At 45.7% G+C, this 1,153,433-nt stretch overlaps 2 protein-coding genes and 1 non-coding gene across 12 annotated transcripts; all 3 read left to right on the forward strand.

The window, feature by feature from the left end:
* The first annotated feature begins 290,106 nt into the window (after positions 1-290,106).
* LOC138565539 (U1 spliceosomal RNA) lies at positions 290,107-290,268 on the forward strand. Its single transcript, XR_011301383.1, has one exon. It is a non-coding gene; the product is annotated as a U1 spliceosomal RNA (small nuclear RNA).
* An 85,784-nt stretch (positions 290,269-376,052) lies between these two features.
* Positions 376,053-903,357, forward strand: ARHGAP29 (Rho GTPase activating protein 29). Of its 10 annotated transcripts, none has more exons than XM_069641212.1 (23): positions 376,053-376,236; positions 409,973-410,311; positions 573,089-573,232; positions 640,361-640,457; positions 640,918-640,990; positions 695,451-695,514; positions 697,653-697,790; positions 698,035-698,099; positions 698,436-698,546; positions 698,675-698,755; positions 724,306-724,494; positions 732,661-732,798; positions 747,610-747,800; positions 762,639-762,808; positions 781,922-782,050; positions 792,960-793,058; positions 793,326-793,489; positions 801,229-801,417; positions 801,548-801,685; positions 838,757-838,989; positions 879,147-879,456; positions 879,554-879,665; positions 901,293-903,357. In XM_069641212.1, the coding sequence occupies exons 2-23, from the start codon at positions 410,056-410,058 to the stop codon at positions 902,180-902,182; spliced, it is 3,981 nt and encodes a 1,326-aa protein (XP_069497313.1). In that variant the 5' UTR covers positions 376,053-376,236; positions 409,973-410,055; the 3' UTR covers positions 902,183-903,357. The 10 variants fall into 10 exon arrangements, with proteins under 10 accessions (XP_069497313.1, XP_069497317.1, XP_069497318.1 ...); XM_069641216.1 differs by having other exon boundaries at positions 879,557-879,665; XM_069641217.1 differs by having other exon boundaries at positions 698,454-698,546.
* A 174,796-nt stretch (positions 903,358-1,078,153) lies between these two features.
* On the forward strand, positions 1,078,154-1,080,153 carry LOC138557982 (dentin sialophosphoprotein-like). Its single transcript, XM_069642641.1, has 3 exons — positions 1,078,154-1,079,821; positions 1,079,949-1,080,040; positions 1,080,123-1,080,153. Exons 1-3 carry the CDS (start codon positions 1,078,154-1,078,156, stop codon positions 1,080,151-1,080,153), a joined length of 1,791 nt encoding a protein of 596 aa, XP_069498742.1.
* Positions 1,080,154-1,153,433: the final 73,280 nt, after the last annotated feature.

The following is a 1,153,433-nucleotide window of genomic DNA, read 5'->3' on the forward strand; positions in this document are numbered from 1 at the left end:
TTATTCTTTGAGAGATCGTTCAACAGCTGGGTCCAGTGGATTGTCTCTCCCTCCCCTTCCATCTCAGTTTTGGCACCCTGCAGTATTGTTAACTCGGCCATCCCCCACCTACGGACATCAGCCCGCCACATGGCGATCGCCGGGCATTGTGGGCGCTTCCATGCTATAGCAATCCAACTATTGGCCAGCATTAGCAGGAAGGGGATCATCTTGTTCCAGGTTTTGTGTTTTTTCCCCCCGGGAGAATTCCCCAGATACATATCCCCGGGCTCCGCTCCAGTGCTGACCCCAGCAGTTCATTCACTCCCCTGACCACCTTATCCCAGTATTCCGCCACAATCCCGCACTCCCATATCATGTGCCAGAATCCCACAGTGCCTCTCCCACATCTAGGGCATTCATCCAACAATGTTGAATTGGATCAGCTGGAATCGGGTATTACGTGAGACTTTCCGGATCAATTCCAGTACCTGTGCCCATTCCTTCTCCGAGATCTGTTGTCCCAGGTCCTCCTCCCATTTTGACTTCACTTTCAACTCCCCCTCAGATGTCCCTCCCCGTAGGGCCACGTAGATCTGTGAAATTCGAGCCCTGCCCCCCGATTGGTCTAGCAGTACCCGTAGCAGCGGACTTACCTCCGGTTCCTCCGGGATTCCCTCCCATAGTCCCGCTAGTCTCTGGACCACCGCCCCATATACCAGAAACAAGCCCAGAGGGTGCCCATATTTCACACACCATTCCTTGCAGGTCAGCAGTTTCCCCCCTTCAAATAGGTCTCCCACCGTCGTACATCCTCTGTCACGAAGTCTCTGTATTCCTGCCCTTCCAACCACTTGGCAGAGCCTCTGGTCACTACCCCACAGGAGTTCGGGGTCATATAACCCTCCTAGTCCTTTTGCACCAACAAGCTTCCGCCAGGTCCCTCTCACCGCCTCAAACACCACAGATCTTCCTTTGTCTGCCACTGGGTACCACAGAAGTTCCACCCCTCTCCGATGCGGTGGCAAATCGCCCACCAACCCTTTCAGTATCTCCTTTGCCGATTGATCCCACAGCAGCACTGATTGTCACAGGTTTCCCCCTTTCTCACCTGTTTTCGCTGCTTGATGGATTCCGTTGTAGAAGTTTTCTTCCTTATGGTTCGGGTCTTGTACAAGCCCGCTCGGCCGTCTTTGGCTTCCAGTGTTCGTTCAACTTCTAGTCCGGGATCGATAGTAAACTCCAGGAAATCCAGGAAAAAATAAGGGGAAGAAGCACTCGGAGGCGGGTGCACGGATTCCGGGAGAAGGTTGGGTAAGAAGGAGAAGGGACAGAATGGAGCAAAGGTCCGGGAACCAGCAAAGCAACAAAGTTCAGTGAAAGCGAACTACGGAGCATACGTCTAGCCACAGCTAACAGTAGCATTGAGATGCGCGGAAGCGCTGGGGTGTGGCTATTTTATCGAGCGTGCTGCAATGAACGTGAAGACTGGTAGGCAGCGGTCAGTGTTTGCGGCCATGTTGGTAGTACAACAGAGTGCAAGCCCTGACGTGACAGGGACTAGGAGGCCCAGAAGGGGCGTGTCCGATGGGTCATGACACTGATTGCAGTTGCGCTGCCACAAAATATTTTTTGTAGCCTGGTAGACCCAGCCCACCCTCCGGTATGGGCCTACGTAATGTGACTAGTGATACCCTACTCCTCCCCGTGTTCCAGAGTAATTCCCCTATCTTGCTATGCAGCATCTTAAAGAAGACCTTCTTGATCACGTAGGGTATGTTAGAGAAGAAGCAGAGGAACCAGGGCAGGATCACCATTTTACATAGTGCAACCCTTCCCATTAGAGAGAGGGGGAGATATTTCCAGAATTGAATCGAATCCCCCACTTTTGACAGCGCCCTCCCTGTGTTATAGACAAAGGCATCCTCCATAGCATGGACGATCTGTATGCCCAGATACCTAAAGGATTCCCTCTCCCATTTTATCTCCACCTGTGGCAGTTCATTCAGTGGAGTATCTCGCAACCTTCCCAGCGGGAATAACACCGACTTGTCCTTGTTGATACGGAAGCCGGGCATAAAGCGAAAGTTGTTCAATATCTCCAGCAGTTCTGGGAGATATACCCTTGGGTTCGCTACATACAGCAGTAGATCGTCCGTATATTATGATATTGTATGTCTTACATCCCCGGCCACAATCCCTGCTTACCCCATTTCCTGCCGGAGGAACGCTGCCAGCGGCTGCAGGGCCAATGGGAACACGATCAGGATTGCCGCACACCCCTGCCTTGTTCCCCTGCCCAGTTCCCACGACTCGGACACCCAGTTGTTGGTTTTCACCATTGCACTCGGTTTGCTGTACAACAGGCCCAACCATCTGCAGAAGTTTTCCCCAAACCCACATTTCCGTAGCACTCGAAACAACCATTTCCATTCTATTGAATCAAACACTTTCATAGTGTCAAAGGAAGTAATTGCCAGGTCCTGATCCTGTGATTTCACCTGATCCATAACATGACGAAGGCAGGTAATATTGCCGGAGGTGTTCCTACCTTCCACAAACCCACATTGATCAGGGTGAATGAGTTACAGCGCTACCTTTGCCAATCTGGAGGCCAGGATTTTCCCTAGAATTTTCCCATCAACATTTAGCAGGCATATAGGCCTGTATGCCCTGCAATCCAGTGGGTCCTTCCCTTCTTTCAAAAGTACTGTGATCACTGCTTCCCTCAAAGATTCCGGAAGGCGTCCATTCTGGAACGCTTCCTCATATACCTTCTGGAGCTGAGGGGCCAGGAGATCAACAAACGTGGAGTAAAACTCCACGGGAAACCCGTTGCTCCCGGGCACTGTGCCCCTTTTCATACTTCTGATTGCCCAGCAAATATCTCCCTCCTTAATTGGGCTTCTAGTTCCTCCCTTAGGTTCTCCCCCAGCTTCAGTGAGTGTATTTGTTCCATAAGGTCCTCCACATCCACCTCCACGTACCCATTTTCACTTGTGTATAGTTCCCTATAGAATGCCACAAATGTTTCATTAATCTTCTCCTGTGTACCCAGTAATTCCCCTGACTCTGACCTGATTTGGGTGATCGCTCGACCCTTATTCACTCTGTTGATCAGCCAGGCCAGTAGATTTCCCGCCTTGTCTCCCTCCCCATGAAGTTGGACGTCCCGTTTACTATTATCAAAGTGTGCGAGGTCCGCTAGGGTCTTCTGGTGTACTTCGAGTTCCTGCGCTAAGCTATCCCCTACCTGGGCCCCCTTTGCTGCTTCCCTGTCTAGGTCCGCCACTTGGGTTTCTGTTCGGAGCAGCATGTCCAGTAGCCGTTTTCGCATTCCCACTGTCATGGAGAGGCACAGTCCCCGCATGGTCACCTTAAAGGCCTCGAAGAGTGATCCCCTTGATGTAACTGAGCCCTCATTCAACTCAAAGTAGGACATGATACCCTCACTGAGTTCCGTGACGAACGCCCCATCCCCCAGTGCTTCTTTCTGCTTTCTCCAGAGCTGCCGGGGGGATCTCGCCCTAGTCCCAACTAATCTAGCCACCAGGAGTCCAGCCCAGATATTCTGGGTCCTCAAAGTGTTGAAAGTGTTCTCTCCCCGTTAGGAGGTAGTCCAGTCGGGAGTATGTACCATGCGCTCCAGAGTAATAAGAAAACCCCTTTTCCTTGCCATGTCTCTCCCTCCATACTTCCACCAAATCGAGATCATCCATCACTTTCAGGAGTGATTTTGTCATAAGTTGCTTGGTTGGTCCCCTCCCTCCCATACCATCCAAGTGTTCATTCAGGTGGCAATTAAAATCCCCCCCACACAACCATCCATCCCCTATGTGGTCCCATCATGCGCTGGACCGATGGAAAGTAATCTCTATCATCGATATTTGGGGCATAAGAATTGACCAGGCAAATCGTGTACCCCTCCCATTTGCCTACGATCACCACCATCCTGCCTACTTTATCCCGTTGTACTGTTTCTACCTTTAGCGGTACTGCTCTCGCCACCCAGATGAGTACTCCCCTAGTCTGGGTTGAATAGTCCATCCCAAATATCTGTCCTCCCCATATTTTCCCAGAGTTTCCCCAATCCTTCCTTACCCACATGTGTCTCCTGTAACAGGGCGACTTGTAGGCCTTGTCGTTTCAGGTAGTCCCCCACCCTCTGCCTTTTTTAGTACGTTCCCAGTCCCCTGACATTCCACGTCCCGATTTTTAGGCCTCCCAGTTTACTCATCACTGCTGCGGGTTCCAATTTCTCAGGGTTATTCCACTAGTTCCCCCCGAATCCCCCTTTTCCTTCCCCCTTCCTCTTTTGTCCCCTATGGTTCCTCCCAACCGTACTGTCGATGTTGTACCATACCTTCTCAGTTCCGCCATGGATCCCATAGCCCTCCCTCGCCTCATACCCCCTTTCTCCTTCCCAGCCTTGTCCCCATTAGCACCCAAAGCCTCCCCTCCTAGTCCCTGGATCTTGTCTCCGTACACACCAACTTGGTGTCTTCAACCCCCACTCCCCTCCAACTTGCCCCCCCAACTTGTCCCCCCCTCTCCACCCTCCCGCCCCAACTGTTCTACATGGACCTCGTCTCCTTGACCCTCAACCCCTACTAGCTGGTCGATATGTCTAGAGGTCATGGACCCCCACTTCCAGTGTGTGGACCCTGTGATTAACACCTTCCACCTCCCCATCCTCCCTTGTGGGTATTAGTCAACGGTGTCTAGTGTCTGGGGGGAAGCCTCACTTTGCCCCCGCCTCCACCCGCACTAGGCGTCCGGACCTCACTTAATTTCTTATGTTCTCCCTCAGGTGGTTTTTTCGTCGTTGTCACCATACCAGCTCCTTCGCTTTCCTTCCTTTTTCAATCCCTTTCCTTGGGACGGGCGCCCCCGATTGCCCCTTGTGTTGTGAATTTTCAGCCTGCGGCCCTGATTCCAGCCGCTCCCATGCATCTTTCGGGGAAGTGAAGAACCACGATTTCCCTCCAGAGATCACTTTCAGTTTTGCCGGGAAGAACATCATGTATTTCAGGTTTAGCTCCCAGAGCCATCGTCTCACAGCGTTGCAGGATCTCCGCTGTCGCTGCACTTCCAGTGTGAAGAACGGAAATATGCGCAGTTTTGTGTTTCCAATTTTGTACTAGCCCACTTTCCGAGCCTCTTGCAGAATTACTTCTTGGTCACGGAAGTTCATTATCTTAGCCACCAGCGCCCTCGGTGGAGCGCCCGGTGGGGGGAGGGCCTGCCCGGGTCCCTATATGCTCTTTCAACTGTAAAGAACTTCGATAAGCCCTTGATTCCCAGCACCTTCAGGGCCAGGTTTTCCATGAATAGTTCAGCACACCGGCCCTCCTCCTTCTCCGTCACCCCAACCAGTCTGATGTTGCAGCACCTCGAACGCCCCTCCGCATCCTCTGCCCTCATCTCCAGGGTTCTTGTCGCCCCTATCAGGCCTGCCACCTGGTTCTTGAGGGTTTGGATATCGTCCTCGACTGTGTTGACCCTCTGTTCCACCTCTGTGACACGCTCACACACTGTACAGAGGTCCGCTCTGAGCTGGGTCACATCTGCTCCAACTTCCTTGATACTTCCCTCTAGGGAGGCTGAGGATGACTGTATAGGTTTCATCAGGGCCTCCAGAGTCACTCCCTGTCCAGTTTCACCTTCCACACCTCCTTCACCAGACCGGTCCCCTCCTACCAGTTTCTGCTGTTTGTCCCGCACTTCTGCGTATTTCTCCATTTTCTGCTGGCCTTTCACCATCTCGGCACCGGGTTCCCTGTCGCCTCGGTTCCTGAGCACCTGTGTTGCACCTCTCTAGCTGGTCTCAGGGCGTTTCTGGGAGGTACAGGGCCTGGGCATCCAGTTAGCCTCCCGGACCTGCTGGTGTTCTCACCAATCTTTCTTACTGCAGGATCCTTCCTCTGTGCGGTGTATGTCCAGGCAACCCAGTGACTTCTCACGGGGGCCAAGTGTATCCACTACTGCCTACCGCCTGCCCCCTTGTCTATCCAGTGCTTTGGCACCAGTGATCCACGCCCTCGGTCTAATGACCTGCGCCTGTCCTCCCCTGGAGGGGGGGGGGGTTTGTTGGTCTGATATCAAAGCCGCCCCCTTGCTGCCCCCGGGATGGGCGCAGTGGCTAGTTTGTAACTGTTCCGGCGTTAGTCCTGCCATCGGGTGACGCCTCTGTTCTATGTGCGTCTCAGGTGCCACCTCAGCGGTGTTGGGTGCAGTCGCGCCCACGGTCTCCGCTATTCACCGGGGTCGGCTCTTCCTCCAGTATCCCCGCCTTGAGTAAATGTCTCAGCCCCCCCGGGCTTGGAGTTGGCGTGGTTAAGGGGAGGATCTCACCAGGACGCTTCCGCCGGAGTGTCTCTGGTCCCTCACCCGGGGTGGACCGCCTGTCCCGCCTCTCACCTGCTATGTAGGTTGCGGCTCCTGGGCCATCCTTCCCACGTCTCCAGGTGCCCACTTTCTGTGCTCGTCCCCTGCAGTGATTCGGGGTGCCCCGGTTGTGCCGTAGAGGTCGGCTGCTCTCCCTTCACGTCTGCGGCGCTTTCCTCACTGTCCAGTGCGCCCTGGTTCTTCACTCGTATGTTATTTGCAGGCTCCAGCGGCCATTTTCGCCTCCCTGTCCATGGCTTCTGGCGGCAGTTTCTCCTCGGTGTAAGCGGGCCTTGCCGAGGGCCCCGGGCGCCCGCAACCCGTCAAATGCTGCCCGTTGTGTCTCTGCACACTTCACCCTATTTTAGGTTCAGTTAAGGGTATTTTCAACAGATTTATCTCAGGATTCTGGCCGGCGGAGCGGGAGCTCTGCAAGGCTACGTGCTCATCCGACGCCGGTTAGTCATGCCTACTTGCATCAAAGTTGATTAGAAATAGTCTGTCAAGTGTACGTAAGGGTGATAGTGCTACATAGCTCATGCCTTCTTTAGAGACTGTGCTACCAATATCTATCAATGCTTTATCTAGGGTAAGACCTTGTGATTTGTGAATGGTGAATGCGTATGCTAGAGTTAGAGAAAATTGTTCTCTGCGTACATACATGTCTTTGAAAAGAAGGAAGTGGGCTGTTGAGCGTCCTATCCTTTTAACTTCTGATAGTTTGTCAAAGAGAATATTGACAAACTGAATGTTGTTGTCATGTGGGTATGTTTGGAAGCCAACAACTGTACCATGTGCTCCAGTAACTAGTCCTTGGTTCACGTCAAGGTTACATTTAAGCATTACTCTACAGTTTAAAGATAATTTTAATATTTTCTCCTAACCAGCTGTGTTAGAGATAGAGTTTTCTAAGGACATTAGACTTGTTGTGGCTTGTTGACACATGGGTAGTGTCATACCATGTACGTCCAGTTTGTCTGTGGAGCAAATTTCAAGTATTGGTTGCATTTCTTTTTTTTAACATTGTTTCATTACATTTTGAACAGCTTGCAAGAGGTGGCATAAAGGACATACAGTTCTCGTTTTTGTGTGCTAATTTTTCCATGGCCTCAGTAGCACATGAGTTATGGCCGTAGAGTGCATGGATGTGCCTGGTTTTTAATATAGATTGTGCTTCTTGAGATAGTACACCAACCCTAATACTCTTTTAAATGTTGGCGTATGTGAGGTCTGCAGACTGATGCATGTTTTCAGTTAATTCTCTGTATTGGAAATGTTGCCAAAGGTTGACATTTCCTATGCTGCCAAAAGTTTTACGGCATAGTTTGTGCTCTTAGGTTTTGAAAATAGGTTCACCTTTAACTGGTGTTAATTGAAGAAGATCTCTGAAAACTATAATGTATTTTCCTCCAAAGAGTTCTTCATAGTCTATTTTCAGTACCTCTTGTAATCTGAGATGAATGAAGGCTAACATTAGATTGGAAACCATGCTTACCTCATCTATTAGCAGCATTTTCATTTGTTTGAAAACTCTGTGTAGTTCCATTGCAGCTTCTGGAGAAAGTTTGTAATAGTCTAATTTGTTTTGGTGTTCTACTGGAAAAAGTAGTAATCGGTGTAAAGTGACACTGCCTATGTTGTAGGCAGCTAAACCTGTGGGGGCACTTACAATGGCTTACAGTTTGTTGTTTGTCAATTTCTGATGATTTTGATTACGAATGTTTTGCCTGAACCAGCTTGACAACTCACGTATAGCAGTATAGGTTTGTAGTCTTGGCAGGTACAATTTTTTACTTTCATGTTGCAAACCATGTTCAATTTGTTTTGTTACTTCTGGGAAAATGCTACGCTGCTCATTGTTTAGTTGTTATTTAGTAGAGCAAAGTCTTCTGTAGATTGCTCATACTGACACTTGGTGTTTTCTACTTCTATCATGGCTAATTCTGCCTCATTTACTATTAGTGGATGTCCAAGTGGTTCTTGGCTTCTTCGTGTTGCTGTTCATTGTGCAACATTGTTTTGTACTGTGTAAAGTTTGCGTCTGTTATAGTACTTTCATTTGCTTTGAAAGCATCTTCATAGGAGTCATAGGTATCTAGTAAATCATCTTCTTTTCTCCATGGTTTAAAAAGTTGTAGCAGGGACATGTAATACAGTTCTTTATGTTGAGAAGTTTTTGATGACAATTTGATATGATTAATTAAGTTTCGTTTGGTAAGTTTCACTAAGCTGCCTTCACAATTTTCCACTCTGTATCTACCTTTCTTTTCATCTGCTTTAATATTATTTTTGTATGTGAAGTTTTGGGCTACGTGGTATAGACATATGGTTTCCAATGTGGTACTCCTGTTTGGGTAGTATGTGTCTAGTAAATTGTTTTTCAAAATGTCTTGGCTGTTGGGATCATTTTCGGCTATTGTTTCTATGTCTTCATATGATTTGAGAACTCTTTTTCTACATTTAGCAGGACCAAGACTTAGCCATACTATATTTACAGATTTTCCACATAAGCACTACCGGTTAAACTGTCTGCAGCTTCATAGCAGCCACATTCTCTATGGGAGAGCATTTTTATTCCTAAGCTGTACAATTTCTGTGATTGTGTTTTGTCAGATGATATGTCATCCCAGAGGTCGTGAAGCTCTGTTTTTTTCTGCTTTGGTTAAGTAGGCTGTGACATATCATGTAATTACAGTGGAATTGTCTGCAATGTACTGCACATCTATATTTGCATTCCATAGGAGGGCAATGATTGCATTGTAATCATTGATGTATTTTGATCCTTCTGTTCTTTTTATGCGATATGTGTTCATAGGTGATTTACCCCTGACACTATGTCTAACTGAAGACATGAAGTTGTTCACTTGACCTGTTGTTGAAACTGGTCTAGGGAAACCAAAGTGGCATTTGGTGTAGTATTTCCGTTTTTTTTAAAATATTTGCAACGACAATACTTCCCACATTTGTGTCTTTGAAATTGTAAAATTTGTGCATGAAGGTCATTATGTGTTGTTTGTGAAGGGATTTCACAAGTGACATATTTTTGGATGAACTGCAAAACCATGGCATCACTGTCCTGACCAAATTTAGGAATAGCTTTAATCAACAAAAGCATGTGGATGTGTGGTGCTCCTCTGGCTTGGTATTCTTTTCTCCAAAAGAAGTCTTGCACTTCTCCGAGGTGAGGAACTGTTTTATTACAAATGAAGTATAGCATAGCAATGAAGCAATGATGGAAATATCTTGATACATCTACAGGATCTTGGGAGCAGAGTTAATCCTGGTGTTTTTATATCTATATTGGTTTTGTTTTTGTTTGCTATGCATAGGAAATCATGTAAATCTTCCCATGCATATACTGCACAACTTAATGCCACAAACCAAGTGGGTGGGCAAGGTTTCTTATCATACAGCTTACATCTCTGTGATGTCGGAACCAGTATTCTTTTGTACCACACATTTTTGCTAAAAGATTTGTAATGCTTGACTGTAAAACCTCATCTTTTTCTTGCACTTTTGTAGTAATTGCATTGCTGACATATTTTGAAAATGGGTACCTGATTTCAATGTGTGTGCAACTCTGTAGCATAGAGTTGCTAGTTCACTTTCAAATAGAAGGTGGAATATGTATTCCACGTTTTGTCTGAATCTGGGGTCTTCAGAATACATTCGTAAGTGTGTGGCATTCTGATGCTGTTATTTGTGTGGGTCTATCATCCTACCTTCCTCCTTTTCCGGTAGGAAAGAGTAGAGGAAAGGCATGTGTTTCTATACTTTTTTCCTATATGCTGATTGGAGATCCTTTGGCTTGTCACATTTGGTACATTTCCAGTGCATCATCCATGGTGTTTTTAGAGTGTAATGGGTGAACTGTATAATGGTCTAAATATTGGATTCTGTAGCAGGATCTAGAAGTTGAAATTGACCAGCTTCTGATGAGTCTTCAATTATTTCAGTGGTTTCCCTAAGGTTTTCTTCAATATTTATTTCTTTGTAGTATTCATTGTTGTCTTTTTTTTTATTTTATTTATTTTTATTTACTTATGCATAATCAAAAGTACATGATTTTTACAAGGCTAAACATTGATTAAAGAGATCGGGCATGTATGGCTCAGTTACCAGAGTTCGAGTGTAGTGACAGGTAAACAACGGTTTGCCTGTGTATGAGACAGAGAATTTCCATTGGGAACCTCACCCCTCGCAGAAGCAGTTAAAGCAAGAGAATGGGCTGGGAATGCGCTATGCTCCAAGGGCGTTGATTTTAATAAACGCTGCTTCCAGCAATTTGGATGTTGCAACAGTCCAGCGGGTTTTTTCCCCAGAAATGAGACGGTACCACCAGGTGTCCTCTTCTATTAGTTGACGATCGACCCAACAGGGTGACAGGAAAGAAATTTGTTCTTTCGTTAAGGAAGGACAGTTCAAAAGGAGTTGGCGAACTGATTCGATAGAGTCTGGAGCCTAGCATAGTCTACAGCTTTTAATAGCAGTTTGGTGTCCTATTCCCAAGATTTCTCTTGTGTGGAGTATGTTCAAGCTTGCTCTTAAAAAAATAGATCTTAATTTCCTATCCGGAAATTTTGAACAATAGGCTAAAGGAGTGTTTAGCCTATTGACTGTAGGAGGGAGGTGGCTCAGCAGCTTTCAGGCATGTGCTTGATCATTGGTTGTTATCCAATCCTGATTTTTCAATTTTTTGCTGACTCTTACTGGATTGGAGATGAGGTCATCCATGGTACACGCTAGCTCCTGCAGTTTGTTTTTTTGGTGTTCAGCCCAGTTGGCAAGAGCATTACAGTCAGATGAAGTCGTCTCTTGAGCAATGACTTTGCAGATGGGGAGCCCATCTTTTATGTGAATCTTTCTGAATAGTGCTAATGTAGAAGCGTTCACCGTGGCCCTCAATGATAATAGACCCAGCTCTCTTCTCACGGCCACAATGGGAACAGAGTTCGGGAGGCCGAGAACAGATTTCCAGATGAAACCCTCCAGTTTCTGCCAGAAAGAGGTTGGTATGGTAAGTGAAGCATCCATACCGTAAATCAGAGCCGGAACCATTTTGCCCTTGTAGAAATTGATAGCTGTATCAAAGAAAATGTACCGTACTTGTGATCCACCATTCTTAGTTGTGAAGTTAGATTTTTTGCTTTCGCCCATAGATGTTCTTGCATTTTGGCATCCTGAATACTTCCATCAAGAATTACTCCAAGGTATTTGAATTGCGAAACCACTTAAATTTTTGTTTGGTGGACAGTCCAGGGCCTAATATTTTTCATTGATGGCTGATTTATGGAGAAAATCATGATTTTAGTTTTCAGTTTATTTATGGCCAAGTTGTTGGTGTCCATATAATGGGCTAAGTTGTTCAGCTGGCGTTGGAGGCCAATGGGCATTTGATCAAGCAGGATCATATCGTCTGCATATAAGATTCCAGAAAGCTTGGAGCCACCAAAGTTCGGAGGAAAGGAGCGCACAGTGGATTCCGACTCTTTGAAATCACCCAGAAAGGCAGCAAAAAGCGCTGGGGCCAGCGGACAACCTTGCTTGACTCCTCTTTTGGCTGAAATTTCCTTTGACAGAGACCCTTGTTTATTGAGACGGACACTTAACGTGGTGTTGGAATGCAGTGCCATTATTGGATTCAGGATGGCCTCTGTGCATTTCCAATTTTTTAACTTGTTCCACAAAAGCGTTCGGTCCACTTTATCAAAAGCCTGCGAGAGGTCGATGAAGGCCGCGTATACTGTCGGGGCCCCTTGTTTGATTTTCACCTTCAAGATGTTGATTATCAAGATGTTTACCGACGTGCTTCCGTTCTTCTTGAAGCCAACCTGAAAGGGGTCTCTGCAGGGGGCCGAAAGCGCCCAGCGGCGGAAGCGGTCCAGCAGAAGAGAAGCAAATAGTTTTCCCAGGATATCCAACAAAGCTATGGGCCGATAGTTACCTGGTTCATCTCGACTTCCTTTTTTGAAGATGGGTATTATTATAGCTTTGGTCCAGGATAAAGGGATTTTCCTACTATCAGCACAGTGTTTGAAGAGAAGACTTACAAAGGGAACCCATTCCTTGATGTAAGTTTTTAGGTCCAAGTTGGAGAGGCCGTCAGGGCCCGGGGCTCTAGAGGATTTCAATTTCTGAATGGCCGTAGATATATCTGTTTTGTCTGATAAATCAGCCCAAGATGACTGCGTCAACTCTACCCGCAGATTTATGGTGGAGTGTGGTGTCGTAAAAAGTGCTGTAAAAAATGGAACCCATGCTGCTTCTGACACTGCGTTGAGCATATTGTTATGTGTGTTGCTCTGCGAATGGTTTATCAGATTCCAAAAGTCGGCAGTTTTTTTTGAGGCAATGGCTCTTAACATTGATTCTGCGTCGTTTTGATATATAACTGCTCTCCTTGATCTTATCCATGATTTGTAGATTTTGTTGTGGTTTTCCCACATGTCCCACGCTGCCCGTGTATTTGCAATCGTTGCTCTGCGTTTTTGTTTTCTTAACTCCTTCTTTTTCTCTGCTATGAGTTTGTCATAATTATGAGTAAAGGATGAAACTGTTGTTCTCCTAGGCCCCATCTTCTTTCTATGTTCAATCAGAAGCGGAAGGTAGTTGGGCCGCTGTGTCTTTCCGGAGGTGTTAGGAGTTTTAGCTATCTCAGCGTAATGCTGGGTTAGAGAGCGCACATTGGCCGCAGTAAGGCGAAGCCGGGTTTGTTGGGAATTCGTCTCGATGGAAGGAGAATACTGGTTACACAGCTTGACATCGGCTGACCATTCCAAAGTGAGCATGTTATGATCGCTTGCCTCCGTTTTCACCACCTGGTAGTTGAGAATTTCTGTGGTTAGTGCCTGTGAGACAAAGATGTAATCTAGAGTTGCCGTCGACTGGCCTCTTTCCCAGGTTGGAATGTGAGTATCTTTGCCCAGGATCCATGCTGCGTTGTTCATCCCTCTTGCAGCCATGAGGTTCATCCAGGCTTTACCTCTATGTTCCGATTGCGTAGTGGACACGTCCACAAGATCTTGTTGGTTACTGTGGCTGCAATTCGCATTAAGATCTCCGCAAATTATTGCAAACGGGGTGTTCCATTCCAGTATAATTTCATCTATGGTTTCAGCCATGATTTGACAGAAGTCTGCTGCTGTTGTTCTTTGCGGGTTCCAGTACGTGGTTATCAAAGCTAGTTGGTGCTTATGACAGGTTTTAGTACCAGGGCGTAAACTGTCAGCCTCGTAGTTCCACTCTATCAGGACTGCCAGAACCCCATAGGACCTCTTCATGGTCTTGATAATTCTTAGGTTCTGTCCTGAACGAACTGCGATTAGAAGTCCGGCAGATGGGCGGCCTAACAGGCCCTTAATAGCTGGTGAAGTCTCAATTTCAAATCCGTCCATCGACGGTTTTCCTTGGAGCCAGGTCTCTTGGAAACAGAAGATATCAAACAATGCTAGATCTACGGTGCTGGGTTCCGCTAAGTGGGTGTGTCCTCTCGTATTCCATGAAGCCAGGGTCAAAGTCTTTGGGACACACAACTCGCTGGCTTCGGAGGATGGTTGCTATCTAGATCGTTTAGCACTCAGCGCGCCTTTGATCCAGTTCCAAGGACCACCTACTGAAGATGTTTTTTCCCAACCTTCGCTCTTCCTGGTAGGTGAGCCTTGCCGATATTTTCTTTGGATGTCCTTTCTTGGGGCCGGTGAGTAGACTCTGGTAACATGTCTCGGCACATATGGTCGATGTTTGTCCATACATTGTTCACACGGGGTGTCCCTGTTCTTCTCAATGCAGCCTCTTCTATTAGAGAAGTCAGATACAGCCACCCCATACGTTCGGGCGAGATGGTGTGTTCGTCGGGATGGTTCGGGAGATCGAACTTGTTTATCTGTCCATCGAGTTACTTCCGGTGAGTGGCGTGCGTCTTGGTTTAGGCCCCTAGGTGCTTTATTCTTGTCCACTGAGTCGCAGAAGTGTGCTTTTAAGGCTTCTCTCCGTGCAGAGAGATAATGAGATGGGCTTCGGGGTTTATAGCTGCTGGCAGCGACCCTATCTTCTGTCCAATCACTGGTGTTTTCCGGGGATATTATTTCTGATAAAATACCCCAAGGATTTTAATTCGTCTCCTACTTCCCTGGAGAGGTCCTGTAATGGAGCGGCGTATATAAACAGGTAAGCCTTGGCGTTGTTATCACTGTGATAGGGCTGAATCCATTTAAAGTCATCAGATTTCAGTTTCTTTAGACTGACTGTCGAAGATATGATTTTCAAAACTGTTCTTCGGTTTAGAATCATAAAATTGTCTTTACTGGAGATTTGTTCAATTTTGAACAACTGGGTCTGGTTCTTCCTGTTCACTTCTGCCTCATGAGATTGTACACGGCTGTGTGAGTTGTTATGATGGGATTCCGAATATCCATTTTGGCGATTTTTCTTTGCAGAGGTGTCCCTTGAGGCTGGCGGGTAAAACGTTGTTTCCTCTGAGGCTGCTCTATGAGATGTTGAGGTCTTCCTAGAATGAGCTTTCTGTGGTGGGGTAGTTATAGCAATGGGCCGCTTCTGAATTTCTATAGACTTTGAGTCTGCAGCTGTTGGAGATTCATCGGGATAAAAGGAGATGTTTGCTATAAGACTTGAGTCCAAAAAGTCATCTGCTGATTTTGGCGACTGCGTTAAGTCCGTAGTAGAGACTGCCAGGTTGCCCCTTACGGACACTGCACCCCCTTCTGGGTGGACCTGGGAGGCTGAATCACTTATCTCCAGTTTTTGAAGTAGGGACTGGGCGGTCGACCGTTCCGTCTCTTCTTTTCTGCTTAATTTTAGTGTTTTTTTTTCCCTCAGGAGGGAGAAACCTCTGAACGGAGCCAGATCCCCCTGTCAGTGCTTCGCTCACCGTAGATCTATTTGGCATTGTTGAAGCTGAGTGTTTATTTCGGAACAAAGGTGCTAGTTCCTCCCTGTCTGTAAATGCATAGGTCTGTGTGGATTTGTGGACCACCGCGTCCACAAGTCTTCCTTTGGAGCATGTGCGTGATGAGGAACAGGGCACGTCTTCCTCCGGCAAGTCTCTTTTTTTTGTTGAGTATCATATTTTAGATCAATTGCCGCAATGAAGCCCTCCAAGAAGGTAAGCTTGGATTGAATGATAGCTAGAGATGCAGTATTGTCTTTTGATGTATCCGCCAGGGATTCATAGAGTTTGCAGAACGGAGCCATTGCTATTGTGATGGCAGACATGATCGTTGTCATGTCCTTCCTCCTAGTAGGTGATTCTTTATTCCTCAGAAATTCGGCCTCATTGGGTCTTCCATTCCTGGCAGGTGTAGACTTCAGTTCTATCGATGTTGCATTAGTAACTGAATGTCTCCGTCTCAAGTCAGGTTCATGAGACGGAGAGACCGGTTTAGGTGTATTCGAGTGGGCTGGAATCAATACTTGTGCACACATCTCTCTTTGGGATGGATATACTTTAGGCTGTAGGAGATCCAAGATCTCTGAAACTCCATGCCGAAGAGGCCTGGCCTCGGGGACTAGAGACTGCGGCACTATGCACGGCGGAATAGTGAGGTTAGCTGCCCCTGCATCTAGTTGCGGAGATATTGATTGCACTGGGGTAGTGATCATTGAAGATTGATGGGGCGGTATGGACGAGGATTGAACCGCTATAGTGGTTTGCAGAGAGTCCAGAGCCTGAGGGGCATCAGGCTCGTCTGACACTGAGCTGGGAGCTGCCACCTCTGCTGTTTTCCTGCACTTAGAGGCCGGTGGGGTTTGCTCCAATGTTTCCAGTATCTCAGCATCCGATGGTTCGGAATAAATGATGCCTTTCTTTTCCCCTGTGTCTTAAAGAAGTTCAAGAGGGCATTCGACAACATGGAGGTTGAAAGGAGACTTTTCCCCGATGGTCTTTTTTTATGGGCTAGCGGAGGCCCCGTTTGTTTCGTCTGTTTAATATTCTTTCCTTTCGGATCCGCCTGATTTTGTTGTGGTTTGTTAGACGGAAAACTCTTACCAATGAGGCCTTGGGACGGGACATTTCTCTGAGTCGCCTTCCCTTTTTTTTAATATAAAGGTCTTTTTATGTTAGACTGTAGGGACGGGTTTGGACTCCCTCGGGATACAGGGGAGAGGTCAGAGATAGACTCGGATTCTGATTCTGAAATAGCTTCAGGGGGGCCTCTCATCCTTTGAGGGGTAGGGCGGGCAGCCATGTTCTGCTCGACGACCCTAGATGGAAGAGGGCCCATAGGTGAATCCACAGTACTAGGATGTAAAAATTCCTCAGAAGACAGGGCCATTGTTGCTGGGACTATGGGAGACCATGAAGATAGGGTTTTCCTTGCCTCATTAGGTTCTGTGGTCAAGACCTCCAAAGGAGCGTGCATCCTGGCTGTGGTAGTTTGTAGGGGTAGAGCATCTGATCGAACAGTCGGTATTCGTGCCTCTCAAGGGGGGTTACATCCTCTGGCTGGAGCTGCGTCTGAGGAGATGGCTCAGAAGGCTTAGGCACATCCAGAATTGCCTTGGTAGAGACAGGCTGGGATACCATTTGAGCAGGTCAGCCCGCCAGAGCCGCTTCCCTCAGGTCCTCCCCCTGGGGTCCTCCGACCCTCACGGGGGGCAGACTCTCGCGGTGTCCGGGCAAGCAGCGCTGGCTGGCGGGAGCATGTGCACTCCTAGGCCGTAGTTAGCGGCGGAGGAGATTGGAAGCTCTCCAGGGCCTGTCACTGTGGCCTGTGACACAGGCCCATTGAAGACACAGTTAGTTGCCGCAGAGTTCAAAGTGGGGAAGGTCCTTCCGGGAAGCAAAGAGTTTGGCGCTTTTATTCCACTAAGGCCATCTTGCCCCAAAAAAGGGCTAGTAGACTTATAGTTCCTCGCTTGGGCTGAGTTGGGCAAAGGAGCAGTCAAAGCAACCACTGGCAGGTGTGTATTGGAGCTCGTGGGTGAATAGGTCTGCGTTAGAAGCCGGGTTTTTTTGACATCACTTCGCAGGAGGCGCTTCTCCGGGTCTTCTTCCATCCCAGAGGGGCTCCGAAAAGGCCCAAAAGGTGCGATAGGGGAAGGGGGGGGAGAGAGTTGGGGAGAAGACAAGAAGTAGGGAACAGGGACAGAAGGGAGGAGCTAAGAACGGGGGAAGGCAGGAAAGCAGGAAGGCAGGAAGGGAAAAGTACGGGGAGGGTGAGTGCTGGGCAGATAGAAATGGGGATGAGAGAGGAAGGAAGGAAGGAAGGGGAAGGGAGAAGGGAGGATGTAGTGCACGGGCCGCCTCGGACAGCAAGTCACTGTTCCTTTTCAGCAATGAGGGCAGAGCACATGAAGATAGGACGCGAAGCAGTTCAAAGGGTCATGATAAAGTCAGACGGGAGGGGTGAATAAGACAGCCTACCTCCCGTCGGTGCTGCACAAGCCTCTGCTCCACTCTTCATGTCCTGATGCGGACTGGTGCAGACTGGAACTCTGGCCGGAACTCCGCGCGCGCTCCGCGCGGAAACAGAGTTTTTGAAGGAAGTGGAGGCTGTTTTCCTTAAAGGTGCAGGTCGCTGGAAAAATAGCGTGGAGACAGGAGAAGCAGCAAAAACACGTCCTTTCCAAGCAGTATCTGGTGCAGACTGGAACTCTGCTCGGAACTCCGCTTGTTGTCTTTTAGATATTGCAGGGCTTGTCTAACTTTATGTAAGTCCATGAGCTTTGCCAAACTTTTTTGTCTTTTGTAGGTACGCCATGTACTAAGATAATTAAAGATTGATATATTGGACGTTGCACTCCCAGAGTGTGTACATTTTCTTTGAAATCTAATGGCAAATAAACTACTTTGCCACAAATGCCTTTCACTAATTCAGAGGGAGGTAGTTTTGCTGTTTTTGGTTGAAGGCGTATTATTGCTTGAAATGGGTGCAGTGTTTGAATGATGATGCTCTCATATAAATTAAGTTGTTGCAGGGGTTTTGGTAGTGGGAATAATTCCAAGTTATTTGTGATAGCATGTGAAGGTGTTTGGTTGTTGTCAAGTTTTGCAGTGCAGTAATTGCAAAGTATTAAAGGGTCAGTAATTTCATATTTGTTTTCTGCTATAAGATAGAGAGATAATTGGAACCACTTGGAATCTTCATTGTCTTCTATTTTGTACGTTATGTCTACAGTTTTTGTGTTATTTTTATAAAAAGTCCTGCAACACACACACACATAGCTTGGTACTTCAGCAGATGTACTTTTAAACTTTAATATCTCTTTTTTGTATGTGTGTACTACAAGGTTTCCATTTGTAAAATTGCTGCTTGTCTGTTGTAAAGCTATTGCATTTTGTAAGTGGCTTTCACTTCCAAAATATTTTCTCTGGATATGATCTATTTCTACAAGTAGTTCTTTGGCTTTACCAATCTAGAAGATTGTTTTTTAAATTGGCTAGTGCTAAAGCAGGACATTTGGCATATTACAGTTTATGAACCGGATTTCTTATAGTTGAATGGTGTGTGATAGCATTTTGATATGGTGGAAGGTGCTTTTGCAAATAGGTCCAGAAATGCAGGCTAATGAATGTCCTTGTAGTGTTCTGTATTTGCGCACTGGACAGGAGTCCATACTTTGTAGTAGTTTGAATTTGTCTTTGCCTTTCACATACTGATGACTGAGGAACTGGCTTAAAGATCTGAAAGATTTTTTGGCTATGTTACACATTGATGTGCACGGCCATTTGTAGACTGGACGCATTGGTTCAGTGGAATGGAGAGTTGATACTACGTTTTCTGGGGATATTTTTGTGAGCAGCGTTTCTTGTTCCATAATAGTATTGTTAAGTTTTTCATACCCTCATCCACTGCTATTTATGGCAATTGGGTTATTTGTTTTTGTTTGTATGCTTCTTCATTGAAATATGGTTCTGTGCTCGTGGCGTGACTCCATTCACCTCTGCAGATGTTTGCGAAGCTATCTTTGTTGATATTCCGTACACTGAGAAGTCTTTTTTTTTAGTTTTGTTAGTGGTTTCATTCTGTTTAAAACTAAAATAAATAATTTCCTTTTGAGAAGGATTGCACTGTCTATGAGAGCTTCTAGGATTAATTTTCTACAGTAGGTTTTAAGGGTTGTGAGTGATTTCTCTCCTGTTTTTATAAGGTTCTGAAGGACTCTGTGGCAGAACATTTTTTGTAAAATATTTTTTTTGGTATGCTTACTTGCATCAAGATTTATAGGTGCAGTGTTAGCACTAGTGGTAGCTGCAGTCTTGTTAATCACTTTCTGTTTCGTTTTACATTTTGAAAGAGAAGGCAAAGTTTCTGTACTGGAAGCTGGTTTTGTTTCACTTAGTGACTGTATTAGCTGTTTTGTTTTAAGTTTGTGTACAAATTCTGCTAGAGGTGGATGCTTATTTTGGAGACTTTTATTTTGATTCTGTCTACTTCTGCATTGCTTTCTACTGAGTTGCTTTTTAGTAGCTTTTTGGTAGGCATTCTTTGGAGTCTGTTGGAGAAAAAAGAAAGTGTGGGTTGGGATGTTGTGCAGTGTATGTGTGCTTTGTGCATGAGTGTCTGAGTATGATGGTAAGGATGTATTTAGAGGTGTGTGATTGTGTAATGGGCTGCTACTTCAGGTTGGGAAGGCTTTTCTCGTACTTGTGTGCTACTATACTGGTGTTCAGATGACAATACAAAGTATGCAGCTGCTGAGGGGCAAGCAGCAATACTGAATCTAATGCTGTAGGGTTAATACAATTGTTTGTTCTACAATACTATAATTCTACAGTGTTTGAGTAACAGTTAGAACATTCTGACAGTATTGCACTTACTTTTTGGATGGAATGAGTAGGTTTCTTGTGAGTTATGGTTCGTACTTCAGACGCTGCTGCTTTTCAGGAGAGTGGTCTTCACTGCAATTGTGAAAGAAAGAAGTTAGTAAATATGTGTGTTAATAGCACTGTTGTTAATGTAGATATGAATTTCTTTGTTTTTGCAGTAGTAGTGCTTTCTGATAACTGTGCATAGTATGTAGATGCACTTTCCTTTGCCTATGTGCATTCTGTATATTTTACTTAGAATCTGTCAGTTGAACCTGCTTTAGAAATGATTACAATAGAAAGCACACAGAGCACACTTGGCTTTTTAAGGCTGTATTATTGTATGTTAGGAGAAAGAAGAAATAACTGTATGCTTTTCTTGCTATTTATACAGGGTAAATCGCAGGAACTGTGGGGGAAAGCATGTGATGTATGCATTTGTGAAGGTGTGTTCAACAGCTTATAACTCTCCAGTATAGTTGTAGTGGAGAAAGTTCAAATAAGAAAACCTGGAGCAGTGGCAAAGGGACAAAGCAAGTTTACCAGACTGCAGGTGATTAGCAAACTAATGGGTGATCCTGTGGTGCTTGGAGATGGGAGAGTCTGAAATAAAGTAAGGGTTGCAATGAAGGGTCTGGTACTTGCGTTGCACACTGAAGGGAAGGGGGAGATGTTGTATGTCTAGGTTTACTACACTGTTTGTACATAGTTGTACATGATGTGATAGACATGATTGCACTTGTGTATAGTTGAATGCTGTTGTAAATTCTAGAATGGAATGGGCAACTAGCTGGAATGATAGAGTTGTCTAGATTTGAAAAACAGTTGTAGAGGCAGCGGTGTTGTTTCAGCTGTGAGCCTTTCAAATGATATTGGCTATCTGTGTGCATGAATAAAGATGCATGTACTCTTCCTGGCTGCGTGTCATTTTATAACACACTACAAAGCCTTCTCATGTGTCATGAAATTACACTTTGTAATACAGCTGTGTGTGGTGTGTCTGATTACTATTATAATCATTTCTAAAGGAAGTTCAAATGATAGATTGTATGTAAAATATCCAGAATGTATAGAAAGGAAGGTATATGCACATCCTATGCACTATAATGCATTACATGCTATTATAGTGGAAATGTGGATAAATAGGCGACAGTGGTTACACAAATGCCAGAATGAATGAAGAGAATAACAGTTTTCACATTACAGTTAGTAAAATTTGGAGAGCAGACAGCTTTGCAAGTGACACTTGATCATAGCAGGTGGCAGAAATAACAGTATGCTTTTTTTACAGGTTATACAGGGTGAGTGGCAGTTACTGTGTTTATATGCATTTATACAAGAGCTGTACATGTACTGTGCAGAAAATATTCATACCTGTAGTCTGTGTTCATGCTTGTGGATGTGCATGCATCTGCAAAAAGAAATCTTGGAGAGATTTACAGTAGTTGTTGCTGTAAGTGCTTTGCAATCACAGCCTAATTGTACTCAGAGTGATCAACAGTAAATGTAAAGTGCTGAACTGTGATGATGGAGTGATGATGGAGTGATGATGGAGTTAGATGTAGAGTCTTGGATGTGATTGGTGGATGGTTGTTTGACTGCTTAACAGTAGTCAATGAGGGAATGGTGCAGAGAGTGAACTGGAAAGGGTAGAAGGGCTGCCCCAGTTTTACACACCCAGCGGACACTGCAGATGTTCGTAGACAGGGTGTGCCACACCCGGGGCTTCTCTGCATATGTGGCATGGAAATATGACTAGTGGAATTAGCCAATAAGGTGCTGAGGGTGTCATTCATAGGGAGAGAGGGTAATAATTATTTTCATTGCTCTATGCTGTGAAGATGGCTGTGGTTGCTGAGATGGACAGAGTTAGAGTGTGGATAGTGGGAGATCATTATATTACTAATCTTAAGTGGTATCACTGGCATAACAGGGGCCCCCGCAGCCCCTGCGGCGCGGGGGTCCCGCTAGCACAGGCCTGGGAGGGGGCCCGACTTGGAGAAAAAAAAGAAAAAATATTTAGTTCCTAAAAAATTTTTTTACTTCTTTTTGAAATCACTTTACCTTCATAAAGACATTATTTCTGTAACAGAAATAATGTCTCTATGAAGACAGAGTGACTACAAAAAGAAACTTTCTTTATGAAGTCCGAGGGCTCCCCCTACCCCATGACATGGATGACCCCAGGCTGGAGGCCTCCATGTCACGGAGTGGGGGAGCCCCATGACTTCAAAAGAAATAGTTTATTTTTGAAGTCATTCTGCCTTCGTAAAGAAATTATTTCCGTTATGGTTTGGTCCTTAACAGAAATAATTTCTTTATGAAGTCAGAATGATTTCAAAAAGAAACAATCAGCCTCGTTACAAGTTTGGCGGTAGCCTTGCCGGTAAAACCGGCAGGCTACCGCCAAACTTGCTTTTTTTTCCGGGCACCCGTGAATGGGCAATTACCGGGTCATTACGGCCCTGCCGGACCGGGTAATTGCCTATTCGCGGGCACCGGAAAAAATGCTCCCCATTCCCATTTGATCCCCATAGGGTTCAATGGGAATGGGTAGCTCGGATGCACTGGCACCGCCGGTGCATCTGACATGCTCTGCTCGCGGGTGCCGGTATGCCCGCCAGGTCAGACCTGGCAGGCGGGAAGGCACCCGGAAGCAGAACTCGTAGTTTGCTGGTCTGGTAACAACGGTACCGGCAAGCTTACCGGTACCATTGTTACCAGACCAGCAAACTTTCTGAGGCCCAATTTCTTTTTTAAGTAATAGGGCTCCCCTCAACCTAATGAAGTGTGTGTGTGTATTGTGAAAGGGTGTACACTTAAATGTGGAGGTGGCTGCCTGTGTGAGTGTATCTTGAAAGGGTGCACACAAATGTATGGGTGACTGGGTGTGCGTGTGTGCATGTACGGTGAAAGGGTGCACACTAAATGTATAAATGGCTGCTTAGGTGTGCCTGTATGGTGAAAGAGTGCACACTTAAATGTAAGGATGGCTGGGCGTGCATGCGTGTATATGGTGAATGGAGTTTGTGCTTGTGTTCAGGGGCACAACAAAACCTACATTTCGGGGGCTGATCCTTCAAATTTACGGGTGTTAAGAGGTGTTAAATTCACGGGTGGTGGGGGAGGCAAACTTATTTGTTTGGGGGCATCTAACTTCTTTACGCATTTTAATGAGACTATTCTAGTGCAGCTTCAATGTTGCAAGCAGTTTACTCTCTCCTTTAAGTGTGAAAGCACCCACTTATGAACTGTTGTGAGAACGAACAGTCTCCTGTTCTCTTTCTACCCTTCCAATCACTTCCCTGGCATGAAAGAACTAAACCCACATTACAATTTCAATTGCCTAAAAAATGTGGCATTTGGATGCAGGTACTAACAGTGAAATGCTTAACGTTAGTAACTACTGGGCCCTTGTTAACAGCGAAACCCAGGTGCCATTTAACATCTCTGTCCTGTTCTGTCCAGTAACTGCTCTGAAGGTCAGCCAGGTTGAGTCAACATAGCCCAAAGTTTCTGGGGGTGAGTGCTGTAGCCCAGTCAACTGAATATTGTTTGGCCCCTACTTGTGTTTAATGCCTTAATTACTTATTGGTAATCGTCATTACTCTTAGCCCTATTCTACCTTGTCCCTGTACTTATGTATGAGGCAGTACTTGTGTAGGAGGGAATATGCCTCATACACAAGCACCGGAATGAGGTAGAGGTACATGCAGGTAATGTCCAACTTAGCTACCTCTATATTCATTACTCCTAATCCCACTCTTCCTCATCCCAGTACTTCCCTATGAGGCAAGCAGCCTTAAACGTAAGCTCTGGGACAAGGAAGAGGGAAGTGACGGTAATTCTGGGCCAAGGAGCTGATTTTGGAGGTTGGGGTAGGGCATGGGAGGGAGAGGGGATGTGTGGGTGGTGGGATTGTACGATAAATCATAATGGTTGTCCATGTCCAGGCTAAGCAGGCATGATATGTGGTATTATTGGCTAGAGAGGCATTTTGGTGCACCCAGTCTAGTTATTCCTCAGTTTGGTATGCCTTTTTTTTAACTGCGCATTTCTGATAAAGCAGTCCTCCTAAGTGTAATTACCTGGCTAGATTGGCATTTGGGTGCTGCCAGTCTAGCCATTTCTGACTGCAGCATTGTATATTTTTTGAGAATCTGTGATAAAATTATATGATATAAGTCTATTATAACCCGTCTATACACATGTGTTTCTTGGCGCGACAAGCAATGGAGTGAAGATAGAGGGTGGACAAGACAAATGATCTTACTAGGCCTTGTGTCATTCAAATCGTGCAAGTGCGAGAATGAGAAATGCAACGGGAATTGGAGGGTGGAAGTGCAAGGAAGAAGGGAGGGGAAAACAGGGCTGTAATGCTCTGAGTAAGTGCAGCCAGGACATTGAGGCTCTCGGTAGTGCAAGGAGAACAAGGGACTGTAGGGTTACAGTTACAGTCCCTAAGTGCGTGGTAGGCCGGAGGCAGTGCAAGGGTGACTGATCAAGAAAGAGCCTGGAATCAGTGAGACTATGAGGGTAGCCAAGCAACTGGTCAGTACAGCAGACAGGTAGGTCAGATAGATCAGCAGGGGAGGGAGAGAGCGAAAGCAGAGGAGAAGAGGAAAGTTTTGAGCTGCTTCCAGAACATCAGGTGGTCCGCTAAAGTATGAGAGGGACAGGGAGGCTATTCCAGAGGGAGCAATCTGCAGAGGGGAGAGATCTACCCCCACTCTCTGCCTGAAGAAGCTTCTAATCCTTAGAGAGTTGGAGGTAGCCGGGGAAGGGCTCGAGAAAAAAGGTATTTTGGAAGAGAGCGTTGGATGTAGTGTGGGCCAGACCCCAGAAAGCCTTGTGGACAATGCAATGGGTCTTGAACTTCATTCTTGCAACAACCGGGAGCCAGTGGAGAGATTTTAGAGCTGTAGAGATATGATCCCTGGGCTTGTGGCCAAGGATAAGTCTCACTGTCCTGTTCTGGAATAGTTGCAGAGGGCGGAGTGTAGAGGAAGACAGCTTGAGATAGAGGCTGTTGCAGTAGTACAGCCTAGAGAGAAACAGGGCTTTGGAGACAGTGAGCTTCTGGGGGAAAGTGAGAAAGGGAAGTGTCCTTTTGAGGAGGAGCAGCTAGTAGGTAGTGGGACTTCTTGGCAGTGTCCGAGATGCTAGGAGAGAAAGAGAGAGTGGAGTCGAAGATGACACAAAAGGTTTTTTGCCTCGCAGGAAGGAGAAAGAAGAGGGCCCAAGGTGGGCGGCCAGAGTGAGAGAGGGAAAGCAGGGGCAGGGGTCCCAATGAGATGGATCTCCATCTTAATGGCACTAAGGTAGATATCGTTGGAGGTGCACCAATCCTTAATCACTGATAGACAGTCAGGAATGAGCAAGAGATGAGAGGAGCCTGAAGGAAATCTGAGTGTCATCCCCATGACCGAGTTCGAGGAGAAAGTAGAGATCAGGTGGGCCAAAGGGGCCAATTAGAGATTGAAAAGCCAGGGTGAGAGGATAGAGCCCTGGGGAATGCCACAGGTAGAGAGAGAGGTGGCAGAGAGAAAGGGACCAAGTTGGACCTGGGAGGGGCAGTCCAAGAGTAAGGAGGTCAGCCACTCTAGGGCCTGATCCGTGATGCCCAGGTTCTCACATAGTTGATTGATCAGGATGGCATGGTTGACTGTGTCGAAAGTAGAGGAAAGATCAAGGAGGATTAGGACAGAAGGAATGCTGGAATCAAGGTTAGAGAGCAGATCTTCACAGCTGTTTAGGAGAGAAGTTTCGGTGCCTCTGGTAGCTCTGAAGCTAGACTGATGGCCATGGAGACAACCAACACATTCAATGTGGAGAGTAAGCTGGGAGTTGGGCAGCTTTTTTCCAAGAATTTGCCCAGGAATGGGGTGATGGAGATTGGGCAATATTTTGCCGAACAGGTAGGATCGGCAGACGGCTTCTTGAGGAGTGGGTGCACAAGGAAGTGCTTAAGGGGAGAGGGGAAGGTTCCAGTGGTGAAAGAGTGATTACAGAAATCGACCAAGGTGCAGCGAGGGTGTCAATATGGTCCTTGATGGTTCTGAAGGAGCATGGGAGCACCTGTTTGGACGGCACTTTCATGGATCGGACTTGTCTAGAAACCTTGTCAGGTGCTGTCAGAGAGAAATAGTGGACAGGATGTCCTGAGTTTTAGCGGAGAAGTGAGAGGCCAGAGCCATACAAAGGGCCTGGGAGGGAACAAGAGAGGTGGAGACCGCAACAGGATTGACCAGTTCCGTGCAGATTTTAAAGGGTTTAGCTGTGTTGTTAGAGGCAGCAGGGACCCGGGCTTCAATGTGTGCTCTCTTCTTGATGAGTGTTATTGCTTCGACTGGCTTTTTTGCGCAACAGTCTAGGTATGTCTAAATGTGGCCTGCCCTGCTTTACTGTAATGTTATAACATCTACACTGGTCTACATTGTGCAGCCAGTGGGACATGTTTTCAATGTGCTATGGCATTTTTAATAGCAACGCATTAATGTTCCTGTGCACTGTTGGTGACTTGCATGTATTGGATTGGTGTTACCCTACAAAACAATGGCAACACTCTGGCTTTTTAGCCAATTTTTCTCAGAAAGTGTGCTGTATATTGCATTACAACACATATTTATATCTTTCTCCTAGTACAGTGTGCAGTATACCCCTTCAGCAGCACGTTTATGCGTATTGTGCAAGCGTGATAATCTAGACCGGCCCAGAGTGTGGCAGGACCTGTGATTTGTTGCCGAGTTGGGGGGCCCCCTCAGCATGCCTCACAGGGCGGCCCCCACATTTTGTGTTACGCCACTGAGTGGTTTGCAAACATGTGTGGCATTTCAGACAATGTTGGAATGCAGGGAGTGGAGGATACCTGGTGTGATGTGCCAGGGAAAAATGTGCAAGGTGTTTATACACTTTGTAGAAATATGGTTTATTTTAACACTCCTGATATTCTGGTGGTAAATTGTGTAACAATGTATTTGGGCTATCTGAGTGCAACAGGTTTGCTTCATGCACTGACGCAGTTGCTAAAGGAACTGATGCACCTGTTGCCATCTGCTAAGATCATTTTTTCATATATACCACCTAGGACTGCATGGATGCCTTGTCATGTATTTAATCCTCAACAGGACATAACAAGATGTCTTGTTAATAAAGGAATATCTTGTTTTATGTATTCTGTGGGCATGTTATCATTCCAAAATGAGAACCTTTTGGAAGATGGTGCCATTTTTTCTTGTAATGGAATGACTTTCACAGATTTTGGTCATGCAAAATTTCTTGGTAATATGCAGACCTCAATCAGGAAGTTGTTTTGAAGGCATGTAACAGATAAAATCTGAAAAAAGCCTAAAAAAAAGGCTGATAATGGCTCTTTTCAGAGCCAACCTCAAAGGGGAAGTGGGGCACACTATTTACATTTTCATTCTCCACTCTCAGATTTTACGATTTGTCAGCGCACACTGCAGTTGTCAGCGGACAGTGCGTATTACATACTGGGATTTTGAGGCTGAAAGGCATGCAAATGAGACTTAGCAGTGCAAGGGATTGGTCATTAAGGTTTACTGGTTGTGATGGGCAAGGAGAGACTTTGTAAGAAAGTCTTTTTCCTGAGAGGAGAGTAGATAGCTATCAGCTTTCAGAAGGCAGATTGTCTGGATTTTGGGAGACTCGTGGATAAATTGGTTGGCGGTGCATGCAGATTGCTGTGGAGTGGCTGCACATCTTGGATTCCCTCATGTGGAAGTGCACTGGCATGGAGTGCGTCATCCAGACATTATTATTATTCATTGTGGAGGGAACAGTTTAGGACATGTCTCTGGAATCTCTTTGCAATTTGCAATGAAAGAAGGACTTGGGAAAGTCATGGACAGGTTTCCAAACTCCCGAGTAATTTTTTCTCGTATTGCGCAGAGACAAATGTGACTGTGTTCTTCTTCATTTTATCCACAAATGGAGAAAGCGAGGCGCAATGTCAACAAGGCTGTTTGTGCCTTTTTGAGAGATGTTGGCGTGTTCTGTTTTCACAATGAAAATATTATGTTTCGTAGTACACACATTTTTCGCAGAGATGGAGTACATCTTATGAATGCTGGCAATCAGATTTTTCTGCGAAATATACAAAATGCATTGCAACCCTTTTTGGAATTATAGCAATCTTTTTTCCAGTAGGTGTTGACCATTTGAAGTTTTCGAAACAGAAAAAAAACACCACCAAAAGGCTCTTTTCAGAGCTACCACTTCCTCCCAGAGAGGAGTGCAATGGTTTTGATAGGGCAGCACCCCAAAAGTTTTAAGTGTCTGCGGACTGTCTGCGGACTTCTAAAAATGCACAGGGTCCTGCAGCATTTCCTTGGCAATTCTATTTTTGAACTGTGAAAGGCAGCTCTGAAAAGAGCCTTTTTTTGTTTTTTTTGTTTTGTATTTTTTTAGGTTTTTCAGACATAACACATAAGGAAAGCATGGGAAGGGAGGGTAAGAAATGGGCATCAACCACAGGGATAAGAAAGGGCAGGTGGAGAGAGGAAGATGTAGGGTGGGCCTTAATCAGGTAGGTGGCCGTCCTTCTCATGCTCCCGGACCATAGCCTCAAAAGCACTTCGGAGGGTCTCCCCGCTGCAGAGTACTGCGTTGCAGTACATATACAACACTGTGACCCTTGAAAGGTAAGGGTCTACAGTATCACGTATGGCCTGCGATGCAGCTAGAGGGATGCACTGCCCCACAGGAGTGACTCTTGTGGTGGCAGGAGTGGAAACGGAGGATGCTGCAGGGGAACTCAACCTACTACGTTTATCGCAAGGTTCAACCTTACGAATAGCCCCACCGTAGAACGACCTTAGGTGTTGCTTCATTGAGGTAGTACTGTAGCTGTACAAACCCGGTTTGCCACGACTCAGCACCAACTGGCACTGAGTGCAGCGCACCTTGTTTGCACGAGATTTCGGTACTCCATCAAGCGTGGTAGATAACCTCCACACCCAAGATTCACGGTGAGTGCTAGTAGTAGGGACTTCCACTACCTCATCCTCATCATCCTCTTCATCATCCTCTGCATCCTCATGCCTGTTCCCCTCTACAGGTCCTTGGGGAGGTGTTGGTGGTGGAGGGGGTGGGGGTGGTGGTGACGCAGAAGCAACTGAAGCAGGAATAGCCATGGATGCCATCTCCAAAGTTCTCAGGAACCAGCAAGAAGTCAGCAATTCAGGAACACAGAAGAGCAATCCAGTGTTGTGGAGTAGTGTCTCTCCTGGAAGTCCAAAAGCAGGATGAGGAGCAGCTCTGGGGTGTGACCTTTTATAGGGGTGCTGGGGGGCACTTCACGGACAGCGCAGCTGTCCATGCACACTTTGAACACCAAAAAAGTGCTCAAAAAGTTCCGAAAAGTATGTAGAATGCTAGGGACATTGCCTGGGACATGTGCAAGGGTGAACTTTCACAGGAAAATACCTTGCATTGCTCAAAAAAACACATTTTTGATGTCCAGGGGCCTGGACTGTGTTCGCAAACAAGGACCACGCTTAGAGTGGGTGCGGTCACATGATGATGTCACGGACACGTTCGCGAATGGGACGGGTGTCCGTAGGACACCGAATGCGCAGGGTCGGGTATACGCATGCGTGCAGGTGTTCTACGGACAGTGTTTGTGTCCCCAGACCTAATTAAAAGTGCAACATATGTGCAGCAGACAGTTACGGATAGGCGCAATGTTCGTAGGACCCAAGGGTGTGAAACGCATGCGTGTGGGTTTTCTAGGGACAGTGATCAGGTCCCTGAACAAACTAAATGTGCGTCACAACTTTGCAGACAAGCGGACGGGCTATGTGTTCTACGGACATATTCATTCTGGTTGCGGACAATGCGAACAGGGGGTATGATCTTAGGACACCTTATTTTGAATAGTTGCAGACATGCGGACTGATTTAGTGTCCTGCGACACCCCCATTTTGATTGCGGTCAGTGCGAACAGGTATAGTGTCTTCAGGAGACCCCCATTTTGGTTAATTGCGGACATGCAGACATTTTATGTGTCCTAAGGACACCTCCATTTTGATTGCGGACATTGCAAACAGGTATAATGTCCTTAGAACACCCCCATTTTGGTTAATTACGGACATCCCGAACACCCACACTGTCAGCGGACAACCTAATTGCCTTTTAAAAAAAATAAGACACAGAGGAATATAGTAATAGCACACATAATATTTTATTATTGTATAAAAATATAAAAATTATGAAAGAGAGGGGGAAGCAGAAACTGATACAAATACAGGGGAATTAGGGATTTGCATATGTTGGATGGTAGGGGAGGAAGGGATTGAAGTCTCATCATAACGTTTTTCTTGCTGGGAAGTTTTTGGGGATGGTTGGCTGGGACATGGAGAAGGGGTACAAGTACATGTGGGACAGTGATATTTAATTTGTTCCTTCATATGGTCCTCCACATCGTTTTTTAAAAGAATGAAATTTGTCATTAATAGATCCATTTTTTGCTCTACACGCTGCAGATGATTTTCCAAGGTGTCGGTTTCTGTATTATTTTTATTGTCTGTGTGGTCTGTTAAAAAAATATTTATAAGTACACATAAAGTGATGGTTATTAATTGGTTTATTTAGAGAAGTGTAGCGTCTACCATTAGTATCACTGTTTTCACTCATTTCGTCCCGAGGAAAATTTTCTTCTAGCCATTCCAATGTACTAGACATTTCCGTGAAAAAAAAAAAAAATTACTTTTAGTGTATCCTAATACAGAACGTTTATAAATATATGAAATTAATGTAGTGTACTTACCAGTTTCTTTTTAAGATACAGATAGCATGAAACAAAGTTTTTTCACTGAATTTCATAGGTTTTTAGTAGTGCAACTTAACCATAACGTCACTCTAACAAAGTTTTTTTTTACTGAATATGTATATGTACATATATATATATATATATATATATATATATATATATATATATATGAATAACGTAATAAGTAACTACATAAATAACTTTAAATGTAACTAAACATATGTACATGTATTTATAACTATTTTCAAATTGTACTTGTGTGTGACTGCTGCAGTCAGTCACACCCTTCAAAGAACCTTTCCTCAATATGTTTTGTGGAATGGCCGTATGGCCTGCCCTGCATTGTTTTTTCCAAGGGGCTGGCCCGCTCCAATGATACAGTCTTAGTACAGGTGGTGCCCCGTGTCCCACATGGGGCACTTCCTCATCACACCTCTCTCAAGGGGCTGTGGAGGTGTTTTTAATCCTGCTGCGCCCCGTAAACCACATGGGGCTCCGCTGTCACCACTGCGGAGGTAGAGCTCCTTTAATCTTCTAAACGTGGACCCATGCTCTAGGGGGCTGCCGCAATCACTGACCCATGGGCCCACACCTTCTCTCTTTTCTGCTGGCCCAGCGGAAGCATGTTCCTTTTCCCCCCTGTCGCATTTTGTAGCGGGTGCGGATAGTAGCTGTGATGTGCAGGGGGGACGAGGCCATCGCTCCTCTCTGGTGCTCCCAGTGCAATTGTTGGAGGTGTCAGAGCGAGGATGTTCACCTCCCCATCTGCCTGACACCGGACTGGCAGACTAGCAGTATAACAGCTAGCTCCTAGGCCCCAACTGACATACAAGTCCTGGAACCATCAATCCGCAGTACCCGGTCATGTGGCCCTGGAAGAGGCCTCTGGGGACATGACCATGTTGCCTGGTCCTTGGCCACCCTGCACATGCGGCTCAGGGCTGGAGGCCCTTGTCTTCTCCCAGGCTGTCCAGGCAGGCCGACATGCTGGCAGACCTTGTGGGTGCACAGGTTGCATGGGGCTCGTCGCTGGACAACTGTTGGCATATGCAGACTGGCAGTTTTGGCCCTTTCATCCCTGTCTTGCCAGGGAAAGCCTCATAAACCTCATCCTGTCTCCAGACCTTTATTCCTAACTTTCTTTTCTTTTTTTGTCCGCATCCCCTGCCCTGCCCAGTCTACTCCTAGGCAAGCGAGACCTTTTCATTGTTCTTTTTTTTTTCTTTTCTCTATATCACCATTCCATCCATCCCCATGGTGAACTGAACAGTTTCGTGCACAGTAACCATGGGTAAGTATAGCCATAAAAGAGTAAATCACAAACAATACATACAATACTACCCCACCCTGGTGTCTGTGTCTTTTATTTATCATTTTCCTTCTAGCTTGGCCCTAATTGACCCAGGGACTACACACATGTGTCTGAGCAAAGTGCATTTGCATCTGCGTGTGCCCACAGAGTTGAGGGATCTGCCCCTAGGCCTTGCACTAATATAAGTAGCACACTTTCTGAGTTATTTGCCTTTATAACAGATGAAAAAGTAGAACCATAGATTGACTGAAGCTTTTCCTTCCATCACTCTTTGCTGTTGCTAAGTCACCCTATATGGGACAGGTATGCCCAGATGCAGTTCCCGATCTTACTGTGTATATATGATCTTAAGCTACAACACACTGATAATGCCCAATAAGGCCAAAACGTGCCTCTGGTTGCTGGCAGGACCAAGCGTGATTTGCATATATTTTTTTTCTCATCTGTATTTGGCACAGGAGTCTGAAAAACGATTAAATGTGAGCCTGCCCATAGCAACTGCCAGTGGTTATGATTAATACAAACTTTTGTTTTGATAACACTTCTGTGTGATTTCTTACAACACCCACTGTGTAATTATGTCTATATGGGCAAACCTAAGCCATAGGACTGTGGTTCGTTCAACTGGATCACAAATGAGGCAGCGTGTTTGACTCTGTTAGTGATGGACATTGTTCACCATGTAACATAAGCCATTTTCCAAGCGCCAAGTGTTGCTTTGTCGCTTGCGAATTACTGATGTTAATCCTTACCTTGCACAGCGCAGCAATGATTCACTAAGGATGACATGGTGGATTGAGGTAAAATGATTTTGGTTTTCATGGCCCACTTCCAAAATGAACACTTGTGCTCACTGAAGGAGCGAGGTTTGCACATGACTGATGCCGTTGGGATAATCAGATGCCTGCAAACGCAGTCAGGACTGGCGAAAGCCTCTCAAGGAATAAAAAGATTAAACATTGGCTGCACTTGAATAGAGCCGTCAAGAAAACCTGGCCAAGTTCTAGACACTGCATTACTGGCGGGCTGAGGAAAACAACGGAAGACTGTTCAGCTAAGATGGCGTCTTGACGTATCAATGAATGTGACTTTTTCAAAAATGATTTTAATAAAAAAAAGGGAAATCTAAAACAGGGGCAGTGTTTCTTTATCTGCATTTAAAACGTCTGGTGCTTTTCTGGCTGATTTGCACACGTGTACGTTTTTAAGCACTATTGTTAATCTTTCAGCAAAGATTCAACCAATACCCACAAAAGATGTGAAATGAAGAAGCTAAAGGGTCACGCATAGCTGGTGCCAGTTGAGGATGGTGAAGGCTGGGACATTGTTGGCAAAGTGCCAAGCGAATGGGAAAAAATGTCAAACGGAATCCAGCTTCTCACGTCTCTGTATCTGAAAGAAAGGATAACGCACCGGATAAGAAAACAGCCATAGACCTCTGTGTCTTCGGCAGATGGTCTAGTATGAGCCTGTGCATCACGGTGTGGAAGGCGTGGTCGGACTGGACATAAAATAGTCCCGGGCAACAATACAAAGTTGGCCCACAATTGCAGGTTGCTGCAGAAATCGACTGTTTTGGCTAGTAACATTTGTTACCACAACCCCGCACAAACCCGTCTCCCGCAGGCAGGCGGTGACCCATGCAGGCAGCCCTTTACCATGTGGCTCTTTGAATGAAAGGGCTGCATGCTGGGGTCTAGCTCTTCTCATTAATAAACAAAATGAGAAATGGGGTACACTGCTATCATACATTTGGTGTGCCCATCCTCTGCTTTTGTTTCTTAATCACAGACTCCGACCTGTCATGTTGACACTTTGGTTCCGGGGCACCAGGGAGGCGGGAGGCAGGGAGGGAAGTGACGCGGAAGGGCGGGGTAACTTAGTCCGTCCAAGGCAGTGAATAAAGAAGACGTTTGAACATCAAGCTCTGACTCTGTCTTTTATTGGTGTGCAGCAAGTCGCGCGCTTGCGGACTATCCCTAACCAGGAGCTAGTCACCACACTGGCGACAAGGAGGATGCACTGTCAGCGCGAGGACCCTGGGTGCGGCAGTGAGTGGCGCGGCAGCAAGGTGAGGATGACAGAAGCCTGCCCAGCCCACCCGGCAAAAAGAAGAACCGGGACAGCAGGGCAAGGCCAGTAGAGACCTGCCCGGGCCGCAACAACAGTAGCAGTGCCCCGCCCACAACAGAACGTAATCATTAAAGCGGTCGAGGAGGACCGGGCCGCGGCGGTGCAACGAATGATGAAACAGTGAGTGAGGAACATGAGAGGAAGTCACGTGATGGTGCTTGTGCCCATAGACGGCCATCTGATAACACGCTCACTCCCCTGAGGCCCTACACAGTCCCAGGAAGCCACCACGGTGCTCATGCCTAATAGGCGGCCGAGTGAACGGAACAAGGGAGGCCATAATACCCAGTGAGAGGCTGCCAATTGGCAGGAGACAATGTCTGACCAAGAGGGCCCCAGGATGCGGGCCAGCACATGCAGGCACAAGGCCTAAAGGTTCCACAAGCACAGACTCCATATGGAGTACCAGATTTTCTGGCAGTACAGATGCCAGTGGCTTTCGAGCTAATGCATACAAGTAACATGGGGCCAAGGTGGGTCAGATGGATAAGGGACTTTGATTTATACATGGGGGTCACGGGGCCCATTGATGAAGAAAGACAGAAATGTCTACTCAAACTGGCCGGGTGGCCAGCAACATGAGACATCATAGATGAGATGCCCGCCACGGCCACTGACTCCATGCAAGATCTGAAAGGGGCCTTATCAGCATATTTCACCCCGCATACCAACGTGCACTATGAGCGCCACCTATTCCACAGCACAAAACAGGCGAAGGGTGAGACCATTGTCGGGGGGAAATTCTGCCGGGGTCTGCTGGCCGTCCACGGACCCCCGGGCAGGGAGGCCCCAACTCCTCCCGCGTATCCCAAAAATGAGTATGAGGCACACGCAAGAAGCAAGGTGGTTCTGCTGTTTATTAAAAAACGGCAGGGATGGGTCAAGGATCGTACGCGTCCGTCCTGACTCTCTCCCCGTGGGGCTCGCAGGCCCTTTTTTACCTCGGTATGACGCGCTACTCGCGTCACCTGGGAAAGTTTAGCAAAAAACCTATCGCCACTCTGGATTGGTTCCTCGAGTGGTAGGGTTAGTATAGCATACGTATGGAGAACGTTATTAGTAGTTGAGGGTCAGTCAGGTGGTATACTTGGGTTGTCTCTTCAATTAGATACATGAAAATTGTTACATGAAGACCCCTGAGGATTGGCTAATGTTAATGGCATCAGTGATAAGTGCTCCATGTTCTGATTGGTCCACTCGCGAGCCCCCCAGTCTGGGACCATCGTTGTTCCCAGCTCGCGGTGCACCTGTCATTTGCAACAATGTATAACTATGGGTATGTGCAGACAATGCGAGGATTTGTTCATATGCTGGAGGGCAGACTACTCCCGCCGCCGCAGATGTCCATTGGGTCGCTTCACTGTTGCTGCCTGTGTCTCAAAACGTGGGATCCAGGTGCCTCCTTCCTCCTGGGTCTGTCACCTTGTCAGGTTCGGCTTGGGCACGTGAGGAGAGACCGTGGTTGAGGCAGAATTCTGCACATTTAATATTGCATTTTCCACTGTGTGTCTGGCTTAGTTTGCAGGTGTGACCTTGGCTTCGGCTTGTGGCATGCGAGTTTGCAACATTGTGCCCTTGACTGTCTGTTCTCGCCGGGCTCACTCTGCAGGGTCAGCAATTGTACTCTTGCTCGTTCAATGTTCATGGAGGCTCTTGCTTGCGGCCTACTTGGGCCTGGTGCATAGGTGGGGATGTTTGATGCATGGCGCTTTAAGTTATGGTGTCATGTTGCTTTATCCCTAGTATCATGTCTTTGTTATATTTCTCATTGCAATGTATGGGTTAGGAGAAGCGTCAGCAAGTATTTTAGATGAGTTCGTTGTGCGTCTTGCGTTTCTGCATTTTAAAACCTATGTGAAAAATAATAACGATGCGCGTCAGTGGGCGTGTCCGTCACCTATGTCATAGCACTGAATATGTTCTTCGTGAGGATTGGTGTGGGAGTGATCAGTGTGCATGATTGCACGAGTATGCTGACCGTTGGCTAGGTCGTCATGGCATCTCTAACGATGTGTTTATTTACTGTTGAACGGTTCAGTCGAGTTCATCCATGCCGCAGGTGTCAGCATGGGCAGGGCAGGCTGGTGGGCAGGCGGGTGGGCACATCCGTATGTTCCTGTACCAGGGTATTTGGTCGTCTGGTAGATAGGCAAACTCCTCTCATGGCGGGTGTCTGGGCTGCGATCCTCTAGGCCAGGGGCGTGAGGGGATTGGTGGGAGCCTTTTGTTCCATTCTCCCACTTCAGTCCCCCCTCTGGTCGACTTGTCGACCACAAACATATCTTTTCCCTTATCTCCTCTTACTCTCCATATTTTCGTTACTCCTCCCAGGTGTCCATAGTAGTTGACATGGTCTTCAAATGACCAATACATATATACACAGGTTCCTCCAGGTGTGCAGTATACCCACTTCCCTATGTAGCTCCTTGGGTTTCTTGGGTTTTCGAGCTTCACAGATGATGGGTCCAGGTGGTTGGTGATGATCTGTTTGCACAGTTTTTCTCTTTCTTTTATTATTGTGTCCGTGTGCTGACCATCATCTGCCGGCATCAAGGGGTGCATACCAACCATTTCGATCATTTCGTCTGTAGTGCGTGCCTTCCGGGCCTTCCAAAATCTTAGTATGATCAGTGCAGCTCCAGCCAGTATTATGCATCCAACTATAATTTTCAGTCCGTCCGACCATAACATTGAAAACCAGCTGTCATCCTTCTTCACTCCTTTACTTTCTTCCATCATTTTGGAGTGCATCTGGGCCAGTTGTGATACTGCTCCTGTCAGTGCACCATTGTCAGCATCGTTAGCAGGAATGAATGTGCAGCATGATTGTCCTATCTTTTAGCAACCTCCGCCTTCCATTGCTGTAAGGAGATCTAATACATATCTGTTCTGTAGCGCTACCATCCTCACTGCTCGCAGCTCCTCTTTTATTGCGTTGAATCCATTTACTGTAGAATTAATTGTCATCATTAGCTCCCATCGAGTTATCTGGAGCCATTTTGCGTTTGCGTAAGCTTGTAGTCCCGGATGTATTATTGACGAGAAGAACATTGCTGCTCTGCTGAATAGTCTGTGTTCTGGTGGGATTGAAGTGAGTGCTGTTTCCGACCTTCCCCATAGGTAGTTTCCTGTCAGAGGTTCTCCTTGTCTCTTCTTTCTATTCAGGACACCGTTGTTGTTGTTGTTTTCGTTCTCTGACCCCTTCTGAGGTTTTACAGATCTCTTCTCCCTCTTGTTTCCTTCATCCATTTTAGGGAAGTTCGCCACGTTCACATGTTTCTGGGGCACCACTAGTGATGGTACATTAACGTGTACCATTGTGCATATACCATTCCACAGCGGGGGCAGTGTGTGGTATGCCTTTTTTCCGCAGGCCCAGTAATGGTCCATTAATACTGCTGTTCCTGCTCCCCCCTCAGGTAACTCTCTCACGCTTGCACAGTTGGTGTTGTATCCCACGTCCACTTCTCCTTTATGTTGGTAGCATACCTTAGGTGCAGACAGCGGTAGTATGCTTATTGGGTCTTCATCCTTCTCCATCCATGTCAGCATGGGTACGTACTTGCCCCAAATCGTCCAACATCTGTTATTGTGTTCATCAATAGTTGTAATATTTTCTCTTGTTACCATGTTGCTGCCAATCACTCCTATGTCCCATTTGTTGTCCATGTACACCTTCCCTGTTATTGTTACCAGTGGTCTTTCCCAACATCCTTGTTTACCAGGAACTTCAGTGGCGTACCAGTCACATGGTAGGTATTGTAGTGTTACTTTCTTTGTTTCTCCCTTTTCAGGACCACTTGTCATGTATCTGAATGCTTCAGCATGCAAACTGCTCTTGTGGTAAATCAAATAAGTCTTGAGGAAGTTGTTTTCGTATGGATATGTGTCTCGTGTTTTCCACACCAGTTTCACCACCGTCCCTTGAAATCTCCCTTTCGTTTGGAACAGTGCCAGGTATATTATACATCGTGCTGTCTTTTCATCTATTTCTGTGGCAACAAATGTTCGAGAAGCGCTCATGGCGTATGGGATCAATGAGCAGACGTAGCAGCTGTCTTCTGTTGTCTGCTTACCTATTTGGGTCATGTGTTGGTACCACATGTTGTTCGAGACGTGTGCTGAATCTGTTATGTAATTATCAATGCCTTTATTATCTGAGTATGTGCTGCGTTTAACTCTATTTCCCTTATGTGGAGGTTTGCTAATACCACCTGACGTAACACCTGTTGCAGCCGTGGGTGGGGGTACATTAGGTTTGGGTACAGCCAAAATATTGATCGCATAACTTTTCTGCCATACAGAGGCAGCCAAAAACCCAGTGATCATCAAAATCCCTATCATTTTTATTACAGAGGCTAGTCTCACTGGCATTTTGCTCTTACCTTGATGCAGTCCGGCAGCTTATTCTTGCGACGCTAAAGTTGCCCGCCTGAAAATTCTCAATAGGCTTGTTATTAGTGTTAGTTGTTGTTTTCAAGCTCTCCCTATCAAGTAGTCGTTCAGTGCCCAGGCGAAGAGCTGTTCCCACGCCAATCTAAGCAATCTGTCTCTTAGGGCAGGCAAGTCTTGGTGAAGATGGGGCATTGATTGTTCTATGGCCAAGATAAATGCTGTGTAGTAGACACGTACTCTCCTTCTCTTTAGGTACTTTGGCCTTTTTATGTGATAGACAAATTGGTGTGATAGGGCTTCAGGGTAGTTATCGTCTGAGGGTAGCATCTACTCCTGGGCAATGAACTTTGTTAGTTATCTGTTTTCTTAGCAATACAATAATACGCGGTACCTGCATGTGCGAGAAAGAAAGAAGAGAACATTCAAGTGTTTACATGTGTATATGTGCAAGATAATGTCCTTCAATTGGGTGGTTACTGTAGTGGGTAGGGGGTCGATGGGCAGAGGGTTTGGGCTCAACTGGCGGAAGTCTCTTTACTCTTTGATCGTGTGACCATGGGGTGGGCGGTATAGCAGTTACCAGTTTCTATTTCAGTAGTTGTCTCTGGGCAATCTGGGGGGTGGCAGGGTATGGAGACACTTAGGTCGTCAGCTGTGGTAGAAGTCTCTTCCTCCGTGGGTGACGCTGTCGCTGTTCTTCCAATGGCCCTGTCGGTGACGCTAGGGCGGGTCTGGAGTTTGCAGATCTTTACTTCGTGTAGGTGATTCCAAGCACGCTTATCCTGCAACTTTACTGCTCTCGTAGATACCTCCTCTACAAGGTGAGGACCAGTGAAGCGTGGGCCGTTCCACTTTCTATTGAAATTGCGGAGTAGCACGTGGTCACCTTTAGCAATTTTGCACAGTTTTTCCTTTTCTGGTCCTTGGACCTCGTCTTCTTGCTGGTAACCCTTAGACCCGCCCCGCGTGCGCTCGAGCTGTTGAGACACAAACACTACACTAGTAACCAAAGAAGACACATATTGGTACATTTCATCACCAAGAACAGTTGCAGTGTTTTCATAGTCTGTGAATGCCCTTGATGTTGGCGTTAGAGGAAGGCGCATTTGTCGTCCGGTCACCACCTCATGAGGAGTGAGGTGGTGGTCAGAGCCTGGTCTATTCCTCAGCTCAAATAGAGCTAGCGGAAGGCAATACAACCAACTCTTCTTTGTCGTTTGCTGTATCTTTGCAATTGCCTCCTTCAGTAGGCCATTCAGGCATTCGCATATACCGTTGGCCTGCGGGTGATATGCACATGCAAATTTATGCTTGATGTTCAGTAAGGATGTGATGTGCTGGAACATTTCATTAGCGAAATGCGGGCCGTTATCCGACCGCAGTACCTCGCACACTCCCCACCTGGGGAAAACCTCCCTCACTAGAAATTTTGCTGCTCTAAATGCATCTGGATGTGAGCAGGGTCCTGCCTCAATCCACCTGGAGAATGGGCATACTACTACAATCATATACCTATTTCCTTGACATACGTTGATCATATGAACATAGTCAATATGGATGTGCAGGAAGGGGTCCCTCTGGCCGGGGTATAGTGCCTTTTATCACTTTCAGCGTGTGACCGGCCGTAAACTGTTGACATGTGAGACAATTGCTGATAAAATTTGTCACATGGGAACCAATCTTCCCTAATTCGTGCTGCAATAACTTCCTTGCCTGTGTGGGCTGGGTGGTGGAGTAGGCTCAGGGCGGTGTTAAATAGTGCCAATGGCATTACCATCTTTCCAGTGTTACCCTGGTGCCATAGTGTGTCAGTTGGTGACATTGTACACCCCCTTTTTACCCATATCTCTTTTTCTGCCATTGGTGCAGCCACTTGTAACTCCATTATCTGTGTGGCTGGGAGATGGGTGTACCCTTCTCTTATCAACATCTCTTTAGCTATCCCCCTCCCTCTCCCTCTCTCTGACTCTGGGGGGGTTCCATATCTCACCAAAATATGCGGCATACTTCGCATGTGCGTCTGCTGCTGCATTTCCTTTTGAGATATGATCTTCTCCATTAGTGTGTGCAGTACATTTTACTAAAGCTAATTCTTGGGGGTCATTTATTAGTTCAATTAATTCAGCTAATAAGAGAGCATGTTGCACTGGGGTGCCGTCAGCTCTCCTAAACCCTCTTCTCCTCCAATTGGACAATCCTGAGTGGACAGTAGACGTGACGTATGCGCTGTCAGAATATATAGTTACTCTTTTATCAAAGCTTTCCGTCAACGCCAAGATCAGTGCAACCAATTCTGCTGCTTGAGCAGAGTAATGTTGTGGTAATTGTACGCATTTCACCGCCACATACACCGATTCCTCTGTCATTTTTACCACTGCTGCCCCAGTTCTCCTTATCCCATCACTTTGGTCTATTGTTGATGACCCATCAATGAACAAGAGCTCTCCTCCATTTAGCGCGTCCTCTTCAACTTTTCTAGTACATGAGTACATTTCCGTAGTCTGCGTGCAATCATGTGCATAGTCGCCTTCCTCAATCACTTCCGCTATAAACCTTGCAGGATTAACTGTGCTGCATCTAACTATTGATAATTCTGGTCTAGATAAGATGATCTCATAACCTGACGCCCTCTGTGTGGTTAGTGTGGACTTAGGCTTGTTCAATATTGCAAATAGTGCATGTTCCACAAATAGTGTGGTTGGGCACCCCATTGTAATTGATGATGCTTTCTCTACCGCGAAAGCAGCTGCGGCGAGACCTTGTTCGCAAGGGAAATGTCCTAACATTACAGGATCCAAGTGACCACTGTAAAATGCTACTGGTTTGTAACCCATGCTTGTTTTTGGAGCCAACACTGCTTTCATCACTGCTGAGTCGCAATGTGAAAATATAAAGAATTGTCGTTCATAATCTGGGGTGGCCAGTACCAGAGCAGTTGATATTGCATCTTTCAGTTCATTAAAGGCCTCTTTCATTTCCATTGTCCACCCCAATTTTTTCTCCCCTTTGTTAGCTTCTCTTAATGCCTCAAGTAGGGGTCCTATGTATGAGCTGTAATCAAATACCCATGCTCTCCAGTAGTTGCACAGTCCCAGGAACTGCTGCAGTTCCCTCACCGTTTGTGGCAACGGCGTTTTTGATATGGCCTGTGCTCTTTGTGGTGCAATCTTTCTTCCGTGTTGTGATATGAGCTGGCCAATGTATAGTACCTGTTCCTGACAATACTGTAACTTCTCTTTGTCTACCTTGTGACCCTTTTCAGCCAATATTGTCAGCATCTTCAATGAGTCCTCTCTGCATTGTTTTTCGCTTGTGCTGCAAACTATTATATCGTCAACATACTGCAACACTGTGCTTTCCACTGCAATGTTTCCCAAGTCCATCTGTATTACTCTGTTGAAAATTGAGGGTGACTCGCAGTACCTGTCACGACTCGCTGCCTTCGCTCCCGTTCCCACCATTTGGGGGCATGATTTGGGGTTTATTCCCTACTGGACTTTTACTCCGAACTTTATGCTACAGTGCTGTGATGATTTGGGAGCGCTAAATCCCTATTTTTCCAGCTACTTCCCTTCCGGATCCATTCCTGGTTTTTGGCAGCCAGCATGCTTCTTTAACCAAATGACTATGCTTCCCAGAATGCCTGGCCCACTGCTCCACCTCCACCCTTGCAACACAAGGTTGGGTGGAGGATAGGTAACAGCTGTGGCGGCAGGTGCAGCAATCAGCACACCCGAGGCGTGTGCTCGTTAAGCAGCTTTAAAAGCCTCAGTCTTACTTCAGTCCAGCGCTGGTCATCGTTTGCAGTGTTCCTGTTTTTGACTAGTCCCTGGTTCCTGGTTCCTTGCCTTTGTACCTACTTCCTTGTTCCTGTTTTCTTGTTTCCTCCGCCCTGAATTTCGGATTCATGCGCTAATTGATTTCTGCTCCTTTGATTTCCCTTTTTGTCTTCCTCTGTTTGCAGGCAGCAATTCTCAGTGCTTTCCCCTTTTAGATGCAGCCCAGTTTGTCTGTGTTCTATATTTCTTTGACTCTGTCCTTTGCTGCTGTTACCCATTTGCCTTAGCCTTCCTCTTAGTTTAGTTTCCTGTCTTTTCCTTGGAGGGGTAGGGAGAAGTTTGCATAGGTTCTTTCGTTTTTCCCTGCTCCTGATCCTTACTTTCTAGAGGATCCATTCCATGTTTTCCACTGCACTTCTGCATTTATTTTCCCTTTGATTATTAGGTGTGGTGTGCGGTAGTAGCTAGCCCCTGTGTGAATGCTTATGTTTTCCTCACTATTTTGTAAACACTATTCCCACTTAGGTATTTAGTTTTCCTTCCATTGCTGTTCTAGCCTTTCGGGGTCCCAGTTTCTTCAACAGGATTCGTGGGCTAGCTGACATTCAAGAGGTTTATCTCGTCCTCGTGAGTACAGTTCTTAAGTTCCCTTATGTAATACCATCAAGAGTGTTAGTACACAGATCCTGTCATTGCTTGCCCTCCACGTGGGTTTAGCGCTGTCAGTACCTGTAACAGCAATTGGGGGTAAGGCGCTTGCCGACTTTCCTCGCGGTCAGGTGCTTACCCCACATCCCTTTTCATATATTGGTTTTGATGTCACACTCTATTTGCACTCCTGGGTTCTAGCATACCTGAGTCGTAGTTCCTGGGTGCACATTTCCCTTGCCATATTCGCTGCCTTTGTACTCGCCTGACTAATCCTGACAGTATGACCAGCCCAAAATTCCCATTGAATATGGCAAGTTTAAGAAAGAAAGGCAGCAAGGCCTCTAACAAGTTTGTACAGAAAGCTCCCCCTACATTTACCTGTGACAATCAAATCACTAGTCCTGACTCCAATGAACTCCTTGTCACGAATGGGCATTTACGTGCAAAGTATTTTTCCCATAGGATGGCACATCCTACATGGCCTGATCCTAGTTCTATCTTTGGTTTTGATCCCGATTCTATGTCAGCACAAGCCTTAGCCGCAGAAAACAACACACTGTTAGACTTATTATACGAGAGTACCTCTGTTGTTGAACCCCATGATTCCAGTTGTGCTTCACCTCAGATAGAACAGTTTCATGATACCAACATAAAGAATGGAGGGGTTTCTTGCATAACTTCTGTTTTCTACCCTCAGTCTAACGCATACTCCGTTGCACAGGTACATACTGTAGTCCCTAATGCCAAGAGGTCTAATGTCAATAGTTTGTTTAAGGGAAACACAGACCAAGTTGGAAAGATAAACTATAAATCACAGAACCTGCAAGCAGTAGAGGACAATGTACAATCGATGCACATCCAGATTGCTAGTGCAGGATCCAGCCCTGATGCCACTATGCTTCCCCCTGTGCCTACTGATAGTGATGTACAGTTAATGCAGGGCATGCTAAGAGCTAAACTTGAGGAGTTAAGACAAGAACTCATTTCTGCACAAGAGGAAAATAAAACCTTACACTCTTTACTGAATACACCTCAGACTTTATCTGTTGATGTGGAGGAAGTGAACACTGTTCAGCCCCTGAGTGCAGAGACTTTGGTAAACCATGATATTTGTCGATATGTTAGATCTATTGGGAGTGAAGGTCTTTCGTCTAGCACAGCGCTTAATCTAGGCACAGGTTCTAACAATTGTTCTGCTGTTTATCAGGGATTGCAGTTAGCTGAAGAGTTACAAGCCACTCCTTTACCAAAAATACCCTGTGTAGCAGTTTGTCATAATTCTGAGCTAGCACACATACAAGCTTCTGATTTCCAAACACAATCCACAATGGTGGCATACACAGATTCAGTCACTACCGTAGGCTTAGGCCCTGCTCTTGATACAGCTGCTGAGACTGAAGTAGATGTTAAAGCTGATGTGGAAAACAATGTTACCTCTGGGTTCACTCTTCCTTCTGCCACTTCTGATCAATACGAACCGTCAGAGACAGTACAGAATTCATGTTCTGATGGACTCATTCCACAGTATACTGAACCAAAGAACCGTCAGGCGGTTCCTGAACTGTTGATTGATAAACTGCCTCTTTCAGAAGCTAAAACAGAGGAATGGACAATAGACGAAATCCTGATTAACAGAGACTTTACTATGGTGATTCCACTGATTGATTTTGACTTCTACAAAGAAAAAGACTCTGTGTCACCCACTAAAGAAAGGGACTGCAAGGGTACAGCTCAGTCTTTGGTTACTGGTGCCAAGGAGTCTACTGCCCTAAAGGTGCCCTTCATTCCTGAGCCACCGATGGGTCTGTCAACTTCTGAGACTTCTGTCTGTCCTCCTACAACCATTGACTCTTCTATGATTCAATCCACAGCCCTGCAGTCATCTTTGGCACACCTGTCTTCAACCAATGAACCGCTGCCATGTCTGCCATTTACTCAAGAGCCAGTCCCAAAGACCTGGACATGTTTGTATCCAGCAACCGAGATTGCTCCAGCTTACATGCCTTCAGCCTCAAGGTTTCCCCTGACCTGCCTGTCTTCAGCTACAGTGACTCATCCTGCAGATCATCCTTCAGCTTTAGAGCCTCCGGTAGTCCATCAAAAGAGCATGTCTTCAGTCCCGGAGTATACTGAGTATTTGCCTTCAGTTCATGAGACGCCTGTATCCTGCATAGCCTCGCTGCCAGCATCAGAGGTATACCTGTCTACACCATCAGATTCTGCTGTATTTTCTTCTGCTCCAGCGATTCCTCCTGAATCCCAACCATTTACAGTCGATGAACGTCTAGCCTGCCTTTCTTTTGCTTCAGGAGGAGCACCAGAATGCCTGCCTTTTCCACAAGACGATTCTCCCAACTGCTTCACTTTAGCATCAGAGCCTCCTAAAGATGCAGCATCAGAGTTTGAGACTTTTGCCAGCTCCCGCTTCAGAGTCATCAAGCTGGACCAAGTGGTGAGTCAGAACCACTCACTTGGGTGTGCTCAAGGGGTGGTGCAGACCGACGTATTACCTACAGGACTTGTGCAACAGAATTCCGCCAAGAAGCACCAGTCGGGTGCTAGTAGCCAAAGGAAGGGAATGACTGCTGCAGTTCAAGATGTGTCTGTTATTGCTCCTTCTGCGAGTCTGCCTGAAATACCAAGTACTGCGTCTATCACTCCTATCAGGATGCCAAACATCCCTGCTGTGGTATCCCACGTGAAACAAAGTGGCTACACGACTGTCACCAGGAGTACTAGCCTTGTACAACCCATTGGACTTTCAGGTCTCCAAGGCGTAGAACAGGTGCAGTCAAACCTTAGTCACTTTCAACCACAAGCCTTTTCCCAGATGGATGACAGAAGGAAATCTGAACCTCTACCTCAGCCACCACCTTCTCTAATGGCTGAGCATAAACCTTTCCTGAAACCAGCATTATCCTCACCTCCTGCATGTCCACTCTCGGCAGAAAGGCTTACAGAGTTTCTACCATTGCCTAAGGCATGTTGCACCAGCCTGCCTCCCTCCTCAAAGACTTATAAGGGTCCACTCCCAGTGACTGAGCTTCCTGGACCTTCCAACTCTGCTTCTGGTCCTGCAAGTCCTTCATGCCTTTCTTCGAACCATGAGTCTCTTCCTCACCAGAAGCCATCGTTTCCATCAGTACCACCTCCAAAGACAAAGCACTCCTATCATGGAAGTCCATCTGCCTTTGCCCACAGGCCACCATTTCCATCAGTGCCACCTCCAAAGAAAAAGCACTCCCATCATGGAAAGAAGATGTCTCGTGCGGGTGGCGGGCACCCGAAGCCGGCCGTAGGAGGGGGTATACTGTCACGACTCGCTGCCTTCGCTCCCGTTCCCACCATTTGGGGGCATGATTTGGGGTTTATTCCCTACTGGACTTTTACTCCGAACTTTATGCTACAGTGCTGTGATGATTTGGGAGCGCTAAATCCCTATTTTTCCAGCTACTTCCCTTCCGGATCCATTCCTGGTTTTTGGCAGCCAGCATGCTTCTTTAACCAAATGACTATGCTTCCCAGAATGCCTGGCCCACTGCTCCACCTCCACCCTTGCAACACAAGGTTGGGTGGAGGATAGGTAACAGCTGTGGCGGCAGGTGCAGCAATCAGCACACCCGAGGCGTGTGCTCGTTAAGCAGCTTTAAAAGCCTCAGTCTTACTTCAGTCCAGCGCTGGTCATCGTTTGCAGTGTTCCTGTTTTTGACTAGTCCCTGGTTCCTGGTTCCTTGCCTTTGTACCTACTTCCTTGTTCCTGTTTTCTTGTTTCCTCCGCCCTGAATTTCGGATTCATGCGCTAATTGATTTCTGCTCCTTTGATTTCCCTTTTTGTCTTCCTCTGTTTGCAGGCAGCAATTCTCAGTGCTTTCCCCTTTTAGATGCAGCCCAGTTTGTCTGTGTTCTATATTTCTTTGACTCTGTCCTTTGCTGCTGTTACCCATTTGCCTTAGCCTTCCTCTTAGTTTAGTTTCCTGTCTTTTCCTTGGAGGGGTAGGGAGAAGTTTGCATAGGTTCTTTCGTTTTTCCCTGCTCCTGATCCTTACTTTCTAGAGGATCCATTCCATGTTTTCCACTGCACTTCTGCATTTATTTTCCCTTTGATTATTAGGTGTGGTGTGCGGTAGTAGCTAGCCCCTGTGTGAATGCTTATGTTTTCCTCACTATTTTGTAAACACTATTCCCACTTAGGTATTTAGTTTTCCTTCCATTGCTGTTCTAGCCTTTCGGGGTCCCAGTTTCTTCAACAGGATTCGTGGGCTAGCTGACATTCAAGAGGTTTATCTCGTCCTCGTGAGTACAGTTCTTAAGTTCCCTTATGTAATACCATCAAGAGTGTTAGTACACAGATCCTGTCATTGCTTGCCCTCCACGTGGGTTTAGCGCTGTCAGTACCTGTAACAGCAATTGGGGGTAAGGCGCTTGCCGACTTTCCTCGTGGTCAGGTGCTTACCCCACATCCCTTTTCATATATTGGTTTTGATGTCACACTCTATTTGCACTCCTGGGTTCTAGCATACCTGAGTCGTAGTTCCTGGGTGCACATTTCCCTTGCCATATTCGCTGCCTTTGTACTCGCCTGACTAATCCTGACAGTACCCTTTTGGCAATCTGGTGTGTTTCCATTTTGTGTTTCTGTACGTGAAGCTTGTTAGATCTTGTGAGTCTGGGTGCAGGGGTATTGAGAAAAAAGCATTTTTGAGGTCAATCACTGTAAATCGTGATGCCTCTGCTGGAATGCCACACAATATTGTGGCCGGGTTTGCTGCTATGGGGTATTCTGCTTCCACTATGTTGTTCAATGGACTGAGGTCCTGGATGAAACGCCAAGACCCTCCTTTAGCTTTGAGCACTGGATATACAGCTGTGTTACATGGTGATTCTGATGGTACCAATATGCCATTATTTATAAGGGCCGTTATTGTTTCATATATGCCTTCGTCTGCCTCTTTTGATATTGCTTCACTCTAGGGAGTATTGCACCTTTTTTCAACTTAATTCTTACTCCCCCTATACTCTTTATGCACCCCACGTCATAGGGACTAGTAGTCCATAATGATGTTGGGACTTTTGCCATATCCTCCTCAAAAAAGGGAACTGGGGTGGATGTGGGTGTTTCGAGTGCCATTGCAATTTTCTGTGCCACTTGTTTGTATGTCACTCTTAGCCATATTTCTACGCTCATCATAAATACCATTTCACCTTCTTCCTTTTCTTCTGAAAAGAGCTCTTCGTCTGACACCTGGGTGAGCCTGCATCCCTCAGCTAGGGCTATCACTGCCCTCCATGCTCTTCCTTCTCTGTCTTGGGCATGTACTGCGATATAATCAGCAGTTGCTATAATGCTCTCCATGCTCACTGAAATCACCTTTCCTTCTGGTTCATTGGCTGGTGTTTCTGGTCTAAACAAATAGGCTGTTGGCCTCCTCCAGATCTTTCCTTCTATTCCTGGCATCCATGCGAATGCCATGTCTGTTCCGTAATGGAATAGTTCGCCATCTTCTGGCTCAGCCCTAATCACTGTCTGTCCACAATATGCTTGCATAATTTGTCGTGCAGTGAGCATGTTTATTCCTGGAGTGGAGCAAATTATGCCGTCCTCCGTAAAGGAGATCGTCATATTCAACCTGCTCATTATGTCTCTCCCCAGTATGTTTACTGGTGAGGCCCTAGAATATAAAAGCGGGACGGACATATCATAATCCCCTATTGATAAGGGAATGTTATCAGTAAAGGGAACCAACCCCCTAGCCCCAGAGAATCCTTGGGTGTTCATGGCTTCACCTGACATCTTAAATTTACCTTCCCTTATGCAAGACCGGGTCGCCCCGGTGTCAACAAGGAATGACAATTTTTTGTCACCTATCGTTACCTCTATGCGTGGTTCCTCCACACTAATAGGTGTTACCGACAGGATGGGACACACCAAGGCCGTCTGTGGGCTGTCCTATTGTGGGTATAATGATTGACCACTTCCTGTGTAAGGGTTGTGTCCCAGGACCGTCACCCTTCCCAGTTGTGTTTGCTGTAGCTGTGTATTGGTAGCGGTTACGTTATGGTCTTGAATTTGGGCAGGTTGCTGTACTTGCTGCACTTGACGTTGTTGTGTTATTGCTACCTGTTGTTGTGGTAGTGAATATGCCTGTGGCTGTTGTTGTGTTACTAGTTGTTGCTGCACATTTCCCGGTTGCAGTGCCTGCTGTTGTTGGGTATCCTGCTGTTCCCTTGTAGGGCCTTGCTGTCCCTGTCCTCCCCATGATGGTGTGCCTGGTCTCATTCTACATGTGCGTGACATGTGCCCTAGTAATCCACAAATCCAACATACCGGTGGTTCCCTGTTCTGCCATGGAAATCTCCCTGAATTGTCCTGGTATATTGGTTGCCCGGAGGGGTAGAAATTTCTTAATCCTCCCCCTTGCTGTTGTGTGTTATAACCGTATACCCTCCCCCTCATCATTCCCCCCTTCCCCTGTTGTAATTATAATATCCGGCTCCTGGCGTTGAGTATCCTCCTCCCATGTTAGTCGTGTATGGTTGGGGTGGTGGCAGCTGTTGTGCTATAATCTGTGATGATTGTATTTGGGAGGGATTTTGTGCAGCCACTACTTGTGTGGGGTTTTGAGTCATTGTTGCAGGTGTAGTTATTAGTGCACCTTCCAACGTGTATTTAGTAAGTTTTTTCTGTACCAATTTAGCCTCTTCCGCTTTTCTATCCTCTTCCTTTTGTTTCATCTTTTCTTGCCATGACCTACAATGATGTACTATCGTCATTGTATTTCTGGCCATGCTTTTGCTTCCATCCCCACTACCTTCTTCAGTTGTTTCTGAACTGCTTCTGGGAGCCCTTGTATTAGTATATGATAGAATATTGCTGGTGTTTTGTCCCATTGTTCTCTAGTTTCCATACGCCACTTCTCTTGAATTTCCTGGATATAATCAACAGGATCTTCGTTCTCACGCATCTTGCGTGAGGTAATTGCTTCTATGTCTGATGAGTCTGGGTACTGTACCCTCAGCGCTTACCATAATGCATGTCTACAGTTTGTGAATGGTGCCCCATCGTGTGATGTGTTTGTTATTGTGACCCCGGGGAAGCCTGCTCTCTTCCATATGTCATCTGCTGCATCCCCCAATATTGATATTAGAAGGCCCTTTACATCCCCCATTGCCAGTTTCTGTCCTGCGGTGTGTTTTTCCATTTCATATATCCATTTTCCCGCACCTCCACTTAATGATGGGAGCCTGCACTTTATATTTTCCTTGTCTGCATGCTTCCAAGGGACGTATTGTTGTCTAACCCCTCCCCTCTCCAGAAGTGGCATTAAGTTGTGTCCTGTTTGACCCCCTGGGTTCCACAAAATCGAGTCTGTGCACCCCTCCACTTCTTGCGTGTCTTCTATATTGTCAATTGCGTCCGTATTTCCCCTGCTCGTAACTGTTTCTCCTCCATCTCTTCCCCTTCTTTCATCATTTCCTTTATTTAATGTGGGCGTGTGTATTCGTTCTCCCTGCCTGCGTCCAGGGAGGTCTCTAAGCCTGCCTGCATAGGGTGTCAGTTCGTGGGGGAAGGGTGCGAGTTTAGGTGGGCATGCTGCACGTAATGAGTGTGGGGTGGTGGAGCATGTTGGACGGGATGATGAGGGTGTAGCTGCACATGTCTGCCTTCCCGCCATTCCTTGCTCTTCCCCCTCACTTCCCTCCAGTTCTTCCTTTCTCCTGCAGGCCCATGGTGATTCTCTATTTGTCCGGGTGATGTATAATTTATCTAGGCTTTCCCTTTCACTATTTCTTCCTTCCTTCTCCATTCCTTCTTCTTCCTCACTACAAAAGTCATTCAGGAATGGCAACCCCCAATCTGTCTTTTTCCCCCTAATCGTTACTGTTTTTAAGTCTATTAGATCTGTTCCTCCCGTTTCTTTTTTACCAATTGCTCCCCTTTGTGCTGATGTTGTTGCTACTTCTGTGTCTCTGTGCACATACCTCCTTACTTCACTCTCCCCTCTCCTATCTTCTCTTTCCCCTTCATTTTTCTCCGCTATTTCTCTACCAATTTTCTCCCTTTTCTTTTTCAATTCCTCCATTACTTCACTACTCATCTTTTCCAATATCCTTTCATCTTCTTTCTTCCTTTCCCAACTCGCTCTTTCCCGCTCTAATATACCCTCTATCATCCTCCCTTCTTCGTATTTCCTTGTCGTTTCTGATAGTAATCTCCTCTTCCATATTTCCATTTCTTTTTCTTTCTCTTCTTCCTCTCTTTCCCTTTCACGCAGTGCTGCTCTGGATACCCTTTCTGCTACTGCCTTTACCCGTTTCGGCTTCTCTATTTTGCTCCTCAGTTTGTTCCCTCATTTTTTCCAACTCATTCTTACTTTCTTTCCTTTCCTGTGCTCTCTCTCTTTCCTCCCTCTCGAGCTGCTTGATCAGTGTATTCTGCTCATCCCTTAATTCTGCTAATCGTTCCTCCAAAATCTCTTCCTTTTGTCGTAACAGCTCTTCCTCCTTTCTTTTCCCCTCTCCCCCTTTCATTTCACTCTTCCTGGTATTATCCTCGTCCATTTTCCTTACTACCCCCTTCTCTTCTCCTGTTAATGAACCTCGTAATTTTAATAGTACCTGCGCAGCTACCCACTCATCATGTCCTATTTCCGCGATCTGCTCTTCGCCAGTCCTCCCCTCCCCTGCGGGTGTCTTCCTATGAGCTGATCCCGTCGTACTAGTCCGCTCCCTTCCCGTGTGGCCACCTGTAGCTGTATATGGTGGCGGGCTGTATGCCGGGTTCGAGTACCCCTCAGCTGCCCTTAATTGTTCTCTTACTATTTCTCCTAGTTCTCTTAAAGGATACAACCCCCCTCCCTCCGTTTTCACTACCTTCGCTAGGGGCATATCGTCGCTCTGTCCCTTTTTTATTTCCTTTTCGTTTAAGTTGTTGCTCTTTTCTCCTCCCTCTTGTTCGTTCCCTGTGTTCTGTGTGCCTTCACTCTCTTTTTCCCCATTCTCTCCTTCCTCCTTAATCTTCGCTTCCGTTGTTTCCCCCATAGTGAACATTCCGTTCGGTCCTGGTCGGGACCCTTGGAACATCCTCCATAAGTTAAACACCTCCACGTGGTGTGTCAACTTCTTCCCCTTGTATGTGTTATGCAGATGGGTTAATAGTGAATGTTGGGTATATGGATCGAAACTGCCATTAGGCGGCCATGGTGTCGTCATTTTGTTGTCCGTCCCCTGTGTCCATTCTATGCTGTATTTGATCAGTTTCTCCCTATGGGGTGACAGTGTTTTACATATATGCTGCAGCGGGGTAGTGAGGGTGTTTCCCCACCCTCCCGATCCTGTCCCGTGTGACATAGTAGCACTTCAATTGTTATCCTCCATCTATATAGTAGTGGTTAACTTGCTAATAGTGTATGCTATACAATTTCAGATCTTTACCTGGCCCCGTAATTTTGGGGACTTGCGATTGTCCGCTAAAACAAAATAGTAAAATATAGCATTTACATTTATATATTCTTTTCTTTCTTTTCTTCCTTTACCTAGCACCTTTACGGCCCCCTACGGCCGAGGCGCACGTAGCCCCCTGCGGCTGCGTGCCCTGTATGACGTTCTTATTCAGCCGTCCCACTTTGTTTCACCCCTCCTCCTCTTTCTTCACTTGTCGTGGCCGGCGTTCTCCGTGCGCTGCCACGCCCCCCCTTTTCACCTTGCCCCGATCTACTCGTTACAGTTTATCTCCTTCTTCATTCCCTTACCATTATTCTCTTCCCCACCACTCTCCGAAAATTGCCTCGCGTTCGAGATATCCTATGAAAGCCCTACTGGTGACGTCACCGATCTCTTCCAAAACTACTGGTAAGTTCTTTTCATGTTTTTTTTTTAAAAGGCCAAAATATGCTTGCAATCCACCCCCATTAACCCCACAGCTGTCCTCTTGTCATGCCTGGAACAAGGTAATCAACAATATAATCGGACTGCGCACGCTGCGTCGCCTCGCGTGTGATACGCCCCTCGACAGGAGGGCTTAACCAGCCAATTATCTTCCGTATTAGGCAACCAGCTAGCTACCACCTACAGGGAAACGTCATCTATCTATCGAGTTTCCTGCTCGATCAATAGGGATCCTCATCTACTCATTGATCAATAATCACAAATCGTAGGAAACCGCACACACACACACCCTTACACGTTGTCGTGACCTAGGCCAATCAGTTTCTACGAGCGGCCGCACGTGATATTTTCGTGCTCTGCCCCCTCCTCTTCCGTAACGTAGCAGACTGCTCTCGCACTTGTCCAGCTACCATTCACTTCATCGTCAATACTAATTTATCAAACCTTCGCCGCGCACCTGTGTAACACCTCCCGCCTCCCGTATTCTATTCCTCCTCCCTCCCTTACAATTTCACATTGCTTGTTGGGCGTGGCATACTCACCAAGTTCTCTTGATGCGGGGCCGCTCGACTGCGTGCACCCCTCCAAGCGGCTCGCCACCTCCCTTCGTCTGGACCACGTCTGGACACTCGCCAACCGCGGGCGGGATACTTCTCAACCGGCTCCCGAAGGCCAATATCCGGATTGCGCTGTCCGGTCTTCTCGCAGTTCCGCGATGGGCCTGTAGTCCTCAAAAGGGGGCAGCGGCAGAGGGGGCCGCGCCGCCGGGCCTCCTCGCAACGGGAGCACTCGGAAAAAATAAAATAAAAGCAGATCTTAAACAGATCTCAGCAGTGCCTCCAACTTGTCGGGGGGAAATTCTGCCGGGGTCTGCTGGCCGTCCGCGGACCCCCGGGCAGGGAGGCCCCAACTCCTCCCGCGTATCCCAAAAATGAGTATGAGGCACACGCAAGAAGCAAGGTGGTTCTGCTGTTTATTAAAAAACGGCAGGGATGGGTCAAGGATCGTACGCGTCCGTCCTGACTCTCTCCCCGTGGGGCTCGCAGGCCCTTTTTTACCTCGGTATGACGCGCTACTCGCGTCACCTGGGAAAGTTTAGCAAAAAACCTATCGCCACTCTGGATTGGTTCCTCGAGTGGTAGGGTTAGTATAGCATACGTATGGAGAACGTTATTAGTGGTTGAGGGTCAGTCAGGTGGTATACTTGGGTTGTCCCTTCAATTAGATACATGAAAATTGTTACATGAAGACCCCTGAGGATTGGCTAATGTTAATGGCGTCAGTGATAAGTGCTCCATGTTCTGATTGGTCCACTCGCGAGCCCCCCAGTCTGGGACCATCGTTGTTCCCAGCTCGCGGTGCACCTGTCCTTTGCAACAATGTATAACTATGGGTATGTGCAGACAATGCGAGGATTTGTTCATATGCTGGAGGGCAGACTACTACCGCCGCCGCAGATGTCCATTGGGTCGCTTCATTGTTGCTGCCTGTGTCTCAAAACGTGGGATCCAGGCACCTACTTCCTCCTGGGTCTGGCACCCTGTCAGGTTCGGCTTGGTCACGTGAGGAGAGACCGTGGTTGAGGCAGAATTCTGCACATTTAATATTGCATTTTCCACTGTGTGTCTGGCTTAGTTTGCAGGTGTGACCTTGGCTTCGGCTTGTGGCATGCGAGTTTGCAACATTGTGCCCTTGACTGTCTGTTCTCGCCGGGCTCACTCTGCAGGGTCAGCAATTGTACTCTTGCTCGTTCAATGTTCATGGAGGCTCTTGCTTGCGGCCTACTTGGGCCTGGTGCATAGGTGGGGATGTTTGATGCATGGCGCTTTAAGTTATGGTGTCATGTTGCTTTATCCCTAGTATCATGTCTTCGTTATATTTCTCATTGGAATGTATGGGTTAGGAGAAGCGTCAGCAAGCATTTTAGATGAGTTCGTTGTGCGTCTTGAGTTTCTGCATTTTAAAACCTATGTGAAAAATAATAACGATGCGCGTCAGTGGGCGTGTCCGTCACCTATGTCATAGCACTGAATATGTTCTTCGTGAGGATTGGTGTGGGAGTGATCAGTGTGCATGATTGCACAGGTGTGCTGACCGTTGGCTAGGTCGTCATGGAATCTCTAACGATGTGTTTATTTACTGTTGAACGGTTCAGTCGAGCTCATCCATGCCGCAGGTGTCGGCATGGGCAGGGCAGGCTGGTGGGCAGGCCGGTGGGCACATCCGTATGTTCCTGTACCAGGGTATTTGGTCGTCTGGTAGATAGGCAAACTCCTCTCGTGGCGGGTGTCTGGGCCGCGATCCTCTAGGCCAGGGGCGTGAGGGGATTGGTGGGAGCCTTTTGTTCCATTCTCCCACTTCACCATGGACACCTATGTCATGCGACTGAGGATTAAAATGAAGCATTGTGGCTTTGCAAACTATTCCAACAGAGAGGCTTTGCGCTCCCAAATTATTGCAGGCTGCGAGTGCCAAATGTTCAGACGAAAATTACTACAAAAGGCCTGCACCTTGGACAAAATACTGATGCTTTCAAGGGTGGAAAGGGCAGTGGACTTGCAAGTGGAAAGCTTTAAAACCCCATCACCCATAGAATCAGTACAAAGAGTAGAGCAGAAGAGGAGACAGGAAGAGCCCTTCTGCTTTAGATGTGGATACGAATATCCACATGAGGGAATGTGTCCCGCGATTGGCCAGAGATGCTCCACGTGTGGTAAAGAAGGACACTTCAAATCAGTGTGTCGACTGAACAGAGAGAAAGGGCGAGACATAGGTAGGGAGTCGACTCCCAGATACAAACCCAGACCCCTTCTCCCAGCGCCACAAGCATCGGGGGAGATATCACATTCCCTGCAGAGACCCAAGGACCCTGAGCACAGAGGAGCCAGAGTCCGGTGAAGAGAATGAAGAGAAAGAAGGAGATATGTCACTCGTGTGAGACCCGAGCACAGATCCAGACGTCACGTGCGCTACCTAGTAGAACAGTCCCCTTAGGTATCTGCAGTCAGCTCCTCAGGAAGCGAACAGAGGAAGAAGGGCTATGTCTATGGGCTGGGCAAATCAGCGTCAACAGAACACAGCGCAGTATTGATAGTAAAACTAAATGAAAGAGCCACCACATTTCTTATAGACACTGGGGCTACCGGGAACGTGATCAGTGAACAAATATACAAGGAACTACCATAAACCCCAAAACTAAACCCAGCTACAGTCAACATATACCCATATGGAGCTACAGCACCCCTCAAATGTCTGGGACAATTCGAGGGAACATGCTGCTACAAGGGAAAAGCGAAAAGAGTGCTGCTGCAAATGCTGGCGACAGGGAGCGAGAGTGGATGCATAATTAGTTTTAAGACAACCATTGACATGGGCCTAATGCACGTGCTCTATAAGCTCATGGTGTATAAGTACATTTATCTAGTGCACATGATAAAGGAACTGTACACCAATCTGTTTAAAGGAATAGGGAAACTACGAAACAGGCAGGTCAAGCTGCACATTGATGAAGAAGTTTGCCCAATAGCGCAACACTATAGGGGCATGCCAGTGAATATCCAAAGGAAGGTCAAAGATGAGCTACATAAACTCATAGACCAGGACATCATAGAACCAGTCACAGGCCCCACCACATGGATTTCGTTCATCGTCCTGGTGCCGAAGAAAGGTTCTGATGCCATCAGGCTATGTGTAGATATGAGGAGGCCTAATCAAGCCATTGGGAGGGAAAGGCACATGGCACCCCATATCACTGATATGATACACTTGCTAAATGAGCCAAGGTATTCTCCAAACTGGACTTGCAAAAGGGTTGCCACCAACTGGTATGGAGTCCCGAAAGTCGGAACATCACAACTTTTGTCACACACCTGGGACTGTACAGGTACAAAAGATTGAGCTGTGGGGTATCTTCCGCCGTAGAGATATTTCAGGCAGAGATCCATAATGTGATCAAGCACATTCCAAACTGCATAAACTACAACAGTGACATTTTGGTGTTCGGGATTGATGTGGGAAAGCATGATGAGACATTGGTCAGGGTGTGCATGGCATTAGAGGCCGCCAACATTACCCGTAACCAGGAAAAATGCGAGTTCAGCAAGGGCATGTTAAAATTCCTCGACCGCATATTTTCCAAAAAACAGCATGACACCTGACCCTGACAAAGTCACTGCGCTCAACGAGACCACCACTGACCAACGTCTCAGAACTAAGGCCTCGCCAGTTACTGCACGCAGCAAATCAAAGACTTTGCCACTTTCAAATAGCCCCTCAGGGCACTGACCAAGCAGAATGTGGCATTCAAATGGTCAGTGGACTGGCAACGTGCTTTCACGATGATTCACGAAAGAGTGGCTCGAACCCAAAACGTGTCCTACTATAACTCAGGCCGCAAAACTGAGCTAACTGTGGATGCAAGCCCGGTGGAGCTGGGTGACTTTCTAGCTCAAATCGACCCAGCTGATCCGATGCAAACCCACATAGTTGCAAACATGAGCAGAAGCCTCTCAGCCACAAAACAGGTGGAGAAAGAAAGTGTTGCAGTGGTGTGGGCGTGTGAACATTTTCACCTCTTTCTTTATGGCAAGCAATTCAAGGTAGTGACCAAACACCTGGCTCTCTTATTTTTCTATGGCAACCCTCAGGCCAAAATGCCACCCCGCATCACAAGGTGGGGGCTCAGGCTACAGGACTACTCTTTCGAGATAGTGCACAGGCCAGGGAAGGAAGAGAATCCTACTGAATTTTTGTCCGGACATCCAATGAGCGGCTGCGCCCCTGGACCACCGTTGGAAGACCGGTATCTCTGGTACCTGATCCAACAAGCGATACCCAAAGGCATCGAACCAGCACACCTAGCCCACGAGATGGAAGCGGACCAGGCATGCCAAATAGTGTGTGAAGTGCTCAGGTCAGGCCAATGGATGAGAGCCAAAGAAAGAGGTTGCCTTGCGTCAGAGTATGTACGACAGGAGGTGGACAGACTGTTGCAAGTGAAGGAGGACTTAGCTCTCTCAGAGGATAATCTGATATTGAAGGGTCGCAAGATGGTGATTCCAGCCTCACTAAAACGGAAGGTGGTAGAGTTGGCCCATGAAGGACATCGAAGAGTAGTCTCCACGAAACGCATGTTGCGCCAAAAGGTGTGGTTTTTGCAACTAGACACCATTGTGGAGAAGCTCCTGAAGCAGTGCCCCACGTGCTGCCTCATCACGCACAACCGTCATCCAGAACCGTTGCGAATGTCTGAATTACCAGAAGGCATATGGGAGGCCGTAGCCGGTGATTTCTTTGGACCTATTGAAGGGGGAGATATGTGTTAGCCATCATGGATGAATACTCCAGATACCTGTATTCCCAAATTGTATCATCAACAGTGGCTCACCACGTCATCCCTGTACTGGACCGCATATTCATGGCATACGGCATGCCTAGGAAAGGAAAGACAGACAACGTGTCTCCGTTCAATGGACAGGACTTTGTGAGATTTAGCGAATCCTACCAAGTAGATCAAGAAGAATCAGATGCTTCTGGTCTAGAGGACAGAGGCTTCAGACCAGATGCCAGAGGCTCAGTGGAACGCTCCAGCTCCAGACCACAGAGAGGCAGGAACAAGCCTTGCCGCCTCATTGAAGAGATGGGCTAGTGGACCAGGTTCATGTTTGTATACCATCCCTGTTGGATAACTGCTTAAATGGGGGGGGGGGATGTCATGTTGACACTTTGGTTCCGGGGTACCAGGGAGGTGGGAGGCAGGGAGGGAAGTGACGCAGGATGGCAGGGAAAGTTAGTCCGTCCAAAGCAGGGAATAAAGAAGACGTTTGAAGATCAAGCTCCGGATCCATATTTTATTATTGGTGTGCAGTGAGTCACGCGCTTGCAGACTATCCCTAACCAGGGGATAGTCACCACAATACCCACCTCAGGAAGTCTGCCAGCAGGGCTCAGAGCATGTGATTTCAGAACAAAAAGGAGAGGCTGGACAGACCAAAGGTATAATGCTAGTGCACCCTGGCTCTCCTGCTTCACTCCCAGTTCCTGGGAGCCAACCAATTGCCAGACCCACACCCCCTGTAGGTGAGGGGGGAGGCTCTTTTCCCCTAACAAGAGCCCCCCCATGATTGCGCCTTTCACTTTAATCACTGGTTGTGCTGTTTGTCTCCAAGCTTTGTTATTAGCATCTCATTGTATTGTTGAATATAAATAAAAGACTTAAACAAAAAAGTGAATGTGCTCATCAAACTGGCCCAACAAAACTGGAACACGTTTACCAAAAAGAACTGGCCAATACAAAAATGTTGGACCAGCCCTTACGCGTTGCTCTATTGCCCAATACACCAAATCAAGCCTGTTAGCAGGTCACCAACGAGTGCAGTAAGATTGCAAGGCTGGAGAACCCACATACACAATAGATGGGATGCCATCTAAGATTTAGACAGGAGCTATCTTGAAGTGACCTGGTGTAGCAAGTGGATAGAAGATGCTGGTTCAAATGTACCACTTCATGTAAGTTTATGTTATAGTTGCAGGTAAAACGTGGGAAAATCCACTGGACCATACACACTCTAGCCAGCACAATCTCCAACTGCCATAAGTGGAACACACAACCAGCTCCTATTCAACACTCCACACTAACATTCCACTCATACATCACAAGCTCTCAGGCCTCATCATGCTCAGAGGCCCACGGAGAAGACTATTAAACCATTTCCTTCGCACACTGGTGGAAGACCAGAATGGGCACACGGTGAATAGGGCTAGACTGGGGCAAAGAGTTGGCTCAGGCCCCAATGACAAAGTGTCCCACAATCGCAAATGGCAATTCATTCCTTTTGTGAGAGACTGCTTGAGTAGTACCAAAGGGGTAATTTATGGTAAAATGTGTTGCAAATTGAGTATTTTAAAGAGTATTTGTTCAATAACAATGGTCAAAGCTGCTAGCTACACAGTGAAGTAACTCATCAAACTGGCCCACTTTGGCCCAAAAACGGGCCCTTTTTGACCAAAATAACTGGCCCACATGTGCATGTTGTGCCTGCAATTCAGTATTGCCCTAAGGCCCTGGTGGCATATTCGAGCCTGGCAGGTAATTGGATCACAACTAAATGAGCAGAGGGGAAGCACAACACCACAGCATAACAGCTGGATAACAACATCACCACTACTCCAACCCATCAAAGAAGACCAGCAAAACACCATACACCTCTCTATGTCATATCCAGGACTCAATCCAGATTGTCTAAACAGTGTCTTGCATGAGGTGGGCCTCGGTGTAAAGCAGAAGCTGAAAGACAGTAATGTTCTTGTGACAACAACATGACTACTGCTCTGTAAGGCTTCAAGGATGAGTAATTAACAAAACTCCTGCTAAATCCCACATTGCTACTAAGCCAGCAGTGATCCATATCATAAGGGTTGAACAGGCGCAGCCTGACAGGTATACCTCCTTCCCCCTTTAAGGTGGCATAGGTCGAGACCAGGCTTGCACTTCTGGAGGGGTGCGAGCAGACACAGAAGCTAACCAAGCAACCATTTTACTGTGGTACCAAAAGAAAAGACTGTCCAATCATGGTTCTATAAAAATAGAATACTTTAATGAAATTAACAACACAAAGACACCAAACGAAAACATTCTACCCCTGTAAAATAAAGCTAAGAGAATGCAGATTTAGAAATAAAAGGGGTGTTCTGGGTTTGAAGACAGGGATGCCAAGGCAATTATTTCAGCATCAATTTCAGTTCACTGAAAATGTATTAAACAAGGGAAGAGTGTAGTCTTAAAGGTCGCTAGAAGACTTTAAGGTCGGACCAGGTGGACAGAACCACTTGAGATGCCTTTAATGCTTGTTCTTGGGCACAACACTGCTGAAACAGGCTGCTAGGCTCTTTCAATGGGTTGAGTTGGCATCGGGAAGTTCAGGGTTGGTGATTTCCACTGGATCGCGGGCATTGAGACAGTCAAGTTGGCTCAATAGGGTCCAACAATGTGATGCATCCCTGTAGCAGTGATCAACTCTAATCATGTGAAGAAATCAGGCAGCAATGGGTCGAGTCAAGGTCTTGAATCAGCCGAGGTTGCTCCAAAAGGTAATATGATATGAGATGATATTTTATTTTTATCGCGCTCGTACACAGTGTTTCAGAGCGCGACCAGGCAAAGGGAGAGGTACAGGGGAGAAAATAAAAACTATGATCTTACTAGGCCCAGTGACATTGAGAATGCGCAAGTGCATGGGGAAGGTAAAAGGGGGAAAGTGCATGGGAGGGGGGAGAAATTGGGAAGTGCAGAGCATAGGAGAGGACAAGATGAATAATAAGTAAATAAATAAATAAATAGATAGATAAATAAGGGGTTCCAAAGCAGTAGTAGTGCAGCCTGTGAGTGGCCGAGTGCAAGGTTAGTCAGATAGGGAGTTTCTGATAAGTGCAGAAAAAGAGTGGGGGGCCTGTATGGATGCAGATACAGGCCCAATTGCAAGGGGTGGCCAGGAGACAGTGCAGAAGGTTGACAGGATGAGCATGTAACCTGGGCCCGAAGGGCAGAGGGTGGCCAGGTGCAGCAGTGCCGAGAGAGAAAGCAGATCAGCAGGGGAGAAGAGGGACAGAGGCAGAGGCAAAGAGGAAGGTCTTGAGGAGTTGGAATTCAGGCTTATGATGGGTCAAGTCAGAAGATGGATGACTTAACAGCAGATTGAGAAAAAAAAGCAGCAAGTGTAAAAGGCAGCGCTGGGTGCCTGTAGGGGCTTAAAAAGCACCTCAAATGGTCAAGCCAGCTGAAAAATTGATTGAGGCTGGAAAACAGTGCCCAGAGCTATTTCCTGACTTCTGTGTGCTGCCGGTCACTTCCCAGCCAGGAGGTTTTGTAAAGAGCACTTACAGGGTTCTGTCACCTGCAGTGAACACATTTCTAGGTACCAGTGGCCAGAGCTGCATTAGGCCTTGTCCAGCCAACAGATTACCTGAAATGTTCTCATGGGACTGTTAGATGGAAGCACTTGCCCCTTCCTTGGAAATCTTGGTCTTCACCTCTATTTCAGAGGACTTTGGAGCAGACTGTACTCCAGTTTCCAGATTAATCCTTCTTCAAGTTTCCAAAGATGAAACTGTTAAACCATTGGCTAGACTGGCCAACATTAGTGGTGCATATACTTCCTTCTGTGGCGTTTTTTCTCACTGTGGCATGGCAATCTTTACTGGGCATTAAGGGTATATTGCTGTTTGCAGATGAGTCTTATTATGTGGCTAAAATTCCTTAAATTGGTGGCTCCAGCCTGCTCATATTTTCTAGTGTATCAAGACATGTTTGTACTGGGCATCAAGGGTAAAATCATACATGGCCTCTATGTTTGTATAGCAAGTCTGTATATACTTTATGTGGGATTTAACGTTTACTGTCTGGGAGTCCTTAAATGGTAATAATACTGGCAAATATAGGTGCAGCCTGCATGAAAATATTTTATATACAGGCGTATGTTGTGGGTGGGCAAGGGCATATTGTGCATTAATTGTGACTTTTCTTTTCATGTGCTACCATACAAGACTGATTGCAAACTGTGTGACTTTGTACCCACTTTTCACAGAAAGTGGTGTACAACAGCATTGTAGAACAATGCCGTTCGAGCAGCACTTAATATCCCATAGTGCAAAGGAGAAAGGTCCACTGGCTCCCTATCAAAGAGACCATTATCTTGAGGTCACTATCCATCACACACAGATGTCTTTCAAACACTGATCCCCCATACCAGACTCAGAAAATTGTCAGGGAATAGTGCAATAGACCGCAAAGAGCAGCCTACAACAACACACTTTTGCAACCTAAATACAGACGTGCTAAAGCTGGCAGCGCTAGCTTCCTAACCTTTGAGGCAAAACAGTTGAACTCGCTCCCCCCTTTTCTGAGAGCAGAGAAATCTTATTGGTTCTTCAGGGGATCACTAAAAACGTGGCTAGTTGCATAACTACCTATGGTGGAAAGCATTAATATGGTCCTGAACACGTGTACTGCTTTTTGTATGTGTAACTTGATCTGCAACAGCGTCTTGATGCCCCGGCTTAGTGCGCTTTATAAATGAAAGAATAAATAAATTATACATGCCATTTTAGTCCATTCTTTTAAAAAAAATATGGGGAGAATCCACTGAACACCCTTTGTTTGGTTCATGCTCCTTTACTGTGCTCAGTCGCTCCTACATATTCACCCCAAACATTTACGCCTCTCCAGTTAAAAAATTCACCAGCCACCACTGACAATAAGAACAGTAAATGTAAAGCAGGTAAGTAGAACTGTGAATCATAACACTTTTAAATGCTTATTGGGGCTTTTACAAAAACATCCAAACCCAGAAATGCAGCCTTTGATCAAACTTTCTTGAACTTAGCCAACACAGATGTTGTGTGTAATATGTAAGGCCTGTTCCTCTCACTTTAATGAACAGGGGGGACTGGTAGCCATTCTTCACACAGAAATAGAGCTGGGGGGCACCAATGTGGTGTCCTCCAACGAGGAAGCCATTTAATCAGTCTCCAGTGCTGAATAGAGACTTGTGTTTAGGTATGCGTGAGCTTTCTAGAACAGAGTAAGCAGTGCGCTGCACCGTTCAAGATGATGGGCAAGTAGATGAATGTTTCGACCAAGAATAAAGTAAGCCCCGGCCATTAACATGTAGCTACGGTAGGACGGGTGTTTGTGGCAGGAAGCTCAGCTACTTTTAAATCTGTCCCTTACGCATTTTTTGAAGTACAGCACTTTGTTACACCGGCAGCAGCACTTGGCAGTAAAAACTACTGGGAGTCCTTCTTCACTGTTTAGTATTGCAGCACTCCAGTAAGGAAGAGGAGTATCCCCTGCAGCAAAGAAAAACCTGTTTCCGGGTCAAAGCACTAGGAAGGACGGATAAGGACAGTCGTGGCAGTTAAGGCAGGGGTTGCAGAGGACATCTCCGGAATTTGCGTTCATTGGAATAAAATAAATACAGAAAACCTGGTCAGGTGAGTGTCATTTATTGTTCTTATATCAACTGAAAACGAAGTCAACTAAACAGTTACAAGGACTCAGGCAAGGTAAACAGAACAATAAGGGAAAGAGCAAACCCAGACATGGGTGGGAAACAATCTGACAAAATGATGGTCCAAAAAAATTATAAGAAAAACAAGACTTACATCATAGAGGATAACGTTGATGTGCAGACTAGGATATCAGAATTCTTACCAACAAAGCCAGCAGAAATTGAAATAGAGGCCCTAATTGAGATGGACATTTAACCATATCACTGCTGAGCAACAACATGGAAATCAATGGACAAAATTCAACAACCATTGATAATAATTATTCCCTTGTAAATATATGCCGGAGCTTGGGAAGAAATTCCAGTGGTGGCACTACATCTCTAAAAGAGCCAGAAGATCCCTGCGAAGCTGATAATTTAATAGCAACTAATTTATCTGCTTTCCCCAAACTTTTTGCATTAAGAAAAACTACATTAAGCTCAATCACCACAGATGAGGACACGACAAAGAGTACTCATATGAGTAGTACTAATAACACCTTTAATGAAACAGGCGCCACCTTAAATGCTATGGCAGCAACTCTAGAAGCTATGTTTGCTTTGGTGTGTACTGTGGCGAAAGAACAACGCAACCTTAAACATGTATTGGCTCGTGTTGTGGATATAATTCTGATTAGTAGTGACACACTGGAGGTGTAGGATGTAAGATCTTATTGCTGGGACTGTCAATCTGTGTTATCGTCCACTATTAATTCACCATCAGAATATATATATATATATATATATATATATATATATATATATATATATATATACATATATATATACGGAGATGATACATTGCCAGTGCAAACGAGAAAAGAAATTACTATGAAAGTCCAAACATTGGTAAAACCTCCACGGGATAGTCTGACTGTGACAAATTCAAAGATAAAAGAGGGAGTCTGGATGATCCAAGAGGGCAAATCCAAAGAGAATAAAGAACAAAGGCAACATAAACCTGCCCAAGATAAGGAGAAAATGGATGGTTCTTTTAAAGCAAAGGGAATGGTAGTAAATCAAATGACTATGAAAAATAAGCAAAGACTGAGGGAAAAAAGCCTATGTCGGATGTTTTGGAATTTAAAATGGCTAGCCCTCAAATTACTATATCTGGTACTTTTGGATAAATGAGTTTATTACAATGGAGAAAAAACACATATAACTGAAATAAGTGACTCCAATGATTCTCGACATAAGGAGGATAATAGACGACTGTGGGATATTTTGACCCATTCCAATGTGCCCCACTGCATCACTTTACAAATGGTGAAAGAAACAGCCCAAAATGGATGCGTTGACTCCTGTGCGTGCCAAAATCTTGAAACTGCATTTGGGTCACGCACACCCTGCCACACACAGTCAGGGGGGGTGAAAACAGAGTTCTCACTGCAAGAGCATGCCAGTGGGCGCTGCCACATTCATCATGGAGCAAAGCAGCAGAATTGTGCTGAAAACCGAAAATGCCTTTAAAATGTTAGTTTTGCAACCTTAAAAAGTGCTGTTTTTGGCGCTAGATCCATTCATTTCCATTGAATCATTGATATTAAAAGGGTACTGCAATGCCCAGGATCATCCAGTGTGGCTCAGAGGAACCGGGCCTCATTGACTGACAGCTCTATAAATTGTATCTAATGAAAAAGCAAACCAGGAAATCTTGCTTTCATTTCCAAAAATGTGCTAACTTTGCGACAAGTAACAGAATCAGCTGTGCAGAGAGAAACTCCAAACAAAGGCAGGATACATGTATCCAGACTTCTAACAATCCCAGCACTCAAGGGAAGACCTAATGCTGAATAATATGTGTGTGGCTGCATAGGAAAATCTGATTTAAAGAAACTCAGTTTGAAGTGCTTTTTATGAGTGAAGTGCAAAATCACCTGTTGTGAAAGCATGTTTTTGTTTAAAGTCTTAATTCGTTAAGAATGTCAAAAGATTGCTAATGTAAAAATCCACCTATAATCTGTGTTCATTTTATATGTTTAAATGAAAGATTTAGGTGAAACTTAAAGTTAAACCCAGTCTTGAGTTAATTAACTATTTAAAAAAAAACAATTCTGCTCTGGCAGCCATAGCCTTGTAAAGGTTGACACTTCACTGGAAAGGCTAATTGCTGTTGGGAGGCCTCGCATACTCATGACAAAGGACCTCATTAGACTTTCATCTGGGCCCCAGGCAAAGACAATAGCAGGCTTGGACACTCATCCTTCCAGGGGAGGGGCAGGATGCTCCACTCTCCGGGCAGAAGCTTCTCATTGAACTTCAAAGGACTTGCCATTTGCTCACACTTGCGTAGTAAGGAAAAAAACTGACATGTGATTTTTGGTTTTAAATGTTTATTTTGCTACTGAACTTCATGACATTTAACTTGGCGAATAAGTAAATGAGTGAAAAGTACATACATATAAATCTGAATGTATGCTAGCCATTTGAAAACTTGGTAGGATTTCTTACTGCATGAGGGACAAAAGTTATGCAAAAAGACCAATTGTGCAGAAACTATTAATATTGCAAATCTAATATTGTGTACCCATGTGCTAGGGGTGATTACACATATATGTACCGAATTAGGAAATGTTAGGCCAAACCTTTATGATTAAAATTGCCAAAATTCAACAGAAAGGCAGAACCAGGTCCCACCAACTTGGCAGTTCGATGTAAATGTGACCCACGAAATATGTTATTTATGTATCCGATTTTCTTAGAAGGCATAATTCTATAAATATGTATTTGTGTGAAAGTTAGATATTGGTCCAAATAACTATGGGAGGTTTTCCAGTCATCTCGTAAAACATGACAGTCTTTTCTGTCATCCAACCAGCCAAGAGCAAGGCGGGAACGGTGCCTTTGACCAATCATAGCCTTGTGGGTATGGGTTGTAAGTCAGCCCCAACCATAAACTGAGTGATGTGATTTGGCAGGATAAATAAGGGAACCTCACAACACACAGACAGACACACTGATTCCTGACTCCATCCTGATTTCCGCGTGGCTCCCTGTTCCTAAATTCTCCATCTTGTTCCTGATCCAGATTTCTTTGCCAAGCCAAGGCCCCAGCATTGCTGCTAGGCCCAAATTCTGAAACCATCCCAAAACTTAAGGGAAGCAATTTGATCCAGTGTGGCTTGCTACCATTAATGCTTGCCTGTTGAAACTCGCCATCCCACTGATCTACAGTGTCCAGCAACCAGAAGTGCCAATCCAATACAATCCAGTCCAGTCAAGTCTGAGGTGCCAGTCCAGTTGACCAGAACCACCCAGCTGACCTAATTCCGCCAGAAGTGCCCTGTTTATATTGCGGAAAAGCCAGACATTTCCTACAGGATGCCCTACAAAACCCCCCAAGAAGGTGGTAGGTGCTACGGATAGTCAAGACAAGGAACAGGAGTTGTAAAACTCAGACGCCCGGTAAGTGTAGAGGTCCACTTGTCGAGTGGAGTCAAGAGAGTTGTAACGACCTCACACCTGGTTATTCCAGTAATAATCACCCACCCCCAACAACCATCGAAAGTGCATGCTCTAGACGCCTACATTGATAGTGCTGCGGTGGCTAATTATATCGATCAGGGATTGGCTGCACGGCTATCCGTGCCTTCCACTTCAGCAAAAACCACACTCAGAAAATGTGACAGCCGTGGATGGCTCTTAGCTGTCTTCGGGCCTGTAACTCAACATACCGACAAGGTACTGCTGACATGCCAAAATGGTCACCGGGAAAGCATTTCATTTGACCTTATTGGGGCCCCCAGTTCCAAAGGATTCTAGGAATGTCATGGCTGGAAACCCATAACCCAAGGATTGACTGGCGCACCAGTAGGCTAACCTTCCCTCGTGAATGCACCAAGAATTTCTGGGAGTGTCGGGCTCATTGCCCTCTGAATATCAAGACTTTGCGGATTTGTTCCAAAAGGAACAATCCAATACCCTACCACCACACAGAACATACAATTGCCAAATCGATCTGATCCCGGGAGCACAGGTCCCCTGCAGCAGAATCTATGCTCTGATGGAGCAGGAAAATCAGCACCTACGAACATATCTCAATCAGTATCTAGCTAATGGATTCATCCGTCCATCCAAGTCCCCGGCCTCCTTAGCTCTCTTCTTCGTACTGAAGAAAGAAGGGACCTCAGGACCTGCATAGATTATAGGGCATAAAACCAGATTACAGTCAAAAATAGGTATCCTCTGCCACTCATTCCGGAACTACTCGACCAGGTGAAGAATGCCCAAATCTATATGAAGCTGGATCTGCGGGGGGCTTACCACCTGGTCAGAGTGAAAAAAGGCGACGAATGGAAGACAGCATTCCGAACCAAATATGGGCTCTTCGTGTATCAGGTTATGCCCTTTGGGCTATGCAATGCACCAGCCGCATTCCAGTTCTTTATGAACGACGTACTCCACAAACTGCTAGACATCTGTGTCCTTGTTTATATCGATGATGTCCTCATTTATTCGGCATCCAAGAAAGAACATGTGGGGCATGTGAGAGCGGTATTGGAAAAGCTCCGTAAGAACCAATTATTCTCCAAATTGGAAAAATGTCTTTTCCACGTTGCAGAAGTCGAGTTCTTGGGCTTCATACTTACTCCTCAGGGAGTACACATGGATACTCGTAAAGTGGAAGCAATCCTTCATTGGCCATCTCCAACATCAATCAAAGGAGTGCAGGGTGTACTTGGGTTTGCCAATTTCTATCGGCGGTTTATTCCAGGATTCTCGCAAATCGTCCATCCTATCACCTCTTTGCTAAAAAAAAATAAAAAGGTCTCTTGGACCTCTGATGCTGAAAAAGCATTTCAAGAATTGAAAGCAGCCTTCACTTCAGTCCCTATGCTCCGACACCCTCGACCCGAACTACCTTATGTGGTTTGGACCGACGCCTCCAATGTGGCCATGGGAGCGGTGTTATCACAGAGAGAACCTGACACCGGACAGTTGCATCATATAGCATTCTGGTCCCGCAAGTTCACAGCACCTGAGAAGAATTATGCTATAACTGACAAAGAACTATTGGCGATCAAAGGAGCCTTTAAAAACTGGAGGCATTACCTCCTGGGGGCTAGGCATACTGTCACCGTTATCACGGACCATCACAACTTGCAGTATTTGAAGACAACCAAGGGCCAATCATCTCGTCAGCTCCGTTGGGCTCTCTTCTTAGTGGAGTATGATTTCGTAATCAAGTACCAGCCCGGGAGTACGGAACAGAAAAGCTGATGCCCTGTCGCAAATGGGTGATAACCAGGACGCATTCATCCCATCAGAACCAGCACCCATTATTCCGGAAGAACGAATTCAGAGCCAGATTGCAGTAACCGCCTGTTGGGAAGAATTAAAGACCGACCTCCAATCACAAATGGATCCAACCGCCCAACGAGAATGGTTGAGTAAGGGAGATCAGTATTCTGTTATGAACAACTTACCCTATTTTCAGGGAAGGCTATACATCAAGGACAGAGAGATCCAAAACAAGATTATCGCTAACTACCATGACTCACATAGTGGAAGGATACCCCGGGATTACCAAGACACAGGCCAAGATCATGAAAAACTATTGGTGGCCCACCTGGAGAAAGGATGTGGCCCAATTCATTGCAACTTGCGGGGTGTGCGCAGAACAAAAATCTCAAAGAACCAATCCTGCAGGATAATTACATCCCCTAAGTGTAGCACCGTTGCCTTGGCATACTTTGTCCATGGACTTCATTACAGACTTACCTCCTTGCGATGGCTTCAACACCATCTTACTAGTGGTGGACTTATTCTCTAAAATGGCACACTTTATTCCACTAAAAGGACTCCCTACGGCTGGAATCCTGGCCACCATGTTCCTGGAGCAAATAGTCAAGTTGCATGGCTTCCCCTCTGCATTGATCTCTGATCGTGGAACGCAATTTGTCTCAGCCTTCTGGAGGAATTGCTGCAAAATAGCGCAGATTGATCTGTGCCTTTCTACCAGTCACCATCCCCAGACCGATGGTCAAACTGAGAGGACTAACCAGACACTGCAGCAGTATCTGAGGTGTATGCTGCAACAGACAGAGGGATCCTGGAAAGATGTTTTGTGACTAACAGAATTTGCTTACAATAACTCTATCCACACTAGCACGGGACAAACCCCATTGTTCATCATGAACGGTCGGCACCCTCGGACATCTTCCTTTGACCCACTTGATGAACTGGAAATGCCAGCAATTACCTCTCTACATAAAACTATTACTTAAACCCTCAAGGAAGCAACCAAGAACTTAACTAAAGCCAAAGAACAACAAAAGAAGTTTGCTGCCCGACATAGAAGGGAAGCTCCACGTTACCAAGTCGGAGATAAAGTGTGGTTAGCGGCCAGAAACATCCCGCTAAAAGGACCTTGGGTCTTCCGCCCCAGATGTCTTGGGCCCTATCCCATCAAGGCCATCATCAACCCCGCCGCTGTAAAGCTAGAACTACCAGACAATTTGCGGATCCATCCCGTATTTCATGTTTCTCTTTCAAAACCAGTGAAGCCTGAGACAAGAATTACACAACAACCGGAACCCGAAATCATTGAAGGAGAACCTGAATGTGAGGTTAAGGACATTTGGGACTCTAAGGTAGTGCGATCAAAGCTGTACTACTTGATTGACTGAAAGGGTTATGGGCCCCAAGATCACACCTGGGAACCTGTGGAGTTTATCCATGCGCCTCGACTAATCAGGCAATTTCATCGCAATAACCCCACCAAGCCTGGGCCAGGGAGGAGGTCACCCGTGAGAGGGGCCTTGCGGGGGAGTGCTGTCATGGCCACTGGTCATGGGGCCAGTCCTTCCTCATCTCCAGGGTCCCAGTGGACCCAGTCCTGGTGCTTCTGGTGCCTGGCTCATGTTAAAGTGTGCTCTGCACACTCAAGGCCTAGGGAGTGTCCAACTGGGCCAGGCGTGGCCCAAGGAACAGAACTGGAAGGCACGTGCTACAGGCCCAAAGAAGGACAAGGTGGAGTTTGTAGGCGGAGCTATGGGAGGGGCCTGAACCAGCCTATATAAGGCCAGCCCATCCACGTGCCCTCGCTTCGCGTTATTCTGCTTCCAAGCAGCGTAACGCTCTCCACTGTACCTACCTGTGCCTTGCTGGATTACAGCCTCATCTTTGAGATTCCCTGGGAACGCTTCTTACCAGCAGTCTTCCGCCTCAACTCTGTGAGCATCTTCTCTCCAGCTACTCCGTCGCTGCAAACGCGTCTTACCTGCTGCCAGTCGCTCCATCTGTTACCAGCCTCTACATCGCTGAGCGCACATCTTACCTGCTACCAGCGTCCACATCGCTGAGCGCGCCTCTTACCTGTTGCCAGCCGCTACATCGCTGAGCACGCATCTTACCTGTCGCAGCCGCTACATCACTGAGCTCACACCTTACCTGTTGCCAGCCTCTACATCGCTAGCGCTCCAGCTGCTGCATCGCTGAGCGTGCCTCTTACCTGCAACTCAGTGCTTGCCCACCATATTCTGGCACGAAAGGGCTGGGGGAAGTCTCGGGGTCCCCACTCCGTTCCCATTGCCTCTCCTGAGCCGCAGGTGCAACCACTCTCGGAGGGGGAAGGTGATTCTGAGGAACCAGATCAAGGGAGGACTCCAACCGTGCCCCAACGCCCCCGCGGAAACCAGGTGAGCCTTACAGACACCTTACATCTGAAAGATAGTCAGAATTGCATCCAATATGTGAAATGGACATTCTCCCCTGAGTACTCCAGCTTCTTTGCGGGTCTGGATGATCAGAACCACTCAAGATGGTCCACCTACAGGGCAGCCATCTTAGACCACTTCTTTGTCCATAGAAACCCCCAAGAGGCCCGCAAGGCGGCCTACAATGTGCAGTGTGGGGAAGATCAGGCCCCACAAGAATTTGTGCAGGAACTCAAGCATGCCTTTGCGCAGACCACCAGGAGGGTGCGAACAGATAGTAGGGAGTTCATTATGACCTTTTTCCATGCGCTCCCCAAACACATCATGACTCAGCAGGTGAGGGACATTCACGAGAAGAGATCACTGGACTGGGTCATAGAACAGGCGGCCCTTATTTATGAGGTGCAGAAACCTGTAGATAGTAAGAACACCAATAAAAACCCCAAACCAGCCAACACCACTGCTGCTGCTAAGGTGGCGCAGGTGAAGTTTGCCCCCCTTTTAGATCGGGAGATGGGGGGCCTAAAATATACCTGCACAGAACCTATCCAACCAAAGAACCAGAAGGCCCTCGGGCCAATCCCAGACAGGTAGTCAGGGAGGTAATCCCACAAATGGGACCCCTAACTCCCCTGATTACATTAGCCCCCAATACAAGGGCAACAAACCCATCCTGGGGTATGTGTGGACTCCCCAAGCCCAAGGAGGGGATCCAACAAGGTAGGTACCACCCCAGGAAACTCCCCTCCTTACTTCCCCCAGGAGGGCAGTAATCCCCCAAATGCCGTGTTGAGTTTCTTTCCCCAGTACCCTCAAAACCTCAACCCACAGAACAACCCTCCTTTCATTCCCCACTTTCCTGAGCCCAGACAGCCCAATTTGGGAGAGGGGAGGTCAAGGCTGGAGGGTTACCCAAACTATTCAAACCCAGGGTATTATGGGAGAAGGGATAGTTATGTGATCCACCTAGGATGGACCAGAGATCCCTGTATCAGCCAGAGCGGGTGTCCCAACTGGAGAGCTTAGTCCAGAACTTGTCCGAGGATCTGGGTCGCATGTTTAGGGCTCAGCAGAACCCTCAGATGAACATGGTGGCTCAGAACTCAACAAACCAAGGGTCTGGTACTCCAGAATAATGACGGGGAGAGAACCCTGACAACTCACCGGTTCCAAAGGAGGAGGCATGGGGCAAGGTGGGTGTAAAGCCTCAGAGGAAGCTTCCTTCCCCACTTTTGGAAAGCCCCTGGAAACCCAGGAACCAGAGCCAAAATCTCTTGCCCCCGAAGGTCTGCACCTCAAGGAACAGAGGGCGGGTAGGAGAAATAAAGGACCTAAAAAGACCCATTTTGTGGAGGAGGTCAGTGTCCTCCAATTTGAAGGAGAGGGGTCCTCAGAGGACTCTGGGCTAAAGATCTTCTCCTTCAGGGATGGGGGAACTCCTACCAAAGAAAAATGGGTCCCGAGAGATCCTAATGAAGACTGGGGGAATGTGGGGACTGAGTTAGGATCGCCCACCATTGAACCCCAGAATGATGATCCAGAAAACCACCTTGCCCAAAAATATTCGGGGGACTGCCTCCAAAAAGGGGAGGGGGGACCCAGAATCGGAACCAGGGGAGCCCAAAACTCCCCCAAAATCCAACTGCCATCATTTTTTTGCAGATCCCCAAGTTCCCACACAGAATCCTGCCCAAACCTATTCTGGTGACCGCCTCCAAAAAGGGTGGGGGCTGCTCAGAATCGGAACCAGGGGAGCCAAAAACTTCCTCAATATCCAACTGCCATAATTATTTTGAAGATCCACAAGCTCCCACACAGAATCATGCCCAAACCTATTCTGGTGACTGCCTCCAAAAAGGGGGGGGCGGCCCAGAATCAGAGAAAGAAGATTCCCCAGCTCCCCAAAACCATTCTGGTGACTATCCCCAAAAAGGGGGGGGCAGCCCAGAATCAGAAAAGGAGGAGCCCGAGACTCCTCGAATACCTGGCTGTGAAATTTCCTGTTCAGATTCCCAAACTACCCAACTCCATTCTGGGAACTGCCTCCTAGAAGGGGGGTGCAGCCCAGACCATCACCAGAGGAACCCCAAACCTCACCAACCACTTCTGTTGATTGCCTCCATAAAGGGGGAGGCAGCCCAGAATCAGAAAAAGGGGAGCCCGAAACTCCCCAAATAGCAGTATGTCAAAATACTTTGACAGATTCCCCAACACCAACACCGACTCCTGACCCAACTATCCCGGTGTAGGGGTCAGAAATAAGTAAATTGACCACTCAGCTTACCAAGAACGCCCATTACCTTTGCCCATTGGAGGAGAAAGAAGGTAGAGTCTATGCCTCCATCCAAGTGCAAGGGCAATGTGCAATTCAGCACTGGTGGACACTGGATCCCAAGCAACTCTGCTGTCAAAGAGAGCCTTTGATCAGCTGAAATCAGGAAGGGGGAGAGATACCAGATCCCTCTCACCCCTCTTCCTGGACAACTCCAGAACTTCAACGGGAAGGAAATTCCTGTCGAGGGGTCTGCAGAGATGGAAATTAAAATTGGGTGACACAAGATGAAACACCCAGTCACAGTAGTGGCGCCAGATGGAACCCCATATCTATTAGGGAATGACATCCTCCCTAGGTTGTACCCCCTAATAGACTGCGTGAATAAGGTACTCTAGACCCAGGCTCACAGGCCAATCAAATTAAAAAAGAGTGTCAAACATGTTAGTCTAAATGGCACATGCCAGATGGTTGAACAAAAACCAGACAAAATTAAGGTTTATCTTCAAAATAATTAAATACTCGACGTTACCATAATTGCTGTGGGACAACAAACTGGTGATGGGAACTCCTCTCCATTTCTGCAAATCAACCTTCTCTCCAGTCTTAAGTGGCATTCCACACTCAAAGGAAATACTCTGAAATTCCATACTAATTCACAATCAGAAAATCCCAATTCCATAGCCAAAATTGATAACAAACCAGCACAAAGCTTAGCTGGTATTCTGAAGAGGGGCGCACAGCTCTTCCTCCCTATTCAGTTAAATGACAGGAAGGAGTCTGTCCTCGCCCGAGTGGACTTGAATAGCGAAAAAAGCTTAATTAGTGAAGTATTATTCAAGAAACTCCCAAAAGACCAGACCCTACCCACTGTAGTATCAGTGTATCAATGGGTATGGGGCCTGGAAATCCCCTGGTCCAAACATCTTCTGCTTAGCAGTTGCATGATCAAAATTCCTAGAGGTGAGAAAAGCATAATACATAATTATTGGGTTGTGCGAGGTGTTCCTTCCGCCATTTACATGGGCAGACACATCCTCACCAACTCGAGATTAATCTGGACCCCAGTTATTGCCATGCCTGGTCCCAATTGGAGAGTAAATCTCAGGGTCCTGGCAATCCTAGAGAAAGCATTCTGGTCAGCCCTAGTGCTACGGTAGGAAATGGAAGTTCAGAAATGGAGGAGAGGTCACCATCCCAGGCCTCGCCTACAGAATCCGCATCCCCAAGGGCGACTTGACAGAAGAGGAAAAGTGGGTCCACATCAACCACCTAAAGAATTGCCACCCAGGCATACTTTGCGGCAAATAGAGGAGTCCAAAGAAAACACATTAGGAGAGAATTCTGAAACTTAGGAATATTTCAAATTGTCACTGAATACATGCGTGGAATATTGTAAAATGTCACTGAATGCATATGTATATCCCATGGCTGTCATCCCTACTGGAGGGCAGTAGTGGGAACATTTTCATAACTGGGTTGTGTTCTGTTTTATAGATTGGCACTGAGTCTACCTAACAACCAAGGAGGAACTCCTCAGGGACCCGAGAGGAAAAACCAAAGAAATCCGAAGTGTTGCTCCACACCAGAAAAGAAAGCATGAGAGAAGATGGGGGTAGCATTCCTATTCCAACCAGAACTGGTGAGGAGAGCGTGTTGCATCATTCGCGGATGGAAGAAGAACTTACACCTGAAGAAACCTGTGTTCTTCATGAGAAGAAAGAAAAAATCCCACGTGCCTGACTTCCCCACGACTGGAAGTCAAGCCAAAGTCGGGGTTGGGGGTTCTGTGGGATATTTTGACCCATTCCAATGTGCCCCACTGCATCACTTTACAAATGGTGAAAGAAACAGCCCAAAATGGATGCACTGACTCCTGTGCGCGCCAGAATCTTGAAACTGCATTTGGGTCACAACCAAGAAAAGGCTGAACACCCTGCCACACATAGTCAGCGGGGGTGAAAACAGAGTTCTCACTGCAGGAGAATGCCAGTGGGCTCTGCCACATTCAACATGGAGCAAAGCAGCAGAATTGTGCTTAAAACCGAAAATGCCTTTTAAAATGTTCATTTTGCAACCTTAAAAAGTGCTGTTTTTGGTGCTAGATCCATTCATTTCCATTGAATCATTGAGATTAAAAGGGTACTGCAATGCCCAGGATCATCCAGTGTGGCTCAGAGGACCCGGGCCTCATTGACTGACAGCTCTATAAATTGTATCTAATGAAAAAATAAACCAGGAACTCTTGTTTTCATTTCCGGGGGAAAAATGCGGCTAACTTTGCAACAAGTAACAGAATCAGCTGTGCAGAGAGAAACTTCAAACAAAGGCTGGATACATGAATCCAGACTACTAACAATCCCAGCACTCAAGGGAAGACCTAATGCTGAATAAAATGTGTATGGCTGCATAGGAAAATCGGATTTAAAGAAACTCAGTTTGATGTGCTCTTTATGAATGAAGTGCAAAATCGCCTGTTGTGAAAGCATGTTTTTGTTTAAAGTCTTAATTCTTTAAGAATGTCAAAGATTTGCTAATGTAAAAATCCACCTATAAACTGTGTTCATTTTATGTGTTTAAATGAAAGATGAAACTTAAAGTTGAACCCAGTCTTGAGTTAATTAACTATTTTTTTTAAAAAAAAACAATTCTGCTCTGAAAGCCTTAGCCTGGGAAAGGTTGACACTTCATTGCTAGCATGAAAGGCTAATTTCTGTTGGGAGGCCTTGCATAATCATGACAAAGGACCTCATTACACTTTTGTCTGGACCCCAGGCAAAGATAATAGCAGGCTTGGACACTCATCCTTCCAGGGGAGGGGCATGATGCTCCACTTTCCGGAAGAGGCTTCTCAATGAACATCAACGGACTTGCCATTTGCTCACACTTGGGAAGTAAGAAAAAAAAACAGACATGTGATTTTTGGGTTTAAATGTTTATTTTGCCACTGAACTTCATGACATTTAACTTGCCGGCAAGAATAAGTAAACGAGTGAAAAGTACATACATATAAATCTGAATGTATGCTAGCCATTTGAATACTTGGTAGTATTTCTGACTGCGTAAGGAACAAAAGTTATGCAAAAAGACCAATTGTGCAGAAACTATTAACATTGCAAATCTAATATTGTGTACCCAAGTGCTAGGGGTGATTGCACATATATGTACCGAATTAGGAAATGTTAGGCCAAACCTTTATGATTAAAATTGGCAAAATTCAACAGAAAGGCAGAACCAGATCCCACCAACTTGGGAGTTGGATGTAAATGTGACCCACAAAATATGTAATTTATGTATCCAATTTTCTTAGAAGGGCTTATTATATAAATATGTATTTGTGGGGAAATTAGATTTTGGTCCAAATAACTGTGGGAGGTTTCCAGTCATCTCATAAAACATGACAGTCTTTTCTGTCATCCAACCAGCCAAGAGCAAGGCGGGAACGGTGCCTTTGACCAATCATAGCCTTGTGGGTGTGGGTTGTAAGTCTGCCCCTACCATAAACTAAGTGATGTCATTGGGCAGGATAAATAAGGGACCCTCACAACACACAGACAGACACACTGATTCCTGACTCCATCCTGATTTCCGCGTGGTGCCCTGTTCCTACATTCTCCATCTTGTTCCTGATCCAGATTTCTTTGCAAAGCCAAGGCCCCAGCATTGCTGAACCCTTTTCAGCTACACCCAAATTCTGAAACTATCCCAAAACTTAAGGGAAGCGATTTGATCCAGTGTGGCTTGCTACCATTAATGCTTGCCTGCTGAAACTCACCATCCCACTGATCTACAGTGTCCAGCAACCAGAAGGGCCAATCCAATCCAATAAAATCCAGTCCAGTCCAGTCTGAGGTTCCAGTCCAATTGACCAGAACCGCCCAGCTGACCTAATTCCGCCAGAAGTGCCCTGCTGTCCTTAGACCCGATCCGTGATGACCAGAACCCTTGACGGTCCAAAACCTTAAATTAAAGTGGACTGTAAGTATCAATAGGAATCATAGTACACCATAGCATATATTGCCTTGTCCTATACCAATCTATAACCTATCCTATCTTTAACTTAAGAACCTATAATATTGTCAGAACCATTCTTGCAACTCTGTCTGTAATTCCTAGTGTTAGTGCCGATTGTTCTCTTCCTTTTTGTTTTACTACACCAGAAGCCATTAGTGATTTGGATTAAATAAAGTAATTCCCATAAAGAAAAAGGGGTATCGGCCACGTGAAGGGTTACAAGCGGCCATGCATAACTGTGGAGATTCACGGGTGGCATTCTCTTTTTCTTAGCCATTAATCTAGTTGTAGTAAAATCAACCTCTCATTTTAAAACCGATTTTCTGCTTTTCTCTGTTTTATTTTTCTAAAAACGCCTCTCATTCAAACTTGCATAACTTTCTCAAATTAATAGCTAGAGACTTCATTTCGACTCTGACTTAAATCTAAGACCTTTAGCTACATACCCACAGTGTATTTGACCCATTTTGTTCTTAAAAGACATTTACTGAAAATTAGGCAGGAATTTGCATTTCTGCAAAAGTTTACATGTGTGATTTCCAATTCAAAGTATTTTCAAACTTCAATTCTGATTCAAAGTGTGTACTGTTGCTCATATTATAGCTTATGTTTGTTAGGATCTTTTCAGTGCTGCTCCCATAGAGATTTATATCAATTTAAGGACTTTTTGCACATTTTTTATTGTTTTGCTCAGCCATTTTTCGAATGTCATTTTAAAAGTGTAAAATTTCCAAAACGTGTTTCTCTCTTGTTTGGGGAGGGACGATTGTATTCAAACCCTGTACACTGTTCCATATTCCTGAATACCTGCTGCTTACTTACATCTGTGTAGAATTGCTTATTTGTGAATTGAGACATTTGCAGAGGGAAATCTTAACTTAAGCACTATCTTTCAAACAAGCCAAAACTATTCTTTTCTTTGTGTCTTACATTCTCTGTTGCTAAAAAGTTAATTCAATTGCCTTGCTTACTTTCTTATTTGTATTGTCACCACATTGGTGATTGCTACCCCATATATTAAAACATGTGTTTGATTTGAATTTTAAATGAATAAATAAATATTACCTTTACCACCCAACCTGATTCCTGGTCCATTGTGACCTGGGAGTATTTTGAGAAGGGGTGTGATATTAGTGGTATATCACTCAGAATATTGAACCCATAGACAAAGTAAATAAGTGTTTCATTTGTGCATTGCATGCTAGGTTAAGACCCAGGTGTATTGCCTGATTGAAATCCTTAACACGACCATCGGGGCCTAGTTTAAGACCACCATCCCAAAAAGATTGTTTTAATACGACACAGAATCAACATACGAGGCACTTGAATCAATTGGTGGGCACATGGGCTAAGCTGGTGGAATTGAAACCTACAGCAGAAATCCCATTCTTGAATAGGTATTTTTTGTTACATTTCTTGAAAGAAATCCCTGCATTAACATGTATTACATCAATGGATATTAAGAGAGTAGAACTGTCAAAAATGGACTCTGATGAAAACTGAGTAGTAATTGAGTTTGCGTTTCCTTTGGTGGTGGACCTTTTATGTAAACATTTTAATATGTTGTATGAAAAATGTTTTCATGTGATAATACGTCAAAAGCATTATGAAGAAAGAAGACCTGTTGAAAGGTTACCCGCTCCTTTCTCTGTAATAAAGAAGGGTGAGAAGCACTTACTAAAAGTGATATATTTGCATTACAAGAAACCTTCTCCACCAAACATATTGTAATAGACGATTATAACATCATACAGCAACCTGCCTTAGAGGCCATTCGAGGTAGACCTATTGCAGGTCTCTGCATTGGGACAAAGACACATCCTAAAGCAAGTAGATTCACTGTGAATCAATCTTGTCCCTTTGTACCTAGTGTAGAAAGAGAAAGTGTCCCTATCGTAGGGAAAAAGGTCTTACTTATTAATTTATATGATCCTCCAGGAGGAATGAACACAAGGAAAATAAAAAATAACGTAAAACCCCTTATCACTCATCGGTTGGGAAGACATAAAGATATCAAAATATCCTAATTTTGAGTGATTTTAATGATCATGAAATCGCCAAACGGGCAAATAATCAAATAGAAAAGGAGGCGAACTCCCACATGACCCCGTATAATTATGAATATAATGGTGTGGAGGATGAAATGATGGGAAGGATGAGTGATTGTGTGGATTTTCTTTCTCACTGGGATTTGAATGTAATGAATATGGGAAATGAGAGCGATAGGAATGATTTTTATACCTAGACTAATGGGAGAACTTGTTTCCGTTTAGATTATATATTTGCAAGTGCTTCAGTTAGAAAACATTCTAGCCATGTTATTGTGTCACAAACAGGACCAAGTGATCATGCAATGCTCACATGGAGTATGTACTGTGCTCAAGGAAAATATGTCCCTGGAAATAAGCTTGAAATTGAAGTAAATCCATAGGGAAATAGACTGATATGGAGTGTTTCAAATGTGAACAGATTTAATAAATATATAATGGAGAATAATGATTGGAATTTAGATACATTAGTGAATACAATTATTGCTGGATGCCGTTTAGGCTGTAATAAATCGAACTGGAAAGAACAAAGATTGGGCATTTTGTATATATAAATTGGCAATAGAAAAAACAACATTGAAGAAAAGTTTGTAACATATATAGAGACACAGCACTTACTGCTACAGAAAAGCATGGTAATATTGTTCGCCAACAGACTTACTATAGTAAATGGTTGAGAAACCACAAAGGCAGTCTGGCTGATGCAAATTGTAAATTTCTGTTCACACTGTTGATATCCAATGACAGTTGTACATTGTTATATGCTTACAGATGGGGAACAGGTGCAAGTGGATGTAGGTCACCTGGCCTAAGCACCACCCACCTTCTTAGCCCTGCCTCTTCCTTCCTGGTCTTAACTATTAGATCAAGGTCGTCTCTCGCCCGGGTGTCCTAAGTGAAGGGCAGACGAAGAAAAGGACAATTCATGTTTGGACCAGGAGGACCCAGGGCTCGACCCCCTGCTCAAACAGCAGGTAGGCATGCACCAACATGTGTTACTCTCTCTGTCCCCACAGGCCATCCCCACCCCCTGTGGTCCCCCTTTGATGTTCCCTTGTGCCCCCACCATTCTCGCACACAGGTGTTGCCTGTTTTGCTTGATTCTTCTACCCTGCTTCCCCCTCACCCCCGTCAAGCCTACTTCTGCAGGAGTCTGTCCTGAAAAAGTCTGGGTTCACCATCACCATCTTGTGGCAATGCTGGATTTCACTTTTATGGACTTCATTCATTCACGGTGCGTCACCCTTTCTCAACTCTCATGCTGGACTTCCTTTGCATCTTGTACTCATGGTGGCCCTGAATCATGCTGTTCCCATCTTCATCTTGTATCCTGGCATGCAACATTATGTGTTACTACTGAGTTCTGCAATTGTATTCACTCTCCCCTCTTGCTTCTCCACTCTTTTGACTGCTAACTCTCTGTTCTCTCCTCCTTTCCCGTCTTCCTTTTCCTATCTCCTCCCCTTACTTTCTTCTATGCACTTACTCTATCAGAATTGTCCCTGGAACTAGTATCATAGCAACCCTGACTTGTTTTTGAGTCCCCAACCTCTCTCCAGCACTATCAGAAATGTCATCAGGCCTAGTATGATAGTCACTTGTTTTGTTCCTCCCCTACCTTTCTGCACCCCTCTCCCTCACCTTTTGTTTTTCTCCAGCTCTACTAGAAATGTCATCAGGCCTAGTATGGCAGTCGCCTGTCTGTTTCCATTTCCTTCCCACTTTCCCACTCCCTTCCTTATCTATATCTTAGCTCTTGCACTATCTGAAATGTTGTCAGGCTGATTAAGATAGTTAATTTCACATCCTTACTGTTCATGGCCAGTAAGAATGTCATTGTATTTTCCCTTATTCCCTCCCTTGCCTTGAAGCGCTTTGTAACACATTGTGTATAGGCGCTATATAAATAAACTATCATATCATATCATATCATATCATATCATATCATATCATACAGAACATATTTAGCTAATGAAACCCCATTAATCCTCAACCCGATAACAGAAGAGATATGGACCAAACATATTACAGAAAAATATTTTACTCCCGAAGTCGTCGAAATTACTAGTAATTACTACCATAGAAAACAAATAATTATGAAGGGCTTTGAGGAAATAGACATACTGTTGACACTTAAAAAATTAAAGGGATCAAGGGCCCCAGGACCGGATTGTTTAGCTAACATAACTTTTAAAAGTAATCCTGAGTATTGGACAAAGGAATTGACTGCTTTATTTTTAAAGATTTTTGAAACAGGAACAATACCTAATAGTTGGAGCAAATCCCTAATTATCCCTATATCAAAAAAGGGAGATAGATTAAATCCGGAATCTTATAGATTGTTAGCTATGTTACATTCCAGTAATACAATTTCTGCAGGTCTTATTTTGAAAAAACGAAATTATTGGATTGAGGAAAAGGCTCTTTTGCCTAAATTTCAAACAGGGTTCAGAAGGGGATACAGCAGCGCCCATAATATCTGGGCCCTTAATTACATAACATCAGATATTAACGGGCACAAAGGAAGGAAACTGTATCTATGTTATTTAGATTATTCATGTGCCTGCAATAGGGTATCCCAACATCGACTCTAGAGTAAGCTTGAAAATTGGAACATTGACAGTACATTACTCTATTTCTTAAAATTGCTTTAGACCAATAATTCCATCTCTGTTCGATTAGATGCAGATGGTCGTCTTACTGAACCTATAAATACTAACATAGGATTTAAGCAAGGTGTGTTTTTTCACCTGTATTCTATAATATATACATGGCCGATATGGATGCATGTTTAAAAACAGTATGCAGTTCCCCCCTAGAGTGGGAGAAGATGCAAAACAATGGCTAGCCTATGCAGATGACACTATCCGGCGGGATCTTACACCCATAGGCATTCAAAGATCTAAAGATGCATTGGTGAAATTTGCAGTAAGTTATACTCTGAAAATAAATACAGGAAAAACAAAGGTCATTGTAATCAGTGGGGGTAGATGCAGAAACACGTTTTTACACTGGAACAGGGATAAAGAAATCATGAAATTGTAAATTCTTACATTAATCTTGGCATCCCTGTTATTTCTACCCCTAACAATTCCTATGTGGGTAATTACATCCAAACTAAGATTATGAGAAAGTGTACTGTAATAAGTAATTTCATTAGAAGAAATGGAGGTTCCAATACTGAAGGTCTGCTGGAAATTTATAAAACTGGAATTATCCCTTGTATTTTATATGGTTTAGAGGGCCTTTCATCTAAATTGGTAACCTGGTTGAATAGCATAGAGGGTAAACTCCTTCGTCCTATTCTGCGTGCCCCTCAGGCAGTTCCTGTGGAGGCACTCAGGGTTGAGCTGGGAGTTCCCTCTCTGTTTGCTATTTGGAAAATACGAAGAACACAATTCTATATCACTTTTAAAAATGCAAATGTTAAAAGTAATATGCTCTTAAATATCTTTACAAATAAGAACAGTAATTACAAAATGAATTAATTATATTCAGATTTGAAACAGTTAGTGAAAGACCATTTAGGAAAAATAGATTTGGAATTCCAGGATGCAACCCCTGTCCCAGCTTTTAGAAAAGAATTGAAAACGAAAACATTGATTTGGGGCAGATCCAGAAATCTGGATAGTCTTGCAGGTAAGAAAAGATTTGAAGAGTTCAGCAAACAGGGCTTCCAACTGGGTAAACCTTGAACCTATTTGACAAAAATGTGTATTAAAGAAGTGAGGAGGTTTGTTATTTATCTACGTTTAAATATTATGGCCACATTAGATTACATAGGTGCATGGCAGAACATAAAAAAGAAGATTGCCTTTGCAGACTTTGTGGAAAATGAATGAAACACGCTGACATCTTTTAGCAAACTGTGAAAAATGTGTTGATAAATATAAGAAGGCTTATAGAAGATTTGTTCATCTGGAAACAGGGTATGAATCAGATCAATTTTGGAGCACTTTAATAGGAGGAGAATTTTTGGTAATAACTACGCCAGCTTTTTATGTATGGAAGGAGACATTGAAATTAATAGAAAAAAACTCTTAATAACCATGGAAATTGAGATTAATATAAATGATTTTTTTTAAATGATGATGGTTTTTATAAAAATATTAATAGAAGTGAAATATTAATTACAACTGTGATTATGAAATGTATATGTAAGGAATTTTAGGAGATATTGGTATTGATAATGATGAAATGCAATATGTTATGATGTTTTTATTATTTTTATTGGGCCTCATTACACGGATGGCGGTAAGGGATTACCGGCACCGGTAAGGGCACCGGTGCCGGTAATCCCTTACCGCCCTACTATGAGGTCCCTTTGCTGGTCCCTACCTTAACGGCTGGTTTTACCAGCCGTTAAGGACGGGACCCGCAAAGGGACCTTGGGGGCAATTACGGTACCGCAATTTGCGGTACCGTAATTGCCGCCTTCCCCATTCCCATTGAGCCCTATGTGGGCTCAAATGGGAATGGGGAAGGGCCAATGGTGAATGGGGAATTACGGCCCCGCCAACCTTGGAATGGGGAGGTAATTCCTCCATTCACCATGGCGGGATCTGTAAATTACCGGCGGCAACCATGGCGCTAATAGCGCCATGGTTGCCGCCTTCCGTGTAATGAGGCCCATTGAGTTGAATTAATAAACTGTAAATAGTGCACACCGTTTATGTTTTTTATTATTAACCAAAACTGCACATAAATTAAAAAAAAAATGAATATGTAGTAAACTCTTTTGTATTCATTCAATTAGCCTCCACCTGGCCAATGAACTGGGGTCATATTAGGGAGAACTCTGATTGGTGTTCCTAGAAATATGACAAATGCACCAATCCAGTTGCTGGGACTCTGTACACAGCCTATCATCCCGATGAACGCTAACTGATCCACAGTAGTCAGTTGCACAACATTAGTCAACCTACCAGTAAATAGCTATTTTGACTCATAAGTCTCAAATAACATCAAAACCGACTGTGACTTCTCTAGAGCATGTGACTGATCCTGTGACTTATCTAGAGCAAGTGTGGCATTGCATTACAGAATTGTTGGAACTTAGGTTTAAGTATTTATTTTTTGAGCCATGTGCTTCTTCGGAAGGAGCAGTGGTTGGCACCAGGGAAGTGTTCCAGCCCAAAGATCCTTGAAGCCCCTTACCCTAGTGGCTCAAAGAGATACCTATGAACATTCAGGGAAACTAGGTTAATGCCCATTTTTGTTGATGCTATCACATCTTAAGGTCTGAAATGGTCTTGAATTTGTCATAAAATTGGGGGCCAAAGGAGTGCAATATTTCTATCCTTAGCCCAAGTACCTTAGATGCTGGAATTGTGCCAGGGTGTGTAGAAAAGCCACAACACGTCCACAAATATGTTATTAAAAGTGAGTGCCAACCCAAGGAAACGGGCAGATTTAGCCATAGACAATAAACCTTTGCTATCCATTGCTTCACCAACGAATACTCCAATACTTTATGGCAGCCTTATAAAACCCAGTGAAGAACATCCGCTGCATTGAACAGAGGATTTCGCCTCATGCTTCGGCCTTCTGAAGAAACTGCTTCCAACCAGATAATTTTCTTCACTTACAAATATCTTCCCCACAAGCACCCATTGAACCAATCCTAAGATCTGACAACTTAGCTGGACAACTGCTGAAGTGGAATGGTCCTTTACCTTTGTTTTGCCAAAAGTAACCACAGCACTGCATACATGTTTCTTGAAGATGTTTTCTAACACCACAGACTTAAGTATGATCTTAGCTTAATCCATATCTCTAACTTTCTTTTGGATGGTTAACACTATTTTTAACTCAGTTGGGTTCTTTTGTCTCCTTATGCTCCCTTAGTAGTTTAGTGCTCTTATTAATATGTTCATATTGTTTGGATGTTTCCTTCATTTAGATATTTCATTTCTTTTAATTCCTTTGGCATTTTGACTAGAACAGGCTGTTTTTGACATGAGGAGAATTGGAGATAGAACTCCTTTGGTTGAGTCTCCCTGCTAACTCCATAAATGAATATGGTTAACACTCTTGCAAACATGCAACATGCTAGTACACAACACATCAGCCAAGTATTAATGGAGATCAGACCGTCTCGAGTTGGTCTCCATGCAACCTATTTCAATGGATTCAGAATGCCTCTCTCATGAGCATTGAATGGGCCAGTACAGGATGAGTCAGATAAAGAGTATGGGCGATCCTATCTTCATATGAGTCTCCTCCTTACACTTCTCACACAATATATCCTTGCACATGGCAGCAAGGTGCCTTCAAACAACACAGCTCAGTTCTCTAGCCTTATCACACTCACACACACACGCTACTAACAAGGTTCATGCAAGGTTTCTTGGCCACCACTGAACTACATTCACAGGAACACTCAGGATTCGGGTACTTCTGGCCTGCAAGCATCATCACCACAGTATTCACATATGCCTTTCTCTCTTTCCCACTAAAACAATCCCCACTCCTCTAATCTTGCAGGGCCACACATAGAGTTTTACGCCTTGGGCTCAGCATGCAACTGTGACAAAGTCACATGCTCTCTCCGGACATTTGCACCTCAGTAGGTTCTAAAGATAGCCAACTAATACATAAAGTACAATCCAGGGGTGGTACATCTGGTATTTCCCCAGGGCCCATGCATGTTCCCTGGGTCCTCCTCTTTCCTTAAGGTAACCTGAGGATCACTTAGAGGTTAAACTAAACATCAGGAGCAGCAGCCTTCGATTCGATCAATGAGTGTTCATCCAAGTAAACCTATGAGAGGGTGAGCCTGTCAAAAAACCAGTGAGGAACCTCCACTCCCCCCATGAAGAACAACACACTCAGACAGCTACTTTAACTAAACACTGCACTCTTAACCAGCCACTACACAGATTGCGCAGTACGTCAACTATTGGCTTTGAAGGAATTTTCACATAATGGATAAAAAAGCACTGTTTGCACTCATCTCCAAAGTGGTCGAGCAACCTTTTGAACCCTCAGTCACCACCGCAGAAATCCTCATTACCAAGTTTACCAAACAAGGGATAGAGAATCAAAAACACTGGTGTTAAAAGGAGTTAGACAGGGGTTCGCACTTGAACCCCTATTTTTTTTAATTATTTTTTTATTGTGCAATAGCCAACATTTGACTTTTAACACATTTACAACAATACAAACAATGAACCCCTATCACTCTGCCTTTGTGTGAATCCTCTGGCGATAGAGAAAATGGAGATAACAGTAGATGTCCCTACCCTAGGTGGTGAGTGGCTGGGTATATTGCCGTTTGCTGTTGATACTGATCTCATCTCAAGGACCACCACCAACTGTATAGCATGATTTGGCCAAAGAATTTCAGGCAGTCTGTCGCAATAAAGGCCACGTATGGCATGTTCCCTCGACAAATCCATTACATCAGCATTCAAATTGTTTCTTGATGGAGTAGAGATTGAGAAAGTTGTATATTATGATTACGTGGGAATCACATGTGCTGGAAATTATACCTGGACCAATCAGATAAATAAGTGCAAGATGATTTTCGTGAAACGCTGTGGAGTTACAAAACTTTTCAGCAAGACATTTTGGGGTAGAGCTGTAATCCCCACCATGAATGTATACAAGATTCAGGTGATACCTGCTGCAATGTATGGTGCCGAAAATTGAAGCTATAGAGATATTATTGGCATAACAGAATATGAACATGTGTGCCCAAAAAGCCTTCTTTCTCTACTAAAAACACACATAGTGCCCTAATTGTTATTGGTATTGATTATAAAAGTATGTCTGCATTTACTTTGGATTAAGATCTAGAGTTATCCCACCATCAAGCACATCGAGCATGCCTAGAGACTTTATCCAGAGAGAGGTGGGAGGGTTTCCCCTTGCCCTGGTTCCACCATAAATGCAACATATCCCAATCTGTAGGTTTATATGACATACACACCAACCAGTTGAGCATCAATAAGGGCACATATATAATTGTAAAGAGGGTTATTGAACAATGGATGCTATACCTAGTTTACATGAGCTCTTAGGGGACTGTGGCGGGTCAGAAAAGGTCACAGACTCCGATAAGACATTTCACTACTTGTTTTTCAGAAAGTCTCTGAAGACCTTTTGATCATTTCATGAAACTCATTCAATACCTTAACATGTTTTGCTCCTTTTCACTTTGATAAATGTTCTTTATTATTGTATTCCCTTCCTCTTGGTTCTCTCCACAGAGAGAGGTTCTTTGTTGACTTTGATTTATACAACAAAGAGTATTCCAACAAGGATGCTCTTCTACTTCTTTAAGAGAGAGTCAGTATTCTGATCTCCTCATCTTTACTGGGATGAGCATGTTTGGTCCCATAACAAATCCCATCATTAACTCTTCTGTGTTTTAATATTACAGCCTCTTCGACTTTACTGGGATAATTATTTATTCTCATTCATTTCTCTAGCCTTTATTATGAAAGCCTCTTGGATTTCACTGGGACGGGTGTGATTGGTCCTACAATGATTCTTGTTCTCTTTGGCTTTCTTATTACAGTCTCTTGGGATTCACTGGAACAAGTATGATTGGTCCCACAACAATTCTCATTCTCTCCTCTGGGATTGTTCCCATGTTCCCTGTTTCCTGTTGTATGTAGAGATAACATCACCAGGAATTTTATTCGCTCAGGGTTGGCTCTCACGTCTTCCCATTCTCCCGGATGGTTGTGCAGTATCTTCAATGCCGTTATGTTCTGTGTTGTCCATTATAGAGTGATGTCTGCGTTGTTTAGAGGTAACCCTGATACACCACAAGCTTGTTGTTGTCACGCCACCCATTTCTGTCCCTCAGCGCTTCAGGACGCTGCACGTCCGTCTGTCTTTCCTTCTGCCACCCAATGTCAAGACGCAGTGCATCTAACTTTGTTCCTTGTTCCTCTATGGTTACAGGACTCTGAGTGTCCAGCTTCTCTTCTGTATCGGCTTCCCAGCCTGTTTGTAACTCGCAGGTTTTCTCTCTCTTCCAATCTCCTCCCCTCTCACGTATGACGTAGCTGTGGGACTTCCCCAGGGCACGTTTCTCTTTCCCTGTGTCAGGAGGCCTCTCTTCTTTCTTCCATATTCTCTTCTTCATCTCAGTTAAATGGGCTTTTTCATTTAAAGAAATATTTATAGTTTCCTGATGACAGTAAAACACATACCGTTTTTTCTTCATACCATTCTTCATAAGGTGTATTCGAAGAGGTATTCTTGGCATGTACTTTAGGGAGTTCCTCACAGGAACAGGAGCCCTTGTCCCCTAATGGGGAGTCTCTCTCAGTGAGGTCCCACTTGCCTCAGCCCCTAGGGAGGCTGTTGCAGAGCAGTCTCAGCTCCCAAGGCTCACAGTGGGGCGCTCACACTTGGGGAGATGGGACCAATTCTTGTAATTTATTACAGGATACAGAAATCTACTTTGTGTTGAACGGCTTAAAGGAGTGCAAAAGCGTACATCATCATTTGCCCAGGAAGGCGACCATTGGCTAGAGGATGACATTATCTAGGCCAACTATTCTTGCTGCCAGGTGGAAAAGGGCACTCAATCCTAAAACTGTGTACAATGTCCAGAAATAGCAGGGAACTGATCCCTGGGCAAATTAAGGACATGACTCAGTGCTACACCCTAGGACTTTGAGGAAAACCAAGAAATGGTTGTGTGCAAACACAGTGATTGTGTGCTCAACCCAAAGGAAATGGGGCAGTACATTCTGAGAATTTGACAAAAAACAAGAAGTGGTTGGGCACTAAACCCTGAGACTGTACAACAAACAACCATATAGGGAAAGGGGTAGAAGGTAGTACATAATACCTGGGGCTTTAACATAGCACTTCCCATACACTTAATATAGCACAATCCCATACTGACATATTTGCACATAGAAACACTTCATTTTCCCCAGATTACTTCCTGAAGGAAGGGACTATTCGGTCGGGAGAACTGACCTTTCCATGTTATGTTTCTGGCTACAAGTTAGGTTTTCCCATTCCTGTCACCTTTTAGTATTAGTAAACTTTATTGATTCAGAGTCAGCGCCCTAGACCCTGTGAGATGTATTATTTCCCTTCCTGTTAAGTGCAGTAAAAGTTGTTGAAGCATCCATTGTGTTTTATTTGTTTCCCTTCCTGACACCACCAAACAAGGTCACAGGTACTTTAGTGAACCTTTATATTCATGTATATTTCTTTTCATTATGCTCGCTGCAGAATTCAATTGCTTCCAGGCGCACATCTCTGTGTCTAACTAGGTGTGAGTGGTGTGGAAGATCAGATACATCAAATTAAGCTTTTACCTTTTCTCCCACTTCTCTCTTACTAGTGGAACCCCATATTGCCCTCTAACTGGTATTTGACAACAGAGAGTGGATTGTGGTATGCCAAATGCAAGGTAACCCAGCTTTAATTGCTATGTAAAACTGGTCAAAAAACAAGATTAACAGCCAAACTCTCACTCAAGATTTTTCTCCACCTCTCAACAGGAAAAGGCAGTTTGTATAGTTATTCTGATGTCACAGTTATAAAAACCTATCGCTCTGGGTCATTGGTTCCCTCTACTAAGCTATATATATAATTCTATACGTCCAACAATAATGATTGGATAACTTCTTATCTATGATCCCACCCATAAAACATCCCATAAAATGTGCTACATCATCATGATTAAATATTATTGGTAGGCTCTAGATTACTTCTGCGGTGTAAAGGACATGTGCTTATTGTTTAACTTGCGGTCACACTCTCCATAAATTGGCGAGATCATGACATGTTTTATGTAGATGGGAGGAGAAGACAAGTGTATCGCCTTTGTTCTTAATGAAATAAAACAGCCCATGGTATCTCCGCCATGATGTCGCTGAGTCCAAAGGACCTTCTCTTGCAACAGTAAGTGCGCTATCCCGTTCTTGACACATTTATGAATACTGTTATTATGAATCCTGCTGTTTTCACCACATGCACGGTATTCACTTGTCTGTTTTTAGCCACACCCGTGTTTCTCTGTCACGCCTAGCAGCCGGTCGCTGAGACGTTAATCCGCCTACCACTTAGGGCATTTCCTGGGATGTTCCGTTCGTCCCATTAACTTCAAATAGTTTGCTGTGTTATCACAACTTGATTTACCTTGACAGTTGAATGCACACAATTGCATCTTGTTCCTCTATGTAACCTTCCAGTACAATGTCTTGGGCCTTCAAATTCCTTGGAGGCAGCTATGTCCAACTGCCACAGCATTTTCCTGAATTAAATGTATTTGTTCAAATACCGTGCTTAGCTGGGGCCTTTCTTAAAGCTGCAGTGTTTAATTCTCTGCTGTGTTGGTGCAGTTTTAAAATGGCAACTGCTTGTCTTGTTATTTTCCTCTGCAGGACACATTTATTTTGCTATCTACCGAGTCTTGGTGCATGCCTTTCAGATGATATCCCCCTCCCTATGGGTAGCAGCAACCTTATCTGTCTACAGTTGTTCTGCCCTACTTGTGTAGTGAGTTCCAATCTTGTGTACATGACTTCCTGTCACCTCATCTATTATATTTTGATGCACCCTAATTGTGCAAGCTGATGCTTTATCTGTTGACCCTACTTGTGTAGTGAAAAATAATAATCCTTTGTTCCAGATGCATTTCCAGGAGAATTTAAAGTGCAGTTTCAAATGTGTCCTTTCTTATCTTATAATTGTGTTTCTTCTGAGGAAGGCAGGGGTGCAGAGCCTGAACATGCTCTCTAGTCAATAGTTGCCCCACTACATTCCCCCCTTCTAAGTCCTCAACCACTCCTTCATTTTGTCTCATCATATTATAGCCACCCTTTGTCAGCCACGCTCTGGTGACCCCCCTCAAGTTACCTACTTTTGATACGTGTTCTGCTAGACTGCATTTCATAAGCCAGCACTCACCATTGTCATCACATTTCCTCCAGTGCTCATTGTAATTATGGGTATGTTTTGGGAATGTAAACAATGCTCCAGGTTGTCTAGCCGGTTGACCCAATGGGTACATGGACAGTAAACTTCATTATCAGTTTGAGTGTACTGATGTACGATGTCAGCCACATTAACCATTACTGTCAATTGGAATGCCTTCTCGCCAGTCTTTTTACATTTTATTTTGTTGCTATTCTCAAGATGCAAAAAGCCATTAGGACAAGTACCAAAATTGCCAACAGAAATTTAAATGCATCTGTCAGCCAGGTAGGCATCCAGGACAATAGATAACTGAACCAGCTATCGTCCTCAATGTCATTCACTTACTCCTCCATTTTATTGTGCTGCTCCTTCAAGGAGTATATGGACTTTCTCAAGGTCCCATTCTCCTCATGTGCGGGTGCATATCTACAGCAACTTGTCCCTATCTTTGCACACACTCCTCCCTCCATGGCTGTAAGGTAGTCCAGAACATACCTCTCTGCAGGGTCATCAATCTGATCGCTCTTAACTCCTCTTTGATGGCATTGAAGCCTTTTATTGTGGCTATAATGTTTTGTAACCTAGTTATCAGGATCCAGTGTGCATTTACTGCTACAACTTATGACTCTCTGGGATTTCATTGAATGCAGCATTGGCTTCTTTTAAAAAAGTTAGTTCTTTTTGTGCATTTTAGGCCTAGGGATTTTTTCTTCCTGTTGTCTGCCATTTAAGGAAAAGTCCAAATGTCAACCTCACTTTGCGGTATTACTAATGCTGGTGCATTTAGTAGTACTATTGTACATATGCCACCCGAGTTGGGGGGAAGCTGCAAATAAGCTCTTGTACCGCAGGACCAGTAATGGTCCATTAGTACAGCTGTGCCAACTTTCATATCTGGTAAATCCATAATGCGTTTGCACCCTTCATTGTTACCAAGCTTTACTGACCCATTATTTCTAAAGCATAATGTTGGTGCTTGTAGTTTGGTTATGGGTAGGCATACTGCGAGATGTACCAAACAGTGTGCTTTGTACTCAGGTACTTCTTGTGATATGAATACTCGAAAGGCTGTCATGGTATAAGGGATAAGTGAGCAAACAAAGCACCTTTCCCTTGATCTCTCTCTCCCCACCATCTCCATTGACCTATATCATGAGTTCCGTACAATATTTAGGGAATTATTAAAATACCTTCTCATGTAATATTCATCATCTGCAATACTTCTCCTAGCCCTTATTGTCTCCACAACCGGGCCAAATATCATTTTCTGCTCCAACTGGAAATCTACTTGATTTTAACTTCTTCACTAACATTATGCCATAGGCACACATTTATCTTATCATAAGTCCAATGCAGTGTGAGATAAAATAAGAAATAAAAACACCAAAAGAGAAAGGAAAACAGAAAGACCGCAATAGCCATAATGTCACTTGTTTTTAGATGTGTCCTCGGCATATTGATTGGGGTATTATGAAGATATCAGGGACATAAGGATATGAAAACATTCATACAGTTTACTTAGTACTAGGCAATAGTAGGTTATTATTTTTCAATGGTGAGTGAGGCGAGCTGTATATACCTTTTTCAAAACATTTTGCAACCACTTCTAATGACAATAATAAAAGATTTTGATTGATGATTTCCTTTTTTTTCAAACCAGTTCCACTATTATGTAGTTCATAGAAAAATATAAAAATACAAAAATGGTGCTGATAAAAACATAAAAAATAGTCCCAATAGAAATGTAAAGATAGGAAAGTAGAACAAATTGTCTGTTATAGATGTATGCTTTTGTGAAAAATAGTATAACAAATAGTCCCAATAAAAATGTAAAGATAGAAAAGTAGAAAACATAGTCTGTTATAAATGTATGCTCTTGTGAAAAATAGTATAAACAATTGTCCCAATAAAAATGTAAGGATAGACAAGTAGAAAAAATTGCCTGTTATAGATGTAGGCTCTTGTGGAAAATAGTATAAAAAAAGATTCCCAATAAAAATGTAAGGATAGAAAAGTAGAAAAAATGTTATGGATGTATGCTCTTGGAAAAAATAGTCCTTAATACTGTGTGGGTGATATATTCAAAAGGTCCTCAGCATCAACTCCTTTCTTACTGTTCCAGTGATAGTTCAGCATCAGTGTTACTCAAGTGGTGCAACGTGATTTATATCTCCTTTATTCTCAAGTTACTTATACCTTTTATCTTCTTTCGCAGCATTCACTTGCGCTCTTGTCCTGGGTTTGTTTCCATTCTCTTCTCCCTTGGGATCCTGGTAGTTGGGCAGGGAGGCGGCACTCTTGTATCATCTTATGTTGGCTATGTTGCCCCACAGAAAAAAGTTGACAACTGCAGTATTATTCAATTCGATTTCGTCTTTTTCTGTGCCTTTAGTGATACCTGCATGCCTTTCCTTTCCTGTCAAGAAAGGAAAGACAGAGGTATTTAGTCATGTGCATCAAATAGTCACGTAATTCATTTACACACACAGTTGGAGTGCTTTGGGCATCTGTCTGCGTGCACATAATACAGCTAGTCCTTATGCAGCGTGTCACGCAACCTTGCAAAACTTGCTAACCCATGATGCCCGAGAGTTTTGTGAATTTTATAAATGTAAAATAAATAAATAAATCTCCACGACCCTCCCTGAGATGTTTTCACTATATATATATATACAGCAGTTTCGTAAGGAGGTTCTGTTGGCACTATCACTCCCTGCATCATGAGCGCATTTATTGTTTCATAAGTACCCTCACCTGCTTCTTTGGACATTGGATACTGTTTTACTCGAGGTAAAATTGTACCTTTCTTTAATTTTACTTTTCCTGCTCCAATCCCTTTTAACAACAGCCCCACATCATATGGACTGGTCGTCCATATTGTGCCGGGTACCCCTGCCAAATCTTCTTCCATAAATGATGTTACTTTTTTAGCTAACATTATTTGTTGTGGCACCTCTGTATACTCTATTCTCATTTGACATGGTATATTTATCTCAAACAATACCTCATCATCAGAGTCACTACAGTCAAACAACTCATCATCTGTCAACTGGGTTAGTCTGTGTGATGCGTCAAGTGCTATTACTGTGCTCCAACTCACCCCTTCCTCATCAGTGCTGCATAAAATCACTCTATCCTCCCTCACTACAGCCATCTGTAGCTCACGTGTAACCGGTTCCCCTTCAGTTATATCTGTAGGTATCTGTGTTCTGAATAAAAAGTCAATGGGTAGTCTCAATAACAGTGGGGAAGCCATGCTAATATCACTTGTACTCCATAGACAAATACTTCAGGATGCACTGGTACACCCCTCTGTACCTTCTGCCCATGAAATGCAGGTATGTATTCTTTTGCTGTCTGGAAATATATGCCTGGTGTAGAGCATATTATGCCATCCTCTGTGGATGATATTGACGTATTGAGTTTGGCCCTTAGATGTGTTCCCAATATGTTAACAGGTGTCTTCCTGGAATACAGGAATGGAATAGCTGTCGCCTGATCTCCTACGGTCACAGGATTTTGTTGTCCCAGTGTCAACTAAGAAGGAAAGGTTCTGGTTGCCTATATATACCTCCACCCTCTGTTCCTGTTCAGGGTATGTGGTTAGAGATAGGATAGGGCACATCAAGCTATTCTGTGGGCTGTCCTATTGGGGATACATATTTAGTCCTGTCCCTGTAAAAGTGTTCCTCAAACTGCTGTCATTCTTCCTATCCGGGGTGTCTATGGCAAAATGTTTGTATCCCACTGTGCCACTGCTTGTTGTGATTGCACTACATGCAGTGGTTGCTGCATCAATGTCTGCTGTGGTTGTTGTGGTGCTATCTGTGGCTGTATCTGTGGCTCTTGGGGTTGCTGCACCTGCTGTGCTTGTGTCTGACCTGATGAATATTGTGTGTAGTTATAATACCCATAGTCTTGCTATGGTGCACCATATGGTGTTGGATATGCCATCTTCCCTCTCGGCCCATACTGCATTGCACCTTGCTGCATTGCTCCTCTACTTCTACACACTTGTGAAATGTGTCTTAATTTCCCACATGCCCATCATACTGCTCCAGTGCACCCCGGTCCTCTGAAGCGAAACTGTCCCCCACCAAACCCAAATCCTCTCTCTCTGTGAACACATCCTCTTCCTTCTCTGGGGTAATAACTACTTGCCCCTCTTCCTACAAAATAACCCCCCATGCCCTGCTGTGGCATGACAACTCCCTGTCCTTTATTCCCGTCTCCTGTATTTATCAATACCGCTCCTTCTACCGCCATTTTGGATAATTTCTTGTGCTCCAATTTTGCCTCTTCTTTTTGCCTTTCCTCTATTTTCTTTTGATCCTTCTCCTGCATTAACCTACAGTGATGGACAATAGTCAATTGTATCTCTGGCCATGGTCTCATTTCAATCCCCACAATCTTTTTTAACTGTCTCTGTACTTCTTCAGGTAGGTCTTGACATAGAATATGATTAAAAAAAACGGGTATATAGTTATCCCAATAGTCTTTAGTTTCCAAATGATAAAGTTCTTTACTTTCTTAAATATAGGCAGCGGAGTCCTCAGTAGGCCCCATCTTCCTTGTCATTATGGCGCTCTTCTCAGATTCATCTGTAAATTTCACCCTTGGTGCCTTCCATACATTAACTCTACAATTATTAAATGGTGACCCGTCATATGTAGTGGTGTTATGTTCTGTTACTGCAAAATAGCCCGCTTGCTTCCACACATCCTCTGCATGGTCACCCAATATGGATGCAAATAGGCTTTTCATGTCACCCATAGCTAATGCTATCCCAGCTGTCTCTCGCTCTAGTTTGTCGATCCACCAGCCCACCCCTGCTGTCAGTGATGGCAGCTCATCCATCAAGTTATTTTTTTCTGTCTAATTCCCTGCAGTATAGTAGGGCTGGCCTAATCCCATGTGAAGCAATGAGAATTGTGTTACCTCGTTCCTGTGCAAAGCAGATGCGGCGCAAGTTCTCCTTTTCAATGTCTCAGCTACACAGTGTTGCTGGCATTCTGGCAAGTGTCTTAAGAAATATGGTGATTTACGGTCTTCATTTATGGGGAGTACTGATGTGAGGGGTGGATATAGGCTTAAGTTTGGCCCGAGAAAATCTGCTTTCTCTCCTACGCCTGGTCCTGTGGTAATCATTTGTGGGGCTTGCACTGCCTCTTTCCCCCCTCTTCATCACCAATGTCTACCCAATATGTCTCTCTGTCACTTTCTCCACTGTCGTATCCTCAAGTAGGAGATCAAAACTCACTCCCTTAACAGGCTCCCTTACATATGTCATACTCATTATCTCTGGCAACACATCTCTGCCCCTGGTCTCTGGGGTTATTGTTCCAGAGATGTGGGCATCTCTGGCATTGTATTTCCGCTCATCTTTTGGCTCATCTCCTTCCTCATTTCTTCTATTTCTTCCTTTTCTCTTGCCATTCTTCTGTTCTTCTCATTTACCCTCTTTACATACTCATCCCTTTCTCCTACCTCCCTTTTCCTTCTTTGTCTTTCCTGTTCCTCTGTCTGCATCTTTTCTGCTGCTTCTCTCTGTTCCCTCTTTTTCTCCCTTTGTGCATTTTGCTCTCTCTCTTCCGGTGTTTCCCTACTTACTTCCTCCTGGCTGCTTCCTTCATTTCTTCAGAATCCACCACCTTCACATAATTATTTTCTGTGCCTTTCCCATCGAGTTTCAACAAGAATGTTCCTCCTACCCATTTCTCTTGTTCCATCATAGTCTCTCCACTATCCCCATTGCCTATGGGCATGCTTCTTGCCCTGTGACCATCTATCTGCATGCCTCTCACCCTCCGGAGCTCTTCCTTAGCTGCTCTTGAGTGCTTTTCTAAGCTATGTAGCCCTCTATACTCTTCCTCATCCCTTGACTGTGTCTCTGAGCTGCGCCATGCTTCATTATCCATTTGCACTAATTGCACCTTTCCTTTTACCAATTTTGTTCTTCCCCTACTATCATCAATTTCCTTATCAGGGGATTCATACCTGGGATTACTATACCCTACAGCTGCTGCTTGTACCGGGTATATTCCTGGGATGGGCGGGCTGGGGTGCTCTCCTCATACAGAGGCAGTACTGTGAATTGTGTGTGGACGCCTGTCTCAGCTGGTGATGGCGGGGCTGTTGGTTGTGTGTAAGCGCTTTCCTCCAAAGGACGCAGCACTGTGGGCTGCTCGCGCTCCCCCTGACACATATTAAGCATCCATTTTGGCTTAGGCCCCTCTGTCTCTTCCTCAAAGGTTTTCCAGGGCTCTAATATACCTATCCTGTTATTAAGCTTCCTGCCCTTGTGTATGGCATGTAAGTATGTGTACATATGTTGCAGTACATCTTTACAATGAGTACCCTCTTGTGGTCATGACATGTACATTTCTCCAGCAGTTCCTTTCACCCACTCAGCATGATACTTAATGATTGTGGTACTATATCTAGGGAACGCTTTGCAAAGGTGAATTATTGGGGTATCTGACATGATGACAACTTTTAAGCAGCGTGCAGCTTGGCACTTACACAAAATAAACAATACAAATAGTGGTTAGCTTCCCAATAATCAGAACAGAAAATGGTCTTCATAATTCTCTCACGCTTTTGCCTTACTCATACCTCCTCCCCACTTCAAATATACACCACCTATTAAATCCGTTGTCATTGTCTAGGGCCATGCCCCAATATCCAATCCTACCTCTGGGTCCCAACAGCAAAATCTGCTGTTCATAGTTACCCCATCAACCTCTACCAAACAATACTAGCTGCTACGCTCACAACACACAAAGAAAAACACCTGTACAGGACCAGCCTAACAACACAACACAATGCCGGAAATCAACAATTTAATCAATAAACCACAATACAACACAATAAAATACAGCTGTTTTACGGTTTCTTTCTTTTGCCCCAGGGTATCCTTATCTTGCTATCTCTTTAACTCTACCCTCAGAAGAAGGTTGGGCCCTGAGGGGCCCTACTGCGCAGTCTTCCAAGACCTTGTCTAGGGGTATCGTTAATCAACTTCAGTTTCTTAAGTATCATACAATAAATTTCCCACCCCCCAACCGTTATCATGCACATAGCATACTCACTTTCTGTGGACCTTTGAGGGTTATGGGCCCCAGGGTCCCTTCAACTTTCCAGCTTCTCCTGTTTCTTCCAGCGGGCTGTGGAAGACCAGACAGGATTCCATTCGAAAGTCGGCTCCTGCTGTCCTTCCTGTTAAGTTGTGCACAACAACAAACACATCTGCTCTCTTGACCAATCTGCTGTCCAAAAGGGAGGGTGGCAGGGGGGGGGGCACCCCCAAAGTCCACAGCCCCAACCGAACTCTGCTACCAGATGAAACAGAGGTCAAAAACCCATATTGCCCTCTAACTGGTATTTGACAATAAAGAGACAACACAGAGCGGATTGTGGTATGCCAAATGCAAGGTAACCCAGCTTTAATTGCTATATAAAACTGGCGGAAAAACAAGATTAACAGCCAGGCGCTCACTAAAGATTTTTCTTTTCCTCTCAACAGGAAACAGCAGTTTATATAGTTATTCTGATGTCACAGTTATGAAAACCTATCGCTCCTGGTCATTGGTTCTCTCTACTAAGCTACATATATAATTATATATGTCCAACAATAATGATTGGATAACTTCTTATCTAATATCCCACCCATAAAACATCCCATAAAATGTGCTATATCATCATGCTTGAATATCATTGGTAGGCTCTAAATTACTTCTGTGGTGAAAAAGACATGTGCTTATCTGTCAAGATGCAGTCACACTCTCCATGAACTGGCGACACAATGACATGTTTTATGTTGATGGAAGGAGAAGACAAGTGTATCGTCTTTGTTCTTAATTAAATAAAACAGCCCATGTTATCTCTGCCATGATGTCGCTGAGCCTCAAGGACCTGTTCTTGCAAAGGTAACTCCGCCATCCTGTTCTTGACACATTTTGTCATGGCACCTGGCACTAATAGGCAAGCCATTTGGGCTACGTTGTGAACATCCATCATGGCCTTAAATGCCTTGCTATCTCATCCAAGACTCTCCTGGAGTCAGTCCTGGCGCCTTTGGTACCAGGCTCATATGTAAAGTGAGGAAAACTTGAGAACTGGGTTTAGCAATGGACTTTTTGCACAGCATGGATGCCCCCGCATAGCTCAGTTCAATGAACCGAGCTATGCAGTCTAGTGTTTTAGGTGTGGTCAGGCCTAGGGATACCTGGGATACCTGGGGTCTATATAAGCCATGGCCAGGCTGAGAAACACGCTTTGCGTTACTCTGCGCTCTGCAGCGTGACGCTCACCACGTTCTGCTCGGATCTTCGCCTGCATTCCGGAGCTGCGTACCTGAAAGAACCAGAACACCATCAGTATACCACTTACCTGTGAGTGAATCCTGCTCCCCATCCACCGCTCTTGGGTCCAGAGAACGCAGCATCTCAGCGATGTACCCTCGATCTTTGAAAAAGCCGCAACCTGAGAAGAAGAGAACGAAACAGCATTACTTATCAATCGCACACTTAACTGGGTTCAAATTGATCTTGGTCCTCTTCCACTCCAGGCCATAATAACGACCTGCAAGAGAGAAGAAACACAGATTAGCACACAAAAGGGTCAAGAAGGCGCTAAGTGCTACGCATTACTCACCGCTCACCATCTTCTCAGCAGCATCCATTCTGGGACATTGCAGCGGCCTGCAAGAAAGAGAAAAAGACAGGTCAGCACAAGAAAAGGCACATAGCGCCGTGCATCGCGCTTTCACCTACCATCTCGTGTTTAGCCCCAAGCAGCACAACATCACTAGAGCTCTTCCGGCACCTAGGGAAGAAGGAGAGACATTAACAGGGGTAATTGCAAAGAAAAGGACAAACTTCAAAAACCAGCAGACTTACCTGGACGAACTGGAGTCACAGCAGGTCTGGACTCTGAGGGCCCGCCCCAGTGAAGCAACTAGGTTGCGACGCGCCCATACCAGCAATGCACCCCTGCACTGAGAGGCAGGACGGAGAGCACACCATACAATAAAGCAAGGTGAGGAGAGAACTAACAGGGAAGTTGGGTCCACAAGGGAGGTGGGCTCCAAGCAATAAGAGGCAATAAGATTAAACCCGAAATTCCTGTGTTTCAGGCCCGATCCTCGGCCAAACAAGAATCCAAGGGAGGGGTTCGAGATCAGAAGTGGTCCAGCCAGACTGAGTGGTGTCCCTGTGGATATCAGGTGAGCGTTATGCATTTATGAATACTGTTATTATAAATCCTTTCACCATGTGCAGAGTAATCACTTGTCTTTTTTTAGTCACACCCATTTTTCTCTGTCACACCTAGCCATTGCTGAGACATTAATCTGTTTGCCATTTAGGACATTTCCTGGGGTGTTCAGTCCGTTCAATAAACTTCAAATACTCTGCCATGTTATCACAACTTGATTTACCTTGACATTTGAATGCACACATTGGTATCTTGTTCTGCTATGTAACCCTCCCATAAGTAATCTTGGGTCTTCACATTCCTTGGAGGTTGCTATGTCCAGCTGCCACAGCATTTTCCTGAATTAAATGTATTTGTTCAAATAGTGTGCTTAGCTGGGGCCTATCCTAAAGCTGCAGTGTTTAATTCTCTGCTGTGTTGGTGCAGTTTTAAAATGGCAACTGCTTGTCACGTTATTTTCCTCTGCAGGACACATTTATTTTGCATTCATTTAGCTATCTACCGAGTCATGGTGCATGCCTGTCACATGATATCCCCCTTTCTATGGGTAGCAGCAACCTTATCTGCCTACAGTTGTTCTGCCCTACTTGTGTAGTGAGCCCCTATCTTGTTTGCACTCCTTCCTGTCACCTAATCTATACTATTTTGAAACACACTAATTGTGCAAGCTAATGCTTATCTATTCCTGTGCAGTGAAAAATAACTATGCTCTGTGCCAGCTGCATTTCCAGGAGAATGTAAAGTGCAGTTTCAAATGTGTCCTTTCTTATTTTATAATCTAATTTCTTCTGATGAAGGCAGGGGGCAGAGCCTGAACATGCACTCTAGTCAATAATTGCTCTACTACACTAGTGACATCTACACAATCACAGTGGCCATTAATGGTTGGTGCTCAGCTGCTGGTGCCTACCTAATGGGTTATGCCATGACTCAAAAAACATTTCCATTTTAATGCCTTTTAGCAGCATCTCTTTGGATCAATCTCTGCCCATGCCGACCAATTTAAGGAACATTGTAATTTCTTCACTCTGGTGTTGCCTATTTCACTGAGACTTGGTTTGAAATGTCACCATGCCTCTTGTTTGAAAATATGTTCTGATAAGTTACAAGTGTTTTGTAAACTGCACTTCTTCCATTTAAGCCACGTCATAGTAGTGGAAGCTTGTAAATCTCTCTGAAGCTTTAGTAGGTCCACTGGCAAGGTCAGTATCATTCAGAAAGATTATCAGATAATCCCTAATTGCCTCAGCTGAAGCAGCCTCTGAAAACCTACTGCAGCCCCTCAAATTGGAGAACTCCATCTGTATTAACAAGTCACATTTTAAAAAAGAAGTATTCATATTGCTGTCTTGTTAAATCTGCTTTTCTGTATGGTTCAACTATTGGGAAACTGCATATTACGGAGGCTGAACACAAACGAGTAATTAGAAATAGGGAAACGAAATATCCAGCGGTGGTACATTTTTTAGACTAACATGGTAATGGCGCAGCTCTGTTATCATCCATGGGTGTATGCAAGGTGAAGAGACATCTGTGTGGAAAGTCATTCTCAGTCGGCGAGAAAGTGAGATGAAGTGCCAGATCCTGCATGGTCTGAACACAGATAGTGGATTGCATCCGTTTCTTCTTGGCACATGAGTTTGGTCAAGCAGGATAAACTGCTAGATTAGCTAGGGGCCATCATTCCACCAATTACCACTTAGGACCCTGAACACATTTGGGATAATCCACATTGGATGACTAAAATAGCAAATGGTTGTATGTATGTCCTTTTCTCCCGCGGCACCACTGGGTCCTCTTTTCCCCCGCCTTCCTTTCTTAATTTGTGCTCTCTTTCTCCCCTTTCCCTTGGCTAGTCTTATAGGACTTGCTGATATTTTACCATTATTTGTCAGTGAAGTAGCTTCCATTAAACCACCAAAAAACCCTTTCAATAACCAGTGGGTATTTTACTCAACTGTTGGGACTTTTTTCCATCGATGGTATGCCATGTGGGTTTTTGCTGATGGGGCTATTTGGGATCAGTTTGTGGAATCAGGTGGCATTTTTCCATTTGAATTTGAGAATGGATCAAAGGAATTGAATGACGCTGTAATACTGCACCACACACCCACCCTTTGGCTGTAACACCAGTATTTTACTTGAATTATGTTTCTCATGCCTGGCATTCAGTTATGGGAAACAAGGTTGTTATTAATGTTAAATGGCAGAGGTACCATGAATTGAGGTAACTTTGTGATTGCAAATACATTTTTTCGTGATCAATAATTTGACATTTTTAATAGGTGCGTTATGGGTAACGTGTAATGCTTTCCCAGATGAAGGCAGAAGACTCGGGCAAAACCATGTCGAGAATGGGCCACGTGGGCTCATTCTTTTTAGAAGATTAAATAAACTTGAAACGTTTTAACTGTCACTTATGTCACACTGATCCTTCTGGACGCAGTAGGGAAGAGAAATAAAATGATGGAGGGACTCTGCAATGAGTCGACCTAAGAAACTGTTGGCCAACTCTCTTTGGGGCGCCATTGCTTAGGTGCGCAAGGGCTGTTGCTTGTATCCCCCCTTTCACTGTTGTTGAATAGAATGCACCCACAACAAATCCAAAACACTCTCAGTGCAACGAGCACTACATTATTAGTGTCTTAAATATACCTGCTTCAAAGATGGTACCCCAAGGATTATCCAAATTCCACCAAACAGTTCCTCATGCACCAAACCCCTGGAAAGGTGTCCAGAAAGTTAAACTGCTCTTAAATGTCTTCATCAGAGAAACACCACTGATCACGCAACATGTTTGCAGGGCTCCTCCTAAACATGTTTTTCTGACCGAGCATTAACCGTTTTAATACTTTTCATGCAGTCCAATTTCAATGAAGACCTTACTTAATATGGTGAATAATAAAACCTGAAAATGGTGTAGCGTGCCGATGAAGCCATGCCCAACTTTGTTGCAGACTGCTTTCCACAATTTTTCTTTGAAGAAATAATTATTTTTAAACAGAATTGATAAAGGTATGATATGTGACATAGGATAAAATATGACTTAAAATTCTAAACACAGAACCTTCCAATTCGAAGAGTGTACGCTTGTAAAGAGGCCTTTTTCAATGTATTTGTGAGATACCTTAATGATGGGGAAAATCTCACGTTTGAATCCTTGCAGGGCTGTCTGAACATTTTATTGTTCCTAGATCAGTTTCTTCTTCCCAGGTCAATAGGTACTTTTGGATACAAACAATAATTGTCTCTCAATCACGTTGAGAAAATGCACTTTGTGGAGTCCGCTACAAAAGTTGCATTTTTACTGAAAGAGCCCTCAGGTTGTTCTAGATGGCTATCAGTCAGTGTACATCCCGTGATTTCGATTTCTAGCTAAACATGCATTAGGTGTTAGAGAGAGCTAATGCACTGTAAACACAACAAATACAAAAAACAGAAAAATAAGTCTGGAGTGCCAAAAGCCAGTCCTTGATCAGAGTCAGATGCAGCAATGATTATAGTTAGATCGGAGGCACTGCTGCCCCGGCTTTCCACATCAGTTGGACTCAAGCTATCTCAACATTGCCTAAACCAACAATGATTACAAAACGTAATACATGCTCTAACAAACCTTGCTTAATAAATACATATCATAAGATATACGTCTTTTTCCTAATAGGAATGTCATACCAATACCAAACACAAATATGTTGTACATACCATTTTTAAAATCACATATAATGAACATCAATATATCCCTCTCTTGTTTCATCTTCTGTTCATCTTCTGCCCAGAACCTTTACACAGTACCAGATATGGACGGTATGCAGTAACTTTAACTAATTAACTTTAACTAATTAAAACAATTTGCCGAAAAAAATACGGAATTTGTTACCAGACGAAGCCCGAGCAGGGTGAAACGCGTCGTTCTCTTTTTTGTTTTAAACTGCTGCTGCCTTCGTTTGTCCATGTACTTTTCAACCAATAAAGGACACTTTTGGCTGCACTGAGAAAACACTGATTGCGTGTGGATTTGTGAAGAAGATTGATGTTTTTCCTCATGAGCACAGCCTGAGTGCCGTTGCGCCCAGGATTGGATTCCAGTCCCTTTCTTTTCTTAAATATATATGTGTATATATATATATATATATAATATGGGGGTAAGGTAAGGGGTTAAAGTGGGTGGGGAGGGTTCGGGGTGGGATTATAAACAAAGGGAAATGGGTGGCTTGTGGGAGGACACCCCTAAAAAAATGTTTTGTTAAAAAAATTTTCGTTAAAAAACTTTTCATTCTTTTTAATTCATTAGAATCACATGTAACCGATATGGACATTCACCCGAATCCTTGAGTAACTCCTGAGAAAACACGTTAGTGCATATAGCACACGTTTTTCATGACATGACATGTTTATGGGTCCATGTAGGTTCTATTATACCTTAGCATTATGTTTCCCACATTTGCTCTGATCAAACATGCTTCGTTCCCTGTGTACCTTGGAGGCACTTCTTCAAGTGGCTGGCATCTTAAGATGGCAAATGTTAAAAAGAAAGGGACGATAAAGGGAGAAATACACACTATTAAGAAAATCTTATCACATTTACAGAGACAGGTGACAATGTTATCACACAAGGGCATGGTGAAATGTCACTCACCTTGAGGCTTTTTCAACCCAACTCACATAGTAAATATTAATTCCTTTCCATCATTCTAATGTATGGAGCATGGGATTCAATGAGGGAGCTATGGACCTCAGTGACTGGACTCACTCCTGTGGAAAATCCAAGGCAAGGACTATTTTAAGAAATCAATTGATTCAAATAAATCAATTGATATCATATGGCGGAAAACCCACAAAATAATTGAAAAATCGGAGGGGAAAATCCACCTATATCTGCATAATTACGTGAAAGATTGAATCAAAGGAAGGGCAAAAAGGGCGCTGACCTCAATGGGAGCGAAGTGAGTTCCAATTCGTGGATACCATATAAAGTGTAACTGAATGGTTCAGTACAAAATACCTATGGGAAAACTATTTATATTAAAAATATAAGATGTAAAAATAGAAGGTGATTAACTTATAGTGACACAAATATAATAAGAATATACCAGGTCGGTATTAATTCTGGCTTACCCCGCTCAAATGGTGAACCTCATTCTGTGAAGCAGCAGGTATATATAATCGTGTTGCTGCGGGACTCTAACAATGTCTTCTGAACTTGTGGAGGCTGCGGATGATGTCACCACATGCATGGATGTTTTCTTCCAGGCTAGTAGTTCCACCAATTTCCCCTTGGTATTTACACCTTTATTTTCACTATGCCTACAACAATCAATCCCCATCACTGCTTGATGTGTGCCAATGCTATTCAACTTTTGGGGCGTGCCATGTAAACGTGTCAAAGAACATACAACTCACAAGCCTCAGAGGAATTAATCTCATAACTTTTTCCCAAGGTTTCTTGTATGCAAATATCTACAATTTGACATAAATACATATTGTGCATCACAACAAATGAAACCACTTTCTAATATGTTAGTTTGCGCAAACAGGTTTGGTCTTCAATTTCCAAGTCCATCACTTGCATGTCAACTCTCCTTCCTCCTATCCCTTATGCTAGTGCTGAGCTTAATGTACTGGCACATAGTGACCTCACCAATCTCACTCAATATGGGGATGGGGCAGTACTCACTTATCTAAAGTTTTTAATTCAACAGACAGGTTAAGACCTCTCTCGAAACTCTTGCTCATGCAAATCGTGAATTGCTCACCTCTACACATATTGCATTCTGTAATAGTTGTATCTGGCCCTTCAGTTCTTGTCCACACTTCCCCTCTCTTGGTCCCCGACTGTATGGAGCTTATCAGCAGATTGGTGCAGCAGAGATGCTGTAGTTATCCCATTATCCCATTGCAAACACAACTCCAGAATTCGCAAGTCTACATTTTGGTGTTTCTCTTTGGTTTGCCAACATAAAGAGGACGGCACTGACACACATTTTCATACAAGAGCATCATTCTGTTGCAGTTGGAAAATTGATTGTGTTCTCTTCTCCTCTTCCTTTTTCTGTAACAGTGATTTTTCGTCAGCCTCCTCTGCTCTGGTAGAGCTCTTTCTTTGCCGCCTCCTCAATCTGACTGTTCAATCTTTTCAACCTCCTCCTTTCTTTCTATGTGTCTCCTCTCCCCATCGTTCAATGTTTTCAGCGTCTTTCCTCCAAACTCTTCTGCTCTATGTATTTTGTCTACCCTTCCTCTTCCTTTCTCCGTGCCACCCTTTCCAGATCTTTCTTACCATATCCCTACAATCTCCATTCTCCTTTTCTCCCTCCATCTACTGCTCAGCCAGCTCCACTACTCCACGCCTCCTGCTTGCCCTCCTCCTCTCTAAACCCAATTGCCACTCAGGACCACTGATTCCCACACCTGTTGTAAGCCACTGGGACTCTTTATACCTGCTGTGGATCTGCCTGCGGGGCAAGCCTCTGCCACTCTTCTTGCTTATTGCCCAAGGGTGAGTGTGGCATCATTAAATTATCGATCCCTCACGAGAGTTGTTGATTGTCTTCCCTGTCATTACCACAGCATTACTGCTGTGGGCTTATCGGATGGCTCTTGGGGACACGAAGGCACTCTGCCTCTACAAATAGCTGGTTTCCAGTCTGCTGACAGCAATGATGTGATTGGTCTGGGCAGTCAACGCCTGGAAAACACTTCTTTCAAAGAAAGGCTAAATGTTCTGCTTTTTAAAACGGCTGGAAACTGTTTTTGACCCAATCTCTCTGGGACCCATCAACACTCCTTGCATACCCAAGTCTTTGATGTTGGTTGTGTGACAGACCAGTAGAGTGACAGCCTGTCACTGTGTTTCCAGAACTGAGACATGAAATCATTGCTTTATGAATTGTGTTACCCTTTTTGTGTAAAGACTAAAGACTGTGTCTGGATGGTAATACCCCTTAACAACCCATGTGTCAGGATGATCATGTCTCCCAATGTCAGAATGATAGTGCTGGCAAGTGCCAGGTTTAAAGTGAGGGAAAGGGCCCCTCTCTCTCTTTTTAATAATGGGTCGACCAAATATGGTCCTCCCCTCTTGCTTCAAAGTGGTCCATTCAAGAAATAATTGAACACCCAAAGTTCCGAAAACAAACCAGATAGTCAAGGCCAAGGGACGGATGCAAAGCAAAGTGTTCAAAAAGTTAAACAAAAGATAACGTGGCAAATGAAAAGGTTCTCTCCTCGAGGAGGCTGTCATCACTCCTCCCAGTGTTCAACCAGTGGGGGCCATCCCTCCCTTTGTTCAAGGAGTTTATCTTCACAAGCTGCACAAACACATGTCCCCCAGGAAGCCAAGTGTTTTTGTGATCCTGCTGTTCACAATCTTTTAGGGAGTCTTTAAAGCACTCTTGATGTTCTGCCATACTAGGCCCCAGGTTGGCACTACTGAGGGGGATCTATTGCACACTGGTGGGGTTTGGAAAAGAACCATGGCACTAGTCTCACTTTTCGCCCCTGCTATGATATGATAGGTTATTTATAACACGCTTAATACCCAGAGGTTTCTAAGCGCAGACCCTAGTATCGAACCTGTGCTGCTCTGTGTAGTCTTGCTTTAGTGCTATGGACATTACCCCTGAGTTATCCTCCCGAGACCGCTCCTCTTGGGGATCTTTCTATGCTCCTTTTCTAGCATTAGTCCCCTGAGCTGTCCTTCGTGGTCCTCTGCATAGATGTAATGAAACATCCAAAGGAAGAAAAAAGCTAATGTCTCTTGACATTCTTAAAAATAGATCCCTCTCAATTCAATATTTCAGTTTTCTCTTTAATACATTGAAAATGTTGCTTGTACTCTTAAACATATTTGTCACATAATTTTCATGGATATGTTACATATTGGTCTAGGAATTGGTTGAAGTGCTGTGAAAAAATAGAACACCTGATGTCGACACAAATTGGCTGAAACTCTATTTTCTGGATTTTACTTTACCGTTGTTGGGAAAAAGTGCAATATATAGACTCATACATCCATAATTCATACATACAGCCATTAAGAAGATGTATCAGGGATTCCAAGATGGCGGCTGGCGGAGCTGGACGTGTGTGAACTAATCCTTCCGCTCGGGGCTGCACCATAAGCTCCTAACAGAAGCAAGCATGCTATTTTGATGGCGCATTCAGTGTGGAGAGACCCCAACTAAGAAACCAGGCAAACCAGGCATTCCATTGTCCCACACTGCGAGCAGCTTCACCCGTGGCAGAGGGCTAAGGAGTAGAGTGCCCTAGGATCAATAGCAATGTGCCGTACGTCCCGGCTGAGGGTGGAGCTATGATCCGCAAGGGCACAGACGCAGAGAAAGAACCGGTGTACCCCTCTGAGTGGAGCAGCCCTTGAGACCCACATCGGGTAAAGCCTCCCATGCCGGACCAGACCGGAGAGGAGAGATGAGCCCACTCCGGATCTGAGGTCCTCTTGGCCCAGGATGGTGACGGGAGGGCAGGTGAACTGGTAACGTCAGAGCCCCTGTAGGTGCCTTTCCCTGTCTTACTACGTGTAAGAGAAAATAAAATAACCAACACAACCCCTGTCGGGGAAGGAGGCACTGAGAACCAGCTGCAAGAGTTCAAAGGATGGTTTATTTCTCCAGCTAGGAAATAACCCACAAAAAACCCCTAAAAACCATTTACATCATCACTCATATATATATCAATTAAAGTAACTCTAACAAAAAATACTAAATGGACCCGATTGGCCAGGCGGTGTGGTGCTGTAGGTGTGGGTGGCATCTCTTCCTTCTGATTGGCTGAGTGGCTGACGAGATGATGGACGTCAAATATCTTGTGCTTCACGCAGGTCAGGGTCCGGTCACTGTGGTCACTACCTAAGCTAATATGTTGCATTCGTAAAACACTAAATAACAAATTATCTAAACATTTTATACTACTTTTCATATTTCTACACAAATCACACATAGTATTTATTGTCAGTACAATTGGGTCATTCGTGGCTTTAATTGGAGGCCTTGACCTTTATTGTGCATGTAAAAAGAGTCAAGCTGTGTTTCACATATCTCCTAAGCTTTAGACCTATTAGTATAAGTAAAAACATATATTGTGCCAAGGTGCTTAAGGTTAGTAGTGGGTGTGTTGGGTGGGTTTCGCAGCGCAGGCGAGGGTCTGGCACTTGAAAGAAATACCTTACAGGGAGCGCAGGGTCAGGATGGCAATAAATTACTCTAAATGGGGGTGGGTGGCTTGCACGTTTATGGGGACGAACGAGTAAAAAGTGCTTAGCTCATCCTGGTTCACATGCTGGTTCTCATGCTGGCAGTGATCTCAGAGGAAGAAAACTGTATCATCTTGGTTGTTGCAACTTTCTCCAGCTTCAGCGTGAGAATGGGAGCGCTGAGCTTTCCTTCGCAGGGTGAGTGCAAGGGTGGGGGCCAGCCAGCTGCCTGCGCCTCGTGTGTGTCTCTGTCCTTGGCTGTTGCGGTGGAAGGGGAGCTGAGCCTTGCTGTACTATCGCAGTGAGGCCTGTTTACCCAAGATGGAGTCGAAAGGGGGCACAAAAGATGGATGCCCCGTGTCCTGCTCAGTAGTCCCATCTATGTAGCGGTTAACCGTGGTTAACTTTACATAAGGGCAAGGGGCAACCGCACTACCGGAGGCACGTGGTCCAAGTCCCGTACTGAGGAGTGTACGGCGCGAGGGTGCCTGGCGGCCCCTCACTCCCATACATTCCCCCCTTTCGTTACATCTAAAGTAACAAACTACTTATCTCGTTCTTTCTGTTCTCCCTTCGGTAGCGCTCAGCTTCAGCCACAGTCTCATCCCAAGCAGGTGTACCCTTTATTGGCATCCATGCTTTGTACACACTTCTTAAGCTGTTACCCCTTCTTGCGTATTCTTCTGGGGTGACCATTAAGTATATCCCACCATCCCCATCCAAATCTATCCAAACCTCGTTATACCACAGCAAGTCCTTTGGTTCTTTAATGGTAGTGTGATGTAGATTATCGACCACGTCCCCATACTGCCTATAGATCGCAGTCATTCTATACTGCGGTGTGGTGTATTCTCCAGTTTGTACTTGGGCATCTATCATGGTAGCCACCGTTGTCTGTCGGCCCACTCTTACCATCATCATCGCTGAATTAGGCATATTATTTTCACAGCATCTTAGTCCCAGTTGGCACACACAGAATATTAGGAGAAGAAAGACAATTATGGGAATGAGTATCTTCGCTGCTATGTTCACCCATGATGGTATCCAGCTGAACAGATTGTCGAACCATGTGCTGTTGTCTGCTCCACCTTCCGTTCTCATTCTTTCTTCTAAATTATGCACTGCTGTTATCACGTGTGACAGTGTCCCGTTATCAGCATCTGAAGTTGGTACAAACGTGCAGCACGCCCCCCAATTTTTTTGCAAACAGCGCCGTCCATCGCCGTGATAAGATCTAAGACATATCTGTTTTGCATCGTCATCAGGCGCAGTGCACGGAGCTCTATTTTTATGATGTTGAATCCTTCTTCAGTGTCGTTAGCCAGCTGGATGAGCTCCCAGCGTGTTATCTGCAGCCATTTCGCGTTTGTGCTGGCTTGAACGCCTGGTGCTAGAAAGGATGCAAAAAATGTCTCTGCAGTTCAGAAAAGCTTGTACTGCTGCGGGATTTCAGCAAGGAGTTCTGACGATTTGGACGAAATATAATTGGATCTTTTGCTGCGTGACAACTTGGTTCTCAATGCTTCTTCTGACAATAGTTCGTATGCTGGGGGCTCCGTGATTGTCTCATCGGGCGCTGTCGATGGTTCAGCCTATTGCCCTGCTGCCGACATGTCAGCCGATTGGCCTGCTGTTGAACTGTCAGCCGAAGGCCTTGCTGTAAACTGAACGTGGCTCTCTGGTATCACCATTAGTGCTGAGTGAAGTGTGGCTAGGGCACAAGTGCCCCTCCAGGATGCTGGGAGATGCAGGTAAGCTCGTTTGCCACAGATTCAGTATATGTCCATTAATGCGGCAGTGCCTTTTTTCATATCTGGTATTATTAAAGTCTTATTGCACTGCTGTGTGTTTCCCATATTCACCTTCCCTTCTCTATGGAAGCAAAGTTTGTGCGGTATTTCCTTTTGAATCTTTATGGGTCTCTCCAGTGGTGTGACTCATGTCAGCTTGGTGATATGCTGTGACCAGATGGGGATGCACGTTTCTTTTGCCCACTCGTATGTTTCGTCTGGCAGCCCTCGAAGCCCCTCAGCTTTGCATTCAATCGTTTCATCATGCCACTTGTTGTCTGCATACCTTGTCCCTTTTATGATGAAAAATGGCTCTTGGAGGCAGATTACTCCTTGTCGTCTGCTGGTGCATGTTTGTTCGTTTTCCAATTTTTCCATGGTGACTGTGTGTGCCTGAAATGTCTTTTTTATTCTACACAGAATCAGATGAATCAAACATTGGGCCTCAGACAAGGGTACTTTCTGTGGAATTAACATTTTTGGGGTTCCAGTTGCATGAGGAATAAGTGAGCACACGTAGCAACTTTCATTACTTGCTTGCTTTGCTGCGGTGCTCATGTCTGAATACCATTTATCTGATTGGTCAGGGTGTCGGGGGTCCTCTATTTCATCTAACCCCAGGTTGTGATAAATATAATATCTGTTTTTTCCCGCCCCCCTTTTTCTCCTCCCTCTTTTGTTTTTTAATTGGGTACCAACTCGTTGATATTGCAGCGGGAATATTCTGGACCATGCATCATCAATGTTGTTCATGGTGACATGTGTGTATTAAGTAGTGGTTTCTGGTGCCGTGTGTGTGTGCATGCTTGTATTTCTGGAGTTAGTCAACCAATAGTAATCGTCATTTACATCCCATCCAGGCTCTATTTCCTTGGCCATAGTACTACTCAACAATGGGATAGCAGTTTTGTTTTCATGCGATGGTTCATAGGGTGGCGTTGTATTTATACTATTCGATTCAATGTTATAAGTGTCCTTCCAAATGGTTGTTACTCCAGTCCATATTAGTTTAGACCCTGGTTTTATCATTTTAGCCGCGCTCCCCCCTTTGTTCATTTCATTTGCCACAAATAAAACGACGTTATACCAAATAAAATAAAACATCATTATTGCAAATAGTATGGCAGCATATTTCGTAACGCATTCCACATTGCTCAATCTACTGGCCCTAGTGACATCCCTATTTCTATCTAACATTTTAGCCTGCTCAGCCGTTTCATCGCATTGGCTTATGTTGAACCTATGTGGGCGAGACAAATTCGTTAAGTCATCTTGAAAAGAAACATATTTGCAATTGTTCATTCTTTTTCATCTTTTGCTTAGTTAGGCATTTAACAATTTCTTTCCATTTATCATAAACACAATGAGGAAAAATAAGAAAAATAACACAATTCATATAAGAGTAATAGAGAAAAAAGGGAAAGAGAGAGAGAGAGAGACAGATAGAATATGTAAAAAAAAACATTTTGCTTTTCTACTATACTTTTCCTCTCTTAGTTGCAGTTTTCATCATGTCAGACTGTGTTAGCAATGCCATCCACACAGTCTGTTTCATTTTGTGGCAGTGCGACACTGCGCGCCCTTCTCACGTCTGAGAGATGCACCCAGTATTTCAGTCCCTTCACCTTAACTGTAGTTGGTGTGCTGTACACCACTGTGTATGGACCATGAAATCTTGGTGAATTCCACCTTCTTACAAAACTTCTAACATAGATGTGTTCACCTGGCATTAATGGCCCCTCCGGGCTATCTGCTGCTGGCATGGAGGTGTCTGTTGCTACATTTTCAGTAAATGGCGGAGCAATTTGTTTTGCTATGCTGCGTACTGCGCGCGTTAGCTGTGCTATGTATTCCTTAAACTCTTCCCCCAACACTGTGGCAGCCCTGTGTGCATCAGACGCCCTCCTAACAGGAGAGAGCGGCGTGTGTATTCTTCTCCCCGTCACGATTTCGTGGGGGCTCAAATGGTGATCCTTGCATGGTTGATTTCTGAGTTGGAACAGTGCTACGGGCAGACAATATATCCAATTGTTTTTCAACGTGCTGCATAATTGCAATAATTTGCTTTTGAGCAGCCCGTTCATCCTCTCCACAACTCCATTGGCCATTGGATGATAAATCGAACATAATTTATGTTTCACCCCCAGAAGGGAGGTTCCGTCTTTGAAAAGATCATTCACAAAGTGCGTGCCGTTGTCTGAACGGATCACGTCACAGATTCCCCACCGCGAGAATACTTCTCACACAAGGAACTTGGCAGCACATTTTGCATCAGGATGGGGGCAGGGGCCCGCTTCCACCCACCGTGAAAAAGGTACCACCACAATCAAGTATCTCGCTCCATTACATCTTTCTCCCATATATCGGCGTAGTCGACATGTACTTCTCTGAATGGACCTGTAGGGCGTGGCAAAGTGCCACGCAGAGTTTGTAATGTCATTCCTGAATTGTAAGTTTGGCATGTAGTACATTCAATCACAAATTTAGACAAGTATTCATGCAGATTGGGAACAAACCAATCCTCCTGAATGTCTGAGGCGATGTGTTGTTTTGCAACGTGAGCTGGGAAGTGCAGTTGTTAGAACGCTACTTCTAATAATTCTACAGGCATCACTACCTTGCCTGTCGTTTCCTGTCTCCAAATGAGATCTGTGGCTGATTGTTTACACCGTCGTTTGCCCCACAACTCCTGCTCTTCCGGTGGGGCCCTTCTCTGGAGTTCTATCAATTGTGCTATGGGCGTGTTACTGTATGCTTCTGCTGGTTGTTCTGCTGTGGCTGTTTTTACAACGTACTCTGATGTTGGTGTCTTATTGAAGTACGAGGCTTCCTTCGCTGCTGTGTTGGCTGCTGCGTTCCCCAATGAGACAGCGTCTGTTTTATTGGTATGGGCTTGGCATTTAACCATTGCCACTACCGATGGCTCTGCTAAAGCTTCTATTAGTTCATTTAGCAATGTGGCATGTTGTACGGGGGACCCGTCTGCTCTTCTGAACCCTCTCCGTCGCCAACGTGATAGCCCTGAGTGAACTGTGGTGGTGGCGTAAACTGAGTCTGAATATATTGTTACTGCACAATCTTTGGCTGTGTGTAACGCGCTGATTAGTGCAGTCAGTTCAGCTGCTTGTGCAGAGTAGTGTGAGGGGAGGCACTTTTGAACAATCACTTCATATGTGTCTTCTTCCATGCGCACTACTCCCATCCCCACATGTTTCTCTCCTGTCTCTGAGTTAATGGATGCTGACCCGTCTATGAAATAGATTTCTCCTTCTGTAAGGGCATTTTCTCTTGCTTTGGGAATGTCATCGCCCTCTCCCTCATACATGCTACAATCGTGTTCCTGTAAATCTTCAGTTGTGCATGGCTCTGTAATGAATGTGGCTGGGTTCACTGTCTTGCATCTGACCACATGTACATTTGGACTGGGTATTATTATTTCATAAGCAGATGCTCTCTGTGTTGTGAGAGTAGATTTTGATATTTCCAGGATAGCAAATAATGAGTGTTCCGCATATAGCGTCACTGAACATCCCATTACGATCGTGGCACTTTTCTCAATGGCGAAAGCTGCTGCAGCGAGGGCCTGTTCACAAGCGAAATGTCCCTGCATTACTGGGTCTAATATTCCACTGTATTATGCTAATGGTTTGTGGCCTAGCGATGTCTTTTGTGTCAATACTCCTGTCATCAATGTTCCATTGCTGTGTGAAAACAGGAAAAATTCCCTTTCATAATCTGGATTTGCAAGGACTGGGGCGTCTGCAATAAGGTCTTTTAATTGGGAGAATTGGGCAATTGTCTCATGTGCCCATTTTATTAGGGCCCTGTTCTTCTGTGCTTCCTTCAGTGCTTGTAGCATTGGCCGTGTGTATGCTGCATAATCGAGGATCCATGCTCGGCAATAGTTACATATGCCAAGAAATTTCTGTATGTCCTTCACTGTTTTTGGTATGATAATGTGTCGAATGGCCGCTGCTCTGTCTGGTAGTATTCTTTTTCCATCTTAGATATTTGCTGGCCGAGATATACAACGTCTGCAAGGCAGTATTGTAACTTTCCTTTGTCCATCTTGTATCCCTTGGCAGCCAATACGTTAAGCAGTGTTATCGAGCCTTCTCTACACTCTTCTGTTTTGCTGCAGACGCGTAAATCATCTACGTACTGTATAATGGTGCTCCCTACATCTATGTTGCCGATGTCTTCTCGTAGTACTCTGTTAAAAATGCTTGGGCTCTCGCAATACCCCTGTGGGAGTCTGCGGTGTTCATATCTGCTGTTTCCTAATGTAAAGGCTGTAAGGTACTGCGATTCTGGTGCAAGTGGCACAGAGAAAAGGGCATTTTTCAAATCAATGACAGTGAAGCAAGTTGCCTCTTTGGGTGTACTGCACAATATTGATGCCGGGTTAGGCACTAATGGGAACTCTTTTTGGATGACGTCATTGAGTGGGCGGAGATCCTGGACCATTCTCCACGCCCCTCCTTTCGCTTTTTTAATTGGAAAAATCACTGTGTTGCATGGGGAAGTTGATGGCACTAAGATACCTTGGCTTAGGAGTGCATTCACTGTTTCTCTAATACCTTCCTCTGCTTCTTTGGATATTGGGTATTGTTTCACTCTGGGTGGGAGGGCACCTGGTTTCATTTTTATCTTTATGGGAGTCACCTCATGCAAAAATCCCACATCGTGTGGCCCTGTAGTCCAAATTTCAGGTGCTACCCTGGCCATGTCTTCCTCAAATATTGTCAGTGGGGCCTTTATGTTAGCCATGAGTGGGTTGTGTATTTCTCTGTATTGGATCATAATGTCACATGGTATGCTTATTTCCATTATTATTTCTCCATCCCCCTCGTAATCGGTAAACAATTCTTCTTCAGTTATATCGTTTAGCATTATGTTAGGCTCTATGCATAGTACACTTCTCCACTCGCGTCCCTGCGCATCCTGGCCTATGACCACAATGCGTCTGTTGGAAACCTGAACTGCCTCAATGTCTATAGATTTAATTGTGCCTGGCACTACATCTGTTGGTGTGATTGGGCGGAATATGAAGTCTGACGGTATTCTCCACTCTTTTTGTGTTATTTCAGGCACTACTCGGGCTAATACCTGTACTCCATAGACGAACATGTCCATGTCAATGGGGATCCCTCTTACTGCAGCTTCCTTTGTAATCATGCTTATTATCAGGAGTGCTCGTACAGGACATACCCCTGGCGTCGAGCACACTATCCCTCTCTCAGTAAAGGCTATGGTCATGTTTAACTTACTGAGCACGTCTCGTCCCATCAAATTGATTGGCGCGTCTTCGTAATACAATAAGTGTGCGCGCACTGTTTTTCCCCCTACTGTTACATCAAGATTTTTTGTGTAAGGAACTTTTAAAATAGCCCCAGAGAACCCCTGTGTTTCCAAATTTCTTCCCGAGAGCTGAAACCGCCCTTCTGTGAGACATGATCTTTCTGCTCCAGAGTCTACCATAAAGATAAACTGCTTGTTTCCTATCTCTGCCGCCACTAGTGGTTCCTCATTTGCACTTTGTGTGGTGGATAGGACTGGACACGCAAGTACTCCCTGTGGGCTGTCCTAGTCTTGGGGCCTCATTACAACTCAGGCGGTAAGGGGTTTACGGCGCTGTAAACAGCGCCGACCCTTACCGCCTGAGTACGAGGTCCCTTAGCGCCATGGCGGATTTAACACCTGCTTTTAGCAGGTGTTAAAATCCATGGCGCTAAGGGACCATGGAGTTAATTACGCCACCATAATTTACGGTGGCGTAATTAACGCCTTCCCCACTCCCATTATGCCCTATGGGGCAAAAATGGGAATGGGGAAGGGTAAATGGGGATTGGGGACTTACCGCCCCGCCAAACTCGGAATGGGGCGGTAAGTCCGCCAACCACCATGGCATAAACGTAGTTTACGCCATGGTGGTAAAGTCACGGCCCAGGCGGTAACTTACCGCCTGGGTCGTAATGAGGCACTTGGTATCTTTGCTGACCTGGCACTGAAAAAACATTGTCACCTACGACCGTTACGCCACAGAATGGTGCAAGGACACCATTTGCAGCCTCTGCAAAAAGGTTATTGTTTATGTTCCCTACTGGGTTTTGTCTTGCCATGGGCTGTAGTGCGTTTTGCTGTTGTGGCTGCTGCTGTTGCTGCTGTTGTGGGGCTGGCTGTCTTGGTTGCATTTGGGGGTCATAGCAGTACTGATCTTGTTGTCCCCCTGTCCCCAATGGAGCTCCACAAGGGCTACCTGGGTGTGGGCAGCCCCACCCCTGTTCATTGTTCATGGGCTGCTGCTGCCCCAGAAAATACCCTGATGGTCGCATTCTACAATCTCGTGAATAATGTCCCCACCTTCCACAATTCCAACATGACCCCTGTTGTCCTCCTCTTGGTCCTTGCCCACCATACCCTCTGTTTCCCATTCCTCCGTATCCTCCCCTCTGCCCACGGTACCCACCTCTTCCTTGGGCCGGCCTATTCTGGCACTGTGATCCTTGGCATGGCTGTTCCTCTCTGTTCCACTGTCCTTGGTCCTCTCCAACCCACTGTGCTGCTATCCCAACGGGCCTTCCTCTCGCGTTTTCCTCTCCTTCGTTTTCTCTGTCTGCGGTTACACTGGCAGTAATGGCGGCGACCTTCACTAATTTTGTCTGCACTAGTTTTGCTTCGTCGACCAGCCTCTTTTGTGTGACCTCCTTTTCCTTCTCTTTGATCCTCCTCCAATGGTGTACAATTATGCTCTGAATTTCAGGCCACCCTTTGGCTTCGATCCCAGCTATTTTGTCCAAGGCCTTCTGCACCTCTTCCGGCAACCCCTTTTTAATGATAAAATAAAATAAGGCTGTTGATTGATTCCATACCGTACCAGTTTCACTTCTCCATAAATCTTGCACTCGCAAAATGAATTGCGCAGGATCCTCGCTCTCCTCCATCGTGCACTGCATCACTGCATGTAAGTCTGGATCGTCTGGAAATGCACGCCGCAATGCATCCCACACTTGTGCTCGAACATTGTTGAATGGTGATCCATCGTGGCGATCACAGCTCATTGTTACTCCCGGGAACCCTGCCCTTTCCCAGATTGTGTCTGCTTGGTCCGAGATTGCTGATACTAATAAGCTTTTCACATCGCCTGCCGTGTTCTTCTCAAATACATGTATCCACTTACCTGCTCCTCCCGTCAGCGGGGGGAGGAGTTTTAACAGGTTGTTTTTGTCCATTTGGGCCCACAGGATATAGTTTGGCCTACCTGCTCCTTTATGTATCAGTGGCATTTGTAGTTTCTGTTTCTTTCCTGTTTTGCTCGTTCTCCCTTTTTCCGTTTTACTTACCAGTATGTTCCCTGTCCTCCCTGTTCGTTCTCTTAATCTACCCTGCCATAATGGTGGTGATAGTGTGTCTGGGTAACGGCAGTTTGGCAGTGGGGAACCCTCTGCGGCAGCTGCCTCTTCGTATTCATCTAAATCATCCCATACTTCTTCTATTTCTGACTCTGGCTCGTTATTATCCTCCCAGTTTTCCTTGGGTTCACTTCCTTGCCTTTCATCCTGATCTCCACCTTGTTGACTCTCTGGTGTATCTGGGCGTATAATTCTCACTGGCTTGTTATTGAATTGGAACAGAAACTGTCCTGACTCCCACTCTTGTGCTTGTCTTTGCTGTGATGACGTCCCTTTTGATGCTATTGATTGTCCTGATACTGAGACTGCTGGGGTTGCATTGCTTGCTGCCCCTATCGGAGGTGTGAGATCTGCCAGTGACAGCGGGGGTACCTCCCCTCCCCCTGGCAGCATTTGCCCTTTGTCGCATAGAGCTCTTAACCGTGTTATTTCCATTTGTGCGTGTGCTAGCTGGTGATTTAAATCGCCTGTTAAACGTGCTAGGTTCACAGGAGGCGCACTTGTGGGGCTGTACAGGCCTCCTTTGTCATATGGTGGGGGTTCATGGGCTGTTGCCCCGCACAGAGAAGTGGGGGTGGGTGGTATATACATGGGCTCACTAAACCCTACTGCTGGCCTGGTCATTAAGGGATAGATTTTTGTTACTTCGTTCTCGGTTGTAGTTGTTGAGCACTCCCCTTTTGGTCTCCCGCTTACTTCTTCAGGTATTTTCTGCTTTTCTATCATTCGGCTTGTACCTACCTCTGCCGTGGGGGTAACTTCCTGGAACATTCGCCATAAATCTAACACTTCTCTCCGATTCTGTAATTGTTTCCCTTTGTATCGTGCTAGCAAATGTGTTGATACTAGGTCCAACACTCTTTTGTCGAATGACCCTCCTTCTGGCCAAATTGGTATAACCCCATCTCCTTTTATCTCAGTGATCCACTGATTGTGATACTTCTGTATCCTGTCGCTATATAGTGGAAGGTGCTGGCAAATATGTGCTAGTGGCGTTACTCCACCCATGGCAATGCTTCTTTTCCTTTCTTGTGTGTTCTGGTACCCTTGAGTCCCTTCCCACCTCTCACTTGGTATGTCAGTTACAATATGTGAAAATACATTCTTTATCAATGCTCGCAATTATGGTATATCACATTAGCTGTATTTTCTGAGAGGTGTTACCTGGTCACCTCTCACAATTTATTTCTTTGCCTAATATTCATTAATCAACAAGTTACTTGTACTGAAATACTTTGGCGTGTTCAACAGGACATATACACAAAGCAGACCAACAAACATATAATCATGCAACATACACATGCACTGCCTGCGCGCGTTTGTTCTTTCCCTATTCCCGTTACTGTCCCCGGTTTCTCTTCTTCCCTATTCTACCTACTATTTCGCATTCACTCCCCACCTCTTTCACCTTTATTATGTCTCAAGGTTTCTTACCTCCACGGAAAAAGAATATTCTAAAACTACTCCGAGTCTACTCAATATACGAGACCCCTACTATTTTCTCTTTATCTCTATTCTGCACTTGGTTGGGACAAATGCTACGCGGCGCCGCCTTCTACCCCTTACGGGCTAGGATACCACTTCTCTTCTTCTCACTTCTTACAACACCTAATGGCCATATAAAGGATAGATCAGAAAAGCCTCGCCGTCACTCACACAGACCCTATTCTTAACTGCCTTCCCTTTGTTGCTAATTCCCTTCTTCCCGTATTTCCCCTTACCTTCCTTTGGGGTCTTTGCAACCGGGACTCCACGTGTTCAGTCAGCTGCTCCGAGGGTCACCGCTCACGGCCGGACCTCGCTCAGGTCCGTCCGCCAACCAAGCCGTGGCCTGCCTTGGCGAGCAGCCTTTTCGATCGGGTATTCGTCAACCGGGAACCCTTGACCCTTTCTTCTTGATGTGCACAGTCTGGTCAACCGCAGAGGCGATGGTCTTGCTGGGGGTGTCCTGGATCTCGCTGCCGGGCGGTGCAGGCCTCGAGGCACCTCTCTAAATCACGTTGTGGGGGTCACCAAAAATATAGGTGCCTTTTCCCGTCTTACTACGTGTAAGAGAAAATAAAATAACCAACACAAGCCCTGTCGGGGAAGGAGGCACTGAGAACCAGCTGCAAGAGTTCAAAGGATGGTTTATTTCTCCAGCTAGGAAATAACCCACAAAAAAAACCTTAAAACCATTGACATATATATATCAATTAAAGTAACTCTAACAAAAAATACTAAATGGACCCGATTGGCCAGGCGGTGTGGTGCTGTAGGTGTGGGTGGCATCTCTTCCTTCTGATTGGCTGAGTGGCTGACGAGATGATGGACGTCAAATATCTTGTGCTTCACGCAGGTCAGGGTCCGGTCACTGTGGTCACTACCTAAGCTAATATGTTGCATTCGTAAAACACTAAATAACAAATTATCTAAACATTTTATACTACTTTTCATATTTCTACACAAATCACACATAGTATTTATTGTCAGTACAATTGGGTCATTCGTGGCTTTAATTGGAGGCCTTGACCTTTATTGTGCATGTAAAAAGAGCCAAGCTGTGTTTCACATATCTCCTAAGCTTTAGACCTATTAGTATAAGTAAAAACATATATTGGGCAAGGTGCTTAAGGTTAGTAGTGGGTGTGTTGGGTGGGTTTTGCAGCGCAGGCGAGGGTCTGGCACTTGAAAGAAATACCTTACAGGGAGCGCAGGGTCAGGATGGCAATAAATGACTCTAAATGGTGGTGGGTGGATGTTTTGCACGTTTATGGGGACGAACGAGCAAAAAGTGCTTAGCTCATCCTGGTTCACATGCTGGTTCTCATGCTGGCAGTGATCTCAGAGGAAGAAAACTGTATCATATTGGTTGTTGCAACTTTCTCCAGCTTCAGCGTGAGAATGGGAGCGCTGAGCTTTCCTTCGCAGGGGGAATGCAAGGGTGGGGGCAGCCAGCTGCCTGCGCGCCTTGTGTGTGTCTCTGTCCTTGGCTGTTGCGGTGGAAGGGGAGCTGAGCCTTGCTGTACTATCGTAGTGAGGCCTGTTTACCCAAGATGGAGTCAAAAGGGGGCACAAAAGATGGATGCCCCGTGTCCTGCTCAGTAGTCCAATCTATGTAGCGGTCAACCGCGGTTAACTTTACATAAGGGCAAGGGGCAACCCCACTACCGGAGGCACGTGGTCTAAGTCCCGTACTGAGGAGTGTACGGCGCGAGGGGGCCTGGGGACCCCTCACTCCCATACACCCCGTAGTGGAGGAAAGCGCAGAGGCTGGTGCCTCTTTCATATAAGGCAACTAAGGAAAGGACTGTTATAGGGAGAGCCTGTGGGGGTGATAGCTGTGACCTTCCTGATCGCGATGTGCAATGGACAGAAGAGGGCGAACTTGCTAGACGCAGAGCCCGCTGGGAGCCTTATAACACCCAACGGGGCAGCATTGGCTTTGCTTGCATCCCCCCTCTAGGGTTGCAAAGCTCAGGGCACACGACACAGGTAAATCTGTACTGGGGTGATCCAGCTGGGCGTCGACCTGCAATCAAAATCGCTGCCACCTATGAAACTGTAATAACTTGGGATCAGGTAAGGGCTGCTAGCTGAGAGAGAGGCACATAAGGGGGTGCATATCCACTTGATTTCCAAAGCCCTCCCGAGCCCCGGGGATGGTGACCACCCAAGAGCACGGCACATAGGCAAACATCAGACACTCCACATGTCCAAAAACAAGGGGAAAGCAATGCTGTCGGGACAGAGGAACCCACAGAAACGTCAGGACAATAGCTTGAAGAAGCTGTGGGAGCCCCAGACACCTCCACAGACCACTAGAGGTGCGGAGGATCAAGGTGCACAGTGGCTGAGCACCCTCGGTTCCAGCAACATGGCAATGTCCAAAGAAGATTTCCAACTTTGCTTCAAGGAGTTCCAAGACCAATTTATGACAACATTTCAATCACAATTTACTCAGCTAAAGACAGAACTGAAACAGTCACTGCAGGAAGTGAAGGGCGATGTGGCAAAACTCGAGGAGAGGGTGGACATGTGAGAAAGAGCACTGCAGGAAATTGCGGACGACTCCAAAAAGAGCGACGAGGCACTGGAGCATCTCTCCCGCCTTTCACATAACTTGGAACTCCAATGCGAAGATTTAGAGAACCTCCCCGAAGATTCAACGTACGGGTTAAGAACCTGCCGGAACCCGTTGACGATAAATCCCTGAAGGTGATGGTGCAGCAGCTATTCGCAGACCTTCTCCCCGGGGATAGCAAAAAGACAGTCCTCATCGATTGGATACACAGAGTGGGACCACGGCGAGGGGAGCTGGGCTCACGACCAAGGGACGTATTGGCGGCAATCTCTTCCTATGCTCAGAAGGAGGCTATACTGAGAACAGCACGGAACTCAGACCCGATAAGCATCAACGGCTCAGAAGTTCAGCAGTTTCAAGATCTAGCTCAGTCTACGCTGCAAAAGAGGAGAACAAGAGGCCGTCTTGTAGGATTCCTGGCACAAAAACAAATCAGATACAAATGGACATTCCCCTTTGGTCTGCTCTTTACATGGAAGGAGCGTCAACACTGGAGTACGACCTGCGATGAGGGATTACACATTCTACATCTGCAGGAAGGGAAAGATGGCTGGCAAAAAAGCAATAGGAAGCTGGAGAGACTTGACAGGAGGTGCTGGAAACTGTGGGAATGGAAAACTGTGATGAGGAAGGATATCAGTAATCGAAAAGTGGGGGGCCCTGGCACTCTCTTTGGCCCACTTCAGGACATGGTGGAGTGTCGGTGAAGAGAAGGCTATGGGGAAAGTTGAATTTTGGCAGTGCCTCTAATGTTGCATGATAATAATGCAGCCACGCAATATTAAGTAAGACTGCGGCTGGAGGGCGGGAGGCATAAGGTAGTGGCAGGTCGATTGGAATCCTAGAGTGGGGATTAGTATTCCCCACAACACTTGTGTATGAGCACGATACAAGCGCGATACAAATAAAATATCATATCATATCATAACATTCTCTGGGTGTCTTAGGGGGCCAATTGTGACAGGCACTCTTCCCGGGCGATCCTAGGAACTTTGCCCCCCCTCAGGGCATGGGGAAGAAGGTTGAGGGGAGGGTGGGAGCTGGGAGACTATAGTCGGGGGTATATAAAGTTACTATGCTGACCATTCAAATCTTGTCCCTTTATGTAAAGGGCATGAACTCCCCAATCAAGACGAAGAAATTAGAGATGTATACGAGAGGAGCGAAGCCAGATATTTTGATGTATCAGGAAACTCATATTAGACGAAGGGACAAAGGGTTGCTAAGGGTGAGGGGCTTCTACCATCTGTACCAAGCCAATTCAGCATACAAGACCGCAGGCGTGCTCGTAGCCATCAATGATAGATCGATGGCGCAGGTCCTAGACAGTAATTCTGATCCGTCAGGTTGAGGACCCGCATATACACTCTGGCGACCTTATAGGCATCCAATATGGGTCAGGACAGCTTCCTTAGGTGAACATTGGCCCAACTTGAGGGTTTCACCAAGGAGGACATCATCCTGATGGGAGACTTCAACATGGCATGGGTCCCACAGGCGGAGACAAGCACACACATCTCTAATCACATACTGGCCCCATCCAAAGCACTGAAGCAAAAATCCCTCCACAATGCCTGAGTGAGCGATCAGGGGACAAGTTAAAGGTTTCACATACTACCCTCATGTACAATTGTTAGGCAAGATTGTGTGGAGTACCCTGGGGGAGACTGCACCAGCCCTGTCCTCTTGGCAATAGTTAACCCAACCTTTTGTATAAGCATGTACTACACAATTTGGCAGAGTGACTGAGCAGTTAGGCTTATCTCAAGAGGGCTCAATGTGAGCTGTAGGGTTATTACACAGAGATTCACGGTGACAAGTATCCAAATAAACACTTAAGGTTGCTTGATTAAACAATTATTTGTTAATTTAACAGTCAGTTGTATAAGCCTTCCTTAGAAGGAAGCACAATATGTAACACAATAATATACTTCAAAAATAAAAACTCTCAGTTTTAATAAAACAGTAGATGCCCATTTGGGATGGCACACAGCCACTTCCTACACCTGGGGTGACTTAAATAACTAGGACACTGTGGACATTGATATATTACTGGCACATTTAGAGCAATACTGAGGTTAGTGTCAAAAGATGTGAGAATAAAACACTGGTTAAAAAATATTCTTAAGCAGGTGAGTACTTTTTGAACCCTCCAATGCAAAGTAAATTAACCCTTTCCTGGGGAATAGTTAACGCACAATGCCAGAGGTAAGAAGAGTCTTTCAGGGAGCCAGGACAGCCTATGTTAGTTGAGCAAAGGTCTAGGTGAGATGAAGCCCTTCTTACAGGTAGGTAAAAAAGTCTTGCACAATGTTTTAGAAGTCTTTGTAAAAAGGAAATCACTGCAGGGCCACATGCTGGGAGGCTTGTGAGCAGCAAAGCTGCAAGAAACTCTGCAAAGGCAACCAAGACAAGTCTCAACTGAGAGCTAGCAAGGCTACACAACAAGGGGTAAGTCCCCTAATTTTACAGTACCTTGGGTTTGAAGAAATTGGTTTTAGCTGTTCCTGTGTAGGTCTGCAGATCCTGTTGTTCCTGGGCCTCAGTCGTGGGGACAAGAGGGAGAACGTCTAGGGATTCCTGCACTATGAATGGAAGGTCGGCAACAGCAATGGGAAACCATCCGATCAGCGGAACTTCGCTGTTTCAGCTCCTCGCAGCTCTCACAAACAGCACTACCGCGGTTTTTGAATACCTTTATGGACTTTCCTCACATCTGGGGTACAGCACTCTGTTTAGGTGGCTCAGGCTTGGTCAGTCCTGCTTCATGGGAGTCTGGAGGATCTCCCTGGAGCTCGGGTCTGACTTAAAAACGATGCACTCGATCTGGTGTTCCTCTCCCTGGCAATCAGTTCCTGCAGCAGCAATGGAAGTACAGCCAGCTACGAGAGGATGTCCAGACGAGTTCGCTTTGGGGTTGATTGGTCCCACCAACCCAAGCGGAGAAGTCGTCCTTTGCAGGGCTTCTCCAGTCAAGGCGAATTGGGAGCTTCAGCAATGCAGCAGGGCTTCAACGGGCAAACCAACGGTCCAGGAGTTGCAGCAAGTGTCTCTTCCAAGTTCTTCTTCGGATTCCTTCATCCAGTGGTCGACTCTGCCTTCCAAGCCAAAAGCCTTGCCTTTTATTCAGGATTCTCACATTCACCCGTAGCCTAGCTGTCACTCGCACAGCAGGGTGGCTGTCTTTCAAGGACAGCAAGCCGGCCAATCACCTTTGGGTGTATTCCTGTAACCAAGGGGATTAAGCACAGGGAGTTTCGGGCACCTCCCTCACTTCCTGCCGTGCCAGACACGCTGGAGCCAGAGGCGGCCTTCACCAGTGAATCTCGACAAAGACAAAATTAACAAAGGGACCAAACCTGGTTTGGCACGCAGAGTAAATATCAAGAAGGAACTTTCCAACAAGAAATGGTGAGGGAAGAAGACCGAGACCATTTTGACAAAATGTGCACCCATGGGTGCTTTACTGCAGCTGCAATTGCAGCCCACGGTATAAGCACACAATGGTAGAAAAAAGTAAACCACTGCCATCAGCCATTAATTGTAGAAAGGGTAACATAGTAAAATGTTACATGGGAAACTAGACAAAGGGAATGCTAAGTAACCCCTCCAGCACCCTATTATAAGATAGTGTTGCCTGGGTCTAGAAAGTTACAAAATGTAAGCAAAGTCAATTTCACTTCACTGCTCTTGGAAACAGTGGTTATCCATGAGAAGGTTATTTAATCCTTCGGTAAATCTGGAAGACTTCCCTGTGCCACTGCACTGACGGTGCTGTGTGACACAATGTAAAAAAATTATGCCTATGGAGTTTTGTCAGGCTCCAAAAACAAGCACAGAAAACACATAGGGCCTCATTACAAGTCAGGCGGAATGGGTTAACGGGCTCCGCTAATGGTGGCCGGCCCGTTAACACCATTCCACCTGATTACGAGGTCCCCTCGCGGTACCTGGTAAGGACGCCCAGTAAAACCAGGTAAACCAGGCGTCCTTACCGGGTCCCGCGAGGGGAAGATGGAGCCAACAACGGGCCAGTCGTAATCGGCCCATTGTTAGCTCCCTCACCCATTCCTATGGGGGCTCAAATGGGAATGGGGAAGGTCCGGGCCCAGGTTCCCTGAGGGAGGAATTACCGGGCCCTCCGAACTCGGAATGGCTCGGTAATTCCCCATTCAGGGAACCCAGTAAAGGAGCCAGGTTTGACGGCAGCCATGGAGCTAATAGCTCCATCGCTACCGCCAAACTCGTAATGAGGCCCATAGAATTAAAAGTGCAAAGTCCCAAAGTTCAGCAAAAGAGCTGGGGATCTCTAAGGTGGGAGAAATTAAACACTAAAATGAAAATTCTCCCTAACAACACTCTTCCCTATCAAAGGTTGAATATATTTGGGTCTCAACCCGTCTAGTGGGAAGAGTGAAATGGATAGTTGTGTGAACCATCTCACTCTTGACCATGCCCCCTTGTCTTTGCAAGTGGAGATTGGGACAAATTCTGGGGGTGCTTGGAAATGGCAATTCACTTCAGTCATACTGCAGGATCCAGTCCTTGCAGACTCCCTAAAAGCTCAAATTGATCTATATCTTGTAGATAACGAAACTCAAGATATGGCTCCGGGAACAGTATGGGATGCTTTCAAGGCAGTTCTACGAGGTCAGGTAATAGCCCTGAAGGCAGGAAGGGACAAAGGTGTAGTATCTAGCTTACATAGGGTATATCAAGGCAAGCCATAGAATGGTAGCTGTCTAGAACCCCATGTCATTCCAAGGTTCCAGGAGTGACGGTTGGTGGGCAGACAGGATGGGAGATTAAACACTGAAGGATGTATATACTATTTTGCCTACCTCCCTTCTTATTTAAACCCTGTGACTAAATAAAGCTTATTTGTATTTATACCTACTGTATCCTGGAGTGTTTCCTGTTTCCTGGCTATGCGTGATAACCCCAATACTACAAAAGGTGATGGTGGGAGGAGGAACTAGACAACAAACTGAAGGATATCTAGGTGGAGTTGGCAAATGGTCTGACTAGGGGGCTGTAGAAAGCAATGAAACATGCCCAGTGCAGTTGGAAGCGCTCCACACAAAACAAGCCGAAAAGGCATTATTGTTTACAAGACAATATTACTATGTGAAAGCTAACAAAGCTGATATGTTGATGGCCAGACAGCTGAGAGATAGAATCAGGTCTCGGACAATCTTGAAATTAAAAAACACTGAAGGGGGTCACAAGACCACCAATGAGCGAATCCTGGGGATATTTCAGAACTTTTACACAAAACTATATACCTCAGATAACCCAGTGGGAGACAAGCAACTCACTTAGCTAGATAGGGTTCATCTCCATTGTTCAATGCAGGAGGAAATGAACTCCTGGAAGGGCAAAACCGGGAGGAAGAGGTGATCAAGGCGATTCAATCACTTCCTAGGAACAAGGCCCAGGGCCCGACGACTACCTGGCGGATTTTTACAAACATTATCAGAACACTATGTTGCCACGCCTTGCCAGGCTCTTTAACACCTTCAGGACAATGGGTATGGTCACAGACTTGATGAACGAGTCTAAGTTGGTAGCATTTCCAAAGACAAGCAAACACCTGCTATATCCCGGGTCATACAGACCCATAGCGCTGATAAATGCAGATGCTAAAATCTACACCAAAATGTTGGCTAATAGACTCACGGGTCTATTGACGAAGCTAATTGGACCGGACCAGTCGGGATTTATTCCATAGAGACAGACACATTTACAATATACACAGGGTCTGTCAATTGCTGGAAAAGATGGCCATTACATGAACGCCGACGCTATTGGTATCGTTGGATGCAGAAAAGGCATTGGACAGACTGGAGTGGTCTTTTCTGTTCTGTACCATGGAGCGCATGGGGCTGGGGGCAGGGTTCCTCCAAATGGTGTGAGCCAGTTATCACTCTCCCACGATCCGACTGGCAATAAACGGGGCACTGTCTAATAGCATTTCACTGCAGCGAGGTACTAAACAGGGCTACACACTTTTCCCCTTATTATAAACTATCTACCTGGAACCCCTGTTATCATGGCTACGGGACTTGGATCAAATTAGGGGTTTCGAAATGGCAGGGGAGGAGCATAAAACGATGGCGTTTGCTGACAACATGTTGATCGCATTAGCTGACCCTGAAAGCTCACTACCCTCTCGGATGGTGGAGCTGGGCGAATTTAGGGTGGTTTTCGGGTTAAAGATAAATAGATCAAAATCATTCATTCACCTTCCCCCAGAGGTCATAGAGCTGGTGCATGCCCCGACCCAGCTGTCTCTCCAGAAAACGTTATCACATATATTGGCATAGTACTAAGTCACCATGCCAGCTTTATGGAGCGAAGTACCCGCAATTGCTTACCAAGGTGAAAGCAAACTTATTGAGATAGAACCCCATCTCGATTCCTTAGCTGGTGCTGCTACCCAGATATTATACTACTTTCAGGCACTTCCACTCTGCGTGCCTAAGAACTTCTTTAGCTCTCTCAAGAAACTCATCACTACGTACATTTGGCAAAATAAACCCTCCAGAATAGCGATGGCCACATTGACAGCCCCAAAACATTGGGGTGGTATGGGCCTTCCCCACATCCGTAGATACCATGAAGCGGCACAGCTGCGGGTCATTAAGGAATGGTTTGCGGGAGAGGGACACCAGGTATGGGTGTGACAAGACAGATTGGTCACGAGCACACCTCTCTCTGGCCTTCTATGGCTGGATCAGAACCATAGACCCCTTAGTGTGTAGATTAGCAAGATTATAGGGCTAGTGGCTGACTCTCTAGTTAAAGAAGGGACCTTGTCCATGTCGCTGACCCCATTTCTTCTGATCTTCCAGAACCCAGAGTTTCCGCCGGGAATGGAACCCAGTGCTTTTAGGGCCTGGAGGGAGGCGGGTTGCCTTAAGATTCGGGACATGTTCCATGGTCAGATACTGAGAATTCTTTTTACAGATTGCAAGAACGATATAGGGGTGGAAGAGGAAGACAGATTCAACTAAAGTCAATTGCAACATTGATTATCCACCCCAATCATGACAGCCGTGGCTACACGAACATTGACACCATTCAAAGTATATATAACGACCCATATGGGCTCGAGGAAGTTAATATAAAATCTGTACAAGCTATTAAATGATGGTACAATGGTGGTGCAGTGGAACTATATTCAAAAATGGGATAACACATTCGGCGACATTACACGTAGGGAACATTGGGATCCAACCCTTAACTTCCTCGCTCTATCCAAATGAGGGATATGTTGTACAAAATGATGCTTCAGTGGCACCATGCTCCGGATCGACTCGTATTCAACAGTTTCTGCTCTTTGTTGGAGGGGGTGCTCGACCAAGGGGGGATTGGAAACACATCTGGTTGGATTGCCCCTCCATCATGGATTTTGGACACAATGGGGAAGTCTCAAGACTTTCTACCATTGCAGCAGTATATAACCTGCTCCTATGGCAAATGGGGAGTGGGGGCGGTGGCCCTTTGGGTTAACTGTGGTTGTTGAATGAAAGTTATGAAAATTAATTTAAACAAAAATGAAAACAAAAAAAAGAAAAAGAAAATGTACCATACAAACCAGATTTCTAACACCAATTCATACATCATTACTATTGAAATCTGTCTCATAAGAAGCTGTATATTCAACATGAGAAGTACATCTTCTTGTAAAACCATATTGCCCGATCATCTTCAAAACTATACAATGAAGTAAGTGTGGCTCTGTGAGAGCCTGATTCATGGATCTGCCTAACCCGACATGTTTCTGTCCCTAAATGCTTAATTTACCAGACATTCTTCAGGGATTGAGTTTAATGTTGTTGCTGCTTTAGTAACTTAACCATTGTAACATATCCCAGGTTGTTCTCTTCTCTATTGGAGTTCCTTGAATTTCTTTCATTAACTTCTCCCCTATATCTATGGAATAGCAATAAGACATGGAATTCATTTAGATCATTTTACAAATGAATTGAAAGGAATTATGTGGAGTTGTAAATAACGCCAATAAAGATAATAAAATAATTACATGAGGGGCACTAACAACGTTCAGTGTTAATAAGTGCGCTGGCCTCCTTTATTACTTGTTTAAATCTCATGAAGACAAAGGGCCTCATTCCGAGTACGGCGCTAACCAATGGCGCTATTAACGCCTTGGTTGACGCCGTACCCGGACCGGCAGCGCCTTGGTGGTTGGCGGAATTACCGCCCCATTCCAAGGTTGGCGGGGCGGTAATTCCCCAATCCCCATTTACCCTTCCCCATTCCCATTCTTGCCCCATAGGGCATAATGGGAGTGGGGAAGGCGTCAATTACGCCACCGTAAATTACGGTGGCGTAATTAACATCAAGGTCCCTTAGCGCCATGGTATTTAACGCCTGCTAAAAGCAGGTGTTAAAAGCACCATGGCGCTAAGGGAACTCGGAGTATGGCGGTAAGGGATTACCGCCACCGCTCTCGTTAGCGGTGGCCGCTATCCCTTAACGCCATACTCGGAATGAGGCCCAAAGTGTACTGTGGGAGAGCTAACAGGAGAGAAAATACAGCATAGAAAATGGTTTGTTCGGCTCGAATAACTGCGGTGCAGGCAGAGGTTTTTACTTGTATAGCAAAAATAATAATGTCAGGCTAGATTGGAATGTAGGATGTATGACCTCGCTAAGGGTTTTACATGGAATGGTTGGTTGGCGGGAAGGGAGGTGGAGCAGGAGGCTTGGTGTCGTTTACCCATCTTACCCTGTCCATGAGTCTTTTACCGGTCAATAAACCTTCATTGAACTTAAACGCATGCTGTTGTCTTTCTTTGACACAGGTGTGTATCAGGAGCTTTAATCTGGGAACTGCGTACCATTCCAGATGTTTATATGGCAAAGCCGGGTGGGTACAAAACTGGTTATAACGCGTATTAGGTTCGTTATGTCATTACTACAAATGCCCTACACGCTGCTTCGTGGTAACAAACCGTTGGGATATCTTTGCTCATTGCCCCAAGGTACAAACCACCCTCTCTCAGAACATATAATTAACGCAACGTGGAAAAGCTCTGATTCTCTAGAAATGTGTAAAGGCCTGCATTATGACATGGCGCCTTTAATAAAAGCGCCGAGCACATTATGACATCATAGAGGCTTCCGATCGATGCAAGAATGCAGCAGCTACTTGGTAGCCGTCTCTGTTGCTAGCTGATCGCCAGCCAGACAGGTACTGCTCTCGTTGCTTCCATCTTGTTCTCACATAATTGCCCTTTGCATTTGTATTGCATGTTCTAGCTGCCTTTCTACTCCGGGCTGTATATTAGCCCCTTGCCTATACAAGTAGCTCACTTGTGTGATGTTGCTGGTCTTGTCCCTGCAGTTGCAGTGGTATCTTTGTCTGAACATGGGCTTTGTTATTCCTGCTCACTAAGAGAAGGTCCCTTCCTGATAGAGGTGTGTGCATTTATTCCTAAAATAAAAGCTAGGCCATAGGCTTTTCCTGCAAATAATCAGATCGGTCCTTAGGTTTATGGGTTTGTTTGTGGGTGGAGGCAGGGGGAACAGGAGAGTGTTTCACCTGCGCTGATTAGTCTACCAGATTGTTATGTTGTGTGTGCATGTAAATGCTGGTTCCAACTGCCAACCTCCTCCCGTCGTCAGCCCCCAATGATTAGCATGCTCTATTATACATTATTTTCCTCTGTCATGGTACATATTCAGTGCATAGACTATTACAGAAGTCTAATGCTTTGGTGTTCTATTTAGTTTGTATGTTTAGTGTGTTGCCGGTGGTTATGGGGGTATCTCTTTTTCCTTTTTGCATTCTGTAAGGTTATGACCCTGCAAACACCCTTTAATTGCCCAGCTCCGAAGGGAGTGGATCGGCTTCCCATTCCCATTTAGTGACAGTAGTTCCCTGCTGGGAAGAGGGCAGTAGCGGGTCTCGGGGAGCCAGCCAGCTCATCATCCCCATCTATGGTACGGTGGCTGGGAGTACTGGTGTCAGACATCAAGCAGACATGTGCGGCGCCTTTCTCGCCCTATGGCGCAGATAGCGCTAACCCACCTGTTCAGATTTAAAGGAGACAGGGGGAGGGCCTCTGCTGCAAGGTCCAGTCATTGGATCAACGTGCATGTCTGCTGCTGCTGCTGCTGCATAGGAGCCCGCCACTTCCTGGTGGTGTCCCCTGACTTGGCTATTAGAATAATGCATTGCCTGCACCCTTGGGTAAGATTCCCCCTGCAGACATGGCAAGTCCCTGAATACTGCTGCTGGCGGTGGTATGCCGAAATGCGCCTTTCACATACATAACGCTCTCCAAACAGTACTTGCAAGAAACAGCACAGGCCTATTACTTTTTCCTGGCCCACGTGGACATTCAACATATCTGCATTTAAGTTGAGTACAGCTTTGGTTTCATACTTCTGCATTGCAACTGTTTTTTTCCCTTCTCACCTAAACAAGTGCTCTTTTTTACTTTCGGAATCGTTGCTTTCAGCTAGTCTTTACTTAGCTTGCCCCTGTTTTCAGATCTTTGTTAAATACTCATATCCCTCGTCAAGATGCTGGGCATCTCCTACTACCTCAGCACTTGGTTATAGCCTCATTGGCTGGGAGGCCGACACCCCTCTCGTCGGGTACTGGTAAACCATAAATATCCTTTTCCCTAAGTCATTCTGGCAAATGTACCTCTTGAACACTTTTCGACTGGGTCCCGGTTAATCGTATATGAATTCCAGCGCGGCCCATGCTGAGCCCTGAAGTCTACACTATTATTCCCACATCCCTTGCACAGGATGTGCTATGGCCTTCCACCGTTCCCCTCCCTCTGTTATGGTTATTGGTCTCCCCGATTTTGTCTATGTTAGGGAGATTTTTATACAGACCTCTGGTGAGGGCTGTACGACCATTTAATCCCCATGGCACAATAACAAGCCCACCAAAGGGATGCCAAAACATCTCTAAAAGTGATAACTACAGCAGAGCAGCCATGCTTATCTTGAAAAGGGGAGCACACACACTTACTTAACCAGTGCTGAAATACTAAAAAAAAAATACACTTAATTCAAGTAACATATACACCGCTATTAGGTCTAAAACACACATAACACATTGGGCCGCATTACGAGGTGGGCGGTAAGGGGTTAACGGCGCCGGTAAAGGCGCCGGAGCTGGTAACCTCTCACTGCCCTATTACGAGTTCTACTCGCAGGACCCGCTAAGGACGCCTGGTAAAACCCAGCATGTAGCCCAGCATGCTAACAACGGGCCCGTCATTAACGGCCCCGTTGTTAGCATGCTCCCCATTCCCATTAAGGCCTATGGGGGCACAAATGGGAATGGGGATGGGCCGGGTCTGGGTTCCCTGAATGGGGAAATACCGGGCTCTCCAAGGTCGGAATGGCCCGGTATTTCCCCATTCATGGAACCCGGACCCGAGTTTGGAGGCAACAATGCCCTTATTAAGGGCATGGCTACCTCCAAACTCGTAATGAGGCCCATTGAGTACTTACCCTTTCTGTTGAGTGAGGATCAAAACTAATTAGACTCAGTTAGACAGGAAGTGGGTGGTCAGGCATTGAGATTCTTCAGGAACCAGTCCAAGATGTCGGTCGCCATGCAGGCAAAAGCTGTAATATAGCTCAAGCCAGCTTTTTGGAGATGAGGCGTGATGTACCCTGTTCCGGAGTTCCCTGCTGCAACACCCATACAATACAATTCAGAGAAAGTTGCACTTATTTAATTGCGTTTGTTAAGTGAAGCCAGAGTGAGGAATTCCAAAACACACGCAAAGGATGTAGTGGTATTTTTTTGAGTTCTTACAATTGTTAAACGTACACCTGGGGCTGGACCACCACCCGTGCAAATGCACATGCACTTTGTGCATGTGCAATTACTTCATTTGCGCAATTGTATCAGCATAAATGCAAATGACCGCACTGCATTTGTATTAGTGCTAATCCATTAGGGCACAGGCACATTACAAATGTCATCTGTGCTTGTGCAACTAGATGGAATCTAGCCCCAGATGGCTAAACATTGTTGAGAGCACAATATTACAAAGGATCACATTGCAAATTTGCCAAATTTTGAATTTCATTTACCAAACTCTTCAGTTGCTCCTGCTTTTGTGCGGAGGTTAAATGCCTCTGCACGAAGGCAGTACCGCATGCGATATTACTGCAGGCATGGCCTTTGCCCCTGGAGGTCTATGGGAATCCAAAATGGGGAATAACTGAAGGGTCTGCAGGACTTGCAGTCATGCAAACCTTTCCTGTTATCGCATGTTTACAGCATGCGATAATGGTATTTGAGTTTGACCATGAGAAATACCGCCAAACTCTCAATGGGGTCCAAGAGTATGTATTGTGTCCGGTATTCATTGTTCATGATATTAAAGTACCATTCAGAGGTTTGTTTAAGAATTGTGCTTATTGTCATTTGTCACCCTGTGTGTGTAAGATTACTTAGAATAGCCCTATTTTTCAGATCCATGAATTATAGGATGATTATTCTCATTAAATACAGTTATGTGGTCATTCATTAGGCAATTGTTCATTTAACATAATTTCAAAAGCATTGCTCTGAGCATCAACGTCTTTAGTTATTCACCATTCATGACTTCATTGGGGAGTGGAGGAATTAACACAGGCGGTAGGTAGTTCCTCCATTTGCTGGATGAAATATCTTCATGCAAGTGCTGGAGACTTTCCTCCTGGTGGTATTCACACTCTTAACTAGGCGGACTTAAAAAACAATTGGTAATTCCGTTACCACCTCTGTTTCCAGTTACCGCCCAACCCATCGGGAGGGCCTTGGCTTTTAAGTGCATGTTTCATAAATCATCAAAGGACCAACATGCCCATGTGCTAGTAGTGGCAGGCACAGTACAGTTCAAGTATAATACACTGAACCACTTTTGCTTTTCACAGGCACATGGAGTGGGGCTGACGCACTCTGTGACAACACACGGTTTTGTTTAATGTATAACCACCTGTGCAGACGAGGCCCTCTTTATGCGAGGTTGCTTGTGCATGGTGTTTGCCTGCAGGAACCAGCATTCTTGTAGACAGTCCTGATCCCATATAGTTCCCCCATAGCCAGCAGTGCCCTGCAGAGCGTTTGCCTTTTCCTGGAACCTGGTAGGAAGAACCCAAAAGATCTAACTTAGCTCATTTTCCTTTTCTGCCATGCCAGTCAGCTGTGGAGTACCCCACGGGACTCCTCCCTCTCTCTCTTCCGCTGTAATCTGTATCTTGCTTTTCTCATTTGGGGCCCGATTTTAAGAGCTTTAACATCAGCGTTCAATCATGTGCGCAATGAAACGCGCATTTTCATTGAGGTGGCGGGAGCTGAGGGGGGAGAGCTCTAACCTGCTACCTTGCCTGATGGCTATAAGAGACTGGATTCTCCATCTCCACTTGAATGATCTAAAAGAAAAGGGGTCCTCTTTGGTACCAAAACCAGGGAAATGTTGCAGAATATTTCTACTCCTCTGTTGGTAAGGCTTTCTCTTCCCCAAAGCTGTAAAGTAAAATATCTAGGTTTCTGCTTTGATGGAGACTTCATCCTACTTCACAGGTTAGCTCTGTGGTCAGCAGCTGTTTTTTATAGCTTAGGAATCTCTGAAGGATTGTCCCCCCTGATCCCGCCTAAACACAGAGCATTGGATGCAATTCAGCTGTCTGTGGATTCAAGGTTCGCCTATTGTATCCCTCTGCACGGTTGCCTCCCTCTGCCCTGTGTCTTCTTATCAAGCTCCATCATGGTCAAAATGCAGCGGCCCATCTGATTAGCAAATTTCATGAATGTGATCACATCTCTGTGGCTAGAGCAGACCCTTCATTGTTTTCCTGTCCATAGAAGACTCCAAATAATAATTGCTTGCTTGGCTGCAAATGCCTTCAAAAGCTACCTCCTGAGTATCTCTCCTGTAAGGTAGAGCCACATGTCCTCACACACCCTCTTCACAGTTCCACTAAACTGTTCATTTCTCCGCCTCCTTTTAGCTTGGTCTCTATGGGAGGCAGACAGTTTGCACTTCAAGCCGCCAACATTTGAACCTCCATTCCCTTTTCCAGCCATTTTGGGAAGTTACTCCTTGAGTTTAGATGTCTTAAACCCTGCTTATTTCTCTGGGCGGTGAGATACACAGTGCTCAGGGAACACTTAAGATAATAGTGTGCTACTCAAATGCCTCTAATCCAGAGCTCACTAACAACATACATTTTTCTCACATACAACACACAGTAAGGACATCTACCATCATGAAACAAAATTTTCATGGCCACACACGACCCGGTAACCATAACTCCAACATCTATAATTAGCTTTCTCATTTTCTCTTTTCTTCTTTTTTTTCCCTTGGTGCTACTCATCAAATGACGTGATTTGTTTTTGTTTTTGTTTTGATAAATATGTGTTCAACTATTTCGTCATCAACAAACCTGCAAACCATTCTTAGAGATATGCTTTCAACTTACTCTATAATACTGATGTACACTCTGTTACCTATATTGGTCACATAAATGTCACAAAACTACCCAACATGACAATATTAACACTGATCTCCTCACAATCACTCACCTTGGTTCTCACTACTCGGGTGTTTGCTTGTAACCAACAATGTACACTATTGCACAACCTGTATACCTACCATAGCCTTGAAAAAGACCCATGTCGGGTAGAAACACATGCCAACTTAAGTGTGTAATCAAATCACCATAATACCAAGTGATAAGACCCCTCAATATTTTCTCGAGAGCTTACAAATACTATACAGACAATATCCTCACTGACCCAGCGACTGTGTGATTTTGGTTCTTACGGAAGTCCACGCTAACCTTTCGGAGACGGAAGGGCATCGTCTCTTAAGAACTGCTCACCAGCAGCAGGGTTTACGACTTACCCGTGATCAGCGCAGTGATCTGTATAGTCTACCCACTTCATAGCTACTCAAATGTACTCAATCCATCAATCTCCCCAGAGTGTAGTGCTTCTAATACTCTTCGATCTTCACTCCATCTTTCCCAATTGCCCTAGTGTTACCATGCCAGCAGTCAGGATTGCTTTGCCAGAACTTGAGAAATGGGAATCTCTCCATTCCTATATAGGATGTATTTTGGGTATAAGTGGAAAGAGAGAGTGTGGGTGTAGCAGACAGTCTGTCCATACTGGGAGCAGCCTTTAAAGGGTTAGACCTATGTTAAATTATCTTTATTTTGTATAGCGCCTCCTGCCATGGTTTATGGCATTGAATCGCTTTTGCCTGTCAGAGAGGTAAAAGAGGCGTATGATAGAATATTTTATAGTGGTTGGCAGGAGCAAAGTCGGGTAGATAGGTGGGATGTGGGCGAGAGATAGATTACATACTCAGGAAGGTATGAGAAGGAAAAGGTAGAGGAGCTATGTGTATAATTAGGCCGACTTTATCATGGCACTCCACTGTATTCTTTGGGGTGCTGTGCCGAAAGGAGAGATTGCTAGAGAACAGATGTTCACTGCAATAGGGGGTATGTCTGGAATTTACTCACTGCATGGTGAGCTCTGGTATGTTGAAGCCATTGCCAAGAAAACACAGGTGGCAAAGCCCTTCTGTTTACTTTCTGAGGCCCCAACAACATTTGGGAGGGGTTGAATATCGGAAATTTGAATTTGTGAAGTTTGTAAAAGCTCCCTGAAAAGTGAACAAACTCACATATTTTGGTTTCTTCATTTATAACATGATTACCAAAATCCTAGCCTTGTGCGTTTGTGGAAAGATTTTAAGGACACAAAGGCTGCCTACGGCTTAACCGTTGTTAGACTTTCGGGCCTTTTACAGTGTCATGGTGAGCCAAGACATGTAGAAACCATACTCAAGAAAACACAGCATGCAAAGCCCCTCTAGATACTCCCCTCCTTGACACGAACGGCCATGGTGTACACATGGAAAAGCTGGAAGGTAATATGGGCCAATTTAAGTGAGGGTGGGATTTTGACCAAAGCTTCCTTGGGAGCAGAAACTCCAGTCTGGCCTTCCTGGAGGTTCCTGAGTCCTAGGACTCTAAAGTTATGGTTATATTGGTGTGTGAGGCAGGAATCCTCTTAGACTGAGGCTGGGCACTTGTGGGAGTTCATTTACATAATCCAGTATTTGTCTAGCCTTCTCACCCTGGGCTGCAGTTACTGTGTCATGTTAATAGAAGGCATCATGTTAATGTTGGGTCCAAACCGGGGTGTATGGTCTAGTTAACAGATTAGATTCCCAGGCTCTATCCTTCTAGTATTTCTTTTTTGTGTGTGTTTAGGGTGTTGCTACATCCTGTTTTATGGCTGCTTCAAAGGCACTTTTAACACAAAACATTACAATCAAATCTCAACATAGTATAACATGATCTAACCAGTTAGTATAAAAGGAAACCAACATCATATTCTCCCCCTACTCCCGAAAAGAGTGAATTAGTACATACAGTAGGACTCAGGTAGATTTTAGTTAACGTTCATTTAGCTTTTGGAAAAGAAACACATTGATTACAGCAAAACAAGACATTACACAACATGTTTCTACAGCTTAAAACATGACATGGCGTAGCATAACACAACACAGTGTAGCATACCAAACCTAACTGAGTGTATCACTTCAAAACAGGGCAGGGCATAAACAATATAGCTTGTGCAAGCACATAGCAAACATGCCATCTCAAGGCATCCCGAAGAAATAATGATGCAGCCCAGCAGAAACAGCACCGCAAAAGTAGAGTGTCACACACAGAAACACACACACACCTCTGCTTCATATTCACCTTTTCTGGGTCTGAAGTCTTCTGCTGCTCTTGCTGTGGACCGATTTAAATATATAAATGGCTGCTCATTTGTAGGCCAATGCCCTGGGTCTTCAAAGGAAAGGGGCTCTACCCATCACAACCTTCCATTCACTCTACCTTGGGGCAAATTGCTGTTTCCGTTCATCAAGAGGTGCCAATCATCCATTAATTAATCAGTGTTATCTCTCGTGGCGTTCATAAATGGAGTTTCTTTTTATTTTACTTAATTATTTATTTATTTATTTTGCTTGGCCAAACCCTATGCTTGTGATTCTGTGCAAAGTGCTCAAAGACTCAAAGCATGTCATTGGCGCTGCATTGGTCAGACTTTTCAGTCTTCCACAGTATCATGGTGAGCCTGAGCATGTTGAAGCCCTACCAAGAAAACACAGGCATCAAAGCCCTTCTACTTCATTGCCTAGGGCCGATAGGAGCGGTTGTATGTCATAAATCTGAATGTGGCAATTTTGCAAAATCTCCCTGAAAAGCGAGCAAAACAACTTTGGTTTATTTGGGGGGATTTCCTCAGTAATGTCATGGTTACCAAATGGATTTTTTGACCAAAAAGGGTATGTTCTTTCTCCCTGTGATGCTCCCCTGCTGGATGGCCTGGGCATAGTGGAATAGACTTAACTCTGCCCTCAGAAGGGACATCACACATAGGGTGGCAGCACCTAGCCACTGTGGCCACTCAACCCCCTGCCCCTTTACACAAGAATCATGCAGGGGACTTTGTGACAAGACACACCATACTGGGAACTACATCCCACAAGCAGCCCATGCTTTCAGAGTTTCTAATCATACTCCTGTAAGGTAGGACCAAAACCCGTTTAATGACTTCCTTTTGACAGTGACCTAATCCCCAGGTTATCCAGTTTCTCCATTCCTAATTGATTGATATAACCTCTAACATTTTGAAACATATAAATCAGCTTTCCATTGGCTATCCCACCTAGAGTGTTCCATGGTGGGGTTTTTCCCTCTTAATTGACTAATCACTTTGTGAGGTGTAGACAGTGTGGCAACAAAAATGAATACTTCATCACTTTCTTATAGGGCCCAAATGTTGCCACCATCTGATCGTTCTCAACCTTGTCTCAACCTTGTCACTGTACAAAAAGACAGTTAACATTGCCATTCCTCTTCGGAAATATGTTTCACCTTTTAGTACATTTCCTTCCTTTCGCATGATGGGACTGAATGAATTCATGAGGGTTATTTATTGGCCCTTTCTCAAATACCATGTGCAAATCTGGAATGTATATCTGCATGTGGACATCGTAGAATGTCACGACTACCAGCTGCTCCATGCTGGCTTGCTAATGTGAATTTCTATATGTTCCCTACTATTTTGTATGGCTGTTGTCTACTATACTTCTATGAACGACATTTCAACTACAGGAAGTGTCATGTGCCTCCTTCCTATACGTATAAGTCTATCCTATTCATAATGCACTAGTGCATACTAATACCTCATACATTACTTGGTTACATGTGATTACAACAAATCAAAAAATAGTGAATGAAATAATACCAAAAACATAATAATGTTTATTTTTTAAATTGGGGGGGCCTGCCCCCAAACCCCCCTATTACCCCATGCTTTTAACCCCACCTGAACCACCCCCCTTCAATTTATAACACCTTACCCCCATGCCCCATATATTTATTGTTTGTTATTTTTTCGGTATTATTTCATTCGTTTTTTTCTCGATATAATCACTGTAAACCACATTACTCTAAAAGCTTTGCACTCTCAATATGTTAAATGTTTCAGGTTTATAATCTGTATTTCTTCATCGACTGCTCTCACTCTTCCTTTTGTCAGCTTCACATAAGGCCAGTATGTTGTGCATAATAGCAAGGTGGCTGGCCTTTTGTGTGATCATGTTTCATGCTAGAGGGATTTCCTTAACTTGTACTTTCTCTCGCGTTTGGGGCATTGGACTTGCATCCCAACAATCCCCTATTTCGTTTCTTTTGTCCCTCAGTTCTTGTTCCCTCGCCCAATCATACATATCTTTGGGGGACCCATATCTTGCTGACATTTCTAAAATGTCCCAACCTGCCTTTCCATAATCCAATGGGCTGCATCCTAGGAAGCCAAAATCTCTGTCTGCTCTGGGATCTACGTAGCACTAGAGGTAATCTTCTGGATCAAAATTGGTGGTGACCAAAGTGTTCCTGGTGGGACAATTGGGTGGCCTATTTGTACCATTCGTGGCTTTATCTCTACCTCGTCTGTCTGAGTGTTTTCATGTTTGCGAATATAAGCAGCATCCCCTGTTCTTACTGTAAGTACTCTCGCTTTATTTCCTTGAGACACACAACAAATCAGTATTACTTGGTGGCAGGTTTACAAGCAGACTCTCGTCTTACCTCAGTCTTTCTTCGAGTGCAGGATTTGAAAAGATAGGGCCTGTCTATGGATGAGGCCAGTCTGACAACCCGATCTCTAGTACAGGATCTTCAGTAGGGCTACCACTGAGCACAGTCTCTGAAAAATAAACACAGAGAGCAGGGTTGTTCAAAGGTGTGCCTTTAAAGTCGGTCCTTTCTTGGATATGAACTGTCTGGGGTTGCCAACTGCATGCAGTCTTAGCCCACATACACAGCATGAGTCATTACACTGGGTCCTGCCTATCTCTTCCATTGTGTGATACCAAATATTTGTCTCTTCCAAATGATGTTAATCTATGATATTGGCATTTACATTTTCTTCTATTTGAATTTCTCTTCTATGTCTGGTCACAAAGTTATTTCTAATTGCTGTTACATTCACTATATTAGTTCAATTGTTTCCTCTTCTTTTAACTCTTAAATTAATTATTTTGTATCATAGAATAAAATAAAAGAAGAGAAAAGAACAAACAACATATCCCTATGTACAATTTCTTCATTCTTTTGCTATTTTCTGTTTGTGCCTCAGATATTTGTGCTGACCACCCAGTTTGTGTATGCCCAAACGGTCGCACTGACTCCATACAGGTTTTCGTAGTCTCTGTTCTACTCAACTTTGATTAATGGTGCTTTATCCTGTGTCTGCTTCTTGCTGATGGTTCAATGTTATGGTGGTGTCTCTTTGAACGCCTGTCAGGTGAACCCGGCATGGCTCTCTTTCACCTTCACTGCTGTGGGGTGGCATATACCACCTCATGAGGACCTGTGAACTTTGGCTGTTTCCACATTCTGGTGTGTGCTCTCGCACAGACTCTTTCCCCCAGGAGCAGCTGTACAGGTTGTGATGTTGGTTGTGATGTCTCTGTACAGCTGCTTGAGTTTGATGTGGTCTGTTGGTGAACTTTGGAGGATACCCGGTGAGATATAAGCTTGGCACAGGTTGACAGGTTCCTAAGGTATACATTACATTCTTCCCCTAGGATCTCTGCACTCCTGTGAGCATCTGTTGCTGTTCGCATTGGGGCAACTGGCGTATGCATCTCATATCCTGTCACCACCTCATGCAGTGAAAAGTGGTGGTCCTTACTTGACTGGTTGATCCAACTGAACAGTTGGTTGTCTCGGGAGGATAGCTCAGCGGCATCGTGCTTACCTTGGAAGCAAGACGACACAGAGCAACACAGGTTCGATCCCGGGGACGGGCTTAGAAACATCTGGGTATTAAGTGTGTTATATATAACCAATCATATCATCATAACAGTACTAAGGGCAGGCAAAATAGCCACCTCTTTCTTAAAGTGTTTCGCATTTTAGCTAGCTTGTTTTTCATTAAACAGTTTAATCCTTCCATTATCCCTTTGGCTTGCTGGTGGTACGCTGAACAGAGTTTATGTCTGATTCCCAAACGCTCGTTTGCAAAATGAGGGCTGTTGTCAGACTTCAGGACATTGCATATTCACCGCCTTGGAAATACCTCTTTGATTAAAAAGTTGGCTGCTGATTTTGCATCAGTATGATCACATGGGCCAGCTTCAATCCATCGGGAAAATGGGCTTAAGGTACCAATCATGCAATGGAAGTTATGCACCTGTTAGCCGTGTCAATGAAATCGACATGTAATCCTTGAACGGCCCTGAGTGGCAGGCAATGTCACTTTCAGGGTTTTCAATGGAATAGTACTATTGATTGATTGATTGATATTTCATTTATATCGCTCTTGTACACAAGTGTTTCAGAGCACTTCAAGGCAAGGGAGGGGAACAGGGGGGACAAAACAACGATCTTACTAGGCCCAGTGACATTGAGAACGTGCAAGTGCATGGGAAAGGAAAATGGGGAAAAGTGCATGGAAGGGGGAGAAGTGGAAAGTGCAGAGCAGAAGAGAAACAGAATAAATAATAAATGAATAAAATAAATAAATAAATAGTAAAGGCAATAAATTGTGGTAGTACAGCCAGCAAGTGGCAAGTGCTGGGTTAAGGCAGCAGACAGGGTATGTCTGATAAGTGCAGAGAGTAAAGAAAGGGGGGTGGGGAACTGTTTGGGTACAGATACAAACCCCAGTGCAAGCGGTGGCCCGGAGGCAATACTATAATGTTGCCCACAGAAGTACAACATTTCCATGTATGTGTCTTTATCACAATTCAAAATTTTGACTTACTGTGACTACTGCGACCAACCCTCTATGCCTGCCCTCTGACGTTTTCCGTTGTCTGCTTCACAGTTTCCCTTGTTTGTTTCATATTCAGTCCCTCCCCCAAATTGGTTCCTTCCCTGATTGATTTTAGTCACATTACGGCATCGCAATCCACAGTTTCCCTTACTAGTTTCATTTTAGTTTCCCTTTATTGTTTCATATTCTGTCCCTCCCCCAAATTGGATCCTTCCCTGATTGATTTTATGTACTAAGCAGGCGGTTTCCCTTTTCAATTTGGTTTAATATACAATGCGGATATTCATTCACAGATTTTGGCTGTAATGAAAGAAGCATCCCTGGATTTGAATACTTGGGAAAATGTGCAGTAATGCTTTCATTGCTGCCAATTCATAGTCCATACCACATCGAATTGCATGCAAAATCTGTTTGGGTAGTTCATCTTTAATTCTTCTGAAAATTTCAATATATGACTTTTCCAAACTGTTGCTCATGAGAAAATATACTAACGGTCAGAAGCAATTACCAAGTCTTGCATGTATGCTATCAAGTTGGGTAAACAGTATTGGACAACTCTTGAAAGTTCCACCCATTAGCCAGTGGTCGCTTTCTGCCAATCTTTCTAAGTTTTTTTTCATTGAAAATATGTAAAAATATTTTTCTTCACTATCGCCATCTGTTAGTAAAAATTGCTCTCCCTTGCTTGTGACTGTGTATTGTGACGTTAATTCCACCTCCGCTACCCATTTGGGCAGTTTTGGCAGATTTTCCTTTTGGAATTTTTCATACAAAAGTCTCCTTTTCACTGCTCTGCAATTGGACATTTCTCTCGCAAGATGTTGCGGCAGTTCACTTAGCATCTGTCTCACAATCTGACCACTTGTCATTTGCTCATGCTCTGCTTTACTTTTCATTTTGTGTATTTCCCCTCTTAGTTCTATCCGACTGATACTGTGTTTGTGGTTATGATTTCTGATATACTTTATAGTCTCAGATTCATTATCAGTGCATGCCCGTCCACTGCAATTATTTATTGCATACTGTGTACATTTCCATAGTGTTACTTCACTTTTAATGTTTTCCTTAGGATAAATATAACCTTTCAGACTCCGCTGCTTATTTTCTTTGTTTGAATAAATGGATGTTGCTTTATCCATTGCTCTACATTCACCTAGTGTAATAGAAATTACAATTAAAATCTAATAATAAATGTTATCTACTAATTTACTTCCAATTACATTTTCCTTCTGTAATTTTTAAAATAACTTACCCTTTCCATCGTTAGACATTCATTATATTCACAAAAATGTGCTCTCTAGTCCTTGATAATTCTTGGTCACCTTTCTCCTAATCACCTCAACTGGTGACCGTTATCAGATAGTCCTTGCTTTTCTTAAAAATTACTCTTTTTTATTATTAGTATGGTTAACAAATTCACAAAAGCCTTCTTTTCAAGCTTTCTGTATGGATATAAATAGCTTTTCCAATTTCCATCTGTGTGGACATGTCAGAAAAAAAGATATACTTTCATTACGTCTTTAGCAGAGACCGAGTACAACTCCTATGGTCTTCCGCATCTGTCATGAACGGTACCTTTTCAAATTTGCTTCTCAAATGTCAAAATTGTTAAGCTTGCAGTTAAATTAAAACATCCCACAGACTGCGAGGGATATTTTCTTTATCTGCCCTCATCGTTTATAAAATCTTTGTTGTCACTGCGTCATCGTGAATGTCATCAGCAATTTCAAAGGCAACATTTTCAGCATCGCAGTGGCATCATAGATTCTTTTCAATGTGTGGCCAGGATTGTACATGTGGCAAGTTGTGCAGTTGGCCACAAAGTTGTCGATGTACTCAGATAGGTTTGGAATTAACAAATCTTCACTGATTTCATCCGCTATGTACTGCTTGGGGCATGTGTGGGGTAGCAAAGCTGTTCCATGGTGATGGTCAACAATTCCAAAGGCATAACTTCTTTACCTGTAATGTTGTCTCTCGATACCATGTCAGTGGGTGATAATGTGCATCCTTGAATCACCCATAATGCGTTCTTTTGGGGGATGCTCTTTCCTGCAACTATGAATGTGCACCATGGACATCGAGTTGTACGATTCTGGTTATTCCTCTTGTTAAACTGCTATGACAGATGTTTTGCTTTCCTTTGGGAAGGGAATAAAAGCTACCTGTTTGGGAAATTTGGTCTGTTACTTTGGTGTGCGCCACTCACTTCACAGTTGCTACATGGAGAGGACATTTCAAAGCATCTATTAATCTAAATAATAATCATTCTGGACTGGGGAACCATCTGATTTGCTGTACACTCTCCTGTGCCATCTTCACAGACCTGTGTGTACAGTTGATGTTGCATATGCTGAATCTGTGAAAATGGCGACATCATCGTCCAATCACGCCTGAAGGGCTTCTGTGAGTGCTATGAGTTCTGCTGCTTGTGCTAAATAGTGAAAGGGTAATCTTTTTTTGCATTACTAGTATTCGTCTTCCTGTCCCTCCACATATGTGAGCACCGCTGCCCCTATGTGCCTCTGACCATTCTCCCAAACTATTGTTGATGACCCATCAATGTACAACACTTCTCCTGTTTCTAGTGCATCCTCACTCACTCTGCTGCGTTCTTCAGGAGTTCCTTAATACACTGCACAATCTTGTACCTCATCTTGTGTATCAACTGGCTTTGCTGGGTTCACAATGTGACATCTAACTATGTTAATGGGTGGGTTGGACAATATTACATCATAGCCTGAGTCTCTCTGTGTGGTGATGGTTGAAATATTCCTTTCCAAGACTACCTGCTCAACATGCAATGTTACTGGACATCGCATTGTGATCGTTGCAGAGTTCTGAATTTCAAATGCAGCGACTGTCAGAGCTTGCTTGCATGGAAAACGACCTTGAATTATTGGGTCTAAGAGCCCACCGTAGTATTCTAAAGGCTTATGTCTCAAGGAGGATTGTTGTTTGAGAACTGCTGTCATTACCTGTCCATTTGTATGTGAGAACAAATAGAATGGATTGTTGTAATCTGGTGTAGCTAACACTGGAGCATTACTGATTGCTATTTTGAGGTCTTCAAAACATTCTGGGCCTCATTACGACCCTCGCGGTATGGAGTGAACGGCGCCATAAAAGCTGCCGGCGCCGTTCACTCCGTACCGCCGCATTACGAGTTCCCCTCGCAGGACACGGTTATCACACCTGGGAAAACCAGGCGTGCTTACTGGGTACCGCGAGGGGAAGAGGGAGCAAACAACGGGCCATCTCGTAATGGCCCTTTGTTTGCTCCCTCTCCCATTCCCATTCAGCCCTATGGGGGCTGAAATGGGAAGGGGGAAGGACCGTGTCCGGGTCCTCGGAGGGAGGAATTACCGGGCCTTCTGAACTCGGAATGGCCTGGGAAGTCCTCATTCCGAGGACCCGGACCCCGACACGATTTCGGCGGCAGCCATGCCGCCAATAGCGGCATGGTAACCGCCAAACTCGTAATGAGGGCCTCTGTCCTCTCACCTGTCCATTCCAGGCATACCTTTTTCCTTTGGGCAGATTTTAGTGCTTGCCGTAGGGGTCAGCAAATGTTGAGTAACCAAAGATCCATGTCCTGCAATAGTTACACAACCCTAGGAACTGCTGCATTTCCTTGACTGTTGTGGGCTGAGGTGTATTGCACACTGATGTTGCTCTGTCTGGGGTGACTCTCCTCCCTGCTGAATATAGTATCTGCCCTAAATACATTAGCTCCTTTTGGCAGTTTTGCAACTTCTCTTGGTCTACTTTGTATGCCTTGTCTACAAGGTGTTTTAGGAGCTGTAATGTATCTTTCCTGCACCGTTCTTCTGTTGTGCTGCGTACTAGCAAATCAATCTGGAGCACCCTATTGAATACACTGGGGGACACTGAGAACCCTTGAGGTAAACAGGTGTGTTGGTACCGCTGTCTGTGGTAAATAAACGTGGTGAGATACTGGGAATCTGGATGCAATGGCACTGAAAAGAATGCATTTTCTAGATCTATCACAGTGAAATAAGCTGCATCTGCAGAGATATTACATAGTATTGAGGCTGGATTGGGCACTTATGGATATTCTGCCTCTATTATATTGTTCAAAGGGCACCTCCACAATGAACCTTTTGCTTTCTTCACAGGGTAAATTGCTGTGTTGCATGGTGAGGTGGATATTACTATAATGCCTTGATCAATCAGTGCTGAAATGGTGTCAAGGCGGCTCACTGAGCCTGTCTTTGTGAAAATAACTTTGTCGTGTGCAGGTGTGCTCCATTCCACCGATGCCCCTGCCTGGGCAACAGCTACCCCCATTATATTGAATGAGGTGAATTGCCTGGATAAGATGGCATCTTTGGAAGCAGTCACTTCCACTTGCATCCTTCCTAATCAGGATGCACCTCTGACCATGCTGCGACCCGATTGTGTGAAACCCGAAACACATGGAAAGCCCTGCTTGAGACGGGAGGCGAACCTGGCTCCTTGTGAAGGCCTCTGTACAAGGCTCCCTTAGCCTGTCTTTGCCTGTCTGTGCAGGGATGTGTCTGCTTCATTGCATTCCCCTCTGAGACGGACTCTGTTGCCTCCTCCTCCATCTAGCATTCTTGCTTTCATCACTCAGACCCGGTCCTGATGATCTTCCCTTCCAGCTTACTGAACATCTAAAAAGGTAAGAAGAAGCCCCACTCTACTTATATTTAGATTAGGCATGCGTTCATAAACAGCATGTCTGCACCTTTGACATTCTCCGTTATCTACTTCTACCGACCCGCTCTCAAGATGCTAATGCAAATACCTACTTTGCCTATGCACGCCGCCTCCTTCCACCTTATGATCACTCTATCCAAGTCTAAATACGACACCACACAGGTCATCCCGCTCCTGCAAGTGCCCCACGACACTTCATACAAGCACTGTTTTCCTAGCAATCAACACCGATATGTGCCTCCTTTGCCTCATCCCTTCACCATGCAGACTTGGTACTCTACCACTACCTTACTTGTAACGTATTCTGTCAGCACATTACTAAACCTGAAACATGTCCAGAATCGTCCCGATTCTGTCTTTTAGCCCATCACTAATCTTTCAATATGTCCCTAATGCACTGAATTGACTTTCTAGCCTAATGCTAAACCTACAACACAGATGAAAAAATACCGATTTGGACTCTCTTGTATTTTGCTAATTCTTTAAAATGTATGCAAAACAGATGGAAAACTGTCAATTTTGACTTTCTTTCTTTTTGATAATCCTGTATCATGCCTGAAATGTACCTTACTTTGTCTCTCAGTCCTGCCATTTATATCTGCTTACCTGAAGTAGCCGCCCGTACCCTGAGGCGAGGCTTTGCCAGAATGTACACTTATTTTGTTATTAATGTTTGCTTACTTACCTGAAGTAGCCCCGTACCATGAGGCAGAGCTCCACTGGAATGAGCACTCATAATTGTTTTGCCATTAATGTTTTCTTACATACATGAAGCTTCCCCCGTACCATGAGGCCAAGCTTTGCTAGAATGTGCACTCATACTTATTTCATCATTCATGTTTGCTTACTTACCTGAAGTAGCCCCTGTACCATGAGGCAGAGCTCCACAGGAATGTGCACTCATACTTATTTTGACATTCATGTTTGCTTACATACCTGAAGTAGCCCCCGTACCATGAGGCGAGGCTTTGCCATAATGTGCACTCATGCTTATTTTGTCATTCATGTTTGCTTACTTACCTGAAGACGGCCCCATACCATGAGGCAAGGCTTTTCAGGAGTGTGTTTTCAAGATATTCCCTCATTCTTGAACCCTTTGCTTCGTCTTGCACCTTTACCTATGCAACTGCACTTACTGTAACTAGCACCTAGATGCACCAGGGCTTTGTGCACCGCTATAAATGTAATAAATGTAAATATATATATATATATATATATATATTTACTAGGCACTTTATTGTCATCTGGCAGCTATAGCATATTTGCACGTATTACAGCGCTACAAGCCTTCAGTATACTCTCATGATAAGAGTTAAGTTATGTATATGCAGGGCAAGCCCAACAGTTTACAGTGTGCTGTTATACCACATGGCAATAGATGAGCGACAGCATAATCAGACAGCTGGTTTCATGCCATGACGGTCCTCTTCCCGTCTTTACACTCCCAAGTCATGGTGTATTGCATGCCTCCCTCTTTTTCTACTTAAAACAGGATACGGATACACTATTATTGGAGTGTTATCACTATGTATTTTTTACTAATAACTCCTACGCCACTAGAGCAGTATAGAAAAGGTATTTAATCTGTCACAGAACAGGGAGACTAATGCAACACCAGGCGGAATGGATTTGGTAACTGTCTGACCCGTTGTGCCGAAAGATATTGGCAGAGTACTATCTAGCAATGGATGATCATAGAGACAATGGGCCTCATTATGAGTCACCCGGTCTGGAAATAACGGTGGCAGTAAACCCGCCGCCACTGTTGTTTCCGGACCGGGTGATCTCGAGTTCTGCAGGCGGGAGATGTCATGCTGTGAGTGGACCCTAAGTGAATTATTGTAAGAACATATTTGAAGTATAAGTCTATAAATATAGTACTTTTTGATTTCTTTGTTCCCAACTATTACTGGTCAGGATATATCACTAAAGGAAAAAAGAGCGAGTCAGACATGTGATCTCATCAGTGATGTCATCAATGACATTTGTGATGTCATCTTTGATGTCCTGGGTGTTAGTCTTAGCAATGCAAGGTGGTGGCGCGAGTTATGGTTGCTTAGCTTACCATAACTGCCGAATTTCAGGGGTTTTTCGGTTTTACTTGGACCCATTACGTCCCTTTAACATAGTTCTTTTTACTGAATTTCATAGGTTTTTAGTAGCGCAACTTAACCATAACGTCCCTTTAATAAAGTTTTTTTACTGAATTTCATAGGTTTTTAGTAGCGCAACTTAACCATAACCACCCTTTATCAAAGTTTGTTTTACTGAATACACATATACATAGTGTGAATTTGATAGACGTTTACTAGGATTCCCTTACATTATACACATGTAACATAGAACATGCTGACCCCCCTGCTAGTGATTTTGATGTCCGCGGACTGTGAGTATGTCCGCGGACGGATGTGGACAACAGCAACACTACCCAAAAACTTAAGAGGTATCTTATATTGTTCTATCATGCTATATAAACACTGAACAAGTTCAAAAAGCAGCATATAAACACATTATATGTAATAATAAATAAGAAGTGGAACCTATCTATGTAACACATTAACCATCCATTTAAATACCACGGGCCTCATTATGACCCTGGTGGTAAGTATCGGTCATTACCGGCATGGCGCAATTACCGTGTCCATGCTGGCAAGAGCCCGCTGAAAGTGGCCCATTACGAGTTTGTGGGCACGAGCATTGCGCCCTGCCGGTAATTTAATCACTGCCATGCCGCTAAAGGGCTAAAAATCCCACTTACCAGCATCGTATGCACTGCAAATAGCACCTCCGGCATCCTAGCTATCGACATTAGCGGTCACCGTAAATAAGCAGATCCGGAAGTAGCGTCATCGCACAGGAATGGGAAAAAGCACAGCAGCCATCTTTAAAAACACAATCCATTGCCATCCTCTGTAACCAGGAGACATCTGACCCCCAGAACTTCCACACACCTCCACCACCACCCCTCTGATATCAGGATGCCAAAAGTTGTTAAGAAAAGCGGAGATCGGCTGTGCCAGGAGCGCTTCTCTAGAGAGGAGCTGACCATGTTGACAGAAACCCTCCAGGAACATGCAGACGTCGAGTTTGCAACAGAGATGACCCGACCGGCACTTCTGCGGAAAAAGCCTACCCCTGGGCATCAGGACCAAGCCCATCGGCTCCGGGAGCAGGCATCCAGACACTTATTAAAACACCAACAGCCCCGGCTGGGGGCTGTTTGGGTTCAGTCCTGGTGCCATAGGCGCCAGGCTCATAGACTTTACTTACCTGATGCAGACCATGCTGCTAGTGAATCCAAGCCAAAGTGAGGCCTGGATGGGACTATTTTATTACAGGGACTATTTTTTACTTGGGCGTGGTTCTAGGGAACTTCTTACCTGGAACTACTTTGGAGGCTATTTAAACCACGCCCGAACAACAGCACACGCTTTGCGTTATTCTGCATCCAGCAGCGTAACGCTCACCGTGCCTGCAGTCTGCATCCAGTCTTCTGCCATGCCCGCCTCGAATCTGGAGCTCCTAAAACAAAGAGGAAAGAAAAGGACAAGGTTAGAAAACTAACTATTTTCAAATTCCTCACCTGATTCCGGATCCATCTCGCCTCCGGACCTAGAAAGAACATCATTTCTGTACGCGTTGCATCTCCAGCTGCAGCACCGCGCCGTACTCACCAGTCCTCACAGCATCTTTCGATTCGGCGCTGCCTCCATCATTTCTTCGCCGAACTCCAGCACCTGGGGGAAAAAAGAAAACATCAATGAGAGCCGAGAAAACCAATAAATATAACTCTTATCACCATAGACTTACCTGATTTACCACTGGAGGCATTATTCTATAACTCTCCACATCTTCATGTGTCGCACCTGCAAAGAGAGAGAAAACAACACTTTAAACACGTGCAACATTTACCGGACAGTGTCGGGTAATACAGACACTTACCTGATCTCCACCAGAGCATCCTCTCACGATCTCAGCTGCAAGACAAGGAAGGAAGGGGGGACAAGAGTGAAACATCGGACATATTGAACTCTACGAACTTGATATTTACCGGACCTTGCCAGGAACCTCAGAGTCAATACTCACCGGAACTCTCCCACGCCTTCAAACCAGTAAAGTAACTGGCATCAACGCGCCCCTGCAATCCATGCAGGATGGAGAGCTCATCTTTCAAGAATATAAGGTGAGATTGCTGAGAGGGCACTTCGGAGGTGATTAGTTGGGAGGACTGTGGGGGGGTGCCATCACTTGAATCCACGGGTGGCTAAATCCATCTCTCCACTTGCAGGAGAATACTTCTACGGGTCACGCAGACAAGATTAGGAGGGCCAGTCCAGTCAGTCATCTCTGCACTACGCATCACGTTGGTGGAGACCGCAGCCGTCCGGATCCGACCGACGCCCCTGTGGGAGCCAGGTGAGCATAACAATTTGGGCTATGGTCGCCCAGAGGGTCAGTGCTGTCGGCACAACACCCCGCACCCTAAAACAATGCCGCAAGCGGTGGGACAACCTATGTCTCCACGTGAGGGGCATACTGGCGGCAAACAGGTATCTTGGGATGGCGACAGGTGGAGGTGCTGAGTCGCCCCTAAAACTCCAGCCATGGGAGGAGATATGTGCCTCCACCATAGTCCATAGAGGGAGTAGTTGGGGACATGGAGAGAGGAGCCCCGTCATCAGCCGATGCAGGTAGGTGTCTCAAGTCTAACTATGCCAATACCACCACGATGACATCCAGATGAATGGGAAGTGCAATGATGCATACCAGGGTCCACCAGACACATTAGCACAAGACTGCCTACAGGCAGTGCAGAGCATCACCTTGTCCACATGCATAATGCACCCCATTTCTGTAGCTACCCACATGCCTCTATGCATCACCCACCCAAGAGTGAGACAACCTGTATGTCACTCCCTCCAATGTGACTCATCCACCAATCCATATCAATGCAGCCACCACAATGTATGCTCAATGCTCGTAGACCCATCACCAACCCTCTCCCTCCTTTGGTCCCCCACAGGCTCACAATCAGCGCCGATGATGACACCGGTGCCACCCCAGCTAAGAAGGCCAGGGCTGAAGAGGGACAACACCGGCCCTCCACTTCAAGGGGCATAAGGAAACCCCTAAGACAGGAAATGGCCAAGAGCACACCACAGGCCACAGCACCAATGTGCTCCACGTCCACAACTTTGGCACCAACAACAGCCAGCATCAACCAAGTTTTGGCCACCGAAGGAACTGCATCGGCTGCAAGCAGCACCATTGGAGAAACAGCTGCCACAGCAGCAATCTCGGATGACGAGGAAGGGGATGTGCTGCATGTTGACACTCCCCTCACTGCCCTCTGCATTCCCCCCACCTGTCCCCATGCAGCCTGCCCGACAACAGCATACACAGGCTATCTCCGGCAAACTCGTGGCCGGCTACTCCCAGCCCAACCACACCTGTGCAGGAGGAAAACAGTATTTTGGACACCCCTCAACCATCAGCCACAGCCCCAAAAACCCAAGAGGGGATGCAGGACATGATAAGACGCCAACAACAACTCACTGTCCTGTTGACACAGCATATCACAGAATGTGGTAGTGCTAGGGAGGATATGCATGATTGTGCTGCTTCCCTGAGGTCAGCTATTGAGTCCAGTTCAAAGGACATATGCGCTGAACTGGCCGCAGTGTGGCACGTACTGTTCCACTTGGTGCAAGCAATGCGGGACATGCGTCCATCCGAGCAACCGAGTTCTTCCTCGGCTGCCAGTTCCACCGGGACCAGCCCCGTGCGCAGGTCAGGCAGGAACCTGCGGCGATCAGACAGGGGTGCACCTGGTGCTGGGAGAGGGGGATGCCAGCAGGCACAGCCTTGTGTACTGGTGCCACGTGGTCCACTGGTACACAGTACTGCACACCATGTGTTGGGGAGTAGAGGGGGTAGGGGGGAGTGGGTATGTTGGGGAGTACAGGGGGGAGGGGGGTGTGGGTGTGTGGGGTGGTGGGCCTGTTCACTTAGTTTTGCCTATTCAATACCCTTTTTGGTTAATCAGAAATCACATGTGTGGACATTGCTTATTGCATAAGTGTGCTTAATTGGTTTACAGTCTACAGTGTCCATGTCCCGGACACACCCTGTGCCCCGAGTGCCATCTCCCTGTAACCCCCCATCCATGTCTGCTAGAAACATTGGTTGATCAGAGTCTGATGCATGGCACATCCCTCCTGTGCATCGTTATGTCCCTGAGGTGCTGCCCCATCCCCAACCTCCTCATCCTCATTGTCAGGTGATTGCAGTTCAGCGTCAGTGGGCAGGGGCACATTCCGTCAGATGCACTTATTGTGTTGCATGACACATGCCATGACGTTCTTGCCCACCTCCTGATGCCCGTACAGGAGTGCCCCACCAGACCTGCTGAGGCAGTGAAAACCTGCCTTCAAAAGGCCAAATGTCTGCTCAATCACCACACAGGTACGTGTATGCGCACGATTGTAGTCCTCTTCGTGCATGTTCTGCGGGTTACGGACTGTGGTAAGGAGCCACCTCTTCAAGAGATAGCCTGCATCATCTGCATGTGGCCAACGATGTATGAGTAAGTTACTACATCATAATTGACCTCATTGAGTGACGACATAGCATGCATGTATTTCTTATGTTCAAGCCCATTTCCATGCATGGATGGAGACACACGATGTGACTGGTATGCGTGTATTCCTCTTATGGACTGATTTGCATGCCATCTACTAGTGGGCGCAGGGGGGTCAAGTTCTTTGTGAGTGCCCATGCACTGTGTTAGTCCACAGTGGTTGTTTCTGTGATGTCGAAGATGTCCGGTGATTTGTATGCTTTCATCCTGGCATCGTTGATGTCAGCCTCATGATGATCTCACTACGCACAACAAAAGGTGTCATACAATTCAGTTGGGCCTCTGTGTCAGTGTAGTGGTGTATTGATGTTTTTGACCCTCATGTGACTCCTTTGTACGAAGTAATAGGGGACTGTCCTTTCAGTTGATGGTTTTTGGTGCTGTGTATTGGCCATAGCCATTGCTTGTACCTGCATTTTTGATGAGGGGGATGCAATCTGAATTGGTACAGTGCACATGCAGATGGCTGTGGAATGGTTGTGACACAGCTTCATTTACATGGTAGGGCTGCTTGCATCTTGCATTTTGTGGTCATGTCTCATGTCCCCAATGATGATGATGGTGTCCCGGTCCAAACAGTACACGGTGTGGATCTGCTCAGCAGTTAGGTTGAATGGACTGGCTCTGATGCGTGGGATTGGGGGCTGCCTGCGTGGTGCCACTGGCTGTGCTGGTAGGGCATGCTGGCCCTGCCTTGCCCTCCTTCTCCTCCTGCGTCTCCTCTGTGCTGCCTGTTGTTGTTTTTCTTGTTGTTCTTGTTGTTGTTGCACTACCACTGCAATCAGGTCCTCCAGCCCCAGCATTGCTAGTAGTATTGGGGTCATTGTGTAGTGTGACTGGGTGTGGGATGGGGTGGGGTGTGCTCCTTTTGTACTTGCCCAGTCTGTATGGCCTCCACCTGTGCTGATTGTATGCACATGTGGCAGTTGGGAACACTGCACATGGCCATTTACGGTTGGTCCGTGATGGCGGTATTAGCACCATGGCGGTAAGGTAGTTTACGCCCTTCACAATGGCGTTAATTGCATGTCCACCCGACTCGTGATGTTCCCCACTTTGCACCATGCCAGTATTTACGGCATGGGAGGCCGCGTGCCCGCGCCTTTGGCGCTTTTAGCAGCACCGTTAATTACGGTGGCGTTATTAGCACATTGTTCAGTTATAATCGGTCGGAGCGGTAAACGATGCCGGTAATACTTTACCGGCATCGTTTGCCACTTAACGCCAGGGTCATAATGAGGCCCCATATGTACTAAAATGGAATATACCAAAACAAAAAAGATATGCTTCCAACGTAATTACCTCACAGAAACTGCACAGCTAGGAGCAACAGCAGACCTACACAACAGTAAGAACACAATTTACCAGAAACTAGTAAGTAAACTTCATTTTTCTTATATATTTCTAAACTTTCTGTATTAGATACACTAAAAGTAATATTTTCTTTTTAACACAGAAATGTCCCTTACTTTGGAATGGCTTGAGGAAAATTTCCCACGTGAGGAAATGTCTGAAGACAGTGATATTAATGGTAGACACTTCTCTATATAAGCAAATTAATAATCATTACTTTATTTGCACTTAACATTTATATTTTTTTTAACAGACCATACAAACATTGAAAATAATATACCAAAAAAGACATTAGAAAATACTCTGCAGCACATGGAACAAAAAATGGACATGCTTGTGGAAAATTTCAGTCTTTGTAACATTTTGTGGAGGACCACATAAAAGAAAAAATTAAATATCATTGTCCCACATGCACCTGTTCCCCCTCACCATGTCCCAGTCAACTATCCCCAAACCCTCAACACCAAGAAAAACGTTTTGATGAGACTTCCATCCCTTCCTCCCCTCCCATCCATCCTCTCCAAGCCCCTAATTCCCTGTATTTGTGTCAGTTTCTGCTTCCACGTCTCTTTCATAAATTTTATATCTGTATATAATAAAAAAAATATTATGTGTGTTTTAATTTAAAAGCAGTTAAGGTGTCCGTGGACAGCATGTGTGTCCAGGATGTCTGTAATTAACCAAAATAGGGGTGTCCTAAGGACACTATACCTGTCCGTACTGTCCGCAAGCAAGATGGTACTGTTCTTAGAACGCGCGCGGTGTCCGGGATGCCCGTAATTAGCAAAATGGGGGTGTCCTAAGGACACTATACCTGTCCATACTATCCGCAAGCAAGATGGAACTGTTCTTAGAACACGCACAGTGTCCGGGATGTCCTTAATTAACCAAAATGGAGGTGTCCTAAGGACATTATACCTGTCCGTACTGTCCACAAGCAAAATGGAACTGTTCTTAGAACACATTTGGTGTCTGGAATGTCCGTAATAAACCAAAATGGAGGTGTCCTAAGGACACTATACCTGTCCGTACTATCCGCAAGCAATATTAAACTGTTCTTAGAACACGCGCGGTGTCCGGGATGTCCATAATTAACCAAAATGGGAGTGTCCTAAGGACACTATACCTGTCCGTACTATCCGCAAGCAAGATGGAACTGTTCTTAGAACACATTTGGTGTCCGGAATGTCCGCAATTAACCAAAATGGAGGTGTCCTAAGGACACTACACCTGTCCGTACAGTCGGCAAGCAACATGGAACTGTTCTTAGAACACACCCGGTGTCCGGAATGTTCGCAATTAACCCAAATGGGGTGTTCTAAGGACACCATACCTGTCCGTACTGTCTGTAGAACATCTATGCACATGCGCACCACAACCACCCTCCACCACCACCACCTCCCCAAGGGCCTGCAGAGGGGAACAGGCGTGAGGATGTAGAGGAGGAGGATGAAGAGGATGAAGAGGATGAGGTAGTGGAAGTCCCTACTACCAGCACTCACCGTGAGTCTTGGGTGTGGCGGTTGTTTACCATTTATGGTGACGTACCAAAAGCACGTGTGAACAAGGTCACCTGCAACCAGTGCAAAATGGTGCTGAGTCGTGGGAGGCCTGGTTCGTACAGCTTTCGTACGACATCCATGAAGCAACATATAAGGTCGTTCCACGGTGGGGCCGTTAGCAAGGTTGTATCTTGTGATCAACATTGTAGGTTGAGGTCCTCTACCCCATCCTCCGTTTCTGCTCCTGTCACCACAAGAGACACTCCTGTGGGACAGCGCATCCCTCGAGCTGCCTCACAGGCCATCCATGATGCTGTTGACCCTTACATTTCGAGGGTCACAGTTTTGTGTATGCACTGTGACGCAGTACTCTGCAGGAGGGAGAGTCTTCGGAGTGCTTTCGAAAATACGGTCAAGGAGCATGAGAAGGTCTGCCCACTACCTAAATAAGGCCCACCCTACATCTTCCTCTCTCCACCTACCCTTTCTTATCCCCGTGGGTGGTTTCCCTTCCTTACCCTCCTTTCCCCCCCTCTCCTAGTGTGTCGTGTGTAAAAAAACAAAAAATATATAAAACAACAAAAGTCCCCAAAAAAAGGCTCTTTTCAGAGCCACCTTTCACAGTCTAAAAATAGAAGTGGCAGATCAATGGAGCAGGGCCCTGTGATTTTTTTAGAAGTCCGTGAACAGTTCGCGGACATCTAAAATCTTGGGGTGCTGCCCTATCATAACCATTGCACTTTTCTCTGGGAGGAAGTGGTGGCTCTGAAAAGAGCCGTTTGATGGTGTTTGTTTGTGTTTGAAAAACTTCAAATGGTTAACACCTACTGCAAAATGGATGGCTGTAATTCCAAAAAAGGTTGCAATGCATTTTGTACATTTCTCAGAAAAATCTGATTGCCAGCATAAGTAAGATGAACTCCATCTCTGCAAAAAATGTATGTGCTACGAAACATAATATTTTCATTGTGAAAAGAGGACATGCCAACATCTCTTAGAAAAGCACAAACAGCCTTATTGACATTGCACCTCGATTTCTCCATTTGTGGACTAAATGAAGAAGAACGCAGCCACATTTGTCTCTGCGTAATACGAGAAAAAATTACTTGGGAATTTGGAAACATGTCCATGACCTTCCCAAGTCCTTCTTTCATTGCAAATTGCAAAGAAATTCCAGACACATGTCCTAAACTGTTCCCTCCACAATGAATTATAATTATGTCTGGATGATGTCATGATTCCTGCCCCTCATGTCCCCAGCCCTCCAAGATGTCAGGCTGGAGCCAGGCCACAATCACCTACATTGCCGTCAAGGGCCTCTCCATCCCTCCAAAGACCCACTTGGAGTCAGACTTGGCGCTTGTGGCACCAGACTCACTCACTCCCATAGGATAACAGTGGGGATTGGACTTGTAGTGCATTGATGGGGACAAGATGGATGCCCCCACATATTTCGGTTCCCAGAACTGCATGTGCGGTCTAGTCTTTTGGGTGTGGTTCAGCCCAGAGACACCTGGGATAGCCAGAGACTATTTAAGCCACACCCAGGCTGAGAAACATGCTTGCGTTTTCTGCACCTGCAGCGTGACACTCACTGTGTTCGGATCGGTCTCCAGTAGGACTGAGCTCAGCTCCTGCAAGAACAAGAACACCGTTAGGAACAGCCTTACCTTGCGGTGCTTCTGCCCATCATTCAACGCTCCTTCTGTTCTGCGGGCATCTTCGACGGTGTCATTCCCATCCCGGCTTGCCGCTTCCTAAGGAAAAGGGAAAAGAACAGAAAAAAGGCATTAGTAAGCATTCTGCAAATCTTCGCTTATTTTTAAATACTGTACGAGCTTCAAACGCTTACCTGAATCCCAGCCGCTCTGGGGGAACTCTGTCTCCCGAACTTCTCATCCATCTGCAAGAGGGAAAAGACACTCCAGGTTAGCGTGGAAACATCTAGAGGTGCCGCATACCGCACTTACCAACCACATTTTTTCTTCATAACCGGCATCCACGTTGAAAATGTCGCGGCACCTAAAAGACACAGGAAGAGAACTCAGTTCAATGCAAATACGAAAGTTGTGCATCGAGCATCACGCTCTCACTCACCTTCAGCGCTACTTATCTCAGCAGCACACCGCCTTCCCCGGATGCCGCCATCATCTAAGGAAGGAAAGGAAGGAAGTTAGAGAACTGTTCAAAAGACTCATTATACTTACCTGTCGGACTCTTGCCAGTGAAGTAACTCCGCAGCAACGAACCCGCATCAATCAACGCGCCCCGGCACTGAAAGCCAGGACGGAGAGCACACTATCCAAGAAAACAGGTGAGCTGTGGATCAAAGGGAAGGGTTGGACCCTGGGGAAGAAGGGGTTCAAGCACACAGAGACAATAGGGAGTTAAACTCTACCAATCCTGTGTTTCAGGCCCAGTCTCCAGTCGAATAGCCTCCAGGAAAGGGTTTGAGGTCGTAAGAGGTCAGAACAGGCTGAGTGACGTCCCCGTGGATACCAGGTGAGCGTTACAGATGATGCTGTGTCTCCAAAGTAGCAGAGAGAGGTACCAAGTCCAGCCACTTCATTCCACGCACTCCATGCCAGTGCACTTCCACATGAGGGAATCCAAGATCTGCAGCTACTCCACAGCGTTCTGCATGCACCTCCAACCAATGTATCCATGAGTCTCCCAAAATCCAGATAATCTGTTTTCTGAAACACACAGCCATAGCTATCTGTTCTTCTCTCAGGAAAAAGACTTTCTGACAAACTCTCTCCTTACACAACACACCCAGTAAACTTTACTGACCAATCCCTTGCTCTACTCATTCTCATTTGCATGCCTCTCCACCCCAAAATCCCTGTATGTAATACGCGATGTCCGCGGACTACCGCCATGTCCGCGGACATATCGAAAATCTGAGCGTGGTGAATTTAAATTTAAATAGTGTTCCGCATTTCCCCTTTGAGGTTGGCTCTGAAAAGAGCCATTTTTTGAAAAATGTTTTGCAGATGCTTGGCAGACACCTGTTGTTTTGTATTTTTTTGGGGGGGGGGGTTTCTTACTTTACTCCTAAAATCTTCATACAACCTTCTCCAAAGAAACCCTTACATTCCAAAACAGCATGGCATTTCCCATAAATGATAAAGAAATGCCATCTTCTTTAAAATAAACAGCATTACTGGAATCAATATTCTCATTATTGCAGAAGAACATACCACCTCTAAGCATGAAAGCACACATGCCTCAATTGATTGCACACCTAGCAATGTTTTGCTGAGGACAAAAAACAGAACTATTGTCCCATATTGGCCTAGGTACTAATCCAGAATAAATTACTTTGGCATTTGGAAGGATGTTCATTACTGCTTGAATCAAGTGTTCCAAATCTGCCAATAAAGTAGGGGCACTGACATAGCCCAAATGGAAAGCACCATAGTGCAAAACTACCACATGGGGACTGTTCATCCTGCCCATATCTTCACAAACTTGTACAATTCCCTGTACCATTGCAATCAGGCACAGTGCTCTACACCACCTCCACTCCTTTAACATCAAAATTGTTTGCCACATGCCTGCATTGAGCATACTGCTGTAAACCATGCACAAACATATATCCAAGCACCAACACCCTGACTTTCTCCACCTCTACCATCTTCACTACACACAGTCTCTTTCAACACAAATCCACAGCCTCAACATCTGATTGGCTGATCCCTACAGTCCCCTTTCCATGCTGGATTTGCTCGAAAACCCCGGATGTGGCACGCCCTGTCCGCGGACAGCCGTGCTGTCCATGGACCGCGTAACTCTTAGACAGCCCTTCTACCCTTTCCACATCACTCTCTGTGCCTTTCCCTCATTGGATACAGCTAAGCAGTCACACAACCATCCACCAATCACATCCAAGACCTCTACATCTAACTCCAACATCAGAGTTCAGCACTTCAAATGTACTGTTGATCACTCTGAGTACAAGTCTCATATCCTTGGAAAGCACCTACTACAAAAACTACTGTACAAGTCTCCAAGATTTCTACTTGCAGCTTCATGCATATCCACATGCATGAATACAAACCACAGGTATGCATATTTTATGCAGAGTACATATAAAACTCTTATAAATGTATATAAACAGAGTAACTGCCACTTAACCTGTATAACCTATAAAATGAACTTACTGTCATTTTCCCCTTCTGCTACAATCAACTGTCACTTCCAAACCTGCCTGCTATCTACATTTCTTTTTACACACACAGCTATCTAAAAAATTATAATATTAGAAGATGAGAGAAATTACAGTATAATTGTATAAAAACACTTAGTAGTATATTATAAAATTACACACAGCCAGGATAAGGTCATGCATCTTCATACACTCACACAGATAGACACTATCATTGAAAAGCTCCCAGCTGCAATAACACCACTGCCTGTAAATCACACCCTTCTGCTTTATTACCCACACCTTCACAAATGCATTCATTCCATGCTTTTCTATACAGTTTCTGCCATTTACCTTATATAAATTGCAAAATAAATATATCATTATTTCTTCTTTCTCCTAACATTCAATAACACAGCCTTAAAAAAACAAATGAGTTTCATACACTTAGTATTCTACTCATTTGCAAAGCATGTTGAACTAACATATTGTAAGTAAAATATAAAGGCTGCACATAGTCAAAGGGAACTGCATGCGCACACTATGTTCAGATATAAAACAAGAATACTGATACAAAAACATAAAAATCAATGTCTAAATTAACATCAGTGCTATAAACACACAAACTTACTAACTTCTTTCTTTTAGAATTGCAGTGAAGACCACTCTCCTGAAAAGCAGCAGTACCTGAAGTACAAACAACAACTCAGAAGAAACCTGCTCATTCCACACAAAAAGAGTAAGTACAATACTACCATAACATTCTTACTGTTACTCAAACACACTGTGGGGTTGATTCATGGAATTTGTGCACCAAAAAACGGAGATTTGTGCACCATACTGCCCACAAATCCCCATTTGTTAAACAGGGATTAGCAGGCAGAATGGTGCACAAATCCCCATTTTTCGGCGCACAAATGACATAACTCAGCCCCTAGAATGTTAGTATTGTTTTAATTCTATACCATTAGATTTAGTATTAGTGCTTCTCCTCACCACTAGCTTGCTCTCTACTGTCATCTGAACCCCAGTATAGTAACACACAAATACAAGAATAGCCTTCCCAACTAGTTGTAGCTGCCCAATGCACAATCACACACCACACATACATCCTTACCATCATACTCAGACACTCATGCACACAGCAAACATACATTTCAGAACAGCCCAACCCATTCCTTCTTTTTTTTCAACAGACCCGAAAGAATGCCTACCAAAAAGCAAATCTGTAGAAAGCAATGCAGAAGTAGAGCAAATGAAAATAAAAGTGTCCAAAATAAGCATCCATCTCTAGCAGAATTTGTACAAAAAGTTCAAACAAAAGATCTAATAGAGTCATTAAGCGAAACAAAACAAGCTTCCAATACAAAAACTTTCCCTCCTCTTTCAAAATGTAAAACGAAACAGAAAGTAATTAACAAGAATTCAGCTACCACTACTGTTAACACTGCTCCTATAAATCTTGATGTAGTGGCAAGTAACCATGCAAAAAAAGTATTTGACAAAATATGTTCCACCACAGAATCCTTCAGAATCTTATAAAAACAGAAGAGAAATCATGCACAACCCTTAAAACCTACCATAGAAAATTAATCTTAGAAGCTTTGGTAGACAGTGCAATCCTTCTCAAAAGGAAGTTATTTATTTTAGTGTTAAACATAATGAAACCACTAACAATACTAACTACTAAATTATAAAAAAGACTTCTCAATAAACGGAATGTCAACAAAACTAACTTCTTAAATATCTGTGGAGGTGAATGGAGTCACACCACAAGCACAGAACCATATTTCAATGAAGAAGCATACAAACAAAAGCAAACAAACACAATTGCCATATATAGCAATGGATGAGGGTATGAAAAACGTAATAATACCATAATGGAACAAGAAATACTGCTTACAAAAATATCCCCAGAAAACTCAGTATCACCTCTCCATTCGACTGAATCAGAACGTCCAGTATACAAATGGCCATGCATGTCAATGGGTAACATTGCCAAAAAATATTTCAAATCTTTACGCCAGTTCCTCAATCAATATGTGAATGGCAAAGAAAACATAAAAATGAAACTACTACAAAATATGGATACCTGTCCAGTGCGCAAATACACAGGACTACAAGGACATTCATTAGCCTGCATTTCAGGACCTATTTGCAAAAGCACCTTCCATCATATCAAAATGATATCAACACATCATTCAACTATACGAAATCTAGTCTATAAATTGTACTATGCTAAAAGTCCTGCTTTAGCACTAGCCAATTTAAATAACAATCTTCTACATGGTACAGCAAAAGACCTACTCGAAGAAATAGAGCATATCCAGAGAAAATATTTTGGAAGTGAAAGCCACTTACAAAATGTAATAGCTTTACAACAGATTAGCAACAATTGTACAGATGGCAACCTTCTACTACACACATACAAAAAAGAAATACTAAAATGCAAAAGTACATCTGCTGAAGTACCAAACCATGTGTGTGTGTGTTGCCGCAGAACTTTTTATAAAAGTAAAACAAAAACTGTACACGTAAGATACAAAATAGAAGACAATGAAGATTCCAAATGGCTTGAATTAGCTCTCTACCTTATAGCAGAAAACAAATATAAAATAACTCACCCCTTAATACTTTGCACTTACTGGACTACAAAACTTGACAACACCCAAACTCCTTCACGTGCTATCACAAATAACCTGGAATTATTCCCACTACCAAAACCCCTGCAACAACTCAATTTATATGACAGCATCATAATTTAAACAGTGCACCCATTTCAAGCAATAATACGCCTTCAAACAAAAACAGCAAAATTACCTCCCTCTGAATTAGAGAATGGCATTTGTGGCAAAGTAGTTTATTTACCATTAGATCTTAAAGAAAATGTGCACACTCTGGGAGTGCAACGTCCAATAGAGCAATATTCAATTGTCTTAGTAAATGGTGTACCTACAAAAGAAAAAAAAAATTGGCAACAACTCGTAGACTTACATAAAGTTAGACAAGCCTTGCAATATCTAAAAGACAATAATGAATACTACAAAGAAATTAATATTGAAGAAAACTTGAGGGAAACCACTGAAATAATTCAAGAGTCACCAGAAACTGGTCAATTTGAACTTCTAGATCCTGCTACAGTATCCAATATTTTAGACCATTATACAATTCAACCATTACACTCTAATGACACCATAGATGATGCACTAGAAACGTACCAAATGTGACAAACCAAAGGATCACCAATCAGCATATGGGAAAAAAGTATAGAAGCACGTGCTTTTCCTCTACTCTTTCCTACTGGGAAAGGAGGAAGGTACGACGATAGACCCATTCAGATAACAGCATCAGAATACCGCTCGTTACGAATGTATTCTGAAGATCCCAGATTTAGACAAAATGTGGAATACATATTCCGCCTACTCTTTGAAAGTGAACTAGCAACTCTATGCTATGGAGTTGCACACGCATTGAAATCAGGTACCCACTTTCAAAATATGTCAGCTGTGCAATTACTACAAAAAGTGCAAGAAAAAGATGAGGTTTTACAATCAAGCATTACAAATCTGTTAGCAAACATGCGTGGTACTAAAGAGTGCTGGTTCCAACGTCACAGAGATGTATGTTGTATGATAGGAAACCTTGGGCCGCCCACTTGGTTTATTACATTAAGTTGTGCAGAATATATGTGGGAAGATTTACATGATTTCCTACGCATATCAAACAAAAACAAAACAAACATAGATATACTAACACCTGGAGAAATTTGCTCTCTAGATCCTGTTAACGTTTGAAGATATTTCCATCATCGCTTCATTGCTATGGTGCACTTTATTTGTAATAAAACTGTTCCTCCCCTCGGAGAAGTGCAACACTTCTTTTGGAGAAAAGAATACCAAGCCAGAGGAGCACCACAAATCCACATGCTTTTATGGATTAAAGATGCTCCTAAATTTGGTCAAGACAGTGATGCCACTGTTTTACAGTTTATCGAAAAATATGTCACTTGTGAAATTCCATCAGAAGCAACACATAGTGATCTTCATGCACAAATTGTACAATTTCAAAGATACAAATGTGGGAAATATTGTCGTCGCAAATGCAAAACCAAAGGGAAATACTACACCAAATGCCGCTTTGGTTTCCCTAGACCAGTTACAGAAACAGGTGAAGTGAACAACTTCATGTCTTCAGTTAGACATAGTGTTAAAGGTAAATCACCTAAGAACACATATTACATAAAAAGAACAGAAGAAGCAAAATATATCAATGATTACAATGCAATCATTGCCCTGTTATGGAATTCAAACATAGATGTGCAGTACACTGCAGACAATTCCACTGCAGTTGCACGATATATTACAGCCTACTTAACCAAAGCAGAATGTCCTATCATCGGACAAAACACTGTCTCAGAAATTGTACAGCGTAGGCATAAAAATGCTCTCTCATAGAGAATGTGGCTGCTATGAAGCTGCAGATCATTTAACCGGTACTGCTTTGTATGGAAAATCTGAAAATATAGTATGACTAAGTCTTGGTCCTGCTAAATCTAGAAAAAGAGTTCTCAAATCATACCACGACATAGAAACAATAGCCAAAAATGATCCCAATAGCCAAGACATTTTGAAAAAACAATTTACTAGACACATACTACCCAAACAGGAGTTCCACTTTGGAAACCATGTGTCTATACTACATAACCCAAAACTTCAGATACAAAAATAATATAAAACCCAATAAAAATAAAGGAAGATACAGAGTGACAAATTGTGAAGGCTGCTTAGTCAAACTTAGCAAATCAAGCTTAATTAATCATATGAAATTGTCATTTAAAACTCCTCAACATAAAGAACTATATTACTTGTCCCTGCTACAACTTTTTAAACCATGGAGAAAAGAAGAAGAGATTCTCGATATCTATGACTCCTATGAAGACCCTTTCAAAGCAAATGAAAGCACTATAACCAATGTAAACTTTACACAGTACAAAACAATGTTGCACAATGAACAGCAACACGAAGAAGAACTCCAGGCCCAACTAGATAAGGACACTCCCAACAGTAGTCAACCTTCTGTAACAGGAAGCCAAGAACCACTGGGACAGCCACTAACAGCAAATGAGGCAGAATTAGCTATGACAGAAGTCGAAAACACCATGTGTCACTATGAAGAAGATACAGAAGACTTAACTGAACTACAATCAAAACTGAACAAAGAGCAGCGTACCATTTTTCAAGAAGTAACAAAAGAAATTGCACATGGTGTACAACATGAAAATAAAGAATGTACCTGCCAAAATGACAAACCTATACTACTATACGTCAGTGGTGAAGCTGGTTCAGGCAAAACATTCTTAATCAAAATCATTAGCAAGTTCCTTCAACAATTGACAAACAACAAACTGTCAGCTGTTGTATCTGCCCCCACAGGTTTAGCTGCCTACAACATAGGCGTTGTCACTTTACACCGATTACTACTCCTTCCAGTAGAACACCAAAACAAACTTTCTACAGAAGCTGCAATGGAACTACGCAGAGTGTTAAAACAAATGAAAATGCTACTACTAGATGAAGTGAGCATGGTCTCCAACCTAATGTTCGCTTTGATTCAACTCAGATTCCAAGAAGTACTCAAAACAAAATACGAAGAGCTCTTTGGAGGAAAACAAATTATTGTTTTCAGAGATCTTCTTTAATTGACACCAGTGAAAGGTGAACCTATTTTTAAAACCTTAGGACACAAACTCTGCCGTAAAACTGTTGGCCGCATAGGAAATGTTAACCTTTGGCAACATTTCCAATACAGAGATTTAACAGAAAACATGCACCAGTCTGCAGACCTCACCTACACCAACATTTTAAAAAGTATTAGAGTTGGTGTACTATCTCAAGAAGCACAACCAATATTAAAAACCCAGCACATCCATGCACTATATGGCCATAACTCATGTGCTACTGATGTCATGGAACAAATAGCACACAAACATGTCAATTGTATGTCCTTGATGCCAACTCTTGCAAGCTGTTCCAAATTCAATGAAACAATGAAACAATGTTGAAAAAAGAAATGCAACCAATAATCGAAATTTGCTCCACAGACAAACTGGACGTACATGGAATTACACTACCCATGTGTCAACAAGCCACAACAAGACTAAATACCTTAGAAAACTCTATCTCCAACACAGCTGGTTTGGAGAAAATATTAAAATTATCTTTAAACTGTAGAGTTATGCTAAAACATAACCTTGAAGTGGAGGAAGGACTAGTTAATGGAGCACTTGGTACAGTTGTTGGCTTTCAAACATACCCACCTGACAACAACATTAATTTTGTCAATATTCTCTTTGACAAACTATCAGAAGTAAAAAGGATAGGACGCTCAACAGCTCGATTCCTTCTTTTCAAAAACATGTATGTACGCAGAGAACAATTTCCTCTAACTCTAGCATACGCAGTCACCATTCACAAATCACAAGGTCTTACCCTAGATAAAGCATTGATAGATATTGGGAACACAGTCTTTAAAGAAGCCATGAGCTACGTAGCACTATCACGCTTACATACATTTGACAGTCTATTTCTAATCAACTTTGATGCAAGTAAAGTAAACACTGATATTCCTTGCATTTTAGAATACAATAGACTACGTTCACTATACACCCCATCTGAAAACCTATCCTGTTCCACAAAAAGCAAAACGTTGTAAAAGAAATGCAACAGGATCTCACTGCAAATCCTCCAATGAGAATAAAAGAAGCTAATACTTCATCAATTACTACAACCAAAGAAGAATGTACTACTCAAAGTAACTCAGGTACTTCTTCAAAGAAGCAACACACACTCCGAAGAAATGACTTGGACACAGAACTATCTGGTCCATTCAAATTTTCAAATATAACTGGTGTAAATTGCTATGCAAATGTAGCAATACATATTCTATTTCAATTGCCACCAATTGTTGACAACATTAACTTACACAATACAGACCAATTGTGTTTGCAAATGTTAGTCCTTTATAGAAATGCAAGCAACAATCCTGACAACACTTATAGGGCCTCATTACACAGATGGCGGTGAACCATGGCGCTATTAGCGCCATGGTTCATGCCGGTAAAATACCGGCACCGCCTTGGTGGAAAGGGGAATTACCGCCCTATTCCAAGGTTGGCGGGGCGGTAATTCCCCCTTCCACCATTGCCCTTCCCCATTCCTATTTTTGCCCCCTAGGGCTCTATGGGAATGGGGACGGCGCTAATTACGGTACCGCAAATTGCGGTACCGTAATTAGCTCACTGGTCCCTTTGCGGGTTGGTTTTTACCGCCTGCAAAAAGCAGGCGTTAAATTCCCCATCCCGTAAAGGGACCTCGTAGTAAGGCGGTAAGGATTTACCGGCACCGGTAAAATACCGGTACCGGTAAACCCTTACCGCCATCCGTGTAATGAGGCCCATAGTGTTCATGGAATAAGACAAGAATTGGACTACTGTGCTGGAATAGTGAAATTCACTATAAACTCACAAGAAGATCCACAAGAATTTCTAATGTACTTACTACAAGTACTGGAAAACAAAAACATACCTATAAATGAAATCTTCCAGATTTCATTTATGTGGAAACATACATGGACTCTGTGCAACAATATGGCACAGGAACAAATCCCTAATGAACGTTTTGCACCCAAGACTCTAGGCCCTGGCCACAACCACCGCAGCATATCACACCCATAGATCACACCCATAGAAGCAAACATTTTAACTGGCTATATGGGGTACCACATTGTATTTTTTTATGTCCAGGGGCAGCCGCGGTGACCACGGACATGACAAACACATGAGGGGTGCCTGCCACCTAAACAAATACAGCATTTGACCCTTCTCTTACTCCCCCACCCTCCCCAAGCACTCTTACACACCAACACACTTGCCAAACTTGTATTTGTTTCCCGTTCGTCACCGCGCTGTCCGCGTATGTTCACGGATCCTGGATGACGGGCGCATCAAAACAATACAGTGCACCTCACGCTTCATTCCAGCCAATCAGCGAACACGTTGCATGTCTGCGGACATGACGCAAGCCGATTAGCCAATCGGTGTCCTGTCTGTTTTGGGTCTTTTTAAAAAAAACTACTGGACAGATTTTCACCAAATTTACAAAAGCACGCTTTCAGGACCAAGCCACCGCTCTAGATGCAAATTTGGTGATAATCCGTCCAGTGGTTTGGGCCGTAGACGTGAGCAAAGTTTTTTCCCCATTCAGTCTATGGGAAAAAAAGAAATTTTGGGACCCCCCCTATAACTTTTCCCCCCTGGACCAAACCTCACCAAACTTTGCAAATAAATTCAGAGTGGCCCATATACATTTTTTGCAAAGTTTGGTGAGGATTCATCCATTGAGAGGGAAGTTATAAACCACCCAAAAGTGTTCTTCCTATGGGATTATGGGATTAGCAACTTAACCATAACTACACAGCCACTACCGAATATATATATATATATATATATATATATATATATATATATATATATATATATATATATATATATGGAAAAATAAGGAAAGGTGTGCACTCCAATTCTCTGCATGACCTTCCAGGCCACTGGTGTACTCCTCCGACCGGTTTCTGTGCCAATACATGGCATCAGGGAGACTGGGTGGACTTGCAGCTCACCGCAGGTGCAGGTGATAAAAATCTGCTGCAAGGGCTACTGGTAGATGTAGTCATCTGGTCAGCAGAGAAAACGCTCACGCCCAATCCCACAGTGGAGAAAGGGGGGGAGTGTAGCCTCAAGTGAGGCACTCCAAAGCCGGGCATATATAACCCTGGTGCGGCACCTTGGCGGGTCTCGAGGATTCCACCCCTCAAGGTCCTGCGAAAAATGGAAAAATAAGGAAAGGTGCGCACTCCAATTCTCTGCATGACCCACTGGTGTACTCCTCCGACCGGTTTCTGTGCCAATACACGTCATCAGGGAGGCTGGGTGGACTTGCAGCTCACCGCAGGTGCAGGTGATAAAAATCTGCTGCAAGGGCTACTGGTAGATGTAGTCATCTGGTCAGCAGAGAAAACGCTCACGCCCAATCCCACAGTGGAGAAAGGGGGGGAGTGTAGCCTCAAGTGAGGCACTCCAAAGCCAGGCATATATAACCCTGGTTCGGCACCTTGGCAGGTTCCGAGGATTCCACCCCTCAAGGTCCTGTGAAAAATGGAAAAATAAGGAAAGGTGCGCGCTCCAATTCTCTGCATGACCTTCCAGGCCACTGGTGTACTCCTCCGACCAGTTTCTGTGCCAATACACGTCATCAGGGAGGCTGGGTGGACTTGCAGCTCACCGCAGGTGATAAAAATCTGCTGCAAGGGCTACTGGTAGATGTAGTCATCTGGTCAGCAGAGAAAACGCTCACGCCCAATCCCACAGTGGAGAAAGGGGGGGAGTGTAGCCTCAAGTGAGGCACTCCAAAGCCGGGCATATATAACCCTGGTGCGGCACCTTTGTAGGTCTCGAGGATTCCACCCCTCAAGGTCCTGCGAAAAATGGAAAAATAAGGAAAGGTGCGCACTCCAATTCTCGGCATGACCTTCCAGGCCACTGCTGTACTCCTCCGACCAGTTTCTGTGCCAATACACGTCATCAGGGAGGCTGGGTGGACTTGCAGCTCACCGCAGGTGCAGGTGATAAAAACCTGCTGCAAGGGCTACTGGTAGATGTAGTCATCTGGTCAGCAGAGAAAACGCTCACGCCCAATCCCACAGTGGAGAAAGGGGGGGAGTGTAGCCTCAAGTGAGGCACTCCAAAGCCGGGCATATATAACCCTGGTGCGGCACCTTGGCAGGTCTCGAGGATTCCACCCCTCAAGGTCCTGCGAAAAATGGAAAAATAAGGAAAGGTGCGCACTCCAATTCTCTGCATGACCTTCCAGGCCACTGGTGTACTCCTCCGACCAGTTTCTGTGCCAATACACGTCATCAGGGAGGCTGGGTGGACTTGCAGCTCACCGCAGGTGCAGGTGATAAAAATCTGCTGCAAGGGCTACTGGTAGATGTAGTCATCTGGTCAGCAGAGAAAACGCTCACGCCCAATCCCACAGTGGAGAAAGGGGGGGAGTGTAGCCTCAAGTGAGGCACTCCAAAGCCGGGCATATATAACCCTGGTGCGGCACCTTTGTAGGTCTCGAGGATTCCACCCCTCAAGGTCCTGCGAAAAATGGAAAAATAAGGAAAGGTGCGCACTCCAATTCTCTGCATGACCTTCCAGGCTACTGGTGTACTCCTCCGACCGGTTTCTGTGCCAATACACGTCATCAGGGAGGCTGGGTGGACTTGCAGCTCACCGCAGGTGATAAAAATCTGCTGCAAGGGCTACTGGTAGATGTAGTCATCTGGTCAGCAGAGAAAACGTTCGCGCCCAATCCCACAGTGGAGAAAGGGGGGGAGTGTAGCCTCAAGTGAGGCACTCCAAAGCCGGGCATATATAACCCTGGTGCGGCACCTTGGCAGGTCTCGAGGATTCCACCCCTCAAGGTCCTGCGAAAAATGGAAAAATAAGGAAAGGTGCGCACTCCAATTCTCTGCATGACCTTCCAGGCCACTGGTGTACTCCTCCGACCGGTTTCTGTGCCAATACACGTCATCAGGGAGGCTGGGTGGACTTGCAGCTCACCGCAGGTGCAGGTGATAAAAATCTGCTGCAAGGGCTACTGGTAGATGTAGTCATCTGGTCAGCAGAGAAAACGCTCACGCCCAATCCCACAGTGGAGAAAGGGGGGGAGTGTAGCCTCAAGTGAGGCACTCCAAAGCCGGGCATATATAACCCTGGTGCGGCATCTTGGCAGGTCTCGAGGATTCCACCCCTCAAGGTCCTGCGAAAAATTGAAAAATAAGGAAAGGTGCACACTCCAATTCTCTGCATGACCTTCCAGGCCACTGGTGTACTCCTCCGACCGGTTTCTGTGCCAATACACGTCATCAGGGAAGCTGGGTGGACTTGCAGCTCACCGCAGGTGCAGGTGATAAAAATCTGCTGCAAGGGCTACTGGTAGATGTAGTCATCTGGTCAGCAGATAAAACGCTCACGCCCAATCCCACAGTGGAGAAAGGGGGGAGTGTAGCCTCAAGTGAGGCACTCCAAAGCCGGGCATATATAACCCTGGTGCGGCACCTTGGCAGGTCTCGAGGATTCCACCCCTCAAGGTCCTGCGAAAAATGGAAAAATAAGGAAAGGTGCGCACTCCAATTCTCTGCATGACCTTCCAGGCCACTGGTGTACTCCTCCGACCGGTTTCTGTGCCAATACACGTCATCAGGGAGGCTGGGTGGACTTGCAGCTCACCGCAGGTGCAGGTGATAAAAATCTGCTGCAAGGGCTACTGGTAGATGTAGTCATCTGGTCAGCAGAGAAAACGCTCACGCCCAATCCCACAGTGGAGAAAGGGGGGGAGTGTAGCCTCAAGTGAGGCACTCCAAAGCCGGGCATATATAACCCTGGTGCGGCACCTTGGCAGGTCTCGAGGATTCCACCCCTCAAGGTCCTGCGAAAAATTGAAAAATAAGGAAAGGTGCACACTCCAGTTCTCTGCATGACCTTCCAGGCCACTGGTGTACTCCTCCGACCGGTTTCTGTGCCAATACACGTCATCAGGGAGGCTGGGTGGACTTGCAGCTCACCGCAGGTGCAGGTGATAAAAATCTGCTGCAAGGGCTACTGGTAGATGTAGTCATCTGGTCAGCAGAGAAAACGCTCACGCCCAATCCCACAGTGGAGAAAGGGGGGAGTGTAGCCTCAAGTGAGGCACTCCAAAGCCGGGCATATATAACCCTGGTGCGGCACCTTGGCAGGTCTCGAGGATTCCACCCCTCAAGGTCCTGCGAAAAATGGAAAAATAAGGAAAGGTGCGCACTCCAATTCTCTGCATGACCTTCCAGGCCACTGGTGTACTCCTCCGACCGGTTTCTGTGCCAATACACGTCATCAGGGAGGCTGGGTGGACTTGCAGCTCACCGCAGGTGCAGGTGATAAAAATCTGCTGCAAGGGCTACTGGTAGATGTAGTCATCTGGTCAGCAGAGAAAACGCTCACGCCCAATCCCACAGTGGAGAAAAGGGGGGAGTGTAGCCTCAAGTGAGGCACTCCAAAGCCGGGCATATATAACCCTGGTGCGGCACCTTGGCAGGTCTCGAGGATTCCACCCCTCAAGGTCCTGTGAAAAATGGAAAAATAAGGAAAGGTGCGCACTCCAATTCTCTGCATGACCTTCCAGGCCACTGGTGTACTCCTCCGACCGGTTTCTGTGCCAATACATGTCATCAGGGAGGCTGGGTGGACTTGCAGCTCACCGCAGGTGCAGGTGATAAAAATCTGCTGCAAGGGCTACTGGTAGATGTAGTCATCTGGTCAGCAGAGAAAACGCTCACGCCCAATCCCACAGTGGAGAAAGGGGGGGAGTGTAGCCTCAAGTGAGGCACTCCAAAGCCAGGCATATATAACCCTGGTGCGGCACCTTGGCAGGTCTCGAGGATTCCACCCCTCAAGGTCCTGTGAAAAATGGAAAAATAAGGAAAGGTGCGCACTCCAATTCTCTGCATGACCTTCCAGGCCACTGGTGTACTCCTCCGACTGGTTTCTGTGCCAATACACGTCATCAGGGAGGCTGGGTGGACTTGCAGCTCACCGCAGGTGCAGGTGATAAAAATCTGCTGCAAGGGCTACTGGTAGATGTAGTCATCTGGTCAGCAGAGAAAACGCTCACGCCCAATCCCACAGTGGAGAAAGGGGGGGAGTGTAGCCTCAAGTGAGGCACTCCAAAGCCGGGCATATATAACCCTGGTGCGGCACCTTGGTAGGTCTCGAGGATTCCACCCCTCAAGGTCCTGCAAAAAAATTGAAAAATAATGAAAGCTGCGCACTCCAATTCTCTGCATGACCTTCCAGGCCACTGGTGTACTCCTCCGACCGGTTTCTGTGCCAATACACGTCATCAGGGAGGCTGGGTAGACTTGCAGCTCACCGCAGGTGAAGGTGATAAAAATCTGCTGCAAGGGCTACTGGTAGATGTAGTCATCTGGTCAGCAGACAAAACGCTCACGCCCAATCCCACAGTGGAGAAAGGGGGGAGTGTAGCCTCAAGTGAGGCACTCCAAAGTCGGGCATATATAACCCTGGTGCGGCACCTTGCAGGTCTCGAGGATTCCACCCCTCAAGGTCCTGCGAAAAATGGAAAAATAAGGAAAGGTGCACACTCCAATTCTCTGCATGACCTTCCAGGCCACTGGTGTACTCCTCCGACCGGTTTCTGTGCCAATACACATCATCAAGGAGGCTGGGTGGACTTGCAGCTCACCGCAGGTGCAGGTGATAAAAGTCTGCTGCAAGGGCTACTGGTAGATGTAGTCATCTGGTCAGCAGAGAAAACGCTCACGCCCAATCCAACAGTGGAGAAAGGGGGGGAGTGTAGCCTCAAGTGAGGCACTCCAAAGCCGGGCATATATAACCCTGGTGCGGCACCTTGGCAGGTCTCGAGGATTCCACCCCTCAAGGTCCTGCGAAAAATGGAAAAATAAGGAAAGCTGCGCACTCCAATTCTCTGCATGACCTTCCAGGCCACTGGTGTACTCCTGCGACCGGTTTCTGTGCCAATACACGTCATCAGGGAGGCTGGCTGGACTTGCAGCTCACCGCAGGTGCAGGTGATAAAAATCTGCTGCAAGAGCTACTGGTAGATGTAGTCATCTGGTCAGCAGAGAAAACGCTCACGCCCAATCCCACAGTGGAGAAAGGGGGGGAGTGTAGCCTCAAGTGAGGCACTCCAAAGCCGGGCATATATAACTCTGGTGCGGCACCTTGGCAGGTCTCGAGGATTCCACCCCTCAAGATCCTGCGAAAAATTGAAAAATAAGGAAAGGTGCACACTCCAATTCTCTGCATGACCTTCCAGGCCACTGGTGTACTCCTCCGACCGGTTTCTGTGCCAATACACATCATCAGGGAGGCTGGGTGGACTTGCAGCTCACCGCAGGTGCAGGTGATAAAAATCTGCTGCAAGGGCTACTGGTAGATGTAGTCATCTGGTCAGCAGAGAAAACGCTCACGCCCAATCCCACAGTGGAGAAAGGGGGGGAGTGTAGCCTCAAGTGAGGCACTCCAAAGCCGGGCATATATAACTCTGGTGCGGCACCTTGGCAGGTCTCGAGGATTCCACCCCTCAAGGTCCTGCGAAAAATGGAAAAATAAGGAAAGGTGCGCACTCCAATTCTCTGCATGACCTTCCAGGCCACTGGTGTACTCCTCCGACCGGTTTCTGTGCCAATACACGTCATCAGGGAGGCTGGGTGGACTTGCAGCTCACCGCAGGTGCAGGTGATAAAAATCTGCTGCAAAGGCTACTGGTAGATGTAGTCATCTGGTCAGCAGAGAAAACGCTCACGCCCAATCCCACAGTGGAGGAAGGGGGGGAGTGTAGCCTCAAGTGAGGCACTCCAAAGCCGGGCATATATAACCCTGGTGCGGCACCTTGGCAGGTCTCGAGGATTCCACCCCTCAAGGTCCTGCGAAAAATGGAAAAATAAGGAAAGGTGCACACTCCAATTCTCTGCATGACCTTCCAGGCCACTAGTGTACTCCTCCGACCGGTTTCTGTGCCAATACACGTCATCAGGGAGGCTGGGTGGACTTGCAGCTCACCGCAGGTGCAGGTGATAAAAATCTGCTGCAAGGGCTACTGGTAGATGTAGTCATCTGGTCAGCAGAGAAAACGCTCACGCCCAATCCCACAGTGGAGAAAGAGGGGGAGTGTAGCCTCAAGTGAGGCACTCCAAAGCCCGTCATATATAACCCTGGTGCGGCACCTTGGCAGGTCTCGAGGATTCCACCCCTCAAGGTCCTGCGAAAAATGGAAAAATAAGGAAAGGTGCACACTCCAATTCTCTGCATGACCTTCCAGGCCACTGGTGTACTCCTCCGACCGGTTTCTGTGCCAATACACGTCATCAAGGAGGCTGGGTGGACTTGCAGCTCACCGCAGGTGCAGGTGATAAAAATCTGCTGCAAGGGCTACTGGTAGATGTAGTCATCTGGTCAGCAGAGAAAACGCTCACGCCCAATCCAACAGTGGAGAAAGGGGGGGAGTGTAGCCTCAAGTGAGGCACTCCAAAGCCGGGCATATATAACCCTGGTGCGGCACCTTGGCAGGTCTCGAGGATTCCACCCCATAAGGTCCTGCGAAAAATGGAAAAATAAGGAAAGGTGCGCACTCCAATTCTCTGCATGACCTTCCAGGCCACTGGTGTACTCCTCCGACCGGTTTCTGTGCCAATACACGTCATCGGGGAGGCTGGGTGGACTTGCAGCTCACCGCAGGTGCAGGTGATAAAAATCTGCTGCAAGGGCTACTGGTAGATGTAGTCGTCTCGTGCAAATTTGGTGATAATCCGTCCAGTGGTTTGGGCTGTAGACGTGAGCAAAGTTTTTTCCCCATTCAGTCTATGGGAAAAAAATACATTTTGGGACCCCCCTGTAACTTTTCCCCCCTGGACCAAACCTCACCAAACTTTGCAAATAAATTCAGAGTGGCCCATATACACTTTTTGCAAAGTTTGGTGAGGATTCATCCATTGAGAGGGAAGTTATAAACCACCCAAAAGTGTTCTTCCTATGGGATTATGGGATTAGCAACTTAACCATAACTACACAGCCACTATATATATATATATAGTATATATATATATATATATATATATATATATATATATATATATATATATATATATATATATATAATATATATATATTACATGGCCACAGTAGTGGCCATGTAGTTATGGTTAAGTTGCTGTTTCCATAGGAAGAGCACTTTTTGGGCGGCTTATAACTTCGCTCTCCCTGGACGGATCTTCACCAAACTTTGCAAGGAAAGTAGTTAGGTCACTCTGAATTTCTTTGCAAAGTTTGGTGAGGATTCGTCCAGGGGGGGAAATGTTATAGGGGGGGTCCCAAAACTTTTTTTTCCCCATAGACTGAATGAGAAAAAACTTTGCGCACGGCTACAGCCCGAACCGCTGGATGGATTTACACCAAATGTGCGGCAGGAGTGGCGGCCTGGTCCCAAAAGCGTGCTTTTGTAAATTTGGTGTAAATCTGTCCAGTAGTTTTTTTAAAAATGACCAAAATGTAAGGCAAAAAAATTTGTGATATCTGCGTTCGCTTCGCGGACGGACTTGCCTGTTCGCTCCGCGGACAGCACCCCGATTGGCCCATGGGCTTGCGTCATGTCCGCGGACATGCGACGTTTTCGCTGATTGGACGGCGAGGGGCGTGGAGCGCGTCAGATTTTCTGTGGCGCCCGCCACCTTGTATTCACAGTCGACCGCGTACAGCGCAGTGAAACGTGGATAAAAAATTGTATTTAGTGCTGTGTGTTGGTGTGTAAGAGTGTTTGGGGAGGGTGGGGGAGTATGAGATAGGTTCAATGTTTTTTTTTTTTATGTGCTAGACCTTTTTGTTGCGTTCGATTTGTCCGCGGAGAACACGGCTGTTCTGACATTTTGTAAATAAACTAAATGGTGGGGTGTTTAGAGGACGGAGTATGTGTCATTTTTGTTCGCAAGGAAGGTAAAAATTAGCTATGAACACTCGCAGTGTACTTAATTGTTCGTAAATACACAAACTGGGGGTGTCCTCAGGACGCTGTCCGTATTGTAATCTGTCTAGTTGAATGTATTCTAAGAACACTCGCAGTGTCCCGAAATGGTTGCAATTACACAAAATGGGGGTGTTCTGAGAACGTTGTTTGTATTGTTCGTTGCCAGGGTGAAAGTGTTTTAAGAGCACTCCTTTTGTTCGCTAATAGTACAATTTCCTAAGGGCGTCAACCAACTTTTTGTCCACTAAAAAAACGATAAATCCGGCTGGTGTGCGCCGATATTATGTGATAATCCTATGACTGGCGCTATTGACCTGACTGACTTGCTTTTGCGACACTAAATCATATCTCCCGCCCCTAAGCCTGATATTATCAAAGCATTCATATTCCCCGCCTATCTCCGTGACGTTACAGGGTGCGTAATCAAACGCGCCCAGTCGTCTCCAGTACTACGCGACTTTACACAGAACCCGGAAGACAACACACATTATGTCACAACACAGCGCGCCACAATTCGGACTATGAAACTGTGATTTAAAAGCAAAGAGCAAGATTGTAAATGTTGTAAAGTACATTTATTTGACATCAAATGTTTAGAGAATATTCAGCAATTTGCATTTGTCTTTGTTGTCGATCCGCAAAAGTTCATGTTGAGACACGCGATGTTCCTTTGCGGTACAGAGAGTGTTAGATCAGCTTACAACTCAGTGCGCCACAATTCGGAATATGAAACTGTGGTTTAAAAGTAAACAGCAGGATTGTACATTTGGTAAAGTACATTTATTTCACATGAAATGTTTAGTGAATATTCAGCGATTTGCTATTGTCTCTGCTGTCGATCAGGAAAACTTTATTTGGAGCCACGCGTTGTTCCTTTGCGGTAGATAGGCTGTTGGTTTATGATAAAAGCAGTAAATAGTCGCTCTGATAATCGGAAGGTTGCTCCAACAACGAGCCATTAGAACACTCTATTGGTTGGTATGTTGTTTGTAGCCGCTAGTACTGCGTAAGGGCATATTGGTCCTTGGCGATTGTCCCATAAAATGGTGAGGGTCATGAAGTTGGACTTGCACCTGGCAGTTGAAGACCCCATCCGCTGGAGTCTGTAAATCGTGACATAGACAAAATGGGGCCACGTACCTGTTTTAAAAAACATAAATTAGTCTCACCAGCCGATCTTCATTAAAAATCATCATTTTATTTATTAGGGCGTGAAACTATTTGCTATCGAAGATACTGCAACAGAGTATGTTAATAATAAAATAATAATATTTTCCCATTCATATAGCGCTAAGAACCGTGAGGTATGTAAGCGGTGCTTATTATTAACCACGGTGTGTGGTGCTCATTTATCGACCACGGAAGGATGAAAGGCTGAGTTTCGCCTTGCCGGGATTCAAACTTGCGTTAGCAAGCTGTGCACGGATGTCAAAGCGAGCGCTGTACTCGCTGTGCCACTTGACAGGCTACAGTGAAGTGGCACAGCGAGTAGAGCGCTTGACCGCCTATAGACCGGTTAAATTATTTCTATTAACCCACCCTGTGTCGTCTGCCTTTTTCAGAGCCCTCTAAACGACAGGGGATCAATTCGGCGGTGATAGTGCGCGGTAGAAAACATTATGCCACTTTCAACGAACAAGTTCAACTTCAGCGGTCTTTAATGCTATGCTATTGTAATTATATTTGGTATAAAGTAATCTAAAGGGTTACTTACAGTACAATTGCAATTTCCATTGTCTACGAGTGGTGCAGTCCCAAAATACGACTCTGCGTGTGCCAACGATCTTTCGCATAGTGATATAATATATAAAAGTGGTTTCGTTTCAGAAATTTCATCTTTATCTTCTCTTACGTTTTAGCAACACTCCTTCAAGAGAAGTCTTTCATCACAATCTCTGTCTGTCAAGGTCAAAACACAAAAAAACATTATAGTCTGCTTTGTGAGCCTCTCCGGGGCCCGAGAAAAAAATGGAAGCGGCTGACCTTCACTGTGAACGAGCATAAATTCTTACTTTGCAACATTCTGTGTAAAGCCATCTGTAGAAGTTGGTTTTTGCACGCCATGTTTGTATATTGTTTGCGTGATATTAAAAAAAGTTTGTTTAAAGGACGTTATGGTTCTAAGTACAGCCGAAAGACCCCTGAAAATAGCAAGTTATGGTAAGCTATGAAAAATAACTCGCGCCACCACCATGCACTGCTAAGACTAACACCCAGGACATCAAAGATGACATCGCAAATGTCATTGATGAAATCACTGATGACATCACATGTGTATGTACTTTTTGATGGAATTTGTGTACTAGGGATTTTTATTATAATGTTCCGAAAAAAGTGTCAAGGATATTGCAATAAATATCATACCGTTATTAGTGCTTTGAACGATGCATTGATATAAATAGCATTGTATTATGGGATTCTATGTAGTATACTGAGCTACTAATGGAGAAAGATAGCATTGTGTGCAGAGTACAAGATAAAAGTATAATATTTGTAATGTTCATATGTTGAATAATGAAATGATAATTGTCCTGAAATGTTCGAAAATTCACAAAATGGGGGTGTTCTGAGGACGTTATTCGTATTGTGTGATTGCTTAGCTGTATGCAATGAGGGAATGGCACAGAGAGTAAAGTGGACGCCGTCCGCGGACACCGCGGCTGTTCGTGGACAGGTCGTGGTACATCCGGGTTTTTCCAGGAAATCCAACATGGAAAGAAGACTGTACAGATCAGCCAATCAGATGTCGAGGTTGTGGATTTGTGTTGAAAGAGACTGTGTGTGGTGAAGATGGCAGAAGTGGAGAAAGTCAGGGTGTTGGTGCTCGGAGATATGTTTGTGAATGGTTTACAGCAGTACGCTGAATGCAGGCATGTTGCAAAGAACTTTGATGTGAAAGGAGCGGAGGTGGTGTGGAGCACTGTGCCTGATTGCAATGTACAGGGAATTGTACAAGTTTGTGCGGATATGGCCACGATGAACAGTCCGCATGTGGTAGTTTTGCACTATGGTGCTTTCCATTTGGGCAACGTCAGTGCCCCTACTTTGTTGGCTGATTTGGAACGCTTGGTTCAAGCCGTAATGAAGATCCTTCCAAATGCGAAAGTAATTTTTTCTGAATTACTACCTAGGGCAATATGGGACAATAGTTCAGTTTTTTGTCCTCAGCAAAACATTGCTAGGTGTGTCATCAACCGAGGCATGTGTGCCTTCATGCTTAGAGCTGGTATGTTCTTCTGTAACAATGAGAATATTGATGCCAGTAATGCTGTTAATTTTAAAGAAGATGGCATTTCTTTATCTTTTACCGGAAATGCCTTTCTATTTTGGAATGTAAGGGTTGCTTTGGAGAAGGTTATGTGAAGATTTTAGGAGTAAAGTAAGAAAAAAAAACAAGAAAAAAAATATAAAATAACAGGTGTCTGTCAAGCATCTGTAAAAAAAAAACGGCTCTTTTCAGAGCCAACTTCAAAGGGGAAATGGGGCACACTATTTAAATTTACATTCACCACGCTCAGATTTTCGATGTGTCCGCGGACATGGCGGTAGTCCGCGGACATGAAAATCACTACGAGGGGGTTAGTATGTTCTAGGTTACATGTCAGGGATATTATGGTTAAGTTGTGCTACTAAAAACCTATGAAATTCAGTGAAAAAACTTTGTTAAAGGGACGTTATGGTTAAGTTGCGCTACTAAAAACCTATGAAATTCAGTGAAAAAACTTTGTTAAAGGGACGTTATGGTTCAAAGTAAAACCGAAAAAACCCTGAAATTCGGCAGTTATGGTAAGATAAGCAACCATAACTCGCGCCACCGTGCACTGCTAACACTAACACCCAGGACATCAAAGATGACATCACAAATGTCATTGATGACATCACTGATGACATCACATGGCTGGCTCTCCCTTTTTTTCCTTTACTGACATATCTAAGCCACATAGTTTTCTTCAGTAACAGTCAGGAAGTAAAAAATGAAAAGGTACTATATTTGTAGAGTTAGGGTCAAGTCATATCATATGAAACATAAATATAGCGGAAGACACAGGCTTGAAAGAGAGCAATCCTTTCTGTGCATGAAGATAATCATTAGAGTTATGAGCACTTTCTCATAGTTTTATTTTCATTACTATACCTTCCCTGTATATGCTCATATTTGTATACTTTGTACTCACATTCCTTTACTTAGGGTTCACTGACATCATTTGATACACATACATACAGTAGGTAGCAGCTTTGAAACAGAGCAATCATTTCTCTGCATAAAGATAATCAGTTAGGTTATGAACTATTTCTGCTACTACTTCTGCTTTTTTGCTTACTTCTCTGTCCCTGTATATACTCATATTTGTATATGTTGTTGTCTCTTTGTGTTTTGTCTGTAATAATGTAATTATGTATTAAGTGGGTTTTATTAGCTACTTATTACATGCTTCACAGTACGCAAAACTCTAATAAGAAAGCAGTTATCATTTCATTATTCTACATGGCAAGATTATGAATATTGCACCTTCATCATGTATACTGCACCCACTGCCTAAGTTTCTGCATGAGTTGCTTAGTATACTGGATAGAACTTCATAATAGAATGCTATTTATATCAATGCATTGCTTAATGGACTAATTAGCTCATGATATGCATTCAAATGATCCTTGACACTTCTTGGTCAACATTATAAGAATCCCTCCTACAGAGTTTTCATGAAAAGTAAATGCACATGTGATGTCATCAGTGATGTCATCAATGACATTTGTGATGTCATCTTTGATGTCCTGGGTGTTAGTGTTAGCAGTGCACGGTGGCGCGAGTTATGGTTGCTTATCTTACCATAACTGCCGAATTTCAGGGGTTTTTCGGTTTTACTTTGAACCATAACGTCCCTTTAACAAAGTTTTTTCACTGAATTTCGTAGGTTTTTAGTAGCGCAACTTAACCATAACGTCCCTTTAACAAAGTTTTTTCACTGATATATATATATATATATATATATATATATATATATATATATATATATATATATTCCTTCATCTGCTTTTCTGGGTAACGGGTATTGTTTCACACTCTGGGGAGTATCACACTTGGTTTGATTTTGATTCTCACTGATCCTATGCTGTTCTAGTAACCCTACGTCATGATAGTTGTCGGTCCATAGACAGATGGGCATTTTTTCCATGTCTTCATACAACCATGATGGTGGTGCTGTGGCAGTGAATATGGCGTTTGGTATTTCTCTGTGCTGTGAATACTGATGGAATATCATGTTTTTCAACCCAGGGAGCCATCCTATCAGGATTGTCACTGCATACTTGAACATTTGTTTGTGCAAGGGTAGTGCTCAAACCACGCTGGTGCTACATAGCGCTTGGACTACCGCCGCTACTTTGGCATAATGCATGACTGGTGTGGAGCACAGTATCCCTTTATCTGTGAATGAGATGGTCATATTCAATTTGCTCGAGAGGTCTCTTCCCAATAAGTGTAAGGGTAATAGCCCAGGAGAATCCCTGTGTGTCCATTATCCTGTTGGTTGACAGAAACCTCCCGTCCTTTATACGGGACATGGTGGCCCGAGTATCCACCATGCAGGTGAACATCCTGTTGCTTATCTTCTCTCCCACCTTAGGTTCCTTTTCAGGGTTCGGTGTGACTGAAAGGACTGTACACATCACGGCTTGCTGTGGGCTGTCCTATTGTCCTATTGTGGGAGCAGAAAAGGATTGATTCCCAGGACACTTGCCCCATGGTAATATGTCAGCGTCCTATGTGGAAATACATTCTGTTCCCATGGCAGGGTGGCAGCTTGGGCAGGCACTTGCTGCGTGATGTTCTGCATAATGTTTGGAGTGGGATATTGTATAGGCTGTACCTCTGTGGGGCTGATACCTGCATTGGACATAGATTCTGTAGTTGTGCGGATCATGGGGCATAGATGGGTCTTGGTGCTACTGCGGCACCTGGGGCATATAGAACCCCAAGGATATATGCTGTCATCTTGTAGGGTGGGAAATAGGAGGCATATTGGTAAGGGGTGCACCTGGGTAATACTGCATGGGGGGGGGCCTGCTTTGACAATCTCGTGCTATGTGTCCCATTTTCCCAAATGACTAACATGACCATCTGAATTATGGACTTAGTCCTCTGAACCCCTCTCCCCATCCTCTCTGAGAATTACATCTTGCCCCCTGGACCTTTTCATGTTCCTTCTGCCATCCCCTGATCCTCCTGCCCATCCTTGCTGTGATTCTTGTTAATTTTTCCTATCTGTGGTGTTGGTAACTACTGCACCTTCCATGCTTACTTCCCCTAACATGTTCTGTACTAGCTTTGCTCCTGCGTGCTGCGCTTGTCCTTTTTTCTCCTGTTCTTTCTTGTGTTTGTGCTTACAAGAATGTACTATATGCGCTTGTATCTCACCCCCTCCTTTAGCTTCAACGCCCACTATTCTAACCAAGTCTGCCTGTATTTCTGCTGTAGGACCTCTGTGTAACATATGATACAATATTGGTATACTTTTAGCCCAAGCTTTCCCTGTCTCATCACACCACATTTGTTAAATTGAATAAGCGTGCAATACTGGATCTTCATATTCCTCATTGTGCAGGCCATGATTGATCCTATGTCAGGTTTATCCAGGTATGCTCTTCTCAAAGCACCCCAGACACGGGCCTTTGCAATTATTAAAGGGAGCTCCAATGTGTATGCCACTCTCTAATGGAACCCCAGGGTACCCTGCTTTCTGACAAATTGTGATTCTTTGCTCTCCTAGTATAGCTGCAAGCAAGTTCTTCATGTCTTCTACTGCTAATGTGACACCTGCTGTCAATACATTTCCTGCTCCTGCTGTGAGTGTAGGCAAGGTCTTCATTAGATTATTTGTATCCATGGCACATAATGTGACCTCCCCATCCCCTTCTGTATCAAGAGGAATTGTGTCCTGCTCTTTCCTTTTTTAGATGCTTTTGCCCTGTTCTTCCTCCTTACTACCGCCAGTCGTCTTGGGTGAGGTCTAAGCCTTTGCCCCATGGCATTCTCTCCCCCTGCTCTTCCTCCGTCTCCCAATATTCCTCATCCTCCTGCTGTTCATCTTTGCCCTCTGACGCTTCTGAATCATATTCAAAGCTTAGCTGGTTCTGCTCTCTATGGAATATACCTTCTTCATTCCCTCTACCCACTCAATTCCCTTCTTCTGTCTCTATTTTAACATCCTTAATCACAGCGCTATCCATTTTTAACAGAATCCTCCCTGCTGTCCATTGTGACGAGTCAGTAATGCGAGGCGGTTTGATGATTTGTCAAAATATGCCATTCCATTCTCAATTAAAATATGTTCAAAAATGCCTCACTGTCTCTACTCTGCTGAGGATTTCTTTACCTACCAAAAGCCAAGGGAACATACTCTAACACAGGATAACTGGCCCTCACACTAAGCAAAAAACACATAAAGAAAATATACGGCAAATCAACATGACATGAACAACATTCACAGGTCCTGAATGACCTTCTAACGTCCTGGGTAATTTTCATTCCCCAGGATTCAAAGTCAATTCTGCCAATGTTCAACCAAAGTAAGAAAATGACTCAAATCAGTTCTTGATACTTAAAGTTAAATTATGGATTGTTAACCAAAGTTCCAATGATAGCAAGTCTCTTCTCCTTGGTGAAATATCCACTTTGAACTTCCACCAAAAAGCACCAATGGTAATCCCAACCACAATGATGTGTCAGTTCCTCAAGAAGACTTGCCACAGTTGAAAAAGGAATGCAATATTCACAACAGTTCGTGATACACAGTTCATGGTTATCAGTTAGTATTTCCTTAGTTACAGTTTTAGAAAACACAATGGTATTTCTGTCAGGATGACTTCTCAGTGCTGCTGCTTCCACTTCCACAACTTCACTTCTATTTGATTCACCATGAGAACAGTCACCTTTGTCTCACAGTGCTCCGCCTTGTTTAGACTACTACATAAAGCACCACAGCTTGTATATTTTGAACTACTACCACAGCTTCAGTATTGTGTACTTCTAGACAGGCTTCAACAAGATATACTTTAAAGCACTTCAACCGCTTCAGGTAGGCAAGGCGCTCTTCCTCTGAACGACTCTCCTGCCTGTCTGCCACAATAACAACCTGGGTTTGCCTTTAAGACGCACTTCTCTCTGGCTTCCACAGTCTCTAGCAGTACCTCAAGCGACCAGTTTCCCTTCCCCAACTTAACCTGCACCTTTCTGCCAGCTATCAGCCCAAGTCATTAACCAGAAGCCTTGGTGCCACTCTCTTAGCTTCAGGTAATGCTTGTACATGTGTATCTTGGGCCAATTGAACTGGTAGTAATTTCACAGTACAGTTTTCCTTTGTAACTTTGAGAAAGGCTTGTTTCAATGTTAATATGGGGAGACTCTTGGCTTTGGGCAATGCTTGTTCTCCTCTTTAATATGTACACTTTACTTCTGGTATATGAAAGGTATGACACATTAGAGTAAAGAATAGAATTCAGTCTTTCTTTAAAGATCACAATTAGGCACACGCGACCACTTTTTTAATGTAGTTGTCAATGTATCTGACCTAATTATATGCATGTGCTGTGAAAATAAATTCATCATTACTTTTACATCCAGAGATTTCTTGGTATTACATGTTGAATAAAATTCTACAGTATTGTTGAACATTTCAAAAAGCCAATAACACTGTGATAGTGGTTACATGTATTTACATGAAGGTTCTTTCGAATTCTCCTGGTCTGGAGACGGTTTGTATCACTTTTTGGATCCCAGTGCAACGGGAGCCTCTCTCGGCTACAGGACCATAGAATATATGTTCTCTGACTAATTGTTGAATAATCAGCAAAGTGCCCACTCATATCTGTTTACAATATTCAAGGTCTCAACATACAAAACCTTGGAGCAAAAATATTCAAATATTCAATCTCATGCACACAGGTATTGCCCAGCCCCTGGAGTGACTTTTGCTTCCAGGTAACGGTTCAGTATGCAACATGTCTGTCTAGCCTCCACAGTCTGTCTGATCATCCAATCCTTGTAAGACTCTTTTATCATCATTTTAGTTGAGAGAGTAATCAAATGTGCTTCGTTCCATATGAATGGAGGCTCTAGAGCCACCTTTCATACATATACCAATGTGTATCTTTTTCTCCAGAGATGGTCACAAAGTCAGCCAGGTCCACTCTGTAGTAGACCAAGAAAGAAGAATGGCAAATCTTAACCCAATAAAGCAAGAGCTTTATTTTACCTCGCAGGTAACACCCCTGACACCCAGCTGCAATCTCAACAGGTACATTGGGGGGCTCACTGGTAGGGATGCAGAAGCCTAGAGCACCTGCTTTTCTGCTCATTCCATGGAAGGCAAATGTCCATGACGCCCTACCTCAGGATCATGCAGGGTTGCTAATTGCACCAGCGCTTGGTAGCTCTCCAGGGCTAGGGCAGTCACACAGCCACAGAAATGCTTTGAGAAGCTGCATAATGAACCACCCCAACCGTCGCCCGGAGACAATATCAGAGCTCTTGGAAAACCTGGGTATGGCACCAGACTGTGCTACAGCAGCTAACTCCCATACAATCAAAGTAATCAACTCTCATGCATCTTTCTCCTGACAGGTAAATATCCATTTTGGCTTCTTGCTCCCGGGGCAGGTGATATAGACTGAAATAAAGCCAATAGGGGTTTTAGATATTAAAATCGTGCCATCCACAAACACTAATATTCCCAACTTCTCTTCACGGAGACTAGGGGCACCAGCTTTCAATGTAATCACTTTCAATACGATGGAGTTGATATAAAGTGAGAATAGCAGGGGTGCCATAACTCACCCCTGTGTGACCCGAAGTTGGACGGTAAAACCTCTAGCAGTCTCAGTCACCCCCAGTCTCAATTCTAACAGTTACTGCTTCAGAGACTGGAAATAGCTACCAGAAGTCAGACTGGTACACCGAGCTCAAAATGACTACAGCTTGCCCTCTCATCAATATACATTTATATGTCAACCGAAATAGGCCAACATTTTCTCTAGCTTGTCCACTCCGTGCAGAATACCTGCCTGAAGATCTGTTCAATCGTCTACATTATTTAACAAGATCCTGCTGTATATATTCACAGAACTATCAAGCAAGGAGATAGGCCAATAGTGTGAAGGCTCCATGTGAGTCCCTTGCTAAAATACAGCAATAATCTCAGCACCTCGGCAACGTTTGGGGATAACAGAACTATTTTGCATGCCACTTAGTCATTTAATAAGGAAACAGATCCATGCTACTGAAAATATCTGCCAGTATTTCATCTGGGCCAGGAGCTTTGCAGCTTTGCCCCGTTTCTGGGCCTCAACTGCTCTTAAGACTTCAGAAATAGAGACAGTCATTTGGAATGTGAACAAACAACCACTCTACAATATAATGACTTAAAATGTGAATAGCAGCTTTCTTCATTCATATTTAGACCTTGTGCTACATGCTCATTTTTGTCACACCTGGCAACAAAATTCTAAAAATTAAGTACTCTTTTTCGTAAAACAGTCTTTATATTTGCCCATTTCCTATCTTGTTTCTCTTTCTTTCCTAATTAATAGATGTGAATATTGTCTTCATATCTTCTCTTTATCGCCTGTAGCTATTGTGATGAAATGACTACTGCTGAATCATAAAGGGGAAATGGGCTCGAAAGGTACACCTCCTTTGCTTCTATAAGGTAGCATGGGCCAAGGGCAAGCTATACTCTTCCGGATGGATATCAGCTAACACTGAAGCATGCAAAACAAAAATAGTACGGAGGTTGCAAAATAAAAGAAATGCCCAATCAAGGTTCTATACAAATACACAAGTTTAATAAAACAAAAAATGCACACAAATTACTAAAACACTAATACCCTACACCTGTAAAGGAAGCTGCACAGTTTGCATACTTGTGGATACAAAGGGTACTCGGTGACTGAAGACAGGTGTAGTCAGACAATAGTCTTTGCAGAAGTGTTCAAAGTATATTCCTTTTAGAAAGTTAAAGAGTGGGGTCTTAAATATCACGAAGTCCCTATAACCTGGCAGGGGGATAGAACCACTGTTGGAGAGTGGGTAAAGTTGGTCCAACACACTGTGCAGTTCAACAAGTGGAAACAGCACTTGGTACAACAACGCTTGGGACATTCAGGCAATGTCTAGGTTGGTATAGCTCACAAATGGTTCTAGGCTGGAACCAGAGCCCAGAGGTGTTCCTTTGTCCATGGGTTGCTGTGAGACCAAGCCAGGGGTCGCAAAGGATCTGGTAAGTCTTTCTCCTGAGCTCAACAGCCTTGAAGGTTACCAGAGAGCACTTACAGGTCTGCTCATATCCAGCAGTTAGAGTCATGAGTACCAGTGGTCTCGGCTACAAGTAGGCTGGTTCAAACAGCAGGTCACTCCAAATGTTACGCTAGAGTGGCTGGGGGAATGGTATGGCTCCTTTCATAGGAAGCTTTATCTTCACCTTAGTGGCTAAGGACTTTAGGCAGACTGTACCTCAATAAAGTGCATTGTAGTGCAGTGGACAGTGCAGTGGACAGGATCCCTGTTAGCCTTCTGCAAGGGGTCCAATCCTGGTAGCTTTTTCAGAGTGTTCTGCCTGGAGATGTGATTCCCAGAGTGCTTTGTCTGCAGGAAGTGGGGAAAAGGTGCAAGACATTTGGGAGCCCTCTGAGAACAAAGGATGGTGAGACCCTTCTGTGGACTGATGCTTCTCCCTGGCTCCTCTAACTCTGCCCACTTCCCTGTCTCCCCTACATCAAAGAGTCACTGTTAATAACCACCCTGGTGTGATATACTTTGGCCTAGAAGAGCCTTGTCTTTGAAACACGTGACCTCTTCCTGCCCCATGTGGATAGTTCTCATCTTTCTGAAAGGTGATAAACCTTTTCCAGGGAAAACAAAAGCCTTTTGCTGGGACACAGCCCATGTGGTCTGTTTTGGGTGAAACTCAGTTCCAGACAGTGAATACACATGAGTCCCCAAAAGGAAGGTCTCTATAACCTGAGCTAACAAGCTAACAATAGAATGACACCAAAATGTTCTAGTCAGTATAATTTTAGATTCCCAGAAGCCATCATGTCATTATAAAACATGGCTTATATTTAGAATGTCATCTGCCAGCAGGTTCTGGGAGCACACAATTATAATATTCAATATAGGATCAGGACTACCATCCTGGCTGATCCTAAATGTTGAAGATTTGGACTCCATCAGTCTGTTGGCATGAATGCAAGGCATTGGCTGCAGGTGTCAGTAAACAGGCCCAGCAGGGTTGCACGCTTGCACTAGGGTTTAAAGCCGGGCACATTATAAAAAAGAATAGGGTCAGATTAGCAGACCTCACTTTCAGAGACAGATCCTCCCGCATCATGTTATGAATTAAACTAAAACAAGCTCATGGCTATGCTGCCATCACAGATGGCATTCTGTCACAGTTACATCTTTGAGGGCCTGTAAAAGAATTCCAGAACCATTATTAGAGACTCTTCTAGTCCCACTGTTACACAGGAAGTGGCATACATTTTATGTTAATACCTCAGGGGCAAAGGAGAGTGATATATAATGGATCATGATCACTCTCTAAGCTGGCAATCACGTGGAACTCCCCTATTGATTGTGTGGGTTTATTGGGCAGCCGTCTATATAAAGAATAACATTTGGTCACATGCTTTCTATTTGCTTTCTATTCGTTTGTTTTCGCAACGATATACCATTGACACTATACCGTGAACTCCTTTTCCAAAGGATCGTTTAACAGTAATATGATGGGCCACACTTTGTGTACTATATGCCCCAACCATTTCTTCAGCCCATTCCTATGTTCAAGACCTCACAATTCACCCAAAGCTTCATTCAAAATATCAGGATAATTCTCCCAAACACATGGCACTGCTGGTTCCTCTCCATTCCTGTCCAAGGTTATGCAACGTTATTGTTTCTGGTTGCACCCTACTATTGCGTACCTTTCTCTGCTATATATACTTTCACATTCACCTTCCTGTCATTGTTAGTGAATTTCACCACAGAAATCTCGTGAACAACCAGTATGACTTCACCATATGCATCCTGGCTGATGTCTGCTTCAGCTAACTATAGAAATGTTCTTCTCTTTCCCAGCCAGACCTCTTTGGGCTCAATTAAGTAGAACAAACTGGATGTCCGCCAATTCCTTGTCCATCCACTTACATGACACACCAAAGCACCTTATTCACCTCTTCATTGATCTGTAAAAAAACATATGATTCATGCCATGAATCTCCACCTGCTGAATGCATTTTACTATCTCACAGTTATATTCTCTAAGTACCCCGGCAAAGTGCTGCCTCTTCTTTCTCCATACATTCTATTATCTCTGCTATATTCTCTAAATACCCTAGCAGTGGTGTCTCTTCTTGCTCCACACATTCACTGTCTCGGCTACAATCTTTATATACCCTAGTAAAATGTTGCCTCCGCTTGCTCCATAATTTCATAATCCCTCAGCTATATTCTCTAAGTAAGCTGTAAAAGTGCTGCCTCTTCCTGCTCCAAACATTTCACTATCTCTTCTATACTCTAAATCCCCTAGCAGTGCTCCTGCTCCGTACATGTTACTATCTCTGCTATACTCTCTAAATACTGCAGCAGTGTTGCCTCTTCCTGCTCCAAACCTTTCACTATCTCTTCTATACTCTAAATCCCCTAGCAGTGTCACTTGCTCCTGCTCTGTACATGTAACTTTCTCTGCTATACTCTGGAAATACTGCAGCAGTGTTGCCTCCTCCTCCATACATTTCACTATCTCTTCTATACTCTAAATCCCCTAGCAGTGTCACTTGCTCCTGCTCTGTACATGTAACTTTCTCTGCTATACTCTGGAAATACTGCAGCAGTGTTGCCTCCTCCTCCATACATTTCACTATCTCTTCTATACTCTAAATCCCCTAGCAGTGTCACTTGCTCCTGCTCTGTACATGTAACTTTCTCTGCTATACTCTGGAAATACTGCAGCAGTGTTGCCTCCTGCTCCATACATTTCACTATCTCTTCTATACTCTAAATCCCCTAGCAGTGCTCCTGCTCCGTACATGTTACTATCTCTGCTATACTCTCTAAATACTGCAGCAGTGTTGCCTCTTCCTGCTCCAAACATTTCACTATCTCTTCTATACTCTAAATCCCCTAGCAGTGCTCCTGCTCCGTACATGTTACTATCTCTGCTATACTCTCTAAATACTGCAGCAGTGTTGCCGCTTCCTGCTCCAAACATTTCACTATCTCTTCTATACTCTAAATCCCCTAGCAGTGCTCCTGCTCCGTACATGTTACTATCTCGGCTATACTCTCTAAATACTGCAGCAGGGTTGCCTCTTCCTGCTCCAAACATTTCACTATCTCTTCTATACTCTAAATCCCCTAGCAGTGCTCCTGCTCCGTACATGTTATTATCTCTGCTACACTCTCTAAATACTGCAGCAGTGTTGATTCTTCCTGCTCCAAACATTTCACTATCTCTTCTATACTCTAAATCCCCTAGCAGTGTTACTTGCTCCTGCTCTGTACATGTAACTTTCTCTGCTATACTCTGGAAATACTGCAGCAGTGTTGCCTCCTCCTCCATACATTTCACTATCTCTTCTATACTCTAAATCCCCTAGCAGTGTCACTTGCTCCTGCTCTGTACATGTAACTTTCTCTGCTATACTCTGGAAATACTGCAGCAGTGTTGCCTCCTGCTCCATACATTTCACTATCTCTTCTATACTCTAAATCCCCTAGCAGTGTCACTTGCTCCTGCTCTGTACATGTAACTTTCTCTGCTATACTCTGGAAATACTGCAGCAGTGTTGCCTCCTGCTCCATACATTTCACTATCTCTTCTATACTCTAAATCCCCTAGCAGTGCTCCTGCTCCGTACATGTTACTATCTCTGCTATACTCTCTAAATACTGCAGCAGTGTTGCCTCTTCCTGCTCCAAACATTTCACTATCTCTTCTATACTCTAAATCCCCTAGCAGTGCTCCTGCTCCGTACATGTTACTATCTCTGCTATACTCTCTAAATACTGCAGCAGTGTTGCCGCTTCCTGCTCCAAACATTTCACTATCTCTTCTATACTCTAAATCCCCTAGCAGTGCTCCTGCTCCGTACATGTTACTATCTCGGCTATACTCTCTAAATACTGCAGCAGGGTTGCCTCTTCCTGCTCCAAACATTTCACTATCTCTTCTATACTCTAAATCCCCTAGCAGTGCTCCTGCTCCGTACATGTTATTATCTCTGCTACACTCTCTAAATACTGCAGCAGTGTTGATTCTTCCTGCTCCAAACATTTCACTATCTCTTCTATACTCTAAATCCCCTAGCAGTGTTACTTGCTCCTGCTCTGTACATGTAACTTTCTCTGCTATACTCTGGAAATACTGCAGCAGTGTTGCCTCCTCCTCCATACATTTCACTATCTCTTCTATACTCTAAATCCCCTAGCAGTGTCACTTGCTCCTGCTCTGTACATGTAACTTTCTCTGCTATACTCTGGAAATACTGCAGCAGTGTTGCCTCCTCCTCCATACATTTCACTATCTCTCAGATATATTATTTACCCTCATAAAATTTCACCTCCTCTTGCTCCATACATTTAATAATCTTTCAGCTATATTCTCTACTAGCAAAAAGTAGCTGTACTCCGCACAGGTTTTTTCAAATGTATTTATTGAATATTTACAAGGCGCACTATACAGCAAAAGGGTGTTTCCAGGTGCCACAAGACAAACAAAGGCAAGGGGGACAGGGGAGATAACAACAATAACGGCCCTACTAGACCTTGTGACATTTGGATCGTGCAAATTCAGTAACAAGAAGTGCAGGGGGGGAGTGGAGTGGTGGAGGGGGAAGGGGAAGGTAAGTGAACAGTTAGGGGAGGGGTCATAAAATACAGGGGGGAGGTAAAGAAGGAAGAAAGGGCCCAGGGGCTAGGCAAGGTCTGTGGGGATCCCAAGGGACAAGTCCAAGGGAATACTGGTGCAGACCGCAATCAAAGTGCAAGGACAGGAGGTGGTCCAGACTCAGGAGGAAAGCCCAACCCACCAGGTTAGTCAGGGAAGGGGACCCAGAAGGGCAGTGCTGGTGTTTGGGAGTGCTGGCATAGACTGGTCAAGAAGGGCCTGGTGCACTGTATGACTCAAAAGGGACCAGGCCGCCAGTCGCAGTGGTAGGTAGGGGCATTAACAAGGGAGGGGTAGAGGGAAGGAGGTAGAGAAGAGAAGGGTTCGTGAGAAGCTTCTGGAAATTAAGGAGGTCCAGCTCAAGTCTGAGAAGGGCAGGGAGGCCCATTCAAGACGGAGGCACCTGCCGAAGAAAGAGGTCTACCCCCCGCTCTCTGCTTGGAAAAACGTCTGGTTTGCAGAGAGTTGGAGCTAGAGGAACAAAGGGGTCTAGCAGGGAGGCATTTAGCAAGAGATAGTTGGATGTAGTGGGGTCCGAGGCTCCAAAAAGCCTTGTGGATGATGCAGAGGGTCTTGAATTTGATCCTTGCAGCCAATGCAGGGATTTAAGGGCTGGAGAGATGTGGTCCCTAAGTTTGAGGCCAAGGATAAGTCTTGCAGTCTTATTCTGGATTAGTTGAATGGGGAAAAGAGTGGTAAGAGGCGGATTGAGGAAGAGGATGTTGCAGTAGTCCAGTCTAGAGAGAACCAGAGCTCTGGAGACATTGGGTTTCTGAGAGAAGGCAAGGAAGGGGAGATTGCATCTGAGGAGGTGAAGCTGGAAGTGGGCCTTCTTGGCAAGGTCCATGATGTGAGGAGAGAAGGAGGAAGAGGAGCCAAATATGACATCAAGGTTTTTGCCTGAGGGGAGGCGGCACAAGGAGGGTAGTCAGAGAGTGGGAGGGAAGCAGGCAGCAGGGGTCGCAATGAGAAGGATATCAGTCTTACTGGCATTAAGGCAGAGATCATTAGCCGTGCAGCATGCCTGAATGACAAACCGACAGTCAGGAATGAGAGAGGAGGTAGAGGAGCTAGTGGAGGGAAACTTGAAGGAGAGCTATGTCTCATCAGCATAACACTGGAAATGAGGAGAGAAGGAAATCAAGTGGGCCAGAGGAGCAAGGTAGATGTTGAAAATCCACAGGAATAGGATAGAGCCCTGAGGGATGCCGCTGGTAGAGAGTGAGATGCGGAGAGTAAAGGCCCAGTTGCACCTGGGAAGGTCAACTAGATAGGAAGGAGGTCAACCAGTCCAGTGCCAGGTCTGTGATACCAACAGTATCATAGAGCCGCTTTATAAGGGTGGCATAACTGCCTGTGTCAAAGGCAGAGGAAAAATCAAGGAGGATGAGAACAGAAGGAGAGTTGTAGTCAAGGTTTGAGAGCAGGTCCTTACCGGTGTTCAGAAGAGCAGTTTCAGTGCCACTGCATGCTCTGAAGCTATACTGGTGGTCATGGAGAAAGCCAACAGATTCAGTGTGGTGGGTCAGTTGGGAGTTGACCAACTTTTCCAAGAGTTTGCCCAGGAAGCGGGTAGTTGAGATAGGATGGTAGCTAGCCGGGCAGGAGGGGATGGCAGATTCCCTTTTTAGGACAGGTTGCACAAGGGAGTGCTTGAGGGATAGTGGGAAGGAGCCAGTGGCAAAGAACTGGTTACATAAATCAGCCTAGGCAGGAGGAAATGCTGTCTTTGATAGTTCTGGAAGAGCAGGGGAGCACCTAGCGAGAGAGGAAATGCTGTCTTTGATAGTTCTGGAAGAGCAGGGGAGCACCTAGCGAGAGAGGAAATGCTGTCTTTGATAGTTCTGGAAGAGCAGGGGAGCACCTAGCGAGAGAGGAAATGCTGTCTTTGATAGTTCTGGAAGAGCAGGGGAGCACCTAGCGAGAGAGGAAATGCTGTCTTTGATAGTTCTGGAAGAGCAGGGGAGCACCTAGCGAGAGAGGAAATGCTGTCTTTGATAGTTCTGGAAGAGCAGGGGAGCACCTAGCGAGAGAGGAAATGCTGTCTTTGATAGTTCTGGAAGAGCAGGGGAGCACCTGTTTGGAGGAGACGTTCATCAAGCGGACCGCTTAAGAGACCTCATCCGGTGCTATAGGCGAGAAGGAGGAGACTATGGGGGAGGGAGAGAAGGGGTCAAGGGAGGCCTGAAAGCAGATGGGGGAGTAGGGAAGGGGATAGAGAAGATTGAGGACAGGATATCCTGGGTTTTGGTTGTGAAATGGGAGGCCAGTGCAGCAAAGAGGGCCTGGGATGGAAGGGAAGAAGTGGAAACTGCAGTAGGATTGTCAAGTTCCTTACACATTTTGAACAGTTCAGCCGTATTGCTGGTGGACCCAGAGATGTGAGCTTGGGTATGGGCCCTCTTCCTGTAGTGGATGGAGAGACAGTGCTGCCTGTGGAGCAGGTGGCCGGCCAGTTTGTCCGTGGGTGTGTTTGAAGCCTGTCACTTGCATTCAGCAACTCTGCACTTGCGTTTCAGGAAGGCTAGGTCGGAATCATACCAGGTGTTGCGCTTGGAGGCAGGCTTCTTATGGATTCTCATGACAGGGGCAAGGGTGTTGGATAGGGAGAGGTGACGGTTAGCAAGGGCTGTGTCGGTGGGAGAGTCAATGGTAGGGGTTGGAGAGGGGATGAAAGTGGTGGTAAAAGCAGCAAATGACACTTGCTTCAGTGGTCGAATGATGGCGAGGGAGACTGGCAGTACACGCAGATGCTTAGCCAGGTGAGAGGAGAGGAGAGCATGGTCAGATCAGGAGAGATGTATAGTGTGAGGGTTAGAGATAGGGATGTCTGATGAGATGAGCGCATCAAAGACGTGTCCGGCTGAGTGGATCAGACCAGAGGGAAGAATAGTGAGCGAAAGAGAGTCACAGAGGTTGCGGAAGAGTACAGTGGCCGCATCAGAAGAGTCAAGATGAATGTTAAAGTCTCCGAGGAGAAGCGTGGAGGTAGAGGTCAAGAGAGAAGAGGTGAGGTTGGCCCATTCAGAAAGGAAGAGGGAGACCGAGCCAGGAGGCCTGCAGATGGTGGCGAGAGTAAGCGAGAGGGTAGGAGAAACACCAAGACTACAGACGAGGCAATTGTAGGAAGAATAGCATTGAGTGGGTATGATGGTAGCAGGGACCCATTCAGGAAAGATCAGTTCCACTCTATCCTCAGACCTGTTGGGCCTGGGCTTGGAGAGGATCTTGTAGCCTTCAGGAAGAAAAGGGTCAAGAGCAGTTATAGAGTTGGCATTGAATCACGTCTCAGTGAGGGTGAGAACATCAAGGTCAAAGTCTTCAAGGAGGAGACAGATGTCAGAAGAGTCTTTAATGGCAGAACCTACATTCAGAGTAGCTAAGTGAAGCTGGTTGCCCCCTTTGAAGGTTTTCTGATGTGGGGTACAGGAATGTGGTACATACATTTCATAATCTCTCAGTTATATTATCTATTTATCCTAGCACTGTTGCTGCTTCCTGCCCCATTCATTTCACTGTCTCTGAGCTATATTCTTAACATACCCTAGCAAAGTGTCGCCTCCCCATGCGCAATATATTTCATAATCTCTCAGCTATATTTTCAAAGTACCCAAAGTGCTGCCTCTTCCTTGCCCGTACATTTCACTTCCTCTCAACTATAGTCTTTAAATACCATAGCAGCAAAGTGTTGCCTCCCCTTGCTCCATACATTTCATAATATCATCTTTATTCGCTACGTACCTTGTGTGACGAAACTGAGGGAATATGTCCCTTTGCCCCAAAGGGGAGCCCCCGTGAGGTTAAGCTGGTCCACAACACCTTCACTCGGGGTTGAGCCAACTGGGACCTCACTGGGAAAGGCTCCCCCTTATGGGACAAGGACTCCAGTTCCCGTGAGGAACTCTCTACAGTTGTACACATTTTGGCCTACACGACAGTCTCTACAACATCAGAATCCTGTAAAGATAATGACTGGGATGCAGAAAATTCAAAGAGATACCATTATCATATAACAAATTAACATATCCCTTTAAATCAAAGTATGCAACTCACGTAGACGAGGATATTAAATAACTGACCCTTTATGGAGAGTAGAGGGACCGGAACGCATACGCAGCCTAGAGAGGGTCCCGCACTGCATAAGATTTGGAGAAAGCAGAGCACGCACCAGTGGGAAGAACCGTGAGTTTAAAACTTGCTCGAGATGAGAAGCTGGACTGCAAAGGTCACGGTACTACCCAGGAACCTAGAGAGCAGCAGGGCAGGAGCCCTATACGAGAGACTTAGAGACCAAAATCACAGCATAGCCTCGACACGAGAAAACCACTGGGCAGAAGACAGATACGAGAGACTGAGATGCCAGAATCATGGCGCAGAACCGATACGAGAGAATATCAGGGTAGTCGCATGATATGAGAGGGTGAGACAGCAAAATCCTGGTGCAGCCCCAAAACAAGAAAGCCACAAGGCAGGTACCCAAGATGAGAAACTGAGACCAGAAATGACACACAACCCCAGTAGTGCCAGAGGTGGCAAAGTGAACACAGTCGGGGGCTCGAGAGGTTGTTGCCAAAGAAAAAGGCTGTCGAAGACGATCCCCTTGCATAAGAGATGGTAACGGGGAGAACGGGGAGACCAAAGAGTTATCATTATATCGTGCAGATCACTCATCCGAGTAGAAATTGTGAGAGAGACTTATGCTTGAATCAGCTGAACCGATATTGTTGGAAAAGAGAGAAAGAGAAAAAAACAAATCTGAAATCACTGAACTTAAGTTGTCAGGAAAACAGAAACAGAGATACTGAGAATGTTAAAGTATTAGAACACGGAATAACAATTTGCTGGGATGATGTCCAAAGGAATGGACATCATGAATTAGAAAATATGGACAGCCAGCTAAATAAGCAAAAAAGAAAGAGGCCACCGGAGTAATAGTAACCTCCTGGGATACGCCAGAAGTAGCTACAAAGAATATATCTTGGATAAGAAGCCCAAAAGGGGATCCCAAAGACAAGGGAAAAATACAGATCGTAATAGAAGAGTTACAGATACTAACAAAAGAAGTCACAAGAGACTATCTGAGAATCTTATATCAGTAAACAAGTTTACAGATTGGTATTACAATACCCTCAAGGAAAAGGGGATCGTTTTTGAATGCCATATTATTTACTTTTGGACGTGCACGACTGATGAGCACCATATTTAGAAATATAGGCAGGGACCAGCCATAGAAATGGGGAAAGGTAAGCATTATCCTTTACTTTAATATAGTTTTGTGAATCATGTCCTCACAGAGTCTGTGTCCTTCTTCTGACTTGCCACACATGGCAAAGTGCTGCCTCCTTCTGCTCCAAATATTTCACTATCTCTGCTATACTCTCTAAATACTCTAGCAGTGTTACTTTCTCCTGCTTCATACATTTTTCTGTCTCTGCTATATTCTCTAAATACCATAACAGGGTTGCTACCTCCTACTCCACACATTTTACATCTCAAAGCTATATTCCCTATAGAGCCGAGGAAAGTGTTGCCTCTTGTGCCATACATTTCACTATCTCTCAGCTATTTTCTTTATTTACCCTTATAAAATGCCCCCTGCTCTTGCTCCATACATTTCATAATCTCTCAGAAATATTCTCTAATTATCCTAGCAAAGAATGGTCTCCTCCTGCCCCATACATGTCACTATCTCTCAACTATATTCTCTATATTATCTCTAAAAGTGTTGCCTCCTCTTGCTCTATACATTTCACTATCTCAGCTATATTCTGTATATACCCTCGTAAAATGTTTCATCCTCCTGCTCCATAGACTTCATAATCTCTCAGCTGTATTCTCTATTTATCCTAGCAAAGTGTTGCTTCCTCCTCCCCATACATTTCACTATCTCCCAGCTATATTCTTTACATACCCTAGCAAAGTGTTGCCTCCCCTTGCTCCATACATTTCATAATCTCTCAGCTATATTCTCTAAGTACGCTGGCAAAGTGCTCCATCCTCCTGCTTCAAATATTTCACTAACTCTGCTATACTCCCTAAATGCCCTAGTATTGTCATTCCTCCTGCTCCATACATTTTACTATCTCTGCTATACTCTCTACAAACTGTAGCAGTGTTGCCTCCTCCTGTTCCATACATTTGACTATCTCTCCACTATATTCTCTATATACCGTAGTAAATTCTTGCCTTTTCCTCCATACATTTAAAGATTTCTCAGCTATATACTTTATTTACCCTAATAAAATGTCTCCTCCTCTTGCTCTATTGATTTAATAGTCTTTCAGCAATATTTTCTATTCATCCTAGCAAAGAGTTGCCTCCTCCTGCTCCATACATTACTAAGGAAAGTCTGAATCAGAAAGTTCAACTTAAAAGTCTGTCTGTGTCCAAAACCTATACTTGCCCTCATAACTAAAGCTGAACAAGGTGTAGGGATTTCAATAATGAAAGAAATAGTGTTCACAATAATGCGCCAAGTTCTTTCTGCCTCCTGGCTTAATCTTCAGCACCCATTCCCAAAGTGCAAGACATTTCTATCAAAGTCACAGGATTTCAAGCAGTTCCACAAAAACCTCAATGTTCAAGATAATTCCACAACACCTTGGAGTTCCCTTCTCCAAGTTCAAACAGACACCTTGCACTTGTTTCCAATCTCTCAAAGTTCAAGATTCGTTGCAGATCAACTTCATACTGCTTTGGTTTTCTTACCAGTTCATCAGGTTACTTTCCCTTGGTCTGCTTCAGCTACCCCCTTGGCTTCTCACAGTTGGGGTTCACTGGTCTAGGTGCAGTTTTTGGACCGTACGGTCCTCCCGCTACAGGTCGCGCAACCAGGAGCCCGAGGCTTTCCTGCCCACAAAGGTTCTTTTTATGTTTGTATTGTTGGGGAGGAGCTAGTGCCTTCCTACATCCCCCAAATGCTTTAAAATTAGGCAAGTCTTCTCTTAACTATTTATAAGCACTCCAGGGGGAAGAGGGGCACTAAAAAGAAGGCAGTTATTTAAATATAATGGGCCTCATCACGAGTTGGGCGGTAACGCTGGCGCTATTAGCGCCGGTGCTAATAGCCCTACTGCCAAATCCCCCGGCGCTATTAGCGCCGGGTCACGGGTTTGACGGAACGGTTAGTGCCCATTCCCCATTGGGCCCATTTGGGAATTCCTCATTCCCCATTGGGCCCAATGGGGAAAATTCGGGCTATTACCGTCGTGGATTTTCTGCCTGCGATAATCACACCAAAAATTGGCAAATTTGCCGCAAAATCCCCCCCAGCTCAGAGCTGGGGGGAAATCCGCCAAAGCCATGATCTAGTGGACCCTTAAATGCGGTGGTTATAGCGCTACCGCCGCATTTAAGGGTTCCCGCCAAACTCGTGATGAGGCCCAATGTGTAAATAACTATTAGCTGAATACATTTGTAAAAAGGTTAATTGTATTTAGTTTTTTCTCACCACACGACAGAAGTAGGCTCTGTGCCATAAGGAATGCAGCCTGTGCTGAAAATAGACTACAGGCATTGCCATGGTGTTCTGCTAGCTCTGGCAGAGCACACAAAGTGGCTGAGCAGCTGTTTCCTGTCCATCAAAAGCCCATGCAGGCTAAGACTCAATGCACGACATACCGAATTATGAAACCAGTTTAAAAGAGATTGTAAGACTAGATAAAAGTATGAGTATAATGAGTGACATGTGGAGAGTATGGCGGGAAGGTGTGTTTATATATATATGTTCATAATGTAGCAAAATGATGATAAACAGGAGCTACAATGTATTCTTGCATAGGCTAGCAGTATGCTAAGTAGTTTGCCTGAAACGGAAACCCAGCCATGAAGGAAGGAAGACTGAAGCACCCCTTGTAAGGGACGTAGGACAGATTTGGATGAGCCATGCCAGTATCCATTGACCAAGTTAAACAGTATATAAGGCTCCTACTTGGCACCAGTCTGTAGGAGCAGGGTGCAGTTGAGGGACAGAATATACCATTCATGAGCAGAGTTCTTTGCCCCATCCTCATTTCTGTACAGATTACATTTCCTTGCAAGATAAAGACTCTTGGCCTTAATTCCCTATAGGCGTGAACTTTAATCTGGTGTGAGCGTGATTAGGGGTACCCATATAATTAAATAGGTGCCCCTGTACATTGGGTTACCTTTCAGTATCTGTATCAGGAGTCACATTTAACAAACTTCTTATCTTCTCACAGTTGGGCTCCCTGGTCTAGGCGCTGTTGTCAGACTGCACGGTCCACTCACTGTAGTCGCGTAACAGGGAACCCTAGGTTCTCCTGGTTAGCCTCTTGGCCTTGCCACAACGTGTCACAACTCTTTTTACCAGTCTTTGGCCTTGTCACACTGTTTTCTTGCTTATATTTCACATTATGGCGACCTTATTTCTTTACCACTTTGTTCTTGTGCTCACTTTCAATTTCCTATCTCTGCTTTCTTTCGTGATGCATGCAATTTCAAATGCGGCTTTCATGTGGGCAGTCTCTGTTCTAGTTCATGACATTTTTCATAGGTGCATAGCTTTGTTCAAAAGCGTTAACTTAGATTGGTATTCAATCTGCACAATGTTTCACCCAGCTGCTTGCAGGTTAAATGATTTTTAATATTTCCTCCAGTTCGGTTTCTAATGTGCATTCATTTAATTCATTCAGCTGCCATTTTCGGTTTCCCTTACAGCCCCGGGAGTGCCCCAGCTTGAGTGGCTTCCCTCTGCATTCACCGGTTCTCTGTGACTTCATCGTGCAGCTGTGCACCCTGCTTCCACTTTCGCCTGCATGTGTTGTTTTTGTTCGAGATCCCCGCTCGCACTTCGGTTTCGCTCTGCAGATGATCGGCAGCTGTACTTCCTTTTTGTGGATGCTGTTGGTCTCTTCCTTCGTTCGCTCGCCCCGCTCGCCCCATTCGGATTCACTCTGCACATGGCCGACAGCTCGGCTGTTCTTTTACGGACGCTGTCGGTCCCTCACCCTCCTCTCCCTATGCTTGCTGCTCTCGCGGTGCACCTTGGACCATTGAGGCCTCCCCAACTGTTGTTCTCTCGCATCCTGTCGACTCCGGGGCTCCACAGTCCATTGGGGTCTCCTTCTAGCGGCGTCCCATCTCTCTTGCAGGTCCCACCTCGGCAGCCTCTTTGCAAATTGGCTTTCCTGCTTGTTTGGCCCCCCCATACTGCTGGTCTCCTCCCTTCTTATACACCTGCAACCACTTGACAGGCTGCAGGTGTGAATATTCCAACTTGTAATTGTCTGGCTGCGATTAGAGGAAATCTTGGGACCTGCCTGACTCTTACCCCACTCTGCAGGCTTTTTGCTCATCTGAGCACTAGAGTAGTGAAATGCGTTACTTATTTATTTTATTTTATTTATTTGTTAACGTTTTTAGTATAAAACTTTACACATTTACATTAAACAAAACAATCAATTTAATATTTACATTCATTCATTCAATAATACCTTAATTCATCTGAAGGTCATGGTTAATATACGCAATGTTATTAATTTACAATACTTTCAAAATAAGTAAAACCACATTTAAAATTTCAATTGAACTTCTAACCAAACCCTATATAAAACAAATTGGAGGGATTTACTTAAGGTATTGCGGAACCAGCACCAAAATGAACTTGATTTAATCGTTTCCAGTGGATACACACATTCTCCCAGGTTCTGCACATATGCATCTGCTAATAAAGGGCATTCAGTTAAGCATGCTTGAGGGTCTCCAAAACGGATTGATTTAAACACATTTGGCAATACCTTTCCGAGTTATGGACCTTTGTCATAGGGCCAACCACAGAGAGGACCGGGAGATGGTTTAAAAGTAATAGGAGAATAAAAAGTTAAACATTCTTCGAGGGACAAATGATTAAATACGATTGAAGCTTCTTGTAGGTATATAATGTTTTGGGTACAAAACCATAGCCCTTTAATGTGGCTAGATAGGAAACGTTCTCGGCCCCATCCCACAGATCTATTCCTTTTTCAGAGCACAGTACCCCTTGTTCCATCTCCCAGTCCAGCCCAACAATTACAATACCTTGGTAACGCTCAACTCATACTTTGGGTTCCCCGCATTACCATGGATATGGAGCCCAATATTATGGAGTAAATATGTTTCTGGGCAGGTTTTAGACAGATCATATAAGGGCCACTTTTTCAAAACCACAGATTTTAGGGAGAGCAAGCTAAGTTCAAGCCTGATGATGGCCATCAGAATATATGCAGGCAGTCCTAATATTTTCCTCCAGAACTGCCCCTCAAGTCACTGTAATCATTCTAAATCAATAATTGTAAGGCTCTCCGAGCCATATGTAAGTGCTGGGACAGAGCACTGGAGTTAAAGTTGTCTTGCCCTTGTGAGGGACAATCCCCCAGTTCGTCTTATATAGCAATAGATCAGGCTTCACAACTGGCTTGCTCTCCTCACTCGTGCATTTATACAACCTCTGTAGCGTTGCAGATGTTCCAGTTCCACACCAAGGTATTTGTATTCCGTAGCATACTTAATCAGATTTCCCTTGACAACCAAGGAAGGGCGGGCTACTTTCTTTGTCGAGAATAGCACCAATTCGGTTTATTACCATTTATATTCACTGAAAATGTATAGTCTAAAAGTACCAAGTTGTCAGCATAAGCCAATACACAACAATGGGCCGTATGGATTTTAGGTGGTACACTCTCAATTTTAGCTAAATGGTCCGGTGAATCAGCCAAATATAAATTAAATAACATGGGAGCCAGGGCACACCCCTGTTTCACGCCTCTGCTCCCGTCATGGCTCCCTCAGCATCCAGCCTCACCCTGACTGAGTTATGATATGATATGATATGACATTTATAACGCGCCTATACACAAGTGTTTCAAGGCACGAAAAAATTAAAAAGTTGTTAATATGGAGTAGCCTTACAAAATAATAAATCAGTCATGGGCAGTCAAGCAGTTTCAATTTCTCCCACAATACTTACCTATCCACCAAGTCAAAAGTGGACATAAAATCCAAGAAAAGAGCATGAAGCACAGTAGAGAAGTTATTTGGTGTCCTTTCCGTAAGGTGATCCATCAACCTGAGATTATGTGCTGTCAAATATCCCTGCCGAAAACAACTCTGGAACCTATCTGAAATACCAGTTCTGTGCACCCATCTTTTTAGCTCATGTAGCAGAAACATTGGAAACAATTTCCCAGTGCAATCAAGCATTGATAGCAGGCGGTAGTTAGATGGAATCATAGGGGAGTCGTTCTTAAGCACTGGTACAAAGATGGAAGTGGTCCAGGATACAGGTATCCTGCCATCACCAAGAATTTTATTAAGCAGTATCTTCAAGATTGGCACCCAAAAATCAGGATTTTGCTTTAGGACAGCGTTAGCCAAACCATTCGACTCAGGGGCCCTCGATGTGTTTAGTCTAGTTATTTTTAGTTTTATATTATCCTCATCAATCTCAAGATTAGTGCCACCAACATAGGTATGAATTGTGCCTATCCTATTAGACCCTACATTCAGGGTTCTCTCATTTAAATATTGAATCCATGTTTCTTTTTTTATAGGGTTCAGGACTTTATGGGCCCGATGGCCCTTTGCGTGGCCCAGCAATTGCCATGTGTTCCTAGAATTACCAGAGGCTCTACCACCTCGACCATATTTTGCCATGGGTGCACAATAAGGTTGAGCACCGTCAGTGGAGCCAATTCCTATACGCATTTTTAGCAAGTTTAATTTCTGTCCATCTGTCAGATATGTTGATTTGTTGGGCCTTGAGCCTGCGCAGTTCCTGCCTAAGTATTAATATTCTTTCACAAATTTCTTTATCAAACTTCACCTGCTTTCCCTCAGCATAGACATTTGTAGGCTGTTTATGTGTTACTAGTGTTCACTACTCCTAGTTGCCACTTCCTCGTGCCAGTACTAAAGTGGTTTGAATGAGGGGAAATGTGGGTAGAGATATTGCAATAGCCTATAAAGGCAGGTGAAGGGTTCGATTGGTCTTCATAGGGAAAAGGGGGTACCATGTCTCACCTATGGTTACCCCACTCCCAATCCCCAGGGACCCTCCACTAAGGTGATCCTCCCTTGCTTCTCCACCCCCGGGGTCAGGATCCAAAAGCGATGGCCTTTACCTGGCCACCTGAGAAGAGGATCCAGGGGGAGTAAGAGTGAGGATACCCTCAGGTTTCTGACACCTATCAAAGCGTTGCTTCCTCCTGCTCCACACATTTCACTATCTCTCGACTACATTCTTTACATACCCTAGCAAAGTGTCACCTCCCGGTTTGCCATACATTTCATAATCTCTCAGCTACACTCTCTAAATTCCTCAATGGGGGTTTCATGGCACGTTTAGCACCGGCGCAATTAGCGCCAGCGGTAATAGCACTGAAAATGGGCAGAAAGCTGGATTTTTACCTCCAGCAAAGAGCTTGAGGTATATTTCCAAACTTTCCGCCCACCTCAAAATAGGGACAGCCCTTAAATGCGGCGGTAGTAGAGTTACCACCGCATTTAAGGGCTACCACGCAACTTGCGTTGAGGCCCAAAGTGTTGCTTCCTCGGGCCCCATAAATTTCACTATCTCCCACCTTCCCTTGCTCCATACACTTAATAATATCTGCTATATTCTCTAAATACCCTGGCAGAGTCACTTCCTCCTGCTCCATACATTTTACTATTGCTGCTATATTCTCTATTTACCCTAGTGCTGCTATATTCTCTATTTACCCTAGAAAAGTGTTCCCTCTTGCTCCATACATTTCACTATCTCTCAGCTATATTCTCCATTTATCACAGCAAAGTGTTGCCTCTCAGGTATATTCTCCACTTATCCTAGCATAGGGTTGTCTCCTATTGCTCCATGAATTTCATTATCTCTCAGCTATATTGTCTATTTATCCTAGCAAACAAGTGCCTCCTCCTGCTCCATACATTACTCTATCTCTCATCTCTATTTTCTATATACCCTAATACAGTTTAGCTTCATCTTCCTCAACAAATATCTATCAGCTATATGCTGTATTTACCCTATTAAAATGCTGCCTCCTCTTGCTCCATACATTTCATAATCTCTCTGCTATTTTCTCTATCCTAGAAAAGCTTTGCTTCCTCCTGCCCCATACAGTTCACCATCTCTCAGCTATATTCTCTAGGTTCTGAGGCACAGTGTCACATCCTCTTTCTCCACACATTTCACTATCTCTTTTTGGTATTTTGCAGATTTTTCTCAACCTATCTTGTTCAAGAAAAGGCTGAGCTTCTCTACATTGAGTTTCGAGTCACTGTATCACTCATCTGAAAGTCATCATGCGATCCTGTGCTGCCCACTTCATCTCCATCATCTCCCTGCATTACAGGTAAATGGACCATGATGATACATGTCGCTCTAGGTGTCTCATTTGCTTTTGAACCCTGAGAGTGTTGGGGAGCATAGTCTAGGTGCAGCAGATTGGTAAAAGTGGCAGTAAACTTTCACTATCACTTTGATGATCCAAAGGATTTTCATTCATATTTGGTAGGTGAATTTGTTAAGTTGAACAGCCAGCTTTTACAATCCGCATGCAAAATCCATCATGTTTACCACAAGCATGAGATGTTCATGCTGGCAGTAACCCAATGGGTTCGTATTGCATTAGCTTGACATTTGCACCTGCCAAAAGCAGATGGCTTCTTTTGGAATCCAGTCTTCAATTGTCAGAGGGAGTTATGCTTTTGCAAACACCTAGCGGCAAACCAAATTGTACTGAGGATTTCACCCTTGTTTTACACTGCTCTATCACTACATGTTTTATAGTTGCTGAATTGCACAGAGGGAATCTATTGTTCGGAAATTATATCTTCCTTGTAATTTACTCCTTAGCTCAAAATGATGCCATGGGTTTGGAGTCTATGGTTGACTACTTTGAAAGTAGGTGATTTTCTGAGGCAACATGAGATCCTGTGCAACTCTCGCCCTGCTATTCAGCTAAATTAACCATAGTTATACAAATTGCCTCAAGTTCCATGCTTGCTTGCTTTTGAACCACCGAGTTTAGAGTTAACTTGAGTTGACAGGTTATATGTAGTCAATGTTCTTCCCCAGCATGTGATCCTAAGCAAGCCTCTGCATCTCCCTGAGGTGAAACAAATGAACCATAATATGTCAGGATTGTTGTACGTGCCATGTTTGAACAGGTCAAATATACTACTTATTCACTGACGAACTTCACAAAACAAGGGAATCTCCAAAATTTCAAAGACATTCAAAGACAATTGATGGCATTATTAAACCATTCTCAGTACCCTATGATCTGTAATGGTTACAATTGATGGCATTATTAAACCATTCTCAGTACCCTATGATCTGTAATGGTTTATTGAGAGGCCTTCCTTCCCCATGCCAGGTATCACACAACCAACACTTTAATGTCAGTACTTTATTTAGCCCTATTTCTGATTCATCTAATACCCCTTGGATCTCTCCCCCTGTGCTACCAATGAGCTAAGAACCAGCTCAGTGTACAGGAAATATATTAGTATTTATTTGAATAATTGAAAATGGAGATCATGCTAAAATCCCACACGCCGCCTTCTTTGTGGCTCACTATGTAACTTTTTTTTACACAAATAAATCAAACAAGTTGTTTGGGAAAAACACAAATCACAATACTTTAATTTATACAGATTTCACTTCAGAAATAATCAACACTGGTCAATGAACAAAATCAATATACATAAGTAGTGCTGTGCAATTTTGATTTTCCCGCATGCTTAAAAGGCTAGCAGTTTGGTTTAAAGGTTGGTACAAATGCATTTGACAGTCATGACTTCACCCACACTTTTGCTTTAAAATAAACACAGGGTTATTTAGCAGTTTCTTTTCAGACCCCCCCTCACTTTGGTCTGTGTTGGGGAAGTCAGACTGAAAAATTGGAATGATTTGGGAATTTTGGATTTCAGACCCCCCGCCCCTTCCTCTTCAAGGCTGGTGTTGGAGAAGCTGGACAGAAAGATTGACCAATTGAATTACAGTCTATAGTTTTCAGCGCACACTGGGAATGAGCTTTGTTAATTGCAAATTTTAACAAGAATTATCCTATGGTGTTACGTCAAATGGGGAATTAATTAAATTAATATGTATAGTTAAATAAGCTAAGGATCTATGCAGTTTTGCCTCCCCCACTGACTATAAGAGGAAAGGATTTAAGGCAAGCAGACTCCCCCACCTTTTAGTTTCATATTGTGATATTCTATTTAAATTTGAAATCTCTGCTTAAAGTTCAGGAAAGCCAGCTGCATTTCATGGCTTTCTTGGAGGACAGGGCAAGGGTCTGGTCACTCCACTCTCAAGGATGATACCCAGCTCTTCACCATAGGGCACAGTCATCTTTTTTAGGTCTCCCCAGCAATAGACAGCTCCACCTAGATGCAATCTCCTTTAGTGTTTCCCTGCAGCTACCAGATGGCAATTTTCAGCAGCTCTTCCTCCTCTCATTGTGCATCCACTTTATATACCTGTGATGACACCATCAAGATTTCAGTATTGGGCAGTGCCCTGCAAGAGTTCTCATAATCCGGATTGGACAGTTACCTTGTCTCTCCTCTCAAATCCAGCCTCTCTCTAAGGATTGGTCTAGGAGTCAGGAACAGACATATGGCAACTTCCATTTGAAGTCCCCTTTTCTTTTCATGTCAACTTTTGGAAAAACTCTAGTTATGTGTCAAAAATGACATAATTTACTAGTAACTGCTATAATATATATATATATATATATTCCATTTCAGCTAATTATGGGAAATGTAATAAAAGAACAGTCAGATCTGCACCATGTTGCACGGCCGTGTGTCAATTTTCTGCTGTTTTTACCAAACGCATAATAGTTATACACATGTAATTTACTCCTCACCTTCCTAATTATACCCTACATCAGCATGCCAATTCTCAAATACGGGACATGTTCATGAGGAGCCAGCAACACCCTTCAGCTGGCCATTACAATTCCCTAAGTTGCAGGTGGACACATTTTATTTCCACAAAATCTCCTGGAAATTATCTAATAAATTACACAGAAATGAACGCAGTATGATATATGATTGCTGAGAAAAATACATAACTTCTAACAGTCCCTTTAAATTAATAGGAAATCCTCCTTTTATGCAAATCAGGGCTTTCCTGTCTTCCGGGCCATTTGCCGCTCTTGGCCAGCCTGTGACCAGAGATTTTTTTTTATTAGTCTCTTTGTTGTTTGAAGTATAAGCTGCAAGTTGTAAATACTTGGGATGCGCCGGCCAACACAGAGATTCCCCACTGCAGACATGTGGCATCCTGTCCTCTTATCTGAAGGGGAACACCATTTCAATCTGGAAAGCTTCTATGTTCCTGTAATCTTTTCAGAGTTCAGCCTAGATTGCAGCCCCTGTTTTCATGCCCCCCCTACATTCCAGTCATGCACTGGCTGGGCCATCTGCCTTGCAGAGAAATGAGCTTTCAGAGACATCAAGTCTGGGTAAATTTTGTTTTCAACACCCTTAGCGGCCACACTTTATTGCAGTTGTAAGCAGCTGGGATGCAAACCAGGCTTTCAATGGGGGAGTCCTTTGTGAAGTTTGCCCACCAACAAGCATAAATGTCTGCCTAGGGCATACAGGAAAGTTTCATGTGACCCATGGAAACAAAGTGGCTTTTTCTTTTCAATTGTAGCCAGTATTTTGCATATGAAGCATAATATACATTACATCTTGTCAACACATACTATATCTTTTCCCTGACATCTTTATGTTAGCACAGGAACATTTCTCATGTCTTGCTTTAAACTGAAAACTCACATGCAAAGCCGTTTTGGTGTCAGTGTTTGAAAATCCTGTTTTTCAAGTGAAAGGGACCTTTGAATTTCTTATGACACTGTGAATTATAATTCTGCTTTTCCTTTTGTAACGACAGGTAGGTCCTTTTCACATGGCACTTCCTTGTGTTACTTGCAGAGACCCCACATTCTGCCTTAATATGCCTGTTTTCAGTGTGAAGGCTTTGTTATTTTTTTATCAAGGCTGGCATGTCATTTTTCCAGTGGGCCTTCAGTTCTGTTGTCTTGGGGTCGTTGATTACACTCCACAGATCTAACTGAATCTCTGGGAATAGTTCTAACTTCAAGGGGATATCAAGCCATCTAAAGAGATTCAGGACATACAAACTGTCAAATCACTATCGGTAGAATCCGAGTAGCTTAGAAAAAACCCTTCAAAGGCTAAAATGGCACTAACCTGATCTGACAGCAAGTCCCTGGTATGCAGCAAATGTAGAAATAAGAATCCCCCTGATAGATCTTGGCCACCCTCTCTGGGGGTAAAATACACCAGAGCGGGTGTGAGCAAGTCCTCCCAGGGAAACCCTCAGGGGAAGAAAACCCTGGACGATGGTGTTCACAGGTGCTCTGGGCGTGTCTTGAGGTAAGCCAAGGTCATCTTGATGATGTCATCTGGGAGTATACAATACAGGTAAGATAACAGGTAAGAATATTTAGCACGGAACTTCAGGAGATGTGCAGAAAAGGCAGAGATCTACACTTACTGGAAGAATGTTGAACTCTCAGCCGAGAGATTCGAAGTTATCGGAAATCACGATTTCTGGTCCCTAAAGCCAGAAACGTTATATCAGTTTCCCTTGAAGAGAAAAGATATGCTTTCTGTAAGAGTACTTTTATGAAAGGATAGAGGACCAGGGAAAAGAAAGAATGCTAACTTACTCTGAAGGGGATGGTTGAGGGAGCGGCCAGTCAGAGAGGGTGCCGGAAGCACGAGAGTTGCCGAGGGAAAAACAAGGATCTGTTAAGCGAAGCGTCCCATTCAGGAGTAGCGACGCGGCAGGTATCCATATTTCCTTTCCTATATGGGATCATGTGACCGCTCGCCTGCGTCGTAGAAGAGCGTGCAAAGTCTATACCGTTGTGAGCCGCTACGGGAAAGCCGTCCACGGCCATCTTGGACAGGCGGACGCAAAGGGCTCCGCACAATCGGCGGTGCTGCCAAAGCAACCAATGCCGCAGAGATGTGACAGTATGCCCCCTCCTTAGGGGGGGTGAACCCGGCTTACCGGGGTGGAAACGAAAGAACTGCCGTATGAGTCTAGGGGCATGTACTCCTGTGGCAGGTTCCCAGGTTCTTTCAGCAGGAGAGTAGCCTTTCCAATCCACCAGGAACTGCAGTCGGCCTCTATAATACCGGGAATCACAAATACCAGCCACCTCATATTCTGGACCGGTGTTTGTCATAACCGAGGGGGTTGTGCCTTGGTAAGACGTTGGAAACGGTCCTTTACTGGTACCTTGATCTGAGAAACATGGAATACTGGATGTATGCGGCACCACGATTGGGGTAAGGCCAGGCGAACAGCGACAGTCCATATTAGTTCCGTTATTTTAAAAGGGCCAAAGAATTTAGGAAATAGTTTAGATGGAACTAGATGTCTCGGAAGAAATCTTGAGGACAACCAAACCAAATCCCCCACCTTTACTTCTGGCATTTCACGGCGATGACGATCAGCAAACCGTTTGGTCCGATCTTGTGCTGTTTGGAGAGACAGTCAGGCCATTTGTTGTCCCCTCCGTATGTTTGCTATCAAATCTTCGATCCCTGGGCAACTGGTGGAGGGTGATGATACTGTAGGCACAAAAGAAGGGTGAAAACCATAGGAACAGTGGAAGGGACTGGTCTTTAATGAAGAGTGGGTGGAATTGTTGTAAGTGAATTCTGCTAAGGGAAGTAGATCGACCCAGTTGTCCTGTGCTGCAGAAATACAACACCGTAAATAACATTCTAAGGTTTGATTGAGGCGTTCGGTTTGTCCATTGGTCTGGGGGTGGTATCCGGAACTCAGAGCTCTATTGATTCCCAATGTATGACAAACTTCTTTCCAGAAGCGAGAAGTGTATCGAGGCCCTCTATCAGATATTATGATGTCTGGTAATCCATGTCGGGAAAATATCTCTTTGATAAATAGCTTGGCCATGTGGAATGCTCAAGGGATCCTTATCAATGGGATAAAATGTGCCATCTTGGTAAAATAGTCGATAGTGACCATAACGCTAGTGTTCTTGAAGGAAGGAGGAAGATCCACAATAAAGTCTGTGGAAATCACTTGCCAAGGTTTATCCGGGATGGGCATGCGAGCCAATAAACCAAATAGTGGGGATCCCAAAGACTTATATTGTATACATACAGTGCATGCTGCTATATAATCTCGTACGTCGGAGTTCAAGGTGGGCCACCAGAAATGTCGCTTAATCAAATCAATCAAGAGTGTTTTGATAACCCCGATGTCCCGCAGCCCGGGAATCGTGACACATCTGCAGAACCTCCACTTGCAAGGAGGCAGTAGGGATAAGAACTTGTTTCCCATGGAAGTAATAACCTCGATCCTTCGTGAGATGGTGCGATGATACAAGATCTTCACATACTTGCAAATGCTGAGTAGTGTCTTGGTGGAGTCTTTGTAGGAATGCGGTTAGCACTGCAACAAATTTGGCATTTGGGAACAGTATTTCTGAACGAAAATGGTGAGAAGGTAAGTCCTTTCGGGAAAGGGCGTCTGCTCGAAGATTTTGACTTCCTGGGAGAAATGTGAATTCGATTCGGAATGGTAAGAAAAAATGGGCCCATCTAGCTTGTCTACTATTGGTGGTCTGAACTTGCTGGAGCACTCTAAGATTATGATGATCTGTGTGAACCTTAATAGGGAATGGCGACCCCAGAAGAAGATGTCTCCATTCGTCAAAAGCTCTTTTTATAGCTAAGAGCTCCTTCTCAAGCACTGAGTAGTTTATTTCCGAGGGGCTGAAGGTCTTGGATAAATATGCCACTGGTCTTTCTTCGCCCTCGTCTGAGCATTGTAGAAGGGCAGCCCCTAAAGCATGGTGGGAAGCATCTGTCTCCACGATAAATTGCCGAGACTGGTCTGGCGTCAGTAATACGGACACTGACCTTTCCATGCAAATACCACTCCCTTCCTTAATAGTTTAGTAATAGGGAGGATGATTCTGGAGAAATTAGGAATGAATTTCCGATAGAAATTCGCGAAACCAAGAAAACGTTGAACGTCCTTGATATTTGTTGGAGAAGGCCATTCCAGTACTGCAGAAACTTTCTTGGGATCCACGGAGATTCCTTGTGCCGAAAGAACAAATCCCAGAAAGGTAACACTATCTTGATGCAAGGCACACTTCTCCGCCTTGCAATACAAGAGGTTTGACTGCAAACGATCCAAAACTATGTTTACATGATGAATATGATCTTCCATACTTGAAAAAAAGACTAGAATATCATCCAGATAGATGACAACAAAATGAAGGAGAATATCTGCAAACAGATGGTCCATAAAGCGCTGGAAAACAGCAGGGGCATTAACAAGGCCGAAAGGCATGACTTGATATTTGTAGTGGCCAAACGGGGTCCGAAAGGCAGTCTTCCACTCGTCCCCTGGAGCAATCCGTATTAGATGGTACGCTCCTCGAAGATCTAGCTTAGTGTAGACTGAAACCCCCTGAACGGCTTCTAGGATGTCTGGTATCAATGGCATTGGGTATCTATCGGGCACAGTGATCTTGTTAAGGCCACGGTAGTCTATGCAAGGTCGCAGTTCTTTCTGATTCTTTCTTTGGGATAAAGAATAGCGAGGCTCCTGCCGGAGATTTAGATTCCGTAATAAGGCCGTTCTGAAGGTTGGCATGCAGGTATTCCTTAAGGACCTTCTTTTCACGTTGAGATAGAGCATACATACGTCCAAAAGGTAGCGGGGAGTCAGGCAGTAAGTCTATATGGCAGTCGTCTCTTCGATGAGGAGGTAACGTAGGGTATTTTGGTGTTGCAAACACAGACTGAAAAGATTGATGACATTTAGGTATAAGTCCAAGTTGACTGACGAGAGGCGCCGAAAGAGGACTAGTCATCTCCGACGGTATGTGAATTCCAACAGTGTCTTGGGAAAGGCAATGCTTTATGCAATGCTCTGACCCTAAGAATAGGGTTCCTGCTGTCCAATTTATGTAAGGGATGTGGACCCGCAGCCAAGGAAGACCCAAAATAATTGGGAAATGAGCAGTTTTGATCAGATCGAAGCCAAGGGTCTCTCTGTGGGAAGCAATTATTCAGGTAACTGGTCTGGTATGTTCCCGTATGGGTCCCGAGCTTAAAGGATTACCATCTACCCCCTGAATAGAAGTGGTAGAAGATTTAACCTCTCTAGCAATCCCTCTTTCTGCAGCCCACTGGTTGTCCATAAAATTCCCAGCTGCCCCACAGTCCACCAAGGCAGGTATGCCTCTTAATGTTTGGTCTGGTAATAAAATGGTCAAGGAGAGGACTACCATAGACTGGTCATCAGAAGACGGTTCCAAGGATAATCCGAATCTTTGTGGGGAATCTGCTGTCGGTAATCCTGCCATTTTCCCCTTTATGGCAGGACTTTGGAGTTTCCCTGCACCGAACTCGGTGCACGACGAGGTGGGACTATGGGGCAATCACGTAGAATGTGTGAGGAGGACCCACAATACATGCACAGACCAAGGGTCTTTCGTCTCTCTCTCTCCACCCCAGAAAGAGGGCCTCGGACCGAGCCAATCTGCATGGGTTCGTCCCCAGAAGGTGACTTGCTAGGAAGGGGGTGATATTCCGGCAGTGCCCGGACGCTCTTTCCCTTCCTTTTCTCATGAGAGCGTTCATGCAGCCGATAGTCGATCTGCATTGTAAGCGTAATCATATCGGCCAGGTTTGCTGGACGAGGAACTTTTGCCACTTCATCCTTAAATTCCTCAGACAACCCTCGACGAAAGAGTGTAAGAAGGCCATCATCAGGCCATCCTGTCTCAGCGGATAATTGTTTAAATTGGGTGACATAGATCATAAGGTCTTTAGATCCCTGTTTTAAGTCTAAGAGTCTTTCCTGAGTTGTTATTGTGACTTCTTGGCGACTAAACATTGATCTTAGGCTATTGGTGAATGCGGGGTAGGAGTCGAGAATGACATTACCTGAAGTGACCAGCGGGGTGGCCCAGGCTAATGCAGGACCGGTCAAATGTGAGATTAGGAAACACACCTTGTCTTTATCCGTTGGAAAAAAACGGGGCTTGAAGGTAAACTGGACGGTACAACTATCTAGAAACTCCTTCAATTTATGGGGATCCCCATCAAATTTACCCATTTGTAAAGAAGCTGGAGGGGTCTCAGAAAATGCTCTAGCGACTTGTTGCCTAAGTTGGGCATTATCTTGTTTAAGAGACTGAACTTCGAGAGACATGGATTGCATCGCAGCCATGAGTTGCTGCATTTGTTGCTCCATGGGAATTGCTGGAAGATCAGGCGGGTTGCTGCGTCAAGTGGGCGTCACTAACTGTCAAATTGCTATCGGTAGAATCTGAGGAGCTTAGAAATAACCCTTCAAAGGCTAAAATGGCACTAACCTGATCTGACAGCAAGTCCCTGATATGCAGCAAATGTAGAAATAAGAATCCCCCTGATCGATCTTGCTCCACCCTCTCCGGGGGTAAAATACACCAGAGCGGGTGTGAGCAAGTCCTCCCAGGGAAACCCTCAGGGGAAGAAAACCCTGGACGATGGTGTTCACAGGTGCTCCGGGCGTGTCTTGAGGTAAGCCAAGGTCATCTCGATGATGTCATCTGGGAGTATACAATACAGGTAAGATAACAGGTAAGACTATTTAGCACGGAACTTCAGGAGATGTGCAGAAAAGGCAGAGATCTACACTTACTGGAAGAATGTTGAACTCTCAGCCGAGAGATTCGAAGTTATCGGAAATCACGATTTCTGGTCCCTAAAGCCGGAAACGTTATATCAGTTTCCCTTGAAGAGAAAAGATATGCTTTCTGTAAGAGAACTATTATGAAAGGATAGAGGACCTGGGAAAAGAAAGAATGCTAACTTACTCTGAAGGGGATGGTTGAGGGAGCGGCCAGTCAGAGAGGATGCCGGAAGCACGAGAGTTGCCGAGGGAAAAACAAGGTTCTGTTAAGCGAAGCGTCCCATTCAGGAGTAGCGACACGGCAGGTATCCTTATTTCCTTTCCTATATGGGATCATGTGATCGCTCGCCTGCGTCGTAGAAGAGTGTGCAAAGTCTATACCGTTGTGAGCCGCTACGGGAAAGCCGTCCACGGCCATCTTGGACTGGTGGACGCAAAGGGCTCTGCACAATCGGCGGCGCTGCCAAAGCGACCAATGCCGCAGAGATGTGACACAATCCACTTTAAAGGGCCAATACCAAAGTTCAATAGCTCAGTGAGTTAACGGGTCTGCTGCAGACATCTGTGTGCAACGCACAGATCACAGGTGCAAATGTAGACACAATGGACTCTGTCATTCATCTTCTGAAGCCAATGAAATGAGTTGTAAAATATTCCTTGCACCAAGAAACAATTGCATTTATATATATGATTTGAAAAACCAACATACATGTAAAGTCTATAAACTCTGGAAAACATAATGTTACTGTAACAACATAATAAATAGTATCAATACATTTATATAAATATTATATTAAAATAAAATATCATGGTAACCTTAACTCGCCCATAAATGTGAAAACATAAAATATTATTAAAGCAGAAATACAATTATAGGCATAATGAAACATGTAAAAGTATTATGAAGTAAATTAAATGTGCACTGTGAATATAATATCTCAAAAGAAAGCATAAGATCTTTTTGAAATACACAAAAATGATATAATTAAAAACATACATTATAACGCATGCATATAATTCCTGTACAACAGTTCTATTAAAATAAATACACTGAACATATGTCAAGTAAACAAATTCACTTGAAACTGCATTTTAAATAATAAAATATACATAAACATTTCATGAATTGTATAATTTACATTAAAAAAGTAAACAGACTACATTTTCAATGTTTAAATATGTAATATACAAAATAATAAACATAGCATGATAAACAGATTGTACACATACAATTAAGCCATACAACTAAAAACCAATTACAATATAATAAAAATTATTTAGTGACATTTACTTCTACAAATACTATTAATATGTACAAAACATATAGAATTCACAGTTATTACATTTAAATTGTCATAATTGACATGAACACAAATACAAACATCTAATTTATCCTAATATTTATTAAATAATGCACATTTTAAATACTAACAAAAGCAGCACAAATTTAATACACATCAAAAACATACATCTATAAAAAAGGATTTCACATTTCTATAAAACACAGAAATATGTATAAAAACAAATTACACCACCCAACCTAAATATTACAAAGCAAAAACAGGGTGAATTAAGGTTACCTTGATATTTTATTTTAATAAATGTATTGATAATATTTATTATATTGTTACCTTAAAGTTATTTCTAATGTTTGTAGACTACGTTTTTGTTGGTTTTACCTCAACTCCTTTTTTCTTACAATAATATATAGTTGTCATGAGCAACATGCATTTTACCCTTAAGTTTAATACTTGTTTTAAAGGTGATTTGATTTTATTGTTAAAATTCAAGTTTATGTCACAATAATAACATGTCGTACAATTGAGTGGTGATGGCACATTCAGGGATGCCTAGCTTTGGAATGCTCAACGAATGAGGAAAGACTGATGGGAACCAATATGTGAATGTAAAGGATCACCTTTAAAGTGAACTATGTACAATTTTAAAGGTTGATGGGACTGATTAATAAAACAGTATAATTATAAAAAGCACACTTATTGCACTATACTACTTTAACTGCCGGCGATTGATGTACACACACTTGTGCACAGATGAGTATCTATCATGCATATTCATTCAATGAACCTTAGATTTGATACCTTCTTACTTTGAAATTGGACGGATATGCACTTTAGGAGTAGGTGGAAAACACTAAACGGCAGAAATCATGGCACCAGACACTTTACCAATTATAAATGCACTTTAACTTGCTGCTAGCCAATAACATGTAACAGTGAATAAAATGCTGGTCCAGGTGGATATAAACTCCATGGATGACAAGACAGTCATTTAAAAAGGTCCATATTTCTCAGCAACTAGCATTTATGCTGCTACTGCACACATATATATTATTAAAAAGCTGAGACATGTATTATGCGTTTTGATTACATGTATGCTGCTAATGCTCAAATGCACTGTCAGCCATTACGCTACTAACGCACAAGGGCTCCCTATTAAGTAGGTACAACCCATTTGATAGGAAGAATGCTGCTTATGCATGAATGCACTTTGTTGAGACTGTCTAGAATTATGTAACTATGTGGCCAATGCACAACTGCACTTTATCAAGTGAAGTAACATTTATGAGATAAAAATTGGAAAACTATGTGAATCAGCCTGTAAATATGTACATTTGGAATAATCAATGAAATCGAATTACACGTAAGTGTTACTTTTCAACAGACCCCACACACTATGGGCTAAATGATGTTGCACAAGTATTTGTTAGCTTGTAAAACAGTGGACAAACATACAGCTAGAAATAGTTCGACACAAAGCAGCAACTTACATATGTATAGTGAATTCAATGTACAGCATAAGGCACAGAACAATTATGATATGACATGTACGTAAGAGGACGTTTGATCATAATGACACAATAAGGTCAGCCCAAACACATGTTCTCTGGTGTTTCGACTCATAAAGAAAGCACTATTTGAGGAGAAAATGTATCACTTGAACATGGCACCCAAGCTGTCTTATTTCAAACATGCTTGTAACTGTGTGGTAGGAGCAATAGAGAAAGGACTCAAACCAGGCATCCAAACAGAATAAATCGAGTGTTCACAAATCGCCTGAGATGAGGACTTGCCTCCTCGATTTTGGACAAATATATATATATATATATATATATATATATATATATATATATATATATATATATATATATATATATATATAAAGAAAAAAGAGGAGCGGGTGAACCTCACTCCTGCGGGCCAATGGCGGATGCCAAACTCCAGAAAAAATTGACAAAGCAAACACCATGTAGTAAATACAGATGTAGATTTGTAATGCTTAAAAAGAAAAAAAGGGTTGCGCAAAAACATGAAATGCACAAAAGGCAGCAACACAAAAACACAGACAGAGGCAGAACGCCGGGTGCACGACCTGCAAACAACGCGTTTCGCGCTACACTGAGCGCTTGATCGCTTGATCACTTATATATAATTAGATGACGAATCCGAGTATGCTTAGGAGTATGCTTAGGAGTTGTGCATTTAGACTGTGCGCGGATCGGGTGCTGTGATAGAAGACAATCGTATCTTCCCAATTCAGCTAGAAATACAAGGTGATTGACTACAGAAGACCAAATTGTACTCAATAAGAAACATTAAGAAACACCCCTCCCTTCTTTCGATCTCCAAAGATACCATAACTGGGGACTCTCTCCTGATGAACCATGGCAACACTTGTGGGGAAACACGTGTTGAGAGATGGATATTGAAGTCTTGCTCAATAAGGATGTACCAAGATGCTACTAGTGTTTAAAAATAATACAAACTTGAATAACAAAAATGGTATGACAAAAAATACAATACGGACAAAAGAAATTACCAATTGTATGACGAATCAATACAATATGGAAGTAAACAATTGGAAAATACACAATAACCCAGAGCTGAATCAAATATAAGCAAATGTGTATGTGATCATTTAAGACAAATCAAGTGCAAAAGTTAGCGCACAGTCTAAATGCACAACTCCTAAACAAACACAAGTATCAAATATTGTAACGGTCGCAATACAAGTGCTAGACGTGCTGATAACAGTGGAACTATAACACATGGACTCGCCCGATGGAGTTAATAAGCCGATCGTGACCGAAAATTAGGTATACAGATGAATCTGAGTATGTCATCCCTTCTCCCCTAGGGGGAGACCTTTCCCATGGGCCAGGGTGGTGCGTCCACAGTACAATAGTCCCCCTGGGGGTGGTGCACCGAGGGAGGATCACATGGGGGAGGTCCCCCCTTTTGGGATTAGGGATGACTATTTTCAGAGATCGCAGCCGTTAAATCTGACTTTATGACATGTACTGAGAAGAAGGAGAGGGTTAGAAATCAATGGCCACTATGGAGAAACAGAAGGAGCATTCTAACTTCTGAAGGACTGAGATGAAGAAGATGATCAGGATTCCAAGGTTCAAGGAACATGATTGGCCCAAGCAACTCCCTTCCCCAACGTTGGAGTTTAAATAGCAAAACAGCTGACATGCCAGAGAGAGACAATCTGAGGAGGAAACCGGCAGGCCGAGCAGCGGCCAGTAGGACAAGAGCTAAGTGGAAGGAAGCCGAGAACAGAGAGAGAAGAGATTGTGAGCAAGGTCCCAGTAGTCAGCACTACTCACGTATTTAACGTCAGGAACCTCTAGGACTCCTGAGCTCCGGCGAAGTGCCCAGCAGAGAGGACGCACAGCCGGGAAGAAACAGACATCCGGGAAGCCGCTGTTGGCTGCAATGAACTCCCAAGCATGATCGGAGCATCCAGAGAAGCTGTCGGGATATGCTGGTAACTGCCAGTTCAAAACAAACAGGTATGCAGGTTACCTGAGTGGTACTTGAGGTCTGGGGGAATGAAGGGGTGAAGGTGGAGGCCATAGAAAAGGAGCCTGGGACCCTGGGAACTGAGTGCAAGTATGGCACCCGCACTCATTTGTAGTCCACAGACAAAAGCCAATCCGAATTCTGCTAATCTGGGACATGCACGCAAAGTAAGAAAGCATATGTAGGAACAGTACCTGGCAGGAGAATAAACCAAGTAACTGTGAACACTACGAGTCTGGGACTCGCACCTAAAGAGTGACAGTCCAAGAGAGGACGAAGGCTTAGCAGGAGAGTACACCAAGCCAAGTTGAATGTTGCAAGTCTGGGACTTGCACCCAAAAAAGATATTTCTTGAAATGATAACTGCTTGGCAGGACAGTATACCAAGCCATTATATTACGAGTATGCGAAAAAATGAATTGGCAAAGGGGGGACTGGCGAGGTTCAGCGCAAGGACCTAAGAAGCTTGGGAGTAGTGAAGAAAGCTGCAGGTGAATGCAGGGGGTGGGGTTTGCCAACTTTACTGCCAGGTAGGTAGAATTAGATACAATTTTTGCAAACACGCTGCGCATAGACACTAAATAAAACTAGTTGATAAAGTGATTTTTAATTGACACTGAGGTAGCCTGACATGTGTTTCGGGCACTTGCCCTTCCTCTGAGGCTACAAGTTTGTTTAAGTAAACACAAAAAAATGTATTGCAAATAAATTAAACAAATTGTGTGGACCCAAGGTTACAGGGCTAACAAGGGATGAGCCATGGAACAATACAGTAGTCATACATGGCACAATATTTCAAATTTTGCAATCCATAGTGTCAAAGGGCAAATAATATATTGACAATATAAAAATAACAAGTCAACAATACAAAAACATATACAGTGTGATTACAATGGAAAAAGGAAAAATTCATACCATTTGCATGTTTGAATTCATCAGATCAAAAATGGAAAAGGGGAGAAGAGGGTGAATAAGAATTCATTAGCCTGAAGGTTCTTGGTGGGCCATACAAGATATAAGGACTATTAAAAAATAAAATACGTTTACCTGTAGTCAGATGTAGTTCAAATATGAACTGGGAGAAAGTGAGATAAAGATCCAATTTAGGACACTTCATAGAGGCGGCATCACTAATTTAAATTTTGGCATCTTATCTTTCCTACAAAATGCTATACACTTACCCTAATTGAAGGTAAGCAATTTAAGATGGATTTCTCGTGGGCTCCACTGTAAGTTCAATTTTATAAAGAGTATATTACACATGTGCACTAATTACATAATAAAAGCAGTTAAACATATGGGAGGGCAAATGCCAAATGAGTACCTGTCATTTGCAGTTGCAACAAGGAAGTAAGGAAGCGTTTCCTCGTGTCTGCTTGCAAAGATAATGGAGAAAAGACGAGTTTGTAGCGCGTGCCCAGCGATAAAAAAATGTTTTAAAAAGGGGGAGAAAAAGACAGACAGGCAGCGCAATTAGAATCAGCCGCTTGTGTGGTTTGGTAATTACTAATTACTAAGCGCGTAGACCCTCAGACCCCTCAGTGGGACCTAGCCATAAAGAAGTGAATCTCTCTGATGATTCTGATGTTTCCACTGGTAATCGAGCCCGTATTATTCAACCCCAACCAACCCCTTTTTTAGAGCAGATTCTCCATTACAAGAAAGGCAATCGTCAAGCCGTACTGGCGGCCATGAAAAAAGTCAGATTTCAAACACCACTAGTCACAAGTACTACAACCCCAGACCCAAGCCTCGGGGCACTAGGGGCGGCCAATCCCATAGGCGCAAACGCCCCTCCTCCACCGCAACGCAGAGTGACTCAGTCCCTGTACCAGCAAAATCTCAGGAATCAGACAAGATAGATCTGATTACTAATTTGAGTGACTACCCTCTCTCTCTCAAGACGAAAGAATACTCCTGAATAAGGGACTCTTGTTCGCTCCTACTAACACTAATGATTATGTGCAGATTCAGATTGATCTTTTCAAATTTATCCGTAAAATAAAACTTAAAAAATATTTTGCAACGCAAGTGAATTTCTTTTCTCCATTATCTTTGCAAACAGACACGCGGAAACGCTTCCTTACTTCCTTGTTGCAACTGCAAATGACAGGTACTCATTTGGCATTTGCCCTCCCAAATGTTTAACTGCTTTTATTATGTAATTAGTGCACATGTATAATATACTCTTTATAAAATTGAACTTACAGTGGAGCCCACGAGAAATCCATCTTAAATTGCTTACCTTCAATTAGGGTAAGTGTATAGCATTTTGTAGGAATGATAAGATGCCAAAATTTAAATTAGTGATGCCGCCTCTATGAAGTGTCCTAAATTGGATCTTTATCTCACTTTCTCCCAGTTCATATTTGAACTACATCTGACTACAGGTAAACGTATTTTATTTTTTAATAGTCCTTATATCTTGTATGGCCCACCAAGAACCTTAAGGCTAATGAATTCTTATTCACCCTCTTCTCCCCTTTTCCATTTTTGATCTGATGAATTCAATCATGCAAATGGTATGAATTTTTCCTTTTTCCATTGTAATCACACTGTATATGTTTTTGTATTACGAGTCTGGGACCCTCACCCAAAAATAAGAGAACAAAACCCAGTTTAGCAAATCCTTTACTTTGCAAAGGGAATATGCCAAGTTGATAGGATTAATAGGAGAAGCATAAGGAGGATAGTCTTGTGAACTGCCTATTGACATTTATGGACAGTTTATTGACATTTTTTGAAGCAAGTCCAGGCCTGAAGGGCCTTATAAAGAGAGAAACACTCAAGAAGGAACCTAGGGTAAAGGGCCAAGACTCTAACATGGGAACACTTTTTGCACAAGAGATTGGGAACTTTTCTGTTACCTGGAACCACATGGAACCTTTCTTACTTTAGGAAGAGATCATCCCTGCACAGTTAGTTTATATTATTAGTGTTAGGGAAAGAAGAAGGCTTTTTGACACACAACAGGAACAGACTTTATCATTTGGCCATTCTGACAGTTTTGTTAGTTCTTTTAGAGGCAGGGAAACCCCTCTTAGTTTTAGGGACAGAGAAGCATGTTTACAGCCCTTTTTCATATAATAAAAGTTTATGACCACAAAGATGCCTCGACTGTGTTTGAGTTTTACTTCTGACCCCTCACATATGGCGTCAGGAGTGGAATCTGACCTAGTTGATACAAACTGGGGGACAGTGACTTTTACCAAACTTAGTGAGCATGCTAGTCCTCCCTCAGTCACTACTAAGGAGTCAATAGGATTTGATCTCTCCAGTAGTAGGGAAGCGGTCCTAGAACCCGGTGAAAGGCAACTAATACTTACAGACTTAGTGTTGATTCCTCCCTCTGGAACTTACATCAGGTTGGCTGCAAAGTCTGGTCTGTCTTAGAAATATGGCCTAGATGTAATGGGATGCGTAATAGAGCCAGACTTTAGAGGGGATGTTATAATGCTCTTACAAAACAATGGGAACCAACCCTATCACATTAAGCCTGGGGACAAAATAGCTCAAGGTATTTTGGAGAAAGCCATATTGCCCAAAATGGTTGACAAGATTGAACAAGAAGATACAAAGAGAGGAACTAAGGGTTCCGGGGAGGCAGATAAAGAACCAGAAAGTAAACCTGTGTGGAGAAAGATTTCCCCTAGCAAAGATGACACAGAAATTATCTCTGACCTGGCCTTTGCACAGCATAAAAACCCAATGTTAGCAGAGGCCTTCCTCAAAGTCATTCCCGAAGAAGAGTTAAGACATAGAGGGTCTGTTTTCTTTTTCTCAAACATGGATTTCTGTACAAGGGGGGATGTTGGACCGGATGGGACTTCCCTCTCCCAAATTGTGGTATGACGCGAGTGGGACTTCCCGCGCACCCCTGAAATACACGTAGCACGCTGGGAGACATGAGTGGGGGCCTGGTGGAGGGTGCCCCTGCACTGCTGGGGGGTGGGAAGGGTGGTAGACATGGGTGGGGGCCTGGTGGAGGCTTCCCCTGGTGGCTGGGGGGTGGGGGTGCAGGGGGACATGGGTGGGCGCCTGGTGGAGGCTTCCCCTGGTGGCTGGGGGGTGGGGGTGATAGGGGACATGAGTGGGGGCCTGGTGGAGGGTGCCCCTGCACTGCTGGGGGGTGGGGTGATAGGGGACATGAGTGGGGGCCTGGTGGAGGGTGCCCCTGGTGGCTGGGGGGTGGGGGTGATAGGGGACATGAGTGGGGGCCTGGTGGAGGCTGCCCCTGGTGGCTGGGGGGTGGGGGTGGTGGGAGACATGAGTGGGGGCCTGGTGGAGGGTGCCCCTGCACTGCTGGGGGGTGGGGGTGGGGTGGTAGACATGAGTGGGGGCCTGGTGGAGGCTGCCCCTGGTGGCTGGGGGATGGGGGTGCAGGGAGACATGAGTGGGGGCCTGGTGGAGGCTGCCCCTGGTGGCTGGGGGGTGGGGGTGCAGGGGGACATGAGCAGGTGTGCAGGGTAGTCCCCTGTTTTGTGGGCTGCCTGCAGGGGCCGTGGAGGGTGTACAGGGAACACCTGTGAGGACCCACCCAGCCTTATCGCGTGTGTAACTTCCCACGCACCCCTGTAATACACGTACCCAGCCAAATCACGTGTGATAATTCCCGCGCACCCCTGTAATACACGTACCCAGCCAAATCGCGTGTCATAATTCCCGCGCACCCCTGTAATACATGTACCTGGCCAAATCGCGTGTGATAATTCCAGCGCACCCCTGTAATACACGTACCCAGCCAAATCGCGTGTAAAACTTCCCGTGTACCCCTGTAATACACCTACCCAGCCAAATCGCGTGTGATAATTCCCGCGTACCCCTGTAATACACGTGCCCTGGCTAATCGCGTGTAAAACTTCACGCGTACCCCTCTAATACACGTACCCTGGCCAATCGCGTGTTAAACTTCCCGCATACCCCTGTAATACACGTACCCTGGCTAATCGCGTGTAAAACTTCCCGCGTACCCCTGATATGAACGTTACCCGCTTTGCGTTCCTTGTTTGGCAGCCCTGTAAACTGGTCCAGGGTTAGCGCAGCCCTTTGCGATGATTTAGCGATTGTGATGGCTTTTCCTTGCGCGAGGGCATTCTTGGGGGCATTACTGGCGCTGCTGCAGGGTCGCTGCGATACTCTGCGCCACGGCTGGTTTGGGAGCCTAAAATCCATGAATACGCTGTGCGCGGAAATCGGTTTTAGCGCACGTGCCTGGCGCAGACAATCGCACGCGGACACTCTGCGCCAGCCGCTTGCGACACTTTTCTGCGAAATTCTATGAATTACCCTGTTATTCTTTTGACGCTGACATCCCTGCACATTGTATACAAATAGATATGAGGGCCAGCATAGGTTTTGGGCACAGACAGAATTATATGTTGGACTTCCTGACAAAGACTGTCCTTAGTTTTATTTAGGTAGGGAAATCCCACATTAGCATAGGACAGATTAAGCCTTCAACCAACCCTTCTTTGTTGGATAAAGGTTAATATCCAAAACCAGACCAAAAGTAATTTATTAAATGCTTTAGAGGTTAATCAACAAGTAATTGCAATTTTGTGTGAACATCATGTCTCCTAGACCCATTCCTTTTCTTGCAAGAAAACATAGCAAGAAGCTATGTTACGTCATGTAATGGACCAAACACAGTGAAAATCTCACACACACACCCACCCCCCCTATTCCTAATGCAGGGATTGTTAAACCTTACGTAACTTTTCAGAAGGAATTTGGGTGCAAGCTTCTTGGATGCCGGGGCTTCTACCAGCTACAGCAAACCCATTTGTTTTTATTACTGCACTCACTGATTCTTTCTCAAAGCATCCTCTGCCCTGTGCTATGTGCTGTGTGTGTGTGTGGTGATAAACAGATGCTGTGCAAAGCCTTCCAAGGTGCTCAGATGGGGACGTGTGGGCCTTGCTACACTGATATGTGCTTTCATTGATACTGTTTTATCTTAATAGACAATGACTGCAGTAATGAAGCTGGGATGTAGAGAACATTAGGAGATTAACCATTAAACTAATCCATTTTATCACCATACCACCTGCTAGCCCTTAGTTTCATTCTCACTGCTGCTTTGAAATAAATATGGAGTGAAGGTGACGGTGGTGAGGGGTTGAATGTCGCACCTAATGGGCTGTGGGGTCATTTTGCGCTTTTATTTTTCTACATCAAAAGGAATTAGGGTTCATTTTCGAGTTCCCTGTCATTTTGCAGCAGGCACCTGCTATTTTTTAACTTAAGAGTAGACAGGTCCCTGCTGTCAAATCAGTGGAGTAACTTTGCTGAAAATGTTGGGGTGGGGGGGAGCACAACTAAAAGAAAGGGGCAGGTTGGAGGAAGGGCAGACGGTGGCTCTGAGGGATCTGTTATAACTTTCATAAGACTGGTGGTTTATCTTTAAAATTCAATTCTAAAGCCACTCCAGTCTTCTGAAATATATAACACTACAGATGGTCTTTAGAATTCACTGCATTGACAACAGTAAAAAAAACCTGCACCACCTCTACCTAAAGAGGGCCTGCAAGCAGGCTGAAGGGAGTTGGTGTTTGATTATTGCCACTGGGTCACTGACTCAAACAAGCATACAGACATAATACAAATTGATGCCTGCAAGATTTTAAAACAGCACGTTAGGTTGCTTATTCTGATTCCATTAATTACTTGCAACATTCTGACTCATTAAAATTAAGGTATGTTTTCCTGCGTTGAAACGACCCCAAGCAGAAGCGTACCGAGTGGGAGGTTAGGCGGGACATTTGTCAGTGGGACGCCACTCCCGTTTAGCACCTGAAAGAGGGTGCCCAACAAAAAGGATTCCCACTGGTAGAACAATGTGTGTCAAGCAATTTCTGCTCAGCATGCTTATTGTCCTGGCAACATGACACCTTACCCTTTCCGAACGGTAGAGGTGTCCTGCTGCCAGGACAGTTTCCCAAGGAGCTCTGGGAATCAGAGGGTCCTCACGTTGCTCTGTGTCAACAGAGCATTACACTGCGAGCCATTAGGTTCTGATGGGAGGGCGAGGGCGACTATTAGCAGGGACTTTTGTCCCTTTAGAAATGTGTATGAGAGGAAGTGATCAGAAGTGAAAAGGGTGCCTAATGCTGCATGCTTTATGAAATACTTTTTCAGGATTTGTTAGGCTCACGTTAATATGCATGATACTTTTGTGACTTTGCATGCAGGATGGGGAGAATAAAACTAAAGCTATACTCTCATTCCTCAACGTATTTTTATGACAATGTATATAGTGTACAGTTAGTTTACTATCCGTTAGTTTACTATGAAAGGCTAGCTTATTATGTAATGTGGTTTGCTTCCAAGGCATTGCCAGAAATAATTATTTAAGCACATGAAATGTAAAGCAAAACCTTACTAAATATCTATATCAACTAAACCTGGAAAGATGTGCACAATTGCTTACATTTTCCACATCCCATTTTCACCATTTAACCAAAATGTGTGATCCTGGGCAATTCATTTAATCACATTGGGCCTCATTAAGAGTCCAGCGGTAATCGAGCTGGAAAAACTGGCAGGTTATCTCCGGACCCTTATTACCATTCCACCTCGTGATTCCCGGGAATCACCGGGGCATTACAACCCTGGTAACCCAGGAATTCTGGAGGCGGAATTGTGTATTGTCCCCATCTCCATGGAGCCCTGTGGGGCTCCATGGGGATGGGGACCATGGAAACACCGGTTCCGTCTATGACAGAGCTGGTGTTTCCATGTCCGCCTGCAGGCGGGTGGTGTTAAACCCACCAGGTCAGACCTGGCGGGAGTGACACCTCCCGCCTGCAGGACTCTGAATCAGCCGGTCCGGAAAGAACAGTGGTGGCGGTTTTACCACCACCGTTCTTTCCGGACCGGCAGGGTCGTAATGAGGCCCATTGGGCCTCATTAGGACCCTGGCGGAGAGGGTTTTACGCCGGCGTAGTGCATGGCGTACCTTTCCGCCTGACTACGAGTTCCCGTAGCGCCATGGTCATTTTTACGCCTGCTTTTTGCAGGCGGTAAAATCCATGGCGCTAAGGGACCTTGTCGTTAATTACGCCACCATAATTTACGGTGGCGTAATTAACGCCTTCCCCACTCCCATTATACCCTATGGGGCAAGAATGGGAATGGGGAAGGGTAAAATGGGGATTGGGGATTTACCGCCCCGCCAAGGTCGGCATGGGGCGGTAAGTCCGCCAACCACCATGGCGGAGTTGGCAGCTTAGCGCCATGGACCATGGTGCAAATTGCACCATGGTTCTCCGCCAGGGTCGTAATGAGGCCCATTGTGTCTTATCTGAAGCTCTGTACGTGATTTTGATTCACTTCAAAGCTATCTTAATATATCATGCTATTATAATAAAAAAGCCTAATGACTATATAGTTGCTCCATATATAACAATAGTGCAATGTAGGTAGTGTGCACCACAAAGTTATTTGCCATTTGGCTTACTTATGGCAACATATTCTAAAGTCACTTCCATGATGCCTCCAGGTATCAAAGACTGATGATGCTCCTTGCAATATCCTTTTCTGTGAAGTCACTTCTGTTTGTGCAATCCATATGTAGATTAGGAGGTTTCCATGTATTTTGCCCCAGAGGGCCTGGACAGGGCCCTCAATAGATGAATTCCTGCATCTGCAATGGTCCTGCAGTTTTATTTGTTTTATGTGTAAAAATGCCATCTGTCACTAATGTTACCAAAGTGTAGATTGGAGCAGGATTCGGCAGTTTGGGGGTGTGAATGAAACTATTACACCCACTGCACTTCATGGCTCACCTCACCCTTCACTCTTGCAATGCTGCATTCTCCCCGACCCCAAATGAGATTGTCCAAATGTGCCCCCTCACTATGGTCAGTCCGCAGCCCTCCAACAAACATACATGCAGCTGAGCTCAGCTCTGCATTATGTAATGAGACAGCGCAAGCCTTGCTGGGCACCTCAGCCAGGCTCGAGCTGTCCTATTACATGAACAATGAATGTGGTGGCCACAATGCAGCCCCCGGACACCCCACCAAAAGATGGGGGGACAAAAAGGCATGCAACAGAAGTTGGGGGGGAACGTGTCCCCCGTCGACCCTTATAATTACGCCCATGTGTCAAATGTTCCTCATTTGCACGGCGGAGTGCAACAGGGAAGTGTAAAAAGGGGGCGTACATGTTTGTCAGACGCCCTTTTCCACTCGACCGTGCACATGAGTAAAATGTGGCAGCAAATGAAGTAAACGCCACCTGCAGCGTGTGCATGTCAGGTGCATGTTCAATGGATTCTTATGGAGTCTGCCTGCTTTTTGCTGGTGGAAATAGCCAGCAGACTCCATGGGAAACTACAGCATTTGCGCCGTCATGAAAATCAATGCTGGTGCACAGGGGAGTTGCTAGGTCTGGAAAAGACCCGGGGCTAAGCTGATGTCGGAACTGTTGGGACTGGGGGCTAGCTAGTCTTTTGCCTGTAGCTCCTGAGATTCTATCCGGGGCTACAACCAAAAGATCAGGGGCTATAGCCCCTTTAGCCCCCCCTAGGAACGCCCCTGCTGGTGCAAATGCTGTAGTATTTTTATGGCAGAGAGGAAAGAGGCGGTGGAATTTAAAGTTATGATCTGCCCCTCCTCTCCCGCACTACAAATAAATGAAAATGACGTATACCGGAAACGAAATGAGCAAAACACCGGCTTTTGCACATTTTGTTTCCGGCACACCCAGCTCATAAACAGCACCACTGTGTACTGTCCTAGATATTTGTGCAGGTTTGCTTGGTGTTGCTATGTTTGCTCTGTTTTAAGTCCTCCCCGAGTGCTTCCTAAGTATAAAGGAAATAGAGCACAGACAATCAGGGTCATTTTCTAGGTCCCCCGGAGTATGAAAAGTAAGGCGTAAAACCAAGGTGTAAGAGGTTTACAGCTTACTTTTACACTCTGAAAGATTTTCAAGCCCTTTTGAGGTGGAGTAGGGGCATGAAAAGGAATAGAGATATCTGCTGTGCAATCCGGCTCAGCTCAAATCAAGCAGATTCAATCGGAGCCCATTGTAAAGGCAGCCTCTCATGCGTAAATGGCAGCCAGCATTTACGCTTTTTGTAAAATGGAGTGCAAAAAATAGGACTCCAGGCAATTTCGCCTGTTATTAAACTTTAGTTTTGTAATCCGTTTTGTAAACGATGATTAATGCATGGACGGGAACCAAAAACACCTAAATATTTACGTTTGTGGTCCCCGCCATGCAATTACCACATTATAAAATGGCTGCTAATACTTCCAGACAAATCCGATAGGTGTTACTATGAACTTGTAAATATCTTTGGTTTAAACGGTTCGCCCTTTTGTATTGTAAACGGTACTCTGTAACTGAAAACACTGGGCCTCATTACGAGGAGGGCGGTAAGGGGTTAACTATTACGAGGTCCCCTTGCGGGACCGCTCTGGACATCTAGTTTTACCAGACGTCCTTTGCGGATCCCGCGAGGGGACAAGCATGCTAATAACGGGCCTGTCATTAACGGGCCCTTTGTTAGCATGCTCCCCATTCCCATTGATCCCTATGGGGGCTCAAATGCGAATGTTGATGGTCCGGGTTCCCTGAATGGGAAAATAATGGCCCCTTCAAAGTCGGAATGGCCCGGTATTTCCCCATTCAGGGACCACGGACCCGGACCCGAGTTTGGAGGCAGCCATGCCCTTATTAAGGGCATGGCTGCCTCCAAACGCGTAATGAGGCCCACTGTGTTGACAGATGCTGAATTGTAGTATTTAATGAATGAGTGCATTTGAGTTCACTGTCAGAACTAGCAAGGTCAGCGCCGAGAAGGACTCTGCACGAGCCGTAGCACAGAGAAATACTTGCACGGCACGGCTATTCATGGATTCCCAGAGGCATCACTAGCTGTCGCGCAAGTAACAGCAAGCTGGGCGCGGAACGCCCCCAGCATGCCTCCACGCACACCAAAAAGCAAGTGAAATGTCTAACATGGTGCAAGCCACCACGCCATCCCTGGCCCAGCATATAGCGCCCCCAGCTAAATCGCACATAAACACCCCGCTATCCCCCGGCATATCCCATAGAAAGCGCATGCCCCCCCATGCAAGGGCAGCCCCTACACCAGCCAAATTGCATGCCAACACCTCGCAATCCCCGGTAGCACCCCAGCATAATCATTCAAAAAAACACAGTAAACCCGGGCCGCACCCCATAGAAATCGTATGCCCTCCTATGCAGGGCCAGCCCCTATACCAGCCAATTTGCACGCTAACACCTCGCAATCCCCGGTCGCACCCCATAGAAACCCCACAGAAAACGAGTGCCCTCCCACGCAGGGCCAGCCCCTAAACCAGCCAAATCACACGCCAACACCTCGCAATCCTGGGTTGCACCCCAGCGTATTCGCACATAAACACCCCGCAATCCCCGGTAGAGGTCAGCGTAATTGCGCAAAAAAAACCCCACAAACCCTGGCCGCACACCATAGAAAACGCGTGCCCTCCCATGCAGGGCCAGCCCCTACACCAGCCAAATCACATGCCAACACCTTGCAATCCTCGGTTGCACCCCAGCGTAATCGTGTGAAAACACAGCGCAATCCCCGGTCGCAACCCAGTGTAATTGCCTGAAAACACCCTGCAATCCCCAGTCGCACCCCAGGGTAATCGCACGTGACCACCTCGCAATCCCCTGCATGCAGCCCCCTCCAGACAGGACACCCCCACCCCAGACCCCATTACCCGTGACACCACCCTGCAGGCAGCCCCCTCCAGATGGGACACCCCAGCCCCCATTACCCATGACACCATCCTGCAGGCAGCCCCCTCCAGTCGGGACACCCCCACCCCAGCCCCCATTACCCATAACACCACCCTGCAGGCTGCCCCCTCCTCAAGGGACACCTCAGCCCCTATTACCCATGACACCACCCTGCAGGCAGGCCCCTCCACAAGGGACACCCCCATCCCAGCCCCCATTACCCGTGACACCACCCTGCAGGCAGCCCCTTCCACAAGGGACACCCCCATCCCAGCCCCATTACCCGTGACATCACCCTGCAGGCAGAACCCTCCAGATGGGACACCCCCACCCCAGCCCCCATTACCTGTGACACCACCATGCAGGCAACCCCCACCAGACGGGACACCCCGACCCCAGCCCTCATTACCCATGACACCACCCTGCAGGCAGGGTACAAGGGTCACCCCACCCCCCATTACCTGTGACACCACCCTGCAGAGGGCACAAGGGTCATCCCAGCCCCCATTACCCGTGACACCACCATGCAGGCAGCCCCCTCCAGAAAGGACACCCCCCACCCCAGCCGACATTACCCATGACATCACCCTGCAGGCAGCCCCCTCCACAAGGGACACCCCAGCCCTCATTACCGGTGACACCACCTTGCAGGCAGCCCCCTCTAGATGGGACACCCCCATTACCCGTGACATCATCCGCAGGCAGCCCCCACCAGATGGGACACCCCCACCCAGCCCCCATTGCCTATGACACCACCCTACAGGCAGCCCCCTCCAGACGGTACACCCCGACCCCAGCCCCCATTACCTATGACACTACCCTGTAGGCAGCCCCCCTCTACAAGGGACACCCCAGCCCTCATTACCCGTGACACCACCCTGCAGGCAGCCCCCTCCAGACGGTACACCCCTGCCCCAGCCCTCATTACCCATGACACCACCCTGCAGGCAGCCCCCTCCAGACGGGACATCCCCACCCCGGCCCCCAATACTTGTGACACCAGCCTGCAGGCAGCCCCCTCCAGATGGGACACCCCAGCCCCCATTACCCGTGACACCACCCTGCAGGAAGCCCCCTCCACAAGGGACATCACCTGCATGCTGTACCCTGGCATTGTGGCACATCCTCACTGCAACGATTGTCTGTTGAGTACCTGGACCGCTGTGTTGCAACATCAGCCAGAATATCCTCAGGAACATGTATCCTGCAAACCAAAATGAAATGACTCACCTGTGGAACATCCTTTAGTGTGGCATCTGCTCACACACAATTGCTGGCCCTCTCCCAACCTAGACATGTGACAAGTGATTGTGAAAGTGACGTCCTGCTGCCCATGCGACAATGTAATGTCATCAATTCCCAGGGATCAAATGTTTAACAATGACACAAGCAAACATTCCCTCAATGTGTGCCACAGGAACAAACAATGGATAGGTGGCTCACAGGCGTGCCATCAGCCAGCATGGGATTTATCCCGATGACATAGTCCACAGGTCTGACTAAGTGGGATTTAGAAGATGAAAACTAACAAGCTACGGATCCATTCTGCAGCACGCTGAGTAATGACACATGCATCAGCAACCCAATGGCCCTTCCCTTCAATGAAAAGCAACATAAACTACCAGAATTTGTTTCTTTGCCGCACTTCCCTATGATGATGCTGCTCTGATGAGGCCACCCCTGACCCTACTGCCCAGACGCTTTGCCCCGGTTGTCGGGTCCAGTTGTTGTGTGTTCTTTTTCGCCCTGAGGAAGGCAACTATACCTATCTAGAATTGTTTGCCAGATAGGTGGCTCTTTTGCCGAAACATGTAGAAGATGTCTTATTAGTTTTGTTTTGTTTTTTGGTTTTTTCGTTTAACTGAGTTATGACATGACACTCACACGTAGGCAGACCTGTCAATTAAAATAATAGGAAAACTTTATCAATTGAAAAATTGAAAAATTCATCAATTCAAGAATCAGAGTATTGATTGAATTCAAGTCAATACCTGGAGTTGACATTTATTTATTTGCTGTTCATTTTTCTGTCTACCACTTTATTGTGATGAACAAAGTGATTGCTTAAACATACTGCTTTTTGATTTTCTGTTTTATTGTCTTACTTTAGATTTGTTTAACTATTCACAAAACTGTGTTTCCTCTGTTTTTATGCTCTTTGAAACACAAGCAATAAACATCACCTTCTTTCTTACCAAGAGATTATCTTGACTGTTTTCAGAGTTTGCTACAGCCATAAATTTGTTTTTTAGTGATATCAGCTTGATACACTTAATAACCAAATTACTACTAAAGTTTTCTTAAAGTAATAATTTTTACAGCAGTGTGGACTCTAGTGTTCTTTTGTCCGGCTCACAGCCTGAGCAGCTGCTATTTCCAGAAGAGATTCCCTAACAAACTCATCACCGGACTGGACATGTGTGAAGGACATGGCAATCAGAGAGTGCACGACTCACAGAGACAGTTGCATTGGTCAGTCAATGTGGAATATAAAGAAACACCTGAGATAATGAATACTGTAAAAACACATGCTGGTGAAGGGTGAAAGCAGTGCATGTGTGTCACACAGCATTAAGTACATAATGTGCCATCCTGAACATGTAACATTCCCACAGTCAACCCACCCATCTCCCTACCAAGCACAGTGAGAGCTAACACAGAATGATGCAGCACATGCCAAAGGAAATACCATTTGACAGTGCACACCCAAACTTCCACTTCACACCCCAGCACCGGTCAGCCACCGGTATACTGCCCTCGGAGAAAAAAACAACAACAATAAACATGCATATAAGCAACCATACACATGACTACCAATGGTCAGAATCAGGGTGAGTAACTGAACTACCAAACAGGCACACATCAAAAATAACTGCTACAAACAATGACTGTGAGTAAATAAAATAATATATTATACAGTTGTATTACTGGCATACAGATGGCAAACAAAAATACAAAAGGTATCCATGAACATTTAAAAAAATAAAGTAAACATCCACATGTGTAAAAATATATGTACAATCCAAAATTAAAATAAAGGTCCATAAAGTCTGGTGAAAAGCAAAAGTGGAACACACCATAAAAAAACTATGTACAAAATAACCATGGAGGATTGTCCAATTAGTCCACTCCAAAACAAAACAAAATCAAAAGGAAACTCACACCTACAAAACTATGTACACAGGCAGCGGGCTAGACCTCCTTGTCACCAATCTCACGCAATGTCTGGTCCAAGGCATCATCGGCACTGCGTCCAATTCCCCCAGGCGGGCCTCCATTCTTCCCTGGAGGGCTTGCAGGGCTTCCAGCATGGTCCTCTCCATCCCCTATGCCTCCCTGCAAGTTTCCTCAAGGATGGCAGTCTGCCTCCTTCCGTGACGCAGTGCAATCTCCGCCCTGGCCATTGTGACTCTCGCCTCCCGAGCCAGCTGCCTCTCTGCCCTGATTTGCTGCCCGTAGTGCACAAACACGGAATACATGCTGTTTCTGAGTTTCACATTTGCATCCTGCCTGACGCCGGATACCTGCCCCCTCGTGATGGTATGCCCTGAATACAATAACCTCCTCTTCAGAGCCTGCTGCTGCCATAGCATCCGGTTCCTGCTTTGTGTGGACACCTTCCGGGCTGATATCCATACAGTAGGGCTGGACAACTTCCAACCCTGGGTGAGCTCGCTCTCACTCCCCTCGACGGGTTTCAATTCACTCTCATCAGTAATTTATATTTCTTTCATTAAGTAATCCACCGTTCTTGGTATGATATTACAAATATTTCAATTGTTTATTTATTCCTGGCCAATCAGTGTTTCAAAGTTATTGCCAATGCATTTCGGTCCTCCGTCCATCTTCAGGGCTATCAACACTATTATTTACCAATCAGTGACATTCCCATCATCATGACCCATTCCCAATGATTCACCCAAAAGTGAATTTAATAAAGTAAATACATGCACATACCAGGTTAAAGTTGTGTTCCATCATGGCGTTCAAATCAATATGACAAATCAAAAAATACAAAAACATCCATTATAGATCATTGTTAAGCCTCATTTCACAATATGATTTCATAACATACCAAACGCTTTCTACCTGTTTGGCTTTTTGTCCCCAGAGTGTACGTTCACCTCTGTTGTCAGTATCCTTATCTAGCGCGTGTTCTCTGAAACAGATATTTATATGTATGTATAGTTATTTCCTCGTCTGTGGTCTCCACCCTCCTGTATTTCACCTTAGCCTCCTCCTCCATTGTGCTTACCTCTACTCTCCTGCTCTCCGTACGCGCCAGCTATCCGAAAAGAGCTGCCGCCACTCGTAATAACGTTTATAGACGCTACTCATTCTCACGCATGCGCGCAACTGCGCGCAATGTCGTATTACGTTTCACTAATCTCCTCCGAGCATTCGCGGATGTGTCTTCTCCACAATACGGAAGTGTATTGCATATATCTGCTTATGTGACTGTCTGTCTATTTTAATAGACTTGACTCTGAGACTCAAGGTCTATTTGGTTACGCAACAACTGGTACTCACTATGAAATCACATCTATTTAATGTGCGTACATTCGCATTAACAACTTGGATCATGGGGACCCCCGCTTATGCTGTGGTCCCGTTGGTAGTGGCTCTATATTGTGTAGTGTGTAAATGTAAATGGTATGCTTATCAAAATGTTAATTATATATCAAACAACTGCCATTACAACTTTAATCACTTTAACCGGAGAATCCTTTACCGGTGGGTCAATTTTCAATACATACTCCCAAAGGGGGTGTTAGTAAGTGAGAGAGTCCACTGTTAGGCAGTGATTAGCTGCCTTACGTCCCACAGGGAAATAAACCCCAGCGGGACATACCGTGAACTCCAACATTAAACACATTCATTGTCCACTGCTAGGCAGTGTTAAGCTGCCTTACGTCCCACAGGGCGATAATTCCCTGCGGGGCATGCCGTGAACTTCAACATTCGACACTCCATGTCTATAGGTCATAATATTCCCTTCATTAACAGATCTTTCTCATGCGACACACATATCTTTCATCATAGAAAACACATAAAGTTCAGCTCCTCATTGATGCCCCCTGGTCTCAGGGAGTCAAGCCGGTCGATCCAGAATGATTCTCGTTGATTCAATCTTCTTCCCAAATCCTCATGTGCATTGTTTTGTCTAATGACCTCCAAGATTTGAATCCTCATCTGGCTGATGTTGTGCTTCATTGTGTTCCAGTGTCTGGCTACTGCCGAGTTCGGATTGTTGTTCCGAATGCACGATCTGTGCTCGTTCCATCGCAACGTGCCAGGTCTTTTAGATTGTCCAACATAGTAAATGCCACACGGACATTTAATACTGTATACTATGTTCGAAGTGTCACATGTTGCATATCCCTTCAGTTTTATTTTTTTGCCTGTGCGAGGGTGATCAACTGTATCCCCTTTAGTTATAAAGTTACAGTTACTGCAATGCAAGCAGGGATAAGTTCCTTTTCTCAATGTGCCTAATGCTCTCTTTTCAGGTCTTGTTTTGACCAATCTATCTCTCAAGTTTGCACTCCTCTTGTACGCAAAAGTAGGTAATTCCCTAAACAAGTGTTCAACTCGCATGTCATTGGTCAGTGTACTCCAGTTCTTCTTGATTACACTCTTTATCTTGTTGCTTTGTACTGAGTAACATGACACATATACAATATTTGGTTCCTTCTTCTCTCTCCTTGTGCCACTTGCTGTGGGTTCCATTACTCGCTCTTTGGCTGATTCTATCTCTGCAGGTTTGTACCCTCTTGCTTCAAACCTCCTCCCCATGTTCTCAATTTCTACCGCGCACGTTCTTGGGTCATTGACGATCCTTTTTACTCTCATCATTTGACTGTAGGGCAAATTTCTGATTAAACTCGGTTGGTGGAAACTTAGTCGATGAAGTAGATTATTACAATCTGTTTCTTTTCTGTAGATGTTGGTCAGAAATTTGTTGTTGTGAATACGTATTTCTACATCTAGGAAGTGGATACGTGTTTTTGAAGTTTCTTTTGTAATTTGTATGTGTTGATCTATGTTGTTGAGATAGGTAAAAAAGTCATTGAGAGATTCCTCTGGGCCATTCCATATTCCAAAAATATCATCTATAAATCTGACCCACATCGTTATGTAGTTTCTCCAAACTGCATGATCAAGTACATGTTCCTTTTCGAATTTGTGCATAAAAGTATTTGCATATGTGGGAGCCATTGAGGCCCCAATCGCTGTCCCAGATGTTTGGATAAAGAATTTGTTTCTATATTGAAAATATGAATTTTCAGATATAAACTGTAATAATACCAAAATAAATTCCTTGATAGCTTTCAAGTCACCTTCTTGGAGGAGTAACCATTCTATTGCTTCTAGACCCAGGTTGTGAATAGAAGTGTAAAGGCTCCTTACATCGATCGTAAACATGATTGAGGTTTCTGTGAATACATTTTTCTCCAGTGTTTCCAAAAAACTATTAGTGTCTTTAATGTAGGTATCTGTATTTTGTATCAAGGGTTGCAAAAACTGATCAATATATTGGCCCAATGGCTGTAGCACACTGTCTACTCCCGAGACTATCGGTCTACCTGGTGGTTTTATAAAACTTTTATGTATTTTGGGCAGCGTGTAGAAGTTTGGTATTCTTGGGTGTTTATTTGTGAGAAAAGATCGTGTTTTGGTACTTTTCCATCGTAGTTCCTCTGCTTTCCCCAGGAGTTCTTCCAAATTCTTCATTATCTCAATTGTTGGGTCACTATCTAGCTCAGAATATACATCCGTGTTTCTGAGGTGATTCATACATTCGTCATGGTAATCTTGGCTGTTCATTATTACAAGTGCTCCCCCTTTGTCCGCTGGGCGTATGGTTATCTTGTCATCTCCATATAAATCTTTCAATAACTTAAACTCATTCGGTTTCAAATTTCCATATCCCTTACGTTTAAATGACACTTTCCTAAGATCCTTGAGTACTTGTCGATGAAAAATGTCAATAGATGGAACATTAATGGGTGGCATAAAATTATTTTTCTTTCTGAACTCTTGTAGTTCCTCTGGGTCCTGTTCTTTAAGTTGTGACGTATCGAGTTCATCAAAAAACACTTTTAGTTTTAATTTTCTCACCAATTTGAATAAGTCAATCTTAGTCTCGAATGAAGTTGTACTGTGTGTGGGTACATAACTGAACCCCTTCTGAAGTAACATTTCTTCGCTTTTGGTTAGTATTCTGGATGATATGTTCACAACTAACTTTCCTTCTGTCTCGCTCCCCGGGTCTCTACTCTTTGACTTTCTTTTTCTTTTACCTCATCTCGTTCTCTTCTTTCTGTCTCTCGTCCTAAAAAAGTCGGTGCTGCCCTAGAATCTCTTACAGATGTGGTAGGTTCTGCTTGTTGTTCTGTCGTCCTCTTCCCTTCAGCTGTACCTTGTTTTACTCTGGAGTCTTCAGAATCCGTGCTGGAGGTATTATCTGTACTCCCCTGGTGTTGTTTCTTCTGGAATGGAATTTGATATTTGTCCATCCAGGTATAAACCTCTCCGTTCAAATAGTCATAGGTGTCCTGTCGAAATTTCCTCACTTTTTTGGATTCAATATCACTTTTGTATGATTCAAGTTTATGGTTGATGTCGACCAGTGTTGCTCCTAATTCTTCTTTGCCAATCGCTGTACAAAATTCTTTTTCTATTTCTCCAATTTCTTCGTTTAAGGTCTTAATGTTTTTGGTGAGCTCTTGAATAGTTAGAAGAATCAAGTCTAGCGAGCACTTATTCAGAATCCGGGCTAATGACATTACCTGGGGGTGTCTGGCACGTGCCCTGCACTTGGGGGCCTGCTCTGCCTCCATTGCCATTGCTCCTGTTGTTGACTAGATCGGCATTGTGAACACCTCACGCAGGGATGTTTGCTCCACCACACGGGCCACCATGGGTGGGACTGGTACTGGTACACAGAGGGCCCTGGTGTAATCTGGGCCGGATAGTACCCCAGAGTACAACTGGAGCACAGAGGAGCAAGACGAGGAGGGGGTTGCATTAGTGAACAGCATATTCAATACCAGGAATACTACTAGCCAGTTCAGGAGACGCCAGACGTCATTGTGATGACGTCATTGTGATGATGTGCAAGCACCTGACAGGAAGCCTGCACTTCATCACGTATGTCGCTGGTACGCCTCACAATACCGACCAGCAGGGGTACCACTCTGTCCCAAATGGCAACAGCCGCCGGCATTCAGGTGTCAGTCTGGGTGGAAGCATTCGACACCTGCGGCTGGGTCTGGGTTGAGGCATGCCGGCAGGTGCATACAGCTGTAGCTGCTGTTCCAGATGCAGGAATTTGCACAGACACTTCCATGGTGACCTGCACAGCCTCAGGCCCCTGGGGCAGGACTACAGTAGTCACACCCACCTCATCACCCCCACCTGACCCCATTGCCTGGGTCACTACGGCCCCCTCCTCATGCTCCTCCGCCGCCATCCTGGATGACTCCCGAGAGTCTTCCGCACTGGATGGCCCCTGTGTTGCCTCACCTGTCGCCCCTGCTGCCTGAGGAGTCCACGTCAACCTTTGCCCTCTTGGACTTCCCCTCAGCAGCTTTGGCCGATGGTCCTGATGCGGCACCCGTCTCCTCGCTCCCCGATGATGTTGTGTCCAGGGAGTGTAGCTGGGCCTTGCGCCTCTGCCTGGTGGAGGCATCCCTGCTGCCTTGCTCCACAGCACTGTCTCCGTCTTCTTCTTCCAACGCAACTGCAGATAAGGAGACATAGAACACAAATCAGGGTACTGCACGAATGTGTGCATGGCATCAACAACTTTCACATAAACTACACCGCTAAAGGGTACAACCATCATCCCCCTCCACAACACACATACACATGCAGTTCACATACATGCACATACATGTCTGTCCATCACAACAGACAATCACATCCATGGACATGGCACTGTCACAACCTATCAATTGTGCATGCTACACACACATTCATCATGTACACATACACATGTCATGCATACATCACCTGACAGTCCTCAAGCACTGCAATGAGCAATAACATCAGAGTACCCTCAACGGCAATCCCCCAACATGACTGTCAGCATTGAAATGCACACGTTTCATCCATCCATGAGTGATGGCCAGTCACACAATCACATCTTTCACACATACACATGAACAGCATACATCCACATGAGGTTGCCAACACCACCTCATCCGTCACACTTGTCGCACAGGCCCGTATCATACACAGGTAACAAACCATATGCACATGTGAAATGCTGCAGTCCAACACACAATCCAAATGTAATACCATTGAAATTACACATGGTTCACAGCACAAATGTAGAGCACTGTCTGTGACATGCATGGAGACATCCGTACAAGAGGCATACTTGCTGTAAGCCCAAGGTGCACACTCCCAACATACATGAACATGCATATGCACTGAGGAGCCCAGCAACACAAGGACACTCACCTGACGACTCCAGACGTTGCCTCAACACGCTGACCTGTGTGTGCAGCACCGGGTAGAACTTTTCCAGGACCTGCATGTTGGTGGTGTTTATCCGGCACCTTCGCCCCTCTCCGGTGGCACCGGCTTGGAGGAAGTGCAGGGCCTACATGTGGGTCCTGGATTTTAGGTCCTCCCAGCACTTCTGCACGTGTCGGAAGTCATGGGATGCCACCCCCATGGGTTGATGCCATCCACGATCCGGTCCCAGATCAGCTTCCGTCCTTCCTTGCCGACTTGCGTTGGGGCATTGAAGAGGGCATCATAATGCCCCAGGGCATGCTCCACCAGGATGTCAACTTCCTTGGCACTGAAGATGACAGCCCTCTAACTCGCTGCCGTGGGGTTGCCACTTACCTCAGATGATGTTGCTTGAGACATGGCAACCCCGAGGCAGGTGTTGGTGGGCAAGGTGGTCCTGGGGCTGGGCTGTGGAGCGGTGGTGATGTTCTGGCACGTTGGGAGTCTTCGGAATCAGCTGAGGTGGTCACAGGGCCAAGGACAGGAGAACTGGCAATGGCTGGACAGCAGACACTCAAATTGCAGGGCAGGTGGGCAGCAGGCACACACAGTGGGCAGGCAGCAGCAGATGGCTCGTTGGATGCAGCACAGGGCAGTAGGAGACAGGTAAAAAGGCTCGTAGGCAATATCATGGGTCTTCCATGTCTATTGCGTGGACAGCCGGAAACAGAGTGATGGTTACTCTGCGCATTCAAAATTAGCGCAGACACGTGAAATCAGAGGAAAGGACCCTCATTGTGTAAGTTACGTAACACATGCTTGGCCATTCTCCTTCCATCCGGTAAGCTTCAGGCAATGCTGAACACAGCCTGAGTGCCATAGCCAACAAAGAAGGCCGATGTTCAAGTTGCCCCAATGACGCATATAAGAAGAAGGTGAATTGTACAAAGAAAGGGAACTCCTACGGAGGCTGGAGAGTTGCTACGCAGATGCATGCCACATTGTATTAATGTCCTGGAGGGGCAGAGCCACTTGGGCTGCTGGGCCAGGGGAAGAAGGGAGCACAAAGTGAATGCTAACGGAATGCCTGCTGGCTGGAATTGGAATCGACCAAGAAGCCTGTGTAGGAACAGGAACAAGGACAGAGATGCACCCATCCAGTCTGGTGGTGCAACCACTAAGGAGCAGTGGTGGCCTGGAGGGCTGGCAACGGACGGCGAGACAAGACCATATGAAAGAGCTTGGATCCCTGAGCTCTGAACACGTCGGACCCTAGCTATGGAGACAAGTAGCCATGGGGAAAGCTGATGAGGTTAGAGGAGCATGAGAAACCCGACAGAGAGCCTACCGTAACAAGGTATGAATATTGTGACTACAAGCTGGGAAAGCTATCAAAGATGTGGGAGCTGGAGAAACCCGAATGTGCATATACCCTATGAAAGAGGGACTGAGAGTAACAAGGACATTGAGAATAATAGCTGGGGAAGCTGTCCAGGTTATGAGAGCCTAATGAACACAAATGTACAAATACCCAATAAAAGGGGGATTGAGAGTAACAAGACCGTTGTGAGAAATTGATGGAAAGGCTATCTAGGTTACAGGAGCCTGAGAAGTCAGATAATGGAAAATTCCTATGAAAGGGGATCTGCTGAAAAGTACTAATATTGTGAATAATAACTGGGATGCTATCAAGGTTACTAGAGCCTGAGAAACCTGATTTTACAAATGCTACGAAAAGTGGCAAGAAAAAAACAATGATACTTTGAATCAAGTTAAAGAAAGCCAAAGAAACTTTAAAACTTTGAATCGCCAGGGCATACCAGAGCTCTATACTAATAACTTGTGTCAAAGAAAGGACAGAGACATTTGAAAGTTCCAAGTACCCCTGGAGGATTGGAATTGTTTGTGCCAAGACACGTTTTATTTTTGTAAAAACAAAGAGATTGCAACCTTTAATTTTGTAGCACGGGGGAGATGAATATCCTGCCTATAAAAGAGGAACTTTTGAAGATTGCAACCAACCAAGCATGAACTAGGTTGTATAGAAGCCATGTCGAGGCTATTGTACCAAAGCCACGCTGTTCCCCTTTTAGTTAGATGTTTTGTCAAGAATGGTCGGGCCAGTTAGTGGTTAGGGTTTGAACTCAAGAACTTAATTTTGGACTTTAACATACATCCTTAGTTTTTAATTTACTAGGTATGGAACTGCCCTCATAGAAATAGGTCAAGTTAGGCATTTTGATCCATTCATTTTTAATTAAATCCTTGAACATGACTCCCACTCATCAGAGTCCTTCTTCTGGTCGCCATATATGGTGTCAGGAGTGGGGAGGGGAACATGGTGTGCCACAATGCTGGTAGGGAGAGACGGACATGAGCTTCCAAGTCAGATCCTGGCTTTTGATCCTTTTAAGTTGCTCATGCAACCTGATTTTTACATGTGAGGTGTCAGAAGATATGTACAATCCTGTATTAGTTGCCTCTCTCATTCCCTGGTAATCAGACAGAGTTGTTTCCTGAAGAGAGCTGCCAAGATGGTGACGTATGGAGTCGTGGAGATGTCCTGAGGTAGATTGTGGCCTGGGCTAAGTGGTTTGCAGCTTGACTCTGCTGTTAGCATTTTTAATGTCTGTGGCCCTTTCTTTCAGTATTTGGACTTGGACCGGGATGTGTATGCCTGGTCACCCCAATGTCTGCACTTCATTGAGGACTGGAGACACCACATGGAGGTGCACCTCGGGTACCTGATGGGTCGCGCTATCAGTGTCTGTGAACACCATGTGCCTGGAAGAGATTACGGTGACCAGAGAAGGAGCTGAATTTCTGCTGTAATGGCTGATGATCACAGAAAGGAGTGCCTGGAACGTGTATTGACAGGGATGAGGAATGGATTGCCTGGGATTCAATGGACATGCATAATGATCCATTTCCTAATGACCAGACGGTGGCTTGCAGTAGATTACAAAAGTATATGATCATATTGGTGCTTAGTGGAGGTGTAGTTCAGGGGAGTTGTGTTCCAGTCTCAAGGATCAGGTGAAAATGTGGCAGTGGGAATACCTGTTGGCCCTGGAAAACCTGATTCTGTATGGTAGTTGGATGCTGCTTTGTTTGACTGCCCGGGTACATAGCGCTGACATACTGGGAGTACTGTGGCCTGGTTTAGGGCTCAGAACTGCCACAGTGTATAGTGAGCTGGATGCTACCTTTCTGGGTCAGGACATTGGAATATTACGACTGATAGGATAGTGTGCTAGCTGAGATGGTTTGCCTTGTATAACATATCTGCAGTATCTGATTTTGGTCAGGGATATATGACATTCCAGAATCCAAAATGAAGGCGAGTCAGAAGAGGTCCATCATGCCCAAGGGGGCCTCGAAGGATACTCCTGTATGGGAGGATGGCAGGCTGAATGCGGAAGAAGACCCACACTTGTTAGATCAGGAAGGCAAACTGATGGCTACGATTGCAGCACTACACACCTCAGTTGAAAATAAAATCACGAGATAAAGATCAATATAAATCTCTTACGACAGGGTGTGTGGTCGCTGTCTACTCCTGTGTCAGACAATGAGGAAAAGCCTTTGACTACATTGTTTACCACTGAAACCCTGGAATCAACAGTGAAGGAACTGCAGAACAGGAATAGGTTACTGGAAGAGTGTGCTGAAGATGCAGAGGGTAGATCTTGCTACAGTAATTTTCTCATTACGGGCCTAGAAGAAGGTGAGGAAGGATTTGATCCCATACTGTACATTGAGATTTTACTACTACAGGAAATTGGACCTGGCAAGTTGTCCCAGGGCTTCACTATTGTAAGGGCGTACCTCTCACTGACTCCCCGTCCACCGCCTGGAGCCCTCCCTCGCCCCATCATAGCATGAGTTCTCAAGTTTGAAGATCGCAAGACGATACTTATGTTTTCCAGAGATGGGGCGCTATTATATGTGGATAATCCCAGCAGACAATCTATCCGGACTATACCCCTCTGGTGCAGAAGAAGAGAAATATGTTTTTCCCAACCAATGAGAGGCTTCATGGATTAGGCCTTGAGTATATGTTCAGACACTCTGCAAAACATAAGGTGCAATGCAAAGACAAGACCTTGTTTTTTGACCACCCCGGCGAGACCAATCAGTGGATGAATGAATGTGGCCTTGCATCTGGCCCCAAGAGGAGTGAGAGGGGGCCCTTGAAAGAATGAAAGGAGTCCTGGGTATGTCTACTGTTCAGGACAGCAATGTCTTTGACTACAGGACTTTAAGTCAGGACATAGATGTGGTAATAATTAATCAAAAGTCAAGAAACTCTGGGGCTTTGGTGTGGACTCCCCTGTTCAGACTTCCATATGGTACGTGCAACCCATTACCCTGTGGTGATGGTACCAATGTGGGACTCCACTGTTGTGGGTTCCCACGTATCCCCAGTCCTCCGTAGTGAGTTTTCTCATGGAGATCAGGATGGCTCGAACAGTATTGCACTGTTGAGCCACCTGTTTGTTGAGGTTGTTGTGGTTTGTTGTTTCCTTTTTTCCTTTCTTTTGAAACAGGGCTTTGATGGGATGTATAACAATGAATGAGGGCAAGTAGAAAGTCTGAGGGAGTTGGACGAGGATGGGGAGTCCAGCCTGAAGAGTGGGGGAGGAAGGGAAGCTGGAGCGGGTGTGCAATGTACGAAATGTAGGATTGTCGTGGGTCAAAAGATGTGTGCGTGAGCTGGAACTTTCGGCTACCTAGAATATGACCACTCTTAAGATTTTAACGTGGAATGTGCGGGATATGTCTTCTTATATGAGGTGACTCAGAATTGTCTTGTACTTGCGCAGAGGACAGGTTTCAGTTGCTCTACTTCAGCAAACACACTTGTGCATTGATTACAGCTCCAAATAGTCGGAATATGCCTGGGGAGTCGTGGTGTGGGTGGCTGGGACTGTACCCTTCAAGTTAATTCAATCTGAGACAGATGACCAAGGTAGATTGGTGATTGTGCACGGCTAGGTAGAACACAGGGAAATCTGCATTGTGAACACATATGTCCCGAATCACAATGCATCAACCTGTGTTCGCTCCCTATATGATAAGTTGACAAATCTTTTGGACTGCTTTTGTATTTGCGGGGGGGGGCGATTTTAATTGTACTTTGAATCCAGAATTAGATTGCTCAGATCACAAATTCACCCAACCTTCGCCGGCCGCCAGAGCCCTACATAACCTGTTACAGGATCTCTCTTTGGTTGATATCTGGCGTGGTATTAATGGGAATTGTAGGTGTTACTCATGCTACTCTGCACCACATGGTGTTCATACTAGAATTGACTATCAATTCACTTGGGAGGAATTAGCGACTGAGTTCTCAGAGGCTACCTCTACTGGCAGGACTATCTCTGTTCACTCCCCCTCGATTGTGACCTGGGGGTTATAGAGCACACCTGCCTCGATCCCAAAATGGCATATGCCTGTGCATGCCCTGTTCAATGATGTCTTCCAGAGTCATCTGGGAGAGGTGGTTACAGAGTACCCAAATATTAATGTTGGGAGTGTGGAAAAATTAAGTACATTTTGGGAAGACCTTAAAGTTGTGACACACAGCGAGGCGATTGCCAAAGCTGGTTGAGTCAGGAAATCCTTACTATTAGAACTGGGCAGACTGGAAAATCATATACAGGAGATAGAAGGGGTGGGGGGCCAGAAGGCCCTAGTGATGACATCTTACAACCGTTATTTATATTGTGTACTGAGATGTGGGAACGCCTTAGGAAGGTTGACTATAATACATATGTATCTAGAATGCATGGGGAGGGTAACTAATCTGGCCGATTATTGGTGTGGTTGTGCAAGAATGAAACACCCAGGCATGTGATCCCTGAAATCAAGGATGAGTGTGGGGAGATGTGTAGGTTCCAGGTTGAAATAAATGCTATCTTTCATAGATATAACCAGTATTTATATGATACACCTGAATTGGTTAGTATGGATGAGGTTAATTACACACTGCGAAGTAGCACTTGGAGCGTTCCAAGTGCCACATGGAATTACCAATAACAATCTCATACCGAAATAAGAAGACAGACTCAAAGAATATGGCAAAATTCTACTTTATTATCAGCTCAATAAAGTAGGGAAACCTGGCAAACAACGAATCATAGTTAGAAACACTCACAATAATAATTTGATTATACAAAGACCTTATACCTCAATGTGCATCAGCTGTGACGTCATGCTACGTGGCAAACTTTAAAACCTATTGACTGGAGGTATTGGTTAAGGGAACATATATACCAATATTTCCAGTAAGTGTTAGTGTGTTACGCACAGCCATGACCACCCGCACCACATACCTGCTGGTTCTTGGCATACATATCTCAGTGGTGCGGGAAGGCACATCACTGGTTGGGGTCCTTGAGATCTCTACAGATGCAGGATATTTTGCGATGGTGCCACAGACACACGGGATGCTTCCAGGGTCAGGGCCATTCTGTGCTTACGTCACGGCATGGTCTTCAAAGCTAGGGTCATGTCACCTCGTTCCCTGCTTCGGCGTTGCGGTTTCCCATGAAACCACTGATGCCGGAAGATCACTGCACATACTATTTAAGGCTGGTATTCTTTCTCTTCAGTGTGTCTTAACGCTCCCATGGTTCAGGCTCGCTACTCTTCCTTTCAATGGTCTTTCTGGATTAACTCCTTGCATTGTTGCTTGCTGACTTGCTCTCTTCTCTGCTACCTGCCTGTTGGCTCTCGCTTCAGCCTCTCCTGCTAGTTACCTCTGTACTGCTATCCTGCCTCTGATTTCTCTGCTTTGCCCCTGTTTCCCGCTTCCTCCAGTCTTTTCCTGTTTATGTGACCTCTGCCAGAGGGTGGCTCCTTTGACAGACTAATGGACATCCAACAAGCACTTCCCGGCCCAGTGGGACCCTCGTGGTTCCATTGCCTTGCACCCACCATGTTCATTCTGGGAAATAAGCATAACCTAGGTCGTGGAGGAACTGGTACCCGACCCTGCCCTGGTTAACATCAGCTTGGGACGGAAGGTGCTGTGTCTCCTGCCTGCAGAGACCCTGGTTCATCCTGAATGACTCGCGACCTGGTGCCTCCAAAAAGAAAGAGAAAGGATCATTGCAGCCAGGACACAGTAAGCAATGCCCTAATGATCAGGCCCTTGACATAGTGTCATTATTGGATGCCCCTTATCAAGTAGGCAAACATTGAACTACCTGTATAGATTAATAGCAGTATAACATCAGTGGATTGGCTTCTGCAACATTGTATAATACACTTCTACATAGACCCTCATGATTGGTTGACATATTCTCCCAACCTTGAACTTTTTTTGCTCGTTAGCAGCACGTAAGCAAAATGAAACCCAGGTGCAGAGAACAACTAGTCAATCACCTCTCATCGGTCAGGCCCTAAGCCAAGGCTTCTTCTTTTTAGTTGACCTTGTGGACTGTTCTCTTCTCCGGGACTTTGAAGGGAGTGTGGGTGCACCACTATCTTCATCTGGAATGTAAGGAATAGTCCTTGTTTTCAAGTGTGAATCACATGTGAGGAGACCACAATGTTTCCATTTCAACCTTTTATTCAGTGCTATTTAATTCAATTATGCTGGGTGCTATTACTCCTCTTGGCTTCTGGAGACTTGGTTGCTCTAACTCACATATGCTTTGTGCATCTTTAACTGTCCAATACTTGGCACCTGCAGATGTTTTCTTCTTCGCTTAATCTAAGAGAAGAGAAATATGTATTACGTACATGGCTTATCCTCTTGACTCCCTTTGTGCCCTGCACTTTTTCCTTGATGTGGCTGTTTTTCAGCGCCTCTTAGCTCTGCTGCCCTGGGCTGTCTCTGAGGTTGCTTGATTGTTTTCAACACGAGTCCGGCGCCCATCATTTAATCATGGCTGCTTGAATCACGTTTATTTTCTTCTGCAGCTAGTTTGTATATGTCTCATCTACCTTGGCTTTCTGTGTATGTACGTTCACTTCATCTCTTCTCACTGATCTCTTTGGTACACATCATTTCTTCATATTAATCTATATGTTTCTCGTATTACTTCAGTTACATCTTCAATCCAGCTCCTATGACAACATTCTCCAGTTAGTTGACAGAATACCCAACGTCCGACATAATTTTTATGATCCTTTGGGTAATAAAACTTCATCCCTGGGTGTGCCAGCAAACTCTGCTTTATGTTATCACGGGTGGAATCTTCAGTTTGTGGTGTATGTTCACGGTTCACATCAATCATTATCTTCATCCCAATAGCTTTCTTGGTTGTCTTCTTGCATTGTCCTATAATGATCCTTACAAGACAAAATCATAGCAATACCAACACTATTATTGCTCTGAGTAGCTTAAAGCCATTGGCAAACCAGGTTGGAATCCATGAAAACCTTGACAAAAACCAATCATCTTAATCTGTCTCATCAACTTCTTCCTCCATCTTCGTATGTGAGGTTGACAACATAGTTATTGCCTCTTTCAGGGTACCATTTTCTCCATCATGGGCAGGTATGTATGTGCAATAGGGAGGCCCGATCTTGGCACACACGCCATCTCCCAATGCTGTAATCCAGTCCAGCACATACCTGTTCTGGAGGGTCATGACCCTGATGGCCCTTAATTCTTCTTGGATCACATTAAATCTTTTGATTGTCATATTTATTGCTTGTAACTGCTCCCACCTGGTTATCTGCAACCCCTTTGCGTTCACTGAGGTCTGTACTCCTGACATGAATATGGCTGTAAATATCACTGCCGTCAACACAATCTCCCATCGATTTGGCTGAGAAATAGTTCTCTCTCTTCAGCCGAAGGAGGTTGAGCGACCTCTTCTTTCTCTGGTGTACATCCATATTTCGAAACTCTGTAATATGGAGATCACTTTGGGGATCACCAATGCAGGAACATGTATGACCACGAGAGAACATGTTCCTCCCCAAGTCCTAGGGAGCTGCATGTAACCTATGGATGCACAGATACAATAGTGGTCCATCAGCATGGCAGTTCCTCCACTCATTCCTGGAACATCAATTATCTGCTTACAGTCCTTGTTTTCTCCCAGTTTAGTCGATCCTGTATTTCTGAAGCACAGTGTGACATTCTTCATCGGTGATATAGATACAGGTCCTGCTTCATTCCGGACCCATGTCAGTAGTTTTGCATACTTGACCCATGTTTTCAAGCATTCGTCATTCACTATTTGCAATATCTGCACTGGTGCTGTCATCAACAAATGTGCACTGCAGGCCACCATTCCATCTTCCCATCCTGTGCTGGTTGCTACTCGTACATATACTAACATTGGAGGCCTTGCCCAACATCCTGGCAATCCTGGTGTTTCGCATGTATCTGCACATCCTAGTCTCTGTTGCTCAACAATCTTTATCTGTTCTTCAGTCATACCACTGAGGGAATCCATGAGCATCCTACTCATCCAACCTGGTCCCTTTTCCATTTGCTGCATTTTTATATATCCATCTTCATATGAAAATGTCTTTCTTGACCTCCATTTTAGGGTTGCCCATCTTCCTTTGAATTGTCCTCTTGTTGTATATGCTGCTAAATGACTGAGACATCTTGCATCAAGGACAGGTATTTGTCTTGCAATTAATTTTCTGGCTGTGCTCATAGCATGAGAGATGAGAGAACACACGTAGCAGTTTAATCTGACCTTCCCCTCCCCACCTCCTTCATGTGTTGATACCACATGTTATTCTTTAAATGAGGTGAATTATCAAGATATGTATTTATATCTTCATGATCTTCTCCAGCATATCCTTTAAAGTCAACCCCTCTACCTGTATTTTTAATCATTATATGTCTAAATGCCATAATAACAAGGAGGAAAAGAAAAATCATTGTGCAAAAAGAGGTTCCATTAAGTATTCCAAAGAAACATATCGTTTTTCTCTGTTAGTAGTGATTCTTTTAATTCAATATGTAATTCTATTACTTTTGTGAATCGTACTTTTATATCAAAAACGGCAAAATGATTGCAATAATGATCCTGAAAATAATTGGACTGTTTTTAGGATTGCCGAGAAATGTAACAATTTTCTCGTGTTACTAAGGCTGGATAAGACTGCAATATGTAAGTAAAAACAGCATACAAGAATGTGTGTAACTTTGTTATTATTGGCAGCATAAAAGGTATGATGTATTATTTTTCTTTGAATCTGGTACGTCAATGCATTGTCTCTTTCTCCTATCTAAACTCATTCTGGAACTGTTTCAAAAGTTATTTGTCCTTCTCCTTTTCCTTGAAAAGTTCTTTAGAATTTCAAAGTGTCCTTATCTCGATTAATCTTTGCAGCTGATTTTGTCGTGCCATCATCCATGGAGCCTCTTCTCTTGCTTCACTGTCAATGGATGTCGGAGGGTTCAAGGTTTCTCCTTTGTATGGCTTTATGTTGCGCAGGTGCAGCCATGCTCATCTTCCTTGGAGCTTGACAGCTATGGGAGTGACCTCCTCTACTAGGCATGTTCCTTCAAAAGTTTATTCCACGTGTGGACAAAACTTGGTACTAGCAACTGGTCCCCTGGATACAAACTAGACTGCTTCAATAGATCATTGGAATCAACTGTTTGGCTGCCTTCTTAAATCCTCTTTGACCCCTCCGTCCGGTTTTTGATCTGTTGAGAAATGAAAGCGACAATAGCGGTCATATTTGTCAAATAATCATGCATCTCATCAGCTAATGTCTTTGCTACACTGTGGGCATCAGTTTCTACCCTAGTAGGAAGAGCAAGGGGTATTCTCACGTGGTGATCTGAGCCAAGTTGGTTTCTTAGTGTAAATATTGCAAGGGGTAAGCAATCTAACCACCCCTTCTTTAAAGTGATTTTCATCTTAACTATCCTCTCTTTAAGGAGTCCATGTAAATGCTCATAGATACCATTCAGCTGTGGGTGATGTGGGACGAAAATGCCTACGAAAACTCTTTTATTAGGCTTTATGCCTAATAAAAGAGTAACCTCAAATAGTTCATTTACAAAATGCGGTCCATTATCAGACCACAGGACTTGACACATACCCTATTTTGGAAATACCTCAAGTGCGAGAAACTTTGCAGCACATGTGGCATCGGGGTGCAGACGTGGACCTTCCTCAATCCATCTGGAAAAGGGACATACTTCCACTGACATCTACCTATAATCATTACATATCTGCCACATATCCACATAATCTACATGCAGATGCTTATAAGGGCCATTGGGTCTAGGGATTGCTCTTCTCACTGTCCGCAAAGTGTGCCCTGCTGTACATTTCTGGCACACAATGCAATTCACAATAAACTGTGCCACATGTTCTAATAAAGTTGGTAAAAAACAATCTTGTGCAATCATGGCAGCAAGGCTTTCTCGAGTCATGTGCGTGGGGTTGTGAAGCTGCTCCAGCACCACCTTCAATAATGCTAGAGTCATAACTGGCTTTCCAGTGCTATCCCATCTCCATATAGCCTCAATGGGGGATAAAGAACAACCTGTTTCCTCCATTAATCTTGCTCTTCTTGTGGGGCTCGACCTTGTAACTGAATTAGCTGTACAATAAACAACATATTAAAATCCTCCTTCACCATCATGAACCGTCCTGACATTTGTTTAACACATTTTTTTTCAAAATCAGAAATATTTGAAAAATATGCTGCCCTTTTGGCTTCTACGTCTGCGGCTTCATTACCACAAGAAATCTCTTTCCTCTTAGTGTGGGCTGCATATTTCACCACAGTGATAGCCAATGGGAGTCTCAATGTCTCAATAAGCTAATCCAGTAGTGATGCATGTTGCACTGTCATCCTCATATCTTTGTAGTGCAGCAATGTGTGCCATTAATTCTGCATCCTGTGCTGAACAATGTGAAGCCAGTGTTGCACTTGTCACTACTTCAAATTCACTAGCACGGTTCAGCTTCACTACTGCTGATCCCGTATGTCTTTCAAGAACCATCAATGGTCATTATGCTGGTATGGTCATTAACTGAACTGAGTCTCATCTGCACTTTTCTTCTGTCTCACTGCACACTAATATGTCATCTGCAGTCGGTATTATGGCACTCTCAAGTTGTACATTACCCATGTCCATCTGAAGGACCCTGTTAAAGATTGAGGGGGACTCACAGTACCCATAAGGTAGTCTTGTGTGTTTCCAGTGCTGGTTTCTATACAAAAATGTGGTAAAATCCTCATCAAGAGGTATTGAGAAAAAGGTGTTCTTCAATCTTTTACTATAAAATATTTGGCTGTGGCTGGAATATTGCATAATATCGTAGCTGGATTTGGAACTAAAAGAAATTTTGTCTCGACTATATTATTTAAGGGACGCAGATCCTGAATAAATCTCCATGACCCTCCTGTTGATTTCTTCACTGGGTACAAGGAGATTCTGAATGCACCAATATTCCCTGCTGTACAAGAGCGGAAATGGTTTCAAATATTCCTTCATCCGCTTCTCTGGACATGGGGTATTGCTTGCGATTTTCAGTTACACGGAGACTAATTCTGTTGAGGCTATACTTAAATGACTATAGTTAATAAAAAACACTCGACAAGATTGTTGATTTCGAATGGCAACAATTTTGAATGTGAATTTCAATGGGGGAATTCATTGATTTATTTCAAAATGATACTAAGGACTTATACAGACAACTGAAAGATGTATCAAAGGAATACGCTAACGTACACAAGCTAATATAGATTCTTCTATGCAAATGTGAATGAATTATACTGCAATATGTGATTTCAACAGGATTTTCATTGGGATTTTCAATGTGTTTATCTGCTACTTATAAAGAAAGCCTTGGTTTGGGATTCTGGAAAACCAGCTGGATCTCAGGACACTCTGGACTGCTAGGCACAGGGTCTGGTCTCTGCACTCTCCTGGATGGGATTCTGGACATCCAGCTGGATATCAGGACACTCTGGACAGCTAGGCAAGGGGTCTGGTCTCTGCACTCTCCCTGGTATGGTTCAGCTACCTCCTCTCCCCCCTCCTTCTCCTGTCTCCCTGGATTCTTATCTCTGGGTCTGTCTAGTACAGTCCCCCCTTATATAGCCCAAATGACATCATTCACTTTACAATCTAGTGGGAGTACTCTAGAATTACTCCTACCCTGAGATAGGACAGCCTACCATTCCTCTCTCCACCCCTGGCATCATTGGTTCAAGGGGAGGGAGCACCATCTGTCTGTTTGGCATTTATTACGGTTCTTTGTTCTCAAGTTAACTTTTTTATCAAAACTGAGTTATGCCTTATGACTTCATATTTATACTAGACACTGCCATGTGAACCGGATATGCAGTTGTGGCCGGTCATGGGGAACTAGATAAATTGATTGCCAACTCCATGCAAGGTCCTTTGGCGCCTTTTTGTCATTTTCATAAAATATATAACAGTTATAACTCTGCAAATGATTAAGCATGTTCATAATCTCATTTTCCAACTTTCCATCAAATGTCATGCTTGCCACATTTTAAATCAGCCAGAAACTCGTCTTTACTGGCCATTTTAGTCTACAAAGACTTAGTAACATGCATGTAGTCTCTAAACAACTGCCTGGAAATCACATGGAAAAATAGCAGAAAATGAAATTACTTCTTATTCTGAGTGCTGCAAAAAATGCCTAAAATTAATCAGTCCTTTAATGTCAATTTGGAGGATCTGTCACATATGGGAGGGCGGTGCTTTATCCCCCACTGCCAGGTGACCAAAGATCTTTATTACACCCTTTGAAGATTGTCAGTTTGTCCTTGGTAGTGGCTGCAGGAGGAACTCACACTTCCTGGTCAAGCTCTAGTCGCACTTGCATTCTTTGTAATCCCTGAGCCCCCTGCCTTAAAATCTGGCAGAGCAGGGAATTATGACGCCCTCAGTCACATCACATGTCATTGCGGAATAGTTCACTTATAGGTGCGACTTCCAGTGGGAGGCAAGGCTTTCAATTAAGAAGTTTCCTGTCCGAGCTCAAAAAAACAGGTTTTTCTATATTCTGAGCCTCTTCCAATGTGATTGAAGTCTTGTGGGGGAAAACATAATGTACATGGCGTTAGTCAACACCCCACCCACAACATATTTCACTGACATTTCTGTGCGAGCAAAAATATCCTTTCACAATGGCTTTTAAAAGTCATTTTTCTTTATTTCACACATGTGCAAGCTGTTTTTCATCTAACTTTTGAAATGCTGTTCTGTAGGTCCTGAGATTCTTTAATTTGTCCTTTCTGAGTGTGTTTGCATTTGCTGTTGGTCCATTGACACAGAGGTGGAGCCCCCCTGCACAAGGTTCTTTGATTTGACTCTGAATAAAAGAAAAAGCCAAGCCGTTTTTTCATTTGCAGTGTTTTAGAGCGCTGCTGTTCACATGAAAGGGAAAACAAAAGCCGTGTCGGTTGGCAATGTTGAAATCCTTGCCCCTCATGTGAATTAAAAGTAAGACAAGGCCGATTTGGATGTAGTGCATAACTTTTTGGTCATTCAGAGGAAACACCAGCAGGGCAGGGCCGTTTTTGAATGCAGTGCATAACCTCTTGTTATTCAGATGAAAGAAAAGCAAACGCAGAGCCGTTCTTGGTGAAATGTTCAAATGCTTGCCACACATGTTCCAGGGAAAGCAAAGCACAGCCGTTTCTGGTGGCAATGTTTAATGCAGCTTTTCAGGTGACAGGGATTTCTGTTTAGGGCCTGTAAATGCAACCCACATTGTCTAAATCTTCATGGAAAAATTACAATTTCTTTTTTACCAATGCCATTCTCTGTGGTATCTCTCTATTCTCTACTTTAATCCAATAAATTAGATTTATGAAAAATACTAACTAATCATCTGATTAATCATCCCTGAAAAGTTCTTTGTCTGTCAAGTCTGTCAATCTATAGCCTTCATCAAGGGCTATCACTGCTCTCCATCCTCTCCCCTCATCATCTGTCCCATGACCAACCACCCGTCCTCTCTGACCACTGCTGCTTCTAGTTCTAGGGGGATAACCTTTACTTATTCTTCATCCATAGGTATTTCTAGAGTGAACAAACACTCTTCAGGTATTCTCAATATTTTACCTACCAGTCTAGATAACCACGTTAACAAAATAGTCACTCCATAAAAATATACTTCTGGGTCTAAAGGAACTCCTCATAATGCTTTTTGACCTGAAAATGCTAATATAAACTCTCTTACATTCATATAATGTATCCCTGGAGTAGAACACACTATTCCTGTGTCAGTAAAAGATATCCTCATGTTAGGTTTTGTCATCAAGTCACACCCTAATATATTAACTGTGTCAGCCGAGAAAACAATAATGGCATAGATATGTCATGTTCTCCTATAGAGATTGGTAATTCATCCGTAAAAGGAACTAAGCTCATAGCCCCAGAGAATCCCTGCGCATTCATGGCAATGCCAGACATAGGGTACTTTCCCTCTCAAACACTGGAATGAGTCACTCCAGTGTCTACTAGAAACAAAAGTATCTTGCCTCCTATCGTTACCATGACCCTTGGTTCCTCTTGGGGGTTTGGTGTCACTGATAGTACTGAACACATCAGGTCACTCTGTGGGCTTTCCTATTGCGGATATAAATTTGTCCTTGTACCTGTGAAAGGATTTCCTCCTACCATGGTCACACTCCCTATTCTAGGTGTGGGCACTTGTGGAACTCCAGCATTCGTATTCCATTTTGGTACCATTTCTTGTTGTGTCTGGGCTTGCTGAGTTTGGATTTGTTGTGTTTGCATAGGTACTTGCTGTGGTTCCCCTTGTGGCATTTGTGATTGTGATGGAACTTGCTGTGTTTTCTGTATTTGCGGCACATGTGTCTGATTCTGCATGTAATCTTGAGCATAATACTCTTGTGGTTTTGTATTGTACTGTGGAACATAGCCCATCCCCCCTCTTGGTGTTTGCCGGTTTTCTGCATGCCCCTCCACTTCTACATGTTTGGACTATGTGTCCCATCCTTCCACAATTCCATCATTGCTGCTACTGTCCTCCATTAAGTCCTCCTCACACCTTAGGGGTTTGGAATCTGCCTCAACCTCACCTAGGTCCAGTCCCTCTACCTCGTGGCCGGAAACGGTATCCCCCTAGGTCTATACGATACACTACATTGCTTGACTGTGCTGCCCGTACCTCTTGTGTCATCATACCATCACCACTTGTCAAGACCGCTCCCTCTATGGCTAGTTTTTACCATTTATTCTGAACTAACTTCACTTCCTCCTGCTTTCTACCCTCAGCTTTCTTCCTATTCTTCTCTTGTAACAATCTACAATGATGTACAGTAGTCAATTGTATCTCTGGCCATGGCTTCGCCTCCATCCCGACCTGCTTCCTCATCTGCCACTGCTCTAGATCGGGCAGCAGCAGATGAACACCCACAGTTCTCTCATCTCAAGACGCCAACGTTCTTGAATGTCTTGAATAAAGGCAACCGGATCTTCAGCCTTGCCCATTTTCCTTGTCATAATCGCACCCATGTCTGATGTGTCGGGATATTGTACTCTGAGGGCCCCGCCATACGTCTACTCTGATAATATTTAATGGCGCTCCATCATGTGTCATGTTTTGTGCTGTTATACTCGCATACCCTCATTGTCTCCAAATGTCATCAGCCCTCTCCCCTAGAATGGCTGCCAGCAGGCCTTTTATGTGGCCTATTGCTAACGTCACTCCCGATGTCAGTCTTTCTAACTGATAAATCCACTTTTTGGCAACTGAAGTTAAACTAGGTAATTTACATTTCAAATGATCTTTATCCTATTGTGGCCACAGTATTTATTGTGGTTGCCTTCCCCCTTTCTCTAATAATGGGAATTGTGTAAATCCTGGTCGGTAATCACAAACACCTACACTTCTTGTCTTCCATGTGGGGCTAGTCTCGCCCTTTCGTCTCCATCCTGGTAGTGACCTTAATCTGCTTACATAAGGCGGGGATATGTCCCCTGTGCTGCATGGTCGTACTTGTGGCTGCTCAGTATATGGTGTAGGTTCTGGTGTTTTTTCTTTGGGGTCTTCTAAGTCTGACCATTTTACCCCTCTTTCTACACTTGAATCTTTCGAAAAATTAGGTACCTAATGAAAGAAATGGTTGTGCAATGTGCAGGGAGTTTTCAAGGGCGCAAGTGCACTTCCAAAAAGGGCACCAAAGCAATGAGTGTACAGCGGGTACAAAAGGAACATGCATTATTAGGAAAAAGAGCGCTATTTGTGGGGAAAAATGCTTGTGCTGTGAAAAGATAGAATCCCATTTGTATAGTAGGACAATGCACAAGTTGTAAAAGACACAAATTCACATCTGCAGAATATACTGCGCTGTGTCCATTTCAGCACCAAATTAAAAATAACATCCATAAATGGGTGGCGGCATGTTGGGAAACAAAATTATGCAGGAGATCGGAAACAGAATCATTGCCTGCCCTACTAACTCCCTCAGCACAAACGTCACTATATATCGTGTTACATGGTGTGCATTTCTACCTACATAATCAACAACAATAACGTTGTCTAGATCGAGCATCACCAAAGTCTCACACAAAAAAAACAAAAGCAATCACTTCAGTGTAGGTGCTCCATACATATACAAACCCACATGATACACTGCACACAACTCCTATCGGACACACTTTTTCATTGACTGTCAAGTAATGTATGTGCCATTCACCCACAGAGCATACACTGTCCCTCGTACAACACACAGCCATAAACTCACCCTCTACAGTAAGGTTAACAAATATATGGTATAGCACATTCTGGATGTGCAATACACATGCAGAAAGCTTATTGCACAATCCTGTGTCCTCCACAATCTCAAACAGAACATGTACATTTGCAAAATCGGCGTATGTTACACTTACAACCCTGCAACTGTGGCAATGTCTGTGATTTTTTGCAGGTGTGCAAGCGCGAGAGTAGGGGAATAAATGTCAATCAAGGTAGGGGATGTCCTTTGTACTGGTGGCTTTTAAAGAAAGCCGTCTTGTTTTTTTTTTAAACACCTTCCACAGTAACAACTCTTTTTGCAGCCTTTCATAATGGTTTTTATTTGTTGCTCTGTGCCTCACATTCTTACAATAGCGTCTTCAGTGCAGCCTGTAGATTCGAAAACCAAATGTCATTGCCACTGTGTGACAATGAAATGCCACTTCCATTGAGAATGTGGACATATCGATTACCAATGTTCTCATTCGTATAGGAGTACATCGCAGCAGCATGCAAAAAGTTGCACATACTTCTGTTGAGAAGACACCTTCCCACCGACAACATTCATTCGAATAGTTATATACTGGACTTGGTGGCATACAGGAGAAAAACACCTTCGTAGTGGGAAAAATGCACATCACTTCTTTCATCATCTTTTTCAGTTGACGGTACACACTTGCACAAGCTATTAAACCCAAAAGCAATGCTTCAGAATGCACTATCACTACATCCACTGTACCTAAAGTGGCCACTCGTCGACATTCTTCAACCAAATGGTGGAAACTACGGCCAGGGAGACCGCGCCACAAAGTCTCCACTTCGTCCAAATTGAAATTGCCATTAAGGCCTATTTCCATTGCAAATTGGAGCAGAGTGAGCACAAAGCGATCAACCAATGTAAAAGTTTGTGTTTCGCCATCCCTGACCACCTCACTACACACAGGAATGAAAGAAAATATGGCCACCTTTTCCTGTGATGCACACTATAACCACCTCATTGGAGAATTCCAACAATCGCATTTCCATTGGTCAGCATGTTCAAAAGCACAGAATATAGCACGTGCACCTCGCAAAGTACTGTTAGAGCTGCACCCAAACAATACATAGATAGTCCCTCTTCCCTTTCCACTATCCTCTTCCCATCATGCCCTTATCTACGTCCCTTTCGTCGGCGCTCCTTCTCACACTTGTATGTAGGCGCTATACAAACAGCAGGAAGTACCATAGGACATCATATGATATGATGCACACACTGCAAGCATAACAACTTCATTGCTGCCACGTAGGTTATACACTTCACAATATGGTCTTCCCATTGTAATGCATGTACTACAAATGTTGGAAAAGTTATCCCACAAAAGCAGCATGGAATGTATAGTAGCTACGTTACGCAAGTGCGTGCAGTCCATGCAGACAAACATGATGCATGCCCCTTACCTTGCACACGTTCACCATAGCTCCTACATTTCTCTGTATAACCAAACCTTCCGTCACACTGGTTGTGTACACACAAAAACCAGTAAGCACATTGCCCAATTGCTTTGCCTCCTCAGTGCCAATACTAAAGCTGCCATCCTAAAAACAACCAGATGTGCCATATCGAATCCTCACAGTACCGTGCATTTTGTGGCATTACCGTGCTAGACACTAGAGGTGGGGAGGGGTTAGGGTGGTGGATGAAATAAAGGGGTGGGGATTGTGTGTGTATGATGGTGTGTAAAAACACTTCTGTTTCTTTTGCCTTTTTGTCGTGTTTTCATTAGGTACGTGCATTCATTCATTATTTTTCTTCTTTTTCGGTCTTTTGCTCAGTTTCTGTTTGCTTCTCCCCCTGACATTTTTTCCCACTGAAGACGAAACTTTATGTAAAATGTCTACAGGATTCTCTGCAAAGCTTCGTGCACAGTGGCAAACACAAAAGCATTGCCAATGGAAGTAAAAATAAATGCCATTTCCCTGGAATAACTGGAACTCTTGCTGTTTATTAATGCTGTCGTAGTCTGTGCAGAACATCCCAACACTGGACATAAAGTCGCACATGCTTCTATTTATCCAACGTCGCTCAACCTCTAGCTGTGGACAACTGACACCGGCATGCTCACATTTTTGTCTTGGTGTGGTCGCTGAGAAAATCACCTTTGCTGTAGGGAAGATCTGCATCACAGCTGTCATCAACCTCTTTAAATAAACAAGCAAAAATAAACACGACATTTGCACCAAATGTTGTCCTCCAAAATGCACGACCACCACATGCACAGTACCAACAGAGGCCACATATTTGCAAAGAAGATCCATGGTACCGAAACCCCACACATAAACTGTGGCCCAAAAAGACTGCACTCCTTCCAACTGAAAATCAGTATCGAAGCCTCTTTCCAAGGCATAACTGTGCAGATCGTGCACAAAGCTATCACCAACTATAAGCACTTGCTGTCTCTCCATGTCCGCCAACCTCAGTACATCTACCTTTCGGTAAATAAGTCACTGCCTCTTCGGTTAAACCACACTCTCCAATCCTCATTGGATAATCCCCACAATTCCATTTGCTAAGGCTCCATGCTCATAAAGCCATGATGTGGCACGTGCGCTTTTCCAGCTACAGCTAAAACCATACCCCAGTAAAGCACACACAATAATTCTTCCCTTTGCACTCGATTTCTCCAACAGTCCCTTATTCTCCAACAGTCCCTTATTGGCGCCTATTCACAACTATCCAATTTTCAAAAACGCCTACACCAACCACATACTGAAAATCTGCATAGCACACTGCCATTTCTGTACACAACTTCTTATGTCCCCTTTAACACTCTGAGACCACGTTCCCTTTGCTTCCAAAGCCCCTCCACCATAAACTTTTCCTACACGGTGCCCTATTTCACCATCCACAACAATCTGCCAGCGCACCCAGCACACCCTTCGTCATGCACACAACACTGCACCCTGGCGCACACCCACAACAACACTATGAATGCATGCATACGACCATGCAGGCAGCTAACATAGTGCACAAATGTAACATACATAGCGGCACTTCAACCCAACTTCCTCACTCCGTAAAGCATCCATTGACAAAAACAGGTTGCAATTACCACGATCCACAAACATACCATAGCCTCGCTCACCTCTACCCCCTACCATTCACAAAGTAGTGTTTCACTAGCAACCTAACCACAGCATTGTAACAACATTGGCCCTACCTCAACAATTCTGCACACATCATAGTTAAGAACCCAAATAAGATGCACTTCAACCATACCCTGTGCCATACTGCCAGGATGCACACACTGCACCAAGTGGGCACACTGCGTGGCGTTTCATTGCACCATCTCCAATCACACATCCAAAACCTTACCATATTCTACCATCCACCTCACCTGCGGAACCAAACATACACTCCTGCCAGCTAATTTCTACTGTTCTATGTCATCTGCAATGTACTCTACAACCATTCTTTACAGGTCATCACCGTCTACCAGATGCACAGTCAACATTGCATTAGTGGCGTGGATTGAAGCCCAACGCTCTTCAATCCATGGCCTAAAGCCTGCCACCTTTGGACATACACCCAATAGGCTGGCCCTTCAACACAGGCACCGCAGCTCCATAGTGACAGTATGCAAACCCAGCACCCACTGCCCACACTGCATCACGTTTCACAGCACCATCTCCAAATACTCATCAAAAAGTTGACCATGTTGTAACAGTGTCCTCACCAGCAAAACCACACAAGCAGTCATGGCAGCTCACTTTTCCTGCTGTATTGCGTCTGAAATGTGCCCCACACCCATTCCTTACAGTTCACAAGCCTCTGCCTGCTGCAGCCTCTAAAATGCCTTACTACCATGTGTGTCCTAAAGTCCTAGCCTCTTCAGCGCATTGCCTATGCCCTTCAGCCATGCACCCAACAGTCTACACCTTCAAGACTGTCACTGCTACGTAATACCATCCTCCATTTCATCCACTTCGCCTATCCACATACACAGCAGTATCACCAGCACTACTACCCAACCTGTGCACCGCCATGGACCTATACAGCTACAATTTGCACCACTTACCATAATGTAGAAAGAAAACACTCTTTCCTACACCCCTGTGCACTTTCATTCACATACTATGGGCGTCCCCCACTTCCATTCCCAAACTATAGTGCCACTGCCACCGTTGCCACATTCAGGTCGCAAGACTAGCCTACTGCAATAGATTTGCACACACCACACTATGCAAGCACCACCCTGCACCAGATATACACCCACACTTGCTTTACTGCACTAGATATGGTAAAGGCCTACGCTCTTCACTGCATGCCCTATGGTCTACACATCAAATACTTTTCCATTTTGTAACATGGTCCTCAGCACCAAAACCAAACATGCAGCCATGGCAGCTCACTTGCTCTGCTTTATTGCGTTTCAAATGTGCTGCACACCCTTTTTTTACAGGTCACCACCCTCTACATACTTCACATTGCAAAATGCATTAGTACAGTATCTGTCGTAAAGTTCTAGCCTCTTGAGTGCATGGCCTTCTGCCTATGGCCTTCGGCCATGCACCCAACAGTCTACCCCTTCAACAGTCTCACTTCCACGTAATGGCACCATCCATTCACCAGCTTGTAACTAATGCGTTTGAAATGTGCTGCACACCCCTTTTTTACAGTTCACCACCATCTACGTACTGCACATTTCAAAAAGCATTAGTACCATCTCTATCCAAAGTTCTAGGCTCTTGAGTACATGGCCTACGGCCTACGGCCTTCGCCCATGCCCCCAACAGTCTACGCCTTCAACAGTCTCACTTGTACATAATGTCACCAGCCATTCACCAACTTGTAACTACTGCAAATTCCGAAATGCATCAGTGCTGTGTGTGTCCTGCAGTCCTAGCCTCTTCAATGCATAGCCTACGGCCTACGGCCTTGGGCCATGCACCCAACAGTGCACACCTTCAGCACTATCACTGCTACATAATTGCACCATCCATTCGACCATGTGACCAACTTCACCTATACACATACACAGTACTACCACCAACACTACTTCCCAACCTGCGTACCACCATGTACCTATACAGCAGCAAACAACACCACTTACCATAATGTAGAAAGAAAACACTCTCTCCTGCACTGCTGTGCACTTTCATTCACATACTGTAGCCGTCCCCACTTCCATTCCTAAACTATAGTGCCACTGCCAAAGTACCCACAATCGGTTCACAACACTAGCCTACTGCAATCAATTTGCACACACCGCACTGTGCAAGCACCATGCACCCAACAGTTTATGCCTTCAACAGTGTCACTTCTATGTAATGGCACCATCCATTCACCAGCTTGTAACTAGTGCACATTCCGAAATGCATTATTACCCTGTGTGTCCTAAAGTCCTAGCCTCTTGAGTGCATGGCCTACGGCCTTCGGCCATGCACCCAACAGCCTAGGCCTTCAACAGGCTCACTTCTACATAATGGCACCATCCATGCACCAACCTGTAGCTGCTGCACATACAAAATGCATTAGTGCCGTGTGTGTCCTACAGTCCTACCCTCTTGTGTGCATGGCCTACGTCCATGCACCCAACAGTGTGCACCTTCAACACTATCACTGCTATACATAAGTGAACCATCCATTTGACCAGGTGACCAACTTCACCTATCCACATACACAGCACTACCACCAGAACTACTACCCAACCTGCTCACCGCCATGTACCTATACAGCAGCAAATAGCACCTCTTACTCTAATGTACAAAGAAAACATTCTCTCCGACACCCCTGTGCACTTTCATTCACATACTATAGCCATCCCCACTTCCATTCCTAAACTATAGTACAACTGCCAAAGTGCCCACATCTGGTTCGCAACAGTAGCCTACTGCAATCATTTTGCACACACCGCACTATGCAAGCACCACCCTGCACCGGATGTATACCCACACTGTGTCAGTGCAGTGGGTACCGTAAAAGGCTACGCTCTTCATTCCATGCCCCATTGTCTACATCCTTACTCCATGCAGCCAATATTGTGATCCTTCCACTTACCCAACACAAGTTCCTTAACCGATGCATACCACCATGTGGCCAACTACCGCATTCCATCCTCATAGCACACCCACCTGTACTACCTCCCAACCTATGTCATTGACGAAATGTGCCCCTTCTAAAACATACATACCTGCCACAACTCTCCACCAAAGTAGGTGCACGCAAACAAGTGGCAGCACAATGTATGGGGCCGTTGCAGCACCTGCCTCCAATCACCACACAAAGTACTCGCCTGTGTAGGTACTCGCCAGTTCAGAGAGTACGCATGACCACTGCATGCACTCCTCCGTCTTCTTCGACGTACACATATATTTCACATTACCCACTTTTCACTCCCCCACCCATTCCGTACTGTTTATTTTCCGCACCCTTCCGCCGTCTCACTGTCCTCCGATGAACCATGGCGGCATTTCCCAAAAACGTTGACACAGAGCACGCTTCCCTCCAGCCAACCACCGGCCGTGTCTAATGTTTGCCGACATCACAGCGTAGCGCAGGCCAATGACACTGCGGTCCGCGCAGCGAACAGGGATATGGGTCCGTGGAGCGGACCCATATATCATTAATTTTTTGGGACGTACATTTCAATACTTCCCAAAAACGTAGTGGTCGGATTTCCACCAAACACACAAAAGCATGCTTTCTGACCCAAGCCCCCGCTCCTGCCGCAAATTTGGCAAAAATCTATCCAGCCGTTCGGCCTGTAGCCGTGAGCAAACCTTTTCCCCATTCACTCTATGGGGAATAAAAAAATGTGAGACCCCCCCATATAACTTTGACCCCCCACCAAACCTTGCCAAACTCGGAGAAAAAATTCAAAGCTGCCCATATACTTTTTTTGCAAAGTTTGGTGAGGATTCGTCCAGGGGGAGCAAAGTTATAAGCAGCTGAAAAAGTGCTCTTCCTATGAGTTTAGCAACTTAACCATAACTACACAGCCGCTACCCAGTGCTCAGCTCGAGTCCCTCAGTATCGACCCTTTCCCAACTGACCACTTCGCCTTCTGTCCACGGGGTGCCTGCGGCCACCCGGACAGAAATTTCATCAAAAGGGGCCTCTGCCAACTGTCTCACTATCACATGTGTGTTGTTACTCCGCTCTCCGCAGGAAACTCCACAGTCTTCTGGCTAATAGTGGAAGCGGTCACTAGTCCGAGATTCTGGATCTGGGCCCGGGCTACTGGATCAGAACCATCCACACTGCTACCAAAATGTGCAGTAGCACCTGGAGTGTTCCAAGTGCCAAATGGAATTACCGAGAACAATCCCAGACCCAAATAACCGAACAGGCTCAAAGAATATGGCAAAATACTACTTTATTGTCAGCTCAATAAAGTAGGGAAACCTGGCAAACAACAAATCGTAGTCCACACACCCACAATAATAATTTGATTATACAAAGACTTTATACCTCAATGTGCATCAGCTACGACATCATCCTATGTGCCAAACTTTAAAACCTATTGATGGGAGGGATTGGATAATGGAACATATATACCTATAGTTCCTATAAGTTTTAGTGTCATTATTGGATGCCCCATATCTGGTAGGAACACCTTGAACTACCTCTAAATACATGTAATACAGGTTAATAGCAGGGTAACAGCAGCAGATTGGTTTCTGTTACATAGACCCTCATTATTGGTTGGTATACTCTCTCAACCTAGAACTTATAGCTCGTTAGCAGCACGTAAGCCAAACGAAACCCAAGTGCAGAGAACAACATCTGACTATTACCCACTCGCCTAATTAGTCCACCATCTCTCATCGGTCAGGTCCTAAGCCAAGGCTTCTTCTTTATAGTTGACCTTGCAGACTATTCTATTCTCCAAGACTATTAAGAGAGTGCAGGTACACCACTCTGGAACTTTATGAATAGGCCTTGTTTTCAAGGTTGAATCATGTGTGAGGAGATCACGGGTTTGTCCATTTCAAACTTTTATTTAGAGCTATTTAATTCAATTATGCTGGGTGCTATTACTCCCCTTGACCTCTTGAAACTTGGTTGCTCTACCTCACATATGCTTTCTGCATCTTTAATTGTCCAATACTTGGCACTTGTAGATGTTTTCTTCTTCACTTAATCTAAGAGAAATATATCTTACGTACATGGCTTATCCTCTTGACTCCCTTTGTGCCTTGCAATTATTCCTTGATGTGGTATCCTTGATCCCAGGCCAATAGCTAATCTTTGTTCTTCAACCCTAGTCTGTCTCTGAGGTAGCTTGATTGGTTGCAACACGAGTCCGGCGTCCATCTTTCAATCATGGCTGCTTTAATTGCCTTATATTTTCTTCTTCAGCAAGCTTCTGTGTGTCTCATCTACCTTGCGTTTCTGCGTATGTACATTCATTTAGTCTCTTCTCACTTATCCCTTTGGAGCACATGATTTTTACGTATTTATTTACATGTTTCTCTTATTACTTCAGTAACATCTTTAGTCCTTAGGTATCCGCATATCATTTCAGTGCGTCTTTGTGTCTTCTCTTCATGAAGTCACTCTGCCCTTGTCCGATTTCAATTATAGCTTTTTCGATGTCCAATGGTATATGCAGACATCCTTCCCCCACGTCAGTGCAAGGGTACATTCAATATGGTTGTCTGAATGCATAGCGTATCTCGTATCTTCAATGAAGTATTGGCACAATACCTAGTGTCATGCATAGTGCTCTCTTACTGCTGTTCCAGTATGACAAAGGTGAGGGAGCGGGCACTAGAGATGACATGTACACCGGCTCCTCTACAACACTATTGCATATATGCTTGCCCCAAATACCTGAGAAGCAGAAGGTGATGCTAGATGCTCCTATTACCAAGGATGAGCTGCAGGATGTTGGACACCTCGGGGTGACGGGCTTCCGGACGAATCTTGATGAATCATATAGTGATATGTTGGTACCCATGTTAGTTAGGGTGTTTAAAGAGGCTTATGATACTGGTTGGTACCCTGATAGCATGCACATATCCATGATAGTTCCGGTACTTAAGCCCAGGAAACCACACCATATATGCAAGTCTTATAGACCAGTATCAATGTTGAATCAGGATATTAATCAGGATTCATCACAACCAGACAGGACCCAGACGCATGATGCTTAATATGCTGTTGTCTCCCTGGATGCCGTTAAGGCTTTTGATTCTGTTTTTTAGGAATGGATGTATGGGGTATTGGATGGGTTTGGTATTGGGGCTGGGTTTTCCAGATGGGTGAAACTGATTTATTCGGAGCCTTTTGGCAGAGTGCATACAGGCAGATATATATCCCCACCATGTACAACAAGCAGGGGCACCAGTCTGGGATGTCCACTGTTGTTTATCCTCGCATTGGAACCATTGGCTGCATTAATGTGATTGGAATTTGTGCAAGCTGTGATTCTAGTGGATGGGACTAGACACTTTCAAGGATGGAGTCTACAGGGATTTCAAAGCAGTGGTTGATGAATACGGGTTGCATAAGCAACAATTTCTGAGATATATTAGAATTACCAGATTTGCTGGGGAGAGGTGGCCCGGGTGACAGGATGAACCCAAGTGTGATGGTGTACTTTCCACATTGTATGAGCTAGAAGACGGCTGGAAACCTGTGTCACCCATGTATCAATGCTTAATAGCTTGAGCAAGCACTAGAGTCATAAGAATTAAAGATGCATGGGAGTTGGACTTGAGTTGTGAATTAGATGACAGACAATGGGACACAGCATTGGTATTTGTTAAACGGGTCTCTAGGAATGCACTTTTTCACCTGATACAGCTGATCGTCCTGTATAGAACCTACATGACCTATATGACCCCGCACAGATTTGCGAAATTTGAGAAATGTTATGGGCGGATATCCTCTCATTGTCCTTGGTGTGACACTGACAAAGCAGACTTTATACATATGTTTTGTCAGTGCCTGAGGGTATGCACCTTCTGGCTTACAGTCAAGCAGGCATTAAAAACAGCCGGTGTCTCTAGGTATGGATGGACCCCCACAGAATGTTTACTTGGTTTATATCCCCAGCCGGACAAGGCTAGGCATGTTTTTAAACTCATGGACCTGTCATTTATATTGGCTAAAAGGATGATTGCCATGTCATGGAAGCAACAAACAGGACCAATGTATAAGCTATGGTGGGATGACATGCTTAAATGGTCCACTGCTGAGATGGTGGAATGGTCGAATGGCCTTGCAGTAAGGCACGAGAGAATCTTTGATGAATCTGGACACATTGAAGGCCCTCCTGCAGGCAATGTTCTGCCGTTCAGACAATAGACTCCTTGAGGTGAGGCATCGATTAGGCATTTACTTTTGATATTTCATAGGACAATGTGATGGTTTTACTGGATGAACACCTGTTGAACTTGGGACCCCTACTCCCCCTGCTTACCCTATTGCTAATGGTTAAAGCTGACTTTCTTGCCCACTGTGATTGTAATGTTGAAGTTATTTTATTGTTTGGTGATTGTCTGTGCTGCTTTTGAAATGTCAATAAAGAGATTTTAAACAGATTTTAAAATAAATACTGGTGTCAGGAGTGGGATTTACACAACCCAACACAGAGTTGGCCCACATAATAGTCTCCACCGAACCAACATCCCCATTAATATCTGAGACAGACCCGGTTTGCGCTCCAGTAGATGTAGGACCCCAACATCCTGATTGGCCAGAGTCCTATGGTCACCCTAACATCCACGGAAATAGGTTGGACCTCACTTTCCTCCCCTTCATTTCCAAGGACATTCCCACTGTCATGAAAAAATGTAGAGGGGAATAATGATCAACTCTTTAGTCCTCGTGACTACTGGAGCCCCGGAAGAGGTAATGCTATCATTTCTTTAGACCTTCAGCCGCCCTCACTGGTTCAGTAATATATGGGTTTACCCATTTTGCCTTCTGTAGGAGAGTTGAAAAGTATGCTCCGAATTACTCTTTCGACTCCATTAAGATCCATGGGAAAGACTTGGTGGGGTATTTATTATATAAGGTCCACCTGGAAAACCTACCAAACTGGGAGAGCGGAGAGAGAGGTGTAGAGAACCATGGGAAACAGCGTCTTAGGGAAAAACCCATGGAAATATTTTCTGCTCACACTGTCAGGCCGATTCATGGAATTGATGTGGGCTGAAATTTTCAGCGCAAGCGTGCGAAAGCGTGCACAGCGATTCATGGAAGTCCGCGCGCGTGTAAATTCCAGGATGTGCGCCAAAATTCTGCGTGGCACACGCTGGCGCACATGTCTCCAAACAGCGTGCGCTACGCGCACAGCGAAATCGCACATAGTGCGGCGCACACAACAAAAGTAGGAGGAACAGAGGGCGTGACACGCGGAATGGGGAACAACGCGTGAAAATGTGGGCGTCACAGGGGAAGTACAGGAGGCAAATGCGCAGAACGGGCACATGCACGTTCAAAACATGTATTCATGGATTCGAACGGGGCTAACGCGTGCGCCAAAAAAGACGCGCTAATTCGGAAACACGTACACCAGCAGGAAGCAGGCGTACGTGGACCCGCGCAGCATGAAAGTGCGCGCAAACAACAAACAAGCTCAGACGCCAGGATGAATATACCGTTCCTAGCAGCAGTGGTCGTGGGATACCACAGGAGGAGGAGGAGGAGGATAGTCAGACCCAGAATTTTCACACCCAGAACCAGCCTTTTTGGGATGCCTGATGACCAGGTGTATGGGAGGTACAGGTTTCCACCTCAAATAATACTCGACCTGGTGAGTGAGTGGGAGGATGACCTCACATCACCCACCCTGTGCTCCCAAGCACTCAGCCCCCTGGAGAAGGTCCTCAATGTACTGCACTTCTTGGCCACTGGATCATTTCAGCGGACAAGTGCTACAGTGGGGGGGGGTGTCACAGGCCACGCAGTCACGCTGTCTACACCAGGTCTTGGCCATCATGACTGCACGCCCATCAGTCCACAGGCACATATACCTGCCCAGAACACCTGCAGAAAGGCAGGCTGCCGTCCAGGATTTCTACGGGGTGGCACAATTCCCCAAAGTCCTAGGTGCCATTGATTGCACCCATGTGGCTCTACGTCCCCCCAGGGCATCAGATCACATCTATAGAAACCGCAAGCACTGGCATTCCATCAACGTCCAGGAAGTATGTGATGCCAAGGGAATCATCACCTCAGTATATGCCAACTATCCAGGGTCCACCCATGACAGTTTTATTTACAGAATGTCAACCCTAAACCGGGACCTAGAAGCTGGGCGGCATGGCGATACATGGCTGCTCAGTTAGTATAAATGCCACAGCACATGCATGCATGTCAGAAACTGAGTAATGTCACAACCCCACTAATGATACCCATCGCCACCTGCCCAGGGGACAGTGCCTACCCTCCCTTGACCGTTCTGGCGGGCAGCTGTTATACGCTCCCCCAGTAGTGTGCAGGATCATAGTGGCAGCATGTGTCCTGCACAACGTTGCAACACGCCGGGGCCTACCCGTGGACATGGTGGTGCCCCCACATCCCCAACCACATGCACGCCCGCTGCGCATGGGAGGGGAAAGGGCATGGGATGAGGCAGCCCGTACGCAGCTGGTGGCTAATTACTTCACCTAAAATCACACCCCTCTGGAGTGCACATAGCCCTGGCACATACCATCTGACAATCATTGATGATGATGATGACATAAGGGACAGTCAACTGTCACAACCATACCAGCCTGAGATTGGTCACCTGGAAGTGTTACATAGTGTGCATCCCTACCTACACAAACACCACCAATGCTGTGTCATCAAAAGACACACTTCTGTGCTGCTAAATTCATTACCCCCTTGCAAAATACAACATGACAACAGTGCCATGTCACCCAACCCCTCCCCAGCACCGCCACCCAACACACCATGGCATGTCATGCTATGTGAGAGCAAACAAAGCAATCCCCAAAACATGACACAAGTGTCACAAAGTACAGTGTCCCTAATGGAAACTGGCCACCCACAATATGCTCCCAGTAATGTAGAACTAACAACACACATGACCAAATACTTACCAACAATACAATGCAGCTACACAACCTCAAACATAGCATAAACATGACAGTACTAAGTTAAAGTAATGGTAGTCTTACAACCTGATTATGCCAGCACTTCGACCACTTCCAACTGTACAGTGTTGCTGCCACGCAAATGTGTAAGTGCACTGCTTACAACATGAACTCCATCTCCAAAGTAGACGGCCTTGTGAAGACATGAGGAATGAACCTGCAAATTAGGAGGAAGACATGGATGCACAAGCACATATCAATACACCATACAGTGTACAATACAACAACAATATCCACTAGGAATGTATACACAGTACACAGTATTGACTACAGACTGCCCACACAGCTCATGGGAGTCCAACGTCACTGTGTAAGTTACTGTCACTTGGGCACACCCTTTGCAGGCCCATGGAAATGGGAAGCAGGAGGGGTGTGTGTCTCACAAACCCAAGCATTTAACCCACTCTCAGGACAAGCCTGCATGTGCCCAGCCGGAATACAGTGGATACCCACGGGAGCCACACAAGGCAACACACTGTAAAAAAAAATCAAAAATCAAAAATGGCCATGTGGGGGGGGGGGCACCCAGAAGGTCCGAGGACAGGGTGCGCACCAACAGCCACCTGTGTGGATGTTGGGGGAAAAAAAACAACTCCTTGGGCTCATGGCCTGCACGGCTATGCCAATGTGGGAGAACTGCTGCTGTCGCTCTCATCACCCTCTGCTGCTGCCACAGGAGGTGGTGGTGCTATGGGAGGCAGCCCACGCAAAGCCCTGGTATGGTCCTCCATGACAGCAAGCATGCGGGTGTGGAAGGTCTCGTTCTGGAGGATTATAGTCCGGAGATCCCCATGCACCACCTGACGTGATGCCTGGATCTCCTCCCGAGTTGCCTCCATCTCAGCTGAGAGCGAACGTGTGAGCCGCTCCAGCTGCTTTTCTGTCCTCAAGTTAGTGGAAGCCTCAAGGTCAACAACAAGAGTCTCCCTGAGGTGATGGAGTTCTACCCTCAGGGCTTCCCTGTGGCCCTGGGACTCTATTGATATCGATTGGCGTAGAGTCTCCAGTGCCACCCGTCTGTCCCTGTTGGACACCAACATTTCCTCCCTGTGTGATTGGCAAATGGAGTCTGTTGCCTGCTGTAGTTGATCCATCTGCCTTTCAGGGGGGACAGTGGAAGTGGTCACCCTCTCCATTGCTTAAGCCATCATCTCAACTGATGCTGCCTGTTGGGTTGCCATACCGTACATGGATTGTTCCCATGCGGTATTGCCTGGTGGCGTACGACCACCGCGTCGGCGGGCACCACACCTGTTTGAGGCAAGGCGATCTGCGCCTTGCTGTGCCGGCACTGCCTGAGGCTGCAGGACTGCATTCCCCCTCAGATCTGCTGGCCCAGGAACAGGATCAGATGTTGTGGAGTGTGACCCTGCATCCGTAACCGCCAAAGGCGGACTTACCAACACTGACATCCCCATAGAGGGTTCTACCCCTGGTGCAGGTGGGTTGGACAGAACAGAATCCCTGTCAGAAACACTTACCTGCGACGGCACATAGGTCTCATCATTCGAATCAACACCTGAATAGAGGTCTGGGGAGGTGCACCCAGAGACACCCCTGGACAGAATGGTCTGCAGCAAGATTGGGTTCTCATCCACCACCACACCACGTCCCCCACTGGTGCCCGGTCGTGCCTGAGATCCCTCCTGGGTCTGCACCATCTCCTCAACCTCAACAGCATCAAGTGCGTCATCCCCCGCAAAAACATGAAAGACAAAAAATGGAAACAGGCATTAGCACCATAGCACACAAATAGGCCTGATAAGCTACAGAACCAGTACATGATTTACACATGTCCCACATGACTATAATCCTCCTATGCATGCACTGTCACTGAGTTGGAAGGGGAGGCAAAAAGCAGACACTGATGACATCAAGGTGGAAGAGCAACACATTTGCTGCATGCTGGGTAGCACTGCCATCACACATTGGCCTGTGAGTGGCATGTCCAATACACATACATGACACATGCCATCACACAGATGGCATGTACCATAGCCATGGTACATTCCACAAGTACATCCATATGTCAGTGAACGAGTACTGTCAGCCATCCATGTGAGATGGACATGATGAGATGAAAAATGCTACATAGTGTGACAAAATAGCCATGCGCCACACACTGCAACACATCCAGTGTACAAAAATACAGTGATTGCAGGCCGATGTACACATCAATGGTTGTGCACTTCAACATGACAGGAAACAACTATCATGTTCCACATCCAAACAGGCCCCCAAAATGTATGTGATCAGGCCAATACTCAATCAGCCTGAATGGTCAAATCATTCACCTAACAAGGTAACACATGTGGGCAATTTGGGGTTCATCAATGACAGAAGCATGTCACAAATGTGACAATAGGGCTGAGGAATGCATAGCAAAAGTGGGAGAATTGAAACAATCAGCCTGAACGAACACTGAAAAATACAAACAATGTTGTTGCAAGATGCCACTTCAAGGGCAACTGCCGTAATGTTGCGCTAAATTACTACTGTGGGCAGAAGGGATACTGTCACACCCAAATCCAAGGCCGCTGAATGTTTTGGATGAAGCACATGGATGACCCATACCACTCAGGGACACACACCCTCACCTGGCACTCAATCAGAACCCGTCACCCAAACAACATACACATGCATTACACACACATGCATGGGCACTCACCGGACAATGCATCATAATCAGGTAGTTCTCCCACACCTTGGATCTGCTCCTCTGTGACGAAGGCCCCAGCAACAGACTCATGTTCAGTGAGTTTGTTGTCCTCTTGTGGAGACCCACCGCCAGTCACCAGAGTAGCGGCATGACTTGAGGCCAGCTTGTTCTTTTCTCTGCGTTTCAGGTCATTCCACCGCTTGTAGCGATCATCAGCTGTGCGCCTCACAAATCCAAGGGCACTTGTGCGGTCGGCGATGATCTGCCAGTGTGCCTTACATTGACCAGTTGTGATCTTGGACCCTGCAGTCACCAGCATTACGTGGCTATGTGCCGACACATAGGACACAAGTGCATCAAGTTCTGCCTCATTAAAGCAAGGCTTCCTTGAGGTACCGGAGTGTGAAGCCGTGGCTGGGGTCTCAGCCTGTCGTGCCAGAGCACCCTTCTTCCTCTTCTTTAAAGGTGGAGCAGAGCCATAGTGGCTTACGCTGCTCTGGTCAGTAGGGGCAGAATCACCGGTGGACTGGGTAGTAGGAGTGTAGGAATGCACAATGACCATAGGTCTTGATGCAGGCATTGGTTGCAGGGTAATGTTGGCAGGGGGAACATCAGTTTGATGGACCTGGACTGACACTGGTCCTGGCTGGGAGAGTGAGAGCTGGGGCGGATGGAGCTGCAGCTGCCCCTGCAGCCTCCCCACCCTGCATACTTGGGGCAGCAGATGACATAGCTGCCCCAGATCCACGTGGCTTGGTGACAACAACTTGCACCGCCACACGTGGCCTAGACTTTATGACCTTCAAGTCAGCAAGGGAGTCATCCTGTGCCAGGTCAGGTGCCACAATGGGCTGGTCCAACAGGGGCTGAACTGGGATGGTGTCAGCCACGTTTCCCTCAACCATGGGGGGGACATGGGTGTCCCTGATTGGTCCTCCACACATGGGGGTATAGGGGCACCCTGCAAATCCCGGCAACGTCCCCTACCGCGCCCACCACACCCACCTTTTGAAGGTCGGCCACCTTTGCCTCCCTTACCGCTTGGTCGCCTCCCAACCATGGCACTGATGTTGTTGTGCGTATGGGAGTTGCAGTAAAATATTGTCCTGGGCAATTGGGGGTCAAAGGTGTAGGATACTAGATGGAATTCGTACCCTAGTGCTCTAACAAGGCTGTCTGTGACCCCTGGGGGAAGATGACGGGTCACGCAATGCACAGGCAGCCCAAAATCAAAACTTAACGTGCACGCAACCCCTCGTAGACCACGTGCATGAAAAAATGAACCCGCACTACGCTGTGGCACCCAGAAACACAAAAATAAGCGTACGCGTAATACACGCAGCCTACAATGACCTCTGAAGGGGAACGCGACACACGGGGCAAGCACAGTTGCTAAGTACGTGCAGAACTCACCGTCTGCCTGTAAAATGAACGTGAAAAACACGCACGTGTGCGCTTTGGCAACACCCCCGCCAAAAGAAGAATTGTACGCTGTCTGAGGAGACAGGACAAAAGGAGAAGTGAACTCTGTTTGAGGAAACGGGCCCAACAAAAATTCAGAAAAGAGCTGTCAGAGGTAACAGGGAGTACGAACTAGAAACGCTGTGAAGTAATCGCGTGTGAGCTGACAAGAAGTACAGATTTCTCCCACTCGCTCTCCACGAAAAGCACGTACAAGGAAATGGCGTCCTACACGTAGCTTTTAAACCGGCCCACACGTACACGTCAGATACGCGTGTATGTGGGCGCTTTCCTCCAATTACACGCGATGACACTCGGACGTGCAGTTTTTCCACGTGTGCTCTGTCATCACGTGCTATGAGGGAAACGCCCGTGCGCGTAATGTAACTTACGCGCTTACGCGCTAAGGCGATGACACTCATACGTGCAGTTTTTCCACGTGTGCTCTGTCATCACATGCTATGAGGGAAACACCCACGCGAGTAATGTAACTTACGCGCTTATGCGCTAAGGGCCTTTGGTCCAATGAAATTGCGTGCATGTGCTGACGCGCTTACGCGCTAAGGCCCTTTCCTTGAATTACACGCTGACGTGAAATTTTTTCACGTGCCAAATCACTCTGTATCAAGCTGGCCACACGAAAACACACGGAAGACCACGTTCCTGCCCAGAAGGCCGAATTACTGCCCCCCAGAGCCCCGAGCACGCTCCCACCTGCCATCTGCTGCTGCCTGACTGCCTGCTGCCCACGTGCCCTGCCATTTGCTGACTGCAGGTCAGCCAGGGGTGTAGTTGCTGTGACCACCCCTGCTGGAACCGAAGACTCCCGACTGGGATTCCATCGCTCCACAGCCCAGCCCCAGGACCCAGTTGCCCACCCACTCCTGCCTCTGGGGTTGCCATGTCCAGCACAACACCATCTGGCAGCACTGGCAACGCCCAGCCAGAGAGGCAGAGGGCCACCAGCTTCACTGCCACCGAAGTTGGTGTCCTGGTGGAGCATGTCCTGGGGCATTATGATGCCCTCTTCGGAACATCACGCGCCAACAAGGAAGGACGGGAGAGGATCTGGGACGACGTAGTGGTTGCCATCAACACGGAGGGGGTGGCAACCCGCGACATCAAGCACGTCAAGAAGCGCTGGGAGGACTTCAAGTCCAGGACCCTCCACAAGGCCCGGCGCCTTGCGGAGGGGGGCCGGGCACGCATGGGTAACATCCAGATGATGGTCATGGAACGCTAGGCCCAGCGCTCCACGCCCAGATACTTCGGAGGCAGACCCGTCTGGAGTTTAGCAGTAAGTGGCCAAGCATTGCTGTGTGAGACAGGGCATGTTGCAGTGTGCTGGTAGTCTGATGCTTGCCTGTATGTGTGACATAGGCCATGTATGGTTGTGTGTGTGCAGGGACATCATGGTCATGCATGTGAGACCAGTTATGTGTGAACCACATGGTTGGTGCATGTGTTTTAAAGCAACATGGGGAGCTCTATGCGGAATGCACACATGAAAGCATGGCTGTCTCTGTTCCTGGACATGTAGGGGGCTGTGAGGAATGGGTGCGCGAAATTCTATGAATTACCCCCTGTGTTGGAGAGTGAGCTATACCATCTCCCTGGGTCCTCCAATTTTCAAGTGCCCAATGAATTCTCCTTCCGAATAGAGAAAGAAACATTGAGAGTATTGAATCCACATCCTCTCTGTCTTCCCACTGGAATACTTTTTCTTTCAAAAACAAAGAGGAGGAAAATCAATTTAACCCTGAAAATATAAATGCACTGCTCAGAGGGGTTTGAGACATCCAAGCTGCTGGGGGAAGTAGAACCACAGGGGATTCCCTGAGATAGTGAACCCTCTACAGACACTCCCGATGGAGAAATCAGGGGTGATCATGTAGTGCCACCTCTATCTCCCACTGAGGGACATGCATGTAATTTTTGCCGGAAATTCTGACCTCTCACAAGATGCTGTCCGCTAAATTTTGTGTCTCCTCCCACTTCATCATCCAGACAAAGTCCAAAAAAGATCAGGGACACCCAGGTAGAAACCACCAGGCTATACTTTGCAACTGCCCTACACGCCCAGTCATCGACTCTACCTCCCACCTTGATGGCAAGAGAACATCCATCTTATTCTTTTCCGAAGGGTAGAAAAACATGAAGAAAAGGTAAAAAGAACTATTTCTACACGGGAAATGAACCATCTATAGGGTACCCACCACCATCCAACAGCAGAAGGTTTGGGCAAACTCGATGCAGGGAACAAAGGGTGTGCTATGCATCCAAAATTCATACCCTCAGGGTAGAGAGGACCACCAAGGAGGAAGTTTGACGCATCCATAGACACACTGAAAATTACCTGTGGTTAAAATCCCTATAACCATCTTGGGGATAAGTATAATGAACCTAGTAATAATTCTAACTATCCTGGTGCTGCATTACTGGGATGAGTAGGAAGAGCCCAGTAATGATTCTCACTTTCTTGGTCACTTGCTGTCATACTGGGATGAGTAGGATGGCCCCAGTAATGATTCACAGTCTCTTGACTTTTCACTCTGACACTTGGACTATTAGGATCTGCCGGCAATTCCTTATATTTGTTCCTAGCACTCTCGTGAGTTTTGTCACACCATTCATGAAAGCTGTCTCTGCTACTGAGAAAAATATGGTTTCACCAGTAATGATCCATACTTTCTCATATCAATATTACTGGGACCAGTAGGCTTGTTCCAGTAATGGCAGAAACTTGGTTGGCTCTAGGTTTGGAAGCGACCTTTGCTGAGCTCTGTTGTTCCTTTTGCGTACTGATAAGATTCATGTGTCGCAAGATCACAGGAGCTGTAGGGGTTTAGCCAGCACCCCAATTGTTGAGTAGGAAGGGAGAGTGTTCTCCTGGCTATCTTGCTTTAGTAGTTCCAAGGATAGTTCTAACACACTGGCTGTGGCAATACAGTTTTTGCTTTTATTTGTGTAAGTGATGGGTTGTTCTACATTCAGTTGGTATGCATCTAGTACATCTGGGGTAATTAGGCCCCCTGATTGTCAGCCGACACGTATTTCGACCTGTGGGTCTTTATCAAGGCTATTGTTTGCAATCTGTTGCCCCCTGCGGGTTCCTGGTGCGTCGTGATGGGTTGCTGTCCTCTAGGGCCCTGATCGCTGGTCCGTATGGCTGGTCCGTGATGGCTCCTAGTCATGTATCGCAACAATCAGTGTGTTAGAACTATCCTTGGACCTACTAAAGCAAGATAGCCAGTAGAACACTCTCCCTTGTTCCAGTAATGATCTGTGCTTGACTTTCTTGCAACAATATTACTGGGATGAGTATGATTCTGGAACTCGTTATATTTGTGCTCCCTCCCGGGTCTCTCGCTGTCTCCGTTACCTTCTCTTCTAGAGGTTGGCATCACCGGGCCTGCTTCCAAGCAGGGATTACCCGTTTTTCTGTCAGGACAGCTTCTGCCTTCTCTCTGAATCTCTCGCAGCTACTCGGTATGCGCTCGCCAGTGCCAAATTTGTAGCAGTCTTGGCGTAGTTACCAGACTGCATCATCCACCTCTCCTGGGTCATGCCACCACTCACAACTGGCTCTCTTCTTTGGGGTTTCATTCCTCTGTTCTCTCCTGCTTCCAGCTCTCTTGTTGCTTCCCTCGCACACCAGCTGGTTGCCTCCTCAGAATGCAGGACTTCCTGGTTTAGATCAGCTTCCATGACAACGCTGGTTTGAATCTCCCTTTCTTCTCTACACCTTGATAATTTTCATACTTCTCTTTTTATGACACATGTCAGGACCCTCCCCCGCAGAGGATTATAATCCCTTTTCTCTTTCAGTTGAGTGCTCTCCATCACTTGCTCATTCTTCTTCATCACAGTATTGTCATTTTCTGACAGATGAATGATCTGTATTACTCGCTTATGCTCCTTCTTCAAAGTATTATTACATTACATTTCTTCAAGTTGAATTTGGGGACTTATGGCACAGTAACAAACAGTAGCTTGATCTTCTTGGCCCTTCTGGAGCCTTGGTGTTATTGATGGTCAGAGAGTGATCAAGTTAGGGAGTTCTTCTGTGGAACAGGAGTATTTGTCTCCGAGGGGGCAGTCTCTCCCGGTGAGGTCCCGCTTGCCTCTACCCCTATGGAGTGCATTGTTTAGCAGGCTCACCTCCCTAGCCTCACAAGGAAATGCTCTTCCCTAGGGAGAAGTGACTGAATCCCACAATTCGTCGTCCCCACCCCACAACTCCACGTAGCAACATACATCATATTTTCCCTGGCCCTTATGTGAGTAAAATACTGCCATGCCACAGAAAGAAAACACCCAGTCTGGCTGGCCTATTGTGCTATAAACCCCAACCCCTTCAATGTAAGAACATTCATAAAGTTGTCTTAGCTCAAAAATTCTGGTAAAACATCTAAGAAAACATTTATGCTCCTATGCCTCTTGCATGGGTCACAGCCTTGCACACACACATTCATACCCATTCACTCCCCAGTCACTCACCCAGTGGCATCCGGTGAATTCTTTAATTGGAGGGGCATAAACATTTCCTACGTATATGGCAGAGCAAGTGAGTGTGGTGAGACATTTTTGAATAATGGGTTGCAAAGGTGGTTTACACTGCAAACTCTGTGTGGAAAAAGTGGGTAAAAAGACAGTTTGCAATTGGTTTTGTTGAGTTAATCCAATCCAAAAATCGAATAGATGCAATTCAGCTACAGTGCACCGGAGCATTTCCCAATGCATTTTCATGATGTCTTTGTCAACAATAAATGCCAGTATAACAAAATGCCACGCTGGCTGTGCACATACATATCCTTGATCGCTGCACCAATATATGCCAGAATTCCAAAATAAGAAAATACTCATGTTTGTTTTGTGCATAGTTCCTGTAATGATACTATAAGAAAACATATCCACACAGACTCTGCAAATATATGGCAGTATCCCTATGTAAGGACATACTCCTATTGGCTTTGCTTTGCCATTAAGATTTCATGGCACAATAAAAAAAACATGTCAAAACTGGCCGTACAATGTAGACCAATCTGGACACATAATAACACTTATAATTTTTCTTTACCCTTAAGGCCCAGTAAAAAATGCCACATCACAGTAATAAATAGCTAGACTGGCTACACCAAAATGCCAGCCTAGCCACTGTAGTAAGTTAGACTCAGGAGGCAGACAAAAGATAACTTCGCAAAATGCGACTTTGACTTAAATCAAAAAGAAATTGTATTTTTTCCCTATCCCTAATGTGTAAGTTGGCGCTAGCTAACAAAAGAAAAGAAGAATAACGGGCGCTCATCAGTAAGCCTTACAAACCTAACACAGTCCTTTGTCACAAAAAGCATAATCTAACCTAAGTGCTGACCCTACCACTAATACAAAAAAGCCTGACATAAAAGGGACCACAACAGATCTTCTAAAGTGTAATTTCCTCAATGGCTGAAATGGTGGTTGGCTTCTACACCCTACTTAATTGACAATCGCTAGGTTTCCAGGCCTTGTACCTGGCATGGATAGTTCAAAGTCCTGACAAATATATCTTTTGAGTCTTTCTTGTTTTGATGTATAGCAGTCTTTGACTTCACCACCAGAATGGTGAGTTTCCGGTTCTGGAGTATGGTTTCTTTCACTTGACCTCAGCTTCGTGTGTCTCTTGCCCGTCTTGGGGTCATTTGGCTTTCACCCTGCCAAGGGCTCACTTTTTTCTCACCTCACCATGGAATATGGTGTCTCTCGCCCCTTTGTGAGGTTGTTTGGCTTTCACCCGGGCAAGGGCTTTTTGATCTTTCACTGTGCTGTGGTACATTGCTGGGTCTTTTCGCCCTCCTCCCTGCTTCCAGGAACAGCTGCATACATTCAGTGTCATGGTGGTATTCCTTGGAAGAGATGGTCTCTTCGGCTGTCATGGGACCGCGGGTCGGCCTCTTCATGTGATCCCCACATCGGCCTTCTCGTCACCCGCAGGCTTTCAGGTTCGTCGACACCATGGATTGCGGCCATCGTTTAGCTGCCTCTGGCTTGGGCATTGTCTCTCCTTTTGTTTGGTCGAGCCCGACTGTCTCCCGACTTGCTGGATGTTAGCAACATTCTTTAGGCACCTTTACTCCTCCACAACAGACAACTTCCGCTTCAGTCTGCTGCTTAGTTCCACCCTCGAAGTGGATGTCACTGCTTGCAGCTCGCCCTGCAGGTCTTCCTCTTCCTGTTCATTTTCCCTTTTTTTTTTTGTAAAATGTATTTTATTGTTTAATGCATGGACCTAGCTCAAGTCAGTGGAGCACTGTACAGAGTGTGGGTAGCCAGCATTTGGGCTGGCATCTTATAACAGTAGCGCAGTACTGTGATGTCTGTATGTCAGAATGGTCATCCATTGGAATTAGTCCTTGGTCAAGTATTGTTGAAAGAGCCATGTTTTGAGATATTTACAAAAATGGAGAATTGTGAGGTTGTGAGGGGTCGGTAATGCGAGGTGTGAGAAACCTGAGGGTGTTCTCGCAAATAATCCCAGAGCATTCTTTGTTCAGGTGGCCAGGAAGGGCTATCGCTCTTGGATCCCAACCCTTTGGGTGGACAAGCAAGGTAATATCACCTGTGGAAGAGGTTGCTTGGGGACTCAGTGGAGACCGCCTGAAGGCAAGACATGGCACTCCCCCATACCTTGACCCAATCCATCCTACCCTCCCTGTACTTTCATGGGATATTGTCATCCAGACCCCGTCTTACCCCATGACTTTTCCTCAAAAGGAAGGAAGGTAGAGAAACACAGATCTAAAGGTAAACAAATCTTTTTCCAAAACATGACACTAACCTTTTCTCTCTTCCCTCAAAACCTAGAGGGTATTCTCTAACCCAACCTTCTCCTTCCGGGTCATCTTTCTCTAATAATACTCTAAGACTAGGGTAACTAGAACAAACACCCATTCATTATGGGGTATTTTCAATCTCATCCCGTTCCGCCCTCCCCATTTTAAACACTTACTGGGATGAGGAAGGGGCGAGCGGGAGCAATGGAGATTACCCATAGGAACAACATGGAGATGCAAAAAGAGGCCTACTGCATGCCACCATTAGGCTGCCCCATTAATAGAGTCAAGCAAGGTCAGGCACTTGACTACAACTGCACACACCTGACTCTACTTGACTCGCCCCTACAGATTATCAGAAAGAAAGAGCAGGGAAAGAAAATGTACACTGCACCTTTAAGAACTCACTTATTCAGGGCTGAAGGACAGGCATATCCTGTTAATTGGAGTATTGGAGGTCAGGCAACCCCATCCCTGACCACACACCTGCAGCCCACCAAGCCGACACCTGGACCGAGTTCTAGAGGGTGAGTGCATGACAAGAGAAGGATTGTTTGCGGGTCCTCTCTTTGCGGACTAGTTGTGATTCAAGCTCGTTGGCTGATATGTGGAGCTTAGCCACGAGGTACGCTGGTGTGCTACTTGTGACTGCTTTTTAGATGAGACATGCAGTCTTCAACAGTATCCAGGATTGGAGTGGAAGCCAATGTGGTTCGTGTAGGATCAGGGTAATTAGGTCAAATTTCTGTGCTCCCGTAATAAGATGTGCTGCAGCATGATGGACTGCTTTTAGGGGAGTCAAGAGAGCAGCTGGGAGCCCTGTCAGGATATTTTGCTCCTGCATCGTCTTTATAAGTCAAGGTGAAACAAGATTGAATGCTCCCTTGATTGTGTGTTTCTCTTAATGAGTGTCTGATAAAAGGGTCAGAAACCACAACAGCCATTTCCAAAAAGCCACAAGTACAATTATACTTCTCAATCCCCATGTAGCCAATAAATGGGAGAGGATTAATAAAATCCCTTTCTCCGGATCCCTTATTCACCAAGGGGTGACACCCCCAGTGGGATCCCGCTTGCCCAGTTCCCTAGGGGGCATTAAGCTTAGCAGGCTCACCTCCATACTCAGGAAGTTGGAGGGTTCCCTTTGGGGAAAAGGGACTCATTTCCTGGATTCATCACACCACGCAGTAACACTTATCATGCCTATTTTATCATAGATTCCCAGAAAAAAATAACATGCCACAGCAAGAAAAACTAGATTGGCTGTACGAATATGTCAGTCTAGCCACTTAATAAGACTTATTGTGCTTACTTTATCATAGATGCCTATAATAAAATGTCATATCACAGTAAGTAATACATAGGCAAAAGAACCAAAATACCAGTCTAGCCATGTAATAACAATTACCATGCTTGCTTTATTATAGATGTCCCATCCCATAAAGAAATGTCATACAGTATGAAATGGCTAGACTGAGTGCACCAAAATGCCAGACTACACCTGTAATAACACTTATCATGCTTGCTTTATCATAGATGTGCAGTAAAACATTTTGTGTCACAGTAAGAAATGTGGCTAGACTGGCATCTTGGTGCAATCTGTCTAGTCCAAGGTTGTCCAACATACGGCCCGCGGGCCACAATGCGGCCCGCCAAGCCATTTTATGTGGCCCGTGAGGCCATATGTTGGACAATGCTTGAGTAAAAAAAAAAAAAAAAAAAAAAAAAAAAAAAACATTTTTTTTTTTAAATGTGCCTGTGCGCAAAACTACTCACTCTACTAGACTGCTATCAGCATCATCAGTCATAACATTTTTTGAGGGGAGACTTGGAAACATTGGCACAAAAGGAGCCGCCCTGTGCTGGATCACCATCCTTTCAACAGTAAACCCGATTCAATCACCATGGCCCCCTTACAAATCCCAGCCATGCTGTGATTGACCTGTGGACACATAAATAATCGTATCAATAAACTTTCTCTGCATTTTTTATGGCGAATGCCAATTTCGCCACATTCATTTGGGTCAATTTTATCGCTTATTTTACCACAAAAACCGGTGGCAGAACCCCTGCACCCTCACTTTCTATATACCTTACCCAAAATTACCATCTATATTTTTTGGGTAAAAAAGCGTAAAAAAATGCGGCAAAAAAATGTTTTCTCGAAATTGCCATTCAGCAAAAGTGGGCAATAGCAAATAATCTACATACTCAAGAACAACCTTTCAAAAATTGCTCTCCAGAAATGTATAGAAAGGAAACAAAATCCAAATCCAAATCAATGGGAACCAAAGTTTTCGTTTGTTAGTGGATTGAGTTTGTTCACAAAATGGATCGGAGTACACTTCGAATAGTTGCTGCAGCTCTGGAGAAAATACGAGTGGAAGCTGAGAAACTTAACCTTTGCAGTGCCTTTTTTCCTCGTCTCGAGACAAAGAAGAACAGCAGGAGCTCAGTTACTTTTACCTCTAAGCACAGTGCAGATTGATGAAAATGTCCATACATTATACCAAGTACATTGGACATTATAGATATGGCCAGTGGGGTATCAAAGCATGGAGAATACCACATGTACAGCATAATAAGTTACCCTAGTAGTGCCCCAATAACACACTGCAACCTGCAAATGGGCCTCAGTGGACCACCTGCCAAGGTTTCTGGAAGTTGCTTATGATCTTGATCTGTGATATATGATATGATCTGATATGATAGGTTATTTATAACGTGCTTAATACCCATGCAGCAGTGATCCCAATCATAAAAGTGAAACAGGCAAGCCCAACAGGTATAACTTATTTTCACTCTTTTGGTAGCGCAGTCTGAGGGCAGCCTATACCCTTCAGGAGAGGTGTGAGCTGATACAGTTGCAACACAAAAAACAATAGTACTATGTTCCCAAAATACCTTAGCTCTTGTCTTTCGGATCTCAGCAGAGCCAGGCTTTTCAGCATCAGACCAGAAGCATGGGTGCCTTTGCGGTGGGCTGGGGTCAAGTCGGAGAGCAGCAGCGATGGACCCCAATGATGCAGTTCTGTTTGGCAGTGGTGCTGATTTGCGGGTAGAAAACGCTAGGAACAGTAGGCCGTGCCAAGTGGATGGCACTGGAAGACTCAGTGACCTCTGGGCCCTGACAAGGGAATACTTGCCTTTGGCGCTGTGCAGGCTCGGCTGACACAACACTACATATGGTTACGGCAAAGATGTCGAAGCTTCAACATTGTCATTGAGCAGAACTCTGAGATTCAGGGGTGGTGGAGCGTCGAGGTCCAGGATGATTATGATGGTGTCAATGGGGCCAGCGCTGAGCAGCTACGCTCTGGAGGTCCATGGGCCCGTGTGGGGCCGACAGGCCAGTGGGCAGACTGCAACAGGCCTGCTCGAGCCATCCTGCTATTTATACAAATCTCGGGCCGAGCAGCGCCTAATGGGAGAAAGGAACTGCGCTACAATCTGCTCTTCTGCTGGGCTCTGCCTGCTGGAGCTTCCCCCTACATGCAGGACAGGCAGCTACGCTCAGAGCTTCCGGGGATTGTGGGGTTGGGGCTGGGTCAGGGCCTGCCTTCTCACCCTTGCTTAGCGGGGCTTCCCAGAACTGACCCAACCCCTGCCCTCTTGCATGCAACTCATACTTAGCTGGCAGGGGAGAATGTGGTCTCAAGGGCAGATCTCCCAGGGTGAGGCTTACCCATTGCACATCGGATTTGCTGACCCCTGCTATGTTCCCAAATGGGGGATACATGACTGCCTTATTTCTGGTAGTGGGGGACTGCGTTCGCGCTCTCCCCCGATTTATTGGTGAAAGAAAAGGTAAAGTGTGCACTAGGCCTGCTAGGTTGCATACTTTTAGATTGTGCTCACATTGCGTTTCTTCAATTAGGTTCACCTTTGGTTGATCGCTTTCCCACATTTTATCTGTTGAATTGAATTATGCTTCTTTCATCACCACAGAAGTAATGTGTATTACAGAGATAAGATGCCATATGTATTGGGCACACTGCACATGCTCAGGCAGCATCAATCATGCTTTGTACAGGACAATACTGGGCTAAATTGGGAACAGCCAGTATAGACATGTTGCTACAGAGGCATATTTTGGGTACAACCAGCATGCCAATGTGTTACATCAGTGACAGTGCTGTCTTACACTGTGGACACATTGATCATTAAAATGTGTTGTGTTGTAAAATGTTCTTTTCTGCTGTTGGTGACATGGAATTGTCATGTTCCCCTTTAGAACTGATTGTAAACTTATGGCTTTTTGGTCACCTTTTCTGCTGTAAAATGCACCATTTCAACCCCATATTTGAAAACCCTCCCTAGAACCTTGTAGCTCACTCGCTACGCTCGGTCGCCCCCACTATTTCAGAAAAATATTAACACATAGACACTGAAAGAGATCACAAGCAACTAACCTTTGATCACTGCCCATGACACCAAAAGCTATCCTTGGGACTGCATGGCCATCACTGCCTGTGATGCTATTGTGTCAAAGGTCACACAATATCGCTTTTTAATATACTGCTTTGGGTGAGGTTGTTGACTTTTGGCTCGCCGGCCCACTGGAGACAAAAAGTTAATGCTTCGGCCCCACATTCAAAAAGGTTGGACAAGCCTGGTCTAGCCAGATAATAACCATATCATGCTTGCTTTATGATAGATGCCCAGTAAAAATGCCGTAGTAGCACATCTATCAACCTCCACCTGCCAAAATCATCTCCTTGGCGACTGGCCCAACAGCACACACACTCACACAACATTCACTTGCTCATTTAAACACACCATTCACTCACTCAGTCACACGTCCACCCATACACCATACACTTGCTCATTCACACATGCACCCTGCCATCCATACATTGTACAGTCAGTCACTCATTTACACACATTACATAATACATAACACACCCTCGCACACACACACTCACTTACAAAAATGTTTCGTTTTTTTTGCTTGCTGTTTTCCGAATCTGTCGCCTCAACTGACTCCTCTCCCGTAATCCACACCAACAGGAAGCGAGGAGCTTCCTGGCTCCTGAAATGCTCAGTGGAGTTTGTGAAGGAGTTACAAGAACTTATGCAGATGGTGACAAGAGACTATTTAAAGTGAGCCTATTAATAAGAAGTCTGAAGAAAAGGAGAAACCTAGCAAGAAACACAGTCAGGAGAAGGGAGACTTTCCGCTGAACTTATTTTGGTATAATAGTGGTAGGGTCCGTTTTTTTGGACAGTGGACATTTTTGTTTGACGATTTCCTAATGATGGACAAGAACCTTAGTTATGTATATAGGCATAGAACACCCACATAGCAATAGGGAAAGCTAGACCTTTTTCTTATTATTTAACAAATAAAGAGTGAAAAGTCAACTTTGAAGAATCCAATGGAGTAATCATAGATTCCCCAGTGGTGACCTCCTCCAATGTGGCCAGGGAAAGGCAGCCGCTACCAGATCCTGACTCTGGGGGTGTCTACATGAGGGAGGATCAAATGGGAGGAGACAACTAACGGGGGATAGCAGGGCTCCATTGGATGACACGTGGTATCCACTATTTACCCATGCAGAAAATCTCCTTATGCCCAATACACTGATGGCCTATTGTCATGTCTCTATTCCACCCTTGAGAGAAGGTGGAGAAACCTTTTTCCAGCACTCTTTTTGGCAAGCTCCTTTCCATGGCACAAGGGATAAAAGCTCCAACAGAACCTTTTTTTGATCTAATTTTCCTTTAAGAAACACTGATTTGTCTGAAATCATTAAAAGAAACTTCCCAAACACTGTACGTCAAATAACATCTATGGATTTCAAATTCCCATAGCCACTGAGGAGGATGAGAGAATCAATTCAAACTACTGAGAGCCTCAAGTTCATTGAATGTACTGGTTGTTTGGGAACAGCACAGGTATGGGCGACCTTTACAAATGTCAAATGGATTGTGAAGAAGCACAGGGGAAGACGCCAGATTTCCCAGAGAGTCAAAAGAACACTGGAGACATGAGCCGGTGTTGCGAGGCAGAGCGGCTAGACCGCAGAGAAGGGAAGCCATGCTGGGTGAGCAGAAAGGGCCATGGAGACGCCAGGAGTCGAAAGGGCTGTCCCTACTTGAGTCTGACCAGAAGCAGGTGCAGAAGCGAAGCCTTGTGGAAAGCCGGAGAGACGTCAGAGGAGCCAGGAGTGTGCAGCCAGCGGCGGAGGATCGCCTTGTAAGCCCAAAAAGGACCAAAGCCGCTGTGAAGAAATGGTGAGTAGGCCCAGAGCAGATGGGGACCCTGGGACATTTCGGCTACCGTGCCAATAAGAAACAGAATATTGTAAAGCTACAGAGGCAGAGAGAAACAGAACTGTGTTGACAAGTGAAAAGGCCAGAGTGCCAAACAAGACCCCAATAACATATGAGCATATGGACTGCAGACGTATGGGGGAAGCCTAAAACAGATATGCCAAGCCAAAGATGGTATATGTATTTGTGAACATAAAGAGAAATATTGAAGGACGGGAGAGAAGTCCTGGCAAGAGAAGCATACCAGGCATTTTAAAGTATACAAGTGAAGTCCTGGCAAGAAGCATACCAGGCACATGAAAAATACACAAGAGAAGTCCTTGCAGGAGAGTGCACCAGGCACCTGGAAGTCTAAGTGAAATCCTGGCAGGAGAGTACCCCAGGCATTTAGATGTATAAGAGAAGTCCATGCAGAAGAGTTCACCAGGCATTTGGAAGAGTCAGTATTTTTGGACCAAGAAGAAACTTGTCTTAAAAAGAGACTATTGGCGATCCAAAATGGCTGCTGTGGAGACAACTCTGTGCTAGGAGCACTCCTGGGGTCCCCAGCAAGAAAGGTGGAATAAACAGAGCAGATCCCCTCCCCGGGTGCTTCTACCTGCTGGGCTTTGGTGCTGCGACGTTGGGTGCCGTGCGGAGCTGGGGAGTGGTGCCTCTGCCCATGTTGAAGGTGACGCCGCTGATGAGGAGAAGGCAGCCAGATACTGTGGGGTGACGCGGCCTGTGGTGTGCTTCGGAGGAGCAACGCCCGCACTGCTCCAGGCATGGGGCATGGCTGCGGAAGCAAGAGGAGGAGCCGGAGGGGACTCGGAGGTCCGGGCGGGGATCTGGCTTCCCCTCCCTGGGATCGGGCCCCGAAGCGGCGTTGAGCGAAGTCACGGAGAAGAGAGAAGCTGCACTCCGGATCTCTGCAGTAAGAAGGGGAGGTGCCTTCCTACGTTGGAGGGGGGGCCCTTTGGAGGGACCACCTCTAACCTCATCGGAGGGACCGCCTCAAGCCTTGGGTGAGGAGCTGCAGGGAGAGGGAAGCGGACGGCCCGAGGAGCGGCAAATTACAGCGCGGGGAGCCTGGAAATCAGGGCAGGCACAATCAAGGTGGCAGGTGAGTGTGGCGGGAAGGGGGGGGGGCAAGGCCTGATTTAAAAAATAAAAAAAAATGTGCAAGGCAACTGTGGCAAGTGCCTGCCCTTTGGATCCCCCTCACCCCTCCCCCCGCCCAAGGGCTGTGAACAGATCCCTGACTAATTTGACCATCTGGGGGCCTGACCCCACCTGGGGGTCAGCGGGCACCAGCGAAGGAGCTCTTGGTGCCGGCTCTAAGGGGCTCCAGGCCACTACGGGGGCGATCTTGTAAAGACAATACTACTAGGGATACATTAAAGCAAGCCCTGTGTCCAGCTCCGTTAGGGCCCGGCAGCAGCTAACATGTCCAAAAATAGAGGAAAGGCTCCAGGGACCCCGGCAAAAGGGGATAAGAAATCCCCAGAGGGGATGCTTCAGAAACTGTGTTGAAAGGAAGAGGGAGCACTGATCGAAGGAGGGAAAGAGGGAGACAGGATCGAGGAGGAGACTGGCCTGAGAGATGACGAAGAGGATACAAGGGTCACAAAGAAGCTGCTAGAGGAGTGTTTCCAGACCTTTGGTGACAGAATAGCCAATGCAATGCAATCACAACTTGATAAAATGAAGGAGGACCTCACAGGGGCGATACGGGAGGTTAAGGGTGATCTGACCAGTCTGGGTACAAGAGTGAGTGGACACTAATGAAAGGGCCCTCCAAGATCTAGCGGAGGATGCTAACAAAGTGCAAGAATGGGTGGAGAGCCTGGCCAAAGCCACCCACAACCTGGAGCTTCAGACCGAGGATCTTGAGAATAGATCGAGCAGGGCCAATATTAGGGTGAAATCTTTGCCAGAGTCAGTCATGGATGCAGACCTCCAACAAACGATGAAGCTATTGTTTGCCCCCCTGGCGGATGTCACAAATCCGGAAGAAGTCCAGGCGGACATGGCCCATAGAGTGGGGCCCAGAAGGGATGAACCTGGTGCTCAGCCGCGAGATGTACTTGTGGCGCTACATGAGTATACGCAAAAAGGAGAAGATATTAAGGGCCGCGAGGGGGGCGGATGCCCTGAGCTTTAATGGATCCTCCATTCAGCTGTACCAAGATCTTTCGGCAATCACTCTTAACAAGAGAAGGCAGATGCGCCCGATAACACAGGAGTTACAGAAGAGGAGTATTCGGAACAAATGGACTTTTCCGTTTGGTTTGGCGTTTGACCTGGACAATAGGCAGAGAAGGGTCACATCAGTGGAGGAGGGTGCCACCATCCTCGGGATAGGGGTGGATCATTCCTCGAGTGAGTTGCCCGACAGGGGGGAGAGCCAGCCCCAGACAAAGGGAGTGGGAGTGGCCGATGCAGGCACCAAGAAGGAAAGAGAGGAGAAGAAGGAGCCCAGCGGGCCCGAAAAGTGTGTCCCCTAGCCATGGTGCTCCAGCCCGAGAGGGGGCGATCCGGGGCTCGGCACCCAGTTGAAATTTTGGCCACGATGGTTTTGGGGTACCTGGGTAGGGGTGTCTAGAAGAGGCTGCAGTGGCTGGGACTTGTGATGGGGAGGTTTGGTATGGATCACCAAAGGGTCAGGGTTGACCTGCCATTGGGGTCACCGGGGTTGGGGAATGGCACTGCCCCCAAGGAGGTGGTTCGGGAGGGGCTAGAGGCCGGCAGTGCATACCTGGTGAGCGGGTGGGGGGGTTTACAGGTCTGGTGTGAGGGAAGCAGGGTACAGTCATGGTTCTGTCAGGAAGGACACGTCGGCCTCCACCATAAATGGGTAGAGCGCTGAAAATATTATCCCTTAATATTAGGGGATTGAATTTGCTGATAAATAGGAAAAAAGTAGAGCTGATGCTGGCAAAAGAAAACCCTGACATTGTAAGCTTTGAAGAAACTCACATACAAGCGAAAGGTAGGCAGAGGCTGAGATTAAAAGGGTTTAGCCTCATTCAGCAATCCAACGGCCAGGGGGAAAAGGGTGGGGTCCTCAAAGCCCTGAAAAATGGTCTTGGCCTGTCTTTCACAGGTTTTTCCCAGGACGCCGCGGGCAGATTCCTGGTTCTGAATCTTCAAAAAGGAGGTGTTATCAGTGGCAACCCTCCATGCTCCAAACACAGGACAGGACCACTTCATTCAAGCAATGTTGTGTAAATTAGAAAGGCCCGTTAAGGATAAGGGTAACATAATACAATTTAGCTTCGGCGAGAGATAGGAGTGCGAGAATTTTCCAAGCCCAGGCTAAACCATCTAAAGAGCTGCAGAGCAAAATAGAGAACCTGTCGTTGATAGATGCATGGTGAGAAAATGTGGGGAAGACAGCAGGTATACCTTTTATTCCCATGTGCATAGGTCGGCGTCCAGGATTGATTATGTCTGGTAGTCACGTTCCCTGATAGGTAGGCTTAGGGAGATTGATGTAGGCGCGATCACAATTTCAGACCATGCTCCGACTGTGATAGCGCTCTTATCCCCTTTGCAGGCGGCGGGGCTGTGGAAATGGAAATACCCGTCCCACATATTTAAAGATGAGGTGTTGCAAGGGGAGCTGCGAAAGGAAATTGGCCAGGACTTTCAGAGGAACAATACGGAGGGCATGGACCCAGGTATAATTTGGGATGCTTTTAAAGCCACCATTAGGGGGACGATTATTGGGATCAAGGCTCGGAGGGACAAGGAGGTTAGGAAACTAGAAGAGGATTTGGAGGCTAATTTGAATGCAGTTATGCAGGAGCTAGCCATTAGACCCTCCACAGAGACTAGGAAGAAATACAGGGTGATCAAGGGCCAATTAAAAACGATAATCTCGGCCAAGGCGGAGAGGGCACTGATGCATCTTAAACAGAAGTTCTATGTGAAGGCAGATAGGCTACTGGCAAGAAAGCTGAGGAGCGAGGAAAAGGATAGAACGATATTGAGAATTAAGACGGCAGCGGGAAGAGAGGTTACAGGGCTCCAAGAGATCAAAAAGGAGTTTGCGAGATATTATGGGGAGGTCTATCAGTCAGACAGACAAGTGGAAGGAGATCTGGGGAAGTAGTTGGAAGGGTGCAACCTGACTGGGATAAAGGAAGCAGACAGGGAGGAGCTTGAGAAAGAGTTAACTATAGAGGAGGTTTACAAGGCTATCGCGGCTCTCCCTCCTGGTAAAGTCCCTGGGCCTGACGGGTTCACCGCGGATTTCTATAAAACATTTAGGGACTTATTGGCCCAGCATATGGTAGCCCTATATAATGAATTCGGGGGACGAAGGGGGATAACCAAATCTATGGAGGAGGCGAAAGTGGTACTAATCCCTAAGCAGGGGAAAGATCCTACATCATGCAGGAGTTACAGACCGATTGCGCTGATCAATCTGGACGCGAAGATCTTTACTAAGATTCTGGCGGCCAGGCTAGACCCCCTCCTCCCATCCTTGGTGGAACCTGATCAGTCCGGTTTTGTGCGGGGAAGACAAACACATGATAATACCAGGAGGATTGCCCGTATTATAGAGAAAGTAAACAAATCCAGGAATGAGGCTATTGTGGTGGCCCTCGAAGCTGAGAAAGCATTTGATAGGGTCGAATGGGGCTTTCTCTTCACCACCATGCGCAAGATGGGATTTGGGGAAAAATTTATGAGCAAGATAGAGGTGAATTATCATAACCCCACGTTATGCCTGATGATCAATGGGGAGGCATCTGATCCGGTGGCAGTGTCTAGAGGCACGAAGCAAGGCTGCCCGCTGTCGCTGTTACTTTTCGCATTATATCTAGAGCCGCTTCTCTGTAAAATCAGGTTTCACCAGGCGATTAAGGGGGTGATGTTTGGGGGAAGAACACATAAGGTGGCTGCCTTTGCAGACAGCATGTTGTTGACTCTGACGAACCCCCTGGAGTCTCTGGAAGCGGTCGAGGGAGTTTTCGCAGAGTTTGGCCGGGTTGCAGGGCTATTGATCAACAAAAGTCAGAGGTGCTGTGTCTACAGATGTCCCCTGGGGCAGAAAGGGAGTTAAGGAAGTGCTCAGATTTTGCCTGGGCTCCGAGTAGGATCAGGTATCTGGGGACCGTCATTACGGGGACCATAGAGCAATTATATGAGGCAAATTACCCCCTGTTACTGGGGAAAATCAAGGGGTTACTTCTGGGATGGGGAACTCTGGCCATGTCATGGATAGGCAGGATTAATGCCCTGAAGATGGTTATTCTTCCAAAATTATTGTATCTGTTTATGGCGCTTCCTGTCAGGGTTCCGACTCCCTTCTTTAGGAAGCTAAGCAAGCTCACCCAGGCCTACATCTGGGAGAATAAAAAACCTAGAGTACCCCGGAAGCTGATGCAATTGCCCAGACATAGAGGAGGCATGGGGAAACCGGACATGGTAAATTACTACCGGGCAGCTCAGATGCGGATATTACGAGATTGGGTGAAGGACGACCGGGGGAAGGTGTGGAGGGGAATGGATAGGGCAGTGGTAGGTGCTGGGCTGGAGGGGGTTTTGTGGCTGCCCCGGGAGGACAGGCCCAGGAGAATGTACTGCAGTGCAATAGAGGCGCTGGTGGGTAGGTCATGGGATGAAGCGGTGCACAGATCAGGGATTACCACCTTTCCTTCACCTCTCACACCCATCTTTGCTAATCCTCAGTACACCCCTGGGTTGGGAGCTGACTCCGGTTTTGACACTTGGCAAGAGGGGGGCTGTAGGTACCTAAGGGACCTCTATGATGGGGGGGAGATAAGAGATTTCCCCACTTACAAGAGCATCTTTGGGGTGGGGGAAGAAGAGCGCTTTCGATATATGCAACTAAGACATTGGGCCCTACATCCATCTATAAAGGGGGCGGCCACCAGGGAACTCACCCAGTTCGAGAAATATGTTACGATCAACATAGGGGACAGACACCTAGTGGGGGACCTGTATAAGCTGCTCAAGGAGGGGGAAGGGGCGGGTGTGTGGAGTTTCATGTCCAACTGGGAAAAAGAAACCGGGCACTCAATTGCGCTAGAGCAATGGCAATCCCTGTGGGCTAATATCCCCAAGTTGACGAACTCCTACAAATTCAAGAAATGTGGGTGAAGATGATGTATCAGTGGCACCTCACCCCTTGTAGGATAGCCAAAATGTATCAGTCGAAGACCGCCTTGTGTTGGAGGGGATGTGGTGGGGAGGGCTCCTGGGGACATGTCTGGTGGCAATGCCCAAAGGTCGCCCCGTTCTGGGACAAGGTTCGTGAAGCACTTCATGACATGTTGGGCGGAGGCATTGCAGGAAGCACAGATACAGGGCTGTTTATTTTGGGGTTGGATGGTACTCTAAACAGGCTGCATACGAGGACTGAAAAGAAGGTATATCTGTCTCTGGTGATGGCAGGGGCATTGGTAGTAGCACAAAGGCGGAAGGCGAAGTAAACGCCTGCAGAGCATGACTGGGTAGGAAAGGTATGGACCCTGGCGGCACTGGAAAAAGTGACGTACTCGCCACAGGGAGAACACCAGAAGTTTCTTTTAGATTGGGACTTGGTACTTCAATTCCTTAAAAGAGATTCCAGGGCGGCCTGGTGCCCGCTTAGCATGAGGCTTCTCGGCTTGGTGTAATAGGGGCCAGGGACGGGCTCAGGGAGGGGGGGTGATAGTTGGAAGGAAAGAAAGGGGATCCGGGAGGCCCCCGATGGCAGAGCTTGGTGGGCTCAGCTGCGTGGAGGAAGGCGCGGCGGGGGATGAGCGAGGAAATGGCTCAATCAAAGGACAGAACTTCAGAGGGTTGCACCATGACCTGGGGGGGTTGGGGCTAGGGGTTGTTTGGGAGGGAGTGGAGGGATTTGGGGGGGAGGCAAGGGTTTGGTTTGTCAAGTTGTTTAAAAATGCCAATAAAAATTTCTATGAGAGAAATGAAAAGACTATTAAGGACAAATAACTGTTTACCTAGCAGGAGCACTGTCGGATAAGAAAAGACACAAAGAACTGTTAGACGAAAAGACATTGTTCAAACATTGAAGAATCCAGGGAAAGGGAGTCACACTCTGGAGTCAAGGTTTTTCCACCTTGAAGAACATTTAAATTGTATCTATTCTATTTTATTTATGGACACTTTAATCAGGTTCGAGACATTTCCCTTATCACATTGTTGTTTTGTTTATAGTGTGAGGGTCAGGATAGAACGTTTCGGACAGTGCTACTTTATTTATTTATTTATTTATATTTATATAGCGCGCAAGCAGCCCATGGGCATTGAGGCGCTGTTACTTGCAAGAGCTTAGTTACAGGAATAGTGGCATTCAGTGGTACATTTTGAATTCCACAAGGCATAGAGCTGATATTTTGGTTGGTACAGTTAATCATTACAATACAGCTTATGCATTAGGAACATATGATATGTATTCAACTGGTGCGAGGCATCTTATGTAAATAAAATGGTTTTCATGGTTTTGCGGAAGGCGCTGAGGGAGGCCTCACCTCGGATTGTGGGAGGTAGGGCGTGGGAGGTAGGGCTTTCCAGTGAGTGGCACTGGCACTGTAAGAACTTAATTCCTTATCTACAAGTTTCCCTTTTATCATAGAGTTCAGTTCTCTTAAAGAGACATATTTACAAATTCCTCTGCTACAGGTATACAATAAGTACTTTCCTTTGGGAATGAGGAGAGCATTTTCTCACCGATTCCATATTGTTTATTAATTATGGCTAGGACAAAGTATGGGCAGAGACCATACCACCCAGGTTCCCATCGTCCATTTACTGGAGGTGACAGTCACTCCCCTTGGCCACCCCACTATATGTCTACAGAATTAGGGATGCAACTTCTTAACATGCCTTTGTGTTGCGGTACATGATGGTGCAGATGAATGTTTGTTCCAAACACAGTTTTTGATGGGTCTATGTGAGATGTTATGCATTAGTGGTAAAAGGGTATGTAGTTGTGTGTCTATTGCCTTATATTTGGGAACCATGAATATATCAAATCAAAAGTTATCACATGTTGTGTTTGGGTGGGGAATGAGTGAGTGCTGGAGATGGCTATAAGGTTTTCCTGTTTTTTAGATAATGTGTGACAGTTGTTCCAGTGTATTTGAGGATACACTTTGAAAGTGACTTCTATGTGTTAATATGGCACACTTGCGAATGCGAGTTGGTTACATGATGTGTTTCCGTTGTGTGGAAGTGAGCTACTGTGAAAGCTGGCCCTCAGGACTATGAGAGAAAGGCCTACTGAGAGACCTGTAACCCAAGCCCTAGGATTGAGGCCTATTGTTAATGGTGCAAACTCAGCCCTATTACAGAGGCCTACTTTGAGTCTTGTAACCCATGGCATAGAAGAGAGTGCTGTTGTGAATGCTGTAATTACCCATGAAAGAGGAAAGAGGGCTGTCCTAAATCCTCAAGCCCATGTGCAGGAGGGATCTGTTATGAATCATTAAGTTAAGGTCCAGGAGGGACCTGTCCTGAATCCTGTTAGATGGATACCAAGCTCGAAGCTCCTGTTAACTTGTGCTGGGAATTCTTCAGTGGTGGGTAGGAGGTTGTGCTGGAGCTGTGCCACTATGCCCTTCTGAATCCTCGGATGATTTGTTCAAAAATGTAGGTGGAAAAAGGTCAAGTTGCTTTGTGTGTTGTAGGACAAAAGAGGCCTTATAACTTTGTAACTGCTGGAAACTGTTAATTGGTTGCAGGTGTGAGGTTTGAGAGTAACTTCAGGTGAAAATCTGTTTCTATCTGGCATTTCTCCCTCCCAGTTATGTGATAGTCATGGGCGGTGGAGATCTCATAACAGTTATTTTAAGGATATCTTTGGATGGGGATAGATGTATCAGTGGAGCGGAGAAAAAATCTATCTGGGGACCGTTCTTCAGTACCTCTATTTCTAGAGTTTTTTAAATGGAACACGGACATGTCCATAATGTCTTGGGTTCCACCATAGTGGGAGCCATGTCACCATAGTGGGAGCCATGTCTACTCTGTGGATTGGAAGAGGTATCAGGTCCTTGGATCTCACAGTTGTGGGAAATTCGAGGCAATGATACAAGTCACACAGAAATCAGACTTAACACATCTTTATTTACTATTACAGCAATTAGGATATGGGTTGTACAAATGTCTAATGTAACTAGAGACAATTCTAAAATTAAAGAGGGGCTCCTATATGAAACTTTATCAGGATGGGATGATGAAGCAAGTGGTTCTCAGGTTCAGAAATGCCTCAATATATCAACTCAAAATAATGCCAAATCTCTGTAAGTCGTTGTCATTTCTGGGACACACTACGCTACAAATGAATTGTTCAAGCGATCTGGTTCACAGAAAAATATCAATCCTAATCGTAATGAGTCAGTAGCCTTGTGGCTAATGTGAGGGTCAGAACTAAGAAGCAAACACAAAGGGCCTGATTCACAGAAGAATTTTATAATGGCACAGTACCATTGGAAAACGCTCTGTGAATCAGGCCCAAAGTTGTAATGTTTTCAACATTAAACATTTAATTAAAATAAAATGGTTTGGATAAAGGCCTTACTGTCCACATCCTAAATAGAGTTTCCCTGTCTAGGAAACTAAAACTAAAGATCAGTCTAATGTATTGTCGTCAAAATTAGGCAAACTGTCCAAAATGTATCTGACCCGCACACTAAAAATGAACAACAAAACATGTAAGGTGAATGTCTCCATTTTAGACTCAATAAAAAGTGTGCAAAAACAAAGTGTATAAATCCAACAACACAAACCTGGGATCCAGAGGTTGGTTCCCTTTCCCTGAACTGCCTCAGCTAGAATATTTGACATTTTCTGTTTAAACAATGATTTGTGAGAGCAGTAGAACTGTCTCTTTCACACAACACCTCTCAAGGCTGGCAAAAGTGTCTCTTTTAAACAAGAACTGTTTTAAGGATGGAACAAGTGTCTCTTTTGATCCCTTGTTGAACTCTCCTGCCAGGTATCCATCTCATGGTTTCATAGATCCCCTGTTGAACTCTCCTGCCAGGTATCCATCTTGGGGTTTCATAGATCCCCTGGTATATTCTCCTGCCAATTATCTTTCCCCCAAAGGCTCACTGCTTGTTATATTTCCTTTATCGGGACTTCTCGCAATGCTCTCTCTGTCCTTCAGTATAGCACAGTGATATTCCTGCACTGTCTATACTTCATTGGTTTAAGATACTGCTTGCTCCAAACTTCCCCATATGGACATCTCATCTATGGAGAGTTGTTCAGGTTTTGTCTCTTATCTTCTGCTTTACCAATATTCATGTGCTTGTGGCAATGCTTGCTCCAACTTTCTCCATATTGACATCTCATATGTGGAGACTTGTACAAACCTTGTCTTTCAACTCCTTCAACATTCATCTGCTTGGGATAACATTTGCTCCAAGCTTCCCCTTATTGTCATCTCAGGCATGAGGATTCGTGCAAAGTCTGTTTTTTTTATTTCACTTGGCCGATATTCAAAATTAACTTTTAATTGTTCATAGGCTTGTCAGTACTGTCATGCGCTTACCTCTGTTGCGGTCCCGGTGTCGGGCTCCTCTCAGGCTCCCGCTTTTGCGCCAACCCCGGTTTCTGCCTTGCCTCCTCACTAGCATGTCTGCGGGGGTCACTAGTGTGCCACGGTTCTCCCTCGCCACCATCCCAGCTCCATTGCACTTCTGGCAGCTTGTCTGGGGCCGCTTTTGCACAGTGCTCGTTGCAGCGTTGTTTGCGGTTGCCATGGCGACTCTAGGACACATGAGATCGTGATACTCTCCCAATCACGTGACCAGCACCAGGTCACGTGACAAACACAACCAGGAAGACGCCTACAAGATCCCTAACCTCCCTTCACTCAGTGCTTCTCAGCTATTCATGTCAGTGGCGTTTCGGGTTTTGTTTCCTGGTTTCCTGTTTTTGTTGATTTTGACCTTGGCTTTTGTCTACTGGATTGCTATTGTATTGCCCCTGGATTTTTGGCTAATCTTGTGATTTTTCCCCTGGTTTTTTGACTCTGGCTTTTTCCAATTGTATTGCTTCTGGATTTCCCTTACTCTTGCGACCTGGATTTGCTTCTGGATACTAAAATTACTTTGGACTTGGGCTTTGTTTCTTTTGGATTTTTCCCTGGAACTTGTTACTGGAACATTCACTGGAAGAATCTCCATTATTGCGCACTCATCCCTGGGGGATGATTTCCCACGTCTGGATTTTTCCCTACCTCCATTCTCCCTCCTTCTGATGCCTTGTTAGGTAGATTACAAGACCTGTTTCCATACATTCTGGTAGTGAAATTTATTATGTCCTAATGTTGTTCCTTGCCTACTACCTGCCTGGGGATCTGGGCTATAATAACTGGTCAGGGAGTTGTTTTCGATTCTCTGACTGGTGCTTGTGGACAGAGGTATTTAGTCCACTTGGGAGACCACGTTTTGACAGGTACACCATCACTAGGCAGACTCACCAGCACTTCCTAGCGTTTCCGAGCCTCGGACCATTCCCATGCCAAGGTCTTCACATGGTTACAGCGGCTCCCACCTCGCAGACCTCTTTCCAGTCTCCCGCCAGCTCCGTTCTCACGTGCGAGTGAAGCTGCTGCTTTCTGACACAATCACTTCTCCGACAGCTTTGCTTCTGGTGCGGGTACCAATGCGGCTCTCCTCTGGTGCCTGCTGTGCTTGTCTGGGTTACCTACCACTCCGGAATGTAACGCTTACCAACGGCAGCCTCAATGCTTCTGCCTGCTTCTGCATTGCCCGTTCACATGCGCCTGCCTTCGCCTGCGGTTTTGCTTCCCGCCTCACCCGCTCTGCTTCTCTCTTCTCCGACTCTCTCTGGTAATTGAAGGTGTTGTAAGCCATTTTTAAATGTCCCGTACAACTGACCTCCATGGTAACATCTAGTCTGCCTTTTTAGCTTAGAGTATCTTTCAATCCATACTAACTCCTTCATCCTCTTCTTAGTCTCAGTACTTAAGGCAGTATGGAGTTGGAGTCCACAGGATTTTTAGGCCTTCCATAAAGATACTGTTTCGGATTCTTGTTTAAAACAAAGATATCTGTGACAGGAGATGTAAAATGTGTATTGTATGTATTCGAGGTATGAATGGCATTCTGATAAGAGTTTTTTGCAGAAAGGGGTCCTTGAGTTTTACAATGGTAGCGATTTGTAAAGTGGCAGCAATCCACCAAGAATTAAGGAACTATGCGGTCCTCCTCTCTGAACAGGGAAGAATCCTGCCTCACTCTTCAAGGGGTGATCACCTTTCCCTGATAGCCATCTTCCACCATGAGATCCTCCCTCATAATACCACTCCCAGGGTTAGGTAGTGGCTGCCGTCCCCATGCCACATGGGAGGAGATCTCCAGCTGGGGATTAGTGATGACTCTGCAGGATTCATCACACTACCCTAAGCTAATGACATAACGTTCCAAGGAATGGCCAAAGTAAACATTTCACAAAACTACTCTGCAAAGTCTATATTGACTCTATTATAACAAAATAGATGGGTCCCTTAGTTTTCTATAGGTTTACAACTGACCCACCTGGCCTTCGATTTCTGAATGCATGACAGGTCCCTCCTGGTCCCTGGGTTTCAGGATTCATTACAGGTCCCTCCTAGACCTCAGCTTCAGGATTCACGATGAGACCATCTTGGAGCTTGGCATCAGTATTCACGACAGGTCCCTTCTAGAACTTGGCTTTATGATTAATGACAGGCCTCCCCCATAGGCCTTTACAGCATTCTTAAAGGTCCTCCCTCCAAGGCCTTGGGTTACGGGACTTGTAGTAGGCCTCTCTCACAGGCCTCACATTGCAGCGATCACAACAGGCCGTGGGTTGCATGATTCACAGGATTGTATGGGGCTGTGATGCCCTTCTGTACAGCCTTCCTCCTCCACCAGGGGTTACAGCTCTTCACTTCTTCTACCAGCCTCTCCAGGCCTGCACAGCCTTCCTGCAGACAGCAGCTCCTAGAGTCTTCCTCTCTCCATCAACCTTCCCTGGTGTCAAGGGAGCATCAACAGGTATTTCTGCTTCCTCCGGGTCCAAGACACTGAATTAATGTTCCCACCCCTTTCAATACTCAGGAATGTGCAGAATGTTTTCTAGGGCTGCTTCTGATTAGTTCTTTCCCCTGTGCTTTTGTATTCCCTCCTGGGATTGACCATTCCCCTTATGAGTCTAAAGAAGGTTCAGAATAATTGGAATCGAAACATTTTGGGACTCTGGTCTGTCCTGAAACGAATTCAAGGAGAACTTCTTTCACGTTTATTGTTATATTTATGGATATTTGTCTTCACTTTTCGTTGTTGTACAAACTGTTCACAATTTCTTGTATTGTCTTGAATGTATGTGTTTTATATTTACCACTGAGAAGCTTTGTCATATTTTTATAGTGCTTAGAAAATAATGGTTGGCTGGTTATTCATATGGAGGTTATCACATTAGATGTAACCATCATGACTATATATAATGAACACAATTACTCGCAAGAAGAATCATTCTACTTTTTTTATTTCTTTTGTCATCTGCTAGGAAGACCTGTATTGTGGGAGGTTTTTTGTTATCTTATTTCATTTGTAATCCCGGAAGTAACAGTGTTCCAGGTGCGCTGATCCTTCATGTTGGTGACAATGGCTTAGCTTATGAGGTGCCAACCTGGGGTGTTTTTTCTGTCGTTTCCATCATGCCACATTGTTTTTGTAAATCATGGGTTAGAGACAGAGTGGTATATCGCAAGATCAACAAAGCTCCCTGGAATGTGTACAGATGCATGAATGCCTTCACATGTGATCACTGAATGCCGTACATCTACTACTTAAACATCCACAGCAGCGAAGACCCTCATGATTTCCGTGGAGATGGGGTTTATTTAACTGACAGTGACAGCTTAATTTTTTTTTACACTACATTTTTTGTGTTGCAGCAAACCCTTTTTTCGCTCTGAGCCTATCACGTGTTCAACTGTACATGGTTTATTCCATGTTTGCTACCCTGTGCTTTTAAGGCACATTGTTTGTGATTGTGTCTTTATGCCATTTTTGGTTTTGGTGCATTGTGGTGGTATAACCATGAAAATAATGGCAAAACATTGCTACTGTAAAAAAAAAAACTGTAGGGGGGAGTTCAGGAGCAGCGTATGGCGTTGGCATGGCAACTTGCCAACGCTTGGCGATGAAATGGCCGAAGCACCATTCGGGCCTTGACCCTCTCACGTATCTGCTAGCCTGCTGTTGTTGCCGGGGAGCTGTGCGCGCTCTGAAGTACGAGGAAAATAACTGCACTTAACTATAGGGTGATACATTTGGATATTTATATGCACCAATGCTTTTTGTTAGTTGAACTTCTGTCAGACTTTCCACTGCGGAGTGACCTGTTTTTGAGCCTAGTTGAAGCTGCCACCATTTGCAGCCTGGCACTGCTGCCGGCATCCCTAGCGCGCACATAACATTCATGACCTGGGGGAGCATGCAGGGACGTTTTTATGGGAGGGCAAAAGGGGCACTTGCCAGGGCCCCCACCTTGGAGGGGGCCCCACAAGGCTGCCTGATCTAAAGAGGTAAGATTCCTTTGTTCACCAGACTTAAATAGCACACACAAGGATATTTTATGGCATGGTGCTGAGGCTCTAAAGCTATTGCCTGTCTGTTTTGGAAAGTACATTTTACCTCAATCAATTCATCATGTAAATGCTTTCTGTGTTCACTGTGGTATATATAGTTTGTGCATTCCTTGAGGCACAACTCCTGTAGCATTCTTTTCTTCCTGTGGGAATTATGTTGATCATGTGCAATAGCCAAATTTGAAATGCATACTGGTAAATTGAGTGCCACAATGGTTCAGAAGTTAGCACAGTGTGTTAAGCACGCATTGCAGTGATATGTGTTCCTATGCAAGATTAAAATAGGACCTTCCTGTAAGGCTGGCTAAGCCTTTCCTATGTCTGAAGTTTATAAACCTGCCTGCATATGTACTTGGTCTTGCAGCACAGCAGGTGCTATTATCAGCAATATACCTGCACCAGATAGGGGTTGCTATAAAAACGAACATGTCATCCTTATGGTGAAGGTCTAGAAATTGGCGTGCTCAGATGGGGTGTTGAAAAACCTAGGCAATCGCCTCCAACGATGAGCCTAAACTGTTAGTTCAAGAGATGAATAAGTATCAGAATTTGGAACCAAAGCATTCATGCTTGTATCCTGGCTTTGCCAGCAGACAATACAGTGGCCCAGATCAAATCATCTTATATCTCGTACATTATTGTACTGTCTTTTGTGAAGTTTGCCTCCTCGCATGCTGGTGGCATCGTTTAGCTCATTACTTGATCTTTCTTCTTATGTAGGCCATTTCAGTGGAAGGGGTGGTAGACAGAAGGGAGCAGACCAGATGGTGAAGGGCTCGGGCAAGCATATTTTAAAGTCTGCTCGTTTGACACCAAAAAAGTTTTTTCTGCACATTTATAAATGACAATTTGACAAGCCAGTGTTTTGGAAGTATGTAAAGCTTTAAAATATAAAAAACCAACCCAGATTAAATCTGTTAAATCTCACTGTTTGATATGCTGGTACTTATATACGTCTCTTGATGCTAGAATCATTCTGTGTTACAAACTTCTATAATATTTTTTTTTATAAAAATGGTCATGTTAGGTAATGTGCTGTGTGTACGTTCCAAGTCAGTTTTATAAAATGAGATTATTTTTGTTCATGTTAAGAACTGGTAACGAAAGTGTTCAAATGCAGAAATTGCAGAGTTGGCACACATCCCAGCTTCGCCCCTTAACCAATGTGTGATCCTGGGCATCTCATTTAATCTTGTATTGCCTAACCTCTCAAAATTGTCAGTCCCTAAACCTTTCAAAATTGTCACCCATTCAGAGTGATTTCCTTCTCAGAGTATGATCTTCACAAAAGCCTCACTCATGGTTTCACTGGCTATAGTGTTGCTTCCACTATAATAGTGAGCATTGATATATTGCACACCACAGGCACTTGTTCCTTTGATCCCTAATGGCAACGCTATTTGAAAACGATGTCCCACCTCTAATCTCAGTCTGTCTGGATAGAGGCACCTTCCTGGTAGCTTCTATTCTGCATCCACTATCCATGCTATGGTACGTGTAGCGTTCTCCTTCCTACCAATTGGTCTGCTCTATCCATGCTTGAGCACGTTTGCATTCTGTGAGGCAGCAAATGTGAGATCTCTGTCTATTCTGGGTTACATGTACCTTTTACATACAGTCCTGCATTAATACTACAGGCTGCATACCTTCCTGTATTCTATTGATATAAAGTCTCCTGTATCTATGCTAGAACAGATGTAACCTCTTCCTAGACTGATAAACAAGTAGCATTTGAAGGCCAACATTATCAGTCTGATTAGAGCAAGAATGAAGAGGGTAAGGGGACTTAAAACGAGTAAATATTCTTATTTTTAATTCTGTGAGGCAGCATATCAACCTATGGGTTGTGATTGCGGGGGAGGGGCCTTTCAGATATTCTTGATCACTTAATTCCTTTGGTTTGGTGGAGGGGGGCCCCAAAGAAGTCCATGCCCAGGGCCCCAAAAGTGATTAAGATGGCCCTGGGAGCATGGACTCTGTAAGGTAGCCCACTGCATATTTGATCCAGCCTGGGGGTGAGAGTGAGTGTGGCTGTCCGCTGTTGGCCAGGCTCCTGTTGTTTTTTTTGTTATTCCTGTCTTCTCAGGGTTCCGTGTTCTTCTTCTGCCCCCCTCCTTGGGGAAAGCCCGGGAGTAGGGCTTTGTTCTTCCTGGCCGGGGTGTTGACCACCTGCTGCAGAGCAGGGGGTCGTCTGTGCACAGTGGCATCAGCTCTAGAGGGTCCCTGCTGAGCAAGGGCCCTCTCAGCATTGCCAGCATAGCGCCACCCTTCCCGAATGCAGAGCAGCTCCGGGGACAGGATGCTGTTGGCCTGGGGCGATCGAGCCCCAGGCAGTGGAGAGGAAGCGCATTTATTTATTTTATTTTGGGTCCAGAAAATCACAGAGGTCGGAGAGCGGACCTTTGCCCTGTCTTTCCTGCAGGTGTTGGGGTGTCTGAGACGATCGAAGCAGACAATCTGTGATATTTAGGGCAAAAACCTACATTTTTAAGTCTCTTTGGAAATCTTAATGCAAAAAAAGTGCAAACACACCTCACACCTATTGAGGTTTGCTTCTACTGACTAGTCCTCCACTGAGAATATTTGGTTGTTCTCCACTTGTAAAGGAGCATTTACTGACTTGGGCAAAATCCATGGCCGGCCCTTTGAAAGACTGGTGGGAATTCTTGCTTGTCTTATAAATAAAGAAAACGATATAACATGCAGGAGTGCATGTTCTTCAAAGTCATACATTGCACGTAGAGGAACTGCTACATTTGCACTTCGTTACAGGTCCCCTCCTTGTAATTTTCATCATTTGCACTACGAAGTGCAAAAGGGAGGTGTAAAAATCAGGCAAAATCGCCTTTAGGTCTTTGTTTTGGCCCTTCATAGGGTAAATATGGTAAATGCTGCCTGCCATTTACACAACCCAGGCAGCATTTGCAATGGATTCATATGGAATCTTCCTGTTTTTTTGCTGGTGTAAAAAGCTGGTGGATTTCATGGGAATCGACAGCATTTATGCCAGCATGAAAATGTCATGCCAGCATAAATGCTAGTGTATTTTTATGGCAGAGAGGAAGGGGGTGGAGAAAACAGTACTTCCTTTCTATTCCTTTCTATATCCCCTGTCCGCTCTACACATTTATTAAAATATTGAGTAGAGTATAACTCATGCTAAAAGTGTGCACTCACGCGTTTTATGCATGGAGTGTAGACTACTCCAAACCGAAATTGAGCTCCACAGTGTTTACTGAAGATATTAGTCTTACCCTTGCACCTGCCACCTGCTGGCCGCACTTCTTGTTATTGTTTTGATCAGATTTACAGCACTGCCCCCTCCCCTTTCACCTGGCACTTTTACCCTCCCCTGCACTTGTGCGATCTCAATGTCACTTGGCCTAGTAAGATCGTTGTCTCTGTCTTCCCTCTGTTCCCCTCCCTTGCCTCATCGCGCCTTGAAACACTTGTGTATAGGCGCATTACAAATGCCATATCATATCATATAAAAGTACGTTTGCTTAAGTCAGATGAACAAAATGATGTGCACGCCCTGCCCCAGCAAGCACCCCCTTACTGACTTGGTGAAGCTTTCCAGCTTTCCACCAAAGAAAGACTAGAACAATCACATTTAATTGATATTGCAAGTTAAACCAGCACAGGGCCTTCATGAAAATAAGGTTGAACCAGTTTCCAACATTACAAGTAAAGGTGCCTCACTTTTGCCCATAATCAAAACTCCCTTTACAAAAGAATGACACCTTGTCCTGATCCGGCACTGTACACAATCCATTTCATCCTCGAAATGTAGAGGGAAAGAGATAATCAGGCAGATTAAAAAAAAATTAAATACTGCGTACAGTAATGGTAATAACTGTACGCGGCCATTTTTTCTTTTTTTAAAAATTGAAAGAACAATCGGTGTCTAAAAGGTGAGTTGCCTGAGCATAAGACCAACCGTTTGGTGTTTAGGCGATCCGTTAGGGAAACGTTTTTCCCAGGGGAGGTGCAGGAGATTCGGAAAAAACATGGCCACGCAGTGCACGAGGTAGTGGAAAGTAAACAAGTCACACCATGTGTGAAATACCGCCCAAGTCGAGAGAAAGAAGATTGAATATGTAATTTCAACAGACCACCCGAGAAATGTGACAATGGTTAATGTACCTGGGTGTCAATGCCTACACAGATTATGTGCATGAGAATTGGGAACACTGAGCCACTTATTTTTAAACAGTGTACTAATATGTTCTGAAAGACTGTTGATGTTATCTTAATGGTTTAACCAATGTGAGACTAAATCAAATTATGCAGTGTGCCTTTCAAGGAATACAACATGTCCTAAGGCGAGTGGGGGGGGGAAGCACTCAGAAAAGCATGAGTGTGAGCCAAACAGTTTTACACTGGGGTTCAGAAGGAAATTGTGTAGATCAACACAGGCAGTGTGGGCCTAGTCTCTCCCTAACCTCCAAAGTAGTTGCTTACACAAGGGTCCTTTTTGCAACTTCGAGTTTAAAGAAGGGTTGGATAGTTCCCTCCCCCTCAAGCTCTAGGGTAGGGTTGGGAAGTATGCCTGAAGGAAGGAAAGGACTTTAAACTCAAAATGGGACCAATCTAGGGAAACAGTGGTGGGAAGGAGGATTAAACAAGCTCACTGATGAAAGGCCTAATATAAAGGATGTTGTGTATAGAGTGCATTCCCCATTTTAGTTGTCAAGATCCTGGGCGTGCGCCCACGGCAGTATTCTGAAAGTCACTCACAATCGCAGGGATTTTAAAGTGTTGCAACATATTTGTTTTAATTGTTTCTCTGCTTGGCTGTAGTTCTTAGTACTTGTCTTGGCTTGGTCATTGTCTTGGTCTTTGGCTTCGTGTTGGTCCTGGATTATAGACCAAGGTGATGGACTCATAACTGCTTCTGGGGCAAGCCCTGTATTGCACCCCTCTTGCTTTAACTGCTTTGATCTTATATCTTTGTATTGGACTGTAGGATGAGGTCACAACGTCAAAACTGCTACCTGGGCAAGCACTGTATTCGACCCCTGTTGGCCTAGCAGTTTCATTACTGCCAGCATGGGTATGTATTCTACCCCACCTCCCTTAGTACTTCCTGGTAGTATTTTCTCCCCCCCCCCCCTTACATGGACACTCAATGGTTAGCAAACAGGGATGTCATTTCACCAAAATGCCTGGGGTAGCAGAAGTCACATCACTTGAACCTTGACCTCGGATGACATCACGGGAAGTGATATTATTTGACCCTGCCCCAAGTGACATCACAAGAAATGATGGCACACGTCCTTCAGATGCGTTTAACACCCGTGTTTTCCAGGTGCTCTCATTTCATCCAGATTAATGACCGAGGCACAGAGAGAGGCGTGATTTGTCCACGATCACACATTTGGGCAATGTCATGTTCCAGATTCATTGTGGGGCCTATGCATAAAACATGCATAACGCAGTATTTGTAACAGTGTAACCGAAATCTACAATAGGGATGCATAGCGTGGAGTCTGCCCCAAGTGTCTAGACAGTGCAGTGTTCGCCTCTCTATAAAAGGACACGCAGTGCTGTGCAATGTGTAACCTGCTAGCAGATCTAAGGAGTTATATAATGTGTGACATGTCTGTAAGAGACACAATGAAATGAAAGCTACAGTGGGCACCACGTGCTCAGTAAATGCATTCCTTAGTGATGTATAACACTCATTCTGCATGTATTAAACTCACCACGATTCCTTTCTACTACACAACAAAGAATTCAGAAAACAGACATTAAACCACGAGCAAGAGACTGATCAAACTTCAGAAAATTGAGTCCTAGGGCCCTCGCAAACCAAGAGGGGCTTCGCAGCTTACATCTTTTCCTTCTGCAACTTCCACAGAGCTCTCACTCTTACACACTAAATCTATACATGTTCATTGACTGACGTTTCACACTTATACATAGAGATAATTGTTGCAACACATCCATGGAAATATGTTTCCGACAAAAGATCTTTGGATCTGAAATGCACCAGGTGATTGGGCGATATGGTCTGTCCTCTTGAGAATTACACACACTTGTGTTTAATAAAGTTTTGTTTTACATACAATGCTACGTTGAAATACTCTTGATGAGAAAATAGCAATTCATTAATAATTGCAGCAATATTGTGTCACTAGAACACTCCCAGCAACACAATAAGTTGAGTAATACTTGACCTGTATGCAAGCGATATTTATATCATTTAGTTATTAATTATTTCTAGTTGATTTTTAAAGCTCCTTTTGTGATATGCAGTTATGTCTTGGGGTCACAAATGTGAAGGAGGAAGAACAGATACTCCACAGTCTTGAAATATTCAGGTAAAGTAAGTGCAGGGCACAAGGCAGTGGGTCATTGCAAGGCAGGATACATGAAGGGACCTTTGAGAAACCTGAAGGTGTCTCACCCGCTAGTCCCCAGAGATCTGTCATACAGGTGGCCAGGACACAGCCATTGCTATTGGATCCAGATCCTCGGGTGGACCAGTGGGGGAGGATCACCTGGAGTGGGGGTCTGCAGGGAGTGTAAGTGGGACACCAAGGGGCAAGACGCGGTTACCCCTTCCTTCTAACTCATTTTCCCCACCCTACCCCGTAGGATTCTTAGAAGCTCTAACCCCCCTTTTCTGATACAAACACTTTCCTACACTGTAAAAGACAATGGACTAACACCAGAGCCGTTTACCTGACATGTCCCAACACAAGGGTCAGGCAGAGTCAGGCAATTGACCATAACTAGGCACACCTGATGGCCCTTTCCCTTCCTTACAGGGATAAAAGGCAGAGTGCGAGAGCGCACTTTGAGCCACGCCGAACGCACGAGGAAACAGCTACACTAGATCTGCAGTTGAAGTGGAGGAGAAAGGTGGCGAGACTTGGAGGGATGACAAAGGGGAACTGCCCTTTTCCTTTTCAACTCAGACCTGAGAAGCCTCTGAAAGGGAAATCATAATACCAGGAATTCCACCTGGCGTGTGGTGTGACAGGTGTCAACGGCACACAGGGCTCTCCCGCGCTGATAGCCAAAGCGGGAGGAAGTGCTTGGCGCAGCGGTGTTGTCCTTGACTCCTGAGACAAGAAACTCCAACAGTTCAGCACAGCCTCGGAGTCGGAGAAGACATATAGTAAAACCGAACTGTGCTGGGCACAAGGTTGCAGGCGGTAACCTTGTTGAACAAAGAACTTGTGTAACTGAACCTTAAAAGAAACCCTAGTAGAAGGTTCAGAAGCAGAGTGGGCAGGCATTACAGGACGCTCATTCGAAGCACTCTGACTGAAGCCTTTATGGTTTATGTTGTTTGTTGAAACTATGAGAACCAAGAGGACTTAGAAGTGGCCAGAGTGGAGTGTCAAAGTGGTCCTACGAGGGTCGAGCAAAACCCCTTGTACACTCAAAAGTATTTGACATATTGGAGAAAACTGATTGAACTGTGAAACTGGCAAATGTGAACGCGAGAGAGGGATGCCTGCCATTTGAGGGTTAACAGGGATTTACCCATGAACATTGTGACAACAAGTGTGAACTCGGCGGAGGGATGTCCACAATGGATAGTTGTTCAAAAGGACATTGAAACTTGTTGAATGATGTGTTTTGAGTGAAAGGCCATAGTGAACCCGATTAAGGGAAGCTAACATTGCAAGAAGGATCAGAGCCCGGTTGATGGGGATCCAAAGGGGCGAAGAGCAATCGTCCAAGGTGAAAGACTACCCAAAGAACATTTGTTTATTGTTCATGATACAGCAGGCCTTCCAAGGCAAGAGACTTTTCAGGAAAAAGACTTGGCCCCAGAAGGTCCTGGCATTGTTGAAAGTAACTGTAACCTTGTGTTGGTGAGGCCCAGGAGTGTGCTGTGCTCAAAGGTCCTGCATTGTCCCATGCTAAAAACATGGGTGAGGGAGACCCAAGCCCTACCAACCGGACTTATAATTTGGTGAATACCTCTTTCTTTTGTTGTGAACATTATCCCACAATACTTTGTGTAATTTAAAGATTAAGAACATGAAATCCTGACCATACTCTTTAAATATTGGTTGGTTTTAGAGTGTTACAACCACCAGACGACCCATGCAGCGGGAGTGTTGTATTGGAAGTTGCTGGAGTTTAGATTAAAGCATAACAATTTTTATATAGGGGAGTGCTCAGTCACATTATTAAACACCTAAGCCAGTACAGTGTAATTTAGTTGTAAGGATTGGTAATAGTTTTTTTTTTATATAGTTTAATAAACACCCTTGAACTGTGATCACTTGTGTCTGTCATTACTGTTGCCACCATGAGTTCCTTACAGACCCAAGACCTCAACATGCGGACGAAGGAGTGCATAGGCAGGATCTCAAAAGCATGATGAGCTTCCGTTTAAAAAGAAAAATATTGGGATAGCAAGGGAGACCACAGGGGTAGGAAAGGAGACCATGGGGATCACGTCTGCGACCCCTAGCAGCCCCCAAATGACATCCATGGGAGGTAAGATTTTATTCTTATCGCCATAGCCCAAATCTAGGGGGAGAATCATAAGTATCCAACACTAAGCTATTGCTGCTGGGATTCTTATGTATATTATTCCCATTTTGGTTGTTTTTCTTACTGACAAGATGGATAGATTTGGATAGATTTGGAAAGGGAAGTCTCACTCTAACAACAAGACATTATAGATTCTGGTATGCAAATCTTTCCCTTTGAAGAGGAGAAATACTGCGTCTCTCCTAACAGAGTCGTTCTTTTCCCTTGGGGCCCTTCTCCTCCCAAGTAATCCACCCGGCAAAGACCACCCCCATTGTTAGGATCAGGGAGTGGCTGCAGTACCCTGGCCACCTGGGAAGAGACTTTAGGCAGGGTTTCTGTGAGGACTCTGTGGGATTCATCACATTGTCCCCACAGGAGGAGTCTCTCCCGGTGAGGTCCAGCTTGTCTTCACCTCTAGGGAGGGTATTGCAGAGAGGGCTCATCTCCTCTCACAGGGGGGTCTGTCTTTGTGAAAAGGCATGAATTCCTGCAATTTGTCACAGTAGCCTGGAGCGGGAACATCCTCACGAATGGTGAAAGTAAAGTCCAGGATGGGGGATCAACCCTTTGAAGTCTTGGTCCAGCCCCAAGGTTCCAACGCCAACACAGGTGAATCACTTAATTACATTCATAGCCTCTCATGATTCACATCCATATGTGCAGACCCTCAAGCGAAAACCGACTACAGGGAAGGGATAACAAAACTACATAAGCTGAGAGTCCTAGTCAAATAGTGTGGGTGCTTGGAAAAGGTTCTGGTGGATGGAGTTTGGAATGAGTTAGAGAGCAATAAAGGAGTTTGGTGGACGAGTAGACAGATGTGGAGGTTGGAGACAAGAGGGGGAGATAGGTCAGGAAGTGGTTGGTTGGCGTGAAGAAATCAGGAGGAGTTTGGTTGGAAACATCATAAGGAGCAGGATTTGGATCATCAGGAAGAGGTAGGTTGGAGACAGTCAGAGAATGGTGGTTTGAATCATCAGTAGTAGGTTGTTTGAAGACATGAGGAGGAAGTACAGGAAGCCAATAAATCCATAGCTAGTAAGATCCAGAAGGTATAAGATGACACGCTTGGCCCAAGGCAGGAAGTGGGGGTGAGACCCTGATCTGGAGGAGTCTAGCCCACGCATGTGGTGTAGTGTTGCGGGAGGTCACAAATAGAGCGTTGAAGGGGGATGTCAGGACCCTAAGAAAGGGAGGTGATAGCGCACTCATAAACCTGCCTGGGGAAGTTAAACCTAGACGGCTCTGTCTTAAAGGTGAAGAGAAGCTAGATTCTTAACTACAGCTAGTGGCAGTTGCGGGGATGCAGTCTACAAACACTACAAGGTAAACCGGAGGTTGTTGCATCCCACTAACAAACAGAGATAAGCAATAAGAAGCACAGAGACTGGTAGTGACAGGAAGCACCCCAAGCCTTGTGAACATTAGAAGGAAACCCTTACACTGTTTGAACTGTTGAGAAGAGACAATCCTTATACCTTGTTTTGCGTTTTGACCCAGTAGATAACCTTTGTGCCAAAAACAAAATCCTGTTTTACCTAGGAATTGAGTTTGTACTCTTCCTGGACCCTACTTGACTATCTGACAAGCCTACAGCCAAAACCGGCAACACCACACCCAACTAAACTAATCACATCATCCACTCAAACTAATACCATTACAGTACACCTTAAAGAAACCCATGCAAAACTCCCCATAGCATGCATGTACTGATAATATTAAACAAACAATTATTCCAGCCCTTATTGGTGAGACATACACCCAAACAATGCCACAATTCTAAATAAAACAGAATATGTACAGGAATGTTTAGTTAAAGTGTACCAAAACTGTTGCTCTGGCTCAAGGAAGAGCAATGGCAAGCAATGCAGCAACATAAATGAACACTATGCAAAAGGAAATATGATCGAATATGGAGCACAAGACAAATGCTTCCCGTGCAATTATTCAATAAATGTTAATTAGGAAATAAAACATTTTAGTGTTTCTACAGTTCTTACAGCACAGCCACAGTTTTCTGTGGCAAGATGGATTGGCAGCATTTCTTAGGCCCGCTACTACTGAAAAGAGCTCCTCCAATTTTCATCAAATAGAAATCCTATCATGTCACAGAAGGCATAAGAATTACTCTAAGTCCCAGAGATCGTTCAAGGGTGTTTATTGACATCTTTGTGAGCCCTAGGGCCATCCCTCTCCCTCTCATCTCAAAGTGTTCCTCCATCCTAACCAAGGCATTCCTCAGCCTGCATTAGTAGATATCAAACCTTTACCCCTACTGTCTAAAGTCTGTCTTGTCCTGGTGGTGAGGACCTGTAAACGGAACAGCCTTTTCTACCGAAGGCACTTCCTAGCTGTCCGTACTCTATTCAGTGCTTTGTGGTCTACAGAGATATTAGGTTGTGCCATGCTTGATTCAGGCTTAGCCTGATACGATCACTCTCACTTTCTTCTTCTCCTATTATTCTGTCTCTCTCCTCCCTCCAATCTCCTGTCCCTTCAATGTTCTTACTCCTCCTAAGTCTTTGCCCTACCCTTTGATGTCTTCCTCCCTGCCAACCACTACTCCTCCCTCCAAACCAATACTCCCCCCTCTAAACCACTACTCCTCCCTCCAAACCACTACTCAAGCCCCATCCTCTCACTCAGTGCCTTAGGCTTCACAAGCAATCCTAACACTAACCCTCCTAACACACTTGTCAGACAACCACAAACACTCACACCACAGTACCACTTCCACTATTTAGCCAATGCCTCACCTACCCCTAAACATCATCTACACCATCCAAAGCTCCTTCCTTCCTCCTACTGGTCTCTTGGTTGTCCTACCTCTTCACCTCTGACTTCACCTGAATAGCCCACACTTCCTGCTTCCTGTTCCTCCCTTATATGTGCCCTTCTCGCTGGGGTTTAGCCTCCTCCCCCTGGCCAATCTGGCACTGTCTTCCCCACCTGGTGCGTATATGTGCATCGTAAAGGTATAAGTAGCAGGCTAAACCCCACCCACATTCTCCACCCAGGGATGCCACGGAGTGGCCATGGTCGTCCAACACAGTATGTCATGATCCAAAGAATGTGCCCCTTTTGGACTTCCTGGTCCTTGTCACAACGGGGCTTGCACTCTTTGATACTCCCAACATGGCGGTCTAATGTGGTACGCCTTGCACCAGCTTCCACGTCGGACGTAGCACATTCTACAAATAGGCCACGCCCCTGCGGTCCCGCGCGTCTCAATGCTATCGCTGGTAGTGACTAGACGTGTGCTCCATAGTTCGCTGAACTATTCTCCTGTCCTTGGTTCCCGGACCCTCTAATTTCCCAATTCATTCCTCCCTCATCTCTTACCTTGTTTCCTAGATTTCGTGTACCCCCTTTGTGTACACTTCCTCGCTTCCTGGACGTCCCTAGCATCCGAGTATCCTGGAATGCTGAACGCACGCTGGAGTCAGAGGAGACTTGCGCAGGCTTGTACAAAACCTGATCCGTGCGCAAGAAGACTTCCTCCAAGAAATCCTGCAAAGAGCGATCTCAGGTGAGAAGGGGGGAATTCCGTGACAGTTTGAGACACCAAACGACCGAAGTTGAAACCAACATGGAACAGGCCGTTCAGGATCTCATGCGTGGTATGCAAGAATTAATGACCGAGGTGCAGAATTTAAAGGCGGAAAACGCTGCATTGAAACAACTAGTTTTGTCCCGCGATTCTGCCAGAAAGGAAAGCGTGCTACTGGGTGGCATTGTAGACAAATACGATGGGTCTGCAAAAACCCTTCGTGGATTCCTTGACTCTTGTTTAGTCCACTTTACCTTTAAGCCCTACTATTTTTCAACTCCCAGGGCGAAGGTGGGCTTTATGATCTCGCTCCTCTCCGGGAATGCACTGACTTGGGCTACTCCTTTAGTCAATTCTGGAGATGCCCTCCTGGATGATTACAATGGATTCATACAGGCCCTTAAGACCATGTTTGATTGCCCAGAACAGGTCTATAGTGCCCAGGAACGTCTACGTGACTTTCGGCAAGGATCCCAGGACATGCTTACGTATCAAACAATTGGCCAAGGAAGCGGATTGCTCTTCAGAAGCAAGCTTTATTCTTTTCCGAAGGGGGCTAAATGAAGAGATAAAAGACGAATTAGCCAGAGTGGCTCGTCCAAGTTAATTCCAGGCCCTTATGGATCTTGCCCTGCAGATAGACTTTCGTATCCAGGAAAGGAAGGCAGAGTGGAAAAAGACCAAGATGCCCTTCCAGAAGGTTTCCCTTGAGACCTCATTGAAACCCGACCCTACTCCCGTCTCTGGTTGCGATCTAGAACCCATGCAAATAGGGGCCTTCCGTGGACCCATATCCCCGCAAGAAAGGATAAGAAGGATCCACACAGGCTTATGCATGTATTGTGCCTCGGATAAACACCTAGTTAGAGAATGTCCTCTAGCCCCTCCACGGCGTTCGGGAAACGCCAGCTCCCGATCCTAGATGGAGCAAAGCTTCGGGAGAGAGATGTTTGCGCCACATCTATTCCATCCTTGAACTCTCCTGGACAGAACAATCTAGTGATTCTACAAGCCTTCCTATCGTCATCCAAGAATGAGACCTACCCCATTTTGGCCTTGGTGGATTCTGGGGCTTTGGGAATATTCATTGATCAAGATTGGGTCTTTAAATGCTACATTCCATATGAAACACGAAGTATCATGCAACCTTTGGAGGCGATCGACGGAAGACTTCTCTCTTCAGGACCTATATCCTTGCAGACCAAAGAAATCCAACTCTCGATAAACCATCACCAAGAGTTGATCAAATTTGACATCATCAAGTCAGCCCATTAACCCATGGTACTGGGTATGCCCTGGTTGCAGAAACACAATCCTTATATCAATTGGGCAATAGGATCCTTGTTTCTTGGTTCTGAGTTTTGCATGTCTCACTGTCTATTCCCGGATTCCTCCTTGACAACTTCCGAAAGCACGGCAACAGACCAGCAAGGCCCACTCATGGTTTCAAACGTCATACAGGTTCCTAGGGCCTATCAGGAATACGCTGATTTGTTTTCAACTGCTATAGTCCAGGCCCTACCCCCTCACAGACCCGAAGACTGCGCTATAGATACAGAACCTACAGCAGTGATTCCCTTTGGGAAGATGTTCATTCTATCCGAACCAGAAAAAAAGGCCCTTAGAGAATATAGAGAATACCTGGATACCAACCTTGAAAATGGCACCATAAGACCATCTAAATCTCCAACTGGAGCTTTGTTGTTTTTTGTTCCCAAGAAAGACACTAAAGAGCTTAGACTTTGTCTTGGTTATCGTGGATTGAATCAGTGCACCCTCAAGGACCGCTATCCCTTGCCCTTAATCTCTGATATCCTAGAAGCAGTGAGAGGAGCTGTAATCTTCGCGAAGTTGGATCTCAGGGGTGCCTACCATCTGATCCGTATCAGGGAAAGAGACGAGTGGAAAACAGTCTTTAGAACACCCTTTGGTCAGTTTGAATACTTGGTCATGCCCTTCGGGCTTGCAAATGCCCCCGCAGTCTTCCAACACTTCATGGATAGGGTGTTTTCTAACATGTTGTTCCTCTTCGTCATCGTTTACCTGGATGATATCTTGATTTACTCCAAGGATCCTCAAAGGCATGGAAAGCATGTAAAGGCAGTGTTCCAATGGCTACGTGAACACAAACTCCTAGCTAAACCCGAGAAATGCCTTTTTCATGTCACTTCTGTTCATTATCTAGGATTTGCCCTTAGTCTAGAAGGAATAGGAATGGACCATTCAAAGGTAAAAGCTATATTATCTTGGCCTGTTCCCACTTCTGTGAAACAGATTCAATCCTTCCTGGGGCTTGCCAATTTCTACCGGAAATTCATACCATCCTTTTCTGAGGTAGTTCAACCGATCATCACATTATTGAAAAAAGACACCCCCTTCCTCTGGACCCCAGCCCAGGACAAGGCATTCCAACGATTATAAACACAGTTTGCTCAAGCCCCTATCCTTGCCCAACCCAATAGTAATCGACCATTCCTAGTGGAGACGGATGCCTCTAACTACGCCATAGGAGCAGTGTTAAAGCAAGAATTCGAGGATAAATTAGAGCACCCCACTGCGTACCTCTCACGAACCCTGACTTCCAGCGAGACTCATTACTCCGTCTTGGAAAAGGAACTGTCGGCCATCCGTCAAGCCTTCACCAAATGGCGGCATCTACTTCTGGGAGCTAAACATCCTGTCCAGGTCCGTACGGACCATCGAAATCTTCAGGTTCTGCAATCTATGGAATGTAGGAATAGCCGTCAAGCCCGTTGGGCCTTCTTCTTTGCCCAGTACCAGTTTCACATCCATCATGTCCCCGGATCACAGAACATAATTGCTTGACGTCCTGATTACAAAACTCTTGAAGATCGGGCCTACCCACAGATATTTCCCCACACAATTTTTGTAGCTCAAGCAGTCAGTCTCCTGGAAGACATTCGAATGCAAACCCAGTCCTCTGAAATCTGGAAAGAATTCACAGGAAAGAATCGATGGAGTCTAAAAACTAGAGATGGATATTTGTTCAAGTACAATGCCCTGGTCATTCCCACACAGAGACTGCAACTACGGATTATTAACCTCTGTCATGACACTCTTCACTCCGGGCACCGTGGTGTCACTAACACCCTTCGTCTCGTACAAAGACAATTTTGGTGGCCCAAGATGAAAACAGACATTCACGGTACATTCAAGCCTGCGCAGTCTGCAATCAAAACAAACATGATAACAAGAAACCAGCAGGTCTCCTACTTCAACCTACACTACCTTCTAGGCCCTGGGAGTTCATCGCTATGGACTTTATCATGGAATTACCACCATCTAGGGGCTATATGACAATCATGGTCACCATTGATCTATTCACCCACATGGCCCATTTACACCATTGTACAAATTGCCATCTTCCTCAAAACCCGCTGGCATTTTCATGGAACATGTATTTCTCCTTCATGGACTCCCTTCCAAGATCATATCAGATCGAGGACCTCAATACATCTCTCAACTCTGGGAACATCTATGTCGTATTCTAGGAATCCAACGTGCTCTCTCATCGGGTTATCACCCACAGACTAACGGAGCTATGGAACGTGTAAACCAGACCCTGAAACAATACCTTAATTGTTTCGCCACCAAGGTACAGAACGACTGGTCACTCCTTATACCCGTGGCTGAATTCGCTTACAACAACTCTGATCATTCGGCAGTCAAGACCAGCCCTTTTGATTGCAGCCAAGGATTCAACCCGTCAGTTCTACCCTCCATTCTCCTACATCCCACACCTGTACCAACAGTTGACTCCTGGAAGGAAGCCAAAGAACATTTAGTAAAGGCCCAGACTCACGTTAAACATTATGCGGATATCAAAAGAAGACCAGGGCCTTGTATGCCGTCGGTGATCAGGTCTGGCTGTCCTCGAAACTACTGCCTCGACATTTACGACCAAACAAACTAGCCCCCGTTACTATGGCCCTTTTTCCATAAAGGAAATCATAAACCCAGTCTCATTCCAGCTCAAGTTACCAGACTCCTGGAAGAAGATTCATCCAGTTTTTCACAAAACCTTACATTCGATCCTCCCGGAAAATCCTGCAGACCCAACCCCGTGGTTGTGGACAATCAGCTGGAATACGAAGTATCCAGAATATGCGACTCCAGGTATAAACGGGGTCAACTTCAATATTTGGTTGAGTGGAAAGGTTATCCTCCGAGTGAAAGAACCTGGGAACCACTTTCCAATCTGAATACCCCCCGATTGCTCAGAAGGTATCATCTCGTACACTCGGGCAAACCTGGTGGAACAAGTTTTCGGAGGAGGCATGCTGTCATGATCCATAGAACAAGCCCCTTTTGGACTTCCTGGTCCTTGTCACAACGGGGCTTGTACTCTTTGATACTCCCAACATGGCCGTCTAACGTGGTACGCCTTGCACCAGCTTCCACGTCGGACGTAGCACATTCTACAAATAGACCACTCCCCCGCGGCCCCGCACGTCTCAATGCTATCGCTGGTAGTGACTAGACGTGTGCTCCGTAGTTCTCTGAACTATTCTCCTGTCCTTGGTTCCCGGACCCTCTAATTTCCCAATTCATTCCTCCCTCATCTCTTACCTTGTTTCCCAGATTTCGTGTACCTCCTCCGTGTACACTTCCTCGCTTCCTGGACGTCCTGAGCATCCGAGTATCCTGGGACGCTGAACGCACGCTGGAGTCAGAGGAGACTCGCGTGGCTTGTACAAAACCCGATCCGTGCGCAAGAAGACTTCCTCCAAGAAATCCTGCAAAAAGTGATCTCAGGTAAGAAGTGGGGAATTCCGTGACACAGTAAGCATTCATATTTGTATTACAGGACTTGATGTTAGGCATCTCCGAGTTATTCCTGGGCAAGGTGGAAAGTTCTCCCACTTTAGTCGCTTATGTTCTAGCGGGTTTTGGTCTCATTGAGCTGGCATATCATTGCCTTTTGGCAGACCCACAATGATTGTCTGTTAGCTGCATGTAAGGGCAGCTCTATCCAGGTCCTCTCTCCTTTTCAGTGGTACACTGCTGAAGCCGGGCATACACGTCTGCAGGTTTTCTGCCACTCTATGGGTGTCTCGTTCTCCAGCAGTCGGATGATTTTCAACTTTCCTGCTCACAATGTGGTGCACTTGTTCTGGTTTCTCTCCTGGGTTTCTATGGTTGCCTCCTGGATGAGATATGTTGTCTCTAGAAAGAAACAGAGAGCCACTGATGAGTATCTGGTCGAGGTGAGGCAAAAATTAAGTTCAGCGTGGTAAAAAGGATAAACTTTATCAGCTGCAGGATTAGCCCACTAAAATGGAGGGGACTTTTGTTGATAGCCACACAGTTCTGGCAACTAGGCTGGAAATGCCCTAAATAATTGTTTCAAGCAAATAATATATAGGTGATAAGGATGGGTTACAGGTAAGTATACAGGGCCTAACACTAGACTGAGGTACTGTAAATAGGCCTCAGAGCTTGCTTTTCACTAGAAACAAATTCACATTTTATTAACTTGCTTAGTAGCCTCAGAGGCTGGCTACACATTGCAAACTACACGTTCCCAGGATCATAGGGTAAGAAAGGAACAGCCTTTGATACTTTCGAAGTCAGGAAGTGAAGCTCATGGGTGCGGGGGGAAAGGCAGTGAATGTACAATCATTTTATAATTTGTCATATTAGTACATGAAACTGGTCTACTAACTGTTTCAAAATGTCCCATGGCGGTTTCAAATTGCCCCGTTGCACATCTTCACCTGGGAAGAAGTTCAAAGAGTTCCTTAGATGCAGCAGCATTAAAATGGTAACTTGTCAATGGTACAAGGCTCTTGCAGTGTCATGAATGGTTTTATTCCCATGAGAAACAGGTGGAGATGGCCTGCGGAAGATGAATAAAGATACGCTAGTCATCTCAAATGTCTCAATGTTTTGGCACTATGATATGGCAATTGTGAGTTGGACTGTGACATCAAAGAGGTGTCTGAGGGTGGTGTGGCAAGGTTTGCAGGACCCAATCATTTCAGGATAATGTATGTCCCACTATAGGGGAATGACGTAGCTCTCCTAATTAGCTTCACATGGAGGACTTTCCTAATGTTGCAATGTGTTTTGATGCTAATTAGTCTGTATGATTATAAAAGCTTCTGTTTTAGGGGTGTATCTTTGACAGCGCCTTTCATACAGTTCTGTGCTGCTTTCTGCATGAATCTTGCTTTCCTAGCTGTGACTGGACCCTGAATAAATTGTGTTACTTCTTGCTCGCTGTTTACTCCTTTTTGGATCACTTTCGTAATTTTTTTATTGGCGAGTCTCGAGGCAACTCGTTGTACATTATTGGTGGCCCGTAGAGGGAGAAATCAGCTGTCCCAACCAGACGTAGGAATTCCAGCTGTACTCCCAGAGGAGTGCGGGACAGCATTAACAGACCAGTCCTAAGAGCTCTACGCCGAGGAGGCCGTGCAAAATTCTCAGAGAGTGCCCCGTTATTATTAACCGTCCATTGCAATCCCCAGTCGTTTCTTGATTAAGCAAAAAGACTGGTCGATTTGCTATCCTTAAATTCAGTGTACACATATACACGTTCTGATAGTTTTCAGAACGATTGTTCCAATGTACTAACGTGATGACAGAGTTTGCCGTCACCATGCACAATAACCCTTCCTGGTTACCGGTTGCCAGGGAAGCCTTTTATACCTGAGCGTCCGTGAGTGCTCTCCTTGCTTGGAGACGGCACCTCTACGTATAGATGCGAGTCTAACTTTCTTTAGAGAGCTTTTGGTTTCCAGCAGATTGACTGATAAGAAAGGACCATAAATATAATCACATTGCTTAGCTAAATCATTGTACGGCATCTATAACCATTATATTCTCTAACTTGATACTAGGATCCCAGCATTACCGCAACTCGTGTAAAAGCTGCGACATGAGAACATAGAGTGCCATTGGCCCTACACGATTGATTCACAAAGGGGTAATCCAGCATATCCTGACTATCGGGTAGGATTTATTTCCTATGGAATCATAGAAAGTATGTTTTTGTAAGGTTGGGACTGCACTCTGAACATCTAGGAATACTTTTTCCTGAGCATATACATTAGCATTTCTACACAGGATGCCACACATATGAGGATTTATGCAAGTTCACTGCTCATATGGATCTGTCCTGAAAGGACTATCAACAGTCTTTGGAGCTTGACTGCAGCCAGTCAGGTATGTTGACCCGTCCCACCGTTTATTTTTATGGCACTCAATACCTATATGACATATTGATTAAAAAAGATCCCTTAATTTTTCAGATCCGTTGAATAGGCTAAGTTCAATTCTCTCTTTAAGAGACATCCAACAAAATCTACCAACTAGTGAAACTCGCCAGGAGCTCCATTTTGGCACTCACAGCCGGTAGGAATAAGTTCAGTTACGAAAGCGCACATTACTAAATTGTATTGTGAGAATTTAGCTCACTGACATTATTTCTGTTGTTTATTTGTAGTGCATAGAAGCACTAATTAAGAAAGTAACAATTGGATCAACATAATATCCAGCTCCTGAAGAAGGGATAATAAATCCTGAAACGCGTTGAGCTCTTGATTTTACAAACTCTTTAGTTTTGACCGTGCTTTTGTGTTTGCAAACCTTTTGATTCTCTTATTTAATGCTGTTTTCTTTGAATTGTGATGAATCCATTTACTATCAGTTACTGTAATATACAATGTGAAACGAATATTGTCCATCTGTATAGATATGGTATAAAGTCTGTGTTTGAATATAAATCAGAAAATCAATTGCTTTGAACATTTTTTTATTGTACTGAATTTATATATTCTTTTGAGTTTTGTTTGTCCTAGGACAATAACCTTGAGTGTGCATGGGAAGCGAGTGTTCCACAGCCCGTGGACACCCTTTTTCTTATTGTTCTATTTAACTATGACCTAGTGTCAGGGTCGGCATACACTCCTGTGCACCTCACTACTCATGCTATGTTTTGTTACCAACTGTTAACAGTAAGGTGTGCAACTATACAAATACTTTCTTTGCAACTGGACTTAAAAACCTGTCAATTAATTAAAGAGAAAATCATCCTCAATCTCACCCAATGTAAAAAATAGCAGGGGTTCCAGGCTATGGGTACAATCCTTTGATGACATCATTCCTCAGCTTCCTCCCAAATAGGCTAGATATAGCGTGCCAGACGGAGGTACAGACCATGGATACTGTCAGGTTGAATGGGGTTTGAGAGAATATGTGTTTCCTATGTTTTTGGTTTGGGCCTTAACTTTCAGATATAATGTGTGGAGAGTTTCCCAAGCCAAGATGGAGATTCCAAGTAGCTCTCTGATTGGTCTGGAGTCAAAGAAAGGTATTGACTGAACATTCTAAACTGCCTTTCATTGTCAGCAGCTCAGCAGGAAAGGTCTTATGTTTTTAGCTCACTGACAAATTTCCTTTTGCTGAGCAAATTAATGTGCTTTTGGGTACATTTGGAACAGGAGAGAATCTGGAGGGAAAGTCAGGAATCATCAGAGAAAAAGAAGAAGCAAGCTAAGTGAACTTTAAGTATTTAAAGAATTTGTAGCTGAACAGTTAAAGTTAAGTCTACTGGAGTATATCAGAAAATAACTGTGTGAATGAAACTCATTTTGGTTAGGCTTGTTAAATTTATTAAGTGTTGTCAGTAACTGAGTGATAAAACTGTGTCTCAGAAGTTCTCTCATGCTATTTTATTGTTGACAAGAAACACAAGCGTGAGGTGGAGAGCGATGTGAAACCCGTTTCATCTCTTATGTTAAATACCCCAGATGTCGCGTTTCGTGTCATGAAATGTTTATTGCAAATGAGGATTTTGAAATAAGTCCGCATTTTGGCGCGTCGTTCTGAAATTCGTAGAACTTATTGCACTGTCTGCGCAAGTGACAGTGTCCATAGGGACTCCGTATCGTGAGGAACATTGCTGTGCAGGTTATGGACACTATTCTCCGTGAGCATGCGTGGTGCGATCTGCTTCTTAATCGTTGTCATTAACTCTAGAGACAGACGTTTTGTTTTGCGCATGCACATGTGCCTAACGGGAATTTTGTAGTTTGGAAAGCTAGTTATTACGCACATGCGTGGAAGAGCAAACCGCTTCCACAACACTCGATATTCTTTTCAGAGATGCTATGCTGTGCCCGTGCGCATTATGGTAATATCAGCTCTCGTTTGACAATTAAAGAACACTATAATACAGCGCGTGCGTGCCACAGTGAATATTCAACCTGATTAAAGTTTCCTGCATGCTCTAAGCTTCTCTAAAGGATAAAGCAGCAATTTAAAAACATTTACATAGTGGTGTAAATAAAAATACTAACTGCATAATCCAAGCAGTTTTTTCTGAGGCAGTTCAACATTTAGTTATTTTTTAACACAAAGACACTAAATATTGTTTGAATTGCAAAAACTTAATTAAAAGGCTCTAAAGAAAATTAGTCTTTAAGGAACTCTAGAGGCAACTGGCAAGATTGAACTGCATTTTGGAAGTCCTCCACTCCAGTCAGATGAGTCCTAATTGCAATTGTTCTTCAAAGTTAAATATGTGAACACACATTCCTCTAAGCCTTTAGCAGAGGAAAACCAGGTATGGTGTGTTTGCTATTTTAATGTGATGAATGAGGAGAAGAGTGCCGGAAAAGATAAGGTAGTGACCATAATATATATATATTGTTCTGCTTTCTTCTCTTAGGTGGAGAGACATTCAAGGTTCAATCAGACCTGGTGTTTATTATTTTGTCCCAATTCCCCTTTTCCCTTAAGGGTGTTTTCAGCTGAACTGTATTCTATCAGCTGAGAGGTGAACATTCGTGGGGGACTACAAGGGTTCAGCAGCTTCTGTGGACAATTCACTGGACTTCAAGCCTGACAGTATGAAAGGCCAGAACATATAAGTCCGCCCAAGCTGTCTTGAACCCCGAGACTTCAATGGAGGCACTAGGCTCCTTGATTAGGGAGTTACAGGATGAATTAAGGGTGGCTCACAAAGAATATAAGGATTTAGGAAAACGGGTTGGTGAGTTGAGTGAAAAGGTCACACAGACTCAGAGAATGGAGTAAATGGGATGCCCCCCAGAATTGGTCAGAGAAGGGGAGGAGAGAATGTCTGGGAGTGGTGTAGGGGCAGAAGGAGGTTTTAGGGCTTTGGCCATGCCAGTACCTTTAGCAGCCCCTGAGCGTTTTTATGGAGATCCCAGTAAATTTCAAGTATTTGTAACTCAATGTGAGTTGCATTTTCTTAGTAGACCAGAATTATTCCCTTCTGATGCGTCCAGGGTAACTTTCATGATGTTTTATCTTTCTAGTGAAGCTACTAACTTGTTGGGGTTATTGGTTAGACAGAGGAGTGCTGCCTTGAGAGATTTTCTTCTTTTTATGAATGAGTTTACGAAAATGTTTGATAAAAGGAAAGTTTTGTTGGAAGTGGATGGTGAACTGTTAGATTTATGTCAAGGAAACAGGGATTTGATTACCTACATTACACAGTTTAGGTCTCTAGTTTTAGAGAGTAAATGGCCGGAAGATAAGCGCTCTTTGCTTTTTTATCGGGGCCTCAAAGAAGAATTGAGGGATGCGTTGTCAAGTGTAGTTCAGCGTCCTTCATCTTGTGACAAATTGATAGATTTGGTGGTTCAATTGGATTTTTGTTTAAGTGAGCAGAGAGTTGAGCTGCACCGTAGTAATCAGGAGGAACTTCAGAGGAGATCGGCCAAGGTTGGAAGTTGGAAATAAAGAGATCAGGCTGAAGGGAAATGAGCAACAGTCGAAAGTAAGGGGTCCTTTAACGAAGGAAGAGAGGGCTAGAAGGCGAGAGAATAATATGTTTTTATACTATGGTAGGAGTGGCCATTTCTTAGGAAACTGTCTGTTTACTCCAAAAAGGTCTACGTCAGCTGTGGGAAGGAGGCAACAGATTGCAAACACCATGCAGTCTGCTGTTGCACACATTACAGTAAACGTATCCTTATTTCTTAAATCTGAAAAGAAAGGGTTTGGTCCGGTGGTGGTTGACTCAGGAGCCACTGGGAATTTTATGGATTGGGGGGTGGCCAAGGCATTGGGAATTCCGTTGGTGATTAAGGAAGAGGTAGAACAGGTTTGGGAGGTGGATGAAACCTTGCTTTCATCAGGTCCTATTACACATGAGACATGTATCTTAGTTATGGAATTAGCTGGGGGCCATAGAGAGGACATTATTTTTGATTTAATTGACACACCGCTTTTGAAGATAATACTGGGAATGCCGTAGCTTACTCTATATAATCCTAAAATAGATTGGAGTGGACGAATAGTTGAGTTACAATCCAGTTTATGTTTGGAAAATTGTTTTAAAGATTGTAGTCAAGAGAAAGATTTAATATAGGGTATGGTGTCCACCTTTTTGATTGAGGCTGGAATGACTGGTCATAATATTAGAGCAACTTTAGGGCGTCTTCCACGATGTTATCAAGATTTTGAGGATGTTTTTGATGAAAGGGTGGCAGGTGAGTTACCTCCACACAGAAGCTTTGACTGTAAAATAGATCTTGTTCCAGGGGCAGTGTTACCTAGCAGTAGAGTGTATGTGCTCATGGAGAAAGAGAATGATTATTTTAAAGAATATCTAGCAGAAAATCTGGCCAAAGGGTTTATCCGACATTCTCAATCTCCAGATGCTTCTCCCTTATTTTTTGTGCCAAACCTGGATGGCTCTCTAAGAACCTGCATTGATTACAGAGCTGTGAATAGGGTTACAGTCAAGAATCGGTATCCTCTCCCTCTAATCTCGGAGACCTTGAATCAGGTCCAGGGAGCCACAATCTTTTCCAAGTTAGATTTACGAGGTGCCTACCATTTGGTACAGGTCCAGGAAGGGGATGAGTGGAAGACGGCGTTTAAAACCAGATTTTGTCTTTATGAGTACCAGGTAATGCCTTTTGGTTTGTGCAATGCACCAGCGGCCTTACAATTTATTATGGATGAAGTTTTGCGAGAATTTATGGACATATTTGTGGTAGTGTATATAGACGATATTTTGATTTATTCTCAGAATTTGGAATCTCATAAAGCTCATATAAGAAAGGTGTTACAAAGACTTCAAGAGAACCATCTGTTCGCCAAGTTAGAGAAGTCTCAGTTTCCCATGGATTCAGTGGAATTTTTGGGTTACATTGTCTCACCCAAGGTTTGGAGATGAATCCAAACAAAGTGCAAGCAGTTCGGGATTGGCCCACTCTGACAAAGGTAAAAGAAATTCAGAGTTTTTTAGGGTTTGCTAATTTCTACAGAAGATTTATCAAAAAATGTTCCCGTGTGGTTACCCCTATAACTGAACTTTACAAAAAAGGAGCTAAATTGGTTTGGTATGCAGAGGCAGAGAAAGCGTTTCAAGAATTAAAGAAGAGATTTATTTCTGGACCAATTTTAATTCATCCAGATCCATCTCAGCCCTTTTTTGTAGAAGCTGATGCGTCAAATTTGGCCATGGGAGCGGTTCTCTCTCAGAGACATCGAGATACGGGACAACTTCATCCAGTGGCTTATTACTCTAAGAAATATTTTTTGGCTGAACAAAACTATACAATATCAGACCGTGAACTCTTGGCAGTAAAATTTGCTTTTGAGGAGTGGCAACATTTTTTAAAAGGAGCAAGACATACTGTGACAGTGTTAACATATCATTGAAATCTACTATTCTTAAAATCAGCTAAAACTCTCACGCCAATGCAGCTTAGGTGGTCACTTTTTTTTTCCCGACTATGATTTTGTGGTGACATTAAAACCAGGAAAACTTAATGGGAAGGCAGATGCTTTGTCGCGTCAATTTCCTGGGAGTGAGACAAAACCTGTTAAAGAATTGAAACTAGTTATTGAAGCAGGTTGTTTTGTTTCAGCAGGAGTACAGAAATATGAAAGTTTGGAAGAAGAGGTCCGTAGATCCATGTCATTGATCCAGATGGAGGAGTAGGTCCGTTTGGATCCAGTTCGAGCTATAAAGAGAGGATTACCTTATTTTGAAAATAGAATCTATTTGCCCAATAGTGAATTGAGAGCAAAGGTGATAAGAGATTGTCATGATTTGATGTTGTCTGGCCATCCAGGTTTCCAAAAGACACTTGAACTAGTGAGAAGAAATTTTTGGTGGGAGCAGATGCGACATGATATTCTGAATTTTGTTGAGACCTGTGCTGTTTGTGCTCAGATGAAGAATCAAGGGGGAAGAGCGTCTGGATTGTTAGAGCTATTGCCTGTTCCACCTCGTCCCTGGCACACAATTTCCTTGGACTTTATTACAGATCTTCCTTGTGATAAGGGTTGTACATCTATTTTAGTGGTTGTAGATCTCTTGTCTAAAGAGGCTCACTTTGTTCCAATTGAGGGAGAGGTTACCGCAGACAGACTGGCCCAAATTTTTCTGCAGGGAATAGTTAGATTGCATGGTCTACCAATTCAAATTAATTAACTCTGATAGAGGTCCCCAATTTGTTTCAAAGTTTTGGAGGGCTTTTGTAGGAATTTAGGAGTTGAGGTGAGTTTAACATCAGGTTATCATGCCAAAACTAATGGCCAGGTAGAAAGGGTTAACCAAGAACTAGAGAAATATCTGAGGTGCCATTTACAAGGTGAAGAGTGGGTAGATTTGATTTGGCTAGTGGAGTCCGCTTATAATAATTGTGCTAAGGACTCAACTTCTATGTCTCCATTTTATCTTGGCAGAGGTTTTCATTCACTTTTTTAGAGTTTTGAGTTTACAGAAGAATCAGAGAATCCAGGGGTTGAGGTTCGATTACAGGTTATGAGATAAAATTTGGAAAAAGCTAAGAAAGTGCTTTCAGAAAGTAAGTTGAAGTATGAGAAGTTTGCGGATCAAAAAAGAAAATTAGGTCCGGAATACAAAATTGGTAACCTGGTTTAGCTTTCAACTAAGCATTTGAGAATTAAAGGAAGAAGTAAATTTAGTCCTAGCTTTGTGGGACCATTTGAAGTGGAAAGAATAATCAATCCAGTGGCTGTACGGCTGAACTGTGTGGCTGAAACTACCTAGTAGTCTGAAATTACATCCAACTTTCCACGTTAGTCTTTTGAAACCTGTTAATCAAGGTACTAGATTGTTGTCATCTCCTTCTTCGGTGTTGTTAGAGGATTCTTCTGAAGAGTTTGTGGTAAGGAGAATTGTGGATTCTATGAGGTTAAGAGGGAAACTGCAATATCTGATAGATTGGGAAGGATATGGTCCTGAGGAGCGTACATGTGAATATGAGTTTGCCACAAAATTTTGTCACATTTAGTGGCAAAGTTTCATAGAAAGTATCCTTCTAAAGCTAGCCCTGGGACAGGGCGTTAAAGGTTGGGTACTGTCAGGTTGAATGGGGTTTGAGAGAATATGTGTTTCCTATGTTTTTGGTTTTGGCCTTAACTTTCAGATATAGTGTGTGGAGAGTTTCCCAAGCCAAGATGGAGATTCCAATTAGCTCTCTGATTGGTCTGGAGTCAAAGAAAGGTATTGACTGAGCATTCTAAACTGCCTTTCATTGTCAGCAGCTCAGCAGGAAAGGTCTTATGGTTTTAGCTCAGTGACAAATTTCCTTTTGCTGAGTAAATTAATGTGATTTTGGATACATTTGGAACAGGAGAGAATCCGGAGGGCAAGTCAGGAATCATCAGATAAAAAGAAGAAGCAAGCTAAGTGAACTGTAAGTATTTAAAGAATTTGTATCTGAACAGTTAAAGTTAAGTCTACTGGAGTATATCTTCAAATAACTGTGTGAATGAAGCTCATTTTGGTTAGGCTTGTTGAATGAATTTATTAAGCGTTGTCAGTAACTGAGTGATAAAACTGTGTCTCAGAAGTTCTCTCATGTTATTTTATTGTTGACAAGAAATACAAGCATGAGGTGGAGAGCGATGTGAAAGCTGTTTCATCTCTTATGTTAAATACCTCAGATGTCGCGTTTCGTGTCGTGAAATGTTTATTTCAAATGAGGATTTTGAAATAAGTCCTCATTGTCTTTGGCGCGTCGTTCTGAAATTCGTAGAACCTATTGCACTGTCTGCACAGGTGACAGTGTCTTTATGGACTCCGTATTGTGAGGAACATTGCTGTGCAGGATACGGACACTATTCTCCGTGCGCATGCGTTGTGCAATCTGCTTCTTAATCGTTGTCGTTAACTCTAGAGACGGACGTTTTGTTTTGCGCATGCGCATGTGCCTAACGGGAATTTTGTAGTTTGGAAAGCTAGTTACTACGCACATGCGTGGAAGAGCAAACCGCTTCCAAAACACTCAATATTCTTTTCAGAGACGCTATGCTGTGCCCGTGCGCATTATGGTAATCTCAGCTCTTGTTTGACAATTAAAGAACACTACAATACTGCGCGTGCCACAGTGAATCTTCAACCGGCTTACAGTTTCCTGCATGCTCTAAGCTTCTCTAAAGGATAAAGCAGTAATTTAAAAACATTTACATAGTGGTGTAAATAAAAATACTAACTGCATAAATGCAAACAGTTCAACATTTATTTATTTTTTAACACAAAGACACTAAATATTGTTTGAATTGCAAAAACTTAATTAAAAGGCTCTAAAGAAAGTTAACCTTTAAGGAACTCTAGAGACAACTGGTAAGATTGAACTGCATTTTGGAAGTCCTCCACTCCAAGCAGCTGAGTCCTAATTGCAATTTTTCTTCAAAGTTAAATATGTGAACTCACATTCCTCTAAGCCTTTAGCAGAGGAAAACCAGATATGGTGTGTTTGCTATTTTAATTTGATGAATGAGGAGAACAGTGCAGGAAAAGATAAGGTAGTGACCATAATATATATTGTTCTGCTTTCTTCTCTTAGGTAGAGAGACATTCAAGGTTGAATCAGACCTGGTGTTTATTATTTTGTCCCAATTCCCCTTTTAACTTAAGGGTGTTTTCAGCTCAACTGTAGTCTATGAGCTGAGAGGTGAACATTTGTGGGGGACTACGGGGGTTCAGCAGCTTCTGTGGACAATTCACTGGACTTCAAGCCTGACAGTATGAAAGGCCAGAACATATAAGTCCGCCCAAGCTGTCATGAACCCCGAGACTTCAATGGAGGCTCTAGACTCCTTGATTAGGGAGTTACAGGAGCAATTAAGGGTGGCTCAACAGCTTCCGCGGACAATTCACTGGACTTCAAGCCTGACAGTTATAGCCTGCCAAACAGATTCATTTATTGTATGGCCGTTCACTAATATTCTGGTTATACCACATCAAGTTGCTTTGATGCAATGTGACAGGGGGGCTAAGGCTGGTTCTGAAATGAATAAACATTGACTCGCAGTATCTGACCCAGTAGTTAATGCTACTGGGTCCCCTCTGAGAGCTGTATTTTCCATGTGTTTTTTATCCCCGCAAATTCCTTCTCACTTTAAGGACTCTGGAGATATAATGGCTGACTTTCCTTTTGATAAAGACATTTGCATTAAGACATCTAGAATGCCTAAGATTACTGATGTTGATTTCCGCAAGTTAATTAGTGATCATCGAAATTTGGTCATCACTAATGTGGATTGACCAGAGAGATATGAAACCAGAGAAGCCCTGAGAAACAAAGTTCTGTTCTGGTTGGAGACTGGGCCCAGGTTGTGTTTGAGCACAAGATTTTAGAATCCTGCGCAGGGTTCAAGTTAAGGACTGGGATCATGGTTTAAACAAAGACTGTGTAATTATTGGTGGTGGCGCCAGAACAATTTCCCTTGTTTTTTTAAACTCTTCTATTTGTATTTCTTTATTATTTATATTGCGCACCTGACCCTGGGGTAACTAGGCACTGGACAGACTTAACATGTTACAGATATGCATACATAGGTTAGGTCGACCAAGGTTACAGGTAGGTCTGGTACAATAAATAAAAGCAGGTAAGAGCATGACAAAAATAACATATGATCATAGATAAGGATAAGGAGGGCCTGGATGGAGAGGACGGTTAGGCACGTTTTAGGTAGTAATGCCTGGAGAGCCTCTATATTGGATATATATATATATATATATATATCAGATGTTGGATTTTTGATCTGAACAACCACATAGAAGGTTCCATTCTGGTAGAGGGGGGTAGAGAGTTCCAGTTTTTGGCAGCTTGAACTGGGAAGTGGTTTTTAGGTTGAATCTGGGGATTGTGAGGAGTTGTGAGTGGGCGGATCTGGTAGGGCGGGCTGGTTGAAATTTGGAGAAATTGTCGGCCAGATAACTGGCAGAGGAGTTAGATAGGCATGTGTGGGTGATTGTCAGGGCGCGGAGTGCTATTCTGTTGCACACAGATAACCAGTTCGATTTCTGTCTAAGGCTCGAGATATGGCTTGATCTGGGAATGCTAAGTGCAGATCTTAGAGAATCGTTCTGTAGGACCTGAAGTCTGTTGAGATTGAGTTCTGAGGATCCTAAGAATAGCGTATTGCAATAGTCTATTTTGGAGAGCGCTAAGGCTCTTGCTAGCGTCATGCAGCTGGTGGGGGAGAGGTAAACTTTGCACGCATTAATCAGTTTATTGGTGTAGGCTGTGGCTGATGCAATAGAGCTGACTTGTTTTTTTAAGGATAATGTTGAGTCCAAATAGACTCCAAGTGTTTTTATTTCCTTAGCAACTTTAATTAGGTTACTGTCTATGTTAAAGGATGTGTGTTGATGGTCGAGTTTCGATAAGCGGGCCTGCGTGCCGACAATCAAAAGCTCAGTTTTTTCATCATTGAGGCACAGGCTGTGGTCCGCCATCCATGCCTGAATTTCGAGATAGATGTCATTTATTAGCCTAGAGTCATCTTCATAGCACCCTGAGAGCATGATGAGAACCTGGGTGTCATCTGTGTAAATCGTGTAGATGACACCTAGGTTGTTGAGTCTGTCGAAGAAGAGCTTCGTGAAAATGTTGTATAGTGTTGGTGAAACGCAAGAGCCTTGGGGCACCCCACAGTGGATGGAGATCGGGTCTGCTGAGACTGAGAAGACTCTAGAAGTACGGTTGGTTAAAACGGATTTAATCAAGTTGGAAGCATTTGTGGAGAACGCTGCTGTTGGGGTCAGGTGTTCTCTTGAGGATCTGGTGATCCACAAGATCAAAAGCAGCAGAGAGGTCCAGCAAGAGTAAGATAGCTAGTTTACCTTTGTCTTTGGCCTCGTCCATTTGTATTTTCAGATCCAGAAGGGCAGTCTCAGTCTCATGTCTAGGCCGAAAACCAGACTGACAAAGGCCAAGTAGGTTGTAGTCTTCTAGGTGTTTCTGGATTTGCAGGTATGCAACTCTGTCCAAAATTTTTAGAAGGAAAGGGACAGTTGTAATAGGTCTGAAGTTGGTTGGTATGTTAGGGTATAGAGAGTTTTATTTAGAAGGGGCATGACCCAAGCCTCCTTGAGGTTGTTGGGGTCCTGGCTGCTATTGAAGGAGCTGTTTATTAATGTGGTGATGAACGGGGAGAGTTCTTTGGCTGCTTCCTTAATGAAAGGTGCAGGGCAGATGTCTCCTTGGCAGCGTGAGGGTTTTAAACCTCTAATGATGCCTTCGACTTCAGCAAACGGTAGAAATTATGGGGCTTGTTGCTTAGGCGAGTGCTTAGGAAGAGTGTTAGTCAAGAGACTGTTTTTTTTGCTTCAATTTTCATTTGTAGGGAGGCTATTTTGTCGGCTAGGGCTTTTTGTATTTTAGCGCACCAGGCTGCATATTTTTGCAGACCTCTGAAGGTGGGGCTGGGGACTCCAATTCTCATAAAATGCTGAATAACTCCTTAGACTTTGATTGAGCATTGAGAATCCTGTTATTGTACGTTTCTATTTTGGTGGCGAGGATGGCGGCTTTGTATGTGGCTGTTGCTGTGTTGTACATTGCTTTATTGTCCGAGGTAGGCGAATTACGCCAGTTGGATTCTGCCAATCTTTTTTTATTTCTCAAGGATTTTAGTTCTTAGGTGAACCAGTTGTTGAGGTGAGCAATTGGTTTGGCCTTTCTTAGTTTGAGTGGTGCAATCTTGTCCAAGGCAGTCTCAAAGGTGTTATTATAGAGGTCAACTATGTTAGTGGCATCTAGATTTTTATAGATGGATGTGTCTAAGATGTTATTGATCAGTGGGTGTATGTTGGGTAAGGTTATCTTCCGGGTATTCCTAGATAGAGTTGGAGGGGCAATGATAGGGGGTAGTGGTGTGATTCCCTGGATATCGAACGCTACATAGTGGTGGTCCGTCCAGGCAATGGGCGTATTCTGGAGTATTTTAATGGAGCAGTTTAGATCAGATATCCAATCAAGGGTCCGACCCTTAACATGTGTCAGCTCAGTGATGCGATGTTTGAATCCAGTTGGGAGATAGTATTTTCAAGGGAGAGGGCATTAGGATCGTTATTGTCCTGGAACCCAAGGTTCATATCTCCAAGTAGTATGATTTGAGAGCCTGGTTTTACATTAGCTGTTAGGAGGCCTGTAATGTCTTCCTCGACGGAGGAGATGGGGCCTCGGGGGGGGCGGTAAATAAGATGCAGAAGAATGGTTTTAGTGGTAGTTAGAGGGACTTTAACTGAGTTCAGCCGAAGGTAGACTTGCTAGAGTGGTGTCTCTAAGGCCTAAGTTAGTTTTAGCAATGAAGGCTAGTCCTCCTCCTCTGCCTGTGTTTCTGTCTGATTTAGTAATAGTGTAGCCCTCAGGCAGGGCTAGGGAGAGTGCAGGGCCTGCCACCTGGTGGAGCCAGGTCTCTGTAACGGCTAGGAAATAGAGGCTATTTTCAGCGATGACGTCTGCAATATTCAGAGCATGGGCGACTAGTGAGCGTGCATTGATCAATGCCCCTTTGAGAGCTGGCAATATTGTAGAGGTAGGGTTTTGTTGTTTTGATAAGGCCATGTGACATGGTATCTTGAGATGGTTGGTGTGTGGTGATGAGTTGGGCTTCACTGTGGGGTCATTTAGGAGTGAGGTATGTACGTGTTTGGTAGGCATGGAGAGAGTTTGGGAGGGTGGTATGGTAGGCCTTGTGTGGGAGGGGAATCGTGAGCCTAGTCTCTTGTTTCTGATGTTTCAAGGCCGTTGGATACACTGTTGGATCCACCGTTGGATCCACTCTGCTGGACTGAGCTGCTTGGTATGGATGTCACTGAGCTAGGTGTTGATTACTGGAGTGTATTTTCTAGCAGTCTGGAGTGGGGGGAGAAAGTTGGTGGGTGAGATGGTTTGGACTAGGGGGAGAATAGTAGCCATAGTGAGGCTGACTGTGTGAAAGGTGGCCATAGAGTGAAGTGAATGGGGGCTGGCTGCCTAAGGCTAGGTACTCTGATAAATAATGCTAGTCAATGTGCTCAGTAGTGAAGTGGAGGTAGGCTAGTACAGTGGTGTAGGCCTAGGGCAAAACACAGCAGTATAGTTTAACCTGGGAGGTAGGCTAGTACAGTGGTATAGGCCTATGGCAAAAACACAACAGTATAGTTGAGCCTAGGAGGTAGGCTAGTACAGTTGTATAGGCCTATGGCAAAAACACAGCAGTACAGTTGAACCTGGGAGGTAGGCTAGTACAGTGGTATAGGCCTATGGCAAAAACACAACTGTATAGTTGAACCTGGCAGGTAGGCTAGTACAATGGTATAGGCCTATGGCACAAACACAACAGTATAGTTGAACCTGGCAGGTAGGCTAGTACTGTGGAGTAGGCACGTGCGTGTCACAGCCGTGCAGCAAGCATAGCAGGTGGGCATCATATACATAGTGGAAGTGCTAGTATTGCAGTATTGGCTGCTGGATCATACAAGGCCTAGCGCTGAACAGGCAAAGAGGTGCAGCGTGGGATGTGAACAAATGTGAACAGATGTGAACAAATGTGAACTTTAAATCTTCTATGACTAATTTTAGAATTGTTCTGGATTAATTGTTGTTGTGGTTTTAGTCTTTTTTTCTTTCTGTTATGTTATTTAGTAGTCATTCTGGATTCTGTTGTTATTGTGTCCTCAAGACTGTTCTTCTTTGTGGTCCAAATGGTTTGTGTTTTGTTTCTAGCACATTTCTGCCTCTGGGCCTATATGGCGGTGCTATATGAATAAATAAATGAATAACAAATATCTGTTAGCAGCATAGAAATGTGCAACGCTTAAAAATAGACAGGACATTTTAAGTCTCTGGAAACTTTTACGAAGAAATTAAAGTAGAGAAAAAGAAGGGGAAGAAGAGAAAGCTAGTGCTCCACCCCCTGCCTATGGATAATTTCCATTGCTAAAGCCGGCTGCAGGATATATAAATATATAAATAAGGCAGAGCCAGAACCTCATTCGAAGGATAAGACAGCTAAAGGCAATACAAAATATTTAGCAGACATTAAGGAAAGCATACAACAGCAACTGGACTCAATGTTTAGAGAAGCAGAAAAGGTAATGGAGAGGGAGATAGAGACGGAAAGGGAAGGAACAGGCAAAGGGCGAGGACCAGCAGGGATGGATAGCAGGAAGTATCCAATTTAAAATTGATGACTGGGGACAGGACATGGAAGAGGACGAGCCAGACACGACAGAAGGTAATAATACTGCATCAGGCTGGGAGGACAGCAGTGACTATGACAATCGGGATGTCAAACTTGACGCTTGCTATTTAACAAGTGTAGGTAGAGGAAGGAGGAGAAAAGGGGAAGAAGAGGAAAGAGAGGAACAAACAGGGAACTGGGGAACTAGGCTTCGAAGCAGGCAAGGATGGCAGTAGCAAAAAGACTGCAACAAGGGGTTAAGCCGAGAGCACAAACTCAGTTGACCCTTCTACAGAAGGCAAAGGGGGAAGTGCATTACATACCCTGGCAGACGATGGACAGGGATAATCTGGTCTACAGTTTACCTTCACTAATGGAAGGGGCCAGAAAGTGGAAATATGCATTTGAGAAGGAGACAGCAGGGATCCCACTGGCCATAGGGGACATCAAGAGTTTATTGGCAGTCTTGGTCGGGGAACAAAATGACAAGAGTTGGCAGCAAGTGGGTTATACAGGGGAAAAATTAAGCACCAACGTACATAACGGGGCACCTTTTAACAATTACCGAGCACAAGTGTGGAAAGCTCTGATAGAGTTGTATCCAGATACGTCGAATATGGGATCAATAATAGCGTGTGAAATGAAGCCGGATGAGGACCGTGGAGAATACATAAGATCAATTATTGGTGTAACGGGGCCCCCTGCTGTGCGAGGGGCCCCATTTGGAGAAAAAAAATAAAAATATTATTTTTTTCTTTTTGTAGTCACTTTGCTTTCAAACTGACTACAAAAAAAAATTATTTTTGAAGTCCAAGGGCTCCCCCCACCCCATGGCATGGAAGACCCTATGCTGGAGGCCTCCATGTCATGGGGTGGGGGAGCCCTATGACTTCAAAAATGAATCGTTTATTTTTTAAGTCACTCCTGCTTCACTGGTTCATAAACCCACGCAAACACTCCCATCCCATATCATTATGCTTACTCTATACTCTACACCATCACACAGCTAGATTGCAGCTATACCCCTGATCAATTTGGCCTATCTTTTCACATACAAACATTACCCCATGAACATCTCATCACTGTAATAAAACTCAGCTATCCCATGACATTCTAGCCTAGCTGCTCACATAAGCGTCCTACAGGCCTAACGCAGCCAGAACCCAGCCTCAGTGTCCACCCACCAGACTGCACACACACTTTCAACTGATATATTCACCACCACACCTAATGCTAGGATGCAGCTACCATCTGGCAATTACAACAGCTGCACACATAACTGGTGCACCCACGTACCCTACAACACCTTCTCTCTCTACTGACCTGGACTGCGGTCCCCGAGGGAGTTCAACCTACCAGAGCTTTGAGATCATACCAATATTATATAGAGCGCTATATAAATGCCAAATAACATAACATAACTCTGCCTTCACAAAGAAATTATTTCTGTTATGGTTCAGTCCTTAACGGAAATAATGTCTTTATGAAGTCAGTGACTTCAAAAAGAAACAATTTCGTTTTCAATTAATAGGGCTCCCCTCAACCCCATGACGTTTGCGTGTGTGAGTGTATAGTGAAAGAGTGCACGCTTAAATCTATGGGTGGCTGCCTGGGTGTGCCTGTATGGTGAAAGGGTGCACACTTAAATGTATAGGTGATTGCCTGTTTGATGTATGGGTGGGTGCCTGAGTGTGTGTGCCTGTATGATGAAAGGGTGCACACTTAAATGTACAGGTGGGTGCCTGGGTATGCCTGTATGGTGAAAGGGTGCACACTTTAAATGTACAGGTGGCTGCCTGGGTGTGCCTGTATGGTGAAAGATTGTACACTTAAATGTATGGATGGCTGGGTGTGCATGTGTGTATATGGTGAATGGTGTGTGTACTTGCTTTCAGGGGTGCAACAAAACCATTTCAGGGGGGCTAACCCTTCAAATGTTGGGATAGGCGCTTACTTCACGGGCGGTGGGGGAGAGGCAAACTTATTTGTGTGGAGGCATCTCATTTTTTACACTTTTTATTCTAGTGCAGCTTCAATGTTACAAGCAGTTAACTTTCTTCTTTAAGGTTGAACGCACCCACTTATGGACTGTTGTGAGAATGAGTGGTCTCCTGTTCACTCTCTACCCTTCCAATCACTACCCTGGCATGCAAGTACTTAACCCACATCACGATTTTAATTGCCTAAAAAAATTGGCATTTGAATGCAGGTACTAACAGTGAAATGCTTTATGTTAGTAATTTCTGGGCTCTTGTTAACAGCGAAACCCAGGTGCCTTTTAACATCTGTGTCCTGTTCTGTCTGGCAACTGCTCTGAAGGTCAGCCCGGTCAAGTCAACTTAGCCCAAAATTTCAGTGCGGGAGAGGAGTGCTGAATCCCAGTCAACTCAATGGTGTTGCACCACTACTTTTAATGCCTTGATTACTTTTAGTAATCTTCATTACTCCTAGCCCTATTCTTCCTCGTCCCAGTACTTGTGTATGAGGCCCACTGTGTCATACACATGTACTGGGATGAGGTAGAGGTACATGGAGGTAATGCCTGACTTAGATACCTGTATTTTCATTACTCCTAGTCCCACTCTTCCTCATCCCAGTACTTACCTATGAGGCAAGGAGCCTCTTACTTAAGCTCTGGGACAAGGAAGAGGGTCGTGGAGGTAGTTCTGGGCAAAGAAGCTGATTTTGGAGGTTGGGGTAGGGGTGGGAGGGAGAGGGGATTTGTGGGGGGGGGTGGGATTGTGCAACAAATCATAATGGTTGTCCATGTCCAGCAGCCATGATATGTGGTATTAGTGGCTAGACAGGCATTTTGGTGCAGCCAGTCTAGTCATTCCTCAGTTTGGTATGACATTTTTTTTTACTGGGCATTTCTGATAAAGCAGTCCTGCTAAGTGTAACTACCTGGCTGGACTGGCATTTGGGTGCTGCCAGTCTAGCCATTTCTTACTGCGGCATTGTATATTTTTCTGGGCATCTGTGATAAAATGATATGATATAAGTCATTTATAACGCGCCTGTACACAAGTGTTTCTAGGCGAGACAAGGGAGGGAATATAGAGGGAGGACAAGACAAACAATCTTACTAGGCCTTGTGTCATTCAGATCGTGCAAGTGCGAGACTGAGACGTGCAAGGGGAAAGAGAGGGGGGAAGTGCAAGGGAGAGGGGAGGGAAAAACAGGGCAGCAATGCTCTGAGTAAGTGCAGCCAGGGAAGCCCGGCTCTAGGTAGTGCAAGGACAACAAGAGACTGTAGGGTGTTACAGCCCCTAAGTGCGTGGTGGGCCCAGAGGCAGTGACTGATCAAGAAAGAGTCTGGACTCAGTGAGACTCTGAGGGTAGCCAAGAAACCAGTCGGTACAGCAGACAGGTAGGTCAGGTAGGCCAGCAGGGGAGGGAGAGAGAGAAAGCAGAGAAGACGAGGAAAGGTTTGAGCTGCTTCCGGAACTACAGGTGGTCCGGCTCAAGTTTGAGAGGGGCAGGGAGGCCATTCCAGAGGGAGGCACCTGCAGAGGAGAGAGATCTACCCCCTACTCTCTGCCTGGAGAAGTATCTAACCCTTAGAGAGTTGGAGGTAGCTGAGCAAAGGGCTCGAGAAGGAATGTATTTTGGAAGAGAACATAGGATGCAGTGCGGGCCCTGGGCCCAGAAAGCCTTGTGGACAATGCAAAGGGTCTTGAACTTGATCCTTGCAGCATCTGGGAGTCAGTGGAGAGATTTCAGGGCTGGAGAGATACGATCCCTGGGCTTAAGGCCAAGGATAAGTCTTGCAGTCCTGTTCTGGATCAGTTGCAGAGGGCGGAGAGTAGAGGAAGGCAGATTGAGATAACCTGCAGCAGACGAATAAAGATCTGTTGGTCATTTAAAATGTTTCAATGTTTTGGCACTATGGTGAGAGAATTGAGGGTTGGACTGTGATGTCACAAGGGTGGTCGAGGGTAGTGTGGCAAGATTGGCAGGACCCAATCATTTCAGGATAATGTATGTCCCACTATAAGGACTGATGCAGCTCTACCAATTAGCTTCACATGGAGGACTATCTTAATGTTGCAATGTGGTTTGATGCTAATTAGTTTGTATGATCATAAAAACCTCTGTTTTAGGGGTGTTCCTTTGACAACAGCTTTCATACAGTTCTGTTCCGCATTCTGTATGAATCTTGATTTCCCAGCTGTGGCTGGACCCAGAATAAATTGCGTTACTTCTTACTTGGTGTATACTTCTTTTTGGATTACTTTTGAAATGTTGTATTGGTGAGTCCCGGGCCAACCCGCTGTACAGAGGCAAGACTTGTGATGACAGTGGACTGCATGGAAACATGCGGGCACAAGGGGGAAAGGGGGGGAAGAACAGCGATTAGAGATCTCTGATTGGTCGCTGCGCTCAGAGTTAAAACGGTCTCTGGATCTCTCCTTACTCCTCCAACCTCCTTCTGAGATGGGTGTTTACCCTGTTTTGACAAGGGCATTGCATTGACTTTGTCACAATAGACAATTTTCCATTTGCAAAAAACAAGAGCAGGTTAACACAAATACAATGTACCTAAAACTGAAAAAAAACAATGAATATATACAGAAAATAAAATATATACAAGTATACCTACAGGGCAATCTACTGAGTAATGAAAATGAAATTCGGTAAATCATCCTATCGCAGGGAGCCGGCAGGCAAAGCCGGCCCCGATTCAAGGACCTCAGATAAGGATGAAATATCTTGTCTGGGCCTGTCCAGGCATGGAGGGAACTCCCTCCTTAGACACCTCATCACCAACGGATCTCAATACTATCGGTACGTGATTCATTGCCGGTTGCAATTCACCTGCCGGCAGGTAAGACAGCCTACTGCCAAATTTCTATTGATATCAATCTTACGAGCACCATCACAACCCCCTCCCAGATGCTACTTTCACCTCCCTACCCCCAGCCCACTCCCTTGAGCTGCTGTGTGTGAACATCTGTGATAGCTCTATTATCAGGGCCCTCTGTGGATGGCCTGTGTCGCATGCCGTCAATTGGACCACTGTGATCTGACCTCTGACTATGGTGTTTGCAAAACTGACTTTGCATTCGCCAAAAATCACTATCCTCGCATAAACCCTACCTCTACTACCCCGCGCATCTGATGAAGCCTCCAGCCTACTGTGCGCCGCCGTGCCAGCATGCGTTATCCCTGGCCCCAGGGACGTTTTTGTGGGAGGGCAAAAGGAGCACTTGCCCAGGCCCCCCACCTTGGAGGGGGCCCCACAAGGCTGCCTGATCTAAAGTAGTAACATTCCTTTGTTCACCAGACTTAAATAGCACACACAAGGATATTGTATTGCATGGTGCTGAGGCTCTAAACCTACTGCCTTTATGTTTTGGAAAGTACGTTTTACCTCAATCAGTTCATCATGTAATGCTTTCTGTGTTCGCTGTTGCATATATATAGTTTGTGTGTTCCTTGCGGCACAACTCCTGTAGCACTCTTTCCTTTCTGTGGGAATTATGTTGATCATGTGCAATAGCCACATTTGAAATGCATACTGGTAAATTGAGTGCCACAATAGTTCAGAAGTTAGCTCAGTGTGTTAAGCACTCATTGCAGTGATATATGTTACTATGCAAGATTAGAATAGCACCTTCCTGTAAGGCTGGCTAAGCCTTTCCTTTGTCTGAAGTTTATAAAGCTGCCTGCATATGTACTTGGTCTTGCAGCACAACAGGTGCTATAATCAGCAATATACCTGCACCAGATAGGGGTTGCTATAAAAACGAACATGTCATCCTTATGGTGAAGGTCTAGAAATTGGTGTGCTCAGATGGGGTGTTTTAAAACCTAGGCAATCGCCTCCAACGATGAGCATAAACTGTTAGTCCAAGAGATGAATAAGTAGCAGAATTTGGAACCAAAGCATTCATGCTTTTATCCTGGCTTTGCCAGCAGACAATGCAGTGATCCTATCAATCATCTTATATCTCGTACATTAGTGTACTGTCTTCTGTGTCCCTGCATGCTGGTGGCATCGTTTAGCCCATTACTTGATCTTTCTTCTTATGTAGGCTATTTGAGTGGAAGGGGTGGTAGACAGAAGGGATTTCCTTCTCAGGGTCTGATCTTCAAAACAGCCTCACTCATGGTTTCACTGGCTATAGTGTTGCTTCCACTATAATAGTGAGCATTGATATATTGCACACCACAGGAACTTGTTGCTTTGGTCTCTAATGGCAACACTATTTGAAAACTATGTCCCAGTTATAATCTCAGTCTGTCTGGATACAGACACCTTCCTGGTAGCTTCTAATCTACATCCACTATCCATGCTATGGTACATGTAGCTTTCTCCTTCCTACCAATTGGTCTGCTCTATCCATGCTTGAGCACGTTTGCATTCTGTGAGGCAGCAAATGTGAGATCTCTGTCTATTCTGGGTTACATGTACCTTTTACATACAGTCCTGCATTAATACTACAGGCTGCATACCTTCCTGTATTCTATTGATATAAAGTCTCCTGTATCTATGCTAGAACAGATGTAACCTCTTCCTAGACTGATAAACAAGTAGCATTTGAAGGCCAACATTATCAGTCTGATTAGAGCAAGAATGAAGAGGGTAAGGGGACTTAAAGGGAGTAAACATCCTTATTTTTAATGCATTGAGGCAGCATATCAACTTATGGGTTGTGATTGTGGCAGGGACGGGGGGAATTCCAGATATTCTTGATCACTTAATTCCTTTGGTTTGGCGGAGTCCGTTCCCAGGGCCCCAAAAGTGCTTAAGATGGCCCTGCCTGGCCCTCCTCTACTGATCTTCTTCCGAAACGTATATCTCGACTACCAGAGCTTTATACTCTGCCTGACGTTCCTGACCCTTGTCAGCTTCCATCCTGCAAGCAGACCAGCCATTCAACTCGATTCGAGTAAGATGGTTCACTTGCGCACTCGCATACTTTGCTGTTCCTATAAACTTCTGCTTACTCTTCTCACTTGCAGTGCAGTTCTCGACTCCAAACGCCTGTTGAAACGTGTCTGTTTTCCCACAGACGTTGACCCACACCCCTCACTGAAACATAATGTAACCTGTTGTTTTTGATCTCAGCCTCGTGCTGAATGTAACACAATCCACTGATTTTGACCCTTAGCCTGAGCTGAAAATGTAATGTGACCTATTGTTTTGACCCTTAGCCTTGTGCCGAATTTGTAACGCCTTCTACTGATCCAAATCTTCAGCCCTGTGCTGGAAATGGAACGTAACCTACTGTGTTTCTATGCCATTCCATGCTTAATTGCGTACCTGAACTAGCCCCCTTACCATGAGGCGGTGCTTTGCCAGAATGTGCACTCATACTTATCTTGCCACTTATATTTGATTATATATCGGAAGTAACCCCCCCTTACCATGAGGCGAGGATCTGCCAGAATCTGCATTCATACTTATCCTGATATGATATGATATGATGTGGCATTTATAACGCGCCTATACACAAATGTTTCAAAGCGTGACGAGGCAAGGGAGGGGGAACAGAGCGAAGACAGACAACGATCTTACTAGGCCAAGTGGCATTCAGATCACGCAAGTGCAAAGGAAGGGGGAGGGGGTAAAGTGCAGTGCATAGGATAATAGAACAACAAGATAAATAAACGGCCAGCAGGTGGCAAGTGCAGGGTGAGTGCAGAAAATAAGTGCTAGTGGGGGGACTGTCGGGATACAGAAAACAGTCCACAGGTGCAAGGGTTGCCAGGGTGGCAGTGCAGGCATGCAACTGGCAGGGCTAGGGCCCAAGATAAGATGGGTGGCCAGGTAACCAGTGCAGTTTCAGTAACAGCCAGGACTTTAGCAGGGTAGAGGGGGAGAGAAAGCAGAAGCAAAGAGGAGGGTTTTCAGGTGCTTCTGGAACCGCAGGTGGTTCTCCTCAAGTTTCAGGGAGGCAGGGAGGCTTTCCAGAGGGAGGCCCCAGCCGAAGAGAGAGATCTGCCACCAACTCGTTGCTTGGAGAAGCGACTGACCCTGAGGGAGTTGGAGGCGGATGAGCGAAGAGCTCGGGAGGGAAGGTATCTAGGAAGAGAGAGTTGAAGGTATTGAGGCCCCAGGCCCCAGAAGGCCTTGTGGGCGATGCAGAGGGTTTTGAACTTAATCCTCGCAGCCACCGGGAGCCAGTGCAGAGATTTCAGTCCTGGAGAGATACGATCCCTGGGCTTGAGGCCAAGGACAAGTCTTGCAGTCCTGTTCTGGATGAGTTGCAGAGGGCGTAGAGTGGAAGCAGGCAGATCTAGAAAGAGGCTGTTGCAATAGTCCAGCTTAGAGATAACCAGTGCTCTGGAGACAGTGACCTTCTGGGGGAAGGAGAGGAAAGGAAGAATACCTCTGAGGAGGTGCATCTGGTAGTGTGACTTCTTAGAGACGGCAGAGATATGAGGCGAGAAAGAGAGTGTGGAGTCGAAGATGACCCCAAGGTTTTTAGCCTTGCAGGTGGGAGCGGGTAGGTGGCCAAGAGAGGCCGGCCAGAGAGCTACAGGGAAGGAGGGAGTGGGTGTGCCGATGAGGAGAATCTCAGTCTTACTGGCATTAAGGCAGAGGTCATTGGCGGCGCACCACTCCTGGATAGAAGACAGACAGTCAGAGATGAGGGATGGAGAAGAGGTGGCCGAAGGTAGCCTGAAAATGAGCTGAGTGTCATCCGCTTAGCACTGAAAGTTGGGGCAGAGAGCGGCAATGCGGTGGGCAAGGAGTGCCAGGTATTGGTTGAACAGCCAGGGAGACAGGTTAGACCCCTGGGGGACACCACAGGTAGAGAAGAAGATAGCAGAGAGGAAGGATCCAAGTTGGACCTGGGAGGGTTGGTCGGAGAGGAAGGAAGTCAGCCACTCCAGGGCCTGACCGGTGATCCCTAGATTAACACGGAGACAATTAAGCAGGATGGCATGGTTGACTGTGTCAAAGGCAGAAGAAAGATCAAGCAAGATGAGGACACAGGGGGTGTTAGAGTCAAGGTTGGAGAGCAGGTCTTCACGGATGTTCAGGAGAGCAGTTTCCGTGCTTCTGTCAGCTCTGAAGCCAGACTGATGGTCATGAAGACAACCAACAGATTCAGTGTGGAGATTTAGCTGGGAGATGGCCAATTTCTCCAGGAGCTTGCCCAGGAAGGGAGTGATGGAGATTGGGCGTAGTTAGCCGGGCAAGAGGGATCGGCAGAGGGTTTCTTAAGAAGAGGGTGCACAAGGGAGTGCTTCAGGGGGGAAGGGAAGACTCCAGTGGTGAAGGAGTGGTTGCAGAATTCGGCCAGGGCAGGGGCAAGGGTGTCAATGTGGTCCTTGATGGTTTTTGAAGAACGTATGCTTATATATCTGAGGTGGCCTCTGTACCATGAGGCAAGGCTTTACCAGAATGTGCACTTCTACTTATGTTGTCACTCATGTTTGTTTACACACCTGAAATTGCCCCCCCAGCCCTGGCCCCGCACCATGAGGCGAGACTTCAATGGTGCGTGTTTTCAGATAGATATACCCTTATGTTTGGGACCCTCTGTGTTGGCTTGCACCTTGTGGTCTATGCCATTACATTTACTGGAACTCCTAAATACTGCTTCTTAACAAATGTTTACAACTGAACTAAAGTATGCAAACCTTATGTACTCATTGCTATTTGCTGATTATGACTGTTTATTCTCACAATTACTGTACAAGCGCCGTGATACCTCTTGGTCTGGGCGCTATACAAATGAAAACATTAAATTAAATAAATACAAAATCTTGCATCATTTAATCACTACTAAACAACGAAACCTATTCAAAAATAATTCACGGAACATCAATCAATATGTGAAAAACTAGGAAGATATACTTGCCTGTGAAAACACAAGCAGAAAAAAAAGCTTTATGAGGAAAGGCGCCTGAATTAATGTCAGACACATTATGAGCTAACTAAATAGTATCATATCTTAGTAAACCTAGGAAAAATAACAACTTTGCATGTAAAACATATGTCAAATTAGACATAACACTCAATTTATTGAGTTCAAAACTGTTGCATCATGTTCCACTGCTCGAAAAGAATGAGTTGCACTTTCAAAACTGATGCTGGCATAAATTCATACATTTCCCCCCAAAACACATACACAATGAAAACATAACTAAGTCTTCAAAATCACATTACAAAATGTACCTGGTAAAAAGAGAAGACAATAAAAATGTTAAGACGGTTCCTACCTACAAAAACTAAATAATGTTATTTAAAAAACGGACACAAAGAATCAGAACAAAGCAGAGCAAAACAAATTGTGTACAAAAACACTTTTTTTAAATCACACACTGAAAAACATGTTACCATTCCAGCCTAAAAACAGAACAAATTGATGCCTGGTGTGGAAGCTACAGTGCAAAAACAATGCTACAGTGAGCCTACAGCATGCACATAATCGATTGCTCAAATTGAACACATTCTCTGATTCAAAAGGCACAACATATCACTCCAAATAGGTACATCTAACTACTACTCATGCAATTCAACTGATATACATTTAGAGCTTCTAAAATAACATTTTACACATACAACACTACTCACCTGCCCAAAACCCATGCTTTCATTACACATCCTTTTCAAATAAATTCCAAACCCGCTTACAAAAAAACAGCATTATGTGCTGAAAAATCAAATTAAACATGTTACCAATGAAATAACATTACTACTTTCACAAACACAAGTTTCAAAGAAATCATTAATAAATAAACACGTAACTTTAAAGTCAGTTGTTAGAACACATCTACCATCGGCTCTCGAATCCACACACAAAATACCACGCATGCCTTCATAAAAGTATTTAAAGGAAGTGTGAAGAAATGTCATCTTCATGGGGGTCCAAGCATTACCTTTATTTTAATTTGTATGATTATTATTATTATGATTATTATTACTATTATTATTATTATTATTATTATTATTATTATTATTATTATTATTATTATTATTATTATTATTATTATTATTATTCCCGACATCAAAGAACTCAGGTTTTGATACCTTTGTAGACTTTGAAAAATGTGCAAGAAAATTAATACTAAAATTACAATTCCAGGAACAACCAAATGAAGCAACTACAATTAATGAATTTAACGAACATCGTGGAAAAAGCACATATGTGTCTTCTATGTGTAACGGAGGCATGGTATCAACAGTAAGACAGACACAAGTGACTACAGTTCAAGGGTGTTTATTGAACTTCAACAAGGGTGTGATAAATGCGTATCTAATCCTAAATCTACTGATCGGAGCAAGCTACGACCATCAAATCATAATAATGCAGTCCTAGTGGAGTCGCGTCAAAATAAAAGGGCCTATACTATAAAAAAATGATTGCCAATCCTTACCTCTAAATACAAATAGTGTGGGGTAGTGTTTATGAAAAAGAAAGAAGTGTGCACAAAAATGATATGTCAAGAGGTTCAGGCCGTTGGCCTCCCTTCCCCACGTTCTCAGCACGGGACAAGGAGGTTCACTCGAGCATAGCACAATCTGTGGCTTCTTTGGCACTAGTATGCATTTCACGTACCAGCATCATGGCCTACTGTGCCCAAATAGCTCTACTTATCAAAGTCTCTTGATTCAGAGAGCCTGATGCACCAAAACAAATCAAAAAGGTTCCTTTTCCCTTTCAAGTACCGAATTCAGGTGATTCACTCTTCACCCTGGATCCCCCTCAGCCAGGCTCAAATCCTTTTTATACAACAATCGTTACTTTGGAACCCCCTCTTCTGGGCTCAGATCCGCTTTCTACAGTTAAGAGAATATTCTTTCTCGGGTGACTTAAGGTTCACCCCAGATCCCCCTCAGCTGTGCTCAGATCCTTCCTCTTACACAATTAGTCTCCCTCAGCCAGGCTCTGACCAATTTCAGTTCATATTAACTATCGAAGACTTTCAAATGTGCACCGGGTTTAGCTTGACCCGCTGCAGGACCAATTCATTTTTCACATTTGCCACCTCTCAGTTGGATACCTAACAGAGACTTTCGAATGAGCACCCACGTGGCACCGAACCAATCTGTATACAGTATCTATCTTGGCTTCAAAGGTTTAGTCATTCCTATGCTGTTCAATTATATTTGCATAACTCGTCACATACACTTCACATATTACTCTTTTCAGATTGCTCCATACAATGTTGCTGCTTGCAACCTTGGTCCTAACACAGAACGGTCTGCTATCAGTCTCTCCGACTCATCGGCTGTGCTGACTTTACTGGCAATACTTTGTTGTAGGAGCCAAGGACAGTACCACGGCAGCAAACGCTCCTCCCCACCTTAGTTATCGACGCAGGAGAGACCCAGGTACATCTGACACACAATGCAGGTTCTTTCAGCTTTAAATCCAGGTCTTATGTTTCTTCTGCTCGAAGGCTCGTGAAAGTAACAGTTCTTCTCTGAAAAGGGCAAGGGCACTTCCATCCTTGCAACCCTCTCTGGTCTTGCCATCCTTCTCCTTGTATTAAACTGCCATCTTGAAACTACTGCTTCCTCGTGTGCTTTGCCTTGCTCATTGTGTGGTTTTGTGTTCCGCCTTTTATCCGTGTGGGGAAGTGTGATGGAAGTCAGGTGTGTGTAACGATCAGTAATTGCCTGACTCTGCCTAACTGTTGTGTTAGGACATGTCAGGTATATGGCTCAGGTCTTAGTCTGTTTTCTCTCACAGTGAGCTGTCAGTGAAAAAGTGTTTGTGTCGGGAAAGGGAGGGGTTTGTGTTCCTAAGTATCCTACCTGGTAAGATGGGGAAAAGGTGTTACAGGGAAGGAGATACTGCGTCTTGCCGTCCGGTGTCCCACCTCCACTCCCCGAAGACCCCTCATCCAGGTGATCATCCCCCACTGGTCCACCACCAGGAACTGGATCCAAAAGCGATGGCCGTGTCCTGGCAACCTGAATGACGGATCAACAGGGACGAGTGGATGAGACACCTTCGGGTTTCTCAGATATGCAATCAAATGCTTTGAAACTGTTCGGGAAAACTGTAGACAATCGATTAAAACACATAAAATACAACAAAGACCATAAAAATCCAAATATGACTAAATAAGAGCTATTTTTTATTTTTTTATTGGTTTGGCTGAGAAACTCAACCTTTCAATATAAAACTAATTTACAGCTAAAAACAAAACAAAGACAATCACAATTATATTCATTCATTTAAATGAATTCACAAAAATCAATCACGTATTTCTAATTTTGACAATTAACTACTACAATGAAACCAATACATTGTATAAAAAGTGACCACAAAAAGTAAAAAAGAATTAGATATAACCACATTTGAACATATTTAAAATTATACAATTCTTCAAAATTGATAGGCTACAACATATTCTAGTTATTCAGTAATGTTTCTAGCATTAATAGTATCATTATCTAATTTCAACTCATTCAAAAAGTTCATTGTGGCATAGCCAGCTGTTCTTGAGTACACGTGATATATATATTTCCATAAGTCTTTCGACTCCATGTGTGTCATGTATTCAAACAAGTTTTTAAAATATTTGCTTCTCATGCTTTCCAGTTCGGTACATTCAGTAATTATGTGTTCAAGGGATTCTATTTGGGTATTACAGAATCGACAGATGCTAGTTCCTTTATTGTCCTTAACACATTTCGCTGTTACTTCTCTGGTTTTCCACAGATTTAATCTTAAGCGCAGATGTCCTGCTTGATGCATGACATTAGGCGATTTCAGTAGATGCGCCTCAGGAGCCCCATAAGCCTTCAAGGCATAAGGATCTTGCTTGAAACATTTATAGTTGTAACATGTTTCTCTAGTCCCAATCCAGTCCATTTCCCACATTTTACGCTTGGCCGTATCTGGGTTTTGTAAGAGCAAATGATCAGTTATGTCTGCTTCTTGCATAAACTCCTGTGCTTGAAGTTTTCATCGCTTAATAAATGCATCCTTAGATGTTTTCACATAATTTGCCAGCTGTATGACCAACCCATTCTGATGTTTGTCCAAAACACATTTCCTATAAAGCATGCAAACCTTCAATTTGTATGAGGCATATATGGATATTAGCCCCAATTCATGGCTTAACAAGGCTATCGGTGTAGATGTAGGAAGATTTAATATTGTTCTCCAATATACCTCTTCTTTTTTATTCCAAAAACTACTAGGCTTTATTGGTTTTGTTTCTGCACCATACAGTAGTATCAGTAAGGCTTTTTGTTTGTAGTAAATCATTAGCGGGGCAATAAATAAGAACTAAATAAATAAGAACTAAACACTTTATCAACACTAAGTGAGAACAGATAGCTTATGATAAAACCAGCCGATAAACGCAGAGAGATTGGGATTATGAACACTGCGACATGCACTGAAGAATGTGATAGACGACTGTGAGACAAATTGATTTCTAAATAATCATTCAACATTTTCGATACACCTAAAGCCAAAGCATTATAAACCAATGCTGAAGAAAATGGCTGGATTCGTAACTCCACATATAGATATCTTTTCAAACAACTTCCAACTATCCCCGTGTTTTATTGTCTACCTAAAATACATAAGGAACCGAGGATCCCTCCTGGACATCCAATTGTTGTCCAGTATGATTATTTATTTGAAGAAACATGTATTTATATAGACAACATCTTACAACCAATTGTCATTGATATATTCCTCATGCTACACCTTCCATTACACTACTACAGGGTTATCAGTTAAACAATCAAGTCTGTTTACAAATATTCCACATGATGAGGTTGCACAGTTTTCAGGGCTTTACAAAGAAACAATGTTTCAGACATTTATCATGCATTTGTTTGTGAAATACACCAATTTGTGCTGCACAATAGCTATTTCATGTTTGGTGTTTGATTCTTCCAGAAAATTAAATGGACCACTCTGGGAGCACGATTTCCACCATGATATGCCAACCTTTTTATACAAAAGCTTGAGGAAGATAAGATACTATCTACTGAATGTTGACAAAATGTTGGAATGATGTGGTTAAGATAGATAAACAATCTCTTCATCTTGTGGCAAGGTTCAGAATCTGATCGTAAAACCTTTTTTGAATATGCAAACACTATCCATGACATGATAAAATTCACATCAACCCTGTCCAGTTCTAGAGTTAACTTACTAGATACAAATGTGGTAATAGCTATGGACTACAAAATCGAATTTGACGTGCACCACAAAGCAACAGACAGAAACTCACTACTCCATTAGACTTCTCCATTGGAGAAATCTTATATGGAATTTACCATACTTACAATCTTTGAGTCTTAGAAGAATCATCTCTGAAAACGATGATTTTGAGAAAGAGGCAAAGCTAGTACAATCAAAATTGCTGAGCAGAGGATATCCCATACATGTCCTAGAACAAGACTAAATTAAGGCCTTTTCACAATCAAAAGATTATTTGTTTCAATGTCAACCACAAGAAAAACAAGAAACATCACAGTTAGTGTTTTCCATTACTTTCGCACTGACTACTTAACAAGTCATTAAACTGATTAAGTCTTTAATGGTGTGGAAGTAGACTGTAACGCGGGTGGCATGTTTTTGGCAAAGACTTTTATTCTTGAAGAAATAAAGAGAAACCACCATATTTCCATAACTCTAAGAGGGGTTTCTCTGCCTCAACTCTGCCTCAACTCAACTCTAAGGAAAATGTCAGAATGTCCGGAAATAAAGAGTCCATCTTCCAGTATCAAAATCTGACTTACAATTGAAAACAAAATAAAATGCCTTACTGACCTCTTGGTCCAGAAGACTGACTCAGTTCTGCTGGACAAGCCAGGCACAATTCCATAGAAAAAGAGGGAATGCCTCCCTTCCCCTGGTCTTGTCCAGGCTTCACTTGGCAGGTCACCAAAGCAGGGGCAATGTCTCCCTTCCCCTGACCTTTCTCAGGCTTGTTTTCATATTTCCTCAAAGTAGGGAGAATGTCTCCCTTTGCCTGGCCTTTCTCAGCTTTGTTGGGCCTCTCCTATGGCTCAATTCTGCAAATACAGATCCTTTGAATGTGCTCTCTCTTGCTTTTTATCTAAGCCTCTCAACTGGCTTGACAGGCAGTCCTGGTGTACTCCCCTGCCAGGTACTGCCTTTGATCCCCGACCCCTTTTTACTGGTTTCTTGCACTCGGGTCCCAGACCCGTTTATACTGGCCTCTCGTTCACGGGTCCCAGACCCCTTCACATTAGCTTTTTGTTCTCGGTCCCAGACCCCTTTATATTGGCTTTTCGTTCTTGGGTCCAAGACCCCTTCACAGTGGCTTTTCGTTCTCGGGTCCCAGACCTCTTCACATTGGCTTTTCGTTCTCGGAACCCAGGCCCCTTTATATTGGCTTTTTGGTCTTGGGTCCCAGACCCCTCCACATTGGTTTCTCTTTCCCCCTCAGGGTTCCCGGGCATCCCCCGTACATTTTCATATGGGCTCCTGTTCACTCACTTTGACCTCGGGCCTCTCTGCGTCTTCCGACGGTTCTTCGGCGTTGGTTCCTATTTGCCCGCTGCCCTACACAGTTCCCCAGCATTTCCTGGGAGCCTGGCTGCGCGTACCTGCTGGACCATTTCCTGCGGCGTTCTTTTACACCGTGAGCCTCAGCCTATTCTGGCTTCGGTTCCTCTGTCTCCTCTGGAGCAGGTTGCGATGCCGTAACTTTTCCATCCATGTCCCGGGCAGCAGCTGACAGGATCACCTTTGCCGTCTGGGTTATTTGAGCTTTGCTACGTGATACTTCCAGGGATGGACTGACAACATGGTTTGTCCCTCTTCCACTTTTAAGTCTCTTCTCTTAAAATAACTAGACTGTTCGTTAAAGTTGTTAAGCGTTCTTCAGGGTTCCAAGCCTCTTCCTCGTCGCAGTATGTCGAGATGACAGTTCAATGGATTCAACCCTACTCTTCGTTGTCCCAGTACTATGGCTACTATTGGTCTGGCATAAGTACATAGGGAAGTTGGTAGGAGCAGAGGGAGATAAGGAAGGAGGTTTAAAAGAGGTAGGCAAATGTTTCCCCTTGGGGTGAACAAAGAATGGCAAATCAGCAGTTTTTTGTGAACAGACTATGCAATCAAGTGGAACTCATAATTCGTTTAGACAATGTCTGTCTCAAATAGAAGAGTATTTGATGTTTCTATCTGGTGATTTTCTGATTTATTAATTGCAATATTGGACTCTTCCAGGAAATTTATTTTTATTCTTTTACTCCGCCAGCTCGACCATTCACACAATCAATCAATCACAATTACTGTTGAATAGTGAAACTGAGCACTATTGGCCTCATTACGAGTTAGGCAGAAAATCAGCTGTAAATCCTCCACAAAAAGCCCTAAGGAATTACTGTTAGCGCCACTTGGTCAGGCAGAATTTCCGCCTGATTACAAGTGAATGGTGGAGGTGTAATTCCCCATTTATTTTGGGTCCATTGGACCCAATGGGGATTTTTTTGCTGAATTACAGTGGCAGAATTACTGCTGCAGTAATTCTGACAATTCTGCCGATTTTTCGGCATTGAGTCGGAAGATATACCTCCAGGGTTTTACTGGAGGAACCCCTCCACTGAAAACCCAAACTCATAATTTGGCGTAGTGGTTAAATTGGCGGTAATTACTGCCAATTTTACCACTTACTGCCTAACTTATAATGAGGCTGATTTTCTTATACATATTGGCTTATACTCTTTGAATATATTAGGCAGTTACTACTGTGCGGTATAACAGAATGTTCTTGTTCTTTTTCATTGATTTTTCATTTATATCCTTTCCTCCTCATATATGCCTCTAATTTAGCAAAATTGACTTTGAGATTTTGTAGAGTCGTAATATTAAGGCATGGCTGCTACTTTAGTCTGAGATGAGAATACAGTCTTTTTTTTGTTTCATTACTCATGTCACTCTTTAAATTTACGGCATTGATGTGACAGACACAACACACTCAGCGAGCAACGTTTTGCCAGCATGTCGCAGTGAATAGGATTACGCCAATTTCTTATTGTTGACATTGCTAACACATTAGATGTACTTTTACATCCCGTGGGGCTATGTGGAATCATCACTTTCAACGATATATCTGTGGTGTTTGGTCAATAATTGAGCTCGTGAGACAACGCTTTGGGTAAGAAATGTACATTGTGACTTGCACATGACTGCATGTTGTTGCGCTTTACGCTTTTGTGTCTTTTCTTTTCGCTTTGTTACTTTTTTTGTTACCTTTTTGATGGTTCATGTAATGTTTGTATACTACGGGTTAGCCCTATGGATTAAGCTAGTAAAATAGGGATATCAATCTTGGATATGCTGTCACAAAATATATGTGGTGGATATAGTGGTTATCTGTCAGACGGTAAATATGCAATGTAGGAAGCAGGCATACCCCAATGAGTCTTTTCATAAGACATCGTAGGTGTCTTTGAATCTGAGATTGTGAAAATGTAGATGCATTTTTTGGATGATTAATTTTTGAAGATCATGTTTCCGAAATACAAACATTTGATTAATGAAACACATATAAACTTTACAGTTGTGCAATTTTCAATGATGTGTTTTGGATATTTTTGTAGCCACCTGAGGATGATCCAGAAGTGATCAAAACATGTACATGTCGTGGCTGTTATAACATCACCACTTCCTCCTTTACTGAATTTAAATAAAATAAATTGACAATGTTTTGAAATAGCCTATTGAGTATTCATTGGTATAAAGAAGATGTATGTGGAAATATAGGTGGTAACAAACCAAATCTATGAAAGACGTCTCATCGGACAGCGAGTTACTATTGCTGATCTACATGAATAATTTAAATAATTTTGATCCCTGACCAGGATGAATGATTAGAGACATTTGTAAAGTTAAGACATTTCGAGTGCAAGTGATTTTAGTTCATGCATTTTTGAAGACTTCTGCCATCATGTTTCTCTCTGCCTTTTTCTCCTTTCTGTCTCCTCCACTTCCTCTAGAGAAAAGCACTTTGGGTGTGATGTCAGAAGGGCAAAGCCCATTTCTTTCTAGTGCAGGGATTGGACCCCTAGCAGAATAGCTTTAGTCCAATCACCTATGAGCTTTTGCCTTTAAAAGAAGGGGTCCGCCCAATCTACTTCAGATCATCTTCTGGACTCCAACCCTGAAAGAAGATTTCATTGGACCTCTGTTGGGAGAGTTGACTTTGCATAGTCCTCCACCAGTGAGATGAAGACTGAGCCTCCAAGGCAGAGGAAATCTATTTTCCCTATCCATCCCCAGGACATTGGGGGTTAACCTGCTGCTGGAAGAGGACCTGCCTCTCTGCCAGCCACACAACTGCAGGGCCTCAACTTGGTGAAGGACAATGAAGGTGTGCACAAGCCTCCCTTGCTCAGAGCCAGAGAACAATGACTGAACTTGTCCCTGTGACCCTTGAGTGTGACTGTCATGAGGAACGACTCCTGGAAGCTTTGGTCTAGGTGGAGGATCCACCATTGATGAGCTGCCACGTCTTTTCTGCAGCATTTTAGTCTTTCTGGCTTGCTATCCATAAGTACCTTCTAGCCCTGCCCACCGGTGCATTGCAACTCTACTTGTAATTTCGCTCCACTCTTGAACGCTTGTTCATTGTCCTGTGCCTTTTTGCCTTTTGAAACCGTTAGATTCTGTGCTCTCTTCAGTTCCGACCAGCTGTTTATTTACACTCTTTGCCGGCTGCGAGTCGCGCCTCATATTCCACCACTCACCGGTACTCTCTTCCTTTTTTCCTGCCTTTGTTTTCAGTACTCCTACTTGTTCTTGGTTACGGGTACGTTTCGCTGCGTTCTGTGCTCCCTAATCTCTCACACAAACCCGTCTCTTCCTCTCTCTCTCTCTCTCTCTCTCTCTCTCCCTCTCTCTTTTCCGTTCTGGCCCCCTTGTTGTCCCGTCATTCAGCGGGTCCTCTCCCTTTTCCCTCGGCTCTGCTGTTTACATTGGGCCACACTCCGTTTTCTGATAGCCTTCCGGGCTTCCTCTCTTACTCAAGTCAAGCCTACCTTCTCTTTGGTTTTTCCTTCTCCCCTCCTACTCGCTCGTTCTCCTCTCTGCAAGTATTGCCATTTCCTGTTAGCAACCTACTAGTTATGTTGGCAATTTCTCCTTCATCTGCAATCTTCAGGCCCACCCATTCTTTGCTGCTACAGAAGTCAAATCCTCCTGGTTACTCCGCTGCTTCATTGACACTTCTCCATTGTATTCTCTTACCAATTATCCCGGACCTTCTCTTCATCTCTTGGATCTGCCAGTCTCTCCAGAATACCTACCTGGGTTTTTTTGGGGCTTTTTCCCCTCCTTCGGCTGCGCTGGGAGGATGCCATTCTTGTTGGTACTGTTTATTCGGTCCAACCAATGTGGCATGTTCCCAGAACAGACCCTACCTCTTCAAAAAGAAGGGTGCCCCTGAAGAAATCTCTGCCGAAAACTCAAGATCCGAAGCATCTTCCAGCAACAGCAATGTCGAATTCCAGGTGAGAGCCACCCAAGGTGACAGATTGCAACACCCAGAGATGGCTACTGCTGAACAGGTGCAAGAATTGGTTCTGACTTACAAGTCATTTAAGTCATTGCGACTTACCCCCTTTGACACTGACAGTTGGAAAATTCAACGGATCCCCGAAAAGGGTGAAAGAGTTTGTCGATGCCTGTTTGATGTACTTTACAATTAGACCTACCACCTATGCCTCTGACCGCAGTAAAGTGGGCTTTCTTATTTCTAATATGGTTGGCAATGCCCTTGCCTGGGTTACACCCTTAGTTACCTCTGCAAATCCCATACTCTAGGATTACAATGCCTTTGTCAACCTTTTCAGACAGACCTTCGAGAGGCAAGAAATTGGCTTCTCGGCAGGAGAAGCCTTACTGGACATCAAGCAAGGCTCCATGGACTTATTGTCCTACATCTCAGCCTTCAAACGGCTAGCCAGTGAAGTGGGCTGGCCGGAGTCAGTGCAGTTCACAGTTTTTCAGAAGGCACTCCACGAGGAGCTTAAAGATGAGTTGGCACGAGTTCCTCGTCCCTCCACTCCACGCTGGACGACTTGTTTTCCTTGGCTCTCCAAATTGATTATAGAATGTCTGAGAGAGGATCGGAATGGAAAAAGAGCCCAATGCCTTCACCATTACACCCTGGTCCACAGACATCGACGCTCGCTCCACAAGCTTGCTCAGCAGATGAACCGATGCAGATAGGGCAGTCAGAGGCCCATTGACTCCGACAGAAAGAAACAGACGTTGTGAAAAGGACTTGTGTATGTACTGTGCTTCTGACACCCACTTGTTGCGGGACTGTTCAGAGGTTCCCCCGCGAAGACGGGGAAATGACAGACCCGGGTTCTAGGAGGAGCCGCTAGCCGGGGTTCTTCAGAAGGTTCCCAATCTGCAAAAAGCACAGGGGATGACTCCTGTTTGATGGTGCTAAGTATCACTCTTCAGTGGAATAAACAGCCAGAGAGGAAGGTCCTTGCCTTAGTCAACAGTGGCACGGCAGGGATCTTTGTGGATATCAACTGGGCCACGCGGGAGGAAGTCAGAGTGGATGGCCGCCCCTTGTGCTCTGGTGCCATAATACAGACCACTATCCCTGTTCGAGTCTCCATTCAAAACCATCAAGAGACAATCAGCTTGGATTTTATTCAGGCTGCACATTTCCCAGTCATACTGGGAATACCGTGGCTACTGAAGCACAATCCTTGCATTGATTGGTCCCTCAACACTCTCCGTATTTGCTCCGACTACTGTAAGAGTCACTGCACCCTTGCTTCTTTGGCAGACTGTGCCACAGTGTCATATTCACAGGTCCTTCCTTGGTTTAACTGTCTGGCCTCTGTCTTCCAAACCTATGCAGACGTATTTGAAGATTATATCCCAAGGAATTACCACCTCACCGTCCGGAAGATTGTGCTATAGAGATCCTACCCAATGCACTGGTTCCCTTCGGACGGATGTTTTCCCTGACGATTCCAGAAAGAAGAGCCCTACAGGAATACCTGGACCATCACCTTAAAACGGTTACTCGTCCTTCCAGATCCCCAGCAGGAGCATCTTTATTCTTCATTGCAAAGAAAGACTCGCAGGAACTCAGGTTGTGTATTGATTTCCGAGGTCTGAACAAGGTAACTGTGAGGGATCGCTACCCTATGCCCTTAATTAAGGACATACTTGAGGCCGTTGAAGGGGCAGTCATCTTCAATAAACTCGACTTGAGGGGCGCTTACCACTTAGTGAGGATAAAGGAATAGGATGAATGGAAGACGGCTTTCTGCAAACCATTTTGCCTGTTTGAATATTGCGTCATGCCATTTGGTCTGGTGAACGCACCTGCCGTGTTCCAACGGTTTATGTTCTGTTTATTCGCAGATCTATTTGTGAATGTTATTTTACACCTGGATGACATTTTGGTATACTCCAATCATCTCAGTCTTCACCAACAACACCTCACCGAAGTGATGGACCGATTGAGATGTCATAACCTCTTCGCCAAACCCGAAAACTGCCTCATCGCTCTTTCCTCTTTACCCTTTCTAGGCTCCATACTCTCCACCCAAGGAATAGGCATGGACCCTATGAAGACATCATTGATACTGGTGTGGCCTGCTCCTACATCTGTCAAGGACATCCAAGCCTTCCTAGGACTTGCAAACTTTACAGGAAGTTCATTGTTAACGTCTCAGATCGGGTCCTCCCCATAACAGCATTGCTTATAAAAGACACCACGTTCAGTTGGGATTCCCGGGCAGAAGAAGCCTTCCAGAGCTTAAAGACGGCCTTTTTTTAGCTTCCATTCTCAAACAGGCAGACCAAAGGCTGCCTTTTATTGTGGAAACTGATGCATACGCCGGAGCCATCGGAGCGGTATTGAAACATGAACATGAAGGTAGAACACCCAGTGGCTTACCTCTCTTGAACTCTAACTTCCAGTGAGAACCACTACTCGGTTATTGAGAAAGAGCTGTTAGCAATAAAACAAGCTTGTTTAGAATGGCAACACCTCTTTCAAGGCTCCATGCATCCCTTCGAGATTCGCAATGATCACAGCAAGCTGTCACGACCACCAGACCAACCCCGTCACAACCGGAGCATTCATTGGCATGCTGCTCCCATTCCTCTACTATGGAGCCATCACATAGGAGGGCCGCAAGTAGTGCAGGGCCAAGAGAGACCAGCAAGAAGCAAAGGAAGGGAGTATGGACACTGTCTTGGCGCGTTTGGCACTAAGCTCATGGTTGGACTGTTAAATGAGCTACTTCCTGTTCTCCTAACATGGCTGACTCCCTAGTTCCTGGGTTTCAATCCATGCACTCTAGTGTTTAGAGGTGTTTGGGTGTGGCTGCCTATATAAGCCACACGCTGCATATGGAGCCTTGCTTCTCGTCATTCCACAGCAGCAGTGTGTTGCTCACCGTGACCTGTGGGAAGAAACATCAAGAGTACGTGGTTTACCGGCATCAAGTCTTCAGCATCCTCGAACAATCATCAAGCATTCAGCATCCACGATCTGTTACTGAGTGCACAGCATCCTGAATACCCATCCGACAGCGAAACATCGTGAGTAAGGAATCCAGGGCTGTATCGTGCATCAAGAGCAGCGCGAACATACAAACCTGGAAAACTGCAGCCCGCATCAGCACGAATAGAAGCCTGCGGAAGGAAGAAGAGAAAGAGACTTTAAACATTAAAATAATCATACACCGCCATACCGCGCAGAGAAAGCAGCGCTAGCAAACGTACCTCAGCTGTTTGAACGCTCATCCATGCCAACGAAAACCTGCAGAAGGAAAGGTAGAGACATTTATTAAACAGTGTAATTCCATACACGCACAGCATAATTGGCACCATAAAGGCAATACTTACACCTGCATCGCCGCAACAGTGCGATCCACGGCATTCCATTCCAACAAGGCCGAGCCTGCGAAAAGACAAGAAAGCAGAGAGTGAACTAAGATAGAGGAACAACGCTGCACCAAGGTGGCACAAAGGTCGTGACACAAGCATGACCTGAACTGCAACATTCAACATGCCAGCACTGCAGCTGGACTGGGTCTGGCACTCACTTCCGAGTCAGTGAAGTAACTGGACTTGCACAACGGACGAGCACAGACATTGCGCCCCTATCGAAGAGCAGAACTGAGAGCCCACCTACTAATACAATCAGGTGAGCAGCGGTTAACGGGGAGAAGGAGAAGGAGAGGGTGAAGTTATGGGGAGAAGAGGCTGAGAGGGGTCCTGCTACGTTCTAATTCCTATTCCCTTGCTGTAGGGTTTGTGCCACGAAAGCGAGTCGGGGAGGAGTGAGGACAGGACAGGCACACATCCCAGCACCCAGTATCGAGGCTCCGGACACCCCTGCAGAGACATGGTGAGCATAACAGGACTCAAAGCCTTATCGGAACCTCTGCCTGGGTGTCATGCAGACCTCTGATGTAGACCAACTAGCCCAAGTGTTGGGGGACTTACGAGCCGAGGTACATGCGGCACGACAAGAGGCCAATGCTCTGAGGAGGGAAATGGTAGTAAACCGGGATCGCACAGACTAATTGGCATGGCAGTTGCTTCAGACGCAGGCAGGTCAAGCTCAGCTACCTGGAAGTAGCCCCCCGATACAGGCACCATCGACCTCACCATTGCAAGTTGTTCTTCTGGGAGCTGTTCCACTGGCCCCTCCCGAGCGGTTTACAGGAGATTCAAGTAAATACGCCATATTCATGAACCAATGTCGCCTACACTTTCTTTGTAGGCCAGGAGTGTTCCCCACAGATCAGGCAACGGTTGCCTTTGTATTGTCTTACCTGGGTGGCAGTGCAGCGGATTGGTCGATTCCTTTGGTAAACACGGAGGATCCATTGTTACGGGACTTCATGGGCTTTCAGCGAGAAAAACTATTCGCCCGTCATACTCCGGGCCAAGCATTGGACAACCAGCGGCTGTCACTTCGGCAAGGCAGCCAAGACCTATTAACCTACATTGCTACCTTCAACCCATTGGTCGCAGAGACCAATTGGCCGGAGGAGAAAAGGATCACCTTATTTTACCGGGGCCTGCGACACCGAGGATGTTTTAGCCCAAGTGGTGAATCCCCCAGACAGCTGTGCTGAATATATCGATCTAACCGTACAATTCGATCACAGGCTGAAGGACAGGAAAACCGACAGGGCTCGGTCGGAAGGGAGGGCTGTCTATATACGACCCCCAAGAAAATCGGGCCAAGCAGCCGGAAAACCATCCGGAACCAATGCAGATAGGTGGGGTACGGAGCCCCCTTACCAAGGCTGAAAGTGAAAAAAGGAGACAACAACAGCTATGTTTATATTGCGGAAAGGCTGGACATTTTCTAAGTGAATGTCCGGTGAAACCACCTCGAAAGATGGTAGGCGCTATTGACAAGCCAAGTGAAGAACAAATCTCGGAAAACTTCAGTGCCCGGCAAGTGTAGGGGTCCATTTGCAGAGCAAGGAGAAGAACGTACAGACCTCTCATCTGGTTATTCCAGTAATCTTGATCTGCCAACAACAGCCCTCTCGAATGCATGCTCTGGATGCGTACGTGGACAGTGGTGCCGTCGCCAATGACTTAGACCAGGATCTGGCAAAAAGGATTGGGCTTCCCATTCATTTGAGGGCAACAGCAGAAAATGTCACGGCAGTCGACGGAACTCAGTTATCGTCCGGGCCTGTGACCCACTGTACTGAAGCAGTGACTGTTCTGTGCCAGGACGGCCACCGGGAGGATATCGTCTTCGGCCTTATTAGCGCACCGCAATTCCAGGTAATCCTGGGGATGCCCTGGTTGGAGGCCCACAATCCTTGCATTGACTGGTGTGTAAAGAGCCTTACCTTCTCCGATGAGGGTGCACTTACCTGCTATGTGAAAGGATCGTATCCAGGTACACCGATGGAGTCTATACCAAAGAAGGGAACAGTGTTGGGTATGAGGGGTACGTTGCCTTCTGAATACAGTGACTTTCAGGATGTTTATAGGAAGGAGCAGGCAAAAACGCTTCCACCCCATCGCCTCTATGACTGCCAGATCGACCTTGTACCAGGTGCACAGATACCCTACAGCCGGATTTACACACTAACTGAAAAAGAGAACCATCATTTAAGAGCATATCTGTACCAGCATCTTGCAAACGGTTTCATTCGACCGTCCAGGTCCCCGGCAGCCTCAGCCCTCTTCTTCGTGCCCAAGAAGGAGGGGGACCTGAGGACCTGCATCGATTATCAGACATTAAATCAAGTCACAGTAAAGAATCGATACCCGTTACCACTCATCCCGGAACTCCTGGACCAGGTGAAGGATGCACGGATCTATACCAAACTGGATCTTAGAGGGGCGTATCAATTAGTACGCATTAAAGAAGGGGACGAGTGGAAAACCGCCTTTCGTACTAAGTATGGTCTCTACGAGTGCCAGGTTATGCCCTTTGGGCTCTACAACGCCCCAGCCGCATTTCAATACTTTATGAATGGTGTGCTGCGGGAATTGCTTGATACCTGTGCATTGGTTTATATTGATGACATCTTGATATACTCCGCAATTTAGCAAGACCATGTCACCCATGTACGAGCTGTCCTTCAAAAACTCTGACAACATTGTCTCTTTGCCACGTTGGAAAAATGTTTGTTCCATGTTTCAGAGGTCGAGTTTCTAGGATTCATCCTCACCCCTCAAGGAATTAGAACGGATAACCGGAAGGTGGATGCTATCCTGCATTGGCTCCCGCCATCATCTGTGAAAGGAGTCCAGAGCTTTCTTGGTTTCGCAAACTTTTATCGCTGTTTCATCCCTGGCTTTTCACAGATAGTTCACCCAATTACGTCCTTGCTCCGAAAAAATAAACCTTTTCATTGGTCTACTGAGGCGGAGGAAGCCTTTCAAGTCCTAAAGCAGAAGTTCACGTCAGCCCCGATTCTACAAAACCCGAAACCCGATCTTCCATATGTAGTCGAAATCGACGCTTCCAGCATAGCCATGGGAGCAGTCCTCTCGCAAAAGAACCTAGAAACCGGCCAATTACATCCTGTGGCATTTTGGTCTCGTAAATTCACAGCACCTGAGTTAAACTACGCAATCACAGATACAGAACTCCTTGTAATCAAGTCGGCATTCAAGGTATGGGGACATTACCTCTTGGGGGCCCGACACAAGGTTACTGTGATCACAGACCATCGCAACTTACAATATTTGAAGTCAGCCAGGGCCCAGTCATCACGGCACTTCGATGGGCCCTATTCTTTGCTGAATACGATTATATCATCACATACCGTCCCGGAGTGCGTAATGGTAAGTCTGACGCCCTATCTCGCCTTGGTGAAAGTGAAAACAAGTATACAACACCGGATCCCATAACCATCATTCCAGAAGAGAAGATTTTGGGTTTACTCCCCACAACCTCTACCCTTGAAAACCTGAAGACCGAAGTTCGTCGACACATGAATAAGAAGGAACTACGAAATTGGACCGCCAAAGACTCACAACACACTGTTGAAGATGGTTTGCCATATTATCATGGACGTTTGTATCTTCCAATAAAGGACCTGCAGGAACAAATCATCTCGAGCTACCACAACACACTGGTGGAAGGACACCCAGGGATATCCAAAACGTTGGCAAAGATCGAAAGGAACTACTGGTGGCCGACTTGGCCAAAAGATGTGACCCAATTCATAGCTTCCTGCAGATACTGTGCCCAAAATAAATCCCAGAAGAAAAGACCTGCAGGCCTACTACGCCCCTTAACAGTACCGCCTTCCCCATGGCACACATTATCACTTGACTTTATTACAGATCTGCCAACCTGTAATGGGTACAACACCATCTTAGTTGTGGTAGACCTATTCACCAAAAAGGCCCAATTTATACCACTGAAGGGGCTACCTACAGCAACTACGTTGGCAAAGGTCTTCCTAGAACGGATTGTTCGAATACATGGATTCCCTTTGATACTGATCTCCGACCGAGGCAGTCAATTTATTTCAAAATTCTGGAAACAGAGTTGTGAGCTTGCACAGATCGACTTTCGACTGTCTACGAGTCACCATCCCCAAACAGACGGCCAGACCGAACACCCCAACCAAACACTCGAGCAATATCTGAGGTGCATGTAACATCAGTCGGAAGGCACTTGGAAGGACATGTTATGGATAACAGAATATACCTACAATAATTCCAAACATACCAGCACTGAACAAAGTCTGTTCTACGTTCTCTATGGACGGCACCCACGAACATATCTCTTTGATCAACCTGAGGTATTGGAAATGCCTGCAGTAAAGACCTTGCACACCACCATTACTCAGGTATTTAGAGATGCAATGGAACATCTCACAAAAGCAAAAGAGAGACACAAAAAATCTGCAGATCAACATCGAGATATGGCGCCAACGAACCAAGTTGGGGATGCAGTTTGGTGAGCCTCAAAACATATTCCTCGGAAAGGAACCCAGAAATTCCACCCTAGATACCTGGGTCCTTACACCATTGAAGCAATAATCAATCCGGTTGCCATGAAGCTGACCTTGCCTCCAAACATAAAAATCCATCCGGTATTCCACATTTCCCTACTGAAACCCATCCAGCCTGGCGCTCGAATCATAGGCGCACCACCTCCCGTTTTGATAGACGGGAAACCGGAATACAAAGTCAAGGACATTCTGGACTCCAAGATAATCAGGTCCAGGTTATATTACCTGATTGACTGGAAAGGATAGGGCCCCAGGATAGGACATGGGAACCTGGTGACCACATCCATGCGCTCGTTTGATAAAAAAATTCCACTGCAATAATCTGGACAAGCCAGGACCAAGAGGGAACCCGTCCTTGAGAGGGGCCTTAGGGGGGAGTGCTGTCACGACCACCAGACCAACCCCGTCACAACCAGAGCATTCTTTGGCATGCTGCTCCCATTCCTCTACTATGGAGCCATCACATAGGAGGGCCGCGAGAAGTGCAGGGCCAAGAGAGACCAGCAAGAAGCAAAGGAAGGGAGTATGGACACTGTTTTGGCGCCTTTGGCACCAAGCTCATGGTTGGACTGTTAAATGAGCTACTTCCTGTTCGTTGTCATAACATGGCTGACTCCCTAGTTCCTGGGTTTCAATCCATGCACTCTAGTGTTTAGAGGTGTTTGGGTGTAGCTACCTATATAAGCCACACCCTGCATCTGGAGCCTTGCTTCGTGTCATTCTGCAGCAGCAGCGTGATGCTCACAGTGACCTTTGGGAAGAAACATCAAGAGTACATGGCTTACCGGCATCAAGTCTTCAGCATCCTCGAACAATCATCAGGCATTCAGCATTCACAATCTGTTACCGAGTCCACAGCATCCTGAACACCCATCCGATGGCGAATCATTGTGAGTAGGGAATCGAGGACTGAATCGTGCATCAAGAGCAGCACGAACATAGAAACCTGGAAAACTACAGCCCGCATCAGCACGAATAGAAGCCTGCGGAAGGAAGAAGAGAAAGAGACTTTAACATTAAAGTAAGCATACACCGCAAGACCGCGCAGAAAAAGCAGTGCTAGCAAACTTACCTCAGCTGTTTGAATGCCTATCCATGCAAACGAAAACCTGCAGAAGGAAAGGTAGAGATATTTATTAAACAGTGCAATTCAATACGCGCACAGCATAATTCGCACCATAAGGGAAATACTTACATCTGCATCGCCGAAGACAGTGCGATCCACGGCATTCATTCCAACAAGGCCGAGCCTGCGAAAAGACAAGAAAGCAGAGAGTGAACTAAGATAGAGGAAAAATGCTGCAGAAACGCGGCACAAAGGTCGTGACACAAGCACGACCTGAACTGCAACATTCAACACGCCAGCACAGCAGCTGGACTGGGTCTGGCACTCACTTTCGAGTCAGTGAAGTAACTGGACTTGGACAACGGACAAGCACAGCCATTGCGCCCCTGTCGAAGAGCAGGACGGAGAGCCCACCTACTAATACAATCAGGTGAGCAGCAGTTAACAGAGAGAAGGAGAAGGAGGAGGTGAAGTTACCAGGAGAAGAGGCTGAGAGGGGTCCCGCTACGTTCTAATTCCTATTCCCTTGCTGTAGAGTTCGTGCCACAAAAGCGAGTTGGGGAGGAGTGAGGACAGGACAAGCACACATCCCAGCACCCAGTATCGAGGCTCTGAACACCCCTGCAGAGACAAGGTGAGCATAACACAACCTTAAACTACTACAACAAATGGAATGCAAAAATATGCGTCAAGCCAGATGGGCATATTTTTTTGCACAATATGATTTCGCCTACCTACCAGGAAGTAAGAATATCATTGCAGACAGCTTATCCAGAAGTCTGTCAGTATACCACAATCCCCCTTTTCAAGGAAACCATTTACTCTAAGATGTAACATTCAAAAGAACCCTCACTAGATTCCTCCAAATCGTCAGGTCGGCCTCACTTCCAGCTCTTGAGCCTTTGTCCACTTCATTGCGTGAACGCTTATCAGAAAAGGGCTGTCTGTGGTTCTTCCAGAATCGACTATTCATACCAGAGACTGAACAACAGCTGCTGATCATGTTGTGGCATCATGAGTCAAAGATAGCAGGCCACGAGGGTGTGGCAGCTACCACCAACCTTATTAACCGGACCTTTTGGTGGCCCTCCATTCCAGCCAACATAAAACAATACAGGTGTCTAGTCAAAGGATCGAATCTAAAGGGTCGACAGGTCAAAGGATCGACACCAAAGGGTCGACAGGTCAAAGGATAGAATTTTTTTTTAAATTATATATATTTTTTTTAGGTTTTCGTTTAGGGAAAAAAGTGTTTTTTAGCAAAAAAAAGGGGGTTAGGGGGACCCCCCCCAAAAAAAACAAAAAATGTGGGGAAAAAAAAGAAAATATGATCCTTTGACCTGTCAACCCTTTGGTGTCGATCCTTTGACCTGTCGACCCTTTCACTGTCGATCCTTTGACTGGCAACCAACAATACATACTCTCTTGTCCAGTATGTGCCAGGAGTAAGAGTCCCACCTCAATCCCGATCGGATTAGTAGAACAACCTTCCCTTCCAACGGAACCCTGGGCACATGCTTCGAATGATTTTGTAGCTGATCTTCCCCCATCCCAGAGTTACACAGCCATCATGGTGACTATCGACAGTTTTAGTAAGATGGCTCACTTTTCACTTTTGAAAGGCATTCCTTCTGCTCCAGAAATAGCACAAGTATTTCTCAAGGACATTGTATGACTGCATGGTATTCCCGAGACAATTCTGTCAGACAGAGGCTCCCAATTTACCTCAATGCTTTGGAAGACTTTATGCGAGCTTGTGGGCATAAGGAGGGCTTTAACATCAGACTACCATCCTCAGTCCAACGGGCAGACAGAACGTCTAAATGACACCATGGAGCAGTACCTCCAATGTTTTACTAATGCAGGGCAAGACAACTGGTACCATCTGTTGCCGATGGCTGAGTTTGCATACAATAATGCTACGCACTCAGCAATAACAATGTCTCCCTTCTTTTGCATGTATGGCCGACATCCCAGATCTTTTACAGCCATACCTTATCCATCTTCTAACCTACCTACCATAGACTCACTGTTGGAATCCCTGCTAGGGACGCAAAAAATAGCAATCACCAATCTGGAGGAAAACCACGTGAGATACAAGTGTCAAGCCGATCTACACCGCAGCCAAGTACCAGCATGGAAAGGAGGTGATTTAGTCTGGCTTGCCACCAAGTACCTACCAAGTTGGACACGACCCTCAAAACTCGCACCCAGGTACCTGGGGCCTTTCCCGATTCTGTCACGCATTAATCATTAATCCTGTGGCTTTTAAGCTAAAACTACCCAAGCCCTTACAGCGCATACTTCCGGTGGTTCACTCATCTTTGCTGAAGACCTATGTGCCTGACAAACACCAGCGGAAAACAACCCATCGAACTACTGTCAAGGATCCTTCCCCAGACATATATGAGGTAGAAAAGATCATTGACTCCTGGCATTTCAGAGGTAGACTACAGTACCTAGTCCGGTGGAAGGTTTACTCACCGGCCGAAGACTCCTGGGAGTCAGTTTCTAATATCTCAATGGCCCTCTGCATCCAGAGTTTTCACACCCTCCATCCGGGCAAATTCGGGCGGCGCCCCTGCGAGGGAGGCATACTGTCATGAGGAATGACTCCTGCAAGCTTTGGTCTAGGTGGAGGATCCGCCATTGATGAGCCGCCATGTCTTTTCTGCAGCATTCTAGTCTTTCTGGCTCGCTACCCATAAATACCTTCTAGCCCCGCCCACCGGTGCGTTGCAACTCTAGTTGTAATTTCGCTCCACTCCTGAACGCTTGTTCATTGTCCTGTGACTTTTTGCTTTTGCCTTTTGAAACCCTTGGATTCTCCGCTCTCTTCAGTTCCAACCATCTGTTTATTTCCTCTCTTTGCTGGCTGCGAGTCCCGCCTCGCATTCCACCACTCACCGATACTCTCTTCCTTTTTTCCAGCCTTGGTTTTTGGTGCTCCTCCTTTTTCTTGGTTGCTGGTAAGCTTTGCCATGTTCCTTGCTCCCCCATATCTATCTCTCTCTCTCTCCCGCTCTTCTCTCTCTCTCTCCCGCTCTCATTTCCGTTCTCGCTACCTGGTCCTCTTGTTCTCCCGTCATTCAGCAGGTCCTCTCCCTTTTCCCTCGAGCTCCGCTGTTTACATTGGGCCACGCTCAATTTTCTGATAGCCTTCCGGGCTTACTCTCTTACTCGTGTCAAGCCTACCTTTTCTTTGGTCTTTCCTTCTCCACTCCTACTCGCTCCTTCTCCTCTCTGCGAGTATTGCCATTTCCTGTTAGCAACCTGCTAGTTCTGTTGCCAATTTCTCCTTTATCTGTAATCTTAAGGTCTACCCATTCTTTGCTGCTACAGAAATCGAATCCTCCTGGTTACTCTGCTGCTTCATTGGACTTCTCCATTGTATGCTCTTAACAACTAAACCAGACCTCCCTTTATCTCCTGGATACGCCAGTCTCACCAGAATACCTACCTGGGGTTTTTTGTGCCTTTGGGCTTTTTCCCCTCCTTGGGCTGGGCAGGGAGGATGCCATTCTTGTTGGTACTGTTTCTTCGGTCCAACCAAGGTGGTGAGTTCCAAGAACAGATCCTACCTCTTCAAAAAGAAGGGTGGCCCTGAAGAAGTCTCTGCCGAAAACTCAAGTTCCGAAGCATCTTCCAGCGACAGCGATGTCCAGGTGAGAGCCACCCAAGGTGACAGGGACTCACAGCAACCAGAGAGCAAAGACAGCACAGAGCCCTCTACTTCCTCACATGGAACCAGTCAAACTGTCATTGAGCCGTGTTCACACACTTTCAAACCAGCAGAACCTTCCTGAGCTGCCTTTGGCACTCACCAAGCTTTTCAAACTCGAACTGCTCATTTGATTGAACCTGTTCGCTGCCGCATTGCGCTAGCTGAGTGCATTGTTGCCTCAGTGTTACTACACCACTGCACATCCCATCACTGCTCATCCCAAAAAGTAGAATTTTTAAGCCCGATTTCACCACATATATATGTGAGGGATGGGTTATTTATTAAATGTAGAAGGTATGGAGAGCTGCGGGCGGTATCCCTCTGCATACATATACGGTGAAATCAGCTAAAACAAAAGAAAGTTGACATTTTGGGATGTGCAGTAATAAATGTGCAGTGATCACATAGATCCGTTGCCTCGCTCACCATATGTGTAGCCGGATCTCAGTATCCGGGCAGAGTCAGCGCTGGGGGGGAAAAAAAGCACCCCTGAGCAAACTGTAACTTCCTCTGGTGACCCCGTGCAAGGGGTCACAAGACGAAGTTACAGTCCTCAGCCACGACCCGGTCCTCAGCCTCGACCCGGATTATTTATTTATTTATGCAATGTTTATCGGCTACCATCCGACAAACATTGCATAAATAAATAAATATACACGTATCCGACAAACATTGCATGAATAAATAAATACCCCTGCTAGGAAGTGGTTTAAAATGGAATTGATGTATAGTTTGAAAAAGAAGCAGCATGAAAGAAATAGCGCCGTTTTAAACTATTAGTTTGGACATTTCCTTTGATCAGAGGTCAACTGCCAGCTCTGCCCCCCTAAACCCTGCCTCCTCGGGCACCGCCCCCTCAAACTCCACTTCCCCCATTTTTTTTCCATTTCCAGCACTGCAGCCACTGATGCACTTGAACAGCCTCTGATTAGGTAAGGGTCGTATTTTGCAGACATTTTACTGTTAGAGCGAGTGTTGTGACAAATGGAATGAACACCAAGCCCAGTGATCAATACATGCAAAGGTTTTGCGCTTGAAACACTATTACAGACATATTTGTCAAATATAAAAATCATTTGTCATTCTTATGTTCCCAAAGAGATCTTCAATTGTATATAAAGCAGCCAGGAAACGACATTGCTGCTATTTGCATCTCTACCCGTTTCTCACGAGTAATGTATTTACAAAATGATGGTTTACTCACTGATTTAATTGTTTATGTACAGCGAGACAGAGAGTTCTATTTGCAATATACACCCTGAATGCAAGCAAGGCCACCTGATGTTATGCCGAATGACCTAAAATACATGTATAGCGAGACAGAGAGTTCTATTTGCAATATACACCCTGAATGCAAGCAAGGCCACCTGATGTTATGCCGAATGACCTAAAATACATATTAGCATGCTCTACCGTTTTGTTTCTGTATAATTCGGCCACTTCTTTTGTACGATTATGCTCTATGTGATTTTTCTAATAACATCTCACTGATTTGACAAGTTCGGCTGGTATTAGACGCTATGGCTAGGATTTCGTAATACTTTTTAAAAGTTCTAGCTGATCAGAGTATGTGCGGTTCATCCTCGGGGCATATTAAACGTGAGCTTAGCCAGGCTCTGGGCAAGGTTGGTCAGTCTATCTAGCCCCATGACGCACTAGTCAAAGCGTTTGGGGCACGCGGAAGCATTTTGTTTAGTAGCAGGCGGAGCAGCGGCCCTGCCTGTCAACCGTCGTGAAGGGCCAAAGTCGGCCCTCCCGCTATTCGCCAAACCACTCCTATTCCACAAACCACTCCACCTCTCTCAGAGCTCCAATGGGGAAGCCCAGTGAGCACTCGAGCTCCCCAGAGCTGGCGGGAGGTGCGCGTGTGTGTGTGTGTGTTTTCAGTGCAGAGGGAGGGCGCGGGGGGAGCACGTGGGTCGCAGGGGGAGCGCGCGCCACCCCTCGGGCCTAGCGAGGAGGCGCGCGCGCGCGCGGGGGGCGGGGTGCACAGGCTGGCAGAGAGTGCGGCTCCAGCACAGGCAGCGGTTGTATTCCGGTTACAGAGTTGGTGAGGAGGATCCAGGGTAAACGGCGCGGAGGCAACGGGGCATGGTACGCGGCGGACTGGCTGTTCAGGTAGCGGAGAAGCGCGGACAGGCCGGCGGTGAGGCTCGCGGGTAAACAGTGATTTGTCCCGAGAGTGAGCCTGCGTGCAGTGCTCGGGCATAGCTTCCCATGTTATTCATTTTAAGGGGGTTTAGGGACGTTCGTGGAGGGGTGCAGTGGAATTTGATTTCCCCGTGGCAGGTTGCATTTAGGTGCTTGGTGTAGTGCCGTGGCTGCTGATATCTTGTAATGGGTGGTGTGTGTCGTTTTGCGGTGCGTGTGCATTACGTTCTTGTTGTGGGCACTTGGGGGAGGTGGTGTGCATGGGGTATGTCGGTGTACGTGGTGCAGTGACTGCTGGTTTATTCCATAGTGGGTACGCAGTGATGGCTGCAATTTAAATGTTGTTTATAGGGGGGTCATCTTGGGGCGACATAAGATGGTGTTGCTTTCTTCAGAAGGTAAAGTGAGTCTGTAGGTTTCGGGTGATTTAATTGACAATGTCTGATGCAATATTTTTTTGGGGGAAAACTATTGTAAACCTTATTTACGAGTTTACAAGATTGGAAACTAAATGTACAATAACTTATTTCTACATTTGCATTTCACAATAGTCGTGTACTGCTGATTTGTGTGGGCTATACATCTGCGTGTGTTTTTGTATTTGAGCAACATTATCATGATCTAAGTGCATTTATTTTGAGGAAGTTATAGTACTGTGGGCCCGGGGTAAAGCTGGAGACGGCGCAGCGCCTCCTGGATCAAAATGGGCATGTCTCGGCAGAGTCTTTTATCTGCTGTCAGCGGCTGTTTCGCATCGTGATCGGGGGCGCCCGGTGGTCGTTGGTAGTAAACCGGCTTGCGGGGGCAGACTGCGGCCGAGGTCGTATTGCCTGGGCATCTCTGTCTGTCTGCAATGGTGCCTCCCCCGCGCGCTCTCTGGCTGCTTCTGCTCTCCGCGCCGGCTTGAACATTGCCCCCTTTCCATGTGTGGCCCCTGGCTGCTCGCTCGGGTGCCCGCACCAGACTGTTTTCCACAACCCCTCCACCGCGTGTGATAAACCTCACGTGGGAGGGTTGGCAGCAAGAAGAGGGATGCACGGGTTCATGCAATTGACTTCCATTGGCATGCTGACATACATTTTGTGGGGATTAAAGTTACACAAGGTTGAAGAATTCACACTTTGACAAAACATCGCGAGTCCTTCACCAAACTATTCAGACTGAGATTGTATGCATTTTATTATCCGGCACAAGACACGTGTTCGACCGCTCCCCTCACCCCTCCCATGCTGTCTGGTGCGCCCCTCTTAACTGATAGCCCCCTCTTTACCCTCCCCGCAGCTCTCCCTGTTCTTGTGCGGCTGGCCCTGCCATGGATTGTATGTAAATGATCCCGGCGACTTGCGATCTGGCGTCTGGTCGCACCCAGGCTATTGAAAGGGGCTCAGGAATGCCAGATATTCAGATCGAGGGGCGCCGCCCCCACATCCCCTGCTGCCTGCATACACACTTTCGCGGAGCTCCCATGATGCGTCTCTGCCTGGGTTCGGGCAGGTTGTAGTGGGGCATTGGCCGGAAGGTTGCGCTTTGCCAGGCTGTTGTGTTTAGTCCTAGCTGCGGATTGCTAGCAATGGCAATAATAGATTCATGCAGTATTGTGCGTTTGTTTTGTTTAGTAGACGATGAGCTGTTTTACGCGTGTGGTTTTAAGCCCACCGAATTGTCATTGATGGTGTCTTAGTCATGAGTGAATTCTTAAAAGCTCTCTGGCGCTGGACAGCAGAAAGACTCTTGAGTAGCGTTTAGCTCTTTCTCCAAAAGCCCCCGATTGGGGGGCGGGGCTCCCTACTGTCCCCCTGGCACTCCCAGCCCACGAGGCCACTAGAGCGAGAGCTTCAGGCTTTAGAAAAACTGCCATTTCGCCATAATGGTGGTGGTGACACCTGCAAGGCATCCCTTTAACCAAGAGGTTCCCGTGGGCTGGTGCCACCATTATGCAAGAAAGGGTGAGGCTGCTGAAAGCTTTTTTTCTCTAAAGCCTGAAGCTTTAGAAATTGAAATTTGCCATTGTACACAATAATACATACCAGTTTGCAGGAGCTTCAGGCTTTAGGAAAAAAAGCCTCCGCTTGCAGCAGCCCCTCCATTTCATCCGTAAGCCTTGGATCTGCCCACACTAGGCATTCATTAGGGTGATCGCTCCACCTCTTAGTCAAAGGAATGCCAGGTGATGGCAATGCCTGGTGATGGCAGCGCTACCATTAAGGCGGTAAACACGTGGCGCTGTCCCCACTAGGCATCCCTTTTTGTTATGTAAGGGATGCAGGGATCTTCACCGTGATGAGCCCTGCAAAAGAATGGCTGGCAGGAGTCAGCACCACCATTAAAGAATATTATTGTAATTCAGGAGCTACAGATGATTATTTTGTCTGTCTAATCTCCAATCAATGCATTTCATATTTTTAAAAATTTCAGCTGAATAGCATATTTTATGGATGTGTCATGTAGTGATCATAGACATCGAGCATGGTTTGGCTGTGGTGCTGGCAAGGCAATGTGCCTCCACTGTAGGATATTTATCGATGAGGCCTCGAGGCAGTGAGAGTTAACATTTCACAGGACTCTCAATGTTAACAAAATCAGCACAGGACCAGCATCAGGGAAAACCACCTCCCCAACTTTTGTGTGTGACGCATTGTAATTGGATGTGAAGAAAACATAGGTGGTTACTCGAAAGAGTAATCTCTAATAAATACTGAGCCATTTAAATGCTCTCCTTAACAAAGAGTTGTGTATGCTGCACCTGCTGTGCCCTGACTGCTGGGTTGGTGCAGAGGTGGGTTGGGGAGTTTATCGGAGGGGGTTGGGAGGTGGCAGCGTCGGCTCGCCAGGGACACGAAGGAACTGGAGTCTCATGCCTGGAAGCAGCTCGGCCCCTCTACAAACCCACTGTATTGGACATGCCAGTTGTCGATTTACTAAAAATGTAAATATTATTGAAAAAGCGAAACATCTGTTAGAGTGCCCTGCATTGTCGTTGTAAAGAACGGGAATTGGAGTAGCTGGATTTAATTCACTCAAGTTGGGAACGTTGGGGAAGTGACGGCACACTAATTCCTATTAGGGTGGTTTGTGTGTTTTAAGAAGAACAGACCTGTAGATTATTAACCTGGGTATACTACAGTGATGTTGTCGGTTTTAACTGTGCTCAAGTGTGTCATGTTTTTATGTGGTCATATTGATGTTTTTTTTATACATAAGTACTTTTTTATATGAGCACTTGTTTTCTAATGACCTTATGCATGCTTTGTTCATCTGATCATGAATTGTAAAGTTTTTTTTTTAAACTATATACAATAAAACAACAAACAAGCATTAACAATGCCAAACGTTTGGGGTTTTGTGGGCATCTAAAGCAGTGCCTGCGAAATGCCTAATACTTTATACACATGGTCAATCAATGGGTGGGCAAATAACCAGGCACCCACAAGCTTTGTGTCATCTCAAACCTCTGATACTCGCACAATCCGAAGAGATGCACCAAAATGGAAGCGTCCGTAACTTCAAGTAATCAGTTCTCGCCTCTGCTTGGCTGCAGGATAAGCCAGCAACCAAAGCTGCTGCACCTGCAAGAAAAACATAGGTTTCAGCTCTGCAATACTAAAAAGAAAAAAAAATCCCAAAACTTGATTATCCTAATTCTGGTCGATCACAGATGGGTGAAATTCTGATTCCACATCAATGGGATTCAAACGTGTAACCTATAGATTTTGTTCTGTGCTCATTCAGCATTCGCTCAACCCAGCCATCTATCCTAAATAGCAAAGCTAACATTTTTCCCTCGCCTCTAACCTGCCTCTGCCCTTCACTTCTTCTGCCTCCACTCAAGCACTTCACCCATCATGGTCACATCCTAAGCGGAGCTGGCCGTACTGCCTACCTGCACTTAAAAATGTCCAATGTTTGTTGTCCTTAATCTGTGTATGTCCACCTATCGGGGTGCAGCCATGGAGCAGCAGTGAAGGTGCACAGATAGTGTGGGGCATTCCTGTCCTGGTGTTAAGTGGGTTGGATATGAGCCTAAAATGCTGGCAAGCCTCCAGATTGGCCAGCAATGCCTGCGGACTGGAACCAAAGCAACCCTGAGACCCTGATTGTTCTCCTGCCAAGGAGAAAACAAGATGCATGTAGCGCCTTCTAAGAGTGTCCTTTCCAGATAAGCGCTACACAGGAGACCACTGCTACACAAGCAAGCCAATAAGATTGGGGGGCATTGGAAGACGTGCAAATCTCACCACAGTTTGTTAGTTCAGGTAACTGGTATGAAACCTAGCTTCATCACAGAATGGTCAAGTACCCACTTTTTGGTTGACCCGAAAATACTTTCTGGGAGCTGAGCCCGCATATTTACTGCCATTCTGTTCTACTGTCCTGCTTGTGGAGGGTATTGGAGGAGAGTTCAACAAGAGTTCAACCTCATGTCTTCATTGGGTTCCCAGAGTCACCTGCGGCGTAGGGGGTGGAGGTGCAAACACACCTAGCCTTCCGGGTGGCGAGGGGAAGATGAACATTTAAACTGTATTATCACAGAATGCGGATCAGTGTTTGTTGAACTCGAAACAGTTGAAGAAAGTTCTTCCCTTTGTTTGGATAAATTCCATGCACAGATGGTGGCAGCATGTGTAAATGGAAGTATCGATTATTGTAATGCTATATATTTGACACAACCATCCTTTCTCATTTAGTGCTTGCAAGTGCTACAAAACGCAGCGGTGTGCTTGGTTACACATATCCCAGCTGTAGCAGGAGTAAAGAGGGCCCAAAAATCTCTTCATTGGCTGCCAGTCGAAGCCAGGGTCAAATTTAAAGCCTTGTGCATTATGCACTGGGAGCTGAATGGCAAAGGATGTGTGGCCATTCAGGAGAAACTGCAAAGATATACTCCAGCCCGTCCCCCGAGATCTTCAAACGCAGCTTTTCTGCATGTACCTAAATATAGGAAAGAGCAGTTGGGTGGCCTAAACTTTGGAACTTCTTGCCCCTCCATCTAAGGAACACCGTGGACTTTCTACTCTTCAAACAAAGCCGTAAAACATTTCTTTTCCGGTAAACTTAGTTCCCTGTTTGTGATTCCCTTCACTTCTCGGTTGCCATGATGCCTTTGGTGAAAGAGCACTGTACAAGTAGTGGATTGATTGATTATTTTCCAGTCAAGGAGGTGGCTAATCAATGATGCACGAAATCAAGCATAACTTGCAAACATGTTCTGGGGGCTGCCCTGCCCTACCTGCACTACTCACCAGCCACACTTGCATCTCTGTTATGTGGTCTTTGCATTTCAGAACAGGTGGAAAGCCACCATCGCCGACAGATTCACTTGCTTAGAAGAGGAGCCACCCAACAAGGTCAAAATTGCCCTAAACCAACAGAAATGCTTGTTTCCCATTTCTCATGCAGGTGGAATATTTAAATGAAAGTTCCCAAGCGGCAAGAAGGCACTTCTACAAGAAGTTAATTTAATGTATTCTGGAAGCATTGATGTTGATTTTCCCATTGGACGTACATTTTTCTAATCGGGCCTTTACTGGTTACCAACAGATAGAATTGCCACAGTTTTCTTTGTGTCTTTATGACTTGACTGAAAAGCTGCCTAAACGAGTTCTTTAGGCTGACATCAATTTGCATTCATATACTTGTATTCTTCTTTTCCAAATAGGGAAAACAAAGTTACTTTCATACTATTTTTGGTTCACTTAAGTATTTATACATGTGTCATTTCAGTTTACAAGAGGATTTGTGTACAAAATCCTATAAAAACACAGAGGACAGTACTCAAAACCTGTGAACACTCTTTTTGAGTGTTTTTTGCCTGCACTTCAGATTTCTAGCTCCCTGCTGCCGGCATGCACCATGTTCCTGGCAGCGGGGAGCTAGAAATCTGAAGTGCGAACAAAATTCTGTGAACACTTATAGGACTTTGCTTACGTGAGCACTGTCCTCTGTGTGTTTTCAGGATTTTGCTTGCACTTCGGATTTCTAGCTCCCGCTGTCGGCAACGCTGCACATGCCTGAAGCCGGGTTCTAGAAATCCTGAATGCAAGCAAAATCGTGCAAACGTACAGAGGACAGTGCTCATGTCGAAGAGGATCTCGTGGCTAAAGACTCTGAGATCCTCTCCGGCATGAGCACTGTGTGGTTTCTTGTCTTATTGCACATTTCTTATTTGAATACTTGGTTTAAAAGCAGCGGGAAAGGAAAACGATGTAAAGGGATTGCATCAAAGGACAAAATTAGAAGTGGGGTGAGCCAGACAATTTGTGTGAAACCGAGCACAATCAGTCGGATTGCGGAAATATGCAGAGTAAGCATCTGCATGACCCTTCTCAGCGTACAGAGACAATCATTTAGCCTATAAGGGTTGGAGCACTACATGACATGTATCACAACCTTGCCGATTTTATATTGTAAGATACATATTAAAACTGATTTGAAAGGGACGAGCAACAGCCCTAGCTATATTTTTAAAAAAAAAATATATATATATATGGAAATGAAACGCAGTAAGGACAAATAATTACTGCTGTCGAAATTACTTTAGCTTTTTAAAAAAGATTATACTCCCATGATTTATTTTGGGAGATGCATGGTATCTTTCCTATTAAAACATGGCTGCTAGTTTCCGCTTCTTTCCAGAGGGCTTCCTTGGATACAGTCATCCAAGATGGCTGCCTCCATGGAAGAGCTCAGAGTTCCGAGATGGGTGGGATTAGCCATAGGGATTAGCATGGCTAGGTGTAGGGAATGGGAGGGATTCTATAACGTAATAACTGTGTATCCCTCCTCTAATGTCATCTCCATTGGAAAAGCATTGGAGACCCTTATTCAAAGTCCATATTTGAAGATCTCATGTTAAAGCTCTTATTTTAATGACAATAGTTTCGCCTTAAAGGTAGCGCTTTCAGCGCCACCTAATGGGCTAACCTAAAAAACACTGTTTCTGGTGTACTTTGGTACCTGGGTGACCCGTCTGCTGGCCCTGAATGTGGGAGTCTTGCTGCTTTGCATAAAAGTGCTTTTTGGGAACATAAGAATGACAGAATTGACAAATATGACTGTGATGGTAATTCAAGCATGGCCCTTCTGAGCATGTATTGCAGGATTGCAGGCTGGGTTTGGTGCACCTTTCAGCTGTCACACCACACTCTAATAATGACATGTCTGCGAACCACAACCCATATACAATTTTTGGACGCTTCCACATTCATGCACAGGCTGTTCGTCAGCATAGGACAATTGTTCAGTTTTCTGAAGGCACGCAGCTCGTAAATCAGTTGCACACAAACACGAAGTGTGAATACAAGCTGCCCTCACTGCCCAGGAGAAATTGCAGTCAAGTCCTTATTATTGAGGGAGCTTGACAGCGTACCGGGTTGGGAGCAGTTTTTGGAGACTGCCGGGGCTCTGCCCTTGCTAGCCCCAGTCCACTTAAAGCCCTGAACACAATATAACCAGGAAATCCAGACCATATATCTCAGCCTTCCCCGGAGTATGGGAGGGGCACTACCAAGCAGTTCAAGAAATGGAATGGAATACATTGAAAACAGCAGAAAGCCCTTACCACTGCCGAGAATATATATATATATATATAAGCAGAAGCAAGAAACGACAAGGAGACCCAAGGTTGTAGAGTAAATATTGACGTTATGTTTTGCATTCATAGACAAGTCGTACTTTCGGCAAATTACTTTTCTTGTTGGTGGTTTGAGGATGTTTTGTAGCCAGTAGTCTGGCCTTGAAAACGTTGCCGGACAGGGATGTGATTTGGGTGTCCCCAGGAGTCGCAGTTGCTACCCCTGAGGTCTCCCTTGCTACCACTGTGGTCTTCCGTGCTACCCCTAAAACATTTTGTTTTATTTTTAAACATTTTCAAAAATGTGAGCTCCTGGGCTCTAGCCAGCAACATGTGGCTTTTTGTTTCTGGAGTGCCTGGCTTTCTTGTTTTCTTGTTTAGGCCTCTTAAAACGGGGGGCGGGGGGTTCCACACGTGTAACAATTTGATTATTGACCCTAAATAACAAAGAATGGGGATAACTATTTGTCTTTCTGGAATTCTATACAATAATTACTTGACTAATTAAAAGTTTATTTCGGCCACAGGGGGTGAGCCACTGATTTAGTCTGTTCTTAAACACCTCAACTCAGTCTTTCATCCTTCTGAAGTCAATCAATGAGTACCAACACAGGTTGGGTGATATTGTATGTATATTTGTTCTATATGAAGCTCTTAAGTGTAACTGCTGTATAATAACACATCATTATCATTTGGCTTTGGACGTCTGATTGCGTTCACAGTAATTTGGTAATATGGGTCTGTCCACACTGATATTAATGATAAAGATATGGTGATCCATTCTTGTATGAAATGTATATCGCATTCTAGTGATATCGTAACCATCCAGTTTTGTCAAGGGGTGAAGGGTCGTGTTCCATCGCTTCCTGTGATGTCACTTCAGGGTGGTGTCAAATGACATCACTTTCTGTGATGTCATCAGAGGTCAAGGGTCGTGCGATATCAAGTTGTGTGATGTCACTTCAGCTACCCCAGGCATTTTGGTGAAATGACGTCCCTGTTGCCAGGGTAACTACGGCACAATTTTAAGCTAATACCAGACTTGGCTTTTGCTGCATTGCTCGCAGCATATCACTTTGCTGTCTGGTCTTGCACGTCCTGACACTGTGTTGCTTCATGAGTTGGCTTCTCCTTTTTGCACTCTTAGGAAGTGGAGGCGGCCTCGTGTGCCGTGTTGTGGTGGCCAAACCTGTGCACTCTAAACCACTTCCTCGTTTATTGCACCAACGGAGAAGACGCGAGAAGGTGCAACTTGGAGACTTCGAAATGCCAATCCGACCTCCCACCTCTAGAAGACAAATGGGAAATGCAGTTTTCTTCGGCTGAAAACTGAGATGGTGGAGAAAGTGGCACACGTCTTGGCAGTGTGTCTCAACTCAAATAGGCACAGAAACATAACCAGCAGACCCAAGACTGGGGTTTAGTGCAATGCAGGGGAGCTAACACTAGTCGGCTGCCACCCTTCTGTTTTTAAACAATGTCCACACGCATCCCTTATTTGGCAATTCTCGTTGTATTCTTAGTCATGTCAATAAAGCATTATTGTATTGTAAGACCCACTCTCCAAGGTGTAGAGCCTGCATTGCCCTCCCTGGTCACCCCCGGGTATTTGCGCTGTCCATGTCCTCAAGACATGCAAACAGCACTCGAGTGAAATGCAGACCCCTCAATCCCCAGTGAGCCCCATTCACGCCAGGCACTGGGAGATGCCGGGATCCTCTGATTTCCTCTGTTTTTTCGGGCTTGTTGATGGCACCAGGATAATGCACTCGAGTGTCCCGCTGTTGGGCATCACCCGGTGCCTTAATTTCTGAGAGTGTTTGCCAGGGCTCAACCCTGGCACACTTTTCTGAGCACCTGCACTCATTGTCTGAGATTCAGTTTGATTAGGATGTGGTGTTTTGGCAATTTTTATTATTTGACTTGCCTGCTAGCCATAACCAATTATGTTCATTGGTATTTCTAAATCTCCCATCCGGCCATAGGCAGTGAGTGCATCTGTCATCTCAATGAGCTGGTGGGAGTTGAAGCCACAGCCTAAAATGTGTTCGGTGTGAGGAGGAGCCATGGCTGGTGGGTGAAGCACTGGCATCGCCCATTGCACAGGGAGTTCAGTCGACTGCAAGTAGAGTCAGGAAGCCGCACTGCTGAGCAGCACTGTCCTCTTCTGTTGCTTGCACTGCTCCTGGTCACTTTTGGCGCTTGTTGCTGCTGTACGCTTGCTTACATGTTTTGACCGGCAGTAAAACCAAGCATTTTTAGTTCTTGTGATGCACGCAGATGCTGGTCGCCTTGTTCTTCGTTGAACAGCGCCGATATCCTAGATTTGTGTGTGTAGATAACTATATTATTTGATGGTTTGTGACCTGCTTCGTCTGTGTATTGACTCTTCGGCGTGCAAAGGCCAATCTTTTGCTTTCTTTCCGCTTATCTAAGACATTCCTTCAAAATATGCAATGCAGCACTTTTTACTATTAATGTTCCCCCCACTAGCCGCCCGGGTTCCTGCATGTACACATACTGCTTGACAGCAGCGCGAGTTTGTATTTTTGTTTTGTATTTCGTTTCTGAGAAATTGCAACATGGTTGAATGGATATTTTGTTGTGTGTATGTATGAGTCCAGTGCTCCAGATAAGATTTGGAAGTGGCAGTATTTTACTCCCTATTTTTAAAAGTTGGGAGTGAAATTCATTTTTTTGGGGAGTATTTTGTAAGCAAGTAAATATACGTTTTAACTGAAACGGAAATCTTTTTGTAATAATTATTGCTTTCCACCTAGTTATTCGTGCACATTAAAAGATACAGGTTTACTTTCAATTCACCAGTAATAACAGTAGTTTCTTGCTGTGGTACTCGTTGCACTACTGGTCCAAACATATACCCACTGTGCCTTGTCGGTAAAAGCAGGGTCACATGTCTTTTTCCTATTTTTTGTTTTTAGAGTGTTTTTATTCCCTATTTTTGGGAGTATTTGCCTATTTTTAGTGAGTAAAAGTAGCTGATACACCCGTTATCTGTAGGGTTGTATGAGGCCCTATTATGGGGCAATGAACCTGTTACGTGGCGTATCCTTTCTGTTATGCTATGGCCATACGCACTTGTATTGAGCACATATGTTTTGGTCTGGCCTTGTAGCACTGTTGGCTTTTTCGGTGGTTGTAGGCCGGTGCGTGGTAGGAATATCCCCTACCAGTCAGCTTGGGTGTTGGGGGCACAGAAGGTGCTCCGAACATGGTGGTGCATTTTTTTTCTCCTGCCTCTATCTCATAAAGGTGCTGTGAAGTCCAGCTGGATGAATTCTGCAAAGTCTATGCCATCTTTCTTAGGAGGTGGTAGTGGGTGTCTTGTACGATGACCCAGATGCGCTCTGATTTTGGCACTCTATGGCTATCCATATAAAATCATCAGGAGGTTTCCCCATCTAGCAGCGACTTGATATGTTCAAATCTCAGAATCTGATCAAGTCCCAAGTCCATCCAGCCGACCGACAACGTTTGCTTATTGTTGATTTGTAACCGGATCAGCACAATGCTCTGCATCAAAGCTCCATGACGAGAAAGTGGTTTGGGGCGGCAGTGTATAGGCGGGAGGCTTTGGGGGTACAATTGCCAATTTTAGCATCAACCCGCTCTGCTCTTTGGTTAGTTCAATTTTGCAGAAACACATCTCGACATTCAGAAGCCTCGTTTGCACTCTACGTACGATTCCTTTTTAGAGCTGGGGAGCCTGGGGAATTTATGGGTAGGGCCTATCCTGGGGTCTGGCCTGGCTCTTGGGGCCAAGCATGAGCCGAGCATGGGAAATGGCACGTGACAACAGGCGAGGGGCCTGGGAAAGGCCACGCCAAACAGAGGGGTTCAGGGGGCCTGGTTGGGGTGCAAGAAAAGAGGATGGGGCAAGACAACGAGCTAAAGGGGTTGAGGGGGGCAAGAACAAGGGCTAAATCGACAAGAATAAAGGGCTAAAATGGACTGGGGCAAGAAAAGGGGCTGTGGAAAGAAAAGGAGCTGAAATGGACTGGGGCAAGAAAATGCTAAACAGGCCTGGGGGCAGCAAAGGGACTAAAGGAGTGAGGATCAACAAAAGGAGCTAAATTGGACTGGGTGACAAGGAAAGGGGCAAACTGGGTCTGGGGCAGCTAAAGGGGTTCGGGGCAACAAAAGGGTACAAAGGATACTGGGAGGCAGGGTAGTTGCTAGGTCTGGAAAAGATCTGGGGCTACGCTAATTTTGGGACCGTCGGGACTGGGGGCTAGCTAGCCTTTTTTGGTTGTAACCCCTGAGCTTCTATCTGGGGCTACAACCTAAAGACCTTGGGCTATAGCCCCCTCGGCCCCTAGCAACGCTTCTGCTGGGAGGAGAAACAAAGGAGCTCACTTACCTTTTTGGAATTCGCTGCTGCCACACAGCACCACTAGGAAGTTGGACCGGAAGACATTTTCTTTCTTCTAAGGCGTAGGTAAGCACCTGCTGGGGCTTGTTGCCTGCCCCTGCTTTTGGCAGGCACTGGCCTGCACGGCAGGGGGAAGTGGTCAGGGTCAGGCCAGGACCATAGGTGGGGCTCTAGCTGGCCTGAGCCCCGCCAGGCTTGGCCAGCTCTATCCCTTTCTTCCTGAAGTAACTATTTTGCAGTTTTGTTTTCAAACCGTTTTTGCGCTCTCGATTTAGAAGCTCCTCTGGCCCGTCATATCCTGTACAGGTCAGTAACTCCCGGACTTTGGTTTGTCTGCTTTTCCCCCCAAGTTCAACGCACACTAAATGATGCCCCTTGTAGAACTATGGGTGATTGTCCTATTTTCTGAAGGTAGGGGCCCTTTTCTGGCAAACTAGTGTGGTGATGTCCCCTTTAAGGTTGTGAGTCATGACTCTCATGTGCTCCTAACAAAAAGGAGCCTCGTGCAGTCACATGCAGCATACGGCGGCAGACTCCATGTATGCAGTGTCTGTGTCCGGCTCATTGTTTGGGTGCCCGGTGTAATAATTCCATGGGACCACGGAATAACTGGAGCGGGCCCTTGTGACCACGGCCCGCCAATGTATGCCTGGGTGATCATGGCAAGGCCACCGCGCTGCCGTGCGACCACGCCGCAACCTAGCCAGTCTGGGTGCCAGTCTTCTGCTGTGTGCCCACAGCACTAATCTGACTGGCCCGTGAGACCACCGGGCCAGCAACAACAATATGGTAGGTAGGTTGCAGATTGGAAGTGATTGGCTTAGTAGTTGGGGAGGGGGGTCTCTGTGCTTGATAACGTCTGCGTTGGGTGTTAACCCTGCATATATGCTTTTTGGAATTGTTCTGCTCTGTTTCCAGTGTCACGTGTTTATGTCGTGCTGGTTGTAATATACACGTTCAGATGACGCTTGCCTAACCAGTTGGGCACGCCAGAGACATTTAAGGACTTTGCTTTCCTCGAGGCCAGGAGTGAGAATTCCAAGTAGCTTTGTCATTGTTTTTACCCTTTCAAAGATCGGTGTTGTCATTTCCTGTAGCAGAGATTATACATTTTTTAAAAAGGTAAATAACAAAAAAAAGGACAAAAAAAAGCGTGACGCTAAATGTTAAAGGATAGTTCCGGGACTTTTTTTTTATTGTCCCTACGGGTCGGCCATGTGCTTGTAAGCATAAATCGGTAGATCGTAGGAAACTTTCCTATGGACCTTACCCGACTTTTCGCCCATTATCGCACTCGAAATCAGCCTCCATTTTGTGATAATCCTATCATTTCGCCCCATCGACCTGGCTCACCTGCCTTTGCGGCACTAAATCAAATCCCCCGCCCCTGAAACAGACTTTATCAAAACATTCATATTCCCCGCCTCTATCCGTGACGTGACTGAGCTGCGTAGGCAAACGCGCCCAGGCGTCTTCTACGCGACTCCACACAGACCCCGGAAATCAACACAGATCAGCTCACAATACAGCGCACCACAATTCGGAATATGAAACTGTACTTTGAAATCAAACCGCAAGATTGTAAATGTGGTAAAGTACATTTATTTGACATCAAATGTTTAGAGAATATTCAGCGATTTGCATTTTTATTTGCTCATGTTCCAAAAAGTTCGTATTGAGGAACGCGATGGTCCTTTGCTGTACACAGGGTCTTAGAGCATCTCACAATACAGCGCCACAATTCGGAATGTGAAACCGTGGTTTAAAAGCAAACGGCAAGATTGTACATTTGGCAAAGTACATTTATTGGACATCAAATGTTTAGAGAATATTCAGCGATTTGCATTTTTCTTTGCTCTCGATCCAAATTAGTTCGTCTTGAGGGAAGCGATGTTCGTGTGCAGTACACAGGGTGTTGGTTTACGATAAAAATAAGCTCTTCGGTCGCACTGATAATCGCATGGCTGTTCCAACAACGAGGCACTAGGCCACCACAACGGTAGGTATGTTGCATCTAACCGTTAGTACCGCGTAAGGGCATACTTGTACTTGGCGATCGTCCCATAAAATGGTCAGGGTGGTAACGTTGTTCACGCGGAGAAGCAACTGGCGGCTGTAGAAGCCGTCCGCCGGTGTCTGGTACTCGTGACACAGACAGTAGTGAATGATGTACCTAAAAACATAAAAAATGAAATTAGTCTCACCATCAGATCCTTATTAAAATCATAGCGAGGACAGCGCTACTGGGTGTACACAAGTGTTTAAAGGCGTGGCGAGGCAGGGAGGGGGGGGAGTGGAGTACAAGGTAAGTAGCATAAAATAATAAATAAATAGGGCCAGCTGGTGGCAAGTGCAAGGTAAGTGCAGAACAAGTGCTGGGAAGGGGGGGGCTGTAGGATACTGAGACAGTCCCCCAGTGCAGGGGTTGACAGGGAGGCAGTGCAGGTGGAGAGTGGAAGGGCCCAGGACCGAGGTCGCAGACAGTGGACCAGTTGTAGCAGGGGAGAGGGAGAGAGAAAGCAGAAGCAAAGAGGAAGGTTTTGAGGTGCTTCAGTAAAAGCAGATGTTTCTCCTCAAGATAGTGCGCGGTAGAAAACAATATGCCACATAGAACGAACAAGTACAACTGAACCCGTCTTTAAAGCCACTGTATAGTAATGAAATTGCGGTATAAACTCATCAAAAGTTACTTACATTATATTTGCATTTTCCATTGTGTCTCTGTGTAGGGCAGACCCGAAACACCACTCCTTCTTTGCCGACGTTACTTCTTCTAATGAACGTGGCTCATTGTTTCGTTTCTGAAATTTTATTCATTATCTTTTCTTAGTCTTTCAGGATGGTCCCGGCCTGTCAAGGTCAAATCACAATAGAACCTTATACTGGGTCGTGGGCCGTTCCGCCACCCGAGCAAAACATCAAAGCAGCTGACCTTCACTTTGAGCGAGCACACATTTCTAGTTAGCTGCAGTTAGTGTAAGGGCATCTTGTCTGCGTGCCTTTTTTTTTATTGTCCCTATGGGTCGGCCATGTGTTTGTAATACGGAAACATTCTATAATTTTTGTAAAAATGATTTATATTACTGTTTGGTTTAATTGCAATGGGCCTGCAACATGAGGAGACTCGAGAGAACAGACAATCAAATTACAATCATTTAAACCGTGATGTGTATTTCTCAATGAGCTCTGCTTTAGGTGGACATGGAACAGAGGCAATGTTGGGTGGCAATGCAGTTGTCCCCTGCATAGGTCCGTTCACCACTCCATGTATGTGCCTATCGAGGACATCTACGATAAGTCTCTCAATAAACTCATATTGCATATCCTCAAACACTGGTTTGATCACCCATTGTTTACTTCTTTTAGTGAAGGCCTTATTGTAGCGAAGCGTCCCTAAAGTTCCGGTCGTCCTACTTTGTTGACGGCCAACATTATGGTTATGTGCCAAGACCGCTAGAAGAGTCCGATTTATCATGCCTTCCATGCCAAAATGCAATCTTTTGGGCCTGTACTTTAGGCACATATTGTGGAACACCTCCAAATCTCCTGTGTGGCAGAATTCCGTGAGTCCCCTCAAATCTCTTGTTATAGTTTTATCAAATACAATCTTTTCAATGGCCTTGTGAGTGGGTGATGAAGGAATCAACCACTTCTTCTTCCGTGCCTCCTCTGTGGACAAATGGCCATGTTCACATTTGTGGAAATGCTCATTTGTCGACCATCGATGTACGTTGCTACAGTGCAACATTACTGACCGCCATTTTTCCAGTAGAATTTCCAACGACCCTTCACATGTTTTTGAGCTCCACCAAAGATGGTTGCTGATTGACTTGGACCACTGTGAAATACCTTGCATATCTTTTTTTTTTCCTGCAGCCGACAATTTTTTATTGATTGTTTTTGCAAGATGCCATACGTCAAATTGGTGATTTATATTTTTGTACTCTTCTCTCATTGTCTTGGCAATTGAAACGTGTCTGTCCGTGGCTATCAGGTAGATCACCATTCCCCGCGATTGTAGTTCTTGCAATGATGCTACAAAGCCAACTTTCTCCATGGCCACTGAGGATGTACTTTGTGACACCTGCACGACCACCGAACTCACAATTTTCTTACTTTCCATGTCCTGAAAGTGGTAGGTGCAGTACTTGGCTGAAAATCCTGGGCTGTCGCACTGTCCATCACCGGCTAGCCTGAAGCGTTTGCCCGCGAATGTACTTTCCATTGACATTTTTTCCATTCTCCAAGCTTCGCTGATGGCTGGAAATAGATAATCGGTTTGGTATTTGTAGAACTGACTTTTTCGCAATGAAATGGATTCCCACAAACTGAAAGAAATACTGTAACTTTTTAAAACTTGAACCACTAAAAAGTGCGGCCGCTGCACAAAGTAGATTGCCTGCTGGCAGTTGCCCCAGCATGGGTTGTGCAGACCATGCGAACGGATGATATTGTGTACAGGTGGCATGTATTTTAAGGTTAGTGCCTCGAATTGCACGATTCACATTAATCAATGGCTCCCCACATACTTCCCCACCAACCCAATGCCCACATTTCATCATCATAATAATATCCATCAAACAGCTATCGAATACAATGAATTTGGCCTCTTTCCTTATACTGTCACTCTGCATCCCAGCTGGTTCGGCCTGTAACGTTGAGGACATGTCATTCGCATGAAAGGTACAATCTCTGATATCGTCTTCCGCTATGCTGAGTGATATTGATGGTGTTTCATTGTCGTCCACTTCATTCTCTTCCATTGCAACATCTGTTCCTTGTCCGGAGATGGGAGAAAAAAACAATGTCTTCAACTTTCGCGTGCTCTTATTTTTTGCGGGTGTGGATTCTGTGAATTGATCTCCGACTGCATCCAAACTACCAGGAGGACATTCACTATCAATGGCTGGTGGTGGTATAGCTCCGTTGTCAATCACTTCATATTCTTCCCATTGGCACGATGCATCTCCAGTCTCAAGTCCCTGCCAAAAGGTTTGACAAGCAACATCTCTCGTTCGCTTCACTGTCTGTGTAGATCTAGTTCTTACACCCACTCGAAACTAGAGGACAGATTAGAAAAGGGATGTTCAGTTTAAACACAACTTACAGTATTGAACTATTGACAGTGAAAGACAACATAATATAGTGAACAGGACACTAACCTTCTTTTGCTTTCTTTTCTTTGAAACTTTCTTGCCTCGAACTTCAACATCTGGACGCTGTTGCTCCGACTCGTGTGTGCATGTCTCCACTTCCTCTCGCGCTGCAACGACTATATTTTCATGATAAGCACATCCATCACTCACTGAGGCTCCATCGACTCCCTGAAACATAGAACTTTCATTATGTATAATAATATTGAAAACACAAAATGTACTTGGGGACCAATACCCATACGTACATCTCAATAGCAAAACACGAATGAACGCATTGTGTAGAACATTCAAACGACAATAGTTCACGCATTGTTGATCTAGTTAGATTGAACTGTCAAGATCCATACCTCGGGCTCCGCATAGACTTCCATTGATGATATTATTGAAGATGACGCTTCAGCAACTCCCTGAAACACAGTAATTGCATTAGTATGGTTTTCTATTTTGTTTAAAAGAACATAAACTTTCTGCAGGCGTCAACGGCTCATCTAAATAGACCTGCACAAATGATCAGTTGTCTAAAATAAATAATGGATATCTAAATATGATTCGATTTGCTCCATCGTTGGAAGTGTCACCACCCAGAGATCTGCATCAACTACTAGGGGTGATGTTCTTGTTGAAGAAGCTCCGTCAGCTCCCTGAAACATAGTACTTGCGTTAATAAAGAAGGAAGTATAGCGGATGTAATCACGTCATTTGATCTCGCATGATTGATCTGTCAGTATCCATACCTCGAAATGCATAAGAACATCAAGGGACGATGTAACTGCGGTGCACACTTCTGCAAGCTGTTGCGCCGACCCGTAACTGCATGCTCCCCCTTCTTCTTGGACTAATGCTCCATCGACTCCCTGAAACATAGGACTTTCATTAGTAATGAACACAATATTGAAAAAAGAAGACACATAGGAGGGCGACGACAGAAGGACATATCAATGGCTAAAAACGAAAGAAACATTGTGTGTAACAATCACGCTACAAGAATGCAAGATCTGATGATCTCCATCGATGGAACTGTTCGGAAACGTACCTCGAGCATCTGAGTGACATCAACGGTTGTCGTCAATACGTTGGACTCCTCAGCATCTCCCTGAAAGACAGTACTTGCATTATTTTGGATAACAATAATTATAACTGAAAACAAAGACTAGAGGACGAGTACAAGGGTGTACCATTAGGTAAAATAATCACACGATAAATTAAAACTATTGATTTACATGCCTAAAACAAGTCAGTGGCAGAATAGCTAAGTAAGATTACCCGATAGGCGCTTGAAGTGGCCGATGACTGCAATAACGACACGGATGGAGAATCTTCCGCCTTCATATTGAGTGGATACATAAATGGGGAAATTATTGTTAGCTAATGCTACACACTACCGCAAGGCCGAGAGATAAATACGTAAACTTGACTCACCAGTGGAGGGATGTGGACGAATAGAGTGGGAATAGCGGTTGAGAGCAATTTTCGCCTCGCTCGCGGTGTTTTCTTCTTTATTAGCAATGATGTGGAGTACATGTCTGGGCTAAAGTGCCTGCTGCAGATGCGGTATCGATCACCCCTCTTGTCCGCAAAGACTTCTAGGACTCTACTTTCTAGCTCAGAGGCTGGATATCCGCAATATCGGACCCATTCTCTTATCTGATCTATTGTCTTAGGGAAAACATGCATTATAGTACCTTCAGATTTGTTATGGGTCTTCGAAGGGCAACCGCCAATGGAACAGGCAGGCATTATGGAAAGTTCTGAAAAGTAAAGATCAACAATTCTCTATGAATACCAATGTGTTAAAACATTAAATGACACATAAAAGGTTCAATGCAAGGTCCGTTTTGGTTCTTGGAACTATACACGTTATTCACATGCGGATAAGTATTTCAATAACTTTCAAAAAATAGAAAAAGTAATTTGACTAAACTCAGAACATGTGACTAGTTCCTTGCATGTACTGTCGTGAACGAAAAGAAAACATGGATGCAATTTGATGACTACTAGCAAATAGATATAAATTAAAAAATTGGACGAAAATGATTATGGTACATGGACTTACCTTGACGAACAAACAGTTAGATGCAGGGATCAGAGTAGTTTCTTGTCGTAGAACAGGGAGCAGTTCACAGGTTGCAAACTGACGAGTTTGCTCAAAGTGGTCACGGAAGTTCACAGAGACGAAGAGCAGATAACCAGCACCTTCACGGGTTGACTAGCAAAGCGCAAAGAAGTTCTCATTAGAAATATGAAGTGGGTTATAAAGAATTCGAAACAGGGGTGTGTTTGTGAATGAATGAGGTGTATATGTCGTGGCATTATGCGGATTGCAGGGGGGCGTCCAGCGTGAGGGGGGATGCTTGGCAGGAGACACGGGGTCTGGAGGTAGACATGGGAACAACAACCCATGCTCTATAGACCACTTTGAAGTGTACATGGTCTTTGGCACCTCTTGGCCTTTATCGCTCCCTGACAGCTCCACTTGCCAGCAGCGCAAGTACCCTGGTGCGAACTGCCTTTGATAGGGCGGGGGGTGGATCGGGGCGGTGGTCGTGCAGACAAGACACAGGAAGACTCGTGAATGGAGACACACTTATGTGGATTGCAGGGGGGCGTCCAGCGTGAGGGGGGATGCTTGGCAGGAGACACGGGGTCTGGAGGTAGACATGGGAACAACAACCCATGCTCTATAGACCACTTTGAAGTGTACATGGTCTTTGGCACCTCTTGGCCTTTATCGCTCCCTGACAGCTCCACTTGCCAGCAGCGCAAGTACCCTGGTGCGAACTGCCTTTGATAGGGCGGGGGGGTGGATCGGGGCGGTGGTCGTGCAGACAAGACACAGGAAGACTCGTGAATGGAGACACACTTATGTGGATTGCAGGGGGGCGTCCAGCGTGAGGGGGGATGCTTGGCAGGAGACACGGGGTCTGGAGGTAGACATGGGAACAACAACCCATGCTCTATAGACCACTTTGAAGTGTACATGGTCTTTGGCACCTCTTGGCCTTTATCGCTCCCTGACAGCTCCACTTGCCAGCAGCGCAAGTACCCTGGTGCGAACTGCCTTTGATAGGGCGGGGGGTGGATCGGGGCGGTGGTCGTGCAGACAAGACCCGTTTGCCGCAGGGCCTCACCAAGGAGAGGCCATCTAACTGAATGTAAGAGGATGGCTGCAGGATCTACTACATGGAAGGCAGGGGGGTGAGTTTATAAATACCTCACCCTCCCAGGAGAATATACACTAGATTCATTTAAAAAATCAAAACAACCATTGTTAAAATATATGTTGGGCTTTATTTTAGATTTTAATTAAACATAAATAATAAACATTACACATTGTAAAGTTGAGGTTGCAGCACATCGAGGGAATATCCGCGGTATTGTCCACTGTCACTGGGGAAATGTTGTCTAATGGCAAGTACCGCACAGGCAGGTATTACTCTCCGAACGCGGTGTCCGAGCCTCCCGTGAAGCCACCAAGTGAAGCAACGATAGGCCACCAGCCTGTACCACCTGTGAAAAAAAAAGATGCAAACTGTATTAAACTGACCAAACTTTCTTATCAATGTCGATTCAGGTAACACATGTCATTTTTCTTAGAAAAAAATTATATCTAGAAAATGCACTATATGGAACCAATTTACATGCGTTCGAATGATATGTAAATGTAATTTTATATGTGGGAGACGACCATGAAATAGTGGTGGCATCACTGACATCACAAACAGAGTATACTTACTCGTTACTCGGATTACGCGGACGAACAGTGCCACGAAGTTCGTGCATAAGCACCATCATCATCCTCAACACTGTCCGTGAGAGGCAGGCTTCCCTGAACTCTGGCAGCTCGGTGATGCATTGCGGACTTTGCTCGCCTTCCTGCAGACTTTGCTCGCTTTCCGAAATGTAGGCCAAGCACCCGGAATTTTCACGGCAGCAGCAGTTCTCCTCCTCAGTTGGCATTAGCTCGCACCGATTGCACGTGCACCAGGTGGAGACGCCGTCCATGCGACATGGTCCAGGCTCTTCATCCGTTGACTGGTCCTCCCAACTGCCGTCCGAATCCCCATCGTTTTCGCGTGCTTGCCTTTCCAGTAGTTCCTCCTCGGTGTACTCGGGCTCGTACATATACGGCATTATTGTGGCCATTGTGCGGTAAAGATAGTAAAATAATTTACAGAGATGGTACAGGTGTTCACACGGGCTACAAGCGGCGAAGGTAGCTGACCAGAGCACTGAAACGAGTCACAGAATACTCAAAGTAACACAGAGAGAGGAATGGAATCGAAAATCTGCTGCTGTATGTTGTGAAACGGTCTGTTTATACTTATTGGGGAAAGAGGCGTCCTGCCATTTCCATGGCAACACGTCAATAGCTGAGGCGCAGCGATTGTTGACACGAGACGTGCTTGAAATGGGCAGTACGCGTCTGCTGATGTCAGGCTCAGGGGCGGGGGATTTGATTTAGTGCCGCAAAGGCAGGTGAGCCAGGTCGATGGGGCGAAATGATAGGATTATCACAAAATGGAGGCTGATTTCGAGTGCGATAATGGGCGAAAAGTCGGGTAAGGTCCATAGGAAAGTTTCCTACGATCTACCGATTTATGCTTACAAGCACATGGCCGACCCGTAGGGACAATAAAAAAAAAGTCCCGGAACTATCCTTTAATTGCAGCTCCGTTCCCACGTCGATTGAAAGAGTCACAAAAAGTATTTCAATGGAGAATGACTGGACTTTGGAATCGATTAGATATTACAATATGTATTGGCAAGCTTACTTTGCCTAACCTCCCGCTGGCGGACTGCATAGAATAACCAGCTGCTATCCAGCTGCGAAACGGTGTGCGTGCTTGTTTTATGTGTACGCTAATTCTTAGTGTTTGTAGGTATGGTGCATAGAGAGGTTTGATCAGGAGTGGACTGGGATCCAAAAGAAGCCCTGCAAATACTGTCCAAAGTGCACCCATTTTACAGCAAGCCCAACCCTTTTCGAATGGCAAAATTTGGAAATAAAATAGGTTACCACACAAAAGAGGCCCAGGGTGCAGAGGCCTACCGGGAAATCTCCAGAGTTGCCTATAGGCCAGTCCACCCCTGGATTTGATGCTTTGTCGGTATGGTGTGCAAATCAAAATACTAAAAAAAAAAAGAGTATATTTTTCTGGATTAAGTTAAGCAATGCCAACAAAGCCATTTTGATTGCTAAGGAAATGCAATGCTTTGTTTATAGCATTTATTGAGAAATGCCTGCTACCTTTTTTTCTGGGTGCAAAACAGGAACTCTGCTTTAGCTGGGATGGTGTGGTTAAGGTACATACCAGGGCTACCTCAATTCCGTTGCTGTACAAGCCATCGCACCAATTCATTTTTAAAACGTCTATATTCTGCGCTCTCCATTAAAATCATTTACTTCAGCAGTGGTATTTCATAATGCAGCACAAACATCGAGCCCGCAGTTCGTTAACTTCGGCGAAGTGGTCCGCTCACAGAGCCCGGACATTGTTGATACCAAACCATGCCGAGAAATAATACATATCCACACTTCAGAAATCTCAGCAAATGCACTTGGCTTTATGGCCGGTGGCTTTCTTGGCATACCCCTCCCCAGGCTAAGAGTAAACCACCATGAACACTGTATCAAATAGCACGAAGTCTTCTGTAGCCCAGGGTAAGTTCTCATGCTCCACACCCATACGACTGCAAGCTCTCTGCAGCAAAGGGAACCAAGCTTCCCAGCGGATACCCAACACTCTGACCTCTCACATATCGGAGCCTCAATTTAGCTAAGAATTCGCTTTGCCGACAAGTGGTTTAATCACCTTCCTCCGATTCTACGTTTTTCCCTCTTCAGTTTACCGAAACATTAAATAATGTTCTTTCCCCTCCATCCCAGTACTAATCATAAAGTTTGAAGTACTTGGAGAGTTTGAAAACCAGTCTAGATCACGCCACACACCTGTCACTCTATCACACTCATGTATAATGTTTTTATTAATCATCTAAATTGCATAAATGTAATGTCCTACTACTGTAACTAAGCAAGTAACTAAGCTGTAAACTTTCAAGTAACAGCGCTGCAATGCCTAGGGGCTGCCCTGTGCGCTATACAAATGTAAAAAATAAAATAAAGTAAACGTTTTGGCTTTTGTGCAGGCATATTACAGCACCTGGCAAATACCCATCTCGGTCCTATACAGGAACCAAAACTGTTGGTTTTGCCAAATTTTGTTTTAGCAAGAAATGATTTCAAGTAACAGATGAAAGAACAACTATATTGTTTATAAAGGTACGGCCCACCCCTTTAGTGTGCCTAGAAATCTTCACCTCAGTAGAGTCTACCTTCACTTCGCCAGACCTTTTGTCATACTTTTACTTCTTAACGCCTTTACTTTGTCTGCATCTTCACATTGTGATGGTAGGAATGCATGTGGTTTAAGGTTGGCTAAAGGTTGGGGTAAAGCAGTGGTTCGGGGGGGTTTACTGTGTGGGGTACAGGGTGGACTCTCTTTTGTAATGATGAATTGAATTCTAGGAGAAGGGAAAGCCAGGAGAAGTATGTGGTGAATTAAATGAGACTAAATGAATGTAGGGCGATTAATGTAGGCGAAGTAAAGACGGCACAAACGAGGACCGCATTGATGAATATATTCAACCACAAGTTCTTGAATTCCATTAATATCTCTGATATTCCATGCACATTCTCAATAAATTGCAATAACTAACATGGAAAGATTTGTATATACTAATCGCGATGTAGCGGCACTGTATATATCAATAAAATGCAACCTAGTAATAAAAGCAAGGGATTATTTCATCAAGAGCAAATTGGAAACCTACATGGCCCAATATCATATCTATGATCAAGGACTTGCTTTCCTTCACTCTAGCAAATTACATATTTCTCTTCAATGGTGACTATTACAAACAAATTGTGGGAGCATCTATGGGAGGGGGTATGGGCTGGGTGGGGTTTGCCTTGCACCACACTTAGCAAACTCATTAATGAACTTTTTTGAAATGATACATGTTTTGACCCCTGAACGATTTAAGAATATCATACAATGGAATCGATACATTGACTGTGTCTGCTTGATATGGGATGGAACAGAACAAGAATTAGATGAATTCAGTAAGTATCTCAATAACAATGATACAATTTATGGAAGTCTTTTTGGGACTTAATAGAGACTGCACAGTACATGATGACAAATACATGGTATTAATTTAAGGATTGGTACATCAAAAGAGGCAGGGTTTCTAGAAAACCGTTAACAAGGCGGTTTCATAGCCTTGAGTAAGCCTTTGGCCGGCAAAACACACGTTGGCTAATGTAACTAAATTTAATAGAAGAAAATAAATGCACAAAAAATGGACATGAATTGAACCTTTTGTGGTCCATTAATGGATACAAAGTAACAAGATTTTGTCTTTGAGTTTCTACTACGTTTTGAAGTACATTATGCATCCCAGAGGAGAGCATGTGATTTGGGATTACAATCCAGTTTAATATAACACATAAGCTTGAAGTAGTGAATGAGGCTATGATTGATAAACTGAATGCAGCCATTTTAAATCTAGCTATTTTTATATCCATATTTTCCGGATGTTTGCAATATTGGAAGTATGACGCACAGCATGACACTAATATGCGCTGACTGATTCGCCTCCAAAATTGATAGAATTTGACAGTGTTCTGTAGTTCCATCCTCTGGAACATGTGACGTGTGTGACAAGGCACAGGGCTCATTTAAGGCCCCCCCCCCGTCCATCCATGCACATTAGGTCTATTTGGATAGTTCCAACTACATGACCACCAGGTCCATGACAGGGCCATAATTAGATGCTGGTAAATGACATTCATTGATAGTATCGAATTGGGGGGCCTCTATGCTCCGAGCCTCTGAAATGCGGATATATCCTGAGCTCTCTTTTAACCTCGGGGTTAACCACATCACCAAACATTTCTTCATTGCCTATGTTTTCTCTGTGGGCTGCCACCACAGTTTCTGCTGCTGCATCCACACCTTGCCTAGTTCTTGGATTTGGAAAAGTTTAAACATGACCTTGATGAAGTGAATACACATGGCTTCTGCTGCTATGCAAACTGCCATTGAACAGAGTATTCATGAAGAAGTAGCCTATACTACTAGTAGGGGTGATGTATAGCGTCTCGCTAATAGTACCTAGGTTTTTGTATTTGACCACTAATACAAATTCTTAGGTCCTGCAAGTGCTGCAGATAAGATTTGAAAGTGGGATTGTTTTACTCGCTATTTATTAAAGTTGATAAGTGCAAGTACCAATGAAAGTATTTTATAAGCGAGTAAACAGTTTTAAACTGAAAAACAGAAATGGTTTTGTAACATTTATTTCTTTGCATCTAGTTATTCATGCACATTAAAAGATACATGTTTACTTCTTCAAATCAGACGGTTCAAATTGTAGTTTCTTCCTGTGGTAATAGGGGCAATACTGGACCAAACATATCCATGGAGCTGTGAGGGTGAACGCAGGGACACAAGATTCTACATGTCTTTTTCCTATTTTTTGTTGGGAGTATTTTCCCATTTTTAGGGAGTGAAAGTGGCCAATACCCCCTTATTTGTAGGGCTGGGTACTGCCCATCTTCTTTTGGGCAGCTTAAGCTCGAGAAAACTCTTTATTTCACCCGCCATCCTTGAAACTTCTGTATTGGGGTGTTTACCCAGTGATGCAGAAATTAGATGCATGTACAGTGTGGGCAAGTGAAAGTCGCTTGCTAAGCTCAACAAATCTAAGCATTCATTAGTACTTTACTTTGATGTTGTTTCTTGGCCGGAGAGAACATGGTGCGAAATTGAAGAGAGCTCGGAGGTATTTAGCTCCTGCTTGTAGCCTAGAAGAGCCTAGTTAGCTTGACACCAATAGCAGCCAGGAGCTAGTTTTATCTCCCCAAGCCAAATTATGCGAAACATACGTATGTGGCTTTAACTGTGTGCAGCATTATGGCACATCTGTATGACATTTGAAGCATAAGACATCATAAAGAAAATAAACACAACGTTAAGTTAATGAGTGCTATGTACTAGCTTCTGGTTCCCCAGTGGTAGCTCCTGCTCACTGGTTAATGCTGGATACACAGGAGCTGCTTTTAGCTCCTGCTTGTCTAATCTTAATTTTGAATGTCATACTCAGGAAGATAAAGGAATTGGCTAACCTTGGGAATAGTATATTTACATCACTTATTTGTTGAAGTCTTCGTCATCCTTCGATTAAGAGGTGATGGGAGACATTTTTTGCAAACGTGAACGTTTGAGATTTGAGTTTCTGTGCTCAGTCCCGATATGTCTCCTTGAATTATTGTCACTGGATGCTATGTTTCATACATTTGCAACAAAGCTTTTCATACTCCTTAAACTAAAGGACGCTGATCCCATGGAAGCCGGAGTGTGCCAGACGTACAGACTTCATTTATGTTGATGTTGCATAATTATACCCAACGATGGATTATTAGTGATGTCAGACGGGGACACAATCTTAGTGATTACAGGAATCGTCATTCTGTGTTGTACATGTTTTGATTTTGCCTATTGTAGAGGAGCCAGTGATGAGGTTTATGGGCCTGTCTAGGCAACCTGGCATATTTTTGGATGCATGCTGCACCACTCCATGTTTGGCTGAAAGGCCTTGGGTAGTGTTATGACAATAACGGGAGGGCAGTTTTAGCTTGGTGACTTACTGAGTGTTTGTCGCATTGCCCTTCTAGATCCTTTTGGAAAATATTTGTGACCGATGTACTTTAAGCCTTGAAATTTGTTGAAATTAGGCCATTGCTTCCTTTGAGCAGGCAGGGTTTCAACCAATTCATTCCACAATCAATAGTTGCTAGAACATGAAATGTTTGGTGGGGAAATGTTTAAATAACACAGAGTAAGTTTATATTTTCTGCGTATATATTGCCTGAAATAAACTTTAGTTACGGCACAGTTAAGGTGTTCAGATTTAGCACAACAAAAGCATTGAAATTCAGCAAATGTGGGAAGTGCTGATCCACTTAACTCGACTTCCCCCAGTTGATGTTGGGGCTGCAGATGTATGCGAGTGGGTGGTTTTTCCTTCGGCTATCAAAAATAAGCGTGGAGTGTGATATGTACCCGTGTTCTTTGGCTGGCTTCTTGGTTTGGTAGATATGGCATGGGCTCTCATGTAGATTAGATTGTTCCTACCGTCATTCAGTAACTTCATGGAAGTTCTGTTGCTGCCCCGGCCTACGTGAAGTAGATGACTGGCTTAAGAGGGCACGCTTTGTCCAGGTGTTGGGGTGAAGGGGCCTCCGGAAAGGCCATGTGGTCCTCTATGCGTCAAATGTTCAGCAGTATTGAATTCCAAAAAGTGGGAGCTTGGACGGAGAAGGAGAGTTCTCCTATTCTAGCCGATTTGAAGGTGGGGGTCACAAGGAGGAGTGCAGTGCCTGAATGCAGGTTTCTGGTGGGCTGATAGAGGGTAACCTTCTGTTGCAGGTATTCTGGGCCTGTCCTGTGGAGGGCGCAGTGAGTGATTCACATGTGTTTAAAAGTGTCCGGTCTTCCGACCGGGAGCCAGTGGAGGATACAAATGGTGGGGATGATGTGCTCTCTGGGGCTGAGAGCAAGGAGGAGCTTAGCTGCAGAGTTCTGGACCCTTTGGAGCTTTCTGAGGTGATACCCTAATGATGATAGACATACAAGGGATGCCCCTGCAGAGCGCTTCCCATCTGCCAACAGACATTTTAGAAGTTAGATTTAGACCATTTGTTCAGTAGCTCAGTATTCCAATTTGAAGAGCTACTCAAGAGCTTGTAGATCACTGCGGCTACATGACCGTGCCCAGACATTTTGATGAGTGCCCCAAGCAGGTCATCCTTGGTAAGATTTTCTAATGGAATAGCAGACCTAAGGGACCTATATTCCCCATACATACAATCACTGAGGTTGTGTGTTCTGCAAGTCTTGGAAGGAAAGACATAATCCATTCAAGAACAAGTCCTTAATCCACCGGATCCCTCCCAAGTACCATAGGCTAGAAAAACACCTTATTATTCACCCTGATGGAGGTGTTCAGCCATATGGAGGCCCCACTTGCATGCAGAACATGCCTGTTCAGTAGTTTAGACATCTCCTGTCAGTTTGTACGTAGGAATTCAGTTAGAGCAGAGACCTTTTTCTTGTCATTCTATGTAGTCAGCAATGCGGGGTGGGGGGGGCTCTAATGGCCCCGCCAAGCATGCATCTGCCTCTGTCCACTCATCAAAAGGTTGACACATAAAGGCATAATCTGTAGGGTCATAAAAGCCAGATGATACTTTGCAACGTTTGGTAAGGCCAGACCTCCTCCAAAATGTGGGCGCTTCATCTTCCACATCTTTAACCTAATAGGTTTATGGTCCCATTGAAAAGCCTGGATCAAACTATCCATCTTTTTCCATCAGACTTTTGGTAGAAGGATCATGCTCGTTACGCATGTTATCCATGGTGCCGCCTAAAGCGTTCACTTTGCCTCCTAGAAAGAGGGGGGTCTAGGGTGTCCCATTTCAACAAGTTGGTTGATAAGCGATCTACAGCAATTTCCATGCTTGTTCCCATCATTACCTTCAAGTCCTTCATTAGCCGCACTCCCAGGTATAACATGTTCTATGGGCACCACCTGAATCTGTAGTTGGTCAACTGAGATTTGCCTCGCAAACGAGAACAAGGCATGGCCTCCGATTTGAGTCAGTTTATCTTATAGTTTGAAAAAAAGCCCAAATTTATCAATATAGTCCATTAATGAGGGTAATGAAGTTTGAAGGCCCTGCAAGACTAGCAAGAGGTCATCACTGTATAACCACAATTTCTTTGTAATGCCATGGATTTGTGCACCCCTAGTTTTCTTCAGCTCTGATGGTGGCTGCCAGTGAGAACAAACGGCAATGGCGAAAGTGGGCACCCTTCCCGGTTACCTTGATGTAAACAAAAATGTGTAGAGCAGATGCCATCGGTCATCACATACTCTGTGGGATCTTGGTACAAGAGCCTCACCTAACTCCCAAACTCTGGCCAAAGTTCATCTTTTTCCGAGACGAGAATAAAAAGTCCCAGTGAACACTGTCGGAAGCCTTCTCCACATCCAGAGAGAGGGCTGCAACGCCAGTACCCAATTTACTTCCCTCAGACAGAGTCAATAACAGTTTCTGCATGTTGGTCTACAAGTGTCTACCCGTGACAAAGCCAGTTTGATTTGAGTTCTCCAAGTTAGGCAGGACCGATTCCAGTCTTCAGACCAGCGTCGTTGAAAGGGTATTGCAGTCTTGAGTTTGAGGCTTATGAGCCCGTAACTGCCCAGATTCGCGGGTGGATTCTCCTTTTTCAGAAGGATAGATCTAGAAACGTGTGTAGTTGGAAGTGTGCCCTTACTCTTAAATTTAAACGTATTCCCCAGCAGACAAAACACACTAGTGGGCACTGCCCTGTAAACCTCCTCAGAAAGATTGTCTGGACCAGGACACCTCCCTACATTCACGCTATATGCTGTTTCCTTAATCTCATCCAGAGACAAATCATCATCTAGCAAGCCATCTCCTCAGATGATAAACATGCTGAAGCCTGCTCTTCCAATGTTAACATGTGGCTCGGTAAAGATTCTCATAAGTTCCTAAACTCAATGTTTATCGCATCAGGGTCATATGCTTTTCTGCCAGAGCTCTTCTCAACAGCAGAGATTGCTCTGCTTCCAGAGAGAACTGTAAGTGCCAGCAAACTGTTACATTTTTCACCCCCCTCAGAGTAGATGTACTCAGCTTTAACAAACATCTTTTCTGCGTTCTCACTCGGGTGCTTGCGCAACTCGTACTTCAGTTTAATGAGTTCCCTTTTCTAAACAGCACATGGGTGTTTCATCAGATCTTTCTAAAACTCTTTCACTGAGGCCCCCACTGATTCTAGTTCACGTTCTCTCCATCTCTTGTTTCTGACCTGTGAGTATCAACATTCCCTGCATTACACACTACATCAACCTCAACCTCGCCATTCATATTCCATTCCAAAAACTCCCCAGCCTCGCATACCAACAGGTCTGGTGACTTTTCGTCCTCCAAAATAGATGTGTTCATTTTCCATATGGTCCAAAGACATTTTCATACTTATTGAGGCAGGACCCGAAATCGGAATACTCTCAATCTCTATCTTTTCTGGGAGACCATGCCAGAAGTCAGAATATTGTCAATCCTAGACTGAATGTCATGTGCTTCAAAATAGGTGTGTTCCCTCCTAGTGGGGTGCTCTATTTTCCAGACATCCAAAAAGTTGAAATCCCTCAAACAGTTTGAAAGCATCCCTATCTCTGTACCTGCCTTTGCTGACTCTCCCGCCGCTCCGGTCTAAGAGGTGATCTGGACCACACTATCATCTTCCCTCTACCAAAACGTTCTGAACCCCAATCTTCTGCATGTGCCGATCAGCTTACCCAAAAAACACACCACTGTTCAGTCAGTGCGTAGATGCTACACATCAAAACAGTAGTGTCCTGAATTTTCAAAAGAATTGAAGCAAGCCGTCCCTCAATCTTATGAGAGGAGACTTGCCACTGGCAAATTCCTCTTGATTAAAATCACCACTCCCTTAGAATCGATAAGCAGGGCGAATATATCCCCTTGCCCCACCCAACCCTATGCGTCGCCTGTAGTAGAGTAACATCTGCTTTTCCAATGTTACAGATGGTTCAAAATTTGTGTTCTTTTTAATGGGCTTATTCATCCCATTTACATTCCAAGAGTCTATAATCGGCCCATTCGTATTTATATCATCTATGACGTTGCCACACTGAAATGATCCGCCGGCCTCAGGGTGCGTGTTTGAAAAATAGTTGAGTGTCGTGGCCAACAAACATATGGTCAAATCACAAACAACAATAAATTAGACTATGTAATGGAGCTTCCACCGAATGTAGCAACCGAAAACCTATTGTAGATACAACCACTGAAAGAGTGGTCCCCAAATCCAGATGAACATCCTAACTTAACGTAAGGTACAAAGACCAGGAAATCCGTTAACGGACTAAAACCGGGCCATATTATAACGGCCTACAATATAGAATAAACCACCCCAAAGTGATGTTCACTGCGTGAGGAGTAGCTTCACTTTACACCATCCACATTATTGCCCTCCATTGCTAAGGACATCCTACTAAACTCCAGCACCCCAATGAGTAAATAACCCTGATCTCTTCGCATGTAGTATAAATGTGCCAACATGCCATGGATGAATTCCAGATCAGTTTAAAACATGACCTTTAATAGCAACAGGAATTCAGCTGCAGAGCTATTATTTATCTAATGTGGTGGGGATGTGAATGCACCGAAAACACAGCAGGTAGCTAGCATACATGCCCGTTTCAATAGGTGGATGTAGCGCTCTAATGTCAATTTCCACCTAGTCATTTTTGTGTGGCTGCGACATGTCGGTCCCAACTCAAAGCTAGACCAGGTTGCTAGTCTACCTGCCTCCTATAATCAGCCTGCCATTGTTGGCGAATAGATATCATTATATCTAAAGGCTTGTGACATTAAAATGATATGTTGGTGCATTATGCGAAGGCGGGCCCAAAGTGTAAAGACAGACCTCACAAAGTTTCAAAAAGACAACGCCCCATTACACGTTTAACACTTTTGCAAAGCTACTAAGGTGTAAATATGCTGTGCATCTGTGCGGTATAACAAAAAAAAAGCCATTGATCTCTTGCCTTCACAAAGGCTCGCTCCTGCCCTGGTGAGTGCATTGTCGTGCATTCCCAGTGTGACAATATTTTAAGCCGCTCTATGAAGGAGAGGTCGGTATTTTAAGTGCAAGAAGCCCAGTGGCCTAATGGATAAGGCATCAGCCTCCAGAAAATATAAATATACAATATTATAATGGGAACACTGTGCCAAGTCTAACAAATGAAACTGAAAGTAAAAGCACTAAGATCTTTTGGGACCAAACGGAGGGCATGCTATGGAAAGAAACCTTGCATGTGCTCAAAGGGATTCCCATAGCTTGTATCGGGTACGAACTGGGTCTGAAATCTTTAGAGTGCACTACCAAGTGGAAATTGCTCCTTTTGGATTTACCAATGTGTTACTTCCTCCTGTGGGTTCCCTCTTTGTGAAAGTACAGAAGCCGATGATGAAACAGTCCTGTTGTGTTTTAAATAATTGGGTCGAGGCAATCAATATACTGAATTGCATTGATAGTTCTGCTTGTGAACTGGGAGAGTAGCCACATGTTCCTTTTTAAAAAACCTCTTGAGTTAGATTGGATTGCATCCAGAGATCGTTGCCTCGGTTGTAAGTTATTTAGATTCACCCATGTCCCAGAGAAATACTTATTGGAGGTGTTACCCCAATAAACGATGGAGATCTGACTTTCTACGCTTAAGACTTATCCTTTTTCCTACTGTCTCTTGTCTGGGCTCCTTCAAAAAACGCTCTATGCACTTTTTGAGATTCTTAGAATTATTCCACCACAGAAATTCTGTCGACATCTGTAATTATCCTATGAGCGGAAACCAGATTTCTATAGGTAGAGCAACTTTTAAATTTTGAACGTGATGTTTTAGAAAGCAATGTGTTTTTAAAAAAAATGTAAGTTGAGTAGAATGTATTTTACTTCCACGATTGTCTTGGGAAAGAATGGTGCATTTTGAATACGTTTTGTGTTTTAATGTTCAAACCATATGGTTAATTGTATGAAATGTGTACTTGATCCGAATATGAAATGTTTACTGAAAAACCGAACGCACGCTAACAGAAAAAAATAAATAAAATAATAATAAATAAAAAAAAAAAGAAATTGGCTAATAGGGAGCTAAAAGCAGCATCTGGGTATTCGGCAGTGACCAAGAGCTACCACTGGCGAATGAGGAGCTTGTACAGAGATTCCTGCAAATCTAACTTCCACATCACATGCAAACATATTTTGTCTATTTACAGCCCATAAGCTTTAAATGTCGCATAGATGTGCCCTAACGTTAATTCTCATCGGTGTGTTTGCTCGGCATCAGTTGGCCTGGGGAGCTATACACCGCTCCTTGCGTCAAGCTAAGCAGGCTCTTCTAGGAGACACGCTGGAGATCAATTGCTCCCAGCTCCCCTCAATTTCGAACACTGGATGTCCTTTATCACAGGAATCAAAATGGCAATGACTGAGGGACACATATGAATGGGCTAAATAAACTGTGGTCAATAGCGTGATGCCTTGCTGCTTCTATAACTGTGCCTTTCGGCTGGGATTTGAACCTGTGGTCGTGAGTCCCGATAGGCATTAGTCCACTGAGCCACAGACCCAGTAGTATGTTGCAACTTGAAACATTTGCTTTGTTTCAAACCATCTGGGAATGTTGATGGCCTGCCTCTTTTTGCTGAAGACCATTGCTGAGCTGTTTCTCTATTGGATATCCATGAAGAGAACTACATGTAAAAGTGTGTGGAGTTGGAACTGAGTGTATATATATATATATATATATACTGTGTTCGTTTTTTGTCGAGAATTGAAGGGTATTATTGGGTGCCCTCTGTACCAACTGCTGCTGTTAATTTACCATCATGGTGTATGTCTCTGTCATAATATTGGCTGACTGGGTTCTCGTTTTTTTTTTTTTAGGATTCGGTCTTGTGCTCCGCCAATGGACCTAGGTGACACTGAATGGTAAACCAAGGGACCTTGGAGGCACGGTATCAGCTGGGATGTTGCGACAGAACGGTGGAGGTAACAAGCGTGGTTTGGGATTAGCCCGGTTTTCTACCTCAAACTTTTTCACCATTTCAAATTCTGGCAGCTGGGGAATGGGTCGCAGCACAAAGAGCAACTCCTTGAGCAGCATCGGCTCGGACTGCTACGACAGCCCCGTGGTGGATCCAGAGTACATCATGCTGCTGGTGAATGACGTCAGGAAGTTTTCAGATGTGCTCCTCTACCTGAAGGAGGTGTTTCTTTCGGAAGGTGAGTCCATTTTACGTTATTTTATTATATGGCCCGTGGTGTTGCAATACTTGCCGTTTCCGTCACTGCACCTGAATGTTTGCTCAGTTGAATTTTCAAGTTGTTTATTTGCTCATGTCCTAACCTTGCGTTTCATGAAGGTGTTTGGTGTCTGTCTATAAAACCTTTCTGGAAAATGACTTAAAACATATTGAGATCTCCTTATATAGATCATGATGTGCAAATAAATGATTCGCTATGCAAAGTGAGTCGCAGGTTTATTTTTATAATCTATTTCAAAACATCACCCACCTATTCCTTCATTGGTTGCTCTTCGTAATTGTGCTAAAACTGGACCTACTTTTCTTCTCTGTGAGCAATTGCTGTGTAAAGGTCGAACTATCCACATCCAAACGCGTCATTGTGTTATGGGATTGCTGGCTTTGTCTATTGGCAGACGGAGGTTGGAGAAATGTGCTCCGCAACTCGTGGTAGCCTTTTTTTATGGAAATGATTTGTAATGGGGCAACAGTGGCTTCTTGGGGCTAGTTTGCAGTACTGAGTTCGTCATGGGGATTTGAACCGAGCCTGTTGTGCGGTGCAGGAGCACAGCCATTGATGCATAAGGAAAGGAGCTGCTGCTGCTCGGTGCTTAAGCCTTGGGACAGATCCCCTCCTCAGAGAATGCATTTGAAGCAGAATTCTCTTTGGTGAGGTGCACTGGTAGATTCTACTTGTACTGGTGTAGGCCACTGCAGAAGAAATGTGTGTTTTCACCGCTCCTATGTGGTGCTGTCCCATACTGCCATTCCACTGATGAACATCTTGTTCTGGCAGCAGTCACCTGGCCAGGTCTTCCCTCTGCTCCTGGATAGTAAATATTGACTTTACTCTTTTGGTTTTCACCAAGTGCAGTGCAACAAATGCCTTTCAGGTGGCTTCCTTTTGTGCTGTGTGTTGCACTTCCGTCTTCCTGGGTTTGTGGAGGATGCATTTGTATTGCTGTTCTGTCACTTAATACTTCAGCTGTACGTCTGCAGTAAATCTGAGTGGGATTGGGTTGGCCTCTTCACTCCCCCCCCCCCCCTCTACCCAACCAATGGAAAAGTCTAAGACTAAAACTGCATGTGGTGAGTTATCATAGTGCGAGCCCACGTTGTTTGCAGTGCAACATGGGATGTTTATTTAACTGTTATTTCACCCAGTCTCTCCATCTCATTGATGTCAAGGAACACTATGCGTCTGTGCTTGTCCTTAAGGGCAGGAAACGGCAACTGCGTTCCGCTGTGAGTGCAGAAGAATAGCAACTGTTGTGGTATAGAACTAGGTCAAAAACAGCAAAGTAAAACGAATCCTCTTCAACAAAACATCCAAAGGCCCAAGGTTTAGCTCACTGTGTTGCTATTGGGCTGTGGCCCACCTGCTTTCGGCCACCTTAGCCACAAGAGTACGATGCACAACCGGTTTTTCTTTCCTCTTCCAAATTAATGCTGGTCGTCTTATTGCCTTTATAAAAGCACATCTTTAAAAGACTTATGTTGTTGTTCTGCAGTTCAGGAAACACTATAAATGCGTAATTATTTTAAAGAACTTAGATCGGAATGTATGTTTGCAAAATCCTAGGTTGCTCGAGATTTACTGTTATTGCAGAATCCCTTCTTTGTGCCATTTCCTAAATGGTGCAGTTTCTGAGCAAGCTGTTCTTTTTGTATGCTTAATTTGCGGCATCAGACTGCCGCATGAAGTGTCCCTCTTACTGTGGTGCAGATGGAATAGTTTGGGGTATTGATGTCCCTTGCTGCAGCGGTCTGGGGGGTCCTGCGGATCACATGTTTGAGTCTTGAGTAGGGCATCTTAACCATGCATGTTGGTGCTATTGTGCTTGCTGATCTCCCAATGTGTTTTGTTGAACGTTCCACCTTGTCAGTGTATTCATTGACTGGTAATGGTCTCAAGGGGGGGTGCACGTTTTGTAAGGTGGCAAAAGAACGTCTAGCAGCGGTTCGCGTGAATGAAGCTGCAGGAACTATCGGCAAACTCGTTCACTTGCACACAACCTTTCCCTATCGTGAGGTATCCGCTTGAACTTTGTGAAGCAGCCTCACTGGATACTTGTTATTGGTTTCTTGTAATGTATTTGCGGAAAACGTTTAGAAAAATCGCTCCCATGTGTTCTGCGAACGGAAATGTCTACTGTTGCTTTTCCATGAGCTGGGGAATGTGCTGCCCGTGCTTGGGACTGTGTTGCTGCAAAGCCTGCTAAAATGTCAAATTTCTATCACAAGGTATAGTAGAAATTGTAACTACATGCCTTCCTTCCAAGTTGGTGCATTCTTTTCGGTTGCCTCTGCGTTCATACACACTTGCCGTGTAATGTATGTGTCGATCATGAGAAATGAAGATGGTGCGGGTTCGATTTGTGCGCAAGTACATTCTAAAAGTGGCGCATTATCCTTGTGATGAGATTGACTAGTGGCGTGTCGTTCCTTCTGCCTTTCGATTTTTGCAGATTTTGTTTAGTTGAAAATGTAACCTTCCATCAATAGAAACACTTGAGGTGTTGGCACCCCAGACCACCTCTGTTACCCAAAGAGTTTGATTTGGATCTGGAGGCCTGATTCCGTTTGTACTTAAGTGTTTTTAGCAGGGCTATGCCATTCCCGTCCTAAATGTCGTGTTTATTTTTTTTGTAAAACCATTTTTTTGTTTATTTTGTTTGCACCTGGTAATTTTTGCAAAATGAAAGATGCATTTTGACCTTGGAGTTCCTCTTTAGATCTACTATGTCCTTCCTGTGGCTCTGCAGACACCACTGGTTCCAACCCATCTGTGAGCCGGCAGGGGACAGGTTGCCATGTGTCCACTGTCTCCTTTATTTTTTAAAGAACGTTTTTGTGCGTGTTTTTTTAGTTTTTAGTAGGTAGAAGTGTTTGGTATGCCCCTAATGCGCAAGGCTGCCTGTTAAATTGCAGTGTCTTTACTCCTGTTTCTCTGTGGGCCCCAGTTAAAGGTTGTATCACCTGCTAGTCGCACCGTCCTCCAGTCCGTTTTGTTCCTTCTATCACTTCCGGTGAACTATGGCGACACTTTTATACTGCACAACCAATGTTCTCATCTGAAACAAAGGTCCCTCGCAAAATGTACTTTGCATTCTCTCCCCCGATTCCCTGGGCATAGGGACCTGTCTCTACAATGTACTCCAGGGGGAAAAAAATCAAGTTGGAAGCTACTAGCCAGCCATGAAGAGTAACTTGCCACCTCAATGCTATATATACACACACAGCTAGCCCCACAGATAAGGGGTGTATCAGCCACTTTTACACCCCAAAAAAAAAAACTGGGAGTAAAAATACTCACAACAACAGATGGCTTTCACCCACAAAGCACCATGGTTAGGTTTGTTCTAGTAAGTAGTGCCACGGAAAGTAAATATTATTATTAAGGCCTGTTGGAAAGAAGTAAATCTGCATCTTACATGAATAACTAGGTGCAAAGAAATAATTATTACGAAAACATTTCCGTTTTCTAGTTAAGATATTTTTACTCCTATTGGGAATTGGACTCATTTTTACTCCTTAAATCCTTTTACCATTTTTACTCCTTAAATCCTTTTACTATTTTTACTCCTTAAATCCTTTTACTATTTTTACTCCTTAAAAAATCCTTTTACTCCCAACTTTAAAAAAGAGGGAGTACAATTCTCCCACTGCCAAATCATATCTGGAACACTGCACACACCAGACGCCATATCTTGCTCACCAACAGTGAAATGTCAGTAGCTAGTGGCAAGTGGACATTTTGCACCCTGATGTACCATTTGGGCTAATTTTTTCCCATTGCCATCTTTTTGTCAATATCTGTTTCCCCTTCTTATAGCAGGGGCTCATGGGCAATCGCCCATTTCCCTTGTAACGCTCTTGGACTTTCTGTTCTAAAAATCACCAGTTAAATTGGCCAGAAACATAGCACTCTTTACCATCAGGCAAAACGTGCATGTTGAACAATGATAGGTACTGTGGATTTCCTTTCATTCCCAACTCAAATTCCTCTTCCTCTGTCTTGTCTTTAAATCACTTCACAATCTTGCTCTCCCATATCTCTCATCTCTCCTCTCATTCTACACTCCCTCCCGCTCTCTCCGATCTGTAGACCTCTTCCTTCACTATGTTCCCCCGTCCCCATGCGCCTCCTCTCGTTTGCACACTTTGCCCCCTCCACTGGAACTCCCGTCCTCTCTCTATCCGATCCATCCCCACCTATTCCTCCTTTCGTGTCTCTTTGGAATCTCTTCTTCTCCACTCCCCCTGATAATCTTATCCCCCCCTTCCACCTTCTCTCCCCCTTTTTATCCTCCTCCTCTTAGCTTTCTCTCCCTGCTCAGTTCCTCTTAAATCCCCTCGCCTCCTCTCTCGCCCTCGGCTTGTTCCACTTCCTGTTTCCCACTTCCTTCCCCTTCTCCACCCCCTCTTCCCTCATTTATCTTCACTGGCAAATTGTTCTACTTGCTGTATTACTGGTTTGATTCATATTTTGTAATTGCTTCTACTGTTTTTATTGTATCCTTGTTTTTATAATGCAAAGTGCTTTGGCGTAAAGCGCTATATAAACACAATAAACATAAAATGACATTCCTGGTATCTATTTAGCTCCTGCTTGATGCCTATACAAACGTCTCTACAGCCAAAGGTTGTATACCCCATTCTAGGTTTTTAGTCCCCAGAGGGTAGCTCCTCCAATTCTGGGTGAGGCCTGGTATGCAGGAGTTCCTTCCTGCGGCTCCTGAAATCTTTTATTGTCATCAGTGTGTGTTTGTTTTTACATTTTGTGGCCCATTATTATGTGCTAGGTAATTCGGCTATGAATACTGTGGCATTGGAAAACATGGGACGGGATGTTTAGTTGCTCATGACAGACAGCACAAGGAATCTTGGGGCAAAAGAAACTCGTAGTGGTCTCACTGTTCTTTAAGTAGCACAGTGCATCATGGAGTTTGGAGGAGCTTTGGCGCTCCTGGTTATAGCATAAGGGCGCCTGCTTGGCTTGACACCAACAGCTCGCAGGAGCTACTTTTGGCTCCAAGGTCATCTAGTGCCATACACGTATACCTATGTGACCTTAACTCTGTGCTTGGGAATTAGTATAATGGAACAGTGGGGCACGTGCAGATTATACTAATAACATAATGGGTAATATGCAATCAACGTGAAGTAAAGTTTTGCATTGCATGTGGAAGTTAGATTTGCAGCATGCCTAGCTACTAGCTCCTTGTTCTCCCGGGGCAACGCTGCTACTTTTTTGATGCCAGTTACCCAGGAGCTGCTCATCAAATCTTTATTTCTAACCCTGGCATCCTAGACAGCAGGGCTAGACAAGTAGAGTTCGGTTGATGATCCGGCTTTGAAATACGAGTAAAAATAGGTGCACTCTGTGCACGCGCAGAACTGGCATTCATGTCTGGATAGTAGCTTTAATTGTGTAATTTTTCAGCCTGTGTACATTTACATGTGGCGAGTAGCAAAAGGAGTTTAAGTGAAGAATTTGTTTCGAAAAAGCTCTTTAGATTACGCCTGATCTTGATTGCTTGATCTTCATAAAGGGAGAAGAGCACATTCCACTAAGGATAAGCGATATATCCAGTTTTTCAGATATATGGATAGCCTATATCTATATTGAAAATGAGAATATCGAGATATATACATATATATTACATATAGTAAAAACATGTATTTACATTTTGATATTTACACAGCTGTGTGTATTCTTAAACAGGAAGAGGAACCCTGTATTTGCACTTTATTTTGACCAATGTCTTATAAATAAAGGTGTTTTGCTTACAAGTGAGCATTTAGCCCACATAATATCAAGAGATATACATTGTATATCGAGATATAGCCCGACACTATCAAGATGTGGCTTTTGGTCCATATCACCCAGCCCTACTCTGCGCTTTAGGCCCCAACATTTGTTTAGATAGTGGGCCATGAGCACCATTCTGGTTTTATTGTGTACTAGAGGAAGTGGAATGAAATTAATTCTGGAGAGTCGGAGTGGCTTTTGTTTTGCTGGTGCTGCAGCGGATTGGTGCTTTAATGAAAGTGCAGGGTCAAACATCACTTTGGACGCTGCTGCAGTGATCAGTTCGTGTTGTATCGTCTCGGGCCAAATAAAGGGTATATGATAATGATTTGAACCTTCATTTTTTAATCGTTCTGGCACTGCACGTCTGGTTTCCAACCGTGAAAGTGTGCTGGGCTTTCTGATGTGTAATTGACCAGGGCTGCCCTGCGCCCAGCCTTCCTCTGGTAGATGATGCATTTGAATGTTATCAGAGACCCGTGCTATTTTTTACATTAAGTTTTGCACAGTGATTGACAGCCAGTGGATGCATGAGAGTATTAAAGGTAACAGGTGTTACTGCCGAGCCATGAGGTACACTCTACATGTCAACATTTATTTATTTATTTATTTATTTATTTATTTATTTATTTAAAGATCATTCCTGGCCTATAGGAAAGCCGAGCGTCGTACTTCTAAAAGGTGAGGTTTCATGTTAGGCATTACAAAGAACACTGTCTGACAAGAAACCAATGTCGAAAAAAAAATCAATTGGGAGCAGAATTAGGATCGCCCTAATTAGTAGCATAATTCTTGATCTTGGAGAAGAGTCAACTACGTGTCCCATGTTAGGGATACAGATCTCATTAAATAATTAGTGGTTCTAATTTGGCCTTGAGGAAGTCATGGCACATGGAGCTTGAGCTGAACATGCCGAAACTAGCCGGTTCAGTTGGCCTTCATGACAAGGAACAGTTGTCCAAATAAACGGAGGACCGCCTTATGCTGTTTCAGCTTGTTCGTTATTATTGATTAATTGGATTGTCAAAGGCATACACAAATTTACTTTTTGAGATTTATTTTGTTCTTGTTGATGATTGTTATTCATTGTATTATGGATTTTTTCTGATCAATGAATTATTCAGCAATTTATAGCTCTTTAGATGGCTTTAAAACATGCTTTTTTAAATTTAATTTGAGTTCAGGTATTTTGTCACTGAATTATTTTCAGTGTTTAGCTTTAACAAAAAATGTGTATGCATTTTTGTTTGAGTGAATTATTTTTGTAAACAAATGGTGTGGGGCTGTGTCTCACGGCTGTGGTATGTGTCTCACTTTAAAATTTCTGTAGTATTCTACTTATGTTAAATCTAATTTAGATATTTTCTCAGTAGGATTTTTTTAAAAGTATGATACCTCTACTGACAATAAAAATGGATAGCTAGGGCATCTTTTTTTTAAATGGAATAAAATAATATCCTGTCGACAATTGCATGATTGATCGCATATGACACTAGCCTCTTAATTTGCCCCTATCACTTCTGGTGAACATGCAGAGTTCTGCCTGATCAAGCATAGTTTAAAAGGGGTCTAGTCATGCTCATGTGAGCATTCGCTCTGAAAGCAGGGTATGGCTGTGGTCTTCCCAGAGTGCAGCAGTTTGACGTTCTCGGGTAAGCTCAAACTCGTTTCACTTCGTTTATAAGCTTGTCCGCCACAAGTAAGTTGTTGTTTTTGGAGTCGCTACTGATAGTTTTGCAGGAGGATTGTACTACTGTTGAATTGATAGCTGTTATGACCCCTGTTTGGGTGTGAGGTTTGTTTTGGTGATGTACTCCTTGGAAAAGTTAAATGAGACTGGGTGGGGACACAGGCTTTCAGGAATTTTTACTTAGTGGTGTCCTTGTTTGAGTGATTTTACAATGCGAGAAGGTTATGTGTGAGGTGGGCGTGGCATAGCATTGCAAGAATGGGGCGCTGTGGGTTCCACATGGTGGGTTCCACATGATTAAGCTTAGTCTTCATTTCCTTGACTAAAGGGAACTGATGGGGATGAAAGTTCCTCGGGAGGGAGCAATTAGGTATTCATGGAGGCTGCCCTGAATATCATTAAATATTTTGGAACCACTATTTGAGTATAGCGAGTTTCAACTCGGTCAGATAGCACAGCGAGTATAGCACTTGCTTTGACATCCGTGCAGAGCATGCCGACGCAGATTCGAATCCCAGCAGGGCCAAACTCAGCCTTTCATCCATCTGAGGTCGATAAATGAGCACCATACACCGTGGGTAAGCAGCACTCAGATGCCTGAGGGTTTGTAGCGCTATATAAATGCAAAAAAACAAACTATTTCAGGATGTCTCGCTGTTGTTCTTGTGTTTTTCTTGTATACATTGTTCAGGCTATTGTATTTTTGCCATCTCCGGTTATAAATTTGTAATTCTGAAACATTCTTTCGTCAGTGGCTTCCATATTAAATAGTGTTTGTGCTGTACTGTGTTTTGTGGTGAGTTCCAGGTTGTAATGCCAAATCGCTCAGTCCTGGAGTTAAAATAAATGTGGGCGCCCCTCTACTGAGAATGAACAAATGCTGTCCTCTGGGATGGTTCCCACTGGGGGTTTAGCTCACTGCACCTTTTCACAGAGGAGAAATGTGTAGATTAATCTGGTCCTGCCTCCTGAGTAGGATACAACCCGTAGAACATGCTAGTTAGCCATGTTCGTTGTCAGTAGAGGCGCTCGCTTACATGTGTACAATGTGGTTCAGTACTGGAGTCAAAGGCCTGATTGTTGGAAGTCTCCTGGGTTGCTAGACTGGGATGGATTATGCTAGATGGTTCAAAAGGTCCAAGATGCCGGAGTTTTGTGCATCAATTGTTGGCAAGGTTGTTGCTAAGCCTGGTGTGGTCTGAAAAAGGAAGAACGTTGTTGTAGGCAGCTAGTTTTATTGCTACTTTGTGAGAGAAAAACATTTGTGTGCATTAGCTCTGTGTCATGAGTTATTTGAGTTCCTAAATGTGAGTCCTTGTCTTGGAATGGATTGAAAAACCTCTGGATTAAAGCTTTGGCGAATGATGCAAGACTTGTGGCATTGGTGATCATTTAGTTTAAGGCATAGTGGCTCAGCCACTGTAACTGTAGATCACTGCTGTGATGAGAGCATGATTTTACAGGCTGCATCCTGTTAGTAACCGTTGGTGGTTTGATACTGTTTATGCCTTAAGTCTTTCACTGTGCAGCCGTTACACATTGCACTTATCAGGAGACAACAATTCTGCTCATTGGTAGCTGGGGCACAGTCCAGCAATGGACGGGCACAGTTGCTGCATTCAGGAAAGTGGATCAGACGCCCGCGCTACTTAATTGATTGGAGAATATCTGGAGTGTGGGGGGTGCAAGTTTGGTCCTGGAATTGTGTTTACACCATTGGTGTTCGGTTTTGCTTGACTGGGCTTATCAGAAACCTAGCCTACTTCAAGAAGTTGGCAAAGCTCGCACAGGCTGAGAAAGGTGAAGTTGGAGCTTTCTGCTGGTTTTGAGGCTGTCGATCAAGCATGTCTCGTGTGGGTTGTACTAGTGAAAGCACTGAGACATGGGCATCGACTAGAGTGGTTTAAATAATTTCTGGCCGACTGCATCCAGACTTACTTTGCCACCCTTTCTCTTCAGAGTCTCTACCTCCATGGCTTTAAACTACACCGCTCATGTCCATTTTATTCAACATCTACGGCCTCTTGACTCGCTCCTTCCTTCTGTTGGCGTCCCTCATGCTGCGGACAATCTACGAGCATGTTTCTCTGACATCAATAAATGGATGAGCAGTTAGTGGCTTTAGCTAAACCTCTGTCTTATCAAAACATTACACTCTAATGGATGGATTGCTCACTTAATAAACATTCAGTATCACTACAAAACATCGAAGACAATTACCATGCGGTAGAAAACCTCAAAGGTAAAACAACGAATTCTGATGAAAAAATAGGTGGTTGGGGTATATATTAAGGTGGGGGGATGTGGTAGAGGGGTTGCGAGTGTCTCCCCCCGACCCTCGCATTTAAAATAGGAAAAAAACGTGGTTTTACATTCAAGGTTTCCAGCCTTGCAATAAATACTTTGTTTTAACGTAGATCCAAATGTTTATTTAGTTGCATAGTAAAGTTATTAATGACAGCACCAGGAGCGCCAAAACCGTGGAAGCAAATTACCTAGGAAAGCAAATTATCATATTGGGAAAACGTGCTGTTCTTTTAATGCCCCGCTACAAGAAGTCAAAACACTGGACTTTCGGCAATGCTCCCCTTCCCAAAGCCAGTGTTTTTGTGTCGTGGTGCATGTATAAAAACCATGGTTTTCCACTTTTTTTGTCATGACAGATTAAAATAAAACTTTATGCACTAAAGAAAATGCATTCCTCAAAACAATATTTAAAATAATAAAATCTCATGCTATCCTTAATGCAATAAATACATAATTGTTATGTTTAGCAATTATGTAATTTTACTATATCAATATTGAATGAGGAGTGTTTCAGTCGCTGGGAGTACTTTCATTCTAAATAGTTTTGCCAATTTCAAATTTTACCTTCAGTTGCTGCACAAAAGAGTAAGTAAAATCTCCATTCCAGTCAAATATCTTCCCCCCCAAAAAATATCTTTAAGGAAACTGTCAGAGACAAATCGCAGAAAGTATTCCCAGCACAGATCCCTCAAACCTTGGCAGACACTCGGTGTCTCTTAAGGGCTCATTATTATAATTATGGAAACAAAGTCTCCATTTTCTATTTATATCACTTACTCACAATGTGGGGCCAATAAAATTTTAACTGTTTGCCTATAGCTTGGTCCTACATTTCATGAATAAGCCCATTCTGGATCCATAAGCACACAGGGCTGAACCTGGAGAAATGTTTGTGTATGTTTACTACAGCAACAGGTTTCCGCTACTGATAGTTACATTTTGAATACAATCCCGGGTGTTGCCTTTCTTTTTCTGAAGGATACTAGATTACTTTCTCAGGGATCGAAATTGGAATTTGTTGGCTAGGAGCAAAAAGCAACTCCTCGGTATCCGGCATAACGAGTTAGGCAGGAGATCGTTCTGGGGAACCATGAGCTAGTACAGGGTGCGCAGCAAATCTAACTTTGTGCAAGATGCAAACTCTTACTTTCTGTCCCTTTCGTGTTAACAGTATGCTCTAAATGTCCCTTCAATCTGTTCGTTATCATCCTTTATATACATTCCCAAACATGCATAGTTAAAATCACATAGCTAGGTGTGTATGGCCCACTTGCGTCAGGAGTCCAAAGTAGCACTTTGTAGCTGTTTGTTTCAACCTAACCAGGCTCCCTTTGACTCGAACTATGGGCTAAATAGCTGCCAGCTCCTGGCAATTTTGACCCCTGCTTTCTGCAAACCAAAATAAGTTTACATTTGTTGCACCGGGTTGCTTCTCCTAGCAGAGTTTGCCTATGACATTCTAAGATGAAGCTATGCACTCTTGCAAAAGTTTCTAGGTTTGTGAGGCCCAATTCAAACCTTGATGGATTCACTGCTTGGTGCTTTTCGTTCAAGGCTACACTCTTATCAGCGGTGAGAGAAACTCTTCTCTTTTTTTTTTTTTTTGTTTTTGTTTTGTTATCGTGACATTCCATTATGTGTTACTTTCCAACTGGTTTTCCGTAAAATAAAACTTTGGCAGGAGGACACGAAACCGTAGGAAGTTACAAAAGTGCCTGCGCGGCATTGTTTTGAGTGCTAGTTTTAAAGGTGTAGCTACACACATTCCCTGGTAAAATTATTTCTGTGATAAGAAACCGAGTAAATCATTAACAACCTTTGTCTGACGTGTGAAGCTGCTGCGTGGGGCTACAGACGAAGGCTATGTCTGGCACGTGCGACTTAAAACTTGCATAAATCAGGCAGTCTCTTCTTATACGTGCTCAACGAGGAATGACTACAATGTTTAAACTTTATCAGCGCACGTCAACGGGATTTGTACAAGTCATTCTCTGCCTTACTTGTTAGCCGATTTCTGTAGCACAGGTTACTCCATAACACCAGTTTGAGAACTGATAATCCGAAAAATGCAGATAACATTGGAATTTGTTGCACGATCTCATGTACAGTATTGTCGACCACAAGGAGAAAAAAAAATGCAAACAAATATTGATCCAAGTCATGCAACATCGATATGGTGTATTCAGGAATTGACATTTTTTTTTATTAATTGACACTCGGGAATTTAGTAGTATTTAACCTTGGAAATTAGTCTAGGGGTGTGTTTTTTTTTTTTCTTTTTTTTTTTTTTCTTGAGTGTAACGATTTTGTTATTCTGTTTTCACTCCCCCAGTATAAGAAGCAATGAAAGCGGCCGCTCGGCGGTATGCATGTCTTACATGTTTCCCCAAGTACACATCAAATTATATGCTTTCTGTCTAATCCTTTATGTAAATAAATGCAAATCAGATGTTGAGCATATGACCACTTTAATACCCGTAGGAGTAATTATTTGGGTAAATAATCAACCAGACAATCTCAAATAATTTCTACTACGTTTATGGCTGAAAAATTATATTAGTCACCCTAGAGGCAACCTTTTTATCATATCTCAATTTTCAGCCTTCCCATTGTGTAAATTACATCATGTCATTATAGCATGCTATGTCACATCTCCACGTCGCATTTCGTGTACACGCATCTGACCATTGGATATTCCCCTTTTCCACACTGAAAAATCCCATATCTGCCTGCCCATCGCAAGGCGCAAGTTTCTAGTGACGACAACCTATTCCCTCTCAAACTGAAAAGAGACCATGCATGTTCCTATATGCCTGACCGAGCACTGGGTTTCAGGGTAAAGAGTGGTATAGAAAGCATGAAAGTGTGACTGCACAGCCTGAACAAAACTACATATGCTCCTAAGTGCAATTATTAGGACCCCACTTGGTGGTGGATCCCCCTGATGGGCCGGTTATTTTAAGAAAGGCCCTTAGTTTCTTGCCTCACTGTTGCCGCAAGTAGGATTGCAGCGAAATACGGAAACTAGGGACATGGGGCCAGAATGTCAATTTTAACTTCAGCTTAACGGAACATGCAACACGATCCTTTGCATTTATTCCACGTTAGCATTGGGAGAGGACTGAGAAGAGGAGTTTGAAAAGCATGGGGACACAACCGTTCCAAAAGCAAGCTGTCTGTGATGGGACATCAACAATATTCTCCAGAGGACACTTAATAAATATATGATAACCCACCCGGCCCCTAAATGAGCAACGCTATCAATCTATCATGAGGTGGGGAAATCCAGTGCACATGCAGGCCAGGAGCCGCACGAGGACTGGCAAAATTAGGTTTAGTAAATGAACATGTAATGCACCTACTCCTCTGTATACCCTGTCTTATTAGGCAATATTAAAGACCAATCCAAATCATGACCTAATGGCTACAGTAGCAGAAAGGCAAATGTGATATGCCAGTTGAACTTCGTAATGATCAACATGTGGTCCACCACGAAAAAGCACGTTGGTGTTCTAGGCGTAGACTTGTCACAGAATACAGGTGCATGGCTCTCATTGGTTCTAAAATAATCGCGCACAAAAGAACACCTAAAGGTGGATGGAAGCTGGCAGTCTTTAATGAAGAGCTACACATTATGCCACTACAGTCTCCCAAATGTATGGGGTTGGAGATGGTGGTAATCCAATGTACTAACTCTTCCAACAAGTCGGAAATCTTTTTTATTTATTTTTTTATTTTGAGAACCAGACACTGCCTGTTTGAAATAATTGGCTGCTCTGAGCTACACATTCACTATTTCATGAATTTCATATTGGGGCAGAATAACACCTTCTCCCCGCAACTCAAGCCCTGCTGCACACTATAAAGGAATACGGTTCCTGTAGGATGCAAAAGGTCCAACTAATGAGTAAAGACACACATTGGGCTTATTTGGCATTTAATTAGCATTGCTTGGTGGAACGACCATAAATGAAACAGGCATCATATACAATCCTGGTCATCTGATCATTTTGTGGTCTCTTCAGTTTCCCTGTTATCAGCTGCCCAATTCAGGTGTTCTGTATAGAGGTGCATTTCCAGTTCAGGGACTGGGAGATCTCCTTTCATAAGTGACATGACATTTTTACACATGTCTCTGGGAGTCCAATCAACCCAAATAAACTGGAACGTTCTATGCTGATTTTAAGGGCAGTATTTTATGATTTTCAAAAATGAGAACAGTTAAACCTAGACAATGGGGAAGGCATAACTTGAAACCTAATTCTTTCCCGGCCATACCCACCCACGAATCTCATCAGCAAAGCCTTCATAGCCTATGTTGAATAATCCTTATCGTTCTGCCTGCGATGTGGATCAGCAAGGATTAAAAAATGTGTATAAAAGTCTGGGAACGTGACTTCATCTTACATGCATGGATTTTCACAATCTGAGATCTGTTTTGCCCTATATTTCCTGCTCACAGGTAATTGATTATGGTGGTATTGTATATGGATTTGAACGGTTTGAAGTATGTTCGCGAATGTTTTTTCTTGGCATGTTCTCGTTCAAAGGCTGATTGGGGGAGGAGGTGTTGCGCCTAGATATGCAATAGACATGAAGCCCATCTGCTGTGCCCTGGCGAATCTGAACAGAACCGTCTGTGGCAGATCCCACGCCAGAAGAAAGTATGGCCCCAGAATAACAAACCAAGCTGCAAAGCACTGGCGACTAGAGAAATGCAGAAACACTGTGAAAACGAGGGAAATCGGTGGAGGAACAATGCCGGGGAGAGAAGCTGGGCAAGCAGGCAATATGGCTGCCTAGGCACTGCTTGTAGGAGGAGGAGCGATGGAGGCAACCAGGTAAAATGCTTGGGAGAGGGCTGGCAGGTGAGGGGTGCCACTGTGGGAACCCCCGCCCTCTTTCCAACCTGCCCGAGTGAAGTTGAAAGAAGAAGCAACATGGCGGCCTGGCCATAAGACATACACCGGGTTGGGGAGACCACATCAACCAGCAGCACAGAGAATAGTAGCACAGCTGCTGGGACTGAAAACAAGAAGCAAACGGGCGCTGTCGAAGCCCACGCTGCAGGCAGCGGTTGTGCATACGCAAAGAATTAGAGGCCCCTCCAACCTACTCCCTCTGTTTGCATGATAGAGGCCACGGTAGTGTGGGGGAAAGCAAGGCAAAGTTGTTTTAGGGCATGCACAGGGCCTGAGGAGGGTGCCACAAAACCCAGCTGAGGAGGGAAATAAGCAGCGGAGCACGGAACAGTAGCACAGCGCCAGGAGCTGTGGTAGCAACAGGTCAGGCAAAATGAATGCACCACAGAGAAGGGATGCAGTTCAAGCTCAGTTGCAAGCAAGGACTTGGGACATAAGAAATCCCTGCACCAGTCGATGACATTCTACTACAAATGGCAAGCTGCAGGGAAACGGTGGAGGTCGCAGGTGGATGCAGCTGGTACTGGAGGGAGGAGCAGAGTGAATAATTGAAGGCTACAGTGGGGGCATATCTCCACCCTCCCAAATAAGACCTTGGGACAAGCCCCTGCAGCCAGCCCTCTCATACCCCTGTGGAGATTGACCCCCGGGGTCCCATGGCCCAACCAGTAATAATCGACCCCAATAGTGTTCAGTGGGATCACAGCATATGGGCGCTAGGGGAACATGACCAGAGACAAGAAGCATAAGAAGGTGCACACCCAACCCAAAATAGATGCCTGTACCACCAGTGGACCCAGACAAGTACAATACATGGAAGCCAGCAAGACCACGTCACGTAATGAAGGAGGGGTGGAGGCAAGCCAGTCTAAGATGGATATCCTGAAAGCGATACATGAGGTGAGATCAACACTGGAAAAGTAAGGTGAGTGCAGTGGGATTGGATGTGGGACTACTGAGACAAGACCCTTCACAAGGTCTTGGAGAAACAGAACAGAGAATATCAGACATTGAGGTTATGACTCGCATGCAATCCAATGTGCAGGCGTTGATGGACGAAAGGATGGATGAGCCAGGGGAAATAACATACAGATTAGTGGTCTCCCGGAGAAGACAGAAGGATCATCCATGGAACTGTTTTTGTGGGGGATGGGTGACTGACTGGGTGGGCTGTCCAGTTTCTTCTCCATACAAAGGGCCCACAGATTACTGAAACGGAGCACCTCCTCTGGGAGTCCCTCCAAGGAAGGTAATCTAGAAACTGCAAAACTACTGTGACAGCGATTTCATACTTCAGGCGGCGAGGAAGAAGGGCACCCTATTAGTACAGTGGGAGAGTGGCTATATACCTTGCCTTTAATGAGGCAGTCCAAAAGGTTTGGCAGTTGTTCGATGCAGTGAGGAAGAAATGTAGGCATTGGAGATTAAATATAACACGATCTACCCAGCAGCACATAAGGTATTTTGTTCCTAGGGGAGTCTGGTTCATTACGAATCCAGCAAAAGCATGGTTCTGGGCTAATGCAATACACTCAACAACAAAAAAAGAGCGGAAAACCGGCAGGACCATGTAAGGAGGCCTCTGTACCAACAGTGACAGAGGAGAGCTAGCACCAGGAGGATGAAGAGCTGACTCCCTGCGAGGGAGGAGTAGAGACACTACACCAGAAGAGACACAACTGCTAAATAAGTACAACTGAAAAGATGGGACGGACACGTATCAAGATGAGAAAGCAGACCGAGCTATGCTGAGTTGAAGCCGACTCTCGCTGGCAGAGGACCCCTCTGTGCCCGGCTCCCGCTTTTGTAGAGATGGTCGGGCTTTGGTTTATGAGGGACGACTGATACTTCACGTTGGGGGCACGGTGCGAGGAGGAAAGTGTGGTGGGGGAGTTTCTAAGGATGGTTGGTTGTCGTTGCAGTTTCGGTTTCAAAGGCAGGATTCACACCATAAAAGGGGGGGGGGGTTATCCTTGAGGCCAGAGTTTCGCAGAAAAGGCTCCACAGGTGACAGAGTGGCACTGGGGTATATTTCAAAAGGGACACATGACTGGGAGTGTTTGTAGGCGGAAGCTGACCTGTTTCACATGGAACGTCAGCGGGTTAAATGATAGAGACGGGACTGGTCTAAAAATACCTACACTAGTATAAAGCTGATAGTGCTATTACAAGAAACGCACCTTATGGGCATGTCATATGGCTTCCTGGGCAGGGGACAATACTGTGTGGTGGAACATGCAGGGTTCAATGGGAGTAGCCATCATGGTTAAATGTTCCATCTCCCTGGAGGAAAGCGAAGTGAGAAGTGACCCGCAAGGTAGATATATACTACCACAGAAACTGCAGGAGGGAAAAGTATTGCAGCGTTAAACGTAAACACTCCACTCCCCTCCCCCATAGCTGCCCTGCCACCTGCAATCAGAGTTTCTAACTGAATTTCAACATTGCTGTTGAAATATGGGGCAGAACTAATGATACTAGGCAGGGACTTTAATGATGTAACGTGCAGGGCACTGGACTGCTCGCAGATGCGGTACACCACAACCTACAGGCAAGACCGGACTAGCCACATTTGCAATAGCTACAGAGGTGAGGGATGTATGGAGGGAACTACACCAAGAGGCACAGGCTTTTTCATTTTTCTTTGAGGTACACACATTGCTCTCCCGCATAGATTTTATTTTCTCCCTTGCATGGGATTAGGGCGGATCTCACTGGTGGAATAGTTGCTTAGTGGTATATTGGAGCACCGTCCACTGTTGAAAATCATGGGAAAGGATTGGACGGGACAGGGGGAATGGAGGTTGAATGCATACTACCTGGGCAATGAATCAGTAATGACAGGGTTGAAGGTGGCGACGGAAGAGTATTTGGCACTTAATGAGGTAACAGTAGAAGACAAAAGTACCCTCTGGGAGGCGTAAAAGGCAGTCCTGAGTGGCAGAGCCATATCTGGGATTGATCAACACCAGGAAAAAAGACAGGCTAGATTGGTGGGTTTGGAGAAGGAAATGAGGGAAAAAGAAGGCATTAGGGGGAAAAGACAACCAGGGCAAAGGGAGAATTATTACAAGCCAGGTTTCAAAATCTGGCACTTGAAGAGGCCAAACAAGCATACTAGAAGTCCAAGGCCAGAGTATACAAAGTCAAGGACGAGGCTTGGAGAATGCTGGCTTGGCAAGAAAAGAGGGAAGAGAACTCAAGACTGAGAAGAGAGATTGAGTTGAGCAGGGAAGGTGGATGTGTCCAAGGCAAATGGATAGCAGAGTAGTTTGCAAGGTACCATCGAGGGGACTATACGATAAAGACTGGAGGGAGATCCGTGAATACTTGGAGTTGTGAACTTGCCAAAGTTAGACCGAGATAGAGAAGATAGTGCTAAAAAAGAGATCTTACAGAGGAAATGGAAGAAGCTATCAACCATTTACAGGCCATAAGACTCCAGGACCTAACAGGCTCCCAATGAAATACTGGAAGAACATAAGTAAAATGGTTGTGATGCCAATGCAGGACATGTTCAAAGAAAGTAGGGATAACAGCGAATTGCCAGATGATTTGAGGCTGGCTACAATTGTGATTCACAAAAAAGGGAAACTGAAGGAACAATGTTGCTTGCATCAGCTGATAGAATTGTTGAATGGAGAAACCCCAAGTCCTGCCAGACAGATGGCTTCGAGTAATAGGCTGGCTGATGCACACAGACCAATGTGGTTTTGTCCCATGGAGGGCCACTAGAATGAACATTGGATGGCTTCACAATGCATCGGCAAAACTGGAGCTGTTACAGGGCCTGCACGCTATAATGGCACAAGACTCAGAAAAGGCCTTTGACTCCATAAGATAAGATGGGAATTTCTATGGCGAGTGATGGAAAAGGCCAAGTTTGGGAATAACTATATAGCATGAGGCAAATTACTGTATGCAAACCCACGATCCAGGGTTGGGGTGAATTGCTTCACTTCAAATAGCTTTCAGCTCCAGAGGGGAACTAGGCAGGGATGCCCGCTATCCCTGCTACTGTGTCTTCTAGTGATCGAACCACTGCCCGAAATAAGTCAGACCAACACCAGAGGGACTTTGCATGGGCAGGCAGGTGGAAGGATTGCATCTCAATGTATACGGATGATCTTTTGCTGTATCTTGATGAACCGAGGCGCATGGGCCACAGAGCTATAGAAATGGTACAGAAGCTCGGGAAATATAGCGGTCTTAAGATAATTGTAACAAGTCCGTATGGGTGCCGGTGAAGGGAGGGACAGAGACTCTTCTGGAGGGGTGCCCACTGCAGACCTCCACAGAACAGTTTTCCTATCTGGGGATCTGGATCTATATAGAGGAGAAGAGGTTCCTACAGAGCAACTTGGATCCAATCCTGGGTAGGCTTCAGGAGTATGCTAGGTACTGGGCTTCCCTGTCCTTAACGCTCATTGGGTGTGCCAACTCATTTAAAATGGCCTAACTCACCAAATTGCTGAATGTACTACAGAACATTCCGATACGGGTCCGTAAAACAGTTTTTGCAAAAATGGACTTGCTGCTGAACTGGCAGTTCACAGATTGCACTAATAACCTTGACCAATTCAGTCTAGGAAGGAGGACCGGGGGTACCAGATGTTCTCAAATATTACTGGGCATCACAGCTCGTGGTAGCAAATGAATTGGGTTTCGGTCGGACAACTACAGGCCGCACAGCATTGGAAACTGCTCTGATGGGGGACAGATTACCACTCAAAGTATTATAGGAATGTCCAGGGGGCAGGAACTGCAGAGAGTGGGGTGCAGGATAGCCAAAATTAGACAAGGTTACCAAAGCCATGGGTTCTAAAGGGGTAATTAATAAGCTATCGCCGCTATTGGAAACCCCTCTTATCCCAGAAGTATATAAAATATGCAGGCAGCAGAGGTGGACGAACAGCAGAATTGCAAAAGTGGGCAACCTACTCAATGGGGATAGATAAGTAGCACTCCCAAGTAATATTGTTGTTTTGTCCTCCGTCTGTTTACCTCCTCCTTGTCTTATCCCACCTAGAAAAACTTGTGTACAGGCTTGTTAGAAATGCCATATCATATCTATACACATACATACACCTCTAAGATGCCATACAAGCCCAGTTAGGAAGGGACGTGGGGGTTCCAGACAAAACACCCCTAGAAGTTAATCTTTCACTTAGAATGGAAAGCAATCACAATAATGTACCAAGCAATTATTAATTTCACATCACAGAAGCTGGTTAGTCAGAACACAATGGGAACAAGATATAGTAGTGCTGGAAGTGGAGGCGCAAATGGTGGTTATGCAGGCAAATATGTCCACAAGATTACGATTGCTACAATATTACACAGGGTGTATTACTCTAAGATGAGCATACAGAGGATGGGTAGGAAGAGGACTGCTTGAAATGCAGAAGGGTGCTGGGAAATCTTTCATCTATCATGGGGGTGCGAAAGAGTTAAGTAATACTGGAAAAGGAGGGTACTGTCCTGACTGGTGTTTGTGGGTGCGATTTCTCGCCGTCACCATAACCAGTACAATGAGGGACCCTGCAATAACTCAGACAGAAAAGAGCCAAGTAAACATTACTTTATTAATGCACAAGCATTCGCGAATGGGCTGCAAGTTCAAACGTCTCGCTAAGCAAGTCGTCGAAGTGCCGCGCCTTCCTCTACACATCATCCTCTTTTATACTTTTCTGTTTACATTGCCTTGCACATAGAACACGTCCACCCCAGGGCGGATCTCCAGTTGGAGTTTATCTGAAGTATCCAGTTGGAGTTTAACGAACAACCATTGCACATTTGCTATCGTGGTTTATCGTGGTTTCCTGTTATCCCGGTCTTCACATTCTTTCGTGCCCCTTTGTGCCCATATCTCTGTGCTCAAGGCCATGCTTACTCATTCCTTCCCCCCACCCGTATTCTGCAGATAGTTTTAGCAGGCTCAGCATGCTTCGACATACAGTGACCAAACACAATTCTTCTGTTAAAAACAAGTTCTTGCCAGGTTAGCAGGTCTTAAACGCCGCCGTATAAAGAGAAGGCCTCTTCTTTTAACAAAAGGTACATTCTTTTAACGCATATGGTGATTAGTACAAGCTCCAAGTGTGAGCACAACATTACATATGTATGCGTACCTTCATGTTAAATGAGATACCAAGGTCCCCAAAGGTAACATTGCTGCACATCTTTGGGGATGACGTGAGCTCAGGGGGAGACAGACACCTTATTGACACAGGTCTCATAGTTGCTAAAAGACACCTGGTTACTAAAATGGGGAGTAGCGGAACTGCCGACAGAGGCAAAATGGAAGGAAGGAATGGACAACTGGAGAGCGCTGAAAGTGTCACAATTACTTAGGCGGTCACTCAACTCGGGAGTTCTTTAACTCCCAACCACAGTGGCACGCACCCAAAGCTCTTATACAGATTCAACTTTAGTGAGGCCTCCCACTTATTTCGCACCACCCAAACAAATACCCTATGTACCACCAATGAATTGGGAACCAGGCCGGTGTATAGTAAGAATGTATATGGTTTGACAAAATGGAATAGCAACCAAAACCTCAGCCACAACGCTGTGGCACTACACAATATCACAAATTCAAAGTTCTTGCACCAATTGGTTCACCTCTATTTCTAATGAACTTAGATACCACAACACACAGGTAAAATGTAGAGATGGACAGTTATCACGTTACCTCAGATTTCTTGCAGTTTATCAATAGGAAAGATACAAAATGCACTGATTGCTTAGTTTTAGCACAATACTCCTTTCTCCCAGCAACCCCCACACTCTAGGCATCAATTAGATATGATCCCTCTGATCTGAAGGCAAGGTACAGGGGGTGGGAATGCCATAGCAATTTGTTTTATTTGAAAGGCAAAGTCAGGAAAGGAACTCAATGGGACAATTGTTTTGGGCTTTTTATTTGCATAAAATAGGGCTTTGGGAAAATCACTTTGGGATGCAGATGCAAGTAGATAAATTGGACATTTACATTCATTTGAAAGGCAGCGTTTTAGGGTTCCTTATTTTGGGATTATGCCCCCCACCCGCCCCTTCTGTACAGAAGACCGAGGTTTCAGAAAGGCAGTCTCACCCAAGGACTCTATTGTCTATACCAGCTCTAACATACTGGGCATGAAGTTTGTTAGTTTTGAACTCCAACAACACTCATCCTATGATTTTTTCTAAATGGGATTTCATTGCAAAATACAATTTAAATGGATCAGTTGATTTTGATATAGTGGAATTCATTTTAATTGGATTTAATAAAATGCACCAAGGGTCTCCCAAGTACCACCCCCTACCTGATATGCAAGATGGAGATTAAGGCTGGAAGATTCCTCCACCACCCCACGCTTTTGTTGGCATTCAGATTCATCTACTTACATGGGAGGCCTTGATTATGGGGCATCCAGGGAAACAGTAGGGTTCCTATGAGGACAGCACAGATCTGGTCAAAGGCTACGGTCAAGGGTAGTCCCCAGCACCCAGACTTCCTCTGGCTCCTCGAATGGCTGGCCCAGCTAGCTTCTAGATTTTCCAGTCTGTGTCCCATTCAATGTTTAAGGCCCAGCAATAGAGTGGGAAAGTCCAGGGAAAAAAAGTCAAAAGAAAGGTACCAAGCATCGAAAAAGTCAAAGAAAGATCAACAAGTCACCCCTGTCAGATAGAAAACTGCTCTTATAGGGCTGGTGACACTCCACTATTATCATATTTCTCATGTTGCGGATTGGCCAGCTCTCTCCCTCTCCCCAATACGCCCACTGACTGCTAATAGGACAAGGAGTTAGGGAGTGTGAATGAAGGAGGCTGAGGGAGGAGAAAGATTAATCGTCCCAAAATGACAACTGGGTTTAACTTCTCTGGTGCCCTTAAAATCTAACATGACAGCTACCCCAATCTATCAGATAATTGCCGGCACATATATATTTTTGAGTTCTATATTTTATGGCGAGTAGGAAAATACTCATTTTATTTCACCACACCCTTACTGGGCAGAGCTACCGTTTTTCGCAATTTGCTACAGTGCCAAAATGGTCACAAATCTGCACCTTCCTCATTCAAACCTTACTTCCATAACCTATCGTCCCACCAACGTTCTATTCCCCCGGAATTATGGGAAGCCTGGAATCCTACTTTTCTCATAACTCAAGTTGTGTCCATCACACACAATTTGTTTTATGTGGTCCCAGCTGACTTTTTTTGTCCCCTCTAAAATGTGTGGGGTGAGCTCAATGGGATACACGGTTCTCTTTTTTTATTAAAGAAAGGGTGGCCCGATGTTCAACATATTACACTGCATTATATGAGAGGTAGTTTCATATCTGGCCCCCACTTTTTCCCCCTCTAAGTTTACATTTCTCTTTGGGCATGTGACTAGGCCATCTGCTCGGGCCAATGTTTATTCTACCCTCTTTCTGCTTTGCTTCCAAGGTTTTTGTTTGAAGCTAATGCACTAATGCTGACTGTGTTAGCTGTAAATCCCAGAATTTTGATCTACTTCTCTGTATATCTTAGCATTTAAACTGAAAACCAGACCTTCTCCTGGAGGTCCTCGGCCAAAGGTCTTGAGGTCAGATTTTCAAACGCACAGACCTTTCAGTTCAGTGGGGAAAACACCAGCTGCATCCATACTTCAGAAAATAAAGCTTTAAATCGACAAGCTGTGCTTGTATGTAACATTTTAGCGTTATATCTAGGCCTGCTGCTCATAAATATCTTTCTTTTCTACTATATTCGAACAGAGGTTAATACATTATTAATCTAATGCACACAGATAGGCCACAGTTAACATAGGAAACCAGTGTTCACTTTCACAAAAAACAAACGGGCCTTTCTCTTTGCAGGCTGTCATTTTATATGATGGAATTTAAGTCTCTTCACGGAGTGAGATAAGGGAGAGTGGGTTGGAAGGGAAGGTTTGCACTTCTGTTACGTAGGTGGAGATGTTTTAACTAATGTAGAGATTGTAATTTGTATTGTTGTCTTTGTGAAAAATACAATAAATACAAGTTGTAAAATGGGCGATTGGAGGGCATGCAGCATCTCATTTGGACAAATTCCGTTTTTTTTTAGATGCGAAGCTGTTGTTCAATCCTAACACTGCACAAATGTCTTGGTGTGTATAGGTGATTGAAGTTCAACTTGTTGTAGAGTTATGCATCATACAAATTATAGCTGCAGCAAATTGGGCCTGGTTGATATGTTGGCCATATACCAATACCCATGATCCCATAATTTTGCCTTATGCTTTGGGGTAAAAGGTTCCACCTCCGGGGCAAAGATCAAGCGATCCATTTCTCATGATGTCTTGGATGGAAACTTTTGTCTAGACCATAGTTCTATAAAATTATGGCCGAAACTGAACTTCAGAAAGACACCCATTTATGAATAACCAGCCTACCCCACCCACCAAGACCTTCTGTACATTGTACTGAGAAAGTATGGTGTACAAAATCTCTTATTAACAAATCTCCAAATACTTTCCTGTGTATGCCTACTTCCAAGGAAGCATAACTGATCTCCAAGTAGTTTTGAGGTTAGTCTATTGGCCATCAGTTTAGAGTAAATTTGTGCATCCCAACGAAGGAGCACAACAGGCTTGGTTATAAGGCTCAGATTTGACTCCACATTATTTTTCTCTGAAGTTTCAAAAAATTCCTAAAAACGCTCTTGAAAAGGGAGAGCGGTTTAGAAATCGGTATGATGGTGATTTAAAAAAGGTTTAATGCATTTTCTTTTTTTTTTAAACCTTTTTTAAAAGGACATAAAACCATTCGGCCCAGGTATTTTGTTAGCCAGAAGTTGCTTGTTGACCTGCACCATTTCTCTACCAATTACGAGAGGTTTCAGACCAGCGACATCCTGTTCTGAAAGAGCTGTTACTTTTGGCGCTGGGGTCAGTTGATTGCACTGAGAATAGTGTTGTAAAATTTCCAGGAAATTTGAAGCCTTGTAAAGATGTTTCCCCCTTTATTTATTCAGAAACATGCAGAATTGTTGGAGGGAAGGGGGAGAGAGACACATGTAGGGCCTGATTCATAGAAGTGTTTTATAATGGTGCAATCCCATAGGAAAATGTTCCATGAGTCAGGCCCATAGTATTTTTATTCAGCAAACTTTACAAATTTTAATTCACCTTGTTTTGTTAAGAACGTAATTTGGTCTACTCATGAATATGCCAAACGTATGCTTATTAAACGGACTGCGAACAAAGTCTACTTATATCATGGGAAAAATGGACTCCCGGCGATTAAGACTTGGTGTACTGTGTGTATGTGGAGAACTGAGGGTGTGTGCACCTTTTTATGTCTTGCTAGTAGCTTACAACTTGAGAATTTCTCAGCAAACATAAGTGAAAGCTGTCAATCTTAACTTCGTTTTGTGATTGTAAAATCTGCACTAAAAATCAGAGACGCACTTTGGCATTAGTACCTACTCGTTTCCATCTGTATTAGTAAGGAGTGTTGGCCCTGGGAAGGGCCAAATTGACCAAGCTTTTGTTTATATTTTGTTTTCTTTTTTTAAAGGACTTTTTACTTCCCGCCACCCTCCATCCGGTATAACGGTCCTTGTGGTAAAAAGTGATGGTTAAGTCCCTATAGGCCAGAGGTTCCCAGATGACAGGGAGGTGGTTAATTAAATTAGAAGTTTCATATAGTCGGCAGCTAGATGTTAGCAGGGAAACCTTGGGGATATGACATCAAGGATTTTCTGATGCTGGGGCAAAGTTGAAAGGGATGCACACCATTTTATTTTATTGTTGCATTTTATTGAACTGATGTCAGGGTTCTCCTCTGATGAATTTAATGCAGATCTCGCTGAAAGTACTGCAGGGGCAAGCTCTTTAGGATCTCTGTACAAGGGCGGCACCAACAAGATGATACAGACCACCAGTGTTTAAAGTAGCCTACAAAGCGGTCTCTCTTCCCTCGCCCTTAGATTCTCAATGACTGTAGTCTTCAGTATCTTGTCAGCCTGATGTGATATCAGCGAAAGACTTATCCCGCCCATGCTTCGTCTCTATGTTCTGTCCCTGCTGTTGCCTTAAGCTAGCTTCATCTCATTGCACGTCGGTTCCTGCCTGCCTTCTCCAGTGTTTCTTGGTCCAATGTTGTTACTTGCCAGACCATACACCTTTGGTGAAACTGGGGTCTTTGAGAGGCCTGAGCATTGGAGAGGTGGGAAGGACTCTAAGCAAACCAAAGTACTGATTGATCCTTCTCTCTCTTCATCCCCACTGGTGTTCCACTGCACAGCTGCTGTCTGAGCTCTTCCTACTTCACGTTTTATGCAAGATGGCTGTTCCTCTCCTGTCCATCCAAAACGGTTGTGGCCTGCTTATCTTTCGGAGACACCTTATCTCCCGAGGTAGTGTTTGGAAGCTGAGCTGGTTCCTGCCAGGTCACATTAGTTCTTGTTCGGTATTTGTGACAAGTGTACTAGCTGGTGTTTCTACACTCAGACACGCGCTTCCTCTCCTACACTTGAGTCCAGAAATGTGAAGATCAGCTGGCATTTCCTTTTTTTCTTGACGCAATGGCTATTGGTACGGTCGCTGAGAATTCTTCTTTTCAAAGTAGTTATGTCATTGTAGGCGGTGATGTTTATATTCCTTAGGTTGTTCAATAAGTGGAAACCTATTGAACAAAAGGAATGTCTGACAGTGACATTTGCTCAGGATATTACTTGCATTTGGAAAACTGATTATCCAGTTGCCAATCCTATCCACTAGGTTAAGTATGTGGACATTCAGCTTGTAGAATTTGCCAATCATTGTAATTGGTCTGTAGTGGCACCTCACCGGTTCACTCGTACTTTGTTTGATCTTTAAACCTAGTTCAGTCTCTCACAGGGACAGTCCCCTCTCGATCTTTCTACTTTGGTGTCTCGCTGTATCACAGAGCACACCATCAACCAGGACCAAACGGCCTGCTTGCCTATTTTGCAGCTTCAAATCGGACCATTGCTCCATACAAAGAAAAATAGTAATTGTCTCTCATTGGTCTGGCCCTTTAAGCCACCTGCACTGCTCAAGTGTTGTTCAGGCTCGAGGTATAAACCGCTCCTTCTATGAAAGCGACCTTTGCTGTAGTTGACTGATGCAAAGATGGCCTTTATGATACTAAATGCTTTTCCCCGTGGACAGGAATTGCAAGTTGCAAAGGATGTTTGTATTAGTGGTCTTGTTTAATGAAAACAGATTTTTACTTGCCTGAAAATACACCAGCAGGGAATGAGAACTGTTTTTACTCCCTAAAACGAATTGTGCTTCCAGCAATGAGTAAAATACTCACTGCAAATTCTTACCTGGAGCCAAGGTTCGCCGACTTCAGTCCTAAGCCACCACGTTGTGCCATCTGATATACCCATAGATGCAGGCTGGCCAGCAACCACAAGAACTCCATGTGCCCCATTTTGGAAGGTGCCTAACCTTTTCTAATCGCAAGCGTCATTGATGTGGTACTTAGCATGTCGCCTTCTCTGTGATCTGCCTCACGGCTCAGCCCTCTTGACATGCCCCAGAGTCAACCTCGCTACCACGGCCAAGGAGCATGTGGTATTTCTTAACTTGTAAGCAATTGGGGTGAGCATATAGATATGTCAACTTTTACCCTTCCTAATGTCTTGTCGAAAATTCTGCCTAGGCTGGGAAAGCTCAGACGCAGCGACACTGGTTACTTAGGTAGCCATACCTTTTCCTCATGCTTTCCTCATGCATGATCTATGTAGATCATGGTCTGATTTAGATGCTTCTTTACTTTAACAGGGATGGTTATGCTGCATTGCTAGTGCTGGCATAATTACTAGGCTCGTAAATCCCTGTTGCAATGGTTACATTTCTAAACTTCCCAATTTTTAAATAACCATTTGTATTCACTTTTGTAACGCAACATAAAAAAAATAAAACTTTCGCAGGTTTCAAAAAGGCCTCAAAAAGGCTATTTCCCACACTGCTGCTTTAAAAAAAGATGAATCCGTATATGACCTGTGGACATGCATGATGGCATTCATAGTCCATCATAGGATTCACCAATACTATCATGGTTTATACACTTTCAGGTTTCCTGTACATCTTTAATATCATTCATTGCTAATTATTTTACATGTTTGTGCTGTGTACTTAATGTCTGTTGCATTAGCTTCAGGCATCGGAATGCCTCTCTTGAGCTACTCCAATCTTCCCCGGTCTGCCTACATCAATAGGTGTCTGTTTACCACCCCGGTGTGATTTCCTTTGGCCTGGTAAAACTTGTCCTATGAAAGACTGTACTTCTCCCTTTCTCAGGGAAGATGAGGCTTTTGCTGGGGTAGAGCCCAAATGAGCTGTTTGGGTGGCACTCATTCTCAAACTGTGAATACAAAGGCAGCCTTGACGGGGAGGTCACTTTAAACCAAGCTGAAACTGATTAAGGGTCAGTATTGATATTTATTTCTATCGCGCTCGTACACGAGTGTTTCAGAGCACGACAAGGCAAGGGAGGGGAACAGGGGAGAACAAAACAGCGATCTTACTAGGCCCAGTGACATTGAGAACGAGCAAGTACATGGGAGAGAGGGAGGGGAGTGTGCATTGAAGGGGGGAGAAGTGGAGAGTGTGAAGCAGAGGAGAAACATAAATAACAATAAATAAATAATAAAGGCAACAAACGGTGGTAGTGCAGCCAGCAATTTGCAAGTGCTAGGTTTAAGGCAGCAGACAGGGTAGGTCTGATAAGTGCAGGAAGAAAAATGAGGGGGCTGTATGGGTACAGATACAGACCCCAGTGCAAGGGGTCGCCCGGAGGCAGTGCGGGAGACTGGCAGGGTGAGCAGGTACCTGGGCCCGGAGGACAGAGGGTGGCCAGGTGCATGATGTCAAGAGAGAACAGATCAGCAGGGGAGAGGGGGAGCGAATGCAGAAGAAAAGAGGACGGTCTTGAGGTGCTTCCGGAACCGGAGATGGTTCTCCTCAAGTTTTAGATTGGCAGGGAGGCTGTTCCAGAGGGAGGCCCCAGCCGAAGACAGAGATCTACCCCCAGCTCGTTTCTTTGAAAAACGACTGACCCTGGGGGAGTTGGAGGTAGAGGAGCGAAGCGAAGAGCTCGAGAGGTGAGGTATTTGCAGAGGCATAGCTGAAGGTATTTTGGACCCAGTCCCCAGAAAGCCTTGTGGACAATGCAGAGGGTTTTGAAGTTAATCCTTGCATCCACTGGGAGCCAATGGAGAGATTTCTGAGCTGGAGAGATACGATCCCAGGGCATGACGCCAAGGACAAGTCTTGCAGTCCTGTTCTGGATTAGTTGCAGAGGGTGGAGAGTAAAGGCAGGTAGATTTAGAAAGAGGCTGTTACAATGGTCCAAGCTAGTGAGAACCAGAGCTTGGGATACCATGAGCTTCTGGGGGAAGGAGAGGAAAGGCAGAGTACCTCTGAGGAGGTACAGTAGGACATTTGATTTTTTTAGAGACCTCAGAGATGTGGGCAGAGAAGGAAAGGGTGGAGTCAAAGATGACCCTGAGGTTCTTAGCCTCGCAGGTGGGGGTAGGAAGAGGGTCAAGGGAGGCCGGCCAGAGAGTGAGGGGAAAGGATGGTGAAGGAGTGCCGATGAGGAGGATCTCCATCTTGCTGGCATTCAGACAAAGATCATTGGCGGCACACCAATCTTGAATGGCGGTTAGGCAATCAGAAATGAGCGAGGGAGAGGAGGTGGCCGAGGGCAGCCTGAAAATGAGTTGTTGTCAGCGTAGCACTGGAAATTTGAGCAGAAAGTGACAATGCAGTGGGCGAGAGTTGCCAGGTATTGGTTGAAAATCCAGGGTGAGAGGTTAGACCCCTGGGGAACACCACAGGTAGAGAGGAAGATAGATGAAAGGAAGGACCCAAGTTGGACCTGGGAGGGTCAATCTGAGAGGACGGAGGTCAGCCAGGCCTGAGCCTGATCAGTGATACCTAGGTTTTCACAGAGACTGTTGAGCAGGATGGTATGGTTGACCGTGTCGAAGACAGAAGAGAGATCGAGGAGGATGAGGACAGAGGTAATGTTAGAGTCAAGGTTGGAGAGCAGATCTTCACTGATGTTCAGGAGAGCAGTTACCGTGCTTCTGGTAGCTCTGAAGCCAGACTGGTGGTCATGGAGACAGCTAACAGAATTGGAGTGAAGGTTAAGCTGAGAGACGGCCAACTTTTGCAGGAGTTTGCCCAGAAAGGGAGTAATAGAAATTGGGCGATAGTTAGCTGGACAAGAAGGATCAGCTGTGGGTTTCCTGAGAAGAAGATGCACAAAGTAGTGCTTCAGAGTGGAAGGGAAGGATCCTGAGGCAAAGGAGTGGTTGCAAAAATCAGCAAGGGCCAGAGCGAGGGTGTCAGTGTGGTCATTGATGGTTTTAGAGGAACAGGGATTAACCTGTTTTGACGAGGCTTTCATAGATCGGACTTGTCTAGCGACCTCGTCAGGGGAGAAAAGAGGAAAGGACGAGAAGGATAGTGGTGGGGGGTGGCTAAAGGAGGGTTAACCAGCACATATGGAGAGGGGAGAGGAGGGCTGTGGGTGGAGAGGGTGGACAGGATGTCCTGGGTTTTTGACATTAAGTGAGAGGCAAGGGCATTGCAAAGAGCCTGGGAGGCAACAGGAGGGGTAGAGACTGCAGCAGGGTTGGCCAGCTCCTTGCAGATTTTAAAGAGTTTGGCCGAGTTGTTAGATGCCGCAGAGACAAGAGCTTGACTGGTGGACTCTCTTCTTGGTGAGTACAGAGAGTCGGTATTGCCTTTGTAGCAGGCGACAGGCCAGTCTGTCAGAGGATGAACAGGAAGTCCTCCATTTCCTCTCAGCCGCCCTACACTTATGTTTAAGTGTAGCTAGGTCAGAGTCGTACCAGGAATTGCACTTGGCTTTGGACTTCAAACGGGTCCTCATGACAGGGCCAAGAGCATCAAGCGTATCAGAAATTGAAGAGTAGAGCAGAGACAGGGCTGTGTCAGGATGTGAGACGGCCAAATGTGGAGCAGGGGGGGGGAGAAAGTGACGGCAAAAGCCTCAACTGACACGCTTCATGGGCTGGATTTCTGAGAAGGTAAGTGGCAGTGTTGGGGTAGGCTTGGCTTGGGGTGGTGGGGGGGGAGAGGGAGAGATGAGAGGAGGGAGTGATCGCTCCAGGAGAGAGGAGTGGTCCGAGGGTTGGAGAGGGGAGGTCAGAGGAGATCAAGACATCAAGTGTGTGCCCTGCAGAGTGAGTCGGGCCAGAGGGGGAGGATGGACAAGGAGAGGGAGTTGCAGAGGTCACAGAAGAGTACAGAGGAGGAGCAAGGAGTCTAAATGTATATTGAGGTCACCGAGGAGGAGTTGTTCAGTGGTAGAGGCCAGGTGGGAGGAGAGGTCTGCCCACTCGGAGAAATTAGGTGATTTGACCAGGAGGGCGGTAGATGGTAACCACAGTAAGAGAATGGTAGGTGAGAGAGAAAGTCTACAGACAAGGCTTTCAAAAGAGGAGTAGGTCTGAGTGGGAATGATAGAGGCAGGAATCCACTCAGGAAAGATCAGGGCTACCCCCCACCGGACCGGAAGGATCTTGGTGCTGAGAGGATCTTGTAGTCATCAGGGAGGAGAGTGAACCACGTCTTAGTAAGACCAAGGACATCAAGGTCTAGATCTTCAAGGAGCTGGCAGATGTCAGGGGAGTGTTTGACAGCAGAGCAAGAGTTGAGAGTGGCAATATGAAGGTTTCCAGCCTTAAAGACCTTCCGGGGAGGGGTACAGATCAGAGGTACGCCCTACGGAGGAGAAAAAGAGCACTAGGAGGGGCAGAGAAGGGAGAGGAAGAGGAGGAAGAGAGAGAGGGCAAGGTAGCCAAAGGGGGAGAGGAAGGGACAGCAGGAGATGAGAGGAAATTGATGAGGCGAGGGAAGCACCTATCAAAGAGGAGGAGATTGGCCTGAGGGCCTTGGACCATGACCGTGCCATTTAGGTAGACATTAATGATGACTTTAGAGGAGTCGAAGGAAGCCATGAGAACTTCAAAGTATAGTCGTGGATTCTCAGCAACGACTATCTCATAACCAGAAATGGCTTACATTTTGAAAATGTTTTGTCCAGGATTGCCCATGGTTAAAGGCAGATCCTTCCTGCTGGAGCTTTGGGCTTCATAGACTGCACCTGTCCCTTGACAGCCATGTTGCCCAACTACAAGGCAGCAGCTGAAGGGTGTCAGATGGGCCCATCAAAGATAAATGCTTGTGCTATGCTTTTCAGCATGAACCATTTCAAAGGGGGTGTTCTATAGGCAGACCTCACTTTTAGAGACTGACCTGCCTGCAGTATTTTATTACTAAACATTCCACAGTCAAAGATGGGATTTCTGCCAGACACATGGGGCGGGGGTGTATGTTCAGAGGATGGGCACGATGTCATAGGGAGGGGATAGTCAAGGAGGGGATGTGCTATTGAGAAGAGGGCCAATGTTGAGGTATGGGTGGGGCGGTAAGGGAGACGGACAGGACACAGAGGGGGACAGACAGGCAGGGGGTACAGATATGAGAAGAATTACAAGGCAAAAGAATGTGAGTGAGAAAAACAGGAAATTTAATGAGCAAGCACGTGGGAGAGGTGGGGCACAAAAAGAGATGCAGAGTAATAATGTGTTCTATATTCAGTGCGAGTACGTCATAAAGTCGAGGTTTTATTCTTTGTACTCTGGGATTTGTAGTTTTGCTGGAAAGGACACACCGGGTTGGATGACCTAGGAATGCAAAGCATAGTGCAGCTTCAGTGTTCTGAAGTAGAGTAAGAGACAAATGCAGAACAGGAGGGAAAAATAGAGCAAGCTTAACGAAGGAGAGAAAGAGCCATCATGGGGAGGAGAGAGAACATAAGGGAGAGAAAGTGAGCATGAGGAGAGAATGAGATGCAAAATATGAAGGAGTGAAGTCGCAGAATACAACCGGGATGGTGAGCACATAGAGCAGGGTGTGAAAGAGTGACTTAGTATAGAGAATGTACAGCTTAAGGGGGTAGAGGAAACCGAGGCAGAACAAGGTAGTGAGTGCAAATATTTTGGAAATAATGAAAGGAGAACAGGGAAGGTGACTGATGAGTGCGAACAGAAGGCACTGCAAATTCTGAATGCAAAATGAACGATCTATGTAGTGAGTGATCCTTTTCTGTGATGTGTAAATTTGTGACGTAACCAGTCTCCTATCCTCTTGCAAAGAAACCAGGAACGATCTGGGACAATACGTTCCCTGGCAAGGCGTGGCCTCTCAAAGTCGCCCACAGCCACCACCTTTGACCTGGGGTGAAGGATCACTGGACGGTGCTGCCTCACTCTCTGCTTGCCAGCCACCCCCGAGGTAGGTGGGGGGTGGAATCTACCATCAGAACTGTTTGTTAATGGGTATGTGACTTAAAGGAAATGAAGACCACTGTCTTAAAATTCCTTATAGACTCATCGATGTCTTAAAGCCTCCAATATGGAGTCCCAAATGGCTTGCATTTTCCAAATTAAAGTTCCCAGACCACAATTATATTTTTGAAGTCATTTCCTGTACTTAAATTGAGTTCAGAGTCTGTGTTTCTGTCTGTTCTGAGAAAATAATTTAATATCCCCAATCTCAACCAAATATACCCTAACTAAATCGTAAGCAAAAGAGTTAAATTGAAGGCCACTTTTCCAAAATGTCATACAACAATGATTTCTAAATAATTTTATTATGTAGTGCATACAACTCCAAATGTAAGGCCAATTTGCTGGGGTGATCTTTGGCTTCAGTTTCGAGCTACTGGAAACCCAAGCCGAGCTATGTATGCACTCCTCTTGCGGGTGTAGGAGATAGCATTTCTTGCCTGGCTGGCGGTGGCACCGGAACAATCGCCAAGGAGGTTGTTGCTCTGCCTTTTGTGCGGGCTGATGCAAAGAGGAATATTCACAGACCTGGAAGAGCGAGGGGGAGCAGACCCTCTGCGTGCACTTGCCATGCAAGGGCCCAGCGAGATCTGGGAAGTGGTGCCCTGTCTACATGCCCAGTGTGGAATGTAGCTACGGTCAAAATAAGTCGGTATAACGGCCCTATAATCTCACTCCTCAGTTTTCTTTACATTATAAAAATCTCTTGAGCATGGGTAGCTTTTTCATTTAAAACATTTACGTCACCCACACTAAGCCTTTGAAGTGGCGGTTGCCCCAGCAACTTGAACCATGTGATCCGAGAATAACAAAGGCCAGCACATCGCAGGGGCCGAGGGTAATATTCATGCATCTACTTGCTTAATGATGCTCCTGGAGGGAGTCATGTTGCACCATTTGCTTTTGAAATACGTTATTTCCCCTCGTTTCACCATCTAGGGCGGTGCAGCAGGGGCAGGGGGAGGGGTCTCTTTCCAGTAAAGTTCCACTGAGTGAGTTTCTATGAAAGACGATCAGAAGCTCCGAAGCACATTGGAGAAGTTGTCAAAGCTGCTCCGGGAGGTGTTGTGCGAAGACACTTGGGAATGTCAGTGCAAACTGGCTTCATCAGTTGACCGTGGGGATGACGTGGTTGCCGTGCTGTCATCCTGTGTGAATTTCAGATCACGATTAACACGTGGCTTCTACTGGATCCTCTTTCAGCATATAGGTTTATCAATATTAAATTATATTTTGATAGAATCGTGAAGATTAGCCATGCCTCGCACTTAGACTGTGAAATTAACCATGCGTTTCACTATACAGAGTTGTGTAGAATAGCCGCATAGGAGAGTAGCCAATGTACCAGCCACCACGCTCCTGCTTCCTCCAACACACCACCAAACACTATACACGCCACTGGGCCAGCCAACCTATACACTAACACACACAAAACAAAAGCTTACAACAACTAACCTGGATGCTGGACCTTAACCATACAGATAAAACAAGCCAGTGCGCACAACCTGAAATACCATCCAGTGAAAGCAAGCGTCCCCAAACAGCACGATCCTCCCCGCAATGAGAGACAATGAAAGACTCTCCCAAAATGGGAATAAGGCCAAGACAGAGTGCGGGTGAGCGTAAATGGGAGTTTATCAATCAGAATAGGGCATGCAAAGAACTCTGCAAACTCCGAGAGCGCTCTGTCTGACAATAGCAAAGACAGGCGTATATATTTACAAAAAACGTCATCAAAACCTACATACTATAGGGGGCACAAGTTCATTGGGATTGGGTGGCGACGACTAACTATAGGTGCTGCTGCGGCGTGGTTGGTCTTGGCTGGAGGACGTCACTGGTCACCCTCGTGGGTTGGGCTGGGCCTGGCAGGTCGGCTTGAGTTCATCCGGGCGGTGTTGGTGTGCCAAGGCGGCCTGTGGCAGAGATGAATGCCTTTCCTGACTTACTTGCCCTCGGCCATGCACACCGCAGTCATTCAGTCATTTACAGTGTTATTCTCTTTAGTAAATCTTCCAATAGGTTATTTTATAGGTTAATGCAACACAGGAGGAATGCACCTTGTGAGGGGTCTGGAGGTAATACATCGAGGCCTGGTTCCCCGTGTCCTGCTGACCGGGGCCATAGGTCGAGGGGCTAAGCTTCGGGGCCTGGGACGGGTGGTACAGGTCTTTCTGTCTTGTTAGAAGTTGTTATGGATGTTCCGCTGTGTGTTGTCAAAGTGTTGGGTGTCCTGATTGCACAGGGCCATAAGTCTAAGACGGTCCGGTGGGTTGTGGGGTTTACGAGGGGGCGCGTGAGTTTAGACAAAGGTTTACTGCTGCGCTGTAAATAATGCAGGTGGCTGGTCGCGGCCTTGGGTGCTGCAGTGGGGCTACAAATCTTTGAAGCGGCTCCAGTCTGGTCGGGGGAGGTGGGATAGCGCAGAGCGGGCCTCTGTTCTCATGTCTTGGCAGCCTTCGCAGGGTGGGAGGGGGAAATGGCCTTGTACGCATTCACAAAGGTATCTCCCTCGTGTGTTGCTGAATGTAGGTAAAGACATCACAAACATTTGAACACTTTCTATAATACTTATTCAACATCGCTTCAAAACATGCATTTAAACTTTGCTGGCTGTGTCTCGATTATACCCAGTCCGAGCACCATATTTGTACATTATATTCTAGCAGCTACAGTATTTTAGTTACATGCATATACATTCGCAGTAAATGAGGTAGTAGTTGGGTCGGTGGAGTACATAGAAAACGACCCGCCACTGTACGTGACGGTGGTGGCACATAAGGGGCTTAGACATACACACATGATAAGTGCATTCTCGCGCATCCTTTACATGAGTTCATAGTATAGTTGCATTCGCTTTCTTGTGTACTCTAGCAGCATTAGCTTAGTTATGGCGCAAAACCATGGGAGGTAGGCTGCCCAGTGATACACGCAACAAACAGATCCCTGGAGCGTTCTTTTATTATTAGCATCCACCTGTAATGGTGTGAGCTCGCCATTGCTTATATCATGGGAGCATGCTCTCTCATTTTAATACATTCTACAGGCGTTTGTAATATAAGAGATTTTGTGGAAGAAGCATACTTTGCAAGTGGTCTTGACATTACTATATACATATATATTAAGACTGTCTGCCATCAGATGACCATTTTACCGTTCTTCTCATTGTTCAGGCCTGCTGGCCGGGTCATGCTGATAGTGATAGTACACTGCGGGATGTGAACTGTTACAATGTTAGCGTATTGCGCTAGCTCATGTCCGTCTTGTTCGTGGGAACGTGCTCGCAGCGGATCTGCCAGGGTGCTGCGGCAACAGGGATGAGACTCTCCAAGGGTGGGGGCCGCGCTACAGTGCGCTGAGCTCACACCATCTTTACCAGACAAAAAATGGTTTCTGGGCCTAGCTAAATTTGTATGGGCAATCAATACGTGTGGGCAATGTCTCCAGCGGGTGAGCCCTCCACCACCTGGGCCCGGGTGGCACGAGGGAACGCCCAATGAGCCATAGCCCTCACCTGGGGAGAAAACGCAGGCGAGAGGGGTCTCCTGGACCAGTCCTCCCCTACACCAGTCTACACATAAAGCACACAGGCGCACTCCTACACATCAGACAGTCACATTAGAAACAACCCAGGCATTGGACCTTACATGTACGAATAAAATAAGCCAGTGCACGCAACCAACTATCTGCAAGCTAACACAAACGCCAGTTTCTCCTGGTGCTGGACCTATCTTATCACTCTTACCTCATTAACCAACCCTGTCCTCTTTCTTGCAGAACCACGTGCAAGTCTTGAGACTGCATTTGGGTGGTAGCAGTGAGCTCTATAAATCAACGTAACGTAGCAATATTAGGCTACAAAACTCCAGTGGAACAAATTGAAAATTGTAGCAGCAAAAAATCAAACTAACACTTGGCAATTCATTTAGTTAGAAACTGGAATGTTCACCGTGACGCTATACATGGAACAAAATATGAACTTGCCACTAGCTATTGGCTAGTTATAATTGACTCTTGGCCAGTAAGACATTATGTGTAGAGTTGAGATGGCAAGTGACTTTTTATGGCTGGCTAGTAGCTTGCAAGTTAACATTTTTACCATGGGTCCTGTATTCCAGACTAGTAGTAATTCTGCTGGGGCAAATGGTGTTGTAAGTAGGAATCGTGTACAGTGGGTATGTTTGCTGGGGAGGTGTGTGTGTTAGTTAATGGGTTGCGATCCATGGCAGAAGCAGCATTTGGTGCTAATTGATGGGCAGGCTTCTGAGAGGGCACTGGCATTATAAACTATTTATGGTCAGTGGTGGCAGGTGAATATCTTAGTGGAGGGGCATTCACATCTTCTAATTGCCGAGCATTGGAGCATAGCGAGGGCACCCCGAGTTAATGTAGCGCATCCGGGGAGACTTTTCACTGTCAGATAGTGCCTTTTTATATTTGTTTCTCTAGGGTAACCCATAACAAGATCCAGTAAATGCCATTTCACCAACAGTACACAGGACAATTTTACAACATTTCCATCATGCCTTGTCCACAGTATGGCAGGATTGATTTGTAAGTCACTTTTATGTTCACCATCTGTGCCAATGTGATAACGTTTATTTACAATGGCAATGCTGGTATAGTGGGCACAACTTCATGAAGTACTTTACTTTCATGTAGTTGAGCCCACAATAGATACCAACATTGCTACTGCATAGCATGTTTATGATGTGCCCACATTATTTGCCACTATTGTCACAGTAGATAGCTTTGATGTCCAACACACACTGTAGGATGACTGTCACCAAAGTAAGCTAGTTGACTCGCCTCATACTGAAGCACATTATAAAGGAATTATCAGCCGGCCCTCTGACATCCAGTGCAAAATTCAGTTATTTAAAAGTTTAGCAAAAATATTCCCAAGCACCCAGACACACAGTCTGACAGATGGAGCATCCCTTGTGTATATGGCGCGAATGAAAAGCTTTCACTCGCAACACGTTGAAGGACATGCAAAGAAGGTCCCTTTTTCTTAGTAATGCTGTGGAGGCTTTCACTGGTGATGTCATTTAAGACAGCCCCTTCTACTTTGATAAGCAGGCCTGGTTGGTAGTGGGGCATGGGGGAGGGGTACTTCTGTTAGGAGGACTTCGATCCTATAATTTATGGCATGGTTTTTGTTCCCCACTTGGATTGTAGTGCTTCACTGCCGCAACGTCTTATAATAAGTGAGGGTGCTGAAGTGCTGACAGTCATGGTTTGTGAGCGTGGTGTGGGGGTGGGGTGGCTGGGGCGCTAGGTATTGATCCTTTGTCTGCTAATGTTAGGCTCTTGGAGCCACGCCAACCTGGATCAGCTGTGCTCTACCCAGGAACTCGGGCTCTTCAACCTCTAGGTGGGTAGCTAGATTGAAAGGAGTACTGGCAAGATTTTCTTTTCCTCATTTCTATTCTTGTATGCGACACGTCTGCAGTTGTTTCTACCATGTTCCTGATACAAGGGTTTGATGGTGGAACTTGCGTTTCGAGGGGATTGTGTCCTTCGACTTATTCCACATCTATGACAGTAATCACCACAGCTGTGCTGCTTACTGTCATAGATGTGGAATACGTCAGAGGAACATCCCATCGAAAGAACGTTACCAGATAAGAAAGTAACTTGTTCATCTTCCAGAAACAAGTCAACTTGTACTTCACTAGCAAGGAAATATGCTTCATAACTTCAGTCAAGGGAAAATGCTTGAATTGACTTCACAAAACGTTAAAACAATGGAAAATCCATCCTTCGAGCTTGTTGCACTTGGCAGTCGATTGGGTGCATAAAATGGTGACACTGCTCCGCTCAGTGCTTTCTGCTGTTTTTTAAAGTGCTGCTATTAATTTTGTGTTCTGTGGTTAGACCTACTCTGGCATTTTGCCTTTCTTATACTGGTCCTTTTGTAGAACTGCTCAAATGCAGAGGACGTTAAAGTCCACATCCTCCAAGGGGTTGAGGGGCATGTGGACAGCGTGGCATGGACTGCTACTTTAGTGGGACCACACTGCGATAGGACTCTCCTGTCACAGATTAACCGTTAAAATATCTTGCCCATGTAAATTTGGCATGGATTTTTTTTTCTTTAGCTGAATTTAATGCGACTTGTGTAATCTGTCCGTACTGTAATTGGAGGGGAGTGGGACATAAATTCAAGTTGCAAGCTACTAGCCAGTCATGCAAAGTAACGCGCTACCTCAATTCTATTGCACACATCACATTTTTTTTACTTGCCAAGAACCAAATATCACTGGCCAGTGCACATTTTGGCCCACTGCTGTAATATTTGTTGACATGGTTCCAGAAAACATCAGTTTTGATAAAGGGATTTCAAGTTGTTAATCTTACATTTGCAGAAGAATCTTTCTATAAATTGTCAGTGTTTGATGTTGGCCGATGACTACATGTCATTGAGACCGATGTGTGGGGCTTTGTTTTTAGGTTTTATATTTTTGCTGTATACAGTTTAGTGTAGACGGCTAAATACGGGCGATAACACGTGCATGAGAGGGCCATTTACACACTGCAAAGCTCGGCATCGGCAAACTGCATGGCCCCTTTATTCTCAGCCTGGTAGCTAGACGGAAGGCAACAGTGTGAGTGTTGAGCAGTAGCAGGTTTTTGTTCTTGTTCCTTTTCTGTATACTCTGAAGTTTGGTCCACTCGCACTGGACCGGAGGCTCTTTGATCCAGCAAATAAAATCGTTAGCAATTTTAATGCACAGCTGCACACGTGTGACCATGTCCCTCCAGGTGCCACCTCATTCCTTGCCCGCAGTCCTTTCCTTGCTACTGCTGGTCACTTGGTGCGTTAAATGTGTGGGTTTTTTTTGGGGGATTTTTTTGGGCTTGGTTCTTAACTTTTTGTTTGTTTGATTTTCCCTTCAATTCTTTGGCTCGATGCTTGTGCATATGCCATATGACATGGATCCTGCTCCTTTGCTTGCTGGGGCCAGCATATTCTGGTGGCGGTGTACTGTCGCTCCCTCTGCTTTGCATGTTTGGCCCGTAGGATGGCTGCTGGTGTTGCAACATGCTTTGCCAGGACACTACCCCCGGCTGCTGCAGAGGAGGAGGGCACCAGTTTCCCCTGGTGGGGGAGCGCAGCATGGATTCCATCCTTCTCAGCAGCAGTCAGTCAACTAAATAGTGGAAATTTCACCCATAGGTCATTCACTTTTTCTGGAATATACAGGGGAGAGGGGGAGCGGGTTCAATCATTAGACATGTTTGCTACTTGAAACAACTTAGTGTCTCTTGTTAGTTCCAGACTAGGTAGGGGCACATGGTCTCTGATATTTGTTGGAAATATTATGGGAGGGACCCTTCCTGTTCCCAATTCTCTCCTCTCCCACTGATTCAATGGCCATAGTACATTTTTGGGTCACAGACTTGTTATACAATCCTAATTGCCCTGAGGAAACACCACATTTCTGCTTCTCAGACTAAGTGATTCTGTCTTCAGCTCCTCCTCCAACCCACCTACCTTGGAGGCCAGTCCTACTTCTCTGAGGGAGGGCATGCTCCCTCCTGTATGTACCTTAGCGGCCTGGTTCCTGAGTGGCTTAACTGAAATCATGGCCGCCAGGAAAGCATTGATAATCATGGGTGTCAGGAAAGTGTTGATGAGGAACGCAAGTTTGCCTACAACACAAAATTGATCTGTTTTCCGGAATTCTGTAAAATATTGTTTCCTCTGTCCCTCGCATAATGATTTCAGGGAGCTTACTGGAATTCAGAAGATATCTGCTTGCTTCTGCATTTTACCAAGTGGTTAGACCTTTCAGGAGCTTTCTGATCCATCTGATAAAGGCACCTTACCCACCATTTGGGTATTAACACCGTTTTAGTCGACAAACTCTTTGCGGTTATGGCAACAAATTACATCAGTCTAGTTCCCAGAGTGGTTCCATGTGTTTTTGCCTCAAAGGGCTTCACCCCCGAAGATTTAATTTTTTTAAGTTTTTATTACCAAGAGCAACAGAACATTGGGGGACCCCCCGTCCCCAACCCCAGTTACTGCCTGACCCTTGTATTGGGACATGTCGGGTAAACCACTCTGGTGTTAGTCCGTTGTTTGTTAGTGTTTGTGTCGGAAAATGGGATGCAGAGGGGTACAGTTTCTGAATATCCTACGTTGTAGAATGGGGGAAAAGGTGTTATAAGAAAGGGGATACCGCATCTCACCTGTCAGTGTCCCATTCCCACTCCCCGAGGACCCCCCATCCAGGTGATCCTCCTGCACTGGTCCAGCCCCAGGAACTGGATCCAATAGTGATGGCCGTGTCCTGGCCACCTGGATAACAGACCCCTGGGGACTAGCGGGTGAGACACCTTCAGGTTTCTCACATTACTCACCGCTTGTAGATGTTTGGCTATTTGCCCACCCATTGACTGCCCAGCGCTGAAGTTTCTGCCCCTCCCAAATATCTCCTTATGGGAACTCTTTAAACTCACTTGAATCAAACCTCCCCATCAAACTTTGCACTCGAGTGCCTGCCAATGTTTTTCCAAAGCAGTCTTTTAGAATTCATGACTTAATTCTAGTAATAAAAATGCCTTCACCAGGTATGGCTAGTTCAGCCACTCTATCAGCACTATGCCTGTCATTCACTGTCATGTTAAAAACAAGCATTAGCAAAGCAAACAGTTTTGACTTGTATATGTATTGGCCATTTGCCAGGCACTGCTATTAGATGCCCATGCACACGCATCATTTTGCACCCGATACCATGAATGGCCAGTTAATACCACCACGGCAGTGCCTGGCAAGTGCTTTTCCCATGCCTACACAAAAGCCCAAACTGTTGGCATTGTCAATACTTGTTTAATTTATATATTGTAGATTCATTTCTTGTTGATGAATATTCTGCACTGAAAAGTTTGTGGAGTTCATATTCTACAATTAAATCACTGGGTACCACCTCCTGATTAATTACTTTCCAGGCAGCCGTCACTTCAGCTCACTGGGTGAATGAAGTTCACACCTGGTGGGCCTTCAAATGCTATCCAGCCTTGCGCAAATATACGGTGGCTCTGCGTACATGCCCCTCTTTCATCCCTCAGGTGCTCTTGAACACAGAGCTTTCTTTTCAAATTTTATTCCCGGCAAGCTATTCCACTTCTCTTTCCCCTCCTAAGGTGCTTAAGTACCGTTCTGCGTGAGCCAATGCAGCCTCTGTAGCGGCACATTGCCTGGGATGTCGTTTCCACGGCTGCTGCTTGGCTTTTTCAAAGCCTTACTGTATGGATGCCCACTCTTGGCCTAATGCCCGTTTTGGTTGAACTGTGTGGTAAGATCTTTTTGGCTAGACTAGGGCATGCGATCTTTTAGGTTCTTAATGTATGGTAATCTCCCAGGAGTATGGAGACAAGTAGACTGGATTTAGGAGTATGTAAACCAGTGCTTTAAGTGAGCCGGTCTTACCTGGCCCTCAGTACCTGCATTTCGTATTTTTGTGGTTGTGAGTACCTGCACGCATCAAAGCCTGAAAAGCAGTACCGGTATTGAAATAGGTAGCATGGTAAAAATGAAAGCATTTCTTTTCACTTCATCACAATGAAGGACTAAGCTCCTGCAGCCTTATTATGGGTGTGGGGGGAGAGCAGCTCCCTCTCCCTCCTCTTGTCTCCACTACCTGAGGTGCCCCTAATGTCTCCATCAGGACCCACCCTGCAGAACAAAAGAATAGACAGACGTGCAACTCTTGACACTGTTTCACTAAGGGGGCTTCACCTGTTACCCCTGGGGTCTCCTGAGAGTTTTCATATTGAGCACGGATTGCTATAGAAACCCTGGGCAATTCCTTTTTGAACATGTTAATTATTTAGCGGTGCCTTTTCTAATAAGTAAATGGTTAAGTAATTGGAGTTGTGATTGAACATTTTGGACTGAAACACGCACACAGCTCTAGTTGCATAACAAATTGCGTATTATACAATGAAAGCGAGCAATAATAAAACTCCCCCTTTTTAAAGCTGAAGCATTGTTTACACCTCCAATATGTGCAAGTTTGACACGCAAAAAGTCTATATGGATATTAACATTGTCTTAACACAATGCCTAACAACAAACTGGAGGTTTGTGTGAAAGAATCCCAAATTCGCTGCTTAAACAGTGTGAATCTTGGCAAATAAGGTAATCTCACTGTGCACTGCCTGAAGAAATTGTGTTCTTAAAACCTGCCATCTATATGCATAATACCAGTGTCAAAGCATGTCAAAATCAGTCTGTGATTGGTGGGCATCTTTGAGAGATAGCTGCATTAGGCTGACAACCAGTCAATGATTTCACAATCAACCATTATACAGACATTTTGGTGGGATGCATTGATGTTTCAGCAGAGCATGCTCCAAAGGCCAGACTCCAAAGCGAGTTAAAGAGGGCGTGAGAACACAACTGAAATGTGAGTCTGGGGAGTGGGACATATAGAAATGGACACAGAGCGAGACCCACATAGAAAGTGAAACCAAGGGAAAATGTTGGAGAAAGACCTGCAGTGTGACATTAATTGCAATGGGTTAATGGGCCTCAGCCAGGCTCCAGAGTGAGAGTGATTAAAGACCACCCTCCCCTGCCCCAAGCTGAGCCCCAGTCCACTTAAATCCTGGACTGGGGAGTACCTGCATTTTTTTTTTCTCCATTTAAAGCACTGATGTTCCGAGGGTTGTCTTTCGGCCGATTCCGAGGTTCGTTTCTCGGCAGCACGTGCCTTCTTCGTCGGGGGTTCCGACTTACTTTTTGAGGCCGTGGAACCCACCTCCGATGCCGGGTACGCTCCCGCTCCGTCGTTGAGCCAATCAACCAGGCGTCTTTTTCGATCTTTGAGGGTTTTCTGGGAGAAACCCCGACAGATTTCACAAGTGTCCGCCGTGTGGTGAGGATGAAGGCAGTAAATGCAGTCCATATGACCATCCCCCTCGTACACCACCTTAAGGCCACACGTAGCACACGGACGAAACAACGCCTTTCCAGACATTCTCTTGAAAAGAACAAACAGTCGCAGAAGAACAGCCTAACCAAATAGATACGCGAGGTAATCCCACCACTTTGGAAGACGGTTGAAATCTGAGGGAGCCGCGGGGGCGGAGCTATATATACCCCTACGTCCTAGTGGCGCCGGCGTGCGCGGCCCAAAACGACGTGGATAGGACACAAAAGTGTCTGAATTTTTTCCTATGGAAAATGTCTATATAACTTACCGAGGATTCCTAGCCTGGCGACGGGGAATATTCTAAGCATGTGAATCCATGAAAGATACCAATGCTGGAGAAATGGAGTTACAGGTAAGAAACTATTCCCTTATTATTGAACTTACTTCCTCGATCGTAGTCCACATTCCTCCATACACACTTCCACCTTTCACAGCTAAAACGGTATGCCTCTTTTAGGTACTGCCTGGATTGATAAAACAAGAGGTGACCAGCAAAGCCAGTGGGCGGCACCTAGGGGGGGGGGGTTATGGCTGCTGTTTCATATGAATGCCCACTAACCTGGGAAATGTTTCTGCTGGATTAAAACCCCTCTGGTCCCATCCTGGAAGGAACTCCCAGGGGTATGGCGGGAAGGGGACTATAGACTAAAAATTGTCACTAGTGTAAGTAAAATGTACTGGATACAGTGCAAGGAGACTGTGCAGTGCAACTGAAGGAATTATCTTCCCTTCAGCTGCCAGTGCAAAGGCATGGCTGGAGGAGTGCAGTGCTGGCGTGTGCACCCCTTGCACCAACACATTTCCCCTCACACAGTTAGCTGTGTACATATGATGGATCCTGTCAGTGGGGCTAGCTTCCCATTAAGGAAGTGATTGTGAGGTTGTTTTTGTTTTTGGTATTTTTTTAACCCCATTTTTACAGATAAAGCTTAATACTTGGTAGTGCCTGTGGGGTGCTGGCATGCTGGTAAATGGAGCGAGATTTGACTCTAGGCGAGTAAGACATGGCGTGCTGTGTGTGTATAGACTTGAGGTGATGAGTTAACTTTTATGGCTGGCTAGCAGTTTGCAACTTGAATTTGTGCCCCCTGGTTCTCCCATCTATTATCTATTTTGGGTTAAAATCTGGTTTGGGGCTTCACTTGACTCTTGTTCGTTTTGTCAAATCTCAAAAGTTAATCAAGTTGCACGTCCTACACACTTCATGACATCATCTGCCCATTTTTTGTTGGTGCCACTGGCAGTCTCTTTGGTGGCAGTGTGCCCGCTGCTATTTGTATTTAATTCTGTGTAAGCGCTGTTATGGATGGGTTGAGCCTTGTAACTCTTTCCCAGTCCCTGGAGTGTTGGAGAGAGGGGTTTGGGGGAGTTGGGTGGGGTGCGGGGGGGGGACAAGGTCACGTGCCTACAGGGAATGGTTGTGGGTATTCTACAGATGGTGTCTGATGCCACTCAAGGTCCTCCCACAAGTAATGTGCCTGGCCCAGGCTGAGGCCAATGATCGTGCCATATAAATACAGTGATGGGGACGGCCATTTCGTCTTTTTTTTTTTTTTGCAAACTGATAATGAACAGGAAGTACGTTCAGTGTAAAATGACCACCTGTCAGCCTCGAGGGCTCTGCTTCACCATAAGGATCCACTCACTTAAATAAGGACACCGGTGCCGTTCTGACCTATTTCCACACAGTACCCGTGTAAGGAAATACTGCGAAGAGCTGTATACGCCACACAATAATCGACACATTGTGTGGTCTGTTTGATAAACGTCCGTGATTCCATTAACTCGCGTGAGCCTGCGAGGCTAATTGTATGCTACGATTGTTGACGTGGCTGCCGTCGATGAAACCACAATTACGTCGTGTCTGATATGTTGTCTGTCCTCTGCTTCAATACATTTGTGTTGTAAAAAAATAAACTGCTGTTTACCGCACTCCACTGTCCAGCCAGCCCGCATTAGTGTACAAAACCCTAATTTGCTTTGCATCACGGTTTAGAAGTTGACCCATCGATGTATTTTCATCAGTTGTATTTGTAGATTTTTCGTCCCCAGCATGGGGGGCGTTGATTTACTTGCCGCGTTTCCCAAATCTGGAAGAATTCCCCCTCCCCCGCCGCCCCACTGCCTCGTGGCCGCGAGGTAGTTACCCCTCGCAGCAGTGTGCGCATGCTTCTTAAACGGTCATCTGTCAGCACATCTGGGGTAAGACCTGCTAGAATCTTTGCCCCCCCTAAAGACATTCTTATTCTGCAATCCTGGGTGGGGAAGCTCACCATTATTTGACCGACTAAATGAAGCAAATCTAAGTTGGACCTGGCAGGGTGGAGGAGTTCTATTAATAATCGCGTTAGTCGAGTCCTTTCGTGGACAAGTATTTGTTAACGCGCCCGTGTCTGCGCACTTCCGTTTCTTCCACCGTGACATGTTGCAAAGAACTTAGCTTCATTTTGGAGTTTTATTTTCATCATTGCCAGTGCCTAATTTCTATAAATAGTGTCGGGGCTCAAATATCTTCTAAAACGCCCATGACACATCAGCATGGGCAGCTTCCCGCCCACTGTTGTCACCACCCACAGCTGCTTCCCATGCGGCCAACATATATGGGATTGAAGCTGCCACTCATTATGGTAGATGTGTGATTTCCAAATACCAATCAACATACACATAAAATAACATCCTCGTTCTGTCTTGACATGACACAAATGTTTAGGTGTGTCTTGATTCTATGGGTTTTTATTATGTGACTGGCAGTTAAAATAGTTGCCAAAACACCACATCATAATAAAACTGAGTCTGAGACAATAAGTGCCCGGGCTCAAAAAGAAGTGCCAGGGCCAGTGGTCGAAGTGTATGAAAAGAAGTAGTGGAACTATGTTCCCTGCTTGCATACCATGCTCCCCACAAACCCCATCGCCATGCGCTCTGCCACGCACAAAACAAGCCCCCAAACAAATGAGCCTGTAGTTTAAGGTGCAGTGCTGTGCGCTGAAGTGCACGTTTCAACTGCTTCCTACACTTTTATTTTAAAAAGAGAACATTCCAGAACGGTTCGTTTTTAAAATAAAAGTATAGGAACTGTAAAACACAATTTGAAAAAGTAGAGGAGCACCGCTCCCAAACGCTCCTGCCCACTTCGACCACTGGCCAGGGCAGAACCCTGGTAAAAGCTATTTTATATAGAGGTGGTATGTGTGTGTGTCTAATAGACCTGAGATGCTTTGCTCTGGAACGTGCACTGAAAATCTGCATTTACTGCTTTCTTGAGGAAGTACCCATCACCCTGCAATGCTACACCAAACCCTTTGCAACAACAACTCAGTACCTAATTATTCACCCACCAAACCCACTAACCAATATAAGCTCAAACTCTGCATACTTATCTCACTCAAACTCACACAACCATCTCTCGCACAACAAGCCGCACGCACTTCACAACACTGCAACAACACATAATCCGGAACAACAGCACACGCGGACTGACTCCGATCCGATACCCGCACCAAAGCTCAGCACCCGGTGTATACCGAGTTGAAGCTGCCAACAGAACACCACTCCTCTCACTATCCTACTCTCTTCTTCACCTTACTAACCCATCCCACCTTTATCGTTTACAGATCCGCCTGAGCGCCTGGGGACCAATTCCGTTGGTGACAGTGCGTGGTACAAATACCTTTTAACATTCATAACCACTTGCACAAAAAGACAGCATTTCAATACAGTGCACACAGGACCCTTTTGCCCCTTCTTGGAATAGGAATTTGAGTTCACTCCAAAAACCTGTGTAAACCTAGTCCTTGCAGAAATGTTTTCAGGATGAGATGCACTAGCTGTGTCCTTGTCTGGGCTAAATCTGTCATTGCAAATGTGGAAAAAGCATACTCCAGTGCTGGGTCCCATGCTAGCAGAAACACGTCTGTTGCTTTCTCTTCAGGTCCTGGACACTAACTGTAAAACGTTGAAAGCTGTGTATTGAGCCTGGAGACTGATTGATCATTACCTCAATGTGCTCTCGCTCATGAAAGATCTGCCTGTCCAGGGGCCGAATCGCTGTAGTCTTGGGGGAACCTGGAGTTGCAGCCTTCCACTTCCGTCTCTAGACCTGGAAGTTACTTGCCTGCCCCAGATATCCCCTGCTCCAAACATTAATGGTCTAAATCCTCTGTTAGTTTTGATAATATTGTCCGTCTGCAGGAGGCGGCAGCACTGTACCCCATTTGCCCACCGTTTAAATGCGAATGATCCAAAAGAACCCATGCCCACCCATCTTCAAATCCATCACATAGCAATCAAGACTTGGCTACTTTTTGCAATCACTTTTCAACTCGTCCATCGATCAAAGAACCGCTCTACAGGCCTCCAAACCTGCTTACGTTAAGCCTGCACTAAAAGAATCCCCACAATTAATCCTGGTGATCCAGTGAGCTACTCCAGTGTTTCAGTGCCCAGCAAAATTCTTAGAGAAATGTATCTTCCAACAGATCAAGACCTGTTGTAGAAACAACCTCATCATGCACAAGATGTGAAATGGATCCAGGACAAGGAAGGGATCAGAGTCGGCATGCTCTAAATCTAGAGCATTTTAAAGAAGAATGGAGACCACGCAACTGTGCATAGCTTCCTTGTTATCTCGTCAGTCTTTGACACCCTTGGCCACAAAATTCTCCTATAAAGACTGGTAGGTATAAGAATGCAGGGAGTCTGTGTACGCTGAATGATGCCCGTTTACCAAAAGTTGCAGACATGCATCTGTGTCTTCTTTCAAATCCTGTCAGCAGTATTTATTTAAATTTATATAGCGCCTAAACAGCCCTTGGGCATTGAGGCACTGTTACATGTGATGAGCTTAGTTACATGAGTCCTTTGAGAGGCATTTGGATACATACATTATACATTATATTTTACAGGTCGGTGTTGAGCGTTGTATGCGGTGGTGGTTAGGTGAAGAGTAAGATCTGGAGAGTTTTGCGGAAGGCCATGTGAGTTTTCGCCTCTTAGAGATGGTGGAAGGGCATTCCATTGCAGGGCTGCTAAGTATGGAAGGCTGGGTCCTCCTGCTCTGACTTGCTTGATTTTAGGAACTGTGAGCAGGTTTGAGTAGGAAGTTCTGCTAGGTCCAGTGGAATTTGGATATGTGTATTCTTTGGGACAGGTAGGCGGGGGTCATTTGGGGAACATATTAGTGGGTTGGCGGGAGGGTTTTGAAGAGGACGCTTTCTTTAACGGGTAGCCAGTGCGCATGATTCCTGGTGGCCGTTATATGTTCTCTTTTGGGAACGCCTATGACTGCACGGAAAGCGATGTTTTGGATAACCTGCAGGTTTTCATATTTTATTTTGCTGATGTGCCCAGGAAAAGGGCATTACAGTATTCAAGTCTTGCTCCTGTAATGGCTATGGCAAGGCAATTGTCCTTAAATAGGAATGGTCTAGCTTCGTTTAGGATTTTAGCGTGGTATGCAGCGACAGAAGCAATGGCATTGACTTGCCTCGTCATGCAGATGTTTAAGTCTAAGTATACTTCAAGAGTTTTTACGGGTTCAGAGACTGGGATAATTATCTTGTCAGTAGTGAAGTGGCTGTATTGTGTGTTGAGATTCTTGAGGGTTTCAGTAGACCCAGTTAGGAGAAGCTCAGTTTTGTCACTGTTGAGACAGTGTCCATTCACACACATCCAGGCTTGGATAGTGGTGTATATAGCGTTGAGGGCTCTGGCGTCCGATTCGTAGTCACATGTTAGTGGAAGGAATATTTGAGTATCGTCCACGTAGTTGGTGTATGTGAGACCGAATGAGTCCAGGATGTGGAATAGGGGTCTAGTGAAAATATTGTAGAGCGTCGGCGAGAGGCAAGACCCTTGTGGTATGCCGCATAGGATGATAGTAGGTGAGGCAAAGGCTACGTCGGAGAAGACTTGCATGGTCCTGCCTGGAAGAAAGGAAGTGATCCATGCTGTTGGATTGGGTGAGAAGTTGGCTGTGGATGTCAGGTGTTGGCAGAGGACATTATGATTGACAAGATCAAATGCCCCAGAGAGGTCTAGGAGCAGAGAGGGTTTACCCGAATCTCTTGCATTGTCTATTTGATTTTTCAGAGTAGGGCTGTTTCAGTGCAATGCCCTGGGCGGAACCCCGATTGACGTAGCCCGAGGAGTTTGTGTCCTCAATACATTTTTGCACTTGTACATAGGACACTTTGTTTAGTTTTTTTATCAGGAATGGGACAGTGGTTATGGGCCTGTAGTTGTAGGGTGATATTTTTTTATTTTTGTTTTTTAGAACTGGCAAACCCAGGCTTCTCTGAGGCAGGCAGGTACCTTTCCGGTGGAGAAGGATGTGTTCATGAAGGCGGTAAGAAAGGGTGCGAGTGTGCTGATGCAATCCTTGATAATGGCTGCAGGGCAGATGCCCCCCATGTAATTAAAGGGTTTGATGCATTTCATGTTGAAGATGACCTTCTCTTGGATTTCATGGAATGAAAATGTGGTGGTTGGTTCTTTGTTTAGTGGCGGGTTAGGGAGGGGAGAGTTGATCAAGGAATGTTGAGTCATTTTGATTTTGGTTTGGAGGGCATCTAGTTTGTTAAGCATGGCTGTTTGGATTTAATTGCACCAGGTCTTGTCTTTAATGGCGTTCTAGGCGGGGGGCGTCTCCAGGTCCCTGAGGATAGAGAAGATCTCTTTGGTATCTGAATTAGCTTCCGCGATTCTGGATTTGAATAATGCCGCTTTTGCTCGGATGATGGCCTTTTTGTGTTCTTTAGAGCGGTTATTGAATTCTAGCTTGGCCAAGTCAGAATGATTTGCTTGCCATCGGTAGAGGGCTGCCTTTTTTAAAAGTTTTTTTTTTGTTTTTTGGAGCAGAGTTCTAGAAGGTTGGTTGTGAAGCAGGCATTGCCATGACTGGTGGATTTGGCTTTCTGGGCTGCCAGAGGGGCAATAGCGTCCACTGCAAGTTTGATCGCGGTATTGTAGGATAGTGCAAGGGCCTCAGGGTCGTTGGAAAATGGAGGTCTGAGGGCAGGCACTTGTAGATGGGTTAATATCCTTTCTGCAGTGAGTTGACGAGAGCTTATAAAGATTGCTGGCGGGAGTGGTGGCTTAGGAAGGCTTGTGTTCCTTAGGTAAGTGATGTCAAACTGAATGACATGGTGGTCAGACCAGGGGGTCGGTGAGTTTGCAGTAGTGGCCAGTGGGAAGTTGTGCTGGGCAATGCAATCCAAGCTACGACCTTGAGTACGGTCGGTAATGACGTTACTGAACCCTAGTGTCTCAAGTGCAGAGTTTAGAGCCTTTGCTGTGGGATCTTTGGCCAAGGTTAAAGTCTCCTAGTGAGATGCCTTTGGTTGATTTTTTTTTTAGGTTGATATAAGGTGGGTAAGGGCTGTCTGGAAGACGACAAAGGGGCGTGGTGGGCGGTAGACGAGGTGCGGAGCAATGGTGCAGTTGTGGGAGAGGGTAAGTTTAGTAAGAAGGTAGTCATTGTTCTCCATGGCTTTGTCAGTCTTACTAATGGATAGTGTGTCCTTAGCTATGAGGGCTTCACCTCCTCTTTTAGCGGGCGGTCTTGTCTGATGATAGTGTATCCTGATTGCAGAGCAAGGGATGGGGCTGGGCCGGAAGCTTTGTGCAGCCATGTTTCTGTAATCCTAAGCAAGTCTAGGTCGTGGGTAGTGAGGAGGTCGTGAATGTCCAGGGCATGCACGCTGATGGAGCGGGCGTTAATAAGGGCGCAATTTAGGGGGGCATTCTGGGCTAGGTTATGCTGGCAAGGTCAGGTGGTTGTGGGCTGTGGCTTGGAGGGCACGGTCGCTGTCGTATTACCACTTTAGGTATGGTAGGAGTGCATGTGGTTGGGATGAGGTTGTGTGTAGAATTTCTGAGATGGTAAGTGGTTGCACAGTGTGGGGCATCAGCATCCAGAACATGACATACATTTTCATTTGGTATGGGGATGGTGGGAGTTGGGGTATCAACAGCATACAGAACATGACCTACATTTGGCATGGAAGTGGAGGTGGTCGGAGCATCAGTAGTATCCACGGCATTACATGTACTTCCATTTGGCAAGGAAACGTCAATAACAACGAGCGCATGACTGGACATGGCATTGGTTTCGGAGGTTGTACCGTGTGTAACATTAATCCCAACGGGATATGGGTTTACAGTAACAATGAGGGGCATCGGCTTTGTGCGGGGTAGCGTATATTGAGTTTCTTTGAGAGTTCAGCATAGGGGAGGCTCCGTTGGTAGGGATGCCTCCATATAGCAGCGTCTGTGTGGGCATCTACCTTGAAGTGGCCTGTTGAAGTGCGAGGGGGTCTCTATGTTGAGTACAGTATCTCTGGACATGCTGGTAGTGGGGAGCACTTGTAGAGTTGGCAGCATTTCTTTAGCCATAGTATGTGGTATACAGCCGATTGGAGTGGACGTCCTGCAGCCCAAGTGCATGTTACGGTAATGCACATCGGCGTTGCGGATGGGGTGAGGGCGAGTGAAGGTGCGTGCACTGAGGCGCGTGTTCCTAACTGGTGGCGTTGGGCATGCTTGGGGTGAGCGGGAAGTCGTGTAGCTAGATGCTTTGATCTGTAAGCACTCAATGGTGAGGCAGATGCATCTTACCTGCAGCAGAGTTTATGGACGGCACCGACGAGCAACGGAGAGCTGCAGAGAGCGAAAAAGGCCTTTGCCTTATGCCTTCACCGCATGGCTTTGCTTGCCGGCAGTCTCCCTTCCCCTTTAAAGCAGGAGTGGAGGAGCACGCAGTGTGGGGCACCCAATCCGGGCTCGGGCCTGCGGTGGTGAAGGTTCAAAATGCCCTATTGTTGATGGTGGTTGCTGGGGCGACCGTAGCAGCCATCTTAGTGTCGTCTAATGCACTGTGGAGTGCGGCGGATACGAGGGAACACTCCGGTGTCCCTCGTTTCTTCTCGTCGGCTGTGTATTTAGTGGTGTACCACAGATGGCCAGCTTGTAGCCTCTACTCTACAGCATCTGCATGTATGAACAATCTCCTAGAAATTAGCAACTCTATAGACGCACACACAACACTGACACACACCACCCACACAGACTGTCCCTCACACTCATTTATCCCCCCTACAGACACCTCACGCCCCACCCCACAGTCATAGCCGCCCACCCACACAGATGCCTGCACCCAGGCACTGACGCCCGCCCACACAGATGCCTCTGCCTAGGCACTGCCACTCTCTCACGCCCTGCCCTTCCTGAACTGAAAACCAACTGGCACTCTGCAAAAGCCTCTCACCAATACTCGTGGGTCACTGCCAACTTACGTACTCGGAATGACAGAAACCAAAATCATGAGATCCAGCACCAATACTGCACATCCTATAAACATTCCATGCCCAGGAGAAATTGGAGACTATTGTCCATCAACTGCAACTGAAAAAGCTTCAATGTCTCATGCATAGTTTCACTCTCCCTGATACCACAAGTAAAAGCGAAAGTCTGAAGCTGCTTTTTCCTTTTAAAGTCCTTTCGGCACATTGTTATATTTATCATTCCCACATGGAGCCAAGACTCGACTATGCCATCAGCCTTTGCTTAGATCTCCTGTGCTACCTCCTGACCAGTCTACAACAAGTACAATATTCCGCAGCCAGGTTCATTTTTTAGACTGAAAAGTTGAGTACACATCACTCCGGCATTCTGGACCTTTCACTGGTTCCTAGTCATTCAAATGAAGGATCCACTTCAACCCCTTAGCATCTCCCAACAAGCCTTCCATAGCAGGGGCAGAGAAGCCAGGGCAATTTGATGCCCTAACACAGCTTTTGTAACCGGTCCATTCTTCAAAAGTAAACTCTAAGAAAGAGCTTCCTTCTCCGTCATAGCTATCACACTATGGTGCTTCTTAACCACGTGACTCGACAGTGCTGGTTTAGCCTTTGGCCTTCGAGAAATCCTTAAAAACGTGGTTCACCAGGCCACAAGAAATAAAACTGCGGATGCTCGTGCTATGCATGCTTTTATAGCATAGAGAACCCTCGGTATTAAAGTGCTGTTGGAGAGGGCTTTAAAGACAGACGCAGAGTGCAACTATAGGGCATGGTTTTAGGCGTCCAGCTGTTGACGGGAGCATTACAGGGTTTGCAATTGCTTGGAATGAGAGCTATTTAGCTCCTGCTTCTATTCTTGGAGAGCCTGGTTAGCTTAAAACCAACCGTTACTGGGAGCTACTTTTTTCTGCCCAGGCCAACTGGTGCCTTACAAACATGCATATGACATGCATTTTGAGTGTTTTTAGACGCATATGAAGAATTGGGAAACATGTTCGTGTAATGGATCAATCATAATGGGCAAAATGGTGGTGTCCATCTCATGTGGTACTTAGATTTGCAGTGCGCTGTGTACTTGCTCCTGGTTCCCAAGTGGTAGCTCCTGCCTACTGGGGGATGGCTTATATCCATGAGCTGCTTTTAGCTCCTGCTCATCAAATCCTAATTCCGAACCCTGGCATTGAGTTGCTATTTAAACGTGAAATATCTCTTTTCGCTCTTGAGATATTCTGGGAGTTCTTCAAAGGTTGTGGCACCTTCAATGGATACATGTTCACCAGGCGCTGTTTGACATGTTGAATGTAGGAGGTGCCAGGGGTCCGATTTGTAATGATCGGTAATGTCTAGTCTGCTTGTATGGTTTATCCTAGCAGCGAGATGCTTGGGTGCAACTCATAAATGCATTTGCATCCCAATGTTGCGACCTTGTTTTTTTCTTACTTTCGCTGGCAACCAATGTAGATGGCAGCAAAAAGGGGGTGACGTTGGGTTCATTGGAGACTTTTAGCAATGTTTGATATTTGCAGTCTCTAAATACAGTTCGTAGGAGTACCCATAAAAAAGCATTACTATTGGGTTTGGCTCCTGTGATTGCCCTGGCAGTAGTGCTTAAGCGCATAATCACGAAAGATTTCACTTTAGGAAGAATCGGCGGAGGGGGGGGGGGGCTTCTAGCATTGAGGGAAGCAGATTTATGCCTTCAGTGCCATTTACAGGTAAATAAACATTTGCCAGCTCAGTTTTGTTATTTATACGCAACCAGTTACTTTGCATCTTGTCCTTTATGACAGAAAATATGCACTAGGTTTTGATGATCAGGAACTGTTTCTTCGTAGTTTGGAGGGAGTCTAGGTAACCGTGACATCCCATGTTCATTAGGAGCAGCAAGTCATGCAATGGCTTAATGCAGATGTAAAAAATTAAAGGGGACCGAGTGATGACTCCTGCAGGACACAGGGCAGCACCGATGTAGGCTCTGCTTTAAACCATCCAGACCTACACATTTCTTTTTTTTTGTATTTATTTACAGTTATGTACAGAAGCAATAACATAGCAACAATCAGGCAATTACAGAAGAGAAAGAATAACAAAAAACTAAAAGAAATCATTAAACACATTCCAGATCTTCTGATACAAAGCCAATTTACATTTCAACAGATTTGCTAAACATGCTTTGAACCACTTTGAGATTCATCAGACACCCCAGCCTCTGGAACGGATCTGGTTCAACTTGCCCTTTCATAACACAGCTGAGTCTCAAGGCCTGGCCAACACCTTGCATTCTAATTCGACCAAGCGATAAAATAGTGAGAACGAACATCTGGATCTTTAACTTCCGGTATAGGACATGCCACCACTGCTGACACACCGGACTCAAGCTTGTCATGGTGGGTGAAGGACAACTAGAGCAAACCTGTAAACTCACCTTCTGCTATCAGCGCAAGACTAAACCAAGCATGTGCAACCTTCCAGCCTGGTGAATCCGTCCAGGATCCTTCCATAAACCACCTCACCATCCTTTTTCTACATAATAATTTACACATCTCTAAACACTTTATAGCAGAATTCTTGCTAGTACCCCCTTCACTCGCTTACACAAACCCCAGCGGCTGAGCTGGTATCTGAACTCTGCACCACCCCAACATGTTCGTCGCACAAATCGCCTCCAGAACGCCAAATACCCGGACCCCGCTGCACTTTGTGCATACCTAGCCACTAGCAAATGGGGCAGGATGTGAATGCGTGCAGCGATCTTGGAAACGCATACCACAAGTCCCTTAATTAGGAATCGCCTAGAAATATACCAGGACACACAGAACAGGTTCGTCTTACCTGCACTCAATACTCAGCCTTCTCACCTTGCCTTCTCCCTCCTCTCACTATCGCCTCCTCCATTTTAAGAAGCTGGCAGGAGAGTTGGAATAGCACTTTACATTACAGAATCTTGAACGTGGACTTGAAGCACAAAGGGCCTGGGGGCAAGTTGGACAAAACATGACCTCTGCATCAAATGTGCCACTGTCTCGCAATGTGACCCTACTTTGTAGGGGTAATACTGCACACTTATCAGTTTTTTACTCTGACTGCCTATTGCTAGTTACTTTTGAAAGCATATTTTTCATTTGTTTCTGCTGTTCTCTGATTCGGAAGGAGATTTTCCTAGACCGAAGTAGGTAGCCAGCTGATACTTCTATTTTTGTATGGAAGAGTTGATGGTTAAACGGCACTATACAGTGTATGAAGAGCCATTTCCATTTCTGGGTAGCTTGACAGAGCTAAGATACGTGTGCAGGTAGTGGTAGGCCACGGCGTTCAGTTGATGGGGTCTGGAGACCTGGAAAGGGCTAATGTTATGTTATTTTGCATTTATATAGCGCCTTATGTATCATTGGTATGATCTCAAAGCGCTGGTAGGTTGAGCGCCTTCGGGAACCGTAGTTCAAGTCAGTAGAGAGAGAGCCAGACAAAAGGTGCATGGGTGCACCGGATATGTGTGCAGCTACTGGGGTACTTGCATGATAGCTGCTCCTTAACAGTAGGTGTGGTGGTTGGGAGGTCAGGAATATGTGTTCATTCTGGTGGGTTGATACCCAGACTGATTTTTGTCTGCGTTAGGCCCGATGAGACGCTTAGGCTGACGGGGTGTTCTCAGCTAGTTGTGTTTATTTAGGATGATGAGGAGTATGTGGCGGGTGTTAGTTTGAGAACAGCTATACCGAATGTGTCATAGTACCGCTGTTCTAGTTGACTGGTGGTGTATAGGAGAGAGTAAGCGTGAGTTGAGATTGAGTGCTCCTCTGTACCATCAATTTTATCTGTTTTATTCACTCTGTCCGTTCATTCAGCTTCGTCTGTTCATACATTTTATCTGGTTGGTAATTTAGTTTACTAGTCTTTCATTCATTGCATCATTCAATCCTTCATCTACATAAATTACTCCATCCAATCTGTTGATCCATTTCATCCTTCCCATCTGTTTAGTGTGTTCCATCTGTTCCATGAGTTTTATTTACTTCATCCGTTCCATGCACTCTGTCCGTTCCATGCACTCTGTCCGTTCCATGCACTCTGTCCATTCCGGCCACTCCAATCTGTTCCATCCACTTGAGTCATTCCATATAATCTATTCGTTCCACCCACTCTATCCGTTTCATCCACTCTGTCCATTCCATGCGTTCCATCCATTCGATGCGTTCCATCCACTCCATGCGTTCCATCCACTCCAACTGTTACATCCACTCCATCCGATCAATAGTCCAGTCTTGACATAACATTTGATTGGACCGCAGAGAGTCTGTTGGGAAAGGAGAGGTATGGAAAAATGTGCCTAAGAATTTTGAGGTGGTAGTGGCAGGACTTGGAGATGTTGCTGACTTGGAGCGAGAGGGTTGGGTCAGAGTCGAGAGTGCATCCAAGGTTTTTTAGTGAATTTGAGGTTGTCAGGGAATTGCCCATGGCAGATGGCCAGGATAGGGGGTGTGGAAGAAGTTCGGTGTTGCCACACATCATGATTTCAGTTTTGGAGGGGTTTAACCGGAGGTGGTTTGTGGTCATCCAATGGTCTGTCAAGGAGGCAGGCAGCGAGGTCGGGTTGGCAGTTGGGTTTTGAATTAAGGAGTTTTAGGATTATTTGGGTGTCATCGGCATAGTTGTAGCACAAGATATTGTGCGAGCGGATTATTCGTGGGAGTGTGGACATATAGAGTTTGAACAGGAGGGCTTATAGGCATGCTCCTTGTGGAACTCCAGTATTGACTGGTCGGGCAGGGGACGCATAGGAGGAGAGTAGGCTTATTTGGGTCCTATTGTTGAGGAAGGATGCTATCCATTTGAGAGCGTTACCACGGATTCCTAGGGAGTGGAGACGGTCGAGGAGGATTGAGTGGTTGATTGCGGCGGATAGATCAAGAAGGATTAATGCGGTGCATCCCGCTGAATCTGCAGTGTTTTTGAGGTCATCCCAGATTGAGGTTAGGGTGGTTTTGGTTCCATGTCAGGGTCTGAAACCTGGTTGAGCGGGGTCTAGGAGATTGTCGAAGCCAACAAATGCATTTAGTTGGGAGTAGACTGTTCGGTCAATGAGTTTAGCAAGGAACCTGGTGTTTGAGATGGGGCGGTAGTTTTAGGGTCGAGAGGTTCGAGGGAAAGTTTTTTTTTTTTTTCTTTAGAAGAGGCTTGAGATGAGCAGTTTTGAACGCATCGGGAAAAATTCCAGAGGAGAGGGAATCGGTTATGATGGTTCTTGCGTGTTCTTCTGCTCAGGTAGATGCAAATATTTCTTTGAGGGTTTTGGCTGGGCAGGGGTCTAGCGGGGAGCCGGATGGTTTTCGGGGTGGAGAGAAGGTAGAGAAATTGGTCAGTTGATATTGGGGTAAAAGAGTCGAAGGTTGGGTGGGTAGCGGTTGCAGGCGGTGGGATGGCAGGTAAGGTGGGAGGATTGTGTGGTGGGAGCATGAGGGCTAGTTTGTTGGTTAGAGAATTTGTTCTTTCGAGAGCAGTGGTGTAAAAGTGGAGAGGGAGTGAGTCGCAGAGTGATTGTGAGGGTAGTTGATTGGGTGGTGGTACATGATGGTTTGGTGAATTCAGAGATGATTTTGTGGAGTTCTTTACTGAGATTTTTACAATTCAGGATACCGGAGTTGCAGTGGGCTTTTTTTGCTTTCTGGATTTCGGCTTTGTTGTGGCAATGGTACTGGGCCAATGTGGATCTGCTCAGGGTGGTTTTGTCTTTCCGCCATTTGCGTTCGAGGGATTTATATAGTTGTTTTGCGGTCTTCAGTTCTGGTGTAAACCATCTAGGAAAAGGGCCATGGCGAGCTGATGGTTTGCAAGTGGGGGTGAGCGAGATTAATGAGGTATTGAGCCATGAGTCAAAGGCGTCGGAGGTTAGGTGTTCATTGGGTGTGCAGGTAGGGGGCGGAGACTGACGGCGCGCGTCAGCTAGGTCAGGAAGGATTTTTAGTTTCTTCCAGCATTTGCGTAAATTTGGAGGTTCTGGTTTGGGTGTGGGGAGCGGGGTGGGTGAGCGAATGGAGAAAGAGAATGAAGTGATCGGACCAGATGATAGGGGCAGGGGGGTGTTTAGATGTATCTGGTCATGGGAGCTGAAGATGGCATCAACGGTGTGTCCTTTATAGTGAGTTGGCCCGTTTAAGTGGGTATGGAGGTTAATCACGTCTAGGGAGTCAACTAGAGAGTGGGTCATAGGGTTGGTGGGGATGTCAAGCCAGATATTGAAATCTCCTAGAAGGGTGAGGGTGGGATGGTTTAGTTGGAGGGTGGCTATCGAGTCACAGAGGTTGTTTGAGAAATGTCTGTCGTAGCCACGAGGTCTGTAGATTAGGAAGCTGTGGGAGAACGAAGGGGGGAGGGATAGTTTTACGAGAAGCAATTCGCAGGAAGGGATGGTTGGCTGGTTGTCGATGATTGCGGCGGAGAAGAGTGACTTGAAGGCGATTGCTAGTCCCCCTCCTCTAGAGGGTCGGTTCAGTGGGATGAGAGAGTAGTCAGGGGGGGAAGGCTTCATTGGCGATAGGGGCAAAGACGTCAGAGAGCCAGGTTTCTGTGATAACGACTAGGTCCGGTTTGTCGGATGCGAGGAGGTCAAAGATGCTGTGTCTTTTTTTTTTTTGTTGCTACAGATCGGGCATTAAAAAGAATGCATCTTACTTCGGTACAGGAGGTGATGAGGGAGTAGCAGAGGTGGAGGATGGGAGGGGAGGGGCAGTGAGTCAGAGGGGTGGTGGTGAGGGGTGAGGGGAGAGAGTGGACACTGGGGTGAGCGAGAGGGCTGGTCGGTGGTCAATGGGAAGAGTGGCCGGTCGAGGTGGTGGGTGCAGAGGGGTTGGACAGCTGTCTGGTTGGTTGGAATTTGGTCTGGGCATTTGAAGGTGGGGTGTGGGGTTGGGAGTTTCAGTTGTGGTTGGTGAGAATTCAAGGGAGAGGGGTTTTAGGCAGGGTGAGGAAGGGGGGAGGGTGGTGGTGATCGGGAATGGGAGATTGATGTGGTGGGTCGAGACAGGAGTGACAAGGAGTAATGAGAGGTTGAGGGAGACCAGGTACGTTTTCTTTTCAGGGATTTTGTTGCAGTTGGAGTGTGAGAGAGGGTGGGGGGGTGAAAGGGATGCAGCTACTGTTCTTGTCAGTGCGAGACGTGCAGTTTTTAGAATGGGGAAGGAGTGGGGTTGGGGGAGGATGTTTAGGGGAGTTGATGAGAGGAAAGTGGAGGGGGTGGTGGCGGGGCAGGGTGTGCCTGGGAGGCTCGGCGGGTTGTTCATTGAAGGGGCTGGCGGTGTGGGCGGGATGATGGTTGGAGGAGATGATGGTTGGAGGGGATGATGGGAGGGGATGGACGGCTCGCCATCGGGCTCCTCTGGCTTGGTGTTTGGATAGGGGTTGGGTTGGGGGTGTGATGGTCAGCGAGTGGGTTGAGAAAATGGGGGTGGGTCGACTTTCGGTGGACAATGGTGGGCTGGGTGGTCTCATGTTGTTGCTAAGTTTGGACTAAAATGTAGTTGGGTGATTTTGTTCACACTTTCCACGTTCGGCTATACCAGAGGTTGATAATATTCACACTTGTTATACCACAGTTAGGGACACATTCTAAGTTCAACTATATCACAGGGTGATTATTCACACCTTCTAAGTTCAACTATGCAGCAGGGTGAGGTTGATTATCCGCTCAGTTATACCAATGATGATGTCATTAACAATTTCTACCCTTCGCCGACCGCTCCGGGTAACCCGCTGAACTCCGTTCGTGATAGGGATTGGGGCTTCTAGGTTTACCTATGCCACATTTAGGGACAATGTCTGATTGTAGGCTAGGATATTATTCTTAGTTTCTAGGTCAATTATATTGTAGGACGATGTACCTTCTAATTTGAACTATGCCACCAGGTGAGATTATTCATAGTTTCTGAAATCAGCTGTGCCATGAGTGGGATTATTCACAGTTTTTAAATTCAACAAATCACCGGATTATATATTCTAAATGCAACTAAACCACAGTTATGCTATTAGGCACACTTAACAATTACATATAGTTAGGCAGTGTCACGGTGTATTACATGGCACACATCAGCCAGGGAGCTCCTTCCCCTACAAAGAATGTGGCGCACAATAAAACTTTTTATTTTTAGTACACTACGGATTCTTTTTGATTCTTTTTTAGTATACTACAGGCCTCCAACCTGTCTCGCACTCAACCTCCACCAACACCCCTGTCGGGGGGGAAATTCTGCCGGGGTCGGCCGGGCCGTCCGCAGACCTCCGGGCAGGGAGGCCCCAACTCCTCCCGTATATCCCAGATGAGATAGAGTATGAGACGCACACAAGGAGCAAGGCGACTCTGCTGTTTATTTATACAAAACGGCAGGGATGGGTCAAGGAGCGTACGCGTCCGTCCTGACACACACATAATCGTGGGGCTCACAGGCCCTTTTTACTGCATTATGACGCGCTACTTGCGTCACTTCAGAAAGTTAACAAAAAACCTATCGCCACTCTTAATTGGTTGCTCGAGTGGTAGGGTTAGTATAGTACACATATAGAGAATGATATTAGTGGACAAGGTGTAGTCAGGTGGTATATCTGGGTTGTCCCTATAATTGGATACATAAGAATTGTTACATGAAGGCTCCTGAGGATTGGCTAATGTTACTGACGTCTGAGATAAGAGCCCCATGTTCTGATTGGTGCATCCGTGAGCTCCCCAGCCTGGGACCACCGTTGTTCCCAGCTCTCGGTGTACCTGTGTTTGCAACAATGTTTCAATATGGGTACGTGCAGACAATGTGAGGATTTATTCATAGGTGGAAGGCTGACCGCTCCCACTGTAGCAGGTGTCCATTGAGCCTTTCAAGTGTCTCGGCCTGTGTCTCGTAGTGAGGGACCCAGACGCCTTTTCTCTCCTGGGTTTTGGCATCTCGTCAGATTCGGCTTGGTCACGTGAGGCGGGACCGTGTTTGAGGCAGAATTCTGCACAATTAATATTGCTTTTCCACTGTGTGTCTGGTTTAATTTGTAGATATGACTGTAACGTTGGTACGCGGAGTACGAGGTTGCAACATCGTGCCTTTGATGATTTGTTCTTGGATGTGGGCTTGCAACATTGCGACCTTGGCTGGTTGCTCCATCGGGTTCTTTCTGCAGGATCAGCAACCTGACTCTTGCTTTGTTAATGTCCACGGGAGCTCTTGTTTGAGGCCTACTCGGGCCTGGTGCTTAAGTAGTCTGTTTGGTGCATAGGTGCTTTAGATTATAGTAGCATACATTTCCATGACCAGTATCGTGTTTCCATTATACCTCTCATGGTGGTAACGGGTTTCAAGGGAAGCGTGAGCAAGCGTTATAGATGAGTTCATGATGCATCTTGCGTTTCTGCATTCTGAAAGCCTATGTAAAAATAATAAAGATGCACGTCCGTGAATATGCCTGTCGCCTACGTCAGAGCACTGAGTATGTTCTTCGTGTAGATTGGTGTGGAAATGTTAAGTGTGTATACTTGTACAGATGTGCTTCCCGTTGTCTAGGTCGTCATGGCATCTCTAACGACGTGTGGTTTTTAGTCTAGCTGATCCGAGCCGCAGGTGTCGGCATGGCCAGTGCGGGCTGCTGGGCAGGCAGGTGGACACATCCGTATGTTCCTGTACCAGGGTACCTGGTCGTCTGGTAAATGGACAAACTCTTCCCGCGGCGGGTGTCTGGGCCGTGACCCTCTAGGCCAAGCGCGAGAGGTGAAGGACGGGAGCCTGGTCTTCCATTCTCCCACTTCACCCCATGTCACGATAGACCAGGAACCAGGCCGGTGTGTTGTCAATGAATACTTTAATCAAGTATTATTTTAATATCCAATCAGAACAAATGGATGACAGTAGCCACTAATGTCATGGCAACACAAATGCACGGACTTCTAGAATGTACCCAGGTTAAGAGATACTGTGATGCCGCTCCTATTTTGTTTTATGAAAAGCAGTACAAAACAATTTCACTCAAATGATTGCAGGAAGGTTAAGCACTCCCCCCTGCAACACTACACCCCCCTCACCCCAAGCAAACAACAATTGGATTGAATCCCTTTGAATGGAAGGCAGAGGCAGAGGTAAGAATCCAATGAACAAATTGGTTTTGGGGTGGTGCCCACTGACACAAGATGGGGAACCAGTAGGGGGACATTTCGTATTGGAGTACAATGGAACAATGGTTTTTCAATGATTTTAATGCTACTGCTATGGGACAGCACCCAAGGAACTTTGGGCTGCTTGCACTAGAAGACAAATGGGGCTTCAAAACAGACTAGCTAGCGCACATAGGAAAATCAATTTTAATATAGGCAAAACATGAACAAAATCAAAAGAATTAAAAATAAAAGGCAATGCAGTTCAAAATCCGTGATCAGTGTACAGCAGGGGAAGAGCTATAAAGTAGGAAAAACATATTTAAACAGGTGAAGTGACATTTTTAGAAAAACGAAAATGGAAATTGCCCTTATTTTTGCCTGGAAATGACCGGCCAGCTCTAAGCCATGAAAAACGAAGGAAATGCAATTCAAAATCCGCGCTCAGAATTGAAGGGGAATACTCCTAGTCTAGGTAAAACACTTTTTCAAAGGTGAAGCAACATTTTTAGAAAAATGAAAATGCAAATCACACTAATTTTACTGGGGCTGAAAATGACAGGCACGCTTTCAACAATGAGAAAGGCACATAGGAACCACGGTCTTCAGTGGAAATGACAGGGGAAACTAACAGGTAGGCTTTGGGCAAAGAGATTACTCGCAATGGAAACAACCGTTTGGGTATAATAGGACAGATGCAAATAGGAATGACACTGGCAAATGAAAATTCGCTTAGCAGGGCATAATTTGGACACAGACACATTTGGTTTTCAGCTCACAAGGGGATTAATTATTTTGGGCAATACTTTAATGACTATAACAATTAACAATAACACTGGGGAAAAAGATTGTTGGTTTCGAACGCCAACAATCCTGATTCTGTGAAATTCAATTGGGGAGTTAATTGATTTACTTACAAAATGACTAAGGATTTACACAGTCAAATGAGGGGCTTTTCAATGGGGATATGCTAACATACACAGGCAAACGAGATTCTTCTATGGGGAGATGGTTAAACTACACTAGCAATTTGGGGTTTTCAATGGGGAAATATTGGATGCACTGCTGCAAAAAAATGAAGGGCTTTTACAATTTAGAGCTGGGGTGATTGCTACTTACATAGCAAGCCTTTGTTTAAGTTTCAGGAAAGCCAGCTGCATCTCAGGACACTCTGGAAAGATAGGACAGGGGGCCTGGTCACTCCACTCTCAAATATGGTACGTTTCAGCAGCCTTCTCTCCGTCCTCCTTTTCTGTCTCCCCGGTTTTTGTGTGTGTTAGGTCATAGTACAGTCCTCCTTATATAGCAGGAATGACATCACTAAATTTACAATCTAGGGGAAGTACCCTGCAATAATCCCTGCCACCAGGATTGCACAGTTACCCCCTTTCTCTCTCGCCCCCCATCAGGATAGGTTTAGGGATTTTGGAGCAACCCCTATCTTTTCCCAATCATCACCATTCGTTGTTCTCTTTTCAACATTTTGGCAAAAACTAGTTATGTATCAAAACTTCATAACTGTACTAGCAACTGCCATATGAAACATATATTCTGTTTTAGCTGATCATGGGGAATTAGGTAAGCCGACCACCAAATCTGTACATGGCCAATGTGTCCCATTTTTGTCGTTTTCATAATGTTTTACAGTTATGAATATGTAAGTACTCCTACGTCCCGTCCCCTTTCCTCCATACTTATGGGACATTCCTCCGTCCTGTGGGACGGGACCGGAGCACTTCGTAAAAAGCATCACATTTTTCAGAAATGTGCCCTTCCTCTCTTTTACGTGGGTTACTGCATGCAGCCGTAACCACGCCCTCCGAAGCTCCGCTTAGCGCATCGCCCATCAGTCCTTTTCGCCGCTCGATCGGGACTGGAAGCACTTGCATCTTTGGAAGATTCTTTCCTTCCTGTGTCGTCCTCTCCTGCTCCGGTTTAGCGTTCGTGTTGCAGTCCGTCTATGCCGTTTCAGTTAGATTTTCCTATTTGCTCTTCCTGTGGGTGACGCTTCACTAGGGCAGATCCCCATCCTCTTTGTTTAGCGTGTTTGGGTCCGGACCACCGGTGGGACACGTGCTTTTACTGTGATTCTCTTTCGGTCTGGGCGCTTTAACGTCGTTTAGAGCATTGGGAGGAGGTGTTTCAGCGCACTCCCCCTACGCACTTTCAAACTTTCATCGACGAGAAGAAGAAATGCCCGGTGAGTTCTTTACTTTTTAGGGCACCCCAGCCGGGGAACTCCTTCCCGGGGTCTTCCCGTTCCCGGAGGAGCATCAAAAGCTCTGTTACCAGGGCTTGCCCTGAGGTGCCTTTTAGGCCTAAAAAGTGTACCAGAGTTTTCTCAGAGGGCCTCCGTAAGGGGCCTATTGACACTGGATCACAATCCGAGGCCCCTCCTGTGGGGGCTGTTTGTGGGCCCATTTCTACTGAGGCGCAAGGTACCAGCGCTTGCTTCGAGGTCTCCTTGACTGTAGCTTCCCGTAAAGACACCCTAAGGCCTCAGTTGAGGTTTTCTGTACTGAACTTAAGTTAGAGGCCCTTTGTGAAGGGGCTTTTACCAGGCTCGGGTCCAAGGTCCCTCATTTGGAGGCTAAGGTGACCGACAGTTCTGAGAGGCCTGTTAAGGTCTTGTCGGTGAGGTGTACTCCTCATCGTTCCTGCTCAAGCGGTGACGCCAGTTCTGTTGAGGGGGCACAGAGTGAGGTCTCTGACCGGAATTACTCTGTTACTGGCGTTGCTGAGGTTCTTCCGTTGAAGGCTATTCTAGCTGATAGCATGTCTCAAAAACATTCTAGGCCACGCAGTACCGGCTCGGCCGAGGTTCCTTGTGTCAAGGCTAAGAGGAGGACCCCTGGCCCATCCGTGGAAACCCCTGTCTCACTTCCACACGTGTTGCAGTTCTCAGGTGCTGACAAGATGGCGGCTGCTCCCGCCAAGACTACGTCGGCCATTTTGGATACCTCCCTTACATCTACGCCATCGGTGCTGGGTGTGGGGAGTGGCATTTCAGGTGAACATAGTTTTCCTTGTGCGCATACCTTTGGTCCAGTATTTGATGGGAACGTTCGGATGCCCTTACCGCACAACGTCTCGCTCGCTGCGGCATCTGCGCCCTTGATCTATGTTGATAACAGCAGAGAAGGGCCCTCTTGGCAACCCTCTCCCTTACATCCATGGGGTTACTCCGCTCATGAGAGGCTTCCTCCAGTCGTGCCTAAATCGTCAGCGGAGGACGCTTTTTTCGGCAAATTTCAAAAGCAACTCTGACCCCATAAAGAAGTTTTTTCGAGGGTTGTTTATGGAGATATGCCTTTCTGCACTGTCGGTCCCAGTTGTGGTACTGGTGATTCCGCCAGCGCCGCCTCTACTGGCTGGGCCTCCACCGGCCCTCCCTCCCTTGCCTCCATTGTCTCCAGTGGACAAATCTTCAGCAGTGCCAGATGTTGCGCAGCTTGATCCGGATGTGTCGGACGACGTACAGGGAGGATCAGGCAGCGAGGACCAGCCCCGCTCTGTTAGAGCCTTTCACGAATAGGTGCTGGACATGTCTTTTGGATGTTCCACTACGCGAGGCACCCGTTCCGCAGGAAGGAGTGCTTTCGGGGGCGTTCACTTGTCTCCTTTGGAGCGCACCGGCTTGTTCTTGCAGAAGGACGTTTAAGCCGAGGTCCGTAAAGACTTGGAGAAACCACACTCTGGACTGTTTGTTAACAAAAAGATTGACGCTCGTTATAGGCTCCATTCTTCGGAAGAAGTGGCCTTAGTGTCGTGTCCGCCCCTTCCCCATGGTAGTGGCTGCTGCTACATTACAATCCAGGCCAGCTTCTTCGTCTTCTACAGGGGCAACGCAGGTTCTGGCCAAAGAGGACAAGCTTCTTGACTCTTTGGGGGGGGGAGATTTTTGCTAATTCAGCCCTGCAGTTACGTCAAGCTAACGCGGAACTGGTATTGGCCGGGGCGAATATGAAAATGTGGAAAGGTCTTTCAGAGTTTGAGGAATTCATTACCGCTAACAAACTAGAGGATTTTAAAGCAGGATTGTCAGATGCCAGAGTCCTGGCGCAGGATATGCTGGAGGCCACGGCGCATCATGTCGACACCTCGGCCCGGGGCCTTATGCTTGGCGTGAACACGTCATCAGGCTTGGCTGCACGCTACCAAGTTCTCTAAAGAGGTGCAGGATAAAGTTCTGGACCTGCCTTTTGATGGCAAGGAGTTTTTTCATTCAACGACAGATGTTGAACTGACTAAGACTAAGGACAGCACCCAGACCGCCAAGTCCTTGTCTGTCTTGGTGAAACCGCCTTTCAGGGCACAGAGAACGTCTTTGCAGCCTCGGTCTTCCTCTGGTTTTAGGGGATTTCTGGATCGGAAGTCCCGTAGGGTTGATACTCATCAGGAAATTCCTGCCGATGGCAGCAACGGGGCCGGTTTTTCTCCCGTTCCTCGGCCTCCTCTTCAGGTTCAGGTGGCGCCGCCACTGATAATCCATCTAAATGAAGTTTCACTGTGCTCACACGAGACCCCAGTGGGAGGGCGCGTTGTGTCTCACTGGGAGGCGTGGCAGGCCATCACCGAGGACTGGTGGGTCTTGTTAGTCGCTCGGGCGGGCTTCCGCTTGCCCCTTCCCCCTACCCCACCCTTCAATTCCCCCTTCCAGCAGTCGGGGTCGCCCTCCCTCAGAGTAGAGATACAGAAGTTGCTGGATCTCAGAGCGGTGGAACCTGTTCCCCTAGGGGACCGAGGGGAGGGCTTCTACCCCAGCTGTTTACGGTGCCCAAACCCAACCAGGCTGCCCTGTGCACCATCTTAGACCTTTCCCAGTTCAATCTCTCTCTACCCCAAGAGAAATTCAAGATGATCATGGCATGTCAGATAAAGTCCTCTTTACAGAAGGGCAATTGGCGCAGCGTGGTGGACCTTCAGGATGCTTATATGCATATTCTGATTTTAGTCCATGGGGGAGGAGTATTTCCAGTTTTGAATGCTCCCGTTTGGCCTCAGCTCGGCACTGCGTGTCTTTACGACGATGATGTCGGTTATCACAGCTCATCTTCGGCTTCAGGGTATCCATGTGTACCCGTATTTGGACGATTGGCTGCTGCGCAGTCCTTGTCCTCAATCAGCTTTGAGCAACCTTCAGTCTCTCTCCTCCAGCTCCTGTTCCATCACGGTCTGTCGGTGAACTGGCGGGAAATCCTCCATGACGGTCTCTCAGGACCTGATTTTCCTGGGTTTTGGGTGGAACACGATCGACTGCAGAGTCTATCTGACATGGGACAGATTGGCAGATCTGTTGTCCACGTGTCCGGTGTTTGCGCAGTCAGAGAGCATGTCGGCCTGGTGGTTCAAGAGGCTCCTGGGCTTCATGGCCTCGTGTGTGCTGGCTCTTCCTCTTGCTCGCCTCAAGATGAGGGGAACACCGATGGCTCTTCGGAGTTCTTGGCGCCAAGCAGTGGACCAAGACTCCAAAATGATTCTGGTTCCATCTTTCATGAGAGCGGACCTTGTGTGGTGGTCGTCTCTCAGCAATCTGTCGGTGGCCGCGGCCTTCCAGGATCCCGGCCCGCGAGTGACAATCACGACGGACTCTTCCCTTCTGGGGTGGGTGCGACGTTGGACCTTCTTCAGGTTTCCGATCTCTGGTCACTGCAGGACAAACTCCTTATCACTTGGAGCTCCTGGCGATCTTCCTGGCGCTCAAAGCGTTCCAGCCTGTCATTGTCAACAAAGTAGTCCGGATCCGCACGGACAATGTGGTGTCCATGTTGTCTATCAACAAGCAAGGGGGTACCAAGTCCCCATCTCTTGTGGATCTTGCCATTCAGATATGGGAATGGGCGATTCAGCATGGCATCTGGCTGGTGGCAGTGCACATCCCGGGTCAGCTGAATGTTACTGCGGATGCCCTCAGCCGGCTTACAATGGTCAGCTACGAGTGGTAACTGAACTCGGTGGTCCTCTTGCAAATTCTCTGGTGTTGGGGCACTTCAGAAGTGGACCTCTTTGCAACGGCGTCAAACAGGAAACTTCCCCTGTATGCCTCCAGGAACGGGCTGGGAGCCTCCTCTCTGGGGGATGCCCTCGAAATTCCCTGGCACAACATGAGGGCCTATGCTTTACCGCCTCTGCCTCGGATATATTTGACTCTGTGCAAGCACTCTGTGCAAGCTGAGGAGCACAGTGAACTGTTCTCTTCTGCTCATAGCACCGTGGTGGCCGGCCAGGTTTTGGTTTTCAGAGCTTCAGCATCTGTGGGTGTGTGCACCGATCAGGCTTCCGTTGGTTCCCGACATGCTTCACCAATGAGATCGGCAGCTGTGGCACCCCTCCCCCCAATCGTTCAGCTTGGCGGCATGTTGCCTGAGTTCAGATCTTTAGAATACCTCAACTTGTCTGCTGATAACATGTATTATTCAGGCGGTCAGGAAGCCCTCGACGAGATCTCAATACAGGAGCAAATGGCTTTGGTTCTGCCATTGGTGCTTAGCCAGACAGCTGGATCCCAGGGGGGCTATGATCGATACGGTGCTGTCCTTTGTCTCTCATCTAGCAGAGTCGGGCATCTATGTCTTGTCATGCAGGACTTATCTTTCGGCTGTTGCCGCATACTATCCACGGATCAGTGCTTTTTCACTGTCAAACCAAGTGGTTAAAAGGCACTTTGCGGGTCTCGTGCGTCTTTACCCTCCTGTTCGCAAGCCGCATCCGACATGGGATCTGAACATGGTCCTTATGGCCTTGTGCCTTAAGCCCTTTGAGCCAATGCCTACTGTAGACCTTAAGCACCTTTCGTGGAAAGTGTCCTTCTTGGTCGCTGTGACTTCGGCAAGACGTGCGAGTGAGCTCAAGGCCTTGTCGGTGGAGCATCCCTTTCTAGTTTTTCATAAGGATAAGGTTGTCCTGCGGACGAATCGTTCTTTCCTTCCAAAAGTGGTCTCTAATTTTCATCTGAATCAGTCAATCTCCCTGCCTGTCTTCTTTCCAAACCCAGCCTCAGAGGCTGAGAGGCTTCTGCATTGCCTGGACGTTAGAAGAGCTCTTAAGTTCTATCTGGACAGAACATCTGAATTTAGGAGTTCTTCTCAACTCTTGGTGACCTTCGGTAATCCGCAGGGTAAACAGGCCTCCAAAGCGACAAACTCCAGATGGATCGCTGCCTATATTATGAAGTCTTGCGCTGTTCAAGATCTTCAACCTCCAAAAGGGGTTCATGCACATCTGGTAGGGGGCAAAGCACCTGCTGTTGTTTTTCAAAAGTATGTCCTCTGGGAGGCCATCGCGAAAATGGCTGCCTTGGCCTCTCCATCTGCCTTTTGTAAACACTACTGTTTGGATCTGAGCTCCAGGTCTGATGCTCAGTTTGGCCAGGCTGCACTTAAAAACCATTTTCAGTAAGGAGTTTTCCATCCACCTGTAATTCCTGTGAGGAGTGCTTGGGAATCTCCCATAAGTATGGAGGAAAGGGGATGGGACGTAGGAGTATAATAAGGTTACTCACTGTAGTGACCACCTTACTCCTAGTACATAGTCCCCTTTCCTCGATACACCCGCCCGCCGTCCCCTCTAATAAGGTTCCTCTGTTATTGCTTAAAAGCCATAGAAAAGGACTGATGGGCGATGCACTGGGCGGAGCGAAGGAGGGCGGGGTTACAGCCACGTGTGGTACCTTCATAAAAAGAGAGGAAGGACACATTTTTGGAAAATGTGATGCATTTTACAAAGTGCTCCGGTCCCGTCCCACAGGACGGAGGAATGTCCCATGAGTATGGAGGAAAGGGGACTATGGACTAGGAGTAAGGTGGTCACTACAGTGAGTAACCTTATTATTATCAAGCATATTCCTAATTTCATTTTCCATCTTTTCACCAACTCACACTTCACACATTGAGATCAGCCAGAAACCTAATCTAACTGGCCATTACAGTTCCCAGAGTCACAGGTAGATGCATTTTATCCCCTTAAAACCGCCTGGAAATTACATGAAAAATGGCATGAAAATTAAATCCAATCTCGGCCCGATTTGCTGTGCAAAATGCCTAAAATTAAAAGTCTTCTAAATTAATTGCGAGTGTCTGTTCAGCAAATGGGATGGCCGCTAAATACCCCACAGCCATCTGTCTTCCTGGGCTCGCCTGTGATCAGAGTTTTTTTTATGAGTCTCTTTGAAGTCAATGTGGGCTCTTTTCAGGTGGGTGCAACAAGGACTTGCACCTTTTTGCCATGCTTCAGCCAGGGATGACTTTTCCTTGAAGTCCCTGCTTTACCTCACAAGCCATACTTGCCCTTCTCACATTAACAACACTCATAGTCTACAGAATTAGTCTCGCGCCCACCACTGAATACACTACCCCTCAATACTCAGCCCACTACCCCGCCATGACACAGACTCAAACCCAACTACTGTTGAGTCGTAATAACCAAACTGAAGTACCTCATCAAGGTTGGACCTTTGAATCCAAACCATGCAACACCACATCTAGAAACTCTAGACTCCAAGCCAGACTGGCCAAACTTTACGAACCACGCACCAGAACATTAACCTCAACTAACCGTAGCAAACCTACACATACTAGGGGCACAGAAAAACCACACAGTCTAAACTTGAAGACAGAGAATGCATGTATGCACACCCCTATCACGACCCAAGAAAAGATATGTACACCGCCATCCACTCTCCCCCACCTCAAAGGTGCACTAATTAACGCTAGGTCCATGATTGCTCACGCCACAGAGATTGCTGACCTTATCCAGACCGAAAACCTTGACTTCCTGGCCATTACGGAATCCTGGTTACATGCCGCGGCAGGACCAGCTATTATGTTAGCAATCCCAAACGACTACACCATCCTAAGAGCAGACAGAAGCGAAGCCCGCGGTGGAGGCATAGCCCTTATTGTTAAAACCAACCTATCCACCAGGCTAGCTTCCTCTAATGACTCTAAATCTTGCGAAAGCTTAACAGCCAAATTTGCTGTTAACAATACCCAAACCATCACCATCCACCTCATTTATAGACCTCCAGGCCCTATTGGTACCTTCGAGGAGGACATCTCCACCATTCTTTCGCATGACCTAAAACAATCTTCACAAGTCCTCCTACTAGGGGATCTAAACTTGGGCTTCAATGATCAAAACGACCACTAGCAAGCAGAGTGGCTAACTTACTCTCTGAACTAGGCTTTTCACAAAAAGTACTCCACCCTACCCACAACAAGGGTAGAATACTTGACTGGGTGGCAGACCACAATTGCAATGCCTCCGTCCTATCGATCTCCCCACTCATCTGGACAGACCACCACCTTATAACATTTCTTCTAGAAACAGACCGACCTACTCCTACCTTAGCCCAGCTAGCACCAGCCATCCCGACCAGGAATAAGAAAAATCACCCCAGATAACCTACTCCCGCTTATCCTCCCTACTCTCAACTCATTACCAGATAACCTGGACCCTGAAACTCTAGTGAATGAGTATAACAAAATTATGTCATCTGCTCTGGACGTAATTGCTCCACTGAAAGTGAGACGAAGCAAACCTAAAGCCCACCTCAACTCGTGGTACACCCAGTACCTAAAAACGCTTCGCACCAAAAAAAGACAATGCGAGGTCGCATGGAAATTGCAACCATCAGAAGAAAATAAGAGCACCCTGAGAGACATCTCCACCCTTTACAAAAAGGAAATACTGTCGGCAAAACGGGAAACCTACAACAATAGACTAGCCCAAGCCAACTCTAGCATGAAGGAACTCTTCATTATCCTAAAGGAAATAGAATCTCCCATCCCAGTGCCGGACAACTGTGTCAAAGATAAAACCTGGTGCTCCAACATTCAGCAAGCCCTAGCTAACAAAGTGACAACTCTCCAATCTAAAATTGCCATGAAAAAATCATCGCTCAGTCTGGATACTAAACCCAAAATAACTACCACCCCTCCCATAAATAACATCGACATTCCTCGTTTCAAGTTCCCTAAAGTATCTATTATTGAGACTGAACAAATCATACTGTCACTCAAACCATCTAATTGTCAGGAGGATCAATGTCCAGCACAACTGATAAAGGACGCAGCTAGAGACCTGGCCCCCTTTATCTCAAAACTCATTAACGCCTCATTCGCAACAGGGTCCATACCCAGTAACCTAAAAGAATCTTGGGTACTCCCATTGCTTAAAAAACAGACGCTAGACCCAGCCATACCTACGAACTACCGCCCAATCACCACTGTGCCATTCCTCTTAAAAATTATAGATAAAGTGGCATACTCTCAAATACAGAAACACCTTGAAACCAACAATTTACTAGGAGTACGGCAGTCTGGCTTCCGCCCCCCAGCACGGGACCGAAACTGCCCCCTTAGACCTCAAGGCGCAAAATGATGAGCTTAGGGATCAAGGCAAACCAGCCTTACTCCTCCTCCTGGACTTATCAGCTGCATTCGACCTTGTTGACCATAAGGTCCTTTGCAGACACTTGGATATGGCTGCGCACTTCTCAGAAGAAGCCATAAATTGGATCCAATCCTTCCTCAACAATAGGACTATGAGAGTCTTCTCCACCACTGCGGCCGCAGACTCCATCCCCATCACATGTGGTGTGCCCCAGGGATCTTGTGTTTCTCCCACACTTTACAACTTCCTCACTAAGCCCCTTTTCGATGATCTGGACCATCTTGGTATCACCTACACTAATTACGCAGATGATACTCAGATTCTCCTACCTCTTACCGGTGATTACGACAAGGATTTGGCCTTGGTGAACAAAGTGTATCTCATCATCCAGGCATGGATGGCCACTCACGGACTATGCCTGAATGATGACAAAACTGAAATCATCATCCTCGGCACACCCCCTACCCTCAAAAAACTGGGCCCTAACTACTCTTCCTTTAATATTGACAACAACCAAATTACAACTGCCCACGAGGTTAAAACTCTGGGCTTCTACCTGGACTCCACCCTCTCTTTCAATAAACAAGTCAACACAATGGCCTCTGCAACTGCCTACACCTGTAAATTGATAAAAGCAGGCAAACCCTTCCTATCAAACAACAGCTGCATCACACTTGCGAGAGTGCTCGTGTTATCAAAGTTGGACTACTGCAATTCACTCTACATTGGGGCTAATTAGGAAGTTGTCAAAAGAATTCAAACTCTGCAGAACAATGCGCTTAGAGCAGCGCTAGGTATTCCCAGGAGAGCCCACATCACAAACTTACACGAGCCAATAACTGGCTCTCCACTCAGGAGAAAATCCAACTAAAAGTTGCCTCGTTGGTCCACAAATGTCTTAATAACGCCGCACCACTTTACCTCTCCGCAAGATTCACGCGAACAAATCCCACAAGAATCACCAGATCCGCTAACTCCAACAATATATCCATACCCAGAGTTAAACTGACTAGAGTCGGTGGATGTAGCTTTCAGGTAAAAGCAGCTCAACTCTGGAACTCCCTACCATCCACCTTGAAGACCGACCAACCCTACCTCACTTTCCGACATAACCTCATAACGTGGATCAAAAATGCAGACATACAATGGTTCACCCATTGCCTGGACTTATTTATCCATGGTAGTTTCTGATCAGGACTGTAAATACATGCATCCTCTTTTGCCAATTATATATTTTTGTACATGTCTGTTGTATATTACTATATATTTCCTTGTTTTGCTTCTCTATTTTTGCCATTTGCTCCTGTAACTAAGCTTCAAGTTGTCTTATAAAATGCGCCCGGTTACCCCCGGATCTGGTGCGCAATACAAGTAATAAAAACAAACGAACAAACCTGCCTTTAGGGCTAGCCAGTCTGGGGAACCATGGCTTTCGACATCTTCAAGAGCAGATTCTATTGTACAGCGTCATTCGATGGGAGGTGTGACATCCAGGGCTGGAAGTGGGGCTTTTTATTGTGAAGTTTTGACCTCCGCCAGAACAGGTTTTTCCTGAAGTCTCTTCACAATGTACTGGAGTTTGTGGGTGAAACATAATATACATTTTCTTTGGTCAACCCACACATCATGTTTTCCTTTCCTGAGATTTTTCTGTGAGCAGTGATATATTTTTCCATTGTGGCTTTTTAAAGCCATTTTATTTGCGAACCTGTGCAGGCCATTTTTGCTTTTAATGTTTAAAAATCATGTTTTCCATGTCGTAAGATTCTTTGATTCCTCCTTCTTGGGCGAATAACACTGCTGCTTGTCAATTGTTAATGATATGTAGGCCCCTTTCCACGTGGCTCTCAAACTTTACATGAAACAAAAGAACAAGCCAGGCCATTTTTGTTGCAATGTTTAAATGCCTGCCATTGGTGTGACAGGGAAAGCAAAAGCCAGGCCGTTTTTGGTTGCAGTGTATAAATGCCTGCTATTCATATGAAAGGTACTTCTGTTTGGCCTTTAAATGCACCCCAAGCAATGGCCCATCAGGTACACTATTGGACACATTTCTATTTGACATCATCTTTGGGCGGAGCCTAGTGTATGGGAGGTGGGGCTGCAAATTCTCTGACTAGCTGGTAGAGCGTTAGCTTGGTCCTCAATACCTCTACTGAGTGGCTTAATTCTATGATTTGAGAGCATTCTAATGGTGAAGTGCTAGTGAAGTAATATTGGAAAATGGATGCAGCACCCAAATAGAGTTTATTTGAGGGTTAAAGAGTGGGGAATCCGAGCAGGAGAGAATGGATTCAGCTATGTCTTTGGGGTGGGTGCTAGGCAATAAGAAGATTTGATAACAAAGAGAATAAATGGGGAGAAGGAGCGATTCTGTGTGAAAAGCCTCACGGCATGTTGACATCAGGACGGAATGATGACTTCTGACATTGCATGACAAGTTTTGTGGAATATTAACTGCTTCCGTGAAAGTTCTGATGGGCTATGAAGAAAGCTCTTGTCCCTCCTTTATATTTGATGTTTCTGGTCAAACACTAAAACTATGCACTCCTCGCGCCCCCTTATGTTTCTATTCCCTTATATGTTGTGAGTTAAATCTGCCCGTTTTTGTTTGCCTGACTTATCCCGCTCTCTTGACCCAGTTTCCTTTTCACCCCAAAGACCACGGTTTGGCTGCCACCCTGGGCAATGCTGGAAATAGAAACAATGTTCTCCGGTAATGCCCTACTCCTTGAGAGGAGGGGTTTAGGGGGCATGGCTAAGGGCCGGGACTAAGGCCATGTCACAAAACACCTCTTCTCCTCATGAAACCCATGACTGTTGATTGGCATAAACGCAAAGCACATTTTGGGAACAAAAGAAGATCCACCATTTTGTATTTGAAATAGTTTTGTGCTAGTGATTCAGCAAGAAACCCTTTAATAAAAGAAGTTGGGGTCTGCGCTTTTCATTGGCCACAAACACTCACCCCAAGAAAATATGTATGCAAATTGCAAGACATATATACCAATTAGGACAGCTTCTGAGCCTGCGAGACTAACTTTGCTGGAGCTCTCCCTAGTTCCAGCCTATTTCCTATGCAGACCCTGGGTCGGTGTCACAATTCACCTCTGCACAGACGATGCTCAGCACTTTACGACCCCAGTGATGGTGAAGAGCACAGCTTAAAAGATTACTAACATAACATTTGTTCTGTTGTGGTTTGATACCAGTTTTATCAGGGGTTGAGCATGCGTCCATAATTAAGTCACGAATTGCACAACTCGTTCGTCTTTTTAAAAAGTTATAGAATCAATTGCATGTATTTCTTAGTGCTGGCCCCGTTTTTTTTATGTTATGTTTTCCCATGTTGACAGCTGTTATTCACAATCACTAAGCATGGTTGTGGAATGGAACTTGCCAACATGAGGAATGCTCCAGCCAACTCTACAGGTAAGGGGTGTATCGGCCTCTTTTACTCCCAAAAAATAGGGAGTACAAATACTCCCACCATAAAATAGGAAACAGACACATGACCCTTGTGCTCCTGCTTTCACCCACACAGCTCCGTGGATATGTTTGGACCAGTAGTGCACGTAATAGCACAGGAAGAAACTACTATTATTACTGCCTGATTGGGAGAAGTTTCCATGTATCATTTAATGTGTATTAATAACTTGGTGCAAAGGAATAATGATTACAAACTTTTCCGTGTTCCAGTTGAAAAAAATTGTTTGCTTTAGAAAATACTCCGACTGGGAATTGGACTTTCAATTTTGCTCCCCAAAAAAATCATTGTAGTTCCAACTTCAAAAAGTAGGGAGTAGAATACTCTTAATTCAAAATCTTATTTGGAGTACTGTCTCTAGCAAAGCAGGCAGCTATGCAGCAAATGAGTAAAAAACAAAAAACCGGATGGGTGGTACAAATTAAGACCGAATTGAAGTGCAAAAGAAGATATTTGACTTGTGGGAGATAAAGGTTGTTGCGGTACATTTTCATAACCCCCATGGAAGTATGGGAGGTAATTTGCTGTTCCTGCCAGGCTGTATTAGTAATTTTTAAACTTGAGCCGTTAAACTGATGAAGGAAAAGGGCACAGCTTGTAAGGACCATGTAATCCGACTTAACGCATAAGCGTTGGCCGGGGATGAAGGTGGCTGATGAGCGATGATGCGCCTGACCAGGTGCGGCTTTTGGAGGTACAAAGGGCAAAGCATTGATTGCATGGCGAAGCCCGGTTGTCCAGCAAAAGGTTGAGGTACTCCACTTGAAATCCCTAATCGTGCCTAAAATGGTCTCAAAAATAATGGGTTAAGTAGTTGGTTTTTGGCCTTTGCTGGGTGGGCGTTAATGTGAGGGAGCCGCCTGTCTCAACCATAAGGCACACTTACATGCTCGTCGTATGGTTTTCTTTTCTTCAGTTTTCCCCAAGTCATTTGACCGCAAGTTATTTTTGAAGTGGTGGATTTTTCAAACGATATGTGAACACTTTCTGCTCTCTTTAAGGTACGTGCATTGAATGTTGTCGATGTGTTTTGTTTTGGTGAAGCTATGCAGTTTTCCGTTAACACTGGCGCACACTACGCTTTTCACGTTTCCACCTGCTTTTGTCTATGTTTCGCCTATTCATAGCCCCCATCGGGAGTACCGTTTTTGTTGTAATTGAGCCCATTGGATTGAAATCTGCGTTGCAAGCCTTGCCATTTTGAATTGTAATGCTCCCCACAAGCTTAGGGGGCTTGCTTGCCTGTTTAAGTGGCACCACCAAGAATGGCGAGTGTTTTTTCAGGTCCAGGTGCTCTAGTGTTGCCTCGAACAGAATCCGAGACGTCATTGGTTTCGCTGAAGGAATCCAATTGTTCCACGCTGCTCCTGTCATTTGTTTTTAAGTGCTTGCATAGTGACGAATTGCCGTAGTTGGAGGCGTCAATGTTAGTCACGGAACAGCATTTTTACACTTGTCAAACATTTTTGCTCCTGAACGGTCATCCTAAAAACCTATTTACCAATCGTAACTCTTTGTAATATGTCCGCCCACTGAGCTCCGCGTGCACCTCGGCGGACATTTTCTATGAGTAGGCATACTTTTTTAAAATTGAAATATGCGCCGTTAGTTTATTTTGCGTGCCGATCCGTGATTTTTTAGATGTTTCTATGTTTCAAGTCCGCAACCCTCCTGAGAACGCACATTGAGCGAGTAGTGGTTTTAGCGTGTGCATCCCCCCTCTCCCTTGCCCTCCCCCAGTCACATACCCTGCATTCCTGCAGAACAAAAGCTCCCTTGTTGCTATAGTGTGGAAGATCAACGGGCCCTAGGGGTGTGTGTGGCTGTCTCCAAGTGCATGTGATGGTGTATACATGTGAGAGCGCAAGATTGATTTCTGAGAGACGGCTGCGTACAGTGGATTCCTTCTAGAGAGGCAGCGCTTTTGTATCCTAGATTTTTTACTAATAACTGTTGGATGTTTTTTTTCTAAACGTATTACAAAATATACATGCGCATGTTTGTGTATGCACGCGCTCTTCCTGTGATTTATCGACAAATAATATGATGGGTTTCAAATCAGTGCTGGAAATGACACAATGTACTGGGAGAATCTCCACCGCCCTTCACAGCGGGCGGGTCCACGGATTGCCAGAGTGTTGTGGGTGGGATTCAGGGGGGCGGAGCTAAGTGGCGAATAATTCCGGTGCTCGGAATGTCGGATGCCGACTGCTTTGCATACAAAGTATATTTTGGGAACACAAGAATGACTGCCAATTTATCAAAGAAGCCTATTCATACTAATTCAAACATGCATTCCTTCTGATCATGAAATGCAAACTGAATATTGTGCTCATTTCATTTATCACAAAACTCACCACAACAGTGAAATGTGTGCAAAGTACAATACACATATACAGCTTTGGACCGTTGCTTGGGTCCGCCCACGCCGCCGATAATTGAGAAGAAGAAGAAGACCGTTTTACTATTCAGGTTTAGGCTACTCTGGTGAGCAGCTTCCAATTCAATTCCATGTGGCTCTACGCCTTGAGCCTTGATTTTACAAGCACAGCGTTCTGGAGACTGGACAATCGGCGTTCTGGGGGCCAGGAAGCTTCCTCATGTTGGGGTGGTTTTGGGCCTCGTGTCTGCATGGAACACTGCTCCAGCAACACCATTCTTGCCGGGTCACAGCTCTGTCTTGTTACCACCCAATTCCTTCCCTGTTTGAAATAATAATAAATGTCTACCTGAATGTGACAGTATAGTAGGTAACTTAAAATATGTTTCCTACATAGATTAGCATGTAAGATACATGCACGCACAGATATGGCTTGATATGATCAGACTTTACAATACGTAAAGTTGGCTTGTAAATGGATGTCTGTCGTTTTGAGGATGTCAAAGAATGTATGTACATCTGAAGAATAATCTGACCAATGATATTTGAAATGTACAACAAGAAAGTGACAATTATAAATTGGGAGTATCCTTGAGAATCAATCTGCACACGTTGCTAGGAAGAAACATGGACCCCAATGTAGTTATGCTATATAGCTTTGCATTTCTCCAGAATGGGGTCTTGCATAGATTCACATGCTCATGAATTTTCCCTGTCGTCAGGCTGGGAATCCTTGGTAAAAAGAAAGCAGTTTAGCTTTAAACGGAAACTGTTGGTCTGCTCTATTGCCTATCAGTGTCCTTTGGGTCATACTGCCCCAGCCAACGACACTCGTCCTAAGCTCTGCCCCTGGTGACCATCTTCAGATTTGTATCAGCCGTTTCTTGAGTTGGGAGTCATTGTGCTTCACTCCTTAAAATTAGAAGTTTTTTTTCCGGTTTTATGCTGTTTAAAAAATAAATCTTCATCTCTTCTTCGTTAACTGTCACGTGACTACTGACAGCAGGACCTGTTTTCAGCAAAGATGCTCAATCCACCGTCGGATCTCCGACACATGGCACCTACAGGACCAGACGACACAGCACCACAGGTTCGATTCCCGGGGCTGCGCTTAGAAATCTCTGGGTATTAAGCGCATCATAAATAACCTATCATATCATACACCTCGACCATGGCTGATGCCACAAAGTGTCTCCTCAGGATATGTAAAAGCTGCAGCTTGAAGAACATCTTCGTCGAGGACCGGCACCTCAAGTGCCTTTGTCGAAACACTTGTGTATAGGCGCGTTACAAATGCCATATCATATATCATATCACCATGGCGAAAACATGAACGGATGCTCCATCTGTCACTCCTTTACGTCGAAGAAGGATCACCACGAAGGCAAGACCTCTGACATGGCCCCCGGGCGCAGTCATGCCTCTTCCAGCACCGGCAGGCCCCATGAGAGTACTCGCTCCTAGTAAAAAGAGGTTGAGGTCCTTTTTGGGGTTGCTTCCTCTGTGAAGATCCAAAAGGCAGCGAAATCCCACACTCCATCGGCATCATAGTCAACTGTTTCTGTGGCTACAGGACCAGATTCTGTAAAGGGTTGTTCAGCGTCGCCGGCCCGGTCGACGGTTGGCCTACTGCCTTGTGGGTTACGTCCTCCGTGAGGAAATTGTCGAAGAACAGATCTTCTAAGGACCAGCCACTGACTCAGTCGCCGACGGGGTCCCTATTGACAATAACTTCGTCCACCAGGACCGTTGCCCGTTGAAGTCAAAAACAAGTCTTCAGCGACAAGTTTGTGAACGACCGTCCTCTTTACCTCAACTGCCACCAGGCCCAGTGTCTCTGCCTCCCAGACCCCTGTCAATGATCCAGTCGACGGCGGCTCCTATTCTGGATCCACAGGTTCCTGGGCAGCCTCTTTTCCAATGGGCTTGACCTGGTGAGGGACATACCTGTGGCTCTGAATTTCCTGCCCAGGCCCACCAAAGCTGTGCCTCCTTTTACCCTGGCTCTTATGGGGTCCTCTAGAAGCCCCCAAACCATCGACACCAGTTCTGAGGACCAGCCAGAAGACATTTATTCGGATGAGGAAGGGAACCATGAGTAACTTTCTGCCTATGCCTCACCGAGGGGGGTCTCCGACCTGTAGGCCTACCCAGCTGTTTAGCTCTCCAAGGGGCTCAAGCCCGGATCCTACTCCTCCTGCACCAGTTATGCCAGCTCCTGTTAGGGACTGCTCCTGTGCCTAGTCCAGCCAAATTCCTTCAAAGCCTCCTCGGCATCAGCCGACACTGCCTCATAGGGAACCTGCTACCCCTCAGCCTGTGATAAGGCCCATGCCCCTTGTGGTGGAAGAGCCAGTTCACGCTCGCATTGGAACAGGCACCGACACTGCCAGCACTCCCACTGATGAGTTTACCGACTACATCCCCTGGATGCTGATGAGCCCGCCAGGGCCTGTTCCCCAGACGAAATTGGCTCCTTTCACTCCATAAGATCGAGAACTGCCAAGCTCTTCAACCTGGTGCTAGAAGAGAAGGAGGGATTCCTTTCTCAGCAGTGGGAATCCGATAAGAAGACCATCATATGTGCCCCTTTGTTGGACAACCTATTGGAGTATGGCTTGGCAGTCATGAAGGCTCCAAATACCACACCAGCCAAGTGTGACCGGCTGGAGAAGAAATACAAGGTTCCAGATTCAGCTCCCAGGTGTTTCAGGTCTCGGCCTTCTCCGAACTCAGTGGTGTCAGCCGCCTCCAGAAAGAGTTCATCCAACCCCTCTTCATCCATGGTGCCTCCAGACCAGGATGGCAAAAGGCTCTATGGTGCTGGCAAGCGCATCATTGCCACAGCAGCCTCCACCATCAAGGCCGCCAACGCCCTTGCCATACTGTAAAGGTACGACCGGGAGCTGTGGTACAAGCTAGGGCCCATCCTTGATTTCCGCCCCGATTACAAAAAGACTATTATAGGAAGTCGAAATAGCTTCCGACCATGCCCTCACTGTCGTGTTCGACCAAGTGGACTCTGGCTTCCACCAAATATGGAATGGTGTGGCCCTTCGATGCCAAGGTTGGCTAATGGCCACTCATTTCCAGGCCGATGTTTAGACCAAAGTCATCGACATGGTGTTTGATGGGGACAACCTGTTTGGGAAGGTGGTAGATGACACCGTCCAGGCTATCAAGACAGACACAGCAACTGTATGCTTTTTGGGGACCCTGCAACAAAGATCGTCTTTTAATTCCCAAAGGGGAGAGCCTCCAGATCCAGGGTATGCAACAACCCCATCGTCAACCCTCCCACTCCACCACCCAGGAGACTTAGAGGGGGCGCTCCCTTGCCTACAGCTACGGCACTCAGCAATGTTATCACCTCCCTCCCCATCCAGGATGCAGACTCACAGGACCTGTGCCACCACTTTCACACCCCAATGGGAGTCCGACTATCAAACTTTGTCGATCAGTGGCGAAATGGGTGCTGAACATTCTTCAGCAGGGGCACGCATTCCTCATGTTGCGTGACGAGTAATACACATGGTTCAGATGCTGCCGGAGGTTCAGGCTATGCTACGCAAAGGGGCAATAGAACCAGTCCCTCAGCACCTCCGCGGATCTGGATTGTACTCCAGATATTTTCTGGTGGGGAAAAAGTAATGGCTGTGACAACCAATCCTAGACTTGTGATGCCTTGACATGTTCCTAAAATCCCAAAAGTTCAGGATGGTTACGTTTCAGCACATGCTTGACCAGTTGGAGGAAGGGGGATTTTCTGGCAACTCTCAACCCGGAGGACACGTACTTCCACATCCCTATTCATCACAAATACAGGAAGTTCCTGCATTTTGCCATCCGCGGGCGGCATTACCAATTCAATGCCCTTCCCTTTAGCCTAAAATCGTCTGAGGATATTCACCAAATACTTGCCCGGGTAGCAGCGCATCTATACCGCATGGTAATCCATGTCTGCCCTTACTTGGAGGATTGACTCATCTGGTCCTGCTATGATGCACTAGCAACCCAGCACACAGCTGAAACCATTCAACATCTGACTTCGCTAGGATTCTCGATCAACTATCCGATGTCCTGCGTAGTGCCATCTCACAATGCGCTGTTTCTGGGCGCCCGGCTCAACACGGTGTGTCTGGCATCTCCCTCAGAAGTGGGGTTGAAGACAATCCTGAGTAAGGTCCCACGGCTGTTGATGCAATAGTCTGGTCCATCAAATACCTGCTGGGGATGTTGTCTTCCTGCATCCATCTGGTTCCCTTTTGCAGGCTCCAAAAGCAACCCTCCCAAGAATTTCTGAATGCCAGGTGGCAGCAGGTCACTGGCACATCGACAGACACGATCTACCTCCATCAGGAATTCCATCAAGCTCTCCAATGGTGGTCCGCTCCGCCACATCCCAAGCAAGGAACTTCCTTCCAGATCTACTGTAACAGGCTACAGTCACCACCAACACCTTTCTCAAGCGTTGGGGAACCCACACAGGAAATTCTCATGCCAGAGGACTCTGGCTCCCGCAGGAAAAGGAGTTGCACATAAACATGCAGGAACTATGGGCGATCTTCTGGGCCCTCGGGTTGTTCCAGCCTCAGCTGCAGCGAAATGTGGTGCAGATCTTCACGGACAAAACACCACCATGTTTTACACCCAGAAACGGGGCAGGACATGCTCCTCCGCTCTCTCCTGTAAGCCCAGTCTCTTTGGCACCGGGCCATTCTTTAACGCATGTTTCTCGCCCCGTTTCACCTGGCAGACGTCAAGAACACCTTTGCGGACTCTCAGGGAGTTAAGGTCCTGCCACGAATGGGGGCTTCAGCAAGCGCAAGTGTCACGCCTCTTCAGAGAGTGGGGTCTTCCTCAGATCTTCCTCTTTGTGACAGCTGCCAACTCCAAGTGTCCAAAGTTTGCCAGCAGAAAACCTCAGCCGAGAAGTCTTATCGTTACCCTCGTCGGGGGCTCTTCCTTTAAGTCTTAGAGCCAATTCTGCTTCAGCTACGTGCGATCAACACACTCGGTTGTCACTGTAGGATGATCGTTATCGTGCTGGTGTGGTTGAGGCAGATCTGGTACCTGGGCCTTCTCCATCTGTCAGTGGTTCCAGCAATCTATCTGCCTCTACTTCCCGACCTCCCCTCCAGAGAAGGAGGATCAATCCTGCACCATGACCCAGTGTCGCTGAGCCTCACGGCCTGGCTCCTGCAGACTTGAAATGCAAGAAGATCCTGGCCAAGGTCAGGTCAGGGCTCCATCTGTTGACTTGCTACTGCCACAAGTGGAAGCGCTTCATAGTGTGGTACTGGGCGCAGAAAATGGTGCTGTGCGTGAGTGCTCCACAGCTGCCCCATCCCTGCTCTCACTTCCAAGTCTGGTCTTGCCCATGCATCTATCAATATCCGCCTGGCTGCAATATACCGGTACACAAGGGCCCTGGGCAAACTCTCCCTGTGCTCGCACAGGCTTGTTTAGGAGTTCCTCAGGGGTCTCTTCAGGAGTTTCCTGCCAGGGAAGGCTCCCACCCCGGCTTCAGAACTGAATGTGCTCCTGTGTAAGCTCCTGGGGCCTCGGTTTGAACCAATGCATTGTGTCCCTTTTAAGTTTGTCTTGGAAGACCGCCTTCCTGGTGTCTATCCCCTCGGCCAGGCGGTTTACGGAGATATAAGCCCTCCCCTGTAAGCAGCCGTGTTTGTGTTTCCACGCCACTAAGATGGCTCTGCAAACTCATCTTACCTCATGGTTCTGTCGGACTTTCATCTCAATGAGCCTTTGGTTCTATCAGTTTTCTTTACAAATCTGTCTATGCCTGCTGAAAGGGCGTTGCATTCACTGGATGTTGTTCATGCCCTGAAGTTCTATGCAGCACGCATTAAAGCAGTTCGGAAGACATCTCAGCTTTTTGTCAATTTTGGTCTTGTGGGACACAAACGCCCTGTCTGCTTCCATCTCCAGGCAGCTTTCCGGCGGTATCATGCATTGCCATTGTCTGCCCAACAGACTGCTTGCAGGCTGGCCGAGAGCCCACTCCGCCAGAGCCATTGCAGCGATGACAGCATTTTTCTCTGGAGTTCTCCCGATCGACATCTGCAGGGCTGTGAAAATATTGCTAGAATTTTATATATCAACTTTAAGTTTAACCTATTCATGAGCATGTGAATCCATGCAAGACCCCCGGCTAGAGGAGGAACACGTTATTGATCTGTAACTCTTCTTCTCCGAACTTCTCTGGCTCTTCTTGGTTTATATTGCCACTTTACATGCGTTACCAAATCTGAAGATGGCCACCAGGGCTGAAGCTTAGGAGGAAGAGTGTCATTGGCTGGGGGGTGAGGTGGAGGAGAAAAAGTGACACAAAGGACACTCTATAGAGGAGACGAGAAGTTTCAGTTTGAAGCTTAACTGCTTTCCTTTTACTGAGGATTCCCAGCCTGTCAGTGGGAAATAGTCATGAACATGTGACTCCATGCAAGACCCATGCTGGAGAACAAGAGTTACAGGTTAGTAACCTGTTGCTTCTCCTGACTTCTCTGCATTTGGAAGTGGAGGGAACTCTTCTACCCGTACATCACAAGATGGCTTCTCGAAAACGTTAACATGGTTGTCTCGAAAGTCACCAGTAAAAAATTACAAAAGTAGTCAAAAAGGAGTGTATGCCAGGCAAGAAGTAACGCAGTTTCATTCAGGGCCCCAGACGCAGCTGGGGCAGCAATATTCAAACACAAGGCATACATTAGTTTTAAAAACATTGATTAGCAGAATTTGCTAATTAAAATGTTCTTGATTAGCAAACAAACCCATCTTATTAGCAATGGTGTACTAATATTTTTTGTGTCACTAGAAGTTATTTGTACCAAATCCATAAAATAAGCAACAATATGGCAGTCTTGGGTACCACTGAAGTAAGACATTATTGAGAGGAGTCAGGCCTTGAACTTCTTTGAAATTCAACTAGACCTGCAGGTTGAGTAACTTAGTTTAGCCACTCGACCTAAGAGACATGCAATCGACGCATGGCAACAGATGACAACAAATTTAAATGTGCGTTCTGTAAAATGGTGCACTTGTTTGCCACACTGCTGCCACCAAGAGGTAAGCCATACAAAGTGAAACTTTTATTTGACATTTCTGCAAACAAAGTAAATGTTAAATAAATTGTTCAAACATCCCCTGCAAATGGTACCCGCCCATCATAAAAGTGACTTGACTATGCATGTGGGTGAAAAGACTTTGCGAGCCCCGATTGAGTGTCTGTAAAATGTAAAAGGTTTGCTGCATGAATGGACACAAATAGATAAGATAAAAAAGGCTCTTAAAACAGTTTGGCCAGCTCTCTCCTGAAGGAGCAAGTATATAATATCATAATTATAGAGCAAAGTGAGCTCAGGAGGCTAACTACATTTTATGGTAGTGCAAGTAGATCGAACGATGTAGAGCCTGGATGGAACTATTGATCACTACTTTGCACAAAAATCAATGCTTTCTGTAATCATTATGTAAGAGGAAACAAAGTAAGATACTAAGCAGAGTGGGTGGCGTAGCAGGCAGAGAACTGGGCAAACTAGGAGGAATATTGTAGTTTGCGGCCATCTCGCTTTCAGGGTAGCGGGTCTAAAGCAACAAAGTGATGAGATAAAATGTCAAGGATTATGGCAATCGGCTCATTGGTTGACCACCAGTTACACAGCTGTTTGCAAGCAGTAAGTTACAGGACTAGGTTTGCCATCAAAGGCATGTGTGATCATGCACATTTTCAAAAGTGTTTACTCGTCAATATGATGCATCTTCGCCAACAAAATGAAATATAGTTTGACAATGAGATTTAGATACTGACCTAACTTTACTGTAAAGCAGGGAGATGATCCAGCGTTTTACAGTTTCAATACTGTAATTATGCATTATGTAAAAAAACTGCTTAACTGTCTTTAAAAATGTAAATAAAATAAAAATAGGTAACACTTCTCCAGCATGGGGTCTGGCATGGATTCACATGCTCATGAATATTCCCCGTCGTCAGGCCGGGAATCCTCGGTAAAGAAATAATCAGTTTCGTTTCTGATCTGCCTTTCTCAGTAGTAACCAATCACTGGTCTCTGGGTCATACTACCCCCAGCCAATGACTGCCCTCTACCTAAGCCCCGCCTCTGGCAGCCATCCTCTGATTTTTACCGAACGCTCAAGTGTTGGGAATCCTCGTGTTTAGCTCTCAAGCTTTTGCTGCGTTTTCGCGCTTTTTCAAAGAGAATTTCTCATTTTTCGGTCAAATAGAGCCTCAAGCTCCACCGTCTCTACATCCGATTAACGGGGATCTGTCAGATTTTTTTCTACGCCCCTCAAGGGTGAAGATTTCGTCGAGTTACGCTTCTTGGAGGATTCCAGAAGTTTCTGCGGCCTACTCGAACATGGCCCAGGAGAAAGGAAGCTCGACGCCCGGACAGCTGTTCAGGGTCTGCCCTTGATACCAGCTACAGAATGTGTTCAAGGAGGACGAGCATTCGAAATGTCTCTACTGCCTTCATGAGGACAAAACGCACGTGGAGAAGGACTGTGCGTTCTGCAGGAACATGTCGGAACGGACCATCAGGGACCAACACCTTCGTCTGTCCAACTGGCTGGAAGGAAGGAGTCCGTCGGGTGAGAAGAAGAAGTCCAAGCGGTCTTCTAAGTCCTGTGAGGGCGCCCCGGCGACGGGGGCCCAACAGAAGGCAAAGCACCGCGAGTCTGCGGGCTCTGGGAGCGCCGAACAGTCGGGCTCTTCGGCTGCCAGGCAGGGCGCGCCTTCCCCGGCACCGGCGCCAACGCTCTGGTTCGGGGAAGAGGAAATCCGTGAACCCGGGTAAGCTTCTGGAGAGGCCCCGTCTATCTCGAAAGATTCGGCCGAGGGGGAGTGAGGCGGTGACCCCCCCCCCCCAAGGTGAAGGCCTCAAGCACGCCTAAGGCGGTGAAGACCTTGATTCACCCAGCCAAGGCCTCTATCGAGGGAGTCGCGGCGGCCCTGGCGCAGCCTGTGGAGGCTACACCAGTGGAGGCGACCTCGGGGCCCAGAGTCTCCCTGCCTCTGTGGAGGGAAGCCTCTTTCAGAGCCATCGAAAAGACCCCCGTGAATAGCCCAGCGGAAAAAGAGGGGGGGCGGTGGCCATTGTGGACACGGACACAACATCCGAGGCGGAGCTGGTAGAAGGCTTAGGGGGCCTCGATGAGGGCGTTGAAGAGGCCCGTCCCCACGGGAGGGATCCCGACGAGGGTGACGACGAGAGTGACTGCGGCACCGGCGAGGGTCCTAGTCACCCGCCGTGCCCATCGCTTCCGGAGCCCCAGGATAACTCGGCGGCCATTTTGTTGGCAATACAATCCTTATGTTCGGAGATAAGGATGAGATTGCCATTACCACCGACGAAGGATTCGGAACCAGGCTCGACGGAGGAACCAGAGCCGGGCCCGGTGGGAAGCCCCCCGAGCAAGAGAAGACGGATCCATGCAGCCCCGCCTTGTCAGCCTGCTCGGTCTTTACCCACGTCCCCCGTCCATGGGGATGACACGGGAACGGACACGGCCACGACAGGTACCGACGACGACGGCGGCTGTGACGATGGGACGGAGCTCCCGTTGCCAGCCCGGGCCTCCCCGTCTGACTGGATCGGATCTTTCCATGCAATGATCACCAGGGCATCCGAGCTTTTTCAGCTCTACCCCGAAGAGAAGAAGGAAGGTTTCCTTTACCAACGGCATGAGGCCAAGAGAAAGGCAGTCCTCGCTGTGCCTCTGCTGGATGACATCTGGAACAAGGGTCTCACCCTTCTCAAGAACCAGTCTACGACGCCTGCCAAGAGGGATTGGTACGAGAAGAAGTACCGGGTCCCTGACGCGGCCCCGTTGTGCCTTAGGGCACAACCGACCCCTGACTCGGTCGTCTCAGCGGCGGCCAGAAGAAAGCGGGGAGTCATCGGCCTCAAAGTCAACCTCCCCGCCTGACGGTGAAGGGAAGAAGCTGGACGCAATGGGACGACAGTTTATCTCGTCGGCGGCAACAACGATTAAGACGGCCAACGCCCTCGCGATCGTGGCCCGCTATGACAGGGAGTTATGGTACAAGATCGCCCCCCTGTTGGACTTCCTACCGGATGACAAGAGGGCCAAGGCCCTGGAGATCTTGCAAGAAGGCGAAGTGGCGTCGGATCACGCCATTACGGTGGCAACGAACATTGCTGACACCGGTTTACGCCAGCTAGGCAACGGCGGCTGCCTTAGAAGACGAGGTTGGCTCAAGGCGACGGATTTCTGCCAGGATGTACAAGCCAAGGTGTTGGACATGCCGTTCGACGGGAACAACCTGTTTGGGGAAAACAGTGGATGAGTCCCTCCAAGCCATCAAAGCGGACACGGAGACAGCTAGGGTCCTAGGCGTTCTCCAGCAACGAAGGCCGTCCTTTCGGAGCACCGTAGGCAAGCAAGGTGCCTCCAAGGGATTTGGCGGCGCCTCCTCTACGTACTGCCAAGCGGCCTGCTCCTCGTCACAGGAAGCCTATAGAGGACGAGGCAAGTCGGGTGGGCCCCGCCGTCGTCACCAGGGAGGCCAAGGCGGCAAGGCGTCCTCCAAGCTAGATTGAACTGACAGCAGTGTCGGGCCCCCACCGAAGCACCCCGGTGGGAGGCCAGCTGGCGAAGTTCGTCAGCGTGTGGGAGTCCATCTCCACCGACCGTTGGGTGCTGGACGCCCTGGCCTAGGGGCACGCCCTCGAATTTCTAAGAAAGTGCCCCCGCATGCCACCCGTGGTCAGGAAGGAAAATCACGTCCCTCAACTGCTATTGGAAGTAAGGGCGTTGCTCAAAAAAGGTGCCATCGAGCTCGTCCCGAAGAGGCTCCAGGGCTTCGGAGTATACTCAAGGTACTTCCTAGTGAAAAAGAAGACAGGAGGATGGCGTCCCATCCTGGACCCTCGACGACTGAACAAGAACATCAAGGCACAGAAGTTTCGGATGGTCACCCTCCAGCACGTGCTGGGACAGCTGGAGGAGGGCGATTTCCTGTCGTCGTTGGATTTGGAGGATGCGTACTTCCACATCCCCATTCTGAAAGGACACCGAAAGTTCCTCTGGTTCGTGGTCCAAGGACGGCACTACCAGTTCAAGGCACTCCCGTTTGGATTGAAGTTGGCACCCAGGGTGTTCACCAAGTGCCTCGCACCGGTGGCAGCGCGGCTGTGCCTGCAGGGGATCCACGTCTACCCCTACCTGGACGACTGGCTCATCCGAGCAAGGTCAAGGGAGCTCGCCGTGATCACACAGCAAAGACCTTCCAGCTGCTCACGGACCTGGGATTCTCCATCAACTTTTCCAAATCCCACCTGGTCCCGTCGCAAGTCGCACTGTTTCTGGGAGCCAAGCTCGACACAGTGGCACGTCTGGCCTCGCCGTTGGAGGAAAGGACGAAGGCTATCCTGGGCAAGGTGCAGCATCTGCTGGCCATGGACCGGGCCAGGGTGAGGTCCATCAAGTCCCTCCTCGGGATGATGTCGTCCTGCATATATCTTGTGCGCCTGGTGCAGGCTTCGGATGCGCCCTCTGCAAGAGTTCCTCGACTCCCGCTGGATCCAAGCGACGGGCAGCTTCGAAGACAGGATCCCGCTCGACGAGACCTTCCAGCGAGCGATCCGGTGGTGGGGCACCCGCGCTCATCCGACAGGGAGCACAGACTTTCAGACTCCTTCCCACCAGATAACGGTGACGACGGATGCCTCCCTGGAAGGGTCGGGAGCGCACACTGGAGAACTTCACACGAGAGGCCTTTGGCTCCCCAGAGGAGAAGACGCTCCACATCAACATCCTGGAGCTCTGTGCAGTGTTTTGGGCCTTCAGGTCCTTTCTCCCGTCCCTCAAGGGTAAGGTGGTGAGAATCTTCACCGACAACACCACCACGATGTTCTACATCCGGAAGCAGGGAGGAAACAGATCCCCAGCCCTCTCCAAGGAAGCCCAGGATCTGTGGCATTGGGCCGTCGCCCAAGGGATGTTTCTGGTGCCTTTTCATCTGGCAGGGATAAAGAACACCATCGCCGACTCACTCAGCAGGGAGTTGCGCTCGTGCCACGAGTGGGAACTATGTCAGGATCAAGTGGATAGACTCTTCCGATGATGGGGAAAACCGCAGATCGACCTATTCGCAACAGCAACGAACTCCAGCAAGTGCCAGAGGTTCACCAGCAGGTTTCCCCAGCCGTGGAGCATGGGCGATGCTTTCTCGTTCCCCTGGGACGGCCTGTTCCTATATGCGTTCCCTCCGTTGCCGTTGCTGCTCCAACTAGTCAACCGGCTCAAGAGGTCCCGGTGCAGGATGATCCTAGTCGCACAGGCGTGGCCGAGGCAGATCTGGTTCCCGGACCTTCTGGACTTATCAGCGTCCCCACCAGTCAAGCTGCCGACGGACGCGGATCTTCTCTCCAGAGAAGGAGGCACCATACTTCATCACGGCCCGGAGTCGCTGAACTTGCAGGCCTGGCTCCTGCAGCACTAGAGTTTGGAGGGTACGATATCCCGGCTGACTGCAGAGAGGTCCTTGCAAAGGCCAGGGCATCCTGAACTCTCGTGCTACGGACATAAATGGAAGAGGCTCTCTGTCTGGTGCCGTGCACAGAAGATTAACCCTCTGCGGGTTATGGCCCCCCAAGTGCTGCCGTACCTACTGTCGCTGGCCAAGGCTGGACTGGCTCACACCTCCATCAAGATACATCTGGCTGCGATCTCCCGATACACCAGAACTACAGGACGGGCGTCCTTGTGGTCCCATCGCCTGGTGAAGGAATTTATGAAGGGACTGTTCCGATCGTTCCCGCCGGTGAAGGCCCCTGCCCCGGCGTGGGAACTCAACGTGGTGCTGACCAGGCTCATGGGGGCGCCATTCGAGCCCCTGCATTCGGCACCGTTGAAATTCCTGTCGTGGAAACTGCATTTCTTGTGGCCATCGCCTCCGTACGGCGAGTGGGAGAGATCCAGGCCCTATCCTGCAAGCCTCCATACTTGACTTTTCACGACACAAGGGTGGTGCTGAGGACGCATCCCTCTTTTATGCCCAAGGTGCCGTCGGACTTCCACCTCAAAGAGCCCTTGGTGTTACCTGTTTTCTTCCTGTCGCCTTTGTCGCCGGCCGAGAGGACTTTGCACTCGCTGGATGTGGCTAGAGCACTGAAGTTCTACGTGGACCGCACAAAGAGTTTTTGGAAGACATCACAGCTTTTTGTGAACTTTGGACCTGTGAACCAAGGTTGGGCTCTCTCAAAGGCTTCCGTTTCCAGATGGCTCTCCGGCTGCATCACGCACTGTCATCGGTTGGCAAACCGGCCGTTGCCTGGCCGTCCGAGATCCCATTCGACCACAGCCATCGCTGCTACCACAGCATTCTTGTCTGGTGTGCCCCTGCTGGACATCTGCAGGGCTGCTACATGGAGGTCAACGCACACCTTCACGAGATTCTACTGCATCGACCGGGATTCCAGGGAGGAGTCCAGGGTCAGCCAAGCGGTGCTGCACAATCTGTTCGCCTAAGGTGAGCCTGGTGAGGAGGTAAGAATTGCTTAATGTTGAGTTTTTGATGTAATGCTTAATATTGAGCCTTTGCCACCTCCCTTTGGTTGTGCATGTGTGTACTGCTATGTATTCTTATATTCATGAGCATGTGAATCCATGCCAGACCCCATGCTGGAGAAGGAACAAGTTACAGGTAAGTAACTGTTGTTCTCCAGCATGGGTCTGGCATGGATTCACATGCAAACCCTCCCTCCTACCCCTCTGCGGCTCTTCACTTGGTCATTCATCCACTTTGCGTGCTACCAAATCTGAGGATGGCTGCCAGAGGCGGGGCTTAGGTAGAGGGCAGTCATTGGCTGGGGGCAGTATGACCCAGAGACCAGCGATTGGTTACTACTGAGAAAGACCGATCAGAAACTAAACTGATGCTGATTTTTTCTTTACCGAGGATTCCCGGCCTGACGACGGGGAATATTCATGAGCATGTGAATCCATGCCAGACCCATGCTGGAGACCAACAGTTACAGGTAAGTAACTTGTTCCATACTGGTCTTTTGCTCGCTAGTATATAGTTAGCTTAATAAAAGTATCTCAATTATTTTTAAAATAAATCTTGCCTAGCACTACTAGAGTGGATGAGATGATTACTCCTGGACTCTCTCCATTAACCCCTTTACACTTGCAGTGAACAGAGAAAATAGGGTGAAGAGAGCCCCAAGGGCAAGAGAGGATTGCAGGGTGAGCTGTGCTTTCATTGAACAGAACTTGCATAGCTAGCTTTGCTACACACGTGTCAATTTGATTAGCAAACCTACAGAATTGCATAGCAAATTGCTATGCAATACTGATTTGTATGCCTTGACACAGAATGCAGAACAGAACAGCATGAAAAGCTGGTGTCAAAGAAATGCCCTTAAATCAAAAGCTTTTATAATCCTCTACCCTAATTGACATCAATCACTTTGCAACATTAAATGTCTCCCCACAAGAAGCTGATTGGTAAAATCAGATGTTACCCCTATATAATGGCATACATAATGTTCTATAATTGGGTCCTCAAAACCTTACCACACCACCCTTAGCTACCCATTGTGCGTCGCAATCAAACCCCCGATTCCCACTTCATAGTGTCAATTCATCTGTCCCCATCTTAACGTCTACGTTCTCATGAGACTGTCTTCTACAATGACACTGTCGGAGCTTTTGGACCAAGAACAGGCTACTGTGCTAATGTTGCACTTTAGGAACTCTTCTGCCTTCTTCCCAGGGTGAAATGTACGCGGTAATGGGGGTGGGAGGCACATTTGAAATGGCTATGGGCTTTTTGAAACTGTAGTTCAGACTTTGTGAATTAATATGCTGGATTATCAAATGATTGTGCATTCATTGTCTTTCCGTAGCACCCATGAGCTCTGTTTTATGACCTTGACAGTAACAAAGATTGTTTGCTTCCTACCGTACGATCCATTATCATGGGATTTGCAATGTGCAACCAGCCGCTGCAGATCCTAAGCAATTAATGAAACAAGCACATGTTTCTATAAAGCATGTTTTGAGGCCTAGTTGTACCCCTCAGCCTAATGCTAAATCATATATACTTACCCCATCTTTATTACATAGGTCTCTTTAAAGCGAAATACTATTTTAGGGCATTCGCCAGCCTTGCTCAAATGACTGTGGCTATCAAGGAAGCCTGCTCCCTGTTCACAGTGCTGCTCCTGCATCTGTTAAGTTTGCGCCCTTTTACCACGCTGAAATGGCATTTTTACCACAATAGATTGCCAGTGTCTCGGAATTTTTTGAAGCCTTCACGACACATAGTTTCTCATACTCTCATTTCTTTGAGTGCATGCCAGCACATTTTGATAAAAGTTTATGCTGATCTTTCGTTTTATTTTGTTTTACCTGCCCTATAGTTACCTATGGGCAATCAATTTTCAGTATTTTGGCAACCCTCCGCTGTCTTTCACCTAGCCCACGCGTCATTTCTGGTGACCAACGTTATCAAAATAATTTTACGCTCTATCCATGTTCTCCTCTGATCACGAGATTGAACCTATGTTTGTACATCTTTGAAAACTTGAATTTGGGAATTGATGCCAACATATCTGATCTCTGTGCTCATCTGAATAGATTTGAATTGTGTACTGTATGAAGTTTGTCTCTTCATGCGAACTTGGTTCAGTGAAATAAATATGCTTAAGGATTTTGCAACTACACAAAACCATCAGAGGGCTACAGTGTATGGGGCAGTGCTGGGGCTGGGCAGTGAGTCATCCCTGAGATGAGAACCATGACTGTAGATGGAACTGAACAAGTGGGACTTGTGATGTCCCTGTTTGATATGTAGCAATGTTTGGAGCAATTTCTTTCAGTGCACTTGGACACAACAGGGATCGAAATAAGGATTTAATTATCAGGAGCTGAATGCAGATTGTCAGTATCCAACATCCCCCAGTAAGCAGGCGCTAGCTACCTCTGGGAACCTGTAGCCATTGTACAGCTTGCCGCAAATTTAACTCCCACACGAGATGCAATCATATATGTACTTAGTATATGATCAATTCTATATGACCTATTATGCTGTAAATTTTGATGTGTCTTAAAGCTCATTTATACACATTCCTAAATTCACAGCATTGACATCACATGGATATATTTGCAATGCACCACTTGGCATATGGAGTCAAATTTAGCTCCTGGAAGCTGTTGGTGTCAAACCAACCAGGCTCTACTGGGCTATAAATAGACGCTAAATGGCTCCCATCTATTTCAAATCCTTCACAAGGTGGTCCTTGTGAGAAGTTGTTGGTGTCGATGGAGCGTGCAGTCGTAATGTTGAAGCTCTCTGCTTTGCAACCCGGCGACCTGCTTTTATAGTGAAATTAATCAAATGTGATTTTTGCCACCCTCTGTTCCTTTAATACAGGGGTGCACAACTGGTTTCACTGGAGGGCTGGATGTCTCGCACAAGTCCCATATAGTGGGCTGCACCATCCATGGGAATTGGGAAGGTGGAGGCGTTGGTGCACACATTGGGTTTTAACATATACTTTTTATTTATGACTTTTTTTACTGTGGCACGTGATACACCGCCTTTTAGTGGCATTATCACTTGATTTATTTGTATTATGGGCCTGGGATCAGGTTTCTAAATAGAAAACTGCGCCTATCTTGATGCAAAGACAAAACTGGGCCACCGAGGCTTCACACACCTGAAATGACCGATTAATTACCTACTTTAGGCCAGGCAATACTTCATCATTAAACTCATGTGAGTTGGGGGCGGCATAAATAATGTCCCAAAGTGCTGCATGTTGTGCACCACTGTTCTAATTGAACATTAGTGGACATTGTTCTGTAATTGGAGAACCAGTAACGATACATGTTATGTTGAAGGTTTCATCCTTTTGAGAACCCCATCCCAGCAAGTGGAATCAATGTTAAATATGGGTGTTAAAAAATTAATATAGAAAATAATTTATAATATATATTACACGGCCTGCAGTAGCGACCGTGTAGTTATGGTTAAGTTGCTCAGTGGAAGAGCACTTTTTGGGAGGCGGCCTATTACTTCGCGCCCCCTGGACGAATCCTTACCAAACTTTGCAAAAAAAGTATATGGCCCGCTCAGATTTTCTTTTGACGGGTTTGGTGAGGTTTCGTCAAGGGGTAGGGGGCAAAGTTATAGGGGGGGTCCCCAATTTTTTTTTTCCCAGGCATAATGGAAAATATTTTTGCTCACGCCTGCAGCCCAAACTGTTGGATGGATTTTCAAAAAATCTGCGCCAGGAGCAGCGGCGTGGTCCAGAACGCGTGCTTTTGTAAATTTGGTTTAAATCAGTCCAGGCTTTTTTAAAATTTTGTTTATTTATTTTTTAAACGATCGAAAAGTAGGTCCAAAAAAATGTGATATCTGGCTCCGCCTACAGGCATCTGATTGGCCTAGAGGGTGCTGTGATATCTGTGGACATCAGATGCGCCCACTGATTGGATGGTGAAAAGCGTGAGGTGCATCAGATTTTTGGAAATGCCTGCCATGTTGGATTCATGGTCATCCGCAGATGTCCGTGGACATCGCGGTAAAACATATTAAACACAACATTGCACTTGTCAAACTTCTCAAACAATTTCTGGGAGGTGATGGGTGGAGAGGATGGGATGGGATATGGCCATAAGAAGCCAAAAACCGAATGTTTTCCACCCCGAAGTCTGCGAACAGCCTGGATGTTCGGGGGCAGTCTTGTGATGTTCCGAACACTTCAAATGTTAAAACACTTATTTCTGCATTACAGGCTTGGTGAAAAGCAGTTCTTGGGTTGTTTGTAACCTTGGCGCCACTCAATGTAACTGTATTAAAATTTAGAATGTTATTCTAGACTTGATTCTGAATGGTATTGGAAAGTGTGGAGCTGTTTTATCTAGAGGGAACAAATTTAGAGGGGGGGACCCAAAATATTGGAAAGGCTTATAAACGTGGTGCTATTTGACAAATCTGCACAAAAGTTTGCAAAACAAATTTAAATCTAGATATATATGTTTTTGTAAAGTTTGGTGGGATTTTCTCAAGAGGGGGGGTCCCAACATTTTTAGATGGCTTATAACTTTGTTGCCGTTTGACGAATGTGGACAAAAGGTTTCAGAAAAATTATAGATCCAACCTTCAATGTTTGTGTAAAGACTGAATGGATTTTGTTAAGTGGGGGTTAAGTTATATAACTATTGTATGTACCTACATTTTGACACTTTTGAAAAAATAAAACATTGGCGGATTTCAAGCAAACACGTGTAAGGAGCCTTAGCAAGGACCTTAAAGCATGGTTTTTCAAATGTGCCTGTGTTTTATTTTTTGTCCACGCTGTTGCGTTAATCTTTTTTTTTGCCACGAGACATTGACCTAGCCTTGTGTCCATTCCCTGTGCTGCTTTGATGGATAACCAGTCCGCAGAGATTAGGGCATTTTAATGAGGTCAAGAATAGTTGTACTCTTTGGTAACTCCGATACTTCTTGTCCCTACGCTCATTCATATTAACCAGTGTTGCCCCTCTAACTCCATCTTTGGTATGGAAGTATGTTTACACCCTACACTACATTTTCTACAGTAAAGTGGTAAATGCCTCAAAAAGATTGATTACAGGCACGTTTAAAGCAGAGTGCACTCCCAACTTAGTGTGTATTAAGATGGCCGATTACCCTTGTTTAGCCACAACTTTTTGGCAAGAGGTTGTTCAGGGACATTTGGCATCTGATCCTATCACTTTGTGGATATCATTGCCTGCTATAACCTGAGTGGGCCGTATAGTCTCTTAATCCTACAATACGAGCAAAGGGAAAAGTACATATACATTTTCCAAATGTAGAGTCAATTACTGCTTTTGCAGAAGCGGATCAATCAAGCATGCCGGTGGGTGGTATTTGTGTGGTGATCCAGAAGTGTGTTGCTAAAATTGATCTGCACAACAGGCCCTACGCCCTAGGCACCAGCTGCACAATTTGCAACAGTAGATTTGTTAGTTCTCGTGTGCATAATCCTCCCCAGATTGATCCGTGACCTATTTGATGCCCCCCCCCCATCAAATAGAGGGAGGGAGGGAGGGAGGGAGGGTAATACTGAAAGGTAATTGGTTCTGCAGTCACAGCACATAGTCCATTTGGTATAAAGGTGATAACTAAATGGTTGCTTGTGAGCGGGATACTATAATTTCCCGTGTACTCTCAAGCTTGGGGTTTTGGAAGGAAGTACTGTGATATTTAGTAGTCACGCCATTACTTGGTGTATGTTTCTCCTCTCGCTCCATCACGTTTTTTGCCACCTGTCCCCTGCACTGTTTGCACCACCTAATGCAAGCAGTACATGGAGAAGGCTGTGAGAGTATTCGTCCGGCTTGCCTTCACTGTCAGTTAACGTTAGACCCCTTTTCACAGCCCCTAACGTGTTACCGAGTTTCAAAGTCCATTCCAGCTTTCTCGGATCTGTTGTTGCGCCTTGTTAGTGACTGTTTCTTATTGATTCTGACTGCCATAATCTTTTTTTGTTTTGTAATCCTTTTATTGGCCATTCCACTTAAGTGCTGATGCAGTATCACGTCTGCATCGATAAGCATTTGGCTATGCTTTTACCCGAAGCACGGGCAGCAGGGAGGACCAAGCCACATATGGCTGGCATTTCAATTGGGCGTTTTGTAATTTGTTGAGAAAATGTTCATTTTAGTTTTGCCATGAAGAATGAATGGAACATGTTAACCCAGATGAAATATCAACAAAACAAGACATTTGAAGTAATGTTCTTGTTGTTTTCCCTGCTCTCTTAATTAATTGGTGCTTGCTTTATACATGCGACCGGGGACTTCCTGACCATACTGCGCGAGGCATGAGACTCTGCACTATGCCGTGAGTACGGCTCATATACTTCCCGCTTGGACAAGTCGCACATGAAAAGGTGTGGATGTTGGGCAAATCTGTACTACTCTTCTGCAGACCACACTGTCTCAGTAGTGTCATTCTCAGTCCTTCTCAGAAACTCGTGCCTGTGCTTAAAGATATGTCAGGGTAGCTTGCCACTGCTCTGGGGGCCTTGGTCCTGACTGATTCCTGATGTTAACCCGCCTTTATGCTTACAATACCTGTGAGGACAGCCATGGGCTTGTACCTAGATATGCAGGTAGCCTTGTATTGCAGCTAGAAGACTAGCACTTGCAAGTTAGCACATGTTACACTTGGAGCATTCTGTGTAAGTTAACTGTGATGAATCAACTTCGGGGTACCAGTGGTCCAGGGGTGAATATCGGTTTCTACACCATCAATCAGCTCCACACCTCTAATACACCAGAAGGGATCTGAACAGATTGGAATAAGCAAATTATAAACCTCCTTGTCCATTTTGGTAATGTGGATCGAACAGCAGGCTTATCTTCGAAAGGTCGTGCATCGTTGGATAGTTGCAACACAGCGAAAATGCAATTCGTACTGAATGATGAAAGGAGTGTCCAGTCAATGTTGTATTAAAATATGTACTTTATTAATCACAACACAGTCAACAATACAACCCACCCTGTAAAGGAATGCAGAGGACAGCCAGTTTCAAAGAAGGTAAAGGTATGCACTCTGGATACAGACAGGAGGGGAGTCGGTATGGTTAATAACCACAACAGTTCGTTAAGGTTTCTTGGCTTAAGAGCAAACAGAGTAATGGGTCTTAAAATGCTCTTGGAGCCTTTTGGGAAGTACCAGGGAGACAGAACCACAATGTACCTTGTGCTGTAGATGTTCTTGGGTGCTCGACATGGTCGAGTTGGTGTCGGGACATTTTGCAGGCTTCTGTTACGGAGTTCGAGACGGGAGTCGCTGCGGGTATCAGGTGGCAGAACAGTTTGGCGAGCGAAGCTGGACGAACGGCTGCAGGCTGGCCTACTTTGCGGCTAGGTCAGGGAATCATTGTCTCAGTGCTGATCGGCAGTTCTGAAGCACTGGTCGAGACATCTCGGATGCCTTTAAGGGACGGTGGCTTGACAATGATTAGCCTTGCTGTCTGTTGCGGATTGAGGAATTTGACTGGCTCTACAATTTCCTTTGAGGCGGACAGCGGTAGGTGCTTGTCGAGGCACTTCTCCCAGCTTCTTCAATAGGCTTGTGTTGTCCTTTAAGGCGGACGCCCCAAAGCTGAAGAGTGTTTTGGGCAGCTGCCCTGTCCTTGGTTGTAGGTTCAGAGACCTTCTGGCACTTCCTATCCAGTGAGCTTGCTGCACAGCCTCGAAGGGCACTCTGTGTGCTGGCTGGGTACCGGTACCCACCCATCTTCCTGTTGTTGATCAAAGAGTCTCTCTGGTTAATGGATCTCTGTGGTTCCTGATTAAAGTAGCAGGTCTCCTTTGTAACGCTCACCGTGTCCAGTTCCTGCTCATCTGTTTCTCTGGTGGCCCAATCCTGAAGCCCTACATCCGGATTCCATTAATAACCTGGAAGAACAAGAACAGCATTAGCAAGCAAGAACACTTACTTGTGAAGTAACCAGCCTTGAATCCATCCTGCGTTTCTCTTACCTCGCCCGTCTCCTGGTTTCACCACAAACTGCAAGGGAGAAGGACCAAGGTCAACATTAACAAAGCACTTACCTGGGCATGCAGCGCTTCGATCGCTCATCACTCCGGAACATCACTGCAACCTGTACAAAGAAGAGAAGAGAACACAGGTTAGCAATTAACACCAATAAACAGCGCAGCGCTCCACACATCAATAACTCAATGTGGTCTTCGCCATCGGCGAGGCAACTCCAAGATCGCAACCATCCCTGTGAAAACAAAAAGGGACATTGTTGGGGAACAGCGTAGTCGAGCAAGACGTCGAGAAGACAGAGAAAACGGAGGGAACGAAAGAGACAGAATAAAGACGGAAAAGACATTATAACTCACCTGGAAGACAGCAAGCAGAGTCTGCGTCACAGCCGGTCTGGACCCGACATAAGGGCACACGGACCAGTGAAGCAACTAGGTCCACGGAACGCCCGCACCCATAACACGCCCCAGCATAGAGACGCAGGACGGAGAGAGTTGAACGCACAAAAACCTAAGGTGAGCAATAACCCCAAGGGAGGGGATTTGGACCAGAGGGAGGTGGGCCATCACAGAACCAGTATCCTAAGCCTCCATTTAACCTTCCATTCTCCTGTTATAGGCGCTACCCAATGTCTGGCACATAACCAAGCAGAGAGGGGTCCGGGATAGCGCTTAGACCTCCATCCAGTATTGCGTGGCGCCCCTGTGGATACCAAGTGAGCGTAACACGCCTGCCCACTATTTCCCCCCCACCACCCTCTGGCCACCCTCATTGGGTCCCCTCGCATCACCATCTTGTGAGGCTAAAAACCTTGGAGTCATCTTTGACTCCTCACTCTCCTTCTCTGCTCATATCACAGACCTTGCCAAGAAGTCCAACTTTCAGCTTCACTTCCTCTGAGGCATTCTCCCTTTCCCCACCTTCCCCTAGAAGCTCAATGTCTCCAGAGCTCTGGTTCTCTCTAGGCTGGACTAATGAAATAGCCTCTTCCTCAACGTGCCCCTTTCCTCTCTTCACCTTCTTCAACTAATTCAGAATAGGATTGCAAAACTTACCCTTGGCCTCAAGCCCAGGGACCGCATCTCTCCAGCCCTAAAATCTCTCCACTGGTTCCTAGTGACTGCATGGGTCATATTCTAGACCCTCTATCATCCACAAGTCTGTCTGGGGCCTGGGACCTCTCTACATCCAGCTCATCCTCCCTAAATACCTCCCTGCTAGAGTTCTTTGTTACTCTAGCTCCATCTCTCTGCAGGTCAGGTGTTTCGCCAAGCAGACCGTGGGAGGTAAATACCTTTCCTCGGCAAGAGTTGCCCTCTGGAATGGCCTCCTGCCCTCCTCCGACTTGAACGGATCGCCTTAAGTTCCTGAAACATCCTCCCTTGCTAGTCTCCCTCTGCCGCTGCGACTGGTGCCTGGCCCCTCACGAGTCTTACGGTGGCCAGGCTCCCGCCACCCCCGGCCCCTCTCCGCCAGCATCCCTAAACAGCACTTGCACCATGTGTAACGCCCTTTTGAGTTTCTAAAGGGGCCTGGACCTCCCTGACAAGTCTCCTCCATCCCTACCAGCACTTGTCTTCGGGCACCCTTCCCGGACTTGTCTAATCTGGTCCACCACCACCTTCCACTGCACTTGTGGCGCCCTTTAGAACTTGCTCCCCCCCCTGTGCTCCCACTCCTGCACCCCAGCCTCCCACTTCCCAGTTTTTCCCCCTACCTCCACCCTCCCCCTGTACTTCTTGTCTTTGTACTTGCAAGGTAAGAATGTCACATGGCCTAGTCTGACCGTTTACTGTTGGTTTGTTTTCCTATGCCTCCCTCGACACATTTTTTGCCTTGTGGCGACTGGAAACACTTGTGTATAGGGGCCATACAAATGTCCAATAAAATGCATATTAAAACATAAAAAATTCATAATTGTATTTGTGTTACACAGTAATGATCGGATAGGAACAAGTTCTGGAATCCTCTCACAAATTCACTTTCAATACATGAAGGAAGATGACCTGTATCGCGCACAGGCAATGCTTCACAATGTAAAGTGTGTAACTGTATTGCTAAGAAAACAAGCGCTTTAAGAAGCTTTTATGAAAGCATACACTTTTGCAACAAGTCATTAAGCATAGTTTTCCCAACTGTATTTGTTAATTTACTAACAGTATTTTCAGAAGATGCAACACAAACAGTTTTTTAGGGATGTGTTCTAAATGTAGAGTTCAATCAATTTGAAACAAAGTTGCTGCCATGACACAGCCACAAAAGCGCACTTTGCAACTTCTTCCTGTTGCAGTTCCACGTTGGTGCTTGCACATGTGGACATATACAGCCACTAGCTAATGTAGCATAGAATTGGTCTAATAAGCCAAACTCTGTTGGGTAGCGCGCTACAAAACGAAGGGAATCAGACACCCGATTCCAAACAGATTTTTCCAACCATTTGAAACCTACTAAATAACAAAGTCTGGCTAGGATACACAACAAGCATATGAAAACTTTCGCCCCCAGAGGAAGTGGGCCACTCTGGCGGACCAATGGATTCAGGTGGCAAAAATGTACATCAAGATGGAGCTTGCGGAGTACTACTATTGATTCCAACTACCTATTCATTTGATGGTAGTGGATTTATTTTTGATGAAGCAACAAGATGACCATTTTATTGTGTATGTAATTTAAGGTCTATGTTAGTTGAAATATTCGATTTAGCAATTGCTATGTTCTTATGCTTTAATTTGCAAGATTATTTTGAATGAAATACTGATATTGGTTCCTGCATATTTAAATAAATGCACTGGTTATTATTAAACTACTGGCATTTGGAAAATATTGTGCAGTTATCCGAAATGACCGAGACATGATTGTATACACATCTTTCCTAACAGTGGGGTTTGTCACAGCTCTATATACAGGCAAAGGAGTGTCGGAGTGGAGTTCTTAATGGGTGATGGCTGAGGGTTATCAGTTTTCTGAAGATTAGACCAAGATGTCTGAGTGGTGGGAGCTTTCCTACACACGAATGTTGGTTTGGTTTCAATCCAATTTTCCCGATTTTGGTCTAGGGCAAGTTTCCAAAGAAGGTAAAATTTAATAGAGGCTAGGCCCAACTCATAGCGGATTACACCCGCCGGCACTCCATTAGGGAGTTGCAACACATTCCACCAAAACAACCCCTCCAGAATTAGGAGAATTGGGAGCCCCAGGTTTTCACCACCGTATGTTATTGATGGTAAGACCATTGATCTATAGAAATTGAGGACTGGAATCGGGGAGAAGTGGCCAAACCTGCGGTTCACTGCCGTACCTTCAACTGCCAACATTAACAGTTTGGTGCGATAGTGGGCTTGCAACTCAATTTTATTCTGGAGTTCAAACAAACCAACATCCCAGATCTGCAAAGTTAGGGACCCTTTCCAAGATCACTCCATTCACACGCCAGAAAAGGTTCTTATATTTTTGCTTCATCCCTGGCCTAAAAACAAGGATCTTCAATTTAGCCGTGTTGATTGTTGTAGATTAGCAGAAGCTTCCAATGCCTCCAGTTTATGCTGAAGCCCAATCGGAGTGTAGTCAAACAGGGCAAGATCATCCGCATATAGCAAGTAATCTAAACAGGAGTTAGCTAAACGTGGGGAAAAACTCTGGATGTTCTCAAAGATTTTCCCAATGTCGGAGAGGAGACTAAAAAGTAAAGGGGCCTGAACACAGCCCTGCTTCAGGCCTTGCATGGTATTAATGGCATTTGTCAGTTTACCCTGGTGTTAAGCCGCACTCTGATGGAAGTGTTACAGTGCAGGACCACGAGTATCCCAACCAAATTTGCTGGAAAGTCCCATTGATCAAGTTTGGCCCATAAGCGGGACCAGTCTACGCTTTCAAAAGCCGTGGAAAAGTCAATAAACGCTGTGTATATGGTTCTTGATCTTCCCATGGCTTTTTTTCAACAGGCCCACAAAGAAGCCACTGCCATTAGTGCCAGTTCCCCTCAGAAAATCAGTCTACATCAGATCTAATCGACCCACACTCCGAGTCAGTCAGTTCTCCCAAAACTATGGAGGCATAGATTTTGGCAGGAATGTCCAAAAAAGCAATGGGCCTAGAATTGTTCGGGAGCAGTCTTTGGCCCTTTTTGTGGATGGGAACCATAATGGACTCTGCCCATGAATTTGGCGTACTGACCAAAGAGGTGATACTGCGAAAGACTATTCTCAAGACATGAGCCCATAGGTATGGATCAAGTTTAAAACCTGCGTTGGACAAGCCATCAGGCCTGGCGCTCAAGAACTCTTACTTGGTTAATTATCATTGCAATGTCCTCCTCCGAGAAGACCAGATGCCAAGGTCCTAGTGGCGGCTTTGAATACTGATCATTCTCCATGCTGTCCTTTTTTGGGGGGCCCCCAAACCACCCCAACCGTTTGTTTACCCTTCCCCACACCCCCCCTCTGTTTTTCTATGGGGTTTTTCAAAAGAAATGCATTCGGCTAAAAACCATCAAAAAAATGACTGTCGATAAATTAACGTTGTACCTGTAAAAGCATTTCAATTGGGCTAGTCAAGACCATAGGCTACAGTGACCATTTTTTTTTATTGGCACTTTGGCTCTGTTTTAATAACAGTGCCCAGGTTGCAGACTGGTTTTAGGGGTCTGCTTCCAAGAACCTGCCTTAAGTGATTGTGCCACATAAATGTCCTTGCATATTATTTTGAATTGTAGACCGATGACTATGAAAAACAGGATTGTATTCCACCGGGAGGGCAGCTAAGTTGCATATGATAGATGACGAGATGGTAATTTCTTCACGTTGAAGATAACATAGGGGAGCTGAATATTCGTTCTACCTCACTCGGATCACTTGGAAGGTATACGTGAGGAAGGAAAATGTTAATGGCATAGTGGGTTTGACAGTTTTGCAGAGAGCTAGACTAGTAGCATTTATAGGAAATGAAAGCATCCCTTATCAAAGGTACTCCTGCTTCCTCCCCTCCCTGCTGTCCGTGGAAAGCCATGTCTGTGTGATGGGTCCTGAACAATTTGCTCTATGGTCGTTGATGTATAGATATGCATGTTGTCTTTTTTTTGTGTCTAAACAATTTTTTTTGGTTTTTTGGTTTTACAAAAATAAACAAACACATTCAGTAGTGCACATGGACATATTCTCTCGGTTAGAGAGGAAGGATGCAGGTTCCATCAAATATCCAATACTGAATATACAGAGTGGCACGTTACATCTTTCACATTGGAGCGTCAACCGCCCCTTACTATGGTGTTATAATCAGACAGCATCTGCCCAGGCAGCCCAGATTTTCCTAAACTTATCGGGGCACCCCCACAGCCATACATCCGTCCATGTCCAGTACCCACTTGGCCACCTTAGGGGTTTCCCTCGCTCTCCAGTTCATTACTATGTGTTGTTTGAGATAAATGTTCGTATCTTGAATTCGCTGTCCCCCCTCCCCCCCAGGCCCCAAGCAGCAGTAACTTTGGTTCCAATAGGAGTGGGTCTGATAGTGCAGTATACACTTTCTCTACCACCTTCCGCCAGAAGGAATGGATTCGCGAACATGACCCGATAGTATGATAAGACGACCCCTGCTGAACAATGCTTCCCTCTTGTAATACGTTATGCACAGGATCTTCAATTGTACTAGTTAACACCTGGATGGTATGGCTATGTCGCAGGGCGACATAAGGACTTCTTGCCATTCCTCCGCTTCCAAGGGGCCCACACCTGCCTCCCACTTCATTTTAAGACCTGTGAGAGGTTGTCTGATCTAACTGCATAGTGTTTGGTACAAGGTGGAGATAGCCTTCCCAACTAGAGGTTCAGCTGTACCATTTGCATTGAGGGGACTGTGCCGGGCCATCTGTTCCTTGAAATTGTGCCCACATGGCGTGCCTGAACCGGATATACTCTTATAGATCCCGCTCTGTTAGCTTTGCCAGACTTCACTAAATGAGCAGATGCGCCCTTCCACCACCATCTCCGCCATAACCCGAAAGCCTTTGCTGTGTTTAAGAAGACAAGGTGGTGCTGCATACCAAACCCTTCTTCATATAGTAGGGTCTTACTGACTTCCAACACAAACAATAAATCATTAACACCTTTTTTTTCAAAATACCTGTTTGGTGGTGGACAGTGCTACTTATTAAAACAGGCTACCAAAATGCTGTAGCTAGACTTCGAAGACTCCAAAGATGGGAAAACATCACCTCAGCTATCTGAGCTGTCGCCTGGCAACCAGGGCAAGCGTAGAACACCAATCAAAACTCTCTATTGCCCACTATGCTTCTGTGGCAGGGACCCAGAATCCACACAGAAGAAATTCATCCACTACAAGCTGACCAGCATTTTTTGTTCCAGGAGCACGCTACCTTAGTGGGAGTCCTAAGTTTCACCTGGAAACCTCAGAGGGTGTTCCTTTTTTCTGTCGACCAAACTTTGGAACTCTGTTCCGATGCATCTCTGCACAGAAGCTGGTGAAGCTGGTAACCTTATCTTCAGAAAAGAACTCTGAACCCGTTTATTCACAAGCCTTTAACAGACACTAGCACCCCAAGTTGACCCACTTATCACCATACTACATCACCAAAGGTCCTATTCCACTGACCTCGTACAGCAATCCCATCACCATATCACATACATGTTAACATGTTGTCATCACCTGCAAGAGTATACTCACCTGGGTGTTGTTCACTTGATTTTCCCTCTGTTACGAAGTCGCCATGCCGGTCGTTCTGGAGCCACGCCCTGCTCCAGTGAGCAGAAAGGATTTCTTTTAAAATAGCTTCTACTAAAGTCACTCATGATACATGGGTTTTTTAAGTTAGAAGTCTGATCACTACAGTTGGGCATGGCTGACCTGCTTGGGGCTTCACAAAGCACAGGAAACTATCATATTGGGGTCACCACTGAAAGCGAGCCCCATTTTACAGGGGTGCCCGTTAAATACAGGGGATCCATAATAACCGTAAACCAGAGTAAATGCACCCCTCTAGGGAATCAAAAGCCATGAGTCTGTCTTGCAGATGATAAGACTTTACTCTTTACAGATCATGAGGATTGGGGGAATGGCAGAGGACTCTGCCATTTGAGGCCAGCATTCTGTCGTTGTCGCTGGCTCCCTCCAAGATCCTGGGGACTGCTCCTGGGCCTGAAGCTTAAATATTCCGTTGGTCACTGAATACCTGCAGAGCTCCTCCAAACTTGCTCTTCCTGCCATACAAGGGATGCTGCAGAGGCTCCAGTGTTGCATGGCCAGGTTCCGTTTGGGACAATCTATATAACAGTATGCTGAATATGCAAGAATATTTTGTCGCTCTTGTTTAGCATATTTTACTATGTTATAAAAATTCATACATAAACACATCTTCCCGCCATTCTCTCAGCATTAACTCCATAAAATTAAATTTGATGTGGTCCAATAACCTCTACAGAAAAACACTTTTCTAATACTATGTCGTGCTGATTATAAGTCTCCATTGGCCTGTGATGGACAGGACGAGTTGATCATCCACTTCGTTCTCTCTTCCAGCCTTAGACTCAGTGATGCAACACCGCACACGAGCTCTGCGATCTATTCTTAGCTCGAGCACATTCCGCTTTGGCAGAGAGCCTGCTCTCTACCGTGTGTTTTAAACTAAGCTATTTTACAATATACAACAGTTTGACAAATTAATTCAACTAATAGTTGGGATTGAAGAAAAACTCCAAAACACTGCTCGACAGGCGTTCCAATGGGAGTTTTATTGCATTATATTGTTGCGGAAAATCTGTATTAGTTAATGATTTCAAAAAGATGAGAATGAAACAGTTGTTGTCCTCTACACGTGTCTCACCACTTTTAAATGCAGTGGCTCATCAGGAGGTATACATGTATTTATAATGAACATTGATCTTTCTCAAACTATAGTGAACAAGAAGAAAAGGTAAAAAAGAAAAAATATTTTATAACAATATGCTTAGTGTAAAGGGTGTAAACAACTAATGCATAATTCATTTCTTGATTTATAAAACCTAAACCTATTCATTGCATAGGCTGGGGGGGGGGGGAAAGTACCAATAAACAATCATAGTTACTATCTAAAATAGATTCTCATGTTATTTCTTCACAAGCAAAGCATTTGCAGTCTCAAAAAGCAACCATCTGTTCTATACAGAACTGTTTGTTCAAGCAGACAGATTTAATTTATAATATCCAGATAAAAGCTTACTGTGTTGTTTCTTTCTTTCTGATTTGAAGATTATGGTTGGATAATAGGTTTCCTGTGAAGTTTATTTAAATCAATCTTGACAAGTTGAAGTATTTACTTATAATAAAGATGTGTGGCAGTCCCTATTTGGCATAAAAGGATACTCTGTTAAGTAGTGGAAAATGAAAGTCCATCTTAAAATTTCCAAAAATGAACTAGCTGTGTTAGAGGTGATAACCTCAGCTTTCAAACTGCATGTCAATTTTCTTACCTAGATTTCTGTAGCTCTTCGATTGCGCTGGATTCGGGTCTGTGTTTGGAGCTGCTCAATTTGGTCATCTAGGATGGCCGCTATTTCAGTGCGTTATACGACGTCATGACGTCATGCGTACGATCATGTGATGTACGCGGTCACGTTGGACACCATTTTGAAATCGCAAAAATTAATGTTGTGTAGTGTTAAATAAAGTTATATAAAGACGGTTTAGATTTTTAAATTCTAGATTTTACGGCAAAATGTGATGATGATACTTGTTGAATAAGGTAGTATTGGGAGTACATTGGAAATATAAATTCGAGCTGCGTGTGTTGTCGTACTTATGATTACCTCGATCATCATTACGACGCCATTTTGAAATGGGAAAGCGTAACCTTGTTGTTTCGTTATATGCTTGTACGAAGTTCTCATCTCGTGCTCGAGTCACTATACTTGAGATCAAAATATACATACATTTTTGCTTTATTAGGGCAAGCTGAGAAAAAAATGTTTTAAACCAGACGAGTGAAAAAGTTAGAGTGAAAGTAATATCGGGACTACATTAGATCAAACTAAATGCAAAGTTCGTGTGTTGTATCACATGGTAAGTGCAATCGTGCTTAGGCGCCATCTTGAAGTGAAGAATCCGAAACGAAACCTAGTTGTTTCGGTGTATGTTGAAAAAGTAGTTTTTTACTGTGTTTACTAGATCTTACTTAAAATTTGTAAAAACAATAGTAGCTTTGAAGGACCCTATTCTTTAAAAAAAAAAAAAAAAAAAAAGGTAGTGTGTTTTATATAACGCTAATATATTTTGAGAGACAATTTAATTCTGAAACAATGAACGTTTTGTATGATGTTCTTAATGAACTCTCATGAGTATTGAAATGATTATCCTTAGAAGTTTAAGATATCTCAACTTTTAAGTAAAGATCTAGTATTAAATGAAATATACACTAAAATATATATAGGTATCTACTGGTTACCTTGGTTTATAGCTTTTTCTGAAGCTTTGTAATTACAAACTAACTAATATTTTAGCGTAGTGTATAATTATAGAAAGAAAAAAACATGTTATTTGGTTAGTATGCACTTAGACAGTTTATACCTTATAAGGACAATGAATAGTAGCATCTAATGAATAACATTTTTATGGATTATTAAAGGAAATTACACAGTTCGTGGTCTGCATTTAGACCTGCATTGGTGCTGTCCATAGAGAAGATCCAATATGCTTTTCTCTGTTGCCTCCTCTTTCCTAAAGGCATATTTGTTCAATACCAAAAAATCTGATCATCATGATGTCATCTGGTTTATGGTTTTCTAGAAAGTGCTTGCTCAGTGGGTAACGTACATCGCGTAATTTGATTGTCCGTATGTTCATATATCCTTATCTTCAAAGGTCTGATGGTACTTCTTATGTAAGTCTTTGCGCAGGCACATTTGATGGCATACACAGTAAATTTCGTGTTGCAGTGAAGAAAGTCCATGATTTTGTGAATTGAGCCATCGGCTTTAGAGCATTCCTTTAATCCATTTAAGGCACAATTGCACATTTTACATGTTCCACATTTGTAGAAACCTTGTAAATTATCTGTAGCCCATAATTGGTGTAACCCCTTGTTTTTCTTGTGTTCTACAAAGTGAGATGGACAAAGTATATTCTTCAAATTTACTTACTTTTCTGAAAGTAAGGCAGGGTGCTTTCGGTAGATATGGTCTTAAGTCTTCATCTGTGGTGAGTATGTTCCAATGTTTGTTTAGAATCTTTCTCAGATACGTGGCCTCCATGTTGTAGGTTGTTATGAATCGTATCGATTTGGTATTTGCTAGATCCGTCTTTTTCCGTGTTTTATCACTCAGTAGGTCCATTCTATTCCGTTCTTGACTTTTGTTAATGGATTTTGTGAGAAGATCTTTTTTGTAGCCTCTTCTTAGGAATTTGTTTTTCGCTGATTTAAAGTGTTTTTCAATTTCCTGTTCATCTGTGCAATTTCGTTTGATTCTCAAGAATTCACGATATGGGATATTGTTATTAATGTGGGGTGGATGGTGACTTTTAGCATGTAGGATGCCATTTCCTGCTGTTGGTTTCGTGTAGAGAGTGGTATTGATTCTGTTACAAATCTACAGTTCTAAATCCAAAAAGTGGATTTGATTAACACTTTCTTCCATAGTTGTAAGTTGTATGGGTTGTCATATAGGAAACGGTGGTATTCACTGAGTGATTGTTTGTTGCCTTTCCATATGACTAAGATATCGTCTATGAATCGACTCCAATAGACAATCTGGTTAAGTTCGCTGAAAGCACTGTGTTGCCAAGCATGGTGTAGTTCGAAAGCACCCATATATAAGTTGGCATAGCCTGGTGCACATTTTTCCCCCATAGCTGTGCCTCTTTATTTGCTTGTAGATTTCTCCATTAAATAGAAAAATGTTATTGGTAAGTGTGAAGTTTAACATTTCTAGTAACATTTCATTTTGATTCCTGAATGAGATGGATCTTGTATCTAAAAATTCTTTGGTGGTTTCCCTACCTTTTTGATGCAGAATGCTCATATAGAGACTAGTCACATCAAAGGTGACTAATCTATAATCTTGTTCCCATTCTATCGAATCCAATTGTTTTATAACATCAGTTGTGTCTTTGATAAAAGAGGCGAGATTGGCTGCCAGAGGTTGCAGGTGCTTATCAATATATGATGAGATTGGTTCTGTTATAGAGCTGATGCTATTAATTATTGGTCTGCTGGATGGAATTTGGTCATACTTTTTGTGAATTTTAGGTAAGAAGTAAATACTTTTGTTCATATACTTATATTCATCTTCCGTTAGCAGTAGTTCATCCAAATAGTGTTTACTAAGATGATGCAATTCTGTGATTAAATTGGGAAGTGTATTGTTTGCAAGTTTCTCATATGTGTCTTTGTCACTAAGATGTTTGGCAGCCATTTTGATATAATCTGATGTGTTTAATATAACAATCTTTCCTCCTTTACTTTAATAGTTGGGATTGAAATATAAAATGCAAATAACTATCTTTATTAAGTGACTCGCCACGCCTCTGTGTGATTATTTTTGCATAAAAGAAGCTTTCCCAATGCCATAGTGCTTAGAAGTCTTGACTAATTGTAAAGCACATGAGGGGTGCAGCAAGGCGCTAGCCAAAGGCGCTTGCTCCGCCCCAACAATAGCCATCCCACAATTGAACCCAAAGACCCACTGGAAATGGACTAAAGAGCACAATATGCAAACTGAGTATCCCCCAACCTCCCCAAAGGCTAACCATGCTGACGTTTTGCAACATTATCATACTAAAGCTGAACCAAATGGAGCGATCAGAACTCTTGAGCCAAGAAAACTAGAAAGATCAAACTCAGTTGTCAGTCTGCCATGTTTTCACTCATCAGCCAGAAATCCATCCCCACCACACAACTCTCAAATTGAACCCTGATCAGTAAGAACTGTCTTTGCAGGGGACAACATCACAGCAAAACCTCCACTCCAAGCACAGCAGCCGACTGGAAATTAACGGTTTAGTCAAGCATTGAACTCCAATACCAGGGAGTCTTCACTAATCCCTAATTCCCACTGGCTCTCCCCCACCTAAACTAATCACAGTTCCATCTCCCAGCAATTCACACATCACACTGACCACCTAATAGACGGTAGCTCTATAACCTCTACTACCACATTAACTTAATGGAGCAATGCCAATGCTCGCGTCTTCAGCTCTATGAAACAATCCAGCTGCTTATCGGGTATCCTTGTGATGTCCTCTAGCAGATCTTGGGTTTGTGTTGCCACCACAAACCACATTGGCAAACAGGATTTTGGTACTTCTGGCCTGCAGTAAGCAACATTTCAAGTTTTGCATCCGACTACCCATTGACATTCCAGCACCACCTGCCATACAGAATGAGGCTGCTAAAATGGCAGGGGAGCGCAATATAAGGCTAAATTGCCTTCACTTTACGTGCTAGGCATTTGGAACTCGCCTAAATGCTCTCCAGACAGAAATAAAGAAATCCTCTGACTGTGGGGCTATCGTCTTTCACATAAGTTTCCAAAGCTAATGTAATGTGCTGGATCGTGCCTTGCATCATTGAAAGTTTACTCTTTGCAAAGGTCCTCCTCCTGCGGGGCATCATGTTCGTTGAGTGCGAGCCAAGGTGCCCTAAATAGTCATCAAAAAGCTGGTCCCTTTGCTGCCACTCGGTCTTCGCTTTTGGTGTTCTGTAGGCATCACTGCAGGGACCTATGCTCTTGGGCGGACACTAAGTTGCTTAGTTTAAGAAAACCTTTTTGACTAGGCTAGATGACCAGGCAATGGCCCAACCTCACTCCTCTTTTATGTCGCTTGGGAATCGCCCATAAGTAAGGAGGAAAAGGAACGAGGGCTAGGAGGAAGAAAGCTGCTCACTGCAGTGGCTGTAATCCTTGCCCCGTTCCTCCTTGCTTCCACTCCTTGCTTCCACCGTCTCTGCTTGAATAGAACCGTTAGTCCTGTAGGGCCGACGTGGCTGAAGGAGGACTCGTGGGTGGGTAAATGGGGGCAAGGTACTGGCGGGCAGTGACTCAAGGGGTGGAGCGCAGGGGTGCATGTGCTTTACTTTGCTGCAATATTTAGTGGGGATCATTTTGTGTGGAACAAGAAAACGGTTCTGGTCCTTTGGGGGGCGGGGTGGGGAGGGGGGATTGTGGGTAACTCAGTATAGAGGATACAGGATTAAGGACTAGGAGTACAGTTGTCACTACACCTGAGTAACTCTTTGGAATATGCTCACATTATGCAGTCAAAAATGCACATTCCAAGTTAACTGGTTTGCTCCTTAGAGGAAAAAAATAAGTTTTGAGGTCTCTCGTACTGATGTATGTGGATGGTATTCAACCAGGTGGTTCTCGGAGTATTGATGGAATTCTATTTTCATGAAGAAAAATAGTTTCACCAAATATTACAACACAACGAACCCGGAAGGAAGATTATTGCATCAGCTGCAGTTCTCTGAAACTGGATGTCACGCACTTGTGTAATGGCGCACAAGACCTTGCAGACTCTGACTGGTGTCCCTTTCTGGTGTATTTAGTGTTTCCATTTTGAATGTCTTTTTATTGCTCTTTTCGGAGCACAATGTTTAGTTCAGCTTGTTTAAACATAATGAGCTTCCCTGTGACCTGATTACTCTGCGTGTTTCCGTGACCTGAAATTTATGGCCGATTTCTGAAGCAGTTCATTGAATCTTTATAGAGGGAGTCGAAAGTTTAAAAGCCTTGACAACCCCGACCCAGCATGATGGTGGGACTGTGTGGCACTCGTGCGATTTAGGAAAATAAATGTCATTTAGCGGAGTGGTAGAATTGGAGTAGGATCACATGGCAATCATTTCCCCGGATTGCGTATTTTAAATGGATCTGTAGAGTTAATTGCTCGTGCTGGCATTTTTTTCATTCATTTTGTTATTTTGAATAGTACCCAAGGGGGAGTTTTTTTGATAAAATGTGATGTCATTTTTGCATTTTAATGAACATTTGTTCAGCAACCCTGGTCAAAACTAATGACCCACACCAGCATTTTGTGTTTTTGGTTCGGACATGGGCTTTTTGCCCTATAGGTTGGTCCGTGCCTGTAGTTAACTTAGCCACATAGAAGTATAGACACATGGCATACTCCTTTTTATTGCGCTTTAGCACCATGGGCAAACGGGCGCAGATACCGACAGTATTTACAACAGACCAACCCCAACAAAAATAATTGAACAAATAAGAAAAAACAATGTGTACCTAAAACTTGCACAAAAACATTCAACAGATAAAAACATAAGTTCAACAGTCGATTCATAAAGTCCAGACAGTAAATGTAAAAAAATAATTTGCCCCGAGGAAAGGGACACTAGATTATTAACTCAACCACTTTCCCAAATAATGACTGTCCTCTATGTAATCAACCACAATATTCAAATCTGATGGGGCATTCGACAATGCATATTCTCAGAAAAAAAGCAAGATTGTTTACAACCCACTACTATACAATAGGTCTCATTACAAGGTTGGTGGTCTGGTAATAATGATGCCGGTACAGGAATACCGGCATCGTCTACCGGACCGGTGCATTACGACCCGCAATGCCGGTTCTACAGACATCGGCAGGGACCCGCTGTGACCGGGTAGCACCTTCCCGTAATGGGCACGGCCACGCAGCAGCCGTGCCAGTAACACCGGCATGCCAAAAGGAAGTGCACATTACGTGCACGGACATGCACTTACTGGCATTCAGATGCCAGTAAGAACGGTTACCATGATGCCGTTGCAGCGGTTAATAGCAATCTGCTGTGTTGAAACCTGCCACAGGTACACACAATCTGCACAGCTGGAGGCAATGGAGTCTGGCACATCAGAAAAGGTGCACATCCACACACCACATCCCTTCCAAACCCAAAATGCTACCATTAGCAGTTGCAATACTGGGGCTGGAGGACATTCCTGCACTGCTACTAGTCCAGCAGGCATTGAACTAGGGAATGCAGCGGAGGCGCAGGAGGAGGAGGAGGATGAGACTGGGCCAGCACATACCACCAGTGCAGGCAGTTGTATCCTGCAGGCAGCCACCAATCCCTCGTCTAAGGGCAAGTCCATTTGACCTAACCTCTGCAAAGATCCACATCCTGTACCGCCTGGACAGGGACACCATATGCACAATAGTGGACCTCATCCATGATGACTTGGTAATCCTCATCAACATCCGGACAGGCAGCCCCCCTTTGCTCCGGGTAGTGTCTGTGCTACACTTCCTTGCCACAGGCACCTACCAGCACACAATGGGGCAGCTGCATGGCATCTCACAACCATGTTTCTCCCATGTGCTCAACCAGGTGCTAGATGCCCTCCTGAAACACAGAAGGGACAACATATATTTACCACGGACTACGGAGGAGGAGGATGCTTCCAAAATAGCATTCCATGCACTGGCAGACATGCCAAACTTAATCGGTGTCCTCAACTGCACCCATGTGGAGCTGGTAGTCCGGCATGCCCTGGAGGTAGTGTACAGCAACAGGAAACTCTACCATTCTCTGAATGTCCAAATGGTGTGCGATACAAGCAAAATAATAACTCATTACTGTGCAAGATTCCCGGGATCCACACATGATGCCATGGTGCTGCACATCTCCACGCTTCCCCACTACACGGCACGACACGCTGCACACCGTACCTGGCTGCTGGGTAAGTCTAACCACAGGGGAATGAAGGGTGTTGTTTGGGGTGGGGGGCACAAGCATAGGCAACCTGTCTGCTGGCTGGGGTATGAGGAGTGTTGTTCGGGGGTGGGGGATGTAAACCACTGCGTCCTAGGTGGCAAAAACTGTGACCCCAATGATTTCAACAGAATGTGGGGCACAGCCAATGGATGCAGATGTGGCATGCCTACACAGCTGTGCATAAATGTAATCGACATACACAGCGCCCACCCCAGCACATGCACCTGGAACATCATCAGACTTGAACCACAGGTACCACAATGCACCACCCTGCAGTCACAATGCATGAAATACATGAGCGCAGCAAAGTACATCACAGGTCATGCAGCCAAGCCTGAGCAAAATCCAACTGCCACACATGGAAATCTGTCACTGCTCCCACCCCACAGGTACACTGCAGACCAGTATACCGGTCCAGGCACTTTAAGGGACACTTCCAAATGCAATAGTGCAAGCATGGAAACTATAGTATTCGTCAATCTGTTACCACCTCTAACATGAACGAGTGGTGCAGGACCTGTGAAATATTTTTATCCATGCCAATGCGCCACACTACACCCCTTTGCCAATGGGGAAAGAAAACTGTCAAAAATGAAGGAAATAACCTGTGCACGCCAAATCTACAAAACGGTGCATGGTTCACAAACCGCAAAAGAGCTACACACCCTGCCACACACAGGCAAAGTTGGTGTAAAAACAGGAATCACTGCTGTCAGCTGTCATGTCAACTGTCTCATGAATCAATGCCACAGAAGTGGGCTAAAATCCGAAAATGCCCTTAAATACAGCTTCCTAATCATGGGCAACCTTCAAAGTGCTGTTCTGGTGCTAAATTCAGTCATTTCCCCAGAGAATTATGGAAAGGAAAGTGTGCTGGCACATTCTCCAGGCAGTCAGAGAAATCCAGGCCTCCATGCCTGACAGCTGCTTCAGAAAATTAGCTGTGAAACCCAGTTTAAAAGTGTTTGTTTCCTGATTAAAATGGCAAAATTCACCTATTTAAAGCATTTTTGTGAAGGGCCAATTCTTTAAAAATGTCCAATTCCTTATAAACGGTGCTTGTATTTTGTATGTGAAATGAAAAGACTCGAATATAAAGTAACCCAGTCTGGAGCTAATGAACTATTTAATTCTTATCTGACAGCCCAGCCTGGGAAGATTCACATTTCAGCTTGACACTCAGTTGCTACAGGAAGGCTTAAGTGATGCTAATGGTTCCCGCATAATGAAAACAAAGCGAGCCTCAGACATTTATCCACTGGCTGACCCAAGGACAAAGGAAGGCTTGGACACCTATCCTCCTAAAGGAGGGGCAGGATGTGGAGGAGGTTTCTCAGTGAACTTCAAAGGAGTGGCCATTTGTTCACTTAGGAAGCAAAACGTGGCCTGGATTTTGAATGGAAATTACTTGTTTTTTCCTCAGAACTTTGACGAATACAAACTTTAGACAGTTGAAGATTTGGTAGGAGTTGTTAATACATAAGGAACCAAAGATGCACCAAAACACTGATTGTGGCAAAACTATTAATGTTGCAAGCTTAAAATTGCTTTTACATGATCGACTGATCAGCGCCCAGAGATGTATCGAATTAGAAATGATTAATCCAAACTGTTAGGGTGAAAATTGATAAGAAATCCGTAGAATGCGAAAGACAGCTCACACAAAGATGGGGATTGAATGTGGATGTAGACCATCAAATATGAAATATGTTTCCAATTTTATTAGGGTACATAATGTTAGAAATGTACATGTGTGCAAGAGTTATGTTTTGGAAAAAATCAAGGTGGGAGTTCCTAAATCCTGTCAGAACGATGACAGCTCTGTTTAGACTGCCAACCAGGGCAAAGCACACGCCTGTAGCCACTCCCAGACATGGGAGTGTGTTTTTGAAGTTCTGCCCATGCCATAAACTTTGTAATGTATAAATATAGGAGTTTCACTACACATAGACACTGCTTCCAGAACCCATCCAGATGTCCACGCAGCACCGGATTATCTTGTAGCTGACTCCAGAATTCCTTGAAGATCCAGATTTCTTTGCAGAATCCAGACTTAGTATTGCAGAACACTTGTCAGCTTGACCCAATTACAAACATGCAGAACTTAAAAGAATAATTCTGATTCAGCTTGGCTTGCTACCATTAAGGCTTGCCCGCTGAAATTTGCATCCGGTAAGCTGTCGTGTCCAGTAACCAGAAGGGCCCATCCTAATCCAGCCTGAGGCGCAGTCCAAAATTGACCAGAACCGCGCCGCTGATCCAAATCCCTCCAGAGGTGCCCTGCTGCCGGTAGACCTGATCCACCCAATGACCAGAGCTGATATCCCAACCCAACCCATCTTTACTTCAGAACCATAGTATTGTTAGAATCCTTTGTGCGATGATTTTCGCATCTGTGTTACAAAACCATAACTCCTTAGTGATTTCAAGTAACTAAAGTAAATCCCAGAAGAAATTGAGGACCATCACGTGAATGGTTGCGCTGGCCACATAGCCATGAAGATTCATGTGTGGTCTCCTCTTTTTCATAGTCATTAATTTAGTATAAGAAAACCTATCTGTCATTTTTTAAATCAAATTGCTGTTTTCATTTCTGTGCCTATTTTGCAAAAACGCCTCTCACTGAAACCTCTATAACTTCTTTAGTTTTAAAGATAGAAACGAATTTTCAACTCTCACTGATGCCCAAGACCCTTGCTACATCCACAACTAAACACTGCCTTGCGGAACAGTGTATTTGACCCGTCTTTCTCCAATATTGCATAGTAAACTTTTGCCGCAAATTTGCAAAGTTCAAAAGTTTACACGTGTCTTTGTTCCATTTCAAAGTGCTTCTTCCATCCTGACCTGAAGTGTGTATTGTTTATATTATAGTTCATGTGTGTTAGGACTTGTTTAGAGTTGCTTTCCTCAGAAATACTATCAATTTAAGCATTTTTGCACCCTTTTGCAGTATTTTACAAAACCATTTTCATCTGTCAATTTAAAAGTGTCCTTTGCCAAAAACAGTTTTCTCTCTTGTTTGGGGAGGGAAGATTGCCTATAAACTCTAGAACTTGTCTTTCATTCCTGAATACCTGCTGGTTACTCACATTGGTGTAGGATTGCTCATTTTTATTTAAACAAAACTTTTTAGGGGGAATCTTAACCTAAACGCTATCTGTGCACAAAACAAAACTGTTTTTTCCTGTGTTTTCTATAAGTGAATTCAATTGCTTTGCCTATTTTCTGAAGTGTATTGTCACCCCTTGGCGATGATTTGAATATTAAATAAATATTTACCTTTACAAACGAAGGGTTTCATCGTGTGCTACATGCTAGGCGAGACCTGGGTGAGTGCCTAATTGAAATCCCTTACAGACCCATCCACAGTACCTCAGTTCCACCATGCCAATACACACCCAGCCTCATCACACAAACATATGCCTTCAGTGGCAGACCATACCACCAATGCCATTGTGCCTTAGTCATATGGCAGAAGGCGTTGATGGACAAGTACATGGTGACATCAAGTAGTCGAAAGCATAATTAGCAAACCACACCACTGTTAATCACTTCCGGGCCGAGGCCGCCAACAGCACATCACTGCTCTCTTGCACTTTTCCAGCTTATTCTCACTAACTCACCTCCCGCCCCTCTCTTTGTCAGAGCCGCCAGAGCGCCAGGGGACCACTCTGGTGGTGATAGTGCGCGATACAACTATCCTTTAACATTAAGCACATCAGGGAAATGTTTTTTTTGTTTATTTGTAATGCAAACCAGAGCCAAGAGTATCAGGGCGCAAAAAGGATTCATGACAATTTTCAGGTTACACAGATATCCTACAGTAGGTGGGTCAATCACAAAGTATATACATACAGTAATCATAAACAGGATAATCATTGCATAATTGAACGAAAGAGGGTCAAGATCAAATGTACATAGCGGAGTCTATTTAAAATACAGAGCCGTAGAGATAGTAGGACAATGACTAAAATGCATTAATGGTCATTTTCTTTGAGCCAGTTAATAATATTGTATCTGAAATTCAGATACGCTTGGTCCGCTCTTGAGGGGGCTAAGGAGTTCCAGAGCTGAGCAGCTTTGACTGGAAAGTTACTCCCACCGGCTTTGGTCAATTTGAATCTGGGTACAATCAGGCAGTTTGTGTTTGCAGTTCTGGTGGGCTGGTTGGAAGATTTTAGATATATTCTCTCATAGCGGGGTGCAGCGTTGTTTAGGCACTTGTGAGTGAGCGGGGCAGTTTTAAGTAGAATTGTGTCGCTGGTGGAAAGCTAATTATTCTGTCTCCTTACCTCAGAGATGTGCTCTTTCCTAGCTATGCCCGGTGCTGCTCTAAGGGCATTATTCTGGAGAATCTGAATTTTCCTGACAATGTACTTTTTGGCGCCCAGGTATAGTGTGTTGTAATAGTCCAGTTTGGACAGAAGTAAAGCTCTGGCCAGAATGGTGCAGCTATTTTTGGATAGGAAGGCTTTTCCCGGCTCTGATCAGCTTACATGTGTATGCAGAGGCAATGGAGTTAACCTGTTTGGCAAAGGTGAGGGTGGAATCCAAATAAAAACCTAAGGTTTTTACCTCTTTAGCGACCTTAATAGTGTTACCATCAATATTAAAGGAGTTGTATTTGTTGCCCAGTTTACTGATGTTGGACGTGGTTCCGAGAATGAGTTCAGTTTTGTCATCATTCAGGCATAGGCCGTGGACAGCCATCCATGTCTGGATGATGAGGTAGATTTTGTGTCATGATGCACTCCACATGTATAGTCCTTTTTTCTTTTGCAACACACCCATCCGATGTCTGTACATCATGGACCTTTTTGCTTAATTTGTGTGAGTGCTGTATTTCAGCAATTCACGCAAAATCTTTTCCAAGTACGGCTCCAAGGGGCCATGGACTATCGTTTCAGGCAGCCCTGTAATTCTGTTACGCCACTCTAAATCCTCGTTCTTAGCTGTGATTTAGCAAGTTCTTTCTTCATGGATGCTAGCATTGGGTCGTGTCTATCAACTTTGGCTTCTGTGTCTAAAGTGCTGCATTCAGGCTCGTTGCCACGTTCACACTTTTTTAAAAAAAAACTATTTTTATTATTTTTATTCCAAACAACACTCAGGATCGATATTAAGACATGGCATTTGTTAATGCCCTTCTGTGTTCAAACCCCCCCTCCCCCCGTTCCCCAACAGCTCGAGCCGTCGTATCCTTACCATCCACCTGGATCTCCTCAGGTGTCTGTTATCATCAGAACATCACAGTCCTCCATATCGTGATTGACCAGGTGGGAGTTTGCCATTGAAGCTACCAGTTGTCTCCAGGCTATTAGAGGGCCTACCTCTCCCCCCACCCCCCCTTTAGTGACTGCTTCATACCAAACCGCAGTTTCTGCTTCAGCCCATTTCAGGAGGTCTGCCCAACACATCTCTACTCTGGCCCGGTGGGTGCCTTCCAGGACATTGCAATTCTACGCTTGGCCAAGATATAAGCCAAATCTTTCACTTTACTAATATGCTTTAGATTACGTGACCTGGGAAAACCCCCGAGCATGCACGCCCAAGCAGACCCCACGTCAAGCTCCACCCCGCGACTGGTTAATCTAGTCTTCAATTCCACCCAGAATCTCTTCACCTCTGGGCAAGCCCAGAACATATGCAACAGCCCAGCCTCCTCCTCCCCACACCTGGGGCATTTCTGTACAGCTGAGCCTCCAAACCTGGTTATTCTGCTGGGGGTCAGGTAAGCTCTGTGGGTGACATATAGCTGAATCTGCTGCAGTCTCGCATTCCGGGACACTTTCTTATGGTACTTCTGGGCTCTATCCCATTGCCCCTCTGTCATGGGGTCGCCCACCTCCCCGTCCGAATCAAGCCTCAGCTGGAGCAGCTCCCTCCCCGCTTTTGCACTCAGGAGCTCATATATCCGTGATATTTCGTGCCCACCCTCCGAGACATCATACATCATTTCTACGGTGGCATCTGGTGCTTCTGCCAATACTGTTTCAGGCCACCTCTTCCTTACTCGTTTCATGATTCTAGTATAAGTGATATGTTGGCCCTTATGCACCCCTGTCTCTTCCTGCAACCCCTGGAATTCCAATGCCCCCCCCCCGCCATATGTCTCCAAGGGTGGCAAGGCCCACCGGTTCCCAGTATTTGCGGACCCCTTTTATCAGTTGGGAGTCCTCCCCACATAGCACCACCAATGGGACCTGCTGAGAGAGCGGGTCTGGGTTCCCCACAGTTTTCCATGCCCTGCACCAGACCTCCCAAACCAGCACCAACAGTCTTCGCATCCCCATCACTTTCGTTTTGTGCTGCCACACTCTTTTTCAGGAAGTATGGGGCAGAGTCCCCCTGCAAAAGCCTGGTCTCCGCTGACTCCTCTGCCGACAGCCACCTATCTACATACAATAGTTGTCCCGCCAGATAGTACAATTCAAAATTAGGCTGGTTTATGCCCCCCTTATCACACAAGTTTTGTAGTTTCCACAGGGCCACCCCTTTCCTAGAATTGTGCCATATAAAGCCCCTGCATAAGCTCTGCAGTCTGACAAAGAAACGTCTAGGGATCAAGTACGGGACATTTACAAAAAAGTATAATAGTCTGGGCAGGACCACCATTTTGAGCAGCGCTGCTCTTCCCATCATGGCAAGGGGTAATCTGGACCAAAACATCATGCTATTTTTAATGCCTTCAACTGGTTTCACCGTGTTGTGCTTATGCTCTGCCTCAATCTTATGATATATGTTTATGCCTAGATATCTGAACGTTACAGTCCGCCAGGGAATCTGCAGAATGGACAGTCTTCCCGGTGGAAAACGCTTGTACCTACCCAGGGGCAACACGCTGGACTTCCCGGGGTTTACCGATATGCCCGAAAGCACAGCATAGCGATCCTTCACTTGCAGCACGTACTGCAGGTTCTCTTCCGGGTGGCGCAGATAGAGGAGCATATCATCTGCGTACAATGATATCAAGTGTGTGCTCCCTGTCGTACGAGTCCCCACCTCTCCGTATTGTTGCCTAAGGCAAATTGCCAATGGCTCCAATGCAAGAATATATAACATGGGCGACCAGGGGCATCCCTGTCTAGTCCCCCTACTGAGCTGCCACTTATCTGAGATTATGATACCTGTCTTGACCCTTGCAATCGGGGAGCTATATAACATCTTGACCCACCTGATATATCCCGGCCCCATCCCGTATACTTTCAGGGTCGCCATCAACCATGGCCACCTCACTGAGTCAAAGGCTTTGACCGCGTCCAGCGACACAATGGCCAGCTCGCCCGTGTCTTCCTCAGTTTGCTCAATAATGTGGTGTAGCCTCCTGTGGTTATCCGTGATGTTTCTACCGGGAACATAGCCTATTTGGTCCGGGTGTATCAATTTTCCAATTACTCGCTTAAGCCTGTTAGCAAGCACTGCCGTGAGTATTTTACTATCCTGGTTAAGCATCGATAAGGGCCTAGAGGACCCGCAGTCCATGCTCGGCTCTCCCGGTTTCAGGAGTGGGATAATCACCGCCTCCCAGAGGGATTCCGGCAGCTCCCCCCGTTCATAGGCCTCATTGAACATGGCCAGTAGCCATGAAGTACCCTTCCTGGGTATTGCGGATCTGGCCTTCAGCGTCTCTGACTTCTCTGATCACAGTCCTGGGAGTCTCATTTTTATATAACCAGGCCAGTAGCCTGCCTGGCTTGTCTGCCCCCGCATGTTGCCTCTCTGTGTATTTCTTATAATTTAGCTTACATAGTCTGTCCCAGTGTTTGCTGCTAGCCTTCTGTAAGTCTCTTATCTTCGCGCTGTCTTCCCGGGTAGTTCCCCCCACCCCCCCCCCACGCATCAGGTCCTCTAACTCCCTTTCAGTTTCCTGCAATTCTCGTTCTACACCCCCCTTGGAGTCCTTTGGATTTAGAAATGGCTACTCCCCGCAATACCACCTTAAATGCCTCCCATAACGTTCCCATGGAACGTACGCTGCCTGTATTAATGAGGCAGTATTCCTCGATCGCCTCCCTCAGGTCCTCTAGGAAACCTGGGTCCTGCAGGGCCTCTGCTCTGAGCCTCCACGTCGGGATTTGCGCCCTTGGGGGGTGGTATCGCCACTCCAAGACCAAAGGCGAATGGTCCGACAGCACCCTGGCTCTGTATTCTGCGCTCCCCATTTCTCCAGCTATCTCAGCGGCGGTGAATACATAGTCCAGCCTAGAGTGCAAGTCATGTGGCGCCGCGTAATGCGAGTATTGCCTGTCCGTTTGGTGCAATCGCCTCCACACGTCCTCCAGTCTGAGGTCTGTCAGCAGTGTCCCCAACGCTTTAGCTGCAGGCGCGGGTTTTGCTAGCTTGCTATCTGACCTGTCCATCTCGGGGTTCAGGGTGCAATTGAAATCACCTCCCCACAGTATAACGCCACCCAACAGGGGGCTAATTTTACCATATAAGGACCTAAAATAGGCTGCAGTGTCATGGTTAGGGGCATATACGTTTATGATGCTCACTTCTCTGTTTTCCAGGAGTCCCGCCACCACCACCATTCTGCCTTCCGAGTCTATCGTCGACCGGAGCAGCTGAAACGGCACATGTGGTGCCACCCATGTAACCACCCCTCTTGCATATGCCGAGTATGTGGCTCCCGTGATGCTACCCTTCCATTTTCTCCTAACCACTTCCAGTTTCTCCTTGGTGAGGTGGGTCTCCTGTAGTAGGGCTATGTCAATCCTCATCCTCTTTAGATACATCATTACTTTGTTACGTTTTAAATAATTAAGACCCCGCACATTCCAGGTCACTGCTCTAAGGTTCCCCGATTCCATTGACTTGATGTCCTCCCACCCCTCTCCATTTCCCATGTCGTTCTCCATGGCTCGTTTTCTGGCTCTTTTCCTTCCGACCCCCAAGAACTTCCCCCTCCCCCTTCCCTAACTTTACCCCACTGCACACAACTCTCCCCCCTCCCTGCCCAACCCCAACAAGTGCCCAGCTCCATCCCTGGATCTCGGGCCCACCCGCGTCTGGTCCTTTCTCGTGAAACCGAGGGCTAGGACCCCGCGGGGCATCACCAGACTAATGGTGACCTAACTAAGCGTAATGCTATGGGGGTCAAGGGTTGTCTCCTAGGAGCTCCCACTTATATAAGTAGGATTGTTTTGTTCAAACGGATCTTGCAAGCATGTATTTTCCCAGCAACACATTCCCTGTAAGCTTTATTTAATACTATATTCTAGTCCCAGTGTTTTGTGCTATGTCACCAGAGATGACCCAGCTGCATGTTACTTATCTTCTCCGGCTCCTGTCTGGATACCCGATTCTTGGGGGCGGCACTGCATATCCAGCCATTCCATAGCATCTTCCGGCGTTTCAAAAAACAAAGTTTTGTTCCTGTGGAACACCTTCAGTTTGGCCGGATAGAGCAACATATATCTGTGACCAGCTTCCCTCAACCGTCTTTTTTCACCGCCCCGATGTTCATCCTCCTACGTTCTACCTGCAATGTGTAGTCTGGGTATGCTGTGATTTTCGTAGGCCCCCTTTCGATCGTTCCACCCTTCCGGAAGAATTTGAGTATTTTTTCATGATCCCAGTAGTTTAGAATCTTTGCAATCAGTGGCCGTGGAGGGGTTCCCGGGGGCGGCTTCCTCGTCGACGCCCTGTGCGCCCTTTCAACTGCAAACCCCTGGGTCAGTGCCCCACCAGTTATTTCCTGCAGAAGCATGGATTCCACGTGTTGTTTTGGGTTAGGCCCTTTCATTCCTTCTGGCAATCCAACGATACGGATGTTGTTGCGTCTGGCGCGTCCTTCTGCTTCCTCTGCTGTGTTCTCCAGGTTGCCCACACGCTGCACCAGGGCATGGAGTTCCGATCTTTGGGTGGCACATGCCGCTGTGTTTGGGGCCATCTCCTTTTCCAAGTTACCAGTGAGCTCTGCGAGCGTCCTCACGTTTTGTCTCAGCAAGTTCACATCTTCCTGGACCGCTCCGACCTTATGGTCCAGTGCCACTTATAGTTCGATCATTGCCAGGCCCAGTTTGGTCTCCCAGGCAACTTTCAGGTCCGCAATCGCTTCTAGCACCTCCTAGATCGTGCCTGGAGTCTCCTCTACCGCCGTGGTAGTTTTGTCCTTACTCCTGCCCCCTTCTGCCCCTGGAGGTGTCTTGGCATAGGCATCCAGCGTGGGCTGTCTGTTCTTAGGTCTGACAGTTTTATTGGACATTGTGCCGTGCCGACCGGGTTTGAGCCAGCATTGCCACCCCACGTCTGAAAGTCCACGTGGTGTCGGGCCACTCTTGATGTTTAAGGGCCACTTCAGCCGTGTTAGGGATATACCCCTACTGCCCGCTGCACTCCTAGAATGGGCTGTGTCCTCCCATGTACTTGCGCTCACGCAGTATTTTTCCGCTGGCCCCGGCCGTGTTTTCTCCAGTAACTGGTGGTCAGGCGCTCACACTGGTTCAGCGCCCTTCTACTCGGGTACCCTGTTGGGCCCCACGGCTATCCGGCCCACAGTCTTGTCTTAGGTGCTTTTGTCCAACTCCCTGCCTAAACAAGCTGCCCTTTACGTTTTCCAGGGTTTCAGCAAGTGCTCTGGGGTGAGCCACCGCTTCTTCCTCATGCAGCTCATGATAGGGTTCCACAGAACACGGATCCAGCTCGTGCAGCTTGGTATGTTATGCGCTTTGTTTGGGCTGTGATGTGGGAGTCACGGCACCAATGGATGGCACCAACTTGGGTGCAGCCCCGCTCCGTCCGCAGGCCAGGGTGCACTGTCTGAACTCTTCCGGGCTTCTTTATTCCCCACCACCAGCCCGTGTGCAGCAGGTGGCCCACTGTGCTCCCCGGCTCACTCCAGGGCCGCGTTCGTCCCTTCTCGGTTCCGTTATGCGCTGCCGAGGGGGTCAGCCAAGCACCACCCTCAGGGCGCGTCCACCCTCCATTGGAGCCGCAATATTCGGGGAGGCTGTTCATCGCCGCTTCTATGCCCTCTGTCTGGCTCGTCGGGCCCGCCCGGCCCCCCCTGCCCCCCAGGCTCAAAAAACACGCGAGCCCCCGCTCTACCAGGTGCCGCGCGTCCTAGATTTGATGCTCGGCGACCGCCATGCCAGACGCCTAGTCTTGCATCGCCCCGTGCCCACGGCCCGCAGTCCGAGACGGTCCTCTCCTGTGTCCGGGAGCTGGGGTGCGACAAGGCTCCTGCCGCTCCTCCTCCTGTCCCGGCCCCGGGGTCTTCTTCACGCACCAGCTAGCTCCTTACTGCTGGGTCCTCACGCCGCTCACGGGTTGAGCGCTTTATCTCTCACAGTGCCGCGGCAGGCTCAGCCGAGCAGTGCCAGCCTATGCTCCCGGCCAGGGCACCTTGTTCAGTTTATGACCCTTTGTTCGTAGTCCGCCATCTTTTCTCTTCCTTGGTCTCGAGAGCCCGGCTGCTCTTCGGTGGCCTCAATTCACCCTGTTTTGCACGGATCAGCTTCAAAGGTCGCTCCACACACGCGCCGGACCTTCCCCGTCTAGGGATATGTTGCCAGCATGCCTTTTCTTACGGAATGTCCACTTTGTTCGCAGGATCTGTGGCGTATCATCGGGAGCTCCTCGAGCGCACGTCCCTTCATGGACCCATCAAGCCACATCCCCCCCCCACGTTCACACTTATTACGATGTTTCCACTCTGATTGGTAATCAAATGCATAAAAGTTGTTCTTTATTGGTTTGATAGTGAACATCAAAGCTTTAAGCAACTTGGCTATGCAGAGGTCCTGTTGTTCGTGCAACATCTCACTCTGTAGCTAAATATGGCCAGACATTGTTCCTTAATTACTGTCTTTGGGCTGCAGCAGCCCCAATTTACTTAGCAGAGTAACCTTCGCTTATCGCTATTGAAAGGGCCTTTATGAAATTTTGTTTTGTGGGATAATGCCACCGGTCTCCCGGGCCACGTGCTACCTCTGTTAGCCATCTGCTCCCCCCCTAATAGCCGTCCACCAACTTTAGCTGGGGCTTGCTCTGTGTTCATGGGGGTGGGGGTGAGAGAGGGGAACAGAGGGTGGGCAGCCAGACAGCCCGACTGACTCAGTGAAAAGTGCACCCAACCCATTGGGTGGAAGGAGTCGCCCGACCCAGAGTAGCTGCAATCCGTGAGGTGTGACCCAGGTATAAGCCCCCTGCCCCTCACCTACCGGATCGACAGTGACGCTTAGGACACCAGTGTCTTCACAAGCGTGGTGTATCCCACACACACGGCATTATCGGACAGTACCGGCGGCTTGGCAGTCACCTAAGCAGGGCTGTGTCCAACGTGCCTGGCATACCAGCCTCTTTGGAACAGGTGCAGGAGTGTACTGCCCCATGGGTAAGTAACTCAGCAGTAACTTGCACAGAGCGCACCTCTTGCCCCAGTTTTCTCCCGCCTCTCTGCTGCTTCTGCACCCTCCGGGCAGCCCCAGACTAGGATCTTAGAGAGAATGTGCTGGTCTTGTGCAGAGTTTCATGCTTAGGTGGCTATCATAAACGTTGTACGCTAGCGTCCCCCCTTGTTTCTTCAATTGAGTCCAGAGGTCCATCATAGCCCCTGAACAAGAGTTCAGACAATGTCGCAAGTTACAACTTTAAACAAGTAAATTAATTATAGGAGATTTCTTTTTAATCATGTATCATATTTTATAATGGATACTTGCAAGAGGCAAGCGCGGTTATTGTGTCACGCTCTGTAAGTTGCTAACAGAGAAGGGTAGCTACCAATCTCAAGAGTATAGGGGAAACCAGATGGGTTTACTATACCCAGTTTCCACTACCTGACCTGGTGGCTGCTAAGGAGGACTTTGAACCCTATTTGTTTCAATGGGGGCAACAAACCAGTATTGATCCCTTGCCGACCGAGAAGGCCAAGGTCTCCAGGTAAGTCTAGGCCACTGGGGGAAATGCTCTCACTGTTGGTTGCGAAATATGGGGTTAGGGGCTCATGGGCGCAGGTATTGCTTTGTTAAACAACAGAGTCTGACTTGTGAGCAGGCCCAGGCTCCTTTAAAAAAAAAATATATATATATATATATCTTTTTATTGCTTTATTGAAATATTTGTAACATGATACCACTGCTAGCAGGACCGCTGCTTCAAAACCCATGATGAGGTAGGACCATGAAGGTTCAGAAGTCTGAGTAAGCAGTCTTTCAGAACCCACTAAAGCACTGCTGGCAATGATGATGGAGGACAAAGGACTTCAGCTACACCAAGGCCCCACTCTTCCTGATTGAGAGGCGCAGAACTACAGTCCTGTGCCGAAGTCGCATAGCAAGTTGTACAGCACTGATGACGGCAGTCTCCTAGGCACAAAGGAGTCTGCATTCTAGAGGATGCAGATCAGCTGCAGGCTCAGAGTCCACAAGCTTCCAGGGATGGTGGTTCACACCAGTTTAAGGGAGGGGGGGGAAGTTGAGTCTTGCCCTGGCCGAAAGATGGCAGAGCTTTGCCTTACAGCAGCGGACTTCGGCCGTAATTGTTGCAGCCTCAGCTTTCATTGTTCCTTCTTTGGCCTGTCATCATTCAGGCTCAAGATTTCAGTGACCAAATGAACAAAGAATCCAAAGCTACACCAGAAACTCTACAATATGGGTCTAGGGTGACCCCCCCAGCCCAGTTATCAAAAGAACATGCAGCTTTCAGTCTAGAGGTTACCCATCCCTGGGTAACCAACTCGGAGCCTTTTACATCAGTTGATGTGAGGATGTTGATTAGTGTTTGCCCCCTAAACCACCAGTGCTCACCATTTCCAAGCACTCTGCTTCCTTTCCTCTGCTCTTCACCGAGCCAGTGAACAAAATGACGTCACTGACATTTCATGCCCTGGATCGGGGAAAACTGCCAGAAAAGCCACTGGCTCGCAGAGACAGTGCTTACAAAGAGACATTTTACTCTTGAGAAATGTCCAAATGGCTGATTCGCAGTAAAAATAAAGGTGCTCCTTGACAAATATCATGTTATACTGCCACCAACCTTGTGCATGCTGTGTAAGCGGAAACCAATTCTAGTAAAGGAAAATGGGTCCTGCTGCACTACTTTTCGTAAGGAATTTAGTAGTGCTACACTACAATGGAAACATTGGATATTGAGCTACATCTAAACCAGGGAGACCATGTCTTGCTGGCAGAAGATTTCAAGGCCAACAACCAAGTGTGACCTGGTGAGAGGCGTTACATGTAAGATTAACCCTCAAGCCGGGGAAGTGTAGACAGACCCCCTTAGCCTTGGAATTCCCTCTGCTTGCTATTGACAGAGGCTCCTCCTCAGACTGTCCTGCTAGTTTTACCTTTCAAACGACGCAGGGGCGGAGCACAATCAGTTACTGTTTTGTGGGATTTCGTTTGAGAGCCTTTTGAGCGTGCTGGTCCTAGCTGGAGTTGAAAGTGATCACGCCTCTTGCAGATTAGCTGGCACCCATGTTTAACCATCTAACTAGAAATTATGCTGCCTTGGGTGAAATTTGCTTTTTAGATTCTGGATATCTGATATGGCCAAACTGTAGCACCAGTGACATCCTTCTGCACATTATTTCCATCCAGCATCCCTTTCTTAGAGTAAACCTTTGACTCTGCGTTTTGGGAAGGGGTGTTTTGAGAACAATCGATGGCCTTTTTACAGTCATCCAGGAATGCCCCATGATCCCCCGTGAGCCTAGGTGGGCAGGCAAAGCCATGTGAAGGAGCGTGGCAATTAATGGCTGCGCAGTTTGACAGGGTGTTCCAAACAGTTAAGAATGGAATGGAAGCTGAAATCTGGCATGGCAGCAGTAGTGGTCGGGCTAACTCTGTGCTAGGAAGTCATCGGAAGCTTCGACCTAAGGTCTACTTGCGATTCAGTAAAAATACACTCTAGAGATTCCTGGCCTGGGCAAGGTGTGCTACTGCCTGCATTGTTTGATTGTCTTTATTTCTTAAGGGCGTCCTGGGTAATATCAAACCGGGATAGTTCCGGGAGACTACTAGGGAGTTTCGGATCCAGAAGTGTCAGGCAGCCATATTTCTTGGGCCCATTGTTCAAAATCAAATTTTTCTTTTAAAAATAAGGAGTTTTTATTACGGTTTTCACATACAAGAAAATACAGACGATGGAGCAAAGGGAAAAGGGGGGCGAGAAAGATGCAGTTGAAAGACAGTGTTCAAAAGATTATATATGGCATCTCTTCCACCTTCAAATACAGGGAATATTTGAAGGTTTGTCTGAAGTTTGTGTGCAAGATGCTTTTCACCTTAATTCCCGGGCAGGTTAGCATATCTGTTGCCTGTATCCCAGGGGCCACGGATGGGTCTAGGATCTTGCTAGTGTTCCCCAGTTGTAGAATTTCTGTTTTGTTCCAGTTGATTTTATTGCCTGACAATCTTCCATATTCTTCTGTGATGTCTAGCGGTGCAAAAAAGCCTGTTCTGGATAGGGTCAGGGTTAGGAATATTATTGTCTTTGTAGAGCAGGAGTTTGCTTTCCAAGCCTCCGAGTGGAATACCTGTGTGTGAGTGCGCGTGCGTACATAGGTACATACTGTTTGGGCCTATCATAGGGTTTTAACCTATGAGATTAACTTTTTTTTCTGAAAGCCAAATTCTTTAGGCATTCTGTGCACAAAGTGCCACTGTACTTATCAAAAGCCTTTTCGACATGAATAGGTATTAGTTTTGGTTTAACATTCTTCTGCGCTCCTAAAATGGACAGTAGAGATCTATATGCTATAAGACCAACTTGATGCGTTTGTGAGGCGCCTAATGGAGAACTGCACTCTCTCTGCTATGATGTTTGTAAGAATCTTCAAATCTATATTGAGGAGAGACATTGGTCGGTAGCTTCCTCTCGCTTGGTGTCTTTACCTTCCTTTTGAAATGAGACAAATTGATGCCTAGTACATCGGGCCTGGAAGAGCCTTCTGTTATACATTTTTTTTATTTTTTATTTTTTTTTAGGTGTGTCCGGTGTGGGATGAGGAACTCTTTGTTGGCTTAATAGAATTTGGCCAAAAAGATGGCTGGCTCAGAGGATTTATAGTTGAGGGTCATGATGGAGTTCGCTACTTCCTGTTCCGTGACAGGTCTGATCATGTTTTCTGCCTATTCTATGGTTATGTTGCAGAGCAAATTTCTTTTCAAGGAGTTGTATATGCAGATGGATCCAGGTTTTGTTCAGAGTAATATAGTGCAGCATAGAATGTACTGAATTCACTTCCGATCTCTGAGTCTGTCATGACTGCCCCACCAACTTTCCTGATCTCCGGATGAGTTTTGAGAGCTGTCTTTTCTTGATCAGGTGTGCCAGTAGCTTACCAGCTTTATTTTCCAGTTTGTAAAAGGAACAGCCAGCCTTTTTTGTGGAGAAACAGAGCTTTCTTAGTAAAGAGCGTGTTAAGGTCGTCCTTGGCTTTTCAAAGGGCATTTATTTAAAAATAAAGGAAAAAGGACAGGGGCAACCTGTCCTTTTTTTCCTTTATTTTTTTGTTCTCTAAGCACTTTATTGTAACCTCTGAGGCGAAAAGGCAGGCTTTGCCTTGCCTTTTAATGCGGGACCCTTTTCTAGGAGTATTGCTCTCAAGGTGGCTTTTTCTCTCCACACACAGGTTTTGGGCCAACTTATCACCAGGGTGTTTGATTTCAAAGAAGTCTAATATTTGTGACGGAAGGCACTCTTGTCTTCTTGTGATTCATATAGAGTGGGTTTATATTTCCATCCCAGCCTGGTTGTTGGTCTACAAGTGTCTGAGATGACAATGACAACCGGTGCAGGATCTGCGATTGATGGGGCTCAGATTTGAGCCTCCAGGAGACTACATGCTTTTTCTTTAGATAGCAGAAGAGCGTTCAGGCTAGAAAGGTGTGATTATGAACTGACAGATGGGTTTAGTCTCTGGAGTCCGGATACATAGTTCTCCAGGCATCAAGAAGGGAGCAGATTGCATCATGCCCTGGAATGCCCTTGTAGCTGTGGAGGTGGGCCTTCTTGGCAGTTCCGATCTATCTAGGATTGGATCCAGATCTCGTTCCAATCGCCTTCCATAGTCTTCTCACTTATCAGGTTGGCTCACCTGCAAGAGTATAGAAGTGAAGAAGGCTGGTGAGCTCATGTTCAGTCCATATATGGACATAAGCAGAAACTCTTGGCTTGCCGTGCAGCCAAGGACTATGATCCAACGGCTTCTGAGTCTTGAGGACACAGCAGGCTGCTGAAAGGGAAAATTGCAGCCAATTAGGATCATGGCCCCATTTTGTCTTGTTTGTGGCTGAACTATTGCTTGCCTCGCCAATTATCTCCTATTTCCTTGGAATCTGTCTGATTAAGGTGCATCTCCCTTAGTTTTCCTTAGATAGGAGAATATTTTAGTTCTCTTGATAAGGTGGTTCATTCCATTGAGAGTCTCTGATAGTCCTCGTGGAGGCCATTGGTTTTGTTTGTGTCCTTTTCACAAGCTCTTAAATCTTAGGTGATTAGTGCAAAGTGGGTGTGAGTCAGTCTTCCCACGAGAGAACTCTCACCAAGGTTGTTGAGACTTTGTGTTTTGCAAACTTCTCCATGTTTTGCTTTGCTGTATCTGGGTCTCACCAATCACATTGGGTCGCTTGATCCAGGTTTGCTCTGATTCCATATTCCTGCAGGTATTTGCAAACCCCAGTTGGAGTAATCTTATTATCAACTTGAAATTTGAGGGAAACTGAGGCAAAGTCCCATGTATAGCAAATTCTCTGCTTTACTAATTCTTGTTTTGACTTTGTGGAATTTCCTTCTTTTTTCCAGGATTCCTTGGGACAGGTTTTGTAAGAACTCTTTCTTGAAGCCTCCAATCTTATGTCTTGTTTTGTCCCTGGCCAGGTTCATGATTTTTGTCTTTTGCAGTGAACCATAAGAACCTGGCTATTATGGGTCTTGGTATATTGCCAGGCTCTGCATGTGCCCTTAGGGCACGTTCTGCTCTGTAGATTTCTGTGTGGTCTGGAATATCTATTTTGTATGGATGTAGACAGCATCACCAACTTCAGTAAGAAGGAATGTTCACTTTGTTCCCCCTGTCTCTGGACTGTTGGTTATCCAATATCTCTGAAAGCATGGCCAGATGTTTGAGAACTAGCCGGTCACCCTTTTGCATGGTTTGCAAGCTGTCTTCTAGTGTAGATATTTGCCCTGTTGCTTCCATGACCCTGGCGTGTATTGTCCTTCGGTCAATTCGGATTTCTTAAACTTCAAAGACTTTTTATTGAAGAAATGTCCTTCACCACTGATTGCAGTAGAGATAACATGTATTTGGTTGTGGGGTCTCTACTATACCTTGTCTGCTCACTGGATTTGTTAGACAACTTGTCCTCTGATACATTTTGTCTGCTGATCTTGGGGCCCCTTTTTCATGCGTTTTCTAGGCTCTGAGTGTTCCAGCGTTCGGGGTGCAAGTGCCATAGACAGGCCCAGACTCTTTTGCGCACCCTTGTGCTCTGTCGTCACTATGATGGTGGGGTTCCACATGGGACAAGGTATTATTGTGTTTTCATTCACTCGAGCTCCAGTGCAAGGTGGTTTTCCTTTATTTTAAATTGGATGTGGTGCGTCGTAGCATGCAGTTCTTAAGTGTATGGAGGAGCAGCCTAGGAGGTGTTATAACGTAATGGTTTTCTTGGATTAACATCTCCTGGCTTGCTGCTTGTATCAGTGTTGATGCACTTATTTGACACTGGCGGTTAGTGCCTACTACGCCTTGCTTGATTTCCCCTCAGCTCGCCAGCAACACAATCCACTTTTTATATTAATCTGTCACCTTTTTCCTAAGCTTCGTGTTCAGGAATGGCTGTTGTTGGCAGTACTTAACGATGGTGTTTTGACCCTGGTGTGATCACAAAGGTGGCTATTGATTTTTCTCAACGCAGTGTGCCCACTAGAGTTTTCCCAGGCACGGTGTCGGTGATAATGGGATGCAGTAGTTTGTCTGCGGATATGGCTAATTGCTTGAACAGCCATGGTGTATCTAATCTAAAGATAGTCCTATGAAACCCTCCGTGTAATATGTTGGTGGAAGGTGTGATCAAAAAGAATTTGCAGTTGGCCTTGTCAAATTTCCTACCATGAAACAGGTATTGATGCAAATGATTGTTGCACACTGTGATGCCCCTCAGCCAACTATGGGGTGCACAGCTTTTGTCTTAATGAGAAAATGATGGATATGTGCGTCTCGTTTGATTTGAAATCTCTCTTGATGACTAATGCATAGCTAACAAGGAATGCAGGTAATTTCTCAAAAAACAAAGGAATGACAGAGGCAAGAATCAGATGATGGTTTTCTTCCTGGGGAAGGAGTAACAAAGCCGTTCCAGATCCACAAGGGACAGCGTGTACTTCGCACCATGCAAGGTTGTGCAGGTAGGTATCCACCATGTGGCTTAGGGGATAGTCGACGTTTGAGTAAGTGTAGGATTGTTGCTCGTGGTGCGAATGGTGATGGTTTCTTTGGACAGGACATGGAACGGGGTGGCCAGATTGTGATTTTGCTGCATTGGAGAAATTGTGTGAACGGCGGAGAGGGATTGGGGCAAGTGACCAGGACGAAGAGGGGGGTGAGGGGGCACCATGGTGTGTATAGTACAAGTGACCAACCGATTGTGCAGGAGGGACATTACAACACTAGAATTAGGTAGCAACCTTGTAGTCTCGAAGATTGTCATGGGGCAAGAATGATGGGAACCAGCTCCTAATTCTGCTCTGTTACACTGTTTGATCTCAGTTTTGCAGTCAGTATTATTTCACCCGATATCCCTTTCCTCACTCCTACCATTTCCCTGTTTGCCTCATTGTTATTGCTCATCATATGAGGACGGGCAAGTTTTGTAAAGTCGAACATGGCTCTTTGATCACATACTATGCTTATAGTGTGGGGCTTGTGTGGTGAAATGGGAGGTGGTTGAGCAAGGATGTGCATGTGGAGGGATGATATTGGGACCACCCGGTAGAGGGTCCCGTCTTCTGCGGAAAATATTTTTTTGTCAGCCCCAGTCATTCTCAAGGCTGCTTTATCATGCACCCGTGCCCATCATGTTTGCCTTTATTTCTGTAATCTGCCATTTCTTTTCAATTTTAATTCTAGGAGGATTGTATTTGTTGCTAAGGAGTTCATGCTCTCTTGGTAGTCATTGTGTTTTTTATTTTGGTTTTATGACATTGTGATTTTGCTTCTGCAATTAGTCTCGAGACCATAAGGGAAGATCAGAAGGTGTATCTCGAACGCCCTTTTCTTGCAGGAAAAATATGTCCTTAAGGAAGGATTACAAATCGAAAATATCTCCGTGTTTGTCGCAGGACAAATCTCCAGTGCGTGAAAATGTCCGTTCAAATTTAGCGCTAAAACAAACGAGAGCGTTAATCTAAAAAAGGATATAAGCGTGTTGGGGATCTAAGCTATACCTATCTGTCACTTTGGATGCGCACAACATGATATTTCCAAGGACGTGGCCAATAAACGCACGTGTTTGCGGCAATAAACTCTGTTGAAGAAACACCAGTTTAAGCATTGCTTGGTTTAACATTAACTCTTAAAAAAACTAACTCCAGCCAGTTGGATGCAGGGATTAGGTTCAAGGGTCTGTGATGAAACGGGAAAGCAAAAACAAAGGTATACAATGCTTTTTGGACGATTTGTTGACCATACGAGTTTATAATTTCTTGATTTTTTTTTTTTTTTAACGTGCCATGAGTGACTTGAATTTTGCTATACAACTGATGTTTGAATCTGCGTTTTTATTGGTAGTTATAAAGTATAAATGGGGGTCTCTAGGCGCCTGGGTGGTTAATGCAATATTTTTAATAATTTTTCAATTAATATAATACTGGTACTTGGCGTGTAAGCAAGTTACTCCTCTTTTGCGTAGAATGGAACCGGCAAATGATTACCGAAACATCTGATCATTTGGTCAGACTGCAATACTGGATTGGAATTCTGGTATGTTGGATCAGCTGTCAGGACTGCAAATACAAACTCTGTTCAAAATACAACCGGTCAGAGACGGATTTTTTTCGTTACATATGTCAAGAGATGGACAGGGAAACGGACAGAAGATGCCCGCCCTGAAAAGTGAGTTTCATTAGGGTTTTTAAAAGGATTTTTACACATGAAGAATCATTCATAAAATGGGATACACCGTGTCAGTTACATTTAAACGTACACTTGTTAACAGAACATCCGTCATTGGCCTTGGGTAGTTGGCCAACAACACCACATTTCATGCTTGCACAATTCCATTTCCCCCCAACCATGTGTCATAGCAATGCCCGTGGTGCATTCCCTGCCCCCGCTTCCCCCACTATCACTTTTCACTCACAAGTTCCCGGGACACAAATATTTTCTTAGCCCATACTGCGGCAGTCCTGCAACATGACAAATGTTCTGACACAAAACTCTCCCACCACACATGGTCCTCCCTACCCCACATCTACCCTGTGGGGAAAACCCCTCCTAATATATCATGTGGAGCTATTTGGCTTTCCGCATGATTGCACAGTTTCTCTCTGCTGCAATTCACCATGTAGGATATGCAAAGGTTCTTTGGGACCTGGCCATGCACACTTATTCCTGACATTTTAGTAACTACTAGATGGATGCGCACCAAACCAAAAAAAGCATATCTGCAACTCTTTATGCCCAACTTGATTCTTATTTGGTGCAGATCCATCCACTGGTTTTCGTGCTACATGAAAGTATCTTTTTCTCTATAGGAATATGAATGGGAGTAGGCCGAAAACTGCTTTTTTTTTCTTTTCTTACAAGGGGTTTCATCAATTTCCCCAAAACATATTCAGTTTAAAGAGGCCGATGCTAGACATTGTTTTTGAAAATGCCATTGAAATCCGTCCTCAACTCAAAAGATATTTGCAAAATTATGGGACAAGCCAATGCAAAAATGTTTTACCTTAACTATGCCACCCTATAACATTGTACAATATATATGTCTATTCACTGAAAAAAACAAAGTCCATGGCTAGTGTCTTGGTAGTGTGGTAAAATATACAGTGGCCATAGCCAGTGGTACGGTAAAACTCTAGTATAACAAAACTCTTGAAATTCACTGAAAAAACTTAGTGTAGTAGCCCTTATTTACAGCAACAAAACTCCTGAAATTCAGCACATTTGGAAGTCATGACCGGCTTAACTTAAGTGCGCTCCCGTTGATGTCCCCCATAATGGCATGTCACCCATAATGTCATTTTGGATGTCATTGTGAGTCCCTTCTCTTATAATATGCATGTGCTCATGGGCTTTGCAACGGGAACATGGCGAGTTAAGATGGCCATGACCTCCCAAATGCGCTGAATTTCAGGTGTTTTGTTGCTGTACATTTGGGCAACTTAACTACACCTTAACTGTATTTTCAGGGAATTTTGGCACCATGGGAGATATCTGTAAGTATTTGATGGAGAAGGGGGGTTGCCCCTTCTCCCAAAATTATAAAGTTCTGGACACCATAACCCCAGACCAACAAAGGATCGCGAGTCAACGCTTTATGCCCAAGTTGTTTCAGACCTGGGCCAATTCGGTCCAGTAGTTTTTGCTGTGCGTTATGGCAAAAATGTGTCTATGGGGAAAATGAGTGGGGACTAGGCCAGAACGGCTTTTTATTTTCTTAACTTTATTTTTTAACGGCTCTTAAACAAGATGTCCAGTATGAGGGGCTGGGGGGGGGGGGAAACCTGCATACTAAATTGTCTGCACAATTTAAGCCAAACTCATCGTACACTTCAAGTTATTAGCCGTTCATTTTCTGCATTTCTTATGGAACTCAATAACCAATTTAACTATAGTGCAGCGACTGTCACCCTCTAATATATATATATATATATATATATATATATATATATAACAAATACCATCAATGTTGAGTGGGTTTTCAAAAGCCTGAAAAGCCCATCTACCTGTAATGTCTATAGAGGAGGCCATTTCACCCAAGCCACCCATGCCACATCTCTACCCAGTAAGCATCCCTGCAGTTCAGAGCCACTGAGCAATGCCTTTTGGGTATGCAAATTAGCTCAATAGCAGGTTTTTTGCTTCAGAAATTATTTCTTGTAGGCAGCATGATTTCATGCGTAGCTTGATCAACGCAAGAAATGCAATACTCGGATACAGGTAACCACGTACTCGTTTCATCCCCATTAGGGTGCATGAGTGCACTATAGTCCGACATCCTTGTGGGTGGAGAATAAAAGTATGTTTAGCAAACACCAAAGTTATGGTGGGGTTTAAAAAACCTTCATTTTATTTTATTTCTAAATGTATAACTGGATGTGCCCTTTCACCCCCATTCCATACCTGAGCCAGTTTACCCCTCTCGTGCCCACAACCTGCAGCTGAGTCCCAAAAATGCACTTGGAAGCTGCCTGCTGGTTGTCTTAAGTACTCTACAAGAGCCAAGGGATTGCTATTGCTGGAAACGATTTAGCTCCTGCTTGTAGTGCAAAGCAGCATGGCTGCTTGACCTGCTATTTATGAAACCCCTGCCGGCTTGTTCCATTCATACCTGCCTACTTGACATTCATGCTGTTTGGCAATGTGCACGACATTTGAAAGCTGGGTTTAGCCTGATTTCAGGCGAACTGTGACTTTTGGAAGCATCTGTGTTTTAAGTGTGTTTTGCTAAGTGTCAGTGACTTCAGCAGGAGCACAAGCAGCCAACTGTACCTCTTTGCACTCTTGAATAATTCCGAATCGCCAGCTTTTGTGTGGCCCTCTAATATATGTGGGCTGATGGCTGAAATGGCACTGTCAATTAATGCATTTCAAGGGCAGGATAGCAGCCTTAGTTCGAGACATGACAGATCGGATGTCCAAGGAAGTGCTAGGTAACATTCGAATTTCTCGAATTGGTGACTTGGGTACAAAATACTCGATTCATCTTTATAATAAATAGTTGTGATTGCATGCACCGTTGGCTCCCTTTTTAAAAGGGATGTGCTAGATTTAACATATTTTTTTTTTAGGTAGCCTAAGGAATACATAAACATACGACTTGTAAGTGGGAGTATTTTAATTACCTTTTTTTTAAAAAGTAGTTAAAAAAAAATGGAGTACAAATGTGATTCCAGTTACCAATAAGATTCATTCATAAGCGAGTACAAATGTTTTAATGAAAAAATGCTTTTTTTGTTGGTAACCTTTATTTCTTTGCACCTAGTTAGTTAAATATGCTCCTCAAGAGATACATGTTTACTTCTTCCAATCAGGCAGTTGAAATAGTATTGTCTTCCTGTGGTGGTACGTGCACTACTGTGGGCCAGACGTATCCATGTCGCTGTGATGGTGAAAGCAGGGACGCAAAGTGCCACATGTCTCATGTTTTGTTGGGAGTGTTTTTACTCCCTGTTTTTATTTTTGTGAGTATTTGCCAATTTTTACAGAGTGAAAGTGGCCAATACACCCCTTATCTGTAGGCTGTGTTTACGCATAACTGTATCTAGTACAAAAGTTCATTGTTGTGTTTAACTTGAAATGTGTCCACGTGTTAATTCCACCCACTGTCTCCTCATTCAACAGAATGTCACTGCAGACGTCATTTGCAGTTTTTCCTTATTGAGCCTTTCGCTAAGCTTTGCTGTCAATAAATACTTCTCATTTTTTTGAATGCTTGTGATTTGAGATCCCCCAATCATTGCAGTGAAACTACAAACGATGTTTTCTAACTTTTTATAGCATGTCGTTGCCTTTTATGATGGTGGCCATTTTTATTTTCATGTGAATTCTCGATCGACGGATGTACGAGATTAGCTGCTGTGAGGCACATACACTAGGAAAGTCATTACTTGCGATGAGATGTTTTACCTTCAAGTGTCGAGTGCTGATGTCTTTGAAAAGATTGATTATGTATTCTAAAGATTAGAATGCATGGCTGAGCACATCTAGGTTAGTTGGGAATGGAATCTCGGGGCTAATAAAATACAAAAGTTGAAGGAATGTGGCATACAGCATATTGAAATGGGGGCGATGAAAAGCTGCATTGTGGTGGGCCTTTCTTAGCATCGTGCTGAGGGGAGGGGAGATCATCTATGAATTTAAATGTGAAAGTAGTGCCGCGGCAGCAACTGGATATTCCATCTCCAGTGACCAGTCTGTCAACTTTAGAGAAATATTGAGCTGCTTTATTGAGGATTGTTCTGCCTTTCTAATTAAAGTAAATGCCTAGCGCAAATTCCACAGTCCTCCACCACAACAAGCTACTGTTCGCAGGAAAGTTTGCAACAGAGGCCTTAAAACGTGTTCCTGGTTCTCCAGATTTCAAAATGCGATTTGTTTTGATGGAGTGTTCTTTAGTGGGGATTCTTGGCAATTTCAAACTTGAGAGCGACTGATGTAGGAAACGTTAAGACACTAGGTCGCTTAGTGTTTGCTTTTTCAAAAGCAGGAGGGAGGTACAGAGGGCACCCTTCCTTCTGCAAGATATTGTGAATGCTGACCTGGATAGATGAAACTTATAACTTTATTGGATGCAATGTACAAGTATGCAAATGTCCACTGTATCGTGGCGGTTCAGTAGCACAGCTCCGACCTGTCAATAGATGTAGGTTATTAGCATTGCAAGATGGAGCCTGCGCTGCCATATGTACTTTTCGTGCTCCGCCATAGCAAATCGGCTGTGTTATGGTTGAGTCTTGACTTTCCACAGGAAGAGCACTTTTTGCACGTAAATTCTGAAAATCTTCATGAAAGATAGCCAAAAATAATATCGAACAGACACAGAATTGTTTTGTGGAGATTTTGTGAGGGTCTGTGAATGTTGGGCTCAATTGTATGGCAAAATGGGGTCCCACAACTTGTTTTTACTATGCAATTACTCACAGGGAAAACTTTCCTGTCGAAAACCACTTTAATCGCTAGACGAATTTGTGCCAAACCTTCGAGGAGTGACGTATGGCTCAGGAAACGTGCTTTTGCTGTTCGATGCAAATACGTGTTAGCGGTTTGTTTTGCATCTGGCCAAAATCCTGTTTAGGTTTGCCCAAACAATTTGCAGACCCCGAGGGTTGTTTTCAGGGTTCGGATTGGTCAATTGTTGCTTGCAGACCCCCAAAAAGTAGTGGAACTTTAGTAAGGGGAAATCAGATTGGCTAGTTGAATAAAAGCTTGTCCGATTGGTTTGGGGCTTTCTTACATTTCTTTTCGAAACAGCAGCCATTGTTTTGTTTTTAAGGTTATTGCGGTCCTGCCTTGCAAAAGTGCATATTGCAGCCCTCTGGGCATTTTGGCTTACTGCACAAAAACCCAGACTCGTTAGAGTGGAAAAGGTCGCTTTAATGTGACAGGTCAAAGCTTACAAATATAACGCTTACCTGGCTCCCTGCCCTTACAAACTAACAAACTATTTAAACAACCAAACAACAAGTACAATTTTCATTTTCCCAACCATTAAATAAATAAATAAATAAATAAATCAACTTCCTCCCTAAACATCCCTTGGTCCCAACAGTCTCCTTACCACTTCTCAAGGCGTCCCCTTTTTCCCCTGGGGCCATGCCCCTTCAGGTTCAATACCTGCTGCCCCGGGGTAGCCCGCTTGTGCAAAAACAGCACCACCCCATCCTTTCGCGCCATTCCCCCATTGTGCTTCCCTCCACCCACATCAAAAGGGGCCATGCCCCCGCCACCAGAAAAACCCTCCCCCGAGGTGTTCTTTCTGCCCCACCCCCCAACCCTTCCTACTTCCAACTCTTTAACATGTCTCTCACCAACCATATCACTTCCGACAGATAATTAGTATTCCCAATCATAGATAAGTGGACACAATCCTCTCTAAATAGCATAAATCCTTCATGAACTATATCCTTGTGGTCTAAAACCTGTACCGCTACCGAGGCACAACATTTTACCATCTCTCTGTTTATCCCCTTCCTTGCTCGCTCTATCGATCGCTCCCCTCCAAACTCTCCTAGGCAACAACTTAATCCAAACTACAGATGCTTGTGGCCACATTTCTCGTACCCATAACAAATCCCTTTTCATCTTTTTAATTAGAGCCACACCAGTATCCCTTACCAGGTCATTTTCCCCAGCATGAATAATCAGCCCATCTGGAGTCCCGTGACGCTCCCTCAACACCGCCAACATTGGGAGTAACTGATCCCAGTGAAGCACCCCTAAACCTGACTATCTTACCAAAACATCTTTATAGCTGCAACCCAATTGCCTGCCAAACACACTTTTCTCAGCTTCTTTCCCAGCCCACTTAATGCAATGCTCAACTATCCACAACTGTGGCATCTGACCCGACCTCCGAGCAGCATCTGAAAAAGAAATTATAAATTACTGAAAAAACCAACATTATGTTTAAATACAACACTCCTGAAACCTTTGCAAAAATATTCTTTCAAACATCCCGTTTACCCAAATCCCTGACATATCCTTTGTATCTTCTTGACTTCCAACGCCCCAAACTTTTCACCTTTTCTTTGCGCATAGCCCAATAACCCAACCTGCTACCTTCAGATGCTGCCCCCATTTTAAAAGAATGAGTACCAAAATCCTCTGCCTTCTCGCCCACCGCTACCAAAGCTTTCCTTAACACCCCCAGAACTTGTTGTGCTAATAGAGGGTTTCCCTTCTCATGTTGAAAATCCTAACCTACCCTCACAACGCTCCTTCCAAGCCAAACCTGACCGAACCGGGCATAAATCCTTACTCCCTCGCCCCAGCAAAACCCAAGAGCCCTTTCCTTTCTGATCTGTTTTAGACCTCCTGATCTTGATGTCCAAACCAACGTCAGAGAACTGTATGTCTTCCCATTGCAGCCCACCAACTCCATTCTTCCCCCCACCAACTTAGAAACCCTAAAAGCCCCAAAGAATAGGCAAGTAAAACAGGTTGCAAACAATTCACCCTCCCATGCCGACCAGCAGATTCCCCTTACCGTCTGACACAGCCTTACTAACAATTCGGCCGATATCGGTCTCCTCCTATCTTTTTCTCGCTTGATTTCCCTTGCCCAACCTTCAATCATCCTGCTTGACATTTCTCCCCCGTTCGGGTGAAAACCCCAAAACCATTTCCCATAGAAAGCAATCCCTGCCATTTTCCCCAATATAGTTACTTTGGACCAACCCCTATCCAAGCATCTCAATAAGAACTTAGTGACATCGTCCCTTCTGCGCGCTTCCACATCCTCCCAACCTTTCAAACTACGAGCTCCTCCTCTTACAAAGTCCTCCCAAGCCCTCCTGTATGCCTCTCTAGATGCAGGAGCCAGTGAACCCTCCACCAATGAAAGCGCTCTCAGCTTCCTATTTTCCACAGCTCTTCCGGAATCCTCTGCCCCTCCTGTTCTGCCTCTGGAGCCAATCCATGGAATCTCTTCCATTGAAAACAAGATAACGCATCAGCAATGCCATTATCCTTGCCTGGCACATGTGTTGCCTTGAAAATCACATTCAATTCATTGCAACGCAAAACAAACTCATCAACCTCACCACCCTCCTGATCCCTTGATGACTGCTGATTCACTACATGGACCACACATTCATTGTCCATGTTGAAATTCACCTTCCTGTTTTGTAACTCCTTCCCCCACAACTCCAATGCCACCAACAAGGGAAAAAATTCCAGGAATGCAATGCTCCTTCCCTCCTCCAGCCAAAGCGATGGCCACTTCTCTGCACACCACTTTCCTCCCCAAAACACTCCAAAACCTCCTGTGCCTGCTGCGTCTGAAAAAATGTGTACTTCCCAAGAAACCGGCTCCCCTTCCAACCACATGGACACTCCATTAAAATTCTCCAAAAAACAAAGCCAAATTCTACAATCTTCCCTCACTGCACCTGTCACTTTTATCCGATGATGTGGGCACTTTGCTCCTGCCATCGACCTTGCCATGTTTCTGCAAAAAGTCTGGCCTGGGGCCACCACTTTGCATGCAAAATTCAACTGCCCCACCAAACTCTGCATTTCCACTAACATCAACTTCTTGGCGCCTACCGCTTTCTCCAGCAATCCTACCAGTTTGCTCACCTTGTCGTGCGGCAAGCGTGAGGTCATAGCCAATTAATCCAGCTCAATTCCTAGAAATGTCAGGACCACTGCCGGACCTTCTGTTTTGTCTTCCGCTAAAGGCACGCCCAGCTCTCCCATCAAAATTTGGAACAACTTCAGCATCTCTTTACACTCTCCTTCTCCTTCCGCCCCGCTAATAAACAGGAAGTCATCTAGGTAATGCAGCACACTTTTACAGCCAGAGTTGTATGAAAAAACCCATAGCAGGAAGGAACTGAAACGCTCAAACAAGGCGCAGGAAATTGCACACCCCATTGGTAAAGCTTTGTCGATGTATATCAGGAGCAATGAAATCATTGACAGACCTGCCTTCGAGCCATGACAAATGGTGTATCAATCTGAATACCCCATGGGCTTTCTTGGGCACCACTCCCAGAGGGAATACAAGTAAATCACCCTGTAAATCAACCAATGGCCCTACTATCCTTGATGCCGCTATTTCCTTGTCCAATTTTTGTCTCACCACATCAACATTTTCTTTGGCTGACCTCAAATGTTCCGACGCACCCTTGGCCCCTGATAGCCCAACCTGAAACCATGTCCAAAACCTTCACTCAAAATTCTCGCTCCTTCCCTGTCAGGATAAAATTCCAACCACTTCTCCAACACATCCAATTTAACTAGAGTAAAAGCCTTTTCCCACAACCCCTCTGCCAGATCCTCTCCCCCTGCCCCTGTCTCCCTGTTGGAAACACTGAGTGAGAGAGTGTTTTCCTGCACATTTGCTACATTCATGCCTAAACCTACAGAAGTTTCTTGTGCATCCATCCTTGTTAAACACCCAACACGCTGCTGAGGACTGCCCTCTACCTCCTCCCCCCACCCCCTCCTGGGCAGGGCGACCAAGAAAGGGCCGGAAAGGCACAGGCAGCCCACTTGCTGTGTGCAATGTCGGGGCAGGCCTCGTTGGAGCCATCCATTGCAACCATAAATCCATGTCTATCTCACCCCAAACCGCCTGACTGTCTTCCGCCATCCTCGCTCTAAATTCCTCACCATAACGCACCCACGCAAAGCCCCCAAAACTTGTAAATGCCTTCCTGATCACATCCATATATTTTAGCAAAGCCACACACCGCTCAGGAAATTTCTCACAATATACACTAGCGTAAATAATGAACGCTGATAACCAGTTTTCAATTGTTACCGGGACTCTTGGGCGCGAAGCCAACTCTCTCCTCTTCCTTAGAACCCTCCTTTGCTCTCACTTCCCTATGAAGCAATTTAAAAATGTCCACAAATTCGCCTGCCTGAATCTTGTCCTTAGTTGCTGCCATTAAGTGCGCCCCCAAAAGCTTTGTGATGCCCATGTAAGGTAGCTTTTTCTCCTTGCTCTTCACTTCCACCTCATTTACTTTTGAAACCTGTACCTCGAGCACCAATGGCTCAACCACTTTATCCGTTTGTATCTCCACTGAGCAAATTTCCTTGTCCGCCCCCATGGCTCCAATAGCCTGTACACCAATCTCTTTTCTTGTCTCTTGCAAACCAGACCCTTCATTTCCTACCCTCGTTCTCGTATCCCCTCTCTGCCATGCAGATGAACAATCCCTTTCCCGCTCACCTTTCTGTTCCGCCATCTCCTGTCTGCGGTCTGGCCTCCACTCCAATGCTCCTCATTTCTTTTCTTACTGGGCTCCTGCTGCGGTGACAAAGCATGTCAGCTGTCTCGCCCAACCAATTGCTCCCCTGACCTCTTGCTCCCCAAACCCCTTGCTCCCGTCTTTCCCGAACCCACCTAGAACCCCTCCTCTCATTACCTCCTCTCCTTGTTGCTCTATTACTTACATTCTCCCACTGCCCCTCATATTCCTCAATCCCAACATAATCATCCCTGAAATACCATTGTTAATGCCAGCTCATGCTCGGGTCTCGTGGATCATTTTCTTGTGAGCCCGGAGCGTCCGCCCCGTCACTCCTTTGACATCTTCTTGGCAGGGCCGCGGAAACCCCTTCCTGGTCCTCTTCTCTCGAGCGAGGCGTGCTCCCCTCCACTCTGTGATCCTCCTCGCTAGGGGCCGTGCTGCGCCCTCTAGTCTGACCTTGCATTGCCCGAGGAGGGGCCGTACCTAAACCCTCGCCATATTCATCCTCTCGAAAAACGGGGGCTGCGCAGCGCCCTCCGCTACCCGTCCCCCTTTTTGGTGGGGCCGTTCCACGCCCCTCCCTGACCTGATGGGGAACTCTCTCTCCTTCTCCCAACTACACTTTTCTTCAGGTATTTGCCACCCTTGCCCCTCTGCCCGGCTGCCGCGCCCTGCGCCCTAACAAACCCACTGACGTGGATCTCTTGTCCTGTCCCTTCTTGAACATTCCTCAAATCCTTCCCCTCCTCCTGCTCATTATGCCCTCCAACCGGAACAGGTTCCTCACCTAAATGCAACTCCCCCCTAGAAGCTCTCATATCAATCTCCCTCCTCATCTTCCTGCCCCTGGATTCCCATGCCTCACCTCTGCCAGCCGTAGGGGTGCAAGCCACCACTGCTGCAAGAGCCCCATCAGCCGCTGCTCTGCGCCCTACCCCCACCTTCTTCTACTTCTCCTATAGCCACCCCTAACGCCCCTTCCAGTTGGGCTTTAGATGCCCCCCTAATCTCCAGTTCTTCCATAAGAGCCTTGGCATCCACTAAACCTTTCTTGCTGGCACCCCGGCCCCCCATTATGCCCAAATCTGACAGCGGACTAAGTAATATCCCTAAATAATAACTATCCAGAAAAACCTCCCCAGCCGCACCTACCTAAGTGCGGAAATTGAACCCTGCGAAGGAAAAGAAAAGAAAATATGATGAAACAAAAGATATTAAAATGGGAAAATCCATTAAATAAACATTCTCCAATTTAAACTGCCAGTAATTCCAATGAAAATTATTAGCCCTATGCTTTTATTTAATATATATATATATATTATATACGTATAGTTTTTTTATTTTATTTATCTGCCCACCCTTGAAAAACCCCTGTAGAAAGCAAAACTGACAAAATTCCCCTCTAACAAAATCAGTCGCACAATATATAAATTCTGATATAAAAAGGCAGAAGACACACTGCCCCACTTGCGTGACTTTAAAAAAATAAAAAAAATAAAAAAATAAAAATATATATATAAAAATGAATCCCCATCATAAATATACTACAAAACACTTGTGTATAGGAGCGTTACAAATGACACATCACGTCCCTCATAAAAAAGTGGCACAGCGAGCATGGCGCTCGCCTCGACTCCTGCGCAGATCCCGCCAGCACAGGTTCGAATCCCGTCGAGGAAACCCAGCCCCTCATCCCACCGAGGACGACAAATGAGCTACAAACTGCAGCCAAACCAGGCTGCGCTAAGCCGACAGGGGGCCCGCATCGCCACACAATTAAAAACCCATTACTAGAAATACTCACATGGTCCTATCTTTTTCTTTTTTTTATTTCTTTTTTTTTTTTTTTAAATGGAACTGCCCTTAACATATTTTACCTAAAAACAGAGCCCGAAAACGAAACACATGCACTTTAAAAAAGGGGGAAATACAAAATAACTAGAAGCGGATATGCGCACGAAAGAAAAGGAGAGAAAAACACCAGAAACGGCAATTATTTATTAAAATATGCTGAAACAAATTGACTTCTTTTTTTTTTTTTTTTTAAACGTGCTGCCTAAATAATGGACAACAGCGGATTAAAAGAAATTACACGGTAATAGGGGGTACCTTATATACGGTACCCTATGTTACTTTTTTTTAATTTAAATAAAATCACACCAAACATAAATAAACACAGCGCACCTACCTTAGCAAACTCTAACCTACACCCAAAGCCCAACTACCAGGGAAGGCTCAGGAAGCAGGCGACAGGGGACTTGTCAAACCAAAGTCCCCAACCGTCGCCTGCTTCCCGAACCTTCCTTGACCCTTAAATACCCCTGAGACGCTCTGCACACAGCCACCTCGCTGGCCTGTGCGACGTCAAAATAACCCCAGGGGGAAACGCTTCGCATTCCCCCCAGGGCCCCCTTTTCCTAACCGAAGGGCGGGTCAGTGGATTCCTAAAGAGGGGTGGAACAGGGTAAAAAAATGACAGAAAAAAAGGACAATGTTTGCCGGACTCGCACTCGTTGCAGGGCATGTGAACCTGCTCTGCTGAGTATGCAAAACAATCTGTATTGTGGCCCCGTGCCCCCGCCCACACTAGGGAGAGGAAAGGGGTGGCCTTGGAGGGGAAGAATCTAGACCTAAAAAGGAAACCAAAATGGCATTTTGGCAACTGGGCCAGGCTCAATGGCCCGCAGTCGCCCATCGGCCTTCTGCCAAGTCTGTAGGCTCAAGAAAGGTCTCTTCCTACCCTACTTGAGGCTTGTAGGCCTCCCGTTGCCCTTTGAGCTATTGGGTGTCTGTGGATGATCTACCCTGAAGCTTGCTGGGGCATGGCTGAAAGCAGGGCTGGGTGACATACACCCCCAGGGCACCATTAGCCCCCCTCCACGCCAGCTTAGCTGAATGTTTCAAGGGCTGCCCCAAGCTGGCGTAGTGGGAGATGGCGCGGCAGGTGCCCTTTTTGTTATTAAAAGCGTCCGCGGCGGTGGGTTGCATGTAATAAAAATAGGGTGCTGATGCTTAGCATCAGAACTCTATCCAGATGATTCCCTCCCCGCTCCAACTCGGTTTTCATTGGAATAGGGCGCTCATGCATTAGCATGAGCGCCCTATTCCCGTGACCAACTCCCTGCCAATTTTTTTTTTTAAGAACAACCTGGGACGCTGCCACCGCAAAGGTCGTCCCTGACTGAAAGTCTGGCTCCAGGTCCACTAGCCACTACTGGTGGTTTGGGGTGCCCCAAGCACTGTTCCTTCTGGGCATGCCCACTATGCCCTGTTGGTATGATAGTTTATTTTATTATTTAAAAACCGGTAAACTGATTAAATGGATGTTCCGTTTATCTCGTCATTAAAAAAAAAAAAAAATTAAATTCAGTGGCATACTTTGTTAAAATAATGTTTTGGTTGCCAAGAAAAACGCAGTTACACAACACCCTGCCGTGGGCGGTGTCTCGTTTTTGTGTGGGAGTAAACGAGCGAGAGAGGATGTACTGATGTACTGGTTTCTGTCGGAATAAATGACTGCATTCCACTGTCTGTGCTCTTCTTCGTCCCCTTCACATAAGTTGGAGTGATCATGCTGTTCAAAACCCCTGCATCGAAGTCTGAACAGTCAACTGACCTCAGCTGGTCAGATCTGGAGGAAGGCCGTGCACGGGGACTGGGCCTATTGGTTTTATAAATGCTTGGAAGGTCTTTTCACACAAGTCTTAACCATCTCCGTTTTGTGTTGAGGCCACTACATCCTATCTAAAGGCGACTTTCACGAAACGGTTCTACTGCCCTCAATGAACCCCTCTCTCGGATGTTGAGATGTGCAAATAGCAACATATACAGCACCTTCAAACTCTTAGATATGTGGCGCTCAGCTGACTCCGGATACTTTTTAATTTTGTTTTTTTTAGGCTTGCCTTTTGTTTACTAATTACATAACGGTTACAGAAAGAGTAACTTCATGTGCAATAGTACCCGGTGCACATTGCTCGCCAGTGAATGTACAGACATTTCACCTCAAATGAATACTTTAGAAGCGTGTATTTTTATTATAAACGCGCAGTGCAGGACCGTTTTGCCAGTTGTTCATAGACCTCGCCAGTTGTCCAGTTGAGGCTCTGCAGCAGTTTGATCATTGCCCGGGAACGCCCATCATTGTTTTCAGTGTGCCTCCTTACAAGTGCTTTCCCTATGGTGCTCCCGGTGGTGCCAGTGGCTGCATGGACGGTGCCGTTTTCTGTTGTGCATTAGGGCTATGCTTCTGAGCTGAGATATGCCCCAAACTTTTGACCGACCCCAGTATCCTTAAAAACACATCTGTAAAAAAAAAACATAACGCTCCAAAACAAGCACAGGAAGATGACACCCGCAGTGCAAGATAACCGCGGTTGTTTAGGAGATTGGCAAGACTTTTTCTGAAATCCCTGTATTTCAACCAAACAATTAACAGGGTTTATCGAACAAGTAGATCAGCGGTTTTGATTAACATGTTTTATTGTGCTAATTAATTTATTTCGCCACACAAAATAATGGAAAGTATCTAAACTAATGGTGTAATTGTCCAGTGAGCAGACTTGTTTTAACTTTAGGGCAGATGAAGGCACAAAGCACACGTGTAATGAATGTAACTGCAAATCCTGCGTCCATGTTTCACCTGTTGACCCACAACACCTCCCGATCCTCGACCATCTGCCGTTTTTTTAAACCCGAATAACCAACAGGTGGCGATTATCCCGTTCGCCATCTTCGGAGTGTTTATCTCATTCAAAATAAGACAGCAAAAAAAGAAGCTATGAAATTCTCCAATGTCGCAGGTCTAATTTCCTGAGTGGAGTCGGTGCTGTGTAATTGGTGTGGCTGCCTGAGCACAGTAGCTGGATTTTCTGCCATCCAGGCAAAGGGCCAATGAGGGACTGCGTAGCTCCTCCTGTCTACTGTAACATTCCTCTAATTTGGCTAATCACAAAACTGTTGCCAAGACTCCAAAATACATGGCACATTATCCCCCCAAATATTTACAATCCTTATCTGAAACAGCTGTTGAAACCATCATCTATGATTTTGGGCCTCAAGAGGCTGCCATTCTCTTGCGCCGTCACCTAACTTCCGCTGCCACCGTCAATGCCCTCTGTTATATTCCTGGCCCGCCTCAGTGCTCATTGTGCTCACAACCTTGGTGGCCTAAGTGCAGCCACTCCATCTGAACAGCCTTTCTGCCACATTCAAGTTGCTGGGCACGCTCAGAAAAATTTAGACTCCTCCATTTCGGAATACAAGAAGAATTGAACACCGTAAGTGCACCTACCGATCTTTTCCGTTTGCCAAATGGTGCAATCAAATGAAATCCTTGAGTATAGATCTGTCTGATGCGACGAAAACACACTTTGACTTAATGTTGTATTCTATGCAATTGAGTCTTCAGTGGTCTCTCCTCAACCTTTTTATTATTGGGATGGGAGAGGTCATCCTTGTTGAAATGAACATTGCACCGTGAATTGTTGCCTTCTGCCTATGCTTCCTGTGCCCCCTCGGTCAGCTAAAAAAATCACTGATCCTTTCGAAAAATTCTTATTGGAGATGCGAGGGATTGGCCTTGTGGAAGCTACCCAACCTGCAATACATGGACTCTGTACGTACGAATGACTGACTTGCAGTAAGAATTTAGGAGGTAGTAACTCTTGAAGAATAGTAATTCTTAAGAGCTGCCTTATTCAATTCGACTGGACTTCATTTACACAGCACTCACAAATGTTTGAAGAATTTCCCTCTGCTAGCAGTCAAAGTGCCTGATGCATTAAATAGTTGCTTTGTGAAGCTGTTCTCTTGTGAAAATGTACCAAAAAAGTGGATTTCTGTCACTGGTGTACCTCCATACCACAATACTTGCTCCAGAGTGGATGTTTTCGTGAGGCTATCTGTGCTTCATCACTCTCGCTTCTTAAATGCTGCAAGGATGGGTGTTATTGTCCAATGTAATGGAAGTCCATTTAGCGACCTATGTAGGATCGGGATGCTGAATTGGCACTACCAGGATTCAAACCCATGATTGCTGGTTACCAAGTCATCTTCAAAGCGAGAATTTAGCTGGCTGAGCTGGTCTACTGAGACTAGGAACATCCGGTGCACATCACTAGACTAAGGTATCCAAATAAATCCAAGCTAAATATCTTAATCCATAAGAGACTGATCAAATTGATTAACAGGCATTGAAGTCTGAAGCTTGTTGAATATGCTATGCCCTTAAGGCACTTGGGTATGGTCTGCTGTGTAACTGGAATCAAACTAAATATTTTGGCAACTACATTTCCGGAGAAATCAGCATAGTTTTCAGTTCATGAAACTCCAAGATTTCGATCTCGGTTCTCTCTGATGACAAAGTCTGCTTCTTTGGACTATTGCATTAAAGATTTTTATATCTATCTATTTCACAGTAGCACAGTCATTTCACACCCACACTGGAGTTTAAGATTGGCTACTTCTCTGAATCGCTCCACTATTAAGTCCTCTTTTTGTGGACGTGGACGGGAATGATCTGCATTCATTCAGTAGCTTATGGCAATGTTCCCTGGGATTCGAGAGCCTGATGAGACGGTATAAGGATTAGTGTCACTTGTTCATTTCATCGACTGGGTCTCCACTTTTCCTCCCTTTTCAAATTAAGTTATCATTTGCGTTAATTTGTAAATGTTTCATGTAATATATTTTTAATTTTTGCTGTAATTTAGTGATCACTAGCAAAAAGTACCCAGGCTTTGTGGACAGACATAGGAACACTCCCATCAATTGTTGAAAATCAGTTTTCCTGTAGTTCGCGGTTCTGATTCGCTTATCACCTGATGTGCTTTGCACTCGGAAGTAAACTGCACTTAGAATGGGCACTTGTGGCTTGCTGACATACACCAGAGCAGACGTTGGTGGGGCAGGGGGTCTGGGGGAGGCGAGACTTGGTGTGCTGCTGCATACTGGGACCTACTGAGATCCCTCCCCATCTGTTGCCTCAACTGGCGTGGTATAGTTTGTTGTGGTGCAAATGTCCTAGAAACTGTGCATTCTAGGGTTGAGGACCGGTCCTTCTACGACCACATTGATGTTTCGCCGATTTCAGGCAGCTGTCTCGTGTGAAGGTGCTGAAATCTGGGGAAAGGGGTGGGGTGTCCAAATGTCATGTAGCCAGTATTGTCTGCAGGGTTATAACCGTTAACTGTGCAACATCTGGTGCAGACTGGTGAAAACAGTGTGGAATTGTATAAGGCACAACCCTTTGCCAAGCCACAAATCCACACATTTTCACTTTTATAAATATAGATTTCATTCTGCCTTTTGTTCTATGTATTGTTTCTTTTATTTTGCATTAACCTATTAAACCAAGCTATCTGAGCGACAGTTGAATCGCGTCTCCCTCTTGGTGGAGCATGAATCTGACATCCAAGCTGTAAGGGACACAACTGTGTGGAGAGGATGAGGATGAGGAGATAGAAGTCTAGTCTGGGTTGCCTCCTTGTACTGAAAACCAGCCTGCAATAAATTGGTCATAAATTACTTGAGTAGCTAAGGTCCAGATAATTGTCGTATATGCTATTCTAACTAAAATTGGAGCAATGCTCCCAACAAAGAAAAATTGGCAGATACTGCAGCAAATGTCACTCTTTATGTCATCTGCAGTGTTCTCTCCAGCGTGGCGGCATGAGTATCCGCTTCCGTAGTGCTGCCTGATGTGGCAACCACCCAGACGATTAAAATGCTGCTTTTTATTTATAGGAATTGTTAGCCATCTACAGAAAGAGAAACCACCATCATTGACATTACGGAGACGGTCCTTCAGCACCTGTACCACACCTGCCCAATAGTCCTCGTCCTATTTCATCCCTCATTGGACTATTAAGTGGTAGACCACAACATCCTCCTTTTCACCTCTTCCCAGTCCCTCTCCTCATTGTGGGGTACCTGAAGGGTCAGCCATTTCATCATGACTCTTGAATATTTACATGGTACGGCATCTATTCATCACCCGTTTTTTTGTGCGTTTTTTGCCGCCGATTTCTTTTTACTGCAAAAACCCATAGAAAAACATGGCGAAGAGGTTGCTAAAGGGATTCAAGGTGTATGGGTCAGGGTGTGGGGACTAGACTGTTAAAAGATGGGAAAAGACCAAATCCTATGAGTTTTTGCGGCAAACAATCAGTGGTAAAAAAAAATGCTGCCGAAAACAAAAAACGGGCAATGGAATGACATAGAACCGTACACATTCAAGCCCTCACTAGCCGCCTTAGTTAGTTTTCCTTCTGTTTGCAGTGCTATGCCGATGACCTCTAAAGCACAATCTCACACCGCACTGCTCAGAAAGGCTATTGACTATCAGCAGCCTTTGTGTGAACAGAGACAAAACCGATATCCTAATTGTCAGTTTATTGAAAATTCCTTACCTTTCCATTGGCCGACCTCTCCAGTAGCACCCCCAGCCTTCCCTACAAAGCCAGGTCCCTAGGAATCATCTTGGACTCTTCAGGTCAATGCAATAGGTCTATGAGCCATTTTGAACTCCCCTTTTGAAAGACATTGCTCACCTCCTTGAAGAGAAACGAACTAGTGATTTGGTTGGATCCTTGTTGCTGTCCTAGCTAGACTATTGTTGTTGGCTACTAACCATGGCCCCCAAAAAACTCAAGATAATACAAATCATGCAGAATCATGTCACCAAACTGATCAGAGAAGTGACAAGTCAGTCGCATCTACCAACGCTGGAACCACTCCATTGGCTCCCAATGGAGCACAGAAGTAAGTTCAAAATGATTTGCCTTATCTAGACATCTCTATGGTGCAGCTCTGATCTCCTTTAAAGAACCTGTTTTCACACTGCATAATTTCAGGACGTCTGAGCTCCTCCAAACTCCAATACACAATAGCTGTGCTGTCACAGATTCAAAATATCACAAAAAGGTCTGACTGTGATTGGCCCCCACTACTCTGGAATCAACCCGAGGCCTTATGATCACCCATATCTCTATCGATTTTTAAGCCACTTGTGTGCTTTCAGCAAGGCCCTGTACATGCCTGCTGGTTCCAGCCATGAACTCACTGGCCCGCAATCTTTCACTGTACATCACTCTTGATATATGGACCAAGTCTTGCACTTTCACCATTTGTGTTTCACCTGCCCCTACCCTGCTGCTCTTTAAAGGGACGTATTGCAATGTGGCGCTTTGCAAATCATCAAATTTTTTAAAAAAGAGTACATTTTAGAAACTTGCCGAGTTTCAGCATAGGTGCTTGTTTGTTTGTTTATTTATTTATATGGCGCACCTTACCCAGGGGCACCAGGGCGCAGGCAGAAGATAATTCGAAGCTTACAATGTTGCGGCAATATACACATTGAGGTAATGATAGAGATAACTAAAATTACAGGATAAGAGATGTAAAAATCTTCAAACATACAAAGTCAATATCTATGCAGGGGTAAATAAACAAATATACAAATTTGTACAGGGCTGTAAGAGGCGGGTACTCCTGAGAAAAGTATTCCGGCTTACAGGATTACAGGAATAGGAGGTATGGAAGTGTATGCCAATCTTCGTACAAATAGGTCAATATCTATACAGGAGGAAGGTGTACAGATGTGTGCTGTAAGGGCTGTTAGAGGCGAGGGCGAGGTCACGGGCAGGGTATCACTATCTATACCTAGGTATAGAAAGTGCAGCTACAAACAAGGGTTGTTGGAGTTAAGGTGACTGATGAGGTGTTTTCTAAAGTGTAAGTATGGTTGGTCAGCTCTTAGGTTATGTGGCAACGAATTCCAGAGCATGGCAGCTTTCACCGGGAAGCTGTTCCCACCAATGGTGGATAGTTTGAATCTGGGAATTATCAGGCGGTTGGAATTGATAGTTCTTGTTTGTCTGATGGAGGACTTTCTCTTTACCTTGTCCATCAGGTAGCTGGGGGCGGCATTGTTGAGGGCTTTATGGGTTAGGGAGGCCAACTTTAATTTGATTTTGTTGTCTGTGGAGAGCCATTTCTGTTGGCGTCTAGTGGTAGAGATATGATCTCTCTTATTAATGCCGAGGGCAGCTCTCAAGGCATTATTTTGCAGGATTTGAAGCCTGTGGATAATGGCTTTGTTAGCGCCACTATAGAGGGCATTACAATAATCGAGCCTAGATAGTATGAGTGCTCTTGCCAGGATCAAGCAACTGTCATTGGAAAGGAATGGTCTGCCTGCCCTTATTGCATGACAGAAACTACAGTTAATGGAGAATGGGCCATCACATGTAATCGTAGCTGATACAAATGCCTTATTGAGGTGTGTACACGAGTATGCATAGTTTGCTTTATGTTGGGGTTTTTAAATTGCGGGTTCTATCATTTTTACTTGTGACATGTTTGTACTGATGGTATTCTGTTACTCTTCAAACATCCCCACTTTTCTAATGCGTCCTGACCATAAACGTTCCCGTTTTGAAGTCACTGTAATTGATGTGCCATACATTGCTTTATTTGTAAATAACTCTTCTGACCATAGTGCTCTAAAAGTATAACCCACAATGATCTTCATATGCAGCAATGGAGATACTCATTGTCCCTCTGTAGCAGATTAGCACAGACACACGCATTCGTATATAAAATGGCTGTGGTGCAGTTGCGGTTGCTTTAGAAGCCATACCTGGCGTACTTTAGGGTTTTGTTGTGTGCTGTCTCTCAAAGTTTTTCCCCACTTTTTTAATGCTATACAGTATTGTATCTCCATTAACCAGTGGGTATGGCCTGTGGTCATAGCTAGTGGGCACTTTCCTGTCACATGTCCTTTTGCCCTGTCCCGGACACTCCTGAGCTGATTTTCCCACTGGACTTGGGCCATTCCCATAGGCCACTTTTAAGGGGGCATCATGTTTTGCGTTACTCTGGGCTTCCCGTGGCATGGCCAAAATGCTCACTGTGCATGGTCCGTGGCTATTTGCTCCCTCTGGCTGAGGCATTGCCACTTCTTGTGGGACCTGGCCTGTGGCCCACCAATAGCGAATGTGGCCACTGACCCTGGCCATGGGGCTTAGAGTCTGGATGATTTATGATATATTTTATTTATTGTGCGTCCATACACAAGTGTTTCAGGGCGCGCCAAGGCAAGGGAGGGGAGCAAGGGAGGACAAGACAATGATCTTACTAGGCCCAGTGACATTGAGATCGCGCAAGTACGGGGGAGACGGAGAGGGTGGGGGGGAGTGCAAGGGGCAGGGGAGGAGTGGAAAGTGCTAAACGGGATCAAAACAGCAAGTATTGCAGCCGGAAAGTGGCAGGTGCAAGAGTTAAGCAAAGACAACGGGTGTCTGATGAGTGCAGCTAAGGTGACTCTAGGGTTTCAGATGAAGACCCAAGTGCAGGGGTTGCCAGGGAACAGTGCAGGTATGCAGCTGGGTGGGCAGGGTCATGGACCCGAGTTCAGAGGGTAGCCAGGTGCCCAGTGCAGTAACAGACAGAGATCAGCAGGTGAGAGGAATAGAGAAGGCAGAAGTAAAGAGGAAGGTCTGGAGGTGCTCCCAGACAGAAGGTGGTTCTCATCAAGTTTTTTTTTAAGATGGTAAGGGAGGCTGTTCCAGGGGGCGGCTCCAGCTCAAGAAAGAGATTTGCCACCAACTTGTCACTTGGAGAAAGCGACTAACCCTGCGGGAGGTGGAGGAGCAAAGAGCTCGAGTGGGAAGGTATTTCCGAAGGGAGAGTTGAAGGTATTGCAGACCCAGGCCCCAGAAGACCTTGTGGACAATGCAGAGGGTCTTGAACTTAATCCTTGCAGCCACTGGGAGCCAATGAGGAGATTTAAGGACTGGACAGATACGATCCCTGGCCTTGAGGCCAAGGACAAGTCTCGCAGTCGTGTTCTGGATGAGTTGCAGAGGGTGGAGGGTAGAAGGAGGCCGATTTAAAAAGAGGCTGTTGCAGTAGTCCAGCCTAGAGAGAACCAGAGCTCTAGAGACAGTGATCTTCTGGGGGAAGGTGAGGAAAGGAAGAATACCTTTTGAGGAGGTGCAGTTGGTAGTTTGACTTTTTGGAGACATGAGAGATGTGAGGAGAAAAGGAAAGTGTGGAGTCGAAGATGACCCTGAGGTTCTTGGCCTCAAAGGTGGGAGCAGGAAGAGGGCCAAGGGAGACCGGCTAGAGTGACAGGAAAGGAAGGTGCAGGTGTGCTCATGAGGAGGATCTCAGTCTTACTGTCATTTAAGGCAGAGGTCGTTGGTGGCATACCACTCCTGGATTGGAGACAGTCAGTCAGAGATGAAAGAGGGAGAGGAGGTGGCAGAGGGGAGCCTGAAAACCAGCAGAGTCATCCTAATAGCACTGACATTTGGAGCAGGGAGCAGCAATGCACTGGGCGAGAGGTGCCAGGTATTGGTTGAAAAGCCAGCGGGAGAGGTTAGACCCCTGGGGAACACCACAGGTAGAGGGTGAGCTAGAGGAAAGGAAGGACCCAAGTTGGACCTAGGAGGGTCGGTTGGAGAGGAAAGAGGTCAGCCAGGCCAGCGCCTGATCGGTGATATCCAAGTTATCACAGAGGCGGTTGAGCAGGATGGCATGGTTGACCGTGTGAAAGGCAGAAGAGAGATTGAGTAAGATGAGGACAGAGGGGAGATTAGAATCCAGGTTAGAGAGCAGAGGACAAAGGGGATGTTCAGGAGAGCAGTTTCTGTGCTTCTGGCTGCTCTGAAGCGAGACTGATGGTCATGGAGACAACCAATAGAGTCCATGTACTGGTTAAGCTGTGAGATGGCCAGCTTTTACAGCAGTTTGCCCAGGAAAGGTGTGATGGAGATCGGGCGATAGTTAACCGGGCAGGAGGGGTCGGCTGAGCCACAGCCAGTGGTGTCCATATCCAAGGCATACCCTTCCTTCCCCAGATCTGATGCTGAATTTTGCTCACAGACCTCTTGTTGTCCCACAGGCTCAGTGGCCTGCTGTCCCACACAGTGGCCAACAGACTATTTTTATTTAATTCTAGGGAGCGAATTGTGTCCATCTGAGCCCCCTCAAACCGCCTCATGCTCTCCTTAGGGGTCAGGGCGACCCAAGAGGTCCAAGACATGCTGCTTTTGGACATTTTAGCAGCACGGTTCTAGCTGGATCAGCAAATAAAAAAACATGGAACCCAATAGCCGTCTCCTTTCAAAATGTTGCTTCCTGGCAACCAACCAGAATTGCCGGTTTTCATGAGCTGGTCTGGTTGCCTCATACTGTGCCTAGTCCCACCCAGAAGTGAGCCTACAGAACTAGACCCAAAGTAGCCATTCAGATAGGCAAAAAGCTATATTGTGAACCACTCACCCAATCATCACAACCAACACCTTTTTAGCTCAGAAGTCTGAATGCCACGCACAATACCTTAAAGAAGCGTGACCAATTGTAAAATCGTTGCAAATGTAAAAATACACAATGTCATATTTTGTTTGTTTTGTTGTAGCTTTAATACAGTTTAACTAGTACATGTTTGGCAATGCTACTGAAAAGCTTGGTGCACCAATTCCTAGTCCGTTGACTAATTGTAGACTATCTTTTTAAAGCTTATAATGCACATCCCTTAGTTTCCACCAAAAGTGAAAGTCCTGAGCGGCAAGGGATGCTGACCGGCAGAAAATACTGCAGAGAACACCACTTCCTACTGTACACTCTGCCAATTGCCACCCTTTCACACAGGAAGCATCGACTTTAGCGGCACCTCCAAAAGGCACAGCCCCAGCCATATATCTGAAATGCAGCGTGCTATGTTGCAAAATAAAAGTTGACCCCAAAACATTTCAGTTATTTGTGAAAGAAACTTGGTAAACACAAACCTATCAAAAAAGGCAGTTTAGAAAAATGAATTGGGAGAAGGCATTTTCTGATAGCAATGGTGTACTTGGAAACCATTTTAAACTTTCTCGTTTGATACCGGGATTAAGAAAAATATTTTCTGAACATTATACATCGTAGTCAACGAAAGGGCTCTCCGTCGGAAGAATATTTTTTCAGAGGCTTCTAACATGCGTGCTGTTCAAATGTTCGTAAAGCCTTATAAAAATGTAGATCTAACATTTTTTGGAAGGTTTCATGAAGCTTTGCATGAAGGCAAGGCAAAACAAAATTGTAAAATCTTTCTTCTGCCATTGATTTCTCAGACTATGCTGCTCTCTACTGCGGTGCAGCCTCGGTACGGATTCACAAGACTTTCAGGAAGACCTTGCGCTGCTTTTATTGTGTAGTGTAAATCAGTCAAGCGTTTTTTTTTTCTAATCTGCCCAAAACATAGTAGGCGCAAACTCAAGCACTTGTCAGCCCCCACACCATGCATTTGAGATGGTGAATCGTACAAGTCTGGACAGTACCATACAGTGCACTAGCTACTTCTAGCTACCACAGGAACACATATCACACTTGTCTGTGTCGCCCCCCCCTTCTCACCTGTTTGTTTACCGAAATGAACTAAGAACTGTAGCCTGATATTGCTTTTTCATCTGAGCATTGTTGGGACCCTGAAATAGTTTAATATTGTTTTGGGTGGGGGACGCCTTTGCTTCCCCGTCTTACCCCTGCTCAAGGACCCCGAATTGAAAGTGCAGAGGTTCTGTTGGCCCCAGATTATTGCGTCGAACCCCACCAGTGTCTTGCTTCTGGCACCTACTCCCCTTTACTATTTGCTTTTTGTTAAGCGCAAAGTTTAGTTCAAGACCGAGCTGACTTTAGTTGCCGGCAAGTAGATTCCGTTGATAATATTGCCTTCTTATTTAGTGCTTCATGAAGGATGCATCCCATGTTTAAGTGCTGTAATAAGTGTTATTACCGTTATTTGAATGGTCCTTTGATCATATTGTGATTATTCTATTTTTTTAATAATGCTCTGCAATGTTATTAATATGGATTGTTCTAAACCTCCTATAATCTTAATAAAGAGTATAAAACTGAATGGTCCCTGTTTTATCAACCGTAGAAGGGTAAGGATAAGTTAGCCATGTTTTGCTTTCCATTACAGTAGCGTAGGGTTTTGTGTGTGTGTTTTACAGCCTTTAATACACAGCAAAGCCTTTTTTTTGCCCGATCCATTAATGGGCCAAATATGTCAGTGTGCATTTCATGATTGTTTCAGTAACCTGTGTGTGTGTGTGTGTGTGTGTGTGTTCTATCTCATCTTTTATTAATCTTTTGCAGACCATCATGACAGTCTACATCAAGTGGTGCATGAGCGTCTGGGAGAACTCCTGCGGGTTTTGAAAGCTGTGATAAGTAAACATCAGACTCTCAATTCGGTGGATATTCTTGGTGCTGCAGGAACAGTCATTGCCAAGGTCAAAGGTAAGATCTTTCTTAAAAAGTGGCATATTGATGTAGTATGGAACCACCTATGTAACTTGAAAGGGAGCTATTTAAGCCTTTGCCTAAATAAGGATAGCGACCCTTGGTGAAACATTTATCTACTGTCTTCTAGCAAACCATTGTTCACTTATTGGAACTTATTCTTAACTCCTTTCGAGCAGAATTTGCTGGTGTTGTGGGTTATGGTGGTGATCTCTGCAATGGGAAATGCAGTCCAAGGATCAAAGAAAAGTTGAAAAGCGGCCGCCAAGTGTGGTACAGGTGTGTATAGGAACTAAAAATATGGGGCAGAACCGTCATAAAGACCCGTCCACACTAGGTTCATATGAACAAAAAACATATACTGGTTCCTTGTGCTCCAGAATAAATAACATGCTCCTGGATAATGTCCTATACACCCCCGTAAACAATGAAAGGCAGCTGGGCCTTGGGACGCATTAAGTCACAAGGAGCTAGTGTATCTAGTGTGTAGTAACTTCTATCGTCACCATGAAATTCAAGCAATGCAACGTTTTCCATCTAATAGTTATTTCCACGTTTTTAAAGTACATTCTAGAGGACGCCGAATGTAGTGATGTAAAAAAGGAGGGAAATCCTTCTAATCAAGTTATCTGCTCAGTATTGCGTCAATGGTCAATGCCTTCCTTCGAGAAGGTGATTTGTTAATATAAAAACATCGCAACTAGAAATGTTTCTGTGTTCAGGAATGCGCTAAAATGTTGAATTGCATACACGTTATCGATTTCCTTGCACAACTCCTAAGACTTCATTGGTTCGCCTCATTTGGTTGAATGACAGTTAAGCGGCCATTTCTGGAATTGCTTTTGGAAAAAAATGTGTTGTACTATTGCATGCATTTTGGTGTGTGTAGGCACATTTGATAATCTAAGTTACAAAGACCCCGGTTAAAGTTTTTCCCTGAGCAATTGATTCATAAGATTTTTAATTCTCCTGGCAAATTCCATCAGGATCTCACTTGAGACCAACTGGGTATTTCAGAGCCTTCACTTAAAGGACACTGTCTGACCTTCCCCCAGGAGTTTTATTTTGTCAAAAGGAGTGGTCCCACTAGATTTAATTATCTGGTAGGACAGCTGCAGCTCTCCCTTGAGTAAAGGGGCTATGTAGCATGTTTTAAGGGCGTCATTCCAGTGTAATTCTGCCACCAACCTTTCAAAATACAGCACTGAAGTCCTCCCCCTCTCAATACGGCTGTATCCACTCAATGAAGGTTGGCCCAGCTACCTAGGCTAGTCGAGACTCTCCTGATGATGCCGGTCTGCCCTCACCTGGCTCCCAATCATTCTCTGAGTTTTGAGGGGTCGGGTAGATGCCATGCTTAATCCGAGAGGACTATCAGAATTGTCCCAGGATCAATATCCTTTTTTTTCTTCTTTTTTTTAAATGCAGCTTGGGGACTCGAGCTCCTTCGTCCTCAGAACCACAGTTGGAGTTCACTATTGAGGGTAGTGGCTATATGTGTTGGTGTCAGCCTACTCTGCTCTAATGGACTGCACCTAGGAAGGGTTTAAAACCGCACTGATTTATAGGAGGTAACTGCTCTATGGACTGTAGGGAAGGCATGGTATCACAAGTAGGACACTGACACAATGGATACAATTTGTGAAACCTTTATTGAAAATGTTGGGGTTGGAGAAACTCCTATTTTGCCCTATAACTAATGTAAGTGATTTCAATCCGGCACCCACCCAAGTCACGCCCAGCGTGTAGTCCACAATTGAAACCCTTATTTATTTAATCTATAAGTTCAATATTCTGAACGATATACCACTCGTATCACACCTTTCTCAGAATGTAAAATCGCGGCAAACCTTTCCTTATGCGATATTCGCTATAACGGGAGAATCACAATGCGGTTTTGGGGGTTCCATGGATAGCTAAGTATGTTAGTTACAAGTAGGAGTTGAAATTCCATTTCTATCATGAAAATGGAGGGAGTTATAGAGGTTTTAGTGAGTCGTTTTTGCAAAATAGGCGCAAGAATGGAAAACAGAAATGGACTTTGAAACTGACAGCTGGGTTTGATTACACTATATTATGACTATGAAAACGAGGATACCACACATGAATCTCCACAGTTACGTGGCCAGCGTAACCCTTCACATGGTGGATACTCAATTTCTTTCTGGGATTCACTTTAGTTACTCAAAATCACTAATGACTTATGATTTTATAAAACAAATGAGAGAAAATTGGCGCAAGAAAGGTTCTGACAATACTATGATTCTGACTTTACGGATAGGATGGGTTGAGATGGGATGAGACAATGCAGATATATTAGGGTCTCTTTTCTTCCTATTAATACTCACAGAATAAGTTATTAAATTGGATCGTCAGTTTTGGTCATGGATTGGATCTGGTCTAGGAAGAACATCACATAAGGCGCAGGATTGAATCGGCTAGGCCGGTCACCGGATTTGCACAGGATCTGCCCTTCTTGTTTTTGGGAAATTCATTTGGCTGGATAGCGAGTTCCTCAGGCAAGCCTTGTGGTAGAAAGCCAGAGAGATTCAGGATACTAGTTCAAATGGCCTTCTCACCCCATAGCGTGTCACTGGGTGGTGAGAATAAATTTGAGGATTTGTACCTTGCTGAAAATCAATAGTTCTCTACTGCTGGCAAGAGCCTTGGCATCTGGATCTGGAAGGATGTTGAAGGCTGGATGTAGAATGTTGGATCAAAGTGCTTCACTGGAATCAGGAAAGTGAGTGAATCAGTCAGTCCCTATGTGTTGTCAGCTGTCTCTATCCTTTCAAATGACATCACAAAGTGGGTGTATGGGCTGGCTTAGCTAAGCTTGCCCCTGTGAGCTGGGGTTGGATCAAAACTTCATCTCCGCCTTGCATTTGAGTGATTGGATCAAGGCCGGATGATGTCACATTTTATGGTTTACTTTACAGTTCTTAGACACCTCCCTTTGCCCCACTGGTCTCAAAATCGAATTTTATACTAAATACATTTCTACATTGGTCACCTTTACACAAATCACACACACACAGATTCCATATTTTATGTAGCATCTGTTCCTCAAAACCCCACAGCTGTGGAATCTTGTCTCAACTTTCAACATAATTTTGTCCTTTTTGCTATAAACACAATTTCCAAACTCAATGCAAATTTCCACAAATGTGTGTTTAACATAGGGATGTGTGTGTACATTTTCACAATTCTAGGATTAATACATTTCACATAAAACCACATATATTGCCATTCCTGTCCAGAACATGTCACACAGATCGGCCGCCTTTTAAACGTGCAGCCAAAAATTTGACTAACAGATATGTCCTTGGTATATTTTTCACCACTTTCAATCACAAGTTATGAGTCCTTAAATTGTTCCTTGTTCATGCTTAACAGCAAATGGTTGCTTGGCCCCACCCCTTTGTCTCTCCTGGGAGTCCAGTAGCCTCCCCCTCCTTGGGGAAGTTCCTTCCAGGAGCCATTTACAACCCTCTCACACCTCCGTTTCCTGCGCTCAAGGGTCTGGCATTCTCTTTCTGTAGACAAAAGTCTGGGTTAACCCACAATTATGTTCTCCCCATGAGTTTCTGCTGAGAGAATGTCCCTCCCCCTGGAAGAAACCTGTTTGTCCACTTCCAAAGGGTTGCAGCTCAGCCAAGCTAATTTATTCTTAATTAAAGATCCAGGAAAAACCCAAACTTGTTGCATCAAACATAAATACATTACTTTCTTAGCTTTAACTCTGTGGGATAAAAAGCAACTGAGATCTGTATTCTTTTTAGCCACAATCCTTTTTGTGTTTACTAATCCGGCAGACTTTTTAGTTTAGATCACTTTGCAATTTTATCAGTAACTCATTTGAAAGCTGTCATTCACAGGTGGCCCAGGGTACTGCACCTGGATTCTGACGGGGGCTGTCAGTTTACAGACAATCCAGTTTTTCTGAAGAAATGTTTTTCTCTTCACATTAGGACTTTGTATGTTCGCAATGCTTCATTAGATTACATGCATTTTAGCGCCAAGCAAGATTTTGGATGTTGAGAAGTGTTGTGTTATAGGCATTTTGGAGTTTTTAGCAACAAAGCAAATGTAATTTATAGGCACATTTTGGAGTTTCATTTGCAAAGCGCTGCTTCTCCCTCTGTACTCTGTTTGCTGGTCATGGAGCCCACGCCTCATTTTCTGCAGGGTGTGCTTTATTCCACCACACATGCACCATGGGTGGCTGGTTGTGCATCCATCTTTTTGTGTGCTTGAGAACGCGGTTTTTGTAGGTCGCGCACAAGAGTTTTGCCGCCATTGTTGCAGTTCCTTGCACCATACTATCAGAGGGATGCTGCATAGCATAGTGGAGTGGGTCAATACATTCCACACTAAGATAGGAGTAGTCTCGACCATCAAACGATAAACCAAACTGCCCTAGTGGAGTCTGTCAAATCAAAATGGCCTATGCTAACAAAACCCAATGCCTGCCCTATCAATTGTACAAAAGGGTGTAGAAAAGGAGAAATGTATGCAAAGGAAAAATCAGTGTTCAAAAGAATAAAGATAGTTGAACCAGCTCTCCTCCTCACATTAAACCTCAGAGTACGGCTGTCCTTGTAAGCAGGATGGCACACTGTGGCTCGGTTTCTAGCACTAAGCAGTTCCAAACCATGGATTGAAGTCCACCTGGCCTTCCACGTTAAAGTCTCTTTCTTGACTTTCAAAATTGTATTCCAACGTAAAGTTCACAAAGGTCCCCCTCTGTCAGGCTCAGACGTCTCGCATGACAGTTCAACACAAACTTGGAAGGGGGCTCCCTTCTCCAAGCTTCTTGTTCTTCAGGTCTCTCTCAATCGGACTTGGACTCCTTTCGGTTGTTGAAGACTTTCGAATGTGTGTGGCTCTTTATACAGACCACCGCTTGACCACTTCAACTCAAAGTTCACATTTACTTCCGCTTAATGCACTTTTGCTGTTTGTTCACTTTTTAGTTTCAAACAATGTTCCTTTCACAGAGACTTTCGAATGGGCTACTTCCTTTCACCTGCCCACTCCATTACTTAGTATCGCTGATCTTACAGCTGCCTTTTACTTTAAAGTTAATTCACAGGTCTGCTTTTCCTCACATTTCATCCACACGCGTGCAGCCTTCACTTTAGATATAATGTTGCCACTTCATTCACTTTACAGCACACAGTGGTCTCTCAGGTCGCTTGCCAATTCACTGGCGCTGTGCGTTTCTTTCCTGCTTTGCTATTTCCAATTCACGAGTCAAGGCTAGTACCACAGGCTTGGCCTTGCTTCCCCAACTCTGCCGTTCACCCGGGAGGGTCGCTGGCATCCTTGAAACACAATGCAATCTTCACTTGTGGGATCTGGCCTTCTCCACATGTCTTTCGTGGCCTGTCTGAGGCAACAACCTCCAGTAGGGAACCCTTGGGTTTTTTGGCTCACTGTTCTTGTCCCTTGGTCCGTTTCTCTGATCCAGTAGGTGTGCCTTCATCCCAGAAATTCTGCTCGTACTTGAATTCCGCCGTTCTCAAAGTGTTTGTTCCTCTTAGATTTCTCGCACCCACCCGCTGGGGTCTTTGTTTGGGGCTCATGCCTTCTGGGTCATTCTATTTCTCTATCTGGTAGCCCGATATGGGCCCTCTGGCTCTTTAGCCTGTCTTGTTGTCCCCACCCCCTCGTGGAATGCCATGGATCTCTGCTACCCTCCTTGCACTCCTCGGTGCTAACTGTGCATCTGCTCTTCCATGATGCTGTTTATCGGGACAGGTAGCAGTTCCAGTAACTGCAGAACTGTCCTTCTTGGGTAAATGGTTCTCCCGCAGCAGTGCTCCCTTCAAGTATAGTGAGCAGTGTACGCCAGTGTGCTGCATCTGCAACAGATCATTCTCTCTTCTGGAGACCGGGGTGCGTTGGGCTCTCCATCCGCCTGGACTTAGCAGCATTCCAGGATTCCTCCAACCACCACGTGTGATGTGGTCCTGCCTCGAGGCTGTATTGGCTCGACGGTACAACACAGGCTTCTGCTGTGTACAGGATTGCTTAAGCCGAGTCTCCTGCAGTGGCTGGATCCCAGCGGCTCGCTCTCCTCTCGGGTAAGGGTCTTGGCCCTTATGGACTCTTCTCTGCAGCGAGCAAGGTAGCATCAGTGTGCATTTCTGGCAACAAGGTGGGGGTCAGCAGCCAAACCAAGCACACTTAAAGGGCCCCTGTACATGAACATGTTCAGCCCCATTTATCTGACAAACAATTGGACTCTTGGGATAAGGGAGATGTTATAGATTTTGGCCTGACCTCTAGGGAGTGTTGCGTAGCGGGCTCATCTCCCTAATCACAAAGGGGTTGGCTCATGTTTGACGAGAAGAGACTAATTCACTGGATTCCTCACACCATCCAGAGGTAACTGAAGTGCAGAGCCGTCAAGAAAGAAAGAAGGGGAACCCTAGATAACTTTGCAAGGTCTGATCGCACTGCAGTCAGGCAATCCTGATTGCCCCAAAATTTGGGGTGGTGCAGGTTAGACAGATGCGATATTAAGAGGGTGTTATACCCTTGTAACAATAACATTTGCTTTGAACAATACTACTTTGTATTTGACTTTGTGAACCTGTGAGAGGTGTTGGCTGCAGTCCGAAATCACATTCTGACATTTCAGCACAAGTGCAACTGAGACCGCTACTGCTATCAAGCATGCCAGTAGTGCCGCAGTCAGAGGATCCTGGTAAGTACTGTTGTAGGCAATAGGCCTGACAGATTACCTCTGCTATTGGAGAAGGACCCAAAGGCAACAGCATTTCTTTAGGACACACCACGAAGAATAATTTGGAATCGTCTGGTGAGGCCAAAGGTGGAAGGAGAGCACAACATTTGCTTGACCTTTTGAAAAGGCTACAACATGAGGGTCCAGATAATGTGGGTGGGGGCATTCTATGTGTCGCTGGATGAACGGGGAAGAAAAATTATTTCTGTGCAACCTGGAAGAAATTCCTGAAGTTCTTTCTGGGTGCTGAGCGGAGCCAACTGCAGAATGGCCCATATTTGGACAGGATCTTTTTTATTTTGGCCCTGGCTTGTGTACATGAAGTAGGTACATGAAGTTTGGTCAACAAGAAGTCATCTTTTCTTTTGACATTGCAGCCTGCATTTGCTAAGTGAATCAGGTAGGTAGTGTTTGCTTTGCAGGCTGTCAGTAATGCAGAGCACAGACCTAGTTTGTATACAGATTGAATGAGGACCGAGTCATTGGGCAGATGGATAGGAAGCAGGTCCTTGTGCCGAATTTTGGAAAAGATTGGGGGAATCCACTGATCTTACCAAAAGGCAGATCTATGTGTCCTAAGTCCTTGGCAGGAACAGAAGAGGTATTTGCTGTTGGGGTCTAGGGGGATGCAGAAGAGAATGACTGTTTAGTGGGTGCTACGGAGTACAGTAGCCACTATTATTGTGGGTTTTGGGAGCACCGGGGCAAGGAATTGTTTTATCTGGTTTACTGGGCAGAGTTAGAAGAATTGGATTGTTGACCAGAAAGATTGGGGGTATTTCCGGAAGTAGTGGTAATCAGTAGGCCTTCTGACAGAATATAGTTAAGGACTGGAGTATTTCCCCCAGTTCAAGCTGGGGCTAAAACATAATTAAGAATAGAGCACAGCCAGGCTTGAGTGGTAGTATAACTCGGTGGCAACGCGCTCGTCTTGGAAGCAAAATGACGCAGATCAACACAGGTTTTATGTGTGTTATAAAAAAATAATTGTTACAGCAAATGAGAAATGAGACTGATGTCATTGGGGCAAAAGGACCAGAGATGGGCGGGTACATGTTGGAGGACCAAGTCAGGTGTTGAGTACGAACACCTCTGCTGTGGGAGGATAGGGAGGAAGGTAGGGACCAAATGGAGTGGCATTTGCTTGCAATTGTTGGGGAATTCAAGAACCCCACCTGTTGGGGCTGCAGCATATAACTGCTCCCACCTTGTCCAGTAAGTTGATTCTCAACAGGTTAGCTGGGGCCAATGCCCTGATGGAAGTCTGAGCTCTGATTAGGGACTCCAAATTGAAAATGTCTGGCTCTCTTGGCTGCATACAGCTAGGTCTGCCCTCCACGCCCACTTTAGCAACTGATAAGGTTTTACGGGGTACGTCAGGAAATTCTGCAGATTTAAGGGTACTCCTGGAGGCTCCTCAGAAATGTCTATCCTGGCAGTTTACTGAGGCAGCTTGGTTTTTTGAAAGGGATAAAAGGAGACAAAATCACTTCTTTGATGGGGACCCACATGGTTCGGTGAGGGGCAGGGGGCATCTCTCAAGGGCCCTATGCGTGTCAAGTGAAGTTCATTGTGGAGTCGTCAAAATATATTTCTCCATTATTTTTGTGTCTGTATGTAGTCCATCCCTTACTGAGCGCGCCCCCCCCCTTTTTGTCAGTTAGACCATCTTACTTAAGGCTCCGTTTAAAACTAGAGTAGTTTTCAATTACTGGCCAATTGGAGTACTTCATGGAACAGGACAAGCCATTGCTTTAGATGTGGTCGTTTGGGCATGGCAGACCTGGTGGAAAGTAGAGGGCACATATGGCAAGAAAATCCTTGCGTGTGAAGCTCTTATAGGATAGCTCAGCGGGTTGAGCTGTCGCTGTGTAGATCTGATGTGCAGGTCACAGCTTGGAATTCCAGAAAGGCCAACTCAGCCTTTCATCCTCCCGAGGTTGACCAAGGAGTACCACATTTGGTTGGGTGTAAATAATTGCATTCAATTGTTCTATGTACTGTGCTTTGCTGAAAGCGCTGAATAGATGGATCACTTTTTTCTGAGGCTTGTGGATCTGCTTAGAATCGCATGCTTCATATGGGCCGTCGACATCTGGTGGTTGGTACATGACTTCTTCTTTCCAAATCATAAAGGGACATTGACTGGGCATGTGTGTAGTACTATCCCTATTGTGACATGTATTGTACCCATGGTCCTTCATGTGTCGAGGTCCTCAGATTGTTCTTTTCTGCCACCTCGTTGGTTGCATTTCATAGAGTTCTAGTTTCGGAGTTATTGCTCATTAGCGAGCCTCTAATAGTTGTACATTTAAATTTCAATGTACATAAATTGTTACTTCTCGCCTTTGACAAGTTCGCTCGACACATCTTGTGACTCTCGACGATGCCTTTCCACCGTCTGCAGATCCAAGAGCCTGGCTGATGGCCTACCATCCTTCAAGCTTCGTCCTACGCAGTAGGGAGGGGCAGGTGGGGAAGACATTTCAAACATATGTAGAGAATGCATCCATTTATATTCCCCATTAACTGTAACGTCTCACTGTCCACCAGTGCTTATAATGGGGAAAACTAATTTTAAATGTTGCCTGTTGTGTAGTCCGATGTGTCACTGGAAGGATACACATAATATGTGCAACCATTGTAGGGACCAAAATTAAGATTGGATAGGTACAAGCTAAAACCAGCTTCTGGGTCTACAGCATTAACCAGAGACCAGGAGCTGGCACTGGAGAACCAGGAGCTAGTGCGTAGCGTTATGCAAATCTAACTTGCACATAAAATGCAAACTAATCATTGTGTCCCTTATTTAGTACCCATCATGCTTTAAATGCCATATAAATGTGTCTTAATGTTTGTTTTATAGTTTGTCCAAATAAACTGAGTTAGTCATATATGTGTTTGTTCGGTATCAGTTGGTCTGGGGAGCCAAAAGGGGCTGCTAGTAGCTGCTGGTATCAAGCTAACCAAGCCCTTTTAAGCTACAAGCAGATACTAAATAGCTCCCGGCTCCCCTCCGTTTCGAACCCTTCATTGTATCCCTCGAGACCCCCAGGAAAGTACATGTTGAGCGTGTAAACTCTTTAGACCCAAAACACTTCAAGATCGGCGGTCGAAGAGTTGTTCAGCCTACACTATGCAAGCTGCAGCATTGTCTGAGTACACTGTCGACACGAAGGAATCCAAAGCAGATCAGGACAGTTCCGGCACCATATGTGACGCAGAGGAGCTATCTGATCGGAAGACGAGAGGATTCCTGGGTACCCGTCCCAACACTGGAATGCAGGCGCCCTGCACTACTATGGAGGTTCTCCCTGGCGAGAAGGGCAAACATATGAAACCCGTGGTGGAGGTGGGAGTGGCGCATGAGGCGCAAACTGAAAAACCAGAGGGTGTTTCACTGCCTAGACCCCAAGGATCCCTTACTCGGGTGGCCAGGGCACGACCATCGCCTTCGGATACAGACCCTGGGGGTGGACAAGTGCGGGAGGATCCCCTGGGTGAGGGGTCAGTGGGGAGTGGGGGAGAGACACCCGATGGCAAGACGCGGTATCCCCCCTTTTCCAATAATCCTATCAATCCTATTTTTTGGGATATTCCAACTTCCCAGATCCCCCGGCCCCCTTGCCTACACAAACACTGAGCCAAGGAAGAGATCATCTAAGGCTGAAAGGATTACAACCCATGCATTACATTGGACATGTCCCTCTGACGCGATCAGGCAGGGTCAGGCACTTGACTTTAATCATGCACACCTAATACCTATTAACTCTTCTCCCAAATGGTTAAAAGGTGGAACACAGGCACACTTTGAGCAAGGCGGTGCACGAGAAGGAGCAGTTCCTCCAGGGCTATGGCGAACCAGGCGAAGGAGAGCGGCAAACGGAGGAGCTGAATCAAAGGGGCAGGAAGCCAGAGACCGCCACCCTCCCCACCCCGGGGAGAGATCATTATTTCCGTGTGGATTGCACACAACAGCCCAGCTGGAAGGGAGAAAGAGTCTTCAGAGTGCTATGAGGTTACCAGCCACCCTGCTGAATGAACGACAGAGTTGGGGAGGTGTAGAAGTGGCAGTTGTAACAACCTTGACTCCTACATCAAAGGCACGAAAGACGGAAAGAATCTTAACACGACCAGTCGGGTGAGTTGAGGGAAGCAAAGAAAGCCCAGTCTGTTTAATTGAAATGCTTGCGACCGTATCCGAGGGGTGAAGGTTACGCGAGCACCGATGAGCTGTGAAAGAATGGGAATCCATTGTTAAGAACTGTGAATATTAAGTACAAAGTAACAAAGTGGTCCGGCAAAGGGAGATTGCCTAATCGAAATTCTCTGAAATGTATTAAAGCTGCAGGGACAGCAGGAAGCGAGAGAAATAAAGTAACCACAAAACCGCATGAAGGAAAGGTTTGAAACACTTGATCTAGGAGCAATTGATATGAAAGCAAGTTGTACCTAGCAAGTACATTTTCCAAGAGACATTGGAACTGAGGGAAAATATGCAAAGTGGAAGAAATGAGAGGCAGGTCGAAGTGGTCATGTGGACGTGAGAGCAAAAATCCTCCCATTTTTGAAGGTTGTTGACGGCTGAAAGGCGAAGGGGGTCCAAGCCCGGCTGAGGGAGACCTGTGTGTGAAGTGAAAGTTAAAGGTTTGAGCCAGATTGAGGGGAACCTATAGTGAACTGTGACCAAATACTATACTTAGAAACTTTTTGTTGAAACTGTGTAGAAGCTTGAAGGGTGACCTGGACTTGGGTGATGGGTCAGTACATTCTGTTATTACAATGAGTTGGACGTCTCCTACCCTCCCTGTCAACACCTGCAAAGACCAGGGCAGTCAACCCGGGCATAGGAAAGCGCTTTAAACCAGCACCCACAGACCCTCTCTTCTTTAAGGGACACTTAAAGCCGGATTCTCTAGTGGTATCTATTACACGCAAGTGAGCTTGCACACCGTTGGCTACTTCAGAAGCACCGATAAGGAAAGCAAAAAAAATACCCTCTGGGGGGAAAAGAATCTCAGTCAGATGCGTATTGCTAATAATACAACCATTATGGCTAGATTCAGTAGAGCCCAATGGGACTAGGTAGAAGAGCAGGTTAGTGGGGTACAAGAGCCTCTATGCTTTCAGATTCTTAAAACTGTAGTTGAGGACAAGCATACTCCAAATGCTATCAAGAATTCACTTGACGCAGCAGATCAGATTTGTTGCAGAGTGAACTTCTCAAACGCCATGCATGGCTAAGAAATTCTGTGTTCAAACCTGAGACTCGAGCCACTCTTATTAACATGACAATAGGATTGCGTTAGCTCCTCGGGTCTTTACAAAGGTACCAGCAGTAGTAGTGCCACACATACACAGACAATTCCAGTCTACCCTTACCTGGACGACTGGATCATAATGGGGGACAAACCACAGATGTGTCAGCAGCATACATAGCAAACGATAAACCTTTTGCATGAACTAGGGTTTACTATCAATGAGAAAGTAAAGCTTAGTTCCCAGCCAGGTAAAATCATAACTAGGAGCAATAACTCGAACAGACGGCGGCCTAAGTCTTTGCTTCCAACAAGAGGGCCCAGAACATGCTGCTCCCGATTCCATGTTATATAGTCGGTCGCCATAGAAGTCAGAAAGGTGATGCGCCTTCTTGATATGATGGCATCATGCATCTTCATTGTGCCACATGCATGTCTACACAGGCATCCAATACAGGAATAGTTGACGAAACAATAGTCACAGGCACAAGGACATTGGGATGATCTAGTGGCACAATCTATGGTGTCGGCGCTTCAATGGTAGACAAAGGAGAACTTATTAAAGGGAAAACCCTTTGTCAACCCACTGACACAGGTCATCTTAACAGACACATGGCTCTCAGGCTGAGGAGCTCATTACCTCCACCATACAGCGCACAGCATGTGGTCAGAAACACTAGCAAAGAGGCACATCAACGACCTAGAGTTGCTGGGATTGTAAAAAGCATTACAAGCTTTTAAGCACCATCTCATAGGAAGGAATGTACTCCTTATCATGGTCAGCACCACCACCACCATGTTTTACATCAACAAATAGAGAACACATTCTCAAAATATGTCCACACTAGCATAGAAAATCTGGTATTGGAGTGTGCATAGACAGATTTTTCTTGTCACTACACGTTCCATGGGAACACAACTGCCTAGCAGACACACAAGTCATCCCTCCGAACACGAGTGGGAACTACATTGTGAACAACATTTTTGCAAGATGGGGCCATCCAGACATAGATCTATTTGCAGCAGAATGCCTCCAGGTTCCCTGAGAAGGGGTGCAGGGGAATGCACTGTGGATCAGTTGGTCAGGAATATTTGCATACACTTTTTCTCCAACTCCACTCTTGAACAGAGTAATCCACAAACTGCATCAGGAACACTTGACAATGATCCTAGTTGCTCCAATGTAGGCTCGTCGGGCATGATGCTCCCACCTACTCAGGATGTCTGTTTGCCCACCAATTAAGCTAACCAGCCCTTGCAACATGTCACAGAACCAAGGGTCAACCCTTCATCCACATCCTCAGACAACCAACTTAGTAGCTTGGCTTAGCAGTAGGTATAGTTTAGCATTTTCCTTTTCAATTTAACAAACACCCTTGAAATGTCCTTCTTGAGTTCGGCTCCTGGTTCGCCACACCGCCCTTCTGCCACGTGACATGGATGAGCCGAGCCCTCTTTCCGATGAGTGGTGGACTCCTTCTGATTTTCATCAACTCTGACCTTCATCTCAGTTAGGCTACTGCTGAGGAGCTGCTGGGCATCAAACTGTGGCAAGAGCTGGCAGTTTGGAAAGTTTCTTCCACCTATAAAGCTGGACAGTTAAGAGGGAGCCTGGGAGGCTCCTAAGTCGTTGCCCATGACCACCTTGAATCTGTGACCCACTATATTGATAACCTTAGTCAGGGTAGTCTCAACATTTGGTCAGGGAGCATCTTCAGATTTTTCTCAGTCTACTATTCAAGCTGCACCCGTCAAACTAATTGGTGGTTTCAAAGGCTGCTGTGGCTAATGGTTGCCTGTGTCCTGCTGGTTTTCTCTGGCAAGTGTGAAGATGAGAAGGGAACAACTGTTCGTGAAAGCCTCATGGTCACAGGTGTTGGATCCTCAATCCAATATTCTGGTAATTCCTGAGGGAATAAACCCAGATCCAGTACGCTGCGCTTAGACAATCTCTCAATTTGGGACGGGGGGGGTTCCCTTTTCAGAGCAGTGTTATCAGATGACCATCATACAACTTGTACTTGTTGGAATGGGGAGCAACCTTGGGGGAACCTGCAAGTTCGACCTATGGACCAGTCAGGATCACATTGATGACATAAATGTCCTTCCTTTTACGTCCCGTCCCCTTTCCTCCATACTGTATGGGCTTCCCTTCCAAGGGACAGGAGACAGAACCTTTTTCATTAGAAAAAACCCTTCTTCCACTTTAAATTTAGAGGCGAGTGGGGTGCGGCCCAGGGAGCATGCGCGGCCCTGACTCCGCCCTCCGGCGTCACACCTCAGTCCCCTTTTTCGCGTCGACTGGAACGGGCCGAATTCACCAGCGCTCCTGGGTTTGGCTTCGGCCATGTAATTCCACGTGCGGATGCTTCTTCTCGTTGTCTTTTTTGCCTTATCGATCATCCAGGTACTCGGTCCTCAGGCGTCACGCTCCTCCCCGGCACATGTCGACTTCTACAGGGTTCAGCAGGTGTCCATCCTGCAACAGGCTCTTCCCAACTTCAGACCCCCATGCCCTCTGCCTACGTTGCCTTGGCCCAGACCACGGTTGGCAATCATGTTTGGCGTGTGACTCGCTGACCTTGAAGGCGCTGGAGAATAGACTAGCCAGGTGGAGGGAGCTCTTCCAGAAGTCGCCTCCAGAGGATCTCAAGGACTTCGTGAAGCATTGAACCAGGCCCAAGGTAGGGCCGATATTTTCCAGCGCACCCCGCAAGGGAGACTCCTTCCCAGGGACTCTACCGCGCGGGAGGAACCGGCCAGGTCCTTCTACCGGCATGTGCACCGAGGCTGTTCCAGCTACCAGCCTTTGTGTCGAGGGATCCTCGGATCCTCCCGGGTGCAGTGTTGAGAGACCAGAAAGTTCTTTTACTGGGTCTGACTCTGCACCCGAGGGGCTCTGCCCTTTTACCAGCACCATGGCTGAGGGGCTACGCCCTAACACCGGCAATACGTCCGAGCGTGTGCCTAAATGCAGCTCTACCGACCCCCGGGTCGAGGGTGTCACACCTGCTGGGCTGAGGCCCGAGGAGCAGGGTAGGCCTCGTGATCCGCACGCAAGAGTCTTTGACGAGGCCGGGCCCAGTGGGCTGAGCAACACGTTGCAGACACGTGGCAGGCAGCTCGACAAAATGGCCACCGCGCCAGAAAGGGGCACCCGTCCAACGCCATTCCATGAATTCAGCGATGAACGAGTGTCAAGGTGGGACTGGCCTCAACCAGGTACGTGGCCTACAGTCTACCCTTAATTTGCGCAGGGCAACTTTCCTTTGCATCCATATGGACAGGGTACACAGCTGCTCCAGCAGTCCCCCACTACCCTGTTGGTACCCCCTGCCACCTCTTTGGCCAGTGAGGAGGTGCTCTTCGAGAAATTCCTCGGCCTCATGAGGTCTCCTTAGATGGGGGTTATCATCAAGGACGCAGTCAGGGAAGTAATCCCTGCCATGCTAACGGCACCACAGATGCCTCCATCGGGCCCACTGGCGCAGCCGCCTCCTCCGGCTCCACAGCCAACACTGCAACCTCCGCCGCCTCCTCAGCCTCTGGCTGCAGTCTCTGCACCCCAGCCTCCGGTGCCATCTACTCCTCCTCCACAAGATCCTCCAGATCCGCAGGATACGGACGAGGAGGAGGATCAGGACACGCCATCCTCAGCCAGGGCCTTCCACGAACGTCTTGCTGGCCTGGCGGAATCTGGGCCTCCCCCAAACCGAGGTTGAACAGCCGGCAGAGGGGGTTCTGGCTGAAGTCCTCATGAAACGCCCCTCTGCCAACACAGGGATTCCACTGCAAACTGATGTAGTCTCCCTGGCCAAGAAGGGTTGGCTCAAGCCCCACTCGTTCCAGCTGGTCAATCAACGCTTGGATGCCAAGTACAGGCAGATGGAGGGGGATACACTCTTGCTCTCGACCCATCCTCAGCCACACTCAACGGTGATCGCTGCGGCATCACTATACTCCAAGCCTCAGTCGTCCTCAGCCGCCTCCTCTGCAGCGCTGCTAGGCAAGGAGGAGAAGATCTTGGAGGCGTACGGCAAGATCATCTACTCCAATGCCTCCTTTCACCTGCATCAGGCCAACGCAGATGCCATGCTGGCTGCCGCCAACCAATGGAAATTGCAGACTTCCTCCTGGAACTCCCCACCCAGTACCAATCACGCTTTAAGGCAGGGCTAGCGGAAGCCAAGCTTGTGGCGCATGACCTCATGGAATCCACAGTGGCTCATATCGATACCTCAGGCCGTGCCATCTGCATTGCCACGGACATGAGAATAACAGCCTGGCTCCGGGCATTGAAATTCAACCCGAATGTCCAGGAACGCATTCTAGATCTACCGTTCGAAGGGGCGGGGGGACCTCTTTCACTCCTCTACGGACAAAGAGCTGGACAAGAAGAACAGCTTACAAACGGCAAAGTCTTTATCCATTCTTAAAAAGACTGCACCCAAATCGTACATCCAATCCCAGCAGCGCTCGGAAAGGTGTCGTACATATTGAGGGTTCTGTGGCTTCCAGGAGCGCAGATCCAGGCAGTCGGACCGCTCGCCGTCTCAGAGCCGGCACAAACAACAAAAAAGAGGGTGGAGGGGGAGTAAGGGCTTTTTCCAGTCCCCCTCCTCAGCGTCCGCCTCCGAGGGCAAGAAGGCATGACACGACCCTTCGGGTCCACGTGTCTCCGGTGGGGGGGGCAGGCTTGCTCTCCATGCACAATTCTGGCACCAGAATTTTGCGGACCCCTGGATCCTCTCTGTAGTATCCACGAGGTGCCGCCTTCCTATCCCAGCCTCTCCTCTCTCCTGCCCTCCACTCCCATAGGTTTTGACAGCAACTCTTTTGGCAGAGATTTAGTCGCTCGTAGAGAGCCAGGCAGTGGAGGAAGTCCCAGCTTCCCAGCGAGGCTTCGGCTTCTGCTCCAGGATTTTCGCCATTCAGAAGAACTAGGCGGGCCCGAGAGTTGTGCCGGACCTTTCCACCCTCAACCTCTCCCTACCCCTGCAAAAATTGAAGATGGTTACGCCAGCTTTTACAGCGGAGACTTAGACAAGGGAGACTGTATGTGCTCCCGGGACCTGAAGGACGTGTACCTACACGTCCCGATTTAGCAGCCCCATCGTTCTTTCCTACGGTTCAGGATCATGGGCTACCATTTCCAATACAAAGTCCTTCCATGTGGCCTCAACTCGGCCCCCCACGGTCTTTACCAGACTCATGAACACTGTGGCGGCCCTCCTCAGAGTGCAGGGCCTCCACATCTACCCACACCTCGACGACTGGCTCGTCAGGGCTACATCTCCGGAAGCGGTTCACCACTCTTCAAACGCCCTTATGCACACACTGCACAATCTGGGCTTCTCGCTCAACCTCAAGAAGTCACAGCTGCAGCCTACGCAGACTCACGTTCCAGGGACTCATTTGGGACACGTGCTCTGAGAGGGTCTTCCCATTGGAGGACAAAATCTCGGTCATCAAGAGGGCCACCGCCCACTTTCTCAGCAGGGAGGTGACCTCGGCAAGGAGGTACCAACATCTCCTGGGTCTACTGGCAGTGGTCCTGTTAGCCGTGCCACACACAAGACTAAGGATGAGAAGGATTCAGCTGCACTTGGTGGCCGCATGGAATCGGGAGCGGGGCTCGCAATGCGAGATCAACGTTCCTCCATATCTCCACCCGGACCTAACATGTTGGACCATGGACCACAACCTACGGACGGGCAAGCCCTTTTGGCCGCCCTTTCGGCAGGCCACCATCACCACAGACTCCTCGCTGGAGGGCTGGGGAGTCACCCTGGACGATCTCTCGGTCCACGGCACCTGGACTCAAAAGGAGCAGGAATACCACATCAATTGGTTGGAGCCACCAGATCCCCTCTTCTGTGCAGGCTGGCGATCATCATGTGGGAATGGGCCCTGGAAAACGACATTTACCTCTTGGCAGTCCACCTCCCGGGGGAATCCAACCTGGAGGCAGACACGCTCAGCAGTCTGGGAGCGGACAATTAGGAGTGGCAGCTAAACAACCTTGTTATTCAGATCTTCAACAGGTGGGGTCATCCTCAAGAGGATCTCTTTGCCACCTGGCACAACAAGAAGTGCCCCCAGTTCGCATCTTGTCAGGGTCAGGGCCCTGGCTCCCTGGACGACGCATTTCACCTCCAGTGGACCGACATTAGGGCCTACGCCTTTCCGCCTACTCACCTGATCCACAGGGTAATTTGCAAGATCAAGGAGTCTCAACAACTCCTCATCATTCGGATAGCTCCATGGTGGCTGGCCAGGCCATGGTTTTCAGAGCTCCTCGGCCTCACGGAGGTGTTCCCAATACACCTTCCGTCATGCCCCAGCACATCTTGTGGTGCAGCAGGGTGGCAGAATCATCCACCATGGACCAGGTTCGGCCATTGGGACCCGGAGAAACATAATGCCTTCTCTCAAGCTCTTTGGATGACAAATTGTTTAGTTTTGCATCTAGACTCATCAGAGCTTCAGATAGCATTCTGCAGGATTTACCTGTTGTCGAACGGAGCCTATATTAACTCGGACACCTTACCCTTCCCTATTTCCAATCTGGTGTTTAAGTGCCTCTTTGGCAGGCTATCATCTTTATCTCCCAGAGGAAGCCTCCTCGTCCTCAGTGGAACCTGAATGTGGTCTTCACAGCATTCTGCCATTAACCCTTTGAACCTGCACCTAAAATGGGTATTGGGCTAGTAACCTGCACAGCTGCTTATTTATTTATTTATTATTATTATTATTATTATTTTTATTATTATTATTTAGTTGGCATAGTCTCGGCTCTGCAAATCAGTGAGCTTCAGTCCCTTTCACCAGGGCAGACCTTTACTGTAATCCACGTTAAGGTGGTCTCCCCACCCAGACTTTTTTCCCAAGGTTATTTTGGAACTTTTTTTAAATCATGAAATTACACTCCCAGTTTTCTGAGCCCTCCATTGTCTAGGTGTGAGGAGGGCTGTGAAGTTTTCCTTTGACATAAATGAGAATTTCAGGTCTTCCGAAAAGTACTTTTGTTACCTTTTGGTGGTCCCAATAAGGATTCCAAAGCGTCTATTGCAAGATGGCTAGTATCATGTATTGTCAAAGTTGTTTGATACAATGTCTCCCTCATCCTAAAGACCTCCATGCCAGTTTTGGGGCAAGCAAAGGTGACCTCTGTGGCCTGTCAGCGCCACGTGCCTTCGGACGTTAATGATGAGGCTGAAACTTGACCACACCATTGTTTTTTTGTTTAACACCACTGACTTGACTGAAATTCAAGACGCAATGCACTATTTAGACTGTCGTTCTTCAGGCACTTATTTATTTAATTTATTTATTTGAATTTATAAAACATCCAGCGGCCCATAGGCATCGTGGCGCTGTTACAGCATATTCACTTAGTACAGGTACATTACAGCATAATCACTTAGTACAGGTACATTACGAAGCAGTTGTAGAGATTTGGGGGAAAAAAAAATCTTTACGTGGGCAGTCGTACAGTTTAGGCATTGTAGAGGCGGTTAGTTGAATAGATTGGTTTTTAGCACCTTTCTGAAGACTGCGAGATTTTTCGTGGCGTAGGTTGGGCGGGAGTGCGTTCCAAGCTTTGGGGGCTAGTAGGTCAAAGCTCGTACCGCCCGCTTTGGCTCTATTGACAACTGGAACTGATAATAGTTGGGAGTATTGGTCCCGCCTTGGTCTGTGGGCTGGAGCAAGGTGTATTCTTTCCGACCGGTAGGCAGGGGCTGTCTGGGCAATGCATTTGTGAGAGATAGTGAGGGCTTTAAATGTTATGCACTCTTTGATAGGTAGCCAGTGGGCATCTCTTCATGCCTGTGAGATGTGTTCTCTCTTGGGTATGCTGAGGGCCGCTCTGAGGGCGTTGTTTTGTGCTGTTTGCAGTTTAATGTTTTTGGTGGAGGTGCCTAAGAGCAGGATGTTGCAGTAGTTATGTTTTGCGCCAATGGTGGCTCTGGCGACGTTGAGGCAGTTGGTTGGTGATAGGTGCGGTTTTACTGCGTTTATGATTTTTGTAGTGAGTGCGGCTGAGAATGAGATGGCGCTGACTTGCCTGTCCATTGATAGCGTGACGTCCAGGTATACCCCAAGAGTTTTCACTGCAGTGGAAGCTGTGGTAACCGTATTCTCAATGTTGAAGGATTTATACTTGTCATTCAGCTTTTTTAGGGACTCTTTGGGGCCTAACAGTAGGATTTTGGTTTTTTCACCATTAAGGCAGAGGCTGTTGGCTGCCATCCAGGCCTGGATGCGTGCGTAAGTCTTTTGGAGTGTGTTAAGGTCTTGTTCATAGTTCCCAGTAAGGGGCAGAAGAATTTGTGTGTCGTCGACATAGTTGGTAAAAGCAATGCTGAATCCTTCTAGGTCGCTGAACAGTGGGAGGGTGAAGAGATTGTATAGAGTGGGGGAGGTACAGGATCCTTCTGGAACTCCATACTCAATGGGGGATGGGGTGGCTGAGGCCTGATCGGAGAAGACCCTCATCGGTCGGCCTTCCAGGAAGGTTATCCAGGCGGTGGCTTCATGGGAGAAGTGGGCGGTGTCCTTGAGATGTTTGCACAGGATCTTGCGGTCAACCAAATGAAAGGCTGCCGAGAGATCCAAGAGTAAGAGGAGAGAGGATTTGCCTGTGTTCATGGCTTCAAGTAATTGATTCTTGAGGTCCAAGAAGGCTAATTCTGTGCCATGACGAGGGCGAAAACCGGATTGTCTTTTCCCTAGGATATTGTGGGTTTCTAGGTGAGACTGAATCTGTAGGTATGCAGCCTTGTCCAGGATTTTCAACAGGAATGGCACTGTAGTAATTGGACGGTAGTTGGTGGGGGAGTCCGGGTCAAGGGTGGGTTTCTTTAGTAGTGGGTGCACCCATCCTTCCTTGAGGGTGAGTGGGATGGTAATGTTGTTGAAGGAGGCCTTAATAAAGGTGGTGATGAATGGGGCTAAGGCTGTGGCACCGTCTTTGATGAGGTTGGCTGGGCATGTGTCCCCTTTACATAGCAACGGTTTGATGCGCTTCATGATTAACAGGACTTCTGGGATGGTTACTTGCCTAAATGAAAATGGTGTGGGTTTGTTAGTGCCCTGTTGATGGTCTGTGGCTGGTGGGGCGGGGGAGGGCTTCTGGGTGGGTAGACTAACTTGGGGCAGGTTATCAAATTGGGTCTTAATTTTGTTCTGGAGTGTTTTGATTTTGTTTAGCATGGCGTGTTGGATATTGTTAAACCAGTTTCGTTTTTCTCCGTGGGTTGTGCGGCGGTGGGGGGGATGGTCAACTCGTTATAGATTGCAAATAATTCTTTAGATTGGGAATTTGATTTCTCAATTCTCGAGTTGTACGTGTCTGCTTTGGCTTTGGAGATGGCATGCTTGTGGAGTCTGGCGGCTAAGTGGTAAGAGTCTCTGGTGGTGGTGGAGGGATTATTCTGCCAGGATGTTAGAGCTACTCTTTTGGCGGTTCGGGCATCAAGGAGTTCTTGAGTGAACCATGAGTTAGCATGGAGAGTGTGCTTGGCTTTTTTCTTCTCCAATGGAGCGATGGTGCCTAGTAACTCTTTGAGCGTGGTGTTATAGATTTTGACTAGTTCTGTGGGATCACTGAAAGTAGGGTGGGTGAGCGTAGAGTTTTCAATGAGGGGGAGGAGTCTTTCTGCAGTGAGTGATTTCTTGGATCTGGCCAGTGTGGCTGGTGCGGGTGGGTTTGGGTTTACTGTTGGCTTAGATGGTATGAAGAAGTGTAGTAGATGGTGGTCCGTCCATGGGAGAGGGGAGTTGGAGCTAAGGTCAACAGCACAGTTGTGGTCCACGATCCAATCAAGTGTGCGACCTTTGGTGTGGTTCGGTTTGTTGATTAGTTGAGTGAAGCCTAGGTCTAGGAGAGCTTTAGCGAGATCTTTGCCTTTCTTGTCTTTCGGGGCTTGGAAGCCTAAGTTAAGGTCACCTAATAGAACAGCTCTTTTATTTGTTTTAAGGTTGTCTCCTAGGATGTGGTTGATTTTGGGTTGGAAGTTGTCGGTTGGTCCTGGAGGACGATGACGATAAGCAATGTGGAGTGTTATGGTATCATTTGGCGAGGGTGATATTTTTACTGAAAGCAGGTCAAAGTTGTCCGTCTCAGTAGTTTTTAGTTGCCTGGCGTTAATAGATTCCCTGAGGATTAGTGCTACCTCTCCACCTTTGCTGGAGGTTCTGTCTTGGCTCAGGATGTGGTATCCTGGTGGTAGGGTTTGGCAGATGGCCGGACCAGAGGCATCGTGTAGCCAGGTCTCGGTGATGGCTAGGATGTCTAGATGTAAGTCGGTAATGAGTTTGTGGACCTCTGTGGCATGTGCTTGTAGGGAACGTGCGTGGATGAGAGCACATTGGAATAGGGTGGCCTCATTTGATAGTGGTTTGGTTTTATTGGTTTTAGTAGGGATGCTAGTAGGAGTGTACGTTTGGCGGTGCTGGACATGGGGGCGGCTGTCGGTGGTGGTGGTGGATGGTGGGGTTGTTTTACTGGGTGTGTTTTGGGGTAGTTGAGCATTGGGCCAATCTGGAGCCTAGTCTTTGATTTCTAATGTGAAGCTCCATGGGATACGATTTGACTATTCAGCAGTAGTGAGGCCTGGCAACTGTGTTATTGTGAATCTGCTTGTGGGTTGGGTATGCAGGAGTATTTGTAGTGTATGAGTGGCTATGTGTAGTGCTGGTAGGAAGGGTGTGGGTGGTACGTTGTGGGAGAGTGTGATTGTGGAAGGCATGGTAAGCGCTGGAGCTACTACGTGGATTTGGGTGGTTGGTAGCTAGGACTGAGTTAGACTCAACTAGGGCTTAGTCCGAGGTGGGCAATAGGTGGTTATGTGAGGGCAGCATTCATTTGAAGAGGGTGTTATCTGTTAGGGGGTGGCGAGCAGTATACATTTCAGCAGTTCGGAATATTTCAGACTTACGAATTGAAGCAGTATAGGCAATGGCAAACAATTTAGCAGTAGATAAGTTATAGCAATTTGCATTGAACCATATATAGAACATTTACAGCAGAGTGAGCGTATGCTAGACAGTGGCAGACCGCTTCGATAGAAGTAGGCTATGTGGTTTACAAATAGGTGCTGAGATCAGCTCTGTTCAGTTGCGCATTGCGTAGGTTAGACTTGTGTGGTCAGGTGTGAGGCGTTTATATTAGTGGCTGGCAGGTTGAGATTAGCGGGCGGCGGGGTACAGGATGATCATAAACATTGGGTAACGTGAAACATGATTACAAGCAGTATAGTATATGTGTGAGGCCAATTTGCCGGCATGGAGTAAGAAGTCATTGAACTTTGTTTAACGCGCTTGAAGAGTGCGAGCAGAGTTTTTACCTTGTCAGAGTCAGGGAGTGTTGGACCTCGGTGTGGAGGCGCTTACTGAAGACATGGCACGGGCAGCGTTTCGTGGCACCAGGCTCCTTCGGCTCTGACAGGCTCGGACAGGGGAAGCCTTTGTGGGTAGAGCCTTCGTGGAGGAGGGCCGGCTCTCGCCTGCTGGTTTGGGCGACGATAACGGCCCAGCAGCCAATCAGGAGCCACCCTGGTGTGGTGGAAGCAGGAAGGGTGCTGCACATGGTTATCCATATCTGCAGGTGGCCATCTTTAAAGGTGCAAGCCTTCTGGAGACAAATGGTGGATTACTGGCTATTTGGGCAATCCTGGATGTGGGCGCTCGGAAAAAGGGGTGCCGTTGCTAGTGGTAGCGCGGCTGTTGAATCTAGATTAATCCCGGTGTCAGCGAGGAAACTAATCAATATTTTGCAAGATTTGTGGGAAATAAGCCATCTGGCTTACCTTGCATCAGTTTAGTCCATTTTAGGGTCAATCTCTCGAAGGGACAGAGTTTATGGGAATCTCCCAAAAGCCCGGAGGAATGGTGACGGTAAGTAGGAGTAAGAATGTTACTCACAATAAGGATTTCTGTACTCTTAGTCCCCTGTCGTCCTCACAGCCGCTCACCTTCCCATCTTCACACACAGCAATCAGTCTGGCACTGACATAGGGAGATGGAATAGGAGTGAGGGACCAAGTCTGGGGTGGCGGTTTTAGGCCACACATGCCTAGGAGCACAAATATTTTAGAACTACATAAAAACCTGGTGCCAGGATGGAATGTCTGATAAGTAATGTGTCAAGGGGTATGCGGACTAAAGGCGTATAGTAAGACTCTGGTGAGTAACATTTTCTTCATCCGTTCAGTTTTCTCGCTAGCTGTCTCCCTTTTAGTCATTGGTATTGGTATTATAGAAATCTTTCTCACCACTTAGTGGCCGTGGGGCGCCAGACAAAATGATTTGTTTTTCTCTGTGTAACTTGACTTTGATCACTGCAACAGAACTGCCTACAACACTTTATTTTCAGATCGAGATGCTTGTACACATTTGAGATGCAACACAGTCCATCCACCCATCCTACCAACTGGACACCAACATATCCAACTTCGTTCATCTCTAAATTTTCCAACTATTAAATTTGAACAAAAAAGGCTTTATTTTCTTTTACTAAGGTACCCATGTTTTTGTCACTTTGCTTAGTGAATGGGGTATTTTCCCCATACGGGAGAACCTCAACATTTTTCTCAAATTAGATTTTCTCTTTAAAATGTGTGGCACACTCCTAAATGTCTCGTGGACTTTGCATCCATTTTTTTCAATCCTTATCATTATAGCACCTCAAGGCCATAATAATGGCAACAGGCGCTAAACAAAGATCAAATAACGCAATTCAACATAACCCCCCAGGGTGGAATCTAGAGGAAAGAAAGGACCGTCCCAAGGAACTTCAACCTCACCCTCACCCTCGCTCTTCCTCAGCTACAATTTTACACTTGGCAGGACATTGACACCAAACAATCACACGTTCAGGCCTGTCTTTCACAACTTGGCTGCGCTACCCCCACATCCCCCCACATCCTCTCAACGCGACCAACACTGCAGCTCAACATGTAAATGTGCCAACTCTTGTGCGATTTGCGCTACTGGATCTGTGGAGGTAGCGCAATCAAGTAGGAACATTATCCTCCCTACGCAGATTTTTGTTTGTATCCCAGGACTGGATACTCTCCCATTTCTTAACTCTAACCTTTAAACTCCTAAGTTACATGATTGACAAGAGAAAGTTACATGATTGACAAGAAGGGTTAAGTGGATTTCCGATCCTTTTACACAGAAGGGCCCTTGTTCAGAGAATCTGGAGCAAAATTCATCTTCCCCGATCTTAAAAACAGAGTGTATATTTTGACTAAATAACTCAAACCCATTTTGCGATTTTTATATTGTATGTTATCTCAATCTGTCATTCTGATGGTTAATTTATTTTATTTTAGAACTAGAATGTACTCTGTACTATAGAGGTAGATGATCCAGGTTAGACACACAGATTTGTAGCATCCAGACTGGGGATGAAAGGGAGGAATGAGTTCGTGATGTGTCTTCAGTACAGAAACAGCAGGGCATACAACTGATGCGAAAAAAGGGATCACCTCACTCAAAATGCCCCTGAGAGCAAGCGTGTAAGCCAGGCTGGTGGCTTCTAGTACCCTCAAGGTGTGTCACGGTTGCATGATATCCTTGACTTGTGCTCCAGTGTACCCTTGAATTGTAATAGTCTGTTAGGTGCTGTACCATGCCAGTCCCCAGACAAAAGCGATGTGTGATTGCCCAGCCAGAGTGGACTGTTACAAGGCGAATGCAGTGGACACAACAGGGGCAGTGCATCACAGTACTTTAACATGACCTTCCTTTAAACCCACATTTTCCTTCTACGTATGGTTATCCTTGGCTGCTTGATTGATGCCTCCTCAAAACCATTGCAAGAAATGATGTGCCAATTTCACGTGTGCTTATTATGGCTTTAGCCTAAGTTGACTTATTTTCTCACACAAAGCTAACTTGCTTTACACGAACATCCTTCTTGGGACTAAGACCACCCCACGCCCCCACCCAAGTAACCTTTGCTCTGCTTCCTCTAACCCACTAGCCACCCTTCCCGTTTTTGACCGTAAGTTTCAAGCGTCCTTCCAAATATCAGAAGCTCTGCTATGAGAAATGATCTAAAGGTTGACCTGCGTTCTTTTGGTGGTGCAGACAACATGCTTGTGTTTATTGCCGCAGATGAGGCAGGCCCCTAAAGGAGAAAGAGGGTGAGCTGTCTGCTAGTTTACTCGGCTAGCACTTATAATGTAGTTCTGTTACTCCACTGTGCTGTGGTTTATACCGTGCACCTTTGCCATGTGCATGGCCGCCAGGCGCTTTGCTGGCCCTAAAGGGGGCGTAAGGGCATTGTGTGATGCGCATCAAGAAGAAAACGTTTGTAGGGTTTTACAAAAAAGGACCTGAAAAAATGTTTCATAAAGCGCCTATCCATTAGACAAAATATTCCACTTCCGTGTTTTGGAGATGGAGCCTCCTCTTTACTTGTGCCTTGCCATTGTGTGCAGTCAGGATGTCCTGGGGAAAGAGCGTGTGTGCGCGCAAAGGACATCATCGCCACTCCAGGAACCCAGGGAAGGGGGAAACGCAGACTGCATCCAGTGCCGTCATATTTTGAAACCTGGGAAGCTGACCAGACACCTTGGTGTCCCTATCGTGTGTTTCTCTTGTTTTGAGGGAGTATTCTGACCCATCGTCGCATGGTATTTTTCCTTATAAAAGAGTAAAAACGTAAGGCCTTATCTATCGAGAAAAGCATCGCGCAAGAAGTTTTGTCCAAGACGGCGCTTAGGTTTTGGGCGAGGCCGCCTTCTCGATAGCGATTTTGAAAACGCGTCGTTATCCATTGAGTCTCCGGCCACAGCGAGTATCAAGGTGAGTCTGTGAACATGTCTACGTGTTGGGGTCCTTTACTTCGAAACATTTTTGCTTTAGGCTATGTTGTAAGCTTCCATGCTACGCCCATAATGCAGCAGTTTTGCGTTGTGATGGGTGTGAAAAGGTGCGTTGCGCTACTGCATTTCCATTGTTGCTACTGATTTACTTGCTGAAGTATTTTTTGAACACTTAATAATGTCGTTATTTGTAAGATGTCCTCCTATATACAACTTTAGCTTTTTTACGATTAGGCTTCAAATAACCACCATTGTTTTATTACACAATTATGTTTGTGCCATACCGATGGGAAAGTTTTTTTTTTTTAAAATTAATTTCATTAAAACGTTTATGGCTGTTTTGTTAAGCTAATTTTCACTAAAGTTTTGCTCCGCTCAGAACTGAAGTAGTTTGTTTTTCTCCCCAATTGAGCAAAATCTCTAGAGCATGTCCTTCCTTTCTGTAAATGGGAGAACACGCCGGTTTCGGTCGGTCTGTGATTTCAGTGATCCAGAAGCTGAGCATAGCCAACAGGAAATGCGGCAAATTGTAGTTTTTTTTCCTCCCTTTTGTAGTGCGTGCTCACTTAACAGCCCCTTCAGCACGTTTCACGTCTGCAAGTTGCCAGTCTTCGTCAGAGGAAGTCTGATTAGTGTGTTGTGGTATTTGTTTGCCAATTAGTATTTATATTCAGAGCAGGAAGTTGATGAGCTGCAAGATTACAGACGAGAAAAGCATCCAACACAATTGCGTATTGACTTGTACTTACAGGGTCGTTTATTTTCTTGGTGCTGTTCTGTTAAAGGAGCATTGTTTTAATGAAATTGTTTTAAAACGTGTGCAGGATAAACCGTGTTTTCTCGAAACCAAAATGGGGTACATTTTTTTTTTCTTTTAATGTTTCTTTTTTTTTTCTGGTACATGCATTCTTACTTTTTTTGCCACCAACAGAATTAAATGTTGTAGTGATTAAGGAGCATAGCAGTGAGATAGCGTTGGAAATGTAGTAATACATGTTATCTTAACTGTACCATCGACCACGACCAGCAGTAAAAGGGAGGCACTTGTATGGCCTCCCCTTTACTATCAAACCAATATCGATATCAAACATCTTAAGAAACTGCCGTCCCCGATGGCCCTTCTATTGCCCTTTGACTCTCAAGCACATAAAATGGCTCCATCTTGTGTGGATTTACTCTTTCTGCCTGGTTCTTCGACATGGACACCGTATGACACTATTAGTTTTTTTTGGCCACTGTTAGGGGAGTTTTCCTAAAGTCCACTTTGGGGTAAGCCATTCTAAAACTCACAATGTTATATAGATCTCCCAACTCTTAGCAGCATCAGTCTGTACTACTTAGGGAACCCTGATGGAGTGGCACAGCAGTCAGGCTTATCATAAGAGGAAGATGTAAGCTGTAGGTAAGTACACTGAGCCCAGTGAGACCCACAACCCCAGCAGCTCTGTAGCTACAGCAACAGATCCCAAATGTACTGCAGCAACATCCAAGATGGCTGCCGCCATACCTGGGTGCACGCCATGCTCCCCTGGGGCTGCAGTACCCTGATTGGGCCAATTCTGAATTTGAAAGAGCCATCCCCTTGCCCCGGCTGGAGAAGCTGGCACCCACTAAAGGCTTACCCTCAAGGCCTCTTTCTTCAGTCTCTTCTGGTCTCAGCCGCAAAGCTAGACATGCTGTGCAACAGGTACTGTCCACTCCAGATATTGACTCTTGGGCACAGACCCAAACAGACTATAACATGTGTACTATTCATATTGCATGGAATAGACTTCACAGAGTTATTTGCCAATCCTAATGTAACTAATAGCCAGAATATGGGTGGTAACTGGCTCAAAAACAGTGCCTTCACCAGCCCTATTGATTGCTGTGCCAGGAACCCAAATCTCAATAGTGGTATCGCACCAAGAACAAAATAGTTTTTCTTGTCCCCATGCACTCAACAACTTTTCTGTTACTCAACCTGTTAATATGTGCAAAAACACCACTGCTCATGTCTTACCACTTTTTTCTACTAATGCCACCTCTCTTGCACCACCCATTGGCTGGCCCACCAGCGCCGCTGCTCCACTTTAACCCCTTGCCATTCTTCCAGCCCACACTGCGGTCGAGATCAGACGGCGTTGATCCGCTATGCAAACCACACACGCCTTTACCCTGACATCCCGTCACCTCCCTGCATCCCCCCACATCCCTCCCTAGACCCGCACTACTGCATGCCTTAGACACTGCGCAAATTCTACACAAAGACGTTCAACCGATGCTGCTAATGCAAACTTACCTTGTTTTCATAGTAATGCCCCACCCGCTCAATACAATGCTCGGGTTAGCAATCTGCATTGTTTTCCCTGATTAGATAATGTGCACCTCATAGACCTAACAGCTCAGACCAACGTTGTACAAACCCTGATCCTAATGAGCGTTGGTTATATAGATACGGCAACGAGTAAAAATCTTCTCCACAACAGTATCGCTATCCCTCACATGATGCCTCCAATGCACTGTGTGCCTACAATACCATATGTACAGCTTGGCTGTCCGCCTTCTATCCTGCAGCCTCCCCCAGTATCTTTTTGCCTTCAGCAGAAGGCAACGTCTCATGGACAGCTCCTACTCCTCAACATGCATGCCCCTCTCCTGGAAGTGCCCAAACACGAATGCCAGATCATATTGTAGCTGCGTGGCCTTCAGCAACAGAACGCAGCTATTCAGCCAAGTACCGACGTACTAACTCGCCCTGGCTCGATCACCACTTGCAATACAATACTCGCCGTTCTGGTGCTCTGACAAACAGCAATGTCTGCCCGAGGTTCCTGACCCGGGAACTACAACACCCAGAACGCTCGCTAGCTGCGCATGCACTCCCCACTTATTTAAAGCCCAGTGACACTAATGCCCTTACCCCAAGGTTCACTCACCACACAGCAACTGACGAATCCCCACCCCAGTCAAACGCAACGGTAGCCGCTGTCACAGCCACAATAATAAACCGCTCCTGCAAAATCAACACTTGCAAATTCGTTCAAATATTTCTCCCAAGCACAAAGTGTTCCATTACTTACAGCCACAATCCTCCACCCGACACAAAATCATCTGGGGACTCCTGCACCGACTGCGCACAGGAACCCGAGACTCCGCTCCTGCTTCCTTTAACACCCCATCCAGAACTGCACTTCCAAAGCTGTTCGCCATGAATTCCTCCCTTCGCACTCGCCACCCACACACTACCCCAATCCATTTCCACTTTCTAGAGGCAGCCCTGCCGAAACTGAATGAAAGCACAGTACTGCACACTCTGCATAACGTCAAGCAGGACTTTGTACATCTATTCCGTATTTGTCCCGGTGAAATTCGACAATCGGCACACAAAGCAGCCATTAAACATTCGAAACATGCAAAACTCCCTCATCTCTCCACTACCAGCTGCGCAAAGGATGCCCCTGAACTCTATCTAGCCACCCCACTCTCTTCCCTTCTACCCCAACTGATCCACACCCATAGTAACCTTTATCCACTGACAAACGCAACAAAGGATGCACCCCCACGAGCCTCTAGCCTGCATCATAATCCTCTACATAGACAACGCACATCCAGCTCACCCCCACGCACAGCCACACCCGCAAAACATAAGCCCTAGCCCTCTCACCCACAGAATAGCCACCTCCCCCCTCCTGACTTGTGCCCTGGTTAACACACGCTCACTGCCAGCCCATGCACTTGATATCCATGACCTTATCACTAAACATGACCTGGACACCATAGCCATCACAGAAACCTGGCTTCATGAAGCATGTGGGCCAGGACGGTCCCTAGCCTTGCCTACAGGTTACACTATTTTAAGGAACGACAGCCCCTCATCCAGAGGAGGTGGTGTTGCTTTGATAGCCAGAGATGAACTTCCCCTAAAACAGTGCAATACATCCATCAAAGGCAATTCTGACCTCTTAGCGATCAAATTCACACCCTCACTCACCTGCACCATCACCATAAACCTTATCTACCAGCCACCTGGCCCCTCTCAAAACTTCCTATCAAGCCTCCTCCATACCCTTCCGGATAATTTAAAAGCCACTTCTGAAATAATCTTGTTGGGGGACCTCAATCTAGGCCTACTTGACCCAATCGAGACACAAGCCACATCCCTATACAATGCCCTTAATACTCTAGGCTTCTGCCAGTGCAGCACCAAGCCCACCCATGGCAAAGGACACACATTATATTGGATCGCCGACCACAACTGCCAGGTCACCGCCAGCACCACAACCCCTTGTCCCTGGTCAGACCACCTCATTGTACACTTCTCCATCCCACAACCCACTAAACTGAAATCCATACCTAAGACACAACCGCCAGCCATGACGAGATGCTCTAGGAAGCTCACCAGAGAAAACATCCTGCCCATGCTAAACATCCCAGCCCTCAAGCCCCCTTTCGAAGCCAACCCCATTGCAATAGTGGACACCTACTCATCCATCCTCTTCCATCCAGTGAATACCATAGCCTATCACAAATCTAAAAAAGTCAGACTCAAACGCTTGTTTCACTCCCAACCTACTAGGTCAGAACGACAATTGCAACTATCATGGCTAAAGGACCCCACCGACAGGCAAAAATGACTTTATTATTATAGCCAGATGCTGTAAATCTGCCACCATCACTGCCAAATCAAACTCTTTCAACTCGAGAATCAGTAACGCAAACTCTGTTGTAAAAGTAATCATTAACATCTTCAGAGAACTTGAAGCTCCTGCCCCACCCCCCACGTCACTTACCAAAGAGGCTGCATGGTGCTCAGATATCCAGGCAGCATTACTAGGTAGAATCGACCCCCTAAACGCAACAATTCTCTCCCAACAAACACTTTTCAACACCTGCCCTATAGCCACCAATATCAGCTGCAATCCCCTCCCTCACCATCCTCGTTTAACTTCCAAGACCTCTCTGAAAGTGAAGTCCTTGATGAAAAGTTTAAAACCCTCCAAATGTAAAGGCGACATCTGCCCTGCAACTCATCAAAGACTGCGCTGACTTGCTAGCCCCTGTCATCACAGCCTTCATAAATGCATCCTTTGCCACAAGCACCGTCCCAATCAGCCTCAAAGAAGCATGGGGGGTCCCTCTCCTAAAAAATAAAATAAAAAAGAAAACACACTTGACCCTGCAAATCCCCCCCATTATAGGCCAACCACCAGAGTCCCCTTCCTTTTAAAACTCTTAGGCCGTGCAGCCTTCCTGCCGGTACATCGATTCCTGGAAGTTAACTAAATTCTAGGCGTGCGCCAATCTGGCTTCCGGCCAGGCCACGGGACTGAATCTGCCATGCTCAACCTAAAGAATCAACTTGACGAGATCAGAGATGAAGCAAACTCTGCCTTGTCCCTCCTCCTAGATCTCTCTGCGGCTTTTGACCTGCAATCCTTTGTCACCACCCATGCCAATTTCCCCCCCACCTGCCACTCCTTGGATTGCCTCCTTCCTGGAAGGCATGGTCATGAGGGTCTTCTCAGAGATTAGTAACACCTTGCCCTCTCCCATCACATGTGGCGTTCCTCGGGTGTCCTGCATCGCCCTGTAGAGGTTGTCCCAAATATAGCATGCACTACAGCCGCCCATTTTGAAGTGCCAGGAATGTTCCCACCGAGATATGTGACGTATGATGAGCAAATAAACCAGTAGAGAGGCGCATTAGGGCTCTTCCCAGTGCCCATCAGAAGAGCAATACCTATTGAAGTGCCAATAACCAGACAACCATGGGCAGTACGGTATCCATTGAGAAAACCCTACCAGCAAATGACACGAAATGAAGATTGCTTAAACACTGTCCCAGAAGAAACTCAACAGGCCTTAATTGAAGACGAATAGGGCCCGGACAGACGCACAAATGAAAGAAACGACAATCAAAAGATGACACACAGAGACAAAACATCATGAATAAAGACATCATGAATTTAGGAGAGACGATGTGGAAATATAAAAAAACTTAAGCCGTAATCAGGATGAAGATATTCAACCAGCTAACGCCTGTACATATGCTTGTAACCGCAAGAAGCTAAGAAAACAGTGCGGCTTGCTATGCTTAATAGAAGAATAGAGCAGTAAGCGCCATCTATATATATATCCCTCAACAAGGCACGCTATATAAGTGCGAGTCCACTTTACACAAAAGCAGAATTAACCCAGGTTACTAGAGTTCAAACAGGACAGGATTCGTACTCCAGCGAAAAGATGGCGGAATCGAAACTCAGCAAGTGCAGCTTGTGCCTGGGAAGTCGAGGTTAGATCAAGAGAGGGAGGCGGACAGTAGCTCTGGAGATTCAAAACTTAAGAACAGAGCAGCCTGCCCCGTAAAGGTCGAGATAAGGAGGCCCATGCAGATGGCAAGCCGAGTAAAGAATTAAATGCACAAATAGAAGGAAAACCAAGCAGATTCACGGTGTGCTAGCACGTGACCAGCCAAGCAAGAAGAGGCACCTACGCCTGGCTATCTCCCAAACAGAAGGTACCATAACTTTTCCTGACGAGAAGCTACAGTTTCGAGGCCGACCGCAGCCAACTAATTGACAAATTGCACTAAAGTACTGATTGATGGAAGGGAGGCTGGGTGAATCTTGGGGCCATTCTGCGTGCTGCTAATTAAAGTGTCGATTTATGCATGGGGTTGAAGCCAGCCCAATCATTGTGGACCAAATAATCTAGGGTCCTATAGATGGTAGAACCAATGGGAAGCCATACTTTTAGTGAAGTCCACTGTAGTCATTTTTGAGGAAGGGCTTAGACGCCCACATAATGATCTTTATCCAATCCTCACACTCCGTTACCATATATAGATATAGCACCTATATTTAAGTTACCTTTTCCAACCAATAGAATTGCATGACACACTTGAGTGTTACATGTCAATGATGATGAATTTTGGGTATAACTGTTACTGTTTGCATGAAGTTGTACGGAGTTGAAGCGAGATGGGCTATCGCATCACTGATTTCCACGTTTCCCCGTTTTTGGTACTCGTCATTAAACGGACTCCCCTTTGCCAAACCATTGAGTTGTCCTTATTGATTGGTGTTGGAGTAAGAAATCCTACATAGCATCCACCTCAAGGTGCAGCTATCTCGTCTTAAGTACTACAGAGCAAGCTCTGACTCTGCGGGCCGGTCACGGGTATCTCGCTCTCGCAGTACAGCCCTAACCTATACTACATCTTCACCAGGCCTCTGTTCAACATCCTTAACTCATTGGGCATAGCCTACACTAACTATGCTGATGACACTCCAATCTTGATCCCACTATCAGGGAATTACCTTGCTGACGCCACCTCCTTGAACAACATTTACTCAACCATACAAGCATGGATGGCAGCCAACCACCTTTGCCTTAACTCTGATAAGACAGAACTCCTAATTGTCTGCCTTTCAAATGCTCTGAAGTCCCTTGCCAAACAATACTCTGCATTCAAGATTGACAACAGCACAATTCCTGTCTCATCGAAGGTGAAGACCTTAGGAGTCTACCTTGACGCCTCACATACCATGTCCAGGCAAGTAAGCGGCATTGCCTCCTCAGCTGCCTTCTCCACGAAGGTCATTAATGCAGGCAGACCCTTCCTCACAAAAAAAGCGGCCACACAATCGCCCGCTCTATCATTGGCTCGAAGATAGACTACTGTAATGTCCTCTTCAAAGGCACCTGAGTGAGAAATATACAAAGATTACAAGTGGTCCAAAACAACGCCTTGCGAGCAGCACTCCACATTCCTAAAAGAGATCACATCTCCAAAGTGAGTAGAGAAGCACACTGGCCCCTCAACTAGGAGCGTATTAGATTTAAAACTATCTCCATCACACATAAATGCTGATTAAATACAGCTTCCCAAACCTCACACACAGAATCACTATGGCACACTCCTCCAGACCCACCAGGTCCCCCTACACTACCTGCGTAGTCGTGCCTAAAGTCAAGAGAAGCACAGCAGGAGGCGCAAGCTTCCCTTACCTTGTTGCAAAACTTTGGAACAACCTCCCTCCTTCGCTGAGGGCTGAGAAATCACTGTTTTATTCACAAAGTTCTCAAAACCCAGCTCTTCTCCTAACCTTCCATGCATCGCATATTCTGTTAAATATTATTCAGCACTTCGCTCACCAGCATACTACTTTCTCTTGTATGTAACTGCTCCATTGTTGTCATCTCGGACGTAATCTGCCACCTGTATGACAAAGTACGCTTCCTTGACTTGTACCTGCAAAAGCGCCTCAATGCCTCACAAATGAAATAAATTAGATTGAAGAAACACTTACACTTGTAAACGTATATTCAAATATAGATTTATTATATTTACACAAGGAACACTCTTAAAATGCTTAGATAATGAAACCAACACACACAAATATTTTCAGATCCCTTTCAAAGGCCACTGCTTAGTTGCTTATTGCTTGCAGTTACAATTGTGAGTTTGACACTCTACAGCATAATTGGTGACAACGCACAGTCGTGTACACACAAGGATATACAGTAATTGTATTTAGTTAGCAAAACCTCATAAGATAAAGTCTTTTTGGAAGGAAAACTGTTGGTTAGTCAAACTGTAGCAGAGCTTAAGGGTCTAGAGGCAGTTTCTTCGCACACTAAGGCAATTTGAAGAGGGCTCAAAGTCTTGTGAAGCAGCAGAACATCAATGTTCCTGTGGATTCTTTCAGTCTCTAGATAAGAATACTTAGAAAAATAACACCACATTGAAGACCCTGTTAAAGGACTCAAAAAAGGGACACAAGCAGCAACTTGGGTCAGAGGTAAGAGTGAACACCCTAGACACCTCTACATGCACTCCTTTTGGTTCAAGGTAAGCCATACCTTTCTCCCCACAGTACCTTTGGTTTGAAGACATTTTTGTGTCTGGATATGATGTGACGGCGCTGGACCAGACACCTGGATTGCTTGGTCTAGTGATGAAAGGCAGGACAATGGATGGGATCTCTCAGCAGCAGTATCGATGTTGGACCTCTGGTACTGATTTCTTCCACTTATCTGGTAAGTCTGCGGTTGTGGCGCATTTTCTGAAGCACCAACAAAAGACATGATTGACCCGGTCAATCTTCTAAGATTCCTGGCGTACTGCCCTCTGGCGAGGGGACTTGGATGGGTCAGATTGTCTCTCTGGAGATTCACCTGGAGCACAGCAAAGACTTGGACGGATTCAGCCGTGGCAAGATGATGCACTACGATTGGGTCGGAAGTCTCCTGGTATTCGCCGTCTGTAGCTCTGGAAAGTCACAGGACCATAGGAGATGGCTCAGATTGTAGTTTGTCTTAGGACTGGTTGTTTCCACCAGTCAAAGGGAAGGAGTCGTAATCTTTGGAGTTCATCTGTCGCATAGAAAATGGGGTCAGGACAGCAGTGCTCGCTTCACTGTGTTGCAAAGGGTCTGCAGGAGTCTCTGGTCGTCGTCTTCAGTTTCTAGTGGTTCACTTGCCTTTCACCTCAGGTACCTCACCTTTTTATTCAGTTTCAACACACTCCTCTGCAATCTCTCTAAGCAGTTTACAGAAAGGGGTGGATCGATGTCCAATCGGGACAGCCAAGACCCCCAGTGGGAGCTGGTTCCATTCTGGCAGACAAAAGGGCAGGTGATTGAAAAACTCCTCCCCCACTACTCCTCCCACACTTCAGACCTGCCCAGACACTAGAGCCTAGGAGGGGACACCCAAGGGTTCCTGCCAAAGACAAAATACACACACAGACCTCCCTCTCCCCGAATGGTAGAAGGGCTAACAAAGAACATCCACGCTAGAAATGTCAAAAAAAGAAAGGAACCACCTGATTAGGACATTGGTGACCCTATTGTGCCCAACAAAGACTGTGAATACAGTCTGCGGTAAAAAAAAATAGCCCAATAGTTGGTAGACAACATCCACTGCCACCAGCCGTAACTAGAGGGTTGACTATGTGACTAAAAGAGCAGAGAGAATGGGGGATACCAAGTATCCCCTTGGCAAAGGTGGTGTTTGCCAGTCTCTTATAATGTAACGTTTTAGGAGAGACACTAAAAGAACAGTAGAAAGTAAGGATAAAGAAAGTATCTCGATGGAGAACCCAAAGGGTTCCAAGCAACACTGCCCATAAGGAGCTGTGTGCTGCAAAAGTAAAATACAGATGCCTTAGAAGATAGTGGAGGAAAGTAGACTCCATAGAAAAAGTACAACGGAGAAAAAAGTGCCAAAAGGTACAGCCCATAAGAATGAGTGGAAAAATGCTCCACTCATTCAGGATATAAAGAAAAAGGTCCAAAAGTCCAGCAACAAGTGCTAGGGGGATCACTAGGAGAGGGGATAAAGCATAAAAATGATAAATCTCCCTAACGGCCACCTACAATGGAGCTCCTTGTCAGTCTGACATGGGAGAAGCCTGAAAATTGCACGTTTCAATCCTTGAAGGGCAAACTCAGCCTTTCTGATGTATGTAAATGTAGTACCATTCAGTCAGGTGATGAAAGCATTTGCAATGAGGGAATCTAGCTTGAAACAGAGCTTAAAACATGTTATCAAAAATATGTGGGTGGGATTGGTCCAGACTGGCAGTCGGGGCATTTTTTGAAAGACAAAAAGCAATGGAAATAGTTTTTGCTGAAAGTTTGTGCATGAGCGTCTGAAAAGTCCCCTCACTCTTCCTGCAATCCTAAATTGACGTCACAAAGGGATATTCATTTCAGAGCCACAGGCTTAGCCTTTAAAAAGATGGATGATCCCCAGTTGTTGCCCTACAAACCCAGATGCAAGGTCATGCCCATGAGATATGGCAGATCAATATGTATTCATGCTGTGCTACAAGAATAGGCTTCAAAAATTAAATCCACAATGACTTTCAGAACAGACTAGGACCAAGCCACACAGCGCACTGTATAACTTCCTTGACCCTGGCACCAATGCATTTCTGACAAGACCCTTGCTCTGTTGAAAGGCCAGCTACTGGCCAGGCTCTACTCTCCGACATGTGGTTGACAGGGCCACTGGTCACCTCAATGGATGGGGCTGACCCTCTGGTCCCATCATCAGATACTCATGAGGAGCAGGTGATGAGCGTTCAACGACCTACATTTAAGGGGAATCAAAGACTTATTTTGCCACAGTGGTATTCCCAGAGCCATCCAAGGTCTTGCCGTGCTGTCTGCAACAGCATTCTGAGGAGCATTGCAAAGGGGGAAGAAAGCCTTATTAAAGGCCCTCACTCCAATCTTGGAGTGAAGTGTCCATAGTGCTGTGGCTTAGGCCTAGCTTCTGGCTTTAAAATAATGGTAGTTGAGGGTTTAGTCTGTTTGCAAACAATTCCAGCATTCAAGACCTAGCGGCGCCGGGACCCTGTTAAAAACGGTAGGATGTAGACTCCAGCCCTTTGTGTTTCAGAAGTTCCCAGCAGGCCAGTCTGCCATTATATTAGATTTTACGTTGGCAAGAGTACACTCAGAATGTGATCCTACTGGGAAAGGACTAAGTATTTTCACTCTGTTTCTTTGTATATATACATTGTCCATTTTGAGCATCAATGCTAATAAATGTTTATTAGGCTGTGATTTGTGAAGAAACCTGAGAGAAGTTCTGGGGCATTACTGCCAAGGCCATTCTCCACCATTGATCGTTTTCCATTAGTGGAGTTCCCCCACACAGATTACTCTCCATTCTAGATGGCATGCACCTGACTTTGATCAAATCTGGTTTGGTCTGGAAGAGGCACACTCATTTCATGCTTCTGACTGTTGAAGCTTAGAAGTACTCTCTTCTGGCTTCAAAGAAATCATGCACTTGTATATGGCACTGCTCCTGAGGGCTCTTGCCAGTGGAGGATGCCGAACGTAGGCATGCACTGAAAGATATCTTGTGTGGATCTAGGTCAAGGCCCTGGAAAGGGTTATGATGAACATTTGACAGAGTAAACTCTGTGGCAAGCCTAACCTCATTTATGGGAAAGGTTAATGATGCAGACTCAGCCTGAGATTTGTAACCCAGAAAATGGACCTTTGTTGACTTCTAGGTTGCTTTGGTACTATACAATACATGTTATGTTAAAGGATATTTATACAGTGCACTATCACCACTGGAGTCGTCCTCTGGTGCTCAGGCGGATCAGAAAAGCAAGAGGGTAGGGTAAGTTAGTGGGACTGAGCGGGACAAGTGCAAGAGAGCTGTGATGTGCTGTTGGCAGCTTCAGTTTTGTTTACACCATATTCTGAGTGTAGGTGTCCTTTTTTTGGTCAGTAGTTGTCATGTTCTGTTGTGCAAGGCTATGTGTGGCTTATTTCATTGTCGTGGTGCGGTGAAGTGTGTGTGGTTTGTGGTGCAACATAGGTATGGTTGTGTTATGTTTAGAATTTGAGAGGTGTAAGCAGAGGGATGAGATTCTTAGTGGGTTGGTGGTGGCGCTCCATTGCACCTCCTCCGCCTTGGCCACCTGTGATAAACGTCCCTGTTAGTGTTGCGTGTTGTGGTGTGCTGGGGGCGATGAGGGGGTCTCTCGCCCATATTCTGTGTAGGGTTGTGGGTTGTCTGAGGGCTATTTAGTGGCAATGCCTCCTCCACCCACCCAGTGACCTGGATAATACATTTCTAGACTGCTTGGGTCCCTGGCATATCCCGGTGTGCAGCCGCCATCTCCTTCCTGGGCCCCTTGAGGGGGGGGTGCAAAGGGCACTGGTACCTCTTCCCTGTGCCCCTGAGATGCCTAGCCTCCGTGGTTTTTTTGTTTGGTCACCACTCTTTCTCCTTTCAACTCTTATCCCCTCTGTGGTTCAACATAGAGTGCTTCCATCTCCCTCGTTGGCCGCCTTTAAGGCTCTCCATGGAGACTCCCCCCCACTCAGAAGTCTCTCCACCTCCCTTTAGTCCTCCGTCTTGCGGCATGTGTTCATTCCGAGGGGTGTGGGTGTTGCTCATTCGCTTTCGTCTAGTTCTGAGTTGAACAGCCAGGTATGTAGTAGTGTTCTGGGGTAAGATGTTATTACATCGCCAGGCATTTTTTTTTTTTTTTTTGCTGCGTTTTTTTGCAGAAGATGTTCGGCCGAAAAACTTACAGAAAAATATAGGGGGTGGGTAAAGGGTTATGGGGTAGGGAGGTGTGGGGTATAGGCACTCTAAAATAGGCAAGAGGAGCTTTAAGGGGGTACTCCCCCCACCCCCCCAAAGATATACAAAAATAATTAGATGAGGTTTTTTAGGTCAAACATTTTCGGCAAAAAACTCAGTGAAGAAAAGCCCGATGATCTAAAAACATAGAACCTTTTCTGGTATCCTCTTTGTAGAATTTTGCTCTGAAACATTGTTCTTTGCCCAACTATGGCCACTTTGGTAGCTTCTATAAGTTTCAATGGAGGCGACAACCAACCAAAAGTCAAAACCTTGAACTCTAATGTTCTTTCCAAGTAAGGATGACGATAGGCTGCCCCTTGAGCAGTCTGTAGCCCCCAAAGCGGCACCAAAGATGCCCATTGAATGGCCTCACACGGATCATGTAAGGCTGAGATCGCAACTTATGTCTTGCTACCAATGGAATCAGGAACCCATTGGAGAGAGTCCCTTTCGGCAGAAGGGCTTCTCCTCAGCGCATCATAAGAATATGGGGAATCCTCTCCCGAAGATGAATAATACTGCAGTGATTGTGGTGAGGGACATGGCATTCAGACGACCTGTGTCACGATACCCCAGCAACAGTTTTAAGCAACACAATGGTTAACCGGAGGATAATGCACCACATCGGGGTTTGTTTTACAAGGCACTAATAGCATTTCATGTTTACAAATTCTGGTAGGAATGGATAGTGTGACACACCGCTCGCATTGTGGGCATATGAGGGACTTCCAAGTAAGGTGATGGTATCACAGCCTTTTGACTGTCAAATATTTCTGTCAGAAAAAAAAAACCTATTAGAATAGCGGTGAAGTACTTAGACTTGTCAATTATGGCAAATTGCCAATGTGTGGTAGTAAGGGAAGTGAGTTTGGTAATTTTTCAGGTAGATTTTATTTCCAATTTTGCCACTTTATTAGAACATTAGTTGTGTACACGTTTAGCCGAAATGATTTATCAGGTAGTGCTTAATGGAACAGAAGGAAGCAGCTGGGTCATGTGAGGCGTGTTCGACTGGATGTAGAAAATACAGGTAGAAATGCCTTCCATACTTTTAAGAAATGTGTATGGAGAAGCTGTCGAGGTATACCAGCTAAGAGGGAAGTTAGTCTGCAGTGGCGGATTGCAGAGGGAACAGGCGGGTAATCTGCTTTCCTGGAATTTAGACAATGCTGTTGCCTGTTTCATAGATCCCATTGAAAACCTTTTTGTAATTCTGGCCCATAGTGTGCCTGGAAATTGTGCTCTGTCTTGCATAAACAATCTCAGAATTTTGAGCATAGATAAAGCATGCCTTGCGTAGAAGTGTGGTTCTCCATATGTTATGTTATCTTACTTGGCATTTATATAGCGCCTTATATATCATTGGTATGACCTGAAAGCGCGAACGCCCCCGGGAACCGCAGTTCAAGTCATTAGAGAGAGTGTCGTATGGTGCGTGGGTGCACCGGATATGTGTGCAGCTGGTGTAGTTGTTAGATAGCTGCTTCTTAGCGATAGGTGTGCTGAGGAAATCGGTTGGATGTGTGCAGTCTGGTGGGTGGACACCCAGACTGGGTTCTGGCTGCGTTAGGCCTGAGGAACGCCTATGTTAGCCAGAATGTGCTTCAGCTAGCTGTGTTTTATTAGGGTGATGAGGTGTTTGTGTGGTCGTGTTTGTATTTGCTCAGCTAGGCCGAATTATCAGGGGTATAACTGTGTTCTAGTTGAAAGATGGTGAATAGAAGAGAGTGAGCGTAGTGGTGTGAGATGGTGGTTATCAGTAAAAACGCCTGAGACCAGACAAGTGAGCAGGACGGTGGGGACGTACATAGCGACATACATATGTGAAGTGACAGGATGGATATGGGGATACAGGTACATAGCATATATAGGGGATACAGATATTTGGTAAAATCATGGTGAACAGGTGTTGCCTCTATCCGCACCATCGGTAACATCGGTAGCATTGGTAACCTCTGTAGCATCCGCACCATATATCGCATCCGCACCATACGTCGCATCCGTACCATCTGTCGTAACCTGATAATACTAAAGATATATGAATCTAGTTTCTTAAACTGACAAGCAACCCTGCAAAATCTACAACCAAAAACAAATTAGAAAGAATCACTGAGAAATCTTCCACTAGAAGTATGGAGTCACCAAGCACGCAGTTCATATCCATTTTTTAAAGCCTGTTTTCCCAGGTGCATTGGCCACTGAGACCCACGTCACTACTCTTCACCAAGCTATAATTATCGCAGACCTCATTATTAATAAGGGCCATCAAATGAATGTGAAAAAATGGCAAGAGATCAGCCATAATGCCAGCATGCAAGGGGATTTGTGATTCCACCTCAGGCAGGATTAGCAATAAGGACCATCTACCCATGGTTATTGTTGAGATAAAATGTATATTTTGAGGATTCTAGGGCCCCTCAATTCTATTGCTTTTTCACCTTTTTTATTGTTTGACTCTGACTTATTCTCGGTGGTCTGAGGGAAGTCCCCTTGTCATTGCAAACCATTTTCACTAGTATATAGTTTATAGTCCTGGGTTGCCCCTAAGGCTCCAAGTCTCAGCTTTGCTTCTCTAGCATCCCAATTTAGCCAAAGGGTGGTTATATCGCCCTATATTAGTTTTAGGATGTAGGCTTGTGGCAGCTGTTATTTAGTTCTGGGTTACTCGCGAACACAAACTCAGTACTTCGATATGAGTAATAAAATTTTTTGGCTTGACTAACCTCTTTGGCGATATTTTGCTTTAGGAATTATTTTTGCAATGTTCATATTGCCGGCATTATTATTGTTGGGGATGTTTTCTTAAGTGACATTTTCACCAGGAAACTTTTAAGATGTGCTTATGGTCATTTGTACATGCTAGGTTTTCTAGTTTCACAAATCCAAGGTAATTCCATTTTAGACGCCCCATTCTTAGAAAAGCCGCTGTCGGAGAACTTTTTTTATACATACTAAAAAATTTTGTTAGAAACACTTTTGTTTGTGGCCATGTTTGCTCCAGTATTCACTAGAGATTACTAAGCTTACAATAATTGCACATCACAAGGCAGGAATCCTGGAACACGATTAACCCAAGATGTATTTAAAGTTTTATTAAAATCAAAGTGAACTAACACAACAATCTCATTTAAAACTGACTGCCGTTATATACTTTGTCTGTGTTTCCATGGATGACTTATAGAAGCAATCAAGGATTCCATTTCAGCGCTGTTTATGCATAATCTGCGCAGGCTCTGTGGTGTTCCTCCCACGTTAAATAAGTTTCTTCTTTCTATTAAGGATAGAGACCTCTGCTGTTTCTTCAATAATTCACCTTTGTGTTTAGGGAGATTTTTTATTTTGAACAATTGCTTTCCTTCGTTGTCTGGTACCTCCCCTTTCAAGTTGACAGGCTTGTGTGATGGAGGATTTAATTTAGTTTAACCCTCACTTGTGCATGCTACTATCTTGTTTTCAATCTATTCAGTAATTTGTTAACTCTATCCAACACCAGGTGAACATGTCAGGAGAGGGGAAAAGTATTTTCCTGTATCCTATTTATCACCTTGTGCTGAATATCATAAACCTCTCCAGGATCATCTTTAATATCTGAACTATCAGCCCTAACAGCGGTATTGACCTGCCTCATAGGATGTCCTATCTATGCCTGTGACACCTTATACTCTCACAGGTGGATAAGGTATCTGGACCATCTGTCAGGTCCCGCAGTTTCTATCGATCCACGGGTGCTGGTTGTCACACAGGTCCCCTGAGGATCAGTACCTGGCAGTGATAGGCCCTCTTCCTAGGCTTTAGCTAAAGGGGAATTGGATACTATTTTTAAAAAACAGCTACCTTCACTTGTGGCGCTAAAAGACACGGTTACTATTCTGCGCACTTACTCGTGTGCATAATTTCCCCCTTAACGTTGATCAGATAAATCACCTGTGAACCTCCTTGTGATAGCATTGAGGCCTTAGGCGACATGCCTTTAAACCTTCTCCTTATGATGTTTGAGGTGAAGAATACCATTTCCTTAGTGTTGACTGGCCTCCTTCTGAACCCCTGGGTTGGCCGTCCTCCTTAATATTTGCCTGATTTAGAATTCCTGCCCAATACAGGAAGCTACCTGTTCTAATTAGCCATAGCTATCTCTAAATAAGTTGTATTTTATTCTATGCCCAAAACCTACTCTTGAACATCCTGAGAACTTTTTCATGTGAGAAAGAGATGAAACTGTTTGAGCAGATATACCAGGTCTCAAATCTGCTCAAGTGTCAGAAGTCACTAACCTGGATTAGACTAACCTTTATGCTGTGCTTAAGGAGCACCCAAAAACCCCTGAGCCTCCCCTGCTGGGAAACAGCAAGGGGCCACCCAGGCGCCTCAGGGAAACCCTCTGGGAAAGAAAACTCTGGGAGACCTGCCTTGGTGGTGAAGTGGCGATTTCTTGGGAAGATCCGGGACACAGTAACTGAGAAGCCTTGGGATGAGGAGAAAGGGAATCAAATATTTGCAAAGATTTCCAAGTGGAAAAGGTACCTACGTGAGGAGACCATTTTACCTAGGAGAATATGAAGGACCTCCTTATTGCAGGAACTGACTGGATGACCCGGAGTATGGAGTCCTGTTTTAAAAGGGAAAAGCATTAATGCGTACCCAATGGTATGAGGGAGAAAGAATGTGTATTGTGAGCACCTCTACCTTGATGTACGCCGTGGGAAGGCCAGTCGTAGTCTACGATATGGAGACCATGGATATTCAGTGAGCGGGTTGCCTACACAGGACTCTAAATACAAGGGCAGAGTCAGAACAAGTTCAGTGAATACAACGCTTGTGTGCCGTAATGTTTGTAGTATGTCGTACCATTGCCGTGACAGGAGTTCGGCATACAGCAGGTTGCTTGATTTGCAGTAGTCAAGGCAAAGGATTGCGCTAAGGGATCGGTGTCCACTATAAATAAAGGATGCTAGCGGGATGAGAGGAAAGGGCACACTTCAGCATAAACGACTAAGTAGAGTTGTACCGGAGCTGGGCTCATTGCTAGGCAACCTCTCGGCGTACGAAGCAATGAGGAAGAGAGAGGTGCCGAGTATGTTCCGCTGTGCGATCGGGAGAGGGTGAAACTATGGAAGTGAAACAAAGGTTAGAGGCACATATAATAGAAACACACAGATGATAGGACAGCGTTTAGGAGAGCAGCATACTCGCGCAAATGAAAGAGTAGTGCCGCGGTGATGGCAAGACTGGAGAGCCTCATAACACCTTCCCTGCTGCAAAGGGGGCGGAGCCACCACGGAAAGCACAGCAGAGGCTGGAACGGTGCCTGCAATGGAGGAATCCATGTTGAGAGGAACATGTTTTACCAGACTAACTCCCTTCCAGCGCCTCCAAAAGGACCAACAGAGACCACAGGGCATAACAGAAACTTACTGAGATTACTTAAAACCTTTAGTAAAATCTCTGAATACTACTCTAGACTGGTTGAAAGGGTTACCCTCTAACCTGTGACAATTCACAGGTTCTGGTCACTTCTCCCCTGGGGGGGGTGTTGGGAGTCCTTCTGTATGAGGCTAGGGAGGTGAGGCCACTACCCAGTCGTCCCCCTAGAGGTGGTAAAAAGCGAGAGGGCCTCATGGGGAGAGACTCCCCTCATGGGGAAAAGGACTTGTGTCCCGTTAAAGACCTGCCTAATACCTTGTTCCCAAAAGCTATGGCCCCGTTGACTCCTTCTCCCTCCCAACCTGAAACGCCTACTGTGTATAATTGTGAAGTCTCTACTATTGCATCTGTAAGACCAGGTAGGACTGAGACGAAGAACCAAAGCAACATGCCGAACAGTAGAAATGATTACCCAAGAACTATGATGAGGTGGCCACTAGGAGGCATAAAGATAACTTCAAAGGCATTGACGAAAAACATTACAGTAGTGATACTCTGAGAAACCAGAGCCAGGTATTCTTTGGGAGTGAACTCCCTCGTCACAGTGGGAAACTCAGCAGATGTGAAAATTACCAAAAGGACAAAACTGTCAGGGTGTAATCTCCCCAATAGTCAAGATAGAAGAAGTCATGCTCAAGTATGAACAAGTCATGAAAAAGTATCAGAAATAAGAAGAATGGATAAAACCCTAGCACAATTGTTCACAAATCCGTGGGAGCTAATAAAGACTTCTGAAGACTTGTGCAATGGACTATCCAGGAATAGCTTCAAACACTTTCAGATAGACCAGGAGAAGGGAGTCATTCTCCTGGTCTAAGAATATATGGTAAACCTAAAAAGTCCTGATAAAGTGCCAGCAATAAGAAGAATTGATAAAGCATCAACTGTTTGCAAATCCTTGGTAGGGAGTAAAGAGACTTCTAAAAATGTGTACAAAGAACTATCAATGCTCTGAGGAGAAGGTAGTCCTTCTCCTGTTCTAGGTAGATTTGGTAAATCGGGCCCTATTTCAAGAGACTGAAGTCAAGCTAAAACTGGATTGTATTTTTTTTATTGTTTATGGTTTACATTAAACCTTTACAAAATAATCATCAATTCAATTTCAAACATATAAAAAACATTAATTAAATGATCACGTAAGAAAGCTGAAAAAGGAAAAACAAGAAGATAAAAATGAAATACCAGGCCTAAGAATTTGAGAAATTACGCATCCAAATTATAGCAAATTAATAGATTGAATGAGGTTTACAATAGCTATCCCTATCCTCTTGTTTTTAGTCGGTAGTATTCGTTCCCATAGCTCTTGTGACGTAGATAACACACAGTACTTAAAGGTTTAAGATAGTTTTCTCTTGTCTGCCGTCTTCGGGCATTCAGCTAGCAAGTGTTGAAGTGACTCCACAGCAGTTGAGCCACATTCATATCTATATCCGCTTTCCTCATTGATATCAGCTTCTTCAAATATCCGGGCTAGGGTTTTCCTCCAAATCCGTGGAATAGAGTAAACTGGCTTTTTCATGTACTCGCTGAGAGTTGTAAGAATGGTTAAGTTTGATTCTGTTTGTATACATTTCTGATACATAGAACATATTCTCCATTTGTGTATTCCATACAATGAGGGTAGACCTAATTCATAGCGAAGTTTCGCCATGGGCACAGAGTTTGGTAGATTTAATACAGTTTTCCAGAATCGACTTTCGATTTTCAACCAATGTGCTTGGTTTGTTCCATATAATATTATGGAGAGTTATTTTTGTAAATAAAAGGTGATTGCTGGTTTAATAGAGAACTTCCCGTATTTATGAAGTAAAATATTTATTTGGGATACTGCAAGAGAGACATTTGCTTGAATATCTTCCTGATATGCTTGCTCTTTACTACCATTACAGATGTTGACACCAAGGTATCTGTAAGCTTCAACCTCTTCTATTTATTTTACAAATACCATTTATTGCTTCTTTTCCTTCTCAAAGTTATTTTCAGGTATATACATAAGATTTTAGTTTTCTGTATATTTATTGTTAAATCGTTTCTTTTTGTGTATTTTTCTAAAGTGTTTAGAAGATTTTGAAGCCCAGCTGGTGTTTACGAAAGTAATATTAAGTCGTCAGCATAGTATAAGGCTCTAACTTTTAATATACCTTGCATCGGCTCTCGTGTTATCAAATTCATTGGTCATGTCGGATATAAAAAAGTTAGTGGCAGCCACCAAGCAGCCCTGTTTCAAACCTCGACTCGTCATGATGGGTCTGTTAAGTCACCCTCTTGAGTTAGTCTTATCCGGATCGATGTTTTTTGGTGCAGCTGGCAAATCTTGTAGTAGTTCCGGGCATCCTGCTGACGTTAGTTTGTTTAATATTTTGTTTCGCAAGACCGAGTCAAAAGCAACCCTAAAATGTACGTATGCCAGGCATAATACTTGATTAGTTTCTTTCAACTGAGATCTTATTGCTGCCCAAAGTCATTAGCTTAATGGAGGTGCATAGGCCCTTCCTAAAACCGGTTTGGTATGGGTTTAGACGTTTAGCTTCCATCAGCCATCTATTAAAGTCCCTCATTAGGCTGGATTGTTTCATCAGTCGAAGGGAGCTGTTCTCCTGGTGGCTTGGATCAGAAGTTCATTGAACCCTTTGTTTCTTGGTTTATTTTTTGGTGGTAGGGATAGAGTAGTTCGTTTGGACAGGGGGCGGTATATTGATTTTTGACTTGCATCCCAATGAGCACCCAAGTTATTCTAGGTTGAGGTAAGGGAAACCCATCTAGACCTAAGTAGAGAAGAGATTATTTTCTTTATTTGAAGAAAAATGTATAGCCAAAATAATACCACTTTGTCAGTGACCTTACTCCATCTCGCCACATATGGTGTCGGCAGCGGGATAGCTGTCCACCTGGAACAAAGTGGAGAGACCCTTAGCATCTTTATGGCCAGATCCCCTGACAAGTTACTGCCAGTAGGAATCTTAGGGGATAAAACTGAACTTAACAAGCTCCTCAGTCACATTTCCTCAAAGTACTCCATTCATGTTGTTAAACCGTACAGGCTCATGCAGAAGCCTTTAAACAGATGAGTACCCTATATAGAGGACAGGAGAGCCGGAGAGAAATAAAAACGTGCCCCAGGAAAATCTTACCAGAAAGAAACAGTTAAGATTAATAAACCATGGATTAAAGAATGGGGAAAAGTGAAGAAAGTAAACATCCCTCTTTTAGAGAAGATATAGTGATAAAAACCCGAAGAGGTATGGGTCACTCTCTGTATTATAATATTTTGTGCTTCATGAGGGGAAAAAGGACACCTAGCAAGACACTGCCCATGAAATCAGCGGTTGGGAACCTATGGAAATAGGTTGGATGGCAGCTGATGACTGGGAAGAACAAGAATATCAAGGAGAAGAAGAAAAATAAACTACAAGCAGTTTTTTTTCTGTGTTCCAGCCCCCTTTAAAACTCAGGAACAAATGGAGATGAATGGGGTACAAGCTTCTGCATTAGTATACTCGGGAAGTACAGACCGCTATAAGATCGATCCTTATATTTACCCAGAGTGATTACAAATGGGGAAGCCAGTAAGACTAATGTGAGCTCATAGGGGTCAAGAGATACCCTAAAACCTCAGTTGTCCTGAATATTCAGGGCAAAAAAAATCATGAATTCTGCCGTGATCCCTAGACCTCCTGAGGAAGTTCTAATTGGTGCAGAGTACCTTTCCTTTCATGGCTTAGTTGGCAAGCTCAATAAAGATCTGTCCAAATAGTCTCCCTTAAACAGCTTGGAAGAAGAGGGTTTTGTCGCGGACACACCTGTTTGGGACTGAGGAAAAATCCCAGGAAATGTTCATCATAGAAATGTTGCTGAAATCCCAGCATTAACCTTAGATGTGGAAGCCAAAACAATTAGGGGAATGGTATGTGACGATTCACAGATTCTCGTCACTTCTTCCCAGAGGGAGCCCTTCCCTATGAGGCTAGGGAGATGAGGTCACTACCCAATACTCCCCCCTAGGGGGGGTTAAAAAAAAAAAAAAAGCAGAGGACCTCATAGGGGAGACACTCCACTCAAGGGGAAAAGACTCCTGTCCCGTGAAGGACCTCCCTAAAACCTTTCCGCAGAAGCTACAGCCCTGTTGCCGCCGCCTCCTCCCTCTCAACCTGAAACTACTACTGTAATTGTGTAGTCTCTACTATTGCAGCTGCAAGACCAGATAGGACTGAGACGAAGAACCAACGAAACATACAGAACAGTATTTTTACTGTTCTGTATGTTTACCCAAGAACTGTGACGAGGTGGCCACTAGGAGGCATAAAGATAACTTCAAAGGCATCGACGAAAAACACTGACACTACGCTGTAGCAGACCCAGCAATATAAAGTATATGGAGGAAGGACTAAGTGTGCGGTGCAGGAAGAGCAACAAGGGAAGCTGGTGTCTGTCCGTTCTGCAGTGCCCAAGAAATTCAGAACGATGCTGGCCGAAGCATCAAGAGACAGTTGGTCTCTGAAGAATAGTCTGAAAGGAATTGTGAGCCGGAGGTAACCCGACACTCTGCAGAAGTAAGAATAATCCAGTGGTGGCATGACTTCTCCGAGGTGGAATGTGTAGTACATAAAAGAGACCACTGCAGCAACAGCTCTGCAGAGCTGCACAGCCCAGAGAGGAGGAAAGCAGGCTGACGTGCTGAGAATGCGCAGAACCAACCAAGAAGAACCAGTAGCTCTCCCCAGTAAAGATACAGGTAACGAGTTGCGGGAGAGCTGGGTGGGGTTTTTAGGAGATTGGCCCCGGGCCTGAATATCGGGTTGGTTCTGACTCTTGCTAGGAGTGCAAGGCTGTTGATAAGGCTTTTTGCTTTGCACGATTTCACCAACTTGTGCATATTAGTTATTTTAATCTCCCGTTCAAGAAGGTTTTCCAAAACCTCTCCACGTTTCACTTTTCTCAAACCTCCAATATGCAAACTAAAAATAATGCAGACATTTCATGGTTCAGTTTGCAAAGAATATTTAATTGAACTAATTGACCATGTTTGGCGGGTGGCCCGACACCATCACATGTTTCCAAAGGTTCTACCGCAGGTGGAAATCTGATTCAAAACCATCTGGCTATGTCTAAAGAGACACACTGAGATGCTAATAGACTCATTGAATTCCTCGTGACTACCTGTTGCCTAGCCCCTTGACTCCACGCCCCCTAAAATCCATTCAGAATGTCTGGAATCTCACTGTGATATTGGACTGCAGCCTCCCTTTTCCAATTTAAATGAATATGGCTGTGCAATAAATCTTGATGTCAAAAATGGATTCTACAATCTACACCTTCTCAGATCTATCCTTCCTCTTCTGCAGCTCACTCTCAAAATGACACTAGTCATTTGCAGAAGATAGTTGCATGGCAGAGCTGCACAGAAGGCACTTGATTAGATGCATTTGTTTTTTTAAAAAACCTATTTTTATTGTTTTCACATACAAACAGCTTGCATTTTAGCTGAGTAACAACCCCCCCCCCCCCGGAAGAACTGTTCTGTGTTGCTTTGTTTCTCGGGATCATCTATGAATTGAATGTGTCTGTTATTCTGATATTGTGGGTGCACTATTGTTCCATATAGTCTGATTGTAGGTATTCTAGGACCCCCCCCAATTCCTTCATGAAGGATTTGTTAGAGCCCTGTAAGATATGTTATCTTTTCCATGGTCATTTGTGACCAGACCTTCTGCAACCATGCGTAAAGGTGTGGTGGGTCTCACTTTTTCCAGTTTTGGGCAATAGTCACCCAAGCCGCTATGACCAGGCCCATGAAGCTCCCCCATTGCGCCCTACTGTACTTCTTGGCCTGTTGGTCTTTCATTCCACATAGCCATACTTTCTCCCCCAATTGTTCCACTTCTGGTAACATCTTTTTCATCTCCGCCTTCAATTCAGACCAAAATCCTTTAACCCCTTGGCAGTCCCTCCAGATGTGCTTCCACGTGCCTGCCTCTGAGCACCCCCTCCAGCAGCGATTAGATGATTCCCGATACATAGAGTTGAGCCTTTCGGGTTTGTAGTGCCATTGGGTAACAATTTTTATCCACATTTCCCTGGTTTGCGCTGCCCTGGTCATTTTTGGTATGCTTGTCCACAGCTCCACCCACTGCTGTTTCAAAATCTCTTCCCCAAGTTTTCACTCCCATCTGAACATGTAGGCCCATTTGACTTCTTCATCCAATGTGTTGATAAAGCTATAGAGAGAGGAGATTAATTTCTTGGATTTCGGAGCTAGTTGGAAGGGATCTTCCAAACAGTGTTAAGTCCCTTGTTGCCGCTCTTGTGACCTCTGGTGTCATCAGCCAATGTTTGAGCTGCTTATATTTGTACCAATCCGCCTCTGCGAGGTTCAGCCACGTTTTGCACTCTTTGATCTTATTTCTTTGTCATGGAACATTTCCCCTAGTTTCCTGCACCCTGCATGTTCCCACTTCTCATAAGCCCCCCCCCCCCTCCATTCTTGGTGGGAACTGGGGGTTCCTACAAATTGGTGTGAAGGGAACTACCACTGTGGTCATGACGCCCTTCCGCGTGTGGATTTCATGAGCTCGCTGATGCGAAGATTTGGATACCTGTGTTTAGGTTTCCACAGAACGTCCTCTAGCGGAGTTCCGGCGACCGCCCTGTCTTGTGTCACCCACATCGTTTGTTGGTCACCCCCCAGCCATTCCTTGAGTACCCATAGTTGCGCTGCTTGATAATATTTTCTGAAGTGTGGGAGGGACATTCCCCCTGCTCTAATAGGTGCCGTGAGGATGGCCCTGGCGATCCTTGGGCGTTTCCTCTTCCAAATATAGGACGAGATTGCTTTAGACAATGTCTTGAAGAATGAATTAGGAATTGATATTGGGAGAGCATGGAAGTAGTACAGTAACCGGGGAGAATAGTCATTTTAACCGATTGGATTCTACCCCACCATGAGACCATTAACGGGCACCATCGTTCCAAATCCCTCTTCACTCGCTCTAGGAGCGGAGGATAGTTTCCCTTATTTAGCAAGTCCACCCTGTGTGTGAGAGTTACCCCCAGATACTTGGTACCCTCGTCTGCAATTTTTAAACCTAGAGCTGGTGCCTCCCTTTCCAGTGTGTTTCTCTCCCCTGCCAATTGCAATATCTCCGATTTCTTCTTATTTATCTTAAGGCCAGAAATCGCCCCAAAGACCTCCAGTTCTTTTATGGTTTGTGGAAGGGTCCTCCCCGGGTCTTCTAGGGCCAACAACATGTCGTCTGCATAGGCTATTACCTTGTGTTGTCTACCTGCCATCTCAATCCTCCTTATTTGTGTGGATTCCCTGATTTTAATCAGTAGTGGCTCCAGAAAAATGGCATATAGGAGGGGGGAAAGGGGACATCCCTGTTTGGTTCCCCTTGTTATCCTTACCCTGTCCGTGACCTCACCATTAATTGGTATTCTTATTGATGGGGAATTGTAATTGGCTCTAACCATATTAATGTAGTGATCTCCAAATCCCATGTGCCTCAGAGTTTTAAAGAGTATCGACCACTCGACCCGGTCGAAAGCCTTTTCGGCGTCTAATGAAAGCAGGATTGCTGGTGTGTTTGTGATGCTAATCTTTTCCACTAGGTTTATTTGTCTTCTTAGATTGTCATGAGTTTGCCTGCCCGGAATAAAACCCGATTGGTCCGTGTTTATTAGGGTAGGTAATAGCGGGCATAACCTAGCGGCCAGTATCTTGGTGTACATTTTTGAGTCCAAATTAATCAAGGCAATTGGACGATATGGGCCAGGGAGGGAGGGATCTTTGCCTGATTTATGGAATACCGGAACCTTTGCCTCATTCATGGACGGAGTAACGTTTCCGCTTTCTTTGAAGGCGTTTAACAGTCTAGTCAGAACTGGGGTGAGTATGCCAGCAAATCTTTTATAAAAGGGGGGCCGTGAAGCCATCTGGGCCGGGTGCTTTGTTTGGGAGTCCCGCTATTGCCCTTTCCACCTCCTCTTCACCTATCCGGGTCTCCAGTGCCTGTCTTTCTCAGATATTTTTGGGATGGGGAGGGATTGTAGGAAACTGTTTTGATCGCCTTCATCTGGGTCCTCTGTAGCGTACAGCTTTTGGTAGAATGCCCTAAAGGCCTCCCCTATGTCTTTGGTGCGCGTTTGCGTTTCTCCTTGTGCATTTTTGATGTTTATGATGCTCCTTGATTTTTGTTTTGCGCAGAGTTGTATTGCTAGGAGTTTATCCGCTTTATTGGCTTTGATGTAGTATTGTTGTTTCAGAAAGAGGAGGGATTTCTCTGCCTTTTTTGTTGCGCATCATTTCCAGCTGCCCATGCGCATGTCTCAGGGCTTTCTTGAGATTTCTGGTAGGGTGTGTCATTAATTCCTCTCGGATGTCCGCTACTTTCCTTTCAAGTTCTCTTTCCCAGCAGTGCCTCTGCTTGTCCTTAATGGGTTTCAGTGCTATCATGTGTCCACGAAACACCGCTTTGAAAACTTCCCATACTGTTCCCAGGGGGACATCCCCCGTAACGGTTTGCGCAAAGTATTCTACGATTTTTTTCCCTTATCGCTTCTCCCGTAACTGGGTCTGTAAGAAGATCTTGTGGCAACCTCCACCGCCAGAGACCTCCCCCTTCCCTGGGGTCTGCACTTCCAACCATATTGGGGCGTGATCGGACAGCCCTATGGGGCCTATTTCCATTCCTTGAATTTTGCCCATCAGCCCCACCGACACCCAGAAGTAGTCGATTCTTGACATTGTGTTGTGCACATGCGAATAATATGTGAATCCACCGTTTAGGCCCTTCAATTCCCCTTAAACGTTGCATAGCGCCAACTGGTCCATTTTTGCCTGAGTTGTTTGGATGGTGCTCCCTGACGGTGGGGTCCCCCTGAGCTCCTATCCAATTGTGGATGCCAGGCTAAATTTAGATCTCTCCCTAGTATTACCTCTCCTTTTGCAAAGCCTTCCAGCTTCCCCATCGTATCCCTCAAAAAGCCTTCTTGGCCTGAGTTGGGTGCATATATCGCTGCCAGGGTTAGCAGAGTGCCATCTAGCGTAAAGTTGGCAAATACAAACCTCCCTTCTCTATCAGTTTGCTTGTCTGAGTGCTGCGTCTGCTCCCCCTTTTTTTGCAATCAGTACCCCCGCCCTCTTATCCATGGCGTTAGATTGTGCCCATATCTTGTACCCTCTGCTTTATACTTTCTTTTTATCCTGGGCTCTTATGTGTATTTCTTTGAGCAGCAGGATGTCCACTTTCTTCCTGAGCATGCTCTCAAACTTTTTTCTCTTCACTGGAAAGTTCTGGCCCCTTACGTTGTATGATAAAATGTTTAGTTTCCCCATTTCGTTATCCCGGATTGGGTGCCCTTAGATCCCGAGTGTAGTGAGCCCCATTTCCTTCCGGAGCCGCCCCCTGTCCTCCTCCCCCAAACTCCCCAACTTCCCCCCCCCCCCCCCCTACTCGTAACTTTGAACCAACTATGATCCCGAGGAGGGCCTGGGTACCTAAGGATGCTTGGACGTTGAACCTATCGCTCCCTGCCCTCAGTGAACTCGGGCTAAACTTTGCGGGGAATCCTAAACCCTGCATTTCCTTCAGAGCTTACTGAGTACCAGGTCCTGGTCCCCTGTCCGGCCGCTGAGTATTGCGTCCTCCGATCGACTTTCAGAGTTCGCCTCCCCTGACTTCTACAGTTTCATTCTGTCCCCCACAATTCTCTTTTGGCTGAGTTTTCCTTCTAGTCCCTTGTTATCTTCTTGAGCCTCCCCTACCATTCTGTTTCTTTTTTTGCCGTACCTCTTCCCATCCTCTCGGCCTCTTGTGAATTTCCCCCCTTGCCTTGCCACCCCTGCTTTCTGCCCCCTCTACTTGCAGGTCCATAATTTGGAGCCCTTCTTCATAGGTTGTTACTCTTCTTTGCTTGCCTTCCCATTCGAAGAGCAAACCAAATGGAAACGTCCATTTGTACCTAATTTCCCTCGCCGTCAGCTCCTTTACCAATGGGGCCATCTCTCTCCTTTTTAGTAGTGTGACAGAAGCCAGGTCCTGGTATAGCTGGATATCTATCCCATTCACCCTAATGTGGTCCACCTGCCTCGCTCTCCATAAGATTTGTTCTTTCTTCGGGTATGATGAAAGGGCTACCAGCTCATCCCTAGGTCTTTCCCCTGGGGCACCCGTTCTTTTTGGGCCCACTCTGTGCACTCTGTCAATCCCAATGGAATCCCCATCTTGCGCCTCTAAAATGTCTCTAAACACTTCCTGGACCACATTTTTGAGCTCTTTGTCCAAAACCGACTCTGGCATGTTCTTAATGCGGATATTGGATCTGCGGGATCGGTTTTCTAAATCCTCGCATTGGATCTCAAGGTTGTGGGCCAGTCGCACCAGGTGCTCCTGCGTCTCACTGTTTTGCATTGCTTCTTCTGCATTTTGAACAATTCTCTTGAGCGTATCTGTCCTTGTCTTCCAGTTTAGCCACATCTAGCTTCAGTTCTTGGACTACCTGTTTCATGTCATTCTTCATCGTGGTAAATTGGTCTTGCACCGCAGACATAAATTTGTCTTGCAGCTCCACAAACCATGCATGCATGTCATCCCTTGAGGGAGGGAGGTTGCATATGTTGGGGGGAATGTTGTCAGCTGTGGGGTTTTCCAGTGTCTTTCCCCTGGCGTTTCCTGGGGCATAAGATGACCACATTTGAATGAAGTTTGCATCTTGTTTAGTAGTTTGTGGGTTAAGATGGGTTGAGCCCCCTTTCCCCTTTGCCTTTCGACATCGCCGTAGTGTTGTGGTCCCCTTATGCAGTTGGGCGCCTGATTGGACGTCACTGTAATGCCCTCTGGTTCTTATCTTTACTGTCGTCCTCCAGCTGTGATGGGAAGGAGCTATGGAGGGGGAGCAGACTTTATTGCTTCTAGTGGGGAGGATACCGCCTCTCCTGCCCATCAGACCAGGCTGTGGTTCAGGAAGGAGGGGTCCTTCGCTTTCTGTTCCAGATGTCCTCCTTTTTACTTCTTGATTCTCCACCCCTCCCCCCACTGTCTGTGGCCTTGCTGGCTAATTTAGAGGGGGGAGTCTCTCCCCTGGTATGGGTGCAGGCCTTATGTTTGTGTGTGTGGGGGGGTGTCTCCCACCTGATATCACCTCCGCGCTGCCTTCTGTGCGGAGGAGGGGAACGGGGGGGGGGCGCGCTCACCTTCTGCGCCCACCGCCGGCGCCAGTCTCCGGAGTGCCTCTCTGCACGGGCTCGAAGTTCGGCGTCTTCCGCCCGCGGTGCTCGATCTGCCCAGGCTCTGTCTGGTGGGCGCCGGAGTGGCTGTGGGATCTCGGTGACTCAGACGGAGGACGGGCTGTGCTCCGCCGGCAGGCACCAATCCGTGCCCTCCACTCTGCTGGGCTTCCCACCATAGCCTCGTCCACCGCTCCCCGTCGCTTCACTTGGCGGCGCAGCTCAGCAGTGGTCCTCTGGGGGAGAGGGGCGCCCTTGTCACAGCGCTTTTCTTCACTTCTCCTTCGTCTGCTCCGCGGGCCTTTTTCCTTCCTCCTCAGCGCCGGAAGACTCAGCAGGCAGTCGGGAGGGAAATCCCAACGGTTGTCTATCGGATGATCTGCTTTGATGAAGTGCTTTTTAGCAGCCCGGCCAGAGCGAGACTCAAGCGCGTCGTCGGCCATCTGGGAATGAGATACATGTGGTTTAACTATTTTATGAACAATAGCATTATGCACACACTGCAAGTGGTGGTCTTGATATGCTAGAAGTTATATATATATATATAGTTGGTACAGTCTAATTTGGAATTAATAAGGGAGTCCACTACCATAATATAGAGCTTGAAGAGGATAATGGGGGCTATATGTAGCTGACTTTAAAGAAGCTGTGCCTAACTATTGAACTGACCTGAACTTTAGCACTGAAAATGCTGAAAAAATGTAGGCTGGAGAAAAGTGTTTGGAAAGGGCCAACTAATGGGTGCCAACTGCTATTCTAGACTCATTCAACTTGAGAGCACTTCCCCAGAGCTAGTCACATACTCTGTCCAAGGCAGAGAAAAGAGCATTAAAGTCAATGTTGGGTCCCATGTCCCTCAAATAGATTGGAGTATCATTTGCGTATGAGTGGAAACTCGATGTCCAGGGAATGGAGGTGCTCCATAAGAGGGTGAATATAGATGTTACAGAAGGGGACAAGTGGATCGCCATGAGGTGCACCGTGGTTCATCTTTAAATGGATGGAAAGAAAAGTGCAGAGAATGACCTTTAATTCCTGATCTTTCAAATAGAACTGGAACCAGTTAAAGCATTACCCCCGACAAGTGCCACCACGGCCTACTGCTCTGAAAGGAGGTGTTAGTCTATGGTGTCACTGAGGTCTATCTAACATGCTCAACAGAGCATGCACTCTCATTGGCTTCAGTGAGGATGTTCTGCCAGACACTCAGGAATGCTGTTTTTGTCCTGCACCTCAGGTCGATACCTGATTGGAAAGAGTCAAGACATTTCCCCACTAGGAACGTTCAGAGTCTTTTTGATGACATTGGGAAGGCAAGGCCACAGGGAAAGGGGCGATAATTACTTAAGGTTGAGGGGACAGCAGATGGTGTTCTTAAAAGTGATGCCAAGGCTAGTTGCTTTTAGACCCAGACCTGATGAGGGATGCCTCCTGCAGTCGGGTCATAAACATGTTTGCTGGCTGCACCTAGGGGAATTGTCGAATGAGGACTAATAGGTCCACGATGAGAGACATTATTTGAGTAGGATTGATCTATTAAAATAAGTACATTTCAGTTGAGAATATAGGGATTTTGTTGCCGGGAGCGATCAGTCCTAGCTGGGATTTGGCAATGTTAGATTGCATATCCTACATTTAGTGAGACAACACTAGTTGAAGGAGTTGCAGGAATCTTGAGATGGAATTAAATACATGGAGAATGAAGTTATTGATGAATTGACATAAATAGGGCTATGAAGGGGATGTTGACTTCATTATGTAAAAAGTTTTTTGGCAGCAAAATACCTTTTTTTGTAACTGTCAAGGACAGTCCTTTTTACAAGTGCTGAGCAGGATATTTTGTTGAAGCAGTTTATTTAATTTCTAGTTTTGTACGTATGCCATTTGAGCATTGTCTATTCAGTGCAAAAGTAGGGAGAAGGTACTGGTCTGTTTTAAAAAACAAACAAAAAAAAAATTCTTTATCTGTCAGTTTGTTAGGATCTAAGATACTTCTTGAATAAAATATAAAACATGAGAGGTTGTTGCGTATAGAAAGATTCAAATTCTGTATAAATTTATATTCCGAGAATACATTTCTGTTTGCTCTGAAAGTCTGAGCAGAGGGAATGGATAAATCGGAAGAAGAATAATCTATATCCGTTAATCGTGATAACGTGGCTGGACCAATCAAAATCCAAAATGTCCTCGGTTTAGATGACCTCATTAGGATCTATTGAGGGCTCCTACCAAAGACAGACACTATTGAGACTTCAAAGGGTCCGTAATTGAACAACTAGCCTTGTGTTCGACCAATCATAGACACTGTATCACTTTGCACTGACAGCCCTACATTGGCTCCAAATAGTTAGTTGTGCTGGGTTCACTAGTCCCTCCACTGCTGCACCACTGGATAACTCTGAAGGATGGAAAGAAAAAAAAGGTTTGTGAAACCTTCACTAGACCTGGAGACACGTAGGGTGTAGTGAGCACTACCGTATATTAAAACATGTAATTCATTTCAATACAGTTAGTTTAATACAATTAATACTCCTACCACATTGTCTTCTACTCCTACCACATTGTCTTGTTAGTGGTGTTTTACTGATTTATTTTTCACAAATGGTGTGCATAGACCCTTTCGATGAATTTCGGACTGTGCGTCCATCTTCAGGGCAGGCTCTATAAATACACAACATAGTACAAACATTTCAGTTCTAATCTCTGGTTTAAATATTTTTGTAAGACGAATTTCAATTAACACCTCGTATTCAGGAACAAGTTAATAGCCACAATATGATACCTGCTTTGTGAGAAAAAATTGAGATGTGGCCTTCCTTGTTGCATGGATAGGCAAAACCTTCTAGCAGAAACTGCTATGGATAGTTACTCATGGCAGTAAACCTCTAGATATCCTGCAATGCAATAGTGGGAATTCTAATAATGTGTGCCTCACATATAAAAGTAGAGTCATAAATAATGCAGAAATGGGAACATTTTTGTTAGTTGAAAAATGTATTTAAGAGTAAGTCTACTTTTACCTAATGGATTATTGGAACGTAGTCTCACTCTTGGAGGTGCTGGACACTATTTGCTGGTATAATGCAATGAAACCGCCAGGCACATCTGTAATAAAATGAATGTATCTTTCTACTAAAACAGCGATGTATGTTAGTTATGCCAGGTGCTGAACACAGCATTAGATGAAAGAGATTCCTTTCCCTTAATGTGTCAAATATTGCTGTATTTCCTACTTTTGAGGGAAACACTATAAAAGAAAGGGACGCATACCAGAAAACATTGTGTCCAGCTGTACAACGGTACTCGTTATTGTCACTATTCTGCAGTTTGGTACAAGCTAGCTAAACCATGTCATACCTTAAAGATAAGAATCTGCATACAACGAGGCTCCAAAGCTGATGTAGAGCATTGCTGTTTCTTAACCGATCTGCGCTTTCGTGCTGCCGAGGAACCGAGCGTTACTGTGGCAACAGACCCGCTAATACAAACAACGTCATCACGTCATAGCGGGGTGACGTAGGTAGAATGACATATCCACAGCGTCGTGTTATTCGTATTGTAACTGTTACAGAGCTCTTGAAAATGCAAAGAAAAGCATTTTTGGTCATGCCAAAGGATTTGTTAGTTGAATGGTTTAGAGGGTTTAACATTAAGAGGCAGAAATAGGTTGGGCTCTGCTATCGAGTGACACCTAACTTGTAAATTTGGTTTAGTTTTACTTCATCCAAAATATTTGACCTTTTCCAATTTGACCTAGGTTTCTTTGGTCGTTTATTTTGGTTGCAAAATGTAGGGGGGGGGCAACCCACCACCACACCGTTCACAGCCCCACAATCCCATCCAACTTAACCTATTCCCTTACCCCTCCCATATATTTAACTGGACCGAAAAAACAATCAAATAAATTCGGTCAAATGGAAAAGGTCACATTTCTTTTGATCAAGTATGCCAATACCGTAAATTTGGAATGCATTGCTATTTTGCTAAAGCATATTTGCAATCACCTTAACGTTCTGTCCTGTCACCTTTTGACCTCTTCCCAATCATTTTCATCACCCATATCGGATTCATCCCTTACTATTCATAACAATTTTGCACCTAAAATATACAACCACACCACACTGCATCTTCACTGAGCTAGCACAAATGGTTCAGGCAAAAGGTATGGGATGTCACCCCTTTCGTGATATTTTTGCAGTAGTGCACAGCAACTTAATTTCAACTTTTTACTTGGCAAATGCAAGCAGACCTCAGAACTTGTCCATGTCAACTTGCCAGACAACTGCAATTCCCTTGAGCGCTTAAGGAAACTGTCGTATAGCAACAGTGGCCTGCAATGAAAAGCCACCAAGTGTCTAAAATACATTCACACAGTACCTGGCCCGCTAACGCAACATTGGAAAAATAGTCTGTTCACCTTGCATAATGACATCTGAGTGACCACGTGGCTTAATGTTGGCAATGTCCTAGCGGTACATTTTCTGTCAAACCCCATGGAAGCGAAGACTCTGAACATCAATTCGATATCTGAAATCCGAACTTGAATGCAAACATTGTGAAGCATTTTAAAGCAGCTAGACGCATCAGCCAAAGATCAGCACAAGAACTTTAAAACATCAGGTCATGTGCAAGATGAAGAGATGGCGAGAGACATGAATCTGAAAAATTGAAGCTGTGTGGCCCGTAAACCTTAGATTAGCTTTACCTAGAGGAATGAAGGAAGTTGAGTAGTCTTGTTTTTATGGATCAATCAGCACATTTTCACAGTCATTATCTGCGACTTGTTTTTGAAAGCATTTACTTCTTGATATGCCACAGCATCTGCCTTCTGTTTTTGAGTTCAGTATTTTGTCCATGTTAATAGATCAGGTGTCGGGTTTGCTCTGTATGCCGCTGCCAGAGCTTCTATGCCTCGTCCCCATCAGCAACAGCCTTTCACTCTAAGGCTATTTATAGTATGCCACTAGGGAAAGGAGCAATGCAAAAAAGAACATCTGCGTTGTATCACTCTTCTGTCTTGGAAGGTTGAGGAATTAATATAACACAAACTCTTAGCTGATTTGGGATCCAACACACACATTATCTGCTCTCCTCCTTACACCCTAGTTCACCGGTTTCACTCCTGAACTGCTCATAGTAGCCTCTGAGGGACGTCTTAAGCAGGATTTTCTTATAAATTAGTTCCTGTCCAACAAATGCTCTTTTAGTGAGACTTCTAGGGTTATTCTCTTTACACCTGAGAGAAAGCTTTAACCCCAAAAGGATGCTGCTTCACGCCATTTTCACCCATTTAGCTTTGTTCAGTATAAGTCTTTAACCTAACCTCCAAAAAGCAAATTACCTAGACCAGTGCTAAATACCTGAAAACTACAATGCAGCATTATTCCCTTCACTGTTGCTAAAATGCTAACGGCTCAAACATCCAGACAAATATGGCGCAATTTATTTTCCCAAACTGAGGACCACTTTCAGGAATGCCATCGATCTGAAATCGCTCCTTCACCCTGGTTCTAGTTGCTTTGTTTAGTTTCACAGTCTCCCTTTAATTCCTAACTGATGGCACTGAGTCCTCTCATCGTGGAGCTTGCCAACAGTTGACCAACTCCTAGCAATGTTCCTCTAGAGTCCAGGGTGTGTCTGTGTGAGTCACGCACTCTTGTAGGAAAGCCCCTATTGAGAGGTTCTGAATCCTGCTTTGCTTTTGTTTCCCCTCTTTCCTGACTGGCTAATTCTTGAGCCTAGATCTGGAGCTCTTTAGGAGGGGTGTGGGAGTCTCCTCTGGTGTTCCCTGGGTTGCTTACTTCCTTGGCTGCACCTGCGCGGAAGAACCAGTACTAGCATTAACTTGTAACTGCAGGTTACCTATAGACTTTGTCCTGTTATATTGTACATGTAAAACATCTACTCACGTTTGAACTTTGATGTGTGACCAGAGAAAAGGTACTTTACATGCCAACCTCCCCTCCCCCATACATGAGAAAATTCAACAAATTGGTACTTAATTTACCCACCTGGGAAGTATGATTCTGATTTGACTGACATATAGATTGGTTTAGTTCAACTCAAGATGCTGTCTCTTTCCTCAATCAGCTAGGCATTCCAATTAACTTGATAAAGAAGCAGTATTTTGCAACTTGTTGTAATCTTGGGGCCTGAAGAATCTCGTGCTTTCCGCAATTCTTGGAATCCCACAACAGAAAGCTCTTTTCTCAAAGATCTCTGGGTTTACCCTGCTGCCAATTGTTAGCCTTGCAGGTATTTTTTTTTTGTAGCAGAGAACAAGTATATCTGAACCCTAAATAGATGTTTTTTGTAATTTATACTTGGCACTGTGTTCATTTTTACAGTTGAATTCTTCTATCTAGGCAGTAAGAACATTGAAGCTCATTTTGTGGCGTTGTGGTGCAGCGGAATCACTAATTCAACATATATGCGAGCGTTGTGGATGGAAGCAAGAGGGAAGGCTCTTATTTTTACGTTGTATACTATTTCTTGTTTGGAGTATTATTATTCACTTTTTTGTTGAGGTGTTTTCCCTTTCTTACGGTGTGAAACTCAGTGTATGCCATTTATCTGTATCTAGGCGTGCATACTGGTGTCCCAGGGGACCTCCAGTAAAAATAATCACAGGATCTAAAAAATAAATCCAAAAAAGAGCATATACCAAGCAAGAAGTAACACACATTGAACCCAAACCTGGGAAGCATGGTTCAGACAGCCCTGTGGAACTGAATGAAATTAGCTCTCGACGCCGCCCACTGCGGCTACACATTTTATACATAATTTACAAAATGACCACACAACATTTTTTGTTACATTTTCAAGGCAGGTCACAGGGGCTGATTAGTGGAACTATGTCAGTCCCCTATAAGAATCTATTATGTTGACTGACCCTGATTGGCCAATACATTTCCTGGCCAAAAATTACTTAACACTGCTTGTGATGTCGTAGATCTTCCCACACCGCCCCACAATTACACGATGGTACTGATCAGTCAAAAAATACTTGTTTGCCATTGGTTGGCAGTGCCCAATATGCAAATTTATAAACAAACACTGATTGGACAGGGCATCCTGAGTTGGCAGGGGCGAGACATTTACACCAAGTCTGACCAACGATGCACCAGGCGGACATCAGCGAGGACACTTCACAATGTTGCGCCCTCAAGACACCAAATCCTCTCTACCTATTGGCTCACTGTCACACGCCGCACAACTGCTACCCCTTTGCTCTGGCCCCTCAGCTCCTTGCTCACGCCTCTGTACCAAATTTAGTCTGAAAAAAGTATACTACACTGTGGCTGAATTTTAATGAACTGCATTTAATTTCCATTTCTCTGCCAATTCATCTCGTGCACACAGGTGCCTCGCTGGTCCACCTCGAAAAGTATCTCTTAGAGCAACTACGATAGGACTGCGTTTTCCTCTGAAACGTCAGTCTTTGCATCATGTCTGCGCGCTGTTTCTGCTGATTGTCCAAAAGACCACACTGTTATCACTGCAGCCTGAAGCCCTTTATTATTTGTATTTGTATTTTATTTATATAGCGCTTTACACCAAAGCACTTTAAAGCATAACAGCCAAAATACATTAAACATGGAACATAGAAGCAATATAATAAACATGATTCAAACCAGAAAAACAGCACGTAGAACAATTTGCATTTGGGAAGGAAGAGGAGAGATATGGGAAAGAAAGAAGGAAAGGGGAGAGGGAGTAGAAGGGAGGGTGTAAGTCAAAGGGCGGGGAGACAAGAAGAGATAAAGGAACAGGAAGGTGGAGTGGGGAGGAGAAAGAAGAGGAGGAAGGGGAGAGGAGTCAGGGAGGGGGGGTGAAGGAGTGTTTTTAAGGAGGACCGGAAGGAGGAATAGGTGGAGATGGAGCGGTTAGAGAAAGGGAGCAAGTTCCAATGTAAGGGGGCAAGGAGTTGGAAGGAGTGGAAACGAGGAGGCACAGGGAGGGGGTGGCAGAGAGTAAAAAGTGGTCAGCGTAGAGAGCGAGAAGGGGCATAGAAAGAGAGAAGAGAGGAGAGGTAAGGAGGGGCAAGGTCATGAAGAGATTTAAAAACGAGACAAAGGAAGTGGTATGTAAGTTGGGAGTGGAAGGGAAGCCAGCCTTGGTTGGCAAGTGAATTGGAGATGGAATCCTAGGGAGAGAGAAGACCGAGGGTGCGGACGGCAGAGTGGTAAAGGGATTTAAGAGGGTTGAAATGGAAAGAGGGGAGAGCGAAAAAGATAGAAGAACAGGAGAAAAGATGAGGGAGGAGATTAAGAGTTTAGTAGCATGGAAAGTAAGAGAAGAACAGACTTTACGGATATTAGAGGTGATGGCGACAAGAGCGAGTAGTGAAGGAAATGTGGTAAGTGAAGGAAAGGGAAGAGTCAAAGTAGATTCCTAGATTCCTCGCATGGGTGGAAATAGGAAGATGGGCGCGGGGAAAAGAATGGAATTAGGGGGGGGAGGAGGAAGTGTGTTGGAAGGGAAGAAAAGGACTTTAGTTTTGTCCGTATTGAGAGACATAAAATGCAATGACATCCAGTTTTTAATGGCAGTGAGACCGGAGGAGAGTTTAAGGTCAGGGGTGAAGGAAGAGGAGAGGAACAGTTGAGTGTCATCGGCATAGAAATGGTGAGAAATTCCAAAAGAGGAGATGAGATGAGAGGAGCGAGAAGGGAAGTATAGAGAGAATAAGAAGGGTCCGAGGATGGAACCTTGGGGGAACACCATAGTTTAGAGGGAAGGTGGAGGAGGTTTGACCACCCCAAGAGACGGCGATTGAGCGGTTGGAGAGGTAAGAGGAGAGCCAGTTAAGAACTGAGTCTTTGAAGCCAAAGGAGGAAAGAGTATTGAGAAGTAGGGGGTGATCAACAGTTTCAAAAGCAGCGGAGAGGTCGAGGAGGACAAGTATTGAGGATTGCTTCACATAGCGAGCGGTGAGGAGAGAGTTCAGGACATAGGTGAGGGCAGATTCAGTGTAGTATTTGGGACGGAAGTCAGATGGAGAGGGGGGGGAAGGAGAGAGACGTTAGAGATAAAGGTTGAGAGTTGAGAATAGGCAAGGCGTTAGAGTAGCTTAGAGAGGAAAGGTAAAAGTGATATAGGGTGAAAGTTAGACACAATAAGGGGATTGGCAGAAGGCTTTTTAAGGATAGGGATAATAGTGACATGCTTGAAGGCAGTAGGGAAGGTAGCTGAGCTGTGTACAAAAATGCTTTCCTAATGTGGGCCTACAAGAAAATGGTCTTCCTACTGTTGGATATCACTCAAAAGCCCTCCTATCATATATTCCCCCCCCAAGGCACCCTGCTCCCCACGCTCCTCTCCCGCTGTACAAACTTACCCCACTGCTACACCAAATTACCCACCCTTCATTGTGATTCTCCCTGGGACTTCTCGTGCTGTGCCTGCTCTGTCTCCCTACGTCCATTTTGCCGCTTTCATCGACGTACCTAATCCCGATGTCACTACCCACGTCACTCTATAAGTCACTGTGCTACTTGAGCAACCGATGCGCGCTCCCCCCTTCAGAGCGTTGGACCTGGACCTTTACAACACTTGGCTTGGAACTATCTTGACCCTTGACTACGCTCAGAACTGGATGCCACTTAAAAGGAAGCCCCGGTAGGCCCCAAAAAGTCTGCACAGGCTAAAAGGCCATCTTGGCCATTCCTCGTTATCCAAACTCACAAAGAAAGATGCAAAACAAAATGGCTTCAATGGAAGATTTTTAGAATGCCGAGGCAGCTCAAAGGCCCCCACATATGAGGAGCGTTTGACTACCACTACATCGATAAGGCTACAGGAAGATGTGTAGTGGGGGTGGGGGGGCCAGGAACTGCTACCAACCTACTGCCCAATACACTTGCTGTGCGAGAACTCACCCAGGCATGACCTAAGGTGCTCAAGGATTAGCTACTAAGGGCAGTTCAGTGCAAATGAGTTGCAGCTGCAAGAGGACTTCAGTAGAAGCCCCTCTGAGAGACGAAAGACCGGCCATAAAAAACAAAATGCCATCAAACTCGGGGGTACTAAGGGTTAGCAAGAGGCGCGTCAAATTATTGTCCTATCTTTCCGGAGGAAACCTGTTTACTTCTGTAGATTTATCAATAAATACACTCCGATCTCGTGGCTTTCTTTGTGTCGGTGGTGCCAAGCTTCTCGTGAAGGCTCTGTGTATTCTTCAATCACTTTTCACAGCCCAGTTACCTGAATATCCACATCTTCTGCATGTCTCACTTGGATATATTCAAAGCAGTGTTGGCGACAGATCTAGCATTAAAATACATAGTGATTGAAGAAATTGCACGTTTCTGACTTTCGATGTTCGTTGATCGTTAATCAAGCCCCCTCATACGTTCAGGGGTTATCTTCGTTGGTGCCCGGATGTCTATGCGTTTTTAAACAGAGCTTGGTTGGGTAAAATCTTTACTGTTGGAACCAGGGATTGTCGTGTTTTGCATGAATTTTCTCTTAAAAACACAAGTATTTTACGATCTGTTTTTATTTTTCTCGTAGGTGTGAACTTTAAAGAAATTAATGAAGAAAACAAGAGGGAGCACTTCAGTGAAATATTTTCTTCCATTGACACATTAGCATTCACCTTTGGCAACGTGTAAGTATTGAACGTTATAAAGCCAACATGTAATTTCGAAGTGTGAAAGTAATGAGGTTTAACCAACGTTTACAGCAAACTTACTCTTCTATATCACAGCTAGGGTGTGAATACTGTAACAAACTAATGCATTCTGCCTGTTGCGATCTTGTATTCCTGAGCGCCAAGAACGTGTTACCAAAGATTTTTGTTTTTGTTAAATGCCCAATACTAGATAATGGTTCTCCCAATTACATGGGGACATCTAGTATCCCAAATAACAGCATTTCCGAAACTGTTAAATGTAAAAAAATGTTCAACTGTTAAAACTATGCTCCAGAGCTGTTAAGCATAAGCAGTAAGCGAAGTGTCTTCCTCATGTTTTCTGTTTAAACTTCCTGTGATGTTGCGCTTGTTTGGAAAGCCAGATCTTGTATCACTAGCAACTTTGTTTGATGTCCATCTGTCCTTTTCGTGGCAGAGTTTCGGATTTCCTTATGGGAGATGTAGACAATGGAACCTCACTGGGATTTCCTGTGTCTAGGAGAAGTCGGGTATGTGGAACGTTTCGTTTACTTTTTATAGTAAAATGCATTACGAGACTTCATATAGTAGTACCATTTGGGTTTTTTTCAAACTGTTTTTGTCAGTCTGCTTCCTTAGTAGGATCTGGTGCTTTTTTCCAGTAATGCTCTGCATGGGTAACTGTCATGATTTTTAAGCTGGTTTATTTTGGCATCTAAAGCATTATTTCCTGTGTAAATAGAACAATTGTTTCCCAACATACTTTTTTCTCCTTTTCCTTGAGTAAGTAGATCTTGTGACATTTGTTTCAACTTTGACATTCCGTAGTATCTAATAAAAAAAAATCTGTTGCCTCTGTCAATTATAGCTGCTCTAGGCTAAAAAGAGTGCTACGACCTAATGGTATTAATGGAATTCTAAGGGGGGGAAAGCAGTTTGTATCCTGGACTGAAAGGACATCTATTTAATTTGTTAATAGATTAATGATTGTTGTATGATTTCAACAAAGATAAAATTGATTATCTCCGAGTTGAAGGCAGTGCAAGTATGTCATTCTTTAAATATATGTTATACTTTCCCCCGTACCCGCCACAGGTGACATACAGTGCATGTATATGCATACACTTACATTGTAGCAAAGTATTAATAAGATTTGTACATTGTACACAATTTAAACAATATACTGGTTAATGGTACTACTGAGCACTGTTCTCAAATTAGCTCGAGAAAGTAGGTATGTACAGATATTCTTGGATATGACTGTTCAACGTTAGCATCAAAATATAAACATCATTGTTCTTGACCCATGTAGGAAAAAGACTTAAGATTAAGAAATCTGCACGTTGTTGACATTTTTATCATAACATCTGAGCAATGCTCAGATGGATTACATACACCAGTCAAACCAGGCTATACCTCGTCTGGGGCGTTAAATCTTTTGCAATTCCCCTCAATTTCTGAGTTAAATTGTTTAAGTCTAGCACATGCTTCAAAATTGGCTGGTGATAATTGATTCTTAGCAAATACAAAATGCTGTTTTGTGTGTGTATTTGGAACTGAGCGTGATTAGTGATTTTTTTTGTCTTTCTTTAATGCAAATTGTATTCCCATTCCATTTTTCATCCAACTGTCTTGCCTAGATTCAGTAAGTCTTGCCTGTTCCCTTGTTGCCCAAGATCATTACTTGATGGGCTTGCACTACAGTAGGATCGCCGATGCATTGTCACATTGCAACAGTCCGCGTCACAAGTTATAACCAACCTACAAGAAACCTTTACCCCAACTGCCTCTCCCCTGTACTTCCCATTATTGTAAAACCTCCATGGCCTTTGGCGCCTTTAAACAACTTCCTAATATTTAAAATGGGGAAGCTATCAAATGAACCAGTCAAGTAGTTTCTTTTATGTGCAAGGCACCTGTGTGTTTAAATCTCTCATTACAAGCCTGGCCACTTCATCGAAATATACCCATTTCAACCTGTTGGAGTATCACTGGCCATTATTTCCCTGTACCATTTGATGCCTGTACTAAATTTCCATCCTCCGTGAAAGTAACTTTCCAGTGGACGCGGGCTCAGAGGAAGCACTGTGGCCCTTATATTTAGAGAGCATCTGTCGATTTGTCCTTAGAGTTTGGTGCCAATTGGGGGTTGTAGGGGGAGGGAGGCCTTCATCCATCAATCGGTCCGTTTCAGGCAACTTACAGCATTTAAAAAAGAACAGGGTTAGTCACCTGAAATCACTTGAAGTGTGGCAGGAAATAAAATGTGTGCCGAATATCTTTCTTTCTAAGTTCCCTTTTGATTGCTTTTAAAGAATTTATTTGGCCAGCCCTGGAGAAGTCGGGGAACAGAGAGAACCTTAGCCTATTTGCAACGCCTGAACCCATCTGGCTTGCTTTCTTAAACAGTGTGTCTCAGTCCGTGTTGATGCAGAGTCTTAGGTGGTAAAGGTCTTACAGGATCTAAAGTGAATGCTCTAGCGTTTGGAGACGCTAGGATATGTAATTGTTCTGAGGGCTTAATCACTCAGCGCAAGCAGTACTAATAAACTGGGACTCCGCGGCAGCTGGTGCGTGGCTGTTTGGGCAGTGAAGGCTGCCAGCCATAAGCCCATCAGCCTGTATTGATAGCTTGTGACTCAGGGAGTTCAGCTCATGGTCAGACTCTGTGTTCTGTCGCTGTTTGTTGTCCTCAACTGCTACCCATATTTTCGCGTGGGGAGAAAAGGTAGAGAAAGCATCTGGAGTAAATATGGTGGTGTACTGCACACATGCCGTGCCCCTAGAAACCCTGAAGCACTCCAAGTTGGGTGGGATAAAAGCGCTAGCACAAGCACATGGATATTGGATCACTTATGGTGGCCCAGTGGAGGTGAGCTGTGCCAATTTGTTAGTACTGCCTTTACATTTTGCCTGCTTTAGAGTTTAGACTTGTATATAGGATTGTTTATACTGTTAGAGTGCCTGCACACATGAGGAGTTAGTTCCCTCCTACTGTGTATATTCATTTTCTTTGCTAGCCTCTGATTTCCACCGATCCCCATTGAATCTTTTAAATATCTAATGAAGACAGGAAGTTATTTTTTGGGGGGAGCTTAGAGTCTGCGTTTTAGTTCCTGGCGGCTTTATACCACATCCTGTTGAGTAAATACTACACATAGTGTTGTATATTGGGTCCCTCCCATCTAGGTTTGCGCTCCTATGCTGGAACATGCGCAGGGAGATGGGATGTAGCCACACACCTTTAAGAAAACCTAATTTGACTACTGACTACCTTTGTCTACCTCTGCCAAAGGAATTAGATACGCTAGCTTCTATTTGTTATACTTGCCTACAGTTGCATCTTGCTGCTTTAATGCCTTGTACCATGGCCAGGGAGATGGAGCTGGACTAGGAATGTCCACAAGCCACACGAGCGTTGTCTGTTAAGGATTGTTTTTTGGTGACAGTATGTAATCAATGTATTGATGCTAAAGAATGTCATTTTGTATATTTGTATAGCACTACTCTTGATAAGTAGTATATCGGCCACTTTTACTCCCTAAAAATAGGCAATTACGCCCAAAAAATAAAAATGGGGAGTAAAAATACTCCCAACAGAAAAAGGGAAACGCACATATAACTTTGTGCCCCTGCTTTTCCCTCACACAGCACCGTGAATATGTTTGGAGCAGTAGTGCACGTAGTACTACAGGAAAATAACTATTATACATGATCGAAAGGTGTAAACGTGTATCTTTTTAATGCGTATGCATAGCTAGGTGCTAAGAAATAATAATTCCAAAAACATTTCAGTTTCCTAGTTAAAACATATCTTTATCCGCTTATAAAATGCTCCCATTGGGAATTGGACTTACATTTTTACTCCCTAAAATATAATTTCACTCCCAACTTTAAAAAAAATAGGGAGTAAAATACTTGCACTTCAAAATCTTATCTGGACCACTGCATCTATCGTATCATTCCATTCTATTTAATAAGACCTGATCCGGCACCCACATGATCTCTTTTTCTTTCATCAGACGGCTTTACACGATTTCATTAGTATTCATGGAGCGTGTTAGTAGGCGTTTCTGTGCCTCGGCTAACATGTATGCATGGGTATATTGTGCCTTCAAGTGCGCGCTCCAACCAGATCCTTTACTGCGCCACCTCCCCAAACATGGCTGCTGTTACCTGATCATCTTCTAGCTATGTCTTTGCTCTGTCCATTGCTCATGTGCCTCCACGGCTCACTTTTAAAGACAGGCACACTACAGCAGTGTTTGATTTAAACCAGGGGTCTCCAAGCCTTTACCTTAGCTAGAGCTACTTGTAGTGGAGGCCAACAGTGGAGAGCTACTAGCAGGCGATATCGGGGTGGGTATGTTCATAAACCTCAGAATTAGTACTAATATTTTTTTGGCCCTATTATTTCCCCTCTATAAAAAGATGGAAGAACGTATGCCTTCACGATTATATTAAGAACTTCAAAAACCTCTTTTTGTTGCAATAATATTTATTAGTAGCTGTCTTATAAAAAGAGATATTTGTTGAACTACCACGCAATTATCCTGTAATTTTTGTGCCCCTTCCTTTGCATTTTATGCAGGATTTCTACTTGCTGGGCATACTATTGTTTTCCAAATGTGCATTTCACACTTCCATTAAAAAAACAAGTAATTTCCAAACTGAAAAATGCTGCTTGCGTTGACTAGTTTTCTTTGGAACGTTTTTTTTGTCAGACAACACACATACTCTGTTATTTGTGTGGCTCTCTCTGTTTTAGCACAGGTTATATTTATAAAGATGTTATATGCTTGTCAAACTGGTTAATCACAAATAAATGCTTCTGTTGTGCTGGCAGCCGTTTTTAGGAAATTAAACTGTGGGTTCATGGGTGCTAACTTTTGATTTTCAATACAGGGGCAGGAATAACCCCACCTCCGCCCTGAATATACGCAAGCAACCAGCCCAATCCATCCCCTGGCCAACCACCATTGGCCATTTGCCCTTAATGTTTGCAAAAAAGTGAATGGTGGGGAGAAATGAGCGCAAATAAACACACGGAAACCCACCTGTTCCTCGGGCACTTGGAACGGTGCACATAATAGATGACTGGCATGTTAATGAGCTTCCCTACTCTCACCGTAACCTCTCGCATTTATTCAAGATAAAACGGAAAGATTGTGTGCAAATTTAAAAGAAATCACTTTGAGGCTGCAGGCCTCTCCCACAGTGGGAGAGACTCATGTATGCTTTCCAGTCCATGCTAACATAACAATCATGAAACATATTTTCTTAGCTCTTGATCCACTTAACCTCGTTTTGTAATCCCTTTCTGTCCTTTGTTACACTTTCATATGCTGGGTACACTGCACCCTGGCACCCTGGCATTAATTTGCAATTATTTAGATTTTAGCTGGTTGTGTCTGACGTCTGTTCGGGTCATTTTGCGTGTCCTGCAGCAGGCAGCCACGATTGCGTAATTGTTACTTCAGAATAAGGCCAGGATTTAGAGACTAGAATGAACTGTTATAAGTATGCAACAAGCATTCATGAAGCACACATTTCAATTGCTTTGTCAGTGTAGAGAGGTACAATGAAAAAGATGTTCAAGCAAGACAGTGTCGTGGGGGCGCACAAAGCCATCTGTGGTACTACAGGCAGAAGCAGAACGTGATACTGACTTCTGTCAGTGGATTTACAAGCAACTCCACATGGCACAGCAGCCAAGCTCCCTGCCTGCAAACAGGACGACCAAGGTTCCCATCCTGAACATGGACGGTAGGAGCAAAACATACCAGCTTCAGAAAGTGTTTATTTTTCAGTTTCTCCAGCGCAGGCGACTGAAGAGGCTCAGGCGAGCTACTGGTAGCTCGCGATCGACCATTTGGCGACCTCTGATTTAAACAATAAAGGGGGAACTCGCTGCGTCCCAAATTGCTCAACACATTGCAACTGGTGCATAAAAAGAGAAATCTAGTTGCAGGCACAGCATGTTTCAGGCGTAGACCATGGTCTGGCAGGCACACCCCGCTAGGTTCTACATTAACACAAATGGGAGCTGAGCGCAAGCACACTCAAGTGTATTTGCAGCAAGTGCAAACACAAAGTGCCACAACTTTGCATCCAGGTACCCAGAGTCTGGATTACTTGACGGTGTACTATTTATATATTGATACCATGGTCAGATATTTGGGTAAGCTTTTCTGCTGCAGACACCCCTAATACATAAAATAGTGCAGACACTGTGTCAATAGAGTAAGACTTGAATACTGATGGCGCCAACATAGGCAAAAAGTATGGAAAACCCACTTAGTTTGCCTAGTAGCGGAACCACTCCTCAGGCTACACTCTGTTCATAATAAAGCTTCCTGCAAGATGTATGTATTTATTTTATTATTTATTGAGCATTTGTATGGCGCCTATATAGCAAAAAGTGTTTCCAGGCGCCACAAGACAAAGGGCTGAGGGGCAGAGGAGAAAACAACAATAACAGTCTTAGTAGGCCTTGTGACATTCGGATTGTGCAAGTGCAGTAAACAAGAAGTGCAGGGGGAGGGGACAGGCGGGCAAATGCATGGCATGGGATGGGATGGGATGGGATAGGGAGAAGGGTAGGAGGAGGAGCCCCAGGGGCTGGGCAAGTGCCAAGGAAAACCAGGGGTAGGGGTCAACTAGTGCGAGGACAGCGGTTGACCAGACTGTATGCTGGTCAAGGAAGGGTGCCTGAGGGCAAGTGCTGATAAGGGGCTCAGGGGGAGACTGATTGAGGGAGGTCCTGGCCGCAGTAAATCTCATAAGGGACACAGTCCACCAGTTGCAAACAGCAGGTGGAGATTATCAAGGGAGGGGGTGAGGGGAAGAGGAGGAGGAGAAAAGTAGTCTTCAGAAGCTTCCGGAACTTAAGGAGATCTGGCTCAAGTCAGAGAGGGGCAGCAAGGCCATTCCAGAGGGAGACTCCTGCCGAAGAAAGAGATCTACCCCAAACCCCGTCAGAAACGTCTGATCTAAAGAGAGCTGTAGCTAGAGGACTGAAGGACTCTAGCAGGGATGTATTTAGGGAGATAAAGTTGGATGTAGCGAGGTCCCAGGCCCCAGAAAGCCTTGTGGATGATGCATAGGGTCTTGAATTTGATCCTTACAACCACTGGCAGCCAGTGGAGAGCTTTTAGAGCTGTAGAGATGCGGTCCCTGGGCTTGAGGCCAAGGCTAAGTCTTGCAGTTCTATTCAGGATTAGTTGAAGAGGGTGGAGGGAAGAGAGGCAGATTAAGGAAGAGGCTGTTGGAGTAATCCAACCTGGAGAGAACCAGATCTCTACAGACACCTTCTGGGGGAAGGTGAGGAAAGGGAGAATGCATCTGAGGAGGTGAAGCTGAAAGTGGTCCTTTTTGGCAAGGTCGGCGATATGTGGAGCGAAGGAGAGCAAATGGAGCTGATGGAGGATGGACAGAGAGTAGGAGGGAAGGAAGGAGCAGGAGTCCCAATCAGAAGGATCTCGGTCTTACTGGCAATCAGGCAGAGATTGTTAGCAGCACACCATGCCTGACTACAGTCTGTCGGGAATGAGAGGGGAAGGAGAGGAGGTAGAGGAGCGAAGCTTGAACGAGAGTTGTGTGTGTGAGAGTTGTCTCATCAGTGTAACACTGGAAATGAGGAGAAAAAGTGGAGATCACGTGGGCCAGAGCGACAAGGTAAAAGGTGAAATGCCAGGGACGCTGCAAGTAGAAAGTGAGGCAGGGGAGAGAAAGGGGCCCAGTTGCACTGAGGCAATTTGAAAGGAAAGAGGTCAACCAAATCAGTGCCAGGTCCCTGTTGCCCAGGGTATCTCGGAGCCGATTTATGAGGGTGGAATGATTGACCCTGTCAAAGACAGATTGAGGAGGATGAGAACGGAAAGAGAGTTAGAGTCAATGTTTGAGAGCAACTCATCACGGGTGTTCAGGAGAGCAGTTTCCGTGCCTCTGGCTGCTCTGAAGCCAGACTGGTGGTGGTGGAGACAGTCCACCGTTGCAGTGTGATGGATCAGTTGGGAGATGACCAACCTCTCCAAGAGTTTGCCCAAGAAGGGGGTGGTGGACATAAGGCAGTAGTTAGCTCAGTAGGAAGGTTCCCCAGGTGGCTTTTTTAGGAGGGGGTGCACTAGGGAACGCTTGAGGGGTAAAGGGAAGGAGTTGGTGGCAAAGTAGTGATTGCAGAAATCAGCCAAGGCGGGAAAAAGAGAGGCAATGTTGTCCTTAATAGTTCTAGAGGAGCAGGGAAGCACCTGTTTGAAGGAGACCTGCATAAAGCAAACTGTTTTGGTGACCTCATCCAGTGCTGTGGGTGAGGAGGAGTAGAGTAGGAGCGGGAGGAATGAGGGGGGTCCATTGGAGGCTTGTGTGCCGGCAGAGGAGGGAGGAGAGCAGAGAAGAGAGGACAGGATGTCCTGAATTTTGGTCGTGAAATGAGGCCAGAGCCATACAGAGGGCCTGACAAGAAATGAGACGTGTAGACTGCAGTAGGATTGGAAGGTTCCTTACAGATTTTAAGAGTCTGTATTGCCTCTGGAGCAGGCGACAGGCCAGTTTGTCAGAGGATATGCTAGAAGCCAACCACTTCCATTCCGTGACCCTGCACTTGTGTTTAAGCGAGGCTAGATCGGAATCGTACCAACTATTGCACTTGGAGGCAGGCTTCATGCAGATCCTTGTGGCAGAGGCAAGGATGCCAAGGTTGTTGGAGATGGAGAGGTGAAGGTTAGCAAGGGCTGAGTCAGTGTGAGAGTCCTTAGCATGAGTGGTGGGAATGAAGGAGGTGGCAAAAGCAGGCACTGACACTTGCTTCATCGGTCGAATGACGGAGAAGGAGACTGGCAGTACGGGCAGAGGCTTAGCCTGGGAGGCTAGGAGCTCCAGAGGGAAGGAGAGCATGGTTAGACCAGAAGAGAGCAGTAGTGAGAGGGTTACAAAGTGCGATGTCAGCTGAGATCGCATCCAAGGTGTGTCCGGCTGAGTGAGTTGGACCAGAATGAAGAATGGTGGGGAGAGTGTCACTGAGGTTGCGGTAGAGTAAAGTGGCTGCAACAGGAGAGTCGAGAGGAATATTGAGGTCAGAAGAGAAGAGGCGAGGTCGGCCCATTCCAAGAGGAAGAGGGAGATCGGCGCAGGGATCCTGTAGACGGTGGCGAGAGGGTAGGAGAGACACAAAGCACAGACACATTGAAAGGAAGAGTAGTTTTGAGTGGGCATGATAGAAGTGGGAACCCATTCAGGGAACACGAGGGTCACTCTGCCACCATACCGTTTAGAGCTGGGCTTTGAGAGTATCTTGTAGCCCTCAGGAAGGTGAGTGTCAAAAGCAGTGACTGAGCTGACATTGGACCACGTCTCGGTGAGGGCAAGGAGCTCAAAGTCTTCAAGGTGGTGTCTGATGTCAGATGTGTTTGACAGCAGAGTGAGAATTGAGGGTAGCTAAGTGAAGGTGGTTGCTACCTTTTAAAGGTCTTCCGAGGTGGGGTACAGGGATGAGGTACTACCATTGTTAGGGGCAAGGAGGCCAGAGGGGTGGCAGACTGCGGAGTGAAAGGAGAAGGGAGGAAGTTAATGAGAGATGGAAGACTCCTCTCAAGAAGGACGAGGTTGGGCTGAGAGCCCTGGGCCATTATGGTGCCATTCTGGTAGACATTAATGCTGCACCTGGAAGCTGAGAACTGTGCCAGGAGAACTTTCCATCTGGTACCACCATTAATGGGCGAGGAAGAAAAAGGGGAGAGTATAGAGACCATATGGGGAGTACATAGGTCAGGAGAGGGGACAGCAAAGAGGATGTTGGTGATAGTCTGTCTGGAGGAAGCATTGACATAGGTGTCAGCAATGGGAATTCCTGGGTTGTGTAAGGAAGGCATGTTATCATTGAAGACAGATAAGTTATCACAGTTCAAGGGTGTTTATTGAATTTCAGTGGGTTGGTTGAATGCTTATCTAAACCTAAATCGAAATAATGTCGTGATAGTAGAGCAGTTAGCTTCCCTTCCCCACGTTTTCAGCACGGGGAAAGGTGGCATGTTCGAGCTTCGCTCACACTCTGGTTTCTCTGCCCCAAGGACACAGTTCAAAGCATAGGTATCTAGGCCTTCTGTCAGAGTTTATTTTCCCATAAGTCTCTCGTTGCAGAGGGCCTGTCTTAACAATCACCAAAGTTTTTCTCATCAGGATTTCACATTCACAAGTTCTCGCTTCAGTGTTCATCATGGGTCTTCCTTGTCTGGGCGCGGACTGTGTAATCTCACTTTCTACGTTTTTTTCTTGATATCAAAGATTGAAGACTTTCGATTGTGCAATGGGTTTTGTTTAAACCGTCGCAGGACCACTTGTATTCACTTCACACAATGTTCTTACTTTAGTTTCTGCCACTTCTTGGCTGGATACCTTACAGAGACCTTCAATTGAGCACCCACGTGGTGCCAGACCGCTCTGTTACTGGTGTTCTATTTTCCTCTTCAAATGTTCAAAACATCCATCAGCAATTAAGCTTTCCTTGCGTCTTTCATCACCCACGTGTCTTAATTCTTGCCCTGTTTATACAATGTTGCTGCTTGCATCAACACAGACCAGTCTTGCATTGGTTTCCCTCAACTAACTGGCTGTGTTGATCTCTCAGGCGCTGCTTTGATCTCGGAGCCAAGGACAGTAACACGGCGGCTGCTGATCCTGCCCGACTCGGTCAGCCATGCAGGAGGGCTCTGGCATCTCCAACACACACAATACAGGATTCTTCAGTTTAGTTTCCTGGCTTTATGCTTTCTACTCTAAAGGGTTCTGGAAAGCAACGGTTTATCGGCGGAAAGGTCAATGGTATCTCCTTCCTTTCGTACCCTCCTTGGTTTGCCGTCTGTCTTCCCTCATTCAGCTGCTGTCGGAAAAGTACTGTTCTTTCATGTGCTCTGCTCTGCTCGGAGTGTGCTGTAATTATCCGCCTTTTATCCGTGTGGAGAAGGTTAATGGAAGTCAGGTGTGAGTGATTACCAATAATTGCCTGCCTTTGCCTGACCATATTATTGGGACATGGGTACAATGCTCGGGTGTGGGCCTGTTTTCTCCCCGAACGGGCTGTCAGTGTCAGTGTCAGTGTTCGTGTAGGGATTGTGGGTGGGGGTAGAGTTTCTAAATATCCTATCTGGCAGAATGCGTTAAAGGTGTTATAGGGAGGGGCATACTGCCTCTCGTCATTGGGTGTCCCACTCCCCGAAGACCACTCACCCAGGTGATCCTCCCACACTGGTCCACCCCCAGGGTCTGGATCCAAAGGCGATGACCATGCCCTGGCCACCTGAGATAGAGACTTGCGCGTGAGACACTGGTACTTTTGCAATTGACCTTCTGCACAATTGTCCTTTATATTATTTTAGTTATTTTATATATGTATTGGGTTGTCTTTGGATTATAAATAATATAAGGGGATTGGGTGGGGGGTGCATGGAGTTTTGGATTGGCTGGGGGGCTTGCAGGGGAGGTCCCCCCCCCCCCCCGCAAATATGTCCTAATTGACCTTCTAAATTAGGTCAATTCTCCCGAGGTCAATTGTCAAAAGGTCAATTAGTATACAACCGAGGCACCTTCTGGTTTCACAGTTTGAGAACAGGAGTGCTTTCTTAAATGTTTTCCTTTCAGTCTCAGAGAGAGGTAGGAAAGGGGAAAGAGTAGCAGTTAGAATACATAGGGGAGATGGAAAGCACCACAGTTGCATGGGCGGGTTGAGAGCAGATAGAGCGACTGCACAATGCACAAGGCTCACCAGGCGGCCTAGCAGCATTCAGGTGAAGAAGAGTCAAATGCAACAAATGAAACTGTAAGTCAAAGTTTAATGAGGGATATGGCCTTGTCTCGGGAGGATAGCTCAGCAGCAACGTGCTTGCCTTGGAAGCAAGACAACACAGAGCCACACAGGTTAGATCCCTGGGTCCACGTTTAGAAACCTCTGGGTATTAAGCACGTTCTAAATAACCGATCATATCATACAAAATGCAGCGGGGAACACAAACAGTTTCAGTATTCAAATATTGAGGCACAGCGAATAAAGTGAGCATCCCGAAATGACAATTAAGGTAAAGGTGAAAGGCATGGCAATTGACGCAGCAGTATTTTACAAATTGTACTTTGATTTGGATTTTCCAAATAGGTGGTTAAGCATAGCATTTAGCGCAGATCGAGAGTTTGGAGAAACAGGATTTGATTTTCAAGAATACAGTCAAATTGCCCTCATTTTAATACAACAAGCAGATCCAAAAACAACCCCATTCGATTTTCAAAAATACTGTAAAAATGCCCACATTTAAATAAAGTAGGTACATTCAGAACAGGCCAGGCTGACTAGAGGTGATGAGCATCACAAGTTATATAAAGCAAGCAGTTGACAAGCACACAGTTGGAGTATGTCAGACTCCTTAACAAGAGAGCAGGCTCAGGGTAGAATGTCAGAGGCAGAAGGACTGGTAGAGAGTTAGTGGTTAAGTACAGGTAGGAAGGCAGATCCAGTATGAATGCAACGTAGAGGTTGCAGGGAGAGATTCGGAGCAGGCTGCCAGCGTGCTGTGGCTCAAACGAGCGCAAATGGTGAACTAGACAACGAAAGCGTGGGGGGGGTGACAATCGCTGTAGGGCAGCGCTTACTTTCATGGCCAGGGGCTGCAGCACCAAACTACGAAGGGAGGGGGCGGGGGCGGAACTTCAGATCACATCAGAGGCAGCCAGATACTGGAACAAGTCGAAGATGCAGAGAACGGCCAGACAGGGGCCTTGAGGAGGGGGGCCAGCTTTGTCTGCAGGCTAACTCGGTTGGCCTGAAGGGTAAGATGCAGCCAATCCTGGTTGCGAGGCAGGCTCCAGGCTCAGAAGTGAGGTAGTGAACTGCCAACAAAGGCAACGGCCATCTTAATGTGCAAAATGTTGATCAAAACATAAGCCCAGGCTTGGCAATCCCATTATCTGGTGAAGAAGGCAGGAAAAGTGGAATTGCCTGCAGCCCCCGGACTGCGCATAGGTAATGATCTATGAACATCTGAAGAGAAGTGTGAAAACCAAACACACAGACCGGGTACTTCAACATGTGGGAATGGTTCGTCATCTGGTATAACGCACAATCAACCCAATTAAGTGTTCAGCTGCGGATTTAGTGAACTATCTTCTATATTTGGTGGATTAAGCGTGCGTGTTCAATTCCATGAGGGTACATCAAAAAGCATTGGCCGTGTACATATCCAGGATTCATGGTGGAAAGGTGACAGTCAGTGTTTTGAGAGGTGCAAAGAGAATGTGCCCACTAGTAGCTAACCCTGCACCAGGATGGGGACCTAAACAGTGTTACTCAAATTGTTCCACCATTTAGGCCCAACCACAAATGCTCTCATTTCTGCCATCACCTCAATATAAAGAGTCTGTGAGCTCTAGACACTTGTCAGCAGATGAGCCTTTCACAGCAATTCCTCCAGTCCAGAGACGATGGTCCAGCCATCTCCACGGAGGATTTGGCTCCCTTTTCAAACATGCAGTTTACTACATTTTTGAGGTTTTCATGACCTCCTTTCTGTTTGAGACACTATTGTCTGACTCCAACCCTTGAAGCTTTTTCCCCCCTTGTTGGTAGGAGTAACCCTAGATTCTGCGGCAGAATTACTTTTAACTTTACTCACCCAAACCGTAAGAGTGCACAGAGATTTACGGAAGCCTTGGAGTTTGCTTAGTTATTTCTTCAAACTCCACAGTCTGAGATTTCCGTTATTGTTGTGAGTCACAGGGTAATAGGTGTTGTAAGATTTGACTTGTCTGTATAAGTCTGGATAAGATGAGTAAGATGAGGGGAAATGGTTTATGCGTCCTGGGACTGAGGAAGTATACTGATACTTTCATAGATATTAATGCAGTGTTAGAAATTGCTGGGCACTATTTAGCTCCTGGGAGTGGCTTACAAGAGTCTGGTTAGTTTGACACCAACAGTTGCCAGGAGCTGCTTTTGGCTCCACACAAATCCTTCTCTGACATTCACTCTGTGTCTTAAAATAAATGTATGAAAAGTTGTTTTAAGAAAACGATGGACTACGTTGAAAGCATGAGGGATCATCTCAAAGGTTCTTGACACGAAACAGCAGCAGGGAGAGGGTGGCAACACAGATACAAATGTTGCACTTAAGAGACCAGTTTTACATGAAACAACAAACGTGTAGTAACAGTTTATGCACGTTGTAACAACAATAGTTCATCAATAAACGAGAGGGAGAGCAAGACCGAAGAACTGAGAAAAGACATGAAATGAGAGACTAAAAAAGCAATGTAAAAAGCAATTAAATGTAGAGCAACATTGCAAGAAACTGAAAAATCAACAGTCTACAAGAGCGGGAAAGAGCAATGTAGCAGTAGAAAGGGCACGTGCATGCTTGCAAGCTCCACCATCTTTCAGGCTTTCCAGAGTGGCTTTTCCAACATGGGCATGTGTCGCTATTCAAAAGTACAATTTATTTGAATCTCTGCATTTATTTTAGTCTGTGTGCTGCTCATTTTTTATGAGCCATTGCACATTCACCACCCTGAGAACGAATTTGTGAGACTTCACTTTAATAGCGCCTGGGTCCTGATAAGTAACTCCTGGTCAGAGAAAAAAGTTTGACACCCAGGAGCTGCTTCACGAATTCCAATTTCAATCCCTGTTTAATATGTGAAGTTTGAAGGGCTGTGTAACTGCTCAAATCGGGAATAAAGTGAGACATCTTGCCAGATAATTTTAATGTCTGTGAATATCCCTGCCTTTTCAATTTAGTTTCTTCTCTAACTTAGATTGTTTGCTTTGTTGCTTTGCTAATTATTTTTCATTAAGTTTATGATTGTGTTGCCTTTTTCTGTGGAATTGATATTTACACATTACTCCTCTATGGACATGAAGTGCGTTTTCACTTGGTGCAAGTGTTGCCTTTTGGGCTCACTTGTTGCAAATCGAAAATCTATTGGTATTTTCTGAAATGGGGGCATTCGTCCAGTCTACTGAAAGTTGAACGTTTACACTTAGGAGCTCCTTTCAGAAAGCTTTCCTGGGTAACATTAAAATGGTCTGCTGATGTCCGCTTGTTGCCTTTAATTGCGAACAGGTCATCAAAGTAGTTACCTTTGTTCGTAGGCTGGAGCATTGGCATTCCATCCAGGTATTTTCATTCTTTTCTAGAATGAAAAGAATATATATTAATATACCCTGCGCCCTTCCCCTGTAGGAAGATGATGTCCTACTTGTAATATACTTCAGAGAGGGCATGGACTCATACAGTGGAACAAGGGGTGAGTCACTTGTTATGTTATTATGCAGTTATATAGCGCCTTATGTACCATTGGTATGATCTCAAGGCGCTGGTAGGTTGAAAGCCCTTGGAGGGAGGGAGGGAGGGAGTGAGGGAGGGAGAGCGGGAGAGAGGGAGAGATGTGTGCAGCTGATGTTGCATTCCTGTGAAAGCTGCTTCTTAGCGGTAGGTGTGGTGGTTGGGATATCAAGAGTATGTGTTTGTTCTGGAAGGTTATTATCCAGACCGATTCTGCCCGCGTTAAGCCTGAGGAGAACACCTAGGCTGGAGGGTGTGTTACCAGCTTTGTTTAGTTAGGATGATGGGGAGTATGAGGCAAGTGATGGTATGAGAACAGCTATACCGAATGGTGTTATAGTATCGCTGTGTTCTAGTTGAGTGGTGGTGTGAAGAAGAGAGTAAACTTGGAGATGTGATATGGTGGTTTACCTTAGGTGCTTGAGATCGAGCACGCTCCACACCGTTCCATGCGCTCCAACCATTTTATGTAGTTTGGTCGTTTTATGCACCCCAGATCGCTCCATGCGCTCCAATCATTTTTGTAAGTGTCCATTACGTGCTCTCTATTTGTTCCGTGCATTCCATCCGATGTATGTACTCGCTCAGTTCTATGCACACCATCAGCTCCATCTATTCTATGTATTCCTTCTAAGCAATGCATTTCGTCCGATCTATACATGTTATCCCTTCATCATCCGGTCTGCTCATTTCCACGTTATATGTTCTCTATGCATCATCCATCCACATCCTTGGCCCGTTTCATACACCCAGTTTCGCCCGTTCCATCCACATACGTCATCCGTTCATCCACCTACTTTACCCATTCCACCCGCTTCACCCGTTTCATCCTCCCACTTCACCGGTTCCATCCATTTTACCCTTTCCATCCACATAGTTCATCGGTTCATCGACCTACTACATCCATTGTACCCACTTCACCTGTTTCGTCCACACACTTCTTTTGTTTCATCTGCTTCACCCGTTCCACCTACTCCACTTACTCCACCCGCTCCACCCGTTCCACCTACTCCAACCGTTCCACCTACTTATTTTCCCATTCCATCCATATACTTCATCAGTTCTGTCCACATACTTGACCCGTTGCATCCGTATGCTTCACCCGTTCCGTCCACATACTTCACCCATTAGTATGACCTCAAAGCGCTGGTAGGTTGAACGCCCTCAAGAACCGTAGTTTGAAGGGATTGGTTCCTCCGACGTATTCCACATCTATGACAGGTAATCACCACAGCTGTGCTGCTTCGAAATTTGTCTGCGTCCTGTGAAATGACGTTGATGCGCTGTCCTCGAGGGCCTCAGTCGAGCCGACGTCACCGGATGTTATAAGTAGGACGCACAACGCCCGTGGCCTCAGTTCTGTTTTTTCCGCGAATGTGTTCGCTTCAGAGATCTCGGCGCGCCTCGGTTCTTCTGATTCTATCGGTTCTTCGAAATTGGTTTGTGAAATATCATGTCTTCTTCTTCTACCCCGCGGTCGGGATTCAAGAAGTGTCTGGACTGCGGTTTCAAGATGTCACTTACGGACCCGCACAACGTCTGCCTCTGGTGCCTCGGCGAGGACCACGCCACCGATGACTGTGACGAATACCGGCTTTGACATCAAAGGGCTTGCAGGAGCGAAAGAAGAAGCTGTCAGTAGGTAGGGTTTCCAAGCCCCGTAAATTGAAATCCGCTGGGCTTTCGACCGACGATTCGAGAGGCGACTTTCTGCATCATCGACATAAGTCCAGGGGGGGTCTCGGTCCTGGAGTGGTTCCCGCCATTCCTCTGCCTCTTCGAGGCACTCGCGGAAGTGCTGTCATCGGTCGCCTTCCTTGTCCGAGGACTCTGCCAGACGGCGGGTGGCTTGTCCTACCAAGCATTCCTCTCCTGCGGAATGGGACGCATTTCGTAAGGAAATGTTGGCGATTTTTGAGTCGCAGTGCTCCGTTACATCCGCGCCTTCGAGAGAAGCCGGCAAGGAACGCGCCTGGACCACCGTTCGCATGCCTTCAGGCTTGAGCGGTCGGCTCGATCACCGGGAACCTTCGAGGTCCCGGACAGACAAGGTGGATCGCTCTAGCCATGCCCATTCCAGGTCCCGGTCCTCGACGCCCTTGTGACCGGTAGAGCCTGTGAGGTCTTCTAAGAAGACTTCGACGCAATCACCGCCATGTCTGTCGAGGGACTCTTTCGAGACTCCGCCTCTGAGGAAGTCATCAGCGCCAAGGCCGTCGAAGGACACGCTCGGGGCACCGCCCTCGAGGTCTGTGTCGAAGCCATCGGTGCCAGGCTCGATGTTGACGCCGATTTTGTCGACGCCCTTGATGCCTTTTTTGGTGGCTTTACCAGAGGTACCTCATGCATCGGCGGAAACTCTGAAGGCCCTGAAGAAGTCGGTGAGGCCTGTATTTGAACCTTTTTCTGTGCCCTCATCCAGGGATTTATTCCAGCCGCTGGATTACATCTCTGAGGTGGATGAAGGGTCTGAGGAAGGTTTGGTTGCGGATGAGGTTCCTGATGACCTGTGATCTGGTCATAGCCAGTTGGAAGACCTGTGTCAGTCTTTGCACAATGCCAGTGGTCTGGATACCTCCCTGGAAGGTTGAGTTTGACAGGCCTGAGCCTGGTACGCATGCTGAATCTTCGTACAGGCGACTCATGTCGATGGTGACAGAGTACTTGGGGTGGTCTGCGCCACCAGTGGATTTTCTGCAGGATGACCTGACAGATATCCTTGACCAAGGTCCACCCACTGACCCGGTGCTGCCATTTCATATGTCTTTACAGAGAAGGGTGGCGGCGGCTTGGACTGCGCCATAGAGTCTCCCGGCTGTGAGCAAGTCATTGCGACCCCTGCTACTTGACTATGCACCCCACTCCGGGTGCTGCAGGTGGCTACGGCCCCAGCAAAGCAGGCATCATACCCTACCATCCCTCCGGATAGGGACGACAAACGTTTTGATGGCTGGGCAAAGGGGTATGGCTTTACAGGCAGCCAACTCCATGTGTGCCTTAGCATGTTTCACTCACACTCTGTGGAATTGTCTCTTTGGCGGCTGAACATATTCCCGAAGGGGAGGAATGGATGGTTTTCTTGCCCTCGTTCAGGATGGCAAGGATGCCATGTGTGAATCAGTTCAGTCGTGTCTGGACATGACACTGTGTCAGCCGGTCCATGGCGGCGAGCACCGTGATGCGCAGATTTGCGTGGTTGCGAAAGTCGGGGTTTGCTCCCGACGTACATGCCCGGCTTCTCAACATGCCCGTTGATGGTGTCCATCTTTTCGGCAGCAAGGCTGATGAGAGCCTTGAGAGGTTGCAGACCTCCAAAGCGGCAGCAAAGTCTTTGAGCGCTACAGTTTGCCAACCTCCCCCTTTCCGTTCTAGGGGACAGCAATGGAGGGGAGGTTCCTTTCGATACTACTCTTCCTTTGGTAGATCATCGAGGGGAGCTGCAAGTCAAAGTGGCCACCGTAGGAGTACCAGAGATGGAAAACTGTACTCGAGGTGCCAAGGCCGCTCAGGCAGTTGCCTCTTTGCCCTCAGGCACTGCTGCAGCCACTTCAGCTCAGTCATGAGGCCATGTCCCATAGTTCACGGGTTGGGGGAAGGCTGGCACAGCATCTTGTGGAATGGCGTGCCATTACTTCAGATGTGTGGGTTCTGGAGATCATATCCCACGGCTACTGTCTTCCTTTCCGGCAGAGGCCTCACGACAATCCACCAGGGAATCTCTCTTTGAGGAGTCCGGATCTGCTCCTTGCGCAGGAAATCAAATCCCTGCTGGAGAATGGCACCATAGAACTGGTGCATGTAGCAGAGAGAATAAGGGATGGTAATCCCCATATTTTTTGATCCCGAAAAAAGACTGGGGATTGAGACCCATCATGGACTTGCGTGGTTTGAACAAGCTCCTCAGGAAGGACAAGTTCAAAATGGTTACTCTCTCTCAAGTCATCCAGGCCCTTCAACTTCAGGACTGGTTGGTGTCTCTAGACCTCGAGGACGCTTAACTTTCCTGTGCCGATTCATCCCAAGCCCAAGAAGTACCTGAGGTTTGCGGTTGGCGACTCGCATTTTCAGTTTCGGGTCTTGCCGTTCGGATTGACCTCATCCCCGAGGGTCTTCACCAAGCTCATGGTGGTGGTGGCAGCGTATCTCGGGAAAGGGGGGATTAACGTCTACCCCTACCTGGACGATAGATTGATCAGGGTGCGCTCGGCCGAGCAAGTCCTGGATCATCTGTCAGTCACCTGCCACTCCCTTCACAGGTTCGGCTTCTTCCTCAACTTAAAGAAGTCCCACTTGACACCTACCCAGCGGCTCCAGTACATCGGAGCAGTGCTCCACATGTCTCTGGGGCTGTTTTTTCCTCCCCAGGTAAGGGCTTATCACATTCTGCAGATGGTGAACAAGTTTCGACATGCCCAGAGTCTCCCGGCGTTCGAGTTCTTGAGGTTGCTCGGCCTCATGGCAACCTGCATTCCTCTGGTGCCAGAGGCCAGGTTGCGGATGAGATCTCTGCAGTGGGCTCTCAAGATGCAGTGGTCACAGTCCTCCGGCAGGATGTCGGATCCCGTTCAGGTGCTGCCCTCGGTCGCCCAGGATCTTCTGTGGTGGGCCGTCGAAGGCAATCTGATGAAGGGGGCTCCATTTTGGCTACCCTGGCCGGAGGTGACGATCGTGATGGACGCATCCCTCACGGGATGGGGAGCTCATGCCAACGAGTTGACAGTCAACGGTCGTTGGTGTCCGTCGGAGTCCAGACTCCATATCAATCTGTTGGAGCTGGGGGCCGTCTGGCTTGCCCTGAAGGCTTTTCTGCCGTCTGTGAGAGGAAGGAATGTCCTGATTCTGACGGACAACACAGTGGCCATGCACTACCTGAACAAAAAGGGCGGGGGGCAGGGTCACTTCCTCTGTGCAGGGAGGCGATGCAGCTCTGGTACTAGGCCATCCAGCAGGAAGTTTCGATCTCAGCAGTTCATCTGGCCGAAAACGAGACGGTGGACGCTCTGAGCAGGCAGAGCGCGATCTCTCACGAGTGGGAGCTGGCTCAGGAGATTCTCCTGGAGATCTTCTCACTTTGGAGGACCCCTCAGGTGGATCTCTTCTCCTCCAGTGTCAACCGGAAGTGCGAAAGGTTCTGCTCGCAGGAATTTCCTCCAAAAGGAGCCTTAGGAGACGCGTTCGTGGTGGAGTGGTCCTTCCCACTGCTGTACGCGTTTCCTCCAGTCCCCGTCATCTCGCAAGTGCTGCGGGGGTTACAGAGGTTTGGTTCCCGGGTGATCCTCATTGCTCCAGCTTCTGTCCGGAGGACGTCGTACCCGGACCTTCTCGACTTGTCCATCTGCCTTCCACGTCGTCTTCCCTACCGAGGCGACCTGCTCTCACGGGAGGAGGGTCAGGTTCTCCATCCAGAGGTGAGATCCCTCAACCTTCACGCTTGGCTTCTGAAAGGTTGAGGCATAAGCATTGGGACCTCCCTGAAGACGTGATGGAGGTGTTGCTTTCGGCCAGTCGGCCGGCAACAAAGTCCCTGTACCGTTGCCGTTGGAGAAAGTTCTGCGACTGGTGCAGGGTTAAGAATGTGGATCCTTTTTCATGTGACATTCCTGTAGTTCTCTTTTTTGCTTTCGTTGGCCCACAGGGGCCTGCAAGTGGGTACTGTTAAATGTTACCTGGCGGCGTTGTCTATATTTAAGCGCTCATCTGAGGAGTGTTCTTATTGGTTTCTGAAAAGACTCACTAATACGTTTCCGCCGGCGCCTTTCCAGGTGCCTGGTTGGGATTTGAACCTTGTTCTGAAATTCCTTATGGGTGTTTCGTTTGTGCCTTTACATTCTTGTCCTTTGAGACCGTTATCCCTTAAAACTGTGCTTTTAGTTGCGGTCACTTCTGCTCGCAGAGTGAGTGAGTTGCAGGCACCTTCAGTTAAGCCACCCTTCACTGTGTTTTATAAGGACATGGTTGTCCTTGGAGTTCGTCCTTCCTTTCTTCCAAAGGTGGTGTTGGAATTTCATTTGAGCCAGAAGGTTATTCTTCCGGCATTTTATCCTCCTCAACATCCTGGTAAGGACGAGGAGAGGCTCCATAGGTTGAATCCTAGGAGAGCTTCAAGTTTCTACATTTCTCGCATTTCCCAGTTTAGAGTGGACGATCAGCTCTTTATTGGTTATGCTGGAAGGCTTTTGGGACAAGCTGTGACTAAGCAGACTTTGTCTAGATGGATTATTTTGGCAATTTCTGAATGTTACTGCTTGGCGGGTAAGGACCCTCCGGTAGGCTTACGGGCCCATTCTACTAGGGGTATGGCTGCCTTTACTGCCCGGTCCTTTACTCTGCAATTTGATTGGGCATTCTAAATTTCTATATTCTAAATTCTTTTCCCTCTTCCATACGTTGTTACTGCTTTGGGAGTCTGTCATAGATATGGAATATGTCGGAGGAACCAATCCCTTCGAAGAACAAGTTACTCTCTTACCTGGTAATGTTCTTTCTATTGGATGGTCTGACGACGTATTCCATATCGCTCCCTCCCTACCTGCCCCGATACAGAATTTCTTATGCGATTGCAAATTACGTTTCGGCAAGGCTTTCAGTGGTCATACTGGCAGTGGTTTGGTGCCACACATTCTGGGGGAAAAAACTACAACTGAGGCTATGGGCGTTGTGCGTCCTACTTATAATATCCGGTGACGTCGGCTCGACGGAGGCCCTCGAGGACAGCGTATCGACGTCATCGACGCAGATGCCGAAAGTTATTTTCTGAGGCAGCACAGCTGTGGTGATTACTGTCATAGATATGGAATACGTCGTCGGACCATCCCATTGAAAGAACGTTACCAGGTAAGAGACTAACTTGTTCTTTTAGTTGCGGTTACTTCCTCTCGCAGAGTGAGTGAGTTGCAGGCATTTTCCATTAAGCCACACTTCACAGTGTTCCATAGGTGTCATGATTCCTGCCCCTCATGTCCCCAGCCCTCCAATATGTCAGGCTGGAGCCAGGCCACAATCACCTACATGGCCCTCAAGGGCCTCTCCATCCCTCCAAAGACACACTTGGAGTCAGACTTGGCGCTTGTGGCACCAGACTCACTCACTCCCGTAGGATAACATTGGGGATTGGACTTGTAGTGCATTGATGGGGACAAGATGGATGCCCCCACATATTTCGGTTCCCAGAACTGCATGTGCGGTCTAGTCTTTTGGGTGTGGTTCAGCCCAGAGGCACCTGGGATACCCAGAGACGATTTAAGCCACACCCAGGCTGAGAAACATGCTTTGCGTTTTCTGCACCTGCAGCGTGACACTCACCGTGTTCGGATCGGTCTCCAGTAGGCCTGCATCTTTCTTCTGCGCTCAGCTCCTGCAAGAACACTGTTAGGAACAGCCTTACCTTGTGGCGCTTCTGCCCATCAGTCATCGCTCCTTCTGTTCTGCGGGCATCTTCGGCGGTGTCATTTCCATCCCGACACGCCGCTTTCTAAGGGAAAAGAACAGAAAAAAGGCATTAGTAAGCATTCTGTAATTCTTTGCTTATTTTTAAATACTGTACGAACTTCAAACGCTTACCTGATTCCCATCCGCTCTGAGGGAACTCTGTCTCCAGAACTTCTCATCCATCTGCATGAGGGAAAAGACACTCCAGGTTAGCGTGGAAACATCTAGAGGCGCTGCATACCACGCTTACCCACCGCATTTGTTCTTCATAACCGGCATCCATGCTGAAAACGTCACGGCACCCAAAAGACACAGAAAAAAAACTCCGTTCAATGCAAATACGAAAGGGGTGCATCGCGCACTCACTCACCTTCAGCGCTACTCATTTCAGCAGCACGCCACCATCCCCGGACGCCAGCCATCATCTAAGGAAGGAAAGGAACGAAGTTGGAGAACTGTTCAAAAGACTCATTATACTTACCTGTCGGACTCTTGCCAGTGAAGTAACTGGGCAGCAACGAGCCCGCATCAATCAACGCACCCCTGTGCTGGAGGCAGGATGGAGAGCACACTATCCAAGAAAACAAGGAGAGCTGTGGATCAAAGGGAAGGGTTGGACCCCAGGGAAGAAGGGTTTCAAGCACACAGCGACAATAAGGAGTTAAACTCTACCAATCCAGTGTTTCAGGCCCAGTCTCCAGTTGAATAGCCTCCAGGGAAGGGTTTGAGGTCGTAAGAGGTCAGAACAGGCTGAGTGACATCCCCATGGATACCAGGTGAGCGTTACAATAAGGACAGGGTTGTCCTTGGGGTTCGTCCTTCTTTTCTTCCAAAAGTTGTCGGGATTTCATTTAAGCCAGAAGGTCATTCTTCCGGCGTTCTATCCCCCTCCGCATCCTGGTAAGGAAGAGGAGAGGCTCCATAGTTTGGATCCTAGGAGAGCTTTAAGTTTCTACATCTCACGCATGTCCCGGGTCAGAGTGGACGATTAGCTCTTTGTAGGATACGCTGGAAGACGTTTGGGACAAGCTGTTAATAAACAGATTTTGTCTAGATGGATTTTCTTGACAATTTCTGAATGTAACCGCTTGGTGGGTAAGGGCCCTCCAGCAGGCTTACGGGCCCATTCTACTAGTGGTGTGGCTGCCTCTACTGCTCTGCAGAGGGGTGTTCTCATTCGTAACATTTGTGAAGCAGCCACATGGGCCTCTGTCCATACTTTTGTAAAACACTACTCCCTGGATTCTATCCATGGGCAGGATTTGGCCTTTGGCAAGGCGGTCCTCTATTCTGCAATTTAATTGGGCATTCTAAAATTCTAAATTCTTTTCCCACCTCCTTACGTTGGTACTGCTTTGGGTGTCTGTCATAGATGTGGAATACGTCGGAGGAACCAATCCCTTCGAAGAACAAGTTACTTTCTTACCTGGTAACGTTTTTTCGATGGGATGTTCCGGCGACGTATTCCACATCGCTCCCTTCCTACCTGCCCCTCTACCGAATTTCTTATGTGATTGCAGCTTTCGCTTCCGCAAGACTTTCTGTAGTCATTCTGGCAGAAGATTGGTGCCACACGTTCTGGGGAAAAAACGACAACTGAGGCTACGGGCGTCGTGCGTCCTACTTATAACATCCGGTGACGTCGGCTCGACGGAGGCCCTCGAGGACAGCGTATCGACGTCATCGACACAGGACGCAGACGCCGAAAATTTTCTGAAGCAGTACAGCTGTGCTGATTACCTGTCCTAGATGTGGAATACGTCGTCGGAACATCCCATCGAAAGAACGTTACCAGGTGGCTTGTGTACCACGGTGAAACTAAAATGGCTGCTTCTTATAGCAGCGTGATGAGATTGCTTGCGGTATGCGCAATTATGTTACAAAGTCGCTGGGATCACGGTGCAGCCACCTTGCTTTGGGCATTTTGGCTCGTGTCCCTTTGAAACTAAAAGCATACAACCTTTGTCTCCCGCATGTACATTCTAGGTTTTATTTGTAAATTTGGTTTTATTAGTTTTACAGATACAAGCCATGCAAAGAAAGGATACATTAAGTACACAATTAACTATCTCATAACGGATAAGCGAACCCATAAAATTCGACATATTTATTGTCTGTCCTGCAAACACATTCTTCATACATAGGGTTCGTACAAAAAACATGACCTTGCCCCCCCCTCCTTTTTCCCGGCCCCCTCGCCCCTGGTCAGAACCTGTATTGCAGGTCAAGCAGCGTTCATCGTGTGGCGAGCAGTGTCAGTGTACAATGCCGAAATTGCGTTGGTTATGAGAGTGTCTGTTGTAAAACTCAACTTATACGTTGCTTAGTTCAATTCTTGTCCCTCTATCGCCATGGTAGGAGCATTGTTATGAGATACGCCGGTGGGCAGGTATATACTTTTATATTCCATCCTTAAGATTTCGGTCTGAGGCAATTTTCCATGTAGCGATGCTGTTATATGTTCCATTATGCATATATTATTGGAAACATGGATCCATTCATTTTTTGTGGGAGTTGTAGGTGCTTTCCACCTCATTACTAATGTTGCCCTAGCGGCTAATAGCAATTGTGGTGCTAGATCCTTGATCTTGACCCAGTCATCCTCCTCTTTCTCGAGGCCAAACAATATGAGGTAGGGAGTAGGTATTCTTTTATGAAGTTTTCTTAACTTTCTGCTCCGTGAATACAATTGATTTAATACTAATTGTGAAAACACAAAATGATTTGCGTAGTCAAAATGTGGCGCTATTCCACATGCACATGTAATTCTGGACTCGACATTTGCACTGATTCTTTAAGGATTATTATGAGTGTGATTTACAAAAGAATTGTGTTTAAATTCCATTTGGTTAAAGATAGACAATTAACAAAACAATAACAATGCTGCAGTAATTCGAAATTGCGGATGCATGGAGCAGATTCAGGTGAAATTGACACTTTGCGAATAGTACATTGAACAAAATTGATAAAGAAAAAGTACTTTTATCACAAACTCATCTCTGTGTCAAAATTGAGGCCTGAGTGACAAGTGTCCATTGTGTTGATCCAAAACGATTCTCTGCATTTTACGAGCTTTTCCCCATTGCCTCCTCTTGGAGGCATGTTGATGCTTTCCAGTCCATAAAATATGACATTGTCAATTAGATGCTCACTATGTTCACTCTGATAGGCCAAGGGGTATTTTAGATTCTTGTTTATTGATCTGAGATGTTCGGATATTCTAATCCTGAGCGGGCAAATGGTACTTCCAATGTAGATTTTGGAGCAGATGTACTGTATTCCATAGATTACGAACTTGGTGTTGCTATTGATGAACTGAGTAATTTGATGGGTTGTCCCATCAGGGAGGTGTATTTGTTTTTTCCCGTTAACTGAATGTGGTCACATGTTGCACTTCCCACATTTGAAATTGTACTGAAATTGTCAGGGAGGTGTATTTGTTTTTTCCCGTTAACTGAATGTGGTCACATGTTGCACTTCCCACATTTGAAATTGTACTGAAATTGTCAGGGAGGTGTATTTGTTTTTTCCCGTTAACTGAATGTGGTCACATGTTGCACTTCCCACATTTGAAATTGTACTGGAGACTTGGTTGGTTCCACATTTGTTTGAGACCAGACTCTTGTTTCTGTGACATCTTTGTGATGTCATCTTTGATGTCCTGGGTGTTAGTCTTAGCAGTGCACGGTGGTGGCGCAAGTTATGGTTGCTTAGCTTACCATAAATGGCGAATTTGAAGGGTTTTTCGGTTTTACTTGGAACCATAACGTCCCTTTGACAAAGTTTTTTCACTGAATTTCATCGGTTTTTAGTAGCGCAACTTAACCATAACGTCCCTGTAACATTTTTTTTCAACTAAATTGTAAAGGTTTTTATTAGTGCAACGTCACCATAACATCCTTTTCAATAGATGAAGACCACTAACATCTTATTTCCTCAAAGTGGGAATGCCGGGTGGTTAAAAGATTTTCCTTCCTACACCGGGACGCCTGTGGCGTCCCGGTGTAGGAAGGAAACTCTTTTACCAAGATGGCCACCATGGAAAGGGAAGGTGGGGTGTATAAAGAACACAACAGGGCATGAGCGGGGAGCGGGGGGTGAGGGGGAACAGGGGAGACACATGGGCATGAGCGTGGGTGAGAGGGAACAGGGTACAAACGGGGCATGAGCAGGGGGTGGGGGGGGAAGGAAGGAAACACGGGGCATGAGCGGTGGTGGGGGGAGGAACATGAGGGAGACATGGGGTATGAGCGGGGGGTGGGGAGGAACACGAGGGAGACACGGGCATGAGCGGGGGGGTACAGGGCACACAAGGGGACATGAGCGGGGGTAGGGGGAAAGGAGAGAGACAAGGGGCATGAGTGGGGGGGGAACACGAGGGAGACACGGGGCATGAGCGGGGGGTCGGGGGGTAACACGAGGGAAACATGGGGCATGAGCGGGGGGTGGGGGAACACGAGGGAGACACGGGGCATGAGCGGGGGTGGGAGTAACACGAGGGAAACATGGGGCATGAGCGGGGGTGGGGGATACAGGGCACACACGGGACATGAGCGGGGGTAGGGGGAAAGGAGAGCGACACGGGGCATGAGCGGGGGATGGGGGAACAGGAGAGAGACACGGGGCATGAGCAGGGGGTGGGGGCAACAGGAGAGAGACACGGGGCATGGGTGGGGGCAACAGAAGACAGATACGGGGCATGAGCGAGGGAGTGGGGGGCAACAGAAGACAGACACGGGGCATGAGCAGGGGGTGGGGGCAACAGGAGAGAGACACGGGGCATGAGCGGGGGGTGGGGGGCAACAGGAGAGAGACATGGGACATGAGCGGGTGGGGGGAACAGGAGACAGACACGGGGCATGAGCGGGGGGGGAACAGGAGACAGACACGGGGCATGAGCAGGGGGTGGGGGGCAACAGGAGAGAGACACGGGGCATGAGCGGGGGGGTGGGGGGATACAGGAGACAGACACAGGGCATGAGCGGGGGGTGGGGGGCAACAGGAGAGAGACACGGGACATGAGCGGGTGGGGGGGAACAGGAGACGGACACGGGGCATGAGCGGGGGGGCAACAGGAGACGGACACGGGGCATGAGCGGGGGGGCAACACGAGACAGACACGGGGCATGAGCGGGAGGTGGGGGGAACAACAGGAGAGAGACACGGGGCATGAGCGGGGGGAAGGGGAGAGAGACACACGGAGGTGGGCGGGAGGGAGAGAGACACACGGGGCATGAGCGGGGGTGTGGGGGAGGTTGAGAGACACACGGGGCTTGAGCGGGGGGTGGGGGGAGGTTGAGAGACACACGGGGCATGGGTGGGGGGGAGGGAGAGACACACGGGGCATGAGCAGGGGGTGGGGGGGAACAACAGGAGACAGACACGGGGCATGAGCGGGGGTGGGGGGAACAACAGGAGACAGACACGGGGCATGAACGGGGGATGGGGTGAAGGACAGAGACACACGGAGGTGGGCGGGAGGGAGAGAGACACACGGGGCATGAGCGGGGGGGAGGGAGAGACACACGGGGCATGAGCGGGGTGGGGGGGAGGTTGAGAGACACACGGGGCATGAGCGGGGGGTGGGGGGAGGGAGAGAGACACACGGGGCATGAGCGGGGGGTGGGCGGGAGGGGGAAAGAGACACGGGGCAAGAGCAGGGGTGGGCGGGAGGGGGAAAGACAGGGGCAAGAGCGGGGGTGGGTGGGAGGGGGCAAGAGACACGGGGCAAGAGCGGGGGTGGGCGGGAGGGGGCAAGAGACACACGGGGCAAGAGCGGGGGTGGGCGGGAGGGGGAAGAGACACACGGGGCAAGAGCGGGGGTGGGCGGGAGGGGGAAGAGACACACGGGGCAAGAGCGGGGGGTGGGGGGAAGGGGAGAGAGACACACGGGGCATGAGCGGGGGTGGGCGGTAGGGGGAGAGACACACGGGGCATGAGCGGGGGTGGGGGGAGGGAGAGAGACACACGGGGCATGAGCGGGGGTGGCCAGTAGGGGGAGAGACACACGGGGCATGAGCGGGGGTGGGGGGAGGGAGAGAGACACACGGGGCATGAGCGGGGGGTGGGCGGGAGGGGGAGACACACGGGGCATGAGCGGGGGTGGGGAGGGGGGAGAGAGACACACAGGGGGTAGGCGGTGGGGGAGAGAGACACGGACATGAGCGGGGGGGTGGGAGAGACACACGGGGCATGAGCAGGGGGTGGGCGGGTGGGAGAGATGAGCGGCGGGTGGGGGAGACACGGGGCATGAGCAGGGGGTGGGCGGGTGGGAGAAAGACACATGCCGTTTGTGTGCAGGCGGCAGATCCCACTCCTCGGCCCTCTGCTGGCCACCGTGTGCCGATGGCGTGAGCGGGGGCTGGAGGAAAAGGGAAGACACAGAGTTTGAGAGGGGGTGACGAGAAGGACACACGGGGCATGAGCGGGGGGGTGGGAGGAACAGGAGACAGACACGGGCATGAGCGGGGGTGGGGGACTTACTGTGCAGGCGGGATGCAAAGCCTCTCATGTGAGGAACAAAGATGGCGGGCGTCTCTGAAGCCAGACGCACTGAATGCTTTCACCGCATCCAGTGAGGGAGCACGTCAGATGTCAGCGGACATCACGCAAGCTGCTTGCCCAATCACCGTCCTGTCCACGGAACGAACAGGGAAGCGTGTCCGCGAAGCGAACACAGATATCACAAATTTTTTTCACTTACATTTTTGTCATTTTTTTTAAAACTACTGTACGGATTTACACCAAATAAAGCAAAGCATGCTTTCGGGACCCAGCCGCCGCTCCTGCCGCAAATTTGGTGTAAATCCGTCCAGCGGTTTGGGCTGTAGGCGTGAGCAAATTTTTTTCCCATTATGTCTATGGGGAAAAAACAGAAGTTTTGGGACCCCCCTATAACTTTGCCCCCCCTGAACGAATCCTCACCGAACTTTGCAAAAAAAATTCAGAGTGACCCAAATACTTTGTTTGCAAAGTTTGGCGAGGATTCATCCAGGGAGAGCGAAGTTATAAGCTGCCCAAAAAGTGCTCTTCCTATGGAAACAGCAACTTAACCATAACTACATGGCCACTACTGTGGCCATGTAATATATATATATATATATATATAAAGGTCAATTGTGACCCTTTAAATTCGGTCAATTGTTCATTCGAACAATTGTAAACGAACAATTTGGGTAATACCGATGTACAGTCCCGGCTTCTCAACATGCCCTTTGATGGTGACCATCTTTTTGGCAGCAAAGCTGACTAGAGCCTTGAGAGGTTGCAGACCTCCAAAGCTGCAGCAAAGTCGTTGAGCGCTGCAGTATGTCAACCTCCGCCTTTTCGTCCTAGGGGACAGCAATGGAGGGGAGGTTCCTTTCGATACTACTCTTCCTTTGGTAGATCGAGGGGAGCTGCCAGTGAAAGGGGCCACCGTAGGAGTACCAGAGGTGGAAAACCAGGTACTGTAGGGGCCAAGGCCGCTCAGGCAGTTGCCTCTTTGCCCTCAGGCACTGCCACAGCCGCTTCCGCTCAGTCATGAGGCCAGGTCCCATGGTTCGCCAGTTGGGGGGGGGAGGCTGACGCAGCATCTTGTAGAATGGCATGCCATTACTTCAGATGTGTGGGTTCTGGAGATCATAGCCCACGGCTACTGTCTTCCTTTCCGGCAGAGGCCTCACGACAATCCACCGGGGAAGCTCTCTTTGAAGAGTCCGGATCTGCTCCTTGCGCAGGAAATCAAATCCCTGCTGGAGAAAGGCGCCATAGAACTGGTGCCTGTAGCGGAGAGGAACAAGGGATGGTATTCCCCATATTTTTTTAATCCCGAAAAAAGACTGGGGGGATTGAGACCCATCATGGACTTGCGTGGTTTGAACAAGCTCCTCAGGAAGGACAAGTTCAAGATGGTTACTCTCTCTCAAGTCCTCCAGGCCCTTCAACTTCAGGACTGGTTGGTGTCTCTCGACCTTATGGGAAAGGACGGATTCACAGGCTCTGGTGGCACTTTCCATGCAGTCTTTTTCGCATTTGGAGGAATGCCAAGTTGTCATGGCAACATGCGCGTGTGCATGCATATCTATTTAAAGTGTCATGTCTGGCATCTTGAATACAGCGCGCCATCTTTGAAAGGTTTATCACATGTAAAAAGTTAACTCGAGCCAATTGGGTTGTTAAATGCAACGTAGTTTTAATGTGGATATGAGTCAACTGGACCGAACTGTACAGTTCTGTTATGAAGCAGCTCCCAGCCTTCTTAGGTTGACATGCTGGGTTTATTACAGCTTCTCAGGACACCTTCACAAGCAGTTACATAGTCCTTAGGTAAGTTACATTAATAGGACAGAAACACTAGCAGCCCATCACCCAGGCTTCAGGCTGACTACCTGCCCAACATAGAACCTTCCCACAGGCATTCTGATACTCAGACACAAACACTCCACGTGACATCGCAACATTCCTTCTGCATTCCCACTACCAAGCTAAGCCAGACACAACAAATCTGCTCCCCTTACATTGGCACATTGCACAGAGCAACAATCCATAACGCATACACAACACACCTCCCCTCTTCCGACAACAACACAGACATTACACAATACACCTCCATACACATCAAAATCATTCACACTGACTCACTTCATCAGGGCAAGCACACATGTGCTCTGACACTCAAACACTCGCCTCATACCCGATGCGCTGGCCAGGCACATCAGGACCAACAACTGTCACTGTCTCACTCCGGGCCCTGATGGGGTGAAAAGAGTCATAGAAGGACACACAGTACAGCTAAACACAGCCGCACGTGCACAACGAATAGAACAATAAATGATTTCTGGTAAATAAACCATAAAGTCAGGGTAATACGTGACAATGCAATGCCTAATACCACAGGCACACCAAAACCAACCAAAACCGGGGGCGCTACCACCCGTACACACATACCCCTAACCATGCGTGACTTATACTGCAGTCACAACCCTACACCTACTGGTGCTACCACCTCACACAGCCATATGTGGGATAACCATGCATAATTCATTAGTCATGCCCCGACATATATGGTGGCGCTACCACCATAAACCCACGTACACTGTTTAACCCTGCGCGACTCCTCATAATCACGCCCATAGTGTACTGGAGGCGCTACCCCCAAACACCAAATAACGTGGCACTACCTCCCAAATGTCCTTGTGTATATCATTCCACACCCATACTCAAAATATTACTGAAGGCGCTAACCCCAGAAATCACTTTTGGAAGGCACACACTTGCTGACCTGGCATTCACACCATCAGCAAAACCATACTTGATATATCGCATATAAGCTTCATCCAAAACTAAACACATGGGAGGCGCTACCCCCGCATTCACCAAACAATCATATCCACACCTATACAAGAAACAATTGAAGGTGCTACCTCCAATCTCACTAAATTCCCGGAGCCAATACAGATTTTCTATACTGTACACAATGCATCACATAAGGGATTATACAGTTCAAATTGCATTGCTCTATACACTTGAATTTTGTTTTAAAAACACCATAGTTCATGAATTCCGAACCAATCCAATCCTAATAGTCCATGTCGCAACTTAGCGACCTAAACGCTGAAAATCCTCAAGAAGGTTAGTTCTAGACTCTAACACAATACCATAAATGTCATGAGCACATTTCCATATCCAATCCTAAAAGTCCATGTCGCTATAAAGCGGCCTAAAAGCTGAAAGTCCTCAAAAGGTTAATCCTAGTCTTCAGACATGACCCACACTACTCACAAATAAGCATGAGAAATCCATGCAGCAAACACACAAGTATAATATCACAAAAGGATACTTAAGTCCCTTCTCCTTGAATCCTTCGAAGATAACCCGTCACCATCTCAGTGGTCTGTCCATCAGTTTTTAGACAACCAAACAGCACCTCGGCCCCCGCACCGTTCATCCTTCAGTGGGGAGAATGATAGATCTCCAAGTCTGCATTGCATTTACAATACGTAGACTTATTCCCTCTCCATGCCGCTCAGAATGCATAAGTAGTACTCCAACGGGGAATCACATACTTTCCCTTCGCTGGGTAGACAGCTACCTGAACGTCCCGCCACAGTACAACACAGCGCACACTCAACTTCTGTGTGCCGTACTATTCCTCAATGAACGTTAGGCTGCGTCCTGAACATGCAGCCTCACCTCACGCCTTTGGGTCCCTTACTCGGGAATCCCTATCATTTCTCACCCTTGATGTGATACAGCTGCATTGTTTAAGCCTCCCGATTCTTGCAACTCCTGAAAGTTCGGCTTGTTTAAACCTTGCAAGCAACGATTCCTGCATCTCCTGAGCATTCGGCTCATTCGCCAACTCCGTTCACTTCCATACTGACATCACCATTCCCTTGCCAGACACAGGGTAGTGAAGATCTGCTCACCCAACGGTCACTGTCTCTGACATCTACTGACTCTGCTTTATGCGCCATGATTTCTTTACGCTTTACCAGTACAAAGGACACATCCCTTCACCCTGGCTTCATTTACTTTAATTTTCTTAATCAGGGGGAGCTTTCCCTTGGTTTGCCTTGTCCCTTGTTGTACCTGCTGGGACATATGATTACACCTAATGGGACAGCTCTGCTCTTCCCTTATGGGCAAACCTCCCACTTTACATTGAAAGCAACTACTTCCCACTTCATTTAACCGGGACAGCATCACTTTTCACCCTATGGGCCAGCTCCTTTCTACATCCTATGCAGCATGACTTCTCATTTCATTACTGGGATGCAGCTTCCTTTCATCTTCTGGCCCAGCTCCCTCTCCAGCCCCCGGGACTCAGCTCTCCCTCTAGATCATGAGCTGCTGGTCCCTCATGTTACTGTCGGAGCCTTTTGTTCACTTTTCCCACTTCAGTCCCCCCTCTGGTCGACTTGTCGACCACAAACATATCCTTTTCCTTATCTCCTCTCACTCTCCATATTTTAGTTACTCCTCCCAAATGTCCATAGTGGTTGACATGGTCCTCAAACGACCAGTACATATATACACAGGTTCCTCCAGGTGTGCAGTATACCCATTTCCCTATGTAGCTCCTTGGGTTTCTTGGGTTTTCGAGCTTCACAGATGGTGGGTCCAGGTGGTTAGTGATGATCTGGTTGCGCAACCTCTCTCTCTCTTTTATTATTGTGCCTGCATGTTGGCCGTCATCTGCTGGCATCAAGGGGTGCATACCGACCATTTCGATCATCTCGTCTGTGGTGCGTGCCTTCCGGGCCTTCCAAAATCTTATTATGATAAGTGCAGCTCCAGCCAAAATAATGCATCCAACTATGATCTTCAGTCCATCTGACAGCCAAGATGGCATCCATGACCATAGCGTTGAAAACCAGCTCTCATCCTTTTTTTACACCTTTACTTTCATCCATCATTTTGGAGTGCATCTGGGCCAATTGTAATACTGCTTCTGTCAGTGTACCATTGTCAGCATCGTTAGCAGGAATGAATGTGCAGCATGATTGTCCTATCTTTGCGCAAACTCCTCCTTCCATTGCTGTGAGGAGGTCCAGTACATATCTGTTCTGTAGTGCTACTATCCTTACTGCTCGCAGTTCCTCTTTTATTGCGTTGAATCCATTTACTGTAGAGTTAATTGTCATCATTAGTTCCCATCTAGTTATCTGGAGCCATTTTGCGTTTGCGTAGGCCTGTAGTCCAGGATGTATTATTGAGGAGAAGAACATAGCTGCTCTGCTGAATAGTCTGTGTTCTGGCGGGATTGAAGTGAGTGCTGTTTCCGACCTTCCCCACAGGTAATTTCCTGTCAGAGCTTCTCCTTGTCTTTTCCTTCTGTTCAGGACGGTGTCGTTGCCGTTATTTCGGTTCTCTGGCCCTTTCTGAAGCTGTGCAGATCTCTTCTTACTTTTGTTTCCTTCATCCATTTTGGGGAAGTTCGCCATTTTCACATGTTTCTGGGGCACCACTAGTGATGGTACATTAACGTGTACTATTGTGCATACACCATTCCACAGAGGGGGCAGTGTATGGTTTGCCTTGTCTCCACAGGCCCAGTAATGGTCCATTACTACTGCTGTTCCTGCTCCCCCCTCAGGTAGCTCTGTCACGCTTGCACAGTTGGTGTTGTATCCTACGTCCACTTCTCCTTTGTGTTGGTAGCATACCTTAGGTGCAGTCATCGGCAGTATTGTTTTTGGGTTTTCATCCTTCTCTATCCACGTTAGCATGGGTACGTACTTGACCCAAGTCATCCAACATCTGTTGTTGTGCTCTGCAATAGTTGTAGTATCTTCTCTCGTTATCATGTTGCTGCCAACCACTCCTGTGTCCCATTTGTCACCCAGGTACACCTTCCCTGTTATTATTATCAGTGGTCTTTCCCAGCATCCTTGTTTACCAGGAACTTCAGTGGCGTACCAATCACATGGTAGGTACTGTAGTGTAACTTTCTTCGTTTCTCCTTTTTCAGGGCCACTTGTTATGTATCTGAATGCTTCGGCATGTAAACTGGCCTTGTGGTAGCTCAAATAACTCTTAAGGCAGTTATTTTCGTACGGGTATGTGTCTCGTGATTTCCATACCAGGTGCACCGTGCCCCCTTGAAATCTCCCTTTTGTTTGGAACAGTGCCAGGTATATTATACACCGTGCTGTTTTTTCATCTATTTCCGTGGCAACAAAAGTTTGGGAAGCACTCATGGCATATGGGATCAATGAGCAGACATAGCAGCTGTCTTCTGTTGTTTGTTTGCCTATTTTGGTCATGTGTTGGTACCATATGTTGTTAGAGACGTGTGCTGAATTTTGTATGTAGTTGTCAATATCTTTATTCTCTGAGTATGTGCTGCGTTTAACTCTATTTCCCTTGTGTGGAATTTTGTTATTACCACCTGACGTGACACCTGTTGCAGCTGGGGGTGGGGGTATATTAGGTTTGGGTACAGCAAAAATATTGATAGCATAACTGTTCCGCCATACAGAGGCAGCCACAAACCCGGTGATCATCAAAATCCCTATCATCTTTATTACAGAGGCTAGTTTCACTGGCATTTTCCTCTTACCTTGCTGCAGTCCGGCAGCTAATTCTTGCGACGTTAAAGTTGCCCGCCTGAAAATTCTCAATATGCTTGTTATTAGTGTTAGTTGTTGTTTTCAAGCTCTCCCTATCAAGTAGTCGTTCAGTGCCCAGGCGAAGAGCTGTTCCCACGCCAATCTAAGCGATCTATCTCTTAGGACAGGCAAGTATGGTTGGATGTGGGGCATTGATTGTTCTATGGCCAAGAGAAGTGCTGTGTAGTAGACACGTACCCTCCTCCTTTTCAGGTGCTTTGGCCTTTTTATGTAATAGACAAATTGGTGCGATAATTCTTCAGGGTAGTTATTGTCTGAGGGTATCATCTACTCCTCCTGGGCAGTGAACTTTGTTAGTTATCTGTTTTCTTAACAGTGCAATAATACGCCGTACCTGCATGTGCGAGAGGAAAAAAAAGAGAGAACATTCAAGTGTTTACATGTGTATGTGCAAAACAATGTCCTTCAGTTGGGTTATTATTGCAGTGGGTAGGGGGTCAATGGGCAGAGGGTTTGGGGTTCAACTGGTAGTGGTTCCTTTACTCTTTGAACGTGTGACCATGGGGTGGGCGGTAAGGTGATTACCCCTCTTTATTTCGGTAGTTGTCTCTGGGGAATCAGGGGGTGGCAGGGTATGGGGACACTTTGGCCGTTAGTTGCGGTAGAAGTCCCTTCCTCCATTGGTGACGCTGTTGCTGCTCTTCCAATGGCCCTGTCGGTGACGCTAGGGCGGGTCTGGAGTTTGCAGATCTTTACGTCGTGTAGGTGGTTCCAAGCACGATTGTCCTGTAGCTTCACTGCTCTCGTTGATGCCTCCTCTACCAGGTGGGGGCTAGTGAAGCGTGGGCTGTTCCACTTTCTGTTGAAATTGCGGAGTAGTACGTGGTCACCTTTGGCAATTTTGCACAGTTTTCCCTTTTCCAATTCTTCATCCGTGTCTTCTTGTTGATCACTCTTAGACCCGCCCCGCGTGCGCTCGAGCTGTTGAGACACAAACACTACACTAGTAATCAAAGAAGACACATATTGGTACATTTCATCACCAAGGACACTTGCAGTACTCTCATGGTCGGTAAATGCTCTTGATGTTGGCGTCAGAGGAAGGCGCATTTGGCGTCCGGTCACCACCTCGTGAGGGGTGAGGTGGTGGTTGGAGCCTGGTCTATTCCTTAATTCAAATAGGGCTAGCGGAATACAGCCAACTCTTCTTTGTTTGCTGTATTTTTGCAATTGCCTCTTTTAATAGGCCATTCAGGCGTTCGCATACGCCGTTGGCCTGCGGGTGATATGCACATGCAAATTTATGCTTGATGTTCAGTAAGGACGTGATATGCTGGAACATTTCATTGGCGAAATGCGGCCCATTGTCTGACCACAGTATTTCGCACACTCCCCACCTGGGGAAGACCTCCCTCACTAGGAATTTAGCTGCTCGGAATGCATCTGGGTGTGAGCAGGGCCCTGCCTCGATCCACCTCGAGAATGGGCACACAACTACAATCATATACCTATTTCCTTGACATACGTTGATCATATCAACATAGTCAATATGGATGTGTCGGAAGGGTCCCTCTGGCCGGGGTATAGTACCTTTTATCACCTTCATCGTGTGACCGGCCGTGAACTGCTGACATGTGAGACAATTGCTGACAAAATTTGACACGTGGGAATTTAACTCGGGGCAGAACCAATCTTCCCTAATTCGTGCTGCGATGACTTCCTTGCCTGTGTGGGCTGGGTGGTGTAGTTGGCTCAGGGCGATGTTCAATAGTGCCAGTGGCATTACCATCTTTCCAGTGCTACCCTGGCGCCATAGTGCGTCAGTTGGCGACATTGTACATCCTCTTTTTACCCATATTTCTTTTTCTGTCATTGGTGCAGCCGCTTGTAGCTCCATAATCTGTGTGGTTGGGAGATGGGTGTACCCTTCTCTTATTAACAGCTCCTTAGCTATTCCCCTCCCTCTCCCTCTCTCTGACTCTGGGGGGGTTCCATAACTCGCCAAAATATGCAGCATACTTCGCGTGTGCGTCTGCTGCTGCATTCCCTTTTGAAATATGATCTTCTCCATTAGTGTGTGCGGTGCATTTGACCAAGGCTAATTCTTGGGGGTCATTTATTACTTCAATTAGTTCAGCTAATAAGAGGGCATGTTGCACTGGGGTGCCGTCAGCTCTCCTAAACCCTCTTCTCCTCCACTTGGACAATCCGGAATGGACAGTAGATGTGACATATGCACTGTCGGAATATATGGTCACTCGCTTGTCAAAGCTTTCCTTCAACGCCAAGATCAGTGCGACCAATTCCGCTGCTTGGGCAGAATAGTGCTGTGGTAATTGTACACATTTCATCGCCACACACACCGGTACCTCTGTCATTTTTACCACTGCTGCCCCAGTTCTCCTAATCCCGTCACTTTGGTCAATTGTTGATGACCCATCAATGAACAAGAGATCACCTCCGTCTAGTGCATTCTCTTCAACCCTTCTAGTGCATGAATACATTTCAGTAACCTTTGTACAATCGTGTGCATAGTCTCCTTCCTCAATTGCTTCTGCTATAAACCTTGCAGGGTTGACCGTGCTGCATCTAACAATTGATAGTTCAGCTCTAGATAATATTATCTCATAACCTGACGTCCTCTGCGTTGTTAGTGTGGACTTAGGCTTGTTCAATATTGCAAATAGTGCATGTTCCACAAATAGTGTGGTTGGGCACCCCATGGTGATTGCTGATGCTTTCTCTACCGCAAAGGCAGCTGCGGCGAGACCTTGTTCGCAAGGGAAATGACCTAGCATCACGGGATCCAAGTGGCCGCTGTAAAACGCTACTGGTTTGTAGCCCATGCTTGTTTTTTGAGCCAACACTGCTTTCATTACTGTTGAGTCGCAATGTGAAAATATAAAAAATTGTCGTTCATAATCTGGGGTGGCCAGTACTGGAGCGGTTGATATTGCATCTTTCAGTTCATCAAACGCCTCTTTCATTTCCATAGTCCACCCCAACTTTTTCTCCCCTTTGTTAGCTTCTTTTAACCCCTCAAGCAGTGTCGGATTGGCCCGTCGGCCGATCGGCCCGTGGCCGATACGAAATCCTTAGAGGCTGGCCGAGGGGCCGGGTTTCAAGCCCATGCCTGGGCCGGTCTCGCGCTGGCTCAGGGCTGCCTGCAGTGCTGATCTGCTCTGCATGATCAGGGCCTGCGGGCAGCAAGTCGGCGCGAGACTGACACCATGGCGCTGCTGCTAGGTGATTGTGAAGGAAGTGTTACTTTTTTACAAAACACTGGTAGTGGGTCGGGCTGGCCTCAGCCTGGCCTGCTACCAGTGTTTTGTAAAAAAGTAACAGATTCCTGCAACTGCTCGTCCTTGAAGGACCTGGGGCAGCAGCAGGCAGTCTGATGGAGGAGCCTGGAGGCCGCCTGCAGGGCTGGGCTTGGCCAGAGGCAGGATAAGTTGCTTTCAACTTTGCAGGAAGCAAGTAACACATTTGTTGCACGCCACTTTGCAAAGTTGAAAGCAACTAATATTGGCCATGGCCAATGAAAATGCGGCGAGACTCTGTGCCGCCACCACCCCTCACTCCCAGCCCAGGTCAGGATTGGAGCTGTAGCCTGCAGGAAGCTGCGCACAAATGAGGACCTTACCAGTGCCATGGGCGAGGTCGAGGCCCCTGTCTCCACACCACAGCAAGAGTCCCTCGACTCGTCTCCAGCAGTGCAGCAGAGGCCAGCCCAGGAGGGCACACAGGCACTCGGGCACGGGCGACCCCCCCGATCCTCCCTGCCCACACAGTCACCACCCCACAGCGTCAGCGGAGATGGAGAGACACCCCTGGCTGAGCTGAGGAGGTAAGAGTCACCGGCCGTAAATGTGGTTATGGGCGGTAAAATAGCTCGGCGGGTTGAGCGCTCACTGCTGCAATCTGAGCGTGATCTGCAGGTCGCAGGTTTGAATCCCGGCAAGGCCAACTCAGCCTTTCATCCTTCCGAGGTCGATAAATGAGTACCAGTTTTGGTTGGTTGATATTGTATGTAAGTATGTAAAGCGCTTTGGATTAAGGCGCTATATAAATAACACATAGTTATCATTAATGCCCCCCCACCTGTCTCATTTTGTATCTCTTAGCTCCACACCCTGATAACCAAAGCTCCATTCTTTGTTGCCCTTCCATTTTCTCCCACTGCCTCCCCTTCACCCTTTTTGATCACTACTCTTACAACTCTCTCTCCACCAGTGCCCACCATAGCATCATTAGATCCCAGGAGCAGCAAGCTATGCTGTTGGGGTGAAAGAGGAACATTCCTGCCATGCATGTGGGGCAAAAATATGAGATAGCGACTCGCAGGGCATGCTCCTACTCACTGCTTGCCATGATTGGGCGTTGCTGTGGAGAGTTGTGACTGGCAGCTAGGAGCAAGGAAAGACTACTATGGTTGGCCTCTAAATCTGGTTAATGGACAATGCAGATGAAATTGGATGTTTTTGTTTTTGATGATTTAGGCACATTGAAGTCTATGGAGGGGTCTTGGGTTTGGCGTGAGGGTGTACATTGTCCAGGGCTGGTGACACCCACCCAAAGAGAGGGAATGGAGGTATGCACCACAGGGCATCGCAACTCTGCGTGATAAGTAGAGCGACAGACTGTGGCATGTTTTCCACACTGCACTCTGCATGATTGTGGAGACGGGCACTTCCTTTTTTTTATGCTCGGACTCGAGCCCCATGTATCTGCAGTGCTGGATGGCAGTAACTGCCGGTCTACGAGGTGGCTCATAAACTTCGCAGACCCCTCCAATTGATGATGGCCTGCAATGGAAAAACATCTAGCGTGGTCTACATCATACACACGAGGGAATGCTTGGGATAATTAGCAGTGGACTGGGGGTGGGGCCATTTACATCTCAAAGCAAAGGTTCCATGTTGCTTTGGCACACCTTTGCTTGCTCAAGCTGACTGTTTAGTAGTTTATTAAAAAAATACTCTTATCACAAATTTCGCCATACTTGGAAAGCACCTGTGTGTGAACTCATTTCCAGAAAATGTTTTGGGTCATTGGCTGTCAGGCTGTCCCATAAAAGGGCAAAGCTGACAGGACCACTGCGGTCACATACATTCATGTTTGTTGTTTGACGGGGTGGATTTGCACCACGCAGGCACAAAGGGGGCCAGTGTGTTGCTGTTGGGTGGAGGGAGGGGGCTACCTACGCTCTAGTCTGAGTGTAACATTAGGAGACACTCCTGGATTTTCCTTACTGGGGGTTGTTGTGTTCGAAGCCTAAGGTGCCCTTCATTGTTATTTTTTGCAACACCCTGGCAGCTCTGCCTTCTTTGGTGTTCGTTCGCTCGCCAGGGTGGACGGTCAGTGGGTTTCTGTGTGTGTCATCCATAAAAAGTGTGATTTATTACAAAGGCTCCTGAGTCCTCTCCCTTTCTCCTCCCTGTTGCTTCCACAGACAAGCTCCAGTTTCCCGATTTTTTACATTCACTTAACACTAACACGAGACGCAGAGAGGAGTTGCTGAATGCATCATTGAGGGCACACATGTGTCCAACAGATGAGCTCTTCATGTATGTGGTTTGTGAACTATAAATAGTAAACACACTCCAGTATAATTGGACCCAAGCAAGAAACATACCTTTTGAAAAAGAGCTCACATTTTTGCAAAAAACAGGCATTTTACATAATATTTTAAATTAGTGAATGTAATGATAACTGACGGCATACAGTATACATCATACGGACTACATGAGGGCCTGCTGCAGTGTTACGGATTGCTGCCCAACTGCCACTGCTAAAATGTGCCGATTTTTCAGAAATCATGCCATGGTAGCTATTAACTAACCAAAAAAATGTTCCATCCCAGTCAGTGTGGGGGATGGGAATGGAAGTAGCACATCGTACTATTTAGAATAATGCACAGTCAGATTTGTAATGCAGTATCACCTCAAACCATATTCCCCGCAATAGCCTATGAGGGGAATACCTGATGCTTGGTAATCAAGCAGTCAGTAACAAGAAAGCACTGCCTCTTTAGCTGTAGTCCCGTGAAGCCAGGATGCCTGAGTTCACACTCCAGCTTACATGTCAGTGTGATTGAACCTATGCAAAACACTTTGCTTCCATTGCCCCATTACTGAAAGAATAAAAAAAAGGTGCAACGGATGCACCTTCTTTAAATGCTGCCTGCCTCTTGGAAATGTGGAAATCCTTGCGCCTAAAAGCTTGTGCTCAGTGTAGAAATATTTGACCATGCACATCAAGTGGCCATTGACTAGTCTTCATTGTGCCACAATGAATGCTGTGTTGTAATGTGTCTATCTTTCCTATCTGCATAGCATGCTGTTCAGGATGTTTGTTTGCATGTATGAGGTAACGAGTGCTCAGAGTATGGAATGTCCTGTGAGGGTGCTGCTTTCCCTATTTTGCCAACCTCTGATCTGAAGCCCGAAAAGTAGATGCACGCAGTCTTGAAATGCGGCCAAATTTGCACAGACTTGCAGATGAACTTAACTGGTCTGCTGTTAAATCTCAGTTACCAGTTTAATGTTATCCACTACATAACAATTGCTCAGTTTACTATTGCTGATTTGATAGCTCAGTGGGTTGAGCGCTTGCTTCTGCGATGTGTGTGTGTGATCTGCAGGTTGCAGGTTCGAATCCCAGCAAGGCCATCTCAGACTTTCATCCTTCTGAGGTTGATAAATGAGTACCAACACAGGTTGGGGGATATTGTATGCATATTTGTTCTATAAAAAAGAGCTTAAGAGTAGATGCTATACAATAACATATTATCATTTAGCCTTGGACGTCTGCTTGCATTGATGATGGTTTGAGGGCCACTTTTCTTGATGCAAGGGGTGGGCCACTTTTTGAGGTGACCTTGAAGGCTGGGCCACTTTTTTGAGGCGAGGGAGGGCCACTTTCTTTTGGGTGTCCGGGCCTATTTCTTGTTCCAGTCCGACCCTGCCCTCAAGTAGGGGTCCTATGTATGAGCTGTAATCAAATACCCATGCTCTGCAGTAGTTGCACAGGCCAAGGAACTGCTGTAATTCTCTCACTGTTTGTGGCAATGGTGTTTTTAAAATTGCCTGTGCTCTTTGTGGTTCAATCTGTCTTCCATATTGGGATATGAGCTGTCCAATGTAAAGTACTTGTTCCTGACAGTATTGTAGCTTTTCCTTGTCCACCTTGTAACCTTTTTCAGCCAATATTGTCAGCATCTTTAATGAGTCCTCTCTGCATCTTTTTTCGTTTGTGCTGCAAATGATTATATCGTCAACATACTGTAACACTGTGCTTTCTACCTCAATGTTACCCAAATCCATCTGTATTACTCTGTTGAATATTGAGGGTGACTCGCAGTACCCTTGTGGCAATCTGGTGTGTTTCCACTTTGTGTTTCTGTAAGTGAAGCTTGTCAGATCTTGTGAGTCTGGGTGCAGTGGTATTGAGAAAAAGGCATTTTTAAGGTCGATCACTGTAAATCGTGATGCCTCTGCCGGAATGCCGCACAATATTGTGGCCGGGTTTGCTGCTATGGGGTATTCTGCTTCCACTATGTTGTTCAAAGGCCTGAGGTCCTGTATGAAGCGCCAAGATCCACCTTTAGCCTTGCGCACTGGGTATACGGCTGTGTTGCATGGAGATTCTGATGGGACCAATATGCCATTATTTATAAGGGCCGTTATTGTTTCATATATGCCCTCATCTGCCTCCTTTGATAGTGGGTACTGTTTTACTCTGGGGAGTATTGCACCCTTTTTTAATTTTATTCTTACCCCCCCTATGCTTTTTATGCACCCCACGTCATAGGGGCTAGTAGTCCATAATGATGTGGGTACTTTTGCCATGTCTTCCTCAAAAAAGGGGACTGGGGTGGACGTGGGTGCCTCAAGTGCCATTGCAATTTTCTGTGCCACTTGTTTGTATGTCACCCTTAGCCATATTTCCACACTCATCATAAATACCATTTCACCTTCTTCCTTTTCTCCTGAGAAGAGCTCCTCATCTGACACCTGGGTGAGTCTACATCCCTCTGCTAGTGCTATCACTGCCCTCCACGCTCTTCCTTCTCTGTCTTGGGCATGCACTGCAATGTAATCAGCGGTAGCTATAATGCTCTCTATGTCCACTGGAATCACCTTTCCTTCTGGTTCGTTGGCTGGCGTTTCTGGTCTAAACAAGTAGGCTGCTGGCCTCCTCCAGATCTTTCCCTCTATCCCTGTAATCCATGCAAATGCCATGTCCGTCCCGTACTGGAACAGTTCACCATCTACTGGCTCAGCCCTAATCACTGTCTGTTCACAGTATGCCTGCATGATCTGTCGCGCAGTGAGCATGTTAATTCCTGGAGTGGAGCAAATTATGCCGTCCTCCGTAAAGGAGATCGTCATATTCAACCTGCTCATTATGTCTCTCCCCATTTTATTTACTGGTGAGGCCCTAGAATATAAAAGTGGGACTGACATGTCATAATCCCCTATTGATAAGGGAATGTTATCAGTAAAGGGAACCAACCCCCTAGCCCCAGAGAATCCTTGGGTGTTCATGGCTTCACCTGACATCTTAAATTTACCTTCCCTTATGCAAGACCGGGTCGCCCCGGTGTCAACAAGGAATGATAATTTTTTGTCACCTATCGTTACCTCTATGCGTGGTTCCTCCGCACTATTAGGTGTTACCGACAGGATGGGACACACCAAGGTCGTCTGTGGGCTGTCCTATTGGGGGTATAATGATTGACCACTTCCCGTGTAAGGGTTGTGTCCCAGCACTGTCACCCTACCCAGTTGTGTTTGCTGTAGTTGGGTATTGGTTGAGGTTATGTTATGGTCTTGGACTTGTGCAGGTGGCTGTACTTGCTGTGCTAGGGGTTGTTGTGTAATCGCTACCTGTTGTTGAGGCGGTGGGTATGTCCGTGGCTGTTGTTGTGCTACTAGTTGTTGCTGTCCGTTTCCCTGTTGCAATGTCTGCTGTTGCTGGATGCCCTGCTGTTCCTGTGGGAGCTCTTGTTGTCCCTGTTCATTCCACAACGGTGTGCCTCGTCTCACTCTACACGTACGTGACATGTGGCCCACCAATCCACAAATCCAACACACCGGTGGTTCCCTGTTCTGCCATGGAAAGCTTCCTGTGTTGTCCTGGTATACTGGGTGCCCGGTGGGGTAGGAATTTATAAGTCCCCCCACCTGTTGTTGTGTGTTAAATCCATATCCTCTCCCTCTCATTACTCCTCCCCTTCCCCTGTTGTAATTATAATACCCAGCTCCTGGCGTTGAGTATCCTCCTCCCATGTTAGTCGTGTATGGTTGGAGTGGCGGCATCTGTTGTGTTAGTCTGCGATGATTGTATTTGGGAGTGGTCTTGTGCAGCCACTACTTGTGTGGGACTTTGAGTTATTGTGGCAGGTGTAGTTATTAGTGCGCCTTCCATCGTGTATTTAGTGAGTTTCTTCTGTACTAGTTTAGCCTCTTCCGTTTTCCTATCCTCTTCCTTTTTTTTCATTTTTTCTTGCCATGTCCTGCAATGATGCACTATAGTCAGTTGTATTTCTGGCCATGCTTTTGCTTCCATCCCCACTACTTTCTTCAGTTGTTTCTGGACTGCTTCTGGGAGCCCCTGTATTAGTATATGATAGAATATTGCTGGTGTTTTGTCCCATTGTTCTCTAGTTTCCATACGCCACTTCTCTTGAATTTCCTGGATATAATCAACAGGATCTTCGTTCTCACGCATCTTGCGCGAGGTAATAGCTCCTATGTCCGATGTGTCCGGATACTGTACCCTCAGTGCCTGCCATAATGCATGTCTGCAGTTTGCGAATGGTGCCCCATCGTGAGATGTGTTTGTTATTGTTACCCCGGGGAAGCCCGCTCTCTTCCAGATGTCATCCGCAGCATCACCTAATATTGATATGAGAAGGCCCTTTACATCTCCCACTGCCAACTTCTGTCCTGCGGTGTGTTTTTCCATTTCATATATCCATTTACCCGCACCTCCACTTAATGATGGGAGTCTGCATTTTATATTTTCCTTGTCTGCATGCTTCCAAGGGACGTATTGTGGTCTAACCCCTCCCCTCTCTAGAAGAGGCATTAAGTTGTGTCCCGTTTTACCCCCTGGGTTCCACAAAATCGAGTCCTCACACCCCTCCTCTTCTTCCGTCTCTTCTACATCGTCAGCTTCATCCATATTTCTCCTGGTCTTTACTTTTTCTCCTCCACCACTACCCCTTTTTTCATTATTTCCTTTATTTATTCTGGGCGTGTGTACTCGTTCTCCCTGCCTGCGTCCAGGGAGGTCTCTAAGCCTCCCTGCATAGGGTGTCAGTTCGTTTGTGAAGGGCGCTAGTTTAGATGGGCATGTTGCACGTAATGAGCGTGAGGTGGTGGAGCATGCATGACGGGACGGTGACGGCGTGGCTTCACGTGTCTGCCCTTCCGCCATTCCATGCTCCTCCTCCTCACTTCTCTGCAGTTCTTCCTTTCTCCTGCAGATCCATGGTGAGTCTTTATTTGTCCGGGTGGTGTATAGTTTATCTAGGCTTTCCCTTTCACTGTTTCTTCCTTCCTTCTCCATTCCTTCCTCTTCCTCACTACAAAAGTCATTCATAAATGGCAACCCCCAAACTGTCTTTTTCCCCCCAATCGTTACTGTTCTTAAGTCTATTAGGTCCGTTCCTCCCTTTTCTTCTTTGCTAATCGCTCCCCTTTGTGCCGATGTTGTTGCTACTTCTGTGCCTCTATATACATTCCTCCATACTTCACTCTCCCCCCTCCTATCTTCTCTTTCCCCTTCGTTTCTCTCCGCTATTCCTCTACCAATTTCCTCATTTCTTTTTTAATTCTTCCATTACTTCACAACTCATTTTTTCCAATATCTTCATCTTCTTTCTTCCTTTCCCATCTCTCCCTCTCCCTTTCTAATATACTCTCTATCATCCTCCCTTCTTCGTATTTCCTTGTTGTTTCTGACAGTAATCTCCTCTTCCATATTGCCATTTCTTTTTCTTTCTCCTCTTCCTCTTTTTTCCTGTCGCGCAGTGCTGCTCTTGATACCCTTTCTGCCGCTGCCTTTAACCTTTCGGCTTCTCTCCTTTGCTCCTCAGTTCGTTCTCTCATTTTTCCCAACTCATTCTTACCTTCTTTCCTTTCCCGTGCTCTCTCTCTTTCCCCCCTCTCGAGCTGCTTGATCAGTGCTTTCTGTTCATCCCTTAATTCTGCTAATCGTTCCTCCAAGGTCTCTTCCTTTTGTCTTAACAGCTCTTCCCCCTTTCCTTTCCCCTCTTCCCCTTCCATTTCACTCTCCCTGGCATTATCCTCCCCCATTTTCCTCACCACCTCCTTCTCTTCTCCTGTTAATGAACCTCGTAATTTTAATAGTATCTGCGCAGCTACCCACTCATCATTTCCTATGTCCGTAGTCTGCTCTTCTTCAGTCCTCCCCTCCCCTACTAGCATCTTCCCATGGGCTGATCCCGTTGTACTAGTCCGCTCCCCTCACGTGTGGCCACCTGTAACTGTATATGGAGGCGGGCTGTATGCCGGGTTCGAGTACCCCTCAGCCGCCCTTAATTGTTCTCTTGCTATTTCCCCTAGTTCTCTTAAAGGATACAACCCCCCTCCCTCTGTTTTCACTACCTTCGCTAGAGGTATATCGTCGCCCTGTTCCTTTTTTATTTCATTTTCGGTTGAGTTGTCACTCTTTTCTCCTCCCTCTTGTCCTTTCCCCGTGTTCTGTGTTCCTTCACTTTCCTTTTCCCCATTCTCTCCCTCCTCCTTAATCTCCTTATCTCCCATTGTTTCCCCTACAATGAACATTCCGTTCGGTCCTGGTCGGGACCCTTGGAACATCCTCCATAAGTTGAACACCTCCACGTGGTGCGTTAACTTCTTCCCTTTGTATGTATTGTGCAGATGGTTTAATAGTGAGTGTTGGGTATATGGATCGAAGCTACCATTAGGCGGCCATGGTGTCGTCATTTTGTTGTCCGTCCCCTCTGTCCATTCTATGCTGTACTTGATCAATTTCTCCCTATGGGGTGATAGTGTTTTACATATGTGTTGCAGCGGGGTAGTGAGGGTGTTCCCCCACCCCCCGATCCTGTCCCGTATGACATAGTAGTGCTCCACTTGTTACCCTTCCCCTATTTGGTAGCGGTTATCTCACTAGCAGCTTACAATATACAGCCTTGTATCTTTACCTGGCCCCGTAAGTTTGGGGACTTGCGATAGTCCGCTAAGGAAAAATTAGTAAAATATAGTATTTACATTTGTATATTCTTTTCTTTCGTTTCTTCCTTTATACAACACCCTTACGGCCCCCTGCGGCCGAGGCGCACGTAGCCCCCTGCGGCTGCGTGCCCCTTGTGACGTTCTTATACTGCCGTCCTACTTTCACTCGCTCCTCCTCCCACCTCTGCACTTGCCGTGGCCGGCGTTCTCCGTGCGCAGCCACGTACCTCCTTTCGCCTTCCCCCGATCAACTCATTACCGTGTACCTCCGTTTCCACGCCTTAACACAGCTCTCCTCCCCGCCACTCAAAAATAAAAGATGCCTGGTTCTCGAGATGTCCTATGTAAGCCCTGCTGGTGACGTCACCGATCCCTTCACACTACTGGTAAGTTCTTCATATATTCTTTAAGTCCAAAATACACTTGCAATCTACCCCCGTTACCCCACAGCTGTCTTCCTGTCACTCCTGGAACAAGGTAATCAATAATATAATCGGACTGCGCACGCTGCGTCGCCTCGTGTGTGATACGCCCCTCGACAGGAGGGCTTAACCAGCCAATTATCTTCCGTATTAGGCAACCAGCTAGCTACCACCTACAGGGAAACGTCATCTATCGAGTTTCCTGCTCGAACAATAGGGATCCTCATCTACTCATTGATCAATAATTGCCAAATTGTAGGAAACCGCACACACACACCCTTACACGTGGTCGCGACCTAGGCCAATCAGTGTCTACGAGCGGCCGCACGTGATGTTTTCGTGCTCCGCCCCCTTCTCTCCCGTAAAGTAGCCGAATTATCAAACCTTCGCCGCGCACCTGTGCAACACCTCCCACCTCCCGTATTCAATTCCTCCCCCCTCCCTCACAATTTCACATTGCTTGTTGGGCGTGGCATACCCACCAAGTTCTCTTGATGCGGGGCCGCTCGACTGCGTGCACCCCTCCAAGCGGCTCGCCACCTCCCCTCGTCTGGACTACGTCTGGACACTCGCCAACCGCGGGCGGGATACTTCTCAACCGGCTCCCGAGGGCCAATATCCGGATTGCGCTGTCCGGTCTTCTCGCAGTTCCGCGACGGTCCTGTAGTCCTCAAAAAGGGGCAGCGGCAGAGGGGGCCGCGCCGCCGGGCCTCCTCGCAACGGGAGTACTTGGAAAAATAAAAATAAAAGCGGACCTTAAACAGATCTCAGCAGTGCCTCCAACTTGTCGGGGGGTAAATTCTCCCGGGGCCGGCTGGGCCGTCCGCGGACCTCCGGGCAGGGAGGCCCCAACTCCTCCCGTATATCCCAAAGAGATAGAGTATGAGACACACGCAAGAAGCAAGGTGATTCTGCTGTTTATTAAACAAAACGGCAGGGATGGCCAAGGATCGTACGCGTCCGTCCTGACACTCACTCAGCAGCGTGGGGCTCGCAGGCCCTTTTTACCTTAGCATGACGCGCTACTTGCGTCACCTTAGCAAAATTAGCAAAAAACCTATCGCCACTCTGGATTGGTTCCCCGAATGGTAGGGTTAGTATAGCATACATATAGAGGACGTGGTTATTGGTTAAGGGTCAGTCAGGTGGTATACTTGGGTTGTCCCTTCAGTTTGATACATAAAAATTGTTACATGAAGACCCCTGAGGATTGGTCAATGTTAATGGCGTCAGTGATAAGGGTCCCATGTTCTGATTGGTTCACCCGCGAGCCCCCCAGTCTGGGACCATCGCTGTTCCCAGCTCGCGGTGCACCTGTCATTTGCAACAATGTTTCACTATGGGTATGTGCAGACAATGTGAGGATTTATTCATAAGCAGGAAGGCCGACTACTCCCACCGCCGCAGATGTCCATTGAGTCGCTTAATTGTATCTGCCTGTGTCTTGAGACGGGGGATCCAGACGCCTTCTTCCTCCTGGGCTTGGCACCCTATCAAGTTCGGCTTGGTCACGTGAGGTGGGCACCGTGGTTGATGCAGAATTCTGCACAATTAATATTGCATTTCTCACTGTGTGCCTGGCTTATCTTGCAGGTGCAACCTTGGCGTCGGCTTGCGGAATGAGAGTTTGCAACGTTGTGCCCTTGACTGTCTGCTTTCGCTGGGCTCATTCTGCAGGGTCAGCAACCGAACCCTTGCTCATTTAATGTTCATGGAAGCTTTTGCTTGCGGCCTACTTGGGCCTGGTGCATGGGTGGAACCATTTGATGCAGAGCGCTTTAGGTTACGGTATCATATTGCTCTATCCCCAGTATCGTGTCTCCGTTATATTCCTCATTATGGTACATGGTTTTAGAAGAAGCGTGAGCAAGCCTTTTTAGATAAGTTCATTATGCGTCTTGCGTTTCTGCATTTAAAAAGCCTATGTTAAAAATAATAAAGATGCACGTCCGTGGGTGTGTCCGTCGCCTACGTCATAGCACTGAGTATGTTCTTCGTGTGGATTGGTGTAGGAGTGTCCGGTGTGTATGTTGCACGAGTGTGCTGACCGTTAGCTAGGTCGTCATGGCATCTCTAACGATGTGTTGATTTGGTGCTGGATGGTTTAGTCGAGTTCATCCATGCCGCAGGTGTCGGCATGTGCAGGGCAGGCAGGTGGGCATGCGGGTGGGCATGCGAGTGGGCACATCCGTATGTTCTTGTACCAGGGTATTTGGTCGTCTGGAAGATGGGCAAACTCCTCTCGTGGCGGGTGTCTGGGCCGTGATCCTCTAGGCCATGGTTGAGAGGGGATTGGTGGGAGCCTTTTGTTCACTTTTCCCACTTCAGTACGGGGTCTTTTTCCTCCCCCTTTGGCGCCCTGGGTGATGGGTCTTACTTGTATTGGGGGCAGTTTTGTCCTTCTTCTTGTCCTTTCCCTTCCTGCACCCCCCGCAGCAGGTTTCTTCAGCTTCCTACTTTTACTTGCACTTGGGTTTTTCTTCTTTAAGACCGACTAGTCGGCAATGTTACGATGCAGCTCCCAGCCTTCTTAGGTTGACATGCTGGGTTTATTACAGCTTCTCAGGACACCTTCACAAGCAGTTACATAGTCCTTAGGTAAGTTACATTAATAGGATAGAAACACTAGCAGCCCATCACCGAGGCTTCAGGCTGACTACCTGCCCAACATAGAACCTTCCCACAGGCATTCCGACACTTAGACACAAACACTCCACGCGACATCACAACATTCCTTCTGCATTCCCACTACCAAGCTAAGCCAGACACAACAAGTTAACCTAATGTTGCGACTCCGTAGAGTGAGGAAGTGTGGTAAATTATATCGGTGGATGCCAAAGTCTAAAGAGGTGTACAAAGGTAAGCAGGTGCTTTCATGTGCTGTACATGGATATGTCTCGAATATAGGTGAAGTTCGCAGAGTCAACTGAACTAATCTGATATGAGGTGATTAAAAACCAGTTCAAAAAGCCATACATTTTTCATACACTCTGTAGTGTACGTGGTGCAAAGTGAACTCTGCAGTATTCCGCTGGAGTAAACAAACATTACATAGGGCAGTGTAAAAATAACATGATTGTAACAGAGGTAAAAACGCATTCTGAAAACGTAGTGATCAATCAAAAGGAATTGTTTTTAACAAGATATTTGGATCTAGTATTTGAGTTCTAGATGGCAGCTTAGGTCCCAGTTAACATACATCCCGCAAGGGGACGTTGAGTCGATCAATCCAGTAGATCCCTTTTGTAGTAATAATCTAGTTATATTTCCACCCCTTCTGGGTAGACCTATATGTTCCAAGATTATAATTTGTATTTGTGCAGTAGTGTGTCTTAGTCAGCTAAAATGTTGTGCAACTGGTTATCTTTCTGATGACTGTCTAATGTTGGATTTGTGCTCTGACAAGTGCGTTTTGGCTTTCCTGTTGATCATTCCAACGTAGTATAGGCCACAAGGGCATTTTGTGTCATAAATGGCATTCTTTTTTAATTTTATTTTTGTTTGTTTTATTATTTGTAATGCGCGAGCATACCCTAGGGTAACAGGGCGCAACAGTTGCATGAATATGCGAGGCTTAGTTACATCAACAAGAATATATACATACACAATAATAATGATAGCTATATACAATACATAAATGCAGATAAACACATGATGGTCCTAAATGTACAGAAGGCGAGAATATGCAAGACTTAACACCTGGGGGGTGTTTGACGGCTTATGTTTTTAGCCATAAGACAACCTTAGAACAGAAATTTTGATAAGGCAGGTCAATTCTAAGGGTTGGTGGTAGGGAGTTCCACAGTTTAGCTGCTTTCACTGGGAAGCTGTTACCCCCTAAGGTAGAGCGTTTAAAATTGGGGATAGAGAGACAGTCTTTATAGATGGTTCTTGTGGGTCTCAGGGAGGTCTTCCTGTGAAATCTGTCAATCAAATAAATTGGTCCAGCGTTATTGATCGATTTGTGCTTCTTGGTATCGCAGGTGGAGGTGTGGGTAAAGAGCAATGTTATGGCCCTTGTGCAATAGTTGCCTTTATTTGCATTGTGACAGTTGTTACAATTGTTACACAGCATTGTTCCTTTGTAGTTATCATTTTTAGCCCTTTTGGTCACAAAGTCTGCCTTGATAAGGTAGTCTCGTATAGATTTGCTTTTGTTGTGTGCAAATAGAGGGGGATTAGGGAACAATCTTGCTAGAGTGGTATCCAGTGATAAGGTTTTCCAATCATTTGATTTTCTTGATTTGAGGGCTTTGTTGTGAGCATGTTGTTACATATACCAAATCCTTTGTAGTTGTGCGTTCTTTGGGACTTAGAGGTGTTTTGAACTCTTTCTGCACATTCTTGAACTGAGTCAATGTTGTAGCCTCGATTGTGGGATTTTTCCAAGAGGTGTTTTGCTTTGTTGGTGTAATATTGCTCTTCGAATGCATTGTGTCCTCCAACATATTCCACATCTATGACATGCAATGCCCACAGCTGTGCCGCTTCAGAAACATTTTGGCAGAGGGCATCCTGTGTCAATGGCGTTGGGTCAATGTCCCTCAAGGGCCTACGCCAAGGGTGACGTCATCGGATGTTACAAGTAGGACGGACGGTGCCCGTATCCTCAGTTACGTTTTGTCGCAAACATGTTTGCTTTGTGAACTTTGCGCGCCTCGTCTCTTACCTTCAAGATGTCTTAATCATCTACCCCTCCGACCCCGCGGTCGGGCTTTAAATGGTGCAAGGACTGTGCATCCAAGCTGTCCATCACGGACCTGCACCGTGTCTGCTTGTGGTGCCTGGGTGAGAGCCACAACGACTGTGCGAAGTGCCAGGCATTGACTGCTAAGGCTTTGCGGGAGCGTAAGGGGAAACTGCAGGTAGGTTGGGCTTCCAAACCCAATAAATCGGTGTCAAAAACTGGTCTTTCCACCGATGACTCGAGGGGTGACTTTCCCCGTCGGCGTGAGTCCAGGGGATCTTGGTCCCGGAGTGCTTCTCGCCTCTCATCCTCCTCGTCGAGGCACTCCCGAAAGCAGCATCACTGGTCGCCTTCCCTGTCCTCATTAGATGATGGCTCTGCGAGTAAAGTGGCTTGCCCCACTAAATCCTCTACCCCGCAGGAGTGGGAAACGTTCAGGGAGCAAAGAGATTTTTCAATCTCAGGGCACTGCCCCGTCTGCGCCTTCGAATGAAACCGGCAGGAGTCGTTCTCGGTCCGACGTTCGCACGCCTTTGGGGCCGAGCGGTCAGCGTGATAAGCATCGGGAACCGTTGAGGTCCTGTTCGGACAAGGATCAGGTTGATTGCCAGAGACGTGCCAGGTCCAAGTCGCGGTCCTTGTCCCCAGCAAGACCAACCTGTGAAGGTGTCGAGGAAGGGGTTGACGCAGTCTGCATCGGGCCCATCGAGTATGTCCGTTGAGGCCTTGCCCTCGGACCAGCCCTCGATGCCATCGGGGCCTATAGGCCTGACTTTGCCAGTGGTGTCTCCTAAGGCTGTGGATCCTCTGAGAAAGGCTCTGTCCAAGTCTGTGAGGCCCCCTGTCGGCTTCAAGCCTCCTCCTGTTTCCAGGAGAGTGTTCTTTCAATCTCTTCATGACATCTATGAGGATGAGGAGAGGTCTGATGTGGAGTTGGAACACTTTGAGGATCCTGCTGTCGCTGCTGAGGCTCCTGATATGGGGTTCTCGGAGGACAGTCAGTTGGAGGATCTGCGTCAGTCCTTACATGTTTTCCTTGGCCGCCGTCATCCGAAAAGGGACCAGGTCCCTTTTCAGTGGCGGCAACTGTTTTTTTTCTCTGATGGGAGATGGGCTCACGCTGTCGGATGAAAAAAAAAAAAAACAATCGCCACCCCAGTAAATACCAGGGTGCGAATAGCTTTCACGCCTTGGCTGGGGGCGGACATGGGGTTTAATGGCGCCCAGCCCGAGCTAAGGTCGGACGGACAGGCTGTTAACCCCCATGTCCACCCCACCAGCCGGGGCATGAACGTTATAATACATTCTTCCACACTGCCGCCATGTGCTGTATTAAGTTCTGTGAAATTTAGTGTAACTTGCATGGACCGAAGAAGCAGCATTTGAAGCAGACTTTTGTCGTCTGCTGCTTGCAGGGTATCTCCTTCGTTCTGGTGGAACTCTAGACAAAGGGGCATTTATACCTTACTGAAGAAACAAATTAAGTTATATATACCTGTATTGGCAGTGTCATGCAAACTTCTTGCTCAGTACTGCGCCTATAGTCATTCGCATCTAATAGATATGACAGTTGTATGCATGATTTTACAATCTTTGTGGTATAAACCTCATTCTTTAATGGAAATCAAGGCACACTTGAAGGAAGATGAAATTGTATCATCCATTTTATGGGAAACTATACGAATTATGCTGTACATAGTATGTTAATCTTATGCAAGGCCAACTTATGCTAATTCCTCAAACGTTTTCTAATATTTTTGTTACTTTGCATTGTTTTTTAGTTTTGATGTTTGTTTAAAATGCTAGTTTCTCTGTTTTCTAATATTGTGGTTTTCTTTTCCTCAGTCTTTTGAAAACATCTCTGTGGAGGAATCGTCAGGATCCATACATGAAAGGGATGATATTCAAGGTACAAAGCATGCTACTAAGGGTGTTTGCTGAGGGAGGAATTTCTGATGAAACGTAAAGAAAAGCTACATTTACCTTTGCAAACACGAATATCCACCTTTACTTTGAAAATGTCTTAACATAAATTGATCCTGATTTCAGGCAGACCTCTGTTAATAATTTACAGTACGTTGACAATCTAGACCCAACCCTACCGATCACGTATTCAGCCACTTTTATGCCCTAAAAAATGTTTCAAACTACAACAAATTGTGAGTGGACCTACTCCCAACAAAAAATAGGGAGCAAACCCATGTAAACCTGCCCTTGTTACCACCCATACAGCTTTACTGATGTGTTTGAACCAGTTGTACCAGCCGAGCAATGCCACAAAAAGGAGTTCTCCCATTATTACTGCCCAGTGTGAAGAACCTTTAGGTAAAAATGCATCTTTTGGGGTGTATTTATTTCTATGTGCAAATTAGTATGGATTACAGAAAGCAATCTGTTTTAGAGTTAAAATATATTTTTGTCCCACACCCCCCCATGGGAGTGGGATTTACGGTTTACTGTTGTTGTCATCAGGTACGCTGCACAGGTGAGTTCAGCTTTTCGAAGGCTCTTTTTGTTATTCTGAGTAATATCACAATTGATTGGGCAAGAATCTTCAATAAAAAAATGAAACCGATCATCTTTGTGATCAGCCCTTCCATTTGTTTTTGCAGTGTCCTTAATTCAAGCTGTGGCTTAAAAAAATAAATAAAAGTAACAAGAGGAAATCATTTGAACTCAGTCCATGCAATGCAGAATTTAAACCCTAAATTGGTACACTTGTCTGCAAGACTCCACCTTATCTTTCAGGTTGGAGTATTTTAGTCTTTCTTCTGAAGTTGGGAGCAAATGTTTCTTTTTGTGGGAAGGGGGTGAACAAAAGGAATCCCATTGCCACTGGGTGTATTTTTTTGACCCACTTATAAAATATATCCTTTTTTTTAATCCCTATCGATTTTCACCTAGTAATTCAAGCAAATTAAAAGATGCATATCACTTTAAATATCAGGGTGTACTGCTATTAGCACAACGTGTTCTGCTAGTACTACTGATCTAAGTGTAGTGAACGGAAGCAGTGGGCCAGCTCCTATTTTTCTCTTTACTATTTTTTTTATGATGTTTGGGTATTTTTGATTTGTGTATGTGTTTATTTTTAGGGAGAAAGTGGCTGGTGCGCCTCATATCTGTGGGGCTGCTTGTCTCCAGTGTTCCACCCAGTTCAATGTGGTGATTCTGTATTTTGAAAAATGTTTTTTTGTGCGGACTAAAAATGCAGGATTGTTCTCCCCCCGCTACCCCCCCAACCCCAACAAAATCTTCTGCTGCGGATTCCTTTAAATGTTTGGATTTCATCCCCTTTGTTCCACCAGCCCTTACCTCCCCACGCTACAGACATACCCTCTTAACCCCCACAGTGACAAACTTAACTTGTACGCCCGCAACATCCGCCTTCTGGCCCGTCAGTACCTGTCCATGCATGCGCACACTTGTGTGTGGCGAGGGATGTTACTGATTGATTTAGTCTAAATCGACCATTTTCTGATTTATGAAATCAATTTCTTCACTTGATACATTTCTACCCTGCAGCTACAGGTGCTTGTTTAAATAAGAGAGCATAACCCTTGTCTCTCCAAATTAAAAATGATGAACAAAAGAGATATTGATGTCTTCAACTACAAAAGTGATGTCAAACCTTGCATAAACATGTGTACGCTTTGAATACTGATTGGTGGCTCCTGGGGCTAATCACCTGTAAAGCAGAAAAGAAAAATAATAGGATGTTTTTATATTTTTACCAAGTTCACATTCAATGTTTGGTAAAAGGCAATGTTTTTTTCTCTAAATTAGTAAGCAAGCCAAATTACACTACCCGCTTGCTTGTGCGAATTTTGGTTACAATATTTTCTCCAATGCTGATCAAGCAACAGAGACAAGCCCGTAAGCTTTACATTATGTAAATCTGCACTTCATATTTAGATGCACATTAGTATCCCCTTTTAATTAGCCAGTAGGCAGACCCACATGGTTGCAGAAAAATGTTTTGGCTCCAGCGTTGATCCGCTGTAATGTCTGAATTTACCATTTTCTCCATGCCACATGTGTTTTCAGGACAACTTCGGGCTGAGGAAGTGGATAACATGCTGCTAAGAAATGATAGTGGAATCGAAGCAGCTCTATCTTATGCCAAAGCTTGGTCAAAATATACCAAGGATGTATTGGCCTGGGTAGAAAAACGGCTTAGCTTGGGTGAGTAGCTGTGTGGTGCCCAATCAGCTTTGTCTCCTTCCACTAATTCTATTAGATTTATTCTACAGAACGTTGGTAATATGATTTCTAAAAAAGGTAGTTTTCCTTTCAATAACTAATTAAACTGCATAGTCTTTAATTTAGAGGAAACCGCGAGCTGCTTGTGCAAAACTGAAACTAAGACATTACTGAATTGGTGTGACCATTCTCACTGCCATTGTGTTTCTCTCCCCGCCCTATTTAGAGTTGGAGTGTGCTAGAAACTTTGCTAAAATGGCTGAAGCTGCGAAAGTTATCGTGGCGCCACAGGTGGGTGTGTTTGAGTTTAATCTTTCATACATTTAAGCTGTGGGGCCGGTTCCATTATTAGAGTGGGTTTCTATCCTATTCTGCCTGACCACTTTCACTGCTAAAATAAAAAAAATAGGATTATATGTTTGTAATTTACTGCTTCATGCTGCTTTATAATAAGTTCTTTACCCAATGTAATTGCACAGACTAATGTTTTTATTAGCTACAGTTTGAAATTAACTTTCTATTGTGCCATGGGAACTTTATTTCTGGGGGTTATTGATTATAGACTGTTATTTATAAAGTTGTACATATTTCGGTGTATCAAAACCAATATGTTGTCTTTAATTCAAGGAGTACATGCCTTTTCAGTCATTATTCACCTCTGCTTTTCAAAATGATGTGGAGAACAGCCAGCTTCTCTTGCAAACCACAGCAGCTCTCCAAAGCAATAAGTTTATGCAGGTAAGCAAGCTCGTCCGAACACATCAGTTTCAGATTGTGCCATAAAGCAATTGCCTTGTTTGTTTTGCACTTGCCTGAGTGTGCTGCTACTGTGTGAAATAGGGCAACATGTCTGTTTCTATTCATAGCCTATCCAAGGAAGGAGAAGCGAGTTGGATAAACAAAGAAAAGACATAAAAGAACTCTGGCAACGAGAGTTGAAAAAAATGGTGCGTAGGATGAAGCATTTCATTGTTTTATGCAGCGACAGTCATTTCTATAAAAAGAAGATATTGTCCTATAAGATTAACTTGCATGTAACTTTTAACCTGTTTTGTAAAAAACATATTTTTGCAGCCTGTGACTCTGTCCGTTTTGCATGCCCATAGTCTTCCCTTTAGTTATGGCCTGGAGTTCTGGAATGTGTTTACTAAAGTTTAAGTTGGGTGTTGTCAGGGTTGTCCGATTAATAGGACCATGCTAAGTGGCAAATCAGAGTCCCAAATTTGAAATTTTACATGTGTGCCGCTAGGGTTTTCAAATGGGTCCAAAACAACTAACTTGATACGGCTCTACTGTCCCCGCTTAATACTGTTCATTGATTCAGGGTTTCAACGCAGCCCCCTTCAAAAATCCTGCTTCACAATATTTTATTATTTTATGTACAATATTTAGAACGCTTATCAAATTTATCCCATTATTCAGCGATCAGGCAGAATTATCAATTTAACATAGAGATCAGATACCAATTCGTTGAAACATTGGAGAAAAAGGTATTATGATGCTGGGCATATGCTTTGAAAAGAGAGTTTTTTTCCCTAATTTGAAGTTCTACTGCAAAGTTTTGCTATTGATAAAACATTTGTTTTAGAGTAAAATCACTGTAGGAGTGCAACACCTGTGACATATAATGGGCTCAGAAAGCTGTTTATCCTATTTAACTGGCTAGCAAAATGAGAGGGAAGCTGCCTGGCACTCAAGGTGGTCAAGATTTCCAATGAGTAGTTCATGTGTAACGTCATGCTAGTCTACAGGCCACGTTGCCCTCTTCCTCTCAGTGGGCTGACCTCTCCTCCTCTCTCCTTGCCTCTACCTCTCAACTTCTCAGAGATCTCAACATCCCTCCTCTGGGCTCTTCCGCCACCTCTGCGACTCTCTCTCTCTCCATTCTACCCTCTGGTCCGACACACTCTGCAGGACACCTTGGGTGTTCTCTCCTCAGATATACCCCTCTCTAACCCTCTCACAACTCCTCTCTTGGACTGACCACTTTCTGCTTTCCTCTTACCTGAAGCTCTCTGTCCCACAGGAAAAGCCCACCCCAGCACTGTCACCTACTTTCTCTGTCATTCGGCACATGAAGTGTGTGACAGTGGATGCCTTTGCCTGTACCTTCCCTGCTCCTCCTACCCTTTGGCTGATCCTCACCACAGAAAGTGGTGGGGGCTTGTAGGTCACCCTTGAGGGTTGTTTCTAGTATTGAGCAGAAAACGGAAGGCACTGAAAAAAGCAGCACATGGCTAAAGAATACAGGGAGAAAATCAAGAATGATCTAAAGGAGATCTGCAATGATGTACTGGTAAGAAGCAATACATTTCTCGAACATGTGTTTTGGCTATATATCCCCAGTTTTGTTTTTACCATATGAAAAAATTTGCCTTCTGCACGTATTGTGCAGATTCTTCATGTAGGGCAACATACTTTATCATTTAAATGTTTCCTAGCATCTTCAATTCTTCAACGTCCTAGTTCGAGTTAAGTGCTGGATATCATGACATCAAAAACCTCTGTTGGTATGGTGGTCATCCACCAGAGCTTGAATGAATGCCATGGAGTGATATTGGCTGGAAAAAAAAACATATCCAGTTCACCCACTTATTGTAAGTCGTGACTTGGAGGAAGCCTGTGCCAACAATTGTGTCTTGAATTTAATCTTATTGTATGTCAACATCATATTTAAATGATTGACTTGAGTGAGAGAGCTTGGTTATTTTAGCAGCCTATGGGAACCCCAGTCAGAGGTGTGGTCTATACTGATTGTTACCCACCATCTCATCCACAAAAGCCCTTATGCATGGCCTTGTGCATGATTGGCTCGTAATCGTCATCAAACCAGGTCTCTGTGATGAAAAGGTTGTCTGGATTTTCTTCCGTGATGAGGTCAAAGATGAATTTATTTTTGGAGATTGACCTGGTGTTGATGAGTGCGCAAGCGGTGGGGCATCCTTGCAGTTGCTGGACGGGTATGGTTGCGAATGGTAGGAGGAGCTGGATTGAAGGGGGTAAGGGGTAGCCGGATACTGGGGAAGGTTGTGGCCAGGGTGGGGTGTTGGAGGAAGGGGGGGGGGGATTGCAGTGAGGATGGGCAACGAGGTCGGCGGTGCAGGGTGAGGGGGAGGTGTGGTGGGCTGGTTGTGGAACAGCGGGGATGGGAAGATGAAGGGAATAATGCGAAGACCGGGTTGGGTGACGGTGAGGAGGTTTGTGTCCTATAGTGTGGTGGCAGGGTTTGTGATTTGGGCTGGAGAATGGGTGATGCTAGGGGTTTGAGGTTGCCCTGGTCTGGTCCTTTCCTTGACCTTTAGGTGGCCCATGGGCTGTGGAGTTTGGGGTTTCGGCCAGGGCTGCTCTTGCTGTGCGGAGACTGGAGAAGCGCGAGTTGGGTGAGCTATGTTGTTGGGGGGGGGGGGTACAACTCTTGTGTACTAGTTGGGTTGAGTTTGGGGCACCTATATAGAGGGGGAGGGGTGCGCCTAACAAGGGTACTACAGGAGAAAGAAATACGTAGATCACCTAGATTTTGGGACGTTGGGGGAGATGCCTGGGGAGACCAGAGTGGATAGTTGAATACAGTAGCCCCTTGATTTGGGACACCTGGAAAGGCTGTGAAACATCTAGATGGGGGTATAGCAGTACTGGCAGTAGCTACAAGGTTTGGGATACCAGGGTGGGGGAGGGAGAGTGGGGAGTAGATTTCTGTGCGATTCTAGATGTGAGATGTTTCTACCTGACCTACTGTACTATGGCTAAGGAACACAGTCTACCTAGATGTAAGATATGTCTATGGGACACTGTCTATCTAGACAAAGTAAGACCCAACAATGTGATAATAGGATGGATTGGACAGACTATTGAGAAGCAGTGATTGCTGGCCCCCCTTTCCAGACCACACCTACCTTGTCAGTCGCTGCAGATTGACAGCTGCAGTCGCCACAGGCTAACATGGGCTGGTGCTGTTTCTGCTGGAGCTGTCCTTTGCCTTGGAGTCCTTTGCCGCAGGGGCTGCCCTGGATGGTTGCACTAAATGGATTTCTGTTGACCAATCAGGGTAGGTAGGTGGGTGGGATGGGAGGCAGGCAGAGGGAGGAGAATCGGGAAGCTCAGTGTAGGGGACTGGAGCTGGGCCACTGAGAGTGCGACAGGCACTGGATGGAAGTAGAAAAAGCCCCAAGTTAGGCAGACTAGGCCCGGGGGGGTGGGAGGGAGCAGGGAGGGACTAGTGTCTCAGGAGGCACACAGGATGCAGCATCAATCACGCTTGGTTAGACTGGCTCCAGTCTTCTGCAAATAGACACTATGACCTGTGATCGGAGCAGCTCCCAGAAGGGACAATAATGCAGGACAATTCCATAATTCAAACTATGAACTATGACTGGAATATCCACCTGCGCAAAGTATTACCCGGAAAATGGGCCCACCAGCATTTCTAAATTAGTTTCTGATACAGACTGACTCTCTCCCATCTCATGGGATGATACTCTGTAGCAGGTGAGGAATTTCTCTGAGAACCAATGCTCCTCTATAATAGACATGGTCAGCTCAGAGAACACTGTAAGGAAATCGGGAACAGGGGCCTCCAAACAATCCACACAGACACTCGGACATACCAATATGTTCGCTCTCTCCTTTACACCAACAAACAATAGAGTGCAGCTATACCCCTCGATCAATTCGGCCTAGCTACACACATACCTACTCACCTCCATGAACACCTCAACAGTCTGTAGAATGCAGCTGTACCCCACAATAAAATAGGCCTAGCTGCACACACATCCTACACAAATGCCACCACCGCCAGAATGTAGACGGTGAGGTCAACGGCCTTGCTGCACACATTCAACTGACTTCACTCAGCCACCTTAACACTCCTATCATCAGAATGCAGCGGCACACACACACTTCAGCCAGGCACTTAAACTATCATGCTCTCTCCACTGACCTGGACTGCAATCCCTGTGGGCGTTCAACCCACAGCACTTTCAGATCATACCAATGGTATATAAGGCATTATACAAATGCATCATAAGATAACAGGTAACCCACATTTTAGGACCAATATTATGACAGAAAACATGGGTATCGTTGGTGCCATGTGAATTGTTTTCTGCACTGTGTGGACTCCTTGTGGGCCACTGACCCCACTCATTCTCTTCTGAGAACAGCCTTGACTGCTCTCCACGCTCACCTTGATTGGGTTTTGGCTAACCTTTCAGTTACCCTGTTTAACTATAACAAGGGTGGCCTCCTACATTTTGTCCTCCAGGCCACATTCTACAAAGCAGTCTTAACATTGACCTAAAGGTCCATGGCCTTATCTGACTGAACTCTCTCATGGACTTTCTAACGTTCCCTACTCTAAACAGTTGGTGGTGGTCTAAAGCTATGTGGGATTTATGCCTTGCAGACACCTTGTTCAATTCGGTCTTCTTTTACGCTCCCTCTTTCCCTTCTCTCTACCTCCCTGTCTTCTCACCTTTCTTTGACTCTGCCCTCTCTTCTCACTCCTCCCTCCGCTTCCTGTCCCTCTGACTTCTCACACTCCCCTCCTCCCTTTTTACTACTTATTCTTTGCGGTCATTTTTCTCTATTACTCTGCTACCACTCCTTCCAGAGCACTATTACCTCAACATAAATTCCTCAATCCTCCGCACTACTACTACTCTCCTTTCACTCGGTACCATATACTTCAGTCTCTCCTTACACTAATATTCCTATACACTTTTGCAACAATAACCTGAACAGTCACACTATTATTATTGTATTTATTGAGCGGGAAACTAGCTTCGAGAAGCAACATAGTGCTTTACAGAGGTATACAACAGAACAGATATACAGTGGGGGGGGGGTAGGCTGCAGAGGGGCACAGAGGAGGGGGTACAGCTCTACCGGGTGGTGTGGAGGAGAGGGCGGGTGGCATCTAGTGATTTCTCTCACTAGCCATTACCTCACCTTCTCCATAAATCGCCTCTAGACCTGCCTTTCCTTCCTTCCTCCTCCCTCCTGCTTGTCTCTTGGTCTTCTTTCTCTGACTTCTCCTGGGATATTTTTATACTCCTACCCCTCCCTGGGTTGGCTCTCAGTCCCTGGCCTATCTGGCCCCGTCTTGCCCACCATTGATGTGCTGTAGGCAACAAAGGTTACAAATTGTGGGCTAAGCCCCGGCCCACTTCCTCCGCACGGTGCTAAGGCAGAACAGCCATAGTGGCCCAGGAGGCTGAATGCTAGTTTGTGTCCGCGGCTTAGTTCCCTGTGTCCCATAGGCAAAGTCCTGTTAAGGGGTTTGTATCCCCTTTGTTAGTCTCTGGTGGTCTAGGCATTTTGGCAGCGACTTTGGCTGCTCGTAGTGATTGCATGGGAGCACTGCATGGCTTTTCTGTCTGCTTCGTACTGGCAATGCTGTGGCTCTCTTTGCTCTGCCATCCTCCCTCCACCACTGGTGAATCATGGGATCCTGTGGAACTGTATACTAGTGGTTTGCAGAATTACTGTTCTGTTGTATCTATCTCGCTGGTTTCTCATTGATTTGTGATGGCACTAGGCGAAACATGAGAACCGTGGCAAGCATTTTGCTGAGGGGGTATGGCACGAGGAAAAGGTTGACTGCTCCGAAATAGATTGGCGCAAGGGTGAAGTGGACAAGAATTTTTGTTTCTTCTCCTGCCTCTATCTCTGGATTTCTCCCTGGTATTCCCCCTCCCCCTGCACCCCGGCTGAGAGGAGTTCCCATCCCCTCTTGAGAAGGCATGGTTACTGGCCTTGTAAAAAGGGACATTGATGTTAATAATACGTTTTCTGAATTTTGATCAAGATCCTTGGTGGTGTAATCTATTTTATTTACCATGTTATTCTGTAAATTGGTACGGAAGATGCTCGGCTTATAGCTAGAAATGTAAATAAAAGTTTAGGTGATCTTTTCTCCTACGTCATGTTGCTGGGAATGGAGAGAAGAGAGGCGTAGACTAGGGGAATATTTAATTTTGAAAATGGGGTCACATTCCCAGTACATGTCACTTTGAGGGGATTGGGTCCTCCGACGTATTCCATATCTATGACATGTAATCACCACAGCTGTGCTGCTTCGGAAACTTTTTCCTGCGTCGATGACGTCGATGCGCCGTCGTCGAGGACCTCGTCTGACGTCATCCGATGTGATAAGTAGGACGCACGACGCCCGTAGCCTCAGTTCCGTTTTTTCCGCGAACGTGTTGCTTCGTGAATCTCGGTTAACGTCTCGACTCTTTGGAGTTCTGTTCTTCTCGGTTCTTCGAACCTGTTCGTTTTTGTGAAAATCCTTCGTGTGAAGATGTCTTCTACTTCGTCTTCGACCCCGCGTCCGGGCTTCAAGAAGTGCGGGGAGTGTGGGTCCAAGATGTCGGTGATGGACTCGCACGACGCCTGCCTCTGGTGCCTCGGGGAGGCCCACGACACGGATGACTGTATCGACTGCCAGTCACTCACGTCCAAAGCCTTACGCAAACGTAAGAAGTAGTTGTCGGTAGGTCGGGTGTCCAAGCCCCGGAAGTCGAAGTCTGCGGGGCTTTCGACGGATGATTCGAGAGGTGACTCTCCGCGTCATCATCGGAAGTCTCGTGGTTCTCCTTCTAGGAGTCGGTCTCGCCACGCCTCAGCCTCTTCGAGGCATTCTCGGAAGCGCCGACACCGGTCGTCTTCCAGGTCCTCTTAGGAGGACTCTGCCCGGCACGTCGCTTACCCCACCAGCCGTGCGACGCCGGAGGAATGGGCTTCCTTTGGGAAGAAAATGCTGGCGATTCTCGAGTCGCAGGGTACTAAGCCGTCCGCGCCCCCGAGTGGGGTCGGTCGCGAGACACCGCTCGCAAGAGTGGTCGGCACGAGTCACGGGAGAGGTCCCGTTCCGACAAGGAGACTCGTTCTCGACGTACCCGTTCCAGGTCCCGGTCCTCGACGCGTTCGAGACCGTGTGCACCTGTGAGGTCTTCGAGGAAGACATCGACGTCTGAGGCGTCGACAGGCTTTCTCGAGGCTCCGGCTCCGAGGAAGTCGTCGAAGCTGTCGACGCTCAGGTCGTCGAAGGACACGCTCGGGGCTCCGGCTTCGAGGGCTGTGTCGACGCCACCAATGCTGGCGGCGCTGCATCTGACGTCGACGCCGATTTCCTCGACGCCGATCCTCTCTGCGCCGATGCCTGTTCTCTCGACGCCGGTGCCGATTCGCTCGACGCCACCAACGCCTTTCGTGTCGGAGGTACCCCGTGGCACGGGGGAACCCCCTAGGAAGGCTCTGGTTAAGAGCAAGCACTCTCAGGGTGCCTTCTTTTCGCCACCTGGAATATATTTCGGAGGCGGATGAGGATTCTGATGGCCTGGTTCCTAGTCAGGTTCCAGATGAAATTGTCTCGGGCCATAGTCAGTTTGACGATTTGAGGCAGTCACTGCATGAGGCCAGTGGACTGGACACCTCTCCGGAGGTGAAATTTTGTAGGCCTGAGTCTGGCTCTCATGCCGATTCCTCGTACCGGCGCCTTATGGCTAGGGTTTCTGAGTACTTGGGATGGTCTGCTCCCCCAGGGGAGTTTGTGCAGGATGATCTAACGGACATCCTTGATGTTGGTCCCCCCAACTGACCCGGTACTGCCGTTCCATATGGCTTTACAGAGAAGGGCGGCGGCGGCTTGGACTGCTCCGGAGAGTCTCCCGGCAGTGGGCAGATCCTTGTCGCGAAAATACCGTCCAGCCAGTAGTGACCCCTGCTACTTGACCAGGCACCCCACTCCGAAGAGTTTGGTGGTGCAGGCGGCCACGGCCCCGGCAAAGCAAGCGTCGTACCCTACCATCCCTCGTGATAGGGACGACAAACGTTTTGATGGCTGGGCGAAGAAAGTGTTTTCTTCTGGTGGTATGGCGCTTCAGGCGGCCAACTCCATTTGTGCCTTGTCTCGTTTCACACACACTCTGTGGAACTGTGTTGCGTTAGCGGCTGAACATATTCCCAAAGGGGACGAACGGGGTGGTTTCCTTGCTATGGTCCAGGATGGTAAGGATGCCATGTGTGAGTCCGTTCCGTCGGGTTTGGACTTAGCTGAATGCGTCATTGGGTCCATGGCGGCGAGCACTGTGATACGCAGGTTTGCGTGGTTGCGGAAGTTGGGGATTGCTCCTGATGTGCAGTCCCGGCTCCTCAACATGCCCTTTGACGGTGAACACCTTTTTGGCAGCAAGGCTGACGAGAGCCTTGAGAGGTTGCAGACCTCAAAAGCTGCAGCGAAGTCGCTGGGCGCTGCAGTTCGCCAACCTCCGCCTTTTCGTCCTAGGGGACAGCAGTGGAGGGGTGGTACCTTTCGCCATTACTTGTCCTTCAGTAAAGCGAGAGGAGCTGGCAGTCAAAGAGGCCAACGCAGGGGTACCAGAGGTGGACGACAGGGTACCCGTGGTGCCAAGGCCGCTCGCGTAGTTGCCTCTTTGCCCTCAGGTAACACCGCAGCCGCTCCCACTCAGTCATGAGGCCATGTCCCATGGTTCGCCGGTTGGGGGAAGGCTGGCGCAGCATCTTGTAGAGTGGCAAGCCATTACTTCAGATGTGTGGGTTCTGGAGATCATAACCCATGGCTACTGTCTTCCCTTTCGGCACAGGCCTCACGACAATCCACCGGGGAACCTCTCTTTGCAGAGTCCGGATCCGCTCCTTGCGCAGGGAATTCAAGCCCTGCTGGAGAAAGGCGCCATAGAACTGGTGCCTGTAGCGGAGAGGAACAAGGGGATGGTATTCCCCTTATTTTTTGATTTCGAAGAAAGACTGGGGATTGAGACCCATCATGGACTTGCGCGGTTTGAACAAACTCCTCAGGAAGGACAAGTTCAAGATGGTTACTCTCTCTCAAGTCCTCCAGGCCCTTCAGCTTCAGGACTGATTGGTGTCACTCGACCTCAAGGATGCTTACTTCCATGTGCCGATCCATCCCAAGCACAAGAAGTACCTGAGGTTCGCGGTTGGCGACTCGCATTTTCAGTTTCGGGTACTGCCGTTCGGATTGACCTCCGCCCGAGTGTTTTCACCAAGCTCATGGTGGGGGTGGCAGCGCATCTCAGGCAAGGGGGGATTCACGTCTACCCCTACCTGGACGATTGGTTCATCAGGGGGAGCTCTCCCGAGCAAGTCCTGGATCATCTGTCCGTCACCTGCCACTCCCTTCACAGGCTGGGCTTCTCCCTCAATTTAAAGAAGTCCCATTTGACGCCAACACAGCGGCTCCAGTACATCGGAGCAGTGCTCGACACTTCCCTGGGGCAGTGTTTTCCTCCCCAGGTGAGGGCTCTTCACATTCAGCAGATGGTGCACAAGTTTCAGCATGCCCAGACGCTCCCAGCGATCGAGTTCTTGAGGTTGCTCGGCCTCATGGCATCCTGCATTCTTCTGGTGCCAGAGGCTCGCCTGCGGATGAGATCTTTGCAGTGGGCACTCAAGACGCAATGGTCGCAGTCCTCTGGCAGGATGTCGGACCCGGTTCAGGTGCCGCCCTCGGTCGCCCGGGACCTTCTGTGGTGGGCCGTCGAAGGCAGCTTGATGAAGGGGGCTCCATTTTGGCCTCCCTGGCTGGAGGTGACGATCGTGACGGATGCACCCCTCACGGGATGGGGAGCTAATGCCAACGGGCTGACAGTCAGCGGTCGTTGGTCTCTGTCGGAGTCCAGACTCCATATCAATCTGTTGGAGCGGAGGGCCGTCAGGCTAGCCCTGAAGGCTTTTCTGCCGACTGTGCGAGGAAAGAGTGTCCTGATCCTGACTGACAACACAGTGGCCATGCACTACCTCAACAAAAAGGGGGGGGGCAGGGTCACTTCCTCTATGCAGGGAGGCGATGCAGCTCGAGTTCTGGGCCATCCAGCAGGAAGTTTCGATCTCGGCAGTTCATCTGGCCGGAGACGAAAACGTGACGGCGGACGCTCTGAGCAGGTAGAGCGCGATCTCTCACGAGTGGGAGTTGGCTCAGGAGATTCTCCTGGAGATCTTCGCCCTTTGGGGGACCCCTCAAGTGGATCTCTTCGCCTCCAGTGTCAACCGGAAGTGCCTAAGGTTTTGCTCGCGGGAATTTCCTCCAAAAGGAGCCTTAGGAGACGTGTTCGTGGTGGAGTGGTCATTCCCGCTGCTGTACACATTTCCTCCAGTCCCCGTCATCCCGCAAGTGCTGCGGAGGTTACAGAAGTTCGGTTCCCGGATGATCCTCATTGCTCCGGCGTGGGCTCGGAGGACGTGGTACCCGGACCTTCTCGACTTGTCCATCTGCCCTCCACGTCGTCTTCCCTACCAAGACGATCTGCTCTCACGGGAGGGGGGTCAGGTTCTCCATCCAGAGGTCAGATCCCTCAACCTTCACGCTTGGCTTCTGAAAGGTTGAGGTATAGGGATTGGGACCTCCCTGAAGACGTGATGGAGGTGTTGCTTTCGGCCCGACGGCCAGCAACAAAGTCTCTGTACCGTTGCCGTTGGCGTAAGTTCTGCAACTGGTGCAGAGTTCAGAATGTGGATCCTTTTGCATGTGACAGCCCCATGGTTCTGTCCTTTTTACTTTCTTTGGCCCACAGGGGCTTGCAAGTGGGTACCATTAAAGGTTACCTGGCGGCGCTGTCCATCTTTAAGCGCTCGTCTGAAGAGTGTTCTTACTTTAAAATCCCTTTAATTTCACAGTTTCTGAAAGGGCTCACTAATGTGTTCCCTCCGTCACCTTTGCTGGTGCCCGGTTGGGATTTACAAGGTTTCTTATGGGTGCTCCGTTTGAGCCTTTACATTCTTGTCCTTTGAGGCTGTTAACTCTGAAAACTGTGTTTTTAGTTGCAGTTACTTCCGCTCGCAGAGTGAGTGAGTTACAGGCACTTTCAGTTAAGCCACCCTTCACTGTATTTCACAAGGACAGGGTTGTCCTTAGAGTTCGTCCTTCTTTTCTTCCGAAGGTAGTGACGGAATTTCATTTGGCCCAGAAGGTTGTTCTTCCGGCATTCTATCCTCCTCCGCATCCTGGTAAGGAAGAGGAGAGGCTCCATAGGCTTGATCCTAGGAGAGCTTTAAGCTTTTATGTTTCACGCATGTCCCGGGTCAGAGTGGACGATTAACTCTTTATTGGTTACACTGGAAAGTGTTTGGGGCAAGCTGTGACGAAACACTTTGTCTCGCTGGATTATTTTGGCCATCTCGGAGTGTTACCGCTTGGCGGGTAAGGACCCACCGGCTGGCTTGCGGGCCCATTCTACCAGGGGTATGGCTGCATCTACTGCCCTCCAGAGGGGTGTACCTATTCGCAACGTCTGTGATGCAGCCACCTGGGCTTCAGTACATACATTTGTACGTCACTATTCCCACGATTCCATCTGCAGACAGGATCTGGCCTTTGGCAAGGCGGTCCTTTGCTCTGCTATTTGATTGGCTATTCTAAATTTTGATTCTAAATTTGTTCCCTCCTCCTTGCTCTGGTACTGCTTTGGGAGTCTGTCATAGATATGGAATACATCGGAGGACCCAATCCCCTCGAAGAACAAGTTACTTTCTTACCTGGTAACGTTCTTTCGATGGGATGGTCCGACGACGTATTCCATATCGCTCCCGCCCTGCCTTCCCCGCTGCAGAATTTCTTTTGCGATTGTAGCTTACGTTCCGCAAGGCTTTGTTTATGACTGGCAGTTGACTAATGTCACACGTTCTGGGGGAAAAAACTACAACTGAGGCTACGGGCGTCGTGCGTCCTACTTATCACATCGGATGACGTCGGAGGAGGTCCTCGACGACGGCGCATCAACGTCATCGACGCAGACACCGAAAAAAGTTTCCGAAGCAGCACAGCTGTGGTGATTACATGTCATAGATATGGAATACGTCGTCGGACCATCCCAATAGAAAGAACGTTACCAGGTAAGAAAGTAACTTGTTCATCTAGCTCAACGGATCTGGAACCGATATCTGAACTGAAGGATCAAACTGGTTGCTCAGCACATTCCAGTGTTGGTTTCCTAGCAGGCGATGCACATGTTAAAAGCAAAAGACACATGAATGGGACCTACTTTCAAAGATAAAACCATTTCCAGATGACAAACAGACATTGGCCTGTTTCTGAGAAATAAAAAGAAATCTTAAGCTTAGCTTAAGAATCTTGCTTTCAGGTTTAGCCACTTAGTCGTAATCGCATCGATAAGAAAGACTAGTGAATCACAGCCCCCATCAGTGGCTGAACGTTCTGGCAATACACAAGGATAAGGTTATCTATAAGACACACCACAATATATCTCATAATTGAACGGAAAAGAAAACATTGAATTCATAAGTATTATTTAACTCATGCTAGGTACACAGACCGTCAACCATGGGAAGATCTTTGGAATTTGATCCTGTAGTCGTTAAACCATTAAGTTGTCTGCTGTGGGTTTTGTGTGGTGATCTGATCCATTTGAAAAGGCTGCAGTTTCCATAATGGGGCCACATACACATGGACTGCCTCCTCATTCGTTGTGGGAAGGAGTAACTGGATTCCTTCTTGTATGCTTGCCCTGGATTGTGTTCCGTTTACCTGTTTTGGTATTCTCTCCTGTCTATTACATTTTATATTGTTCGTATGTGTTGGCCTCGTGGTTCGATACCTTCGGGTCATCCGTGCCTCGCTACATGCAATAAATGTGTGGTTGTTCATTTTATATGGAAAAAACAAATACCTTTGGAAAATCACAAATGTTTTCAATCATCAAAGAAGGAATAGCAACATGCATAGTACAACATATGAGAAAATGCTAAAAGCTAGCGAACAAGCTACTTCTTAGTGAAATAAAACAAAAGGGTGGGCCAATTCAAGGGGAGCTAAATTTGCTTTTCTGGTAAATGTACCACTCACTGCAACATGCCAGGCTGCAGCATAAAGGCCAGTGTACTTTCATGAAGCACAACTGCGTTGATGCACAAACATGAGCATACTTGCATGTGAGACCAACATTACTGGCCCTATCACAGACCTTGCATTAGGTGGTAATCCTGCTTGCTGATCTATGTGTAGCATGTGCATCTAAATCAGATTTACAAGTTGCAATTGAAAAGTATTTCTTACCAGTAATAGTATATTTACGGCTTGTATCTGTTCGAGTTGCATATGCTCAACCCAACTTCCATGAAGGAGGGTACAAAACTAAATGTAAAAATAAATGCTTTTGTATATTATGATATACATAGACGTGGCTTACATATCTTGTGTGGTATATTAATTGTATATTTGTATAGCAAGTTATGTGACAAATGTAGAAGGGTATTCCTTAGATAATGATTTCAGAGTTAATGTTTGAATGTTATACATAATGGCAAAGGTAATCTGTTGAGGTTGGCGACTAGAAGTTGTGTAGGCAGTGCAAACCCATCTTACCAGGATTCTATCACCGAGACACCCCTGTTGTGACCCATCTAACCTAATAGTAAAACAAGAGTCCAACCAAACGATGGAACAGAACTTTCTATAGTGGTGTAGCTATGGCAAAGCAGTTGGGCATAACTCGAGAGGAAGGCTGATAGTGAAGTACAGTTAATGCCCAGAGACCTCCAAAGAATGCACCATGCTGGTATACTGAAAAAATGCACCTTGAATCACACATCTATAATACTTATAGGTTAAAACTGAATGCCTAGCAAAAACATGCATGTATAAAACAGTAATGTTCATTAAAGATCCAGCCCACACCCTAAGAACTTGTTTCCCACGTTCTGTTGGTAGGCCAATACAAGTTAGGAGGTGGGAAGAAAAAGGAACACGAGACATTAAAAACATACATTAATACAGTCATTATGTTGACACAAAAAGCCACACAGAAAACAGTGTAGTCCCCGTGCAAAAACGTGCCCACTACAAATCTCCATTAAACCCTGGCAGCCTCTGTGCAGACATGATAGTGTTTTCCTGCTACCAAAGAATGTCATTTAAATATGTTACGGATATGTGATAAAGAGGCAATGACCAAAATGTATCTTGAAACAGCCCCTGAGCCAAACCCCTTGGAAGAGTCTGTTACAGCTGTTGGTAAAATGTACAGTGCGATAGGTTTTTGAATATGCAAATGGCAGTTTATCTGCATAGTTATTATACAATCCTCTTAGAAGTATAAGGGCTCACATTCATGTGTGTTTTAAATGCTGAAAATGTAAAAGGTTGAATGATTTAAAAAATGTCGTTTTCTCAATGCTCTATGGAGAAGTGCATAATCCATGGCTCGCACTTCCAATGTTGCAAAAGAAAGTTTGCTTCCCGGAGTAGTTTGAGAAGTTTGAGAAGTTGTCAATTGACAGTTTAATGGTTGTTGCCGACTGACAGGGACACATGTGGCTCCGGGAAGCTCTCTCAGGGCCAGGTCCCTCTCCATGACCTCCAAACTCGGGTCTCAGCAGTCTATTGGCCAGCCCCCTCAAGATGGTTACTGAGGCTGCCCTTTTCGTTTATTACTGAGACGTCAAATCGTCCCCCCCCCCTTTGCTGCACTGGGTTTCCTGTCTGTTATGTATTAATAAAAGCAGCAGTGGCTTTCCTTCAAGCGTGAATGTGAACCGGCAGTGGCAAAGTAGTACTGCTATGCACCCTGGCACAAACCGGCGGCCCATCCGCTCCTCTCAGGTGATCTGAAAAGATTAGACCCAGATGCCCCAAAAGTGGCCAGAGTCCATGCGGGCAGGAGTGTCGGTTCAACTACAAAACAGCGAATCCAATTAAGACGATGCTTAATATACACAGATTTTTTTTCAAGTGTGCATCATCCTTTTGCCAGGCAAACATTAACTATGCAAGGACACAGAATTAAGATGCCCTTTCTCCCAGAAGGGAGAGGGGTAGGATAGTCAGTGGAAATGTCCCTCTACTGCAGCTAATGTCAAGAGCTTCCTGCATCTTATTTTTCCAGCTTGTTGGCGTAATGCATTTTCTGGTGCCTCAAACAAGACTCTGGACGAGATCTCTTTGGAGTCGCTTAGAAGCTCAAGGTCATAGTTTTGCTGTGACTTTCCAGACCACCTCCATATCACTCCTCTGGTGCCCCTTGTCCTGCTATGGTCAACCAAACTGCCAAGAAGGCCGAGAAGGGAGGAGGCAGTGCGGCTTGCCGGTCTGCCTCTAGTCCCCTCCTCTTCTTACACTCCTCTGGATTTGGGGGGCTCTGGATGCTCAATTGAGACAGCGACTGCAGCTCCCTCTGCATCTGGGGGTTAGCCGCTTTGTTCCTCTTCCCGGTACCAATGTCGTGGCATGCCAGTGTCTCCCTCAGCAGCTGATGGAGATCTGGGGCGCAGCATAGAGCGAAAGCATCCATAGGTTCAGGCAGGTGGCATGGCACACTTGTTACACTGTATGCAGTTGAATTAGGTAACTCCAAGTACAATACTAAGCATGCCGTGCTGTGTATCCTGTCTAGCGCTATGTGCCATGTAAGTGAGTGAGATTTGCTTTGCACCTCCTCTCACTCCCCTATCCCCCTTATCCACAATCCACACTATTCATTTTTGCACTTGTATTTCCAATAGAGCTTGGTTTCTTTTTAGTATGCACATACCAACATCCCACCTCTGAAACGGAAACACCTACTACAAGGTTGTATGATCGAAGCCAAATGCCCAGATGAGCACCGGAGGGGATCCATCCAAAATACCTCATGCAGTAACCAAACCACTTATTCAGCCCAAGATCATGGTCCTATTGGACGCCCTCTAGATCCCGGGGAAGCCAAACAGCCCCCCGCCCCCTCCCTAGCAGACTCCTTCATCCAGCTCACCACCGCAAAGTAAAAGTCTTAGAGAGGAGTGCAAGGAGGAGAAGATGATTTAGAGAACTGCGAGTGAGTGACATGGACGATTTTGGAAACAACATGGGAGATAAGCCCCAGAATATATTGTGGGATGCAAGTGACAGGAGGTGTCCTGTTTTCAAAACCCTCCTTATACCTTTGTGGTAGATTGTGCCCTCGAACCTAGACTTACTAAGCTATCCAGGAAAGCCAAGATGAAGCTGGAGAACTATGATGAATATGTTGGTAGTGTTGTAGGGCAAAATGAACAAGAGGAGCAAAAGCGAGTCCCATTAGCACCTCCCCAAAGAGCCCACATTGAGGGTAGCAGGAGGAGCGTTATCACAGCCTTTCCAGTGTTATATCACTTCAACCCAGTATAAGATGGGTTCCGACAGTAAAGAGCTTAAGGATTCCACTGATTAGCAATCCTTAATTGTATAATAAAATAAAACTAAACCGGACTGTGAATTTGGAGAACTTCCAGCAATGGCTCGAAACTCAGTCATGGAGAGCTCAATGCCTCACAGCAAATAGTGGACAGGCATTGTAAAACCACCCTATCTACCTCAAAAGAAGCCAGGGACAAACATGTGGTCAGAGGAGAAACTGGTGACAAATGGCAGGTGTAGCAAGAACCACTATTCCTGTCTTCCCTGCTAGCAGTGTCAACAAATATGGCTGGACAGTTATGTCAACCTTTTCAGCCCCATTAAAACCCAGACGGAATTGCCAGCCAAGACCATCAATGTCCAGTGATCTCAGTTTAAGGAAAACCCAAATGCCAGCGATTACAAATAGCGAAAGGAACTTCATTATCAAAAATGTAGAAAAGCTGACGAGAAATGTACCGAGAGAAGCCCTGGGAAAACAAAGTTCTAGCTTGGTTGCACCAGAAAGTGGGGCATGGGCGCATAAGATTGCATGACCTCAAATTCCTTTATAGGTTACAGATTGACGAATGGTGTCCCTCTGGCAATAGAGACTCATATTATCATGGAATGTGGTAAAAGCAATTGCCCCTATTTTCTAAGCACCTCTAACAACCTGGCACATGGCGCATCGAAATGAACATTTTGATTAGCTTTAGCATGTATAGTACACATAGCTAATCCAGCTGAGGCCTGGACCGTTTACCTTACTTCATACCAGATGTTTTGAGAAACGTACTTTCCATCCAGGAAGTTAAATTGATTATCCTATTACAGACAAATCCAAGCCGTTATGTGTCCTGTGTATTTTATATATCTGTTCATTAGAAACACGTTGAATATGCAAGAGACATTAATTACTTTATATATTTACTTTTTCATGCTCTCGTATCATGTGTATGTTACATGGTTTTATGTACTGATATTTACAGTTCTGATGTACCAAAGTTGTGGGATTTGGGGAAAATGGTAAGTCCGTGCGCCTTCCTTCGTTATCTGGGGTGGTTGTTTTAGCGGGTGTTAGCCGGCTGCAGTGACCCAACTGTGATTGACATTCCCCTAGTCAATCGAGATACATTTGCAATGTGTTTGCTAGTTGGGTATGGTACTGCGCCATGACCAAGAAATATTCAGTCAGTAAAAAGTATATGTAAATACTTTATACAAGATTGTAATTGGTGACCGTATCGGCAGTCTAACACAAGTATTTTATGTTACTGTTTGAGCCATCCTTAACTGCATGGCGGCACGTGCTGATGTTTCGCCCTGCTGCGGGCATTGTCAAGGCTGTTCCGTTTCAGTCTGCTTTAAAACCAGCAGTTCTACATCAGCCTGGTCAAGTTCACAGGCATTTGTTCGTAGATATAGTCGTGCATTGGCCTATTTGGCGCTAGTCGCTAACATTAGAAACACGAGGTATAAGTCAACCTGTTAAAATTCACAGGTGATTTCGAGCCAATTGAGTTTTGTATGTGGTACATCAGCTAGTGCAACTGTATAGCGCATTCATTGCAAGCATAAATATCCCAATAATCATGTGTAGTACAATATACAGTTTACATTGATAATTGCCGGTGTATACAAACACAATTGATCCAGTGCCCATTTGACTGTTAGGGAGCAGAGAAAGAGCAGGGAAAATGATTGAGAGTTGAGAATTTTTTTTTGCGCTCAAAATAGCGTGGTGAGGAAGGTACAGACCGAGCAAGCAATTCATTTGTTTAGAGCTTCATGTGACATGCCCTATATCTCATTTGCGAGTGATCCTTGATACTTCACGGTCGGTGTACGTTTGTGTTTTACCATTATATCACAATTCCTTATTATATTGTGTTCAACCTATTGTGATGGGTACAAATGGTGCCTGTAAGTAGGCATTGATAGTTGTTGGAACCTTCTACCTTAGTGATTACCTTGGTATGTGATCGGAAAATGAGACTATTGTAAGTGTTTGCGTGTTGCATTTCCTTTTTCATACTGCATGGTTACTCCTATGGTAGGTTCAGGTATAATTTACCTGATAAGTGTCAGCCAAGATCCTTTAACTGATGGGCCAGAGCTGTTGCTAGGCTTCATCTTACCTGATTTAGGAGCAGTGAACTCGGCGTATTGAATCTCGGATGGTGGCGCTCCGCTGTGTTGTGTGAGCTCTGCCATTTTGGAAGTGGCATTATATGCAGTTGCGTGGTGACGTCACATGTTTTTTGTACGTAATGATGCCATCATTAGTTTTCAGGCAACGCGATCACATTTGTCCTGAATAGGTCTGGGTTTGGCTAAATCATATCACTTGTTGGTGTTTCATGATTTTCTTTGTATTTCTCATCGCATTGTTTCTATACAAGTTTAGCATTTAGACGTGTGTGTGTGTGTGTGTGTGTGTGTGTGTGTGTGTGTGTGTGCGTGTGCGTGTGCGTGTGCGTGTGCGTGTGCGTGTGTTTTTTCAAGGAACTTGAGTTGAAGTGAAATGAGCAGATTGCTGGTTTCTTCGTGACCCTGTTTCAATTAGACTGAAGAGTGACCCTCCTGTGTGAGCAAGGAAAAGTGGTATGTGTTGTGAGCTTTGGTTTAAATACATATCTGTGTGATTGAGGTATTGGGCATCAACTTGGTCTCATCCAGTGGAGGTATGAGAGTTCGGGTGATCCTACACTTGTTTACTCAATGCCTTGAGGGTGTCTTGCATAACAGGTAGGTACATTACTCGCCCATTAGATGGTCAGTTGGTGACTGAAACCTTTGGGGATTTGACATAGTTTCATAAAAAATAATATATTTAATTATCCAACTTGAGACCTTCCTTTTATAGTTCTGAGGTTACTGGTATTCGCTTCCTCTTGGTGTAATGCCTTTTCTCAGTCTCCGAGCCTTCGGCCCAGTTTGATGTGACGTATCCCAGAGAATGTAAAGTTAGATTGGTTCTCCTTGTGCCAGTGTTCGGCGAGTGATGTTTTACGTTCAATTGTGGTTAAGCTGTAGCGATGCTCCCTTATTCTTGTTCCAAGTTCACGTATCGTGCTCCCAACATACATTTTGTTGCAAATACATTTCAATTTTATATAAATTACAAATGTTTTACAATTAATGAATGCTGCCTTTGCAAGAAGGGCTACATACTTGCTGGAAACGATTGCAAAGTTGCTCCTTTGCTAGCAAAAACTGACTGGAGTCACTGGTAACTGATGATGTGTGCATCTCAAAGCGACAGGCTCGCCTAGACAAAAAGAAACACCAGCCAAAAATGGTGAATCTCTTAAACCTTTTAGAGATAAGTCGCAATACTTTCATCTTTGAATGGAGGGCAGTGTCGTGTACATTCTTGTTTTGCATAAAGGCGCCGGGAGGCACATACGTTGCACTATCCATCAATAAAGGCTCAACTGTTAGGAATCTCTGCTTCAAGCACAGATTTTAATAGTTTGCTGAAAATCTGACAACGTTACAAAATTAAATGGCTAATTCTTTAGGTCCTCGGAGACCAATGGCTTGAATGAAGTGTGCCCTGCTAAAGATTGGCTTAAACAAATGGAATACACCTTCAGTACACACTCACATTTTTTATCTGTTCCACTACTCAATAATTCTCATAGAATGCAACCTAGTGAATCCGATTTGCTTTACAATGTCACTCCATGTGAATAAATCATCACATTAACCTGGTACACCCAGAACTGCTCTCAAATCTGAGAATATTTTAGATGTATTTACAATCAATTGCTGTTTACAAGAGGACACATGCAGTTGAAGACTTTGAAAATTATTATTATTATTTGGACTTTGAGAAATAGCCCGAATCCCTTTTAAAAAAGAAAAAAATACGTTTGGTCCTTAAAATGCCATTCCCCTTACTACATGTTGCAAAAATGTGTCTCCAGCACAGTACGTGCATCCCACATTGGTTTCTCAGGTCAGTTAACATTGCTTCTGTTTAGAATAGTTATTTCATTCCACAGGTGCTGCAGGAATGGCTCAGTAGTTATGTGCTTTCCTTAGTGAGGAGCAATATATGGGCTCTTTTTGAAGCCCACACACTATCAGTTGTAGAAAATTGATTTAATAGCAAGCACTTGGGCTTAGTTATCGACCATCAGTCTCTGTATACAAAGGGACTCTTCACAAAGTTGTTTAGACAATGTTGTGTTGGCCACGTACCCTGAAATAATTTGCTTGTTAGCATCAGGGTTTCATGTAAAGCCAACTGTACCTCTGCCAGCATTTTCCAGAAACTTTACACACAGAGAAATAACTTTACATTCTTTGCATGGTAAAAAAAATCTTCATTGTGTTACACAGAGAACAAAAGACCTTTTGTTTCCCCAACCAATTTTTTTATAGCCCATGGGATTACTGTTGGAAGCCTACCATTATGAAAATGAGGCATCGGCAGATCATTTTCTAAATGACTTTTTAAAACATTCTAAAGCGCAAGAGTTTGGCTATGGCCACAGAGGACACTGCAGTTCTGCTTACCCATAATCCTTTGCAAACTGCCCACATGGAAATCTGCAAACCCTTAGCTGTCGATTTTGCCTAGATGTCTATGCTAGAAAACTGTGAAGAGAGAGCATGTGGCTCTATGAAATATCCAGTGCTAGTGAACCTACTTCCAAGTTTTTATCTTAGAACTACAGGTCTCCAGCATTGATATCTGGTAGGGTGGATTTTCATAACTAGCATTGTGGAGGGATTTTGAGGGGCCAACCTAGGTGATGAGCAAGAGATTTCACAGTTGGTTTTAACAAGCTCTCTCAAGGTAGTGTAAGTTGAGCAGTAAGGCAGACTTGGCGGGTCAGGGGCTGGTGTGCAAGTACAGATAACTCCTAGAGAGAGGCAAGTTAAAGCGTTCCACACAGAAGTATACAAATATATATATATATATATATTTTATTAGGCTTTCACACATACTGGTAAAACCTAGGACTGTTGTGCACTACAAAACACTTCTACCTTCTTATGTAGTCTGTGAACGTCGGTGCAGGAGTCATGGGGTAATTGTACACCAGAGTAGGGATATTAGGAGTGGAGCACCCCCGTCCACTCCCTTTTTCATTTTGAGACTAATACTCTAGACCAACTACTAGATGGAGGATGTTAAAAAAAGAATAAATAATTTTGGAGATTAAAGGGCCACTTTTTAGGGTCCCTCAACCTTTTCGCCCCGATCTGTTTTTTGCTCTCTGACCTATTTATGCGGCTAGATGGACATCAAAAGAAGTCCCTTAAAATTGCAGCCCTTTTTGACTCATGAGAATATAGTAATGGGTCGCCCATACTGCTCCCAGTCCTAGGGGTGCTTGCCAAGTACTCGGTTTGCCCTAGGATGTCACCCATCATTAGTTTTAGGGAGTATGCTGGTGGAAGATGGCTGATTCACTGGGCCAGGGGGGGCGTTCTACTGCACTGGGTAGCCCAATGTACCTTTTTGTTAGACATTGATATAGCAATGTATTAGTCCTGCTTTCTGACATTATGTATTTTGGGGCTTAATTTGTGCATGGTAACCACATTCTAAGCATATGTCTGTTTGGCCCACAGGGGCTGTTTGTGAGCCCACATGGCAACTGCCCTATTGTTTCTTACTGTTTCAGTCTACATCCCTGGGCTCTGTCTCTTGCATCCTTTGAGGGTGGCCTGGGCTGAGTAGCTCTAATGTTCACAGCTGGCTCAAGGGGCTCTGTCACGGAAAGGCCCTTTGTGCATCTTTTCCGTTGTGGCGTTCTTAGTTGGCAAAGGGTCAAGTTCCTGGGCACCAAATCCTGTAAACCGCACCTCGAAAGGAAGTCCTGTAGTTACCGGGCTGTTTAGACTTCTTGGAACCAGATTTTGGGGAACCAACACCATGGGTCCTGAAATGATAGAGAATTGATGATACTCTTCCTCAGAGGGCCCTCTGGTTTGGGGTCTAATCACTTCAGAAGCGGGCATTACCACATTTATCATTGTATAACATTGCAAGTCTTGCAACATTGCTTTGTTGCGTCCTCTCCTGAGGCTCCTGGTTCTCGAAACGGCCTCTGGTGCGCCCTGGGAATGCCACTGAATGTGCACCTGTGGGGTAAAACTGAGACTTGCCTTTATTTTCACCATACATGCAGATGGCCTCCTGACCTTGTACCATTGACTCTATGGGGCCATTAAACTCGCCTTAATACTCTGCTAACTTGTTTTTGTGGGTACTTACCAGCCCCTAGACATTTGTCCTGTACTCCTGGGATCCAGGAATTCTGGCCAAGAACTAGATTTTTAACATTTGACATGTTACATGTATTTTTATAGTCATGTTCTCCACTTCAACTGTGTAGGTGCAACCTCATCATTTAGTAGAGGAGATCTTCTACAGGTGGGGGTCATCCCCAAGTGGATCTCTTTGCCACCCGGCACAACAAGAATTGCCCTCAGTTCACCTCCTGGCAGGGACAGGGCCAAGGCTCCCTGGGCGACGCATTTCAGATTCAGTGGAACGGCATGAAGGCTGACGCCTTCCCGCCCACTCCACTAATTCAGAGTGATTTTCAAGATCTAGGAATCTCGCCAACTCAACATTCTAATAGGTCATTGGTGGCCGGCCAGGCCATGGTTTTCGGAGCTGCTCAGCCTCTTGGAGATGCCTCTGATTCACCTCCCGATGAGCCCAGCTCATCTTCTGGCGCGGCAGGGTCATCCACCCTGCGCCACAGAAACTAGCCCTCACAGCGTGGTACCTGAGCAGGTAACGCTGCAGCACCTCAGCCTCTCCCAGGCTAATCTGGAAATAATACAGGGAGCAAGGCTACCAGGGCCCAGTATAAAGGTAAATGGACCAGATTCTGCCACTGGGCAGACTCCAAGGAAATCGAACCCCTGGCATGCACTTTGGACGACGTGCTCTCCTTTTCGGCGCACCTCGCCCACTCTGGTGTGCAGGTGGACAATTGCCGTACATACCTCGCAGCCATCAGGGATTACAGGAATTCGGAGGAGGGGATCTCCTCCATCCCTATCGTCGGGAAACATTTGACGGGGTTCGCAAGGCTCTACCCGCCCGTCAAGAGGCCGCACCCAGTGTGGGACCTCAACATAGTCTTGGGCGCTCTGGCACACAAACCAGTTGAGCCAATGGCATCCGCGGACATCAGGCGGGGTCACCATCAAGACGTCATTGCTTGTCGGCCTCACCTTGGCTTGCAGAGTCGGCGAAATCCAGGCGCTGGTTGCCTCGGAATCATATACTAACTTTCGCAGGGACAAAGTAGTCCTACAGACACACCCGGCGTGTCTGCCCAAGGTGCCGTCCGCTTTCCACTTGAACAAGGAAACCGTCCTTCCTACCTTTTTTGCTGATCCCAAGGAGGATGCACAGCGTGCTGCACTGCCTGGATGTCAGGCATGCCCTGAAATTTCACTTGGACACGACCAAGGGCTTCTGCAAATCAGACACCCTGTTTGTCACTTTCGGACTTTCAAGATCAGGCCTCCAAGGCCTCCGTATCCCGCTGGATGGTCACGGCCATCAAGGAAGCATACGAGGGCCAGCACAAGCCGCTTCCGGCCAACATGCACACCCATGCAGTCAGGGCCAAAGCAACGGCCATCGCATTCCAGCGCCATGTCCCATGGCAAGTTATAAGCAGGGCGATCACGTGGGCCACTCCCTCTGCTTTCTGCAAGCATTACTGTTTGGATGCCGGCTCTAGATCAGATGCGGCTTTCGGATAGGCGGTTCTCAGGAACCTATTTGCTTAAGGAGAGTCTCCTCTCCACCCTGGGGCTACATTCAGTTGTAATCGCCCATGCAGTATGGATGGAAGGGGACGGGACGTAAGAGTAATTATAAGTTACTCACCGTAGTGACTAGTGTACTCTTAGTCCTTAGTCCCATTTCCTCCACACATCCCACCATCCCCTTCCCCCCACACCCTCAATAAAACTGGTGTCGTTAGGCAATGTTAAATCTATTGTCGATGCGTCAATGGTGACTGAGGTGTGCAAAAAGGTCTCACTCACCCCAGGGTTAAAATGAAAAAGTCCTAAAGTCCAGCAAAAGAGCTAGGGAGCTCTAAGGTGGGAGGAATTCAGCACCAAAATGGGCCTTTTAGTGACAGTCTGTGTGGCCTGAAATTGGTTAGGGATGTGGCAGACTGCCAATAATTGGCTCTGGATTTCAGGGGCTGGACCAAGCCTTTATTTGTCTTATTCCCCATTCTGGAAAACATTCCCCCATATATCACTACAAGAAGGGCACAGCTCAACTCCCTTTTCAGCGGAAGTCAAATCCTGGTAATTTATTTAAAAATGTCTGTGCGGAAGAAATACTTATCTTTGGTGAAATTGTAACTTTGTATCACTTGCAAATGGAAACTGCTGGCAGACAATGGACTGGTAAAACTGCATCACTCACTAGTGGAAATGCTGCTAGTAAACTTGAACTGGCAGCATTGTATCACTCGTGGAACACACGTCTGCAGGAATACCTTTATTGGACTTTGAAGTGCGGTTTTGTCTACCGAAGGGCTCTTGGCAACCACAATTGCTGGTTATGTTTTGTTTGTTCCAAAGGTCACTGTTGGATCGCTATGTAAATTAAATTTTCTCTCGTTAGGTTTGATTTCTTAATGGGACAGCGGCAGAACATGATTTCCCTTACCCTTTATGGTCTCTGCTACCCTGGTGAACAGGTTGTGCTCCTTAAAGGGGTTTCTTCCCTAGCAGGCACCATGTGACTCTCCCCTCCCATGAAAGCAAGACTAAGCAGGGGTGACCACGGTATTCTACCAAACCACCCCCAGGTCCAATCTCTCCTAGCTTGGTGAGGCACCCAAACCCCCTTGATCAACCTGCTAAATACATAGAACAAGTCATGCCACTTTGTTCACAGCATTTCCCGATAGCTTCCATTGGAAGTCTGTAACTGAATGACGTGAAGTGATGTTAACCATTTGTGTTCTTTTGTAATGGGGCGATCCACGAAGAAGTGCAAAGATAGTCCATTTTTAATGACCTTAGTTCTTTTCAGTGTTTAATGTCCACAGATCAGTATATCCACCCACTTTACCCAAGTTCTTTCTTAGGGCGTACGATTTTGCTTATCTGATAATTAAATTAACGTGTAGCTCTGCTATCAGCATTACATAGTATTGTATAAGTATGAGGGAAGAATAGATGGTGTGGACAAAGGTCAACCTGTGTGGTGCCACTTGTGTGTGTACTTTAAACGTTTTTGGTGTACTGAAGCATCGGTGAGTAAAGCTTAAGAATTATTTTATCTGCAAAGAAAACAACTTGTGGTGGCAGCTTGCAATCTCTAAAATTGATGCACCTATCGTTGTACAGCAAGAACTGGAAGTGGCCCTCAGAAAAGCAAAGCAGTTGAGCATCCAACGTCAAGATGAGCACGAAAAGGCAAAATCGAACACGGTTCGGGCTGAGGAGGAGCAGTTAAGCTCAAGTGCTGGACTTCTGAAAGAATCAAATAAGCAGTTGGAAAAAAGGCGGCGTCTGGAAGAGGAAGCTTTACAGAAGGTTAGCATGATTTTTACTCTAACATAATACCTTTTTTTTTGGCAGTACTGAGGGCGACTTGAATGTAGCTGGTAGGTGTACCCTGCTAGTGTCTGTGTGCGTGTATAAGAAACTTTCCCCCAAAAAAAAATTGAAGTCCTGCAGTATACCACTTTGCTATACATATGCTCCCTAGCCTTATTCTTCCCCCTATAATTGTAAAGCGTTGCTTAGCTTCCCAAAGTCAGGTTCACGCTCAATAAATACCCTACTAATAATATTAATAATAAAACATGCTCCATTCCTAGTGCAGTTCTGCTTTTCTTTGCATTCTGGGACCTGCAGTCCTAAATATTCCACACTGCATTAAGTCCCAGAATGCAGAGTAAAAATTAGAACTTGATTAGAACCTCAGATATGGAACGGCCATGGTGGCATGTATACTGTCCATTTTGTTCCAACGTGTACCACTTTAATTCTGCTCCTTTGTGTTCCTGTGGTACTTATCCACTGTGCAATGTCACTCCATTGTTGACTTGAAACCCCCTACTTCCTGCTCCTGTATGTCATCCCCCATATTTTTCCATTGCGTTTTGGGACCATAAGCTACATGCAGAGGGAGACTTGAGGAGTGCCTTACATACAACAGGGTGGTGCGGTTATACTGTGCATTGAAACAGATGGCTAAAATGATGGAAAGGAAGTTCAAAAGGGACATTGGCCCATCTTACAATTATAGGAGGAGAGCCAATATTGCAATGTGTGCAAGATCAACCTTTGAGCGACCTGTGATGCAAGTGTTTTTTGTTAATACAAATATGTTTTTTCTGGGGGAGTTGTAGAAATAAATGGGCTTTTGGCTTGTGTATCATTACACACCACAAAGGATTGTGCAACATTCGACCAAAAGTTGTTTGGCTATAATGCTGTGACATTAGAGTTTAGCAATATGTCATTATTCACTCCTATTTCTATACAAGTGAGTTTGATGGACCAAAGTATGTGGACGGTGACAAAAATGACAGGACCTCTAGGCTGTCACTGAGAGCAAGGATATTTATTATTGTATTTTTTGAGCGCAGACCTAGCTTCGAGAAGCAAGGTAGCGCTTTACAGAGATGTCATTGCATAAGGTTTCCATGTATGTGACCATATTCTGTGCAGCATAGTATGCTTTTTGTGTGTTTAATTTATTTTGTTGAACGTCTTTAATTGAAGGGTATTGGGTTACTTTTTAAGCAGTTTCGGCCCTAAGTAAAAATAAAAAAAGTAATATATATTCCTTCAAAAGAATGTAGTTAAGGTTGCTGGTAAGTCGGTTTTTGTACCACACTGTCGGGGTGCTGCAGCCAAAACTAATGGGAAGGCTAACGCACCTGAAAAAGGGACACCAACCCTCTTAAGGTAACATGGTCAGAGCGACGAGGCCTAACTCTCAGGTAGGGTTAGCAGGCTGACGCAAGTATAATGGTATAATACCGCAACACATTTATCTTTAGAAAACACACCACACAGATGTACTGAAAAATATACACTTCAATAAATTGAAGCACATAAACTATCAGTACAAATAAGTACTTGGATGTACAGAAATAACAGATACCAAGCATAAATAAAAACAGTAATGTCTCTAAAAGGATTCTGCTAAACCCAATGTCCATATGTGAGCCCACTACCGGAGGTAAGCACCAAACATAAAATAACAGGGTGTGGGAGAACAAGGCAACCATACAACCTAGCAAGCGGCTAACTCCCGTAGGGGCTTGCACAACTTTGTACGGTGTCCTAAAGACCCAATCAAACTCTAGTATATGTGTACGGCCCTAGGCCTATTGGTCAGCACCTACATAGTAGGGGATGGGGAAAAAAGGAAACCATTTTACTAGCAGAAAACATTTTAAAATCCCTATGGCCTATCAAATACTCCAGTCAACTGGACCTTTTAGGACATTATATTGTATTGTAGTAGTCATTTAAATATCGCCTTTTCCCCATTTGTATGGCCTCAACGCGCTTGTTGTAGAAACGCCATCGGGGAACGAAGTCCAGGTATGGGAAAGTTCTAAGTGAAGGATTAATATGGGGTTTTCGGGGGGGTTGTGTTGACTAAGCTTCAGTAAACAACTCGGGAGGTCAGGCACTTGGATGGGTGCTGAGGGAGGTCACGACCGAGCACTAGTGCAGGAGACTCTATATGTACCCAACTAGACCAAAACATTTTACATATATTAAACCTAGTCATGGAGAGTATAAAACATTTGTAACCCATAGCCAAAGGCTTCAAATTATCAGTGAGACATTTAGGCCAATTAACTTCCTTACGTATTTCAGGGAATAATATACCCATTACTAGATTCCGTTGCCGTGTTTTAAGCACGTTCGCCATAATAGAAATGAAGGGGATGACTTTATAAATGAATATTAAATTACAGCTACATCTAAAAATTGATTCTTGCTCCGGAGCTCACTGGAACACTTGTGGGCCCATGAACAATGCCCTGGGGCAGATAAGTACCCCAGAGTCTATTTTAGAAAGCCAGCAGCAGGTTCACATTTCCATTGGAATGAATAGGAGAGTTTAAGGTCCATCCTCTTTAATGGAGGTAAGTCTGTTTGACCCCATAGGTGTGGATTCTGTGAGCAACTCTGTGGAAGGCCAGAGGAGACCCCAAGGAAGTGTTTCGGAGGTTAGAAGATGGCCCCAGAACCCCAGAGGAAGACATCGCGGAACAGGATGCTGTCCAATCGTACTCTATTGGAATCCCATTAAAGGCTCGCCTTCAAGGAATCTCTACCCGAGACAAGAGGGACACCCGAGGTCGAATATCATGAATACTCACCCACCCCTTGTCCCAAAGGTAAGTACGTCTGACAGAAGTTTGGCCAAAAAGGGCGTCCGAAGCACAAAATAACGGGGTGAGTAAACTATTCTTTCTCATGTGCAGTGTTCAGGATTCTGCTCCCAGGGACTTGCACCCTCAGCCAATGACGATCCCAGCGACTCAGAAAAAGAACAAAGGCTCCTTTAAGAACCTCAAGCCTGCATTTGAGATTTCAGTGGGGAAACCTTGAACTGCTCCCAGTAGATCATTGGATAAAATAATTCTGCAAACGTTCCCAGGACAAAGACAATGGCTGGAGGCACCCTTCGTTGACTTAAGCTGAAGAAATGGTGCAGTAATGTTGTTTCAGCATCTCTCTGAATACCACCGGTGACCCCTAGCTAAGGTGATGATCCTGGCGGTAAGACTGCTGGTTGCAGTATTTAACGGTACAAAAACAGTTCCCGAGTGGAGGGCTCGTCCCAGCAGATGTGGGGAGTCTTCAGGGAGACCAGACTGGACCTCCAATGACAAAAACCCAAATCGGAATATGCCCAAGACACTAGACTTAGCAATGTTGACAAGTAAGGTCTAAAGAAATGGCAAGAAGTGCGGGATGTGTATAAACTCCTTCAGCAGGTCGGCAGACTTGCAGCCTCCGAGCTGATTGGAACAAAACAGCAAGTGGGCAAATCGGGGGTAGGACAAAGCCTTAATAACCTAGCATAAATGGGCTGGCCAAACGTTAGCCAGCATTTCACCAAAAGGGGCTGAGGTAAATGGTCAGATGACAAACCATTCCGACATGCTGCTATGACTGCCACTTAGACAAGATGGGCACTCACAGAGGAAGTGAAAGGGATAGTCCAGGTAAACCAGTTCACACCGATAAGGGGGCTGCCATTGTGGATTCACAAAGATCCCACATAATCAGAATGGCCATTTTAAATTTACTGCATGATCACCCTCCACGAGGGAAGCCCTGAAACACAAAATGACAGATCTAGATTTTTTAAACAAAATGGTACTCTAGTTGCTACCAAAAAGGTACATTTTGCTACAAATGCGGTAAAATGTCTTGTACCTGCTGGTGAAGCCAAAACTAAAGAATGATTTCCACCAGCCCACTGCCTGAAACCCATGTAGGATGATAGTCAAAAAAGATGGGAGACAAAAAGAAAAAAGCTGACCCCCAAAAAATGGACCTAGAATCCCCAAAACATGAATTCTGACTTTAAGGGGATGTGTAACACAAAAAAGACTACAAGCTGCATTGCTTGACTCACAACCTCTTTAATTCCACACAACAATATTTCCAGCATCCTAAATGGCATCTAAAACATTTCAACGTCACTGTGTATCTCTCTGAAATGCTGTTATGGGCATTAACTTTATTCCCTTTTTGGCATATTTACACCAAACATTCCAGCAATTATTTTGGTACACTCAGAATTTGTTGACCAAGTTTGATCTGTCAAAGATAGTGTAGGTTAAATAACAGGTTAATATGTGTAGTTTTCCCATTCTGACCATCCTACTACTTCATTGGAATTGCATCATTTAAAATGTCTACACATAACAGCGCTAAACCTGGCAATTTATGATCGAATCTTTATTAGATATGTATCTTTATTTGTTAAAGGTGAAATTCCGTTCAGTGGTTTTCAAGTTAATTGCGACAAATTTCCTTTAAGGATATCGAAATCAGTATCATATAATTGAAGCCATGCAATGGAAGCACAGTACTCTGTAAAATAGGATTGTATATAGTTACAGAATCCTTGCAATTTACTATCACCTATGGAGAGAAGTATGTTGGGGGTTTTATAGCTTCAAAAGCATAAGACACAAATGTGTAACACTTCTTAAACCCAAGGTGAAACACACATGATTGCATAGTTGGCCTGTGCATGCAATCAATATTTGGTGTGTGCATTTGTGTTAAAATTTACATTTGTGTAGATAACCTAGTTGGTGAACTTGAGATTTTTTACCAACTGTTTTTGTAAGGTTTTCAAGCCTATCCTGACACATCCATTCGTCTATTGTGAAGTAAATCTTTGCTAACATTATTTTTACTAAATGATTACATAAATCCCAACTCCATAAACATGTGTAGGTACTAAATGTGCTTCAACAATTCCCAGCTTCAAACGATCTACAACAGCTGGGCTAACAGATCCCTGGCTTTCCTGCATGGTACGATCATCTGTTAAACCCAGAGCATCTCTCCATTCTGAATGCCTTGTTTACACAAGACATAGTTATGACCTCCCTCCTATAAAAAGACAAACATTGGCCCTCAAGGATGAAATGACAGTTACATGACAGTCTTTTGGGTAACATATAACATCATAACCTCATGAATACCGTTTTGACCCAACCCTCTTGAAATGCCTGTCCACGTGGGTATGGGTTACTCATGATGCTATTGTATGGCAGTTATTTCTTTCTGATACTTGGAAGCATGTCAGTCTTGGAGGGCCTTTTTAACCACTGGTAGTTGGGTGACTCAAAAGAGCTGACCTATATGTTTAGTCACCTTTCTGACATGGTCTTTCTCATATAATGGCCTTTATTTATAGCAGAGCTGGAACATCACTTAACAAAAGGGAAAGTGCAATGCTAACTGAAATACAGGGTATCTATTTACAGTAGGTAAAGAGGGTCCTTTATTGGACTTTTCGGGAGAATTTTAGTTATTTTGTATCCTGACAAAAACTACTATTGTAAGCATGAGGGTGTTAAAACAGTACAGCAAAAAAGTTGATGGTTCTTTTAGCTAGCCTTAGATGGGAAGGTGCGGGTAACCCCAGTCTCATAATGCACACCTAGCAACATTCAAACATTTGGCTACCAACTGAGGCGCCCCCAAGCAATAAAGGAGGGGTTTCACAAAAATGACCAAGTTCATGCTCTTCCCAGACAGGCCTATGCCAGTCAGAACGGGTTCAGGCTGCTGCAGCCCCCAACTCGGTGAGATGGATATTCTGCCACCATATGTCTGGTAAAATATCCATCTTGTGTGTAACACTAGGCTTTTACCTCGACTCCACTCTATCTCTCAAAAAACAAATCAATACCCTGGCATCCTCGACAGCGTACACCTGCAAATTAATCAGGACTTGCAGACCTTACCTCTCTAAAACTAACTGCATCACGCTAGCTAACGCACTAGTAATGTCGAAGCTGGACTATTGTAATGCCCTCTATGCAGGAGCTAATAAAACCATCATAAATAAAATGCAAATCCTTCAAAATAACGCTCTTAGAGCAGCCCTTGACATACCCCATAGAGCACATATTTCCAACATCAGGAAAGACCACCACTGGCTAAAAATCAGCGACAGAGTCCTCCTCAAGACACTTTCTCTCACACACAAAGGGCTTAACAACACAGCACCTCCCTACATCTCGGCCAAACTGACTAGAAAATCGTCCAGCCACTACACCAGAGCTACCAACCTCTTCTTGCTAGAAACCCCTAGATTTAGACGATCCAAAGCAGGCGAAGCAAGCTTCCCTGTTAGAGCCGCCCAGACTTGGAATGCATTGCCTTCTGCATTAAGAGCAAACCTATCCTACTCCAGCTTCAGAAGCAAGGTAAAAAACTGGCTCTGGTCTAACGACAACTAACCTTGTTGCACCCAACGGTCGTGATATTCCTGAAATCCGGTTCCATGACCACTCGGCCCTTACCTTCCTATCTCTCTGCATACATGTACCCTTAAACATTGTAAACTTGTTAGCTATCATCTCTACTGTTGTACTGACATATATGTATTGTTTTGGATATGTCTCCTATCGTCCATATGCATGTAACCTAAGCTTAAGTAACCTTGTACCTGCTGCGCCCGGCTACCCCTGGGTTTTGTGCGCATTATCAAATAATAAACTAAACTACAATTACAGGTGGTGGGAGAAATAGGATAACAAACACTTGAAATGTAGTGAAATAATATCAGGTAAGAGCCAGTTCAGATTCATGCAACAAACCCCTGAAATTTGCCAGCTGCTCGAAGTTATGCAACCTTAACTATGGAACCTCCATTGTGCAGCCCCCAAGCACACTGATGACATCACAAATTATGGCATTATCGGTTTGTATCAGTAATGACCTCACTGATCTTAATTGAAAGTAAGAGACAAGCAACATTTAGAAAGCCCATTGCTGCATCTAAAAAGGTTTGGGTTCAAGTGTGAAGCTTATTTCTAGTTTACATTTAAAAATATTGTCAATTTACAACCAGGATATATTCCTACACACCAGATGTTCTTGGCATTGAATGCGTATTTACTGTGAGGGGATATTCTAGTGCCTTTATCACTGTATTATTAAAACAGTCCCATTTGCAAAGTAGATATTTAGAGTAGTACAATTATTACTTTGTTCCTGTTCATTTAAGTAACCTTTGGTGGTCTGGTACAGTTTCCCAAATCCCTTCATTCTACATATCGTAAAAAACGTATTGTCAGTATAACTAAGCAAAAGGTAAGCCTTGACTGTAGTAAACTTTAAATGTCATGGTAGGTGTCCTGTAAAGGTCAACCATGTGGAAAACTCTTAAATATTGCAAGGACATAAGGTTATCAGGGCAAGTGTAGAAAATGCACTGTACTGATGAAAGGTGTAATCTTTCTAGTGCATGTGTCTGAAACCTGTATTTACGACTTCCATGATAACGCACCGTTGACTATGCCAGCTAGGGCTCTTGGATTTTGTATTTGAAAACCTCCTGAGATCCAACGGTTGCAGGCCCCTGCAGTATTGTATCTCCGATTGTAGGTTCATACAAGCATGAAAGCATTTTTTTCAATGAAAAACCTTTGGCTGAGGCACAGTTAAGTTGAAAGCACTTATTGCAACAAAACCCAAAGAATGAGTCCTCTCGTACAGTTTAAGTATTGACTCCTCCTTCCTGAAGCATGAAGTGTTAGTTAAATTCAGTTAATAGTGCATTGCAAAATTAAAATGTTCATTGAATGTTTTAATTTGCTTCTGATCGTTTTTCATTGGACTTTACCTATCTCTCTCTCTCTCTACCAATACTTTGTTAGGCGTTGTGTATACCTAACAACCGTTCTTATAAAATAGCACAACTTTGGAGTTTTGGCACTGCTCTGTGTATAACCGCCTAGAACCAAAGTAACTTGTGGCATGGTCTGTAAACTATTTTGTATAGGTGTCATCTTGTAGAAGTTTTCTAAGTTTATTCAGCTAGATAGCCACTCTCTGACAGCCTTAACATATCATTCTATTACATGGCATGTAGCGGGTAATAAGAATCCATAACCTTTTAATGTGTGTTTTGTGAAAAATCATACTTTGACATATTTTTTTCTTTTTTCTTTTTTTTCTTTGCAGGCTGATGAGGCCAATGACAACTATAAGACTCTGGTCTTGGAAGTTGAAGAAAAGAGAAATTATTTGGAGAACTTCAAAAGTGAAGTTTTAACTCAGCTTCGTGAAATGATTTACCAATGTGATTTAACTCTTAAAGCTGTAAGACCATTTTTCTAATTTGTGAGCAACAACATACATAAATGTACCTAATAGTCTATACAGTTCTCCTGAAAAGATTCCAATATGGATTCTCCAGTTCTTACTTTGTGAAGTTAATGCTTCATTTTAAAAGATCTAACGCAAGTGATATGCTAAATCATTTGATGGAAACAAACACGTGTCCTCTAATTAGGCTAATTAACTGACAAGCTTTTGTGAATAAAGAAAGTGAATACTAACTAGATACATCATTGTAAATTGTTTAGTATACAGTGACTCCCTTCCTGCCGCTGCAAACTCTCTCCTTCTCCCACTAACAGGGCACAATTGAATATTTTGTTGATGTGTCGAGGCAATTTTCTCACTAGCCCAAGAAAGCTTTGAGAATTAAGTATTCCATGTATGCTTTATCTTGAAAAAGGAATTTGACCCGACTGATTTATTTTGCAAAGTTTGGTGTAGTTTTGTCAAACGGGGTTAGGTGGCTACAAGTAGGCGTCCCAAAACATTTGAAATCTGGATAGACCTGAATTGAAAAAACACCTTGCTCATGGCTACAGCCTAAAGCTCTGGACGGATTGGCACCAAACTTGCACGAGGGGCGGTGGCCTGATCCCAAAAGCGTGCTTTTGAAAATTTGGTGTTAATCCACCCAGTAGATATATATTTTTTTTTTAAATGCTAACAAATTAGATATATTCCTGGTTCTGTTTCCGTGAATGCTTCTGAACCAATCGGAGTCTTGTAACGTTCGTGGACATCGTACATGGCACTGGTCAATTGAGAAACGTGAGGTGTCAAAACCTTTCAAATTGACGCTATGTTGGATTTGTGAATATCGCGGTAGGAACTTATTAAACACAACATTACACTTGTCAAACAAATGGAACTATCGCTAGGTAGTTGAGGGATGATTGCGATGGTAAATGTACAGATAAAGGCTACAATCGGGTGTTTTTGTTTTTTCTTCCCCAATGTCCGCAAACATCTCAGATGTTCGTGAACTTGGCAAATGTTCGAAGACTTCCATGCATATGTGTGCTTTACAGGGTCATTGAAGAGCAGTTGTTGCACGGCTTATAACTTTGGCACCGTTCAACTAAACTGCATGAATTTTTATAATAAAAACAGAGACCCAACTCTGAACGTTGTTGCAAAGTTTGCTGTCATTTTGTTAAGAGTGGGAAGAATTAGAGGGGTGGTCCCAAACATTTTGGACCATTTATAACTGGTACTGTTAATGAATCCACTCAAAGGTCTGCAAATAGTGTATAGACCCTACTTTGAATGTTTGTGCAAAGTTTGAAGGGATTTTGTGATGAGGGGCAAAACTGTAGGGGGGGGTCCTCAACATTTTTACAATCTGGATAGGCTGGAATTCTGCTTGCGGCTACAGCCTGAAATACTGGATGGATTGGAAGCAAGCTTGTGCCAAGAACATTGGCCGGGACCCAAAAGCATGCTTTTCCAAATCTGTCCTGTTTTTTATTTTTTTGTTTGTGTTGAAAAGTGTCAACATGTAGGTAAAACAAATAGTAATATATAACTTTGGTTCCATAGGCATAGCATGTGGTCATGGCCAGTGCGGCAGTGCCCCCAGACAATCTGGCCATGGCCACCAGGGACCAGCAATGGGCTAACTTTTCTAAATCTGGATAGGTTTGAATGTGGAAAACACTTCAGCACATGGCTACAGCCTGAAGCGCTAGACTAGTTTGCAGCAAACTTGGGTGATGAGCATCAGGAAGGACCTGAAAGCATGCTTTTGCAAGTCTTTCCAGGGTTTTATTTTTTGCAGTGTCTAAATGTAGGTGAGAAAAAAAAAAAACAGTGATATAACTTTGGTGCCTGTGGGCCTGGCCCCCTGCAAGGGGAAATGTCCACTTTGATTTGTATAGTGGTGCCTGCTGCATGGCCAAAGTCCATGCCCCATGGATTGTAGACACCATCTATGTCTGCAAGCTATGAACCACTTGCAATTGGTCACATTATGGGGGGGTATAGTGGACACTGAACCAGGATGCAGGGTAGGTGCAGTGAATAACGAGAGTGGTTTAGTGGGGTCATGGTTGCGCCTCATGTCCTAGGCAATTCAACCATGACTTGCAGCCCAAGCAGGCACTCCTGAAAATAACACCTATCAGTATGCGCTGCAAACAATATTTTTGTTAAAGGAGGATTATAGTCCTTTGACATATGTTAAAAGATAATTTTGTATTACTTGCATACAGTGCTGCAACATCATGAAACATTTTCACTTAAAAAATGATTGCAATTCAGTGAAAATACTTTGTTAAAGGGACGTAATGGGGAAGTTGCACTAATAAAAACCTATGAAATTCACTGAAGAAAACTGTTAAAGGGACATTTATGTTTGCGTAGTAAAATCGAAAAACCAAATAAATTTGCCAGTTATGGTAAGCTATGCAACCATAACTCGCGTCACTGCCATGCACTGTTAAGATTAACACCAGGGACATCAAAGATTTAATTGTCAGGGAGAATGTTCATTAGTGACCCCCAGCTCTTTGGCTGGACTCGGGGCTTTTTGAATTTTAACTCCTGAGTGAGTGGGGCTTTTTTCTCACTCATGTGTTTTTTTTCTTATTAGGATTGTCGTTTGTTTAAATGGAGTTTGGTCAACTCCATAGGCATCTGTTTTTTGCATTGTGACGCACAGCACCTATTGTGCAGTGCCACAGAGGAGTGCCTTGGACTTACATTTTCTTGGGTGAAATACTGTTCCCAAGAATAGTAGGATGACTCCTGTCTTACTTATTGTGGATCCAGCACACACCGCCCTATGTGGAGTGCTGGAGGGGGGTGGTTAAATAGGAATTCCTTTATACCACTTCTCATGTAACATTGTTACACTAACTAACTTGTGCCATCTATCTGCAGGCTGATTCCTCAGCTGCAGTACAGCATGCAAGGGTGACCATTTTTTCGAAAATATCCCTGTCTTCCATTTTCCCCATTTCTTGTGAGTTAGTTCCTTCTGGCCTTTTTTTCTGTTTGAATCGGTTTGGAGTCCTTTGTGCATTTTGCCTTTGGCGGGCTTCAGCCATGAAGCCCGCCCAGGCTCCAGTGTGTCTGGAAAGGCAGGAAGTGAGGGAGGGTCCCGAAAAATCTTGTGTGCTTGAGTGAATCCAGCTCCAATTGGCCAGCTGGCTGTCCCGGGAGAATATCCGCCCTGCTGGGTGATTCACAGTCTATAGCTGTGAATGAATGGGAACGTGCTTAAAAGGTGAGGTTTTTGGGACTAGAGGAAGTCTACCACTGGAGGACAACATCTGGTGAAGACGTGAAGACATGCCAGCAGCACCATCCTGGACCGCAGAGTGCCTGGTGAAGTCCTGCAACTGTGCTGACCCAGTTTTCGTTTCGACTGGAAAGACCCGTGCAGGACGACTTCTTCCCTTGGGCTGGTGGGACCAAGTAGCCTTAAGACCAGTTTCATTTTGGCGCAATCCCTGACATAATGTGACTTTCCAAGGCTGCAGAAGCCCAATACTCGGGGACCCCTGACCATCATCGAGTGGATTGTCTTCGAAAGTGCAAATCTGGCCAAATCTTTGTGGGCATCCAGAGGGACCCTACAGAAGCAGGAAATCTTCATCCAGAGTCTCCTCATCAGAGTACAGGACGAGGGATAAAGTAACGTCTAACTGCAGCTGTTCGTTCTTCTTTGGTTCTGAGAAAAAGGCGCCATAACCACAAAAGGCTGCTAAACCGAGGCAAATCCATTGCTGCAGAACCCCTCTCTCGAGTGCTGCCGCGGAAGCCCAGCAGACGTCCCCCCTTTTGTCACCAGGACCAAGGACCAGCTACACTGCAACAGGAAGGCATCCAGCTGGAACAAATTGTTCAGTTCACAGGTACTGTGGGGCTTGGGTTTCTTCTACCCTTTGCCATTTGTGGTGCTTCCTAGCTTGGAGAGTGCTATTTTACCCTCCTTGGAGTTGACCTCAACTCACTTGCACTGGCCTTGCAGCTCCTGCTTCTTCAAGGTAGCTCCTCTTGAGCTTCTGTGATTTTCTGTTTGAACTACAGACTTTTATAAAACATTTTCTAAGAAGAGAGCATCAGAACCTTGAACTGGCCTATTGTCTTTGGCTGTCCTGGATCCCTAAAGAACCTAATGGCTGTGGCAGTGCCTGTTCCTTTAAAGTTTTTAATTGTTGGACACTATTATTGCTGGAATAAAAGACTGCCTACATTCCTCTGGGAGACTCTAACTGTTTTTCAGAGTACAAAGTATGTTCTGAACGAACTATAACTTTTCCACCCTTATACCTCAATTTTGCAATGGTGATCACAAATGTGTTATTACTGGCCTCTAATGACATCACTCAATGTGCTGAAATATGTATAACATGAAAAGTTACTCACCTGCTTTTTTGCTCTTGTGGAAATTTAATCCTAACTTTGGGATTAATGTCATTAGTAATTGTTGCTTTTTAAAGATTGTCTAATTATCCTTGTCTATATATAAATACATATTTATACTATAACTTTAAGTGTTTACTTAGATACCTGTATTAACTGATTTCATTGTACAGCTCACACTACCCCTCTTAAATTAAGCTTGACTGCTCAGTCACACTACCAACTTGTGTAGTACAAGCCTCTATTAAAAGGTGGGTTACATAATACCAAGAGATAAGTCTTGTAAAGTCCCACACCAGTTGTACTCTACAAATTCTTAACTAAGACTCGTCACTGACGACATCCCGCAGGACACCTCTCCTCTGTAACAATCATGATGGAAAGTCTGTACAATGGTGTCTGTTCAGAGTGTTGCTAGCAAAAGAGGTGATGGCTGGATGGTTTAGAATTAATCTTAACCTGTGGCATTGATCTGGGCAAAGCTCCAGACCCTCGTTCTTCACCTGCCAAGCCACTACAAAAGGACAAAGACCGTATGCAAATCAAGCTTGGTCCCACCCCAAAAGGGGCAGTCCAGCCTGAACTGCTTGTTCACATCCCTTCTGCACGAGACCTACAAGCATCCCTAGGCATTTTTCAGCCTCATTGGACCTCATCAGTGAGTAGTAACATGGCAGTGGCGCGACTTATGATTGCATGGCTCACCTGTAACTGATTAATTTATTTTGGTTTTTGCAAATTTTTTTTTGATTTTTTTTATTTATTTATTTTTTCCTTGCAGCATAACGTCGCTTTAACAATGTTTTTCAGTGAGTACATCTATATAGCAGTTTGTGGACCATTGTGAACCCCAAAAGTAGAAACGACACACAAGATGCCCTTTTGTCTCTCTGGGTCAGTATCCCGACTCACATTGTACTGGTTCTGACTGATGTGCAGTCAATATGTTCAAGTAAACTGCCAAGTGATAGCCATTGTGGCTCACAATAAACCTTTTCTTCTTGGAGATTTGCACAATGCAGTGTCTAGCATTTGGAAATCCAGTAACCAGGAAACTGTGCTTTTTTGCCTTTGAGTGTGATTAGGTGGAGAACGGGAATACAAATGTCTGGTCGTTTTTATGGTGTGAGATTTGGAGAAGAGCCCTCAAATGAATCTGTGGGCTTGCGTGGGATTGATTACTGGGGCTGTTGGTCTTGGATTCCTCAGGAATCCACATACTCAGTTTGCCCGGGGGATTGCCCATGAAAGAGTTTTGGGTGGTGGCAAGCACTGGTTAACTGCCCCCCCGCCCCCAAACCATGAATGGTGAATGTGTGCAATTGGTAGGTAGATGGGTTAACCCTCTACCCTTTGGTTCAGAATGAAAGATGGCACTCTGCTCCAAGAACTTTGTTAGGCTTTGATCTTCAATCCACAAGTTTCCATGCAATATTACCGACCCGAAGAAGGCTGTAGAAGCTTTGCACCAGGATCTTTTGGGACTTTGAAAGTAAGAATGTGAAGCTCTGTCCCTCCACTGAACAGACACTACTGTTTCCGGTGCTTTTTTCATCTTATCCAGTGAGACAACTGGCTCAGACCTTTAGGAGGAGTTTCTGTGGCTCTTCATCTCTAAGTTTGTGTCAACAATCTCGATGTCAATATCCCCGCTTCTCTCTTCAACCTCCTCACCTGTTGAATCAGAGTCCTCTTCAATAGATCTGAGAGTTCAATGCACTCTGTAGTCCTTTTCTTTTTTTCTTTGTTGCGGATATCTCCCACGAGAAGAAGCCACAGTGAGAATGATAGGAACGCCCTGACCGTGACCCCCTCCCGGGAGAGACCGGAAAGGGGAAAAAAGCCAAATGTAGGCAAAAACCCCAGGAAATCACAACAGGCAGGTGGGAATCCTGATGGAGGTTGTAGCAGTTGAACTCAACGGAAATCAGCAATACTCAGTAATAGAAAGCGAGGAATGAATAACAGGAAACAGGAAGTGTAGGAAATGCAATAACTCCCACAACAAATAAAACGGAAAAATTGCAAGCAAAACAGAATGGTTAATAAACCAAAGAATAAGAAGGAAAAATAGAGAGAGAAAGGTCCCGAGAATCGGAGCCTGAAAGGGCGAGGAGGAGTAGAGAGGGGAAAGCTCAGCGGAGCCAGAATACAGCGTACAGCAAACCACGGCAGCAAAAGAAAGCACAGCTGACCGGAAGGGTTGCAACGCACAGAAGGAAGATAGGGTGTGGCTTAAATAATGCCATGTTCGCTAAACGGAGAAAGACTAGACAGTCAAGTGGACGTGACGTGAAACACGTGACAGGAATTAGGAAGTGCGTAATCGGAATCGGGTCCACAGACGCCAAGTAGGAATGCGTCGCATGACAGTTCGTGCCTGTGCTCCTTGGTCTGTGAAACCCAAGACTGCATTCTCCTGACATGGCTATTCTCTCCTGGACTCTTTACTTGATTCATCTGCTGTTTATTGGTTCCCTGGGTCTGTCTTCCTGGTGAGGAGACTTTCAGTGGCATGTCTTGCTGCACCTCTTCTGAATTGTAATTGTTAATTTCTAGGTAAAGGGATCCCCATTGTTGACCTTAGCTGAACAGCCAAGCCTGTCCAGCCATGGTTTAGGTTTTACTGTTGACCTTGCCTCCCTGGCTGTCAAACCCTGACCATCCCAGCTGCTGATCTACACATCTAAACACATTGTGTACAGGTGCATTATAAATACCCAATAAATAAATCCACTGTGTAGGCTTGTTACTGGAACATATGCAACATTTGTTCTTCATGATCTTCTGTTGGCGATTCTCTGACTCACCTGGGAAGATTTGTTCCATTTGTCGTGGCTGTAGTGCTCCAGTGCTGAGCTAGCCTATCAAGACCTAAAGTGAATCCTTCTCTGCCGGTGACCACATCACTCACCTCTTAAAGCTTGTGTTAAGGGGATTTGTGAGTGCAACATTTGTGCTAGAATGCCTCTGAGTTAGTCTTTGGATGTGAACCACCTTCACTGCCCTGTGTGCAGATCCGTTATGCCCCTTTCATCTGACGCATCGCATTAATATCAAAAACAGCTCATTTGTGTTTGAATTTTAAGAATAATCTATTGATTAGATGGCCTTATTGCTATCAGAATTACATTCTAAATTCGATACATCTTGTTAGGGAGAATTCTCAGAAATGTGCCAATTCCCTCTACCTTAGAGACCCCCAGCAACTTTGCTGAATTTTGAGGACTTGATTTTCTTAAACTGTAGAGGATAAGACCCTTTTTCCCACTCTCTCGTGTATTTTAATTTGATTTTTGTACTGTTTCTTTTGGTTGTGGAGTTTGACAAACTCCATAGGCAAGTGAAAAAGGACAAGTACAGTCTTTGGCTGATTCCGGCGCTGCTCTTGTGCTGAAAAATGATGTGAGCAAGCGGCAAAACAAAAGGTCTTAACCTCTCAGACTGTAGAGAGACAAAATATGGAAAAATATATACACTAGACCTTAATGGAGTTTGCGCTTGAGTGAAGATAGTAATCCAAAATAGACCTTATTTTGGTAAATAGATTTTTAGGCAAAATCACTGCTGCACGAGGCTATTTGGTTCGATTTTCTTAGCTTTGATTGCTTGCTTTTATTTTGGGATTACTTAAATAATCAATTTGAATTGTAAAATCATTCAAATCCAAACATCAATACAGTTCTTGATAAAATAAATGATCAGTATTTTATCACAGAATGCTGATTTGCATCCAATATGTATCCAAAGGTTAGAGGTTAATGTATCAAAAATAATACTTTATAGTATCCAGCCTGTTCCCTTCCCGACACGTGTTTCCCTGCCTGTTTTTTGGCGGTTCCTCAGGGGTTTAGTGGCTGATTGTTATCCAAGAAATCATCTGAATTGTTCCCATCATTCGAAATGTATCAACTTAAAACATTTGATTCATGTATTCTCGGTAAGTTTGTTCGTAAAGTAAATGGTCTCCAATTTGGGTGTTCAAGATATGCCTCCAGGGTGGAGTTTGTGATGGCAATTAGGATAATGGCCTTATCAACTTAAAACATTTGATTCCTCTAGCGTCTAGTCTCTTGTCAAATTTGAAGGTGCCACAGCGCTTTCATGTGGTAATCTCTTCACAGATTCGACCGCTTATTCATTATGTGTAATCTTTTCAGAGCTCATCTGAACGCGTCCATTCGGCGCAGCCTATTCATTCCTGTGTATAAACTCCATAGGCATCATCTTTTACATTGTGGCACACAGCACCTTTAGTGCAGTGACACAGGGAAGTCTCTTAGATTTCCCCAAGGTTTAAATACCTTCTCTGGGATAAGCTACTGTTTCCCAGAGCAGTAAAGCAGTATTTTACAATAGGGTGCTGGAGGGGTTACTTAGTATCCCCTTTGTCTAGCTTCTCATGTAACATTTTTTATGTTACCCTTTCCTCACTGAATAGCTGGTGGCAGTGGTTTCGTTTTTACTACCGTGGTGTGCATTTACCGCGGGCTGCGTTCACAACTGCAGTAAAGCACCGAAGGGTGCCATTTTTGTCAAAATGGCCCTGGTCTTCTTTTTTTGCCATTTCTTTGTGGAAAGGTCCTTCTTGCGATTTACTCGGCACGACAAACCAGGTTTGGGCCCTTTGTTCGTTTTGTCTTTGGCGGGATTAACAAGTGAAGCCCACCTCTGGCTCCAGGGTGTCTGGGGTAGGCAGGAAGTGAGGGAGGTGCCCGAAACACCCTGTGCTTAGGAGACCCAAATGCACTTTGTGATGATTGGCTTGCTGACTGTCCGGCAAGGACAGCCACCCTACTGGGTGAGTGACAGCTAGGCTGGAATGAATGGGTGAAAACTGTATAAAAGACGAGCCTTTTGGCTTGGAAGGCAAAGTCAACCACTGTGCGAAGGAACGGAAGAGGAACTTTAAGAGGACGCATGCTGCAAATCCTGGACCGTTGGTTTGCTCGGTGAAGCCCTGCTGCAGTGCCGAAACGCTAAGTTCGCATCGAGAGAGAAGCCCCAGCAAGGACAACCTCTCCCCTTGAGTTGGTGGGACCAATCAACTCCAAAGTAAGCCACCTGGACATACATCTTGGAGCTGGTTGAATTTCCAGAGTTGTTGCTGGAAACCGTAGAGCCAGGGAGAGGAACACCAGATTGTGTCTGTTGCTTTTAAGTTGGCCAAGACCTCCAGGAAGATCCTGCGGACTCCCAGGAAGCAGGACTGACCGAGCCTGAGCCCCCTCAACAGAGTGTGGGACCCCAGAAGCAAGGAAAGTCCATTTCGACAGCCAGGAACCGCGGTGTTGCTATTTGCGGTAGACGCGAGGAGCTGAAACACTGAACAGCCACTGAAAGTGAAATTTGCCGGTTGCAAGTTTTGACCGTCCCAGTGCAGTGCAGGAGTCCTCCGACGTCCTCCCTCTTGACCCCACGACTGAGGCCCAGGAACAGTGAGATCTGCAGAGCTGCCCCGGAACAGGAGTCATCAGCTGCATCTTTTCTTCATTTTAAAGGTACTGTACAAAGTCTAAGGGAACTTAACTCTTTCTGTAGAGTTGCTTGCATCTTCTACTACTCACAAGTCTAACAGCGTGTGGCCCTACATTGATCTTTTTCTTCAAAGACTTCTGAAACATAGTGCAAAGACTTATCTACTTACCTTCAAATAAGTGCTTCAGCCCATATAGACTCTTGCCTATTGACTTTGGCTTAGCCTGCTTTAACTGAATGACTCTTATTGGGGGATCTAAACGTATTTGCCTGCCTAAGAAATATTTGTGGTATCTTGTCTGCACTAATCATCTTTTCCCTTTTTAATTGCTCTTAACTAAATGCTGAATGCCAACAGTAATACATTAATGTCAACAGCGCCCTAGCAATTGAAGTCACCTGTGGGTGTAGGTCTCCGCTGTATTCCATCCCAAATGGGTATTTACTGATTCTGAACTTAAGAGAGTGTATAATTTTGAAGTATATTTGTGTGGTGTTTTACAGTGCTCCCTTCTGAGGAAGGCTTACATAAACTGACTGGTAAATAAATTAATAATTGTTTTATCAAGAAACCCTGTGTGTGTGTGTGTCTGCTTGAATACTTGTCACTGTGAACCTCTGTGTAACTCCCCTACAGCTCACATTGACCCTTCTTGAGAAAAGCCAGGCTACTCGTCCACACTACCAACCTGTGTAGTACAGACCAATACCAAAGGTTTGGTTACTACTGCCAGGAGATCAGGGTTGTTGTCGTGCACCCTAAGGGTACTGCATACAATCTTGCCCAACACATCTCAATCAAGGACTAAAACTAACTTGTACACCTTTTAGATCTTGTGCCTGCAATGTTGTCTCTTCTCAAGTTGTATGCATGCTTGAATATATATTTATACATAAATCTGCAATTTTTTTAATTAATGTGTTTTAGTATAAAAAATTTACACATGTATTCAATATATATGATAAATCTTTCTAAAATATTTCATCAATCATTTATATTACAATGTAAGGATGCAGATAACAAGTTAAAAAGAAAAATATACAAAAACTAAAATCATACAGACAATCCCAGATGCAGCCCAGTACGACTAACTAGAGCTAACCTTAAACTGCCTGCGCTTAGTTTTACCTTTCCTGGTATTTCTGTATTCAACTATACCTGCCTGCCCAGGGCCAGCTGTCACCTCTTCAAGTTTCTTGGAGACATTTAGACAGACCCTATATAGGTCTAACTGCAGGATTTTACTCTGCGTATTACAGCATCGACGCCAAAAGTCAGCCGTTTCAATCGTGTTTGGGCAGTGAACATGTACGCCTAGATATCTGATCAGTCAGCACATTTTTTTGGGACTCCAGGACTCGTGGATATTTGTACATCCTACATAATCTCTCAGCTTTCGGCATCTTCAATATTCAACCCTTTACTAATAGCACAGTTAGCCGGTTCTGGCGTAGCAAGAGGATCAAGCGGCACAGGTGATTAGATAGGCATATAATCAAATAGCGTTGGGATTGTAAATTTACAGTAACAGGCATTTAACATTTTTTTTTAATTCTTGAAGTGTTGCTGAACTTTTATCAGTCTCTGTGTGCAGTCCATACTTTCACCCCACCCGTTTCAGAGCCCTTGATGGCAACGGGTTGCCATGAGTGTGATAATCTAGATGAGCGATCTTAGAAAACAATTACTTTTGGTGAGTCTGACCAGTAGTGTAAAGCAACTTAAGGTGCATGTGTTCAGCTTAGCAAAAAGTGATTCCCAAACATATTGCTTTCTTCTCTCTTTTGTGGAAATTCAAAGCACAAAATGTAGGATTAACTCCTTTGATTCCTGCTAATAGAGGGATGAAAGTGCGTCAGGGTGGTTGTAATTAAAAGTGGAAAGTCTTTACTATGTGCCAGCAGCACTAGAGGACCTTTGAGGGTCACTAACCTCTGGTGGTCCCAACATTAAGAATCAGTGTGTGGATGTGGGAGGCAGGCCAAAATGTTGAAGGCCGTGTGGGAGACCCCATGCAGGGCCACAATTTTGGGGCCAGAGATTTAACCTACCCGTTGAGGGTGTGTTGTGTGTGGAGGCGGACTGGGTCCCCCCTCTGGCAGTAACAGACAGGCTACACCAAGAAGTGAAACAAAGCCTTTGCCGAGCAGGTTAATTACAGACAGAGGAGACCTATTGCCAGCAGAGTATGTTAGGCACACTAGGCACAGATTGTCTGCACTGGGCTGTGTCTCAAGGCGGGGCATTGCTGGCAGGCATACAAGATAGGCACATCCACTTTCATGGGACCCGGGCCCTGTGGAGTACCTGTGGATGCAAGGGGCGGGGAAAAGGTGGGGCCCCCAGGGAAGAAGTGCAGAGTTGGAGAGGGAAAGATTTGAGTGGGGAGGCTGCTGGGAAGGAGAGAGGGAGAGACGGAGGAGAAGAAAGAATGGGCAGCGGTGAGAGAGAGGGTGTGGAGCAAGGATGAAAATCGCTGGTGCAGAGATATGGGAGAGGGGAGAGACTGGCTGATGGAGAGGTTGAGGGCTCAGAGAAGGGGTAACAATTGAGAGAGGGAGGAAGAAAGGGACAGAGAAAGAAAATGTGTGAAAGAGAATGAGCAAGAAGGAAAAAAGGAGAGGGAAAGACTTAAGTAGAGGGAGAAAAGGAGGGAGAAGCAGAGGCAGAGAGGCTGGGGAGTCTACTGGTGAAAAAATAGAGCAGTTTGCGGTAGAATGGAGAGAAAATGAGGGAGAATGGAGAAAGGGAAGACATAGAAAGGGTACGAGCTACAGGGGCCTCCTCAGCTTCTCTGCCCCCATCACCACACACTGCACACCACTGCAGGCTCCCCAGAAAGCACGCTTATAAGGCTGTATCTCCCCCGCTCACTCCCATGATGAACACAGCAGGTGGACTGGGTTTGTGCCTGTTCCTAGGACTCAAGGAAGCTTGGTACGGAAAGGGGTGTGGGGATGGCATGTAGGCAAACATAGGCAGGGACATGTGCTCTCTGCACAGCTGTTGCTTTTACCCTCTAAAGCCCACCCACCCCCATGATGACCGTAGCTGTTCCCAGAGTCCAAGGAGGCTTGGTACAGGAAGGGGGATGGAGAAGACAGGTGGGCAAACATAGGCTGGGGAGGAGAGGAAGTTGTCCAAGCAAGGATGGAAGGGCCAGCCCCCAGGCTGCAGATTAAGCAGCTGTCATCTGGGCTGGGAACAAGTTTATTTCTGGGGTTTGGGAAAGGGATGGGATAGGAAGGGAGCAGGCTAGGCCTTGGATTCTCTGTATCTGGGCAGGAGCAGGGCGTATACGGTACATAATGAAAAATACATTTAGGAACATGAAAAGTCATGCAATATATTGAAAATGAAAGAAAACAGAAAACCCGCCAGTAAACAACAAGTGACATATATGTGAAATGCAGGTAAAGGCTGGCAGGGGCCCACCCTTGGAGACTGCCATTTCCACAAGTGTTTTGGAACTGTAGTTGCTTAAGGATATAGAAAAAGTATCTTAAAGGAGGACCCTAAGGATGCCCAACAACACTGCCCATAAGGAGCTGTGCTGCAGTAGTAAAAACTACCTTTACGAGCTATGGAGCAGACCGACTACACAGTACAGGTAGAATATAAAGAATAGAGTTCCAAAAGTGAGAGCCCCTAAGAATTAAAGAGTGGAAAAAGGCTTCACTCATTCAGGATTTAAAGAAAAAGGTCCAGAAATCCAGCCAAACGTGCTGGGGGTCTCACTAGGAGAGGGGATGAAACATAAGCATGAAACATCTCCCTGACAACCTCTGTGTCCACACAGAGATTTTTTCTAGTGTTGAAAATGATTTTTCTCATCCCATTCAGATGTGTTTGTATCCCGCATAGTGTTCTGGAGAATGACCTTCTGCGCTCTGTCCCCCAGCATTTCCTTTATCAATTTCAGATCCTATACCTTTCATCCGCTGCCAAATATGGTATGTTCATAAGTGGCCTAAGGCTATATTATCTGTTTATTCATTGGTGGTCTTTACATTATTTTACATTGAAAGCATCTTAAGGTCTTTCTGGGGTTGTGGAATGTCACCTCACAGTGACTGCCATTCATGGACATTGTTTTTATGCTGACTCTGACCCTCTTGTTCAATGGCTTCAAATGCTTTTGTGCAAATATTTGTCAATCCTTGTTGCTGGCAGCCATCCGAGGACCTAGACGGTTATGGTTTCCTGGTGAAATGTGGCCTTCTTTGCAGTTTGTGGCTTAATTTCCCTGTTAGCGATGCATGCTTGCTTCGGGAGGGGCCTCAATCTTCTCACCGCTTCTAACTCCATAGTCTCTCCCTGTATTTTGATATTTTATTTTTCTGATGGCCTAGACTGGTCCATCCATGTTGGGTTCTTCGTCATCCACCTTTCGCTGGGTAGCTGTGTGTGAGGGACCATCAGCCCTCTTCTCTATTTTGTGTTTATCAGCATTTGGGGCAAAATGGGGTACTGTGGCCTCTACTGCTGCTATGGTTATCCTCTGTGCTTGAAGGCCAAATAGGTGGAGGGAACCCCAAGAAAAACAGAGGGAATTCAGTAGATGTACTGTTTTGATCAGACAGGTACTCAAACCCATTGTTCTGTACCTCTGAAACACGTACCACAAAAAGGGAACTTGTCCAGCAGCAAGAAAAAGGTGGGGTTGATAGCAAGGGCCTTTAGGTTCCAGGGGATACTCTTGATTGTGATTACGTGGAGTACCCTTTGCTTTCTACGGTTGCCTTTTTCATGATGCCTGAGAAACCGTATTTAGGTTCTTTTAAGATTTGAAAAAACATTGCATAATATGAGCATACTGTCAAGCCATTAAGTTCGTTCTCAAATGACTTTACCTTCAGTTACAAAGTACAATGTGGAATGCTGTTGGTAGTTTTTAACTCCCTTGTTTTCATTAATGGTTATCCTTATTTATTTAATCACAGGCAACGGTTAACCTCTTCCAGATGCAACATGCTCAAGTGGTGTCTCTTCCAGTTAACTTCCAGGCTCTGTGTGAGAGTGCAAAGCTTTATGAACCAGGACAGCAGTATTCAGAGTTTGTTAAAAGTTTGCCAAAGGAAGATGGTCTTATGGAACCAGGTGGTTTTGAAACTCAGAGCTCACAAATTGGAGGGTATGATTTTGTTTTTCTCTCAAGCCTTTAGTTTGCATGATAAACTTGTCCTTCACCTGTTATATGCGGTTTTTGTAAAATACCTAGTTTCAGGCTCTTTCTGAAGCGGAATGAGGAAGCATTGTTGTTTTTCACACTTCTCTCTTTTTGCATCCTTGTCATTCTTGACACTGGCTCACTTTGACTACTGTCAAGCCATAGACAGCTCCTTTATGCTAGGTATGCTCTGACTGACACTCTCTCTTCATGGAGTTGCTAACAGTGTAGTTTCCATATGCTCTGGACAGCTTGTGCCTCCATGTTCACCAGTATTAGACGGTTTGTTTCACAAGTTACCTACAGACACCAGGTACAGGATCTTTGAAGACTTGAGCAATAATTTGTCTGAGTATCCATTTGTTCCAAAGGGTGAAAGAACATGTCCATGTTACACCATTACAATCTTCAATTCTTCATTTGGAACTTAATTATTAATCATTAAGATTAGAACACCTGCATATGAGCAGGTTTCCGGGATACATTTCAGTTAGAAAGAAGTATAAAATCCTGTCTCTCACAAATAAGCCAATAAACCCCAGGTTTGTTTTGTTCAATTTTTCTTGTACTGCATACTAAAAGGAGTAGAAATAGCATGTGTGCTGGCCACACGTGTCTACCTGCTTTAAATCTCAAATTGCAAGAAAAATGACAACAAGAAATATATTGAATGTACTGTAGACATAGGCCGCCTAAAGAACTTTGGAAAAAATCTAACTCGCACAGACCCAGACTGCACAAAAGTTACAATTTACTAATGTCTCACTTTTTATGTTTTCCTCTTTATTTTGGCACCTTTGACATTTTGTCAACATTTTTTGACAGAACCTTTCATCCTTTGGGTGGGTTTGTGTTGCTTATAGAGTGCAGTTGGTGCTGAATTAGTGCCCTTACACTGTGTGCATATATAACCACTCCCTAAGCTCCCATTTCGCCCTTATAGTGTATAGGTATGATTTTAAAAAGGCAAAGATGGTTCATCAGAATGTTGTAGGCCCTCTTAAGCACCCCAAAATCTTGGACACCCAGGCAAAACATATTTTTTATCCTGAGATTCTGGCCCTCCAAGAGAGCTGGCACTCAAATCAAATTTTTCTGCCACCTTTCTTACATTTTATTTTTTTAAGACCTACCTCTTTCCCTCAGTCTTTCACTGCTCTGCTTTATAGGCCCTAAATGCAATGTTAAAGATGACAAACAGGATGAACACATGTCCATGTACTGTTTGGTGGAGGATCATGGATTTGAGGCGTGTCAAGTTTGTCATGACATATCTTGTTAGACACCAAGATAACAAGTTTTTGTGTTACGATGGTTAGAACACCCGAGACCAGCCGTCTCATCCCGAGACCTAATAACTGGTGAGGAGACCCCTCTTACTAACCAGGCTATACTAGCTCCCAACGCTGCCCTAACCTCGCTGTACTCGCATGCAGATAGATACCCCCTGCAAATTGTTCTTCGATGTCGAGGCTTTTGACAGACATCTATTGATAATTGTCTTCTTCAACTAAGGCTGTCTAAGATCTCTGCCAAGACATTTACCCAAGCATTTGACTTCAACAGTTTAATCTCCTTTTTGAAGTCGAGATCGTAGTTGGATACTGGCTCGCATAGGAATTTGATGCCAAAGAGGTCCACTTCCAGCATAACCTGTCAATGTACCATCTGTGGGCACATCGTTCCACAATCAGAACCACCTAGTTCTTCCTCAAGGAAATATGAAACCAGTGCCAATAGATGAAATATTAAAAAGGCCCAATTCCTTGTAGGAAAAGAACTCTGCCTGCACCGACAAACTATGCCTTTGTTCCTATGCTCAAGACCGCCTACTCCTCCCAGACGTATCCCATCTCAAAGGGAGAGGCCTAATCTAGTTACAAGGACTCATCTGGTTAGGAGAACTCCATCAAACTGGTCTATATAATCGCCTTCAATGACCCAATCGCCAATGTGCAGTGCCTCGGACATGGTGGCTTTCAACAAGACCCTTATTCATACATCTATTGCAGCAAATAATTTCTCATCTTTGAAAGGTGGCAGCAACCTTCATCATCTAGAGTACTATTTCCGCTGGGTAGATACCAAAAAACCAAAAGGAAGTTCCACTGGTGTTAGGGGAGTTTTCCTAAAGTCCTACTGGCAGTAAGACTTTAGTAAACGATCCCAATGATTTGTAGATCTCCAACTCTTCGTATCAGTCAGTACTAACTCAGGACCTTGGACGAGTGGCAGAGCAGTCGGGCAATAAAAGAGCATGGAGGGGCTGCTAAACCCTCTTACTCCTGGATCATTAGACCCCTGTGGAAGAATCCTAAGGAATATACCAGGTCCCTCAGACAAGTATGCAGGTCGCTAAATGAGGAAGATTTCAACTCATGAATGGTGGGAGAACGGTGAGGTTAGGTGTCAAACTTTATCTGTTTAGTCTCGTACATGACCTCAGACTTGAAGGACCTCGATCATATGACACAGCAAAGGGCCAGGCGAGGAAAAAACAATGATAAACAGGGCACTTGTGAAGAAAGATCCACGAGGCAGAAGTACGGTATATGAAGAAACAGCGAAAGGACATAGGAGCCCAACCAAGGATTCATGGCAGCACATGGGGTCATGTAGCAACCAGCCCAGCAGGAAATAGTCCAGCGACGGAGGCAGCAACAGTAAGCATCCCAAGATGGAGCTGCGATGGGGTGACCGCTAACCACCAGACATCAGGCTATGGCAACTGTCCACCTCAAGGTTCATGATCCAAGTGGATTTAGCAGTAAATCAGCACAGTAAAGCCATGGGAACGTGTGCAAAAGGCCACAGGCAGTCCAAGTAGCTAGTAGGACTGAGGGAAGATGAAAAGCCCAAGATGGTTTTAGGTGAGTATTCCCAAAGTCCGCTGTGAGGTAGATTTTACAAAACTATCCCAATGGTTTGTAGATCCCCAACATTTAGTATCAGTGTGTACTACTCATGGAACCTTGGTAGAGTGGGAGAGCAGTCAAGCTCATCATAAGATGTTGGCTGTAGTTAAGTACACTAAACCTAGCTAGTAATGCAATTCAAAGAAACACTCAATAAATGTACATTATAATATAGCTGTATTATATATACGCACAAGAATCACTTTAAAATACTTAGCATATTAAACCAAAACACTTTAGAATACTTGTCAAAGGCCACTGCTTAGTTTGTAGTTACTGGCGGTTACAATTGTTACAGCATTTTGACACTAATGACAGTTCTGCCGTATTATCGCTAATAAATCATTTCTCCAGCATGGGGTCTGGCATGGATTCACATGCTCATGAATATTCCCCGTCGTCAGGCTGGGAATCCTCGGTAAAGAAAAAACCAGTATCAGTTTCGTTTCTGATCTGTCTTTCGTAGTAATAACCAATCACTGGTCTCTGCGTCATACTGACCACAGCCAATGACTGCCCTCTACCTAAGCACCGCCTCTGGCAGCCATCTTCAGATTTTTACCGCACGTTCATGTGTTGGGATCCTCGTGCTATTGCTCTCGAGCGTTAGTGCTATTTTTTCGCGCTTTTTCACAAAAACTTCGATTCTTTCGGTCAAAAGAGCCTCAAGCTCCACCGATCCTACATCCGATCAACGGGGACCCGTGTCGGATTCATCTGTGCCCCTCAAGGGTGAAGATTTCGTCGAGCTACACTTCGGAGGACTCCAGAAGCTTCTCAGGCCGGTCTCGGAGATGGCCCAGGAGAAGGGAAGCTCGACGCCCGGAAAGCTGTTCAGGGCCTGCCCTGGATGCCAGCTGCAGAACGTCTTCAAGGAGGACGAACACTCTTTCTGCCTTTACTGCCTTCATGGGGACAAGACGCACGTGGAGAAGGACTGTGCGTTTTGCGGCAACATGTCGGAACGGACCATGAAGGACCGCCATCAACGTCTCGCCAGCTGGCTGGAGGGTAAGAGCCCGTCTGGCGAGAAGAAGAAGAAATCTGAGCGGTCTTCTAAGACCTTTGAGGGCGCCCCGGCGACGGGGGCCCAACATAAGGCCAAGCACCGCGAGTCCGCTGGCACCGGGAGCGCCGAACGGTCGGGCTCTACGGGCGCCAGGCAGGGCGCACCCTCCCCGGCACCATCAACCACGAGCCAACGCTCTGGGTCGGGTAAGAGGAAGGCCGAGCACCCGGCGAAGCTCCTGGAGAGGCCCCGGTCGAGCTCTAAGGCAGAGGAGGAGCGTGGCAGTGCCCCCTCCCTCAAGGATAAGGCGGTGAGCGCACCTAAGGTGGTGAAGGCCTTGATCCATTCGACCAAGCCCTCTATCGAAACGGTCGCGGCGGCCCTGGCCCAGCCTGTGGAGGCTGCACCAGTGGTGGCGGCCTCGGGGCCCAGAATCTCCCTGCCTCCTCGGAGGGAGTCTTCTTTCGTGCCCATCGATAGGACCCCCGTGAAACCCTCCGTGGGGAAGAAGAAGGGGGGGCAGGGCGTCGTCGTAGATTCGGCCTCAACCTCAGAAGAGGAGCTGATCGAGGTCTTAAGCCACGGCCTAGGCGTGGAACAAGACCAGCCCGTCGGAATGGGCCCCGACGCAGGTGACGACGACGACATCGTCGAGGATACCGACGGGGCCCCTGCTCGCCCGTCGGATTCCCCTCTGCCAGCGCCGCAAGACAACTCAGCGGCCATTTTGTTGGCTATACAGTCCTTATGCTCCGAGATAAGGACGAGACTACCGTTACCGACGGAGGAACCTCTCCCGTCGGGGGATCCAGAACCGGGACCTTCTGGTGTTCCCCCTACCAAGAAAAGAAGGATCCATCCACCGCCTCCTTTTCAACCGTCGCGCCCCGTCCAGCCCTCCTCCCCGTCCACCCGAGGGGATGATACGGGGACTGACACGGCAGCGACGGGTACGGACGACGAGGCATACGACGAGGATTTTCCGTCGTCGCCTCCCACCAGGGCTTCTCCGCCCGACGAGATTGGATCGTTCCACTCAATGATCGCCAGGGCATCCGAGCTTTTCCAACTCTGCCCTGAGGAGAAGAAAAAGGAAGGCTTCCTTTACCAACGGCGCGAGGCCAAGAGGAAGACGGTCCTCGCAGTGCCTCTGTTGGACGACATTTGGGATGAGGGCCTTTCCCTCCTCAAGAACCCTTCCACGACGCCAGCGAAAAGAGACCGGTACGAGAAAAAGTACCGGGTCCCGGACTCGGCCCCCCTATGCCTCCGGGCGCAGCCTACCCCGGACTCCGTCGTCTCCGCGGCAGCCAGGAAGAAAGCGGGGGGGGGGTGCGGCCTCCACGTCGACTTCCCCGCCGGACGGCGAGGGAAAGAAATTGGATGCCATGGGACGTAGAGTCATCTCGTCGGCGGCGACGACGATTAAAGCGGCCAACGCCTTGGCTATCGTGGCCCGCTACGACAGGGAGCTCTGGTACAAGATAGCTCCCCTGCTGGATTTTCTGCCGGACGACAAGAGGGCGGAGGCCCTTGAGATCCTGCAGGAAGGTGAGGTGGCCTCGGACCACGCCATCACCGTGGCGACGGACATCGCCGACACTGGGTTCCGCCAGATGGGCAACGGCGTTTGCCTTCGACGTCGTGGATGGCTCAAGGCTACGGACTTTCGGCAGGACGTCCAGACCAGGGTCCTGGACATGCCCTTCGACGGGAACAACCTGTTTGGGAAGACAGTGGACGATTCCCTTCAGGCCATCAAGGCGGATACTGAGACGGCCCGGGCCCTTGGAGTACTGCAGCAACGGCGGACGCCCTTTCGGAGCGGCGGAGGCAAGGGCGCCTCCAAAGGTTCCGGCGGCGGTTTCGCTTCCTACCGTCAAGCGGCCCGCTCGTCGTCGCAAGAGGCCTACAGAGGACGAGGCAAGTCTGGCGGACCCCGCCGTCGTCGCCAAGGAGGCCAAGGCGGCAAGGCCGCGTCCAAGCAGGATTGAACCGGCCGTGGGGTCGGGCCCCCACCGAAGCACCCCGGTGGGAGGCCGGCTGGCGGACTTCGTCAGCGTGTGGGAGTCCATCTCCACCGACCGTTGGGTGCTGGACGCCCTGGCCCGGGGCCACGCGCTCGAGTTTCAAAGAAGGTGCCCGCGCGTCCCCCCCGTGGCCAGGAAAGAACTTCACGTCCCTCAACTTCTCCTGGAGGTAAAGGCGATGCTCAGAAAGGGCGCCATCGAACTCGTCCCAAAGAGGCTTCGGGGCTCCGGAGTCTACTCGCGTTACTTCCTCGTGAAGAAGAAGACGGGAGGATGGCGCCCCATCCTGGACCTGCGACGCCTGAACAAGTTCATCAAGGCGCAGAAGTTCCGGATGGTCACCCTCCAGCACGTCCTGGGTCAGCTGGAGGAAGGAGACTTCCTATCGTCGTTGGATTTGGAGGATGCCTACTTCCACATTCCCATCCTAAAGGGGCACCGAAAATTCCTCAGATGGTGCTTCGTGGTCCAAGGGCGTCATTACCAGTTCAAAGCCCTTCCCTTCGGACTACGGTCGGCACCCAGGGTTTTCACCAAGTGCCTCGCACCGGTGGCGGCGCAGCTGCGCCGCGAGGGGATTCACGTCTACCCCTACCTGGACGACTGGCTCATCCGCGCCAAGACGAGGGAGCTCGCCGTGGTCCACACGGCAAGGACCGTCCAACTCCTCACGGACCTGGGATTCTCCGTGAACTACGCCAAATCCCACCTGGTGCCCGCGCAAGTCGCACTGTTTCTGGGAGCGAGGCTCGACACAGTGTCCCTTCTGGCCTCCCCGTCGGAGGAGAGGACCAGGACCATCTTGGGCAAGGTGCAACGGATGTTGGTGGCCGACGCGGCCAAGGTGAGGTCCATCAAGTCCCTCCTCGGGATGATGTCTTCCTGCATCTACCTCATTCCCATGTGCAGGCTCCGGATGCGCCCGTTGCAAGAGTTCCTGGATGCGCGCTGGATCCAGACGACGGGCAGCTTCGAGGAAAGGATCAAGCTCGACGAGAGTTTCCGACGAGCGATACGGTGGTGGGGCACCCGCGCGCATCTGACGGCGGGCATGGACTTCCAGACCCCAGCCCACCAGGTGACTGTGACCACGGATGCCTCCCTAGAAGGGTGGGGAGCGCACACCGAAAATCTGCACGCAAGGGGACTCTGGCTCCCGACGGAGAAGTCCCTGCATATCAACGTCCTGGAGCTCCGTGCAGTGTTTTGGGCCCTCAGGTCCTTCCTTCCGTCCCTCAAGGGCAAGGTGGTGAGGATCTTCACCGACAACACCACCACCATGTTTTACATCAGGAAACAGGGCGGAACCAGGTCCCCAGCGCTGTCCAAGGAGGCGCAGGACCTGTGGCATTGGGCCGTCGCCCAAGGGATTCTTCTGGTGCCGTTTCATCTGGCAGGGATAAAAAACACCATCGCCGACTCACTCAGCAGGGAGCTGCGCTCGTGCCACGAGTGGGAACTACGGCAGGATCTGGTGGATCGCCTCTTCCGACGGTGGGGCACACCCCAGATCGACCTGTTCGCGACGGCGACGAACACCAAGTGCCGGAGGTTCGCCAGCAGGTTTCCCCAGACGAGGAGCATGGGCGATGCTTTCTCGTTCCCCTGGGAGGGCCTGTTCCTCTACGCGTTCCCTCCCTTGCCTCTGCTAATCCGGCTCGTCAACCAGCTCAAGAGGTCACGGTGCAGGATGATCCTCGTCGCACCTGCGTGGCCGAGGCAGATATGGTTCCCGGACCTTCTGGACTTGTCGGCGTCCCCGCCAATCAAGCTGCCGGCGGACGCGGATCTACTCTCCAGGGAAGGAGGCGCCATCCTCCACCACGACCCGAAGTCGCTGAACTTGCAGGCCTGGCTCCTGCAGCGCTAGAGTTTGGAGGATACGACATACCGGCCGATTGCAGAGAGGTTCTTGCAAAGGCCAGGGCGTCCTCGACTCTTAAATGCTACGGACACAAATGGAAGAGGTTCTCTGTCTGGTGCCACGCACAGAAGATTAACCCTCTACGGATTACGGCTCCCCAAGTGCTGCCGTACCTGCTGACGCTGGCCAAAGCTGGTCTGGCACACGCGTCCATCAAGATTCATCTTGCTGCGATCTCCCGATACACCAGAACCACGGGCCGGACGTCCTTGTGGTCTCATCGTCTGGTGAAAGAGTTCATGAAGGGACTGTTCAGATCGTTCCCGCCGGTGAAGGCTCCGGCCCCGGCGTGGGAGCTCAACGTGGTGCTGACCAAGCTCATGGGACCTCCGTTCGAGCCTCTGCACTCGGCCCCGTTGAAGTTTCTATCGTGGAAAACAGCTTTTCTCGTGGCCATCACCTCCGCACGACGAGTGGGAGAGATCCAGGCCCTTTCCTGCAAGGCCCCGTACTTGACTTTCCACGACACGAGGGTAGTGCTCAGGACGCACCCCTCCTTCATGCCCAAGGTACCGTCAGACTTTCATCTCAACGAACCCTTGGTGTTACCTGTGTTCTTCCCGTCGCCTTCGTCGCCGGCTGAGAGGACTTTGCACTCGCTGGATGTAGCTAGAGCGCTGAAGTTCTACGTGGACCGCACGAAAGGTTTTCGGAAGACGTCACAACTCTTTGTGAACTTTGGACCTGTCAATCAGGGGAAGGCTCTCTCGAAGGCTTCCATCTCCAGATGGCTCTCCGGCTGTATCATGTACTGTCACCGGTTGGCAAACCGACCGCTGCCTGGCCGTCCGAGAGCCCATTCCACCAGAGCGATCGCAGCTACCACGGCGTTCCTATCTGGTGTGCCCCTGCTGGACATATGCAGGGCTGCTACGTGGAGGTCGACGCACACCTTCACGAAATTCTACTGCGTCGACCGGGATTCCAGGGAGGAGTCCAGGGTCGGCCAAGCAGTGCTGCGCAACCTGTTCGCCTGAGGTGAGCCTGGTGGGGAGGTAAGATGCTTAATGTTGAGTTGATGTGATGCTTAATGTTGAGCCTTTGCCACCTCCCGTGGTTGTGCATGTGTGTACTGCTATGTATTCTTTATTCATGAGCATGTGAATCCATGCCAGACCCCATGCTGGAGAAGGAACAAGTTACTTACCTGTAACTGTTGTTCTCCAGCATGGGTCTGGCATGGATTCACATGCGAACCCTCCCGCCTACCCCTCTGCGGCTCTTCACTTGGTCATACTGCCACTTCACGTGCTTCCAAATCTGAAGATGGCTGCCAGAGGCGGTGCTTAGGTAGAGGGCAGTCATTGGCTGTGGTCAGTATGACGCAGAGACCAGTGATTGGTTATTACTACGAAAGACAGATCAGAAACGAAACTGATACTGGTTTTTTCTTTACCGAGGATTCCCAGCCTGACGACGGGGAATATTCATGAGCATGTGAATCCATGCCAGACCCATGCTGGAGAACAACAGTTACAGGTAAGTAACTTGTTCCTTCTCTGATAATTCCCTTCAACCGTAGAGACCCCAGCTCTTTTGCTGCACTTTAGGACTTTTTAATTTTAACTCTGGAGTGAGTGAGCCCTTTTTCTCATACTCATGTGTTTTGACCTAATTTGGATTAGTTGTTTTCTTTGTTTTTTGAGTCTGAAAAACTCCATAGGAATTTACTTTTTGTATGGTAACACACACAGCACCTTCACTGCAGTGTCGCTTTAAGCCCTTTGGGATTTCTCTTAAGGTTTAAATTCCTTTTCTGGTGTGAAATAGTTCCCAAAAATAGTAGTGAAATTGACTTTAATTACCGTTTCCCTTTGTAGGTCCAGCACACCCCATCTTATGCAGCGAGGAGGGGGTTCTTGGTATCTCCTTGGGACTCCACATAAGGTGATGCGTGACAATCTCTCAGAATATGAAGTTTTAGGAGAGATACTATCCTTAAGAACTGTAGTTACTCTAGGATAAAGAAAATAATCTCAAAGGAGAATCCTAAGGGTTCCCAGCAACACTGCCCATAAGGAGCAGTGTGCTGCAAAAGTAAAATACAGATGCCTTAAAAGAGATATGGAGGAAAGTAGACTCCATAAGACAGGTAAAACGCAGAGAACAGAGTTCCAAAAGACCGTGCCCATAGGAATGAATGAGTGGAAAAAGGCTCCACTCTTCAGGATTAAATGAAAAAGGTACAGAAGTGCAGCTAAATGTGCTGGGGGTGTCATTAAGGGAGATTTATCATTTGTATGCTTCATCCCCTCTCCAACATATGGGTTTCCACCAGCTTTTGAACAAATCGGGGGAACAGAAAATAGAAGCCATGGTCCACCCATTATGGCTATACAAGGTCCTCAGCAGCTACATTCCACCTCAAGTAACAGTCTAACAGCAATCCAGATAAGAATCTGAAGAAATACATAGTCTCCCACTGATAAAACGTGCCCATCGATCTTGCACCAGGCAAACACACACTGTTTTTGGTGGCCAGCCCATGTTCCTTGCCCTAAAACCTCCCTCTTGCCACTATAAAGGCACCTATAACCCTGAATGTGTATTGGGGCTGTTTGGGGGCAGGAAACCAGGGTAACATAGTTCAGTGGAATGGAGGGCTTGGTTCAGAGTGACCCACATCAGACATTTTAGGCCTGCCTCATGGCCCCAGGGACAAAGGAAGGTCACAAAGCAAAATGGTGGGGCGCAGGACTTCAGTGTATTGATACCCAGAAGCTGATTAATTTTTGTTTAAATCACTGACCTAGCTCAAGAGCAGCAGAGTGCTGTACAAGGTGTGAGAAGCCAGCATTTTGGGTTGTGTCTTTTAACAGTAGCACAGTACTTTGAACTGCGGTCTGTGCATTGATTGGGATTTGTCCATGGTCAGGTGCTGTTGAAAAAGCCACATTTTGGGAGATTTATGAAATTGGAGATTTGTGGGGGCATTCTGAGCCGAAACTAGGATTGAGTTCCAGAGGGTGGGCGTGACGAGGATTGTTTGCAGGTCTTCCCTTTGCAGACTAGCTGTGATTCCAGCTGGTTGGTTGATTTGCTACGCAAGGAGCGTGTGTCACCAGATATGTGGAGCTTAGCTGCCAGGTATGCCGGTGTGCTACTCGTGACTGCTTTGTAGATGATGCATGCATGCAGTCATGAATAGTATCCTGGTCTGGAGAGGAAGCAATTTTGTCCTCGCAGGACTGGAGTGATTCGGTCACTTTATTGCACACCTGTAATAAGGTGAGCTGCAGCACGGTGGACTGCTTTTATGGAAGTCAAATGAGCGACTGGGAGCATATTTGTCTGCAGTAAAAATTGCTAAAGCTATTGGTAAAGCCAGAACTAAATGTAGCTGCCACCAGCCTACACCACAGCGCACTTTCACAGGGACAGCCACTTTGCGAACAAAATGAGGTGCTTAAAAATCACGCATGACCTGCTAGCCATAAGACCCAACAGAGATGGTTGTTAAGACAAATTCCTTTTTGGAAGTTCTCTAGTAATTTTTTTGGGACCCCCTCAACGTTTTTCTTTCCCTTCCTATTTTCTTTGGTTCTCTGGCCTAGTTTTGTGGCCTCCGTAGAGGTCCTCCTGACACTGCATCCCTTTTTATATACTGTTTTTGAGTATATGGTGCCCAAAATGCTATGCGGACAGGGTGCTTTCCAAACCCCAACCCCCTTTTGCCCCTAGGGCAATATGCCACCCTACATTGATTTTAGTGAGTAGGCTACTGACATCGTACTTTAGTTTTGGCTTCCAAGGGTGCAAGCCCATTTACTGCGTTGGCAGCCCAATAGACGTTTGGTAGCCTAATGTATTTTTTCTAAGTCCTGCTCTCATCCATTTTGTTTTAGGGGCTATTCCTTGTTGAGAAAAATGAGATGGGGTAAATGGCTGTTGTGCACTTGTGGTTTGTTTGAGGCCCCAGTAATGCACCCTCTGTAGTAGTTTGAACTGGTCTAATCCAGTTTCTGGCCATAGGCCAGCTATTTCACATCCTGTAGGGGTGGCCTTGTGTGATTGCTTGTTTTAGCAGCCAACCGGATTGGTTTCTCAACCCTTATTTGGGGTTAGGAACCAAATAAGGTGGGCTGGCCAGTTTTTGAGCCGTTGCTTCAGTCTAGGGACCATATCTGGCTGCATTGGCTGGACCCAGTTTCCTTGACTGAATTCCCATTTTCTACTGCTGGAAGTCCTTGCAGAGCCTCCCTCGTACTCTTGTTGGTCCCCCTAATTGGCTAGGCGTTCCGTGCTGGGACAATCTCCAGGCCGTTTTACCACAGTCTTCCCATTTTACGCCTTGGTGTTGGAAGATGCCATTGCCTGGAAGGATATTTCAGGCCCCAATACCCCACCTAATCGGCTTGTCTGAGCTCTCCTGGATTCCCATGGCCATAGTTGTCTTTTTGGGATAGTATTCTGTTGGCGGGCTGGGTGTCACCGGCACCTCCCGAGTTGCACTAGTGACTGCTTCTGGCATGAGGATCCCACTCCTAAGAAGGACAGTTGTCATTTTCTGTCATCTGGGTCGTCGTTGGTCCATGGTTCAAGTGCCGGGCTGTTCAGATCTGTAAAACTGCACCTTAAAACAAGACCTGGTCTCACTTTGCAGTGTGGGGTTTATGCGGTCTAGGTTTTTTGCAAATATCCTATTTCCCCATTGACTTCCATCGGGGCTAATTACTGCTGTGCTGCATCTCCTTTCCGGTCTTCTTCCCCTCTCTGGGTTGCTGATTTTCAAACCTGTTGGAGCTTTCTTGGGAGGCTCTCCTCTGGCAGAACAGGGACTTAACCGCTTTTCCCCAATACATGTGGATCTTTCAGTTGACTTTGTCCTGTTCAATTCCATAGGGAACATTTTACTCCTCTGCATCCAGTTTGGGTCCAGAGTGTTCAGGCAAAAGACCAGAGTTTTAGCTTGCATGTTTAAACTCTTGTATTCCACATCAGCTTATGTGAATGCTGAATTATTACAACTATTTTTAGTGACACTATATCTCTTTTGCTTTAAAGTTTAATGACTTCTCTTGGCCTCATATTAAGTGCAAGGTGCGCATTTGTGTTTTTTCCAAATGCTATGGCCTGGAGGTGTAGGGGTCACAGTAAATGTATGTTTAGCATCTGGGGTAAGTATTACTTGGACAGCCAGACATGTTTTTAGAAGGGTTTATTCTGATTAAGTTAAAAAGAAATGACTTTCCATATCTCTATTGGTCCAATCCCTGTGCTAGAAAAGAAAGTCTAAGGGGTGCTTTTCCTCTCGTCTATAACATAACACTGCAGTCCCTCTGTCCAGGATCCTAGTCGAACCTGCACACGATGGCTGCTGGATACCGACCCCCCACCCTGTCTCCTTAGTATAGGCCTTTGCCCATAGTCCACATTTCTAACAAAAGGAAAGATGTCCTTGTACCGGAAGGTTATCCTGGGATTCCTGTCCTGGTTTCTCACTGTCATTCCCTCTCTGGAGTGCTTTCGGTCCTTCTCTTCACTTTGGAAATTCATTCTTTTTTCCTGCAATCAGTACTGCTGATTTCCTGCGCAAAGAGGTGGTTTGTGTGTGATCCTGGATGTGGGGGGTTGGACTGTCTGCTTGGTGCCTCAATGTCTGTTGCCGGGCAGATGTGGTGGCAAGTGTATATTTTTGTACTTGCATGTCTAACTTGCATTGTTGGCGGTGTTCTGTGTGGACTCATTGTAGACTGAGACCACTCTCACAGCCCTTCTCAGATTAAACCTTGCTGCACTGCTTTCTCAGCTTGATTAGGTCTTTCTCAATCTCTGTCTGCCTGTTCATCCTAGTAGGTTTGCCTACCAAAATCCACCCCCAGGGTTGTTTTTGGAAACCCGTTTTAACAATTGCTGTTAAGATACAGACTTCTGCAGATGTTGAACTTTGTATGCCTGTAAATGGCAAACTGTTAATTGGCCATCTCCAGAAATTACCCCCCTCTGATATTCCAGTTTAAGCTCCTGGAGGGGAGTGGTACATGCCAGGGGTTTAGCTGCCAGTGTGTTGCATGCTCTCCCCCTGGCAATTGGAGCAATCCCTGACCATCCTACCTTTTAGAAAATGCCTGAGAAACTCACTGATTTACATTTTAATGATTAATTGCTACGTCTTGCACTTTGTGTAAATACACAATCTGTGAGGATAGATATGCTCTAGGAAAAATAATGCTCACTAGAAAAAATATAGTTAACGCAGTTGCTACCTTTCATGCCATTTTATGGGCAAAACCACGCTTTACTAACATTAAAGTCTACTATAGGCTTGCATTCAACTCTCCCCATTCATAGTTAGAAAGCTGGCATTTTCATATTCTCGTGTCATGAGAAAACCTATAGATAAGCCACATACCGGCACCTTTACTCCTGAAAAAGAGACCAATGATCCCAGCAAACAATACCACACAACAAACTACACAGGTTCACGGATATGTTCTGATCATTGAAATAGGAAGAACAGTACCACAAGAAGGAGCTCTAATATTACTGCCTGATGTGAAAAGAAGCTTTGAGGAAGTGTTGCAGCTTTCAATTTACAAGAATTATTATATGCAACGATAGATTACAAAATGATGCCTGTATTTTTACTTGCCTTCAGAATAACCTCATTGGGAATGAGCATTATTTTTTTACTCACTAAAATCATTCAAAAACTTAAAATTCTTATCTGGAGCTCTGGTTATGAAATTGTTTACCTTTTTGGGCACATTGATGGTGATAGGGTACACTGCAATGTGCATCGGCAAAGCCAGAGATTAGTAATTAAACTAACAAGCATGTGAATCTTAACAAGTTACTGATGCTGTGGAATCATCATCAGATGTAAGTAATGTTTCCTCAAATGGTTTGGCTTAGTGTTTTTCACAGGTCAGCCTTGATCAACAGCATGTTTTATTGATGGACTTTGTTATATTTGTATTTTAGACTTGTTCCAATGAAAAGGCTAGTGAATAGCGCTCATTCATCACATGGAAATGTATCTCAGAGTTCTGGAGACTTTCCTAACCAATCCTTGGAGGATAATGGGAGTCCTGTCTACCATCGTTCTCAGAAGATGGGACAGAAGAGATCTTGCAGCAGTACTGATATTCAAGGTAGAAAATGTATTTCACTTTTCAGTCAATTTACATTTGTTTTCATTTTTCTTTAAAAGCCATGGTGACTTTGGTCTCTGCAGTCACTCCGTTTATCAGTCGTGCCGAAAACACCTGTACAAGGTTCCTTATTCAAAGGAGCGTTTTATTATTTTATGACGTACTTCTAGTCCTTGTATTGGTGCACCCTCTGTTTCATGGCAGCTCCTGGTTCCTCCAAAACTTAAATTCTGTGCACAATTCTGAGTTGAATACTCTTTGGGAAAAGTCTTGCTTTTTGTGGCTCAATTGACCCTTAGGGTTATTAAACCTCAAGATTGTTGGTTGATGAGATGGGAAGGATGTAGTTGTTTTCTGGCATGCACACCAACTACTTCAAGCATTTTGCAGCCCTTGGGCATCACTTCGCAATCAGATGCTACCTCTGGTGAACAAGGATCGGGTTCATAGCATGATGAACATGTGGCTTTCGCTTGAGATGCAAATAGTAACTTCTCCAACATGGGACGCGTTTCAAAAATTCAGATGCCTAGAAATGTACCCTGCCTTAGATGATCATTGGCTCACCACCTAGCCACTGCTCGTGCCCCCTCCAGTTTCTGCTCCATACATTTCTGTTCTCTCCTTTACCCACCGTCCGTCTGTCCCCTCCACCTAAAGCTCTTCTCCCCCTCTGCTTTCCTTAACCCAGCACTTCCTCCACCCTCCTGTTACTTTGTTATTACGTCCTGTCTTTGTCCCTGGTGCCTGTTTGCACCTTCCCCTACATCATCTGGACTTTGAATCACTTTCTCTTTCCACATTGTAAAGGACACATGTCCTCTGCTCTGTCATTTAGACGGTTTATGGTCATAATACCGAATTTAAAAATCTTGAAAAAATAAATCTCGAAACAAAAAGGCCGAAAAAAAAAGGTCGAATTTTTTTTTATGACGTTTTTTATTCGAAATGGGGGGTCCCACAACCCCCCCTTTTTTAAATTTTTTTTTATTAACCATTTTTTTTAAAATCCCGGACCCCAAAATAAATATATAATTCGACTTTTTTTTCGGTCTTTTTTTTCGACCTTATTGTTATTCGAGATTATTTTTTCGAGATTTTGACTGACCACCCATTTGGACATCTGCTTGCGGTTTTGTGACAAAATGCATTTGCTTTTCTCTAACGTTTTCTAATAATTGCATAACTTGCAGCAAAGCTTTTGAGATGAGCATTTGCCAGTGTTGATGGGCAAGAGTGGGTGTACGTCACACAAGTATCTACAATCTGTATTGCCATACACTGCCCAAAGCCGTCCATGAAAAGCATTCTCTTATTACTCCTACATCCCCTTCCCTTTCCTCCATACTTATGGGCCATCTCTCCGTCCTGTAGGACGGGCCCGGAGCACTTTTGTAAAAAGCACCCAAAAATGTTTCCAAAAATGTTGTCCTTCCTCTTTCTTGCGCGGGGCCCGGCACGCGGCCGTATCCCCGCCCACCTTGGCTCCGCCCCACGCATCGCCCATCTGTCCTTTTCTCCGCTTCTTCAGGACTGGACGCACTTGCATCCTCAGAAGATTTTCTTCCCTTTTTTCCTCTCTGGCTCTCGCTAGCGATCGTGTGCTAGTCTGTCTGTCGTTCAAACGAGACTTTCCAGATTGTTCATCGTGTCACTGTCGTTTAGCGAGGGCGGATCCCCATCGTCTTTGTTTAGAGTGCTTGGGTCCGGCTCACCGTTGGGACTCCTGTTTTTACTGCGACTCCCTTTTGGTCCGGGCACTTCAACGTCGGTTGGAGCGGTGGGAGGTGTTGTTCCGACGAACTCCTCCTTCACATTTTCAGGCGTTCATCGACGAGAAGAAGAAATGTCCGGTAAGTTCTTTACTTTTCAGAGCATACCTTTCCGGGTTCCTCTCGGCCGGGAGGGGCGTTGATCGCTCTGCCACCGGGGTTTGCCGTGAGGTGCCTGTTGGGCCTAATAATTGTACCCGAGTTTTCTCCGAGGGTCTCCGTAAGGGGCCTGTGGATACCGGAGTGCGCTCCGAGGCCCCTCCTGTGGGGGCTGTTTGTAGACCCAGTTCTACTGAGTCGTGGGTTACTGGAGCTCGCTCTGAGGCCTTTCTGTCGGCTTCCCTCAAAAATAAGACAGGCGTGCGCCCCGAGGCCTTGGGTGGGCTTGCTGTTACCGAACGGATGTTCGAGGCCCGCGCAGATAAGGCTGTTACCGGACCTGGGTCCGAGGTCCCTCGTTCATAGGCTAAAGCTACCAACAGTTCTGAGAGGCCTGACAAGGCCTTGTTGGTGAAAGCTGTTTCTCATTGTTCCCGCTCTTGCGGTAACACCAGACTTGTTGAGGGGGCAAAGAAGCAAAGTTCTTCTTTTACCGGCAGTGCCGAGGTCCTTCCTTCGAAGGCTAATTTGGTGGTTGGTATGTCACAAAAACATTCCAGGCCTCACAGTACCAGCTCTGCCGAGGTCCCTTATTTTAAGGCTAAAGTTAAGTCCCCTGATCCATTGACGGGGACCCCTGCCTCCATGCCTCACTTCCTCACGTGCCGCAGTTCCCCTCAGATGACAAAATGGCGCCCGTTCCTGCCACGACCGCGGCAGCCATTTTGGGTGCTACCCCTACAACTACGCCATCGGCCTCAGGTGTAGGGCTTGGCCCCTTGGGGGTGAATAATAGTCCCTTGTGCGCATCCTTATCGGCCAGTTTGACTGGAACGCTCGGATGCCTCTTCCGCACAATGTTTCGCTGCCCGCAGGGTCAGCACCGTTGACCTATGTGGATACGTCGGTGGAGGGGCCAGTGTGGCACCTGTCCCTATTACATCCCTGGATTTGTCCATCTCATGAGAGGCCTCCTCAGGTTCCGAAGCAGTCCCTGGAGGAAGCTTTTTTCAGTAAATTTCAAATGCTTATGCGTACCGACCCCATGAGGGAGTATTTCATAGGCCTTTTAAGGAGATATGTCCTCCCGCGCCTCCGGCTCCACCTGTTCCTCCGGTGGTTCCGCCGGCGCCCCTCTCGCCTACGGCGCCTCCCCCGACTCTTCCGCCTTGGCCCCCATTGTCCCCTGTGGACAAGGCAGCGCCCGACACGGTTCAGCAGGATCCTGATCTGTCGGATGACGCACAAGGTGATCAGGACAGCAAGGACCTTCCCCGCTCTATCAGAGCTTTTCATGACCGGGTACTGGACATGATGAAGTTCTTAGATGTTCCAGTGCCCGAGGCACCCGCTCTGCTGGAGGGCGTGCTTTCTGGGGTTTTCACCCTGTCTCCCTTGGAGCGTACCGGCCTGTTCTTGCAGAAGGACGTTCTGGCCGAGGTCCGCAGAGTCTGGGAAAAGCCACACTCTGGACTTTTTGTCAATAAGATAATTGACGCTAAATACAGACTGCATTCTTCGGAAGAGGTGGCCCTGTCGTCTTGTCCGCCCCCCTCCTCCACAGTGGTGGCTGCGGCCACTTTGCAGTCCAGGCCTGCAGCATCCTCTTCCACGATGGCTACTCAGGTTCTGGGAAAGGAGGACAGGCTCCTCGACTCCCTCGGGAGGAAAATCTTCGCTAACTCGGCCTTGCAGCTCAGGCAGGCCAACGCTGAATTGATATTAACGGGAGCTAACATGCAGATGTGGAAAGTTCTGTCGGAGTTTGAGGAGTTTATCCCGGTCGAGAAGCTGGAAGACTTTAAAGGAGGCCTTTCCGACGCCAGGGTCTTGGCCCCGGATCTCCTGGAGGCTGCGGCTCATCACGTAGACACCTCGGGTCGGGGCCTTATGCTGGGGGTTGATATCTCACGGCAGGTTAAGGCTCCTTTCAAAACCCAGAGACCGTTGTCGCAAAGTCGACCTTCCTCTGGCTTTAGGGGCTTCATCGACCTTAAGTCTCGCAGAGTAGATACCCCTGCGGGGAATAACCGCCGTAGGCAACAACGGACGCGGTTTTTCTCCCGTTCCTCAGCCTCCTCCTCAGGTTCAGGTGGCACCGCCACCGATAAACCTACTCGCACAAGACCCTGGTGGGAGGACGCATTGCGTCTCATTGGGAGGCGTGGCAGACCATCACAGAAGACAGATGGGTCTTGTCAGTGGCTCGAGCGGGCTTCCGCTTACCTCTACCTCTTACCCCACCCCTCAACCCTCCTTTTCAGCTGTCGGGCTCGCCCTCCCTCAAAGCCGAGGTTCAGAAACTTCTGGACCTCAGAGCTGTGGAACCTGTTCCCCTTGGGGAGCGAGGGGAGGGCTTCTACTCCCAGCTGTTTATGGTGCCCAAACCCAACCAGGCTGGCCTGCGCACCATCCTAGACCTTTCCCAGTTCAATCTTTTCCTACCCCAAGAGAAATTCAAGACGATCACGCCCAGCCAGATACGGCCCTCCTTGCAGATGGGCGATTGGCTCAGCGTTGTGGATCTTCAGGATGCGTACATGCATATCCTGATTTGGAACCCACACAGGAGAGATGTCTGCTTCTCTTTGGGAGAGGAGCACTTCTAGTTTCGAGTGCTTCCTTTTGGCCTCAGCTCGGCGCTGCGTGTCTTCACGAAGATGATGTCGGTGATTGCGGCCTATCTTCGTCTCCAGGGTATCCATGTGTATCCATATTTGGACAACTGTCTCTTACGCAGCCCTTGTCCGCTGGCAGCAGAGGGCAATCTCCAGTCTCTCCTTCATCTCCTGTTCCATATTTGGCTGTCGGTGAACTGGCGGAAATCTTCCATGACGGTCTTGCAGGACCTGATTTTCCTGGGTTTTCGCTGGAACATGATCGACTGCAGAGTGTACCTGACCGGGGACAGAATGGCGGATCTGTTAGCCACGTGTCAGATGTTTGCGCAGTCGGAGAGCATGTCGGCCTGGTGGTTCCACAGGCTTCTGGGCCTCATGGCCTTGTGCGTGCTGGCTCTTCCTCTTGCTCGTCTCAAGATGAGACGGACCCAGATGGCTCTTCAGAGTTCCTGGCGTCAGGCTGCGGACCCGGATTCCAAACTGATAATGATTCCGGATTCCATGAGAGTGGACCTGGATTGGTGGTTATCTCTCAGCAACCTGTTGGTGGGTGCGGGGTTTCAGGACCCAAGCCCCACGGTGATGATCACGACGGACTCCTCCCTTCTGGGGTGGGGTGCGACGTTAGATCGTCAAGTTTCGGACCTCTGGCCGCCTCAGGACAAGCTCCTGCACATAAATTATTTGGAGCTTCTGGTGATCTTCCTAGCAATGTGGTGTCAATGTATTACATCAACAAGCAAGGGGGAATGAAGTCTCCCCCCCTCGTGGACCTGCCCATCCAGATATGGGAATGGGCTGTGCTTCTTGGGGTCTGGCTGCTTGCAGTGCACATCCCGGGCCAGCTGAATGTCACAGTGGATGCCCTCAGCCGGTGGTCAGTGGTCAGGTACGAGTGGGAGCTGAAGGCGGAGGTCCTCTCATGGATTTTCTTGCGTTGGGGCACACCGAAGGTGGACCTCTTCGCTACGGCGGTAAACAAGAAGCTTCCTCAGTATGCCTCCAGAGGGGTGCTGGGAGCCTCCTCTCTGGGGGATGCTCTCGAGATTCCATGGCACAACATGAGGACTTACGCCTTCCCGCCTCTGCCTCTAGTCCATCGAGCAATTTGGAAACTGAAGAACTCTGTGAACTGTTCCCTTCAACTCATTGCCCTGTGGTGGCCGGCCAGCTTTTGGTTCTCAGAACTTCAACACCTGTCGGTGTATCTGCCGATCAGGGGTCACTGGTAACCTGATCTTCATCAAGGGGAACAGCAGATGTGGCACCCCTCCCCACAATCGCTCAGCTTGGCAGCATGGTGCCTGAGTTCAAGTCTTTAGAGCATCTTAACTTGTCTACGGTTAACATGCGTATTATCCAGGCAGCCAGGAAACCCTAGACCAGATCCCAATACAGGAGTAAATGGCTCAGGTTCTGTCACTGGTGTTTGAAAAAGCAGTTGGATCCAAGGGCAGCTACGATTGACACGGTGCTGTCCTTCGTGTCCTCCCTAGCAGTCTCGGGTGTTCACGTTCTGTCATGCAGAACTTACCTTTCAGCAGTTTCCGCTTATCTTTCCACAGACCAATGCTCTTATTCTCTGAGTAACCCAGTGATTAAGAGGCATTTTGCAGGCTTGACACGCTTCTACCCTCCAGTTCGTAGTCCGCACCCGCCCTGGGACCTAAATGTAGTCCTGACGGCGTTGTGCCATAAACCCTTTGAACCAATGGCCACGGTGGACCTCAAGTACCTATCCTGGAAAGTGTCCTTTCTGGTCGCCGTTACGTCAGCGAGGAGAGTGAGTGAGCTCCAAGCCTTGTCAGTGGACCATCCTTTCTTGGTCTTTCACAAGGACAAGGTAGTCCTACGGACAAACCCGGCCTTTCTACTGAAGGTGGTAACTGAATTCTATATGAATCAGTTGATCTCCCTAACAGTCTTTTTTCCGAACCCTGCCTCAGAGGCTGAAGGGGTTCTGCACTGTCTAGACGTCAGAAGTGCTCTTAAGTTCTAACTTGACAGGACTTCCGAGCTTAGAAGCTCTTCTCAACTTTTTGTGACTTTTGGCAACCCTCAGGGTAAGCAGGCGTCTAAGGCGACTATTTCTCGGTGGATCACCGCCTGCATCACGGAGTCGTTCACCGTCCAAGGGCTGAAACCTCCTAAGGGTATTCACGCGCACCTGGTGTGGGGCAAGGCAGCCGTGGTTGCTTTTTGGAAATCTCCCATAAGTATGGAGGAAAGGGGACGGGACGTAGGAGTATAACCAGGTTACTCACCGTAGTGACCACCTTACTCCTAGTTCATAGTCCCCTTTCCTCCATACGCCCGCCCGCCGTCCCCTCTAATAAGGTTTCTATGCTATTGCTAATCGGTCTCTGACCTGGCGATAGAAAAGGACTGATGGGCAATGCGCGGGGCGGAGCCAAGGTGGGCGGGGTTACAGCCGCATACCAGGCCCTGTGCATGAAAGAGAGGAAGGACAACATTTTTGGAAATTTTTGTTGGATGCTTTTTACAAAAGTGCTCCGGTCCCGCCCAACAGGATGGAGAGATGTCCCATAAGTATGGAGGAAAGGGGACTATGGACTAGGAGTAAGGTGGTCACTACGGTGAGTAAACTGGTTATTAGCCACCAACATTCCTTTCCTTGTTTAGTTTTTGATCCTGTCGCAAGTCCAGAAAACTGTAACCTTTAAAGCATCTAGCCTCTCAGCATAACCCTGCTCTGTGACAAGCCTAACTTTCACCACAATAGTGACAATGGTGATGGTTCTTTCTAAGGCTATGCTGTGGTCTGAGAGTGTTTGGGTGGCGGAGGAGGTTGTTCACGCTGGGGCATTTAATTTGGAGATAAGCATGCAGATTTCCCTAAAGTGGTTCGGCGCGTTGGTGATTTTATTCCAGTAATGGATCTTTTGGCTTTGTGCATTTCTGCCCAGTAAGCTTTGAGCTGGCAGGTGTAGGGTGTTCTGTTTGGTGATGGGTCTGCACGCCATCTATTTTGCAAAATGTGGTTCTGGGATTTGAGATTTTTGAGGGCAGAGGTGAACCATCTGGGAGAGAGGCCAGGTCGGCTAAAGAAGAATGTGACTGGATTGAGTGCTTCCCAGGTGGATATCTGGCCCGAATGGAGGGGTATGGAGGTCAGGGAGGCAAGTAAGGGATCTGCCAGATCAGGAGTATTTTACTTCCTTCCCTAGGCAGGAGTGGGTAGATGGACACAGGGCTGCTGTCGAAAGAGAAGGGGATGGCCGAATGGTCCGTCCAGATGAGTGGGCGAAGTGACAGTGTAGTGATGAGGTCTGCCGAGACGAAGATTGCTTTAAGGGTGTCGCCTGCAGAGTGGGTAGGGCTTGAGACTAGTTGTGTTTAATATAGAGTTCCCAGGTTTTCCAGTAGGGATCGTGTCAGGGGGTTGTGTGGGATGTCAAACCAGATATTGAAGTCCCTAATATTGTGAGTAGGAGGTGGGAGACCAAGATGGCTGCTAAAGAGTCGCTAAGGGATTCTGCAAAGCATCTATTGTACCCCAAGGGTACACAAAGGTTGATTTAGGGAGTCCGGTAATCTGTGAACTGCCGGGGATGAAGATCAGTCGCAGAAGCTTATGTCTGATTGAGAGATACTGAGCTATGCCACTTGCCAATGGTGTCAATCGTTGTACTGGGGCTGCAGCCAAGCAGGCTATCGGAAGTATGAAAAAAGCGACGTTTGCATTTTCTGTACTTTGGCCAGCCAGTTTCCTGAGAAAACTTGCAGATTAACAGATTAAGACAATGGGCTTCATTACACGGAATGCGGTAAGGGTTTACCGGTACCGGTAAGGGCACCGGTACCGGTAAACCCTTACTGCCTTACTACGACGTCCCTTTGCGGGACCCGACCTCAACGGCTGGTTTTACCAGCCGTTAAGGAACAGGCCCGCAAAGGGACCTTGGTGCCAATTACGGTACCGCAATTTGCGGTACAGTAATTGGCTCCTTCCCCATTCCCATTGAGCCCTATGGGGGCAAAAATGGGAATGGGAAAGTGCCTTGGTGAATGGGGAATTACCGCCCCCGCTCACCTTGGAGTAGGGCGGTAATTCCGCCATCCACCAAGGCGGACACAGTAAAATACCGGCAGTAACCATGGCGCAAATAGCGCCATGGTTACCGCATACCGTGTAATGAGGCCCAATAATTCAAGTACTACTCTGGGGGAGGAGAAAGGGCCCAATCCTGTGTCCGGTTTCTCTAGTGCAATTTGGGGGACAAGGCTATTGGTGCCAATTTAACCAGGGAAGTTTAGGCTCAAAGACATAGCTAAATAGATTCCAGATCATTCAATCTCTACTGCTGTTTGTGTAATTGCAGAAATACTTGTATGAGCCCACTGGTTGTGAGTTTGCTCTACCGCTCTCATCTACTATGCCTATTGTTAGGTAAGATTTTCACAGAACTGGTACATCGTCCTGACCTGGGTCAACCCCAGACCTTTTTTGCTTTACTAGTGGGATATTATTCCTTAATACCTCTGTGAGTGGGAACCTTTTTCCACACTCAATTCTATCATAATTGTTAGACGTGTTGCTCCCTTCTGAAGAAGGCTTATATAACTAACTGTTAAATAAATTAATATTTTTTTAATCAAGAAACCTTGAGTGTAAGAGTTTATTTGAATAAATGTCACTCTGAAACTCTGTGTCACAACACTACTGCTTATATTGACCCCTCTTGAGATAAGCCTGGCTGCTCGGCTACACTACCAACCTATGTACCAAAGGTTGTGTTCCTATTGTCAAGGTTGCTGTAGTCTTCCAAACGATACTGCACACAATCTTGCCCAACTCCTATTGTATGATTCAAATTGTCTTCAGTTCCTTTACTAACAAGACTGTTCCAGGGCTCTGACTCCTGAATATTTATTATTTTTTGTCCACATTTCCCGCAGTTATATCAGAAAACCTATTTGGCTCCTTTTTGACTAAAATTGTTAAGCCCCTGGTCTTTTAGTGACTTTTTAATGTCCTGATCTTCTTCATTCCCTTTAGGCCTAATCCTAAAGCCCTCGAGGTGTACTACCAAAGTGTGGCCCCCTTTGTATCTGCTTTCTCACACAACCCCCACCAGCAAACTTGTAGTTAGGCAGGGTGGGAAAGGTGCCAGTCACAGAATGACCTGTACTTATACCGGCACCATTCATGCACCACCAAACTTACGAACCCCAATATGTCTATTACGTATACATTCCTGTTTTTTAAGCTGTGACATGGCCATTATATTTGTGGTTCTTCCATTTCCTGTTTTATGTCGGGGACCACAATTTTGACTATTTGGTCTAAGTTTAGCTCAAACTCTTTAGTTCTCAGAAACTGAATTTGCGATGGGCTAGTGTCTTCATGAGACCTGACTGAGGCTAGCTGTCACAGATTAGGAGTCCACCAAATGTTTTCAAGGTGCTTGACATGTGACTGGAGGGCTCGGGTTGCCCCCGAGATAGAGAGAGAGAGAGAGAGAGAGAGAGAGAGAGTGTGTGAGTGCGAGTGCGAGTGAGTGAGTGAGTGAGTGTGTGTGTGTGTGTGTGTGTGTGTGTGTGTGTGTGTGTGTAGAAATAAGTAATTGTGGTGACTATCAGCCATTCGTTACTCTACAACCTATAACTATGTCCCAGAGCTGTAAAGAATAAACAAAGGCTCCTGACTAGAAGCTCGGGTGTCTGTGACTTGTGACCCTCCCCAAAGCCAAACTCTACTCCCTTTTTACCAGACAGATACTGTTTCAGGCTCTCCATCGCCTCGATCTGAAAGGGATGGTCTTTCTTGTTAGGGTTGATTTATTTGTACGCACAATCTCCTCTATGTGCGAATACCCCAGCACTTTTTGCTGGACTACTGGATTTTTGGTCTTTTTCCCCCCGAGTGAGTGGGAACCTTTTTCCACACCCACTCATTCTTTTACCGTATCCTTCGAATGCTTTTGCATTTCTTTTAATACCTTTTTCTTGGGGTTATATTTTCATCCAAGTTTTATGGCATCTGTCTTTTGACGTTTGCACCACACAGCACTCTCTGTGCAGTGTTATGATATGATATGGCATTTGTAACGCGCCTATACACAAGTGTTTCAAGGCGCGACAAGGCGGGGGGGGGACACGGGGAGACAGACAACGATCCTACTAGGCCAGGTGTCCTTCAGACCGCGCAAGTGCAAGGGTAGAGGGGACTGGGAAAAGTGCAGGAGAGAGGGGGAAAGTGCTGTACATGGTTAGTAGAATACAAGATAAATAATGGGGCCAGCTGGTGGCAAGTGCAAGGAAAGTGCAGTAAAGGTTAGAATAAAAGATAAATAATAGGGCCAGCTGGTGGCAAGTGCAAGGTAAGTGCCGGGAGAAGGGGCTGTGGGATACAGAGACAGTCCCGTGGTGCCGGTAGGCAGTGCAAGGGAAGAGTGGCTGGGCCAAGGACCGAGATCGGTGAGTGGTCCAGTAGCAGATTCGGTGCAGGTTCAGTGGTTTAAGCAGGGGAGAGAGGGAGAGAAAGCAGAGGCCAGAGTAGTACTTTCAGGGAGGCAGGAAGGCTGTTCCAGAGGGAGACCCCTGCTGCAGAGAGAGATCTACCCCAGCTCGTTGCTTGGAGAAGCGGCTGACCCTGAGGTAGTTGGAGGTGGATGAGAGAAGAGCTCGAGAAGGAATATATTTAGGAAGAGAGAGTTGAAGGTATTTTGGCCCAAGGCCCCAGAAGGCCTTGTGGACAATAAAGAGGGTTTTGAACTTAATCCTCGCAGCCACTGGGAGCCAGTGCAGTGATTTCAGTCCTGAAGAGATACGGTCCTTCGGCTTGAGGCTGGGAGATTCTAAATGATCCGGCCGCAGCTGATTTTGTTGCGGCCGGAATGTTCGCATGAGAAAGGTGTGAACTACCAAACGTTTGCGTCTTTCTCATGCGAACACACATACAGACTACAGGGACTGCAGGGGTTTCCCCTGCAACCCCCGCTCACTATACTGTAAAGTATAGAGAGCGGGGATAGCCCCTGTTTTTTTTTTTCTGTGGGTGTGCTGCGGGGGTGTCCCCTGCAACACCCCACTCACTATGCCACACAGTAGCAGTGGTAGCATTCTTCGGTCGTTTTGTACGGCTGGACCTTTTTTTTCGGCCCGATCGTACAAAACCTTGCTGGGAGCCCTTTGGGCTTCACTTTTTATTTAATTTTGTAGGAGATTATTTATATCCTTCCTATTTTTCATATTGTGAGATCAGCACACCCCACCTTAAGTGGAGTGCTATGGGTTACACTGTATTCCCTTTATCACTGCTCCTGTAACTCTTTGTTTACAGTGACAAGGTGATCTGAATGTGGCTGGTGGCAGTGGTTTTATCCTACCTACTTGTGTGCAGTTTTCTACTCACAGCCACGGTAATGCATAGAAGGGTCACCATTGACCCAAAATGGTGACTTCTTTTTTTGCCAATTCAAGATGTTCTACTCCTTCTGCCGTACTGGGTGGGGGAGGTCCTGGTTTGACTTTTGTCTTTGGATGGATCCCTTTGTGAAGCCCACCAAGGCTCCAGTGTGTCTGTGAGGACAGGAAATGGGTGAGGACTCAGACTCTGCTGTACTTGGTCTTCTGTTGTACCTGCCTGGAACCTGTTCCAACTGGGAGGCTGGCAGTCCCGAATGGACGGCCACCCCCAAGAGTTTGAATGTTGCATGGGTGCTGATTGGCTGGGTTCCGACATAAGTGGTATGGATCCTGAGAATAAAGACAAGCTGACCCCTGGAACAGAAGCATTGACAAGGAGTTGGAGGAGAGCTGCCCGCAGCCACTTCCAGATGATCGGAGATGCCCTCTGAGTAATCGCTGCTGTCTGACCCCTTTTTCCAAGTGTCAGTACAGCCCTGTAAAGAACGACTCTCTCCCTTAGACTGGTGTGTCAAATCAGCCTGAAGACGACCTGCATTTCGAGTGATCCCACAATGGTCTATGACCTCACGGGCTGCAAACCGCCAATACCCTGGTACCTTTGTCCACTATGCAATCCGAAGGTCGAATCCTCCTGAAACTTTTCTGAACTCCTTCTGGACCTCCAGCAGCAAGATTCCACTCCCTGAAGTCCCCTCACCAGAGTGCTGGACCGAGAGAGTGAGACCAATCGACTGGGTGGTAATTGTTCTTCACTATGTCTTGAAAAGGGTGTCATAATTACAGAACCCCGAAGAATCCTTTGTCTGAAACCACTTCACTCAACGGATGCTGCAAGATCCACCCCAGTGTCCCTTCTTCCATCTGCCTAAGAATCCGGTGACGATGAATCAGGATGAAGACTATTAAAAGCACTTGAGGTGCTGGACCTTAGCGAAGAATTTCAGGCTGCAACTTTCCCAGGCCCTTAAGAGGCTTTTCTTTGTAGCATCAGCAATGGCCGAGGTGTCGAGTTGTAGGCCCAAGCTCGGGCCTGTTGGCGCCATGGGTTGAAGATCCAATAGTGGATTGAAGATCTTCACCAAAAACGGGTGCCCACTGCAAGTAGTCGCAGCATGATGGTTGATGAAGAAGAGATGGAAGATTTGCTTCCGAAAATAGCAACAAACCTACTATTTTCAAGGAACGAAGAACAAGGACTCCCCACACTAGAAATGTGTGGTAAAATTTGAAGATGGCCACCAGGGGTGGAGCTTAGGAGGATGAGTGTTATTGGCTGGTGGCAGTATGACCCAGAGGACAAGGATAGGCTATCAAGGAGATGAGCAGTTTAAGTTTATAGCTAAACTGCTTTCTTTTTACTGAGGATTTCCAGCCTGACGACGGGGAATATTCATGAGCATGTGAATCCATGCAAGACCCATGCTGGAGAACCAGAGTTACAGGTAAGTAACTTGCCCCTTAACTTTGAATTGCATACTGCCATTCTAGAAGTATTACAAAATTGATTTACTTTATTTAAGATTGCCTTTCTGAAGAATAACTTTACCTTAGTGTATATTTATATAAAATAAACCATGATTTTGATTTAAATTTTATTGTATCAGTATTTCTTTGGCCAGTGTGTCTAAATAAGTTCTTTGTACTACCTACAGCCCTTTCTACCCCCTAAGATATATTGGGCTGCTCAGCCATTTGATACCAAGAGAACCTATCTGGTTCAGGCCTATTCTAAGAGTTGGAGCCCTGTGTCCCAAGTGCGAGTCTTGACAAGTCCTACTATTGGTGGACTTTTGTGAAACTCCCTAACATTTCTCCTGCAATCTTTATTGCTCCCTGGAAGCTTCTGGTTAGTGACATCTGTATTACTGTCTTACAAGTGAGAATCCCTGCTGGATAATGGATGGCATTGTTTCTCCCGTCTTTGAGGCTAGCTCTATTGCTGAATAAATGTCATGCAGACTGCGCTGCTGTTCTTCTAAGAGAACCTCCATTGACCTGTCATGAGGGTTGGAGCATCCACTGACCTATCCCAAAGGTTGGGCTGTTGTGCTGCTGTTCTGTGGTACACCGACAAGAGTATTGTTTCCTGTCGGTCCTTAGATCTTTGTCTGCTTCTCTGGTGTTGCCCTTTCCTCATCAGGGCCTCTGTGAAGCCTTTGTGCATGGAACTGTAACTGTGACCTGTGGTACACCGGATGTCTCAAATCATCTATGTGTCCTTGCTCCTTGAACGTTTACTTCAATTTACAGCAGCCATGCTCCCATCTTTGGGGTCCCTGATCTTCTTCTACACAGTCGCTGTTTGCCATCTTCACATTCTGCAGGCTTCACCTACAGACCACCATCCTAGGCACCAGACCATTGTAGTCACCCTACTGTCTTCCTTAAAGGGCCTCTTGCTCGTTGACTTCCGCTTTTGTTCGTTCATGGTGGGGCCTTCATAGTCGCTAACCTGGCAGTTGCTTTCTCTGCTGCACCCTCCCCCTGGAACTTGCTTCATTTTTCCTTACCACAGGGAGTTCTCTTGAGTTTGTCCTGTTTGTTTCTATAGTCAAAACTTTCTGTTTGAAGTTTGGCAAATATGGGGAAGGGAAAATGCATGCTCTCTAAATCCCAAAAACCTTCAGCCAAATCTTCTTTGTTTGGCTGCGGTAGACTGGGCCTTCGTGCGGGAAAAGGCAGCAATGGGTTAATACGTCTGGAAAATGTTTAAGGTATAACAGGGTTCAGGAGGACCCACATAATTCAGCATTTATTTTTTGGGAATTTTGTAGGACCCGTTTAGGGTCCCTTTGACTTTCCCATGGACCACTGACCTGTGCGGCATATGCTATATTGTGTGTGAGGGGGTATGTAGTATACATTTTTGTCGTAGGGCTGTATTAGTGTATGAGCGTATGGCATATTAGTTTTACGCTTTACTACAGATATGCATTACTTTTTATATCTATAGTAGAATACATGTGAGAAATGTACATCTTCTACATGTACATTTTGTATAGAAGCTGGATACGTATTATGAGTGTTTGTCGTAATAGCATAACAGCATGTGGTGTTTTGTAAGACCATGAGTGGTGAGCATGTGTTCTAGGAGCCTGTGTTGTATGATTGTTTGTGTTATGTAAGGTGTATTTGTGTATGGTGTCAGTGTATGGCATCCGAGTGTATGGCACATAATGTCCTATATGCCTCCTATACGTATGAAAACTTACTTTGAAGTCAGGTTCGACTCTAATGTAATGTTTTTGTATGTGCAAGAAGTGTATATTATCTTTCTCTTGAAAACTGACATGAAAGACAGTCCTGATTTTATGTGAGTTTTCAGACCTATCGTAGTGGTCATATATACGATATGTTAATCTCCTGCACGTACATGTAGGTTATATATAATTCAAAACAAGAGGTGATGGCTGGAAGGTATGGAGTGAATCCAAACCTCAATCATTGCTCTGGGCAACCCTCCAGACCATCGTTCTTGAGCCTGCCAAGCCATTACAGAAGGGGAAAGACCATATGCAAATCAGGTTTGGTCCCACTGCAAAAGGGGCAATCCAGCCCAAACTGCTAGGTCACAACCTTTCTTCACAAGACCACAAGCTGCCCAGAAATGTTTCAGCCTCGTTGTGCATCATCAGGGAGGAGCAGCTTGGATCTCTAGGCCCAGCAGGCTCAGGGCCCACGTCCGGGCACACCCACCCCACTCAGGGTGCAAAACAATTATTACATATAGCCCATCCTCCAGTTGGTTCCACTGTCTTCTTGATTCTCTTCACCACACGTGAGTTAGGTCCTTGTCCATCATGGAATGCTGAACAGCGTTTCGTTAACATCAACTAGCACCACCATATCTTTGATCCTAACCATGTGACATGCACCTGTTTATCAGCGTGAACTCAGTGGGCAACTTCGAGGTCAGCACTGGTCCTTGCGAACTCTATTCTCATCCCAGACACGTCGGCGGCCCCATCATCCCCTCTCCACTGTATGGGAATCATGCTTAGCTCTCCTTTGCACAAAAATTAGATCATGTCTTTTTCTGCCTTTTTCTGCCGTCCCCTTTCAGTTCTACTGCCCAAGGGTGAACCTAGTGTCCCACTAATCATTCCAATTCATGTAGGATTTAGAGCTCATTTCCCTGCACATCTGGTAGTTGAAATAGTGACCATCTTTCTGAGGACTACTAGTGTCTTAAATCTTGGTTTATGTTTTGGCATCCTAAGACCTCTGCTGTCGCTCCCAGGAATACAACCTGGGTGCTAGGCCAGAGCCCTTCACTTCTTCGGCTGCACACATTCCTACCTAATCAGTTCAAAGGCCAAACTGATGTCGGGTTATATGCATGTTCCTTTTCCGCACCTGGTAATTGGGATGCAATGGTGAGGCGGGAGATAAGGCCTTGTTCTGTGTTTCTATGAAGGATTCGGGCCTGCTCATTAACAGTGTTAGTTCAGAATATGACTATCGTGTAACATCCTAAGTAGTTCAGTTGCAACAATTCTGAATAACTTTCCCATGTATGATTTCCCACGTCAATTATCCCCACCCATAACACACACCCCTACACCATCTTGTGCGCATTTCCATGTGTTAATATATTTTTTGCAATCTAAATCATCTAGGAGGGGTGGTGGTCTGAACGTGCATCCCCAACAAGACCCAGGTTACTCCTTACATGTTGGGTATGCTTGTGGTCTCGCGCAGAAAAGGGATGTGACCAAGCAGTTCGGGCTCGACTGTCCCTTTGGGGTGGGCCAAGCCTGATTTGCATATGGTCTTTCCCCTTTTGTAATCGCTTGGCAGGCAAGGAATGATGGTCTGGAGGGTTTCCCACACAATACAAGAGGCTAGGATTGATTCCAAACCTTCCAGCCATAACCTCTTATTTTGTGTTTATATATAATGTACATGCATTATGCTCATGCATTGTATGCCTCCTATACGTTTGAAAGCTCACATTAAGGTGAACTCTAATTTTGTGAGTTTCCAGTATGTAGAAGAGGCTTATGAGTTCTATAGCTCGTACTTGTATGTAATTTAAATCTCCTGAAAATTGACATCCATCAGGGCCGACTTTGATTCGAGTTTTCAGGCGATCTAAATTGTGCAATGTGTGAACTGTGATGACGCTTATTTGTAAAGTTTGTATCAAAGATGCATGTTTATGATATCACCTGAAAACTCACTTCTATCCCTCTGCCTAATATACATACTTTACATGTACATTTTGTATAGTAGCAGTACATCGATTCTGACCCTCAGTAGTGTACATATTCTACATGTACGTTTTGTGTAAGTTGTGCATTTATTCCACACATGTAGTAATAGCAGAACAGCATGTGGTGTAAATGGTGTCATAAGACCACATGTCATTAGCATGTAATGTACGTACTCTATAGAAGTACATTGATTCTCAGTGTGTATAATGTACATATTCTACATGTACATTTTGTAAATAGGCTGCACATTGATTCTCACCACATGTAATAGCATAACGGCACATATCTGAGTGTCTCACAAGTGTATGTTGTAAGACCATGTGTGGTAAGAGTGTGTCATAGGAGCACATTTCTAGTTTTAAAGTTTGTGCATGTACGCAATTTACATCTCCAGAAAACTGGCATCAGTTAGTCCGGACCTTGTGTTTTCAGATCTATTTCAGTGTACATATACAAAATCTTCATATCCCACATGCACCTGTAATTAGTATATAAAATGTACCTTCATTCTTCTCATGCATTGTAGGTCGCCTATACGTATAGAAGCTCATATTAAAGTGAACTCTAGCTTTCATGCGAGTTCAATATGTAGAAGAGGCTTACTGACTTTTACAGTTTGTACTGGTGTGTAATTTTAATCTCCTGAAAACTAACATCAGTCACCCTAGTCTTCTATGTGTGTTTTAGGGTATCTAAATGGTGTAATGTATGAACTGTGAAACTCAAATGCCTTTGTACAGTTCGAATGAAAGATGAACATGTATTCTGCACATGCTTCAATTACAGATTAATTTACATCATTAATAGCTCAAAATTGGCAGTCGATTTTCAAAATCTTTTTTCAGTGCACTAATTCCTGATTAATTATAGAATCATGCCAAAAACAGGGAACATCCAAGTCACACATTTTAAGATCTTGTGGTCGAAATTGTATTTTTTCCCCTATGGGAAAACTCCATGTTAAAAGATGTTAAATGCAAACAAAGTACCTTTCTAAAAATAATGAAGCAATCCATGAAGAATTCTGACATTTTCCACACATCGGCGGCTACCTCGAAATCTTAAGAAAAGTTATTTTTCTGAAACTCCATAGACAATTCATCTTAACTTTATTGCCTTGCTCTTAGAGGACAGGGCTACCTATACATAGCTTTATCAACCCAAAGTAGACCTTTTGCAAGACTGTCGGAGCAACTACATACCTGGTTTCATCCTTATTTGGGATCATCAGTCCAATATAGGCTTACCTCGTCAGGCTACAAACTTGTGCTCTTGGGAGCCAGGTGTTCACAAGAATCTTCCTTTGGGGTGTCCCCATACTCTACGCAGTACCTTAGTTCCATTGTTCTGTGGCTTTAGAGCTCCTGTGCTTCCCATCCAAAACCCAGCTGGGGTACTCCAGACTGGTGATGTCTACGTCACTCTCCTACCAGGGTGTTGGTGAATGAAGCTAGGTAACTAGAGGTCTTCCCTGGGCTTCTCTTGCTGTGGGGCTATGTGCACAGACCTATGTCTGTTGAATTGCAATGAGCCATTGATTTCTGTTGGGGTTTTAGTGCAAGACTGTGTTTATGGCTTAAAGTGACTCTTGAGGCCTGAGAATCTCACTAGAGGTCTAATCCAACTTTGCGTTCCTAACTGAACATTATGGTTCTGTAAGATCTCTGCTTTACAGTATTCAGTTTTATTTAACAGGTATCAACAGAGTATATATATATATATATAAATTAATGCACAATCACAGATTGCACATCCTAAAATACAGACATATTAAAACATTTTCTGTTTTACTATATTTTGGACCGTCGACACTCTGTTTTATGAAAGGTGCTTGGTATTGGCCAAACTCTCTAGTGACTTGCAGATAAAATTTGGTGCACCTGTGTGCAGTGAGTCTCTTTCCCTTTGTTCATGTTGCCTTTTAACCTGTATGCTTAGATTTTAGGCTAATGGTGAGTTGGCTTTTTCTGGTTAAAAGTACCTAAATGAATCCTATTTTTTCATTTCAAGCAATACGAGGTCCACCTCCATTCCGATCATGGTCTGTTGGCAACCAAAGTAGTGGCATGTGCAGTGATTCTGAGAGCGCTGGAGGAAGCAGTGAATCCCGCTCTATGGATTCTCCATCTGCCAGTCCAGGTATATTGGTTACTGTGATGAAATGGTTAAATGTTTGTTTTGTAAGTACTGCATTTTTGGAAGTTAAATTGCCTGTATTCCCATTGCTAATTTACTGCATATTGCTACTAAACATGGCTTGTGCCCTAAAAAGGCCACACCACAAGATGCTCACTCATTCTTTGGCCATATTGTAGTTTGGCCTTCTTCCTGCCCTGCCAGGACAGGAATCCCACATGTACGGTCATGCAATTGCCAGGGAAGGCTGATGCTTTTCTGGGCTGGTGCTTCCTCTGTGTGTGAGTAGCCTAGGAAGTGGGTGGGACTTTTTGTACTCGCTCTGTATTTGTGCTGCCAGAGAGTCTGGGTGTGGGGCATGAGTGAAACCAGTTATTGTCCCTGATTCAACAACTACTGGCCTTTTAAATGGTGCAGATCCTTACCAGTGATGGGCTTGGACCTGCTCCCAGGCTGGATTTTGGATAAGGAGAGGACTCTTGCACCCATTTCTTCAGATCCACATATTAGCCAAGAATCCATTGTAGACAGCTGACTAAAAATCCAAAGACTACCCTTGAAGAGGCCTGGCATCCCTTCCTGCATCGTGCCCTATTGGACTAACTGATCTGCAAAGGCCCTGTGCAGTGCTTCAACCCTTAGGCTGGTTGGACCAACCAGTCTAGACGTGTTCTCGAGGATCCAGCTGTCGTAAGTGTCCCTACACCACCGGGTTGACTGTCCAGAACGCAAGTGGGCTTCTCCAGCATGGGGTCTGGCATGGATTCACATGCTCATGAATATTCCCCGTCGTCAGGCCGGGAATCCTCGGTAAAGAAAAAATCAGTATCAGTTTCGTTTCTGATCTGTCTTTCTTAGTAGTAACCAATCACTGGTCTCTGGGTCATACTGCCCCCAGCCAATGACTGCCCTCTCCCTAAGCCCCGCCTCTGGCAGCCATCGTCATATTTTTACCACATGCTCAAATGTTGGGAGTCCTCTTGTTTAGCTCTCAAGCTTTTTGCTGCGTTTTTGCGCTTTTCAAAGAGATATTCAAATTTTTCGGTCAAATAGAGCCTCAAGCTCCACCGTGTCTACATCTGATCAACGGGGACCGGTTTCGGATTTTCTATGCCCCTCAAGGGTGAAGTTTTCATTGAGTTACGCTTCTTGGAGGAGTCCAGAAGTTTCTGAGGCCTACCCGGACATGGCCCAGGAGAAAGGAAGCTGGACGCCCGGAAAGCTGTTCAGGGTTTGCCCTGGATGCCAGCTGCAGAATGTGTTTGAGGACAAGCACTCGAAATGGCTCTACTGACTTCATGAGGACAAAACGCACGTGGAGAGGGACTGCGTTTTGCAGGAGCATGTCGGAACGGACCATCAAGGACCGACACCTTTGTGTCTCCAACTGGCTGGAAGGAAAGAGCCGGTCAGGTGAGAAGAAGAAGTAGTCCGAGCGGTCTTCTAAGTCCTGTGAGGGTGCCCCGGCGACGGGGGCCCAACAGAAGGCAAAGCTCCGCAGGCACCGGGAGCGCTGCACGGTCAGGCTCCTCTGCTGCCAGGCAGGGCGCATCCTCTCCAGCGCCATCAACTACGAGCCAACGCTCTGGCTCAGGGAAGAGGAAGGCCGAGAACCCGCGAAGCTTCTGGAGAGGCCCCGGTCGATCTCGAAGGATCCAGCCGAGGGGGACTGAGGCGGTGGAACCCCCCACTCCCCAAGGTGAAGGCCACAGGCCCGCAGAAGGTGGTGAAGGCCTTGATTCACCCGGCCAAGTCGCGGTGGCCCTGGCGCAGCCTGAGGAGGCTACACCAGTGGAGGCGACCTCAGGGCCCAGAGTTTCCCTGCCACCGCGGAAAGAAGCCTCTTTCAGGTCCATCGAGAAGACCCCCGTGAAGACCCCGGCGGAAAAAGAGGGGGGGCCAGTGGACACGGACACAGCTTCCGAGGAGGAACTGGTTGAAGTCTTGGAGGGCCTCGATGAGGGCATCGAAGAGGCCGGGTCCCACGGGAGAGATCCCGACGAGGAGAGCGACGGCGCCGCCGGCAATGTTCCTAGTCAACAGTCGCGCCCGTCGCTTCCTGAGCTGCAGGACAACTCGGCGGCCATTTTGTTGGCAATACAATCCTTATGTTCGGAGATAAGGATGAGATTGCCCCTACCACCAACTGAGGAGCCGGAACCAGGCCCGACGGGAAGTCCCCCAAACAAGAGAAGACGGACCCATCCAGCCCCGCCTTTTCAGCCCTCGCAGCCTGGTCAGCCTTTGCCCACGTTCCCCGTACCTGGGGATGACACGGGAATGGACACAGCCACAACGGGTACGGATGACGACGGCGGTGACGACGGGACGGAGCTCCCATCGCCTCCAGCCCGGGCCTCCCCACTCGACGAGATTGGGTCTTTCCACGCTATGATCGCCAGGGCATCTGAGCTTTTTCAGCTCTGCCCCGAAGAGAAGGAGTGTTTCCTTTACCAACGGCGCGAGGCCAAGAGGAAGACAGTCCTCGCCGTGCCTCTGCTGGATGGCATCTGGGATGAGGGTCTCACCCTTCTCAAGAACCCGTCTACGACGCCTGCCACGAGGGATCGGTACGGGAAGAAGTACCGGATCCCCGACGCGGCACCTTTGTGCCTTAGGGCGCAACCGACCCCTGACTCGGTCGTCTCAGCGGCGGCCAAGAAGAAAGCGGGGGGGCATCGGCCTCAACGTCAACTTCCCCGCCGGACGGCGAAGGAAAGAAGCTGAATGCAATGGGACGACGAGTTAACTTGTCGGCGGCAACAACGATTAGCAGATCGCCCCCCTGTTGGACTTCCTACCGGACGACGAGGGCTGAGGCCCTGGAGATCTTGCAGGAAGGTGAGGTGGCGTCGGACCACTCCATAACGGTGGCAACGGACATTGCCGACACCGGTTTCCGCCAGCTAGGCAACAGCGTTTGCCTCAGACGACGAGGGTGGCTCAAGGCGACGGATTTCCGCCAGGACGTACAAGCCAAGGTTTTGGACATGCCGTTCGACGGGAACAACCTGTTTGGGAAAACAGTGGATGAGTCCCCCCAAGCCATCAAGGCGGACACGGAGACAGCTAAGGCCCTAGGAGTTCTCCAGCAACGAGGGCCGTCCTTTCGGAGCTCCGGAGGCAAGCAGGGTGCCTCCAAGGGATTCGCCGGTGGCTCATCTACGTACCGCCAAGCGTCCCGCTCCTCATTGCAGGAAGCCTATAGACGACGAGGCAAGTCGGGCGGATCCCGCCGTCGCCGCCAGGGGGGGCCAAGGCGGCAAGGTGTCCTCCAAGCAAGATTGAACCGACCGTGGCATCGGGCCCCCACCGAAGCACCCCGGTGGGAGGCCGGCTGGCGACGTTCATCAGCGTGTGGGAGTCCATCTCCACCGACTGTTGGGTGCTGGACGCCCTGGCCCAGGGGCACGCCCTCGAATTTCTAAAGAAGTGCCCCCGCATTCCTCCTGTGGCCAGGAAAGAAAACCACGTCCCTCAACTACTGTTGGAGGTAAGGGCGATGCTCATGAAAGGTGCCATCGAGCTAGTCCCAAAGAGGCTCCGGGGCTCCGGAGTATACTCAAGGTACTTCCTTGTGAAAAAGAAGACCGGAGGGTGGCGACCCATCCTAGACCTGCAACGACTGAACAAGTACATCAAGGCACAGAAGTTCCGGATGGTCACCCTCCAGTACATGCTGGGACAGCTGGAGGAGGGCGATTTCCTGTCGTCGTTGGATTTGGAGGATGCATACTTTCACATTCCCATTCTAAAAGGGGATCCACGTCTACCCCTACCTGGGCGATTGGCTCATCCGCGCAAGGACAAGGGAGCTCGCCATAGAACACACAGCGAAGAGTTGCTCACGGACCTGGGGTTCTCCATCAACTTCCCCAAGTCCCACCTGGTCCCCTCTCAAGTCGCACTGTTTCTGGGAACCAAGCTCGACACAGTGGCGCGTCTGGCCTTGCCGTCGGAGGAAAGGACAAAGGCCATCCAAGGCAAGGTGCAGCGTCTGCTGGCCACAGATGGACGTGGCCAGAGTGAGGTCCATCAAGTCACTCCTCGGGATGATGTCCTCTTGCATTTATCTCGTGCGCCTGTGCAGGCTTCAGATGCGCCCTCTACAGGAGTTCCTCGACGCCCGCTGAATTCAAGCGACGGGCAGCTTCAAGGACAGGATCCCTCTCAACGAGACCTTCCGACGAACGATCCGGTGGTGGGGCACCCGCGCTCATCTAGTGGCGGGGACAGACTTTCAGACCCCGGCCCACCCGGCGACAGTGACGACGGATGCCTCCCTGGAGGGGTGGGGACCGCACACCGGAGATCTTCACGCGAGAGGCCTTTGGCTCCCGGAGGAGAAGCTGCTCCGCATCAACATCCTGGAGCTCCGGCAAGTGTTCTGGGCCCTCAGGTCCTTTCTCCCGTCCCTCAAGGGCAAGGTGGTGAGGATCTTCACCGACAACACCACCACAATGTTCTACATCCGGAAGCAGGGCGGAACCAGATTCCCGGCCCTATCCAAGGAAGCCCAGGACCTGTGGCATTGGGCCGTTGCTCAAGGGATGTTTCTGGTGCCGTTTCATCTGGCAAGGATAAAAAACACCATTGCCGACTCACTCAGCAGAGAGCTGCTCTCCTGCTACGGGTGGGAACTACGCCAGGATCAAGTGGACAAACCCCAGATCGACCTATTTGCGACGAACTCCAAGTGCCAGAGGTTCGCCAGCAGGTTTCCCCAACCGAGGAGCATGGGCAATGCTTTCTCGTTCCCCTGGGACGGCCTGTTCCTATATGCGTTTCCTCCGTTGCCTTTGCTGCTCCGACTCATCAACCAGCTCAAGAGGTCCCGGTGCAGAATGATCTTCGTCGCACCGGCGTGGCCGAGACAGATCTGGTTCCCGGACCTTCTGGATTTGTCAGTGTTCCCACCAGTCAAGCTGTCGACGGATGCAGATCTTCTCTCCAAAGAAGGAGGCGCAATTCTTCATCACGACCCAGAGTCGCTGAACTTGCAGGCCCGGCTCCTGCAGCACTAGTGTTTGGAGGATACGATGTCCCGGCCGACTGCAGAGAGGTTCTTGCGAAGGCCAGGGCGTCCTCAACTCTCAAGTGCTACAGACATAAGTGGAAGAGGTTCTCCATCTGGTGCCGTGCACAGAAGATTAACCCTCTGCGGATTACGGCCCCTCAAGTATTGCCGTACATTCTGTCGTTAGCCAAAGCTGGACTATCTCATGCTTCAATCAAGATACACCTGGCAGCGATTTCCTGATACACCAGGACTACAGGGCGGTCATCCCTGTGGTCTCATCGACTGGTTAAGGAATTTATGAAGGGACTGTTTCGATCATTCCCGCCGGTGAAGGCGCCAGCCCCGGCGTGGGAGCTCAACGTGGTGCTGACCAGGATCATGGGTCCGCCTTCGAGCCATTGCATTCGGCCCTGTTGAAGTTTCTGTCGTGGAAAACAGCGTTCCTGGTGGCCATCACCGCCGCATGACGCGTGGGAGAGATCCAGGCACTATCCTGCAAGCCTCCATACCTGACCTTTCACGATACGAGGGTAGTGCTGAGGACGCACCCCTCCTTCATGCCCAAGGTGCCGTCGGACTTCCATCTCAACGAGCCCTTGGTGTTACCAGTCTTTTTCCCGTCGCCTTCGTCACCGGCCGAGAGGACTTTGCACTCGCTGGATGTCGGTAGAGCGCTGAAGTTCTACATGGACCGAACAAAGAGTTTTTGGAGGACATCACAGCTGTTTGTGAACTTTGGACCTGTGAACCAAGGGAAGGCTCTCTCGAAGGCTTCCAGTTCCAGATGGCTCTCCGGCTGCATCATGCACTGTCATCGGTTGGCAAACGGACCGTTGCCCGGCCGTCCGAGAGCCCATTCGACCAGAGCGGTCGCTGCTACCACGGCGTTCTTGTCTGGCGTGCCCCTGCTGGACATCTGCAGGGCTGCTACGTGGAGGTCGACGCACACCTTCATGAGATTCTACTGCGTTGACCGGGATTCCAGGGAGGTGTCCAGGGTCGGCCAAGCAGTACTGCGCAACCTGTTCGCTTAAGGTGAGCCTGGTGAGGAGGTAAGAAATGCTTAATGTTGAGTTTTGATGTAATGCTTAATATTGAGCCTTTGCCACCTCCCGTGGTTGTGCATGTGTGTACTGCTATGTATTCTTATATTCATGAGCATGTGAATCCATGCCAGACCCCATGCTTTATAAGGAACAAGTTACTTACCTGTAACTGTTGTTCTCCAGCATGGGTCTGGCATGGATTCACATGCAAACCCTCCCTCCTACCCCACTGCCGCTCTTCACTTGGTCATCCTGCCACTTTACATGCTACCAAATCTCAGGATGGCTGCCAGAGGCGGGGCTTAGGGAGAGGGCAGTCATTGGCTGGGGGCAGTATGACCCAGAGACCAGTGATTGATTACTACTAAGAAAGACAGATCAGAAACGAAACTGATACTGATTTTTTCTTTACTGAGGATTCCCGGCCTGACGACAGGGAATATTCATGAGCATGTGAATCCATGCTGGAGAACAACAGTTACAGGTAAGTAACTTGTTCCTACCTCACCAGAATCTCTGCTGTTCTGCATTAGCACCCAGAACATAAGGTTGTCATCAGCTTGTGGTATAGGTAGCCTCCCAGCATTAAGGGATCCTGTCATGTAAGGACTTCTACAACTGGAAAGATGCCTGCCCCCGTCTGTGTTGCCGTCATGGAAGTCTGCTTCCCCCGTCCTCTAAAGTGTCCTGAACAGGACTACATTGGTGAATCCTGCATTTCTCCATTGCCAAGGGATGCACTCTGCTCCTGGACCCGACTGGAAGAATCTTTGCACCCACAACATTTGGGCACCTCTGACCGGAAACCAACAGCGGGAAATCCAACCTCCAGCTCCCCCCGAACCCTCTTGGGCGGGGCTGGGGCGAGATGGCTAAATGCAAAGCATTTCTCTCTCTCCCAGTTTTCCATAGGATAACATTGAGAGCCAGTCTCTATGTATCCTACTATTCTATTCCGCTGCCTTTTGGTCATCAAACCTGGATAGTACCAGCTGACAGATAAAGACATTTTACTTAGTAACTTGGTTGCATCTCTTCTTCTGAACAATCGCCAACACAATTAACTTACCTCCAACTAATACATTCTGGAGGGAAGCATTGTTGCTCCTATGATCTTTGCGCACAAGTCCCCATTCTTCTTAGGGATTGGACTGCTGAAGTTAGGGAAATCCACTTGTGACTTGGTTCCATCTTTACTGCATTAATTTACTTCTTTTAGTGTTTGTCCTTTGAATGCATTTTAAGAACCTATGGTGAATGTTTATATATTTATTATTTAGTATTGTGTGATGGTACCACCTGCTGGTTTCATTTTGTAGTGTGTTTAAGGGCTAGAATAAATATTGTATTTTTATACATCCCTGTCTAAATTGAATTTTTGTGTGCTACAGTGTGTGGGCTCATTGTGGAACCCTGACCCCACTAACAATCTTCTCAGAATAGCATTGACTCTGTCCAAGTTTACTTTGATTGGGTTTTGGTTAACATCTAAGAGTTCTCTTCTTACTATAACTAGGGTGGCTCTTGAGGGTTTTACGGTTCAGTTAAAGGAAGACTTAGTACTCCTGACAATCCTGACAAAACACAGCGCGGTGCATTACAAGTGGACTAGTTTGGGCTCACCCCATGCTCCTGCGCCCCATTCCCTTTGTTTCATTCTTATGGGGGTCCATCTATTGCACACAGGACCAAGAGTCTTTTGAAAAGCAAATATCGTTAAATGCGCAATGCAAGCATACGTGCAGAGTGGGGCCTTCACGCACGCTAACCCTGCTTCCAGCAATTGCCACTAGTCTGTTTTTCTGGTTCTATTTTATAATCCTGACTGTTTAAGTCTGCACTGAAAAGGGCTGCTTTTTAGGCCAGTTGTATGCATCTTTCAACAGCCAGGGTTATGACAATTCCCCTGCTTCCTTTTCCCCCTCGCAACACCCCAAATTCATCTGGAGCCCCCTACTAGAGATCGCTTTGATGTTTCGGAAGCCTCTGCTGGGTTTTGACAATGAGCAAAGTGGGAAGGGAGTGCATAATATCTCCTCTTACTCAAAGTGTCACACCTGCCCCTGGATCAAGATGCACCATGCTGCGAGGCCATGCCTGAGCCACCACAGATGCAGCCTACAGCAGCTGCAGCACCGGCTTCCCCTAGCACCCAAGCTGCACTTACTCAACCTGGACTAGAATGGTTCTGCAAGCTCTGCAGATTCCAGTTCAAGAGGATATGGTGCCACTTGGGAAGCACTTTACTCTGGTGCCAGGGAAACCTCCCATTCCAGGCACCACCTTTTCTGTCGGTAGGGTCTTCTGAGGACAAGGTGGATCTACCATGTACTGACTGCATGGAAGCGTACCGCCCCAGTTCTCCAAGAGCTTTCTGTGACATGTCTGGTGTAGCTGAGGTCTGGTTCTCGATTATAGGCAACAGGCATGGGAGGTGATGTATCTTTTGAGTCATCAGCAACCTTCCTTTTCAGGTTTGTCAGCCTCCGTCTTCTTTAGGACTTACTTCAATACTCTCTTCAGCTCCTCTTGGGAAAGATGGGCTTCCAGATGGTCTAGGCATATTGGTATACCCAGCTTATCGCTGCGTTTCCTGCTACTGGCAATGCAATTTTAGCAGCAGTAAACCGTAAGCTTTTGAAGGCGATAGTTTCCGGTGGATGGTCTTTCCAACAGGGAGGATGCTTTTTGCTCTAGTGTGATCGATGAGCATCTCATCACCCAAGATCTGATGAAAGAATTGGCTTATTATACTGACATGTTGGCCAGAGAGAGGTCCCTGGGAGTGGACATTGGAGCGGTTAGATCTTTTTATCATCAGCACTGATGAGTAACTGACCAAGGAAGGCGTCAGCAAAAAAAAAAGTCAAGTCAGTGGTGCTTGTTACAGATGCCCCCTACAAGCGCTTTCAATACTCTTCCGGCAGCAGGCAGGACAGCTGCTCTGGAGCCTGGCGAGGCTTTCAGTGCTTTCTTGAGAGGAGCAGGCAACCTTACTGCTGTCCCAGCTTCCCCAGGAAAGAGAGGGCACCCACTCTCCCCTACCCATCATTTTCACCATACATCCAATGTGCTTTCAATCCCACACAAAATGGAACCGCACAAACCAATAATAACCAATCCCACCGATGCCTTAAAAACACAGTTGCATACATTTAGTAATGAAAAATGTTTTAACAGTGGTGTTAGCGAACGGGTGGCTATCATTTTACATATTCAATGAGAGGACCACTCTTTGAAATAACTTGGAAACCTTTTGTTGACCTGTGCTAGAAAAGCTTAGACTGTAACCCATTAGTTTGCCATAATCTAGACCGCTCATGGGTTTCCAGAATTGAGCGAAGGTCCGTGAGAGAGCATTCGAAAAATGTTTTATTAGGTTTTACCCATCATAAGGTATAAGCCCTGTGTATCCTTATCACGCAGAATGACCACCAAGGACCACACAACACACCTATGATTGCCTTTATTTTAAACAAGGCCTCCTTCCAAAACAGTTGAGACTTGGGGCATCCCCACCATTTGTGCCCAGTTTAATTGTAGTCGTCTGTGATAAACTCCGGGACAAAAAATAAAAGGTTACACAGTCGTCATTTCTGTGCTCCAGGCTTATGGTCCCTCATATGGAAGGGACGGAATCTGTTTAAACAGCAAATGTCTTTACATTTGGATTTAGGCAAAAGCCACTCTGGCTAATACATTCCGGGGAGTGGAGGGTGCACATGTAGAAAAAAGGGGAAGAGCAGAGTAGTCACTATGTTGAGTAACTTTCGAACTCCTAAGGCCATATTTATGAGAGAATACCAATCATGAAAAAGTGACGTTATGATATCCTTACAAACTGAATCGTCCCTCTTCTATTTGAAATGGGGGAAGGAGATTGTGTGGTGATAGGGGAGGGGGAGGGAAGGGTTGTCCCCATAAATTGTATCTAACATAAGAATGACAAATGCATCCCTGTTATTTCTACCAGAGGCAAGGGGGCGGGGTGTCTAGTGGTGGGGGAGGCGGAAGGTAGTTGAGATTGTTCTGGGAGGTAGGTCCCCAAATCAAATGCAAGCTTACAAAAGGCATATGGTGAAGGGTCCGTGTTATGCTTTGTTGTTTTTCTGTGAAGGTGTGCCTCTAAGAGACCATAGTTGTGGCCTTTGCTTTTACTTTATAAGTGTGTGGGCCTCAAGGGGGGGCACTTTCCCTAGATCTTGCAGAACCTGGAGTACAAAAAAGATCCAACAAGCAAATCGAAGACTTGGTTTCATTTTTCCTGGTTGCGAGCCCTCACAAGTAATGGAGGTTGTCCCTTATTCTTACGTTTTTTTGTACGACCATGGTACTGTGACAGAGCCCAGCTGTAGTCACTCCAACTCCACTTAGTGGCTGTTTAAAGGTTCAAGGAACCGTTTCCACCTGAAGCTATTTCATGTGATAAGGAACGTGTAGAAGTAAATCATTTGCATCAAGAAGAACAGTACCGAGGTTAAGGAACTTGTTTTCAGTCATTACTTGGGCATTTAGACTACATTTGCTGCTTTTGTGAGCAACTCCCTTACCCTTTCAGATGAATTATGTTTTTTTATCATTATGGAATCACCTTACCAGACATTTATGCCTGGACATGCGAATACCTATTTCTTGATTGTGTTTGGTGTCATAAAATTCAGTACTTGCTTGACTGTCGAGCCATCAGACATTCATTCATAATGTCAGTGAAAGCAAAATCATACACCAAAAATTAAAAATGCAATCGTGACTGTTCAATCGTACAGAAATTAAGATTTGGTAACATTTATTTCAACAAGTGTTTTTAAATCTATAAAAAGTAATGTTTTCCTCCTTTCTCCCTAAGGAGATTTTAAGCGCAGACTGCCACGAACACCGTCTACAGGTACCATGTCATCTGCAGATGATTTAGACGAAAGAGAACCCCCGTCTCCTTCTGACAATGGTAATCCTGCCACAAATTAACCTGTTTTAACCATGTTTATTGAATCGCAAATCTGCTTGTTACCTATTAAGTTAAACCTTGATGGTTTGTTCACCTCTTCAGAAAATAAGATGGCACCAAAGAATGTTTTGTTTCCAACATGTCAAAAGAGAGCATGTCACTCATTTGCGGTCTGCTAATTTGAGATTAACTGAATTGTACATCATGTTCTGGTTTATATTTGTGTGTTTATAATGAACTGGTAATAACTGTATTTCTGTTTTTAAGGTTTAAATGATCTTGTTTCTGAAATGGCGAATTCTCCTGGGCCATTTAGAAACACAATCATGTCGAAGGCTGCACAGACACATAAGCTTCGAAAATTGCGAGCACCATCCAAGTGCAGAGAGTGTGACAGCTTGGTGGTGTTCCATGGGGCAGAGTGTGAAGAGGTATGTAGCCCCTTTAATGTTTGTGTCGGTGGGGGTGGGGGGTTCTTCATTTTTTCCATTTACTTCTATGATCCTGAGACTTTTTGCTTTCTCAGTGACTTTTTGCTTTCTCAGTGATTTTGCTTTCTCATTGATTTTCGAAACCTGTATGGCCATGGTTATTTTCCTGTTCCTCAGTCTGCTTTATTTGGTTTTGCAGACTTGTTCACAAGTACTAATGCACAAATCCCTGTCTGTCTCTCTGGTTCAAAACATCTGAATTCATAAAAACGGAGTGAAATATGCAGGTTCCCATTTTTCATTGTTAGAGTTCCTAACCTGCACTAGAACAGAAATGTGCGTTATATAGTTAGTACATAGTCTGGGATCTGGCCGTGTACCTTTTATGGTGGCTGCACCAATTGTATCCATTAACTCTCAGGAACCCTTTATCCTCCTTGGAGGCTCCCAAAATGGATTCTCTAATTATCTATGAACCCAGTATCAATGCAGCTGTACTTTGTTGCCATTGTGCAATTGGGTAGTGTTAGGGAGAATTCTCAGAAATGTGCTAATTCCCTTCTACCTTAGAGACCCCCAGCTCTTTTGCTGGACTTAAGGACTTTACATTTGTATCCTAGAGAGAGTGAGATCTTTTTCCCACTCTCTTATATTTTTCTTTGATTTGACCACTGTTTCTTTTGGTTTTGGAGTCTGACAAACACGATAGGCATCATGTTTTTATATTGTGACACGCAGCACCTTCAGTGCAGTGGCACAGTGAAGTCTTCAGATTCCCCAAAGGTTTAAATACCTTCTCCTGGTTAAACTACTGTTTCCAAGAGCAGTAATACCTTTAGTAACTTTGTAGACCCAACACACACTATCTTCCATAGAGTGCTGGAGGGGTTACTTAGTGTATCCCCTTTGTCTACTTTCTCATATAAAAATGTTATGGTACCCTTTCTACAATTAATGGCTGGTGGCAATAGTTTACCTTTTCCTTCCATTGTGTGTTTTACTGCACGCTGCATTCACAGCTGCAGTATAGCACCCATTGTCAAAATGGCCCCGGTTTTCTTTTTTCACCATTTCTTGTTGTAAAGGTCCTTCTTGAGATTTACTCTGCGCGTCCCTTTGTTCGTTTTGTCTTTGACAGTGATTGGCCGACTTGCTGTCCTTGGAGGACAGCCACCCTGCTGTGTGAGTGAAAGCCAGGCTGCAAATGAATGGGAGAGACTTGCATAAAAGGCAAGGTCTTTTTCAAGGAAGGCAGAGTCGACAACTTGATGAAGAAGAACTTGGAAGAGAAGTTTGCTGCAACTCCTGGATCGTTGGTTTGCCCGGTGAAGCCCTGCCGTAGTGCCGAAGCTCCAAATTCGCCTCGACTAGAGAAGCCCTGCAAAGGATGACTTCTCCCCTTGGGTTGGTGGGACCAATCGACTCCAAGACTAACTCAACTGGAAGCCCTCTCTCTGCTTTCTGTACTCCATTGCTGCTGCAGGAACTGAGTGCCAGGGGACAGGAGCACCAGAATCGAGTGCATTGTTTTTTTTTAAGCTGGACACGAGTTCCAGGAAGATCCTCTAGACACCCTAAAAGCAGGGCTGACGATGCCTTAGCCACCTCAACAGATTGCTGGACCCCAGAAGCAAGAAAAGTCCCCAAGGTGTCAAAGAACCGCAGTGGTGCTATTCGTGAGAAGCTGAAACCACGAAGTGCCGCTGATCTGAACTTTGCCCATTGCTGCCGCCGACCTTCGAATCGTAGTGCAGGAGTCCCCAAAAGTCCCCCCTCTTGCCCCCACGACTGAGGCACAGGAACAACAGGATCTGTAGTCACAGGAACAGAAGCCAGCCTGAACCAGTTTATACAGACCTATGGTACTGTGAACTAAGGGGTACTTACCCCTTGTGTAGCTTGCTGTCAGTTGAGACCTGGATTTGCTGCCTTTTCCAGAGTTGCTTGCAATTTTGCCCACCACAAGCCTCCCAGCTTGTGGCCCAACAGTGATTTATTTTTCTAAAAAACTCTCGAGAACATTGTGCAAGACTTGTTACTTAACTTCAAGAAGTGCCTGGGCTCCCCTAGACTTGACATTGGCTGTCCTGACTCCCTGAAGACTCTTCTAACCTCTTACTGTGTTTTGATCTGTCCCTCCAAAAATCCATACATTCTTTACTTGTATATCTGGGAAAGGGTTAGTATACATTGCACTGGGGTGTTCAAAAGTGCTTACCTGTTTGAGACACTTGTTAACCATTGTTTCCTTCCCTAACCTTTTCCTTTTGACACCAAACTCAGTAGTGCTCTAAATGTACCAGTGATATATTAATGTCCACAGTGTCCTAGTTATTGCAGTCACCTCAGGGTGTAGGAAGTGTGTGTGCCATCCCAAAAGGGTATCTACTGATTTATTGAAACTGAGTGGGTACTTTGAAGTATATTTAAGTGTTACATATCTGCTCCTTTGTAAAGAAGGCTTATTCAAACAGACTGTTAAATTAATAAATGTTGTTTAATCAAGAATTCTTGAGTGTAAGTGTTATTTGGATCCTTGTCACTGTGAAACTCTGTTGCAACCCTACAGCTCACCTTGACCCCTCTTGCAATAAGCCTGGCTGCTCAGTCACTCTACCAACTTGTGTAGTACAGACTTATACCAAAGGTTGGATTAACTATTGCCAAGAGGACAAGGCTGGTGCAGTCTCCCACAGGGTACTGCATACAATCTTGCCTAACGGGTAGAGACAGGGTATTACCAGGAAGGGTAATTTCTGATCCAGAGCTCAGAGAGGCACATGTGATGGTGTGCCTGGCTGTGGGGCTGTCTGGTGTTCCCTTGGAATCCACATTGCTGGTGCACTGGAAGATGCCTGCAAAGTGTGAGTGTGACAACTAATACCAATTGGCTGGCAACCAAAACATTGAATCGTGGAAGAGTGGGTTATTGGTGGTTAGCATCAGACCTTACCCCGGTTTAGTGATACAAGATGAGCAAAATGAGAGAAGGTGCCATTCTGCACCAGTACTTTGTGCTTCATGATTAAAACTCACTAAATTGCAAAGAACAAGGGTTTTCCCAAGGAAGACCACATAAGCTTTGTGCCAGCATCTCAACTGAATGTAACCCAATTATGAAACTCTTCTCCTGCAGTCAGGAGGAACCTTATACAGCCCTCCTCACCCATGATACAGCGGGACCAATTGGATCTGTTTTTGCGCCCATTCACCTTGCAGGACTTGGTTGTGCTGCGTGAGCCTGGCATTGGAAACCTGCATCCTTCAGACATGCTGGTGTGGCTGCTGCTAGACCTTTTTACTCAACAATTGAACTGTGCAGCCAATTCCTGGACCCATCCTTCCAGTGTGGAGATGACTTGTGTGTGTCCTGTTGGATTTCGTTACAACCACTGCAGGTGATCCCTGAATAGGGTCCCCATAATGCAAACTCCAATCTCAGGCATCCATGAGACCTTTTTTGGCTTTGACATCCTTTCTTCAGCCTCACTTATTATCTGGGGCCCCTACACGCTGCCTGAAGTCTTTATTCTGCTAAACTAGCTCCCAGATACTTTGTGGCTGATGTTGCCCATACAGAAAAAAAATGAATTTCCCACCCAAGCTGCTCCTCAAAGAACCCCTCAGAACAATCCTATTCAGTGGTGGGTTCTTCACTTGGTTTTGTAGTCCTTTTGGACAACGTTTATGTAAATATAATTGGACAGATGTTAAACGTTTTTCTTTTTGCAACTTTCCTTACGTTGATATTATGTAGAATCCTGAGGAATTTGGCTATGTCTTGAACACTAACCTGACTTTGGAGGTATTTAAAGCATTTTTGCTTGACTTCTTTATTTTGGGGGCACTGGTTAGACCATAAAGTTACAGTGCAGAGGACTAGGCCCCTGTCATGATTTCTTGTTTTTTTTTTTTTTTTAACTTAGCCTACATTCCCTTACAGTGAAGTGTTGTAGGTGTACTGCGTATCCTTTTTTCCTGTTTTCTAACCTTTTTTTTCCCTTAGTTTTACCTATTTTTGGGGTGCGCTACTGCACCATCTTTTTGTTACTGCTTAATTTTATTTATTTATTTATTTAGTTATTATTTAGCATCAATTGGTTTACATTAAAACCTTAAATGCAGAAATAACAAAATCAAAAGGAAAAAAGAAAAGAACACCACTTTAAATAAGAACATTACAAATAAAAAAGAAACTGCTCAAATTTCCGAGGCCCGGGTAAAGACCTCAAAAAGGAATTTCCTAATAACACATTACTGCTTAGTTCCTTTTTGAGTGTCATATACTCAAAATAGCTGTCGTGTGATTTCATCCCTGTCCATTGGCCATCATGTTCTTTGGCTTTCTTTCTGCCTTCTCAGTTTCAGGAAAGCCATATGAGCCATTCACTATTGAGGGATTCAACTTGTATTCCCGGGCAAAGTGCTTTGTGTATCTGGCCTGGTAGAAATGGGGGTTGCAATTGGCTCGTCCCAATCAACATCCATGGCATTGCATATGTGTCGCTGGGCATATGTGATGTTTGAGGCGGCCCATGTTTGAATGGGGATGGTCCTTGCAATTGGTAGAGTTGGGGCAGCACCCTACCTAATTTTTGGATGAGAGGGATATTACTGCAGCTGTTCCTCAGCGCTAAAGACTGAGAAGACTGCTGCTACGGACAACTGGGCTCCACTGGGAGATGGTCAACTCTCATTTTGGTGGTAGTGATAGGATTACCGCTCATCCTGTAAAAACATTTTGTGACCATCGATTGTCTGTGCTTCTTGTGTGAACTTTCCCCACATCCATAAGCTGCTGTGAAGGTGATTTTATGGTTGCATTGGAGAGGAGGTATGGCTTCTGTTTAACCTGGCTCCACCATTCGTGGCAACTTCATCGGTTGCCTTCTTTTTTTTAGTTTGAGACGGTTTTGGGTGATGAGGTTGTGAATGTAGCAATATTATCGGTCAGCAGTTGAGCGAACCTTATTATTTTTTTTTTTTGTGTGTGGAGCCCATTAGTTTCACTCGCATCAGTAGGAATGCTGACATATATAAGTCAGAGAAAACATTTTCGTTGAAAGGGATCTTAAGGTCATGTTTTAATGCAAATAAACCTTTGCTTTCAGGAAGTGTTGGACGCTAGGTCATCACCTTAACTCTGAGCCCCTGTTGTGCAGCCAATGGGCCCACTGATGACCTCACATCTGACATGTATGTTATCACTTATTGCATCATCTATCTCATCACTGGAAACTAGAAGACACACATTTTTGTGTTACTCTGGGTAGTTTCCATGATATCCTAAGTGATGTCGGAAGTGCCCCTCCGCCCCCTTCAGACATAATTCGACTTGGCACCTAACCCACTTTGCACACTTAGCGGGCCCATGCATCACTAGCCATGGCCGCCCTTCTCAGGCACCTAACCTAGCCACTTGGCCTGGTGGCACTTGACCCCACACCAGCTCCCTGGATGTATTGCATCCTTTACCATGCACTGCACATATACCTGTAGCATATGTTTGTCCCAGATCTTGATATAGAGAAAGGGAACATTTTACTCTCACGCATAGTTTCCAGTGATATCCTGTGTGATGTTATATCAATGGATGGCACCAGTGTCCTCATGGGCTGTGCCACAGATTGGCCTTGAGTTAAGGTGTCGTGACTTCCAACACTTTATGAATAAAAAAGGTCTTGTTGCATTAAACCATAACCTTTACTTCAACTAAAGTTTTATAAGTAAATTTCAAGGTTTTTGTTATGGTGTATCTCCTCCCATCCGTACTACTTAGTTAATCATTTCATATGGTTTTAAGCTACACACACTGAAAATATCCCACATTACAAGACTGTGGCCTGACTGGCCTTCGGCCATGGCCAGTCACCACTTGCAATAAGTATGGACTGGATCGAATTGTGCATGCTGTTTGCTCTCCCCTCCTCCCCCGCAAGATACAATCAGTGACACTTGATAAAAAAACTAGTGTGTGGCCTAAAACTCCATGGATCCAAGGGGGACCCATAACAAATATCCATAGGAAGCCAAGTACCTTCAATGCCACTTTAGGAGCGTTCCAGATATTTTAAAATGTTCCCCATGGGAATCAACAGGACAGTCTGTAGGCACAGCCACGGGTATGGGGAAAAAGGATGGTTGGGTGCAGAGAAACAGCAACCAGCCCTAAGGTACACCAGAGCAGAACAGCTTGAAGAGCTCCAGTGCTAGGTTTCGAGACCAGACAGCCGTAGGTAGAAAAGAAGCCAAACAGGATTTGACCAATGTAAGTGAATTGCAAAATGTTAGATGGGAACCTATAGAAGCACTGAGCCATGAACCATGATGACCCCTCAGGGTAAGGATCTTGAATAACCCACTAGCCGAGGGCCCAGAGGTGTTAAGTATTCTTAGTGGTGGCTCCCGGAAAGTTTGCTCAGGAACAGTGAAACAATCTTGTGAGTAAAAGATGTTATTTTTCAGGGCTTTTTACTGGAAACAGTCACCTAGGGACTTGAACCCCAGACCAACAACGGCCCAGAAGGGCCAAAAGATTTGGCCTTTTTGGAGTGAGACCCACCACGAGGACTGAAAACAGCTTTGATAACAGGGCGGGAGAACCCGACTAGTCCTGTTCCGGTAGACAAAGAGGGGCAGCCAACCAGCAGAAAACAGTCCTATGACAGACAATGGTGGAGATGACACAGAACAGACCTAACGATCTGGAGAGATAGGGTATTGGTGTTCCAGTATCCTCCTGGACAGCTGCAGCTTCGTAAGGTGCACAACCAAGGCGGGTATTCTGGTAAAGTGGCTAAGAGATGTCTACAATGAAGTCCCAGTCCAGCTCACAATAGGTAACTGGGAGAGGACATGGACAGACCAGAAAGGACGTTCAGTAGCCAAAAAGTAAAACCCGAGTATGGTCAAACTTCTTCCCAAAATTGTAGCAGCAGTTTGTTGGTGAAAAATCCTCCAGCAGGTAAGTGAAAATGCAGAGCTCAACCAAACTCTAGCACAACACCAGCAGAACTGAGATAGAGTCTACTGTATGGAAACCGATTCACTAATGGGATAGCCAGTCTTCCATTCACAAAGAGAGGCACTGAAAGGCTTTGGTGGCCAGCCAATCGGGTTGCCCCCAAAAATGCTAAATACCCAGGTTCACCCACAAAGTTATCGGTATTGGCGGGGGACTGGTCTAAACTAGAAATGGAACTATAGAGGGGTGGTATTCCAACTTTTTTATGCTGATCCTCCTCACGCCCTCTGACCTCTTTTAGTAAATCACTCATTTGAATGTGCAGTAATTACTGCATTTGTAAGATAATGTTACACCAGGTACTCTCGTGTATAGATCTCGTTTGTCCTAATAGGTTAAAAAAAAAGGTTTAACTTGGCCTGATTCAGGACTTGAGTCATGAAGTACATGACAATTCTATTCTGCATATCAACCAGTGCAAAAAATACACTTGCATAGACGGTTCCTTATTGTGAAAGCAGACAATGTAGAAACAGTAGGGCTTTGTGTTCCCATCACATTCAAGTGCCCCCTTCACTTTTGCTGTTATATAATGTTGAAATTATATTTCCCAGTGCCCACCATAATGCATTTGTAAGTGCTTGATTAGTATTAAGAAAATGTTCAATGTGAAACACATTTACAATTTTGTATTTTACTTTGGCACACACTACTTTCCATGTAGCCTCTAATTGTCTTTTTAAAATGCACTTTTGTATTCTGTCTCATATTGTAGTGCTCCCTTGCCTGTCACAAGAAGTGCTTGGAAACTCTAGCAATTCAGTGTGGGCACAAAAAACTTCATGGAAGACTACATTTGTTTGGTGTGGAGTTTGCACAGGCTGCTCGAAATGCCCCAGATGGCATTCCTGCCATAATCAAGAAGTGTACTTATGAAATCGAGAGCAGAGCATTGAGCGTAAAGGTATTTTATTTTTGTACAATTGTTGCTAAATTTCTTTCATTTTAACAGCTATTTATTGTGTTAATACTAGTGGCCCGACAAGTTATTTAACAGTGCTGTTATTGTTTCCACTGCTCACTTTTAATTGAAGGGCATATATCGGGTAAATGGAGCCAAATCAAGAGTTGAAAAGCTTTGTCAAGCCTTTGAAAATGGAAATGATTTGGTTGAGCTCTCTGAACTCTATGCTCATGATATCAGCAATGTGCTCAAGCTTTATCTTCGCCAGGTACGTTTATTTTATATTTTTATATAGCGGTTTTTAATGGATCCTTCTTTAATCATGTAGCGATGTCCCCTTATGCAATAATGGATACAGAATTTATTTTGAACACTCCAAATAAGCTCCATGTGGCCATGGTGCTCGCCTCATGCTGTCCCCGCTGTTTTTCTTTATCCACACCCATCTTTAGCCTTGCATCTGGAGAACTGATTCTGTTCGTCAAACCTTTGTCTTACCTTTCCTGAATTCATGCTGGCCTTTTTCCAATATGTCTTGGCCCACTCGTGAAATAGCAGTGTTGAACTTCCACCAAGAGTGTATGTGGGGTGTGGCAAACCAGAAGTAGGCCTCAGACTCTGGGACATCATATTCAAGGCGGTTTACTAGCTTTGCTTACAATTAGTCTGACCTTGGCCAGCTTCAACGAAAATAACAAACTAAAACATTGAAAATTAACCAGAAATGCTAAGTTGCCCATTCTAAAACTCCAATATTCAAGGAAAAGATATGCTTGTCAGGATAATTCAAAACAAAGTCCCAAATCAAAATTCTATACTAGCCCATCACATGTATAGCAACTAACGCAACTCCCAAGTGTTTAACAACTAAAAGATGCTTCACTGCTGTTTTTGTTTCAGGCTGTCTCCCCTGGATACAAAGTTATTCAAGTGCCACTGTAGGGGCTAAAGGTTCCGAAACGTTCAAAATAAAGTCTTACTTGAGGTATTTCAGTCTCTTACTCCTGACACCTCGGGTGCCGTTTTCACTTGTTTTCCCCACTCCAGAGTGTTTCTGTTCCCCTCCAGTGCTTCACACGTTCTCCACTCAGGATATTTCTCTTTCATCCCCATTCTAAGGTATATTCCCTCTCTCCCCCTCTTTTGGGGCCTCTTGATTCTTGTTCCCCTCTCTTGCAATATCTTCACTCTCACTCTTTCTCTTGTGGTATCTTCATGCTGATCAAAGGTGTGAGTCTCTTACACAACTCTTTCAAACTGGGCTCTCCCCTTTACGCTTCTTCCACTGTCCTTTTCTTGAGGTCACTTCACTCTCGTTCCACTCTCACACCCTCTCTTAGGGTATCTTCACTCTCTTCGGTTAGCTTCACTCTGAGTAAGGGATGAGTCTCTCATGTGACTCCTTTGCACTGGACTCAACCCTTTTTGCCTCCTACCCTCCAGGAGTAGTCAGGCTGGCCACAGTCCCTTCACTGCGGAACTAGCCCCTTCCACAGGCTAGCACGGCTGCCTTTCTTCCAGCTCCTCTGGCCTCCTGGATCAGAGGGGTGTGGGCCTCTTCTCCCCCTCAGTGTTGCTCCAGGCTCCTTCTCCACGTCAGCACAGCAGCTACCAGGCACAAGGCAGCCCTACTTCTCCGGCTTTAGGCTTCTTCTCCATTGCTTTCCCTTAACCAGTCCCCACCTGAGACAACTAGCAACTGAATTGTTTCTCCTTTTATTGAGTCCTTTCTCCCCATAGCCGACTACTGATTGGCTGAACTGTCCGGCTTCACCATTGGTGCAAGTACTTACCTCATACTTCCAGTTCATCCCCTATTGGTTAGTTCAAATAACAGTTGGGTGAATTAGGAGTTCCAATTAACTCTCCTATATAAAGGCTCTGCTCCAGTTTATCTGATTTGCTCCTCCTGTGTAGATGGTTGGTAAGGCTCACCGTGTTCCTCTTGCTTCATGAAATGTTTTTTTTAAAATGTCCCCATGCGTCTGTGTTTCATAAATTTAGATTAAATATACACAGTCCTTAATGGGGAATTGAACCCGGGTCTTCTACATGGGAGCTATCCGTTCTACCTATTGTCAGGGTCCGGCTTGACTGAATTCCACAGGAGCTGATGCTGGCCCCACAGACCCTCACCAGGAGTTCACCTCTCAACCCTTAAATATAAGGTGAGCTGAAAACCCCAAGAAAGGGAAAGGGGAATTTGGAGAAAATAACAACGGAGACACTGCTGCCCTTCAACCGTCTGGTAGGCTCTGGTATCTGTGGTAAACAAATACACCTGGTTACTTATATAATAAGAAAACTTCTTTTCTAAACTTATGCTAAATAAACTCTAAACTCTTTACCTCTTAAACCTCAGTAAAGACTTAGAGGTTAGTAATCTTTATGGAATATCTTGTAAATATATCTTGTGTTGTGCAAATAGTTCAAGCCAATCTAGTCTCTTTAGAATCCTAAAGTGATGGCCTTTGCAACATCTTTTCAGAATTAGATATTCTTCTTACTTCAAAGTTCTTTTGACCTTATGTAGTTTTCAATGCTTACATAAGTTGCAGTCTTTCTCTGAAAACATTGAGTTCTATTTGCATAGATTACTTTAAATTATATTCTTTAACTTCCTGGAATACTGCTTTCTTTCTGCGTGTGAATTGTTTTCCTTATTTACACATTTACACAAGGAACGTGTGCGATAAACACGTGAAATCAGAAGACGTGAAGAATTGTCTTCGCGTGTAAAATACACACGCGATTATTTTACAAAACCCGCGCGCGTAAAAAATACGTAAACGCGATAAAAATAACACGCGCTGATAAAAATGGACTCGCGCTCTATCGCAACCCAACACGCGCTTTCTCTTGAGACGTATTTCGCGTAAGAAAATGTACACGCGCTAAAGTTAACTTGCGCAATTCTTTTGGACACGCGCTCTATCGCAAAACCACACGCACTTTCTCAGGAAACGTCTTTCACGTGAAAAATGTACACGCGCTAAAATTCACACGCGCAATTCTTTTTGGCACGCGCTCTATCGCAAACCACACGCGCTTTCTCAGGAAACGTCTTTCACATAAAAAATGTACACGCGCTTTAAAAAGAACACGCAAAAAACAACTTGCGAGCTCGCGCACACATTAAACAGTCTTGAAGAACATTACACGCAGTTAATCAACTTTCAAATCCTACGCACAATCTTCAAGCTTGATTTCCTTATAATAACTTTAACTGTAAATGTCTCTTTTCTCAAATGAACTTGAAACTTGTTTACTCTTTAAGTTTTCTTATAAAAGAAAATGAAAGTTCACTGTGACAATCTCAAAATCTTTAAAAGAACGATCCCACCTGATGACTTCTTGTTCAAATTGGATCAGCAAACGATATTCTTACTTCTTTGGTAGATTTTCTGAGCTCTGGAAAGGCCTTACTTAAGGACCTTAACTAATATACAACCAGCCACTGAATTTCTCTGGATGAAAGGCAGTTTAGAATCTTGCTCATCTCCCAAGAATCAAACCCATTGTCCTCTCCACCAATCAGGCAACCAAACATATCATTGTTTCTTTAACCAATCAGATTAAGTTTCTTTCGCTCCATCTTGACTTGGGCAAGCACAATGTTAATTCTATGAACAAACTCTTCCTGTTACTAACCCAGCCAGTTCTGAAAGCACAACTAACCCAGCCAGCTCTAAAGGCACAATGTTAATCTTGTTACTCTTCCTGTTATTAAACTAGCCAGTCCTGACAGTACCCCCCTCTTCAAAGCCCTGTCCCAGGGCCTGGTTTAGCAGGGAACCTCTTGTGAAACTGTTTTATCAATTGAGGGGCATGTACATCTACTTGATCCTCCCAAGATCTTTCCTCAGGACCGTATCCCTTCCAGTCAATAAGATATTGTAAGGTACCTCTAACAATCCTGGAATCTAAGATTTTCTTAACTTCAAACTCTTCGTCATTTTCCTCTGTGTAAACTGCTGGTGGTGGTTTTCCTAATCTAGTTCCTGACACACAAGGTTTCACTAAGCGGACATGAAATGTAGGGTGACTTTTGATACTTGCGGGTAATTTCAGTTTGATTGCTACGGGATTTATTATTCTTTCTATTTCAAATGGACCAATAAATCTCGGACTAAATTTAGTTCTTCCCTTTAAACGTAGGTTTTTTGTGGACAGCCAAACTTTTTGACCCACCTGATAATGTGGTGCTTTACGACGTTTCTTATCAGCAAATGTCTTAAATCTTAGCTTACTTTTTTCTAAGGTTTCTTTAGCTTTCCCTAAACCATCTCTAATACAAGTCAATCGCTGCTCAACCTCTGGATTGGAATACTCAGATGGCAAAACTTCTTTCAAAAATCGTGGGTGGAAACCATAGTTGCTAAAAAATGGAGAATACTTAGTAGAATCCTTGACAGAATTGTTATAACTAAACTCTGCTAGCCAAAGAAGATCTCCCCAACTTCCTCTTTCTTGCCAAAAAGCTCTAATATATTTTTCCAATTCTTGATTTACTCGCTCTGTTTGGCCGTTGGTCTGTGGGTGATAACCTGAAGAAAGCTTTACCTCAATTCCCAACTCTGTACAGAAAGCTCGCCAAAACTTAGAAATGAACTGAGACCCTCGATCTGATACAATTTGTGTTGGTAGACCATGTAATCGTTCTACTTCTTGCAAAAAACTTTTTGCCAGATTCCTTGCAGAAGCCTCTCCTTTCATGGGAATGAAATGCCCAGCTTTCGTTAGTAAATCCACAACTACTAATACTGTAGTGTAACCTTGATCTTTGGGAGGATCTACAATATAATCCATAGAGATTGTAAACCAAGGACTAGGGGGTACTGGTAATGGATTTAATAACTCAGATGGTTTTCCTCCTCCTGACTTTACTCGAGCACAGACTTCACATGTTTTCACATAGTTTTCAATATCTTTTTTCATTTCTTTCCACCAAAACTTTCTCTCAACCAGTTCAATAGTCTTACGAATTCCAGGGTGACCTACCAACTTGGATTCATGACATTCTTGCATAATTTCCTTTTGCAGTTCCTTGCTTGGAAGGTAAATTTTAGAGTGGACACATGGAAATCCTTCAATTAAATGTCTTCCAGAATCCTCCGCTAACCAAGATTGAATTTCATCTTCTGGTAATTCCTTTAGAATCTTTTTAAGAAGCTGATTCTCTTCCTTTGTAGCACTTAGAATACATTTTTCTTCTGCAATCACTGGTTCTGGTAATAATTGATTTTCAACTTCTCCCGAAGATCCTTGTCGTGATAAAGCATCCGCTTTACCGTTTAACCGCCCAGGCTTGAATGTTATCACAAAATCGTATTCTGAAAAGAAAAGTGACCACCTAAGTTGTCGAGGTGATGGTGTTCGAGCAGATTTCAAAAACAGAAGATTTCGATGATCGGTTAAAACGGTTACTGTGAATCTTGCTCCCAACAGATAATGTCTCCATTCCTGAAATGCTTTCTTGATTGCCAGGAGTTCTCTGTCTGTAATTGTGTAGTTCACTTCTGCTGGAAGCAATTTCTTAGATAGATAGGCCACAGGATGCAACTGTCCAGTTTCAGGATGCCTTTGAGAAAGCACTGCTCCAATTGCAACATTAGAAGCATCTGCCTCCACAAAAAATGGTTGTGAAGGATCTGGGTGTAATAAGATCGGTCCAGATGTAAAACAGTTCTTCAATGTTTTGAAAGCTTGATCCGCTTCATCTTTCCACTCAAATTTCATTCCTTTCTTCAATAATTTGGTGATAGGAGCAACAGTTAGAGAGAAATTTTTAATGAATCTCCTGTAAAAGTTTGCAAAGCCCAGGAAGCTTTGGATATCTTTAACACAAGTTGGAGTTGGCCACTGTTCAACTGCCTTAATTTTCTTCATATCCATTTCCAAACCTTTGGGAGAAATCATAAAACCTAAAAATTCCACTTCTCTGGTATGAAATTGGCTGTTTTCTAACTTAGCAAATAGTTTATTCTCCCTTAGTCGTTGTAACACTTTCTTTACATGTTCTTCATGTTGCATTAGATCCTTAGAATAAATGAGAATGTCATCTATGTATACTACTACAAAGATGTCAATAAAATCTCTTAATACCTCATTTATAAAAAATTGAAAGGCTGCGGGAGCGTTACACAATCCGAATGGCATTACTTGATATTCGAAAAGACCAAATTTTGTTCTAAATGCCGTTTTCCATTCATCACCTTGACGTACTCGCACCAAATGATATGCACCACGAAGATCTAGTTTGCTAAATACTGAGGCTCCTTGAATCTGGTCTAACATTACTGATATTAAAGGCAGCGGATATCTGTTTTTAATTGTTATCTTGTTTAATGCTCTATAATCTATGCATGTTCGTAAAGTGCCTTCCTTTTTGGGAACAAAAAATAGTGGAGAAGCTGCTGGCGATTGAGAGTGCCTGATGAACCCCTTATTCAAATTTTCTTGGATGTAATCCTTCAAATGTTGATTCTCTTTTTCTGTTAAGGCATAGATGCGACTGCAAGGAATGTGGGCCCCTGGTTCTAAATCAATTTTACAGTCATACTCTCTATGAGGAGGTAATTCATTAGCTTCCTTTTCACTAAACACATCATTGAAATCATGGTAACACTTTGGTAATTCTCCCATTACAGCCCCTATAGAATGTACTATAGTTCCCAAATTCACCAAACCTTCCACTACTTCTGAACAATTATCACTAGAAACATTTTCCTGAATTGCTTCTTTACAAAAATTTGTAACACAAAAAGCAGAATCCAATTTCACCACTCTTCTTCCCCAATCAATCTGAGGGTTATGATACGTCAACCAAGGCATTCCCAAAATTATTTTCAACTGTGGAGTGTCAATTAATTCAAACACAATTTCCTCCCAGTGTCCTCCAATTTCCATTTCCAATGGGATTGTTTCATGTGTAATTAAACCTGATGTCAGTTGAGACCCATCCACCGCTCTCACATACTCTGGTATATGTTTTACAATGTAAGGCACATTCATATCTTTAACCACATTCCAATCCATGAAGTTACCAGTGGCTCCTGAATCTATTACTACTGGACCACTCCCCTTTAATTCCTCTTTAATATACAAGGATACATTCAATGTAATATGTGGTACTGCTGCTTGGATGGTATTTGCCACTTGCTGATTTCTGGAGCTGTTAGTAGATGCAGAAGGTTTTGGACACCAAGGGCAATTTCCAACAAAATGTCCTGATTTCCCACAATATAAACATAAATTATTCTGTCTTCGCCTATCCTTCTCCTTAGTTAAAGGACCTCTCACTTTATTTACTCTCTCTGCGTTCCCAGTTCTCAATTCTTTATTTACAAATTCTAATCTTCCTCTATCAACTCTAGGGAAAACTCTGGGTTGCTCAACTCCTCCTCTTCTACGCTCAGCCTTGCGTTCCCCTAATCTATAGTCAATTTGTATGACCAGATTAATTAAATCCTCACATGAAGTGGGTCTATTAACAATTGTAGATAAGGCATCTTTCAATTCCTCCTTCAAACCTCTATAAAATAAAGAGGATTGCTTCTCTTCTGGCCAATTGCTCTCTAATACTAAAGATCTGAACTGTGTGATGTAAGACACTAAATCTTTGGTTCCCTGTTTTAACTCTAATAGTTCTCCATCTACTTCTTGAGATAATTGGCGTCTGTCAAACTTTTTTTTAAATTCTAACTTGAAAGCTAACAAGTTCTTTAGTATAGGATTCTCTTGACCAACCAATAATACTGACCAAGTTGCCGCCTCACCAGTGAGGTAAGACAGCATAAAAGCTATTTTAGAAGCATCTGTGTTAAAAGCTTCAGGTCGACAAAGGAAATGAAGTTCACACTGTGTAAGGAAAATCTGGCATTTCTTGGCCTCTCCCCCAAAACGCTCTGGAGGTGCTAAGGGGACTGGACCTACAGGTATATTCAAACTTCCCCTGCGTCTTTCTTGAGAACTCGTTCCTTCACCCAAATCCTCTCTAATTAACACTGGTAATTCTCTACTAGTATCCTCTGAATCTCTTGACTCCAAAGAAATTTCTTCACCCTTACGGGTAACCTTGGAGTTTAACTCTTCAAACTTGACTTGTAATTCCTGATTTTCTTTTCGCACAGCCCTCATTTCCTCCCTTAACTCTGAAAACATGTCCCTTATGGAACTAGCTAGTGCCTCTGTGGGATCCATATCAGCTCAGGTGGAAAATATTATCGTGGGCATTTCATCCTGTCAGGGTCCGGCTTGACTGAATTCCACAGGAGCTGATGCTGGCCCCACAGACCCTCATCAGGAGTTCACCTCTCAACCCTTAAATATAAGCTGAGCTGAAAACCCCAAGAAAGGGAAAGGGGAATTTGGAGAAAATAACAACGGAGACACTGCTGCCCTTCAACCGTCTGGTAGGCTCTGGTATCTGTGGTAAACAAATACACCTGGTTACTTATATAATAAGAAAACTTCTTTTCTAAACTTATGCTAAATAAACTCTAAACTCTTTACCTCTTAAACCTCAGTAAAGACTTAGAGGTTAGTAATCTTTATGGAATATCTTGTAAATATATCTTGTGTTGTGCAAATAGTTCAAGCCAATCTAGTCTCTTTAGAATCCTAAAGTGATGGCCTTTGCAACATCTTTTCAGAATTAGATATTCTTCTTACTTCAAAGTTCTTTTGACCTTATGTAGTTTTCAATGCTTACATAAATTGCAGTCTTTCTCTGAAAACATTGAGTTCTATTTGCATAGATTACTTTAAATTATATTCTTTAACTTCCTGGAATACTGCTTTCTTTCTGCGTGTGAATTGTTTTCCTTATTTACACATTTACACAAGGAACGTGTGCGATAAACACGTGAAATCAGAAGACGTGAAGAATTGTCTTCGCGTGTAAAATACACACGCGATTATTTTACAAAACCTGCGCGCGTAAAAAATACGTAAACGCGATAAAAATAACACGCGCTGATAAAAATGGACTCGCGCTCTATCGCAACCCAACACGCGCTTTCTCTTGAGACGTATTTCGCGTAAGAAAATGTACACGCGCTAAAATTCACACGCGCAATTCTTTTTGGCACGCGCTCTATCGCAAAACCACACGCGCTTTCTCAGGAAACGTCTTTCACGTGAAAAATGTACACGCGCTAAAATTCACACGCGCAATTCTTTTTGGCACGCGCTCTATCGCAAACCACACGCGCTTTCTCAGGAAACGTCTTTCACGTAAAAAATGTACACGCGCTTTAAAAAGAACACGCAAAAAACAACTTGCGAGCTCGCGCACACATTAAACAGTCTTGAAGAACATTACACGCAGTTAATCAACTTTCAAATCCTACGCACAATCTTCAAGCTTGATTTCCTTATAATAACTTTAACTGTAAATGTCTCTTTTCTCAAATGAACTTGAAACTTGTTTACTCTTTAAGTTTTCTTATAAAAGAAAATGAAAGTTCACTGTGACAATCTCAAAATCTTTAAAAGAACGATCCCACCTGATGACTTCTTGTTCAAATTGGATCAGCAAACGATATTCTTACTTCTTTGGTAGATTTTCTGAGCTCTGGAAAGGCCTTACTTAAGGACCTTAACTAATATACAACCAGCCACTGAATTTCTCTGGATGAAAGGCAGTTTAGAATCTTGCTCATCTCCCAAGAATCAAACCCATTGTCCTCTCCACCAATCAGGCAACCAAACATATCATTGTTTCTTTAACCAATCAGATTAAGTTTCTTTCGCTCCATCTTGACTTGGGCAAGCACAATGTTAATTCTATGAACAAACTCTTCCTGTTACTAACCCAGCCAGTTCTGAAAGCACAACTAACCCAGCCAGCTCTAAAGGCACAATGTTAATCTTGTTACTCTTCCTGTTATTAAACTAGCCAGTCCTGACACCTATGTACTATTTCAGCAGTACTGCTATTCAATGGTGAGGGAGGCTGAAGTCTTTTTCCTGCAGCTGAGAACTGTTTTTCCTCTCTCCATGCTAGCATCATGTCTCGCTGCATGTTTCCAGCTTGATCACCCGCTCCTCTCCCTTCGCCACCACAGGGTTTCAGAGATGTTATCTGGGTTTGGAACCAAATCGGGGTTATTTTTGTATTACATTTTTTAAAAAGTCATGCTATTAGAGCTAGGCGGAGATCTTTATTCTGCCCATAAGAATGACGAGTATTGTCCCCTTTGTTAGGGTTTATAGGGTAAAATATTGGGCGAAATAGTTATCAAAAGGAATCGTTCCCCCAAGACATGAGTCACCACTAAACCGAATGATGACACAAAAGATGATTATGGTCTTGCTCGAAGTCCTCTGACTCATATAAATGTCATTCAGTTGAAGACTTGGAACAGTGCATTGTTTCACAAAAGAAAAGGCTGTCCTAACACCCTCATCACAGGGAACAATGACAATGCATGAAGACAAAAGAAATGAGTACAAAGGGTGCTCAAAGAAATCTATTTGGAGCACAAATCTCTAAGTTGGTCCCAAAATCATGTAACTCGCCTTAATTTCATGGGCAGAAAGGGCCACATTATTGTCTGCAGCACTGATGTGTAATTGTGACATTGACGATTTTTCCTTTTTTGAACTGTGATCTTAAAGAAGTAGATTTACTTTTGAATTGCCAGATGCCAGAGAGTCAACTTTCTGCTATGGCTTGTACCCTGTCATGACTTTTGGAAGTATTTAAAGACATTTTGTTTTACCCTCCTGGCTCTGCTTATTTTTGCTGTGCCACCGGTCAGTCCTTTTGGTTACCAGTGATCCTTTGCAAGATTCTTTTGTTGTTTGTACCGTAGGACACATCACCTTATAGTGAAGTGCTGCAGTGGTACTTTGTCCCTTTTCCTTTTTCTTTGTGACTTAATAAAAATGTTTTTGATGTGTCCAGCACAGGCTTGCGACAGCAGATAATTTTCGTTTTTACAGTGTGCACTTGTATGCTTTACCGCATAATGCCATTTTGAGTACCATTTACTTAAAATGGCTGTGCCAAGCGTTTTTCACCATATCCTTTGGCTAGTTTGTCCTTTTGGCCTTCTTCCTGCATTCTCGGGTTGGGAAATGGTGCATATGGTAGCCCTTTGCGATCAAAACCTAGAATTTCCCTGCAAGGAGGTGTTGTGTGCCTCCTGGTTGGATCTGAGGATTGAGACTGGCTTATCCCTATCCACATTCCAGCCAAGGAATGTCTGTTGCACAGATGTGGAGGAAGAGGCTGTCCATTGTTTGGTAGCATTTGCCAGGTTCAGTGGTGCAGATCCTTGCTATTGGTGAGCTGTGGCGGCCCCAGCTTGACTTATAGTTAGTTTGCAGCTGTTCTCCAGATTGTCATTTGGAGGCAAGACCCATATGAAGAGGAGCAGCCCACTGAAGACCTGAACACTGCTATTAAAGACAACTTGAATTGCCTCTAGACAAAACCCAACAAAGCGCTTCCTCTCTGCTTTAATCTCCAGAAGACACTCTTTGGTGTTTTCGTCTGTGGTGTTGGTTGAAACCACCAGTCCGAACCCCTGCACTAAGATCCTACTGCAAAATCCTTTGGAGGTGTCCTGGGACCATCCTGTGGGCTGACGAGCTTCTTTCCGTTCAGAGTTGCAACTTGGAACCACAACACGAAGAGGGGGCCTTCCTAGTGTTCTCTTGGTGTGATCTTCGCTGCTGCCCATCTCAGTCTTGGGGGTGGGGGGAGGGGAGGATCTCTTGATGTCATGGGGCTTGTGGTGGTCATTGCCCTGTGATACATGGGCCGTTCAGCTTCAAGACATCAGGAACAGTCACAGTGTAACATGTAACCGCTGTCTAGCTGGAACCAATCCTTAAGCCAAAAACTAATTGCACCTGGAGCCCATGCATCTGGACCAATGATTGAAGTAAGTGCGCACACTGATTCGGAGGACCTTAAGTGGTGGGCCCTCAGGAATTCGGAATAAGGGGGGATTGTATGGGCTTAAAGTTCACTCCCAAACTCTTCCTTGCCTGGTTATGATGGGTGGAATTCTGGTCACGGTTCCCCCATAGGGTATCCCCACATCGTGTGGGTTTGGGAGAGTAGTACCACTTATCTGCTTTACTTGACTTGATATCCTGTAAAGTGCTTTGCACCTGTAACATTTTCTTACCCATTGGCTTTGCCAGTACCTGTCCCCTGCAACAGGTATTTACCTTGGACCCTGTTAGGGAGAATTCTCAGAAATTTGCTAATTCCCTCCACCTTAGAGACCCCAGCAACTTTGCTGGATTGTGAGGATTTGCGTTTTTTAACCTGGAGAGAGTATGACTCTTTTTCCCACTCTCTCATGTATTTTATTGTGATTTTGAACACCGTTTCTTTTGGTTGTGGAGTCTGACAAACTCCATGGGTATCATCTTTTACATTGTGTCACACAGCTCCTTGAAGTCGGTCAGCTTTCCCAAAGGTTTAAATACCTTTGCTTGGATAAACTTCTGTTTCCAAGAGCAGTAAAGTGAAATTGACTTTACTTACCATTGTAGCTTTCTAGACCCAGCACACACTATCTTACAGTAGAGTGCTGGAGGGGTTACCTAATATCCCTTTTGTCTAGTTTCTCATGTAAAATATTTTCTGTTACCCTTTTCGCACTGACTGACTGACTGGATGGTGGCAGTGGTTTAGTTTGAACTACCATGGTGTGCCTTTAACGTGGGCTGCGTTTGCAGCTACAGTAAAGCACCCACGGGAGCCTTCTTTGTCAAAATGGCCCCCGGTCTTCTTTTTTCACCATTTCTCTGTGGAAAGGTCCTTCTGGAGATTTACTCCGCGCGCCAAACCAGGTTTGGTCTCTGTTCATTTTGCCTTTGGCGGGATTCATGAGTGAAGCCCGCCTCTGGCTCCTGGGTGTCTGTGGTGGTCGTAAGTGAGGGAGGTGCCTGAAACTCCCTGTGTCTAGTCTCCTAGGAGACCCAAATGCACTCTGTGGTGATTGGCCGGCTGACTGTCCGGCAAGGACAGCAACCCTGCTGGGTGACAGACAGCTAGGCTGGAATGAATGGGCGAGAACTGAATAAAAGGTGAGTCTTTTGGCTTGGAAGGCAGTCGACCAGTGGATGAAGGAACCGAAGAACAACTTGAAGAGGACGCCGGCTGCAACACCTGGACCTTTGGTCTGCCTGGTGAAGCCCTGCTGCAGGGCCGAAACGCCAAGTTCGAATCGATAGAGAAGCCCCTGCATGGACAACATATCCCCTTGAGTTGGTGGGACCAATCAACTCCAAAGTAAGCCACCTGGACATCCATCTCGGACCTGGGTGAATTTCCACAGAGTTGCTGCTGGAAACCGTATAGCCAATGTGAGGAACACCAGATTGTGTGCGTTGCTTTTCAACTGGCCTAGAGCTTTTGGAAGATCCTCTGGACTCCCAGGAAGCAGGACTGACCGAACCTGAGCCCCCTCAACAGAGTGTGGGGCCCCAGAAGAAAGGAAAGTCCATCTCGACAGCCAGGAACCGCTGTGTTGCTATTTGCGGTAGACACGAGGAGCTGAAACACTGAACAGCCACTGAAAGTGAAGTTTGCCGGTTGCGAGTTTTGACTGTCCCAGTGATTTGCAAGAGTCCGCCGACGTCCTCCCTCTTGTCCCCACGACTGAGGCCCAGGAACAGTGAGACCTGCAGAGCTGCACAGGAACAGAAGTCATCAGCTGCATCTTTTCTTCATTTCTAAGGTACTGTAAAAAGTCTGAGATGGAGCACTTGTCACTTCTGCAACTCACAAGTCTAATCGGCTTGTGGCCCTACTTTTGATTCTTCTTTTCATTAAAGACTCCTAAGAACTTGTGCAAAAACTTTTCTATTTACTTACCAGAAGTGCTTCATCCTATACAAGACTTTTGCCCATTGACTTTGGCTTAGCCTATTGAACTGCATGACTCTTCTAGGAACATCTAAAAGTGCTTGCCTGCTTACGAATTTTTGTGGTCTCTTGTTGTTCTAATAACCTTTGCCTTTTACCAACTTTAAGAGTATTCTAAATGCCAACAGTAAGATATTAATGTCCCCAGCACCGTAGTTATTGAAGTCACCTATGGGTATACGTTGTGTCTGTGGGCCATCCCAAAGGGGTCTTTACTGATTTAGAAACTGAGTGTACAGTTTTGAAGTGTTTTTATGTGTTACTATTATATTGCACCCTTCTGAAGAAGGCTTATTCTGACTGATAAATAAATTAATAATTGTTTATCCAAGAAACCTTGAGTGTAAGAGTTCATTTGACCTGTAACTGTAAATCTCTGTGTAACTCCACTACTCAGACCTTCCAGGATTTTGCGGCATGAAATGGCAAATTTTGCGGCTTGAAATGGCAAATTTTGCTGCACAAACCTTTATTTATTGCAGCATTTTTGAGGGACATTTTGTTTTTATCTGGAGGGTGTTAGATTGCCACATTGTAGGAAAGAGGCAGAATGCAAGGCTAAAAGAGTCATGGTGTCATTACTATGTATCTTTTGTATTTATTTAATAGGAAGAATCCCGGATGTCCCTGGCTTGGCAGAACAGTTTTTCAATTTTGCCGCAAATAGAATTGCGCTTCAGCCAAACAACCCAAAATGTACCTTTCACCACCAACCCACCCTCTCCCCTAGTTAACTGCTTGGTCGCTGCCACTTCCCCTCCAACCCTGCAGTGTCCGATCAGTCCCTCTAACGCAGGAAGGATCCGACGCCGCATAGTCCCTTTTTAGTTTTTTGTTTTGTTTTCAGTCCCCCACCTCCAATTTTGAGAAAGCGGGGGACACCCCTGCAACCCCCCAAGGCCGAAATACTGAACATAAGGAGCGGGTGACACCCCCGCAGACCCCGCTCCACATGTTCAGTATTTATAAAAATCGATCGAATGGTACTGGCGAAATGCTTCAAATTGTACCATTCAATCGATTTTGGAGGTCAAAATGGGTAGTACCTTGAATAGAAGCGCTCTCCCGACAGTGTTCTGCAAGCTCCCAGTGCGTCCACTGTAAAATGCGACCCACAAAACGTATTTCTATCCTGTCTGAGGAACAGAAATGCAAGCGACTTATAAGCAGTTCATATACCTTAAAAAAAAAAAGCATGACCGGGTCAAGAAAGACCCTGGGGGTCATTATGAGGTTGCTGGTCCGGAAACAACGGTACCGGTAAACTTGCTGCTACCGTTGTTACCGGACCAGCAAACTACGAGTTCTGCGAGCAGGTGCCTTTCAGCCCGCCAGGCGGAATGGCAACCGCTTGCAGACCTTGACGGATGCACCAGCACTGTTGCACACAGTGCCAGTGCATCCGCCCTCCGCATTCCCATCGAGTCCAATGGGACTCGATGGGGATTTTCTTTTTCCAGCATCTGGCCAGAGGACTGCCAGAAACAAAATGACTCTGGTGCCAGCCGTGCCCTTTTTACCGGCACAGCTACCGCCAGACTTGTAATGAGGCCCCCTGTCATGCAGTAGCACCACCAGCTCCCGTGCGCGTAGGGTTGCCTACAATTTCTGCACATTTAAAAGTGCATCTTGCGTGGAAATTTAGGATGTGCTTTTAATTTGGCAGAAACGTCCCCTGATTTACTCAGAGGTGAAAAATGCGATCTGAATGGGCGCGCATATAAAATCAACAAGGGACGCCTGAATGGGCACATTTTAATAAAATAATTAAATAAAATGTGCCCATTCAAGTGTCCCTTGTGGATTGGGCTGCTCTTTTTTTGGGCGCAAGTGATGAGATGTGTTTGCGCATTTCATTTCTTTCATTGATACGTTTTGAGAATCTTGGACCCTGAGGATTTATTTTTTATTGTAGTTTTTGCAGGTTTTTTTTGTTGCAAAAACGGCAGTTTTTGCGCAAAACGGTCGTTTTTGCAGCATTTTGCGCAAAAAGCCCTTTTTCGTAGCATTTTGCGGGATCGAAAAATTGCTATAAGCTGGAGGGTCTGATTCTACAGCTCACATTGACCCCTCTTGAGATAAGCCTAGCTGCTCAACACGCTACCCAAAACTGTGTAGTACAAGCTTATACCAAAGGTTGGGTTTCCTATACCTATAGTCAGAGTTGTGTGTAGTGGTCCAGAGATGCAAACGTTGCCTAACAGACCTTGACTTTTTCTGAGACACTAGGTCTACTTAGCAGGGAAGGACCTCTACATTGATACAGGCTTTAAACCTATAAAGCAGGGTATTTATTTTTAGATTCCTTTGCATTGTGTTTCGTCCACTTTTCACCCTACAGTTTTTTTTTTTCCACTTAAGTTTTATTAATTTTAACATTGGATTTGAACATACAGATGGGTACATATTACGCACTGAGAGCTATCTCGCGTCAGAGTTCAAGTCCACCTTAACAAAATGTATCAACATTAACGTTCATCATTCCAATGAGGAGAGAAAATGAAAGCCCTGCCCCCCTCCCCCTCCCGATTCTCAAGTCCCCTCCTTTCAAGGCATTGCTACTTTGAATCGACGTAGGCTGCATGGCGTTCCTCTTCAACCGTCCTTAGGTCACAGATCTCCAATACGTACTGTGACGGGCAAGGGTTATAGGCAGTGGGTCGTCCTGCTTTCCGCCAGTGAGGCGCAAGTTAATCGTTAAGATCCTTGCTGTGTAGAGTCATCTGTGGTTGAGCGTGGGATATACTGTGCGGTGAAATCGCACCAGGCTTCCTCTTGTCTTGCGGCTTTGTCATGTAATATTGCAGTTATTTTTTCCATCGTATAGATGTTTGTGGCTATTAGTATCCAGTCCTTCTTATCCGGTAGGCGTGGGGCTTTCCATTTTATCACTAGAGCAGCTCTTGCCGCGAGTAACAGAGTGGATATCAGACCTTTTACCCTGATCATGTCGTCGTCTTCTTCCTCGAGGCCAAAGAGGATCAGGAGGGGTGTTAATTCCCTCTCTATGCCGTCCAGTTGTTTGATCCATCCCAGCACCTCCTGCCAGTAAATGCGCACTTTGGGGCAGGCCCACCACATGTGCTAGTAGTCGGCATTCATGCCACATTGTCGCCAACATCTTGGATTGGAGGTCTGGAACATCTTGGACAGTCTGTATGGATCATACTGCCATCTGTGAAGCAGTTTTATAGCGTGCAATTTGTACTGGGCTGCAATTGATGTTTTGGATGGCGTCTCACAAATTTTTCCCCAGGCTTTTTGGACGAACTCTCTGGCGAAGTCTCGTTCCCATCTTGCTTTGAGAAGGTGGCTTGGTGCGTCGTCTTTGGTAATTAAGGCCCTGTACATTCGCGCTATGAGGCTTTTGGAGGAGGTAGTTGTGTCTAGGATCGTCTCAAAAGGCGTTAGTTCTCTCTGTGTGGTGGCCTTCCATTCTTTCCTGGATAAGGCGCCCTTCAATCGCAGGTACAGGAAGACTGGTATTGGGTGGATTTGGAGGGCTTCTTCTAGATCCATTATTGAGATGTATTTCCCTTTTCTCCACAGCTGACCGACTCTCTCAAGGCCAGCATCAAACCACGATTGGTATCTAGCATGTTCCGGGATTTCTTCTCTGATCCCGGGGGACCAGAGATGGCTCAGGGGTGAAGGCCACGTGGTGACTCCCAACATCGCTCTCCCCTTCTTCCATATGCTCCACATTGTGCCCAGTATCGGGTGGTTATGCAGCTTTCTCGTAAGTTTCGATCTGGGTACCCATAGCCATTCTGCCAGAGTTACGTTGGCTAAAACGTTGTTGTCCAGTTGGACCCATTGGAGGTCCTTCCTATCTCGCAGGTGTGGGATTAGAATTCTGAGCTGTGTAGCTTGATAATAGCGTTCTATGTCCGGCAGACCCACTCCTCCTAAGTCCTTTGGTAATATTAAGACATCATAGGGGATTCTGGGTTTCTTTCCATTCCAGAGGAAGTCTAGTATGGCCTTTCTGACTTGTCTGAAGAAGTGCTTTGGGATTGTAATGGGTAAGACCTGGAAGGGGTTTAGGAACCGTGGGGGGAGTCACCATTTTAATTGCGTTTAAGCGCCCCATCCAGGAGATTGTCAGTGGTTTCCATTTTTTAAGATCAATCTTGAGGGCTTCGAGAAGTGAAGGGAAGTTGGCTTCGTAAAGGTCATTGAGGTGTCGCGTTAAATTGATCCCCAAGTATCTCAGTGTTGGGCCTCCGATGATCAGCCCGAGGTGCTCGAGGGCGATTTGATGTTCCGGGGTTGGAGTGGGAAGAAAGTGGATTTGGATTTGTTGATCTTGAATCCTGCAAGTGTGCCGTATTCTTCTATCAGCTGGATCGCTCGCGGAATGGAAGATGTTGGGTTTGACACATGGAGTAGAATGTCGTCCGCATACAAAGCTAACTTATATTCTTTGCCGTTCACCCATATCCCTTCTACTGCAGGGTCTGCTCGCAGCATTACGGCTAGGGGTTCCAGGGACAGTGCAAAAAGTATTGCCGAGAGGGGGCATCCCTGTCTTATGCCCCTGATGAGGGGAAACCAGCAGGAGAACTGGGCATTCACCATGACCGAGGCTCTTGGGGCTGTGTAGATTGCTTTGATCCCTCGACGGAGTGTGGGGCCTAGGCCTATCTTCTTTAATGTGGCCTCTAGGAAATGCCACTCAACTCTGTCGAACGCTTTCTCGGCATCAATTGAGAGTAACGCCGGTTTGTTCGATGATGTTCGTGCCTCGTGGATTAGGTGCAAGGTTTTCCGGGTGGAGTCCGCTCCATGTCTGCCTAGGATGAAACCCACCTGGTCATTGTGGATTATTGCGGGCATGTGTGACTCCAGTCTTGCAGTAAGGACTCTCGTATAAATTTTGGCATCGATATTCAGGAGGGATATTGGGCGGTAGGAAGCACACAATTTCGGGTCCTTACCCTCCTTAGGGATGACAGTTATCAATGCTTCGGAGAAGGATTCGGGTGCCACACCAGATTGGAGGATGTTGTTGAATAGGTCAACCATGAATGGGAGAAGGGCATCCTTGAAGGTCTTATAGAACCCTGCCGTGTACCCGTCATTTCCCAGGGCTTTTCCCGTTGGGAGACTTTTGATTGCCTCTTCAATTTCTTCTCCTGTGATGGGGGCTTCCAAGGTATCTGCAGTATCAGATGGGAGAGTGGGCAGTGGAATTGTGTCCATATATTCACTTATCGCTTCAGGATGCGAGGCAGCGCGGGACGTATATAACTCTTCGTAAAAGTCGGCGAAGGCTTCCGGGACGCTGGGGGGGGAAGTGGTTCGTGGGGAGCTCTCTTTGTTTGGATCGTGGGCACCCACCGCTCTTGGTGTTGACCTCGCAGTCTTGCAGCTAATAAGGCGCCCGCCTTATCTCCGTGTTCATAGTGTTTCTGCTTCAGATATTGAAGCTTGTGTGCAATGTTATCCGCCTCCAGTTGTCGTAGTTCCTCCCTCTTATCATTGGCCTCTTTAATCTTTTGTAGTCTATCCTGTTGAGCTGACTGTGCCATGAAGTCCAGTTGGGTAATCTCTTTTCGGAGCCTGTTTCCTATCAACTGTCTCTTTTTTTCGCTGCTCCTTCTTTAATAAGAAGCCCTCTCCAGGTCGCCTTGCCTGCCTCCCAAATTGTGTTCATAGAAGTTTCCCCTGTGTTGTTGATTTCAAAGTATTGGGTGATGTCCTGCTCTAGTTGATCCCGAAGAATTGGGTCCTTAAAAAGGGTCTCGTTACAGCGCCATTTGGAGCATCTGCGAGGGAGGGCTATTAGGTCAAGGGTGACCGTGACCATATCATGGTCTGACCATGAGACAGGGGTTATAATGGCTTCTGTCATTGCTGTGATGAGATCTGCAGTGAGATATATATAGTCTATTCTGGAAAAGGTTGCATGTGGCGCTGAGAAGAAAGTGAAGCCAGCTCGGTTAGGATTGGTATGTCTCCATGCATCGGTAAGATTGTAGGCAGCCATCATATCTGCAACCGGTGGGCGTCTGGTGCTCGCTGGGGGGGGGGGGGGGGGGGAGTATAGAGGTGCGTCCAGACTGTCTATCCTGTTCCGGATCCATCCACGTGTTCAGGTCACCACCAAGTATTACGTCGCCTTCTGCTTCGCTCATGACTTTCGGGATTATCCTCTGCAGGAATCTATCTTGTCCTCTGTTGGGGGCTTATATCGCCGCCAGGGTGACGACAGTGCCTTGTATCCTGCCCACTAGGACCAGCGCTCTACCACTGACATCCATCCATGATTTTGTGAGTTCAAATCGGATCTTTTTGTTGATTAATATGCCGACTCCCGCCTTCTTCAGTGGGCCAGATCCCCAGTATTCAGGGCCCAGTTTAGCATATAAAACCTTCCTCTCTTCTCCCTTGCTGTATCGGGTTTCTTGTAAGAATAGTACGTTTAGTTTGGCTCTCTTGAACTCTCTCATTACCAACGATCTCTTGGTGGGGGAGTTGAGACCCTTGACATTCAGCGTGCCTATTTTGAGTATGCCCTGCCCGTCACTTGATTCGTTATTTCTGCGGGACATTGACAGGTTTGTAGCAAGCATTTGCAATGTTACGCTGCCCATTGTAGGAAATTGCCTTGATGGAAGTGATGTCGTAGCTGCCTCTCCTTAACTGAGGCTTTACCTGAGGGTGTGCCATCCCCTGTGTCCCTCCCAACCCCCAACCCTGTAGGGTATTGAACATCATACCCCTTGCCCTCTGTTCTCTTGCGTTGCTCTTTGGTTCTTCAATGAGGGTTTGTGTCTATTTGTGATGGCGTCCGAGTTGGACTGGATGTAAACAGCCGGTCTACTGTCGGACCACCAGCAGGGGTCGTAACCACACGACCCCGTCAACTAATAACATCAACATAGCATTTTTGAGCCCCCACCCCCCCTCTCATAAAAACTATGTAACTAACAGTAATATTTCGAATACCAACAATTTAAACTGTAGGCAAATATATATTGTGATACATGCGGTTTCCGGCGTCTAAGTCCCTCAGCAGTTCTCGTTTGCGGTTCAGGCAGTTCACTTGTCACATGATGAAATCAGAGATACAGGGGTGCCGTGATCCAGGATGTAGGTAGGTCCCCTGCGGGTATCGTGGAAACAATGGTCGCCGGAGCATAGAGCTTGGGTTTGCAGTGTCATTTGTTGCTATCCGGTGTGTCATTGGGTCGCCTGTACTTCCTGGATCCCTTTACTAGTTTCCTTCTCGGGCCCTGAAGTTCCCATCCCGATCTGTCGCGTGCAGGGGTATTCTGGGTTCCCTCACCCGAGGGCAGTCCGAGGAGGTCGGCGATGCATTCTCGGATCTCTTCCTCGGAGCGGAGTATGATTTTCCTGGTCCCGTGTTCAAACGCGAGAGAGAAGGGATATCCCCATCTATATCTTGTACCTTGTTCTTTTAGCCATCTCGTGAGAGGACCACAGAGGCGGCGTAGGGCCAGTGTCAGTGATGAAAGGTCCTGTAGATAGTAATCTGGGCCCCCCTCCAAGGGTAAGGGTGCCTCCAGATCTGGCTTTAGCCAGTATCCTTGTTCTGTCCTGATACCTGTGGAATCTGGCGAGGACCGATCTCGTGCCACCCGCTCTGTGAATTCTTTCGGTCTTGAGTTCATCAATGTCTTCATCCGCTGTCAGGATTTTGACAATATCATGTATCGTTTGTTTGAGATCTTCTTCTGTCTCCCCTTCTCTCTCCGGAATTCCAAAAAACCGTAGGTTATTCCTTCTCTCTCTATTTTCTAAATCGTCTATCTTTAGGCGGATCTCGTCTTCTTTCTTCTCTATATTTCGTATTCCTAGGTCCATTTGGGTCTCTAGGATGTCGATTGAGGCTTGATTGTTCTCGACACCCTCTAGTCTCTCCTCGATGTTGTCTATCCTCTGGGTCATCTTGTCCATTTTACCGCCGAGGTTGGCACCCATGTTCCGAATTTCAGTCAGAAGGGCGGCGATGTCTCCTTTGGTAGCGGCTGCCCCCGTTTCGGAGGCCTCTACTGACATCGTTGGTGTGGAGTCATGGGCCTGTGACAGCGGAGTATAGGCGTACTTGGCAAGCTTACTCTGAGTGTTCATGGAGCCCTCGCAGGCGCGGAGGTGCACGCCTCGGGTTCGGAGGCCGTCTCCTCGGGCCTAGTGTGTTGACAATATTGGCGGGCACCGGGGTGATGATTCTGGTAGCGGGAATTCTTTTGGCGGGAGGAGCAGGAGGAGGCACACGCCCTGTCTCCAGGGGCTCTACCCTCCGCTCCGCTCTGTCTCACTCAGTGTGTCCGATGTCTTGTCCGGGGGGGTCTGAGTCTCAATGCAGTCTCGTAATGGTGAGGCGGGAGGGTGAGCACCTCCAAGTATTTCGCTGTTCTCCGTTGGTGGGCCACTTATCCGTGTCCTGTTTAAGTCGTGAGCCGGGGCCTCGTCAGAGGAGTGCACTCGCCCCAGGAGTGGTGGCCCAACCCTCTGCCCTGCCACGGTGCACCAGTGAGTATTCTGCTGTGGGGGGAGGCCCCGAGCAACGAAGTCCGCAGGAATTGCCCGCCTAGGTCTGGCTAGGGGCAGACGAGGCTGGGGTGCGAGCGGCACTTCAATTACTGTGTGGGGTCCCTGCTGTTGGGAGGCACGGGCGACTTTGTGGTCCACTGGGGTTGGTGCTGCGTAGCTGCGTAGTGCAACAGTTATCGATGGGCCAGAGTGTGACTTGCGCTGGGCGAGCGGGTCCGTACTGAGGTTGGGGCCACCTCCAGCTGGGCCCTTGTGTTTGATGGGTCCCTCTGTGGGCGGTAGAAGGCCAGGTCCTCGATGAGGGCCTGGGATGGGGGGACGGTTTGGTCCTCCCCCCCCCCCCGCTCAGGTATTCAGGTCCGGGGGGGGAGTGGGCCCCTGTCAAAGCGCGGTGCGTGGGAGCGCTTAAGGGGGGGGGGGCGGCAGTCACATACCTCCGCGGCCCGCTTCCACCCGTCGCCGGGCCCATGTCCAGAGAGGCGGCTGCCACCGCACAGGGAGTGCGCACGGGGACGCCTGGGGTGGCCGGCCCTCTAATCACGCCGGGGCGGCTGGGTGTCCGTGGCCTCCTCCGGCGCCTGGGCCCGGCGCAGCGGCACCGCGGAAGGAGGAGAGGGAGGCAGTGGGCGGGCGCCGCGGGCGTCGTCTCCAGGTGGTATCCTCGTGGGCGAGAGGGGGACAAGTTCCAACGGAGCTTTCTCCTGTCCTGCAAGTCCGATTTTTGTCGGGTTTTCGCTCAGGGGGCGAGGGGGCGCTTCCCGTGACTTAATCTGCCGTTGTTGGGCCCGGGGGGGGGCAAAAGTGGGGGGCTCAGGTCACTTTTGGGGACCGTGGGCTAGGAGCTCACACTGAGGCGATCATCGTACGTGCGCCCCCTGGTGGCCAGTACCCTACAGTTTTTTAACTAGTTTATTATTGCTTAACTGTTATTCTTTTTACTATTGCAAGGAGTTGGTGATCCTGTGTGTGTAAATGTGTATGTTTTAGAATTGTTTTAAGGTTACTTACCTTTTCATTTTACCTGTCTAGAGTGTTTTAAAGGCCAAATAAATATAGTATTTTGTACTTCTGTCTAATCTTATTTATGTCAGTGCTGTGTGTGGCTTGCGGTACTGTTATGTCACCCCCATAGCTTATGAAGTCTTGCCTTCTTGCTCTGCTACACTACCGGGATAGTTTGGCTAGACCCAAGTTTATTAACCTGTTCACCAACCCGGGTTGCCTCTTGGAACCTTCCCACCGGGCCAAAGAGGTCGGCGCAAGCACCCTGAATGAGATGATTCAGCTGCTGGGGCTTGCTGGTGGTTCTTCTTTTGATGACATTGCAGCCCGAGGAAAAATGATGGTGCAGGTGGAGGCCCAGCTGTTCAGAAACTGGTAGGATGCTGTTCGGACAGTCATGGGTCTTTAACACTGCTTACTGCAGATGCTTAGTGGAACGGCCGAAGTCCCAAACACCAGGTAAACCCATTCTGGGGCTACCAGTGCTGTTCTTATGAGACCCGGAGTCCTGAGGTCAATAAGCCAGCTCTGCACACATTCAAAGCCAAGGGACCACTTGTGTGGTTCCCTGTGGTCCTGGAGTTTGGTCTCGAGCGCACAGGTGTCGGCAGTAATTTGTCACCAGATTGTGAAGTTCATGAGCAGAGCCTTTGTCTTATTTGGATGAGTCGCTCCTCCCTGCTGCTTTGGAATGAGTCCCAGTTTATGATCCATTCAGTACAGACTAGAGGTACCCCTATGTTCCTGGGTGCAGAATGACCATCCAGCCTCCAATCGAGTTCTCCATAGTCCATTTAATAATTTGGTAACCGCATAATCGGGACTTGTTCCTGGGCAAACGCACAAATTGTGGATTTCCGAGTGAATCCCAGACACCCATTCATACATGCAGCCAGATATGGTCAGAGCTGCCCTGCGCGTACAAGCTTGAGTGTCAGGAAAGCCTTGCCCACATATAGCACATGCCTGTTTCCATGCTTACCAGGGAAACTCAGCCTCTCTTGTTGGACTTCTAAATACATCTATAGGGAGCCTTTTTTATCTGTAGCTTTGGCTGCGACATCATGCAGCTTCTACATTGCAAAAAGCTGCCTTCAGAAATAGCTGAGCAGGGAAACCTACTCTGGGAAATAGACTACCGGATGACTTTGGAGTACCCTCCTCTGTAAATCGTGGGGACTCCCAGGGACATACTGAGTTACCTTGCCACTGATGTCCTGGATACAGACTTACTGGGGAGAGGGGAGATGGATTACTAAGAAAGCAAAAAAAAAATGTCACTGGCTGTGAGTCAGTTTAGGACTTTCATGCCAACACATCTTGGAGTTTGTGTATCTGCTGCCTGGCAAGATTTATTTGTTTCCCCATTTTAGCACATGCCTTAGTTTAATCTGACTGTAGTATACTGCTGCATCATACTAAAGCAACTGGAGTGTGCTACTGTGCTTCACATGTGAGTTGTAGAGAAGGTGATGGTCCTGAGTGCATGCACCAAAACCGCATCATTTGGTTCTGGCTGGACATGGTTTATGTATGCACCGTTTTGAATTAATTGTGATGGTAGAATGATCTCTCTGTTGGGGTCTTATAGGACTGGTGTGAAATTCTGGACCACAAGAGATTTTGTGAGGGTGGCACACTTTACAAATCTCTTCCCCAAGTCCTCATGATCAGACATTTTCTTTCCAACAATACCATCAGAATCATAAGTCATTTTCTTCTAAATAGTTTGGCTATCCCTGGATACTTGTTTGAATTGGTCAGTTTATTTGTCCGATTTTTCTTGGCTTTTTATTTATTCCGGGAAAAAGGAATGAAAAAATAGTCCACCCTGTTGGTGTGCTCGCAAGAAGGCAGGAGGGGCTGGTTGGGTGGCAGTCAATGTATGTGCAATGCAGTTGAAGCTCGGGATGTCAGGCCAGTCCCTTTACAAGATCAGTGGTAGCACAATCATCAACATATCAGACTTGTGTCTCTAGAAGTCTGAAAGAGCGGATATACAGCCAGTTTCGTTTAGACTTGTGACCCATGGAGTCCAGTGTGGTAGCTTTCTATCAAATACCATATCTGTATTGTGTGGCTTCCCAATCAAGTGGAAAGGGTGGGGTTTGACTGGTAACACAATTCCGAAATGGTATTTGACAGATCGTTACCACACTTGGCTCCACAGGTTTTCCCTGAGGGAGATTAAGATGTCAAGTGGTGTTTATAGTTATTTGGTGTTCACTTTCCTTGATTCCGTAAATGGGAACAGACTCTTGCCAAGCCACGATGGAGAGGGAAATCTGAACTTTGCCTCAGTTGGAATTTCATGGCAGATTAGAACCGTGCAGGGGATTCTGGAACTGCAGAGAGTTTGACCGAGCAGGTCCAGTTTTGAAGTGGGAAGAAGTCTGGTTGATTTGCCTATGCGGGACACATTCAGAAAACGGTGGGGGTGTTGGCAGAGTTAACTGTAATTGGTTAAGAAAATTCCTTCCTACTTGAAAGTAAGTGAAGAAGACACTTGAGCCGTATTGGCATTGGCCTGGGTTCAGATTCATCTTGGCTCGCAAGTTTAAAATTTATCATAACTTTACTAGTCATTCGCACCTATCCTTGGACCATTAACTAGTATTGACGGGCTAGCATTTACTTAAGTAGTATTTCTTTTGGTAGTAGAAAAACCTTTGGTAGTGGTAAGCACCCTCAGAAGGATAGCATCACCAATCACGAAAGTGGTGCGTACGCTCAAGCTGTAGCGTCTCCAATCTGAGTCAGTGCGGAACATGCACTCAACTTGCATCTGTGCTGTTTAATGCATTTGTGCACCCCGAGGGATGGTAATTCGGTTGACTGTAGTACAGTGACGAGTCCCCAGGATTATCATCTCTGTCGCGTCTACTGCTATGTGCACGTCTCAGAGATTAGGGTCTGTAGTGCGACCAGGACCTCCCAAGTATTAAACAATGCTGTGCACGCCTCTTAAAGTTACCACTTTCATTTTATATCCAAGGCGTGGATCTCAAGGGCAGTGACCGTAGCCTTGCGTAGCTTCGAATTGTTCAGGCTGCAATTTGAGACAACTGTGATTTCACAAATCTCCAACCTTAATAAAAGAAAGGAGGATGATCGAGGGTTCACAAGTCCTCAGTGATCTTCAGGGGAAATCAATCTCCTAAATGCTCATTAGCTGCCAGTTGACCTTTAGCCTTCAGGTTGTTAAAAATGTGTTTGTGGTATAAAACGCAGAGGGAAAAGAATAATACAGCAGAGGACACTTTTTTGTAAATAGTTAAGATCAAATTAACAAGCCCCCAGTTAACCAATACTAAAAATAAAAAAGTTGGAAGTAAATGAAGTTCAGCAGTAGTGGGATTATTAGCTTTCTTATGCATGGGACAGGAAATACCTTGGAACATTTTCTATTCGCTATAAGCAAAGGAGACGCTGGTAATTAACGGATTCTGGGAGAGCATACCTGAGTTAGGAAAAATCCTAGGGTAGAGAGAATTAACAAGCGTGTTCCAATCTCCTCTGTTCTGTAGGTTTTAGTCACAGTGGCAAGGCAATTTTATATTTATTATGCTTTCCTTTCCCCTTCCCTTTGCGACCTGAATCTAGTGGTGCATTAGACCTTGGGTTGGATTGTGGGGTTTCAGCAGTTCCCATGGATTCCAAAGACTGGACCTGACAAATGGATAATCTAACTCTGCAAAAAACAGCCACTAGCAGATTCTTCAATATTTGCATTGAAAAGTACAGTCTCTCGCCAGACTACCAAATTTGTGACATAGCACAATCCCTTGCATATTCTTTAGTAGTCACCCCAGCTGGAACAAGGTTTGTTGCACCATTTTTGGAAAATCCTCACAATAAGGAAAGTAGGAAATTGTGTTACATGGATCAAAAGATGGCAACTACAATGGCGTACAGCCAAAGAATGGCAAATTCAACAGACCCGGCTAACCCACTACGACGGGGCACATTGAAGACATCTACAATCACCTATCAAGGACATGCTCCAGTCAATCCAGTCCCAGCTGCAGACAATTGTTAGGGATTGCACGGCAGGCAGAAAATGTGGGTAGGCAGAATACGAATTAGACCTGCATGGCTTTGTTGCACTGGGTTTATGCCTGAAACGAAAGCGGCCCTGTTAAATAAGCCTCTACAGGGACAGGTCAAAGAAGCGCTCGACTGGCAAGCTGGCCCTATTCCCAATGTGAAATGTCCAGTTCATGTAGCCCTTACTGGGGCCAAATCCAACAGGGTTAAGCCCTAGCAGTGATGGCGTTCAATTCAGCCACAGCACGTGGGGCCAATCCTTTCAAACCTGTCCGCAAAGCCAGTATCAACAGTCACAACTATGGAGACAGCAACAAGGTAAAAGTCGCAGATGATCGATACCTTCCAAAAGGGTCCCTGCAAAATGATGACCACCCTTTTGAGGTTGCCTCCCATGCCGATTCAGTAGGGGGAACAATAAGATTGTTCACCCACACTTGGGAGGCAATCACCACAGATAAGTGGGTGCTGGACACAGTGTTAGGGGGGGTTCTATATAAAGCTTGTCTCCAGACACGTCTCGATATACCATCAAGACATTAGTTTTCCCCAGGAACATGCCAAATTGCTTGATGTGGAATTATGAAGTCTTTCACTAAAAGAAACCATCGAGGAAGAACCGCCTCACAAAAAGATTAGGTATTTTTTCAGTTTACTTCTAGTTCCTCAAAACATAAAATACTCCACTATGATCCCAGAGCTAGATCTAAGGCCAGCAACCCCATTTGTAAAACCACAAAAGAGTCCCTTCAGCACTCTACAATAGGCGATTCTGTTGGTGTAAGAGCAGAATTCCTTTTTGGTGGTTCTGGTGTCCCATTGTATGTGACTCTTAGGCATTTGCTTTTCCCTGTAGGTTTTTCTGGATATTTGACCTTTTTTGTGGTTACAGGGACTCCTGTTGAAGTACCCTAGATATTTCAACCTTTTAATATGTGCTATCCTAAGGTAGGCCATATGGCGCATAGCACGCCTTTTGAGTGATTCTATTATCTACACTAAGATGCGGAGTAGGCTAGTGCCATCAGTCATTTAGTTTAGGTTTCACCAGCGGCGTAGTCTTTAACTGCAGTGTACCAGTATGTTAGCCATTTGGGTACTTGTGGTGTATTCTTCTAAGTTCTGCTCTCAGCCAATTTGTTTTTGGGCCTTTTCTTTGCTTAGGGGAATCACGAGACAGGCATAAAATTGTCTTTGTGCAAATATGGGTTCACGCTGAGTCCAGCTCTGCACTTTCATGAGTTTTGGGACCAACCTAATTGGCTGGCCGACAAAACCTTTGCTTAGGCATCCTTGTGTGTGATTGGAGGCTAGTTCTGGGCCTCCCATGAATTCTAGGGGAGAATCTAAGCCTATATTCTGATTGAGGTCTGCTAATCTCTGCAGGTTTACTTTGGTGTTGGAGGATTTCTGGCCACAAAGCTGCTGCTGCTGTATTTGTGACCACATTTGTCCATAGTAGCTGGGCTTAAATTCCCTATCTTTAGCTGCGGTTTTCATATTTGACTGCTGGAAATCCTTCATGGTCTCTTCTTTCCTTCCTCACAGGTCCTCCGCACTGGTTGGATTGGGACTTCTGTGCTGGAACCATTTTTGGGCTGTTTTACCTCTGCCTTCTCGAATTACCACCTTGGGTCATGAAGAGTAGAAAAAGGGTTGTGGGACACCATTACCCCACATTTTCTGTTTGTATGGGCCTTCCTGATTAACCTCCATTATTTTGTCCCTTGAGCTGTCAGAATGTGCTTGGTTGGATTACTCCATATTCCTGGAATCCTCTGTGCCATTGTTTGTACTCCTGACTGGTGGGATCCCACTAAGAGATAACTGATTCCTCTCTTTTTTGGGCCATCTTGGTTGTCGTGGTCTCCGGTTTGTCCTTGGGTGACTGTATCCTGTTAAGCACCCTACAAGCTAAGATTCTTTTTCTCACAAGGTTGTTTCACCATTTCTGAGCTGGGTTTATGGGAACCACCACTGTGAGTACTTCTGGGCTCTAGGCTGGTTGTTAGTGATACTTACCTTCAGATTTCCCTGATGGTCGAGGGTTTCTGCAAGTCACCATCAACCATGTTTTGCTATTTCCTTGCATAAGCCCAAATTCTGCTGTGCTTCCTTTCTTCCTGGGGCTCCTGTGTCTCGAACCTGGGGCTGGAACTCTTTGTGAGTGTCTCCTCTAGCATCCCCTGGGTTAGGTTGCTTTCTTCTTTGCACATGTGCGTTAAAACCAAGAGTTGCATGACTTTGCTCCATAACCGGAGTTTTGCCTGCAGATTCGACAAACTTTATCAGAATTCCAACATGTAACATCGAAATGTTCTCCTCCATGTGCAGAAACTAAAAATATATGTTCCATAGATGGGTCAGAAATTGGAGCACAAAAACACAATTGGCTTCTCTTCAGAAAGAGTAAATTCCCCTCCCACCTTTATAGTCATGTGGAAAACAAACCAGTCCATGACTAACCAGGGGTGGGATTAGAGGCAAATATAATGGGATGCCCATAGGACAGAAGGTTGGATTTTGGAATATTGGATGAGGAAGAGACTGGAGGGGAACCAACTGGAGATTGCTGAGCAAGTAATCGGACTCTTAGCAGATGGCAGGCCAATCCATGAGACCGGTCTATTTAAGAAGACAGCCAGAGCAGCCCATAGAGGGATGTCCAGCCCAGCGCTTGGTGACTGATTCCAAAAAAGGCCACCAGAGTTCAGTGTTTGCTGACAGGATGACGTTGGGTTGACTGGGTCAGCGCCTGGTTTTTCCAAAACCAGAAGTCTCATCAAAAAAGGTAAATCAACCCCCAAACCCACATTGCCCAATTTGAAAACTGGGTAAAATCTGGGAAGCTAAAAAGACTGGCAATACGAAGCGGGTGAACTTTAAAAACAGGAATACAGGTCTTGATAAATGTATGTCCCTGTGTTTCCTCATCTATATATTGAATGGAAAGCGAGAGATTGTCCTTTAAAAGGTTTAATTGATTTTGTATTGAAAAATAAAATTCAAAACTGAAAACCTTTGGCTGCCACTCTGAAGTAGGGTTGCCTTTTGTTAAAGCTAAGCATCATTTGCAAATATAGTTAGTGGTTGAAGCTGGTGTTTATTCACGGTGGATCATATTGCAAAGCTAAGCAGTATCGCCTGGAATGATATCATGCTTTGATGCAGCCAGTCCTGCCCAGAGCATAGTCTGGATAGTTTTATGACAAAATGCATGCTTAAAGAATTAATTCTATTCAGGTCTGTGTGAAGCCAATCCTCTATACGGTCTCCTAAAAAATAAAAATAAACCTTTAAATTGTCCGTTTGAACTTCTTATCCCAAGCTTTCCTTTAAACCACTGTTAGATGTAATTGTTGTTGCTGACCCTGGACTAATGTGTTGACACCAAAATAAGTCTTGAGTTGACTCGGCTCTCCATACTTTGAGAGAGAAATCCTCATAAATATGCTGTTGTACGATTGGACGCTGCTCTTCTTTCGGGAATTAGACCTTTCCTAAAGAACGATACAATAATGCTTGATAAAAGACACTACTTTCCGTGCTAAATTAATTCCAAATAGATTCTTGCTGCTCTTGAAGCGCTGCACGCCACCACATGAGTTCCAGTGTCCCACAGGGTTTCTCCAAAACAATCTAAACACTTTCCTCACTTAATCTTCACTTATTGTGCTACAATAGGCCTTGAAATTCAAGAGCTTCATATGAACAGGACCTTCCTGCTTGACATCTAAATTGAAAGGCAGTTTAGAATTTTGCCTGTACGTCTTTTACTGACTCCCAGCCAATCAAGTCAGATTCTCCACCACCATGTTGGTTAGGGAAAGTTTCATGTTTCTGAATGTAAGGCCTATACCAGTATATGGCCGTAATCCTATATTAAGGATGTCAATTAAAGAACACCAGATTAAAATATCCTATGAGTGAATCAGCCACCCATCCTGTGTACCAAATCTGCCAAATGGCATGACCCGATGGTCAAATGTATATGTCTATAGAGAGTACTACACCCACATGTGCAGGAAACCTAGTGCACATGTGGGTTCAGAACCGAAAATCTAGATTCCCTGAGGACAGAATTTGTGAATGCACACTTAAATGAGCTAATGCACACACATTACCTTTTGCATGTAAGCCAGTCCATGCCTATATGTCAAGTTGCCTCTACATAGCTAAAACAAGGACTACCTTCCACCTGCAGAGGGGAGTTGGTGCACAGATCTATTCAACTGTAAGTGTTGTCAATTTCACCAGGACCATACCTTTTTTGATGTCGGACAAAATCCAATGCTTTAACCTTATTTACCTTATTTGAAATGTTCCATTGACATGTTAGTAATGTTCACAGAGAAACCCATGCGAAGTAGAATGTTAGTATGTTTAGTGTTTATTAGAATGTAGCATTTTTATATGGAGATTGTTCTGATTGAAAGAGGATAGCGTTGTGGATTTATAATGAACTTCATGGCACGTGACATTTCATTTTAAATTGTTTTATATGCGTACCATATTTTAGTGGGCTCCAGGGTAAAGCTGGAGACCCAGTTGTCTGAAAGTGACTATTTTTTTAAATACATTTCGATTTTGAATACCTCACTGTCTGTTCTTTGCCCTTAATTGTGTGGTGGATTGTATAAATGGGGTATCAGATCGGTGTGTCACTTCTAAGTGAACTTCTAAGTGAACCACCTTCCAAAATTATGCAGAATGCACTGCACGCTCCTGACCAAGTAACCTTACGCCATATACAAAAAGGGTTGCAATTGCATGGAGACTTTAATAGTAGTCCCTCTGACCGCACATTTTCTGGCAACCAAAGGGGGGGGTGGAAAAGCAAAAAAATGTAGCGGTTCCATAAAATGAGACTGCAGAACAACCAAAACGAAATTCTTCCCTCAAAGGAGAATAGCTTTCTTGTGTATCCAGCCATCCCATGCTACTACTCTGTAAACCTGGGCCGGCTTTTTTCTTTTTTAATTTTCTTTTAAATTCTTTATTTTGGATTTCACATGCACAACTTACATTAACACATTTCTGTACTCAGCAACGTGCTGTAGTGAACTTGTGTGCATACATTTTAACCTATCCAACAAACTTAAACCCACCTTCCCCTACCTCACCATTCCCTGGCAGGATGATGGGCAGCAAAAACGTAAGCATTAAGGCATTATTGTGTGTCTTTATTGCCTCAGAAGTGTTACAAATCGACAGTTCTCTAGTCCTCCAGACCTCTGTGCACTCAACTGCAGTGGGCTGGCATGTCCCTAGGGCCCCTACCTGCTTGTGTATTCTGTCCCCTCTTATTCAGGGTCTTATATGGGCTGCAAACCATACTTCCTGATAAATTGTGTCCACACCATTTCCCATGATGGCTGCCGATTGTGAATGGCTCCTGTAATATTCTCCATCTCATATATTTCCCTTGCTTTAAGGGCCTACATATTTTCACTAGGCATTTCCGACCCCCTCCATTTCCTTACCATACAGACCCTGGCAGCCAAAAGCAGAAAATATGGCATGTGCGGAAGACACGCCCACCCCTCATCAATGACGAACACCAGCAGGGGATCCCCAATTCTCTCGATTCCCTCCAGGTCCTTAACCCATCCAAACATCTCCTTCCAGAACTTCTGTATTCTAGGACATGACCACGATATGTTCCAGTAATCTGCTCTCTAACTGCAGCCCCTCCTGTATAATGGATCTATCCCTCTGAACAGCTTTGCCATCTGTATAGGGGTTTTAGGCTGTGTGACTTATACTGACAGGCTATTGACGTCCTGCGTGCACTCTTGCACAGGCGCTCCCAATGCTTGTCATCAAGTTCCCTCTCTGTTTCTCTCCCATTTCCTTCTGAGTGCTTCCACCCCACCTTCCTTCATTGCCAGCAGTGCTGGATATATGTTCGTGATCAGTCCTCTGTAGGTCTCACGGCACTACTTGCTTTCATTTTTCTGGCAGAAAAACTCCCTTCAGTGTCTCCAAATGCAGCTCTTCCCTCAATTCCTCAAGGGTTACAAAGGTCTCCCCTTCTACTACTTGCCTGACAGTCTCTAGCCTAGCTTCAAATCACTTTGGAATTGGAGCAGTTCTTGAAAATCGGCTCTGGGGGTGGGCGCCCCAATATGGCTTAATGGGGATGGCCATGTGGTTACTCCCTTCATATGTCGGTCAAGTGGCACAGCGAGTAGAGCGCTCGCTTTGACACCCGTGCAGAGCCTGCTAACGCAGGTTCTAATCCCAGCAGGGCCAAACTCAGCCTTTCATCCTTCCGAGGTCGATAAATGAGCACCACACACCGTGGGTAATAATAAGCAGCGCTCAGATACCTGAGGGTTCGTAGCGCTATATAAATGCCAAATTATTATTATTATTATTATTATTATTATTATTATTATTATCTCCTATTTAATCCACCAAAGTTTCCAAAGCAGTTCTAATAATCTGTTCTGGTGCACCTTACAGGGGACGACTGACTTAGGGTCCCACTGCCCAATCACATATCACTGGCCTCATTAGATGGTTCTCTATTCCCACCCACTGTTTCCTCCCTGTCTCCACTCACATGTGTTACCAGAACTCTAAATTGCTCTGCTCTGTAATACTCAAACATATCAGGGAGTCACACTTCCCCTTTCTCCTTGAGCTGTATAAGCGTTCCGTATGCTACCATTGGGTTCTGCCCCTGCCACAGGAAGTGGACAATCCACCTTTTAAGCTCTGCAAAGTGGTCTGTTGGCATGTCTTTTGGCAGTATTTGATAGAGAGAGAACCACCTTCGGGATTAACGTCATATTGACTCTGTTTATGTGCTCCAACCAGGACATTGTCATTCCTGACCAGCGGTCTAAATCCACTGATGTTATTCAAAGAGGGCAGGAAGCTTGTGTGGTGGAGATCCCCTGTACCTTTCGTCATATTCACCCTAAGTATTTTTCAATCAGAATTCCCAAGTCCTGAAGGTCAACCCTCATTTCCTCTCCTCTGTGACCGTACGGAAAAAGTACCGATTCGTCCATGTCACCTTTCAGACCTGATACCTGGCCAAACCCTTCCAGCACCCGTAGGATGGCTGGCACTGAGGCTTTTGGGTTTGTCAGGTAGAGAAGCAGATCATCCACATACATGGCTATTTTATACTCCCCTCTCCTATCTTAATTTCATCTATCCTGCTCTCCTTTCTAATCATGGTGTCCAAGGGTTCAACCGATAGGGCAAAAAGTAGGGATGAGAGTGGGCGACCCAGTCGGCGGAATTCCTGGGTGCCTTCCCATTGACTGCTACCCTCCCTCTTATGTTTGAGAAGATTGCCCTCATCCCTCTATGGAACCGGTCCCCAAAGCCCTGCTTCTTAAGGACCTCGAAAAGGAAACCCCACTTAACCCCATCAAAAGCCTTCTCAGCATCCAGACTCAATAAGGCATGATTCCCCCTGCCCCTCCTGCCATGCAGGCGTGCTCCATCATGTCCAAGGTTTTTTGCATTCCCTACCCAGTATAAACCCTACTCGATCTGAGTGAACCAAGCGAGGCATGATCCCCTCCATTCTCATTGCCAGTACTCTGGTGAAGGTGTTCTCATCTAAATTCAACAGAGATTGGGCGGTAAGATTTTCTACTGGATGGGACGCTACCTTCCTTCAGGATTACCGAGATAAAAGCTCAGCTAAAGGAGGGCTGCGCTACCCCGGTGTCCAGCATATGGTTGTATAGCAGTGCGAGTCGAGGGACCAGATCCCTTCCGCACAGCAGCCTTTGAATGGCCACCTGCACCTCTTCGTCTGTGATCTGAACCTCTGTATAGGCAATCTTATCTGCCCTGAGCCTCACCATGTCCAGCCTTCCCACATAATCCACCGTATCCGCATGGTCTGCACTTCCCTCCCCTTGTGTACAGCGTTTGGTAGTATGTCACAAAGCAGTCCGCAATCCCACTTGGTGTCGTTTCCAACTGCCCACTTTCATCTTGGACTCCCTTGACCCATCTCTCAACCCGCTGTGCCCCCAAGCTTGCTGCCAGAAGGGCATCTGCTTTGTCCCCCTTCTCGTAAAGCCTTTGAGTAATTTTAGCTTTGTGATGGTGTCCCACTGCCTTCAATGCCACCCTTTTTTGCCTCGAGTTCCATGTCTGCCCCTGCATACTGTTCCTTGCCATGCAACTCCTTTTCTAAACCCTCAATTTCCTTCCAAAGCCTGTAATTCACTAATCGGCACACCCTTTTTCTTCTCGCCCCCTCACTGATGAAAATGCCCCTCCAGGTAGCTTTGCCCTCTTCCCATTGCGTATGGGTGTACACTTCCCCATTGTCATTTAACTGGAAGTACTCCTCCACTGCTGAGCTAAATTGGGTGACGAAATGGGAATCCCACACCTCCACTGTTAATTCCCTTTACTTATGCCTGCGATATCTACCACCAAGCTTGGCCCCCTTGCTACTCTGCATGATCTCTCTTTTGCAGTTCGATGTAAATTTTTATGAGGCCTGTCTATAGTCGGCCCCAGAATGTCCGTTTTACTTGCAAATAAATGTTCAGACCGGGGCCAGCTTGCATTTTCATAGCGCAATGCGTATACCCTTTACAAGCAGGAAAACATTAACCTTCTCCATCCAACTCATGTTTCAGGGAGAGCAACCAAGAAAAGCCCTTCTCTAACATCCTGTCCACTTGCTACTTAGTCCCCTGCATCCACTTTACATAGGCATCTGTGTATTCAATTAGAGCCTCCACATTTTTCTAAAATACGAATTCATTGAAGGCATATCTGTCAGCACAACAGAGTTTCTTGGTGGAAAGTTCCATTTGTGAACGCTGTCGTGGAGGGAGTAAAATGCACCTAACCACCAGTAGCTAACTCTGCTTCCACTCTGGATTTAAGCACGCTTCTACACAGGTCTATGCTTCCACCTCATGAAACTATTCACAAGGTTACACATAATAGAAGATATTTTTCCAGGTAGCAGGCACCTGAAAAAGAGATCTTCATGAAATACAGGTTCTGTCAGTAGACTAACCATTTGCGGTCATACACAAAGACAATGTGGTATTTAGAACTCACCCTTGCTCTTCACTGAAATTAATCTCTGTATTTCACTTAAATCAATCGAGCTACCTGCTTTCTTTGCAAAGCCTCAGACAAAAGGGCCATACATATGTTAGTCGTTTGTAGGACTGCCATGTTTTACATGTACATGACTGAAGCAGCATGAAAGATGAGCCAATTTTCTGTTTCATTCACACCAGGTCAAGACAGGTGTCCCATAAGCAAATCTAGAATTGCTAGAGGGATTGTGCATTGCATGCAGCAATGTTATGAGTATTCCAAAACCCTGGCTGGCGATACCACCTGCTTACTACATTGGGGAGTGGGGGTAAGGGGGAACTGGTGGAACTGGTGGTAGCCTGGTGCTGTAGTGGCCTGCCTTAGTGACTGTTTACTGTAGTTTCTTATTGGCTGTTTTTATTTAAGGAGTCCAACTTTTAAGCAGGTGCGGAATGGTTAACTGCATATACGACAAGCTATAGGAGTCCATAGTTGGAAGTTGCATTTTCATTTGTTGCTGCAAATAATGTCTGCAGTGCAAAATAGAGTTGGTTTGTCCTAGTTGTGGATGAACGTCATTTAAAACCAGGACTTAAACCATGCTCTAGAATGTACTTGTATGTGCATTAGATTGCACCAGTACATTTACTATGCCTTATTTTGGTGGAAGCTAACCGGGTTGTACTTATGGATGCACTAGCATTGAAACAATGATTGTATTGCTTAGTCAGCATGGGTAGTCTGGATTATGATAAAATGTTTGGGAAAAGAGGGGACTGATAATGCTATTTCAGCACATTTATGCTTACCTTTTTTCCTATTTAGCTTCCGGAACCTCTAATTTTATTTCGCCTGTACAATGAATTTATTGGACTTGCTAAAGAGAGTCAACTGGTTAATGAGGACAAGGACTCCAAACACACCAGCCCATCGTCGAGGAAAAGGCTGTCTATATGTGTTGAACTTAACAGAATCCTCATTAAAATAAGGGACCTCCTCAAGCAGCTACCCGAGCCCAGCTATAGAACTCTGCAATACTTAATTGGACACCTGCACAGGTGAGCAAGGCCTTGCCTTAGTCCTCTACGTTTCTTAAATGGATTTATGAATTGTATAGTTCTTTATACTGAAACAAGCTTATTTATCTAGTAAATAATTGATATAGTAAATCTTTGAGGATACAAACATCTTCTAGTCTGAAAAATAGTTCTCTGTGTAAGGGAAGCGGTTTAAGTTTAAGGCTTTAAAAGCGAGAATGTAGAAGGATTCATCCAGTGAGTTAAACTTAGATGAAGAATTGTGTTTCGATCAATAGCTGACCATTGTTTGCCTAAGATTCTACAGTGTTTTATGCATTTCTATCAAAGCACGATGCTTTGCTTTATAACTCCCAATATTGCCAAGTGGTCCCTTTAAATACAACTTGCATAGTGTATATTAGCCTGCACACTGTACTAAACGTTTACATGTGTACAACTGTATATTTACTACTCTTGCTCATATCTGACTGCTCACGTATAGAACTTTTCATTTCTGGTGAGAGGACGTTGTGCTACCATTTTCCTTTGAACCATCCTCTCATATTGGATTACCAAATAATGAGTTGCATTCATCTATTGTGAAATTGTGAAAAAAAACAGCACAGTCAGTAAGAGGTGCCCCCCGCCCATCCAGAGGCCCATTTAATATTATTACAAGTACTCCTGAAAGCATGTGAAGCGCCCCGGCAATCCTCCATTCCCTGATTCTCAGTGCCCGCCTCCCGCTCCACCCCTGCGCTTTGATTGAACCCCACCCTGTCTGCTGCTGGTGTTTTGGGATTCTTGTGTGGATTTGAGAAGGCCCCTAGTAGACCCGCTCCCACCCTGCACTCTCTTCTTGCTTCTCCTTCCCTCCCGCCTCCCGTCCCCGCTAATCCCATTGGTCCTCTCAGCCCTCATCACCGCTCCCCCCAGGGCAGCCCTCTGCCCGTGCAGCCCTGCAGCTAAGGGCCTTAAGGCCAAGGACGGCTCCAACAGAGGCGGCTCCAGGAAGTGTCAGCAGGTGTCCGCAGGGGAAGCAGTGGCCAGCCGTCAACCATCGACTAAAAGGACCAGTAAGGTAGGAGTGGCCTGGTCAGGAGTAGAGCAACTACTCTACCCTAGAATCTGAGCCACTTAACCAAACCCATAATAAACAAGTTGATTACTCCCCACTGCATCTCTCCCTCTCTCCCTCGCACTCAACTTGGACACAATTTATTCATTATTTAATACTGTACCAATCTGACCAGGTAGGCACAGACCTCCCCACTTCTGTGTAGACCTATACAGGTCTCTCGGGCATAGCAGGGGTTCAGTCTCCAGATTGTATTGTATGATATTCCGATTGCATTGATAGGCCTCTCTCCCACTATACAGGTCTCCCAAATCTAGTAGGGTTATGTCTCCAGATTGCATTGTATGATATTCAGATGGCATTGATAGGCCTCTCTCCCACTATAAAGGTCTCTCAAATCTAACAGCGGTTCTGTGTCCAGATTGCACTGTATGAAATTCATGTATGATACTCAGATTGCATTGGTAGGCCTGCATCTCAAATCTAACAGGGGTCTTGTGTCCAGATTGCATTGTATGATATTCAGATTTCATTCATGGGCCTCTCTCCGACTATACAGGTCTCTCAAATCTAGCAGGGGTTCTGTGTCCATATTGCACTGTATGATATTCAGATTGCATTGATTGTCCTGCCTCTCAAATCTAGCAGGGCTTCTGTGTCCAGATTGCATTGAGCGTTGTTCAGATTGCATTGATAGCCCTGCCTCCCACTGTACAGGTCTCTCAAATCTAGTAGGGTTCTGTCTACAGATTGCATTGTATGATATTCAGATTGCATTGATGGGCCTGCCTCTCAAATCTAGCAGGGCTTCTGTCTCCATATTGCTTTGTATGATATTCAGATTGCATTGATAAGCCTCTCTCCCACTATACAGGTCTCTCAAATCTAGTAGGGTTCTGTCTCCAGATTGCATTGTATGATATTCAGACTGCATTGATAGGCCTCTCTCCCCCACTATACAGGTCTCTCAAATCTAGTAGGGTTCTGTCTCCAGATTCCACTGTATGATATTCAGATTGCATTGATAGGCCTTCTCCAATCTAGCAGAGCTTCTGTGTCCAGATTGCATTAAGTGATTTCAGATTGCATTGATAGGCCTCCCCCTCTATACAGGTCTCTCAAATTCACTTACCAACTCACTCTAAAGTGAGACAGAGCACACCACTGAACTACTGTGGAGTGATACTCCAATTAGGGGCTCACGCCTCATAAGGCATAACTCCTAGCTGCGCCCCTCAAAGTCACCCTTCAACGAATGCATGTCCTTCCTAAACCTGCATGGCTAACTCACCGCAGTGAACCCTGCTCAAGGAGACAGAGACTAAAGAGTGCCTCTGACAACATCCAACTATATAGAACTATATAACCCTTAACCACCTCCCATACCCCCACCAAGACAGCGACTGAGCGTATAGGCAACATCAGCCGGAAATACCACCTACAGACCAAGACTAAAACTGGTAGCGGACAGCATCCACACCCACTACTACACCACAAGACAACCAGACCAAAGCAGAACCAACTGGACATCAGCAAACAAACAAAGACTAAACAACTCCGAATATTATAATGCCGCGCAAACAACCCATCCCGAGGGAAAGAAAAAGAGAAGAAAGAACAAACACTCTAACTACAACAAAGAACCACAACTACAGAACAGACCCCCACAGACAGGAACAAAAATCAAACCAACTCTGAGAGAAGAGACAAATCCCTCTACTTAACTCCATACCTCGCTGACAACTGCTCACCATACCAAACCAACCCAACCCAATGCAAGAAGCAGCAACATCAAACAACCTAACACAATCACTCAGAAGAAGGATGAACAACACCAGAAACCACAAACACATGTCCGAAGCGATAACACCTTACATCACCAAAGCTAGAAGAACTTCCAATTGACAACCACAACTCCTGGAAGACAAACCCGATGAAAACCCGAGACAAAACCTTGAACTATTCGAGGATGCAGACACCCCGAAACCTACACCTCAACAAGATCAGAAGACGACCCTAACAAGAAAAGCCAAACCAAACTACACCTCCAAACTCCATTGCAATCTAATAAAAGCAAGATCCATGTCAAAACACTCTACAGAGATCTTCGACTTAGTTGATAACAACGGCATTGGCATCTTATTCACCACAGAAACATGGCTGGTTGACAACTACAAAATCACACTCCAAAGCTGCCTTGCAGCAAACTTCAAGTGCCTTCAAATAAACAGGAAAAACAAAAAAGGAGGCGGCATCGCAATAGCATTCAAAGAACACCTAAAAATAAAACAGACAAACCACTCAACATCCTCAACTGCGAAACCATGGTTATACACGTAACGGCGAGGCAAAAAACCAACATCACGTTCATCTTGGTGTACAGATCACCTTATGATGCATCCTTCGTCAACAACTTCATAGAAGCCATCACCAACATAGCCATCAACCATGAACACCTAATCATCCTGGGGGACTTCAAGATCTGTTCGAAGACTGTCACGCCAACTCCCAAAACTCACTGATTGAACAACTCACCACCATGAAACTATGACAACTTGTAAAAGTGGCAACACACTTGGCAGGACACACCCTGGATGCAATTTTCGCCAAGGAAAAACTCATTACCACGGCACCACCGGTACAAATACTCTGGAGCGACCATCTCATCATCGTATTCGTGATCACTCTGCCTACTCAAGGCTGCATCCAACCTCCCAAACTCGCAACCACCACAAAAATAAACTGGAAAGACATCAAAGAAAGCAACAGATTCGAACAACTGGAGTTAACCAAACCCTCAACTTCAGAACATTGCTAGCTGACCTAGATGGGAAAGCCGAGCATTTACACAAATGGATTGCAGATACAATTGACAAGATCGCCCCAGAAAAACCATTCACACCATCAAAAAAGAGAGCAATGGCAAAATGGTTCACCCCACTATTCAACACCATGAAAAAGGAAAACAAAAAGATGAAACTGGAATAGAGGACAGAATACAACACAGACAAAAAAACACTGTTCCAGAAACAAATCCGCGCATACAAGAAGGAAATTCAAAAGGCGAAGAGAAGGCATTATGATGACAGAATCACCAATGTCACCAACACACAAAAACAAATGTTTAACATCATTAAAGAAATGAGAAACCCACCAGGCTGTGACAACACCCCAACCCCCTCGGAGAAATTATGCAACAACCGGGCAGACCACTTCAAGAAAAAAATCAATGACATCCGTTAAACAATCAACAGAGGCCAACCAAACAAACCTAACTCAGAACCACAGCACAAACTCAACTTTCCTGAAATATCAGCATTCGCATTGCTGGTAAAACAGAGCAAGAAAACAGGTTCACCCATGGATCCCTGTCATCTGCAAATCCATCCTTGCACAAGGAACGCCAGCAGAATATTACAGAAACCTTCTAAATCTATAACTAGCAACAGGAATTGTAACGAGGACCTTCAAATCAGCATTCATCAAACCACTTCTGAAAAACGCAAGCGACGACGTAGATAACCTCTCCAACTTCTCCAACTGCAGACCAATCTCAAACATCCCCTACCCGGCAAAACTCCTGGAAACCTACGTATACAAACTAACCCAAGAACACGTTGAAAAACACCACCTGCTAGACCAAGCACAAGTCGGCTTCAGACCCTCAAGAGGAACGGAAACAGCACTACTATCCATCTGGGACGACCTAAAAACAAACGCAGACTCAAACACAACCTCAGCCCTTATTCTGCTCGACCTCTCCGCAGCCTTCGACATAGTTAGCCGTGACACCCTAACCAAAAGACTAAAAGACATAGGCATAACAGGCACAGCACTACGCTGCACTAAATCATTCCTAGCAGACGGGACAGAAACCGTATGGATTAAACCCTTCAGATCCACCCCACGAGTTAACGACTGTGGAGTGCCACAAGGATCCTCACTATCACCACTTTACTTCAACATCTACCAGACCCCAGTTATCAGAATCTTCAAGAAATACATTACATGCTACAACTACACAGATGATACTCAAATAATCTACAAAATCAAAGACGCCCAAGCTGATCATTCAAACTTAACCGACTGTTTGAAAGAAGTCCTCAACTGGATGAATGCCAACAACCTGAAAATCAACCCAGGAAAAACAGAAATCATGATCATATCCAAAGACCAAGAGAATGAAACCGCCATCCCGTGGCCAATGGAAATGGGAACCGCACCTTCACCATCTAAGGTAGTAAAAAATCTGGGTGTCCTGATGGACAACACCCTAACATTAGAACCACAAATAAATGCAACAGTCAAATGTTTCTTCCTCCTCCACACGGCAAGATAAATCTTACCTTTACTCTCCTTCACGCACAAAACACTATCGTCACCCTCATCATGTCAAGAATCAACTATGCAAACAGCCTCTACCTTGGAATACCAGAATACCTCCTGAAGAGACTACAACAGATCCAAAATACAGCAGCCAGACTACTCCTCAAACTAGCCAGAAGAGACCACATCAACCCTGCCCTAAAAACACTACACTGGCTCCCAGTAAAACATTGCATCACCTTGAAAACAATGTGCATAACACACAGGGCAATCCGTGGACAAGGAGCAGAATTCCTACAAAAGAAAATAAAAATCTACAAGCCACCGAGACCCCTCGGGTCAAGCAACGAAATCCGCCTGGAACTAAAACGATACATTAAGAAAAAACTCAGCGGCACCGCCTTCTACCACTTCGCCGCAAAAACCTGGAACAACATCCCAAAAGAAATAAAAACCACCGAAGATCACCTAAAATTCAGAAAATTACTAAAAACCTGGCTCTTCAACACCACAGACTCAAACTGAAATCCGAAACGACAGAAAGGAAATAATTGACTAAACCGGAAAGAACACAGACAAGCTCCCAGAACCAACAGAGAAGCACCCACAGCACCTGGACGGGTGACATCGGGCAGAGTGGAACACAGGTGACACCCAAGAAGACGGAGTCAACAACCCCAGCCAATCCCATCCAACATCTTCACCCGCCCATTGGCTGCTACTAGGTACCACCGGGTTGTGGAAATGTCAAGAAACAACCAAACACCACACTAACTGAGTGGGGGGATACTGGACTGGCAGATGCACTGGCCATGTAGGTTGGCGGTTGGCGGCAGGGGGAACATGTGGGGTTGTTAGGGAGGCTAGTGGAGGTGGCAGCGAGACGTGAAAGGGACCTCAAATGCAGGACGGGCCCAGACCTCACCAGAGGCACAGGATGCCCTGCACCTCATCTGTAGAGATTACGCGAGCCCAAATCGCCAATTTCATGATCGAGATGCCAACTAACCAATTCTACTAACAATTTCCTCCTCTGCTTACACCTCTCAAACTCCAAACACAACCACAGTTCTCCAGCATTGGATCTTTCATGGATTCACATGCTTTGAATATTCCCCGTCGTCAGGCTGGGAATCCCCGTTACATTATATAGACCCTTTCCCGTAGGAAAACTTTTTCGACGCTTATGCGTCCTATTCACCTCGTTTTGTATCATGCGTGCCCGTACCGTCAGGACGTCATGATATAAATACAGGCCCCGCCCCCGCGCTCCCTCAGATTTCAACCGTCTTTCAAAGTAGTGGGATCCTCGTGTTTACTACTAGTGAAAACTAGGTTGTTTTTGTCTGTTTCGCGTCGGCGAAGTTCAAATTCTGGAGAATTATGTCTGGAAAGGCGTTATTTCGCCCGTGTGCAACCTGTGGCCTCAAAAAGGTTTATGAAGGAGACGGCCACATGGACTGTATCTACTGTCTCCACCCGCACCACACGGCGGATACATGTGAGATATGCCAGGGTTTCTCCCAAAAAACCCTTAAGGACCGTAAAAGAAGGCTGGTCGACTGGCTTAATGACGGAGCGGGTGCCTACCCGGCATTCGGAAGTTGGCTCCACGGCCTCCAGGAGCAAGTCGGAGCCTCCATCGAAGAAGGTGCGGCCAGCAGAAATTCGTGCTGAGGACAAGCATAAGGGGAAACATGCTGGATCCTCCTCATCACATAAAAAGCCCTCCTCCTCCTCATCATCTAAGACGGAGAGGCTAGCGCCGTCTAAATCCTCCTCAGGGGACCGTCCCAGGTCTTCCGTGAGTCGAGAAGCTTCAGCCGGGAAGTCGGCATCGAAATCGACGACGAAGTCTAAGGGCTCGACGACGACGACTTGCTCGTCGACCTCGGTGTCATTGACGATGCCTATTACCGTTCAAGCAGCAGCGGTTGGGATTCCTTCGTCGACGGAGACTCAGTCTATGGCTTGGCTGCCTGAGGTCTATGACCCGATCCCCCCTGAGGTCTTACTGCAGCCAGACACGGCCTGCTCGGCGGAAGGGGAAGGTGACATGGTTCTGCAGCCATCGGATTTAGGCTTACGGCCTTCCACGTCGACGACGACGGCGACGAGTGCGAGCGGGGGTATGGTACCTATATCATCCACGTTACTGACCCCCCAGACGGTTTTGTCTCTGGATGTGCTTAATACTCTTCAGAAGCTACTACAGCGGCTGGATACGCAGTTCCCTCAACCTGGGACGTCATCGTCACTTTTGTCTGTACCTTCCGTCGACGAGCAAACTTGTACGGCTCGCTCGAAGACGATACACCCATCGGCTCCCCAGGCGGTGAAAGATCGTCCTCGAGCTCAGGAGGAGGGTGAGTTGTCGGAGTCCGACTCTATACGGGATGACTCGGGGTCAGACATCTCCCTGTCACCGTCGAGGGACCCGACATGGAATTCGGATGTAGAATTGGAGTCTACGAGGAGCCAGACACAGCCATCTCCCCCTGATGATGTGGGAGCCTTCCATGCAATGATGGGGAAAGCGTGTTCCGAATTCGGCTTGATTCCTGAGGAGCAGAGGAAAGACTGTTTCCTTTTTGACCATATGGGTCAAAGGAGAAAATCGGTATTTGCCATCCCAAACCTTGACCACGTGTGGCAAGAAGGTCTCAAGACGATGCGCCATCCGTTCTCGGAACCAGCCATAAAGGGACGGATCGAGAAAAAGTTTAAAGCTCCGGAGTCCACTCCAAAATGTCTAACATCACAGCCTCTGTCTGACTCGGTGGTGTCGGCGGCAGCGGCTAGGAAGGCCAGGGTCCAGCAAAAATGTTCAACGCCACCGGAAAGCGAGGCTAGGAGGCAGGACGCCTTTGGAAAGAAGGTGCTCTCGGTCGGAGCGACGACAGTAAGAGCAGCCAATTCCTTAGCGATCGTGTCACGATATGATAGGGAAATGTGGCACAAATTAGCCCCTATCCTAGAACACCTGCCAGACGAACACCGGAAAGCAGCTATGTTACTGGTGCGGGACGGCGAAGAGGCCTCGAACCACGCTATTAATATCGCAGTTGACCTAGCAGAGTCTGGTTTCAAACAAATCAACCATGGAGTAGTGCTTCGTCGACAAGCGTGGCTCAAATGTACTACTTTCCGTCCTGAAGTACAGTACAAAGTCCTGGACATGCCATGCGAAGGGGAACACCTGTTTGGCGAAAAGGTTGATGAGGCGCTGAAAGGGATGAAAGAAGACACGGATACTGCTAGGTCCCTCGGCGCCCTTCAAACGGGTAGAAATTTTCGCTCTTTTCGCCCCTTCAGAGGTGCTTCTGGAAACTCCCGCTTTGGAGCCTCGAGGGACCGTGGATTTAACAGGCCCTCGTACTCTTCACAAGGGTTCAGACGAGCGTCCCAGTCGGCACGTAGAAGCAGGGACTATCAAGCCTCCAGGCGGCGAGGCTCAGGTCAGTCGTCAACGAAGAACAAGCAAACCAGCAACCAATGACAGCCTTCGGGACGTCCTGGGGGGTCGAGTCTCATCACATCGACCGATGGAAATGCATCACCAAAGATCGATGGGTCCTAGACACGATTCGCATGGGTCATGCGCTGCAATTCAAAGACAAGCCTCCGCGTCTTCCGCCTTTATTCTCGACACAGCCCCACCTCCAAATCCTACGACAAGAGGCGGCGCTTATGTTGCGAAAAGGGGCGGTAGAGAGAGTTCCTGTGGCACAGGAAGGACAAGGAGTTTATTCCAGGTTCTTTGTTGTCAAAAAGCCAAACGGCGAATGGAGGCGCATTCTAGACCTGAGGGTACTCAACAAGTGGCTAAAGAGCCAAAAATTCAAAATGCTAAAACTCCAAGAGGTTATTAGATCGGTGCAACCCATGGACTATCTATCATCACTAGACCTTCAGGATGCTTATTTTCACATCCCAATACGCCCACGACACAGGAGATATTTAAGATTCGTCGTCGGGAGAAAGCTTTTTCAGTTCAAGGTCCTCCCGTTCGGGCTCAAGTCCTCCCCCAGGACGTTCACCAAGTGCTTGGCCCCTATAGCGGCCCATTTAAGGAAGGATGGTCATCATGTCTATCCATATCTAGACGACTGGCTAGTCAGAGGGTCATCCAAGGAACAAACACGAGACAGTCTACGAGCCACAATGTCCATCTTACAGGAACTGGGCTTCGCAATAAACTTCAACAAGTCCTCAGTAGAGCCTTCGAGGACCTTGGTCTTTCTAGGAGCGGAGTTTCATACACACACAAGCCTGGTGAAACCATCCAGCGAAAGAATTCAGAAACTTCAAAACAAGGCGTCGGAATGGAGAGGCGGTACCAAGGTCTCTGTGCGCAAGTACATGTCCCTGCTAGGGACCATGTCGTCCTGCATTCCGTTAATAAACAACTGCCGTCTGTTTATGAGGCCTTGCCAGGAATTTGTAGCGGACCGTTGGGCGCAGAGCAGAGGTCGCTGGTCCGACAGACTGGTCGCCGACGAACAACTAGTTCAAGCACTCGGCTGGTGGAAAGTGTCTACTCATCTAACGAAAGGGATGCCTCTACTGGAACCAGAGTTCCAAAAGACGGTGGTGACGGATGCATCGCTGAGCGGATGGGGAGCTCATCTGGATACGTTACAGGTACAAGGCCAGTGGTCTTTGCAGGAGTCCTCCCTGCATATCAACCTGCTAGAACTGAGAGCAGTGCGATGGGCTCTGAAGTCTTTTCTTCCGCAACTGAGGGACTCAGTGGTGCGTGTCATGACGGACAACACCACTACGATGTTCTACTTGAGGAAACCAGGAGGGACACGTTCCAGGTCCCTATCGACGGAGGCACAGAAAATCTGGCATTGGGCCCTGCAACACAACATGCAAATCTTAGCGTTTCACCTACCAGGAGTGAAAAACGTGGAAGCCGATGCCCTCAGCAGAGAAATGAACGAAGTTCACGAATGGGTGCTGAACGACCAACAACTTCAACAAGTATTCAAGGAATGGGGACACCCTTCCATAGACCTGTTTGCAACGAAGAACAAGAAATGCCATCCGTACGCAAGCAGATGGCCTCAGCAGGGCTCACTGGGGGATGCGTTCTCATTCCCATGGACGAACAAATTCCTGTAAGCATTCCCTCCATTTCCCCTTGTCTGGAGGACGTTGCAATGGATCCTCAGGTACCCATGTCGGGTAATTCTGGTGGCCCCGTACTGGGCCAGACAGGTGTGGTTTTCAGACCTGCTACACTTAGCGGTGGCGGAACCGATGAGATTCCAGAAGACCCCCGACCTTCTGTCTCGACAGGAGGGTGTAGTTTGGCATCACGACCCGGACAGCCTCAAGTTGACGGCCTGGCTCCTGACTTCGCCGAATTTGGTCGGCTAACGATTCCGGAGAACTGTCGACGTATCCTGCAAGCGGCAAGAGCACCTTCCACAAACGCCTCATACGCGTACAAATGGAAAAGGTTCTGTCAATGGTGTGAGGATCAACCAGGTTTGGCCCCGCAATCGATTAAGCCGGAACAGCTCCTTCCATACTTGCTGTTATTAGCTCAAAAGGGCCTGTCGGTGTCGTCAATAAAAGTACACCTAGCAGCCATTTCCAGGTTTACTCGTCGACGGCACTCGGCACCATTGTTCAGCGACCGCCTGATTAAGCACTTCCTTAAAGGCCTCTTTCGGAGTTTCCCTCCAGAGAAGAAATTTCCACCGGAGTGGAGCCTCAATCTGGTCTTAACGTCTCTTATGAAACCTCCTTTTGAGCCAATGTCATCATCGTCTCTAAAGTTTCTGTCGTGGAAATTGGCCTTCCTGGTGGCCATCACTTCAGCCCGACGTATTTCAGAAGTTCAGACTCTAATGGTGGACCCACCATACTTACGATTTTTCAAGACCAAGGTAGTCCTAGCCACTAACCCACAGTTCATACCAAAAGCTCCTTCGGTGTTTCATAAACACTCTTCTATCGTGTTGCCTACGTTTTTTCCGGAGCCATGCTCTGGAGCGGAGCGCATGCTACACACATTGGATGTAAAAAGGGCTCTCAAGTTTTATCTTCATCGTACGCAACCGTTCAGAGAAACGAGACAGCTGTTCGTGGCCTATGGTTTGGGTGCTAGAGGAAAAGCCATTTCAAAGCAAGGACTATCAAGATGGGTGTCATCTACCATTTCGTACTGCCATTCCAGGGCAGGGAAGCCTCTTCTACGACAGCCAAGAGCTCATTCAACTAGAGCACCGGCATCGTCGACGGCACTGTGGGCCGGAGTCCCTCTAGGGGACATCTGCATGGCGGCTACCTGGGCGGCTACACACACCTTTACCCGCCATTACTGCCTGTCGCAGCAACATGCCGAAGACACCCGGATGGGACAAGCAGTGCTTCGACACCTATTCCAATAAGGTAAGCCCCGGCTGCGGGGTTGCATCCTGTGGAATTTATGACTGTATGTGGTTTGTTTCCTATGTTAACTATTACTGATGTATACATGATCATAGGGAACGGCCTTTGTGAAAAAAGTATATGGGTTTGCATGCACGCCTCCTCTTGGGGGTGGTACTGCTATGTAATCTATTCAAAGCATGTGAATCCATGAAAGATCCAATGCTGGAGAAGGGAATAGTTTCTTACCTGTAACTCCATTTCTCCAGCATTGGTATCTTTCATGGATTCACATGCGCCCACCTGCCTCCCCTGAACATGCAAACCGGTTTCCCCACTACTTTGGGGGCCGAAATCTGAGGGAGCGCGGGGGCGGGGCCTGTATTTATATCATGACGTCCTGACGGTACGGGCACGCATGATACAAAACGAGGTGGATAGGACGCATAAGCGTCGAAAAAGTTTTCCTACGGGAAAGGTTCTATATAATGTACCGGGGATTCCCAGCCTGACGACGGGGAATATTCAAAGCATGTGAATCCATGAAAGATACCAATGCTGGAGAAATGGAGTTACAGGTAAGAAACTATTCCCATCTACAGCACAACAAACCACACAAACTTCACTACAACTCAACAACAAAAAAAACACACTCGCACAACGGCACACGACTACCGGCCGCAAACACTGCAAGCCCAGCCAACGGACCCACCGAGCTGAGGCCGCCAACATCACATCACTGCACTCTCGCATTTTTCAAGCCTCCTCCCACTAACTCACCCTCCATCCCTCTTTCAGAGCTGCCAGAGCACCAGGGGACCACTCCGGTGGTGATAGTGCGCGCTACAAATGTCCTCTAACATTAAAATATTGTGATTGAAGGATGATTACCTGAGGTTATGCAGAAAGCTCATTTTTCAAGAAAACCGTGATTCTCTTGAGTGCCTTTGTGAATTTCAGAAATGGAGTATCTATCCACTCGTCACAGCATTTCATTTATGATGATATCCAGTACAATGGAGCCCACCTTAGAACAGATCTTTCCCTGATGAAGGATCTCTGATCCGAAATGCATTGCAAGTTAACTGATCAGTCCTCTACTCACTGATAGTAATTGGGGACGTTTTTTTATGATCACTGTATCTTTGAATTACTTTTTGTTGCTTGCCATTTAAATAGTTTAGGATTGGCAGTGACTGGTGTTGCCAGGATTTCCCCAACATAAGGAGTGTTTTGTAGTTTTGTGATAAATTACCTGTTTATTACAGGGACACTGGGAAAGACTAACTACACTTAAGATTTTAAAAAGGAACTTACTTTCAAATTGCAAAATTTTAGTGTGGGCATTTCTTTCCATTTTGAGCTGTCAAGTTGCCCCTTAAATGAATGCTTTGGTTTTATGATAAAAATATGTATTTGATTCAACATAGCAAGATTTGTTTGAATGAACAGCTAGAAACATGTTTAATCCAGGACCCATATGTATCTTGGTTTTAGTGACCTTTTCAAGCTATTTATGCACCTAATGCGTCTTACTTTTTAACTGCAATTTCTGTATATGGGAGTTATTTGAAAATTATTTGTACTGTTTGACAGTTTATATCTGAAGAATGAAATGAGAAAAACTAAATATATTAAACATAACCTTTCACTTCAGTGACTAATTGTAGTACTTACTTCCTAGTAAGGGGTGAAAATTGTGAATTTCGAAAATACTCAATTTCCAATCTGTTGTGCCCGCAATGTCCACAGCATAGGACTGTCTAGGACAGGCTACCTTTTGTAAAACTTGAATTATTTATCGTATTTGAGAGCTCTGTATTTTAGCTTTGCAGTCCTTTTGTTAAGCATGTGGTTAAAGTCAATTTTATTCTATGGGGATGGGAGTAATTTCAAACTAAGATCACTGCACTTTGATCCTCAAAATGTGGCTAGTATATTTGGGAATCATATTGCCCTTGGGCTGTGTTTTCCAATCTTTTTTAAATTGTCATGGTTGGTAAAATGGTTATGCCACAAGAAAGAGGTTCTGCATGCAACATACACATTGTTATAGGATTTCCATAGGTTTTTGAGTTTCTTCGAAATATCCATGGCCAAGCATCCGTGTGAGCGGACTGCAAAAATCTTGCATGGACACAGAAGTAACCCTTGCTTGCGTGTTTTTTCTGTTGGGTTTTATTTTGTGCTCTATGCATTGTCACTTGGTCCTAGGCCACAACTAAAAAAGAAGGGTTGAGTGAGTGGAGTGGAGGGATAAAGCAATATTGTTTTGCTGTTTTAATGTGTACAGTTCAAAAGTATGTGGGTACTGTGCGTGTCTATTTCTATGTGGTTTGTGTCGAGAGCACTTGAAGTATGTGTCCTGAGAAGCCTGGTTTGACCAAAGTGTGAGGGTGCATTGGTCGGGACTGTTATCAATAGGTTAGTTGGCGAAATGCAGCGTTCAGATATTTGTTGTCTATTGGGAGGGGTGTGTAATATCTGTGGAACGCCTAGTTCATATGCTTAATGTGTTGAACATAAAACTTGAGCCTGTTAATGCAGGAAGCATTCAGTTGAGACCTTGAATGATCGTTCGAGCAGCTTTTCAAGGGATATGCAACCTGCGGTTGTCAGGTGCTTTGTACTACACCTCCCATGAACCATTACCATTGACGTTGCTGGACAGCACCTGAAGAGCAAAAGGTTGTAGACCCCTGACCTATTCAGTGCAACTGTGCCGAATTCCTTGATCTCAGGTAGAGTAGAAGTCCAGAGGTGCCCTGGAATGGGATAGTGTTCCTAGCAGCATACGTTGCTTTGCCTGGTCCTAGGCCACATTGCAGAACTACTGGGGAAGGCATACCAGAGCAGGCAGCACTGACTGACATAATTGAATGAAATGTCAGTTTGGCACCTGGGAGCAAAATTGCTGCTGGGCAAAAGTCAGCAGACCAAACTAAGAGCAGATTTGCATTGGGACACCTGGAAGCAGTATAGTGCAACACGAGCAGGTTAGCGAGGAAGCAAACTAATAAGAAGCCTTATATAGTGAGATATGACATTTTGAGAAAGATGTTCATTTTGCCGTTCTCCCCTCAATTCGTTTGCTGTTGTTTTATACCGTCTTGACTTTTGAAGGCAAGTGAAACCTTTTTACGTAAATTGCTTCGTTAAGCTCTCCTTTTTGTGGGGCAATGATCAGTCCCTATGGCTATCATTGCAGAAGAACTCTTACCCTGCTTTTTCCACTTTTAAAGCGAGGTGCGGGTGCAATATTTTGTGTCCCTTTTATGTTGCTGTTTGTAGCTTTGCGATTACTTGCATGATGTGTCCAAGACTGGGTGTTGGGAGTGGATCATTTTCTACTGTTTCTTTTTTTTTCTCCTGTGCACCTCCTTTGCATTTGACTGTGTGCAAAGTGGTACTAGGTGTTGCAGTCTACCAAAATACGCTGTACAGAGAGAAATACTCTGGATTGGATTATTGCTGCCTGGAGACTCCGTGCTATTCACTGCACCTGGTTGTTTTAAATTTCTTCACGAAGCGCGTAGCAAACACGTTTGTGTAAAGTGGTGCTGAGTGGTGCAGTCTAGCAGGAGACGCTGTTACAGGGAGACCTACTCTTTGCCATTGCTTGTCGACGCTCCTGTTTGTATGATAGAAGAAAGCTGGATGGTTGACCAATATTTTCTCAATGGGTATAAGATTCTTCAAAATACGGCTGATAAGGGCCCTATAGGTCGCCCGTACCTTGGTTTAATAATTGGGGTTGCTCATAAATTTGAAGCCACACAGGTTGAGGACCCGCTGGTGGAAAAGAATGTATTGGCTGTGGAAATTCTATTCCACATTAGGGAGAAGGTTAACCAATTATTGGTGATGAGCATCTGACCCCCCCCCCCGCCCCCACTAGTGGTTCATGCACTAAAAGCATACAAGATTCATTAATGAATGTTTTATTGAATTGGGTTGAATGCAGAAATAGTGACTGGATATTAACGTGCACTGTATTGGCGATTGGTCTATTGAAGTAACCAAACAAGAGCCAAAAATATTGAGGCAAAAACGTGGAAACAAACAAGGGGCTCGATGGATGGAATTCCCGAAAGATTGTGAAATGAGCATGCTGAATGGAAGGGCTTGAAATTACACTTGGAAGGACGGAGTGTTGCTACTGTGAATTATTATTTCTGTAACCTCGATTTCACTAACCTGTTTTCCACACTGATGGTACGGCCAAATGAATTTAGTAATCGCACCATATTAGATCTATGTTTGGAGATATTGAGAAGGACGCCCCTTGTCTGATAGATAATGCAGATGTAAATTGTGGTAATAGGTTTTTCTGATGCTTGTTAATCTGCTTAGAATCACATGCTGTGCATATGGTCCGACATCCAGTGGTAACCGCGGAGTATTGCATCTTGTCTTTCGGGGGACCGAAAGGGGACGTCGGCATAGGCGTGTCTGAAACACTATCCCTATCGTGACGTGTGTAGTACCCAAAATCCCTCACGCGCCGAGGTCCCTCAGATTGTTTTTTTTTCCGCCCAGATAACTGGTCGCCCTATAGCGGAGCTCTTCATGAGACATTGTTTATCTTACCGAATTGTCGTTTAATCCCCGTTAAGTCACTTCGCCTATCAAGAACATCTTCGACGAAGACTACGGGGGAATCTTCTACAGCTGTGGGTTCCGGTGCCTAAGATCTGGCGTTCGGACCTCCACGTGGTCGGGCCTTCTGGCCGGCCTACACAGTAGGGAGAGTGGGCTCGGGGTTTGCCATACTGCTATGATGTCTTTCCTCTTTTCCACTTCTTTCCTTTTTGGTCTGGTCACCCTTCCCTTCTGCTATGGAAAGGACTCCATTTAGATTCTGCCCTGTGTGTAGGGTCAGATATCCGTGGAAAGATGAGCACACGTCGTCTAACGCTCGTCTTCCCCCTAAGGCACTAAAGTGGTGTTCGGCGTGTAAACTCCTAAACCTAAAACCCTTAAGGAGCGCTAGTTGAAGCGGTGGGCTGCGTACGGAATATCACGCGTGGAGCCTCCCTCCACTGCCGCGACACCAGCCGAAAGTGACGGGGGTACATCGGATGATCAAACGTCCAACGCGGACATTATAGACCTGGAGGCGGACTATTCTAGAGCCGCCACGCCCGTCCCGGACCCTTGCAGGCTCGACTCCGGTCATGATACAGGGACCACACCCGGTGACAGGGGGTTACAATCGCACCGCACAAAGCACACAACCCAAGCGCCCTCCTCGATGACTTCGTCGAAGAAGGCGAAAGCACCATCGGATCGATCTGATCCGAAGCAATCCCTGCATCCGCAGCAGCGCATGACGACTGGGCTTAACAAACATAACAAGGGCGCTACTCCCCTAACTACACACGCCGAAGTTTCTGAACAAGAAACTTCGACGGGTTCCAATGTACCAGGTACCAGGCCCGAAAACTACGAGTAGGCCTCTACCCGAGAAGCCATCATCGGAGGCGTTGTCTCCCGAAGATTCGGTGACTTTCAGTAAGAGCATCAATAGGATTGCTACGCGGTGGGCCTAGTACCGGTTCCACCCACAGTTATGGGCCAATCCGCCGAAAGGTTTTCCACGGTTTTGGAAGACGACCCCGAAGACTCTTACGAAGAAAGCCAAGTACCCCTCTCAAGCACCCTGAGGAGATCCTCTCAACGCCTAAGGGCGGAGGACCCGGTTGCTACTCAGCTGGGTCCAACACCTAGATGTCCAACACTATGTTGACTATCAAGAAGATGTCCAGAAAGACACGTATAGAGACATCTATACAGACGAAGAGGAGGCTTCTTTTCTGGACAATTATGGGGAAGATCAAGGCGCAACGGACTACTGGGAGGACACGCAGCAGGATGATCACAATTCTGATATCGTTTGCCTCGACTCTCCCCCATCCACCCTGGTTCGACAAGCTCCCCCGGTGGATGATCAAATGGCTTTCAACAACATGTTGAAAAAGCAGCGGAATTCTTTAAAATTGCCACGCTTGAAGCCCTGCCCGAACAACATTGCATGGAGGACATTATTAATGACAAGCCTCCGGCAAGCCAGTCTATCCCTCTCTTGAGCTCTGTAAAGAGACGGCTGGCCCCTTCCTTACTCACACCCGCTCAGACTAGGGCTGTGAACCCAAGGGTCGAAAAACGTTTCTGGCCCTCCCCCACCGACCCGCTTTATATCAAAGGGCACGCAATCCCAGACTCGCTGGTGGTGACCAACACTCGCAAGAGAGCAGGGGTTCCCCTTGCCACGGGAGAGTCACCCCCGGACAAGGAATCCAAAAGGTTGTGTGCCCTAGGCAAACGGGTCACGTCGGCAGCGGCTTATACCGTCCGGATTGCCAATAACACATTGTTACTGGCAAGCTACGTCGACGCCCAATTGAACCTACGCCAGGAAGGCCTTCAGGAGGTTCCGGAACCACCCAGAGCCAAGCTTCTCGCCATTGTCTCGGAGGGCAAACTTGCCAATCAGAATGTTGTAAAGAATACCCTGGACTACGCAGAGACAGCAGGCAGGTCTCTCGCACAGGGTTCACTCCTAAAGAGACGCGTGGCTGCGCACGTCGGGCTTCAGGCCTGAGACCCAGGCATCCATCATCAACAAACCCATCGAAGAGGCCAACCTCTTCGGGAAGGCGGTAGACAATGCGTTGGAGACAGACAAGAAGGAGCACAAGACTATTAAGTTGCTGCACCAGATTTCCCAAAAACCCTCTTCAGAGGTGCAGTAATTCTCGGCGGTCCTTTCGAGGACAAGCCTGCGCCGCTCAAAATAATTTCGGGGCGGGCAACTTCAACTCAAGTCAACCTGCTGCAAGCCCCACTTACTACCTCAGAGGGGTCAGAAGCGCAGAAAGAATAGAGGCAGAGGCTCCAATTCCAGAGGAGCGTCAACTTCGGGTCAGAAATGACCACCAAGTTAGGGTCCCCTCCCATGTCTCCCCGGTCGGGGGGCGATTAACATCTTTCCTGAAGGCATGGGAGGGGATAACTTCAGACCAGTGGGTCTTAGACGGTCGCCCACGGTTACTGCGTGGAATTCGCCCGACCTCCACAGTTCAGACCGCCGAAACATCGACGCCTTTCACCGGAACATCTGCAGATCCTGATCCAAGAGGTGGAAGCGCTGCTGGGAAAGGACGCCATAGAAGCCGTCCCGATTCTTCAGGTAAACAAAGGTATCTATTCAGTGTACTTCCTTGTACCTAAAAAGGATCTCACCTGCGCCCAGCGAACAAGTTCATAAAGCCCCAGAAGTTTCGCATGGTAACAGTGCAAGAGATGATCCCATTGCTAAAACAGGGGGACTTCATGACAACATTGGATATGAAAGATGCATACTTTCATATTTCAATGCTGCCAGTGCACAGAAAATTCCTAAGGTTCGTAATTCAGGACAAACACTACCAGTTCAAAGTACTCCCCTTTGGCATAGCCTCGGCACCAAGGGTGTTTACCAAGGTCCTGGCAGTGGCAGCGGCACACCTGCACAGACTTTCAGTTCCAGTTTACCCTTACCTCGACGATTGGCTCATCACGGGGGACTCGTTCGACATTTGTTTTTCGAACACCCAAAAGACAGTAGACCTACTGTTCAGCCCGGGTTTTTCTATCAACGAAAAGAAATCCAGCTTAGTCCCCAGCCAAGTAAAACAGTTCCTGGGGGCTCTAATTAGTACGGAAGACGGTCTAGTCTTCCCTTCCAGCGTGAGGGTTCAGAACATGCTCTCTCAGGTTCCTCAGTATGTAGCCAGTCGAGAGGTGATGGTACGCAAAGCTATGCGTTTGCTAGGGATGATGGCGTCATGCATATACTTGGTTCCCCACGCGTGGCTACGCATGCGTCCCATGCAAGAGTGGCTCAACAGCCAGTGGTGTCAGGCCAGCGGACAATGGGAAGATCTGTTAGTTGCCTCGCCAGCCCTCGTTCTCTCTCTGCAGTGGTGGTCGATGGAGAACCTCTTGAAGGGGAAGACCTTCACCACCCCTGCAGTGGAAGCATCTCTCACAGGGTGGGGGGCTCACCTGCTTCAACAGACAGCGCACGGAGTGTGGTCCCCTCAGGTAGCGTCCAACCATATAAACCTACTGGAGCTACTAGCAGTGTTCAAAGCATTGAAAGCCTTTCAGCACAACAGCAATGTATTACCTGAACAAACAGGGGGGCACTCGCTCTCCAGGGCTATCCAAGCTGTCCCAAAACATCTGGATATGGGCTCTCAAACACAAGATGTTCCTGATATCCCAAAATGTTCAATCTTCTGGCAGACGTACTCTGCAGGGATTTTCCTCTGCCAGAAGAGTACGAATGGCGACTGCACGAAGACATTGTATCCAACGTCTTTGCAGAATGGGGGTTTCCAGAGATCGACCTGTTCGCTACTCAGGAGAACGCCCAATGCCAAGATTACGCCTCCAGGTACCCCCAGAACTGATCCAAGGGGAACGGTCTCTGGATAACTTGGTCGGGGAAATTTGTCTACGCTGAATCCACCTCTCCCCCCCCCCCCTCCCCGGGCTCCCCTACTGAACAAGATAGTACACAAGATGCACCAGGAACCAGTCACCATGATTCTGGTGGCTCCCATGTGGGCCCGCCAACCTTGGTTCGCGCACCTGATGGAAATGTCCGTCTTCCGACCAGTCAAGCTGCCCTACCCGTACAACATGTTGTCTCAGGACAGGGGGGAGAGACTGCACCCATGCCCACAAACTCTGAATTTAGCAGCCCGGCTCCTGAGATCATAGAGTTTGGACATCTGCAACTCCCTCAAAGATGCATGGACATACTGAGGGAGGCAAGGAAGCCTAACACACGTTATTGCTATGCCAGCAAATGGAAACATTTTGTCATCTTTTGCAGTTCCAAAGGCATCAATCCCACCGATTGCTCGCCTTCACACATTGTGTTATATCTAACCCATCTGTTGGACTCTGGGTTAGTCTTCAATTCCCTAAAGGTTCACCTAGCGGCGTTGTCAGCCTACACCATGTCACAGCAGAAGGTGTCATGGTGGAAAATACCTGTGATTAAAGCCTTTATGGAAGGGGTTAAAAGAATTTATCCCCCCATCACTCACCCAGCCCCTGGGTGGGATCTAAATGTGGTTTTAACTAGGCTCATAGGACCCCCTTTTGCATAAAACTAGTCTGAAAGACCTGTCTTACAAGACAGCCTTTCTGGTAGCTATCACTTCTATCAGAAGAGTTAGCGAACTACAGGCCCTCTAGGTCTTGGACCCCTTTGTTACAGTCCACAAAGATAAGGTAGTTCTGCGCACTCATGCGAGATTTGCGCCGAAATTTATTTCGAAGTTCCATGTGAACCAGTCAATCAAACTGCCCACGTTCTTCCAGAGACCTACTAACATGGCCGAAAGAAGCCTTCACACACTAGATGTGCGCAGGGCAGTCATGTTCTACATGGATAGAACTAAACTACTGAGGAAAACTAAACAATTCTTTGTTTCAGTGGCAGCTGGTAGAGAAGGGGATCCTGTCTAAATCAGCAATATCAAGGTGGATTGTCAAATGCATCACACTATGTTACACTCTTGCAAAGAGAGAACTGCCCTTTAAGCCTAGAGCACATTCTACTCGAGGCACTGGGGCATCCATAGCATTCATTGCAAATGTTCCCCTAGAGTCCATTTGCAAAGCGGCAACCTGGCGTTCTGTACACACCTTTACAAAACACTATTGCCTAGACACTCATTCTAGGTCTGATTCTCAGGTGGGACAAGCAGTACTAAGTCATCTTTATTCTACTGTTCCTTCTCACAACCCACCTCCAACTCCGGGTACTGCTCGCTAGTCTATGCACAGCATGTGATTCTAAGCAGCTTAACAAGCATCGGAAGACATGCATTACTTACCGTAAAAGCATTTCTGATGATTGTATCTGCTTAGATTCACATGCGCCCTCCCTGCCTCCCCGCTCGGGGTGGAAGGAACATAGACTTCTTACTACTTTCTCTCTTCATGTACTCACTCACTATAGCCTTGGGCTCCCTCATGGCAGAAAAAATACAATCGGAGGGACCTCGGCGCGTGAGGGATTTTGGGTACTACACACGTCACGATAGGGATAGTGTTTCAGACACGCCTATGCCGACGTCCCCTTTCGGTCCCCCGAAAGACAAGATGCAATACTCCGTGGTTACCACTGGATGTCGGACCATATGCACAGCATGTGAATCTAAGCAGATACAATCATCAGAAATGCTTTTACGGTAAGTAATGCATGTCTTCTGATGCTTATTAATCTGCTTAGAATCACATGCTGTGCATATGGTCCGACATCCAGTGATAACCGCAGAGTATTGCATCTTGTCTTTCAGGGACCGCAAGGGGATGTCGCCATAGGTGTGTCTGTAACCCTATCCCTATTGTGACGTGTAGTGTACCCAAAATCCCTCACGCACCGAGGTCCCTCAGATAGTTTTTTTCCACCCAGATAGCTGGTCCCCCCATTGCAGAGCTCTTCATAAGAGATGTTGTTAATCCTTGTTTACCGACTTTGTCGGTTATTCCCCCTAAAGTCAATTCTGTAGTATCCAGATACTACAGCGAAGACTGCAGGAACTTTCGACGGTGGTGGACTTCGACGCCTAAGATCCGGCGGCTGAGCCATCCATGTGGCCGGGACCTCCGGCCTACACAGTAGGGAGAGTGGGGTCGGGGTGGTCATCTGCTATGTCTCTCCTCTTTCCCCCTCTTTACCTTCTAGGTCTGGTCATCACCTTCATTACCTTTCGCTATGGAAAGGACACCATTTAGGTTTTGCCCCTCTTGCTGGGTCAGATACCCATTGAAGGACGAGCACGATAAATGCAATAACTGTCTGCCCCTTGACCAAGACGAAGCGCGGTGCGCAGCCTGTAGACTCCTTTGACCTAAAACACTTAAGGAGCGCCGCGTTAAGCGGTGGCCCGCCTATGACATGTTGCGGGCTGGATCTTCTTCCCCTGCCGCTGCACCCGCCGAAAGTGACAGGGGCACTAGTGATGACCAAGCATCCGTATCGGATGCAATCGACCTTACGACAGACACCTCTAGGTCCGCCACGCCCACCCCTGACCCCACTAGGCCTGACGCGAGTCACGCTGAGGGGACAACGCCCGGCGACAGCGGCATACAAAAAAGACACACTAAACACACAACCCCAACCCTGGTTTCGACGGTTCTGCCGAAACGGGTGAATGCGCCAACAAGGACCACCGAAAATCTTCGACAGAATCCTCTGATCTTCAAGATAAACAGCCTTCCCGGCATCCGCAGCAGCGTCTTGCGACTGGGCCTTCAAAAATGGAGGGTGCTACCTCAAAAACACATTTGGCCAGTGAAGCGCGCCCAGCTGATGCTCCAACACCCTCTAAGGCCCTGGTAGGAGAAACATCTACTGCTAGGCCTCCTAGTCGCTCGGTAGGCGAAGAATCTACCAATAGGCCTCCTAGTCGTACGGCACACCCCTCTTCGCCGGACATCGCCGAAAGCAATCGTCAATGGGGCTGATGCCCAAAGAGTCGACGAAGCGCAAAGAGCGTGCCGCGAACATGTCGAAAGATGCACCATAGCACCCCGATGCTCACGAGGACTACAAAGACAGTCATGAGCCTTTGTAACACATTTCGTCACCATAGGGATGGATGAAGACTAGTTCCAGCGACAGTCGCCATTTGCAGGCCACAACAGATGATGTTCCAGGCACGGTCACAGAAGCTGCTCCAGCACAGCCTCCTTTGATGCTAGGATGCTGATATTTCGGGAGAAGGTGACTTATGGCGCAAGCTGGTGACCACCAAAGTTGTGAGGCTTAATGCAGAACTGCGAAGGCTGCAGAGAGGTAACCTATGATGGAGCTGGTCAGTCCAGGGGCTCTTCCGAAGGTTCTTGGGGGTAGAGGGTACGCAACCTCGAGATAGCATTGATACTAGTTGGTTCCACTAGTCCACGGGGCGATACGCGACGAGGGTCTTCGGAGATCAGGCAGAGGAGCAGGGCTTCACTGGGCCAATCACTGGTGAGAATGCTGGCTCCAGAGATTGCTTTGCGCTACGATTATGATTGCATTATATAATGACACCTACAGGAGAGAGCTGGCCAATCCAGAGCCTGGGAATGCAAGCCAAATCTCAAGTAGCTGCCTGCATTTCATGCCAGGCCGCTGCGCATATGCCCAACCTTCACACTGTCCTCTGAGGCAGAGTCCCAAGCCAAGTCTCCATTCGAGTGCCAAACCTCAACCCCCTGCTCGCTCACTTGCACACCTCCTTGCTCACATTCAGGTCCTGGGAATACTTATTTCCAATCGTGGACATGTGTAATTACTTTTTAAGGGAAGCTGAATTGTGCAAGGCCTGGTTCACTTAAAAATAAAACAAAGTATCAGAACCCCTGATGGCAGCTCTGAGTACTAATATTGATAAATATCACTTTCATGGGTGCGCAGTGCTGGAATGCTGCACTTGTGCTTACCTGACTCGGTTCCATGTAAATAATATCCCTGCGAAAATATCGCCATACAAAAATATCGCCATATTTTTGCGCCAATATTAAGCCATGGAACCTGCGGGGGACACCCCGCAACCCCCATATTTTATTTAAAGGGAGCGGTGGACACCCCTGCATCCCCCAGTCCCATTTACCCCATAAATTATCCCCACCAATAATATCGCCATATGCATGGTCGTGGTGTAAGGCCATAGGCGATATTATTGGTGGGGATAATATTACCTGATACACCTGACTCAACCTTGAGGACCGTTAGCGGCCCTGCCCTCCCCATCGAAAGTGGTAAAGAACTCTATATTGAAACAGTTGATATCAATGCCTGGCAAGATCCTACTTATCAACCTGAATTTGACAATTACCCTGCCGACCACAAAGCCATACTACGTATTCGGTCTCAGGCTATGGTTTTTCCTTAACATTGTAATCTTTTTTTTGTTTTACGAAATCTCTGAACTTCTCCTTACACTGCAAATTATGGGTGAAGCATACAGCATACTGGACACTGACCTGTGCAACACTGACAGCACCCAGCTGCACAGAACCTTGCACTGAAAAAAATGTTCAGGGCCTCTTTATCGGATCTATTTATTTGTGTCTGTTCATACACCTAACCTTTTACATTTTACAGACAGTCTCACTAATGTCTTATTTCAGCGTTACACAAAAATACTGTATTGTTGCTAATTTTATGACTTCGGTGCAAATAACTTCTGGTGACATTGAAAATATTACTACCGAATCGCTAATCAAATCCGTTTGTTTGCTAATCAAGAATATTTTAATTCATAAATTCTGCTAATCAATTTTTGAAAACGAATGCATGCCTTATGTTTGAAAAAACTATGTTCCCTTTAAAGAAGACAATGTATCTGCTTTAAAATGTATTCCACTGAATAGTTTTGCTTCATGTAATTTTTATTGCAGGGCTGGTCTGTCGCATTTCTTTTTATAGAAAACATAAAAACATGAGATGCCTTTTCAGCAGTCAGTTTAAATATATTTTGCAAAATAAATACACATTTTAATCCCAGATCCCCATGGGCCATGTAAGCAATGTGCATCTTGAAGTTTCAATATTGAAATGTGCATTGATGTTTTTTTTCCCTTTGTTTAGCATTGTAAGGATCTGTGTATAGAATTCGGATTGGCCTTGGATTATTTACATACAGTGGTAATTCTGTGACCATAGATGTAAGCTGGTTATCTCAACTTATTTTAAGTATTTGAGCATGTACCTATTTTCACAAAGCAGCAGAGTGCTCTGCAACAATGAATTAATACGAATACAAGTAATGGGGCACAAGTTACAGCAAGGCTGTGTTAGTGTTACAGTACTGCTGAGCAAGAGGAGCAGTAATTGGAGCGAGCTGGGGTCAGCTGGCAGGTGGGATCAGGGTCATCAACGGGGCATGAAGATGCTCCTTGAAAAGGGGGTGGGGGGTCTTGAGTGCCTTTCTAAATTGCAGGAGGGTGAGATCAAGATTAATGTTGTTGAGACTCCACAGCCTGAGTTTAGGATTGACAATGCCAGTTTCCTGCCTTTGTCTTTTCTGCATTTTTGCAGCTCTAATCTGGCTAGGTCCTGGCTTCTTGTGGAGGGTTAGCCGCTAGAAATTCGTGACCTTAGCGCTAGGTAGATGGGAGCAGGCAAAGTGACAACTTATAATGCAGATGGCCTTGAAGGCGTTGCTTGCCTGTAGGAACAACCAGTGTTGCACAAGCAGTGTGAGCGCAAAGTTGCCTAATTTGCAGATGCTTTTGAAGCAGGCACTGCTGGAAAGGGGCCTCTCATTGGTGCCCAGGCTAAGATGCATAGGTCAGTGAGTAGGGATTTTACACCACCCGGGTGAAAAAGAATGAGGGCCTTTAGTTTGAATGGTAATTTGTCTGGAAGAAAGCGCTTGATTTTCTACAAATCAGTACCAAATTATTTGGGTGATCTTTGCTATGTGGGTATGGAAGGAGAGATTGGATGTCAATATGAAATCCGAGGAACTTGGCACATGTTATGTTGTGATTTATACGACACACTGATGCATTTTCTTGGTCTGGATCTGAAAAGGAAGAAGAGTTGGCAGGGTTTAGGATTGAGAGGGAAACGCAGAAGAGAGCTTTGATGTGCTGTGAACCGGTCACTGTGCTCGTTTGTTTTTAGTTGGTAGACGTTATGTGGTGTTTGGTCCATGAGTGTTTATGGGGTCATTTCTGTGTGATTGGCTTAATTTCCATTTGGGTGTTGTGGAGTCTGGTGATTTTAGATGTTTTCTCTGTGGCTGAGGTACCAGTGATGTGTTCAGTGTTGAGGAGTATGAAGAGTATTAGTCAGTTTTTTAGTGGGGAGTTGTAAGTCCTTTTGTGCAAGGTTTGTTTGTTTGTTTGTTTGTTTGTTTGTTTGTTTTATTCACTTATAATGCGCACCAAACCCGAAGGTAGCCGGGCGCAGCAGTACAGAAAATGCGAAGCTTAGGTTGCAGGGTGGGGTCATGGGAATACATACACTGTATAAATACAAAATACAAATAATAGAATGCAAAATATCACAGGAAGGCAGCAGTTGCGGTTTACATGCCGTATAGATACAAGATATGATCAAGAGAGTCTATGTACAAGAGAGTGGGACCATAAAGATCATGATGAAGTGTATGTTCTAAGATGGGGTGAAGGATAAGTGGGCGCCAATAGGCTATTCATTGGCAGTCCTTAGCAAATTGATGTAGTTGATTCTGAATTTAAGGAAGGGCTGTGCCTCGCGTAGAGGATTAGGCAATGAGTTCCATAATTGAGCTGCTTGCACCGGGAAGCTACTACCCCCCGCCTTAGATAACCTGAATCTAGGAATGATGAGGCTGTTGGCATTTGCAGTTCTGGCAGGGCGCGAGTGATTTCTTTTTGTGAGTTTATTGCGGAGATAGCTTGGTGCTGCATTGTTCAAGGCTTTATGAACCAGGGATGCTACTTTGAGGTGGATTTTGTTTTGGGAGGATAACCAGTTGTTTAGACGTCTGATGTTTGAAATATGTGATCTTTTGGGTACACCAAGGGCGGCTCGTAGGGCATTGTTTTGAAGAATTTGAAGTCGGTGGGTAATGGATTTGTTTGCTCCGATGTAGAGGGCATTACAATAATCAATCCTCGAAAGGATTAATGCTCTTGCTAGGATAAGGCAATTGTTATCGGAGAGAAAATGCTTGCCTGCTCTAATGAGCTTACATGTGTAGGCGGTGGCAGATGCCAAAGACTTCACCTGCTTATCAAAAGAGAGGGTGGCATCCAGATAGAAGCCAAGTGTCTTAACATCTTTGGAAACCTTGATAATGTTCCCGTCAATTTCAAATGAGGTATAGTCCTGACTGAGTTTCTTCATGTTAGAATGTGTCCCTAGGATGAGCAACTCTGTTTTGTCATCGTTCAGGCATAGACCGTGGGTTGCCATCCATGCCTGGACGATGATATACACCCTATTCACCAAGGCCAAATCCTTGTTGTAGTCCCCGGAAAGTGGGAGGAGAATCTGGGTATCATCTGCATAGTTGGTGTAGGTGATACCAAGATGGTCCAGATCATCAAAAAGGGGCTTAGTGAATATGTTGTAGAGAGTCGGGGAGACGCATGAGCCCTGAGGGACTCCACATCGGATGGGGATTGGGTCCGCCGCTGCCGAAGGGGAGAACACCCTCATGGTCCTATCACTGAGGAAGGATTCAATCCAAGATATGGCCTCCTTGGAAAAGTGTGCAGCAGAGTCTAAATGGCTGCAAAGTACTCCATGGTCTACAAGGTCGAAAGCCGCCGAGAGGTCCAGCAACAAGAGGAGAGCCATTTTACCTTTATCTCTTATTTCATCTATTTGTGCCTTTAGGTCGATCAGGGCAGTCTCTGTACCATGTTGTGGACGGAATCCTGATTGGCGCTCTCCTAAGAGTTTATGTTGTTCCAGGAAACTTTGGATTTGATTGTAGGCGATCTTATCCAAGATTTTGAGCAGGAAGGGGACTGTTGTAATGGGGCGGTAGTTTGTGGGTATAAGAGGGTCTAGCGTTTGCTTTTTAAGCAATGGTAGTACCCAGGTTTTTTTTTCAATTGGTGGGTACCGTGCCGGACGTGAAAGAAGAGTTGACAAGTTTGGCAATAAACGGGGAGAGATCTCTAGCTGCGTCTTTTATAAGCTGGGCAGGGCAAGAATCACCCTGGCAGTTAGACGGCTTAAGAGAGAGGATGACTTTCTCCACATCGAGAATCGATGTTTTGGAAAACATGAACCGTGTGGCTATGTCCTGGGTCTTTGGGGTAGGGTCTGTAGTGAGGTTGTTAGGCTTGGACTGATGAGTAAGGGAAGCTTTCTTTTTAGTTATTTTCGTTTGGAGTAGAGAGATTTTATTGGATAAGGCTAGCTGAATGTTGGAGCACCAGGTTTTGTCTTTGGTGCATGTATCCGGGATGGGGATGGGTGACTCTAGTTCTTTGAGGATGGAGAATAGTTCCCTCATGCTTGAATTGGCGTTGGAGATCCGCTTATTAAAGGAGTTCTGTTTGGCCAGATAGATTTCTTTTTTATATTGGGAGGAGATTTCTGTTAGTTTCATTTTATGGTCTACTGAAGGGGTGAGCCTCCATGCTGTTTCGCAGCTCCTCTTAAGTAGTCGCAAATCCTTTAGTTCGGGGGTAAACCATTTATTTAGGTGAGATTTGGGTTTACTTTTTCTGAGTTTCAAGGGTGCGATGTTGTCAAGGGTAGTTAGCATGATTTTGTTGTACTCGTTGACTAGTGTTTCTGGGTCTAGATGATCTGCTAATCCGTTAAGTGTAGGTAGAATGGCCGGGATCACTTTGTCTCTGGTGATGCTCTTTTTGTTTCTTGTTGGGCAAGGCGGGGCCATGATGGAGGCTGGTGGAGGTGGTCTGGAGGTAGATAGTTCAAATGACAGGAAGAAGTGGTCTGTCCAAGGTTGAGGGATAATAGCTTTGATGTTGGCAGTGCAATTATAGTCTACTAGCCAATCAAGGATTCTTCCCTTATTATGTGTAGGTTCAAGAGTTTTTTGCGTCATGCCCAAATTTGAGAGGGCATTGGCAATGATGGTAGCATTTTTATCTGAAGGGTCATTGAAGCCCAGATTGAAGTCCCCTAGGACAAGTAGTTGTGAAGAGGTTTTAAGGTTGTTGGAGAGTGAATTATGGAGATCCTCCTCGAAGGTCCCTAAGGGACCAGGTGGTCTGTAGATGAGGTGGATCGTCAAAGTTTGGGAGCTAGCTAGTGGAAGTTTGATAGTAAGTGATTCACATGAGTCAGTTGCTATTGTAGGTGAGGTTCTCATATCTAAGCTAGTCTTTGCGATGATGGCAATGCCACCGCCGCGCGTGTTGGTTCTATCTTGCCTGAATATCGTAAAGTCATCTGGGATGGCTAGGGAGAGTAGGGGTCCTGCTGCGTTGTGCAGCCAGGATTCGGTGATGGCGATGAAGTCCAGATTGTTGAGCACTATCAGATCACAGATATCTGTGGCATGTGCTATCAGTGATCTTGCATTTATTAGTCCTCCTTTGAGTAGGTGGTTTGATGGATGAGGTGGTACAGTTTTGGTCTGGGTAGTGGGAGGAAGTCTCCTGTTTTTTCGGGGGACGTTGGTGTTGGGCTTCTGGGTATTGGATCTTTTATTGTTAGGAGGTAGGGTTCTAGTTAGAGGCTCATAAAGTTTCGAGAGTCTAGCTCTGAGCCTAGTGTTTCGACAGAGTAGACTACATGGGTTGCTGGGAAACTCGGATAAGGGATTCAGATCCGGGTGTTCCATACTGGTGTCAGTAGAGAGGGTGGTCATGGTGGAATTTAGAGGTCTTGTGAGCATAGTAGGGGGGCTACTGTCCTCTCTATGGTGGAAGATAATTGCAGATAGGTACAATAGCAGGCTGCAAAGTGTGATACTCATGGTGTGGAACTGGATACACTGGGCACGGTGGGCATAGATCAGCATAGGCAATGGCTAAGTTGACTAAATTGCACAAGGCACAGTGGGCATAGATCAGCATAGGCAGTGGCTAAATTGACTAAATTGCACAAGGCACAGTGGGCATAGATCAGCATAGGCAATGGCTAAGTTGACTAAATTGCACAAGGCACAGTGGGCATAGATCAGCATAGGCAGTGGCTAAATTGACTAAATTGCACAAGGCACAGTGGGCATAGATCAGCACAGGCAATGGCTAAGTTGACTAAATTGCACAAGGCACAGTGGGCATAGATCAGCATAGGCAGTGGCTAAATTGACTAAATTGCACAGGGCACAGTGGGCAAAGATTAGCATAGGCAATGACTAAATTGACTAAATTGCACAGGCAATGGCAATGACTAAATTGACTAAATTGCACAGGCAATGGCATTGACTAAATTGACTAAATTGCACAGGCAATGGCATTGACTAAATGGACTAAATTGCACAGGCAATAGCATTGACTAAATTGACTAAATTGCACAGGCAATGGTAATGACTAAATTGACTAAATTGCACAGGGCACAGTGGACATAGTTAGCATAAACTTGCAGGTTACCAAAGTCAAGATGTTAAATTGATGGTTCCCCTTTAAGAGATGTAGGGTAAAAAGCCCCTGGGCTTACCATGGTAGTATGGGTCCGTCAGGCAGCATTAGGGAGCAGGCTACGCCTCCCGTGCGCCGAACAGGGCGCAAAACAGGGCCTTTGTATGGCCTTCGTGTGTGCCGGCGTATTCGCCTGCCGGCGGAAGCAGAGGGCTTAGTGGTGCCCAGATCGAGGCTCAGCCTCGCTTTCAGGCCGCGTCGCGCCCGGCATGGGGAAGTCAGGCGAGCGGGAAAGACCTAGTCAGGCAGGCCGCCGTGTGCAGTGCAGCGGATCTGCACTTGCTGCTGCCGGGTGGTCTGCTGGATGGGGGGGGGGGCTCCTGCCCTCCACCCTCGTCGAAGGTCGTCAGGAAGGGGGGTCCTGGGCGCAAAACAGGGCTTTTATAAGGCCTTCGTGTGTGCCGGCGTATTCGCCTGCCGGCGGAAGCAGAGGGCTTAGTGGTGCCCAGATCGAGGCTCAGCCTCGCTTTCAGGCCGCGTCGCGCCCGGCATGGGGAAGTCAGGCGAGCAGGAAAGACCTAGTCAGGCAGGCCGCCGTGTGCAGTGCAGCGGTTATGTTGATCCATCGAGTTAAATTCTGTGGTGATTTGTGGTAGAATTCTTTATTTCTTTGGGTGGCCCTGTTTGGGTTAATCATATTCATTTTTTGGTGTTTCTGTTATGTGCTGGCAGTTTCCCTTTGCTGTTTCTTATTTAGCTCGGTGAGTTAAAGAGCCATGTTTCTAACAATTCTCGGAACTTTAGGAGATCTTCTGTTATTATTTCGTTTGGCTGTGAGTTCCAAAGTCTCCCCGCTACGCAGGAGAACTGTTCCCCGAAATGTCTTTTAGTATTGTTTAGGTTTGAGGTGAATGTCATTGTTGGACCTTAGTGTTCGGTTTGGTTTGTAGATGGAAATGTTTCCCTGTATGAATTGGGCTCCTCTGCCGTTGATTGCTGTGTGTTATGCAGAGCGTTTTGAAGAAAATGGGTTTCTTTTCTGGTACCCAATGTAGGGTTCTCAGTGCTCATGTGATGTGTTCTCTCTTAGTGAGTTTGAGGGGTGTCTTTCTGCTGCATTTTTTATTCTTTTGTAATTTTTTGATAAGGTAGTCTGGCATTCCGAGATGGATGCTGTCTTCGTATTCTATTCTTGACATGACGAGAGAATTGATGGCAAGTGTTCTATGTGTGAAGGTGAAAAAGGGAAGTATCCGTTTGATTGTGTGTAGGTGGAAGAACTATGTTGACTTGCGATTCGATTGTTAAGCCATTGTCCATTAATCCGAGATTTTTGACCACTTTGGATGGTTTCGGTCAGTTTCCCAATTCAGTAGGCTATGGAGTTTGGCGATGGTTGAGAAGGTTATTGGGCGATAATGATTTGTATTGTCCAGGTTGATTGTAAGGCCGTTGGTACTCATCCAATGGTTTATTTCTGTGAGGCAGTTGATAAGGGCTGCGATTTTGTTGTTCGCTAGCATTGATTTTGAAAATGATTTGTGTGTCGTCTGCGTAATTGTAGCAGGTGAGGTTGTCTTTTAATGAGGGGTCATGTATATTTCGAATAGTAGTGGTGGGAGGGATGAGCCTTGTGGGACTCCGCAAGTTGTTGTGCAGATGGTTGAGTTGAAGGGGGCTAGTCGAGTGGTTTCCTGTTCTGTAATGAAGGACATTAGCCAAAGTAACGCTGTCTTGCCGATTCCTATATCTTCGCGTCTTTGAGTGTTTCGTTGTAGACTGTGTCGAAGGCTGGTGATAGATGAATTAGTTTTAGTATTATTGCTGATTTGACGTTGTAATCCGTGTTGGTTTTAGATCATCCCATATCAAAGGTAATGCTATTTCTGTTCCTCCTGGGTCTGAAGCCGACTTGTGCACCTGTCTAGTGTACGATTGTTTTCTACATGGTCCCGGACTTGTTCGTAAACATAGCTTTCTAGGAGTTTCCCCCCTGTATGTGATTGAGATTGGTCGGTATTTGGTTAGGCTTTCAGTGTTTCCCAATGGGTCTATAAGGAGTAGCTTGATGCATGCCGATTCTAAGACTTGTGGCACAGTTCGTGTTGCTAGTGAGTGGTTAAAGAGGTTGAGGAAATATTCTACAGGTGTTTTCTGGGTGAGGATAGTCTTGTATATGTCTAATGGGGAGGGGTTTGTTGGAGAGCCAAATCTGTTGCTTTGCGCACTAGGCTATTGCACATTTTTGTTTCAGAATTGGTGGTAGTTTAGACTTGGAGATGGTTTGGCATTGGCTGGTTAGCGGGGGAGGGGGAGGTTTGTTGGTGTTTTGGGGCATAAGTAAAGAGATTGTTTTTGTATGTAGGCCTTCGCACATTCATATACGATATTCATAAACTTCAATTCCTCAATTTTCTACTGCACACTGTTTAGTGGGTGAGAAATAGGTAGTTTAATTGAAAAGCTTACAGTGTCTTGACATAAGTAAAACGATTTTTTTTTACATATTGAATTTGTCAACATAACTCCGCTAGGAGGCACATGCATGTGTTTGCCCTTTCTTAGGCTTTGTCAAGGCACTAATACATCGGTTTAGCGCATCAAGTGTGAGTCAGGTACATTCCATTTGCACAATACAAAGACATTTTAGATCAGCAATTCATGAACTGTTTTTTCTGGTCTTTGGCTATTTTTAGTTCTTGAATGAACAAACCGTGAGGGGTAGGGGTGCACAGATGAACTTGGTATTTCCTAACAGGTTTGTTATTTTTATAACCATTTATCATTCAAGTACTCAACATATAACCGTGGCTATTTCAGGTGAAGATGGGCTGTAGTCACAAGGCCACTTGGGACAAGAAAGCAATGCAAAACCAGAACCATGTATAGCTACATAATGTCCCCAGATGCACTCTTTGGGGAACAGTAGTCCAAATTGTTTACTAATTCAACGTTTTAGAACTCACTGAAGCGAGGAACACAAAGGAATGATTCTTTCGTTCGGTTTACCTATCCATAGATAGGATTGTACACATAGAGCACATAGATAAACCATGCAACTTAACTACAATTATATTAGTGTTCAAGGTAAAATGTATACACACTGATATTTATTAATAATCAAAATTAGGTTCACAATAATATTTTTCAACATAAGATTCATCCGAATAAATTTGTTGCACATGTATAACATAACACCACAACTGACTTGGCTGGGTATAAAGTACACAAAAATTCACAATAAACAAGTGTAGTTACAGACTTGGGTGTATATAGATATTCACACAATCAGTCTGTTCTATTAACTCATATATCCAGATCACTCTTTCTAGATGTTATTATAACCAATGCGTTTCGGATCAATGATCCATCTTCAGGGTCAGAGCTTCAATGTTCTTTTTTCAACCGGTTCCCATGAGGTGGCCCTACAGGGTAATGAGAATGAACATTTATGTAGAGGCTAATTAGAAGTGTATCTATAAAATTCAGTTAGCCATTAAAAGTACTAACCTCAGTGTTGCTGTAATGGGGACCAAAGGTGGTAATGAAAATAAGTAATAAGTATTGTACTTATGTCCAACAAGTGTACATCAGTGTCCCTACGGTGATAGCAAGTTAAAAGGAAACTCACCCAGTCCTCCGGGTAGCTTCCTTAGTGACTGGGCACCAACAGTTTGCGGTCACAAAGTGTTCTGTGGATGGCAAGTAAATGTATCTAACAAAGGCTAGCATTGAGAATCCTATCTGTAACCAGGGACCCTCCTCCACTCTATCATGATAGCTGAATCGAGATTTACGTAGGACGCAAACCTCTCCTACTCAAATATTAGAGACAGTCAGCGCTATCCAGTGATTTGTAGCTTAACAAAGCAAAGAATGTTTATATCTCATAATAGAGGATCTTAACGATCAATCCTCTTATCATAATGCGCATAAAATCAAACGGGCAGCCAATGCATACCCTCCCATAGACCGAGGTAGAGAGAATCCCTTGGCGAATCCCTTAGTTAGCAGTATACAGGTAACTAAATGCAAAGGCACGCTGAAATGCAGTGTGTCTAACTTCCAATTGCAGGGAACACCAACGCAAACCGACCTCAGCAAGGGGCGCGGCTCGATTGTGCTGTGTTAAAGATGTTGTCATGGCTACCCCGCGCATGCGCGCCGGGAGTCCTGACGGCATCCATTTTAGTGTGGGCACAACAGTGTCGTAACCACGGCAACTACTGCCCGGAGTCCAAGTATTCACTAGAGTATAGATTTTGGCAGCGTGAAATACGGGTGAGCTGCTCAAAGTGCAGGTAAGTCTAGCAAGAAATGTAGGGGTGGACAGTCTATAACTCGTGAACATAGGAGCCTAAATAAAATTCTAAAGCGATACGTGGAGCGTCGGTTCGACACCCACATCGCTCCTATCGGTGTTATCATAACACTAACGAATTACTACAGTAAAATTTAAATTTAGTGGTTCAATCTGATAGATATGTATAAGTAGGAGTGCATGTCTGGGGGCACAACCATGGTTCAAAGAATCTGTGGTGTGCCCCCATGTCCCGCTACTCCTATCATGAAGTTTCTTCAAAGGTATGACACACCAGTGGCATGAACTGGGCAGCAACGCCAAAGCCCTAGACTTAGTGGGGCAACGGGGTAGAGCCCCACACACTGAAGATTCACCTAACTAGAAAATGCAGTGCGGTGTCCTGTTCACTCAATTACCCTGCAGAGTCTACCAAGGCTTACTCAGGCTGAAATTTATTGTAAGGAAAAGCAAACACTTATATAAAAATGTCATCCAATTCTAAACATGGTGTTCATGAAACTAGTGTTATCAAATTCAACCAATGTACATGTTTCAACATAGCAAGGTGAGTCATCCATCACCCATGATATTGATGGAAGGACGTTTGAGGTAGAGTTGAGTATCGTCTGTTTATTGGTTGATTTGAATGTTGTGGCTGTCAGTTATGCCAGTGACTCCATGTCTAGGTTGAGGATGAAGTGGCGGAGGATGGATCCTTCTTTGTCTCCACAGGTGACTTGAAAGGGTGGGGGCATCTGGAGATATGCATCTGGCAGAACTGATGATGGTTTTAGAAATCTGGTGACCCAGTACCGAACAATCTCACTGATTTGCATACACTTGTGCAGTTTGTAAATCGGGGCCTAATGATGCACTGTGTCTAACGCTTCATAGAAAAAAAGCAGTACCTGGAGGCAGTGGTGTGCCTGAAGATGAGTGAGCATGCCTCTTTCGAGGATCTTGCCAAGAAAAGGAAGGGTGTGATGCGATAGTTGCTTAGGTCATCTGGGTCCACTGTTTGTTTGTTAGGAGTGGGAGTATTTGTCTGGGTTTTGATGTTAGTAGAATTTGTGTGAGGGAAGCAGTGATGATATATGTTATGTTATTTATAACGCGCTTAATACACAGAGGTTTCTAAGCACGGATGGACCCGGGGATCGAACCTGTGCTGCTCTGTGTAGTCTTGCCTCCACAGCGAGCACGTTGCCCCTGAGCTATCCTCCCGAGACAATAGCCAGGAATAGATGGAGTCTTCAAATGTCTTGCTTATAAGAGCTGGATGGATGTCATCAGATTAGGATGTAGCTTTGAGGGATGCTAGGGGGTTCGGTGCTCCTTGAATAGAGATTTGAAGGTGGTTTATGGTATGGGTGGTTGAATGAATGTTGTCGGTGACGTCCATGTTTAGGCGGATATTGCTGAACTAGTCAATGGTAAGTGTTTTCACTGAATCTATATGAAATGAGGGATTAGATGTGGGGGAAAAGGATGATTGTTTGACTACCTTAAACAGAGCCTAGCTTTCATTGTTTTGTTTGTTTTAATATTTATAATGCGCACCAGACCCGAGAGTATCGGGGCACAAGAAGCAACAAGGTTTTCAGCTTTGGTTACATTGCTGTGCAGTCATATACAATTATATACAGGATGTGTACAATCCGTTTTTCGGCTTAGGTTGCACTGCAGTGCAGTTATATACAAAATATTACTGATGTGTACAAACAAAATAGGCAAGGCGAGAGCGGTGAGGAGACTTGAAGTGTGGCAGTGGGAGTTAGCGGTCATTTTCCTTGATCCAGTGGATGAGGTTAAGTGTAGGTATGACTGATCTACCCTCAGGGCTGGGGGGAGGGAGTTCCAGTGTTGGCCAGCTTTAACCAGGAAGCTCCTTCCTCTGGATTGGACACGTTTGAATCTGGGCACAGTCCAGAGGTTGGAGTTTGCAGTTCTAATGGGGCGGTTGGAGGATTGTCTCTTGAATCTGGCTATGAGGTATTGTGGGGCAGCGTTGTTAAGACATTTGTGTGCGAGTGAGGCAACTTTTAGTGAGATTTTGTTTTTTATGGTAAGCCAATTGTTAGCTCTCCTTATGTCAGATGTGGACTTTTTCAGGAATGCTCAAAGCTGCTATGAGAGCATTATTTTGTAAAATCTGGATTTTGGTGATGTATTTATTGCTCCCTAAACATAGGGCCTTGCAATAATCCAGTTTTTACAAAAGTAAGGCTCTAGCCAGTGTGGTGCAGCTGTTAGTGGAGAGGAAAGGCATGGCTGCTCTGATAAGTTTGCCTGTGTAGGTGGTGGAGGAGGCCATGGATTTGACCTGTTTATTGAATGTAAGGGTGGTGTCTAGGTAGAAGCCTAGGATTTTGACTTCCTTAGCTACTTCGATATTGTTACCATCTATTATAAAGTTGGTGTAGTTGTGGCCATGTTTGTTAATGTTGGCAGAGATGCTGAGTATTACGAGTTCCGTCTTGTCATCATTCAGGCATAGACCATGAGAGACCATCCATGCCTGGATGATGAGGTACTCTGTTCACCAAGGCCAAATCCTTGTTGTAGTCTCCCGTCAATGGTATGAGGATCTGGGTATCATCAGCATAGTTGGTGTAGGTGATACCAAGACCATCAAAAAGGGGCTTCTTGAATATGTTGTACAGGGTAGGAGATACACAGGATCCTTGGGGCACTCCGCAGGTGATGGGTATAGGTTCGGCTGAGGATGAGAAAACTTGCATGATCCTGTTTACGAATGATTGTATCCATCATATTTCTTCCTGCAAGAAATGAGCAGCTGAATCCAAGTGGTTACACAAGATTTTGTGGTCTCCTAAATCAAACTCTGCGGATAGGTCGAGGAGAAGTAGTAGTGCTGCTTTGCCATTGTCTCTTGAGTGTGTCAATTTGGGCCTTTAAGTCAATTAGTGCTGTTTCAGTTCCGTGTTGGGGTCTGAAAGTGGACTGGCGGACTCCTAGGATATGGTTTTGTTCTAGGTATTGTTGTATTTGAAGGTATGCTACAATGTCTAGAATTTTAAGAAGGAAGGGGACTGTGGTGATGGGTTTGTAATTGTTGGTTTCAGCTTTGGTGTTTTGGTAGTAGTGGTGATCAGTTGTCTGTAGGCGATCCAGAATTCTTTAATTCAGATTAGGTCAGATGAGGTTTCAGCCGTGCGCATGTTTTCAGATCACTTTTCATATTAGGTTTGTGCGTATATTGGGGGCGGATGGTATCTCCTGTTTTTTTTTTCTCATGGGCATTTATGGTGATTTTGGTCTTTAGGGTGTTAAGTGCTTCCGTTATGTCATTGCAATCCTATTACTGGGGTCCTGATGGTGAGGTCATCAATGAGTCGTTCTATAGGGAATATTTTGAAGGAACAAAATACCTGCTTGATAAGTTGTTTGTGGTTGGTAGGTGTGATGTGGTTGATCATCAATGAAATGGCAATGGAGGGTGGACATGGTAGTAATGTCTAGGATTTTCATTGATTGTGGGTTGGATCAGTTGTGTGCTAGGTGATGGTCGGGGTGTCTAATAGGCTGAGCAGGGCTTCCTTCACAGTCTTAGTGGCTGTGCTGCTTTGGAGGTTGAAATACATGAGGTAAGATGTTGGCATGTGTTAGGGACGTGATGGAGATCACATAGGCAAAGTTGTTAATGATGAACTTATTGGGTTTGGGTTGCCTTCATATGAGGTTGAATGTAACTGTTTCAGTTGGTGACTGGAGAAGTGGCAGTAATGTTTTGATTGAGGCGATAGTGACTGCTTCTAGTCTGGTTCAGGCAAGGCACATGGAAGATTTGTGGATGTTGGGTGAGCCCTTTACCAGTCTTGTTCAGCCTATTTCTAAGTTGAATGGTGTACGCGGCAGGGGTGAGGACATCTATGATGTGGCTCAATAAGGGTGTGAGCCAGGTTTCAGTGATGAGGAGCATGTCTGCACCGTCAACTGTGATTTGGTGGGCGATGCTGTGGGCGTTTGCTTGAGGGGCATGTGGATGAGGTTGCTGTGATGTGGAGTCCATGATTTTGACAGCTATGTCGTTTGCTTTGCCCTATGAGACTAGTGATGGGCTGTGAAAAAAGGGCTGTGGGTTTTCCTCGAGGATTCTGGTCTAGGGATTGCACTCGTCTTCGTCAACCCTCCGCTTTGGGCGCCTCAACCCAGACACCATAAGGTGAAAGGTTTATGAGCAGAAGGGAGAGGAGGGGAGGAACTGCACAGAAGGCTGGTAGAGAAAGACATGGCCGAAAAACACCCAAAAGGCAGGAACAGAGAGGGAAGGACCCGCAGAGAGAGAGCTGAAGTGCATTGATAAAGTGGCAGGGGGTGATTAAACCGAAAAAAATCCAGGTAGTGGGCCAATAGCAGAGGCCACATGACCTGTTAATCAACTGAAATATTTATTTACTTTGTAGGCGTTTAGGGTTTTCACTGTAACGCATTTTTCCCCTATGCTAATTTAGCACTTATGCTCGACCTACCAACTTTAATTAGTGGGCCTTGTCCATTGGAAGACAACACATCACTGGGTTTGCTTTTCCTTAGTGGTTAGCATCCCCCAGCAAATATTCTGTAAATTCTGGCGCTAATCACTTTACTAATCGTTGCATTGCTGCTCCTGCTCCTTTACACCATTCAACACAGCACATCACTGGTGGTACTGAGACGTAATATAAATGGCAGGTGTTAAGTGGAACTGTTGAAGCTGAAGGCCGCAGCAAAATATAAACTCAGTCCATAGAGCAGCCAATTGGGTTTTAGGTTTTCATATTTGTTCTTTTTTAGGATATGCCTTTTCATGTAATGCATACGAGGGTAAGAAGCAACTTTGTTTTCAATGTAATAAATTTGAAGTGCGCTCAATGGCCCCCACTTAAGTCCTCATCGTCAATCACTTTGTTGGCTTTTACAGTAAGCTTTTGCATAAATCTCAGACCATGGAATCCTAAGGGTTGGGTAATATTCTGTAAACCTTCATTAAAAAAATAGTAATTTTAATTTTACTTTTTTCTTTTCTTTAAGAGTTACAGAACAAGTGGAAGAAAATAAAATGTCTGCCAGCAACCTCGGTATAATTTTTGGGCCAACGCTCATAAGACCACGTCAGACGGATGCTACGATTTCTCTTTCTTCTCTTGTGGACTACCCATACCAAGCTCGAGTGGTGGAGCTCCTCATAACTTACTATGAAAAGGTTTTTGATGTGTCTCTGACTGCCCAGTCTCCAAGCTCTCAAACAGAAGAAAACTGCCTAGATGGCATTGCCTTCACAACCAGAGAGCCAGATCTGCAACCAGTCAGAAAAGCGGAGCCACTTGCTAGTGACACAGAAGTAAGTGTTATTTTTCAGCCTTGTATTTATTTTACAAATTATCTGTTCACTTTCTGTTTTAAAATAGAACTCTTGTTTGCTTCTGTTTTTGCATCAGCCGTGCCTACTTGTTAATATGGATCAAAGTGAAGTTGTAGAGCTGCCTTTATGTGAGCATTCAGCAGAAGAAAGAAATAAAAGTGAAAAAGTCGATGAACCTGATGGGCTCGGTGAGTCTAAGTTACACATATCCTGTGTGGGTGTGGCTATAATTGTATAGCCGATTATAAGGGCCTTGCTTTTTTGTCACAGGGATAGGCTAATTCTGCTGCACTCAAATCATCCCAAAGATAGTCTTATCTATAGTTTTTAATCTGTTTTGCAGAAATCTGTAATGTGACCTTTATATTTAAAGGACAAGTGATCACACCGGACGGTTGTATTTGCCAAGCACTGCGTCTATAGTTAAATAACATTTTTATTTTTCTACTTTTGAGAAAAGTACCTTCAATACTTATTTTTTTTTTACCACCATACAGTTTCTTCTTCTACATTGCCAACTCTATTTGCCATGCACTGCGTTAACCTTTATTTCAGTGTTAGTAGGATTATTGCCCAAAAATAGTACAGATGATCAAATAGGAGGGAAGACAAAGTAGTGGCTTGAGGCAGATGGAGTTGTGAAAGGAGTGATTGCGTCCTGGACTGGACATAGCAATCAGTGGTTGCCAAGGTATTTAAAGAGCAGTGTCCTAAATTACTTCAATTGTAGGAGGAAGTGTGAGGCAAGTCTGTGATGGCATGTTGTTCCACTGTCTGGGTGCATAGGAGGAGAACGCCTGCTGCCTACAATTCTCCTTTCCATCCTGGCATTGTCATCCTTCTAGTACTACACTGCCCGCCAAAGGACCAGTGTCGGGCGAATGTTGAAACAATTGACCTTTAGGAAGTGTTGTGTATCTGCTGCAAATTGATGGATCATGATTTCTTCATCCGTGAGGAGTTTCTCCCCTGGTGCCATGTAAGCATTGGTGAAAAGCAGGATTAGTTGGAATCTTGCATGAATAAACCGATTACAGGGTGACCTTGAGATCTGTTGCTATTTAGAGGAGCTGGTACCTCTGTGAGACAGGAGGCAAACCAACATACCAAGTCATCGAACACCGTACATTGTAAGGTTGTTAAAGGGGCGATGATATCTAATCCAGGGAATGAAGTGAAGGTGAGCAGCATCCAAATCGGTTGTGTCGGAAAGCTGAGTGCTCGATCATCATTGTGCGTCTTCACTTGCCTTCCATCAAATCTCGCCCATCAAATGCTAAATAACTGGATGTGCTCCTTAGATCTTCGGATGCCTACTTCCAAATTCCAATTTCTAATTGAACAGGCACCATTAGCTATACTAAGTCCTTCCCTGTGGTCTGAAATCAGTCTTCCTGAGGTGGATACCTGAGGTAGCCATAGCTTGAAGATTGACTGATAAAGGTGTGCTTTAGCAGGAAAGCTCAGGAGGATTTCAAAACAGAGCACCTTCTAAGAGGATTGGCTCTGCAAGCATTCACAACACTCTGTGGTTTTAAAAAACACAACAGAAGTAAACTGTACTCTTTATAGGAAAGACTGTTCGGTTTGAATGTCACCTAAGTATTTGGGCAGTTGCTGGAACACATGCTTCCAAAAGGCAGAAGTGGCTTTTTTAATCTTCTGCACCTCTGATCAAAACATAGCAATAGTGTACTGTGACAAATCGGGAGTATTTCTCCCTTCTCCCCAAGGGAAACTCCCTTTGGAAGACCGTTTTCTGCCTATGTAGGACTGCCTTATATCAAAAACAATGTGCATTACTCCTGTTATGCCAAGCCCAAGAACATCAAAGGGCCACCTATAGCAAACACGTTGCTAGATCCTTTTTTGTAGGTCAAATGGTTTTTGTTCTCCCAACATCAAAGAACATGATTTCTAAGTGGTATGGACCAAACTAAATCTTAGAAAAGAAAGGTCCCCTAAATGACTTGGTATTACTGACTTCAGAAAACAGTATATCATGTAAACCTACTGAAAGTATGGAACATAGACCCTAGAGAAACAACCACGGTCACTATATGCACCCTCCTTACTGACTCAGACCTGGAGAATCGGTAGATTCCCCCCTCATTACCAGTGTCCCAACAGGAAGATATTAGTGACCTATTATCACAATTCCCCAAAGACTTTTTGGAAAAGCCGGGTAGGGTTACTAACCTCTTCCTTTATATCCTAACACTGGAAGGGAAACCATCAAACTCGGGCCCTATAGACTCCTTGATGCCAGGAGGAAAATTGAGACCGAAATGGAGGAAATGCTCAAGGCTGATATCGAGCCCTCTGAAAGTCCATGGTCCTCCCTGATAGTGTTACTTGCCAAACCTGACCAGTCCTGGCGATTTTGCATCAACTTTAGGAAGTTTAACTCAATATCGCTTTTTGACAATAATCCCATGCCAATGATAGTTGATTGAGAAATTAGGTACCGCCAAATTTATTTCAACACTCAACCTCACTAAAGAGATTTGCAAGTACCATTGAATCCAGTCCATAGTTCAAAGTTCTACCCTTTCACCTCCACAGAGCCCCAACCGCATTTCAACGGCTTACGGGCAAACTTTTAAAACCGTACTCCGCTTTTTGGGGAGCCTATCTGGATTACATTGTAATTCCCATGGCCAGAGCATGTGCATAATCTCTGAAATCGCCCATGCTCTCAGGAAAGCCATCTTAACGGCTAACCCTAGAAAATGTCATCTGGCACAATCGTCCGTCAAGAATCTTGGATATTTTGTGGGCAATGGCTTGATTCAACCGCGTTCTGAGAAAATTAAAGCCATCATGCAAACACCAACTCCCAAATCCAAAAGGGATCTGCAAGCATTTCTTGGACTGACTAGTTAATCTCAGCGATTGTTCCCCAACTATTCCACTTTGGTAGTGAACCTCAGAAATAAGTTGAAAAACTCAGCCACAAAAACTGGCTTGGGATAAAATAGATCAAGCCAGCCTTGAAGGTCAAAAACACATCCAGGAGCCTGTACTCAAGATGCCAGACTTTAATAGAGAATTTATAATACAAACCGATGCTTCCAAAATTGGTTTGGGTGCAGCATTGTTACAAGAACATGACAGCATTGCACATCCGATTCTTTATATCAGCAGGAAACTCTTTCCTAGAGAACAGTCTTATGCCGCTGTGGAGTTAGAAGCCCAGGCAATTAAGTGGGCTGTTTTCCACTTAAGATACTACCTGACGGGGTGGACATTTAGATTACTGATCACTCTCTTTTGACCTGGATGAGCCTGAGGAATGATACTAACCCAAGAGTAATGAGATGGTTTCTAGATTTACAACCCTTTTGTTTCTCAGTCGAACAAAGAAAAGGAAGGTAACAAGGGAATCTAAACTTCCTAATCAGATTTCCATTAACACCTTATGGAGAAGCCACACACTTAATAGCAGAAGGGTATGTGACGAGTCTGGAGTATTTGTCCCCTCTCCCCAATGGGAACTTCCTTTGGAAGAACTTTTTTTGCCTATATGGGACTACCTTCTATCAAAAACAATGTGTCTTACTCCTATTTTGATGCAGACAATGCTGGTTCAAGCAAGCATGGGACGAAGCAGGGCATACCCATTTAAGAACAAAGCACTATGAAGTACGAGGAAGCCCGAAAGGAGGAGAGGGAGAACAGTACACAGGAGAAGCCCTTGCATCAAACCGCCCTTGAGAGGTGAAGCCAATCAAGACTGGGGCACCTGCAACACTCTGGGAAGCGCAGTAGCCCGATCAGAGACACTGGTGTGCTGAAGAGGCGGACAGCGAGGAATCTGTTGTCTGAGCGGATGAGCAAACAGCCTCTGAAGAGGTGGCATGACCACAGACATCCTGTGGTGGGCAGGGTGCCATACAATGACTTGGTGACTATGGAGGTCCCACGATTATACAGCCACATCATTTGCATGTCATTTCTGATGCTTGTGAATCTGCTTAGAATCACATGCTGTGCATATAGTCCAACATCTAGTGGTAATCGCAGAGTATTGCATATTTTTTTCAAATATCAAAAAGGGACGTCAACCTGGGCAGGACTGTAATACTATGCCTGGTGATGTGTGGTGTACCCAAGATCATTCTGGAGGTGCCCCTGCCAGTTTTCTTTTTTCTACCATACTGGTAGTTTGCTTTCATGTGGAGGTTGTGTTAATGAGATTTATTGCTATATTAGTCACGTCCTCTGGTTTCCCATACTGCAGATCTCTGATTGCATTCTCGACTGCTGGCGGCGGGCCCTCATCATCAGGCTTCGTCCTTACAGTAGGGAGAGTGGGCATCCTTTTTCTGAATGCCTTTTATTCTTTTCCCCTCCTCTTCCTTCCCTTGTCTGGCTACTCTTTTTCACTTAATGATCAAGACAACTCATTTGAAATGTTGCCCTTCCTGTAATAGGACATTTCCGTGGAGGGACACTCATAAAGAGTGTAATATCTGCTTACCTCATGACCACGACAAGCAGTGTTGCAAGACCTGTCGATACGTTAAGCCTAAAATGCTTAAAGAAAATCACACAAAGCGGTGGATGGCCTATGTACGCCATGCAGGCAGAGTCCCATCCCCCCACCGGCTCTGTTGCTTTGGACGAGCATCCCTCCGGCAGCCGAGGCTCCAGTTCAGATGCCGAAGACACCGTTGTGGAGTCAACCGACTCCTGCTTGCCAGTCCCCAGTCCCACTAATGGGGAAGCGGGCATGCCAAATACGCTGCTACGGGGAAACCACCCACTGGCATCAGGGGCACATCTTCTCACACCACCAAGGCTAAACACACAACGCCTCAACTTTCTTCAGTTCAGTCGAAGAAGCCTGGGGGACCCGCAGGCCCATCGAACATTTCAGAGGGGCCTGGTGAACATGCAGGTTCTCTACCCCCTGCGCCTCCGTTTGTAATTAATGCATGGTTCCAAATCTTCCACTCCGCGAGGTGCCTCCCCTGAAGTTTCAGCGCCCGTTTCCGACATGTTGAAATTCACGTCAAAACGCGCATCTGTAAGCAAAGCTCTCCCTAAATTAAGCGAAAGGCACACTAAGGCCCTTCCCCACTGGGACTCCCATGGTTCTGACCCCCAGACACCCTCTTCTTTATCTCCAGGCTATACTCACATCTCCTCTCCATTATCACAGTCCTTACAAGGGCCTAAAACCCTATTCAGGAAGATTTAGATTTCCTTCTTCCAGAAACTCCACTACCACTTCCTGGCAATATTTGATGACATTCTTCATGAATGGTATCATTCCTTTGAGGTGATCCTTAGTCCCCTGTAAGTCTCCTAGGATTCAGTCCCCCGTGGTCCGCCCTACCTTTCCTGGGCTCAAGATGCCTGATCCCTCTGAAGATACTTTTCAGGATGATCACTGATCAGTATGATCAAGATTAAGACATGTTCTATGTCCTGGCCATGATGATGGGTCACAGGCTCCTGTTTCTCATGACCCGGATGCATGGCTTAATACAGATGACCAGGGGGCCTGCTCATGAGGCGGAGCCTGACAATATTTTCTTGGACGGCACTCCTGTTCAACAGCCCAGGGTGGCTTCCCCTATTGATGACCAGCTGTTCTTCAACAACATTCTTAGGAAGGCAGTAGACCATTTCAAAATTGTTACCCAGGAAGCGGTGCCTACTTGGACTTTGTGGAAGACATCCTCAAAGTTAAGGTTCCGCTCAGCCAGGCGCTTCCCCTTCTCAACTCCATTAAGAGGTGTATTGCCACTTCTTTACTCGTGCCCTCGCTTAGTGAGCCCATGCATTGAAAAGATGTTTTGCCCTGTGCCCTCTGATCCCCTCTATTTGCGGCCACTCCATTCGGATTCCCTCGTAGTCACCACAACAAAAAACGCTCAGCCTTTACCTTGTCTTCAACTGAGGCTCCTCCCAATAAGGACTGTAAGAAACTCTACGCCTTGTGCAAAATAATCACTTCTTCTGCGGCTTATAGTACCCGCGTTGCTAATAACACCACTCTGGTACTGGATGGACGGTGGGGTCTGGTACAGGATGCACTTCAGAATGTTCCTGAACCGGCTAAATTATAGCTGCTTGCGATTCTGTAAGAGGGACGTCTGGTCACGCAGGATATTCTAAAGACTGCTTTTGATGCCGCAGAGAAAGCTGGCAGAGGTGACTTCTTTAAAATTCCATGCTTGGCTGAAGAACTCCTGGGTTTAAACCTGAGACGCAGGCCTCACTCATTAATAAGCCAATTGAAGAGTCGGCACACGGTGGAAAAGGCGGTGGACGACGCTCTCGAGACAGCAAAGAAAGTGCAAAAGACAATAAAATCTCTCCCAGATTTTCAGCAGGCCAGAGGTGCAGCGCAGGGTTTTTAATATCCTCTGCTCCTTTCGTGGGCAGTCCTTCTCTAGAACTGCTCAGGGTTCTTACGCTACAAGTGGATCACCCTAGTACTCAAGCAAGGAGTGTCCAGTGCTTATCATGCCCCTCAGTAGCAGGGAGTTTTGGCATGACAAAGCAAAGGGTAGGAATGCGGCTACCAGAGGCTCCCCTGCCAGCAAATGACTCTCCGGTTTGGGTCCCCTCCCATGTATCTCTAGTATGAGGTTGTATATATGCTTCACCCACTCATGGGAAGGGATTACTTGAGACCAGTGGGTGCTCAAAACAGTATGCATGGGTTACTGGATTCAGTATCTTCAAACACCTCGACATCTCCCGCCAAAGAACAGACAGCTGTCTCCCGGCCATCTCCTCATCCTTCAGGCAGAAGTGTAGGCCCTGCTGCAAAAGGGAGTGATGTAACTTGTCCCAGCTCATTAGGTAAACAAGGGTATCTATTCAATATACTTCCTTGTACCCAAAAAGGATCTAACCATGCGCCCTTTATTAGTGCAAACAACTATCTCATGCCTCAGATTCAGCATCTGCAGGAGGCATTTCCACTGCTGAAGCACAGAGATCACATGACCACCTTGGACATGAAAGATGCATACTTCCATGTTTCAATGTTGCCAGCGCACAGAAAGTACCTGAGGTTCAAGATAGAGGACACTCACTATCGATTCAAAGTACTCCCCTTCGGCGTTGCCTCAGTCCTGAGGATTTTTACCAAGGTTCTGGCAGTGACGCAGCTCACCTCTGCAGACCGTCTGTTCCAGTGTACCCTTATCTAGACGATTGACTCATAACAGAAGACGCACATCAAGCGTGTCTGGAGAACACCCAGAAGACTATAGGCCTACTTTTTCAACTGGGGTTCTCTATCAACGAAAAGAAATCTGCCCCCAGCCAAGTGAAACAATATCTAGGGGCCCTATTTCAAACTGAAGACATGCTTGTCTTCCCCGTCGAACGAGAGTGTCCTAAACAGGTTGTTCCAGATCCCTCAGTATGTAGCCGGTCGTCGGATAACTGTACGGAAAACCATGTGGCTATTAGGAATTATGGCATCCTGCATTTTCCTGGTTCCACATGCCTGTCTACGCATATGTCCTATGCAAGAGTGGCTACTGAGCCAATGGTGTCAGGCAAGCGGTCATGGGATGATCTAGTGGTTGTCTCTAAAGCCCCCATTCTATCACTGCAGTGGTGGATGAAGGACAACCTTCTGAAGGGGAAATTGTTCCACTGCCGTAGAGGCCACTCTCCTAATAGACGCATCCCTGTCAGGCTGGGGAGCTCACCTTCTACAGCTCACGGAACATGGTCGCAATCGTTAACGTGCAAACACATAAACCTGTTAGTTACTAGCAGTATTCAAAGCCCTGAAAGCGTTTAAAAAACATAAACAGGGGGGTACTCACTCTCCAGGGCCGTCCAAACTGTCACCAACCATTTGGAAATGGGCACTCAAACACATGTTGTTCCTGTCCCATGTTCCAGGAAAACACATTCTTCTTACAGACATGCTCAGCAGGGAAGTTCAGCTACCCGTAGAGCATGAGTGGCATTTACACTAACACATTTTGCACAACGTCTTTGCAGAATGGGAGCATCCTGACATCGACCTCTTTGCAACACTGGAGAATGCTCAATGCCCAAACTAAGCCTCCAGGTATCCCCAAAATATGTCCAAGGGGAATGGTATCTGTATCAAATGCTCAGGGAGATTTGCTTACGCTGCCCCTCACTCCCAACTCCTCTCCTCAACAGGATTATTCACAAGATCCACCATGAACAAGTTACACTAATCCTGATCGCACCAATGTGGGATCGTCTGCTGTGGCAATCGCATCTCATTAGAATGTTACTTTGCCCTCAGTTGAAGCTGCCTTGCCCCTACAACATGCTGTCCCAGGATCAGGGGACAACACTGCACCCTTGCCTGCAAACGCTCAACTTCAGCAGCATGCGCTCCTGAAGTCAGAGTTTGGGCATCTCCAACTGCCTCAAAGGTGTATGGACCTTCTTAGAGAGGCACGTAAACCAAATACCAGCCACTGTTATTCCAGTAAATGGAAATGTTTTGTCTTTTGTTGTGGCACTCGTAGCATCAACCCGATTGACGGGGGTGGGGGAGAGCTCGAGAGCCGGCGACCAAGATGGCCGTCGACTCCTAAGCTCTGTGAGAAGCTGACAGAGGGAGAGAGCTGTGAGCTGCGTTAGCCCACTGCTGATGCTCCCGGGACGCTGATTTGAAGCGGGAGGCATTTCTCCTTGTAACACCTTTGCCGCGGCGTGTGAACACTGCGCCTTGTCCGCACTTAGAGTGCCTCTAGCTGGTTTGAGCCCCCCCCGCGCCGAGGCTGGAGATGGCGAGAGGCAGGCTCGGGGGCTTGGCCTGCGCTTTCTTGGATCTGCAGAGACCTCCGGAGATCAGGGCATGCCGCCGGGGAGCTGCGGACAGAGTCGGGGAGCCATCAATGTCTGCTACCTGGAGGTGACATGGAGCAGCAGAGGCGTGACCCTGAGGCCTGAGAGGCGCATTGTGTTAGCGGGGTGAGGGGGCAGGAAAGGACTATAGCCCCTGGGGCCCTGCCCTTGGGATTGCAGGCCCCCTGTGAAGGTGAGATCCTGCCTGTGGAGGCCCTCCTGGGCTTGGGGTGAGACTTACCTGCTGGGGCCAGCTGACTGTCCTTTGGGGCGGGGGGGCCAGTACAGACTAGGGGAGGAGGAGGAACGCTGGCTGGAGCTGCGTGTGGCATTGGGGGCCCTCCGACCCAGGGGGAGAAGGGTTGCTTGTGGTGCACAGTGGATGACCTAAATTGAAGTGCTGCCCTTGGCAGGAGGAGGGTCCCCTCGAGGGTGTTATCCCGCTGTTGGGCCCCAATGGGGCTATGCCATACTACACTGCACCGGATGGCTAAAGGGACCAAAAAGCAGGGCTGCCTGCAGTTTAGGCAAAAGGAGAAATTGCCACTGAAAGGGGGCACCATGGCCTCCCCGAGACTAGAATGAAGCAGGAATGTCCTTGGAATTGCATACAGCTGCGCTAACGTCTGGAGGGAGTCAGCCCTCGGAATTGAGTCTGGTTTTAGCAGCGATGAAGAGCGGCATTGCAGCAGTGAACACCAAGAAGGATGGCATGGAGTATAAGATGGCCCAGATGCAAGACCAAATCAACAAGGGGAGTGGCAGGCTCCGTGAGGCCGAGCATAGAGTGGGGGTACTTGAAGAAACCAGCACAGAGGTCTTGGAAATGAAAGAGGTGGGAGACAAAAATGAAGACATAGAGGCGCGCTCTAGATTCAATAACGTCTGTGATTACAATAGGGGAGTCTGTGTCTGCACGCAATAAGAAGGAATTCATGGAGTCTTTTGTCAAGGAAGTGCTGAAGGACCTCCCGCTTTCCTCCCAGTTCATAGTGGAGAGAGCCAACAGGATATCGGGACAGAACCCTCGCCCGGTCATTATGAAAGTGCTTAACTACCGTGACCGGGACACCATCCTACACAAGGCCAGTGAGTTGGGGGACATTCAATATAAGGGGGCCAGAATATCCTTTTTTCAAGACTTTACTCCGTCGGTACAGAAAGCTAGGCTCTCCTTCTTGTGCATAACAACAAGACCCTTTTCTTCCTGAGCCCGGCCGAAGTGGTCGCTTTCGCAGAATCTCTGCCTATGCCCTGAAATGTGCCAGAGTGGGTCTCAGAACTGGATCCTCTCTACTATGTGCTTTGTTTCTGGCGGGAGACGGACTGCTCTGTGATCCTCCCGGGAGCGTGCTCTTTTTTTTTTCTTCATTTTTCAGTGGTTTGTAACAGAATTTCTGATGTTAGTTAATCTGCTTAGAATCACATGCTGTGCATAGGTCCGACATCCAGTGGTCACTGCGGAGTATTGCATTTTGTTTTTCGTAGTCGAAAAGGGGACGTCGACAAGGCGTGTCTGTAACACTATCCCTATAGTGACGTGTGTTGTACCCACAATCCCTCACGCGTCGAGGTCCCTCAGATTGTTTTTTTCCGCCCAGCTACTGGTCGCCTTTACACGGAGCTCCTCGAGAGACATTGCAGATTTCATCTCCTCGACCTTTGGTCGTTTTCCTATATTAATATAGAACATATCGATCCCCCCCTCGACGCTGTTGTGAAGCTGTCTCCGCCGAGCAAGATCTTCGACGGAGGGGACGAGCGGAGGAGATCCTTCGGCGTTGCCGAACACGTGGCCTGGCCTCGCAGGCCAAATACAGTAGGGAGAGTGGGGGTCGTGGGACATCTCTAGTTCTTTTCTGAGAATGCCTTTCCTTTTCCCCTTCCTTTCCCTTGGTGTGGTTATTACGTTTTATTGCCTCGGCTATGGAGAGGACACCCTTTAGGTTTTGCCCGCTTTGCAAGGGCAAGTTTACTTGGAAGGACAAGCATTCACAGTGTAACCGCTGCTTGCCCCTCGATCACAAAGAGGAAGGTTGCACGGCTTGTCGGCTTCTTAAGCCGAAGACTCTAAAAGACCGTAGGGTCAAGAGGTGGGCGGCCTACGCTATGTCGAAGGCCGACGCTCCACCCACCGTCGCTACCTCCGACAGTGACGAGGAACGTGATACCACGACCTCCGCTACGGAAGTCGAAAACCCCCCTAGAGAGCGCACACGCGCTTCGTCGTCTGTCCCCGGCCCCGACGGGCTCGGCTCACGCCCTGCTTATGGGGATGAACACCCCGGCGACATTGACGCACACAAGACCACACATAAGCACACAACCCATGGCTCTTCTTTGCCGAAGGCGAAGAGAGCATCAGCGCCCAAGGAGACGCAGGTTTCACCGGCGGCCTCCTCGGACTGTTCGGGTTCGAAGCCCCTCTCGCAACCGCGACCAGCGACTGGGCTTTCGGCAAATAAGGGCGCCGCCCCCAAATCATCGGCCGGCGCGCATCAGCAGAAAGCGCATGCTGCCGTAGAGCGATCGACACCCATAACGTCGAAACCACAGCACTCCGCTGACAAACGAGTCGCTGAGAGCTTGGCGAGGATCGTGGTAGCCGACGCCCACAAGCGTACGCCGAAAGACTCGTCGAGCGCTACGCAAAGGTCGAAAGACACGCCGAAAACACAGGGACGATCTCCTTCAGTCGAAGGGATTCCCAGCACACCTGAAGGCTTTTCGGAGGGCGACGGGACACTTTCCTCGACGTTGTGGGAGAGGTCGAGCCGTTTTCAGCTACAAGACACCAATTTTCCCCCGATAGACCGCTCAGGGGTACCCCATGAAACCATGGAAAGGCTCCATCTCTGCATGGAAAGAATGGAGAGGTTTATGAATACCCAGAACCCTCCCACTCCAAAGAGAATAAGAGAAGGGCCTCAGGAGGACCCCAGGGGCAAAATTCCAAGACTAGTCAATCCCCACCAGGACACAGCCTCAGACTTCCATAGTGTGTATGACCTCACTGGGGAAGAACATTATTTTGAGGAAGAGGATGATTTTATGGACGAGGAAGAGGGACGGAACCAGGAGGAAGGTCTGGAAGACAGCCCAGACTTGGTAGGAGAAGGCTTCGAAGAAAATCCAGAAGAAGGGCCTTCTCACCCCTGGCAATCCCCATCAATATATTCCGACACTGATGTCCTGAACCTAAATCCTCCTGACAATTCACCTGTTAGAAACACGTCTCCCATTGACGATCAACCCACATTTAATGCCCTGTTGCGCAGAGCAGCAGCACACTTCGAACTGGACACTGGGGAGCTCTCCCCTGAATTAGACTTTGTAGAAAGGGTAATTAAGGAGAAACCCCCGGTCAGTCAGACAATTCCCCTCCTCGCTTCGGTGAAGAGAAGAATCATCCCTTCGCTGTCCACACCTGCACTAATCAGAGGGGTCAATCCTAGAATTGAAAAACTTTTCACTCCTTCACCCTCAGACCCGCTGTACATCAGGGGACATTCCATTCCGGATTCCCTGGTAGTAACCAACACAAGAAAGAGGGCAGGGGTACCACTTTCCACCAGTGAGGCACCACCTGACAAGGAGGGCAAGCGGTTATATGCCCTTGCAAAAAGAGTTACATCCTCGGCCGCCTTTTCGGCAAGAATTGCCAACAACAATTCTTTGCTCGCTAGCTATGCGGACGTGCAGTGGGCCAAACTGCGCAAAGACGCCGAAGAAGCGCCGGAACCATTACGTACGCTTTCAACTATTGGCGAAGGAACCCAGGTCAACCAGAGTATTGTAAAGAGCTCTCTGGATGCGGCAGAAACTGCGGGACGTTCCCTAGTTCAGGGAATAGTCCGAAAACGCCACGTATGGCTGCGCAACCCAGGGTTCAAACCGGAGACACAGGCGTCTTTAATAAATAAACCTGTTGAAGACTCAAACCTCTTCGGGAAAGCGGTGGATGAGGCTCTGGAGATGGCTAAAAAAGAGTTCGATACTATCAAAACTCTTGACCAAATCTCTAAGCCCTCTACCAGGCGCGGCTATGGCAACAAACGCTTTTTTCGTGGCCAACGCCAACAACAAAACCAGCAGCAACAGTACCCTGCCACCAATTTCCAGACCAATAGTGGCCAGTACAGCCAAAGAGGACAGCGCCTGGGCAAAGGAAGAGGGCGAGGGTCCACCCCCAGAGGTTCCCGAGCCCCTAACAACACCAAGTGACGTGAAGATTCGCGTCCCCTCCCATGCAACACAGGTCGGGGGCCGGATTACATCCTTTCTTCCAGCATGGGAGGGTATAACGTCAGACCTCTGGGTACTTTCCACCGTAGCCCACGGATACTGCATCAAATTCAACAGTTCCCCAACATACAAACCCCCGAGGGGACGACGCATGTCACCGGAACATCTTGCCATCCTTCTACAAGAAGTACAACAACTGCTGGAAAAAGGAGCCATAGAGGTCGTGCCTCTATCTCAGGTAACGGAAGGTATTTATTCAGTGTACTTCCTTGTACCCAAAAAGGATCTAACCATGCGCCCTGTATTAGATCTGCGCCCAGCGAACAAGTTCATCAAACCCCAAAAGTTTCGTATGGTGACCTTACAGGAAGTGATCCCACTGCTATCACAGGGAGATTACATGACAACATTGGACATGAAAGATGCATACTTTCATATTTTAATGTTGCCAGCGCACAGAAAATACCTCTGGTTCATGATAGAGGGCAAACATTACCAGTTCAGAGTGCTACCCTTCGGCATAGCATCAGCACCGAGGGTATTCACGAAGGTAGTGGCAGCGGCCCACCTGTGCAGGTTGTCCATCCCAGTTTACCCTTACCTCGACTGGCTCATAACAGGGGATTCTTACGAAACATGCTTCTCCAATACCCAAAAGACTGTAGACCTTTTGTTCCAGTTGGGCTTCTCCATCAACGAAAAGAAGTCCAGCCTAGACCCCAGCCAAATCAAACAATTCCTAGGGGCTCTAATTCAAATAAAGGACGGCCTCGTCTTCCCCTCCAAAGAGAGGGTCCAAAACATGTTGTTTCAGATCCCTCAATATGTGACCGGTCGAGAGGTGACGGTACGCAAAGCAATGCGCTTGCTAGGCATGATGGCGTCGTGTATTTATTTGGTACCTCATGCGCGCATGCGCCCAATGCAAGAGTGGCTCAACAGCCAGTGGTGTCAGGCCAGCGGACTATGGGACGACCTAGTGGTGGTCTCGCAGGCCTTAGTTCTCTCGCTACGGTGGTGGACAAAGGAAAACCTGGAAAAAGGGAAACCCTTTGCCACACCCGCGGCGGAAGCCACTCTAACCACAGACGCATCCCTCACAGGATGGGGGGCTCACCTATCCCATCATACTGCTCACGGAGAGTGGACTCCGAACGTAGAATCCAAACACATCAATCTTCTGGAGCTACTAGCGGTGTTCAAGGCGCTAAAAGCCTTCAAGGAACACCTACAAGGCAGGACAGTGATGGTCCTTACAGACAGCACCACAGCCATGTATTACATCAACAAGCAGGGGGAACCCACTCTCCAGGACTGTCCAAACTGGCCCAAAACATATGGAAGTGGGCTCTCAAACAGAATATGTTCCTTCTGTCACAACATGTACCAGGGGAACTCAATCTGCTGGCAGACAAACTCAGCAGAGATTTCCCCCTGCCCGAAGAGTACGAATGGCGACTGCACGAAGACATCGTCTTCGACGTCTTCACACAATGGGGGTTCCCAGAAATAGACCTGTTCGCAACCCTGGAGAACTCACACTGCCAAAGTTACGCCTCCAGGTACCCCCAGAACCAATCCAAGGGGAACGGTCTGTCGATTCAATGTTCAGGGAGATTTGTTTACGCTTTTCCCCCCGACTCCCCTTCTCAACAAGGTAGTGCACAAGATGCACCAGGAACAAGTAACCATGATACTGGTGGCCCCAATGTGAACCCGACAGCCATGGTTCGCTCACTTGATGGAGATGTCTCTATCTCCCCCAGTGAAACTCCCCTGCCCGTACAACATGCTGTCACAAGACAGGGGCAGGACTCTGCATCCATGCCCCCAGAACATGAACTTAGCAGCCTGGCTCCTGAGATCATAGAATTTGGACATCTACAGCTCCCACAGAGATGCATGGACATCCTCAGGGAAGCCAGAAAACCTAACACTCGCCACTGCTATTCTAGCAAATGGAAGAGATTTGTCATTTGGTGCAGAGGAAAGAGCATCAACCCAATTGACTGCTCTCCCACACATATTATTCTATACCTGACCCATTTATTGGATTCAGGTCTAGTGTTCAATTCCATTAAAGTCCACCTAGCAGCACTTTCTGCATACACCACTTCCCAACTCAAAGTGTCGTGGTGGAAGATCCCTGTTATAAAGGCCTTCATGGAGGGAGTAAAGAGAATACACCCCCCCGATAGCTGACCCAGCTCCCGGATGGGACCTTAACGTGGTACTTACCAAACTCATGGGCTCACCATTTGAACCCATGCACAAAGCATCTCTTAAAGACCTCACTCTTAAGACTGCTTTTCTAATAGCTATCACCTCCATCAGGAGAGTAAGTGAACTACAGGCTCTTTCTGTTCTAGACCCCTTTGTTACAGTTCACAAAGATAAAGTGGTTCTACGCACTCACCCAAGGTTTGCTCTGAAATTCATCTCAAAATTCCACGTAAACCAGTCTATAGAGCTACCAGCGTTCTTTCAAAATCCTTCCAACTTGGGAGAAAGGACTCTGCACACACTAGATGTCCGCAGAGCGGTCATGTTCTACATGGAAAGAACCAGACCACTGAGGAAGACTAATCAGTTCTTCGTCTCGGTGGCAGCAGGAAGAGAAGGGGATGCAGTTTCAAAGTCCACTATTTCTAGATGGATTGTTCAATGCATCACTCTCTGCTATACTCTTGCTAAGAGAGAACTGCCCTTTAGGCCAAGAGCACATTCTACTCGAGGCACGGGGGCGTCCATAGCATTCATTGCAAATGTTCCCCTTGAGTCCATCTGCAAAGCGGCTACCTGGAGTTCTGTGCACACCTTTACAAAACACTACTGTCTAGATGCACACTCTAGATCTGACTCCCAGGTGGGACAGGCAGTATTAAGACATCTTTTCTCTACTGTTCCTTCTCATAACCCACCGCCAACTCCGGGTACTGCTCGCTAGTCTATGCACAGCATGTGATTCTAAGCAGATTAACAAACATCAGAAGACAATGCATTACTTACAGTAAAAGCATTTCTGATGGTTGTATCTGCTTAGTTTCACATGCGCCCACCCTTCCTTCCCGCTTGGATGGAAGGAACATAGACATCCTTTTCTATATTTCTCTCTTTTCTGTACTCACTCACGTCTAGAAGGCTCCCTCAGGGCAGAAAAATACAAACAGAGGGACCTCGACGCGTGAGGGATTGTGGGTACAACACACGTCACTATAGGGATAGTGTTACAGACACGCCTTGTCGACGTCCCCTTTTCGACTACGAAAAACAAAATGCAATACTCCGCAGTGACCACTGGATGTCGGACCTAGGCACAGCATGTGAATCTAAGCAGATACAACCATCAGAAATGCTTTTACGGTAAGTAATGCATTGTCATTACTGTAACGAAATGGAATAGGCCCTCTCCTGTCACTGGGCAGAGTGGATGTGGTTTGTGCAGACTAGGTCACTGTGACTAGCACCCCCTGGCAATTGCCGTCGGGTAAAGGTTGTGGTTGGGGGTGGGGGACTCGCCACTGCTAGGGGGGATTTGGGCAGTGTGGGTGGGAGGGGTTGGAGAGGGAATGTTGAAGTTTGCGGGGGGTTAAATGGGATCGCGGGTGGCGTGGGAGGGGGTGTGTTGGGTGAGTGGTTTGTTACAAAAGGATTCACGTCATCCCACAGTGGGCTGGTGCAAGATGAAATGCTAGAACCTTCAAGAGGCATGACAGACTGTAATATAAACTGGAACGTCCACGGGTTGAATAACCCAAGGAAACCTAGGAAAGTGATCAATTACTGTGAGAGGCATGGGGCTAAGGTGATCATGTTGCAGGAGACCCATTTGATGGGGAGGGCCAATGAGACTGAAAAAACCTGGGGCTCCAACAAATATTACGGCGGGGTGATGACACTGATTCACCGGGTGCTACTAGTTCACTTGCTGGAATTGGTGGTTGATCCAAGGGTTAGATTTGTCATTGTGTCGGGAGCTGGGCCCATGGACTGGAGACATTTGTAAACATTTATAGTCCCAATGTTGACGACCCCGGCTTCTTTGCATCCCTAATCTACAGCTGCTACAAGTATATGCCCACGAATATCATCTCTGCGGGAGATCTGAATGTTATGGAAAAGTCACTGGATAGATCAGGGAGGAGTGCCTGCCTGACATTGCAGGCTGCGGTCCAAGTAGGAGGGTGCATGGTGGAACTGGGGCTAGTGGATTTGTGGAGAGTGTTACATCTGGGGTTAAGGGAGTTCTCGTTCTACTCATTGTTACACGGGACATCGTCCAGGCTAGATTACATTTTTGCTGCTCCGTATTTGATGAGGATGACTAAGGACTGCATGATGCTCTCATGAATGCTGTCGGACCATTCTCTGGTCCTGAGGTCTCTGGAACTGGGGAAGAGGGTGGTACCCAGGCCAAGGTGGAGGTTTAAAGCGGCGGCCCTGGCTGATAGTGTTTCGCAGAGAGGTGGCTGATGTGGTGCGTCTATATTTTAAGGAGAATGTGGGCTCTGTTGACTTAATGGCGTCTATCTGGGGGGCATTTAAAGTTGTCCTGTGGGAGAGGTGTATGTCTCTGGATATTGTTATGTTGAAAACAATTAGGAGGCGATTAACAAGTCTGGAAGGGGAGCTTAAGTTGATCGAGGTTATGCTGACATACGCCGAATATGCTGCTGCCAGGGTTGAATTGGAATTGAAACTGGGCCAGTCAAAGATCTGGTGGAACGGGAGGTCAAATACCTGACCGGTGATGGCAAGGAAGTATGGTGAGGGGGTAGACCAGGACGCCTACTGGTGGCCATGTTACACAGGGAGAGAAGAGCCCTGAACATTGCGGTGAATCGCGAACCAGAAGGGGGGTGTGGTAGTGGCACTGGATGATGTAAGAGGTGGGGTGGAGGCGGGGGATCCGGAGAAATATCTTGAATCAGCTAAGCTGCCTAGACTTGGGCCAAAGGCAAGAGAGGTAGTAGCAAGGCCAATCTCGGTGAAGGATATATTGGCAGCTGTGAGGCCTCTACCGTTGGCCAAAGCACCCGGGTCGGACGGGATCGTCGCAGAGTTCTATAGTGAGATGGGGCCGGTGGTGGCCAAGCACATGGTGGGTTGTGGAGGGCATAAGGGGTTGGGCGACTGCCTCCCATGCTTCGTGAAGCAGTGATAGTCCTACTTTAGAAGGATGGGAAGGACCTCCTAGTACCGCCCGATTTCTCTATTGAATTTGGATACAAAGAGTTTTGCAAAAATCATAGTGGACAGTTTACATCCCATTTTGTTTTGGATTTGGTACATGTGGATCAATCGGGTTTTATTCCCGGGAGGTCGACCACGTTAATGCTTCAGATTCTTCTCCATCCTGGGTAAGATTGACCCAAAGGTACACGCTGTTGCCGCTCTTGTGGAAATGGAAAAGGCATTCAACTCTGTTGAGTGGGGCTATCTCTTTGCGGTGTTGCGAGCTGTGGGGGTCCCACCATACTTTCTTTTAGCAGTGAAGCTGCTATACACTGGTGCATCGGCGAGAATAGGTCTGTTGGTAAAGTTCTCGGAACAGTTTCAACTTGGGAGGGGTACAAAACCGGGTTGCCCACTTTCCCCGCTCCTTTTGTGTCCTGGCTATTGAGCCATTGCCGTCCAGACTGCGGAAACTGCATATCCATCGGGGATTGGTGCTGGGGTTTAGGAGGGAACTGGTATCTCTCTATGCTGATGAGACAATACTCTATTTTAAGAACCCTAGTGAGAACTTGCATCATTTGGCACAAGAAGTGGCCCGAGTTCAGGCAGTATTCTGGCCTTCGAGTGAACTGGTCTAAATCAATATTATTTCCTCTGACTGCGATAACAGTGAAGCCTGGGGACCTTGAAGGGTTTAGATAGGAACATGCCTCTGTCAAATATCTGGGTGTGAGGGTTAGTAGGGATTCCCGGTCTATCCTGGCAGAGAATCTGGCATACCTGGAAGTCCTGAGGAAGAAGGTGGACAGATGGTGCATGCTTCCCTCATTGTTGGGGAGGGTAGCTATTGCCAAAATGCTGGTAGTCCCCAAAGTATTGTATATGTTCCAGAACATCATAGTGTGGCCCAGAGTATGCTTCTGTAGCACTTTGAGGTCGTTGATGGTTAGGCTGGTGTGGCACCCTGGGCCCCCTATGATTGGGTGGAAGACCCTTGTTCTCCCGTGGGACCAGGGGGCATAGGAGCACCGGATATGGAGTTGTATTTCATTGCAGCCCAATTAAAATTTGTGACATATTGTCCTCACCGCCATACCCTTATGTCCGTATAGAGAAATGCTCTGTGCGGCTGCGTGCCATTCAGGGGGGTTCTGGTATCCAGGAAGGTGGCAGACAATTGCAAATTTGACCCAGTCGCATGCACAGTGCATGCATGGGACAGAGCGCTTGGAAGGCTGGGGGTTGAGTTCCTGTTTGACCTAGGGCTTCACCTCTGGAGGATTGAGTGTCTTGGCCCCACTTGCGACGAGCGTTGAAGAGTGAATGGCAAGGGCTGGGAATCATCACAATGGGGGATTTATATCCAGAGGGTGGGTTTTTATCTCAGAAGGTGTTTACTGCTAAGATGGGGTGGGGCTTCAGTAGTCTGCCTCAGTATTATCATATTAGGGCCCCTTTTAAGACATGGTCCCCCACTTTCCCGGCTCTCCCCAAGCCCCTCCTTTTTCTGAAGTACCTTCTTCACTCGGCATCTGCTAAGATTGTGGTGTCTTCTATTTACAGACCGATACAACGGGATTCCCCCAAAGTAATGCTGAAGTGTAGGGGGCGGTGGGTAAGGGACGCTGTGGCCTCATGCACTGATAAACAGTGTGCTGTAATGTGTTTGAGATCACATAAGCGAGTGTCTTATTTGGGCTTACAACTAATCCAACTCAAAACCCTTCATTAGGGTATACTTGACGCTAGCTCGTCATACTCAATTTGACCAATCTAAAAGTGACCAGTGGCCAAGGTGTCAGAGGCCAGCTGCTGACACCCTTCACATGTCGTGGTCCTGTCCCAAGTTGGGGGGCGGGGAGAACTGGAGAAGGTGACTGGTACCCTCATGGAGGTACTGCACCACAGTGTACAATGCGATTTGGTGTGCTGTATGTTTGGGTGGTTTCCAGGTGTCCCGACTTTGAATAGGAAACTGTTGACTGCAAGCATGATGATAGCTAGGAAATGCATATTGGTGCGGTGGACCAGCTTTCTTCCCCCAGATGCTCGCACATGGCTGTGGTCTGACCAGGGCAAGCGAACTAGAGTAGACTATGGACTACTGAATGGACAGGAGCAAGACCCAGGGATATATGGGCCCCTCTGAGATCCTACTTATTTGCATAGTGCTCTGCCTCGGCCGCTGAAGTGTCTCCCGCTGATTAGAACTGCTTAAAGCTAATGTTTGACACCTCAGTCCAGTATTATTGTAGTGGCAGGCAATCCGGCGTACTGTATTGGCATGTATTATTTAATTTGTACTGTCCCATGTATCTGTTGGTGAAAACCTGTGTATGTGTGATGTGAATCCATGTTTAATAAGCAAAGTAAAAAATAAAAAACCTGATTGACTCTTCACCCACACATGTTAGGCCTCATTCTAAGTTTGCCAGTCCGGAAACAGTGCCGGTAAGCTTACTGGCGCCATTGTTTCCAGACCGGCAAACTGCTGGTTTGTCTGCTGGGGCCACCGTACCAGACAGCAGCCACGGTAGGCAGACCGTCACGGAAGCACCTGCACTGTCAATAACAGTGCCGGTGGTCCCGAGTCCCATAGAACTCTGTGGGAATGGGGACTTAACAATTTGCTGGCACCTGACTTTCCGGGCTGCCAGGGTTGTACTCTCCCGGTGGCACCGGGAAGTGAGGCACCGGTAAGTAATTACGGGTCCAGCAGCAACTCACTGAAGGTCCACCTTGCTGCCCTCTGCTTACACCCCCTCTCAAAGCAAGATTTCCTGGTGGAAAGTCCCAGTAATGAAGGCTTTGATGGAAGGGGTGAAAAGACTTCATCCACCTATTTCTAATCCAACTCGCGGATGGGACTTGAATGTTGTCCTTACTAAACGTATGAATCCTTCTTTTGAACTATTGCATGAAGCTAGTCTTAAAGCTCACACCTTTAAGAATGCTTTCTTGGTGACTATTACTTTGCACCTAAATACATTTCCAAGTTGTTATCCCTCCCGTGTCTTGTGATATATTTACTGGGCGCCTTTGCTTGTAACTTTCCAGTAGGACCACTCGCTTGACTAACAGAGGGGCCACCTCTAGGACTTTTAAAAGCAGAACACAAATAGAGCCTCTTAGTCAGGATTTGCTTAAATCTTGGTTGAGACACAAAACACAGTCCAAAACCCAGAGAAGTCAGCAAAATGTGCAGTGTCTCGGAACAAAAGTGGGATTTGCACTTAACACTTATAATAGATAACATTTTTGGTTCTTCGGAGTAAGGATAAATAAACCTGTTGGTAATGGTAACCGATATTTCTTAATATTTTATTATGCCTATGCACACCAGAAGGTGGTTGCGGCCACAGTGTCAGATCAGCTCATATTGTCCTTTATTTCGGGTGGTGCAATTTTGAAAGTGAGGTGTGGCTTGGACAGGCATATCGCTTGATTTATTTTCAAAACCTTCTGTGATTTAAAGACCGGGTTGGGTAACACATGGAGTGAGCTATTGCTACAGTTTGTTAGTTCATTTATTGCTGGGATCCTATTTCAAACGTAACCTATTTATTCGTATCTTGCAGGTGTTGCTGAAAACGCAGGCTTCGAGAATGACATTGACTCGCTAATCGATGACACTTGTATTGCAAGCAATTCATTGACCTTGAAATCATATCGACATATGACCAAAGTCCATATGAGGCCTCCAAGGACAAAGCCGAGCGCGCGCCCTGTGAGCTTACCTGTGGATCGGATACTTTCTTCGTCTGTTTTAAACCAGAACAATTTCAGAAATGTAGCCATTCCAAATGACGACCAGCTTAGCCAGAGTGCAGTCATTGAAGAAGTTTCAGAAACCAAGACCATGCCTTCTGTAACTGCGTGCAAAAGGATTTCTTGTTATGAGCAGCGAAGTTCGTGGGGCAAGCCGTACAAACAGTATGACCTGACACAAAGGACTGCAATGATTATGACAAATGTACCACAAGAACACCAGGCTCACGAAAATGTACATGCATGTGTTGTAGCCTCATCCTACAATGCAGGTAACAATCAGGCTAGTGCCATACTCCTCCATAAGCCATATACTGTACCAGTAAGGACAGTGAAGGAGACCACAGAAGGAACCTCCACAGATTCAACCCCGCTTTCTGCTTTCCGGGGTCCTAGAACTTTGCAGCCACCTCCTGGGACTTTTTACAAACCACCTCCATATAGCAAGGCGCCCCAAAAGGATGATTCCCCCAAAGCTGTTGCAGCTACAAACGATGGTATTGTGCTCAGCCAGGACAACAACAATACCTTGAAATCTCTTCCAGACACGGACTTACAATCGCCCCCATCTGTTCAACAAATAAACTTTAAAAATAACAGCTCAGTGAAGGGCTCCCATCAAGCAGAGGTAAAGCCAGCTCTAAAGCTTAGGCCGAAACGAATACAAGAGTTGGAACACAGGGAAGCTCACTTTGTGTAACCTGACTTCATATTTGTATAGTTCTTTTAAAACGCTGTCACTTTTCCTGCTCCGTGGAGGACTCTTTTGTGCCATATTGTACTTGTTTTTATACTGTGATGTAAAGATCTAGTGAAAGTGAAGGAAGAAGAAAGTAGCTCAGTTATGTTTTTACTTTTTCTTATAACAATGTATTTATTGTCTTTCCCAAGAGTGGAACCAGCTCCTAAGCTAGGGGAAGATGTAAGAAATGACATGTCACACAGGGAATTGGTTAGTACTTATTTATAGATGGAAACAGTGTTCATTTTGGTAACACTTGAACAAACATTTTTCAAGCTGTATATTGTATTTAATAAAACAGTAGGGCCGTTAATGAAGCAAAAAGCTAAGCTTGTGCTTTATCATGCAAATATTGTGTGTTCAGGGTTCCAATCCGTGCAATTGAAGCTTTGGTTCTAAATAGTTTGCAGAGGTCAGAGCGACATAGTTTTGTATTATATATGTATATTTTATGACCATATATTTTTCATCTGTCATTTTTATGTGTTGTCACTTTAATGTTTGTACACAGAGGATGCACTTATTGAGCTTTACTTTTAAACCTTCAATTTAACTTATAACTGATTTATTTCTTCTGTAATCTGCCACCATGATTTTAGTTTTGCCTGGATCTGAACACAGTTTAGCAGGTTTAGGTGCCATTGCTAAACATCTTCTGCTGCAGTGCAATAATCAAAGGTATAATACATATGTTATTGTATGCCTGTTTTGGGAATGTGTTATCTGGTGTAGCAGAACAGAGATGATGTACATGATCTAAGATGGTGAATTTAGGCTTTGTAATTAAGATTGACCAAAAACATTTGCTTCTAGTACGTGCATCAAATGTTTTCACTTTGTTCGAGATGTTTTGTTTTATATAATAACAGTGCATTTGCTAAAACAGATATATAAACCTGTAAATGTATTTTACAGATTTTAAGTCTCCTTTAATGTACCTAGTTTCCCCATTTAATGTATTCAAATGTAGACTCTTTGGCCAATGCTAAATTCTATTGTTAGCCCAGCTTACATTACACAAACTGTTACTCGAGCCTCAATTTGGAATTAAAATTAAATGTGTAAAATGCACAACTATGTATTACAATGAAGTGGGTTTCCATTTCATATTAAAAATATAAAGTATTTTATTATATCATTGGTTGCTGTTTTTGATTTCAAATGTGGGGTGGGAGTGAGTATATAAGGCTAGAAAGCTAAATGAAAAGCATAATCTAGCATAGCAACACCAAACGTCCCGGCATGCAACGATGGGAACAATTTATCACATAGTGCTTAGTATTTGGGTCTCCGCGGCCATGTTGCACTCTCCAGTCCCTTCCTATCTGTTATCTGAATGCCTTGTGCCGTCAGGCTGGAAAGTGCGAGGTACACACAAGTTTTAAGATAATGCCTTTTATAACAAAAAAATAAAGGTTACAATCTGGTAAATCACATTAACAGTAAAATCATACACCAGAGATCTCATGAATTGGATACTGTACATAAGAGGAGGCACTTCTAACCTGATCAGCATTTGTAAATGAAAGGGCAACAAGGAATACCTGGTAATGTCTCCCTGATTGTAGCCTCTCTGCCACAGGACAATTCTAGGGGGGAGCCCTGCTTACCTTCCAAATCTTGGCTTAAGTGAGGTCGAGCAGTCTGGGTAAACTCATCCCATGCAGAGGGGCAACAGTGTAATTAAGTGAAGGGGAGCCATGTAGGAGTGAAGTATGGGATATATACACTGTGTGAACATGAGCAAACAGATCACAAACGCCTTGAGAAAAGTAAAACCTCCCAAGAGTAAGCTACTTTCCTTAAGGTAGAAGCATCCCATAGGGACCACATCACCCATCAGAATAGTCCTTGGACAAACCAAATCTTTCACAACTAACCAAACATGGATAAATCCCTTTTCCCCCTGTACATAGTTGTTTCACTTACTTCTTACCAGAATTTGCTAAGTCTTTAAGGGGCCGAAATTAAGATTGGATAACCAGTTAACGGGTCTCCAGCATTAACCAGTGACCAGGAGCTAGTGCGTAGCTTTCTGCAACTCTTAACTTCTGCAAAAAATGCAAATGTAACATTTTGTCCTTTATCCATTACCTATCGTGCTTTAAATGTCATATAAATGTGTCCTGATGTTTATAGTTTTTTCCAAATAAGCAGAGCAAGTCATATAGGTGTTTGTTCAACATCAGTCGGTATAGGGAGCCAAAAGTGGCTCCTATTAGCTGTTGGTGTCAAGCTAACCAGTCTCTTCTAAGCTACAAGCTGGATCTAAATAGCGACCAGCTCCCCTCAATTTCAAATCCGGCATTATCCGTGTACTTCAGGAATGCCGAAACTATGTGGCATCCACCATCTTCCATTGTTTGACTTGACGGCAGGTCTCCAGGATCTTCAACACCACTGACGCCCTGAGTCACCAATTTCAGTGACCTGCTTTCACTCCACTGGATTGTGGAAATTGGGGGCAGAGAGAGGGTTGCATACGAATACTTCAGGTTAGTGTGACAGTGCCTTTTTTTAATTCATTGATCATGTATTACTGACGCAAGGGGAGGAGCTGCAGCAGATCCCACTCCCGAGCACGATGAAACCATAACCTGGGAAGAGTCACAATGGCACAACATGCAAGATTCACACTCCAGAAAATCTCTTTCAGTGCCAGCAGCTTCTACAGTCATTGCCATAGGCCATCATGTTACCTCCACCTGAGGCCTGTGTCGGTCTGGTGCCTGTTGCTGCTGGCCCAATGTTGTGCCTTAACCCTCTGACCTATACCATCACAATTCCAGCTGATACCTGAACGTGGTGTTGGACATGAACATTCCCCTACCTGTTCAACGTGGTGATGTTGACATGTGCGAGGCAACAGGATCCTGACAGGAACTCTCCCGCAAAGGTAGTCCTCAAGCTTCCTACAATCCAGCACCTGGCCTGTTAGGCAGCTTCTGGTAGAAGTCATTGATCTGCCAAAGTCAGATGCATTCGATACGATACAGGTGAACTAATAATTGCAAACATCTTCTTTGAATCCAAGAGCCACAAAATCATGATGGCTCATATTTCTGGGTTGTGGATATCAATCATGGATCAAATCAACTAATCATGATCCTCAACCATTTGACATGAAATGCTAAAAAAATCGTACTCTTGCTCTAGCATTCCTTTCTGGGCCAACAAGTTCATTTTTAATCTAGTAGTATTTATGCATCCTCAGTAGGCAATATGTGGTCAGAAGATATTTGGCCCTTGTGACGAATCCCAGGATGTCATCACTGCTTCCATCCGGGTAGCCCCTTATCATGAGGCCAGGGAGGTGAGGCCGCTACCCGATAGTCCTCCTGGGCGTGGTACTCAGCAGGAAGCCCTCTATGAAATAGTGACGACTATTTGGGGAGAATGCAGTATGTCCACCATACATTACCCCCATCTCACTCACACTATGGAAATACTGAGATGAGAAAGAGTATGCTTTACTTAGGGAAGACGCACTCAGAAACTGGGACGAAGAAGTACACTGACGACCCAGTATAGGGTGAGAGCATCACCACTGGTGCGAGGAGGCGGCGAGCAATGTGGAATACCCAGTGGAACCATTATGAACAGACTTGACAACCTGAACCAGACGAATTCAAATATGCAATAAAAAGGGAAGGACTTCTTTGCGGTAGAGCCCTCCCTGGAGGAACCACGAGGGCAAGCGGATAACAGAAGTAAAGGTGGAAGACGACCAGGCCATCAAGAAGTGAGCTGAAAGGACTGGGGCTGGCTTTTGCAGAGAAGAGATGGGGAACTGGTGGAGAGGGGCTCCAGGCATCCCTGAAGTCTGGGGAGCGCATCTAGTGCTGGGGGCACTGCTAGGAAGAGGATTGCCATGGTAGACATGCCTCAGACCGAAGAAAGTCCGGAAGTTCCCCGCGAGTCATGCGGATGACTGCAGTCATCCAGAAGTAGCTCGAAACCCTCGCGGACCATAAGATTATGTACGAGGGTTGCCAGAAAGGTGCTGGGGGCAAAGAAAGCTGGTGGCAAATCAGAAAAGACAAAGACCTAAAGAAGAAAGGCGAGTCTGGGACTTGCAACCATCTGAAGAAGCGCTTCATCCTTGATCTTCATAGTGACACTACCTGGCAGGGTAGTGAACCAGGTCGGCTGTGAAACCAGGCAGTATATGGAGCAGAGAGATTGATGGGAAGGGAATCCTTCACCCTGGTGTATTTGTGAACATTGGGAGGCTTTTCCTTAGCATTGCAAGAAGCATGGATCGAGCCAAGAGAGCCACTAAAAGAAAGGCATTCTCTTGGCAGTGCATGTATTTTGTGGACATTGTGAAAAGCCAAGATAGGGAGGCATTCCTTTGGAAGAATTGCAAGAAGCCTGGAAAGCCATGAGAAGGAAGGCATTCTCTGGCAGTGCATGGGCCAAGAGAGAACCAGGGGAAAGGAGTCATTCGTCTGGTGTGTTTGTGAACATTATGAAAAGCCAAGAGAAGGGAGGCATCCTCTTGACATTGCAAAGGAGCCAAGAGAAGGAAACCATTCTCTTGATACCAGGACTTTGAGTTGGAACTTTCTTTCTGAACTAGAGAACATTTTGCTACTTTGGATTGTTGCTTTAACCTTTGAAAAAGGATTGCGACCTGGGGAAGGGATCCATTCCATCATGAACCAGTTTCTCTGATGATGGAACTGTGCATGGCCAAAACGAGTTCTTATTTTGGACTAAGAGGACAGCAAACCCCTTTTAGTTTAGTTGTAAGTGTACGGGTTGGAAATAGGTTTTTGACACAGGATGGTGGACTCTTTTATTGCTTGGACATTCTGACGATTCCTTCGTTTTATTTGAGGCAGGGAAACCCCTCTTGGAGTTAGGGCAAGATCGGGCTTTCATAAATAAAGTTTCTGCCAACTATTGCACCACTATTGTGTCAGTTGTACTTCTGCATCCTTACACCCTCCACCTTTGGGGACCCATTGGCGCTCTACCATCAATGCAGTTTAAGAATCTTTGAGTGTAGTTAGATTGGATTCTCAGATGAGCATGATTTCCAGTGACTTTTATTTTCTTCGTTTAAGCACACTAAAAAGATTCCATAATTATTTTTCATTCTCGCATAGGATCCAGCTGGTTAATGCTTTTCTATACAGTTGGCTGGACTCAAGTAAAAGGGTTACTCCTACGTTCTGTCCCCTTTCCTTCATACTGTATGGGCGTCCCTCGCTAGAGACAGGAAAATTAACCTTTTCACCATAAAAATTGTCTTCTCCTTTAAATTTAGATGCACACGGGAGAACAGCCCTGGGAGTAAGCGCTCCCCTGACTCCGCCCACTGGCGCCACTCCTCAGTCCTCTTTTCCCATTGACTGGAGCGGACCAATTTCACCAACGCTCCTTGGTTAGGCCTCTGGCCTTGTAATTCCACAGGATATTTTTTCCCTTTTTTCTTCCGTAGTAAATTCTTCAGAGTTTAAGGTACCCTGTCTTCTAGTGCCACTCTCATCCCTGGTGCATGTCAACGGCGGCAGGATTCAGCAGGTGTCCGTCCTGCGAAGGTTCATTCCCCACATCGGATCCACACACGCTCTGCCTCAAGTGTCTTGGTCCAGACCACAGCTGGGACGGCTGATTGTCGTGCAACGCGCTCACCCGGTGTTTGTTGAAGAACCGCCTGGCCAGGTGGAGGGAGCTGTTCGGAAAATCACCAGCAGAGAACCTAAAGGTGTACGCCAAGAGGCAGACCAGGCCCTATTCTCCTCTGCACCCCACAAGGGTGACTCCTTCCCTGGGAAGCGTCCAAGCGCGAAGGGCCTTCCTGGTCCTAAGACCAGCAAGGGGACGGAGGCTTGAAGAGCTACCAGCAATCCGGCTGAGGGGTCCACAGACCCTCCCGGTCCCACCACTGAGGGGCCGCAAGGCTCCAGTACCGGGTATCTCCCTGAGAGGCTCTGCTCTGACACTGGGCTCGGTCCTGAGGGGGCGCCTAAACGCATTACCAGCACTACCAGCGCCATGGTCGAGGGCACTCTGCCTCCCATGTTACCTACCTGAGGTGCACGGAAGGTCAGAGCCTCCGCAATCAAGGGTGCAGATGGAGACTGGTCCCAGTACAAAGGTCATTATGCAGCAGGCACGTGGCACAGTACAAGACAAAATGGCTGCCCGGCCAGCCAAAATAGCGACACTTCCAGGGCCTTCCCATTCCAATGTGCAGGCATAGGAACGCACGTCAAGGTGGGATTGGTCAACACCAGTTACCTGGTCCACCTTGTATTCAACTGCATCCGCACAGGGGCGATTCTCAGACACTAGCTAAGCCATGCAAGGGGCGACGAGAGCACAGCAACACCAAGACCCTCTCCCACACTGGTAGGCTGCTCACCAGTTTGTGAGGACAGGTTCTTTGAGAAGTTCCTCACCCTCATGAGGTCGCCTCAAATGGGCACTATACTGAGGGGGGTCATCCAAGACATGCTCCCTCCTGTACCGCCTCAACCGCCTGTTATTGTCCAGACCCCAGTACCCGTAATGGCCTGCAGCACTCAAACAGCACCACCTGACCTGCAGGACATGGCAGGGGACACAGGCGACGATGAGGACCATGACACTTCTTCCTTATTAGAGGCTTTCCATGATAGGCTTGCGGACGTCAATGAATATCTGGGGATCCCTTAGCCGCAGGTTGAACAACCAGAGACAGGGGTATTGGCAGAGGTGCTGACAATCCGCTCAACCACAAGAACCGGCATCCCTTTGCAGAAGGATGTCGAAGCGTTAGCCAAAAAAGGCTGAGCGAAGCCGCATTCCACACAACCTACTAACAGTCGCCTAGATGCCAAGTATAGGCATGTGGAGCGGGATGCACTTGTTCTGCTGATGCACCCTCAGCCACATTCCTTAGTTATAGCGGCAGCTTCTATGTATTCTAAGTCACACGGCTGCACATCGGCCCTCCTAGGAAAGGAAGAAAAGCTCCTGGGTGCCTATGGGAAGATGATCTATTCCAGTGCTAAACTCCACCTGCGGCAGGCCAATTCAGATGCCATGCTTGCAGCGGTGAACCAAAATCTTTGGCTGGAGATATCAGACTGCCTTCCTGAGCTTCCGGCACCCAGTCAGACAAGATTCAAGGCAGGTCTGGCAGAGGCGAAGATAGTGGCCCAGGATATCATGGAGTGAACTGTGGCACACATCAACACAGCAGGCAGGGTTATTTGTGTCGCCACCGACATGAGAACAGCTTGGCTGAAGGAAACTAAGTTTAACCCTGACATGCAGGAACGCATTCTCCACCTGCCAATCGAAGGGGGGGGGGGGACTTGTTTCATTCAACTACGGACGACAAGCTTCATAAAAAGAAAAACAACTCCCAGACAGCTAAGTCCCTGTCAATATTAACCAAGTCTGCACCCAAGACCTATAACCAGAGTCACCCACTATATGACAGAGGTTGTACCTTCGGTGGCTTCAGGAGCTTTCAGGAGCACTGTTCGAGGCAGCCGGAGAGGTTGCCCAGCCAGCACTGATGCAAACAGCACAAATCATCACACAAGGGGTTCTTCCAGTCCCCCTCCTACGCACCAACCTCAGAAGGAAAGAAACGGTGACGGTGCCATCCAGATCCACAGTTCTCCGGTTGGGGGCAGGCTTGTCCTTCATTTTAATTCCTGGTGGGCAAGGTTCGCTGACCCATGGATTCTCTGTGGTTTCCTCTGGCTTCTGCCTGCCGATACCTCCATTTCCTCTTTCCTCCCCCTCCCACAAATTGGGACAGCAACTCTTCTGGCAGACATCGGCTTGCATGGTGAGTCAGGCAGTGGAGGACGTTCCAGCCTCACAGCGAGGCATGGGCTTCTGTTGCCATAAAAAAGAAAAAACAGGCTGGCCTGGGAGTTGTACTAGACCTTAAATCCTTGAAACTTTCCCTACCCCTTCAAAAGTTCAACATGGTTATGCCAACACTCGTTGCAGAGACACTGTGTAGGGGAGACTGGATGTGCTGGATCTGAAAGATGCTTACCTGCACACCTGCACACCTTGATTTGGGTGCCCCATCAATCCTTCCTCCGGTACAGAATCATGGACTTTCATTTCCAATACAAGGTCCTCCCATTCAGCCTCAATTCGGCCCGAGGGATTTTTACAAGGTTAATGAATGCTGTAGCAGTGCTGCTCAGGGCCTAGGGCCACCACCTTTATCCATACATTGACTGGCTCGTTCGAGCAGAGTCGCCCGAGGGAGTCCAGCGCACAGCTTCCACACTTATGCACATGAAGTCGCAGTTACTTCTCATGCAGTCGTTAACATTCCTGTGGCTGATTTGGGATAGGAGGGTGGAGAGGATCTTCCCCTCAGAGGACAAGATCGCAGCATTCAAGAGGGCCATAGGGCATTTTCTCAGCAAACGAGTAAACTCAGCATGGTGGTACCAGCACCTGCTCGGAATAATGGCGGCTTGCCAACTGACTGTGCCATATAGAAGACTCAAAATGAGGAAGCGGCCGCTACATTTCACAGCCTCTTGGAATCAGGAAACAGGCTCTCAAGTGGCTCTAGTCAGCATACCACAGCACCTTCACCAGGACCTTTTGTGGTGGAGTGCAGGCCAACCTGTTAGTGGGCAGGCCGTTCAGGCAGCCGCTGCTGAGACCACCATTGCCACAGATTCGTTCTTAGAAGGATGGGGGGGATACCCTGGACAACCAGTGCCCACGGAGTCTGGTCGAGGCAGAAACAACTGGAACACAGCAACTGGCTCGAGATGATGGCCATCTGGCTTGCTCTCAAAGCGTTCCTCCCCATTGTCAATAACAAGTTGGTGTGCATTAAAACAGACAGCTCCACATGCATGTATTACATCAACAAGCAGGGTGGTTCCACGTCTACTCTACTCCACTCTGCAGGCTGTCCATAGACATATGGGAGTGGGAACTGTCGAACAACATTTACTTGTCAGCGTCCACCTTCCAGGGGGAATCCAACTTGGAGGAGGACAGACTCAGCAGGCTGAGGGTCGACTACTACAAGTGGCAGTTAAACGAGGAGGTCATGAGGGAAATTTTCATCAGGTGGGGCCCCCCTCAGGTAGATTTGCCACCCTGAGCAACAGGAGATGCCACAAGTTTGCATCCTGGATGGTACAGAGCAGAGGGTCCCCAGGGGGATGTGCTGCAGATTCAGTGGAATGACATGAGGGCATACGCTTCCACCCCCCCTCCCGTTTCCGTTGATTCACAGGGTCATCTGCAAGGTCAAGGAGTCACAGAGGCTTTGGCTCATCTTGATAGCGCTGTGGTGGCCAGCCAGACCTTGGTTCTCAGAACTCCTCTGTCGGACTGACTGCCCACAAGCCTTTTGAGCCCATGGCATCAGCAGATATCAGGCTGTAACTATTAACTCTGCTCTACTGGTTGGCCTTACCTCAGCATGCAGGATCACTGAGATACAGGAACTAGTGGCTTCAGAGCCCTATACCACATTTCACCGGGACAAGGTGGTGCGAAGGACGCACCCTTCATTTCTCCCAAAGGTTGTCATCTTTTCACTTCAATGAGGCGATAGTACTGCCAACATTCTTTGCAGATCCAAAGGACGAGGCACAGAAGGTGTTGCACTGTCTGGATGCCAGGCGTGCGCTAAGATTTTACCTGACAGGATGAAAAGCTATTGTAAATCTGATGCCTTGTTCATCACTTTTGGCAGGTCAAACCCAGCCTGCCAAGCATCTAAGGCTTTTATAGCTAGGTGGATGGTGATGGCCATCAAGGTGGTGCATCAGGGGCAGCACAGGTCTTTGCCAGCAAACATGTATGCCCACGCCATCACAGCAAAGGCCATGGCTGTGGCCTTCCAAAGACATGTTCCATGGTAGACGAACCACAAGGCGTCTACATTGGCTTCCCCATCAGCCTTTTGCAAACACTAGTGCTTGGATGCCAGCGCCAGATCTGGTGCAGCATTTGGCCAGGCAGTCTTGAAGAATTGATTTTCTTAGAGGAGCATTTCTCCTTCTCAGGGCGGAATTAAGCTGTAATCGCTCACACAGTATGAAGGAAAGGGGACGTGATGTAGGAGTCATTATGTTACTAACTGTAGTTACTAACGTACTCCTAGTCTTTAGTCCCCTTTCCTCCATATGTCCAACCATCCTCCCCCTTAATAAAACGGTGTCATTAGGCAATTGTAATATAGTGAATGTGTCAAAGGGGACTGATGAGTGGCGCCATTGGGCAGAGTCAGGGGAGCGCATCCCCACGGCGCATCTAAATTTAAAGGGAAAGACAATTTTTCTGGTGAAAAACGTTCCGTTTCCTATCCCTAGGAAGGGATGCCGATACAGTATGGAGGAAAGGGGACTATGGACTCTGAGTACGTTAGTCACTATGGTGAGTAACATATAATTCATCTCGGACTGCCCAAATATGCGCAGCATAGGCTTTAAATTGTGTAGAATACTACGCAAGCCTATTTCTCTGCCTGGATCGGTTTTCAGATGTATTGGCCACTGGTGGAAAGAGGTTGGTTTGGTGCATAAACTTAATATTCTCAGTTGCCCCAATTTGTGAGCGATCGATTTGTGCTGTACAAACCTAGGTGAACTTTAAGATCATTAACTGCTGGATTACTTGCTGTTCATAAATACAGATATACTAAGAATGCCGGGCGCCTGACGCACCCCTACCTCTCTGGCCTGGAACGTGGTTGCCGTGACAACGCTCCCGCGACGTGCAAGCCGGCTTTAATCAGCCCCAGCTGCTTGTCTCGCGAAGGTCTCAAAGCAACCCTTTTCCTTGCAGCATGACGCGGCATTCTCTCCTCGTCGGCTCCCACTGCGTGAGCTCTGCTGTATGAGCCACCACCACGCCCACTGGTAAGCTTCTTGTCACATGCCTAATCTTCAGGTTTTTCGCTTTGGAGACTCGGTCAGCTGCTGGCTTATGCTGGTGCCTAACCCTTGATGGCGCCGTAATGTGTTGCCATCCATTCTGCCTCTCATTTTCATTTTGGTTGGTGTGTTCTCTCCCACAGCACCCCTGTGCCCCTGGACTTGGCCCACTTCTACCATGACGACTGACAATCTAATCCAGTCCCATTGACCAGCCACACTTGGAGTGTGACTAATAAAATACTCCCCGTTTTCTTTTCAATTCCTTTTTTTCCCCCCCTTCTTTCTCGCACACCTCATACTTTCTTCCAAACTCACCCCGTGGTGTGCTTTTACTCTACTTTTTCTCCCTCTAATGAGCACTCAATCCACCTAGCCTGTGGTGCTGGCGTTTTGCCACACTCCTGTCTGTGCACGGGTTTGTGTGCATTCTAAATCTACATAGACATTGTGTCTGTCGTCTCCTAGCTAAGCTTCACTCGAGGACTTTTTACCACATTAGCCTTTTCCTTCTGTTACTCTGTACTTAACCACACTCTCTGGTGTTCATGTTCAACAGTCTTAATCTGGTCCTGAGTGTAGGCTCCTGGAAAACACCTACTGATGTGTGCTTGTAGTAAGCTTCAATGGCCCTACAATCCTGAAGCCCGCCTTTCCTGTCCAATTTTGTTTTCACAGCTGCTGTACTTTTCCACAGCAAGTTTAGAACCCTGACCCAGGTTCTCTCTCTTTTCTAGTCCTGCTGAATCGTTGTACAGTGCAAGAACCCTAATACACTGGGAAAGTACCCTCTACGGACTCCACCCTGTTCCTTAAATTTGTACTGGGTGAGTGATCCGTATATCTAGGACAGCAACCCCTGAACCCTGATATTCCTTTGAAGTTGCCTTAATAGAAGTTTGTGTTTATAATCAATGTCCCCTCTATTTCTGCCCCCTTTAGGGTGATACTACTAAATCACTTCAATCCTGCCCTGAGGAAGGCCTCTACTATTGATGCCAGTCTGGCACACCGAAACGTGATATCCATGTGTGGTGTTCCCTCCGGGAACGGGTCTATGATTTTTTCATACACGTTGGCAGACAAACATGCAAATTTAGCTAATTGAATACTCCCTCTCTATACCTACCAGGGTAATTTTTAATACACCCTGGTAGCCTCTATGTTGTAGGAACAATTGGTATCCTGCAAGCATTGTTCTATCTCTCTGTGTTCCCCAACAATCCACTTTGGTTTTTGATGAACATGTTGCTCTTTTGCATTTTATGTATATATGATGAATGCTATGTTTTATGTCTTTCTTCGTTTTTTCAATTGCTTTATTTAATCTTTGTAAAAAATTCTGAATAACTAAATACAGTGCTCTTAACAATAAATTTTGCCAGTACTCTCTAGACTTCTTCTTTGGTTTACCATTAGTGACTTTTTTGCAAGCATTATTATCCTTGAATTATTATGGAGATTTGACTTAAATACTCAACAGAATTTAGGACTGTCCTCAGCGTGAGTACCCTTTTGTCGGTTCTGTTTAAGCATACTAAGAATGGTGGGCATTCCTTTTCTGTCCAGGCAGCTAAACTCAGACATATACTGAAGCCTTTTTTTTCCTTGTTAACTATTATTCTTGAAAGTAGATTTGACCTTCCTTTCGAGGTTGTCTAGTGCCCAGATGCCTTAAGTTGGTTGTTTGACTTTACAAGTAACTCTACCCTACCATAGAAATGGAGGGAGGGAATGGTAGAGGAGCAAGGAGCATATGTTAGATTAGGTAAATTGTGACAATGAAAAGCGAGAGGGTGCCGAGAGGTGTAATGGGTATAAGGAACAGAAGATGTGAGGAGTCCAAAATGTGAGTGGGACCAGTAGATGAAGGGTTTTCACAAGTAGCCGTTGTATTAAGTAATAAGGGTATGATGAACACCTCACTATCCCTAACCTAAAGAGGATTTCCCTGCCTATCGAACTGACTAGAGAAAAACACTCTAAAAGAAATCTGTCGCTCACACTTATACATACAACAAACTCATACAGGTATTATATGGCCATTCAGGTTCAACAAAATAAGTTAATTTCAAACATAAACTTCGTAACCATGTATTCTTGTAACGCGGGTCGGATCCCCTTCCCTAAATTTAAAGCCGGATTTTCAAAATCAGTTCCAAATAAGAACGTTATTTTTAATAACCAAGCTCTGCTGAATACAACACAAAGTTCTTCTCAATCCAAAAGTCTTTCACTTGGTATTTGGATTGTCTTATGATAGAACACAATTCATCACTCTTCAAAATGATTGTCTAAAGTTTCCACAAACCAAAAAGACTGTTTCTTCGCATTTTTAGTCAATATCTCAACATAACTTTTCCTTGATGAACAAATGCTTCTACAATAATTCATCAACAACAAAGTTTTGTCAGAATGGTTTTACCACAGTTCATCATAACATTAATGGCCTTGCCATTTTCTTTCCACTACAATGAATGCAGTACTTCAATCTCTTCTGCCAGGACAAAAACTCCTAACACTACATCAAATTCTCTGTGTTGATGCTTGCCTCAGACGTTTAGAAAAGCCTGACTTTCAACAACTTTGGAATTCACAACTTCTTCTGTGAGGATACATTGCATATTGGTGCTGTTTGTTCTACTGATTTATTTGGCACATTCAATGAAAGTAACATTCCTCTCCTCTTTGATATTTTCTACACACAGGGCTTCTCTCCTGCCACTTTTGATTTCCTATTTTCCCACCAATAACTGCTGGCAATGTCTTGTTATTATGTGAGAATAAGAACAAGAAGGAATAAGAACAAAATCAACGCCCTCACTCCATATATCACAAATGTGGGGACACCTGCATCAACTACAACAAAATATAGAAGAGTAACCCGAAGAAATCAGGAACACAATACGTAATCTAGCAGACCTACTCGCCGATGAAACGGACTCCACTGTACAACCATCACACCCTGAGAGCAACATGGAAGCAGACTAATGCAACAATCGCGAGACAAAGCCGATATTAAAAACTAAACCACGGCAAAAGAAAATCCACTGCAACCTAATCCACGCAAGATTGATGTCCAAACATGCCTCAAAGATCTACGACCTACTGTGCGACGCGGCAGTATTGACAGCCTATTCATCACAGAAACATGGTTAAAAAGACAGTTACAAAATCACACTCCACAGCTGCCTACCCGACAACTTCAAGTGTTCACAGGTCAAGAGGAAAGACAAAAGAGGATGACTTTTTTCAATAGCATACAAGTAACACCTGAAAATAAAAACAGACGAACCATTGAACATCAAAAACTGTGAATCTCTAATCCTTCACTTGACAGTGAACCCCAAAACAAACCTCAAATTCATACTCTTTTACAAACCACCAACATATAACGCAACATTCGTTGACACCGTCATAGAAGCAATCGCCAACCTAGCCATCAAACATGAACACCTGATAATCCTCGGACTTCAACATTTGGTTTGAAGAAGAAAACGCAAACTCACAAACCTCGCTAATCGAGCAACTCAAGACAATGAAACTATGTCAGATGGTTAAAAGAGCAACTGGGGCCTATGGCCCGTATACATATTACATAACACACACAGCACGACACACGCTTGATGCAGTCTTCGCCAATAAAAATCTTATCACCACTGCACTACCATTACAGATACTCTGGAGCAACCACCTCATCATTCCATTTGTGATCATTGTACTAACTAAAGCAGCCAAGAAGTCCAAAAAAGTCCAACTATCATGAAAAGAAACGAAGACCATCAAAGGTAGCAACTTAATAGAACAACTTGAACTCACAAAACCATCAACCACTAACCTGGATGAAGCCGACCTCAATGGAAAAACAGACCTATTTCATAAATGGATCGCCCAAACAATCCACAGCATCGCCCATCATGAAAGAGCAATGGAAAAATGGTTTACCCCCCTCAGTGCCATGAACAGAAACAAAAAGAAGCTTGAGCTAGAATGGAGAAAAAATACAACCAGGCAAACAAAATCACAATATCAATGACAAAGCCGATCTTACAAAAAAAATATTCAAAAGGCCAAAAAGAAATACTATGACAGCCGAATTACCAAAGCCACCAACACCCCAAAAGAACCGTTCAACATCATAAACAAAATGAGGAACCCACCGGGATGCAACAACACTGACACCTTCACTGAAACTATACAACGTCCTAGCAGACCATTTCAAAAATAAAATCAGCGACATCCATCGAATCATACAAAGCAGACCAGTCAACCAAAACACGCAACCTATACCGCCAACCCGTGAAACCACAGAACAAACTCCAAAGCTTCCCCCAAATATAAGTAGAGGCATTTGTCAAGTTGGTAACACGTTAGCAGGTTTTCCCCCATGGACCCCTGCCCTTCAGACATCTACAAATCAATCCTTGCACAGGGCACACCATTGGAATGCTACAGAAACCTCTTTAAGCTATCGCGCTATACAGGGAAAGTACTGCGATCATTCAAATCAGCGTACATCAAACCACTCCTCGGACACAGCAGGCAACGTGGAAGATCTCTCTAACTACAGGCCAATTTCAAACATTCCCTACCCAGCAAAACTGCTGAAAACCTAAAAATACGGGATAACACAGGAGTGCGTAGGAAAATACCAGCTGCTGTACCAAGGACATGTCTGCTTTAGACCTACGAGAGGGAGACAGACGACACTCCTGTCTATCTGGAATAACCTAAAGACAAATGCAGATTCTGACACAAACTCAGCCCTGATTCTACAGGTCCTCTCTGCAGTTTGACAGTCAGCAATGTCATCCTTGTCAAGAGACTAGAAGAAATGTCTGTAACCACTTTTAGCCCTGCTCTGGATTAAATAATTCCTAACTGATAGAACGGGAACTGTCTGGATAAAACCTTTCAAATCCACTCAAAGGTAGAACCACCCACAGTGGAGAATCACAAGGATCGTCCCTATACCCACTTCTCGCTAATGTCTACATGACTCCATTAATCAAGCTCATCAAAAGATACAGCTTTGCATGCTACAACTACACAGACGACACACAAATCGTCTATAAAATAGAAGATGTGAAAGAGGAGAACACAACGCTGGAAGACTGTCTAAAAGAACTCTTATGAATGGATGAACACAAACGCCTCAAACTCAACCCAGGCAAGACAGAAATCATGGTTACATCCAAAAACCAGGAAAATAATCATTATATCCCCTGGCCTACAGAATTAGGAACAGCACCCACATCTTCGAAAACAGTCAGAAACCTTGGAGTCCTAATGGACAACAAGCTAACATTAGAACAACAAGTAAACGCAATAATTGAGAAATGCTTCTTCCTCCTACAGATGAAAAAAAGGATTCTACCATTCCTCTCCTTCACTCATAAAACACTTAACACCATCTCCCTCATCATGCCAGAATAGACCATGCAAAAACAAAGAGGTGGTGGCTGGAAGGTTTAGAATTAATCTTAACCACTGGCAACGCTCTGGGCAACCCTCCAGACCACCGTTCTTCGCCTGCCAAGCCATTACAGAAGGGAAAGACCATATGCAAATCAGGCTTGGCCCCACCCCAAAAGGGGCAGTCCAGCCCGAACTGCTAGGCCACATCCCCTCTGCACGAGACCACAAGCATCCCCAAACATGTTTCGCCCTTGTTGGGGCTCATCAGTGAGGAGTAGCTTGGGTCTCTAGGCCCAGCAGGCACGGGACCCACGTCTGGGCATACCCGTCCCACTCGGGGTGACATAGCAAAAACATAGACCATGCCAACAGTCTATACCTCGGAATGCTGTAACACCTGCTGAAGAAACTGCAACGTATCCTAATTGCAGCGGCCAGACTTCTCAAACTATTATGAAGGTACAAAATCACCCCAGCATTACAAAATGTTACACTGGCTGCCAATCAAACAACAAATCGGGTTCAAAACAATTCATAACGCACATAGCAATCCACCAAGGAGCAGAATTCCTACAAAAGAAAATAAGCATTTATCTACAGACAAGAGCACTCGGATCAAGCAACGACATCCACCTGGAACCAGACCGTACGCAAGAAAAAAGCTTGATTTTATTCTCCCACCGGGCAGCAAAAACCTGGAACACCCTCCTGAACAAAATTTGCAATATGAAGGATCACCTAGAATGCCCCAAATTACTTAAAACGTTGCTCTTTGCATCAAAACCAGATCGAAACGACTAGAAAAACAGACACTACTGTAAAAAGAACATGCCTCAACAAGCGCACATGGAAGGAAGAAGCCGGGGAGAGAGCCCAGGATATACCCACTCCAAGCTTTAACCCCCTTATGTTAGGCATCGCCTAAGGGACGGGCACCTTAGCTGCAGACGAGGGAGCATTAACCAATGAATGGCACCCCAGGAGTCCTTGGTGCACCTTATTTTCATGGAGTGGGGATCCTGCCCTAGGAGTTCAGGGAGGTGATGGCACGCGCATCCTTTGACAACCTTAGAGCGAATCCTGCAACCATACCCATGTCCACCTGGGGAGAGGCCCTCACCACCTTCCGGCCCACGGATGACTTGACAGTTGGAGACAATGAACCAATATGTGCTGAACCCAGAGTGACCCACCACGAAATGCCCCAGTACGTAGCAGAGGCGGAGACACCTAACACAGATGTCCAAAGCATCGAGGTAAGAAAAAGCCCCACTAACCTAACCACTAAAACCTCAGCTCTCTGCATACACCGCTCAAACGCTAAACAAACAAAACCACATCTTTGCACAGCAATCCGCATGCATTTCGCTACACTGCAAAAACAAAACAAACCACACGTCCCGCACAAGAGCATATGGCACTCTACTGATCCTTAAATTGTACCCATGCTCAGCTAGCAGTGTTAACCGAACTGAAGTTGACAACAGGACATCACAACTCTTGCTCTACCTCTGTCAGCCATGGCCTACTAACACATCCTATCCTACCATCTTACCTTTCAGATCCGCCATGGGACAACTCCGGTGCTGATAGGGTGTGGTATAAATGTCATTGAACGTTAACATAATTGCCCTTCTTTGGCTTAGGCAATGCTGGTTGTTGTCTTGCTCAAATGTTGCCTCTCATTACTTTGGTAATGATGTTTACAGTCTTAAGTATTGCCCCCTCTTTACTTTGGCAATGGGGGTTATTTTCTTTGGTCGATATTGCCCCCTCTTTGCTTTGGTAATGATAGTTGTAACCTTTCTTTTCTTGCTTTCTTTCAAAATAAGTATAATGTCTTGCTCCTCATGCAATCCGGTACTCTCCAGCCACAGGAACAGGCCACAAAATAAGGAGAGCTTCTCTGTCCCACGGGACAGCCTGTCAAAGCACTGCTTCCCACTATGCAACCTCTGCACTTCAGGTTTCCAACTTCAACGACCCACTCAGGACAGTAATGCGCTTCAAACACAGCAGCAGTTCTGGTGTCCTCATTTCTCTGCCTCTGCTGCTCCCACTGCTGCTGGTCACTCCTTCTAATGGCCTGCACCTGAAAGGGCTTTAAATATTCAAATGTCCTGCTCAGTTGTGGGTCATTGGAACCACTAGACTACACACTGCAGTTCTGTGCCTCTGTGCTCCTCTTCCTTTTCCCAGTACTTAGAGCATTATGGGACTTGACGTCCCTAATGTTCTGGTTCCTTTTTGTATCAAAGGCCTCAATTTTACAATAGGCATTGTTAGGACAGAGGGATGATCGTCCGAGGGCCTTCATCGCTTTCGGATGAAACACACCTGTGAATGTGCAGTAAGGGCTAGGGGAGGTTACAAGGGTAAGGGAGGTGCACATTATTTTGCTCCAGTATACATATGGAATCAGATGCCATCTTAGATAGTAGCAGCCATGTCAAGGTCTAGTTTTGATCTGAAGTCTGGCCTCAGCCCCAAGCCAGACACAGAAAAAATGGGTATGCAAACGGGAATAGGTTGTAGCCCGGGCACCAGTGATAGAGGCCAGACCTGCACAGACCCTTCATTGTCTCATGTTGCCAACATCTCATATCCCAGAAGGAATGTGCCCTGCCAGACCACGAGGGGATTGAGATCTCACTGTGAAAGAACGATCCCATGAGGAGGGCATAAGCTTCTGACCCAGCTCTAAGTAATAGCACCTGAAAGCCCCAGCCCCAAGACTTGCAGCATTCCAAGATTCCAGTCCGTCCCAGACCACAACCATAAAACTGTTAAACCCCCCAATCGATCAGAAAAACATCTGAAAACCGGGATCAGTTGCCTTCACCATAGGTCGCGTGATTTTGTATATGAGGTGCCGGGAGGGATAAAACAACATAGCTAAAATGAGGGCGGGAAACTCTTTTTGGGCACCAACGTGTCTGGAATCGAGCTGTCGTTTGTTAGAAGCGATGTCTCAAAGTATCCTCTTAGCCCATGTCTGCAGTACCAGGTGCACATCAGGTTAGAGATAGATCCAGTATTGTTTTTTTTCTTCAATATAATTGCCAATTAGTTACAGCTTTATACATGATTACGCGCAAAGAGGAGCCCACATGGAAGAAGGTGGATTTTAGACCTTTAGAAAATGGTGGAGGATACCACCAGGTGCATGCCTCGGTGCGAAGATAGTGCCCCCCCCTCAAATGTAGTAACCACAACTGTGCCAGATGAAGTGCCATGGCCCGTGCCTAGAGAGGAGTTCTATCCACTTAACACCTGCCCAGTCACAGGATACACCAATCCAACATATGTTGCCCAGCCATCCCCTGCTCCACCCCCATATCGACCAACCCCAAATATCATTTCACAGCGGGAGACCAACTCACAGAAGGAGTTAGAGGAGGCATTGGAGGCAATGCAAGCACAGTTGACCCGTTCGAGGTCAGTAAAAGAATGGGAGAATAAACATGTGTCTGGGTTGAACGAGTGGAGGGACAAGGACATTTTGTTCAAACTGGATAGCACCGCCATTAAAGATGTGCGCGTTGAGAAGCACAGGAGTAAATATCGAGGGGCAGAAAGTGCAGGTTATGGGACAGAGAGGTTGGACAGGGAGGTGCACCAAGAGGGACAGGAAGGCGACTAGGACAGTGTGGAAGAGTTCAAAGACGAGGGAGGTGAGGCGCAAGTGGCTCCAGAAATGACACCGATTGTAGAAAGTTTGTGGGGCGAGCAATTGAGGAGCAGGTTTGGGCAAGTAGCAGTGGCAAGGAAAAAGGGAAGTGGCGAGCAGAGAGCGGCACAAGGAATAGGCATTATTCGTACTGCAATCACATTGCACACACTGAACTTTTACCTGTCTTATATATGAAATATTTTTATATTCTCGTTATTGACTTTTAACTTGAATTGAATTTTGTATTGTTTTATGTGTTGTATGCTGTAATTGTTGTTTATGGATAACTTGCTTCCGAATAAACTTACTGATTGATTGAATAGGCAAGCAAATGCCATTAATGTACAAACTACCTGGGAGGGTGAATTGTGTGCCATGGGTGCAGATGGATATAAGTAATTTGATCAAGGTGCTCCCAGACCTTACTGCCGGGGCTGGGAAGTGGATATACACCTTTGAGAAACAGACAGCATGGGGTTCCTTTGACAGTAGGAGCAGGGTGGGATCGGCCTTTCGGCCTGTGGCTGGGCCGAAATCGTCCCTGGGGACTGGAGGGCGATTTCTGGCCACACCTGGGCCGGTTTGGAAAAAAAAGTTCCTTTTTTTCCAATTTTCTTTTCTTCAAAAAGCCTTTCCTCCTTCTTAGGTCGATAAATGAGTACCAACACAGGTTGGGTGATATTGTATGCCTGTTTGTTCTATAAAAAAAGAGCTTAAGCGTAAGTGTGATACAATAACATATCATTTGGCCTTGGACGTCTGCTTGGATTCACAGTATTTTGACAATATGGATCTATAAACACAGATATTAATGATGCCTATGGTGATCCATTCTTGTATGAAATGTATATCACATTAGTGAAATCATAACCATATTTTTCGTAGTGTACGTGGGAACAATGCCATTTGATACCACTTCCTGTTTTGTCAAGGGGTGAAATGTTGTGTTTCAACGCTCCCCGGGATGTTACCTTGGGGTGGTGTCAAATTACATCTCTTTGCTGATGTGGTCAGAGGTCAAGGGTCATGAGGCGAGGGGTGGGCCCCTTTTTTTTGGGTATCCAGGCCTATTTCTTGTCCCAGTCTGACCCTGGGTAGGAGACATGAAAACCCTACTGGTTGCAATTGTGGGAGACCCAACTGGGGACATGTGGGTCAAGGCAGGGTACCCTAGAGTAAATCTAGATAATGATGCGCATTATGGGGCACCTTTCAACAATATTAGGGCACAAGTGAAGGATTCACTGCGACAGGCGTACCCCGACACACCTGACTTACAGTTCATAATGCAGTATACCATGGGGGGTGATGAAGATGCCGCTCGATACATTTTAAAAGTGTAAGAGATGTGGCAAGCAGAGACTGGTGATCAGTGGGACTGATCAGTTCCTTTTTATTTCGTTATCAAAAGGGGATTGCCCAAGGAAGTTTAGAAAGCGCTTGACAAGATAGGGGCATAGAGGCTAAGGGGTGGGCTGAGATTCAGCCTCTAATAATACACCATTGCAAAAAGATTCAAGAACGGGAAAAGGAAACAGCTCAAAGGTTGCAGGCAGAGAAAGTGAAACTAGTACAGAAGAAGTTAGATAAAATAGAAGTACTATGGGCAGTGACAGCAAACACTGAGGCAAATTCAACAGAGCAGGTTGTAGCTTGCGCCGATATAAAGATAGCAGCATTTTGACCAGGTGGGGGACAGGGGCAGACGGGTGCAAACCCTGCATCAGTTTCCTGAATGGCATCAAGTAGGTCAGCAGTGGGAGATGAGGGGGGAGGGGTTCAGTGGGATGGGACCCAGAGGTGGTATGCAACATCTCTGTGTTGGAGCTATAGGAAATGGGGAGGTTTTGCAAGAGAATGCGGAAGAAGACGGGGGAGGGTATAACGCATACAATCTACCTGCCCCAACACTACCACAGCCCATCCAAATTCACTGCCATTCCTTATGAAATACATCAGGACTACACCCAGTTGCCTCCAAACACCCCACACATGGGCAGGCCCAAGCACCACCCAGTTTGCAGCCACAGCAGTCCTGCAGAACACCTTGTATGGAGGCCAGATGCCTACACCTAATGCAGTGCGGTGCCTAATGGAACAGTAGCACCCTACCAAAGAGTCATTGTTATGGGAGGAAACCCCTTCACGTTCCTGGCTACTAACACGTATCGCGATTAGGACAGCCCACAGAAACCTCTTGCATACCCAGTCCTGTCCATGACTACCCACCCTGACTAGAACCCTTGGTGGGTGCTGAGATAGGTAATGAGCAGTACATCTTTATGGTTGATACAGGTGCCACAAAATCATGCATCAGTGAAGGAAACTTCATGCTATCAGGTGAAACTTCCGACATGCAAGGATTCTCTGGGGCTGTCACCAGTTTCCTACACAGAAGGTGTAGCTATCAAAATTGGAGGGAAAGTGTTGTGTGCACCCTTACTATTCTCAAAGGCCTCCACCATATATCTGTTGGGACAGGATCTGTTGAGCAAGCTAACATTACCGTTTCCTTTACAGACCATGGGGTGGTATGACCCATCCCAGGTATGTGTGCTTTAAGGGCAATGATCATCATTCAGGCTTGAGGAGAGGTGGTGGTCCACGGCAACCCCGTAGACCCAGACATGTTTGTCTATGTATGTAATAGCAGTGTTTCTTGATGCAGTGCCCCAGATTGGCAAGGCGTGTTGCTGGGTACCATCAGTATCTTTTCGGCTCGTGGTAACCCCAGAACTTGTGGCATGCACAATACTGTCCCTAAATTTGTAGGGCCTGGTTGTGTCCACCACAATGATTGTTGTGGTTTGGACAGATACTCATGGGTACGAGTGGTGGACAGTGCAGTCTATCGACCCTACTGATCCCCTCAAGGAAGTGACAGATGCAGAGCTGTTAAGGACAGAGATGACAATGGAGAAACAGACAGCATGGAGTTCCTTTTGAGCATTTATATACCTTCTGATATTATGGTAAAATACCGGAACATACAATGTTCCTTGATGGCCCTTGTCACCGCACCCTCATTTACTGAGAGTCTTAGAGCAAGTACCGGAAAAGTTATGGACAACTAGCACCCACAATATAGGGCTTTTGCAGAAGGTGGCACCGTTAGAATAACACTGAACCCAGGTGCAGTGCTGCCCCGAGTCAGACAGTACACACTGTCCAAAGAGGCAGAGGAGGGCATACGGGATACCATTGTGGCACTCCTGAATCAGGGAATAATAGTGCCTTCTACCTCCCCATGTAACACAGCGATCTACCCGATTAAAAAAAGGCAAAAGGGGGGAGTTGGAGTATGATCCAGTTTCTTCATCCTCTGAATGACATTGTACAGGCATAATTTCCTGTAGTCCCAAACCCTGCAATGATACTATGCACCATCCCTAAGGAGGTGACCCACTTCACTCTGGTAGATCTTAAAAATGCCACCTTTTCCTTACCTTTACACCCCGATTCACAGTACCTCACCGTGTTTACGCGTGGGGGAATGTGTTTCAAGCACACAAGATTGCCTCAGGGGTACTGTGAGTCCCCCAGCATCTTCAACAGGATCTTACATGCAGACTTAGGGAGCATCCAAGTGCCCAGTACCATAATTCAGTATGTTGATGATTTGCTGGTGTGCAGTGACAGCGAACAGCATTGCAGGAAGGATTTCATCACCTTCATGTAGCTACTGGTGTACAAGGGGTACAAGTTAGATAAGGCAAAGCTGCAATATTGTCTCCAAAAAGTGCTCTATTTGGCCCAGCTAATATCTGTTCATAGCAGAGAACTACACCTGATTGTGCTGCTTTGGTGCGCAGCACCCCACAGCCCAAAACTGTCAAAGATACAGAAATGTTTATGGTTGTGTAATTACTGTAGGGCATGGATTCTAGATTATGCAGTGTACACCAGGCCCCTGCTACAGGGCCTTAAAGAGGCCGAAAAGAATGACCACAAGATTGCCTGAACAGAGGACATGCTCACCAATTTTAATGCTCTCCACAGCCCCAGTGCTGGCCACCCCTGATCACACGTAAGAGTTCTATCTATTTCCCATTCAAATGGCCAATTGATTACTACAGTACTGACACAAAAGAGCATGATGGGCCACAAATCATTGGCTTACTACAATGAACTGCTAGATTCCCATGCGAACAAGCACTTGCAGCATCTGCATTTGCAATTGAAAGGAGCTCCATAATTGTTATGGAGTGCTCTGTAACCCGAACGTGGAGCACCCAGTGTTCGCCATCTTGTAGCAGTCCAAATCAACTTTTTTCAACCTTACAGTGGGCATCCATGTATGAAATTGTCCTGTCCAGTCCCAACATTCATATTGTGAGGTGTAAAACTGTGAATCCTGACACCTTTCTAACAGAGCAATGCACTGAGGAAGATCTTATAGCACATGATTGTGTGTCATTTGATGGGGCGGAGGATGATATCTTGTAGGCAAGGGATTGCCCCCTTAAAGGGAGGGAGGAGTGCTTTTCATTGATGGGTCAGCAAATATTGACCAAGAGATTAACTATGCACTATTCGCCCCAAGCAGCAGAACTTGTAGCACTCATCGAGATGCTTTTAACTTCTAAAGGTTTCTGTGTCACCATCTATTCTGATTCGGCTTGCGTCCCAACCACGGTGCACGCAGGCCTGGTGAAAGAGGAGGCGGTTTAAGAGAGCTAGCTGACGGGTCCCTGGTACAACATGCGCCACTTCTAGACAAACCAATTGACTCTCTATTCCACCGATCCTTGACAGCGGTGGTGAAATGCACCACCCATACTAATGATACAGACTGCCTCGCACTCGCGGACAAGCAAGCAGCGTATTTCCAGTGCTGAGTGTCCCCGAGTACCCAGTGGTAGTGCAGAGTAGGGAACAACTGCCAGACTCTCACAATTCCTTACTGATTGCACAGCTAATGAAACTGCAGGGACGAGCCCCAAAGGAGGAGAAGAATTGTGGTTAAAAACAGGATGTAAGCAATCCCCTTGTCATGATGCCCGCTCCCGGGGAGCCGGTTCAAGCCCTGCGTCCCCGAAAGCGGACATCCAGTCCCCAAGGAAGGACCCAGCAACCCCATATAGGGGCCCTTTGAACAGTGTCCTGGCGCCTATGGCGCCAGGCTCATAAAAGACATCAGTCCTGGCGCCATAGGCGCCAGGCTCATTATGGGAGTGCTTGGGTGCACTTACCTGATGCAGACCATGCTGCAGGATCCCGGCCTCCTTGAGGCCTGAAAGGAACTAATTTACCTGTGGGACTAATTTACCATCCGGGCGTGGTCGGGGAAGGATACATACCTGGAACTTCTCCCAAGGCTATTTAAACCCCACCCGAACAGCCACACGTGCTTCACGTTGTTCTGCATCTAGCAGCTGGACGCTCACCGTGTCTGCTCCTGCATCCTGACTTCTGCCACGCCTGCCAGCATCCTGGATCACCTGCAAAGGAAGAGAAGAAGAGAATAGAAGAAAGAAAAGTCCTTACCTGCTAAATCCGCATCCCGGAGACATCTCGCCGACAATCCTGAAAAGGAAGACTTTTATTTAAAAGCTCATCGCGTCCGGATTCGCAGTCACGCCCCAGCGCCTAGGGAGAAAAATACCAGAACAAAAGGTGAGAGAGAGAAGGGAATAAGGAAAGCTAAATCTCCATGTTAAGACTTACCTGTTGATTCATTCCCTCTTCATTTTGGGTCCGCGCCGCATCCTGGCATTTCCGGACCCCGGCCCCTAAGGGGAAAAAGAGACATCAGCATTAATGAGCGAATGAAAAGACATTACCAAAAAACGCTCATGATTTCTACATGGATTTCACCTCTCATCTCGGGTCGGTGCCTGTTCCCCAGGCATTCCGTACCCCGGCCCCTATGGGGAAAAAGACACTAGCATTAGTACATTAATGCATGGACACAAGGGGAACCTCTTATCAAAAAACTTACCTGGAAGCCAAGCAAGTTTGGTTCTCACCAATCCGAAAATCCAGTGAAGTAACTGGATACCAACGCACCCCTGCATCAGAAGCAGGATGGAGAGCTCGTCCTTCCAGACCCTAAGGTGAGACGCTACGAGAAATCACAGAAGGGTTTCGAGGAGGGTGAGAGGGGAAAGTGGGAGGCCGATTGCATTACCCCGCAGACAGTTAATCCCCTATTTTCGCCTACAGAAGGATACTTCTGCGAGCCAGATTTGGGGGGCCCGGTCCAGTCCGTCTTCCGAACCCTGCGCATCACCTTAGAAGAGGTCACAGCAGCGCGAACCAGGCCAGCGCCTCCGTGGGAGTCAGGTGAGCGTAACACCCCTACAGATTTTTTGTGGCAACAAAAAACATCGGGCAAAGCAGTAATGCCGTACGAGTTTGCTGATAGTACTTGGTTTAGATACAATAGAAGATGTGCACCATCCAGAGTTAAGTAATAGTTGGTATGCAGACATGAGCTCAGTGGGGAAAACCAAAGTTAATGAAGTTGTTAGTGTGCTCCTTGAAACCACATGCGTCGGGAGCCCCCAAAGTGTTAATGCCACAGGAAATTTTGATTGTGGAGGCCCAATGCTTGTTGCGTCTGACATTGTGCAGGCTGCAAAGCACTTTCCAGGCACAAAGCATACGCCTAGAAAAGGAAGAGCCTGGTCGAAATAAATGTGCCTAAAACCCCAAGAATGTGCAGTGCTTGCAAAGGCCATATCTAAAACTGTAAGGTGTCAAGTTTGTGGCAAACAGATGGCAAGAAACCACAATGAGCTGCATGGTAGGAGGACTAGTAGGGTTCGGAGAAGAAGTGATAAAGTGAACAGTGTTTGCGGCAGATACTGGAATGAGCAAGTGACAAAACTCGCATGGATCGAGACAATGGAAAAACCAGTGAACGTGCAAAAACAGGAAGAATACGAACTGTGCTTTTACAATGAAGGGAGCATACTTGTGGGGGTCAATAGTAGGTGCAACAAAACATTATACTTTCCAGATCTCAAAAAAGGGACAGCTGCAGTCATGTACAAGCACTGGTTGTGTGGCCAGCAGGCATTTATGCACCTCCCGCCATCATGAAGGGGCACCTGGTCGCTGGCTTCGTTGAACTCGGCGCCCCTGGTGGTCCCTGAAGAACGGTTAATAGTGGGACCAGGTGGTTTGTCGGTACCAACAACTACACCAAGGTCCGGCATCCGCACTACAGTGCCGCCACAGAAGCATATCCTTTGCATCCTGCCAGAGAAGGCGAGAAGAGGAAAAATTGCAGAGGTGGAGAAGATTGAATTATTTATCGCACGATTCCTCACAATTACTAAAAGAAATGCCAGATCAATACCGACTATACAGCAAAGAAGAACAATTGTTTGCATCGCTGTTGCTACGGGGGGTGCAGACTGCCACAAATGCCAAGTGGATCCGCATTGTGCATTGGGAAGTGATCTAGCTGGCCAATGACACAGAGCAAGGCCTCAATGCGATAAAGATGCAAATGCGCGTAATAAGGCTGATGACGCTTCAGAATAGATACGTGCTGGACCTCCTCACTGCCATGGAGGGGGAGTGGTCTACAAAAAAAGTTGGTGGTTCATGCTGTACCTACATAGCCCCTAACAATGTGGAAAACTGGCCACTTGGCAATATATTAGGTGCCCTGCATGTTCTTGGCACACACATGTAAACAGAAGCAGGCATTCAAGAGACGGATTGGTTTGATTAACATTTTTCTTGGGCACCATCCTGAATCGGGGCGATCATGAAGATGTTGATTCCTGTGGTCCCTTCATATTGGTAATGTTCTGCACCTGGCAGCTGGGACGTCAGTGCTGTGCTAAAGCAATGCCTAGCAGCGCAACGATAATGGTTTCCATTGGGGTACAGGAGGCACCTTGTGGTACAAAAGATAGAGCAGTTCAGACGGATGATCCAAATAAGTCACACATGGTTTTGATAGAGGAATGTCTTCACCCCCCAGGCACCACCACAGTCCTCACCCCCGCCCCCAACCCCGAGAACTACACAGAATACTGGTTAGATTTAGCAGGGGATGGAGGATGTATATATATGACATGAACTCCTGAGCACTATGCACAGGCGCGAGAATGTTTATGGTCTGTATGTAAAGCATGGGTATCCAAGGAAGGGTCACCTCCATATTTAGAAGCTGAAAGATTGGAAAGGGAAAGAAGAGGTGTGGGGGGCTTACATGGGAGTTTGTTAATGTAGTATTAACAAAAGGGGGAATGTTGGGAAGGAGGGACGATTGGATGAAATAGAGGCTTGTGAATGTGCAGTACGGGCTAGGTGAGGTTACAGGCACAGCGGGGTACACATTTTTGCCCCAGTATAAATGGGGAATCAGATGCCATCTTCGATAGTACTAGCAATATTGGAATCGAGGCCTAGTTTTGCTCTTAAGCCAGGCTGCAGGCCTGAGCCACACACATTAAAATAACACAATGAAATAAAGTGTATGAAAGCGGGAATAGGTGGTAGCCTGGGAACCGGTGAGACAAGCCAGAGCTGCAGAGATTCACAGATCCTTCATTGTCTTATGTTGCCAACATCTCGTATCCAGAAGGAATGTGGGGCCTCATTACGACTCAGGCGGTAAGGGTTTTACGGCGGCGTAAACAGCGCCGACCCTTACCGCCTGAGTACGAGGTCCCTTAGCGCCATGGCGGACTGAACACCTGCTTTTAGCAGGTGTTAAAATCCATGGCGCTAAGGGACCATGGAGTTAATTACGCCACCGTAATTTACGGTGGCGTAATTAACGCCTTCCCCACTCCCATTATGCCCTATGGGGCAAAATGGGAATGGGGAAGGGAAAATGGGGATTTACCGCCCCGCCAAGGTTGGAATGGGGCGGTAAGTCCGCCTACCACCATGGCGTAAACTACGTTTACGCCATGGTGGTAAAGTCACGGCCCAGGCGGTAACTTACTGCCTGGGTCGTAATGAGGCCCGTGGCGTGCAAGGCCACAGGGAGTTTGAGAGCTCACTGTGAAAAGTGATCCAATGAGAAGGAGGGCATGAGCCTCCAACCTCTCCTGTCTGAGCACAGCACTAAGTAATAGCACCTGAAAGCCCTGGCCTCAAGTGTGATGCTGTAAATGCATTGAAGGGACAGCGCCTCTGTATCCTTGTCCTTTACTGCTTTTTATCGTGTGTTCTGTCGTGTTTTCCGCACAGGAGTTCATGTGGGACTCCTGACGGTGCAGCTCTCTTTTTGGTTTGGTGTACAGACCCATGGGGATACCCTTATGGAACCCATGGGTCGGGGTACAACCCTGTGCCCTTAGTGTATGTTTTTGGGCACCTGTGTGTGGCCCACAGAGCAGGGTATGGGCTGGTGGCAGATCCACGTTGTATTTGACAGGTGCTCTGAGTATCCTCCATTTTGGGATACTCGGGCCCTGGCATTGGAATCAGTTGATTCCTGATAGGAAACAAGATGGTCCCTGTGGCCTCTTGCTTTCTATTGCCTGTTACCTTGTTTTCCCAAAGTCCTGGGAAGCCCTGACTCTGTCCCTTCCCCCCGACCGGCTGTTGGGTGGAAGTTCCATATATGGTGGTGTTGTGAAGTCCAGTCCAGACTGGCTGGAGCCTTCCCAGTGACTGTATGTATTGGGTATACCCTTTGGGTGGGACCTGGGTGAATGGAGTGTGTGACCAATATGCAGTTCTTGTTGTGGATGTCTGGTTTCTGGTGTTCGACACAATGACTGAGACAGCCATGCCCGAAACTGGTATGAAGGGAGTGTGGAGTGTTGAATGGCTGGCTACTAGTCCCAATACACATAACTTGTTGTGAGTGTCTGGAGAGAAGTGAATGGCCTGAATACACTATGCACCTGATTGGCTGCCTGCCTGCATGAATGCCCTACTGACCGATTGGTTGTGTGAGTGTGACCCAGCAGAATGAATGGGAGATCAACTAGTATATTTGGGGACCTCTCACTGCTAGAATTCGTGTTCAGAAGCTGAAGAGAAACTGGAGTTGAAACTGAAGCTTAACCTTGAAGCTCTGCTGGAAGAGAAGTCTTGCTGTTGCTCTACTTCACCAATCTGAAAGCTGCTGTGTCTCCAAGGACTGACCCAGAGAGGACCTGGTTAGGCGCCCTCTTCCTGAGCTACGAGGGACCATTGTGCACTGCTAATCTTTGCCAGTGCTCCCTGGTAGACAGACATATGACAGGCTGCCGACCGCAGACGGGGACCACCGCGGAATTGCAAGGAGAAGCGCCCGGACACTGTTGTCCATCACCGTCGACGACCGCCGTCGCTGACCAGAGCCACAGTGCTCCGTTTGCCTAAGTAATATTTGATCTAAGGACGTTCTCGTCTGCACCGTCGATAGCTTTGTCGCGCCAGAGAAAGCCAAGGCCGCTGACGCCCCAAGGAGCATCCGCCGGTGGGTTTCCCGCCACCTAAAGACCACAGAGATACCGACAACTCAACGCCCTTGCTGGGCCACAGTTCTTCAAACTCTTTGCGGTCGTGAACTATCATCACCGAGGTGCCCCGCATGCCTCTTCCTCACAGGACGCCAACGCTCCGTCGTCAACGAGCACTACTAGGAACTAAGCTACCACCTCACCGTCGTCGTTCAACCCTTTTCCTCGTGGGATCTCGACGATCCGTGGCTCCTGCCTTAAAGGAAGCCATTCAAGAAGGATCCGTCGACGACCCGATGACAAACTCTGCTATTCCAGGTACATTGGGGTTGTAGAACTATTGTAGGAGGAAATAAGATTTCTAGAACAATATATGGACTGGGCTTGTATGATATATCTTTATTTACAGGTTACACAGGTGGGGGAGATCTCCACACAGAATTGTGCCTAGTTGGTAGGGGCCAGTATTCTGCCAATTGTTCTAACCAACTGTTCTTCCTCCTAGGTCTATTGTTGGTTACCTTTATTGATTGATTTGTGTGACATTTAACCTGAATACAGTAAATGCACTTTAAAAGAATCTAATAATAATTGTGGTACCGCCTAGAACTGTATATATTTGCCATTATAGATCTGCTGAGCACAAAGTGAGTTATTGTTATAGTGTACATAACCTTGAATATGAATTATATAAAGACTGTATTTTAACTAACACAGTGTGCAGACATTCCTTTGTGGGGGCTTGGGGACTACACTGTACTTAAGAACCAGCCTGCATCACCTCCTGAGAAGCTAGGCCTCGATTGCTTGTCCATTGCTACAGTAATAGAGAATCTTGGCTGTGGTCCTCTGTGCCTCTCCTCTACCATATAGAGAGCAGAAGTACAGACCCCCCTCCAGTCTTTACACTGGTGGCAGCGGTGGGATGCTTATGGTTTTAAGAATCAGTGTATAACCGTGCCACTTACAAAATATCTGCACTTTATTAAATTGAGGTTTATTTGTGTACAAGATAACTGCATTACAAGCAATTGAGTCTATTGCAAATGGTAAATTGACTAGGATGAGATTATAGGCTCTCCAGAGTGCTGCGAAGCCAGGGAGTTAGACTCTGTGGATAAGTCTAGGGCTGAGCTGATGGCTGCCCTGGTGGACTACTAGACTGATGGTGAAACTCTTGAAGGGGGGGATGCAACCAATAAGGACTCTGCCCCTGGGGTTTTTGCTGAATCTGATTCTGGGAATGCCACCATTCCTACTGCCTCTGTTTCAAACCCCAGCACTGCTCTTCAGGGGGAAGCCCTGAAGATCGAACTTTTAAAATTGGAGCTACAACGGGAACAGTTAGCCTTTCAATACAAAAAATTGGCAACAGAAGCTGAGTTGAAGAAAGAGGAGTTGGCACAGCAAGTGATACTCAAAGATAGGGACACTGAGCACCAAAGAATCCAGCTAGAGAAAGCTAGAGTGGAGACGTCAGCTAAACCAGTTGAGAGTGGCAAGTCCCCAGCCACCAAGTTTATGAAAGATTTGGTTGGTGTGTTTGTGAAGGGTTCTGATATCCTCCAATGGATTGAAGCATTTGAAATGGCTTGTGCAATTCATGATGTAGATAAGAGATTGGGCAAGTGTCTGTTAAGCTGAGTGCCTCAGACTGGATACGACTGTATTCTGAAACTAAGTGTGGAAGAAAGCGGTCAGTATGAGTGCATGAAGTCTGCTTTGTTTGCCAAGTTTGACAAGACACCTACCCAATACCTTAAAAGGTTCAGGGATTTTAAGAAAAGAGAGAATGTGTCTTGGGTTGACTGGGTGAGTGTGGCGCACATGAACATGATGAGGTGGATTGATGGTTACAAAGTGAAAACGTTTGTCGAATTGTCCCACCTGTTGTTTTTTGAGCATTTTTCTGAAGCCTGTTCACCAGAGCTGCGTCAGTATGTTGCTGACCAGAACCTTTTGGATCCCTTTAAGCTGGCCAGGCTAGCTGACAAGTGGGTCTCCCACCGGGTGTCCCCTAAGGACTTCAGTGGGAAGGACAAGGACAAAGATAAGGGGACCTCTCAGAATACTGAGGAGGCCCAAAAGCAATCGCAGTCGGGTAAACCAAAACCTTCCTCTCCTAAGACGCAAAAATCTAATGGGGATAAGTCATCTGTGGGTGGGAATAAGAGTAGTGGTCCACCCGCTGCAAAACAGGCTCCCAGTGGTTCCAGTACCGTACCCCACATTCCTGGCACCTGTTGGGAATGTAGGGCTCTGGATCACAAGAAGGGTGACTCCAAGAGTAAATGTAAGGCACTTGGAATACAGGCTGTCAGGCTGAGCTACCCTTACCCCATGTCTGAGGCCACTGTCATCCCTTCCTCTACAGGGACCACATTTGGTGCTCCCGTAGAGATTTCCTTAGTGTCCCTTGGGGCCTGGGACCAGTGTGCGGAAGTACTGGTGACTATCCCACAGAACAGCCATAGGTTTTTGAGAAGTGTCCTCTTGAATGGCCAGGTGCACATCAGGTCAGTGATAGAGCCAGTGTTATTTGTTTTTTTCCATATAATTGCCAATTAGTTACAGCTTTTTTACCTGATGACACGCAAGGAGGAGCCCACGTTTAAGAAGATGGACTGACAGAGCTGGGACCAATGGCCTTCCATCCCTTATGGAGCAGGTAGTCTATGTATAGGGTCTCGACCAACCAGCCACGCAGGTTTGCACATTATGTAATTCACGTCTCTGATGACGCTGTATACCTTCATAAAGTGTTGTTCATACTGATTTTGGCAGAAAGTTCTGTGGCAGCACAGTCCTTTGCTGGTGCTTTTCTTTTTTCCTTGCAAGAACTGTGCTGGGCCTTTTTCCCTAGTGGGTTGTATTTTTTCTGGTGTGAGCATTGAGGAGCTTCTCTACACCATCAAAACTGTGGGATCTTTTTAGGAAAGTTAGTTACAAGGTTCTCCCCATTCTCCTGATCTGAATCCCGTCTCGTGGTGATCCTGAGAACACCACCCCCAGGGTCGGGATCGGGGAGCGTCTGCCTTTCCCTGGTCCCAGGCTTGGGTTTTTTATATAATCCCTTCCGATTCATCACAAAGAGGAGAGCAAGAAGATCAAAACTGAGAAATATAAACACAGAAAAAGAAAATATAAGGTATAGTGCCAAGAAATGAAGATGGAATAAGTACACAAAGCCCTTGTGGAAGAGGGCAGGCGATTCCCAGCAAGAGGGTGCACCAGTGAGAGAAGGTAGGTGAGCCACCACAAACATGGGTAGTATAGCTCAGTGGCAACGCGGTCTTCTTGGAAGCAAGACGATCCAAAGCAACACGGTTTGAATCCCGGGTCCGTGTTTGGAAACCTCTCTGGTATTAAGCGCGTTATAAAAAAAGCCACTTATATTTATAATCTAAGCTAAGGGCTTCTACTGGGAACTTGCAGCCAGTTGTTGGAACGGCCAGAGGGTGAGTCCAGGAGCAGCCAGCGCCCCCACTGCAAACAGAAAGCAGATGAATGTAAGATCATGAGGCGGAGCACTGCTAAATCCTGGCATGTGAGTTAATCTTTCGTTTTACTCATCCACCTGTGAGTGACTGCTATAAACATGTTGCATTTGTACCAACTTACATCTGTCCTTCAATGGCCGATCCGTAAATGGAGTGCTTGTCTGTCAAGTTCTTCCATGGTAAAACATGCCATAGCCATAGCCATGGATGCCCAACACATATGCAGGTATAACACATATGCAAGGACCCATCAGCCTTTGTTCGAAGTGGATGGTTACTATCAAAGGGCATATCCAGAGGCTTTAACTTAACATAAGGAGTGAATCCAGAGGTCCTCCAAGAATGACTTATTAGGACCAAACCCACATTCATGTCACACAATCGGCCATGTCAAAGCCTGATTACAATATATGGCAAGCAGCTTCTCTCCAGTTTCCTGCACCAGAAAGGATGTTCACAGCCCTCAAAGCCAGGCTGCAAGATAAGTAAACCTTCTGTACCAGCATGGTGTTTAGCTTTTTGCTCTACTTAGTAGGAGGCAAAGAAGGAAAGGAAGTTGTCTTCAAGCCCGCTGTCGAAGCCTGCACCTGCAAACTCTCTGGCGGCTGACACATGGGGGAAAAACCGAGATCTGAGGGAGCCAAGCGGTGCTGCTTAGCAAAGTAGGTACCAGTGTACTGCAGGTATAGAGGCCATTTTCTCCCAGGTGACAGCACCAAAGCAAAATCTGCAGGATTAAAGGATGGCAGGGTCTCCCTTGGAGGACCCTCATCAGAAATATCAAGTTTATACTGAACTTTAGGCCTGGTGGTGGCAGGCAATGCTAATGTCTTCACCACCTTTGCAATCAATTTTTTTTTTAAAGGAAGCGTGAGGCTGGCCGGCTCCCAGAAGGATACCCTGCTCCAAAGAGGTGTCCAAGCCACTACCCTCTTGCAAGTCATAAGAAGCCGAATCCGCTATATTATCACCATTGAACTCTTCCTCCTTGGCCCTTGAATACATTGGTTCAAAACCAAAGGTGATGGCATCCCCTTCTTCAATGAGGATTTCTGACTTTGTTGACTAGAATTGGCCTCAGAAAAGGGGCATATTGCTGGGGAAGTGTCAACACTGGATGGGTCAGAGGAGTGAAGAGTAAGCACTTGGGGTTTCAAACATAGTTGCAGAGCAGATTCCACTGGAGGACCTGGAACTGAGTCAGCAGATAGGCGGTTGTGTGAGATACACCACTTCTGGCTTTACTAAATGCAGATAGGCCAGAGTGTACTGCTTGCATGGCCTTATCAAAGATTTCAAACGTATGCTGCCTGAATTGCTCACATTCCTCCTAGTGGAGGACTTGGTGGTGAACATTACCTGCATAGGTGGTGAGTCCTCGGTTGTGTCCCAGGACTGAGAGTGATGACTGTTTCTTTGCAAAGAAAAATAATACCTGGAAATGACACTGAATGAGTGAGGCATCTTCCTATGCTTTCTTTTATCCTTGCAGATCGGTTCCTCCAATGGTTCCTCGACCGCACCCATTACCCCACCTCCCTGTCATCTTGTTCTTCTGGAGTGGGGACTGCAAAGGAGTCTTTTTACTACTTTGTGGTAAAAAGTGAAAGGTTTAGTGCTAGAAACTGAAATGTGTAGCTACACTCCCTAAGAGCCTTCGGGTTCTTTGACTGCTGGAGCTGCAATCATCTTTGTTATGGTGCTCCCCAAGGCAGTAGAAGCATACTGTGTTGGGATCCGATTTGCCTATTGCAGCCCAAGTAATGCTTACAGCCGGAGGCCATTGAAGGATTAGGCTTGATGCAGAAACAGTTTAGCAAAACTAAGTGGTTCTAAAAACGGGAATGGAGTGTGTGGGGGAAATGGAGCCAACTTCCTGGGACGGCTGCTCCATGTATACTGGCTCCAACGTCATGTCTTGTCTGAACTGGCTACAACTTCATGTCTTGTGTAAGGGTCCGTGTGGGCACCTGGTGGCATCCTTGCGGAACAGTGCTGCACATCCTGGTGTCGAAAAAGATTTACAAAGACAGTTGGCGTTGGAAAGAGTATCCAAGGAATCTTTGTGAGGAATTAATCCATTAGAAACTTTCAGTCTGCAAGACTCCTGGAGGGTGTGCTAAAGGTGCCAATTCAGCGCTAGATAGGGGGGCATACCCATCACCTTCGAGAGTAAAAAAGTGGGAGCAAGAACACCTGCTACAGGGGACTAACAAGTGAACACCAAGCCATAGTTATCTGAAAACACAAGATCTCTCTGGGAAGGGCAGGGGTGGTGATACATAGCGTGCATAGTGAGCCCAAGAGATTTTCTAATCAAATAACGCTGGATGAGAAATAAACAATATCTTTGGTAAACCCGTGTAAGAGGTAAACCCCCAACCCAGGAAGACCCAATCTGGAACGCATGACCAATACTTCAGGGAGGAGGGAGATGGAGTTGAAGCTGCTCGTCATAGACACCTTGAAACAGCTGGAACGACACAGAGTGATGTGATTACAGGGCCGCCAGCCATACCAGTAGTCACACGTGGTAGAGGAGAAATGCACCTGAGCCAGTATACCAGTCGCATGGCCACCCGTGCCCATCGGCAGGTGGCGGTGGGAAAGGGACACTGGAGAAAATGGCATTCCTGCAGGGGCCAATCGGAGGGTAAGTCACTGAGCTCCGGGGAGGTGGCTGGCCTTTGGCGTATCCATCACCGGACTTGTGTAGGTCACCATCCAGTAGGTGTCGTGTGAATGTCTCCTTTCCCACCAACAGCAGGGTATCTTGTGTCTCTGGTTCAATGGTGCTAACCAATGGCAGTGTATAAAAGTTCCGGCCGTCAGCCCAAATGTTATTCTACTAATTGCTATTTCTAGTTCTGTGGTGGGCTGAAAATCGATGTGGCGCCATATGGGAAGATGATGCATTGGGATAATGTTGAACTGTTTGCACCAATCGAATTTTACTAACGTATGCACAGCACTAAGGATATGACGTATACTAACCAGTAAGATGTCTGGGAAACATTGAGAATGCAAATATGCCAAAATTACAACTGTTAGAATTAGTTCTGACTATTGTGTTCTATGGTATAACACTAGTGTTGACAGTGCATTCAGATGTCGGCTCTCATCGATCAGATCTATCCACTGTTCTGTTTTATTTGTGCTTACCTGGCTGTAATAAACAGCGTTGCTTCTTGCCCGGTGTGTGCTCCTTTTTGAGTATGAGTTTTTATGGTGTGATCGCAGGACCCCTGAGTACATATTTGGAGGCCCCAGCGAGATACTTAGTTCTCCTGGTCAGCCTGGTCCTGAATGCGGCCCCGCGGCCAGTGTGAAGGGTGAGCTTGTGCTAGAGGCTCAGTGCTGAGGGGACTCAAGGGTCAGTAGGACGTGGGTATAATCATGCAAGAACACTCTGCATAGTGGTGCATGCCCACCAGAGGGGGTGGGATAGATTTTTATGGAGTCTAGGAGGCATCCCCAAAGAGGGAGGATGATTGATTAGTAGTGTAGAGATTAGTGCAGGCCACCCACTAGGGAGTGGATGTAGGTGTGAGCACCCCTTCATTAGAGCAGGAGATCTGTGTAGTGTGTGGTGAACCTCATTAGATGAGAGTTGTGCATAATACCAGCAATTCTACAGTTGCGTCATTGGGGAAGAGTTGTGTTTTTTGATCACAGGGATATAGTAAGGGACACGTGTGCGGTAGTTAGTGTTGTTTTATGGTGTGGACTCATGGTGGAAGAGTATGCATCCACAGGTATCTCGTGTAAATAGGGCGCTTGGTATTTGTAGCAGCGGACGGGTGCAGAGGGGGCACAGTACACTTTTCTACCTTAAGGTAAGGTACGTTGAGCAGGGCTGTCAGAAGCTGTGGTGAGGCCCGGGGCAAAACATTTGGTGAGGCCCCCTTACAATTTTTTGCACTCGGCCAGCGGCGGCACATCCGCAAACAGGAGACTCGAAATCTACCCTTGAGTTTGTGTGCAGGATCCCAAATATGGTTTATTACTACAACTCCAAATCAACTACAGCAAAGTTAGATTTCTCTACTGAAAAAAGGTTCATGCCAGACTAACCTTTTTATCATATGAATAAATATATATAAGATGGCATGAGCTCTCCACTGCGCCACCTCCAATTCTCTGAGGGTCAGTCACTTTTCCAAGCAAAGAGTTGAGGGCAGATCTCTTTCTTCGGCTGGGGCCTCCCCCTGTAAACAGCCTCTCGGCCTCGCTGAAACTTGAGGAGAACCATCTCTGGTTCTGGAAGCACCCCAAGACCTGCCTTCTCTCTTCCTCTCCCTTGCTGATCACCTGCCTGATCCATGCACGGGTCACCTGGTCAAGCTCTGAATTCGGGCCCAGGTCCCTGCCTGTCCTGTTGCAATCCCGCACTGCCTCTTGGCTTCCCTGAACTTGTGGTCTGTATCTGTAACCCAACAGTCCCCGCTCTTGCTCTTATTCTCCACCAGTTGGCTGCACTTATGAGGACCCACACTTGCCACCCGCTGGATGCACTCTTGTTTCTCCTTTATTACTGCACTTCTGCATCCTACCCCACCCTCGGCACTTCTCCCCTCCCTGCTCTTGCGCAATCTGAATGACACAAGGCCTAGTAAGATCTGTGTTTTGTCCTACTCTTTTTTTGTTTCTCCCTCCTTGCCTTATCGTGCCTAGAAACACTTGTAGACAAGCACTTTTTAAATGCCATATCATATCATTAAGGAGCACACTGCCCCTGTGTGCACATTAAAACACACATAATACACAGTGACAAATGATGTACAGTGGAGGATGGTACATTTCTGAACTTGAGAGGCTTAAATATTTGTGCCAATTAGGCAGGAATGAGGGAGCCCAAGCCAAACACGGGTTGCTTGAGGGGGGTTCTCACTCCCAAGAAAATGTTTGAAACATTGGGTTAAAAGTATGCATTTTAGAGCACTTTCTTGGAAAAATTGGGTAGAAATCCATACAATTTGCAATTGGTTTTTTATGGAAGCACATGGAAATCCCCAATAGTTGCAAATCACACATTGTGCATAGGAACATTTTCCAATACATTTCATGCCGCCTTTCCACGCGAGATATGCTAGTATAAAAATATATTCATGCTGGTTGTTCTAATTATGTCCATGCAGGCTGCATCAATATATGCCATTATTACCATGTACGGACTCCCAGCTAGTAAAAATGCCATGCCACAGAAAGTATATCCAGGCTGACTGTGTACCATAAGTGTTATTACTGGCTAGATTGCCCTACATTCAGTGTGGGCCAATTTAGCCAAGTAGTATGTTTGCTTTAACCTTGAGGCATAGTCCTGTGCATCAAGGGTAAAGCAAAAAGAGCACTGGCAATGCTAACAGTTTGGGCATTTGTGTAGGCATGGGAAAGGCACGTCTGTATTGGTATTAGCTGGCCATCAATAGTGCCAGTGCAAAATGTTTTGAGTACCTGAGCAGCTAACAGCAGTGCCTGGCAACTGCCTAATACTTATACACAAGCCAAAACGGTTATGTTTGCCAATGCTTATTTTTAAAAGAACTTCAGTGAAAGACACGCAGGGTGTATTTAAATTGAGTGGCCAAAGGCAGACCTGATTAAGACATTTTTATTACACCAGTTACGTGTTTACAACTCCAATGAAGTCAAGAATTCTCAGAAGACTCATTTGAAAAATGCCATGCCACAGAAAGTATATCCAGGCTGACTGTGTACCATAAGTGTTATTACTGGCTATATTGGCCTACATTAAGTGTGGGCCAATTTAGCCAAGTAGTATGTTTGCTTTAACCTAGATGCATAGTCCTGTGTATTGGTATTATAGCTGGCCATTGATAGTGCCAGTGCAAACTGGTTTCAGTACCTGAGCATCTAATAGCAGTGCCTGGTAAATGCCTAAAACTTAAACACAAGCCAAAACCTATTTTTTAAAAACTTCAGCAAAAGACACGCATGGTGTTTTTAAATTGAGTGACCAAAGGCAGACCTGATTAAGACATTTTTATTACACCAGTTGCGTGTTTACAACTCCAATGAAGTCATGAACTCTCAGAAGACTCCTTTGAGGAAACACTTACAGGCACATTGAGGGCAAAGTTTGATGGCAAGGCATGTTTAAAGCTAGCTCAAAGAGTTCTAGTGAGGAGGTGCTTTGAGTGGGGAGGGCAGGAACTGGGTGAGAATTGCCATATGGATTAGCATGGCCATGAGAAGTCATTTCACTGTTAGCACCTGCATTCATATCCATACATTTTTAGGTAATTGAAATCGTGATGTGGGGTTAGCACTTGCATGCTAGGGGAGTGATTAGAAGGGAAGTGGTGACATGAGACATCTCATTCTCACAGCAGTCCTTAAGTGTGACGTTTCAGAAATGAAGGCAAGATGTAGCTGCTTGTAACATTGAAGCTTCACCAGAATAGTCTCATTCGAAATGTGGAAAGATGTTAGGTGCCCCCACACAAGGAAGTTTGCCCCTTCCTCACAGCCTCTGACGTTAGCGCCTCTCCCAACATTTGAAGTGTTAGTCCCCTCTCCCCCCTGACATTTTAGCCTAGGTGCACCTCTGATGCCATGAACCCACCCCTTAATGAAGTGGCCCCCAGGGCGGCTACATTTAGGCGTGGTGCTGAACACACACTCACAAAAAACACTTTCACCCATGCATTCATCCACCAGTTACACAACCCCATACATGCAAGTATACATAAAACCAAACACAGCATTGACACAAACACCAACATGCACGCATGCATTCATACATACACATATACATACTAATTTAAATACACATATATACTTTTAGTTTAAAATAAAAACACTTACCTTACCTCCATGCACCCTTAAAAAGCAACCACGCAGCCGACACGTAGACATGCTGCCTGACGAGAGAAATCCTCTCCCATCAGTCAACATGATCACGCTGACAACATGAACACACTGGCTGACAGGAGAGAACTCCTCTCCCATCAGTCAGCCTGGTCACGCTGAGCAACGTGAACACACTGACTGACAGGGGAGGAGCCCTCTCCTGTCAGTCAGCGTAGTCATGCTGAGCAACGTAAACACACTGACTGACAAGAGAGAACTCCTTTCCCATCAGTTATCGTGATCACACTGACAACATGAACACACTGACGGGAGAGGAGTCCTCTGCTATCAGTCAGCTTGGTCATGCTGAGCAACGTGAACACACTGACTGACAAGAGAGAACTCCTCTCCCATCAGTCAGCGTGGTCACGCTGACAACATGAACACACTGACTGACAGAAGAGGAGCCCTCACTTGTCATTCAGCATGTCTACATTGTCATCTGAATAACGGGAGGCAGCAGAGCTCACTTCTGAACCCTGCTGTCTCCCCTTATTTTGCGGAGCCAAACGGCTTTGCAACAAAAAGCAAAATCATTGCAGGTGCAGAGAGCAGACCGCACAGTCCCCCGTGTGAATAATGGACACGGGAGACTGTGCTGCCTTCCACTTAGGAGAGGGGGCCACCAGGCCCCCTGCAAGTGCGTGGCCCGGGGCAGTTTGCCTCCCCTGCACTCCCCTCGTGACAGCCCTGACGGTGAGCCTGTGTGGAGGGCTGTTGTATACTAACACTGAGTGAGTGGTTAGGCCTGTGGAGAGGGCCAGAATGAAAGTTGAGTGGGAGTGAGCATATGATTCAGGGATAAAAGGAACTCGAGGGTAGATGGACTTGGAGGTAAGGGAGATTGGGAAATAATGGCTTATATGCACAGCCCCCTGGACCACATGTGTCAAAAACTGTCCCAGTATCGCAATAAAACATTAAAACACAATGTTCAATGGGCACAAGAGACAGCAGGCCAGTGCTTTCGTGCATGGCCAGGGGAAGGTACATTTGACAGTAAAATAACAGAAAATATGTATTCCTATTTGTTAACGAAATATAGGGGTTCCAAAGGAGAGTACAGGAGGGAACGGACCAAGCTCTCTACACTCTCCGCCCCTGCCCTATCTCCCACATTATGACCTGCAGCAGGGTATACTAACCCCCAGTGAGATACCACAGGGGGAGAACACAGGAAAATGACATGGGGGAAAAGATGGGGATGCACAAAGGGAAGAAATACCCACAAAAGGAGAACAGAAATACTTAACATACATAGAGAAGAATACGCACCAGCAAGTGGATGTGTTTTTCAATGAGGCCGAATGAGTGATAGAGGTGGAAGTGAGAAGGAAAGGCAAGGGTGGCAAAGGGGACTCGCTATCAGGGAGAATAACATTTAAATTGGACGACGAGGAGGAAGGGAAAAAGAAGTAGAGGGAGGGGACGAGGATGATTCAGCCTCAGACAAAGGACTGTTAGGGGGAAAATGGAGTGATGGGGACAGTGACAAGTGGACACCAGACAAAACAAGGGGGAGGCAGAGAAAAGAGCGAAAAGTCAGTGATGCAGAGTGGGAAAGGACCTAAGACACAAGTAATGCCATTTCTACAGAAAGGGGGAGGGGATGCGCTTTATATACCATGGGAAACAATGGCCCGAGACAACCTAATATGCAGCCTGCCCTTCCTTGTGGCTGGGGCCAGTAGATGGATACAGGCACTTGAGAAAAAGACAGCAGAGGTGACATTGGCAATCTGGGGGCATGAAAAGTTTATTCAACACAATCATAGGAGAGCAGGCAGACAAAATATGGAACCAGGCAGGTTACAAAGGAGTAAGATTCAGCGCAAATGCTCATGATGGGGCTCCATTCAATAATTGCGGGGCTCATTTTTGGAAGGTTTTGGGGAGTATGTATCCAGACAGTTATGACCTGGGGACAGCAATGGCCCATAAAATGAAAGGCAATGATGATCCAGCAGACTGCGAAAAGAGAGTACAAGACCTATGGACACAAGAGATACGCAGGCCTTGGGATGAATGTATTCCCTTGTTCTATCACATGGCCTGAAATACAAGCAACAATAGTACACTATTGCAAGCAAAAACAAAAGAGTGAGAGACAAGCAGCAAACATGCTGTCAATGCAGAGAACAAGCTAGTGCAAAGGTAATTAGCAAAGTACACAATGGAGGGGTTGAGGCTCGTATCAGATGCTGCTGCCATAGCACCAGCACCACAGGAAGGACTTCCCAAAGGATATGTACCACAGCAGGGAGGATACATACAGCCACAATACACAACACAATGGGGAGTGTCACCACAAGGCTGTGCAAGGGGGAATCTTTGCTGGAGTAAGAGGATACCCACAACGCAGAAGGGGGGTACATAGGGCCCGGGTTTAGGGCCCTCCGACCATGTTACATAAGTCAGAATATAGGACACCTGGTGTGCACCTTCGTGTTCATGAAGCGGGCTCAAGCGCATGCAATCCAAGCTGCACAGCAGCAAGGGATGAGCACATACAAACCCAGTGGAAACAGATTCAACTCCTCCCAGGGCAAATACAACAGGCACAGACATCAGTGCAGCAGTGAGGTATACAGATACAATGTGGGGCCACCGACGGCGAGAAAACAGCCCCTGCTTTGGCGCAATCTCTGGCGGTTGTGCAGCAGGAACTGCTGTGGTGCCGGGACAAAACATGGTACCCCACTATACTGAGGTCAACATTGTCAGAGGAAACACTTTCCCTTTCTCACCAAGTAACACGCAACAGTAGGGGTGCCCACAGAAAGCCTGATTGTGTCCAGTCCTAGCAGTAACTGATAACCCTGAAGAGGATCCTGAGTTGGCAGTGAAAATATGAACAAGATAATTCTCCTTTCTTATTGACACAGGAGAAACTAAATCCTGCATCATAGAGGGAAGTTACCATTATCCAACAAAGTCATGGACACACAGGGCTTCTCTGGGGCGTGGTCACGGTTCCAGTTGCAAAAGATTTACCACTGACAAAAGGAACACACCTTGTAGCACCATTACTATATTCCAAAGACACACCTATCAGCATTCTAGGAAGAGATTTGCTCAGCAAACTGAATGCCCCACTATCATTCACAGAAAAAGGGTTGGTGGCACAACACCCGGCATTTACTATGCCCACGTGGCCGCCCTCCTGTTGGCAGCACATGCTCAAAGCACCCTGCGAGCACAACCACTGTACCCAAGCATGTTCCTGTATGGGGTCGAAATCCTGCTGGGTTGGGTCCCAGGAATACACAGAAGGTGTTCAAATTGGCTTCAGAATTCTTGCTCAGATCACAATGCCAGAAGGATGATCTAAAGGGGACCACAGTAGTGTTCCACTTGGAAGAAGGAGTGATTTGGGAAGACATGGTGCTCTTGTGTGGGACGGACAGAGAGAATTTGGAGTGGCATACAATGCTATGCATTGATCCCACACTGACAATTACATGAGTGTCGGATGAACAGTTGTTCTCCTATGAGGAGGAGGAAGGAGAAATGGTTTTTCAAATATTGTTACGCTCACCTGGTATCCACAGGGACGCCCGTATGCCCTGGTTGCCAGATTCCCCCCGGATGTGCCCAATTCGGGATGATGTCTTCTATGGCAGGTGGGCCTGAAAACACAGGAGGACTGGACTTGGGCACAGATTTCGTTTCCTCCCACCAGCCCCTTGGACTCGACCTGATGGCCCCATCCTCACCTTGTTATGATGTCTGGCATGCTCTCCGTCCTGCTTTCTTCGCAGGGGTGTGTAGTTTTCTGCAGGTTGAAGCGACCGAGTTAACTTCACTGGTGCCAACCCATTCAAGTGTCTTTAAGGAGGTAAGGCCGATTATAGCAGTCTCTGAAGGCCTTTGCTTTTCTTTTGTGCTATTAATGTCTTTCCCTGATTGTTTCCCCCTTAGGTGTGCGGAGGTTCGCTGAGTGCGCTGCTTGGGTCAGGCTCCTGCCGGGATTTATGGACGCGGAGCCGTATGAAGAAAGGTAGGTTGAGCGCGAAGTGCGGCGTGCTAATGTTTTTTTGGGCTAACCTGTATTCTTTATTCCTTTTCAGGTCGCGATGGTCTTTTCTGGGCGTGCAGTGATTTCTGGAGTGGAACCGGCCAAGATATGCCCAGCCAGGTGAGGAGGTTATGGTTACTGCTGTGATCGCTGTGAGTAACCTGTTTAACGTTGTCCCTTTTTCTCTCTCCCTCCAGGTGCTTCATTCTGGTGCGTGCGTGATGTCCTGAAGATGCTGCCATCGGGATGGAAGACCACGAGCAGCTGAGATCGAAGGATGGAAAGCTGCAGGTAAACTGCGACTGCTTATGATGTTCTTTTGTCTCCTCTGCAGGTCAGTGATTCCAGGAATACCGGGTGCTGGTCTCTGAACACGATGAGCGTCACGCTGGTGGCTGCAGAATAACACGAAGCACATTCTTTAGCTTGGGTATGGTTTATATAGCCTACCCCTCTAAAGTAGTCCAGGTAAAGTAGTCTGGGCTACCACACCCTAAAACACTGCACCGCACAGTCTGGTTCTTAGGGACTAGACTGTGTGGGTGTCTCCATGTTGGCTGCAGGCTTCCACACAAAAAGTAGTCCCCTCAAGTCCCATTCCAAATATGAGCCTGGAGAGTCCCTGGTGATAATGTGTAATGCCCATGGGGCCCCAAATGAACCTCAAATCCTAACCCTACCTGGCATGTGACCATGCCAGTGGGGTTCTGGGTCGTGGGTCGTGACAATACATATACCTTGTCCAGTTCAAATAATGGAGAAACTGGTGCCAATTCTAACGCAGATAATGTAAAGAAACACAAGATATACAGCAGAGGATCGCAAAAGAGTACTGGAGAAATTATGGACCCAGAGGCCCCACGATGTAGGAGCACTGAGAGTGGTGGGGGCAGTGAAAATAAAACTGAAGGCAGGGGCACTGTTGCCCCAAGCAAAGCAATACCCCCTTGTTCAGAGAAGCAAATGAAGGGATATATTCCACTTTATATGCATCATGGCTGCAGGGCATTATCCAGACATCCACATTGCCATGTAACACAACAATATACCCAATGAAGAAATCCAAGGATGGATCGTGGCATTTTATCCAGAATGTACACCCCCTAAATGGCGTAGTTGAGGCAACATTTCCTGTAGTGCCGAACCCTGCCACAATATTGTGCATAGTACCGAACCCTGCCACAATATTGTGCAGTATCCTGATGAAGGCGAAATACTTCACAGTAATTGATTAGAAGAACACCTTCTTTTCCATACTCTTGCACCCATACTCAAGGTACCTGACAGCGTTTACATATTGTGGAACCAGATTCAAGCACACTTGTTTACCACAAGGGAACTGTGAGTCACCCAGCATTTTAAACAGGGTGATACTGAAGGACCTGTGCAACGTGCAAACATCAAGCACAGTGATCCAATACGTCAATGACTTGTTGATATGCAGTGAAACAGAAGATGAATGTGGGGCAGATTTAGTACATGTCTTGACGCTACTAGGAGACAAATGATACAAAGTTGACGAAGCAAAATTGCAGTATTGCCAGGAAGAAGTTGTGTACCTGGGACAAATAATATCCATAGATGATGCAGGATAACACCAGAAAGGCGTACAGGCCATTCACTCAACAAGCCCGCCCAAGTACAGTGAAGGAGATGCACAAACGTCTGGGACTATGCAATTACTGTAGGGCATGGGTGTTTGATTACTCCACATTCACTAAACTGCTATTGCAGGGTCTTAAAGAAGTGCACAAAGAGAAGAGGGAAATAAAATGGACATTGAAATGAAGGAGAGTTTCACAGACTACAAGAGGCACTGGCCCATGCACCAGTGCTGGCTACTCCAAATTACAGAGAGAAATTCTGTCTGTTTTCACACACAGATGGCTCAGTGATGACTGCTGTCCTCACCCAAAAGAAACCGCACAGACAGCAGCCATTACAGTGGTCTTCTTGACCCAGTGATGCAGGGACACTTCCCTTGCGAACAAGCGATTGAGAATGCAGCGTTTGCAATAGAAATGGCAGCAACTATCACCATGGTGTGTCCTGTCGTTTTGTCATGGAGCACTCGCTATTTGCTAGCCTCAAAAAATCCAAGGGCATTTACAACACAGAGGGCATCAGGTGTTGGGGTGATCCTAACAAACCCAACCATAGAAGTGGTAAGGTGCAGAGTGGTAAATCCACCTAACTACCTAACAGAACCTGTACAAGAAAGGGACTATATACATGATGGACAGGATGGAGGGGAACATACAGGTAAAAGAAGAAGCAATAGCAGGAGCTGACATGGTCTTTATTGACCCAGAGACTGGAAGGAGACATACAAGTGGGGCAGTGGGGTACTGCATAAATGGGCAATATGTATTTGCATTCCAACAGCGACTACACTCGCACTGTTCAGCACAGGCAGCATAGCTAGTGTCAATGATAAGGGCATTGAATATGATGGCGGGACATGCAGCTAACATCTTTTCTGATTCTGCCTATGTTACATCAACAATACATTCAGGGTTGGCACGATGTGAAAGGAGAGGGTTCAAAAGAAGTGACGTGTCCTATGTGCAACATTCAGAACTGCTCAAGCAATTAATTGAGGCTCTAAAAGTACCAGTAGAAGTGGCAATAATAAAATGCCCCACCCACATAGGTAAACAAGACAGAATTTCACTTGGGAATGAAATGGCTGAGAGGGCGGCAAAAGAAGCAGCATATTTACCCGAGGGGGATCATCAAAAGATATCCTGGCAAAGAGGAAAAAGTACCTCTTATGGCAGCCGAAAGAAAAATGGATGGGGAGGATGAAAGAGAGAGAAGTTTCAACACATACCCATTGTTCAGATAATAGAACTACAAGGAGAGGTACCAAAAGAGGAAAAGGATCTATGGATTAGGAAAGTGTGCTCACTGTCTCCCACCAATCTTATTTGGTGACAATTTAGCACAGGGAAGCATGTGATGCCCAAAGAACAGTTAGGTGTAGCGCTAGAACAGTTGCACTTTCCCATTCACGCATAAGAAGAGAGTATAGCAGCAGAACAGGGTGAGGGGTGGTATGTACCGAATCTGCATGAGAGAGTATATGGGTAACTGCATGATTTGCCAACAATTTGTGTCTGGTCATACCTTGAAAACATTGAAGGGAACAATACCCCAGCCTGAAGAATGACGCAAGATCTGCAGCAAGATTCTTAGAGAGGGAAGTAGTCCCAATATGGGGGGTATGCAAAGAAATCAGGTTGGACAATGGCCAGCACTTTGTCAATGACCTTTTTGAAGAGAATGCGTTTCTTATATAAAATAAAACACAAACTTTGCACGTTGTACTGGCCGAAGGCAAACAGGATATCCGAGAGGCTTAATAGCTTATTGAAAGGGCGATTGGCCAACCTAACCTAAATGCCAAAAACTGGCTTTCTGGCCTCCCTCTTGCCCTTTTTGCTCTTTGAAACTCACTCAGTGCAGATCATCACTTGACTCAGCATGAAATTGTAACTGGTAGAAGGATGCATGCGCCTGTCCCCCCTTCACGTTCAATTTCAGATGCTAAGCCTAGCTCAGAAATAATCGGCAATTAAATCAAACAATATCTAAATGAGATGACCAATGTGCTTCGATACATCTCCCGTCGGGTTCAGCAACCAACAAATCGGCCGACCAACGTTGAAGAGAGCACAATTGCCCACCAAGTGGGGGAACTTCCCACAAGCACAGCCCCTCTATACTGGTGATCGAATCCTGATCCGAAATACAGGGAGAAAGTGGAGGGAGCCTAGGTTCTGTGGTCTATATGAAGTCGAGTCTTCAACAACCACAACAGTGAAAATGAAAGAACGGCACACAGAGATTCACCTTTCAGATGTACGCATAGACACCAGCATTAAGAGGAAACCTCACTTGATGGGGAGTATTTATGAAATAACTTTAACATTACGTACTGCATTATGTACTGCAGCAATGCTCTACAAAGGAGCTACAATCAAAAAGGAGAAGGGCACGAGAATATTGGGGGAATCACTAAAAGTGATGTAAATAAATTAGTGATTGATCTATTTTGTTTCTTTTTTCTCTCTTCTTCTGGTTCTTGATACACAAAGGTAACACAATCCCACCTGATGATGGTGTAGGGGAGACGCGTGTTCGGAGAAGCACATCAAGTATTACAGAGTACTACAATGCAGTGGGGGAGGGAGGGGACCTGGCTGCTAAAAATACCTGCTATGTAGAGATGAAGAAGGTGGGCTGAGGGAGCACCAAAGGCACATGCTATGTGTGCTCACTCATCCCACAACTTGCAGGGACTCTGAAACAATTCCTACCACTAGAAGTAACAGTAGAGGAAGGGGGTTGTTTGATGCATATGTCCTTGTGTAAAACCAGGGGAATGTTCCAGGGGTATGCAGTAGCAGTGAAATGGATAGATGAGGGGAGGAGGACTAGGAAGATAATTATATACAGATGAAAAGCATGGCACGGGGAAAAGAAAATGCATGAGACTGGAATATAAAACTGAATGGGCACAAAAAGGAAAGGTGGTACTTGTGGCTCATAAAAAGATATTCTGTAAGAGTTCCACCAGAAAAAGCGATGTGCCATGGTGCCACACCAGGCCCTTGATGCAAATCCAGGGTTTGATGCTGTGCAATGGCAAATGGGAAAGAGGAATGGCACAGTGCCGTGTGGAAGGACTGGTGGGGTTCAAACAGAAAATAGTAAGAACGAGAGATGCAGGATGTAGGAAGATCTGGAATGATGATATACTTGCCTTAACATGGATTAATTAAAACCATAACGCAGTCTACATAAAACCTCTTACAAGGTACTCTTTGTGTGTCAGAGCAAACAGGACATTGGCACTGGGGATGAACACCAGCTGCAAGAGGACGATCAGCATTGTAGGAAGGCCTTGTGCCGAATTGATGCCATTCAACAAATTATCAATGCGGTAAAAGAAAGAACCAGCAGAGAACACAGAAGAAAAATGAAAGACAACAATAAGAAAGAGGTCGAGTAATTACTATTCTGCAGAATCCACTAGGAGTTTGAAGGAGATACTGCCCCATTTGGGATTGCTTAATAAGGCATCTTCATTCTTCACTTTTCTCTTGGTCCCAGGAATACAAACTGCAGCCAATGCAAAATGGCTGCAGATAACCAGATATGAACTGCTTCAATTAGCTGATGAAACAGCAAAAGCATTGAACGTGGGTCACGAAGAGCTCGAGCATTGCATTTTATGGCTCTCCAGAACCGCTATATCTAAGACCTCATGACTGCAATGGAAGGGGGCATGTACCATAAGATTGGAAGTAACAGCTGCACTGCAATTCCCACTAATGATGCAGCTAATGGAACACTTACAGAGGCAATGAAACAGATTAAGGCAATACACAAGAAAATAAACTGAGAGACACAAGATTTACCTCATTTCCTTTTTCTGCGCAATTGGCTGGCAGCACTGTTTTAAATAACTGTCCCTGCCCTCGTTGCGATCCTCGTTGCCATCTTCATCGGCCGGTGGATCATCAGTTGGTGCACTGCCACCAGCTAAAAGAACATCATATAATATCTATGAATAAACTTGAGGTTGATAAAGTATTAGGTGAGGAACCTCCCTGTGTAAATGAAAGTGAGGATGATGTGGCAATAATTTTTACTGCAACCCAGTAGGACATAGAAAATTATGAAGTGTTGTTGAATGAATGCTCACCTGATGGGTCAAAGATACTGGTTTTTGGAAAATACCTATATGGGTATGAAGAAAGGGGATAAGAGCAGGGTCACTCACACAGGTGTGGGTGTGTAAGGAGAAAGGGGGAGAAATGAAGGGGAAAGAAATGTCGTTCAAAAGATCGATCGAAGGGGGAATGTACTAAAGGTGCTAATTCAGCACCAGATAGGGGGACGCACCTACCACCTTCGAGAGTAAAGAACAAGGGAACACCAAGACATAGTTACCTGATAACACAAGATCTCACTGGGAAGGGCAGGGGTGGTGATGCATAGCATGCATAGTGTGCCAAAGGGATTTTCTTATAAAATAAAGCAGGATGAGAAATAAACAATATCTTTGGTAAACATGTTTAAGAGGTAAACCCTGGGGGCAGGCCCAACACAAGAAAACCCTATCTGGAACACATGACCAATACTCCAGGGAGGAAGGAGACAGAGTTCAAGCAGCTTGTCACAGACACTTCAAAGCAGCTGGAATGACACTGAGTGATGTAATTACAGGTTGGACAGCGAAATCAGTAGTCACACGGGGTAGAGGGAAAATGGACCTGAGCCTGTGTACCAGTCACATGGCCACCTGTGCCCATTGGTGGGTGGCGGTGGGAAAAGGAAACTGGAGAAACATGGGGAGATGATGCATTGCAATAATGTTGAATTGATTGCACCAATAGAATTTTACTAACATATTTACAGAACTAAGGACATGACTTATGCTAACCAGTAAGATGTCTGGGAAACATCAAGAATGCGAACATGCCACAATTACGAATGTTACAATGATTTCCGACTATTGTGTTCTATGCTATAAAACTAATGTTCACAGTGAATTCAGATGCCTGCTCTCATCAATCATATCTATCCACTGTTCTGTTTGATTTGTGCTTGCCCGGCTGTAATAAACAGCGTTGCTTGCTGCCAGGTGTGTGCTCCTTTTTGAGTACAGGTTTTTATAGTTTGATCGGTGGACCCCTGCATACTTTGGTATCAGTTTGTTCTGTTCCAAGTATCATTTGTCAAATAGTGATGTTTTGGGAGTCTTCTCATCGCTGACTAATATGTTCTACACAACAGGTCAAGTCAGATGTATGGTAAGGTACAGTGATGTCAAATTTGTTGTGCATGCTGATCCAGTTACTTTGTTGTTACTTTGAGCAGCAGGTAGTGGCACAGTGTTTCATTTTGATCTAAACCTGCTCTCAAAAAACTGGCGCCTTAAGTTTGAAACATTCATTGACTGTACATGCTCATGATCATATGCTGTGCTACATTGAAAAATGAAAGTAGCAATAGATTCATCCTTCACATATCAAAGAACAGTGGAAGAGAAGCAACAGGTAACCCCACAAATAATCTGCAGATGAGATCTAAATGTGTCCAAAGCCACTAATCTCCAGGGCAGACTAAGATGTGGATAAGATGCAGTAACTCATCTGGTTGATTAGGCCAGGCCATGACAGCAGGAGAAAGCATATCATTTGAATGAAGATATGCAAAATAAATAGCTGGCTTGATACACCATTGTAGAATAGGGGTGGAAGGATTTTTTTCCCCAAATGACCAGACCCGAATGCTGCAAATAAGTAATTGCTCTTATGAGAATCCAAAGTACGGTCACAATAGAAGTTTACCAACCTACTAACTTTTAACGTATGAGTAGGGTGAGAGACACCCTTACCATGCCCCTAATTCAACAAGGCATGGAGAACTAGATCAAAATGCAGGTGAAGGTCTGACATCACCTCCGGGAGAGGGTAAAGGACCAAACTTTCAGGGAGAAAACTAAATTAGGGGGATTGAAAAGCAGAGATCTTAACTCGCCTAGTCTCCATGCCTAAGTCTTAGCGACCAAAAACAGAACTTTGATGGACAAGGTTAATTGGACATTCCCCAGTGGTTCAAAGGGAGGACTTGGCACTTCCTTGATAGCTATGAAAAAGACCCAGGCCAGGAAGGGCAAGCAACTGATTTGACTCCAAAATTCAAACCCTCAAAGTCAGGGTGCCAAAAACCTTAATGTGAATTAACAGAACCCAAGTGAGTCAGAAGGCCCTTATGGCTGCCAACTGGGACCAAGAGGAAAAACAAGGCCATCCCAAACAGAATCCATCTTTCAGGAATTCAAGCTAGTGCAGAGGATCACTAGATAAAGGTTCTAGCTGTGATCTAGAACACCATGAAAGGAATGACTAAGAGTCGACATGCCAAACGGGTGAGAGAAGACCTCCTTGAAAAAGAACCTCACGTGTACAGTACAGCAATGCATGGTCTTCTCACAAACGGGACAGTCAGAAATGTTTCTCTGCCAACCCACACAGTGCCAGAACCTGCTGGGCATGTGACACGAGAAGTATTTCCCCAAATTTAGGCATAGCTGCTATGGTCAGCTTCATCGAGTCAGGCATGGAGAAAGGGACTGGTAGGTGTGAGGGGTCATGAGGGGGCCTGGCTTGCTGAAATGCAACAGGCTCCAGTCCTTTCTCCATTCTGTAGAACATCCTATCAGTATGGAAGAAAGGGAACGGGGATGTAAAAGTAAGAGCACCTGCTGAAGATCACTCGATAAAAGGTTCTAGGTGCAATCTAGAACAACATGAGAGGAATGACTAAGCGGCGAGCTTATGTTGCACACGTAGATGGTCTATGGCAGAGGTCTGCAACCTGTGGCTATCCAGATGTTTTGAACTAGGACTCCCATGATCTCTCAGAATGGTCTATGCTGCCTAGGGCTGATGGTATTTGTAGTCCGAAACAATTGGAGTGCCAAAGGTTACATACAGACCTCTGGTCTGCGGGAATGTGCATGGCAGCAGCCAAAGCGGCCCTTCACAATCAATAGCCAAGCTGTAAATGTAAAAGACTCAATTCAATCTTAAGGGAGGAAAAATCAGCCATCTAAATAGAGACCCAATGAGAGGAAGGGGTTGGCCGATAACTGCAGTAAATGAACCAAGCCTTCTCTGATGAATTGAGTCACCATGATCACCACTGGACCCTGCCTTGTGAAATGCAGAAGCATTCAAGATTGGAAAGGACAAGGAGGGTAGGCAAAGAGAAGAGACCAGGCTTGGGAAATGAAAAGAACATCATTGCCCAAGACCATTGGGTCCATTTTCTGAGAAAGAAAAAGTTGAAGGGGAGCGCTGAACCTTGAGGCAAAGAGGTCTGGACTAGGTAACCTGAGCATGTTGCAGATCATGTTGAACGTTGTGAGACTGAGAAATCTACAGAAGTGGGGAAAAGCTGCACAGAGCATCTGCTCTCACTTTCTGCACTCCAGGATCAGAGAATCTTAAGAGACCAAAGGTTCAACTCCAAGCAACCCAACAACCTGCTTGCTACACCACTGCAGGGAGTGATATCTTGTCCCCATATGCTGATGAATGCCTTTGCAACTGCTAGTCCGCACAAGGGCTGATTTGGATCCTAAAGAAAGCTGACAGATATCAGTGTTTCACAAATTGCCAACATCACCCTCCAGTTTGTGGGTTTGTCTGACTGATGCGACACAAGGTGACTGGTGGTAATAGGTGATGCTGCTCAGGACTGCTCCTGCGTGGAGAATAGGGGGCGTGAGTATGCCAGCTAGTGCGCCTGATCACCTTCCAGACCCCTTCTCCCAAACTGTGGTACCCGTGGGATGCACTGTCCCTGGAAAGCTCACCTGTTGATCAGTTTTGGCGAGCACTCTGTCCTGCTGCTTCTGGCAGGGGCGCTTGTATGATCTGGACTGAGTTCCTTCACTGGTCCCTTGCACGTGGTAGTCCAGTCCTGCTGCGACTAAGCCACTATACTTCAGCTAAGTGTTCCTGTTTGCCTTTCCTCGTCTGTTTTTGTTGTATTGTAAAGTTTGTTGTCTTGTATTGCTGTATGTTCCACTTTTGATGCTTGCTCTTTAGCTTTCTTCCCTTGCAGGTGATGTTGCTGGCCCGGCAGAAGCTGCAGAGCTCGAGGCGACAGCCGGAGGGAATGAGGAACGAAGCTGCAGCGGTACAGTACCTGGTAAGTTGTTAACTAGGGGGCACGCAGGGTTCAAATGCAGCGCGGCCCTAGGATGGATGTTCTAACCTTGTCTTTCTTCTTCTTCACAGAGTCTGAGTTCGTGGGTGCGGAGTGAGGGGCTGCGGCGTCAGGATCAAGATCACTGGATGCCAGGAGATGACTCTGCAGATGAAGCGATGAAGCATCGGTTTCGTGGAGGTGAGTATGCAGGAGAACCCCTGGTTTCAAAGGTAAGTAAACTGGTCCAAGCGGCGGTGAGTGTCACGTTGCACGCGAGTGCACAGTAACACGAAGCACCGGCCTTAAGGATGGAGCAGCTTACATATCTGAGCTTCTGAAGCCACGCTCACCTGGTTCAGCCTGCCTGCTACACCCGATGAGTCAGCACATGAAGACCAGGCCTAGGTAGCCACACCCGATGAGTCAGCACATGAGGATATTCTCTGGAATAAAGGCTTTCAGCTCCTGGAAAATTCTTGTAAAATAAAAGCACTCCTGCACTAACATTAGGTAAAAGCACTCCTGCACTGAAATAAAGTGTTCCTGCTCACATCTCTATATGACCCTGACTGAGTCCAGCCAGGGCCCCTGTGTTTATAGGTCCCAAAGGGACATAAGTGAGTCAAGTGACCCATTTCCCCCATCACTAGATGGTGTAGTCTTTGTGTTCTGGGGCCTGGAGCCATGACAGCACTCCCCCTCAAGGCCCCTCTCATGGGTGGTTCCCCCCCTGGCTCTGGTTTAGTGGGGTTATTGCGGTGGAACTGCCTAATTAATCGTGGAGCATGGACATGCTCACTGGGTTCCCAGGTCCCATCTTGGGGTCCATAACATTTCCAGTCTATAAGGTAGTATAACTTGGACCAGACCATCTTAGAATCTAGGATCCTTTTAACTTCGTATTCTGGTTCTCCTTCAACTGTTGCTGCTTCCTTAAAAACCTTGGTGATGGTTTTGGGTAAGGTTGTTACAGTGGGCATTTCTAATGATTTGGGTGGGTCGAAAACGGAAGTCTGTGGATGCCGACCGTACACTATGTAGAATGGGCTTTGTCCCGTACTGGTGTGAGTGGAGTTGTGATATGCGTATTCTGCTAACCAAAGTATGTCCTTCCAGGTATCCTTGGGTTGTTGCAGCATACAACTTATGTATTGCTCGAGGGTCTGGTTAGTCCGTATGGTCTGGCCGTCGGTTTGGGGGTGATGGCTTGTAGATAACCAGAGGTCGATTTTGGCAATTTTACAACACCTTTTCCAGAATGCAGAGACAAACTGAGTTCCTCAGTGTGATATCAATATTGATGGGAACCCGTGTAGCTGGACAATCTGTTCCAAAAACACGGTAGCCAGAGTAGAAGCAGTTGGGAGACCTTTCACAAGAATAAAGTGGGCTATTTTGGAAAACAGATCTACGACAACTAAGATGGTATTGCATCCATTACAGGAGGGAAGGTCTGTAATAAAATCCATTGATAGCGTATGGCAAGGTGCTGGGGGTACTTCTAAAGGACATAGCAGACCTGCAGGACTTTGTTTTTGGGACTTGTGTTGTGCACAGGTGGCACAGGTTGCAATGAACTGGACAATGTCCTTTTGCCAAGTTGGTCACCAGTAATTTTTCTTTATTTTAGCTTGGGTTTTGGCTATTCCCGGATGCCCTTCTACTAATGAATCATGATAGTTTGCGATAATGTGATTCTGTAATTTCTTATCCGGGATGTACAATCGTCCTTGGTAGTATGGTAGGTTGTCCACAATCGTATACCAGTCTCCCTTCCCTAGCCATTCCTGTGGCGCGGGTGGACTCATCAAGTGTTGCAGGTCAGATTTTAAGTTGTCTAGAGTGGTGGTTGCAGCAATCATGCCTTGGATTTGTCCTTCAGGGATGATGGCCACGGGGTTTGGTGTAGTGAATGCCTCTTGTCCCTCACTAATCCAAGACAGGGCGTCGCTTTTCCATTGCGTACTCCGGGTCTATAGGTGATGACAATGTCGTATTCCACAAAGAAGAGAGCCCAGTGGAGTTGGTGTGATGATTGCATTTTAGCAGTCTTCAGATATTGTAGATTGCGATGGTGACTGTATGTCTAGCTCCAAGAAGATAATGTCTCCAGGCTTTGAACACTGCCTTAATTGCTAGCAGTTCTTTATCAGTGATTGCATAATTCAATTCAGGGGCTGAAAACTTGTGAGACCAGAATGCCACGGGATGCAACTGACCTGTTTCAGGGTCTCGTTGTGACAGGACTGCTCCCATTGTTATGTTGGAAGCATCAGTTTCAACCAAGTATGGTAGTTCTGGTCGAGGATGCCATAGAATTGGTGCTGTGTTAAATGCTTGTTTTAGCTCCTGGAAGGGCTTTCTCTGCCTCTGCAGACCACTTAAATTGTTTACTTTTTCGTAGTAAAGAGGTGATTGGGTGGACGATCTGGGAGAACCAGGGAATTAATCGGCGATAAAAGTTGGCAAACCCGAGCACACTCTGTACTCCCTTTATGGATGTCGGAGAGGGCCAGTTAAGGATAGTGTCTACCTTGCGTGTGTCCATGCGTATGCCCTCTTGGTGTGAGAATAAAGCAGAGGAATTCTACCTCTGTCACATGAAAGTAGCATTTCTCCAATTTGGCATATAGCCAGTGTTGCCGCAGTTTCTCCAAAATTGCCCGGACATGGTTGATGTGTGTAACGCTCACCTAGCTCCCACTGAGGCGCTGGTCTGGTCTGGGTTGCTGTGGCCTCTTCCAGCGTGATGCGCAGAATTCGGACCAGCGATTGAACAGGACCCCCAAATCTTGCTTGTCGGGCCCGTAGGAATATCCTTCTGCAGATGAGAAAGGGGATTAACTGTCTGTGAATAGTGTGCTTGCTCCCCCCTCCCACCCTTAGTTCTTCTCTGTTTCCTCCAAAACCCCCGGTTTAAGCTCACCTTATGGTTTGGAAGGATGAACTCTCCATCCTGCTTCTGGTGCAGGGGCGCGCGTTCGTCCAGTTACTTCACTGGTTTCAGAATGGCGCTGGCATATCCACTTGACTTTTCTGAGTGATATGCCGTAAGTATGAAGATGCAAAAGTTCAAGTGTGAGCCTCCTTTTATGTTGTCTTTTCTGTCCTTTATTTCAGGTGCAGAACAAAGGCGATGCGTTGAGGGGTTAAATTGCCGGCGGTAAAATCAGGTGAGTTAGTGATGAGAGCGACCCCTCTAAATGTCTTTATAATTCCCCAGTAATGTCTTTTGCCCTTTCCCCATAGGGGCCGGGGTGCGGTACCTACCAAACATGCGGCGCCGACCCGAGATGTGGAATGGTTCACCAAGAAAAGCCGGTAAGTAATATGGCTGAAAATTGGGCTTTCCTCTTGTGTTCCCTTGCTCACCTTTTGTCTCTTCTTCTCTCCCTTAGGTGCAGAGATGTGGCGACCAGTGCTGAGAGCCGCGATGGAGCGGGCGGCATCTCGGGAACAGGTGAGTGAAGCGCGGCGCTGCAGCGAGCAACGCGGTGCTTTTAAATGGAAGTCTTCCTTCAGGAATGCTGGTGTGAAGATTCCGGATGCAGGTAAGAAGGTTGAATAAGTTCTCGGTTTTCACCTTTCTCTTCTCTTTTTCCCTTACAGGTGTTCCGGGTTAGAGGCGGGCGTGGCTGGAGTCCAGGTGCAGGAGCAGACACGGTGAGAGTTCAGCTGCTGGGATGCAGAACAACGTGAAGCACGTGTGGCTGTCTGGGCGTGGCTTAAATAGCTTTGGAAGAAGTTCCAGGTGAGTATTCTTCCACAGCCCCACCCAAGTAACAAAATAGTTCTTTCAGAAAAATAGTCCCTCCTAAGCCTCATTTGGCTTGGTTCTTCATGCAGCATGGTCTGCATCAGGTGAGTGTGCAGCATGGTCTGCTTCAGGTAAGTGCACCAAACACTTCCCCTTATGAGCCTGGCGCCTGTGGCGCCAGGACTGATGTCCAACATGAGCCTAGCGCGAACGGCGCCGGGACAGAGTCCAAAGAGCCCCTATAAAGGGCCGCTGGGCTTTTATAAGGGGGCGTGATGCCTGCTCCCGGGAGTGCTGGGCCTGGCCTGTTGCTCCGGGGATAGGCATCATGACAATGTGGTCCTCCTTGGTGGTAGAATAGATAAGAATGTCATCAATATAGACAAGAGCGCAGATGTCCAACAGTTCACGGAGCATGTCATTCATGAAAAATTGAACGCCGCCGGGGCATTACATAGTCAAAAGGGCATAACCTGATATTCATAAAGGCCATATTTCGTGAGAAAGGTGTCTTCCACTCATCTCCTTTTTTGACTCTTATTACATCCTAGGCCCCTCATAACTCTAGTTTTGTATATATCTGAGTGTTTTTGACTTGATCCAAGAGCTCAGGATAAGCGGTAACGGGTACCGTTTTTTTACCGTGATCTGGTTAAGTGCTCTGTAGTCAATGCAAGTTCTCAGGTCTCCCTCCTTTTTAGGCACAAAAAAGAGGGGTGCGGATGAAGGGGACTTGGACGGACAAATAAAGCCATTTTCCAGATACTGCTCGAGGTAGGTTTTAAGATGCTGGTTTTCCTGTCCTGTTAGGGCGTAAATCCGGCTGCAGGGAACTTGAGCTCCAGGTACCAGATCAATTTGGCAGTCGGCAGTCATACGGTCTGTGCGGAGGTAGGGTGTTTGCTTGCTCTTTTTGAAAGACATCTTGGTAATCCAGGTATTCAGGTGGTAGTAAACTGGTGAAGCCCAGTATAGTTTCTTTCTTCGACGAACCTGGGTTGGTAAGACCTTTTAATGAGAATCCCTTGCTATAACAGGTGTCGGAACTGTCTTGGGGAAAGATCAGGACTCGTTTACGCCAGTCAATCCTGGGATTGTGGGTCTCCAGCCAGGGCATTCCCAATATCATCTGGAACTGAGGAGCGCTGATGAGATCGAAGGTGATGTCCTATTGGTGATTGTTCTGACACTGAAGCGTGACTTTCTCGGTGTAATGCGTCACTGGGCCGGATGATAGCTGAGATCCATCAACTGCTGTGACATTTTCCGAAACCTGCTTCTGTTGGAGAGGAAGGCCTCTCCGGGTAGCCAGATCTTGGTCCATGTAATTTCTTACAGCCCCACTGTCAATGTATGCCTCCAGGGCATGTATTTTCGACGGTTGCTTGTGGTTTACCATGAGCACAGGGATGACTAGATGTGAGGTCTTTATAGGTTCCTTTTCACCACTCGACAAGTGGACCCCTACGCTTGCCGGGCGTTGGAGTTTCCCCGAGTCCTGTTCTTCCTCTTGACCCTTGTCAGTTGCTCCAACTGCTTTCCTGGGTGGTTTCACTGGGCATTCTCAGAGATAGTGGCCTGCCTTACCACAGTACAAACAAAGCTGCTACTGTCTCCTTTTCTCCCTTTCTGCCTTGGTGAGTGGGCTCTTCAAGCCTCCGATTTGCATTGGCTCGGACTGATCGTGTGATATGGTTTGATTCTCACGGGGTTGCACGTAGACCAACCGCCTCTCGGCCTTGGCCCGATCCATCTTCTGATCCTGCAATCTGTGATGGAGCTACACTGTCAGATCGATGTATTCAGCACATCTTTCCGGGGGATTTACTACTTGGGCTAATACGTCCTTAAGTTCCCCTCGCAAGCCTCTGTAAAAGAGCGTAGTTCTTTTCTCCTCTGGCCAGTTGGTTTGTGCTATCAGACGATTGAGGGAAGTGATATATGTTAGTAGGTCTTGATTACGCTGCCATAGTGATAACAGTTCATTGTCCGGAGCCCGCCCTTGACTATGCCGTACAAATAGTAGCTCCATTTCATGCTGGAAACCTACGAAGTCTCGAAGCAAAGGAACATCCTGGTTTACCAAGGGTATTGACCAGTCCGCTGCACTACCTCCAAAATATGAGAGTACAAATGCCACTCTCGCTTGATTGTTAGAGAATGCCCCAGGTCTGCACAAGAAATATAGGTGACATTGATTCATAAAGATGGCGTACTTATTTGGATCGCCTGTGAAGCATTCCGGTGGGGCCAGGGGAACCTCCCTGGAAGAACCACCTGTACTGGCGTGGGCTGTGGAGGCACGGCAGGAGGGGCATACCCCAGCAGTGGGACCTGGCCTGCCTGTGCCTGGAGCATTTACCTTGCTAGTTCATCTATCCGCTCCCGGTTCACAATTAGATCCCTCCTTAGGGCATTGGTTTCCTGTCTTGAGGCATGAACTTCAGCCCGTAACTCTCCCAGTAATCGGGCCACCTGGTCCGTTTCAGAAGTTTCCATAATGCCCAGGCAGAGATTCAAAGAGGCTTTGCGTTCTGTAATGCTCACCTGGTCTCTGCGGAGGCGTTGGAGCACGGTTGCAGCCCTCTCGGGGGTGAGGTCGCTCGGAACGGCTTCGCCCTCTGCGCTTATGTGGTGACTATTGATAATAGGTGATTCTGCTCGGGACTGCCCCTGCGTGGAGAATGGGGGGTGTGAGTATGCCAGCTAGTGCGCCTGATCCCTTTCCAGACCCGTTCTCCCAAACCGAGGTACCCGTGGGATGCGCTGTCTCCTGAAAGCTCACCTGTTGATTAGTTTTGGCGAGCACTCTGTCTTGCTGCTTCTGGCACGGGCGCTTGTATGATCTGGACCGAGTTCCATCACTGGTCCCCTGCATGTGGTAGTCCAGTCCTGCTGTGACTAAGCCACTATACTTCAGGTAAGTGTTCCTGTTTGTCTTTGTCTTTCCTCATCTGTTTTGCTGTATTGTAAAGTTTGTTGTTTTGTATTGCTGTCCGTTCCACTTTTGATGTTTGCTCTTTTGCTTTCTTCCCTTGCAGGTGATGTTGCCAGCCCGGCAGAAACTTCGGAGCTCAAGGTGACAGCCGGAGGGAATAAGGAATGAAGCTGCAGTGGTACAGTTGCTGGAAAGTTGTTAACTAGGGGGCGCGCGGGGTTCAAATACGGTGTGGCCCTAGGAGGGATGTTCTAACCTGGTCTTTCTTCTTCTTCACAGGTTCCGAGTTTGTGGATGCAGAGTGCAGTGCTACGGCGTCGGGATCAAGATCACTGGATGTCAGGAGATTAGTCTGCAGATGAAGCGATGAAGCACCGGTTTGCTGGAGTATGCATGTCAGGATTGCCTGGTCAAAATTGCCCTTGTAGTGTAGAAGAAGAATTCTACCCTACAATGTAAGCCTGTGTCTGGATACAATGAAACCAGCACCAGGGATCAATTGTTTGGAAGAATGGACCCAAAACACGTGGCAGGTGACTTCCTAAACCGGAAAGGAAAAGAGTAATTAGCTACAACCCTTATTCTTTCCTTGGGAAATACGGAAGACAGTTAAACTTACTACCTTAATGAAGATGCGCAAAACCCCAAGGTAACAAAGCTTGATAACCACATTACATAAATGGAAGCCATGGGATATCTGTTTACAAATACAAATACAAAAACAATACAAAGAATCCTTAATACTCACAGACAATCAGGTCAAAAAAATAGGAATCAAAGAGGAAATGGACAGACACTTCTTACCATGACATGATTAAGGGGTAATCATGGACAGGACAAGTGCTCCAGGTAAGACTGTAAGGTACTGAGGGGTACGGGCTGTTCCCGACGGCACGCAAACACCTTGGGCTGAGGACGTCCAACAGAAGCACCCGACGACACGAGGACGCTCCTCCCTTTCCCCAACAATGGTACAATGGCAGTCTCTAGTCCGTACCGGGATAAGGCGAGGAGGAGAGTACCAACAGTCTATACAGGGGAGCATTTGCGGTTGAGTCGGTCGAGTGAAGATTCAGCAGTCCAATGGATTCTGCGTCGGCAATGTGCGTGGAAGAAACAGTAACCAGTTCGTGAGACGTAAGCAATCCAGTAAGAAGTCCGAGTCGGCAACGTGCGTGGAGGAGGTGTCAGTCCAGAAAATGCAGACACCCCTCAATGATAAGGCAATGTACTTTGTTGGCCGAAGACCAACCGCCTCATGTGTTTAGTATTAGAAATATATAGCCATAAGCTTGACTAAAGTGCGGCCATTTTAAGGTGACTGAAATCGCCATTTTGTTTTCTCTCTAACGTTTGCTTTTTGCCTTCTCTTAAACTGTTAAACTGCTTTGCTGAAATACTATTCTGCTCTACTAGGGCATAACGCAAGGCCACGAGAGACATGTTAAAACATAACGTAGCAACCCATTCAGAAATGCCCGATTTCCTCCATCGCATATCCTTGGAAGTAAGCAGCAAGGCATCCTAATCAGTCCACAGGTGCCAGTTAGTCTCAAAAACACAGTAGAAATGCTAGAAGCGAACATTAAATGACTTGAATTATGCTCTTCTTTGCGGCACCCTTTCCTGAGCCCTGTAGAGCCCTGGAGAGCAAGTTGACCCCCAGTGCACAAATAGAAACTAGGAGATAGCAAGGCCTGGAATGTGTCTCTCCCCTGCACGCAGCTTGCTTGCAAGAACAGAAGCATTGTGTTCTTTTAAACAAAGACTTGTGTCTGTAGGCTTGCGAAAATTGCAAACTGTTGTTAAATGAATGTTCGAAGATGTTATACTCGTCACCATTGTCAATCATTGTGCCCAATTCAAAGGAAATGTATTAGGGGCAGTATTGGATGTGTCACTACTGATTGCAAGATGCTTGATTTGTATATATGTAACTGTTGTACGATTCTCTCTGCTCTTGTGTCCCCCGGGGTCTGGAAACACACGTCACGGGGCGTGGGACCCAGTTGGCCAACTGAGACTATTTGCTTTGCAATAACCCCTAGATTTTGGGAATACAACCTTGTGTCTGGCATATCAGTTTGTGTGTGGTGATTCTGCCTTGTTTCCATATGCAAGGGTCCCTCAGGGGTCCCTTCAAGATGGCACCCGTATAGGGACCCTATTGTAAAATAAGGAAGGCGGAGAGAATGGCGAGGACGGGACGATTGAGCCGGGATCAAGAGGTGTTCGGGGCGCCCCTGCGAGAGACTCCTTTGTAGATCTGCACACAACTGATCCCTGATCGACGTGCCTGGCCAGAGAACAAGGAGGCGAGGGTCCCGAAAAGAGGCAGATTGAGCCAAGATATGCAGACACGACGTCATTGGTTGCGTCAGTATACGGACGAATTGTGTCTTGAAAAGACAACTTGATTGATCAGGTGAGTCGTGTCCCGATTCAAAGTAATCCTGATATTGGTTGAGAGTTGATTTTGCAAAATCAAACACCCTGTGTAAGGTTGATTAGCCAAGGGCAAGGTTCAAACATGCTTGGGGTATTGTCCACCTTAGTGGGATTTTTCCGCTGTGGTAGACAATCTTTGGAAACTGGCCAGGTCGCGCCATCCGTGGGGACGCCGGCGTATGAGAAGTATGTGAAATATGGTGTGAGAGCAGGGACGTCATTTGGGGGTCACCAGAGGTCGCAAGTGCGACCTCTGATGTCTCACTTGCGACCTCTGTGGTCTCCCCTGCGACCTCTAAAAAAAAAAAAGTAGCCAGCAGCATGTGGCTCTTTAATTCTGGAGTGGCTGGTTTCTTGTTCAGGCCCCTTAAAAAATCTAACACTTTTAGCACTGAACCTAAATAGGAATGCCAAAAAATGTCTTTCTGGAATTCTATACAATAATTGCTAGACTCATTAAAGGTTTATTTCAGGCACACTTCAGGCGTTGAGTGAGTGATTTAGTTTGTTCTCAAACGCCTCAACTCAGCCTTTCATCCTTCTGAGATCAATAAATGGGTACCAACAGAGGTTGGGTGATATTGGGTGTATATTTCTTCTATGTAAAGCGCTTAAGCTTAGGTGCTATATATTAACACATCATTATCATTTGGTCATGGACGTCTGCTTGCAATCAGTCATTTGGTAATATGGGCCTATACACACTGATCTTAACGATACATATGGCGATCCATTCAGGTATGAAAGGTACATCACATTATAGTGATATCGTAACCATATTTTTCATAGTGTACAATGCTATGTGATGCCACTTCCTGTTTTGTCAACAGGTGAAAGGTCGTGTTCCATCGCTTCCCGTGATATCACTTTGGGGTGGGGTCAAATGACATCACTTCCTGTGATGTCATCAGGGGTCAAGGGTCGTGTGATGTCACTGCTGCAACCCCTGGCATTTTGGTGAAATGACGTCCCTATGTGGGAGCGATAATGTTTTGTGAGACTTGGCATAGGCAAACCAGAAATCAGGAAGATCTTCAGTGGCCGAATCATGGGAGTTTTGAGATTACGAGAATAGATAACTTGGAGAAGGTGTTGATGAAAAAGAAAACACGCCCTGCAGCATTTGATATCCTTAGGGACTGGAGAAGGGAAGCTATGCTTCGTTGGAGAAGTAGAGAGAAACATGCGCGCAGGCATAAATCAAAAGCAGAAAGAGAGAAAGAAAAAGAGGAGGAGGAGTAGAATGATAGTTTGAGAAAGTCAAATAGACGCGACCAGTTGAGTATAGAAAAAATATACTCACAACGAGAATTGCATTCATCAGATGAATTGATAAATAAAATATTGACTGATACAAAGCGAGGCCCAAGGGAAGAGACTAAAAAGACTGTGTCAGTACCTATTGCTCAGCCCCCTCCTATTGCTCAGCCCCTCCCTACTGATCAAATTCCTGGCCTTCCAGCACACCCACAGACCACACAATCTGCGCCTCCCATTAGCCAGTCAGCACCGCAACAGACACTTCCCGTTGGCCCATCTGCACCTCCCTCCCTAGAGATCGTTTGTCCCATCTGCCCCTCCTGTAATTGAACTTGAACTTGTTGAAACAAGAGAAGGGACCGGACAAAGTGGATGCGCAAGAGTGACTCGTAGTGCGATCAGCAAGGAGAGAAGACGGGAGCTGCAAGAGCAGGCAGAAATGTTTATAAACGGGAATGATGAAAGGTCAGCGCTAGCTTCGATGTATGACTTCAGGAGGAGCAATGAAAGACAGGTAGTGTTGGAATGCATGGGGGAATATTTAATGGCGAGATGGAAACAGTTAATTGGGAGGCTACCGCCACAACGATTGTTGGATTTGAATGCATTAGCACGTTGTAGAGGTAGAGATGAAGAAATAAGGGAACGACTTTTTGAACTTAAGAATGAACTTGATGATGAAGATGCTGAAATGTTTACCACACCTGGGTATAGGAGTAAAGATATTAGGAGAGATAGGAAGGAAGCGCTAGAGCCCTATATACAGCGGCGATTTTTGCCGGCGTCAAGACAGACAGGCGATAATTAAAAGTATGTATACGGGAGGCATTAAAGTGGATTTCAGATCCTAGTATCCCCACAATGGAAATACATGAGATATTTGATGAATACCCCTTGCCCATGGAGAGAAAAGCATTAGTTACAATGGTTGAATATTTGATGGACAAAGATATAGCTGAAAAGAAAGCCAGCCCCCCTGAAATGATGGCAGCATATAAGAGAGAGCACTAGAACGTGGAACAGGGGAAACAGCCTTATCACTTGACTTGGGAATATTATTGCATATGAGAGAAGGGGGAGGAACAGTGAGTGCGGTATTTCCCATGAGAGAAGTCCCACCTACTTTTGTGCCTAAAGTAGAGATTCCTGCAGTAGGCAACCAACCAGCGCGAGTAAGGGAAGCACATTATACAGCACAATATGTGCACGCCCCCTTCTCCAGACAGGAAGTGAAAAACATAAAACAGACGATTCCTGATATAAGAAAGAATCCCACTGGATTTTATAAAGAAGTAGAGTCCTGCCTGCAATCATCCATGCTCACCATGGGTGACATAGATCTAATATTCCCAGTAATCCTACCAGCAGACATATGGAAGCAAATAAGAAAAGTGGATGATGAAACGGCCTATGGCGCCACATGGGCAAATTTAATACTGGAGGATAGGGATAAAGAGGTGGGGGGAAAGCCGGGGCCAAACATGGTAGCATTACCAGCACGAATACTACAGAAATCGAAAGAAATTGTTCCAGAGAAAATAATTCAATGGGACAAATTGACTGCATGTTTTCAGGGAAAGGATGAGTTAGCTACAGATTATTTTAATAGATTTGAGGAAGTATTCACAGACTTTAGTGGACATGATGTGAGCACAGAAGCAGGGAAAAGACTATTTGTCGATAAATATGTGAGCGGGTTAATACTTCCAATTCAAAACTTAATAATGACATCAGAAAGTGCATGGCAAGAAAAAACGTTGAGCGAAGTATTACATATGGCCCAATATTATGAGAACAGAGAGAATACAGAGAAAGAGAAAGAGGTGAAGGATAGGGCGAATTTGAAAACAAGGGTGCTTCTCCAGCAAGTGGCGGGACACAATAGAGGAAGAGGAAACGCACAAGGCAGAGGTAATTCGAACATGCATGGAGGGCCTCTGGGATTAAATCAATGTGCGTATTACATAGAGGAAGGTCACTGGCGAGCGCAATGTCCACATCTGCAAAATAGAAATGGGTATGGCCAGAGAAGACCGCATAGGGGGCATCCAGGAACAAATGGGCAGAATCGAAATAGCATGCAGCAGGACCAAAATAGCCAAGGGACTAGTGCCGAAAGTCGGAACCAAGCTCAGAATCAAACTGCCTCTACTCAGAATCAGAACCATCAAAACACGCATAATGAGACTAGAGGAAGGGGCGGAAACATTTTTGACACTCAATCAAATGCGTACTATAATAACAGCAGCGATTACACATCGGATGATGTGTTGTTTCCACAATAGGACAGCCCAAGACAGGGGTCGGAACCAGTGCCTATTCCCGTGAATCAGAAAGGACCCTACGTAGAAATGAAAGTCGGGAATAGAGAGCACAGCTTTCTTGTAGACACATGGGCACACAACTGCTCGATAGATCATCACTTTGTTCCAGAAATACCACTGTCAGGGCAAAGAAATATTTCAGTAGGGTTCGCAGGTACCCCAGTAATAAATCCAGTGTCCCAACCAGTACCAGTAACATTAGGTCCATTCACTGAATATTTTCCATTTCTCTTAACAGACAACTGCAGGGAAAATTTGTTAGGATTAAATCTATTGAAAAAACTGAGTGCAGTTATCCACTGTATGCTAGATGGAGTATTTTTGACCATTTCACCACAGAATGTACCAGTATCTGAATTTTTGTCCAAACCTTTGCCAGAAGAATTGAGTGAAGTGCCAATTTGTATATGGGCGATGAATGACAATGATGTGGGATGCTTGAAGATAGAGTCATTGAAAATTGCTCTGAAAGAAGGAGTAACGTTACTGCGTATTCCACAGTAGAAAATCTCAGCAGAAGGAGAGAAAGTATTGAAAAGTATTGTCTGATTTGGTAAAAATGGGAGTGATTGAAGAGATTACAGGCAGCACTTGCAACAGTCCCATTCTCCCTGTGTATAAAAAAGGAGGGAATGAGGTACCATATTGTTTCATAATTGATCTGCGTGCATTAAACAAGGTAGTAGATCCTCAATTCCCATTGGTTCCAGGCGTTACCCCAATTTTAACAATGATTCCTGCCTCGGCAGAATACTTTAGTGTTATTGATTTGAAAAATGCTTTTTTTAGTATTCCAGTACACAAAGAAAGTAGATATCTGTTCACCTTCACGTTAGGAGGACGATCATTCACATTCACACGCATTCCACAGGGCTACACAGAGAGTCACAGTGTTTACAGCAGAGCATTGAAAGAACAGCTAGACATGCTAGAATTACCGGCAGGTTGTGTATTGTTACAGTATGTAGATTACTTATTGATCGCCGCAGATACAGAGGAGATTTGTAAAAAGAGCACTGTTTTACTATTAACACACTTAGCAGCGCATGGCCATAAAGCGAGCTTAAAGAAATTCCAATATTGTCGAAAGGAGGTGGTTTATTTGGGTTACCTACTTTCGAGAGAAGGGAAAAGACTGACGCCAAAGAGGATAGAAAGCATTTCTGGTATGCCTATTCCAAAAACACAAAAAGGAGCCAGAACTATAATAGGCATGACTTCTTATTGTCGGCAGTGTATAGTGAATTTTGCTTTGATTGTGAAGCCAAAGGTGGAATTGACAAAAAAGGATGTTGTAATGCCTTTGCAGTGGAATGAAGAATGTCAGAGAGCATTTGATTTGCTCAAAACTGCATTGTGTTCTGCTCCAGTTTTGGGATCACCAAATTATGGGAAAATGTTTAGATTGTTTCTACATGAGAAGGAAGGCTGTGGATTGGCTGTTTTGACACAGGAACAAGGTGGAAGAAATAGGCCATGCGGCTATTTTTCTTCTGCGCTGGACCTGTAGCGCGCGCATTGCCACGATGTTTGCGAGCTGTCGCAGCGGCTGCTGCGTCAGTGAAACAAACGGAAGGGATAGTATTGGGGCACACCTTAATTTTGATGGTGCCACATGCCATCGACGTTCTATTAAATAGAACGCAGATGCAACACCTCACCTCTGCTAGATTGACTAGATACTTTTTGTATCACACATCCAAATGATGAGGTGTAGCGCTTTGAATCCTGGAGAATGAATGCCACTGCCCACGGAAGAACTTGGTGAGAATGAATCACTTCCCCCATGATTGTTTAATGGTTACTGAGGAAGAAACGAAGGGAAGAATTGATTTAACAGACACCCCACAAAAGGAGCCAGATGGAGAGTTGTTTTGTGATGGCTCCTGTTTTATACTATCTGATTGCACATCAACTGCTGCCTATGCTATCACCACGTTAAAGAGTATTGTGGAAAGTAAAAGAATCCTTACAACTCTGCGCAAGCAGCGGAGATAATAGCCTTAACCAGAGCCTGTGAGATTTCTGAAAATCTGAGTGTAAACATATATACTGACAGCCAATACGCCTTTGGCATGGTTCATAACTTTGGCCGACTCTGGGCTGAGAGAGGTTTCCTGACATCACATGAGGCCAGAATCCAACATGGCCCTTTGATTGTACGATTGCTGTCTGCACTTACGTGACCGAAGCACCTAGCAATAGTGAAATGCGAGGCGCATAAAAAAGTGACATGTAAAGTGGGAGAGGGAAACGCATTTGCAGACAGAACTGCAAAGCAAACTGCCACTGACTTGAATACCAAAATGTTAACAGTACAGTCTGAGAAGGTGCCCTGCATGATAGAGAATGGAATTGCTACTGTCAAAGAAATGCAGGGAGAAGGCACTGCTGATGAAATACAAGGGTGGGCTGAGGGCTCTGCTGAATTAGATCTAGAAGGTTGCTGGGTGGACAAGAAGAGTATAAACTGGATGCTGCCCAACTCCTATGTAACTGCAATGGTCACGATGGCCCACAGCCTTACTCATATTTGTACCAAAAAGATAGTTCAGCATCTAGCCACAGTATGGGAGAATGCACACATAAAGAAAAATGCAGAGTGGCTGGTTCAGAACTGTATCACATGTCTACAACACAATGTGAGGAAGGTAACAGTGACTCCAACAGGCAGTTTTGGTCCTCCCTCTATGCCTTTTGAGGTAATCCATTTTGATTTCATAGAGATGGAGGGATGCCAAAACTTGAAGTTGTCCTAGTGGTCAAATGTGCATTCAATAAGTGGGTGTAAGCATATCCATTGAAAGACTGTACCGCCATGAGCACGGCGAAAGTAATGTTGAAGAAGTATTTCTCCCGTTCTGTTCTGGACACCCCATGAGTGCCGGTCTTATTCAAGGCCACAATGGCATCTTGAAGTCCAAAATAAGCAAAATATGCACAGGAAACAAGTTACCTGGGTAGACGCATTACCAATAGCATTACTGTGCATGCGTACATCTGTGCAGGCAAGAACTAGGCTCTCCCCATATGAGATAGTGATGGGGAGACCGGCAAATGTTTGGTATGCACCGCAGCCGAAACGGTTGAGGGAACTCGAATACCCTGTGCTCAGAATTTATTGTAATCTTTTAATACAAAAATTGCGTTTGATTCATCAGCAGGTGCAGGAGGCATTACCGATAAGATACACTCGTCCGGGACATGCACTGGAACCCGGAAACTGGGTGCCCATAAAAAACTTTGAAAGGAAAACATTGCTTGCATCCAGGTGGTGTGGACCCTATTTGATACTCCTGACAACGCAAACGGCCATTCGTGTAGACAGAAGGAAAGCGTGGATTCATGCGACGCACGCTAAAAAGGTCCCTTCACCATCTGAAAAACTGCCTGATCGAGATGACCAAAAAAAGACAACGGTCCCAGAAACGAAAGAAACGGTTGCCAGTCCTTTGCCACAAAATCTGCCAAATCCTGAAACGAAGCCTGAAAAGATTGCTGTAAAAGAGGAAGGGCAAAGAGTGCCCCAACTATGTCCAGCAGAACCTTCATCACTGCTGGCTGACACAAAACATGTACCACTTTGGCGCCCACCATCATCTGTCATTGCGCCGCAGGCTGACTCCGAGCTTGAGTCTGGAAGTGCATCTGCACTATTCATCACATGATACCAGGAGCAAGGCAGTACAATTTACAGCCTTGGAAGAAGTGATCAAATCTACATTTCTTTTGATCTTTGTTGCCTCTGTTTCCTATTTTCGGATGAAGTAGGAACCGGAGGCCTCGAGGAGAGCGGCGTGAGGGTTGTGCAAATCGGACAGCCCAAAGAAACGAGGCTCCTCGGTGCTAAAAAATCCATGTGCAGATCACGGATCACGGACAAGAGGGGCTCACGTGGTACGAAGGCAATTGATAACTGCTCCGGAGTTCTTTGAGCAATGTGCAAATGCACAGAGATCTTGCCCAATGCATAGCAATCAGGCTTTTGAATTTATTGACATCCGAACGAGTGCAACGAGGAGAGATATTCACGATGAACATTGCCGAAGAACAACAACCGTGGGAGGAAAATGCCGGAACCAGCTTTTGCCCCCTCCTGCACCACTGCTGATAATGAGTTAAACATGGAAACTGGAAAATTACACAAAAATTGCTGAAAAAATTGTATGCTGATTTTAACAATAGTCATGTGTATGATGAGTATAATAGCCCCAATAATGACAGTACTGGTATTATGGTGCTTAGAGGAAATGCACCCATTAGAAGTTCTCTTGCCTGTAAGAAACATCTCCGCTACTGAAAGCCCAGTTCATGTAATTACCTACACTCTGTCCCCAATGGAAGAAAGACATAGGGAAGGATATGTTAACAATACATTACTGCAAATAATGAATATGACACATTCAATTCTGAGAAAGAATAATTGTTTGGTGTGTGCCCATTTGCCACAGCATGGTGGTAAAGGAGTAGGTTGGTACGTGCAGCCACTGACATTGAGTTCTGCGTGCAGTGAATCTCTAAGTACCTTATATTATGGGAAATGGAATAAAAGTGAAACGGGTCAATTAGATAGCACAAACATGAATGAATTTGAAGAGATAATCATGAAACCTGTAGGTTGCACCATATTTCGTAAAGCACGAATAATGACACCAAAAGTTACACCTTCCAAACTTATGCCACAAGATAGATTGTTTGTGCCATATAAATCATCTGTAATCACGTTTCATATGATATTAGAAGGAAATAAAGATGCAGTGCCCCCTTCCTATACAGTAAATTACAGCCCACGCTCTCTGCCTTTTTGCTTAGAAAAGAAAGGCTCCTATTCAGTAAGGACATTCACATGAATATAGCGGTTCTTTATAGGGAAGTAGAACCTGTATATGCAGGTGATCCTGTGTATTTTATCTGTGGAGAAAAAGCGTATCCCTGGTTGCCTAGAAACTGGGGAGGTACTTGCTATTTAGTACTTTTGTTCCCAGGAGTGTTTCTTTTAAAAACAACAGACATAGTCAAACTATCTAGATCTAGGCCACGGAGAAGTAATGAAGGAGGATTGATTGCAGAAGACGCAGCAAAATCATGTGTACCATTTATGGCCCAAGCAATAAACTCCTATAATATACGACAACTATCCAGAATCTTAGAGAAAACAATAAATGGAACAACAGATATATTATACAACATGACATTAGAGGAGAAAGGGATTAGATTAATGACACTTCAAAATAGAATGGCTCTTGATGTAATCCTGGTTGATCGTGGCGGTGTTTGCAAAATCGTGGGATAAGCGTGTTGTGTATTTGTAAATGACTCCTCCCCTACGAATTTTGAGGGGATAAGAAAATTGCACGCCTTGAGCTCTGAACTACATACCCAAGAAGGAGGTTGGGATATGGGCTCCTAGATCTGGGAGATATTATATTCATGGGGATGGAAATTATTTGCGATCCTAGTAGCAGTGCTAGGAATATTCTTGACATGTTGTTGCATACACTGCTTACCCATAATATGCACTGAAATAAGTGAAGAGTGTGTACAGATAAGAGAAAAAAAGAACACTATTGAATCAAGTACCTACGATAATGAGGAATTAAAAACAGTTAAAGAATTCATGTCAATCAATATTGACGACAATAAAAGGAAAACTAATAATCCACAAGATTCAGAATCAGATACTTGGTCAGAAGAGGATGCAATGTATGGTTGAGGCATTTGGCATACGGCCAAAAGGAGGGTTTGTCAGTCCAGAAAAAGTAGACACCCCTCAATGATAAGGCAATGTACTTTGTTGGCCGAAGACCAACCGCCTCATGTGTTTAGTATTAGAAATATATAGCCATAAGCTTGACTAAAGTGCAGTCATTTTAAGGTGACTGAAATCACCATTTTGTTTTCTCTCTAATGTTTGCTTTTTGCCTTCTGTTAAACTGCTTTGCTGAAATATTATTCTGCTCTACTAGGGCATAATGCAAGGCCACGAGAGACATGTTGAAACATAACGTAGCAACCCAGACAGAAATGCCTGATCTCCTCCCTCGCAAATCCTTGGAGGTAAGCAGCAAGGCATCCTAATCAGTCCACAGGTGCCAGTTAGTCTCGAAAACACAGTAGAAATGCTAGAAAGCGAACATTAAATGACTTGAATTATGCTCTTCTTTGCGGCCCCCCCTTTCCTGAGCCCTGTAGAGCCCTGGAGAGCAAGTTGACCCCCAGTACACAAATAGAAACTAGGAGATAGCATGGCCTGGAATGTGTCTCTCCCCTGCACGCAGCTTGCTTGCAAGAACAGAAGCATTGTGTTCTTTTAAACAAAGACTTGTGTCTGTAGGCTCGCGAAAATTGCAAACTGTTGCTAAATGAATGTTCGAAGGTGTCATACTCGTCACCATTGTCAATCATCATACCCAATTCAAAGGAAATGTATTAGGGTCAGTATTGGATGTGTCACTACTGATTACAAGATACTTGATTTGTATATATATAACTTTTGTACGATTCTCTCTGCTCTTGCGTCCCCTGGGGTCTGGAAACACACGTTGCGGGGCGTGGGACCCAGTTGGCCAACTGAGACTATTTGCTTTGCAATAAACCCTAGATTTTGGGAATACAACCTTGTGTCTGGCGTATCAGTTCATGTGTGGTGATGGTGCCTTGTTTCCATATGCGAGGGTCCCTCAGGGGCCCCTTCAGAGGCAGTAATCAGTTTGTGAGATGAAAGCAATCCAGTAGGTAGTCCGGGTTGGCAACAGGCAATCAGGTATAGAGCGAGATGGATAACACAGGATCGGGATACAAGACACAGTAGAAAACAAGGTACAGAGATTCAGGGAGGGGAAAGGTTGACACGAGAAGAACACCGGGTAATAAAGTCTCTCAATGGGCTCTCAAAGGTCAAGAACAGGGAAAACAGGCAACTTGAAAACAAGAACGTAGCACACTTCGTAAAAATAATCGGAAGCAATGAGCGCAGGGCAAACGGGAGTTTATGAAGTTAAGGTCACATGACCATAACGTGCGTCTGACGTTGAATGATTCAGCATCTCTGACTCAATTTCCATGGCAACCTCCACCACGAAGAGAAGGAAGTATACTTTCCAATAAACCTGGTTCTGCAAGGTGTTAATAGTCCCTTAAGGGGGTTTCTACGAGATGGTACTTGTGACTGAGTGTGTGAATCCTGTCTTTTAGAAAACACATGTTGTGTTTGACAAGATGGAGGTGGAGCCATCCCACCTCGATTCCTGACAATGCAGAAGAACGCCTGGTTTCAAAGGTAAGTAAACTGGTCCAAGCGACGGTGAGCGTGACGTTGCACGCAAGTGCACAGTAACGCAAAGCACCGGCCTTAAGGATGGAGCAGCTGATATAGCTGAGCTTCTGAAGCCACACCCACCAGGTTCAGCCTCCCTGCCACACCCGATGAGTCAGCACATGAAGACCAGGCCTAGGGAGCCACACCCGATTAGTCAGCACATGAGGATGTTCTCTGAAATAAAGGCTTTCAGCTCCTGGAAAGTTCTTGTACATAAAAGCACTCCTGCACTGAAATAAAGCGTTCCTGCTCACATCTCTATATGAGCCTGGCACCAAAGGCACCAGGACTGAGTCCAGCCAGGGCCCCTGTGTTCATAGGTCCCAAAGGGCATAAGTGAGTCAAGTGACCCATTGCCCCCTTTACTAGATGGTGTAGTTTTTGTGTTCTAGGGCCTGTGGCCATGACAAGTACATTTTCAATTTACTGGTTTCATTTTTTAAATATGAAGCCAATTTTGTTTCTCCAAGTCTGGCTTATCCCCAACACTGCGCAACGAATTTTGAGATGTTAGCAGTCATTCCACTCTGGCAGGTAAAGTCATTCCTGGCCAAACATATATATACATATATAACAATATTAAATTAATACCTCGTACAACGTACAAGTGACAGACTGCACTCCCAGAGCAGCTGAGGATGGAGTGTCCTTGCAGCAGAAAAATGAAGAATCAAGGCACGTTTGGTCCCACCAACTGAATATTTGATTGTATTAAAGTGCACTGGGAAAAGGTAAAACCTGTAAAAACTATGCGTTTCGCGGTACACCGACCATTTGGTCACGTATATATATATGTGCTTGATGTTTACAAAAGCTTTATTGTTAGAGTGAAGTTTGTTTAAAAAAGGAATATATATATATATATATATATATATATATATGGAAATGCGTACCAAACCCAGCATGCTTTAGATGTTTAGGTGTTTAGTGATTCAGTGATACGACTCTCACAGACATATTACAGATATAAAGCTCTTTGGCCATTCTCATCTTCCCAAAATGCTGTTTAATTTACAAAACAGCCAAAACCTCATTGGTTTTATTGGTGCCACTTCACAATATCTTTGGAGTTCTATCTAATAAATACACACAAACACTGTGTTAAGCAATCACTTTTATATTAAACTACACAACATGCATTTTTTAAACCATTGCAATAAAGAGGGTTTTCCCTTCAGAAAAGTAAAGGTTAATAATGATGTGTCATTTTACAATATTAAACGCATGCCTCACAGGTGGCACTAAAAAGATGTTCAGAAGCAAGCACTAATTTCCCTCCCCACTCCCACATTTCAGAGGTCTGTGGCCTCCCAAAAGGTGCAAGCATAAAATAGATCATAGAGAAGTTAAAATGGCAATCGGTGAATCTGCATGAGCAAGTGCTTCAATAAACCTGTCAATGGATACGCAAAGCCATAAAAGGGTAAGAACAAAACCTGCGTGCCAAAGGTACATACTGGTTCACAGCTGTAAGCATGTTGTCCCGCAATGATATCCATTCAGGCATCTTTACAGAAACGGCTCAGTGGTAAGCAGGCAAATGGCACCTCTGCTGGGTTTATCATGTGTCTTTGATGACATTCTGATGCATTCTCAGGACTACCAGGAGAACCAACTGCAAAGTACGTCACAAAATGCAGAGCTGTGATGTTTATGCTAAATGTTAAATGTTAAAGGTATTTGTACCGCACACCGTCACCAATGGAGTTGGTCCCCAGGCGCTCAGGCGGATCTGTAAACGAGAAGGCGGGTTGGGTTACTAAGGTAAAGAGGGGGTAGGCTAAGGCTGGTGAGAGAGGCGGTGTCCTGTTGGCACCTTCAGTTCAGTTAACACCGTGATCTGAACTTTAGTGCGAGTATCGGATCAATGTCAGTCCTTGTGTGCTGTTGGTGTGGCTTATTTGTTCTTTGTTTGTTGCAGTGTGGTGAAGTGCATGTGGCTTGCTGTGCGAGAGGTGGTTGTGTGTTTTTTTTGTGTGAGTTAAGTATGCCTCGCAGCTGACCTTCGCCGTTTGGCTAGATGCCTAGAGTTTAGAATCCTGCATGTTGGGGGAGAGGCCCAGGTCTCACGATACACTACATTTCACCATACAATACACAAAGATGTAGGCCCCACCTGGATTTGAGTGTCCTGCACAGTGGGAGAAAGGCCTAGATTTCATAGTACATTACATGTAATCATATAGTAGACAAAGATGGAAACCACAGCTAGACCCGAGAGTCCTGCACAGTGGAAGAAAAGCTTAGGTTACACAATAAGTGGGTTTCAACTTATAGTAGACGGAGATGGAAGCTACATCTAGATTTCAGAATCCTGTAAAGTGGGAGAGAAGCCTAGGCTTCACAAAACACTACCTTTCACCATAAAATAGACCTAGACACATCTAGACACCTAGATCAAAGTGTCCCGCAAAGTGGGAGAGGCCTAGGCTTCACAATAGACTACGTTTCACCATACAATAGACAGAGGTGGAGGCCACACCTAGATTTGGGAGTCCTGCAGACTTGGTGTGATGCAGGCTAATGGCACAATGTGGCACTTGCCAAGCTCCACAATTCTTTCTAAGTGTGGCGCTTGCTAACATTCACAATTCTGTCTGGATGCAGCGCAGGCTAATGTTCACAAGTCCATCCAAGTGTGGAACCTGCCAACACTCACAGTTCTAACCAAGTGTGGCACTTGCCAGCATTCACAGTTCCAAAACAATGCAGCACTTGCCAAGATTCACAATTCCACCCAAGTGTGACACTTGCTAACATTCACATTTCCGTCCGGATGCAGCGCAGGCCAATGTTCACAAATCTATCTCAGTGTGGCACTTGCTAACATTCACAGTTCTATCTAAGTGTGGCACTTGCTAACATTCACAGTTCTATCTAAGTGTGGCACTTGCTAACATTCACAATTCTTTCTGGATGCGGTGCAGATTAATGTTCACAGTTCTATCTAAGTGTGGCACTTGCTAACATTCACAATTCTAAGTGTGGCATTTGCTAACATTCACAATTCCATCTAAGTGTGGCACTTGCTAACATTCACTATTCCATTTAAGTGTGGCACTTTCCAATAGTCACAGTTCTAACTAAGTGTGGCACTTGCCAGCATTCACAGTTCCAACCAAATGCGGCACTTGCCAAGATTCACATTTTCATCCAGGTGTGACACTTGCTAACGCTCACAATTCTGTCTAGATGTAGTGCAGGTTAATGTTCACAGTGCTATCTAAGTGTGGCATGTGGTAACATTCGTAGTTCTATCTAAGTGTGCCACTTGCTAACATTCACAATTCTGTCTGGATGCGGTGCAGGCTAATGTTGACCGTTCTATCTAAGTGTTGCACTTGCTAACATTCACAGTTCTAACTAAATGTGGCACTTGCTAACATTCACAATTCTGTCTGGATGTAGTGCAGGTTAATGTTCACAAATCTATCTAAGTGTGGCACTTGCTAACATTCACAGTTCTAACTAAACGTGGCACTTGCTGACATTCACAATTCTGCCTGGATGCAGCACAGGTTAATGGTATATTAACAATATATAAAGTTGGAGGCTACGCCTAGATATGAGAGTCCTGTATAGTGGGAGAAAGGCCTAGGTTTCAAAATGCAGCAGGCTTCAGAATATAATACAGTAGGTTTTAGTTCATAGCAGACACAGATGGTTTGATATACCTATACCTGAGAGCACATTTTCAATGGGCTATTGCTAGTGTTGAGTATTCCCTAAGTGAGTGAGGCAGGTAACATTTGCCTGGCAAGCTATGTTCTGAGGTAAGGTGATGTAGAGTGGCAGGGCTTTCTGGAGTAGAGTAATTGCTCTACTCCCCATTAATGCCACACTTACTGTGATGGTTGTGTAACATCTGATAGTATGGAGAAGCCTAGTTTGTTATCATTACAGAATCATTACACATTATTACAGAATCATTACCCATTTAGGGATTAGTTATCCATCATTGCATCCTATTTATTTATCCATCATACATTCTGATTAGTACTGATTAGTACCCAAAAAAACAGGAGCAACAAGGGGTACCAGGAATATCTAAGTACTATGATCTGGCCTGGATAGAACACACATATTTATATCAACATCAAAAGTCATAGTACTGGTGTTTTTATGTGGTGAGTTCAGGAATAGTCTACCTATCTAAAAAGTCACCATATCATCGTGACTCAACACTTGTAAACAATAGTGTCTTTCACTAGCCATGTGATGAGGTGAAAAGCATTCAATTCAACCTAATAGACACTTTCTCATTATTTCAACATTTTTATTAACAGGTAGAAAAAACATTATAAAAGACTGTTCTCATTATTATAAAAAACAATCACAAATATCAGTAACAATACAATGAGCCAATCCAATGAGTTAATAATTCGACTGGTCAGATACGTCATTCCCATCTAAAACCACAACAAACCACATGCCAACCATACTTCATTCATACTCAAACAATTCATCAATTCATTCACTTATAACATTTAATTCATCAATCTAAAACAATCATGCTAAAATACGACAATACAACTTTGTGTCCATTACCAATATGAACGATAAGTTTGTCACAGCTGAGCCACCGTTAATTCTACGGTCTATTATAGCCAAAAGGGCTCTAGCTCTTCTTTTACAAAGCTATTTACAACTAACAATACACTCCCCGACCCATAGTACTGATTAGTGACATGAAGTACATCATTAGACTATCCACATATATGTAGCTATTTGAATTTGTTATAGAATGAGGCCTTATATTTGAAGTGCCATTTAGAGATACATGTTATATTTGTAGACACATGTAGAGATATGTTGTTATGTATTATGTATGCATGTAGAGAGACACACATTGATTGTGCACTTAGATTATGCATTGAGGCATTATAGATAGCACTTGGGTTTGCGAGAGAAAGAGTAAATGCTAAACAGAGATGTAGCTGGCATTATGAAGCCATTCCACTGAATGAAACACACAGAAGTGCCGCGGAGTGCGGAGAAGATGTTATGAGTTAGTGTACAAGGAATGCGTAAACAGTTTGGTTGATAAGAGGTCGTCTTTGCCTTAGTAGAGACACGGAGAAGGAGGCTTTATCAGGCCCTGGATTGTGCTTCGCAGACAGAGGAAGGTGGGGGTAGGCAGCGCCATGGAGAGGGAGAGCTTTGTAGGCAGAGACATGCAGGCGGATAGAGGGATTTGAATGGAGAAATCTGAGGATATGGTGCAGGCAGACAGAAGAAGGCCATGGTAGATAGATATGTAGAAAATGTCACGTTGACCAGAACACGCAGTGATAGAAAAAGTACAACTACATGCAACACAGACTTTTAGGCACTGCTCATATTTAGAAATGCTGACAGACTGAAAAAGGCATTTTAGCTTGGAGAGAATGAGTGTAACCATGGATATGTGTACGTCATTGAACAGTATAATGAGAGGTGAGGCTCTGAGATTTGAAGTTAGATGCTGCTCTCTGCTGGTCTGCTCTCTGAGGAGAGAGGGAGTTGGTAGTTCGAGATTCTAGTTGTTGGAGATGGAGTTTTGAGATCGAGGGAGCTGACACTGAGAAGGGAGAGAGATGTTGGGCGGTGGCATAGGAGAGACGTTTGGATGACTCTGAGAGAGAGAGGAAGCATTGGGGAAGCATTCTGAGAAGAGCTGATGAGATCGACCTGGCAGGGATCTGGCAGAGAGAGGCCTGGCCCAGACTGACTGGCTGGTTGCAGAGTTAGCGGGAGAGGAGAGACAGCAACACAGAGAGAAAAGGGGGAGTATTGCTGAATAAGACACATGCATGGGGAATTAGAACATACACTCACATAGAGCTATAGATGGGGTAATCAGACAGGGTTTGTCTTAGAGAGAGAGTGTGAAGTATGGTGTGGAATGGAGAGGAATGGTGTGTCTATTAGATCGTTTGTATTACTAGCCTGTAAGGCTTACAGTTATTGCATTGCTGGCAGATTTGCACCAGAAGCATAAAAGGTGCAAATTCGAGATTTGCATTATAGGAGTGTTTGCATCATGCATTGCTATGTATGAATAAAAGTGTTTCTATTGTTGAATCGATTAATGTGTTTTCTTTGTGTCTTATGTTAATGTGTCCATTGGAGTAAGATGGGAGTAATCTAGGAGTAACACAGTGCACAAAGGCCCTGAAAAAAACCGAGCGGGGGGGCATAGTGATCCACACCCCCCTAGGAGATAATACTCTAAGACTGATACATGGTCGCCCACTAGGGGTAGGCCAATGGTATATTTGTAATATTTCTCACAGTTGCTGCTGGTTGACGGCTGGCCACTGGCTTCCCCTGCTGACACCTGCAGACACTATCTGGAGCTGCCTCTGGTGGAGCTGCTCTTTGCCCTGGGGCTCTTAGCCACAGGGGCTGCCGGGCAGACGGCTGCGGTAGCGCTAAGGTATTCATGCGTCTCGTTGGCCATTGCTGATGCTGGGGAGTGGCGGGGGCATGGTAGTGGGGGTGGAAGCTTGGACTAACCAATGCCGGCTATACTCGGTGAACCAGCCAATTAGGGCCCGGGGGCCGGCTATGTGGGTGGGCCTGCTGCAAAGTGGGAGAGGGGAGAGGCACGCAGGGGGTGCGCAGCAAAATTGTGCCATTTTTTAAGTTAAAGAGGGGGCTGCTGGCACCACAATGGGGGTCTTGGCCTTACCTGCCGCTTGGATGGAAGAAAATGCAGCGTGGACCTCGGCGTGCAGAGGGTTAGGCTCTCTTGGATTGCACACTCAGTCTTTAATTACCAGTTGACTCCTTTGATTAGCGAATGGCTTTCAGTTTGTCCCAGGTTTGTTTCAATTTGTTTTCCAATTGAGGCGTTTGCCTTTTTCCTTTCTTTTGCGCATTTTTCACCATTTTGGTGATGGCATTATTAGCCTTCCTTTTGATATATAATCCCTTTTTGGGATTGGTCCCTGGAAAGGTGTTATTATTTTTCCATGCTTCCTGGTGAGGCATTTGCCTTTTTCCCCCGTCTTTATGAGTTTTTTTCAGCATTTTCGATGCATTGTTAGCCTTCCTCTCAACACATAATTCCATTTAAGATTGGCCTCTTCAAAGGTGTTATTATTTTTTAAAGCCCCTGCGTCTGTTTCCTTTGTTTTCATCATGATTTTATTATTTATTTGCCTCTTGCAAGGCACTGGCTACTTCTTTTGACCAATTTGTTTCGTTTTTATAGTGCCTCTTTGCGAGGTGTTCACGTATGGTGCCCTTTCATCCTTTTCCAATATTTCCACCTTAGTTGATAAAGCCTTATTTAACTCCATTTGCATCCTCCATTTTAATCATTATTCTTTCACATTTTTTATTAGCCTCTTGCGAGGCGTCAGTAGTTTTCTGCATTCATCCATTTGCTTCCTTTATTTTTCAGTCAGATTTAAAGTTTTTTGCATTGCCTCTTGCGAGGCGTTATTAGTTACTCTTCTTTATTTTTTGGAGATTTAGACTTCACTAGTGGTGTTTGTTTTACCTTTCTAAACCATTATACCCCCGTTGACAGTCGTATTGTGTCATTTATATTGGTGCTGCTTATGTGAGGGAGGGAGGGAGGGAGGTTTTTCTTCTGTATTTCTTGCCAGCAGTCTTGAGCGCACGGAGCGCCAGTGCTTATGAAAGGGAAGCAATGGAGGGTCTGCCTTGCCCTCCTCTGTTATAGCCCCAAAATGGGGGGTGAGGGCAGGTGGTCCCCGCCCCCACAACGCCCTTGTTGCATTAAAAGCCCTGTGTCCTCTCTTCTGTCTGGATGGGAGGAGGGCCTTTGATCTGGCTGTCAGGGGCAGGGACCTCCTCTATGACAGGAGTATGTTACTTGTCCCTGCCACCTTCAGCCTGGTCGGGGGCCCAGTAGTCTGGGTCCCCTTTGTTCCTATGGCCTGGGGGCCCACCCTGCGCACACAGTACGACTTTTACTGTGAAACAGTGCTTCAAACAACAACAAGACATCTATAGCTATTCCAACAAATCCCAAAATGTTGCTATGTATTGTACAGTTCAAGCAACTCTACCGAGTTAACAAACATTTTAAATTACCTTAAACGTAAGCTGGCACGACCCATAGCCTAAACCACACCCTCAAAGTCAATAATGGGTTGGAACGCCCCATCCTTGCTCAATTTTACTCTTGGAATGTTGGGTAATTTGGACAATGGCACAAACAGCAATGGTGTAAATAGTATGTACCACTTCATTTGTTATAAATGTGCCTGCATTGTGTAGCAACAAGGAATGCTGTTGCTTCCAACACATGAATGTTCAGGGTCGCCTTTATCCATTACTCCACTGTGAAAATACATAGCCAAAGATTCCAAGAACCTTCTCCAACTGTCTTTATTCTATCAAGGTTTTTATGCGTAGGCAGACTTTACAAACTTCACTTGTGATTTTGCCATTTTAATGGCGTTCCAGCCCAAAGGGATTTGGAGGTACATAAGTTGTGGCAGGTACCTTGCCTCATTCCCATTGTGCCCCCTGCCAACACCAGAGCTGTAACCATGAGAATGGACTTGAGTTATTTTTATTGAACATTTTTATAAGATGTGGCTGTTCCACTTGCATATATTTAATATCTAAACTTAACCATTAGACAAGACTGGATGTAGAAATGTAGTTATGTTGCATTAATATTACAGACCAGTCTAGGTGCTTCTCAGAGTGACAGCAGGCAATTTGTGAGAGAAACCAGATATTAGCATTCAAACCAAAATTCCTCATTCCAACCTTCTTGGACAGCTTATATTCGGATCGCTTCCTTTAAGAAAATTGTTTTCCGACCTAACCGAAAGTAGATAATTGGCTGTAACAAGTACCTCTAATGCACTCAACTGTAGAACACACTGCCTTCCTCCACATCTTGGGCAGCAGAGATCTGAAAACACTCTTTCACCTAACATGACATAAAAGATAACAAGCTTGAATTAATAGAGGGAAAGCACTAACTTTCTAATCCCTGCAACCTTAAAAACATCCTAATAATGTTATGGAGCCACATTTGGGTCAGAATGGGGGGAAATAAGTGTAGTTTGCACAAGGCGGACAGAGTTTGTTGAAGGGGCGGAATCTGGCGAAGATGCATAGTCTGGCAGAGGTGGAGTAAAGTTGGGAGGGGGGAGCCTGCACTTATTTGCGCCTAGGTCCGCAGAAAGCTGCACTGGGCAATACTGAAGCTATATCCTGCTTAAAGTCAGGTATTTAATTGCTGTAGTCGTGTATCTAATTGCTGTGGTTTTACTTGCCTCATTTCTGTATACTTCACATTTGGTGACGAGCTGGAGCTTGCCCCTCTCCCCGTACAGTACTCAGGCTGACCAAGGGACGGTTTTCACCACATTAAGCACTTCTGCTGGTCGGCTGTTCTGCGACCTACTCATCCATTGTTTTCTCCTGCCTGGATTCCTGGATTGACTTTGCAGCTCTACTTTGCAGCCATCATTATTCTGGATTTCATCCCTTGTTTTCTCCTACCTGGCTTGACCTTGCAGCCCTACTTTGCAGCCATCCTTATTCTGGATCGATCCTCGATTTTATTTGGGTGGATAAAGATCCTGAGAGTTTCTTGCATCATTGGGACCGATGTGGAGCAGACACTTTTCTTCATTTTTCACTTACTTCGGCCAGCAGCAGTGACATATTGATGAATAAACTATCTGTCTCTTTACGCTGCATTTACCCAGGCCAGCGGTGGCGATATGAGAACTTGTGTGTTATCAGCCTGACCCACATGAGGTACTGTTGATATTAGCCACAGTCACCTGTGATGAGCCTGAAGCCACTTAAGAACAGTAACAGTACATTACCACATATGTTATAGCAGTGTGTACGTCTATTTGGAAATAACTGCGAATTATTGGTTACTTTAATTGTTCCAGGCAATTGCTCATTCACTTTTGGTTGAGTTTGTCAATACGGGTTGCAGCGTGCACCACCTATGTGCAATTGAAGTTACCTTTGTGCATTTATACCCAGCTTTTGGTCGGTCCCCCCACCCCTCAAAAACAATGTTCTGTAGCAGTGTGTTGCTAACCAAATACCTTGTCTGGGTGTTCTCATATCAACCAGTTGTCTTGTGAGTATTTCCTAGAGCATACAGTTTATCATCCTTCACCATGAGTGCTCTTCCCGTCCAGTTCTTCCCCAGTCCAGGTGAACCCACCACCAAATTAGAGATCTGGAAAGAGGACTTTTTAGACTACATTATGGTAGTAGATGGACCACCTTTTAGCATTGAGAGGCGCAGAGCCCTCCTGATGCTCAGTTTAGGGTTTGAAGGGCGATGCATACTTCAAAGGTTACATGATTTAGTGTTGCCTGGTGCTGGTGTTGGAGAATCAGTGGAAGCTCCCAATGTTTTTGAAACAATCATAAAAAAAAGTTGGATAAACATTACAGGAAGAGAGTTAGCATTGTTCTAGGGAGATACTACTTAGAGTGTAAAGACTTTCATCACAGCCCTCTGTAAACTTGCTAACAAGTGTAACTTTCGTATGACTTAGAATGAGCGTCCCAGAGACCAATTCATGCTCAAAGTGCGAGAAAACAAAATAAGAGAAGACATTTTGACAGGAGGGCGGGAATCCATCTGTAGAGGAAGCACTGGCTGTCACCAACATGTTAGAACACACCGTGGCATGTGTAAAGGAGATGGAATTGAAAGTCACCAACATACATGCTTCCACCACAGTCAATGCGCCTCATAACCTGGGTAAACTCACTGGTGAGAATGTACCTGCCTAGGAAAAGAGACCAGACAGAGAAGTTAAGAACATGGATGCATATATAGGAGTGAGGACAGTTGCGAAGATGGTATGAGTGAAGAGAATGACTGTGGTGTAGCATGGCCAGTGAGTACAGTAGGAACAAGAAACCACATACAGATATACTGATCAATGGAAAGAAGGTCAATGTACTTGAAGACACAGGGTCAGACTATACTATTATGGATCATAATATGTGGAAAAAATGTTTCATAAATGAAAAGTTATACAAACCCAAAGGGGCGCCCGCTACCGTTGTAAACCAAACCCAAGGTAAAGGCGAGTGCCTATGGGGGTTCACAGATCAAGTGTATTTGATGTTTCAAAACAAACGTTAATTGTCACTGTGCTAACACTGTTGGAGACATATATGTGTCAGAAAAGGGTGCAAGCCTCCTCAGGTGGTATGAACAATACACATTAGTGATCATTATCAATCCCAAGGTTACCGGTCACATTGTCATAGTTGCTCATGAGCTACATAAGCCAGAAGATAAATTTGATGATGTATTCAGGAATTAGATAGGATGTTTAAAGGGATGCACGCATAAAATTGACCTCAAACAAGGGGGCGGTTCCAGTTCCATCTAAAGTTCGCTGTGTACCAATAGCGCTAAGGGAGGAAGTCTCCAAAGAGATTAAGAAATTATTATCACAAGACATTATTGAAGAAGTGGAAGCATCTGAATGGGTTTCCTCAGTTGTAGTTGTTTGCAAGGCCAATGGATGCGTCAGGCTATGTGTAGACTTCAGAGCACTTAACAAGTCTGTAGCAGTAGATGCATTTCCCCTACCCAATATTGGGGATATGGTAGGCATGATAGCGGGTGTCTGGTTCTTCAGCACCCTGGACCTCACTTCAGCATACCACCAGATTGCGTTACATCCCTTGTCAAGGAACCTAACCACACTCATAACACAGGAGGGAACATTCAGATATAAAAGGATGCTGTTCGGCCTAGCCTTAGCAGCTCAATTTTTTCAACGTATAATGCACACACTGTTGGTTGATGTTAAAGGCAGGTGGTTCTTTCAGGGTGACATTTTGGTTACGGGGACTTCAGAAACTGAGCAAGGTCATAGGCTGGTGTTAGTGTTGGAAATCTTGAGTAGAATGGATTTAACATTGCAAATGAATAAATGCAACTTTTGTGTGTCAGAGATTGGGTATCTAAGACACAAACTTAATGTACAAGGAGTACTTGTCATGATCTCTGCTTCCAAAAGGTCAGGGTTTTCCCAACTCCCTTGGAAGCAGATCCATAACCCAGGTTCCGAGTGCCAACCAGTCCCAATTGGGACCTTTTGGACCCTGTCCTGGCGCCAGTGGCACCAGGCTCATAAATATGCCCAGTCCCAGCGCTGGAAGCGCCGGGCTCATAATGCTTGGGTGGACTTATCTGCAGCAGACCATGCTGCTTACTTACCTGCCAGTTGAGCCTCTGATCCTCTTCTGTTTGGGACTACTTTTCCTGTTGGGTGGGGCAGGAGCCACTCCCTAGGTTCAGAACACTGGAACTCTTCTGGAAAGCAGGAACTCTTTTCTTACCTAGGCGTGGCTGTGGAAGGAGACACCTAAGCACTACAGGAGGCTATTTAAACCACACCCGATGGATGAATCTTGCTTTGCGTTATTCTGCATCCTCTGCAGCAGAACACTCATCGTGTCTTCTGCATCTGATCCTGGGCCTAAGGAAAAAAGGCTTACCATCCTGAATCCAGTCTTCAGCAACACCTATAAAGACAAGAAAGAACAGGTTAGCATTACGGTCTTCAGTGACAGCGCTTCACTTACCTGGTCCATCGGCTGTCATCAACGCCTCGCGCTGCATTCCGGCATCTGAAGGACAAAGGCTTACCTACTCTTCGTGCGCTCCGGAGGTCTTCGCACTGCATTCCGGCATCTGAAAGACAAAAGCTTACCAACTCTTCGCACGCTCCGGAGGCCTTCGGCGCCGCATTCCGCATCTGAAAGACAAAACAAGGTGCGTTTAAGGACATTGGGTAGCTTTAATACTCACGTGCCATTACTCCTTTCCACACCTAACCCATTGGGTATTCCGGCACCCTGCAGCCGCTCCGAACTTGTACCTGCAAGATAAAAAGACAGTTAGAGCGCATCGTGAAGCAGGCAACAAGCGCTTACTTACGTGCTTCCAGGCGCTTCTATTCATCACACGGGTTCCATCTTCAACACGCTTCAGCCCGCCATCCGCCATCGCCGGAACCCTGCAAAACAAGAGACATCATTACAAAAGACTTTTAAAGACATTTGAACTACTCTAAACTTACCGTTCGTGCAGTAACGACGGACAGCAGTCTTCTGATGTCAAGAGGCCTGCACCCCTTATCCAGTGAAGAAACTGGTTACAGCACCCTGCCCCGAGGCAGATGGAGAGCACAGCGTTCACTTACCTAAGGTGAGAGCGTTAACCTTTGGGGTTCTACAGGAGAAGAGAAAGGGAAGAAGAGAGAGACATTCAATAACCCCGTTCATTAATCCCATATTTTCTATCTGCAGACATCTTACCCTTCGAGTCAGACATACAGTGCACAGAGGTCCAGCCCAAAGAGCCAACCGTGTGTTACACATCACCTTTGAAGATACGGTATTCGCCCAGTCAAGACCGGCGCCCCTACGGGAATCAGGTGAGCGTTACAGAACGCAAAGCCTACCGCAAAACTCTCGTCCAGGCGCTATGGAAACCTCGGATACCGACCAGCTAGCCCAGTTACTTGGGGAACTAAGGGCGGAAGTGCATGCAGCCCGTCAGGAAACGAACACTCTAAGAAGGGAACTGATTATTTCCAAGGAGCGAACAGATGATCTCGCTAGACAATTGCTACAGTCACAAGCCGGACAGACCCCGTTACCCGCATCTGGGGCAAATCTTCCTTCTACATCCTCTATGAATCCAGTGCAGATCAACCTACCTGGGAATGTACCTCTGGCTCCGCCCGAACGATTTTCTGGTGACCCAAAGTGGTTTGCAGTATTTATCAATCAGTGCCGGTTGCATTTCTTATGCCGGCCAGCAGCCTTTCCAACTGATCAAGCTAAAGTAGCTTTCGTGCTTTCGTACCTTAGTGGCAATGCGGCAGACTGGTCGATCCCTCTAGTAAATCAAGATGATCCGGTCCTCCATGATTTTCAAGCTTTTCAGCTCAGTATGGAAAAACTGTTCGCAAGACATTCACAGGGGCAGGCCTTGGACAATGAGCTTCTTTCGTTGCGACAAGGTAATCAAGACCTTTTGGCTTATATTGATAGTGGAAACTCAATGGCCTGAGGACAAAAGGATTACGCTGTTTTATAGAGGTCTACGTGGAGAGCTCAAAGATGTGTTAGCCCAAGTAGTGAATCCCCCACAAGATTGTTCGGACTATATAGACTTAGTCGTGCAAATAGATCACAGACTGCAGAACAGGAAGGCCGAACGTTCCAAGTTTGATGCTCGAGTATTTTCCAAACCGCCAACTCCTTCCAAAGGAGTAGACCCATGCAAATAGGGGGCCTGAAAGGACCACTAACACAAAAGGAGCGGGAAAGGAGAAAACAGTTGCAATTATGCCTCTATTGCGGAAATTCAGGGCACTTCCTTCGAGACTGTCCGGTGAAACCAGCCAAGAAGGCAGTAGGAGCTGCAGTTACCAAAGTCACAAACTCTGAGCAGGGAAACGACCTCGCCCGACAAGAATAGAGGTCCTCTTGCCGAGCGTGAAAACCAGTTCCGTGGCCTCGCATTTCGTGATACCTATGGTCCTCATTAGCCCTGATAATCCGGATCGATTACATGCGATTGAAGCTTACGTCGACAGCGGTGCCATCGGCAATTATGTGGATCATGAAATGGTTTTGAAGATGAATGTAACTCTTTGTCCCAAGGCTGTAAAGGACATCATTACTACGGTGGATGGTACGGAGATAGCCTCCGGACCAGTAACGCATACCACTCAATAAGTGACGCTAGTAAGTCAAGATGGACACCATGAGAAGATCGTGTTCGATGTGATCAAGGCCCCTCAGTTCCAGATTATTCTAGGAATACCTTGGTTAGAGAAACACAATCCTCTGATCGATTGGCGAGCAAGAACGGTTCAGTTTCCAGAATGTGTCTCTACTTGTCACCCTCCACCTGGTGTTGCACTGGCAGCAATTTCTTCAGAGACTCCCCAGTTACCTCCCGAATACCTGGAGTTCCAAGATGTTTTCCGGAAGGATCAGGCTAACTCTCTACCTCCTCATAGGTCTTATGACTGCCAGATAGACCTGATACCTGGATCTACTCCTCCTTGTAGTAGAATTTATGCCCTCACCGAGCCTGAGAACCTTCACCTTCGACAATACCTGGATCAATACCTGGCAAATGGGTTTATTCGTCCTTCCAAGTCCCCTGCTTCTTCAGCTTTGTTCTTCGTTCCAAAAAAAGAAGGAGACCTTAGAACTTGTATAGATTATCGCTCCCTGAACCAGATCACCGTTAAGAATAGATATCCGTTACCTTTGATCCCTGAACTCCTGGACCAAGTCAGAAAAGCATGCATATATACCAAGCTGGACCTTAGAGGAGCCTACCACTTGGTGCGAGTAAAAGAGGGCGATGAATGGAAGACGGCCTTCCGCACCAAATATGGGCTATTTGAATATCAGGTCATGCCCTTCGGACTTTGCAATGCCCCGGCCGCCTTTCAATATTTTATGAACGATGTCCTCAGAGAGCTCATAGATGTGTGTGTTGTTGTTTACATTGACGAAAAGACAACGGTCCCAGAAACGAAAGAAACGGTTGCCAGTCCTTTGCCACAAAATCTGCCAAATCCTGAAACGAAGCCTGAAAAGATTGCTGTAAAAGAGGAAGGGCAAAGAGTGCCCCAACTATGTCCAGCAGAACCTGCATCACTGCTGGCTGACACAAAACATGTACCACTTTGGCGCCCACCATCATCTGTCATTGCGCCGCAGGCTGACTCCGAGCTTGAGTCTGGAAGTGCATCTGCACTATTCATCACATGATACCAGGAGCAAGGCAGTACAATTTACAGCCTTGGAAGAAGTGATCAAATCTACATTTCTTTTGATCTTTGTTGCCTCTGTTTCCTATTTTCGGATGAAGTAGGAACCGGAGGCCTAGAGGAGAGCGGCGTGAGGGTTGTGCAAATCGGACAGCCCAAAGAAACGAGGCTCCTCGGTGCTAAAAAATCCATGTGCAGATCACGGATCACGGACAAGAGGGGCTCACGTGGTACGAAGGCAATTGATAACTGCTCCGGAGTTCTTTGAGCAATGTGCAAATGCACAGAGATCTTGCCCAATGCATAGCAATCAGGCTTTTGAATTTATTGACATCCGAACGAGTGCAACGAGGAGAGATATTCACGATGAACATTGCCGAAGAAGAACAACCGTGGGAGGAAAATGCCGGAACCAGCTTTTGCCCCCTCCTGCACCACTGCTGATAATGAGTTAAACATGGAAACTGGAAAATTACACAAAAATTGCTGAAAAAATTGTATGCTGATTTTAACAATAGTCATGTGTATGATGAGTATAATAGCCCCAATAATGACAGTACTGGTATTATGGTGCTTAGAGGAAATGCACCCATTAGAAGTTCTCTTGCCTGTAAGAAACATCTCCGCTACTGAAAGCCCAGTTCATGTAATTACCTACACTCTGTCCCCAATGGAAGAAAGACATAGGGAAGGATATGTTAACAATACATTACTGCAAATAATGAATATGACACATTCAATTCTGAGAAAGAATAATTGTTTGGTGTGTGCCCATTTGCCACAGCATGGTGGTAAAGGAGTAGGTTGGTACGTGCAGCCACTGACATTGAGTTCTGCGTGCAGTGAATCTCTAAGTACCTTATATTATGGGAAATGGAATAAAAGTGAAACGGGTCAATTAGATAGCACAAACATGAATGAATTTGAAGAGATAATCATGAAACCTGTAGGTTGCACCATATTTCGTAAAGCACGAATAATGACACCAAAAGTTACACCTTCCAAACTTATGCCACAAGATAGATTGTTTGTGCCATATAAATCATCTGTAATCACGTTTCATATGATTTTAGAAGGAAATAAAGATGCAGTGCCCCCTTCCTATACAGTAAACTACAGCCCACGCTCTCTGCCTTTTTGCTTAGAAAAAAAAGGCTCCTATTCAGTAAGGACATTCACATGAATATAGCGGTTCTTTATAGGGAAGTAGAACCTGTATATGCAGGTGATCCTGTGTATTTTATCTGTGGAGAAAAAGCGTATCCCTGGTTGCCTAGAAACTGGGGAGGTACTTGCTATTTAGTACTTTTGTTCCCAGGAGTGTTTCTTTTAAAAACAACAGACATAGTCAAACTATCTAGATCTAGGCCACGGAGAAGTAATGAAGGAGGATTGATTGCAGAAGACGCAGCAAAATCATGTGTACCATTTATGGCCCAAGCAATAAACTCCTATAATATACGACAACTATCCAGAATCTTAGAGAAAACAATAAATGGAACAACAGATATATTATACAACATGACATTAGAAGGGGAAAGGGATTAGATTAATGACACTTCAAAATAGAATGGCTCTTGATGTAATCCTGGTTGATCGTGGCGGTGTTTGCAAAATCGTGGGATTAGCGTGTTGTGTATTTGTAAATGACTCCTCCCCTACGAATTTTGAGGGGATAAGAAAATTGCACGCCTTGAGCTCTGAACTACATACCCAAGAAGGAGGTTGGGATATGGGCTCCTAGATCTGGGAGATATTATATTCATGGGGATGGAAATTATTTGCGATCCTAGTAGCAGTGCTAGGAATATTCTTGACATGTTGTTGCATACACTGCTTACCCATAATATGCACTGAAATAAGTGAAGAGTGTGTACAGATAAGAGAAAAAAAGAACACTATTGAATCAAGTACCTACCATAATGAGGAATTAAAAACAGTTAAAGAATTCATGTCAATCAATATTGACGACAATAAAAGGAAAACTAATAATCCACAAGATTCAGAATCAGATACTTGGTCAGAAGAGGATGCAATGTATGGTTGAGGCATTTGGCATACGGCCAAAAGGAGGGTTTGTCAGTCCAGAAAAAGTAGACACCCCTCAATGATAAGGCAATGTACTTTGTTGGCCGAAGACCAACCGCCTCATGTGTTTAGTATTAGAAATATATAGCCATAAGCTTGACTAAAGTGCAGCCATTTTAAGGTGACTGAAATCACCATTTTGTTTTCTCTCTAATGTTTGCTTTTTGCCTTCTGTTAAACTGCTTTGCTGAAATATTATTCTGCTCTACTAGGGCATAATGCAAGGCCACGAGAGACATGTTGAAACATAACGTAGCAACCCAGACAGAAATGCCTGATCTCCTCCCTCGCATATCCTTGGAGGTAAGCAGCAAGGCATCCTAATCAGTCCACAGGTGCCAGTTAGTCTCGAAAACACAGTAGAAATGCTAGAAAGCGAACATTAAATGACTTGAATTATGCTCTTCTTTGCGGCCCCCCCCTTTCCTGAGCCCTGTAGAGCCCTGGAGAGCAAGTTGACCCCCAGTACACAAATAGAAACTAGGAGATAGCATGGCCTGGAATGTGTCTCTCCCATGCACGCAGCTTGCTTGCAAGAACAGAAGCATTGTGTTCTTTTAAACAAAGACTTGTGTCTGTAGGCTCGCGAAAATTGCAAACTGTTGCTAAATGAATGTTCGAAGGTGTCATACTCGTCACCATTGTCAATCATCATGCCCAATTCAAAGGAAATGTATTAGGGTCAGTATTGGATGTGTCACTACTGATTACAAGATACTTGATTTGTATATATATAACTTTTGTACGATTCTCTCTGCTCTTGCGTCCCCTGGGGTCTGGAAACACACGTTGCGGGGCGTGGGACCCAGTTGGCCAACTGAGACTATTTGCTTTGCAATAAACCCTAGATTTTGGGAATACAACCTTGTGTCTGGCGTATCAGTTCATGTGTGGTGATGGTGCCTTGTTTCCATATGCGAGGGTCCCTCAGGGGCCCCTTCAGAGGCAGTAATCAGTTTGTGAGATGAAAGCAATCCAGTAGGTAGTCCGGGTTGGCAACAGGCAATCAGGTATAGAGCGAGATGGATAACACAGGATCGGGATACAAGACACAGTAGAAAACAAGGTACAGAGATTCAGGGAGGGGAAAGGTTGACACGAGAAGAACACCGGGTAATAAAGTCTCTCAATGGGCTCTCAAAGGTCAAGAACAGGGAAAACAGGCAACTTGAAAACAAGAACGTAGCACACTTCGTAAAAATAATCAGAAGCAATGAGCGCAGGGCAAACGGGAGTTTATGAAGTTAAGGTCACATGACCATAACGTGCGTCTGACGTTGAATGATTCAGCATCTCTGACTCAATTTCCATGGCAACCTCCACCACGAAGAGAAGGAAGTATACTTTCCAATAAACCTGGTTCTGCAAGGTGTTAATAGTCCCTTAAGGGGGTTTCTATGAGATGGTACTTGTGACTGAGTGTGTGAATCCTGTCTTTTAGAAAACACATGTTGTGTTTGACAAGATGGAGGTGGAGCCATCCCACCTCGATTCCTGACAATGCAGAAGAACGCCTGGTTTCAAAGGTAAGTAAACTGGTCCAAGCGACGGTGAGCGTGACGTTGCACGCAAGTGCACAGTAACGCAAAGCACCGGCCTTAAGGATGGAGCAGCTGATATAGCTGAGCTTCTGAAGCCACACCCACCAGGTTCAGCCTCCCTGCCACACCCGATGAGTCAGCACATGAAGACCAGGCCTAGGGAGCCACACCCGATTAGTCAGCACATGAGGATGTTCTCTGAAATAAAGGCTTTCAGCTCCTGGAAAGTTCTTGTACATAAAAGCACTCCTGCACTGAAATAAAGCGTTCCTGCTCACATCTCTATATGAGCCTGGCACCAAAGGCACCAGGACTGAGTCCAGCCAGGGCCCCTGTGTTCATAGGTCCCAAAGGGCATAAGTGAGTCAAGTGACCCATTGCCCCCTTTACTAGATGGTGTAGTTTTTGTGTTCTAGGGCCTGTGGCCATGACAAGTACATTTTCAATTTACTGGTTTCATTTTTTAAATATGAAGCCAATTTTGTTTCTCCAAGTCTGGCTTATCCCCAACACTGCGCAACGAATTTTGAGATGTTAGCAGTCATTCCACTCTGGCAGGTAAAGTCATTCCTGGCCAAACATATATATACATATATAACAATATTAAATTAATACCTCGTACAACGTACAAGTGACAGACTGCACTCCCAGAGCAGCTGAGGATGGAGTGTCCTTGCAGCAGAAAAATGAAGAATCAAGGCACGTTTGGTCCCACCAACTGAATATTTGATTGTATTAAAGTGCACTGGGAAAAGGAAAAACCTGTAAAAACTATGCGTTTCGCGGTACACCGACCCTTTGGTCACGTATATATATATGTGCTTGATGTTTACAAAAGCTTTATTGTTAGAGTGAAGTTTGTTTAAAAAAGGAATATATATATATATATATATATATATATGGAAATGCGTACCAAACCCAGCATGCTTTAGATGTTTAGGTGTTTAGTGATTCAGTGATACGACTCTCACAGACATATTACAGATATAAAGCTCTTTGGCCATTCTCATCTTCCCAAAATGCTGTTTAATTTACAAAACAGCCAAAACCTCATTGGTTTTATTGGTGCCACTTCACAATATCTTTGGAGTTCTATCTAATAAATACACACAAACACTGTGTTAAGCAATCACTTTTATATTAAACTACACAACATACATTTTTTAAACCATTGCAATAAAGAGGGTTTTCCCTTCAGAAAAGTAAAGGTTAATAATGATGTGTCATTTTACAATATTAAACGCATGCCTCACAGGTGGCACTAAAAAGATGTTCAGAAGCAAGCACTAATTTCCCTCCCCACTCCCACATTTCAGAGGTCTGTGGCCTCCCAAAAGGTGCAAGCATAAAATAGATCATAGAGAAGTTAAAATGGCAATCGGTGAATCTGCATGAGCAAGTGCTTCAATAAACCTGTCAATGGATACGCAAAGCCATAAAAGGGTAAGAACAAAACCTGCGTGCCAAAGGTACATACTGGTTCACAGCTGTAAGCATGTTGTCCCGCAATGATATCCATTCAGGCATCTTTACAGAAGCGGCTCAGTGGTAAGCAGGCAAATGGCACCTCTGCTGGGTTTATCATGTGTCTTTGATGACATTCTGATGCATTCTCAGGACTACCAGGAGAACCAACTGCAAAGTATGTCACAAAATGCAGAGCTGTGATGTTTATGCTAAATGTTAAATGTTAAAGGTATTTGTACCGCACACCGTCACCAATGGAGTTGGTCCCCAGGCGCTCAGGCGGATCTGTAAACGAGAAGGCGGGTTGGGTTACTAAGGTAAAGAGGGGGTAGGCTAAGGCTGGTGAGAGAGGCGGTGTCCTGTTGGCACCTTCAGTTCAGTTAACACCGTGATCTGAACTTTAGTGCGAGTATCGGATCAATGTCAGTCCTTGTGTGCTGTTGGTGTGGCTTATTTGTTCTTTGTTTGTTGCAGTGTGGTGAAGTGCATGTGGCTTGCTGTGCGAGAGGTGGTTGTGTGTTTTTTTTGTGTGAGTTAAGTATGCCTCGCAGCTGACCTTCGCCGTTTGGCTAGATGCCTAGAGTTTAGAATCCTGCATGTTGGGGGAGAGGCCCAGGTCTCACGATACACTACATTTCACCATACAATACACAAAGATGTAGGCCCCACCTGGATTTGAGTGTCCTGCGCAGTGGGAGAAAGGCCTAGATTTCATAGTACATTACATGTAATCATATAGTAGACAAAGATGGAAACCACAGCTAGACCCGAGAGTCCTGCACAGTGGAAGAAAAGCTTAGGTTACACAATAAGTGGGTTTCAACTTATAGTAGACGGAGATGGAAGCTACATTTAGATTTCAGAATCCTGTAAAGTGGGAGAGAAGCCTAGGCTTCACAAAACACTACCTTTCACCATAAAATAGACCTAGACACATCTAGACACCTAGATCAAAGTGTCCCGCAAAGTGGGAGAGGCCTAGGCTTCACAATAGACTACGTTTCACCATACAATAGACAGAGGTGGAGGCCACACCTAGATTTGGGAGTCCTGCAGACTTGGTGTGGTGCAGGCTAATGGCACAATGTGGCACTTGCCAAGCTCCACAATTCTTTCTAAGTGTGGCGCTTGCTAACATTCACAATTCTGTCTGGATGCAGCGCAGGCTAATGTTCACAAGTCCATCCAAGTGTGGAACCTGCCAACACTCACAGTTCTAACCAAGTGTGGCACTTGCCAGCATTCACAGTTCCAAAACAATGCAGCACTTGCCAAGATTCACAATTCCACCCAAGTGTGACACTTGCTAACATTCACATTTCCGTCCGGATGCAGCGCAGGCCAATGTTCACAAATCTATCTCAGTGTGGCACTTGCTAACATTCACAGTTCTATCTAAGTGTGGCACCTGCTAACATTCACAATTCTGTCTGGATGCGGTGCAGATTAATGTTCACAGTTCTATCTAAGTGTGGCACTTGCTAACATTCACAATTCTAAGTGTGGCATTTGCTAACATTCACAATTCCATCTAAGTGTGGCACTTGCTAACATTCAATATTCCATTTAAGTGTGGCACCTTCCAATACTCACAGTTCTAACTAAGTGTGGCACTTGCCAGCATTCACAGTTCCAATCAAATGCGGCACTTGCCAAGATTCACATTTTCATCCAGGTGTGACACTTGCTAACGCTCACAATTCTGTCTAGATGTAGTGCAGGTTAATGTTCACAGTTCTATCTAAGTGTGGCATGTGGTAACATTCGTAGTTCTATCTAAGTGTGCCACTTGCTAACATTCACAATTCTGTCTGGATGCGGTGCAAGCTAATGTTGACCGTTCTATCTAAGTGTTGCACTTGCTAACATTCACAGTTCTAACTAAATGTGGCACTTGCTAACATTCACAATTCTGTCTGGATGTAGTGCAGGTTAATGTTCACAAATCTATCTAAGTGTGGCACTTGCTAACATTCACAGTTCTAACTAAACGTGGCACTTGCTGACATTCACAATTCTGCCTGGATGCAGCACAGGTTAATGGTATATTAACAATATATAAAGTTGGAGGCTACGCCTAGATATGAGAGTCCTGTATAGTGGGAGAAAGGCCTAGGTTTCAAAATGCAGCAGGCTTCAGAATATAATACAGTAGGTTTTAGTTCATAGCAGACACAGATGGTTTGATATACCTATACCTGAGAGCACATTTTCAATGGGCTATTGCTAGTGTTGAGTATTCCCTAAGTGAGTGAGGCAGGTAACATTTGCCTGGCAAGCTATGTTCTGAGGTAAGGTGATGTAGAGTGGCAGGGCTTTCTGGAGTAGAGTAATTGCTCTACTCCCCATTAATGCCACACTTACTGTGATGGTTGTGTAAAATCTGATAGTATGGAGAAGCCTAGTTTGTTATCATTACAGAATCATTACACATTATTACAGAATCATTACCCATTTAGGGATTAGTTATCCATCATTGCATCCTATTTATTTATCCATCATACATTCTGATTAGTACTGATTAGTACCCAACAAAAACAGGAGCAACAAGGGGTACCAGGAATATCTAAGTACTATGATCTGGCCTGGATAGAACACACATATTTATATCAACATCAAAAGTCATAGTACTGGTGTTTTTATGTGGTGAGTTCAGGAATAGTCTACCTATCTAAAAAGTCACCATATCATCGTGACTCAACACTTGTAAACAATAGTGTCTTTCACTAGCCATGTGATGAGGTGAAAAGCATTCAATTCAACCTAATAGACACTTTCTCATTATTTCAACATTTTTATTAACAGGTAGAAAAAACATTATAAAAGACTGTTCTCATTATTATAAAAAACAATCACAAATATCAGTAACAATACAATGAGCCAATCCAATGAGTTAATGATTCGACTGGTCAGATACGTCATTCCCATCTAAAACCACAACAAACCACATGCCAACCATACTTCATTCATACTCAAACAATTCATCAATTCATTCACTTATAACATTTAATTCATCAATCTAAAACAATCATGCTAAAATACGACAATACAACTTTGTGTCCATTACCAATATGAACGATAAGTTTGTCACAGCTGAGCCACCGTTAATTCTACGGTCTATTATAGCCAAAAGGGCTCTAGCTCTTCTTTTACAAAGCTATTTACAACTAACAATACACTCCCCGACCCATAGTACTGATTAGTGACATGAAGTACATCATTAGACTATCCACATATATGTAGCTATTTGAATTTGTTATAGAATGAGGCCTTATATTTGAAGTGCCATTTAGAGACACATGTTATATTTGTAGACACATGTAGAGATATGTTGTTATGTATTATGTATGCATGTAGAGAGACACACATTGATTGTGCACTTAGATTATGCATTGAGGCATTATAGATAGCACTTGGGTTTGCGAGAGAAAGAGTAAATGCTAAACAGAGATGTAGCTGGCATTATGAAGCCATTCCACTGAATGAAACACACAGAAGTGCCGCGGAGTGCGGAGAAGATGTTATGAGTTAGTGTACAAGGAATGCGTAAACAGTTTGGTTGATAAGAGGTCGTCTTTGCCTTAGTAGAGACACGGAGAAGGAGGCTTTATCAGGCCCTGGATTGTGCTTCGCAGACAGAGGAAGGTGGGGGTAGGCAGCGCCATGGAGAGGGAGAGCTTTGTAGGCAGAGACATGCAGGCGGATAGAGGGATTTGAAAGGAGAAATCTGAGGATATGGTGCAGGCAGACAGAAGAAGGCCATGGTAGATAGATATGTAGAAAATGTCACGTTGACCAGAACACGCAGTGATAGAAAAAGTACAACTACATGCAACACAGACTTTTAGGCACTGCTCATATTTAGAATTGCTGACAGACTGAAAAAGGCATTTTAGCTTGGAGAGAATGAGTGTAACCATGGATATGTGTACGTCATTGAACAGTATAATGAGAGGTGAGGCTCTGAGATTTGAAGTTAGATGCTGCTCTCTGCTGGTCTGCTCTCTGAGGAGAGAGGGAGTTGGTAGTTCGAGATTCTAGTTGTTGGAGATGGAGTTTTGAGATCGAGGGAGCTGACACTGAGAAGGGAGAGAGATGTTGGGCGGTGGCATAGGAGAGACGTTTGGATGACTCTGAGAGAGAGAGGAAGCATTGGGGAAGCATTCTGAGAAGAGCTGATGAGATCGACCTGGCAGGGATCTGGCAGAGAGAGGCCTGGCCCAGACTGACTGGCTGGTTGCAGAGTTAGCGGGAGAGGAGAGACAGCAACACAGAGAGAAAAAGGGGAGTATTGCTGAATAAGACACATGCATGGGGAATTAGAACATACACTCACATAGAGCTATAGATGGGGTAATCAGACAGGGTTTGTCTTAGAGAGAGAGTGTGAAGTATGGTGTGGAATGGAGAGGAATGGTGTGGCTATTAGATCGTTTGTATTACTAGCCTGTAAGGCTTACAGTTATTGCATTGCTGGCAGATTTACACCAGAAGCATAAAAGGTGCAAATTCGAGATTTGCATTATAGGAGTGTTTGCATCATGCATTGCTATGTATGAATAAAAGTGTTTCTATTGTTGAATCGATTAATGTGTTTTCTTTGTGTCTTATGTTAATGTGTCCATTGGAGTAAGATGGGAGTAATCTAGGAGTAACACAGTGCACAAAGGCCCTGAAAAAAACCGAGCGGGGGGGCATAGTGATCCACACCCCCCTAGGAGATAATACTCTAAGACTGATACATGGTCGCCCACTAGGGGTAGGCCAATGGTATATTTGTAATATTTCTCACAGTTGCTGCTGGTTGACGGCTGGCCACTGGCTTCCCCTGCTGACACCTGCAGACACTATCTGGAGCTGCCTCTGGTGGAGCTGCTCTTTGCCCTGGGGCTCTTAGCCACAGGGGCTGCCGGGCAGACGGCTGCGGTAGCGCTAAGGTATTCATGCGTCTCGTTGGCCATTGCTGATGCTGGGGAGTGGCGGGGGCATGGTAGTGGGGGTGGAAGCTTGGACTAACCAATGCCGGCTATACTCGGTGAACCAGCCAATTAGGGCCCGGGGGCCGGCTATGTGGGTGGGCCTGCTGCAAAGTGGGAGAGGGGAGAGGCACGCAGGGGGAGCACAGCAAAATTGTGCCATTTTTTAAGTTAAAGAGGGGGCTGCTGGCACCACAATGGGGGTCTTGGCCTTACCTGCCGCTTGGATGGAAGAAAATGCAGCGTGGACCTCGGCGTGCAGAGGGTTAGGCTCTCTTGGATTGCACACTCAGTCTTTAATTACCAGTTGACTCCTTTGATTAGCCAATGGCTTTCAGTTTGTCCCAGGTTTGTTTCAATTTGTTTTCCAATTGAGGCGTTTGCCTTTTTCCTTTCTTTTGCGCATTTTTCACCATTTTGGTGATGGCATTATTAGCCTTCCTTTTGATATATAATCCCTTTTTGGGATTGGTCCCTGGAAAGGTGTTATTATTTTTCCATGCTTCCTGGTGAGGCATTTGCCTTTTTCCCCCGTCTTTATGAGTTTTTTTCAGCATTTTCGATGCATTGTTAGCCTTCCTCTCAACACATAATTCCATTTAAGATTGGCCTCTTGAAAGGTGTTATTATTTTTCAAAGCCCCTGCGTCTGTTTCCTTTGTTTTCATCATGATTTTATTATTTATTTGCCTCTTGCAAGGCACTGGCTACTTCTTTTGACCAATTTGTTTCGTTTTTATAGTGCCTCTTTGCGAGGTGTTCACGTATGGTGCCCTTTCATCCTTTTCCAATATTTCCACCTTAGTTGATAAAGCCTTATTTAACTCCATTTGCATCCTCCATTTTAATCATTATTCTTTCACATTTTTTATTAGCCTCTTGCGAGGCGTCAGTAGTTTTCTGCATTCATCCATTTGCTTCCTTTATTTTTCAGTCAGATTTAAAGTTTTTTGCATTGCCTCTTGCGAGGCGTTATTAGTTACTCTTCTTTATTTTTTGGAGATTTAGACTTCACTAGTGGTGTTTGTTTTACCTTTCTAAACCATTATACCCCCGTTGACAGTCGTATTGTGTCATTTATATTGGTGCTGCTTATGTGAGGGAGGGAGGGAGGGAGGGAGGTTTTTCTTCTGTATTTCTTGCCAGCAGTCTTGAGCGCACGGAGCGCCAGTGCTTATGAAAGGGAAGCAATGGAGGGTCTGCCTTGCCCTCCTCTGTTATAGCCCCAAAATGGGGGGTGAGGGCAGGTGGTCCCCGCCCCCACAACGCCCTTGTTGCATTAAAAGCCCTGTGTCCTCTCTTCTGTCTGGATGGGAGGAGGGCCTTTGATCTGGCTGTCAGGGGCAGGGACCTCCTCTATGACAGGAGTATGTTACTTGTCCCTGCCACCTTCAGCCTGGTCGGGGGCCCAGTAGTCTGGGTCCCCTTTGTTCCTATGGCCTGGGGGCCCACCCTGCGCACACAGTACGACTTTTACTGTGAAACAGTGCTTCAAACAACAACAAGACATCTATAGCTATTCCAACAAATCCCAAAATGTTGCTATGTATTGTACAGTTCAAGCAACTCTACCGAGTTAACAAACATTTTAAATTACCTTAAACGTAAGCTGGCACGACCCATAGCCTAAACCACACCCTCAAAGTCAATAATGGGTTGGAACGCCCCATCCTTGCTCAATTTTACTCTTGGAATGTTGGGTAATTTGGACAATGGCACAAACAGCAATGGTGTAAATAGTATGTACCACTTCATTTGTTATAAATGTGCCTGCATTGTGTAGCAACAAGGAATGCTGTTGCTTCCAACACATGAATGTTCAGGGTCGCCTTTATCCATTACTCCACTGTGAAAATACATAGCCAAAGATTCCAAGAACCTTCTCCAACTGTCTTTATTCTATCAAGGTTTTTATGCGTAGGCAGACTTTACAAACTTCACTTGTGATTTTGCCATTTTAATGGCGTTCCAGCCCAAAGGGATTTGGAGGTACATAAGTTGTGGCAGGTACCTTGCCTCATTCCCATTGTGCCCCCTGCCAACACCAGAGCTGTAACCATGAGAATGGACTTGAGTTATTTTTATTGAACATTTTTATAAGATGTGGCTGTTCCACTTGCATATATTTAATATCTAAACTTAACCATTAGACAAGACTGGATGTAGAAATGTAGTTATGTTGCATTAATATTACAGACCAGTCTAGGTGCTTCTCAGAGTGACAGCAGGCAATTTGTGAGAGAAACCAGATATTAGCATTCAAACCAAAATTCCTCATTCCAACCTTCTTGGACAGCTTATATTCGGATCGCTTCCTTTAAGAAAATTGTTTTCCGACCTAACCGAAAGTAGATAATTGGCTGTAACAAGTACCTCTAATGCACTCAACTGTAGAACACACTGCCTTCCTCCACATCTTGGGCAGCAGAGATCTGAAAACACTCTTTCACCTAACATGACATAAAAGATAACAAGCTTGAATTAATAGAGGGAAAGCACTAACTTTCTAATCCCTGCAACCTTAAAAACATCCTAATAATGTTATGGAGCCACATTTGGGTCAGAATGGGGGGAAATAAGTGTAGTTTGCACAAGGCGGACAGAGTTTGTTGAAGGGGCGGAATCTGGCGAAGATGCATAGTCTGGCAGAGGTGGAGTAAAGTTGGGAGGGGGGAGCCTGCACTTATTTGCGCCTAGGTCCGCAGAAAGCTGCACTGGGCAATACTGAAGCTATATCCTGCTTAAAGTCAGGTATTTAATTGCTGTAGTCGTGTATCTAATTGCTGTGGTTTTACTTGCCTCATTTCTGTATACTTCACATTTGGTGACGAGCTGGAGCTTGCCCCTCTCCCCGTACAGTACTCAGGCTGACCAAGGGACGGTTTTCACCACATTAAGCACTTCTGCTGGTCGGCTGTTCTGCGACCTACTCATCCATTGTTTTCTCCTGCCTGGATTCCTGGATTGACTTTGCAGCTCTACTTTGCAGCCATCATTATTCTGGATTTCATCCCTTGTTTTCTCCTACCTGGCTTGACCTTGCAGCCCTACTTTGCAGCCATCCTTATTCTGGATCGATCCTCGATTTTATTTGGGTGGATAAAGATCCTGAGAGTTTCTTGCATCATTGGGACCGATGTGGAGCAGACACTTTTCTTCATTTTTCACTTACTTCGGCCAGCAGCAGTGACATATTGATGAATAAACTATCTGTCTCTTTACGCTGCATTTACCCAGGCCAGCGGTGGCGATATGAGAACTTGTGTGTTATCAGCCTGACCCACATGAGGTACTGTTGATATTAGCCACAGTCACCTGTGATGAGCCTGAAGCCACTTAAGAACAGTAACAGTACATTACCACATATGTTATAGCAGTGTGTACGTCTATTTGGAAATAACTGCGAATTATTGGTTACTTTAATTGTTCCAGGCAATTGCTCATTCACTTTTGGTTGAGTTTGTCAATACGGGTTGCAGCGTGCACCACCTATGTGCAATTGAAGTTACCTTTGTGCATTTATACCCAGCTTTTGGTCGGTCCCCCCACCCCTCAAAAACAATGTTCTGTAGCAGTGTGTTGCTAACCAAATACCTTGTCTGGGTGTTCTCATATCAACCAGTTGTCTTGTGAGTATTTCCTAGAGCATACAGTTTATCATCCTTCACCATGAGTGCTCTTCCCGTCCAGTTCTTCCCCAGTCCAGGTGAACCCACCACCAAATTAGAGATCTGGAAAGAGGACTTTTTAGACTACATTATGGTAGTAGATGGACCACATTTTAGCATTGAGAGGCGCAGAGCCCTCCTGATGCTCAGTTTAGGGTTTGAAGGGCGATGCATACTTCAAAGGTTACATGATTTAGTGTTGCCTGGTGCTGGTGTTGGAGAATCAGTGGAAGCTCCCAATGTTTTTGAAACAATCATAAAAAAAAGTTGGATAAACATTACAGGAAGAGAGTTAGCATTGTTCTAGGGAGATACTACTTAGAGTGTAAAGACTTTCATCACAGCCCTCTGTAAACTTGCTAACAAGTGTAACTTTCGTATGACTTAGAATGAGCGTCCCAGAGACCAATTCATGCTCAAAGTGCGAGAAAACAAAATAAGAGAAGACATTTTGACAGGAGGGCGGGAATCCATCTGTAGAGGAAGCACTGGCTGTCACCAACATGTTAGAACACACCGTGGCATGTGTAAAGGAGATGGAATTGAAAGTCACCAACATACATGCTTCCACCACAGTCAATGCGCCTCATAACCTGGGTAAACTCACTGGTGAGAATGTACCTGCCTAGGAAAAGAGACCAGACAGAGAAGTTAAGAACATGGATGCATATATAGGAGTGAGGACAGTTGCGAAGATGGTATGAGTGAAGAGAATGACTGTGGTGTAGCATGGCCAGTGAGTACAGTAGGAACAAGAAACCACATACAGATATACTGATCAATGGAAAGAAGGTCAATGTACTTGAAGACACAGGGTCAGACTATACTATTATGGATCATAATATGTGGAAAAAATGTTTCATAAATGAAAAGTTATACAAACCCAAAGGGGCGCCCGCTACCGTTGTAAACCAAACCCAAGGTAAAGGCGAGTGCCTATGGGGGTTCACAGATCAAGTGTATTTGATGTTTCAAAACAAACGTTAATTGTCACTGTGCTAACACTGTTGGAGACATATATGTGTCAGAAAAGGGTGCAAGCCTCCTCAGGTGGTATGAACAATACACATTAGTGATCATTATCAATCCCAAGGTTACCGGTCACATTGTCATAGTTGCTCATGAGCTACATAAGCCAGAAGATAAATTTGATGATGTATTCAGGAATTAGATAGGATGTTTAAAGGGATGCACGCATAAAATTGACCTCAAACAAGGGGGCGGTTCCAGTTCCATCTAAAGTTCGCTGTGTACCAATAGCGCTAAGGGAGGAAGTCTCCAAAGAGATTAAGAAATTATTATCACAAGACATTATTGAAGAAGTGGAAGCATCTGAATGGGTTTCCTCAGTTGTAGTTGTTTGCAAGGCCAATGGATGCGTCAGGCTATGTGTAGACTTCAGAGCACTTAACAAGTCTGTAGCAGTAGATGCATTTCCCCTACCCAATATTGGGGATATGGTAGGCATGATAGCGGGTGTCTGGTTCTTCAGCACCCTGGACCTCACTTCAGCATACCACCAGATTGCGTTACATCCCTTGTCAAGGAACCTAACCACACTCATAACACAGGAGGGAACATTCAGATATAAAAGGATGCTGTTCGGCCTAGCCTTAGCAGCTCAATTTTTTCAACGTATAATGCACACACTGTTGGTTGATGTTAAAGGCAGGTGGTTCTTTCAGGGTGACATTTTGGTTACGGGGACTTCAGAAACTGAGCAAGGTCATAGGCTGGTGTTAGTGTTGGAAATCTTGAGTAGAATGGATTTAACATTGCAAATGAATAAATGCAACTTTTGTGTGTCAGAGATTGGGTATCTAAGACACAAACTTAATGTACAAGGAGTACTTGTCATGATCTCTGCTTCCAAAAGGTCAGGGTTTTCCCAACTCCCTTGGAAGCAGATCCATAACCCAGGTTCCGAGTGCCAACCAGTCCCAATTGGGACCTTTTGGACCCTGTCCTGGCGCCAGTGGCACCAGGCTCATAAATATGCCCAGTCCCAGCGCTGGAAGCGCCGGGCTCATAATGCTTGGGTGGACTTATCTGCAGCAGACCATGCTGCTTACTTACCTGCCAGTTGAGCCTCTGATCCTCTTCTGTTTGGGACTACTTTTCCTGTTGGGTGGGGCAGGAGCCACTCCCTAGGTTCAGAACACTGGAACTCTTCTGGAAAGCAGGAACTCTTTTCTTACCTAGGCGTGGCTGTGGAAGGAGACACCTAAGCACTACAGGAGGCTATTTAAACCACACCCGATGGATGAATCTTGCTTTGCGTTATTCTGCATCCTCTGCAGCAGAACACTCATCGTGTCTTCTGCATCTGATCCTGGGCCTAAGGAAAAAAGGCTTACCATCCTGAATCCAGTCTTCAGCAACACCTATAAAGACAAGAAAGAACAGGTTAGCATTACGGTCTTCAGTGACAGCGCTTCACTTACCTGGTCCATCGGCTGTCATCAACGCCTCGCGCTGCATTCCGGCATCTGAAGGACAAAGGCTTACCTACTCTTCGTGCGCTCCGGAGGTCTTCGCACTGCATTCCGGCATCTGAAAGACAAAAGCTTACCAACTCTTCGCACGCTCCGGAGGCCTTCGGCGCCGCATTCCGCATCTGAAAGACAAAACAAGGTGCGTTTAAGGACATTGGGTAGCTTTAATACTCACGTGCCATTACTCCTTTCCACACCTAACCCATTGGGTATTCCGGCACCCTGCAGCCGCTCCGAACTTGTACCTGCAAGATAAAAAGACAGTTAGAGCGCATCGTGAAGCAGGCAACAAGCGCTTACTTACGTGCTTCCAGGCGCTTCTATTCATCACACGGGTTCCATCTTCAACACGCTTCAGCCCGCCATCCGCCATCGCCGGAACCCTGCAAAACAAGAGACATCATTACAAAAGACTTTTAAAGACATTTGAACTACTCTAAACTTACCGTTCGTGCAGTAACGACGGACAGCAGTCTTCTGATGTCAAGAGGCCTGCACCCCTTATCCAGTGAAGAAACTGGTTACAGCACCCTGCCCCGAGGCAGATGGAGAGCACAGCGTTCACTTACCTAAGGTGAGAGCGTTAACCTTTGGGGTTCTACAGGAGAAGAGAAAGGGAAGAAGAGAGAGACATTCAATAACCCCGTTCATTAATCCCATATTTTCTATCTGCAGACATCTTACCCTTCGAGTCAGACATACAGTGCACAGAGGTCCAGCCCAAAGAGCCAACCGTGTGTTACACATCACCTTTGAAGATACGGTATTCGCCCAGTCAAGACCGGCGCCCCTACGGGAATCAGGTGAGCGTTACAGAACGCAAAGCCTACCGCAAAACTCTCGTCCAGGCGCTATGGAAACCTCGGATACCGACCAGCTAGCCCAGTTACTTGGGGAACTAAGGGCGGAAGTGCATGCAGCCCGTCAGGAAACGAACACTCTAAGAAGGGAACTGATTATTTCCAAGGAGCGAACAGATGATCTCGCTAGACAATTGCTACAGTCACAAGCCGGACAGACCCCGTTACCCGCATCTGGGGCAAATCTTCCTTCTACATCCTCTATGAATCCAGTGCAGATCAACCTACCTGGGAATGTACCTCTGGCTCCGCCCGAACGATTTTCTGGTGACCCAAAGTGGTTTGCAGTATTTATCAATCAGTGCCGGTTGCATTTCTTATGCCGGCCAGCAGCCTTTCCAACTGATCAAGCTAAAGTAGCTTTCGTGCTTTCGTACCTTAGTGGCAATGCGGCAGACTGGTCGATCCCTCTAGTAAATCAAGATGATCCGGTCCTCCATGATTTTCAAGCTTTTCAGCTCAGTATGGAAAAACTGTTCGCAAGACATTCACAGGGGCAGGCCTTGGACAATGAGCTTCTTTCGTTGCGACAAGGTAATCAAGACCTTTTGGCTTATATTGATAGTGGAAACTCAATGGCCTGAGGACAAAAGGATTACGCTGTTTTATAGAGGTCTACGTGGAGAGCTCAAAGATGTGTTAGCCCAAGTAGTGAATCCCCCACAAGATTGTTCGGACTATATAGACTTAGTCGTGCAAATAGATCACAGACTGCAGAACAGGAAGGCCGAACGTTCCAAGTTTGATGCTCGAGTATTTTCCAAACCGCCAACTCCTTCCAAAGGAGTAGACCCATGCAAATAGGGGGCCTGAAAGGACCACTAACACAAAAGGAGCGGGAAAGGAGAAAACAGTTGCAATTATGCCTCTATTGCGGAAATTCAGGGCACTTCCTTCGAGACTGTCCGGTGAAACCAGCCAAGAAGGCAGTAGGAGCTGCAGTTACCAAAGTCACAAACTCTGAGCAGGGAAACGACCTCGCCCGACAAGAATAGAGGTCCTCTTGCCGAGCGTGAAAACCAGTTCCGTGGCCTCGCATTTCGTGATACCTATGGTCCTCATTAGCCCTGATAATCCGGATCGATTACATGCGATTGAAGCTTACGTCGACAGCGGTGCCATCGGCAATTATGTGGATCATGAAATGGTTTTGAAGATGAATGTAACTCTTTGTCCCAAGGCTGTAAAGGACATCATTACTACGGTGGATGGTACGGAGATAGCCTCCGGACCAGTAACGCATACCACTCAATAAGTGACGCTAGTAAGTCAAGATGGACACCATGAGAAGATCGTGTTCGATGTGATCAAGGCCCCTCAGTTCCAGATTATTCTAGGAATACCTTGGTTAGAGAAACACAATCCTCTGATCGATTGGCGAGCAAGAACGGTTCAGTTTCCAGAATGTGTCTCTACTTGTCACCCTCCACCTGGTGTTGCACTGGCAGCAATTTCTTCAGAGACTCCCCAGTTACCTCCCGAATACCTGGAGTTCCAAGATGTTTTCCGGAAGGATCAGGCTAACTCTCTACCTCCTCATAGGTCTTATGACTGCCAGATAGACCTGATACCTGGATCTACTCCTCCTTGTAGTAGAATTTATGCCCTCACCGAGCCTGAGAACCTTCACCTTCGACAATACCTGGATCAATACCTGGCAAATGGGTTTATTCGTCCTTCCAAGTCCCCTGCTTCTTCAGCTTTGTTCTTCGTTCCAAAAAAAGAAGGAGACCTTAGAACTTGTATAGATTATCGCTCCCTGAACCAGATCACCGTTAAGAATAGATATCCGTTACCTTTGATCCCTGAACTCCTGGACCAAGTCAGAAAAGCATGCATATATACCAAGCTGGACCTTAGAGGAGCCTACCACTTGGTGCGAGTAAAAGAGGGCGATGAATGGAAGACGGCCTTCCGCACCAAATATGGGCTATTTGAATATCAGGTCATGCCCTTCGGACTTTGCAATGCCCCGGCCGCCTTTCAATATTTTATGAACGATGTCCTCAGAGAGCTCATAGATGTGTGTGTTGTTGTTTACATTGACGAAAAGACAACGGTCCCAGAAACGAAAGAAACGGTTGCCAGTCCTTTGCCACAAAATCTGCCAAATCCTGAAACGAAGCCTGAAAAGATTGCTGTAAAAGAGGAAGGGCAAAGAGTGCCCCAACTATGTCCAGCAGAACCTGCATCACTGCTGGCTGACACAAAACATGTACCACTTTGGCGCCCACCATCATCTGTCATTGCGCCGCAGGCTGACTCCGAGCTTGAGTCTGGAAGTGCATCTGCACTATTCATCACATGATACCAGGAGCAAGGCAGTACAATTTACAGCCTTGGAAGAAGTGATCAAATCTACATTTCTTTTGATCTTTGTTGCCTCTGTTTCCTATTTTCGGATGAAGTAGGAACCGGAGGCCTAGAGGAGAGCGGCGTGAGGGTTGTGCAAATCGGACAGCCCAAAGAAACGAGGCTCCTCGGTGCTAAAAAATCCATGTGCAGATCACGGATCACGGACAAGAGGGGCTCACGTGGTACGAAGGCAATTGATAACTGCTCCGGAGTTCTTTGAGCAATGTGCAAATGCACAGAGATCTTGCCCAATGCATAGCAATCAGGCTTTTGAATTTATTGACATCCGAACGAGTGCAACGAGGAGAGATATTCACGATGAACATTGCCGAAGAAGAACAACCGTGGGAGGAAAATGCCGGAACCAGCTTTTGCCCCCTCCTGCACCACTGCTGATAATGAGTTAAACATGGAAACTGGAAAATTACACAAAAATTGCTGAAAAAATTGTATGCTGATTTTAACAATAGTCATGTGTATGATGAGTATAATAGCCCCAATAATGACAGTACTGGTATTATGGTGCTTAGAGGAAATGCACCCATTAGAAGTTCTCTTGCCTGTAAGAAACATCTCCGCTACTGAAAGCCCAGTTCATGTAATTACCTACACTCTGTCCCCAATGGAAGAAAGACATAGGGAAGGATATGTTAACAATACATTACTGCAAATAATGAATATGACACATTCAATTCTGAGAAAGAATAATTGTTTGGTGTGTGCCCATTTGCCACAGCATGGTGGTAAAGGAGTAGGTTGGTACGTGCAGCCACTGACATTGAGTTCTGCGTGCAGTGAATCTCTAAGTACCTTATATTATGGGAAATGGAATAAAAGTGAAACGGGTCAATTAGATAGCACAAACATGAATGAATTTGAAGAGATAATCATGAAACCTGTAGGTTGCACCATATTTCGTAAAGCACGAATAATGACACCAAAAGTTACACCTTCCAAACTTATGCCACAAGATAGATTGTTTGTGCCATATAAATCATCTGTAATCACGTTTCATATGATTTTAGAAGGAAATAAAGATGCAGTGCCCCCTTCCTATACAGTAAACTACAGCCCACGCTCTCTGCCTTTTTGCTTAGAAAAAAAAGGCTCCTATTCAGTAAGGACATTCACATGAATATAGCGGTTCTTTATAGGGAAGTAGAACCTGTATATGCAGGTGATCCTGTGTATTTTATCTGTGGAGAAAAAGCGTATCCCTGGTTGCCTAGAAACTGGGGAGGTACTTGCTATTTAGTACTTTTGTTCCCAGGAGTGTTTCTTTTAAAAACAACAGACATAGTCAAACTATCTAGATCTAGGCCACGGAGAAGTAATGAAGGAGGATTGATTGCAGAAGACGCAGCAAAATCATGTGTACCATTTATGGCCCAAGCAATAAACTCCTATAATATACGACAACTATCCAGAATCTTAGAGAAAACAATAAATGGAACAACAGATATATTATACAACATGACATTAGAAGGGGAAAGGGATTAGATTAATGACACTTCAAAATAGAATGGCTCTTGATGTAATCCTGGTTGATCGTGGCGGTGTTTGCAAAATCGTGGGATTAGCGTGTTGTGTATTTGTAAATGACTCCTCCCCTACGAATTTTGAGGGGATAAGAAAATTGCACGCCTTGAGCTCTGAACTACATACCCAAGAAGGAGGTTGGGATATGGGCTCCTAGATCTGGGAGATATTATATTCATGGGGATGGAAATTATTTGCGATCCTAGTAGCAGTGCTAGGAATATTCTTGACATGTTGTTGCATACACTGCTTACCCATAATATGCACTGAAATAAGTGAAGAGTGTGTACAGATAAGAGAAAAAAAGAACACTATTGAATCAAGTACCTACCATAATGAGGAATTAAAAACAGTTAAAGAATTCATGTCAATCAATATTGACGACAATAAAAGGAAAACTAATAATCCACAAGATTCAGAATCAGATACTTGGTCAGAAGAGGATGCAATGTATGGTTGAGGCATTTGGCATACGGCCAAAAGGAGGGTTTGTCAGTCCAGAAAAAGTAGACACCCCTCAATGATAAGGCAATGTACTTTGTTGGCCGAAGACCAACCGCCTCATGTGTTTAGTATTAGAAATATATAGCCATAAGCTTGACTAAAGTGCAGCCATTTTAAGGTGACTGAAATCACCATTTTGTTTTCTCTCTAATGTTTGCTTTTTGCCTTCTGTTAAACTGCTTTGCTGAAATATTATTCTGCTCTACTAGGGCATAATGCAAGGCCACGAGAGACATGTTGAAACATAACGTAGCAACCCAGACAGAAATGCCTGATCTCCTCCCTCGCATATCCTTGGAGGTAAGCAGCAAGGCATCCTAATCAGTCCACAGGTGCCAGTTAGTCTCGAAAACACAGTAGAAATGCTAGAAAGCGAACATTAAATGACTTGAATTATGCTCTTCTTTGCGGCCCCCCCTTTCCTGAGCCCTGTAGAGCCCTGGAGAGCAAGTTGACCCCCAGTACACAAATAGAAACTAGGAGATAGCATGGCCTGGAATGTGTCTCTCCCATGCACGCAGCTTGCTTGCAAGAACAGAAGCATTGTGTTCTTTTAAACAAAGACTTGTGTCTGTAGGCTCGCGAAAATTGCAAACTGTTGCTAAATGAATGTTCGAAGGTGTCATACTCGTCACCATTGTCAATCATCATGCCCAATTCAAAGGAAATGTATTAGGGTCAGTATTGGATGTGTCACTACTGATTACAAGATACTTGATTTGTATATATATAACTTTTGTACGATTCTCTCTGCTCTTGCGTCCCCTGGGGTCTGGAAACACACGTTGCGGGGCGTGGGACCCAGTTGGCCAACTGAGACTATTTGCTTTGCAATAAACCCTAGATTTTGGGAATACAACCTTGTGTCTGGCGTATCAGTTCATGTGTGGTGATGGTGCCTTGTTTCCATATGCGAGGGTCCCTCAGGGGCCCCTTCAGAGGCAGTAATCAGTTTGTGAGATGAAAGCAATCCAGTAGGTAGTCCGGGTTGGCAACAGGCAATCAGGTATAGAGCGAGATGGATAACACAGGATCGGGATACAAGACACAGTAGAAAACAAGGTACAGAGATTCAGGGAGGGGAAAGGTTGACACGAGAAGAACACCGGGTAATAAAGTCTCTCAATGGGCTCTCAAAGGTCAAGAACAGGGAAAACAGGCAACTTGAAAACAAGAACGTAGCACACTTCGTAAAAATAATCAGAAGCAATGAGCGCAGGGCAAACGGGAGTTTATGAAGTTAAGGTCACATGACCATAACGTGCGTCTGACGTTGAATGATTCAGCATCTCTGACTCAATTTCCATGGCAACCTCCACCACGAAGAGAAGGAAGTATACTTTCCAATAAACCTGGTTCTGCAAGGTGTTAATAGTCCCTTAAGGGGGTTTCTATGAGATGGTACTTGTGACTGAGTGTGTGAATCCTGTCTTTTAGAAAACACATGTTGTGTTTGACAAGATGGAGGTGGAGCCATCCCACCTCGATTCCTGACAATGCAGAAGAACGCCTGGTTTCAAAGGTAAGTAAACTGGTCCAAGCGACGGTGAGCGTGACGTTGCACGCAAGTGCACAGTAACGCAAAGCACCGGCCTTAAGGATGGAGCAGCTGATATAGCTGAGCTTCTGAAGCCACACCCACCAGGTTCAGCCTCCCTGCCACACCCGATGAGTCAGCACATGAAGACCAGGCCTAGGGAGCCACACCCGATTAGTCAGCACATGAGGATGTTCTCTGAAATAAAGGCTTTCAGCTCCTGGAAAGTTCTTGTACATAAAAGCACTCCTGCACTGAAATAAAGCGTTCCTGCTCACATCTCTATATGAGCCTGGCACCAAAGGCACCAGGACTGAGTCCAGCCAGGGCCCCTGTGTTCATAGGTCCCAAAGGGCATAAGTGAGTCAAGTGACCCATTGCCCCCTTTACTAGATGGTGTAGTTTTTGTGTTCTAGGGCCTGTGGCCATGACAAGTACATTTTCAATTTACTGGTTTCATTTTTTAAATATGAAGCCAATTTTGTTTCTCCAAGTCTGGCTTATCCCCAACACTGCGCAACGAATTTTGAGATGTTAGCAGTCATTCCACTCTGGCAGGTAAAGTCATTCCTGGCCAAACATATATATACATATATAACAATATTAAATTAATACCTCGTACAACGTACAAGTGACAGACTGCACTCCCAGAGCAGCTGAGGATGGAGTGTCCTTGCAGCAGAAAAATGAAGAATCAAGGCACGTTTGGTCCCACCAACTGAATATTTGATTGTATTAAAGTGCACTGGGAAAAGGAAAAACCTGTAAAAACTATGCGTTTCGCGGTACACCGACCCTTTGGTCACGTATATATATATGTGCTTGATGTTTACAAAAGCTTTATTGTTAGAGTGAAGTTTGTTTAAAAAAGGAATATATATATATATATATATATATATATATGGAAATGCGTACCAAACCCAGCATGCTTTAGATGTTTAGGTGTTTAGTGATTCAGTGATACGACTCTCACAGACATATTACAGATATAAAGCTCTTTGGCCATTCTCATCTTCCCAAAATGCTGTTTAATTTACAAAACAGCCAAAACCTCATTGGTTTTATTGGTGCCACTTCACAATATCTTTGGAGTTCTATCTAATAAATACACACAAACACTGTGTTAAGCAATCACTTTTATATTAAACTACACAACATACATTTTTTAAACCATTGCAATAAAGAGGGTTTTCCCTTCAGAAAAGTAAAGGTTAATAATGATGTGTCATTTTACAATATTAAACGCATGCCTCACAGGTGGCACTAAAAAGATGTTCAGAAGCAAGCACTAATTTCCCTCCCCACTCCCACATTTCAGAGGTCTGTGGCCTCCCAAAAGGTGCAAGCATAAAATAGATCATAGAGAAGTTAAAATGGCAATCGGTGAATCTGCATGAGCAAGTGCTTCAATAAACCTGTCAATGGATACGCAAAGCCATAAAAGGGTAAGAACAAAACCTGCGTGCCAAAGGTACATACTGGTTCACAGCTGTAAGCATGTTGTCCCGCAATGATATCCATTCAGGCATCTTTACAGAAGCGGCTCAGTGGTAAGCAGGCAAATGGCACCTCTGCTGGGTTTATCATGTGTCTTTGATGACATTCTGATGCATTCTCAGGACTACCAGGAGAACCAACTGCAAAGTACGTCACAAAATGCAGAGCTGTGATGTTTATGCTAAATGTTAAATGTTAAAGGTATTTGTACCGCACACCGTCACCAATGGAGTTGGTCCCCAGGCGCTCAGGCGGATCTGTAAACGAGAAGGCGGGTTGGGTTACTAAGGTAAAGAGGGGGTAGGCTAAGGCTGGTGAGAGAGGCGGTGTCCTGTTGGCACCTTCAGTTCAGTTAACACCGTGATCTGAACTTTAGTGCGAGTATCGGATCAATGTCAGTCCTTGTGTGCTGTTGGTGTGGCTTATTTGTTCTTTGTTTGTTGCAGTGTGGTGAAGTGCATGTGGCTTGCTGTGCGAGAGGTGGTTGTGTGTTTTTTTTGTGTGAGTTAAGTATGCCTCGCAGCTGACCTTCGCCGTTTGGCTAGATGCCTAGAGTTTAGAATCCTGCATGTTGGGGGAGAGGCCCAGGTCTCACGATACACTACATTTCACCATACAATACACAAAGATGTAGGCCCCACCTGGATTTGAGTGTCCTGCGCAGTGGGAGAAAGGCCTAGATTTCATAGTACATTACATGTAATCATATAGTAGACAAAGATGGAAACCACAGCTAGACCCGAGAGTCCTGCACAGTGGAAGAAAAGCTTAGGTTACACAATAAGTGGGTTTCAACTTATAGTAGACGGAGATGGAAGCTACATTTAGATTTCAGAATCCTGTAAAGTGGGAGAGAAGCCTAGGCTTCACAAAACACTACCTTTCACCATAAAATAGACCTAGACACATCTAGACACCTAGATCAAAGTGTCCCGCAAAGTGGGAGAGGCCTAGGCTTCACAATAGACTACGTTTCACCATACAATAGACAGAGGTGGAGGCCACACCTAGATTTGGGAGTCCTGCAGACTTGGTGTGGTGCAGGCTAATGGCACAATGTGGCACTTGCCAAGCTCCACAATTCTTTCTAAGTGTGGCGCTTGCTAACATTCACAATTCTGTCTGGATGCAGCGCAGGCTAATGTTCACAAGTCCATCCAAGTGTGGAACCTGCCAACACTCACAGTTCTAACCAAGTGTGGCACTTGCCAGCATTCACAGTTCCAAAACAATGCAGCACTTGCCAAGATTCACAATTCCACCCAAGTGTGACACTTGCTAACATTCACATTTCCGTCCGGATGCAGCGCAGGCCAATGTTCACAAATCTATCTCAGTGTGGCACTTGCTAACATTCACAGTTCTATCTAAGTGTGGCACCTGCTAACATTCACAATTCTGTCTGGATGCGGTGCAGATTAATGTTCACAGTTCTATCTAAGTGTGGCACTTGCTAACATTCACAATTCTAAGTGTGGCATTTGCTAACATTCACAATTCCATCTAAGTGTGGCACTTGCTAACATTCAATATTCCATTTAAGTGTGGCACCTTCCAATACTCACAGTTCTAACTAAGTGTGGCACTTGCCAGCATTCACAGTTCCAATCAAATGCGGCACTTGCCAAGATTCACATTTTCATCCAGGTGTGACACTTGCTAACGCTCACAATTCTGTCTAGATGTAGTGCAGGTTAATGTTCACAGTTCTATCTAAGTGTGGCATGTGGTAACATTCGTAGTTCTATCTAAGTGTGCCACTTGCTAACATTCACAATTCTGTCTGGATGCGGTGCAAGCTAATGTTGACCGTTCTATCTAAGTGTTGCACTTGCTAACATTCACAGTTCTAACTAAATGTGGCACTTGCTAACATTCACAATTCTGTCTGGATGTAGTGCAGGTTAATGTTCACAAATCTATCTAAGTGTGGCACTTGCTAACATTCACAGTTCTAACTAAACGTGGCACTTGCTGACATTCACAATTCTGCCTGGATGCAGCACAGGTTAATGGTATATTAACAATATATAAAGTTGGAGGCTACGCCTAGATATGAGAGTCCTGTATAGTGGGAGAAAGGCCTAGGTTTCAAAATGCAGCAGGCTTCAGAATATAATACAGTAGGTTTTAGTTCATAGCAGACACAGATGGTTTGATATACCTATACCTGAGAGCACATTTTCAATGGGCTATTGCTAGTGTTGAGTATTCCCTAAGTGAGTGAGGCAGGTAACATTTGCCTGGCAAGCTATGTTCTGAGGTAAGGTGATGTAGAGTGGCAGGGCTTTCTGGAGTAGAGTAATTGCTCTACTCCCCATTAATGCCACACTTACTGTGATGGTTGTGTAAAATCTGATAGTATGGAGAAGCCTAGTTTGTTATCATTACAGAATCATTACACATTATTACAGAATCATTACCCATTTAGGGATTAGTTATCCATCATTGCATCCTATTTATTTATCCATCATACATTCTGATTAGTACTGATTAGTACCCAACAAAAACAGGAGCAACAAGGGGTACCAGGAATATCTAAGTACTATGATCTGGCCTGGATAGAACACACATATTTATATCAACATCAAAAGTCATAGTACTGGTGTTTTTATGTGGTGAGTTCAGGAATAGTCTACCTATCTAAAAAGTCACCATATCATCGTGACTCAACACTTGTAAACAATAGTGTCTTTCACTAGCCATGTGATGAGGTGAAAAGCATTCAATTCAACCTAATAGACACTTTCTCATTATTTCAACATTTTTATTAACAGGTAGAAAAAACATTATAAAAGACTGTTCTCATTATTATAAAAAACAATCACAAATATCAGTAACAATACAATGAGCCAATCCAATGAGTTAATAATTCGACTGGTCAGATACGTCATTCCCATCTAAAACCACAACAAACCACATGCCAACCATACTTCATTCATACTCAAACAATTCATCAATTCATTCACTTATAACATTTAATTCATCAATCTAAAACAATCATGCTAAAATACGACAATACAACTTTGTGTCCATTACCAATATGAACGATAAGTTTGTCACAGCTGAGCCACCGTTAATTCTACGGTCTATTATAGCCAAAAGGGCTCTAGCTCTTCTTTTACAAAGCTATTTACAACTAACAATACACTCCCCGACCCATAGTACTGATTAGTGACATGAAGTACATCATTAGACTATCCACATATATGTAGCTATTTGAATTTGTTATAGAATGAGGCCTTATATTTGAAGTGCCATTTAGAGACACATGTTATATTTGTAGACACATGTAGAGATATGTTGTTATGTATTATGTATGCATGTAGAGAGACACACATTGATTGTGCACTTAGATTATGCATTGAGGCATTATAGATAGCACTTGGGTTTGCGAGAGAAAGAGTAAATGCTAAACAGAGATGTAGCTGGCATTATGAAGCCATTCCACTGAATGAAACACACAGAAGTGCCGCGGAGTGCGGAGAAGATGTTATGAGTTAGTGTACAAGGAATGCGTAAACAGTTTGGTTGATAAGAGGTCGTCTTTGCCTTAGTAGAGACACGGAGAAGGAGGCTTTATCAGGCCCTGGATTGTGCTTCGCAGACAGAGGAAGGTGGGGGTAGGCAGCGCCATGGAGAGGGAGAGCTTTGTAGGCAGAGACATGCAGGCGGATAGAGGGATTTGAAAGGAGAAATCTGAGGATATGGTGCAGGCAGACAGAAGAAGGCCATGGTAGATAGATATGTAGAAAATGTCACGTTGACCAGAACACGCAGTGATAGAAAAAGTACAACTACATGCAACACAGACTTTTAGGCACTGCTCATATTTAGAATTGCTGACAGACTGAAAAAGGCATTTTAGCTTGGAGAGAATGAGTGTAACCATGGATATGTGTACGTCATTGAACAGTATAATGAGAGGTGAGGCTCTGAGATTTGAAGTTAGATGCTGCTCTCTGCTGGTCTGCTCTCTGAGGAGAGAGGGAGTTGGTAGTTCGAGATTCTAGTTGTTGGAGATGGAGTTTTGAGATCGAGGGAGCTGACACTGAGAAGGGAGAGAGATGTTGGGCGGTGGCATAGGAGAGACGTTTGGATGACTCTGAGAGAGAGAGGAAGCATTGGGGAAGCATTCTGAGAAGAGCTGATGAGATCGACCTGGCAGGGATCTGGCAGAGAGAGGCCTGGCCCAGACTGACTGGCTGGTTGCAGAGTTAGCGGGAGAGGAGAGACAGCAACACAGAGAGAAAAAGGGGAGTATTGCTGAATAAGACACATGCATGGGGAATTAGAACATACACTCACATAGAGCTATAGATGGGGTAATCAGACAGGGTTTGTCTTAGAGAGAGAGTGTGAAGTATGGTGTGGAATGGAGAGGAATGGTGTGGCTATTAGATCGTTTGTATTACTAGCCTGTAAGGCTTACAGTTATTGCATTGCTGGCAGATTTACACCAGAAGCATAAAAGGTGCAAATTCGAGATTTGCATTATAGGAGTGTTTGCATCATGCATTGCTATGTATGAATAAAAGTGTTTCTATTGTTGAATCGATTAATGTGTTTTCTTTGTGTCTTATGTTAATGTGTCCATTGGAGTAAGATGGGAGTAATCTAGGAGTAACACAGTGCACAAAGGCCCTGAAAAAAACCGAGCGGGGGGGCATAGTGATCCACACCCCCCTAGGAGATAATACTCTAAGACTGATACATGGTCGCCCACTAGGGGTAGGCCAATGGTATATTTGTAATATTTCTCACAGTTGCTGCTGGTTGACGGCTGGCCACTGGCTTCCCCTGCTGACACCTGCAGACACTATCTGGAGCTGCCTCTGGTGGAGCTGCTCTTTGCCCTGGGGCTCTTAGCCACAGGGGCTGCCGGGCAGACGGCTGCGGTAGCGCTAAGGTATTCATGCGTCTCGTTGGCCATTGCTGATGCTGGGGAGTGGCGGGGGCATGGTAGTGGGGGTGGAAGCTTGGACTAACCAATGCCGGCTATACTCGGTGAACCAGCCAATTAGGGCCCGGGGGCCGGCTATGTGGGTGGGCCTGCTGCAAAGTGGGAGAGGGGAGAGGCACGCAGGGGGAGCACAGCAAAATTGTGCCATTTTTTAAGTTAAAGAGGGGGCTGCTGGCACCACAATGGGGGTCTTGGCCTTACCTGCCGCTTGGATGGAAGAAAATGCAGCGTGGACCTCGGCGTGCAGAGGGTTAGGCTCTCTTGGATTGCACACTCAGTCTTTAATTACCAGTTGACTCCTTTGATTAGCCAATGGCTTTCAGTTTGTCCCAGGTTTGTTTCAATTTGTTTTCCAATTGAGGCGTTTGCCTTTTTCCTTTCTTTTGCGCATTTTTCACCATTTTGGTGATGGCATTATTAGCCTTCCTTTTGATATATAATCCCTTTTTGGGATTGGTCCCTGGAAAGGTGTTATTATTTTTCCATGCTTCCTGGTGAGGCATTTGCCTTTTTCCCCCGTCTTTATGAGTTTTTTTCAGCATTTTCGATGCATTGTTAGCCTTCCTCTCAACACATAATTCCATTTAAGATTGGCCTCTTGAAAGGTGTTATTATTTTTCAAAGCCCCTGCGTCTGTTTCCTTTGTTTTCATCATGATTTTATTATTTATTTGCCTCTTGCAAGGCACTGGCTACTTCTTTTGACCAATTTGTTTCGTTTTTATAGTGCCTCTTTGCGAGGTGTTCACGTATGGTGCCCTTTCATCCTTTTCCAATATTTCCACCTTAGTTGATAAAGCCTTATTTAACTCCATTTGCATCCTCCATTTTAATCATCATTCTTTCACATTTTTTATTAGCCTCTTGCGAGGCGTCAGTAGTTTTCTGCATTCATCCATTTGCTTCCTTTATTTTTCAGTCAGATTTAAAGTTTTTTGCATTGCCTCTTGCGAGGCGTTATTAGTTACTCTTCTTTATTTTTTGGAGATTTAGACTTCACTAGTGGTGTTTGTTTTACCTTTCTAAACCATTATACCCCCGTTGACAGTCGTATTGTGTCATTTATATTGGTGCTGCTTATGTGAGGGAGGGAGGGAGGTTTTTCTTCTGTATTTCTTGCCAGCAGTCTTGAGCGCACGGAGCGCCAGTGCTTATGAAAGGGAAGCAATGGAGGGTCTGCCTTTCCCTCCTCTGTTATAGCCCCAAAATGGGGGGTGAGGGCAGGTGGTCCCCGCCCCCACAACGCCCTTGTTGCATTAAAAGCCCTGTGTCCTCTCTTCTGTCTGGATGGGAGGAGGGCCTTTGATCTGGCTGTCAGGGGCAGGGACCTCCTCTATGACAGGAGTATGTTACTTGTCCCTGCCACCTTCAGCCTGGTCGGGGGCCCAGTAGTCTGGGTCCCCTTTGTTCCTATGGCCTGGGGGCCCACCCTGCGCACACAGTACGACTTTTACTGTGAAACAGTGCTTCAAACAACAACAAGACATCTATAGCTATTCCAACAAATCCCAAAATGTTGCTATGTATTGTACAGTTCAAGCAACTCTACCGAGTTAACAAACATTTTAAATTACCTTAAACGTAAGCTGGCACGACCCATAGCCTAAACCACACCCTCAAAGTCAATAATGGGTTGGAACGCCCCATCCTTGCTCAATTTTACTCTTGGAATGTTGGGTAATTTGGACAATGGCACAAACAGCAATGGTGTAAATAGTATGTACCACTTCATTTGTTATAAATGTGCCTGCATTGTGTAGCAACAAGGAATGCTGTTGCTTCCAACACATGAATGTTCAGGGTCGCCTTTATCCATTACTCCACTGTGAAAATACATAGCCAAAGATTCCAAGAACCTTCTCCAACTGTCTTTATTCTATCAAGGTTTTTATGCGTAGGCAGACTTTACAAACTTCACTTGTGATTTTGCCATTTTAATGGCGTTCCAGCCCAAAGGGATTTGGAGGTACATAAGTTGTGGCAGGTACCTTGCCTCATTCCCATTGTGCCCCCTGCCAACACCAGAGCTGTAACCATGAGAATGGACTTGAGTTATTTTTATTGAACATTTTTATAAGATGTGGCTGTTCCACTTGCATATATTTAATATCTAAACTTAACCATTAACTGGATGTAGAAATGTAGTTATGTTGCATTAATATTACAGACCAGTCTAGGTGCTTCTCAGAGTGACAGCAGGCAATTTGTGAGAGAAACCAGATATTAGCATTCAAACCAAAATTCCTCATTCCAACCTTCTTGGACAGCTTATATTCGGATCGCTTCCTTTAAGAAAATTGTTTTCCGACCTAACCGAAAGTAGATAATTGGCTGTAACAAGTACCTCTAATGCACTCAACTGTAGAACACACTGCCTTCCTCCACATCTTGGGCAGCAGAGATCTGAAAACACTCTTTCATCTAACATGACATAAAAGATAACAAGCTTGAATTAATAGAGGGAAAGCACTAACTTTCTAATCCCTGCAACCTTAAAAACATCCTAATAATGTTATGGAGCCACATTTGGGTCAGAATGGGGGGAAATAAGTGTAGTTTGCACAAGGCGGACAGAGTTTGTTGAAGGGGCGGAATCTGGTGAAGATGCATAGTCTGGCAGAGGTGGAGTAAAGTTGGGAGGGGGGAGCCTGCACTTATTTGCGCCTAGGTCCGCAGAAAGCTGCACTGGGCAATACTGAAGCTATATCCTGCTTAAAGTCAGGTATTTAATTGCTGTAGTCGTGTATCTAATTGCTGTGGTTTTACTTGCCTCATTTCTGTATACTTCACATTTGGTGACGAGCTGGAGCTTGCCCCTCTCCCCGTACAGTACTCAGGCTGACCAAGGGACGGTTTTCACCACATTAAGCACTTCTGCTGGTCGGCTGTTCTGCGACCTACTCATCCATTGTTTTCTCCTGCCTGGATTCCTGGATTGACTTTGCAGCTCTACTTTGCACCCATCATTATTCTGGATTTCATCCCTTGTTTTCTCCTACCTGGCTTGACCTTGCAGCCCTACTTTGCAGCCATCCTTATTCTGGATCGATCCTCGATTTTATTTGGGTGGATAAAGATCCTGAGAGTTTCTTGCATCATTGGGACCGATGTGGAGCAGACACTTTTCTTCATTTTTCACTTACTTCGGCCAGCAGCAGTGACATATTGATGAATAAACTATCTGTCTCTTTACGCTGCATTTACCCAGGCCAGCGGTGGCGATATGAGAACTTGTGTGTTATCAGCCTGACCCACATGAGGTACTGTTGATATTAGCCACAGTCACCTGTGATGAGCCTGAAGCCACTTAAGAACAGTAACAGTACATTACCACATATGTTATAGCAGTGTGTACGTCTATTTGGAAATAACTGCGAATTATTGGTTACTTTAATTGTTCCAGGCAATTGCTCATTCACTTTTGGTTGAGTTTGTCAATACGGGTTGCAGCGTGCACCACCTATGTGCAATTGAAGTTACCTTTGAGCATTTATACCCAGCTTTTGGTCGGTCCCCCCACCCCTCAAAAACAATGTTCTGTAGCAGTGTGTTGCTAACCAAATACCTTGTCTGGGTGTTCTCATATCAACCAGTTGTCTTGTGAGTATTTCCTAGAGCATACAGTTTATCATCCTTCACCATGAGTGCTCTTCCCGTCCAGTTCTTCCCCAGTCCAGGTGAACCCACCACCAAATTAGAGATCTGGAAAGAGGACTTTTTAGACTACATTATGGTAGTAGATGGACCACATTTTAGCATTGAGAGGCGCAGAGCCCTCCTGATGCTCAGTTTAGGGTTTGAAGGGCGATGCATACGTCAAAGGTTACATGATTTAGTGTTGCCTGGTGCTGGTGTTGGAGAATCAGTGGAAGCTCCCAATGTTTTTGAAACAATCATAAAAAAAAGTTAGATAAACATTACAGGAAGAGAGTTAGCATTGTTCTAGGGAGATACTACTTAGAGTGTAAAGACTTTCATCACAGCCCTCTGTAAACTTGCTAACAAGTGTAACTTTCGTATGACTTAGAATGAGCGTCCCAGAGACCAATTCATGCTCAAAGTGCGAGAAAACAAAATAAGAGAAGACATTTTGACAGGAGGGCGGGAATCCATCTGTAGAGGAAGCACTGGATGTCACCAACATGTTAGAACACACCGTGGCATGTGTAAAGGAGATGGAATTGAAAGTCACCAAAATACATGCTTCCACCACAGTCAATGCGCCTCATAACCTGGGTAAACTCACTGGTGAGAATGTACCTGCCTAGGAAAAGAGACCAGACAGAGAAGTTAAGAACATGGATGCATATATAGGAGTGAGGACAGTTGCGAAGATGGTATGAGTGAAGAGAATGACTGTGGTGTAGCATGGCCAGTGAGTACAGTAGAAACAAGAAACCACATACAGATATACTGATCAATGGAAAGAAGGTCAATGTACTTGAAGACACAGGGTCAGACTATACTATTATGGATCATAATATGTGGAAAAAATGTTTCATAAATGAAAAGTTATACAAACCCAAAGGGGCGCCCGCTACCGTTGTAAACCAAACCCAAGGTAAAGGCGAGTGCCTATGGGGGTTCACAGATCAAGTGTATTTGATGTTTCAAAACAAACGTTAATTGTCACTGTGCTAACACTGTTGGAGACATATATGTGTCAGAAAAGGGTGCAAGCCTCCTCAGGTGGTATGAACAATACACATTAGTGATCATTATCAATCCCAAGGTTACCGGTCACATTGTCATAGTTGCTCATGAGCTACATAAGCCAGAAGATAAATTTGATGATGTATTCAGGAATTAGATAGGATGTTTAAAGGGATGCACGCATAAAATTGACCTCAAACAAGGGGGCGGTTCCAGTTCCATCTAAAGTTCGCTGTGTACCAATAGCGCTAAGGGAGGAAGTCTCCAAAGAGATTAAGAAATTATTATCACAAGACATTATTGAAGAAGTGGAAGCATCTGAATGGGTTTCCTCAGTTGTAGTTGTTTGCAAGGCCAATGGATGCGTCAGGCTATGTGTAGACTTCAGAGCACTTAACAAGTCTGTAGCAGTAGATGCATTTCCCCTACCCAATATTGGGGATATGGTAGGCATGATAGCGGGTGTCTGGTTCTTCAGCACCCTGGACCTCACTTCAGCATACCACCAGATTGCGTTACATCCCTTGTCAAGGAACCTAACCACACTCATAACACAGGAGGGAACATTCAGATATAAAAGGATGCTGTTCGGCCTAGCCTTAGCAGCTCAATTTTTTCAACGTATAATGCACACACTGTTGGTTGATGTTAAAGGCAGGTGGTTCTTTCAGGGTGACATTTTGGTTACGGGGACTTCAGAAACTGAGCAAGGTCATAGGCTGGTGTTAGTGTTGGAAATCTTGAGTAGAATGGATTTAACATTGCAAATGAATAAATGCAACTTTTGTGTGTCAGAGATTGGGTATCTAAGACACAAACTTAATGTACAAGGAGTACTTGTCATGATCTCTGCTTCCAAAAGGTCAGGGTTTTCCCAACTCCCTTGGAAGCAGATCCATAACCCAGGTTCCAAGTGCCAACCAGTCCCAATTGGGACCTTTTGGACCCTGTCCTGGCGCCAGTGGCACCAGGCTCATAAATATGCCCAGTCCCAGCGCTGGAAGCGCCGGGCTCATAATGCTTGGGTGGACTTATCTGCAGCAGACCATGCTGCTTACTTACCTGCCAGTTGACCCTCTGATCCTCTTCTGTTTGGGACTACTTTTCCTGTTGGGTGGGGCAGGAGCCACTCCCTAGGTTCAGAACACTGGAACTCTTCTGGAAAGCAGGAACTCTTTTCTTACCTAGGCGTGGCTGTGGAAGGAGACACCTAAGCACTACAGGAGGCTATTTAAACCACACCCGATGGATGAATCTTGCTTTGCGTTATTCTGCATCCTCTGCAGCAGAACGCTCATCGTGTCTTCTGCATCTGATCCTGGGCCTAAGGAAAAAAGGCTTACCATCCTGAATCCAGTCTTCAGCAACACCTATAAAGACAAGAAAGAACAGGTTAGCATTACGGTCTTCAGTGACAGCGCTTCACTTACCTGGTCCATCGGCTGTCATCAACGCCTCGCGCTGCATTCCGGCATCTGAAGGACAAAGGCTTACCTACTCTTCGTGGGCTCCGGAGGTCTTCGCACTGCATTCCGGCATCTGAAAGACAAAAGCTTACCAACTCTTCGCACGCTCCGGAGGCCTTGGGCGCCGCATTCCGCATCTGAAAGACCAAACAAGGTGCGTTTAAGGACATTGGGTAGCTTTAATACTCACGTGCCATTACTCCTTTCCACACCTAACCCATTGGGTATTCCGGCACCCTGCAGCCGCTCCGAACTTGTACCTGCAAGATAAAAAGACAGTTAGAGCGCATCGTGAAGCAGGCAACAAGCGCTTACTTACGTGCTTCCAGGCGCTTCTATTCATCACACGGGTTCCATCTTCAACACGCTTCAGCCCGCCATCCGCCATCGCCGGAACCCTGCAAAACAAGAGACATCATTACAAAAGACTTTTAAAGACATTTGAACTACTCGAAACTTACCGTTCGTGCAGTAACGACGGACAGCAGTCTTCTGATGTCAAGAGGCCTGCACCCCTTATCCAGTGAAGAAACTGGTTACAGCACCCTGCCCCGAGGCAGATGGAGAGCACAGCGTTCACTTACCTAAGGTGAGAGCGTTAACCTTTGGGGTTCTACAGGAGAAGAGAAAGGGAAGAAGAGAGAGACATTCAATAACCCCGTTCATTAATCCCATATTTTCTATCTGCAGACATCTTACCCTTCGAGTCAGACATACAGTGCACAGAGGTCCAGCCCAAAGAGCCAACCGTGTGTTACACATCACCTTTGATGATACGGTATTCGCCCAGTCAAGACCGGCGCCCCTACGGGAATCAGGTGAGCGTTACAGAACGCAAAGCCTACCGCAAAACTCCCGTCCAGGCGCTATGGAAACCTCGGATACCGACCAGCTAGCCCAGTTACTTGGGGAACTAAGGGCGGAAGTGCATGCAGCCCGTCAGGAAACGAACGCTCTAAGAAGGGAACTGATTATTTCCAAGGAGCGAACAGATGATCTCGCTAGACAATTGCTACAGTCACAAGCCGGACAGACCCCGTTACCCGCATCTGGGGCAAATCTTCCTTCTACATCCTCTATGAATCCAGTGCAGATCAACCTACCTGGGAATGTACCTCTGGCTCCGCCCGAACGATTTTCTGGTGACCCAAAGTGGTTTGCAGTATTTATCAATCAGTGCCGGTTGCATTTCTTATGCCGGCCAGCAGCCTTTCCAACTGATCAAGCTAAAGTAGCTTTCGTGCTTTCGTACCTTAGTGGCAATGCGGCAGACTGGTCGATCCCTCTAGTAAATCAAGATGATCCGGTCCTCCATGATTTTCAAGCTTTTCAGCTCAGTATGGAAAAACTGTTCGCAAGACATTCACAGGGGCAGGCCTTGGACAATGAGCTTCTTTCGTTGCGACAAGGTAATCAAGACCTTTTGGCTTATATTGATAGTGGAAACTCAATGGCCTGAGGACAAAAGGATTACGCTGTTTTATAGAGGTCTACGTGGAGAGCTCAAAGATGTGTTAGCCCAAGTAGTGAATCCCCCACAAGATTGTTCGGACTATATAGACTTAGTCGTGCAAATAGATCACAGACTGCAGAACAGGAAGGCCGAACGTTCCAAGTTTGATGCTCGAGTATTTTCCAAACCGCCAACTCCTTCCAAAGGAGTAGACTCCGGGGAACCCATGCAAATAGGGGGCCTGAAAGGACCACTAACACAAAAGGAGCGGGAAAGGAGAAAACAGTTGCAATTATGCCTCTATTGCGGAAATTCAGGGCACTTCCTTCGAGACTGTCCGGTGAAACCAGCCAAGAAGGCAGTAGGAGCTGCAGTTACCAAAGTCACAAACTCTGAGCAGGCAAACGACCTCGCCCGACAAGAATAGAGGTCCTCTTGCCGAGCGTGAAAACCAGTTCTGTGGCCTCGCATTTCGTGATACCTATGGTCCTCATTAGCCCTGATAATCCGGATCGATTACATGCGATTGAAGCTTACGTCGACAGCGGTGCCATCGGCAATTATGTGGATCATGAAATGGTTTTGAAGATGAATGTAACTCTTTGTCCCAAGGCTGTAAAGGACATCATTACTACGGTGGATGGTACGGAGATAGCCTCCGGACCAGTAACGCATACCACTCAAGAAGTGACGCTAGTAAGTCAAGATGGACACCATGAGAAGATTGTGTTCGATGTGATCAAGGCCCCTCAGTTCCAGATTATTCTAGGAATACCTTGGTTAGAGAAACACAATCCTCTGATCGATTGGCGAGCAAGAACGGTTCAGTTTCCAGAATGTGTCTCTACTTGTCACCCTCCACCTGGTTTTGCACTGGCAGCAATTTCTTCAGAGACTCCCCAGTTACCTCCCGAATACCTGGAGTTCCAAGATGTTTTCCGGAAGGATCAGGCTAACTATCTACCTCCTCATAGGTCTTATGACTGCCAGATAGACCTGATACCTGGATCTACTCCTCCTTGTAGTAGAATTTATGCCCTCACCGAGCCTGAGAACCTTCACCTTCGACAATACCTGGATCAATACCTGGCAAATGGGTTTTATTCGTCCTTCCAAGTCCCCTGCTTCTTCAGCTTTGTTCTTCGTTCCAAAAAAAGAAGGAGACCTTAGAACTTGTATAGATTATCGCTCCCTGAACCAGATCACCGTTAAGAATAGATATCCGTTACCTTTGATCCCTGAACTCCTGGACCAAGTCAGAAAAGCATGCATATATACCAAGCTGGACCTTAGAGGAGCCTACCACTTGGTGCGAGTAAAAGAGGGCGATGAATGGAAGACGGCCTTCCGCACCAAATATGGGCTATTTGAATATCAGGTCATGCCCTTCGGACTTTGCAATGCCCCGGCCGCCTTTCAATATTTTATGAACGATGTCCTCAGAGAGCTCATAGATGTGTGTGTTGTTGTTTACATTGACGACATCCTCGTTTATTCTTCATCGGAATCTGAACATCGGAAACACGTGAAAATGGTCCTCGAGAGATTGCGTCAACACAAACTTTTCGCTAAGTTGGAAAAATGTGTTTTCAACGTGACTGAAGTTGAATTCTTGGGATTCATATTATCACCTAGCGGAGTGCGTATGGATTCAAAGAAAGTCGATGCAATTCTCAAATGGCCATCACCATCCTCGGTAAAAGGTGTTCAAAGCATGTTAGGCTTCGCTAACTTTTACCGCAGGTTTATCCCCGAATTCTCTCGAATAGTCCAGCCCATCACTGCCTTGTTAAAGAAAAACAAACGTTTCGAATTGTCTACCGAGGCGGAACAAGCTTTCCTGGATTTGAAGAGTAAATTTATCTCTGCACCAATTTTAAAACACCCTTGCCCCGAACTCCCCTACATCGTTGAAACTGATGCTTCGAGCCTTGCCATGGGGGCAGTTCTATCACAAAAGGACCCAGTAACCAATCAGTTGCATCCCGTGGCATTTTGGTCCCGCAAATTCTCACCTCCTGAAATCAATTACACTATTACTGACAAGGAACTTCTGGCTATCAAGTCTGCCTTTAAGGCTTGGCGGCATTATCTTCTGGGGGCCCGACATACCGTTACTGTGATTACGGATCACCGAAACCTGCAATATCTGAAAACCGCAAAAGCCCAATCCTCTAGACAACTCCGTTGGGCATTATTCTTTGCCGAGTTTGACTTCATAATTACCTATCGACCTGGTACAAAAAACGGTAAAGCTGATGCCCTTTCTCGGATGGGAGTGGAAGAACACTTGATCAACCCTAAACCTGTACCTATCATTCCCGAACAAAGAATTCTGGGTGTAATCACCACACAATCCATAGAGGAAGTTAAGGATAAAGCCAGGCAACTTGTAACTCCAGCAGACATACAGAATTGGCATCTGCAGGGAAAGGACTTTGCAGTAAAGGACAACTTATTGTATTTCCAAGAACGATTATACCTGCCCAGCACAGATTTACAGAAAGAAGTAATCTCTTGTTATCACGATTCTTTAATGGAAGGACATCCCGGTATGGCCAAGACCTCAGAAAAGATCAAGCGCTACTTCTGGTGGCCGTCTTGGAAAAAAGATATCAGAGACTTTATAATGTCCTGTGGAGTATGCGCCCAAAACAAGAGTCAAAAGGAAAGACCAGCAGGCCTCTTACGCCCTATTGACATCCCACCTCGCCCTTGGCATACGCTTTCTATGGACTTCATCACCGCTCTACCTCCATGCTCCGGATACAATACGATTCTAGTAATCGTGGACTTATTCTCCAAGATGGCGCATTTCATTCCGCTCAAAGGCTTGCCAACAGCAGCAACTCTGGCCCGAGAATTTCTCGAAAACATCGTCCGACTGCACGGTTTTCCTTCGGTTCTAATTTCGGATCGTGGTAGTCAATTTATTTCTCATTTTTGGCGAAGTTGCTGTCGGTCGGCTCAAATTGATGTGAGACTATCGACCAGTCACCACCCTCAGACCGACGGACAAACCGAGAGGACCAATCAAACTCTGGAACAGTATTTACGCTGCATGCTGCAACAAACTGAAAAAACTTGGAAAGACATCCTTTGGATAGCCGAATATGCCTACAATAACTCTGTCCATTCGGGAACTGGGAAAACCCCGTTTTTTCTTTTATACGGCAGTCACCCTCGAACCTCGGAGTTGGATCCCCTCCAAGATCTTGAAACACCAGCAGTAGACTACCTGCATTCTACAATCACCCAAGCCTTTAAGGAAGCCGTTTCTCACCTTCAAAGGGCTAAAGAACAATACAAGAAAGGAGCAGATCGACATCGGAAGGAAGCCCCTCAATATCAAGTAGGAGATCAAGTCTGGTTATCCACCAAATATCTACCTCTAAAAGGGCCACGCACATTTAACCCTAGATACCTTGGTCCCTATTCCATCACTACCATAGTAAACCCAGTAGCGGTCAAGTTGGACTTGCCACCGCACATGAAGATACATCCGGTCTTCCACGTCTCTCTATTAAAACCCGTGCAACCCCAAACCCGACTAACTAAATCTCCAAAACCTATCCTAGTTGATGGAGAACTCGAGTTTGAAGTCAAAAGCATTCTGGACTCCAAGATCTCCAAATCTAAACTATTTTACCTAATTGACTGGAAAGGCTACGGCCCCCAAGAAAGATCCTGGGAACCTGCAGAATATGTCCACGCTCCTCGCCTAATCAAAAGATTTCACCGAACATTTCCTGACAAGCCCAAACCCCCGGAGAAGCCCGGTTTGGGAGGGGCCTTGAGGGGGGGTACTGTCATGATCTCTGCTTCCAAAAGGTCAGGGTTTTCCCAACTCCCTTGGAAGCAGACCCATAACCCAGGTTCCGAGTGCCAACCAGTCCCAATTGGGACCTTTTGGACCCTGTCCTGGTGCCAGTGGCACCAGGCTCATAAATATGCCCAGTCCCAGCGCTGGAAGCGCCGGGCTCATAATGCTTGGGTGGACTTACCTGCAGCAGACCATGCTGCTTACTTACCTGCCAGTTGAGCCTCTGATCCTCTTCTGTTTGGGACTACTTTTCCTGTTGGGTGGGGCAGGAGCCACTCCCTAGGTTCAGAACACTGGAACTCTTCTGGAAAGCAGGAACTCTTTTCTTACCTAGGCGTGGCTGTGGAAGGAGACACCTAAGCACTACAGGAGGCTATTTAAACCACACCCGATGGATGAATCTTGCTTTGCGTTATTCTGCATCCTCTGCAGCAGAACGCTCATCGTGTCTTCTGCATCTGATCCTGGGCCTAAGGAAAAAAGGCTTACCATCCTGAATCCAGTCTTCAGCAACACCTATAAAGACAAGAAAGAACAGGTTAGCATTACGGTCTTCAGTGACAGCGCTTCACTTACCTGGTCCATCGGCTGTCATCAACGCCTCGCGCTGCATTCCGGCATCTGAAAGACAAAGGCTTACCTACTCTTCGTGCGCTCCGGAGGTCTTCGCACTGCATTCCGGCATCTGAAAGACAAAAGCTTACCAACTCTTCGCACGCTCCGGAGGCCTTCGGCGCCGCATTCCGCATCTGAAAGACAAAACAAGGTGCGTTTAAGGACATTGGGTAGCTTTAATACTCAAGTGCCATTACTCCTTTCCACACCTAACCCATTGGGTATTCCGGCACCCTGCAGCCGCTCCGAACTTGTACCTGCAAGATAAAAAGACAGTTAGAGCGCATCGTGAAGCAGGCAACAAGCGCTTACTTACGTGCTTCCAGGCGCTTCTATTCATCACACGGGTTCCATCTTCAACACGCTTCAGCCCGCCATCCGCCATCGCCGGAACCCTGCAAAACAAGAGACATCATTACAAAAGACTTTTAAAGACATTTGAACTACTCGAAACTTACCGTTCGTGAAGTAACGACGGACAGCAGTCTTCTGAAGTCAAGAGGCCTGCACCCCTTATCCAGTGAAGAAACTGGTTACAGCACCCTGCCCCGAGGCAGATGGAGAGCACAGCGTTCACTTACCTAAGGTGAGAGCGTTAACCTTTGGGGTTCTACAGGAGAAGAGAAAGGGAAGAAGAGAGAGACATTCAATAACCCCGTTCATTAATCCCATATTTTCTATCTGCAGACATCTTACCCTTCGAGTCAGACATACAGTGCACAGAGGTCCAGCCCAAAGAGCCAACCGTGTGTTACACATCACCTTTGAAGATACGGTATTCGCCCAGTCAAGACCGGCGCCCCTACGGGAATCAGGTGAGCGTTACAGTACTACCAAAGGAGAACCTAGTGAATGCCATTGTAGGGGTAAAACCTCCTAAGGATAGACAAGGTGTGCTATCTTTTTTGGGTTTAGTGGAGTGCTATGCCAAATTTATAGAGAGGTTTGCAGACAAGCGTAGGAATATCAGGAAGTTGTGCAAGAAAGATGTTCCTTTCATTTGGTCAGCAACTTGTCAAGAAGAGTTTGAATTGATCACAGAGTGCTTTGTCAATGCACCTGTATTACGCAACTTTGATACCTTTTGTGATACCTGTGTGAGGACTGATGCAAGTAATACTGGCCTGCGTGCTGTGTTACTGCAGAAACAGAATGGATGTGAAAGAAACAGCTTTTGCCTCCAGATGTTTGAAGAGGGAAAGTATTCTGTAATAGAGAAAGAAGCATTATGTGTACTCTGGTCCATTAAGACATTTAAGGCATTTTTGTGGGGAAGGAGCTTCACAATTTTTACTGATCACAAGCCCCCTGTGAGTATCTTTAACTCCAAAGGCTTAGATGGTGTATGTCATATCCAGGTTTCGCCATTATTCCTTTATGCACCGTTGGAGGCGGAATTGTGCTTTGATTTCAATTCCCTCCAACATGGTGCCCAATGCTCTGGTCTAGTTCTGGCAGGTGAGGAAGAGGGTCACGTCATCGCGACAGCCTCAGTGCCAAGGAAACACAGTGTTTATATGCAGGAGGGACCGGACAGACAACGCGTTGCTACTGTGCTTTCAACGCTCGTAAGTTTGCTACTCTAGCCGTCTTTCTGCTTTACTTACCTCTCTGTCCCTTCTGAGCTTCTTGTGTTCTGCTACTTTTCATCCTTCACGCAGGATTCCATCGCCCACGCTCACCTTCAGAACACCCTCTCCTTTGGTTCTCAAGTGTTTACCTCTCGGCATACAGGCATCTTATCAGCTGTATTGAATGGACTCTCTCCAGTTCATGCACATAAGAGCCTTACCACGCTCTCTCTCTACAGTTGCAACAAACTGCTCCGGATAATGACCTAGCCTCCTGACTAGACCGCTGCTGCCCGAGAAATTGTCTTTACATAACAGAAGACCAGGGGTTTCTCCCGCTTGAGGGTTTCCCCGAGGTCTCTGTTCTTTCTCTCCTTGTCTTATAGATTGACAGATATTTCTGAGAGGTTCTTAATAACCATGGTGTACTGTTGAACCTTCTCAGGTTAGTCCATTGTGCATGATTTCATTTTCTCTCGCTATATCAGTGACAGATAACAATGCCTAAATATCACGACAATGGAACAAATTCAGCAGTTAGTAACAGCCATTCAGAGTCTGATAAAAGAGGTACAAAACTTAAAACAAGAAAATATTACTCTACGACAACAGATGCTAAGGACCCCCAGCACAGGCGAGTTACCGCCTGGACCTCTATCAAGCGGCAAATATGATGGGAACTCACAGAGGTTGAAGGAATTTTGTTGGAGGCTTGTACTATCCAGTTTTCCTTCAACACTGCATACTTCCCTTTGGATAGGGACAAGGTTGGCCATATGATAGCTAATCTTTCTGGTGCCACTCTGGCCTGGGCTACGCCACTGGTCACAACTAACAACCCCATCTTGGACTCTTATTCAGCATTTGTTAACCGTGTTAAATCTATGTTCGGAAGGCATGGAATCACTATTTCAGCCCAGGAACAACTTTTGGATATAAAACAAAGCTACACAGATTTGCTTTCTTATATTACCAGGTTTAAACAGATTGCTGAAGACATAGCTTAGCCGGACGATGCCCTTATAACCATATTCAGGTGAGGTCTCTTCGATGAGCACAAAGATGAAGTGTCATGTATTCTCGTGCCCCTAATCTGGCTGAAATAATTTCCCTTACCATGCAACTCGATTATAGGTTACAGGAAAGAAGCCTTGAGCGCAAAAGGAATAGACCTACAAGATCACAACTAGATCCGATCTGGGATTCTGCTAAACCTGTCAGCCAGGAAGATCCCATGCAATTGCAGTTGGATCGAGGCCCCCTGACTCCTGAAGAAAGGAGTCGCCACAGAAAATCTGCCCTCTGCATGTACTGTGATTGCACAGATCATTTGGTCCACGACTGTTCTGTTGCTCCACCAAGAAGATCGGGAAATGCTAAAACCCAGTTTAGGGGAACCCACGAGTGGGGAAGATCAAATGGGTTCCCAGAGCTCAGACACGATTCCTTTAGTGCAATCACTTCCACAGTCGAATAAATCAAACATGGTGGTTATTATGATAACTTTGAGTTTTGCTGACCTAGAAGTACAGAATATCCCGGCCCTCATTGATTGTGGGGCTGCAGGTTGATTCATTGACAACGATTGGGCTAGGTTACACAATATTCCTAAACACACAGTGGAAGGAGTGGTACTCCTTTGATATCTGGTCCCATCCATGAACAAACAGAAGTCCCCCATATGTCAGTATCCTCCCACAAAGAAGAGCTGTGCTTTGAGCTCATCAAGGCTGCCCATAATCCTGTCATAGTGGGATTTGCATGCTATACGCACATAATCCCTACATTAATTGGCGAGCCAATACATTATTTCTGTGTTCGGAGCATTGTGTAACTCATTGATTGACATCCGAAGAGCCAACCAGACCCCTTGTCTCGTTTTCCCCCATTGAAGTATCCTCTACAAGACATAAAAACAAGGTCCAGATTCTCCCCATTCAGTATGAAAGGATCCAGGAAGTATTTTCAGAAACTCAGGCCCAGACACTCCCGACGCATAGGAGATATGATTGTTCGATCCCGATACTACCAGATCAATCTGTGCCCTTCAGCAGGATGTAGATCTTGTCTGAAAGAGAGAAAGAGGTACTTAAGGAATACATTAAGAGCAGTCTGCAGAACCGTCTCATTACGGAGCCACGATCTCCTGCAGGCCTCTCTATTTTTTATTCCTAAAAAAGGATCTGATGAACTTCGCCCGTGCATTGACTATAGAGGGTTAAACAAGATTACCATTCCTGACAGGTACCCCATGCCCTTAATACCGAAAATTTTGGAGGCAGTCAAAGGAGCACAGATATACACCAAGTTGGATCTCTGGGGTGTTTATCTCATCCGCATTAGTGCGGGTGATGAGTGGAAGACAGCATTTCAAACACCCTTTGCTCATTTTGAAGATAAAGTCATGCCTTTCGGCCTTTCCAATGCCCCCACAATCTTTCAAAGATACATTGAGCATGTATTTTCAGACCTCTTACTTCATTCAGTAATTGTATACCTCGCCTACATCCTTATCTTTTCTCAAACATTCTCAGAAGATGTCACCCAAGTCCATACGGTACTGCAGAGATTGAAGGATAACCATCGTTATTTTAAGTTAGAGAAATGCAAATTCCATCAGCAGGAAGTTACCTATATAGGTTATGTTATGTCCTCTCAGGGAATTGCCATGGACCCTGGGAAAGTGTCTGCTATCATAGATTGGTTATCTCGCAGTTCAGTCAAGGAATTACAACGCTTCATAGGGTTTGCTAACTTTTATCAGAGGTTTATCGCAGATTTTTCCAAGGTTATGATGCCATTAACCGCTCTGTTAAAGACAGGGGTAAGATTCACATGGTCTCCGGCCACTAGTCTAGCCTTTGAAGCCCTAAAGTTAGCCTTTACTACTGCTCCAATCTTGAAAACTCCTGATCAAAGCAAAGGCTTCATACTGGAAACACGCCTTGGATGCCACACTATTACAGGCATCTGAGACAGGAGAAGAATTACCTATTGCCTTATGTCAAAGACCATGACCCAGCGGAATCACATTATACAGTCCTAGAAAAAGAACTCATGGCCATCAAATGAGCTTTCCAGGAATGGAGACACCTTCTTTTAGGTTCGAAATATCCCATCGAGGTCAGACGGATCACCAAACCTTGGAACGTCTACAGTATGCCGAGACTAGGAACAGCCGAAAATCCCACTTTTTCTCTCCTTACAATATCAAATTCCTGATCATACCCGGGAAAGTCAAAGCCTCAAGTTTTCAAACTGAAAGACTGTTCCCCAAAGCTCGCTTCATTTTCGCTGTCTTTGATTTCCTACAATCAGTGCGACGAGACACCCGTGAACAGGCTGAAAACTTGGCTTGGGACTGGACGATAGCCTGCTATTCCTTAATCAGCAGGTCTTTCTACCTTCGGTTACTACACAGACAGAAGCTATGAAGATGTGTCATGACTCAACGATTGCAGGAAATTGGGGTTTCAAAGGCACTTTAGCCCTGCTACATGCTAAAAAGACATGTTTGGTGGCCAAAAAATGGAGGACGATGTACGGGAGTGTCTCCAGTTGTGTCATCTGTCTGCAAACAAAGACCCCTCGTAGGGCACCTTGGGGGTAAACTGGTCCCAGTATCTCTTCCCCAGAGGCCATGGCAGAAGATCTCCACTCCGTTACATATCTCCCCAGTTCTAAGGGTCTCCCGACCATCATGGTGACCATAGACTACTTTACAAAAATGGCTAATTTTGAGACTATGGGCCTCATTACAAGGTGGGAGGTAGCCATGGTGCTATTAGCACCATGGCTACCCCCTTACTGCATTCCGGGTTCTCGAAATAGGGACTTACCGGGTCATTCCACCTTGGAGGACCCGGTAAGTCCCCATTCCGGGAAACATTCCCCATTCCCATTCGAGCCCCCATAGGGCTCAATGGGAATGGGGCTGGAGCTAATAACGGTACCGCAATTTGCGGTACCGTTATTAGCTCTGATGTCCCTTAACGGGTCCCTTCCATAACACCTGCTAAAACCAGGCGTTAAGGAAGGGACCCGCTAAGGGACCTCGGAATAGGGTGGTAAGGGTTTACTGGCACCAGTGTCCTTACCGGTGCCGGTAATCCCTTACCACCTACCTCGTAATGAAGCCCTATGTGTTTTCCTGTACAAAGATGGGTTTTCCTAGTGTTTTCTTTTTATCTTAGTTGTTTGCATTTTATTGTTTGATTAAAAATGTATATTTTTGTGGAAGCTTGACAGGCCATTATTTTATTTTGGACCATTGTTCTTAAGTAGTTTGGGTTGCCACTGCTAACATCTCACACCCCGCATGAAGAGTATAGCCTGCCCCCTGGCCCACAATAACATGAAAGACAAAGGAGGTATACATGTTGTGCTGTGTCTGTTTCACCTTTATGATTGGGATTGCTGTTGGTTTGATAGCAGTGTGGGGCTGAGCAGGTGATTTAACCATTACTCATCCCTGTACTCCTGCAGAGCAGTAACATTTTATCACACCAATGAAGGGGCACCAACTCTTTGCAAATACACAGCATCTCTTGTCCCCGGGCCATGGACAAATGAAAGATGATCCTACCATGCAGGACTATCAACTTCTTTCTCACCCTTGGAAGAAATCCTTTTGTGCGTCCCACCATAAGTCTGGCGGAATTAAAAGACCTATTCTAGGGTGGATTGTTTAATTCTGCTGGACTTGTCCACACCTTTTGACACCACTGACCACTCTTTCCTGTGTCATCGCCTACAGGACGTTGAGATCTCAGGAATGGTATTAAACTGGTTCAGGTCCTTTCTCCGAGACCGTACACAAACACTCTCTCCCCCGAAAATAGATCATTACCTTCCACTATTACCTGTGGGGTCCCTCAAGGATCAGCTACTTTACCTTTGCTTTTTCAAATATATACGCGCCCTGTGGCTAGCCTTATTCATTCTTATGGGTGTCGATTCTATTCTTACGCTAATGACACCCAGCTGATTCTGAGAGGTGACCAGAATTAGAGGCTGTATAACTGCCATAGGAGAGTGGGTGAACAACTGGCTGAAGCTCAATGGGGACAAGACCGAAGTTTTGGTGGTAGGTCCACCTGAAGTTCATTCCCTTTCATCGCCAGACTTATGCCACCCCACCCATAGTGTGTTTCCTGCACCAGTGGATTTGGTCACAAATCTGGGAAACAAGATCCCTAGCTCTCTGTCGCCTGATCTTCAAGTTAGTGCTTGCTGCAGCGCAGGCTATCATAAATTTAAAATGCTTAAACAAGTGGTTCCTTTAATACCAGATGCATTAAAGGACTTTGATAACTCAACCTAAATACCAGCTTAATCAGCTTTGAATTTTTCAAAACGCTGCGGCTCGTTTAGTGGCTGGGTTACCTACGTTTTCACACATATCTCCTGTATTACACCAACTTCTTTGGCTTCCAGTTGCAGAGAGGATCAAGTTCAAAGCTCTCTGCCTAAAGCACAGAGCATATGGGCATGGAGCCTCATACCTGAAGGAAAAGATCATCCCTTACAAGCCAGCCATTGCCCTTCGCTCGGCCAACCCTTGTCTCATTACAGTCCCTCGTATCAATAAGGCCTCAATAGGTAGAAGAGCATTTTCAGTGGTGACTCCTTCCCTCGGGAATACCATTCCACCTGCCCTTCCTGCTGATGGAGGACTACATAAAATTTCAGAAAGCTTTGAAAGCTTTTCTTTATCCGCTGCACTCTGTTGGAATCTAGCCTATCAATCCCCTCTCCTAAAGCCTTTCTTATTTAGGGCCAAGATACCCCTGGGTGATAGTGGGCTCTACAGAAAACAAAGAACCTAACATAACATCTGAGTCCCCCATGACTATAATCACTGTTGCCACAATTTCAAGCACTAGCATCAATTTCAGTCTCCTTGATAGGAGACGGTATGCCCTATGAATTTGTGAAGCTGCTCCATCCTCTTGGCATGACTCTTTTGAGACAGTGAGGAATTGAACAGTGACCAGATGTTGTTCTGATGCCCCTGAAGAGCAGAACCCTTGGACCTTAATATTTGCTTCTGGTCTCATATCTTCCTACATCTCCAAATTCTTATTCAGCAGGCACGCAGATTTCACTATTGCATCCTTGATCACCTCTAGAATTTGAAGTTATGTCGGTATGGGACAAACCAAAACAACATAAGGACCAGCATGTCCATTCATAACCAAATGATCTTTCACATGGCATCAATCACAAGGAGGCTTTTCATACAAGTAACATGTACAAAAAGAGGGGTGAGGCGCGCACTCCAATTCCTGGCCAATATACTACCTGTGAATATTTTTGCAACAATTGGGATCTAACCCAGTGAATTGGACACTTTGCGATTTAACCCATTTATTCTTTTTCTTTTTTCAGGTAGTATATTGGCCAGGAATTGGAGTGTGTGCCTCACCCCTCTTTTTTTACATTTTCATACAAGTACTTTTGTATATTGTTCAGAGTCTCACCCATTGTGTCAGGGGTTCTTAAGTCGTCCCTTCTTCCCACCTCTCCCATATTTTAGAGGCTTTATTGGGGCAGCCCCTAGCATTGTAGACCCTGCGCTCCACCATAGTCCATATCTGTCATCCATTGATCCAGCGACGGAGACTCTGGGGCTCCCCATTTCTGCGCTATTGTACACTTCATCAACCCCGTTGCTGTGCTTAGGAGCAGCCTTTCTCATTTATTAACCTCAATCTTGTTGGGTATGCCTAAGAGTAGACCCCTCAGATCTAACGGTACAGCACGGGCCAGGACTCTAGCAAGCTCATTGCAGCATGCGTTCCAGAAGGTTTGAATCCAGGGGCATGCCCATAGAATATGTATGAATGTTCCCTCTTCCTCCCCACATCGGAGACAGTTTGGGTTAGGTGCCTGTTATGATTAGCTCTGCCTGCAAGAGAGTGGAATGTTGAGATGGAAGGCAGAGCGCAGAATGTTTAACCATGAGTGAGTGTTCCAGGGTGGTCAGTTGAAAGATGTAAGCCCTGAGAGAGGATGCCGGCGGGTGTCCTATTTTCCCCATGATTTATCTGACATAAGAACTGTAACTAATAAGCCCAAACTAAGTAAAGAACTTACAGTTAACAAGAAGTTGTCAGAGTCATTTGTAACCGGACCCAGAACTTAACAGTGGCGAGATATCTTTAGTAAGTCCACAGGAACACAGGTAAGTACGCAGATGCCCATTAAAGTGCTCCAACAGCGTGTGAGACCAGAGAAAGCCAGCGCTATAGAGAGAAGGCAAAGTGGCGCTGCAGGCCCATTGAGAACGAAGGGTTCAGAAGCATCTTGCTACTCAGAGCTGCCTGTTGTTTTAAGTGGCCTTTATGTCAAGGAGCGCAAGAATTGGCAAAATGACAGTCAGGGAGCACTTTCAGTTTCAACATATGCCACACCTACCAGCATGATTATATGACTGGTGAGGTGAGACTGTAGCCGGCCTGTGGGGAGAGCGCTTTTCAGGCGAGTTGTAGGTGGCCCTGAAAGGACAAGTGGGCGTTCGTCAGCAGAGTTTGTTGGTTCAGAGAGCTCTGTTTCCCTCAGCTTCCCAGTCAGACTGATGACGTCGGGTGGAATGCTGGAGGAGTTTGTGATGGTGCTGGCATTGATTGGCTGCGAGTTTAGCTGCTGTTCTGGAGCGTAGGAAAGGAGAACACAGCAACGTGCAACACAGAGGTCCGATCACGTGCAACGTTGCTCAGGGTTATTTGTTTTTTTTCTCTGCAAGGTGCGTAGAATTGCGGTAAACAACATGAGAACGACTGCCGTATAATAGGAAAGGGAGCCAGACATTAGTGGCTTCTCTCTGTGCTGTTTGAGGAGAGAGCAGAGCCAATGGCAACTTGAAAGAAGCATGTTGATTTTCAGTTTGATGTTCGGCCTTTTTATGGGACTTTTGAGCAATGAATCCTTTGGCTGAGCAATGAGGAAAACATGTTGGGAGTGGCTGCAGTTCACTGACAGCAGTGATGTATGCAGGCAGAGGGGGCCGTGCGCCCCACACCAGGTACCTTTGTATAACGCTAGTGCCAGCATGGAGCAGCAGGAATGCCATTGAACTGCCGAGATCTAATAGTTTAGGTTTTCCATCACACAGTTTTGAACACGTTTTTTTTTAACAGTTTTTCATTAATTTTGAAATGGAAGTGGAAGTGATAAGAAATCATGAGATGAAATGTGTTTTCATGTAATGATGTATAGTTTAGTGTAATGTATTGTGATTGCATTACTCATGTCAGAAACAACGTTTACAAAGCGCAGCTGTGATGTGAGGCCTGTCTGAGTTACTGTAATGGAATTCAAGTATTTGCTGTGTACTGGTGTGTGCTGGGTTCGTATGTGCAAGCGCTATGGCCTTTGTTGAGTTATGGTGTGAGAGTTTTAAGTGGATGTCGTGGCCTCTGTTGATAAGGAAATGTAGTGGAGTTTTTTTTAGAACATCCTAATTGCACCATTGTTGATAATGACAGTTATTTTTTTCTCACAGGTAACATCACAAAGGACTTTGTAGCTAAATATATTGGACTCAATTGATGTTTTATACTCTTGTTTACCAAATTTTATATGCGCAAATTGCCTATGTGTGTGATGTGACTCTGTGAGAGAGTGTAGGTGTGCAAATGGAACGAGGAATGAGACTCCCGACACTTTTAGTGTAAAATCTTTGGGGGATTGTGATTCCCGACACTGTTGGTGTCAAATCTTTGGGGGATTGTGATTCCCGACACTGGTGGTGTCAAATTTTTGGGGGATGGAGAATCCCGACACTGGTGGTGTCAAATTCTTGGGGGATGGAGAATCCCGACACTGTTTGTGTCAAATATTGTGGGGGATGGAGAATCCCGACATTGTGGTGTCAAATGTTGTGGGGATGGAGAATCCCGACACTGGTGGTGCCAAATCCTTGGGGGATGGAGAATCCCAACACTGTTTGTGTCAAATATTGTGGGGGATGGAGAATCCCGACATTGTGGTGTCAAATATTGTGGGGATGGAGAATCCTGACACTGGTGGTGTCAAATATTGTGGGGGATGGAGAATCCCGACACTAGAGGTGTCAAATGATGGTAGGGATTTAGATTCCTGGCATTAGCGGTGCAAAAGGTTGAGTAATGCTATCATAGCTTTAGGCTGCGTGGTGGGTTGAGAACCCTGAATTGTGGGTTTTTTGCACACTTTGTTGATGGTGGATGGAGGAAGATGGTTGTGGGTGCAGTATGTTTGTTTTGGATGATAGTTGGATTGTGGGCTGGTTCCCTGGTGTCGAGTTTCATGGCAGGCCAGCTATGAAATAGTTGTTTTGTCCTGGTGGGAGTGTAGCTATGTGTTAGCTAGTATATGGTTCAGTGAAGGGAGAGCTTTTGCTCGGAGTGTTAGCTTGGTAGTAGTGGTTTTAGAAGGCCAGTTAATTATTTTATTATTTATGCTCTTTGAGCCTTCCCCTCTTCTGATATTTCCCACTAGTTACATCTTGGTATTTAATGTGGTTGGTTGTCCCTATAGGGGGAAGATGTGTTATGATTAGCTCTGCCTGCAAGAGAGTGGAATGTTGAGATGGAAGGCAGAGCGCAGAATGTTTAACCATGAATGAGTGTTCCAGGGTGGTCAGTTGAAAGATGTAAGCCCTGAGAGAGGATGCCGGTGGGTGTCCTATTTTCCCCATGATTTATCTGACATAAGAACTGTAATTAATAAGCCCAAACTAAGTAAAGATCGTACAGTTAACAAGAAGTTGTCAGAGTCATTTGTAACCGGACCCAGAACTTAACAGTGCCCGTTTCCAACCATATAAGCGTGTTCTAGGATAGTAGACTCGATGCAAGATTTTTATCTGTACCAGGCGAAGCCTAGAAGAGATGGCAATCTTGCGTGGATGCATGAGCACCTGGATCCAGTCCTCTTGGTCTATTCCTCCTACATCTATTTCCCATTTGGCTTTTAAACTGTTCAGTTCAGGGGTGGTAAAGGATGATAGAGCGTTATATAGGATGGAGGTGCATTTGATGGGGATGAATGCCGGCAGCATATTGCGCTCTATGGGGGTATAATCAGATACAGTGGTATCCGTTGGTATGTGGGTTTTTAGGACATTAATCAACTGCATATAATGGTATCGTTCAGTGCTCGGGATCTGGAATTGTGATTGCTGAGTGCCGAATGAGGCCGGTTTACCATCTACAAGGATGTCCCCAACCTTCAAAATCCCCGCCTCCTTCCATCTAGGCCATGGCTCCAGTTTCCCAATCTCTGTTAGATTGTTGTTTTGCCACAGGGGTTGCACAGCGGTTATTTTATTTTTCCACCGTACAAAGTTGTGTGCTTGTCTCCAAACAGTAATAGTATGTGCTGTGGTTGTGGGTGGACGTGGTATTGGGGGGGTTGGTATAGCAGGCAGAGTGGGTCTGTGCCATGAATGGCCACCATCTCACCACGTATGTGGGGTAGTTGCCGGTCCCCATGGAGCAGGTCGTTAACCACTGCCAACTGTGAAGCCCAGTAATAGGTTTGGAGGCGGGGCACTCCCATCCCATCTTCCCAAATTGATCTTTGAAGCGTAGTTAGCACAATGCGAGGTTGGCCTCCACCCCATATCAGTTCTCTAAGGAGTGTTTTTATCCGATCAAATCCAGAGTCTGGGACCTTGAGAGGAGCATTCTGTAAAACATAGAGAAATCTCGGGAGAGTCATCATCTTGAAGAGTGCGGCTCTACCCATGAGCGTCAGGGGGAGGAGTTTCCAGTGGTGAACATCACTGACAAATCTGTCCACGATCGGTTGGAAATTGTGTCTTACGTACCCAGTCAGATCCCCGGATATCCAAATGCCCAAATATCAGAAACCATGCCACTCCACTCAGTACGGACAGTCCTGGGGAGTGGCCTGCGCTCCTCCCTTTACCGGGAAAAGAACGGATTTCCCCCAATTAATTTTCAGCCTGCTAAACTCACCAAAGCGGATGAGCGTCCGCGTTACTGTGGGGCAAGACTGGGCCGGGTCTCCCAGATATATCAGAAGATCATCTGCATACAGAGATGTCCGGTCTTCATGTCCCTCTGGCCATCTAATTCCCGTCCAGGCCATGCTCCGACGGAGCCACAGAGCAAGTGACTCAATCGCAAGGGCAAAGAAAAGGAGAGAGAGGGGGCATCCCTGCCACGTGTCCCTGCCAAGAGGGAAGGATCGAGAGGGCCACCCATTCACCCTGACCTCTGCCTGGGTATTTGTATAGAGTAGTTGTACCCATCCCAGGAAGGTATCTCCGAACCCCATGCGTCGCATGATTTCCCAAAGGCTGTCCCAACGGATAGAATCAAACGCCTTCTCAAAGTCTATTGCCAGTAAATCTATTGGTGTATCTATAATGGGGGCTCGTTCTAGTGCCAGATGGAGGCGTCGCAAATTCATTCGAGTCGATTTATGTGGCATAAAGCCACATTGGTCTGGGTGGATCAGTGTAGGGGTGACCGATTGTAATCGGTTAGCTTGGAGTTTGGCAAGGACATTGGCTTCACTGTTAATTAACGATCTAGGCCTGTAGGAGGTGCATCTATCAGGGGGTTTGTCCGGTTTAGGAATAACCACGATGGTCGCCTTACACAAGTCTGGTGGAAGGGTGTCCTGTTCCCGGGTGCGGAGAAACATTTTATGCATGGGGGGCGCTATTCTTTCCCCGCCCAGCTTTTGTCAGGTTTCAACCAGGAGTCCGTTGGGGCCCGTTGTTTTCCCCGCTTGCAATTCTGTTATGACCTCAGCAATTTCTGCATCCGAGAGGTCGAGGTCCAGTTGCTCCTTCTGTTGCGCCATGGGAGATGGTAGTGTAATATCGTCTAGAAGGGAGGGGTCCAGTGGGAGGGCTGGAGCCCGGTATAGGTCAGCATAGAATTCGGCGAAAGCTTCCGCTATCTCAGCGTCAGACTGGCACTGTTCGTTGCGTGAAGTGAGTATTTCCCGGACATGGCGTTGGTCCTCATCTCTCTTTTCGAGCCAAGGTAGCATTTTGCCTGTCTTTTCCCCAAATTCATATATCCTTGCTCTGGAATGCCAGTGGGCCTGTTTGGCGTTATCCACCACCCTATTCCGAAGACGCTCTGTAGCGCGTTTGAGGGACCTATGGTTCTCGGGGGTTGGGTCAAGAATGTACCTACTTTCCCAGTTATTCACTTCCTCTTCTGCTTCTACTATCAGTTGGAGCCGCTCTTTCTTTCTATTCGTTGTCCAGGAGATTATTTTTCCCCTTAGCACCGTTTTGTAGGCTTCCCATATTATCACTGGGCTGTCCACTGCAACTTCATTGATTTCATTGTTAGTCACTTCGGAGAGGCGATCAATCAGGTCGGGGAACCCATGGTAATAATTGTTCAGTCTCCATGTTCTAGGAGGGACTATGCCATGCATTCGCAGTTCCATCACCAATGGTGAATGGCCCGAGATGCCACGGGGAAGCAGCTCTGTGGATACTGCTCTGTGCAGATCGGTGTTTGAAAGGAAGAAGTAGTCCAGCCTAGACATGGAGCCGTGGGCTCCCGAGTGGAACGAATATCCCTTAGTTCCGGGGTGTAGTTCCCGCCACATATCCCGGAGACCCAAGGCAGACACGAAGTTGGCCAATTTCATGTGGATGTCTGGGTTCCGGTGTCTGAGATGGGTGCGAGCCATGATATTACTCATAGTGTCGTTGAAGTATCACCCCAGAATCCATATGTCGGGTTGGTGTTTTCCCATAAGAGTGGTCAGGTCGTTTAACAATTCTTGCCCCAATCCCGGTGGAGAGTACACTGACACAATAGTTAGCTTTTCACCCGAAAGTGTTCCTAGGATTAACACATATCGACCCCTGGGATCCTGCTCCACAGCTTGTGGAACAAACGGGACACGCTTATGTATCAGGATAAGAGTACCCCTGGATCCCATTGTGTATCCCGCATGGAAAAAGGCACACTTCGACCCAACCAGGTGTGTCTCGGTTATCAGAGCCATGTCGAGGGAGTGTATATTCAAAAGTTGCGTGATAAAACGCCTTTTGATCCCAGACCACATTCTGTTCACGTTCCAAGTGAGTAGTTTAAGAGATCTGGGACGATCAACTGGTGGTGTTTGGGGCTGTGCGGACATCATTTACAGCTTGTACTAGGGGTCTCCAGGATGATATGATCGGAATTAAAGAGCAGGACTCCATTGGTGCGTGCCGTGGGGGTGAGATTCTGGTGCAAAATAGTATTGAGTGATCTGTATATAGGGTTATGATTGGTTCATCGTATGGACATGTGGTAGCCCTGAAATAAGAAGAAACCATGCAAACTCTTCCCTCCCTGCCCCTCCATATACTCCACCCCAACACGAAGTACCTGTCGCCCAAACATTGCTGACACTCTGAAAATGTAAGGTGTCAGCTTAACATTCCCCTACTCAACCAAAAAGAAAATTCCAAGTAAAATGATAAAGTATATTCGCCCGTGGGGGAGGTTGGTCGTGTTGATTGGCCCGCCGGCGCCGGGGTGGGGGTGACGGGCAAAATTTTCCATGCTACTCTGTGTGGATGATTTTTTCTGTCTATATTTCCCCATCTTCCTGTATTATGTGGAGCTTGTGCTCTGTTGCTAAAATCAATATGACTTTGTCTGTAGGTCGAGGCAGACCCTCTTACAGTGTCAGTTCTCGCGGGTCGGGGTTGGCAGCGTTCAAGATTCCCCTCCCCAAGTCAGGTCTGTCCAAGTGTTTTGAGGATTTAGTTCTCTCATGACCAGCGTAGTGCCACTGTATACATAAGGCAGTCTCTTCGTTAGTAGCATGTGTTGCGACCCACTCAGGGAGTGTTAATCTAGCACACTGTAGATGTAGCCGTGCAGTGGAGGAAGGCGTCGGGTGTTCTCCCGAATGCAGCAATCATCCAATTCACCCGTCCACCCCCGGCCTCTCGTGCAGCGGACCCCCAGCGGGCAGGTATCAGGACAACATTAGCTTTTGGGGTGGTAAGTCCTGGCCTGTATTCCGTGCCCTGGATGGTGGCCTGCTTCTCCCTGGTATCTTCCAAGATGCTGCGCCACGTGCGCTTCCCCAGGAGAAGGGTGGCCGCTGCACTGCGGCTTTACCTTCCCCCCAGTTCCCGTTGTGCACTTCCTGGTGAAGTTCCAGGGGCCGGGCCCTAGGCTCAGAAGATGCCACCGTGAGGTGCGGTGTCCAGATAGTCAACTCGCCAGGGACTATTGCGCTCTGTCCCAATCCGTGGGTGCAGTTCCGCCCTCCCTTACGCGGGCGTGGCTTCTGCAGGATGGCCTCTGCTTCGGGCAGTCCCCTGTCTCGGGGAAGGCGAGCTGTTGGGTCAGGCCAGACGTTCCTTCCACACAGGGCTGCCACGAAAGCTGGGAGGGCAGGCAGTCCTCTCGTCCGTGGCGTGCGGTCCATAGCACACACGGCTGCAGGCAGGCTTTCTCTGGGGCCGTATCTGCCAATGGTCGTCTGGTGAGTGTCGCATTGATGTGTGCTGCATGTCTCTGGGTATTTCCTCGGCGGGGTCCGGGCACTTCCTTCACTGCCTCCCGTGTCCGCACATCTCCGTGGTTCGTGCTGCCCGGGCAGGGCGCATATCTTGCTGCGTCTGTCTTTTCTCAACGGGTCCCCCGCAGGCTGTTATGTGCGGATCCTGTGGCCACAGCCTCCCACCACTGTATGTTTTAGAGGGAGGCTGTCGGAGCGTGATTATGTTGCCTCCTCCGAGGCCCGCAACACAGAGCCGGTACGGCCGCCCGGGTGGTTAGCCGCTCTCAGGATCCATCAGCCATTTTGGACGTGTGCCTTCGGAAGTAGCGGTCCTCTGCGGTCCTTCAGATTTCTCCGCTATCCGGCCATATATGCACAGCAAACTCGTTCAGCCGAGGCCCCCCACCTTACGGGTTCAGTCGGTGCGGTTTGTTGGTGTTAAACCCACGAAATTAGGATGTCAGATCAGGATGTATTTGACTCCTGGAGGAGCTCACGAAGCTCACGTCCGCATCACTTGCATGCAGGCCACGCCCCCCCCTTTATTTCAATTTTTAATTGGGCTCCTGCCACTTGCAGATCTTATCCCATCCGCCTCCATCACCTCCAGTCACGCCACAGTAGAAGTGACTCCTTTATACACTGTTTTGTGGCTTGCTGGATGTATGGTTTCACCTTCATTACCTCCCCATTGTTTGCAGACAAATCCACTTCTGGTCACCTCTTACTTGTCTTTCTGGAGCATGGGGTAAAGACAACCCCCCCTGTCCTCTGTATGCCTCATTAGCCATTACAGCAATCCACCAGTACACTGCTACCTTTCGACTCCAAACTATCAGTCCAGGAGCTCCAAGGAGGTCCACACTCTCCAGGGTGTTCACCAATCTTCCAAGCCAGCGCTCCACAGCTTTTCCACAGGATGCTATCCCAGACAGCAGCCAAGGCAAGCTACCATCACCTGTAGAACAGTAAAGTACAAATAGAATATTGATTTCTAGCATGGGACAACGTTTGAACCACTCTGTAGGCATCATGCATCACCGAAGGAATGCATCCCACTCTCTGGGGGCTCTCTCTAATCCTGGTCTTAAGTCTATTCGACAAGCATCTTCCCTGAACCATATTCAACTAGGAGAGAACAGGCTGCTACCGATATCACCAACTTTGCCACACGCCGGCTCCACAGGTTTAACCTCGCTAGCCAACCTTTGTGTTCAGCAAAGTTTCAAGTCTGGGGAGTATAAAGTGGGGCGACTGACGAATGATGCGTCTATTTGTACAGCTGAGTTGGTGGTGATTGCATTGGCGATTGATAGGGTGTGCAAGTTGGGGTATGAGAAGGTGGTGGTGTTCTCGGATTCATTGAGTGGGTTGCAGGCGATTGTGGCAGGGTATGGTGATAGGAAGGATGTGATTTTGGATATTAGGAGGAAGATTGATCGGTGTGTGCGTGGGGGAATGGATTTGGAGTTGGCGTGGGTCCCCAGTCACAGTGGCATTTTGGGTAATGAGTTGGTGGATCTGGCGGCGGGTGAGGGTATGAAGAGGGGAGCGGTTGATGTGAGGTTGCCTTTGAGTGTGGATGAGGTGAAGGCTGTGATGGTGAGACGGGTCATGGATGAGTGGCAGGAGAGGTGGGTGAGTGGGGTGAAGGGCAGGTGGATGTTTGGTGTTCGTGGGAAAGTGTCAGTGAAGGTGGATGCAGGGAGTCTGTAATGGAGGAGGGGGGAGGAGGTGATGCTGAATCGGTTGAGGATAGGGCATGTGGGGCTGAATGACTGTCTGTTTCGAGTGGGGAAGCGTGAGTCGAGGGACTGTGCGGTGTGTGGGGTGCCTGAGACTCTGGGACATTTTTTGCTTAGGTGTGAGAGACATGTTGAAGAGAGAGAATTAATGAGGGTTCGGTTGACTGCGCTGGGTGTGGCTGAGCTGAGTGGGAGGGCTTTGCTGGGAGGTGACGGGGTGAGAGGCAGGAGGAGGAGCAGTGTGATGTTGGATTTTGTGAGGCAGACGGGGCAGTGGGAGGAGTTGTGAGTTTATGTGAGCTAAGTATTGATTGGTGGGTCTGGTGCACATCATCCTTTAGAATGGGGAAGCGCCTGCATGGGTCCGCCCACACCTCTGATAATTGAAAAGAAGAAGTCTTCAAGTTTCCCCTTGAGGACTCAGAGCTGCTGTGGCAACACTCAGTGTGGCACACCCCGCCACCAATGGCCGGCACAGGGAAAATATTCACAATATATGACGGTACCATCGCCTGCAATTTAGAGTCCGGACCAGTGCCTAGTGGCACTCCTCCACTTTTGTACAACTACCACCCACAGATGACACCTGCAAAGGATCTAGATGAGTACTTGCAGCCCAAAATGTAGAGCCGGTGTCTTCTCTGGAGCCTGGTAAGCTTCAACCACAATGTGGTTTGTTAGTGACAGATGTTGTATAATACAAACCTTAATAAAGAAAAAGTACACACCAAACAGTTTAGTGAAACTAAATGAAATTGTATTTAACATCAAAACACTCTCTTGCAGAAACTAGACATCAGTTCAGAAAACAGGAACTTCACCAGAAAAGGGAGTAGGGAATGGAAAAGGCATATTGTCTGTAAATAATTCAGTTCTTTTGTGATGGTAGTTGGTGGTGGTATTCACTTGTAGAATCCTGCCTCTTTGCAGAAGCAAGGAGGCAGTGACACTCAGCGAGTTAGTCATGACATTAAACATTTAAGAAATCATCTAAATCCATTAAGCAATTAAGTATATGTGCCAGTGAATACAAACAAAAAAGCTTTTACAAATATCTTTGTATAAAAGTGAGAGCACGGGCAAACCTTGGTGACTGCATTCTGAGAGTTTAAGGATACCCCAGCAAATCCAGGGTGCAATTAGACTTTGGACTTACTGCTAAATATTTAGCTATACCAGGGCTGCTAAGGGCAGTGGGGTATAGCGTTGGCTGGTCTACTCCGCGGCGATTGATGCACTTCCCTGCTACTTGACAAGACTTTGGAAAAACAGTGGTGATGACTGAATATAGTTCCGGGTGAGTTGAAATACTCATTTTGGTTGCTGAAGCCAGTGGCCACAGTTCCATTGGAGGCTTCCATCCAACCGAAATGGTAATTGATAATTACTTTCAGCCATTGTGACTACATGACTTCTGCTCTGCAGGAGCACAGGGATGACTTTTGTTTTCTAAAAACATGCTCAGCTACAGACCACTACTAGACCAGCCATGATCTCATTCAAAGATGAAACAGGCGCAATGCAATGGATCACCTCCTTCTCCTCCTGTAGCAACATAAACCAAGGGCAGGCTCTACTCTTCAGGAGGGATGTGCAGTGTATTCGGGGGCTACACATTTTCTGATTTCCACCCACCAAATGCTCAATGGATTCCCTTATCAGTGGAACTTGCGACAACACTGAAATCAGCGCTCACGCGTGTGTTTACCTAAATACACTGGAACGCCTAAAATACTGCCCCCTAGCCTCACAGAATGCACCCATCAGAGTACTTCTCATATAAGTATAGATGTACATCTTGTGAGGCTTAAATCTAATAAGGCCTCAAAGGCCAACTTATTCATTATTATGGCCCCTGCCACCCCCAGCTGTATTCAGCTGTCTGCTGTGCCCTGAATGCGTCCTATGGAATGCAAACCCAAACAACAATATCCATATCTGCGTGATAGTGGTCTAAAGAAAATAGGGGTGTAAAATAACGGTGCTTCCCATGTGTCCCCTTATTACGACTCTGATTATCTTTCTCAGGGACAACTGCTCATAGCTCTCAACCTTTCAGGGCCCTTGGGCGGGTGAAAACGCCCGATTTTGTAGTTGGCGGGTGAAAGCCCATTGATTCCTATGGGCGTCTAGGGAGCTTGGCGGGTGAGAGAGCTGCCTAAGTGGCAGGTGACACCAGCCAAAAGCGTGTGAGTTGAGAGGTATGACTACTACTGTCCTTTCGGAATGGTGATTCTCACTATCCCCTGAGGTCTTTCTCACCTGACAAGCTGACTCACCATTGCTGGTCCCGGAGTTCTTTCTCTGGAGGAAGTAGGGAAGGGGCACAAGAAGTGGGAGTGACCCAACCGATTTAAAGATGGTGGGACCCTTCTCATGATTGTAATTTCACTCCTGGGCTACTAGAATACCTCCCTCTCCCATGTCTGCTTTGCATTAAAGTGACTCCAGTAATTGCCCCCCTGGTGCAATCTCTCCATTCTCCTGGTGGGTCTTGCCTTTAAGCACTAGTTCCCAGATACCCATTGGGGTATATACTTTCCTTTTGGGAAGACGGCAAGCCTTCCCAGAGAGTACTAAATGAAGCTGCTAGGGCTGGACAAAAATTATTTATTTTGGGTGAAACTCAGCCTGAGACGAGGTTACAGAAACCTCTGATATTTGAATAAATCGCTAGAAACCAGGCTGACAATAAAATGACATCAAAACGGTATTGGCAAGTATAAATGTATATGCCCATGGGCCACCATATCAAAACTGATGTGGCTTACGTTTATTTATTATTCTAACTGCCAATAGGCCTTGGGTGATAGTTAACAACTGAACACTGCTTGCTTAAATTCGCACCTGGGGAAGGGAACACAATGTGTACCACCCTCCCCCAAAACAAAACATACCCCCCTCCCTCCTCACTTACCTGCTGGACCGGATCGTTTTGCTCCAGTGCCGGCTCTCCTCCCACCCGCAGCTGCCATCATAGACATAGAAATTGGACAAAGTCCCCTTTTCCTATGGCATTGGCTATCTTGTTTTTATTTTATTTTTATGGGAGATTAGAATTAAACCATTTGTACCCCAGATCAACTCCAGGGTGCAACTGGCTATCACCTCCTTGTTGGAGCCGGACATGGCCGGTAATGGCCTACATGTCCACCCCTGACGCAGCAGTGATTGCCATAATAACTTTGGTTATATGCATTCCAGCTAGAACATACTTGTTCCCACTGAAATGATACAACACTAGTAAAAGCAATGCATCCTACCCTCACACAAGGAACAATTACAGCATAGGCAGCTGCCATACACAGTTTCCTTGCACAATGAACAGCTACAACGCAACTGTTAAGATGGATTTCTGAACTCTGACCTGGAGGGTCAGAGGTGCAGAAGGCCAGCCTAGCTTCTTGGAACAGGGTAACCTCTGGACAAGCCAGACCAATCAGGGTAGCTATGGCAGGCGGTCAAGACTAAATCTCAGGAGGGATGAGGGTGACTGAAGGACCTCAATAAGCAGACAAAGCAAGGGCACGTACAAATTACTCCAGACAGGTGTTATATCAAAAAATATAGACAGATTTATTAAAAGGCCATTGTAACATAGACCATAGCAAAAGAATCACAGTAACACTAAGTAAACCAACACATCACTATCAATACAATGTATATACAAGACCACTGGGGCCAAAAGGGGTTAAATGCATGAAATATGTCGACAACCTAGATGGGAAGGAAACAGGCAGTGCAGATAGTCTTTAGGCCCCTTCGACATCGACAACACACCTAACTAAGAGGCAGTCCAAGCCGAAGAAGAGAGGAGCCTTGTGCTCAATAGTACATGCAATGCAGGTGCACACGGTTGTGCCAATGGGCAAAATAGGGTCTCTTCAGAGGTCTGTAGCAGCTTGGGAAGGTGGATGAGGCGATGAAGAACAATTCATCCCACTATTCAGGGAGGACCTCCACCTGAGGCAGTTCCAGAGACCGGGATGGAGTCGCTAGTTCGCACTAGCAGTGGAAAGGAGAGGAACCCCCCAGGGGACAGTAATGTGTAAAATGGGCCCTTGCTCTAGGGGCCACCAGTTGGGGTAAGGAATACTCACTGGTCCCCGATGCAAGCAGACCCAAACTTCACCCATTCAGTCCACTCGGGTTGCAGGTTCGAACACAGCAAAAAGGATGTCTCTGCGGCTTTCAGTTCCTGAGATACAGCGATGATTCCCAAATGGGACAGTGGCAATTTCTCCGCTCTTGGTGGATGAATCGACCCAGTTTCACTTGCGCAGGCTTCAGGGGCAAGAGGGTCACAGATGCAGCGTATTTGCAAAAGACGTTGCCGCGGCAGGGCAACATGGTAACCGCGTTTACTCCGGTCCTGGTGCACTCGTCTTACTTCAGACCTGAGAATGCCAAGTGTATAAATTCGGTGTGAGGGTGCCGTGGACACAGAGCTAGCAGTATACCAAGTTTCGAGGGCCTCCTCAAAACGGCGGCTGTGACAGGGCAAAGCAACTAGGTAAGCTGGTGAGTGCACTGGTTGGCCCAGGGACACTTCCGAGAAAGCTTTATTTCAGGGTTTGATGAAGGTGCCGAGAATAGTTGGTCCCACTATTCCAATGGGTCAAAGCGTCTTCACAGACCTTCTAGGACGATCAAATGTAGAGGGGTCCCATGGGACTACAGCGGGCTCAGGGTGCCAAACCTTCCAGCGGGTCACTAGCGGTTCCTCGACTCGGCTTCGTAGTTGCAGGATACTTGGATCCTATCCTTTGTTCAGTGAGAACTCAAGAGATCGACATGGTAGTGGGGTTTTCAGCCTCCTCTTATCCAAAGTTCCCTTCGTGCCAAAACGTAGAGGACCCAATGGGAGATCTGCTCACAAACACACACTCCATACATGGACCAATCAGGGACCACAGTGGTCCCAATCATTTATGTGTAAGTGATTTCAACCTGGCACTCCACCTACGTCAATGCCTAGCATGTGATGCACAATTGAAACCCTTAATTATTTATTTGTCTATAAGTTCTTTTATTTCTGAATGATGTACCCTTATATCACACCCCTCTCTTTGAATTCCCCCCCCCCCTGGACCCCTGGTCACACTGAACCAGGAAGCAGGCTGGTTTGCAAAGTTAAAATATTTATTTTAAGTATTTCACAATATATACATCACACTATTCTAATGGTTATACAATGATCACCAATGGGGTGATGTCACAATAAATCTCTTTAATCACACAGAGTAATGATAGGAATAATAATGCAGCATAGAATAACACTTTGTGTGGGTTCAATAAAAATGCAATGTGATTACTCTTTCCCCCGCACACTACTCAATCCCCCCAATATGCAATATAAAGAGATGGAAGGAGAGAAAACAGGTTTCAGGAATACAGAATTCAACACAGGAGTATCAATCCCAATTTCCCCCCAGCAAACACAGAGAGAAACAGGAATGATTGCAAACTGGTCAAAAATGGTTTAAAGTTGGCTTTGCATGAATGGTAAAAACACTGAAAATGATTATTGAGTAACTAGCAGGTTGAAAACTTAATTCTGAGGTCGGATGCAATGAACAGCTATTTCACACGTGATAGATTTGAGCCAAATGAAATATTTGTGGCAAACCTATCCGTGCGCGGTAAGCGTGATTGACTATAAGAAGTTGGGATGCGGTTTTGGGTTCATAGGAAAGCTGAGGATGTTAGCTTCAATTAGACACTTACATTTCGTTTCTAGCATAAACGGTGGAAAAGTTATGAAGGTTTTTGTGGAGGTCGGTTTTTTCATAAAGATTCAAAATAGCAAAACAAGAATGCACTTTTTAAAATTACAAACAAGGTTTCCTTACACTAGGGGAGACTATGAAGATACAAACTACACGACAGCAAAGCCACCAGCCCAGGATATCACTGGATGGTTTGGCATGCCGAGACGCTCGCCTTTCTTCAGAAAATATATCGGTGAAAAGATGATTTTAACACTACTATTACAAAGGACTATAGGGTAAGAGAAAGAGTTCAGACAAGACAAAATATTCTAACAATGCAGTTCTGGATGTAAGAGAATGTAAGAGAATGGGTTTGGATAGGATGACTTATGGACAATACATTTGCTGGTGACAATCCTACGCTATGGATACTCACTACCAATGTTTGGAATGGACCCGTCAGGGATCTGGTCAGGGAGACTTTCTGGACAGGAATTCTGCTAGCACACCGGACTCAAGGTGCTCTGGTTCTGCAATCAGCAAGGCACTCTGGACACCGCACGGTGGGACTGGACTGGATCTGACGGGCTCTGGTTCTGGTTCGCAGCTATCTGGTTTCAGCTCGGCTCTAATGGGTTGGATCTTTGGATTCTGGCAAGAATTCTTAGAAAGAAAGCAGTACAGCACAGCCAGACTGTTCTTTTGTTCCCCTTAGCGGTCTGGGGTAAAATCTGGTTTCTGGATTTTTAAAGGCCAAGCTGAGAATGGTTCAGCTTTGGAAATGGGCCTTTCCGCTTTCAAAGTTCTGGAGTCTGGAGTCTGGAATATGGATTTCTCTTGCAAAGTGCTCCGCCAGCAATCGGTTGGTGGGTGAATGTGTGTGTCTTTCTAGGTCCTAAGCTGTCTCTATTTATGTATGTCCTAAAGGGGTGGGTATGCTGAATTATATTAGGCACACCCCTAGGTATTCTATTGGTTAGGGTCTTTCCTCTCTCTTGATTTGAGAAGAAAACAGAGTGTCATCATGACGATGTGTTTTATGGTCCAGGGAAAACCTCCCCTCTGTTTTTGCTCATGAAACCTACTTTTCATACAAGACATATTTACAATTTTACAAACTTGATAGCAATAGCATATCTCTATCCCATATTCTGTGGAGCAAGTATTCATCCGAGCCCCGTCACGGTGAGAGCTTGGGTCTAGAATTGGCAATTTTTTGCACTTTTGGTCTGGTACCCAATGTCGGATGTGTCCACAATTTTACACATATGTGTGCATGATATCTGGGCATAATCATGTGAAGTTTCATGTTTCTGGCATCAATATAATTGCTACAAAAGCACAATTTCTGCAGTTATATCCCTGAACATAGCACAGAGTTCTGAGTACTTTTAAAACATACCCAAAAATTTCACATTAACAATACTGTAATTTTACAGTTTTTACAAATGTGTACAGTCCTTTGTCAGTCCTTTTCAAAAATATAATTTTCTGTGCTTTCAGAATAAACAAAACTGTCTGTTCCCGCCCCCAAAGTTTCTGGTCGCTCAAGATCAATCCCCGCCTCTTTCCTCAGGCAGGGGCTTCTGTTGACACTTTAATCTGCATATATTTTCAATCAAGGAAGTCCATTGTATCTCCCAGGAGCAGCAGCCCAAATCCCCTCCCCTCTTTAATTAGCACCTGAATGTGAGTTCCTGGGCCAGAGGGCAGAAGGGAGTTGCCTTTTGTTGGGGCAAACTGTGGAATTTGCTTTGTAGTTCTTTGGCTTGCATCAGGTTACTTTAAAACTCAATTTGTTACATTTTTCTTTGATGAAAATAAACTTACATTTTCAAAACAGGCAAACAGAACTCTAATTCCAGTCTTTTAAAATATAGAGATTAAATAGTTGCAACCTATATTACTTTTGATGGCAAGTAACTTAATTGCAACCATTTGATTTTAACTGCACAAGTTTAAATTTCTAATGCAATTAAATGACAGCTATCATACAAGCGGCCGGAGGTACTGCACCCATATTTTGACAGATTTTCACAGACAAGCACACATTTTAATGTGGATATTCTGATGACAGATTCTGCTTTTCCTGACATCGTGTGCTTATGTGGATTCCTTAAATGAAGTGATGGGTAACACTCTGCAAGGATGTTGGATATTTTCTGATGTTTTGAACCATTATTTTGTAATTTCAGCAACCAAGGAAAAAAAAAGATTTCAGAGCATTTCTGGGTTTCCTTGCAATAAAGCACTGCCTTTCATGTAGTTCCATTTTCACTCTGTGGGCAGCCCAGTGACAGGTTTCATCAGTGTGGTCTCCAGTTTTACCACTGACACAGGCAAAGTAGATTGGCAGCCATCTTTTCCGGTTTCACAGCACAATTTTCATAGGTTTAGCGCGCATAGGGCTTTTTGCAGCCATTTTGCTGGTTCTGGTGCCAACAGTACACAGTGATGTTGCAGGGCAGAGCCTAGTTAGTCAATACATTCCACAAGCCCCCCCTCGCGATTTGGCTTTTGACCGCCCGTCAAGGGGAAGTCGCGAGATTGGGATGATCAGTTTCTTTTCTTTCTGGTCCAAATGGCAAATTCATCTGCTTCCCCATCAGTGGTGGATCGACCGGTTCTCCTCGCAGGGCCCCTTGGATCTTTCCTTCTCGTCCCTGGGTGGTCCTCCTTGGTTTTAGTCTCCATGGTTTCCAATTCTAGGATGACAAAGCAAAGCATATTTGTACACATTTCCCCACCACTATTCATGTAGTGGGGCAGAAACATCCATTTTGACAAATCAGGACAATTTATTCTATTTGCAATTTATTAGTTATACAGATGGAATAGTTTTTTATAGTTGGAATTCCAGGGAGCTGGAGTGACCCCCTCTCGGGTTCCAAAAGAATCCTCTAGTTGCTGCAGAGTGTGCCTAGGATGGCAACACTTTAGTTGGTTGATATGGACCCACTTATCTTCCACCTCTGCCAAACTGCCTTTGGGGATACGGATTGTGTAGGCAACTGGTGAGATTTTGTCTACAATTTCAAAAGGACCCCTCCAGCTAGGCAAAAATGTGCGCTGTTTGGCCTTGTTCCTTTGGAAATTGTATAAGTAGACCCGGTCTCCTGCGTGGTATTCTTTTCTAGTAGTCTTTAAGTCATAGTGGGTCTTCATGTTGCAGATCTTTCTAGATTTCGCTGAGCATAGGCAAAAGCATGTTGAATGTGTTTTCTCAGATTTTCAATATACTCATGAGTTGTGGAGGCATTTATCAATGTCTGCTCTTGGGTTCTGTAGAGCAGATGCTGGGGAAGCACCATCCTACGTCCAGTCATCAGCTCAAACGGTGACATTTTAGTTGCAGAAGAAGGGGTAGATCTGATGGCAATCAGGACAAGAGGTAATCGAATATCCAAACTTGGCCCAGAATCTGCCACAAACTTTTTTAATATACTCACAATTGTCTTGTTGTATCTCTCCACTGCACCACTAGAGGCTGCAGGTAGGCAATGTGTAATTTCTTTTTGACCCCAAGTATCTCCCACATCTTTGACATTACTTCGCTAGTGAAGTGGCTACCTCAGTCTGACTCGATCCTTTGGGATAGTCCAAAATGCGAGAAGATGTGGTTGATCATCAGGGCAGCTGCTGTTTCTGCCTAGCAATTTGGGGCCGGGAGGCATTCCACCCATTTAGTGAACAAGCATGTCACGGTCAACATGTACTTGTTCCCCCTAGAGGAGCGAATCACGGGCCCGATAAAATCGACTTGTAAATCTGACCAAGGCATTGTCATCCCCCTCTTTTGGAGAGGCGCAGAGTGTGTGAGGGATGTTGGCTGAAATTGTGCACACACAAGACACCCCTTCAAGTAATGGTCGAGGTCCTGCCCCATGTGTGGCCAGTATGCAACCTCTCTTAAGATTTCAAGTGTTGTATGAAACCCCCTATGACCGGCTGTGGCCGCATCATGGGTGTGATTTAGCATCAGGCTTCGGAATGAGATAGGGACCACCCACTGATCGTGGCCAGCTAGGGATCTCCTTACCAACAAACTGTCTTGGATTCGGAACTTTTTTGGCCATTTCATCAACACTCTGAGGTCCTCTTTCCCTATGTAATCGGTATCCGTCAGGGGAAAGTTCTCAGGGTCCTCAATGTGTTGATAAAACTTACCAATTATTAGATCCCCTTTTTGAGCTGTAATCAAATCAGAATCTGGGGTCTCCTTACTCCATTGTGCAGTTGAGAGTTCATTGTGAGCATTTGTCTGGGACCTCGTGATAGCGGTGACCTGGATTTCTCCCAACAGGGACTCGATCTCAAGTAGATCCCCTTGGATGGCTCTGGTTTTGGCCAGCTGATCAGCTAAGTCATTTCCAGTTTTGTCTGGTTCCTCTACTTTAGAATTACCCTTGATCTTTTTCCAGTACATGGTTTATCCCATTCGAGGTGACCAGTTCATCAATATTTTGAATTCATTTCCCATGTTTCAATGGTTTGTTATTAGCACATACCATGCCTCTGGTTTTCCAGTTAACCAGGTGCTCCACGAACCCGTTCCGTATATAATCTGAATCTGTGATTATGACCAGTTCGTGGAGTTGATGTTGGACAGCAGTGAGGATGGCTTGATGCACAGCCATCAGCTGTGTCACTTGACTACTTCGGGAACCGATTACCCAGCGGAGGGTTCGGGGCCATCATTCACCCATGCATTCCCTACGCCGGCCACAAGTTCTTTTTCTCCATTGTTGTCAGCATGGTAAGAGCATCCATCCACATAGACAGTGGGCATTCCCTCACACTTGTCTTCTTCAAAGATTTTGCGGGGGGAATTAAGGTATGCTGCCGTGTTGTCCTTGATTATTAGACTCTCGTCCGCGAGACAGTTTTTTCTGGCACAATCATGCAAGTCAGCCAGACCTTGCGCGAGGGGACTCTTCTTGTTTTGGCCACATCTGACCTCCACAGTAAAGCCTTGCATTGACAGAATCTAGGAAGTAATTCGGGAATTACTCACATTTCCATCCCGGATTCTGTCACTTTGGGGATATTGCAGAGGCTGGTGTGGAGTCTCCACTATGATGTGTTCCCCCTGGATAAACAGGCGGTAATTCTTCAATGCCCACACCATTGCCAGGAGTGCCTTTTCACAATTGTTACATTTTTCCTCGACAGAGGATAAAGTTTTACTCGCATAGGAGATTACTTTATTGACCTTGTCATGCTTTTGGTATAATACTGCAGTCAAGCATGTATTTGAGAACCTTGTCTCCAAGAAGAACACCTTGTTTTTGGCAGGTTAAGCTAGGCAAGTCACTTTTGAGAGGCTTATTTTGAGTTGTCTTACTGCCTCGGCTTGTTCTGGACCCCACTCCCACTTGACCCCCCTTCAAAAGATGGATCAGGGGTCTTGTGATCTCTGCGTAGTCCTCAATGAACTTTCTACTGTAATTAGTCAGTCCAAGGGGGCTCCTTAGCTCCCGCAGAGTTGTGGGATCTTTTAATTTCTGAAGTGCTTCCACTTTCTTTTCCTGGGGACAGAGACCCTGAGGATTAATCTCATGCCCCAAGAAATTGACACAGGTTCTACACCACTGTACCTTTTGAAAGGAGATTTTTGCTCCGGCAGACCTAAACTGTGTCAGAACATAACGGATCTCTGCTATGTGTTCCTCCACAGTTGAGCTTTTGACCAGAACATCATCTACATAAGCCAGGTTACCCCTTTCACCCAGGTCTGGCATGGCCTTATGTAGAAAAATGTTAAATTCATTGCCGGAGTTGATGTATCAAAAGGGAGTCCGGGTCTATGTGTACTGCTGCCCTCCGAAGGTGAAAGCCAGCTTGTATTGGTCCTACCTACTGACAGGTACAGTCCAGTACCCATTGGTTAGGTCTATTGCAGTGAATACCTGTGACCCCTGGATCTGGGCCAGCCCTTGGTCTATGTAGGGACGAGGCCATCTGGAAGTATGGACCCATTTGTTGAGCTCCCTTAGGTCGGCGCAGAGTTTCCACTAGCCGTTTGGCTTCAAAATCCCCAGCACCGGATTATTGAAGGTGCTGTGGACTGGACGGATTATCCCACGGGACTCAAGGTTCTTAATTATTTCAGTAAGGGACTCCATTGATGCGAGAGGCAAGTGATATTGCTTCACAAACACTTAAGTCATGCCAGGGTCCGTGGGAATTGTTGTTGTGTGGATGTCGGTGCGACCACAGTCATATGAGTGCACTGCAAAGAGATCTTTAAAATCCAAGAAAACTTGTTTCAATTTTTGCCTTTGCTCCAGAGTCTGACAGGCATCAGCTAGGTTGACACTCTCTTCAACCATCTGCCTGAAGCCTGGAAAGACTTCCGGTTTTGCTATCTCAGCGGCCTCCTCCAGCTGGGTGGAGAAGTCCCTGGTCAAAGTGCTGATTTGGACTGGTGGCTTCAGGTGGGGAAGGCAGTCCTTGCAAACTTGGAAAATCATCTCATCCCTCCTGAAGTCACAAGTCACATCTTCCTTACCATAAGGGCAGGAGTGTATACCAGGAAGTTCCCCCCATGCCGGGTGAAGATCCTGTCCGGTGTTTTCTTGTCATCACTATCACTGTCAAAACAGCCCTTGGGGATTGGTCCTAACAGTTCATTACCTAAATCTATGGAAGAATGTTGGTCATCAACCGCCATTCCAATAATGGTGCCTGCGGCTAGAGTGATGCTCTTTAAGTCGCTGTTATCCACCTCTATTGGAATGGTGTCATGTTCTATGTTGACTAGTGGTGTTGGGTTTACCCCCAACCCTTGCTGTTGGAAGTAAGCATTCAGATACACATAGGCAACAGGGTTTTTCAATTTCTGTCCTCTTAACTTTCACTTCCAGTGAGAATTGTCGGGTCCTTTCTGGGATGGCGATTTCCTCTCCAATCTGAATTTCAACTGCATAAGGCAGCAGATGAGCTGACCTAAATGCTTTCTCTGGGTCATCAAAGCCCATGGGATTATCTGCTATTTGGGACCAAGCTTTGAAGTTTATTAGGTGCAAACTAATGGCAAAGCGATTGAGAATGTCACTGCCTAAGTAAAAGGCAGCAGTGAAGTCTCGCACGACCCAACAATTATGGACTATGCTCTTGTTGCCTATGGAGATTTTGAGCATACACCTGCTTAGCAGGAGATGTTTGGAATTGGGTGTTTCCAGATCCATTTCCCATTTGTCTATCAATTTAAATGTGGGAATGGCTGGATCTTTTGGGAGTTTGCGGTGATGAAGCTCTTACCGTTGTTCCCACACACTCAGGCGAGAACAGAGTCCTCCCCTTCATTTAACTGAATAGGGATGAACAACTGCTCTCCAATTTTCTGAATATCAGCCAGGCTCTGAGCTGATTTCTCATCTTTCCGGACTATACGAATGGGAATTTCTGATTGTGAATTTGTAAAGAATTTCAGAGTGTTTCCTTCCAGTGTGGTATGCCACCTTAGACTGGAAGGAAGGTTGATTTTCAGAAATAGAGAGGACCCCCCCATCACCAGTTTGTTGTCCTACTGCTATTATGGTCACGTCTGGGATTTGATTATTCTGGAAGTGAAATTCTACTTGGTCAGATTTTCTTTCAACCATGTGGCATGTGCCGTTTAAACTAACATGGTTGACACTTTGTTTTAATTGTATTGGTTCGTTAGTCTGGGTCCAGAGGACCTTGTTTACACAATCTATTAGGGTGACAACCTTCGCAGGAGGTCATTCCCTAGTAAAGAAGGGGTGCCCTCTGGAGTCACCACTATGACCGGGTGCTTCACCTTGTGTCGCCCAATTTTAATATCCAAATCCGCAGTCCCCTCGACAGGAATTTCCTTCCCGTCGAAGTTCTGAAGTTGTCCAGGAAGAGGGGTGAGAGGGATTTGGTATTTCTCCCCCCTTCCCGAATTCAGTTTATCAAAGGCCCTTTTTGACAGAAGGGTAGCTTGGGATCCAGTGTCCACCAGTGCCAGAATTGTACACTGCCCCTGTATTTGTACCGGGGCATAGAATCTTCCCTCCTTCTCCTCAAGGAGCATAGATAATGTACATTTTTGGACAACTGGTGGGTTAGTTTCTTGGTTTTGGACACTGATATAGAGGTGATTTGGGCAGGAGTCTGTTTGGAGTCTTGGGAATCTGAAAGAAAAAGGTGACAGCTAGATATGGGAGAAGTTTTGGGTTCCCCTGATTCTGATTCTGGGCTGACCCCCCCCCTTTTTGGAGGCAGTCACCAGGATGGGTTTGAACCAGGGGATTTTCATGCAGTTGATTCTGGGGTTGGATCATGGGTGGTGCTAACTCAGTCCCCACATCTACCCAGTCTAGATTTGAATCCTTTCGGACCCATTTTTCTTTGGGAGGAGGTCCCCCATCTCTGAAGGAGAAGATCCTTTTCCCAGGATCCTCTGAGGATCCCTCTCCTTCAAACTGGAAGACTTGTACCTCCTCCTCAAAATGGGTCTTTTTGGGCTCTTTATTTCTCCTACCACCCCTCTGCTCCTTGGGTGGCAGATTTTACACTGCCCTTACCCTTGTGCCTCCTCCCTGGGAACAGGTGGGTTGTCGGGGTTCTTCCCCCATCATTGCTCTGGAGCACCAGGTCCTGGGTTTGAGGCATTCTGTGCCGCCATGCTCATCTGAGGGTTCTGTTGAGCCCTCAGCATGCGACCCAGATCCTGTGCCATGTTTTGGACCTGGCGCTCTAGTTGTGACACCCGCCCAGGCTGATACGGGGTTCTCATTTCTCCCCTGGGTTGATCCCGGGAAGGGTAGCTATCCCTTCTCCCAAAATACCCCGGGTTTGGAAAATGTGGGTACCCCTCCACCCTTGGCCTCCCCTCTCCCGGATTAGGCTGTCTGGGCTTGGGAAATTGGGGAAAGAAGGATGGATTGTTTTGGGTTTGAAAGTTTTGCGGGTACCTCTGGAAGACATTCTGTCCAGTATTTGGGGGATTACTCCCCTCCTGGGGGAAGTGAGGAGGGAAGTTCCCTGGGTTAGCTACTGTTTGGTTGGATCACCCCCCTTGGGCTGGAGGAGTCCACACATAACACAGGATGGGTCTATTCCCCTTGTAGCGGGGGCTGAGGTAGTCAGGGGAGTTAGGGGTCCCATTTGTGGGATTGCTTCTCTGGCTCCCTGACTGTGATTGGCCCGAAGGCCTTCTGGGCGTGGGGTTGCTTTGATTCTGTGCAGGCAGGTTTTTGGGCCCCCCCATCTCCAAATCTAAAATGGGGGCAATATTCACCTCCGCCACTTTAGCAGCAGCAGGGGTGTTGGTTGTTTTGGGGCTTTTTGGATTATTTTTGTTTTCCACTGGCTTTTGCACCTCATAAATGCGTGTGGCTTGTTCAATGACCCAGTCTAGCAATCTTTTCTCGTGAACGTCTCTCACTAGCTGGGTCATGATGTACTTGGGGAGAGCGTGGAAGAACGTATTCACAAACTCTTTGCTGTCAGTGCGCACCCCTCTGGTGGTCTGCGCAAAGGCATGCTTTAATTCTTGAACAATTTCCTGTGGGGCCTGATCTTCCCCACATTGCAAGTTGTAGGCTGCCTTGCGAGCCTCCTGAGGATTCCTGTGCACAGAAAAATGTTTCAATATGGCTGCCCTATAGGTGGACCATCTAGAATGATTCTGGTGCACCAGCCCCGCAAAGAAGCTGGACTGGAGTACTCGGGAGAGAAGGCCCATTTCACATATTGAATACAGCTTTGGCTGTCCTTCAAATGGAAAGTTTCCATCATCTGTTCAAAGAGCTCTAGGTGCTCCCAAACTGAATATTTCACGTTCTTATGATAGGGCGTGATGACGCTCCTTATCGCTTTGATTTGTTTTAGGGGATCCTTGAGCAAGGCCCTTTTTACCTTGTTGGCCTTCTTGGTTCGGGTGACCCTGGTCCACTCCTCCTCTGACTCAGAGCCACTGCTACCAGAGGTGCCCGTCTGGTCTTCTAGGCTCTCCCGGATTCTGCAAGCCTGGGAATGGCTGGCAGAATGTGGGGGCCGAGTTTCCTGTGGCTCTCAGAGGAGTCTTCTGATTCTTCCTTGCTCCCAGGATTTACTGAGTACCCTCCTGTCCCCTCAGTCCTAGCTGGGCAGAGGTTTTTAGGATGCCCTTAGTGGGCCTACTCTCATGGAGTTCCCCACTATATTTTACAGCACTTGGGAACCCATACCCAGATGCCTGCCCATCCATTCCTGGGAGGTGCTGATCTATGAGCCCCATATTCCTGATTGGATTGAAGTCTGCCATCCCTGTGGCCCTTGGCTCATGTGCGCCAGCGGACATGGGGTTGGCAGAGTCCAGGGATTGGAAGAGATGAAGGCCTCTGGTACTAGGGTTCCTGAAGTTATGCTCAGGTGTTTCCCTTTCCCAGCTGACCTCATCTCTCTCAGCCCTTGCTCCCTGTTGCCATGCAAGAAGCTGGGCTTTCTGTTCCTCTATCAAGGTCTTGCTAGTTTCTATCAGTTGTTCTTGCATAGCTACCTGTCTGTGGAGCCTGTCATTTTTCTCACAGAGAGCCTCATCGTCTCTCTGTGCTTCCTGTGTCATTTTAGAGTACTGGGCCAGTTTTTGCTGCAGAAGGGTTACCTCCTGAGTCCTGTCCATACTGGCCTGGTCCTTCCATGCTAGAGCATCTTCCACCCTCCTGGGGTGCTCTAACAGTTTCTCATGGTCTTTTTGGAGGTCACCCAGTCCCTAAAGGTCCAGGTGATTTTCTACCATCTTCTCTTTTAAATAACTGACCTCCTGGCCTAAGGTGTCCCTTTCCTGAACAAAGGTATGCCTCTGGGCAGCCAGGTCATCCCTCTGTCTTTGGAGCGCACCAGCTTTCTGGCGCTCTTCATCAAATTCTGCTTGGGTGTCCAGGTCTTTGAGAATTAGTTTATTATTCTCTTCTTTTTCTTGGTCTAGGCAGCTTTGCAGGGTGACTGCCTGCTCTGCGCATGCTCTATTAAAGTTTATTTGCTGTTCCAGCTTTTTCTGGCTCTGTAGTAGAGAGTCCAAACTTTCTTGCTACTCGTTCTGCAAGGCCAGCATTTTGGTATCCTGCTCTACCTTCTCCTGCTGCAGGATACCCATATCATCTTTTATTTTTGTCAGTACTGTCTGATTTCATATTCTGACTAACGGCTCCTCTGCAGCATCTGCTCTGCAGAGTCCAGATCAGTTTGGGCTTTTTCTAATGCTTGCAGTTGCTTGTTTGGCAGATCTTGGCCTTCGGCATATTTGTCCTGTATTGCTCCAATATGGAGGTACAGATATGCCGCTATTTTGCAATCTTACTTTGCTCTTCTTTTACCTTAGTGGACATATACAGTTCACTCAGTACCATATGTAATGAACCCTGATCTTGCCATTTGTCTAATCCTGTTGCAGTGGTCTGCTCTTTAATTCCCTGTGGTATGTCTTATCCTGACATCCTGGCCCTAGCCCCCAATCTTGTAAGTGATTTCAACCCGGCACTCCACCTAAGTCAATCCCTAGTGTGTGATGCACAATTGAAACCCTTAATTCTTTATTTATGTCTATAAGTTATTTTATTTCTGAATGATGTACCCTTATATCACGCCCTCTCTTTGTACCCCCCCCGGTCACACTGAACCAGGAAGCAGGCCGGTTTGCAAAGTTAAAATATTTATTTTTAGTATTTCACAATATATATATCACACTATTCTAATGGTTATACAATGATCACCAATGGGGTGATTTCACAATAAATCTCTTTAATCGCACGTAGTAATCATAAGAACAATAATGCAGCATAGAACAATACTTTGTGTGGGTTCAATCAAAATGCAATATGATTACTCTTTCCCCCTGCACACTACTCAACCCCCCCCAATATGCAATATAAAGAGATGGAAGGACAGAAAACAGGTTTCAGGAATACAGAATTCAACACAGGAGTATCAATCCCAATTTCCCCCCAGCAAACAGAGAGAAACAGGAATGATTGCAAACTGGTCTTTGCATGAATGGTAAAAACACTGAAAATGGATTTAATTCACTAAAATGGTTTCAATACTAGTGGGAGCCGCTTTGCATGAATGGTAAAAACACTGAAAATGGATTTAATTCACTAAAATGGTTTCAATACTAGTGGGAGCCGCTTTGCATGGTGTCAGACAAACACTAGCAATGAATATTGAGTAGCTAGCAGGTTGAAAACTTAATTCTGAGGTCGGATGCAATGAACAGCTATTTCACACGTGATAGATTTGAGCCAAACGAAAAACTTGCGGCAAACTTTTCCGCGCGTGGTAAGCGCAATTGTGGAAAAACTATAAGGAGCTGGGAAGCGGTTTTGGGTTCATAGGAAAGCTGTGGATGTTAGCTTCAATTAGACACTTACATTTCTAGCATAAACGGTGAAAAAGTTATGAAGGTTTTTGTGGAGTTCGGTTTTTTCAGAAAGAGCCAAAGTAGCAAAACAAGAATGCGCTTTTTAAAATTACAAACAAGGTTTCTTTACACTAGGGGAGACTATGAAGATACAAACTACACGATAGCACAGCCACCAGCCCAGGATATCACTGGATGGTTTGGCCTGCCGAGACGCTCGCCTTTCTTCAGAAAATATATCAGTGCAAAGATGATTTTAACATTACTATTACAAAGGACTATAGGGTAAGAGAAAGAGCTCAGGCAAGACAAAATATTCTAACAATGCAGTTCTGGATGTAAGTGAATTGGTTTGGATAGGATGACTTATGGACAATACATTTGCTAGTGACAATCCTATGCTGTGGATACTCACTACCAATGTTTGGAATGGACCCATCAGGGATCTGGTCAGGGTGACTTTCTGGACAGGAATTCTGCTAGCACACCGGACTGGACTCAAGGCACTCTGGTTCTGTAATCAGCAAGGCACTCTGGACACCGCACCTTGGGACTGGACTGGATCTGACGGGCTCTGGTTCTGGTTCGCAGCTATCTGGTTTCAGCTCGGCTCTAATGGGTTGGATCTTTGGATTCTGGCAAGAATTCTTAGAAAGAAAGCAGTACAGCACAGCCAGACTGTTCTTTTGTTCCCCTTAGCGGTCTGGGGTAAAATCTGGTTTCTGGATTTGTAAAGGCCAAGCTGAGAATGGTTCAGCTTTGGAAATGGGCCTTTCTGCTTTCAAAGTTCTGGAGTTTGGAGTCTGGAATATGGATTTCTCTTGCAAAGTGCTCCGCCAGCAATCGGTTGGTGGGTGAATGTGTGTGTCTTTCTAGGTCCTAAGCTGTCTCTATTTATGTATGTCCTAAAGGGGAGGGTATGCTGAATTATACTAGGCACACCCCTAGGTATTCTATTGGTTAGGGTATTTCCTCTCTCTTGATTTGAGAAGAAAACAGAGTGTCATCATGATGATGTGTTTTATGATCCAGGGAAAAACTCCCCTCTGTTTTTGCATATGAAATCTACTTTTCATACAAGACATATTTACAATTTTACAAACTTGATAGCAATAGCATATCTCTATCCCATATGTTGTGGAGCAAGTATTCATCCGAGCCCCGTCGCGGTGAGAGTTTGGGTCTAGAATTGGCAATTTTTCGCACTTTTGGTCTGGTACCCAATGTCGGATTTGTCCATAATTGTACACATATGTGCGCATGATATCTGGGCATAATCATATGAAGTTTCATGTTTCTGGCATCAAAACAATTGCTACAAAACCACAATTTCTGCAGTTATGTCCCTGAACATAGCACAGAGTTCTGAGTACTTTTAAAACGTACCCAAAAATTTCACATTAACAATACTGTAATTTTACAATTTTTACAAATTCGCAGTCCTTTGTCAGTCCTTTTCAAAAATATACTTTTCTGTGCTTTAAGATAAACAAAACTGTCTGTTCCCGCCCTCAAAGTTTCTGGTGGCTCAAGATCAATCCCCACCTCTTTCCTCTGGCAGGGGCTACTGTTGACACTTTAATCTGCATATCTTTTCAATCAAGGAAGTCCATTGTATCTCCCAGGAGCAGCAGCCCAAATCCCCTCCCCTCTTCATTAACACTTGAATGTGAGTTCCTGGGCCAGAGGGCAGAAGGGAGTTGCCTTTTGTTGGGGCAAACTGTGGAATTTGCTTTGTAGTTCTTTGGCTTGCATCAGGTTACTTTAAAACTCAATTTGTTACATTTTTCTTTGATGAAAATATACTTGCATTTTCAAAACAGGCAAACAGAACTCTAATTCCAGTCTTTTAAAACATAGAGATTAAATAGTTGCAACCTATATTACTTTTGATGGTAAGTCACTTAATTCCAACCATTTGATTTTAACTGCACAAGTTTAAACTTCTAATGCAATTAAATGACAGCTGTCATACAGGCGGCCGGTGGTACTGCGCCCATATTTTGACAGATTTTCACAGATAAGCACACATATTAATGTGGATATTCTGATGACAGATTCTGCTTCTCCTGACATTGTGTGCTTATGTGGATTCCTTAAATAAAGTGACGGGTAACACCCATCAAGGATGTTGGATATTTTCTGATGTTTTGAACCATTATTTCGTAATTTCAGAAACCAAGGGAAAAAAAAGATTTCAGAGCACCTCTGGGTTTCCTTGCAAAAAAGCACTGCCTTTCATGTAGTTTCCATTTTCACTTTGTGGGCAGCCCAGTGACAGGTTTCATCAGTGTGGTCTCCTGTTCCACCACTGACTCAGGCAAAGTAGATTGGCAGACATCTTTTCCGGTTTCACAGCACAATTTTCATAGGTTTTGTGCACAAAGGGCTTTTTGCAGCCATTTTGCTGGTTCTGGTGCCACCAGCACACGGTGATGTCACAGGGCAGAGCCTAGTGGGTCAGTACATCCCACACATGGCACTCCAGACTCTCTATTACCCAGGATGTGTATTGGACTCAGACGTTCCTGCGCACATCCTGGAGGCACACACACAAGGCATGCAGAAGCCCGCAAAAACATTGGGTTTTGCGGGAAAGTGCATGACCAAATAAGGACTGACCCAGGTCAACTCGACCTGGGGAAGGTGAAGGGGCAAGGTGGCCAAAGGACAGGACAAAGAACCTCGTTGCATGGCCATCTTGGAGCCAGGCCACCTATTCGTGCCTAATGCGGTTCACATGGCAGGACAGGGTTAAAAATAATGCAAAACCATAGCTGCCACCAGTCCTGTCCTTGACACATTTGCACAGTTCATAAAAAGTCAGCGAGAGTATCTAGGGCCTTTGGAAATTGACTAGACCCAAGTACACTGTACTGGAAGGTACATTGTGTACTGCTTACATCTTGCACAACAGTTGCAACATTGGAAAAGGACTAAGGCAAACAAAGTCTCCCTGTACTGACTGTCTTAAGGGCATGTCAGTTTCCCCATAAAAAGTGAGCGAACGCCCAGAGGAGTGCAGTTGAAGGCTGTGCTTCTCTGGCAAAGTCAGCCAATTGTGTCTAAACAGCAGCAAAAAGTTTGGGGGTGTACACATGGAGGGAAAATTGCATACAATTATGAAATCTTTCCTAACAGCAAACAGAAAGAGTGTAATGTTCCCTCACACACAAACGTAGTACTGCCCAGGCAGCAACCATGACAGTACACAGGCACAGCCCCAAAGGCAGACACGCATCTCCTCATTGCACACCCCACTGCCTAACCACCCCTCTCCATTCAAACACCAGAATAACTGAGGTGCCATCAGTCCACAGCTGGAAGGTCCCTGCTTTACCAATATCAGCAAGATGAGGTCAAAGCAGCCTTCAATTATGCCGGTCAGGGAGCATCTGCTTAAGGAAAGGGATAACCAGACAGTATGGCCTTCAGAGTGGAGTAGGCAGTTGCGGCTGGAGTGGCACAGTGTACAGCAAACAGGATGCAAAAAGGTGACCCACTACACATAATAGAGGACCTGGCTGGATGGCGCACATTTTGCTTCCCTTACACAATTTGGGTAGGAATGAGAGCTCATTCTGAAGAGGGTATGGGAAGGTAAATCCAGGCATGCTAATTTCTGCTACTAACACACTAGCATTAGATAGGTGAGAGTTACCCAGTAGCGCCAAATGACAAAAAGGGCATGTACGTTGAACCATAGCTTAAATACACAGCGTTCCCATCGAGACTCAATTGAGAAAGCTAGTGGACAGAACAACAACATGTCTATCACACAACCAATACCATGCAGAATAGAAGCTGCTCGTAGTAAATGGGGCCCCCTTTTCTCATGTTAAATTTGTCAGGTGGGAACGCACCCTGCTACGGGCCTTCCTTTTGATAGGATTTTTTATATAACCTTTACATACATTTAAAAAGAATTATATCAAAATGTTTTTATATCATTTTGATATGAAATGTATATTTGATATAAAGTGGATACCATTTTATATCAGTTTGATATAAAGTGAAGATACAATTTATATAAAAATTATGTAAACATTGGGGCAGCGGGTTGTGGTGCTGCTTTACCGACTATGGAGGAAGAAGTGAGCTCTGAAGACAGGGACTGTAAACTTAGGGTTTTGCAGAGTGAAGCAGCAATGACGCGAGAGAGGGACTCCACCCACGGTGATATGCAGCAGATATACATATTATAGATCGTATAGATGATGTCATGATGTTATAATTTTAATGACACAGGCTAGAGAGTTAGAGAGTATAGATGGATATAGCTTTGATATAAAATGCTGAGCTACAAATAGGTCTGGGACAGCCCTAAGGCTATGATGGGCCAGAGGGACTTACAACCTGGATATATAGCTTTTGCACTAGGGATGGAAAACATGTGCGCTCTTTCAGCTTTTTTAGGGGCTATTGGATGTGATATCGAGGAAACAATGAGTATGAACAGCTACAGTTACGGAGAGGGGCAAACACCCCCTGGAACCACACAGGTTTTGAGGATAGTTACACCCCTTAGTCTTATGTGAAATGATGAGCTGGAAGATGCTCAGGATTTGATGGCCGACTATGTATCCAAAGACTTTTGGATGACGATGATGTAGTTATGGAGCTCCCAATCGCAGCCAATGCAGTCTCTGAAGACAGTGGATATCAATCTATGGTTCTGCAGGCAGCAATGACGCAAGAGACTGATACCGCCCACCGGGCACTTCATGAAAAACAGGGTTGTGTGTGCGGGAGTGAGGAGTGCCAAGCTATAGCAGAGACTAATAATAATTACGGTGCTTGCTGTTCGAATCAACTTGAAAACTCAGGGCCTTGTGATAATATCCTATGTAAGGACTGTGTTTTGCTAATGGAGCCCAATAGCATTAAAGACAATGCTATTATTTATTGTTCTTGCTGTTCAAACAGATTGAAAACCCAGGGGTTTGCGATAACAGTCTGTGTAAGGAGTGTGTCTTGCTAATGGAGACTGATACAGACATGACGGGTCTCTTTTGCGCTGATATTCGGGCTACCCAGGGGTTTATGGCCATAGTGGCTGGGGTGTGTTTAAAAAAACACTTTTAGAGATATTGCTATAGACATAACACAGATGATCCCCTGCAGGATGCTCACAAGTGTTTAACGATATCTTAGGCTGATAATTTGATATGCAAAAGATGTTAGGTGTTGAGCTCTAAATGTCCTGTAGATCTGCTGCACTTGACGCAGCCGCCCACACCTCACCATGACTGCATCCCTCCCAGCTAGATCCAGGGTGATAGCCTCACTTTGGAGCACCTCCCACCCCCCTTAACTCCTCCCCTCTCCCATCTCAAACCTTCCTACCCACACCATGATCTCACCCCACCCCCTATCCAACTCCCAAGCCAGAGGAGCCCGCCAACCATCTGAAGACCTCTGTTTCTACCGCCCCTTCCACCTATCCGCCTCCAAGCATACTGCCCCCTGATCCCCTTTACCCCTGAGTCTGCCCCACCTTCTCTCCACTGAACCACCCACCCACCCACTCAAACCCACCTTCACCGCCCCTACCGCCCCCACCCCCTGCACTTTCCTACTGTCGACTCCCACTAACACCCACCACCCACCATATCCCTTCCCCTCCCTAAAAACTGCACGTCTCGCCCTGGCAAGAACAGTGGCCACATCCCCTTTGCCCCCGAGCCCCCTACCCTCTCACACACACCAACTGCACTCAAACCTCTGAAAAAAGAAAACAAGCCTGGTCCCCTTCAATCTCCAACTACTGCCCACCCCTCTTTCCTCAACCCATCCCCTCACTCTCTCACCCCCACCATCACCACCCTCCACATCCCTCACCCCACTTCCGACCCCTCTCCCTCGTCTTCTCGCCCAACACACCTACCATCCCTAACCCAATGCGGCTCACCCTTGAATCCCCAGTTCCAAATCCCTCTGCCCAACTGCTATCCCGCACACACCCGTCCAACTCCATCCTCCACATGCCCACCCCCCTCCTCCGCCCGCGTACTCTTCCCAACCTCCATCGACCGATCCGCATCTTTCACCTCCCAGATCCCGCTGCCACCCTTCCCTCTCCCTCCTACCCCCAACCCATGCCCGCCACTGTCCGCAGCCACTCACCCAACTCCCCCCACCACCACCGCTACAACCTCCAGGACAACTGCCCATTTTGAAGTAAGATCATCCTTTTTAATGCCCGCTCTGTAGCAAATAACAGACACAGCATCTTTGACCTCCTTGCCTCTGACAATCCAGACCTATTCCTTATCACAGAAACCTGGTTCTCCGACGACTTTGCCCCTGTTGCTCATGAGGCGTTAACCCCCGACTACTCCCTCATTCCACTCAACAGACCATCTAGAGGAGGTGAAGTAGCAGTCGTATTCAAATCACACTTCTCCGGCTCACTCATCGACTGCCAGACAATCACTCCTTCTTACGAATCACTTCTCGTCAAACTATCACTCCCCCTGACGTTCTCCCACAGCTTCCTAATAATCTACAGACCCCCCCCACCGATATGACAGACATTTCACAACCAACCTCTGTGACTCTATAGCCACCATCCAAGTAAACCACCCCTCTCTCACTGTTCTAGGGCACTTCAATATCTGGCTAGACATTCCCACCAACCCCATGACACACTCACTGGTTGACTGCTTTGATGCGCTTAACTTCCGCCTCCGCATGAATGGCCCAACTCACACTAAAGGCCACACCTTGAGGCCATCTTTAGCTGCCACGACCAGATACATCTAACCACTCCTGTACCTGTCATTTGGTCTGATCACTTCATTGTCCCTTTCACCATCCACTCACCTGTCTCCATGACCATCCTTGCGCCAGCTGCCCCCCTGTGCCGCAAATGCTGGAAGAAGTGAAAGATCCTCTCTGACCTAGCCGAAGCTCTGCTTCAAAAACTTCCCTCAACCATCCCACATAATGAACCCTTAACCATCGACTCCTTTGACTCCTGGCTCAATATCTCACTAATATCACTCACCCCCACTTGCCTATCCTCTGCTGGCTGTGGTCCTAATCCCAGATGTTTTACACCAGAATTTAAGATTGCGAAACAACTGAATAAATCCCTCGAACGCAAATGGTGGAAATGTAAAACCAACCTGAGTAGATCCACATCGCCCTGCACCATCGCCAGTGCAAAGCTGGAATCTGAAAAGCTAAAAAAGTCCACTAAAACTCTCAACTGTAGAAACCCCAGCAAGGAACTCCATAAAATAATTTCTGAATTCGTCAAACCGACCTGTACATCAGCCTAATCGACCCCACCTCAATCGCTCTCTCTCCACTTCTACACCACTGATCTCAACAGAACAACCTCCCTTAACAACAAACCGGCCCTCCTCTCACTGCCACATAATACGTCCACCCTATCAATCACCGCCTGCCCGCCACGGCAACAACAACTCCACCCACCTTCAACTCTTTCTCACCGATCTCGAGAGACACATTTCTTGACCTTCTCTCTGCTCGGAAACCATCTGGCTCCCCCTTGACTCCTGCCCCGCCTCAGCCTTCAAAGAAATATTCCCATCCACCTGCGCAGGAGAATATACAAGAACTATTGTAATGTCGAGACTGGACGACGCTAACTCCCTCTCGGAGTCCGGCATACCACCTCATTAAATTACAAAGAGCACAAAACGCTGTGGCCAATAAGCTTCTAACACTGGGCCCAACAGACCACACCTCTCCAGCTCTCAGAACTCTCCCAGTTGGACGAAGGGCCACTTTCAAAACCCTGTGCATCACACACCGAGCAGTGCACAAAACAGGCCCGATATACCTGCAAGACAAGCTTAAACCATACCACCCACCGCACACTCTAACTTCAAGCTCCGCCCTCCTCTTAGTGATACCAAACACCAACTCAGTCAGGATAGGAGGATCCTCATTCTCAGCCTTGGCCCCCACTCTATGGAACTCTCTTCCACCCCACACCTTACTCACAGAAGACTACTTGTCATTCCGCAAACTACTGAAAACATGGCTCTTCCCATAACACAAATGACCTCCCAAGATATGTCCAAATCTCCCTGCAACCGAATGATAAAACACACAACAAAGCTGTCCTACCTGGTGCACACCGACATGATAAGACTTAATGGATGGATCAGAGGGACTGATAGAGTGAATGGAGTCGAAGGATGGAGTAAACAGAGTGAATAGTCACAGTAAACAGAAAATCAGAGTAGATCGAACAGGGAAAATAAAGGAGTAAATAGAGTGGAAGGAATGGATAAAGTGACTAAAATGGATAGACTGAATGGAACGAATGGAGTGAATGAAGCGGATGGAGTAGATGGAGCAGATGGAGCAGATAGAAAGGATGGAGTGAATGGAACAGATTACGCAGATGGACTGGATGGACCGGATGGAGTGGATGGAACGGATGGAACGGATGGAGTTGATGGAACGGATGAAATGGATGGAACGGATGGAGTGGATGGAAAGGATGCAGTGGATGGATCGCATGGAGTGTACGGAACAGATGTAGTGGACGGAACGGATGGAGAGAACAGAACAGATGGAGTGGGCGGAATGGATGGTGCGGATGTTACGGATGGCGCGGATGTCACGTATGGCGCGGATGTCACGTATGGCGCGGATGTCACGTATGGCGCAGATGTCATGGATGGCGCGGATGTCACGGATGGTGCGGATGTTACGGATGTTATGGATGTTATGGATGTTACGGATGGTGCGGATGGTGCAGATGTTGCAGATGTTGAGGATGTTACGGATGGTGCGGATGGTGCGAATGTTACAGATGTTATGGTTGGTGCGAATGTTACGGATGGTGAGGATTTTGCTGATGGTGCAGATGTTGCGGATGTTACGGATGGTGCGGATGGTGGGGGTGGTGCGGATGTTGTAGATGGTGCAGACAGTGTGGACGGTACAGATGGTGCAGATGTTATGGATGGTGTGGATGTTACGAATGTTAGGGATGGTGCAGATTTTAGGGATGATGCGGATGTTATGGATGGAGCGGATGGTGCAGATGGTGCAGATGTTACGGATGGTGCGGATGTTACGGATGGTGCGGAAGTTACGGATGGTGTGGATGTTATGAACGGTGCAGATGTTACCGATGGTGCAGATTTTCCGGATGGTGCGGATACTACGGATGGTGCGGATACTACGGATTGTGTGGATGCTATGAATGGTGCGGATGTTATGGATGGTGCGGATGTTATGGATGGTGCGGATGGTGCAGATGTTACAGATGGTGCAGATTTTACGGATGGTGCGGATACTACGGATTGTGTGGATGCTATGGATTGTGTGGATGCTATGGATGGTGCGGATGTTATGGATGGTGTGGATGTTACTGATGGTGCGAATGGTGCAGATGTTACAGTTGGTGCGGAAGGTGCGGATGTTACGCATGGTGCGGATGGTGCGGATGTTACGGATGGTGCGGATGTTACAGATCGTGCAAATGTTATGGATGGCGCATATGTTGTGGATGTTACGTATGTTGCAGATGGCGCAGATGTCACGGATGGCGCGGATGTTGAGGATGTTACAGATGGTGCGAATGTTACAGATGTTACGGTTGGTGCGGATGGTGTGGGTGGTGCGGATGTTGTAGATGGTGCAGACAGTGTGGACGGTGCAGATGGTGCAGATGTTATGGATGGTGTGGATGTTACGAATGTTAGGGATGGTGCAGATTTTAGGGATGATGCGGATGTTATGGATGGTGTGGATGTTACGGATGGCGCAGATGGTGCAGATGTTACGGATGGTGTGGATGTTACGGATGGTGTGGATGTTACGGATGGTGCGGATGTTACGGATGATGAGGATGGTGTGGATGTTATGGACGGTGCAGATGTTACCGATGGTGCAGATGTTCCAGATGGTGCAGATTTTACGGATGGTGCGGATACTACGGTTGGTGCGGATACTACGGATGGTGCGGATACTACGGATTGTGTGGATGCTATGGATGGTGCGGATGTTATGGATGGTGCGGATGTTACTGATGGTGCGAATGTTACTGATGGTACGAATGGTGCAGATGTTACAGATGGTGCAGATTTTACGGATGATGCGGATACTACGGATGGTGCGGATACTACGGATTGTGTGGATGCTATGGATGGTGCGGATGTTATGGATGGTGCGGATGTTATGGATGGTGCGGATGTTACTGATGGTGCGAATGATGCAGATGTTACAGTTGGTGCGGAAGGTGCGGATGTTACGGATGGTGCGGATGTTAAGGATGGCAGATGGTGCGGATGTTACGGATGGTGCGGATGTTACAGATCGTGCGGATGTTATGGATGGCGCATATGTTGTGGATGTTACGGATGTTGCAGATGGCGCAGATGTCGCAGATGGAGCGGATGGAGCGGATGGCGTGGATGGAGCGGATGGCGCGGATAGAGCGGATGGCGCGGATGGCGCGGATCTTATGGATGCCGTGGATGTTACGGATGTCACAGATGGTGCGGATGGTGCGGATTGTGTGGATGGTGTGGATGGTGCAGATGGGGAGGAAGTTACGGATGGTGAGGAAGTTACAGATGGTGCGGATGTTACGGATGGTGCGGATGTTACGGTTGGTGCGGATGTTGCGGATGGTGGAGATATTGCGGATGATGCGGATGTTACGGTTGGTGCGGATGTTGCGGATGGTGGAGATATTGCGGATGATGCGGATGTTATGGATGGTGCGGATGGTGGGGGTGGTGCGTATATTGTGGATGGTGCGGACGATGCAGATGGTGCGGATGGTGTGGATGTTACGGATGTTAGGGATGGTGCGGATGGAGCGGGTGTTACGGATGGTGCAGATGTTATGGCTGGTGAGGATGGTGTGGATGGTGAAGATGTTACGGATGGTGCGGATGTTATGGATGGTGCAGATGTTATGGCTAGTGAGGTTGGTGTGGATGGTGCGGATGTTACGGATGGTGCGGATGGTATGGGTGGTGCGGATGTTACAGATGTTACGGATGGTGCAGATGTTAGGGATGGTGTAGATGTTATGGATGATGAGGATGGTGCAGATGTTGCGGACGGTGCGGACGTTGTGGATGGTGCAGATGTTATGGCTGGTGAGGATGGTGTGGATGGTGCGGATGTTACGGATGGTGCGGATGTTATGGATGGTGCAGATGTTATGGCTAGTGAGGTTGGTGTGGATGGTGCGGATGTTACGGATGGTGCGGATGGTATGGGTGGTGCGGATGTTACAGATGTTACGGATGGTGCAGATGTTAGGGATGGTGTAGATGTTATGGATGGTGAGGATGGTGCAGATGTTGCGGACGGTGCGGACGTTGTGGATGGTGCAGATGGTATGGCTGGTGAGGATGGTGTGGATGGTGCGGATGTTACGGATGGTGCGGATGTTATGGATGGTGCAGATGTTATGGCTAGTGAGGTTGGTGTGGATGGTGCGGATGTTACGGATGGTGCGGATGGTATGGGTGGTGCGGATGTTACAGATGTTACGGATGGTGCAGATGTTAGGGATGGTGTAGATGTTATGGATGGTGAGGATGGTGCAGATGTTGCGGACGGTGCGGACGTTGTGGATGGTGTGGATGTTGCGATTGTTACGGTTGTTACGGATGGCGTGGATGTTGCGGATCTTGCATATGTTACAGATGGCACGGATGTTACGGGTGGCACGGATGTTACGGATAGCGCAGATGGTGCAGATGTTACGGATGGTGTGGATGTTACGGATGGTGAGGATGTTACGGATGGTGCGGATGTTACGGATGGTGAGGATGGTGTGGATGTTACGGACTGTGCAGATGTTACAGATGGTGCAGATTTTATGGATGGTGCGGATACTACGGATGGTGCGGATGCTATGGATGGTGCGGATGTTATGGATGGTGTGGTTGTTACTGATGGTGCGAATGGTGCAGATGTTACAGTTGGTGCGGAAGGTGCGGATGTTACGGATGGGGCGGATGGTGCGGATGTTACGGATGGTGCGGATGTTACGGATGGTGCGGATGTTATGGATGGTGCATATGTTGTGGATGTTACGGATGTTGCAGATGGCGCAGATGTCACAGATGGAGCGGATGGCGCGGATGGCGCGGATGGAGCGGATGGCGTGGATGGAGAGGATGGCGTGGATAGAGCGGATGGCGCGGATGTTACGGATGTTTCAGATGGTGCGGATGGTGCGGATTGTGTGGATGGTACGGATGGTGCAGATGGTGCAGAAGTTGCGGATGGTGAGGAAGTTACAGATGGTGCGGATGTTACGGATGGTGCGGATGTTACGGTTGGTGCGGATGTTACGGTTGGTGCGGATGTTGCGGATGGTGGAGATATTGCGGATGATGCGGATGTTACGGATGGTGCGGATGGTGGGGGTGGCGCGTATATTGTGGATGGTGCGGACGATGCAGATGGTGCGGATGGTGTGGATGTTACGGATGTTAGGGATGGTGCGGATGGAGCGGATGTTACGGATGGTGCAGATGTTATGGCTGGTGAAGATGGTGTGGATGGTGCGAATGTTACGGATGGTGCGGATGTTATGGATGGTGCAGATGTTATGGCTAGTGAGGTTGGTGTGGATGGTGCAGATGTTACGGATGGTGCGGATGGTATGGATGGTGCGGATGGTGCAGTTGTTACGGATGGTGCAGATGTTAGGGATGGTGCACATGTTATGGATGGTGCGGATGTTGCAGATGGTGCGGACGGTGCGGGCGGTGCAGACGTTGCGGATGGTGTGGATGTTGCGATTGTTACGGTTGTTACGGATGGCGTGGATGTTGCGGATGTTGCATATGTTACAGATGGCACGGATGTTATTGGTGGCACGGATGTTATGGATGGTGCAGATGCTGCGGATGTTATGGATGGCGTGGATGTTGCGGATGTTGCATATGTTACAGATGGCACGGATGTTACGGGTGGCACGGATGTTACGGATGTTACGGATGGTGCGGATGGTGCAGATCGTGTGGATGTTGCGGATTGCGCCGATGTTACGGGTGGCACCGATTTCACGGATGGCGCGGATGTTACGGGTGGTGCAAATGTCACGGACGGTGCGCATGTCTCAGACGGTGCAGATGTTAGGAAGGTGCTGATGTTACGGATGGTGCAGATGTTGTGGATGGTGTGTATGCTAGGGATGGTGCAGATGCTACGGATGGTGCGGATGTTACCGATGGTGCGGATGGTGCGGATGTTACGAATGGTGCAGATGTTGCGGATGTAGTGGATGTTGCGAATGGTGCGGATGTCGCAGATGGAGCGGATGGAGCGGATGGCGTGGATGGAGCGGATGGCGCGGATAGAGCGGATGGCGCGGATGGCGCGGATCTTATGGATGCCGTGGATGTTACGGATGTTACAGATGGTGCGGATGGTGCGGATTGTGTGGATGGTGTGGATGGTGCAGATGGGGAGGAAGTTACGGATGGTGAGGAAGTTACAGATGGTGCGGATGTTACGGATGGTGCGGATGTTACGGTTGGTGTGGATGTTGCGGATGGTGGAGATATTGCGGATGATGCGGATGTTACGGTTGGTGCGGATGTTGCGGATGGTGGAGATATTGCGGATGATGCGGATGTTATGGATGGTGCGGATGGTGGGGGTGGTGCGTATATTGTGGATGGTGCGGACGATGCAGATGGTGCGGATGGTGTGGATGTTACGGATGTTAGGGATGGTGCGGATGGAGCGGGTGTTACGGATGGTGCAGATGTTATGGCTGGTGAGGATGGTGTGGATGGTGCGGATGTTACGGATGGTGCGGATGTTATGGATGGTGCAGATGTTATGGCTAGTGAGGTTGGTGTGGATGGTGCGGATGTTACGGATGGTGCGGATGGTATGGGTGGTGCGGATGTTACAGATGTTACGGATGGTGCAGATGTTAGGGATGGTGTAGATGTTATGGATGGTGAGGATGGTGCAGATGTTGCGGACGGTGCGGACGTTGTGGATGGTGCAGATATTATGGCTGGTGAGGATGGTGTGGATGGTGCGGATGTTACGGATGGTGCGGATGTTATGGATGGTGCAGATGTTATGGCTAGTGAGGTTGGTGTGGATGGTGCGGATGTTACGGATGGTGCGGATGGTATGGGTGGTGCGGATGTTACAGATGTTACGGATGGTGCAGATGTTAGGGATGGTGTAGATGTTATTGATGGTGAGGATGGTGCAGATGTTACGGACGGTGCGGACGTTGTGGATGGTGTGGATGTTGCGATTGTTACGGTTGTTACGGATGGCGTGGATGTTGCGGATCTTGCATATGTTACAGATGGCACGGATGTTACGGGTGGCACGGATGTTACGGATAGCGCAGATGGTGCAGATGTTACGGATGGTGTGGATGTTACGGATGGTGAGGATGTTACGGATGGTGCGGATGTTACGGATGGTGAGGATGGTGTGGATGTTACGGACTGTGCAGATGTTACAGATGGTGCAGATTTTATGGATGGTGCGGATACTACGGATGGTGCGGATACTACGGATGGTGCGGATGCTATGGATGGTGCGGATGTTATGGATGGTGTGGTTGTTACTGATGGTGCGAATGGTGCAGATGTTACAGTTGGTGCGGAAGGTGCGGATGTTACGGATGGGGCGGATGGTGCGGATGTTACGGATGGTGCGGATGTTACGGATGGTGCGGATGTTATGGATGGTGCATATGTTGTGGATGTTACGGATGTTGCAGATGGCGCAGATGTCACAGATGGAGCGGATGGAGCGGATGGCGCGGATGGAGCGGATGGCGTGGGTGGAGAGGATGGCGTGGATAGAGCGGATGGCGCGGATGTTACGGATGTTAGGGATGGTGCGGATGGAGCGGATGTTACGGATGGTGCAGATGTTATGGCTGGTGAAGATGGTGTGGATGGTGCGAATGTTACGGATGGTGCGGATGTTATGGATGGTGCAGATGTTATGGCTAGTGAGGTTGGTGTGGATGGTGCAGATGTTACGGATGGTGCGGATGGTATGGATGGTGCGGATGGTGCAGATGTTACGGATGGTGCAGATGTTAGGGATGGTGCACATGTTATGGATGGTGCGGATGTTGCAGATGGTGCGGACGGTGCGGGCGGTGCGGACGTTGCGGATGGTGTGGATGTTGCGATTGTTACGGTTGTTACGGATGGCGTGGATGTTGCGGATGTTGCATATGTTACAGATGGCACGGATGTTATTGGTGGCACGGATGTTATGGATGGTGCAGATGCTGCGGATGTTATGGATGGCGTGGATGTTGCGGATGTTGCATATGTTACAGATAGCACGGATGTTACGGGTGGCACGGATGTTACGGATGTTACGGATGGTGCGGATGGTGCAGATCGTGTGGATGTTGCGGATTGCGCCGATGTTACGGGTGGCACCGATTTCACGGATGGCGCGGATGTTACGGGTGGTGCAAATGTCACGGACGGTGCGCATGTCTCAGACGGTGCAGATGTTAGGAAGGTGCTGATGTTATGGATGGTGCAGATGTTGTGGATGGTGTGTATGCTAGGGATGGTGCAGATGCTACGGATGGTGCGGATGTTACCGATGGTGCGGATGGTGCAGATGTTACGAATGGTGCAGATGTTGCGGATGTAGTGGATGTTGCGAATGGTGCGGATGTTGCAGAGGTTACGGATAGCATGGATGTTGCGGATGGTGTGGATGTTACAGATGGTGCGGATGTTACGGGTGGCGCGGATGTTACAGGTGGCGCGGATGTTACGGGTGGCGCGGATGTTACGGGTGGCGCGGATGTTACGGATGGTGCGGATGTTGCGGATGGTGCGGATGTTGCGGATGGTGCAGATGTTACGGTTGGTGCAGATGGTGCAGATGGTGCGGATGTTGCGGATGGTGCAGATGTTGCGGATGTTACAGATGGCGCGGATGTTATAGATGGCGCGGATGTTACAGATGGCACGGATGTTATGGATTGTGCAGATGTTGCGGATGTTACGGGTGGCGTGGATGTTGCAGATGTTGCATATGTTACAGATGGCACAGATGTTACCGGTGGCACGGATGTTACGGATGGTGCGGATGTTGCAGATCGTGTGGATGTTGCGGATGGTGCTGATGTTGCGGGTGGCGCGGATGTACGGATGGCGCAGATGTTACGGATGGTGCGGATGTTACGGGTGGTGCAAATGTCACAGACGCTGCGGATGTCATGGAGAGTGCGGATGTTACGGACGGCGCGGATGTTGTGGAAGTTGCAGATGTTGCGGATGTCATGGATGTTGCAGATGTTACAGATGTCGCGGTTGTGATGGATGTTGCGGTTGTGACGGATGTTGCGTTTGTTACGGATGTCGCAGTTGTTATGGATGTTGCGGATGTTTCAGATGTTGCGGATGTTACAGATGTTACCGATGTTGCGGATGTTGCGGATGTTGCGGATGTTGCGGATGTTACGGTTGTTACGGTTGTTACGGTTGTTGAGGATGTTGCAGATGGCACAGATGTTGCCGATGGCACGGATGTTGCGGTTATCGCGGATGTTGCGGTTGTTACGAATGCTGCGGATGTTGCATATGCTGCGGATGATGCAGATGGTGCAGATGTTAAGGATGGTGCAGATGTTGCCAATAGTGACAACACCTGCTCACCATGATGTTACCAAATATCTGTATCCCCATGTATATATCTGTATCCTATATATACCTCTATCCATCCTGTCACTATATATATGTATGTCACTATGTACGTTCCCACTGTCCTGCCCACGTGCCTGGTCTCAGGCACTTATACTGATAGCCACCATATCACACCACTATGCCTACTCTCTACTATACACCATCATTCAACCAGAACACAGCTATACCCCTGTTAATTCGGCCTACCTGTTCACATACAAACACGACTCCATGATCACCTCATCACCCTAATAAAATACAGCTAGCTGAAGCACATTCCGGCTAGCTTAGGCGTTGCACAGGCCTAACTCACCCAGAACCCAGTTTGCGTGTCCACCCACCAGACTGAACACATCCAACTGATTTCCTCAGCACCACACCTATCGCTAGGAAGCAGCTATCATCCAACAACTACACCAGCTGCACACATATCTGGTGCACCCACGCACCATACAACACTTTCTCTCTCTCTACTGACTTGAACTACGGTTCCCAAGGGCGTTCAACCTACCAGCAATGATACATAAGGCGCTATCTAAATGTCAAGTAACATAACATAACATAGATAAGAATTGGTGCAGGGACTGAACGATGCATGTCTAAAACATTATGGGCTATAGAAACGTCGAATAACCTTCTTTTGAAAATGAAGCAGTTTAGACACATGAATCACTGAGAAAAAAAGCTTACAATTGGGAGGGCATAAAGTATATCAAATTGAACGCCTATTGGAATGTCGACATGTGTGCTTATCAAGCTAGTGATGTGCAATGTGTCTGTGCAGTAATCCCATGTATTGCGGAATTTGTAGCAGGCCTGATCATCGGGCAGCAACTGACAAACCCCAAACTATTTAATGCAAATAGATTTTGAATAAAAATACATGTTTTAAATGTTTTAAAAAATCTGTTGTTTATAAACTCTGGTTGTGTCTTTATGTTTAGTGATTATGGTGCGAACATGTCTGGCTTGAAGCTGTGGAAAATATATTATGATGAAGCAGTTTTTGGTAGTTATGAAGGGGTTGACAGCCTGTGCCGTAAACCGCAAACTGGTGGTGAGAAGCTGTCACGGGAGCATTCAAGGCATGCCTTTCGGGGGAGGAGGCCAACACGTTACACAAGCCAGACCAGAAACATTTTAAATGGCGAATGACCGTGGTATCCAACATCTATAAACAATGGCAGGCAGATATGGATTTTAGTCAGTTTCTCAAAGACAACAATGGTTTTGCTGTATTCTAACCGTCATCGATGTTTTATTAAAATACACCTATGTTGAGGTTTTAAAGAACAAGACTGGTCACAGCGTAGCAATGGCTTTTAAATGCATATTTAACAAATGGAGAATCCCCGCTAAACTACAGACGGATGCTGATAAGGAGCTTTTAAATAAGCCGCTGCAAGGCCTTCTATAGCGACATGGGGTGCATCACTTTGTAACACACTCTGAAGTTAAAGCCTCTAGTGTAGAATGCTTTATACGCACGTTTAAAACATGGTTCTGGTGATTCTTCACAGCTAAAAACAACCGTAAATGTGTGGAGGCATCGCCACCTTTATAAATGTGTATAATAACATGCATCATAGATCTATTAAAACATTCCCCGCTGGTGTAAAGCCACAAAACTGTACGGGGAAAGACTTTTTAAAAGATGACACTTACGCCCCTTAAAAAGGGGGATCATGTGGGGATCTCAAAACACAAGGCCGTCTTTACAAAGGGGTATGAGCAGAACTACAGCGACAAGATCTTTATCATAGATGGAGTTGCTCTGAGGCAGCGTCTGTATATATACAGTTTAATTGATCATGCAGGGGACGCTGTTCAAGGTGTTTTTATAGGGATGAGATCCAGAAAGTGAGTAAAGATCAACCCCAAGTTTATAGAATCGAAAAAGTCATGCAGAGTAAAGGTTGTGAAACCAGGAAGCAGTATCTAGTCAAATGGCTGGGGTGGCCTGACAAATTCAACAGTTGGGTACCCGCCGGATCTCTAAAGGCCACAGGTGTGTAATGGGGTGGCATGGAGTCTATACCTTTTTACATTATGCTCCCCAGCAACACTCCAGCTGAGAGATTCCCAGAAAACAAAATGTCCAACTTTACTGTGAAGCTGGCCATACCGGTGAATTTGGAGGGGCAATGGATGGTGCCGCTCACTGAAGTTAAGTACATTCGATCATGGACACTTTAGCCCCAGGGCAAGCCACATTTATCATAAAACCAACAAACCCGCTGAGACTCTGGCTGGGCGGGTTCCTAGAGGGGCATTATCCAAACATACAGAAACTTGTCAGAGTCATCAACCAAGCTGTATCAATCACACCGAGTACAGTGATACACCTCTGGTGGCTCTGTCGCCGCTAGTGCCCATGGAATTTTTTGTATCAGGCTTGACCGAAGTGTATTTGTATTTGAAGGACATGCTGCAGTATCTGACCTTTAAAATAACAAAGGTGGACGGAACGACATCTGCACGTGTGGCCCGATCGCCAATCCCATAACCACCATGTTCAATCAGGTGGACGTGATGTTGGGCGATCGAAAGATAATGCAGAGTGATAATATGTATGCCTACAGGGCCTATATAGAGAGCCTATTCAATTACGGCCCAATACTCTGGATAAGCAGTTCTTGGCAGGCCTCTTTTATCACAACAACATAGGGCATTTTGACTCCACACAGGGTTTACGAAGAGAGCCTGCCTCACAGGGTCCAATAGGGTATTTGATTTACTAGCCCGTCTACACGCTGACCTTTTCTTCCAGAATAAAATATTGATCAACGGCATTCACCTTAAAATAAAACTACCCCAAAACATGGACGCTTTTTGTCTCATGAGTGGAGATGCTGAACAATACAAGCTAGTCATCATATCGACAAGTTTATTTGTTAAACATATGAACGTCTCTCCGACTATTAGACTGGAAAATGCGCTGCAAATATCTAATGTAAAGTATCATGTAGAGAGAGACGCCCTTAATGTTTTCAGCATTCCTACAGGTAGCCGTGGTACTAGTCAAGACAACCTGTTTCTGGGATAGCTCCCAAAAATAATTATCAAGGGAGTTGTTGAAGCAACAGTGCTTACCGGTCAGTGCATAAAATAAAAACCCCTTCAAGTTCAAACACTGTAACATGAGCTTTGCTGCGCTGCATAAGGATGGTATCCTGATCCCTGCCAAATCATACCTGCCTCACTTTGGAGTTCCGAACATAATCAGGGAATACATGGGCCTGGTAGCTGTCACAGGGAAGCACATGTGGGATATGCTACTTTCAATCATACAAAATGAGTATGCCCTTGGTTACACCCTACTGGCCTTCGATCTAAGATCTGAAAACACATCAGCAGATAATTTCAACCTCCTGAGAAGCAGAAACCTACATGTTGAGATCAAGTTTGAAAGAAACCTAACTGCCACCCACTCGTCGCTAGTGTTGGACATTTCAATAGCGTTTTTAAAGAACACACTCTATGATATTTAATGGGTACTTTAGAAACAAAAGGATTTCCGGGTAAGCATAGACATGCTCGAAAAACATTTTACGGTGTGTATGCCAGCTATACCTGCTCCGATCGCCTACCCAGGGATCAACAAGTTAGCCTGGTGGTGAGCACTGATCCACAGGCCTGGGGCATAACACACTGGATAGATTTGTGGTTGGAGGGGGATGTGCTAACAGTGTTTGACAGCTTGGCACACTTCCCACAACACCCCATATATGCCAGAGTTTTAACGGACTATGTGAAAAGCATCTCAAAGTATTTACGTTATAACACTGTGCCGGTTCAAGACTCTAGTATATGACTTGTGGTCAGCACTGTATATGCTTTATCAGCCAAATGTCTGAATGGAGATCGCCATCGGCTGTTTTGAAAATGTATTCGAGCAACCACAATCAAAATGATCTAATGATGGCCAGATTTGTTAACAAGTCATTACCTAATGTGTATGCATCTTGCAAAATGGTAACATTTTGTCATGAATGTAAATACGGGTCGTCTATCTAGTGATACATAGAGCAATAAAATAACTTTAAAAAATCAACAAGTGTTGTGTCTTATTATACATAAGATATATTACAAAGTAATAACCATTTGGTTTTATGAATTGAAGACATTTCTATTTATAAAAAATAAAAGACATATTTAATAGAGAAAGAAAGGTTATACCACAAACATGTCAATACAGAAAGAAAATAAAGGTATACATTCAGACAATGGATGGGACTTGCATCAATTGGACGTGTCTCCAGCAAGGCCTAGCTGCTAGCATCATGAAAGATGGGGGCGTCATAGATTTGTGAGGGGGTGTGTAAAGATTCCTTAAACCAGCTGGTATTCCACCCCTCTTCTGGGATGAGGGAACTGGGGCTGTTCATAGGGATATCTAGAGGGCTGTGTTGCTAGCAGGGGCACCAGTTTTATTAGCCACTCCAGAAGGCATTGTTGAGCGGCATTACCCACAACAGATGTTGGAATATTTAAATCAACGAAATCAACGACCACTTGCATAAACTCCTTCCAGTTGATGGGGGCCTTTATTATAGACGTGGGGTGATGATTCGTAACAACCAGTACTAGATTGTGCTGGTTTGAGCCCCTTACAACCCTGCCTCTGTAAATAAACTCACCCCTATCAGTCCAGCTGGCCACGTCCTTTGCAAGTTCCATTTTATGTAGCAATAGTTCCGGAGTAGGTTTATAGCGTTGGTTAAGAGTATTCACCAAGTCTGCCACTACTGGATCTGCCCCTGGTGGAGCCTTCACTTGGCCAGATTCTTCGGGCAGCATGCATAAAGTTAGTTTGATTTTCTCTGCATCACTGTGCCGGGCATGGTTTATATATTTATGCAAAATATCCCTATATAAGGCCGCTTTATCATGTAGCGGTAAATCAGGTTTGTTTAAAACACCCTACCCTTCATTTCCAAGTTGAGACACATGGTGGCAACCTTCCATATATCCCAACCTGCACAGGGCTTGTCAGACTTTCTAACTGACATTTGTCCACGAGATACATTTTGAGGGTGTGCTTCATCAATGGCCCACAAGCAAATTGGTGATAAACGGTAGGGCTAGGCCTATCAAATATCCAATAAATGCACCAGCCTGAGAGACCGCTTTTCTTTTAGCTTGATGATCTGTTTTTGAGGATGCCCTGTTTCTTTTTCAAAACACTTATTTGACGTGTCCCCTTAAAGTGTTCTGGGAAATCTCTGAAATAGCGGCCACCATATTGTCAAAGGCTGAGCCTAGAATGTCCTTGCATTGTTGAGGGGTGGCATATATAAGTATTTTGAGTAGCTCGATGTTGCACTGCATTCCTGGTGACACAGTCAATGCACAAGCAGATATTGAATACGTATTGTGATTATTGGTGTTTTTTTAGATGTCTTCTTAAGAGTATATAAACAGCTGGTAGCCCCGGCAGAAATATATTGGTTCACAATCTATAACCCTCTAGAGTGGTTGTTTTTAAATCAACCCAAATATATCCGTAGGGCTTACTGGTCGCGTCTTCAAAAGCCTCCATAAAAAAATGCGTTTTGGATGAATACATCTGTTGAGCTATTACGGCTAGTTGTCATTTATCCAGAGGGTTTTTAAATGACAGTATATAAGTAGAGTTTAGCATTATAGATCTGTTGCTCTTTCCCTTGTTGAACAAGTTCTGCACAATATAAAAATGCTTAGATTGCAGTGATAGGAGTATTGAGTAAAGGCTTTTTCTAGCTCAGCACTCTGGCCCCCCTCAGTCATCAAATCATCCATTATGATCATATTCACCATGCTTTGAGGCAATAAACGATTGTTTTTTAAACTCTCAGGCATACCTTCTACAAAACGAAGTTGCTTAAACTGTTGTTGCAATGTAGTATAAAGCGGTTGCCAGCAACTGTACAACCAAACAATATTATCAAGAATATGAGCCATTGTGGTGTGGGCATTTTCTAGAGGTTTTCTGACAAGATAACTCTTGCCAAAGCTGCAAGGCCCTGCCAGCAAACATGCAAATGGATGTTGTAGCCTGGTATCCATAATGACAAATACTTAGGGGTTAACAAACCAAGTTTATCTACATGTGAACCCCTCAGGCAGGGTTAAATCACCGCAGGGGTTAGCCTTTCAACCATGGCCTTCTCTAGCTTATCTAGACGCGGCAAATAAATACATGTGACAGCATTTGCATATCTGTTTCAACAATATGGCTTTAAAGACTATATAGAAGGCACATCCACTGTGTATGGTACACAACATACCTTTAAATGCTGTAATGAAGCATCCGGTGTATGGCAACCCCCTACCAAACCCTCAAAACAGTGTTCACAATTAAAACTGTAGTGGCTACCATCACATCTTGTAGTACCAGTTGTTGAGGTCAAATCACTATCTGTAACATTCCATGATTGGCACCTTGATAGCGGTGACAGCACCCCAACTGCAAGTCCTCTGGTAGGCGCCGTTACAGGGCCTTGGGCTTGCAAATAGCGTCAGTGTCCAAAACCCCCAGCCGTTTGCTGATATATTCCCATGGTGTTGGCTGTGAGCCCCCCTTGAAGCACCCCAGAAGCTAATCTTGTTGGTGGCCACCCCAACACATTGTGGCACAAAGACCCCAAAGAAACAACCCTCTCCAGCAACATACTCCACAAATCTTCACTATGCACATCCATTCTCGTTGATTGTGAGACCCCATCAGCCATATTCACGGACACTAGATCCATTCCCTCAAGCTTTAATGTCTGCAAGATTGCACAAGCCTCTGGACATCCTAGATCCATGACATTCTCATCTGCCGATGGCAAGGATCCACACACCATGCACAATACTGGAACAGCACAAAAGCCATAAGGTTTTGTCAACCCCCAGACATTCCTTTGTCACTCGTTCAGTGCCCAAATCCAACAATGCCTCTTGTCAAATCTGAAGAACAACTCTGCTGCATTGGCACCCGAGCCACTCTGTCGGGTTTGCAAGAGGCTGCAGCCCATCACTGCCCCTTGCTGATCTGACAAAAACATGCAAACCCATCCTCGGGCCCTCAAAAGAAATGGGATTTGTTGAATCAGATGCATTAACCTCCATAAATTCAGCGGCCACCAGGTACTGGGCTCCCCAGGCAATTTTTTCAGGGTTTGCCGGCTGTGTCATCCAATTGTTGGGAGTACATGATGTCAATAAAAATACATGAAAACGATATAATCAGAATAGAACATCTCTTACACACTGAGAATCACTGTGTTACAATATTTACCAGCAATATTCCAACTGTAGCAACACTCAGCATATTACAATGTCAGCGTCAACACCTTAACCCTGCTGTAACAACTAAGCACAGGGCCCCAAGAAAAAATTAATTTCAATCCTTTTATATATAAGAATCTTGGCTCAGAGGTGTGATCTCCAACACATAATCATACCCTGTCATGCAAACTATAAATTCACAAATCCCTACATGAAAAAGCTGTGTCAATATTCTATAATACACACCCCGAAAGTTATAACTATATTTTAAACTGCAAGTGAACAATATCATGCATCTAATTTGCAATTAATAAAGCACACATTTCAGCTTTCACATGTAAAAATTGAGTCCACCGTAACCGTATCAATTGGGCCGCTTTCACACACAAAGCAAGGACAACAACTTGAGCTTAAAAGAAGCCCACTTTTACACCAATCACCTCCTTTAAAAATAGTAACCAACAATATTCCAACTGTAGCAACACACAGCATGTTGCAAACACACTGATTGCATCCTAATAGCAATGCAACACCCTAGCACTTGAACCATTAAAAAAAGAAAAAACATTTCCATCCACTTGTGTGAAACAATCTTGGCTACACCATTTCAGCAAATGTGTGATCTCTGAAACATACTCAAACCTTGTCACGCACAGCCGGGCAAACTATACATTCACAAAGTCCTGCATTTTAAAAAGCTGTGTCAATATTCTATGAAACAAAGCAAAAGTTAAAACTGTATATTAGATTGCTAGTGCAACATATCACACATCTAACTTGCAATTAATAAAGCACACGTTGCAACTTTCACATGCAGAAATCGTGTCCAAACACTCTTAGCCTCCCTAGCACACAGAGCGTGTGTACACATAATGTCAATTTGTATCACTTTCGGCCTGAGTCTAAATTGCAAATATAGCTTTTATATTTTTGTGCTGGTCGATACATCAAACCCCCTCATAAAATTGCTTACAACATCCTAGCACTCATTTAAAATGTAAAGGAGCCTTGTGACTAAACCTTGCAAAAAAAAATGTCTGCGCACCATATACTCAGATCTACATTGCTAACATGTCTCAAAATGGACACCAAGAAATACTACATTATTCAAAGATTACTTGAAAATGCAACCCCTAATGATTGCTGAGCAAGCCGCGGTAAACACATTATACAGAATAAGAAGTTGATAAGCCCTGCAGGATGGGCCACAGTGAAAAAAAAAATGTGTGAATAAAAAGCCTTCCTTATCTCTCCCAGCGCATATTTTGCAGGCAGTCAAATATGCGAGCTAGCACATATGTTAAAACCGGGAATAAGCAGTGCATCTACATGTTATCAGAGCACACGTCTTAAAATAGCAACAAATCATATACATATAGATTTTTTAACTCACCTTTTACTGTCCTTAAAGTTGGTTGTTGACAATGGGTTCTGTCCTTCACAGCTAAAACTCCCAGATGGATTCTTCTGTCAGAATTTAACTCTGTAAAAATCCACACGGTTCACAACAGCTGTTCCTCCTTTATAAAAATCGTAAAACACCCCACGCCTCTCCCCTGCCACCTCCGGCTGACAGAAGCACATGGTTTGTACAATAATCAACAAATATGTACCGTGCAATGTGTTCTGTATGACACAGCAAAATACACATTATATCAACAGTCCTGATATGCTACATCTTTTTTATTTGGCTTCATAGTACCCTTGATGCTTCTAGATAACCAACACTGTGTAAACCTTTCTGCACTGGTGCTTAGATGGCAAAATACAAACACTTCTTATCAATAGCAACCCATGTCTTTTTAGCTGAGGTCTGCAAAATACAAAATGACCGTCCAAATCATTTGGAGTTCCAAAATACTGGGATCAAATGCATTACATCATCCATTCATAAGAAGCACTGATGCTTACACAGCAAAATAATTGTTTGCAATAGTCACACATGTCTTTTTTGCTGAGGGCTGCAGCATGCTAAAATACCCATCGAAACCATCTGAAGTTCAAAATACACTGACTCACTGCATTGCATCATCTATTCAGGAGCGTTTAAAAAGCAAACACTTTTGCTGCCTGACAAGAGACGGCTGTCATTTATATGTTATACCTAACTGCACATGCATTGTGTTAGAAAACGAGCATTGACAAAGCCAATAGTTGGTGTTTTTGTATTGTCATGGTAAAGTTAAAGTTTAATCTTGGTGGTGACGCTATATCAACTTGGTTCAAGTCTGTTCATTTAAAAAAGAAAACAAGCTTTTGCAAAGCCAATAGTAGTTGTTTTGTATAGGCACGTAAAGTTAAAGTTTCATGGTAGTGGTGCTGCTGTATCCACTTGTTTCAAGAATCCTCATTTAAAAAAGGAAATCAAGCTTGACAAAGCCAATAGTTGGTGTTTTTGTATTGGCATGGTAAAGTTAAAGTTTAATGATGGTTGTGACAGTGTATCAACTTGATTCATGACTCTTCATTTAAAAAAGAAAACAAGCATTGACAAAGTCAATAGTTGTGGGTCTTTTATATTAGTACTATAGACCACACTTTGCCTATAAAGCAAATTCACACAGGGCTGCCCGTGGCTGCCTCTATTTGTACTCTATATAGAAGTTTATTGTTACTAGCCATTGAAGCTAACTCTAGCCTGTGTCATTAAAATGATAAAATCATGACATCATCTATACTATCTATAAAATATACATATGCCTCCTATTACCTTAGGTGAATCCCCTCTCCCGCGTCATCGCCACGTCCCTCTGCAAAACCCTAAGTTCACAGTCTCTGTCTTCAGAGCTCACTTCGCCCTCCATAGTTGGTCAAGCAGCACCACAACCCGCTGCTCCAATGTTTACATCATTTATATACACATTTATTTTCACTTTATATCAAATGGATATAAAATTATACCGGTTTTATATAAAATATACATTTTATATCAAATTGATATCAACACATTTTGATATAATTTTATGTAACATTTAGATAAACTTTATATCAAAAACCCTATCAAAAAGAATGCAGGAATAAGACTGGAAGCAGGTGGTGTTCCCACCTGTCAAATTTAACATGATGAAAAAAGGTGGCCCTATTAACTACTGATGCTTAGAATTCCAGGAATAACATGACTGCAAGCAGAAATGAGAACTAAAGCTAGACCAGTTACTTGCAGGAACATGTCCAATGTTCATAGGGCTACATCAGACCAAGCATAGAAATACAAAGATAACACCCTATCTTAAACATTCAAGACACCTACCTATTTAGTCCAGGTGAAAACCTCCTTTAAACAGAGCCTTAAGGCTACCCACTCTGCCTGGTCTCTCTCCTGCTATTCTCTTGTCAGTCTTGGTTGCACTGATGCCTGGCAGCCATACACTCACAATGGTCAGTTCCTTCCACATGCAGTGCTGTATAAAACCACATAAATATACTAATAGAAACCATGCATGCTAAAACAGAGGGAGACATACTGTATCCTATCAGTACTCAAAAGGGAGTTCAGAATTCACACTAAACTTAGCAAGTGCCAACTTAGAGTCTAAATTCATGCAGGAACACACAAGCAATCTCTCCTAACGCACAACAAGTGGTACACAGGAGTTGCTGGAAAACACAAAACGTGGTTGCTGCACAGCAACCCATGATTGCAAAAACCAAAATGCCACCTCAGCTTGTCACAAGTTTAGAAAAAGAGAAAGGAAGCAGTTGATGAGCAGCCTTCGCAATCAGTCTCCAAAACAAGGCTGCTTGGACTCTGTTTTTTCAGACTTGTGCTTTATAAACCATTTGCACCAGGTACCTAGTTTTAAGCTTGCTCAACTGAACTTATCCAAGGCTACAATTTCCAGAATGCATCTGTTTGCTACGTTTAACTTTAACCTTAACTGGAGTGGTAGTGCCTTGATGATGTACACATCTGGTCAACCTACTTTAGATTGTAGCAGCCATCCCACAGTGAAATGCTGCCAATGGAGGCAGATATAAAAACCCTACCAACCTCAACCATACAACCACTAACCCAGTATGCAATTGAGTGCTGTATTGGGAGGGACTAGGAAACAGGGCTGCTGAGAAGACCTTTACATGGAAGGCTATAGGAGAGTTTAAGGTATTGGGGATGCCAAATGTAGTCCTCCCCCTCACGGGTTCTCTCACTGCTACGCAAGCTTCTTCATGAGAGGAGAAACACAAAGACCTGTGAAAATTGATACAACTTCTGGTGGCATCTGGTTTGACAATCCTGAAGCAATTTCTGATTTTATTTGATCATTTTGGATAGAAATAGATATGATATATAATATGATGTGTCATTTATAATGTGCCTGTATACAAGTGTTTCTAGGCATGGCAAGACAAGGGAGAGAAGACAGAGGGAGGACAAGAGCAACGATATTACTAGGCCTTTTGTCATTCAGATCATGCAAGTACGAGAGCGAGAAGTGCAAGGGGAAATGGAGGGGGAAGTGCAAGGGGAAAGGAGGGGGAACAGTGCAGCCCAACTCTGGGTAGTGCAAGGAAAACAAGGGAATGTAGAGTTACAGTTACAGCCCCTAAGTTCATGGTAGGCACAGAGGCAGGGCAAGGGTGACTGATCAAGAAAGAGCCTGGTACCCAGATAGGGAGTGAAAGCTTTCTTCAGCCAGACCTAATATGTAATGCTAGTATGGCCACCAGGAAAAACAGCAAAGTTTTGAAATAGGTAGATCTTTTTATTTTTAAGTGATTTTAACAAATAAAGGAGCCCTTTGAAGTAGGGAAAAAAGGTAACTTAAATATTCTGCTACCTTAGGAGTTGTTGTGCTCTCCACAAATGTACGCCTGAACCCGGGTCAACAACCATTAAAGTCTCTACAAACAAACCTAAATCCCCATCACAATTGCCCCTAGTTATTTTCAGCAACACCAGGAAGAGAAGGGGTCTGGAAACTACCTGGTTCCAGGGTAAGGCCACATAGCGTAACCAGGTAGCCTCTGGTTCTACTTCCAGCTTCTCTTCTAGGCCACTTGGCAGCCTTTGGTCCCACACAGAAGAGGAAAGATGAAAGGTACCTGGTCCAGCAGAGTGTGGGTATGGCACTTGGGTTCTTTTTAGGGATCCCACCAGACCTTCCTCTTCCCTTGGCTTGCCATGCCCTCCTTGTTGGCATGCCACATTCTCGTACCTCCTCACACCTGAGCTCCTTCTCTTGAGATCAGAGAATCTACTCATAAGCCAGCACTGGCCATCCTGGCCCTTAGCTCTACCCTCTATTAAAGGTACTTCTACCTTCTTCTTTAGCTAATTCTCCAACCTCTTCCAAATTGTTATTTTGGTGGTTTCGAACCACCTTCTGATAATATCCCAACCTCCACCTTCTGCTGTCCCTTTTACCTCCATAAACAAAGGTCCTCCCGCCTCCTCTTTCAAATACTGCTTTAACCTCCTCCAATGGTCCTCTCACCACCACCTCCTGATGCTGCTCGAACATCCTCAAATATTTCACCTCCCTTCTTTCTTTGCTGTCTATCCAGCCTCCTCCAATATGTCTCCCCACATACCTCCTCAGATAATTGTCCACTCTACTACATTACCGCTCCCCGCCACTTACTCAGATGTTCCTCTGGCAAGGTCTTGCTAAAGTCTTCTCACTTTCTAGCTCCACACGTTCTTGCATCACACTTTGCTCCTTCAATGTCCCCCCAGTCTCGGTAGCTCTTCCTCCATCCACTCACCAACTCTCCCCAAACACCTTCCTTCCTTTACTCCTATGATCCTACGATTCACGCACTGGGACATGGGTATGATCCATGCCTCTTCCGTGGATTGGCACTCTGGTCAGTGCTTTGTCTATAGAAAATAGGGTGAGGGAGCATTTATGATTGGTTACTTCCTAGGGCCTTTCCGTGCGGTCTGCCAATTGAGGTAGAAGCTATAAATAGTGAGCAACCATTTTGATTTCTATTAGGCCAGTCTGATTAGTGCAGTATGTCTGAAATGGTGTAGTTTCTGGCACTAAATAGAAAAAGTGAGTCAGTTATTGTAAAGTTTCCCTGAGGATTTTGAGAGCTCTCCCCGGGGTATTTTGAGGCCGGGATAGATCTTGTCAGGTTCACGGGTTAGCAATTGGGTTTTCCACAGTCAGTAGACTGGACGTCGGGTCAGTGGAGCTTGCGGATCCTAAACTTCCTTGTTCTTCGAATTGGTGCTTGTGTGGATGCCATTACAGGCTCATGGGCCCAGTGCAGTGAAGAGAGATCCGCAGGAGCCATCCGGGCTGCTTCCACAAAGTGCTGGTGTCTGCCAAAGGGGGCATGCATGTATGTCTCTGGCCCGGTCTTAGCCCTAATGGAATTTGGGTCCCAAGGAGTCAAAGACTATCGTTTAGCAATGTGGTAATTAGACCAGAAAACTGGTGGTCTAGCAGTTTTAATGAGACACTCCTCTGCAACGGAAATTGTTCACAGTGAATGGTAGAAGTGTGCCAAATATTATATTGGAGCAGTTACTCTGATGGGGGATGAGGCAGGAGCAAGGTGCGACACATGTGACAAGGGGTTGTGGACACATGTGACAAGGGGTTGTGGATGGGCCAGGTTGACAGGCAAGTGGGTGGAACAGGTGAAAGAGGGAGATCCTCTGTATTGTTTTTCATTAATTTGCCTCAGCTGGTCAGTCAGTTGGAATATTTATATAGTGGCCTTGTGAAAGCAATTGCCTCTCCTCCCTGATTTTAACTCTGTTGGCATCAATGCCTAACACCTACCTGAACAACAGCTGCTTCAGTAGAGGCCTGCCACTAGACAAATTTGTGCTGTCATGAAGAGAATTTGGGAATTTATTACAAAGCCTAGATCACAAGACTGAAAATCTTTTACAACCTCTGCTCTGACAGAGTCCAAGGCATGAATAGTTTGTGGTCCTGGAGTATTCCACAGGAGTGCATTACAGTAGTCCAATACACTAGTCAGTAAGGCTCCTACTGTAACTGCACACTTGTTCGCTGGCATGAAGTGGCAAATCTCATGTAGCCACCCGATGTTAAAATACAATCCTGTGGAAATGGGCCTGGACCGTTATCAACTGTAATGTCTCAGCAATTACCCCGAGTAAGCAACCTGAGAAGTTTTCCATAAATCCAGAAATAATTTCCTAGTGTTAGCAGAACTTCCACCAGCTTCTGATAATTACGATGAAATCAGATAGTCAATCAAGGCTAATATGTAATTTAGGCTTTATGTATGTACAGTGAAACGGATTTCCGTTTAGGTGCAACTGCTCTAGAGTGATAACATGACAAGGTATGATTTAATCTAAAAAGAACTGATCCAAAATGGTGAAAACGGCTGTAAAACGTAGCGGACATAACAGCAAAAAATAAAAGTAGTGGTACTCTGCTCCCACCCACTTCCTCCACTGTTCACAGTGCTGGGTCCATAAACTTCGCAAAACTTTACAAAGCTTGGACCCTTTGTTAGTGAAATTCTGACCACTCTGTACCATTGTTACAATAAACAAGAATTGACAAAGCCAATTGTTGTGGCTTTTTAAAGTGATAAGTGTAGTGGCTTAAGCAAGACTCAACGAAGTAATGAATGTGGAAGATTTAATCACTCTATTCAAATAAGGCATGCACTGTGGCAATTACTTGCTTGCTGTTAAAGTGTTTCTGGGCATAGATGCAAACAGCAGTTACTTCACCTCTTAGTAGTCTCTCCCAAGGTCTCGGTTTTAGGTCCTTTGCTAAGTTTTTCTCTTATGCCTAGGCAAGGTAAAAAGACCAGTAAGACAAAAAAAAATAGACAGTGAAAACTTTGTGTTCAATATATCGAGTAAAGTTCTCACTAGTGGTCAACTGGATATTCTAAATCAGGGGGCCTCATTAGGCCGTGGGCGGTAAGGGATTACCGGCACCGGTAAGGGCACCGGTGGCAGTAATCCCTTACCGCCCTACTACGAGTTCCCTTTGCGGGTCCTCCCTTAACGCCTGTTTTTTCCAGGCGTTAAGGACAGGACCCGCAAAGGGACTTTAGAGCTAATAACGGTACCACAATTTGCGGTACCGTTATTAGCGCCTTCCTCATTCCCATTGAGCCCTATGGGGGCTCAAATGGGATTGGGGAAGGGCCCTGGTGAATGGGGAATTACCGGTCCCGCCAACCTTGGAATGGACCGGTAATTGCTCCATTCACCAGGGCGGAGTCGGTAAAGTTTTGGAGGCAGCCATAGCGCTAATAGTGCCAGGGTTACCTCCAACCTCATAATGGCCCAGGGTCTCTCATTTGTACTCATGTGCAACACTACCTTCTTTGAGGAGGAAATCAATTTGAATCAACGTAAAATACGAATTAAAGTTTTCTTTGAAACACAAACACTGATGGAAGACAAGAGGTGGATGACAAATTAGAAATGAAACCTAAGAGACATTTTGACCCTCTCATTCAGAATCCGATGCCTAACATGTTCGAAAACAAAGTGTTAACAGAACTATTGAAGATCAATTATCAGACGGTTGCCCTTTACAACATTAAGAACACACAACTACGCAGGTAGAAATACTAGCATGCAATGAGCATCTGACCATAAAAGCGGCTGGCAAAGGGGGTGCAATAATTGTAATGGACACATCATTCTATAATGAGAGCTGTTTGACACTGTTAAGTGATGTCAACATATATTAGACTTGATCATGATCCGATCAACGAGATCAAAACTCTAATTGGTAAGAGAGTAGACAAAGCATTGGAATAAGATTGGATCAGTTAGAAAACAAAGAATTATCTCCTTAATCGGTTTCCCATCACTCCTGTGTTCTATGGACTACCAAAGATACATAAAAAACATACTCAACCGCCTTTTCTACTAATTGTAGCGGGTACAGACAGCGTGTTCGACCCACTGGCCATTTATGTCGATAAGATATTGCACCAAAAATACACATTAGGACTGTTTGGGGTATCGGCCTGAAGTCCTCCCTAGTCAATATTGTAGCACATTCGGATCTTCAGTCTTTATTATTTCTTGTGACTTCTGTTGGCACAAAATGTGGCCCTAATCTAACTAACCCTTCAACCATACTAAACTATACCCTTGTGAATTACTAGCCCTAGTTAGCGCTGGTTGCATCCGCTTATCTAGGGTTTCGGATAGTCAAGAAGGAACTTGCCCTATTGCTAACCTTCCAACACACTCAAAAAAAGAAACAATCTATTTGTTCGAAATGAATGGTTAATAGGCGCATGCCAAAGTTATCTGTGCATGTGTCATCTGCCTTACAAATTAGAACGTTTCTGTGTTTTATTGGTTATCTTTGTTTGGCAGATATGATAAAAATATGACCGTTTGGTTTGCAAGAAGCAGTCTTTTTATGAAGCACAGGGTATTATTTCATTGGGTTTAAAAAAATTAATGAAACTGCTCAGTTTGTATCCCTATTTGTAACAGGGGACAAGCGACTGAGCTAGTTCCCTGTCGAATAAATACTGACAGGATTGTAATTTTTCAATATTGGTACAACCCCATAAGGTCCATAGTTTGTTTTTACTTTCTTGTGCTCAGACTATGGTATAATCTGATGCCTTCCTATGTTTGGTGGAAGGATCTATGTACGGTTTTCTTCCCAAATCATTTGTACACTTTTGAAAAAGACCGAACAGAGCCTACAGGTTTCAGTGGACTAAGATAATTACACCACTTTCTTCATGGCTATTGTGCAGCACTGGTTCTTGTTGCTGCTTGCATTCTTTCCAGCTGTGGAAATCTGCTATGTTGGAGGTACCCCACCCTGCTCTTTACATGAGGTTCTCCCAAGGAACAAGGCATCCTTTTGTAGAGTGTGCTGAGTTTCGTTATATTTCTTCTTGGTGGATGCCCCAATTAGTAGCATTCCATTGGTACCTTCGTAACAGCTGGCGTCCGTGCTCCTCTGTGGGTGTTCTGGATGTCGGAGCGTACCGCGAGCAATAAGATATTGCAACCATTGGTCCAAGAAATTCCTACGTATTTGAGGGACACTACAGATTTCCTTAATTGTCTTAAAGAAATTACTGCATTAACAGCAGAGTGTTTACTTTTTCACTAGATGTGTGTAGTTTATACACTTCGATCCCACACAGTGAGGGCCTTGATGCCGTAAAGTGGATTCTGTTAAATTCAGAAGTTGTGAGAGGTAATAGACAATTCATTATGGAGTTATTGAACATTATTCTGTTTAATAACTACTACAGATACCAGGGCTCTTTCTTTGTACAAGCATCAGGAACATTGATGGGGTCAGCAATGTCCCCTTCTCATGCGAATATTTTCAAGTATAACTTTGAAAGAACGTTCATACTTGAACATACACATTGGGCAAACAAATGTTTAGTATGGAAGAGGTACATAGACAATATATTTGGGATTTGGTGTGGCACACATCAAGAGTTCTTATCCTTCTTTGACTACTTGAACCAGGTACATACACGTATCAAATTTACCTTAGAAGTGGGTTTGCCCACATTAAATCTTTGGATGTGAGCCTCTCTCTCAAGGATGGCTACATAGCTACTACAGTTTATCACAAACCCACAGATGTGAATAATTTGTTACATTACTCAAGGTTCCATGCAAAAGCCATGATGAAGAGTCTTCCCTATAGTCAGATTCTTAGACTTAAAAGAATTATTTCAGATCCAGAAGGGTTAGACAGAGAATGTGTAGAGTTGGTGAACACGTTTAAGAAAACGTGATATCCAGAGGAAGTTCTGGAGGATGCCGGATCTAGACCAGAACTAATAGCAAAGAATACTCTCCTTTGCCCCAAGCAGCAGACAAGTGAAACCCCACGTCTGTTTGTATCGAAGTTCTGAGACAGAGCTTTCAAATCAGTAACATAACCAAGAAGAATTGGAGCATGCTGACGCACGATCCAATACTCCATATGCTGTTCCCAAGACCACCTATGATGGCCTTCAAAAGGGGCGCAAACGTTAAAGACAAATTGGTATGAGCTGAGAGGCCTCTGAGGGACAGAGAAATGGTACTAAGCATGCAAAAGAAGGGCACATTCCCCTGTCTTGCATGCAATCATTGCAATAACATTTTGAAGGGTAAAACCATTTCTCACCAGCACACGGTTCAGAAGATCCCACTTCAAGATTATTCTACTTACCTTACACCGGTTGTGATATATGCGATCTAATGTCCATGCGGCCATCTGTATGTAGGCCAGACGATAAGACTGGTTAAAGAAAGATGGACAGAATACAAATCGAATGTGAGATGCAATTACCCTAAGTCTCCTGTGACTAGGCATTTTAAGGAATATAACCATACAATTGCCCAGATTACATTGTTGGTGCTATAAGTGGTCAAACATTCTGGGGGCGACTTCAACTCTCGTCTATTACAGAGAGAAATATTCTGGATACACTCATTAGATACGGTACAACCTAGAGTGTTACATGAGGAATTCTGTCTAAATTGTTTCATCTGAATATGTCGGTTGTGATTCTCTACACTGTAATGATTTGAGGCATTTCTGCCTAACAACATACAAATTTGAACGATGGCGACACTGGGAATGTTGAGCACTCAGCTGCAATCCTTTACTGTAATGATGCCAGGTATGTTTGCCCAGCATCAAAAACTAGAATAATTGTGATATTCTTACTGTCAAGCTCTCCTTACCGTGGCATGGTTGGGAAGTGTTACTTTATAATAACATTCTTAGAGTTTCATGATTTGCATACTAACACATACTCGTAGTGAGCTAGACCCATGTCTGCACACGTTTTTTTAATTGCAAAAACTAACAACTTGAGGTAACACACAGCAGTTAGCAGACTTGATCCTAGGTAACTGACAACATTGGGACTGTCTAATACTTGTTATAATGTCTGTAGTGTTAATGATGACTTCCCATTAACCAGTTGTGTGTCATATTGGAACTTTGAGAAACTGTTCTACAATCTAGGCAACTCACTAGACATGAATGGGATTGTTTTACAGAAGATCATTGGGTCTTGAATGTAAAAGAACTGGAAGGTTTGTTGCACAGGAATGATTTGATTGATTGTGCTTACATTGTAAGATATACAGTGAACCAAGAACGGTGGTGGTTTAAGTGTAAAGGAATATGCGACCAGTTGAATGTATACGTAGATATTTGGGAGTAGGGTTACATTTACCTACAGTACATATAACAAGATAGCCATGTGTATGGTTGTATTTTAGAGCACCTGGATGCCATTCAAGGTGGCGCCGTGTTCGGCTCTCTATAATTACATTTTGGCTGTGCTACGCAAAGGCTTGCACGGGTGACTACCAAGTCGCTCACGTGGCTCGCCGCCAGTTTCCTGGCGGTCCTTTGGTATACAGTGAATCTGCGCCACACGGTTTTCTTCGCTCCGTTCTCGAGGCGGTTGTCTAAGGGAGAGCATTTTTCCACACATTAGGTAAATATAAGAAGACGCTAGACCATTACTAAACACCACCTTTGGTGTGTAGGCTGGGGTGATGCTTTTGGAGCATTACTTTTATCTGACAATACATATGCATTGCATATCTATCCCGTAGAAGCGGTCCCCATCCGTGCTGTAGAAGATTGGGTTGATTAAGAGGATGTCCAGACAGATACGTTATTGAACTTACGGCTTTCAACACGCATTGGAGGTGTTTGTTTCAGATTTCCCTGAATATAAGCGGGTAGGGTAAGTGAGTAATTTTTAACAACACGCTTATCTTTGTGAAGTATTATAATGGACACAATCTTGATGTTTACTCTTCCTCACTGTTTCTGGGACTTTATAGAATTGAGAAAGTACCGCAGCTCTGGATTTTAAGCATTTGGGACTGAGGCCAGGTATGTCCCTGCTTGTCAGGAATCTCTGAGGTTCACCCATAGAGTGCATGGGCCCAGAATAAAATACTGGAGAGGGGTCAAGTAAATGAAGTTTTCTCAAAATATGTACTTGGACAACTACATGGTCGCAGGTTGTTGGTTCACTGGTATATCATTAGTAATCCCTGTACGCCACTGAGCATGCTATTGAGGGTGACGGTTAACATGTATCCAATAGAAATATGGTTAAGGTGAATGTATATTTAAATTGGAGCTGTTGAAATTGTTATATATAAGTTTGGATCTTTCTTTTCAGTATGAATTGCTCTTGAAGAAAGGGTCTCTTCCCCGAAACGCATCGAGCACGAACTAGACGGTTTGTCCTGCGCAGGAAAAAGGAATTAATACATTTCCTTCCGTCATTTGTTTAATTGTACTGTATTATTGGATCGATCATTGAACTAGTGGTATAAATCAGTTATTACACGTTTAGCTGGTTTTCAGCATTGAAGTGTGCAGGGGACGGGGGAGCACGTAGAACATACCCTCATGAGTCGAAGTTCAAGCAACTATTTGTTGTAATCTGTTTTCCCGCAATTGTAAGTTGGGGGAGCAACTGTGTGAAGTAGTGAACCCATTGAGGCATTGGAATGATTAACTACAGTTACGATCAAGAGTGCTGCAGCAAAACATGCTTGTTGTATTGAATTAATTGAATCACAGCATTGGTAACCCATTCTAAGGGATCAGAGTGTCTACATTAGAACACTATTATATTGTTCTATCAACACTAGAAATTAAACTTACTGACAACATATGTAGTTGATTGTTTGTATAAATGACACATTTCCGAACCAAATGTTCTGAGCAAAGCTAAAATGTACCTTTGCACAAATGAAGCCATTATTTTTATAGTGTTAGGTGCTGTGCCTTTTAAGAATCACCTTTGTTGCAAAACAATAGTTGGAACAAGCAGTTGGAAGTAATGTCAGCCTGGACAAAACATGTATTCCCCCTTTTATGCCCTACCACTATCAAGTCAACTTATGCCTCCTCAAGAATTGTTTATACGATAGCTAACATGTATTTTTCCAACAATGTTATTTAAGTGAGACACACTCAGTTATTTATTATGATATTTTTATCCATTATAAGACTGTATTAGGCTGTTATTATTCATTTTTCTTGTATAGAGTATAAATTACTTTTTTTCTTTTTTTGTTGCATTGAGCCCGCCTTGATAGAGTACAGAGCCCCAAACATGTGTTGGCATGAATGGCACTGCCCACTTCGGATGTACTTAGGGTGTTCATATTTTAGATGAGGTGTGAATTGGTACCCCAAACACAGGTATTCTTTTGGCATTGACTGTTAACAATCCTTGGAAATTGTGTTCATTAAACATGTTGGTCTAACAAGATGATGGTGTACACATATAAGCTGTGATGAGAAGCAGGCAGTATATATAACAAATGTTATATTAAAACATGTGTTAATATATTCACGGAAATGTGAATTTTGCAAATGTTGTGCACAGGTAAACAAAGTTTGGTAATTCATTAGGGTATAAAGTGTGCTATCTTTACCAGAAAAACGATCCCCACTCACATACAAGAGATTCCCTGAGATCTGAGTAAGTCTCTGCTAAGCTTCAGTTAAGTTCTTTGCCATGATGTGCAGGTGTGGGTAGTGGACAGCGTTTTCAGAAACGTCAATTCACCAAAATGTCAGGGGTAGTGGAATTGACACCGCATGGCCCTTGACTGCTGATGGCTTCACAGGAAGGGATATCATTTCACCCCACCCCCAAGTGACATCACAGGAAGTGATGGCACATGACCTTTCGCCCCTTGACAAAACAGGAAGTGGCATCACATGTCATTGCTCCTCAGTACACTAAGAAAATAAATATGGTTTATTATATCAATGTGATATGAAATACATTTCATACAACAAGGGATCACCATATATAGCATTAAGATCAATGTGTATAGATCCATATTACCAAATTACTGTGAATGTAAGCAGATGTCCAACAGACAGCCTGGAATATTGCACATCACTCAGGGTAAATTGTAAACAGACAGATCATCTCTAAGAAGCCTAAACCTCAAAGTGCAGATATCCAGTGCCTGCCAAGTGTCTGGCCACAGACTGGAAACAGCAAGTGACCAACACAAGCCCAACCAGAAAAACGATGATCTGGAGGGTTGCCCATGGCTGTGCCAGTGGTTATGAATTATTTGAAACCTTCCAGCCATCACCTTTCTGTTTTGCTTATTTGGTAAATAACCCACAGTTTTTTTGTTAGATGGGAAATAGAGGGGAAGAATGTGTTGCAGGTCACAGTAATTGCAAGCTTTTTTTATTTTAAAATGTAAACAGCAGCAGTAGCTCCACGACATCACCGCTAGAAAAGCCTACAGACCTAGGCTACTCCTCAGTGATGACGCCCAAAGAGGCTAAATCATGTCTGGGGATGCTTGTGGTCTCCTGCAGAAGGGATATGACCTAGATCGCCCTGGACTGCCCCTTTTGGGGTGGGAAGAAGCCTGATTTGCATATGGCCCTTCCCCTCCTGTAGTGGCTTGGCAGGCTGAAAAACGATTTTATAGAGAGTTGCCCAGAGCTGTTGTGCCAGTGGTTATGAATGATTTGAAACCATCCAGCTATCATGTTTCTGTTTTGCTTATTTGGTAAGTAAAACACAGTTATTTTTGTAAGATGGGTGACAGAGGGGAATGATGCGTTGCAGGTCACAGTAATTGCATGATGTTTTTAATTTTAAAATGTAAACAGCAGCAGCAGCTCCATGAAATCACCCCTGGAAAAGGCTAATTTTATTATTTTCTTTGGTCCTTTATATCCTGCTTAATGTCAACCTCCTCCAGATTCTAAGCACTAGATCAGGAACTTAACCCATGTTGCACTCCATGCTCTTATTCCCTGCGCTATCCTTCCAAATATACATATGTTTTTGCTTGAGGAAGCAACAGATGCTTTACTTCAAAGGCAGAGTGCAACTTCATGTGAATTAATGATCTCACCTTGCATAAATCTACAGTGTGCCTGTGATGCAGGTCTGGCAGATCTGGGTCAGGTCACACAGTGCACAGGCAGGACTGGAGGCAGAACCCACTGGGGCACGTCCCTCTCATCACAGGCCCAGTGGCTCGCTGGATGTGGGAAGCAGACAGCGAGAAACATTGATGAGATTCATGTTCATGCTGTGCTGCCACTGAGTACTGCAGGCTGCTCTTACCCATTCCCAGCTAGCTAGACCAGGCCCCATACCCTTCCTGTTGCTACAGTACTGGGTATGAGGCACACAGAAAACTCTGCTTCTGAACCCAACCATTCAGGCATTCTTCACTAATGGACTGCCAACCTGTTATTGATGGCAGCTTCATGTTCTTTCCTGCATCCCTGTTATTTCTCCAGCTAACGAGATTGAGATCCCAGTTGAAAAAAACAGTGGCACATTTAGCTGCATTTACAAATGCCTTTTTTTCAGGTGCCACACAGATATCGGCTCTTGGCACTGCCTCTTTGGCCAGTGGCCCTGGGTTAGCAAGGACAGGTCTAGGGGTTTCAGAGGGGGAGCCAGGGGTAACAGCTTCTACCCATGGCAACCCTCAAATGACAGCCCTAAGCATTTTCCACTCTCCTAGCCATTTACGTCCTTTATCTTTGCACACGTCAAAACATATTGCATTATTGTCTCATAATCGCCCACCAAAAGCATTGATGCAAGTAATGGGGAGTATCTACCCTTCCATGTCGGCTTGTCAAATTTGTGCCTCAAAGTCATAAGACTTTCCTGTCAAGAGCCAACAGGACCAACTTAATGTTCCTTAAACCAGAGCCTGTTCAGTATTTTCAGTCCCGTCGTACTCGTCTTTCTGGATAAACCTGTTTGTAGTTACTTTGGCATAATCCCTGCCAGGATGTCTGTGGTCTTCATAAACACTACCTATCGTTGTGCTGAAAGCATTTGTGGAGTCTGTAGCACCTCGCTGTAGTGTGTGTAGAGATTGTGGGGCCTAAGCAAGGTTTCTGCCTCATTGTTTCTACTTCCAGGTATATGATAACATTAAAAGGAGAAAAAATCAATAGCAATAAACCAGCTGAGTTGCTCAAATCAATGGTGTGCTTCAAATCATTATAACACCAGAAATTCCTTCTCTGTAATTGTATAGTTCTTTCCGAAGTTAAGTGCTTGGATCAGCATTTGACTTGGTGTCCATACAACACTGAGTTTGCCTCTTACAATATTGTTGCTCTAGTAGCCTCATTCGAGTCATCCCGTTCTGCTATTAACTCACGGCTTAAGTCAGGAAGTTTCAAGATGGATGCCTCTGAAAAATATTTGTTCTGTCTGCTTCCATGATGCATTGACATCTTTGGTTGCTTTGGATACATTTGTTGTTATGAGCCATCTTCTCTGAAACCCCCTGAATAAATTAGCAATTGAAGGAAACAAATTCCATGAGTTGCTTTGTGGATTCATGGGATTTCCATTGGACGTCTTTTGGAGAATGCCAATCTCTTATTGCTTTCACCTTCACAGGGTCTATGTCCATCTACTAGTAATATGTGACCTAAAACAACAGTCCTGATCTCATGGAGCTGCAATTGGATAGCTTTATTTGTAAGTGAGTGCTCTTAATTTTTGCAACACAATCTTTAGATGAGACATGTCCCCCTTCGGGGGCGGAATTGGTCTAAATATCATCAAGAATGATTAGCATTAACTTGTTTCAATAATCCGTTTTGTCTGCAAATCTATAATGCACCATGTGCATTAGAAACAGCATTAAGATATTCACATTCTTCCATCAGTCTTAAATTATGTCTATCATTTTCCTCTAGGCATTCTAAAGAAATTCAAAAAAAGTTCAGAGAAGACTTCCAATCCGTTCATCTGTTCTATTGTGTGTTTGCTGTTTTTTGGTCACGTCCTTGCGCTTTTATGCCTCCAGGCCTTGTCTACGTGCACTACAAATAAATAAAATAAAATAAATAAATTATAGCACTCTTGGTAAAGTATTAGTAAAAACTGTTTATTCAGCGTTAGCCATTAACAGTCATTAAAAATCAATACATTGCATATAAATGTCAATTTAAAATCATAAACCTTATTTTAAAAATGGTCGGTCATACATTTTGAGTCCTTCCTTTACAAAAGTACATACATCAGATATAAAATTCAAATCATTCCAATACATAGAGACATCATTTTCGAAATATCCTGAATACCAAACTTAGCGAAATAGTTTATAAAACATTGGGCCTCATTCCGACCCTGGCGTTAACCACGGCGCTATTAGCGCCTTGGTTGACGCCGTTATCTTTCCGACTCCGCCATGGTGAATGGCGTAATTACCGCCCCATTCCAAGGTTGGCGGGGCGGTAATTCCCCATTCACCATGGGCCCTTTTCCATTCCCATTTTTGGCCCATAGGGCTCAATGGGAATGGGGAAGGCGCTAATTACGGCACCGTAAATTACGGTGCCGTAATTAGCTCCAAGGTCCCTTTGCGAGTTGGTTTTTTAACGCCTGCAAAAAGCAGGCGTTAAGTACCAACCCGCAAAGAGAACTCGGAATAGGGCGGTAAGGGTTTAACGGCACCGGTCTCGTTACCGGTGACCGTTAACCCTTACCGCCCTACTCGGAATGACCCCCAATGTCTTCTAAGGGTAATCAGAAGGGGGCATATTAATAAAAAATGGTATATATGTTCCTTGTGTCCCGTCGTACAGGAACATTCTTTACAGCCGTCGAGCCAAGACATTCTAGCTGTCAATGGTAGAATTTTTAATCAGACCATTAACATTATTTTTCTATGCTCTGGGGATTTCAGGGAGTTTACAGCACCTGTCTCATGGACATTGTGGCACAAGGCAACATAAAATCACATCGATGAGAGAGAGGATATGCGGTTGATCATGCTAACATGTTCGAGTCTGATAGCCTTGTCCCTAAAATATATCTTCAATTTGGCTAGGCAGCTAATTTGGTTAGGATCAATGCCCCACTTGTTTATCAATCTATTACCAAATTTGTACCATGCATATTTTTTTTGGGCTAGCGACAAGTGCATTTCCTGAGCTACATTACGCCTAATAGGGTTTGTGGTATCAAATGTATTGGTTTTGAGATAAAATTCCCAAAACCTAGGCTCCGCTAGAACGGCTATGCCATTATCGGCAGGTTCTGCTTGTAAAGTGTCCCCTGGTGCACTAGAGCCAATCACTACTATATTCCTTAAGAATCCGTTCTGCACCATGTCCAGCTTGTGCAGTTGGTGTGGCCCCATATTTCACACCAATACAATACATATGTGTGTATTGTAATTTCCACAAACCTTAAACAATGAACAATCTCTTGCCCCCATACTTATAGTAAAAACCTGTCAGCCCCCTAAGGGCTGTTTGAACTCGTTTTAGCGTCCTTTTGATATGGTCGGACAGGAGCCACTCTGATGGAACAGAATTCCTAAGTAATTGTAAGTCTTGACCACTGCAATATTTACATTATTTATTGTCCAAACAAACTTCTTATTGAGGTTGCCAAATTGAACTATTTTTGTGTTTTCCAAGTTCAATTTGAGATTATGCTCCTTAAAAAACTCAGCTGCATAATTTAAAGACTCTTGAAGACCCCGGTGTGTTAGGTCAAGCAAAGCTATATCATCAGCGTACATTAATGCCCCATATTTTGTCCCATTTATAGCCAGGGGGTTAGTCCTTGCTAATGAGTTATATGGGTCAAAGTCAGATAGAAACAAAATAAACAATAATGGGGCCAAGGGACATCCTTGCTTCACCCCTTTGTTGTTAGTGAACTCCCTAGAATAGGTTGCCAAGCCTGGGCATCTTAGACCGCACATGTGTCTCTGTATGAAAGTTGGATTAATTTAAGTAAACCTGCAGGAACCCCTAGCCTGTCTCGTTTTTTCAACACAATTGCCCTATCTAGAGAATCAAAAGCTTTCAATAAATCCAGGAAAGCAACAAAGACATCCCAAACTAATCTTAGTAGATTTTTCAATGATCATGTTGAGCAGGAAACAGTGATCCAATGTAGTATATCCTTTTCTGAACACTGCCTGGCTTTCGAGCAGCATTTTATTAATCTCTGCCCATTTTTCTAGTCTTGTCAATATACATTTTGAAAACATTTTGCTAGTACTATCAAGCAAAGAAATATCCCGGTAACAGTGGGCCTCTCTACTTGAGCCTTTTTTGAAGATCGGCACGATTAAGCTCTTTTCCCAAGAAACAGGCAGTAGCTGAGAATGCATGGTCAAATTAAAAACTCTAGCCAACGTGGGGATCCACCATGCAGAGAACCACTTGATGACCTCAACCTTAATTGCATAAGGGTCCGGCACCATTCCCCCATTAGCAACCACCAATGAAAAAATAATCTCTTCTTCTACAAATTGTTCACAATCAGCAACAGGCACTCCCAGCCGTGTCCTGGCTATCCCAACCTCTGATGAGCTAAATAAAATACCTGAGAAATGGGAGCGCCATACTTCAGGCTTGATTACGTTAGCTTCATTGTCATCCCTCAATGTTGTCCCTTCAGCCACCAGCCTCCAGAATCCCTGTATGTTATTTTCTCATACCATTTGGTCCAAGTGATCCCATTGTTTTTATATATGGTCTGCTTTTTTCCTTTTAAATACGTTTTTATAACCCAATTTTAGAACATGGAGTTCTCCTGCATGGCATGGAGAGGCCCAATCCTAGATTCTTCGCTTAATCTCCATTTTGCCTTCCTGCACTCTGAATCGAACCATGGTGCATCCTCTCTCCTTCTGGTTCGGATATTCGCTGTTTCGATTTACCTTTGATCAAGAGGCTTTGCTATTTCCTGCATTAGGAGTTTAAAATGGTCAATTACTTTAAGGTCTTCCGTATTGGGGTTAAGAATGACTGATTTTAAAAGGCCAATATTTGGGCTATTTAAGACTGTTTCTATCCAATTCTTAGTTAAAGTTGGTTTTGGTTTGCACTGATTCTTTCCTGCCATTTCAGCAGTGCCATCTATTAGGATCTCCCACTTAACCACCGAAGGGTTATGATCACCCTCCGGGCAATGAACAACCCTAAAGTCAAGAATATTTATATATGCAAAGTAGTTTATCAGCCCATATTCTATCACTGTGGACCGCACCCCTGATCTAAATGTGGGTTTCGGTGGGCTATCTCCAGGGCATCTTCCATTTAACTCCACCAGCCAGGCGTGTTTCATAAAATCGTTGATCAGGCGTCCTCTGGCATCTTGTTTTGGTAGAAAGGGGCTGCGCCCCGGAATTCCACACATTTTTGACGGAGCAACCTGATCCTGTCAAGTTCTTCCTTTACCCGTAATCTGACCTTCAGAGCATCCAATAGCTAGCAGCTGAGATTTTTATCCTGCAATAAAACCTTGCTAAGCATATCACCAGTTTTAAACAAGTTCCCAGATGCCCCCCCTTTGTGTGAATATAGATTTTTATAATATAGAGTTTCTCGCCTAAACTCTGGTTAATATCCCAAAAAATGATTATGCTTTCTTTATTATCTTGGTCATGTCTCTCTGCTTTGTAGCATAAACTCTTACGAATAAGGGTAGCAATACCTGCACTTGGCCGACCTAGTCCAAATGTTTTACAGCAATTGAGAATACATAAAAATCACTGAAATATTTTGAAAAACAGCTCTCATCGGCCAACCATGTTTCTTGCATATGGATTACGTCATGCTCTTTTAGCCATACTACCCATTCTGGGTCGCCAAGTTATTTAAAAACTCCAGCAACATAGCTTCCTTGTGCTCTAACGAGCTGCTCTGATGAGTAACAGTTGAGGCGTTGTTAGGGCAGACTTGGGGGTGCACGTTTGATGCACCCGAACACTGACTCGGATGCTTAAGCTGATATTATACTTTGAATCATCGTTTGGAGCAAACAAGGGGTTTGTCTCAGGTTGTGTTCTAATTCAATGCTGGATTCATCCATGATGAGATGGCTGTTTCCAAAGGTGGTAACAGGGCTGATACTCTGACTGAGACTCAGTGGTTGTGTTGGCTCGGGTCTCCCTTCAATATGCATTACCTGCCTAGGGTCAAACCATGTATCATGCAAGTGACATACTTCATGATTTTCAACCCTAGACACCTCAATACCTCTGGTAAAGGATGCAGAATTTTGGTAGTCCTTGATAGTGCGCACGTGGCCTTACCCATCTCTACTCACACACTCCCCTACAACTGTCCTGTTTTTGCCATGGAAGAATACACTCCTCAAAATATTCCTCAAGGATCTTCTACTCCTCAGTTAGTGCACACGCTTTGCATGGTGACAAGACTGCCCTGAATTCCACGTCTATTGAGCAATCATGGGGCCTGTATTGGGGATGCACTCAGATTTGGCTTCACTGAACACGTCCTCATATGATTGATATTCCTGGAATTTCTTGCCATGGTTTGCATTCCCCTGAAATCAGCAATCTACACACCAGTGAGTGAAATGACAATGTAATCTTGCTGTTGGGTATGATTATTTATTATTTTATACAATAGTTGTGTGATATTTTTGTGTTTGCTACAAAAATGTATTTCAAATGTAATATTTTGGTTCTTGGCTTCAATACTATCTCTCTTTTTCTTTTCTTCTTTTTCTTCTTCTCTTTCCTCCCTCATACACTTTTATTCTTTTTATTGTATTTGTTATTTAGAACTAGTTAGTGATGAATTATTTAATATGTTTTGGCTTTGAATGGCTAAGTGTATATTTAATTGATTAACGCTATGTTATGTTCTTATTTGTTATTGTGAAAATAAAATATTCAATGGTAAGAATAATCGAATAAACTAAAATGTTTGGGAAATGAAAAAAAAATGCAAAAAAGAAAGACAATGTAATCTATTTCGAATTAATATGATTCCAACCAGTGTAGTTTTAAGATATGATATGATATGATAAGGCATTTGTAACACGCCTATACACAAGTGTTTCAAGGCGCGACGAGGCAGGGGGGGGAACAAGGGGAGACAGACAACGATCTTACTAGGTCACGTGTCATTCAGATCGCGCAAGTGCAAGGGTAGAGGGGAAGGGAAAAGTGTATGGGGGAAAGGGAGAGGGGAAAGTGCAGTAGAGGGTTATTAGCATACAGCATACAGGATAAATAACAAGGGCCAGCTGGTGGCAAGTGCGAGGTAAGTGCAGACAAGTGCTGGGAAGGGGGGCTGTATGGATACAGACACAGTCCCGTAGTGCAGGGGTTGCCGTGGAGGCAGTGCAGGAGAGAGTGGCTGGGCCGAGAACGGTGAATGGCCCATTTGCAGATTCAGTGCAGTTTCAGTAATATTAGCAGGGGAGAGGGGGAGAGAAAGCGGAGGCAAAGAGGAAGGTTTTGAGGTGCTTCCGGAACCAGAGGTGGTTCTCCTCAAGTTTCAGGGAGGTAGGAAGACTGTTCCAGAGGGAGGCCCCTGCAGTGGAAAGAGATCTGCCCCCAACTCGTTGTTTGGAGAAGCGGCTGACCCTGAGGGAGTTGGAGGCGGATGAGCGAAGAGCTCGAGAAGGAAGATATTTAGGAAGAGAGAGTTGAAGGTATTTTGGCCCAAGGCCCCAGACGGCCTTGTGGACAATACAGAGGGTTTTGAACTTGATCCTCGCAGTCACTGGGAGCCAGTGTAGTGATTTCAGTCCTGGAGAGATACGGTCCCTGGGCTTGAGGCCAAGGATAAGTCTTGCAGTCCTGTTCTGGATGAGTTGCAAAGGGCGGAGAGTAGAGGCGGGCAGATTAAGATAGAGGCTGTTACAGTAGTCCAGCTTAGAGAGTACCAGGGCTCTAGAGACAGTGAGCTTCTGGGGGAAGGAGAGGAAAGATGCCTTTGAAATGGGGTGCCTCAACAAAATAAAAGCTAAATATCTCCCAATGTCCTTTATATTCTACCCGAATGGCTGTGGTTTGATGTGAAGTTAACATGGTCATTTCCACCTTACTTACTGGTCCAGGGACCTCAGATATAAAATGTTTTGTAATTTCATAATATTTCCTATTACCCTGGTTTCCCAACATTGAAGAGGCTCAAATCAACAATCCACAAACCAGTTGTACCTGCAATGGAAGATACAGATGTGATGCACTTGAAAACATGCAGCCAACAAGGGGAATGATTACCTTGGTATTCCCACACTCCATTTTACCCTTTCAGGATGACCTCTGCGTTCCCCTGTCCTGGCCTTGAAGGGCAATTTCAGAGAAAATCCTGCTTTATTATCCCGCATAAAGACATGGTTGCTCCGACCTTTTAGCTCTCTTCAGGAGAAAGGGGACTTGTGCTCCCTAGCTGCAGGGGTTTCTAGGAGCTCTCTCTGGCTTGAATACATGTAGGTCCTGCTCTTGAATTACATTTGTGGATTTCCTCAGCCACTCTTTTTTTTTCGATCCTGATCATCAGATTAATTAGCACATTCACATTGTGTGGGACCCCACTTTGTACTAATTCTCCCTTAATCACACCTTTAAGTCCTTTGAAAACTATGCTGCAGGGTCGGGCATGTTGCAGTCACTGTCTCCTGTCAAGGTAGTATTTAATGTATGCTTTCATGTCCAAGTTGACTTTTGCGTGAGCTTCAATTTGGCCGGTTGGAGAGCCTCGTGCTTGTCGCAGGGCAAACACCTGTTTGATTGTTCTCCAAAAATTGTTCAATAGTGGGTTTGATTGACAAGTACAGGGATTGACCACAAGCTTGCCTCCCAGTCCGATTGATTAACATAAACGCTGCTATGGCTGATCTGTGCAACAAGCCCTAGCCTGGTCCAAAAAAGTTATATTACATCGATTCAGTAACATCTGATTATTTCTGTGCAAAGATGTCACATGTAAACAACACTAACAGTAAAACTGTTAGTTGCTCTTCTAAGTAGAGAAATAACACAATGCCCAATGTTTCCATAAACAGAACTGATAACCCAGTGTACTCTTGAATAGTACCATGTACGTAAGAGGAGGCAGCTGTAACCAGAGCAGTATTCAGAAATACGTGGGCCTCCTGGAGGACCTTGAAGACAGTGTTCATTTCTTGGATCCAGAAGTGTCTCGCTGAAGGTAGTCACTGCTCCATGGGAGAATACAGAGCTGCAGAGCTTCCTAGTTCCGGCTAAAGTGATGTAGGCAAGGTCTGGCCAATGGGCGGTGGGTCCGGAGCATTTGAACCGTGGCCAGGCAATGATGCACAGGTGAGTCCTCAGAAAGGAACCACAAATGAGACAGAATCCTGTGTGAGGCCAAGTGAGAAGTGACCAGAGCTCCCAATAGCAAAGTCACGGAACACCATGATCAGATCCCATTGCAGAGCTAAACATGGAGGAGGACTCCCTTTATAGCACTTCACTGTTGCACATGCTCCATGCCTAGCTCTACCAAGCCATGATCTGTTAGGCATGTGCATGGTATACTTCTAGATGCCCAAATGATGTGGTGTCCGCCATATTCCCCCTTATTCCTGGAAGGCATGTCTCTGGGATTTCCAAAGTCACTGATGCCCGAGTTTCCAGGTGAGCATTATGCTTTCACCTTTCCACGGTGATGTGTGGGTGAGCGCAGGGTGTCAGTAGTCCTGGTACATATAATCAATGGAGAACTTGTTGATGAAGAACTAATTGGCCTGACTCATATATATATATATATATAGTCAATGAAAAAACTTTGTTAAGGGGACGTTATGGTTAAGTTGCACTAATAAAAACCTTTGAAATTCACTGAAAAAACGTTGTTAAAGCGACATTATGGTTAAGTTGGACTAGTAAAATCCTATGAAATTCAATGAAAAAACTTTGTTAAAGCGACGTTATGGTTAAGTTGGACTAGTAAAATCCTATGAAATTCAATGAAAAAACTTTGTTAAAGCGACGTTATGGTTAAGTTGGACTAGTAAAAACCTGTGAAATTTAAGGAAAAAACTTTGTTAAGGGGATGTCATGGTTAAATTGCACTAATAAAAACCTATGAAATTCAATGAAAAACTTTTGTTAAAGGGACGTAAGGGTTACAAGTAAAACCGAAAACCCCCTGAAAATCGCCAGTTTTGGTAAGCTAAGCAACCATAACTCGCACCACCACCGTGCACTGCTAAGACTAACACCCAGGACATCAAAGATGACATCACAAATGTCATTGATGACATACATCCAAAAATAACAAAAGAAATGTACCTTTAGGAACCACCTTTCACAGTTAAAAAATAAAACTAAAAAAAAAACTTAGAGACTCCATCTACTTTATATTTCTCACTAAAGTACATAGACTCAATACGATTTTCCAACATTTCCATTTGCATTTTGTGTTATGCTAATGGGAATATTGTGTGTTCATCCTCTGTTCCAGGGACTGGAATGGTGGATACCGGCCTGGCAGCTTCTTTTCTTTTTTTCTTTCTTTTCTTTATTTTTCTGTCGTGCAGCTGTGGCGGTGTCCCCCGCAACCCCCGCTCACTATACTGTGCAGTATAGTGAGCGGGGTGTTGCGGGGGACACACCCGCAGCCTTAGTTTTTCTTTTTTTTTCACCTACCCCACCAAAATATACGTACCACAAAAGGTTCAAACTTTTTGTAGTTCGAACTTCTGGTGGTATGTATTTTAGGTCTTTTGGTGGGGTAGGTAAATTGGATTCGGTCATTTTGGCCGATTCCTATATATACAAATTTCACTGGTGTGAAGACAGAGGTGTAGCGGAGTCGCACTCACAGTCAGAATAGTCAGAATAGATCTTTACCCTCACAGTTCTGTGTCCCATCAAAACACCAGCATCCCCAACATAGGATTTAAAATGTCCTATTTATCAGAAATAAACAAAGTTAAAATTCTTCCGTTTAGCTCCAAACGAGTAACGGGAGGCAGAGGCAGAAAATTACGTGTTTCGCAACAACCTAGTTGCTTGGTCACATGGTTTCGCCCTCATTGGTCCACCTGATTTATACACACATATGTTTTGCACAATAGACATTGAAAAGGGTCCGCCTTTTCTCCAAGGAGAGTTAGTCCTTTGTTTTTGCTTGTTCTCTCCGGACCATCGACCATTGGCTATGATATCTGTCTTTAGGTCTTAGTGTTACGTTTTCTGTGCTGAATAATTCCCCCGTAATAAGTTGTGCAATTTAACGTCTGTTTATGACAGAAATCGATTCGTTCAAAGCAATTATGCCGCACACGTTATCAATCTGCATTTGTATATTTAGACACCATATTATCAAACACATTAGTGCACTATTTCCATTATTTTTTTAGAACAATGTCTATATTTGCAATATTTTGTTATTAAGGTTGCACACACACTGGGCATTGTAACTGGTATATATTTTGCACTTTACATGTATTTCTAATGCATGTTGGTATTCCAAACATTACGTTCGTCCCATGTGTTACTGACTGGCTATTGTGGTCATGTTCGGTTTGCAGTTATAATTCTGAACACTGTATCGGCACATGTATTAAAGCACTATTGCCATCATTTAATAGAATAGTGTCTATATGGGCAATATTTAGTTATTAGAGATTCACACGCACTGGGCAGTGCAGCTGGGATACATCTTGCACATTGGCATGTATTTCTATTGCTTGCTGGCATACCAAACATAGCGTTCATTCCACGTATTGCTCCCGGACTATCATAGTGATGTTAGTGTTCGCATTATGCTTTTCCAGTTTGTACTTGTTAACTAACCCCTCCTTCGGGCTCTATAGATTCTAATGTTTATACAGTCCACAAATGTATGGTATAAAGTGCCTAGTGCCTTTTTTACTCAATATAGGGGTCGTAATGTCTCTCCTTAAAAAGTTGCAAGTGCTTAAATTTGATCCCAATACGAAATTGTGTTAAGTACATAGTACCTCTCTCACACAAAATAAAGTGCATGATGCATATTCAAATAAAGTGCTGAAAGCTTTTTCACATAGTATGACTATTGGAGTACTTTATGTATAGGTCTTTCTCGGCTGAGGGGGCTATAGCCCCTGGTCTTTTGGTTGTAGCCCCAGATAGAAGCTCAGGTGCAACAACCAAAATGCTAGCTAGCCCCGAGTCCAGCCAGTCCTGACATTACATCAGCCCCTGATCTTTTCCAGACCTAGCAACACCCCTGATATAAGGTCTCTTCCTGTAAAGAACCAAGTGCTTTAAATTCTGTGCCATACCAAATTGTATTAGGTACATAATAACTCTCTCTCATAAATAAAATGCATAATGCCTATTCAAATAAAGTGCTGAAAGCTTTTTCACATAGTATGACTATTAGAGTACTTTATGTATAGGTCTTTTCCTAAATGCTCAGCCTTTCTCGCTGAGTATAAGGTGCCTAGTGCATCTTCTTGTAAAGTGCCAAATCCTTTAATCCAGTCCCATACGTGAATTGGGAAAAATACATAATGCCTCTCTCACATATAATAAAACACATAACGTCTCATCAGATACAGTGCTAAATGCCTTTTCACATATTTGGACTATTAAAGTGCTTAGTGTATTGGTCTTTTTCTCTAAATACTCTGTACTCCCCTGTGTAGTGTAAACAGCTTAGTGCCCCTTCAAGCATGTGATTAATTGTATCATGTAAAAGTGCTCAGTACTTTAGCATGTGTGTAAAATAGCCAAATGGATATTGCATTATGTCTTTATAGGAAAGTGCTTAGTGCTTTATAACGTATTCGGACTGTAAAAATATAAATTGTAAATGTTGCACTGCCCCTATACATTTTTCGTATGGAGTCAACAGCAGTTATACCACTTAGTTCATCTGATGCTCGAGTTACCAATTTACAGATACTAGCCCTGTGAATTTGATGTTATGTCTATTCATGCTTTCTAAGTTGGACAACTCTTAAAAAGTATATCAATTGATAACCTCATAGTAAGAAAATAATTGATTACAAAAAGAAAAAGAAACGTGCTCACATCTTAATGTTGCAAAATGTATCAAAACCCATAAGAATTAACAAAGCATTTTCACCAATAAGTACACTGTGATTTCATTTGTCTATTCTACACCCTAATGTCTATATCTCATATGATTATTCGACACATGGTGGATACGGGAATCTTTTGGCATACATAAATATCCGGGTTCTACTAGGGAGCGTGACCAAGCTTTCTGACGTAATGTGGATAGATGATGTATTTTCCCATTGTTACACTCCTAAGAAGGTACATAGCCTTTCGTCCACATTATGACCACAGGGTTCTTAATTTCAAAATCGATGATATATCTCGTTTCTTGTTGTTATGACAACCTTTCCCTGTCTCCTCCCCTAGGTCCCACTATAATTCTATGTAGTCCAAAAAAGGAAAAATCCTCCAATTTTCCAGTGTGTTTTTCCCAAAAGTGTTTAGCCATGGGATATGTCACATCCTTGTTTTTGATTGCCCTAACGTGTTGTAAAACCCATACCTCATTATTGCTACCTGCTCATTTCACACAGTGCCCCTTCTACCGCCCTACTAGCCGTATGTGGTCCTGTATGCATTATTGTTCTGGCACACTGCTACTCATCCATACTGCCTCACCGCTTATTGAATGTTGTACGATTAAACTGTACCCTATCCACGGTCCCTGTCCACTGCCTTTACTACCAAGCCCAAGGAACTCTATGTATACGGGCCAAATGCCCTCCTGTTGAACTAAACTTACAACTCGCCAGCAGGGTCCGACGGCCAGTAGCACTGCCCAGAACACTGTGAGTATACTATAGCACAGTGTGCTAAACCCATCATCCTGAACTTACACTACGCATTAGTCCTGCACACACTTCTTGTGCCTCGCCGTAATAGCGTTGTCTAAATAACCTTGTACTACTGAATGAGTATCATGACAATACATTATGCACCGCACCCTAGCGACACAAGCCTACTTGGGCACATTAATTAACACATTAGTATTACTTATTATGGCATGGTCCTCTAATAAAGTAAACACTGCTCTTGCCAATATCACTACGGCTCCTAAACTGCCCTTAGACAATGCAGGTACACCGACGGAGCTACCTATTATAAAAACCCCTTGCAACACAGCACAGAGAAACCTTAGACGCCATGCACGATTGCCCAAAATATTTGAACCCCTCATCAGTTATGGTTTCAATCTAGACCATATTTGCCCTAAAATACATCACCTAACAAAGACCACCCCACTACCCAACTCCAAGAATAATTCTAAAAGAAGTAAGACCACTACTAACTCACATGCCCCCCTCAATTCACACCAAATACCACAGTCAGGACCAGACCTTAAAGTGCCCTAATATATGCTAGGTCCCTGGTTGCCACGCAACAGAAATAGTAGAGGTCATTTTAGCAGATGACTACGACTTCATTGCCATCACTGAATCCTGGCTACATGAAGTAGCAGGCCCTGCACTGACCCTAGCAGTACCCGACAACTATACCACCCTTGGAGCGGACAGACCAGATTCAAGTGGCGGAGGAATAGCGATCATTGCCAAAACCAATTCCTCCATGAGAATAGCCTCTACGCCCAATCTTAAATCCTACAAATCACTATCTATCAAACTACCTACTGCCAACTCCCAAACTCTAAACATACATCTCTTATATAGAGCACCAGGCCCTATCGGCACCTTTAATGAAGACATATCCACCATCATCTCAGAGAATCTAAAAAACACCTCACAAACCTTATTGCTAGGAGACTGTAACCTAGGATTTGATGATATCATTGACCACCAAGCCACTTCAGTAGCTAATATCCTGACTGAACTTGGCTTCACACAGAGAGTGAATGGATCTACGCACATTAAATGGAGAACTCTCCACTGGGTAGCTAACCGCAATTGTAACGTCTCCATCACCTCCATCTCCCCAAAAATCTGGACTGACCACCACCTTATATCCTTTACTCTAGATACTAAAAGACCCACCGTACAAACACCACCATCCGCCCCCTCACATTAACTAGAAATAAGAAAAACATTACAGCAGACAACCTTCTACCCCATATCTTACCCACTCTTAATTCTCCACCAGACTATTCAGACCCTAGTCTATTAGTTGAAGAATATAATACCGCTATGACTACTGCTCTCGATAATATTGCCCCTGTAAAATTTAGGAATAGCAAACCTAAAAATCATCTTAACTCCTTGTTTGCACCTCACCTAAAAAACCTTAGATTAGAGAAAAGAAGATGTGTAACGGCATGGAAACTACATCCCTCAGCAGAAAATAAAACTAATCTAATTAATATCTCTACTCAATCAAAAAGGATATCCTCATGGCCAAACAAGAAACTTATAACGACAGAATCACACAAGCCAACTCTAGCATGAAGGAGCGCCTCACCATTTTAAAAGAACTAGACACTCCCATCATAGTGCAGGATGATTCTATCAAGGATAAAACATGGTGCTCGGACAACCAGCATCCTTTAGTCAACAAAGTCACCAACCTCCAAAACAAAATAGCTCAAAAGAAAGCCTTACTAACTGCTCAGACTCCCCTCAATAAAATACCTCTGCCCAAGCCCAAAGACCATACTCAATTTAAGTTCTCCAAAGTCTCAATTATTGAGGTTGAGAAAACAATTCTTGCTCTCAAACCATCCAACTGCAAAGGTGACCAATGCCCACCTCAACTGATCAAGGACGCTGCCAGAGATCTAGCTCCCTTCATCACCAAACTCATTAACGCCTCCTTCACCACTGGCACCATCCCCTGCAATCTAAAAGAATCTTAGGTACTCCCACTTCTGAAAGAACAAACATTAGACCCTAATATACCCACCAACTACAGGCCCATCACCACTGTGCCTTTCGTATTAAAAGTCTTAGACAAGGTAGCATACACCCAAATTCAAAACTTCCTAGAGCTTAACCTGCTTCTAGGCTCACGCCAATCTGGTTTCCGGCCACAACATGGCACAGAGACTGCACTTATCGATTTGAAGGCCCAAATAGACACACTTAGAGATGAGGGAAAACTGGCACTTCTCCTCTTACTCGACCTCTCGGCTGTATTTGACTTGGTGCACCATGAAGTCTTATGCAGTCACCTGGACTCAGCAGCCCACTTCTCGCAAGAAGCTATAGCATGGATACAGTCATTCCTCAATGACAGGACTATGAGGGTCTTCTCTCCATCGGCAGCAGCAGACCCTATACCCATTACGTGCGGAGTGCCCCAGGGATCATGTGTCTCTCCAACGCTCTACAACATCTTCACCAAGCCACTCTTTGATGATTTTGACCATCTGGGTATCACCTACACTAATTATGCAGATGATACCCAGATCCTCCTACCACTCACTGGGGATTATGAGGAGGATCTGGCTTTGGTGAACAGAGTTTATAGCATCGTTCAGGCATGGATGGCCAATCACGGCTTGTGCCTGAACGATGACAAAACAGAGCTCATCATCCTAGGCACTGTATCTCACATCACCAAACTCAGTCATGACTATTCATCTTACATCATCGATGGGAATATCATTAATGTCGCCATAGAAGTAAAAACCCTAGGCTTTTATTAGACTCAACCCTATCATTCACCAAACAGGTTAATTTCCTGGCTTTGTCCACAGCATACACATGCAAATTAATACGAGCTGGGAAACAATTCCTATCAGCTAACAGTTGCCTGATCTTATCTAGAGCCCACATCTTATCAAAACTTGATTATTGTAATGCCTTATAGATAGGGGCGAACAAACACATCATCAATAAAATACAGGTACTCCAAAATAATGCGCTTAGAGCAGCTCGAAGTATTCCAAGAAGAGAACACATATCCGAAATAAGAAGGAAACATAAATGGCCATCCACCCAAGAAAAAATCAATCTTAAAATTGCTTCCCTCATCCACAAATGCTTAAACAAGAAAGCCCCTCGCTACCTAACAGAACGATTCATCAGAAAAACCACAATTAGACCCTCAAGAACAGTCCACTCTAATTGCCTTCAAGTGCCACGTTTCAAATTATCCACCATTGGCGGTTCCACCTTCCCAGTCAGGGCTGCACAACTGTGGAACTCTCTACCACATACACTAAGATCAGACCAAACTTTTACATAATTCAGGCAGAACCTAATCAAATGGCTCATAGAGAAAGACAAGTAATATCTCCTTCCTACACTTCCTCCTCTTGTACAAATATTTGATTGTTTGCATGTATCTTTGCATCCTCTAATGTATGCTAGACAATAGTCATGATAGTCACCCAGTATGCCTGCTATCCATGATTTGATGTCTACAAGTGTGTTTCCACCATACCTGCTTTGATTCTCAACCTTTGTAACTTTGAGGATACTGTTTTTATTATGTTCTGCAACCTCTGTAACTAAGCTGATACATATTCTTATTGCCTGCGCCCTGATACCCTTGGGTCCGGCGCGCACAATAAATAAATAAACAAACAAACAGACTTCCAACATACCATTTGTTGCAAGTGTATCTTAACACATATACAACGAAATCTGATTCACACATGATTTTACTGGTGATTTCTATGGTGGTCTTAAGAATTGGATGATGGTATGTGGTACAATCATATGCAATCATATGCATATTTATGCTTTGATATATGCTCGCTCAATAACCTTTTTGCGGTAGGCTTGTTGTTTGAAGCCCCATGCCGTAATCTGACTTTCCTTGTCAAATGTCTCTATATATAACCACAGCAATTAGATACAGGAATACAGCGTTTAAAAACCTGACCTTAAGCAGGATATAACACCACTCCCCTTTTTCCTGTAAACAAAGAAAACATCCTTACTTTCTTGCAATCCTGCTTTTTTACATGTTCTGCCATCTTCTAATAAGACAGCATCCCCAGGTTCCTTCTTTATGACCACATCACCTTCAAATGTGCTTTCTTTTTGGGGTATTATGCCTGCCTTCCGTACCCACACTCTGTCACCTCAGAAGCCTGGGTGAGTCCAACTTTCTTTTGAACATCATATTCTTGTAGTTTATATTTTCTCTCATTCTTGTTCATCACACTCCAAACCTGATCTGCGTAGCCAAGCTGGAAAGAAAGGTTTTCTCCTTCTGAGTACTTCAAATGGCACCAACCCTGTGGGGTAGCTTGTGGAGATAGTCTGCAAGCATTCACTCTTTTTTCCACTTCTTCCTCCCACTTTTTAACCTACTCTCTCACTCATACATATACCTTTATACCCTGCAGCATAGTGCCATTAAACCTCTCAACCATTCCACTGGTTACCAGATGGAACAGTGCTTATCTGTGGTGAAGAACACCTATATTTGATCAAAACATCTTCAGTTTACGGGAAGTTAACTGTACTCCATTATCAGTAAGTAGTTTCTTATGAAAACCTTCTCGTTGAAACACTTGATCAGAAAAATAAACCACTGCCCTGGAGTCAGCTTCACTGACAATATCCTCCTCTACCCACTTGGAATACATATCCATGAGGACAATAATATATTTTCTCACTCCTTGAGTCCCACTAATAGGTCCATTGCCACAAATTCCCATGGTATTACTGGAAATTCTATGGGTCTCAATGGCTGTACACTGCACTTAAGCACCTTATCAGATTCTTTACACACAGAGCTGTCATTTATTGCTTTCTCAACATCACTGTCGCGGTTGGGCCACCAATAGCCCTTAGGCATCTTTTTGTCTTAGATATGTCCTAGTTCAACCAATATGCCTCTAACATCTTGTGGAGGAACAATGCGATAAGACTTCAAACAAGTGATCTTCCTCCATACTGAGTTCATCCCTGACCCTATGGAACACTCCAAGGCCATCTTCATGACTCCATGCAAGCCAATCTTTCAATACAACTCTTTCACAGTATGTAATTGACTATCTCTAATTTCATCTTCCTTCCAGTCACTCTCAGCAGTAGAAGATTCACAGGTTCAAAAGATTTCTCCTTCAAATTCAGTCTCGGTGCTGCAATCCTTACCACATCCTGTGCTAGTATAAATGTTCCTGGAAAGAACATCTGCTACAACATTCTCTTTACCACTGATGTGCGCCACAACAAACCAATGCCCTTGTAATAAAGTAAACCACCTCATTCTTCTGCGGGATACACTGTCAATGATATAGTGATAGACAACGAAATCATTCACAATAAACTAACCTGAGAAGGTTCAGCAGTACACCATGGTTATTAATAACCTCTCCAAAATCTCTGTCAATCTCTAAGACAAGGAGAGAAAGAACAGATACCTCCGGGAAACCCTCAAGCGGGACAAAACCCTGGTCTTCCGTTCCACGAAGATGGTTTCTCTGGCAGCAGCGTATATTTACCGCTCGATAGAGGTCCAGGCGGTAACTCGTCTGCGCTGGGTGGCCTTAGCATCTGCTGTCGTAGAGTAATATTTTCTTGATTTAAGGTTTGTACCTCTTGTATCAGACTCTGAACAACTGTTACTAACTGCTGAATTTGTTTAATTGTTGTGATATTTAGGCGTTACTCTCTGTCAATGATATAGCGATAGCCAACGGAATCATGCACAATGCACTAACCTGAGAAGGTTCAGCAGTACACCGTGGTTATTAAGAACCTCTCAGAAATCTCTGTCAATCTCTAAAACAAGAAGAGAAAGAACAGAGACCTCAGGGAAACCCTCAAGGGGGAGAAAACCATAGTCTTCTGTTCCACAAAGATGGTTTCTCGGGCAGCTGCAGTCTCGTCAGGATGCTAGGTCGTTATCCGGTGCAAGTTGAGGCAGCTGTAGAAAGAGCAAGTGTGGTCAGGCTCTTACGTACATGAACTGGATAGAGTCCGTTCAATACAGCTGATATGATACCTGGATGCCGGGAGCTAAGGACTTGAGAACCGAAGGGGAGGGTGTTCTGCATGTGAGCGTGGGCGAAGAAATCCTGCGTGAAGGATGAAAAGTAGCGGAACACAAGAAGGTCAGAAGGGATAGATAGATAAGTAAAGCAGTACGTCAGCTAGAGTAGCGAATTTATGAGCGTTGAAAGCACAGTAGCAACGCGCCATCTCTCCTGTCTCTCCCGCATATTAACAGTGTGTTTCATTGGCGTTGAGGCTGTTGCAATCACGTGACCCTCTTCATCAATAGTGGAACTAGTCCGATGCACGCAGCATTGGGCACCATGTTGGATGGACTTGAAACAAAAGCACAATTCCGCCTCCAACGGTGCAGGAAGGAATAACGGCAGAACCTGGATATGAGAGTATGACCCCTCCCAAGGGATGAAAAGTCTGGCTTGCTGGGATTAAGTCGGTGGAAGCATCTGATCAAGCGCGGGGCATGCACCATAGAAGCCAGTTCCCACGAGCGATCAGCTGGAGAATACCCCTTCCAGTCAATGAAGTATTGTAGGTGGCCACAAAAGTATCGAGAATCACAAATCCCCAAAACCTCCTATTCCATTCCGGAGGGGGTGACAACCGGAGGTGGACGGACAAGAACGCCCCAATGAAACCGATCAGGGACATCTGGCTTCAATTGGGAAATATGAAAGACAAGATGCAAACAAGACCAGGTGGGTGGTAGCTGTATCTGAAAAGCAGCAGACCTCTCATATCCAAGATCCCAAAAGGTTCAAAGAACCTAGGTGACAACTTGGAGGGAACCAGATGTTTCAGAAGGAATTGTGCGGATAACCATACCTTGTCCCCCGGTTTAATAGTAGGGGCCGTAGTTCTGTCTCAGCCACCCATTTACATTGATCCTGGGCAGCCTGAAGGGATGGCAGTGCCAGTATATGACCTTGTTGAACATCTGACAGGAGAGCCGCAACATCAGGGAAATTGGCATTAGAACGAGAGCGGGAAGGAAAACAGTCAGGATGATAGCCATATGAGCAAAAAAAAGGACTAGTACTAATGATGTATGATCTGCATTGCTGTAAGCAAATTCTTCTAGTGGTAGGAGAGTAGCCCAGTCGTCATGAGTGGCCGAAACAAAACAGTGTAGATATCCTTCCAATGACTGATTCAGCCCTTCAGTCTGACCATTGGTTTGCGGGTGGTAACCGGAGCTCAAAGCTCTCAATGTTTAATGCAGAACACATGGGTTTCCAATATCTGGACGTGTATTGCAGACCCCGGATTAGATGATAGTGTCTGGAAGGCCATGACAAATGAAAATATGGTTGATGAACAGTCGCGCCATTGTGGCTGTGGTTGGGACTTGAGGCATAGGGCCTCCTTCTGAGTTTGGAGGCAGCCATGGTGCCATTAGCACCATGGCTGCCTCCAAAGTCGGGTCCGGGTCCGTGTTGTCAGAATGGGGATTTATCGGGACATTCCGACCTACGCGGATCCGGTAAATACCCATTTTGAAAACCATTCCCCATTCCCATTTGAGCCCCCATAGGGCTCAATGGGAATGGGCAAGGAGCTAATAACAGGCCCGCAAATTGTGGGCCTGTTATTAGTTCCATGGTCCCTTAACGGGTCCCGCTAAGAAAGGCTGGTAAATCCAGCCGGTCCTGGTGGGACCCGCTAAGGGACCTCGTAATAGGGCGGTATGGGTTAATGGCACCGGCATCCTTACCGGTGCTGTTAACCCCCTACCGCCAGGGTCGGAATGACCCCCAATGTCTTTCAATGTTTCAGGCAGTGTTGGAGTTGACAGCGAGACCAGATGCTCCCATGAAGATCAAGCCTGCTGTCGGGTTGCTGAAGACAGTCTGTTGCAATGTGTCGTGCTTGTGTCTGGATGATTCGGGATGCATCAAGCAGTTCAATGTTTTCTTAGCATGCCAAAAGCAGCACTGCGGGTTCTGTGGCAGCTTCAAGGCATCTTAAGGTGGCAAAACAGGATTCTATCTGTTTTTGGAATTCTGGGTTGCTGGGAGTTCCAATCCAGGACCTACAGGACATGGTGAGTCCTTCTGTTCTGTACTCCCACTCCAGTAAGCATGGCTGGCACCTTCAGGGGATCCTGCACCTCTAGTGAACAGGAGCATGGTCCCAGTTCAGCCAGCAATGGGGTGTTGATGCAATTGGAATGCCCCACCCATGGTTCCAAGGGGATGTTTAGGAGACAGAGCTTTCCTCTGCCTTGGATGCCTTTTGTCTTCACCTCTATAGCAGAGGATTTTAGAGCAGGCTGAACTCCCACAGAAGTCCAGTGAACCCTTGTTGTCCATGTAAGAGACCAAAGATGAATCAAAGAATGGGGGGGTGCCCCTCTCCTTTTAAAGGCAAATTGTCACTGGTTCAAAGTAAGCCTACTGTAAAGTGTCTAATGCAGGTTGTGGTAACAAGTGCCCTTTGCCTTATGGCATATCACCCAGAGTACCCTGCTTGCAGGAAATTGAGGCCAGAGGAAAAGGAAGAACGCCCTAACAGAAACTGAGATGGTGGGACACGTCTCTCAGCCGATTTCGCCGCTCTGCCTACTCTAACTCTGCCCCCTTCCCATGCCTGCTGACTTCAAAGGGACTCCAGCAGTCAGGACCCTGGAGTGGGATTAGCTCTGTTATGTCAGGGCTGCCTTTGAAGCACCAGTTCCTCAAAGACCACCTGGTGGGAGTTTCTATGCTCTGGGGGATGTTTTTACCCTTCTTGCAAGGGCATCAGGGAGGTAGAAGTCTGGCTATCGTTCCTCATGGTTGCAGTGGTCCTTGGAGTTGAGCAATTAAATGCAGGCTGACAGGGCAGCAGTACTTTTGTCAGGTGCTTAAGGATTGGTGCTGATCAGAGTTTACCATTGGCATGGGGGCCAGGTAGAAACAATGGGAGAACATCTTTTTTAATGTAGGTGGTATTCAAGCGGATACAGCCAGATTGAAAGAGAATATGGGCTGACCAAAGGACTCGAGAAAATCAATGGGTACCATACAATAGATTAGGCCAACAAGTATTGCAAAGTTATGTTCCATGAATATTGGGCATACTTTGGTTCAGGCTGTTGAATTGAGACGGATGTCTTTTATGAACTGCATGCCCACAATCTTGAAGCACCTGAGGTACCCATTGCTGCAGGCGGGCCCTAGGAGTAAAGACTAGTCCTGTAGCCCCGGAAAACCCATTGCATTATTGAATTAGACCAGACAAGTGCACCAACCTGTCAACAGCATAATCAATGGCACCCCCAGTGTCACTCTCACGGCCACTCGAGCGAGCATTGCAAGACATGCAGGTTAATCCAGCTGACAAAGCAAGATATAAAGGAATGTGGGGAAATGGATGCTGAGGTGATTAACGATGGCATTCCCACTATTATGATTTGCATATTCTTTGCATCTCTTCTTTATTTAGTCTGTTAGCTGCTACGAGTATGGTCACTACAATACTGATATTCATTCCCTTGTCTGGGTATTAGTGTGATCAGTTTCTCTCTTTGACTGGGATGGGTATAAGTTTTCCAATAATGAGTCGCATCTGATTCACTGGATTTTAATATTATAGTCTGTTTATCTGTACTGGGACGAATATGAGAGTTCTAATAATGATTCTCATCTGCTTCACTGGGTTTCAATATTATAGTCCCTTTATCTACACTGAGACAAGTATGAGCATTCCTATAATGTTTCTCTGTCACACTCTTGTGTCGCATGTTTTCCCTGTTACCTTTGGCTGGTAGGGATAATGTCACCAGATTGTTGGTTCTCTCCTGGTTTTCTCTTCGTCTTGTCAGGTTGGCTTCTGCTGTTTCCTCAGAGTCTCTTTTTCTGTGTCACTGTAGTCGAAGGCACTCTGGTCTTTCAGTTATCGGCTTGTTCCATATTGATTATTCGGTCTCAGCATTATTTACAGGACCCCTGGTCCACCACACGCTTCTTGTGGTCACGTCACCACTCTCAGGCTTGTTAACTTCTTGCTTCTAGCATGCAGCGCGTCTGACTTCTCTTCTCTCTTTCTCATCATAATGCAATGCAGCACGTCTCTCTTTGGTTTCTGCTCTCTCCCCAGTTCAGGACACTCAGTGTCCAGCCTCTGCAAAGTGCCGGCCTGCTAGCTGCTTCTTAACTCGCAGGCTTCCTTCGTTCGTCTCTAGGCTCCTCCCCTTTTATATGCTACGCAGCAGTGGGACTTCCCTGCCGTAGCTTCGTATTCCTTTCTCTGTCTCCCATGGCTTCTCTTCTCCACCACAGGTGATCCTCCTCGTCTCAGTTACTAGGGTTTTCTTAGTCAAAGGAATATTCACAGTTTCCGTTTTACAAAAGCCCATACTGTTATTTTTTTCACAGAAATCTTTATAGGTTATGTCTGAAGAGGTGAAATTGATGTGTTCTTTTGGAAGTTCCTCACAGGAACGGGAGCCTTTGTCCGCAAAGGTGGAGTCGCTTCTGGTGAGGTCCCACTTGCCTCACCTCCCTAGCCTCACAGGGGGGCCTCCCGCTTGGGGAGAAGGGACGAATTCCCGCGATTCGTCACAGTTATTTCAGTGTTAGGCAGGAGAGGGTGAAGGCTTGCAAAAAGGATGGGAACACAGGAGTAGTTGTGTATTAAATTAGGATGTTACCGAGTGAGAATAAAGAGACATTTGTATGACGGTAGTGGTAAGGGATCCAGTATTTTGGAATACTGGACGTTTTACTGCACTGACAAATTCCGAGGTTCATAACTGCACACTGTCCACTCCCAGAAATACCTGCTTACTTCAAGTTGCCTCAGTGCATCACAAGTACCTTACCCGAAGGGCAGCATTAGTGAGACAGCCACACAGGATGCATGCTCCACGTTGTCCACGGATCCCCTCCACTAACCACTCACACTAACATTGTTCAAACGTTATTCTCAAAAACACTGTATGTGTGCCAACTGAACCACTTGCACACAGCAATTGAATAACCATCAAACAACAGAATGTTACACCTCAACAATCAAATTACATATCACTTTTCAGGCGAGTGCAGGGCACGGGAGACACCCCTCTGCACACAAATATCTCCATCTCCACACAGCACACCTAGAAACAGACCCACAAGCAGAGCTTCGGATATTTCCGGTCTGCACACCAACACAACAGGAAATCTATCTTGTATTTTCTCTCCCTGCTCATTAATCTAACCCATTCCTCTCTTTTTGAAATCCCCAGAGTGCCATTACATCATGCAAATGGCAGCAGTGCAGGTTATAAATGCCCCCAACATAACACCATGAAAGACAAACTCCTTTACCAAAACATCGGGAAAAATGTGTGCTGGTCTGTCTTAATTGTTGTATCCTACATGTGAACTAAGTAAGGACAATTAATTCCAAGAAGGCGCGCTGCCTATCCCTCAGAGAACATCGGGGTAATGGACATAAAAATGGAAGAAGGTGCATTCGGCTCGTTCCATTGAAGTTCCGTCAGCGCTGACACCTACTGGCCTCCCATTTCTCCCCTTTGGGCCACATCTATATCTGAGCCTTCCACTTTGGTTCCAAACTCTTAATGCTGGCCTAAGTCGTTAACTGTCACTCATTTACATGCTGAGTATCGACTAAACCTTGGCATTCATTATTTTTCCGTTGTTTATTATTACCTTTATAAATTCAGCCCCATTTAAGCACTGTTTTGTGTAACACAAATTCATAATGTATGTGCAGAAATGGTTTTATATTTTTGAGCATTCTCCAAAAATATATTATGCCTCTTCGTAAAATGATATTCAGTTCCCTCAACTTAATTAAGCCGTTATAAATAGATGATGACTGCCTGAAATTTATGTAGTTAGCGTATGGTATGTAACTTGAGAAAGTACTCCTCAAATATATATAAATGCTGGTCTGTCTTGAATGATACAAATAACAAGGGGGGGTCCTGGGAGACTCTCTGCCAGACATGAGTCCTGGTTACAAGAGCCTTACTCAGAGTCTTTAGCTCACTATCTTTCACAGAGAAGAAATATCCTAAACATATCAGTCTTTGTCCTGCCCTGGGGCAGTCCAGCACCGAAATGCTAGGCAATGCTACTCTTAGAGAGGCACAGCTCCTCCCTACTGATGAGGTCCAACCAGACCGAAACACGGTATCTGGGGATGCTGTTGGTACTCTTGTTCAGAGGAGAATTGCCTAGCATTTCGGTGCTGGACTGCCCCAGGGCAGGACAAAGACTGATATGTTTAGGATATTTCTTCTCTGTGAAAGATAGTGAGCTAAAGACTCTGGTTGAGTCTCTCATAAATAGGACTAATGTCTGGCAGAGGGACTCCCAGGACCCCCCTTTTAATTTGCATATTTAAGTAACTTTGGGTCTCACCCTAAGTTACTAGGGGAATCCAGACGTGGACCCCTTGCTCACTACTCTTAGAGAGGCACAGCTCCTCCCTACTGATGAGGTCCAACCAGACGGAAACACGTGTCTGGGGATGCTGTTGGTACTCTTGTTCAGAGGCGAATTGCCTAGCATTTTGGTGCTGGACTGCCCCAGGGCAGGAGAAAGACTGATATGTTTGGGATATTTCTTCTCTGTGAAAGATAGTGAGCTAAAGACTCTGGGTAAGTCTCTCGTAACCAGGACCAATGTCTGGCAGAGGGACTCCCAGGACCCCCCTTGTTAATTTGTCTTGAATGATATTCATAAACAGATTGATTCATTCCAAAGGAAACACTCTGCCTTTCCTTTATACAGTATAACTACTCAAGTGTCTGCTTGATGTAAGAGTTTCCTTTTAGAATCTCGTAAACAATATGGATGCCTGCCGGGTTCAATCTTTTTGATTCAGAATCCTGTAAGGTATTGGCTCAAAAATGGACCGGTAGTTTAACCGGCCCAGTCTGTACAGAAACAATCCAAGGCTCTTTTGCATTGACTACATCACTAATCAACCAGAGCTCCCAACTCAACATTTCTTTAGCATTTAGACCAAAGAAACGTCTTAAGATGAATAAGGAGAAGAAAGAAACCTGTGTGAAGTTGAAACTAGATATATATTTTATGTAATCTTAGAGGTTCACTTTGATTTGCAAGTATTTGGCTGCCTATGAATCATCCTTCAAATGTGTCTTTATTATTGAAATCCTTAAAATTACAGCATTTGATTCCGAAGTCTTTGAGAAAGGGACTACGATGGCCAAGAAATAAAGATTAGGGCAATTTTTTCATCTTGCTGCAAACCCTGGAACACCGGTGCCACGGCCTGATATCCCGGTGCCACCAGGATATCACAAGTGGTGCCGGAAACAGAAGCACCAGCACTGTTCTTAACGGTGCTGGTGCTTCTGTGACAATCATGCCGAAGACCCGGCAGGTCAGGCCTGCTGGGGGATCCGTGGCCCCAACCGGCATAGTTGTAGTATGGTGGTCCGGAAAGGGTGTCGGTACGTTGCTACCGGCACACTTATTTCCGGGCCACCCTACTTGGAATGAGGCCCATTGACACGTTTAACTTCATGACGTAGAGTACAGTCACTTTTTAGCGTTCAGATAACATATCATGTAGCTTCTTTGCTGTGTTAACTTGAGATTATAGGCACCATTTAATTGCTGTAATCTTTACTTTTATGATCTGCCACTGAATTGGCATTGGTCCCATTTTCTTTTTCTTTCTAGTACCAACTGATTAGAATCCTGCACATCGCTATAAAGTTGACTTTGCCCTCGCTAAACTTATTTATAAGTGGAAAGAAAAAAAGAGGGGAAAAAAGAATGATAAAAGTCAGATAATTTGCCATTTGCTTAAAGGAACATGCAGTAAACGACAACATAATTATTTTCTTATGGCTTTTATGCAGTTTAAGGTACAGGGAATAAGATTAGCTATAGCTGGCAACAGAGTCTTGTGTCCTCGAGTATTAGAAAGTACTATCAAGGCCTTCCAGTCTCAGTGGAGAGAATCTGGAGTCATCTTGCTGAGGAAATCCGCAGGTCGGTGCATCTTATGAACTTCCGAAGCAGGGTAAAACTTTCCTCTTACATTAACTCTTTACTCTCCTGCTCTTGCCATGTAGTTTTGTTATCCTCAGCGCTGTGATCCCCATGGGGTGGTTTGCGTTATATAAATGAAAAAAAAATGAAAATAAATAAAACGGTAACGGGGTGTTGGGGGCACTCCTAGAATCACAATTTTCAGGGTAATTCATGGAATTAATGTGCGCTGAAAAGTGGAGCGCAAGCGTGAAAATCGCAGCGCATGCGTGCTAAAGCCGCGCATGCAGCCGTTCCTCGATTCATGGAATGCGCTGCGCATGTAAACCCTGGGATGTGCACCAAATCCGTGGGTGGCGCACACGGGCGCACACGTCACTAAACGCGGTGCGCAACGCGCACAGCAAAAGCGCACAACGTGTAGCGTACACAACAAAAGGGGGAAGAACACCGGGCGTAACACGCGGAATGGGGAACAATGCGTGAAAATGTCGGCGTTACAGGGCAAGTACTGCAGCTAAATGCTCGCAACTCCCACACGCGCACTAACAACACGTATTCATGGAATCGAACAGGGGAAACCCGTGCGCCAAAAAAGACACGCTAATCCGGAAACACGTACGCCAGCAGGAAGCAGGCGTAAGCGGCCCGGCGCAGCATAAAAGTGTGCGCAAACAACAAACAGGCTCATACGCTACGATGAATATACTGTTCCTCGCAGCAGTGGTCGTGGGACACTGCAGGAGGAGGATAGCCAGGCCCCGCATTTTTTTTCCCAGGGCCAGCCTTTTTGGGATGCCTGATGACCAGGTCTATGGGAGGTACAGGTTTCCACCCCATATCATCCTAGAACTGGTTACTGAGTGGGAGGATGACCACACATCACCCACCCTGTGCTCCCAAGCACTGAGCCCCTTGGAAAAGGTGCTCAATGTACTGCATTTCTTGGCTACTGGGTCATTTCAGCGGACAAGTGCCATAGTTGGGGGTGCCTCACAGCCTACGCAGTCACGTTGCCTACACCAGGTGTTGGCGATCATGACTGCAAGCCCTTCAGTCTGCAGGCACATATACATGCCCAGAACACCTGCAGAAAGGCAGGCCGTCGTCCAGGACTTTTACGGGTGGCACACTTCCCCAAAGTGCTAGGTGCCATTGATTGCTCCCATGTGGCTCTATGTCCTCCCAGAGCCACTGAGCACATCTATCGAAACCGCAGGCACTGGCATTCCATCAACGTGCAGGTTGTATGTGATGCCAAGGGAATCATCACTTCAGTATATGCCAACTATCCGGGGTCCAGCCATGATAGTTTCATATTCCAAATGTCACCCCTAAACTGGGACCTGGAAGCTGGGAGGCATGGCGACACATGGCTCATTGGTGAGTCCAAATGCCTCTGCACATGCATGCATATCAGACACTGAGAAATGGGAAAACCCAACTAATGACAACCATTATCACCTCCCCAGGGGACAGTGCCTAGCCTCTGAACACCTACATGATGACGCCAATACGGAACCCCACCACACCACCCGAGGTAAGATACAACACAGCCCATATTGCAACCCGGGGCATAGTGGAGCACACATTCGGAGTGCTCAAATCACGTTTTCACTCCCTTGACCGCTCTGGTGGGCGAGCTGCTATATGCGCCCCCAGTAGTGTCCAGGATCATAGTGGCAGCATGTGTCCTGCTCAACGTTGCAACCCGGCGGGGCGTGCCGGTGGACATGGTGGGGCCCCCACATCCACAACCACATGCACGCCCACTGCGCACGGGAGGTGAAAGGGCACGTGGTGAGGCAGCCCGTACCCAGCTTGTGGAAAATGTCTTCACCTAAAATCCCACCCCTGCAGAGTGCACACAGGCCTGGCACATACAAGCTGACAATTGACGATGATGGTGACAAAAGAGACAGTCAACTGTCAAAACCATACCACCCTGAGATTGTTTACCTGGAAGTGCTACATTGTGTGCATCCCTAGCTACTTAAACACACCCAATGCTGTGTCAGTAAAAGGCACACATTCATGCAGCATGAAGGACTACCCCCTTGCAAAATAGTACATCCAAATAGTGCCATGTCATTCAACTCCTCCCTAACCCCATCTCAGCTACCCAACACACCATGGCATGCAATGTGAAAGCAACCAAATGAATGCACAACACATGACACAAGTGTCACAAAGTGCACCTTCCCAAACGGAAACATCCCAGAGACAATTCCCTCTCACTAATGCAAAAGAAACAGCACACATAAACAAATACTTACCAGCAAGACAAAACTTTAGTACAGGACCCAACAGTGGCAACGTATGACAGTAAAGAAAGTAGTGCAAGTGTCATAACCTGGCAAAGGCAGCACATCAACCCCTTCCATCTCCAGTGTGTTGTTGGTAGGTAAATGTGGCAGTGTACTGCATACAACATAAACTGCATCTGCAATGGAGACCGGCTCGTTAAGACATGAAGAAGCTACATGCAAATATGCCAAATGCCCCCTGTTGTGCTGCAATAGTATACATGGAGTTGTCCCACACAGTATTGCCTGGTGGCGCACGGCCACCGCGTTGGCGGGCACCACACCTGTTTGGGGCAAGGTGATGTGCACCTTGCTGTTCTGGCACTGCCTGAGGCTGCAGGACTGCATTCCTCCTTTGATCTGCTGGCCCAGGAACAGGAGTAAATATAGTGGAGTGTGACCCTGCATCTGTAACCGCCACAGGCATACTTTCCAACACTGAACGTCCCATAGAGGGGTCTACCCCAGGTGTAGGTGGGTTGGACAGAACAGCAACCCTGCCAGAAACACTCACCTGCATCGGGCCATTTGTCTCAATGTCAGATTCAGCAACTGAACATAGAGGTCTTCGGAGGTGTACCCAGAGACACCCGTGGAGAGGATGATCTGTAGGACTAATGGATTTTCACCCACCACCACCCCACGTCCTCCACTCGTGCCTGGTTGGGGCTGTGAATACTCCTGCCCCTGCGCCATCTCCTCCTCCTCAACAGGATCTAGTGCCTCATCACCTGCAAAAACATAAAAGAAAAGTAATGAAGACAGGCATGAGCAGCATAGCCCACACACATAGGCATCACAATGTGCAAATCGAATACATAAATGACACATGTCACACATGCCACTAACTCTGGCATGCATGCACTGGCAATGAAGTGGAAGGGGAGCCTAAAAGCAGACACTGAGGACTCCAAGATGGAAAAGCAACACATGTGCTGCATGCCGCATAGCACCTGCATCACACATTAGCCTGTGAGTGGCATGGACAATCCACATACATGACACATGCCAACACACAGATGGCACGTAGCATAGCCATGGCAGATTTGACAAGGACACCCAGATGGTAGCAAATCAGTACTGTCCCACATCCACGTGAGATCGACATCATGAAACAGAACATGCAAAAGAGTGTGACAAAACATGCATGTGCCACACGCTGCAACAAAGCCAGTGTTTACTAATACAGTGATGGCAGGCACATGGATACATCAATGGTTGGTCACTTGGACATGAGAGAAGTCAATTGTCATGTTGAACATTCAAACAAGGCCCGAAGTGATCGTGTGCAGGGTATTTTTAGGTGCACAATATGCAATCAGCCTGATTGATGAAATCATTCCCATAATAAGTATACAAATTTGGGGCATTGTGGGGTAAAATCTATGTCTGAAGTATGGTGAATTTGGGGCAGAACGGCACAGAAATGTGTGTTAATCATGCACATGATTCCATCAATCAGGCAGAATGAACAGGAAAACAGTATCAACAATGTTGTGGCATGATGGCAGTTGAAGGACAAGTGCAGTAATCAGGTGCAAATTGTTAACTGTGGTCAGAAGGGATACTGTAAAACCCAAACCCAAGACCGGGGGATGGTTTGGAGGCACCACATGGGTGACCCATAGCAGTCATGACTACACAGCCTCACCTAGCACTCGTTCAGAACACATCACCCAAGCAACATACACATGGTTTGCACACACATGCATGGCCACTCACCGGACATTGCCTCAAGATATGGTAGGTCTCCCATGCTTTGGATCTGATCCTCTGTGATGAAGCCTCCAGCGATTGACTCATGTTCTGTGAGTACTTCCTTCTCTGGTGGAGACCCACTGCCAGTCACCAGAGTAGAGGCATGATTGGAAGCCAGCTTGTTTTTTGCTCTGCATTTGAGGTAATTCCACCGCTTAGAGCAATCATCAGCTGTGCGCCTCATGAATCCAAGGGAACTAATCTGGTCCGCGATGCACTGCCAGTGGGCCCTACGTTGAGCAGTTGTAGTCTTGCACCCTGCAGTCACCAGCATTTCGCGGCCATGGGCTGACACGTAGCCCACAAGTGCGTCTAGTTCCACATCATTGAAACTCTGCTTCCTTGATATGCCGGAGGGGGCAGCCGTGTCTGGGGTCCCAGCTTGTACCGCAAGAGCACCCTTCTTCCTCTTGAGAGGTGGTGAGGACCCTGAGTGGCTTACACTGCTCTGGTCGGTACAGGCTGAAGCGCAGGAGGACTTGGCACTGGAAGGTGCCAAAGGTACGATGACCAAAGGTCTCACTGCAGGCATTGGCTGCTGGGTTATGTTGGCAGGACCAACCTTGGTGTGATGGTCATGGACCAACACTATCCCGGCTGTGTGACTCTGAGCTGGGGTGGATTGAGCTGCAGCTGCCCCTGCAGCCTCCTCACCCTGGCTACTTGGGGCAGCAGATGATATTGCTGCCCCAGATCCATGTGGCCTGGTGACAGCAACTTTCACTGCCACACGTGGCTTTGACTTGGTGACACGGAAGTCGGCCTCTGAGTCATCCTGTGCAGTTCAGTGAACAATATGAGCCGAGTTAACAGGGCCTGAGCTGGGATGGTGTCAGCTGCATCTTCCCGACCCTTTGGGGGGGGGGCATAGGTGTACCTCATTGGTCCTCCATACACTGGCCTCTTGGGCCACCCTGCACATCCTGGCCACATCTCCTACCGTGGACACTTCTTGGAGGTCAGCCACCTTTGCCTCCCTTACCACTTGGTCGCTTCCCAACCATGGCACTGATGTTCTTGTGCGAATGGGAGGTGCAGTAAACAATTGTCCTGGGCAATTGTGGTGAAGGGGGCAGGGTACTAGATGGAATAAGTACCCTAGTGCTCTAGCAAGGCTGTCTGTGACCCCTGGGGGAGATGATGGGTCACGCAACTCTCAGGCACCCCGAAAACAAAATGTAACATGCACGCAACCCCTGGTAGCCCACGTGCGTGGAATAAAGGACCCGCAATACGCAGTGGCACCCAGAAACACAAAAATAGTTGAAAAATAGGTAGGCGACTCACCGTCTGCCTGGAAAAAGAATGTGAAAAAGACACGTGACACCCCACACCCACCCCCAAAAGAAGAATTGAACACTGTCTGAGTATACAAGGAATACAAGGAATAAAAACTGGAACCGTTTTGAAGTAATCGCATGTGAACCGACAAGAAGTACAAGAATCACCCGCTCGCTCTCCACAAAAAGCACGTACAAGAAAATGGCATCCTATGCCTACCTTTTAACCCTGGCCACACATGCCACGTCACTTACGCGCTTATGCCCTAAGGGCCTTTCCTCCAATTACACGCAGTGACACCTGGGCATGCAGTTTTTGCATGTGTAGAATCACTATGCACCCGTGTGGAGGGAAACGCCTGTGCACGTTACGTCACAGATGCATTTACGCGCTAAGGGCCTTTCCTCGAATTACACGCTGACTTGTATTTTTTTCATGTGCCAAATCACTCTGTATCAAGCTGGCCAGGCGACATACACAAAAGACCACACTCCTGCGCAGAAGGCCATGTTCCTGCCCCCCAGAACCCCGAGCCCGCTCCCACCAGCCATCTGCTGCTGCCTGCCTGCTGGTCAGCCATCTGCAGGGGTCCAGTTGCTGTGACCACCCCTGCTGGAACAGTAGACTCCTGACTGAAGTTCCATCGCGCCACAGCCCAGCACCAGGACCCAGTTGCCCACCCACACCTGCCTCGGGGATTGGCATATCGGGGGAAACACCATCAGAGACCACTGGCATCCCCCAGCCAGAGAGGCAGAGGGCTACCAGCTTCAGTGCCGCAGAAGTTGGTATCCTGGTGGAGCAAGTCCTGGTGCATTATGATGCCCTCTTCGGAAGACCACGCACCGACAATGAAGGACGGAAGAAGATCTGGAAGGACATTGTGGCTGCCATCAACGTGGAGGGGGTGGCAGCCCGCGACATGGCACATGTCCGGTAGCGCTGGGGGGACTTCAGGTCCAGGACTCTCAGCAAGGCCCGGCACCTCTTGGAGGCAGCGCATGCAGAGGGGTGCCGGGTCCGCCTTACCAACAACCAGATGAGGGTCCTGGAACGTATACAGCCAGCGCTCCACCTCCAGGTCCTTCAGAGGCAGACCCGTCTGGAGTCGAGCGGTAAGTGCCCATTGGTACTGATTAGATGCAGTGCATGTTGAGGTTGCCAGGAGTGTGCAGCTTGGACATATGTCTGGAAAGCCCCATGTATGGATGTGTATGTGCAGGGACATGAGCCTGCCGCATGTGAGCCCAGTCATGTGTGAGTCACATCAATGGTGTATGTGTTCAAACGCATGCTGCACGGATGCATGTGGGGATGCACACATGTTTGCATTTCTGTGTATGTACTGTGGCATGGTTGTGGTGTGACACATGGATGCTGGTTCCACCTTCATGTACGTGTATGACATACATGTGCGTGTGTGTGTTTGACATGTGTGCAAATGTGATACGCCATGGATACATGTGACACAGACATGTAGGAGGCTGATTGGCAGATGTGACATAGTTGCCAATGATTTCACTGTGACAGGTGGTGGAGATGTACAGATGAATGTATGTCTGGTGGCGTGTGTGCATGTGTTGGGCACTCCGCGTGTTGCACGTGACGTCAGGCTAACCTTCGGATGCTCATGATGTTGTATGTGTATGGATGTTGCTGCCTGCTGGAACATTCCTTTTAATTTGCACATGTGTGTGGGTTCAAAGGATGTGTGTTGGGGAGTGTGATGCCATCTGTGAAGTTTGACACTGCCACTCATGTGCAACTGTCATGTGTTTATCAGACCATTGTACAGTGCCCTGATGCCTGTGTTCTGTCTCTCCCTGTCTGCAGCGTCAACTGATGAAGAGGGTGGAGACGGTGCTGTCGAGCACAGCGGCAGGGATCCCACCGCCAGCCGGAGACGCAAGGCCCAGCTCCCCACCCGGGTTGTCATCTCTTCGGGGAGTGAGGAGTCTGGTGCTGCGGCCGCAGCTACTGAGGGTAGGTCCAAGAGGCGGAGGTCGGAGGTGGACTCCTCGGCAGCAGAAGGGGCAGCTGAGCCCCCACAGGGGCCTATGGAGGAAGATGGCCCAGAGTCATCCAGGTTGGTGGTGGTTTGGTTGAGGAGGAGGCCGTGGAAGGCCCATGCACGTGGCCTGGAGGGGGGCATTCCACTGGTGCTAGTCGTGCAGTCCAGGGGCAGGGACAGGAGGCTGCACAGGCTGCTGCGGAGGTGCCTGTGTGTAATCCTGTCCCCGATCCTGTGACTGCATCATCCCGCACCAGCAGGGATGCCTTCGTCCAGACCCGTTTTCAGGGAAGGGATGCGCGAACAACAACTGGCCTTCCTCTCCCTGCGGACGTGGGTATCCGGGACCGGGTTGAGCCTGTCCTGGCTGGGGTAGCGTTGCGTCAATGTGGCATTCAGGATGACATGCATGGTTCTCGTGTGCACAATGCACATCATTTTGAATGCCTCATTGACCGCGTCGGTCTACTAGGACGGGTCAGCAGTGCTGGGTTCCTCTGTGTGCTGGAACTTATATCGACCCCCTCCTCAACTGAACCCCCTATGCGCCAGTCATCCTCCGTGCCATCTTGCTGCCCATGTATCACCTGGGCACCCTGTGGAGCTGCCCCTGAACCAGCGGCCAGGCTGGTGGAGGTCACATCCCTGCCACAGATGGGAGTCGGAGGTCCAGCAGGGGTGGCCACCCCAACAACTGGACAGCAGCAGGAGGAGGACGTGCAGGCTTCAACAGGCAGGGCACATGCACGGCAGCAGCAGGCTCAAGGTGGGAGCGATGATGGCTCGGGGCCATCAACATCACAGGGGCAGGCATCGGCCAGAGGGCAGGAGGACCCTGGATTGGAAGTGTCTTCCATGTGGCAGCAGTTGGGTCGGCAAATAGATGCGGAGCGGCGGCGGGCGGTGGAGGCACGGCTCACTATGGTCAGGGCGGAGAACTCCATGCGCAGGGCTTTGAGGCAGGCTGAGTGCTTTAAGGCAACTCGCAGGGAGTTGGAGGCCGCCATGACTGCATTCTTGCGAGACATCGTGGCCAGGGAAGAGGCCCGCCTCCAGGACGGAAGGAGTTCGATGATGCCCTGGCCCGGAACATCAAAGAGTGAGCCATAGGACATGCCCGTGCCTTTGTACACAGTTCTTTAGTGTTAGGTTTCCTTTGTTTTTTTTTTATTTTGGAGTTCATGGACTTTGCTCCACTTTCTGTACATAGTTATTTTGTAGGATTTCTGGTAGGTTTCCTTTGGTTTGGGCATCATGGACCCTTCGGACTTGCAGTGTATATAGTTCAATTCTTGTACATACTTTAGTTATTTTAACATCTCATGGATTTTCATGTACTTTATTTGGACATTGGAAATGGACCACTTCCCTTTTTTCCTCTTGTGGATTTTTGTTTTAGATTGGATTTTTTTTTTGGCATTTCATCATTTCTTAATTTACAAGTTTGATATTTCATTGTGTTTTTTCATTACGTATTTTGATACAAATCATATATCTTCATTATTGGTGTTGTGTACTCTCATTGGTTTTGTGCATGTCTCGATGAGCATTGCCTCAGTCATGTGTTGCCACTGTGTGGCTCTGTTGTACATTTATGCATGGCCATGGTGGTTCTTTTGAGGCTCGCATGGCATGGGTAATGTGCTGTGGATGGTTGTGTTCTTGGACTGGGGGGTAGGGTGGATTTGTGTTGGCATTAGGCCCATGGGTCTGTTTTGTTAGAACATGGTGTTTGGCGGGCCACGTATCGGGGCCTCCTGGCAGGTGCCCGTCAATGGGTTGGTGACATGAGTCGGGGCCTGCTGGCAGGTGCCCATCAATGGTGGGTCAGTGGCTGGGTGGCGGACATGAGTCGGGGTCTGCTGGCAGGTGCCCATCAATGGTGGGTGGGTGGGGGACATGAGTTGGGGCTAACAAGTGCATGGACAGGGGTGTAGGGTAGTCCCCTGTGGTGTGAGCTGCCTGCAGGGCATGGTCAGGGGTGTAGGGTAGTCCCCTGTGGTGTGGGCTGCCTGCAGGGCATGGGGAGGGGGGAAAGGGCACACCCGGGAGGGGCCACAATTCCAAATTGCGTGTAAAACTCCCTGTGCACCCCCAAAATACACATACCCCGCTGGCGCTAGTGAAATCGCGTGTAATACTCCCTGCGCACCCCCGAAATACACGTACCCTGCTCGTGCCAGGCCTATCGTGTGTGAAACTTCCCACGTACCCCCGAAATACACATAACCCACTCATGCCAGGTCTATCATCACTTAGTGATGTGCTGGCGGTGCAGGAAAGCATTTTTTCTTTCTGGCTGTTTTGCCAATAATCGAGGTTACAAAGGACTACAGATAACCACTGGTACGTGTAGTTCTGTTCCCACGGTAATATGTTTTGGGGTGTAAGTGTTTCATTTCTTTTTCAAAGTTATTTTTATAAGTAAAGTGACATCAGGGATGAAAAATCACTGGCCATGGCCAAACGCCATGGTCATTGACCTGTAAGGTATTTGGGACTCTTTTATTTTGGCTGTTTGTTTTCAGGCTTTTGCATATGTGAGACTTTGGAGAAAAACAGAAGAAATAAGTTTAACAAAATTGATATGAAAAGGATCAATCCTATTATTCTCTGCTTGCTTTATTTTCAGCTACTTTATAAGTACATGAGTAGTGTTGTACTGTATTGATATGTTAAGTTGTACTTTAGTATAAAGCCTGAAGCGAGGCCACCTTTTTATCCAATTTATGTAACCGCGCTTATGATGAAAGTCAATGAAATGTAACCGCGGGTAAAATAAAAATAAAAATGTGTCTTTTTTATTGTATTTGTGTATCTACACTGCATTTTCTTCATCAGTTAGGTATTCTGAGTTATGTTTACACGAATTGGCCAGGTAGAACTGTATTCACGGCTACTCAGTAGCTATACAGTGCACAGCATTGGTATTCGCAGGTAGATGTGATACCCTGTGCAGCCGTGGCTATTTTGGAGCAAATAGAACGCTGTGTGTTTGTGGATGTGTGGTAGCGGCTGTTATGCGACATTTTGGGTGGAGTAGCATCATTGATGCATTGAGTGTTTTGGGGAATGGGGAGAGATCAGGGGAGTGAAGGAGGATTATGTGAAGTGGAGGGGGGCTGGTATGTGTGCTAGGGACATGTGTTTGGAGTTTTGGGGAGTAAAAGTAAAAAAGTTTATTGATAGTTTTTGTGAATAGCCGCGAGTAGCAGCAAACGTCACTGCATGGGTCTTCTATAACCACATGTATAAAACACATGTGCACAGGCGTGTTGACGCTTTTTATGTTTTCATTGGTTGTCTCTGTAGGCGCGGCTATATTTATGGCCACGTATATAAATATACATTTCTGGGCAATAATCATATTGTTATGTGGATAATAGAGCACAGAATTTTATCTGTTTGTGTTATTTTGTGTGATTAGCTGTCGTCTTGTCTTATTTAAAGTTGTGAAGGTTGGATTACTTTGGTTTTTAGTAGGTGTAGAGAAGTTACGTGTACCAGCGGCTACAAATAAGCTTTGTAGCCTTGTTGAATATCCATGGCTACTTTTTGATGCTGGTCAGGGTTTTGTATGTGCTTCAGTGTTTCTAATTGGCTGGTGTTAATGTTGTAAATGTGTACTTCATTGGGATAGGTTGCAGTGAATATGTCGGCCATTTTATTAGTTTTCTTACAATATAATATTTCTGGTTTTGATTTTGGAAAATATTTTCCATTTTAAAAAGATTATTTTGCTGGTGTTGTGTGATTGGAAAAGGTGTGTTTTAAAAAAGATTTGGTTTGCTGAAGTGTTACTGTGTTGTTAAGTATAAGAGAAAATACATTGGGCCTCAAGACCCATAATACCATTCCGCCTCCGTGTTTGCCGGAATCACCAGGGCATTACAACCCTGGTGACCCAGTAATTCTGGAGGCAGAATTCCTGGGTCTGGTTCCGTCTACGACAGTGCGGTGTTTCCATGTCCACCTGCAGGCGAGTGGTGTTACTCCCGCCAGATCAGAGCTGGCGGGAGTGAAACCTCCCAACTGCAGGGCGGCGGATTTACCGCCACCGTTGTTTCCGGACCGGCTAACTTGTAATGAGGCCCATTGTGTTTATTTGTTTGCTGTTTTGTGAAACCTAGTGTTTAATTTCATGAACAATATATTTGATTGGTTTTATTTTTAAATATATATTCATAAGGAATATAAGAATTGTATTAGTTGTGCAAACTGCTATAATGTAAAAAAGAAATGGAATGGATTTTTGGGTTCAAATTGCCTGAATAAATGCAGGTGCTGTATGTGTTCAGCAATGTTATTTTAGTACACAAATCAAAGGTTATAAAATGTTGGGACGGTTTATTGGACGTTTAGATATGTGACCGTTTTTTTTAAAAAAAACACACTGATTTTTTGAATGTTCTTGTTGCTGTACTGCTAATTGATGCAAAAAGACTGTTAGTTTATCAATGGCAGTTTACTGGGCATACTGGTTCTTGCACTGAGTTAAGGCGAATATTTTGCATGCCCATAGTTAGAGGTTCTGACTAATATGAGGGCTTTAAAAAAGACCTTGGGGAATTATCAGATGCAGGAATGCTCCCTTACCTTTGGGCTTTTTGCTATGCAAATTCCTATTATGTAAAAAAAGAAGTGCAAATTGCCCCAATAAATGCAGACCCAGTGGCCCTCATTACGACCCTGGCGGTAAGTCAGCTACATTACCGCCATGGCGTAATCATCGTTTACGCCATGGACCGAAGGCGTAAAGAGCGCCATATTCCGACCCATCGCGCACGAGCATTACGCCATGGCGGTAATGTAAACTACGCCATGGCGTAAACATCCCTTACCGGCATCGAATGCCGCGCTGGGTGACCTACCGCCACCCATCATAGCGCCGACCGTAATTAGCGGGCCCCGTAATTAGCGGGCCCCGTAATTAGTGGGCCCCGTAATTAGCGGTCACCGCAAATAAGCAGAACCGGAAGTAGCGTCATCGCGGCGGAACGGGAAAGAGCACAGCGGCCATCTTTAAAAACACAATCCATTGCCATCCCACCCAACCACACTACATTCGACCCTGAAACCCTGTAAATCCCATTACCCACCCATTACCTCACCTAACCATGCCAAAAGTTGTTAAAAAAGCCTGCGACAGGCAGCGGCAGGACCGCTTCAGTCGCGAAGAACTGACTATGCTGGCAGAAACGCTGCAGGAGAAGGCAGACGTCGTCTTCTCATCAGAGATGACGAGACCAGCCATAGCCCGGAAAAAAGCAGTATGGGAACTCGTGGCACAACGCGTCAGTGCCGTAGGTACCACCCCACGCACCACCAGACAGTGCCGCAAAAGGTGGTATGACCTCTGGCTCCGAGTAAGGGGTATACTGTCAGCAAACCGCAACCTGGGACTGGCAACTGGCGGTGGAGCAGACTCCCCACTGAAGATGCAGCCATGGGAGGAGACATGTGCCTCATTGATCGGCATAGAGTGCATCGAGGGCGTCGGCGGAATGGAGAGAGGAGCCCCGACATCAGGAGACACAGGTAGGTGCCTCCAAATCAGCCTTGCAAAACACCCTGAATCACACTTACATGGGAATCACAATGTCGCCCCATATGGCAAACGCAACACATCAGCAGAAGACCCACACCCTGCACACATGCAGCATGTACACTCTACAGCAGGCACACACATTCCTGCATGCTCAACCCACCCAAAAGGGAGACAACCTGTATGTCACGGCCCACAAAGTCCACCATCTATCCATCTAAACCATGGCACTCATCACAATGCCTGCTCAATGTCCGCTGAACCATCAATAACACTTTCCCTCCTATGCTCCACCACAGGCTCACACTCGGACACCGGCAGGGACGAGAGTGGCACCACCCCAGGCAAGAAGACCAGGACAGAGGGAAGAGGCCACCAACCATCCACCTCTGCTGGACCCATGGCCAACCCACAGCAGGCCAATATTCCTGTTGCCGAATAGCCCAGGGCAGCAATTCCCCCCGAGGAAAGGGACATGATGGCACCCACGGCAGACCCACAACCACTGCTGCCCACTGAGGGGATCGTGTCTGCGGGGAGCAGTACAGTCGGGGAGACTGCAGCCATCGCAGCCTGTTCTGACAGCGATGTGGCGAATGGGGATGATGACATGGAAGGTCCCCCCCACACCCAACTTACCTCCCCACACCTGTCCCCATGTAGCCTGCATGGACAGGACACACAGGGGCAATCCCCTGGAGGTTCATGGCCAGCCACTCCAAGCCCAGTGGGAGTAGGGGAGGAGGGGAGTAGTCCTATTGGGCCTGCAATTGCAACCCCCATTGTGCCTGATTACAGCCAGGTGCTGGACCAAATATCAGCGAGGCAAGAACAACTGGCGTCAATCCTAACGCAGCATGTTGCTGATTGTGGAGGTGCCAGTTCAGGCATGGAGAGGTGTGCTGACAGCATCAAGGCAAGCATCCAATCAGCAAGCACGAACATATGCACGGAACTAGCCGCAGTGTGGAATATGATTAGTGAACTGATACGGACAATCATGGACACACGGCGTACCGAGCAGGCCGGTACCTCCTCAGCTGCAAGTTCGGCCCCATCCAGCCCCGTCCGCAGGTCATCCAGGACCCGGAGGAGTACAGGCAGGGGGGCCCCAGGTTCCGGGACAGGGGGCTGGCAATAGTGCCCGCACAGTGGACCACTAAAACATTACCCACTTCACCACAGGCACTGGCACTCCTTGGCAGGGATTTCTGGGGGAGGGGGAGGGGCGATTGGGTGTGTTGGGGTGTTCAGGGGGGAGGGGGGATTGGGTGTGTTGGGGTGTTCAGGGGGGAGGGGGGAATGGGTGTGTTGGGGTGTTCAGGGGGGAGGGGGAATGGGTGTGTTGGGGTGTTCAGGGGGGAGGGGGGATTGGGTGTGTCATATCTTTTCAGGAGCACAATACACTTTTACGTTTATCACAAACCAAATGTGTGGACATTGCTCATTGTGTATGTGTGCTTTATTGTTGTACAGTCTACAGTGTGCATATACCAGACACACACAGTGCCCCAAGTGCCGTCCACATGTTACACGCACACGCAGTGTGTGCTAGAAGCATTGGTCAATGAGATTCTGACGCATTTCACGGCCCTCCTGTGCATCGCTGCCTCCTTGAGGTGCTGCCCCATCCCCACCCTCATCATCCTCATCATCAGGTGGTTGCAGTTCTGCGTCAGGGGGCAGAGGCACGTTACGTCTGACGCACATATTGTGTAGCATGACACATGCCATGACGATCTTCGCAACCTTCTCATGGCGGTACAGGAGTGCCCCGCCAGACCTGCTGAGGCAGCGGAAACGTGCCTTCAGTAGGCCAAAGGCCTGCTCTATCACCACACGGGTACGTGCATGGGCACGGTTGAAGTCCTCCTCATGCTGGTTCTGTGGGTTCCGGACTGGTGTAAGGAGCCACCTCTTCAGGGGATAGCCTGCATCACCTGTAAATGGGCAACAATGTATGTGTCAGGAATGAGATTGCTTTCTGAACATGACGCGCCACCATGCCTTGCATTCAACTGTTACTTTGCACCAGATTTAGTTGTGCTAATGGATTCACACCATGCAACCGGTATATGTTCATGGCTCTCATGTACTGTTTTGCATGCCAAGACACAATGCAGGGGGGACAATTGCCTTGTGAGTGCCTATCCACTGTGTCCGTTCAGGCCGTTACTTTATGTGACCAGGCACGTGTCCTGTGAGGTCAATGCTCACATGATTGCAACATTGCTGTCTGGCTCATTATGACCCCAGGGAACAATACTGGTGTCAATGGGGGGAGTTTGTGGGTCTTGCTGTCTGTGTAGTGGTGCATTGATGTTCCTGTCCGACATGTGCCTCCTTTGTGCGCAGTTATGGGGGACAGGCCTTTCAGTTGATGGTGTTTGGTGACGTGCATGTGGGTGCGTTCCTTTGGAGTCAATGTGGTCACATTTCGTACAATGCACTTGCAGATGGTTGTGTCATGGTTGGGGTACACTTTCATTCACATGTTAGGGCTGATTAGATCAGGCATCATGTATACTGTTGTCAGATGACGTGAGTGCTTCCTCAGGGTATGATCTGCCTACTGCTAGTCGCAGCCATGTGACGTATGCATCATTCCCCCCCCCTTTCTGCCAGGTGCAATATGCATTGGTACGTCGATCACCTACACACTTCGCATTTCCATGCTCATGACATTAGACTCACCGAGTAGGCAGGATCTTGGGCCTGCATGTCGCTCCATGTAGCATGGTATTGTGGAGTTCCGAAGGACCATTGAATCATGCGTTGATCCGGGGAATCGGGCACAACAATGTGTGAAGATCTTGTTGGAGTCGCAGACCATTTGCACGTTGATTGAGTGAAATAGTTTACGGTTGCGGTATGGTACCTCCATGGCATGTGGGACCACCAATTCAACATGGGTGCAGTCGATGACACCAATGCAACCAGGTATGCCAGCTAGTGCATGGAAACCCACTTTGGTGTTGGCAATCTCCTGGGCAGACCGTGGCAATGGGATGTGGTCGTCTGTGTGCTTGAGGAGGGCATCGAGCACTTGGATCAGTGTACGTGAGAATAATGGTTGGGATATGCCATGCAAGTGGCCCACTGTGTGCTGGTAGGTGCCTGTGGCCAGGAAGTGGAGCACGGACACGACCTTCAGT

The sequence above is a fragment of the Ambystoma mexicanum genome, chromosome 1q (genome assembly GCF_040938575.1).
Source record: "Ambystoma mexicanum isolate Mex_15411 chromosome 1q, UKY_AmexF1_1, whole genome shotgun sequence".
Classification (NCBI taxonomy): Eukaryota; Metazoa; Chordata; class Amphibia; order Caudata; family Ambystomatidae; genus Ambystoma; species Ambystoma mexicanum.

Coding starts and splice junctions, on each gene's coding strand:
- ARHGAP29 (XM_069641212.1), top strand. CDS start 410,056: ATGTTGCGACAGAACGGTGGAGGTAACAAGCGTGGTTTGGGATTAGCC. Junction 410,312..573,088: donor GGAGGTGTTTCTTTCGGAAG/GTGAGTCCATTT, acceptor AATCTTTTGCAG/ACCATCATGACAGTCTACAT. Junction 879,457..879,553: donor CACTTGCTAGTGACACAGAA/GTAAGTGTTATT, acceptor TTTTTGCATCAG/CCGTGCCTACTTGTTAATAT.
- LOC138557982 (XM_069642641.1), top strand. CDS start 1,078,154: ATGGATAAAGTGACTAAAATGGATAGACTGAATGGAACGAATGGAGTG. Junction 1,079,822..1,079,948: donor CGGATGGTGCGGATACTACG/GTTGGTGCGGAT, acceptor CGAATGGTGCAG/ATGTTACAGATGGTGCAGAT. Junction 1,080,041..1,080,122: donor ATGCTATGGATGGTGCGGAT/GTTATGGATGGT, acceptor TTGGTGCGGAAG/GTGCGGATGTTACGGATGGT.